This window comes from Rutidosis leptorrhynchoides, chromosome 4 (genome assembly GCF_046630445.1).
Source record: "Rutidosis leptorrhynchoides isolate AG116_Rl617_1_P2 chromosome 4, CSIRO_AGI_Rlap_v1, whole genome shotgun sequence".
NCBI classification, from domain to species: Eukaryota; Viridiplantae; Streptophyta; class Magnoliopsida; order Asterales; family Asteraceae; genus Rutidosis; species Rutidosis leptorrhynchoides.
In genome coordinates, this window is record NC_092336.1 from 311962804 (window position 1) to 313116236 (window position 1153433).

Genomic DNA, 1153433 nt, shown 5'->3' on the forward strand with positions numbered 1-1153433 from the left:
TATCCATCACTTGCATTAATTTCTTATGTTTCTCGTGCAAGTGGGAGATTGAAGGTTTTTCGTATGCCCGAGAGACATATTAAATTAATGTGGCGAATATGTTGTGATCCAAGTCGGGTCATACCCAATAACAAGCTTACCGACACCTTATTAGTATTTGATTGTAACGATTGGTTCATTGATCAAATACGCGACACTTGAACTTTAAAGAAAATTGGTTTTCTTAAATTTTACTTGATGTGTACATATATATATATATAAATTATGGAATAATTTATATAATATGGATTTAATTATTTATTGGTTAAATGATTAATTAATTTATGTTGCATTTTTATATAAATTGGTTTTATATAAAATGGAATGTGCATAAAATTTAAATTGCAAGTTTATAAAATGAGCAAGTTTTATAAAATTGTCATGTTTTATAAAACCATTTTATAAAAAATACTAGTGGCATTGGAGTCCATCCAAGCATGCATTTGACTAGCCACATGAGTGGTTACTTCATATATTCATGTGGCATAAGTACCAAGGCTTTTAGGGAATCACTAGTACATGCAAACACACCAAGTAAACTTGTAAAAAAACTGCACAAAGACCTCTTGGACTGCTGTCCAGGCCGTGAGCATTAGGGAGCTCAAAAGGATTCTTAATCATTTTTTTTTTTGCAAGCTTAATCAAGTCTCTAACAAATCCTAACCAAAGGCAAGAATGTTGGGGTTAAAAGCTTGGGGTATCACACACTTGAGGCTTCAAGTTAGAAGCTATAAACTCTTCAATATCATCAAACATTCTGCATATATTTGGGAGCTGCTATCCGAAATTTTCCAAGGTAGAAAAGTGGTTTTCAAGCTAGATTAACAAGGGTGTTAAGGTGATAAAGTCTAGCTAACTTAAGGGTGGTGTTGGAGGATCAAAGGCTTGAAGTTCAACACTCTTGTTCATCATCCTACTACCATTTTGGACAGCCCTTAAACTTAGTTTAAGGAGGTATAAACTCTATCCTTTCTTGTTAATTAGTAAGCATAATATTCACAACTTGATCCAAGAAGGGATTTAACTTTAATTGGTTTAAAGATAACAAGTTTAATTAGTTATTACACGCTTCCGTTTACCATGTTTCTTAAAAGGTTTTAAGACTTATGAACTTGTTAAATCCCAACAGTTTATAGTCATAAAAATAAGTTACAAGTCGTTTTTGTAAAGGTAGTCATTTCAGTCGAAAGAACGACTTCTAGATGACCAATTTAGAAAACATACTTCCACTTTGAGTTTAATCATAATTATTGGATATAGTTTCATGTTCAGAATAAAAATCATTTTCTCAGAATAACAACCTTAAAATCAAAGTTTATCATAGTTTTTAATTAACTAACCCAAAACAGCCCGCGGTGTTACTACGACGGCGTAAATCCGGTTTTACGGTGTTTTTCGTGTTTCCAGGTTTTAAATCATTAAGTTAGCATATCATATATATATAGAACATGTGTGTAGTTAATTTTAAAAGTCAAGTTAGAAGGATTAACTTTTGTTTGCGAACAAGTTTAGAATTAACTAAACTATGTTCTAGTGATTACGAGTTTAAACCTTCGAATAAGATAGCTTTATATGTATGAATCGAATGATGTTATGAACATCATTACTACCTTAAGTTCCTTGGATAAACCTACTGGAAAAGAGAAAAATGGATCTAGCTTCAACGGATCCTTGGATGGCTCGAAGTTCTTGAAGCAGAATCATGACACGAAAACAAGTTCAAGTAAGATCATCACTTGAAATAAGATTGTTATAGTTATAGAAATTGAACCAAAGTTTGAATATGATTATTACCTTGTATTAGAATGATAACCTACTGTAAGAAACAAAGATTTCTTGAGGTTGGATGATCACCTTACAAGATTGGAAGTGAGCTAGCAAACTTGAAAGTATTCTTGATTTTATTTAACTAGAACTTGTAAAATATATGAAGAACACTTAGAACTTGAAGATAGAACTTGAGAGAGATCAATTAGATGAAGAAAATTGAAGAATGAAAGTGTTTGTAGGTGTTTTTGGTCGTTGGTGTATGGATTAGATATAAAGGATATGTAATTTTGTTTTCATGTAAATAAGTCATGAATGATTACTCATATTTTTGTAATTTTATGAGATATTTCATGCTAGTTGCCAAATGATGGTTCCCACATGTGTTAGGTGACTCACATGGGCTGCTAAGAGCTGATCATTGGAGTGTATATACCAATACCAATAGTACATACATCTAAAAGCTGTGTATTGTACGAGTACGAATACGGGTGCATACGAGTAGAATTGTTGATGAAACTGAACGAGGATGTAATTGTAAGTATTTTTGTTAAGTAGAAGTATTTTGATAAGTGTCTTGAAGTCTTTCAAAAGTGTATGAATACATATTAAAAAACTACATGTATATACATTTTAACTGAGTCGTTAAGTCATCGTTAGTCGTTACATGTAAATGTTGTTTTGAAACCTTTAGGTTAATGATCTTGTTGAATGTTGTTAACCCATTATTTATTATAACAAATGAGATGTTAAATTGTTATATTATCATGATATTATGATATATAATATATCTCAGTATGATGTATATACAGTTAAATGTTGTTACAACGATAATCGTTACATATATGTCTCGTTTCGAAATCATTAAGTTAGTAGTCTTATTTTTACATATGTATTTCATTGTTAATACACTTAATAATATATTTACTTATAATTTAACATAATTAACCAAGTGTATCAATATCTTAATATGATTCATATGTACCTAGTAAGACGTTGTTATAACGATAATCGTTATATATATCGTTTTCGAGTTTCTTAAATTAATAGTCTCATTTTTATGTATATAACTCATTGTTAAAATACCTAATGAGATACATACTTATAATAAAAACATGTTAACTATATATATAACCATATATATGTCATCGTATAGTTTTTACAAGTTTTAACGTTCGTGAATCACCGGTCAACTTGGGTGGTCAATTGTCTATATGAAACACATTTCAATTAATCAAGTCTTAACAAGTTTGATTGATTAACATGTTGGAAACATTTAATCATGTAAATATCAATCTCAATTAATATATATAAACATGGAAAAGTTCGGGTCACTACAGTACCTACTCGTTAAATAAATTTCGTCCCGAAATTTTAAGCTGTTGAAGGTGTTGACGAATCTTCTGGAAATAGATGCGGGTATTTCTTCTTCATCTGATCTTCACGCTCCCAGGTGAACTCGGGTCCTCTACGAGCATTCCATCGAACCTTAACAATTGGTATCTTGTTTTGCTTAAGTCTTTTAACCTCACGATCCATTATTTCGACGGGTTCTTCGATGAATTGAAGTTTTTCGTTGATTTGGATTTCATCTAACGGAATAGTGAGATCTTCTTTAGCAAAACATTTCTTCAAATTCGAGACGTGGAAAGTGTTATGTACAGCCGCGAGTTGTTGAGGTAACTCATGTCGGTAAGCTACTAGTCCGACACGATCAATAATCTTGAATGGTCTAATATACCTTGGATTTAATTTCCCTCGTTTACCAAATAGAACAACGCCTTTCCAAGGTGCAACTTTAAGCATGACCATCTCTCCAATTTCAAATTCTATATCTTTTCTTTTAATGTCAGCGTAGCTCTTTTGTCGACTTTGGGCGGTTTTCAACCGTTGTTGAATTTGGATGATCTTCTCGGTAGTTTCTTGTATAATCTCCGGACCCGTAATCTGTCTATCCCCCACTTCACTCCAACAAATCGGAGACCTGCACTTTCTAGCATAAAGTGCTTCAAACGGTGCCATCTCAATGCTTGAATGGTAGCTGTTGTTGTAGGAAAATTCTGCTAACGGTAGATGTCGATCCCAACTGTTTCCGAAATCAATAACACATGCTCGTAGCATGTCTTCAAGCGTTTGTATCATACTTTCGCTCTGCCCATCAGTTTGTGGATGATAGGCAGTACTCATGTCTAGACGAGTTCCTAATGCTTGCTGTAATGTCTGCCAGAATCTTGAAATAAATCTGCCATCCCTATCAGAGATAATAGAGATTGGTATTCCATGTCTGGATACGACTTCCTTCAAATACAGTCGTGCTAACTTCTCCATCTTGTCATCTTCTCTTATTGGCAGGAAGTGTGCTGATTTGGTGAGACGATCAACTATTACCCAAATAGTATCAAAACCACTTGCAGTCCTTGGCAATTTAGTGATGAAATCCATGGTAATGTTTTCCCATTTCCATTTTGGGATTTCGGGTTGTTGAAGTAGACCTGATGGTTTCTGATGCTCAGCTTTGACCTTAGAACACGTCAAACATTCTCCTACGTATTTAGCAACATCGGCTTTCATACCCGGCCACCAAAAATATTTCCTGAGATCCTTGTACATCTTCCCCGTTCCAGGATGTATTGAGTATCTAGTTTTATGAGCTTCTCTAAGTACCATTTCTCTCATATCTCCAAATTTTGGTACCCAAATCCTTTCAGCCCTATACCGGGTTCCGTCTTCCCGAATATTAAGATGCTTCTCCGATCCTTTGGGTATTTCATCCTTTAAATTTCCCTCTTTTAAAACTCCTTGTTGCGCCTCCTTTATTTGAGTAGTAAGGTTATTATGAATCATTATATTCATAGATTTTACTCGAATGGGTTCTCTGTCCTTCCTGCTCAAGGCATCGGCTACCACATTTGCCTTCCCCGGGTGGTAACGAATCTCAAAGTCGTAATCATTCAACAATTCAATCCACCTACGCTGCCTCATATTCAGTTGTTTCTGATTAAATATGTGTTGAAGACTTTTGTGGTCGGTATATATAATAATTTTGACCCCATATAAGTAGTGCCTCCAAGACTTTAATGCAAAAACAACCGCGCCTAATTCCAAATCATGCGTCGTATAATTTTGTTCGTGAATCTTCAATTGTCTAGACGCATAAGCAATCACCTTCGTTCGTTGCATTAATACACAACTGAGACCTTGCTTTGATGCGTCACAATAAATCACAAAATCATCATTCCCTTTAGGAAATGACAATATAGGTGCCGTAGTTAGCTTTTTCTTCAATAACTGAAACGCTTTCTCTTGTTCATCATTCCATTCAAATTTCTTCCCTTTATGCGTTAATGCAGTCAAGGGTTTTGCTATTCTGGAAAAGTCTTGGATGAACCTTCTGTAGTAACCAGCTAGTCCTAAAAACCGGCGTATGTGTTTCGGAGTTTTCGGGGTTTCCCACTTTTCAACAGTTTCTATCTTTGCTGGATCCACCTTAATACCTTCTTTGTTCACTATGTGACCGAGGAATTGAACTTCTTCCAACCAAAATGCACACTTTGAAAACTTAGCGTACAATTCTTCCTTCCTCAATACTTCTAACACCTTTCTCAAATGTTCATCGTGTTCTTGGTCATTCTTTGAGTAAATAAGTATGTCATCAATGAAAACAATGACAAACTTGTCAAGGTATGGTCTACACACTCGGTTCATAAGGTCCATGAACACAGCTGGTGCATTAGTTAAACCAAACGGCATGACCATAAACTCGTAATGACCGTAACGTGTTCTGAAAGCAGTCTTTGGAATATCATCTTCTTTCACCCGCATTTGATGATACCCGGAACGTAAGTCAATCTTTGAATAAACAGACGAGCCTTGTAGTTGATCAAATAAGTCGTCGATTCTCGGTAGTGGGTAGCGGTTCTTGATGGTAAGTTTGTTCAACTCTCGGTAGTCGATACACAACCTGAATGTACCATCTTTCTTCTTGACAAACAAAACAGGAGCTCCCCACAGTGATGTGCTTGGTCGAATGAAACCACGCTCTAAAAGTTCTTGTAATTGGCTTTGCAGTTCTTTCATCTTGCTGGGTGCGAGTCTGTAAGGAGCACGAGCTATTGGTGCAGCTCCTGGTACAAGATCTATTTGAAATTCAACGGATCGATGTGGGGGTAATCCCGGTAATTCTTTCGGAAATACATCGGGAAATTCTTTTGCAATGGGAACATCATTGATGCTCTTTTCTTCAGTTTGTACTTTCTCGACGTGTGCTAGAACAGCATAGCAACCTTTTCTTATTAGTTTTTGTGCCTTCAAATTACTAATAAGATGTAGCTTCGTGTTGCCCTTTTCTCCGTACACCATTAAGGGTTTTCCTTTTTCTCGTATAATGCGAATTGCATTTTTGTAACAGACGATCTCTGCTTTCACTTCTTTCAACCAGTCCATACCGATTATCACATCAAAACTCCCTAACTCTACTGGTATCAAATCAATCTTAAATGTTTCGCTAACCAGTTTAATTTCTCGATTCCGACATATATTATCTGCTGAAATTAATTTACCATTTGCTAATTCGAGTAAAAATTTACTATCCAAAGGCGTCAATGGACAACTTAATCTAGCACAAAAATCTCTACTCATATAGCTTCTATCCGCACCCGAATCAAATAAAACGTAAGCAGATTTATTGTCAATAAGAAACGTACCCGTAACAAGCTCCGGGTCTTCCTGTGCCTCTGCCGCATTAATATTGAAAACTCTTCCGCGGCCTTATCCATTCGTGTTCTCCTGGTTCGGGCAATTTCTAATAATGTGGCCCGGTTTTCCACATTTATAACAAACTACATTGGCATAACTTGCTCCGACACTACTTGCTCCGCCATTACTCGTTCCGACACCATTTGTTCCTTTCGTTCTATTAACCCCTGGTCCGTAGACCTCACACTTCACCGCGCTATGACCATTTCTTTTACACTTGTTGCAAAATTTGGTGCAGAACCCCGAGTGATACTTTTCACACCTTTGGCATAGCTGCTTTTGATTGTTGTTGTTGTTGCGGTTATTATTGTTGTTGGGATGATTGTTGTAGTTGCTGTTGCTGTTGTTGTTGTTGTTGTTGTTGTTGTTGTTGTTGGGCCGTTTGTTGTAGTTGCGATTGATGTTGCGATTGTTGGGATAATTGTTGCGATTATTGTTGTAATTGCTGTTGTTGTTGTATTGGTGATTCTTATCACCGTTTTCCTCCCACTTTCTTTTGACTTGCTTCACATTGGCCTCTTCAGCAGTCTGTTCTTTAATTCTTTCTTCAATCTGGTTCACTAGTTTGTGAGCCATTCTACATGCCTGTTGTATAGAGGCGGGCTCGTGTGAACTTATATCTTCTTGGATTCTTTCCGGTAATCCTTTCACAAATGCGTCGATCTTCTCTTCCTCATCTTCGAATGCTCCCGGACACAATAGGCACAATTCTGTGAATCGTCTTTCGTACGTGGTAATATCAAATCCTTGGGTTCATAACCCTCTAACTTCTGTCTTGAGCTTATTGACCTCGGTTCTGGGACGGTACTTCTCGTTCATCAAGTGCTTGAATGCTGACCACGGTAGTGCGTACGCATCGTCTTGTCCCACTTGCTCTAGATAGGCATTCCACCATGTTAACGCAGAACCTGTGAAGGTATGCGTAGCGTACTTCACTTTGTCCTCTTCAGTACACTTACTTATGGCAAACACCGATTCGACCTTCTCGGTCCACCGTTTCAATCCGATCGGTCCTTCGGTTCCATCAAATTCCAAAGGTTTGCAGGCAGTGAATTCTTTGTAGGTGCATCCTACACGATTTCCTGTACTGCTAGATCCAAGGTTATTGTTGGTATGTAGCGCAGCCTGTACTGCGGCTATGTTTGAAGCTAGAAAAGTACGGAATTCCTCTTCATTCATATTCACGGTGTGTCGAGTAGTCGGTGCCATTTCCTTCAAAATAGTCAAATGGAACAAGTTAATCATACAGAATATTAAGAGTAGTTAATAGTATTTCGTAGCATAATATGAACTCATTTATAAAAGCTTTTTCTTCATATTAGCGTTTTATAAGTTTAAATTCGGGTAGTACCTACCCGTTAAGTTCATACTTAGTAGCTAATATATAATTCAACTACTACAATTCTATATGAAAAACTGATTATAATAATATTTCGCGTTCAAACTTTTATACAATATTTTACAAACTTACAATACCGCTTATTTTACATAAAACATGAAATATAGCACACAATAACTTTGATACAAGATAGTTGTGAAGATAATTCTAGCTAGTACACAAGTCGTTCAGCAAAGGCAATAAAGACACGTAATTCATACGTCCAGAAACAAGTCATGCATTCTGGTTTTACTAGGACTACTTCCCATCCTTGGTCTTGTGGAACATAACCGTTATGGCCGTTGATAAGACAGCGTGTTGTAACGTCGTCAAAGGGACGAGGGTTACGTAATGTCCAACAGTCCCGTAATAATCTAAAAACCTCATTTCTTACCCCAATTACCGACTCCGTCACTTGTGGAAACGTTTTGTTTAATAGTTGTAGCCCGATGTTCTTGTTCTCACTTTGGTGAGAAGCGAACATTACTAATCCGTAAGCATAACATGCTTCTTTATGTTGCATGTTAGCCGCTTTTTCTAAATCACGAAGTCCAATATTCGGATATATTGAGTCAAAATAATTTCTTAACCCGTTGCGTAAAATAGCATTTGGGTTCCCCGCAATATATGCGTCAAAGTAAACACATCGTAACTTATGGGTTTCCCAATGTGATATCCCCCATCTTTCAAACGAAAGTCTCTTATAAACCAAGACATTTTTGGAACGTTCTTCGAATGTCTTACAAACTGATCTCGCCTTAAATAGTTGTGCCGAGGAATTCTGGCCGACTCTAGACAAGATTTCATCAATCATGTCTCCGGGTAGGTCTCTTAAAATATTGGGTTGTCTATCCATTTTGTGTTTTTAAACTGTAAAATAGACAAGAGTTAGATTCATAAAAAAAAATACTTATTAATACAAGCAATTTTTACATATATCATAAAGCATAAGAACACTATATTACATATATTACACCACACGAATACAACTATCTTATTCCGACTCGCTCGTTTCTTCTTCTTCGGTTTTGGTTCGTTTTGCCAAGTTTCTAGGGATATATGATGTTCCCCTAATACGAGCCGTCGTTGTCCACATTGGTTTAGAAAAACCTGGTGGTTTAGAGGTTCCCGGGTCATTGTTACAACTTAAGGACTTCGGGGGTTGACGATACATATAAAGTTCATCGGGGTTAGAATTAGATTTCTCTATTTTTATGCCCTTTCCCTTAAATTCGGAATTCTCGTCGGAATCCGATTCATCGGAGAATTGGTAATCCTCCCAATATTTTGCTTCCTTGGCGGAAACACCATTGACCATAATTAACCTTGGTCGGTTGGTTGAGGATTCTCTTTTACTTAACCGTTTTATTATTTCCCCCACCGTTTCCGATTCTTCTTCCGGTTCCGATTCTTCTTCCGGTTCCGACTCTTCTTCCGGTTCCTCTTCGGGAACTTGTGAATCAGTCCACGAATCATTCCAATTTACATTTGACTCTTCATTATTATTAGGTAAGTCAATGGGACTTGTTCTAGAGGTAGACATCTATCACATAATATCAAACACATTAAGAGATTAATATATCACATAATATTCATATGTTAAAAATATATAGTTTCCAACAAAAATGTTAAGCAATCATTTTTAAAGAAAACACGGTCGAAGTCCAGCATCACTAATGCATCCTAACAAACTCGATAAGACACACTAATGCAAATTTTCTGGTTCTCTAAGACCAACGCTCTGATACCAACTGAAATGTCCCGTTCTTATTGATTAAAAACGTTCCATATTAATTGATTTCGTTGCGAGGTTTTGACCTCTATATGAGACGTTTTTCAAAGACTGCATTCATTTTTAAAACAAACCATAACCTTTATTTCATAGATAAAGGTTTTAAAAAGCTTTACGTAGATTATCAAATAATGATAATCTAAAATATCCTGTTTACACACGACCATTACATAATGGTTTACAATACAAATATGTTACAACAAAATAAGTTTCTTGAATGCAGTTTTTACACAATATCATACAAGCATGGACTCCAAATCTCGTCCTTATTTAAGTATGCGACAGTGGAAGCTCTTAATAATCACCTGAGAATAAACATGCTTAAAACGTCAACAAAAATGTTGGTGAGTTATAGGTTTAACCTATATATATCAAATCATAATAATAGACCACAAGATTTCATATTTCAATACACATCCCATACATAGAGATAAAAATCATTCATATGGTGAACACCTGGTAACCGACATTATCAAGATGCATATATAAGAATATCCCCATCATTCCGGGACACCCTTCGGATATGATATAAATTTCGAAGTACTAAAGCATCCGGTTCTTTGGATGGGGTTTGTTAGGCCCAATAGATCTATCTTTAGGATTCGCGTCAATTAGGGTGTCTGTTCCCTAATTCTTAGATTACCAGACTTAATAAAAAGGGGCATATTCGATTTCGATAATTCAACCATAGAATGTAGTTTCACATACTTGTGTCTATTTTGTAAATCATTTATAAAACCTGCATGTATTCTCATCCCAAAAATATTAGATTTTAAAAGTGGGACTATAACTCACTTTCACAGATTTTTACTTCGTCGGGAAGTAAGACTTGGCCACTGGTTGATTCACGAACCTATAACAATATATACATATATATCAAAGTATGTTCAAAATATATTTACAACACTTTTAATATATTTTGATGTTTTAAGTTTATTAAGTCACCTGTCCTCGTTAGTAACCTACAACTAGTTGTCCACAGTTAGATGTACAGAAATAAATCGATAAATATTATCTTGAATCAATCCACGACCCAGTGTATACGTATCTCAGTATTGATCACAACTCAAACTATATATATTTTGGAATCAACCTCAACCCTGTATAGCTAACTCCAACATTCACATATAGAGTGTCTATGGTTGTTCCGAAATATATATAGATGTGTCGACATGATAGGTCGAAACATTGTATACGTGTCTATGGTATCTCAAGATTACATAATATACAATACAAGTTGATTAAGTTATGGTTGGAATAGATTTGTTACCAATTTTCACGTAGCTAAAATGAGAAAAATTATCCAATCTTGTTTTACCCATAACTTCTTCATTTTAAATCCGTTTTGAGTGAATCAAATTGCTATGGTTTCATATTGAACTATATTTTATGAATCTAAACAGAAAAGTATAGGTTTATAGTCAGAAAAATAAGTTACAAGTCGTTTTTGTAAAGGTAGTCATTTCAGTCGAAAGAACGACGTCTAGATGACCATTTTAGAAATATACTTCCACTTTGAGTTTAATCATAATTTTTGGATATAGTTTCATGTTCATAATAAAAATCATTTTCTCAGAATAACAACTTTAAAATCAAAGTTTATCATAGTTTTTAATTAACTAACCCAAAACAGCCCGCGGTGTTACTACGACGGCGTAAATCCGGTTTTACGGTGTTTTTCGTGTTTCCAGGTTTTAAATCATTAAGTTAGCATATCATATAGATATAGAACATGTGTGTAGTTAATTTTAAAAGTCAAGTTAAAAGGATTAACTTTTGTTTGCGAACAAGTTTAGAATTAACTAAACTATGTTCTAGTGATTACGAGTTTAAACCTTCGAATAAGATAGCTTTATATGTATGAATCGAATGATGTTATGAACATCATTACTACCTTAAGTTCCTTGGATAAACCTACTGGAAAATAGAAAAATGGATCTAGTTTCAACGGAGCCTTGGATGTCTCGAAGTTCTTGAAGCAGAATCATGACACGAAAACAAGTTCAAGTAAGATCATCACTTGAAATAAGATTGTTATAGTTATAGAAATTGAACCAAAGTTTGAATATGATTATTACCTTATATTAGAATGATAACCTACTGTAAGAAACAAAGATTTCTTGAGGTTGGATGATCACCTTACAAGATTGGAAGTGAGCTAGCAAACTTGAAAGTATTCTTGATTTTATGTAACTAGAACTTGTAAAATATATGAAGAACACTTAGAACTTGAAGATAGAACTTGAGAGAGATCAATTAGATGAAGAAAATTGAAGAATGAAAGTGTTTGTAGGTGTTTTTGGTCGTTGGTGTATGGATTAGATATAAAGGATATGTAATTTTGTTTTCATGTAAATAAGTCATGAATGATTACTCATATTTTTGTAATTTTATGAGATATTTCATGCTAGTTGCCAAATGATGGTTCCCACATGTGTTAGGTGACTCACATGGGCTGCTAAGAGCTGATAATTGGAGTGTATATACCAATAGTACATACATCTAAAAGCTGTGTATTGTACGAGTACGAATACGAGTGCATACGAGTAGAATTGTTGATGAAACTGAACGAGGATGTAATTGTAAGCATTTTTGTTAAGTAGAAGTATTTTGATAAGTGTCTTGAAGTCTTTCAAAAGTGTATGAATACATATTAAAAAACTACATGTATATACATTTTAACTGAGTCGTTAAGTCATCGTTAGTCGTTACATGTAAATGTTGTTTTGAAACCTTTAGGTTAATGATCTTGTTGAATGTTGTTAACCCATTGTTTATTATAACAAATGAGATGTTAAATTGTTATACTATCATGATATTATGATATATAATATATCTCAGTATGATGTATATACAGTTAAATGTCGTTACAACGATAATCGTTACATATATGTCTCGTTTCGAAATCATTAAGTTAGTAGTCTTATTTTTACATATGTATTTCATTGTTAATACACTTAATAATATATTTACTTATCATTTAACATAATTAACCAAGTGTATCAATATCTTAATATGATTCATATGTACCTAGTAAGACGTTGTTATAACGATAATCGTTATATATATCGTTTTCGAGTTTCTTAAATTAATAGTCTCATTTTTATGTATATAACTCATTGTTAAAATACCTAATAAGATACATACTTATAATAAAAACATGTTAACTATATATATAACCATATATATGTCATCGTATAGTTTTTACAAGTTTTAACGTTCGTGAATCACCGGTCAACTTGGGTGGTCAATTGTCTATATGAAACACATTTCAATTAATCAAGTCTTAACAAGTTTGATTGCTTAACATGTTGGAAACATTTAATCATGTAAATATCAATCTCAATTAATATATATAAACATGGAAAAGTTCGGGTCACTACAGAATATGCCCCTTTTTATTAAGTCTGGTAATCTAAGAATTAGGGAACAGACACCCTAATTGATGCGAATCCTAAAGATAGATCTATTGGGCCTAACAAACCCCATCCAAAGTACCGGATGCTTTAGTACTTCGAAATTTATATCATATCCGAAGGGTGTCCCGGAATGATGGGGATATTCTTATATATGCATCTTGTTAATGTCGGTTACCAGGTGTTCACCATATGAATGATTTTTATCTCTATGTATGGGATGTATATTGAAATATGAAATCTTGTGGTCTATTGTTATGATTTGATATATATAGGTTAAACCTATAACTCACCAACATTTTTGTTGACATTTAAAGCATGTTTATTCTCAGGTGAATATTAAGAGCTTCCGCTGTTGCATACTAAAATAAGGACAAGATTTGGAGTCCATGTTTGTATGATATTATGTAAAAACTGCATTCAAGAAACATATGTCGATGTAATATATTTCTATTGTAAACCATTATGTAATGGTCTTGTGTAAACAGTATATTTTAGATTATCATTATTTGATAATCTACGTAATGCTTTTGAAACCTTTATTGATAAAATAAAGGTTATGGTTGTTTTAAAAATGAATGCAGTCTTTGAAAAACGTCTCATATAGAGGTCAAAACCTCGCAACGAAATCAATTAATATGGAACGTTTATAATCAATATGAACGGGACATTTCACCTAAGTCCAGAAGTGTCATTAGATCGTCGAGCAGTGGTGAAGGATGAAAGAGATAAGTGACGGTCATGAAAGCGTACAGGATACGGGTTAACTTTGCGAAAACTGAACAACCTTCTAACGTTCATACGTTGTGCGAGGCTAATTAGGGTGAGCTCGGGGGGTGGGGGTGGGGCGAGGTGTGGTTACTCCGACAAGTCCTTACATATCTCCTCCTCCGATGATCAACTTTAGTGGGCGTGCAATCCGAGGGGTACTCTTCCTAGATTGCGTGAAGTAATGTTTCAATCTCTGGGACGGTGGAACGGTAGTAACAGGTGGATTACATTACTAGTTCCTAGGGTTAGACGAGTGGGGAGAGGGTTCAGAAAAACATCTGAACTAGGAAAGATAAATTTTCCAAGTCGGTACAGCGGATAGCGGACATGTAGTATAACTACCCTCATTTTTCCATTCTATATTTTCTTCCTTATTAAATACCCAAACAATATAATTAAAACTTAATGATTAAATTTTAATCAACAATTTTTAGGCATTAAGAGTTATAAAACATATTAATTAACTTTGTGTAATAATTGACAAGTTAATAAAAGATGGAAATAATAATCTAATTAACTTTCGTGAACAAAATGTAATAAGCTAAAACTTAATGTATGTAACTAATTAATCTTAAACAAGTTTGGAATCATTTAAACTAATCTAAAGTACAAGGTTTAAAACAAAAAAGTTCCAATCTTTCCCTTTGATGCCCTAGCCGAATTTTACAAAAAAAGAAGAAGGGGAAATGACCTTTTTACCCCTCTCAAAATCGGCCACCATCACCCCTCCTTAAGCCCTAACTTGTTCCCTAAGTATTCCTAACTAAACCCTAATTCTAGATTTTTCTAATCTCACCTATAAATAGGGACCTAGGCTAATGCATTTTTTGTACCAAAACATTCTTACAATCCTCTCTCAAAAATCACAATCCCTCTCTCTCCCTCTCTTGGAATTCGGCCAAGAAACACACCACCACTACCATCTTCAAGTAATCTTCAAGTGATCTTCAAGCGTGATCATCGTGTTCTTCGTGATCTTCAAGGTGTTCTTGAGTTTTCAAGTGCTTTTGATCTTCATCTTCAAGTCATCTTCATATTTTTCGTGTTAATCTTCATCAAACATCATCAAGGTATAACCCTAGATCCAAAACTTTTAGATTCTATCTTTTTGATTCATGTTTATGTTCATAATCATATTCATGTTCTTGATCTTATTCATAATCATATTCATATTGTTCATGTAAAAAAAAATATAACATATATATACATATACATACATGATTAAAAAAAAAAAAGAAATTTTTGTTTAATCTTTAAACCCTAATTAATTGGATCATTAATATGTAAGTAATCTTGATAAAAATGTAGTTATTCATAAGATTACCAAATATCCATATCCATATATGTATGTGTCAAAAGTCGACTTTATTAATAAGTAAGCGGAAGCATTTTAAATCTAATCTTTTAACAAGTTTAACCATTTAAACATGAATCCCTTTGATAGATCTAGTCTTGTAATATATGCTAAAATGTAAATAGAGCTAGTTATGGAGTTTTTACCTCCTCTAATCAAAGAGGGTGAAGAAACTAGATGTAGAGAAGAAGATGATGAAAAAGGGCTTGTTTCTCACTTGAAACCTCAAGTTTTGTATACCCACAAGTATGCAACCAACACCACCTTTGGTTAGGATTTACAAGACACCAAATTACAAGCAAAATCAAACCAAAACCACCTTTTGGAACCCCTTCAAAATCGGCCAAAATATGGAGGAGGAAGAAGAAGATTTTTGCTAGTTTGAAACTTGAGAGAAGTGTGTGTAAAGTTGTGCAAGAGTCATATGCATGTATGGGAGACTACAACTAGTTAAAGCAAGCATGGGAGGTGTCTTGGGACTCCCCAAAACCGTCCCCCTTTGTTTTTTTTTTTTTTTTTTTTTTTTATTATTTAATTAATGATTAAAGCATGCTTGAAACTAGTTACATACACTTTATTATGCATGTACATTTATATATGTTATAAACCTTTTATAAACATATAAATATACATATGTTACATGTACATGTATATTATTTATAAGCCACTTATAAATATATACATATAAGTTACTTGCACATCTATTCTATTTCATAACCATTTTATAAAATTATAACACACAAATAAGTTTAATCAACCAATTAAACTTATACTTAAAATTATCCAAATAATTTAATCTCAAGTATTTTACTTTAGAGAACCAATTTTCTAAAGTTTAAGTGTCAAGTATTAGTTTTAATAATCCAATCATTAAACAAATACATAAAGGTGTTGATAAACTTGTTATTGGGTATGACCCGACTTGGATCATAACATATTAGCCACATTAATTTATTATGTCTCTCGGGCATATAAAATACTATCAATCTCCCACTTGCACGAGAAACATAAGGAATTAATGCAAGTGACGGATACCACCTAACGACCGTCCATCACCCCCAATATGTTATGACTTAGTGCCATTCAATAACATCATCCCTTTCGAGTTCCCATCTCGAATATGATTAGGTGAATCTTTCACTATATCCTTTTGTCCTAGATGTCATGCTAAATCCAAGAGACATAGAGTGATCACTCTCTTATAGATTTAGCTTTATCAGGCCTTAGACATCTGACTCTCAACGAATAAGAGGGACAAATTCCATCTTGACTACATACGTCCTAGACACTACACCTTGCATCATACCTGAAGCCTCCCTTATGAGCTACCATGTTTCAGAATAGCGAAGGAAGGAATCAAAGCACAATACTCGGTGAATATCTGAACCCAATATGTATCTCAGGTCAGAGGATACAATGATATTCTCCTTTACTCAAGATTACATGTGATCAACCACAAAGGCTCCATACAGTAAACCTTGAGAGCGGGTCTTCCAATATTTGTGTCCCACAAATATCTATGAACCTTGGTTGCAACCTTGCCCCACATTCAGTCCTTGAATGTTAACCAATCCAAGTTCATAATAGTCTAAACCTCACACTTGTTCCCACAATTGTGATCAACTACGGAATTTAGAATAATAATTTATTCATGGATAAATATGCAAAATTGGAACATAACTCAAAATAAAATTAATACCATAATTATATTAATGAGTTTGAACTAATTCGTTCCGTTACAATACATAAAATAGATCATTTCCAATCACTAGAATATCGAAGCCCTAATGCACAAACATGTCCCTCATGTTTTGGCCCATGTAAAAGCTTCGTGAGTGGATCTGCAACATTATGATCTGTGTGAACTTTGTGAATACATATCTTTCCCTTTTCAATCTCATCCCTGATGTAGTTGAATCTCCGCTCAATGTGACGAGTCTTTTGATGAGCACGAGGTTCCTTGATTTGAGCAATCGCACCCTCGTTGTCACAAAAGATCTCAAGAGGGTCCTGAATGGAAGGGACCACTCCTAAGTCGTCGATAAATTTCTTCATCCATGCAGCTTCCTGAGCTGCCATTGAGGCGGCAATGTACTCCGACTCTGTAGTGGACAATGCAACAACATCTTGCTTTGAACTCTTCCAAGAGACCGCACCTCCATTTAACATGAAGACATAACCGGATTGTGATCGAGAATCATCTCGATCAGTTTGGAAGCTCGCGTCCACGTAACCTTTTACAGCGAGTTCCTCCTCACCAGACCCATATATTAGAAACATATCCTTAGTCCTCCTAAGGTATTTCAATATACTTTTAACAGCAATCCAATGACTGTTTCCTGGGTTATTCTGGTATCTACTTGTCAAGCTTAGAGCGCATGACACATCCGGTCTAGTACATATCATTGCATACATAATTGACCCAATAGCAGACGCGTATGGGACATTCTTCATCTTCTCTTGTTCATCTTTTGTGGTAGGACATTGAGATGAACTGAGAATGGTTCCTCTTTGAATAGGTACCAAACCTTTCTTAGAGTTTTCCATCTTGAACCTTTTCAAGACTTTATCAATGTATGTACTTTGACTTAAACCTATCAATTTCTTGGATCTATCCCTATAGATCCCAATCCCCAATATGTATTGCGCTTCTCCTAGATCCTTAATGGAGAAGCAACTCTTTAGCCAAGTTTTGACTCCTTGCATTGTGGCAATATCATTCCCAAATAATAATATATCATCCACATATAATACAAGGAACAGGACAGAGCTCCCACTAGCCTTCTTGTATACACAAGCTTCATCACCATTTTTAATGAAGCCAAATTTCTTTGCCTCCTCATTAAAACGATGATTCCACATTCTAGATGCTTGTTTCAATCCGTAGATTGATTTCTTTAACTTGCATACCTTTTCAGGATATTTCGGATCAACAAAACCTTCGGGCTGTACCATATAGACATCTTCCTCAAGATATCCATTTAGGAAAGCGGTTTTGACATCCATTTGCCATATTTCATAGTCATAATGAGCAGCAATGGCAAATAATATCCTAATAGACTTTAGCATTGCCACAGGCGAGAAAGTTTCATCATAGTCAACCCCTTGAGTTTGAGTGAAACCTTTTGCTACAAGTCTAGCTTTGTATGTATCCAAGTTTCCATGTATATCGGTTTTCTTCTTGAAAAGCCATTTGCAATCAACTAGCCTAGAGCTAGGAGGTTGAACAACAAGTTCCCAAACTTGGTTGTCATACATGGATTGCATCTCGGCGTTCATGGCTTCTTGCCATTTGTCTTTATCAATCCTTGACAAAGCATCTTTGTAGTTCGTGGGTTCATCCAAATCAACCACATAGCAACCATCCATGAGAAAACCATATCTCTCGGGAGGATTGCTAATCCTACTAGATCTTCGAACGCCTTGTATACCTTGATCATCCACTTGATCATTTTCAACATCCTCATGTTGAGTACTAGTGCCAACCATTTGTGCATCATCGGCTTGATCTTGAACCTCTTCAAAATCTATCTTCCTTTCACTATTTCTTTCCATTAGGAACTTAGTTTCAAGGAATTCCGCCTTTCGAGCAACAAATACATTTTGCTCGATCGGATCATAGAAATAATATCCCATGTCATCCTTGGGATATCCTATGAAGATACACTTCGTGGATCGAGCATTTAGCTTATTAGCGACGAAGCGCTTAGGATAAGCTTCACATCCCCATACTTTCAAGTATGATAGAGAAGGAGGTTTTCCAAACCACATCTCGTAAGGAGTTCGTTCCACTTTCTTGGTTGGGGCCATATTTAAAATACGAGCCGCGGAGCTTAGACAATAACCCCAAAATGATAGAGGTAACGTGCTTCTAGCCATCATAGATCGAACCATATCCATTAGGGTTCGGTTCCTCCTTTCGGACACTCCATTAAGTTGAGGTGTCCCGGGTGGAGTAAGTTGTGAGATAATCCCACAACTCCTAAGATGATCTTGGAAAGCATCGCTTAGGTATTCACCTCCTCTATCGGTACGAAGTACCTTGATTGTCTTGTTGAGTTGATTTTGTACTTCGTTTTGATATTCTTTGAATGCTTCAAAAGTTTCATCCTTATGTCTTAACAAGTAGACATATCCGAAACGACTGAAGTCATCAATGAATGTAACAAAGTATCTTTCACCATTCCTAGTTATGGGCTTAAAGGGTCCACATACATCCGAATGTATTAATCCCAACAAGTCCTTAGCCCTTTCAAATGTCCCTTTGAAAGGTGTTTTAGTCATCTTGCCTTGTAAACAAGATTCGCATACATCAAATGAATCCATCTCATTTGATTTCAAAAGTCCATTCTTTTGAAGTGTATGCATTCGATTCTTGTTTATGTGACCAAGGCGACAATGCCATAAATAGGAATCACTCAAATCCCTTTTGAGTTTCTTGGTGCTAGTATGGTACATTGAGCTACTAGATGATGTATCATCATGAACCAATTCATAAATTCCATTTGAAGGCGAAGCCTTGAAATAGAACACATTATCTAAACAAACATGGATATCATCATTAATGAAATTAACATTAAAACCACATTGTTTCAAGCGAGAAATAGAAATAATGTTTCTACACAAATCCGGGGCATACAAAACATTTTCTAAAATAAGCTCCAATCCGCTTGGTAGCTTCAAAACAAAATCTCCTTGAGCTTTAACATGCACCTTTGCACCATTGCCCATATAGAGACTTGATGTTCCCGCCATATGATCACTTCTTTTGAACCCCTGCAAAGAATTGCAAATATGAGTTCCACATCCCGTGTCTAATACCCATGTATTAGAAGAAGTAATATTTAGCTCTATATATACCATATATATATTACCTGAGGTTTGCTCCGCAACCCTCTTGTCTTTCAACTCCTTAAGGTAGACCGGGCAGTTTCGTTTCCAATGACCCATTTCACCGCAACCGAAACACGGGTCTTCCTTGGGGTTTGCTTGTCCCGCAACCTTTTGCTTCTTGTTTGGGGTGACCCCTTTCCCTTTTCCCTTGCCTTGATTGGCGGGTCCTTTCCTTTTAGCCACCTTAGGCTTAAAGGTGTTTTTACCCTTGGACCCACCTTGATCGATTGCTAACACGGGTAAAGCCCTTTTACCCATGCTAGTTTCCGCCGTCTTAAGCATCCCGTGGAGCTCACCAATGCTCTTATCCATCCCATTCATATTGTAATTAATTACAAATTGATCAAACCTTTTTGATAGGGAGTTTAGGATAAGATCGGTGGCAAGCTCTTTTGATATGTTTAGATTGAGACGGTTGGCGCGATCGATAAGGCTTTTCATTTTGAGGACATATGTTGAAACGGATTGGGAGTCGTCCATACGACATGCATGAAGCGCTCGAACGGTCTCGAAGCGCTCAACTCGTGCTTGTTGAAGGAACATCTCCTTCAATTGAGTGATCATGTCGTATGCGGTATGAAACTCGAAATCCTTTTGGAGTTCGGGTATCATAGTCCCAAGCATTAGACATGATACTTGCACGGAATCGTTGACATACTTATCCCAAGCAGCCATGCCCACTACATCCGCCTCGTCTGGTTGGTCGGGAATAGGGTCCTCCAACACATACGCCTTGTCCTCATGCCTAAGGACAATTCTTAAATTACGGAACCAATCCATAAAGTTCGTATGGTTGAGTTTGTCTTTCTCTAAGAGAGACCGTAACGATAGGTTGTTCATGTTAATTGGTACGTTTTGCAAGTTGTTGTTGTTGTTGGCGGCCATCTACAAAATTTAACAAAGTTCTTTTAAGTATCGATTTTAGATTTAATAAACAATACCCTTTTATGATTTTTAATTGTTTTATTAAATCTTAGAATCCAACGGTAAATCAAATTTCGGTTAGGTGACCTTTATCCCGTCATTTGATTTAGCTAGGTAGTCATTTACATGACAATTGCAATCCTTTTGCAACTTCTAAGTTATGGGATCATGCAATCCTTTTGCATGGCATATTAATCCCATCAACGCCTAATTGTTCCTCATGCTTCGGTGACCCTAAGTTCATGATTCCCAATTCAAGTCGTCCTACTTGTGTAAACATGTAAATTTAACAAACAAGTGGTTAGGTGACCTTTATCCCACTAGTGTGCGGAATTTACCTTATTCACATTAATCCGCTCATGACGGTTAGGTGACCTTTATCCCGTCAAGAGTTTCTTAATATGTCTAAGTGTTTTCACAAAAGGATGGCGTTCAACTTGTTTTCTTTGTTTTAGTTAAAGGGATTTTAAGTCTTCCTAAATTCTAGTTTAAGAAAACCCTTTCCATACACCAACATGCATTTGATGTATGGTACATTATGAAAACCCCATTTCATGTCATTAGTAAAAAAAACAAATTTTTACTTGATATAAACCATTTTATATGCACTTTTCATCTAGTTCCTAATAACCATTTATTAGTGTCTTATGTTGTTTTTAATTATAACCAATTATAATGTCATTTTGCAAGTTTGTTTCATGAGATATTGTATCATCCAAACACATACACAAAATCATACAAGCATGCAAAATAGAAGTCCACAATCATGCCAAAGTGGTGAACACTTGTTTAGCCAAAACAAGTGTTACCTAAAGGGTTAAAACCACAAAGTAGGAGATTAACAAATCTCCCACTAACTCTTGCATCCTAATGCTCCATCTTGTAATCTTCATACATCTTCTTGAGTCTTCATTTCTTTTTACAAAATTATGTAACCTACTACATTTTTCTAGTAAAAGGAAATTACAACCTACTCTATTTTTACAAACCAAAATAGAATAAATTACAACATGAAATTACAAAATAATTATTACAAGCTTTACAACCAAATGAATGAATAATTATTACATGCCATAAGAATGAATAATCAACCATGAATATAATCAAATCACACACAAATCCAACCACAAGGTCAAGGCATGATTGTGAACCAAAACAACAACAAATCTTGGCCAAACTTGAAGTCCCAAAACCCACTTTTGGGGTCCAAAATTTCGGCCAAGAACCAAACCCCACCAAAACTCAAGATTTTTACATTCTACTTTCATGCATGTTAGTAGATTGTAAAATAAATGAGTTTTCTAGCCAAAAACAAGAAGCATATTAACAAGACTTTGGCTCTAGATACCATTGTAGTGATTCATAAGATTACCAAATATCCATATCCATATATGTATGTGTCAAAAGTCGACTTTATTAATAAGTAAGCGGAAGCATTTTAAATCTAATCTTTTAACAAGTTTAACCATTTAAACATGAATCCCTTTGATAGATCTAGTCTTGTAATATATGCTAAAATGTAAATAGAGCTAGTTATGGAGTTTTTACCTCCTCTAATCAAAGAGGGTGAAGAAACTAGATGTAGAGAAGAAGATGATGAAAAAGGGCTTGTTTCTCACTTGAAACCTCAAGTTTTGTATACCCACAAGTATGCAACCAACACCACCTTTGGTTAGGATTTACAAGACACCAAATTACAAGCAAAATCAAACCAAAACCACCTTTTGGAACCCCTTCAAAATCGGCCAAAATATGGAGGAGGAAGAAGAAGATTTTTGCTAGTTTGAAACTTGAGAGAAGTGTGTGTAAAGTTGTGCAAGAGTCATATGCATGTATGGGAGACTACAACTAGTTAAAGCAAGCATGGGAGGTGTCTTGGGACTCCCCAAAACCGTCCCCCTTTGTTTTTTTTTTTTTTTTTTTTTTTTTTTTTTTATTATTTAATTAATGATTAAAGCATGCTTGAAACTAGTTACATACACTTTATTATGCATGTACATTTATATATGTTATAAACCTTTTATAAACATATAAATATACATATGTTACATGTACATGTATATTATTTATAAGCCACTTATAAATATATACATATAAGTTACTTGCACATCTATTCTATTTCATAACCATTTTATAAAATTATAACACACAAATAAGTTTAATCAACCAATTAAACTTATACTTAAAATTATCCAAATAATTTAATCTCAAGTATTTTACTTTAGAGAACCAATTTTCTAAAGTTTAAGTGTCAAGTATTAGTTTTAATAATCCAATCATTAAACAAATACATAAAGGTGTTGATAAACTTGTTATTGGGTATGACCCGACTTGGATCATAACATATTAGCCACATTAATTTATTATGTCTCTCGGGCATATAAAATACTATCAAAAAATATACACAATATATATACATATACCACATATACATATACATATATATAAAAAAATTATGATTATATACACACATACACATACGGTTTTAAAAAGAAAAAAGAAAAAAAATAATAGTTTAGATCTTAAAAACCCTAATAGATTATCAAGGATTTGTTAGTGTTTAAAAATGGAAACAAATATATACATAATATATATATACATATACGATCCATATATATATACAAAAAAAATATATAAATATATATACATACGGATACAATAAACATACGATCCATATAATATATAAACATATATATATATATATATATATATATATATATATATATATATATATATATATATATATATATATATATATATATATATATATACGGATTACATATATATATATATATATATATATATATATATATATATATATATATATATATATATATATATATATATATATATATATATATATATATATAAAATCCCTAATTAACCTAACCCTAATTTATTAAACCCTAATTTACTTTACTAAACCCTAATCATTTATACTACTTTTATTAATTAAACCTAATTAATTAATACTACTACTTACTCCTTAAACCCTAATCACTTATTTATTATTAAACCCTAATATCTAATACTACTCTAATTAATTTAAAACCCTACTACTACTACTTATACTACATACTACTTAACACTTACACACTTATACTACTAATAACACTTATAATATACTACTTATATTATAATACTTATATTATAAAATTTTGACCTACGATTACAATAGTCATTCACGATAGCGTGAAATTACTCGAACGTCGACGCTGCTTAAGGCCTAGGGTGATCCTTGGTACCACTATGGGATGCTTGTGGATCTCGAATGCCAAATTTAGATTTTGGTCAAGAAATCCTGGGCCAACTGGTAACAACCGATCATTCTAGTGACTCGACGGTGGCATAGATGTTTGGGTATGGTGCACAATATCAACCCGACTATAGTAGTCATACACTCACTAAGTGAACAACACTTAGTTACTTTCACACTTAATAAGTGGTAGACTTATTAAGGACAACTCACTAGTGTTCAACACTAACTTACTAAAAATGAAAACTTACTAAAAGTGGAAACATACTAAGAATGGAAACTTAGTAAAACGAACTACACTTATACACTTGCATACTGAAACTTAAACTTGGGCAAACATTTAACTACTCTTAAATGTCATTAGGTTGACTTTCTGCTCACATTTATCCAACTCTTCTATTACGAGGAATAACAACCCCTACTTACTAAGGTGAACTTCATAGCCCCACTTTATATTGTGCATAACTTATTTAACTTATTGGGGTGAGACACATGCTACTTTTACTATTTATAATTTCGACACAAGTACCAGCTTTAAACTATGCTATACCTGGCTATGTCCTGCTAAGTCCCTACAGTGATATTTTTAATTGCTTGTTAAATGCATTCTTCATTATTGGGGGTAGGCCTATCGGGAGTAACGTCCCCGATACATTTGACTAAGTCTTTGTATTACTTAATAATGAAATTAAACCGACAAGGACAGAACAACTTGTCATTGGGGCAACTTTAAACGTTTAGTCTAAATATCATGAACTGGCATAACTTTATGATCTGCGAGATCAACTTTATAAACAAAAATCTTGTGGTCTAAAACAACGGTCAAACATATTTGTTAAACCTATGATTTCACTCAACCATTTTTAGTTGACACTTTAGCATGTTTTATCTCAGGTGCTGATTGATCAAGTTTACTAATCTACTGCTTAGGGAACCAGGATTGTATATTTATGTGTGCCTTACTTGCTAGCTAGGGTGCCTTAGCAATCTAGGAAACTATAACCTTTCCTACCTTAGACTTATAGCACTTAGGATTGCCTTATAATCTTAACAACTTTGCCTTAATAATTTTGGCTTAAGATTCTAATCAAAGTCTCTTTCCTAATGTTAGGATGTCAAGCTCAAGCGTTAATTAACCAAACAAAGCAACTCTCTTCAAACCATCTGAAGTAGTGGCTCACTTCGAACCTACCACCGAAGTAGGTACTGGATACACTTCAACTGCAAGACCAGTCCGAAGCCCTCTTTATGGTCCTGACTCACCACCATTGAATTATAACCCAAATACTATTCTAAATTCACATGGGTCTCCTGAATACTACCCTACCCCGAGAACTGAAGACAAGGGGAAACGTCCTGAAGAAATTGGTCCATCCAGGAAAAGAGCCCGATCTCCTTTTTGTGATAATGATGCTAAGTATGAGATAATGAACTTGTGAAAGACTACCGAAAAGAACTTGGAAGGTTTACTTCGCCACGTGGCGAGAGTTGAGGTTCGAATGGACGAGAAAGATCGAGAAGTTAAGAAACTGGTGGAATAGAATGCTAAGCTGAGAAAAGAGTTAATGATGCTGAGATATGAGGAAGAACGTAACACCCGCTGGGGAAAACAGTCACTTGCTTATTTAAAGGAGGATGTTGATTTCCAGATGAAGATGGAAAGAAATCGAGTTGATAAGCAGCTTACTTTAAAGGAGTACGACAACAACGCAGTCAACAATCGTGTTACTAACCTCTATGATAACCTCGAGTATCTCTATGAGAAACAAAAAGAGAAGAATGAGAAAATAGAGAAGTTTATGAAGGAAGCTGAGAAGAAGAAGTGAACCTGACTTTGTTTTGTTTTATTTTGTTTTTCATTCTTTTATTCCCTAATTATGTAAAGGCTTTACCTAAGACTATTTCTATACTTAACTCGTGTAGTAAAAAGGCTTATTTAATGCCTCGTTCTAATAATATAAAGTGTTTCCTTTATATCATGTTAATATCAATACTTTATCTTTATCATACTTGTAATTGCTCAAACTTATAACTTGTCAAACTTATCAAACTTATGTTCACTTCTATGTAGTGACATCATGGTTTGTCCAGCTGCACCTACCGTTAACAACAATGTGTTGACCAATGAGCAATTTCAACAGTTACTTGATGCCGCCCAAGGCAACGTCCAAGCTAATCATGTTAAATCTCAACCAAAACCTTGTTCTTACAAGGACTTTATGAACTGCAATCCTCCCGCTTTCAAGGGAAGTGAAGAGGCCATTGAACTAGTTCGATGGTTCGAAAAACTAGAGTCCATCTTTCGTGTCTGTAATTGCGGGGACAATGACCGAGTTAAATATGCCACTAGCTCATTACCTGGCAATGCTATGACTTGGTGGACCGCTCATGCTAAGTTTGTGGGAATCGATAATGCTAATAAGTTAAAGGCATGATGGTTAATAAGTTTTGTCCTAGAAGTCAAGTCCAAAAGCTTGAAGTCGAGTTCTGGGAACTCAAAGTTAAAGGTACCGACATTGAAAGCTACACTAATCGTTTTCTTGAGATTTCTACTTTATGTCCCAAAATGTTTCCCACTGAGCCGAGAAGGATTGAAAGGTACATTGAAGGTCTCCCTGAGGATGTTCAGGGAAATGTTATCGCTGCTGAGAAAGTTACCCTTGATGTCGTGATTCTCATGGCTCAAAATCTAATGATGGCCAAAAGAAGAAGATCTTTGGCTAGTAAGCAAGTTGATATTATGAGTGGTGATGGTAAAAGGAAATTTAAACCATCTCAAGGTTCGACTCAAAATGTTAGTAAGAAGCCTGCGGTTAGTACAAGGACGAATTATAAAGGTACCTATCCTTTTTGTGCTCGTTGTGAAAGGCACCACCCAGGGCGGTGCACTGCTACTTGTTCTTTATGTAAGAAGGTAGGACATGTAGCTAAGCCTTGTAAGACTCCTCCAAAAGATAAAGCTGTTATTCCTGCTAAAGCTCCTCCTACTTGTTACACCTGCGGAGAGAAGGGGCATATTAGTCCTCACTGCCCAAAGAAGAAAGATACCCCTGCTACTGGAGCCAATACCACCAATGCGAAGAGCCGTGCATTTGTCATAACAGCTGAGGAAGCCCGTGAGGAAGATGAAGTCATTACGGGTACATTTCTCATCAATAATTGCTACGCAAACATTTTATTCGATACGGGTGCCTATAAGAGTTATGTGTCTAGTGAATTTTGTACCTTATTTACCGAGAGACCACAACCCCTAGAAACTAAACGACTAGTAGAGGTAGCAAACGGAAAGGTTATGAAAGTTGATCACATCTATAAAAACTGTAATCTAAAACTAGCCAACCAAGAATTTAAGATTGACCTTTTACCGGTCGAGTTAGCAAGTTTCGATGTCGTAATCGGAATGGACTGGTTACATCCATTACATGCTGCAATCTTGTGTTTCAATAAGACCGTTAGCATTCCATTGGGAAATGGAGAGACTCTCGTCATTCAAGGCGACAAGAGTGGTTCCAAGCTCAACATCATTTCTTGCATCAAAACCCGTAAATACCTTATGAAAGGTTATCTCGCGATATTAGCCCATGTTAAGATAGTTGAACCGAAGGAAAAGCTTAATGATGACGTGCCGGTGGTTAGAGATTATCTCGAGGTATTTCCTGAAGATCTTCCTGGTCTTTCACCTCCTCGACAAGTCGAATTTCAGTTGCTAAAGCACCATACTGTTTAGCACATTCCGAAATGAAGGAACTTTCCAACCAACTCCAAGAACTATTGGATAAAGGTTTCATTCGTCCAAGCTCGTCCCCATGGGGAGCTCCTATTCTATTTGTTAAAAAGAAAGATGGTATGTTGAGGATGTGTATTGATTACTGCAAACTCAACAAGCTTACTATCAAGAACCGCTATCCATTACCGCGTATTGACGATCTATTTGACTAACTTCAAGGGTCGAGTGTTTATTCAAAAATTGATCTGAGGTCCGGTTATCACCAACTTAGGGTCAAGGAATCCGATATTTCTAAGACTGCTTTTCGTACTCGTTATGGGCACTATGAATTTTGTGTCATGCCTTTTGGCTTAACTAATGCTCCTACCATGTTCATGGATCTTATGAATCGTGTCTGCAAACCATATCTCGAAAAATTTGTCATTGTTTTCATTGACGACATCTTAATCTACTCAAAAAGTGAGAAAGAACATGAGCAGCATTTGCGCATGATTCTTAAACTCTTACGAAAGGAACAACTCTACGCTAAGTTTTCAAAGTGCGAGTTTTGGATCAAGGCCGTACAATTCCTCGGACATGTTTTTGATAGTAACGGAATACATGTCTATCCAGCTAAGATTACCGCTATTCAAAACTGGGAGATACCAAGGACTGCGAAACATATTCGTCAATTTTTGGGACTTGCCGGTTATTATCGGAGATTCATAAAAGAATTTTCCCTCCTTTATAAACCCCTTACAAAGTTAACTCACAAAGGGAAGAATTTTGAGTGGTCTGAAGAACAGGAATCTGCTTTCAAGATTCTGAAGGATAAATTGACCACTGCCCTGATTCTATCTTTACCTGAAGGTAGTGACGATTTTGTTGTTTACTGCGATGCCTCAAAGCAAGGCTTTGGTTGTATTTTAATGCAACGTGAAAAGGTTATTGCCTATGCATCTAGATAGTTGAAGAAACATGAAAAGAACTATACCACACATGACCTTGAGTTAGGAGCCGTGGTATTTGCATTAAAGATATGGAGAGATTATCTATATGGTACCCAGTTTACGGTGTACACTGACCATAAAAGTCTTCGACACATCTTTGATCAGAAACAGCTGAATATGAGGCAAAGCCGATGGCTCGAGTTATTGAACGATTATCACAGTGAGCTAAAATATCATCCTGGGAAGGCAAATGTGGTTTCCGATGCCCTTAGTTGAAAGGACGATGTTAAACGTGTTCGTGCTTTAAACCTGAAAATCAAATCGAATCTTATATCACGAATCTGTGAAGCTCAACTGGAAGCTATTAAACCAACACTTATCGAAGGTGAAGGACCTATCGGTTTCGAGAACCAACTCCAAGTGAAAGCTAATGGTACACGGTACTTTGGTAATAGAATTTAGGTTCCTCGCTTCGGTAATCTCCGTGGACTAGTCTTGGATGAAGCACATAAGACTAGATATTCTATTCACCCGGGTTCCAGTAAGATGTATCAAGATGTGATGGAATTCTACTGGTGGCCTAACATGAAAGCTGACATTGCTACTTATGTTAGTAAGTGTCTCACTTGTTTGAAAGTCAAGGCTGAACATTAAAATCCTTCTGGCCCGATATTTCGCAGTGGAAGTGGGAATGTATCACTATGGATTTCGTTACTAAGTTGCCTAAGATTTCAAACGGTAATGATACTATTTGGGTCATAGTTAATCGTCTTACTAAATCTGCACTTTTCTTACCAATCAAGGAAACCTACAAGATGGAGAAATTATCACAACTCTATATTAAAGAAATTGTCTCACATCATGGAGTTCCTATCTCAATTATTTCTGATCACGACAGTCGATTTGTTTCTAGATTCTGGATAACTTTGCAATCTGCTCTCAGAACTCAACTCGACATGAGTACAGCCTATCATCTGTAAACTAATGGTCAAAGTGAACGAACTATTCAAACCATGGAAGATATGCTACGTGCTTGTGCAATCGATTTCGGCAAAGGTTGGGATAGACATCTACCTTTAGCTGAATTTTCCTACAACAACAGTTATCACTCTAGCATTGCTGCACCTTTTGAAGCTTTATACGGTCAAAAATGTAGATCCCCTTTGTGTTGGGATGAACTCGAGGACAGACATTTAACTGGTCCTGAAATTATTTAGGAAACTACCGAAAAGATCGTTCAAATTAAGAAAAGATTAGAAACTGCCCGTAGCCGACAAAAGAGCTATGCCGATAAGCATCGGAAGGATATAGAATTCTAAGTTGGAGATAAAGTCATGTTGAAAGTATCCCCTTAGAAAGGTGTCATCTGCTTCGGTAAATGAAGTAACCTCAGTCCACGATATGTTGGACCTTTCACAATCACTCAAAGAGTCGGTCCCGTGGCATATCGATTAGAACTACCAACTGAACTTAGCCAAGTACATGATGTGTTTCATGTCTCGAATCTTAAAAGGTGTCTTGCTGATGACACACTTGTTATTCTTTTGGATGATATCTGTATTGATGACCAAATGCACTTTGTTGAAGAACCTGAGAGGACCCGTTCATACTGATTATAAACAATTCACAATAGTTGATTTCATTGAGAGGTACTTGACCTCTATATGATACATTTTACAAACACTGTATTCGTTTTTAAAAGACAAACTTTCATTACATCGAAATTTGACGGCATGCATACCATTTCATAATATATCCAACTATAATTGACTTAATAATAATCTTGATTAACTCAACAACTCGAATGCAACGTCTTTTGAAATATGCCATGAATGACTTCAAGTAATATCTCTAAAATGAGCAAATGCACAGCGGAAGATTTCTTTCATACCTGAGAATAAACATGCTTTAAAGTGTCAACCAAAAGGTTGGTGAGTTCATTAGTTTATCATAATCAATCATTTCCATAATTTTAATAGACCACAAGATTTCAATTATACCCGCACACGTAACCCGTGTACAAAATAATACGCGTAACCCGCGAATTAAAAATCATTCATATGGTGAACACCTGGTTATCGACATTAACAAAACGCGTCTAGAATATTCCCATCATTCCGGGACTCTCATCGGACATGATAAAATCGAAGTACTAAAGCATCCGTAACCCGGATGGGGTTTGTTAAGCCCAATATATCTATCTTTAGGATTCGCGTCAATTAGGGTTTCTGTTCCCTAATTCTTAGATTACCATACTAAAAAGGGTGATATTCGATTCGACAATCCCACCATAGAATGTAGTTTCAATTAATATTATTATTTTCATTATATAAGTATTAAAGATAATTTTACTCATTTCAGTAAAAAAAGATACTTTTAATAATAATGAAAATAATAATATTAATAATAAGGATAATATTAATAATAATAACTATAATAATAATGATAATACTTATAATACTTATATAAATGATAATAATGTAAACTATATTAATGATAATAATAAAAATCATGATATCAATAATAATAATCCACATAACAATAATAACAATAAATTATAATAATAATAATAATAATAATAATAATAATAATAATAATAATAATAATAATAATAATAATAATAATAATAATAATAATAATAATAATAATAATTATATCAAGTGTTAATAATAATACCTAATAAGATTTGGGTTTCGGCCCAATTACGACCCAATCACAGTAGTCCAATTAGAACCCGAATCATATCAATCTGATAGCAGTCCAATAGCAACAATCGGCCCAACCAATCAAACAAACAAGAGTCCAGTACAAGAAAATCTGGTTACAAGTTAAATTGTACTCCGTATGTGTTTCTGTTGTCGTTTCCAAAAGTGGATCGAGGATAGCAGGGTTAAGATCGCAGGAACATCACGGTTCATGGGATCTTTGGTTCTTCAATCAAACGATCGATCAAGCAAAAATCATAGATCTTTCGTACATCATTGATTCATCCTCATCATCGTTCAAAGTCATCATCCGTTTTCAATCATCGTTAATCGATACCCCTCATCAATCGATCAGGTAACCAATCAATCAATTGATTTAATGATATTCTCCTTATAATTAATTATTCGAATAGAGCAATAAACATGGATTCCAGGTTTGAATGATTTATTGATCAGAATAAAAATATAGCAATTTCTAATAGTGTTTTCTTGGTATTTTGGGTTATGGTGAGGATGGTTTTTACAGGTGGTGATTCTAATGGTTGTGATGGGTTTTATAATCTAATATGGGTGCCGATCTCCTAATAACTTCTTGAGGAACATCTGAAAGATAATATGATAATGAAGGACTTGGAATTTGAATATCATTTGAGGTTTTGTTGATTTTTACCTAAATAGAACTAATTACATCAATGTTTTCACTATTGTCGTCGGGTCTTAGTATGCTCAGCATGCTGTATAAAACTTTATCTAACTAATATTAGTCAATGAATATAGCTAGCAATTTATTCCGACTGTAGACATAGAATAGGAATAGCAGCAACATTTAATGTATTAATGGGTTATAGTGGTGTTCTCACCCTGGACAGAAACAGGTATCATGATGGATTCTTGGTGATTGTGTGCAACACAGGAAACGTATGTAGCAGTAGAATAGCTTGATCAAAATAGGGCCTGCAGCATAGCAACTTGTGTTGGTGTCGATCAAACAGAACGTAAACTGCAGTTTTAGTAGTGGATAATGGTAGTGGTGTGGGTTTGTTGTGGGTCGAAACAGAAATTGAAATGAACTTCGAACAGTACAACAATAACAAAAAAATGTGTTCTTGTGATGGTTTTGAATTATTAAGATATTCACCTTTTTATCTGTTTATGTTCTTTCTTTGACAGGTTACAAGTCTTGTTAAAGTAGACACAAGTTGATTAAGAAGGAAGTTGTTCTTCAATGGTGATGATTGTGGTTTTTAAGTAAGTGGTGATGATAAGTTGAACAAGAAAAGGTGATGGTTATGTTTGTACATGACTGAAAAAGAAAGAAGCAGTTGAAATGATGGTTTTCCTGGTGACCTTCGATTGGAACAAAAAGAAAATAGAATGGTATAAGCAGTGTAGCAGAAACAGTTAGAGATGATGGTGACTGTGGTTGGGCGTGGTGTGGCAGACGACGGTGATAGGGATTAGAAACAACTTGTAGTAGCAGTTTAACTAAAGTGGTTGATGACGTTTAATGGCTACAGTAGTAACAAATTGTGCAGCAGCAGACCTTCGAGTGTTTGTAGTTATAGAACAATTTTCGTTTGATTTATGAAGCAAGAAACACACATACTGCAACAGAGACCTTTAGGGATATATTAATAGCACTAATAGGTGGTTGATGTTGGTGCTATGGTGGTACAACAGAAAGTAGTAGCAGCTTGTGGTGGTGATATTGATGATTAGAAGTCGAGCAGTAGCAACGATAAATTATAGTGGTGGTGTTAGAGATATGGCCTAGTAACAGCAACCTAGAAGGGAAACATTAATTCCACTGGCGATGGCAGTTTGGGGCTGGAAATCGAGTAGGAACAGAATCGATTCAAGAGGTGCCAGTTTGGTTTTATACCGAAGTGAAAGATAGAAAAAGTTTGGTTGTGGTGGTCTTCGTTGGTGGTTGTAATTGAGGGTTATGATCAATGGTGGTGATATAAATATAACGTGTACATGTATGTGTATATATATATGTTTTTAAATAGTTAGGAAACAAAATAGTTTTTATTAACTGGTGATATGATTATTGATAAAAGTAGTAGTAGTACGTAAGGTTGTATGCATTTTTGTCTAGTTTAACAAGTGGTGATGGTAAAGTATTAGATGAATCATAAGGTGATGGATGTGTGGTTTTGTTTGGTAACCAAAGTCAAAAGTTGTTTTGGTGATAATGCAATGTATCTATCTAAATATTAATATGTTGAAAGATGTAACGACCCAACCCGTATTAAAACCGGCCCATAAAAAATTTTCCTTTTAATACGCGTTAAATAATACTTTAGGTCCCATTACACTAATTCCAAAACATATTTGTTACCAAAGTAAGTTCAACGAACTTAAAACATACATCAATAATTTAAACTCCCTAATACAATGGTTCATTAATTAAATCGTAATCCGGTTGTAATCATTATGACCCGACTAGTTACGTTTACACAAAACCGAGCATGGTGATTTGGGACTACGCTACTCAAACCCTAATCGAGTCCAAAAGCAAGATCTTCTAAAGCAACCTAGCCAAGATCTCTAATCCCCAAGCTTACCCGAGCCGCCAAGCATGCGAACCTATAAAAATATCAACAACCAGAGGGTAAGCTAACACTTAGTGAGTGAAAATATACTACATACATATATATGCATAAAATGGACACGCCACAATAATAATCAAATAGCGCATACCGAAGCATCAAAGTATAAGGCAAGCTAAACCTAGCATACCGTACGTTCACTAAGCACAAGCTAACAACACCAACAATATAGTAAGTTCACAAATAACGTTGTGAACAATGCCAATAAGCTACAACCAGAAGGTTAGCTACATCACGTCAATATAATATTATACGTATACAATATATATATATATATATATATATATATATATATATATATATATATATATATATATATATATATATATATATATATATATATATATATATATATATATATAAATAACAACGCGTAAAACACCCAAGGTTAACCATAACGCTATGGTGCTACCGGCCCGTGGTTCACACCATACACATTTGAGTCATACTCTTTTATAGTGCTACCGGCTCGTGGTTCACACTCAATGCTACCGGCACATGGTTCACATCAATTATTTTATAGTGCTACCGGCACGTGGTTCACACTCGATGCTACCGGCACATGGTTCACATCAATTATTTTATAGTGCTACCGGCTCGTGGTTCACACTCGATGCTACCGGCACGTGGTTCACATCAATTATTTTATAGTGCTACCGGCTCGTGGTTCACACTGGATGCTACCGGCTCGTGGTCCACATCAATTATTTTATAGTGCTACCGGCTCGTGGTTCACACTTGATGCTACCGGCTCGTGGTTCACATCCTGTCACACACACACATTATGGCACTACCGGCTCGATGGTCATACCATAACATTCACAAATAAATACGCCATATACACATACGTATAATTATTCAACTCACAATATTAACCCTTCGCCATTGGGGTTATATAATCCACATCACAAGCCCATGTGATAATGTACACACAAGGTGTACACCTCGTCAAAGGTGGTTAACCAAACGCACAACCGTGCCAATTGGACCTATACACAAGTCCATCAATCCACCTATATTTTAAGTGAGCTCTATAACCGAGAACCACTTCACCCGACCCGCACCCATCCTACACATACATATGCATATAGGATATTAACACTCACCTTGTCGCCTTGAAGAAATGCTTCCAAGTAATCCGCAACTCGTCAATGGAAAGTACCTAATCCATTATCACAAATTCAACAACACACTTAGATTGGATTTACAAACCAACCCAATTTGACACTTAGTGCAAATTCGACCCAAATGCACTTCCAAGGACAAACCGCGCCCAAACTAACCAATAATCACTAACACAAGTGATAATGGTCCTAATATGCCAATTAAACCTGAACACAAGTGTTAAACACTTATCGTTCTCAAAATCGCCCATAAACCCTAATTTTGACTCTAGTCAAAATTAGTCAACCACAAGAACCCTAAAAGTCTCCAAAACATTAATAATCACTAACACTAGTGATTATACCCCATTCTCAAGTCTTAAATGTGGTTAAATCATTAACCAACCCAAAACCCGCCTTTAACACTTATAAACCCGAATCTTGGTGTTAATCTCCAATTAACAACTAAATGGGTTCCATCTATGAATCATACAATCAAAAGTCCCAAAATTGAATGATGAACACGAAAATGAAATTTGGAGTTAGAGATTACCACTAGTATCACCGTGTAGCTAAGAACGAGGAGAACACACTTGTCAACTACACCAAAGATCAAATCCAGCTTCTTCATTTCCAAAAATCCTTTTGAAATCAAATGGGTGTTTGAGTTTGAGAGGAAAAATGAAAAGAAAAGGGAAATTAAAATGAGAAATGAAATGAATGGATGAGGTTAAATCCTCAAATCTGGCTCAAATGCAAAAAGACCAAAATGCCCTTGCTCCTCATTTAAAATTACGCAAAACCGGCACCAGTTTACCCGTATTGCTGCGCCGCGGCCTAATTCGTCGCGCCGCGACGATTGCCTCGAACTGGTGGCTTTGTTTACAAGCTTTCTGATCCTGATTCTAGTGTAATGCCGCGCTGCGGCCTTCTGTGTCGCGCCGCGACCCAAGGCTCGACTTGAGCCCTTCTCCCGCGTACAAGACTTTAACACCCAAACACGTCTCAAATCCTTCAAACTCTAGTCGTACCTACACCATACACCTATATATCAATGTATGGAGAAAAATGGGGTGTTACAACTCTCCCCCACTTAGACGCGATCACGTCCTCGTGATCCTCGTCACTTAACCAAACGGACCACACTTCACGATCCTCAAACATAAGTCCCGACCGACTTTCCTAAGCAATTATTCCCAATTAATTGCCTTTAACAACTAAATCGTCACACGCGATTTATCAAATTCCATAATTCCGAGCACTAGCACTAACTCAATCTCTCACATCAGGAAAACTCAACCAATCTCGTACCGAGATATCAACACCTTAGCGTACCCTTACCGAGTACAACGCTAAAAGCAACCAAGTCTCAACCTAAGGGCGACAATCTGAAACGATGATGATCGAACCAAACGACTCCTTACAGATAACACCAAATCACTAACCATCCATTATAGTGCGTAACACAACCAATACGCAACTACCGTAACATCATAATAAGCAACGGATAAAACCGTTAGCGCCCAAAACGACCATGGAAACGCTAACCCAAGGTGTACAAAATCGACTATTGTCACACCCGTAACAACACGTGAGCGAAGCGCGGCTATAGCATCACTAATCATACAACATGGACCTCATAACCCCACCATCGGCGTATAAAACAACCGATAGATCACACCACATGGTCCTTACGACCCCACCATTGGTGTAATAAACAACCAATAGATCACAACACAACATGGCCGAAACAACCCGAAATATTGTGAATATGAACAACCCGATATTCACGTCCCACAACACAACTCATGAATGGTACTCTCATTTCCCACCGGTACTCGCATTTCCAGATAATGTTATGCCATGACGACGTAACACTACTCCCTTGATGAAGTCAGCGGACCCCGAAGGTCATGCTCCACCAATCTCAACACCGGATGAAGTCAGCGGACCCCGAAAGTCATGCTTCACCGATATAACACCACGCTCATAATGAAGTCAGCGGACCCCGAAAGTCATGCTTCACCAATCGATAACCATGATGAAGTCAGCGGACCCCTAAGGTCATGCTTCACCAATCAACACCCTTTTTGCCTCGAACAACGAGTAGCGTAACATCGCGCTCTGCTACGCTATAGTGAATCCTAACGGATACCACTAACCATTCACACAATTGAGCAAGAACTACCTATATCGAACATAGGCACAAAACAATAATTCTCTATAAGAGAATCCACCACACACATCCCTTAACCGAGGGATTCCACCTTCCTTGCCATACCCGACCATTATCTCTCAACGAGATTTACCACATTACCACCTTGGTGATAAATCAAATCCAAAATCATAGGTACAATTTTACCGAAATTGTACTCCACCATAAATCGACCAAATCTAGGTCCCGACACAAATTTCGGATCTACCATAAGCGTTGTCCGAAATCTCACACTAAAGCCTCCTCGTGTGGGAGTGTAACTCCCCCACTTGGAACTACATTCTATAACCGCATCTCGTACACCCGTACAATGCTACCAAAGGTAGACTTTACCAACAATTGGGTTCACACGACCCATCACTACATCTCGCTCCAATCTTCGGCACACGAAGGATTTCAACCAATCCTTAACACTTTGAACGAAAAGTGTACCGCAAATTACACAGCTCTACTCTCGCAATCATCCAATTGCTATACCTTGTCCAACTTCACCCAGTCACTCATGTAACTAAGGGTTTCACTTCGGTACCCTAAGTACAATGCAACCGCAACATAATCGGAGTCGAACACCACGCTAGTAGGTATAAAAGAGGCACCTAATGTCGCGTCACATAGACTCCTTTACCAACGTACATCGAGATCCAAAATACTCAATTTCAAGGGTTTCATCCCACCCGTCGAACCTCATGGTTCATCAACTCCAACATACAAGCGAACACGCGCTTAACAATCAAATACCAAAACCCATTTCCATGGCTTGGTAGAAACATTTCCCAAATACTAAGGAATGCTTGGTTGCACCAAGCCTTACGCCCTTCGCCCGACAATCAAACGTCACCATAGGGTACTTCCATTAGGAACGTCACCCATAACAACAATATCATGCACAACACAATGCAGTTAACCAACTCAAACTCAATGGCACATAATAAATAATCAAAGGACATATTTATTAAAATGAAACGTACCTTAACGTCTCCTTGCTGCACCCGTCCCCGCTAACTTGGGACATTCCGACTTACGATGTCCTTCCTCTTGATAATTGAAACACACCATGCCATCACCCTTTGGTAGCGAACATTCCCAAGACTTGTGACCCCTCATGCCACAATTGTAACATCTAGATGCACTAGAATCTGGTATACCCGTCCGCGTACCACCCGTGCTCACACTCGAACCCTTAGTCCTCTTACTCGGAGCACCATACGAAACAACCCTTCTCTCACTTGAAGGTTCACCAATCTTTGATCGAGTATACGACTCAAAACCTCTAGCCACGGCGAAAAATTCCGCAAAAGATATCGCGTGACCCCGGCTAATCTTATTCTTCAAGTCATCATTCAAGGTTCGATAGAAATCTTGCATCAACAAATTATCATTCCCCAAATACTCCGGGCAAAAATGAATCTTCGCCATAAAGGTCGTCTTGAGAGTATTCAAATCCATAGAACCCTGTTGCAAATTTCGCAACTCATTATGCATTTCCGACAAATCGGCTGAAGTCCGGAACTCCTCGAAGAATTCCTTCTTAAACCCATCCCACGATAAGGCCATAAACGTTTCGCCACCGACAAGATCGATCTTACCATCCAACCAATCCCTTGCCCTGCCCCGCAACAGACTAGTAGCGAGTCTCATCTTTTTCTCGGGAGGGCAATCAATAGTACGAAAACACCCTTCGACATCCGAGATCCAAGTTGTGCTTATCAAAGGATCCGGTTTCCCGTCATACATCGGGGGGCTTAGTCCTCATGAAGCTCTTAAGACAACGCTCCATTTCACTACTACCCCGAAATTCGGAATACTTCCTATCTATTTCTTCTCGAAACGCACTCATTTGCTCCGCAACGGCGGCCGCAACTCTAGAGTTAAACTCCAAATCGTTCGTCTCGATCCCGTTTCCCGTCGCCATTCTAAGGAATGCAAAGCGATTAGATCACGAACGTATAAAGCACACACACAATACCGACCCCATCTTGTTAAACACTCGTCGTACATCACTTGTTAGACACGATTTGCACCCGTAATAAGGTTTGCAAGTCCTTATTACGCACACACGCCGTATCGACTTGTTAGTACAACGACCGTCTCGCTTGATGATATATGTAAACACAAACAAAATTCTACGCGATATAAACACACGCGAGAATTATTATCACAACACAATTAATATATTAATAATATCCGCATTACTAATATAAACGTTAGTCCACCTACAAACAAGGCACTAACTAAACCCATTTCGACCCGTAATCCTACAAGTCCCGCAGCAAACAAGCACACACAAAAGTCTAAGTCTAGGCACCTATCTCAAGTCGCCTAAATCTCTTAGACCATGCTCTGATACCACTTGTAACGACCCAACCCGTATTAAAACCGGCCCATAAAAATTTTTCCTTTTAATACGCGTTAAATAATACTTTAGGTCCCAATACACTAATTCCAAAACATATTTGTTACCAAAGTAAATTCAACGAACTTAAAACATACATCAATAATTTAAACTCCCTAATACAATGGTTCATTAATTAAATCGTAATCCGGTTGTAATCATTATGACCCGACTAGTTACGTTTACACAAAACAGAGCATGGTGATTTGGGACTACGCTACTCAAATCCTAATCGAGTCCAAAAGCAAGATCTTCTAAAGCAACCTAGCCAAGATCTCTAATCCCCAAGCTTACCCGAGCCGCCAAGCATGCGAACCTATAAAAATATCAACAACGAGAGGGTAAGCTAACGCTTAGTGAGTGAAAATATACTACATACATATATATGCATAAAATGGACACGCCACAATAATAATCAAATAGCGCATACCGAAGCATCAAAGTATAAGGCAAGCTAAACCTAGCATACCGTACGTTCACTAAGCACAAGCTAACAACACCAACAATATAGTAAGTTCGCAAACAACGTTGTGAACAATGTCAATAAGCTACAACCAGAAGGTTAGCTACATCACGTCAATACAACATTATACGTATACAATATATATATATATATATATATATATATATATATATATATATATATATATATATATATATATATATATATATATATATATATATATATATATATATATAAATAACAACGCGTAAAACACCCAAGGTTAACCATAACTCTATGGTGCTACCGGCCCGTGGTTCACACCATACACATTTGAGTCATACTCTTTTATAGTGCTACCGGCTCGTGGTTCACACTCGATGCTACCGGCACGTGGTTCACATCAATTATTTTATAGTGCTACCGGCACGTGGTTCACACTCGATGCTACCGGCACGTGGTTCACATCAATTATTTTATAGTGCTACCGGCTCGTGGTTCACACTCGATGCTACCGGCACGTGGTTTACATCAATTATTTTATAGTGCTACCGGCTCGTGGTTCACACTTGATGCTACCGGCTCGTGGTTCACATCAATTATTTTATAGTGCTACCGGCTCGTGGTTCACACTTGATGCTACCGGCTCGTGGTTCACATCCTATCACACACACACACATTATGGCACTACCGGCTCGATGGTTCATACCATAACATTCACAAATAAATACGCCATATACACATACGTATAATTATTCCACTCACAATATTAACCCTTCGCCATTGAGGTTATATAATCCACATCACACGCCCATGTGATAATGTACACACAAGGTGTACACCTCGTCAAAAGTGGTTAACCAAACACACAACCCGTGCTAATTGGACCTATACACAAGTCCATCAATCCACCTATATGTGAAGTGAGCTCTATAACCGAGAACCACTTCACCCGACCCGCACCCATCCTACATATACATATGCATATAGGATATTAACACTCACCTTGTCGCCTTGAAGAAATGCTTCCAAGTAATCCGCAACTCATCAATGGAAAGTACCTAATCCATTATCACAAATTCAACAACACACTTAGATTGGATTCACAAACCAACCCAATTTGACACTTAGTGCAAATTCGACCCAAATGCACTTCCAAGGACAAACCGCGCCCAAACTAACCAATAATCACTAACACAAGTGATAATGGTCCTAATATGCCAATTAAACCCGAACACAAGTGTTAAACACTTATCGTTCTCAAAATCGCCCATAAACCCTAATTTTAACTCTAGTCAAAATTAGTCAACCACAAGAACCCTAAAAGTCTCCAAAACATTAATAATCACTAACACTAGTGATTATACGCCATTCTCAAGTCTTAAACGTGGTTAAATCATTAACCAACCCAAAACCCGCCTTTAACACTTATAAACCCGAATCTTGGTGTTAATCTCCAATTAACAACTAAATGGGTTCCATCTATGAATCATACAATCAAAAGTCCCAAAATTGAATGATGAACACGAAAATGAAATTCGGAGTTAGAGCTTACCACTAGTATCACCGTGTAGCTAAGAACGAGGAGAACACACTTGTCAACTACACCAAAGATCAAATCCCGCTTCTTCCTTTCCAAAAATCCTTTTGAAATCAAATGGGTGTTTGAGTTTGAGAGGAAAAATGAAAAGAAAAGGGAAATTAAAATGAGAAATGAAATGAATGGATGAGGTTAAATCCTCAAATCTGGCTCAAACGTGAAAAGTCTAAAATGCCCTTGCTCCTCATTTAAAATTACACAAAACCGGCACCAGTTTACCCGTATTGCCGCGCCGCGGCCTAATTTGTCGCGCCGCGATGATTGCCTCGAACTGGTGGCTTTGTTTACAAGCTTTCTGATCCTGATTCTAGTGTAATGCCGTGCCGTGGCCATCTGTGTTGCGCCGCGACCCAAGGCTCGACTTGAGCCCTTCTCCCGCGTACAAGACTTTAACACCCAAACACGTCTCAAATCCTTCAAACTCTAGTCGTACATACACCATACACCTATATATCAATGTACGAAGAAAAATGGGGTGTTACAAAAGAAACAAGTATAGTAATGTTTATGATTAATCATGAGTGATAATTGTCGAGTATAAAGGCTGTTTAGAAATTGATGGTTTAATAGCTAGAAAAACAATAATATATACATATAGATATGTTACCCCAATCATGCATATATATATATATATATATATATATATATATATATATATATATATATATATATATATATATATATATATATATATATATATATATATATATATATATATATATATATATATATATATATATATGTATGTATGTATATATTATATGTTATCAAATTTGTAAATCACAGTACATGAATTGATTATGAATTGATTGGGATCGAAGGATAACTGGATGTGGGGACTGGTTAAAGAATTTGATGGTGATATCTATATGCATACATGTAATGTGTGTATATATACATATATAATTAATAATAATAATAATTAAATCGTGTGAATAAAGGGTATCCTTAGTCGTCATCAACTATCTTTTATTAATTAAATTTAAAACCGTCTTATCTATATATAAACACGTTTTATTATATCGTAATTTATTTACATATTTAATTCTAACAAATAAATCATATATTATTTCAAATTATTATATACATATTTAAATATATATGTATCTATTTATAAATAGTTGTTCGTGAATAGTCGGGAATAGTAGAAGTTGATTGTATGAAAACAGTTCCAAAAATTTTGACACTCAACATTTCGGACTTTGCTTATCGTGTCGAAATCATATAAAATTAAGTTTAAATTTGGTTGAAAATTTCTGGGTCGTCACAGTACCTACCCGTTAAAGAAATTTCGTCCCGAAATTTGAGTTGGGTGGTCATGGATGACAATAAGTATGTTTTCATGACACATATGAGTTGATAAATAGAGTTTTATCATCAGTGGGTAATATGGATAAAATAATTTGATTTTCTATGAAGAGTACGAGTGAAGCTATCGCAAAAGAGTAAAATGAGAAAAGTACAGGTTCGTTTTAACCGATGACGTAGTCACGGTTGATTTCCGGAATTTAAGGGATTTAGAGGAAATATTTGTAATAAGATTGGTTCTTCGATAATTAAGTAAATTAGGATCTTCTTTGGCTAAATGCGATAATCTATTTTGATTGCTCTGTCAGATATTTCATTATAAATCCACCCTCTTCATTTCCTTATTTTCATAGCTCACACCTTCTATTCTTTCTCCCTCAATTCAAACTTTTGTTTTCTCTTCTCTACTTTAAGTCAAGCGAATAATGGTCCAGAATTCGTAGATATGAATTTCGGAATGAATATAGTTAATGTTCTAAGAGAGAAATTGTAATAGCACGATCTTGATTGGTTAAATTACCAGAATTCAAGAGAAAAGATAGAGCTATCAAGAAGATACGTTCTCGATATGTTTGAAGATTAGATAGAATGTAAGAGTCTTGTAACATGGCACATGATGACGTTATAGTCTGTGAATCATCACATTTCATTAGAAACTCAGCATGACTTACTGTAATATATTCACGTTGAACAAGTGTCATTATGTTATACTAACTCATGCATCAGTTCCCAACACTACTTCAAAAACATTCATATTTTAAATTCGAAGGTTCACAGAATATAGAAACTAAAACAGTTTCCTTTTATGATATAATACAGATAGCGCAGAGAGATAATTAATATCGGACGAGACTATTTATGAAGATATCTTCAGAAATATTGAGGATATTAATAATGAAAGATACAATAATATTTTAGAATTTTAGAATCAAATTGTGATGAATAAATTCATTCACGATGATTTAGAGCGATTAAGAAGCAAGGTATTCGCTAAAGATTTCAACAGATGCTGAATCATTTGGATTCTTTGAAGGCAGGTTTAGTCTTTGTGATTTGTCCATAGCCTCCTTCTTAATTTGCTCAATTCATTTTCCAGTATAAATTTTCCATTGAGTGTTTCCAACACTCCATTCTTTATCATTAAACTTTTGACTGTTAAGGTAGTCTTCAGTTTTCACTGCTTCATCAGCTTTTTCAAAATTTGGAGTATTGATTTGTAATTTGGGTGCTTTTCAGAATATCAGAATGGAAGATCAAAATTCTAGGAGATAAATATTATATGTATACATATAACTGTTGATGTAGAAACGCAGCGAGATTCAAAATACTGATTGTTGGTAATATGTGTAACGACCCGACCAAAACCGTTATTGACGGCGTCGTTAACTTAGGTCCCGTTGCGTGGTCGTAGTCCCTATATGAGACTCGTTTGACCAAAATTATGTCGCGTTCATTTGAAAGGTATAAAGTTTAGTTTAACAAACGGATCGACAATAAGTTTAAGTTTACAAAGTTATAAGTATGAATGAAATAACTTGCGACATAATTAGTTTGAAACCACAGTTGCTATAAATAGCGTAAGTAGACAAAAGTTTGAATCCAAAAATGCTATCCCTAGCGTATGCATGCATGGTAGACTCCAATCAAATAACCAAAGAGTGCGGAAGCATGTATCAAGTAGCCATGTATAAACCTGAGAAAACATAGAAGAATCTGTCAACGCAAAAACGTTGGTGAAATCATAGGTTTGAGTAAGTGAGTAACAGTAAAGTAAGTCGAACCACAAGATTTGCAAAGTTGAAATAATAGTAGTACATTCTAAAAGTTAATATTCACGAGCACCCAATTATCAAAGCTTAACGTTCCGTCCGTTGAATACCCCATCAATTAGTGCTAGAACAACACTGTTCCCGAAAATATATTTCATTCGTAAACGGTAGCGAACCGTTTGAATGAGGGTTTGTCAAACCCATATGGCCATATAACATAAGTTCTCGCTTACACCATCTGATGTAACTAATGATAATCGGATTGAGGATTTTCGTTCTAAACTCGTATGTAGAATGTTTGTTTTCCCGTTCTTATGTTCACTTAGTTCAAAAGAATCGTTTATGTTTTCTCATCCCAAAAGTAAGTTCAAAAGAGTAAAAAGTGGGACTATGATCTCACCTCGAGTGCACGAGTATAAAGGTACTTCAACAAGTAAACGTGTGCATGAAAGTTGCTTAGCCTTGACCTAAACAAATAAGTTGTATCAATTAACCGGTTACGACACAAGGTCGGGTGAAATGTGTTCAATTAGTCCTATGGCTCGTTACGACTCGAATAGTATAGCATGTGAATCACGTTGTCAAGTTTCATGCAAGAATCAAGTATAAAAGCATGTTAGAACGATTGTAATAAAGTTTGAGTTGACATTTCAAAACCTTACCATTAGAAAGGAAATCTTATTACGTTTCCAACGATATTTGATTCATCGAAAACGGAGTTACGGTCAAAAAGTTATGGCCAAAACAAGTTTGCTGAAGTTCGGATGAAACAGGCAATTGTCACGGCGCGACAAATTGCTCCGCGGCGCGACAAATGCCTATGTTGAAGGTCAGAAAGCTTGAAAAACATGTTCTAAAATCACCCTTTGGGCCACGGCGTGACAAATTGCTCCGCGGCGCGACAATGGCCGTGGCCTGGTCCCTGGCCTGTTTCACTTGTTCAAGGCTTGGTAAAATTTCAAACAAACGCAAAACTCAAACCGTAAACAATTAGAAAGCGTATCTTATACCGTTGGAAAGCTCTTTTGACAAGGAACACAACTAAACATGTTTCATCAAACAAAAACAACATTTTCCATAACCGATTTCTCGTCAAGTGATCATTTAAAAGTCCATTTTCAAAGTTTCAAGTTCATCAATTGCATTTTAAGTTTCGGGAATCCAATTCACACATATGATATGCCGTTTTGAAGGTAATGAAGCATACATTACTACTAAACACTAACAATTAACATTCCATGGCATTTAAACATCCAAATGTTCATGTCAAGAACTATCAAACCCTAGTCAAACATCACAAAATCATTAATCGGGTTTTTGAAGTTTTCTTAATCAACCTACACATCCAAACGAAGCTAGTGATACTAGTAACACAATTAAAACATGCACTTTAACAATCTAACAACATTAACTCATCCAAAATCAAGGATTAAGCAAACCCATTTCAAATGTTCAAACTAGTTACTCAAAACAACGAATCGAGCAAACAAAACATATATTCATGTTATACACGAGCCATAGACACTAACTAACACCATTTCAAGTCAAAAACACGAATTTATAGAAATCTAGAGTTTTTAGAAAGTTACCCAAACGAGATGAAGTTGGTATCAAATTGTAGAGGATGAAGAGAGGATTCCAAATATGTAATTTGTTTTGAAGTTTGCTTCCCGATCCGGATTTAGATGATGATTTATGTTTGTGTTCTTGAGAGAAAAAAAGAAAGAAAGAAGGAAAAAGAAATGGATGAATGAGGGGTGGAGGTGGTGAGTGGTTGACTAGTCAACTACTAGCCACCTCTTTGGTCAAGTGGCGGAACTAGTCCCTCAAGTTTCAGAGCGGGTGCGGGAATTAACCAAACGAATATTTTTAAAACGCAAGTTAACGAGAGATGTTATAATTAAATGACGGAATTATTGTGAACGTTAGTCAACGGAAACTACGAATTTAAATAACGAAAGGTATTATTTAAAAGAAAAAGACGGTGTTAAAAATAAATTTAACGGAAAAAGGCGGGATGTTACATTATCCACACCTCAAAAGAAATTTCGTCCCGAAATTTAGTTGGAAGTAGTAGTCGTTGAATCTTCCTCGAGATCTTGTGTTGTCAATTCTACGAATGAGGGAGAAGTACGTTCTAAGGTATTTCAACGAATTTTGACGGTCGGGATCATGTGTTGTTTTAAGGTTTGGCTTCACGATTTATGGTTTCAACCGGTCCTCCTAGGAAGTGAGGGTTATCGTCGATAGTGAGTTCATCAAAGGAGATAACAAGTTCTCGTTTCGCAAAACACGTCTTTGAGTTGATACATCGAATGTAGGATAAACGGAGACCCAAAATGAGTCGGAAAAATCTAAACGGCTAGCGACGGGTCCAAAACACCCCAAGAATTTAAAGGATCAAAATATCGCGGATTTAGCTTCCTACGTTTCCCGAAACGGATTGCACCTTTCCAAGGTGCGACTCTTAACGTGACGCGGTTTCTCACGTGGAATTTGAAATGTTTACGTCTAAATCGGCGTAGCTCATTTGGCGACAACGAGTCGTGTTGGGTCTTTCTTGGATATGGATAAGTTTTCTCGGTCGCTCATGCATAATCCCGGTCCCGGTGAATTGGTCATCGTTTACTTGGTTCGACAAAAGGAGAATGACGTTTCCGGTCATATAAGGTTTCGAAGGCGTGGCGTCAATACTCGAATGAAAATTTTGTAGTAAGAGAGTTTGATTAAAGGCAAAGACGTTTCTCAAGAAAATTTGAAGTTGGTAATACAAATTCGTATTATGGTTTTCAAGACTTAAATCGTATGTTTGTTCGGTCCGTCGGGTTGTGGATGGTACGCGGTACTCATGTCTAAACGCGGTCCCGAGGCTTTTTGTAAGGCACTCCAAAATCTAGAAGTGAAACGAGGATCTCGATCCGAAACGGGGTACATTTCCCTAAGGCATATTGAACACGTTTGCTAGGAATTGAAAACGTTAGTTAGGACAAGTTTCTCAAGAAAATTCGCGTCGCGGAAGATTTATCGGTTTTCAAATACGTTCGTCGAGACTATTCACCCTCGAGGCGAATACTAGTATAACGTGGAGAGTCCCTCCCTCCATTGGGAGTTTAGAATAAAGATTTCCTGAACCGGAAGTACGAGTGTGGTGAGAGGGAAGTTCCGCCCCGATGTGAGCATAACGAGTAAATTGCAGTTAGTCAACAAGACTGCGCGAGGACGAGCTAGTATACCCATGTGACATACGGTTGAAGTCGAATGGAATCGGTAATTCATTCGGAAGCATAAATATAATTCAACAATAGTCGAAGGTGCGTCCCCGGTATGGTTGTTGTCAGTACTTTCGGAGTTTTCAGATGTCCAAACTTGAAAAGATGAAGTCATGTACATGGCACATGGTGGTGTTTAGGTTGATCGAGTCTAACCACCATCACGCGTCACTAGAACTTTGGTATGTCTTACCGTAATATAACCACGTTGATCGAGTGTCGTTATATTACACTAACTCATACCTCCATTCCCACATCACTCTATGGATTCAAGTTCGTGTAATCGCGAAAATCTAAAATAAACAAATTGTAACGACGTCTCAAACGTGACTCGTATTAAATCGAAAGAATTGGTGCAACTCTGAAGATGCGTTCCCCGAGGGAAGTGTATAGTTGATTGTTCACGTCAATGCGGTTCAAGTCAAGCGATAATGCCCTTAGGTACGAAAAGAGTAACGAATCATGATAACAAAAAGTACGCAACCGTAGTGATATTTAGCGATGACGATACTCACCTAGAGTAGTGATGGTAGTAACACCAAAAAGTAGATAGTAAGAAACACCAGTGGAAAACCGATAGTAAGTTGAAACGGTGGCAAATAACAATCCGGGAGACAGAGTTCCCGAACAAGTGTGACTAATGAAGTCGTCGTCATCCATACGTATATGAATCATGAATTTACGTGTGTTACCAAAAAGTGGCGGAATACAAGTTCGTATGATGAAGGTTGGGTACCATTAAAAAGTTTGCCTAAGAATGATTCAAGTATAATGCACAAGTAGTCAAGTAAGTGCTATCTATAGCAAATGTATGTCAGAATGCAATTGCTAACTATCCGGTTGTAGTCTAGACTCACTAATGCGTCCTAACGACTCTGTTAGACACACTAATACACGTCCTAGTTCCCTACAACCAACGCTCTGATACCATCTGTAACGACCCGACCAAAACCGTTATTGACGGCGTCGTTAACTTAGGTCCCGTTGCGTGGTCGTAGTCCCTATATGAGACTCGTTTGACCAAAATTATGTCGCGTTCATTTGAAAGGTATAAAGTTTAGTTTAACAAACGGATCGACAATAAGTTTAAGTTTACAAAGTTATAAGTATGAATGAAATAACTTGCGACATAATTAGTTTGAAACCACAGTTGCTATAAATAGCGTAAGTAGACAAAAGTTTGAATCCAAAAATGCTATCCCTAGCGTATGCATGCATGGTAGACTCCAATCAAATAACCAAAGAGTGCGGAAGCATGTATCAAGTAGCCATGTATAAACCTGAGAAAACATAGAAGAATCTGTCAACGCAAAAACGTTGGTGAAATCATAGGTTTGAGTAAGTGAGTAACAGTAAAGTAAGTCGAACCACAAGATTTGCAAAGTTGAAATAATAGTAGTACATTCTAAAAGTTAATATTCACGAGCACCCAATTATCAAAGCTTAACGTTCCGTCCGTTGAATACCCCATCAATTAGTGCTAGAACAACACTGTTCCCGAAAATATATTTCATTCGTAAACGGTAGCGAACCGTTTGAATGAGGGTTTGTCAAACCCATATGGCCATATAACATAAGTTCTCGCTTACACCATCTGATGTAACTAATGATAATCGGATTGAGGATTTTCGTTCTAAACTCGTATGTAGAATGTTTGTTTTCCCGTTCTTGTGTTCACTTAGTTCAAAAGAATCGTTTATGTTTTCTCATCCCAAAAGTAAGTTCAAAAGAGTAAAAAGTGGGACTATGATCTCACCTCGAGTGCACGAGTATAAAGGTACTTCAACAAGTAAACGTGTGCATGAAAGTTGGTTAGCCTTGACCTAAACAAATAAGTTGTATCAATTAACCGGTTACGACACAAGGTCGGGTGAAATGTGTTCAATTAGTCCTATGGCTCGTTACGACTCGAATAGTATAGCATGTGAATCACGTTGTCAAGTTTCATGCAAGAATCAAGTATAAAAGCATGTTAGAACGATTGTAATAAAGTTTGAGTTGACATTTCAAAACCTTACCATTAGAAAGGAAATCTTATTACGTTTCCAACGATATTTGATTCATCGAAAACGGAGTTACGGTCAAAAAGTTATGGCCAAAACAAGTTTGCTGAAGTTCGGATGAAACAGGCAATTGTCACGGCGCGACAAATTGCTCCGCGGCGCGACAAATGCCTATGTTGAAGGTCAGAAAGCTTGAAAAACATGTTCTAAAATCACCCTTTGGGCCACGGCGCGACAAATTGCTCCGCGGCGCGACAATGGCCGTGGCCTGGTCCCTGGCCTGTTTCACTTGTTCAAGGCTTGGTAAAATTTCAAACAAACGCAAAACTCAAACCGTAAACAATTAGAAAGCGTATCTTATACCGTTGGAAAGCTCTTTTGACAAGGAACACAACTAAACATGTTTCATCAAACAAAAACAACATTTTCCATAACCGATTTCTCGTCAAGTGATCATTTAAAAGTCCATTTTCAAAGTTTCAAGTTCATCAATTGCATTTTAAGTTTCGGGAATCCAATTCACACATATGATATGCCGTTTTGAAGGTAATGAAGCATACATTACTACTAAACACTAACAATTAACATTCCATGGCATTTAAACATCCAAATGTTCATGTCAAGAACTATCAAACCCTAGTCAAACATCACAAAATCATTAATCGGGTTTTTGAAGTTTTCTTAATCAACCTACACATCCAAACGAAGCTAGTGATACTAGTAACACAATTAAAACATGCACTTTAACAATCTAACAACATTAACTCATCCAAAATCAAGGATTAAGCAAACCCATTTCAAATGTTCAAACTAGTTACTCAAAACAACGAATCGAGCAAACAAAACATATATTCATGTTATACACGAGCCATAGACACTAAGTAACACCATTTCAAGTCAAAAACACGAATTTATAGAAATCTAGAGTTTTTAGAAAGTTACCCAAACGAGATGAAGTTGGTATCAAATTGTAGAGGATGAAGAGAGGATTCCAAATATGTAATTTGTTTTGAAGTTTGCTTCCCGATCCGGATTTAGATGATGATTTATGTTTGTGTTCTTGAGAGAAAAAAAGAAAGAAAGAAGGAAAAAGAAATGGATGAATGAGGGGTGGAGGTGGTGAGTGGTTGACTAGTCAACTACTAGCCACCTCTTTGGTCAAGTGGCGGAACTAGTCCCTCAAGTTTCAGAGCGGGTGCGGGAATTAACCAAACGAATATTTTTAAAACGCAAGTTAACGAGAGATGTTATAATTAAATGACGGAATTATTGTGAACGTTAGTCAACGGAAACTACGAATTTAAATAACGAAAGGTATTATTTAAAAGAAAAAGACGGTGTTAAAAATAAATTTAACGGAAAAAGGCGGGATGTTACAATATGGTGGAATATAAAAGGTTTCCTGTAACAATAAAAGAGCACGCATATATATCAAGGTTATAAAAAGGTTGTTTCGTACGAAAAGTTGAAGTTGACTTGCTGGAGTTGTGACAAAACTGGCTATCTCGAACAGGAGTTGCAAAGTTATTTTCGGTAATAATATCGCTAAAAGAATTAGCACAGCTATGTGTTAAACGTTTACTCAGTTTCCTAGAGTTTTTTCAGGTGCATAACTATATGCATAAATCTTTTCTTCCGTAGATGAAGTGTGATTGATTTATCCTCTCGATTGAGGTGTTTTCAAGAATCATGAAATGTTTGAACGCAGGTTGTAATCGTCAAGATACAAATGAGGTTTAAGATGAAATGAAGTGGCAACTTGAAGAAATGTTTAGTTTCATATGTTATAATCAATATTTTAATTCATTTTTAATTGTCCAAAGTTGGTTGTCCACAGTTAGTAGTCCACAGTTAGTAATAATTCATATACAGTTTAATATGTTATATTCAAATTAATTAATATGTGTCGTGACCCATTGTATACAAGTCTCAGACTCGATCACAACTCAAAGGATATATATTATTTGAGAATCAACCTCAACCCTGTATAGATAACTCGAGCATTACCGCATATAGAGTGTCTATGATTATTCCAAATAATATATATAGATGACGTCGATATGATATGTCAAAACATTGTATACGTGTCCCGATTTATCCGACGGTATTTAAAGTGCGTAAAATAAATAACAGAAATTAAATGACGATAAATAAAATTGCGAGAATTAAAATTGCGATAAATAAATTGCGATAAATAAATTACGATAAATAAATTACGATAAATAAATATAATTAGGAATTAACAGTTAGCTAGGAACAGTTAGCTAGAATTTTGTTAGCGTGGATTCTTAACAGAATTTCTCATAGTTAATTTGTTTGTTTCTAACAAATTTTATTTTGTCCAATGTTTTCTTCATTATGCCACTTGTTGGATTCGGATAGATCAAAATCCAAATATGAAATTGAATGAAAATGGTTATTCGACGGTGAACGGATTCGTATATTTGTGGATGTAAATAGGATAGTAAATGACAGTTGAATCGGATTCGAAGAATGTACAATGTAACTTATTAATGTGAAATCTAAATATTCCTTGAGTATTACCTACCCGTTAAAATATTTTCACCATTAATAGTTTGTATGAAAATTTTTAATTACAATCTTTGTGAAAATATATATACATATATATTTTCTTCAGATGTAATCATGCATTTAATGAGTTAATATGGTATTAATCTCATTTGCTTTTCGGTTTGAGCTAGAATAAATAATCTCTAAGACTTTAGAGATTACATAATCGCCATGATCAGTGAAGATAAATGATATAGAATGATTATGTAGAACGATGATTATGCTTGAGGTACAGATTGTGAGTTTGAGGTGTGGGATGTTGCTGAAGCTGGTAAGTTTTGCACCATATTTACCAAAGCTACAACTCGGGCGCGAAGTTCGTTAATTTATTACTCCCCGATGATTGGCGGTTGGAATAAGCGGATGAATAAGGTTCAGAATTTTAGATAGGATATAATCGTGGCGAGATAGTCTGGAAATGAGTGTGAAAATGGTGTTTCGAATGGGTTCGCCGGTAAGTGCTTCAGGTTCATCGCCAAGAGTGGAATGTGGTGGATGGAAGGAATCACCTTCTTCTTGCCTCCAATGGTTAAGTAGGCTACGAACCCATCCCCAATTCATTTTAGAATTGATGATGGCTGATTGGTTGATTTATTCTGGTGACGCTGCTTTCGGAGCTTAGGTAAACATCCATGTCGGAATAGTTGTTGGAAAAATTATCAGAATAGCTATCGGAATCTGAGGGACTCGAACTGGTTGAGGGATTCATCCCGTATAATCAGATGAAGGATTTTAGATAAGAAATAGATTATAGAATGTAGATTAGTACTCTGCAATACATAATTTACATATGCATATATAATACTAAAATCCCATAAGTTACGGAGGAATCTACGGAAGCTGTCAGGCAAAGGTAACAATAACAGATACGCTAAGATATGAATTTATCTATACACTGTCTATGCAATAGAGGTAGTAAGACGTGTTTAGACTTTAAGGATGATACGAAAATAATTTTCGACACTAAATGATAAGCAAAACTTTTGACATGCAGACACGGTCAAAGTCCAGACCCACTAATGCATCTAAACAACTATCAGTTAGACACACTAATGTAAGACCTGGTTCGCTAAGACCACCGCTCTGATACCAACTGAAAGGACCCGTTCATACCGATTATAAATGATTCACAATAGTTGATTTCATTGCGAGGTACTTGACCTCTGAAAGGACCTGTTCATATACATTATAAACGATTCACAATAGTTGATTACATCACGAGGTATTTGACCTCTATATGATACGTTTTACAAACATTGCATTCATTTTTAAAAGACAAACTTTCTTTACATTAAAAATTGACGGCATGCATACCATTTCATATTACATCCAACTATAATTGACTTAATATTAATCTTGATGAACTCAACGACTCGAATGTAATGTCTTTCAAAGTATGTCATGAATGACTCCAAGAAATATCCTTAAAATGAGCTAATGCACAGCGAAAAATTTCTTTAATACCTGAGAATAAACATGCTTTAAAGTGTCAACCAAAAGGTTGGTGAGTTCATTAGTTTATCATAATCAATCATTTCCATAATAGTAATAGACCACAAGATTTCAGTTTCTATAAATATTCGCACACTCGCAAGTGTATAAAAGTATTCTATAAGTTGTAGGCACCCGGTAACAAGCCTTAACGTTCATGTTTTACCCTCTGAAGTGTAGTGACCCGAACTTTTCCATGTTTATATATATATTAAATGAAATTGTTATTTACATGATTAAGTGTTTCCAACATGATAAGCAATCAAACTTGTTAAGACTTGATTAATTGAAATAGGTTTCATATAGACAATTGACCACCCAAGTTGACCGGTGATTCACGAACGTTAAAACTTGTAAAAACTATACGATGACATATATATGGTTATATATAGTTAACATGATTTTATTATAAGTATGTATCTCATTAGGTATTTTAACAATGAGTTATATACATAAAAAATGAGACTATTAATTTAGGAAACTCGAAAACGATATATATAACGATTATCGTTATAACAACGTCTTACTAGGTACATATGAATCATATTAAGATATTGATACACTTGGTTAATTATGTTAAATGATAAGTAAATATATTATTAAGTGTATTAACAATGAAATACATATGTAAAAATAAGACTACTAACTTAATGATTTCGAAACGAGACATATATGTAACGATTATCGTTGCAACGACATTTAACTGTATATATATCATACTAAGATATATTATATATCATAATATCATGATAATATAACAATTTAACATCTCATTTGTTATAATAAACAATGGGTTAACAACATTCAACAAGATCGTTAACCTAAAGGTTTCAAAACAACATTTACATGTAACGACTAACGATGACTTAACGACTCAGTTAAAATGTATATACATGTAGTGTTTTAATATGTATTCATACACTTTGAAAGACTTCAAGACACTTATCAAAATACTTCTACTTAACAAAAATGCTTACAATTACATCCTCGTTCAGTTTCATCAACAATTCTACTCGTATGCTCCCGTATTCGTACTCGTACAATACACAGCTTTTAGATGTATGTACTATTGGTATATATACTCTAATGATCAGCTCTTAGCAGCCCATGTGAGTCACCTAATACATGTGGGAACCATCATTTGGCAACTAGCATGAAATATCTCATAAAATTACAAAAATATGAGTAATCATTCATGACTTATTTACATGAAAACAAAATTACATATCATTTATATCTAATCCATACACCAACGACCAAAAACACCTACAAACACTTTCATTCTTCAATTTTCTTCATCTAATTGATCTCTCTCAAGTTCTATCTTCAAGTTCTAAGTGTTCTTCATAAATTCCAAAAGTTCTAGTTTCATAAAAAATCAAGAATACTTCCAAGATTGCAAGTTTACTTCCAAGTTTTCTAAATCCATTCCAAGTAATCATCCAAGATCAAGAAACCTTTGTTACTTACAGTAGGTTATCTTTCTAATACAAGGTAATAATCATATTCAAACTTTAATTCAATTTATATAACTATAACAATCTTATTTCGAGTGGAAATCTTACTTGAAATTGTTTTCGTGTCATGATTCTGCTTCAAGAACTTTCAAGCCATCCAAGGATCCTTTGAAGCTAGATCTATTTTTTTCATTTCCAGTAGGTTTATCCAAGGAACTTAAGGAAGTAATGATGTTCATAATATCATTCTATTCATACATATAAAGCTATCTTATTCGAAGGTTTAAATTTGTAATCACTAGAACATAGTTTAGTTAATTCTAAACTTGTTCGCAAATAAAAGTTAATCCTTCTAACTTTACTTTTAAAATCAACTAAACACATGTTCTATATCTATATTATATGCTAACTTAATGATTTAAAACCTGGAAACACTAAAAACACCGTAAAACCGGATTTACGCCGTCGTAGTAACACCGCGGGCTGTTTTGGGTTAGTTAATTAAAAACTATGATAAAATTTGATTTAAAAGTGGAAGTATGTTTTCTAAAATGGTCATCTAGACGTCGTTCTTTCGACTGAAATGACTACCTTTACAAAAATAACTTGTAACTTATTTTTCTGACTATAAACCTATATGTTTTCTGCTTAGATTCATAAAATAGAGTTCAATATGAAACCATAGCAATTTGATTCACTCAAAACGGATTTAAAATGAAGAAGTTATGGGTAAAACAAGATTGGATAATTTTTTCTCGTTTTAGCTACGTGAAAATTGGTAACAAATCTATTCCAACCATAACTTAATCAACTTGTATTGTATATTATGTAATCTTGAGATACCATAGACACGTATACAATATTTTGACCTATCATGTCGACACATCTATATATATTTCGGAACAACCATAGACACTCTATATGTGAATGTTGGAGTTAGCTATACAGGGTTGAGGTTGATTCTAAAATATATATAGTTTGAGTTGTGATCAATACTGAGATACGTATACACTGGGTCGTGGATTGATTCAAGATAATATTTATCGATTTATTTCTGTACATCTAACTGTGGACAACTAGTTGTAGGTTACTAACGAGGACAGCTGACTTAATAAACTTAAAACTTCAAAATATATTAAAAGTGTTGTAAATATATTTTGAACATACTTTGATATATATGTATATATTGTTATAGGTTCGTGAATCAACCAGTGGCCAAGTCTTACTTCCCGACGAAGTAAAAATCTGTGAAAGTGAGTTATAGTCCCACTTTTAAAATCTAATATTTTTGGGATGAGAATACATGCAGGTTTTATAAATGATTTACAAAATAGACACAAGTACGTGAAACTACATTCTATGGTTGAATTATCAAAATCGAATATGCCCCTTTTTGTTAAGTCTGGTAATCTAAGAATTAGGGAACAGACACCCTAATTGACGCGAATCCTAAAGATAGATCTATTGGGCCTAACAAACCCCATCCAAAGTACCGGATGCTTTAGTACTTCGAAATTTATATCATATCCGAAGGGTGTCCTGGAATGATGGGGATATTTTTATATATGCATCTTGTTAATGTCGGTTACCAGGTGTTCACCATATGAATGATTATTATCTCTATGTATGGGATGTGTATTGAAATATGAAATCTTGTGGTCTATTGTTACGATTTGATATATATATAGGTTAAACCTATAACTCACCAACATTTTTGTTGATGTTTAAAGTATGTTTATTCTCAGGTGATTACTAAGAGCTTCCGCTGTTGCATACTAAAATAAGGACAAGATTTGGAGTCCATGTTTGTATGATATTGTGTAAAAACTGCATTCAAGAAACTGATTTCGATGTAACATATTTGTATTGTAAACCATTATGTAATGGTCGTGTGTAAACAGGATATTTTAGATTATCATTATTTGATAATCTACGTAAAGATTTTTAAACCTTTATTTATGAAATAAAGGTTATGGTTTGTTTTAAAAATGAATGCAGTCTTTGAAAAACGTCTCATATAGAGGTCAAAACCTCGCAACGAAATCAATTAATATGGAACGTTTTTAATCAATAAGAACGGGACATTTCAGTTGGTATCCGAGCGTTGGTCTTAGAGAACCAGAAAATTTGCATTAGTGTGTCTTATCGAGTTTGTTAGGATGCATTAGTGAGTCTGGACTTCGACCGTGTTTTCTTTAAAAATGATTGCTTAACATTTTTGTTGGAAACTATATATTATTAACATGTATATATTATGTGATATATTAATCTCTTAACATATTTGATATTGTGTGATAGATGTCTACCTCTAGCACAAATCCCATTGACTCACCTAATAATAACGAAGAGTCGAATATATATTGGACTGATTCACAAGTTCCTGAAGAAGAACCGGAAGAAGAATCAGAACCGGAAGAAGAATCAGAACCGGAAGAGGAGGAACCGGAGGAGAAAATAGAACCGGTGGGGGAAATAATAAAAATAGTTAAGTAAAAGAAAATCCTCAACCAACCGACCAAGATTAATTATGGTGAATGGTGTTTCCGCCAAGGAAGCAAAATATTGGGAGGATTACCAATTCTCCGATGAATCGGATTCCGATGAGAATTCCGATGATGTTATAGAAATTACCCCAACTGAATTAAAAAAGGCAAAAGAAAATAATAAGGGAAAGGGCATAAAAATAGAGAAATCTAATTCCAACCCCGATGAACTTTATATGTATCATCAACCCCCGAAGCCCTTAAGTTGTAACAATGACCCAGGAACCTCTAAACCACCAGGTTTTTCTAAACTGTTGTGGAAAATGACAGCTCGTATTAGGGGAACATCATATATCCCTAGAAACTTGACAAAACGAACCAAAACCGAAGAAGAAGAAACGAGCGAGTCGAAATAAGATAGTTGTATTTGTGTGGTGTAATATATGTAATATAGTGTGCTTATGCTTTATGATATATGTAAAAATTGCTTGTATTAATAAGTATTTTTTTATGAATCTAACTCTTGTCTATTTTACAGTATAAAAACACAAAATGGATAGACACCCCAATATTTTAAGAGACCTACCCGGAGACATGATTGATGAAATCTTGTCTAGAGTCGGTCAGAATTCTTCGGCACAACTATTTACGGCGAAATCAGTTTGTAAGACATTCGAAGAATGTTCCAAGAATGTCTTGGTTTATAAGAGACTTTCGTTTGAAAGATGGGGGATATCACATTGGGAAACCCATAAGTTACGATGTGTTTACTTTAACGCATATATTGCGGGGAACCCAAATGCTATTTTACGCAACGGGTTAAGAAATTATTTTGACTCAATGTATCCGAATATAGGACTTTGTGATTTAGAAAAAGCGGCTAACATGCAACATAAAGAAGCATGCTATGCTTACGGGTTAGTAATGTTCGCTTCTCACCAAAGTGAGAAAAAGAACATCGGTCTACAACTATTAAACAAAATGTTCCCACAAGTGACGGAGTCGGTAATTGGGGTAAGAAATGAGGTTTTTAGGTTATTACGAGACTATTGGTCATTACGTAACCCTCGTCCCTTTGATGATGTTACAACACGCTGTCTTATCAACGGCCATAACGGTTATGTTCCACAAGACCAAGGATAGGAAGTAGTCCTAATAAAACCAGAATGCATGACTTGTTTCTGGACGTATGAATTACGTGTCTTTATTGCCTTTGCTGAACGACTTGTGTACTAGCTAGAATTATCTTCACAACTATCTTGTATCAAAGTTATTGTGTGCTATATTTCATGCTTTATGTAAAATAAGCGGTATTGTAAGTTTGTAAAATATTGTATAAAAGTTTGAACGCGAAATATTATTATAATCAGTTTTTCATATAGAATTGTAGTAGTTGAATTGTATATTAGCTACTAAGTATGAACTTAATGGGTAGGTACTACCCGAATTTAAACTTATAAAATGCTAATATGAAGAAAAAGCTTTTATAAATGAGTTCATATTATGCTACGAAATACTATTAACTACTCTTAATATTCTGTATGATTAACTTGTTCCATTTGACTATTTTGAAGGAAATGGCACCGACTACTCGACACACCGTGAATATGAATGAAGAGGAATTCCGTACTTTTCTAGCTTCAAACATAGCCGCAGTACAGGCTGCGCTACATACCAACAATAACCTTGGATCTAGCAGTATAGGAAATCGTGTAGGATGCACCTACAAAGAATTCACTGCCTGCAAACCTTTGGAATTTGATGGAACCGAATGACCGATCGGATTAAAATGGTGGACCGAGAAGGTCGAATCGGTGTTTGCCATAAGTAAGTGTACTGAAGAGGATAAAGTGAAGTACGCTACGCATACCTTCACAGGTTATGCGTTAACATGGTGGAATACCTATCTAGAGCAAGTGGGACAAGATGATGCTTACGCACTGCCGTGGTCAGCATTCAAGCACTTAATGAACGAGAAGTACCGTCCCAGAACCGAGGTCAATAAGCTCAAGATAGAACTTAGAGGGTTACGAACCCAAGGATTTGATATTACCACGTACAAAAGACGATTCACAGAATTGTGCCTATTGTGTCTGGGAGCGTTCGAAGATGAGGAAGAGAAGATCGACGCGTTTGTGAAAGGATTACCAGAAAGAATCCAAGAAGATATAAGTTCACACGAGCCCGCCTCCATACAACAGGCATGTAGAATGGCTCACAAACTAGTGAACCAGATTGAGGAAAGAATTAAAGAACAGACGGCTGAAGAGGCCACTGTGAAGCAAGTCAAAAGAAAGTGGGAGGAAAACGATGATAACAATCACCAATACAACAACAACAGCAATTGCAATAATAATCGCAACAATTATCCCAACAATCACAACATCAATCGCAACTACAACAAACGGCCCAACAACAACAACAACAACAACAACAACAACAATAACAACAACAATAGCAACTACAACAATCATCCCAACAACAATAACAACCGCAACAACAACAACAATCAGAAGCAGCTATGCCAAAGGTGTGAAAAGTATCACTCGGGGTTCTGCACCAAATTTTGCAACAAGTGTAAAAGAAATGGTCATAGCGCGGTGAAGTGTGAGGTCTACGGATCAGGGGTTAACAGAACGGAAGGAACAAATGGTGTCGGAACGAGTAATGGCGGAGCAAGTAGTGTCGGAGCAATTTATGCCAATGTAGTTTGTTATAAATGTGGAAAACCGGGCCACATTATTAGAAATTGCCCGAACCAGGAGAACACGAATGGACAAGGCCGTGGAAGAGTTTTCAATATTAATGCGGCAGAGGCACAGGAAGACCCGGAGCTTGTTACGGGTACGTTTCTTATTGACAATATATCTGCTTACGTTTTATTTGATTCGGGTGCGGATAGAAGCTATATGAGTAGAGATTTTTGTGCTAAATTAAGTTGTCCATTGACACCATTGGATAGTAAATTTTTACTCGAATTAGCAAACGGTAAATTAATTTCAGCAGATAATATATGCTGGAATTGAGAAATTAAACTGGGTAGCGAAATATTTAAGATTGATTTGATACCAGTAGAGTTAGGGAGTTTTGATGTAATAGTTGGCATGGACTGGCTGAAGAAGGTAAAAGCAGAGATCGTATGTTATAAAAATGCAATTCGCATTGTACTTGAAGAAGGAGAACTCTTAATAGTGTACGGAGAAAAGGGCAACATGAAGCTACATCTTATTAGTAATTTGAAGGCACAAAAACTAATAAGAAAAGGTTGCTATGCTGTTCTAGCACACGTCGAGAAAGTACAAACTGAAGAAAAGAGCATCAATGATGTTCCCGTCGCAAAAGAATTTCCCGATGTATTTCCGAAAGAATTACCGGGACTACCTCCACATCGATCTGTTGAATTTCAAATAGATCTTGTACCAGGAGCTAAACCAATAGCTCGTGCTCCTTATAGACTCGCACCCAGCGAGATGAAAGAACTACAAAGCCAACTGCAAGAACTATTAGAATGTGGTTTCATTCGACCAAGCACATCACCATGGGGAGCTCCTGTTTTGTTTGTCAAGAAGAAGGATGGTACATTTAGGTTGTGTATTGACTATAGAGAGTTGAACAAACTTACCATCAAAAACCGTTATCCAATGCCGAGAATTGACGACTTATTTGATCAACTACAAGGCTCGTCGGTTTATTCGAAGATCGATTTACGTTCTGGATATCATCAAATGCGAGTAAAGGAGGATGATATTCCAAAAACTGCTTTTAGGACGCGTTATGGTCATTACGAGTTTATGGTTATGCCGTTTGGATTGACTAACGCACCAGCTGTGTTCATGGACCTTATGAACCGAGTGTGTGGGCCATATCTTGACAATTTTGTCATTGTTTTCATCGATGACATACTTATTTACTCAAAGAATGATCAAGAGCACGAAGAACATTTGAGAAAAGTGCTAGAAGTATTGAGGAAAGAAAAACTGTACGCTAAGTTTTCAAAGTGTGCATTTTGGTTGGAAGAAGTTCAATTCCTCGGTCACATAGTGAACAAAGAAGGTATCCAGGTGGACCCGGCAAAGATCGAAACCGTTGAAAAGTGGGAAACCCCAAATACTCCGAAGCATATACGTCAATTTTTAGGATTGGCTGGTTACTACAGAAGATTCATCCAAGATTTCTCCAAAATAGCAAAACCCTTGACTGCATTAACGCATAAAGGGAAGAAATTTGAATGAAAGGATGAACAAGAGAAGGTGTTTCAATTATTGAAGAAAAAGCTAACTACGGCACCTATATTGTCATTGCCTGAAGGGAATGATGATTTTAAGATTTATTGTGACGCATCAAAGCAAGGTCTCGGTTGTGTATTAATGCAACGGACGAAGGTGATTGCTTATGTTTCTAGACAATTGAAGATTCACGAGAAAAATTATACGACGCATGATTTGGAATTAGGCGCGGTTGTTTTTGCATTAAAGACTTGGAGGCACTACTTATATGGGGTCAAAAGTATTATATATACCGACCACAAAAGTCTTCAACACATATTTAATCTGAAACAACTGAATATGAGGCAGCGTAGGTGGATTGAATTGTTGAATGATTACAACTTTGAGATTCGTTACCACCCGGGGAATGCAAATGTGGTAGCTGACGCCTTGAGCAAAAAGGACAGAGAACCCATTCGAGTAAAATCTATGAATATAATGATTCACACTAACCTTACTACTCAAATAAAGGAGGCGCAACAAGGAGTTTTAAAAGAGGGAAATTTAAAGGATGAAATACCCAAAGGATCGGAGAAGCATCTTAATATTCGGGAAGATGGAACCCGGTATAGGGCTGAAAGAATTTGGGTACCAAAATTTTGAGATATGAGAGAAATGGTACTTAGAGAAGCTCATAAAACGAGATACTCAATACATCCTAGAACGGGGAAGATGTACAAGGATCTTAAGAAACATTTTTGGTGGCCAGGTATGAAAGCCGATATTGCTAAATATGTAGGAGAATGTTTGATGTGTTCTAAGGTCAAAGCTGAACATCAGAAACCATCAGGTCTACTACAACAACCTGAAATCCCGGAATGGAAATGGGAAAACATTACCATGGATTTCATTACTAAATTGCCAAGGACTGCAAGTGGTTATGATACTATTTGGGTAATAGTTGATCGTCTCACCAAGTCAGCACACTTCCTGCCAATAAGAGAAGATGACAAGATGTAGAAGTTAGCACGACTGCATTTGAAGGAAGTCATCTCCAGACATGGAATACCAATCTCTATTATCTCTGATAGGGATGGCAGATTTATTTCAAGATTCTGGCAGACATTACAGCAAGCATTGGGAACTCGTCTAGATATGAGTAATGCCTATCATCCACAAACTTATGGGCAGAGCGAAAGGACGATACAAACGCTTGAAGACATGCTACGAGCTTGTGTTATTGATTTCGGAAACAGTTAGGATCGACATCTACCGTTAGCAGAATTTTCCTACAACAACAGCTACCATTCAAGCATTGAGATGGTGCCGTTTGAAGCACTTTATGGTAGAAAGTGCAGGTCTCCGATTTATTGAAGTGAAGTGGGGGATAGACAGATTACGGGTCCGGAGATAATACAAGAAACTACCGAGAAAATCATCCAAATTCAACAAAGATTGAAAACCGCCCAGAGTCGACAAAAGAGCTACGCGGACAGTAAAAGAAAAGATATAGAGTTTGAAATTGGAGAAATGGTCATGCTTAAGGTTTCACCTTGGAAAGGCATTGTTCGATTTGGTAAACGGGGGAAACTAAATCCAAGGTACATTGGACCATTCAAGATTATAGATCGTGTCGGACCAGTAGCTTACCAACTGGAGCTACCTCAACAACTCGCGGCTGTACATAACACTTTCCACGTCTCAAATTTGAAGAAATGTTTTGCTAAAGAAGATCTCACTATTCCGTTGGACGAAATCCAAATCAATGAAAAACTTCAATTCATTGAAGAACCCGTCGAAATAATGGATCGTGAGGTTAAGAGACTTAAACAAAATAAGATACCGATTGTTAAGGTTCGATGGAATGCTCGTAGAGGACCCGAGTTCACCTGGGAGCGTGAAGAATAGATGAAGAAGAAATACCCGCATTTATTTCCAGAAGATACGTCAACACCTCCAACTGCTTAAAATTTCGTGACGAAATTTATTTAACGGGTAGGTACTGTAGTGACCCGAACTTTTCCATGTTTATATATATATATTAAATGAAATTGTTATTTACATGATTAAGTGTTTCCAACATTTTAAGAAATCAAACTTGTTAAGACTTGATTAATTGAAATAGGTTTCATATAGACAATTGACCACCCAAGTTGACCGGTGATTCACGAACGTTAAAACTTGTAAAAACTATACGATGACATATATATGGTTATATATATAGTTAACAAGATTTTATTATAAGTATGTATCTCATTAGGTATTTTAACAATGAGTTATATACATAAAAAATGAGACTATTAATTTAGGAAACTCGAAAACGATATATATAACGATTATCGTTATAACAACGTCTTACTAGGTACATATGAATCATATTAAGATATTGATACACTTGGTTAATTATGTTAAATGATAAGTAAATATATTATTAAGTGTATTAACAATGAAATACATATGTAAAAATAAGACTACTAACTTAATGATTTCGAAACGAGACATATATGTAACGATTATCGTTGTAACGACATTTAACTGTATATATATCATACTCAGATATATTATATATCATAATATCATGATAATATAACAATTTAACATCTCATTTGTTATAATAAACAATGAGTTAACAACATTCAACAAGATCGTTAACCTAAAGGTTTCAAAACAACATTTACATGTAACGACTAACGATGACTTAACGACTCAGTTAAAATGTATATACATGTAGTGTTTTAATATGTACTCATACACTTTTTAAAGACTTCAAGACACTTATCAAAATACTTCTACTTAACAAAAATTCTTACAATTACATCCTCGTTCAGTTTCATCAACAATTCTACTCGTATGCACCCGTATTCGTACTCGTACAATACACAGCTTTTAGATGTATGTACTATTGGTATATACACTCCAATGATCAGCTCTTAGCAGCCCATGTGAGTCACCTAACATATGTGAGAACCATCATTTGGCAACTAGCATGAAATATCTCATAAAATTACAAAAATATGAGTAATCATTCATGACTTATTTACATGAAAACAAAATTACATATCCTTTATATCTAATCCATACACCAACGACCAAAAACACCTACAAACACTTTCATTCTTCAATTTTCTTCATCTAATTGATCTCTCTCAAGTTCTATCTTCAAGTTCTAAGTGTTCTTCATAAATTCCAAAAGTTCTAGTTTCATAAAATCAAGAATACTTCCAAGATTGCAAGTTTACTTCCAAGTTTTCTAAATTCATTCCAAGTAATCATCCAAGATCAAGAAACCTTTGTTACTTACAGTAGGTTATCTTTCTAATACAAGGTAATAATCATATTCAAACTTTAATTCAATTTCTATAACTATAACAATCTTATTTCGAGTGGAAATCTTACTTGAAATTGTTTTCGTGTCATGATTCTGCTTCAAGAACTTTCAAGCCATCCAAGGATCCTTTGAAGCTAGATCTATTTTTCTCATTTCCAGTAGGTTTATCCAAGGAAATTGAGGTAGTAATGATGTTCATAACATCTTTCTATTCATACATATAAAGCTATCTTATTCGAAGGTTTAAACTTGTAATCACTAGAACATAGTTTAGTTAATTCTAAACTTGTTCGCAAATAAAAGTTAATCCTTCTAACTTGACTTTTAAAATCAACTAAACACATGTTCTATATCTATATTATATGCTAACTTAATGATTTAAAACCTGGAAACACGAAAAACACCGTAAAACCGGATTTACGCCGTCGTAGTAACACCGCGGGCTATTTTGGGTTAGTTAATTAAAAACTATGATAAACTTTGATTTAAAAGTTTTTATTCTGGGAAAATGATTTTTATTATGAACATGAAACTATATCCAAAAATTATGGTTAAACTCAAAGTGGAAGTATGTTTTCTAAAATGGTCATCTAGACGTCGTTCTTTCGACTGAAATGACTACCTTTACAAAAATGACTTGTAACTTATTTTTCCGACTATAAACCTATACTTTTTCTGTCTAGATTCATAAAATAGAGTTCAATATGAAACCATAGCAATTTAATTCACTCAAAACGGATTTAAAATGAAAAAGTTATGGGTAAAACAAGATTGGATAATTTTTTCTCATTTTAGCTACGTGAAAATTGGTAACAAATCTATTCCAACCATAACTTAATCAACTTGTATTGTATATTATGTAATCTTGAGATACCATAGACACGTATACAATATTTCAACCTATCATGTCGACACATCTATATATATTTCGGAACAACCATAGACACTCTATATGTGAATGTTGGAGTTAGCTATACAGGGTTGAGGTTGATTCCAAAATATATATAGTTTGAGTTGTGATCAATACTGAGATACGTATACACTGGGTCATGGATTGATTCAAGATAATATTTATCGATTTATTTTTGTACATCTAACTGTGGACAACTAGTTGTAGGTTACTAACGAGGACAGCTGACTTAATAAACTTAAAACATCAAAATATATTAAAAGTGTTGTAAATATATTTTGAGCATACTTTGATATATATGTATATATTGTTATAGGTTCTTGAATCAACCAGTGGCCAAGTCTTACTTCCCGACGAAGTAAAAATTTGTGAAAGTGAGTTATAGTCCCACTTTTAAAATCTATTATTTTTGGGATGAGAATACATGCAGGTTTTATAAATGATTTACAAAATAGACACAAGTACGTGAAACTACATTCTATGGTTGAATTATCGAAATCGAATATGCCCCTTTTTATTAAGTCTGGTAATCTAAGAATTAGGGAACAGACATCCTAATTGACGCGAATCGTAAAGATAGATCTATTGGGCCTAACAAACCCCATCCAAAGTACCTGATGCTTTAGTACTTCGAAATTTATATCATATCCGAAGGGTGTCCCGGAATGATGGGGATATTCTATTATATGCATCTTGTTAATGTCGGTTACCAGGTGTTCACCATATGAATGATTTTTATCTCTATGTATGGGATGTGTATTGAAATATGAAATCTTGTGATCTATTGTTACGATTTGATATATATAGGTTAAACCTATAACTCACCAACATTTTTGTTGACGTTTAAAGCATGTTTATTCTCAGGTGAATACTAAGAGCTTCCGCTGTTGCATACTAAAATAAGGACAAGATTTGAAGTCCATGTTTGTATGATATTGTGTAAAAACTGCATTCATGAAACTTATTTCGATGTAACATATTTGTATTGTAAACCATTATGTAATGGTCGTGTGTAAACAGGATATTTTAGATTATCATTATTTGATAATCTACGTAAAACTTTTTAAACCTTTATTTATGAAATAAAGGTTATGGTTTGTTTTAAAAATGAATGCAGTCTTTGAAAAACGTCTCATATAGAGGTCAAAACCTCGCAACGAAATCAATTAATATGGAACGTTTTTAATCAATAAGAACGGGACATTTCATGAAGTACACCAGATCAGGTGTGTTTAATATAACTTCGAAGTACTAAAGCATCCCATAGTCAGGATGGGGTTTGTCAGGCCCAATAGATCTATCTTTATGATTCGCGCCTACCGTACATTGACAAGTAGTTTAATGTTACCAAGCTAAGGGTATATTTCTGGTTTAAACCCACGTAGAATTTGTTTTAGTACTTGTGCCTATTTCGTAAAATATTTATAAAACATCGCATGTATTCTCAGCCCAAAAATATATATTGCAAAAGCAATTAAAAAGTGAGCAAATGAAACTCACAATACTGTATTTCGTAGCAATTATGTATATGACGGCACTTAACAAGTGCAGGGTTTGTCTCGGATTCACGAACGTATCAATATTGTGATTCAATATTGCAGGAAAGTACGTAGACGCAACGAAAATGATAAACGTTAGGTTGACCCCACGAGCAATACCCTCGATCAATACCCATAACCTCCATAGCTATAACCCATAATTTCCTTAGCTCTATCCCGTTTGAAAACTTATTTTGAAATCGTCTGAATATAACTCCGTCGTAGTATTTTATGTATACTAATAATATCTTGAAATAATACTAAGTAAATATATATATGTAATTCGATTGAGAGAGTTTAGAGAAATATATTTTCAAGTTTCTATGAAATAATGAAACCTATTGAATTCTATTTATAATAAATTTTTGAATTATTAAAGTGAATTATTAAAATATGAATTATAAAAGTGAATTATTAAAGTATGAATTATTAAAGTAAATTATTAAAGTATGAATTATTAAAGTAAATTATTAAAGTATGAATTATTAAAGTGAATTATTAAAGTGAATTATTAAAGTATGAATTATTAAAGTTAAAGTAAAGTAAAAGTAAAGTAAAGGTAAAGTTAAAGTATAGTAATAGTATAAAACTATGTACGTATAATACGAGTATAAATATATATAATATTAATTTAAATCGTTATATATATTTAATAAAATAAAATATAAATATCGTTATCTTTATCATACTAGTTAAGTAATGAGTTGTCAAAAGTGGTTCTAGATATTTATAAAAGATATATACGTTTTAATAATAAAGTTCTTTTTAAATTGAAAACGTTTTTTTTTTTTTGTACTTTTGAAACTAAATCAAATAAATATGATAATTTTGTTTTCCAAAACTAAATATATTTAAGAATCATTTTGTTAAAAGGTTAAAATAATGGAAATCGTTATATCATAAAACATTTTAGAAAAGTAGGATTATATATATTCATAATAGGTTTCAAGTTTTTAGATTATAGTCTGTTGGTGAAGAATGGGATAAAGTCCAAAGGTTAAATAAACGTATGAAATTATCTTAATGAAAAATGTCGAGTTACTTAACTTGTTGATACCCAACATCTAAGTTATTTACACTCCACGTTCTTATTTTCATATTAAATAAAATGAAAGTTAACATAGTTATCTTATCAAGGTCACGAGGAAAATATTATAAAACATGCCTTGGAAATTAAACAGGAATTTTCACTAACCCTTGTCTAGTTCCCGTTAATTGACACATTTGTTCTTACTTATAAATCACTTTACCATTTTCCGAATGTTGTCAAAAAGAATAGATTTCTTAAATCACAGTGGACCTCATAACATAGGCCCGTAATCATATCATAATATATTTGATAATTCAATCTTTTGATATTATCTCTTAATTCTGTCGATAAATATATCAAAACAAATACGTTCATGTAAAGTATCATATATCTAATACTTTGTTAATGTTTTCAGTTAATATTATATATTATATATACATATCTATATACACATAATTGTTCGTGAATCGTTAAACACGGTCAAAGGGTAATTGATTACATGAATGTAGTTCCAAAATTTTTGAGATTCAACATTACAAATTCTGCTTATCGTGTCGGAAACATATAAAGGTTAAGTTTAAATTTGGTCGGAAATTTCCGGGTGGTCACAGTACCTACCCGTTAAAGAAATTTTGTCCCGAAATTTGATCGAGGTCATCATGGCTAACTATAAAAATGTTTTCATGACGAATATGAGTTGATAAATAGAGTTTTATCATCATTGAGTAATATAGATAAAATTATTTGATTACGCGAAGAGTATAAGTGAAGCTATCGCAAGAGAGTGAAATGAGTAAACGTATATTCGTTTTAACAGATGACGTAGTTATGATTGATTTCCGCAATTCATGGGATTTAAAGAAAATATTTGCAATAAGATTTGATTCTTCGGCGATTAAGGAAATCAGGATCTTCTTTGATTAAATGCGATAATCTGTCTCGATTTCTCTGTCTGATATTTTACTATAAATACACCCCCTTCGTTTCTTTATTTCCACAGCTCACACCTTCTAGTCTTTCTCCCCAATTCATACTTTAAAGCATTCATTAATATGCTTCATCCAGTATTGATTCTTGATATACTCTTAACTTTCATATCTATCATTCTTCTTTTTCATCTACCACCGGAGGAAGTTATTTTCTTCTACCATTTCCTTGGGGTTATTGTGTTTTTCATTCTCCCGTGTCTTTATATTGCTATACGCATTGATATACACGGTTTGTAATTTCAGGGTTGTTATCGGGCTTTATATTCTCCATTATATTTCGGAGCTTCATGCTTTCGTCGACCTTAATTCAAGCGGATAATGGTCCAGAATTCGTAGATATAAATTTTTGGATGAACATAGTTAATGTTCCAAGAAGAAAATCGTAATGGCACGATCTTGATTTGGCAAATTACCAGAATATCCGAAAATATAGAGCTATCAAGATGATATGTTGGGAAATTGGGTAGAATGTAAGAGTCGTGTAAATAGTACATGATGACGGTATGTTCTGTGAATCATCACGTTCCATTAAAAACTCAGCATGACTTACTGTAATATAATCACGTTGATCAAGTGTCATTATATTATGCTAACTCATGCTTCAGTTCCTAATGGTGTATCCTAGGAGATACACGCATAAAAACATCATTTGTTATAGAAAAATTGATCAAAGAGCACAAAATATAGCGACAATCAGTAATTGCCGCCCAGCGTCCATCAGGCCGCCCAGCGTCAAGCGTAAGCCCTACAGGTAGCTTCAATGCATAAGCCCTTTAATTCAGCGCATGGATGGCACGCAGCCACGTCAGCACACGCCACCGACATTCCAGATGCTTCACGTAACAGAGCCATTCAGTGATTGACACGTGTATCCCGAGAATTTCGGACGTTCCACGCCTATAAATAGACCCCCTAGGTCACCACCTATCACATCATAATTCTGAATTTCAGTCAGAGATTAGTACACTTTCTCTCTCACACAGTTCTTTCTCACTCTAAACATATACTAGCCGCTTAGCAGTAATGCGCTACACGGACCAATTTCAGATTAATCCACAGATTGATTGATGCCACCCCATGGATTAGTAATCCGTGTTCCGGGTCCGCAGAGATAATTTTTCGAGAGCAAACAACAATCAACATTACACGCCATACGCTAGGTAGCTTTTCTCTGTACTAGTACCTTACAGCCGCTATACGGAAAATCGTACTAACAGATGGCGCCACCCGTCTCAAAGACCACCAAAACCACCAAGACCACGAAGGCAACCGAAACAACTTCATCAAAAGCAACACTCGAACCAATCGATGAAAACCTCATTGCAAACATACCAGTTGATCAGCTAACTCTTGAAGAAACTTCAGTTGAGGAAGAAGATCCTTTGCATACCAACGCAGCAGATGATCAAGTTCATGAAACCATACCACGATTAAGAAAACCATTGATGGGAGGTTCCAGTACAGGAATGTGGAAAGCCAGGCGAGGAACACATAATGTTTCTTTCAAGAAGACTGCTGATGTGAATGCTAGGCATAACAGTAAAGGAAAGACAATTTCCAAATCACAATTGTCCAAGTTATTTACTCAGTTGAATGCCTTAGTTGATGATGCAGAAAATCAGCATGATGATGAAGGTTTTGTGGATGATGATTGGAATTTTGGAGAAGAAGATGAACAGTTCTTCATGACTGAAGAAATGGCAGGTAAGTTGCTAGACGGTATTCTGACTAAAATAGTGCCATCACGATTTAGGCAGAAATTAGCACAACCGACCATTCGGGCAACAGCTGTGGATAACTTGTTTGCTTTGATTACTGGTGATGAAGCTATTAAACCACCAGTGATGGCAGAATCAACACAGTGTTTTATTCCTCGAATTGCAGATTACCCATTACCAAGAAATTTGGGAATCCCATCAATTGGTGTCTATGATGGTACAACAGATCCAGAGGATTTTCTGACTATGTTTGAAGGTGTTATGCGGTTCCAGCATTGGGAAGATGAAACTGCGTGTCAAATGTTTCCCATGGTACTGCAGAAGGTAGCACGTGAGTGGTTTGCTAGTTTGCCACCAAGGAGTATCACCAGTTTTCTTGATTTGAGAGCAAAGTTTGTGATGCAGTATCAGAGTCTGCGAAGTCGCACATTGTCACATCTCGATGCACATGAGATAACAATGCGTTCGAATGAATCATTGAGTGATTTCATGAAGCGTTATACCATTGAATGTCAGAAGATACCATACATACAGAGTCCCAGCTAGTTTCAGGATTTATATTTTATCTTGATCAGCGACGTTTTGGACGATTAATTCATGCTTTGCGTTATGATATTCCAAAGACATTGCATCAAGCGTTGGGGATTGCTCAGAAACATTTACGAGCAGGTGAAATGGGATATCCAAGAGTCGATGATTATCAGAGAAACTTCAGGCAGCAAGGCGGAGAGCGGAACAGAAATGACAATTATCAAAGGCAACGGGGTTATGATAACAATTACCAACAGCAGCAGAGTGGTAGGAGAGGAAATAATCATCCAAATGACAATTATCACCATCGAAAGCCATTAGACAGACATCCGCTCATCATGGCATTAACCAAAACACCAAAACAAATCATGTTCATAGAACCAATTAAGGAATCATTTCATCCGCCACCACCAATGGAAGAACGTCATGGGCTACAAAGTGACAAGTGGTGCGACTTCCATGAGGCATATGGGCATGAAACAGATAATTGCAAATCATTAATGAGAGAAATCATTGCAAAGATCAAAGATGGCGAACTAAACCATCTTCTGCCAGGAAAAAAGTATCGATGAAATGATCCAAACAAACACTTCGCTTGGCAGGGAAAAGTGCGTCACGGTGGACAACGTGACTGGAACAGAAGGGAAGAGCGGAATGACGAAAGGGATCCAACTCCAGAAATGCATATTAAGGTCATATGGAATGATGAACAGGAAAATGATTCAGATGGAGAACGCAGAGCGGAGAGCTGGATGTATGCTCCAATCATCTTTCATACAATTCCAAATTGGCATTTGTCAAAGGAAACCGTCGTTATTTCCGCTGTAATTGCAAACAGAAACATCACCCGAATTTATACTGATACGGGAAGTGAGGCAGACCTTTTGTATCTACATTGTTTTAAGGAATATCCATTCAGCATGAGGGATAGGCTATGCTATACGAACGTGAAGATAGCTGGTATTACGGGTGAGTCAATAAGAGCAGTTGGTAGAGTAAAGCTGGATGTAACACTGGGAACACACCCTTTGGTCTGCACAGAAATTGTGGACTTTACAGTTATAGATGGCAGATCGCGGTTTAATGCCTTGTTCGGTAGGCGGACCCTTCGCAAATTTGGGGCAATTACTTCTACACCGCATGCAGAATTGCGATTCCCAACGCCAAATGGTGTAGCAGTAATACATTCTGAACATGTTGGGCAGGCAAGAGAAAGATCAGTTGTTCGAGAAGCACCAGGGAATTTTGTCAGGGGGGAATCATCAGGACAGTTGTTCAGTAAAAACGATATAAACGGGCACTTCAAACTAACCAAAATGTGGCAACGTTGAAAGCAGGACGCGACACGATACACGGAAGGCGGTATAACAGCATGACTCTTGCAGAACAGTTTTTATCACACTTTTAATTCTCAGCAGTTCAAACAATAACACAGTACACTTTTTGTAGTTTTCTAATTGGGACTTGATCACCCCATGTGAAGATATTACACAAGAATGATGTATTTGTGACAGTTTTTATCAATAAATTTTCTAATTTTTCATACGCACAGCACTACGCGTTACGAATGTAAAGCATGACATTCATTCCTACCCACATAAGGTAAGGCATTTTTATGCCCCCGATGGTAGAGGCTCTAGTGTCAACATTATAGACACAAGGGATCGGCTAGCGTAAAGTGGTTACTTCGCTAGAGGGCACTGAGGAAAAACTAAAGATCTCATAATGTCATGACATACAGAATGGTTTATCACAACGGCATAAATCCATTTATAACTTGAAACTTGTAAATAGGAATATTAAATACAAGTGTATTTTATAAAGCCGCACAAAACCTAAGTGCAACACGGAACATCACTAGTTCCAAAAACAGAATCCTCTTTAACACATTAATCAAATTTTTATAAACAACATACTAACATTATGATTTATTCAGATCATATCTCAGACGTTATTAAAAGACTTCTAATTTATCTTCATAAAATGACTCAGCTAAGTGCAGAACGGAGAATGAATAAATTGTTTAAGTATCAGTAGATTTCATAAGAAGAGAATACTGTGATGACGCATCACGGAGAACGGATAACAAATAACAGTAGACCATATAATCATAAATCAGTTTACAGCAACAACTCATTTCGTTTGATGTAATATAAGCTTCTAGAAGGCTGACAATCATCAAGCACATGTAACAATAGTACGATCAAAATAACAAAATATGATAATATTAAGCATAATCGCAGTACATGCAAGCAAATTATCAACATAAAATTGTTAAGGGTTATCATTACAGACAAATGTGTTCTCAAATAGGCACAACTAAAATGTCCTTAACTATCACATCTTCCCTAGCACACACCTCCTCCACAGAGTTAATCTTCAACGAAGTTACTTCTTCCATGGCTGCTTTCAGTCGAGCATCAGCACCTGGTTTGATAAATTTTGCAATAGCAGCTGGTAGGGGGTCAAGTTTCATGGGAAGAGCATCTAAAATTTTCAATGTGGCATCTGAAAGGTCACTCTCTGTGGATGCCTCGAGATATCTATGAAACGTTTGTCCAACAAGGGGAGAACTTAACACCCTTTGCACCAATACAGGAATCCCATTCTTTAGATTCACAAATTTTTTCTCCGCAGCAGCAGCTGTAATGGTTTTTTCTTTCGCATGACCTTTTTCTTGTTCAACTATTCTTTTCAATTCTTCTACTTCTTTCAAAAGCTTAATTCTTTCCTCTATAACCTTCTCTTTCTCAGTTCTCTCTGCAACACATTTTTTCTCGATAAGCTGCAGGGCCTCCTCCTTCTTTTTTGTCATATCAACTACCGTTTTCCACTTCAAATTGGCATCTTTTAAGTCAATCTCCATCCTTTTCAGTCTTCTGGCAGTATGGATAGCATTATCTACAAGGGTTGCTTGGGCTTCTTGCGTCTTCAGGCCATGAAGAACATGGTGATTTAGAAGCAATAGTGATGCAGCCGTTGATTGGCAACTTTGTTTAAGCGTCATCGCAGATAGAGAAGAAGAAAGATCAGCAATCGTATTTTCCTGTAACATAAACATGTGATCAAAGGATTATAATCAATAGGAATAATACAGATAGATTCCCATGAATTAGCTAGTGGTATGCACCTTAAGAAAGTTGGAAAAACCGTCAGATTTGTTGACGGGATTTTCTAAAAACCCTCTTAAACCAGCCAAGGGGACAACGGAAGGCGGCTGTGATGCGGAAAAAGATTGTGTTGTATCAACCTTTGATGAAGCTAATGGATTAGTATAAGGAGGAATTTTAACAGTATTATCTTCATCTTCATCTGCTTCTTCATCATTATCTTTCTCGGCATCAACAACTTTTTCATTCTTATCCTCACTAGCAGTGGCTTGGTCATCATTTATTGAAGAATTCGGTTCTGCATCGTAGATAATCAATTTTACAGATAAACATTAACCAACATTATATAGTACAGAGGAAATTGATGAAGACATACTTCTTTTCTTCGATTGTTGAGTAGCTTTTCCAGATGTGCGATTCCATACACGCTTTGTGCATTTTCCAGTCTTCTTTGTGATAGGTGGTTTTGGATCAGACTCAATAATTTCCACATCCGAGGAGGAAGGTGCACAGTATCATCATCCTCGCCTTCCGTAGGCCGTTCAGGGCTTTTCAGTTGTTCTTCAAACGCAGTATCTCTGGCCTTGTCAGCCTCAAGTTCAACAGCAATTTTTGGCCGTTCAGTAACAGTAAGAGCATCCAGATTGGCCTTCTTGAAAATTTTAAAAACCTGCATTTCATTTTCTGCAAAGAATAATAAACACATTAAATGCAAGATACATATACATACATTTTACATAATGTAAGTAATACACGTATAAGTTGCCTACCACACCCTTTCCAATGCAACACTGGCACAAATCCATCACGCCAGTTATCACTCAACCGACATCGTGCTAAGATGGCTTCATTATCAACATATGAACGTTGTGGTAATTCTAGTGATTTCCATTCTTCAACAGTAATTCTTTCATCATCAGATAAAACAATTGATTTACTTATTCCGATTTTAGTTTTCCTCCATTTACGAACGTTTGCCATCCTGAATAACCCTTTCATTAACAAAAAAGAAAGGTTCTTTCCACCCTTTCAGTGAGGTTTCTTTTGTTCCAGTAAAAGCTTTATTCGCCTTACAATCAAAAGTGTACCAGCATTTACCAAACAGTCGCGTCCTGAACAACTCATGAAAAATATTTACGCTTGGAGTTTTATTAACAGCATTACAGTACAGTTCAAAAAGTACAATTTTTTGTAAACCTAGCGGGTGGATTTGACTAAGACCAATACCATAGTGAGATAACAGTTTTTGTAAGAAAACGGTGGGAGGAATACGAAGGTTTCCAATTGTAAGTTGCAGTTTGTACAGTGTAATCATTTTCTTCGGAGGATTATTTGCCCTAGCATCAGGAGAAGGAACCATCGGGTTCAGTAATCTAAGATTCCTATGATTTATGCATAGTTTATCTATTTCAGCTTCAGTAATATTTTACGGAATAGTGCTCGCATCTCGATTATCTCTTTGAGATGAAGTGCTGCTGGATTTGGCCATGGTAGTATGGAAAATAAAAAATGGAACAGAGGAAGACAAGTAGTAAATAATTATACTAACCTTGCACTTAACAGCTTCGCTAAAATAGTTAGTTGTAGTTATCTTCAGCACTGACGATCGGTTTTCGAAAAAGGAAGAACAAAAGGAGAACGATTTATTTATAGCTAAATCAACGAATAAAAAGAGAGATGAGATCATGACGCGTGTATGGATCAGATTAATTGAACAGATAAATTTGAATTTTTAAAATAAATCAAAAAGATTTTGGAGGCAAATTCATAATTAGATGTGTGACGTCGGAGCAGAAAGTCAGGCGGCTACAGCAGTTTTGTGTTTTCCAGGAAAAGGACATTTTTTATTTTAGTCTAATGACATTATTTTTTACAAAAATAAATACATTAAACTGGGGGGACTTAATGGTGTATCCTAGGAGATACACGCATAAAAACATCGTTTGTTACAGAAAAATTGATCAAAGAGCACAAAATATAGCGACAATCAGTAATTGCCGCCCAGCGTCCATCAGGCCGCCCAGCGTCAAGCGTAAGCCCTGCAGGTAGCTTCAATGCATAAGCCCTTTAATTCAGCGCGTGGATGGCACGCAGCCACGTCAGCACACGCCACCGACATTCCAGATGCTTCATGTAACAGAGCCATTCAGTGATTGACACATGTATCCCGAGAATTTCGGACGTTCCACGCCTATAAATAGACCCCCTGGGTCACCACCTATCACATCATAATTCTGAACTTCAGTCAGAGAGAAGTACACTTTCTCTCTCACACAGTTCTTTCTCACTCTAAACATATTTCAGATTGATCCACAGATTGATTGATGCCACACCATGGATTAGTAATCCGTGTTCCGGGTCCGCATAGATAATTTCTCGAGAGCAAACAACAATCAACATTACACGCCATACACTAGGCAGCTTTTCTCTGTACTAGTACCTTACAGCCGCTATACGGAAAATCGTACTAACAGTTCCCAACACTACTTCAAAAATATTCCTATTTTAAATTCGATTTTTTTTTTCTTCAGAATTTAGAAACTAACACAGTTTCTTTTTATGTTGTAACGCAGATATTGCGAAGAGATAAAAGATTTCGGATAAGAATAGTTGTGAAAATATCTTCAGGAATATCGAAGATATTTATAAGAAAAGATACGATAATATCTTAGAATTCTTAACATAGATGGATGATGAAGAACATTTATCTGTGAAGGTTTAGAATAAGAAGTAAGGTGTTTGCTAACGATTGTCTGTGAAGGTTTAGAATAAGAAGTAAGGTGTTTGCTACCGATTTCAGTAGACACTGAATCATTTGGATCCTTTGAAGGCAGGTTTAGTCTTTGTGATTTGTCCATAGCCTCCTTCATGGTCTGCTCAATCCGTTTTCCAGTTTCAAACCTTCTCTTTTTCTCAGCTTTACCACCATACTATTCTTTATCATCAAACTTTTGACTGTTAAAGTCGTTTATAGTTTTTGCTGCTTCATCAGCATTTTTCCAATTTTGGAGAACTATTTCATAGTTTGGGATGTTTTTCAGATAATTCACATTCGAAGTATGTAAGTTTAGGAGATAGACGTTATATGTATACATATAACTTTTCACGTAAAATTGTCGCGAAATTCAAAATACTGATTGCTAATTCCCAATAGTTAGTGTGACAATTATTGTTACAGGATGTAGGTGAGTACATGATGGGGTTTTAATGAATAAGTATAGTGGCTTTTCGAAGAGGCTTAAGTCGTAGGTTAATGAAGTTGTTGATAAGTTTACTGCTAATGTGGCGAGATATGAAAGGTTCTCCGGTAACAATGATGAAGGGGTAATTGTTATAATAAGGTTTATTCGTATAAACAAATGAAGGCGATTTGCTGGAGCTGTGACAAAACTGTCTATTTTGGAAAGAGATTGAAAAATTATATTTGGTAATAAATATCAAAGGATTTGACACGGATATGTGTTAAACTATAACTTTGGTTTCGAGAGCTTTTCAGGTGCATGGCAGTGGGTAATATGTGGTTGGATCATCATCTCGCATGTCTTTAGTAATTTCGAAGTGTTTGAACACATATTGTAATTGTTAATATACATATGATGTTCTAAGATTTTGACTGATACACATATTTTTGTGAGTTCCATGAATAGAAATGAGGTTCTAGGACAGTTTTGAAGTCAAAATATAGTTTTGAAAGATGTAGGAATCTAAGAGTGATGATTTCGGTTATATCTTGAATCGAATTCTGAGATTTCAAAATCAGAATATGTAATTAGATTTTGAATGAGTATTGTTGTTTTGATTTCTATAAAAGAATGTATATTGTTGTGAAAGTAGGGAGTATAATGGATGATTTGCTGAATCAGATTCGAAGAATGTAACATATTAATTGTGAATTTATATATCTCTCGGGTATTACCTACCCGTTAAAAAAAATTTCACAATTAATATTTTGTACAAAATAATTTTATGACAGTCTTTATGGAAATATATATGTGTATATTTCTTCAGATGTAATATAGATTTAATGAGTTAATATTAAATTAAACTCATTTGATTTATGGTTAAGGCTAGGATAGATAATTTCTAAACTTTAGAAATTACATAATCGCCGTAGAATGTTTCTCCAATGAAGTTATGAATCAATACTTCATCGTTGTGGTATTCCTTGGTATCTACATGGCGTATGATGTCGATGATCGTGAGACAGATTGTGAAGTTGAGGTTTGCGATGCGGTTGTTATTGGTGGTGGTAATGGTACTGTTGATGTTGTTGATAGTGGTACTGGTTATGCTGCTGGTGTTGCTGCTGGTGTTTGTAACCTTTGCACCATATTCTCCAAACCCACTACCCGAGCGCGAAGCTCGTTGACTTCTTCTATTACACCGGGGTGATTGTCGGTTCGGACGAGTGGATAAATAAGATCTAGAATTTGGTGTAGTATATAATCATGACGAGATACTCTGGAAATGAGAGAGAAAATGGTGTTTCGGACAGGTTCGCCGGTAAGTGCTTCAGGTTCATTGCCAAGAGGGCAATGTGGTGGATGAAAGGGATCACCTTCTTCTTGTCTCCAATGGTTAAGTAGATTACGAACCCATCCCCAATTCTTCCAGAATAGATGATGGCTAATTGGTTGATCCATTCCGGTCACGCTGCTTTCGGAGCTCATGTGGAAATCCATATTGGCATAGCTGTCGGAATCCGAGGAACTCGAACTGGTTGAGGGATCCATCTTGTATGATCAGGAAAAGAATTTTTGGTATGAAATAGATTGTAGAATTTAGATTTGGTATTCTTCAATACATAATTTACATATGTATATATAATACCAAAATCCCATAAATTACGGAGGAATCTTTGAAAGATGTCAGTCAAAGTTCACAGTAACAGATATGCTAAGATAAGAATTTATCTATACAACTATTATGCAATAATTGTAGGAAAACGCGTCTAGACTTAAGAATGATAAACAGGTAATTTCCTAAGGATGGTAAGTAGATGATTTCAAACTAAAAATGATAAGCAAAACTTTTGACATGCAGACACGGTCGATGTCCAGACTCACTAATGCATCTTAAAAACTATCAGTTAAACACACTAATGCAAGACCTGGTTCGCTAAGACAACCGCTCTGATACCAACTGAAAGGACCCGTTCATATACATTATAAACGATTCACAATAGTTGATTACATCGCGAGGTATTTGACCTCTATATGATACGTTTACAAACATTGCATTCGTTTTTAAAAGACGAACTTTCTTTACATCAAAAATTGACGGCATGCATACCATTTCATATTACATCCAACTATAATTGACTTAATATTAATCTTGATGAACTCAACGACTCGAATGCAACGTCTTTCAAAGTATGTCGTGAATGACTCCAAGTAATATCCATAAAATGAGCTAAGGCACAGCGAAAAATTTCTTTAATACCTGAGAATAAACATGCTTTAAAGTGTCAACCAAAAGGTTGGTGAGTTCATTAGTTTATCATAATCAATCATTTCCATAATAGTAATAGACCACAAGATTTCAGTTTCTATAAATATCCGCACACTCGCAAGTGTATAAAAGTATTCTATAAGTTGTAGGCACCCGGTAACAAGCCTTAACGTTCATGTTTTACCCTCTGAAGTACACCAGATCAGGTATGTTTAATATAACTTCGAAGTACTAAAGCATCCCATAGTCAGGATGGGGTTTGTCAGGCCCAATAGATCTATCTTTAGGATTCGCGCCTACCGTACATAGACAAGTAGTTTAATGTTACCAAGCTAAGGGTATATTTTTGGTTTAAACCCACGTAGAATTTGTTTTAGTACTTGTGCATATTTCGTAAAACATTTATAAAACAGCGCATGTATTCTCAGCCCAAAAATATATATTGTAAAAGCAATTAAAAAGGTAGCAAATGAAACTCACAATACTGTATTTCGTAGCAATTATGTATATGACGGCACTGAACAAGTGCAGGGTTTGTCTCGGATTCACGAACGTATCAATATTGTGATTCAATATTGCAGGAAAGTACGTAGACGCAACAAAAATGATAAATGTTAGGTTGACCCCACGAGCAATACCCTCGATCAATACCCATAACCTCCATAGCTATAACCCATAATTTCCTTAGCTCCATCCCGTTTGAAAACTTATTTTGAAATCGTCAGAATATAACTCCGTCGTAGTATTTTATGTATACTAATAATATCTTGAAATAATAGTAAGTAAATATATATATGTAATTCGATTGAGAGAGTTTAGAGAAATATATTTTCAAGTTTCTATGAAATAATGAAACCTATTGAATTCTATTTATAATAGATTTTTGAATTATTAAAGTGAATTATTAAAGTATGAATTATTAAAGTGAATTATTAAAGTATGAATTATTAAAGTGAATTATTAAAGTATGAATTATTAAAGTGAATTATTAAAGTATGAATTATTAAAGTGAATTATTAAAGTGAATTATTAAAGTATGAATTATTAAAGTTAAAGTAAAGTTAAAGTAAAGTAAAGATAAAGTTAAAGTATAGTAATAGTATAAAACTATGTACGTATAATACGCGTATAAATATATATAATATTAATTTAAATAATTATATATATTTAATAAAATAAAATATAAATATCGTTATCTTTATCATACTGGTTAAGTAATGAGTTGTCAAAAGTGGTTCTAGATATTTATAAAAGATATATACGTTTTAATAATAAAGTTCTTTTTAAACTGAAAACATTTTTTTTTTGTACTTTTGAAACTAAATCAAATAAATATGATAATTTTGTTTTCCAAAACTAAATATATTTAAGAATCATTTTGTTAAAAGGTTATAATAATGGAAATCGTTATATCATAAAACATTTTAGAAAAGTCGGATTATATATATTCATAATAGGTTTCAAGTTTTTAGATTATAGTCTATTGGTGAAGCATGGGATAAAGTCCAAAGGTTAAATAAACATATGAAATTATCTTAATGAAAAATGTCGAGTTACTTAAATTGTTGATATCCAACATCTAAGTTATTTACACTCCACATTCTTATTTTCATATTAAATAAAATGAAAGTTAACATAGTTATCTTATCAAGGTCACGAGGAAAATATTATAAAACATGCCTTGGAAATTAAACAGGAATTTTCACTAACCCTTATCTAGTTCCTGTTAATTAACACATTTGTTCTTACTTATAAATCACTTTACCATTTTCCGAATGTTGTCAAAAAGAATAGATTTCTTAAATCACAGTGGACCTCATAACATAGGCCCGTAATCATATCATAATATATCTGATAATTCAATCATTTGATATTATCTCTTAATTCTGTCGATAAATATATCAAAACAAATACGTTCATGTAAAGTATCATATATCTAATACTTTGTTAATGTTTTCAGTTAATATTATATATTATATATACATATCTATATACACATAATTGTTCGTGAATCGTTGAACACGGTCAAAGGGTAATTGATTACATGAATGTAGTTCCAAAATTTTTGAGATTCAACATTACAAATTCTGCTTATCATGTTGGAAACATATAAAGGTTAAGTTTAAATTTGGTCGGAAATTTTCGGGTCGTCACAACCTCTATATGATACATTTTACAAACATTGCATTCATTTTTAAAAGACAAACTTTCATTACATCGAAAGTTGACGGCATGCATACCATTTCATAATATATCCAAATATAATTGACTTAATAATAATCTTGATGAACTCAACGACTCGAATGCAACGTCTTTTCAAATATGCCATGAATGACTTCAAGTAATATCTCTAAAATGAGCAAATGCACAGCGGAAGATTTCTTTCATACCTGAGAATAAACATGCTTTAAAGTGTTAACCTAAAGGTTGGTGAGTTCATTAGTTTATTGTAATCAATCATTTCCATAATTTTAATAGACCACAAGATTTCCATTATACCCGCACATGTAACCCTTGTACAAAATAATACGCATAACCCATGAATTAAAAATCATTCATATGGTGAACACATGGTAATCGACATTAACAAAACACATCTAGAATATCCCCATCATTCCGGGAATCTCATCGGACATGATAAAATCGAAGTATTAAAGCATCCGTAACCCGGATGGGGTTTGTTAGGCCCAATAGATCTATTTTTAGGATTCGCGTCAATTAGGGTTTCTGTTCCCTAATTCTTAGATTACCAGGCTAAAAAGGGTGATATTCGATTCGATAATCCAACCATAGAATGTAGTTTCGATTACTTGTGTCTATTTCGTAAAACATTTATAAAAGCAGCGCATGTATTCTCAGTCCCAGAAATATATATTGCAAAAGCATTTAAAAAAGGGAGCAAATGAAACTTACGATACGATATTTTGTAGTAAAAATATGCATACGACGGAACTGAACAATGCAAGGTTGGCCTCGGATTCACGAACCTATATCAATTATATATATTAAAACATATAATCGTAGTTGAACAAGTTTATATATTGTTATTAGTGAAATAAATAATATTATATTAGTTAATATATTAAAAACCTAATATTAGTGTACTTATGATATACGTAATTAATATATATCTTCATATAAATATCTTTTGTTTGTAAAATTAAAAATTATAATAATAATAAAATAATGATAATAATAATAATAATAATAATAATAATAATAATAATAATAATAATAATAATAATGATAGTAATATTAATAATGATAAAATTAATAATAATAATAATAATAATGATAATGTTAAAAATAATACTTTTAATGATAATTCTACTAATAATGAATATTTTAATAAAAATGATTCTTTTAATATTAACGATAATTTTAATAAAGATGATAATTTTAAAGATAATTTTACTCATTTCAATAAAAAAATTCTTTTAATAATAATGAAAATAATAATATTAATAATAAGGATAATACTAATAATAATAACTATAATAATAATGATAATACTTATAATACTTATATAAATGATAATAATGTAGTCTATATTAATGATAATAATAAAAATCATGATATCAATAATAATAATCCATATAACAATAATAACAATAAATAATAATAATAATAATAATAATAATAATAATAATAATAATAATAATAATAATAATAATAATAATAATAATAATTAATTATATCAAGTGTTAATAATAATACCTAATAAGATTTAGGTTTCGGCAAAATTACGACCCAATCACAGTTGTCCAATTAGAACCAGAATCATATCAATCCGATAGCAGCCCAATAGCAACAATCGGCCCAACCAATCAAACAAACAAGAGTCCAGTACAAAAAAATCTGGTTACAGGTTAAATTGTACTCCGTATGTGTTTCTGTTGTCATTTCCAAAAGTGGATAGAGGATAGCAAGGTTAAGATTGCAGGAACATCACGGTTCATGGGACCTTCGGTTCTTCAATCAAACGATCGATCAAGCAAAAATCATAGATGTTTCGTAGATCATCGATTCATCCACATCATCGTTCAAAGTCATCATCCATTTTCAATCATCGTTAATCGATACCCCTCATCAATCAATCAGGTAACCAATCAATCAATTGATTTAATGATATTCTCCGTATAATTAATTATTTGAATAGAGCAATAAACATGGATTCCAGGTTTGAATGATTTATTGATCAGAATAAAAATATAGCAATTTCTAATAGTGTTTTCTTGGTATTTTGGGTTATGGTGAGGATGGTTTTTGCAGGTGGTGATTCTAATGGTTGTGATGGGTTTTATAATCTAATATGGGTGCCGATCTCCTAATAACTTCTTGAGGAACATCTGAAAGATAATATGATAATGAAGGACTTGGAATTTGAATATCATTTGAGGTTTTATTGATTTTTACCTAAATAGAACTACAATTACATCAATGTTTTCACTATTGTCGTCGGGTCTTAGTATGCTCATCATGCTGTATAAAACTTTATCTGACTGATATTAATCAATGAATATAGCTAGCAATTTATTCCGGCTGTAGACAGAGAATAGGAATAGCAGCAACATTTAATTTATTGATGGGTTGTAGTGGTGTTCTCACCCTAGACAGAAACATGTATCATGATGGATTCTTGGTGATTGTGTGTAACACAGGAAACGTATGTTGCTAGAATAGGTTGATCAAAACTGTAGTGACCCGAACTTTTCCATGTTTATTTATATTAATTAAATTTGATAATTACATGATTAAGTGTTTCCAACATGTTAAGCAATCAAACTTTTTAAGACGTGATTAATTGAAATAGGTTTCATATAGACAATTGACCACCCAAGTTGACCGGTGATTCACGAACGTTAAAACTTGTAAAAACTATATGATGACATATATATGGTTACATATATAGTTAACATGATATTATGATAAGTAAGTATCTCATTAGGTATTTTAACAATGAGTATATACATAAAAATGAGACTATTGAATTAAGAAACTCGAAAATGATATATATAACGATTATCGTTATAACAATGTCTTACTAAATACATATGAATCATAATAAGATATTGATACACTATGTTTAATCATGAAATGATAATTAAACATGTAATTAAGTGTATTAACAATGAACTACATATGTAAAAACAAGACTACTAACTTAATGATTTCTAAACGAGACATATATGTAACGATTATCGTTGTAACAATATTTAATTATATATATATATATATATATATATATATATATATATATATATATATATATATATCATATTAAGATATATTAATACATCATGTTATCATGATAATATAATAACTTAACATCTCATTTGATATAATAAACAATGGGTTAACAACATTTAACAAGATCGTTAACCTAAATGTTTCAAAACAACACTTACATGTAACGACTAACGATGACTTAACGACTCTGTTAAAATGTATATACATGTAGTGTTTTAATATGTATTCATACACTTTTGAAAGACTTTAAGACACTTATCAAAGTACTTCTACATAATAAAATGCTTACAATTACATCCTCATTCATTTTCATCAACAATTCTACTCATATGCACTCGTATTTGTACTCGTACAATACACAGCTTCTAAATGTATTTACTATTGGTATATACACTCCTATGATCAGATCTTAGCAGCCCATGTGAGTCACCTAACCATGTGGGAACCATCATTTAACATCTAGTATGAAATATCTCACAAAATTACAAACTAATGGAGCCTATATGGAGAGTGTAAGTTCACATGAATGGGAGTACTCACAAAAACATTTCCATTTCAATTTTCTTGAATCAAATTACTCTCTCTCAAGTTTTCTTCCTTTGTTCTAAGTGTTCTTCATCATCTTCATCAAAATCTAGCTTAATCTAGTTCATAATTCCATACATAAACCAAGTTATAAAACACTACTCATGAACACACCAACAACACTTCCAAGTTTGTTAGCTTACTTCCAATCTTGCAAATTCACTTTGAGTGATCATCCAATCTCAAGAAATCTTTCTTATTTACAGTAAGATATCTTTCTAATACAAGGTAATACTTATATTCAAACTTTGATTCAATTTCTATAACTTTAACAATCTTATTTCAAGTGGAAATCTTACTTGAACTTGTTTTCGTGTCATGATTTTGCTTCAAGAACTTTCAAGCCATCCAAGGATCCTTTAAAGCTAGATCTATTTTTATCATTTCTAGTAGGTTTATCAACAAAACCATGTTCATAACATCATTCGATTCGTATATATAAAACAACCTTATTCGAAGGTTTAAACTTGTAATCACTAGAACATAGTTTAGTTAATTCTAAAATTGTTCTCAAAAAAAAGTTAATCCTACTAACTTGACTTTTAAAATCAACTAGACACATGTTCCATATCTATATGATATGCTAACTTAATGATTTAAAACCTGAAAACACGAAAAACACCGTAAAACCGGATATACGCCGTCGTAGTAACACTGCGGGCTGTTTTGGGTTAGTTGTTCTTCTGGGAAAATGATTTTCTTATGAACATGAAATTATATCCAAAAATCATGGTTAAACTCAAAGTGGAAGTATGTTTTCCAAAATGGTCCTCTAGACGTCGTTCTTTCGACTGAAATGACTACCTTTACAAAAATGACTTGTAACCTGTATTTCTGACTATAAACTTATACTTTTTATGTTTAGATTCATAAACTTAAGTTCAATATGAAGCCATAGCAACTAGAATCACTCAAAACGGATTTAAAACGAAGAAGTTATGGGTAAAACAAGATTGTATATTTTTACTTATTGTTGCTACATGAAAATTGGTAACAAGTCTATATTAATCATATCCTAGCTAACTTATATTGTATAATACATATATTCTAATATATTATGTAATCTTGGGATACCATAGACACGTATGCAAATGTTTTGACATATCATATCGATCCATATATATATATATATTATTTGGAACAACCATAGACACTCTATATGCAGTAATGTTGGAGTTAGCTATACAAGGTTGAGGTTGATTCCAAAAATATATATACTTTGAGTTGTGATCTAGCCTGAGACGTATATACACTGGGTCGTGGATTGGGTCAAGATAATATAAATCAATTTATTTTCTGTTCATCTAACTATGGACAACTAGTTGTAGGTTACTAACGAGGATAGCTGACTTAATAAACTTAAAACATTAAAACGAATTAAAAATGTTGGAAATATATTTTGAACATACTTTGATATATATGTATATATTTGTTATAGGTTCATAAATCGACCAGTGGCCACGTCTTACTTCCAGACGAAGTAAAAATCTGTGAAAGTGAGTTATAGTCCCACTTTTAAAATCTAATATTTTTGGGATGAGAATACATGCAGCTTTATAAATGTTTTACAAAATAGACACAAGTACATAAAACTACTTTCTATGGTTGAATGATCGAAGCCGAATATGCCCCTTTTTGCTTGGTAGCCTAAGAATTAGGGAACATCACTAATTTTGAGAATTAGTGCACGCCTAATTGACGCGAATCCTAAAGATAGATCTATTGGGCCTAACGAACCCCATCCAAAGTACCAGATTCTTTAGGACTTCGAGTTTTATATCATGTCTGATGGATGTCCTTTAATGATGGGGATATTCTTATATGCATCTTCTTAATGTTGGTTACCAGGTGTTCACCATATGAATGATTTTTATCTCTATGTATGGGATGTATATTGAAATATGAAATCTTGTGGTCTATTATTACGATTTGATAAATATATCGGTTAAACCTATAACTCACCAACATTTTTGTTGACGTTTAAAGCATGTTTATTCTCAGGTGATTATTAAGAGCTTCCGCTATTGTATGCTATTATATGGACAAGATTTGGTGTCAGCATGCTTGTATAATATTGTTTAAAACTGTATTCGAGATTTATTTTGTTGTAACATATTAATATTTGTAAACCAATATGTATTGGTAGTGTGTAAGTGTGATATTTGTTATATTATCATTTCTGGATAGTCTAAGTGGTGTCTTTTTAACCTTGTCGATAAAATAAAGGTTATGGTTTGTTTTAAAAACGAATGCAGTCTTTGAGAAACGTCTCATATAGAGGTCAAAACCTCGCAACGAAATCAATTAATATGGAACGTTTATAATCAATATGAACGGGAAATTTCAGTTGGTATCCGAGCGTTGGTCTTAGAGAACCAGAAATTTGCATTAGTGTGTCCTATCGAGTTTGTTAGGATACATTAATGAGTCTGGACTTCGACCGTGTTTTCTTTAAAAACGATTGCTTAACACTTTTGTTGGAAACTATATATTATTAACATGTAATTATGTGATATATTAACCTCTTAATATGTTTGATATTGTGTGATAGATGCCTACCACTAGTACAAATCCCATCGACTCACCTAATAATAATGAAGAGTCGAATATACTTTCGGAAGATTCACAAATTCCCGAAGAGGAACCGAAAGAGGAGGAACCGGAAGAGGAGGAACTGGAAGAGGAAGAATCGGAAGAAGAAGAGGTTCTGGAGGAAGAAATATTGATAACTACAGTGAATCAATTAAATAAAAGAAAATCCTCAACCAACGGACCAACGTTAAAAATGGTCAATGGTGTTTCCGAGGAAGCAAATTATTGGGAAGATTACTAATTTTCCGATGAATCGGATCCCGACGAGGATTTCGATGATGTTATAGAAATTACCTCGACCCAATTTAATAAAGCAAAAGAAAATAATAAGGGAAACGGTATAAAAATAGAGAAACCTGATTCCAACCCTGATGAACTTTATATGTATCGACAACGTCTGTATTTCCTAAAGTGTAACAATAACCCGAGAACCTCTAAACCACCAGGTTTTTCTAAACCATTGTGGAAAATGACAGCTCGTATTAGAGGAACACCATATATCCCTAGAAAATTAGGAAAATGAACCAAGTCCGAAGAAGAAGAAGAAACCAGTGATTCAGATTAGAGGGTTGTAATCATGTTGTGTATTATATGTATTGTAGTGTGCTTGTACTTTTATGTTCTATGTAAAAATTGATTGTATTATTTGTTAATTATCTTTTACGAATCTAATCATTGTCTATTTTACAGTATAAAAACAAAATGGACGTTAAGGGTAGACAACCGAATATTTTAGAAGACCTACCAGAGGATATGATTGAGGAAATCTTGTCTAGAGTCGGTCAGAATTCATCAGCACATTTAGTTATGGCGAAATTAACTTGTCAAACATTTGAAAGACTTTCCAGAAATGCCTTAGTTTATAAAAGGCTTTCCTTTGATAGGTGGGGTATATCACATTGGGGAGACCGTAAGTTACGCCGTGTTTTCTTTAAAGCGTTAAATGCGGGGAACCCAAATGCAATTTTACGCTACGGGTTAAGAACCTATTTTGACTCAACATATCCCAACATAGGATTTCGTGAGTTAGAAAGAGCTTCTAACATGCAACATAAAGAAGCATGTTATACTTACGGGTTAGTGATGTTCGCTTCTTACCAAAGTGAGAAAAAGAACATCGGATTACAACTTTTAAATAAAACCTTCCCACAAGTGACGGATTCAGTAGTTGGGGTGAGAAACAAGATTTTTAGATTATTACGGGGCTGTTGGACATTACGAAATCCTCGTTCTTTTGACGACATTACAACATGCTGCCTAGCCAATGGACATAATGGTCACTTTCCACAAGACCAAGGATGGGAAGTCATCTTAGTAAAACCAGAATGCATGCCTTGTTTCTGGACTTATGAATTACGTGTCTTTATTTCTTTTGCTGAACAACTTGCCTATTAACTAGAAATGCATTTATAGCTGCCGAGTAGCAATGTTATTATGTGCTATATTCTATCCTATATGTATAATAGCGGTATTGTAAGTTTGTAATATTTTGTATAAAGTTTGAACGCGAAATATTATTGTAATAAGTTTTTCATATAGAAGCGTAGTAGTTGAGTTGTATAGTAGCTAGTAAGTATGAACTTAATGGGTAGGTACTACCCGAATTAAAACTATAAAATGCTAATATGAAGAAAAAGCTTTTATAAATAAGTTCATATAATGCTACGAAATACTATTGACTACTCTTAAATTCTATATGATTAACTCAATTCTTTTGGCTATTTTTGAAGGAAATGGCACCGGCGACTCGTCAGAACTTGAACATGAGTGAGGAAGACTTCCATGTTTTCCTTGCTGCGAACATAGCCACAGTGCAGACTGCGATGCAAAATAAAAATAACTGTAGATCTAGCAGTGGAACTAATTCCACAAGAAATTGTGTAGGATGCTCCTACAAAGAATTCACTGCCTGCAAACCTTTGGAATTTGATGGAACCGAAGGACCAATTGGATTGAAACGGTGGACCGAGAAGGTCGAATCGGTGTTTGCCATAAGTAAGTGTACTGATGAGGACAAAGTTAAGTATGCTACGCATACCTTCACATGTACGGCGTTAAGATGGTGGAATACCTATCTTGAGCAGGTAGGACAAAATGCTGCTTACGCACTACCATGGTCAGCATTCAAGCAATTGATGAACGAGCAGTATCGTCCCAGAAACAAGGTCAATAAGCTCAAGGTAGAGCTTAGAGGATTACGAATGCAAGGTTTTAATATCACCACGTACGAACGACGATTCACCGAATTGTGCTTATTCTGTCCCAGAACGTTCGAAGATGAAGAAGAGAAGATCGACGCATTTGTAAAAGGGTTACCGGAAAGAATTCAAGAAGATGTGAGTTCACACGAGCCCGCCTCCATACAAAAGGCAAGTCGAATGGCTCACAAATTAGTGAACCAGATCGAAGGAAGGATTAAAGAGCAGGCGACTGAAGAAGCCAACACGAAACAACTCAAGAGGAAGTGGGAGGAAAACAGTGACAAGAGTCACTAGTACAACAACAACAACAATTACAACCACAATCGCAACAACAATCCCAACAACAGTAACATAAATGGCAACAACAACAATCGCAATCCCAACAACAACAACTACAACAAACGCCCAACAACAACAATTACAATAATCGTCCCAACAACAATAACAACCTCAACAACAACAATAATCAGAAACAGCAATGCCAAAGGTGTGAAGAGAATCACCCGGGGTTCTGCACAACATTTTGCAATAGGTGTAAAAGAAATGGTCATAGCGTGACAAAGTGAGGTCTACGAAACAATGTATAACAGAACTAAAGGAACAAATAATGTCGGAACGAGTAATGTCGGAACAAGTAGTGTTGGAGCAAGTACTGCCAACGTAGTCTGTTATAAATGTGGAAAACCGGGCCACATTATTAAAAATTGCCCGAATCAGGGGAATACTAATGGGCAGGGCCGCGGAAGAATTTTCAATATTAATACAGCAGAAGCACAGGAAGACCAGGAGCTTGTTACGGGTACGTTTCTTATTGACAATAAATCCACTTATGTTTTATTTGATTCGGGTGTGGATAGAAGTTATATGAGTAGAGATTTTTGTGCTAAATTAAGTTGTCCATTGACGCCTTTGGATAATAAATTTTTACTCGAATTAGCAAACGGCAAATTAATTTCGGCAGATAATATATGTATGAATCGAGAAATTAAACTGGTTGATGAAACATTTAAAATTGATTTAATACCAGTCGATTTAGGGAGTTTTGATGTAATAATTGGCATGGACTGGTTGAAAAAGGTGAGAGCAAAAGTCGTTTGTTACAAAAATGCGATTCGTATTGTGCGTGAAAAAGGAAAACCTTTAATGGTGTACGGAGAAAAGAATAACGCGAAATTAAATCTTATTAGTAGTATGAAGGCACAAAAACTAATAAGAAAAGGTTGTTACGTCATTCAAGCACACATCGAGGGAGTTAAACCTGAAGAAAAGAACGTCAGTGATGTTCCCGTCGCAAAAGAATTTCCCGATGTATTTCCTAAAGAATTACCGGGATTACCCCCACATCGATCTGTTGAATTTCAAATAGACCTTGTACCAGGAGCTGCACCAATAGCTTGTGCTCCATACAGACTCGCACCCAGCGAAATGAAAGAATTACAAAGTCAGATACAGGAACTTTTAGAGCGTGGTTTCATTCGACCAAGTACATTACCGTGGGGAGCTCCTGTTTTGTTTGTCAAGAAGAAGGATGATACATTTAGGTTGTGTATCAACTATTGAGAGTCGAACAAACTTACCAACAAGAACCGCTACCCACTACCAAGAATCAACGATTTATTTGATCAACTACAAGGCTCGTCGGTTTATTCGAAGATTGATTTACGTTCTGGGTATCATCAAATGCGGGTGAAGGAGTGATAATACTAAAAACGAACATATATTTCATAGCATTATCCCTCAAGAAAGACAAGCTTTTAGTTGCAATTGTTCTATTTACAAGTGATATTCGTTTAAATAATAAAAGGTGAAGACAAAAGACAGATTCGACTAATTGAAGACGCAAACGACCAAAACGCTAAAAAGTACAAAGTACAATCCAAGTGGGTCAATTTATTGATAAGAAATGTCTCAAAATTACAAGAGTATGAGCCGCAAAATGCAAAATACAAGATATTAAATTGTACGCAAGGACGTTCAAAAATCCGAAACCGGGACATGAACCAACTATCAACGTACGACGCAACAGAGCTATAATTACAAGTCAACTATGCACATAAATATAATATAATATATAAATAATTCTTAAAATTATATATATATATATATATATATATATATATATATATATATATATATATATATATATATATATATATATATATATATATATATATATATATATATATATATATATATATATATATATTATATATTAAAAATCGTCGACAAACTAGAAAACAAAAGAATGTGAGCTGGATCAGAGGGCCATGCGATCGCATGGCCAGAAGGCACAAAATCCATGCGATCGCATGGGCATCATAATCTGGCCAAGTGCTATAAAAGGCGACGAATTCTGCACGAAATATACACACCTTTTTCAATCTCTCTTTCTCTCTATGTAACATATATTTATAATTATAATTTTTATTATAATTAAGATTAATAATAAATTATGGTTTAGTTGGGTTAATGTAAGAAATGTTTTACGGGTTTTAAAGTTGGAACTCTATCCGTGTAACGCTACGCGATTAAATACCACTATAAGCTATGTTCTTCCTTTTTAAATTAATGTCTCGTAACTAAGTTATTATTATGCTTATTTGAGCCAAAGTAATCGTGATGTTGGACTAAAATTTTAAGACGGGGTTATTGAATTTTGTACCATAATTAAGGTTTGGACAAAAGACCGACACTTATGAACATTGGACTATTGACTATTAATAGGTAGGGGGTATTGTCTAATCAAATGACAACTGTGATGCCCCGTACAAAACCATCGTGTACGAATCATCAACAACAGGATCATTACAAGGTTAAGTACTATATGCGTTTTCAAAAAGAGTTTGCATTCATTAATAAAGTGATTTCTAAACCAACATCGAATGTTTTACAATCCAAAAGCATGCTTCACTAAGTAGAAGCAAATAATAAGTGTACGTGACCACAACGGTCGTTACAAGTCATAGTTCAAAAGTACTAATGTTTGAATACAAAATAAAGTAGTTCATGTGATAACAACTCTAAGCAGCGGGTGTCTACAGCACGACTAGTACACATCGGAAGCTAACCTCAAGCACCTGAGAAAAACATGCTTAAAAACGTCAACACAAAGGTTGGTGAGCTATAGTTTAAGTATAACAGTAAGTAAGGTAGGCCACGAGATTTCTGTGCTACAAAGAGCATTTCAAAACAGTATGATAAAGTATATGTTAACCGTGGGCACTTGGTAACTAACTTAACGTTTATACCCCCTGAAAGTACACTTGGCAAGTGCGTATATCTACGATGTATGAAACACTCGTTAAATGTTAGCGCGACTAGCCCGAGTGGGGATGTCAAACCCTATGGATCCATATCTAAGATTCGCGTTCACCGGTTCAAAAACCAATGACTAAACGTTACCGAGCTAAAGGGAATGTTTCTGCCGTTATGTAACCCACACATATATAAGTTTAAGTACTCGTGCCTAGTATGTAAAACATAAAATCTGCATGTATTCTCAGTTCCCAAAATAAGTTAAAGTAAAAAGGGAATGCTATAACTCACAATGATAATGTAGTCGTAAAGTCGGTTCGAAAAAGGTGTGCAAGTAATCTGTCCGAAGGTCCTCAACCTAAGGAAAATAGTACTAAGTTAGTAAATCGTCTTAATAGGTTTAAAAGTATATAAATAAGGTCTTAAGGGTCATCATCATTCATCATCAAACATAAGGCGTAAAGTAAGTTTCGTTTGTGAAAGTAGTTTAAAACAAATTCTGACTTCGATCAGTCACCACGGTCTCTACCCTTACTGAATTAATGTGAGACCAGTGGCCATGGCTCTGTATATGATTCCCTTAAGTGTGGTAAAATTTACAGAATCAAACTCGTCTTCGTTTGACCGTGGCGACAGTCTAAGTGCGAGTAGGTCAGAAATTTCTGCACAACGTTAAAGGACATAGTGACGATCGGAGGGCCATAAATCCTAAACCGTAACTCGTATTAAGACGAGTCCTATATGAAAAGTTATCTACTCGAAAATATATATTTTAAAATCAAGGTCTCAGTAGCCCAGGTCTAGTGGTCTGTTACAGAAACATTAGGACAGAGGGCTGTAAACAGAAAACAGGAAGTTAAAAGTGAGTTCCGGTGGTCTTGGTTCTTGATGCTTATCACGGTTCTCATCCTTGATGCGTATAGCTTCAAGTGTACAACTCGTTGATGTGTTTGCATCATCTTGACCAAGATTTGACCATCATAACCCAAGTGAAAGTCTAAGACATGAAGCACAACTCACTTAAGAGTTGTATGAAGTTTGATGAACCAAAGTTACATCAAAGTCTTAGATCTAACACATACATGAACTTTAAAGCTAATATCAAGTTACAAACTTGAAAGTAAACTAACTAATCAAGATCTTAAGATGTAGAACATAGTCCTTAGTTAGATCTTGAAGATCCAAGACCCAAAAGTCTAGATCAAGCATAAGTATACAAAGTTATATTCAAAGAAAACTTATTTATGTGTTCTTGAACTTTCAAGTTAACTTTTAGTTCAAGATTAATGAGATCAAGTCTAACTTGTAGTACTTGACCATTTAACTAACAAACATGAAATTAAAGTGCATGATATGAATAGATAAACTAAGTAAATAAGTTAAAAGGTTCATGGTTGTTCATACTTTTAAAGATTCAACCAAAGTTTGATCTTTAAGTAAAGTAAACTTTAAGTTTACTTCAAGAACTACAAGTATGAGTTACAACACAAGAACTTTCCTTCTTTAAACAAGTATTGGAGATCATAAACTAGGAAGTTTATGTCTTGTATGTTCTTGTTATGAACAAGATAATATGAAGAATCGAACTAAAGAAGTTTGATTCTTGTAACTAGTATGTAACAATTAATAAAGACAAGTAACTAAACAATAATCAAGAACAAGTAACAAACAACAAATGATGATGATGATTAAGGTTTTTTGGTTCGGTTTTGGGATAAAGAAAGAAGAGAGAAAAGCTTCAAGTTACTTACAACTTGAGAGAGAAATGAGAGAAGAAGTTTGTGAGAGAAAAAAATGCAAGTAAAGTGTGTGTTAAGAATGAGGTTTACAAGTGAACAAATGATGTAAAAAAAGATTTTGAACCCTCTTGTGCACCCCCATGGTCATGGCTGCAGGAAAAAAAAAGAGAAGGAGGGAGAAGTTTGGTGGTCACTAGCATGTAAAGTTCCTTAAAGTTGGTTATAAGGTGGTATGTGCATGGGGATGATGTGCAACTAGATTCCAAGTGCATGAAACTAACTAGTTACATCTAAAATGATACTTACACATGGTAGGTTGGGCTTAAAGGTCCATTAAGGAGTAGGTTGGGCTTATAAGTCTTCATTTAAGAGTTCATTAACATTAACAAGACCCAAGTTTAATTAATTAACAAATTAATCCATTTAAAGCCCATGTAACTAACTAACAACCTTAGTTAATTAAAATGATTAATAAAATTAATCATGAATGTAAATAATACTTGAAAATATTATTCGTGTAAGTTTCGGGTGTCACAAAGATATTTCGGGCAATTAAAGTCAAGTACGTTAAGTCATGGCAACATGTAAATGTAATAACATACATTTGTTTCATCACACGTATTAATAATAACAATTATTAATAAATAAACGTTGGAAAATCCAGGGTCATTACATTACCCACCTGTTAAAGAAAATTTCGTCCCGAAATTTAAGCTGAGGTAGATGTAGGAGTTGGGAAAAGGTGAGGATACTTCCGCATCATTTGATCCTCTCGCTCCCAAATAAACTCAGGTCCTCGTTTGGCATTCCATCGTACTCGGACGATCGGAATCTTGTTGCATTTTAAAGTTTTGATCTCACGATCCATAATTTCAATAGGTTCCTCCACAAAGTGGAGTTTGTCATCAATCGTGAGTTCTTCAAGTGGTATGATAAGTTCAGGTGCAGCAAGACACCTCTTCAAGTTTGACACATGGAAGGTAGGATGAACTGAGCTCAATTGTCATCAAAGTCCTTACGTTTAAGATCAGCATAACTCTTTTGACGGTCACGAGCAGTCTTTAGTCTAGCTTGAATCTGAGCAATCTTCTCCGTTGTTTCGTGGACTACCTCGGGTCTGGTGATTTTCTTTTCGCCTACTTCGGCCCAACAAATAGGAGATCGGCACTTGCGGCCATATAACGCTTCAAAAGGTGCAGCATTGATGCTAGAGTGATAACTGTTGTTGTACGAGAATTCGGCTAGTGGCAAATGCCTTTCCCAGGCCTTTCCAAAATCAATGACACATACATGCAGCATGTCTTCCAACGTCTGAATCGTTCGTTCACTTTGCCCGTCAGTCTGAGGATGATAAGCAGTACTCATGCCAAGACGAGTTCCCATGGCTTCTTGCAAAGAACGCCAAAATCTAGAGCTAAAACGGGAATCGCGATCGGAGATGATCGATAAAGGTACACCGTGTCGTGATACAACCTCCTTAATGTATAATTGAGCAAGTTTTTCCATCGTATCAGTTTCCTTCATCGCTGGGAAGTGTGCAGATTTGGTAAAGCGGTCGACAATAACCCAAATGGTATCGTATCCGCCCACCGTCTTTGGCAGCTTGGTGATAAAATCCATTGTGATCCTTTCCCACTTCCATTGTGGGATCTCCGGCTGTTGAAGTAACCCAGAAGGTCTCTGATGCTCGGCTTTAACCTTCGAGCAAGTCAAACATGTAGCGACCCCGACAAATCGTCAAGTGACGGCGTCGACTACGTAGGTCCCATTACATGGTCAAAAGTCTTTAAGACAACGTTTGACCAAAATATGTCGCATTCATTTCAATGTAAAAAGGTGTTTCAAGTTTACAAAAAGAAGTTCGACGGCTAGTTACATTACAATGTTAAACGTACAATTGAAACCTATGCGACACAATTTAAAAGTAGCCAAAAAGATGCTCCAAATATGCATGTATACTCGACATCCAAGCAAGTATCAAAAGAGTGCGGAAGCATGTATCACTTAAGCATTCAAAACCTGAGAAAAACATAGAAGAATCTGTCAACGAAAACGTTGGTGAAATCATAGGTTTAGTAAATGAGCATGTAAGTAAAATAAGTTGAACCACAAGTTATAGTATAAGTCGATTTTCCGAATCGTTTGAATTCCATAAGTATTGTTGTTTACCGAGCACCCAATTATCAAAGCTTAACTGTATCATTTACCTCAGCATAAAAGTGTTAGAACATACACCGTACCAGAATATATTTCATTCGCTTAACGGTAGCGAGCCGTCCGAATGAGGGTTAGTCAAACCCGTATGGATCCACACAACATAGTCTCGCTTACACCATCTGATGTAATTAATGATAATTGAATTGAGTATTTTCGTTCAAACTCGTCCGTATCTTTGTATTCGTATTCGTGTTCGATGTATAAAAGTATGAAAGGTATATATACATATGAAATGTATATAAGTATGTAACGTATAAGTTTCTCAGCCCACGATTTAAAAATATAAAAGTTGTTGAAAAAGTGGGACTATGATCTCACCTCGAGTGCACGAGTATAAAAGTACTTCACAAGGTAAACGTGTGCATGAAAGTTGCTTAGCCTTGACCTAAACAAGTAAGTTGTATCAATTTACCGGTTACGACACAAGGTCGGGTGAAATGTGCTCAATTAGTCATATGGCTCGTTACGACTCGATTATGTAGCATGTGAATCAAATTGTCAAGTTTCATGCAAGATACAAGTACAGAAAAAAGTTAGGAAGGTTGCATAATCATTTGGTTAAGTTTGACAAAAAGTCAAACTTTGGTCGGTCAAAGTCAACGAAAGTCAACACGTTCGGGTCGGGTCCCGAACTATTTTTCTGAGGTTTTTATTCATATATAAGCATGTTAGAACAAATCTCATGTGAATCGGAGGTCTAGAACGGGCCAAACATTTTTCACATTTGGGACAAGGAGGTCAGAACCTGGCCCCCTTATATGTCGCGCCGCGACAGGAAAGGGCCGCGCCGCGGCAAAGGCCGGGTGCTGGTGCCTGGCCAGTCCCAAATGTTCAAGTCTCAATCCAAAACCTTTTTGTGCATAAAACACAAACCGCTAACACTTAGGACCCGCACCTTATATCGTTGGAAAGCTCTTTTGACGTAGAATGCAACTAAACACAATTCATCAATCAAAAACCTCATTTGTAACAACCGAGTTTTCAAACCAAGTGATCATTCAAGGTCCATTTTCAAAGTTTCAAGTTCTTGAAATGCATTTCATGATTCGGGAATCCAATCCACACATATGATATGCCGTTTCGAAGGTAATTACTCATGCAATACAACTAAACACTTACTAACAACATTTCATGGCATCCAAAGTATCAAAAGTTCATTTCAAGTTCATCAAACCCTAATCAAAATTCACAAAAATCACAAATCATGTATTTGAAGTTTTCTTAATCAACCTACGCATCAAAACGAAGCTAGTGATACTAGTAACACAATTAAAACATGAACTTTAACAATTTAACAACATTTAATCTTCCAAAATCAAAGATTAAGCAAACCCATTTTCAAGTGTTCAAACTAGTTACTCAAATCAACAAATCGAACAAACAAAACATATATTCATGTTATACACGAGCCATAGACACTAATTAACACTTTTATAATTCAAAAACATCAAGAACACAAAATCTAGTGATTTTAGAAAGTTACCCAAATGAGATGAAATTGGTATCAAGTCGAAGAGGATGAAGAGAGGATTCCAAATATGTAATTTGTTTTGATGTTAGCCTCCAAATCCGAAATTAGATGATGAATCTTGTTTGAGTTCTTGAGAGGAAAAATGGAAGTATGAAAAGAGAGAAAGGGAGAAAATGAGAGGAGGAGGTTGAAGGTTTGACTAGTTGACCTAGTCAAATCTTTGGCCTCTTTGCAAGTTTAGTCCCTCTAGTTCGGGTGCGGGTGCGTGAATTAACCAAACGAATTATTTTGAATTACACAAGAGTACGAGAGATGTTATAATCCAATAACGAAAATATTTTAAGAATGTTAGCTAATGGAGGATACGAATCGAGATACTGAGGATATTATTAAAATAAAAAGACGGGCGTTAAAATAATTTAATGGAAAAATGCGGTATGTTACATTACCCACACCTTAAAAGAAATTTCGTCCTGAAATTTAGTTGGAAGCAATAGTCGTGGTTTCTTACTCGAGACCTAGTGTTGTCAATGCTGTGAATAAGTGAAGATATGTAGTGACCCGAACTTTTCCATGTTTATATATATTAATTGAGATTGATATTTACATGATTAAATGTTTCCAACATGTTAAGCAATCAAACTTGTTAAGACTTGATTAATTGAAATATGTTTCATATAGACAATTGACCACCCAAGTTGACCGGTGATTCACGAACGTTAAAACTTGTAAAAACTATATGATGACATATATATGGATATATATATATAGTTAACATGATACTATGATAAGTAAACATATCATTAAGTATATTAACAATGAACTACATATGTAAAAACAAGACTACTAACTTAATGATTTTTAAACGAGACATATATGTAACGATTATCGTTGTAAAGACATTTAATGTATATATATCATATTAAGAGATATTCATACATGATAATATCATGATAATATAATAATTTAAAATCTCATTTGATATTATAAACATTGGGTTAACAACATTTAACAAGATCGTTAACCTAAAGGTTTCAAAACAACACTTACATGTAACGACTAACGATGACTTAACGACTCAGTTAAAATGTATATACATGTAGTGTTTTAATATGTATTTATACACTTTTGAAAGACTTCAATACACTTATCAAAATACTTCTACTTAACAAAAATGCTTACAATTACATCCTCGTTCAGTTTCATCAACAATTCTACTCGTATGCACCCGTATTCGTACTCGTACAATACACAGCTTTTAGATGTATGTACTATTGGTATATACACTCCAATGATCAGCTTTTAGCAGCCCATGTGAGTCACCTAACACATGTGGGAACCATCATTTGGCAACTAGCATGAAATATCTCATAAAATTACAAAAATATGAGTAATCATTCATGACTTATTTACATGAAAACAAAATTACATATCCTTTATATCTAATCCATACACCAACGACCAAAAACACCTACAAACACTTTCATTCTTCAATTTTCTTCATCTAATTGATCTCTCTCAAGTTCTATCTTCAAGTTCTAAGTGTTCTTCATAAATTCCAAAAGTTCTAGTTTCATAAAATCAAGAATACTTTCAAGTTTGCTAGCTCACTTCCAATATTGTAAGGTGATCATCCAACCTCAAGAAATCTTTGTTTCTTACAGTAGGTTATCATTCTAATACAAGGTAATAATCATATTCAAACTTTGGTTCTATTTCTATAACTATAACAATCTTATTTCAAGTGATGATCTTACTTGAACTTGTTTTCGTGTCATGATTCTGCTTCAAGAACTTCGAGCCATCCAAGGATCCATTGAAGCTAGATCCATTTTTCTCTTTTCCAGTAGGTTTATCCAAGGAACTTAAGGTAGTAATGATGTTCATAACATCATTCGATTCATACATATAAAGCTATCTTATTCGAAGGTTTAAACTTGTAATCACTAGAACATAGTTTAGTTAATTCTAAACTTGTTCGCAAACAAAAGTTAATCCTTCTAACTTGACTTTTAAAATCAACTAAACACATGTTCTATATCTATATGATATGCTAACTTAATGATTTAAAACCTGGAAACACGAAAAACACCGTAAAACCGGATTTACGCCGTCGTAGTAACACCGCGGGCTGTTTTGGGTTAGTTAATTAAAAACTATGATAAACTTTGATTTAAAAGTTGTTATTCAGAGAAAATGATTTTTATTATGAACATGAAACTATATCCAAAAATTATGGTTAAACTCAAAGTGGAAGTATGTTTTCTAAAATGGTCATCTAGACGTCGTTCTTTCGACTAAAATGACTACCTTTACAAAAACGACTTGTAACTTATTTTTCCGACTATAAACCTATACTTTTCTGTTTAGATTCATAAAATATAGTTCAATATGAAACCATAGCAATTTGATTCACTCAAAACGGATTTAAAATGAAGAAGTTATGGGTAAAACAAGATTGGATAATTTTTCTCATTTTAGCTACGTGAAAATTGGTAACAAATCTATTCCAACCATAACTTAATCAACTTGTATTGTATATTATGTAATCTTGAGATACCATAGACACGTATACAATGTTTCGACCTATCATGTCGACACATCTATATATATTTCGGAACAACCATATACACTCTATATGTGAATGTTGGAGTTAGCTATACAGGGTTGAGGTTGATTCCAAAATATATATAGTTTGAGTTGTGATCAATACTGAGATACGTATACACTGGGTCGTGGATTGATTCAAGATAATATTTATCGATTTATTTCTGTACATCTAACTGTGGACAACTAGTTGTAGGTTACTAACGAGGACAACTGACTTAATAAACTTAAAACATCAAAATATATTAAAAGTTTTGTAAATATATTTTGAACATACTTTGATATATATGTATATATTGTTATAGGTTCGTGAATCAACCAGTGGCCAAGTCTTACTTCCCGACGAAGTAAAAATCTGTGAAAGTGAGTTATAGTCCCACTTTTAAAATCTAATATTTTTGGGATGAGAATACATGCAGGTTTTATAAATGATTTACAAAATAGACACAAGTACGTGAAACTACATTCTATGGTTGAATTATTGAAATCGAATATGCCCCTTTTTATTAAGTCTGGTAATCTAAGAATTAGGGAACAGACACCCTAATTGACGCGAATCCTAAAGATAGATCTATCGGGCCCAACAAGCCCCATCCAAAGTACCGGATGCTTTAGTACTTCGAAATTTATATCATATCCGAAGGGTGTCCCGGAATGATGGGGATATTCTTATATATGCATCTTGTTAATGTCGGTTACCAGGTGTTCACCATATGAATGATTTTTATCTCTATGTATGGGATGTGTATTGAAATATGAAATCTTGTGGTCTATTATTATGATTTGATATATATAGGTTAAACCTATAACTCACCAACATTTTTGTTGACGTTTTAAGCATGTTTATTCTCAGGTGATTATTAAGAGCTTCCGCTGTCGCATAGTTAAATAAGGACGAGATTTGGAGTCCATGCTTGTATGATATTGTGTAAAAACTGCATTCAAGAAACTTATTTTGTTGTAACATATTTGTATTGTAAACCATTATGTAATGGTCGTGTGTAAACAGGATATTTTAGATTATCATTATTTGATAATCTACGTAAAGCTTTTTAAAACCTTTATCTATGAAATAAAGGTTATGGTTTGTTTTAAAAATGAATGCAGTCTTTGAAAAACGTCTCATATAGAGGTCAAAACATCGCAACGAAATCAATTAATATGGAACGTTTTTAATCAATAAGAACGGGACATTTCAGTTGGTATCCGAGCGTTGGTCTTAGAGAACTAGAAAATTTGCATTAGTGTATCTTATCGAGTTTGTTAGGATGCATTAGTGATTCTGGACTTCGACCGTGTTTTCTTTAAAAATGATTGCTTAACATTTTTGTTGGAAACTATATATTTTTAACATATGAATATTATGTGATATATTAATCTCTTAACGTGTTTGATATTATGTGATAGATGTCTACCTCTAGAACAAGTCCAATTGACTCACCTAATAATAATGAAGAGTCAAATGTAAATTGGAATGATTCATGGACTGATTCACAAGTTCCCGAAGAGGAACCGGAAGAAGAGTCGGAACCGGAAGAAGAATCGGAACCGGATGAAGAATCGGAACCGGAAGAAGAATCGGAACCGGTGGGGGAAATAATAAAACGGTTAAGTAAAAGAGAATCCTCAACCAACCGACCAAGGTTAATTATGGTCAATGGTGTTTCCGCCAAGGAAGCAAAATATTGGGAGGATTACCAATTCTCCGATGAATCGGATTCCGACGAGAATTCCAATGATGTTATAGAAATTACTCCAACTGAATTTAAAAAGGCAAAAGAAAATAATAAGGGAAAGGGCATAAAAATAGAGAAATCTAATTCCAACCCCGATGAACTTTATATGTATCGTCAACCCCCGAAGTTCTTAAGTTGTAACAATGACCCGGGAACCTCTAAACCACCAGGTTTTTCTAAACCAATGTGGACAACGACAGCTCGTATTAGGGGAACATCATATATCCCTAGAAACTTGGCAAAACGAACCAAAACCGAAGAAGAAGAAACGAGCGAGTCGGAATAAGATAGTTGTATTCGTGTGGTGTAATATATGTAATATAGTGTTCTTATGCTTTATGATATATGTAAAAATTGCTTGTATTAATAAGTATTTTTTTATGAATCTAACTCTTGTCTATTTTACAGTTTAAAAACACAAAATGGATAGACAACCCAACATAAAGAAGCATGTTATGCTTATGGATTAGTAATGTTCGCTTCTCACCAAAGTGAGAACAAGAACATCGGGCTACAACTATTAAACAAAACGTTTCCACAAGTGACGGAGTCGGTAATTGGGGTAAGAAATGAGGTTTTTAGATTATTACGGGACTGTTGGACATTACGTAACCCTCGTCCCTTTGACGACGTTACAACACGCTGTCTTATCAACGGCCATAACGGTTATGTTGCACAAGACCAAGGATGGGAAGTAGTCCTAGTAAAACCAGAATGCATGACTTGTTTCTGGACGTATGAATTACGTGTCTTTATTGCCTTTGCTGAACGACTTGTGTACTAGCTAGAATTATCTTCACAACTATCTTGTATCAAAGTTATTATGTGCTATATTTCATGCTTTATGTAAAATAAGCAGTATTGTAAGTTTGTAAAATATTGTATAAAAGTTTGAACGCGAAATATTATTATAATCAGTTTTTCATATAGAATTGTAGTAGTTGAATTGTATATTAGCTACTAAGTATGAACTTAACGGGTAGGTACTACCCGAATTTAAACTTATAAAACGCTAATATGAAGAAAAAGCTTTTATAAATGAGTTCATATTATGCTACGAAATACTATTAACTACTCTTAATATTCTGTATGATTAACTTGTTCCATTTGACTATTTTGAAGGAAATGGCACCGACTACTCGACACACCGTGAATATGAATGAAGAGAAATTCCGTACTTTTCTAGCTTCAAACATAGCCGCAGTACAGGCTGCGCTACATACCAACAATAACCTTGGATCTAGCAGTACAGAAAATCGTGTAGGATGCACCTACAAAGAATTCACTGCATGCAAACCTTTGGAATTTGATGGAACCGAAGGACCGATCGGATTGAAACGGTGGACCGAGAAGGTCGAATCGGTGTTTGCCATAAGTAAGTGTACTGAAGAGGACAAAGTGAAGTACGCTACGCATACCTTCACAGGTTCTGCGTTAACATGGTGGAATACCTATCTAGAGCAAGTGGGACAAGACAATGCGTACGCACTACCGTGGTCAGCATTCAAGCACTTGATGAACGAGAAGTACCGTCCCAAAACCGAGGTCAATAAGCTAAAGACAGAACTTAGAGGGTTACGAACCCAAGGATTTGATATTACCACGTACGAAAGACGATTCACAGAATTGTGCCTATTGTGTCCGGGAGCATTCGAATATGAGGAAGAGAAGATCGACGCATTTGTGAAAGGATTACCGGAAAGAATCCAAGAAGATATAAGTTCACACGAGCCCGCCTCTATACAACAGGCATGTAGAATGGCTCACAAACTAGTGAACCAGATTGAAGAAAGAATTAAAGAACAGACTGCTGAAGAGGCCAATGTGAAGCAAGTCAAAAGAAAGTGGGAGGAAAACGGTGATAAGAATCACCAATACAACAACAACAGCAATTACAACAATAATCGCAACAATTATCCCAACAATCGCAACATCAATCGCAACTACAACAAACGGCCCAACAATAACAACAAAAACAACAACAACAGCAACAGCAACTACAACAATCATCCCAACAACAATAATAACCGCAACAACAACAACAATCAGAAGCAGCTATGCCAAAGATGTGAAAAGTATCACTCGGGGTTCTGCACCAAATTTTGCAACAAGTGTAAAAGAAATGGTCATAGCGCGGCGAAGTGTGAGGTCTACGGACCAGGGGTTAATAGAACGAAAGGAACAAATGGTGTCGGAACGAGTAATGGCGGAGCAAGTAGTGTCGGAGCAAGTTATGCCAATGTAGTTTGTTATAAATGTGGAAAACCGGGCCACATTATTAGAAATTGCCCGAACCAGGAGAACACGAATGGACAAGGCCGTGGAAGAGTTTTCAATATTAATGCGGCAGAGGCACAGGAAGACCCGGAGCTTGTTACGGGTACGTTTCTTATTGACAATAAATCTGCTTACGTTTTATTTGATTCGGGTGCGGATAGAAGCTATATGAGTAGAGATTTTTGTGCTAAATTAAGTTGTCCATTGACGCCTTTGGATAGTAAATTTTTACTCGAATTAGCAAATGGTAAATTAATTTCAGCAGATAATATATGTCGGAATCGAGAAATTAAACTGGTTAGCGAAACATTTAAGATTGATTTGATACCAGTAGAGTTAGGGAGTTTTGATGTGATAATCGGTATGGACTGGTTGAAAGAAGTGAAAGCGGAGATCGTTTGTTACAAAAATGCAATTCGCATTATACGAGAAAAAGGAAAACCCTTAATGGTGTACGGAGAAAAGGGAAACACGAAGCTACATCTTATTAGTAATTTGAAGGCATAAAAACTAATAAGAAAAGGTTGCTATGCTGTTCTAGCACACGTCGAGAAAGTACAAACTGAAGAAAAGAGCATCAATGATGTTCCCATTGCAAAAGAATTTCCCGATGTATTTCTGAAAGAATTACCGGGATTACCCCCACATCGATCCGTTGAATTTCAAATAGATCTTGTACCAGGAGCTGCACCAATAGCTCGTGCTCCTTACAGACTCGCACCCAGCGAGATGAAAGAACTGCAAAGCCAATTACAAGAACTTTTAGAGTGTGGTTTCATTCGACCAAGCACATCACCATGGGGAGCTCCTGTTTTGTTTTTCAAGAAGAAAGATGGTACATTCAGGTTGTGTATCGACTACCGAGAGTTGAACAAACTTACCATCAAGAACCGCTACCCACTACCGAGAATCGATGACTTATTTGATCAACTACAAGGCTCGTCTGTTTATTCAAAGATTGACTTACGTTCCGGGTATCATCAAAGGCGGGTGAAAGAAGATGATATTCCAAAGACTGCTTTCAGAACACGTTACGGTCATTACGAGTTTATGGTCATGCCGTTTGGTTTAACTAATGCACCAGCTGTGTTCATGGACCTTATGAACCGAGTGTGTGGACCATACCTTGACAAGTTTGTCATTGTTTTCATTGATGACATACTTATTTACTCAAAGAATGACCAAGAACACGGTGAACATTTGAGAAAGGTGTTAGAAGTATTGAGGAAGGATGAATTGTACGCTAAGTTTTCAAAGTGTGCATTTTGGTTGGAAGAAGTTCAATTCCTCGGTCACATAGTGAACAAAGAAGGTATTAAGGTGGATCCGGCAAAGATAGAAACTGTTGAAAAGTGGGAAATCCCGAAAACTCCGAAACACATACGCCAGTTTTTAGGACTAGCTGGTTACTACAGAAGGTTCATCCAAGACTTTTCCAGAATAGCAAAACCCTTGACTGCATTAACGCATAAAGGGAAGAAATTTGAATGGAATGATGAACAAGAGAAAGCGTTTCAGTTATTGAAGAAAAAGCTAACTACGGCACCTATATTGTCATTGCCTGAAGGGAATGATGATTTTGTGATTTATTGTGATGCATCAAAGCAAGGTCTCGGTTGTGTATTAATGCAACGAACGAAGGTGATTGCTTATGCCTCTAGACAATTGAAGATTCACGAACAAAATTATACGACGCATGATTTGGAATTAGGCGCGGTTGTTTTTACATTAAAGACTTGGAGGCACTACTTATATGGGGTCAAAAGTATTATATATACCGACCACAAAAGTCTTCAACACATATTTAACCAGAAACAACTTAATATGAGGCAGCGTAGGTGGATTGAATTATTGAATGATTACGACTTTGAGATTCGTTACCACCCGGGGAAGGCAAATGTGGTAGCCGATGCCTTGAGCAGGAAGGACAGAGAACCCATTCGAGTAAAATCTATGAATATAATGATTCATAATAACCTTACTACTCAAATAAAGGAGGCGCAACAAGGAGTTTTAAAAGAGGGAAATTTAAAGGATGAAATACCCAAAGGATCGGAGAAGCATCTTAATATTCGGGAAGACGGAACCCGGTATAGGGCTGAAAGGATTTGGGTACCAAAATTTGGAGATATGAGAGAAATGGTACTTAGAGAAGCTCATAAAACCAGATACTCAATACATCCTGGAACGGGGAAGATGTACAAGGATCTCAGGAAATATTTTTGGTGGCCGGGTATGAAAGCCGATGTTGCTAAATACGTAGGAGAATGTTTGACGTGTTCTAAGGTCAAAGCTGAGCATCAGAAACCATCAGGTCTACTTCAACAACCCGAAATCCCAGAATGGAAATGGGAAAACATTACCATGGATTTCATCACTAAATTGCCAAGGACTGCAAGTGGTTTTGATACTATTTGGGTAATAGTTGATCGTCTCACCAAATCAGCACACTTCCTGCCAATAAAAGAAGATGACAAGATGGAGAAGTTAGCACGACTGTATTTGAAGGAAGTCATATCCAGACATGGAATACCAATCTCTATTATCTCTGATAGGGATGGCAGATTTATTTCAAGATTCTGGCAGACATTACAGCAAGCATTAGGAACTCGTCTAGACATGAGTACTGCCTATCATCCACAAACTGATGGGCAGAGCGAAAGGACGATACAAATGCTTGAAGACATGCTACGAGCATGTGTTATTGATTTCGGAAACAGTTGGGATCGACATCTACCGTTAGCAGAATTTTCCTACAACAACAGCTACCATTCAAGCATTGAGATGGCGCCGTTTGAAGCACTTTATAGTAGAAAGTGCAGGTCTCCGATTTGTTGGAGTGAAGTGGGGGATAGACAGATTACGGGTCCGGAGATTATACAAGAAACTACCGAGAAGATCATCCAAATTCAACAACGGTTGAAAACCGCCCAAAGTCGACAAAAGAGCTACGCTGACATTAAAAGAAAAGATATAGAATTTGAAATTGGAGAGATGGTCATGCTTAAAGTTGCACCTTGGAAAGGCGTTGTTCGATTTGGTAAACGAGGGAAATTAAATCCAAGGTATATTGGACCATTCAAGATTATTGATCGTGTCGGACCAGTAGCTTACCGACTTGAGTTACCTCAACAACTCGCGGCTGTACATAACACTTTCCACGTCTCAAATTTGAAGAAATGTTTTGCTAAAGAAGATCTCACTATTCCGTTAGATGAAATCCAAATCAACGAAAAACTTCAATTCATCGAAGAACCCGTCGAAATAATGGATCGTGAGGTTAAAATACTTAAGCAAAACAAGATACCAATTGTTAAGGTTCGATGGAATGCTCGTAGAGGACCCGAGTTCACCTGGGAGCATGAAGATCAGATGAAGAAGAAATACCCGCATCTATTTCCAGAACATTCGTCAACACCTTCAACAGCTTAAAATTTCGGGACGAAATTTATTTAACGGGTAGGTACTGTAGTGACCCGAACTTTTCCATGTTTATATATATTAATTGAGATTGATATTTACATGATTAAATGTTTCCAACATGTTAAGCAATCAAACTTGTTAAGACTTGATTAATTGAAATATGTTTCATATAGACAATTGACCACCCAAGTTGACCGGTGATTCACGAACGTTAAAACTTGTAAAAACTATATGATGACATATATATGGATATATATATAGTTAACATGATACTATGATAAGTAAACATATCATTAAGTATATTAACAATGAACTACATATGTAAAAACAAGACTACTAACTTAATGATTTTTAAACGAGACATATATGTAACGATTATCGTTGTAAAGACATTTAATGTATATATATCATATTAAGAGATATTCATACATGATAATATCATGATAATATAATAATTTAAAATCTCATTTGATATTATAAACATTGGGTTAACAACATTTAACAAGATCGTTAACCTAAAGGTTTCAAAACAACACTTACATGTAACGACTAACGATGACTTAACGACTCAGTTAAAATGTATATACATGTAGTGTTTTAATATGTATTTATACACTTTTGAAAGACTTCAATACACTTATCAAAATACTTCTACATAACAAAAATGCTTACAATTACATCCTCGTTCAGTTTCATCAACAATTCTACTCGTATGCACCCGTATTCATACTCGTACAATACACAGCTTTTAGATGTATGTACTATTGGTATATACACTCCAATGATCAGCTCTTAGCAGCCCATGTGAGTCACCTAACACATGTGGGAACCATCATTTGGCAACTAGCATGAAATATCTCATAAAATTACAAAAATATGAGTAATCATTCATGACTTATTTACATGAAAACAAAATTACATATCCTTTATATCTAATCCATACACCAACGACCAAAAACACCTACAAACACTTTAATTCTTCAATTTTCTTCATCTAATTGATCTCTCTCAAGTTCTATCTTCAAGTTCTAAGTGTTCTTCATAAATTCGAAAAGTTCTAGTTTCATAAAATCAAGAATACTTTCAAGTTTGCTAGCTCACTTCCAATCTTGTAAGGTGATCATCCAACCTCAAGAAATCTTTGTTTCTTACAGTAGGTTATCATTCTAATACAAGGTAATAATCATATTCAAACTTTGGTTCTATTTCTATAACTATAACAATCTTATTTCAAGTGATGATCTTACTTGAACTTGTTTTCGTGTCATGATTCTGCTTCAAGAACTTCGAGCCATCCAAGGATCCATTGAAGCTAGATCCATTTTTCTCTTTTCCAGTAGGTTTATCCAAGGAACTTAAGGTAGTAATGATGTTCATAACATCATTCGATTCATACATATAAAGCTATCTTATTCGAAGGTTTAAACTTGTAATCACTAGAACATAGTTTAGTTAATTCTAAACTTGTTCGCAAACAAAAGTTAATCCTTCTAACTTGACTTTTAAAATCAACTAAACACATGTTCTATATCTATATGATATGCTAACTTAATGATTTAAAACCTGGAAACACGAAAAACACCGTAAAACCGGATTTACGCTGTCGTAGTAACACCGCGGACTGTTTTGGGTTAGTTAATTAAAAACTATGATAAACTTTGATTTAAAAGTTGTTATTCATAGAAAATGATTTTTATTATGAACATGAAACTATATCCAAAAATTATGGTTAAACTCAAAGTGGAAGTATGTTTTCTAAAATGGTCATCTAGACGTCGTTCTTTCGACTGAAATGACTACCTTTACAAAAACGACTTGTAACTTATTTTTCCGACTATAAACCTATACTTTTCTGTTTAGATTCATAAAATAGAGTTCAATATGAAACCATAGCAATTTGATTCACTCAAAACGGATTTAAAATGAAGAAGTTATGGGTAAAACAAGATTGGATAATTTTTCTCATTTTAGCTACGTGAAAATTGGTAACAAATCTATTCCAACCATAACTTAATCAACTTGTATTGTATATTATGTAATCTTGAGATACCATAGACACGTATACAATGTTTCGACCTATCATGTCGACACATCTATATATATTTCGGATGTGAATGTTGGAGTTAGCTATACAGGGTTGAGGTTGATTCCAAAATATATATAGTTTGAGTTGTGATCAATACTGAGATACGTATACACTGGGTCGTGGATTGATTCAAGATAATATTTATCGATTTATTTCTGTACATCTAACTGTGGACAACTAGTTGTAGGTTACTAACGAGGACAGCTGACTTAATAAACTTAAAACATCAAAATATATTAAAAGTGTTGTAAATATATTTTGAACATACTTTGATATATATGTATATATTGTTATAGGTTCGTGAATCAACCAGTGGCCAAGTCTTACTTCTCGACGAAGTAAAAATCTGTGAAAGTGAGTTATAGTCCCACTTTTAAAATCTAATATTTTTGGGATGAGAATACATGCAGGTTTTATAAATGATTTACAAAATAGACACAAGTACGTGAAACTACATTCTATGGTTGAATTATCGAAATCGAATATGCCCCTTTTTATTAAGTCTGGTAATCTAAGAATTAGGGAACAGACACCCTAATTGACGCGAATCCTAAAGATAGATCTATCGGGCCCAACAAGCCCCATCCAAAGTACCGGATGCTTTAGTACTTCGAAATTTATATCATATCCGAAGGGTGTCCCGGAATGATGGGGATATTCTTATATATGCATCTTGTTAATGTCGGTTACCAGGTGTTCACCATATGAATGATTTTTATCTCTATGTATGGGATGTGTATTGAAATATGAAATCTTGTGGTCTATTATTATGATTTGATATATATAGGTTAAACCTATAACTCACCAACATTTTTGTTGACGTTTTAAGCATGTTTATTCTCAGGTGATTATTAAGAGCTTCCGCTATCGCATAGTTAAATAAGGACGAGATTTGGAGTTCATGCTTGTATGATATTGTGTAAAAACTGCATTCAAGAAACTTATTTTGTTGTAACATATTTGTATTGTAAACCATTATGTAATGGTCGTGTGTAAACAGGATATTTTAGATTATCATTATTTGATAATCTACGTAAAGCTTTTTAAAACCTTTATCTATGAAATAAAGGTTATGGTTTGTTTTAAAAATGAATGCAGTCTTTGAAAAACGTCTCATATAGAGGTCAAAACCTCGCAACGAAATCAATTAATATGGAACGTTTTTAATCAATAAGAACGGGACATTTCAAGATACGTCCTCGGACATTCCCACAAATTTTGACAGTCAAGATCTCAGTTTGTATTAAGACTTGGTTTTACGATCCACAATTTCAACCAGTTTCCCATGAAGGGGAGTTTGCCATCAATAGTAAGTTTATCTAGGAGAGTAGCACGTTCCTGTTCCGTAGGACACGTCTCTAAGTTTTTTGCATGGAACGTAGGGTAAAGGGAAACTTAATTGAGTCAAAAGTTCTAAACGGTAGGAAGCGGTTCCAATACGCCCCAAGGGTTCAATAGGATCTATATTGCGGATATAACATTCCTCAATTTCCCGAAATGGATTACACCTTTCCAAGGTGCGGTTTCTCAATATTATGCGGTTACACACTGGTATTTTGTGAGGTTTTCATCTAAGTTTGGTATAACTCTTTTGGCGACTACGGGTCATCTCGAGCCCTGCTCGGACTTGAATGATCTCAGTTGTTGTTTCTTGAATGGGTTAGGATTCGGTGTTTGTTTGCCACATGTGTTGGTCCAACGAATAGGGGTATGACATTTGCGGTCATATAAGATTTCGAAAGTGCGTCGTTAGTATACGAATGGTATTACCGTGGTGAGAGGAATCAACTAAAAGCGACCATACAAGTTTGAAACATGTCTTTCCAAGATGTAAATCGTTCGTTTGCTCGGTTCATCGGTTTGTGGAAGATACGCGGTACACATGTCTAAGCGGGTTCCCAAGGTTTCTTGCAAAACCAGAAACGATATGAGTATTTTGATCCGAGGTAATTGGCAATGGTACACCGTGTTAGAATAGGATTCCTTAAGATGTGTTTGAACAAGTTAGTTAGGGTTCGAAAATTTTCGTTAGGACTATTCACCCTCGTGGCGAATACTAATGTAATATGAAGGGTTTTCTCTATCCACTGAGAAATGTTACAAGAAGTTTCCTTATACGGAAGCGCGAGCGATAAAGATAGGAGTGAAATGAGAACTTAGAGTAGAGTGAGTTTACACCTCGAGGTTGCCATATCGAGCATCTAGTTGTCAAAGGGCGAGGTTTGAATAAGAAATGAGATAGTATACGTAGTTGTATAGTTCGGGGTTGAATAGCAGTCGGCCGATTATCCGAAACGCAAGGACGTTAAGTCAAAGAAGAGTGAAGTATCCTTGGATTGTGTGTTATCTTAAGTTCCAGTAATATCAGATGGTAACGGTGAAATAACAGAGGTATGTGATGGGGTATGTGATGACAAGAAAACTGATCGGGTCCACAATTTAAGTATTCGAATTCGTCGTGCAAAATAACGAATTTCAGTTACGTCGATTTTGAGTCGAGAGAGTATGCCTTTCGGCGTTCAAGTAGAAATATTTCCATATTTAAGTTCCATCTGGCGCTATACGAATTTAGCTAGTAATGTTGGTGTGAAAAATCACGCTTAAGGTCCGGGCACGGAGAGGTTTAAATTTCCAACTTAATGAGTTATCGAGGGTAAAGGACGAGCATCACGAGAAAAAGTCGGAAATTAACTTTCGGTAAGGATCTAAGATTTTACGAACACAAGTCGGAGTTGTGAGGGTTTCCCGATTACGTGTGGCTTGATTTCGAGATTGATTGTAATGCCTTGACCATTAACATCATGGTCTAGAAAATTGGACTTCATTTAACTAAAATTCTCACTTGGGGACTTTCGCATAGTGTTGCTCTTTTTCTCAACATTTCGAGCGTAAGACGGTGATGTTGTTCGTTTTCCTTCTTTACCGGAATAGGCTAAGATATCATCTATAAATACGATAACGGATTCGTCTATATAAATTTGCATACGCGGTTCAGGAGGTTTATGAATACGGACGGAGCCTTAGATTAACTGGACGGTACTAAGAGAGATTCACAACTATTGTAGCGAGTTCGGAAAATGGTTTAGGAGACATCGTCTCCCTCAATCCGCAAGTGATGATAACAAGGATGGAGATCGATTTGGTATACACACGAGATACTCGTACTTGATCAAGAGGTCGTTGGTAAGGGGAAAAAGAATATCGGTCCTTAACCGGAAGTTATTTAGTTCACAATAATCAATACATATGTGGGGAAAACATTTCCTTCCTAACGATTAGGTTTTGGGCTCTCTATTATCCACCCAATAAGTTTAACGTATATCCTCGTGGAGTGCATAGAGTACGAGTCAAAGTCTCGGTTATAAAGCGTCTAACGGTACCCGCATCGAATAAACATGAAATATAAGGTTGTTGAGAAGAAACGTACTCGTGACTAGTTGTCATCTCGGGCTCCCTCGGTGTTACTGTTGAAATTTCGGCCGCGTGCATTGGGGTTGGTCTTCTTCTCTGGGCACGCATTCTTAAAATGACCCGGTTGGCCACATTCAAAACAAACGCCCGTCCGGTGTGCATTGGGCGCCTTTTGGGCGACGGGGGCGGCACTCCTACAATCGTTGGCCGTATGACCACTTCCTTGGCAACGGTGGCAAATTAACTTACCACATTCACCATAATGACGGTTGCGGCACTTGTTGCAAAATGGTTTGCTACATTCGCCATAATGATGTTTGTGGCACTTGTTGCAAGATGGTAGACTACCGGCATAGCCTTTCTTGTTGTTGGAGGTGAAAGGTTTCTTGGCGGGATTGTTGTTGTAGTTGCTCGATTGGGGGACCTCCCATTTTCTTTTGTTGTCACCCGACTCATCCTCGATTTTAGATGCCGACACTTCAATTTCGTCTACCGTTTCAATCAATTGACGGGCCATATTCAAGGCCGCTTGGTGAGTAGTGGGTTTGGATGACATTACTCCTTGTTTGATGCTCTTGGGGAGACCATCCATGTAAAGTTCAACTCTTAATGATTCGGTACTCACGAGGTTTGGGCACATCAAGGCTAGCTCATAAAATCGTTGATTATAGGCCTTTAGGTCATTCCCGACCGCTTTTAAAGTTCTTAGTTCGTGTTCAAGCTTACGGGTCTCTTCGCGCGGGAAGTATTCGGTGATCATCTTTTTCTTTAAGTCGGCCCATGAGAGAGTGTGGGCTTCATCGATACCCACCGATAGCACATACGTATTCCACCATGTGAGGGCGATACCAGAGAAAGTGTGGGTGGAGTATTTGACCTTGTCTTGGTCCCGACAACCGCTTATGCTAAAAACGGCTTCTGTTTGCTCAAACCATCGGGTGAGCACAACCGGTCCTCCGGTCCCATCAAAAGTGTGAGGTTTGCACCCCATGAAGTTCTTATAGGAGCACCCTTCGTTTGAATTAACGGCTTCATTGTTGTTGTTGTTGTTGTTGTTGCTGTTGTTGTTGTGATTGTTGTTATTGTTGTTGTTGTTGGATAAGTGACCGGCCATGGCCGCATCCACGGTTGTGGCTATCATATGTTGGAGGGCTTGTTCAGGAGTTTCGATAGGAGCGCGTCGACGAGCCATTGTTCCTTCCAAAACACAAGAATATCGTTGGTTAGTATTCTCAATAATACTAACCGTGATATGGAATAAGGATAGAGAGACAATTTTTGCTTGACTCGCCTTAAATTCTTTATGTCATAACGTCAGAACGTCCATGTGAATCACCGTAATATAATCCCGGAAATTATATTACCCTGATTTACATGTGCATTTAACATTACATCATAAAGTCAAGGTGACGCGTCAACAAAATTTATCAATGTAAGATCAAGATCGAATACGAGTTAGATATGATGGAAGAGTTCGAGTATAATGCACAAATAGTCAAGTAATTCCTACTCCAGTCTATATGCCGGTTGTAGTCTAGATTCACCTATGTACCCTATGACTCGGGGTGGACACAAATGAACTCTAAATCCCTACAACCAATGCTCTGATACCACTTGTAGCGACCCCGACAAATCGTCAAGTGACGGCGTCGACTACGTAGGTCCCATTACATGGTCATAAGTCTTTAAGACAACGTTTGACCAAAATATGTCGCATTCATTTCAATGTAAAAAGGTGTTTCAAGTTTACAAAAAGAAGTTCGACGGCTAGTTACATTACAATGTTAAACGTACAAATGAAACCTATGCGACACAATTTAAAAGTAGCCAAAAAGATGCTCCAAATATGCATGTATACTCGACATCCAAGCAAGTATCAAAAGAGTGCGGAAGCATGTATCACTTAAGCATTCAAAACCTGAGAAAAACATAGAAGAATCTGTCAACGAAAACGTTGGTGAAATCATAGGTTTAGTAAATGAGTATGTAAGTAAAATAAGTTGAACCACAAGTTATAGTATAAGTCGATTTTCCGAATCGTTTGAATTCCATAAGTATTGTTGTTTACCGAGCACCCAATTATCAAAGCTTAACTGTATCATTTACCTCAGCATAAAAGTGTTAGAACATACACCGTACCAGAATATATTTCATTCGCTTAACGGTAGTGAGCCGTCCGAATGAGGGTTAGTCAAACCCGTATGGATCCACACAACATAGTCTCGCTTACACCATCTGATGTAATTAATGATAATTGAATTGAGGATTTCCGTTCAAACTCGTCCGTATCTTTGTATTCATATTCGTGTTCGATGTATAAAAGTATGAAAGGTATATATACATATGAAATGTATATAAGTATGTAACGTATAAGTTTCTCAGCCCACGATTTAAAAATATAAAAGTTGTTGAAAAAGTGGGACTATGATCTCACCTCGAGTGCACGAGTATAAAAGTACTTCACAAGGTAAACGTGTGCATGAAAGTTGCTTAGCCTTGACCTAAACAAGTAAGTTGTATCAATTTACCGGTTACGACACAAGGTCGGGTGAAATGTGCTCAATTAGTCCTATGGCTCGTTACGACTCGATTATGTAGCATGTGAATCAAATTGTCAAGTTTCATGCAAGATACAAGTACAGAAACAAGTTAGGAAGGTTGCATAATCATTTGGTTAAGTTTGACAAAAAGTCAAACTTTGGTCGGTCAAATTCAACGAAAGTCAACACGTTCGGGTCGGGTCCCGAACTATTTTTCTGAGGTTTTTATTCATATATAAGCATGTTAGAACAAATCACATGTGAATCGGAGGTCTAGAACGGGCCAAACATTTTTCACATTTGGGACAAGGAGGTCAGAACCTGGCCCCCTTATATGTCGCGCCGCGACAGGAAAGGGCCGCGCCGCGGCAAAGGCCGGGTGCTGGTGCCTGGCCAGTCCCAAATGTTTAAGTCTCAATCCAAAACCTTTTTGTGCATAAAACACAAACCGCTAACACTTAGGACCCGCACCTTATATCGTTGGAAAGCTCTTTTGACGTAGAATGCAACTAAACACAATTCATCAATCAAAAACCTCATTTGTAACAACCGAGTTTTCAAACCAAGTGATCATTCAAGGTCCATTTTCAAAGTTTCAAGTTCTTGAAATGCATTTCATGATTCGGGAATCCAATCCACACATATGATATGCCGTTTCGAAGGTAATTACTCATGCAATACAACTAAACACTTACTAACAACATTTCATGGCATCCAAAGTATTAAAAGTTCATTTCAAGTTCATTAAACCCTAATCAAAATTCACAAAAATCACAAATCATGTATTTGAAGTTTTCTTAATCAACCTACGCATCAAAACGAAGCTAGTGATACTAGTAACACAATTAAAACACGAACTTTAACAATTTAACAACATTTAATCTTCCAAAATCAAAGATTAAGCAAACCCATTTTCAAGTGTTCAAACTAGTTACTCAAATCAACAAATCGAACAAACAAAACATATATTCATGTTATACACGAGCCATAGACACTAATTAACACTTTTATAATTCAAAAACATCAAGAACACAAAATCTAGTGATTTTAGAAAGTTACCCAAATGAGATGAAATTGGTATCAAGTCGAAGAGGATGAAGAGAGGATTCCAAATATGTAATTTGTTTTGATGTTAGCCTCCAAATCCGAAATTAGATGATGAATCTTGTTTGAGTTCTTGAGAGGAAAAATGGAAGTATGAAAAGAGAGAAAGGGAGAAAATGAGAGGAGGAGGTTGAAGGTTTGACTAGTTGACCTAGTCAAATCTTTGGCCTCTTTGCAAGTTTAGTCCCTCTAGTTCGAGTGCGGGTGCGTGAATTAACCAAACGAATTATTTTGAATTACACGAGAGTACGAGAGATGTTATAATCCAATAAGGAAAATATTTTAAGAATGTTAGCTAATGGAGGATACGAATCGAGATACTGAGGATATTATTAAAATAAAAAGACGGGCGTTAAAATAATTTAATGGAAAAATGCGGGATGTTACAAAACACTTACCAACATAAGTCGCAACGTTCTTCTTAAGATTCGGCCACCAATACTGTTCTTTAAGGTCGTGGTACATTTTGCCCGCTCCATGGTGAATCGAATATCTCGATTTGTGTGCTTCATCGAGTATCAGGTTTCGTAGATCTCCATAAAGAGGTACCCAAATTCTTTCGGCATAACATCGGAGTCCAGGCTCCCTAACCTCGAATCGAGAGACAAGTATGTTCAAATGTTCATGAGATATATTCTCCTCCTTGTGAGCCTCATCTTGGGCTACTCTGATCTGGTTGTTGAGTTTAGAATGGATGGTGATGTTCACAGCCCTAACACGAAGAGGTGCCGTCCTCTCCTTTCGGCTTAAAGCGTCGGCTACAACATTGGCCTTGCCAGGGTGATAACGGAGTTCACAATCGTAGTCGTTCAGCGTCTCAATCCATCGACTCTGTCTCATATGTAACATCCCTCCTTTTTCCATTTACTTTTCCGTTATACTAATATAAAGTCCGTTATATGTTTATAACATCTCCCGTTGATACGCGTTTTAAATTATCTCGTTTAGGTAATTCACGCAACCGAACGAAAGTTGAGGGACTAAACTTGACAAGGGATCAAACCCTTGACTAGGTAAAAGGGTCAAACCCCTTTCACCCATTCATTATCATCTCCATCTCTCTCTCTTTCTCTCTAGCAAGAACACACACACCATTACCAAATTTATTCAATCATCATCTAAATCCGATCTAGGAGGCTTACAACAAAATAAATTACATATTCGTGATCCTCTCTTCATCCTCTTCATTTTGGTACCAACTTCATCTCGTTTGGGTAACATTTCTAAAACTCTAGATTTCTCTAAATTCGTGTTTTTGACTTGAAATGGTGTTAGTTAGTGTCTATGGCTCATTGTGATGTCGTGTATGTAATTTGTATGCTCGATCTCGTTGTTTTAGTATAACTAGCATGAACTTGAATTTTGGTGTGTTGTTCTTGAATTTTGGATGATCATATGTTGTTAGATGTTAAAAGTTCATGTTCTAATTGTGTTCCTAGTATCACTAGCTTCAATTTGATGTGTAGGTTGCTTTAGAAAAGTTCATGAACTTGATTTATGATTTTGGTGAATTTGGGTTAGGGTTTGATGAACTTGAAATAGACTTTTGATGCATTGAATGCCATGGATTATGGTTGGTAAGTGTTTAGTTGGATTGTATGCTTGATTACCTTCGAAACGGCATATCATTCATGTAAATTGGTTACCCGAATCATTGAATTGCATTTATGAACTTGTATGCGGTTAATGTTAAGCATTAGATGCGGTTTTGGTTGTTGTAATAGGTAGATTGATTGATGAAATGTGTTTCGTTGTTTTCCTCGTCAAATTACCTTCCCAACGGTATAAGATACTTGTCTTGATTGTTTGCGGATCATAAATGGTGATTGTTTGAAGTTAGGTTCGTGCATAAAACTTAAAAACTGCCAGAATTCTCTGCACAGTTAATGGCGCGGCGCGCCATATACCCGCGCGGCGCGCCAAAGTGGTCTGTCCAACTTTGTCAATTTTTGAATAATGTTTGCTATGCTACGCACCTCCGATTCACATGTAACTTGTTCTAACATGCTCATACATGATTAAAAACCTCAGAAAAATAGTTCGGGACCCGACCCGAACGTGTTGACTTTTTCGTTGACTTTGACCGACCAAAGTTTGACTTTTTGTCAAACTTAACCAAATGATTATGCAACCTTCCTAACTTGTTTATATACTTGTATCTTGCATGGAACTTGACAATTTGATTTCACATGCTACATAATCGAGTCGTAACGAGCCATAGGACTAATTGAACATCTTTGACCTATCGTGTTTACCGTTATTGATACGACCTATTTGTTTAGGTCAAGACTAGCACTATCCTTCGAACACGTTATTTTGTGAAGTACTTTTCGTACGTGCACTCAAGGTGATATCATAGTCCCACTTTTACTCTTTTGCACTTACATTTGGGATGAGAAAAACATAAACGTTTCTTTTTACTAAGTGAACACAAGTACAGGAAAACAAACATTCTACATACGAGTTTGAACAAAAATCCTCAATTCGATTATCATTAGTTACACTTTCCGGGTGTAAGCGAGAACTTATGTTATATGGCCATATGGGTTTGACAAACCCTCATTCAAACGGTTCGCTACCGTTTACGAATGAAATGTATTTTCGAGGAACAGTGTATGTTCTAACACTATTGTGATGGGGTTCTATGGAAGGAATGTTAAGCATTGATAATTGGGTGCTCGTGAAACAAACTTTTGGAATGTATTACTATTATCTCATGGTTGCAAATCTTGTGGTTCACTTGTACTTACTTACTTAAACCTATGATTTCACCAACGTTTTCGTTGACATATTTCTATGTTTTTCTTAGGTCCTTGAACGATACATGATACATGCTTCCGCTCATTATTTTGATACTTGCATTGGATGTCGAGTATATATGCATACATGGAGCGTCTTTTGGCTACTTTTAAATTGTGTCGCATAAGTTTCATTTGTACTTAAAACTTTGTATCGTAACTTGTGGTGGAACTATTCTTGTAAACTTTGAACAATCTTTACATTTGAAATGAATGCGACATATCTTTTGGTCAAACATTGTTTTAAAGACTTATGACCACGTAACGGGACCTAAGTAGATGGCGCCGTCAATGAAGATTTTGTCGGGTCGCTACAGATTGTATCAGAGCGTTGGTTGTAGGGATTTAGAGTTCATTGGTGTCAACCTCGAGTCATAGGGTACATTGGTAAGTCTAGACTACAACCGGCATATAGACTTGAAGTAGGAATTACTTGACTACTTGTGCATTTATACTCGAACGCTTCTACTCATATCTACTCTTAGTTCATCTTAATCTCACGTTGTTTAATTTGATTGACACGCCACCTTGACTTTATAGAATAATGTCGAATGCACATATGAGTCAGGGTAATATAATTGCCGGGATTATATTACGGTGACTCATATGAACGTTCCGACATTATGACATAAAGAATTTAAGGCGAGTCGAGGAAAAATTTCTCTTTATCTTTATTCTATATCACGGTTAGTATTATTGAGAATACTAATCAATGATATTCTTGTGTCTTGAAGGAACAATGGCTCCTCGTCGTGTGCGCCGCAATGAAACTCCCGAACAAGCTCTTGAACGGATGATAGCTACCGCCGTAGATGCAGCCATGGCCGGTCACTCATCCAACAACAATAATAATAACAACAACAACAACAACAACAATGGAGCCGGAAACTCAAACGAGGGATGCTCCTATAAAGCTTTCATGGGGTGCAAACCTCACACTTTTGATGGAACCGGGGGACCGGTCGTGCTCACCCGATGGTTTGAGCAAACGGAAGCCGTCTTTAGCATAAGCGGTTGTCAGGACCAAGACAAGGTCAAATACTCCACTCACACCTTCGCCGGTGTCGCTCTTACATGGTGGAATACTTATGTACAATCGGTGGGTACCGATGAAGCTCACGCCCTCTCTTGGGCCGACTTGAGGGAAAAGATGATTGTCGAATATTTCCCTCGTGAAGAAACCCGAAGGCTCGAACAAGAGCTAAGGACTTTAAAGGCGATCGGAAATGATCTCAAGGCTTACAATCAACGATTTTCCGAACTAGCCTTGATGTGCCCAAATCTTGTGAACCCCGAAGCTTTAAGGGTTGAACTTTACATGGATGGTCTTCCAAAGAGTATCAAACACAGAGTAATGTCATCCAAACCCACTAATCATCAAGAAGCTTTGAACATGGCCCGCAAATTGATAGAAACGGTTGACGAAATCGTAGTTCCGGCACCTAAGGCCGAGGATAAATCGGGCGGCAACAAAAGAAAGTGGGAACCCTCCCAATCAAACAACAACAACTTTGCTAAGAAGCCTTACACCTCCGACAGCAAGAAGGGTTATGCCGGGAACCTACCTATTTGCAACAAATGCAACAAACATCACTTTGGTGAATGTGGCAAGTTAATTTGCCACCGGTGCCAAGGAGTTGGTCATAAGGCCAACGATTGTAAAAGTGCCACTCCCGTCGCTAGAAAGTGGCCCAATGCACCAAAGATGGGCACTTGTTACGAATGTGGTCAAACGGGTCATTATAGAAATGCATGCCCAAAGAAGAAAGATAACCTCAACACGCGCGGCCGAGCTTTCAACATCAACACCGAGGAAGCCCGGGATGACACTGAACTAGTCACGGGTACGTTTCTTCTCAACAATTCTTATGTCTCTTGCTTATTCGATTCGGGTGCCGATAAATGCTTTGTATCCAAGACTTTGACTCATTCTTTTAGCACTCCACCTCTTCCATTAGATACCACTTATACCATTGAAGTGGCTAACGGGAAACTATTAAGTGCCGACACATATTACCGGGGGTGTACGTTAAACATTTTGGGTAAGGAATTTGAAATTGACTTGATACCCATGGAACTAGGAAGCTTTGATGTAATAATCGGTATGAATTGGTTAGTCAAAATGAAATCTCACATCCTCTATGATCTTAACGCAATCCGAATTCCTACCGAGAATGGTGAACCTTTGATTGTTTATGGCGATAAGAGTTGCATCAGACTCAACCTCGTTTCGTGCCTTAAAGTTAGAAAACTACTCCGTAAGGGTTGTTTTGCGATCCTTGCCCACGTTAAGAAAGTCGAGTCCGATGATAAGCATATCGATGATGTGCCAATTGTTAGTGACTATTCCGATGTATTTCCCGACGAATTGCCGGGTCTTCCGCCTCATCGACCGGTAGAATTCCAAATCGATCTTATTCCGGGAGCCGCACCCGTTGTGTAGTGACCCGAACTTTTCCATGTTTATATATATTAATTGAGATTGATATTTACATGATTAAATGTTTCCAACATATTAAGCAATCAAACTTGTTAAGACTTGATTAATTGAAATATGTTTCATATAGACAATTGACCACCCAAGTTGACCGGTGATTCACGAACGTTAAAACTTGTAAAAACTATATGATGACATATATATGGATATATATATAGTTAACATGATACTATGATAAGTAAACATATCATTAAGTATATTAACAATGAACTACATATGTAAAAACAAGACTACTAACTTAATGATTTTTAAACGAGACATATATGTAACGATTATCGTTGTAAAGACATTTAATGTATATATATCATATTAAGAGATATTCATACATGATAATATCATGATAATATAATAATTTAAAATCTCATTTGATATTATAAACATTGGGTTAACAACATTTAACAAGACCGTTAACCTAAAGGTTTAAAAACAACACTTACATGTAACGACTAACGATGACTTAACGACTCAGTTAAAATGTATATACATGTAGTGTTTTAATATGTATTTATACACTTTTGAAAGACTTCAATACACTTATCAAAATACTTCTACTTAACAAAAATGCTTACAATTACATCCTCGTTCAGTTTCATCAACAATTCTACTCGTATGAACCCGTATTCGTACTCGTACAATACACAGCTTTTAGATGTATGTACTATTGGTATATACACTCCAATGATCAGCTCTTAGCAGCCCATGTGAGTCACCTAACACATGTGGGAACCATCATTTGGCAACTAGCATGAAATATCTCATAAAATTACAAAAATATGAGTAATCATTCATGACTTATTTACATGAAAACAAAATTACATATCCTTTATATCTAATCCATACACCAACGACCAAAAACACCTACAAACACTTTCATTCTTCAATTTTCTTCATCTAATTGATCTCTCTCAAGTTCTATCTTCAAGTTCTAAGTGTTCTTCATAAATTCCAAAAGTTCTAGTTTCATAAAATCAAGAATACTTTCAAGTTTTCTAGCTCACTTTCAATCTTGTAAGGTGATCATCCAACCTCAAGAAATCTTTGTTTCTTACAGTAGGTTATCATTTTAATACAAGGTAATAATCATATTCAAACTTTGGTTCAATTTCTATAACTATAACAATCTTATTTCAAGTGATGATCTTACTTGAACTTGTTTTCGTGTCATGATTCTGCTTCAAGAACTTCGAGCCATCCAAGGATCCATTGAAGCTAGATCCATTTTTCTCTTTTCCAGTAGGTTTATCCAAGGAACTTAAGGTAGTAATGATGTTCATAACATCATTCGATTCATACATATAAAGCTATCTTATTCGAAGGTTTAAACTTGTAATCACTAGAACATAGTTTAGTTAATTCTAAACTTGTTCGCAAACAAAAGTTAATCCTTCTAACTTGACTTTTAAAATCAACTAAACACATGTTCTATATCTATATGATATGCTAAATTAATGATTTAAAACCTGGAAACACGAAAAACACCGTAAAACCGGATTTACGCCGTCGTAGTAACACCGCGGGCTGTTTTGGGTTAGTTAATTAAAAACTATGATAAACTTTGATTTAAAAGTTGTTATTCTGAGAAAATGATTTTTATTATGAACATGAAACTATATCCAAAAATTATGGTTAAACTCAAAGTGGAAGTATGTTTTCTAAAATGGTCATCTAGACGTCGTTCTTTCGACTGAAATGAATACCTTTACAAAAACGACTTGTAACTTATTTTTCCGACTATAAACCTATACTTTTTCTGTTTAGATTCATAAAATAGAGTTCAATATGAAACCATAGCAATTTGATTCACTCAAAACGGATTTAAAATGAAGAAGTTATGGGTAAAACAAGATTGGATAATTTTTCTCATTTTAGCTACGTGAAAATTGGTAACAAATCTATTTCAACCATAACTTAATCAACTTGTATTGTATATTATGTAATCTTGAGATACCATAGACACGTATACAATGTTTCGACCTATCATGTCGACACATCTATATATATTTCGGAACAACCATAGACACTCTATATGTGAATGTTGGAGTTAGCTATACAGGGTTGAGGTTGATTCCAAAATATATATAGTTTGAGTTGTGATCAATACTGAGATATGTATACATTGGGTCGTGGATTGATTCAAGATAATATTTATCGATTTATTTCTGTACATCTAACTGTGGACAACTAGTTGTAGGTTACTAACGAGGACAGCTGACTTAATAAACTTAAAACATCAAAATATATTAAAAGTGTTGTAAATATATTTTGAACATACTTTGATATATATGTATATATTGTTATAGGTTCGTGAATCAACCAGTGGCCAAGTCTTACTTCCCGACGAAGTAAAAATCTGTGAAAGTGAGTTATAGTCCCACTTTTAAAATCTAATATTTTTGGGATGAGAATACATGCAGGTTTTATAAATGATTTACAAAATAGACACAAGTACGTGAAACTACATTCTATGGTTGAATTATCGAAATCGAATATGCCCCTTTTTATTAAGTCTGGTAATCTAAGAATTAGGGAACAGACACCCTAATTGACGCGAATCCTAAAGATAGATCTATTGGGCCTAACAAACCTCATCCAAAGTACCGGATGCTTTAGTACTTCGAAATTTATATCATATCCGAAGGGTGTCCCGGAATGATGGGGATATTCTTATATATGCATCTTGTTAATGTCGGTTACCAGGTGTTCACCATATGAATGATTTTTATCTCTAAGTATGGGATGTGTATTGAAATATGAAATCTTGTGGTCTATTGTTACGATTTGATATATATAGGTTAAACCTATAACTCACCAACATTTTTGTTGACGTTTAAAGCATGTTTATTCTCAGGTGAATATTAAGAGCTTCCGCTGTTGCATACTAAAATAAGGACAAGATTTGGAGTCCATGTTTGTATGATATTGTGTAAAAACTGCATTCAAGAAACTGATTTCGATGTAACATATTTGTATTGTAAACCATTATGTAATGGTCGTGTGTAAACAGGATATTTTAGATTATCATTATTTGATAATCTACGTAAAGCTTTTTAAACCTTTATTTATGAAATAAAGGTTATGGTTTGTTTTAAAAATGAATGCAGTCTTTGAAAAACGTCTCATATAGAGGTCAAAACCTCGCAACGAAATCAATTAATATGGAACGTTTTTAATCAATAAGAACGGGACATTTCAGTTGGTATCAGAGCGTTGGTCTTAGAGAACCAGAAAATTTGCATTAGTGTGTCTTATCGAGTTTGTTAGGATGCATTAGTGAGTCAGGACTTCGACCGTGTTTTCTTTAAAAATGATTGCTTAACATTTTTGTTGGAAACTATATATTTTTAACATATGAATATTATGTGATATATTAATCTCTTAACGTGTTTGATATTATGTGATAGATGTCTACCTCTAGAACAAGTCCCATTGACTCACCTAATAATAATGAAGAGTTAAATGTAAATTGGAATGATTCGTGGACTGATTCACAAGTTCCCGAAGAGGAACCGGAAGAGGAGTCGGAACCGGAAGAAGAATCGGAACCGGAAGAAGAATCGGAACCGGAAGAAGAAATAGAACCGGTGGGGGAAATAATAAAACGGTTAAGTAAAAGAGAATCCTCAACCAACCGACCAAGGTTAATTATGGTCAATGGTGTTTCCGCCAAGGAAGCAAAATATTGGGAGGATTACCAATTCTCCGATGAATCGGATTCCGACGAGAATTCCGATGATGTTATAGAAATTACCCCAACTGAATTTAAAAAGGCAAAAGAAAATAATAAGGGAAAGGGCATAAAAATAGAGAAATCTAATTCCAACCCCGATGAACTTTATATGTATCGTCAACCCCCGAAGTCCTTAAGTTGTAACAATGACCCGGGAACCTCTAAACCACCAGGTTTTTCTAAACCAATGTGGAAAACGACGGCTCGTATTAGGGGAACATCATATATCCCTAGAAACTTGGCAAAACGAACCAAAACCGAAGAAGAAGAAACAAGCGAGTCGGAATAAGATAGTTGTATTCGTGTGGTGTAATATATGTAATATAGTATGCTTATGCTTTATGATATATGTAAAAATTGCTTGTATTAATAAGTATTTTTTTTATGAATCTAACTCTTGTCTATTTTACAGTATAAAAACACAAAATGGATAGACAACCCAATATTTTAAGAGACCTACCCGGAGACATGATTGATGAAATCTTGTCTAGAGTCGGCCAGAATTCTTCGGCACAACTATTTAAGGCGAGATCAGTTTGTAAGACATTCGAAGAACGTTCCAAGAATGTCTTGGTTTATAAGAGACTTTCGTTTGAAAGATGGGGGATATCACATTGGGAAACCCATAAGTTACGATGTGTTTACTTTGACGCATATATTGCGGGGAACCCAAATGCGATTTTACGCAACGGGTTAAGAAATTATTTTGACTCAATATATCCGAATATTGGACTTCGTGATTTAGAAAAAGCGGCTAACATGCAACATAAAGAAGCATGTTATGCTTACGGATTATTAATGTTTGCTTCTCACCAAAGTGAGAACAAGAACATCGGGCTACAACTATTAAACAAAACGTTCCCACAAGTGACGGAGTCGGTAATTGGAGTAAGAAATGAGGTTTTTAGATTGTTACGGGACTGTTGGACATTACGTAACCCTCGTCCCTTTGACGACGTTTCAACACGCTGTCTTATCAACGGCCATAACGGTTATGTTGCACAAGACCAAGGATGGGAAGTAGTCCTAGTAAAACCAGAATGCATGACTTGTTTCTGGACGTATGAATTACGTGTCTTTATTGCCTTTGCTGAACGACTTGTGTACTAGCTAGAATTATCTTCACAACTATCTTGTATCAAAGTTATTGTGTGCTATATTTCATGCTTTATGTAAAATAAGCGGTATTGTAAGTTTGTAAAATATTGTATAAAAGTTTGAACGCGAAATATTATTATAATCAGTTTTTCATATAGAATTGTAGTAGTTGAATTGTATATTAGCTACTAAGTATGAACTTAACGGGTAGGTACTACCCGAATTTAAACTTATAAAACGCTAATATGAAGAAAAAGCTTTTATAAATGAGTTCATATTATGCTACGAAATACTATTAACTACTCTTAATATTCTGTATGATTAACTTGTTCCATTTAACTATTTTGAAGGAAATGGCACCGACTACTCGACACACCGTGAATATGAATGAAGAGGAATTCCGTACTTTTCTAGCTTCAAACATAGCCGCAGTACAGGCTGCGCTACATACCAACAATAACCTTGGATCTAGCAGTACAGGAAATCGTGTAGGATGCACCTACAAAGAATTCACTGCCTGCAAACCATTGGAATTTGATGGAACCGAAGGACCGATCGGATTGAAACGGTGGACCGAGAAGGTCGAATCGGTGTTTGCCATAAGTAAGTGTACTGAAGAGGACAAAGTAAAGTACGCTACGCATACCTTCACAGGTTCTGCGTTAACATGGTGGAATACCTATCTAGAGCAAGTGGGACAAGACGATGCGTACGCACTACCGTGGTCAACATTCAAGCACTTGATGAACGAGAAGTACCGTCCCAGAACCGAGGTCAATAAGCTCAAGACAGAACTTAGAGGGTTACGAACCCAAGGATTTGATATTACCACGTACGAAAGACGATTCACAGAATTGTGCCTATTGTGTCCGGGAGCGTTCGAAGATGAGGAAGAGAAGATCGACGCGTTTGTGAAAGGATTACCGGAAAGAATCCAAGAAGATATAAGTTCACACGAGCCCGCCTCCATACAACAGGCATGTAGAATGGCTCACAAACTAGTGAACCAGATTGAAGAAAGAATTAAAGAACAGACTGCTGAAGAGGCCAATGTGAAGCAAGTCAAAAGAAAGTGGGAGGAAAACGGTGATAAGAATCGCCAATACAGCAACAACAGCAATTACAACAATAATCGCAACAATTATCCCAACAATCGCAACTACAACAAACGGCCCAACAACAACAACAACAACAACAACAACAACAACAACAGCAACTACAACAATCATCCCAACAACAATAATAACCGCAACAGCAACAACAATCAGAAGCAGCTATGCCAAAGGTGTGAAAAGTATCACTCGGGGTTCTGCACCAAATTTTGCAACAAGTGTAAAAGAAATGGTCATAGTGCGGCGAAGTGTGAGGTCTACGGACCAGGGGTTAATAGAACGAAAGGAACAAATGGTGTCGGAACGAGTAATGGCGGAGCAAGTAGTGTCGGAGCAAGTTATGCCAATGTAGTTTGTTATAAATGTGGAAAACCGGGCCACATTATTAGAAATTGCCCGAACCAGGAGAACACGAATGGACAAGGCCGCGGAAGAGTTTTCAATATTAATGCGGCAGAGGCACAGGAAGACCCGGAGCTTGTTACGGGTACGTTTCTTATTGACAATAAATCTGCTTATGTTTTATTTGATTCGGGTGCGGATAGAAGCTATATGAGTAGAGATTTTTGTGCTAAATTAAGTTGTCCATTGACGCCTTTGGATAGTAAATTTTTACTCGAATTAGCAAATGGTAAATTAATTTCAGTAGATAATATATGTCGGAATCGAGAAATTAAACTGGTTAGCGAAACATTTAAGATTGATTTGATACCAGTAGAGTTAGGGAGTTTTGATGTGATAATCGGTATGGACTGGTTGAAAGAAGTGAAAGCGGAGATCGTTTGTTACAAAAATGCAATTCGCATTATACGAGAAAAAGGAAAACCCTTAATGGTGTACGGAGAAAAGGGCAACACGAAGCTACATCTTATTAGTAATTTGAAGGCACAAAAACTAATAAGAAAAGGTTGCTATGCTGTTCTAGCACACGTCGAGAAAGTACAAACTGAAGAAAAGAGCATCAATGATGTTCCCATTGCAAAAGAATTTCTCGATGTATTTCCGAAAGAATTACCGGAATTACCCCCACATCGATCCGTTGAATTTCAAATAGATCTTGTACCAGGAGCTGCACCAATAGCTCGTGCTCCTTACAGACTCGCACCCAGCGAGATGAAAGAACTGCAAATCCAATTACAAGAACTTTTAGAGCGTGGTTTCATTCGACCAAGCACATCACCGTGGGGAGCTCCTGTTTTGTTTGTCAAGAAGAAAGATGGTACATTCAGGTTGTGTATCGACTACCGAGAGTTGAACAAACTTACCATCAAGAACCGCTACCCACTACCGAGAATCGATGACTTATTTGATCAACTACAAGGCTCGTCTGCTTATTCAAAGATTGACTTACGTTCCGGGTATCATCAAATGCGGGTGAAAGAAGATGATATTCCAAAGACTGCTTTCAGAACATGTTACGGTCATTATGAGTTTATGGTCATGCCATTTGGTTTAACTAATGCACCAGCTGTGTTCATGGACCTTATGAACCGAGTGTGTGGACCATACCTTGACAAGTTTGTCATTGTTTTCATTGATGACATACTTATTTACTCAAAGAATGACCAAGAACACGGTGAACATTTGAGAAAGGTGTTAGAAGTATTGAGGAAGGAAGAATTGTACGCTAAGTTTTCAAAGTGTGCATTTTGGTTGGAAGAAGTTCAATTCCTCGGTCACATAGTGAACAAAGAAGGTATTAAGGTGGATCCGGCAAAGATAGAAACTGTTGAAAAGTGGGAAACCCCGAAAACTCCGAAACACATACGCCAGTTTTTAGGACTAGCTGGTTACTACAGAAGGTTCATCCAAGACTTTTCCAGAATAGCAAAACCCTTGACTGCATTAACGCATAAAGGGAAGAAATTTGAATGGAATGATGAACAAGAGAAAGCGTTTCAGTTATTGAAGAAAAAGCTAACTACGGCACCTATATTGTCATTGCGTGAAGGGAATGATGATTTTGTGATTTATTGTGATGCATCAAAGCAAGGTCTCGGTTGTGTATTAATGCAACGAACGAAGGTGATTTCTTATGCGTCTAGACAATTGAAGATTCACGAACAAAATTATACGACGCATGATTTGGAATTAGGCGCGGTTGTTTTTGCATTAAAGACTTGGAGGCACTACTTATATGGGGTCAAAAGTATTATATATACCGACCACAAAAGTCTTCAACACATATTTAATCAGAAACAACTGAATATGAGGCAGCGTAGGTGGATTGAATTATTGAATGATTACGACTTTGAGATTCGTTACCACCCGGGGAAGGAAAATGTGGTAGCCGATGCCTTGAGCAGGAAGGACAGAGAACCCATTCGAGTAAAATCTATGAATATAATGATTCATAATAACCTTACTACTCAAATAAAGGAGGCGCAACAAGGAGTTTTAAAAGAGGGAAATTTAAAGGATGAAATACCCAAAGGATCAGAGAAGCATCTTAATATTCGGGAAGACGGAACCCGGTATAGGGCTGAAAGGATTTGGGTACCAAAATTTGGAGATATGAGAGAAATGGTACTTAGAGAAGCTCATAAAACCAGATACTCAATACATCCTGGAACGGGGAAGATGTACAAGGATCTCAAGAAACATTTTTGGTGGCCGGGTATGAAAGCCGATGTTGCTAAATACGTAGGAGAATGTTTGACGTGTTCTAAGGTCAAAGCTGAGCATCAAAAACCATCAGGTCTACTTCAACAACCCGAAATCCCGGAATGGAAATGGGAAAACATTACCATGGATTTCATCACTAAATTGCCAAGGACTGCAAGTGGTTTTGATACTATTTGGGTAATAGTTGATCGTCTCACCAAATCGGCACACTTCCTACCAATAAGAGAAGATGACAAGATGGAGAAGTTAGCACGACTGTATTTGAAGGAAGTCATCTCCAGACATGGAATACCAATCTCTATTATCTCTGATAGGGATGGCAGATTTATTTCAAGATTCTGGCAGACATTACAGCAAGCATTAGGAACTCGTCTAGACATGAGTACTGCCTATCATCCACAAACTGATGGGCAGAGTGAAAGGACGATACAAACTCTTGAAGACATGCTATGAGCATGTGTTATTGATTTCGGAAACAGTTGGGATCGACATCTACCATTAGCAGAATTTTCCTACAACAACAGCCACCATTCAAGCATTGAGATGGCGCCGTTTGAAGCACTTTATGGTAGAAAGTGCAGGTCTCCGATTTGTTGGAGTGAAGTGGGGGATAGACAGATTACGGGTCCGGAGATTATACAAGAAACTACCGAGAAGATCATCCAAATTCAACAACGGTTGAAAACCGCCCAAAGTCGACAAAAGAGCTACGCTGACATTAAAAGAAAAGATATAGAATTTGAAATTGGAGAGATGGTCATGCTTAAAGTTGCACCTTGGAAAGGCGTTGTTCGATTTGGTAAACGAGGGAAATTAAATCCAAGGTATATTGGACCATTCAAGATTATTGATCGTGTCGGACCAGTAGCTTACCGACTAGAGTTACCTCAACAACTCGCGGCTGTACATAACACTTTCCACGTCTCGAATTTGAAGAAATGTTTTGCTAAAGAAGATCTCACTATTCCGTTAGATGAAATCCAAATCAACGAAAAACTTCAATTCATCGAAGAACCCGTCGAAATAATGGATCGTGAGGTTAAAAGACTTAAGCAAAACAAGATACCAATTGTTAAGGTTCGATGGAATGCTCGTAGAGGACCCGAGTTCACCTGGGAGCGTGAAGATCAGATGAAGAAGAAATACCCGCATCTCTTTCCAGAAGACTCGTCAACACCTTCAACAGCTTAAAATTTCGGGACGAAATTTATTTAACGGGTAGGTACTGTAGTGACCCGAACTTTTCCATGTTTATATATATTAATTGAGATTGATATTTACATGATTAAATGTTTCCAACATATTAAGCAATCAAACTTGTTAAGACTTGATTAATTGAAATATGTTTCATATAGACAATTGACCACCCAAGTTGACCGGTGATTCACGAACGTTAAAACTTGTAAAAACTATATGATGACATATATATGGATATATATATATAGTTAACATGATACTATGATAAGTAAACATATCATTAAGTATATTAACAATGAACTACATATGTAAAAACAAGACTACTAACTTAATGATTTTTAAACGAGACATATATGTAACGATTATCGTTGTAAAGACATTTAATGTATATATATCATATTAAGAGATATTCATACATGATAATATCATGATAATATAATAATTTAAAATCTCATTTGATATTATAAACATTGGGTTAACAACATTTAACAAGACCGTTAACCTAAAGGTTTAAAAACAACACTTACATGTAATGACTAACGATGACTTAACGACTCAGTTAAAATGTATATACATGTAGTGTTTTAATATGTATTTATACACTTTTGAAAGACTTCAATACACTTATCAAAATACTTCTACTTAACAAAAATGCTTACAATTACATCCTCGTTCAGTTTCATCAACAATTCTACTCGTATGAACCCGTATTCGTACTCGTACAATACACAGCTTTTAGATGTATGTACTATTGGTATATACACTCCAATGATCAGCTCTTAGCAGCCCATGTGAGTCACCTAACACATGTGGGAACCATCATTTGGCAACTAGCATGAAATATCTCATAAAATTACAAAAATATGAGTAATCATTCATGACTTATTTACATGAAAACAAAATTACATATCCTTTATATCTAATCCATACACCAACGACCAAAAACACCTACAAACACTTTCATTCTTCAATTTTCTTCATCTAATTGATCTCTCTCAAGTTCTATCTTCAAGTTCTAAGTGTTCTTCATAAATTCCAAAAGTTCTAGTTTCATAAAATCAAGAATACTTTCAAGTTTGCTAGCTCACTTTCAATCTTGTAAGGTGATCATCCAACCTCAAGAAATCTTTGCTTCTTATAGTAGGTTATCATTTTAATACAAGGTAATAATCATATTCAAACTTTGGTTCAATTTCTATAACTATAACAATCTTATTTCAAGTGATGATCTTACTTGAACTTGTTTTCGTGTCATGATTCTGCTTCAAGAACTTCGAGCCATCCAAGGATCCATTGAAGCTAGATCCATTTTTCTCTTTTCCAGTAGGTTTATCCAAGGAACTTAAGGTAGTAATGATGTTCATAACATCATTCGATTCATACATATAAAGCTATCTTATTCGAAGGTTTAAACTTGTAATCACTAGAACATAGTTTAGTTAATTCTAAACTTGTTCGCAAACAAAAGTTAATCCTTCTAACTTGACTTTTAAAATCAACTAAACACATGTTCTATATCTATATGATATGCTAAATTAATGATTTAAAACCTGGAAACACGAAAAACACCGTAAAACCGGATTTACGCCGTCGTAGTAACACCGCGGGCTGTTTTGGGTTAGTTAATTAAAAACTATGATAAACTTTGATTTAAAAGTTGTTATTCTGAGAAAATGATTTTTATTATGAACATGAAACTATATCCAAAAATTATGGTTAAACTCAAAGTGGAAGTATGTTTTCTAAAATGGTCATCTAGACGTCGTTCTTTCGACTGAAATGACTACCTTTACAAAAACAACTTGTAACTTATTTTTCCGACTATAAACCTATACTTTTTCTGTTTAGATTCATAAAATAGAGTTCAATATGAAACCATAGCAATTTGATTCACTCAAAACGGATTTAAAATGAAGAAGTTATGGGTAAAACAAGATTGGATAATTTTTCTCATTTTAGCTACGTGAAAATTGGTAACAAATCTATTTCAACCATAACTTAATCAACTTGTATTGTATATTATGTAATCTTGAGATACCATAGACACGTATACAATGTTTCGACCTATCATGTCGACACATCTATATATATTTCGGAACAACCATAGACACTCTATATGTGAATGTTGGAGTTAGCTATACAGGGTTGAGGTTGATTCCAAAATATATATAGTTTGAGTTGTGATCAATACTGAGATATGTATACACTGGGTCGTGGATTGATTCAAGATAATATTTATCAATTTATTTCTGTACATCTAACTGTGGACAACTAGTTGTAGGTTACTAACGAGGACAGCTGACATAATAAACTTAAAACATCAAAATATATTAAAAGTGTTGTAAATATATTTTGAACATACTTTGATATATATGTATATATTGTTATAGGTTCGTGAATCAACCAGTGGCCAAGTCTTACTTCCCGACGAAGTAAAAATCTGTGAAAGTGAGTTATAGTCCCACTTTTAAAATCTAATATTTTTGGAATGAGAATACATGCAGGTTTTATAAATGATTTACAAAATAGACACAAGTACGTGAAACTACATTCTATGGTTGAATTATCGAAATCGAATATGCCCCTTTTTATTAAGTCTGGTAATCTAAGAATTAGGGAACAGACACCCTAATTGACGCGAATCCTAAAGATAGATCTATTGGGCCTAACAAACCCCATCCAAAGTACCGGATGCTTTAGTACTTCGAAATTTATATCATATCCGAAGGGTGTCCCGGAATGATGGGGATATTCTTATATATGCATCTTGTTAATGTCGGTTACCAGGTGTTTGTAACGACCCGACCAAAACCGTTATTGACGGCGTCGTTAACTTAGGTCCCGTTGCATGGTCGTAGTCCCTATATGAGACTCGTTTGACCAAAATTATGTCGCGTTCATTTGAAAGGTACAAAGTTTAGTTTAACAAACGGATCGACAATAAGTTTAAGTTTACAAAGTTATAAAGTATGAATGAAATAACTTGCGACATAATTAGTTTGAATCCACAGTTGCTATAAATAGCGTAAATATGTAGACCAAGGTTTAAATCCAAAAGTGCTATCCCTAGCGTATGCATGCATGGTTGACTCCAATCAAGAAATCAAAGAGTGCGGAAGCATGTATCAAGTAGCCAAGTATGAACCTGAGAAAACATGTAGAAAACTGTCAACGAAAAAACGTTGGTGAGATCATAAATGTATTTGTGAAAGTATGTTTTTGAATCACAAGGTTTAGTATCAAGGCGTATACATCTCTAAAGATGTGTTTGTAAACCATAAGATTTAGTATAAAGTGAATATCAAGCGTATACATCCCAAAAGATGTTGTCTGTATCACGAGCACCCAATTACCAAAACTTAACTGAATCTTCCCTCTGAATTTTGAATATAGTGTTAGAACATACACTATGCACGTTGAAATTATATTTCATCCACTAACGGTAGCGAACCGTCTGAATGAGGGTTCGTTAAACCCGTATGGCCACACAACATAATCACTCGCTTACACTTACACCCTGCAAGTGGAACTAATGATAATTGGATTGAGGACTTTTGTCCTAACTCGTCTGTATCTTTGCTCTTGTATTCGCATTTGTATCCAAAGTATGAAAGTATAAACCGTATAAATGTATATAAAGTATATGTTTCGCAGCCCACGATTTAAAAGTATAAAAGTATTTGCAAAGGTGGGACTATGATCTCACCTCGAGTGCACGAGTATAAAAGTACTTCACAAAGTAACGTATGCATGAAAGTTGCTTAGCCTTGACCTAAACAAGTAAGTTGTATCAATTAACCGGTTACGATACAAGGTCGGGTGAAATGTGTTCAATTAGTCCTATGGCTCGTTACGACTCGAAAAGTATAGCATGTGAATCACGTTGTCAAGTTTCATGCAAGAATCAAGTATAAAAGAAAGACTAGAACGATTGCATAAAAGTTTGGTTAAGTTTGACTAAAAGTCAAACTTGGTCAAAGTCAACGAAAAAGTCAATGGGGTCGGGTCGGGTCCCGAACTATTTTCATGAGCTTAGAAATCATATATGAGCATGTTGTCCAAGTTTCATGTTGATCGGGGGTGTGTAGCATAGCAAACATTATTCAAAAATCGACAAAGTTGGACAGACCACTTTGGCGCGCCGCGCGGGTATATGGCGCGCCGCGCCATTACCTGTGCAGAGAATTCTGGCAGTTTTCACACTTAAGCACGAATCCAACTTCAAATACCCATAAATCCTAAACCGTAAACATCCAAAACAAGTATCTTATATCATCGGAAAGGTATTTTTACAAGGAATACAACTAAACACAATTCATCAATCACAAACATCATTTACAATAGCCGAAATCTCATTAAGTGATCAATAAAAGTCCATTTTCAAAGTTTCAAGTTCATCAATCGCATTTTAAGTTTCGGGAATCCAATTCACACATATGATATGCCGTTTTGAAGGTAATGAAGCATACATTACTACTAAACACTAACAATTAACATTTCATGGCATTCAAGCATCAAAAGTTCATGTCAAGAACTATCAAACCCTAGTCAAACATCACAAAATCCTTAATCGGGTTTTTGAAGTTTTCTTAATCAACCTACGCATCAAAACGAAGCTAGTGATACTAGTAACACAATTAAAACATGAACTTTAACAATTTAACAACATTAACTCATCCAAAATCAAAGATTTAGCACACCCATTTCAAATGTTCAAACTAGTTACTCAAATCAACAAATCGAGCAAACAAAACATATATTCATGCTAGACACGAGCCATAGACACTAACTAACACAATTTCAAGTCAAAAACACGAATTTAAAGAAATCTAGAGTTTTAGAAATGTTACCCAAAATCGGTGTAGTTAGTATCAAATCGTAGAGAATGATGAGAGGATCAAGAATATGTAGTCGGATTTGTTGTGAGCTTTCTAGTTCCAAATTAGATGATGAATTTGTGTTTGAGGTTTTGAGAGAATAAAAATGGAAGTAATGAAATGGGGAGGTTGAAATGAATGGAGGAGGGTGAAGGTTGACTAGTTGACCTAGTCATCTCTTTGCCCTCTTGGCAAGTTTAGTCCCTCAAGTTTCAAAGCGGGTGCGAGAATTAACCAAACGAATATTTTAAAAACGCTCGTGTAAACGAGTGATGTTATAATTAAATAACGAGAATATTATGAACGTTTGTTAACGGAATCTACGAATATAAATAACGAAAGATATTATTTAAAAAAAAAGACAGTGTTAAAATAATTTTAACGGAAAAACGCGGGATGTTACATTACCTACACCTTAAAAGAAATTTCGTCCCGAAATTTAGTTGAAAGTAGTAGTCGTTGTCCCTTCATCGAGATCGTGCGTTGCCCATTCTACGGATAAGTGAAAGTACTTCATCGGGCATTTCAACGAACTTTGACAGCCTGGGTTTTACGTTGTTTCAGAGTTTGGTTTCATGATTCAAAATTTCAACCGGTCCTCCTAGGAAGCGGAGTTTGTCATCGATAGTAAGCTCATCGAAAAGGATAACAAGTTCTTGTTTCGCAAGACACGCCTTTAAGTTTGATACGTAGAATTTAGGATGAACGGAGACTCGAATGAGTTGAAAAAATCTAAACGGCTAGTAACGGGTCCAAAACGCCCCAGGATTTTAAAAGGACTAAAAATATCGCGGATTTAGCTATCTATGTTTCCCGAAACGGATTACACGTTTTCAAGGTGCGACTTTAACGTTACGCGGTTACCCACTTGGAATTCGAGTTCTTGGAATTGAAAAATTTTCCGGTTGTTTCATGAATGATTTCAGGTCCGGTGGTTCGCTTGTCAACTACTTCGGTTCAACAATTTAAGAAAACGACAATTACGGCTATACGGGTCCTCGAAAGTGTGACGTTAAGACTTGAATGATAACCACCGTTGTAAGAGAATTTGGTTAAAGGCAAAAACTTTTCTCAAGTAAATTTGAAGTTGGTAATACAAACTTGTATTATGGTTTCCAAGGTTTAAATCGCATGTTTGTTCGGTCCGTCGGGTTGTGGATGGTACGCGGTACTCATGTCTAAATGCGGTCCCGAGGCTTTTTGTAAGGTACTCCAAAATCTAGAAATGAAACGAGGATCTCGATCCGAAACGGGGTATATTTCCCTAAGGCATATTGAACAAGTTTGCTAGGAATTGAAAACGTTAGCTAGGACAAGTTTCTCAAGAAAATTCGCGTCGCGGAAGATTTATCGATTTCCAAAAACATTCGTCGGGGCAAGTTCTTATCGGGTTTTGAAAACGATTGTTGGGACTATCCACCCTCGCGGCGAATACTTGTATGACGTGAAGAGTCGCTCTCCATTGAGAATTTAGAATAAGGACCTCCTGAACCGGAAGTACGAGGGTGATGCAAGAGAAGTTTCCGCCCCGATGTGAGCATAACGAGTAAATTGTAGTTAGTCAATAAGGCTGCGCGAGGACGAGCTAGTATACCCGTGTGACATACGGTTGAAGTCGAATGGAATCGGTAATTCATTCGGAAGCATAAATATAATTTGACAATAATTGAAGGTGTGTCCCCGGTATGGTTGTTATAAATATTCTCGGAGTTTTCGGATGTCCAAACCTGAAAAGATGAAGTCATGTACATGGCACATGGTGGTGTTTAGGTTGATCGAGTCTAACCACCATCACGCGTCACTAGAACTTTGGTATGTCTTACCGTAATATAACCACGTTGATCGAGTGTCGTTATATTACGCTAACTCATACCTCCATTCCCACATCACTCTATAGATTCAAGTTCGTGTAATCGTGAAGTTTAAAATAAACAAAGTGTAACAACGTCTCTAACGTGACTCGTATTGAATCGAAAGAATTAGTGCAACTATAAAGAAGCGTTCCCCGAGGGAAGTGTATAAATGATTGTTCACGTCAATGCGGTTCGAGTCAGACAAAAACGTATTCAGGTATGAAAAGAGTAACGAGTCATGATAACAAGTAATACGCAACCGTAGCGATAAATGTTGATGACGATACTCACCTAGAGTAGTGATGGTAGTAACACCAAAAAGTAGATAGTAAGAAACACCAGTGGGAGACCGATAGTAAGTTGAAACGGTGGCAAATAACAATCCGGGAGACAGAGTTCCCGAACAAGTGTGACTAATGAAGTCGTCGTCATCCATACGTGTATGAATCATGAATTTACGTGTGTTACCAAAAAGTGGCGGAATACGAGTTCGTATGATGAAGGTTGGGTACCATTAAAAAGTTTGCCTAAGAATGATTCAAGTATAATGCACAAGTAGTCAAGTAAGTGCTATCTATAGCAAATGTATGTCAGAATGCAAATGCTAACTATCCGGTTGTAGTCTAGACTCACTAATGCGTCCTAACGACTCTGTTAGACACACTAATGCACGTCCTAGTTCCCTACAACCAACGCTTTGATACCACTTGTAACGACCCGACCAAAACCGTTATTGACGGCGTCGTTAACTTAGGTCCCGTTGCATGGTCGTAGTCCCTATATGAGACTCGTTTGACCAAAATTATGTCGCGTTCATTTGAAAGGTACAAAGTTTAGTTTAACAAACGGATCGACAATAAGTTTAAGTTTACAAAGTTATAAAGTATGAATGAAATAACTTGCGACATAATTAGTTTGAATCCACAGTTGCTATAAATAGCGTAAATATGTAGACCAAGGTTTAAATCCAAAAGTGCTATCCCTAGCGTATGCATGCATGGTTGACTCCAATCAAGAAATCAAAGAGTGCGGAAGCATGTATCAAGTAGCCAAGTATGAACCTGAGAAAACATGTAGAAAACTGTCAACGAAAAAACGTTGGTGAGATCATAAATGTATTTGTGAAAGTATGTTTTTGAATCACAAGGTTTAGTATCAAGGCGTATACATCTCTAAAGATGTGTTTGTAAACCATAAGATTTAGTATAAAGTGAATATCAAGCGTATACATCCCAAAAGATGTTGTCTGTATCACGAGCACCCAATTACCAAAACTTAACTGAATCTTCCCTCTGAATTTTGAATATAGTGTTAGAACATACACTATGCACGTTGAAATTATATTTCATCCACTAACGGTAGCGAACCGTCTGAATGAGGGTTCGTTAAACCCGTATGGCCACACAACATAATCACTCGCTTACACTTACACCCTGCAAGTGGAACTAATGATAATTGGATTGAGGACTTTTGTCCTAACTCGTCTGTATCTTTGCTCTTGTATTCGCATTTGTATCCAAAGTATGAAAGTATAAACCGTATAAATGTATATAAAGTATATGTTTCGCAGCCCACGATTTAAAAGTATAAAAGTATTTGCAAAGGTGGGACTATGATCTCACCTCGAGTGCACGAGTATAAAAGTACTTCACAAAGTAACGTATGCATGAAAGTTGCTTAGCCTTGACCTAAACAAGTAAGTTGTATCAATTAACCGGTTACGATACAAGGTCGGGTGAAATGTGTTCAATTAGTCCTATGGCTCGTTACGACTCGAAAAGTATAGCATGTGAATCACGTTGTCAAGTTTCATGCAAGAATCAAGTATAAAAGAAAGACTAGAACGATTGCATAAAAGTTTGGTTAAGTTTGACTAAAAGTCAAACTTGGTCAAAGTCAACGAAAAAGTCAATGGGGTCGGGTCGGGTCCCGAACTATTTTCATGAGCTTAGAAATCATATATGAGCATGTTGTCCAAGTTTCATGTTGATCGGGGGTATGTAGCATAGCAAACATTATTCAAAAATCGACAAAGTTGGACAGACCACTTTGGCGCGCCGCGCGGGTATATGGCGCGCCGCGCCATTACCTGTGCAGAGAATTCTGGCAGTTTTCACACTCAAGCACGAATCCAACTTCAAATACCCATAAATCCTAAACCGTAAACATCCAAAACAAGTACCTTATATCATCGGAAAGGTATTTTTACAAGGAATACAACTAAACACAATTCATCAATCACAAACATCATTTACAATAGCCGAAATCTCATTAAGTGATCAATAAAAGTCCATTTTCAAAGTTTCAAGTTCATCAATCGTATTTTAAGTTTCGGGAATCCAATTCACACATATGATATGCCGTTTTGAAGGTAATGAAGCATACATTACTACTAAACACTAACAATTAACATTTCATGGCATTCAAGCATCAAAAGTTCATGTCAAGAACTATCAAACCCTAGTCAAACATCACAAAATCCTTAATCGGGTTTTTGAAGTTTTCTTAATCAACCTACGCATCAAAACGAAGCTAGTGATACTAGTAACACAATTAAAACATGAACTTTAACAATTTAACATCATTAACTCATCCAAAATCAAAGATTTAGCACACCCATTTCAAATGTTCAAACTAGTTACTCAAATCAACAAATCGAGCAAACAAAACATATATTCATGCTAGACACGAGCCATAGACACTAACTAACACAATTTCAAGTCAAAAACACGAATTTAAAGAAATCTAGAGTTTTAGAAATGTTACCCAAAATCGGTGTAGTTAGTATCAAATCGTAGAGAATGATGAGAGGATCAAGAATATGTAGTCGGATTTGTTGTGAGCTTTCTAGTTCCAAATTAGATGATGAATTTGTGTTTGAGGTTTTGAGAGAATAAAAATGGAAGTAATGAAATGGGGAGGTTGAAATGAATGGAGGAGGGTGAAGGTTGACTAGTTGACCTAGTCATCTCTTTGCCCTCTTGGCAAGTTTAGTCCCTCAAGTTTCAAAGCGGGTGCGGGAATTAACCAAACGAATATTTTAAAAACGCTCGTGTAAACGAGTGATGTTATAATTAAATAACGAGAATATTATGAACGTTTGTTAACGGAATCTACGAATATAAATAACGAAAGATATTATTTAAAAAAAAAGACAGTGTTAAAATAATTTTAACGGAAAAACGCGGGATGTTACAGTGTTCACCATATGAATGATTTTTATCTCTAAGTATGGGATGTGTATTGAAATATGAAATCTTGTGGTCTATTGTTACGATTTGATATATATAGGTTAAACCTATAACTCACCAACATTTTTGTTGACGTTTAAAGCATGTTTATTCTCAGGTGAATATTAAGAGCTTCCGCTGTTGCATACTAAAATAAGGACAAGATTTGGAGTCCATGTTTGTATGATATTGTGTAAAAACTGCATTCAAGAAACTGATTTCGATGTAACATATTTGTATTGTAAACCATTATGTAATGGTCGTGTGTAAACAGGATATTTTAGATTATCATTATTTGATAATCTACGTAAAGCTTTTTAAACCTTTATTTATGAAATAAAGGTTATGGTTTGTTTTAAAAATGAATGCAGTCTTTGAAAAACGTCTCATATAGAGGTCAAAACCTCGCAACGAAATCAATTAATATGGAACGTTTTTAATCAATAAGAACGGGACATTTCACGTTGCACGTGCACCATATATACTCGCTCCATCCGAAATGCAAGATTTGCAAAGTCAAATCCAAGAACTACTTGATTGTGGTTTTATCCAACCTAGCCATTCACCTTGGGGCGCTCCGATTTTGTTTGTTAAAAAGAAAGACGGATCCCTACGAATGTGCATTGATTATCGTGAACTAAATAAATTGACGGTTAAGAACCGATATCCTCTTCCTCGCATCGATGACCTCTTTGATCAACTACAAGGGTCTTGTGTATATTCGAAAATCGATCTCCGCTCGGGTTATCATCAATTAAGGGTTAAGGGGGAAGATGTCTCCAAAACCGCTTTCCGGACTTGTTATGGTAGTTATGAATTCCTTGTCATGCCATTTGGTCTCACTAACGCACCGGCGGTGTTCATGGATCTTATGAACCGCGTGTGCAAACCGTATCTCGATAAATTCGTTATTGTGTTCATCGATGACATATTGATCTATTCTAAAAATGAAGAAGAGCATGAACAACATCTCCGACTTGTGCTTGAACTCTTGAGACAAGAACTACTTTATGCCAAATTCTCCAAGTGTGAATTTTGGTTGAAGGAAGTTCAATTTCTTGGTCATGTTGTAAGTGATCAAGGTATTAAAGTCGATCCCACGAAGATCGAAGCCATTAGTAAATGGGAGACTCCTACTACTCCTACTCACATTCGTCAATTCTTGGGTCTCGCCGGATACTACCGTAGATTCATCAAGGATTTTTCTTTGGTTGCTCGTCCTCTAACCGCTTTAACTCACAAGGGAAAGAAATTCGTTTGGGCAACCGAACATGAATCCGCGTCCCAAATCTTGAAAACGAAGCTAACCACCGCTCCTATCTTGTCACTTCCCGAAGGCAATGATGACTTTGTTGTATATTGCGATGCCTCGAAACATGGTTTTGGGTGTGTATTGATGCAACGAACGAAAGCCATTGCTTATGCTTCTCGACAACTTAAAATTCATGAACGAAACTACACGACCCATGATCTCGAACTCGGAGCCGTTGTCTTTGCACTTAAAATGTGGAGACACTATCTTTATGGAACCAAGAGTACTATCTTTACCGACCACAAAAGTCTCCAACACATTTTCGATCAAAAGCAACTAAACATGAGACAACGAAGGTGGATTGAAACCTTAAACGATTACGATTGCGAGCTTCGTTACCATCCCGGGAAGGCAAATGTAGTAGCCGATGCCTTAAGTCGAAAAGAAAGAGCGGTGCCTCTTCGTGTCCGAGCCTTAAACATCACCATCCACACAAACCTTAATAGCCAAATTCGGGTAGCCCAAGATGAGGCTCTCAAGGATGAAAACCTTTCACACGAGCTCTTGAACATTCTCGTCTCTCGATTCGAAATTAGGGAGACCGGACTCCGATATTACGCCGGAAGGATTTGGGTGCCTAGTTATGGGGACCTACGAAGTCTTATTTTAGATGAAGCCCATAAGTCACATTACTCGATTCACCCCGGTGCCAATAAGATGTACCACGACCTTAAACAACTATATTGGTGGCCGAACATCAAAAGGGACGTAGCTACTTATGTTTCCAAGTGTTTGACATGTTCCAAAGTCAAAGCCGAACACCAAAGACCGTCCGGACTACTTCAACAACCCGAGATCCCGCAATGGAAGTGGGAAAGGATAATGATGGATTTTATCACCAAGCTACCAAAAACGACGGGCGGTTATGATACCATTTGGGTTATTGTTGACCGTCTCACCAAATCCGCACACTTCCTTGCCATGAAAGAAACGGAAAAAATGGAGAAACTTGCACAACTTTACATTAAGGAGATCGTAGCCCGACACGGTGTACCTTTATTGATTATCTCCGACCGAGATGGCCGTTTCGTTTCTAGATTTTGGCGTACTTTACAAGAAGCGTTGGGAACGCGTTTAGACATGAGCACCGCATATCATCCTCAAACCGATGGACAAAGCGAACGTACAATTCAAACCTTAGAGGACATGTTACGAGCTTGCGTGGTTGATTTCGGAAAAGCTTGGGACAAGCACTTACCTCTCGCCGAGTTCTCTTACAACAATAGTTATCACGCGAGTATAGAGGCCGCACCTTTTGAAGCGCTATATGGCCGAAAATGTCGTTCACCTCTTTGTTGGGCCGAGGTAGGCGACGTGCAAATCACCGGACCCGAACTCATTCACAAAACCACCGAGAAAATCGTTCAAATCCGAGATAGGCTTAGGACGGCCCGAAGTCGTCAAAAGAGTTATACCGACAAACGACGCAACGACCTTGAATTTCAAGTCGGTGACCGAGTAATGTTAAAAGTCGCACCTTGGAAAGGTGTAATCCGTTTTGGGAAACGCGGGAAGCTAAATCCGCGTTATATCGGTCCTTTCGAAATCTTGGAGCTTGTTGGAACCGTTGCTTATCGTTTAGATCTTCCGCCTCAACTGAGTTCCGTTCATCCTACCTTCCATGTATCTAACTTGAAAAAGTGTCTTGCCGAACCCGATATCGTCATCCCTCTTGAGGAACTTACTATTGCTGACAAACTTCATTTTGTGGAGGAACCGGTTGAAATTGTGGACACCTCCGTCAAGACATTGAAACAAAGCCGAATCCCGATTGTTAAAGTCCGTTGGAATGCCAAAAGGGGACCCGAGTTTACTTGGGAAAGACAAGATCAAATGCAAAGGAAGTATCCTCATCTATTCGTGAATTCAGAAACGCAAGATCTCGAGGAAGAAACAACGACTACTACGCCTACTTAAATTTCGAGACGAAATTTCTTTTAAGGAGTAGGTAATGTAACATCCCGCCTTTTTCCATTTACTTTTCCGTTATACTAATATAAAGTCCGTTATATGTTTATAACATCTCCCATTGATACGCGTTTTAAATTATCTCGTTTAGGTAATTCACGCAACCGAACGAAAGTTGAGGGACTAAACTTGACAAGGGATCAAACCCTTGACTAGGTCAAAGGGTCAAACCCCTTTCACCCATTCATTATCATCTCCATCTCTCTCTCTTTCTCTCTAGCAAGAACACACACACCATTACCAAATTCATTCAATCATCATCTAAATCCGATCTAGGAGGCTTACAACAAAATAAATTACATATTCGTGATCCTCTCTTCATCCTCTTCATTTTGGTACCAATTTCATCTCGTTTGGGTAACATTTCTAAAACTCTAGATTTCTCTGAATTCGTGTTTTTGACTTGAAATGGTGTTAGTTAGTGTCTATGGCTCATTGTGATGTCGTGTATGTAATTTGTATGCTCGATCTCGTTGTTTTAGTATAACTAGCATGAACTTGAATTTTGGTGTGTTGTTCTTGAATTTTGGATGATCGTATGTTGTTAGATGTTAAAAGTTCATGTTCTAATTGTGTTCCTAGTATCACTAGCTTCAATTTGATGTGTAGGTTGCTTTAGAAAAGTTCGTGAACTTGATTTATGATTTTGGTGAATTTGGGTTAGGGTTTGATGAACTTGAAATGGACTTTTGATGCATTGAATGCCATGGATTATGGTTGGTAAGTATTTAGTTGGATTGTATGCTTGATTACCTTCGAAACGGCATATCATTCATGTAAATTGGTTACCCGAATCATTGAATTGCATTTATGAACTTGTATGCGGTTAATGTTAAGCATTAGATGCGGTTTTGGTTGTTGTAATAGGTAGATTAATTGATGAAATGTGTTTAGTTGTTTTCCTCGTCAAATTACCTTCCCAACGGTATAAGATACTTGTCTTGATTGTTTGCGGATCATAAATGGTGATTGTTTGAAGTTAGGTTCGTGCATAAAACTTAAAAACTGCCAGAATTCTCTGCACAGGTAATGGCGCGGCGCGCCATATACCCGCGCGGCGCGCCTAAGTGGTCTGTCCAACTTTGTCAATTTTCGAATAATGTTTGCTATGCTACGCACCTCCGATTCACATGTAACTTGTTCTAACATGCTCATACATGATTAAAAACCTCAGAAAAATAGTTCGGGACCCGACCCGAACGTGTTAACTTTTTCGTTGACTTTGACCGACCAAAGTTTGACTTTTTGTCAAACTTAACCAAATGATTATGCAACCTTCCTAACTTGTTTATATACTTGTATCTTGCATGGAACTTGACAATTTGATTTCACATGCTACATAATCGAGTCGTAACGAGCCATAGGACTAATTGAACATCTTTGACCTATCGTGTTTACCGTTATTGATACGACCTATTTGTTTAGGTCAAGACTAGCACTATCCTTCGCACACGTTATTTTGTGAAGTACTTTTCGTACGTGCACTCAAGGTGAGATCATAGTCCCACTTTTACTCTTTTGCACTTACATTTGGGATGAGAAAAACATAAACGTTTCTTTTTACTAAGTGAACACAAGTACAGGAAAACAAACATTCTACATACGAGTTTGAACAAAAATCCTCAATTCGATTATCATTAGTTACACTTGCCGAGTGTAAGCGAGAACTTATGTTATATGGCCATATGGGTTTGACAAACCCTCATTCAAACGGTTCGCTACCGTTTACGAATGAAATGTATTTTCGAGAAACAGTGTATGTTCTAACACTATTGTGATGGGGTTCTATGGAAGGAATGTTAAGCATTGATAATTAGGTGCTCGTGAAACAAACTTTTGGAATGTATTACCATTATCTCATGGTTGCAAATCTTGTGGTTCACTTGTACTTACTTACTTAAACCTATGATTTCACCAACGTTTTCGTTGACAGATTTCTATGTTTTTCTCAGGTCCTTGAACGATACATGATACATGCTTCCGCTCATTATTTTGATACTTGCATTGGATGTCGAGTATATATGCATACATGGAGCGTCTTTTGGCTACTTTTAAATTGTGTCGCATAAGTTTCATTTGTACTTAAAACTTTGTATCGTAACTTGTGGTGGAACTATTATTGTAAACTTTGAACAATCTTTACATTTGAAATGAATGCGACATATCTTTTGGTCAAACGTTGTTTTAAAGACTTATGACCACGTAACGGGACCTAAGTAGACGGCGCCGTCAATGACGATTTTGTCGGGTCGCTACATCATATTCAGTTGCTTCTGATCAAAGATGTGCTGGAGACTCTTGTGATCGGTGAAGATAATACTCTTAGTTCCATACAAATAGTGTCTCCACAATTTGAGTGCAAAGACAACAGCTCCAAGTTCAAGATCATGAGTAGTGTAGTTCCGCTCGTGAATCTTCAATTAGCGGGAGGCATAGGCGATAACCTTTGATCGTTACATCAGTACACAACCAAAACCACTCTTCGATGCATCACAATAAACAACAAAGTCGTCACTGCCCTCAGGAAGTGATAGAATAGGTGCGGTGGTTAACTTCTTCTTCAAAGTTTGGAATGCTGATTCGTGTGCGGGTTCCCAAATGAACTTCTTGCCCTTGTGAGTCAGTGCGGTTAAAGGACGCGCAATCAGAGAGAAACCTTCGATAAACCTTTGGTAATAACCGGCGAGACCTAGGAATTGGCGAATGTAAGTTGGAGTAGTGGGGGTCTCCCACTTGCTGATGGCTTCAATCTTGGTGGGGTCTACTTTGATACCCTGGTCGCTCACAACATGACCCAGAAACTGAACTTCCTTCAACCAAAATTCACACTTGGAGAATTTGGCGTAAAGTTGCTCTTGTCTCAAGAGTTCAAGTACTAGTCGGAGGTGTTGCTCATGTTCTTCTTCGCTCTTAGAGTAGATGAGGATATCATCTATGAAGACGATAATAAACTTGTCCAAGTAAGGCTTGCAGACACGATTCATGAGGTCCATGAACACGGCAGGTGCATTTTTCAAACCGAATGGCATCACGAGAAACTCATAATGACCATAACGGGTCCTGAATGCAGTCTTCATCACGTAACTTTCCTTCACCCTCAATTGGTGATAACCGGATCGCAAATTGATCTTTGAGTAAACGCTCGATCCTTGTAGTTGGTCAAAAAGATCATCAATTCGTGGAAGAGGATACCGATTCTTGATTGTCAATTTGTTGAGTTCACGGTAGTCGATACACATACGGAAGGATCCATCCTTCTTCTTCACAAATAACACAGGTGCGCCCCAAGGCGAGAAACTTGGTTGAATAAATCCTCGATCAAGTAGTTCTTGTAGTTGGCTTTGTAATTCTTGCATCTCGGAAGGTGCGAGTCTATAAGGTGCGCGAGCTACAGGTGCAGCTCCGGGCACTAAGTCAATTTGAAACTCTACTGCTCTCTGCGGCGGCAATCCAGGTAATTCCTCTGGGAAGACATCGGAAAATTCGTTCATAATTCGAACGTCGTTCACGCTCTTCACCTCAGTTTCTACCGCTTTCACATGTGCTAAGACAGCAAAACGTCCCTTCTTCATAATCTTTTGCGCTTTCACGCAACTTGAAAGGACCCGTCCTAATCCACATAGACGAAGTCATCAACATTTGGTCCCATTGCGACGATCGGCTCTAAGTAATGTCCTTATATTGAGCAAATGCACAGCGGAAGACTTAATTCGTACCTGATAATAAACATGCTTTAAAGTGTCAACCAAAAGGTTGGTGAGTTCATAGGTTTATCATAACAATCATTTCAATATGTTAATAGACCACAAGATTTCATAATCTTAAACATAATACACTCGCAAGTGTATGTAAAGCATTCTAATTAGTTGAGCACTTGGTAACCATACTTAACATTTAATCAACGTCGCATATTCCCTTTATTATGAAATCTCACTACACCGTACCAAGTGTAGTCACCAAAACGAAGTACTGTGCAACCGTTGAATACTGGTCGTCCAGTCTGGTTGGGGTTGTCAGGCCCGATAGATCTATCAACAGGATTCGCGTTTACAATACCCATGTAAATGGTAGTTACCAAGCTACAGGGAAATATGCCAGTGGTACAACTCAATGTAGAATATATTTTTAAGTACTTGTGTCTATTTTGTAAACATTTATAAAAGCAGCGCATGTATTCTCAGCCCAAAAATATATATTGCAAAAGCAATTAAAAAGGGAGCAAATGAAACTCACTTTTGCCTTGAAGGTATTTAATTCGACTTGGTCTCCGATAGATATCACGAATGTAACATCCCGCGTTTTTCCGTTAAATTTATTTTTAACACCGTCTTTTTTTTTAAATAATACCTTTCGTTATTTAAATTCGTAGTTTCCGTTGACTAACGTTCATAATAATTCCGTCATTCAATTATAACATCTCTCGTTAACTTGCGTTTTAAAAATATTCGATCGGTTAAATCCCGCACCCGCTTTGAAACTCGAGGGACCGGAGTTGCCAAATGGGCAAACTAGTTGACTAGGTCAACTAGTCAACCCATTTTTCCACCATTCAATCCCTCCATCTATCTCTCTTTCTTTTTTTTTTCTCTCAAGAACACAAACATAATTCATCATCTAAATTCGGATCCGGAAGCAAACTTCAAAACAAATTACATATTCGTGATCCTCTCATCATCCTCTTCGATTTGGTACCAATTTCATCCATTTTGGGTAACATTTCTAAAACACTAAATTTCTCTAAATTCGTTTTATATACTTGAAATTGTGTTAGTTAGTGTCTATGGCTCGTGTGTAACATGAATATATGTTTTGTTTGCTCGATTTGTGGTTTGGAGTAACTAGTTTGAGTTTTTGAAATGGGTTTGCTTAATCCTTGATTTTGGATGAGTTAATGTTGTTAGATTGTTTAAGTGCATGTTTTAATTGTGTTACTAGTATCATTAGCCACATTTGGATGTGTAGGTTGATTAAGAAAACTTCAAAAACCCGATTAATGATTTTGTGATGTTTGACTAGGGTTTGATAGTTCTTGACATGAACTTTTGGATGCTTAAATGCCATGGAGTGTTAATTGTTAGTGTTTAGTAGTAATGTATGCTTCATTACCTTCAAAACGGCATATCGTATGTGTAAATTGGATTCCCGAATCATAAAATACGTTTTACGAACTTGAAACTTTGAAAATAAACCTTTCTTGATCAATTGACGAGTTTTCGGTTATTGTAAATGATGTTTTTGATTGATGATATATGGTTAGTTGTATTCCTCGTCAAAATACCTTTTCGACGATATATGATAGGCATTATAAGTGTTTGCGGGTCAAGAATTGGGTTGGAAAAGGTTTTGGTTCGTGCACACTTGGAAAAACTGACCAGAATTCTCTGGCCAGGTAGTGGCGCGGCGCGCCACATACCCGCGCGGCGCGCAGAATCGCCTGGCCAGATTCTGCTCACTTTGTCACATTTCACGCGAAATGTTTGACTAGCTACCGACCTCCGATTCACATGAAACTTGTTTTAATATACTTGTATATGAATATTTAGCATAGAAAAATAGTTCGGGACCCGACCCGAACGCGTTGACTTTTTCGTTGACTTTGACCAAGTTTGACTTTTAGTCAAACTTAACCAAACTTTTATACAATCATTCTAACATGCTTTTATACTTGTTTCTTGTATGAAACTTGACAACGTGATTCGCATGCTATACTTAATCGAGTCGTAACGAGCCATAGGACTAATTGAACACATTTCACCCGACCTTGTGTCGTAACCGGTTAATTGATATAACTTACTTGTTTAGGTCAAGGCTAAGCAACTTTCATGCATACGTTACCTTGTGAAGTACTTTTATACTCGTGCACTCGAGGTGAGATCATAGTCCCACCTTTTCAACAACTTTTTATACTTTTAAATTGTGGGCTGAGAAACATATACTTTGTTACATTTTGTACTACTTACTTTTATACTTTGAACACAAGTACAAGGAAACAAACATTCCACAGCGAGTTAGAACAAAAATCCTCAATTCGATTATCATTAGTTACACTTGCAGGGTGTAAGCGAGAACTTATATTGTGTGGCCATACGGGTTTGACAAACCCTCATTACGGACGGTTCGCTACCGTCTACGGATGAAATATATTTTCGAGAATCAGTGTTTGTTCTAGCACTAAGTGATGGGGTATACAATGGAAGGAAACGTTAAGTCTTGATAATTGGGTGCTCGCGAACAATACTTTTGGAATGCAAACGATTTTGATAATCAACTATGGGAATACTAAATCTTGTGGTTCAAAAACAACGTTTACAAATACACCTATGATTTCACCAACGTTTTTCGTTGACAGTTTTCTATATGTTTCTCAGGTTCATACTTGGCTATTTGATACATGCTTCCGCGTACACTCATACTTGCTTGGGGTCAAGCATACATGCATACACTCTGATTATTTGCTTGGAGTCAAGATACATACATACATACGCTAGTGATAGCACCTTTGGATTCAAACTTTTGTTTACATACTTACGCTATTTATAGCAACTGTGTTTTTCAACTTATATTATGTCGCAAGTTATTTCATTTATACTTTATGACTTTTGTAAACTTAGACTTGTTGTCGAACGGTTTTGTAAACTAAACTTGCAAGTCTTGTACCTTTCAAATGAACGCGACATAATTTTGGTCAAACGAGTCTCATATAGGGACTACGACCACGCAACGGGACCTAAGTTAACGGCGCCGTCAATAACGGTTTTGGTCGGGTCGTTACAGATGGTATCAGAGCCAGGTTGTAGGGAACTAGGACGTGCATTAGTGTGTCTAACAGAGTCGTTAGGACGCATTAGTGAGTCTAGACTACAACCGGATAGTTAGCCATTGCATTCTGACATACATTTGCTATAGATAGCACTTACTTGACTACTTGTGCATTATACTTGAATCATTCTTAGGAAAACTTTTTAATGGTACTCAACCTTCGTCATACGAACTCGTATTCCGCCACTTTTTGGTGACACACGTAAATTCATGATTCATACACGTATGGATGACGACGACTTCATTAGTCACACTTGTTCGGGAACTCTGTCTCCCGGATTGTTATTTGCCACCGTTTCAACTTACTATCGGTTTCCCACTGGTGCTTCTTACTATCTACTTTTTGGTGTTACTACCATTACTACTCTAGGTGAGTATCATCATCAACATTTATCACTACGGTTGCGTGCTACTCGTTATCATGACTCGTTACTCTTTTCATACCTAAATACATTATTGTTTGAATCGAACCGATTTGACGTTAACAATCATTTATACACTTCCCGCGGGGAAACGCTTCTTTAGAGTTGTAGAAACTATTTCGATTTAATACGAGTCACGTTTGAGACGTCGTTACATTTTGTTCATTTCAGATTTTCGCGATGACACGAACTTGAATCTATAGAGTGATGTGGGAATGGAGGTATGAGTTAGCGTAATATAACGACACTCGATCAACGTGGTTATATTACGGTAAGACATACCAAAGTTCTAGTGACGCGTGATGGTGGTTAGACTCGATCAACCTAAACACCACCATGTGCCATGTACATGACTTCATCTTTTCAGGTTTGGACATCCGAAACCTCCGAGAATATTTATAACAACCATATCGGGGACACACCTTCAATTATTGTCAAATTATATTTATGCTTCCGAATGAATTACCGATTCCATTCGACTTCAACCGTATGTCACACGAGTATACTAGCTCGTCCTCGCACAGTCTTATTGACTAACTACAACCTACTCGTTATGCTCGCATCGAGGCGGAAACTTCTCTCGCCTTACACTCGTACTTCCGGTTCAGGAAATCTTTATTCTAAACTCCCAATGGAGGGAGGGACTCTCCACGTTATACTAGTATTCGCCTCGAGGGTGAATAGTCTCGACGAACGTATTTGAAAACCGATAAATCTTCCGCGACGCGAAATTTTTTTGAGACACTTGTCCTAGCTAACGTTTTCAATTCCTAGCAAACTTGTTCAATATGCCTTAGGGAAATGTACCCCGTTTCGGATCGAGATCCTCGTTTCACTTCTAGATTTTGGAGTACCTTACAAAAAGCCTCGGGACCGCATTTAGACATGAGTACCGCGTACCATCCACAACCCGACGGACCGAACAAACATGCGATTTAAACCTTGGAAACCATAATACAAGTTTGTATTACCAACTTCAAATTTACTTGAGAAAAGTATTTTCCTTAAACCGAATCCTCGTACTACAATGATTTTCATTCGAGTTTTAACGTCACTCCTTTTGAAACCACATGTGACCGGAAACGTCATTCTCCTTTGTCGAACCAAGTAAACGATGATCAATTCACCGGGGCCGAGGTTATTCATGAGCAACCGAGAAAATTTATTCATATTCAGGTAAAACCCTACGCGACTCGTAATCACCAAGAACTACGCCAATGTTAGACGTAAACATTTCAAATTCCACGTGGGAAACCACGTCACGTTAAGAGTCGCACCTTGGAAAGGTGCAATCCGTTTCGGGAAAACGTAGGAAGCTAAATCCGCGATATTTTGATCCTTTAAATTCTTGGGGTGTTTTGGACCCGTCGCTAGCCGTTTAGACTTTTCCGACTCATTTTGGGTCTCCGTTTATCCTACATTCGATGTATCAACTTAAAGACGTGTTTTGCGAAACGAGAACTTGTTATCTCCTTTGATGAACTCACTATCGACGATAACCCTCACTTCCTAGGAGGACCGGTTGAAACCATAAATCGTGAAGCCAAACCTTAAAACAACATATGATCCCGACCGTCAAAAATTCGTTGAAATACCCTAGAACGTACTTCTCCCTCATTCGTAGAATTGGCAACACAAAATCTCGAGTAAGATTCAACAACTACTACTTCCAACTAAATTTCGGGACGAAATTTCTTTTGAGGTGTGGATAATGTAACATCCCGCGTTTTTCCGTTAAATTTATTTTTAACACCGTCTTTTTTTTTAAATAATACCTTTCGTTATTTAAATTCGTAGTTTCCGTTGACTAACGTTCATAATAATTCCGTCATTCAATTATAACATCTCTCGTTAACTTGCGTTTTAAAAATATTCGATCGGTTAAATCCCGCACCCGCTTTGAAACTCGAGGGACCGGAGTTGCCAAATGGGCAAACTAGTTGACTAGGTCAACTAGTCAACCCATTTTTCCACCATTCAATCCCTCCATCTATCTCTCTTTCTTTTTTTTTTCTCTCAAGAACACAAACATAATTCATCATCTAAATTCGGATCGGGAAGCAAACTTCAAAACAAATTACATATTCGTGATCCTCTCATCATCCTCTTCGATTTGGTACCAATTTCATCCATTTTGGGTAACATTTCTAAAACACTAAATTTCTCTAAATTCGTTTTATATACTTGAAATTGTGTTAGTTAGTGTCTATGGCTCGTGTGTAACATGAATATATGTTTTGTTTGCTCGATTTGTGGTTTGGAGTAACTAGTTTGAGTTTTTGAAATGGGTTTGCTTAATCCTTGATTTTGGATGAGTTAATGTTGTTAGATTGTTTAAGTGCATGTTTTAATTGTGTTACTAGTATCATTAGCCACATTTGGATGTGTAGGTTGATTAAGAAAACTTCAAAAACCCGATTAATGATTTTGTGATGTTTGACTAGGGTTTGATAGTTCTTGACATGAACTTTTGGATGCTTAAATGCCATGGAGTGTTAATTGTTAGTGTTTAGTAGTAATGTATGCTTCATTACCTTCAAAACGGCATATCGTATGTGTAAATTGGATTCCCGAATCATAAAATACGTTTTACGAACTTGAAACTTTGAAAATAAACCTTTCTTGATCAATTGACGAGTTTTCGGTTATTGTAAATGATGTTTTTGATTGATGATATATGGTTAGTTGTATTCCTCGTCAAAATACCTTTTCGACGATATATGATAGGCATTATAAGTGTTTGCGGGTCAAGAATTGGGTTGGAAAAGGTTTTGGTTCGTGCACACTTGGAAAAACTGACCAGAATTCTCTGGCCAGGTAGTGGCGCGGCGCGCCACATACCCGCGCGGCGCGCAGAATCGCCTGGCCAGATTCTGCTCACTTTGTCACATTTCACGCGAAATGTTTGACTAGCTACCGACCTCCGATTCACATGAAACTTGTTTTAATATACTTGTATATGAATATTTAGCATAGAAAAATAGTTCGGGACCCGACCCGAACGCGTTGACTTTTTCGTTGACTTTGACCAAGTTTGACTTTTAGTCAAACTTAACCAAACTTTTATACAATCATTCTAACATGCTTTTATACTTGTTTCTTGTATGAAACTTGACAACGTGATTCGCATGCTATACTTAATCGAGTCGTAACGAGCCATAGGACTAATTGAACACATTTCACCCGACCTTGTGTCGTAACCGGTTAATTGATATAACTTACTTGTTTAGGTCAAGGCTAAGCAACTTTCATGCATACGTTACCTTGTGAAGTACTTTTATACTCGTGCACTCGAGGTGAGATCATAGTCCCACCTTTTCAACAACTTTTTATACTTTTAAATTGTGGGCTGAGAAACATATACTTTGTTACATTTTGTACTACTTACTTTTATACTTTGAACACAAGTACAAGGAAACAAACATTCCACAGCGAGTTAGAACAAAAATCCTCAATTCGATTATCATTAGTTACACTTGCAGGGTGTAAGCGAGAACTTATATTGTGTGGCCATACGGGTTTGACAAACCCTCATTACGGACGGTTCGCTACCGTCTACGGATGAAATATATTTTCGAGAATCAGTGTTTGTTCTAGCACTAAGTGATGGGGTATACAATGGAAGGAAACGTTAAGTCTTGATAATTGGGTGCTCGCGAACAATACTTTTGGAATGCAAACGATTTTGATAATCAACTATGGGAATACTAAATCTTGTGGTTCAAAAACAACGTTTACAAATACACCTATGATTTCACCAACGTTTTTCGTTGACAGTTTTCTATATGTTTCTCAGGTTCATACTTGGCTATTTGATACATGCTTCCGCGTACACTCATACTTGCTTGGGGTCAAGCATACATGCATACACTCTGATTATTTGCTTGGAGTCAAGATACATACATACATACGCTAGTGATAGCACCTTTGGATTCAAACTTTTGTTTACATACTTACGCTATTTATAGCAACTGTGTTTTTCAACTTATATTATGTCGCAAGTTATTTCATTTATACTTTATGACTTTTGTAAACTTAGACTTGTTGTCGAACGGTTTTGTAAACTAAACTTGCAAGTCTTGTACCTTTCAAATGAACGCGACATAATTTTGGTCAAACGAGTCTCATATAGGGACTACGACCACGCAACGGGACCTAAGTTAACGGCGCCGTCAATAACGGTTTTGGTCGGGTCGTTACAACGAACCTAACCATATATATAATATATCAACATATTTTCTTTTTAAGTAATCGTTTCATATATAAATATATACTTTTAATATTTTCTTAGTCCGTAGTTAGCAGTCCGATGTTGGTGATCCACAATTAGTTGCTTAAATAAAATAAATAAAGACCCCATCGTATTCGTATTGATCAGAATTAATCTCGACCCATGGTACCATGTTGTCAAATGACGTGTTGCGTACATAAAGTACCGTGTTGTCAAATGACGTGTTGCGTACAATCATGAGGTCTTATGATTAATCTTCTCGTGTTGTTTACGGGTGGTCCTGAAATATATAAAATCAAATCATAAGTAATTATATATAAAATATCATATTAATTAGAAAAGATATGATTAGTTTACTTTTTCTCCAAATATTTTCGTAGCTAAACTAGGTTCGGATACCCAATCTTGTTTTAGTCGTAGTTTCTTCATTACAACTCCGTTTTTGTTAGTTCAACTTGCCACTTCCTTGGATCGAGTCAAATTTTAAGAATATGAACTGAAAATACCTTAGTTTTTATTCAAAATCATAGGTTATAGGTCAAATTTTGGTAAAACTTATGAAAGTGATCATTTTCCATCATAAAAACAACATTTAATGATCATTTTTCTAAAAATACTTACACTTTGAGTTAAACCATAAAAATTTTATGTGTTAACATATTCATAATAAATATCATTTTTTCAGAACATGAACTTCCAATTCAAAGTTCAAGATGGTTTTTAATTATCCAATCCAAAACAGCCCCCGGTTGCACTCCGACGACGTAGATTCAGTTTTTAAGATGTTCTTTGTAAAACCAAGTTATATCTTGTTAGGTTAGCATATCGTTATGATATATTACAGGTCTTGAGGTATTTTAAAAGTCAAGTTAGAAGGATCTATTTAGTTTGCGAACAAGTTTGAAATCATTCAAACTATGTTCTTGTTGTTAAAATTTTATACCTCAAAATAAGATAGCTATATGAATATGAATTGAATAAGATTATGAACAAGGTTACTACCTCAAGTTACTTGGATAAAGTTACTGCAAAAGATAAGAAATAATCTTGGAATCAAAGAGTGGTGGAGTTAGATCAAAAGGTTGGAAGTAAACTTCTTCAAATGGGTGGTTATTTTGATATGTTCTTGAAAGAGTTTTCTTATGGTGTTTAAGGCTTGTAATTGAAGCTAAATGATGGGGAAAATGCTTGGAGATGATCAAGTATGAAGTTAGGAGTATTTTGAGAGAGAAATGAGGGTGTAGGTATGAGAAAATGGAGTGAAGAAATGGTGTTCATTATAAAAACGTTTTTAGTTTATAAAGAAAGAAAAGGATTCCTAATTTTATTTTCTTACTAATAATTCATACTACTTGACAAATCCTAGTTACCTCATATCTAGGGCAGTAATAATATTGATTAGGATGTTGATTTTATGTGTATATACCAATAGTAAATACGTATATAAGCTGGGTATGATACGGGTACATATACCCTAGATATACGTATAGAAATCTTGAGGAAACAGAACGAGAATTCAAATATAGCTATCTTTTGTGAATATACTTATATTGTTTTATGTATTTAAGTCCTTAATGAAATGTCCCGTTCTTATTGATTAAAAACGTTCCATATTAATTGATTTCGTTGCGAGGTTTTGACCTCTATATGAGACGTTTTTCAAAGACTGCATTCATTTTTTAAAACAAACCATAACCTTTATTTCATAAATAAAGGTTTAAAAAGCTTTACGTAGATTATCAAATAATGATAATCTAAAATATCCTGTTTACACACGACCATTACATAATGGTTTACAATACAAATATGTTACATCGAAATCAGTTTCTTGAATGCAGTTTTTACACAATATCATACAAACATGGACTCCAAATCTTGTCCTTATTTTAGTATGCAATAGCGGAAGCTCTTAGTATTCACCTGAGAATAAACATGCTTTAAAGGTCAACAAAAATGTTGGTGAGTTATAGGTTTAACCTATATATATCAAATCGTAACAATAGACCACAAGATTTCATATTTCAATACACATCCCATACATAGAGATAAAAATCATTCATATGGTGAACACCTGGTAACCGACATTAACAAGATGCATATATATAAGAATATCCCCATCATTCCGGGACACCCTTCGGATATGATATAAATTTCGAAGTACTAAAGCATCCGGTACTTTGGATGGGGTTTGTTAGGCCCAATAGATCTATCTTTAGGATTCGCATCAATTAGGGTGTCTGTTCCCTAATTCTTAGATTACCAGACTTAATAAAAAGGGGCATATTCGATTTTGATAATTCAACCATAGAATGTAGTTTCACGTACTTGTGTCTATTTTGTAAATCATTTATAAAACCTGCATGTATTCTCATCCCAAAAATATTAGATTTTAAAAGTGGGACTATAACTCACTTTTACAGATTTTTACTTTGTCGGGAAGTAAGACTTGGCCACTGGTTGATTCACGAACCTATAACAATATATACATATATATCAAAGTATGTTCAAAATATATTTACAACACTTTTAATATATTCTGATGTTTTAAGTTTATTAAGTCAGCTGTCGTCGTTAGTAACCTACAACTAGTTGTCCACAGTTAGATGTACAGAAATAAATCGATAAATATTATCTTGAATCAATCCACGACCCAGTGTATACGTATCTCAGTATTGATCACAACTCAAACTATATATATTTTGGAATCAACCTCAACCCTGTATAGCTAACTCCAACATTCACATATAGAGTGTCTATGGTTGTTTCGAAATATATATAGATGTGTCGACATGATAGGTCGAAACATTGTATACGTGTCTATGGTATCTCAAGATTACATAATATACAATACAAGTTGATTAAGTTATGGTTGGAATAGATTTGTTACCAATTTTCACGTAGCTAAAATGAGAAAAATTATCCAATCTTGTTTTACCCATAACTTCTTCATTTTAAATCCGTTTTGAGTGAATCAAATTGCTATGGTTTCATATTGAACTCTATTTTATGAATCTAAACATAAAAAGTATAGGTTTATAGTCGGAAAAATAAGTTACAATTCGTTTTTGTAAAGGTAGTCATTTCAGTAGAAAGAACGACGTCTAGATGATCATTTTAGAAAACATACTTCCACTTTGAGTTTAACCATAATTTTTGGATATAGTTTCATGTTCATAATAAAAATCATTTTCCCAGAATAACAACTTTTAAATCAAAGTTTATCATAGTTTTTAATTAACTAACCCAAAACAGCCTGCGGTGTTACTACGACGGCGTAAATCCGATTTTACGTTGTTTTTCGTGTTTCCAGGTTTTAAATCATTAAGTTAGCATATCATATAGATATAGAACATGTGTTTAGTTGATTTTAAAAGTCAAGTTAGAAGGATTAACTTTTATTTGTGAACAAGTTTAGAATTAACTAAACTATGTTCTAGTGATTACAAGTTTAAACCTTCGAATAAGATAGCTTTATATGTATGAATCGAATGATGTTATGAACATCATTACTACCTCAAGTTCCTTGGATAAACCTACTGGAAATGAGAAAAATAGATCTAGCTTCAAAGGATCCTTGGATGGCTTGAAAGTTCTTGAAGCAGAATCATGACACGAAAACAATTTCAAGTAAGATTTTCACTCGAAATAAGATTGTTATAGTTATAGAAATTGAATTAAAATTTAAATATGATTATTACCTTGTATTAGAAAGATAACCTACTGTAAGTAACAAAGGTTTCTTGATCTTGGATGATTACTTGGAATGGATTTAGAAAACTTGGAAGTAAACTTGCAATCTTGGAAGTATTCTTGATTTTATGAAACTAGAACTTTTGGAATTTATGAAGAACACTTAGAACTTGAAGATAGAACTTGGGAGAGATCAATTAGATGAATAAAATTGAAGAATGAAAGTGTTTGTAGGTGTTTTTGGTTGTTGGTGTATGGATTAGATATAAAGGATATGTAATTTTGTTTTCATGTAAATAAGTCATGAATGATTACTCATATTTTTGTAATTTTATGAGATATTTCATGCTAGTTGCCAAATGATGGTTCCCACATGTGTTAGGTGACTCACATGGGCTGCTAAGAGCTGATCATTGGAGTGTATATACCAATAGTACATACATCAAAAAGCTGTGTATTGTACGAGTACGAATACGGGTGCATACGAGTAGAATTGTTGATGAAACTGAACGAGGATGTAATTGTAAGCATTTTTGTTAAGTAGAAGTATTTTGATAAGTGTATTTAAGTCTTTCAAAAGTGTATAAATACATATTAAAACACAACATGTATGTACATTTTAACTGAGTCGTTAAGTCATCGTTAGTCGTTACATGTAAACGTTGTTTTGAAACGTTTAGGTTAACGATCTTGTTGAATGTTGTTAACCTATTGTTTATTATAACAAATGAGATGTTAAATTGTTATATTATCATGATATTATTATATATAATATATCTTAGTATGATATATATACAGTTAAATGTCGGTACAACGATAATCGTTACATATATGTCTCGTTTCGAAATCATTAAGTTAGTAGTCTTATTTTTACATATGTATTTCATTGTTAATACACTTAATAATATATTTAATTATCATTTAACATAATTAACCAAGTGTATCAATATCTTAATATGATTCATATGTACCTAGTAAGACGTTGTTATAACGATAATCGTTATATATATCGTTTTCGAGTTTCTTAAATTAATAGTCTCATTTTTATGTATATAACTCATTGTTAAAATACCTAATGAGATACATACTTATAATAAAATCATTTTAACTATATATATAACCATATATATGTCATCGGAATGTTTTTACAAGTTTTAACGTTCGTGAATCACCGGTCAACTTGGGTGGTCAATTGTCTATATGAAACCTATTTCAATTAATCAAGTCTTAAAAAGTTTGATTGCTTAACATGTTGGAAACACTTAATCATGTAAATAACAATTTCATTTAATATATATATAAACATGGAAAAGTTCGGGTCACTACAGTACCTACCCGTTAAATAAATTTCGTCCCGAAATTTTAAGCAGTTGGAGGTGTTGACGTATCTTCTGGAAATAAATGCGGGTATTTCTTCTTCATCTGATCTTCACGCTCCCAGGTGAACTCGGGTCCTCTACGAGCATTCCATCGAACCTTAACAATCGGTATCTTATTTTGTTTAAGTCTCTTAACCTCACGATCCATTATTTCGACGGGTTCTTCAATGAATTGAAGTTTTTCATTGATTTGGATTTCGTCCAACGGAATAGTGAGATCTTCTTTAGCAAAACATTTCTTCAAATTTGAGACGTGGAAAGTGTTATGTACAGCCGCGAGTTGTTGAGGTAGCTCCAGTTGGTAAGCTACTTGTAGTGACCCGAAATTTTCCATGTTTATATATATTAATTGAGATTGATATTTACATGATTAAATGTTTCCAACATGTTAAGCAATCAAACTTGTTAAGACTTGATTAATTGAAATATGTTTCATATAGACAATTGACCACCCAAGTTGACCGGTGATTCACGAACGTTAAAACTTGTAAAAACTATATGATGACATATATATGGATATATATATAGTTAAAATGATACTATGATAAGTAAACATATCCTTAAGTATATTAACAATGAACTACATATGTAAAAACAAGACTACTAACTTAATGATTTTTAAACGAGACATATATGTAACGATTATCGTTGTAAAGACATTTAATGTATATATATCATATTAAGAGATATTCATACATGATAATATCATGATAATATAATAATTTAAAATCTCATTTGATATTATAAACATTGGGTTAACAACATTTAACAAGATCGTTAACCTAAAGGTTTCAAAACAACACTTACATGTAACGACTAACGATGACTTAACGACTCAGTTAAAATGTATATACATGTAGTGTTTTAATATGTATTTATACACTTTTGAAAGACTTCAATACACTTATCAAAATACTTCTACTTAACAAAAATGCTTACAATTACATCCTCGTTCAGTTTCATCAACAATTCTACTCGTATGCACCCGTATTCGTACTCGTACAATACACAGCTTTTAGATGTATGTACTATTGGTATATACACTCCAATGATCAGCTCTTAGCAGCCCATGTGAGTCACCTAACACATGTGGGAACCATCATTTGGCAACTAGCATGAAATATCTCATAAAATTACAAAAATATGAGTAATCATTCATGACTTATTTACATGAAAACAAAATTACATATCCTTTATATCTAATCCATACACCAACGACCAAAAACACCTACAAACACTTTCATTCTTCAATTTTATTCATCTAATTGATCTCTCTCAAGTTCTATCTTCAAGTTCTAAGTGTTCTTCATATATACTACAAATTCTAGTTACATAAAATCAAGAATACTTTCAAGTTTGCTAGCTCACTTCCAATCTTGTAAGGTGATCATCCAACCTCAAAAAATCTTTGTTTCTTACAGTAGGTTATCATTCTAATACAAGGTAATAATCATATTCAAACTTTGGTTCAATTTCTATAACTATAACAATCTTATTTCAAGTGATGATCTTACTTGAACTTGTTTTCGTGTCATGATTCTGCTTCAAGAACTTCGAGCCATCCAAGGATCCGTTGAAGCTAGATCCATTTTTCTATTTTCCAGTAGGTTTATCCAAGGAACTTAAGGTAGTAATGATGTTCATAACATCATTCGATTCATACATATAAAGCTATCTTATTCGAAGGTTTAAAATTGTAATCACTAGAACATAGTTTAGTTAATTCTAAACTTGTTCGCAAACAAAAGTTAATCCTTCTAACTTGACTTTTAAAATCAACTAAACACATGTTCTATATCTATATGATATGCTAACTTAATGATTTAAAACCTGGAAACACGAAAAACACCGTAAAACCGGATTTACGCCGTCGTAGTAACACCGCGGGCTGTTTTGGGTTAGTTAATTAAAAACTATGATAAACTTTGATTTAAAAGTTGTTATTCTGACAAAATGATTTTTATTATGAACATGAAACTATATCCAAAAATTATGGTTAAACTCAAAGTGGAAGTATGTTTTCTAAAATGGTCATCTAGACGTCGTTCTTTCGACTGAAATGATTACCTTTATAAAAATGACCTGCAACTTATTTTTCCGACTATAAACCTATACTTTTTCTGTTTAGATTCATAAAATAGAGTTCAATATGAAACCATAGCAATTTGATTCACTCAAAACGGATTTAAAATGAAGAAGTTATGGGTAAAACAAGATTGGATAATTTTTCTCATTTTAGCTACGTGAAAATTGGTAACAAATCTATTCCAACCATAACTTAATCAACTTATATTGTATATTATGTAATCTTGAGATACCATAGACTCGTATACAATGTTTCGACCTATCATGTCGACACATCTATATATATTTCGGAACAACCATAGACACTCTATATGTGAATGTTGGAGTTAGCTATACAGGGTTGAGGTTGATTCCAAAATATATATAGTTTGAGTTGTGATCAATACTGAGATACGTATACACTGGGTCGTGGATTGATTCAAGATAATATTTATCGATTTATTTCTGTACATCTAACTGTGGACAACTAGTTGTATGTTACTAACGAGGACAGCTGACTTAATAAACTTAAAACATCAAAATATATTAAAAGTGTTGTAAATATATTTTGAACATACTTTAATATATATGTATATATTGTTATAGGTTCGTGAATCAACAGTGGCCAAGTCTTACTTCCCGACGAAGTAAAAATCTGTGAAAGTGAGTTATAGTCCCACTTTTAAAATCTAATATTTTTGGGATGAGAATACATGCAGGTTTTATAAATGATTTACAAAATAGACACAAGTACGTGAAACTACATTCTATGGTTGAATTATCGAAATCGAATATGCCCCTTTTTATTAAGTCTGGTAATCTAAGAATTAGGGAACAGACACCCTAATTGACGCGAATCCTAAAGATAGATCTATCGGGCCCAACAAGCCCCATCCAAAGTACCGGATGCTTTAGTACTTCGAAATTTATATCATATCCGAAGGGTGTCCCGGAATGATGGGGATATTCTTATATATGCATCTTGTTAATGTCGGTTACCAGGTGTTCACCGTATGAATGATTTTTATCTCTATGTATGGGATGTGTATTGAAATATGAAATCTTGTGGTCTATTATTATGATTTGATATATATAGGTTAAACCTATAACTCACCAACATTTTTGTTGACGTTTTAAGCATGTTTATTCTCAGGTGATTATTAAGAGCTTCTGCTGTCGCATACTTAAATAAGGACGAGATTTGGAGTCCATGCTTGTATGATATTGTGTAAAAACTGCATTCAAGAAACTTATTTTGTTGTAACATATTTGTATTGTAAACCATTATGTAATGGTCGTGTGTAAACAGGATATTTTAGATTATCATTATTTGATAATCTACGTAAAGCTTTTTTAAACCTTTATTGATGAAATAAAGGTTATGGTTTGTTTTAAAATGAATGCAGTCTTTGAAAAACGTCTCATATAGAGGTCAAAACCTCACAACGAAATCAATTAATATGGAACGTTTTTAATCAATAAGAACGGGACATTTCAGTTGGTATCCGAGCGTTGGTCTTAGAGAACCAAAATTTTGCATTAGTGTGTCTTATCGAGTTTGTTAGGATGCATTAGTGAGTCTGGACTTCGACCGTGTTTACTTGAAAAATGATTGCTTAACAAATTTTGTTGGAAACTATATATTTTTAACATGTGAATATTATGTGATATATTAATCTCTTAACGCGTTTGATATTATGTGATAGATGTCTACCTCTAGAACAAGTCCCATTGACTCACCTGATAATAATGAAGAGTCAAATGTAAATTGGAATGATTCGTGGACCGATTCACAAGTTCCCGAAGAGGAACCGGAAGAAGAGTCGGAACCGGAAGAAGAATCGGAACCGGAAGAAGAATCGGAACCAGATGAAGAAATAGAACCGGTGGGGGAAATAATAAAACGGTTAAGTAAAAGAAAATCCTCAACCAACCGACCAAGGTTAATTATGGTCAATGGTGTTTCCGCCAAGGAAGCAAAATATTGGGAGGATTACCAATTCTCCGATGAATCGGATTCCGACGAGAATTCCGATGATGTTATAGAAATTACCCCAACTGAATTTAAAAAGGCAAAAGAAAATAATAAGGGAAAGGGCATAAAAATAGAGAAATCTAATTCCAACCCCGATGAACTTTATATGTATCGTCAACCCCCGAAGTCCTTAAGTTGTAACAATGACCCGGGAACCTCTAAACCACCAGGTTTTTCTAAACCAATGTGGAAAATTACGGCTCGTATTAGGGGAACATCATATATCCCTAGAAACTTGGCAAAACGAACCAAAACCGAAGAAGAAGAAACAAGCGAGTCGGAATAAGATAGTTGTATTCGTGTGGTGTAATATATGTAATATAGTGTGCTTATGCTTTATGATATATGTAAAAATTGCTTGTATTAATAAGTATTTTTTTTATGAATCTAACTCTTGTCTATTTTACAGTATAAAAACACAAAATGGATAGACAACCCAATATTTTAAGAGACCTACCCGGAGACATGATTGATGAAATCTTGTCTAGAGTCGGTCAGAATTCTTCGGCACAACTATTTAAAGCGAGATCAGTTTGTAAGACATTCGAAGAACGTTCCAAGAATGCCTTGGTTTATAAAAGGCTTTCGTTCGAAAGATGGGGGATATCACATTGGGAAATCCATAAGTTACGATGTGTTTACTTTGACGCATATATTGCGGGGAACCCAAATGCTATTTTACGCAATGGGTTAAGAAATTATTTTGACTCAATATATCCGAATACTGGACTTCGTGATTTAGAAAAAGCGGCTAACATGCAACATAAAGAAGCATGTTATGCTTACGGATTAGTAATGTTCGCTTCTCACCAAAGTGAGAACAAGAACATCGGGCTACAACTATTAAACAAAACGTTCCCACAAGTGACGGAGTCGGTAATTGGGGTAAGAAATGAGGTTTTTAGATTGTTACGGGACTGTTGGACATTACGTAACCCTCGTCCCTTTGACGACGTTACAACACGCTGTCTTATCAACGGCCATAACGGTTATGTTCCACAAGACCAAGGATGGGAAGTAATCCTAGTAAAACCAGAATGCATGACTTGTTTCTGGACGTATGAATTACGTGTCTTTATTGCCTTTGCTGAACGACTTGTGTACTAGCTAGAATTATCTTCACAGCCATCTTGTATCAAATTTATTGTGAGCTATATTTCATGCTATAAGTAAAATAAGCGGTATTGTAAGTTTGTAAAATATTGTGTAAAAGTTTGAACGTGAAATATTATTATAATCAGTTTTTCATATAGAATTGTAGTAGTTGAATTGTATATTAGCTACTAAGTATGAACTTAACGGGTAGGTACTACCCGAATTTAAACTTATAAAACGCTAATATGAAGAAAAAGCTTTTATAAATGAGTTCATATTATGCTACGAAATACTATTAACTACTCTTAATATTCTGTATGATTAACTTGTTCCATTTGACTATTTTGAAGGAAATGGCACCGACTACTCGACACACCGTGAATATGAATGAAGAGGAATTCCGTACTTTTCTAGCTTCAAACATAGCCGCAGTACAGGCTGCGCTACATACCAACAATAACCTTGGATCTAGCAGTACAGGAAATCGTGTAGGATGCACCTACAAAGAATTCACTGCCTGCAAACCTTTAGAATTTGATGGAACCGAAGGACCGATCGGATTGAAACGGTGGACCGAGAAGGTTGAATCGGTGTTTGCCATAAGTAAGTGTACTGAAGAGGACAAAGTGAAGTACGCTACACATACCTTCACAGGTTCTGCGTTAACATGGTGGAATACCTATCTAGAGCAAGTGGGACAAGATGATACGTACGCACTACCGTGGTCAGCATTCAAGCACTTGATGAACGAGAAGTACCGTCCCAGAACCGAGGTCAATAAGCTCAAGACAGAACTTAGAGGGTTACGAACTCAAGGATTTGATATTACCACGTACGAAAGACGATTCACAGAATTGTGCCTATTGTGTCCGGGAGCTTTCGAAGATGAGGAAGAGAAGATCGACGCGTTTGTGAAAGGATTACCGAAAAGAATCCAAGAAGATATAAGTTCACACGAGCCCGCCTCCATACAACAGGCATGTAGAATGGCTCACAAACTAGTGAACCAGATTGAAGAAAGAATTAAAGAACAGACTGCTGAAGAGGCCAATGTGAAGCAAGTCAAAAGAAAGTGGGAGGAAAACGGTGATAAGAATCACCAATATAACAACAACAGCAATTACAACAATAATCGCAACAATTATCCCAACAATCGCAACATCAATCGTAACTACAACAAACGGCCCAACAACAACAACAACAACAACAACAACTACAACAATCATCCCAACAACAATAATAACCGTAACAACAACAACAATCAGAAGCAGCTATGCCAAAGGTGTGAAAAGTATCACTCGGGGTTCTGCACCAAATTTTGCAACAAGTGTAAAAGAAATGGTCATAGCGCGGCGAAGTGTGATGTCTACGGACCAGGGGTTAACAGAACGAAAGGAACAAATGGTGTCGGAACGAGTAATGGCGGAGCAAGTAGTGTCGGAGCAAGTTATGCCAATGTAGTTTGTTATAAATGTGGAAAACCGGGCCACATTATTAGAAATTGCCTGAACCAGGAGAACACGAATGGACAAGGCCGCGGAAGAGTTTTCAATATTAATGCGGCAGAGGCACAGGAAGACCCGGAGCTTGTTACGGGTACGTTTCTTATTGACAATAAATCTGCTTACGTTTTATTTGATTCGGGTGCGGATAGAAGCTATATGAGTAGAGATTTTTGTGCTAAATTAAGTTGTCCATTGACGCCTTTGGATAGTAAATTTTTACTCGAATTAGCAAATGGTAAATTAATTTCAGCAGATAATATATGTCGGAATCGAGAAATTAAACTGGTTAGCGAAACATTTAAGATTGATTTGATACCAGTAGAGTTAGGGAGTTTTGATGTGATAATCGGTATGGACTGGTTGAAAGAAGTGAAAGCAGAGATCGTTTGTTACAAAAATGCAATTCGCATTATACGAGAAAAAGGAAAACCCTTAATGGTGTACGGAGAAAAGGGCAACACGAAGCTACATCTTATTAGTAATTTGAAGGCACAAAAACTAATAAGAAAAGGTTGCTATGTTGTTCTAGCACACGTCGAGAAAGTACAAACTGAAGAAAAGAGCATCAATGATGTTCCCATTGCAAAAGAATTTCCTGATGTATTTCCGAAAGAATTACCAGGATTACCCCCACATCGATCCGTTGAATTTCAAAAAGATCTTGTACCAGGAGCTGCACCAATAGCTCGTGCTCCTTACAGACTCGCACCCAGCGAGATGAAAGAACTGCAAAGCCAATTACGAGAACTTTTAGAGCGTGGTTTCATTCGACCAAGCACATCACCGTGGGGAGCTCCTGTTTTGTTTGTCAAGAAGAAAGATGGTACATTCAGGTTGTGTATCGACTACCGAGAGATGAACAAACTTACCATCAAGAACCGCTACCCACTACCGAGAATCGATGACTTATTTGATCAACTACAAGGCTCGTCTGTTTATTCAAAGATTGACTTACGTTCCGGGTATCATCAAATGCGGGTGAAAGAAGATGATATTCCAAAGACTGCTTTCAGAACACGTTACGGTCATTACGAGTTTATGGTCATGCCGTTTGGTTTAACTAATGCACCAGCTGTGTTCATGGACCTTATGAACCGAGTGTGTGGACCATACCTTGACAAGTTTGTCATTGTTTTCATTGATGACATACTTATTTACTCAAAGAATGACCAAGAACACGGTGAACATTTGAGAAAGGTGTTAGAAGTATTGAGGAAGGAAGAATTGTACGCTAAGTTTTCAAAGTGTGCATTTTGGTTGGAAGAAGTTCAATTCCTCGGTCACATAGTGAACAAAGAAGGTATTAAGGTGGATCCGGCAAAGATAGAAACTGTTGAAAAGTGGGAAACCCTGAAAACTCCGAAACACATACGCCAGTTTTTAGGACTAGCTGGTTACTACCGAAGGTTCATCCAAGACTTTTCCAGAATAGCAAAACCCTTGACTGCATTAACGCATAAAGGGAAGAAATTTGAATGGAATGATGAACAAGAGAAAGCGTTTCAGTTATTGAAGAAAAAGCTAACTACGGCACCTATATTGTCATTGCCTGAAGGGAATGATGATTTTGTGATTTATTGTGACGCATCAAAGCAAGGTCTCGGTTGTGTATTAATGCAACGAACGAAGGTGATTGCTTATGCGTCTAGACAATTGAAGATTCACGAACAAAATTATACGACGCATGATTTGGAATTAGGCCCGGTTGTTTTTGCATTAAAGACTTGGAGGCACTACTTATATGGGGTCAAAAGTATTATATATACCGACCACAAAAGTCTTCAACACATATTTAATCAGAAACAACTGAATATGAGGCAGCGTAGGTGGATTGAATTATTGAATGATTACGACTTTGAGATTCGTTACCACCCAGGGAAGGCAAATGTGGTAGCCGATGCCTTGAGCAGGAAGGACAGAGAACCCATTCGAGTAAAATCTATGAATATAATGATTCATAATAACCTTACTACTCAAATAAAGGAGGCGCAACAAGGAGTTTTAAAAGAGGGAAATTTAAAGGATGAAATACCCAAAGGATCGGAGAAGCATCTTAATATTCGGGAAGACGGAACCCGGTATAGGGCTGAAAGGATTTGGGTACCAAAATTTGGAGATATGAGAGAAATGGTACTTAGAGAAGCTCATAAAACTAGATACTCAATACATCCTGGAACGGGGAAGATGTACAAGGATCTCAAGAAACATTTTTGGTGGCCGGGTATGAAAGCCGATGTTGCTAAATACGTAGGAGAATGTTTGACGTGTTCTAAGGTCAAAGCTGAGCATCAGAAACCATCAGGTCTACTTCAACAACCCGAAATCCCGGAATGGAAATGGGAAAACATTACCATGGATTTCATCACTAAATTGCCAAGGACTGCAAGTGGTTTTGATACTATTTGGGTAATAGTTGATCGTCTCACCAAATCAGCACACTTCCTGCCAATAAGAGAAGATGACAAGATGGAGAAGTTAGCACGACTGTATTTGAAGGAAGTCGTCTCCAGACATGGAATACCAATCTCTATTATCTCTGATAGGGATGGCAGATTTATTTCAAGATTCTGGCAGACATTACAGCAAGCATTAGGAACTCGTCTAGACATGAGTACTGCCTATCATCCACAAACTGATGGGCAGAGCGAAAGGACGATACAAATGCTTGAAGACATGCTACGAGCATGTGTTATTGATTTCGGAAACCGTTGGGATCGACATCTACCATTAGCAGAATTTTCCTACAACAACAGCTACCATTCAAGCATTGAGATGGCGCCGTTTGAAGCACTTTATGGTAGAAAGTGCAGGTCTCCGATTTGTTGGAGTGAAGTGGGGGATAGACAGATTACGGGTCCGGAGATTATACAAGAAACTACCGAGAAGATCATCCAAATTCAACAACGGTTGAAAACCGCCCAAAGTCGACAAAAGAGCTACGCTGACATTAAAAGAAAAGATATAGAATTTGAAATTGGAGAGATGGTCATGCTTAAAGTAGCACCTTGGAAAGGCGTTGTTCGATTTGGTAAACGAGGGAAATTAAATCCAAGGTATATTGGACCATTCAAGATTATTGATCGTGTCGGACCAGTAGCTTACCGACTTGAGTTACCTCAACAACTCGCGGCTGTACATAACACTTTCCACGTCTCGAATTTGAAGAAATATTTTGCTAAAGAAGATCTCACTATTCCGTTAGATGAAATCCAAATCAACGAAAAACTTCAATTCATCGAAGAACCCGTCGAAATAATGGATCGTGAGGTTAAAAGACTTAAGCAAAACAAGATACCAATTGTTAAGGTTCGATGGAATGCTCGTAGAGGACCCGAGTTCACCTGGGAGCGTGAAGATCAGATGAAGAAGAAATACCCGCATCTATTTCCAGAATATTCGTCAACACCTTCAACAGCTTAAAATTTCGGGACGAAATTTATTTAACGGGTAGGTACTGTAGTGACCCGAAATTTTCCATGTTTATATATATTAATTGAGATTGATATTTACATGATTAAATGTTTCCAACATGTTAAGCAATCAAACTTGTTAAGACTTGATTAATTGAAATATGTTTCATATAGACAATTGACCACCCAAGTTGACCGGTGATTCACGAACGTTAAAACTTGTAAAAACTATATGATGACATATATATGGATATATATATAGTTAAAATGATACTATTATAAGTAAACATATCATTAAGTATATTAACAATGAACTACATATGTAAAAACAAGACTACTAACTTAATAATTTTTAAACGAGACATATATGTAACGATTATCGTTGTAAAGACATTTAATGTATATATATCATATTAAGAGATATTCATACATGATAATATCATGATAATATAATAATTTAAAATCTCATTTGATATTATAAACATTGGATTAACAACATTTAACAAGATCGTTAACCTAAAGGTTTCAAAACAACACTTACATGTAACGACTAACGATGACTTAACGACTCAGTTAAAATGTATATACATGTAGTGTTTTAATATGTATTTATACACTTTTGAAAGACTTCAATACACTTATCAAAATACTTCTACTTAACAAAAATGCTTACAATTACATCCTCGTTCAGTTTCATCAACAATTCTACTCGTATGCACCCGTATTCGTACTCGTACAATACACAACTTTTAGATGTATGTACTATTGGTATATACACTCCAATGATCAGCTCTTAGCAGCCCATGTGAGTCACCTAACACATGTGGGAACCATCATTTGGCAACTAGCATGAAATATCTCATAAAATTACAAAAATATGAGTAATCATTCATGACTTATTTACATGAAAATAAAATTACATATCCTTTATATCTAATCCATACACCAACGACCAAAAACACCTACAAACACTTTCATTCTTCAATTTTATTCATCTAATTGATCTCTCTCAAGTTCTATCTTCAAGTTCTAAGTGTTCTTCATATATTCTACAAGTTCTAGTTACATAAAATCAAGAATACTTTCAAGTTTGCTAGCTCACTTCCAATCTTGTAAGGTGATCATCCAACCTCAAGAAATCTTTGTTTCTTACAGTAGGTTATCATTCTAATACAAGGTAATAATCATATTCAAACTTTGGTTCAATTTCTATAACTATAACAATCTTATTTCAAGTGATGATCTTACTTGAACTTGTTTTCGTGTCATGATTCTGCTTCAAGAACTTCGAGCCATCCAAGGATCCGTTGAAGCTAGATCCATTTTTCTCTTTTCCAGTAGGTTTATCCAAGGAACTTAAGGTAGTAATGATGTTCATAACATCATTCGATTCATACATATAAAGCTATCTTATTCGAAGGTTTAAAATTGTAATCACTAGAACATAGTTTAGTTAATTCTAAACTTGTTCGCAAACAAAAGTTAATCCTTCTAACTTGACTTTTAAAATCAACTAAACACATGTTCTATATCTATATGATATGCTAACTTAATGATTTAAAACCTGGAAACACGAAAAACACCGTAAAACCGGATTTACGCCGTCGTAGTAACACCGCGGGCTGTTTTGGGTTAGTTAATTAAAAACTATGATAAACTTTGATTTAAAAGTTGTTATTCTGACAAAATGATTTTTATTATGAACATGAAACTATATCCAAAAATTATGGTTAAACTCAAAGTGGAAGTATGTTTTCTATAATGGTCATCTAGACGTCGTTCTTTCGACTGAAATGACTACCTTTAAAAAAACGACCTGTAACTTATTTTTCCGACTATAAACCTATACTTTTTCTATTTACATTCATAAAATAGAGTTCAATATGAAACCATAGCAATTTGATTCACTCAAAACGGATTTAAAATGAAGAAGTTATGGGTAAAACAAGATTGGATAATTTTTCTCATTTTAGCTACGTGAAAATTGGTAACAAATCTATTCCAACCATAACTTAATCAACTTGTATTGTATATTATGTAATCTTGAGATACCATAGACACGTATACAATGTTTCGACCTATCATGTCGACACATCTATATATATTTCGGAACAACCATAGACACTCTATATGTGAATGTTGGAGTTAGCTATACAGGGTTGAGGTTGATTCCAAAATATATATAGTTTGAGTTGTGATCAATACTGAGATACGTATACACTGGGTCGTGGATTGATTCAAGATAATATTTATCGATTTATTTCTGTACATCTAAATGTGGACAACTAGTTGTAGGTTACTAACGAGGACAGCTGACTTAATAAACTTAAAACATCAAAATATATTAAAAGTGTTGTAAATATATTTTGAACATACTTTAATATATATGTATATATTGTTATAGGTTCATTAATCAACAGTGGCCAAGTCTTACTTCCCGACGAAGTAAAAATCTGTGAAAGTGAGTTATAGTCCCACTTTTAAAATCTAATATTTTTGGGATGAGAATACATGCAGGTTTTATAAATGATTTACAAAATAGACACAAGTACGTGAAACTACATTCTATGGTTGAATTATCGAAATCGAATATGCCCCTTTTTATTAAGTCTGGTAATCTAAGAATTAGGGAACAGACACCCTAATTGACGCGAATCCTAAAGATAGATCTATCGGGCCCAACAAGCCCCATCCAAAGTACCGGATGCTTTAGTACTTCGAAATTTATATCATATCCGAAGGGTGTCCCGGAATGATGGGGATATTCTTATATATGCATCTTGTTAATGTCGGTTACCAGGTGTTCACCATATGAATGATTTTTATCTCTATGTATGGGATGTGTATTGAAATATGAAATCTTGTGGTCTATTATTATGATTTGATATATATAGGTTAAACCTATAACTCACCAACATTTTTGTTGACGTTTTAAGCATGTTTATTCTCAGGTGATTATTAAGAGCTTCCGCTGTCGCATACTTAAATAAGGACGAGATTTGGAGTCCATGCTTGTATGATATTGTGTAAAAACTGCATTCAAGAAACTTATTTTGTTGTAACATATTTGTATTGTAAACCATTATGTAATGGTCGTGTGTAAACAGGATATTTTAGATTATCATTATTTGATAATCTACGTAAAGCTTTTTTAAACCTTTATTGATGAAATAAAGGTTATGGTTTGTTTTAAAATGAATGCAGTCTTTGAAAAACGTCTCATATAGAGGTCAAAACCTCGCAACGAAATCAATTAATATGGAACGTTTTTAATCAATAAGAACGGGACATTTCACTACTGGTCCGACACGATCTATAATCTTGAATGGTCCAATGTACCTTGGATTTAGTTTCCCCCGTTTACCAAATCGAACAACGCCTTTCCAAGGTGAAACCTTAAGCATGACCATTTCTCCAATTTCAAACTCTATATCTTTTCTTTTATTGTCCGCGTAGCTCTTTTGTCGACTCTGGGCGGTTTTCAATCTTTGTTGAATTTGGATGATTTTCTCGGTAGTTTCTTGTATTATCTCCGGACCCGTAATCTGTCTATCCCCCACTTCACTCCAACAAATCAGAGACCTGCACTTTCTACCATAAAGTGCTTCAAACGGCGCCATCTCAATGCTTGAATGGTAGCTGTTGTTGTAGGAAAATTCTGCTAACGGTAGATGTCGATCCCAACTGTTTCCGAAATCAATAACACATGCTCGTAGCATGTCTTCAAGCGTTTGTATTGTCCTTTCGCTCTGCCCATCAGTTTGTGGATGATAGGCAGTACTCATGTCTAGATAAGTTCCCAATGCTTGCTGTAATGTCTGCCAAAATCTTGAAATAAATCTGCCATCCCTATCAGAGATAATAGAGATTGGTATTCCATGTCTGGAGACGACTTCCTTCAAATACAGTCGTGCTAACTTCTCCATCTTGTCATCTTCTCTTATTGGCAGGAAGTGTGCTGACTTGGTGAGATGATCAACTATTACCCAAATAGTATCATAACCACTTGCAGTCCTTGGCAATTTAGTAATGAAATCCATGGTAATGTTTTCCCATTTCCATTCCGGGATTTCAGGTTGTTGTAGTAGACCTGATGGTTTCTGATGTTCAGCTTTGACCTTAGAACACGTCAAACATTCTCCTACATATTTAGCAATATCGGCTTTCATACCTGGCCATCAAAAATGTTTCTTAAGATCCTTGTACATCTTCCCCATTCCAGGATGTATTGAGTATCTGGTTTTATGAGCTTCTCTAAGTACAATTTCTCTCATATCTCCAAATTTTGGTACCCAAATTCTTTCAGCCCTATACCGGGTTCCGTCTTCCCGAATATTAAGATTCTTCTCCGATCCTTTGGGTATTTCATCCTTTAAATTTCCCTCTTTTAAAACTCCTTGTTGCGCCTCCTTTATTTGAGTAGTAAGGTTAGTGTGAATCATTATATTCATAGATTTTACTCGAATGGGTTCTCTGTCTGTAAGACCCGAATATTCGTAGTGTACATATGTGTATATGAGTTACTCAAGTTTGGGGTTTTTGTTGCACATAATTAAAAAGAAAAAAGATGCTGAACTGGGAGGGTCGCGCGCCGGGCGGCTAGGTGGCGCGCCGCGCCATCTGTCTGTGACAGATTCTCTCTTTCTTTTAAATTAGATATTTTGAGGGTATTTTGGTAAAATCACTTGGAGGCCGAATTTATTACCCTAGATCAGTTTTGGGGAGCTCATTTACTACTCCCACAACAACCCCATCTTCTCCAATTAAACTCTAGAGAGAGAGTGCAATCCTTGAGAGAGAAAGCTCCATCAAAGGGTGAAAGAGGTTGAATCGGGTCTTAGTGCGAGTTCTAAAGTCGTTCATCTAGTCGCTAGCTACGTAGTGATTGTGTTGGTAAGTCCTAAAACCTAGATTCTTACTTTAATTGCATTAAGGGTTAGGGTTTGGGTTAGTGATGCACACAAAACCCACTTGCTAGTAATTTGGGGGTTTTGGGTGAATTTGGGTCATGTAGACTCAAAGGTAACTAATTAGGGTTTTCAAAGTGTTAATTTATGTTTATGAACCTAATTAGTTAGTTTAAGTACTAGAACACTTCAATGATATGTAAATGGGTGTTAATTGGGCATGGATGACCCAAATGGGTGTGTTGACCTTGAAATGGGTCAAATGGGTCTTTAATGACCTAAGTGGCCTAGTAATTATGAAAACGATTTAGCCTTGTGACCTAAATGTGTTTTAAACCCATCTTGACGAATGATTAGGGTTTTGGTGTGTGTTGACCCAATGTAGGGTTAAGGGTGCAAATGGGTTGAAATTGCACTTTGGGTCAAAATGACTTAGGAAGGGTGAAAGAATTGGTTGACCGACTTGAGTTGCATTTGATAATATGTATAATGTGATAGGTACGTTACTTTGAGGTTTCACAAGCTCGGGTATCTTTTCACAAGACTTTGAGGTGAGTGGAATGATTATATGCGTATGTATATAATGTATCTATTTGTTGTAGCGTGAAGGGTGTAGTGTCGAGGTGTTAAGACACCACGTTTCACGTGAAGAGTGTAGCATCGAGGTGTTAAGATGCCACTCGGGTGTAGCATCGAGGTGTTAAGATGCCACCTAGGAGTGTAGTGTCGAGGTGTTAAGACACCACTCCGTAAAATAATGAGTGAAGCATCGAGGTGTTAAGATGCCACTCGGGGTGAAGTGCCGAGGTGTTAAGGTGCCACCCTAGGGGTTAGTGGTGCGAGGTGTTAAGTGCCCTAACGGATGTTATGAACACCGATGGCGTTTTCGCGAGCACCGTTCCCTTGTACTATTGGTTAACCATGGTTATTTGTGTTGTAAGCATATTATATTATTCGAGTTATATTTATATGCGGTTGTTATGCTAGCTTGTGGTATGGGAGAATTATAGCTTGATATTGCGACGATAAGCTAATGTTGTTTGCTAGCATGTTTGCGGTTGTGTAAGTGTATGCAAGTAGGTATAATTATATATGTATTCGTATAATTATTGCATTCACTAAGCTTTGCTTACCCTCTCATTGTTTACCATTTTATAGGTTCGGTTTTGGACAAGGGTAAGGGCCTCGTTTTGGACTAAAGATCCCGCTTGATGCTAGGGGACGCTTTTGGGCTTTAGTAGCTCTTGGAGTTTGACCGATAGTTGGGTAGTTTAATCCCAAACGCCATGCTCATTGTGTAGTTTGGAACTTAAACTTTTTGGTGGTCGAAACTCGTAAATTGTATTAAACTCGTAAAACGGCCGATGTGGGCCCCGCTTGTAAAACTTTAATTTTATGTTTGAAACATGTTAGTTTTACATATTTGGTTGTATGGTAAAAAGCGTTTTGTCTAAAAGTGCCGGGAACTAGTCAATCTTTTCGCGGTTAAAAGTCCCGGGGACAGCCAGATATGGCGCGGCGCGCGGGCCATATGGCGCGGCGCGCCGATGGTCTGCAACAGAAAATTTTTTTTATTTCGTATTTTCACAAGGTTTTGTCGGGTGTTGGTTTGGGTTGTTACAAGTGGTATCAGAGCATGGTCTAAGGGATTTAGGTGACTTGAGATAGGCGCCTAGACTTAGACTTTTTGTGTGCGCGTTTATGCGGGACTTGTAGGACTTTGGGTCGGATCGGGATTGGTTTGTGCATAGGTTTATGTAGACTAATCATGTGCTATTTGTTATGTATGTTTAGCGAGCATCGAGCGAGATGGACGTTGTACTAGCAAGTTAATGCAACGTGCTCGCGTAACAATGATTAGCTACCATTGTTACGGGCGCAAATCGTGTCGAACGAGCAATGTACGACGATTGTTGAGCAAGATGGGGTAGTGTGGTGTATATGTATATACATACGTGTTATGTCCTTTTGTTTCGCCGCTTAACCTACTTCGTTTTATAGAATGAAGACGAGAAACGAACCCGATCATGATAACGGAAGTACAAGTGAGGACGCCGAGTTTTCGGCCAAGGTTGAGGCCGTCTTTAAAAAGTTAAAAGCGGATTTTCTTACGGACGTCCGAAAGGTCTTCCAAGATTCGGTCGATGGGCAAGTGACCGATTTGATAAATGAACGAATGAAGGCCACTATCGAAGAGGCCCTTGATGCTAGAAACATTTATCCTCGTGGTGAAGGAGGTGAAGGAAGGCGGGACTTCCACTACAAGAATTTTAAGGACGCTCAACCCCCGATGTTTAATGGGGTACGAGATCCTTTAAAAAGTACATGTTGGATCTCCGACATCGAGGGAGCTTTCCGTACCTCGGAATGTCCTCCCGAGAAGAAGGCGAGGTATGGCTCTAGCATGCTACGAGAAGAGGCTAAGTTATGGTGGGATGATAAAATCAACTTGTATGGTGAGGAACAATGTATGGGCTTGACGTGGGAAGAGTTTAAGAATGAGTTTTTCAAGGAATACCGAACTTCTTCCGATCTCGATAGAATCCGGGACGAGTTGCACCATTTGCATCAAGGCTCAATGGACTTAGTTACTCTTAAGTCTACATTCTTGGCAAAGACTCATTTTTGCCCGGAATATGTTGGTGATGATCATAAGCTCATGAAGGATTTCTACCGTACTTTGAATGATGAGTACAAGGGGAAGATTAGTCGGGGTATGGCTAAGTCTTTTGAGGAATTGTTCGAGTTGGCTCGGGGTTTTGAGCCGGAGGTTCCAAGAAAGAGTGATTTCATGTTTTCCAAAAGAAAATTTGAGGGTTTTAGTTACTCTAACGCCTCAAGCAAGAAGAGCAAGAGCAAGAGGGGGGCCGAAAGTGTCAATAGTGCAAAGAAGGGCACTATCGGCGAGTTTTCTTATACGTGCTACAATTGTGGGCAATCGGGTCATATGGCTCGTGAGTGTCCAAAACCACGTTCCGGAAACAAAGTCACTTGTTTTAATTGCGGCAAAGAGGGGCATAAGACGCCGGAGTGTCCCGATTTGCGAATTGATAATGTGAAGCGGTTAGAGAAGGCGGCGGGTACGGCTAGGGGTCGCAACTATTTGATGACTAATGATGAAGCCAAACAATCGAACGAAGTTGTCTGAGGTACTTTTTAATGGTTAATTCTAATCCGGCAAAAATTCTTTTTGATAGTGGTGAAAATTTGTCGTTTGTTTCTCCTAAATTTGTGCCTAAACTTGATAGACCGTTAGCTAAGTTAAGTCGTCCGGTAGAAGTCGAAATAGCGGACGGCAAGACGGTGCTAGTGGTTGATGTGTGTGAAAATTGTGATGTTGTTTTTGGTTCCGAAACCTTTAAAATTAATCTCATTCCAATGACCTTGGGCGATTTTGATATTGTCGTTGGTATGGATTGGCTCGATCATTACAGAGCCGATATTGCATGCCATGACAAGTTTATTCGTGTTAAGGCCCCAAGTGGGGGAGAAATGATTATTCATGGTGATAAGAGAAGAAGAACGGTGCCGATATGCACTTTTTCACGGGCGCGTCGTTCCGTTGTTACCGGTGGCATGGCTTTCCTTGCTCATGATGTTGATACTCGTAATGAGTCACCACCTATTCGTGAAATTTCGGTAGTTAATGAGTTTGAAGACGTTTTTCCGGATGAGTTACCGGGTGTTCCGGCGGAAAGACAAGTCGAGTTTCGCATTGAGTTGGTTCCGGGGGCTACTCCCATTGCTAAAACTCCTTATCGTTTAGCACCAACAGAAATGCAAGAGTTGTTAAATCAAACCCAAGTGTTGCTCGAGAAGGGTTTTATTCGACCGAGTGCTTCGCCATGGGGCGCTCCGGTATTATTTGTGAAGAAGAAAGATGGTAGTATGCGTATGTGCATTGATTACCGTGAGTTGAATAAAATGACGATCAAGAATCGTTATCCATTACCTAGGATTGATGATTTATTTGATCAACTTCAAGGTGCAACGTATTTCTCTAAGATCGACCTACGGTCCGGCTATCACCAAATGCTGGTCCGTGAGGAAGACATAGAGAAGACGGCTTTTCGAACGCGTTACGGGCATTATGAGTTTGTAGTTATGCCCTTTGGTCTTACGAATGCACCGGCGGCATTCATGGATCTTATGAACCGAGTGTGCCAACCTATGTTGGACAAGTCGGTAATAGTGTTCATTGACGACATACTAGTCTACTCGAAAAGTATGAACGAGCATGAACGTCATTTGCGTGAAGTATTGAAGACGCTACGAAAGGAGAAGTTGTATGCAAAGTTCTCCAAATGTGAATTTTGGCTAAGGGAAGTTCAATTCCTTGGTCATATCGTGAACGAAAACGGTATTCAAGTAGATCCGGAGAAGATCGAGACGGTGAAGAGTTGGGGACGACCGACTACGCCTACGGAAATCCGAAGTTTTCTCGGATTGGCCGGTTATTATCGTCGGTTTATCCAAGACTTTTCTAAGATTGCTTCTCCATTGACGAAGTTGACAAGAAAGAATGCTAGGTTCAATTGGGAGAACGAGCAAGAAATTGCTTTTCAATTGTTAAAAGAGAAGTTGTGTCAAGCTCCGGTGTTAGTGTTGCCGGAAGGTGTTGAATACATGGTGGTTTATTGTGATGCTTCCTTAAATGGTCTCGGGTGTGTTCTAATGCAAAGAGGTAAGGTTATCGCTTATGCCTCTCGACAATTAAAGGAACATGAAATGAGGTATCCGACTCATGATCTTGAGTTGGCGGCGGTAGTGCATGCGTTGAAAATTTGGCGCCATTACTTGTATGGTGTCAAGTGTACAATTTATTCGGATCATAAGAGTTTGAAACATCTCTTTAATCAACGAGATTTGAATTATCGCCAACGTAGGTGGATGGATGTGGTGAAAGACTACGATTGTGAAATACTTTATCATCCGGGTAAGGCGAATGTGGTCGCGGATGCGTTGAGTCGAAAGAGTCAACATCCGGCGATAAAAGTGGGGTCGTTACGTTTGATTATTACCAACGATTTTCTTGAAAAGCTTGGTGAGATTCAAATAGAGGCTTATGTTCACAACAAGCATACGGAGCGAATCGTGGGCCAATCGGAGTTTATTACTATGGGTCCGCGTGGGTTGTTGTCCTTTCAAGGAAGGGTGTGGGTGCCTAAGATGGGTGATTACCGACGAGTGCTACTTGATGAAGCACATAAGTCAAAATACTCCATTCATCCGGGCGCGACGAAAATGTACCTTGACTTGAAGAATGATTATTGGTGGCCGGGCATGAAACGTGATGTTGTGAAGTATGTTGAGCAATGTGTCACGTGTTTACAAGTAAAACCCGAACACCAAAAGCCGTATGGTAAGTTGCAACCATTAGAAATCCCGAAATGGAAATGGGAGCACATTACCATGGATTTCATTACAAAGTTACCTAAAATGGCGAGAACCCAATTCGATTCGATTTGGGTTATAGTTGACCGATTGACAAAAAGCGCTTTGTTTCTTCCCATTAAAGAAGCGATATCATCGGAGACCTTGGCTAAGTTGTTTATCAAGGAAGTGGTCTCGCGACATGGGGTTCCTATATCTATTATTTCGGATCGAGATACCCGTTTTACATCTCGGTTTTGGGAAAAGTTTCATAAAGATATGGGTACGCAATTGAAGTTGAGAACGGCATATCATCCTCAAACGGACGGTCAAACCGAACGTACGAATCAAACTTTGGAAGATATGCTACGAGCGTGCATCATTGACTTCGGTGGTAGTTAGGATGAGCATTTGCCTTTGGTGGAATTCTCGTACAATAATAGTTATCATACTAGTATCGGGATGCCACCTTACGAAATGCTTTATGGGCGTAGGTGTCGAACTCCCGTTTGTTGGGGAGAAGTGGGTCAAAGAGAGATCGGGAGTACCGATTTGGTTTTAGAGACCAATAGCAAGATCGATTTGATTCGGGAACATTTGAAGAAGGCTCGTGATAGGCAAAAGTCGTATGCCGATAGACGTAGGCGATTGATTGAGTTCCAAGAAGGCGATATGGTGATGCTTAAGGTTTCGCCATGGAAGGGTATTATTCGATTTCGAAAACGGGGAAAGTTAGCTCCTCGGTTTATTGGGCCATTCAAGGTTTTAGCTCGTGTTGGTGAAGTTGCATATCGATTGGAATTACCCGAAGAGCTTGCGGGGATCCATAATACATTTCATGTTTCCCACCTCCGTAAGTGTCTTGCGGATGATTCCTCATGGATGCCCTTAGACGAGATCGAGCTAAACAACAAGTTAGAATATGTCGAGGAACCGATTGCTATCCTTGACAAGAAGGTGAAAAAGTTGAGAAATAAAGAGGTGAGAACTTTCAAGGTTCAATGGCGGCGAGGTAAAGGTTCCGAGTTCACTTGGGAACCCGAAGAGTTCTTGTTGGTTTATCTTCCCTCGTGTCATGCGGCTTGGATTGCGAGGACGCAATCCGAATAAGTGGGGGAGAGTTGTAAGACCCGAATATTCGTAGTGTACATATGTGTATATGAGTTACTCAAGTTTGGGGTTTTTGTTGCACATAATTAAAAAGACAAAAGATGCTGAACTGGGAGGGTCGCACGCCGCGCGGCTAGGTGGCGCGCCACGCCATCTGTCTGTGACAGATTCTCTCTTTCTTTTAAATTAGATATTTTGAGGGTATTTTGGTAAAATCACTTGGAGGCCGAATTTATTACCCTAGATCAGTTTTGGGGAGCTCATTTACTACTCCCACAACAACCCCATCTTCTCCAATTAAACTCTAGAGAGAGAGTGCAATCCTTGAGAGAGAAAGCTCCATCAAAGGGTGAAAGAGGTTGAATCGGGTCTTAGTGCGAGTTCTAAAGTCGTTCATCTAGTCGCTAGCTACGTAGTGATTGTGTTAGTAAGTCCTAAAACCAAGATTCTTACTTTAATTGCATTAAGGGTTAGGGTTTGGGTTAGTGATGCACACAAAACCCACTTGCTAGTAATTTGGGGGTTTTGGGTGAATTTGGGTCATGTAGACTCAAAGGTAACTAATTAGGGTTTTCAAAGTGTTAATTTATGTTTATGAACCTAATTAGTTAGTTAAAGTACTAGAACACTTCAATGATATGTAAATGGGTGTTAATTGGGCATGGATGACCCAAATGGGTGTGTTGACCTTGAAATGGGTCAAATGGGTCTTTAATGACCTAAGTGGCCTAGTAATTATGAAAACGAGTTAGCCTTGTGACCTAAATGTGTTTTAAACCCATCTTGACGAATGATTAGGGTTTTGGTGTGTGTTGACCCAATGTAGGGTTAAGGGTGCAAATGGGTTGAAATTGCACTTTGGGTCAAAATGACTTAGGAAGGGTGAAAGAATTGGTTGACCGACTTGAGTTGCGTTTGATAATATGTATAATGTGATAGGTACGTTACTTTGAGGCTTCGCAAGCTCGGGTATCTTTTCACAAGACTTTGAGGTGAGTGGAATGATTATATGCGTATGTATATAATGTATCTATTTGTTGTAGCGTGAAGGGTGTAGTGTCGAGGTGTTAAGACACCACGTTTCACGTGAAGAGTGTAGCATCGAGGTGTTAAGATGCCACTCGGGTGTAGCATCGAGGTGTTAAGATGCCACCTAGGAGTGTAGTGTCGAGGTGTTAAGACACCACTCCGTAAAATAATGAGTGAAGCATCGAGGTGTTAAGATGCCACTCGGGGTGAAGTGCCGAGGTGTTAAGGTGCCATCCTAGGGGTTAGTGGTGTGAGGTGTTAAGTGCCCTAACGGATGTTATGAACACCGATGGCGTTTTCGCGAGCGCCGTTCCCTTGTACTATTGGTTAACCATGGTTATTTGTGTTGTAAGCATATTATATTATTCGAGTTATATTTATATGCGGTTGTTATGCTAGCTTGTGGTATGGGAGAATTATAGCTTGATATTACGACGATAAGCTAATGTTGTTTGCTAGCATGTTTGCGGTTGTGTAAGTGTATGCAAGTAGGTATAATTATATATGTATTCGTATAATTATTGCATTCACTAAGCTTTGCTTACCCTCTCGTTGTTTACCATTTTATAGGTTCGGTTTTGGACAAGGGTAAGGGCATCGTTTTGGACTAAAGATCCCGCTTGATGCTAGGGGACGCTTTTGGGCTTTAGTAGCTCTTGGAGTTTGATCGATAGTTGGGTAGTTTAATCCCAAATGCCATGCTCATTGTGTAGTTTGGAACTTAAACTTTTTGGTGGTCGAAACTCGTAAATTGTATTAAACTCGTAAAATGGCCGATGTGGGCCCCGCTTGTAAAACTTTAATTTTATGTTTGAAACATGTTAGTTTTACATATTTGGTTGTATGGTAAAAAAGCGTTTTGTCTAAAAGTGCCGGGAACTAGTCAATCTTTTCGCGGTTAAAAGTCCCGGGGATAGCCAGATATGGCGCGGCGCGCGGGCCATATGGCGCGGCGCGCCGATGGTCTGCAACAGAATTTTTTTTTTATTTCGTATTTTCACAAGGTTTTGTCGGGTGTTGGTTTGGGTTGTTACACTGTCCTTTCTGCTCAAGGGGTCGGCTACCACATTTGCCTTCCCTGGGTGGTAACGAATCTCAAAGTCGTAATCATTCAACAATTCAATCCACCTACGCTGCCTCATATTCAGTTGTTTCTGATTAAATATGTGTTGAAGACTTTTGTGGTCGGTATATATAATACTTTTGACCCCATATAAGTAGTGCCTCCAAGTCTTTAATGCAAAAACAACTGCGCCTAATTCCAAATCATGCGTCGTATAATTTTGCTCGTGAATCTTCAATTGTCTAGACGCATAAGCAATCACCTTCGTCCGTTGCATTAATACACAACCGAGACCTTGCTTTGATGCATCACAATAAATCATAAAATCATCATTCCCTTCAGGCAATGACAATATAGGTGCCGTAGTTAGCTTTTTCTTCAATAATTGAAACGCTGATGTCGAACGAGGTGTATATAAAATAGCTTATATTTTACGCAGAAAATACTATTAAATACGATACAATTTTACACAAGATATTTATTTATTTATAGAATGGATATACTTAAACCTTGCTACAACACTTATAGGCAGTGTACCTAATCGTACAGTAGTGTAGTTTTTAGTAAGTCCGGTTCGTTCCACAGGGAGATCTTTAAGCAAAGCTCAACGCTATATTAGTTTACTTTTATAAAAATACAAATATATATATAAGTAATATTATTATTATAAAGGGGGGGTTTTTACCGTTTAATGACCGGTTTGTCGATTTTAAAACTTTAGTCGCAGTTAAAACCTAATGTAAAATATAAATACAAGACTTTAAATTAAAGCGTAAAGTAAATAACGATAATGAAATTGCGAATAATAAAAATGCGATAAAATTAAATTGCGATAATTAAAAAGTACGATAATTAAAAGTGCGATAAAATAAATAAAAGTGCGATAATTAGAAGTGCAATTAAATATAAAATAAAGGAAATTAAATATGAAATAAAAGAATTATGCTTATTTAAACTTCCGTAATCATGATGTTTGACGTGTTGGTTTTAGTTTTATGCCCATGGGTTAATTGTCCTTTGTCCTGGATTATTCAATATGTCCGTCTGGTTTTTGTCCATAACAGTCCATCAGTCATAAATATAAATTGCAAGTGTCCTTGTCAAATTATTATTATACCCGAAGATAAATATTCCAACTAATTGGGGATTCGAATTGTAACAAGGTTTTAATACTTTGTTTAATGAATACACCAGGTTATCGACTGCGTGTAAACCAAGGTTTTACTACTTTGTTAACAATTACACCAATTACCCTTGAATGTAATTTCACCCCTGTTTTAATTATTCTAGTGGCTATTAATCCATTCCCGTGTCCGGTTAAATGAACGATTATTCGTACATATAAATACCCCGCCCATCGTGTCCGATCGAGTGTATATGGTAATTTATAGGGACGCCCAATTGTAAATCTTTATATTAACATTAACAAACTTTCATTTAGTTAAACAAATATAAAGCCCATTAATAGCCCATAGCCTAGTTTCCACAAGTGTCGTTCTTTTGTCCAAACCCCAATTATGGTACAAAGCCCAATTACCCAATTTTAGTAATTAGCCCAACATCATGATTACTTCGTTTTAAATAAGCATAATAATAACTTAGCTACGAGACATTAATGTAAAAAGGTTGAACATAACTTACAATGATTAAAAATAGCGTAGCGTTACACGGACAGAATTTCGACTTACACCCTTACAACATTCGCTAACATACCCTTATTATTAGAATTATAATTAAAATTAAAATATAAATTATAAATATAAATATATATTACTCGTATATATTGAGAGAGAGATAAAAATTGGATATTTTTGATCAGAATTCGGGTTGATTTTATAGCCAGATTTGATTTTTGGGGCTCCGCGACTCGCGGCAAAAAGCCCTTCAAACTCCGCGAGTCGCGGAGAGGTATTTTCATTTCTGGCCCTTGGAGTTTCTGGCTGCCGACGGTTTTAATAATATATATATAATATATATATAATTAATATAATTAATTATATATTATATTATATTTATATATATAGTTAACTTGTAATTTTTAGTCCGTTGCGTCGGGCGTTAAGAGTTGACTCTGGTCCCGGTTCCGGAGTTTCGAACGTCCTCGCGTACAATTTAATATCTTGTACTTTGCGTTTTGAATCTTGTACTCTTGTGTTTTCGAGACGTTTCTTATCAATAATTGGAACCTTTTTGATTGTCTTTTGTTCTTTTGAGCTTTTTGGTCGTTTGCGTCTTCAATTCGTCGAATCTGTCTTTTGTCTTCACCTTTTATTATTTAAACGAATATTTTTTGTAAATAGAACAATTGCAACTAAAAGCTTGTCTTTCTTGAGGAATAATGCTATGAAATATATGTTCGTTTTTAGCATTATCAAATATTCCCACACTTGAGCGTTGCTTGTCCTCAAGCAATATCGTCTTGAAATACTAGAATCACTTCTTTATTCTTCACACTTTGTACATCAGTGATTTCTATACGGCGGTATAAACAATGGTAGTAACGATATGGTTTACAGTCCCACATGACTATAAAAATTTAGATCCATTAAGGAAATTGGATCTTTATGAAAACATTTGATCTTTTGAAAATTAAATCTAGTTTTTACCCTAGATAAGTTTTCCGGAATAACCCTTTACCGGTGTTTGCAAAATATTTTTGTGGGTTTGGTGGGTTTCAGATTTGAAAATTTTAGCTCAAAACTTGCGGTTTTGTGTCACCCACTTGCTAACCTTGTATTTGGAAAGCAACACGTCCAGTTTACTTGTTCCGTATATTACCTTTCGGCAAACTACCGTCCGGTTGTAAAGGAAAGCGTTGAACAAGCAACTGTTTAAGGCAATGTCCCGTGACATGCTTTTGATTATGGTCTATAACGTGTCGGACGCAATTACTATCCTTGGTAGGAGCAATAGTAAAGCTCATCCTATGATTTTTCGGTCTGGCACAAGGTTCTGTCTTTGACCATGTTATGCAACCACCGTTCTTACGGTTGACACCCGATTTAGTTCAGGTGACCTAATGAATTCCAGGTGAATTCCTAGGATTTTACGTTCAATGGTAATGAACGCATTGAAAATAGGGTTTTCAGAAAACAAATCGGTTTGTAATTTTGATCAAAATATTTTCTCGTTTAAGCTCGAGTTTAGATATCATTGAATTCCATGAGTTTGTAATTCTCAATCTTTAAGGTCAATCTCAAGGATTGAGTAATATCAGGCTTAAAAGCTGATTTTTGATCTTTAAGGAGATTATCCTTTCTGGGGATCTGATTCATTAGTCTTATCCAGCTAATTTGCACGGTGCCTCCCCATTGTACGAGATAAATCCTTCTCATGGTTAGGATAAATCTGACCACTTGGCGACCCTGTTTAATGCTGAGGTCCGTGGATTTCCTGCTGATTTTAGTGATGACTTTTCTAGATTTTTCGTCAACCTACAGCTGGTCTGAACGACAACTTCATGACCTAAATCAAGAAGCGCGTGTCTTTTTCGGAAGACTTTACTTCCTTTTAATGATGGAATTGATTCATCGTGTAGATCCATCTCTTCTTTTCTTTCATTGGGTAAAACAGTTTAGTTTAGTTCAAAGCAAAAGTATTTTCAGTTATTTGTTACAAATATATGTGGCATATGTTTAAAATAACTTGGTAAATTTTCCCACACTTGGCTTTTTATTTTTCTTTTTATCGTCCTCTATTCCATTTTAAATGAATTTTGACGTTTTAGTTTGTTTCTCAATTTATGTCCTTTTTGAGGTAACAATAATTTCGGTGTTAAAACCTAGTTTTATCGTTCATAAATATGTATAAACATGTTTTTGAATTCATTTAATTGAAAATTTTGAAAAATTTTACTAGAATTGGGTAGTCAGTATATAAGACCAGGGCTGTTCTTTTTTATCAGAGAGCACTAGATTCTAATACAACTACTGCTTTACTAGTATTCTTAATGGTAACCAAGTGTTTAATATAAAAAATTTTAAAATCCGAAAGAATTTAACCCCTTCCCACACTTAAGATCTTGCAATGCCCTCATTTGCAAGAAATCAGTAACAATTTAAATTATTGAGGGTGATTTGTGTGAAAATGATTAAATTTTTACCAAAGTTTCCGAATATATTGGCGTTTGTTTGCTGAATGATAAATGGTGCACGTCATTTGTTCATTCCGTCTTGTTGTTATTTCACATATATTTTGCATCATTGTCGTCAAAATTACTTGCTTTTGCTGAACTTAATGCCAGTCTTTGAAAATGCGTTGTTTTACCCTGTTGTGTACATAAGATAAACATATATACATATTTTTGAAGTTTGGTTTATTACCCCACATTCAAAAATTATTAAAATCTAAGAATAAAAGTTAGAAATTATAAAAATGATTACAATATTAACAAAAATATTAAATATATCAATAATTACAAATTACAAAATAATAAAAAAAAAAATAATAATAAACTAAGGATGATATTGGTACCAATAGGGGTTCCACGCATAACCATAAGTGCTATAGAATGCCTCGGCAGGGTCATACGTAGGATAAGGTGGCTGCATCTCTATCGACCAAGGAGGGAAGACGGGTTTCGGTGTAGGAATATAGTTTCTACCTATGTGTTGGCAATGCGCTATGATCTGGTTCTGATGAACTTGCCAATCTTCAAATGCTCTCTGTCTAGCATTTTCGTATTCCTGAGAAGCTATAAACCTATGTATTTCTTGCCCCCCTCCTACATTACCTTGTTCCTGGTTTCTCTCTACCTGTGGATGTCTACCATTGTATCGTACTGCGGCGTTGTTTCGCCGCTTCAAAACTTTCGCACCATGGTACACATTTAAACCTATAGTGTCGCGGGGTTCCGGCTCTTCTACTAATAATCCCCCCCGACTTATATCCACACCGAGATATTCACCAATCAAAGTAATAAAAATACCACCTCCTATTATGCTATGTGGACGCATCCCTCGAACCATAGCTGATAAATAATAACCCACACAATATGGTATACTTACAGCGCTGTGTGGGTCTCGAATACACATATGGTAAAATAAATCTTGTTCATTTACCTTTTCTTTGTTTTTACCCCTTTGTGTAATCGAGTTAGCTAAAAACCTATGTATTACTCTTAATTCGGCTCTATCTATATCCAAATAAGAGTAGTTTCCCCCTTTGAAACGGTGATGGCTTGTCATTTGACTCCACACACCGTGTGTATCAAAATTTTCATCTATTTTCCTACCGTTTAGTATCAATCCTCTACAATCGGCAGACGCTAATTCCTCAGGCGTGTATATACGTAAAGCCTGAGCCATGTCCAGTAATGACATGTGGCGCATCGAACCGCCTAACAAAAATCTAATAAAAGAACGATCGGTTAAACTAGCTACCCGATCATTCAACTCTATACTACATAACAACTCTTCACACCATACTTTATATACAGGTCTGCGTATGGTGAATAAACATATCCAGTCATTAAAAGAAGAATTACCATACCTCTGTACCAGTAATTCCCTAATTGGCCCGGCCAATTCTACAGCTTCCAAGGGTCCCCATTCTATGACCCTCGGTACCTCAACAACCTTTGAGTGAAGAGTATGCAAACCCCGTTGATATTTTGGATAATCTATCCAAAGTCTGTCAAATCGCAGGTTCGGGTGCAACTGTTCCAAGTGCATATCTGAAAAGGTCATGACTGGATGAGGTACATCCTGCTTGTAGTAGTTATCTACCTCCTGTTGTTCCAAGTTCTCAGCAGGAGCATGGCGGGCTTGGGATGAAGATTCACCCCTTTCAGTCTGCAAAACACATCAAACACAAATTTTGTGCATCCAAATATGCATTAGTGTCAGCAAAATCATCAATCAAAATAATTACAATGACATTATCAATTTATATCAAACTTAAGCTTATTTTCACATTTTTATCAATTCTACACTTTTTCAAATAAGTATATACGAAAATTTTCGCCAAGTTCATAAGCATTCAACTCAAATAACATGTCAAAATAATCATTACTAGCAAATAAACAAGTCTCAAATGGCATTATCTTTCAAAAATCAAGTTCATGAATTTTGGACTTGAAAAAGTCCACTTTAATTCTCAAAATCATGTTTAGGCTCAAAGTTTGGATCTTTTAACTACCTAGACATGTTACACTACTCAATTTAGCAACAATTCATGACAAAAATCGGCCATAACCTGTTTATATCAAAAAGCCCCAAATTTTCTCAAGAACACAAACCCTAGATTCTAAAGATTTTGAAGTTTTTGGCTTCAAATCATGTTAACAAGCATCAATCTAGGTTATACATGCATAATATACTAACAATTTAACACTAATTACACTAAAAATTAACAAAATTCAAATTATGAAAATATGCTCAAGAACACACTAAAATTCGGATTTAAAGGTGATTTGGGGTGTAATTGTACCTGTTTTCTTGAGTAGTTCCTAGATATCATCCTTCTCAACATGATTGTAGTGAAAAATTTGAAGATTAACGGTGAAAAATTGAGTTTTTGGGATGATTTTTGTGGGTTTTTTCGGGTTTTTTCGCAGCTATTTCGGGTGTTTATGTGTGTGTGTGAGTGATCAGTTCGAGCAGCTAGTTTTATTTTTTTTTCTGTAATTTGGTCCCTCCGCGAGTCGCGGAGGTTTTTACTGAAAACTCCGCGAGTCGCGGAGTTATTTTTTTTTTTTTTTTTTTTTTTTTTTTTTTTTTTTTTTTTTTTTTTATAATCTTTAACTTATAAAACAATTAAGAAATTAATTTTAAAATTTTGTTTCCCTTGTTATTTAGGACGAGGTCGTTTCGGATCGATGTCCTAGTCCGTCCCTCGACAAAATTTTAAAATTTGTCTTTTTGTAGCGATTGTTTTAAAAGCTAAGATTTTTGGGTTTTTTCAATGTTTTTGGCATACTTTAAATCAATAAGATTAAAAATAATGATAATAAAAGTTCTCGTCCCTCCCTCGGGTAAAGCAATTTCGGTTCAAAGACCTAGTCTTCAACTTACGACGAATTTTAAAAATCATATTCTTAACTTAATGAGATAAAGTAAATTTTTGTTTTTAAATTCACACAACTTAAATAATAAATTCAAAATTAATATTAACAATTCAAAATTCACACCAAACTTAAAATTTGAAATGCATAAAATTAAAATTTCATATTTTAAAAATTAAAAATTCACACCAAACTTAATTTAAAAATTCATATTATAAATTCACACCAAACTCATATTAATTTTTCAAATATTTACAATTTTAAAAATATTGTTTTTACAAAGTTTACAATATTAATTTAAGATTTAAATATTAATTTTAAAAACATGGTAAATAAAATTAAAAATCTTTTTGTCTTTTTATCCCACTTTAATCAGTCAAATATTATCAAAAATATGCGCCCCTCTTTTCGGTAAAGTAATTTCGGTTCCAAGACCTAATTTAACTCATGACGAATTTTTGAAATATTTTGGGTTGATTGATTAAAGATATTTATACCTTAAGAATAAACGTTAAATTTCGCAGTGATGTAATAAACTTTTGAAGGATATCAATAATTTCGGTCGCCAAACCTAATTTCATTTAATACCAATTTAATACTTTTTAGCGAACAAATTAGCGTTTATTATCAAAAGGTTAAAAATAAAATAAAAAATAAAAACTGTACAGACATACCTGTGAAATAGATTTCTTAGTTATATGATCTATTATATTCATAAGATAGTCGGTTTAATTGGTCTTCCATGGCTGCATAGGCGTAACCTCGAGCATTCATTGTCTTTTCTTCTAAACATATGAACGGTCCGTCTCTGCATAAAGTAACAAATTCGGTATTTGAATAGGTTTGATTATTTGAACATTTACCTCCATGTGACCATTTTCCGCATTTGTGACATTTTTCTAGGTGTCGTGCTCTTCTTTTCGCTGCGGATTTTGATTTTCCTTTACCAAATTGTAACTTATTATCTTCGCATCTGGATCCTTTTCTAACTTCGTCCATTCTTTCTCTGATTACTGATACTAATTCACTCGGTAGTATGTCATTATTTCTTTTAGTGATCAAAGCGTGTAGCATTAGACCATGGTTTAGTTCACAGGCAGTCTTCATTACGTAAAAACCTAAAAAAATAAAAATTCAGAATGGGGGGAGAAGACTAGTTCTTTAGGGTCTGCTAGGGAAAGACCATACGTGTTCCATTTTCGAGAACTACACGAAAACAGACAATCTAACTCTAACAGAAATACATATTATCCCTTAAAGACTTGATTCTCCCCACACTTAGTTAGCTGTTGTGTCGAAATTGTGATTAACTTCGTTGTCGACTTCCATCGGACCATGTATGTAATGTTTAACTCTGTGACCATTAACTTTAAATTCAATCCCATTTGAATTTATTAATTCTATCGTTCCGTATGGGAAAACTCTTTTGACTATGAATGGTCCAGACCATCTTGATTTCAATTTTCCAGGAAATAGCTTGAATCGTGAATTGAAAAGAAGAACTTTGTCTCCTTCTTTAAATTCTTTTGAACTTCTGATTCTTTTATCATGCCATTTCTTCGTTCTTTCTTTATAGATTAACGAATTTTCGTATGCTTCATGTCTTAATTCTTCTAATTCGTTTAGTTGACTTAATCGTAGACGTCCGGCTTCATGTAAATCAAGATTACATGTCTTCAAAGCCCAAAATGCTTTGTGTTCAATTTCTACTGGAAGATGACATGCTTTTCCATAAACAAGTCTAAAAGGTGTGGTTCCAATTGGAGTTTTGTAGGCTGTTCTAAAAGCCCAGAGTGCATCCTCCAATTTAATGGACCATTCCTTCGGATTTGATCCTACGGTTTTCTCTAGAATACGTTTTAAAGCTCGGTTTGTATTTTCAACTTGTCCACTTGTTTGTGGATGATATGCGGTGGAGATTTTATGAGTTACTCCATATCTTTTAAGAACTTTCTCAAGTTGATTATTACAGAAATGAGTACCCCGATCACTTATTAAAGCTTTCGGTGTTCCAAACCTTGCAAAAAGACGTTTTAAAAAGTTGACTACAACTCGTGCATCGTTAGTTGGGAGAGCTTGTGCTTCCGCCCATTTAGATACATAATCAATGGCTACGAGTATATATAGATTATTATGAGATTTTGGAAATGGACCCATAAAGTCAATACCCCAAATGTCGAATACTTCACATACTTGGATGACATTTTGTGGCATTTCATCACGTTGACTTATTTTTCCGGCCCTTTGACATGCATCACAGGATTTGCAAAGAAGGTGTGAGTCTTTGTAAATTGTAGGCCAATAGAATCCAGCTTCATAAACTTTTCTTGCTGTTAGTTGAGGCCCATAATGCCCTCCTGTTGGTCCTGTGTGACAATGGTTTAAAATTTTACTAGCTTCATCTCCAAATACACATCGGCGTATTATTCCATCGGGACAACTTTTAAACAGATGTGGATCTTCCCAGAAATAGTGTTTTATATCACTGAAGAATTTCTTTCGTCTTTGGTACGATAATCCTTTTTCAAGGAATCCACAAACTAAGTAGTTTGCATAGTCTGCAAACCATGGGATTTCTTTATAATCTATCTTCAATAAATATTCATCAGGAAAGTTGTCTTGTATGGCCGATTCATTCAGAACTTCTAATTCGGGATTTTCAAGACGAGAAAGATGATCAGCGGCGAGATTTTCTGCTCCTCTTTTATCTCGGATTTCAATATCAAACTCTTGTAAGAGTAAGATCCAACGGATTAATCTTGGTTTAGCATCTTGTTTTGAAAATAGGTATCTAAGAGCAGAATGGTCGGTATAGACCACCGTTTTTGCTAGAACGAGATATGATCGAAATTTGTCAAAAGCAAAGACAATAGCAAGGAGTTCTTTTTCAGTAGTTGTATAGTTCGTTTGTGCTCCTTGTAATGTCTTACTAGCATAATATATAGGTTGAAATCTTTTTTCAATCCTTTGTCCTAAAACGGCTCCCATTGCAAAATCACTTGCATCGCACATTAGTTCAAATGGTAGATTCCAATTTGGTGTTATCATGATCGGTGCATTAGTGAGTTTTTCTTTAAGAATATTAAAAGATTTGATACATTCATCTGAAAAGATGAATGGCGCATCCTTTTCTAGGAGTTTATTCATAGGAGTGGCAATTTTTGAAAAATCTTTTATGAAACGTCGGTAAAAACCGGCATGCCCTAGAAAACTCCTAACTCCTCTAACATTGGTGGGATGTGGAAGTTTAGCAATTACATCTACTTTAGCTCTATCCACTTCAATTCCTTCTTTTGAAATTTTATGTCCAAGAACGATGCCTTCTTTAACCATAAAATGGCATTTCTCCCAATTAAGTACTAGATTTGATTTTTCGCATCTAATTAGCATTCGTTCCAGATTTACTAGACATGATTTAAATGTATCACCGAAGACTGAAAAGTCATCCATGAATACTTCCATGCATTCTTCTATCATGTCATGAAAAATCGCCATCATACACCTTTGAAAGGTTGCAGGGGCGTTACAAAGTCCAAATGGCATGCGTTTGTAAGCAAAAGTACCATAAGGGCACGTGAATGTGGTTTTCTCTTGATCTTCGGGTGCTATTGGAATTTGAAAATATCCGGAAAATCCATCTAGAAAACAATAGTAACTATTTCCGGCTAATCTTTCCAACATTTGATCTATGAAAGGTAAGGGAAAGTGATCTTTTCTGGTGGCGTCATTTAATTTTCTATAATCAATACATACACGCCATCCTGTTACAGTCCTAGTAGGAATAAGCTCATTTTTCTCATTTGTGATGACAGTCATGCCACCCTTCTTAGGCACGCATTGAACTGGGCTTACCCATGGACTATCAGAAATTGGATATATCAAACCTGCATCTAGCAGTTTAATAATCTCTTTCTTAACTACATCTTGCATATTAGGATTTAGTCTTCGTTGGCGTTGCACATACGTTTTATGACCTTCTTCCATAAGGATTTTATGTGTGCAATACGAAGGACTTATTCCTTTAATATCATGAATCTTCCATGCAATGGCTGGTTTATGAGCTTTCAACACAGAAATGAGTTGTGATTTCTCATTTTCAGTAAGAGAAGACGATATTATTACAGGTAATTCAGATTCACCATGTAAATAAGCGTATTCCAAATGGTTTGGAAGTGGCTTTAACTCTAATTTCGGAGGTTCTTCTATCGATGATTTATATCGATATCTGTCTTCTTCTTTTAGCATTTGAATTTCTTCTGTTGTTGGTTCATATCCATTAGCTATAAGTGTAGCTAACATTTCAGCTTCATCAATTGGTTCATTACCTTCTCCTAAAGAACATTCTCCTGTTCCTTGTAATTCTGGAAATTCTTCTAATAATTCTGCATGTGCATCTATAGTTTGAATATAATAACATGTATCATCTGCAGATTGTGGTTGTTGCATTGCTCTATCAACTGAAAAGGTAACACTCTCATCCTCTATACTTAGGGTCAGTTTCTTACCGAACACGTCTATCATTGCTTTAGCCGTGTTTAAGAATGGTCTTCCTAATATGAGAGGAACTTGAGAATCTTCTTCCATATCTAAAACAACAAAATCTACTGGAAATACTAAAGTACCAACTTTAACTAGCATGTTCTCCATTATCCCTCTAGGATATTTTATTGATCGGTCGGCTAGTTGTATGCTTATTCTGGTTGGTTTCAATTCTCCAAGGTCTAGTTTAGCGTATAGTGAATACGGCATTAGATTTATACTAGCACCTAAGTCTGCTAATGCTTCTATTGAACTAAGACTACCCAGAAAACATGGAATTGTGAAACTTCCTGGATCAGATAGTTTTTCTGGTATCTTATTCAACAGCACTGCTGAACAATTAGCATTCATAGTAACAGCCGAGAGTTCTTCCATTTTCTTTCTATTCGTGATTAGATCTTTCAAGAATTTAGCATATCTTGGCATTCCTGAAATCACATCAATGAAAGGAAGATTTACATTTATTTGTTTAAACATATCCAAGAATTTGGATTGCTCGGCTTCAAGTTTTTCTTTCTTCATTTTACTCGGATAAGGAAGTGGTGGTTGATATGGTTTAACATAAGGTTTAGCCTTAACTGTGTTATCTTCATTAACCTTTTCAACTACCGGTTCTTTTTCCTTATCTTGATCAGGTTGTGGTTCTTGTGGAGTAGGAATAGTTTCATCAGAAGTTACAGGTATTTCAGGTGGTTTAAGTGTTGTACCACTTCTTGTGGTAATAGCTTTAGCTGTTTCATTCCGGGGGTTAGCATTTGTATCACTAGGTAAACTTCCCGGTTTTCTTTCACCTATTAACCTTGCTAGGTTACTTACTTCTTGTTCCAGATTTTGAATAGAAGCTTGTTGATTTCTAAATGCTTGAGCATTTTGTTCATTGGTTTGTTTTTGAGATGTGAAAAACTGCGTTTGAGTTTCAACTAGCTTCGTCATCATATCTTCTAAATTCGGCTTTTTATCATCGGTTTGTTGTGGTGGTTTGTTTTGAAAATTAGGTCTTTGTTGATTGTAAGTATTGTTGGATATTTGTTGATTGCTAGGACCTTGTTGGTTGTTGTATGGAATATTTCGGTTATAATTCTGGTTTTGATTGTAAATCGGTCTTGGCGGTTGATAATTATTCTGATAATTATTTCCAGGCCTTTGGTTGATGTATGAAATATTCTCTCTTTGTTCCATTGTTAATTCAATATTGAGACAATCTTTTGTCAAATGTGGTCCTCCACACTGCTCACAACTAATTCGTATAGCATGAATATCTTTAGTCATCTTTTCCATTCGTCTCTCCACAGCATCTATCTTTGCGGAAATGGAATCTAAGTCATGGCTAGAATCGGCTCTAGCTGCTTTAGATGATCTAATGATATCTTTTTCTTGGTGCCACTCATGTGAGTGGGAAGCAGTATTATCAATAATTTTGTAAGCATCAGTTTCGGTTTTCTTCATAATCGAACCACCAGCTGCTATATCTATGTCTTTTCTTGTAGTGATGTCGCATCCTTGGTAGAATATTTGTACTATTTGACAGGTGTCTAAACCATGTTGCGGACATCCTCTTAACAACTTTCCATATCTTGTCCACGCCTCATATAGAGTTTCATTTGGTTTCTGTGTGAACGTAACAATTTCTGCTTGAAGTCTTACGGCTTTAGATGCAGGAAAGAATTGTTTAAGAAATTTATCAATTAAAACGTCCCATGTATCGATCGCCCCTTCAGGTAACGATTCCAACCAATCTTTGGCTTCTCCCTTTAAAGTCCAGGGAAATAACATGAGATATATCTGTTCATCCTCCACTTCTCGTATTTTAAATAGTGTGCAGATCCTATTAAAGGTACGTAGATGTTCATTTGGATCTTCCTTCGGCGCACCACTAAATTGGCATTGATTAGTCACCATGTGTAGAATTTGTCCTTTGATTTCATAATCTGGCGCATTAATGTCTGGATGAGTAATTGCGTGACCTTGGCCAGTGCGTTTAGCTCTCATTCGGTCTTCCATACTTAAAGGTTCCAGATTCTCCATAATTGAATTTGTTGAATCGGTATCACTAGATGATTCTGATTTAATAGTTCGTTCCTCAACAATCTCTGTTTGAATGATTGGTGGTTCCGGAGGAAAGTTTAATGGTTCAGGATCTATGAACCGTTCCTGAATATTTTCTGGATTCTCAATTGTGAGGTTGGGTTCAAAAAATGGATTATCGGAAATTTGAACTGTAGTACTTGGTCGACTGGATGACGAGTCTAAAGAAAAATCAACGGCGGTTATATTTGTTAAACGATGTCTTGATCGAGTTACAGGTGGTGAACGTACAAAAGGTGGTGAACGTCTTGCTCGGTGCATTCACAGAATATCCTATTAGTTTTTAAAAGGAAAGAAAAATTATAATAAGTTATCCAATCAATAGACTTTTCTGATTTTGCCCACGTTTCGAATAGCCAAAAGATGCAGCAGAGGGGCAGGATTCGTTTGGTCTCAATATAATTGAGGACTGTTTGGCTCCAATAACCCGGTCCACGTACAAATCCAACTATTACTACGAACCAGAAAATTTTGATGTCTATTAATTTAACTACTTAAAATAAATTTTCGTAATTTTAAGAAATTTAGATAAGAAGTAGAATAAAATTCTAAGTCCTAAAACTAGAATGGCGAGAAATAAGAGAGAAAAAGATTGCGCGTCGAAAAATGTCGAAAAAGAAAAATGGTTGAAAAATAAAAGGTGACGGAAATAAAAGAAACTTATCAAAACTTAAAAATACTTAACTAATTTAACCTTATTACTACAACTAACTTAAAATTATAATCGCAAATTGAAATTACTAATTGGAATGATAATTGGTACATAGTAAAAGGTCTAAAAATATTAAAGCTTACAGGAAAAACTAAATCCCAAATGGAAATAACTTAAAAAGAAACTAAAACTTAAAAAGGCGTCGCAAAATTCTAAAGCACCTAAATCTTAGTCTAAAGAAAAAGCACTTAAGGAATTCTACGGCAAAGCCTAAAAATCTAAAGTTAAAATAACTATAGCAAAAACTAAGTTTAAAATTAATTATGAGCTAAAAAATACAAATATTATGCTACAACGATCAAAAAGGTACAAAATATAAAAATATACAAAAAGTTGTAAAAGGTACAATTTTTATAAAAATATTATTTTTATATTATTTATTTAATAAAACTACTAATTTTATAATTTAATAAAAACTTATTAAAACTAAATACATATATAAAGTAAAAAGTAAAAATAAAACTAAAATTAATAATAATAATAATAATAAAGTAATTAATAATAATAATAATAAATTAAAACCCGTGATTAGGGTTTTTGTCCGAGTGTCAGAATACCTCCGCGAGTTGCGGTGAATGAAGAGGAAAATCCCGCGAGTCGCGGGGATTCAGAATTCAGTTGACAGATTGTACTTTTACGCGTTTTTCTTTATTTTTTTTTTTTTTTTTTATTTTGTTTTCTGTTTTTAATTTAAATAAACGATTTTTAATAAAATTTATATTTTTATAAATTAAAATAAAGATAAAGAAACTTATAAAACTTAAATATTTAACAAAATCCTAAAAATACTTATATTTTTGTTTTTCTTTTTATATTTTTGAATGATTAAAACGTAATTTTTACAAAAACGACTTTTAATAAATGTAAATAAAAATCTTTTTTTTTTTTTTTTTTTTATTAGCGTTGCGCTTCCGGCTTTTAAGATGTTTCCCCGGCAGCGGCGCCAAAAATACTTGATGTCGAACGAGGTGTATATAAAATAGCTTATATTTTACGCAGAAAATACTATTAAATACGATACAATTTTACACAAGATATTTATTTATTTATAGAATGGATATACTTAAACCTTGCTACAACACTTATAGGCAGTGTACCTAATCGTACAGTAGTGTAGTTTTTAGTAAGTCCGGTTCGTTCCACAGGGAGATCTTTAAGCAAAGCTCAACGCTATATTAGTTTACTTTTATAAAAATACAAATATATATATAAGTAATATTATTATTATAAAGGGGGGGTTTTTACCGTTTAATGACCGGTTTGTCGATTTTAAAACTTTAGTCGCAGTTAAAACCTAATGTAAAATATAAATACAAGACTTTAAATTAAAGCGTAAAGTAAATAACGATAATGAAATTGCGAATAATAAAAATGCGATAAAATTAAATTGCGATAATTAAAAAGTACGATAATTAAAAGTGCGATAAAATAAATAAAAGTGCGATAATTAGAAGTGCAATTAAATATAAAATAAAGGAAATTAAATATGAAATAAAAGAATTATGCTTATTTAAACTTCCGTAATCATGATGTTTGACGTGTTGGTTTTAGTTTTATGCCCATGGGTTAATTGTCCTTTGTCCTGGATTATTCAATATGTCCGTCTGGTTTTTGTCCATAACAGTCCATCAGTCATAAATATAAATTGCAAGTGTCCTTGTCAAATTATTATTATACCCGAAGATAAATATTCCAACTAATTGGGGATTCGAATTGTAACAAGGTTTTAATACTTTGTTTAATGAATACACCAGGTTATCGACTGCGTGTAAACCAAGGTTTTACTACTTTGTTAACAATTACACCAATTACCCTTGAATGTAATTTCACCCCTGTTTTAATTATTCTAGTGGCTATTAATCCATTCCCGTGTCCGGTTAAATGAACGATTATTCGTACATATAAATACCCCGCCCATCGTGTCCGATCGAGTGTATATGGTAATTTATAGGGACGCCCAATTGTAAATCTTTATATTAACATTAACAAACTTTCATTTAGTTAAACAAATATAAAGCCCATTAATAGCCCATAGCCTAGTTTCCACAAGTGTCGTTCTTTTGTCCAAACCCCAATTATGGTACAAAGCCCAATTACCCAATTTTAGTAATTAGCCCAACATCATGATTACTTCGTTTTAAATAAGCATAATAATAACTTAGCTACGAGACATTAATGTAAAAAGGTTGAACATAACTTACAATGATTAAAAATAGCGTAGCGTTACACGGACAGAATTTCGACTTACACCCTTACAACATTCGCTAACATACCCTTATTATTAGAATTATAATTAAAATTAAAATATAAATTATAAATATAAATATATATTACTCGTATATATTGAGAGAGAGATAAAAATTGGATATTTTTGATCAGAATTCGGGTTGATTTTATAGCCAGATTTGATTTTTGGGGCTCCGCGACTCGCGGCAAAAAGCCCTTCAAACTCCGCGAGTCGCGGAGAGGTATTTTCATTTCTGGCCCTTGGAGTTTCTGGCTGCCGACGGTTTTAATAATATATATATAATATATATATAATTAATATAATTAATTATATATTATATTATATTTATATATATAGTTAACTTGTAATTTTTAGTCCGTTGCGTCGGGCGTTAAGAGTTGACTCTGGTCCCGGTTCCGGATTTTCGAACGTCCTCGCGTACAATTTAATATCTTGTACTTTGCGTTTTGAATCTTGTACTCTTGTGTTTTCGAGACGTTTCTTATCAATAATTGGAACCTTTTTGATTGTCTTTTGTTCTTTTGAGCTTTTTGGTCGTTTGCGTCTTCAATTCGTCGAATCTGTCTTTTGTCTTCACCTTTTATTATTTAAACGAATATTTTTTGTAAATAGAACAATTGCAACTAAAAGCTTGTCTTTCTTGAGGAATAATGCTATGAAATATATGTTCGTTTTTAGCATTATCAAACGCCTTCTCTTGTTCATCCTTCCATTCAAATTTCTTCCCTTTATACGTTAATGCAGTCAAGGGTTTTTCTATTTTGGAGAAATCTTGGATGAATCTTCTGTAGTAACCAGCCAATCCTAAAAATTGACGTATATGCTTCGGAGTTTTTGGGGTTTACCACTTTTCAACGGTTTTGATCTTTTCCGGGTCTACCTGGATACCTTCTTTGTTCACTATGTGACCGAGGAATTGAACTTCTTCCAACCAAAATGCACACTTTGAAAACTTAGCGTACAGTTTTTCTTTCCTCAATACTTCTAGCACTTTTCTCAAATGTTCTTCGTGCTCTTGATCATTCTTTGAGTAAATAAGTATGTCATCGATGAAAAAAATGACAAACTTGTCAAGATATGGCCCACACACTCGGTTCATAAGGTCCATGAACACAGCTGGTGCGTTAGTCAATCCAAACAGCATAACCATAAACTCGTAATGACCATAACGCGTCCTAAAAGCAGTTTCTGGAATATCATCCTCCTTTACTCGCATTTGATGATATCCAGAACGTAAATCGATCTTCGAATAAACCGACGAGCCTTGTAGTTGATCAAATAAGTCGTCAATTCTCGGCAGTGGATAACGGTTTTTGATGGTAAGTTTGTTCAACTCTCTGTAGTCAATACACAACCTAAATTTACCATCCTTCTTCTTGACAAACAAAACAGGAGCTCCCCATGGTGATGTGCTTGGTCGAATGAAACCACGTTCTAATAGTTCTTGCATTTGGATTTGCAGTTCTTTCATCTCGCTGGGTGCGAGTCTATAAGGAGCACGAGCTATTGGTGCAGCTCCTGGTACAAGATCTATTTGAAATTCAACAGATCGATGTGGAGGTAGTCCCGGTAATTCTTTCGGAAATACATCGGGAAATTCTTTTGCGACGGGAACATCATTGATGCTCTTTTCTTCAGTTTGTACTTTCTCGACGTGTGCTAGAACAGCATAGCAACCTTTTCTTATTAGTTTTTGTGCCTTCAAATTACTAATAAGATGTAGCTTCATGTTGCCCTTTTCTCCGTACACCATTAAGGGTTTTCCTTTTTCTCGTATAATGAGAATTGCATTTTTGTAACAAACGATCTATGCTTTCACTTCTTTCAACCAGTCCATACCGATTATCACATCAAAACTCCCTAACTCTACTGGTATCAAATCAATCTTAAATGTTTCGCTAACCAGTTTAATTTCTCGATTCCGACATATATTATCTGCTGAAATTAATTTACCATTTGCTAATTCGAGTAAAAATTACTATCCAAAGGCGTCAATGGACAACTTAATTTAGCACAAAAATCTCTACTCATATAGCTTCTATCTGCACCCGAATCAAATAAAATGTAAGCAGATTTATGGTCAATAAGAAACGTACCCGTAACAAGCTCCGAGTGTTCCTGTGCCTCTACCGCATTAATATTGAAAACTCTTCCGCGGCCTTGTCCATTCGTGTTCTCCTGGTTCGGGCAATTTCTAATAATGTGGCCCGGTCTTCCACATTTATAACAAACTACATTGGCATAACTTGCTCCGACACTACTTGCTCCGCCATTACTCATTCCGACACCATTTGTTCCTTTCGTTCTATTAACCCCTGGTTCGTAGACCTCACACTTCGCCACGCTATGACCATTTCTTTTACACTTGTTGCAAAATTTGGTGCAGAACCCCGAGTGATACTTTTCACACCTTTGGCATAGCTGCTTCTGATTGTTGTTGTTGTTGCGGTTATTATTGTTGTTGGGATGATTGTTGCTGTTGTTGTTGTTGTTGTTGTTGTTGTTGTTGTTGTTGTTGTTGTTGTTGTTGTTGTTGTTGTTGTTGTTGTTGGGCCGTTTGTTGTAGTTGCGATTGATGTTGCGATTGTTGAGATAATTGTTGTAATTGCTGTTGTTGTTGTATTGGTGATTCTTATCACCGTTTTCCTCCCACTTTCTTTTGACTTGCTTCACATTGGCCTCTTCAGCAGTCAGTTCTTTAATTCTTTCTTCAATCTAGTTCACTAGTTTGTGAGCCATTCTACATGCCTGTTGTATGGAGGTGGGCTCGTGTGAACTTATATCTTCTTGGATTCTTTCCGGTAATCCTTTCACAAACGCGTCGATCTTCTCTTCCTTATCTTCGAACGCTCCCGGACACAATAGGCACAATTCTGTGAATCGTCTTTCGTACGTGGTAATATCAAATCCTTGGGTTCGTAACCCTCTAAGTTCTGTCTTGAGCTTATTGACCTCGGTTCTGGGACGGTACTTCTCGTTCATCAAGTGCTTGAATGCTGACCACGGTAGTGCGTACGCATCATCTTGTCCCACTTGCTCTAGACAGGTATTCCACCATGTTAACGCAGAACCTGTGAAGGTATGCGTAGCGTACTTTACTTTGTCCTCTTCAGTACACTTACTTATGGCAAACACCGATTCAACCTTCTCGGTCCACCGTTTCAATCCGATCGGTCCTTCGGTTCCATCAAATTCCAAAGGTTTGCAGGCAGTGAATTCTTTGTAGGTGCATCCTACACGATTTCCTGTACTGCTAGATCCAAGGTTATTGTTGGTATGTAGCGCAGCCTGTACTGCGGCTATGTTTGAAGCTAGAAAAGTACGGAATTCCTCTTCATTCATATTCACGGTGTGTCGAGTAGTCGGTGCCATTTCCTTCAAAATAGTCAAATGGAACAAGTTAATCATACAGAATATTAAGAGTAGTTAATAGTATTTCGTAGCATAATATGAACTCATTTATAAAAGTTTTTTCTTCATATTAGCGTTTTATATGTTTAAATTTGGGTAGTACCTACCCATTAAGTTCATACTTAGTAGCTAATATACAATTCAACTACTACAATTCTATATGAAAAAGTGATTATAATAATATTTCGCGTTCAAACTTTTATACAATATTTTACAAACTTACAATACCGCTTATTTTACATAAAGCATGAAATATAGCACACAATAACTTTGATACAAGATAGTTGTGAAGATAATTCTAGCTAGTACACAAGTCGTTCAGCAAAGGCAATAAAGACACGTAATTTATACGTCCAGAAACAAGTCATGCATTCTGGTTTTACTAGGACTACTTCCCATCCTTGGTCTTGTGGAACATAACCGTTATGGCCGTTGATAAGACAGCGTGTTGTAACGTCATCAAAGGGACGAGGGTTACGTAATGACCAACAGTCTCGTAATAACCTAAAAACCTCATTTCTTACCCCAATTACCGACTCCGTCACTTGGGGGAACGTTTTGTTTAATAGTTGTAGCCCGATGTTCTTTTTCTCACTTTGTTGAGAAGCGAACATTACTAACCCATAAGTATAGCATGTTTCTTTATGTTGCATGTTAGCCGCTTTTTCTAAATCATGAAGTCCTATATTCGGATACATTGAGTCAAAATAATTTCTTAACCCGTTGCGTAAAATAGCATTTGGATTCCCCACAATATATGCGTCAAAGTAAACACATCATAACTTATGGGTTTCCCAATGTGATATCCCCCATCTTTCAAACGAAAGTCTCTTATAAACCAAGACATTCTTGGAACGTTCTTCGAATGTCTTACAAACTGATTTCGCCGTAAATAGTTGTGGCGAAGAATTCTGACCGACTCTAGACAAGATTTCATCAATCATGTCTCCGGGTAGGTCTCTTAAAATATTTGGTTGTCTATCCATTTTGTGTTTTTATACTGTAAAATAGACAAGAGTCAGATTCATAAAAAAAAATACTTATTAATACAAGCAATTTTTACATATATCATAAAGCATAAGCACACTATATTACATATATTACACCACACGAATACAACTATCTTATTCCGACTCGCTCGTTTCTTCTTCTTCGGTTTTGGTTCGTTTTGCCAAGTTTCTAGGGATATATGATGTTCCCCTAATACGAGCTATCGTTTTCCACAACGGTTTAGAAAAACCTGGTGGTTTAGAGGTTCCCGGGTCATTGTTACAACTTAAGGGCTTCGGGGGTTGACGATACATATAAAGTTCATCGGGGTTGGAATTAGATTTCTCTATTTTTATGCCCTTTCCCTTATTATTTTCTTTTGCCTTTTTAAATTCAGTTGGGGTAATTTCTATAACATCATCGGAATTCTCGTCGGAATCCGATTCATCGGAGAATTGGTAATCCTCCCAATATTTTGCTTCCTTGGCGGAAACACCATTGACCATAATTAACCTTGGTCGGTTGGTTGAGGATTTTCTTTTACTTAACCGTTTTAGTATTTCCCCCACCGGTTCTATTTCCTCCTCCGGTTCCTCCTCTTCCGGTTCTGATTCTTCTTCCGGTTCTTCTTCGGGAACTTGTGAATTAGTCCAATATATATTCGACTCTTCGTTATTATTAGGTGAGTCAATGGGATTTGTGCTAGAGATAGACATCTATCACACAATATCAAACATGTTAAGAGATTAATATATCACATAATATATACATGTTAATAATATATAGTTTCCAACAAAAATGTTAAGCAATCATTTTTAAAGAAAACACGGTCGAAGTCCAGACTCACTAATGCATCCTAACAAACTCGATAAGACACACTAATACAAATTTTCTGGTTCTCTAAGACCAATGCTCGGATACCAACTAAAATGTCCCGTTCTTATTGATTAAAAACGTTCCATATTAATTGAATTCGTTGCGAGGTTTTGACCTCTATATGAGACGTTTTTCAAAGACTGCATTCATTTTTTTAAAACAAAACATAACCTTTATTTCATAAATAAAGGTTTAAAAAGCTTTACGTAGATTATCAAATAATGATAATCTAAAATATCCTGTTTACACACGACCATTACATAATGGTTTACAATACAAATATGTTACATCGAAATCAGTTTCTTGAATGCAGTTTTTACACAATATCATACAAACATTGACTCCAAATCTTATCCTTATTTTAGAATGCAACAGCGGAAGCTCTTAGTATTCGCCTGAGAATAAACATGCTTTAAACGTCAACAAAAATGTTGGTGAGTTATAGGTTTAACCTATATATATCAAATCGTAACAATAGACCACAAGATTTCATATTTCAATACACATCCCATACATAGAGATAAAAATCATTCATATGGTGAACACCTGGTAACCGACATTAACAAGATGCATATATAAGAATATCCCCATCATTCCGGGACACCCTTCGGATATGATATAAATTTCGAAGTACTAAAGCATCCGGTACTTTGGATGGGGTTTGTTAGGCCCAATAGATCTATCTTTAGGATTCGCGTCAATTATGGTGTCTGTTCCCTAATTCTTAGATTACCAGACTTAATAAAAAGGGGCATATTCGATTTCAATAATTCAACCATAGAATGTAGTTTCACGTACTTGTGTCTATTTTGTAAATCATTTATAAAACCTGCATGTATTCTCATCCCAAAAATATTAGATTTTAAACCTACTGGAAAATAGAAAAATGGATCTAGCTTCAACGGATCCTTGGATGGCTCGAAGTTCTTGAAGCAGAATCATGACACGAAAACAAGTTCAAGTAAGATCATCACTTGAAATAAGATTGTTATAGTTATAGAAATTGAACCAAAGTTTGAATATGATTATTACCTTGTATTAGAATGATAACCTACTGTAAGAAACAAAGATTTCTTGAGGTTGGATGATCACCTTACAAGATTGGAAGTGAGCTAGCAAACTTGAAAGTATTCTTGATTTTATGTAACTAGAACTTGTAGAATATATGAAGAACACTTAGAACTTGAAGATAGAACTTGAGAGAGATCAATTAGATGAAGAAAATTGAAGAATGAAAGTGTTTGTAGGTGTTTTTGGTCGTTGGTGTATGGATTAGATATAAAGGATATGTAATTTTGTTTTCATGTAAATAAGTCATGAATGATTACTCATATTTTTGTAATTTTATGAGATATTTCATGCTAGTTGCCAAATGATGGTTCCCACATGTGTTAGGTGACTCACATGGGATGCTAAGAGCTAATCATTGGAGTGTATATACCAATAGTACATACATCTAAAAGCTGTGTATTGTACGAGTACGAATACGGGTGCATACGAGTAGAATTGTTGATGAAACTGAACGAGGATGTAATTGTAAGCATTTTTGTTAAGTAGAAGTATTTTGATAAGTTTCTTGAAGTCTTTCAAAAGTGTATGAATACATATTAAAACACTACATGTATATACATTTTAACTGAGTCGTTAAGTCATCGTTAGTCGTTACATGTAAATGTTGTTTTGAAACCTTTAGGTTAACGATCTTGTTGAATGGTGTTAACCCATTGTTTATTATAACAAATGAGATGTTAAATTATTATATTATCATGATACTATGATATATAATATATCTTAGTATGATGTATATACAGTTAAATGTCGTTACAACGATAATCGTTACATATATGTCTCGTTTCGAAATCATGAAGTTAGTAGTCTTATTTTTACATATGTATTTCATTGTTAATACACTTAATAATATATTTACTTATCATTTAACATAATTAACCAAGTGTATTAATATCTTAATATGATTCATATGTACCTAGTAAGACGTTGTTATAACGATAATCGTTATATATACCGTTTTCGAGTTTCTTAAATTAATAGTCTCATTTTTATGTATATAACTCATTGTTAAAATACCTAATGAGATACATACTTATAATAAAAACATGTTAACTATATATATAACCATATATATGTCATTGTATAGTTTTTACAAGTTTTAACGTTCGTGAATCACCGGTCAACTTGGGTGGTCAATTGTCTATATGAAACATATTTCAATTAATCAAGTCTTAACAAGTTTGATTGCTTAACATGTTGGAAACATTTAATCATGTAAATACCAATCTAAATTAATATATATAAACATGGAAAAGTTCGGGTCACTACAATTAAGATCATCTACAACATGCTGCTCCGTCAGCATTTTCAAAGTTAACTGATCTGGGTCATCGGTTATCAAACCGAGGTAGTTTCAGGAAAATTGTTTTTTTAGAATGATTAATCGCTGATGGTAATTTTGTGGAATATAAAAGGTTCCCCAGTAACAATAAAGAGTACGCATATATATCGCGGTTATAATAAAGTTGTTTCGGATGAAAAGTCAGAGTTGACTTGCTGGAGCTTTGACAAAATTAGATACTTTGGAAAGGGATTGCAAAACGATCTTCGGTAACAACAATGTCAAAGGAACTAGAACAGATACGTGGCAAACGTTTACTCAGTTTCTGAGGGTTTTTCAGGTGCATAACTATATGCATCAATCTTTTCTTCCGTAGATGAAGTGCGGTTGGTTTATCCTCTCGATTGAGGTGTTTTTAAGAATCATGATAGATTTGAACGCTGATTGTAATCGTCGAGATACAATGAGGTTTAAGATGAAATCAAGTGGCAATCTTGAAGAAATGTTTAGTTTCATATGTTATAATCAATATTTTAATTCATTTTAATTGTCCAATGTCATTAGTCCACAGTCGATAGTCCACAGTAACAGTCCAATAATTCATATATAGTTTAAAATATAATATACGAATTAATTAATACGTGTCGTGACCCATATACGTCTCAGACTCGATCACAACTCAAACTATATATATTATTGTAAAATCAACCTCAACCCTGTATAGAGAACTCGATCATTACTGCATATAGAGTGTCTATGGTGATTCCAAATAATATATATAGATGCGTCGATATGATAAGTCAAAACATTGTATACGTGTCCCGATATTTAAAGTGCGTAAAATAATTACAGAAATTAAATGACGATAAATAAAAGTACGATAATTAAATTACGATAAATAAACTGCAATAAATAAAATGTAATCAGTTAGCTAGGAACAGTTAGCTGGAATAGTTAGCGTGGATTCTTAACAAAAAATTTCATAGTTAATTTGTTTGTTTCTAACAGATTTTATTTTGTCATATGTTTTCTTCATATGCCACTTGTTGGATTCTGGGAAGTCAAAATCCAAATATGAAATTGAATGAAAATGGTTATTCTGCGGTGAACGGATACGTATATCGGTGGTTGTAAGTAGGATAGTAAATGACTGTTGAATCAGCTTCGACGAATGTACAATGTAACTTATTAAGATGAAATCTAATTATTCCTCGGGTATTACCTACCCGTTAAAAAAAAAATTTCACCATTAATATTTTGCACAAAAGAACTTTTAATTACAATCTTTATGAAAACATATATACATATATATTTTCTTCAGATGAAATCATGAATTTAATGAGTTAATATGATATTAATCTCATTTGCTTTTCGGTTTGAGCTAGAATAAGAAATCTCTAAAACTTTTTGAAACCACATATTCTTCGTAGAATATCAATGAAGTTATGGATCAATACTTCATCGTTCATTATTGTTGGTACTCCTTGGTATCTATGGTGCGTATGATGTTGATGTTTGTGGGACAGATTATGATGTCGAGACGTGTGATGCGGATGTTGTTTGTTAGTGGTGATGATGGTATTGTTGATGTTATTGATGGTGGTGCTGATTATGCTGCTGGCGCTGCTGCTGGTGTTTGCAACCTTCGCACCATGTTCTCCAAAGCCGTCACGCGAGCGCGAAGTTCGTTAACTTCTGCTAGTACACCGGGATGATTGGTGGTTGGAGCGAGCGAATGAACAAGATTTGTAATATGGGATAGTATATAATCGTGACGAGATACTCTAGAAATGAGAGAGAAAATGATGTTTCGAATAGGTTCGCCGGTAAGTGCTTCAGGTTCATCGCCAAGAGGGCAATTTGGTGGATGGAATGGATCACCTTCTTCTTGTCTCCAGTGATTTAGTATATTACGAACCCATCCCCAATTCATCCAGAATAGAGGATGGGAAATTGGTTGATCCATTCTGGTGATGCTGCTTTCGGAGCCCGAATGGAAATCCATATCGGCATAACTGTCGGAATCTGAAGAATTCGAACTAGATGCGGAATCCATCTTGTATAATGAGGAAAATGAAATTTAGGGATGGAATAGATTATAGAAGTTAGATTTGGTACTCTTCAATACCAAAATCCCGTAAATTACGGAGAATCTTTGAAAAGATATCAGTCAAAGTTCGCAATAACAGATATGCTAAGATAAGAATTCGTCTATACACTATCAATGCAGTAAATGCAGTAAAACGTGTCTAGACTTATGAATGATAAGCAGGTAATTTCCTATGGATGATAAGCAGATGATTTTCGACTAGAAATGATAAGCAAAACTTTTGACATGTAGACACGGTAGAAGTCCAGACTCATTAATGCATCCTAACAACTACTAGTTAGACACACTAATGCAAGACCTGGTTCGCTACGACCACCGCTCTGATACCAACTGAAAGGACCCGTCCTAATCCACCTGGACGAAGTCATCAACATTTGGTCCTATTGCGATGTTCGGCTCCAAGTAATGTCCTTATATTGAGCAAATTCACAGCGGAAGACTTAATTCGTACCTGAGAATAAACATGCTTTAAAGTGTCAACCAAAAGGTTGGTGAGTTCATAGGTTTATCATAACAATCATTTCAATATGTTAATAGACCACAAGATTTCATAATCATAAACATAATACACTCGCAAGTGTATGTAAAGCATTCTAAGTGGTTGAGCACTTGGTAACCATACTTAACATTTAATCAACGTCGCATATTCCCTTTATTATGAAATCTCACTACACCGTACCAAGTGTAGTCACCAAAATGAAGTACTGTGCAACCGTTGAATACTGGTCGTCCAGTCCGGTTGGGGTTGTCAGGCCCGATAGATCTATCAACAGGATTCGCATTTACAATACCCATGTAAATAGTAGTTACCAAGCTACAGGGAAATATGCCAGTGGTACAACTCAACGTAGAATATATTTTTAAGTACTTGTGTCTATTTTGTAAACATTTATAAAAGCAGCGCATGTATTCTCAGCCCAAAAATATATATTGCAAAAGCAATTAAAAAGGGAGCAAATGAAACTCACTTTTGCCTTGAAGGTATTTAATTCGACTTGGTCTCCGATAGATATCACGAACCTAACCATATATATATAATATATCAACATATTTTCTTTTTAAGTAACCGTTACATATATATATATATACTTTTAATACTTTTAATATTTTCTTAGTCCGTAGTTAGCAGTCCGATGTTAGTGGTCCACAATTAGTTGCTTAAATAAAATAAATAAAGACCCCATCGTATTCGTATTGATCAGAATTAATCTCGACCCATGGTACCATATTGTCAAATGACGTGTTGCGTACATAAAGTACCGTGTTGTCAAATGACATGTTGCGTACAATCATGAGGTCTTATGATTAATCTTCTCGTGTTGTTTACGGGTGGTCCTGAAATATATAAAATCAAATCATAACTAATTATATATAAAATATCATATTAATTAGAAAAGATATGATTAATTTACTTTTTCTCCAAATATTTTCGTAGCTAAACTAGGTTCGGATACCCAATCTTGTTTTAGTCGTAGTTTCTTCATTACAACTCCGTTTTTGTTGGTTCATCTTGCCACTTCCTTGGATCGAGTCAAATTTTAAGAATATGAACTGAAAATACCTTAGTTTGTATTCAAAATCATAGGTTATAGGTCAAACTTTGGTGAAACTTATGAAAGTGATCATTTTCCATCATAAAAACAACATTTAATGATCATTTTTCTAAAAATACTTACACTTTGAGTTAAACCATAAAAATTTTATGTGTTAACATATTCATAATAAATATCATTTTTCCAGAACATGAACTTCCAATTCAAAGTTCAAGATGGTTTTTAATTATCCAACCCAAAACAGCCCCCGGTTGCACTCCGACGACGTAGATTCAGTTTTTAAGATGTTCTTTGTAAAACCAAGTTATATCTTGTTAGGTTAGCATATCATTATGATATATTACAGGTCTTAAGGTATTATAAAAGTCAAGTTAGAAGGATCTATTTAGTTTGCAAACAAGTTTGAAATCATTCAAACTATGTTCTTGTTAAAATTTTATACCACAAAATAAGATATCTATATGAATATGAATTGAATAAGATTATGAACAAGGTTACTACCTCAAGTTACTTGGACAAAGTTACTGCAAAAGATAAGAAATAATCTTGGAATCAAAGAGTGGTGGAGTTTGATCAAAAGGTTGGAAGTAAACTTCTTCAAATGGGTAGTTATTTTGATATGTTCTTGAAAGAGTTTTCTTATGGTGTTTAAGGCTTGTAATTGAAGCTAAATGATGTGGAAAATGCTTGGAGATGATAAAGTATGAAGTTATGAGTATTTTGAGAGAGAAATGAGGGTGTAGGTATGAGAAAATGGAGTGAAGAAATGGTGTTCATTTATAAAAACGTTTTTAGTTTATAAAGAAAGAAAAGGATTCCTAATTTTGTTTTCTTACTAATAATTCATACTACTTGACAAATACTAGTTACCTCATATCTAGGGAAGTAATAATGTTGATTAGGATGTTGATTTGATGTGTATATACCAATAGTAAATACGTATAGAAGCTGGGTATGATACGGGTACATATACCCTAGATATACGTATAGAAATCTTGAGGAAACGGAACGAGAATTCAAATATCGCTATCTTTTGTGAATATACTTATATTGTTTTATGTATTTAAGTCCTTAAAAAGTGATTAAATACATTATATATACGATACATGTATAAGCATTATAGATTATAAGTATATATATCAAAGAATGTTACGTATAGTTATCGTTTTGAAAACTTAAGTTAGTAGTTTCAAAATATACTTATAACTCATTGTCATTAGTACACAATGAGATGTTAAACCATCCTTAGATCATGTTAAATATATATAAATACATATATATACACAAACGTATAATTATCGTATGTTATATAGTTCGTGATATCATCGGTCATATTGGACGGTCAAACGTTGTGTAAAACTCTTTTCAAAAACACAAGTCTCAATAATTTGGATTGCTTATCATGTTGGTATGGTTTAATTTATGTAAATATTAATCTCATAAGTATAATTTGGTCGGAAAATTCCGGGTCATTACACAACTAATGAGATTCAACTTCGAGGTACATCTCTCTCCGTAGATAACCAGTGGTTCGCCATCTCCTTGTGGTATGCGAAGTGCTTTATCTCCACAAATAATATCGGCCCTTATCTTGCTCAACCAATTATAGTGACCCGAACTTTTCCATGTTTTTATATATATTAAATGAAATTGTTATTTACATGATTAAGTTTTTCCAACATGTTAAGCAATCAAACTTGTTAAGACTTGATTAATTGAAATAGGTTTCATATAGACAATTGACCACCCAAGTTGACCGGTGATTCACGAACGTTAAAACTTGTAAAAACTATACGATGACATATATATGGTTATATATATAGTTAACATGATTTTAATATAAGTATGTATCTCATTAGGTATTTTAACAATGAGTTATATACATAAAAATGAGACTATTAATTTAAGAAACTCGAAAACGATATATATAACGATTATCGTTATAACAACGTCTTACTAGGTACATATGAATCATATTAAGATATTGATACACTTGGTTAATTATGTTAAATTATAAGTAAATATATTATTAAGTGTATTAACAATGAAATACATATGTAAAAATAAGACTACTAACTTAATGATTTCGAAACGAGACATATATGTAATGATTATCGTTGTAATGACATTTAACTGTATATATATCAAACTAAGATATATTATATATCATAATATCATGATAATATAACAATTTAACATCTCATTTGTTATAATAAACAATGGGTTAACAACATTCAACAAGATCGTTAACCAAAAGGTTTCAAAACAACATTTACATGTAACGACTAACGATGACTTAACGACTCAGTTAAAATGTATATACATGTAGTGTTTTAATATGTATTCATACACTTTTGAAAGACTTCAAGACACTTATCAAAATACTTCTACTTAACAAAAATGCTTACAATTACAACCTCGTTCAGTTTCATCAACAATTCTACTCGTATGCACCCGTATTTCGTACTCGTACAATACACATCTTTTAGATGTATGTACTATTGGTATATACACTCCAATAATCAGTACTTAGCAGCCCATGTGAGTCACCTAACACATGTGGGAACCATCATTTGGAACTAGCATGAAATATCTCATAAAATTACAAAAATATGAGTAATCATTCATGACTTATTTACATGAAAACAAAATTACATATCCTTTATATCTAATCCATACACCAATGACCAAAAACACCTATAAACACTTTCATTCTTCAATTTTCTTCATATAATTGATCTCTCTCAAGTTCTATCTTCAAGTTCTAAGTTTTCTTCATAAATTCCAAAAGTTCTAGTTTCATAAAATCAAGAATACTTCCAAGATTGCAAGTTTACTTCCAAGTTTTCTAAATCCATTCCAAGTAATCATCCAAGATCAAGAAACCTTTGTTACTTACAGTAGGTTATCTTTCTAATACAAGGTAATAATCATATTCAAACTTTAATTCAATTTCCATAACTATAACATTCTTATTTCGAGTGGAAATCTTACTTGAAATTGTTTTCGTGTCATGATTCTGCTTCAAGAACTTTCAAGCCATCCAAGGATCCTTTGAAGCTAGATCTATTTTTTTCATTTCCAGTAGGTTTATCCAAGGAACTTGAGGTAGTAATGATGTTCATAACATCATTCAATTCATACATATAAAGCTATCTTATTTGAAGGTTTAAACTTGTAATCACTAGAACATAGTTTAGTTAATTCTAAACTTGTTCGCAAATAAAAGTTAATTATTCTAACTTGACTTTTAAAATCAACTAAACACATGTTATATATCTATATGATATGCTAACTTAATGATTTAAAACCTGGAAACACGAAAAACACCGTAAAACCGGATTTACGCCGTCGTAGTAACACCGCGGGCTGTTTTGGGTTAGTTAATTAAAAACTATGATAAACTTTGATTTAAAAGTTGTTATTCTGAGAAAATGATTTTTATTATGAACATGAAACTATATCCAAAAATTATGGTTAAACTCAAAGTAGAAGTATGTTTTCTAAAATGGTCATCTAGACGTCGTTCTTTCGACTGAAATGACTACCTTTACAAAAATGACTTGTAACTTATTTTTCCGACTATAAACCTATACTTTTTCTGTTTAGATTCATAAAATAGAGTTCAATATGAAACCATAGCAATTTGATTCACTCAAAACGGATTTAAAATGAAGAAGTTATGGGTAAAACAAGATTGGATAATTTTTCTCATTTTAACTACGTGAAAATTGGTAACAAATCTATTCCAACCATAACTTAATCAACTTGTATTGTATATTATGTAATCTTGAGATACCATAGACACGTATACAATGTTTCGACCTATCATGTCGACACATCTATATATATTTCGGAACAACCATAGACACTCTATATGTGAATGTTGGAGTTAGCTATACAGGGTTGAGGTTGATTCCAAAATATATATAGTTTGAGTTGTGATCAATACTGAGATACGTATACACTGGGTCGTGGATTGATTCAAGATAATATTTATCGATTTATTTCTGTACATCTAACTGTGGACAACTAGTTGTAGATTACTAACGAGGACAGCTGACTTAATAAACTTAAAACATCAAAATATATTAAAAGTGTTATAAATATATTTTGAACATACTTTGATATATATGTATATATTGTTATAGGTTCGTGAATCAACCAGTGGCCAAGTCTTACTTTCCGACGAAGTAAAAATCTGTGAAAGTGAGTTATAGTCCCACTTTTAAATTCTAATATTTTTGGGATGAGAATACATGCAGGTTTTATAAATGATTTACGAAATAGACACAAGTACGTGAAACTACATTCTATGGTTGAATTATCGAAATCGAATATGCCCCTTTTTATTAAGTCTGGTAATCTAAGAATTAGGGAACAGACACCCTAATTGACGCGAATCCAAAAGATAGATCTATTGGGCCTAACAAACCCCATCCAAAGTACCGGATGCTTTAGTACTTCGAAATTTATATCATATCCGAAGGGTGTCCCGGAATGATAGGGATATTCTTATATATGCATCTTGTTAATGTCGGTTACCAGGTGTTCACCATATGAATGATTTTTATCTCTATGTATGGGATGTGTATTGAAATATGAAATCTTGTGGTCTATTGTTACGATTTGATATATATATGTTAAACCTATAACTCATCAACATTTTTATTGACGTTTAAAGCATGTTTATTCTTAGGTGAATACTAAGAGCTTCCGCTGTTGCATACTAAAATAAGGACAAGATTTGGAGTCCATGTTTGTATGATATTGTGTAAAAACTGCATTCAAGAAACTGATTTCGATGTAACATATTTGTATTGTAAACCATTATGTAATGGTCGTGTGTAAACAGGATATTTTAGATTATCATTATTTGATAATCTACGTAAAGCTTTTTAAACCTTTATTTATGAAATAAAGGTTATGGTTTGTTTTAAAAATGAATGCAGTCTTTGAAAAACGTCTCATATAGAGGTCAAAACCTCGCAACGAAATCAATTAATATGGAACGTTTTTAATCAATAAGAACGGGACATTTCAGTTGGTATCAGAGCGTTAGTCTTAGAGAACCAGAAAATTTGCATTAGTGTGTCTTATCGAGTTTGTTAGGATGCATTAGTGAGTCTAGACTTCGATCGTGTTTTCTTTAAAAATGATTGCTTAACATTTTTGTTGGAAACTATATATTATTAACATGTATATATTATGTGATATATTAATCTCTTAACATGTTTGATATTGTGTGATAGATGTCTACCTCTAGCACAAATCCCATTGACTCACCTAATAATAACGAAGAGTCGAATATATATTGGACTGATTCACAAGTTCCCGAAGAAGAACCGGAAGAAGAATCAGAACCGGAAGAAGAATCAGAACCGGAAGAGGAGGAACCGGAGGAGGAAATAGAACCGGTGGGGGAAATAATAAAACGGTTAAGTAAAAGAAAATCCTCAACCAACCGACCAAGGTTAATTATGGTCAATGGTGTTTCCGCCATGGAAGCAAAATATTGGGAGGATTACCAATTCTCCGATGAATCGGATTCCAACGAGAATTCCGATGATGTTATAGAAATTACCCCAACTGAATTTAAAAAGGCAAAAGAAAATAATAAGGGAAAGGGCATAAAAATAGAGAAATCTAATTCCAACCCCGATGAACTTTATATGTATCGTTGTAAGACCCGTGTATTTATTGTAAATAGTGTATATATGTTAACAAAGTGACGGGGTACGTTTTATATTTAAAAAGGAGCAAGGAATCAGAATTTGCCCAGGTGCGCGCCGCGCGGCCTGGGGGCGCGCCGTGCAAGTACGTGCAGACAGCTCCTTTTGTTTTATTTAATTATAAATGAGGGCATTTTGGTAAAAAAAAACATTAAGGCCGGATTTAATGCTTGGGATCTGATATTGGAGTGTCATTTACTCCAAAATCCACCAACCTTATACCTCCAATTCAATTTTAGAGAGAGAGTGATTGTAGAGTGAGAATGCTCACTTTGAAGGAGAAGAAGTTACTCTCGGGTTTTATCGCAAGCTTTAAAGTTGTTCATCTCGTCATTTGCTACGTTTTGATAGTTGTGGTATGTCCTAACTTTAATTTCTTACTTTGATTTTGTGTATGGGTTAGGGTTTGTGTTGAAGATGAACACTAAGACCCATTTGTAGGTAAATTGGGTGTTCTTGAGTAAATTGGGTCATGTAGACTCAATAATGGGTTAGCTAGGGTTTTAAAAGTGATAATTGTTGTTAATCAACCCTAATTGGCTAATAAATTGTTAGAACACTTTAATGATGTGTAAATGGGTGTTATTTGGGTGTAGATGACCCAAATGGGTGTATTGGCTTTTAATTGGGTCAAATGGGTCAAAATAGACCAAGGTTGGTTAAGGTTAGTGATTAGTGTTAAAACCTAGTGATTTAATGTGTATGAAGGCCTTGAGTGCCAAGGGTTAGGGTTTTTGGTGAAGATGACCCAATTTAAGGTTAAGTGTCCAAATGGGTCGAGATGACCTAGGAATGGTGTGTAATGTAGGTTTGGATCAAGTTGATTGATTTATTATATGCTTGTGAAATAGGTACGTTACCTTGGAGTTCAAGCTTGGTCTAATAATCACCAAAGGCGTAAGGTGAGTGGAATAATTATGCGTTCATGTATATGGCGTATTTATTTGTAAATGTTATGGTATGAACCACGTGCCGGTAGTACCATAACATGTGTGTGATGTGGATTGTGAGTGTGAACCACGTTCCAGTAGCACTATGATGATAATGATGTGAACCAAGTGTCGGTAGCATCGAGTGTGAACCACGTGCCGGTAGCACTATAAAATGAGGCTTGAACCACGTGCCGGTAGCGTCGAAGTGTGAACCATGTGCCGGTAGCACTATAAAAGAGTGAGACTCAAATGCGTATGGTGTGAACCACTTGCCGGTAGCACCATAGCGTTATGGTTAACCATATTGTGTTGTGATTGTATAGCATGTTATATATATATTGTGATGAGTACATGCTAATGTGGTTTTGGGATGGTGTACGACTTGTTAGTATTTACGGGTATGTTGATATACTAATTGTGTTACAAGTTCGTATAAGGTATTTGGTATTGTGAATGCGGATAGATAGGTTATATATATGTATGTATAATTATTGCATTCACTAAGCTTTGCTTACCCTCTCGTTGTTTACCATTTTATAGGTTCCGGTGTGGATAAAGGTAAGGGCATTGCTTTGGTTTAGAGATCCCGTCGTTGACTAGGGATGCTTTTGGGACGCGTTGAGTTTTGGAGTTTGACCGATAGATGGGTAGTTTAATCCCAAACGCCATGCTCGTAGTGTAGTTTGGAACTTAAACTTTTGTGGTCGAAACTCTTGTAATTTGTATTAACTTGGTATTTTGGGTCGTGTGGGCCCCACTTGTGAAACTTCATTTTTATGTTTGAAACGTACTAGTTTTACTTATATGAACGCGTGACTAAAAGCGTTTTGGCTAAAAATTCCGGGAACCACACGATCTTTTTTGCATTTAAAGTAACCGGGGACAGCCGGCTTTTGCGCGCCGCGCAGTCCCCAGCGCGCGCCGCGCGGGTATGGCAAACAGCAAAAAAAAAATTTTGTTGCAAATTAACGGGGTTTTGTCGGGTGTGGTTTGGGTTGTTACAAGTGGTATAGAGCATGGTCTAAGGGATTTAGGTGACTTGAGATAGGCGCCTAGACTTAGACTTTTTGTGTGCGCATTTTGTGCGGGACTTGTACGACTTTGGGTCGGACCGGGACTTGGTTAGTGCATAGGTTTATGTGAACTAATCATGCGTTATTTAATTGTGTTGTGTAGCAATCATCAAGCGAGATGGACGTTGTACTAGCGAGTTAACGCGACGTGCTCGCGTAGTAATGACTAGCTACCATTACTACGGGTGCAAATCGTGTTAAACAAGCAATGTACGACGATTGTTGAGCGAAATGGGGTAGTGTGGGGCGTGTGTATATTTATGTGTTGTGTGTTTTTGTTTCGACGTTTAATCTCTTCCGTTTTATATAATGAAGATGCGAAACGGACATGACAGCGAACATGATAATGGGGGTACAAGTGAGGACCCCGAGTTCACGGCCAAGGTTGAGGCCATCTTTAAACGCCAAAAGGCGGAGTTTCTCGTAGATGTTAAGAAGATGTTTCTAGACACGATTGACGAACAAGTCGTCGATATGGTTAAGGAACAAATTAAGATTGTTCTTCAAGAAGAAAATGTGGGGAGGCGAGACTTTTTCTTTAAGAACTTCAAGGATGCTCAACCTCCTACCTTTGAGGGAGAACGAGACCCACTCAAGAGTGCCCGATTCATCTCCGATATGGAGGGGGCTTTTCGTACTTGTGAGTGCCCTCCCGATAAAAAGACTAGGTATGGTCGTAGCATGTTAAGGGGTGATGCGAAATTGTGGTGGGATGCAAAGATCCAACTTTATGGTGAAGAACAATGTATGGACTTCACTTGGGATGAATTTAAAGTGGAGTTCTTCGATGAGTACCGAACTTCGGCCGATCTTACAAGGCTTAAGGACGAGCTACGTACCTTGAGACAAGGGTCGATGGACTTGAACACTCTCAAATCCGTGTTTTTGTCCAAGACTCAATTTTGCCCGGAGTATGTCGGGAATTACAAGATGTTGAAGGAAGATTTCTATCGAACTTTGAATGATAGTTATCAAGAAAAGATTAGTGTGAATGTGGTGAAGAGCTTCGATGAATTGTTTAATATGGCGAAGGGTTTTGAAGCACTTGTGTTGAGAAAGAGAAAGTTTGAAGGTTCAAGTCATTCGAATTTTTCAAACAAGAAGTCAAAGAAAGGCACCGAAAGCGTGAATAGTGTAAAGAAGAGTACTTCCGGGAATTTCGGGCCCACGTGTTTTAATTGTAAACAAAGGGGACACATGGCCCGCGATTGTACCAATGGCCCGAACAAATTTACTTGCTATAATTGTGGTAAGGAAGGACACAAGAAGACGGAGTGTCCCGACTTGAATAATGATAATGTTAAGCGGATCGAGAAGGCGGTGGGTACGGCTAGGGGTCGTAATTATTTGATGACCAATGAAGAGGCTAAACAATCCAATGAAGTCGTTTCAGGTACTTTCATGGTTAATTTTAATCCGGCTCGGATACTTTTTGATAGTGGTGCTAATTTATCTTTTGTATCTCCAAGATTTGTGCCTAAGTTGAATAAACCGCTAGTAAAGTTGAGTCGTCCGGTAGAAGTTGAAATAGCGGATGGCAAGACGGCGCTAGTGGTTGATGTGTGTAAAAGTTGTAATGTTGTGTTTGGTGCCGAAAGTTTTGAAATTGATCTTATCCCGATGACCTTGGGTGATTTTGATGTTGTCGTTGGTATGGATTGGCTCGATCGTTATAGAGCCGATATCGCATGCCACGATAAGTTTATTTGTGTGAAGACCCCAAGTGGGGGAGAGATGATTATTCATAGTGATAAGCGAAGGAGACCGGTGCCGATATGCACTTTTGCACGGGCATGTCGTCACGTTGTTACCGGTGGTGTGGCTTTCCTTGCTCATGTTGTCGATACTCGTAATGAGCCACCACCTATTCGTGAAATTCCGGTGGTTAATGAGTTTGAAGATGTTTTTCCGGATGAGTTACCGGGTGTTCCGGCGGAAAGACAAGTTGAGTTTCGCATTGAGTTGGTTCCGGGGGCTACCCCCATTGCTAAAACTCCTTATCGTTTAGCACCAACGGAAATGCAAGAGTTGTTGAATCAAATTCAAGAGTTGCTTGAGAAAGGTTTTATTCGACTGAGTGCTTCGCCATGGGGCGCTCCGGTTTTATTTGTGAAGAAGAAAGATGGTAGTATGCGTATGTGCATCGATTACCGTGAGTTGAATAAAGTGACGATCAAGAATTGTTATCCGTTACCTAGGATTGACGATTTGTTTGATCAACTTCAAGGTGCAACATATTTCTCTAAGATTGACCTACGGTCCGACTATCATCAAATGCGGGTCCGTGAGGAAGACATTGAGAAAACGGCTTTCCGAACGCGTTATGGGCATTTTGAGTTTGTGGTGATGCCTTTTAGTCTTACGAATGCACCGGCGGCATTCATGGATCTTATGAACCGAGTGTGCCAACCTATGTTGGACAAGTCGGTTATTGTGTTCATTGACGACATACTAGTCTACTCAAAAAGTATGCACGAACATGAACGTCACTTGCGTGAAGTTTTGAAGACGCTAAGAAAAGAGAAGTTGTATGCAAAGTTCTCTAAATGTGAATTTTGGCTAAGGGAGGTTCAATTCCTTGGTCATATTGTGAACGAAAGCGGTATCCAAGTAGATCCGGGGAAGATCGAGACGGTGAAAAGTTGGGGACGACCGACTACGCCTACGGAAATCTGAAGTTTTCTCAGATTGGCCGGTTATTATCGTCGGTTTATCCAAGACTTTTCTAAGATTGCTTCTCCGTTAACGAAATTGACAAGAAAGAGTGCTAAGTTTAATTGGGAGAACGAGCAAGAAATTGCTTTTCAATTGTTGAAAGAGAAGTTGTGTCAAGCTCCGGTGTTAGTGTTGCCGGAAGGTGTTGAAGATATGGTGGTTTATTGTGATGCTTCCTTAAATGGGCTCGGGTGTGTTCTTATGCAAAGGGGTAAAGTCATCGCTTATGCCTCTCGTCAATTAAAGGAACACGAAACGAGATACCCGACTCATGATCTCGAGATGGCGGCGGTCGTGCATGCGTTGAAAATTTGGCGCCATTACTTGTATGGTGTCAAGTGTACGATATATTCAGATCATAAGAATTTGAAACATCTTTTCACTCAAAGAGATTTGAATTATCGTCAACGTAGATGGATGGATGTGGTAAAAGACTATGATTGTGAGATACTTTATATTCCTGGTAAGGCTAATGTGGTTGCGGACGCGTTAAGTCGAAAGACTCAACATCCGGCGATACGTGTAGCATCGTTACGTTTGATTATTACAAATGATTTTCTTGAGAAGCTTGGTGAGATTCAAATCGAGGCTTATGTTCACAATAAACATGCGGAACGAATTGTGGGCCAATCGGAGTTCATTACCATGGGCCCGCGGGGTTTATTGTCTTTCCAAGGAAGGGTGTGGGTGCCTAAGATGGGTGATTATCGACGGGTGCTACTTGATGAAGCACATAAGTCAAGATATTCCATTCATCCGGGCGCGACGAAAATGTATCATGACTTGAAGAAAGATTATTGGTGGCCGGGCATGAAGCGCGATGTTGTAAAATATGTTGAACAATGTGTTACTTGTTTGCAAGTAAAGGCCGAGTACCAAAAGCCGTATGGTAAGTTGCAACCGTTAGAAATCCCGAAATGGAAATGGGAGCACATTACCATGGATTTCATAACAAAATTACCTAAGACGGCGAGAACTCAATATGATACGATTTGGGTGATTGTGGACCGGTTGACGAAAAGTGCTTTGTTTCTTCCCATTAAAGAAGCAATATCGTCGGAGGCCTTGGCTAAGTTGTTTATCAATGAAGTGGTCTCGCGACATGGTATTCCTATATCTATTATTTCGGATCGAGATACCCGTTTTACATCTCGGTTTTGGGAGAAGTTTCATGAAGATATGGGTACACAATTAAAGTTGAGCACGGCGTACCATCCTCAAATGGACGGTCAAACCGAACGTACGAACCAAACTTTGGAAGATATGCTACGGGCGTGCATTACTGACTTCGGTGGTAGTTGGGATGAGCACTTGCCTTTGTTGGAATTCTCGTACAATAATAGTTATCATACTAGTATTGGGATGCCACCATATGAGATGCTTTATGGGCGTAGGTGTCGAACTCCCGTTTGTTGGGGAGAAGTGGGTCAAAGGGAAATCGGGAGTACCGATTTGGTTTTGGAGACGAATAACAAGATTGATATTATTCGGGAACATTTGAAAAAGGCTCAAGATAGATAAAAGTCGTATGCCGACAAACGTAGACGAACGATCGAATTTCAAGAAGGCGACATGGTAATGCTTAAGGTTTCACCATGGAAGGGTATTATTCGATTTCAAAAACGAGGAAAGTTGGCTCCTCGGTTTATTGGGCCGTTCAAGGTTTTAGCTCATGTTGGTGAAGTTGCATATCGATTGGAATTACCCGAAGAGCTTGCAGGGATCCATAACACGTTTCATGTTTCCCATCTTCGTAAGTGTCTTGCGGATGATTCTTCATGGATGCCATTAGACGAAATTAAGCTAAGCAATAAGTTGGAGTATGTGGAAGAGCCAATTTCTATACTCGATGAGAAGGTCAAAAGGTTGAGGCATAAAGAGGTTAGGACCTATAAGGTTCAATGGCGACGGAATAAGGGTTCCGAGTTTACATGGGAAACCGAAGAGTTTTTGTTGGTTTATCTTCCCGCTTGTCATGCGGCTTGGATTGCGAGGACGCAATCCGAATAAGTGGGGGAGAGTTGTAAGACCCGTGTATTTATTGTAAATAGTGTATATATGTTAACAAAGTGACGGGGTAGGTTTTATATTTAAAAAGGAGCAAGGAATCAGAATTTACCCAGGTGCGCGCCGCGCGGCCTGGGGGCGCGCCGCGCAAGTACGCGCAGACAGCTCCTTTTGTTTTATTTAATTATAAATGAGGGCATTTTGGTAAAAACACATTAAGGCCGGATTTAATGCTTGGGATCTGATATTGGAGTGTCATTTACTCCAAAATCCACCAACCTTATACCTCCAATTCAATTTTAGAGAGAGAGTGATTGTAGAGTGAGAAAGCTCACTTTGAAGGAGAAGAAGTTGCTCTCGGGTTTTATCGCAAGCTTTAAAGTTGTTCATCTCGTCATTTGCTACGTTTTGATAGTTGTGGTATGTCCTAACTTTAATTTCTCACTTTGATTTTGTGTATGGGTTAGGGTTTGTGTTGAAGATGAACACTAAGACCCATTTGTAGGTAAATTGGGTGTTCTTGAGTAAACTGGGTCATGTAGACTCAATAATGGGTTAGCTAGGGTTTAAAAGTGATAATTGTTATTAATGAACCCTAATTGGCTAATAAATTGTTAGAACACTTTAATGATGTGTAAATGGGTGTTATTTGGGTGTAGATGACCCAAATGGGTGTATTGACTTTTAATTGGGTCAAATGGGTCAAAATAGACCAAGGTTGGTTAAGGTTAGTGATTAGTGTTAAAACCTAGTGATTTAATGTGTATGAAGGCCTAGAGTTCCAAGGGTTCGGGTTTTTGGTGAAGATGACCCAATTTAGGGTTAAGTGTCCAAATGGGTCGAGATGACCTAGGAATGGTGTGTAATGTGGGTTTGGATCAAGTTGATTGATTTAGTATATGCTTGTGAAATAGGTACGTTACCTTGGAGTTCAAGCTTGGTCTAATAATCACCAAAGGCGTAAGGTGAGTGGAATAATTATGCGTTCATGTATATGGCATATTTATTTGTAAATGTTATGGTATGAACCACGTGCCGGTAGTACCATAACATGTGTGTGATGTGGATTGTGAGTGTGAACCACGTGCCGGTAGCACTATGATGATAATGATGTGAACCACGTGCCGGTAGCATCAAGTGTGAACCACGTGCCGGTAGCACTATAAAATGAGGCGTGAACCATGTGCCGGTAGCGTCGAAGTGTGAACCATGTGCTGGTAGCACTATAAACGAGTGAGACTCAAATGCGTATGGTGTGAACCACGTGCCGGTAGCACCATAGCGTTATGGTTAACCATATTGTGTTGTGATTGTATAGCATGTTATATATATATATATATATATATATATATATATATATATATATATATATATATATATATATATATATATATATATATATATATATATATATATTGTGATGAGTACATGCTAATGTGGTTTTGGGATGGTGTACGACTTGTTAGTATTTACGAGTATGTTGATATACTAATTGTGTTACAAGTTCGTATAAGGTATTTGGTATTGTGAATGCGGATAGATAGGTTATATATATGTATGTATAATTATTGCATTCACTAAGCTTTGCTTACCCTCTCGTTGTTTACCATTTTATAGGTTCCAGTGTGGATAAAGGTAAGGGCATTGCTTTGGTTTAGAGATCCCGTCGTTGACTAGGGATGCTTTTGGGACGCGTTGAGTTTTGGAGTTTGACCGATAGATGGGTAGTTTAATCCCAAACGCCATGCTCGTAGTGTAGTTTGGAACTTAAACTTTTGTGGTCGAAACTCTTGTAATTTGTATTAACTTGAATTTTGGGTCGTGTGGTGAAATGTCCCGTTCTTATTGATTAAAAACGTTCCATATTAATTGATTTCGTTGCGAGGTTTTGACCTCTATATGAGACGTTTTTCAAAGACTGCATTCATTTTAAAAACAAACCATAACCTTTATTTCATAAATAAAGGTTTAAAAAGCTTTACGTAGATTATCAAATAATGATAATCTAAAATATCCTGTTTACACACGACCATTACATAATGGTTTACAATACAAATATGTTACATCGAAATCAGTTTCTTGAATGCAGTTTTTACACAATATCATACAAACATGGACTCCAAATCTTGTCCTTATTTTAGTATGCAACAGCGGAAGCTCTTAATATTCACCTGAGAATAAACATGCTTTAAACGTCAACAAAAATGTTGGTGAGTTATAGGTTTAACCTATATATATCAAATCGTAACAATAGACCACAAGATTTCATATTTCAATACATATCCCATACATAGAGATAAAAATCATTCATATGGTGAACACCTGGTAACCGACAATAACAAGATGCATATATAAGAATATCCCCATCATTCCGGGACACCCTTCGGATATGATATAAATTTCGAAGTACTAAAGCATCCGGTACTTTGGATGGGGTTTGTTAGGCCCAATAGATCTATCTTTAGGATTCGCGTCAATTAGGGTGTCTGTTCCCTAATTCTTAGATTACCAGACTTAATAAAAAGGGGCATATTCGATTTCGATAATTCAACCATAGAATGTAGTTTCACGTACTTGTGTCTATTTTGTAAATCATTTATAAAACCTGCATGTATTCTCATCCCAAAAATATTAGATTTTAAAAGTGGGACTATAACTCACTTTCACAGATTTTTACTTCGTCGGGAAGTAAGACTTGGCCACTGTTGATTCACGAACCTATAACAATATATACATATATATTAAAGTATGTTCAAAATATATTTACAACACTTTTAATATATTTTGATGTTTTAAGTTTATTAAGTCACCTGTCCTCGTTAGTAACCTACAACTAGTTGTCCACAGTTAGATGTACAGAAATAAATCGATAAATATTATCTTGAATCAATCCACGACCCAGTGTATACGTATCTCAGTATTGATCACAACTCAAACTATATATATTTTGGAATCAACCTCAACCCTGTATAGCTAACTCCAACATTCACATATAGAGTGTCTATGGTTGTTCCGAAATATATATAGATGTGTCGACATGATAGGTCGAAACATTGTATATGTGTCTATGGTATCTCAAGATTACATAATATACAATACAAGTTGATTAAGTTATGGTTGGAATAGATTTGTTACCAATTTTCACGTAGCTAAAATGAAAAAAATTATCCAATCTTGTTTTACCCATAACTTCTTCATTTTAAATCCGTTTTGAGTGAATCAAATTGCTATGGTTTCATATTGAACTCTATTTTATTAATCTAAACAGAAAAAGTATAGGTTTATAGTCAGAAAAATAAGTTACAAGTCGTTTTTGTAAAGGTAGTCATTTCAGTCGAAAGAACGACGTCTAGATGACCATTTTAGAAAACATACTTCCACTTTGAGTTTAACCATAATTTTTGGATATAGTTTCATGTTCATAATAAAAATCATTTTCTCAGAATAACAACTTTTAAATCAAAGTTTATCATAGTTTTTAATTAACTAACCCAAAACAGCCCGCGGTGTTACTACGACGGCGTAAATCCGGTTTTACGGTGTTTTTCGTGTTTCCAGGTTTTAAATCATTAAGTTAGCATATCATATAGATATAGAACATGTGTTTAGTTGATTTTAAAAGTCAAGTTAGAAGGATTAACTTTTGTTTGCGAACAAGTTTAGAATTAACTAAACTATGTTCTAGTGATTACAAGTTTAAACCTTCGAATAAGATAGCTTTATATGTATGAATCGAATGATGTTATGAACATCATTACTACCTTAATTTCCTTGGATAAACCTACTGGAAAAGAGAAAAATGGATCTAGCTTCAATGGATCCTTGGATGGCTCGAAGTTCTTGAAGCAGAATCATGACACGAAAACAAGTTCAAGTAAGATCATCACTTGAAATAAGATTGTTATAGTTATAGAAATTGAACCAAAGTTTGAATATGATTATTACCTTGTATTAGAATGATAACCTACTGTAAGAAACAAAGATTTCTTGAGGTTGGATGATCACCTTACAAGATTGGAAGTGAGCTAGCAAACTTGAAAGTATTCTTGATTTTATGAAACTAGAACTTTTGGAATTTATGAAGAACACTTAGAACTTGAAGATAGAACTTGAGAGAGATCAATTAGATGAAGAAAATTGAAGAATGAAAGTGTTTGTAGGTGTTTTTGGTCGTTGGTGTATGGATTAGATACAAAGGATATGTAATTTTGTTTTCATGTAAATAAGTCATGAATGATTACTCATATTTTTGTAATTTTATGAGATATTTCATGCTAGTTGCTAAATGATGGTTCCCACATGTCTTAGGTGACTCACATGGGCTGTTAAGAGCTGATCATTGGAGTGTATATACCAATAGTACATACATCTAAAAGCTGTGTATTGTACGAGTACGAATACGGGTGCATACGAGTAGAATTGTTGATGAAACTGAACGAGGATGTAATTGTAAGCATTTTTGTTAAGTAGAAGTATTTTGATAAGTGTATTGAAGTCTTTCAAAAGTGTATAAATACATATTAAAACACTACATGTATATACATTTTAACTGAGTCGTTAAGTCATCGTTAGTCGTTACATGTAAGTGTTGTTTTGAAACCTTTAGGTTAACGATCTTGTTAAATGTTGTTAACCCAATGTTTATAATATCAAATGAGATTTTAAATTATTATATTATCATGATATTATCATGTATGAATATCTCTTAATATGATATATATACATTAAATGTCTTTACAACGATAATCGTTACATATATGTCTCGTTTAAAAATCATTAAGTTAGTAGTCTTGTTTTTACATATGTAGTTCATTGTTAATATACTTTATGATATGTTTTCTTATCATAGTATCATGTTAACTATATATATATTTCCATATATATGTCATCATATAGTTTTTACAAGTTTTAACGTTCGTGAATCACCGATCAACTTGGGTGGTCAATTGTCTATATGAAACATATTTCAATTAATCAAGTCTTAACAAGTTTGATTGCTTAACATGTTGGAAACATTTAATCATGTAAATATCAATCTCAATTAATATATATAAACATGGAAAAGTTCGGGTCACTACAGTACCTACCCGTTAAATAAATTTTGTCCCGAAATTTTAAGCTGTTGAAGGTGTTGACGAATCTTCTGGAAATAGATGCGGGTATTTCTTCTTCATCTGATCTTTACGCTCCCAGGTGAACTCGGGTCCTCTACGAGCATTCCATCGAACCTGAACAATTGGTATCTTGTTTTGCTTAAGTCTTTTAACCTCACGATCCATTATTTCGACGGGTTCTTCGATGAATTGAAGTTTTTCGTTGATTTGGATTTCATCTAACGGAATAGTGAGATCTTCTTTAGCAAAACATTTCTTTAAATTCGAGACGTGGAAAGTGTTATGTACAGCCGCGAGTTGTTGAGGTAACTCTAGTCGGTAAGCTACTGGTCCGACACGATCAATAATCTTGAATGGTCCAATATACCTTGGATTTAATTTCCCTCGTTTACCAAATCGAACAACGCCTTTCCAAGGTGCAACTTTAAGCATGACCATCTCTCCAATTTCAAATTCTATATCTTTTCTTTTAATGTCAGCGTAGCTCTTTTGTCGACTTTGGGCGGTTTTCAACCGTTGTTGAATTTGGATGATCTTCTCGGTAGTTTCTTGTATAATCTCCGGACCCGTAATATGTCTATCCCCCACTTCACTCCAACAAATCGGAGACCTGCACTTTCTACCATAAAGTGCTTCAAACGGCGCCATCTCAATGCTTGAATGGTAGCTGTTGTTGTAGGAAAATTCTGCTAATGGTAGATGTCGATCCCAACTGTTTCCGAAATCAATAACACATGCTCGTAGCATGTCTTCAAGCGTTTGTATCGTCCTTTCGCTCTGCCCATCAGTTTGTGGATGATAGGCAGTACTCATGTCTAGACGAGTTCCTAATGCTTGCTGTAATGTCTGCCAGAATCTTGAAATAAATCTGCCATCCCTATCAGAGATAATAGAGATTGGTATTCCATGTCTGGAGATGACTTCCTTCAAATACAGTCGTGCTAACTTCTCCATCTTGTCATCTTCTCTTATTGGTAGGAAGTGTGCTGATTTGGTGAGACGATCAACTATTACCCAAATAGTATCAAAACCACTTGCAGTCCTTGGCAATTTAGTGATGAAATCCATGGTAATGTTTTCCCATTTCCATTCCGGGATTTCGGGTTGTTGAAGTAGACCTGATGGTTTCTGATGCTCAGCTTTGACCTTAGAACACGTCAAACATTCTCCTACGTATTTAGCAACATCGGCTTTCATACCCGGCCACCAAAAATGTTTCTTGAGATCCTTGTACATCTTCCCCGTTCTAGGATGTATTGAGTATCTGGTTTTATGAGCTTCTCTAAGTACCATTTCTCTCATATCTCCAAATTTTGGTACCCAAATCCTTTCAGCCCTATACCGGGTTCCGTCTTCCCGAATATTAAGATGCTTCTCCGATCCTTTGGGTATTTCATCCTTTAAATTTCCCTCTTTTAAAACTCCTTGTTGCGCCTCCTTTATTTGAGTAGTAATGTTATTATGAATCATTATATTCATAGATTTTACTCGAATGGGTTCTCTGTCCTTCCTGCTCAAGGCATCGGCTACCACATTTGCCTTCCCCGGGTGGTAACGAATCTCAAAGTCGTAATCATTCAATAATTCAATCCACCTACGCTGCCTCATATTCAGTTGTTTCTGATTAAATATGTGTTGAAGACTTTTGTGGTCGGTGTATATAATACTTTTGACCCCATATAAGTAGTGCCTCCAAGTCTTTAATGCAAAAACAACCGCGCCTAATTCCAAATCATGCGTCGTATAATTTTGTTCGTGAATCTTCAATTGTCTAGACGCATAAGCAATCACCTTCGTTCGTTGCATTAATACACAACCGAGACCTTGCTTTGATGCATCACAATAAATCACAAAATCATCATTCCCTTCAGGCAATGACAATATAGGTGCCGTAGTTAGCTTTTTCTTCAATAACTGAAACGCTTTCTCTTGTTCATCATTCCATTCAAATTTCTTCCCTTTATGCGTTAATGCAGTCAAGGGTTTTGCTATTCTGGAAAAGTCTTGGATGAACCTTCTGTAGTAACCAGCTAGTCCTAAAAACTGGCGTATGTGTTTCGGAGTTTTCGGGGTTTTCCACTTTTCAACAGTTTCTATCTTTGCCGGATCCACCTTAATACCTTCTTTGTTCACTATGTGACCGAGGAATTGAACTTCTTCCAACCAAAATGCACACTTTGAAAACTTAGCGTACAATTCTTCCTTCCTCAATACTTCTAACACCTTTCTCAAATGTTCACCGTGTTCTTGGTCATTCTTTGAGTAAATAAGTATGTCATCAATGAAAACAATGACAAACTTGTCAAGGTATGGTCCACACACTCGGTTCATAAGGTCCATGAACACAGCTGGTGCATTAGTTAAACCAAACGGCATGACCATAAACTCGTAATGACCGTAACGTGTTCTGAAAGCAGTCTTTGGAATATCATCTTCTTTCACCCGCATTTGATGATACCCGGAACGTAAGTCAATCTTTGAATAAACAGACGAGCCTTGTAGTTGATCAAATAAGTCGTCGATTCTCGGTAGTGGGTTCTTGATGGTAAGTTTGTTCAACTCTCGGTAGTCGATACACAACCTGAATGTACCATCTTTCTTCTTGACAAACAAAACAGGAGCTCCCCACGGTGATGTGCTTGGTCGAATGAAACCACGCTCTAAAAGTTCTTGTAATTGGCTTTGCAGTTCTTTCATCTCGCTGGGTGCGAGTCTGTAAGGAGCACGAGCTATTGGTGCAGCTCCTGGTACAAGATCTATTTGAAATTCAACGGATCGATGTGGGGGTAATCCCGGTAATTCTTTCGGAAATACATCGGGAAATTCTTTTGCAATGGGAACAACATTGATGCTCTTTTCTTCAGTTTGTACTTTCTCGACGTGTGCTAGAACAGCATAGCAACCTTTTCTTATTAGTTTTTGTGCCTTCAAATTACTAATAAGATGTAGCTTCGTGTTGTCCTTTTCTCCGTACACCATTAAGGGTTTTCCTTTTTCTCGTATAATGCGAATTGCATTTTTGTAACAAACGATCTCCGCTTTCACTTCTTTCAACCAGTCCATACCGATTATCACATCAAAACTCCCTAACTCTACTGTTATCAAATCAATCTTAAATGTTTCGCTAACCAGTTTAATTTCTCGATTCCGACATATATTATCTGCTGAAATTAATTTACCATTTGCTAATTCGAGTAAAAATTTACTATCCAAAGGCGTCAATGGACAACTTAATTTAGCACAAAAATCTCTACTCATATAGCTTCTATCCGCACCCGAATCAAATAAAACGTAAGCAGATTTATTGTCAATAAGAAACGTACTCGTAACAAGCTCCGGGTCTTCCTGTGCCTCTACCGCATTAATATTGAAAACTCTTCCACGGCCTTGTCCATTCGTGTTCTCCTGGTTCGGGCAATTTCTAATAATGTGGCCTGGTTTTCCACATTTATAACAAACTACATTGGCATAACTTGCTCCGACACTACTTGCTCCGCCATTACTCGTTCCGACACCATTTGTTCCTTTCGTTCTATTAACCCCTGGTCCGTAGACCTCACACTTCGCCGCGCTATGACCATTTCTTTTACACTTGTTGCAAAATTTGGTGCAGAACCCCGAGTGATTCTTTTCACACCTTTGGCATAGCTGCTTCTGATTGTTGTTGTTGTTGTTGTTGTTGTTGTTGGGCCGTTTGTTGTAGTTGCGATTGACGTTGCGATTGTTGGGATAATTGTTGCGATTATTGTTGTAATTGCTGTTGTTGTTGTATTGGTGATTCTTATCACCGTTTTCCTCCCACTTTCTTTTGACTTGCTTCACATTGGCCTCTTCAGCAGTCTGTTCTTTAATTCTTTCTTCAATCTGGTTCTCTAGTTTGTGAGCCATTCTACATGCCTGTTGTATGGAGGCGGGCTCGTGTGAACTTATATCTTCTTGGATTCTTTCTGGTAATCCTTTCACAAACGCGTCGATCTTCTCTTCCTCATCTTCGAATGCTCCCGGACACAATAGGCACAATTCTGTGAATCGTCTTTCGTACGTGGTAATATCAAATCCTTGGGTTCGTAACCCTCTAAGTTCTGTCTTGAGCTTATTGACCTCGGTTCTGGGACGGTACTTCTCGTTCATCAAGTGCTTGAATGCTGACCACGGTAGTGCGTACGCATCATCTTGTCCCACTTTCTCTAGATAGGTATTCCACCATGTTAACGCAGAACATGTGAAGGTATGCGTAGCGTACTTCACTTTGTCCTCTTCAGTACACTTACTTATGGCAAACACCGATTCAACCTTCTCGGTCCACCGTTTCAATCCGATCGGTCCTTCGGTTCCATCAAATTCCAAAGGTTTGCAGGCAGTGAATTCTTTGTAGGTGCATCCTACACGATTTCCTGTACTGCTAGATCCAAGGTTATTGTTGGTATGTAGCGCAGCCTGTACTGCGGCTATGTTTGAAGCTAGAAAAGTACGGAATTCCTCTTCATTCATATTCACGGTGTGTCGAGTAGTCGGTGCCATTTCCTTCAAAATAGTTAAATGGAACAAGTTAATCATACAGAATATTAAGAGTAGTTAATAGTATTTCGTAGCATAATATGAACTCATTTATAAAAGCTTTTTCTTCATATTAGCGTTTTATAAGTTTAAATTCGGGTAGTACCTACCCGTTAAGTTCATACTTAGCAGCTAATATACAATTCAACTACTACAATTCTATATGAAAAACTGATTATAATAATATTTCGCGTTCAACTTTTATACAATATTTTACAAACTTACAATACCGCTTATTTTACATAAAGCATGAAATATAGCACACAATAACTTTGATACAAGATAGTTGTGAAGACAATTCTAGCTAGTACACAAGTCGTTCAGCAAAGGCAATAAAGACACGTAATTCATACGTCCAGAAACAAGTCATGCATTCTGGTTTTACTAGGACTATTTCCCATCCTTGGTCTTGTGCAACATAACCGTTATGGCCGTTGATAAGACAGCGTGTTGTAACGTCATCAAAGGGACGAGGGTTACGTAATCTCTAACAGTCCCGTAATAATCTAAAAACCTCATTTCTTACCCCAATTACCGACTCCGTCACTTGTGGAAACGTTTTGTTTAATAGTTGTAGCCCGATGTTCTTGTTCTCACTTTGGTGAGAAGCGAACATTACTAATCCGTAAGCATAACATGCTTCTTTATGTTTCATGTTAGCCGCTTTTTCTAAATCACGAAGTCCAATATTCGGATATATTGAGTCAAAATAATTTCTTAACCCGTTGCGTAAAATAGCATTTGGGTTCCCCGCAATATATGCGTCAAAGTAAACACATCGTAACTTATGGGTTTCCCAATGTGATATCCCCCATCTTTCAAACGAAAGTCTCTTATAAACCAAGAAATTCTTGGAACGTTCTTCGAATGTCTTACAAACTGATCTCGCCTTAAATAGTTGTGCCGAAGAATTCTGGCCGACTCTAGACAAGATTTCATCAATCATGTCTCCGGGTAGGTCTCTTAAAATATTGGGTTGTCTATCCATTTTGTGTTTTTAAACTGTAAAATAGACAAGAGTTAGATTCATAAAAAAAAATACTTATTAATACAAGCAATTTTTACATATATCATAAAGCATAAGAACACTATATTACATATATTACACCACACGAATACAACTATCTTATTCCGACTCGCTCGTTTCTTCTTCTTCGGTTTTGGTTCGTTTTGCCAAGTTTCTAGGGATATATGATGTTCCCCTAATACGATCCGTCGTTGTCCACATTGGTTTAGAAAAACCTGGTGGTTTAGAGGTTCCCGGGTCATTGTTACAACTTAAGGACTTCGGGGGTTGACGATACATATAAAGTTCATCGGGGTTGGAATTAGATTTCTCTATTTTTATGCCCTTTCCCTTATTATTTTCTTTTGCCTTTTTAAATTCAGTTGGGGTAATTTCTATAACATCATCGGAATTCTCGTCGGAATCCGATTCATCGGAGAATTGGTAATCCTCCCAATATTTTGCTTCCTTGGCGGAAACACCATTGACCATAATTAACTTTGGTCGGTTGGTTGAGGATTTTCTTTTACTTAACCGTTTTATTATTTCCCCCACCGGTTCTATTTCTTCATCCGGTTCCGATTCTTCTTCCGGTTCCGATTCTTCTTCCGGTTCCGACTCTTCTTCCGGTTCCTCTTCGGGAACTTGTGAATCAGTCCACAAATCATTCCAATTTACATTTGACTCTTCATTATTATTAGGTGAGTCAATGGGACTTGTTCTAGAGGTAGACATCTATCACATATTATCAAACACGTTAAGAGATTAATATATCACATAATATTCATATGTTAAAAATATATAGTTTCCAACAAAAATGTTAAGCAATCATTTTTAAAGAAAACACGATCGAAGTCCAGACTCACTAATGCATCCTAACAACTCGATAAGACACACTAATGCAAATTTTCTGGTTCTCTAAGACCAACGCTCGGATACCAACTGAAATGTCCCGTTCTTATTGATTAAAAACGTTCCATATTAATTGATTCGTTGCGAGGTTTTGACCTCTATATGAGACGTTTTTCAAAGACTGCATTCATTTTTAAAACAAACCATAACCTTTATTTCATAAATAAAGGTTTAAAAAGCTTTACGTAGATTATCAAATAATGATAATCTAAAATATCCTGTTTACACACGACCATTACATAATGGTTTACAATACAAATATGTTACATCGAAATCAGTTTATTGAATGCAGTTTTTACACAATATCATACAAACATGGACTCCAAATCTTGTCCTTATTTTAGTATGCAACAGCGGAAGCTCTTAATATTCACCTGAGAATAAACATGCTTTAAACGTCAACAAAAATGTTGGTGATTTATAGGTTTAACCTATATATATCAAATCGTAACAATAGACCACAAGATTTCATATTTCAATACATATCCCATACATAGAGATAAAAATCATTCATATGGTGAACACCTGGTAACCGACAATAACAAGATGCATATATAAGAATATCCCCATCATTCCGGGACACCCTTCGGATATGATATAAATTTCGAAGTACTAAAGCATCCGGTACTTTGGATGGGGTTTGTTAGGCCCAATAGATCTATCTTTAGGATTCGCGTCAATTAGGGTGTCTGTTCCCTAATTCTTAGATTACCAGACTTAATAAAAAGGGGCATATTCGATTTCGATAATTCAACCATAGAATGTAGTTTCACGTACTTGTGTCTATTTTGTAAATCATTTATAAAACCTGCATGTATTCTCATCCCAAAAATATTAGATTTTAAAAGTGGGACTATAACTCACTTTCACAGATTTTTACTTCGTCGGGAAGTAAGACTTGGCCACTGTTGATTCACGAACCTATAACAATATATACATATATATTAAAGTATGTTCAAAATATATTTACAACACTTTTAATATATTTTGATGTTTTAAGTTTATTAAGTCAGCTGTCCTCGTTAGTAACCTATAACTAGTTGTCCACAGTTAGATGTACAGAAATAAATCGATAAATATTATCTTGAATCAATCCACGACCCAGTGTATACGTATCTCAGTATTGATCACAACTCAAACTATATATATTTTGGAATCAACCTCAACCCTGTATAGCTAACTCCAACATTCACATATAGAGTGTCTATGGTTGTTCCGAAATATATATAGATGTGTCGACATGATAGGTCGAAACATTGTATACGTGTCTACGGTATCTCAAGATTACATAATATACAATACAAGTTGATTAAGTTATGGTTGGAATAGATTTGTTACCAATTTTCACGTAGCTAAAATGAAAAAAATTATCCAATCTTGTTTTACCCATAACTTCTTCATTTTAAATCCGTTTTGAGTGAATCAAATTGCTATGGTTTCATATTGAACTCTATTTTATGAATATAAACAGAAAAAGTATAGGTTTATAGTCGGAAAAATAAGTTACAAGTCGTTTTTGTAAAGGTAGTCATTTCAGTCGAAAGAACGACGTCTAGATGACTATTTTAGAAAACATACTTCCACTTTGAGTTTAACCATAATTTTTGGATATAGTTTCATGTTCATAATAAAAATCATTTTCTCAGAATAACAACTTTTAAATCAAAGTTTATCATAGTTTTTAATTAACTAACCCAAAACAGCCCGCGGTGTTACTACGACGGCGTAAATCCGGTTTTACGGTGTTTTTCGTGTTTTCAGGTTTTAAATCATTAAGTTAGCATATCATATAGATATAGAACATGTGTTTAGTTGATTTTAAAAGTCAAGTTAGAAGGATTAACTTTTGTTTGCGAACAAGTTTAGAATTAACTAAACTATGTTCTAGTGATTACAAGTTTAAACCTTCGAATAAGATAGCTTTATATGTATGAATCGAATGATGTTATGAACATCATTACTACCTTAATTTCCTTGGATAAACCTACTGGAAAAGAGAAAAATGGATCTAGCTTCAATGGATCCTTGGATGGCTCGAAGTTCTTGAAGCAGAATCATGACACGAAAACAAGTTCAAGTAAGATCATCACTTGAAATAAGATTGTTATAGTTATAGAAATTGAACCAAAGTTTGAATATGATTATTACCTTGTATTAGAATGATAACCTACTGTAATAAACAAAGTTTTCTTGAGGTTGGATGATCAACTTACAAGATTGGAAGTGAGCTAGCAAACTTGAAAGTATTCTTGATTTTATGAAACTAGAACTTTTGGAATTTATGAAGAACACTTAGAACTTGAAGATAGAACTTGAGAGAGATCAATTAGATGAAGAAAATTGAAGAATGAAAGTGTTTGTAGGTGTTTTTGGTCGTTGGTGTATGGATTAGATATAAAGGATATGTAATTTTGTTTTCATGTAAATAAGTCATGAATGATTACTCATATTTTTGTAATTTTATGAGATATTTCATGCTAGTTGCCAAATGATGGTTCCCACATGTGTTAGGTGACTCACATGGGCTGCTAAGAGCTGATCATTGGAGTGTATATACCAATAGTACATACATCTAAAAGCTGTGTATTGTACGAGTACGAATACGGGTGCATACGAGTAGAATTGTTGATGAAACTGAACGAGGATGTAATTGTAAGCATTTTTGTTAAGTAGAAGTATTTTTATAAGTGTATTGAAGTCTTTCAAAAGTGTATAAATACATATTAAAACACTACATGTATATACATTTTAACTGAGTCGTTAAGTCATCGTTAGTCGTTACATGTAAGTGTTGTTTTGAAACCTTTAGGTTAACGATCTTGTTAAATGTTGTTAACCCAATGTTTATAATATCAAATGAGATTTTAAATTATTATATTATCATGATATTATCATGTATGAATATCTCTTAATATGATATATATACATTAAATGTCTTTACAACGATAATCGTTACATATATGTCTCGTTTAAAAATCATTAAGTTAGTAGTCTTGTTTTTACATATGTAGTTCATTGTTAATATACTTTATGATATGTTTTCTTATCATAGTATCATGTTAACTATATATATATATATCCATATATATGTCATCATATAGTTTTTACAAGTTTTAACGTTCGTGAATCACCGATCAACTTGGGTGGTCAATTGTCTATATGAAACATATTTCAATTAATCAAGTCTTAACAAGTTTGATTGCTTAACATGTTGGAAACATTTAATCATGTAAATATCAATCTCAATTAATATATATAAACATGGAAAAGTTCGGGTCACTACATGTGGGCCCCACTTGTGAAACTTCATTTTTATGTTTGAAATGTACTAGTTTTACTTATATGAACGCGTGACTAAAAGCGTTTTGGTTAAAAATGCCGGGAACCACCCGATCTTTTTCGCATTTAAAGTAACCGGGGACAGCCGGCTTTTGCGCGCCGCGCAGTCCCCAGCGCGCGCCGCGCGGGTATGGCAAACAGCAAAAAAAAAAAAATTTGTTGCAAATTAACGGGGTTTTGTCGGGTGTGGTTTGGGTTGTTACAATCGTCAACCCCCGAAGCCCTTAAGTTGTAACAATGACCCGGGAACCTCTAAACCACCAGGTTTTTCTAAACCGTTGTGGAAAACGACAGCTCGTATTAGGGGAACATCATATATCCCTAGAAACTTGGAAAAATGAACCAAAACCGAAGAAGAAGAAACGAGCGAGTCGGAATAAGATAGTTGTATTCGTGTGGTGTAATATATGTAATATAGTGTGCTTATGCTTTATGATATATGTAAAAATTGTTTGTATTAATAAGTATTTTTTTTTATGAATCTAACTCTTGTCTATTTTACAGTATAAAAACACAAAATGGATAGACAACCCAATATTTTAAGAGACCTACCCGGAGACATGATTGATAAAATCTTGTCTAGAGTCGGTCAGAATTCTTCGGCACAACTATTTACGGCGAAATCAGTTTGTAAGACATTCGAAGAACGTTCCAAGAATGTCTTGGTTTATAAGAGACTTTCGTTTGAAAGATGGGGGATATCACATTGGGAAACCCATAAGTTACGATGTGTTTACTTTGACACATATATTGCGGGGAACCCAAATGCTATTTTACGCAATGGGTTAAGAAATTATTTTGACTCAATGTATCCGAATATAGGACTTCATGATTTAGAAAAAGCGGCTAACATGCAACATAAAGAAGCATGCTATGCTTACGGGTTAGTAATGTTCGCTTCTCACCAAAGTGATAAAAAGAACATCGGGCTACAACTATTAAACAAAACGTTCCCACAAGTGACGGAGTCGGTAATTGGGGTAAGAAATGAGGTTTTTAGGTTATTACGAGACTGTTGGTCATTACGTAACCCGCGTCCCTTTGACGACGTTACAACACGCTGTCTTATCAACGGCCATAACGGTTATGTTCCACAAGACCAAGGATGGGAAGTAGTCCTAGTAAAACCAGAATGCATGACTTGTTTCTGGACGTATGAATTACGTGTCTTTATTGCCTTTGCTGAACGACTTGTGTACTAGCTAGAATTATCTTCACAATTATCTTGTATCAAAGTTATTGTGTGATATATTTCATGCTTTATGTAAAATAAGCGGTATTGTAAGTTTGTAAAATATTGTATAAAAGTTTGAACGCGAAATATTATTATAATCAGTTTTTCATATAGAATTGTAGTAGTTGAATTGTATATTAGCTACTAAGTATGAACTTAACGGGTAGGTACTACCCGAATTTAAACTTATAAAACGCTAATATGAAGAAAAAGCTTTTATAAATGAGTTCATATTATGCTATGAAATACTATTAACTACTCTTAATATTCTGTATGATTAACTTGTTCCATTTGACTATTTTGAAGGAAATGGCACCGACTACTCGACACACCGTGAATATGAATGAAGAGGAATTCCGTACTTTTCTAGCTTCAAACATAACCGCAGTACAGGCTGCGCGACATACCAACAATAACCTTGGATCTAACAGTACAGGAAATCGTGTAGGATGCACCTACAAAGAATTCACTGCCTGCAAACCTTTGGAATTTGATGGAACCGAAGGACCGATCGGATTGAAATGGTGGACCGAGAAGGTCGAATCGGTGTTTGCCATAAGTAAGTGTACTGAAGAGGACAAAGTGAAGTACGCTACGCATACCTTCACAGGTTCTGCGTTAACATGGTGGAATACCTATCTAGAGCAAGTGGGACAAGATGATGCGTACGCACTACCGTGGTCAGCATTCAAGCACTTGATGAACGAGAAGTACCGTCCCAGAACCGAGGTCAATAAGCTCAAGATAGAACTTAGAGGGTTACGAACCCAAGGATTTGATATTACCACGTACGAAAGATGATTCACAGAATTGTGCCTATTGTGTCCGGGAGCGTTCGAAGATGAGGAAGAGAAGATCGACGCGTTTGTGAAAGGATTACCGGAAAGAATCCAAGAAGATATAAGTTCACACGAGCCCGCCTCCATACAACAGGCATGTAGAATGGCTCACAAACTAGTGAACCAGATTGAAGAAAGAATTAAAGAACAGACGGCTGAAGAGGCCAATGTGAAGCAAGTCAAAAGAAAGTGGGAGGAAAATGGTGATAAAAATCACCAATACAACAACAACAGCAATTACAATAATAATCGCAACAATTATCCCAACAAACGCAACATCAATCGCAACTACAACAAACGGCCCAACAACAACAACAACAACAACAACAACAACAACAACAACAACAACAACAACAACAACAGCAACTACAACAATCATCCCAACAACAATAACAACCGCAACAACAACAACAATCAGAAGCAGCTATGCCAAAGGTGTGAAAAGTATCACTCGGGGTTCTGCACCAAATTTTGCAACAAGTGTAAAAGAAATGGTCATAGCGCGGCGAAGTGTGAGGTCTACGGACCAGGGGTTAACAGAACGAAAGGAACAAATGGTGTCAGAACGAGTAATGGCGGAGCAAGTAGTGTCGGAGCAAGTTATGCCAATGTAGTTTGTTATAAATGTGGAAAACCGGGCCACATTATTAGAAATTGCCCGAACCAGGAGAACACGAATGGACAAGGCCGCGGAAGAGTTTTCAATATTAATGCGGCAGAGGCACAGGAAGACCCGAAGCTTGTTACGGGTACGTTTCTTATTGACAATAAATCTGCTTACGTTTTATTTGATTCGGGTGCGGATAGAAGCTATATGAGTAGAGATTTTTGTGCTAAATTAAGTTGTCCATTAACGCCGTTGGATAGTAAATTTTTACTCGAATTAGCAAACGGTAAATTATTTTCAGCAGATAATATATGCCGGAATCGAGAAATTAAACTGGGTAGCGAAATATTTAAGATTGATTTGATACCAGTAGAGTTAGGGAGTTTTGATGTAATAGTTGGCATGGACTGGCTGAAGAAGGTGAAAGCAGAGATCGTATGTTATAAAAATGCAATTCGCATTGTACGAGAAGAAGGAGAACCCTTAATGGTGTACGGAGAAAAGGGCAACATGAAGCTACATCTTATTAGTAATTTGAAGGCACAAAAACTAATAAGAAAAGGTTGCTATGCTGTTCTAGCACACGTCGAGAAAGTACAAACCGAAGAAAAGAGCATCAATGATGTTCCCGTCGCAAAAGAATTTCCCGATGTATTTCCGAAAGAATTACCGGGACTACCTCCACATCGATCTGTTGAATTTCAAATAGATCTTGTACCAGGAGCTGCACCAATAGCTCGTGCTCCTTATAGACTCGCACCCAGCGAGATGAAAGAACTGCAAAGCCAACTGCAAGAACTATTAGAACGTGGTTTCATTCGACCAAGCACATCACCATGGGGAGCTCCTGTTTTGTTTGTCCAGAAGAAGGATGGTACATTTAGGTTGTGTATTGACTACAGAGAGTTGAACAAACTTACCATCAAAAACCGTTATCCACTGCCGAGAATTGACGACTTATTTGATCAACTACAAGGCTCGTCAGTTTATTCGAAGATTGATTTACGTTCTGGATATCATCAAATGCGAGTAAAGGAGGATGATATTCCAAAAACTGCTTTTAGGACGCGTTATGGTCATTACGAGTTTATGGTTATGCCGTTTGGATTGACTAACGCACCAGCTGTGTTCATGGACCTTATGAACCGAGTGTGTGGGCCATATCTTGACAAGTTTGTCATTGTTTTCATCGATGACATACTTATTTACTCAAAGAATGATCAAGAGCACGAAGAACATTTGAGAAAAGTGCTAGAAGTATTAAGGAAAGAAAAACTGTATGCTAAGTTTTCAAAGTGTACATTTTGGTTGGAAGAAGTTCAATTCCTCGGTCACATAGTGAACAAAGAAGGTATCCAGGTGGACCCGGCAAAGATCGAAACCGTTGAAAAGTGGGAAACCCCAAAAACTCCGAAGCATATACGTCAATTTTTAGGATTGGCTGGTTACTACAGAAGATTCATCCAAGATTTCTCCAAAATAGCAAAACCCTTGATTGCATTAATGCATAAAGGGAAGAAATTTGAATGGAAGGATGAACAAGAGAAGGCGTTTCAATTATTGAAGAAAAAGCTAACTACGGCACCTATATTGTCATTGCCTGAAGGGAATGATGATTTTGTGATTTATTGTGACGCATCAAAGCAAGGTCTCGGTTGTGTATTAATGCAACGGACGAAGGTGATTGCTTATGCGTCTAGACAATTGAAGATTCACGAGCAAAATTATACGACGCATGATTTGGAATTAGGCGCGGTTGTTTTTGCATTAAAGACTTGGAGGCACTACTTATATGGGGTCAAAAGTATTATATATACCGACCACAAAAGTCTTCAACACATATTTAATCAGAAACAACTGAATATGAGGCAGCGTAGGTGGATTGAATTGTTGAATGATTACGACTTTGAGATTCGTTATCACCCGGGGAAGGCAAATGTGGTAGCCGACGCCTTGAGCAGAAAGGACAGAGAACCCATTCGAGTAAATCTATGAATATAATGATTCACACTAACCTTACTACTCAAATAAAGGAGGCGCAACAAGGAGTTTTAAAAGAGAGAAATTTAAAGGATGAAATACCCAAAGGATTGGAGAAGCATCTTAATATTCGGGAAGACGGAACCCGGTATAGGGCTGAAAGAATTTGGGTACTAAAATTTGGAGATATGAGAGAAATGGTACTTAGAGAAGCTCATAAAACCAGATACTCAATACATCCTGGAACGGGGAAGATGTACAAGGATCTTAAGAAACATTTTTGGTGGCCAGGTATGAAAGCCGATATTGCTAAATATGTAGGAGAATGTTTGACGTGTTCTAAGGTCAAAGCTGAACATCAGAAACCATCAGGTCTACTACAACAACCTGAATTCCCAGAATGGAAATAGAAAAACATTACCATGGATTTCATTACTAAATTGCCAAGGACTGCAAGTGGTTATGATACTATTTGGGTAATAGTTGATCGTCTCACCAAGTCAACATACTTCCTGCCAATAAGAGAAGATGACAAGATGGAGAAGTTAGCACGACTATATTTGAAGGAAGTCGTCTCCAGACATGGAATACCAATCTCTATTATCTCTGATAGGGATGGCAGATTTATTTCAAGATTCTGGCAGGCATTACAGCAAGCATTGGGAACTCGTCTAGACATGAGTACTGCCTATCATCCATAAACTGACGGGCAGAGCGAAAGGACGATACAAACGCTTGAAGACATGCTACGAGCTTGTGTTATTGATTTCGAAAACAGTTGGGATCGACATCTACCGTTAGCAGAATTTTCCTACAACAACAGCTACCATTCAAGCATTGAGATGGCGTCGTTTGAAGCACTTTATGGTAGAAAGTGCAGGTCTCCGATTTGTTGGAGTGAAGTGGGGGATAGACAGATTACGGGTCCGGAGATAATACAAGAAACTACCGAGAAAATCATCCAAATTCAACAAAGATTGAAAACCGCCCAGAGTCGACAAAAGAGCTACGCGGATAGTAAAAGAAAAGATATAGAGTTTGAAATTGGAGAAATGGTCATGCTTAAGGTTTCACTTTGGAAAGGCGTTGTTCGATTTGGTAAACGGGGGAAACTAAATCCAAGGTACATTGGACCATTCAAGATTATAGATCGTGTCGGACCAGTAGTTTACCAACTGGAGGTACCTCAACAACTCGCGGCTGTACATAACACTTTCCACGTCTCAAATTTGAAGAAATGTTTTGCTAAAGAAGATCTCACTATTCCGTTGGACGAAATCCAAATCAATGAAAAACATCAATTCATTGAAGAACCCGTCGAAATAATGGATCGTGAGGTTAAGAGACTTAAACAAAACAAGATACCGATTGTTAAGGTTCGATGGAATGCTCGTAGAGGACCTGAGTTTACCTGGGAGCGTGAAGATCAGATGAAGAAGAAATACCCGCATTTATTTCCAGAAGATACGTCAACACCTCCAATTGCTTAAAATTTCGGGACGAAATTTATTTAACGGGTAGGTACTGTAGTGACTCGAACTTTTCCATGTTTATATATATATTAAATGAAATTTTTATTTACATGATTAAGTGTTTCCAACATGTTAAGCAATCAAACTTGTTAAGACTTGATTAATTGAAATAGGTTTCATAAAGACAATTGACCACCCAAGTTGACCGGTGATTCACGAACGTTAAAACTTGTAAAAACTATACGATGACATATATATGGTTATATATATATATAGTTAACATGATTTTATTATAAGTATGTATCTCATTAGGTATTTTAACAATGAGTTATATACATAAAAATGAGACTATTAATTTAAGAAACTCTAAAACGATATATATAACGATTATCGTTATAACAACGTCTTACTAGGTACATATGAATCATATTAAGATATTGATACACTTGGTTAATTATGTTAAATTATAAGTAAATATATTATTAAGTGTATTAACAATGAAATACATATGTAAAAATAAGACTACTAACTTAATGATTTCGAAACGAGACATATATGTAATGATTATCGTTGTAACGACATTTAACTGTATATATATCATACTAAGATATATTATATATCATAATATCATGATAATATAACAATTTAACATCTCATTTGTTATAATAAACAATGGGTTAACAACATTCAACAAGATCGTTAACCTAAAGGTTTCAAAACAATATTTACATGTAACGACTAACGATGACTTAACGACTCAGTTAAAATGTATATACATGTAGTGTTTTAATATGTATTCATACACTTTTGAAAGACTTCAAGACACTTATCAAAATACTTCTACTTAACAAAAATGCTTACAATTACATCCTCGTTCAGTTTCATCAACAATTCTACTCGTATGCACCCGTATTTCGTACTCGTACAATACACAGCTTTTAGATGTATGTAATATTGGTATATACACTCCAATGATCAGCTCTTAGCAGCCCATGTAATTCACCTAACATATGTGGGAACCATCATTTAGCAACTAGCATGAAATATCTCATAAAATTACAAAAATATGAGTAATCATTCATGACTTATTTACATGAAAACAAAATTACATATCCTTTATATCTAATCCATACACCAACGACCAAAAACACCTACAAACACTTTCATTCTTCAATTTTCTTTATCTAATTGATCTCTCTCAAGTTTTATCTTCAAGTTCTAAGTGTTCTTCATAAATTCCAAAAGTTCTAGTTTCATAAAATCAAGAATACTTCCAAGATTGCAAGTTTACTTCCAAGTTTTCTAAATCCATTCCAAGTAATCATCCAAGATCAAGAAACCTTTGTTACTTACAGTAGGTTATCTTTCTAATACAAGGTAATAATCATATTCAAACTTTAATTCAATTTCCATAACTATAACAATCTTATTTCGAGTGGAAATCTTACTTGAAATTGTTTTCGTGTCATGATTCTGCTTCAAGAACTTTCAAGCCATCCAAGGATCCTTTGAAGCTAGATCTATTTTTCTAATTTCCAGTAGGTTTATCCAAGGAACTTGAGGTAATAATGATGTTCATAACATCATTCGATTCATACATATAAAGCTATCTTATTCGAAGGTTTAAACTTGTAATCACTAGAACATAGTTTAGTTAATTCTAAACTTGTTCGCAAATAAAAGTTAATCCTTCTAACTTGACTTTTAAAATCAACTAAACACATGTTCTATATCTATATGATATGCTAACTTAATGATTTAAAACCTGGAAACACGAAAAACACCGTAAAACCGGATTTACGCCGTCGTAGTAACACCGCGGGCTGTTTTGGGTTAGTTAATTAAAAACTATGATAAACTTTGATTTAAAAGTTGTTATTCTGAGAAAATGATTTTTATTATGAACATGAAACTATATCCAAAAATTATGGTTAAACTCAAAGTGGAAGTATGTTTTCTAAAATGGTCATCTAGACGTCGTTCTTTCGACTGAAATGACTACCTTTACAAAAATGACTTGTAACTTATTTTTCCGACTATAAACCTATACTTTTTCTATTTAGATTCATAAATAGAGTTCAATATGAAACCATAGCAATTTTATTCACTCAAAACGGATTAAAATGAAGAAGTTATGGGTAAAACAAGATTGGATAATTTTTCTCATTTTAACTACGTGAAAATTGGTAACAAATCTATTCCAACCATAACTTAATCAACTTGTATTGTATATTATGTAATCTTGAGATACCATAGACACGTATACAATGTTTCGACCTATCATGTCGACACATCTATATATATTTCGGAACAACCATAGACACTCTATATGTGAATGTTGGAGTTAGCTATACAGGGTTGAGGTTGATTCCAAAATATATATAGTTTGAGTTGTGATCAATACTGAGATACGTATACACTGGGTCGTGGATTGATTCAAGATAATATTTATCGATTTATTTCTGTACATCTAACTGTGGACAACTAGTTGTAGGTTACTAACGAGGACAGCTGACTTAATAAACTTAAAACATCAAAATATATTAAAAGTGTTGTAAATATATTTTGAACATACTTTGATATATATGTATATATTGTTATAGGTTCGTGAATCAACCAGTGGCCAAGTCTTACTTTCCGACGAAGTAAAAATCTGTGAAAGTGAGTTATAGTCCCACTTTTAAAATCTAATATTTTTGGGATGAGAATACATGCAGGTTTTATAAATGATTTACAAAATATACACAAGTACATGAAACTACATTCTGTGGTTGAATTATCGAAATCGAATATGCCCCTTTTTATTAAGTCTGGTAATCTAAGAATTAGGGAACAGACACCCTAATTGACACGAATCCTAAAGATAGATCTATTGGGCCTAACAAACCCCATCCAAAGTACCGGATGCTTTAGTACTTCGAAATTTATATCATATCCGAAGGGTGTCCCGGAATGATGGGGATATTCTTATATATGCATCTTGTTAATGTCGGTTACCAGGTGTTCACCATATGAATGATTTTTATCTCTATATATGGGATGTGTATTGAAATATGAAATCTTGTGGTCTATTGTTACGATTTGATATATATAGGTTAAACCTATAACTCCACAACATTTTTGTTGACGTTTAAAGCATGTTTATTCTCAGGTGAATACTAAGAGCTTCCGCTGTTGCATACTAAAATAAGGACAAGATTTGGAGTCCATGTTTGTATGATATTGTGTAAAAACTGCATTCAAGAAACTGATTTCGATGTAACATATTTGTATTGTAAACCATTATGTAATGGTCGTGTGTAAACAGGATATTTTAGATTATCATTTAATCTACCTAAAGCTTTTTAAACCTTTATTTATGAAATAAAGGTTATGGTTTGTTTTAAAAATGAATGCAGTCTTTGAAAAACGTCTCATATAGAGGTCAAAACCTCGCAACGAAATCAATTAATATGGAACGTTTTTAATCAATAAGAACGACATTTCGCCAATCCATACCGACGATCACGTCAAAACTTCCCAGTTTGATAGGTATCAAGTCAATTTCGAAATCTACACCAGCTATGTTGATAATAGCTCCTCGACTAATATGGTCAACTTTCTCAAGTTTACCGTTGGAGACCTCGACAAGCATACTTTCTTTTAACGGGACTAATGACCAATTAATCTTATCGCAAAAATGTCTACATACATAACTTCTATCCGCACCAGTATCAAACAAGACAGAAGTTAAAAGATTGTTGATTTTGAATATACCTGTCACCAAGTCGGGGTTATCGCGTGCATCCCTTGCATTAACATTGAAAGATCTAGCGCGGGGTGGTCCGCCATCTTTTTGCTTGTTTGGGCACGTATTTCTGAAATGGCCCATCTGCCCGCATTCGTAGCACTTTTTAGGTCCATTGGTATTCGGCTTCCCATTCAAAGTGGTGACCTTGCAGTCTTTTCCGATATGCCCAGCCCGTTGACACTTCTCGCAGACAACATTGCAATACCCAGTGTGGTGTTTGTAACACCTCTTGCATTGTGGTAAGGTTCCCTTGTAGTTCGGGTTAGAGTTGGTGTTGTTGTTGGGGTTGGGGTTTCCACCGTTGTTGTGCCTCTTGGCGGGGGTCTGGTCATAGGTTCTCCCCCTATTGTTGTGGTGGTTGTTGTTGTTGTTGTTATTATCCCACTTTCGCTTTTCGCTACTACCAGCTTCAAACTTAGCCTTCTCCGGCTCATCAATAAGAATCTGATTCATGAGGGTGTGCGCCATGCGCATTGCTTCAGGAACATTTGGTAGTTTGGACGATGTGACGTTTCCTTTGATGGTCTTAGGGAGTCCCCAGAAGTATCTCTTCATACGCTTGAATTCCGGGGTGACCATTGTCGGTTACATAAGAGCTAACTCAAGAAACCTCCTGTTGTAACCATCAAGGTCATTCCCAACAGCCTTTAACTGCATAAATTCGATTTCCATCTTCTGGATTTCGGTTCTTGGATAATACTCATCAATCATATCAGCTTTGAATTCCTCCCATGGCGTAGCATACGCCTCATCGATGCCTTTCGCTTGAGCTAACATGTTCCACCACGTTAGTGCGCCGTCAGATAGTGTGCACAAAGCAAACTTGGTCTTATTGTCCTCCGAACAGTTGCTAACTCGGAATACTGATTCAAGTTTCTCGAACCATCTGGTGAGACCAACCGGTCCCTTGGTTCCACTGAAGTTATGTGGTTTGCAGCTCTGGAATTCCTTTTAAGTACACCCATTTCGAACGGGTGGGATAACCGGTGGTGGTGGTGGTGGAGCTTGGAGGTTTCTTTCTGCTAGGGCTGCGGCTACACGTTCTTGGATCATCTCTTCAATTTGAGCAGCAGTATGTGTGGATCGAGCGTTAGCCATGGTGTTCTATACAAACATTTTGACTCAAGTCAAAATCCAACATTTAATATATAATAATATAGTGTATAACAAACAACATGTAAACAGCACAACACATGTTAATTAAGTAACGCAAGTTGATACAAGTACTGCAAAACACCATACAGTAACGTAAATAGAACACTTGTGCAAAAAGTAACATCACAAAGTTTCCATTCCTTAATAATAATAAGTTTCATACATCTGAATAAGTTCGTACAATACATAAGTGAAATATGAAACTACAACTAGATTACATCATGAAATCTAATACAAAAGGTCCTACGATGAAGGTGGGTGTAGGATGTCTAAAACCTGAGCCAACTGCTCCTCGAGCTCAGTAACCCGAGCTCGGAGGGTTCCCACCTCCTTTGTTAATTCCTCGACAGTGGGAGATGGTGGGGCAGGTGGTGCTGGTGGTGCAGGTGGGGCCGGTGGAGCGGATGGTGCAGGTGGAGCGGGTGATGCTGGTGGAGTGGGTGGTGCAGACCGCACGAAGCGAGGTTCAGATGTCCCGGCTCCAGAAATAGTCAGCACGTAACGAGGTGCCTTACGTATGAGTGGGTCGGCAGGGTACGGCACAAGCGGCTTACGGGCGGTAACCCTCCGACGCCGACCAAAAGCGTCAGTGAAAGCACGACCTCCATTCACCCCTGGAATGACGGTGCCATCAGGACGGTACCGCTTCTTCGGCGGGGTGGAGGGTGCCTGAATAGGTATATCAGCAGGGTCCCCGTCATCACTAGAGTCTGATGAAGAATCATCTGATGAAGAATCGGCGGATGATGAGTCATCCGAATCATGTGGTGGTGACACGGGTGGCTGAACTGGCAGTCTGAAGGCGGTCAACATCTCTCTGTGTCTGAATGGCAGAATCGGCACTAAATGTCCATCTGGAGTGCGTCGGCACGGCATGCGCATATGGTTACGGAATGGCCCTTCCCCGAACTCCGCGGGGATCACAACACCACCGATGCGGGGCTGTGACTCCGAGGGTCCGGGAGCAGACGGAGCTGGAATCTCTGTAGGGCCCACGTGTCCATTAGAAGTAGCCACTGGTGCAGGCGGCTGGCTGCTAGTCCCGGAAGATGAAGCGTCGGGGTCACTCGTGCGTATCGGGATTGGTGGATCGGCAACGGTGGTAGGTGGGGTAGCTGAAGAGTCTAAACTGCCCAAAACGCTAGCAGGTGGTACATCTGACATCTGAACAAGGAAAAATAAATTTTTCATGTCAGTAAGTCATAAAGCAAGCATGTATTAGGCTAACAGTTTAAATCATGTATATCAATAAGTAGCATGGCAATAATAACGAGTCGTACAGAAGTAGCATGCAATCGAAAGCAAGTGATATCATACAGTAGTGAAATCATGTAGTAACATACGGCATATAGCAGTAAAAGCAAGCAGCAGCATGCAGTAAGTTTAGCAGAAACAAGTAAACTAGCAAGTTGTAGATTAGTCCTATTAGTGAATCCTACTCGGGTCGGTCTTAGACTCACTAATGCAACCTAATTCCCTACAACCAATGCTCTGATACCAAATGTGATGCCCCGTACAAAACCATCGTGTACGAATCATCAACAACATGATCATTACAAGGTTAAGTACTATATGCGTTTTCAAAAAGAGTTTGCATTCATTAATAAAGTGATTTCTAAACCAACATCGAGCTAAGTAGAAGCAAATAATAAGTGTACGTGACCACAACGGTGATGTTTCTGTCGTTATATAACCCACACATATATAAGTTTAAGTACTCGTGAAGCATGCTTTTGAATTGTACCAGTGGCTACTCATGCTTTAGCTCGGTAACGTGTCCATTAGAAGTAGCCATTAGAAGCAGACGGAGCTGGAATCTCTGTAGGGAATGTTTCTGTCGTTATATAACCCACACATATATAAGTTTAAGTACTCGTGCCTAGTATGTAAAACATAAAATCCGCATGTATTCTCAGTTCCCAAAATAAGTTAAAGTAAAAAGGGAATGCTATAACTCACAATGATAATGTAGTCGTAAAGTCGGTTCGGAAAAGGTGTGCAAGTAATCGGTCCGAAGGTCCTCAACCTAAGGCAAATAGTACTAAGTTAGTAAATCGTCTTAATAGGTTTAAAAGTATGTAAATAAGGTCTTAAGGGTCATCATCATTCATCATCAAACATAAGGCGTAAAGTAAGTTTCGTTTGTGAAAGTAGTTTAAAACAAAGGCTGATTTCGATCAGTCACCACGGCCTCTACCCTTACTGAATTAAGGTGAGACTAGTGGACATGGCTCAGTATATGAGTCCCTTAATTGTGGTAAAATTAGTAGAAGCAAACTCATCTTCGTTTGACCCTGGCGACAGTCTAAGTGCGAGTAGGTCAGAAATTTCTGCACAACGTTAAAGGACATAGTGACGATCAGAGGGACATAAATCCTAAACCGTAACTCGGATTAAGATGAGTCCTATATGAAAAGTTATCTACTCGAAAAGATCTATTTGAAAATAAAGGTCTCAGTAGCCCAGGTCTACTGGTCTGTTACAGAAACAGTAGGACAGAGGGCTGTAAACAGAAAACAGGAAGTTAAAAGTGAGTTCCGGTGGTCTTGGTGCTTGATGCTTATCACGGTTCTCATCCTTGATGCGTATAGCTTCAAGTGTACAACTCGTTGATGTGTTTGCATCATCTTGACCAAGATTTGACCATCATAACCCAAGTGCAAGTCTAAGACATGAAGCACAACTCACTTAAGAGTTGTATGAAGTTTGATGAACCAAAGTTACATCAAAGTCTTAGATCTAACACATACATGAACTTTAAAGCTAATAACAAGTTACAAACTTGAAAGTAAACTAAATAATCAAGATCTTAAGATGTAGAACATAGTCCTTAGTTAGATCTTGAAGATCCAAGACCCAAAAGTCTAGATCAAGCATAAGTATACAAAGTTATATTCAAAGAAAACTTATTTATGTGTTCTTGAACTTTCAAGTTAACTTTTAGTTCAAGATTAATGAGATCAAGTCTAACTTGTAGTACTTGACCATTTAACTAACAAACATGAAATTAAAATGCATGATATGAATAGATAAACTAAGTAAATAAGTTAAAAGGTTCATGGTTGTTCATACTTTTAAAGATTCAACCAAAGTTTGATCTTTAAGTAAAGTAAACTTTAAGTTTACTTCAAGAACTACAAGTATGAGTTACAACACAAGAACTTTCCTTCTTTAAACAAGTATTGGAGATCATAAACTAGGAAGTTTATGTTCTTGTTATTGTCACGACCCGGAAAATTTCGACTAATTTTAAACCAAGCTCTCGATACTATTTAATATTCTTGACACGATAAGAGAAGTCTGTTAGGTTGAGTCTCAAAAAAATTGTGAACTATTTCATATATTCAATTGACCATCGACTGTTCTCGACAATTCACGAACAACTATTTGTAAATAAATGCATTTATAGATATAAAAGAATTTGAAACATTTAATTTGTTATATTATTATTAATATCTCTAATAATATTGCTATCATTATTAATATCACCATTATTATAGTTAGTAGAAAATTTTAATTTTAGTTATTATGATTATTATCCTTATTGTTATTAAAAAAAAATTATCAATTTTTATTTAAAAATATTATTATCATTGTTTTTAATTAATTTTATCATTATTCTTATTATTATTAATATTTTGATATTATTATTATTATTATTAATTCTATTATTATTAGTATTTGATTATTATATTTATGATTAATAGTATATATAAAATATGAACTTAATTATCAAACTGTATTCATTCTTATTCTCCTCTCAGGAATCAAACTTTTAATTACTTTAAGACAAACATGAATTCACAAATTCTGGTAAACATCCACTTCAACTTTATATTTTTTTTCACTGATTTTCTGTTTGACTTGTGACACTCTTGCCGACACACACATATGGGTAAATCAATAAAACCCATCATCCATTCTTTTTATAAATATATATATATATATATATATACACACACATATCAATGAATTTATCAACCCAAATATCCATCACCTTTTCTTAAAACCAAAAACCTTCCTATCCTAACTAGCCTAAATCGACGAAGAACCAAAACCAATCTTCCATGGTCTTCTTGATGCTACCATCGAGTAGAACCCACAAACACACAAACATCGCATGCTATTTTTCTGCTACTATTCCGGTTACATTTGTTCGACACCACCCTTTCTAAACCATAAAACCGTCCATCGTGACCATCTCATACAATCACCTTGAGTGACCGCCACGTTCATCTCACAATCAAACTCAAACAACATCGAGATTAATTGTTGTTGTTTTCATACATACACACGTACACCTACATGAACACATATACCACTGTCAATTTTCCTTGTCCACTTTTAAGGTTGCCATTCTTCACCACCCTACACAACCCATTTCAATAACAAAATTACCTTGTGTTACTTTGCCATCGTATTCACGAAAACCACCCCCAATCAGCGAACACCACCACTATCGATCACCTTTAATCCAGGCTGCTGTATTGTACTCTCTACTCTGAAAACCCTTCGAAAACCTGCTGCAAAGTCTCTGCTAATCGTTGCTGCTCCTGCTGCTGTACCTGCAATAACCAAATCTGCAAACAAGGCATGTTACAATCTAAGACTACTATTCTTTTCTCCTCTCAACCCAATCCCACTACCATGAACAAACTGAAAATGCCCACTTCACTTTCTTCATTTAGGATCACCATTTAAACTATTCTGGTTCTGCTACTGCTGTTATCACAAACAAACACCATTATCATCTTCCAAAAACTATCAAAATCCATTACCTTTGAACTATTAATGTTAGATGACTGCTGCTATATTGGTATTTCTATTTCCTGCTTAAACCACCATCAAAACCACTACGAAACAAGGCTGCTACAGCTACAATTACAGCTGCAACAATGGACTGTCATTTCTGTTTATATTCAACAAACAACAACACAATTAGACTGCTACTGCTGCTATTTCCTGTTCTGTACAAGCAGCCACAAACCCTTAACTGTTGTTCGAATAAATTACTTTCGGTTACTACAATTATTGATCAAAATCACAAGCAATCCACCAACTATAAACAACCATCACTAAACCCTTCAAGGAAACCCTTATTTACAGCTCGATTTCAATTTAGTTAAAAATACAGATTATATATAAATGGATGACTAATCTAAGAAAATATCAATGAATCATTTACCTATTCGAATAATTGATGAATCAATTACCTGATCAAATGGTGAAGGAGGATAAGACGATAATCCTGATACAATGAAGATTGTTGTTGATAAATTGCTATTCGTATGGAATAATACTCGAACGATAATGATAATGAACCAATAACCTACTGTACATCGGAGAATTTCTTGATTAATCGGTCTGATTGATGAATCGAAGAACCCTAAACCGTATCCTCCTTCTGCAATTATATTCGGTTATCTCGATCTGTTTTTGGGAACCCTAAATAAAACGCGAACTCTTTATATTAGGTATTATTATTATTATTATTATTATTATTATTATTATTATTATTATTATTATTATTATTATTATTATTATTATTATTATTATTATTATTATTATAATTATTATTATTATTATTATTATTATTATTATTATTACTATTATTATTATTATTATTATTATTATTATTACTCTTATTATTATTAAGATTATTGATAGTATTATTATTATAAATATTATTAACATCATTATTAATATTATTATTACTAACATTATGATTATTATCATTAAAAGTATTACTATTATTATTATTATTGAAATTATTATTAGTATTAAAAGAATTATTATTATTTAAACTATCATATTTATTAAAAATTATTATTTTTACTGAAATTATTTTTAAATTATCATTTTAACATTATTATTACTATTATCATTATTATTATTAGTATTATTATTATTATTATTATTATTAAGTATTATTATTAATATTATTCTTCATTATCATTACTATTATTAATATTACTACTAATATTAATATTATTATTACAATAAATATTTTTTTTAAAATATAATTTTCTTACATATAACATAAGTACACTAATATTACAAATATTATATTTTAATATATTAAGTATTATATTATTAATATAACATTAATTAACTTATATATATCATAAATATATATATGTATATATATATTAAAAGTATTAATAGAATTATAGATAAAGATATTAATCATAATATATTATAAACCAGCTGATTAACAAATGTACTAAAATACATACTTGATATAGGTTCGTGAATCCAAGGCCAACCCTGCATTGTTCAATATCGTCATATGTATTTTTACTACAAAATACATTAAGTGAGTTTCATTTGCTCCCTTTTTAATTGCTTTAGCAATATATATTTTTGGGCTGAGAATACATGCGCTGTTTTATACATGTTTTACGAAATAGGCACAAGTACTAAAACAAATTCTACGTGGGTTTAAACCAGAAATATACCCTTAGCTTGGTAACATTAAACTACTTGTCTATGTACGGTAGGCGCGAATCCTAAAGATAGATCTATTGGGCCTGACAAACCCCATCCTGACTATGGGATGCTTTAGTACTTCGAAGTTATATTAAACACACCTGGTCTGGTGTACTTCAGAGGGTAAAACATGAACGTTAAGGCTTGTTACCGGGTGCCTACAATTTATAGAATACTTTTATACACTTGCGAGTGCACATATATTTATAAACGGAAATCTTGTGGTCTATTAATATATTAAAATGATTGTTATGATAAACCTATGAACTCACCAACCTTTTGGTTGACACTTAAAAGCATGTTTATTCTCAGGTACGAGTTAAGTCTTCCGCTGTGCATTTGCTCAATTTAAGGACATTACTTGGAGTCGATCATCGCAATGGGACCAAATGTTGATGACTTCGTCCAGGTGGATTTGGTCGGGGTCGTTACAGGTGGTATCAGAGCGTTGGTCCTAGCGAATCAGGTCTTGCATTAGTGTGTCTAACTGATAGTTGTTAGGATACATTAGCGAGTCTGGACTTCGACCTTAGCTGCATATTATAAGTATTGTATATTATTCCTAGTGGAAAATTACCTGCTAATTATTCCTAAGTCTAGACACGGCTTATTGCCTTTATTGCATAGATAGTGTATAGACAAATTCATATCTTAGCGTATCTGTTACTGTAGACTTTGCCTGACAGCTTCCATAGATTCCTCCGTAACTTATGGAATTTTAGTATTATATATGCATATGTAAATTATGTATTGCAGGGTACTAATCTACATCTTATAATCTATTTCTTATCGAAAATTCTTCATCTGATCGTACGAGATGAGTCCCTCAACCAGTTCGAGTCTCTTAGATTTCGATAACTATTCCGATAGTTATTCCGACAGCTATTCCGATATGGATGTTCACCTAAGCTCCGAAAGCAGCGTCACCAGAATGAATCAATCAATCAGCCATCCCCAATTCATCTGATGGTTTCGTAGTTGACTTAATCAATGGAAACGAGAAGAAGGCGATCCTTTCCATCCACCACATTCCCCTATTGGCGAAGAATCTGAAGCACTTACCGGCGAACCTGTTCGTAATACTATTTTCTCTCTCATTTTCCGAATATCTCGCCAAGATTATATTCTATCTAAAATTTTGAATCTCATTCATCTTCTCGTTTCGACCGACAATCATCCCGGAGTAATGGAAGAAGTTAACAAACTTCGCGCTCGAGAAATCAATTTGGAGAATATGGTGCAAAATTTACCAGCTTCAGCAACATCACCGGCACCAACAGTACCATCAATATCGACACCAGTACCACCAACAACCCAAGTTTCAACATCACATGCCTCAACATCTCATTCTGTACCTCGAGCCTAATCATCGTTCTACGTATCGTTCTATATACTTTATCTTCGTACTACATATCGTTCTACATCGATTATCTTCGCTCGACATGGCGATTATGTAATTTCTAAAGTTTTAGAGATTATGTAATCTAGTTCTAACGATAAATCAAATGAGTTTAATATCTTATTAACTCATAAAATCCATGATTACATCTGAAGAAAATATGTATATGTATGTATATTTTCATAAAGATTGTAATTAAAAATTCTTTTGTACAAACTGTTAATGGTGAAAATATTTTAACGGGTAGGTAATACCCGAGGAATATTTAGATTTCACATTAATAAGTTACAGTGTACATTCTTTCAATCTGATTCAGCAGTCATTTACTATCCTACTTACATCCACCGATATACGTATCCGTTCACTACATAATAATCATTTTCATTCAATTTCATATTTGAATTTTGACCTATCAGAATCCAACAAGTGGCATAATGAAGAAAACATTGGACAAAATAAAATTTGTTAGAAACAAACGAATTAACTAATTGAAATTTTGTTAAGAATCCACGCTAACTGTTCCAGCTAACTGTTCCTAGCTAACTGATTACATTTTATTTATCGCAATTTAATTATCGCAATTTTATTTATCGTCATTTAATTTCTGTTATTTACTTTACGCATTTAATTTATCGTCATTTAATTTCTGTTATTTATTTTACGCACTTTAAATATCGGGATACGTATACAAGGTTTTGACATATCATATCGACGCATCTATATATATTATTTGGAATAACCATAGACACTCTATATGCAGTAATGCGGGAGTTAGCTATACAGGGTTGAGGTTGATTCTCATATAATATATATACTTTGAGTTGTGATCGAGTCTGAGACATGTACACGGGTCACAATACGTATTAATTAATTCGAATATTATAAATTAAATTATATATGAATTATTGTACTGTTAACTGTGGACTATCGATTGGGACTATCAACATTGGACAATTAAAAAAAAATGAATTAAAATATTAATTATAACATATGAAACTAAACAATTCTTCAAGTTTGCCACTTGATTTCATCTTAAACCTCATTTGTATCTTGACGATTCCAATATGCGTTCAAACATTTCATTATTTTTGAAAACACCTCGATCGAGAGGATGAACCAGCCGCACTTCATCTACGGAAGAAAAGATTGATGCATATAGTTATACACCTGAAAAACCCTCGGAAACTGAGTAAACGTTTAACACGTAGCTGTACTAATTCCTTTAGTGTTATTATTACCCAAAATGATTTGGTAATCCCTTTCAAAGTAGTAAATTTTATCACAGCTCCAGCAAGTCAACTCCGACTTTTCATTTGAAATAACCTTAATATAACCTTGATATATATGCGTACTCTTTAATGTTACTGGAGAATCTTTTATATTCCACCATATTATCATCAGCGTTTAATCATCTAAAAACACAATTATCTTGAAACCTCTCAAATTGATAACCGATGATTCAGATATCGTAGCATTAAATGCAGAGGAAACAGTAAAATTGTAGATGGTCTAAACGGCCAAAAGTTTGATGATAAAGAATGGAGTATTAGGAACGCTCGATAGAAAATATGGTACTGAAAAACGGATTGAGCAAACCATGAAGGAGACCAAGGACAAACACAAGGACCATACCCTATATTCAAAGAATCCAGGTTATTCTGGATCCGATGAAACCTTCAACGAATACCTTGCTCCTTACTCATGTTAAAATCTTGCGGAAAATCTTTTCCATCAATCTTCGAACTTAGAAATTCCAAAAATATCGTCAAAAATATCTTCGATATTTCTGAAGATATTTTCATAAATATTCTTGTCCGAAATTATATACCTCTTCGTGCTTTCTGTATTTCATTATGTTGGAAACTTCTGTAAAATCTAAGTATAAATTATGAATGAATTCTGGAGAAGTGTTAAGAATTTGAGCGTGAGTTAGTATAATATAATGACATTTGGCCAACGTGATTATATTACAGTAAGTCATGCTGAAGTTCTAATGGAAAGTGATGATGATTCACAGATCATAACGTTATCATGTGCCATGTTACACGACTCGTTCAATCTGTTCAACCTCCAAACATATCAAGAAAATATATTCTTGATAGTTCCATCCTCAGTGATTCTGGTAATTTAACCAATCAAATCGTGAGGATACGCTCTTTCGTGCTTAGAACGTTATAATCATTCGAAACTCAATATCTATGAATTCTGAACCATTATTCGCTTGACTTGAAGTCGGGAAGAAAGAAAAAAAAAAGAGAGCATGGAGCTCCGAAATATAAGGGAAAATATAAAGCCCAACAACAACACAGAAATTACAAACCGTGTATATCAATGCGTATAGCAATATAAAGACACGGGAGAATGAGAAATACAACAATCTCTAGAGCATAGTAGAAGTAAACAGATTCCTCTGGTGGTAATTGAAAAAGAAGAGTGATTAATACAATAGTTAAGAAATTATCAAGGATTAGAACTGGATTAAGCATTTTCACAATCTTTTGGGTGTAAGAACTGAGAAAGAAAGTATAGGAATGGTGAGAATAATGGAACGAAAGAGTTTAATTTATAATGGAAATATCAGCTGTAGCAATCGAGACAGATGACCGCATTTAATTATAGAGATCCTAAATTCCATAAATTCCGAAGAATCAGATCTTATAGATTTCCAAGATTTTCTTTAAATCCCTTGATTTTCGGAATTCAATCGTATTTATGTCAAAAGTTATGACGAAACTTACCTTTCTTATTTTACTATTTAGTGATAGTTTCACTCGTACTCTTCGAGTAATCGAATTGTCTTATCCATAATACTCAACAGTAATAAAACTCTATTTATCAGCTCATATTCGTCAGGAAAATATTCTTATTGGTAGCCATGACGACCTCGATCAAATTTCGGGACGAAATTTCTTTAACGGGTAGGTACTGTCACGACCCGGAAAATTTCGACTAATTTTAAACCAAGCTCTCGATACGATTTAATATTCTTGACACGATAAGAGAAGTCTGTTAGGTTGAGTCTCAAAAAAATTGTGAACTATTTCATATATTCAATTGACCATCGACTGTTCTCGACAATTCACGAACAACTATTTGTAAATAAATGCATTTATAGATATAAAAGAATTTGAAACATTTAATTTGTTATATTATTATTAATATCTCTAATAATATTGCTATCATTATTAATATCACCATTATTATAGTTAGTAGAAAATTTTAATTTTAGTTATTATGATTATTATCCTTATTATTATTAAAAAAAAATTATCAATTTTTATTTAAAAATATTATTATCATTGTTTTTAATTAATTTTATCATTATTCTTATTATTATTAATATTTTGATATTATTATTATTATTATTAATTCTATTATTATTAGTATTTGATTATTATATTTATGATTAATAGTATATATAAAATATGAACTTAATTATCAAACTGTATTCATTCTTATTCTCCTCTCAGGAATCAAACTTTTAATTACTTTAAGACAAACATGAATTCACAAATTCTGGTAAACATCCACTTCAACTTTATATTTTTTTTCACTGATTTTCTGTTTGACTTGTGACACTCTTGCCGACACACACATATGGGTAAATCAATAAAACCCATCATCCATTCTTTTTATAAATATATATATATATACACACACACATATCAATGAATTTATCAACCCAAATATCCATCACCTTTTCTTAAAACCAAAAACCTTCCTATCCTAACTAGCCTAAATCGACGAAGAACCAAAACCAATCTTCCATGGTCTTCTTGATGCTACCATCGAGTAGAACCCACAAACACACAAACATCGCATGCTATTTTTCTGCTACTATTCCGGTTACATTTGTTCGACACCACCCTTTCTAAACCATAAAACCGTCCATCGTGACCATCTCATACAATCACCTTGAGTGACCGCCACGTTCATCTCACAATCAAACTCAAACAACATCGAGATTAATTGTTGTTGTTTTCATACATACACACGTACACCTACATGAACACATATACCACTGTCATTTTTCCTTGTCCACTTTTAAGGTTGCCATTCTTCACCACCCTACACAACCCATTTCAATAACAAAATTACCTTGTGTTACTTTGCCATCGTATTCACGAAAACCACCCCCAATCAGCGAACACCACCACTATCGATCACCTTTAATCCAGGCTGCTGTATTGTACTCTCTACTCTGAAAACCCTTCGAAAACCTGCTGCAAAGTCTCTGCTAATCGTTGCTGCTCCTGCTGCTGTACCTGCAATAACCAAATCTGTAAACAAGGCATGTTACAATCTAAGACTACTATTCTTTTCTCCTCTCAACCCAATCCCACTACCATGAACAAACTGAAAACGCCCACTTCACTTTCTTCATTTAGGATCACCATTTAAACTATTCTGGTTCTGCTACTGCTGTTATCACAAACAAACACCATTATCATCTTCCAAAAACTATCAAAATCCATTACCTTTAAACTATTAATGTTAGATGACTGATGCTATATTGGTATTTCTATTTCCTGCTTAAACCACCATCAAAACCACTACGAAACAAGGCTGCTACAGCTACAATTACAGCTGCAACAATGGACTGTCATTTCTGTTTATATTCAACAAACAACAACACAATTAGACTGCTACTGCTGCTATTTCCTGTTCTGTACAAGCAGCCACAAACCCTTAACTGTTGTTCGAATAAATTACTTTCGGTTACTACAATTATTGATCAAAATCACAAGCAATCCACCAACTATAAACAACCATCACTAAACCCTTCAAGGAAACCCTTATTTACAGCTCGATTTCAATTTAGTTAAAAATACAGATTATATATAAATGGATGACTAATCTAAGAAAATATCAATGAATCATTTACCTATTCGAATAATTGATGAATCAATTACCTGATCAAATGGTGAAGGAGGATAAGACGATAATCCTGATACAATGAAGATTGTTGTTGATAAATTGCTATTCGTATGGAATAATACTCGAACGATAATGATAATGAACCAATAACCTACTGTACATCGGAGAATTTCTTGATTAATCGGTCAGATTGATGAATCGAAGAACCCTAAACCGTATCCTCCTTCTGCAATTATATTCGGTTATCTCGATCTGTTTTTGGGAACCCTAAATAAAACGCGAACTCTTTATATTAGGTATTATCATTATTATTATTATTATTATTATTATTATTATAATTATTATTATTATTATTATTATTATTATTATTATTATTATTATTATTATTATTATTATTATTATTACTCTTATTATTATTAAGATTATTGATAGTATTATTATTATAAATATTATTAACATCATTATTAATATTATTATTACTAACATTATGATTATTATCATTAAAAGTATTACTATTATTATTATTATTGAAATTATTATTAGTATTAAAAGAATTATTATTATTTAAACTATCATATTTATTAAAAATTATTATTTTTACTGAAATTATTTTTAAATTATCATTTTAACATTATTATTACTATTATCATTATTATTATTAGTATTATTATTATTATTATTAAGTATTATTATTAATATTATTCTTCATTATCATTACTATTATTAATATTACTACTAATATTAATATTATTATTACAATAAATATTTTTTTTAAAATATAATTTTCTTACATATAACATAAGTACACTAATATTACAAATATTATATTTTAATATATTAAGTATTATGTTATTAATATAACATTAATTAACTTATATATATCATAAATATATATATGTATATATATATTAAAAGTATTAATAGAATTATAGATAAAGATATTAATCATAATATATTATAAACCAGCTGATTAACAAATGTACTAAAATACATACTTGATATAGGTTCGTGAATCCAAGGCCAACCCTGCATTGTTCAATATCGTCATATGTATTTTTACTACAAAATACATTAAGTGAGTTTCATTTGCTCCCTTTTTAATTGCTTTAGCAATATATATTTTTGGGCTGAGAATACATGCGCTGTTTTATAAATGTTTTACGAAATAGGCACAAGTACTAAAACAAATTCTACGTGGGTTTAATCCAGAAATATACCCTTAGCTTGGTAACATTAAACTACTTGTCTATGTACGGTAGGCGCGAATCCTAAAGATAGATCTATTGGGCCTGACAAACCCCATCCTGACTATGGGATGCTTTAGTACTTCGAAGTTATATTAAACACACCTGGTCTGGTGTACTTCAGAGGGTAAAACATGAACGTTAAGGCTTGTTACCGGGTGCCTACAATTTATAGAATACTTTTATACACTTGCGAGTGTACATATATTTATAAACGGAAATCTTGTGGTCTATTAATATATTAAAATGATTGTTATGATAAACCTATGAACTCACCAACCTTTTGGTTGACACTTAAAAGCATGTTTATTCTCAGGTACGAGTTAAGTCTTCCGCTGTGCATTTGCTCAATTTAAGGACATTACTTGGAGTCGATCATCGCAATGGGACCAAATGTTGATGACTTCGTCCAGGTGGATTTGGTCGGGGTCGTTACAGTTATGAACAAGATAATATAAAGAATCAAACTAAAGAAGTTTGATTCTTGTAACTAGTATGTAACAATTAATAAAGACAAGTAACTAAACAATAATCAAGAACAAGTAACAAACAACAAATGATGATGATGATTAAGGTGTTTTGGTTCGGTTTTGGGACAAAGAAAGAAGAGAGAAAAGCTTCAAGTTACTTACAACTTGAGAGAGAAATGAAAGAAGAATTTTGTGAGAAAAAAAAATGCAAGTAAAGTGTGTGTTAAGAATGAGGTTTACAAGTGAACAAATGATGTAAAAAAAAGATTTTGAACCCTCTTGTGCACCCCCATGGTCACGGCTGCAGCAAAAAAAGAGAGGGAGGGAGAAGTTTGGTGGTCACTAGCATGTAAAGTTCCTTAAAGTTGGTTATAAGGTGGTATGTGCATGGGGATGATGTGCAACTAGATTCCAAGTGCATGAAACTAACTAGTTACATCTAAAATGATACTTACACATGGTAGGTTGGGCTTAAAGGTCCATTAAGGAGTAGGTTGGGCTTATAAGTCTTCATTTAAGAGTCCATTAACATTAACAAGGCCCAAGTTTAATTAATTAACAAATTAATCCATTTAAAGCCCATGTAACTAACTAACAACCTTAGTTAATTAAAATGATTAATAAAATTAATCATGAATGTAAATAATACTTGAAAATATTATTCGTGTAAGTTCCGGGTGTCACAAAGACATTTCGGGCAATTAAAGTCAAGTACGTTAAGTCATGGCAACATGTAAATGTAATAACATACATTTGTTTCATCACACGTATTAATAATAACAATTATTAATAAATAAACGTTGGAAAATCCAGGGTCGTTACAACAACTCATTGGAACCTGTCGAACCTATCTTCAAATTAGTTAATCTAATAATTATTAAAATGATTATGTATGTCCTATTTAGTGACGTTTATACGACATCCTTTACGATCGTTTAATTAATTATTCGGGTTGGATAATTGATTATTCATTCTGATCAAGTGGGTAAATTAATATTCATATCTCATTAAAACAGGGGTGGATTACATACAAGGATAATTGGTGTAATTGTTAACAAAGTAATACAACCTTGGATTATACGCAGTCGATAACCTGGTGTAATCATTAAACAAAGTATTAAAACCTTGTTACAGTTCGAATTCCTAATTAGTTGGAATATTTGACTTTGGGAATAAGGTTAATTCGACGAGCATTTTATAATTATGACCGATGGACTATTATGGACAAAAACCAGATAGGTATCAAATAAACCAGGACAAAGGACAATTAACCCGGGCAACAATTAATTAAAATCAAAACGTCAAACATCATGATTACGGAAGTTTAAATAAGCATAATACTTTTATTTCATATTTCATCGTACCTTTATTTACTGTCATTTTAATTACTGCAACTTATTTTATCGCAATTTAAATTCTATCATTTATATTATCGTCATTTATCTTTACGCTTTATTTAAAATCGACAAACCGGTCACTAAACGGTAAAACCCCCTTTTATAATAATAATATTACTTATATATATATTTATACAAATATTATTTAAAAATATAGCGTTAAACTCAGCTAGCTCCCTGTGGAACGAACTGGACTTACTAAAAACTACACTACTTTATGATTAGGTACACTGCCTATAGTGTTGTAGCAAGGTTTAGGTATACCCACTTTATAAATAAATAAATAACTTGTGTAAAATTGTATCGTATTTAATAGTATTTCGCAATAAAAATATAACTATTTCGTATACACCGCTGCATACATCAAGTTTTTGGCGCCACTACCGGGGAACGCCGAAGCGAAACGCTATTAAAAAAAGATTTTTATTAAGCTTTAATTCATTTTTATAAAAATACGTTTTATATAATATAATCAAAAATATAAAAGAAAAATAAAAATATATATCTATATTTTTAAGTTTAGTTAAATTTAAAAAGTTTTTATTTCTTTTTATTGTGAAAAGTTATAAAAACTAATAAGTAAATTTTTCTTATTTATAAGTTTTATATAAATATTTTACAAAAATTATAAACAGAAAAAAAAAGTAAAACATAAAAAATTTAAAACTGAAACGGGCCGATCACTGTTGCAGCCCAAAACCTTCGGCCTGGTATTCGAGTCCATGCGGTCGCATGGTCAGACCAAAGAAACCTCATGCGGTCGCATGAGGTGAAAAGACAGCTCTGAATACCTTAGCCGTACGGATTAGGGTTAGGTTTTATTAATTATTATTATTAATTAATTATTAATTAGGGTTTTACTTATTTAATTAATTTTTAATTCTAGTTTTAATATTTAATTTGTAATATTTAGTTTAAATTAGTGTTATTAATTATAAATTGATACTTTTATAAAATAAATAATATAAAAATAATATTTTTATAAAATTGTATTTTTATAACTTTAAACTTATTTTATATTTTGTATTTTTTTATTAGTTAAAGCGTAATTGTATATTTTTCGTTCGTAATTTAGTTTTTGCCGTAGTATTTTATATTTCTAGATTTTTAGGCTTTGCCGTAAAATCCCTTAAGTGCTTTTTCTTTAGATTAAGACTTAGGCGCTTTAGAATTTTACGACGTCACTTATCGCTCTAGTTTTAAATAGATTTTAGTACCTTTTAAGTTATTGCCATTTTGGATATAGAATTACTTTTAAGCTTTAATACCTTTAGGTGCAACTTTTTAATTTTTAGTTTTTAGACTTTTAGTTTCGACGTTTTTCTTTCTTATTTTTATTTTTCGACCTTTTATTTTTCGACGTTTTACGACGCACTATTTTTCTTTCTTATTTCTCGACGCTCTAGTTTTTAGGACATAGATTTTATCATCAACATTTTGGCGAAAAATTATTTTAAGCGGTTAAATTGATAGACATCCAAAATTTTCTGGTTCGTAGTAATAGTTGGATTTGTTAGTGGCGAGTTGTGGGCTTCCGATTTAAAGGGTCCTGGCTACCTGCTGCATCTATTGGCTATTCGAAACGTGGGCAAAATCAGAAAAGTCTATTAATTTGATAACTTATATAATTTTTATCTTTTATAACTAATAGGATATTCAGTGAATGCACCGAGCAAAACGTTTACCACCTTTCATACGTTCACCACCTGTAACTCGATCAAGACATCTAGCCAATATTATCGCCGTTGATTTTTCTTTAGAATCATCATCTAGTCGACCAAGTACTCCAATTCAAATTTGCGATAATCCATTTTTTGAACACGACCTCACAATTGAGAACCCGGAGGATATTCAAGGACAATTCAGAGATCCTGAACCACTAATATTTCCTCCGGAACCACAAATCATTTAACCAGAGATTGTTGAGGAAGAAACCATTAAATCAGAATCCCCTAGTGATTCGTATTCAACAAATTCAATTATGGAAGTAACGAAACCTCTAAGTATGGAAGATCGAATGAGAGCCACACGCACTGGCCAAGGTCACGCCATTATTAAGCCAGACATTAATGTGCCAGATTATGAAATCAAAGGACAAATTCTACACATGGTAACTAATCAATGCCAATATAGTGGTAAGCCAAAAGAAGATCCAAACGAACATCTTCGAACTTTTAATAGGATTTGTACTCTATTTAAGATCAGAGAAGTTGAGGATAAGCAGATCTATCTTATGTTATTTCCCTGGACTTTAAAGGGAGAAGCCAAAGATTGGTTAGAATCGTTACCTGAAGGGGCGATTGATACATGGGATGTTTTAGTTGAAAAATTTCTTAAACAATTCTTTTCGGCATCCAAAGCCGTGAGACTTCAAGGAGAAATTGTTACATTCACGCAAAAGCCAAATGAAACTCTATATGAAGCGTGGACAAGATTCAGAAAGTTGTTGAGAGGATGTCCTCAGCACGGTTTATGATAGTGTATATATTGCTATATTCCCTATGATTGCATACTTACAAGTTCGTCATTATATATCTTCAACATATAATACCGAACTTAGGGGACTTGATAGTGCATGTAGCACTACCTTTCGCAATGCACAAGCGTGCTGAAATCCGCAATCCGCACAAGCATGCTGAAATCTGCAATCTGCACAAGCGTGCTGAAATCCGCGATCCACGGTCCGTGGTCCGTGGTCCGCGGTCCGCGATGCGCGATCCGCGATCCGCGATCCGCAATCCGTGATCCGCGATCCGCGATCCGCAATCCGCGATCCGTGATAATCCGCGATCTGCAATCCGCGATCCGCATACCGCGAATATTTCAGAAACTATAAATAGGGAGCTTGGCCTCTCATTTATGCATTATTGATTCTCTGCTATTTGCTCTGGCCTTTGTAATTTTCACTTGTGACTTTGCCCAAGGAACTTTTACATTGTGTTAAGGTGAATCATGCTAATCAATGATCAAGACCGGGTCGGGGTGGTTGATCACTTGATTGCTAAAGTGAAAGACGATCATCAGGGCCCAAAACAGACAACAACACCCCAATCCTCCTCATTGCACTCGATCCTAGATTCAATGGAAAAGAACTTTCTCGATCAATTAGCGCCATCCGTGGGACACGAAACAATAAGGTTGTTTTCTCCTTCCACAAAATTTTCTCGGTTCTACATAAATATGCTCTGTGCAGCAGCCCCAACAGCTCTACGCCACTACTGGATCTGGATCTGTAAGTTTACGATTCATAATTTGTTCAAGTTATTTGCTATATGATATGCTAGCATCTACAGCTTGTACATTATCGTTGGTATATTTGCAAGTTAAATTGACTTAACATCGCTAGTAGCTTTTGATTTAATTTAAACATATGGCATGATTATTTAATCAAAATTGACTTACTGTTACTGAATTGAATATTTACTCACGAGAAAGTTCTTTTCCATTGAATATTTAATGAAGTAAATCCATGGCAAAATTGGAAATATTACTTTCGTATCTAAACAAAATTTATTGAAACAAAAGAGATCTGGTTCGTTTCAATTGCATAAGCAATAATAATCATATCATGTATCTTGGGCGCATAACAGCCCGCGCACAAATGGTCCGCGCACAAATTCACTTGTATGTGCGTCAAATTAATTCTTCGAAGCTAATGAAGAAAAAAGGCATTATATATATGCACACCATGCGATATTATTTAAATTGTTCAAGCGCTACGTTTGCTACACAACCGGGCGCATTGCACAATATTGCTAAACACATGCACTATTTTTTGACTATTCCATGCATGAATATATGTGTGTTGTGTACTGAAACAACATATGCTCGAGATCAACAAAACATACGCGCCAATAAGTTTAAGACAACAGCAGGATCTTCTGCACGTTTAATAGGGGCGCGCGATGGTGGTTAGTGCACGACGTCAGTCACTAGCGCACATTGTCGGTTCGCGCAATACTTCGCACCACGATAGTTCGCGCCATGATGGTTCGCGCTACGAGGGGTCGCAGTTTTGTTAGCCTCTATTGCGTTTAAACAACTATGCGTGTTCCACGCTTAATCGAATCCACGTTCGTCACACTTGGTTGTCTTCAAGCGTTCTATGTAACCGAACTACCTGCGTTCACTGCATATTGCGCATCTAGGCGCGCTCCAAATCGAATGCTCGTACGGAAATGTTAGAGGGTAGTGATGGATAACAGTCGCATCACCTACTCTGTGCGCACAATTTGAAACTGAGCTGCGCATTGCTTCTAGGCAAAGAGCATCTCCTTTTTGAGAAAACATGAAACGTTACACCATGTGCAGTCTGCGCTACATAATCTTCTCTTGGTGTTCCCCACTCGATGAATCGCGCATCGTCATTCACGCATAAAGATAGCACGTATGACTCACACATGAAGTCAACGCATGAACATATATATGATCATGTATACGGTTCCGCACACATGGTTAGAGCGCGTTGGTTCGCATATGATGGCTTGGCCACGTTGGTTCGCGCACGTCGATTCAGCTCGCAAAGTCACATGGATACCTAGATATAGAGCATGCGTGGAGTTGGTGCATGCATGCATGATGTTGGCATCATTAAGTAAATGGTGCATACAAGTTGGCGCATGATGTGGTTAGACTTAACTCTTAAAGTGATAATGTATTATTTATATACATGTATCATAAAAGCATATATGATCTCAGCCGGGGTGGCATACTTGCAAGTGTTGGTATAATAAGGCTTTGGGGTGCCCGATTATGGCCCGACCATGGTCCCGAAAACATCCCAAGAATGGCTTTAGAAATATTGCACATTCAAAATTGACTCTTCAAATGGGAATTCGAAATCAACCTTTGTTTGGCTTGAAAATAGCTTGGTTATAAGTGGCTGAATTGCAGCTTGCCTTTACTAAACATGCAACGTAATCATACTTGCTTTGCTGAACGCGATGATTAAATTGCGAGCCTACTATTGAGTTAAATGAAGCTCTTTGCGATGACTGATTGCAACTCGCATATGCAATATGAAGAAGTTAAAATGCAATAATATTGCACATAATTTGTTGACACTTTGTGACTTCTGGTCTGGCGTAGAGAATTTATAATAATCTGCAAGTTGCCAAGCTTATGCTCCATATTCAAGGAGTATTATATTAATTATTTTAGAAAGGCCAAGTGTATTGATCTTTGCGAAAAGGCAGCAATATGTGGTCTTAAAGGTGATCATGCGCATCTTCAAAAGCAAACATATCAAAGGTATCAAAATACCTTTTCACTATAATCATGACACGTATCCTAAATGCTAATAAAGGCATGGTCATGTGGCTACTTTTGGAAAAAGGATTATTAAGTGGTATCCACTTCACTCAATTTTGCATGAGAAAGTAACACGTACATCATTTGCGATTAATAAAAACCTCGCAGAATTTCTAATTTGCGCGTGGCTAAATACCGCTTTACTAAAAACATGAATGCGGATATATGTTAAAATTCGCGGTGTTCGAAACCGCTAAAGTTAGCAAAAATTCGCGGTGTTCGCAACCGCTAAAGTTAACAAAAATGCGCGGTGTTCATTTGAGCTATAAGCACAATGCAACATTATCTAAGTCCATGAGCATATGGCCATGGCAATATCATCATTTGTGCGATGCGAAAATTGTTTAAGTCCGCGAGTATTTGGCCGTGGCAATACTATTGTTTGTGCTAAAAGCACGAGGTTGCATTGTTTAAAAAGCATGGCCGCAATTATTGATTGATTTTGCACACAATGCATGTGGTCATGAGGGCTAAAACCATATGTTCTTATAATACAAATGCACGTTGGCGAGATAGGCTTAAAATACGTCACGTGTTCTTTGTTATATTAACATAAGCTTTAATTGACTTGCTTCATATATGCTTCGGGCAAATTTCTCAAGAATATTATACTATGCAAAAAAGTGTCAAATCGTGGTCAAATTTTATCAAGTGCGGACGCGTACTTTGATTTTTCAAATTGAAAACCACTTGGCGTGTGAAAATACAATGAATGCCTAAGCGTTGAAGAAAGCCCGCTTGGATGAATCACATGAAATTGCATGTGTTTGCGAAATATTGCGAAAGGAACTTAAAATCCCAAGTATTTGATTTTGCCAATACTTAGATGCTTCGCAATGCTAATTGATTGCCTAAGGATCGTTTCGGCGGACTTAGAAGATTCATAATGTGCAGAAAAGCACACGCATACAGGTTGTTTCGCATAAAGTAATTCTTTGTTATGTGCACAATAATAAACAATGAAATTGCAAAGGACAATGCTAGTAATTATGAATATTGATAAAGTAATTAAAGCGCTATATAAATAAACATTGCAACATTGATTTTCTCTTTGATAAAAAAGTGCCATGAGTTGCGCACTTAGAGTTCGACATCATATACTTTCAGTTTATAATATCGAACTGGGGGGACTTGATAGTGTATATATTGCTATATTCCCTATGATTGCATACTTACAAGTTCGTCATTATATATCTTCAACATATAATACCGAACTTGGGGGACTTGATAGTGCATGTAGCACTACCTTTCGCAATGCACAAGCGTGCTGAAATCCGCAATCCGCACAAGCGTGCTGAAATCCGCAATCTGCACAAGCGTGCTGAAATCCGCGATCCGTGGTTCGTGGTCCGTGGTCCGCGATGCGCGATGCGCGATCCGCGATCCCCGATCCGCGATCCGCAATCCGTGATCCGCGATCCGCAATCCGCGATCCGCGATAATCCGCGATCTGCAATCCGCGATCCGCATACCGCGAATATTTCAGAAACTATAAATAGGGAGCTTGGCCTCTCATTTATGCATTATTGATTCTCTGCTATTTGCTCTGGCCTTTGTAATTTTCACTTGTGACTTTGCCCAAGGAACTTTTACATTGTGTTAAGGTGAATCATGCTAATCAATGATCAAGACCGGGTCGGAGTGGTTGATCACTTGATTGCTAAAGTGAAAGACGATCACCGGGGCCCAAAACAAACAACAACACCCCAATCCTCCTCATTGCACTCGATCCTAGATCCAATTCCGTGAGGAAGACGGATCTAGGCTCGATCAGTTTAGACACTTATCAAATAGTACAAATATTCTACCAAGGATGCGACGTTGCTACACGAAAAGACATCGACATAACAGCTGGTGGTTCCATTATGAAGAAAACCGCAACTGAGGCTTACAAAATCATTGATAACACAGCCTCCCACTCGCATGAGTGGCACCAGGAAAAAGATATCTTTCGTTCATCTAAAGCGGCTAGAGCCGATTCTAGCCATGACTTTGATTCCGTTTCCGCAAAAATAGATGCTTTCGAGAGACGAATGAAAAAGATGACTAAAGATATTCACGCAATACGAATCAGTTATGAGCAATGCGGTGGACCACACTTAACGAAAGATTGTCACATTGAGCAAACGATGGAACAATGTGAGAATGTTTCCTACATGAACCAAAGGCCGGGAAATAATTATCAAAATAATTATCAACCGCCAAGGCCAAACTTCAATCGAAATCAAAACATTCCTTACAATCCAAATGGACCCAACAATAACTCATACAACCAACAAGGTCTGAATAACCAACCAACTCAAAACAACACTTTCAATCAACAAAAACCTAGCTTATATAAACCACCACAACAAACCGAAGAGAAAAAGTCAAATCTGGAAGAAATGATGGCAAAGCTAATGGAATCTCAAACACAATTTATAACATCTCAAACCCAAACAAATGAGAGGTTTGATCAGTCATTAAGAACTCAACAAGCTTCCATTTTGAATCTAGAAAAACACGTAGGTACTCTTGCTAGCATGATGAGTGAGAGGGAACAAGGAAAGCTACCAAGTAATACTGAAGTAAATCCTCGGAATGAAAATGTTAATATGGTGTCAACAAATTCTGAAAAACCGGCACCAGAAGATGGGAAAATTATAGATGTGAGTAACAATGAATAAGTTACAACACCACCACCACCCGAGTATGTAAAGCCAGTGGTGGCACCATACAGGCCACCCATCCCGTTTCCAAGAAAAGGAGTTGAGTATGAGCAAGTAATAGGTAATAAAGTTTGTGATACCTCTGGAAAGAAGAAGAAGAAGAATAAGAAAGTGCAAGAAACAAAAACCGTAAAAATAAACCCGAAGAAGACAGTTCCACCGAAACCTCCACCCAGGTTGGGTGATCCGGGTGAATATATTGTTCCTTGACTACTTAGTGATTGGGTCATGTATGATGCACTAGCAGATTTACGTGCAAGTATGAGTGTTATGCCTCTTTCATTATATAAGAGATTAGGAGTAGGTGAGTTAAGTCCAACGGAAATGAGTGTTCGACTCTTTGATCAAACCATTAAGCACCCAGTTGGAATTGCTGACAACCTACCCGTTCAAGTGGGTAATTTAACCTTTTTAGTCGAATTATTGTCATTGACATAGAAGAGGACTCAAACATTCCTCTAATTTTAGGTCGACCATTCTTAGCATCCACCTGGGCGTTATTTGATGTAAGAGAAGGTAGAATGACACTTAGTAATGATGAAAAATCGATCACCTTTATAAGTCGAAAGTCTAAATCTCCACCAACCAAAACCGTTGAACCAACAAAAATGATGGGTAAGAAGCATATTGTTTTACCAACTCCAACGGTAGTGCTTAACAGTAATAAAATGCCTAAGTGTGCGGAAAATGAAGTAACACCTAATGATGACCTGATAACAAAGAACCCCATTGGTGATACGAAATTAAATGATCCCGTTATTAATAGTTCAATGAAGAAACTTATTAAACGGATTCGCGATGCTAGAACCAATGGGAACTTTAAGTTATGTAACAGATTAGTATCCAATCTATCGCCTAAAGAAAAGGCGAAACTAGTTGAATTTGTGGATATTACACAAGAATCCGACCAATGGCTTAAAGCAAAAGTCACAGATATGCAAGTTGATTATGGTCCAAAAGAAATTGACAATGAAGTTAATCACAATTTAGACACCACAGCTACCTAAGTGTGGGGAGATTCAAATGTTCTAAAAAGAAAATGTTGTCTAGAGTTAGTTGTTCTGTTCTCGTGTAGTTTCGAGAATGGAATCCGATTGGTCTTTTCCACTAGCAGACACTAAAGAACTAGTTTTCTCCCCCCCATTCTGAATTTTTGTTTTGTAGGTTTTGTATGAAATTTATATGCATTTTTAAATTTAATTTTTGTGTGATTTTAAAAAACAAAAATTACTTTATTTCATTAAGTTTAAAAAATGATTTCTAAAATTCATCGTAAGTTGAAGACTAGGTCATGGAACAGAAATTGCTTTACCCGAGGGCGAGGCGAAAAATTTTGTTATCATTATTTTTAATTTTATTAATCTAAAGTATACCAAAAAAATTAAAAAACTCAAAAATCTTTGCTTATAAAACAATAGCTTTAAAAACGACAAATTTTAAATTTTGTCGAGGGACGGACTAGGTAAACATACCGAAACTACCTAAAGTAAAAGGAAATAAAATTTAAAAAAAATATTTAAATTTTTTTAATAAATAAAGGCTTTTATATAATATATATATATATATATATATATATATATATATATATATATATATATATATATATATGTTTGTAGTTTATCTTATGTACAAAACAGGGTAAAACAGCGCATTTTCAAAGACTGACATTAAAGTTCAGCAAAAGCTACTAATTTTGACGACAAGACGCAAAATATCAAATGTGATATAAAATAATATGTTGCAAACTCGGTATTTTTAATCACTTTTCTACACTAATCACCCTCATGAATTTATAATTATAGTCTGATTTCATGCAAATGAGGGCATTCCATGATCTCAAGTGTGGGGAAGGGTTATAAATTCTCTCAGGTTTATACTTAGTTTAATTCCCAAATTTTGTGAAAATTTGAAAAAAATTTCAACTAAATGAATTCAAAATCATGTTTATACATATTTATGAACGATAAAACTAGGTGTTAATACCGAAATTATTGTTACCTCGGAGAGAACATAAATAGAGAAACAACCCAAAATGTTAGAATTCATTTAAAATGGAATAGAGGAGTATAAAAAGTCAAAGAAAAAAAATAAATAAAAGCTAAGTGTAGGAAGAATTTACCAATTTCTTTAAAACACATATCATATATTTGGTATAGATTATTGCAGGTACTTTTTCTTTGGACTAAACTAATCAGTTTTACCCAATTTACTGTAATATATTTGAAAGAAAGATGGATCTACATGATGAATCAATTCCATCATTAAAAGGAAGTAAAGTCTTCCGAAAAAGACATGCACTTCTTGATTTAGGTCAGGAAGTTATCGTCCAGACCAGCTGTAGTATAACGACCCGTCCTAATCCATCTGGACGAAGTCCATATCGATTACAAATGATTCATAATAGTTGATTACATCGCAAGGTACGTGACCTCTAAATAATACATTTTACAAACATTGCATTCGTTTTTAAAAGACAAACTTTCATCACCTCGAAAGTTGACGGCATGCATACCATTTCATAATATATCCAACTATAATTGACTTAATAATAATCTTGGTGAACTCAATGACTCGAATGCAACGTCTTTTGAAATATGTCATGAATGACTCCAAGTAATGTCTCTAAAATGAGCAAATACACAGCGGAAGATTTCTTTCATACCTGAGAATAAACATGCTTTAAAGTATCAACCAAAAGGTTGGTGAGTTCATTAGTTTATCATAATCATTCATTTTCATCATTTTAATAGACCACAAGAATTTCATAATATACGTCCCATGCATAGAGACAAAAATCATTCATATGGATTGAACACCTGGTAACCGACATTAACAAGATGCATATAAGAATATCCCCTATCATTCTGGGAAATCCTTCGGACATGATATAAAACAACATCGAAGTACTAAAGCATCTGGTACTTTGGATGGGGTTCGTCGGGCCCATAGATCTATTTTTAGGATTCGTGTCAATTAGTATATCGGTTTACTAATTCTTAGGTTACCAAGCAAAAAGGGCATATTCGGCTTCGATCATTCAACCATATAATGTAGTTTTAATTACTTGTGTCTATTTCGTAAAAAATTTATAAAAATTGCTCATGTATTCTCAGCCCAAAAATATAAAGGGTAAAAAGGCAAATGAAACTCACTATACTGTATTTTGTAGTAAAAATACATATGACGGAACTGAACAATGTAAGGTTGGGCTTGGATTCACGAACCTATATCATGTGTATATATATTAAAACGTATAATCGAAATCGGACAAATTTAAATATTATTATTAGTGATATCGTTTTTATATCAATAAGTTATATTCGTTTTATAATGTAAAAATATTAATTTTTGTTATGTTATATAAAATATATATATATATATATATATATATATATATATATATATATATATATATATATATATATATATATATATATATATATCATTTGTTTGTTAAATCAGTATTTTAATAATACAATATGATATTTGAATTGATAGCATTAATGATAATACTAATATTAATAATAATGATAATTGTATAAATAATTCTATTAATGATAATACAAACGATAGTTTTTATAATAAATCTCATAATAAAAATAATAACAGTAATTTTTAATAAAATGGACAAATTAATAGTAATGATAATGAAAATAAAAATTTTGATAATAATACTTAATACTTACTAACAATAATAATTATAACAGTCTTATTTCTAGTGATAGTCTTAAAAATAATACTTTGTTTAATAATAGTAATTATAAAATTTCTAAAATAATACTAATACTCATTTTAATGATAATTATAATATTTTGTATTATTTTCATACTAACAATAATAAAAATAATCTTATTCGTAATAATACTTATAGTAATAATAGCGATGGTAAACAGTAATAATCATGTAATAATAATAATTTTGATAATGATCCTAATACTAATCCTAAATGATAATAATAATACTTATAATGATTTTTGTAGTAAAAATAATAATAATCTTAATGTTAACACTAATGACTTTAATAATAATTATAGTTATGATAAAAATAATATCAACAATTATGATACTTATAACAATAATTAAAATACTAATAAGAACAATAACAATAATAATAATAATAATGATCAAAATAATAATAATGATAATAATGATAATAATAATAATAATAATAATAATAATAATAATAATAATAATAATAATAATAATAATAATAATAATAATAATAATAATAATAATAATAATAATAAAGGAAATAATGAAGATTAAATAACTACCTCAAGTAAAATTGGTTCCAAAAAAAATATGTGACAGCCCCTGGACTCGAACCCGTGACCACTAGCTAACCCAACACTCCTCTTAACCATCGATCTAGTATTGTCTTTCTGATTTAAATCTAATCCCATTTAATTATAACCCGTAAATATAGACTGTTCTTCTTCTTCTTCGTAAACTGAATCGACCAGCATCACAGACCCATTCTCACACGAGTTAAACATTTTGTTTAGATCTTATAATAAATACAGAAATGATTTGCTGAGATAAATTGAATTAACAGATAGGGAAATGAATTTGAACACAGAAACATTTGTTGCGAAAAATAAAAAAAAAAACTCAATATTTGATTTTGATATTAAGATCGTTTTAGCTAGAAATTACTTCATGTATTACATTTTAAAACCCTCCTAGAATCTTTCTAAATCCTTAATTGAACTTGAATCGTATTATATAACACAAATTTTATTGATGAACAAAGTTTGACTTTTTGTTTTTAAAAACTTTGACTCCAGAATTATTAATCAATACAATAAATTGAGAGTTGAAATTTTATACAGAGTTTTGTTATAAGAATCATAACCATTCTGCATTTTTAGTTTTTGAAAAAACATCTCGAATTCAAGGTTTTGTGAAATGGGTTCGTGAAGAGTAGAAACAGAGAAATAAAGAAAGAAAAAATTTGGGCTGTGATCTTCAATTATGTTTGGGTCTTCTCCCATTCAACTTACAGTGATAATTAACACTTGATAAAGGATCTTAATAATTGAAATCGACTGATTTAAATTACATGGGTGTCGACAGTTTTTGCTAATCAAACAAGGAAGAAAGAATAAAAATATATCACCGAGTCAAAGGTGATTTGTACTGCTAACAGAATTTGTCATTGTGCTGTGATGGGATTCAATTTAATAAAAAAATTAAGGACAGAATTACAAATCCTCTACAGATCGATTAGAATATAAAGTTGAATAAGAGTTATCTTTATTTATTTAGATATAATCATATTTATTTATATATTTACTGTTTTTATATATAATCTATAAATATAATTGAATATATACGTTCTGTATATGTATGTATCTGATTCTGAATAGAGCTTGTATTAATAAATAATATTAATACTAATAATAAGTTTATAATAATAAAATTAATAATAATGATAATAATATCATTACTTCTAATAACTAATAATTAATAATTTAATAATTTAATAATAATACTAATAATAATAATAGTATTAATGAAAATGATAATAATGATTAATAATAATCTCTACAATAATAATAATAGTAATGTAACAAATTACATGTATCATATAATACTACTATTAATATTTATATTTTTAATGAAAGTAAATGTAGCAACTACATTTTATTTTGCAATTACATGTATTTATATTATATGTTATGAATTATCTAATGTCATAATATATATACATTGAGTATTAAATTTTTATATGTATAATAGTATTCATATAATCAATAATTTTGTATCTCAATCATATATATATATATATATATATATATATATATATATATATATATATATATATTTATATATATATATATATATATATATATATATATATATATATATACTACTTACTTATTTAATTATATTTTAAATATCAGGTAAATAATATACTAACAACAATAATAATAATGAAAGTGATGAAACTAATATTAATATATAAATTATATTCAAACTGTAATTTAATGTAATACCATTTATTATTTATGTAATATTATATTATGTGATGCCATTTACTGAATAGTTAATATTTATATATTTTATATATTTAATTAATAGAAATCTTATATAGATTCATAATAACATATATATATATATATATATATATATATATATATATATATATATATATATATATATATATATATATTAATAGTAGCTTAATTATCCTAATCATTACATTCCAATTAATTAAAGTATTCTTTATTAAATCATAATATTATATATTCTTTTATTTATATTTATATAATATATATATATATATATATATACATATTTATTTACAAATAGTTGTTCGTGAATCGTCGGGAATAGTCAAAGGTTCACTGACTCTATTTAAATAGTTCAAAGGTCAAATGTATGCTTGAACACAGTTCAAAGTTTACGAGACTTCATCATTACAAACTTTGCTTATCATGTCGAATTCATATAAAGATTAAGTTTAAATTTGGTCAGAAATTTCCGGGTCGTCACAGTACCTACCCGTTAAAGAAATTTCATCCCCGAAATTTGATAGAGGTCATCATGGCTAACAATAAAAATGTTTTCATGACGAATATGAGTTGATAAAATAGAGTTTTATCATCATTGAGTAATATAGATAAAATAATTTGAGTACTCGAAGCGTACAAATGAAGCTATCACACAAGAGTGAAATGAGTAAAGGTAGATTCGTTTTAACTTTTGACGTAGTCAGGATTGAATTCCGGAATTCAAGGGATTTAAAGAAAATCTTCGAAATCTAAAAGATTTGATTCTTCGGCGAGTAAGAAAATTATGATCTCTGTAATTAAATATGGTGATCTTCTCTGATTGCTCTTTCTGATATTTCCATTATAAATTTACCTTTTCCGTTCCATTAGTTTTCACTACTTCTATACTCAATTTCCAAATTCAAAAAATTGTAGAAATGCTTAATCCAGTTCTGATCCTTGTCCTTATCCTAACTATCGCAACAATCATTCTCCTTTTCCAACTTCCACCAGAAGAATCTGCTTACTTTTTCTATTTCCTTGGGGTGATACTATTCTTAATTATACCGTGTCTTTATATTGCTATTCGTATTAACATCCACGGTTTGTAACCTCCGTGTTGTTATCGGGCTTTATATTTTCTCTTATATTTTGGGGCTCTTTGCCTTTTTATTATCTTCTCGACCTCTAGTAAAGCGAGTAACGGTCCAGAATTCGTAAGTAGGGAGTTTCGAATAAACTTAATGTTCTAAACAAGAAAGAACGAAATTGCACGATTTGATTTGTCAAATTACCTGAACCACTAAGAATAGAACTATCAAGAATATACTTTCCTGATATGTTCAGAAGTTAAGCAGAATGAAAGAGTTATGTAACATGGCACATGATGATGTTATGGTCTGTGAATCATCACATTTCATTAGAAACTCAGCATGACTTACGGTAATATAATCACGTTGATCAAGTGTTATTATATTATACTAACTCATGCATCAGTCTCCAACACTACTTCAAAATCATTCATAGTTTAAGTTCAAAATTTTACAGAATATAGAAACTAATAGTTTCTTATATGATGTAACACTGATAGCACGGAGAGATAATTAATATTGGACGAGAATATTTTTGAATATAACTTCAGAAATATTGAGGATATTAATAAAGAAAGGTATGATGATATCTTAGGATTTCAGAATCAAATTGTGATGAAGAAATTCATTCACGATGATTTAGAGTGGTTAAGGAGTAAGGTATTCGCTAAAAATTTTATCAGAAACAGAATCATCTGGATTCTTTATGTACAAGTTTAATCCTTGTACTTTGTTCAGAGTCTCCTTCATGGTTTGCTCAATCCGGTTTCCAGTTCTAACTTTTATGAGCTTTGCCAACATACTATTCTTTATCTTTATACCTTCGACGGTTAAGGTTGTGTACAGTTTTTGCTGCTGTATTCAGCTTGTACAGTTTTTGCTGCTGTATTCAGCTTTTTTAGAATTTAGAGTATTGATTTGTAGACTGGGTGCTTTTCAAAATTTCAAAATGAAAGATCATAATTCTAAGAGATATTTGTTATATGTATACATATAACTGTTGATGTAGACATGCTGCGAGATTTCAAAATACTGATTGCTAATTCCCGGCAGTTGGTATGACAGTTATCGTTGCAAGATGCGGATGAGTATATGATAGGTTTTAATGAACATATATAATGGTTCTTCAGAGAGACTTAAGCCAATGAGTAATGAAGTTATTGGTAAGTTTACTGCTAATGTGGTGGAATATAAATGGTTCTCCGGTAACGATGCTGAAAGGCAACCTTATATATCAAGGTTATAATAAGGCTAATCCGAATGAAAGTCGAAGTTGACTTGTTGGAGCTGTGACAAAATTTGCTAATTTGGAAAGGAATTTGCAAAGTTATTTTCGGTAATAACAACGCCAAAAGAACTAGCACAGATACGTGTTAAACATTTACTCAGGTTCTGAGTGTTTCCAGGTGCATAACTATATGCATCAATCTTTTCTTTTGTAGATGAAGTGCGGTTGGTTCATCCTCTCGATTGAGGTGTTTTCAAGAATCATAAAAGGTTTAAACGTAGATTGTATTCGTCAAGATACAAATGAGGTTTAAGATGAAGTCAAGTGGCAAACTTGAAAAAATGTTTAGTTTCATATGTTATAATCAATATTTTAATTCATTTTAATTGTCCAATGTTATTAGTCCATAGTCGATAGTCCACAGTTAACAGTCCAATAATTCATATATAGTTTAATATATAATATTCAAATTAATTAATACGTATCGTGACCCGTGTACATGTCTCAGACTCGATCACAACTCAAACTATATATATTATTGTAGAATCAACCTCAACCCTGTATAGCTAACTCTCGCATTACTGCATATAGAGTGTCTATGGTTATTCAAAATAATATATATAGATGCGTCGATATGATATGTCAAAACCTTGTATACATGTCCCGATATTTAAAGTGCATAAAATAAATACAGAAATTAAATGTCTATAAATAAAATGCATAAAGTAAATAACAGAAATTAAATGACGATAAATAAGATTGCGATAATTAAATTGCGATAAATAAACTGTAATCAGTTAGCTAGGAACAGTTAGCTAGGATTTTGTAAACGTGGATTCTTAACAGAATTTCTCATAGTTAATTTGTTTGTTTCTAAAATTTTTTATTTTGTCCAATGTTTTCTTCATTATGCCACTTGTCGGATTCTGATAGATCAAAATCCAAATATGAAATTGAATGAAAATGGTTATTCTGCGGTGAACAGATACGTATATCTGTGGATGTAAGTAGGATAGTAAATGACTGTTGAATCAGATTCGAAGAATGTACAGTGTAACTTATTAATGAGAAATCTAAATATTCCTCGGGTATTATCTACCCGTTAAAATATTTTCATCATTAACAGTTTGTACGAAAGAAATTTTTTTTTCAATTACAATCATTATGAAAATATATATACATATATTTTCTTCAGATGTAATTATGAATTTAATGAGTCAATATGATATTAAACTCATTTGATTTTTAGTTAGAACTATAGTACATAATCTCTAAAACATTAGAGATTACATAATCGCCATGAAGGACGAAGATATTTTATGTAGAATGATTCGTAGAACGATGATTATAATTGAGGTACAGATTGCGAGATTGAGACATGTGATGATGTTGTTGTTGGTACTAGTTATGCTGCTGGTGCTGCTGATGGTGGTACTGTTGCTGTCGGTGCTACAAGTGTTGTTGGTGCTGAGGTTGGTGATGATGTTGGTGTAGTAAGTATATCTTGTAGATCATGCACCATTCTTGTCAGGGTTTCTATCCTACCCTCTATCATTTCTATCCATCCACTCATCTGATTCGATAGATCTTGATTATCAATTCGAAGTTCCCTAACTTCTTCTAATATTTCCCTTTGATTGGTATTCGGAAGTAGAGATTGAATATTTTTTGAGATTGCAGTAACACGACCTTCGAGGTAGAAAACTTTAGCAAGAAGGGTGAATACAGTGTTGCGCATAGGTTCAACGGTGAGTACATCATTTTCTCTGATGTTAGGTGTGACGACCCGGGAATTTCCGACTAAATTTAAACTTAATCTTGATATGATTTCGATACGATAAGCAAAGTATGTAATGTTGAGTCTAGAAAATTTTGAAACAATGTTCATATATTCAATTGACTTTCGACTGTTTCCGATGATTCACGAACCATTGCTTGTAAATATGTGGATATATATAAATATGTGTATATATATAAATATATGTATAATATATATATATAATAACATGAACATTAATAAACTATTATATACATTTATTGTTATAAATAAATATGTACAATAAAATAAATTGTAATAAAAACTATTATTTTATATGTATATATATATTTAAATCATTTAATATATATTTATGTGAATAGTAAATTTTGTTATTTAAAACTGTTTATATATATACATAGTGTATATTAAATATATTTAATTTTGAGCTTAAATGGTAAATGTCTATAACTTTCGGTTGACGTTTAATTATTTTAAAATAGGTCTAATATATATATATAAGAAGTTCTAAAATAAATGTTGTTTCAAAATTTGATTAAAAAGACAATAGTTTTGATAAATATTTTTTTACCATTTCAATCTAAGTTTTTGTACTCCGTACATATAAATTGGAACAGAAAATAAATATTTTTCGAACCTTTTTGATCAGGTTTCAAACAGGTAATGAGTGAAATAATAAAATATGTTTAATCAAAAAAATTGGGATTTTTAGGAACACTTTTATATGTAAACTGTTTAGCAATGGACACAATATAATACTCCGTGAATTAGATATTATTATTAAAGAAACCATTATTTTTTATCATTGATAATATTATTATCATTTTTTATGATTTTTGTATCATTATTACTTATTATTATTATGGATATAATGATGATGATTATTATTATTATTATTATTATTATTATTATTATTATTATTATTATTATTATTATTATTATTATTATTATTATTATATTTATTAATTATTAATATTAATCTAAAAAAAAAAGTCAAGAACTAGTACCATTCCGTTACCCATTTCAATCCAACTTTTTCAAATTTTGTTTTCTGTCTGTAATCTGTTAGATGTCCATTTCACAACTCAATTAGGATCAATACAATCACTCTATAAAAGAATTATTCTGCAATTCATTAAGTAAAACATAAAAATCACAAAATAAGCTCGACACTCTGTACATTCATCTTTTTCACCATATTTTGATTTCGAATGAATTTCCAAAATGTAATAATGCAGTCTTGTTAGGAATCGTCTATCTAAACTATCTGTAAGTTTTCAATCTTCAATTCTTTCTATCAATTTCTAATTTGAGAGTCAAAGTTTTAGTTTTCAAAGTCAACTAAGTGTTCTTGAATCAAATTCAAGTTTGTTTTGATATCTCCAATTAATTTGATGATCCATAAAGATTATAGGAATGATTTGCAACACAATTCATGTTGTAATCATAACCTATAACACTCTTAATCTAAAAATCAATTTTTGAGTTCTTGAGTTCTTCACAGTAATATACACTAACGTAAATTCGAAACAAATTTCAAAAACTAAAAATGCAGAGTTGTTAGGAATCATTTACTTAAACTTCCTGCAAAATCTCAAGTTCCAATTCTTAATAACGAATTTGAATTTGCGAGTCAAAGTTAAATTGTCAAAAGTCAACTGTTTTGTTCTTGGAGAAATTAGAGCTTGTTTTGATGTTTTAAGTTCAATTGATGATTTAGATAGATTTTAAGAATGATTTGAAACATGTTTCATGTTGTAAAGATTGTCCAAAACGAACTCAAAATTGAAAATAAAATTTTTTTTTTCTTGGCTACTAGCAAGCAGTAGGATTTTTTTTTGTTTTTTTTTCTCATTTTTTTTTAATATCATGAACACATTTTTTTTTTGTTTCATGTTGTTTACAAGTCATAAATGAAAACCCGTTCGATTGTTGTTGAGTTTTTACCCCCGTTTGATTTTAAACTTGGTGAAGAAGATGATGAACATGGCTAAATGAAATACTAGATATATAGTTTGGGTTGCCTTATAAAACAGATAAACAAGACAGGGGGAATGGTTAAGTGTGTTTGCGGGTGAGCAGGAGGTCTCTAGTTCAAACCCGGTTCAGGGCATATTTTTTTAGAAAGGCTTTGGAAGGTAGATTTTATTACCAAAATTATTATTATTATTATTAGTATTGTGATTATTATTATTATGGTTATTTTTAGAATACTTATTATTACTAATACAAGTATTATTATAAAGACTATAATTTATTATTATAATTATGATTATGATTATGATTATTATTATTATTATTATGAGAATGATACAAATTATTATTATTTTCATTAATATTAGTACTTGTAACATTTTATAATTGTTAGTGTTATTATTATCATCCACATAGGTATTATTATTAGTATTATCATCATTATTATTAATATTACAAAGTATCATTAATAGACTTATCATTTAAACATTAATATTAGTGATATTGTATAATTACTGAAAATTTCTATTAAAACTATTAAAAATTACCATTATTATTATTAGTATTATTTTTTTTTACTAAAACTATCATTATTATTGATATCAGTATTATCTATGTCATTATTATTAAAATAATTACGATTATGAAAAATAAAAGTTTTAAAGACGTTATTAAAATTATAAACATAAAAATAAAGATTTTATATATAAATATATATTTAATACACATAACTTAACTATACTAATATATCTATATATATAATGAAAATATATATAATGAACCTATTAGTCTACAATATATATAAATTAAATCACTAATAATAATATAAATAAATATTTTTGTTCGATTACAAGTATGTGTCTTAATAGATATATGAATGATATAGGTTCGTGAATCCGAGGCCAACTCTACATTGTTCAATGTCATCATATGTATTTTTACTACAAAATACATTATTGTGAGTTTCATTAATCCCCTTTTAAATGCTTTTGCAATATATATTTTTGGGGACTGAGAATACATGTGATGTTTTTATAACTGTTTTATGAAATAGACACAAGTAATCGAAACTACACTCTATGGCTGAATTATCGAAATCGAATATGCCCCTTTTTATTAAGTCTGGTAATCTAAGAATTAGGGAACAGACACCCTAATTGACGCGAACTCTAAAGATATATCTATCGGGCCCAACAAGCCCCATCCAAAGTACCGGATGCTTTAGTACTTCGAAATTTATATCATGTCCGAAGGAGAATCCTGGAATGATGGGGATATTCTAATATGTATATTGTGAATGTCGGTTACCAGGTGTTCAATCCATATGAATGATATTTTTGTCTCTATGCATGGGACGTATGTTTATGAGAAATGGAAATATGAAATCTTGTGGTCTATTAAAATTATGGAATGATTATTTATGTTAAACTAATGAACTCACCAACCTTTTGGTTGACACTTTAAAGCATGTTTATTCTCAGGTACGAAAGAAATCTTCCGCTGTGTATTTGCTCATTTTATAGATATTACTTGGAGTCATTCATGGCATATTTCAAAAGATGTTGCATTCGAGTCGTCGAGTTCATCAAGATTATTATCAATTCAATTATAGTTGGATATATTATGAAATGGTATGCAAGCCTGTCAACTTTCGATGAAATGAAAGTTTGTCTTTTCAAAAACGAATGCAATGTTTGTAAAATGTATCATATAGAGGTCAAGTACCTCGCGATGTAATCAACTGTTGTGAATCGTGTATAATCGATATGGACTTCGTCCGGATGGATTAGGATGGGGCGTTAAAGTTGGTATCAGAGCGGTGGTCTTAGCGAACCAGGTCTGCATTAGTGTGTCTAACTAATAAGTCGTTAGGATGCATTAGTGAGTCTGGACTTCGACCGTGTCTGCATGTCAAAAGTTTTGCTTATCATTTAGTGTCAAAAATTATTTGCTTATCATCCTTAAAGTCTAGACACGTCTTACTGCCTCTATTGTATAGACAGTGTATAGATAAGTTCATATCTTAGCGTATATGTTATTGTTACCTTTGCCTGACAGCTTCCGTAGATTCCTCCATAATTTATGGGATTTTAGTATTATATATGCATATGTAAATTATGTATTGCAGGGTACTAATCTACATCCTATAATCTATTTCTTATCGAAAATCCTTCATCTGATCGTACGAGATGAATTCCTCAAGCAGTTCGAATTCCTCAGATTCCGATGGCTATTCCGATATGGAGTTTCACCTATCAGCGTCACCGGAATGAATCAATCAATCAGTCATCCCCAATTCATTTGATGGGTTCGTAGTCGACTTAATCAATGGAGACGCGAAGAAGGCAATCCCTTCCATTAAACGAATTCACCTATTGACAATGAACCTGAAGCGTTTACCGGCGAACCTGTTCGAGACACCATTTTCTCTCTCACTTCCAGAGTGTCTTGTCACGATCATATACTATCTCAGATTCTAAACCTCATTCATCCACTCGTTCGAACCGACAATCATCTTAGTATAATAGAAGAAGTCAACGAGCTTCACGCCCGAGTTGTAGCCTTGGAAAAGATAGTGCAAAATTTACCAGCTTCAGCAACATCACCGGCATCAACAGTACCATCAATAACAGTACCAGTACCATCAACAATCCATGCCTCAACATCTCACTCTGTACCTCAAGTATAATCATCGTTCTACGTATCGTCCTACATCATTTATCTTCGTTCGACATGGCGATTATGTAATCTCTAATGTTTTAGAGATTATATATTCTTGTTCCAACGGTAAATCAAATGAGTTTAATATCATATTGAATCATTAAATCCATGATTACATTTGAAGAAAATATATATGTATATATATTTTCATAAAGATTGTAATTAAAAATTCTTGTGTACAAACTGTTAATGGTGAAAATATTTTAACGGGTAGGTAATACTCGAGGAGTATTTAGATTTCACATTAATAAGTTACACTGTACATTCTTCGAATATAATTCAACAGTCGTTTACTATCCTACTTACATCCACAGTTATACGTATCCGTTCACCACAGAATAACCATATTCATCCAATTTCATATTTGTATTTTAATTTATCAGAATCCAACAAGTGGCATAATGAAGAAAACATTTGACAAAATAAAATTTGTTAGAAACAAACAAATTAACTATGATAAATTTTGTTAAGAATCCACACTAAATGTTCTTAGCTAATTGTTCCTAGCTAACTGATTACATTTTATTTATCGCAATTTACATTCTCGCAATTTTATTTATCGTCATTTAATTTCTCTTATTTACTTTACGCACTTTATTTATCGTTATTTAATTTCTGTTATTTATTTTACACACTTTAAATGTCGGGACACGTATACAAGGTTTTGACATATCATATCGACCTATCTATATATATTATTTGGAATAACCATAGACACTCTATATGCAGTAATGCGGGAGTTAGCTATACAGGGTTGAGGTTGATTCTACAATAATATATATAGTTTGTGTTGTGATCGAGTCTGAGACATGTACACGGGTCACGATACGTATTAATTAATTCGAATATTATATAGTAAACTATATATGAATTATTATTTGTACACTGCTAACTGTAGACTATCAACATTGGACAATTAAAATGAATTAAAATATTGATTATAACATATGAAACTAAACATTTCTTCAAGTTTGCCACTTGGTCTCATCTTAAACCTCATTTGTATCTTGAAGATTACAGTCTGCGTTCAAACCTTTCATGATTCTTGAAAATACCTCAATCGATAGGATAAATCAACCGCACTTCATCTACGGAAGAAAAGATTTATGCATATAGTTATGCACCTAAGAAACTCTCGGCAATTGAGTAAAAGTTTAACACGTAGCCGCGTCAGATCCTTTGGCATTTATTAGCAAAAATAACTTTGCGATCCCTTTTCAAAGTAGCCAATTTTGTCACAGCTCCAGCAGGTCAACTTTGACTTTTCATTCGAAGTAACCTTACTATAAATCCTGATATATACGATTACCCTTTTGATACCGGAGAATTCTTTTATATTCCACCATATTACCAGCAGACGTACCAGCAACCTTGTTTCTTCTTGGCTTAAATCTCTCTGACAAATCATTATATTTATTCATTGAAACCATATCATATACTCATCCGCATCTTGTAACGAGAACTGCCATACCAATTACCGGGAATCAGCAATCAGTACTTTGAAAACTCACAGCATATCTACATCAACAGTTATATGTATGACATTTATCTCTTAGAATTATGATCTCTCATTCTGAAATTCTAAAAAGCACTCAGTCACAAATCAATACTCTGAATGTTGAAAAAAGCTGAATGAAGCAGTAGAAACCATAGAAAACCATAAACGCCCTTAATCATCGGAAGTTTGATGATAAAGAATAGTATGTTGGAAAAGCTCAGAAAAGTTAGAACTGGAAAACTGATTGAGGAAACTACGAAGGAGTCTTTGAACAAATCACAAGAACTAAGCTTGTACATTAAGAATCCTGATGATTCTGTTTCGAATGAAATCTTTAGCGAATACCTTGCTTCTGACTCCAAACTCTTGCGGATAAATTTTCTTCACCACCCTTCGATATTAGAAATTTCAAGATATCATCGTATCTTTCATTATAAATATCCTCTATATTTCTGAAGATATTTTCATAACTATTCTAATCTGAAATCATTAATCTCTTCGTGCTATCAGTGTTACATCATATAGAAACTGTTATTTTCTATATTCTGTAAACTTTTGAGCTTAAAATATGAATGTTATTGAAGTAATGTTCGGAACCGAAGCATGAGTTAGTATAATATAATGACACTTGATCAACGTGATTATATTACAATAAGTCATGCTGAGTTTCTAAATGGAACATGATGATTCACAGATCATAACGTCATCATGTGCCATGTTACACGACTCTTACGTTCTGTCTAATCTATAAACATATTAAGAACATATTTTTCTTGATAGTCCTATCTTTCCTTGAATTCTGGTAATTTAACAAATCAAATTGTGCTATTACCATTTCTTTCTTAGGACACTAACAATGTTCATTCTGAAACTTATATCTGCGAACTCTGGACCATTACCAGAGATGCACAATCGCAAGAAGAAGAAGAAACGAAGGGACAAAGCTCCGAAATATAAATTGGAGTATAAATTGTAGCAAATAAGGGGGGAAGTATTAACTGTGGATGACAGTGATTATAGGAGACAGGAATAGGGACATTGAAATATAAGGAAGAATATAAAGCCCAACAACAACACTGAAATTACAAACTGTGGATATCAGTGCGTATAGCAATATAAAGACACGGGAGGATTATAAATACAATAATCCCTAGAGCATAGTAGAAATAAACAGATTCATTCTGTGGAAGTTGGAAAAGGAGAATGATTGTTACGACAGTCAGGATAAGGACAAGGATTAGAATTGGATTAAGCATTTTCACAATCTTCTGGATTTGGAAATTGAGTATAGAAGTGGTGAAAACTAATGGAACGGAAAAGGTAAATTTATAATGGAAATATCAGATGTAGTAATCGGAACAAATCGTCGCATTTAATTATAGAGATCTTAATTTCCTTATTCGCCAAATAATCAAATCTTTTAGATTTCGAAGATTTTCTTTATATCCCTTGAATTTCGGAATTTAATCAAGACGACGTCAAAAGTTAAGACAAACTTTATTTTCTAAATTCAACCCTGACTCTGTCAAAAGTTAAGATGAATCTTTACTTTCCTATTTCATTCTTTGGTGATAGCTTCATTCGTGCTCTTCGAATAATCGAATTATTTTATCTGTATTATGTAATAATGATAAAACTCTATTTATCAACTCATATTCGTCAGGAAAACAAATTTATCATTAGCCATGACGACCTCACTCAAATTTCGGGATGAAATTTCTTTAACGGGTAGGTACTGTAACGACCCGAGAATTTCCGACTAAATTTATACTTAATCTTGATATGATTTCGATACGATAAGCAAAGTATGTAATGTTGAGTCTAGAAAATTTTGAAACAATGTTCATATATTCAATTGACTTTCGGCTGTTTCCGATGATTCACGAACCATTGCTTGTAAATATGTGGATATATATAAATATGTGTATATATAAATATATGTATAATATATATAATAACATGAACATTAATAAACTATTATATACATTTATTGTTATAAATAAATATGTACGATAAAATACATTGTAATAAAAACTATTATTTTATATGTATATATATATTTTAATCATTTAATATATATTTATGTGAATAGTAAATTTTGTTATTTAAAACTGTTTATATATATACATAGTGTATATTAAATATATATAATTTTGAGCTTAAATGGTAAATGTCTATAACTTTCGGTTGACATTTAATTATTTTAAAATAGGTCTAATATATATATAAGAAGTTCTAAAATAAATGTTGTTTCAAAATTTGATTAAAAAGACAATAGTTTTGATAAATATTTTTTTACCATTTCAATCTAAGTTTTTGTACTCCGTACATATAAATTTGAACAGAAAATAAATATTTTTCGAACCTTTTTGATCAGGTTTCAAACAGGTAATGAGTGAAATAATTAAATATGTTTAATCAAAAAAATTGGGATTTTTAGGAACACTTTTATATGTTAACTGTTTAGCAATGGACACAATATAATACTCCGTGAATTAGATATTATTATTAAAGAAACCATTATTTTTTATCATTAATAATATTATTATCATTTTTTATGATTTTTGTATCATTATTACTTATTATTATTATAGATATAATGATTATTATTATTATTATTATTATTATGGATATAATGATGATGATGATTATTATTATTATTATTATTATTATTATTATTATTATTAATATATTTATTAATTATTAATATTAATCTAAAAAAAAGTCAAGAACTAGTACCATTCCGTTACCCATTTCAATCCAACTTTTTCAAATTTTGTTTTCTGTCTGTAATCTGTTAGATGTCCATTTCACAACTCAATTAGGATCAATACAATCACTCTATAAAAGAATTATTTTGCAATTCATTAAGTAAGACATAAAAATCACAAAATAAGCTCGACACTCTGTACATTCATCTTTTTCACCATATTTTGATTTCGAATGAATTTTCAAAATGTAATAATGCAGTCTTGTTAGGAATCGTCTATCTAAACTATCTGTAAGTTTTCAATCTTCAATTCTTTCTATCAATTTCTAATTTGAGAGTCAAAGTTTTGGTTTTCAAAGTCAACTAAGTGTTCTTGAATCAAATTCGAGTTTGTTTTGATATCTCCAATTAATTTGATGATCCATAAAGATTATAGGAATGATTTGCAACACAATTCATGTTGTAATCATAACCTATAACACTCTTAATCTAAAAATCAATTTTTGAGTTCTTGAGTTCTTCACAGTAATATACACTAACGTAAATTCGAAACAAATTTCAAAAACTAAAAATGCAGAGTTGTTAGGAATCATTTACTTAAACTTCCTGCAAAATCTCAAGTTCCAATTCTTAATAACGAATTCAAATTTGCGAGTCAAAGTTAAATTGTCAAAAGTCAACTGTTTTGTTCTTGGAGAAATTAGAGCTTGTTTTGATGTTTTAAGTTCAATTAATGATTTAGATAGATTTTAGGAATGATTTGAAACATGTTTCATGTTGTAAAGATTGTCCAAAACGAACTCAAAATTGAAAACAAAAATTTTTTTTCTTGGCTACTAGCAAGCAGTAGGAGTTTTTTTTGTTTTTTTCCTCATTTTTTTTTATATCATGAACACATTTTTTTTTTGTTTCATGTTGTTTACAAGTCATAAATGAAAACCCGTTCGATTGTTATTGAGTTTTTGCCCCCGTTTGATTTTAAACTTGGTGAAGAGGATGATGAACATGGCTAAATGAAATACTAGATATATAGTTTGGGTTGCCTTATAAAACAGATAAACAAGACAGAGAGAATGGTTAAGTGTGTTTGCGGGTGAGCAGGAGGTCTCTAGTTCAAACCCGGTTCAGGGCATATTTTTTTAGAAAGGCTTTGGAAGGTAGATTTCATTACTAAAATTATTATTATTATTAGTATTGTGATTATTATTATTATGGTTATTTTTAGAATACTTATTATTACTAATACAAGTATTATTATAAAGACTATAATTTATTATTATAATTATGATTATGATTATTATTATTATTAAGAGAATGATACAAATTATTATTATTTTCATTAATATTAGTACTTGTAACATTTTATAATTGTTAGTGTTATTATTATCATCCACATAGGTATTATTATTAGTATTATCATCATTATTATTAATATTACAAAGTATCATTAATAGACTTATCATTTAAACATTAATATTAGTGATATTGTATAATTACTGAAAATTTCTATTAAAACTATTAAAAATTACCATTATTATTATTAGTATTATTTTTTTTACTAAAACTATCATTATTATTGATATCAGTATTATCTATGTCATTATTATTAAAATAATTACGATTATGAAAAATAAAAGTTTTAAAGACGTTATTAAAATTATAAACATAAAAATAAAGATTTTATATATAAATATATATTTAATACACATAAATTAACTATACTAATATATCTATATATATAATGAAAATATATATAATGAACCTATTAGTCTACTATATATATAAATTAAATCACTAATAATAATATAAATAAATATATTTGTTCGATTACAAGTATGGGTCTTAATAGATATATGAATGATATAGGTTCGTGAATCCGAGGCCAACTCTACATTGTTCAATGTCGTCATATGTATTTTTACTATAAAATACATTATTGTGAGTTTCATTAATCCCTTTTTAAATGCTTTTGCAATATATATTTTTGGGGACTGAGAATACATGCGATGTTTTTATAACTGTTTTATGAAATAGACATAAGTAATCGAAACTACACTCTATGGTTGAATTATCGAAATCGAATATGCCCCTTTTTATTAAGTCTGGTAATCTAAGAATTAGGGAACAGACACCCTAATTGACGCGAACTCTAAAGATACATCTATCGGGCCCAACAAGCCCCATCCAAAGTACCGGATGCTTTAGTACTTCGAAATTTATATCATGTCTGAAGGAGGATCCCGGAATGATGGGGATATTCTAATATGTATATTTTGAATGTCGGTTACCAGGTGTTCAATCCATATGAATGATATTTTTGTCTCTATGCATGGGACGTATGTTTATGAGAAATGGAAATATGAAATCTTGTGGTCTATTAAAATTATGGAATGATTATTTATGTTAAACTAATTAACTCACCAACCTTTTGGTTGACACTTTAAAGCATGTTTATTCTCAGGTACGAAAGAAATCTTCCGCTGTGTATTTGCTCATTTTATAGATATTACTTGGAGTCATTCATGGCATATTTCAAAAGATGTTGCATTCGAGTCGTCGAGTTCATCAAGATTATTATCAAGTCAATTATAGTTGGATATATTATGAAATGGTATGAAAGCCTGTCAACTTTTGATGAAATGAAAGTTTGTCTTTTCAAAAACGAATGCAATGTTTGTAAAATGTATCATATAGAGGTCAAGTACCTCGCTATGTAATCAACTGTTGTGAATCGTTTATAATCGATATGGACTTCGTCCGGATGGATTAGGACGGGGCGTTAAATTAGGAGGTAAGTTTGGTTCGCGGTAGGGCTCGCCTTCTTCATTTCTCCATCGAGTGAGTAAGTCTCGGACCCACCCCCATCTCCTCCAGAAAGAAAAATAACTAAATGGTTGAGGCACTTCTGGTTCATTGACTTCGGAGTCTGCTTCAATATACATCTCGAAATCGCTTCCAGAACTAATGGAATCCAAGATAGGTGTAGGATCCATCTCTCACGATCAGTTAAAGGGTTTTGATATGAAATGATTTTCGAATATCGAATGATATTCTAATTATATATAGAATATCTATACATACTTCCAAAGATCCCGTGAATTACGGAGAAAATTAAGGAAACGTGTCAGATAAAGTCTATAGTGACAGATACACTAAGATATGGATTAGTAGATATACTAAGATATGAATTTTGTCTATACACTATTCATACAATCAATGCAGTAAGATGTGTCTAGACTAAGAATGATAAGCAGATGATTTCCGACTAGAACTGATAAGTAAAACTTTTGACATGCAGACACGGTCGAAGTCCAGACTCACTAATGCATCTAAACAACTATCAGTTAGACACACTAATACAAGACCTGATTCGCTAAGACCACCGCTCTGATACCAACTATAACGACCCGTCCTAATCCATCTGGACGAAGTCCGTATCGATTACAAACGATTCACAATAGTTGATTACATCGCGAGGTACTTGACCTCTAAATAATACATTTTACAAACATTGCATTCGTTTTTAAAAGATAAACTTTCATCACCTTGAAAGTTGACGGCATGCATACCATTTCATAATATATCCAACTATAATTGACTTAATAATAATCTTGGTGAACTCAATGACTAGAATGCAACGTCTTTTGAAATATGTCATGAATGACTCCAAGTAATGTCTCTAAAATGAGCAAATGCACAGCGGAAGATTTCTTTCATACCTGAGAATAAACATGCTTTAAAGTGTCAACCAAAAGGTTGGTAAGTTCATTAGTTTATCATAATCATTCATTTTCATCATTTTAATAGACCATAAGAATTTCATAATATACGTCCCATGAATAGAGACAAAAATCATTCATATGGATTGAACAGCTGGTAACCGACATTAACAAGATGCATATAAGAATATCCCCTATCATTCCGGGAAATCCTTCGGACATGATATAAAACAACATCGAAGTACTAAAGCATCCGGTACTTTGGATGGGGTTCGTCGGGCCCATAGATCTATCTTTAGGATTCGCATCAATTAGTAGATCGGTTTACTAATTCTTAGGTTACCAAGCAAAAAGGGGCATATTCGGATTCGATCATTCAACCATATAATGTAGTTTCAATTACTTGTGTCTATTTCGTAAAACATTTATAAAAATTGCGCATGTATTCTCAGCCCAAAAAGATAAAGGGTAAAAAGGTAAATGAAACTCACTATACTGTATTTTGTAGTAAAAATACGTATGACGGAACTGAACAATGCAAGGTTGGCCTTGGATTCACGAACCTATATCATGTGTACATATATTAAAACATATAATCGAAATCGGACAAATTTAAATATTATTATTAGTGATATCGTTTTTATATCAATAAGTTATATTCGTTTTATAATGTAAAAATATTAATTTTTGTTATGTTATATAAAATAAATAAATAAATATATATATATATATATATATATATATATATATATATATATATATATATATATATATATATATATATATATATATATATATATATATATATATATATATATATATATATATATATATATATATATATATATATATATATCATTTGTTTGTTAAATCAGTATTTTAATAATACAATATGATATTTGAATTGATAGCATTAATGATAATACTAATATTAATAATAATGATAATAGTATAAATAATTCTATTAATGATAATACAAACGATAGTTTTTATAATAAATCTCATAATAAAGATAATAACAGTAATTTTTAATAAAATGGACAAATTAATAGTAATGATAATGAAAATAAAAATTTTGATAATAATACTTAATACTTACTAACAATAATAATTATAACAGTCTTATTTCTAGTGATAGTCTTAAAAATAATACTTTTGTTAATAATAGTAATAATAAAATTTCTAAAATAATACTAATACTCATGCTAATGATAATTATAATAGTTTGTATTATTTTCATACCAACAATAATAAAAATAATCCTATTCGTAATAATACTTATAGTAATAATAGAGATGGTAAACAGTAATAATCTTGTAATAATAATAATTTTGATAATGATCCTAATACTAATCCTAAATGATAATAATAATACTTATAATGATTTTTGTAGTAAAAATAATAATAATCTTAATGTTAATACTAATGACTTTAATAATAATTATAGTTATGATAAAAATAATATCTACAATTATGATACTTATAACAATAATTAAAATACTAATATGAACAATAACAATAATAATAATAATGATCAAAATAATAATAATGATAATAATAATAAGAATAATAATAATAATAATAATAATAATAATAATAATAATAATAATAATAATAATAATAATAATAATAATAATAATAATAATAATAATAATAATAATAAAGGAAATAATGAAGATTAAATAACTACCTCAAGTAAAATTGGTTCAAAAAAAAAAATGTGACAGCCCCTGGACTCGAACCCGTGACCACTAGCTAACCCGACACTCCTCTTAACCATCGATCCAGTATTGAATTTCTGATTTAAATCTAATCCCATTTAATTATAACCCGTAAATATAGACTGTTCTTCTTCTTCTTCTTCTTCTTCTTCTTCTTCGTAAACTGAATCGACCAGCATCACAGACCCATTCTCACACGAGTTAAACATTTTGTTTACATCTTATAATAAATACAGAAATGATTTGCTGAGATAAATTGAATTAACAGATAGGGAAACGAATTTGAACACAGAAACATTTGTTGCGAAAAATAAAAAAAACTCAATATTTGATTTTGATATTAAGATCGTTTTAGCCAGAAATTACTTCATGAATTACGTTTTAAAACCCTCCTAGAATCTTTCTAAATCCTTAATTGAACTTGAATCGTATTATATAACACGAATTTTATTAATGAACAAAGTTTGACTTTATGTTTTTAAAAACTTTGACTCCAGAATTATTAATCAATACAATAAATTGAGAGTGGAAATTTTATACAGAGTTTTGTTATAAGAATCATAACCATTCTGCATTTTTAGTTTTTGAAAAAACATCTCGAATTCAAGGTTTTGTGAAATGGGTTCGTGAAGAGTAGAAACAGAGAAATAAAGAAAAAAAAATTTGGGCTGTGATCTTCAATTCTGTTTAGGTCTTCTCCCATTCAACTTACAGTGATAATTAACACTTGATAAAGGATCTTAATAATTGAAATCGACTGATTTAAATTACATGGGTGTCGACAGTTTTTGCTAATCAAACAAGGAAGAAAGAACAAAAATATATCACAGAGTCAAAGGTGATTTGTACTGTTAACAGAATTTGTCATTGTGCTGTGATGGGATTCAATTTAATAAACAAATTAAGAGTTATCTTTATTTATTTAGATATAATCGTATTTATATATATTTTTACTGTTTTTATATATAATCTATAAATATAATTGAATATATACGTTATGTATATGTATGTATCTGATTCTGAATAGAGCTTGTATTAATAAATAATATTAATACTAATAATAAGTTTATAATAATAAAATTAATAATAATGATAATAATATCATTACTTCTAACAACTAATAATTAATAATTTAATAATTTAATAATAATACTAATAATAATAATAATAATAGTATTAATGATAATGATAATAATGATTAATAATAATCTCTACAATAATAATAATAGTAATGTAACAAATTACATGTATCATATAATACTACTATTAATATTTATATTTTTAATGAAAGTAAATGTAGCAACTACGTTTTATTTTGCAATTACATGTATTAATATTATATGTTATGAATTATCTAATGTCATAATATATATACATTGAGTATTAAATTTTTATATGTATAATAGTATTCATATAATCAATAATTTTGTATCTCAATCATATATATATATATATATATATATATATATATATATATATATATATATATATATACTACCTACTTATTTAATTATATTTTAAATATCAGGTAAATAATATACTAACAGCAATAATAATAATGAAAGTGATGAAACTAATATTAATATATAAATTATATTCAAACTTGTAATTTAATTTAATACCATTTATTATTTATGTAATATTATATTATGTGATTCCATTTACTGAATAGTTAATATTTATATATTTTATATATTTAATTAATAGAAATCTTATATAGATTCATAATAACATATATATATATATATATATATATATATATATATATATATATATATATATATATATATATATATATATATATATATATATATATATATATATATATACATATATATATATATATATATATATATTAGCAGTAGCTTAATTATCCTAATCATTACATTTCAATTAATTAAAGTATTCTTTATTAAATCATAATATTATATATTCTTTTATTTATATTTATATAATATATATATATATATACATATTTATTTACAAATAGTTGTTCGTGAATCGTCGGGAATAGTCAAAGGTTCACTGACTCCATTTAAATAGTTCAAAGGTCAAATGTATGCTTGAACACAGTTCAAAGTTTACGAGACTTCATCATTACAAACTTTGCTTATCATGTCAAATTCATATAAAGATTAAGTTTAAATTTAGTCAGAAATTTTCGGGTCGTCACATGTAGGTTGACGAAAAATCTAGAAAAGTCATCTCTAAAATCAGCAGGAAATCCACGGATCTCAGCATAAAACAAGGTCACCAAGTGGTCAGACTTATTCTAACCATGAGAGGATCTGTCTCGTAAAATGGAGAGGACACCGTGCAAATTAGCTTGATTAGACTAATGAATCAGACTCCCAGAAAGGATAATCTCCTTAAAGATTAAAAATCAACTTTTAAGACTGATATTACTCAATCCTTGAGATTGACCTTAAAGATTGAGAATTACAAACTCATGGAATTCGATGATATCTAAACTCGAGCTTGAACGAGAAAATATTTTGATCAAATTACAAACCGATTTGTTTTCTAAAAACCCATTTTCAATGCGTTTATTACCATTGAACGTAAAATCCTAGGAATTTACCTGGAATTCATTAGGTCACCTGAACCAAATCGGGTGTCAACCGTAAGAACGATGGTTGCATAGCATGGTCGAAGACAGGACCTTGTGCCAGACCGAAAAACTATTGGGTGATCTTTACTATTGCTCCTACAAAGGATAGTAATTGCATCCAACACGTTATAGACCATAATCAAAAGCATGTCACGGGACATTGCCTTAACAGTTGCTTGTTCAACGCTTTCCTTTACAACCAGACGGTAGTTTATCGAAAGGTAATATACGGAACAAGTATATTGGATGTGTTGCTTTCCTAATACAAGGTTAGAAAGTGGGTGACACAAAACCGCAAGTTTTGAACTAAAATTTTAAATTCTGAAACCCACAAAACCCACAAAACCTACAAAAACATTTTGCAAACACCGGTGAAGGGTTATTCCAGAAAACTTATCTAGGGTAAAAGCTAGATTGAATTTTCAAAAAGATCAAATGTTTTCATAAAGATCCAATTTCCTAAGGGATCTAAATTTTCATAGTCATGTGGGACTGTAAACCACAACGTTACTACCATTGTTCATACCGCCGTATTAAAATCACTGATGTACAAAGTGTGAAGAATAAAGAAGTGATTCTAGTAAAGTTATATTCAAATTCTATATTGCTTAAGGACAAGCAACGCTCAAGTGTGGGAATATTTGATAATACTAAAAACGAACATATATTTCATAGCATTATCCCTCAAGAAAGACAAGCTTTTAGTTGCAATTGTTCTATTTACAAGTGATATTCATTTAAATAATAAAAGGTGAAGACAAAAGATAGATTCGATGAATTGAAGATGCAAACGACCAAAAAGCTAAAAAGTACAAAGTACAATCCAAGTGGGTCAATTTATTGATAAGAAACGTCTCAAAATTACAAGAGTACGAGCCGCAAAATGCAAAATACAAGATATTAAATTGTACGCAAGGACGTTCGAAAATCCGGAACTGGGACATGAACCAACTATCAACGCGCGAAACAGAGCTAAAATTACAAGTCAACTATGCACATAAATATAATATAATATATAAATAATTCTTAAAATTATATATATATATATTATATTATATATTGAAAACCGTCGGCAAACTAGAAAAAAAAAGCATGTGAGCTAGATCAGAGGGCCATGCGATCGCATGGCCCGAAGGCACAAAATCCATGCGATCGTATGGGCATCAGAATCTGGCCAAGTGCTATAAAAGGCGATGAATTCTGCACGAAATATACACACCTTTTTCAATCTCTCTTTCTCTCTATGTAACATATATTTATAATTATAATTTTAATTATAATTAAGATTAATAATAAATTATGGTTTAGTTGGGTTAATGTAAGAAATGTTTTACGGGTTTTAAAGTTGGAACTCTATCCGTGTAATGCTACGCGATTAAATACCACTGTAAGCTATGTTCTTCCTTTTTAAATTAATGTCTCGTAACTAAGTATTATTATGCTTATTTGATCCGAAGTAATCGTGATGTTGGACTAAAATATTAAGACTGGGTTATTGGATTTTGTACTATAATTAAGGTTTGGACAAAAGACCGACACTTGTGAACATTGGACTATTGACTATTAATAGGTAGGGGTATTGTCTAATCGAATGACAACTCATTGGAACCTGTCGAACCTATCTTCAAATTAGTTAATCTAATAATTATTAAAATGATTATGTATGTCCTATTTAATGACATTTATACGACGTCCTTTACGATCATTTAATTAATTATTCTGGTTGGGTAATTGATTATTCATTCTGATCAAGTGGATAAATTAATATTCATATCTCATTAAAACAGGGGTGGATTACATACAAGGATAATTGGTGTAATTGTTAACAAAGTAATAAAACCTTGGATTATACGCAGTCAATAACCTGGTGTAATCATTAAACAAAGTATTAAAACCTTGTTACAGTTCGAATCCCTAATTAGTTGGAATATTTGACTTCGGGAATAAGGTTAATTTGACGAGCATTTTATAATTATGACCGATGGACTATTATGGACAAAAACCAGATAGGTATCAAATAAACCAGGACAAAGGACAATTAACCCGAGCAACAATTAATTAAAATCAAAACGTCAAACATCATGATTACCGAAGTTTAAAAAAGCATAATACTTTTATTTCATATTTCATCGTACCTTTATTTACTGTCATTTTAATTACTGCAATTTATTTTATCGCAATTTAAATTCTGTCATTTATATTATCGTCATTTATCTTTACGCTTTATTTAAAATCGACAAACCGGTCACTAAACGGTAAAACCTGTAAAGACCCGTCCTAATCCATCTGGACGAATACATTATATTTGGTTACATCGCGAGGTACTTGACCTCTATATGATACATTTTACAAACATTGCATTCATTTTTAAAAGTCAAACTTCCTTTACATCGAAAGTTGACGACATGCATACCATTTCATAATATATCCAACTATAATTGACTTAATAATAATCTTGATGAACTCAACGACTCGAATGCAACGTCTTTTGAAATATGTCATGGATGAATATCTCTAATATGAGCAAACGCACAGCGGAAGATTTCTTTCGTACCTGAGAATAAACATGCTTTAAAGTGTCAACCAAAAGGTTGGTGATTTCATTAGTTTGTCATAATCATTCATTTTCATAATTTAATTGACCACAAGATTTTCATTTCCATTTCTCATAAACATAATCTCATATCAGGCATTTCGCACGACATAGAGATAAAAATCATTCATATGGTGAACGCTTGATAACTGAACTAACAGGATGCATATAGAATATCCCCATCATTCCGGGACTCTCATCGGACATGATAATCGAAGTACTAAAGCATTCGTAACCCGAATGGGACGTGTCAAGGTCCATAGATCTATCTTTAGGATTCAAATAGGATATATCTTTAGGATTCGCGTCAATTATGGGCCATATCCCTAATTCTTAGGCAACCAAGCTAAAAAGGGGCATATTCGATTCGATAATCCAACCAAAGAATGTAGTTTCGATTACTTGTGTCTATTTCGTAAAACATTTATAAAAGCAGCGCATGTATTCTCAGTCTCAAAAATATATATTGCAAAAGCATTTAAAAAGGGAGCAAATGAAACTCACAATACTGTATTTTGTAGTAAAAATACATATGACGATATTGAACAATGCAGGTTTGGCCTCAGATTCACGAACCTATATCATTTGTATATATATTAATACACGTAATCGTAATCGAATAAGTTTATATTTATAATTTATTAATTATATTATTATTATATTAATAATATATATATATATGTCTCATATATCCTTTTTGAATAAAAATATTAAATTTGGTTAGGTTATATGTATTACATATAGTTTTATATATCTAATATTTATTTTAATAATAATAATAATGATTCAGATAATAATAAAAATGATAAATATAATGATAATACTAATTATTATTAATGATAGTGTTAGTAATAATATTGATGATAATGATATTACTAATTAGTAATTCGCTTAAATCATAATTTTATCTATAGTTTTTAAATCCATAAAGTTATATATATACTTATAATCTTAATAATAATATCTTTAAAAAAATTTTTATTTCCATAATCATAATACTTTTAATAATAACGATATTGATATTACTAATAGTAATAATACTGATAATTTTAATTATAACAATAATAAAATTGATGGTTATGATAATAAGTCCTAAAATAATTATAATACTAATAATAACAATAGCAATATTGATAGTAATAATAATAAATGATATTCATAATACATAATAATAGTAATACAAATAATAATAATACTATTACTTAATAATAATACTAATAATATTTAGAGATATTACTTATTAATAACTAATATGATAATAATAATAATAATCATATCATAAATTGTAACATAATAATAACAATTTATAATGGCAATAACAATAATAATAATAATAATAATAATAATAATAATAATAATAATAATAATAATAATAATAATAATAATAATAATAATAATAATAATAATAATAATAATAATAATAATAATGAAAATGATAATATTAATAATAACAATAATAATAATAATTAATAATAAAAAGGGACTACCTCCTTTTGAGTTCCAAAAAAAAATTAGTTGTCCTTGCTGGGATTTGAAACCACAACCACTCGAAACCCAACAACATCTTAAACCATTCCACCATTCTCATTTTTCTGTTATACTTTATAACCCGTATTTATTTATCTATTATCTGTCTCGTCCCAATTTAATTATGGCCCAACAAACAACTAAAGGCTCTCGGCCCAAATGCAAATACAGCTACGGCCTGGTAACAGAATGGAACATGGCCCAATTCGGTTTTTTATTGTGATAAAAATATTTGCAGTCGCCTAGATTCGAACCCATGACCTCTCGTTCAACCTTTTCCCTCCAAACCATTGCGCTGTTTATTAATTCTTTTTTAATTTCCTGTTTAATTCCTTTTAACCATTTTGTATCTGTTTTTTTCTTCGTAGTATCTTCTTTTTTAGCCGCAATATTCTTTTATCCTTTATGATTCAAGAATCTCAAACTTGCCACCTAGCTTTTCTATTTGATAAATTGTTTTTTTATTTGCTATGATACACAAAAAAAAATCAAAATCAAAAGTGTGTGATTTTTATTGTTTTGTTGATTTCTGAAAATAAAAAATAAAAACCAATCCACCGATTCCCTTTCTATGTTTTAGTTTTTTTTATTTATTATAATATTCTTTCAATATTTTCAGTGTTATAGAGGAACTAGGAATAGCTGTTTGTAATACCTCTAACAGGAACTAGGAGTAGCAGTTTGTAACCGTTACATGGTGATTTGATTATGATTACAACCGAAAAATAAGTAATTACGCATGTTGTATAGGGATGGTGATGGGTTTCGTGGTGTTGTGATGGAGGTTCATGGTGATGGTTTGTTGGTGTTGTTAACAGACGGCGGAGGTCGTTCGATGGTGGGGGTGTGTGGGTGGTGATCGTTGGTTCTCGGTTAAGAATAGAAGAGAGAGAGAGAGGTGATTAGTGGTGATGACTATGAAGGTGGTGATTGTCGAAGATGGTGGAACTGGTGGTTATTCTCGGTTGTGGTGATGGAGAAAGAAGAAGAGGATTGCATTCTATAAAATATGTATGATATGTGTATGTCTATATGTATAGTTAAAGATGTTAGGTATATAATAGATTTTATAAACACTGGCAAAACCCACATGTACTTTTCTTAAGTTCAAAAGTGAATCACATGGTAACAGTAACATAATAATCAATTTAATTAACAACTGAGGAGTCTACCGACAGTTTTTCCCAAATAGTGTATCGGGTTCCGTTGATAATTAGTAGCGGATAAAAGTCTTCGGAAAAATCCCAAATTTTTAGATTAAATATATTTATTTATTTTGGTCATTATGGTATAAAATTCAATCATTAAATTAATAAATAAAAATTACATCAACTATCCCTCTCATTTATCGGTGAAATATAAAAAGTGTTGAAATTTATTAACTAGGTTCTAAATATAATTTTAGTAAGCCTAAAATTTATAGAACTCATTTTCGTATTACCGTTTATTTTAAAATTACTATAGTTTGAATTTAACTTGCTTAATATCAATCGAAACATCAAATGAGTATTACAATTATTTAATATTTATTTTTAATATACTTTATTTATATTTATATATAGAGATATATTTTAAATAACAATTATTATAATATCCTATTTTTATTTTATTAATTTTTAATAACAACAACATATAATACTTCAAATTATATTTCAAATTATTATTTATATATACATACACACATGTCTATTTAAAATTAATTATTCGTGAATCGTCGAGAACAGTCGAAGGTCAAATGAATATATGAACATTGTTTTCAAAATTTTCTAGACTCAACATTACATACTTTGCTTATCGTATCGAAATCATATAAAGATTAAGTTTAAATTTAGTCGGAAATTCCTGGGTCGTCACAAAACCCCCCTTTTATAATAATAATAATATTACTTATATATATATTTATACAAATATTGTTTAAAAATATACTGTTAAACTCAGCTAGCTCCCTGTGGAACTAACCGGACTTACTAAAAACTACAATACTTTACGATTAGGTACACTGCCTATAGTGTTGTAGCAAGGTTTAGGTATATCCACTTTATAAATAAATAAATAACTTGTGTAAAATTTTATCGTATTTAATAGTATTTCGCAATAAAAATATAACTATTTCGTATACACCGCTGCACACATCAAGGAGGATGATATTCCAAAGACTGCTTTTAGGACGCGTTACGGTCATTACGAGTTTATGGTTATGCCGTTTGGATTGACTAACGCACCAGCTGTGTTCATGGACCTCATGAACCGAGTGTGTGGGTCATATCTTGACAAGTTTGTCATTGTTTTCATCGATGACATACTTATTTACTCGAAGAATGATCAAGAGCACGAAGAACATTTGAGAAAAGTGCTAGAGTTGTTAAGGAAAGAAAAACTGTACGCTAAGTTTTCAAAGTGTGGATCCAGCAAAGATTGAAACCGTTGAAAAGTGGGAAACCCCGAAAACTCTGAAGCACATACACCAATTTTTAGGACTAACTGGTTACTAAAGAAGATTCATCCAAGATTTTTCCAAAATAGCAAAACCTTTGACTGCATTAACACATAAAGGGAGGAAATTTGAATGGAATGATGAACAAGAGAAAGCGTTTCAATTGTTGAAGAAAAAGTTAACTACGGCACCTATATTGTCATTACCTGAAGGGAATGATGATTTTGTAATATATTGTGATGCCTCAAAGCAAGGTCTCGGTTGTGTATTAATGCAACGAACGAAAGTAATTGCTTATGCGTCTAGACAATTGAAGATTCACGAGCAGAATTATACGACGCATGATTTGGAATTAGGCGCGGTTGTTTTTGCATTAAACACATGGAGGCACTACTTATATGGGGTCAAAAGTATTATATATACCGACCACAAAAGTCTTCAACACATATTTAATCAGAAACAACTGAACATGAGGCAGCGCAGATGGATTGAATTGTTGAATGATTACAACTTTGAGATTCTTTACCACCCGAGGAAGGCAAATGTGGTAGCCGACGCCTTGAGCAGAAAGGACAGAGAACCCATTAGAGTAAAAGCTATGAATATAATGATTGACACTAACCTTACTACTCAAATAAAGGAAGCGCAACAAGGAGTTTTAAAAGAGGTAAACTTAAAGGATGAAATACCCAAAGGATCGGAGAAGCATCTTAATATTTGGGAAGACGGAACTCGGTATAGGGCTGAAAGGATTTGGGTACCAAAATTTGGAGATATGAGAGAAATGGAACTTAGAGAAGCTCATAAAACCAGATACTCAATACACCCTGGCACGGGGAAGATGTACAAGGATCTCAAGAAACATTTTTGGTGGCCGGGTATGAAAGCCGACGTTGCTAAATACGTAGAAGAATTTTGACGTGTTCTAAGGTCAAAGCGGAGCATCAGAAACCATCAGGTCTACTTCAACAACCCGAAATACCGGAATGGAAATGGGAAAACATTACCATGGATTTCATCACTAAATTGCCAAGGACTGCAAGTGGTTTTGATACTATTTGGGTAATATTTCATCGTCTCACCAAATCAGCACACTTCTTGCCAATAATGTGATGACCCGGAAATTTCCGATCAAATTTAAACCTTAATCTTTATATGTTTCCGATACGATAAGCAAAAATCTGTAATGTTGAGTCACGAAAAGTTTGGAATTATATTCATGTAATCAATTACCCTTCTACTATTCCCGGCGATTCACGAACAATTGTTTGTAAATAAATATATTTATATATATAAATATAAATGTACTTGTTTCAATATATATAATTAATATACTTAACTATGTAATAAAATTTGATAACACATAATTATAGATAATGTAATTTAAGAATATATGTATATGATAATATAAATAAAATTGATAAGTAATAAATATTTAACAAAATATAATATATAATATAAGTAATGATACATATATATAATACAAGTATGAATATAGTCGTTATATAAATATTGTTATTTCAATAATGATATCAATATTAGTGTTATTAATATTATTTAAATACAATCTAATGATATAAATTTGATATATACAGATTGATGTAGTATTACTAATATCAACATTATTATTAATAATATTAAGTATTATTTGCATTATTGTTATTAACAATATTATTGTTATCCATGTTATAATAATTGTTATCAAAATCATTATTAATAATATTATTTATTTGTTATTAATAAAATCATTATTAATATTATTGGTATTATTATTTAATTATTAATTATTAATTATTATTATTATTGATATTAATATCCTTATTATTATTTTTATTATTATTATTAGTATCTCAAAATTTTTATTATAGTATTAGTATTTTATATTATTAATAACATTATAGTTTATGAATTATATATAATCAAACATATAAACAGATTTATATAAATACTAATAAATATATATATAATGCAGATTTATATACATAAATTTTATATACAGATATAGATATATATAGGTATTTACAAATAAACACTTAAATAAATATAAGGACATATTTATCTCTGTTTCCAATCGTTGTCCATATGTAGATGATGGACTCACTGAATCAAATTAGTACAAATCAGAAACTATTCACAAGAGCCAGTCCAATTTCTGTTAGCAATTGCTTTCACCTTTTGTTTATTTTATATTTTTTTTCTTTCTTCTGACTTCGTTGTCTGATTGAAAGTTTAATATCACAATCACCAAATAAATCGATCAATTCATAAGTAATATGTTCATTTGAATTCCTTTTCACTACCAATGTCAATTACAACAATCCAATATCAATGAACCAGTCAAATTCATTTTTTTTTAAAGAAAACCGCTAGGTACCCTGTTCTTGACTCCAATAATTAAAAACCCGATTTTTATATTTAATTTCAAAATGTGTAAATGTAGAGTTGCTAGGATTATTTTACTCAAACTTCCTGCAAAGTTTCATGATCCAATTTTTGTTATTCACTTTGAATTCCTGAGTCAAAGTTTCAAAAATTAAAAGTCAACAAGTGTTCTTCGAACGAATTCAAGTTATCGGTTATGATTTAAATCCAATTAATGATTTTATAAGTTTCCTTAAATGATTTAGAAACTATTTTGTGTAGAAGTCTTTAGTTAAAATAGCCTAAAAATTCGAAATAAATTTTTAGGGTTCATCGTCATGTTTCAGAGCCGCTGCTGCTATTTTTTTTTTTCTCTTTTTCTGTTATGACAATCCAAGCATTCTACATCCAAATCATTTATGTTTCAAATCCATGCCCTAATTCAAACCTTAACTCGCCTTTTTGTTTAGGGATTCCTGGGTCGATTACAGTTAAGAAGGAGAGGAAATTAGAAAGAAAATAAAACAGGTTATATATTTATGGGGGTGTATTAAATCAAAGAATCAACAAATGGGTCAGTGGTCATGGGTGTTTCGATTGAGCGGGAGGTCGTGGGTTCGAGTCCCGTCGACAACACTTCTTTCTTTATCAAAGATTAAAAGGGTATACTTTGTTATTTAATTTCTATTATTATTATTATTGTTATTATTATTAATTATTATTATTAATACTTGTATCAAAATTATAATTATTATTATTAAGTAGTGGTATTGTTATTATTAGTTATTACTATTATGACTACAATTCCAATTATAAATAATATTAATATTATTACCATTTTGTTACCAAGTAACCTCACTAAATATAATTAGGTTTATTATTATTAGTGTTAGTAATATTGATATAGGTATTATTATGATTAGGATATCACTATTATTATTATCATTATGTATAAGAATTATTATTATTATTAAGTATTACGAATATTAGTTATCACTATTATTACTACTAATATAAGTATTAGTTACCAAATATTATTATCGTTATCATAACTCTAATTGCAATTAAAATTATTATTATTATTATTATTGTTATTACTAATATTATTATCACTATAAGTATTATTGTTAAGTAATATGATTATTAATATTATCATTATTAATAACAAGAACTACCTTTTAAAAAGATAAATATTTTATACCTAAAATATACTTGTTATATATATACTATAATTATATTAAAATTTTACATAATTATATATATCAAACCTATTAACATTATTTATACAAATACATACAAATAACCAACTATCGATTTTTAAATATAACATTAAACAATTATGTACATACATATGGATATTATTAATATAACTATATAAATATTAACCATTATGAATATATACACAAATTAACCATACATAATATATAATTAAAATTATAATAAATAAATTTGTTCAGTTACGATTATATGTTTTAATATATATATACAACTGATATAGGTTCGTGAATCCGAGGTCAACCCTGCATTGTTCAGTTGTTTAATGTCGTTATATGTATTTTTACTACAAAATACAGTATGGTGAGTTCATTTGCTCCCTTTTTACTCATTACATTTTTGGGACTGAGAATACATGCGCTGTTTTACAACTGCTTTATTAAATGCTTTTGAAATATATTTTAAACTACGAATACATGAAATGCATTTCATAAATGTTTGACGAGATAGACACAAGCAAAACCTTCCTCGAATGAATTATTATGCAGACAGAAGTTCTGCAGATTATTATTGAATTATGTGGACATGATAATTGCCACAATTGAATTATGTGGACATGATAATTGCAACCATTGAATTATGTGGACATGATAATTACCACCATTGAATTATGTGGACAAGATAATTGCCACCAATTGATCTGAATGTTATGTATCGAGAGAATGATTTTTATACACAGGTTATGTGTATTAGTTTTTGTGCACGAAATATGTGCACGATTATTTAAAAATTGCGAGGCAACCTACGGGGGAGAAAAGGATATGAACCTACTCTGCTAAGCTTTATAAAATATAGTTTTGTACACGTGAAAGGTATACTGTATTTGAAAGATATCGCATGTACATTACAGGTGGGTATTAGATTCGGGCCCATTTGTACCATGCAGATTTTAAATCGTGTGGTCTATCAAAATGATGAATTATTATTGTTTATGATAAACTTATGAACTCACCAACCTTTTGGTTGACACTTTAAAGCATGTTTATTCTCAGGTATGAAAGAAATCTTCCGCTGTGCATTTGCTCATTTTAAAAACATTACTTGGAGTCGATCATCACAATGGGACCAAATGTTGATGACTTCGTCCAGATGGATTAGGACGGGGTATGACATGTGGTATCAGAGCGGTGGTCTTAGCGAACCAGGTCTGCATTAGTGTGTCTAACTGATAGTTATTTAGTTGCGTTAGTGAGTCTGGACTTCGATCGTGTCTGCATGTCAAAAGTTTTGCTTATCATTTCGTGTCGAAAATTACCTGCTTATCAATCTTAGGGAATCACTTGCTTACCATTATTAGTCTAGACACATCATACTGCAATGATTGCATGAATAGTGTATAGACAAAATTCATATCTTAGTGTATCTGCTAATTCATATCTTAGCGTATCTGTTATTGTTACCTTTGCCTGACAGCTTCCGTAGATTTCTCCGTAACCTATGGGATTTTAGTATTATATATGCATATGTAAATTATGTATTACAGGGTACTAATCTACATCCTATAATCTATTTCTTATCGAAAATATTTCATCTAATCGTACGAGATGAATCCCTCAACCAGTTCGATTTCCTCAGATTTCGATAACTATTCCGATAGTTATCCTGACAGCTTTTCCGACATGGATATTCACCTAAGCTCCGAAAGCAGTGTCACCAGAATGAATCAATCAATCAGCCATCCTCAATTCATCTGATGGGTTCATAGTCGACTTAATCAATGGAGACAAGAAGAAGGTGAACCTTTCCATCAACCGAATTCATCTCTCAGCAATGAAACTGAAGCGCTTACCAGCGAACCTGTCCAAAATACCAATTTCTCTCATTTCTAGGATAACTCGTCACGATTATATTCTATCCACAATTCTAAACCTTATTCATCCGCTTGTTCTGACCGACAATCATCCTGGAGTAATGAAAGAAGTCAACGAACTTCGCACTCTAGTAATCAAATTGGAAAACATGGTGCAAAATTTACCAGCTTCAGCAACATCACCGACACCAACAGTACCATCAATAAACAGTACCAGTACCATCAACAATTTATGCCTCAACATCTCATCCTGTACCTTAAGTATAATCATCATTCTACATATCGTTCTACATCAATTATCTTCGTTCTTCATGGCGATTATGTAATCTCTAATGTTTTAGAGATTATGTATTCTAGTTCTAATGGTAAATCGAATGAGATTAATATTATATTAACTCATTAAATCCATGATTACATCTGAAGAAAATATATATGTATATATATTTTCATAAAGATTGTAATTAAAATTCTTTCGTACAAACTGTTAATGGTGAAAATATTTTAACGGGTAGGTAATACCTGAGGAATATTTAGATTTCACATTAATAAGTTACATTGTACATTCTTAGAATCTGATTCAATGATCATTTACTATCCTACTTACATCCACAGATATACGAATCCGTTCACCACAGAATAACCATTTTCATTCAATTTTATATTTAGATTTTGACCTATCAGAATCCAACAAGTGGCATAATGAAGAAAACATTTGATAAAATAAAATTTGTTAGAAACAAACAAATTAACTATGAGAAATTTTGTTAAGAATACACGCTAACTGTTCCTAGCTAACTGATTACATTTTATTTATCGCAATTTAATTATCGCAATTTATTTTATCGCAATTTAATTCTTTCAATTTTATTTATTGTCATTTAATTTCTGTTATTTACTTTACGCACTTTATTTATCGTCATTTATTTCCTGCTATTTATTTTACGTATTAAATATCGGGACACGTATACAAGGTTTTGACATATCATATCGACGCATATATATATATATATATATATATATATATATATATATATATATATATATATATATATATATATATATATATATTATTTGGAATCACCATAGACACTCTATATGCTATAATGTTAGAGTTCGCTATACAGGGTTGAGGTTGATTCAATAATTATATATATACTTTGAGTTGTGATTGAGTCTGAGACGTATACGGGTCACGACACGTATTAATTAATTCGAATATTATATATTAAACTATATATGAATTATTGGACTGTTAACTGTGGACTATCAACTTTGGACTAATAATATTGGACAAATTAAAATGAATTAAAATATTAATTATAACATATGAAACTAAACATTTCTTCAAGTTTGCCACTTGATTTCATCTTAAACCTCATTTGTATATTGACGATTACAATCTGCGTTCAAACCTTTCACGATTCTTGAAAATACCTCAACCGAGAGGATGAACCAACCGCACTTCATCTACGGAAGAAGAGATTGATGCATTTAGTTATGCATCTAAAAAACTCTCGAAAACTGAGTAAACGTTTAACACATAGTTGTGCTAATTCCATTAGTGTTATATTTACCCAAAATAACTTGGTAATTCCTTTCAAATTAGCCAATGTTGTCGCAGCTCCAGCAAGTCAACTTTGACTTTTCATTCGAAACAACCTTACTATAACCTTGATTTATATGCGTGCTCTTTTATTGTTACCGGGGAACCTTTCATATTCCACCATGTTACCATCAGCATTTAATCATCTAAAAACATAATTCTCTTGAAACCACTTCGGAATGATAACCGATGACTCAGATATCGTAGCATTAAATGCGGAGGAAACAGAAAAATTATAGATGGTCTATACGGTCAAAAGTTTGATGATAAAGAAGAGAGTGTTGGGAACGCTCGATAGAAAATTTGGTACTGAAAAACAGAGTGCACAAACCTTGAAGGAGACCAAGGCCAAATACCAGAACCATACCATATATTCAAAGAATCTAGGTAATTCTGGATCCGATGAAATCTTCAACGAATATCTTGCTCCGTACTTATGTTAAAATCTTGCGGAAAATCTTTCTTCATCGACCATCGAACTTAGAAATTCCAAAATATCATCATAAATATCTTCGATATTTCTGAGGATATTTTCATAAATATTCTTGTCCAAAATTATTTATCTCTTCCTGCTATCTATGTTACATCATAAAGGAAACTACTTTAGTTTCTAAATTTCTTTAAAATTTGAGTTTGAATTATGAATGAATTTCTTCATCACAACTTGATTCAAAAATTCTAAGATATCATCGTACCTTTATACCATCGATATATCTAAAGATATTCTTATCTAAAATCATTTATCTCTTCGCGCTATCAGAGTTACATCATATAAGAAACTGTTAGTTTCTATATTCTGTAAACCTTCGAGTTTAAACTATGAATGACTTTGAAGTAGTGTTCGGAACTGATGCATGAGTTAGTATAATATAATGATACTTGATCAACGTGATTATATTACAGTAAGTCATGCTGAGTTTCTAGTGGAACGTGATGATTCACAGATCTTAACCTTATCATGTGCCATGTTACATAACTTTTTCATTCTACTTAACTCCCGAACATATCAAGAAAATGTATTCTTGATGGTTCTATCTTCCGTGATGTTGATAAATTTGAAAATCAAATCGTGCTATCACATTTCTTCCTGCCTAGAACATTATAATTATTCGAAACTCTATATCTACAAATTCTGGACTATTATTCGCTTGATGTAGAATCGGGACGAGAAAACAAGAGCATGGAACTCCGAAAAATAAAGGAAAATATAAAGCCCAATAACAACACGGAGGTTACAAACCATGGATATCAGTGCGTATAGCAATATAAAGACACGGGAGGATTATAAATACAATAATCACTAGAGCATAGTAGAAATAAACAGATTCTTCTGGTGGTAAATGAAAAAGAAGAATGACAGAAGTGATAGTCAAAAAAATAACAAGGATCAGAACTGGATGAAGCATATTGACTGATGATTTGGAAGTATGAATTAAAGTATAGAAAATGGGAGTGATGGAAAATAATGGAACGGAAGAAATTCATTTATAATGGAAATGCCAGACAGAGCAATCGAGATATATGATCGCATTTAATTAAAGAGATTTTAATTTCCATAAATTTTGAAGAATCAGATCTTATGGATTTCAAAGATTTTTTTTTATCCCTTGAATTCCGGAATTCAAACATGACTCCATCAAAAGTTAAATCTCTATCTCCATCTTTTGTGACAGCTTCACTCGTACGTATCACATAATCGAATTGTTTTATCTAATGATGATAAAACTATATTATCAACTCATATGTGTCATGAAAACATACTTATTGTCATCCATGACCATTCCACTCAAATTTCGGGACGAAATTTCTTTAACGGGTAGGTACTGTGATGACCCGGAAATTTCTGATCAAATTTAAACCTTAATCCTTATATGTTTCCGATACGATAAGCAAAAATCTGTAATGTTGAGTCTCGAAAAGTTTGGAATTATATTCATGTAATCAATTACCCTTCTACTATTCCCGACGATTCACGAACAATTGTTTGTAAATAAATATATTTATATATATATAAATATAAATGTACTTGTTTCAATATATATAATTAATATACTTAACTATGTAATAAAATTTGATAAAACATAATTATAGATAATGTAATTTAAGAATATATGTATATGGTAATATAAATAAAATTGATAAGTAATAAATATTTAACAAAATATAATATATAATATAAGTAATGATACATATATATAATACAAGTATGAATATAGTCGTTATATAAATATTGTTATTTCAATAATGATATCAATATTAGTGTTATTAATATTATTTAAATACAATCTAATGATATGAATTTGATATATACAGATTGATGTAGTATTACTAATATCAACATTATTATTAATAATATTAAGTATTATTTGCATGATTGTTATTAACAATATTATTGTTATCCATGTTATAATAATTGTTATCAAAATCATTATTAATAATATTATTTATTTGTTATTAATAAAATCATTATTAATATTATTAGTATTAATATTTAATTATTAATTATTAATTATTAATATTATTGATATTAATATCCTTATTATTATTTTTATTATTATTATTAGTATCTCAAAATTTTTATTATAGTATTAGTATTTTATATTATTAATAACATTATAGTTTATGAATTATATATAATCAAACATATAAATAGATTTATATAAATACTAATAAATAAATATATAATGCAGATTTATATACATAAATTTTATATACAAATATAGATATATATAGGTATTTACCGATAAACGCTTAAATAAATATAAGGACATATTTATCTCTGTTTTCAATCATTGTCCATATGTAGATGATGGACTCACTGAATCAAATTAGTACAAATCAGAAACTAATCACAAGAGCCAGTCCAATTTCTGTTAGCAATTGCTTTCACCTTTTGTTTATTTTATATTTTTTTTCTTTCTTCTGACTTCGTTGTCTGATTGAAAGTTTAATGTCACAATCACCAAATAAATCGATCAATTCATAAGTAATATGTTCATTTGAATTCCTTTTCACTACCAATGTCAATTACAACAATCCAATATCAATGAACCAGTCAAATTCATTTTTTTTAAAGAAAACCACTAGGTACCCTGTTCTTGACTCCAATAATCAAAAACCCGATTTTTATATTTAATTTCAAAATGTGTAAATGTAGAGTTGCTAGGATTATTTTACTCAAACTTCCTGCAAAGTTTCATGATCCAATTTTTGTTATTCACTTTGAATTCCTGAGTCAAAGTTTCAAAAATTAAAAGTCAACAAGTGTTCTTCGAACGAATTCACGTTATCGGTTATGATTTAAATCCAATTAATGATTTTATAAGTTTCCTTACACGATTTAGAAACTATTTTGTGTAGAAGTCTTTAGTTAAAATAGCCTAAAAATTCGAAATAAATTTTTGGGGTTCATCGTCATGTTTCAGAGCCGCTGCTGCTATTTTTATTTATTTATATTTTTCTCTTTTTCTGTTATGACAATCCAAGCATTCTACATCCAAATCATTTCTGTTTCAAATCCATGTCCTAATTCAAACCTTAACTCGCCTTTTTGTTTGGGGATTCTTGGGTCGATTACAGTTAAGAAGGAGAGGAAATTAGAAAGAAAATAAAACGGGTTATATATTTATGGGGGGTGTATTAAATCAGAGAATCCGCAAATGGGTCAGTGGTCATGGGTGTTTCGATTGAGCGGAAGGTCATGGGTTCGAGTCCCGTCTGCAACACTTCTTTTTTTTATCAAAGATTAAAAGGGTATACTTTGTTATTTAATTTCTATTATTATTATTATTGTTGTTATTATTAATTATTATTATTAATATTGTATCAAAATTATAATTATTATTATTAAGTAGTGGTATTATTATTAGTTATTACTATTATGACTACAATTCCAATTATAAATAATATTAATATTATTACCATTTTGTTACCAAGTAACCTCACTAAATATTATTAGGGTTATGATTATTAGTATTAGTAATTAGTAATTAGTAATATTGATATAGGTATTATTATGATTAGGATATCACTATTATTATTATCATTATGTATAAGAATTATTATTATTATTAAGTATTACGAATATTAGTTATCACTATTATTACTACTAATATAAGTATTAGTTACCAAATATTATTATCGTTATCATAACTCTAATTACAATTAAAATTATTATTATTATTGTTATTACTAATATTATTATCACTATAAGTATTATTGTTAAGTAATATGATTATTAATATTATCATTATTAATAACAAGAACTACCTTTTAAACAGATAAATATTTTATACCTAAAATATACTTGTTATATATATACTATAATTATATTAAAATTTCACATAATTATATATATCAAACCTATTAACATTATTTATACAAATACATACAAATAACCAACTATTGATTTTTAAATATAACATTAAACAATTATGTACATAAATATGGATATTATTAATATAACTATATAAATATTAACAATTATGAATATATACACAAATTAACCGTACATAATATATAATTAAAATTATAATAAATAAATTTGTTCAGTTACGATTATATGTTTTAATATATACATACAACTGATATAGGTTCGTGAATCCGAGGTCAACCCTGCATTGTTCAGTTGTTTAATGTCGTTATATGTATTTTTACTACAAAATACAGTATGGTGAGTTCATTTGCTCCCTTTTTACTCATTACATTTTTGGGACTGAGAATACATGCGCTGTTTTACAACTGCTTTATTAAATGCTTTTGAAATATATTTTGAACTGCGAATACATGAAATGCATTTCATAAATGTTTGACGAGATAGACACAAGCAAAACCTTCCTCGAATGAATTATTATGCAGACAGAAGTTCTGCGGATTATTATTGAATTATGTGGACATGATAATTGCCACAATTGAATTATGTGGACATGATAATTGCCACCATTGAATTATGTGGACATGATAATTGCCACCATTGAATTATGTGGACATGATAATTGCCACCAATTGATGTGAATGTTATGTATCGAGAGAATGATTTTTATACACAGGTTATGTGTATTAGTTTTTGTGCACAAGATATGTGCACGATTATTTAAAAATTGCGAGGAAACCTACGGGGGAGAAAAGGATACGAACCTACTCTGCTAAGCTTTATAAAATATAGTTTTGTACACGTGAAAGGTATACTGTATTTGAAAGACATCGCATGTACATTACAGGTGGGTATAGGATTCGGGCCCATTTGTACCATGCAGGATTTAAATCTTGTGGTCTATCAAAATGATGAATTATTATTGTTTATGATAAACTTATGAACTCACCAACCTTTTAGTTGACACTTTAAAGCATGTTTATTCTCAGGTATGAAAGAAATCTTCCGCTGTGCATTTTCTCATTTTAAAAACATTACTTGGAGTCGATCATCGCAATGGGACCAAATGTTGATGACTTCGTCCAGATGGATTAGGACGGGGTATGACAAATAAGAGAAGATGACAAGATGGAGAAGTTAACACGATTGTATTTAAAGGAAGTCGTCTCCAGAAATGGAATACCAATCTCTATTATCTCTGATAGGGATGGCAGATTTATTTCAAGATTCTGGCAGACATTACAGCAAGCATTAGGAACTCGTCTAGACATGAGTACTGCTTATCATCCACAAACTGATGGGTAGAGCGAAAGGACGATACAAACACTTGAACACATGCTACGAGCATGTGTTATTAATTTCGAAAACAGGTGGGATCGACACCTTCCGTTAGCAGAATTTTCCTACAACAATAGCTACCATTCAAGCATTGAGATGGCGCTGTTTGAAGCACTCTATGGTAGAAAGTGCAGGTCTCCGATTTGTTGGAGTGAAGTGGGGGATAGACAGATTATGGGTCCGGAAATAATACAAGAAACTACCGAGAAGATCATCCAAATTCAACAACGGTTGAAAACCGCCCAAACGAGACAAAAGAGATACGCTAACATTAAAAGAAAAGATAAAGAATTTGAAATTGGAGAGATGGTCATACTTAAAGTTGCACCTTGGAAAGGCATTGTTCGATTTGGTAAACGAGAGAAATTAAACCCAAGGTATATTGGACCATTCAAGGTTATTGATCGCGTCAGACTAGTAGCTTACCGACTTGAGTTACCTCAACAACTCTTGGCTGTACATAACACTTTCCACGTCTCGAATTTGAAGAAATGTTTTGCTAAAGAAGATCTCACTATTCCGTTAGACGAAATCCAAATTAACGAAAACTTCAATTTATCGAAGAACCCGTTGAAATAATGGATCGTGAGGTTAAAAGACTTAAGCAAAAAAGATACCAATTGTTAAGGTTCGATGGAATGCTCGTAGAGGACCTGAGTTCACCTAGGAACGAGAAGATCATATGAAGAAGAAATACCCGCACTTATTTCCAGAAGATACGTCAACACCTCCAACTGCTTAAAATTTCGGGACGAAATTTATTTAACGGGTGGGTACTGTAGTGACCCGAACTTTTCCATGTTTATTTATATTAATTGAATTTGATTATTACATGATTAAGTGTTTCCAACATGTTAATCAATCAAACTTGTTAAGACGTGATTAATTGAAATAGGTTTGATATGGACAATTGACCACCCAAGTTGACCGGTGATTCACGAACGTTAAAACTTGTAAAAACTATATGATGACATATATATAATTACATATATAGTTAACATGATATTATGATAAGTAAGTATCTCATTAGGTATTTTAACAATGAGTATATACATAAAAATGAGACTATTGAATTAAGAAACTCGAAAACGATATATATAACGATTATCATTATAACAACGTCTCACTAAATACATATGAATCATAATAAGATATTGATACACTATGTTTAATCATGAAATGATAATTAAACATGTCATTAAGTGTATTAACAATGAACTACATATGTAAAAACAAGACTACTAACTTAATGATTTCGAAACGAGACATATATGTAACGATTATCGTTGTAACAATATTTAATTGTATATATATCATATTAAGATATATTAATACATCATGTTATCATGATAATATAATAACTTAACATCTCATTTTATATAATAAACAATGGGTTAACAACATTTAACAAGATCGTTAACCTAAAGGTTTCAAAACAACACTTACATGTAACGACTAACGATGACTTAACGAATCTGTTAAAATGTATATACATGTAGTGTTTTAATATGTATTCATACACTTTTAAAAGACTTCAAGACACTTATCAAATTACTTCTACTTAACAAAAATTCTTACAATTACATGCTCATTCATTTTCATCAACAATTCTACTCATATGCACTCGTATTTGTACTCGTACAGTACACAACTTCTAAATATATTTACTATTGGTATATACACTCCAATGATCAGCTCTTAGCAGCCCATGTGAGTCACCTAACCATGTGGGAACCATCATTTAACATCTAGTATGAAATATCTCACAAAATTACAAACTAATGGAGCCTATATGGAGAGTGTAAGTTCACGTGAATGGGAGTACTCACAAACACATTTCTATTTCAATTTTCTTGAATCAAATTACTCTCTCTCAAGTGTTCTTCGTTTGTTCTAAGTGTTCTTCAACATCTTCATCAAAATCTAGCTTAATCTAGTTCATAAATCCATACATAAACCAAGTTATAAAACTACTACTCAAGAACACACCAACAACACTTCCAAGTTTGTTAGCTTACTTCCAATCTTGAAAATCCACTTTGAGTGATCATCTAATCTCAAGAAATCTTTCTTATTTACAGTAAGATATCTTTCTAATACAAGGTAATACTCATATTCAAACTTTGATTCAATTTCTATATCTTTAACAATCTTATTTCGAGTGGAAATCTTACTTGAACTTGTTTTCGTGTCATGATTTTGCTTCAAGAACTTTCAAGCCATCCAAGGATCCTTTGAAGCTAGATCTATTTTTTTCATTTCCAGTAGGTTTATCCACAAAACCTGAGGTAGTAATGATGTTCATACCATCATTCGATTCGTATATATAAAACTACCTTATTCGAAGGTTTAAACTTGTAATCACTAGAACATAGTTTAGTTAATTCTAAACTTGTTCGCAAACAAAAGTTAATATTTCTAACTTTACTTTTAAAATCAACTAGACACATGTTCTATATCTATATGATATGCTAACTTAATGATTTAAAAACCTGAAAACACGAAAAACACCGTAAAACCGGATATACGCCGTCGTAGTAACACCGCGGGTTATTTTGGGTTAGTTAATTAAAAACTATGATAAATTTTGATTTAAAAGTTGTTCTTCTGGGAAAATGATTTTTCTTATGAACATGAAATTATATCCAAAAATCATGTTTAAACTCAAAGTGGAAGTATGTTTTCTAAAATGGTCATCTAGACGTCGTTCTTTCGACTGAAATGACTACCTTTACAAAAATGACTTGTAACCTGTATTTCCGGTTATAAACTTATACTTTTTCTGTTTATATTCATAAACTTAAGTTCAATATGAAACCATAGCAACTTAAATCACTCAAAACGGATTTAAAACGAAGAAGTTATGGGTAAAACAAGATTGGATATTTTTACTTATTGTAGCTACGTGAAAATTGGTAACAAATCTATATTAATCATATCCAAGCTAACTTATATTGTATAATACATATATTCTAATATATTATGTAATCTTGGGATACCATAGACAAGTATGGAAATGTTTTGACATATCATATCGACCCATCTATATATATTATTTGGAACAACCATAGACACTCTATATGCAGTAATGTTGGAGTTAGCTATATAGGGTTGAGGTTGATTCCAAAAATATATATACTTTGAGTTGTGATCTAGCCTGAGACGTGTATACACTGGGTCATGGATTGGGTCAAGATAATATATATCAATTTATTTTCTATACATCTAACTATGGACAACTAGTTGTAGGTTACTAACGAGGACAGATGACTTAATAAACTTAAAACATTAAAACGTATTAAAAATGTTGTAAATATATTTTGAACATACATTGATATATATGTACATATTTGTTATAGGTTCGTGAATCGACCAATGGCCAAGTCTTACTTCCCGGCGAAGTAAAAATCTGTGAAAGTGAGTTATAGTCCCACTTTTAAAATCTAATATTTTTGGGATGAGAATACATGCAGCTTTATAAATGTTTTACAAAATAGACACAAGTACATGAAACTACTTTCTATGGTTGAATGATCGAAGCCGAATATGCCCCTTTTTGCTTGGTAGCCTAAGAATTAGGGAACATCACTAATTTTGAGAATTAGTGCACGCCTAATTGACGCGAATCCTAAAGATAGATCTATTGGGCCTAACGAACCCCATCCAAAGTATCGGATGCTTTAGTTCTTCGAGTTTTATCATGTCCGATGGATATCCCAAAATGATGGGGATATTCTTATATGCATCTTGTTAATGTCGGTTACCAGGTGTTCACCATATGAATGATTTTTATCTCTATGTATGGGATGTATATTGAAATATGAAATCTTGTGGTCTATTATTACGATTTGATAAATATATCGGTTAAACCTATAACTCACCAACATTTTTGTTGACGTTTAAAGCATGTTTATTCTCAGGTGATTATTAAGAGCTTCCGCTGTTGCATGCTATTATATGGACAAGATTTGGTGTCAGCATGCTTGTATAATATTGTTTAAAACTGCATTCGAGATTTATTTTGTTGTAACATATTAATATTTGTAAACCAATATATATTGGTAGTGTGTAAGTGTGATATTTGTTAGATTATCATTTCTGGATAATCTAAGTGGTGTCTTTTTAACCTTGTCAATAAAATAATGGTTATGGTTTGTTTTAAAAATGAATGCAGTCTTTGAAAAATGTCTCATATAGAGGTCAAAACCTCACAACGAAATCAATTAATATGGAACGTTTATAATCAATATGAATGGGACATTTCAAAAACAGGGCCTGCAGCGTAGCAACTTGTGTTGGTGTCGATCAAACAGAACGTAAACTGCAGTTTTAGTAGTAAATAATGGTAGTGGTGTGGGTTTGTTGTGGGTCGAAACAGAAACTGAAATGAACTTCGAACAGCTGCAACAATAACAAAAAAAAAAGTGTTCTTGTGATGGTTTTGAATTATTAAGATAATTACCTTTTGATCTGTTTATGTTCTTTCTTTGATAGGTTACAAGTCTTGTTAAAGTAGACACAAGTTGATTAAGAAGGAAGTTGTTCTTCAATGGTGATGATTGTGGTTTTAAAGTAAGTGGTGATGATAAGTTGAACAAGAAAAGGTGATGGTTATGTTTGTACATGACTGAAAAAGAAAGAAGCAGTTGAAATGATGGTTTTCCTGGTGACCTTCGATTGGAACAAAAAGAAAACAGAATGGTATAAGCAGTGTAGCAGAAACAGTTAGAGATGATGGTGACTGTGGTTGGGCGTGGTGTGGCAGACGACGGCGATAGGGATTAGAAATAACTTGTAGTAGCAGTTTAACTAAAGTGGTTGATGACGTTTAATGGCTGCAGCAGTAACGAATTGTGCAGCAGCAGACCTTCGAGTCTTTGTAGTTGTAGAACAATTTTCGTTTGATTTATGGAGCAAGAAACACACATACTGCAGTAGAGACCTATAGGGATATATTAATAGCACTAATAGGTGGTTGATGTTGGTGCTATGGTGGTACAACAGAAATTAGTAGCAGCTTGTGGTGGTGATATTGATGATTAGAAGTCGAGCAGTAGCAACGGTAAATTATAGTGGTGGTGTTAGAGATATGGCCTGGTAACAGCAACCCAGAAGGGAAACATTAATTCCACTGGCGATGGCGGTTTGGGGCTGGAAATCTAGCAGGAACAGAATCGATTCAAGAGGTGGCAGTTTGGTTTTATACCGAAGTGAAAGATAGAAAAAGTTTGGTTGTGGTGGTATTCGTTGGAGGTTGTAATTGAGGGTTATGATCAATGGTGGTGATATAAATATAACGTGTACATGTATGTGTATATATATATATGTTTTTAAATAGTTAGGAAACAAAATAGTTTTGATTAACAGGTAAAATGATTATTGATAAAAGTAGCAGTAGTACGTAAGGTTGTATGCATTTTTGTCTAGTTTAACAAGTGGTGATGGTAAAGTATTAGATGAATCATAAGGTGGTGGATGTGTAGTTTTGTTTGGTAACCAAAGTCAAAAGTCGTTTTAGTGATAATGCAATGTATCTATCTAAATATTAATATGTTGAAAGAAACAAGTATAGTAATGTTTATGATTAATCCCGGGTGATAATTGTCGAGTATAAAGGCTGTTTAGAAATTGATGGTTTAATAGCTGGAAAAATAATAATATATACATATAGATATGTTACCCCAATCATGCATATATCATTCATATATATATGTATATATTATATGTTATCAAATTTGTAAATCACAGTACATGAATTGATTAGGATCGAATGATAACTGGATGTGGGGACTGGTCAAAGAATTTGATGGTGATATCTATATGCATACATGTAATGTGTGTATATATACATATATAATTAATAATAATAATTAAAGCATGTGAATAAAGGGTATCCTTAGCCGTCATCAACTATCTTTTACTAATTAAATTTAAAACCATCTTATCTATATATAAACACGTTTTATTATATCGTAATTTATTTACATATTTAATTCTAACAAATAAATCATATATTATTTCATATTATTATATACATATTTAAATATATATGTATCTATTTACAAATAGTTGTTTGTGAATCGTCGGAAATAGTCGAAGTTGATTGATTGTATGAAAACAGTTCCAAAAATTTTGACACTCAACATTTCGAACTTTGCTTATCGTGTTGAAATCATATAAAATTAAGTTTAAATTTGGTTGGAAATTTTTGGGTCGTCACAGAACCTATAGAAATCATGGAAGGAGAGGCCCCGAATATACATGGGAACGCAAAGACAAAAAAAAAGTTTAAACGCTTAAAAGCAACGTACCTATCGTTAAAGTCCGTTGGAATTCGCGTAGAGGCCCCGAATATACATGGGAACGCAAAGATAAAATGAAACGGAAATATCCCCATCTCTTCTCAAACGTTGATGCATCCGAGAAGTCTACCTAAAACTTCGGGACGAAGTTTCTAATAACGGGGAGGTACTATAACGACCCTCATTTTTCCATTCTATATTTTCTTTCTTATTAAATGCCCAAACAATATAATTAAAACTTAATGATTAAATTTTAATCAACAATATATTAATTAACTTTGTGTAGCAATTGACAAGTTAATAAAAGATGGAAATAATAATCTAATTAACTTTTGGGAACAAAATGTAATAAGCTAAAACTTAATGTATGTAACTAATTAATCTTAAACAAGTTTGGAATCATTTAAACTAATCTAAAGTACAAGGTTTAAAATGAAAAAGTTCCCATCCATCCCTTTAATGCCCTAGCCGAATTTTACAAAAAATGGAAATGACCTTTTTACCCTCTCAAAATCGGCCACCATCACCCCTCCTTAAGCCCTAACTTGTTCCCTAAGTATTCCTAACTAAACCCTAATTCTAGATTTTTCTAATCTCACCTATAAATAGGGACCTAGGCTAATGCATTTTTTGTACCAAAACATTCTTACAATCCTCTCTCAAAAATCACAATCCCTCTCTCTCTCTCTCTCCCTCTCTTGGAATTCGGCCAAGAAACACACCACCACCACCATCTTCAAGTGATCTTCAAGTAATCTTTAAGTGATCTTCAAGCGTGCTCATCGTGTTCTTCGTGATCTTCAAGGTGTTCTTGAGTTTTCAAGTACTTTTAATCTTCATCTTCAAGTCATCTTCATCTTTTTCTTGTTAATCTTCATCAAACATCATCAAGGTATAACCCTAGATCCAAAACTTTTAAATTCTATCATTTTGATTCATGTTTATGTTCATAATCATATTCATGTTCTTGATCTTATTCATAATCATATTCATATTGTTCATGTAAAAAAAATATAACATATATATACATATACATACATGATTAAAAAAAAGAAATTTTTGTTGAATCTTTAAACCCTAATTAATTGGATCATTAATATGTAAGTAATCTTGATAAAAATATACATAATATATATACATATACCACATATACATATACATATACATATACATATATATAAAAAAATTATGATTATATACACACATACACATACGGTTTAAAAAATAATAATAATAGTTTAGATCTTAAAAACCCTAATAGATTATCAAGGATTTGTTAGTGTTTAGAAATGGAAACAAATATATACATAATATATATATATATATATATATATATATATATATATATATATACATACATACATACATACATATACGATCCATATATATACAAAAAAATATTTTTTTATATAAATATATATACATACGGATACAATAAAAAATAATATATAAACATATATATATATACATATACGGATTATATATATATATATATATATATATATATATATATATATATATATATATATATATATATATATATATATATATATATATATATATATATATATATATATATTAAAACCCTAATTAACCTAACCCTAATTTATTAAACCCTAATTTACTTTACTAAACCGTAATCATTAATACTACTTTAATTAATTAAACCTAATTAATTAATAATACTACTTACTCCTTAAACCCTAATCACTTATTTATTATTAAACCCTAATATCTAATACTACTCTAATTAATTTAAAACCCTACTACAACTACTACTACTACTACTACTACTACTACTACTACTACTACTACTACTACTACTACTACTACATACTACTTATACACTTTTACTACTACTAACACTTATAATATACTACTTATATTATAATACTTATATTATAAAACTTTGATCTATGATTACAATAGTCATTCACGATAGCGTGAAATTACTCGAACGTCGACGCTGCTTAAGACCTAGGGTGATCCTTGGTACCACTATGGGACGCTTGTGGATCTTGAATGCCAAACTTAGATTTTGGTCAAGAAATCCTGGGCCAACCGGTAACAATTGATCATTCTAGTGACTCGGCGGTGGCATAGATGTTTGGGTATGGTGCACAATATCAACCCAACTATAGTAATCATACACTCACTAAGTGAACAACACTTAGTTACTTTCACACTTAATAAGTGGTAGACTTATTAAGGGCAACTCACTTGTGTTCAACACTAACTTACTAAAAATGGAAACTTACTAAAAGTGGAAACATACTAAGAATGGAAACTTAGTAAAACGAACTACACTTATACACTTGCATACTTAAACTTAAACTTGGGCAAACATTTAACTACTCTTAAATGTCATTAGGTTGACTTTCTGCTCACATTCATCCAAATCTTCTATTCCGAGGAATAACAACCCCTACTTACTAAGGTGAACTTCATAGCACCACTTTATATTGTGCACAACTTATTTAACTTATTGGGGTGAGACACATGCTACTTTTACTATTTACAATTTAGACACAAGTACCAACTTTAAACTATGCTATACCTGGCTATGTCCTGCTAAGTTCCTACAGTGATATTTTTAATTGCTCGTTAAATGCATTCTTAATTATTGGGTGTAAGCCTATCGGGAGTAACGTCCCATATACATTTGACAAAGTCTTTGTATTACTTAATAATAAAATTAAACCAACAAGGACAGAACAACTTATCATTGGGGCAACTTTAAACGTTTAGTCTAAATATCACGAACTGGCATAACTTTATGATCTGCGAGATCAACTTTATAAATAAAAATCTTGTGGTCTAAAACAACGGTCTAACATATTTGTTAAACCTATGATTTCACTCAACCATTTTTAGTTGATACTTTAGCATGTTTTGTCTCAGGTGCTGATTGATCAAGTTTACTTATCTACTGCTTATGTGATGCTACTTAGACTTAGGATCAAGAACTATCGCAATTATTATTCTTGCATTTGAAACATTTACTTTATTGTAATTTCCATTCTTGTAACGACATTTCATTTTCCGCTGCGTACTCAATAAAGTTGTTTTTATCATATAGTATTGTTCTCATATTATAATATGTTGGTTTATTTGATATTAAGTCACATTTCACCCAGCCCTAACTGGGGGTGTGATATGTAGCAAGCACGTAATCGGGCATAATAACTACATCAGCCTAGATCATCTACAGCAGTACATAGCATGGCAATAATAACAGTATCAAGCAGAAGTATCAGGCAAAAAGCAGATAGTAGCATGCAGTAGCGAGAATAAGCAGTAGTATACAGCAAGATCATATAGCAGTGAAAGTAAGCAGTAGCATGCAGCAGTTCTGCAGAAACAAGTAAACGAGCAAGTTATAGATTAGTCCTATTAGTGAATCCTACTCGACTCGGTCAAGATGCACTAATGCAACCTAATTCCCTACAACCAATGCTCTGATACCAAATGTGATGCCCCGTACAAAATCAACGTGTACGGATCATCAACAACAGGTCCATTACAAGGTACAATACTAAATGCTGTTTTAAAACAAGTTTTGCATTCATGAAAAGGTGACGTCTTTGCCAACGTCAAATGTTTTAAAAAGATAACATGCTTCTACGAATAGAAAGCATTAACATAAGTACGTGACAAAAAGGTCATTACAAAGCCATTGTTCAAATGTAACATAAGTCGTGAATGCAAAGTAAAAGTTCCATCATTGAGACATCTCTAAGTAATGCAGCGGAAGTCTAACACATCGAGTCTGTAACAGAAAGTCTATAACACCAAGACTATCACAGCAAGTCTAACAGCGGAAGCAACAACGTCTAAGCACCTGAGAAATACATGCTTAAAAAGTCAACACAAATGTTGGTGAGCTATAGTTTGTTTGTAATCAGTAATGTAATGTAGATCACAAGATTTCAGTGCTTCAACCAGCATTTCAAATCAGTATTTCAAATCAGTATGATAAAGTATATGCTTATCCGTGGGCACCCGGTAACTAACTTAATGTAAAGTAAATATCACCCCCTATTAGTAAACTTGGCGAGTGCGTATGTTCTCGAAGTATTAAACACCCGTTAAATGCTAGCGGGACTAGCCCGAGTGGGGATGTCAAACCCTATGGATCCATATCTAAGATTCGCGTCTACTGGTTCATAAACCAATAGTTAAACGTTACCGTGCTAAGGGGAATGTTTATGCCGTTATATAATCCACACATATATAAAGTTTAAGTACTAGTGTCAAGTAAGTAAAACATAAAAAGCGCATGTATTCTCAGTCCCAAAAATAGTAAAGTAAAAAGGAAGCTATAACTCACAGTGATAAATGCGGTAAAAGTCGGTACGGAAAGTATGCAAGTAGTAAGTCGGTCCCGAAAGGTCCTCAACCTAAGTCAAAGGTCAGTAGGTCAGTATATTGTCCCCAAAAGTATAAAAGTGAATAAATTAAGTCTTAAGTATCATCATCATCATCATCATCATTCGTAAAAGATAAAGTAATTTTTCAATAAGAATAGAGATAGAAACAATGGCTGAGTTCGGACAGCTGCTATGATCTCTATACAAAATGAAAAGACGCGTGGTCAGTGGCCAAGGCTCCGTATGTGAGTCCTCTACCCGCTTTCAAATTTTCAGATCCTAACTCGATGTCTTTTGACCGTGGCGACGGTTTAAGCTCGAGTAGATCAGAATTTTTCAGCCTGTCGTTACAAAGGCGTAGTGACTTTCAGAAGGCTATAAATCCTAAACCGTATATCAGATTTAGGCGAGTCTTGAACGAAAAGTCATCTACTCGAACCGAACTATGAGAATTTCAGTTTTTCAAAGTCCTAGGAGTCTAATCAGACCCCGAAAAACAGCAAACAAGTGTTCTAGTGGGTTTCTTGGTGCTTGATGCTCATCACGGTTCTCATCCTTGATGCGTGTTAGCTTTAAGTGTATAACTCTTTGATGTTTTAGCATCACTTTGACCAAGTTTCAACCATCAATGCACAACTAAGAGTAAAATCTAACATTCTACAAGTTTGGAACATCAAGGTTGTCTCTTTATTGCATAAACACAATAAAGCTTCAACCTTTGTCCTTTTGACACAAATTTATACATCTTCATCATATGAGATGATGAAGACTTGATTTTTATCACAATAAAAATCATAAAAAGGTTCTAAGTAAGTAAGATCTACAATAATAACTTAGATCTCAAGTATTAAGAAACCCTAAGTTAGAAAGCTTGGATCTTTACAACATTAATTTGACCATAAGCTAGAAAGCTAAGATCTAGTGAAAGTAATGAGACCATAAGCTAAAAAGCTAAGATCTAAACAAAATAATGAAACCCTAAGCTAGAAAGCTTGGATCTTTAATTTTCATGAATATCCTTAAAGTAAAAGGCTAGATCTACAAGTTACATGAAGATCATAAACACAAGTTTTGATCTTTTAACAAAAATAAAGTGATCTTAAGCTATAAAGCTTAGATCCATCAAAATAATAAAGATTCAAAGCTAGAAAGCTTGAATCTTTCATGTTCTTGAAGGCTTCAAATCAAAGTTTGAATCTTCAAGATATAACAAGATTAAGAAGTTAAAAAGCTTGATCTTATGAAGATGATGATGATGTCGTGTGAAAGAAGAAGAGAAGAAAAAGAAGAAAATTTAAAACTTACAATTTTTAGAGTGAGAAAGACTAGAGGGAGAATTAGAGAGCAAGTGTGTGTAAAATGTGAATGAGATCAAGTGTGAAATAGAAGGAAATAGCTTGGTATTTATAGTGGTGGTGAGGGGTGGTAGCCGTGGGTTTTGGGGGAGACAAGGTTAGGATCCCATGCAACATTTGTGATATGGTGAACAAAAATGCTAGTATGTTGGCTTAACTTAGTGGGTTTTTGTCTTACAATTTAATGGGTCATAAACTTATTAAAGTTGGGCTAATTTAAGAGTCCACTAGCTAGAGTAGGGTAGGCTTAAGTCCAATAAGGTAGAAAGTCCATTAAGACTAACTAGTGTGCATTAGTAAATTACTAAGCGTAATTAAGCAACCAATAAGCCAAGTAATTGTCATTAGAAAATAACAATTATTATTACGTAGTCATAATATTCCAATTACGACAAAAGTTAAACGTGTACCAAGTACGTAGCTCACTTTAAACGTCAAGTGACACTAACGGTCGTAAAAGCATTCGAGGACCAAGTTAAGTGATTAAACACTTAATAGCACATTGTAAGGTATTAACGGAAGTAATTAATCATGAAATAAGATCCCAGAGCATAAACTAGCTCAGTTTGCACAAATACGCAGTTTCTTGAAAGTATAGAGCACACAAAATATAAGTCAAAAAAGTCAGGTCGTTACAAGGTGTTAATCTAATCACACATCCATTGTTTTGGTTTGACTTAATCAATCCCAAAAAGCATTTCTCATTAACTAGAGGGTTTGATTCACTAATTCCGCCATTGTGTGAGTTAAATCTGTAGATTTTGAAGTTCCTAGTCATGTTATCAGAGCGTTGGTTGTGATTTCAACATCATCCTAGTGATTTTTGGTGATTAAAGAGATTATTATTTGGGTTTTTGAGTTTAGAGTGATTTTGATCAAAAAGGAATCATTTTTACGTGTGTAATTGTGACTAGAGAGTATGTTTATGTTAGTTTAGTGCTAATCCAGCTTGTGGACGAAGAAATTGAGGTTTAACATCATTTTCTAGGATATAGAGTGATTTAGGTTAAACAGCAACTGACACGAATGGGTCAGTGAAAAGTTCCTCACTCGCGCGGTTGACCTCACTCGTAAACTCATCCGCACGGTTTAGCATAACCTTAGTTTGGTAAAGTGACTACAGTCTGATCACATGAGTGATCATACAGTTAACTGTGACACGTACGAGTGATCACACGGTTGATCCTTACTCGAACGTCTGAGGGTTAGTGATTGATTCTTTTGGTTGGTTAGGTCATACGTACGATTAAGTTATGACACGTACGTTTGAGATTATGACTCGTACACTTGAGATCCTGAACCGCACGGTTTACCAGTTTTGGTAAGATTGTCAAGATGTTTAATTTGAACGATTATGCATTAGCAGCACCGTTAGTTTAGAGTATCACAAATATGACTCAACGATTACTCCTTGCTGAGAGTGAATCCGAAAGTGGTACGAAATGTCCAAGGTTAATGAATATAGATAACTATGGAAGTCAAGATTTAAGATCTGGTCTGATGGCCAGGACACGAAGCTTTGGAAGTACACTGAAACCGAATTTCAGTGGCCACGTTCACCAGTTACAAATGAACTGTATACGTTGCATAATATGCCTTCGGAAGAATGTGAAGAGTATAACTTGGAGAAGAAGATGTACTGTAATTTGACAAGTGCTCTTGATGGTCCGATTTTCCATCAATTTCTGTGTCATGATAATTCATTCAAGATATGGGAAGCACTTCATACTTTCAATGAAGGAAATACATCTTACAGAACTAGAAAAGGTTTAGAGTTGAAAGCTGAGTTTGATCATTTTCACTGGCAAGTTGGAGAGTCGATTACAGAATTGGTTGAAAGATATCGTCATTTGCTAGTTGAAATACACAAGCATGACGTAACCATTGACGAGAAAGATAAAGTAACATGTCTAGCTGGAGCATTACCGTTAGAATGGAACGGTTTCGTATTAACTATGAAAACCAGTGGAGAACTTGCTACTGCTACAGTGAACTCGTTTATCGTAAGACTTCAGGAAGAAGAATTAGAACTGTTAAACAAAGTCAAGAGGTCAAAACAAGTTCAAGACACCAAAATGTATTGTCCAAATGGTTATACACCTCCGAAATCAGCTCATGCACCATTTCAAACTGCTTATGCTACAAGCAATCAGATTATGTATGGTTTGAATGTTAGCAGTGCACCTATTCAACAACCTTCGTATCCACCACAAGTTTCACCATGTTCACTCAAAACTCAATCACAACCTACTCCCAATACTACAGAGTCATCTACACCGACTGCATCAGATGTTCTTTCTGCACTTAAGATTGAAAATATGAGGAAAGCTGGGAAAGAAAAGATTAGTGAAGATATAGCTTTACTATCAAGCCTTGTTAATTCTTATGATAGTTATCTTGATGGTCGTGTGGGTAACATTCATCTAATAACTGAAGATTATCATCAACTTGATAAGAACGAAGCCTAGAAGATGGATATTATGTGGGGTATGGCAAATCTTGTGAGAAGAGCTAGAGATTACGAAGAGCGAATTGGAAAACCGATCAGTCTGACCAAAGATACAAAACTGGGATTTGATATGAATACTGTTACTTGTTACAACAGTGGAGAATTAGGTCATTTTTCAAGATAGTGTACAAAACAAAAAAAGCAGGGTATTCGTAATCCTTTCAAGAATCAGAACTACAGTTCTCATAGTCATACAACAAAGCGTGAGATTTATATTACTGATAAAGTAAATGAAGCGAAAACAACTGAGAGTCCTAATAAAGCTTTGGTTGTCATTCATGGAGACAATGTTGATTGGTCTATCAAGTTAATTGTAGATGATCAACAACCTAAAGCTAACATGGCTAAGATCACTGAAGTAGAAGAAGACTGTGTCACTGATCAAAGCATAATTGAGAAGCTGACTGATCGTGCTGAAAGAGGTGAAGAATTGTCACGAACTGTTCGAAAAGAGAAAGTTCAGAAAGAAGTTAAAGATAAATTCAAGAAGGCACGTGATTCAGTTCCTCGTATGTAATGACCCGACTTTTTCGACTTACTTTTATGCTTGTTACTTTCTCCGAAACTGCGTATTTGTGCGTACTGTGTTGGTTTATATTCTGGGATCTTATTTCATGATTAATTACTTTCGTTATTACCATACAACGTACCATTAAGTACTTAGTTACTTAACTTGATCCCCGAATGCTATTATGACCGTTAGTGTCACTTGACGTTGAGAACGAGCTATATGTTTTGGTACACGTTTAACTTTTGTCGTAATTGGAATATTACGACTACGTAATACTAATTGTTATTTCCTAATAACAATTACTTGGGCTTTTGGTTGCTTAATTACGCTTAGTAATTTACTTATGCTCACTAGTTAGTCTTGTTGGACTTTCTACCTTGTTGGACTTTAGCCCACCCTACTCCAGTTAATGGACTATTTAATTAGCCCAATTTTAATAAGTGTATGACCCATATAAATGTAAGACAAATACCCATTTATTAGAGGGAACATACTAGCATTTTTGTTAACAATAATCACGATTGTTGCATAGGATCCCAACATAAGCACCAACTTTAGACCACCATTAACCAAAAAGCAAAAGTTGTCCCCCACTTGTCCCCCCAAAACCTACGGCCTAAGGGCCTCCCCACCACCTCACCACCCTATAAATACCAAGAAAATTTCACCCATTTCACACTTAATCTCATTCACATTTTACACACACTTAGTCTCTAATTCTCTCTAGTCTTTCTCATTCTAAAAAGTGTAAGTTTTAAATTTTCTTCTTCTTCTTCTGTTCTCATTTTCGACATCATCATCATCATGCAAGGATCAAGCTTTTTAGCTTCTTGATCTTGTTATATCTTGTAGATTCAAACTTTGGTTTGAATCCTTCAAGAACATGAAAGATTCAAGCTTTCTAGCTTTGAATCTTCATTACTTTTGTTGGATCTAAGTTTTCTAGCTTATGATTCCTTTATTTTGTTAAAAAGATCAAAATTTGTGTTTATGATCTTCATGTAGCTTGAAGATCTAGCCTTTTGCTTTAAGGATCTTCAAGAACATTAAAGATCCAAGATTTTTAGCTTAGGGTTCAATTATTTTGTTAAAGATCTTAGCTTTTTAGCTTATGGTTTCATTACTTTTACTAGATCTTAGCTTTCTAGCTTATGGTCTCATTAATCTTGTAAAGATCCAAGCTTTCTAGCTTAGGGTTTTCTTAATACTTGAGATCTAAGTTATCATTGTAGATCTCACTTACTTGGAACTTTTTTGTGATTGTTGTGATGATAAAGATCAAGTCTCCATCATCTCATATGATGAAGATGCATAAACTTGTGTAAAAAGGACAATGGTTGAAGCTTTATTGGGTTTATGCAATAAAGAGGCAACCTTGATGTTCAAAACTTGTAGAATGTTAGCTTTTACTCTTAGTTGTGTGTTGATGGTTGAAACTTGGTCAAAGTGATGCTAAAACATCAAACAGTTGTACACTTGAAGCTTACACACATCAAGGATGAGAACCGTGATGAGCATCAAGCACCAAGAAACCCACCGGAGCACTTGTTTGCTGTTTTTCTAGGTCTGATCAAACTCCTAGGACTTCTGGAAAATTTATTTTCAGATAGTTCGTTTCGAGTGATCATATACATAGAATTGTATATGTATATTTTATTTGCTAAAAGTCAAAAGCAAAATTGCGTGAGCTATAATGCAAAGCTATGAGATATTCGCGGAAAATAAGTACATCAGTTATATTTTCGCGCTAATAAAGGACTGCGGTTTAATCCGCTGAGTTTCCGCGGACACTTAAGCAATTTGTAGACCGCGGATATTTTGAATACTATAAATAGAGAGCTTGGCCTCTCATTTATGGGTTGTTGAGTTTCTGCCATTTTGCCCGAGCCTTTGTGATTTCCACTTGTGATCTTGCCCAAGGGATTTTACATCGCGCTAAGGTAAATTATGCTAATTGACAATCAAGACCGGGTCGGGGTGGTTGATCACTTGATTGCTAAAGTGAAAGACGATCATCGGGGTCCAAAATAATCATCAAACATCTCATCCTCCATCTTATTATTGCACTCGATCCTTAATTAAGTAAAAACTGGATTTAGGATCGATCAATTGGCGCCATCCGTGGGACACGCTTTACAAATTGAACTCGAAAGTTTTTGTTTTGTGCTATCAAACAATTAATTTTACGGTTTAATTTCAATCATGTTTTTGTTGTGATGATTTGAAGGTGCTCTTTGAAGGCTTAATCAGTTGATCTGCTTGATTACCGTGATGACAAACGCAAAGCAAACAGGTGTGTCCGCGAATGCTGATGCACTGATTAGCGATTCGCAGAATGTCATATCATTTCCAATGCAAGCAAATGCTAATGTAAATGCGGGTAAATCGGTTCAAGAACCGACAGCTAAAACATCTGCGGTAAACAATACTAGTGAATTGCAGCCAGAGGTTGCTGCTGAAAAAATGGTTGCACGCAGGAATTTGCAGCAACATCGCGAAGAAACCATCGATGATGGTAAGCGATTAAAGATTTTGGCTGGAAAAGCAGACAAAGTACTTGGTACTGCTATTGAGCAAGCTGGAAAAGATTTTCGCAAAACTCGTATACCGCGAACTTATTTACGGCCGTTGAATGATTCTGGATCACAAGCTTATCGCTTGGTCATTGATCATTGCGATAGTGATAGTGATGGTGCGGATGAATGTGTTATCTTAAATTCTGTTTATAATTTGAAGACTGCGAAAGTGCCAAGAGAAGAGGATGAATTTTCTGATGATTCGGACAATGCGGAAGAATTTGTAAAAATTCCACATGTTAAGCGAAGGCAACCACCAACACCTTTCCCTCGTCATGGGAATGAAGGTGAAGCATCTGATGATATTCGCATAGTAGATGCTCAAAATTTTTTGGCGGATGCTTTCAAAAGCATTGCGCCGAAGTCAATGCAACATAAGTTTGAACAGCCAAATTTCTTGCAAGATATGATAGCCAAGTTTTGTGCGGAGAATGTAGATACTCGCACAAAAAGGCAACCGAAATCACTACTGCTGCGGACAAGTTTGTCCAGCATATTTCTGATTATCCAATCGTTTCTCCGCCAGTTGTGCCGGCAACATTGGGGGTTTACTCAGGTTTAACCAATCCTTTAGATTTTCTGCAACGCTTTGAAGGGGTGGTGAGCACCTATAACTGGGATGAGCCAGTTGCTTGTAGAGTTTTCCCTATGGCTTTGCAAGGGTCAGCAAGGGAGTGGTTCCATATCCTACAAGCTCACAGTATTATTGGCTTTGTTGATCTTCGCGAAAAATTCTTGTTGCAGTTCCAGAATCTATTGCCGCAGAAAAAGACGCATATAGAATGTCATGATATTAAACAAGGCAATAGGGAAACTTTAAGCGCATTACTCACGCGGTACATTTATGAGTGCCAAAAGATTCCAAGCTTGAATGAAGACCAAAAAATCTCTGGTTTTTTGCACGCTATTAATCCGCAGCAACATCCAACGCTTGTGCGAAGATTGCGAAGAGATGTACCGCAGACTTTTGCTAAGGTTCAGCAAGAAACATATGATTATCTCTGGGGTGGAGAGGATAGCACAATAACCCCTGCATGTGGCTGGGGTAGAGACAAAAGTTTGCGGGATGACAATGATTCTATTCGCGATGGTAACATGGATAGTTATCACGGATCTGGATTTCCGCAGAGAAATAACAGCGGTGGTTACCCGCGAAATGAAAGGTTTTAGGGTCAGCATGATAACCATGGTTATGGCCGTCGTGATCGCTATTCTACGCGAAAGTGGAACTACGAATCCTTCAATAACATTCAGATGCTAACAAAAACCCCTAAAGAACTTTTGTTGCAAGAAAGGGTCGCTAAGTCTTTTCCTGATCCACAACCTTTGGGAGAGAATAGTAGGCGTGATCTGTCAAAGTTTTGTGTTTTCCATGATGATTATGGACATGACACCAACAGCTGTAGAGATTTGGCGGAATTAATCGCGGAAGCATATGAACAAGGTAAGCTGGACCATTTAGTCGCGCAGAACGCTGCAAGTACTGCGAATGTGATTATAATACCTACAGAAGCCAATACCTCAAATGCGCTAAATGTGGTTGAGCGAAAGGCTCCTGCAGTGAAAAATCTGGGTGTAAAGATAGTAAGTAAGAAAGAAAACCAGCGTGGAATCTAGGTCATTAATGTGGTAGAAGTGCAAGGCGAAATGTCAGTACTTCAAATATCTGAGCAGATTGTCAGTTGGAAATGTCCCTCTATTACTTTTCCTATTACTTTTCCTCCTGAAAGTCTGACCGCGGATGTTGACAAACCAGTGGTGGTTTTATGCCGCATTGCAAATACTGGTATTATGATAATGAAGGTACATGTGGACACTGGCAGTAGTGTAGATATCATGTACGAACAATGTTTTAGTAAACTGCCCGCAAACATTCAGGTTTTGATGAAACCTACTGCGGTTTCACTTGCTGGATTCTCAGGAGAGTCAACTTGGCCAGTTGGAATTGCAAATGAAGCTAGTTGAAGACCGCGATGAGTCGCTGAGGCGCCGAGCTTTACTAAATTTGTACATAATGCGCAATCAGTCGCGATTCAATATGATACTTGGGCGCACCGCTTTGTGCATGTTTGGCGCAATCCCTTTTACTATACATGGCATGGTCAAATTTTCTGCTAATAAGGGAATTGGAACGCTAACTTTTGCGGAAGTAGAGCCGTTTTGCGCTGTGATTATGGCAAGTGAAAACATGGGTATTGAAGGGCATTTAATCCACTCTGAATAATGCGAGCAATTGAAGTAGAAAAAAGTTGTGATAGACTGCTTAGTCAAATTTGATCAATGTTTGATATGATGCGTTTATTTTCTAAACTATGTATCGCGAAAGAGTAATGAATAAAGCAAAGTTAATTTCAGTGTTAGTAATTGTCTCTTTACAAAGCGAAAACGCTGCGTGTGGCCACGCGTAGTGATTATTTTGCAGAATGCAATTACTCATTATATCATAACACTAAGTTAATATTTGTGAGCATATAATTACGAATCCGCAGATACTTTAAGTAAAATGGCATGATTTTCGCTAAACATGGCCTTCTTAAATATTGTAATCATGCAAGTATGCATTGTGAAATAATGTGTTAAAAGCCAAGTGATGAAATTGCCCACTTGTGTTAAATTGTAAATATTGCGAAAGGATAAAATTTCCTAAGTATTTGATCTTTCCAATACTTAGATGCTTCGCAATGCTAAATATTGCCTAAGGATCGATTTGTCGTACTTAGAAGATTCATAATGATAAAAAGATTGTTTCGCATAAAGTACGCGTTTGTTATGTACACAATAGCGAATGAGGAAATTGTAAAGGGGAAGTCTGACTTATGAATATGTGATAAGGTAAAGCGCTATATAAATAAAAGAAGTTGCAACTGCGGAATGAAAATATGTCACTATTATTAAGCGCGAAACAGCGCGAATTATTACAAAAAAACGCAATTAAAGATTGCAAAATAAGCGTTTGAAATCTAACTAAGACAATTTAAAGCTCTAGCGCTTTAATGTCTGCAAAAGTAATGCCCTCTTGTTGAACCAGCTCCTCTAAGGCTGGTATTCTGACTTTCTCAACCTCCTTCTTTGCCCTTGCGAGTGTGATATGCCACTAACAAACGGTTTTTATTTTGTGCGGTGTCGTTAGGTCGCACGGTGTCCGATTCGGTAGCACATAGCGTCTTCGTTTATTTATATTTTGCGGGGCCTAAATTTACTTTACTTTCTAAGGTGTAGAAGGTGTAAGTTAACCTAGTGTCGAATTTTATGCTGATTAACGAATTGAAGATCAAGTGGATAATTGTCTTTTAGTTAAATTACCTGGATAAAAGATAGTAGTTGATTTTAGCTAAAGGTCCTAAATGCAGAAAAAGTAAATAAAGTGGGAGGATATCCGGAGTATGCAGATCAAGGAAATGTTGACCAAGATATCAATATTGGGTTAGGGAAAGGTAATTATGCTTATGTTAAGACTATGCTTAGATTGATGTTGATCTGGTTGGATGAGCCAATTACACATTCCTACTTATCTCTGAACTCTCGGAGTTCTCTTTGAGCAGTGAGAAGTATGTCACTTGGTCATATAACTGAAGTGTAACAATACCTCGGAGGTTATCCTCAGTAGAGTACTAGGTTTATTAGTGAGTTAAGCTCTAATCCTAACCCTCGTTATCAGTTCAGATAACTGAATAACAACGTGCCGTGTTGATTGAACACTGATCACAAACGGAAGGAGTCCGTCGATTTAAGTTGGCAAAAACTTAAATGAAAACTAACAACCATTTCATCATACTAGTGAGATCACAGTAAATCAAATATTATACAGCATTACAGTTAATATACTGATAGTAAAGCAGATAGAAACCTAATAAGTACCTAAACAGTTGATATGACTAAGACCTAAGGCAACAATCAGACAAGAACATGCAATAGGCTTGGGTCATACAGTAGAGGCACTAACTAGATCTTAACAGCTCCTAAGAGGTCTCTTCTGAACAGTCAACAGGCATACTAGGTCATTCATGTCTCAATTCCTAGGTTCCGTGTCCTAAAAGTGCATTAGATGCCTCTCGGGAACTCCGGCCATACCGAGTTCATAGAATCTTCAGATACAGTATAACCAGGGGTCTTAATCCTATGAAGTAGCTAATTTCATATAGGTGGACAAGTCCTGATTACAACCTAAGTTGGTCAATCCTTAAGATGCTAGCATACAAATCTATCAGACTTCCTAACTCAGTATTATATCAGTAATCGTACTATATTAACATAATTACGCTAACCCAAACTTCTATCATGGCAACATACAGATAAATTAAGCTATCATGGCAATATCGGAACGCATTATTAAACATAAAAGATAAGAATACATGTTTAATACAAAAGACAAGCGTTTCGAATAAAACCTGAAAAAGCCGAACTAATCTGCCCGGGATCGCAGGGACTCGCCGGGATATCCTCCGAAAAATAAAAGCTAAGCTAACTAGTACTAAAAACTACCTAAAAATATTGAAAATATAAATTGTATTTCAAGTTGAGTGTGTGTTGGAATGGATGGAGAAAGCCCCCTTTAAATAGACTTGGAATTCTGCCAAATACGCCTGGCAGGTCATTTGGCAGGCCGTATTTGGCAAGCCGTATGCTTGGCAAGCCGTTTGGTGGCTCGTGTGGTGGCACGTATCTGGCAGGCCGTTTCCATAGTGGCAGGCCCTATGGCAGGCCCTATGGCTTGCTGATCAGGGCCTGATTCACTGGATCGTAACTTGATTTCTTGTCTTTCACCGTTTTCGCTCTAGAATCTTCGTTTTAGCTCCGTTTTACTTGATTCTTTTTGCATCGCCTTTGTAATCACTTAATCTACAAAATCAACTGAAAAAAAATGATAATTTTGCTGACAAAGTTTTAATCTTTATTGTTTTAGGGCCTGATTTAGGGGGTAAAAACGTGACTTTTTGCCCGATATCAAATACCCCACACTTAGCTTTGCTTGTCCTCAAGCAAGAAAGTGTGAATATCGGGATCTTTCTAATAAATTCTTACTTGCCCCACCCGTAGATCTTTTTATTATGCCTTCATCAGAAGTCGGTTCATCTTTCGAAAGTATTAGAAAAAGTTTCGAACTTCGATGATTTGGTCGCTAGATTTCAATTGCGTCCATAGTGGAAAAAGGCGTACTTTCCAACTCTCAGATGTAGAGTATACATGATCAGGCTCCTCACTGACGGATCACTCATACCACTCAAGTGTTTAGGGTGTCTATTCTAATTGTATTGTCGCTTAACAGCCAGTCGTGTAACAGTTCTCATCATAGGCTTGGTAAAGCATCGATATCTCCACCGGTTAAGTAAGGACGGCACTGATCTTCTTCCTGAGCATTCTTTCAAGAGGAAGACGGGTTATAGGGTTTGGTTAGAAATTTATGAGTTTCGGTGAAAGGTATCCAGATCTTTTGATTTTGAGAGAATTGATAGACTTTAATTCTTCAGAGTATCCATTTTGGATAGATAATGGCTGATAATTCCGTAAAGGTTTTCTTCGGAAGAGCGGGTTTTGCTAAGACTTTGTCTAGAATTTTCTTTTTCTCTTCCAGCATTCTTCTTCAGGGCATCTCCTTAGGTTTCTTTTTGCCTTATTAGAGACTTTGCTCTTAGAGACTTTGCTCTTTCATCATTCATTTTTTTTTTGGCATACCCTTTCTTTATAACTTTTTTCTTTCGTTCCTGGTGCCCAGAGAGGAAGTGATAATCTACTGAAAATAGGTCTTTGACCTATCAAAAACAATCAGGGGTTCGAAATCTTTCGACTAGTGCTTTTGAAGCGAATTTGATCGATCTATCTCTTCATTGATCTCTGGATCTTTGGTGAATGGAAAGGGGAATGAAATGTGAATGGTGTATTTTGGGAGTGAATTTGGGGTGAATATTTCTGATACATCAACTCTTTATGTGAGTTGGTCGGGTTGAAATACGTGGAGTGGAAATGAAAACGGATGGCTTTTTGTCTTCTCTATTCAGAATGATTTCAGAAGGAGTATCGCACCTGCACCACGTATGGTGCTCACTAACCATTGGCCTTGAAACGTATGACTGAACCAAGTTCTAACTTGAACCGTACACCGGCACGCTCATCAATTGAAATAACAAAGTACTATAGATTTGATGGGTCATACATATACTTTGGGTCCAATATTCCTCACTTTTTAGAGTAGGGGTCGTGCTTGATCATGCGTAGCCTTTAACATATTTTCTTAAAAGAAATCTTTTGACACAAAACATTAGTTTCAGCTTAATCGTTTCGTTCTAATAAATGTTCCAAAAACCGATTTCTAGCAATTTTATTAGATCTTTTGGGCAAAAACAAAGTAAGAATTTTTCAAAATTACCCAATATCCAATGCTTAATTACTTTTGGACAAAAGAATTTTTCAAAACCTGGCGTTTTATGGTTACTTGACTTAAAACGTTCGACCTTAAAAACCTTACCCATTACCCCACACTTAGAAGAACATTGTCCCTAATGTTCTCTCGAAAGAATATTTTGATACTATATGAATTAAGGACATGACTTCTAAAATTCTAAGTTCGTTGCGGGGGTTACCCCACACTTAGAGATTTTAGTGCGTTATAATTGAAATAGGTTTGAGGAAGGATTACTTCCCTATGGTCGTGTTACTTTCCTAGTGTTGGGCCTTCATATGGTCCATCTCCTACATTCCAGTCTCTTTTAATGATATTTCTGCATGAAGAACACAAAGAGAAAGGCAGCATTTCCACTATATATAACTTTTTATACAATGCTTCAAAAAGATAAAAAACTAAAACATAAAATAAAGATAAAGTAGTCTATGGGATACTATCCTGGTAAATGTGTGTCGGCTCTGCAAAGTATCTGAAAACGTCATCCTCCAGGTTCGGCATGTGCTCGAAAGGCTGCCCTATATCCATCTCAGGGCCTAGTAAAGACTCTAGACATAAGTCTGTCGGTATCTCCAGGTGGGATAAGTCTGGGAAAAGTTCCTCGTCAGGCATGCTCCTAGTGATCTCAAATGCCTGGGACGTTGGCGACTGCATTAAAATAGGAATAGTAACTAAATGACAACCCTCTGGCGACTCAGCAACTAGAACTGGATTTGTAACTGGGGCAGGTGGCACGATGGGAGTAGGAGTAGCGTGTGCAGGCATGGCAATAGAGTGAACTGAAGCTGGTGTGGAATGCCCGGGTGTAGACTGTCGTGTAGGCTGAACACGACGTGCTAGCCTAAATGAAGATGGGCCCAGAGTGCGTGGCATCCCCTCACGCCGGAGGTATGCTCTCAGAGCATTGTAAAGGCTCTGCTGATCTCTGAGTAGTGCCCATGCAACATCAGGGTCACTCAAAGTATCTCTGTAATGAATCACCATCTGAGGCTCATGCGCATCTGGCAACTGTGTATGCTCGACCGGTTTCCTGGATAGACGTCTAGATCGTCGGACTGGGGGAGATGGCGGTGATGTGCCGATGTCTTCCTCAATGCTCTCTAATACTAATCTCCTTGGGCCTAATTGCCCTGTTGATGGCCTGTTCTGATCAGCACTGCTTCCGGATGAGTAAACTACAGGAGTCCTCCTCTTGCGAATGGGAATGTAAACTGATGCTCCTGAACTTGGCATTGCGCCTAAACACATTCAACAAACTTGTAAGCACTAAGCGCAAGTATGGTGCTTAGTTTGTTAGTACAGAAATAATATCTTAAGACTGAAAATAATTAAAAAGAAAATAATAAGAAATAATAAAAAGGATAATAAAAAGGATAAGCAAGGGGTGCCTCCCAAGAGCGCTTTGTTTATCAAGTCGTTACAGCTCGACTTTTCCTTGTCAGATCTTCAGAATGGATCAAAGGAGAAGAGTTGACCTCCTTATCGTGGTCTTCTAAATAGGCTTTCAACCGGTGGCCATTGACTTTGAAATTACCAGTAGGTCCTTCCAATTCCATGGCTCCTTGTGGAAAAGCGTGTACAACTTTGTATGGGCCACTCCATCTTGATCTAAATTTTCCCGTGAACTTCTTGAACTGAGAATTGAAGAGAAGAAATTTATCTCCAGGGGCGAACTTTGTAGGGATTAATTTTGCGTCATGCGTAACTTTCATTCGTTCCTTGTAGATGTATGATGTTTCATATGCTTGGTCTCTCAATTCGGCGAGTTCGTTCAATTGCATTTTTCTATGTCTTCCGGTAACTGAGGGATCGAGGTTGCAGGTCTTCAGCGCCCAGAGAGCTTTGTATTCGAGTTCTAACGGAAGGTGACAAGCTTTTCCATAGATCATTCGGTAGGGTGTAGTTCCTAGAGGATTCTTGTAAGCAGTCCGGAATGCCCACAGAGCATCAACTAGCTTCTCGGCCCATTTATTTCCATGATGGCCGACAGTGCATTCTAAGATTCTTTTGAGTGCTCTGTTCGTGACCTCTGCTTGTCCGTTGGTCTGCGGATGATAGGCAGTGGACATCTTGTGGGTAACTCCGTATTGTTGCATCACCTTCATAAACTGAGTGTTACAGAAGTGTGTGCCTCTATCACTTATTATCGCACGGGGAGCTCCAAATCTGCAGAATAGTCTCTTCAGGAAATTTGTGACGAATTTGGCATCATTAGTTGGAAATGCTTGAGCTTCGACCCATCTGGAGACGTAATCTACTGCTACGAGGACATATTCTTTCCCGTTAGACTTTGGGAATGGTCCCATGAAGTCTAATCTCCATATATCGAAGATCTTGCAAACTTGGATATTAGTCCTAGGCATCTCGTTCTTCATAGAGATATTGCCTTGTCTTTGGCATGCGTCGCAACGCTTTACAAGCTCTTGCGCATCTCGAAATATAGATGGCCAGTAGAATCCTGATTCGTAGACTTTCCTTGCGGTTAAATTTGCTCCATGATGACCTCCAGTTGGTCCATGGTGACATTGGCAAAGAATCCCTGCTGCTTGCTTCTCATCTACGCACCTCCTAATTATCTGATCAGGACAAATTCTAAACAGGTAAGGATCTTCCCAGTAGTAGTACTTGGCATCCTTGAAGAACTTCCTTCTCCGGGAGGTACTCATACCCTTTTGTACTACTCCGGCAACTAGGTAGTTGGCCATGTCGGCATACCAATGAGTGTCATTAAACTGTGATCCTATGTGAGTCTGTCCTAAACTCATAAGCTGTTCTTCCGGGAATTTATCTCTGATATCTTTTTCTGCAAGTTTTTCCATCTTTGGGTTTTCCAAATGACTAAGATGATCTGCTGCGACGTTCTCTGCTCCTTTGTTGTATTTAATCTCGATGTTGAATTCCTGAAGGAGTAAGATCCATTGTAGGAGTCTTGGTTTCGCATCTTGCTTAGTGAATAGATATTTGAGGGCTGAATGATCTGTATAGACTGTAGTTTTGGACAAGATAAGATAGGAACAAAATTTGTCGAAGGCGAATACTACGGCTAGCAGCTCCGTCTCCGTGGTAGTGTAATTCTCTTGAGCTCCGGTTAAGGTTTTGCTAGCGTAATAGATTGGATGAAAGTGTTTATCTACCCGTTGTCCAAGCACTGATCCAACTGCGAAACCGCTCGCATTACACATGATCTCAAATGGTAGACTCCAATCAGGAGCTATCATGATCGGTGCATGTGTTAGCTGCTCTTTCAGATAGTGGAATGCTTTTCGACATTCTTCATCGAAGACAAACGGGACTTCCTTTCCTAAGAGATGAGTGAGAGGTCGTGTGACCTTTGAAAAATCCTTAATGAAACGTCGGTAGAAACCGGCGTGTCCTAGGAAACTCCTTATTGCTCTTACCATGGTAGGTTCTGGAAGTTTAGTGATGTTCTCAATCTTAGCCTTATCAACTTCTATTCCTGCTTTAGAGATCTTATGTCCTAAAACTATCCCTTCTTTTACCATGAAGTGACATTTTTCCCAATTAAGAACTAAATTTGACTCTTCATACCAAGTGAGCATCTTGTCAAGGTTTAATAGGCACGAATCAAAGGTACTTCCAAAGACTGAGAAGTCGTCCATTAAGACTTCCATACAACGTTCAATCATGTCGTGAAATATTGCTACCATGCATCGCTGAAATATAGCTGGTGCATTGCATAACCCAAAAGGCATACGTCGATAGGCAAATGTTCCATAAGGACAGGTGAAGGTTGTTTTCTCTTGGTCCTTTGGATCGAGGGGAATTTGAAAGTAGCCGGAAAACCCGTCTAGGAAACAGTAGTACTCATTTCCTGATAGACGTTCCAACATTTGATCAATGAAAGGTAATGGAAAATGATCCTTCCGGGTTGCATCGTTTAATTTATGATAATCTATGCAAACCCTCTAACTGGTAACTTCCCGAGTTGGAATAAGTTCATTATTCTCATTTTGAATTACGGTCGTCCCTCCCTTTTTGGGTACCACTTGAACAGGACTGACCCATGGTGAATTAGAGATGGGATAGATCAGACCGGCGTCCAGAAGTTTGATTACTTCTTTCTTGACGACTTCTTGAATCATAGGGTTGACCCTTCTTTGCCTCTGAACTGATGGCTTGAAATCGTCTTCCATGAAGATCTTATGGGTACAATATTTGGGGTTGATCCCTTTGATGTCGGAGATCTTCCAAGCAATTGCCTTCTTATGTGATTTCAGCACTTGAATCAATTTTGCCTTCTCTTGTGGTATGAGGTCTTTTGATATAATCACAGGGAGTTGCAATTCTCCTTCTAAGAATGCATACTCCAGATTGTCGGGTAACTTCTTCAATTCTAATTCCGGAGGCTCCTTGATAGATGGCTTCATTCTAGCTATCTCCTTACGGTCTAACGAGTCGTACCTCTCCTGGAATTCTGATTCTTCAGTAGCAGTTACTGATGCTATCTGTTCTTCATTTCTGGAAATTGTCCTCCTTAATGCTTCCTCTTCAGAAATGTCTTCTTTAGTTTCGAAGGTAGGTACGGGAAACTCCTCACAGTCTTCCCTTGACTGGGGTTCCTGATATACCTGAATGAAATCTGTTTCTTCATTCGGTCTTCTCCTTAGTAGAGGTAAAGGAATGCCTTGTCCTAGCGGTGCTATTTGAATAGTATGGCCAAGAAGGTTACTTTCAGAGAGGGGAGATATGGGATGACTAAGGTCTATGGCTGAATGGTTGTCGAGATTTCCTTCAGGAGGTGTAAAGAACAGATCCTTAGAAATTTGAACTTGACTGTAAATAGCCATAGTCTCTTCCAGGTATTCGTTGACGAGTTCTTGAAAAGAATCAGAAAGATTCACATCCTCTTCCGCATGATGGTTCATGAGGCGATCAACATTGAATGTGATTTCTTCTCCTCCAACCCTTAACTTTAGTGATTTCTCGTGAATGTCAATTACGGCCTTGGCAGTATTTAGGAATGGTCTGCCAAGAATGAGTGGGACCTTCGTGTAGTAACCTGAACTTTTCCATGTTTATATATATTAATTGAGATTGATATTTACATGATTAAATGTTTCCAACATGTTAAGCAATCAAACTTGTTAAGACTTGATTAATTGAAATATGTTTCATATAGACAATTGACCACCCAAGTTGATCGGTGATTCACGAACGTTAAAACTTGTAAAAACTATATGATGACATATATATGGATATATATATATAGTTAACATGATACTATGATAAGAAAACATATCATAAAGTATATTAACAATGAACTACATATGTAAAAACAAGACTACTAACTTAATGATTTTTAAACGAGACATATATGTAACGATTATCGTTGTAAAGACATTTAATGTATATATATTATATTAAGAGATATTCATACATGATAATATCATGATAATATAATAATTTAAAATCTCATTTGATATTATAAACATTGGGTTAACAACATTTAACAAGATCGTTAACCTAAAGGTTTCAAAACAACACTTACATGTAACGACTAACGATGACTTAACGACTCAGTTAAAATGTATATACATGTAGTGTTTTAATATGTATTTATACACTTTTGAAAGACTTCAATACACTTATCAAAATACTTCTACTTAACAAAAATGCTTACAATTACATCCTCGTTCAGTTTCATCAACAATTCTACTCGTATGCACCCGTATTCGTACTCGTACAATACACAGCTTTTAGATGTATGTACTATTGGTATATACACTCCAATGATCAGCTCTTAGCAGCCCATGTGAGTCACCTAACACATGTGGGAACCATCATTTGGAAACTAGCATGAAATATCTCATAAAATTACAAAAATATGAGTAATCATTCATGACTTATTTACATGAAAACAAAATTACATATCCTTTATATCTAATCCATACACCAACGACCAAAAACACCTACAAACACTTTCATTCTTCAATTTTCTTCATCTAATTGATCTCTCTCAAGTTCTATCTTCAAGTTCTAAGTGTTCTTCATAAATTCCAAAAGTTCTAGTTTCATAAAATCAAGAATACTTTCAAGTTTGCTAGCTCACTTCCAATCTTGTAAGGTGATCATCCAACCTCAAGAAATCTTTGTTTCTTACAGTAGGTTATCATTCTAATACAAGGTAATAATAATATTCAAACTTTGGTTCAATTTCTATAACTATAACAATCTTATTTCAAGTGATGATCTTACTTGAACTTGTTTTCGTGTCATGATTCTGCTTCAAGAACTTCGAGCCATCCAAGGATCCATTGAAGCTAGATCCATTTTTCTCTTTTCCAGTAGGTTTATCCAAGGAAATTAAGGTAGTAATGATGTTCATAACATCATTCGATTCATACATATAAAGCTATCTTATTCGAAGGTTTAAACTTGTAATCACTAGAACATAGTTTAGTTAATTCTAAACTTGTTCGCAAACAAAAGTTAATCCTTCTAACTTGACTTTTAAAATCAACTAAACACATGTTCTATATCTATATGATATGCTAACTTAATGATTTAAAACCTGGAAACACGAAAAACACCGTAAAACCGGATTTACGCCGTCGTAGTAACACCGCGGGCTGTTTTGGGTTAGTTAATTAAAAACTATGATAAACTTTGATTTAAAAGTTGTTATTCTGAGAAAATGATTTTTATTATGAACATGAAACTATATCCAAAAATTATGGTTAAACTCAAAGTGGAAGTATGTTTTCTAAAATGGTCATCTAGACGTCGTTCTTTCGACTGAAATGACTACCTTTACAAAAACGACTTGTAACTTATTTTTCCGACTATAAACCTATACTTTTCTGTTTAGATTCATAAAATAGAGTTCAATATGAAACCATAGCAATTTGATTCACTCAAAACGGATTTAAAATGAAGAAGTTATGGGTAAAACAAAATTGGATAATTTTTTCTCATTTTAGCTACGTGAAAATTGGTAACAAATCTATTCCAACTATAACTTAATCAACTTGTATTGTATATTATGTAATCTTGAGATACCATAGACACATATACAATGTTTCGACCTATCATGTCGACACATCTATATATATTTCGGAACAACCATAGACACTCTATATGTGAATGTTGGAGTTATCTATACAGGGTTGAGGTTGATTCCAAAATATATATAGTTTGAGTTGTGATCAATACTGAGATACGTATACACTGGGTCGTGGATTGATTCAAGATAATATTTATCAATTTATTTCTGTACATCTAACTGTGGACAACTAGTTGTAGGTTACTAACGAGGACAGCTGACTTAATAAACTTAAAACATCAAAATATATTAAAAGTGTTGTAAATATATTTTGAACATACTTTGATATATATGTATATATTGTTATAGGTTCGTGAATCAACCAGTGGCCAAGTCTTACTTCCCGACGAAGTAAAAATCTGTGAAAGTGAGTTATAGTCCCACTTTTAAAATCTAATATTTTTGGGATGAGAATACATGCAGGTTTTATAAATGATTTACAAAATAGACACAAGTACGTGAAACTACATTCTATGGTTGAATTATCGAAATCAAATATGCCCCTTTTTATTAAGTCTGGTAATCTAAGAATTAGGGAACAGACACCCTAATTGACGCGAATCCTAAAGATAGATCTATCGGGCCCAACAAGCCTCATCCAAAGTACCGGATGCTTTAGTACTTCGAAATTTATATCATATCTGAAGGGTGTCCCGGAATGATGGGGATATTCTTATATATGCATCTTGTTAATGTCGGTTACCAGGTGTTCACCATATGAATGATTTTTATCTCTACGTATGGGATGTGTATTGAAATATGAAATCTTGTGGTCTATTATTATGATTTGATATATATAGGTTAAACCTATAACTCACCAACATTTTTGTTGACGTTTTAAGCATGTTTATTCTCAGGTGATTATTAAGAGCTTCCGCTGTAGCATACTTAAATAAGGACGAGATTTGGAGTCCATGCTTGTATGATATTATGTAAAAACTGCATTCAAGAAACTTATTTTGTTGTAACATATTTGTATTGTAAACCATTATGTAATGGTCGTGTGTAAACAGGATATTTTAGATTATCATTATTTGATAATCTACGTAAAGCTTTTTAAACCTTTATTGATGAAATAAAGGTTATGGTTTGTTTTAAAATGAATGCAGTCTTTGAAAAACGTCACATATAGAGGTCAAAACCTCGCAACGAAATCAATTAATATGGAACGTTTTTAATCATTAAGAACGGGACATTTCAGTTGGTATCCGAGCATTGGTCTTAGAGAACCAGAAAATTTGCATTAGTGTGTCTTATCGAGTTTGTTAGGATGCATTAGTGAGTCTGGACTTCGACCGTGTTTTCTTTAAAAATGATTGCTTAACATTTTTGTTGGAAACTATATATTTTTAACATATGAATATTATGTGATATATTAATCTCTTAACGTGTTTGATATTATGTGATAGATGTCTACCTCTAGAACAAGTCCCATTGACTCACCTAATAATAATGAAGAGTCAAATGTAAATTGGAATGATTTGTGGACTGATTCACAAGTTCCCGAAGAGGAACCGGAAGAAGAGTCGGAACCGGAAGAAGAATCGGAACCGGATGAAGAAATAGAACCGGTGGGGGAAATAATAAAACGGTTAAGTAAAAGAAAATCCTCAACCAACCGACCAAAGTTAATTATGGTCAATGGTGTTTCCGCCAAGGAAGCAAAATATTGGGAGGATTACCAATTCTCCGATGAATCGGATTCTGACGAGAATTCCGATGATGTTATAGAAATTACCCCAACTGAATTTAAAAAGGCAAAAGAAAATAATAAGGGAAAGGGCATAAAAATAGAGAAATCTAATTCCAACCCAGATGAACTTTATATGTATCGTCAATCCCCGAAGTCCTTAAGTTGTAACAATGACCCGGGAACCTCTAAACCACCAGGTTTTTCTAAACCAATGTGGACAACGACGGCTCGTATTAGGGGAACATCATATATCCCTAGAAACTTGGCAAAACGAACCAAAACCGAAGAAGAAGAAACGAGCGAGTCGGAATAAGATAGTTGTATTCGTGTGGTGTAATATATGTAATATAGTGTTCTTATGCTTTATGATATATGTAAAAATTGCTTGTATTAATAAGTATTTTTTTTATGAATCTAACTCTTGTCTATTTTACAGTTTAAAAACACAAAATGGATAGACAACCCAATATTTTAAGAGACCTACCCGGAGACATGATTGATGAAATCTTGTCTAGAGTCGGCCAGAATTCATCGGCACAACTATTTAAGGCGAGATCAGTTTGTAAGACATTCGAAGAACGTTCCAAGAATGTCTTGGTTTATAAGAGACTTTCGTTTGAAAGATGGGGGATATCACATTGGGAAACCCATAAGTTACGATGTGTTTACTTTGACGCATATATTGCGGGGAACCCAAATGCTATTTTACGCAACGGGTTAAGAAATTATTTTGACTCAATATATCCGAATATTGGACTTCGTGATTTAGAAAAAGCGGCTAACATGCAACATAAAGAAGCATGTTATGCTTACGGATTAGTAATGTTCGCTTCTCACCAAAGTGAGAACAAGAACATCGGGCTACAACTATTAAACAAAACGTTTCCACAAGTGACGGAGTCGGTAATTGGGGTAAGAAATGAGGTTTTTAGATTGTTACGGGACTGTTGGACATTACGTAACCCTCGTCCTTTTGACGACGTTACAACACGCTGTCTTATCAATGGCCATAATGGTTATGTTCCACAAGACCAAGGATGGGAAGTAATCCTAGTAAAACCAGAATGCATGACTTGTTTCTGGACGTATGAATTACGTGTCTTTATTGCCTTTGCTGAACGACTTGTGTACTAGCTAGAATTATCTTCACAACTATCTTGTATCAAAGTTATTGCGTGCTATATTTCATGCTTTATGTAAAATAAGCGGTATTGTAAGTTTGTAAAATATTGTATAAAAGTTTGAACGCGAAATATTATTATAATCAGTTTTTCATATAGAATTGTAGTAGTTGAATTGTATATTAGCTACTAAGTATGAACTTAACGGGTAGGTACTACCCGAATTTAAACTTATAAAACGCTAATATGAAGAAAAAGCTTTTATAAATGAGTTCATATTATGCTACGAAATACTATTAACTACACTTAATATTCTGTATGATTAACTTGTTCCATTTGAATATTTTGAAGGAAATGGCACCGACTACTCGACACACCGTGAATATGAATGAAGAGGAATTCCGTACTTTTCTAGCTTCAAACATAGCCGCAGTACAGGCTGCGCTACATACCAACAATAACCTTGGATCTAGCAGTACAGGAAATCGTGTAGGATGCACCTACAAAGAATTCACTACCTGCAAACCTTTGGAATTTGATGGAACCGAAGGACCGATCGGATTGAAACGGTGGACCGAGAAGGTCGAATCGGTGTTTGCCATAAGTAAGTGTACTAAAGAGGACAAAGTGAAGTACGCTACGCATACCTTCACAGGTTCTGCGTTAACATGGTGGAATACCTATCTAGAGCAAGTGGGACAAGACGATGCGTACGCACTACCGTGGTCAGCATTCAAGCACTTGATGAACGAGAAGTACCGTCCCAGAACCGAGGTCAATAAGCTCAAGACAGAACTTAGAGGGTTACGAACCCAAGGATTTGATATTACCACGTACGAAACACGATTCACAGAATTGTGCCTATTGTGTCCGGGAGCATTCGAAGATGAGGAAGAGAAGATCGACGCGTTTGTGAAAGGATTACCGGAAAGAATCCAAGAAGATATAAGTTCACATGAGCCCGCCTCTATACAACAGGCATGTAGAATGGCTTACAAACTAGTGAACCAGATTGAAGAAAGAATTAAAGAACAGACTGCTGAAGAGGCCAATGTGAAGCAAGTCAAAAGAAAGTGGGAGGAAAACGGTGATAAGAATCACCAATACAACAACAACAGCAATTACAACAATAATCGCAACAATTATCCCAACAATCGCAACATCAATCGCAACTACAACAAACGGCCCAACAACAACAACAACAACAACAGCAACTACAACAATCATCCCAACAACAATAATAACCGCAACAACAACAACAATCAGAAGCAGCTATGCCAAAGGTGTGAAAAGAATCACTCGGGGTTCTGCACCAAATTTTGCAACAAGTGTAAAAGAAATGGTCATAGCGCGGTGAAGTGTGAGGTCTACGGACCAGGGGTTAATAGAACGAAAGGAACAAATGGTGTCGGAACGAGTAATGGCGGAGCAAGTAGTGTCGGAGCAAGTTATGCCAATGTAGTTTGTTATAAATGTGGAAAACCAGGCCACATTATTAGAAATTGCCCGAACCAGGAGAACACGAATGGACAAGGCCGTGGAAGAGTTTTCAATATTAATGCGGTAGAGGCACAGGAAGACCCGGAGCTTGTTACGGGTACGTTTCTTATTGACAATAAATCTGCTTACGTTTTATTTGATTCGGGTGCGGATAGAAGCTATATGAGTAGAGATTTTTGTACTAAATTAAGTTGTCCATTGACGCCTTTGGATAGTAAATTTTTACTCGAATTAGCAAATGGTAAATTAATTTCAGCAGATAATATATGTCGGAATCGAGAAATTAAACTGGTTAGCGAAACATTTAAGATTGATTTGATACCAGTAGAGTTAGGGAGTTTTGATGTGATAATCGGTATGGACTGGTTGAAAGAAGTGAAAGCGGAGATCGTTTGTTACAAAAATGCAATTCGCATTATACGAGAAAAAGGAAAACCCTTAATGGTGTACGGAGAAAAGGGCAACACGAAGCTACATCTTATTAGTAATTTGAAGGCACAAAAACTAATAAGAAAAGGTTGCTATGCTGTTCTAGCACCCGTCGAGAAAGTACAAACTGAAGAAAAGAGCATCAATGATGTTCCCATTGCAAAAGAATTTCCCGATGTATTTCCGAAAGAATTACCGGGATTACCCCCACATCGATCCGTTGAATTTCAAATAGATCTTGTACCAGGAGCTGCACCAATAGCTCGTGCTCCTTACAGACTCGCACCCAGCGAGATGAAAGAACTGCAAAGCCAATTACAAGAACTTTTAGAGCGTGGTTTCATTCGACCAAGCACATCACCGTGGGGAGCTCCTGTTTTGTTTGTCAAGAAGAAAGATGGTACATTCAGGTTGTGTATCGACTACCGAGAGTTGAACAAACTTACCATCAAGAACCGCTACCCACTACCGAGAATCGACGACTTATTTGATCAACTACAAGGCTCGTCTGTTTATTCAAAGATTGACTTACGTTCCGGGTATCATCAAATGCGGGTGAAAGAAGATGATATTCCAAAGACTGCTTTCAGAACACGTTACGGTCATTACGAGTTTATGGTCATGCCGTTTGGTTTAACTAATGCACCAGCTGTGTTCAAGGACCTTATGAACCGAGTGTGTGGACCATACCTTGACAAGTTTGTCATTGTTTTCATTGATGACATACTTATTTACTCAAAGAATGACCAAGAACACGGTGAACATTTGAGAAAGGTGTTAGAAGTATTGAGGAAGGAAGAATTGTACGCTAAGTTTTCAAAGTGTGCATTTTGGTTGGAAGAAGTTCAATTCCTCGGTCACATAGTGAACAAAGAAGGTATTAAGGTGGATCCGGCAAAGATAGAAACTGTTGAAAAGTGGGAAACCCCGAAAACTCCGAAACACATACGCCAGTTTTTAGGACTCGCTGGTTACTACAGAAGGTTCATCCAAGATTTTTCCAGAATAGCAAAACCCTTGACTGCATTAACGCATAAAGGGAAGAAATTTGAATGGAATGATGAACAAGAGAAAGCGTTTCAGTTATTGAAGAAAAAGCTAACTACGGCACATATATTGTCATTGCCTGAAGGGAATGATGATTTTGTGATTTATTGTGACGCATCAAAGCAAGGTCTCGGTTGTGTATTAATGCAATGAACGAAGGTGATTGCTTATGCGTCTAGACAATTGAAGATTCACGAATAAAATTATACGACGCATGATTTGGAATTAGGAGCGGTTGTTTTTGCATTAAAGACTTGGAGGCACTACTTATATGGGGTCAAAAGTATTATATATACCGACCACAAAAGTCTTCAACACATATTTAATCGGAAACAACTGAATATGAGGCAGCGTAGGTGGATTGAATTGTTGAATGATTATGACTTTGAGATTCGTTACCACCCGGGGAAGGCAAATGTGGTAGCCGATGCCTTGAGCAGGAAGGACAGAGAACCCATTCGAGTAAAATCTATGAATATAATGATTCATAATAACCTTACTACTCAAATAAAGGAGGCGCAACAAGGAGTTTTAAAAGAGGGAAATTAAAGGATGAAATACCCAAAGGATCGGAGAAGCATCTTAATATTCAGGAAGATGGAACCCGGTATAGGGCTGAAAGGATTTGGGTACCAAAATTTGGAGATATGAGAGAAATGGTACTTAGAGAAGCTCATAAAACCAGATACTCAATACATCCTGGAATGGGGAAGATGTACAAGGATCTCAAGAAACATTTTTGGTGGCCGGGTATGAAAGCCGATGTTGCTAAATACGTAGGAGAATGTTTGACGTGTTCTAAGGTCAAAGCTGAGCATCAGAAACCATCAGGTCTACTTCAACAACCCGAAATCCCGGAATGGAAATGGGAAAACATTACCATGGATTTCATCACTAAATTGCCAAGGACTGCAAGTGGTTTTGATACTATTTGGGTAATAGTTGATCGTCTCACCAAATCAGCACACTTCCTACCAATAAGAGAAGATGACAAGATGGAGAAGTTAGCACGACTGTATTTGAAGGAAGTCGTCTCCAGACATGGAATACCAATCTCTATTATCTCTGATAGGGATGGCAGATTTATTTCAAGATTCTGGCAGACATTACAGCAAGCATTAGGAACTCGTCTAGACATGAGTACTGCCTATCATCCACAAACTGATGGGCAGAGCGAAAGGACGATATAAACGCTTGAAGACATGCTACGAGCATGTGTTATTGATTTCGGAAACAGTTGGGATCGACATCTACCGTTAGCAGAATTTTCCTACAACAACAGCTACCATTCAAGCATTGAGATGGCGCCGTTTGAAGCACTTTATGGTAGAAAGTGCAGGTCTCCGATTTGTTGGAGTGAAGTGGGGGATAGACAGATTACGGGTCCGGAGATTATACAAGAAACTACCGAGAAGATCATCCAAATTCAACAACGGTTGAAAACCGCCCAAAGTCGACAAAAGAGCTACGCTGACATTAAAAGAAAAGATATAGAATTTGAAATTGGAGAGATGGTCATGCTTAAAGTTGCACCTTGGAAAGGCGTTGTTCGATTTGGTAAACGAGGGAAATTAAATCCAAGGTATATTGGACCATTCAAGATTATTGATCGTGTCGGACCAGTAGCTTACCGACTAGAGTTACCTCAACAACTCGCGGCTGTACATAACACTTTCCACGTCTCGAATTTAAAGAAATGTTTTGCTAAAGAAGATCTCACTATTCCGTTAGATGAAATCCAAATCAACGAAAAACTTCAATTCATCGAAGAACCCGTCGAAATAATGGATCGTGAGGTTAAAAGACTTAAGCAAAACAAGATACCAATTGTTAAGGTTCGATGGAATGCTCGTAGAGGACCCGAGTTCACCTGGGAGCGTGAAGATCAGATGAAGAAGAAATACCCGCATCTATTTCCAGAAGATTCGTCAACACCTTCAACAGCTTAAAATTTCGGGACGAAATTTATTTAACGGGTAGGTACTGTAGTGACCCGAACTTTTCCATGTTTATATATATTAATTGAGATTGATATTTACATGATTAAATGTTTCCAACATGTTAAGCAATCAAACTTGTTAAGACTTGATTAATTGAAATATGTTTCATATAGACAATTGACCACCCAAGTTGATCGGTGATTCACGAACGTTAAAACTTGTAAAAACTATATGATGACATATATATGGATATATATATATAGTTAACATGATACTATGATAAGAAAACATATCATAAAGTATATTAACAATGAACTACATATGTAAAAACAAGACTACTAACTTAATGATTTTTAAACGAGACATATATGTAACGATTATCGTTGTAAAGACATTTAATGTATATATATCATATTAAGAGATATTCATACATGATAATATCATGATAATATAATAATTTAAAATCTCATTTGATATTATAAACATTGGGTTAACAACATTTAACAAGATCGTTAACCTAAAGGTTTCAAAACAACACTTACATGTAACGACTAACGATGACTTAATGACTCAGTTAAAATGTATATACATGTAGTGTTTTAATATGTATTTATACACTTTTGAAAGACTTCAATACACTTATCAAAATACTTCTACTTAACAAAAATGCTTACAATTACATCCTCGTTCAGTTTCATCAACAATTCTACTCGTATGCACCCGTATTCGTACTCGTACAATACACAGCTTTTAGATGTATGTACTATTGGTATATACACTCCAATGATCAGCTTTTAGCAGCCCATGTGAGTCACCTAACACATGTGGGAACCATCATTTGGAAACTAGCATGAAATATCTCATAAAATTACAAAAATATGAGTAATCATTCATGACTTATTTACATGAAAACAAAATTACATATCCTTTATATCTAATCCATACACCAACGACCAAAAACACCTACAAACACTTTAATTCTTCAATTTTCTTCATCTAATTGATCTCTCTCAAGTTCTATCTTCAAGTTCTAAGTGTTCTTCATAAATTCCAAAAGTTCTAGTTTCATAAAATCAAGAATACTTTCAAGTTTGCTAGCTCACTTCCAATCTTGTAAGGTGATCATCCTGAAATGTCCCGTTCTTATTGATTAAAAACGTTCCATATTAATTGATTTCGTTGCGAGGTTTTGACCTCTATATGAGACGTTTTTCAAAGACTGCATTCATTTTTAAACAAACCATAACCTTTATTTCATCAATAAAGGTTTAAAAAGCTTTACGTAGATTATCAAATAATGATAATCTAAAATATCCTGTTTACACACGACCATTACATAATGGTTTACAATACAAATATGTTACAACAAAATAAGTTTCTTGAATGCAGTTTTTACACAATATCATACAAGCATGGACTCCAAATCTTGTCCTTATTTAAGTATGCGACAGCGGAAGCTCTTAATAATCACCTGAGAATAAACATGCTTAAAACGTCAACAAAAATGTTGGTGAGTTATAGGTTTAACCTATATATATCAAATCGTAACAATAGACCACAAGATTTCATATTTCAATACACATCCCATACATAGAGATAAAAATCATTCATATGGTGAACACCTGGTAACCGACAATAACAAGATGCATATATAAGAATATCCCCATCATTCCGGGACACCCTTCGGATATGATATAAATTTCGAAGTACTAAAGCATCCGGTACTTTGGATGGGGTTTGTTAGGCCCAATAGATCTATCTTTAGGATTCGCGTCAATTAGGGTGTCTGTTCCCTAATTCTTAGATTACCAGACTTAATAAAAAGGGGCATATTCGATTTCGATAATTCAACCATAGAATGTACTTTCACGTACTTGTGTCTATTTTGTAAATCATTTATAAAACCTGCATGTATTCTCATCCCAAAAATATTAGATTTTAAAAGTGGGACTATAACTCACTTTCACAGATTTTTACTTCGTCGGGAAGTAAGACTTGGCCACTGGTTGATTCACGAACCTATAACAATATATACATATATATCAAAGTATGTTCAAAATATATTTACAACACTTTTAATATATTTTGATGTTTTAAGTTTATTAATTCAGCTGTCCTCGTTAGTAACCTACAACTAGTTGTCCACAGTTAGATGTACAGAAATAAATCGATAAATATTATCTTGAATCAATCCACGACCCAGTGTATACGTATCTCAGTATTGATCACAACTCAAACTATATATATTTTGGAATCAACCTCAACCCTGTATAGCTAACTCCAACATTCACATATAGAGTGTCTATGGTTGTTCCGAAATATATATAGATGTGTCGACATGATAGGTCGAAACATTGTAAACGTGTCTATGGTATCTCAAGATTACATAATATACAATACAAGTTGATTAAGTTATGGTTGGAATAGATTTGTTACCAATTTTCACGTAGCTAAAACGAGAAAAATTATCCAATCTTGTTTTACCCATAACTTCTTCATTTTAAATCCGTTTTGAGTGAATCAAATTGCTATGATTTCATATTGAACTCTATTTTATGAATCTAAACAGAAAATGTATAGGTTTATAGTGGGAAAAATAAGTTACAAGTCGTTTTTGTAAAGGTAGTCATTTCAGTCGAAAGAACGACGTCTAGATGACCATTTTAGAAAACATACTTCCACTTTGAGTTTAACCATAATTTTTGGATATAGTTTCATGTTCATAATAAAAATCATTTTCTCAGAATAACAACTTTTAAATCAAAGTTTATCATAGTTTTTAATTAACTAACCCAAAACAGCCCGCGGTGTTACTACGACGGCGTAAATCCGGTTTTACGGTGTTTTTCGTGTTTCCAGGTTTTAAATCATTAAGTTAGCATATCATATAGATATAGAACATGTGTTTAGTTGATTTTAAAAGTCAAGTTAGAAGGATTAACTTTTGTTTGCGAACAAGTTTAGAATTAACTAAACTATGTTCTAGTGATTACAAGTTTAAACCTTCGAATAAGATAGCTTTATATGTATGAATCGAATGATGTTATGAACATCATTACTACCTTAAGTTCCTTGGATGAACCTACTGGAAAAGAGAAAAATGGATCTAGCTTCAATGGATCCTTGGATGGCTCAAAGTTCTTGAAGCAAAATCATGACACGAAAACAAGTTCAAGTAAGATCATCACTTGAAATAAGATTGTTATAGTTATAGAAATTGAACCAAAGTTTGAATATGATTATTACCTTGTATTAGAATGATAACCTACTGTAAGAAACAAAGATTTCTTGAGGTTGGATGATCACCTTACAAGATTGGAAGTGAGCTAGCAAACTTGAAAGTATTCTTGATTTTATGAAACTAGAACTTTTGGAATTTATGAAGAACACTTAGAACTTGAAGATAGAACTTGAGAGAGTTCAATTAGATGAAGAAAATTGAAGAATGAAAGTGTTTGTAGGTGTTTTTGGTCGTTGGTGTATGGATTAGATATAAAGGATATGTAATTTTGTTTTCATGTAAATAAGTCATGAATGATTACTCATATTTTTGTAATCTTATGAGATATTTCATGCTAGTTGCCAAATGATGGTTCCCACATGTGTTAGGTGACTCACATGGGCTGCTAAGAGCTGATCATTGGAGTGTATATACCAATAGTACATACATCTAAAAGCTGTGTATTGTACGAGTACGAATACGGGTGCATACGAGTAGAATTGTTGATGAAACTGAACGAGAATGTAATTGTAAGCATTTTTGTTAAGTAGAAGTATTTTGATAAGTGTATTGAAGTCTTTCAAAAGTGTATAAATACATATTAAAACACTACATGTATATACATTTTAACTGAGTCGTTAAGTCATCGTTAGTCGTTACATGTAAGTGTTGTTTTGAAACCTTTAGGTTAACGATCTTGTTAAATGTTGTTAACCCAATGTTTATAATAACAAAAGAGATTTTAAATTATTATATTATCATGATATTATGATGTACGAATATCTCTTAATATGATATATATACATTAAATGTCGTTACAACGATAAACGTTACATATATGTCTCGTTTCAAAATCATTAAGTTAGTAGTCTTGTTTTTACATATGTAGTTCATTGTTAATATAATTAATGATATGTTTACTTATCATAATATCATGTTAACTATATATATAACCATATATATGTCATCATATAGTTTTTTTACAAGTTTTAACGTTCGTGAATCACCGGTCAACTTGGGTGGTCAATTGTCTATATGAAACCTATTTCAATTAATCAAGTCTTAACAAGTTTGATTGCTTAACATGTTGGAAACATTTAATCATGTAAACATCAATCTCAATTAATATATATAAACATGGAAAATTTCGGGTCACTACAGTACCTACCCGTTAAATAAATTTCGTCCCGAAATTTTAAGCTGTTGAAGGTGTTGACGAATCTTCTGGAAATAGATGCGGGTATTTCTTCTTCATCTGATCTTCACGCTCCCAGGTGAACTCGGGTCCTCTACGAGCATTCCATCGAACCTTAACAATTGGTATCTTGTTTTGCTTAAGTCTTTTAACCTCACGATCCATTATTTCGACGGGTTCTTCGATGAATTGGAGTTTTTCGTTGATTTAGATTTCATCTAACGGAATAGTGAGATCTTCTTTAGCAAAACATTTCTTCAAATTCGAGACGTGGAAAGTGTTATGTACAGCCGCGAGTTGTTGAGGTAACTCAAGTCGGTAAGCTACTGGTCCGACACGATCAATAATCTTGAATGGTCCAATATACCTTGGATTTAATTTCCCTCGTTTACCAAATCGAACAACGCCTTTCCAAGGTGAAACTTTAAGCATGACCATCTCTCCAATTTCAAATTCTATATCTTTTCTTTTAATGTCAGCGTAGCTCTTTTGTCGACTTTGGGCGGTTTTCAACCGTTGTTGAATTTGGATGATCTTCTCGGTAGTTTCTTGTATAATCTCCGGACCCGTAATCTGTCTATCCCCCACCTCACTCCAACAAATCGGAGACCTGCACTTTCTACCATAAAGTGCTTCAAACGGCGCCATCTCAATGCTTGAATGGTAGCTGTTGTTGTAGGAAAATTCTGCTAACGGTAGATGTCGATCCCAACTGTTTCCGAAATCAATAACACATGCTCGTAGCATGTCTTCAAGCGTTTGTATCGTCCTTTCGCTCTGCCCATCAGTTTGTGGATGATAGGCAGTACTCATGTCTAGACGAGTTCCTAATGCTTGCTGTAATGTCTGCCAGAATCTTGAAATTAATCTGCCATCCCTATCAGAGATAATAGAGATTGGTATTCCATGTCTGGAGACGACTTCCTTCAAATACAGTCGTGCTAACTTCTCCATCTTGTCATCTTCTCTTATTGGTAGGAAGTGTGCTGATTTGGTGAGACGATCAACTATTACCCAAATAGTATCAAAACCACTTGCAGTCCTTGGCAATTTACTGATGAAATCCATGGTAATGTTTTCCCATTTCCATTCCGGGATTTCGGGTTGTTGAAGTAGACCTGATGGTTTCTGATGCTCAGCTTTGACCTTAGAACACGTCAAACATTCTCCTACGTATTTAGCAACATCGGCTTTCATACCCGGCCACCAAAAATGTTTCTTGAGATCCTTGTACATCTTCCCCGTTCCAGGATGTATTGAGTATCTGGTTTTATGAGCTTCTCTAAGTACCATTTCTCTCATATCTCCAAATTTTGGTACCCAAATCCTTTCAGCCCTATACCGGGTTCCGTCTTCCCGAATATTAAGATGCTTCTCCGATCCTTTGGGTATTTCATCCTTTAAATTTCCCTCTTTTAAAACTCCTTGTTGCGCCTCCTTTATTTGAGTAGTAATGTTATTATGAATCATTATATTCATAGATTTTACTCGAATGGGTTCTCTATCCTTCCTGCTCAAGGCATCGGCTACCACATTTGCCTTCCCCGGGTGGTAACGAATCTCAAAATCGTAATCATTCAATAATTCAATCCACCTACGCTGCCTCATATTCAGTTGTTTCTGATTAAATATGTGTTGAAGACTTTTGTGGTCGGTATATATAATACTTTTGACCCCATATAAGTAGTGCCTCCAAGTCTTTAATGCAAAAACAACCGCGCCTAATTCCAAATCATGCGTCGTATAATTTTGTTCGTGAATCTTCAATTGTCTAGACGCATAAGCAATCACCTTCGTTCGTTGCATTAATACACAACCGAGACCTTGCTTTGATGCGTCACAATAAATCACAAAATCATCATTCCCTTCAGGCAATGACAATATAGGTGCCGTAGTTAGCTTTTTCTTCAATAACTGAAACGCTTTCTCTTGTTCATCATTCCATTCAAATTTCTTCCCTTTATGCGTTAATGCAGTCAAGGGTTTTGCTATTCTGGAAAAGTCTTGGATGAACCTTCTGTAGTAACCAGCTAGTCCTAAAAACTGGCGTATGTGTTTCGGAGTTTTCGGGGTTTCCCACTTTTCAACAGTTTCTATCTTTGCCGGATCCACCTTAATACCTTCTTTGTTCACTATGTGACCGAGGAATTGAACTTCTTCCAACCAAAATGCACACTTTGAAAACTTAGCGTACAATTCTTCCTTCCTCAATACTTCTAACACCTTTCTCAAATGTTCACCGTGTTCTTGGTCATTCTTTGAGTAAATAAGTATGTCATCAATGAAAACAATGACAAACTTGTCAAGGTATGGTCCACACACTCGGTTCATAAGGTCCATGAACACAGCTGGTGCATTAGTTAAACCAAACGGCATGACCATAAACTCGTAATGACCGTAACGTGTTCTGAAAGCAGTCTTTGGAATATCATCTTCTTTCACCCGCATTTGATGATACCCGGAACGTAAGTCAATCTTTGAATAAACAGACGAGCCTTGTAGTTGATCAAATAAGTCGTCGATTCTCGGTAGTGGGTAGCGGTTCTTGATGGTAAGTTTGTTCAACTCTCGGTAGTCGATACACAACCTGAATGTACCATCTTTCTTCTTGACAAACAAAACAGGAGCTCCCCACGGTGATGTGCTTGGTCGAATGAAACCACGCTCTAAAAGTTCTTGTAATTGGCTTTGTAGTTCTTTCATCTCGCTGGGTGCGAGTCTGTAAGGAGCACGAGCTATTGGTGCAGCTCCTGGTACAAGATCTATTTGAAATTCAACGGATCGATGTGGGGGTAATCCCGGTAATTCTTTCGGAAATACATCGGGAAATTCTTTTGCAATGGGAACATCATTGATGCTCTTTTCTTCAGTTTGTACTTTCTCGACGTGTGCTAGAACAGCATAGCAACCTTTTCTTATTAGTTTTTGTGCCTTCAAATTACTAATAAGATGTAGCTTCGTGTTGCCCTTTTCTCCGTACACCATTAAGGGTTTTCCTTTTTCTCGTATAATGCGAATTGCATTTTTGTAACAAACGATCTCCGCTTTCACTTCATTCAACCAGTCCATACCGATTATCACATCAAAACTCCCTAACTCTACTGGTATCAAATCAATCTTAAATGTTTCGCTAACCAGTTTAATTTCTCGATTCCGACATATATTATCTGCTGAAATTAATTTACCATTTGCTAATTCGAGTAAAAATTTACTATCCAAAGGCGTCAATGGACAACTTAATTTAGCACAAAAATCTCTACTCATATAGCTTCTATCCGCACCCGAATCAAATAAAACGTAAGCAGATTTATTGTCAATAAGAAACGTACCCGTAACAAGCTCCGGGTCTTCCTGTGCCTCTACCGCATTAATATTGAAAACTGTTCCACGGCCTTGTCCATTCGTGTTCTCCTGGTTCGGGAAATTTCTAATAATGTGGCCTGGTTTTCCACATTTATAACAAACTACATTGGCATAACTTGCTCCGACACTACTTGCTCCGCCATTACTCGTTCCGACACCATTTGTTCCTTTCGTTCTATTAACCCCTGGTCCGTAGACCTCACACTTCGCCGCGCTATGACCATTTCTTTTACACTTGTTGCAAAATTTGGTGCAGAACCCCGAGTGATTCTTTTCACACCTTTGGCATAGTTGCTTCTGATTGTTGTTGTTGTTGTTGCGGTTATTATTGTTGTTGGGATGATTGTTGTAGTTGCTGTTGTTGTTGTTGTTGTTGTTGTTGTTGTTGTTGGGCCGTTTGTTGTAGTTGTGATTGATGTTGCGATTGTTGGGATAATTGTTGCGATTATTGTTGTAATTGCTGTTGTTGTTGTATTGGTGATTCTTATCACCGTTTTCCTCCCACTTTCTTTTGACTTGCTTCACATTGGCCTCTTCAGCAGTCTGTTCTTTAATTCTTTCTTCAATCTGGTTCACTAGTTTGTGAGCCATTCTACATGCCTGTTGTATGGAGGCGGGCTCGTGTGAACTTATATCTTCTTGGATTCTTTCCCGTAATCCTTTCACAAACGCGTCGATCTTCTCTTCCTCATCTTCGAATGCTCCCGGACACAATAGGCACAATTCTGTGAATCGTCTTTCGTACGTGGTAATATCAAATCCTTGGGTTCGTAACCCTCTAAGTTCTGTCTTGAGTTTATTGACCTCGGTTCTGGGACGGTACTTCTCGTTCATCAAGTGCTTGAATGCTGACCACGGTAGTGCGTACGCATCATCTTGTCCCACTTGCTCTAGATAGGTATTCCACCATGTTAACGCAGAACCTGTGAAGGTATGCGTAGCGTACTTCACTTTGTCCTCTTCAGTACACTTACTTATGGCAAACACCGATTCAACCTTCTCGGTCCACCGTTTCAATCCGATCGGTCCTTCGGTTCCATCAAATTCCAAAGGTTTGCAGGCAGTGAATTCTTTGTAGGTGCATCCTACACGATTTCCTGTACTGCTAGATCCAAGGTTATTGTTGGTATGTAGCGCAGCCTGTACTGCGGCTATGTTTGAAGCTAGAAAAGTACGGAATTCCTCTTCATTCATATTCACGGTGTGTCGAGTAGTCGGTGCCATTTCCTTCAAAATAGTTAAATGGAACAAGTTAATCATACAGAATATTAAGAGTAGTTAATAGTATTTCGTAGCATAATATGAACTCATTTATAAAAGCTTTTTCTTCATATTAGCGTTTTATAAGTTTAAATTCGGGTAGTACCTACCCGTTAAGTTCATACTTAATAGCTAATATACAATTCAACTACTACAATTCTATATGAAAAACTGATTATAATAATATTTCGCGTTCAAACTTTTATACAATATTTTACAAACTTACAATACCGCTTATTTTACATAAAGCATGAAATATAGCACACAATAACTTTGATACAAGATAGTTGTGAAGACAATTCTAGCTAGTACACAAGTCGTTCAGCAAAGGCAATAAAGACACGTAATTCATACGTCCAGAAACAAGTCATGCATTCTGGTTTTACTAGGACTACTTCCCATCCTTGGTCTTGTGCAACATAACCGTTATGGCCGTTGATAAGACAGCGTGTTGTAACGTCATCAAAGGGACGAGGGTTACGTAATGTCCAACAGTCCCGTAATAATCTAAAAACCTCATTTCTTACCCCAATTACCGACTCCGTCACTTGTGGAAACGTTTTGTTTAATAGTTGTAGCCCGATGTTCTTGTTCTCACTTTGGTGAGAAGCGAACATTACTAATCCGTAAGCATAACATGCTTCTTTATGTTGCATGTTAGCCGCTTTTTCTAAATCACGAAGTCCAATATTCGGATATATTGAGTCAAAATAATTTCTTAACCCGTTGCGTAAAATAGCATTTGGGTTCCCCGCAATATATGCGTCAAAGTAAACACATCGTAACTTATGGGTTTCCCAATGTGATATCCCCCATCTTTCAAACGAAAGTCTCTTATAAACCAAGACATTCTTGGAACGTTCTTCGAATGTCTTACAAACTGATCTCGCCTTAAATAGTTGTGCCGAAGAATTCTGGCCGACTCTAGACAAGATTTCATCAATCATGTCTCCGGGTAGGTCTCTTAAAATATTGGGTTGTCTATCCATTTTGTGTTTTTAAACTGTAAAATAGACAAGAGTTAGATTCATAAAAAAAATACTTATTAATACAAGCAATTTTTTTACATATATCATAAAGCATAAGAACACTATATTCCATATATTACACCACACGAATACAACTATCTTATTCCGACTCGCTCGTTTCTTCTTCTTCGGTTTTGGTTCGTTTTGCCAAGTTTCTAGGGATATATGATGTTCCCCTAATACGAGCCGTCGTTGTCCACATTGGTTTAGAAAAACCTGGTGGTTTAGAGGTTCCCGGGTCATTGTTACAACTTAAGGACTTCGGGGGTTGACGATACATATAAAGTTCATCGGGGTTGGAATTAGATTTCTCTATTTTTATGCCCTTTCCCTTATTATTTTCTTTTGCCTTTTTAAATTCAGTTGGGGTAATTTCTATAACATCATCGGAATTCTCGTCGGAATCCGATTCATCGGAGAATTGGTAATCCTCCCAATATTTTGCTTCCTTGGCGGAAACACCATTGACCATAATTAACTTTGGTCGGTTGGTTGAGGATTTTCTTTTACTTAACCGTTTTATTATTTCCCCCACCGGTTCTATTTCTTCATCCGGTTCCGATTCTTCTTCCGGTTCCGATTCTTCTTCCGGTTCCGACTCTTCTTCCGGTTCCTCTTCGGGAACTTGTGAATCAGTCCACAAATCATTCCAATTTACATTTGACTCTTCATTATTATTAGGTGAGTCAATGGGACTTGTTCTAGAGGTAGACATCTATCACATAATATCAAACACGTTAAGAGATTAATATATCACATAATATTCATATGTTAAAAATATATAGTTTCCAACAAAAATGTTAAGCAATCATTTTTAAAGAAAACACGGTCGAAGTCCAGACTCACTAATGCATCCTAACAAACTCGATAAGACACACTAATGCAAATTTTCTGGTTCTCTAAGAACAACGCTCTGATACCAACTGAAATGACCCGTTCTTATTGATTAAAAACGTTCCATATTAATTGATTTCGTTGCGAGGTTTTGACCTCTATATGAGACGTTTTTCAAAGACTGCATTCATTTTTAAACAAACCATAACCTTTATTTCATCAATAAAGGTTTAAAAAGCTTTACGTAGATTATCAAATAATGATAATCTAAAATATCCTGTTTACACACGACCATTACATAATGGTTTACAATACAAATATGTTACAACAAAATAAGTTTCTTGAATGCAGTTTTTACACAATATCATACAAGCATGGACTCCAAATCTTGTCCTTATTTAAGTATGCGACAGCGGAAGCTCTTAATAATCACCTGAGAATAAACATGCTTAAAACGTCAACAAAAATGTTGGTGAGTTATAGGTTTAACCTATATATATCAAATCGTAACAATAGACCACAAGATTTCATATTTCAATACACATCCCATACATAGAGATAAAAATCATTCATATGGTGAACACCTGGTAACCGACAATAACAAGATGCATATATACGAATATCCCCATCATTCCGGGACACCCTTCGGATATGATATAAATTTCGAAGTACTAAAGCATCCGGTACTTTGGATGGGGTTTGTTAGGCCCAATAGATCTATCTTTAGGATTCACGTCAATTAGGGTGTCTGTTCCCTAATTCTTAGATTACCAGACTTAATAAAAAGGGGCATATTCGATTTCGATAATTCAACCATAGAATGTAGTTTCACGTACTTGTGTCTATTTTGTAAATCATTTATAAAACCTGCATGTATTCTCATCCCAAAAATATTAGATTTTAAAAGTGGGACTATAACTCACTTTCACAGATTTTTACTTCGTCGGGAAGTAAGACTTGGCCACTGGTTGATTCACGAACCTATAACAATATATACATATATATCAAAGTATGTTCAAAATATATTTACAACACTTTTAATATATTTTGATGTTTTAAGTTTATTAAGTCAGCTGTCCTCGTTAGTAACCTACAACTAGTTGTCCACAGTTAGATGTACAGAAATAAATAGATAAATATTATCTTGAATCAATCCACGACCCAGTGTATACGTATCTCAGTATTGATCACAACTCAAACTATATATATTTTGGAATCAACCTCAACCCTGTATAGCTAACTCCAACATTCACATATAGAGTGTCTATGGTTGTTCCGAAATATATATAGATGTGTCGACATGATAGGTCGAAACATTGTATACGTGTCTATGGTATCTCAAGATTACATAATATATAATACAAGTTGATTAAGTTATGGTTGGAATAGATTTGTTACCAATTTTCACGTAGCTAAAATGAGAAAAAATTATCCAATCTTGTTTTACCCATAACTTCTTCATTTTAAATCCGTTTTGAGTGAATCAAATTGCTATGGTTTCATATTGAACTCTATTTTATGAATCTAAACAAAAAAAGTATAGGTTTCTAGTCGGAAAAATAAGTTACAAGTCGTTTTTGTAAAGGTAGTCATTTCAGTCGAAAGAACGACGTCTAGATGACCATTTTAGAAAACATACTTCCACTTTGAGTTTAACCATAATTTTTGGATATAGTTTCATGTTCATAATAAAAATCATTTTCTCAGAATAACAACTTTTAAATCAAAGTTTATCATAGTTTTTAATTAACTAACCCAAAACAGCCCGCGGTGTTACTACGACGGCGTAAATCCGGTTTTACGGTGTTTTTCGTGTTTCCAGGTTTTAAATCATTAAGTTAGCATATCATATAGATATAGAACATGTGTTTAGTTGATTTTAAAAGTCAAGTTAGAAGGATTAACTTTTGTTTGCGAACAAGTTTAGAATTAACTAAACTATGTTCTAGTGATTACAAGTTTAAACCTTCGAATAAGATAGCTTTATATGTATGAATCGAATGATGTTATGAACATCATTACTACCTTAAGTTCCTTGGATGAACCTACTGGAAAAGAGAAAAATGGATCTAGCTTCAATGGATCCTTGGATGGCTCAAAGTTCTTGAAGCAAAATCATGACACGAAAACAAGTTCAAGTAAGATCATCACTTGAAATAAGATTGTTATAGTTATAGAAATTGAACCAAAGTTTGAATATGATTATTACCTTGTATTAGAATGATAACCTACTGTAAGAAACAAAGATTTCTTGAGGTTGGATGATCACCTTACAAGATTGGAAGTGAGCTAGCAAACTTGAAAGTATTCTTGATTTTATGAAACTAGAACTTTTGGAATTTATGAAGAACACTTAGAACTTGAAGATAGAACTTGAGAGAGTTCAATTAGATGAAGAAAATTGAAGAATGAAAGTGTTTGTAGGTGTTTTTGGTCGTTGGTGTATGGATTAGATATAAAGGATATGTAATTTTGTTTTCATGTAAATAAGACATGAATGATTACTCATATTTTTGTAATCTTATGAGATATTTCATGCTAGTTGCCAAATGATGGTTCCCACATGTGTTAGGTGACTCACATGGGCTGCTAAGAGCTGATCATTGGAGTGTATATACCAATAGTACATACATCTAAAAGTTGTGTATTGTACGAGTACGAATACGGGTGCATACGAGTAGAATTGTTGATGAAACTGAACGAGAATGTAATTGTAAGCATTTTTGTTAAGTAGAAGTATTTTGATAAGTGTATTGAAGTCTTTCAAAAGTGTATAAATACATATTAAAACACTACATGTATATACATTTTAACTGAGTCGTTAAGTCATCGTTAGTCGTTACATGTAAGTGTTGTTTTGAAACCTTTAGGTTAACGATCTTGTTAAATGTTGTTAACCCAATGTTTATAATAACAAAAGAGATTTTAAATTATTATATTATCATGATATTATGATGTACGAATATCTCTTAATATGATATATATACATTAAATGTCGTTACAACGATAAACGTTACATATATGTCTCGTTTCAAAATCATTAAGTTAGTAGTCTTGTTTTTACATATGTAGTTCATTGTTAATATAATTAATGATATGTTTACTTATCATAATATCATGTTAACTATATATATAACCATATATATGTCATCATATAGTTTTTTTACAAGTTTTAACGTTCGTGAATCACCGGTCAACTTGGGTGGTCAATTGTCTATATGAAACCTATTTCAATTAATCAAGTCTTAACAAGTTTGATTGCTTAACATGTTGGAAACATTTAATCATGTAAACATCAATCTCAATTAATATATATAAACATGGAAAAGTTCGGGTCACTACACATCCAACCTCAAGAAATCTTTGTTTCTTACAGTAGGTTATCATTCTAATACAAGGTAATAATCATATTCAAACTTTGGTTCAATTTCTATAACTATAACAATCTTATTTCAAGTGATGATCTTACTTGAACTTGTTTTCGTGTCATGATTCTGCTTCAAGAACTTCGAGCCATCCAAGGATCCATTGAAGCTAGATCCATTTTTCTCTTTTCCAGTAGGTTTATCCAAGGAAATTAAGGTAGTAATGATGTTCATAACATCATTCGATTCATACATATAAAGCTATCTTATTCGAAGGTTTAAACTTGTAATCACTAGAACATAGTTTAGTTAATTCTAAACTTGTTCGCAAACAAAAGTTAATCCTTCTAACTTGACTTTTAAAATCAACTAAACACATGTTCTATATCTATATGATATGCTAACTTAATGATTTAAAACCTGAAAACACGAAAAACACCGTAAAACCGGATTTACGCCGTCGTAGTAACACCGCGGGCTGTTTTGGGTTAGTTAATTAAAAACTATGATAAACTTTGATTTAAAAGTTGTTATTCTGAGAAAATGATTTTTATTATGAACATGAAACTATATCCAAAAATTATGGTTAAACTCAAAGTGGAAGTATGTTTTCTAAAATGGTCATCTAGACGTCGTTCTTTCGACTGAAATGACTACCTTTACAAAAACGACTTGTAACTTATTTTTCCAACTATAAACCTATAATTTTCTGTTTATATTCATAAAATAGAGTTCAATATGAAACCATAGCAACTTGATTCACTCAAAACGGATTTAAAATGAAGAAGTTATGGGTAAAACAAAATTGGATAATTTTTCTCATTTTAGCTACGTGAAAATTGGTAACAAATCTATTCCAACTATAACTTAATCAACTTCTATTGTATATTATGTAATCTTGAGATACCATAGACACGTATACAATGTTTCGACCTATCATGTCGACACATCTATATATATTTCGGAACAACCATAGACACTCTATATGTGAATGTTGGAGTTAGCTATACAGGGTTGAGGTTGATTCCAAAATATATATAGTTTGAGTTGTGATCAATACTGAGATACGTATACACTGGGTCGTGGATTGATTCAAGATAATATTTATCAATTTATTTCTGTACATCTAACTGTGGACAACTAGTTGTAGGTTACTAACGAGGACAGCTGACTTAATAAACTTAAAACATCAAAATATATTAAAAGTGTTGTAAATATATTTTGAACATACTTTGATATATATGTATATATTGTTATAGGTTCGTGAATCAACCAGTGGCCAAGTCTTACTTCCCGACGAAGTAAAAATCTGTGAAAGTGAGTTATAGTCCCACTTTTAAAATTTAATATTTTTAGGATGAGAATACATGCAGGTTTTATAAATGATTTACAAAATAGACACAAGTACGTGAAACTACATTCTATGGTTGAATTATCGAAATCGAATATGCCCCTTTTTATTAAGTCTGGTAATCTAAGAATTAGGGAACAGACACCCTAATTGACGCGAATCCTAAAGATAGATCTATCGGGCCCAACAAGCCCCATCCAAAGTACCGGATGCTTTAGTACTTCGAAATTTATATCATATCCGAAGGGTGTCCCGGAATGATGGGGATATTCTTATATATGCATCTTGTTAATGTCGGTTACCAGGTGTTCACCATATGAATGATTTTTATCTCTATGTATGGGATGTGTATTGAAATATGAAATCTTGTGGTCTATTATTATGATTTGATATATATAGGTTAAACCTATAACTCACCAACATTTTTGTTGACGTTTTAAGCATGTTTATTCTCAGGTGATTATTAAGAGCTTCCGCTGTCGCATACTTAAATAAGGACGAGATTTGGAGTCCATGCTTGTATGATATTATGTAAAAACTGCATTCAAGAAACTTATTTTGTTGTAACATATTTGTATTGTAAACCATTATGTAATGGTCGTGTGTAAACAGGATATTTTAGATTATCATTATTTGATAATCTACGTAAAGCTTTTTAAACCTTTATTGATGAAATAAAGGTTATGGTTTGTTTTAAAATGAATGCAGTCTTTGAAAAACGTCACATATAGAGGTCAAAACCTCGCAACGAAATCAATTAATATGGAACGTTTTTAATCATTAAGAACGGGACATTTCACTTCGTGTCTTCTTCAATATCCATAATGACAAAATCAACGGGAAATGCGAACTTATCCACCCTGACTAGGACATCTTCAGCTATTCCCCGAGGAATCTTAACTGATCTGTCTGCGAGTTAGATAGTCATTCTGGTTAGCCTTAAGTCATTTAATCCAAGCTTCTTGAATAATGAATAGGGCATTAGGTTTGCACTGGCTCCTAAGTCTGCTAACGCATTGCTAATCTGGACATCTTGAAGGTAGCAAGGTACCGTAAATCTTCCTGTATCTCCTAACTTAGGGGGAATTCCATACTGTAACACTAATGAGCATTCTTCACTTAAGGGCAATCTAACTATCTCTCTTAATCTCTCTTTGTTTGAAAGCAGTTCTTTGAAAAATTTAGCGCAGTTTGGCATTTCTACTAAAGCATCTACTAGACGTACATTCAAATGCAAATTCTTAATAATATCCCAATACATAGCAAATTGTGCTTCTTGTTTTTCCTTCCTAAGCTTACCTGGGAAAGGTATGCGGGCGCGTGGAATAATTTTCGGGGCCTTAGGAGAGATAGGTTCCGGTGGATTGACGGCTGGGTCAATTGGCACAGGTTCCTTATCGGAAAAATTTTGTATGGGTATATTGACAGTTGTTTCTTTTCCTCCTCTAGTAATTACTAGGGCATTAAACTCACTACACTCTATGTCAATTTTAGTGGTTAAACGTTTAAGCTTAAGCTGAAAATTAGTGATTAATTCTTCAAAAGTCTTTATCAATGTGTCAAACTTATTCTGGCATTCTATGACTTGAAGGTTTATCATGTATTGCTTTTTCATAAATTCAGCTAAAATTTCCTTAGAGTGGAGAGTAGGTTTGTGCAATGGAAAAATTATATTATGATCCAAGCTATTTTGCTGTTTGTGTACCCATCTAGGGTAAGGATACCTTAGATTGGTTCTAGTAGCATCGGAATTCTTAGGAATTTGTAAACTTTGAAGAGTGAGGGTGAGTTCTTGTAACCTGGTTTCCAGCATTTTTACCGTATGAGCGAAGACATCATCCTTCTAAGTAGCTTCATTGTTCCAGTCTTCCTGTTGTGCAGCTATTGTGTCCAAGAGATCACATGCTTCATCTGCTGTTCGAGACATGAAATTGCCTTGCGAGGCCATGTCTAGGAGAGACTTATCATCCTTGGTCAAACCATTGTAAAGCGTACAGACTATGTATGCCCGACTTAACGAATGATTCGGACATCTTTTAAGCATCATCTTTACTCTATTCCATGCTAGACACAATGACTCATTTTCTTTTTGGGAAAAGTTAGTGATGTCATTTCTTAAACAGGTTTGCAGAGAGGGTGGATAAAATTTGTTTAGAAATTTAGTGGCCAAATCCTCCCACGTATGAATTGAATTCGGGTTAAGTGCGTCAAACCATGTTGAAGCGTGTTTAGAGAGTGAATATTGAAAAAGATGAAGTTTTAAAATGTTTTTCTCGTTTGATTCCTTCTTAAAAGAGTCAACCATACTGATAAATTTGTTTATATGAAAATTAGGGTCGTCAGTCGGTAATCCTTCAAATTTACAGATCATACTGACTAGTTTAATCATGTGTGAAATGATTTCAGGAATTCCTTCAGTTCCTAAGGTGATTGGTCCTCCTCTTTCCTCTAAGTATGACTTATGCATAGAAGCAAGGGTGTCTTGTTGTTCCATTTTTTATTTTTTCTAATTTTCTATTAATAAAAAGACTTAAAAGTAACTTTTAGAAAATATTAATTTACTAAAAGGATCGATAATTTAATAAAAACAATTATTCTTGAAATTCGGTCGCTAATCAGATCGGATATCTTAACTGATAGGACTTCTCACAGATTACTTGTATCGAGGTGGCCAGGCCGACTACGGAGAGGCAGGATCCTTTTGGTTCCAATATAATTGGAGACTGTTCGAAAAATCCAATAACCAAGTCCGTGTATAATTGTCTTTCTTAGACACCACCAAACAACACTTTGTCTGCTTAAAATCTTTCTCGATCAAAATATTCGATCCCCGACAGCGGCGCCAAAGAAGAAGGTTACCTACTGATATGCCACTAACGGACGGTTTTTATTTTGTGCGATGTCGTTAGGTCGCACGGTGTCTGACTCGGTAGCACACAGCGTCTTCATTTATTTATATTTTGCGGGCCTTAATTTACTTTACTTTCTAAGGTGTAGAAGGTGTAAGTTAACCTAGTGTCGAATTTTATGCTGATTAACGAATTGAAGATCAAGTGGATAATTGTCTTTTAGTTAAATTACCTGGATAAAAGATAGTAGTTGATTTTAGCTAAAGGTCCTAAATGCAGAAAAAGTAAATAAAGTGAGAGGATATCCGGAGTATGCAGATCAAAGAAAATGTTGACCAAGATATTAGTATTGGGTTAGGGAAAGGTAATTATGCTTATGTTAAGACTATGCTTGGATTGATGTTGATCTGGTTGGATGAGCCAATTACACAGACCTACTTATCTCTGAACTCTCAGAGTTCTCTTTGAGCAGTGAGAAGTATGTCATTTGGTCGTATAACTGAAGTGTAACAATACCTCGGAGGTTATCCTCAGTAGAGTACTAGGTTTATTAGTGAGTTAAGCTCTAATCCTAACCCTCGTTATCAGTTCAGATAACTGAATAACAACGTACTGTGTTGATTGAACACTGATCACAAACGGAAGGAGTCTGTTGGTTTAAGTTGGCAAAACCTTAAATGAAAACTAACAACCATTTCATCATACTAGTGAGATCACAGTAAATCAAACATTATACAGCATTACAGTTAATATACTGATAGTAAAGCAGATAGAAACCTAATAAGTACCTAAACAGTTGATATGACTAAGACCTAAGGCAACAATCAGACAAGAACATGCAATATGCTTGGGTCATACAGTAGAGGCACTAACTAGATCTTAACAGCTCCTAAGAGGTCTCTTCGGAATAGTCAACAGGCATACTAAGTCATTCATGTCTCAATTCCTAGGTTCCGTGTCCTAAAAGTGCATTAGATGACTCTCGGGAACTCCGGCCATACCGAGTTCATAGAATCTTCAGATACAGTATAACCAGGGGTCTTAATCCTATGAAGTAGCTAATTTCATATAGGTGGACAAGTCCTGATCACAACCTAAGTTGGTCAATCCTTAAGATGCTAGCATACAAATCTATCAGACTTCCTAATTCAGTATTATATCAGTAATCGTACTATATTAACATAATTACGCTAACCCAAACTTCTATCATGGAAACATACAGATAAATTAAGCTATCATGGCAATATCGGAACGCATTATTAAACATAAAAGATAAGAATACATGTTTAATACAAAATACAAGCGTTTCAAATAAAACCTGAAAAAGCCGAACTAATCTGCCCGGGATCGCAGGGACTCGCCAGGATATCCTCCGGAAAATAAAAGCTAAGCTAACTACTACTAAAAACTACCTAAAAATATTGAAAATATAAATTGTATTTCAAGTTGAGTGTGTGTTGGAATGGATGGAGAAAGCCCCTTTAATAGACTTGGAATTCTGCCAAATACGCCTGGCAGGCCGTATGGCAGGCCGTATTTGGCAATCCGTATGCTTGGCAAGCCATTTGGTGGCTCGTGTGGTGGCACGTATCTGGCAGGCCGTTTCTATAGTGGCAGGCCGTATGGCAGGCCATATGGCAGGCCGTATAGCTTGTTGATCAGGGCCTAATTCACTGGATCGTAACTTGATTTCTTGTCTTTCACCGTTTTCGCTCTAGAATCTTCGTTTTAGCTCCGTTTTACTTGATTCTTTTCACATCGCCTTTGTAATCACTTGATCTACAAAATCAACCAAAAAACGATAATTTTGCCAACAAAGTTTTAATCTTTATTGTTTTAGGGCCTGGTTTTGGGGGTAAAAACGGGACTTTTTGCCCGATATCAGAGTGCTTCCCGGGCATCATCTGTGGCACATATTTCACTTGCCATATCTGAGGGGAGAGGTTGAGAGAGATTACCATGTTTGCAAAATAAGTCATGCCACTCGCAGCGTGTGGTGAGTTTGGATGCTTGTGCGTATGCTCGGAATTTTTCAATGACTGGTTGCGAATCCATCACTTTATATGCGAATTTCGGCAGATATTTGACAAGCTGAGCGAATTCTTTTTCTGCATTCTGCGCCCTCTTTTTGAGCTGGATGTTTTCTTCTGCAGCCTTCTTAATCTGTGCCTCAACCTTTCGCGCTTTTCTTTCATGTGCAGTAGCAATTTTGACTTGCTTTTCATATTCATCTGAAATTTTATTAAAGCGCGCAATGTTGTCAACAGCTAGGCAAATTGCATTATAGCAATTGTGCAGTCGTTGTCTTTCTGCTTGCAGATATGTCAGCTTGCGGTATTGATCTTTTGTTTCTTTGGGAATGAATTTATAGAACCTGCGATACAATCGATTGGCTTTCTCTGCCTCTGCGGCTTCTTCTTCTTCTTCTTCTCCTTCTTCCTGATTAGATGCATCTGCGTCAGAAGGAATTGTTAAGTCTTCATGCCCAGGCTCTTCAAGAATATCCATGGGGATACTCCCAGTAATATTGTAGAGCGGTGTAGCTTCACCAGTTGAATCTGAAAGGACAACTACAAACAGATAAGCAAATATAGCAAGACTGTGCAAAAATAATAAGAGTGTAATGCACAAACATTGCAAAATTAACAATTGCTTACTTGCTTCTTGTTCAGATATAGTGCGCACACGTTTTTTGCGCGGGGTAGTTGCACTTTCCGTGGCTTTTCGCTTACCGCGGTCTTCACCGCCAGAAATAAAAAGTGTGTTGATGATTGGTTCATCAATTGGGATAATCTCGCCGTTGCCGTTTTTAAAGTGGCGAGCAGGTCTGACCCTGCTAATATCTGCTGACCTCATGATTAGGTCAAGCTCAATCACTGCAAAAATCAAAACGCATTAGGATATGCGAAGACAACAAAATAATAAAATAAAAATTATATAATCCAAAAAGTTTAGGCGAAATACCATTATTAATTTGGTCGATTAAAAGTGCATCGCAGTCGCTCCATAGCCACTGGATCGAAACCCTACCAATGTATAGCGGTATGTTTGAGTATGTTTGCAGGATTACGCCTGCACCCTTGATTGTTTTAAGAATATCAGATTCAAGATCGTTAAGTGCGACCCTGTCATTAAGCGTGCCATCAAGTTCAGTGCATCACTTTTTTGGTATACTACTATCCACATGCGCGGTGTTGTTGATAAAGAAGAAAGAACTGCGCCAGTTGCCAATCGAGTCTTTTGGCGAAGTCATTATGCCAAGCTTACTGCGTAAAGAGAACCATCCCGCATCATATAGCACAAGACTATTGCATGAGCGAAAAACATTAAGCAGCGGTTGTTTGTTGATAGCGTTACAAATACATCTCAAACAACACGATTTTGTTAATCGCGTTTGGATGAAGTTGGGCAATAGCGATCTTATAATATTCGCATACACTGCGAAAAAATTGGGTAAGTGTAAAGTGAAGGTTGCCTTGAGAGATGGCGGACTCATACACAGTAATCATCCCCTTAGGGGGAGCGTTTGCTCGATCATCCACTGACGGTGCAGTGGGAACAAATTGAGCGAGTGGAGGATACCACTGCTGTAGAGTTCGGAGTTTTGCTTATATGAAACGAAACCTCCATGAGTATGGGCAGACGAAGAAGATGCCATTTATAGTAAGATAAGTAGAACGGATGATGAATTGAAGGTATTAAGGGTTGATTTGATCAATTGCAAAGAACGAGTGTGATCAGATTAATATGATTGAACACGTAGTTGAGAGAGAAAGCGTAAAGTTTTTATGCGGGTTATTCAGCTATTTATAATTGGAATTAGGGCGAGTAAGTTGAAAGAGTAATGATTACATTTAAACGGCTAAAATTACCGCAACGTGTAAAAGGTAATTTTCTAGCCGTTACAGCGTTTTGATTTGACAGAATTGCGAAAGTTACCGTTGTACTTATGCGTTGAGTTTAATAACATCGACAGTAATAAATAGCTGGTGAAAATTATAAAATATCACTCGCCAAAAATTTTAAGTGATTATTTCTTTATTTTTTAGAGTTTATCATGGTACATCTACTTCGCGAAATGTATCATAATAAACTGGGGGACTTGATCATATACATAGCATTGTATATGTATATTTTATTTGCTAAAAGTCAAAAACAGAATTGCGTAAGCTATAATGCAAAGCTATGAGATATTCGCTGAAAATAAGTACAGCAGTTATATTTTCGCGCTAATAAAGGATTGCTGTTTAATCCGCTGAGTTTCCGAGGACATTTAAGCAATTTGCAGACCGCGGATATTTCGAATACTATAAATAGAGAGCTTGTCCTCTCATTTATGGGTTGTTGATTCTCTGCCATTTTGCCCGAGCCTTTGTGATTTCCACTTGTGATCTTGCCCAAGGGATTTTACATCTCGCTAAGGTAAATTATGCTAATTGACAATCAAGACCGGGTCGGGGTGGTTGATCACTTGATTGCTAAAGTCAAAGACGATCATTGGGGCCCAAAATAATCATCAAACATCCCATCCTCCATCTTATTATTGCAGTCGATCCTTAATTAAGTAATAACTGGAAAATATAACTGCTGATTAAACCGCAGCGGATTATACCGCAGTCCTTTATTAGCGTGAAAATATAACTGCTGTACTTATTTTCAGCGAATATCTCATAGCTTTGCATTATAGCTTACACAATTCTGCTTTTGACTTTTAGCAAATAAAATATACATATACAATGCTATGTATATGATCATCGTGGTCTACATTACATTATTGAATACAAACTATAGCTAACCAACATTCGTGTTGAATTTTAAGCGTGTCTTTCTCAGGTGCTTAGACGTTGTTGTTTCCACTATTAGACTTGCTGTCTTGGTGTTTTAGACTTGCTGTTACAGACTCGCTGTGTTAGACTTCCGCTACATTACGTAGAGATGTCTCAATCATGGAACTCTTATTTTGCATTCACAACTTATGTTATTTTGAATAATGGCTTTGTAACGACCTTTGTAAAACATTTGAAGTTGGCAAAGACGTCACCTTTTCATGAATGCAAAACTTATTTTAAAACAACATGTAGTATTATACCGTGTAATGGACCTGTCGTTGACGATTCGTACATGATGGTTTTGTACGGGGCGTTACATTTGGTATCAGAGCATCGGTTGTAGGGAATTAGGTTGCATTAGTGAGTCTTGACTGAGCCGAGTAGGATTCGCTAATAGGACTAATCTACAACTTGCTCATTTATTTGTTACTGCTTACTACTACTGCATGCTACTGCTTATCTTTACTGCTATGTGAACTTGCTGTATGCTATTACTATCTCGCTACTGCATGCTACTATCCGTCCTTGATTGCATGTTACTTTTGTTTAATACTGTTACACTTGCCATGCTATGTACTGCTAGGATGCTGTAGTGCCTGATTACGTGCTTGCTATATGTATTACTGACATAGAAAAAGTTATTTTTCCTTGTTCAGATGTCAGACATGCCGCCCATGACCTTTGACTTCGAGAGCGACTCGGATACGTCTGCTACCTCGCCTACTATTGTTGCTGACTCACCGCTACCCTCTGGCGACTCTGGCGATTCGCCTTTCAGAGATAGTAGACATGCGCTTGACCTCATGGACGACTCATACAGAGACGAGGATCCCGAGGAGATTCTAGCACCACCCAGCCCTAGACTTTCGGGGCCACAGCACCATTCCGGTGGTACTGTGATCCCTGTGGGAGACGGAGACGGTCCCTTCCTTACCGAGCATGGACATTGGGCTAGACGCATCGCTGACGGATGAGTCGTACCGATTACATCTGGCAGATATCGACTTATGACCACCGGCCAGACGCTTTCTCCCGCTCGTGAAGTACCTGCACTACCTTCAGACGATTTAGACGGATCATCATTCGATGACACCAGCGAGGAGGATCCCGAGGAGGATCCCGAGGAGGATTCTGAGGAGGACCCCGAGGAGGAGCCCGTGCAGCTACCCTCTTCCCCGTCGAAGAAGCGGTACCGCTTCGATGGTACTGTTATTCCAGGGGTTAATTGAGGTAAGCCATTCGTGAATGCACATGGACAGTTGGTTAGGGTCACCACCCGTAAGAGGGTTGTACCGTATTCTGCCGATCCAATTTTACGTAAGGGCGCCTGCACTATGCCGTCTACTTCTAGTACTACATCTGCATCATCTGGACCATCTGTGCCATCTGCACCATCTGCACCACCTGCCCCACCAGCATCTCCTACTGTCGAGGAACTGACGAGAGAAGTGCATGCCCTCCGTGCTCAGGTAACTGAGCTCGAGGATCAGATGACCCACTTGATGGACATCATTTACCCACCCCCGCCCTAGGACTGTTGTATTAGATCTCTTTATGTATTCTGTTCGTAGTTTCCTATTTTTCATTTATGTATTGTACGAACCTTATGCTGGTGTATGCAATTTTCTTATTATAAATGGAAGTACTGTTGTTAATCTATTGTACGGCGCTTTATTACATGTTGGCTTTTGTGCTATATGTTGCTTGTTTGCCATGATTAGTTATCGTGTACTGTGTTGCTTCCATGTTGTTTACCGTATGCCGTGACGTTGTTGGTTAATGGATTTTGACTTAAGTCAAAAATTTTGTTTGGAAGATTGATGGCTAACGGAAGAGGTCCAAGGGAAATGCCCACAGCAGCACAGATCGAGGAGATGATAGCCGCTCGAGTAGCCGCAGCTATGGAGAATGCCAACCCCCAAGCTCTACCGGCTAACTCGAACTTCCAAAATGGGTGCACTTTCAAGGAATTTTAGAGTTGTAAGCCCCACAATTTTAGTGGAACAGAAGGGCCAGTTGGGCTGACGAGATGGTTTGAGGAGTTGGAATCTGTGTTCCGTGTGAGTAACTGCTCCGAAGGGAATAAGACTAAGTTCGCATCCTGCACTTTGTCGGATGGCGCTTTGACTTGGTGGAATACGCTTACCCAGGCTCGGGGAATTGACGAAGCTTATGCTACACCATGGGAGGAGTTTAAGAGGGCTACGATCGAGGAGTACTGTCCCAGAACCGAAATTCAAAAAATGGAAGAAGAATTTTAGGAACTGAAAGTTGTAGGAACTGACCTTGATGGCTATAATCGAAGGTACTTGGAGTTAGCTTTGATGTTCCCCACAATAATTACTCCAGAGTAAAAACGGATGGAGAGGTATCTGTGGGGACTCCCCAAGGACATTCAAGGAAATGTACTTCTTCGAAACCAGCAATGTACCGGAAGCTATGCGTATGGCGAACACCCTGATGAATCAAATTACCCTCAAGAGCCAGAGAAGGCGAAATCAGAATCGGGAGCTAGTAATGGGAAACGTAAGTGGGACAGAAGTAAGGGAAAAGGTTTTGACCAAAACTCAGCTAAGAAGTATGAAAATTTTAAGGGAAACAACGACTGGAGGAACCTTAACCCGAACCCTAACTCTAACCCTAATTACAAAGGTACCCTTCCTCATCGTAAGAGATGCTACAAGCATCACACTGGATACTACAATGTTGTGTGTGAGAGGTGTAAAAGGACTGGACACATCGGCAGAGATTGTAAGATCAACGCTCCAGCAGTGAGGACAAACCCAAGTGGACCAAGGAAGAGTTTTGAGTGTGGTCAGAAGGGCCACTTCAAGAATGAATGTGCAAACAAGAAGAAGGATGTAACGACCCGAAAATTTCCGACCAAATTTAAACTCTAATCTCTATATGTTTCCGACACGATAAGCAAAAACCCTAATGTTGAGTCTAGAAAGTTTGAAATCTATATTCGGATAATCAGTTACATTTTTACCAAGCCTGACGATTCACGAACAAATATTAGTATATGTATATATATACAAGTGAACATTAATTAAATATATAAGATTAAATATTAATTTTATTTAGTTGAAAATATAGTTGTTATAATAATTATTAATTTCATTATTACCATTAATATTAATATTAGTATTATTAAATTTTATTATTATTAATTCTATTATTATTGTTATTAGTATTTTGATTATTATTATAATTATATTCATTAACATTTAGTGATATGAATAAGTAAATAGAATTAATTGGGGATTTTTCGGGGAACTTTTATCCGTAACTGTTTAGCAATGGACACAATTTACTATCCGGGCAAAACTGTCGGTAAGATATTAATTGAGGATGCACGTTTCTTTCTGTTTACAATTATTATTATTATTATATTATTATTTCATTCTATTACTTTATCATATATATGTAAAGGAAGAGTTCATGCATTTTCATTCTTCAAACCATTCAACATCACTAACACTCCCTCTTCTCTTGATCGGGCGACTGCAACAGTGAGCCATAGCTCAACCACCAGAGAAGCACCAATAATCATCATCACCTTTACTACTTTAATCCATCATCTCCTACAACCGTGAACCAAAGCCAGCACACTAAATCGATTAGCCACCTATTTCTCTTATTTTGTTCGATAACCTTCATCAAAACATCACCGTGAACTACCCTAAGACCACAATAACCGTCACCCATAAACCCGCCACCACAACCACATTGATCACAACCTTCATCCTCTAACCATCACCTTCCTAGATGAAACTCATTAACACCTCACTATTTCTGTTTTGAACTTCAAACCGAATCAAACCAACACCAGCACCATCGAATTAACCACTGCAATTATTTTTCTGTTTTGATTCTTAAGCCACAAACAAACACCACTTCACCTTCAATGTTACTGTTATCTGTTTCAGCTGTGAACCTAGACTCAAAAACACCACAACCCCACGACTGTTCTGCTGAGTATCCTTGTTGCTTTTGCTTGCTGCTACAGCGAATTTTTTTTATGTAAACCCACCACCATTGAACACCCTTCAACCACCTTCTTCACTCGCCACCATTCTCAAACCCACGACCACCTTCTCCATGAAACACCCGCTATCACCACCCTATAACCATCGTCGGTCACCACCTCCCACCACCACCTTCACGACACTTACATACGAGAACCACACCAAACCATCTATCTTTTTTTTGTTTCTTCTCTTTATCTTGGTGAATATCACCAATCCACCGTAAAACAACAACTCTAATTAGTTAAATGGCTGCTAATTACTGTTGTGTTTCCATCAATACCGTCACTCTTACTCTACTCTCTCTCATCTAATATTGTTCGAAATCTCCCAAGGTTCCACCACGACCTTAGCTCACTACCACTAACACCACTCCTTCTCTCTCTATATATATGCATACGTACGTGTGATATAATCTATCCATCACCATCGAAACTTACAAACCCATATCCACCGTCATTGTTTTACTTATGTTCTTGTTATTGTTCGAAGACCCAAATGATTATCAAGTCACTGTTATTGTTTTGATTTCGTTCGAATGATGATTAGTATTGTGATGCTACAGCGAATACGATAATGATAAAATCAAGAATAAGGTTACAGTTTAAGTGGACAACTTGCATATGAAAATTAATATATTGTGTTGTATCAATAATTCAAAGTGAAACTAGATGGGTATTGGCCGACAACCTAACATGTGGGTAATATGGTGTGTTAGAAAGGGGTTTTAAAAAAAAAAAGAAACGTATCCTATGTTGTAGCATGGATTTTGCTTTTGTGCTGTTTTTAGATCGTAAAACTGTTGGGTCATTTAAATTAACGAACAATTCATTACAAGAAGTAATCGAGTGGTTCATTGGTTGGGAGTATGTCTGGGAAACAGAAGGTCCTGGGTTCAAACCCAGGCAACCACACTATTTTTTTTAAAAAGAAGAGGGACTGTGGGTTGGTTGATTAAACTAGTGAAGTAGGCTGGAATGGGCCGAATTAGCCGCAGCCCAAAAGCAACAGATAGATATACAGGGTATAATATTTTCGGACGGTTTACAAAACAGAAAATGAGCGATAGCTCAATGGTTAAGGTGGTTAGTGTGTGGGCTAGTGGTCACGGGTTCGAGTCCTGGCATGAACAGTTTCATTCTTTTCTTTGAACTTATTCTATTTACGGTAGCCCTTTTTTTTAATTATAGTTCATTATTATTATTATTATTATTATTATTATTATTATTATTATTAAAATAAGTATTAACATATAACATTTTATTATGAGTAATAACATTAAAATTATCATTTTTATTAACAACTATTATTTTTATTAAAGTTATCATTATTAGTAAAATTATCATTTTATATAAAATTATCATTTTTATTTAAACTTATTATGATTATTATTACTATTATTATATAACAAAAAAATACAACCTTTTATTATTTGTAATAATTTTACCAAATAAGTATTAGTTACATAAAAATATATTTGATATATATAACATAAATAAATTAATATGTTTATAATAAATACTAATTATTTATTTAAAGTATATATAAAATAAATGTACTTAATTAATTACTAAAACCTATAATATAACAATTATATAACTAATAATAATAGGTTTATTCAATTACAAGAGTAGGTTTTAATACATATATAAATGATATAGGTTCGTGAATCGAAGGCCAATCCTATAAGTTACCAATGGTGTTATATGTATTTTTACTACAAAATACATTAGGTGAGTATATAGATCCCTTTTAATCTCTAAATATTTTGGGCTGAGAATACATGCGATGTTTTTATAAATGATTTACGTTATGGACACAAGTGATCAAACTAAATTCTACGTTGAGTTGTACCATGGCATATCTCTTTATACTTGGTAACTGCTAATTACGTGAGGAGCGTAAACGCGAATCCTGTTGATAGATCTATCGGGCTGACATCCCCAACCGGGCTGGACGACCAGCATTTAACGGTTGCACAGTACTTCGTTATCGTTACTACACTTGGTACGGTGTAGGGTTTATTTAAGAGTATGCTGCTGTGACTTTTAGTTAAGTATGGTTACCAAGTGCTCAACGTCTTTTCATACACGAGGAGTGTATTATGTATAAACTTTAAATCTTGTGGTCCATGGATTGTTATAACGCTGCTAGCATCAAACCTATATATCTCACCAACTTTATGTTGACGTTTTAAAGCATGTTATTCTCAGGTACGAATTAAGTCTTCCGCTGTGCATTAGCTCATATTAAGGATACTATTTGGGACCATTTAAGCCATGATACAAGGACGTTGCATTCGAGTCATTGAAGTTCAATAGAGACTATTATTAAGTAAATTACAGATTAGGTCATTTGGTTATTATGAAATGTTAGCCGAACATGTCAACTCTTGATGTAATAATAGATTGCCTTTTAAGAATAAATGCAACGTTTGTAAAATGTATCATATAGAGGTCAAGTACCTCGCGATGTTATCAACTATTGTAATTCGTTTGTAATCAATATGGACTTCGTCCGGATGGATTAGGGACGGGTTGTTATAGGTGGTATCAGAGCGTTGGTCTTAGCGAACCAGGTCTTGCATTAGTGTGTCTAACTGGTAGTTGTTAGGATGCATTAGTGAGTCTGGACTTTGACCGTGTCTACATGTCAAAAGTTTTGCTTATCATTTCTATTCGAAAACTATCTGCTCATCATCCTTAGGGAATTGTCTGCTTATCATTCTTTAGTCTAGACAAGTCTTACTGCATTTAGTGCATCGATAGTGTATAGACAAAATTCATATCTTAGCGTATCTTTTATCGTAGAATTGCCTAATACATGCCGTAAATTCCTCTGTAGTTACGAAATCTTTGGTATTATACATAGATATTCTATATAGCTAGAATATCATCCGACATCCGAAAAATCATTTCACCTCGAAGATCTCTTCCATCCACCAAATTACCCTTTTCAATCTGAAGCGATTACCGGCGAACCTGTTCGAGAAACCATTTTCTCTCCTCTTTTTCCAACTATCTTGTCACGATTACATACTATCCCATATCTCGAATCTTATTCATTCGCTCGCTTCAACCGTCAATCATCCTGTAGTACTAGAAGAAGTTAACAAACTACGCGCTCGTGTGGCGACTTTGGAGAAACTGGTGCGAAGATTACGAACACCAGCAGCAGCACCAGCAGCATAATCAGTACCAACATCATCGACGTCGATAGTACCCTTATCATCCCTAAACCATAACCGCGCCGTAACTCTCAACATCACAATCTGTACTTCGAATATCAACATTACACGCCTCAATAACATCATCTATGAACTTCGTTCTACACATCGATCTACATCGATTATCTTCGCTTTACGTATCATTCTACCTCATTTTTTTCTCGTTCTACATGGCGATTATATAATTTCTAAAGTTTTAGAGATTATGTAATCTAGCGTTAACAATAAATCAAAAGAGTTTAATATTCTATTGACTCATTAAATTCATAATTACATCCGAAGAAAATATATATGCAAGTATATTTTCATAAAGATTGTAATTAAAAATTCTTTCGTACAAACTGTTAATGATGAAAATATTTTAACGAGTGGGTAGTACCCGAGGAATATTTAGATTTCACATTAATAAGTTACACTGTACATTCTTCAAATCTGATTCAACGATTATCTATTATCCTACTTACAACCACCGATATTCGTATCCGCTCACCCCAGAATAACCATTTTCATTTTCAGATTTTGATCTATCAGAATTCAACAAGTGGCATAAAGAAGAAAACATTGGACAAAATAAAATTTGTTAGAAACACACGAATTAACTAATTGAAATTCTGTTAAGGATTCCACGCTAACTGTTCCGGCTAACTGTTCCCAGCTAACTGATTAACATTTAATTTATCGCAATTTACATTCTCGCAATTTTAATTTCTGCACTGTACATACTGTCGGGACACATGTACAACAATACGTCGGATTAATTCTGAGACAACACGTTGTATAATGGGTCATGATATATATTTATTTATTTTATGCATTTTAATTAACGGGACACGTATACAAGGTTTCGACTTATCATATTGACCCATCTATATATATATTTCGAAACAACCGTAGACACTCTATATGTGAAGGTGGGAGTTGGCTATACAGGGTCGGAGTTGATTCTAAAATATATATATACTTTGAGTTGTGATCGACACTGAGACCGGTACACGGGTCACGATATGTATTAATTATGTATATTAGATTATATATGAATATATTGACCCGTTGAACTATTGGACCATTGGACAATCGGACTATTAGACTGCTAACTTTGGACAAGTAAATGAATTAAAATATTGATTATAACATATGAAACTAAACAATTCTTCAAGTTTGCCACTTGATTTCATCTTAAACCTCATTTGTATCTCGACAGTTATCATCCCGCGTTCAAATCTTTTTATGATCCTTGAAAACACCTCGATCGGAAAGATGAACCAACCGCACTTCATCTACGGAAGAAAAGATTTATGCACCTGAAAAACTTTTGAATCTAAATTTATAGCTTAACACATATCGTGTTGAACCCTTTGCCATTTATTAGCAAAAACAACCCTACAATTTCTTTTCAAGAAGCTAATTTTGACACAGCTCCACTTCGACTTCTCAGTGAGACTACTCCTATTATAATCTCGATATTTATACCTTGTCCTTTCGCCGTCGTTATCGGAGAATTTTTTTTATTTCACAACATCATCAGCAGATGTACCAGCAACTCGTTATCTCTTTGGCAAAATCCGCAATCAGCATTTTGAAAATCTCGTAGAAATTCTTCCAGTATTACCGAAAATGTCTATCCCTAAGAATTTCCTACTCCGAATGTGAAGTTTTTGAAAAACACCCTGAACTGCGAAGTAGTTCTTGGAATGCTGATGAAGCAGCAAAAACCATAAACGACTTTAACAGTCAAAAGTTTGATGATAAATTATAGTGTGTTAGTAAAGCTCAGAAAAATAGAAGGGGTTGGAATTGGAAAATGGATTGAGCAAAGTGTGAAAGAGGATGTGGATAAATCACAAGAACTGAATCTGTCTTCAAAGAATCCAAACGATTCAGTACCTGCTGAAACCATTAGTAATAACCCTACTCTTTATTCTAAACCCTTCCAGATGATATTCTTCATCATCATCTTATCTTAAATATTATAAAATATCTTCATATCTTCCGTTATACATATTCTCCATATTTCTGGAGATATTTTCACAACTATTCTTATCCGAGATCATTTATCCCTCTGTAACATCTACGTTACAACATAAAAGAAACCGTGTTAGTTTCTAAATTCTGAAACCTTCAAGTTTAAAATAGAAATGTTCTGAAGCAGTGTTGGGAACTGATGCATGAATTAGTATAATATAATGAAACTTGATCAACTTCATTATATTACAGTAACTCATGTTAAGTTTCTAATGGAATGTGATGATTCACAGTACCGTCATTATGTGCCATGTTACACGGCTCTTACATTCTATCCAATTCCGAAACGTATTAAGAACAAATCATCTTGATAGTTCTATTTTCCTGGATATTCTGGTAATTTAACAAATCAAAATCGTGCCAATACCTTTTCTTTCTTAGAGCATTAGCTATGTTCATTCCCAATCTCATACCCATGAAATTCCGGACCATTGCTCGCTTGACTCAAGGACGGGAAATAAGAAAACGAAGGGAGTAGTTTTATAGTGAAATATCCGATAAAGAAATCAAAACAGATTACCGCATTAAATCAAAAGAGATCCTGTTTTCTAAATTGCTGAAGAACCAAATCTTATTACGTAAGATTTTCTTTAATTCCATAAATTTCGAAAATCAATTCTAAACACGTCATTGGTAAAAACAAGTATATTTTTACTCATCTCACTCTTTTGTGATAGCTTCACTCGTGCGCCTTACATAATCGAATCGTTTTATTTAAATCTCTCAATAATGATAAAACTTCATTATCACCTCATAATCGTCATAAAAACATTCCTATTGTTATTTATGACAACCTCTACCAAATTTCGGGGACGAAATTTCTTTAACGGGTAGGTACTGTAACGACCCGAAAATTTCCGACCAAATTTAAACTCTAATCTCTATATGTTTCCGACACGATAAGCAAAAACCCTAATGTTGAGTCTAGAAAGTTTGAAATCTATATTCGGATAATCAGTTATATTTTTACCAAGCCTGACGATTCACGAACAAATATTAGTATATGTATATATATACAAGTGAACATTAATTAAATATATAAGATTAAATATTAATTTTATTTAGTTGAAAATATAGTTGTTATAATAATTATTAATTTCATTATTACCATTAATATTAATATTAGTATTATTAAATTTTATTATTATTAATTCTATTATTATTGTTATTAGTATTTTGATTATTATTATAATTATATTCATTAACATTTAGTGATATGAATAAGTAAATAGAATTAATTGGGGATTTTTCGGGGAACTTTTATCCGTAACTGTTTAGCAATGGACACAATTTACTATCCGGGCAAAACTGTCGGTAAGATATTAATTGAGGATGCACGTTTCTTTCTGTTTACAATTATTATTATTATTATTATATTATTATTTCATTCTATTACTTTATCATATATATGTAAAGGAAGAGTTCATGCATTTTCATTCTTCAAATCATTCAACATCACTAACACTCCCTCTTCTCTTGATCGGGCGACTGCAACAGTGAGCCATAGCTCAACCACCAGAGAAGCACCAATAATCATCATCACCTTTACTACTTTAATCCATCATCTCCTACAACCGTGAACCAAAGCCAGCACACTAAATCGATTAGCCACCTATTTCTCTTATTTTGTTCGATAACCTTCATCAAAACATCACCGTGAACTACCCTAAGACCACAATAACCGTCACCCATAAACCCGCCACCACAACCATATTGATCACAACCTTCATCCTCTAACCATCACCTTCCTAGATGAAACTCATTAACACCTCACTATTTCTGTTTTGAACTTCAAACCGAATCAAACCAACACCAGCACCATCGAATTAACCACTGCAATTATTTTTCTTTTTTGATTCTTAAGCCACAAACAAACACCACTTCACCTTCAATGTTACTGTTATCTGTTTCAGCTGTGAACCTAGACTCAAAAACACCACAACCCCACGACTGTTCTGCTGAGTATCCTTGTTGCTTTTGCTTGCTGCTACAGCGAATTTTTTTTATGTAAACCCACCACCATTGAACACCCTTCAACCACCTTCTTCACTCGCCACCATTCTCAAACCCACGACCACCTTCTCCATGAAACACCCGCTATCACCACCCTATAACCATCGTCGGTCACCACCTCCCACCACCACCTTCACGACACTTACATACGAGAACCACACCAAACCATCTATCTTTTTTTTGTTTCTTCTCTTTATCTTGGTGAATATCACCAATCCACCGTAAAACAACAACTCTAATTAGTTAAATGGCTGCTAATTACTGTTGTGTTTCCATCAATACCGTCACTCTTACTCTACTCTCTCTCATCTAATATTGTTCGAAATCTCCCAAGGTTCCACCACGACCTTAGCTCACTACCACTAACACCACTCCTTCTCTCTCTATATATATGCATACGTACGTGTGATATAATCTATCCATCACCATCGAAACTTACAAACCCATATCCACCGTCATTGTTTTACTTATGTTCTTGTTATTGTTCGAAGACCCAAATGATTATCAAGTCACTGTTATTGTTTTGATTTCGTTCGAATGATGATTAGTATTGTGGTGCTACAGCGAATACGATAATGATAAAATCAAGAATAAGGTTACAGTTTAAGTGGACAACTTGCATATGAAAATTAATATATTGTGTTGTATCAATAATTCAAAGTGAAACAAGATGGGTATTGGCCGACAACCTAACATGTGGGTAATATGGTGTGTTAGAAAGGGGTTTTAAAAAAAAAAAAGAAACGTATCCTATGTTGTAGCATGGATTTTGCTTTTGTGCTGTTTTTAGATCGTAAAACTGTTGGGTCATTTAAATTAACGAACAATTCATTACAAGAAGTAATCAAGTGGTTCATTGGTTGGGAGTATGTCTGGGAAACAGAAGGTCCTGGGTTCAAACCCAGGCAACCACACTATTTTTTTTAAAAAGAAGAGGGACTGTGGGCTGGTTGATTAAACTAGTGAAGTAGGCTGGAATGGGCCGAATTAGCCGCAGCCCAAAAGCAACAGATAGATATACGGGGTATAATATTTTCGGACGGTTTACAAAACAGAAAATGAGCGATAGCTCAATGGTTAAGGTGGTTAGTGTGTGGGCTAGTGGTCACGGGTTCGAGTCCTGGCATGAACAGTTTCATTCTTTTCTTTGAACTTATTCTATTTAAGGTAGCCCTTTTTTTTAATTATAGTTCATTATTATTATTATTATTATTATTAATATTATTATTATTATTATTATTATTATTATTATTATTATTATTATTATTATTATTATTAAAATAAGTATTAACATATAACATTTTATTATGAGTAATAACATTAAAATTATCATTTTTATTAACAACTATTATTTTTATTAAAGTTATCATTATTAGTAAAATTATCATTTTATATAAAATTATCATTTTTATTTAAACTTATTATGATTATTATTACTATTATTATATAACAAAAAAATACAACCTTTTATTATTTGTAATAATTTTACCAAATAAGTATTAGTTACATAAAAATATATTTGATATATATAACATAAATAAATTAATATGTTTATAATAAATACTAATTATTTATTTAAAGTATATATAAAATAAATGTACTTAATTAATTACTAAAACCTATAATATAACAATTATATAACTAATAATAATAGGTTTATTCGATTACAAGAGTAGGTTTTAATACATATATAAATGATATAGGTTCGTGAATCGAAGGCCAATCCTATAAGTTACCAATGGTGTTATATGTATTTTTACTACAAAATACATTAGGTGAGTATATAGATCCCTTTTAATCTCTAAATATTTTGGGCTGAGAATACATGCGATGTTTTTATAAATGATTTATGTTATGGACACAAGTGATCAAACTAAATTCTACGTTGAGTTGTACCATGGCATATCTCTTTATACTTGGTAACTGCTAATTACGTGAGGAGCGTAAACGCGAATCCTGTTGATAGATCTATCGGGCTGACATCCCCAACCGGGCTGGACGACCAGCATTTAACGGTTGCACAGTACTTCGTTATCGTTACTACACTTGGTACGGTGTAGGGTTTATTTAAGAGTATGCTGCTGTGACTTTTAGTTAAGTATGGTTACCAAGTGCTCAACGTCTTTTCATACACGAGGAGTGTATTATGTATAAACTTTAAATCTTGTGGTCCATGGATTGTTATAACGCTGCTAGCATCAAACCTATATATCTCACCAACTTTATGTTGACGTTTTAAAGCATGTTATTCTCAGGTACGAATTAAGTCTTCCGCTGTGCATTAGCTCATATTAAGGATACTATTTGGGACCATTTAAGCCATGATACAAGGACGTTGCATTCGAGTCATTGAAGTTCAATAGAGACTATTATTAAGTAAATTACAGATTAGGTCATTTGGTTATTATGAAATGTTAGCCGAACATGTCAACTCTTGATGTAATAATAGATTGCCTTTTAAGAATAAATGCAACGTTTGTAAAATGTATCATACAGAGGTCAAGTACCTCACGATGTTATCAACTATTGTAATTCGTTTGTAATCAATATGGACTTCGTCCGGATGGATTAGGGACGGGTTGTTATAAAGGATGGCGGGCCAGCATGTGGAAGAGTCTTCAACATGAATGCCAGAGATTCCCGTGAAGATCCTGACTTGGTTACAGGTACATTCACTATCAATAAACTATTAGCTTCTGTCCTATTTGATACCGGTACCGATAGGAGTTATGTATGTAGACACTTTTGCTCTAAGATAGATTGGTCGTTAGTGCCTTTGGATGAGAGTATATTCGTTGAGGCAGCCAATGGAAAGCTTGAGAGAGTTGACCAAATTGGCCTAGGAGGTATCATAAACTTAGCTGGTGTGGATTTTGAGATTGATTTGATACCCATTAAGTTAGGGAGTTTTGATGTGATACTCGGTATGGACTTGTTGTCCAAAGTGAGAACATAAGTTATTTGTTGTGAGAAGATTCTTCGTATACCTCGCGAAGATAGTGAGCCACTAATTGTTTACGGGGATAGATGTAGCCCGAAGCTGAACCTTATTAGTTGCTTGAAGGCACAAAAGGTTATGAAAAAGGGGCGTTTTGCTGTTTTAGCACATGTGAAGAAACTTGAAACGGAGGAGAAAAGCGTGGATGAAGTGCGAATTGTGAACGAATTTCCTGACGTCTTTCCAGAAGAATTTCCAGGATTACTGCAGCCGAGATCAGTGGAGTTTTAGATTGATCTAGTGTCAGGAGCTGCACCTGTAGCTCGCGAACCTTATCGGCTTACACCTTCTGAACTGCAAGAGTTGCAGAGTCAACTGCATGAATTGCTAGACCGTGGATTTATCTGATCGAGTTCATCGCCTTGGGGCGCACCTGTTTTGTTCGTGAAGATGAAGGATGGATCTTTCTGCAGGTGTATCGATTATCGTGAACTGAATAAGTTGACTATCAAGAATCGGTATCCCCTCCCCAGAATTGACGATCTTTTCGATCAGCTGCAAGGATCCAGCGTCTACTCCAAGATTGATTTACGATCAGGTTATCACCAGTTGAGGGTGAAGGAGAGCGATGTGCTGAAGACTGCGTTCCGAACTCGTTATGGTCATTATGAGTTTCTAGTGATGCCATTCGGTTTAACTAACGCACCTGCCGTGTTTATGGATCTAATGAATAACGTATGCAATGTGACAACCCGAAAATTTCCGATCAAATTTAAACTTTATCTTTATATTATTCCGACACGATAAGCAAAGTTTGTTAAGTTAAATCTCAAGAAATTTAAACTGTGTTCATACATTCATTTAACCTCGACCAAATTCTGACGATTCACGAACCATTATATAAATGGATGTGATTATATATATATATATATATATATATATATATATATATATATATATATATATATATATATATATATATATATGTATGTATGTATGTATGTATGTATGTATGTATGTATGTATGTATGTATGTATATATTATAACTTGAGAATGTTAACAAAGTATTAAACGTATAATACTTTACATGAACATATTTGTTCAATATATTTATCGATGGAATTAAATGATAATATCAAATGATTGAGTTATCAGATACATTGTGATATGATTATGGGTCTCTGTTAAGAGGTCCACTTTGATTTAGGAAACCTTTCCTTTTTAACGGTATTCGGAATAATTGGTAAAGAGATTTACAAGTAAGAACAAAGTGTCAACTAACGGGAACTAGACAAGAGTTAGTGGAGTTTCCTGTTCGATTTCCTATATATGCGTTTACTAGTTAACTTTCATATTATTTATGGTGAAAGTGAAAATTTTGGAATATAGATAACTTAGAAAATGGATATCGACAAGTTAAGAAAAATGACGTTTTTCATTAAAATGATTTCATACGATCATTTAACCTTTGGACTTTATCTCAAGCTTCATTAACATATGGTAATTTAAAAACTTGAAACCTATTATGAAAATACATAATTTTACTTTGCTAATACGTTTTATGATATAACGATTTCCATTATTTTAACCTTTTAACAAAATGATTCTTAAATATATTTAGTTTTGGAAAACCAAATTATCATATTTAATTGATATAGTACAAACGTACTAAAACGTTTTCAGTATAAAAAGAACTTTATTATTAAAATGTTTTATGAAACAAATTGTTTATGAATATAAAATTTGAAGAACATAATTAAAGCTTTATATTATAAGTTGCAAATATATTTATATCATTTCAAAAAGGTAAATGTGATACGAAATAATAATTTTAAAACGATTTTTATAATGAACTTTGAAATATAATTAGTTTTGAAAAAAAAAAACCTATATATTATAATGTTAAATAAATATTTCAAATTTATATTTTGAAATGAAAATATTTATATATATATTTTTTACAATGTAATAAAATTTAATATTAATTTAGTTATAAAACATTTTGAGTTAAAAATAAAACTATTATATATGCATATGTATATATAACGAGACGTCGATTTAAAGAAGCAAATGACCATAACGCTCAAATGTATAAGTTACATTTCAAGTAATATAAATTATTAGCGAATAAGCCTAATTATTGATAAAGGTACACATCGTAAAACATAAAGTACAAGTTTTCTAAGCGTACGAAAGAACGTTCAAAAAACCGAAACTGGTACGTAAGTCGAGCGTCAACGTACAATTCATCGGTGCTAAAATTACAAAACAACTATGCATGAGAATATAATATAATATTTAATTAATTCTAAAGATTAAATATATTATATATTAAATAATATATATCAAAGTGGAGTCAGCAGCATTTGTGATCAAATTGAGCTGGAAGAGAGGCTCATGCGATCGCATGAGTCCTCCCTCACTTTCTCATGCGATCGCATGAGGGGGTAGGTGGGCTGAAATGCTTATAAATTGAATTCGAGCTGTTTTCTAATTCATTCAATCAACACACTCCGTAATATATTATTATTATTATTATTATTATTATTATTATTATTATTATTATTATTATTATTATTATTATTATTATTATTATTATTATTATTATTATTAGGATAAATATTTGTATTAGGATTACTATTATTATTAGTATTATACATAAAATACTACGACGAAGTTATGTTCGAGTTATTTCAAACGATTTTTTCAAGCGAGATAGAGCTAAGGAAATTATGGGTTATAGCTAAGGAGGTGATGGGTATTGTTCGGGGGTATTGCTCGTGAGGTCAAACTAGTGTTTATCATCTCCGTTGCGTCTACGTGCTTTCCTGCAATATTGAATCACAATATTGATACGTGAGCATTCATATCTTATCTTTTATATATTAATAGTGTATCCCTGACTAGTGCTCGAGTATATATGATTATGCATGCATGTATGTTTAGTTTCGTTGTTAGATAGTTTTTGATAAATCATGAATTTAATACATATGTTACTGAGATAAGGTATATGATATGCATGTCGTTGGAAAACTGGCGAAAAATTAATTACTTTTCATTTAGAAAGCGTATGGTTTCGACGAACGGATTAAAAGATATAGTCAATTGAATTATCTATAATTTTAAGTATTATTGTTAAAATGATTATTATTATTATTACTATCGTCATTATTATTATTATCTAATTATTATTATTATTATTATTATTATTATTATTATTATTATTATTATTATTATTATTATTATTATTATTACTATCTTAAGACCCGTGGATTCGCGGGTTTCGTCAATAAAAATTAGAAATGTAATATATTATGCATGAGCACATCAATGTAATTTACAAAAATTATGTCAAATCAAAGAAAAACATGAAGTTGAACAAAATTGTAGATATAAATTACGTATAATAAATATACTTAATGTAATTAAAGTTTAAACGATTAAGAAAAAAAGATAATAAGTTACCTCATGTCGGATACTTATTTGTAGTATAAGTTTTTAATAAATAGACCACTATCCAGCCCACCTAATTGGCACATCTAAATTTAATATCTTTAGCTCTTATCGGCAATTTCTTTGTCTAGTCGTTCATATTCCTTAAGACTCACCCTAACCAAGTGTCATTATAAATTACAAAAGCAATAAGAAATTTGTGCATCAAACCAATTATCAATTCAACCCACTAACTCTTCAAATCTGTGTTAAATTATTTGTGACTATGTACTCAGTACCACATGTCACCAGTGCATCAAAGTGGAGTTTATATTTTAGAGTTGTCTAATCAACATACTTGGTGATTTCAACACTTGTCAAAATAAGATATGGCCATCAACTGAATTAAAGTAACACAATGTTGACATTAGGTACCAAAATCAACTAAAAATTAAAAAACCAGCTTTTTAAGTGATGAACTTCTGAATATTCACTGTATTATTCATATATTAGTTAGTGCCTAAACAGTTAAAGATATGCTATTTCTAAAAGAAGATAGTTAAAAAGAATGAAGCAACATAAGGAAAACTACATCTGGTCTTGTACTTATCTGCTTTAGTTCAGCAATGTTCATCCGGCGTTGAAGATGCAAATTGAAAATAAATACATAAAATGAAATTAGCACCAAAAATGGAAAAAGGAATTATATTCGTCAGAGGAATAAAAAAGGTCAGTTTATATACCCTTTTTCTTATTGTTAAAGAAGGCTCCATTAACCTTTTGTTGGTCATTTTGTTCATTCTTATTGCTTTCCTGTAAAAGTTGCATCATGAAACATAAACATTTATATTATGATTAAAAATATTAATAATGATAACTGAGACCACTTACACCTCAGAGGTGGCCGCTTCCTTGAAGATGAACTTCTCAAAGACCATTATGAACTAAACAATAAAATAAAAAAAGAAGTAAATAAAGAGTAAGACATTTCTTCGCATCACAAACTCATTGTAAAACTGTAATAAGGATTATGAATTGTATAACTGATTGCAAATACCTCTACCTATATAAACCTAATTTTTGGTAGTTGTTTCCAATTTGATTTTCGATTCACAATTCTTAAACAATTAAAATACATACATTGATTATCGTAATAAACACATAGCACGGAAGTAAAGTATTGGAGTAATAACCTGAAATGACACCAAAAATGATTAATGATGCAACTTAGAGTAGTGGGAGTGGACCTCCGTCCCCCCTCCGTTCCACACCAAGTCAGTTAGTTTGTCACTACCCAAGTCCGTCGCACACTCTCGTCCCCCATGTCAGTCGTGTAGGCGACGGAGGTTACCCATTTTTTTTTTTTGCTTTTTTTTTTCAAAGGGATAATTTATTAAATATAATAAAATATTTTTTAACACACTAACTAACACACTAACTGACATAGGTCACCACTCCCCACTTTTTATGACTCATCAAGTCACGCCTGACATGTCAAGTGACCTCAGTCACCACTCCCAGTGCTCTTACAGTCAAAGCAACTAATCTTAGACAACACCCACTCCTCATATTATAGTAGTGAAAAAATTTACTTACACAAAAATCAGTCACATTTGGTGGTACACGTTAATAATCTGCCACCATTATACCAAACAGAAGCCCAATAACATTCGATACCCTGCAGGTTCACAACAACATTTTAGTCTTTTTCTTGAGCTTCATTAATAAGTGAAGTTTCAAAAGTGATCACGTAAATTAATTAAAGAAAGCCTAAAACTTTTTTGTATTAAAACTATTTAATCAGTTTATAAGCATCTATAACCCCTTTTAGGTTACTTTCAAGTTCAACCCATTCGCCCATTTCCAATGAGATTTTACCCATTTGCAACCCGTAAATATAACAGAATTAACTAATTGCATAAAGGGTTAAAATAACCAATCTGTCGAATTCCTTTGTTATAAGATTTTGGGTTTATAACATATCTTTTATTATCCAAATAGGTAAAATGGGCTAAAAGTCGCCTAAAGTATTATCGTGCTAGAATTTTACTACATTTTATATCGTTTTAGTTGAAGATTTACATTGTTATGCAATAGTTGGGTTCTAGTAAACATAACCAACTCATTATTTATTTAGAAAATCCTAGGAAAACATGTAGATCAACTCTTGACCCATTTGACTGAACTAAAAACGTTTTTTTCAACCCAAACTCATATCATTTTTTGTTCCATATTTTGTTATGAGATAGTTAGCATCATGAATTACCTTATAACAAATCAAAGCACTTTGCACAAGCTGTGAGACCTCCAGAAACACCTTTTGTTGTGATGATTCATGCAAGAACACCTTATCAAACACGAAAGAATGCTTTTGCCCTTTTAAAGAGCAAAACAAATGTTACATATAAGAGTACTAAAATGGTCAAGAAAGTCAATTCTGCCCAAAATGATAAATTTTTATAGTACCTTGTTGCATTAGTTCAACGCCTCGACCAAGATTTTCTATTGACGTAGGAAAAGTAACAACCTTTGTTTCAGCGTCAGCAGCATCATCAACCAATAAAGGTCGAACCCTGCAAGAAAATCTTGTATTCCCTTTCAATACCTGTACCAAAACAGAAGCTCGTTATAGTGACAATACATTGAACCATGAATTATGTCGAAATTGCAACGTAACATGCCATATATTAATATTAAAAAAACACCAAATGAGTAAACTAATTAAATAACATGTCAATCACCAGCTTGTATATTAAAAAGACACCAAATTAATACAAGTAATTAAACTACAAAGATTATACAAAAGGGTTCGCATATCCACTTAATCTGAGTGCCAGTTTGTCATTGAACTAATAGCTGTCATCATGGAACTTGTATGTAAAACAAACAACATATACCTGAATGGTGTTTCTCTACTTCGATAGCAACACATTAAACCATAGTTAATATCAACACCTACCAATATCGTGAAAAGCCTTGAACTATATGCATTCAGGACATCATTAAATGTCAACTATATATCAAATGCGACATGTAAGTGATTTTTGGATATCTACCTTGAAAGTGGATATGGCTACTTAATATATACATCAATTTTGGTGTTTTAGGCTAGTGATTTTTATGATACAAACTAAAAGACTCTACCAACAAACTCTTACTTAAAAAAAAAAATATTATTAAATCACTTAAAAACTGATAGTAAAGCAAATCATGATTAATTATAAAATCATATCAAAACTAACTCTAAATCATATTACAACAAATAATAAGTAAATCACATCAAAATTATAACTTTAAAGAAAATTAAGAGATTTAAAGGCTTACAATTTAATTTCAACGAACGCTCAAATACTGTAAATAGAGAGCTGCTTTTAGTTCATGATAGATACCTTCTTCATCTTCAAGGTTTATGGGTGACTATATCTGGTGAATATGTTAATCGCAATATTCCGAACATACTATCATTAGTTCCCTCTGATGCAAGAATCATACCCACTGAAATGTAAAAGGATCACAATTACAATTGCCATTAGAACAACATATAGAAATGATATCAAAAAGATGAAAAACCATTATTTTAATGACCACAATGAATCAAACCCATAAACAACAGACCTGAATCTAATTCAAATCAAGTACTGTAATCCAAACCGTTATATTGAAATCTCTATAACATATCTGTTGAATTGATTCAAGTACTGTAATCCAAACCGTCACTCTATTTAGACTCTGTTACATATCTGTTGAATTGATTCAAGTTATGTTTTATCTACAAGTCGAAATCTGGGTCAAATGTTATCACCAAGTGTTTGTACACAAATGCATATACTTGTAAATACAGTATTCAGTATACATTTGTAAATACAGTAGTTGAATCAAGTCAGTATCGGATAACATTTGTAAAAACATAATCCAGTGATATGATATGTAAAAATTATTCATATTCATACCTCAATTGAGGTTAAATTGAGTAGCAAAAAATAGTAGTTCAAAAACTCTCAATTTAATAGCCAAAAACAGAGCGTAAAAAAATTATCAGATTTCGATTCAGATTTGGATTCAATTGAATATATTACGATTAAAATTAATCGGCATAAATAGCAGAACAAAAAATGTCAGATTACGATTCAATGGAATATATTACGATTCAATTCATTATGTGTAGACCATCGTAAAATCCCAAATGACTATACTGAGTTATTAATCGATCAATAAAGAATACCGTGTTCATATCGTTCAACCCGCAAATTTGAATCAGACTTAGCATCGGCGAAATAGATGAAGTGACATATGCGATCAATTTATTGATGAATTAACCTTGCCGAATCGTCGATTAGGCGAAAAAGAAAGCGCATAACCCAAATGTTGAGTTTGTGTGTGTAATAAATAATGAACGGGTGTTTGTGATGCAGAACTCTTGCCCGTGTTGTTTATTGAAGGGTATTTAAGAAAAAGTGGGTATTGAAAATAGTTATAAGCTTATAATTAGATCCAATGGTGATGAAGTAAGGGTAATGGTTGTCTTTTTTAGGATTCAATGGTGTAGATTAGAAGTTAATGTTTTAATATAACTCAATAAGTCTTTTCTTTTAATGTATAGTATAGATTATTATTATTATTATTATTATTATTATTATTATTATTATTATTATTATTATTATTATTATTATTATTATTATTATTATTATTATTATTATTATTATTATCATTATCGTTATTAATATAAGTATTATCATTAAAAATTGTCATTGTTATTATTATTACTATCGTTATTATTATTAGTATCATTATCATTAAAACTAATATTAGTATCATCTAACTATTATGATTACTATTATTAACATTATTATGAATGCGATATAAAAGAGGACTAAAAGCTATTAAACAAATCGATTAAGAAATAATGAGTATACGTATCATGATGAAATTAAAATATTGTAACATATTGATTTAAGAGAAAAATATCGTTTTTATTATTTTTTATCATTATTAGTACTATTAAAAGTATCATTAATATTAAAACTACCATTTTTATTAAAATTATCATTTTTAATAGAAATACCATTGTTATTATAAAATATCATTATTATCATTTTAGTAGTATTATTATTAAAAATTATCATTTTGAATAGAATTATTATTTTTATATAAAATATTATTATTATTACAGTTATTATTAAAAAGTATCATTCTTATTAAAATTATCATAATTAGAATTATTATCTTATTATAATTAATATCATCATTAATAAATATAAATATAAATATGGTTATTATTATTATCAGTAGAATAATTATTATTATTATTACAAAATAATACAACTTTTACTATTATTATTATTATCATTATTATTTTATCAAATAAATATGTGACACAAAGATATTTTTACCACACGTAATATAAATACATTAATAATACATACCACTATATTTTTATGATATTAAGTGAACTTTATAAATTTCATTACTTAAGATATATAAAAGTATATTTTTATCATATATAAATTTTAATATAAATTTTTTTATTAATAAAATGACTTGTATTATTTACTCTAATAAAATCTGATTAATATATTTAAATATATAAAACGACTATATTTAAATTATATAATAAACATGTACAGATTTTGGAAGTCATTTTGAGTCAAGTTGACTTTTGTTGACTTTTGCATATGGGTCTCGAGCAATAGGATTGTGATACACTACGACTTGACCTAAATTGTTAGACATTTATTGACCGACATATGTCTCTAGGTTGACATCTACGGTTACTTGCATTTCGAGTTTCGGTCAGCTCCCTGTAAAACGCCGTATCTGCTGCTAAAGTGAGTTTCATTATTCCCTTTTTATATATATTTTTGGGCTGAGAATACATGCGCTGCTTTTATAAATGTTTTACAAAATAGACACGAGTACTTGAAACTACATTCTATAGTTGGATTATTATACCAGATATCAACCCTAGTAGTTTGGTAACATAAGAATTAGGTAAATTCATTACTTAAGATAGATAAATTCTCTAACAGACGAGTGGTTCTGTTCTCTACAGACGAGTGGTTCTGTCGATCTATTCTCTTCAGACGAGTGGTTCTATCGATCTATACTCTACAGACGAGTGGTTCTGTTTATCCTTGGGGATATTTTTGATGCATTTTGTTAATATGGGTTATCAGGTGTTCACTATATGAATGATTTTTGTACACAGGTTATGTGTACGATTAAATATTTAGAAATCTTTTGGTCTATTAAAATTATGGAAATGATTGTTAAACTAATAAACTCACCAACCATTGGTTGACACTTTTAAGCATGTTTATTCTCAGGTATTAAAGAAATCTTCCGCTGTGCATTTGCTCATTTTAAAGATATTTCTTGGTGTCATTCATGGCATATTTCAAAAGACGTTGCATTCGAGTCGATCGAGTTCAAAAAGATTATTATTAAGTAAATGACAGATTAAGTCATTTATAGTTTGAATATATTATGAATTGGTATGCATATTTGTCAACTATCATTGTAATGAAAGTTGTCTTTTAAAAACGAATGCAATGTTTGTAAAACTTATCATATATAGGTCAAATTCCTCGCAATGGAATCATATGTTATTGTATTCGTCCTTATGGATTAGGACGGGTCGCCACAAGTGGTATCAGAGTGGTGGTCTTAGTGAACCAGGTCTTGCGTTTGTGACGACCCGGAAATTTTCGACCAAATTTAAACTTGAAATGTCCCGTTCTTATTGATTAAAAACGTTCCATATTAATTGATTTCGTTGCGAGGTTTTGACCTCTATATGAGACATTTTTCAAAGACTGCATTAATTTTTAAAACAAACCATAACCTTTATTTCATAAATAAAGGTTCAAAAAGCTTTATGTAGATTATCAAATAATGATAATCTAAAATATCCTGTTTACACACGACCATTACATAATGGTTTACAATACAAATATGTTACATCGAAATCAGTTTCTTGAATGCAATTTTTACACAATATCATACAAACATGGACTCCAAATCTTGTCCTTATTTTAGTATGCAACAGCGGAAGCTCTTAGTATTCACCTGAGAATAAACATGCTTTAAACGTCAACAAAAATGTTGGCGAGTTATAGGTTTAACCTATATATATCAAATCGTAACAATAGACCACAAGATTTCATATTTCAATACACATCCCATACATAGAGATAAAAATCATTCATATGGTGAACACCTGGTAACCGACATTAACAAGATGCATATATAAGAATATTCCCATCTGTAATGACCCGAAAATTTCCAACCAAATTTAAACCTTAATCTTTATATGTATCCGACACGATAAGCAAAATCTGTAATATTGAGTCTCGAAAACCTTGAAATCTATATTCATGAAATTCGTTACCCTTTGACCATGTCTGACGATTCACGAACAATCATGTGTATTATATATAATACTGTACATAAACGTATTTTATTTCACTATAAGTTTATTATAGTTATCAATGTGATTAAAAGATAATATTATTCGATTGAATTATCAGATACATTGAGTTAGGATTATGCGTCTTTGTCATAAGGTCCACTTTGAATTAGGAAACCCTTACTTTTAACGGTATTCGGAATATTTGGTAAAGTGATTCCGTGTAAGAACAAAAGTGTTATTATTGAGGATTAGACAGAGGTTAGCGGAGAGTCTTGTTTAATTATCAAAAGCGTACCTTGCAATGATTGACTTGTGTCACTTGATAGGTTAATTATTTAGTTTTCTTAATATTGAAAACGTTTTATGATATAGATGAAACCTTTAAAAGAATGATTTTGAATATAACTAATCCTGGAAAAACTAAATTATATTCAATTTAGTACGAACAAATTTTTTTTGATATAATAGAATTTGATTATAAAATACTTTTATGGATTTTCAATGATATAAAAAAAATAAAGATAAAATAAAGATTTCTAATGAGCACCAAAAGACTACAACATTTCATCACAGATTGTAAGTTAAAATGTTGGGAATCACTAAACCTGCGCACTTGCACGAGAAAAATCATAACTAATTCATACTGACTCGAAAAAGGGTGATCCTGGTGTCCAGACGACCGTAACTCAAAAATCTACAACTTTCGTGAATATACCTTACGCTAATCGCGTACCCATCTACGCGAAACGCGTAATGTTTGCCGACCTAAAAAGTGGACAACATAAATTCGCTGGATCTGGCCTCTTACTTTCACACTTTTTTTTTCCTACTTCTTCTTTCTTATATTACTCCGTATACTTACATAAATAAATAAATTAAAAATATTTTTTTTATTATTATTATTAATTAAGATTATCAAGATTATTAATATTAATCCTAATATTACTAGTATTAGTATTATTTTGAGAAAAATTATTAGTATTATACATAAAATACTACGACGGGGTTCTGCCCAAATGTTTTCAAAAATGGTTTCATGAGTGGGAGTGATTGAGCTAGATTATGGGTTATAGCTATGGAGGTTATGGGTAATGTTCGGGGGTTTTGCTCATGAGTCAAACTAGTGTTTATCATCTCCGTTGCATCTATATACTTTTCTGCAATATTGAATCTCAATATTGATACGTGAGCACTCAAAACTTAACTTTTATATATTATTAGTGTATCCCTGACTAGTGCTCGAGAATTTAGGATCATGCATGCTGGTATGTTTAAATTTTGTCAAAATATGTTTTAGGGTAGAATCTGAATTATTTACTCCTGTGGTTGAGATAAGGTATATGATATGCATGTTCTTGGAAAGGTGGCGAAAAACTATAAACTTTTCATTTAGATATCGAATGGATTCGACGGACGGATTAGAAGTTATAGTCAATTGAATTTTTGTATTAATTATTAAAATGATTATTTTTATTATTACGACGTCGTTAAAATCATCGTTATTATTATTTGATTATTATCATTATTGTTATTATGATTATTATTATTAATAATTAAAAATAATTAATATTTTTATCAAAAACTATCAAATTATTATTTTGATCGTTATTATTATTATTAAAATTATCAAATTATTATCATTAACATTAAAATTATCATTTTTATTAAAAGTATTATTTTTTATGGAAATATTATTATTATTATAAAATATTAACTTATCATTTTAATATATTTTTATATAAAGTTTTATTTATTAATAAATGAATTATATTATTATTTACGCTAATAAATTTTGTAAAAATATTTAAAAATATAAAATGACGATATTTAATCATGTGTAAATTTTGGAAATCATTTTGAGTCAAATTCATTTTTGTTAACTGTTGCATATTAGTCTCGAGCATTAGGATTGTGGTACACTAAGATTTGACCTTAATTGTTAAATAGATATTAACCAATATATAAAAATATATAATTAATTTAGGTTCGTGAATCGAAGGCCAACCTTGCACATGTTAAATGATGTTATATGTATTTTTACTACAAAATACAGTATGGTGAGTATATAGTCCCACTTTTAAACTCTAAATATTTCGGGATGAGAATACATGCATTTTATGATTTACGTTATGGACACAAGTGATTAAAAATATATATTCTACGTTGAGTTGTACCACTGGCATACTTCCCTGTAACTTGGTAACTAATATTTACATGAGGCATTGTAAACGCGAATCCTGTTGATAGATCTATCGGGCCTGACAACCCCAGCCGGACTGGACGACCAGTATTCAACGGTTGCACAGTACTTCGTTTCGGTGACTACACTTGGTACGGTGTAGTAAGATTTCATAATAAAGGGAATATGCGACGTTGATTAAATGTTAAGTATGGTTATCAAGTGCTCAACAATTTAGAATATTTTTTTTTTTAATTATCTTTATCTATATGAAATCTTGTGGTCCATAGTTATAATGCTGCTAGCATCAAACCTATATCTCACCAACTTTATGTTGACGTTTTAAAGCATGTTATTCTCAGGTACGAATTAAGTCTTCCGCTGTGCATTAGCTCATGTAAAGGACATTACTTGGACTCGATCATCGCAATGGGACCAAATGTTGATGACTTCGTCCAGGAGGATTAGGACGGGTTGTTAAAGTTGGTATCAGAGCGGTGGTCTTAGCGAACCAGGTCTTGCATTAGTGTGTCTAACTAATAGTCTTTAGGATGCATTAGTGAGTCTGGACTTCGACCGTGTCTGCATGTCAAAAGTTTTGCTTATCATTTTTGTCAAAAATCATCTGCTTATCATCCTTAGGAAATTACCTGCTCATTATTCTTAGTCTAGACACGTGATAATGCTAAAAACGAACATATATTTCATAGCATTATTCCTCAAGAAAGACAAGCTTTTAGTTGCAATTGTTCTATTTACAAGTGATATTCGTTTAAATAATAAAAGGTGAAGACAAAAGACAGATTCGACGAATTGAAGACGCAAACGACCAAAAAGCTCAAAAGTACAAAAGACAATAAAAAAGGTTCCAATTATTGACAAGAAACGTCTCGAAATTACAAGAGTACAAGATTCAAAACGCAAAGTACAAGATATTAAATTGTACGCAAGGACGTTCGAAAATCCGGAACCGGGACATGAGTCAACTCTCAACGCTCGACGCAACGGACTAAAAATTACAAGTCAACTATGCACATAAATATAATATAATATTTAAATAATTCTTATAATTATTTAATATATTATATTTATTTATAAAACCGTCGGTAAACAAAGAGCCAAACTTGTGTGAGCTGTGAAAGTAAACTCCGCGACTCGCGGAGTTTGAAGGCAAAATAGGCCGTGAGTCGCGGAGCCCCAAACTCTGAAAATCCCTATAAAAGCAAACGAATTCTGATCGCAAAAAATCATCTTTTTTTCCTTCTTCTCTCAATATATACGTAATATATATTTATAATTTATATTTTAATTTTAATTTTAATTTTAATCCTAATAATAAGGGTATGTTAGCGAATGTTGTAAGGGTGTAAGTCGAAATTCTCTCCGTGTAACGCTACGCTATTTTTAATCATTGTAAGTTATGTTCAACCTTTTTACATTAATGTCTCGTAGTTAAGTTATTATTATGCTTATTTAAACGAAGTAATCATGATGTTGGGCTAATTACTAAAATTGGGTAATTGGGCTTTGTACCATAATTGGGGTTTGGATAAAAGAACGACACTTGTGGAAATTAGACTATGGGTTATTAATGGGTTTTATATTAATTAAACAATACCTTGTTAATTTAATATACAAACTTATAATTCGACGTATTTATATATAACCACATACGCTGGACTGGGTACGGTGGGCGGGATATCTATAAATACTAATAATTATTCATTTTACCGGATACGGAACTGGATTAATAGTTAATAGACTTGTTGAAACAGGAGTGAATTACATTCAAGGGTAATTGGTGTAATTGTTAACAAAGTAGTAAAACCTTGGTTTACACGCAGTCGATAACCTGGTGTATTCATTAAACAAAGTATTAAAACCTTGTTACAATTCGAATCCCCAATTAGTTGGAATATTTGACTTCGGGAATAAGAATAATTTGACGAAGGCTTTCGCTCTTTATATTTATGACTGATGGACTATTATGGACAAATCCGTATGGACATATTAAATAATCCAGGACAAAGGACAATTAACCCATGGGCATAAAACTAAAATCAACACGTCAAACATCATGATTACGGAAGTTTAAATAAGCATAATTCTTTTATTTCATATTTAATTTCCTTTATTTTGTATTTAATTGCACTTTTAATTATCGTACTTTTTAATTATCGCAAGTTTATTTTATCGCACTTTTATTATTCACAATTTCATTATTGTTATTTACGTTACGCTTTAATTTAAGTCTTGTATTTATTTTTAATATTTTACATTTTGGTTTTAACTGCGACTAAAATTTTAAAATCGACAACCCGGTCATTAAACGGTAAAAACCCCCCTTTATAATAATAATATTACTTATATATATATTTGTATTTTTATAAAAGTAAACTAATATAGCGTTAAGCTTTGTTTAAAGATTTTCCTGTGGAACGAACCGGACTTACTAAAAACTACACTACTGTACGATTAGGTACACTGCCTATAAGTGTTGTAGCAAGGTTTAAGTATATCCATTTTATAAATAAATAAATATCTTGTGTAAAATTGTATCGTATTTAATAGTATTTCCTGTAAAAATATAAGCTATTTTATATACTACTCTGCTAAAACATCAAGTATTTTTTGGCGCCGCTGCCGGGGAATCTCTTAAAAGCCGAAAGCGCAACGCTAATATAAAAAAAAAAAGATTTTTAGTTTACTTTTATTAAAATTCGTTTTTATAAAAATACGTTTTAAATATTCGAAAATATAAAAAGAAAAACAAAAATATAAGTATTTTTAAGATTTTGTTAAATATTTAAGTTTTATAAAGTTTCTTTATTTTTATATAAGTTTTATTTAAGTATTTTGTTTTTATTTAAAACATAAAAAAACCGAAAAAATAAAAAAATTTAATATATATAAATCTATTTTTAAGATATTTTTAAATTTATAAAGAAGTTCTATTTTTATTTAAGTTTTTAAATATAAGTTTTTTTTATTATACAAATATTTTGATATAAACATAAAATATAAAACAGAAAATATAAAATAAAAAAAAACGCGTCAGTTTTAAACTGTTCCAGGGTTGAATTTTGAAACCCCGCGACTCGCGGGGTTTACTGCTTGAAATACCGCAAGTCGCGGAGATACTCTGACACGCGACAGAACCCTAATTCTGCATTTATTACGGGTAATTATTAATTATTATAATTATTAACCCTAATTATTATTATTATTATAATTAGTTTTATTTTAAAGCTTTACTTTTTATTTAATTTATATTTTAGTTAAATTAGTTTAATTAAATTGTAAAATTAATAGTTTTATAAAATAAATAATATAAAAATAATATTTTTATAAAAAATTATACTTTTTACAACTTTTTGTATATTTTTATATTTTATCCATTTTTAATTGTTTTAGCGTAATATTTGTATTTTTCGCTCATATTTAGTTTTAAACTTTGTTTTTGCCAAAGTTATTTTTACTTCTAGATTTTTAGGCTTTGCCGTAGAATTCCTTAAGTGCTTTTTCTTTAGACTAAGATTTAGGTACTTTAGAATTTTGCGACGCCTTTTTAAGTTTTAGTTTCTTTTTAAGTTATTTCCATTTGGGATTTAGTTTTTCCTGTAAGCTTTAATATTTTTAGACGACTTTTACCTATGTATCAATTATCATTCCAATTAGTAATCTCAATTTGCGATTATAATTTTAAGTTAGTTGTAGTAATAAGGTTAGGTTAGTCAAGTATTTTTAAGTTTTATAAGTTTCTTTTATTTTTCCGTCACCTTTTATTTTTCAACCATTTTTCTTTTTCGACCTTTTTCGACGAACTCTTTTTCTTTCTTATTTCTCGCTATTCTAGTTTTAGGACATAGATTTTTATTCTACTTCTTATCTAAATTTCTTAAAATTACGAAAATTTATTTTAAGTGGTTAAATTGATAGACATTAAAATTTTCTGGTTCGTAGTAATAGTTGGATTTGTACGTGGACCGGGTTATTGGAGCCAAACAGTCCTTAATTATATTGAGACCAAACGAATCCTGCCCCTCTGCTGCATCTTTTGGCTATTCGAAACGTGGGCAAAATCAGAAAAGTCTATTGATTGGATAACTTATTATAATTTTTCTTACCTTTTAAAAAACTAATAGGATATTCAGTGAATGCACCGAGCAAGACGTTCACCACCTTTTGTACGTTCACCACCTGTAACTAGATCAAGACATTTAGCAAATATTACCGCCGTTGATTTTTCTTTAGAATCGTCATCCAGTCGACCAAATACTCCAGTTCAAATTTCCGATAATCCATTTTTTGAACCCGACCTCACAATTGAGAATCCGGAGAATATTCAGGAACGATTCGTAGATCCTGAACCACTAAACTTTCCTCCGGAACCACCAATCATTCAAACAGAGATTGTTGAGGAACGAACCATTAAATCAGAATCCTCTAGTGATTCCGATTCAACAAGTTCAATTATGGAGAATCTGGAACCTTTAAGTATGGAAGACCGAATGAGAGCTAAACGCACTGGCCAAGGTCACGCAATTACTCATCCAGACATTAATGCGCCAGATTATGAAATCAAAGGACAAATTCTACACATGGTGACTAATCAATGCCAATTTAGTGGTGCGCTGAAGGAAGATCCAAATGAACATTTACTTACCTTTAATAGGACCTGCACACTATTTAAAATCCGAGAAGTGGAGGATGAACAGATATATCTCATGTTATTTCCCTGGACTTTAAAGGGAGAAGCCAAAGATTGGTTGGAATCGTTACCTGAAGGGGCGATCGATACATGGGATGTTTTAGTTGAAAAATTTCTTAAACAATTCTTTCCGGCATCTAAAGCCGTAAGACTTCAAGCAGAAATTGTTACGTTCACATAGAAACCAAATGAAACTCTATATGAGGCATGGACTAGATATGGAAAGTTATTAAGAGGATGTCCGCAACATGGTTTAGACACCTGTCAAATAGTACAAATATTTTACCAAGGATGCGACATCACTACAAGGAAAGACATAGATATAGCAGCTGGTGGTTCTATTATGAAGAAAACCGAAACTGATGCTTACAAAATTATTGATAACACTGCTTCCCACTCACATGAGTGGCACCAAGAAAAAGATATCGTTAGATCATCTAAAGCAGCTAGAGCTGATTCTAGCCATGACTTAGATTCCATTTCCGCAAAGATAGATGCTGTCGAGAGACGAATGGAAAAGATGACTAAAGATATTCACTCAATACGAATTAGTTATGAGCAGTGTGGAGGACCACATTTGACAAAAGATTGTCTCAGTATTGAATTAACAATGGAACAAAGAGAGAATATTTCATACATAAACCAAAGGCCTGGAAATAATTATCAGAATAATTATCAACCGCCAAGACCGATTTACAATCAAAACCAGAATTATAACCGAAATATTCCATACAACAACCAACAAGGTCCTAGCAATCAACAAGTATCCAATAATAATTACAATCAGCAAAGATCTAATTTTCAAAACAAACCACCACAACAAACCGATGATAAAAAGCCAAATTTAGAAGATATGATGACGAAGCTAGTTGAAACTCAAACGCAATTTTTCACATCTCAGAAACAAACTAATGAACAAAATGCTCAAGCATTCAGAAATCAACAAGCTTCTATTCAAAATCTGGAACAAGAAGTAAGTAACCTAGCAAGGTTAATAGGTGAAAGAAAACCGGGAAGTCTACCTAGTGATACAAATGCTAACCCCCGGAATGAAACAGCTAAAGCCATTACCACAAGAAGTGGTACAACACTTAAACCACCTGAAATACCTGTAACTTCTGATGAAGCTATTCCTACTCTACAAGAACCACAACCTAATCAAGATAAGGAAAAAGAACCGGTAGTTGAAAAGGTTAATGAAGATAACACAGTTAAGGTTAAATCTTATGTTAAACCATACCAACCACCACTTCCTTACCCGAGTAAAATGAAGAAAGAGAAACTTGAAGCCGAGCAATCCAAATTCTTGGATATGTTTAAATAGATAAATGTAAATCTTCCTTTCATTGATGTGATTTCAGAAATGCCTAGATATGCTAAATTCTTGAAAGATCTAATCTCAAATAGAAAGAAAATGGAAGAACTCTCGGCTGTTACTATGAATGCTAATTGTTCAGCAGTGCTGTTGAATAAGATACCAGAAAAACTATCTGATCCAGGAAGTTTCACAATTCCATGTTTTCTGGGTAGTCTTAGTTCAATAGAAGCATTGGCAGACTTAGGTGCTAGTATAAATCTAATGCCGTATTCACTATACGCTAAACTAGACCTTGGAGAATTGAAACCAACCAGAATAAGCATACAACTAGCCGATAGATCAATAAAATATCCTAAAGGGATAATGGAGAACATGCTAGTTAAAGTTGGTACTTTAGTATTTCCAGTAGATTTTGTTGTTCTGGACATGGAAGAAGATTCTCAAGTTCCTCTCATATTAGGAAGACCATTCTTAAACACGGCTAAAGCAATGATAGACGTGTTCGGTAAGAAATTGACCCTAAGTATAGAGGATGAGAGTGTTACCTTTTCAGTTGATAGAGCAATGCAACAACCACAATCTGCAGATGATACATGTTATTATATTCAAACCATAGATGCACATGCAGAATTATTAGAAGAATTTCCAGAATTACAAGGAACAGGAGAATGTTCTTTAGGAGAAGGTAATGAACCAATTGATGAAGCTGAAATGTTAGCTACACTTATATCTAATGGATATGAACCAACAACAGAAGAAATTCAAATGCTAAAAGAAGTAGACAGATATCGATATAAATCATCGATAGAAGAACCTCCAAAATTAGAGTTAAAGTCACTTCCAAACCATTTGGAATACGCTTATTTACATGGTGAATCTGAATTACCTGTAATAATATCGTCTTCTCTTACTGAAAATGAGAAATCACAACTCATTTCTGTGTTGAAAGCTCATAAACCAGCCATTGCATGGAAGATTCATGATATTAAAGGAATAAGTCCTTCGTATTGCACACATAAAATCCTTATGGAAGAAGGTCATAAAACGTATCTGCAACGCCAACGAAGACTAAATCCTAATATGCAAGATGTAGTTAAAAAAGAGATTATTAAACTGCTAGATGCAGGTTTGATATATCCAATTTCTGATAGTCCATGGGTAAGTCCAGTTCAATGCGTGCCTAAGAAGGGTGGCATGACTGTCATTACAAATGAGAAAAATGAGCTTATTCCTACTAGGACTGTAACAGGATGGCGTGTGTGTATTGATTATAGAAAATTAAATGACGCCACCAGAAAAGATCACTTTCCCTTACCTTTCATAGATCAAATGTTGGAAAGATTAGCCGGAAATAGTTACTATTGTTTTCTAGATGGATTTTCCGGATATTTTCAAATTCCAATAGCACCCGAGGACCAAGAGAAAACCACATTCACATGCCCTTATGGTACTTTTGCTTACAAACGCATGCCATTTGGACTTTGCAACGCCCCTGCAACCTTTCAAAGGTGTATGATGGCGATTTTTCACGACATGATAGAAGAATGCATGGAAGGTTTCATGGATGTCTTTTCAGTCTTCGGTGATACATTTGAATCATGTCTAGTTAATCTTGAACGAATGCTTATTAGATGCGAACAATCAAATCTAGTTCTTAATTGGGAGAAATGCCATTTTATGGTTAAAGAAGGCATCGTTCTTGGACATAAAATTTCAAAAGAAGGAATTGAAGTGGATAGAGCTAAAGTAGATGTAATTGCTAAACTTCCACATCCCACCAATGTTAGAGGAGTTAGGAGTTTTCTAGGGCATGCCGGTTTTTACCGACGTTTCATAAAAGATTTTTCTAAAATTGCCACTCCTATGAATAAACTCCTAGAAAAGGATGCTCCATTCATCTTTTCAGATGAGTGTATCAAATCTTTTAATATTCTTAAAGAGAAACTCACTAATGCGCCGATCATGATAACACCAAATTGAAATCTACCATTTGAACTAATGTGCGATGCAAGTGATTTTTGCAATGGGAGCCGTTTTAGGACAAAGGATTGAAAAACGATTTCAACCTATATATTATGCTAGTAAGACGTTACAAGGAGCACAAACGAACTATACAACTACTGAAAAAGAACTCCTTGCTATTGTCTTTGCATTTGACAAATTTCGATCATATCTCGTTCTAGCAAAAACGGTGGTCTATACCGACCATTCTGCTCTTAGATACCTATTTTCGAAACAAGATGCTAAACCACGATTAATCCGTTGGATCTTACTCTTACAAGAGTTCGATATTGAAATCCGAGATAAAAAAGGAGCAGAAAATCTCGCCGCTGATCATCTTTCTCGTCTTGAAAATCCCGAGTTAGAAGTTCTAAATGAATCGGCCATACAAGACAACTTTCCTGTTGAATATCTATTGAAGATAGATTATAATGAAATACCATGGTTTGCAGACTATGCAAACTACTTAGTATGTGGATTCCTTGAAAAAGGATTATCATACCAAAGACGAAAGAAATTCTTCAGTGATATAAAACACTATTTTTGGGAAGATCCACATCTGTTTAAAAGTTATCCCGATGGAATAATACGCCGATGTGTATTTGGAGATGAAGCTAGTAAAATTTTAAACCATTGTCACACAGGACCAACAGGAGGGCATTATGGGCCTCAACTAACAGCAAGAAAAGTTTATGATGCTGGATTCTATTGGCCTACAATTTACAAAGACGCACACTTTCTTTGCAAATCCTGTGATGCTTGTCAAAGGGCCGGAAAAATAAGTCAACGTGATGAAATGCCACAAAATGTCATTCAAGTATGTGAAGTATTTGACATTTGGGGTATTGACTTTATGGGTCCATTTCCAAAATCTCATAATAATCTATATATACTCGTAGCCATTGATTATGTATCTAAATGGGCGGAAGCACAAGCTCTCCCAACTAACGATGCACGAGTTGTAGTCAACTTTTTAAAACGTCTTTTTGCAAGGTTTGGAACACCGAAAGCTTTAATAAGTGATCGGGGTACTCATTTCTGTAATAATCAACTTGAGAAAGTTCTTAAAAGATATGGAGTAACTCATAAAATCTCCACCGCATATCATCCACAAACAAGTGGACAAGTTGAAAATACCAACCGAGCTTTAAAACGTATTCTAGAGAAAACCGTAGGATCAAATCCGAAGGAATGGTCCATTAAATTGGAGGATGCACTCTGGGCTTTTAGAACAGCCTACAAAACTCCAATTGGAACCACACCTTTTAGACTTGTTTATGGAAAAGCATGTCATCTTCCAGTAGAAATTGAACACAAAGCATTTTGGGCTTTGAAGACATGTAATCTTGATTTACATGAAGCTGGACGTCTACGATTAAGTCAACTAAACGAATTAGAAGAATTAAGAAATGAAGCATACGAAAATTCGTTAATCTATAAAGAAAGAACGAAGAAATGGCATGATAAAAGAATCAGAAGTTCAAAAGAATTTAAAGAAGGAGACAGAGTTCTTCTTTTCAATTCACGATTCAAGCTATTTCCTGGAAAATTGAAATCAAGATGGTCTGGACCATTCATAGTCAAAAGAGTTTTCCCATACGGAACGATAGAATTAATAAATTCAAATGGGATTGAATTTAAAGTTAATGGTCACATAGTTAAACATTACATACATGGTCCGATGGAAGTTGACAATGAAGTTAATCATAATTTCACCACCCAAGAAAACCTTCAAAATGAAAACATAAATATGTTATCAACAACATATGAAAAATCAAAACTGGAATATAGGGAGGATTCAAATTTGAGTGATGAAGAAGAATTCCTATACAAACCTCCCATTCCAAGAAATGAAGAAAAATGTGAACAAGAAATTCAAATAGAAATGAAAGAATCAAGGAAAGAACACCCGAAAAAAGTTTACAAACCAACTCGACTTACTAAAGCAGGAGACCCGGGAGAATTTATCATTTCTTGCTTACTTAATGATGGTGCTGTATATAATGGACTCGCAGATTTAGGAGCAAGTGCAAATATTATGCCTCTTTCCTTATACAAAAGATTAGGCATGGGTAAATTAAAACCAACCAAAATAGGTGTTCAATCATTTGACCAAACCATTAAACACCCGGTTGGAATAGCAAATAATTTACTTGTTAACGTGGGAAGTTTGACCTTTGTTGCAAACTTCATAGTGATTAATATGGAAGAAAACCTTGATATTCCTCTAATTCTAGGTCGCCCATTTTTAGCAACCACCGAGGCATTCATTGATGTAAGAGAAGGTAGAATGACACTTAGGAATGGTGATACATCGATCACCTTTGTGAACCGAAAGTTTAGATCTCCACAAACCAAAACTGTTAGACCAATAAAAACGCATAAGTGTGGGGAAGATGAAGAAACACTTAATGATGATCCAATCACAAAGAATACCGTTGATGATACGAAATTAGATGAACCCATTTTTAATAGTTCAACGAAGAAACTTTATAAACGGATTCACGATGCTAAGATTAAAGGAAACTTTAAGTTATATAACCGATTAATATCCAATTTATCGTCAAAAGAAAAGGCAATGTTAGTTGAATTTGTGAAAGTTACGGATGAAATCAACAAATGGATTGAAGTAAAAGTCAAAGATATACAAGTTGTTGATGATTCAATTGAAAATAATGTTAATTACAATTTCGATACCACAGCTGACTAAGTGTGAGGAGAATAAAGGGGTTTATGTATTTCTGTTAGAGTTAGATTGTCTGTTTTCGTGTAGTTCTCGAAAATGGAACCCGAATGGTCTTTCCCTAGCAGACCCTAAAGAACTAGTCTTCTCCCCCCATTCTGAATTTTTATTTTTTTAGGTTTTTAGGAAATGAAGACTGCCTGTGAACTAAACCATGGTCTAATGCTACACGCTTTGATCACTAAACGTAATAATGACACACTACCGAGTGAAATAGTATCAGTAATCAGAGAAAGAATGGACGGAGTTAGAAAAGAATCCAGATGCGAAGATAATAAGTTACAATTTGGTAAAGGAAAATCAAAATCCGCAGCAAAAAGAAGAGCACGACACCTAGAAAGATGTCACAAATGCGGAAAATGGTCACATGGAGGTAAATGTTCAAATAATCAAACCTATTCAAATACCGAATTTGTTACTTTATGCAGAGACGGACCGTTCGTATGTTTAGAAAAAAAAACACTGAATGCTCGAGGTTACGCCTATGTAGCCATGGAAAACCAATTAAACCGACTATCTTATGAATGGGATAGATCATATAACTAAGAAATCTATTTCACAGGTATGTCTGTACAGTCTCAATTTTTTTTTTATTTTTTTATTTTTAACCTTTTGATAATAAACGCTAATTTGTTCGCTATAAAGTATTAAATTGGTATTGAATAAAATTAGGTTTGGCGACCGAAATTATTGATATCATATAAAAATTTATTACATCACTGCGAAATTTAACGTTTATTCTTAAGGTATAAATATCTTTAATCAATCAACCCAAAATATTTCAAAAATTCGTCACGAGTTAAATTAGGTATTGGAACCGAAATTACTTTACCGAAAAGAGGGGCGCATATTTTTGATAATATTTGAGTGATTAAAGTGGGATAAAAAGCCAAAAAGATTTTTAATTTTATTTTTACCATGTTTTTAAAATTAATATTTAAATCTTAAATTAATATTGTAAACTTTGTAAAAACAATATTTTTAAAATTGTATATATTTGAAAAAATTAATATAAGTTTGGTGTGAATTTTTAATGTTATGCATTTTAAATTGTAAGTTTGGTGTGAATTTATAATATGAATTTTTAAATTAAGTTTGGTGAGAATTTTTTTATTTTTAAAATATGAATTTTTAATTTTATGCATTTTAAATTGTAAGTTTGGTTTGAATTTTTAATATTAATTTTGAATTTTATATTTAAATTGTGTGAATTTAAAAACAAAAATTTACTTTATCTCATTAAGTTAAAAATATGATTTTTAAAATTCGTCGTAAGTTGAAGACTAGGTCTTTAAACCGAAATTGCTTTACCCGAGGGAGGGACGAGAACTTTTATTATCATTATTTTTAATCTTATTGAATTAAAGTATGCCAAAAAACATTAAAAAACCCAAAAATCTTAGCTTTTAAAACAATCGCTACAAAAAGACAAATTTTAAAATTTTGTCGAAGGACGGACTAGGACATCGATCCGAAACGACCTCGTCCTAAATAACAAGGGAAACAAAATTTTAAAAATTAATTACTTAATTGTTTTATAAGTTAAAGATTATATAAATAAAAAAAATAAAAAAAACTCCGCGACTCGCGGAGTTTGAAGGGTCCAAACACCGCGACTCGCGGAGGGACCAAAACCCAGAAAAAAAATAAAACGTAAAAAACAGATCAGTTCACTCCCCACACCAAATACTGCGAAGAACACGGCGAAAAAACCCGAAAATACACGCAAAAACACCCCCAAAATCACAATTTTTAACCGTTAATCATCAAATCTTTTACTAAAATCATGTTGAGAAGGATGCTATCAAGGAATTACTCAAGAAAAACGGTAAATTTCTACACCTAAACACCATTTAATCCGAAAATTAGTGTTCTTGAGCAATTTTTTCCCCAATTTGATTTTGATGCTTTTTAGTGTAATTATGCTTAAATTGTTTATGTATTATGCTTGTATAACCTAGATTGATGCTATTTAACATGATTAGAAGCCTTAAACTTTGAATTTTGAGTAATCTAGGGTTTGTGTTCTTGAGCAATTTGGGGCTTTTTGATAAAAACAGGTTATGGCCGATTTTTGTCATGAATTGTTGCTAAATTAAGTAGTGTAACATGTTTAGGTAGTTAAATGATCCAAACTTTGAGCCTAAACATGATTTTGAGAATTAAAGTGGACTTTTTCAAGTCTAAAAATTCATGAACTTGATTTTTGAAAGATAATGCCATTTGAAACTTGTTTAATTGCTAGTAATGATTATTTTGACATGTTATTTGAGTTGAATGCTTATGAACTTGGCGAACATTTTCGTATATGCTTATTTGAAAAAGTGTAGATTTGATAAAAATGTGAAAATGAGCTTAAGTTTGATATAAATTGATCATGTCATTGTAATTATTTTGATTGATGATTTTGCTGACACTAATGCATATTTGGATGCACAAAAATTGTGTTTGATGTGTTTTGCAGACTGAAAGGGGTGAATCTTCATCTCAAGCTAGCAATGCTCCTGCTGAGAATGCGGAACAACAGGAGGTGGATAACTACTACAAGCAAGATATACATCATCCAGTCATGACATTTTCTGATATGCACTTGGAAGATTTGCATCCGAACCTGAGATTTGACAGACTTTGGATAGATTATCCAAAATATCAAAGGGGTTTGCATACTCTTCATTCTAAAGTTGTTGAGGTACCGAGGGTCATAGAATGGGGACCCTTAGAAGCTGTAGAATTGGCCGGGCCAATTAGGGAATTACTTGTACAGAGGTATGGTAATTCTACTTTTAATGACTGGGTACGTTTATTCACCATGCGTAGACCTGTATATAAAGTATGGTGTGAAGAATTGTTGTGTAGTATAGAATTAAATGATCGGGTAGCTAGTTTAACCAATCGATCTTTTATTAGATTTTTGCTAGGAGGTTCGATGCGCCACATGTCTTTACTAGACATGGCTCAGGCTTTACGTATATATACGCCTGAGGAGTTAGCATCTGCCGATTGTAGAGGGTTGATACTAAATGGTAGAAAGATAGATGAAAATTTTGATACACACGGTGTATGGAGTCAAATGACAAGCCATCACCGATTCAAAGGGGGAAATTACTCTTATTTGGATATAGATAGAGCTGAATTAAGAGTAATTCATAGGTTTTTAGCTAATTCGATTACACAAAGAGGTAAGAACAAGGAAAAGGTAAATGAACAGGATTTGTTTTACCATATGTGTATTCGAGACCCACAAAGCACTGTAAGTATACCTTATTGTGTGGGTTATTATTTATCAGCTATGGTTAGGGGGATGAGACCGCATAGCATAATAGGAGGTGGTATTTTTATTACTTTGATTGCTGAATATCTCGGTGTGGATATAAGTCGGGGGGGATTATTAGTCGAAGAACCAGAACCCCGCGATACTATAGGTTTAAATGTATACCATGGTGCGAAAGTTTTGAAGAGGCGAAATAACGCCGCAGTACAATACCATGGTAGACATCCACAGGTTGAGAGAAACCAACAGCAAGGTAATGTAGGAGGGGGAAATGAAATGCAAGAAATGCAAAGGTTTATAGCTTCACAGGAGTACGAAAATGCTAGACAGAGAGCATTTGAAGATTGGCAAGTTCATCAAAACCAAATCATAGCTCATTGCCAACATATAGGTAGAAACTATATTCCTACTCCGAAACCCATATTCCCTCCCTGGTCTATAGAGATGCAACCACCGTATCCTACGTATAACCCTGCCGAAGCATTCTATAGCACCTATGGTTATGCTTGGAACCCCTATTGGTACCAGTATCATCCCTAGTCTACTTAGTTTTATTTATTTTGTAATTTGTAATGTTGATATGTTTAATACTTATGTTAATATTGTAATAGTTTTTATAATTTTCTAACTTTTATTCTTAGATTTTAATAATTTTTGAATGTGGGGTAATATACCAAACTTCAAAAATATGTATATATGTTTGCAGTTTATCTTATGTACACAACAGGGTAAAACAACGCATTTTCAAAGACTGGCATTAAGTTCAGCAAAAGCAACTAATTTTGACGACAAGATGCAAAATATATGTGAAATAACAAAAAGACGGAATGAACAAATGATGTGCACCATTTATCATTCAGCAAACAAACGCCAATATATTTGGAAACTTTGGTAAAAATTTAATCATTTTCACACAAATCACCCTCAATAATTTAAATTGTTACTGATTTCTTGCAAATGAGGGCATTGCAAGATCTTAAGTGTGGGAAGGGGTTAAATTCTTTCGGATTTTAAAATTTTTACTTTATACACTTGGTTACCATTAAAAATACTAGTAAAGCAGTAGTTGTATTAGAATCTAGTGATCTCTGATAATAAAGAACAACCCTAGTCTTATATACTGACTACCCAATTCTAGTAAAATTTTACAAAATTTTCAATTAAATGAACTCAAAATCATGTTTATACATATTTATGAACGATAAAACTAGGTTTTAACACCGAAATTATTGTTACCTCAAAAAGGACATAAATTGAGAAACAAACCAAAATGTTAAAATTCATTTAAAATGGAATAGAAGACGATAAAAATGAAAATAAAAGCCAAGTGTGGGAAAATTTACCTAGTTATCTTAAACATATGTCACATATATCTGTTACAAATAACTGAAAATACTTTTGCTTTGGACTAAACTAAACTGTTTTACCCGATAAAAGAAAAGAAGAGATGGATCCACACGATGAATCAATTCCATCATTAAAAGGAAGTAAACTCTTCCGAAAAAGAAACGCGCTTCTTGATTTAGGTCACGAAGTTGTCGTCCAGACCAGCTGTAGGTTGACGAAAAATCTAGAAAAGTCATCACTAAAATCAGCAGGAAATCCACGGACCTCAGCATTAAACAGGGTCGCCAAGTGGTCAGATTTATCCTAACCATGAGAAGGATTTATCTCGTAAAATGGGGGGCACCATGCAAATTAGCCTGATAAGACTAATGAATCAGATCCCCAGAAAGGATAATCTCCTTAAAAGATCAAAAATCAGCTTTTAAGCCTGATATAACTCAATCCTTGAGATTGACCTTAAAGATTGAGAATTACAAACTCATGAAATTCAATGATATCTAAACTCGAGCTTGAACGAGAAAATATTTTGATCAAAATTATAAACCGATTTGTTTTCTGAAAACCCTATTTTCAATGCGTTCATTACCTTTGAACGTAAAATCCTAGGAATTCACCTGGAATTCATTAGGTCACCTGAACTAAATCGGGTGTCAACCGTAAGAACAGTGGTTGCATAGCATGGTCAAAGACAGGACCTTGTGCCAGACCAAAAAATTATAAGGGTGAGCTTTACTATTGCTCCTACCAATTATAGTAATTGCGTCTGACACGTTATAGACCATAATCAAATGCATGTCATTAGACATTGCCTTAACAGTTGCTTGTTCAACGCTTTCCTTTACAACCAGACGGTAGTTTACCGAAAGGTAATATACGGGACAAGTAAACTGGACGTGTTGCTTTCTAAATACAAGGTTAGCAAGTGGGTGACACAAAACCATAAGTTTTGAGCTAAAATTTTCAAATCTGAAACCCACCAAAATCACAAAAATATTTTGCAAACACCGGTGAAGGGTTATTCCGGAAAACTTATCTAGGGTAAAAACTAGATTTAATTTTCAAAAGATCAAATGTTTTCATAAAGATTCAATTTCCTTAATGGATCTAAATTTTTATAGTCATGTGGGACTGTAAACCATATCGTTACTACCATTGTTTATACCGCCGTATAGAAATCACTGATGTACAAAGTGTGAAGAATAAAGAAGTGATTCTAGTATTTCAAGACGATATTGCTTGAGGACAAGCAACGATTAAGTGTGGGAATATTTGATAATGCTAAAAACGAACATATATTTCATAGCATTATTCCTCAAGAAAGACAAGCTTTTAGTTGCAATTGTTCTATTTACAAGTGATATTCGTTTAAATAATAAAAGGTGAAGACAAAAGACAGATTCGACGAATTGAAGACACAAACGACCAAAAAGCTCAAAAGTACAAAAGACAATAAAAAAGGTTCCAATTATTGACAAGAAACGTTTCGAAATTACAAGAGTACAAGATTCAAAACGCAAAGTACAAGATATTAAATTGTACGCAAGGACGTTCGAAAATCCGGAACCGGGACATGAGTCAACTCTCAATGCTCGACGCAACGGACTAAAAATTACAAGTCAACTATGCACATAAATATAATATAATATTTAAATAATTCTTATAATTATTTAATATATTATATTTATTTATAAAACCGTCGGTAAACAAAGAGCCAAACTTGTGTGAGCTGTGAAAGTAAACTCCGCGACTCGCGGAGTTTGAAGGCAAAATAGGCCGCGAGTCACGGAGACCCAAACTCTGAAAATCCCTATAAAAGCAAACGAATTCTGATCGCAAAAAATCATCTTTTTTTCCTTCTTCTCTCAATATATACGTAATATATATTTATAATTTATATTTTAATTTTAATTTTAATTTTAATCCTAATAATAAGGGTATGTTAGCGAATGTTGTAAGGGTGTAAGTCGAAATTCTGTCCGTGTAACGCTACGCTATTTTTAATCATTGTAAGTTATGTTCAACCTTTTTACATTAATGTCTCGTAGTTAAGTTATTATTATGCTTATTTAAACGACGTAATCATGATGTTGGGCTAATTACTAAAATTGGGTAATTGGGCTTTGTACCATAATTGGGGTTTGGATAAAAGAACGACACTTGTGGAAATTAGACTATGGGTTATTAATGGGTTTTATATTAATTAAACAATACCTTGTTAATTTAATATACAAACTTATAATTCGACGTATTTATATATAACCACATACGCTTGACTGGGTACGGTGGGCGGGATATCTATAAATACCAATAATTATTCATTGTACCGGATACGGAACTGGATTAATAGTTAATAGACTTGTTGAAACATGGGTGAATTACATTCAAGGGTAATTGGTGTAATTGTTAACAAAGTAGTAAAACCTTGGTTTACACGCAGTCGATAACCTGGTGTATTCATTAAACAAAGTATTAAAACCTTGTTACAATTCGAATCCCCAATTAGTTGGAATATTTGACTTCGGGAATAAGAATAATTTGACGAAGGCTTTCGCTCTTTATATTTATGACTGATGGACTATTATGGACAAATCCGTATGGACATATTAAATAATCCAGGACAAAGGACAATTAACCCATGGGCATAAAACTAAAATCAACATATCAAACATCATGATTACGGAAGTTTAAATAAGCATAATTCTTTTATTTCATATTTAATTTCCTTTATTTTGTATTTAATTGCACTTTTAATTATCGTACTTTTTAATTATCGCAAGTTTATTTTATCGCACTTTTATTATTCACAATTTCATTATTGTTATTTACGTTACGCTTTAATTTAAGTCTTGTATTTATTTTTAATATTTTACATTTTGGTTTTAACTGCAACTATAATTTTAAAATCGACAACCCGGTCATTAAACGGTAAAAACCCCCCTTTATAATAATAATATTACTTATATATATATTTGTATTTTTATAAAAGTAAACTAATATAGCGTTAAGCTTTGTTTAAAGATTTTCCTGTGAAACGAACCGGACTTACTAAAAACAACACTACTGTACGATTAGGTACACTGCCTATAAGTGTTGTAGCAAGGTTTAAGTATATCCATTCTATAAATAAATAAATATCTTGTGTAAAATTGTATCGTATTTAATAGTATTTCCTGTAAAAATATAAGCTATTTTATATACTACTCTGCTAAAACATCAACACGTTTTACTGCATTGACTGCATAAATAGTGTATAGACAAAATTTATATCTTAACATATCTGACAATTCATATCTTAACGTATCTGTTACTGTAGACCTTGCCTGATATCTCATGTAATTTTCTCCGTAATTTAAGGGATCCTGGTACTATATATATCTATGCATATTATGTGTTGAGAATACATCCAACTATCAATTGCTATCACTAACTCTTCATATCAAAAATCTTTTCTGTGATCGCGTGAGATGGCCTCTACAAATCGACCACGTTCCTCCGACTCCGAAGACAGAGTGACAGGAGCACACCAACCAATCAACTACCGTGATTACTGGATAAAATGGGGGTGGGTTCGTGACATACTCACCCCATGTAGAAGGGAAGAAGGTACTCCATATCATGAACCGAATCTACCACCTAACCTTGGAGTACTTGACCCGCTAACCGGCGAACCCGTTCGTAACACCGTTTATACCCTTTTTGCAAGAATTTTTCGTCTTGAGACTACCATTAACGGAACTAGAGAAGATATCCGACCTTTACCTCACACTGATAATCAACTAGGGTTAGTAGAAGAAGTTAGAGAACTTCGAGCTCGAGTATTAACTTTAGAGAGCATGGTACACAATTTGCAAGCACCAGCAGTATCACCAGCACCAGTAACATCACCAGCTTCAGCACCAACGATACCAGTACCACCAATAACCCAAGTTTCAACAATCCATGCCTCACCATCTCATTCTGTACCTCGAGTATAATCATCGTTCTACGAATCGTTCTACATCAATTACCTTCGTTCAACATGAAGATTATGTAATCTTTAATGTTTTAGAGATTATATATTCTCGTTCTAACGGTAAATTAAATGAGATTAATATCATATCAACTCATTAAATCTATATTACATCAGAAGAAAATATATATGTAAGTATATTTTCATAAAGATTGTAATTAAAAATTCGATCGTACAAACTGTTAATGATGAAAATATTTTAACGGGTAGGTAGTACCCGAGGAATATTTAGATTTCACATTAATAAGTTACACTGTACATTCTTCGAATCTGATTCAACGGTCATTCACTATCCTACTTACAACTATCAATATACGTATCCGTTCACCACAGAATAACCATTTCCAGACAAATTTCATATTTGGATTTTGATCTATCAAAATTCAACAAGTGGCATAATGAAGAAAACATTGGACATAATAAAATTTGTTAGAAACAAAAAAATTAATTATAAAGAATTTTGTTAAGGATCCACGCTAACTGTTCCCAGCTAACTGTTAATTCCGTATTACATTTTATTTATCGCAATTTAATTTATTGTCATTTAATTTCTGTTATTTACTTTTACGCACTTTAAATCGGGACACATGTACACAATACGTCGGATTAATTCTGAGACAATACGTTGTACACGGGTCATGATATATATTTATTTATTTTACGCACTATAAATAACGGGACACGTATACAAGGTTTCGATCTATCATATCGACCCATCTATATATATATTTCGGAACAACCGTAGACACTCTATATGTGAATGTTGGAGTTGGCTATACAGGGTTGGAGTTGATTCTAAAATATATATATGGTTTGAGTTGTGATCAATACTGAGACCGGTACACGGGTCACGATACGTATTAATTAATTCGAATATTATATATTAAATTTATATATGAATTTATTGGACCATTGGACAATCGAACTATTGGACTGCTAACTTTGGACAATTAAAATGAATTAAAATATTGATTATAACATATGAAACTAAATAATTCTTCAAGTTTTCCACTTGATTTCATCTTAAACCTCATTTGTACCTCGACAGTTACAATTCGCGTTCAAATCTTTCATGATTTTTGAAAAACACCTTGATCGGGAGGATGAACCAGCCGCACTTCACCTACGGAAGAAAAGATTTATGCATATAGTTATGCACCTGAAAAACTCTTGAACTCAAAGTCATAGTTTAACACGTACCGCGTCGAATTCTTTATCAATCACTAGCAAAAACCACCTTACGATTCCTTTTCAAATTAGCCAATTTTGTCACAGCTCCAGCAGAGCAACTTCGACCTTCCACTCGAATAAGTCTTATCATAACTTTGATATATACGATTGGCTTTCCTCATTGTTACCGGAGAACCATTTATATTCCACCATATTACCATCAGCGTTTAATCATCTAAAAACACAATTCTCTTGAAACCACCTTGGTTTGATAACCGATGACCCAGATCCGTTAACTTTGAAAATGCTGATGAAGCAGCATGTTGTAGATGGTCTTAATGGCCAAAAGTTGATGATAAAGAATGGAGTATTGGAAACACTAAATAGAAAAATTTAGTACTGAAAAGCGGATTATGCGAAACTATGAAGGCAGCAGTGGACAAATCATAAAGAATAAGTTTGACTTCAAAGAATTCAAATAATTCGAGGCCTGTTGAAGTCTTTAGCGAAGATCTAGTTCCTTACTCTAAACCCTTGCGGACAATAGTCTCTATCATCCTTTGATCTTAGATATTCAAAGATATTATCGTATCTTACATTATAAATATCCTTGATATTTCTGAAGATATTTTCATAAACGTTCTTACCTGAAATCAATTCTCTCTCCGTAATATCTGTGTTACAACATAAAAGAAACTATGTCAGTTTCTAAAATCTGAAACCTTCGAAATTGAAGTATGAATGTTTTGAAGTAGTGTTGGGAACTGATGCATGAATTAGTATAATATAATGACACTTGATCAACGTCATTATATTACAGTAAGTCATGTTGAGTTTATAATGGAATGTGATGATTCACAGTACCATCATCATGTGCCATTTACACGACTCTTACATTCTATCTAATCTCTAAACATATCAAGAAAATATTTTTCTTGATGACCCGGTCTTTTCCAGGATATTCTGGTAATTTGACAAATCAAAATCGTTCCATTACCATTTCTTTCTTAGAGTATTAGCTATGTTCATTCCAAATTTCATACCTACGAATTCTGGACCATTACTCGCTTGACTCGAAGTAGGAAAGAGGAGACAAAAGTATATAACCCTTGAATAGAAAAGAAAATAAGAAGCCCGATGATAACCCTAAAATTTCAAACCGTGTATATCGATACAGATAGCAATATAGAGACACGGGAGAACTAGAAACACTATAAATACAAGAGTATAGTAAGTAAATAGATTCTTCTGGTGGTAGATGAAAAAGAAGAATGACAGATATAAAAGTTAAGAGTATATCAAGAATCAGTACTGGATGGAGCATATTAATGAATGCTTTAAAGTATGAACTAAGGGGGAAGAATAGGATGTGAGATATGGAATAAGGAAACAAATGGGGTAGATTTATAGTAAAATATCCGACAGAGCAATCGAAACAGATTATTTTATTTAATCAAAGAAGATCCCGATTACCTAAATCGCCGAAGAACCAAATCTTATTACGTAAGATTTTCTTTAAATCCCATGAATTCCGGAAATCAATGGTAACTACGTCATCGGTTGAAACGAATATATATTTACTCATTTCATTCTTTTGTGATAGCTTCACTCGTAAGCTTCACATGATCGAATCGTTTTATCAATATCTCTCAATAATGATAAAACTCCATTATCACCTCATAATCGTCATGAAAAAATTCTTATTGTTATCTATGACGACCTCTATCAAATTTCGGGGACGAAATTTCTTTAACGGGTAGGTACTGTAATGACCCGGAAATTTTCAACCAAATTTAAACCTTAATCTTTATATGTATCCGACACGATAAGCAAAATCTGTAATATTGAGTCTCGAAAACCTTGAAATCTATATTCATGAAATTCGTTACCCTTTGACCATGTCTGACGATTCACGAACAATCATGTGTATTATATATAATACTGTACATAAACGTATTTTATTTCACTATAAGTTTATTATAGTTATCAATGTGATTAAAAGATAATATTATTCGATTGAATTATCAGATACATTGAGTTAGGATTATGAGTCTTTGTCATAAGGTCCACTTTGAATTAGGAAACCCTTACTTTTAACGGTATTCGGAATATTTGGTAAAGTGATTTCGTGTAAGAACAAAAGTGTTATTATTGAGGATTAGACAGAGGTTAGCGGAGAGTCTTGTTTAATTATCAAAAGCGTACCTTGCAATGATTGACTTGTGTCACTTGATAGGTTAATTATTTAGTTTTCTTAATATTGAAAACGTTTTACGATATAGATGAAACCTTTAAAAGAATGATTTTTAATATAACTAATCCTGGAAAAACTAAATTATATTCAATTTAGTACGAACACATTTTTTTTGATATAATAGAATTTGATTATAAAATATTTTTATGGATTTTCAATGATATAAAAAAAATAAAGATAAAATAAAGATTTCTAATGAGCACCAAAAGACTACAACATTTCATCACAGATTGTAAGTTAAAATGTTGGGAATCACTAAACCTGCGCACTTGCACGAGAAAATCATAACTAATTCATACTGACTCGAAAAAGGGTGATCCTGGTGTCCAGACGACCGTAACTCAAAAATCTACAACTTTCGTGAATATACCTTACGTGGATCGCGTACCCATCTACGCGAAACGCGTAATGTTTGCCGACCTAAAAAGTGGACAGCATAAATTCGCTGGATCTGGCCTCTTACTTTCACACTTTTTTTTTCCGACTTCTTCTTTCTTATATTACTCCGTATACTTACATAAATAAATAAATTAAAAATATTATTATTATTATTATTAATTAAGATTATCAAGATTATTAATAGTAATCCTAATATTACTAGTATTAGTATTATTTTGAGAAAAATTATTAGTATTATACATAAAATACTACGATGGGTTTCTGCCCAAATATTTTCAAAAATGGTTTCATGAGTGGGAGTGATTGAGCTAGATTATGGGTTATAGCTATGGAGGTTATGGGTAATGTTCGGGAGTTTTGCTCATGAGTCAAACTAGTGTTTATCATCTCCGTTGCATCTATATACTTTTCTGCAATATTGAATCTCAATATTGATACGTGAGCACTCAAAACTTAACTTTTATATATTATTAGTGTATCCCTGACTAGTGCTCGAGAATTTAGGATCATGCATGCTGGTATGTTTAAATTTTGTCAAAATATGTTTTAGGGTAGAATCTGAATTAGTTACTCCTGTGGTTGAGATAAGGTATATGATATGCATGTTCTTGGAAAGGTGGCGAAAAACTATAAACTTTTCATTTAGATATCGAATTGATTCGACGGACGGATTAGAAGTTATAGTCAATTGAATTTTTGTATTAATTATTAAAATGATTATTTTTATTATTACGACGTCGTTAAAATCATCGTTATTATTATTTGATTATTATCATTATTGTTATTATGATTATTATTATTAATAATTAAAAATAATTAATATTTTTATCAAAAACTATCAAATTATTATTTCGATGGTTATTATTATTAAAATTATCAAATTATTATCATTAACATTAAAATTATCATTTTTATTAAAAATATTATTTTTTATGGAAATATTATTATTATTATAAAATATTAACTTATCATTTTAATATATTTTTATATAAAGTTTTATTTATTAATAAATGAATTATATTATTATTTACTCTAACAAATTTTGTAAAAATATTTAAAAATATAAAATGACGATATTTAATCATGTGTAAATTTTGGAAATCATTTTGAGTCAAATTCATTTTTGTTAACTGTTGCATATTAGTCTCGAGCATTAGGATTGTGGTACACTAAGATTTGACCTTAATTGTTAAATAGATATTAACCAATATATAAAAATATATAATTAATTTAGGTTCGTGAATCGAAGGCCAACCTTGCACATGTTAAATGATGTTATATGTATTTTTACTACAAAATACAGTATGGTGAGTATATAGTCCTGTAACGACCCTACTTTTTTCGTTATCTTTTACCGTTAAGTATTTAACGACCGTTAACTGTTATTCGTGCCACGTCATTTCTATGACCTATATTATTAATCTTGTAATAATATATTAATTATTATGTGTTATATGAATATTTGTATTCATATTTCAAGTTGTACGTTTCTACGTGTCGCGGGTTTCTATCCGGCGAATCTTTTCAGTTTTCCAACCAACGGTCGAGCTTTTGGGATATTTAAGTCCTAAATATTTTAAATATGATATTTTAATGTCATATGACCATATATAGTGTTTATATATTTTATCCGTCGCGTAGTTGTTATCTCTCCGAAAAATCAATCGCGTAGTAGCGTTTTCGCGTTTTGGGCTTCGATCGTGCGTTCGGGCCACAAGCAATTAGTCATTTTATCAAAGTTGGGCCACAAAGGGGCCCACCCCCTCAAAATTTCGGCCAAATGGGACCCCCCTCCCCATTTTTCATTTTTCCAATTTTCCATTTCAATTTCATATTTCACTTATTATTTTTTTTCCCTAAACCTAAATTCTCTCTAATACTCTCTTTCTTTTTTTTTTCTTTCTTGGCCGCCATTTTTATCACCATCATCACCATCAATTAATCATCAATTATAGCTTGGATCAAAGGGCTTTTCACATATTCGGATTCTACACAACGATCTCTACGCGTTCTTATTACTTGATTCTTGATTAGGGTATAAACCCTAACCCTAGCTTTTTAATTTCTCATATATTTTACTGTATTTTGATGTTATTATGATAGCATAGCACTTGTGTATTGTTGTATTGATGATTGTATGCGTAGAATTGCTCGAATATACATGTTTTCGGTTTGATTAATTTGGAACAGCAGCTTATTCGTTCATTTATGGTTGTGTAACTGATATAAAAGTGAAATTAAAGTATCTAGATGAGTTCCTCTCATCAAGACATTAATTTTAGACTCCGGATTCATGTCGTTTCAATTCCCGGAGCTCTAGATATGATTAAAATGGTGTTTTGTTAAGATTAAATTGTAAAAACGAATTGGTTCAGTTATGGTCCGATTTTGTGACCATTTCTGGAGTCTTTAGGGTGTACTAGTGTGTTAGGATTGATGATGGAATGAACTTTCATGTTCGGGTCATCGAAATCCGAGCCACGGATCACCCGTTATGACTAAAATACGTTTTTGAGCGGATTAAAGGTACAAACTGATTAAGAGCTGTAAGTCACGACTTGGTGACTGTTCTTGGGATGTTCTTGAGCACACTAACGTGTCGGGTGGGTTGGTTAGGCGAAGATATATATAAGGCTCGCCGAAAACTGATTCCCGGGGCTCAAGTTATGACCCGATGAACTTTTGAATTAAAACTTATGGTTAAATATTAAAACTTATGATAAAAATAATGATTTTCATTATTGATTAATTACTTATGATATAAGAAGTAATTATTATCATTTAAGACTTATGATATATATTTATTATATCATTTAATTATTACTTATGATTTAATTAACATTTTAATTAAACTTATGATTAATAATACTTTTATTATTAATGAAAAATACTTATGATAAGTATTAAATTTATTTTATGAGAATATTATTTTAAGACTTATAATAAAGATTAAATAATTATGTAATTATTATAAGACTTAATTATTATTTAATTATGATCTAATTATTAAATACTTATGATTTAATAATTTTAATTAGAAACTTATGAAATGATTAATAATTCATTATTAATTAATAATACTTATGATATGATTTAAAATTTATTTTTAATTAATAATACTTATATTATGACTAATATTTAATTAATTAATTAAATACTTATGTTATATTAATTATATCATTTAAACTTATCTTAACTTTAATAATTCATTTTTATTTAATTAAACTTATGTTATGACATAATTATACATATTTAACTTTAACTAACATTATAACTTATGTTATTATTATACTTTACACTTTTAAAATTAATGTTGACTATGTTTGACCAAGGTTGACTTTTGAGTTGACTTTCGGTTGACTTTGACTTTCAGTTGACTTCTGTTGACTTTCTAAATAAGGAAACTTTCCTAACTTCAAAACTTTCTAAAAATAGAACTTTCTAAATTTGAAAACTTTCCAAAAATAGAAACTTTCCAAAAATAGAAACTTTCCAAAAATAGAAACTTTTCAAAAATAGAAAACTTTCCAAAAATGGAAACCTGCTAAAAATAGAAACTTTCTAAAAATAGAAAGTGTGTGTCCGTACGCTGTTCCGATCAAACCGATGCATGTTGAGTGTTGTTCTATGTCTACTTGCAACATGTACAATAGCTATCATACTAAGACTTGACCTAAGTTAGTTATTTATATCGACCTGCTTTATTTATAGGTCGGCGTTGTGATCATTCATGATCACTTTACTTCATTTGCTGTTCGCATAATTGTGTGGTTACTTCGGTTGCTATTAAGGTGAGTTATAGTCCCATTTTTCTATTTTAAATCTTTTGGAATGAGAATACATGCAATTTATTTTATATTTTGGACACAATGTGGAAGTTGGTTTAAATTATTCATTGTGAGTTGAACAAAAATATTCCCTAGTCTGGTAACTGTAGTCACTGGTTTCTACTGGTGAACGCGAATCCTATGGATAGATCTATCGGGTTTGACAACCCCATTTCGAGCTAGTCGCGCTAGCAATTTATAATCGGAATGTTTAGTACTTCGTATTTTGTTGTAGATACACTTGTTCGGTGTATATTATTTATTGTGTTTGGCAAGGGTAAATAAAGGGTTAAGTGGTTACCAGGTGGCTCACGGAAAATGGAATAATGTTTTATTATATGTTTTCTAGCATATAATTTGGTGGTTTAAAAAGGTGTTTTATGTTTTCAAACATAAATTTTTATTGTTTAAATTTAATAATGTTTGCAATATTAAACCTATAATTCACTCAACATTTTTGTTGACAGTTACTCGCATGTTTTATTCTCAGGTTCATGATTGATTGCTTCCGCTGTGCTTAGAGAGTCTGCATATTTATGATGGCAGCTTTTGATAAACATTAACTTGCATTCTATTTTGTTACATTAAATAGTGGGTGTTTGTTGACACTGTTTTGGTCAACCTTTGGTTAAAGTATTTATGTATAGTTTTTCTAAACTTATACATTTTAGTAGATTTCATTTATAGGAAATCATTTTTAAATAAAGAATGCAAGGTTGTTTTATTAAATTCATATAGAGTTTCGATCAAGCTGTGGGACCAAGTGACGGAGCCGTTAAGTGTTTTGACGGAGTCGTCACAGTTGGTATCAGAGCTCTGGTTGTAGGGAATTAGGCTGCATTGATGTCGTTACCCGGGTCAATAGGGTGCATTAGTGAGTCTAGTCTACAGCCCGGCCTATTATATATTATTATATGTGATTATTTGTGTCGTGTTGGTATGTATATTGTTATCATACATACATTTCTATTATGTTCTGAATCCGGGAGGAACTCCCATTCCGATTTAAACGTATTCTCCGACTCATGCGAGTTCATCTTTTAAAGGAACACCTCGGTTAGTGAAACCGAGGGGGTGTCATTCTTGACTTCTGAAATTTTCGACATTTCTATGTCATAATTTGTCTTTATTGATATAACGTTTGAGTTACATTACGTGTTCTAGGATTCTAGGCATTTCTATGTCATCTATTATGGTTATGTATATAACGTTTGAGTTATATTACGCGAGATGTCATTCTTGATTCCTAAGGGCTCGGCATTTCAATGTCAGCTATTATGTTTAGGTATATAACATTCTTGTTATATTACGTGCCTTTGTGCCGTTGTGCCTATGTGCTTTGGTTTTTGAATCGGGAAACGTCATTCTTGACTTTTAGAGATTCTTGGTACTTCAAAGACATTTTTATGTCGTCGTTACTCATATTCATTACTTTCGATGTCTTTGTCTCTTGTGCTATCCTTAGCACATTGTTAAGAAATTGTTTTAGGGGAAATTGTTTTAGGGGAAATTGTGTTGAAATTCGAGGTTGACCACGTGTCCTGACCTTATGTAGTGATATTGGAATGGAACTATGAGTTAGTGAAATATAATGGCGTCAGGCCAACGTGATTATATTACGTTAATTCATAAAAAGTCCCAATATTGTGACATGAGGAATAGAAAGCGAGTCAAAGAAAATTTGTACACCACTCATTCGGAAATTCTAACGTTGTTACATGAGTAAGGAAGATACTCATTATCCTATTTGTTGATATATGAGAGACTCGTCTTAACCGAACTACTTACCCCATGTTTTATCATTCATAACTCGCTTGTTAGTGACAGCTTCGCACGTGAAGAGTTTTGGCCCAAGGACTTATGTCCTGATAATAGTCAAAACAATATTTAACTCATTGGTTTTCATGACCTCGTAGCATTTATTGAAGAGATGTCGCAAGACGATTCAAGTCCATCACGCGAGCTTTAACGATCTTACTTCAACTCGTAACCTCTGTGATGCGGATACCCTGCTTTTCATTAAAAATTTTACACATTTGTGTAATTGGGCGGTTCTCACGAGATTTATGGGCAAATAGAAGTAATGAAATACTTTGTCATGTATACTATTTATAAAATCATATATGTACGTATGAATTCAAATGGACAAATTTACCCTTACCTATTTTGGCTAGTATACACTAATTTATACCTTCAAAATTATTTTAAAACCACTCTTATTGAGTTGTCTAGTTAACTCAAATTGATTTACGTAAAATGGTACACGTTGTACATACTTCTAAATTTACTAAGAGCTTCGTTCCATTTATGGGGTTACATTAGACGTTTAAAGCTTTTTCAAAACTTCTTTGATTGATTACATTAGAATTTTCGCATTACTCTACAGAGTGTTTGGATCACATTTCTTCTCATCCTCCGTTTAAGGATGAAAATTTACCATTAAGTCCATTGATAGAAATTCTTACACCAGTTTGGATGCCGGTTTTATAAAATTTGTTGGAAAGTCTTTGCGCTCATAGAATTTTCCCTCTTATGGTTGGACATGGCCGAAACGCAGACCGATAAATCAAGTTTCTGGGGTACACTCGATGGTCACCTTATTGTAGAAAAGGCGCTAGGTGGGTTTCTACCCCAACTGTTGTTATAATGGGTATCATGGATATATATTACTCTAGACCGTTTGAGGAGTTTCTACTCTCAATTTTCGCTGTCAACCGCAACACCCTCGTAAACATCAATCCTAGGATTCGATACTTTAGGGTGCACGAAATTATTTTTGGAGATTCATCTCACCTGGAGTCGGCCATTCTTTATAACCCATGATTCGCGTTCTTTTCATCCGCACATAAATTTAAGAATATAGATGAATCCTAGACTTCCTCGCTCATTGTACAAGGAAGTTCACTCTTGTTGAATTATCACACCTTTCATATGTCTTCCTTTCGGAAATATAATGAAAATTTACTTTGGAGTCCATGATCCTCGTTAACTCCTTTGAGAGAATTGCCTTAAATATCTATGCCACCGATGTGACTACTCCATATTTATTTCTTCCTTCATTATTGCAACTTTATTTCATCCGTCCCAGTTCGTCCCCTTGGGGAGCTCCCGTTTTGTTCGTTGAGAAGAAAGATGGTTCATTTCGTTTGTGTATTGATTATCGTGAATTGAACGAGCTTACTGTTAAAAACCGTTACCCTCTTCCGAGAATTGATGATCTGTTCGATCAACTTCAAGGTTCGTCCGTTTATTATAAGATTGATCTTCGTTCCGGTTATCACCAATTACGCGCTAAAGAAACTGATATTCTGAAAACCGCTTTCTGTACCCGTTATAGTCACTTTGAATTTCTTGTTATGCCGTTCAGATTGACAAATGCACCTGTTGTGTTCATGGACCTCATGAACCGTGTGTGTAGACCCTATCTGGACAAATTCGTTACTGTTTTCATCGACCACATCCTTATTTATTCTAAGAGTGATGAAGGGCGAAGAACATTTGAAGTTAGTGCTTGATCTGTTGAGGAAAGAAGAGTTGTACGCTAAGTTCTCTAAGTGTGCTTTCTGGTTAAGAGAAGTTCAATTTCCTCGGACATATTGTTAGTAAATAGGGAATACAAGTTGATTCTGCTAAGATTGAGGCGATTGAAAAGTGGGAAGTTCCGAAAACTCCTACTCAGATTCGCCAGTTTCTAGGATTAGCAGGCTATTATAGAAGGTTCATTCAAGATTTTTCACGAGTAGCGAAACCTCTGACTGCTTTAACGCATAAGGGGAAGAAGTGCGAGTGGAAGAGTGAACAAGAGTCTGCTTTCCAAACTCTGAAGAAGAAGTTAACTTCTGCACCGATATTATCACTACCTGACGGTAATGATGATTTTGTTATCTATTGTGATGCTTCGTGTCAAGACTTTGGTTGTGTTTTGATGCAACGAAAGAAAGTTATTGCGTACGCGTCACGTCAGTTGAAGATTCACGAGCAGAATTACGTAACCCATGATTTAGAGTTGAGAGCTGTTGTGTTTGCGCTTAAGATTTGCAGACATTATCTATATGGGGTCAAAGATACATTGTACATGTAGTGACCCGAACTTTTCCATGTTTATATATATTAATTGAGATTGATATTTACATGATTAAATGTTTCCAACATGTTAAGCAATCAAACTTGTTAAGACTTGATTAATTGAAATAGGTTTCATATAGACAATTGACCACCCAAGTTGACCGGTGATTCACGAACGTTAAAACTTGTAAAAACTATATGATGACATATATATGGTTATATATATAGTTAACATGATATTATGATAAGTAAACATATCATTAATTATATTAACAATGAACTACATATGTAAAAACAAGACTACTAACTTAATGATTTTGAAACGAGACATATATGTAACGATTATCGTTGTAACGACATTTAATGTATATATATCATATTAAGAGATATTCATACATCATAATATCATGATAATATAATAATTTAAAATCTCTTTTGATATTATAAACATTGGGTTAACAACATTTAACAAGATCGTTAACCTAAAAGTTTCAAAACAACATTTACATGTAACGACTAACGATGACTTAACGACTCAGTTAAAATGTATATACATGTAGTGTTTTAATATGTATTCATACACTTTTGAAAGACTTCAAGACACTTATCAAAATACTTCTACTTAACAAAAATGCTTACAATTACATCCTCGTTCAGTTTCATCAACAATTCTACTCGTATGCACCCGTATTCGTACTCGTACAATACACAGCTTTTAGATGTATGTACTATTGGTATATACACTCCAATGATCAGTTCTTAGCAGCCCATGTGAGTCACCTAACACATGTGGGAACCATCATTTGGCAACTAGCAAGAAATATCTCATAAAATTACAAAAATATGAGTAATCATTCATGACTTATTTACATGAAAACAAAATAACATATCCTTTATATCTAATCCATACACCAACGACCAAAAACACCTACAAACACTTTCATTCTTCAATTTTCTTCATCTAATTGATCTCTCTCAAGTTCTATCTTCAAGTTCTAAGTGTTCTTCATAAATTCCAAAAGTTCTAGTTTCATAAAATCAAGAATACTTTCAAGTTTGCTAGTTCACTTCCAATCTTGTAAGGTGATCATCCAACCTCAAGAAATCTTTGTTTCTTACAGTAGGTTATCATTCTAATACAAGGTAATAATCATATTCAAACTTTGGTTCAATTTCTATAACTATAACAATCTTATTTCAAGTGATGATCTTACTTGAACTTGTTTTCGTGTCATGATTCTGCTTCAAGAACTTCGAGCCATCCAAGGATCCATTGAAGCTAGATCCATTTTTCTCTTTTCCAGTAGGTTTATCCAAGGAACTTAAGGTAGTAATAATGTTCATAACATCATTCGATTCATACATATAAAGCTATCTTATTCGAAGGTTTAAACTTGTAATCACTAGAACATAGTTTAGTTAATTCTAAACTTGTTCGCAAACAAAAGTTAATCCTTCTAACTTGACTTTTAAAATAAACTAAACACATGTTCTATATCTATATGATATGCTAACTTAATGATTTAAAACCTGGAAACACGAAAAATACCGTAAAACCGGATTTACGCCGTCGTAGTAACACCGCGGGCTGTTTTGGGTTAGTTGATTAAAAACTATGATAAACTTTAATTTAAAAGTTGTTATTCTGAGAAAATGATTTTTATTATGAACATGAAACTATATCCAAAAATTATGGTTAAACTCAAAGTGGAAGTATGTTTTCTAAAATGGTCATCTAGACGTCGTTCTTTCGACTGAAATGACTACCTTTACAAAAACGACTTGTAACTTATTTTTCCGTCTATAAACCTATACTTTTTCTGTTTAGATTCATAAAATAGGGTTCAATATGAAACCATAGCAATTTGATTCACTCAAAACAGATTTAAAATGAAGAAGTTATGGGTAAAACAAGATTGGATAATTTTTCTCATTTTAGCTACGTGAAAATTGGTAACAAATCTATTCCAACCATAACTTAATCAACTTGTATTGTATATTATGTAATCTTGAGATACCATAGACACGTATACAATGTTTCGACCTATCATGTCGACACATCTATATATATTTCGGAACAACCATAGACACTCTATATGTGAATGTTGGAGTTAGCTATACAGGGTTGAGGTTGATTCCAAAATATATATAGTTTGAGTTGTGATCAATACTGAGATACGTATACACTGGGTCGTGGATTGATTCAAGATAATATTTATCGATTTATTTCTGTACATCTAACTGTGGACAACTAGTTGTAGGTTACTAACGAGGACAGCTGACTTAATAAACTTAAAACATCAAAATATATTAAAAGTGTTGTAAATATATTTTAAACATACTTTGATATATATATGTATATATTGTTATAGGTTCGTGAATCAACCAGTGGCCAAGTCTTACTTCCCGACGAAGTAAAAATCTGTGAAAGTGAGTTATAGTCCCACTTTTAAAATCTAATATTTTTGGGATGAGAATACATGCAGGTTTTATAAATGATTTACAAAATAGACACAAGTACGTGAAACTACATTCTATGGTTGAATTATCGAAATCGAATATGCCCCTTTTTATTAAGTCTGGTAATCTAAGAATTAGGGAACAGACACCCTAATTGACGCGAATCCTAAAGATAGATCTATTGGGCCTAACAAACCCCATCCAAAGTACCGGATGCTTTAGTACTTCGAAATTTATATCATATCCGAAGGGTGTCCCGGAATGATGGGGATATTCTTATATATATGCATCTTGTTAATGTCGGTTACCAGGTGTTCACCATATGAATGATTTTTATCTCTATGTATGGGATGTGTATTGAAATATGAAATTTTGTGGTCTATTATTATGATTTGATATATATAGGTTAAACCTATAACTCACCAACATTTTTGTTGACGTTTTAAGCATGTTTATTCTCAGGTGATTATTAAGAGCTTCCGCTGTTGCATACTAAAATAAGGACGAGATTTGGAGTCCATGCTTGTATGATATTGTGTAAAAACTGCATTCAAGAAACTTATTTTGTTGTAACATATTTGTATTGTAAACCATTATGTAATGGTCGTGTGTAAACAGGATATTTTAGATTATCATTATTTGATAATCTACGTAAAGCTTTTTAAAACCTTTATCTATGAAATAAAGGTTATGGTTTGTTTTAAAAATGAATGCAGTCTTTGAAAAACGTCTCATATAGAGGTCAAAACCTCGCAACGAAATCAATTAATATGGAACGTTTTTAATCAATAAGAACGGGACATTTCAGTTGGTATCCGAGCGTTGGTCTTAGAGAACCAGAATTTTGCATTAGTGTGTCTTATCGAGTTTGTTAGGATGCATTAGTGAGTCTGGACTTCGACCGTGTTTACTTGAAAAATGATTGCTTAACAAATTTTGTTGGAAACTATATATTTTTAACATGTGAATATTATGTGATATATTAATCTCTTAACGCGTTTGATATTATGTGATAGATGTCTACCTCTAGAACAAGTCCCATTGACTCATCTAATAATAATGAAGAGTCAAATGTAAATTGGAATGATTCGTGGACTGATTCACAAGTTCCCGAAGAGGAACCGGAAGAAGAGTCGGAACCGAAAGAAGAATCGGAACCGGAAGAAGAATCGGAACCGGATGAAGAAATAGAACCGGTGGGGGAAATAATAAAAAGGTTAAGTAAAAGAAAATCCTCAACCAACCGACCAAGGTTAATTATGGTCAATGGTGTTTCCGCCAAGGAAGCAAAATATTGGGAGGATTACCAATTCTCCGATGAATCGGATTCCGACGAGAATTCCGATGATGTTATAGAAATTACCCCAACTGAATTTAAAAAGGCAAAAGAAAATAATAAGGGAAAGGGCATAAAAATAGAGAAATCTAATTCCAACCCCGATGAACTTTATATGTATCGTCAACCCCCGAAGTCCTTAAGTGGTAACAATGACCCAGGAACCTCTAAACCACCAGGTTTTTCTAAACCAATGTGGATTACGACGGCTCGTATTAGGGGAACATCATATATCCCTAGAAACTTGGCAAAACGAACCAAAACCGAAGAAGAAGAAACAAGCGAGTCGGAATAAGATAGTTGTATTCGTGTGGTGTAATATATGTAATATAGTGTGCTTATGCTTTATGATATATGTAAAAATTGCTTGTATTAATAAGTATTTTTTTTATGAATCTAACTCTTGTCTATTTTACAGTATAAAAACACAAAATGGATAGACAACCCAATATTTTAAGAGACCTACCCGGAGACATGATTGATGAAATCTTGTCTAGAGTCGGTCAGAATTCTTCGGCACAACTATTTAAGGCGAGATCAGTTTGTAAGACATTCGAAGAACGTTCCAAGAATGCCTTGGTTTATAAAAGGCTTTCGTTCGAAAGATGGGGGATATCACATTGGGAAATCCATAAGTTACGATGTGTTTACTTTGACGCATATATTGCGGGGAACCCAAATGCTATTTTACGCAATGGGTTAAGAAATTATTTTGACTCAATATATCCGAATATTGGACTTCGTGATTTAGAAAAAGCGGCTAACATGCAACATAAAGAAGCATGTTATGCTTACGGATTAGTAATGTTTGCTTCTCACCAAAGTGAGAACAAGAACATCGGGCTACAACTATTAAACAAAACGTTCCCACAAGTGACGGAGTCGGTAATTGGGGTAAGAAATGAGGTTTTTAGATTGTTACGGGACTGTTGGACATTACGTAACCCTCGCTCCTTTGACGACGTTACAACACGCTGTCTTATCAACGGCCATAACGGTTATGTTCCACAAGACCAAGGATGGGAAGTAATCCTAGTAAAACCAGAATGCATGACTTGTTTCTGGACGTATGAATTACGTGTCTTTATTGCCTTTGCTGAACGACTTGTGTACTAGCTAGAATTATCTTCACAACCATCTTGTATCAAATTTATTGTGTGCTATATTTCATGCTATATGTAAAATAAGCGGTATTGTAAGTTTGTAAAATATTGTGTAAAAGTTTGAACGCGAAATATTATTATAATCAGTTTTTCATATAGAATTGTAGTAGTTGAATTGTATATTAGCTACTAAGTATGAACTTAACGGGTAGGTACTACCCGAATTTAAACTTATAAAACGCTAATATGAAGAAAAAGCTTTTATAAATGAGTTCATATTATGCTACGAAATACTATTAACTACTCTTAATATTCTGTATGATTAACTTGTTCCATTTGACTATTTTGAAGGAAATGGCACCGACTACTCGACACACCGTGAATATGAATGAAGAGGAATTCCGTACTTTTCTAGCTTCAAACATAGCTGCAGTACAGGCTGCGCTACATACCAATAATAACCTTGGATCTAGCAGTACAGGAAATCGTGTAGGATGCACCTACAAAGAATTTACTGCCTGCAAACCTTTGGAATTTGATGGAACCAAAGGACCGATCGGATTGAAACGGTGGACCGAGAAGGTCGAATCGGTGTTTGCCATAAGTAAGTGTACTGAAGAGGACAAAGTGAAGTACGCTACGCATACCTTCACAGGTTCTGCGTTAACATGGTGGAATACCTATCTAGAGCAAGTGGGACAAGACGATGCGTACGCACTACCGTGGTCAGCATTCAAGCACTTGATGAACGAGAAGTACCGTCCCAGAACCGAGGTCAATAAGCTCAAGACAGAACTTAGAGGGTTACGAACCCAAGGATTTGATATTACCACGTACGAAAGACGATTCACAGAATTGTGCCTATTGTGTCCGGGAGCATTCGAAGATGAGGAAGAGAAGATCGACGCGTTTGTGAAAGGATTACCGGAAAGAATCCAAGAAGATATAAGTTCACACGAGCCCGCCTCCATACAACAGGCATGTAGAATGGCTCACAAACTAGTGAACCAGATTGAAGAAAGAATTAAAGAACAGACTGCTGAAGAGGCCAATGTGAAGCAAGTCAAAAGAAAGTGGGAGGAAAACGGTGATAAGAATCACCAATACAACAACAACAGCAATTACAACAATAATCGCAACAATTATCCCAACAATCGCAACATCAATCGCAACTACAACAAATGGCCCAACAACAGCAACAACAACAACAACAGCAACTACAACAATCATCCCAACAACAATAATAACCGCAATAACAACAACAATCAGAAGCAGCTATGCCAAAGGTGTGAAAAGTATCACTCGGGGTTCTGCACCAAATTTTGCAACAAGTGTAAAAGAAATGGTCATAGCGCGGCGAAGTGTGAGGTCTACGGACCAGGGGTTAATAGAACGAAAGGAACAAATGGTGTCGGAACGAGTAATGGCGTAGCAAGTAGTGTCGGAGCAAGTTATGCCAATGTAGTTTGTTATAAATGTGGAAAACCGGGCCACATTATTAGAAATTGCCCGAACCAGGAGAACAAGAATGGACAAGGCCGCGGAAGAGTTTTCAATATTAATGCGGCAGAGGCACAGGAAGACCCGGAGCTTGTTACGGGTACGTTTCTTATTGACAATAAATCTGCTTACATTTTATTTGATTCGGGTGCGGATAGAAGCTATATGAGTAGAGATTTTTGTGCTAAATTAAGTTGTCCATTGACGCCTTTGGATAGTAAATTTTTACTCGAATTAGCAAATGGTAAATTAATTTCAGCAGATAATATATGTCAGAATCGAGAAATTAAACTGGTTAGCGAAACATTTAAGATTGATTTGATACCAGTAGAGTTAGGGAGTTTTGATGTGATAATCGGTATGGACTGGTTGAAAGAAGTGAAAGCAGAGATCGTTTGTTACAAAAATGCAATTCGCATTATACGAGAAAAAGGAAAACCCTTAATGGTGTACGGAGAAAAGGGCAACACGAAGCTACATCTTATTAGTAATTTGAAGGCACAAAAACTAATAAGAAAAGGTTGCTATGCTGTTCTAGCACACGTCGAGAAAGTACAAACTGAAGAAAAGAGCATCAATGATATTCCCATTGCAAAAGAATTTCCAGATGTATTTCCGAAAGAATTACCGGGATTACCCCCACATCGATCCGTTGAATTTCAAATAGATCTTGTACCAGGAGCTGCACCAATAGCTCGTGCTCCTTACAGACTCGCACCCAGCGAGATGAAAGAACTGCAAAGCCAATTACAAGAACTTTTAGAGCGTGGTTTCATTCGACCAAGCACATCACCGTGGGGAGCTCCTGTTTTGTTTGTCAAGAAGAAAGATGGTACATTCAGGTTGTGTATCGACTACCGAGAGTTGAACAAACTTACCATCAAGAACCGCTACCCACTACCGAGAATCGACGACTTATTTGATCAACTACAAGGCTCGTCTGTTTATTCAAAGATTGATTTACGTTCCGGGTATCATCAAATGCGGGTGAAAGAAGATGATATTCCAAAGACTGCTTTCAGAACACGTTACGGTCATTACGAGTTTATGGTCATGCCATTTGGTTTAACTAATGCACCAGCTGTGTTCATGGACCTTATGAACCGAGTGTGTGGACCATACCTTGACAAGTTTGTCATTGTTTTCATTGATGACATACTTATTTACTCAAAGAATGACCAAGAACACGGTGAACATTTGAGAAAGGTGTTAGAAGTATTAAGGAAGGAAGAATTGTACGCTAAGTTTTCAAAGTGTGCATTTTGGTTGGAAGAAGTTCAATTCCTCGGTCACATAGTGAACAAAGAAGGTATTAAGGTGGATCCGGCAAAGATAGAAACTGTTGAAAAGTGGGAAACTCCGAAAACTCCGAAACACATACGCCAGTTTTTAGGACTAGCTGGTTACTACAGAAGGTTCATCCAAGACTTTTCCAGAATAGCAAAACCCTTGACTGCATTAACGCATAAAGGGAAGAAATTTGAATGGAATGATGAACAAGAGAAAGCGTTTCAGTTATTGAAGAAAAAGCTAACTACGGCACCTATATTGTCATTGCCTGAAGGGAATGATGATTTTGTGATTTATTGTGACGCATCAAAGCAAGGTCTCGGTTGTGTATTAATGCAACGAACGAAGGTGATTGCTTATGCGTCTAGACAATTGAAGATTCACGAACAAAATTATACGACGCATGATTTGGAATTAGGCGCAGTTGTTTTTGCATTAAAGACTTGGAGGCACTACTTATATGGGGTTAAAAGTATTATATATACCGACCACAAAAGTCTTCAACACATATTTAATCAGAAACAATTGAATATGAGGCAGCGTAGGTGGATTGAATTATTGAATGATTACGACTTTGAGATTCGTTACCACCCGGGGAAGGCAAATGTGGTAGCCGATGCCTTGAGCAGGAAGGACAGAGAACCCATTCGAGTAAAATCTATGAATATAATGATTCATAATAACATTACTACTCAAATAAAGGAGGCGCAACAAGAAGTTTTAAAAGAGGGAAATTTAAAGGATGAAATACCCAAAGGATCGGAGAAGCATCTTAATATTCGGGAAGACGGAACCCGGTATAGGGCTGAAAGGATTTGGGTACCAAAATTTGGAGATATGAGAGAAATGGTACTTAGAGAAGCTCATAAAACCAGATACTCAATACATCCTGGAACGGGGAAGATGTACAAGGATCTCAAGAAACATTTTTGGTGGCCGGGTATGAAAGCCGATGTTGCTAAATACGTAGGAGAATGTTTGACGTGTTCTAAGGTCAAAGCTGAGCATCAGAAACCATCAGGTCTACTTCAACAACCCGAAATCCCGAAATGGAAATGGGAAAACATTACCATGGATTTCATCACTAAATTGCCAAGGACTGCAAGTGGTTTTGATACTATTTGGGTAATAGTTGATCGTCTCACCAAATCAGCACACTTCCTGCCAATAAGAGAAGATGACAAGATGGAGAAGTTAGCACGACTGTATTTGAAGGAAGTCGTCTCCAGACATGGAATACCAATCTCTATTATCTCTGATAGGGATGGCAGATTTATTTCAAGATTCTGGCAGACATTACAGCAAGCATTAGGAACTCGTCTAGACATGAGTACTGCCTATCATCCACAAACTGATGGGCAGAGCGAAAGGACGATACAAATGCTTGAAGACATGCTACGAGCATGTGTTATTGATTTCGGAAACAGTTGGGATCGACATCTACCGTTAGTAGAATTTTCCTACAACAACAGCTACCATTCAAGCATTGAGATGGCACCGTTTGAAGCACTTTATGGTAGAAAGTGCAGGTCTCCGATTTGTTGGAGTGAAGTGGGGGATAGACAGATTACGGGTCCGGAGATTATACAAGAAACTACCGAGAAGATCATCCAAATTCAACAACGGTTGAAAACCGCCCAAAGTCGACAAAAGAGCTACGCTGACATTAAAAGAAAAGATATAGAATTTGAAATTGGAGAGATGGTCATGCTTAAAGTTGCACCTTGGAAAGGCGTTGTTCGATTTGGAGAGATGGTCTAGTTAACTCAAATTGATTTACGTAAAATGGTACACGTTGTACATACTTCTAAATTTACTAAGAGCTTCGTTCCATTTATGGGGTTACATTAGACGTTTAAAGCTTTTTCAAAACTTCTTTGATTGATTACATTAGAATTTTCGCATTACTCTACAGAGTGTTTGGATCACATTTCTTCTCATCCTCCGTTTAAGGATGAAAATTTACCATTAAGTCCATTGATAGAAATTCTTACACCAGTTTGGATGCCGGTTTTATAAAATTTGTTGGAAAGTCTTTGCGCTCATAGAATTTTCCCTCTTATGGTTGGACATGGCCGAAACGCAGACCGATAAATCAAGTTTCTGGGGTACACTCGATGGTCACCTTATTGTAGAAAAGGCGCTAGGTGGGTTTCTACCCCAACTGTTGTTATAATGGGTATCATGGATATATATTACTCTAGACCGTTTGAGGAGTTTCTACTCTCAATTTTCGCTGTCAACCGCAACACCCTCGTAAACATCAATCCTAGGATTCGATACTTTAGGGTGCACGAAATTATTTTTAGAGATTCATCTCACCTGGAGTCGGCCATTCTTTATAACCCATGATTCGCGTTCTTTTCATCCGCACATAAATTTAAGAATATAGATGAATCCTAGACTTCCTCGCTCATTGTACAAGGAAGTTCACTCTTGTTGAATTATCACACCTTTCATACGTCTTCCTTTCGGAAATATAATGAAAATTTACTTTGGAGTCCATGATCCTCGTTAACTCCTTTGAGAGAATTGCCTTAAATATCTATGCCACCGATGTGACTACTCCATATTTATTTCTTCCTTCATTATTGCAACTTTATTTCATCCGTCCCAGTTCGTCCCCTTGGGGAGCTCCCGTTTTGTTCGTTGAGAAGAAAGATGGTTCATTTCGTTTGTGTATTGATTATCGTGAATTGAACGAGCTTACTGTTAAAAACCGTTACCCTCTTCCGAGAATTGATGATCTGTTCGATCAACTTCAAGGTTCGTCCGTTTATTATAAGATTGATCTTCGTTCCGGTTATCACCAATTACGCGCTAAAGAAACTGATATTCTGAAAACCGCTTTCTGTACCCGTTATAGTCACTTTGAATTTCTTGTTATGCCGTTCAGATTGACAAATGCACCTGTTGTGTTCATGGACCTCATGAACCGTGTGTGTAGACCCTATCTGGACAAATTCGTTACTGTTTTCATCGACCACATCCTTATTTATTCTAAGAGTGATGAAGGGCGAAGAACATTTGAAGTTAGTGCTTGATCTGTTGAGGAAAGAAGAGTTGTACGCTAAGTTCTCTAAGTGTGCTTTCTGGTTAAGAGAAGTTCAATTTCCTCGGACATATTGTTAGTAAATAGGGAATACAAGTTGATTCTGCTAAGATTGAGGCGATTGAAAAGTGGGAAGTTCCGAAAACTCCTACTCAGATTCGCCAGTTTCTAGGATTAGCAGGCTATTATAGAAGGTTCATTCAAGATTTTTCACGAGTAGCGAAACCTCTGACTGCTTTAACGCATAAGGGGAAGAAGTACGAGTGGAAGAGTGAACAAGAGTCTGCTTTCCAAACTCTGAAGAAGAAGTTAACTTCTGCACCGATATTATCACTACCTGAGGGTAATGATGATTTTGTTATCTATTGTGATGCTTCGTGTCAAGACTTTGGTTGTGTTTTGATGCAACGAAAGAAAGTTATTGCGTACGCGTCACGTCAGTTGAAGATTCACGAGCAGAATTACGTAACCCATGATTTAGAGTTGAGAGCTGTTGTGTTTGCGCTTAAGATTTGCAGACATTATCTATATGGGGTCAAAGATACATTGTACATGTAGTGACCCGAACTTTTCCATGTTTATATATATTAATTGAGATTGATATTTACATGATTAAATGTTTCCAACATGTTAAGCAATCAAACTTGTTAAGACTTGATTAATTGAAATAGGTTTCATATAGACAATTGACCACCCAAGTTGACCGGTGATTCACGAACGTTAAAACTTGTAAAAACTATATGATGACATATATATGGTTATATATATAGTTAACATGATATTATGATAAGTAAACATATCATTAATTATATTAACAATGAACTACATATGTAAAAACAAGACTACTAACTTAATGATTTTGAAACGAGACATATATGTAACGATTATCGTTGTAACGACATTTAATGTATATATATCATATTAAGAGATATTCGTACATCATAATATCATGATAATATAATAATTTAAAATCTCTTTTGATATTATAAACATTGGGTTAACAACATTTAACAAGATCGTTAACCTAAAGGTTTCAAAACAACATTTACATGTAACGACTAACGATGACTTAACGACTCAGTTAAAATGTATATACATGTAGTGTTTTAATATGTATTCATACACTTTTGAAAGACTTCAAGACACTTATCAAAATACTTCTACTTAACAAAAATGCTTACAATTACATCCTCGTTCAGTTTCATCAACAATTCTACTCGTATGCACCCGTATTCGTACTCGTACAATACACAGCTTTTAGATGTATGTACTATTGGTATATACACTCCAATGATCAGTTCTTAGCAGCCCATGTGAGTCACCTAACACATGTGGGAACCATCATTTGGAAACTAGCAAGAAATATCTCATAAAATTACAAAAATATGAGTAATCATTCATGACTTATTTACATGAAAACAAAATAACATATCCTTTATATCTAATCCATACACCAACGACCAAAAACACCTACAAACACTTTCATTCTTCAATTTTCTTCATCTAATTGATCTCTCTCAAGTTCTATCTTCAAGTTCTAAGTGTTCTTTATAAATTCCAAAAGTTCTAGTTTCATAAAATCAAGAATACTTTCAAGTTTGCTAGCTCACTTCCAATCTTGTAAGGTGATCATCCAACCTCAAGAAATCTTTGTTTCTTACAGTAGGTTATCATTCTAATACAAGGTAATAATCATATTCAAACTTTGGTTCAATTTCTATAACTATAACAATCTTATTTCAAGTGATGATCTTACTTGAACTTGTTTTCGTGTCATGATTCTGCTTCAAGAACTTCGAGCCATCCAAGGATCCATTGAAGCTAGATCCATTTTTCTCTTTTCCAGTAGGTTTATCCAAGGAACTTAAGGTAGTAATGATGTTCATAACATCATTCGATTCATACATATAAAGCTATCTTATTCGAAGGTTTAAACTTGTAATCACTAGAACATAGTTTAGTTAATTCTAAACTTGTTCGCAAACAAAAGTTAATCCTTCTAACTTGACTTTTAAAATAAACTAAACACATGTTCTATATCTATATGATATGCTAACTTAATGATTTAAAACCTGGAAACACGAAAAACACCGTAAAACCGGATTTACGCCGTCGTAGTAACACCGCGGGCTGTTTTGGGTTAGTTAATTAAAAACTATGATAAACTTTGATTTAAAAGTTGTTATTCTGAGAAAATGATTTTTATTATGAACATGAAACTATATCCAAAAATTATGGTTAAACTCAAAGTGGAAGTATGTTTTCTAAAATGGTCATCTAGACGTCGTTCTTTCGACTGAAATGACTACCTTTACAAAAACGACTTGTAACTTATTTTTCCGTCTATAAACCTATACTTTTTCTGTTTAGATTCATAAAATAGGGTTCAATATGAAACCATAGCAATTTGATTCACTCAAAACAGATTTAAAATGAAGAAGTTATGGGTAAAACAAGATTGGATAATTTTTCTCATTTTAGCTACGTGAAAATTGGTAACAAATCTATTCCAACCATAACTTAATCAACTTGTATTGTATATTATGTAATCTTGAGATACCATAGACACGTATACAATGTTTCGACCTATCATGTCGACACATCTATATATATTTCGGAACAACCATAGACACTCTATATGTGAATGTTGGAGTTAGCTATACAGGGTTGAGGTTGATTCCAAAATATATATAGTTTGAGTTGTGATCAATACTGAGATACGTATACACTGGGTCGTGGATTGATTCAAGATAATATTTATCGATTTATTTCTGTACATCTAACTGTGGACAACTAGTTGTAGGTTACTAACGAGGACAGCTGACTTAATAAACTTAAAACATCAAAATATATTAAAAGTGTTGTAAATATATTTTAAACATACTTTGATATATATATGTATATATTGTTATAGGTTCGTGAATCAACCAGTGGCCAAGTCTTACTTCCCGACGAAGTAAAAATCTGTGAAAGTGAGTTATAGTCCCACTTTTAAAATCTAATATTTTTGGGATGAGAATACATGCAGGTTTTATAAATGATTTACAAAATAGACACAAGTACGTGAAACTACATTCTATGGTTGAATTATCGAAATCGAATATGCCCCTTTTTATTAAGTCTGGTAATCTAAGAATTAGGGAACAGACACCCTAATTGACGCGAATCCTAAAGATAGATCTATTGGGCCTAACAAACCCCATCCAAAGTACCGGATGCTTTAGTACTTCGAAATTTATATCATATCCGAAGGGTGTCCCGGAATGATGGGGATATTCTTATATATATGCATCTTGTTAATGTCGGTTACCAGGTGTTCACCATATGAATGATTTTTATCTCTATGTATGGGATGTGTATTGAAATATGAAATCTTGTGGTCTATTATTATGATTTGATATATATAGGTTAAACCTATAACTCACCAAAATTTTTGTTGACGTTTTAAGCATGTTTATTCTCAGGTGATTATTAAGAGCTTCCGCTGTCGCATACTTAAATAAGGACGAGATTTGGAGTCCATGCTTGTATGATATTGTGTAAAAACTGCATTCAAGAAACTTATTTTGTTGTAACATATTTGTATTGTAAACCATTATGTAATGGTCGTGTGTAAACAGGATATTTTAGATTATCATTATTTGATAATCTACGTAAAGCTTTTTAAAACCTTTATCTATGAAATAAAGGTTATGGTTTGTTTTAAAAATGAATGCAGTCTTTGAAAAACGTCTCATATAGAGGTCAAAACCTCGCAACGAAATCAATTAATATGGAACGTTTTTAATCAATAAGAACGGGACATTTCAGTACACTGATCACAAAAGTCTTCAACATATTCTTGATCAGAAACAGTTAAATATGAGGCAACGAAGATGGGTTGAGGCATTAAATGATTATGATTGCGAACTTTTATATCATCCGGGAAAGGCCAATGATGTGGCTGATGCATTAAGTCGTAAAGAAAGGGCTGAACCTCGCAGGTTTAGGGCCTTGAATATGACAATTCAAACAAACCTCGCTAGGCAGATCCTTGAGGCACAATAAGAAGCCTTGAAGGAGGAAAATTTTGTAACGGGAAGGTCCGAGGCTTGAGTAAACAGTTAGAGGTACAAACCGATGGTACTCGATATTTTGCGGGATGCCTTTGGGTTCCGAAGTTTGGTGATCTACGAAAACTTGTTTTAGATGAGGCTCATAAGTCTAGGTACTCTATTCATCCTGGTTCAGGAAAGATGTATCATGATCTTAAGGAGCTGTATTGGTGGCCTAATTTGAAAGCTGATGTGGCTACGTATGTGGCTAAGTGCTTGACCTGCGCTAAGGTTAAAGCTGAACATCAGAAACCGTCTGGACTTTTGGTGCAACCTGAAATTCCCGAGTGGAAGTGGGAAGGTATTAAGATGGACTTTATTACGAAGTTACCGGGAGTTGTGGGTGGTTATGATACCATTTGGGTGATTGTTACTGACTCGCTAAGTCAACTCTTTTCTTGCCAATTAAGGAAACAGATTCAATGAAGAAGTTTACTCGTTTGTATTTGAAGGAGATTATTTCGAGACATGGTGTTCCCGTATCGATTATGTTGGACTGAGGCAGTCCTAACAAGGTGCTCTAGGAACTAAATTGGATATGAGCACCGCTTATCATCCACAGACGGATGGTCAGAGTGAAAGGACCATTCAAACGTAGAAAACATGTTAAGAGCGTGTGTTATTGATTTTGGAAATGGGTGGGATAAATATTTGCCGCTGGATGAGTTTTCTTATAACAGCAGTTATCATGCAAGTATTAAAGCCGCACCATTTGAAGCTCTGTATGGTAGAAAGTGTAGGTCTCCTGTCTGTTGGAATGAGGTTGGGGATGCTCAACTCACATGACCAGAGATCATTCACGAGACTACCGAGAAGATTGCACAGATTAAGGAAAGATTGAGAACTGCCAGGAGTAGGCAAAAGATTTATGCTGATAAGAGAAGGAACGATATCGACTTTCAGGTTGGTGATCGTGTTATGTTGAAAGTTTCACCTTGGAAGGGTGTGGTACGTTTTGGTAAAAGGGGAAAGTTGAATCCTCGATTTGTTGGACCTTTTGGGATTATTGAGAGAGTTGGACCAGTGGCTTATCGTTTGAAATTGCCACAAGAACTCAGTGCTATTCGTGACGTTTTTCATGTATCGAATTTAAAGAAGTGTTTGGCCGAGGCCAATGAAACTATTCTTTTTGATGAACTTCATGTTGATAAGCAACTTTATTTTATTGAAGAACCTGTTGAAATTATGGACCGAGAGGTAAAGACTCTTAAGCAGAGTAAAATTCCTATTGTTCGAGTTAGATGGAACACCGGACGCGGTCCCGAGTTCACTTGGGAGCGTGAAGGTCAGATGAAGCAGAATTAACCGCATTTGTTCCCAGATGCCGAGGAAACCCCTGCACCTGCTTAAATTTCGGGACGAAATTTCCGTAACGGGAAGGTACTGTAACGACCCTACTTTTTCAGTTATCTTTTACCATTAAGTATTTAACGACCGTTAACTGTTATTCGTGCCACGTCATTTCTATGACCTATATTATTAATCTTGTAATAATATATTAATTATTATGTGTTATATGAATATTTGTATTCATATTTCAAGTTGTACGTTTCTACGTGTCGCGGGTTTCTATCCGGCGAATCTTTTCAGTTTTCCAACCAACGGTCGAGCTTTTGGGATTTTTAAGTCCTAAATATTTTAAATATGATATTTTAATGTCATATGACCATATATAGTGTTTATATATTTTATCCGTCGCGTAGTTGTTATCTCTCCGAAAAATCAATCGCGTAGTAGCGTTTTCGCGTTTCGGGCTTCGATCGTGCGTTCGGGCCACAAGCAATTAGTCATTTTATCAAAGTTGGGCCACAAAGGGGCCCACCCCCTCAAAATTTCGGCCAAATGGGACCCCCTCCCCATTTTTCATTTTTCCAATTTTCCATTTCAATTTCATATTTCACTTATTATTTTTTTTCCCTAAACCTAAATTTTCTCTAATACTCTCTTTCTTTTTTTTTCTTTCTTGGCCGCCATTTTTATCACCATCATCACCATCAATTAATCATCAATTATAGCTTGGATCAAAGGGCTTTTCACATATTCGGATTCTACACAACGATCTCTACGCGTTCTTATTACTTGATTCTTGATTAGGGTATAAACCCTAACCCTAGCTTTTTAATTTCTCATATATTTTACTGTATTTTGATGTTATTATGATAGCATAGCACTTGTGTATTGTTGTATTGATGATTGTATGCGTAGAATTGCTCGAATATACATGTTTTCGGTTTGATTAATTTGGAACAGCAGCTTATTCGTTCATTTCTGGTTGTGTAACTGATATAAAAGTGAAATTAAAGTATCTAGATGAGTTCCTCTCATCAAGACATTAATTTTAGACTCCGAATTCATGTCGTTTCGATTCCCGGAGCTCTAGATATGATTAAAATGGTGTTTTGTTAAGATTAAATTGTAAAAACGAATTGGTTCAGTTATGGTCCGATTTTGTGACCATTTCTGGAGTCTTTAGGGTGTACTAGTGTGTTAGGATTGATGATGGAATGAACTTTCATGTTCGGGTCATCGAAATCCGAGCCACGGATCACCCGTTATGACTAAAATACGTTTTTGAGCGGATTAAAGGTACAAACTGATTAAGAGCTGTAAGTCACGACTTGGTGACTGTTCTTGGGATGTTCTTAAGCACACTAACGTGTCAGGTGGGTTGGTTAGGCGAAGATATATATAAGGCTCGCCGAAAACTGATTCCCGGGGCTCAAGTTATGACCCGATGAACTTTTGAATTAAAACTTATGGTTAAATATTAAAACTTATGATAAAAATAATGATTTTCATTATTGATTAATTACTTATGATATAAGAAGTAATTATTATCATTTAAGACTTATGATATATATTTATTATATCATTTAATTATTACTTATGATTTAATTAACATTTTAATTAAACTTATGATTAATAATACTTTTATTATTAATGAAAAATACTTATGATAAGTATTAAATTTATTTTATGAGAATATTATTTTAAGACTTATAATAAAGATTAAATAATTATGTAATTATTATAAGACTTAATTATTATTTAATTATGATCTAATTATTAAATACTTATGATTTAATAATTTTAATTAGAAACTTATGAAATGATTAATAATTCATTATTAATTAATAATACTTATGATATGATTTAAAATTTATTTTTAATTAATAATACTTATATTATGACTAATATTTAATTAATTAATTAAATACTTATGTTATATTAATTATATCATTTAAACTTATCTTAACTTTAATAATTCATTTTTATTTAATTAAACTTATGTTATGACATAATTATACATATTTAACTTTAACTAACATTATAACTTATGTTATTATTATACTTTACACTTTTAAAATTAATGTTGACTATGTTTGACCAAGGTTGACTTTTGAGTTGACTTTCGGTTGACTTTGACTTTCAGTTGACTTCTGTTGACTTTCTAAATAAGGAAACTTTCCTAACTTCAAAACTTTCTAAAAATAGAACTTTCTAAATTTGAAAACTTTCCAAAAATAGAAACTTTCCAAAAATAGAAACTTTCCAAAAATAGAAACTTTCCAAAAATAGAAAACTTTCCAAAAATGGAAACCTGCTAAAAATAGAAACTTTCTAAAAATAGAAAGTGTGTGTCCGTACGCTGTTCCGATCAAACCGATGCATGTTGAGTGTTGTTCTATGTCTACTTGCAACATGTACAATAGCTATCATACTAAGACTTGACCTAAGTTAGTTATTTATATCGACCTGCTTTATTTATAGGTAGGCGTTGTGATCATTCATGATCACTTTACTTCATTTGCTGTTCGCATAATTGTGTGGTTACTTCGGTTGCTATTAAGGTGAGTTATAGTCCCATTTTTCTATTTTAAATCTTTTGGAATGAGAATACATGCAATTTATTTTATATTTTGGACACAATGTGGAAGTTGGTTTAAATTATTCATTGTGAGTTGAACAAAAATATTCCCTAGTCTGGTAACTGTAGTCACTGGTTTCTACTGGTGAACGCGAATCCTATGGATAGATCTATCGGGTTTGACAACCCCATTTCGAGCTAGTCGCGCTAGCAATTTATAATCGGAATGTTTAGTACTTCGTATTTTGTTGTAGATACACTTGTTCGGTGTATATTATTTATTGTGTTTGGCAAGGGTAAATAAAGGGTTAAGTGGTTACCAGGTGGCTCACGGAAAATGGAATAATGTTTTATTATATGTTTTCTAGCATATAATTTGGTGGTTTAAAAAGGTGTTTTATGTTTTCAAACATAAATTTTTATTGTTTAAATTAAATAATGTTTGCTATATTAAACCTATAATTCACTCAACATTTTTGTTGACAGTTACTCGCATGTTTTATTCTCAGGTTCATGATTGATTGCTTCCGCTGTGCTTAGAGAGTCTGCATATTTATGATGGCAGCTTTTGATAAACATTAACTTGCATTCTATTTTGTTACATTAAATAGTGGGTGTTTGTTGACACTGTTTTGGTCAACCTTTGGTTAAAGTATTTATGTATAGTTTTTTTAAACTTATACATTTTAGTAGATTTCCTTTATAGGAAATCATTTTTAAATAAAGAATGCAAGGTTATTTTATTAAATTCATATAGAGTTTCGATCAAGCTGTGGGACCAAGTGACGGAGCCGTTAAGTGTTTTAACGGAGTCGTCACAAGTCCCACTTTTAAACTCTAAATATTTCGGGATGAGAATACATGCATTTTATGATTTACGTTATGGACACAAGTGATTAAAAATATATATTCTACGTTGAGTTGTACCACTGGCATACTTCCCTGTAACTTGGTAACTAATATTTACATGAGGTATTGTAAGCGCGAATCCTGTAGATAGATCTATCGGGCCTGACAACCCCAACCGGACTAGATGACCAGTATTCAAGGGTTGCACAGTACTTCGTTTTGGTGACTACACTTGGTACGGTGTAGTAAGATTTTTTAATAAAGAAAATATGCGACGTTGATTAAATGTTAAATATGGTTATCAAGTGCTCAACAACTTAGAATATTTTTTTTTATAATTATCTTTATCTATATGAAATCTTGTGGTCCATAGTTATAACGCTGCTAGCATCAAACCTATATCTCACCAACTTTATGTTGACGTTTTAAAGCATGTTATTCTCAGGTACGAATTAAGTCTTCCGCTGTGCATTAGCTCATGTAAAGGACATTACTTGGAGTCGATCATCGCAATGGGACCAAATGTTGATGACTTCGTCCAGGAGGATTAGGACGGGTTGTTAAACCATCATTCCGGGACACCCTTCGGATATGATATAAATTTCGAAGTACTAAAGCATCCGGTACTTTAGATGGGGTTTGTTAGGCCCAATAGATCTATCTTTAGGATTCGCGTCAATTAGGGTGTTTGTTCCCTAATTCTTAGATTACCAGACTTAATAAAAAGGGGCATATTCGATTTCGATAATTCAACCATAGAATGTAGTTTCACGTACTTGTGTCTATTTTGTAAATCATTTATAAAACCTGCATGTATTCTCATCCCAAAAATATTAGATTTTAAAAGTGGGACTATAACTCACTTTCACAGATTTTTACTTCGTCGGGAAGGAAGACTTGGCCACTGGTCGATTCACGAACCTATAACAAATATGTACATATATATCAAAGTATGTTCAAAATATATTTACAACACTTTTAATACATTTTGATGTTTTAAGTTTATTAAGTCAGCTGTCCTCGTTAGTAACCTACAACTAGTTATCCACAGTTAGATGTACAGAAAATAAATCGATATATATTATCTTGAATCAATCCACAATCCAGTGTATACATATCTCAGTATTGATCACAACTCAAACTATATATATTTTGGAATCAACCTCAACCCTGTATAGCTAACTCCAACATTCACATATAGAGTGTCTATGGTTGTTCCGAAATATATATAGATGTGTCGACATGATAGGTCGAAACATTGTATACGTGTCTATGGTATCTCAAGATTACATAATATACAATACAAGTTGATTAAGTTATGGTTGGAATAGATTTGTCACCAATTTTCACGTAGCTAAAATGAGAAAAATTATCCAATCTTGTTTTACCCATAACTTCTTCATTTTAAATCCGTTTTGAGTGAATCAAATTGCTATGGTTTCATATTGAACTCTATTTTATGAATATAAACATAAAAAGTATAGGTTTATAGTCAGAAAAATAAGTTACAAGTCATTTTTGTAAAGGTAGTCATTTCAGTCGAAAGAACGACGTCTAGATGACCATTTTAGAAAACATACTTCCACTTTGAGTTTAACCATAATTTTTGGATATAGTTTCATGTTCATAATAAAAATCATTTTCCCAGAATAACAACTTTTAAATCAAAGTTTATCATAGTTTTTAATTAACTAACCCAAAACAGCCCGCGGTGTTACTACGACGGCTTAAATCCGGTTTTACGGTGTTTTTCGTGTTTCTAGGTTTTAAATCATTAAGTTAGCATATCATATAGATATAGAACATGTGTTTAGTTTTTTTTAAAAGTCAAGTTAGAAGGATTAACTTTTATTTGCGAACAAGTTTAGAATTAACTAAACTATATTCTAGTGATTACAAGTTTAAACCTTCGAATAAGATAGCTTTATATGTATGAATCGAATGATGTTATGAACATCATTACTACCTCAAGTTCCTTGGATAAAACTACTTGAAATGAGAAAAATAGATCTAGCTTCAAAGGATCCTTGGATGGCTTGAAAGTTCTTGAAGCAGAATCATGACACGAAAACAATTTCAAGTAAGATTTCCACTCGAAATAAGATTGTTATAGTTATAGAAATTGAATTAAAGTTTGAATATGATTATTACCTTGTATTAGAAAGATAACCTACTGTAAGTAACAAAGGTTTCTTGATCTTGGATGATTACTTGGAATGGATTTAGAAAACTTGGAAGTAAACTTGCAATCTTGGAAGTATTCTTTATTTTATGAAACTAGAACTTTTGGAATTTATGAAGAACACTTGGAACTTGAAGATAGAACTTGAGAGAGATCAATTATATGAAGAAAATTGAAGAATGAAAGTGTTTGTAGGTGTTTTTGGTCGTTGGTGTATGGATTAGATATAAAGGATATGTAATTTTGTTTTCATGTAAATAAGTCATGAATGATTACTCATATTTTTGTAATTTTATGAGATATTTCATGCTAGTTGCCAAATGATGGCTCCCACATGTGTTAGGTGACTCACATGGGCTGCTAAGAGCTGATCATTGGAGTGTATATACCAATAGTACATACATCTAAAAGCTGTGTATTGTACGAGTACGAATACGGGTGCATACGAGTAGAATTGTTGAAGAAACTGAATGAGGATGTAATTGTAAGAATTTTTGTTAAGTAGAAGTATTTTGATAAGTGTCTTGAAGTCTTTAAAAAGTGTATGAGTACATATTAAAACACTACATGTATATACATTTTAACTGAGTCGTTAAGTCATCGTTAGTCGTTACATGTAAATGTTGTTTTGAAACCTTTAGGTTAACGATCTTGTTGAATGTTGTTAACCCATTGTTTATTATAACAAATGAGATGTAAAATTGTTATATTATCATGATATTATGATATATAATATATCTTAGTATGATATATTCACAGTTAAATGTCGTTACAACGATAATCGTTACATATATGTCTCGTTTCGAAATCATTAAGTTAGTAGTCTTATTTTTACATATGTATTTCATTGTTAATACACTTAATAATATATTTACTTATCATTTAACATAATTAACCAAGTGTATCAATATCTTAATATGATTCATATGTACCTAGTAAGACGTTGTTATAACGATAATCGTTATATATATCGTTTTCGAGTTTCTTAAATTAATAGTCTCATTTTTATGTATATAACTCATTTTTAAAATACCTAATGAGATACATACTTATAATAAAATCATGTTAACTATATATATAACCATATATATGTCATCGTATAGTTTTTACAAGTTTTAACGTTCGTGAATCACCGGTCAACTTGGGTGGTCAATTGTCTTTATGAAACCTATTTCAATTAATCAAGTCTTAACAACTTTGATTGCTTAACATGTTGGAAACACTTAATCATGTAAATAACAATTTCATTTAATATATATATAAACATGGAAAAGTTCAGGTCACTACAGTACCTACCCGTTAAATAAATTTCGTCCCGAAATTTTAAGCAGTTGGAGGTGTTGACGTATCTTCTGGAAATAAATGCGGGTATTTCTTCTTCATCTGATCTTCACGCTCCCAGGTGAACTCGGGTCCTCTACGAGCATTCCATCAAACCTTAACAATCGGTATCTTGTTTTGTTTAAGTCTCTTAACCTCACGATCCATTATTTCGACGGGTTCTTCAATGAATTGAAGTTTTTCATTGATTTGGATTTCGTCCAACGGAATAGTGAGGTCTTCTTTAGCAAAACATTTCTTCAAATTTGAGACGTGGAAAGTATTATGTACAGCCGCGAGTTGTTGAGGTAGCTCTAGTTGGTAAGCTACTGGTCCGACACGATCTATAATCTTGAATGGTCCAATGTACCTTGGATTTAGTTTCCCCCGTTTACTAAATCGAACAACGCCTTTCCAAGGTGAAACCCTAAGCATGACCATTTCTCCAATTTTAAACTCTATATCTTTTCTTTTACTGTCCGCGTAGCTCTTTTGTCGACTCTGGGCGGTTTTCAATCTTTGTTGAATTTGGATGATTTTCTCGGTAGTTTCTTGTATTATCTCCCGACCCGTAATCTATCTATCCCCCACTTCACTCCAACAAATCAGAGACCTGCACTTTCTACCATAAAGTGCTTCAAATGGCGCCATCTCAATGCTTGAATGGTAGCTGTTGTTGTAGGAAAATTCTGCTAACGGTAGATGTCGTTCCCAAATGTTTCCGAAATCAATAACACATGCTCGTAGCATGTCTTCAAGCGTTTGTATCATCCTTTCGCTCTGCCCATCAGTTTGTGGATGATAGGCAGTACTCATGTCTAGACGAGTTCCCAATGCTTGCTGTAATGTCTGCCAGAATCTTAAAATAAATATGCCATCCCTATCAGAGATAATAGAGATTGGTATTCCATGTCTGGAGACGACTTCCTTCAAATACAGTCGTGCTAACTTCTCCATCTTGTCATTTTCTCTTATTGACAGGAAGTGTGCTGACTTGGTGAGACGATCAACTATTACCCAAATAGTATCATAACCACTTGCAGTCCTTGGCAATTTAGTAATGAAATCCATGGTAATGTTTTCCCATTTCCATTCCGGGATTTCAGGTTGTTGTAGTAGACCTGATGGTTTCTGATGTTCAGCTTTGACCTTAGAACACGTCAAATATTCTCCTACATATTTAGCAATATCGGCTTTCATACCTGGCCACCAAAAATGTTTCTTAAGATCCTTGTACATCTTCCCCGTTTCTGGATGTATTGAGTATCTGGTTTTATGAGCTTCTCTAAGTACCATTTCTCTCATATCTCCAAATTTTGGTACCCAAATCCTTTCAGCCCTATACCGGGTTCTGTCTTCCCGAATATTAAGATGCTTCTCTGATCCTTTGGGTATTTCATCCTTTAAATTTCCCTCTTTTAAAACTCCTTGTTGCGCCTCCTTTATTTGAGTAGTAAGGTTATTGTGAATCATTATATTCATAGATTTTACTCGAATGGTTCCTCTGTCCTTCCTGCTCAAGGTGACGGCTACCACATTTGCCTTCCCGGGTGGTAACGAATCTCAAAGTCGTAATCATTCAACAATTCAATCCACCTACGCTGCCTCATATTCAGTTGTTTCTGATTAAATATGTGTTGAAGACTTTTGTGGTCGGTATATATAATACTTTTAACCCCATATAAGTAATGCCTCCAAGTCTTTAATGCAAAAACAACCGCGCCTAATTCCAAATCATGCGTCGTATAATTTTGTTCGTGAATCTTCAATTGTCTAGACGCATAATCAATCACCTTCGTTCATTGCATTAATACACAACTGAGACCTTGCTTTGATGCGTCACAATAAATCACAAAATCATCATTCCCTTCAGGCAATGACAATATAGGTGCCGTATTTAGCTTTTTCTTCAATAACTGAAACGCTTTCTCTTGTTCATCCTTCCATTCAAATTTCTTCCCTTTATGCGTTAATGCAGTTAATGGTTTTGATACTCTGGAAAAGTCTTGGATGAACCTTCTGTAGTAACCAGCTAGTCCTAAAAACTGGCATATGTATTTTGGAGTTTTCGGGGTTTCCCACTTTTCAACAGTTTCTATCTTTGCCGGATCCACCTTAATACCTTCTTTGTTCACTATGTGACCGAGGAATTGAACTTCTTCCAACCAAAATGCACACTTTGAAAACTTAGCGTACAATTCTTCCTTCCTCAATACTTCTAACACCTTTCTCAAATGTTCACCGTGTTCTTGGTCATTCTTTGAGTAAATAAGTATGTCATCAATGAAAACAATGACAAACTTGTCAAGGTATGGTCCACACACTCGGTTCATAAGGTCCATGAACACAGCTGGTGCATTAGTTAAACCAAACGGCATGACCATAAACTCGTAATGACCGTAACGTGTTCTGAAAGAAGTCTTTGGAATATCATCTTCTTTCACCCGCATTTGATGATACCCGGAACGTAAGTCAATATTTGAATAAACAGATGAGCCTTGTAGTTGATCAAATAAGTCGTCGATTCTAGGTAGTGGGTAGCGGTTCATGATGGTAAGTTTGTTCAACTCTCGGTAGTCGATACACAACCTGAATGTACCATCTTTCTTCTTGACAAACAAAACAGGAGCTCCCCACGGTGATGTGCTTGGTCGAATGAAACCACGCTCTAAAAGTTCTTGTAATTGGCTTTGCAGTTCTTTCATCTCGCTGGGTGCGAGTCTGTAAGGAGCACGAGCTATTGGTGCAGCTCCTGGTACAAGATCTATTTGAAATTCAACGGATCGATGTGGGGGTAATCCCGGTAATTCTTTCGGAAATACATCGGGAAATTCTTTTGCGACGGGAACATCATTGATGCTCTTTTCTTCAGTTTGTACTTTCTCGACATGTGCTAGAACAGCATAGCAACCTTTTCTTATTAGTTTTTGTGCCTTCAAATTATTAATAAGATGTAGCTTCGTGTTGCCCTTTTCTCCGTACACCATTAAAGGTTTTCCTTTTTCTCGTATAATGCGAATTGTATTTTTGTAACAAACGATCTCTGCTTTCACTTCTTTCAACCAGTCCATACCGATTATCACATCAAAACTCCCTAACTCTACTGGTATCAAGTCAATCTTAAATGTTTCGCTAACCAGTTTAATTTCTCGATTCCGACATATATTATCCGCTGAAATTAATTTACCATTTGCTAATTCGAGTAAAACTTTATTATCCAATGGTGTCAATGGACAACTTAATTTAGCACAAAAATCTCTACTCATATAGCTTCTATCCGCACCCGAATCAAATAAAACGTAAGCAGATTTATTGTCAATAAGAAACGTACCCGTAACAAGCTCCGGTTCTTCCTGTGCCTCTGCCGCATTAATATTGAAAACTCTTCCGCGGCCTTGTCCATTCGTGTTCTCCTGGTTCGGGCAATTTCTAATAATGTGGCCTGGTTTTCCACATTTATAACAAACTACATTGTCATAACTTGCTCCGACACTACTTGCTCCGCCATTACTCGTTCCGACACCATTTGTTCCTTTTGTTCTGTTAACCCCTGGTCCGTAGACCTCACACTTCGCCGCTCTATGACCATTTCTTTTACACTTGTTGCAAAATTTGGTGCAGAACCCCGAGTGATACTTTTCACACCTTTGGCATAGCTGTTTCTGATTGTTGTTGTTGTTGCGGTTATTATTGTTGTTGGGATTATTGTTGTAGTTGTTGTTGTTGTTGTTGTTGTTGTTGTTGTTGTTGTTGTTGTTGTTGTTGTTGTTGTTTTTGTTGTTGTTGGGCCGTTTGTTGTAGTTGCGATTGATGTTGCGATTGTTGGGATAGTTGTTGCGATTATTGTTGTAATTGCTGTTGTTGTTGTATTGGTGATTCTTATCACCATTTTCTTCCCACTTTCTTTTAACTTGCTTCACATTGGCCTCTTCAGCAGTCTGTTCTTTAATTCTTTCTTCAATCTGGTTCACTAGTTTGTGAGCCATTCTACATGCCTGTTGTATGGAGGCGGGCTCGTGTGAACTTATATCTTCTTGGATTCTTTCCGGTAATCCTTTCACAAACGCGTCGATCTTCTCTTCCTCATCTTCGAACGATCCCGGACACAATAGGCATAATTCTGTGAATCGTCTTTCGTACGTGGTAATATCAAATCCTTGGGTTCGTAACCCTCTAAGTTCTGTCTTGAGCTTATTGACCTCGGTTCTGGGACAGTACTTCTCGTTCATCAAGTGCTTGAATGCTGACCACGGTAGTGCGTAAGCATCATCTTGTCCCACTTGCTCTAGATAGGTATTCCACCATGTTAACGCAGAACCTGTGAAGGTATGCGTAGCGTATTTCACTTTGTCCTCTTCAGTACATTTACTTATGGCAAACACCGATTCGACCTTCTCGGTCCACCGTTTCAATCCGATCGGTCCTTCGGTTCCATCAAATTCCAAAGGTTTGCAGGCAGTGAATTCTTTGTAGGTGCATCCTACACGATTTCCTGTACTGCTGGATCCAAGGTTATTGTTGGTATGTAGCGCAGCCTGTACTGCGGCTATGTTTGAAGCAAGAAAGGCACGAAATTTCTCTTTGCTCATATTCAAGGTGTGTCGAGTAGTTGGTGCCATTTCCTTCAAAATAGTCAAATGAAACAAGTTAATCATACAGAATATTAAGAGTAGTCAATAGTATCTCGTAGCATAATATGAACTCATTTATAAAAGCTTTTTCTTCATATTAGCATTTTATAAGTTTAAAGTCGGGTAGTACCTACCCGTTAAGTTCATACTTAATAGCTAATATACAATTCAACTACTACAATTCTATATGAAAAACTGATTATAATAATATTTCGCGTTCAAACTTTTACACAATATTTTTCAAACTTACAATACCGCTTATTTTACATATAGCATGAAATATATCACACAATAAATTTGATATAAGATGGTTGTGAAGATAATTCTAGCTAGTACACAAGTCGTTCAACAAAGGCAATAAAGACACGTAATTCATACGTCCAGAAACAAGTCATGCATTCTGGTTTTACTAGGACTACTTTCCATCCTTGGTCTTGTGGAACATAACCGTTATGGCCGTTGATAAGACAGCGTGTTGTAACGTCGTCAAAGGGACGAGGGTTACGTAATGTCCAACAGTCCCGTAACAATCTAAAAACCTCATTTCTTACCCCAATTACCGACTCCGTCACTTGTGGGAACGTTTTGTTTAATAGTTGTAGCCCGATGTTCTTGTTCTCACTTTGGTGAGAAGCGAACATTACTAACCCATAAGCATAACATGCTTCTTTATGTTGCATGTTATCCGCTTTTTCTAAATCACGAAGTCCTATATTCGGATATATTGAGTCAAAATAATTTCTTAACCCGTTGCGTAAAATAGCATCTGGGTTCCCCGCAATATATTCGTCAAAGTAAACACATCGTAACTTATGGATTTCCTAATGTGATATCCCCCATCTTTCGAACGAAAGCCTTTTATAAACCAAGGCATTCTTGGAACGTTCTTCGAATGTCTTACAAACTGATCTCGCCTTAAATAGTTGTGCCGAGGAATTCTGACCGACTCTAGACAAGATTTCATCAATCATGTCTCCGGGTAGGTCTCTTAAAATATTGGGTTCTCTATCCATTTTGTGTTTTTAAACTGTAAAATAGACAAGAGTTAGATTCATAAAAAAATATTTATTAATACAAGCAATTTTTACATATATCATAAAGCATATTAGCACACTATATTACATATATTACACCACACGAATACAACTATCTTATTCCGACTCGCTCGTTTCTTCTTCTTCGGTTTTGGTTCGTTTTGCTAAGTTTGTAGGGATATATGATGTTCCCCTAATACGAGCCGTCGTTTTCCACATTGGTTTAGAAAAACCTGGTGGTTTAGAGGTTCCCGGGTTACTGTCACAACTTAAGAAATACGGGTGTTGACGATACATATAAAGTTCATCGGGTTTGGAATCAAATTTCTCTATTTTTATGCCCTTTCCCTTATTGTTCTCTTTTGCCTTATTAAATTGTGTTGGGGTAATTTCTATAACATCATCGGAATCCTTGTCGGGATCCGATTCATCGGAGAATTGGTAATCCTCCCAATACTTTGCTTCCTTGGCGGAAACACCATTGACCATAATTAACTTTGGTCGGTTGGTTGAGGATTTTCTTCTACTTAACCGTTTTATTATTTCCCCCACTGGGTCTATTTCTTCTCCCGGTTCCGATTCTTCTTCCGGTTCCGATTCTTCTTCCGGTTCCGACTCTTCTTCCGGTTCCTCTTCGGGAACTTGTGAATCAGTCCACAAATTATTCCAATTTACATTTGACTCTTCATTATTATTAGGTGAGTCAATGGGACTTTTTCTAGAGGTAGACATCTATCACATAATATCAAACACGTTAAGAGATTAATATATCACATAATATTCACATGTTAAAAATATATAGTTTCCAACAAAATTTGTTAAGCAATTATTTTTCAAGTAAACACGATCGAAGTCCAGACTTACTAATGCATCCTAACAAACTCGATAAGACACACTAATGCAAAATTCTGGTTCTCTAAGACCAACGCTCGGATACCAACTGAAATGTCCCGTTCTTATTGATTAAAAACGTTCCATATTAATTGATTTCGTTGCGAGGTTTTGACCTCTATATGAGACGTTTTTCAAAGACTGCATTCATTTTTAAAACAAACCATAACCTTTATTTCATAAATAAAGGTTCAAAAAGCTTTACGTAGATTATCAAATAATGATAATCTAAAATATCCTGTTTACACACGACCATTACATAATGGTTTACAATACAAATATGTTACATCGAAATCAGTTTCTTGAATGCAGTTTTTACACAATATCATACAAACATGGACTCCAAATCTTGTCCTTATTTTAGTATGCAACAGCGGAAGCTCTTAGTATTCACCTGAGAATAAACATGCTTTAAACGTCAACAAAAATGTTGGTGAGTTATAAGTTTAACCTATATATATCAAATCGTAACAATAGACCACAAGATTTCATATTTCAATACACATCCCATACATAGAGATAAAAATCATTCATATGGTGAACACCTGGTAACTGACATTAACAAGATGCATATATAAGAATATCCCCATCATTCCGGGACACCCTTCGGATATGATATAAATTTCGAAGTACTAAAGCATCCGGTACTTTGGATGGGGTTTGTTAGGCCCAATAGATCTATCTTTAGGATTCGTGTCAATTAGGGTGTCTGTTCCCTAATTCTTAGATTACCAGACTTAATAAAAAGGGGCATATTCGATTTCGATAATTCAACCATAGAATGTAGTTTCACGTACTTGTGTCTATTTTGTAAAAATCATTTATAAAACCTGCATGTATTCTCATCCCAAAAATATTAGATTTTAAAAGTGGGACTATAACCCACTTTCACAGATTTTTACTTCGTCGGGAAGTAAGACTTGGCCACTGGTCGATTCACGAACCTATAACAAATATGTACATATATATCAAAGTATGTTCAAAATATATTTACAACACTTTTAATACATTTTGATGTTTTAAGTTTATTAAGTCAGTTGTCCTCGTTAGTAACCTACAACTAGTTATCTACAGTTAGATGTACAGAAAAGAAATCGATATATATTATCTTGAATCAATCCATGACCCAGTGTATACATATCTCAGTATTGATCACAACTCAAACTATATATATTTTGGAATCAACCTCAACCCTGTATAGCTAACTCCAACATTCACATATAGAGTGTCTATGGTTGTTCCGAAATATATATAGATGTGTCGACATGATAGGTCGAAACATTGTATACGTGCCTACGGTATCTCAAGATTACATAATATACAATACAAGTTGATTAAGTTATGGTTGGAATAGATTTGTGACCAATTTTCACGTAGCTAAAATGAGAAAAATTATCCAATCTTGTTTTACCCATAACTTCTTCATTTTAAATCCGTTTTGAGTGAATCAAATTGCTATGGTTTCATATTGAACTCTATTTTATGAATCTAAACAGAAAAAGTATAGGTTTATAGTCGGAAAAATAAGTTACAAGTCGTTTTTGTAAAGGTAGTCATTTCAGTCGAAAGAACGACGTCTAGATGACCATTTTAGAAAACATACTTCCACTTTGAGTTTAACCATAATTTTTGGATATAGTTTCATGTTCATAATAAAAATCATTTTCCCAGAATAACAACTTTTAAATCAAAGTTTATCATAGTTTTTAATTAACTAACCCAAAACAGCCCGCGGTGTTACTACGACTGCGTAAATCCGGTTTTACAGCGTTTTTCGTGTTTCTAGGTTTTAAATCATTAAGTTAGCATATCATATAGATATAGAACATGTGTTTAGTTAATTTTAAAAGTCAAGTTAGAAGGATTAACTTTTATTTGCGAACAAGTTTAGAATTAACTAAACTATATTCTAGTGATTACAAGTTTAAACCTTCGAATAAGATAGCTTTATATGTATGAATCGAATGATGTTATGAACATCATTACTACCTCAAGTTCCTTGGATAAACCTACTTGAAATGTGAAAAATAGATCTAGCTTCAAAGGATCCTTGGATGGCTTGAAAGTTCTTGAAGCAGAATCATGACACGAAAACAATTTCAAGTAAGATTTCCACTCGAAATAAGATTGTTATAGTTATAGAAATTGAATTAAAGTTTGAATATGATTATTACCTTGTATTAGAAAGATAACCTACTGTAAGTAACAAAGGTTTCTTGATCTTGGATGATTATTTGGAATGGATTTAGAAAACTTGAAAGTAAACTTGCAATCTTGGAAGTATTCTTGATTTTATGAAACTAGAACTTTTGGAATTTATGAAGAACACTTGGAACTTGAAGATAGAACTTGAGAGAGATCAATTAGATGAAGAAAATTGAAGAATGAAAGTTTTTGTAGGTGTTTTTGGTCATTGGTGTATGGATTAGATATAAAGGATATGTAATTTTGTTTTCATGTAAATAAGTCATGAATGATTACTCATATTTTTGTAATTTTATGAGATATTTCATGCTAGTTGCCAAATGATGGCTCCCACATGTGTTAGGTGACTCATATGGGCTGCTAAAAGCTGATCATTGGAGTGTATATACTAATAGTACATACATCTAAAAGTTGTGTATTGTACGAGTACGAATACGGGTGGATACGAGTAGAATTGTTGATGAAACTGAACGAGGATGTAATTGTAAGCATTTTTGTTAAGTAGAAGTATTTTGATAAGTGTCTTGAAGTCTTTAAAAAGTGTATGAATACATATTAAAACACTACATGTATATACATTTTAACTGAGTCGTTAAGTCATCGTTAGTCGTTACATGTAAATGTTGTTTTGAAACCTTTAGGTTAACGATCTTGTTGAATGTTGTTAAACCATTGTTTATTATAAAAAATGAGATGTTAAATTGTTATATTATCATGATATTATGATATATAATATATCTTAGTATGATATATATACAGTTAAATGTCGTTACAACGATAATCGTTACATATATGTCTCGTTTCGAAATCATTAAGTTAGTAGTCTTATTTTTACATATGTATTTCATTGTTAATACACTTAATAATATATTTACTTATCATTTAACATAATTAACCAAGTGTATCAATATCTTAATATGATTCATATGTACCTAGTAAGACGTTGTTATAACGATAATCGTTATATATATCGTTTTCGAGTTTCTTAAATTAATAGTCTCATTTTTATGTATATAACTCATTGTTAAAATACCTAATGAGATACATACTTATAATAAAATCATGTTAACTATATATATAACAATATATATGTTATCGTATAGTTTTTACAAGTTTTAACGTTCGTGAATCACCGATCAACTTGGGTGGTCAATTGTCTATATGAAACCTATTTCAATTAATCAAATCTTAACAACTTTGATTGCTTAACATGTTAGAAACACTTAATCATGTAAATAACAATTTCATTTAATATATATATAAACATGGAAAAGTTCGGGTCACTACAAAACTTATTCTTTATATGGTTTCGACATGATAAGCAAAGTCTATTAAATTGAATTTCAAAATTCTTGAACTATTTTATGAAATCATTTGACCTTCGACCAGTTCCGACGATTCACGAACATTTAATTGTAACTTGATAGGTATATATATATATATATATATATATATATATATATATATATATATATATATATATATATATATATAATAATTGGAAACATAATTTTAAATATTGTATGTTGTTGTTACTAAAAAATTTTTATGTAAAGTAAAATAAAAATAGGATATTATAATTAATATTTAAAAAGTATCGTATATATATATAGATATATATGTATATATATAAAGTGTATTAAATATATATATAGTTTCGATTTATTTGAAAAATGATAGTAACACTCAATTATCATTCGAGTAATAATAAACAAGTTATAAACGAACTTATGTGATTTTAAATTAAACGGTGATCCGAAAATGAGCTATATAAATTTTAGGCTTATTAAAAATATATTTAAAAGCTAATTAATAAATTTCAACATTTTTCATATTTTACCCAGAATCGAGAGGGACAGTTGATGTAATTTTTATTTATTAAATTAATGATTGAATTTTATACAATAATGACCAAAATAAATAAATATAGTTAATTTAAAAATATGGGATTTTTCTGAACACTTTTATTCGCCACTGATTAACAACGGAGTACGAATTAATGGTCTGTGAAAACTGTCGCCAGATATTAATTCTTGTGACAACTAATTAACACGTTTTAAATTTCTTATGTTTTTATTATTACAATAATATGTATTGATTGAAGAATTGATTAGATTGAAGAAATTATTGTGCTAAAATGGAAATATCTGTAATACTGTTTTCCTTTTTGATTGATCCCAACATCTTGACTTATATTAAACATATACGTGCATGCATCTCTATAAGAAATCATTTTACATCATAATCATCCATAATATATTGTCTCCCATTTCTTCTCTTTCTGTTTTAAGTCGCCATCTATCTATATCATTCTATCGATATATAAGCATATACATAACCAAAGTTACAGACATCCATCTATCTATATTTATCTTTTACATCTTCTTCTTCTCTTTCTCTTCTTGATCGACTAAACCATCACTTCACCCCTTTTCGTTGAAACCATCACCCATATAACCACCATTAAAATTACATGCATACTGCTCATACATTGCTTTGAAATCCCATCACCTTTGATACGGCCAACGAAACTCATATCAAAAACCTCCTGCTGATGCTACCAGCCTGTTTCTATGTCTGTTTTCGAACCACACACCACCATGATTAACTTCCTGTCATCTATTACTACTACGTGTGCTTGTTATTGTTTTTACATTTTAATGACCCATACAATCATTAAAGATCAACCCTAAAACTGCTGCTTCGCTTCTTTTTCTGTTCTTCTAATTTCATCACAAAAACAGCAGCATACACTACAGTTCTTTTCTGTTTCTTCCTCTAAATTATCGGTTGAAATCAGATGAAAACTATCACCACTGTGTACCTGCTGCCTCCTTCTATCTGTATGCCTATACACCTGTTAAAATCATCATCTCTTAAACAAATCGACAACCACCATCATCTTTTATTTACTGCCTTCTGTTTAATCGAACACATCACAAAACACCACTGTATTGGCTACTATTAAGTAAAACATGACGATTACTTTTTGTCTATTGATTACTTTATTTTAGTGGTAACCATGGCGGGCCGAAAGAATCCTCAACCATACAATTTGGTTCTTTTATTTAAATGATATAAGTAAAGTGTAATACTTAATTTAGTTTTACCATTAAAGGACCGGTGTATTATGATTGTGATAATGGAATTAAGAAAGTGATAGATGATGATTAAAATGATAAAGCTTTGATGGGGTCGATACATGAAATTTTTTTTTTGTGACTAGTCTAACGAGTTCGAGTTTGAATCCTATATTGGGCCGTATGAATCTAGTGGTTTTTGTTTAGGCTGCCATGATCTGATTACTAATTGGGCTATTTACATCCTAGGGATGTTGGGCCGAGATCCAAAATATAATTTAAGTTGGGTCGATTAGTCATAATTCTGTGAATAATCAATGATGTTAAGGGCGAGATAATAAGATATTGATGATGATCATGAAGATGATGTTAGATGATGTTATGATCATGATAGTTATGATGATGATGATGGTTATGTGATGAAAGTCATGATGATACTCGAATGATGTTGATCATTATGATATTGATAAAAGATGAAAATGATGATGGTATTTATGATGAGGATTATGATGTAATAAAATTGATGATGATGAATAAAATGATGATTAGAAAAAGAAGATGAAAAACAGAAGATGTGTTAAAAGAAAATAGAATCATAACTAAATCAGATATGAAGGTGCAGAGGAACGGTTAGAGGTGTTTGGTTAGGTGAGTGGTCTCGGGTTCGAGTCCGGGCAGTGGCGTTTTATTTTTAGAAGCTTGTTTTCTTCAAAGGTTGTATTCTAAAATTTTTGTTATTATTATTATTATTATTATTATTATTATTATTATTATTATTATTATTATTATTATTATTATTATTACTTTTAATATTATTATTATTATTATTATTATTATTATTATTATTATAAAAATAATACATTTTATTATTATTATCAATAATATTATTATTACTATCATTTTTATAATTATTATTATCATTATTATTAGTACTATTATTAACATTAATATATTTATTAACAAGTAATATTATTAAGTATTATTAGTATTAAGAATTTTTATCAAAATTAGTATTTTTATTGTAAAAATAATACAACCTTTTTATCTTATTATTATTATTACTATCATTATTAAAAATTTTATATATTTTAGTATTATTATCATTTTTATTATCAATAATAACATTATTATTAATATTATCATTATTATTATTATAAGCATCATTATTATTAATATTATTCCTATTATTAATATTATAACAAACAAATATTAATTATATAAAAATATATTTAATACATGTAACATAACTATATTAATATTTTTAAAAGTATATATAAAATAAATATACTTAATTAATTAATAAAACTTATAAATTATTAAATATAACAATTATATCACTAATAATAATGTATAAATTTGTTCGAATACAATTATATATGTTAATATATATATAAATGATATAGGTTCGTGAATCCGAGGCCAACCCTACATTTGTTCAATGCCGTTATATGTATTTTTACTACAAAATACAGTATTGTGAGTTTCATTTGCTCCCTTTTTTAAATTCTTTTGCAATATATATTTTTGGGACTGAGAATACATGCGCTGCTTTTTTAAATGTTTTACGAAATAGACACAAGTAATTGAAACTACATTCTATGGTTGGATTATCGAAATTGAATATCACCCTTTTAGCTTGGTAGCCTAAGAATTAGGGAACATACACCCTAATTGACGCGAATCCTAAAGGTAGATTTACGGGCACTAACACCCCCTATACTGGAAAATGGTATGCTTTAGTACTTCGAGTTTATATTATACAAATGGATTTCTATTTTGGGGATATTCTATATGCATGATGTTAATGTCGGTTACCAGGTGTTCAATCCAACTACGAAGCAGGCACATTGGCCCCAACGCAGCGGGTAAACCCCCGGGTAAACCGCAAGCCAACCCTCACGGTTACCAGGTAAAGCATCCTCAGGTGAGCTCCCTTTTTGAATGAGATGGCAGTCCTAATCCATCTGGACGAAGTCCATATCGATTACAAACGATTCACAATAGTTGATTACATCGCGAGGTACTTGACCTCTATATGATACATTTTACAAACATTGCATTCGTTTTTGAAAATACAATCTTTCATTACATCGAAAGTTGACGGCATGCATACCATTTTATAATATATCTAACTATAATTGACTTAATAATAATCTTGATGAACTCAACGACTCGAATGCAACGTCTTTTGAAATATGTCATGAATGACTCCAAGTAATATCTTTAAAATGAGCAATTGTGCAGCGGAAGACTTCTTTCATACCTGAGAATAAACATGCTTTAAAGTGTCAACTAAAAGGTTGGTGAGTTCAATAGTTTAACATAAATAATCATTTCCATCATTTTAATAGACCACAAGATTTCATATTTCAATATACATCCCATACATAGAGATAAAATTCATTCATATGGTGAACACCTGGTAACCGACATTAACAAGATGCATATATAAGAATATCCCCATCATTCCGGGACACCCTTCGGATATGATATAAATTTCGAAGTACTAAAGCATCTGGTACTTTGGATGGGGTTTGTTAGGCCCAATCGATCTATCTTTAGAATTCGCGTCAATTAGGGTGTCTGTTCCCTAATTCTTAGATTACCAGACTTAATAAAAAGGGGCATATTCGATTTCGATAATTCAACCATAGAATGTAGTTTCACGTACTTGTGTCTATTTCATAAAACAGTTATAAAAAATAGCGCATGTATTCTTAGTTCCAAAAATATATATTGCAAAAACATTTAAAAGGGAGCAAATGAAACTCACTTAATGTATTTTGTAGTAAAAATACATATGATTATATTTGAACAATGCAGGGTTGGCTTCGGATTCACGAACCTATATCATTTATATATCTATTAAAACACATAATCATAATCGAGCAAATTCACATTTTATATCTTTAAGTTATAAATTATATTTATGTTAATCTGATTAGTATTATATTAAGAATACTTAATTTGTTATATATGAATATTTATGTAAAATTTGTTAGTATGATTAATACATACTTATATGTAATATAAATATATTCTTACACGTATAATATTTATTTTTCATAAAAATACTGTAGAGACCCCTCCTAATCTATTCGGACAAAGTCCACATCGATTATAAATGATTCACAACAGTTGATTACATCGCGAGGTAATTGACCTCTATATGATACATTTTACAAACATTACATTCGTTTTTAAAAGACAAACTTTCTTTACATCGAAAGTTGACGGCAAGCATACTATTTCATAATACCTTCAACTATAATTGACTTAATAATAATCTTGATGAACTCGACGACTCGAATGCAATGTCTTTTGAAATATGTTATGAACGACTCCAAGTAATATCTCTAATATGAGCAAATGCACAGCGGAAGATTTCTTTCATACCTGAGAATAAACATGCTTTCAAGTGTCAACCAAAAGGTTGGTGAGTTCATTAATTTATCATAAATAATCATTTCAGATAGTATAATAGACCACAAGATTTCATTTTCATAAACTTCATTCTCGTATCAGGCTTTTCGCAAACTGCATAGAGATAAAAATCATTCATATGGATTGAACACCTGGTAACCGACGTTAACTTAATGCATAGAATATCCCCAAACAGAACCTCTCGTCAGTATAATAATCTCGAAGTACTAAAGCATTCGTACCCCGAATGGGACTTGTCAAGGTCCATAGATCTATCTTTAGGATTCGCGTCAATCAGGGGCCATTTCCCTAAATTCTTAGGTTACCAGACTTGAAGGGCGATATTCGGTTAATAATCCAACCATAGAATGTAATTTTAAGTACTTGTGTCTATTTCGTAAAACATTTATAAAAGCAGCGCATGTATTCTCAGTCCCAAAAATATATATTGCAAAAGCATTTAAAAGGGAGCAAATGAAACTCACGCATATAAATATTGTAAAACAGTTAATAAAGCATTTGCATATATTTTCAGCCCAAAAATGTAATGAGCAAAAAGTGAGCAAATGAAACTCACCATACTGTATTTTGTAGTAAAAATACATATGACTATATTGAACAACTGAACAATGTAGGGTTGGCCTTGGATTCACGAACTTATTTCATTTGTATATTCATTAATACATATAACCATACTCGGACAATTTTATGTACTATATCCTTATATATTATTTATTTAATTTGTATATATATATATTAGAAAATGATTATTGCTTATATAGTTATATATATTTATGTTGTATATATATTTAAAATGGTTAGTATTTATACGTTTAATTTTATTAATATATATATATATATATATATATATATATATATATATATATATATATATATATATATATATATATATATATATATATATATATATATATATATAGTTATTATTATATTTAAAATTCGGTGGTTTGTTATAATTAAGTATTTATGTAAATAATGTTAATATTCTTAGTGATAAATATAATGGTATAATAATAACTATAAAAATATTAATCTTTACTGTTAATGATAATTTTTAATAATAATCTCATAATAATGATAATATTAGTAGTTTTTGATAAAAAATAATAATTTTGATATTAATACCAATATTAATGATAATTGTAATGGTTTGTATTATTTTCTTAATAACAAATATAATAATTCTAATCAAAATAATACTTACATTAATATTAATAATACTCATAATATCGCTAATAGTACTAATTGACGTTATTTAGTCAAAGTGATAACAATATTAGTCATAGTAGTTATGTTAATATAATAATCATAATAATAATACATCTATTAGTAGTTAATAAATATAATAATAACATTAGTAATAACAATATTTTTAGTTATAACTATAATTGTAATAATAATAATGATAAATGATAACTAATACATAATGATAATAATAATAATAGCAATTATAATATTTAGTACTAATAATAGTAATTAATAATAACAATAAAAATTATAATGATAATAAAAATGAGAATAATAATAATAATAATAATAATAATAATAAAAAATTTAAAATAAGAACTACCTCATATAAGCCCTTCTCAAAAAAATTGACCCAAGCTAGTCTCGAACCCGTGACCACCCGCTCATACAAAACATCCTTAACCATCCCTCTACACTTGCATTTCTGAAATACTCCCATACCCATTTTAATTTAGCCCGTATTTATTTCTATTTTTCCCTATGCTTCTTCTTCCCCATCATAATCGAATCACTAGAGTAAAAACATTATTAACTACTAATTATTTTATTCATTCTAATACTTTCAATATGAAGTCAAAACAACTAGAATGAATGAAATGAATATACAGAAAAAAAAAAATAAAAAAAGTAACAGCAGCAGAGGCTGCATCCTCGTGAAGAAAAAAAATATATAACTCCAACAATGAATTTGATTTTTAAACGGTTTTTAGACAACAATTTATACACAACGAATTTTGATACTTCAACATAATACTTATTTTATAAAATCAAATATTTATACCAATTGCAAAAAAAAAATATATATATATATATAAAAAACATCGCTGCTGTGCAGCTCACGGTTAAAATAAAAAAAAATATGATTTAGAGTTTGAAAATGTTTTAGCTAAAAATCACAACATGAAATAAGTTGTAAAACTTTTCTAAAATCCTTCTAAATCCTCAATTTCCCTTAAATCGTAACAGGTATCACGAATTTAGTTGAAGAACAATATTTGACTTTTGAAAATTATATCTTTGACTTCAAAATTCGAACTTGATAAAAAGAATTGAACTTTGGAATTTTGCAGGTAGTTTAACTATCTGATTCCTAACGTTATGGCATTTTCAGATTTTTAAATCTTATTCGAATATGATCATTTGCCTTTTCATATTTTAAGAACATGAACTCAAACATTGAATTCGAATTTAAGACTGTTATAGCTCATGATTACAACATAAAAGAAGTTATAAATGATTACTAGAAACTATCTAAATCATTAATTTAACTTAAAACATAACATGAAGTTCGAATTTTACCTTGAACATATAGTTTGACTTTTTACATAATAACTTTGACTTCAAAATTCTAGCTCGATATTGAAAATTGGAGTTTCAAGCTTTGCAGATAGATTAGATACAAGATTCCTAATAGAATAGCATTTTTACATTTTGAAGTTTAATTTGATTTCGAGGTTTTGATTTGGAGAAGACAATACAGAGGTATTCGATGTAAAAAAAATATAATCAATAAATAGATGATTTGAGTATCTGATAAGGATATTGGATGCCGACACTAGTTCATAGGCAGAACAGAAATAAATAAAGTAAATAGAACTGACATCGATCATTAACTGGTTTTTGGCTACATCTGAATAATTATATTAAGTATTTGATAATTAATAACATATAAATAAATACTGTTAATAAAAATATTTATAATAGTAATAATAGAAAAAAATATTATTTATAATAATAATATCAAAATAATACTAATACTAATAATGATAAAGATAATAATAATAATAATCATATTAGCACTAATAATAATTATAATAATGACTAAAATCATAATTTTTATTACTAAGTATAATAAAATGATATTAATGATGATAACAATGGTTTTAGTAAAAATAATATTATAACAATTTAAATGTATAAACTTTCATATTTATATATCATGTATAGTAATACCAGAAATTCTGATATTAATAATCATAGAGTAATAATGATAATACTAGTATAACAACTATATTTATTATTAAATTTAATTCGAATATATCAATATTACATATTATTAATTATGTAATACAGCATATATTATATAATAGCAAAAATTGAATATTAATTATTTTTACATTTTATATATATTATACTAGACATAAAATCAATAATTATGTATATTAATAATAGATATGTATGTGTATATATATATATATTTTAAAAACTACATATTTAATCAAGTTGTTAAATTTTAAGTTTTCTTTCTATATCACCTAGTAATTTATTAGTATATTTAATTCATAGTATATAATTATTTACAAACAATTGTTCGTGAATCGTCAGGAATAATCAAAGGTCAAATGATTTCATGAAACGGTTCAAAATTTTGAGACTCAACTTTACAAACTTTGCTTATCGTGTCGAATTCGTATGAAGATTAAGTTTAAATTTGGTCGGAAATTCCCGGGTCATCACAGTACCTACCCGTTAAAGAAATTTCGTCCCGAAATTTGAGTGAGGTCGTTATGGCTAACAATAAATATGTTTTCCTGACGAATATGAGCTGATAAATAGAGTTTTATCATTATTGAATAACACAGATAAAATAATTCGATTATTCGAAGAGCACGAATGAAGCTATCACAAAAAATTGAAATGAGGAAAATAAGATTCGCCTTAGCTTTTGACGTAGTCAGGGTTGAATTTAGAAAATAAGGTGCGTCTTAGCTTTTGACGTTGACTTGGTTGAATTCCGGAATTCAAGGGATTTAAAGAAAATCTTCGAAATCTAAAAGATTTGATTCTTCGGCGAGTAAGGAAATTAAGATCTCTATAATTAAATACGATGATCTGCCTCGATTACTCTGTCTGATATTTCCACTATAAATTAAACTCTTCCGTTCCATTATCCTCACCATTCCTATACTTTCTTTCTTAGTTCATACATCCAAGAGATCGTGAAAATGCTTAATTCCCGTTCTAATCCTTGTCCTTATCCTGGCTATCGCAACACTCATTCTCCTTTTCCAATTTCCACAGGAGGATTCTATTTTCTTCCACTTCACCCTTGGTGTTATATTGTTTTTAATTCTCCCGTGTCTTTATGTTGTGATAAACATTGACATACATGGTTTGTAATTTATGTGTTGTTATCGGGCTTTATATTCTCCCTTATATTTCGAAGTCCCTTCTTCTATTTTCCACAATCATTGTCATCCCCAGTTAATGCTCTCTTTTATTTACTGCGATTTATACTCCAATTTCTATTTCGGAGCTTTGTCCCTTCGTTTCTTCTTCTTGCTATTAAACACCGCTTGTAATGGTTCAGAATTCACAGATATAAACTTCGGAATGAACATTGTTAATGTTCTAAGAAGGAAATCGTAATGGCACGATTTGATTTGTCAAATTACCAGAATCACTGAGAATAGAACTATCAAGAATATATTTTCTTGATATGTTCGGAGGTGAAGTAGAATGAATGAGTCGTGTAACATGGCATATGATGACGTTATGATCTGTGAATCATCACGTTCCATTAGAAACTCAGCATAACTTACTGTAATATAATCACGTTGATCAAGTGTCGTTATATTATACTAATTCATGCTTCAGTTCCCAACACTACTTAAAAATCATTCATAATTTAAACTCGAATTTCAAAGAACTTTAGAAACTAAAATAGTATCCTTTATGATATAACACGGATAGGACGAAGAAATAAATAATTTCGGACAAGAATATTTATGAAAATATCCTTAGAAATATCGAAGATATTTATGATGATATTTTCAGAATTTCTAATATCGAAGGTTGACGAAGAAAGATTTTCCACAAGATTTAACATGAGTACGGAGTAAGATATTCTCTAAAGATTTCATCGGATACAGAATTATCTGGATTCTTTGAGTATAGGGTTTGGTCCCTGTATTTGTCCTCGGCCTCCTTCATGGTTTGTTCAATCCGTTTTTCAGTTTCGAACTTTTTCTGAGCTTTACCAACACACTATTCTTTATCATCAACTTTTGACTGTTTGGGTTGTCTACAGTTTCTGCTGCTTCATTCAGATTTTTCAAAGTTCAGTGTATTGATTCGTAGGCTGGGTGCTTTTCAGAATTTCAAAATTGAAGATCATAATTCTAGGAGATAGATGTTATATGGATACATATAACTGTTGATGTAGATATGCTGTGAGTTTTCAAAGTACTGATTGTTGATTCCCGGTAATTGGTATGGCAGTTCTCGTTACAAGATGCGGATGAGTATATGATAGGGTTTCAATGAATAAATATAATGATTTATCAGAGAGATTTAAGCCAAGAAGCAACGAGGTTGATGGTACATCTGCTAGTAATATGGTGGAATATAAAAGGTTCCCCAATAACAATAAAAGAGCACGCATATAAATCAAGGTTATAATAAGGTTGTTTCGAACGAAAAGTCAAAGTTGAATTGCTGGAGCTGTGACAAAATTGACTAATTTGGAAAGAGATTGCAAAGTTATTTTCGGTAATAACAATGCTAAAGGAATTAGCACAGCTACACGTTAAACGTTTACTCTGATGGAATTCAACATAACAACATGTTTATAATGTCAACATAATCACAAATCCATTTTATGATAGTAAAGCAAGCGGAAGCATAATGATTAATAAAACAAGTTTATATGTTTAACCATTTAAATTGAATTCCATGTAAATATCAAGTCATGAACATATGCTTACATATAACAACAAAGAAGTAAGAGTTATACCTCCTTAAACTTGTTTGAGGGCTGTTTTGGATGAGCAAGTAGATGGTGATGAAGATGATGAAGAATGGAGCTCCAAAAGTATGAAACCTCAAGGAGAAATACCCCAAGCTTTTGCACCAACACCTAGCCTTTGGTTAGGATTTAATTACACTTGAATAGAGCTTATAAAAACCAAGTTATGAACTCCTTAGAGCTGCAAAAAACCCACGGCCTGGACAGCTGAATAGGAGAGGTTTTTGTGTAGTTTTTTGATATGTTAATTGCATGTGTTTGTCTCAAAGTGAGTCAAGATGCTTGTATATGGAATTGGGAAAGTATGACCAAGTTTTGAAGTCTTTAGCATGCCTACTTCTAACTCCAAGGCCACTCCCCATTTAGTTTATAAAATAATACTTGACACATTTTATGTACATGCATATTTTATAAACTTGTTTTATAAAATTAGATATTATAAAACAAATTTCATAAACTTGCATATTATAAATTATGTATGTATTATTTATAAAACCAAATATATAAAATTCCATATTATTTGTCATGTATACTTTATTTTATAAAACCAATTTTATAAAATAAAGCATGACTTAATTAATTATTTAACCTATAAATAATTAAATCCTCATTATATAAATCATTCCATGATTTATATATATATATATATACATATCAAGTGCAATTGTTTTTAGAAACCATTTTCTTAAAATTCAAGTGTTGCGTAATTTAATCAATGATCCAATCGTTAAGATCAAATACGAATAAAGTATCGGTAAGCTTGTTATTGGGTATGACCCGACTTGGATCAAAACATATTAGCCACGTTAATTTAATATGTCTCTCGGGCATACGAAATACCATCAATCTCCCACTTACACGAGAAACATTAGAAATTAATGCAAGTGATGGATACCACCTAACGACCATCCATCACTCCCAATATGTTATGACTTTGTGCCATTCAATAACATCATTCCTTTCGAGTTCCCATCTTGAATATGAATGGAGAATCTTTTCATTATATCCTTTCATCCTAGATGTCATGTTAAATCCAAGAGATATAGAGTGATCACTCTTTTCTAGATTTAACTTTTCAGGCCTTAAACATCTAACTCTCAATGAATAAGAGGGACAAATTCCATCTTGACTACATACGTCCTAAATATATACCTTGCATTATACCTGAGCTCTTCCTTATGAACTACCATATTTCAGAATAGCGAAGGAAAGAATCAAGACACAATACTCGATAAATATTCGAACCCAATATGTATCTCAGGTCAGAGGATACAATGATATTCGCCTTTACTCAAGATTACATGTGATCAACCACAAAGGCTCCATTTAGTAAATCTTGAGGGCGGGTCTTCCAATATTTGTATCCCACAAATATCTATAAACCTTGATTGCAACCTTGCCCCACATTCATCCCGTGAATGTATACCAGTCCAAGTTCATAATAGTCTAAACCTCACACTTGTTCCCACAATTGTGATCGACTACGGAATTTAGAATAATTACTTATTCATGGATAAAATATGCAAAATAGGAACATAACTCAAAATAAATTGATACCATAATTATATTAATGAGTTTAAACAATTTCGTTCCGTTACAATACTTAAAATAGATCATGACCAATCACTATAATATCGAAGCCCTAATGCACTAACATGCCCTTAATGTTTTGCACCTTGTAAGAGCTTTTTGAGTGGATCAACTATGTTAAGATCTGTGTGAACTTTGCGATACATATCTTTCCCTTTTCAACTTCATCCCTTATGTAGCGAATCTCCACTCAATGTGACGGGACTTTTGGTGAGCACGAGGTTCCTTGATTTGAGCAATCGCACCCTCGTTGTCACAAAAGATCTCAAGAGGGTCCTGAATGGAAGGGACTACTCCTAAGTCGTCGATGAATTTCTTCATCCATGCAGCTTCCTGAGCTGCCAATGAGGCGGCAATGTACTCCGACTCTGTAGTGGATAATGCAACAACATCCTGTTTTAAACTCTTCCAAGAGACCGCACCTCCATTTAACGTGAAGACATAACCGGATTGTGATCGAGAATCATCTCGATCAGTTTGGAAACTCGCGTCTACGTAACCTTTTACAGCGAGTTCCTCCTCACCAGACCCGTATATAAGAAACATATCCTTAGTCCTCCTAAGGTATTTTAATATACTTTTAACCGCAATCCAATGAGTGTTTCCTGGGTTATTCTGGTATCTACTTGTCAAGCTAAGAGTGCATGACACATCCGGTCTCGTGCATATCATTGCATACATGATTGATCCAATGGCAGACGCATATGGGACTTTCTTCATTCTCTCCTGTTCATCTTTCATGGTGGGGCACTGAGATGAACTGAGAAGAGTTCCCTTTTGAATAGGTACCAAACCTTTCTTAGAGTTCTCTATCTTGAACCTTTTCAAGATCTTTTCAATGTATGCACTTTGATTCAAACCTATCAGTTTCTTGGATCTATCCCTGTAGATCCCAATCCCCAAAATGTATTGTGCTTCTCCAAGATCTTTAATGGAGAAGCATTTACTTAACCAAGTTTTAACTCCTTGCATTGCCGGAATATCGTTCCCAAATAATAATATATCATCCACATATAATACAAGGAACATGATAGTGCTCCCACTAGCTTTCTTGTATACACAAGCTTCATCACCATTTTTAATGAAGCCAAATTTCTTGGCCTCCTCATTAAAATGATGATTCCACATTCTAGATGCTTGTTTCAATCCGTAGATTGACTTTTTTAACTTGCATACCTTTTTAGGATATTTAGGATCAACAAAACCATCAGGGTGAACCATATAGACATCTTCCTCAAGATGTCCATTTAGGAAAGCAGTCTTGACATCCATTTGCCATATTTCATAATCATAATGAGCAGCAATGGCAAGTAATATCCTAATAGACTTTAGCATTGCCACATACGAAAAAGTTTCATCATAGTCAACCCCTTGAGTTTGAGTGAAACCTTTTGCTACAAGTCTAGCTTTATATGTATCCAAGTTTCCATGTATGTCGATTTTTATTTTGAAAAGCCATTTACAATCAACTAGACTTGAGCCAGTAGGTTGTTCAACAAGTTCCCAAACTTGGTTGTCATACATGGATTGCATCTCAGCGTTCATGGCTTCCTGCCATTTATCCTTATCAATCCTTGATAAAGCATCTTGGTAGTTTGTTGGTTCATCCAAATCAACCACATAGAAACCATCCATGAGAAACCCATATCTCTCAGGAGGATTACTAATCCTACCAGATCTGCGCACGTCTTGTGTATTTTGATCATCTATTTGATCACTCTCAACATTTTCATGTTGAGTTCTAGTGTCAACCAATTGTGTATCATCTACTTGATCTTGAACCTCGTCAAGATCTATCTTCCTTTCACTGTTTCCTTCCATTAGGAACTTAGTTTCAAGGAATTCAGCCTTTTGAGCAACAAATACATTTTGCTCGGTTGGATCATAGAAATAGTATCCCATATCATCCTTGGGATATCCTATGAAGATACACTTCGTGGATCGAGCATTCAACTTATTAGGGATGTAACGCTTAGGATAAGCTTCACATCCCCATACCTTTAAGTATGATAGAGATGGAGGTTTTCCAAACCACATCTCATGAGAAGTTCGTTCCACTTTCTTGGTTGGGGCCATATTTAGAATACGAGCTGCGGAGCATAGATAATAACCCCAAAATAAAAGAGGTAACGAGCTTCTAGCCATCATAGATCGAACCATATCCATTAGGGTTCGGTTTCTCCTTTCGGAAACTCCATTAAGTTGGGGTGTTCCAGGAGGAGTAAGTTGCGAGATAATCCCACAACTTCTAAGATGATCTTGGAAAGCATCGCTTAGGTATTCACCTCCTCTATCGGTACGAAGTACCTTGATTATCTTGTTGAGTTGATTTTGTACTTCGTTTTGATATTCCTTGAATGCTTCAAAAGTTTCGTCCTTGTGCCTTAATAAATAGACATATCTGAAACGACTGAAGTCATCAATGAAAGTGATGAAGTATCTTTCACCTTTCCTAGTCATGGGCTTAAAAGGTCCACATACACCCAAATGTATTAATCCTAATAAGTCTTTAGCCCTTTCATAGGTCCCTTTGAAAGGTGCTTTAGTCATTTTGCCTTGTAAACAAGATTCACATACATCAAACGAGTCTAGTTCATTTGATTTCAAAAGTCCATTCTTTTGAAGTGTATGCATTCGATTCTTGTTTATGTGACCAAGGCGACAATGCCATAAGTAAGAATCACTCAAATCCCTTTTGAGTTTCTTGGTGTTTGCATGGTATATTGAGCTATTGTATGATGTGTCATCATGAACTAATTCATAAATACCATTCAAAGACGAAGCCTTAAAATAGAACACATTATCAAAAGAAACATAGATATCATCATTAATGAAATTAAGATTAAAACCACATTGTTTCAAACGGGATACAGAAATAATGTTTCGAGATAAATCAGGTGCATACAAAACATTTTTCAAAATAAGCTCCAACCCAGTTTGTAGCTTTAAAACAAAGTCTCCTTGAGCTTCTACGTGCACCTTTGCACCATTTCCCATGAAGAGACTTGTTGTTCCCGCTGGTTGTTTACTTCTTTTGAACCCCTGTAAAGAATTGCAAATATGAGTTTCACATCCTGTGTCTAATACCCATGTATTAGAAAAAGTAATACTAAGCTCAATGTATACCATATATACATTACTTAAGGTTTGCCTTGCATCCCTCTTTTCCTTCAACTCCTTCAGGTAGACCGGACAGTTGCGTTTCCAGTGACCCATTTCACCGCAACCGAAGCACGGATCTTCCTTGGGGTTAGCTTTACCGGCAACCTTTTGCTTCTTATTATTGTTGGTTGGGGTAACTATCTTCCCCTTTCCCTTGCCCTTGCCTTGGTAGGCGGGTCCTTTCCTCTTAGCCGCCTTCGGCTTAGAAGTGTTATGGTTTTTGGACCCGCCTTCATTGATCATAAACATGGGTGAAGCCCTTTTACCCATGCTCGCTTCGGCCGTCTTTAGCATGGCATGTAATTCGCCAATGCTCTTATCCCATCCATTCATGTTGTAATTCATTACAAATGTGTCAAACCTCTTTAACAAGGAATTAAGGATAACATCCGTGGCTAATTCATTAGACACGTTGCAGTTTAGACGGTTCGTTCGGTCAATTAGGCTTTTCATCTTAAGGACATAAGATGAAACGGATTGGGAGTCGTCCATCCGACATGCATGAAGCGGTCAAACCATTTCGAAGTGCTCGACACGAGCTTGTTGAAGGAACATCTCCTTCAATTGTGTGATCATGTCATATGCACTATGATGCTCGAAATCCTTTTGGAGTTCTGGTATCATAGTCCCAAGCATGAGGCAAGAAACTTGCACCGAATCGATGCAATATTTCTCCCAATAAGCCATGCCTTCCGTATCATCCTCGTCCGGTTGATCGGGAATGGGGTCTTCCAACACATACGCCCTATCCTATAGTTTGAGGACAATTCTTAGATTGCGAAACCAATCCATGAAGTTCGTATGGTTGAGTTTTTCCTTTTCGATGATTGACCTCAACGATAGGTTGTTAAAGTTGATTGGTGCGTTAGGAATGTTGTTGTTATTGGCGGCCATCTACAAAATTTAACAAAGTTGTTTAAGTATTAATATTAATTTAACAATCAATACCCTTTAAATCCAATTGATATTTATTAAATTTTAGAATCCAACAGTAAACCAAATTTCGGTTAGGTGACCTTTATCCCGTCATTTGATTTAGCTAGGTAGTCATTATATGACAATTGCAATCCTTTTGCAACTTCTAAGTTATGGGATCATGCAATCCTTTTGCATGGCATATTTAACCCATCAACGCCTATTTTTTCCTCATGCTTCGGTGACCCTAAGTTCATGATTCCCAAATCAAGTCGTCCTACTTGTGTAAACGTGTAAATTCAACATACAAGTGGTTAGGTGACCTTTATCCCACAAGTGTGCGAAATTCACCTTAATCGTATTAGTTTGCTCATATTGGTTAGGTGACCTTTATCCCATTATGAGTTCCCTAATATTTTCAAGTGTCACACAAAAGGATGGTGTTTAACTTGTTTGCCTTGTTAATAAGGGATTTTAAGTTTTCATTAATTCTAGTTTAAGAAAACAATTATACCATACACCAACATGCATTTAGTGTATGGTTTATTTGAAAATCCATTTTCATGTCTTGTAATTTAGCCAATTACTTGATATAAACCATTTTATATATGTGATTCAATAACCATTTATTATAATCCTTTTGCCATTTCAATTTAACCATTTAAATTGTCGTTTTGCATGTTGTTAATAACGTCTAATTTAACCAATTAAATTGTCATTTAGTTTGTTGTTAACATGTGTGATAAACTTGTAGCATACAAACATACAATCCACAATCATATAAAACAACCATGCATGCAAAACAAATATGTTCACAATCAAGCCATTTTGATAGATATTTGTTTAGCCGAAAACAAACGCCACCGGTTAAAGGGTTATTACACAAAGTAGGAGATTTCAAAATCTCCCACTTAATCTTGCATCCAAGTACAATCTTCTTGTGTTCTTCCTTTTCTTCTTGTATCTTCATCTTGTTACAAAATATATCCTAATACATTTTGTCTAGAAAATGAAATACAACCTAATCTATTTTACATACCAAATATAAAATAAATTACATAACCAAAATAATATCATTACAAACCAATTGAATAAATATTTTTACAAACCAAATGAATGAATAAATCAACCGTGCATGCAACCATTCAAACACAAGGTCTTGGCTATGATTGTGAACATTAACATACAATTAATATGAACCAAATGGCAACCCAAAACCATTTTTGGAACCCCCATAATTCGGCCTAAATGGTGTACCCATCTCAAACCCATCAATTTTGCATTCTACTTTCATGCATGTTAATAAAATGCAAAGTTGGTGGGTTTTAAAGACCATATATAAGAAGCATATTTCATAGACTTCGGCTCTAGATACCATTGATGGAATTCAACATAACAACATGTTTATAATGTCAACATAATCACAAATCCATTTTATGATAGTAAAGCAAGCGGAAGTATAATGATTAATAAAACAAGTTTATATGTTTAACCATTTAAATTGAATTCCATGTAAATATCAAGTCATGAACATATGCTTACATATAACAACAAGGAAGTAAGAGTTATACCTCCTCAAACTTGTTTGAGGGCTGTTTTGGATGAGCAAGTAGATGGTGATGAAGAATGGAGCTCCAAAAGTATGAAACCTCAAGGAGAAATACCCCAAGCTTTTGCACCAACACCTAGCCTTTGGTTAGGATTTAATTACACTTGAATAGAGCTTATAAAAACCAAGTTATGAACTCCTTAGAGCTGCAAAAAACCCACGGCCTGGACAGCTGAATAGGAGAGGTTTTTGTGCAGTTTTTGATATGTTAATTGCATGTGTTTGTTTCAAAGTGAGTCAAGATGCTTGTATATGGAATTGGGAAAGTATGACCAAGTTTTGAAGTCTTTAGCATGCCTACTTCTAACTCCAAGGCCACTCCCCACTTAGTTTATAAAATAAAACTTGACACATTTTATGTACATGCATATTTTATAAACTTGTTTTATAAAATTAGATTTTATGAAACAAATTTCATAAACTTACATTTTATAAATTATGTATGTATTATTTATAAAACCAAATATATAAAATTCCATATTATTTGTCATGTATACTTTATTTTATAAAACCAATTTTATAAAATGAAACATGTCTTAATTAATTATTTAACCTATAAATAATTAAATCCTCATTATATAAATCATTCCATGATTTATATATATATACATATCAAGTGCAATTGTTTTCAGAAACCATTTTCTTAAAATTCAAGTGTTGCGTAATTTAATCAATGATCCAATCGTTAAGATTAAATACGAATAAAGTGTCGGTAAGCTTGTTATTAGGTATGACCCGACTTGGATCAAAACATATTAGACACGTTAATTTAATATGTCTCTCGGGCATACGAAATACCATCATACTCAGTTTCCGAGAGTTTTCAGGTGCATAACTATACGCATCAATCTTTCTTTCTGTAGATGAAGTGTGGTTGGTTCATCCTCTAGATTGAGGTGTTTTTAAAATCATGAAATGTTTGAACGCAATTTGTAATCGTCAAGATACAAATGAGGTTTAAAATGAAATCAAGTGACAAACTTGAAGAAATGTTTAGTTTCATATGTTATAATCAATATTTTAATTCATTTTAATTGTCCAATGTTTTTAGTCCTTAGTCGATAGTCCACAGTTATCAGTCCAGTAATTCATATATAGTTTAATATATAATATTCGAATTAATTAATACGTATCGTGACCCGTGTACATGTCTCAGACTCGATCACAACTCAAAGTATATATATTATTATAGAATCAACCTCAACCCTGTATAGAGAACTCGATCATTACTGCATATAGAGTGTCTATGGTTATTTCGAAAAATATATATATATATATGTATATATATGCATTGATATGATATGTCAAAACCTTGTATAGGTGTCCCGATATTTAAAGTGCGTAAAAATAAATAACAGAAATTAAATGACGATAAATAAAATTGCGAGAATGTAAATTGCGATAATTAAATTGCGATAAATAAAATGTAATCAGTTAGCTAGGAACAATTAGCTAGGAACAGTTAGCGTGGATTCTTAAAAAAAATTTCTCATGGTTAATTTGTTTGTTTCTAACAAATTTTTATTTTGTCCAATGTTTTCTTCATTATGCCACTTGTTGGATTCTGATAAATCAAAATCCAAATATGAAATTGGATGAAAATGGTTATTCTATGGTGAACGGATTTGTATATCGGTGGATGTAAGTAGGATAGTAAATAATCGTTGAATCAGATTTGAAAGAATGTACAGTGTACTTATTAATGTGAAATCTAATTATTCCCCGGGTATTACCTACCCGTTAAAATATTTTCACCATTAACAGTTTGTACGAAAGAATTTTTAATTACAATCTTTATGAAAATATATTTGCATATATATTTTCTTCAGATGTAATCATGGATTTAATGAGTTAATATGATATTAAACTCATTTGCTTTTCGGTTTGAGCTAGAATAGCTAATCTCTAAGACTTTAGAGATTACATAATCGCCATGTTTCATGAAGATAATGATATAGAATGATTCGTAGAACGAAAATTAATCGATGTAGAACAAGGTGTAAAACGAAGATTATGTTCGAGGTACAGAATGAGATGTTGAGGCATGGATTGTTGATGGTACTGGTGCTGTTACTGATGGTACTGTTGGTGCCGGTGATGTTGCTGAAGTTGGTACGTTTTGCACCATATTCTCCAAATTGATTACTCGAGCGCGAAGCTCGTTGACTTCTTCTATTATTTCGGGATGATTGTCAGTTGAAATGAGTGAATGAATAAGGTTTAGAATTTTAGATAGAATATAATCGCGGCGAGGTATTCGGGAAATGAGGGTGAAAATGGTATTTCGAATTGGTTCGCCGGTAAGTGCTTCGGGTTCTCCGTCAAGAGGTGGATTCGGTTGGTGGAAAGGATCGCCTTCTTCACGTCTCCATCGATTAAGTCATCTACGAACCCATCAGATGAATTGGGGATGGATGATTGGTTGATACATTCTGGTGACACTGCTTTCGGAGCTTAGGTGAATACCCATGTCGGAATAGCTATCAGAATAACTATCGGAATATCTATCGAAATCTGAGGGACTCGAACTGGTCGATGGATTCATCTCGTACAATCAGATGAAGGATTTTCGATAAGAAATAGATTATAGGATGTATATTAGTACCCTGCAATACATAGTTTACATATGCATATATAACACTAAAATCCCATAAGTTACAGAGGAATCTACGGAAGTTGTCAGCAAAGTCTACAGTAACAGATATGCTAAGATATGAATTAGCAGATACGCTAAGATATGAATTTTGTCTATACACTATTCATGCAATCATTGCAGTAAGATGTGTCTAGACTAAGAATGATAAGTAGGTGATTTCCTAAGGATGATAAGCAGATGATTTCTGACAAAAATGATAAGCAAAACTTTTGACATGCATACACGGTCGAAGTCCAGACTCACTAATGCATCCTAACGACTTATTGGTTAGACACACTAATGCAGACTTGGTTCGCCAAGACCACCGATCTTAATTTCCTTATTCACCGAAGAATCAAATCTTATAGATTTCGAAGATTTTCTTTTAAATCCCTTGAATTCCGAAATTCAACCAAGACATCGTCAAAAGTTAAAATGAAAATTCATTTATTCATTTCACTCTTTTGTGATGGCTTCATTCGTGCTCTTCGAATAATCGAATTATTTTATTTGTATTATTCAATAATGATAAAACTCTATTTATCAGCTCATATTCGTCAGGAAAACATATTTATTATTAGCCATGACTACCTCACTTAAATTTCGGAACGAAATTTCTTTAACAGGTAGGTACTGTGATGACCCGGGAATTTTTGACCAAATTTAAACTTGAATCTTACTTGATTTCGATACGATAAGCAAAGTCTGTAATGTTGAGTCTCCAAAACTTTGAACCGTGTTCATGTAATCAAATACCCTTTGACTATTCCCGACGATACACGAATCAATTGTTGTTAATAAATATGTATATATAATATAAATATAAATATATATGTTAAATCGAATTAATAAGATACAATTTAATAATTTGAATTGGAAATGTAAAGTAAAATACGAAGTAATTACGTCGTTAATAAAATGAGTTTATAAATAAATATATACAATTTCTATATATAATTATTATTATTTTATATATATATATATATATATATATATATATATATATATATAAGAGATATAAATATTATGTGTTGAAACTTTTAATAATATATTTCTATTATGAAATAATATAATATAGTAAATAGATATATAATGGTTATATATATAACAGTATTAATGTATTTCTATTTACATGATGTAACTAATATGCAAACACAACTACATACTATTAGATATAGAATTATGTAAATATTAAATATTCAGTATATGTTATTATGAAACTATATATGATTTCTATTAGACATTTAGATTTTAACTGTTCAGTAATGTCATCATATAACATAATCTTACATAAATAATAAATGGTATTATATTAGATTTCATTTGAATGCAATTAATGTATTAAAATTATTAATACTTTCATTATTATTATTAATAACTGATTTGATATATGTAATATGCTATATCATTATTATTAGAATTATCATGTTTATCATTATTATTATTGATAAAATTATCATATTATCAAATTATCATTTTTATTATTATCAATATTATTATTATTACTTTATTAAGTACTTTTATAATTAATAACATGTTACATCTATTATTAATAATTAAATCATATTTATATATCAGCATCAGATAAATTAGTTTTATTAATTATTATTATTATTAATTGTATTATTGTTATTAATTAATATATTAATTATTAATATATAATAAATATAAAATATATTATACAGCTATATATATATCTCCGTGATTTCTGCCAACAGAATTATTTATTTATTTAATTTTTTTTCCTCCTTCTGTCTTTTTGTTCTTGTCCATGTATCTGGTGTCAACCACCATCGAAACACAACAAGTGAATCACTGCTCCCATGTGTTGATTAAGATCTTTATATTCATTAGATACTGAGGGGTTAGCTAGAATCGACAAATCAAACCGAAAATAATAAGAACACATATTTGTTTTTTTTATTTCTGCTCACTACAACTTTCCAACCAAAATTCAAATTCGAACTACTTTTCAAAATCTAACAATGCAGATATGTTAGGATTCAATTACTCAAACTATCTGCAAATTCTAAGCCTCCAATTCCTCATATTGAATTCGAATTTGGCAGTCAAAGGTTTGAATTCAAAAAGTCAACTGATTCTTTGAAGATTAAATTCGCGAAAGTTATGTTATTTCTGATGAAATTGATGATTGGAATAGTTTCTAGGATTGAATTGAAATATATTTCATGTTGTAACCTGAGTCTAATACGTTTACGAAACCGAGTTTAATTTTTTTTTTTGTTCTTTACACCGACAGCAGCAACGCTGTTTTTTTTTTTTTTTTTTTTTTTTGTGTGTGTTTTATTTAACTAAACTAATCAACTCAGACTATTTATAAATTAATTACATGTCTTAAATCAATTAAATAATTCGTAGTCATGAATTGCTTATGGGTCGATGGAGTTTGTAAAGAAGAAAGGAGATGGAACAGAAATAAAGATATATGGTTATTGAATGGGTTTAAGTTCAGAAAAACATATATGGTCGATTGGTTTAGTATGTTTGTGAGTGAGCTAGAGGTCGCGGGTTCGAGCCCGGTTCGCTGCATTTTTTTTTAAAAGCTTTTTTGGAAGGTATATTTCATTACCATTATTATTATTATGTTTATTATTATTATTATTATTATTATTATTAATTATTGTTATTTTAAATTATTATTGTTATTGTTATTAGTGTTATTAGTATTATTATCACTATTAGTAGTATTATAATTATTATTATAAGTATCAAAATTATTATCATTATTATTATTATTATAGTTATTATTATTATCACTAGCAAATAATACTATAATGAAAGAAGTAATTAATGTTAGGAAATAAAAAGATGAATATGATTATGTGTAAAGCCATGAATTTAGTTAAGGTAAATACACCCGTGAAATATAATTATAAGTACGTGTACGATTAAGATAATATAAATATATAGGTGAAGATGATTAAAATTAAGTCATGATATTAAAATTATTATTATTATTATTATTATTATTGTTATTATTATTATTATTATGAATATGAATATAATAAAAATTCATTATTACTTTCATAAACATTAGCATTAGTATCACTTTATAATTATAGTATATTGCTATTATAATTAGTATTATCACCAATATAAGTAAAATTATTAATATTATCATTATTATTATTAATGTGATAATTAGTATTGTACTTATTAAACTTATTATCATTATTATCATTATTATCATTAGTGATAAAATTGTTATATTCATAGTTATTATTATTATTATTATTACAAATAGATATGGTTATATAAAAGTACATTACAAAAATAATAATATTACATGTCACTATAATTTCATTATTAAAAAGAGAGTAACTAAGATATATATAAAATGTATCAATTAGTATATACATATATATTTATCATATATAAACCCTAAAATAAATATATAATGATAGATAAACACCAGTTAAATAAAATATATAAGATATATAATTTAAGACAAAATATATAAATTTGTTTGATTACGATTATATGTGTTAATATATATATATAACTGATGTAGATTCGTGAATCCGAGGCCAACCTTGTATTGTTCAGTATCGTCATATGTATTTTTACTACAAAATACAGTAGGTGAGTTTCATTTGCCTTTTTACCCTTTATATTTTTGGGCTGAGAATACATGCGCAATATTTATAAATGTTTTACAAAATAGACACAAGTACGTGAAACTACATTCTATGGTTGAATTATCGAAATCGAATATGCCCCTTTTTATTAAGTCTGGTAATCTAAGAATTAGGGAACAGACACCCTAATTGACGTGAATTCTAAAGATAGATCTATTGGGCCTAACAAACACCATCCAAAGTACCGGATGCTTTAGTACTTCGAAATTTATATCATATCCGAAGGGTTTCCCGGAATGATAGGGGATATTCTTATATGCATCTAGTTAATGTCGGTTATCAGGTGTTCAATCCATATGAATGATTTTTGTCTCTATGCATGGGACGTATGTTTATGAAATGAAAATCTTGTGGTCTATTAAATTGATAGAAATGATTATTTATGTTAAACTAATGAACTCACTAACCTTTTGGTTGACACTTGAAAGCATGTTTATTCTCAGGTACGAAAGAAATCTTCCGCTGTGCATTTGCTCATCTTAGAGATATTACTTGGAGTCATTCATGACATATTTCAAAAGACGTTGCATTCGAGTCATTGAGTTCATCAAGATTATTATTAAGTCAATTATAGTAAGATATATTACGAAATGGTATGCATGTTGTCAACTTTCGATGTAATGAAAGATTATCTTTTCAAAAACGAATGCAATGTTTGTAAAATGTATCATATAGAGGTCAAGTACCTCGCGATGTAATCAACTGTTGTGAATCGTTTATAATCGATATGGACTTCGTCCGGATGGATTAGGACGGGTCGTAACAATAGACCACAAGATTTCATATTTCAATACACATCCCATACATAGAGATAAAAATCATTCATATGGTGAACACCTGGTAACCGACATTAACAAGATGCATATATAAGAATATCCCCATCATTCCGGGACACCCTTCGGATATGATATAAATTTTGAAGTACTAAAGCATCCGGTACTTTGGATGGGGTTTGTTAGGCCCAATAGATCTATCTTTAGGATTCACGTCAATTAGGGTGTCTGTTCCCTAATTCTTAGATTACCAGACTTAATAAAAAGGGGCATATTCGATTTCGATAATTCAACCATAGAATGTAGTTTTACGTACTTGTGTCTATTTTGTAAATCATTTATAAAACCTGCATGTATTCTCATCCCAAAAATATTAGATTTTAAAAGTGGGACTATAACTCACCAACATTTTTGTTGACGTTTAAAGCATGTTTATTCTCAGGTGAATACTAAGAGCTTCCGCTATTGCATACTAAAATAAGGACAAGATTTGGAGTCCATGTTTTTATGATATTGTGTAAAAACAGCATTCAAGAAACATATGTCGATGTAATATATTTCTATTGTAAACCATTATGTAATGATCGAGTGTAAACAGTATATTTTAGATTATCATTATTTGATAATCTACGTAATGCTTTTGAAACCTTTATTGATAAAATAAAGGTTATGGCTGTTTTAAAAATGAATGCAGTCTTTGAAAAACGTCTCATATAGAGGTCAAAACCTCGCAATGAAATCAATTAATATGGAACGTTTATAATCAATATGAACGAGACATTTCAGTTGGTATCAGGAAATCTTGTGGTCTATTAAAATTATGAAAATGATTGATTATGATAAACTAATGAACTCACCAACCTTTTGGTTGACACTTGAAAGCATGTTTTTTCTCAGGTATTAAAGAAATCTTCCGCTGTGCATTTGCTCATTATAAAGATATTACTTGGAGTCATTCATGGCATATTTCAAAAGACGTTGCATTCAAGTCGTTGAGTTCAATAAAGATTATTATTAAGTAAATGAAAAATTAGGTTATTTATAGTTTGGATATTATGAAATGGTATGCATGCCGTCAACTTTCATTGTAATGAAAGTTTATCTTTTAAAAACAAATGCAATATTTGTAAAATGTATCATATAGAGGTCAAGTACCTCGCAATGTATCCATATGTTATTGTATTCGTCCTTATGGATTAGGACGGGTCGCTTCATATGGTATCTGAGCGGTGGTCTTAGCGAACCAGGTCTAGCATTAGTATATCTAACTGGTAGTTGTTTATATGCATTAGTGGGTCTGGACTTCGACCGTGTTTGCATGTCAAAAGTTTTGCTTATCATTTCGTGTTGAAAATTACCTGCTTATCATTCCTAGGGAATCATTTGCTTATCATTCTTAGTCTAGACACATCTTACTGCATTGAATGCATGAATAGTGTATAGACAAAATTCATATCTTAGTGTATCTGTTACTGTTACCTTTGTCTGACATCTTCCGTAGATTCCTCCGTAACTTATGGGATTTTAGTATTATATATGTATATGTAAATTATGTATTGCAGGGTACTAATCTACATCCTATAATCTATTTCTTATCGAAAATCCTTCATCTGATCGTACAAGATGAATCCCTCAACCAGTTCGAGTCCCTCATATTCCGATAGCTATTCCGATAGTTATTCCGACAGCTATTTCGTCATGAATATTCACCTAAGCTCCAAAAGAAGTGTAAATGAAATGGATCAACCAACTAGTCATCTTCAATTCTGGATGAATTGGGGATGGGTTCGTAGTCGACTTAATTAATGGAGACGTGAAGAAGGCGATCCCTTCCACCAACCGAATTTACCTCTTGGCGATGAACCTGAAGCACTTACCGGCGAACCTGTCCGAAACACCATATTCACCCTCATTGCCAGGATATCTCATAATGATTATATGATATCCCAAAATCTGAACCTTATTCATCCACTTGTTCCGACCGACAATCATCTTAGAGTAATGGAAGAAGTCAACGAGCTTCGCGCTCGAGTAATCAATTTGGAAAACATGGTGCAAAACCTACCAGCTTCAACAACAGCACCGGCAACACTAGTACCACCAACAACAACATCCGCAGCACAAGCCTCAACACTACACGCCTCAAACTCACAGTCTGCACCTCCAGCATAATCATCATACTACATGATGTCCTACATCGATTATCTTCGTTCTACATAACTTTCTTCATCAGTTATCTTTGTTCGACATGGCGATTATGTAATCTCTAGTGTTTTAGAGATTATGTATTCTAGTTCTAACGGTAAATCAAATGAGATTAATATTATATTAACTCATTAAATCTATGATTACATCTGAAGAAAATATATATGTAAGTATATTTTCATAAAGATTGTAATGAAAAATTCTTTCGTACAAACTGTTAATGGTGAAAATATTTTAACGGGTAGGTAATACCCGAGGAATATTTAGATTTCACATTAATAAATTACATTGTACATTCTTCGAATCTGATTCAACAGTCATTTACTATCCTACTTACATCCACATATATATGTATCCGTTCACCGCAGAATAACCATTTTCATTTAATTTCATATTTGAATTTTGACCTATCAGAATCCAACAAGTGGCATAATGAAGAAAACATTTGACAAAATAAAATTTGTTAGAAACAAATAAATTAACTATGAGAAATTTTGTTAAGAATCCTAATGATACGCATAGCGCATCGGGCAAATAATTGGTCTTTAGGCCTGGTCCATTAGAGGCTCGCTAGCCTTTGCCCCTCAAAACCCTAATAGGCCTCTATAAATAGAGGGTAAGACTTCTACCCTAAGGACACACATCCTAGAAGCTCAAACGCTTCTCTCCCTCTAGGGTTTTACCTACACCGTCGTGTAGGGTTTTTCCCTAAGCCGCCAGTCGACACGTCTCGATGGCGGCCAAACAGCCATAACCACCCTCCCGAAATCATCATCTCGGTTAGGGTTATCACGGTAATCGGACCGGAGGTTAAAGTCGCTGTACATAATAAACCCTCTTCTATTGCACTCAAGCGTATCTCTAGCATTCGGTGGAATACTGATCATTTGGCGCCATCCGTGGGACTCGACGGAATGAACAATAGCAATCCATTGTCACGCAAATTTGTAAGTGCCCTTTACTTTAATATATGATAAAAATCTCATGTTTACGTATAATCTGAGATGTGATTAGTTCACTATGATAAATCTGGATCTTTCATACGTATGCATATCTTATGTAAATTAAAGAGTAAACCATATTTACGATCAGTTTTCGATTCATACAATATTTAAAATATAGAAAAGGGCATGAATAACTCAGAAGGTTTAACATGAATGTTTTGAAACAAATAATAAACCGATATATGAGGAAGCATGAACCACTATAATATCGCTGATTAATAATGGTCGTTTCCTTATATGCCAATGAGAATGGTCGTCGATGAGTATTAAATTGCTAGTACTCAACTTTATCCGACAACTTGTCGATCGCCAATTTGTTGCAATCATGCAATTTTCCATCTGTAAATTTTCTTCCATGATATTACAAAAATAAATATTTAAGTAACCACATGATTGCATGCTGTAAACTAACAAAAGCTAATAGTAAATTGTGATATGTATCACATGATGAATTATTTGTTCTGTTGTAAATCGAGAAAGATTATTTACTGTGAGTGGAGTTGCTTAATATTTATGGTTGTGTCACAATTCTACATGGAATACTATAAGTTTTACGATCCGCCATTCATGATCATCGTTTTGTGATGATGATGGCTTTGGAATGTGCGGTTGAAATTTCTTGATTTCAATCTTTGTGGATATGCTTTTGGTAATATCATATCGCCTTTGGGAAGATCGTATGGCCTTCGGGTAGATTACAACGATATAGGCATGTCCTATCGCCTTCGAGCAGATCGTGTTGCGTTCGGGTAGGCTGTATCGACTCGGGGTATGAAGTTTAACTCCTAAACGTATGGGGAAGATCTATTAATACACCAGGATCTGGTTTGCTGTTATTTCTTTAATAATTTACGGAATCAAATTAGGTCGATATTCCCGGTTATTTAATATGGTAACAATATGTGAATGAATGGGAAAGAAGATTACTTTTCTTGTTTCCTTTAATGCATTGTCGGCTGAAAAAATTAGGAAACAAAATCTTGTTTATGAAAAGTAATTATATGGATTAATTACTCTTGGAATATTACTTAACTTGGGCTGGTTAATTTTACAACGGAAATTCTGTAACAATTATGTTTTATGCATGTCAACCAATGTTTCCTATCTATCCTTTGGAACGCCTAACGAGACGATTGAAACCGGTGTATAACTTACCATGCGCAAGCATTAAATTTATACATAATAGCATGCTTTGATGTGGTCACAATTATTTAGTTAAATTTTCAGCACATCACGTTTGAAAAATAAAAAATTTGTGTCCCGTATGCATGATATGCTCGCCTGATAAATGTATAAACAAATAGCATATGGTAAGACATTACTGGATAAGAGGAGCTTCAATTCAAATCCCATTGAACACTAAATGCAGAATAATGACGCGCGCATAAAAATACTATAAGAAATAAAGGCATTAGTTTGCCTGAGTAAATATACGCAAATTGCAGCATTGAATTGCCCGCACAATTAAATACCCCTCACCTTTTGGTTAGGATGCCTCAAAATGACTGAGTACGGAGCTTGCAAGTCAGAGATGCCTTGAATGCAACAACGATCTCCGAATTATCTTGTTGCATCAAGAAGGCTCCTATGCGAATAGCTGGAGAAGCCTCGAAGTGGCCTTGAGATTCGGAACTCAAAGTCACTAGCGGGATGTCTTGAACGCAAACGGAAATTCCGAACAATGTTTGCTTCAGGAAAGCCTTACTTTACGATAAAACGTTTCATGAGTAGACCATGACTTTGTGCTATGGACTACTCTTTACTAAGTCCATGGTCGTGTAAGCGCGCATATGGCATATCTTTTTTTCTAAGTCCATGGTCGCATAAGCGCGCCCATGGCATATCTTTACTAAGTCCATGGTCGCGTAAGCGCGCCCATGGCATATCTTCACTAAGACCATGGCTGCGCATGTAGAGACCCGTCCTAATCCATCCGGACGAAGTCCATATCGATTACAAACGATTCACAACAGTTGATTACATCGCGAGGTAATTGACCTCTATATGATAAATTTTACAAACATTGCATTCGTTTTTAAAAGACAAACTTTCGTTACATCGACAGTTGACAGGCATGTAAAGCATTTCATAATATATCCAAATATAATTGACTTAATAATAATCTTGATGAACTCAACGACTCGAATGCAACATCTTTTGAAATATGTCATGAATGACTCCAAGTAATATCTCTAATATGAGCAAATGCACAGCGGAAGATTTCTTTCGTACCTGAGAATAAACATGCTTTAAAGTGTCAACCAAAAGGTTGGTGAGTTCATTAGTTTATCATAAAGAATCATTTCATAATTTTAATAGACCACAAGATTTCATACTTCCATTTCTCATAATCATACGTCCCATGCATAGAGACAAAAATATCATTCATATGGATTGAACACCTGGTAACCGACATTCACAATATGCATATAGAATATCCCCATCATTCCGGGATCCTCCTTCGGACATGATATAAATTTCGAAGTACTAAAACATCCGGTACTTTGGATGGGACTTGTTGGGCCCGATAGATCTATCTTTAGGTTTCGCGTCAATTAGGGTGTCTGTTCCCTAATTCTTAGATAACCAGACTTAATAAAAAGGGGCATATTCGATTTCGATCATTCAACCATATAATGTAGTTTCGATTACTTGTGTCTATTTCGTAAAACATTTATAAAAATTGCGCATGTATTCTCAGCCCAAAAATATAAAAGGGTAAAAAGGCAAATGAAACTCACGCATATAAATATTGTAAAAACAGTTAATAAAGCATTTGCATGTATTCTCAGCCCAAAAATGTAATGAGTAAAAAGGGAGCAAATGAAACTCACCATACTGTATTTTGTAGTAAAAATACATATGACTATATTGAACAATGCAGGGTTGGCCTCGGATTCACGAACCTATATTATTCATATATATATTAAAACACATACTCGAAATCGGAAAATTTCGTATATTATAACTTTATATAATATATACTTAATTTATATATATATATATATATATATATATATATATATATATATATATATATATATATATATATATATATATATATATATATATATATATATATATATATATATATATTTAAAAATAATTATTATTTGTATAGTTTTATATCTATATATTCTAAAAAAAACTATTTGGTTATATGTATATGTGAATATTTGTATAAAGGTTGTTAATGTAATTAATTCATATGTAATGTTATTTATAAGTACCTTTTTTATATTAATAATAATAATGAAATTTGTATTTGATTATAATGATAATATAAATAGTAGTAATACTGGTAATAGTAATAATTATAGTTATAATAATAATAATAATAATAATAATAATAATAATAATAATAATAATAATAATAATAATAATAATAATAATAATAATAATAGCGATAAATATAATAATAATGTTCCTAAATTGATACTAATAATGTTCCTAAATTGATACTAGTAATAGTAATGATAATATTAATTTTAAAAAAAAATAACACCTTTATTACTAATGTTACTAACGATAATAAATTTAATATTAACAATACTAATAATTATAAAATGCTACTAATTCTTAGTATTAATAATAATAAATTTTATTATTTTCAAATTTATAATAAAAATAATCATAATCGTAATAATGATAATAATACTAAAAATGATAAAATTAATAATAATGATATTAGTGATGCTTATTAATACTAGTGATAATAATAATTATAATACTTACAAGTACAAATATGATAGCAATTATAATTCTAATCTAATAAAGATAATAATAACAATAATCATAATAATAACAATAATAATAATAATAATAATAATAATAATAATAATAATAATAATAATAATAATAATAATAATAATAATAATAATAATAATAATAATAATAATAATAATAATAATAATAATAATAATAATAATAATAATAATAATAATAATGATGATGATGATAGAATAACTACCTCCAAGGCGAAAAAGAAAATATTTTCTCCAGCCCGGGCTCGAACCCACGACCTCCCGCTTAAATCCAACACCCTCCGCCACCTGAACTATCTCATTTTTCTGTTTTTAATCTCACTATAATACCATTTAACCCCATCTCTCGGCCCAAGAGTCATTTACGGCCCAATTAAATAATCTCAGCCCAAAATAAAATACTAATAGTCCGATGATAAGGCCCAAAGAGTAAATGGCAGCTCAAATAACACAAACGAGTCGTGTTTTTCTTGCGCCAGAAAGGAAGAAATACAAAATGGACAGCTGCACCTCTTGTGGGGATCCCATCTCACTTTAACACTTTCATCATCATTCATACATTCATGCTATATATATAAATAACATTTTCCTGTATCCTATCATCATAATAATAGAAATAGAAAACGAACAGCATGGGCAGTTAGGAGTTCACGAGAAAAAAAAATGGTGAGCAGGTACAGTAGCAAATAGCAGCGATTTACTGCCATTTATCGAGCAAAACCAGGTGAACGGAAGGAGAAATTAATAATCACAATAAATGGGTGTTCGTTAAAAGTAGAAAACGTAAAACCTAAGATCACAGATGGTGTTGGGTGGCGTTTTTCTTTTTCTTTTTATGATTCAAAAGAAATAGGAAACATGGTAACGAGGTTGTGGTGATGGGTTTTAGGTTGTGATAACAATGGATGATGAGCCAGGGTGTCGGTTCATCAAAGTGGTGGAAGATTGGGATGATGATGGCGATTAGACTGGGATGGTGTTAAAGGCCATAGGTGGCTCTCGATGGTGGTGGTTTCCTGGGTGATGGTTTATAAAAAAAAATATGTAATATTCATATCACAGGATTAGTAGCATCGATGGGTGGTGCTGAGCAGCTGGGTTCTCGGTTTATCAATAGCAAATAACATCAATAAAGAGTGGTCGAAGAAGGTGATGATTTGGGGGACATTTGAGGTGATGGGTCTCATGATCATATGAATGTATATGGGTATATACAAAGGGGCTAGGTGTTCAAATGGTTGTTTGATGAAAATCGGTTAGCAAGGCTACAAACTTGCTGCTGCAAGTCTAATGAAAACATTTTGTGTTTAGTTCGAACAAGATCGTAGCAGTAAACAAAAACGAAGCAGTGAACCATTCGATGATGTTTGGGGTCTTTTTGGGTATCAAGCATGAAGGTAGTAGCCAATATGGTTTGAGTTATGGGATCCTCAAAGTGGGACTTGAAGTTGCATTTGTGCAGAAAAGAAAAAAAACACAAGTAGTAAAGAAATTAAAATATCAAGTGGTGTACAACTGTGTTTGTTTAGGAAGTACATGTATATGCATATATAATGTAATGAAGACAACAAGGACAATTTTACATAGTAATCCCATTTCAACTTTTAATTATCATGGGCGCTTAATATTGGTGTCTTATTTGTGATTTAAATCACATAATATAATATAATACTATTACTATATTAATATTAATAATAATAATAAGAATATAATAATATTATTAATATATTCAATCAGTTAATAAACGTTCACAACCAATAATTTCTACCGACAGTTTCCACGGACTGTGTATCGTGTGAAATCAGTGACGGATAAAAGTGTTCAGAAAAAAAATCTCATATTTTTAAATTAACTATATTTATTTATTTTGGTCATTATGGTATAAAATTCGGCCATTAACTATTAAATAAAAATTACATTAATTATCCACTCCCAACCCCAAGTAAAATATAAAAAGTTTTAAAATTCAACAAATAGTTCTTAAACATATTTTTTTTAAATAAGCTTATAATTTATAAAACTTATTTTCATATCACCGTTTATTTTAAATTCACATACGTTTGAATTTAACTTACTTAATATCCATCGAACATCAAACGAGTATTAATATCATTTAATATTTATTTATTTTTTTAATATACTTTATTTATATATAGAGATATATTTTAAGTAATAATTATTATAATATCCTATTTTTATTTTATTAATTTTTAATAACAACAACATATAATTCTTCAAATTATATTTCGAATTTTTATTTATATATACATACACACATATCTATTTACAATTAATTGTTCGTGAATCGTCGAGAGCAGTCGAAGGTCAATTGAATATATGAACATCGTTTCAAACTTTTCTAGACTCAACATTACATACTTTGCTTATCGTGTCGGAAACATATAAAGATTAAGTTTAAATTTGGTCAAAAATTCCCGGGTTGTCACAGTACCTACCCGTTAAAGAAATTTCGTCCCGAAATTTGAGTGAGGTGGTCATGGTTGACAATAGAAATGTTTTCATGACAAATATGAGTTGATAAATAGAGTTTTATCATCATTGAGTAATATGGATAAAACAATTCGATTATTCGAAGAGTACGAATGAAGCTATCACAGAAGAGTGAAATGAATAAATGCAGATTCGTCTTGCCTAGTGATGTAGTCATGGTTGATTTTCGGAATCCAAGGGATTTAGAGAAAATTTTCTTAATAAGATTTGGTTCTTCAATGATTAAGGAAATTTGGATCATCTTTGGTTAAATGCGATAATCTGTCTTGATTTTTCTATCAGATATTTAACTATAATTTAACTTCTTCCATTCCGTTACTTTTACCATTCCGATATCTAATTCCCAAATTCAAAAGTTTATGAAGATGCTAAATCCAGTTCTGATCCTTGTCCTTATCCTTACTATCACAATAATCATTCTCCTTTTCCAACTTCTTCCGGAGGAATCTGCTTTCTTCTACTTCGCACTTGGGGTTATAGTGTTTTTAATTCTCCCGTGTCTTTATGTTGCGATAAACATTGATATACACTGTTTGTAATTTCTACGTTGTTGTTGGGTTTTATATCTTCCCTTATATTTCGATGTCCCTGCTTCTATCTCCTATAATCATTGTCATCCATAGTTAATGCTATCTCCTATTTGTTACGATTTATACCCCTTTCTCTTTTGAAACTTCATGCTTTTGTTTTCTTTTCGCAAATAATGGTCCAGACTTCATAGGTATGGAGTTTCGAATTATCATAATATACAAGGTAGAAAGGAAAGGTAGTAGCACGATTTGATTTGTCAAATTACCAGAATTACTGAGGATAGAACTATCTAGAATATATTTTCTTGATATGTTCAGAAGTTAAGTAGAATGAAAGAGTTATGTAACATGGCACATGATGACGTTATGATTCTGTGAATCATCACGTCCCATTAGAAACTCAGCATGACCTACTGTAATATAATCACGTTGATCAAGTGTCATTATATTATACTAACTCATGCATCAGTTCCCAACATTACTTCAATAACATTCGTATTTTAAGCTCGAAGGTTTACAGAATATAGAAACTAACAGTTTCTATATGATGTAACACTGATATCACTAAGAGATAAATAATTTCGGACGAGAATATTTATAAAAATATCTTCAGAAATATCAAAGATATTTATGATGATATTTTGGAATTTCTAAGTTCGATGGTTGATGAAGAAAGATTTTCCGCAAGATTTTAACATGAGTAGGAGCAAGATATTCATTGAAGGTTTCATCGGATTCAGAATTACCCGGATTCTTTGAATATAGGGTATGGTCCTTGTATTTGTCATTGATCTCTTTCATGGTTAGCTCAATCCGTTTTTCAGTTCCAACTTTTCTGAGCTTTTCCAACATACTATTCTTTATCATCAAACTTCCGATGATTAAGGTCGTTTATGTTTGTCTACAGTTTCTGTTGCTTCATTCAACTTTTTCAACATTCAGAGTATTGATTTGCAGACTGGGTGCACTTCAGACTTCCAGAATGAAAGATTATAATTTTAAGAGATAAATGTTATACATTTAACTGTTGATGTGGAAACGTTGTGAGACTCACAATACAGATTTTCTGATTCTCAGTAATTGGTATGACAATTCTTGTTACAAGATGCGGATGAGTACATGATGAGACTTCAATAGATAAATTTAGTGATTTGTCGGAGAGATTTAAACCAAGGAGCGACGAGGTTGCCGGTACATCTGCTAGTAATATGGTGGAATATAATAAAAGGTTCTCCGGTAACAATAAAAGAGCACGCATATAAATCAAGGTTATAATAAGGTTGTTTCTAACGAAAGGTCGAAGTTGACTTACTGGAGCTGTGACAAAGTTGTCTAATTTGAAAAGAGATTTTGAAAAGTTATTTTCGGTAATAATAACGTTAAAGGAATAGCACAGTTGCGCGTTAAACGTTTACTCAGTTTCCGAGAGTTTTCAGGTGCATAACTATATGCATAAATCTTTCCTTCCCGTAGATGAAGTGCGGTTGGTTTATCCTCTCTATTGAGGTGTTTTCGAGAATCATGAAAGATTTGAACGCAGATTATAATTGTCAAGATACAAACGAAGTTTAAGATGAAATCAAGTGGCAAACTTGAAGAATTGTTTAGTTTCATATATTATAATCAATATTTTAATTCATTTTAATTGTCCACAGTCGATAGTCCACAGTTGACAGTTCAATAATTCATATGAAGTTTAATATATAATATTCGAATTAATTAATACGTATCGTGACCCGTGTACATGTCTCAGACTCGATCACAACTCAAAGTATATATATTATTATAGAATCAACCTCAACCCTGTATAGAGAACTCGATCATTACTGCATATAGAGTGTCTATGGTGATTCCAAATAATATATATAGATGCGTCAATATGATATGTCAAAACCTTGTATACGTGTCCCGATATTTAAAGTGCGTAAAATAAATAACAGAATTTAAATAACGATAAATAAAGTGCGTAAAGTAAATAACAGAAATTAAATGATGATAAATAAAATTGCGAGAATGTAAATTGCGATAATTAAATTACGATAAATAAAATGTAATCAGTTAGCTAGGAACAATTAGTTAGGAACAGTTAGCGTGGATTCTTAAGAAAATTTCTCATAGTTAATTTGTTTGTTTCTAACAAATTTTATTTTGTCAAATGTTTTCTTCATTATGCCACTTGTTGGATTCGGATAAATCAAAATCCCAATATGAAATTGGATGAATATGGCTATTTTGTGGTGAACGGATTTGTATATCGGTGGATGTAAGTAGGATAGTAAATGACTGTTGAATCAGCTTCGAAGAATATACAGTGTAACTTATTAATGTGAAATCTGAATATGTCTCGGGTATTACCTACCAGTTAAAATATTTTCACCATTATCAGTTTGTACGAAAGAATTTTTAATTACAATCTTTATGAAAACATATATACATATATATTTTCTTCAGATGTAACCATGGATTTAATGAGTCAATATGATATTAAACTCATTTGATTTACCGTTGGAACAAGAATATATAATCTCTAAAATATTAGAGATTACATAATCGCCATGTCGAACGAAGATAAATGATGTAGAACGATACGTAGAACGATAATTGTACTCAAGGTATAGAATGAGACATCGAGGCATGGATTGTTGATGGTACTGGTGTTGTTATTGATGGTACTGTTGGTGCCGGTGATGTTGCTGAAGCTGGTAATTTTTTCACCTTATTCTCCAGATTGATTACTCGAGCGCGAAGTTCGATGACTTCTTCTATTATTCCGGGATGATTGTCGGTCGAAACGAGCTGATGAATAAGGTTTAGAATCTGAGTTCTAATTTAGTCGTGGTGAGATACTCTGAAAGAGAAATTGGTGTTTCAAACAGGTTAGCCGGTAAGTGTTTCTGGTTCTTCACCGAGAGGTGAATTCGGTTGGTGGGTGGAAAGGATCGCCTTCCTCTCATCTCCATCGGTTAAGTCGACTACGAACCCATCAAATGAATTGAGGATGATTGATTGGTTGATTCATTCTAGTGACGTTGCCTCCGGAGCTTAGGTGAACATCCATGTCGGAATAGCTGTCGGAATAACTATCGAATTAGCTATCGAAATCTGAGGGACTCGAACTGGTTGAGGGATTCATCTCGTACGATCAGATGAAGGATTTTCGATAAGAAATAGATTATAGGATGTAGATTAGTACCCTGCAATTCATAATTTACATATGCATATATAATACTAAAATCCCATAAGTTACGGAGGGATCTACGGAAACTGTCAGGCAAAGGTAACAGTAACAGATACGCTAAGATATGAATTAGCAGATATGCTAAGATATGAGTTTTGTCTATACACTATCTAGGAAATTGAGGCAGTAAGATGTGTCTAGACTTTAAGGATGATAAGCAAATACTTTCGACACTAATGATAAGCAAAACTTTTGACATGCAGGCACGGCCGAAGTCCAGACTAACTAATGCATCCTAACGACTTATCAGTTAGACATACTAATGCAGACCTGGTTCGCTAAGACCACCGCTCTGATACCAACTGTAGAGACCCGTCCTAATCCATCCGGACGAAGTCCATATCGATTACAAACGATTCACAACAGTTGATTATATCGCGAGGTAATTGACCTCTATATGATAAATTTTACAAACATTGCATTCGTTTTTAAAAGACAAACTTTCGTTACATCGACAGTTGACAGGCATGTAAAGCATTTCATAATATATCCAAATATAATTGACTTAATAATAATCTTGATGAACTCAACGACTCGAATGCAACATCTTTTGAAATATGTCATGAATGACTCCAAGTAATATCTCTAATATGAGCAAATGCACAGCGGAAGATTTCTTTCGTACCTGAGAATAAACATGCTTTAAAGTGTCAACCAAAAGGTTGGTGAGTTCATTAGTTTATCATAAAGAATCATTTCATAATTTTAATAGACCACAAGATTTCATACTTCCATTTCTCATAATCATACGTCCCATGCATAGAGACAAAAATATCATTCATATAGATTGAACACCTGGTAACCGACATTCACAATATGCATATAGAATATCCCCATCATTCCGGGATCCTCCTTCGGACATGATATAAATTTCGAAGTACTAAAACATCCGGTACTTTGGATGGGGCTTGTTGGGCCCGATAGATCTATCTTTAGGTTTCGCGTCAATTAGGGTGTCTGTTCCCTAATTCTTAGATTACCAGACTTAATAAAAAGGGGCATATTCGATTTCAATCATTCAACCATATAATGTAGTTTCGATTACTTGTGTCTCTTTCGTAAAACATTTATAAAAATTGCGCATGTATTCTCAGCCCAAAAATATAAAAGGGTAAAAAGGTAAATGAAACTCACGCATATAAAAATTGTAAAAATAGTTAATAAAGCATTTGCATGTATTCTCAGCCCAAAAATGTAATGAGTAAAAAGGGAGCAAATGAAACTCACCATACTGTATTTTGTAGTAAAAATACATATGACTATATTGAACAATGCAGGGTTGGCCTCGGATTCACGAACCTATATTATTCATATATATATTAAAACACATACTCGAAATCGGAAAATTTCGTATATTATAACTTTATATAATATATACTTAATTTGTATATATATATATATATATATATATATATATATATATATATATATATTTAAAAATAATTATTATTTGTATAGTTTTATATCTATATATTCTAAAAAAAACTATTTGGTTATATGTATATGTGAATATTTGTATAAAGGTTGTTAATGTAATTAGTTCATATGTAATGTTATTTATAAGTACCTTTTTTATATTAATAATAATAATGAAAGTTGTATTTGATTATAATGATAATATAAATAGTAGTAATACTGGTAATAGTAATAATTATAGTGATAATAATAATAATAATAATAATAATAATAATAATAATAATAATAATAATAATAATAATAATAATAGCGGTAAATATAATAATAATGTTCCTAAATTGATACTAATAATGTTCCAAAATTGATACTAGTAATAGTAATGATAATATTAATTAAAAAAAAAATAACACCTTTATTACTAATGTTACTAACGATAATAAATTTAATATTAACAATACTAATAATTATAAAATGCTACTAATTCTTAGTATTAATAATAATAAATTTTATTATTTTCATATTTATAATAAAAATAATCATAATCGTAATAATGATAATAATACTAAAAATGATAAAATTAATAATAATGATATAAGTGATGCTTATTAATACTAGTGATAATAATAATTATAATACTTACAAGTACAAATATGATAGCAATTATAATTCTAATCTAATAAAGATAATAATAACAATAATCATAATAATAACAATAACAATAATAATAATAATAATAATAATAATAATAATAATAATAATAATAATAATAATAATAATAATAATAATAATAATAATAATAATAATAATAATAATAATAATAATAATGATGATAGAATAACTACCTCCAAGGCGAAAAAGAAAATATTTTCTCCAGCCCGGGCTCGAACCCACGACCTCCCGCTTAAATCCAACACCCTCCGCCACCTGAACTATCTCGTTTTTCTGTTTTTAATCTCACTATAATACCATTTAACCCCACCTCTCGGCCCAAGAGTCATTTACAGCCCAATTAAATAATCTCAGCCCAAAATAAAATACTAATAGTCCGATGATAAGGCCCAAAGAGTAAATGGCAGCTCAAATAACACAAACGAGTCGTGTTTTTCTTGCGCCAGAAAGGAAGAAATACAAAATGGACAGCTGCACCTCTTGTGGGGATCCCATCTCACTTTAACACTTTCATCATCATTCATACATTCATGCTATATATATAAATAACATTTTCCTGTATCCTATCATCATAATAATAGAAATAGAAAACGAACAGCATGGGCAGTTAGGAGTTCACGAGAAAAAAAAATGGTGAGCAGGTACAGTAGCAAATAGCAGCGATTTACTGCCATTTATCGAGCAAAACCAGGTGAACGGAAGGAGAAATTAATAATCACAATAAATGGGTGTTCGTTAAAAGTAGAAAACGCAAAACCTAAGATCACAGATGGTGTTGGGTGGCATTTTTCTTTTTCTTTTTATGATTCAAAAGAAACAGGAAACATGGTAACGAGGTTGTGGTGATGGGTTTTAGGTTGTGATAACAATGGATGATGAGCCAGGGTGTCGGTTCATCAAAGTGGTGGAAGATTGGGATGATGATGGCGATTAGACTGGGATGGTGTTAAAGGCCATAGGTGGCTCTCGATGGTGGTGGTTTCCTGGGTGACGGTTTATAAAAAAAAAATATATAATATTCATATCACAGGTTTAGTAGCATCGATGGGTGGTGCTGAGCAGCTGGGTTCTCGGTTTATCAATAGCAAATAACATCAATAAAGAGTGGTCGAAGAAGGTGATGATTTAGGGGACATTTGAGGTGATGGGTCTCATGATCATATGAATGTATATGGGTATATACAAAGGGGCTAGGTGTTCAAATGGTTGTTTGATGAAAATCGGTTAGCAAGGCTACAAACTTGCTGCTGCAAGTCTAATGAAAACATTTTGTGTTTAGTTCGAACAAGATCGTAGCAGTAAACAAAAACGAAGCAGTGAACCATTCGATGATGTTTGGGGTCTTTTTGGGTATCAAGCATGAAGGTAGTAGCCAATATGGTTTGAGTTATGGGATCCTCAAAGTGGGACTTGAAGTTGCATTTGTGCAGAAAAGAAAAAAAACACAAGTAGTAAAGAAATTAAAATATCAAGTGGTGTACAACTGTGTTTGTTTAGGAAGTACATGTATATGCATATATAATGTAATGAAGACAACAAGGACAATTTTACATAGTAATCCCATTTCAACTTTTAATTATCATGGGCGCTTAATATTGGTGTCTTATTTGTGATTTAAATCACATAATATAATATAATACTATTACTATATTAATATTAATAATAATAATAAGAATATAATAATATTATTAATATATTCAATCAGTTAATAAACGTTCACAACCAATAATTTCTACCGACAGTTTCCACGGACTGTGTATCGTGTGAAATCAGTGACGGATAAAAGTGTTCAGAAAAAAAATCTCATATTTTTAAATTAACTATATTTATTTATTTTGGTCATTATGGTATAAAATTCGGCCATTAACTATTAAATAAAAATTACATTAATTATCCACTCCCAACCCCAAGTAAAATATAAAAAGTTTTAAAATTCAACAAATAGTTCTTAAACATATTTTTTTTTAAATAAGCTTATAATTTATAAAACTTATTTTCATATCACCGTTTATTTTAAATTCACATACGTTTGAATTTAACTTACTTAATATCCATCGAACATCAAACGAGTATTAATATCATTTAATATTTATTTATTTTTTTAATATACTTTATTTATATATAGAGATATATTTTAAATAATAATTATTATAATATCCTATTTTTATTTTATTAATTTTTAATAACAACAACATATAATTCTTCAAATTATATTTCGAATTTTTATTTATATATACATACACACATATCTATTTACAATTAATTGTTCGTGAATCGTCGAGAGCAGTCGAAGGTCAATTGAATATACGAACATCGTTTCAAACTTTTCTAGACTCAACATTACATACTTTGCTTATCGTGTCGGAAACATATAAAGATTAAGTTTAAATTTGATCAAAAATTCCTGGGTTGTCACAGCGCAGGCGCTCATGGCATACTTTCATAAGTCCTTGGGCGCGAAATGCCCTTGGCCGCTATACTTAAGACCATGGACGCATGGCAGTACTTTGTAAATCCATGATTGTGAAATGCTCATGGCCATTATTATAGTTCAACTCAACTAAAGAACTTTAGTTATCTTGAACTGGGGGAGTAACGATATACTAATATACTATTAGTATACTTTATCGACATTAAAATATTGGGTTTATGTTTCGTAATTGTCCCGCATAGACATAATTGTCTAAATCACACCTAAAGTATATCGTTCATAAGTATAGGTGTTCGACATTGGAGCTGTCATGATCACGGCGTCACTTGGCACAATAGATGCTCATTACGCATCATTACTTGGCGCACAAGATGCGAATCAAATGCTTATTGAAACTTTATTAAACGTGACAGTTCTTTCAAGTTAGATGCGGTGGCATATATAATAACTTCGATATGATACATTTGCTATATATCATACCGAACTTGGGGGACTTAATGATACGCAGAGCGCATCGGGCTAATAATTGGTCTTTAGGCCTGGTCCATTAGAGGCCCGCTAGCCTTTTCCCCTCAAAACCCTAATAGGCCTCTATAAATAGAGGGTAAGACTTCTACCCTAAGGACACACATCCTAGAAGCTCAAACGCTTCTCTCCCTCTAGGGTTTTACCTACACCGTCGTGTAGGGTTTTTCCCTAAGCCGCCATTCGACACGTCTCGATGGCGGCCAAACTGCCATAACCACCCTCCCGAAATCATTATCTCGGTTAGGGTTATCATGATAACCGGACCGGAGCTTAAAGCCACTGTACATAATAAACCCTCTTCTATTGCACTCAAGCGTATCTCTAGCATTCGGTGGAAATATGCTTGATTAAATCCACGCTAACAAAATCCTAGCTAACTGTTCCTAGCTAACTGCTAATTCCTTATTACATTTTAATTATCACAATTTATTTTATCGCAATTTAATTCTCGCAATTTTATTTATTGTCATTTAATTTCTGTTATTTATTTTACGTACTTTAAATATCGTCTGATAATTCGGGACACGTATACAATGTTTTGACATATCATATCGACGTATCTATATATATTATTTGGAATAACCATAGACACTGTATATGCAGTAATACTCGAGTTAGCTATACAGGGTTGAGGTTGATTCTAAAATAATATATATACTTTGAGTTGTGATCGAGTCTGAGACATGTATACAATGGGTCACGATACGTATTAATTAATTAGAATATTATATATTAAACTATATATGAATTAATTGAATTACTAACTGTGGACTTTTAACTGTGGACTACCAACATTGGATAATTAAAATGAATTAAAATATTGATTATAATATATAAAACTAAACATTTTTTTTCAAGTTTGCCACTTGATTTCGTCTTAAACCTTATTTGTATCTTGACGATTACAATCTGCGTTCAAACCTTTCATGATTCTTGAAAACACCTCAATCAAGAGGATGAACCAACCACACTTCATCTACGGAAGAAAAGATTGATGCATATAGTTATGCACCTGAAAACACTCGGAACCTAAGTAAACATTTAACACGTATCTGTGCTAGCTCCTTTTGCGTTGTTATTGTCGAAAATAACTTTGCAATTCCTTTTCAAATTAGCCAATTTTGTCACAGCTCCAGCAAATCAACATCGACCTTTCATTCGAATAAGTCTTATTATAACTTTGATATATATGTTTGCCCCTTCATCATCGTTACCGGAGAACAGTTTATATCCCACCACATTAGCAGAAAACTTACCAGAAACTTCATCACTCATTGGCTTAAGTATCTTCGAAAACCCATTGTATTTGTTCATTAAAACCTTATCATATACTCATCCACATTTTATAACAAGAATTACCATACCAATTATCGAGAATTAGCAATCAGTATTTTGAATCTCGCAACATTACTACATCAACAGTTATATGTATACATATAACATTTATCTCTTAGAATTATGATCTTCCATTCTGAAATTCTGAAATTCTGAAAAGCACCCAGTCGGTGAATCAATATTCTGAATTTTGAAAAGTTGAATGAAGCAACAAAAACTGTAAACGACGTTAATAGCCAAAAGTTTGATAATAAAGAATGGAATGTTGGGAACGCTCGATAGAAAATTTGGTACTGAAAAACGGATTGAGCTAACCATGAAGGAGACCAAGGACAAATACAAGGACCAAACCCTATATTCAAAAAATTCAGGTAATTCTGGATCCGATGAAATCTTTAGAGAATATCTTGCTCCGAAGTCATGTTAAAATCTTGCGAAAAATTCTTCTTCATCAACTTTTGAACTTAGGAATTCCAAAATATCATCATAAATATCTTCGATATTTCTGAAGATACCTTCATAAATATCTTCGTCAGAAATTATCTATCCCCTCATGTTATCTATGTTACATCATAAAAGAAACTGTTTTAGTTTCTAAATTCTGGAAAATACGAATTCAAAATATCAATGTTATTGAAGTAGTGTTGGGAACTGAAGCATGAGTTAGTATAATATAATGACACTTGATCAACGTGAGTATATTACAGTAAGTCATGCTGAGTTTCTAATGGAACGTGAGGATTCACAGATTATAACGTCATCATGTGCCATGTTACACGACTCTTACATTCAATCTAATCTCTAAACATATCAATAACATATTCCCTTAATAGTTCTGTCTTTTCTCTTGAATTCTGGTAATTTAACCAATCAAGATTGTGCTATTACGTTCCTTTCTACTTAGAACATTAGGATTATTCGGAACTTCATACTTACGAATTCTGGACCGTTATTCGTTTGACTTAAAGTCGGGAAGAGAAAACAAAAGTATGGAACTCCAAAATATAAAGGAAACGAAAGGAGTGGATTATAGTGAAATATCAGACAGAGCAACCAAGACAGATCATTGCATTTAACCAAAGAGGATTCTAATTTCCTTAATTATCGAAGAACCAAATCTTATTACGAAGATTTTCTCTAAATCCCTTGAATTCTGGATATCAACTGTATCTACGCCAAGAGATATGACGAAACGTTATTTTCTCATTTCACTCTTTTGTGATAACTTCACTTGTACGCTTCGCATAAACAAATTGTTCGCTGATGATAAAACTCTAATTTTCAGCTCGTATGTGTCAGGAAAACATACTTATTGTCAGCCATGACCATCTCAATCAAATTTCTGGACGAAATTACTTTAACGGGTAGGTACTGTGACGACCTGAAAATTTTCGACCAAATTTAAACTTAATCTTTATATGGTTTCGACATGAAAAGCAAAGTCTATTAAATTGAATTTCAAAATTCTTGAACTATTTTATGAAATCATTTGACCTTCGACTAGTTTCGACGATTCACGAACATTTAATTATAACTTGATAGGTGTATATATATATATATATATATATATATATATATATATATATATATATATATATATATATATATATATATATATATATATATATAATAATTGGAAACATAATTTTAAATATTGTATGTTGTTATTACTAAAATTTATTTATGTAAAGTAAAATAAAAATAGGATATTATAATTAATATTTAAAAAGTATATATATATATATATATATATATATATATATATATATATATATATATATATATATATAAAGTGTATTGAATATATATATATAGTTTCGAATTTATTTGAAAAATGATAGTAACACTCAATTATCATTCGAGTGATAATAAACAAGTTATAAACTAACTTACGTGATTTAAAAAAAAACGGTGATCCGAAAATGAGCTATATAAATTTTAAGCTTATTAAAAATATATTTAAAAGCTAATTAATAAATTTCAACATTTTTCATATTTTACCCATAATCGAGAGGGACAGTTGATGTAATTTTTTTTATTAAATTAATGATTGAATTTTATACCATAATGATCAAAATAAATAAATATAGTTAATTTAAAAATATGGGATTTTTCTGAACACTTTTATTCGCCACTGATTAACAACGGAGTACGAATTAATGGTCTGTGAAAACTGTCGGCAGATATTAATTCTTGTGACAACTAATTAACACGTTTTAAATTTCTTATGTTTTTATTATTACAATAATATGTATTGATTGAAGAATTGATTAGATTGAAGAAATTACTGTGCTAAAATGGAAATATCTGTAATACTGTTTTCCTTTTTGATCGATCCCTACATCTTGACTTATATTAAACATATACGTGCATGCATCTCTATAAGAAACCATTTTACATCATAATCATCCATAATATATTGTCTCCCATTTCTTCTCTTTCTGTTTTAAGTCGCCATCTATCTATATCATTCTATCGATATATAAACATATACATAACCCAAGTTATAGACATTCATCTATCTATATTTATCTTTCACATCTTCTTCTTCTTCTCTGTCTCTTCTTGAACGACTAAACCAACACTTCACCCCTTTTCGTTGAAACCATCACCCATATAACCACCATCAAAATTACATGCATACTGCTCATACGTTGCTTTGAAATCCCATCACCTTTGATACGACCCAACGAAACTCACATCAAAAACCTCCTGCTGATGCTACCAGCCTGTTTCTATGTCTGTTTTCGAACCACACACCACCATGATTAACTTCCTGTCATCTATTACTACTACGTGTGCTTGTTATTGTTTTTCCATTTTAATGACCCAAACAATTATTAAAGATCAACCCTAAAACTGCTGCTTCGCTTCTTTTTCTGTTCTTCTAATTTCATCACAAAAACAGCAGCATACTCTACAGTTCTTTTCTGTTTCTTCCTCTAAATTATCGGTTGCAATCAGATGAAAACTATCACCACTGTGTACCTGCTGCCTCCTTCTATCTGTACGCCTATACACCTGTTAAAATCATCATCTCTTAAACAAATCGACAACCACCATCATCTTTTATTTACTGCCTTCTGTTTAATCGAAATCATCACAAAACACCACTGTATTGGCTACTATTAAGTAAAACATGATGATTACTTTTTGGCTATTAATTACTTTATTTTAGTGGTAACCATGGTGGGCTGAAAGAATCCTCAACCATATAATTTTGTTCTTTTATTTAAATGATATAAGTAAAGTGTAATACTTAATTTAGTATTATTATTAAAGGACTGGTGTATTATGATTGTGATAATGGAATTAAGAAAGTGATAGATGATGATTAAAATGATAAAGCTTTGATGGGGTCGATACATGAAAACGATTTTTTTTACTAGTCTAACGAGCTGGAGTTTGAATCTTATATTGGGCCGTATGAATCTAGTGGTTTTTGTTTAGGCTGCCATGATCTGATTACTAATTGGGCCGTTTACATCCTAGGGATGTTGGGCCGAGTTCCAAAATATAATTTAAGTTGGGTCGATTAGTGATAATTCCGTGAATAATCAATGTTGTTAAGGGCGAGATAATAAGATATTGATGATGATCATGAAGATGATGTTAGATGATGTTATGATCATGATAGTTATGATGATGATGATGATGGTTATGTGATGAAAGACATGATGATACTCGAATGATGATGATCATTATGATATTGATAAAAGATGAAAACGATGATGGTATTTTATGATGAGGATTATGATGTAATAAAATTGATGATGATGAATAAGATGATGATTAGAAAAAGAAGATGAAAACAGAAGATGTGTTAAAAGAAAATAGAATCATAACTAAATCAGATATAAAGGTGCAGAGGAACGGTTAGAGGTGTTTGGTTAGGCGAGAGGTCTCGGGTTCGAGTCCGGGCAGTGGCGTTTTATTTTTAGAAGCTTGTTTCTTCAAAGGTTGTATTCGAAATTTTTTATTATTATTATTATTATTATTATTTTTAATATTATTATCATTATTATTATTATTATTATTATTATTATTATTATTATTATTATTATTATTATTATTATTATTATTATTATTATTATTATTATTATTATTATTATTATTATTATTATTATTATTATTATAAAAATAATACATTTTATTATTATTATCATTAATATTATTATTACTATCATTTTTATAATAATAATAATAATAATAATAATTATTTTTATTATTACTATTATTAACATTAATATATTTATTAACAAGTAATATTATTAAGTATTATTAGTATTAAGAATTTTTATCAAAATTAGTATTTTTATTGTAAAAATAATACAACCTTTTTATCTTATTATTATTACTATCATTATTAAATTTTTATATATTTTAGTATTATTATCATTTTTATTATCAATATTAACATTATTATTAATATTATCATTATTATTATAAGCATCATTATTATTAATATTATTCCTATTATTAATATTATAATAAATAAATATTAATTATATAAAAATATATTTAATACATGTAACATAACTATATTAATATTTTTAAAAGTATATATAAAATAAATATACTTAATTAATTAATTAATAAAACTTATAAATTATTAAATATAACAATTATATCACTAATAATAATGTATAAATTTGTTCGATACAATTATATATGTTAATATATATATATATATATATATATATATATATATATATATATATATATATATATATATATATATATATATATATGATATAGGTTCGCGAATCCGAGGCCAACCCTACATTTGTTCAATGCTGTTATATGTATTTTTACTACAAAATACAGTATTGTGAGTTTCATTTGCTCCCTTTTTAAATGCTTTTGCAATATATATTTTTGGGACTGAGAATACATGCGCTACTTTTTTAAATGTTTTACGAAATAGACACAAGTAATCGAAATTACATTCTATGGTTGGATTATCGAAATTGAATATCACCCTTTTAGCTTGGTAGCCTAAGAATTAGGGAACAGATGAAATGTCTCGTTCATATTGATTATAAATGTTCCATATTAATTGATTTCGTTGCAAGGTTTTGACCTCTATATGAGACGTTTTTCAAAGACTGCATTCGTTTTTAAAATAAACCATAACCTTTATTTTATCGACAAGGTCATAAAGAACCACCTAGATTATCCAGAAATGATAATCTAAAAATATCACACTTACACACTACCAATACATATTGGTTTATAATATTAATATGTTACAACAAAGTAAATCTCGAATGCAGTTTTAAACAATATTATACAATCATGCTGACACCGAATCTTGTCTATATTTTAGCATGCAACAGCGGAAGCTCTTAATAATCACCTGGGAATAAACATGCTTTAAACGTCAACAAAAAATGTTGGTGAATTATAGGTTTAACCTATATATTTATCAAATCGTAATAATAGACCACAAGATTTCATATTTTAATCTACATCCCATACATAGAGATAAAAATCATTCATATGGTGAACACCTGGTAACCGACATTAACAAGATGCATATAAGAATATCCCCTATCATTCCGGGTGTAACGACCCGTATTTTTCCGATCATTTTATACCTATGAGATTAATATTTACATAAATTAAACCTTACCAACATGATAAGCAATCCAAATTGTTGAGACTTGTGTTTTTGAAAAGAGTTTTACACAACGTTTGACCGTCCAATTTGACCGATGATATCACGAACTATATAACATACGATAATTATATATTTGTGTATATATATGTATTTATATATATTTAACATGATTTAAGGATGGTTTAACATCTCATTGTGTACTAATGACAATGAGTTATAAGTATATTTTGAAACTACTAACTTAAGTTTTCAAAACGATAACTATACGTAACGTTCTTTGACTTAAAACTTATAATGTTTATACATGTATCGTATAGATATGTATTTAATCACTTTTAAAGGGCTTTTATACATAAAATAATATAAGTATATTTACAAAAGATAGCTATATTTGAATCCCCGTTCCATTTCCTCAAGATTTCTATACGTATATCTAGGGTATATGTACCCGTATCATACCCAGCTTCTATACGTATTTACTATTGGTATATACACATCAAATCAACATCCTAATCAACATTATTACTGCCCTAGATATGAGGTAACTAGGATTTGTCAAGTAGCATGAATTATTAGTAAGAAAACAAAATTAGTTTTTATAAACTAAAAACGTTTTTATGAATGAACACCATTTCTTCACTCTATTTTCTCATACCTACACCCTAATCTCTCTCAAAATACTCCTAAATTCATACTTGATCATCTCCAAGAATTTTCCCCATCATTTAGCTTCAATTACAAGCCTTAAACACCATAAGAAAACTCTTTCAAGAACATATCAAAATAACCACCATTTGAAGAAGTATACTTCCAACCTTTTGATCTAACTCCACCACTCTTTGATTCCAAGATTTTTTTCTTAACTCTTATAGTAACTTTTTCCAAGTAACTTGAGGTAGTAACCTTGTTCATAATTTTATTCGATTCATATTTATATAGCTATCTTATTTTATGTTGTAAAATTTTAACAACAAGAACATAGTTTGAATGATTTCAAACTTGTTTGCAAACTAAATAGATCCTTCTAACTTAACTTTTAAAACACTTAAAGACCTATAATATATCATAATGATATGCTAACTTAACAAGATATAACTTGGTTTTACAAAGAACATCTTAAAAACTGAATCTACATCGTCGGAGTGCAACCGGGGGCTGTTTTGGGTTGGATAATTAAAAACTATCTTGAACTTTGAATTGGAAGTTCATGTTCTGGAAAAATGATATTTCTTATGAATATGTTAACACATAAAAATTTCATGGTTTAACTCAAAGAGTAAGTATTTTTAGAAAAATGATCATTAAATGTTGTTTTTATGATGGAAAATGATCACTTTCATAAGTTTCATCAAAGTTTGACCTATAACCTGTGATTTTGAATACAAACTAAGGTATTTTCAGTTCATATTCTTAAAATTTTACTCGATCCAAGGAAGTGGCAAGTTGAACCAACAAAAACGGAATTGTAATGAAGAAACTACGACTAAAACAAGATTGGGTATCCGAAGCTAGTTTAGCTACGAAAATATTTGGAGAAAAAGTAAATTAATCATATCTTTTCTAATTAATATAATATTTTATATATATAATTACTTATGATTTGATTTTATATATTTCAGGACCACCCGTAAACAACACGAGAAGATTAATCATAAGACCTCATGATTGTACGCAACACGTCATTTGACAACACGGTACTTTATGTACGCAACATGTCATTTGACAACATGGTACCATGGGTCGAGATTAATTCTGATCAATACGAATACGATGGGGTCTTTATTTATTTTATTGAGCAACTAATTGTGGACCACTAACATCGGACTGCTAAATACGGACTAAGAAAATATATATATATATATATATATATATATATATATATATATATATATATATATATATATATATATATATATATATATATATATATATATATAACGATTAATTGAAAAGAAAATATGTTGATATATATTATATATATGGTTAGGTTCGTGATATCTATCGAAGACCAAGTCGTGTTAAATACCTTCAAGGCAAAAGTGAGTTTCATTACTCCCTTTTTATATATATTTTTGGGCTGAGAATACATTCATTGTTTTATAACTGTTTTACGAAATGGACACAAGTACTAAAAACATATTCTACGTTGAGTTGTACCACTTTGCATATTTTTCCCTAATAGCTTGGTAACTACCATTTACATGCGGTATTGTAAACGCGAATCATGTTGATAGATCTATCGGGCCTGACAACCCTAACTGGACTGGACGACCATTATTCAATGGTTGCACAGTACTTCATTTTCAGTGACTACACTTGGTACAGTGTAGTGAGATTTCATAATAAAGGGAATATGCGACGTTGATTAAATGTTAAGTATGGTTACCAAGTGCTCAACCACTTAGAATATTTTTATTAAAACGTTTATGTATATGAAATCTTGTGGTCTATTACTATTACGGAAATGATTGATTATGATAAACTAATGAACTCACCAACCTTTTGGTTGACACTTTAAAGCATGTTTTTTCTCAGGTATTAAAGAAATCTTCCGCTGTGCATTAGCTCATTTTAAGGATATTACTTGGAGTCATTCATGACCTACTTTGAAAGACATTGCATTCGAGTCGTTGAGTTCATCAAGATTAATATTAAGTCAATTATAGTTGGATGTAATATGAAATGGTATGCATGCCATCAATTTTTGATGTAAAGAAAGTTTGTCTTTTAAAAACGAATGCAATGTTTGTAAAACATATAATATAGAGGTCAAATACCTCGCGATGTAATCAACTATTGTGAATCGTTTATAATGTATATGAACGGGTCCTTTCAGTTAGTATCAGAGCTGGTTTAATGCCGTTTATTAGCGGGTTTGTGACGACCCCGTCAAAACACTTAACGGATCCGTCAGTTGGTCCCACAGCTTGATCGGACTTAAATGAATTAAATAAACAAAGTTGCATTCTTTTATTTCAAAAGTTTCCCAAAAAGGAAACAAACCCAAATATGTAGTTTTAAACAACCAACCATAGTAACAAACCAAAAGTTGACACAAAACCTTGCCAACAAACCCACAATTTAAATTATCCAAAAATAGAATGCAAGCTTAAGTTTCATAAAATGTTTCATAAAATCTGCCCAAATGCATGCAGACTCTTCTAAACACAGCGGAAGCATCACAAAACTCAAGTAGCTGTGAAAACATGCAAGTAAACTGTCAACACAAAGGTTGAGTGAATTATAGGTTTAAATAAATAAGTAAACTTTAGACCACAAGATTTAAAAATGTTAGAATACATTAAACATTATTCCATTATCAAAGAGCCACCTGGTAACCACTTAACCCTTTATTTACCCTTGCCAAACACAATAAAAATATACACTTGGACAGTGTATCTACAACAAATTACGAAGTACTAAACATTCCGATTATAAATTGCTAGCGCGACTAGCTCGAAATGGGGTTGTCAAACCCAATAGATCTATCCGTAGGATTCGCGTTCACCGGTAGAAACCAATGATTACAGCTACCAGACTAGGGAATATTTTTGTTCAACTCACAATGAATAATTAAATTTAACTGTTACTTGTGTCTAAACGTAAATAAAAATGCATGTAATCACATCCCAAAAAGTATACTTTGAAAAGTATGTAAAAACGGGACTATAACTCACCTTAAAAGCAACTGAAGAAATCTCACAAACAAGCGAACAGCAAGTAAAGTAAAGTGATCAAGAAAGATCACAACGCCGACCTATAAATAAAGCAGGTCGATATAAATAACTAACTTAGGTCAAGTCTTAGTATGATAGCTATTGTACATGTTGCAAGTAGACATAGAACAATACTCGGCAAGCATCGGTTTGACTGGAACAGCGTACGGACACATACTTTCTATTTATAGAAAGTTTCTATTTTAGGAAATTTTCTATTTTTGGAAAGTTTCTATTTTTTGGAAAGTTTCTAAATTTAGAAAGTTCTATTTTTAGAAAGTTTTTAAGTTAGGAAAGTTTCCTTATTTAGAAAGTCAACAAAAGTCAACTGAAAGTCAAAGTCAACCGAATGTCAACTCAAAAGTCAAACTTGGTCAAACATAGTCAATGTTAATTTGAAAAGTGTAAGTTATAATAATAACATAAGTTATAATGTTTATTAAAGTTAAAAGTGTATAATTATGTCATAACATAAGTTTAATTAAATAAAATGAATTATTAAAGTTAATATAAGTTGAAATGATATAATTAATATAACATAAGTATTTAATTAATTAATTAAATATTAGTCATAATATAAATATTATTAATTAATAATAAATTTTAAATCATATCATAAGTATTATTAATTAATAATGAATTATTAATCATATCATAAGTTTCTAAATATAATTATTAAATCATAAGTATTTAATAATTAAATCATAATTAAATAATAATTAAGTTTTATAATAATTAAATAATTATTTAATCTTCATTATAAGTCTTATAATAATATTCTTATAAAATAAATTTAATACTTATCATAAGTATTTTCCATTAATAATAAAAGTGTTATAAATCATAAGTTAAATTAAAATGTTAATTAAATCATAAATAATAATTAAATGATATAATAAATATTTATATCATAAGTCTTAAATAATAATAATTACCTCTTTTATTATAAGTAATTAATTAATAATGAAAGCCATAAATTTTATCATAAGTTTAATCATTAACCATAAGTTTTTAATTCAAAAGTTCATAGGGTCGTATTTTGAGCCCCGGGTGTCGATTTCTGGCGAGCCTTATATGCATCTCCGCCTATCCAAACAACCCGATACAATGGTGTACTCAAGAACACTCCAAGAACAGTCCCTAGGTCGTCGTAATCAGCAATGTCACCACTTGTGACTTCAATTTACTCAAAACAGTGATTTAGGCACAACGGGTGAACCGTGGCTCGGATTTAGCTGACCCGAACATGAAAATTCGTCCCACCATCAGTCCTAACCAAATACACACCCCAAAGACACCAAGGATGGTCACAAAGTCAGACCCAACCTGGTTCTTGTCCATAACACAATTCAATTTTAACAAAAAGTAATTTGATCATAACTAGGGCTCCGGGAATCGAAACGACATGAATCCGGAGTCTAAAATTAATGTCTTGATGAGAGGAACTCATCTAGATAGTTTATTTTAACTTTTATATTGGTCAAAAACCCAGAAATCACGAAATAGCTGCTGTCCAGAAATTTACAAACCGAAAACATGCAATTTTGAGTACATCTATGCATACAAACACCATTACAATAATCCACAAACATCATACTATCAATTAAACATCAAAATACAGTAAATAAATGAAAAGAAGAAAATTCTAGGGTTAGGGTTTATACCCTGATCGAGAAACAAACAACGTAGTCGCGTAGAGAAAGACGAGAGGAATCCGATTATACTAGTTATCTCTTGATCCAAGCTTGAAAAATTGATGAAGATGGTGGTTTATGGTGGTGATGGCGACGGCACAAGGGGAAGAGGAGAAGGAGGAGAGCAAAATTAATAAGTTTAGGTTTAGATTAATTGTGGAATAATTAAAATGGAATGTCAAAAAAAGAAAACAAGGGATATACTCCCCCCTCCCATGAGGCTTCGGCCGAAAAAAATTAGTGGGGTGGGCCCTACTTGGTACATCTCACTTAAATGTATATTCCTTGTGGCCCGAAAGCCCAAACGAGTTCCGAAACGCGAAAACGCACTTACGCGATTTAAAATCCGGAAAGATAACAAACGCGCGACGAAAAATAAATATAAATACACTATATAATAATATGATCTTAAAATATTATATTTAAAATATTTAGGATTTAAATATCCCAAAAACGCGTTCGTTGGTTTGAAACCAAAAAGATTCGCCGGATGGAAATCCGCGAGACGTAGAAACGTATAAATTAAAATATGAATACAAATATTCACATAACACATAATAATTAATATATATATATATATATATATATATATATATATATATATATATATATATATATATATATATATTATTACAAATAATAATATAGGTCATAGAAATGACGTGGCACACTAACAGTTAACGGTCGTTAAATAATTAACTGAAAAGATAACGGAAAAAGTAGGGTCGTGACAGTACCTTCCCGTTACGGAAATTTCGTCCCGAAATTTAAGCAGGCGCAGGGGTTGACTCGGCATCTGAGAACAAATGCGGGTATTTCTGCTTCATCTGGTCTTCACGCTCCCAAGTGAACTCGGGACCGCGTCTAGCGTTCCATCTGACCCGAACAATAGGAATTCTGCTCTGTTTAAGAGTCTTAACCTCTCGGTCCATGATTTCAACATGCTCCTCAATAAAATGCAATTGCTTATCAACTTGAAGTTCCTCCAAAGGAATAGTCTGATCAAATTCAGCCAAGCACTTCTTTAAGTTCGAAATATGGAAAACATCGTGAACAGCACTGAGTTCTTGTGGCAATTTCAAACGATAAGCCACCGGTCCAACTCTTTCAATAATCTCAAAAGGTCCCACGAAACGAGGACTTAACTTCCCTCTTTTACCAAAACGGATTACGCCCTTCCAAGGTGAAACCTTTAACATAACACGATCACCAACTTGAAATTCAACATCTTTCCTTCCCTTATCAGCATAACTCTTTTGCCGACTTCTAGCAGTTCTCAACCTTTCTTTAATTTGTACAATCTTCTCAGTAGTCTTGTGAATAATCTCTGGACCTGTAAGTTGAGCATCCCCAACCTCATTCCAACAAATAGGAGACCTACATTTCCTACTGTACAAAGCTTCAAACGGTGCGGCTTTAATACTTGCGTGGTAACTGTTGTTATAAGAAAACTCAGCTAGCGGCAAATATTTATCCCACCCATTTCCAAAATCAATGACGCACGCTCGCAACATGTCTTCTAATGTCTGAATGGTCCTTTCACTTTGACCATCCATTTGAGGATGATAAGCGGTGCTCATATCCAACCTAGTACCCAAGGCTTCCTGTAAAGATCGTCAAAACCTCGACACAAATCGACTGTCTAGGTCGGAAATAATGGAAACAGGAACACCATGCCTAGAAACAATCTCTTTCAAATACAAACGGGTGAGTTTCTCCATCGAATCCGTTTTCCTAATCGGCAAAAAGTGAGCCGACTTAGTGAGTCGATCTACAATCACCCAAATCGCATCATAGCCACCCGAAACTCTTGGTAACTTAGTAATAAAATCCATAGTGATACCTTCCCACTTCCACTCGGGAATTTCTGGTTGCACCAAAAGTCCAGACGGTTTTTGATGTTCAGCTTTGACCTTAGCACAGGTCAAACACTTAGTCACATACTTAGCCACATCACCTTTCAAATTATGCCACCAATACAGCTCCTTAAGATCCCGATACATCTTTCCTGAACCAGTATGAATAGAGTATCTAGACTTATGAGCCTCATCCAAAACGAGTTGTCGAAGACCTCTAAATTTCGGAACCCAAAGACGTCCCGCAAAATACCTAGTACCATCAGCTCGTACTTCAAACTTCTTAGCTACCTTTTCTACATTCTCCTTCATGAAATTCTCCTCCTTTAAGGCTTCTTGTTGTGCCTCAAGAATCTGCCATGTGAGGTTTGATCTAACTGTCATATTCAAGGCCCTAACCCTGCGAGGTTCAGTCCTTTCTTTACGACTCAATGCATCAGCCACAACATTGGCCTTACCCGGGTGATACAAAAGGTCACAATTATAATCATTCAACGTCTCAATCCATCTTCGTTGTCTCATGTTCAACTGTTTCTGATCGAGGATATGTTGAAGACTCTTGTGATCGGTGTACACAGTACTCTTGACACCATAAAGATAGTGTCTCCAAATTTTAAGCGCAAAAGCAACAACCCCCAACTCTAAATCATGAGTTGTATAGTTCTGTTCGTGAATCTTCAACTGTCGTGACGCATACGCAATAACCTTCTTTCGTTGCATCAAAACGCAACCATAGCCTTGTCGCGATGCATCACAATAAACAACAAAATCATCATTACCCTCTGGTAGTGACAAAATCGGAGCGGTAGTCAACTTCTTCTTCAAAATCTGAAAAGCATTCTCTTGTTCATCCTTCCACTCATACTTCTTCCCCTTATGCGTTAAAGCAGTCAGAGGTTTCGCAATACGAGAGAAATCCTGAATGAACCTTCGATAGTAACCTGCCATCCCTAAGAACTGACGAATCTGAGTAGGAGTTTTCGGGGTTTCCCACTTTTCAATCGCCTCAAGTTGTATTCCTTGTTTGTTAACAATATGACCAAGGAACTGAACTTCTCTTAACCAAAAAGCACACTTAGAGAACTTAGCATACAACTCTTCTTTCTTTAACAAATCAAGCACTAACCTCAAGTGTTCTTCGTGCTCTTCATCACTCTTAGAATAGATAAGGATGTCGTCGATGAAAACAATAACGGACTTGTCCAGATAGGGTCTACACACACGGTTCATGAGGTCCATGAACACAGCAGGTGCATTTGTCAATCCGAACGGCATAACAAGAAATTCAAAGTGACCGTAACGGGTGCGAAAAGCAGTTTTTGAAACATCAGATTCTTTAACACGTAACTGATGATAGCCAGAACGAAGATCAATCTTTGAATAAACAGACGAACCCTGAAGTTGATCGAACAGATCATCAATTCTCGGAAGAGGATAACGATTTTTAACAGTGAGCTTATTCAGTTCACGGTAATCAATGCATAAATGAAAGGAACCATCTTTCTTCTTAACAAACAGAACGGGAGCTCCCCAAGGGGACGGACTAGGACGAATAAAACCCTTGTCTAACAACTCGCGGAGTTGACTTGACAATTCTTGAAGTTCGGAAGGCGCAAGACGATAAGGAGCACGTGCTACAGGAGCAGCGCCGGGAACAAGATCAATCTGAAATTCTACCGCGCGTTGCGGTGGAAGGCCAGGTAAGTCATCGGGAAACACCTCGGGAAAATCCCTAACAATGTGAACGTCATCAACGTTCTTTACTTCCTTACTAGGATCAACAACATGAGCAAGAATAGCATGACAGCCTTTGCGGAGATGTTTATGAACTTTCATACAGCTAATAAGATTTAACTGTGTGCATTTCTTATCTCCAAAGACCATCAGCGGCTCTCCAATCACATCAGTAATATGAATAGCCTTATCATAACACACGATCTCAGCACGGTTCGCAGACAACCAATCCATACCAATAACAATATCAAAACTACCAAGTTTAATCGGTATCAAATCTATCTCAAAATCCCTACCACCCAGATTAATGTTACATTTACGATGTACAGTCTTAGCAGTAAGTTCTTTACCATTAGCTACTTCAACAACATAAGTATTGTCTAAGAGAGTTAACGGCGTTTTGATTCTCGGACTTAATTTACTCGACAAGAAACTTAAATCAGCCCCTGAATCAAATAACACATAAACTGATAAATCGTTGACTGTGAACGTACCAGTAACAAGCTTAGGATCTTCCTCTGCATCCTTAGCATTAATGTTGAACGCTCGGCCGCGTGCAGTCTCTGCAGTCTTCTTGTTGGGACAAGCATCTCGAAAATGCCCCGGCTTCCCACACTCATAACAAACCCTTGGATTACCTCCATTATTCGATTTCCCATTACCGTTACCGTTACCACCTCTATTACCAATATTATTATTATTACCACCAGTCGCGGGAGTAGCAGAACCCGGCAAAAGTACCATACAATCTTTAGCAATGTGCCCTTGCTTAGAGCACCTCTTACAAGTAACTGTGCAGTAACCATCGTGAGCTTTATAACAACGAGGACACACATGCTGATTTCTGTTATTAGCACCTGAGGTATCCTGTTTCTTCTGCTGATTTTGGTTTTGATTGCGGTTGTTATCCCACTTTCGTTTCCCATTATCAGCCTTCTTGACAACCTCCTCACTACTTTCAACAACTGTAGTCTTGCTTCTTCTCAACAACTTGTCATTAAGTTTGTGGGCCATAGACATAGCCGCCTTAATAGTCTGGGGTTCACTAGACTCAACCCCGTGTTTAATCTTCTCGGACAAACCATCAATGTAAGCCACAATTTTGCGGTCCTCATCCGCATAAACCCTAGGACACAGCAAAGTTAACTCGAAAAACCTTCGTTCATAGGCATCTAACTCGGTGCCATGCATTTTCAAATTCTTGAGCTCAACCTCTAGCTTCTTAAGCTCACCCCGAGGTCTATAGCGGGTGATCAATCTTTCTTTAAAATCATTCCAGGCCAAACCATAAGCTACATCGCTTCCCAAACTACTAACCAGATTGTTCCACCATGTCAAGGCACTATCCTTGAGAGTGCAACTAGCAAAACTAACTTGGTCCACTTCACGGACCCGACTGACCCTGAAAATAGATTCGATTTTCTCGAACCAACGAGTAAGCCCTATTGGTCCTTCCGTACCACTGAATTCTTGGGGTCGACCAGCCATAAAAGTTTTGTGGGAGCATCCCACGTTGTTGTTCACATTGGCGTTAACATTAGCATTTGCTGCCATAGCAGCAGCAATTCCTTCATTGATCAGGCATTGCATACGCGCTTCAGTGGACTCTCTTGGAGGCATGATCTTCAAAATAGAATAATACATCAGTTAGTACCAAGAATAATACTAGTGTCATAAAGGAATAGATCAAAATACGAGAAGACTAACCATTAAGATATTAGTCAACTAACACTATGAGTAATAACATGACAGTTATGATTGTTATAGAAATAACCATCACATGCATACATATTTTATGATAACATCATACAACATACATAGCACCTAACATACATGAACATATATTACGCATAATATAACATGCCAAGAGCCACAACATCAGAAATAAAACATGATAATGATAATAGACGTCATAAAAATAACCATCCATACATAATGAAAAAATATCCATTAACAAAATCTTAATAAAATCCTCGGCAAAACGCCGTACATAACCCAAAATGTATGTATAAAAAGGACATTAAGTCTGATGAAATAGATAATCAATATGAATAATCACATCACATTCGCTTAGAGTGTGACAACCCGGAAATTTCCAACCAAATTTAAACTTTAATCTTTATTTGTTTCCGACACGATAAGCAATATCTGTTAAGTTAAATTTCAAGAATTTTAAACTATGTTCATACATTCATTCAACCTCGACCAAGTTCCAATGATTCACGAACCATTAAACGAATATGATTATATATGTATATGTGTATATATATTATAACTTGAAACGTAAACAAAATATTAGATTAAATACTTTATATGATTGTATCTGTTTCAAAATGTTTATCAATGGAATTAGAAGATAAGATCAAATGATTGAATTATCAGATATATTGAATTATGATTACAAGTCTCTGTTGAAAGTCCCACGTTGATTTGAGAAATCTTTCCATTTTAACAATATTCGGAAAATGGTAAAGTGATTTATAAATAAGAACAAATTGTCAATCATTGAGAACTAGACAAAGGATAGTGGAAGATTGAATCTCATAAAGACTCGATTGATCTATTTAGTTTCAAACGTACAAAAACGTTTTCAGTTTAAAAAGAACTTTATTATTAAAACGTATATAACTTTTATAAATATCTAGAACCACTTTTGACAACTCATTACTTAACTAGTATGATAAAGATAACGATATTTATATTTTATTTTATTAAATATATATAACAATTTAAATTAATATTATATATATTTATACGCGTATTATACGTACATAGTTTTATACTTTTACTATACTTAAACTTTACCTTTACTTTATTTTTACTTTACTTTAACTTTAATAATTCACTTTAATAATTCATACTTTAATAATTCACTTTAATAATTCATACTTTAATAATTCACTTTAATAATTCATACTTTAATAATTCACTTTAATAATTCAAAAATCTATTATAAATAGAATTCAATAGGTTTCATTATTTTATAGAAACTTGAAAATATTTTTCTCTAAACTCTCTCAATAGATTTACATATATATATTTACTCCGTATTATTTCAAGATATTATTAGTATACATAAAATATTACGACGGAGTGCTGTCCGAGTGGTTTCGAAATTGTTTTTCGAGTAGGATAGAATTTAAGGAAATTATGGGTTATAGCTATGGAGGTGATTGAGTATGGTTCATGGGTATGCTCGTGAGGTCAATATAGTGTTTATCATTTCCGTTGCGTCTACGTACCTTTCCTGCAATATTGAATCTCAATATTGATACGTGAGTACTCATAATTTAACTTTTACATACTAATAGTGTATCCCTGACTAGTGCTCGAGTATTTAGGATTATGCATGCTTGTACTTTTGATATTGCCCTTAGACAGGTTAGGTTGAATCTTGAATTAGTTACACTTGCGGTTGAGATAAGGTATAAGATATGCATGTCCTTGGAAAGCTAGCGAAAAATTAAGAGCTTTTCCTTTAGATATCGAATGGTTTCGATGAACGGATTAGAAGTTATAATCAATTGAATTTTTGATATTTTTATTAAAAATGATTATTATTATCGTCGTTTTTATCGTCGTTCTAGTTTTATCTTATTATTATGATTATTATTATCTTTATCAATAAAAGGGATTTATCATTAAAAATTGTTATTTTTTTTTATTATTACTATCGTTATTATCGTAAAAGTTATAATTAGTATTATTATTATTATCCAATTATTATTATTATTATTATTATTATTATTATTATTATTATTATTATTATTATTATTATTATTATTATTATTATTATTATTATTATTATTATCATTATTAATATATATATCATTATTTAAAAATGGTTATTGTTATTGTTATTATTATTATTACTATATTATCATTAAGATAATTATTAGTATTATCGTTAATAATGTTATAGTAACTATCATTATTAATATTAGTGTAATTAAAACAAAATATTTGTAACACCTAATTATTTTGATTACTATTATTATCATTATTATGAACACGATATAAAAGACGATTAAAAGCTATTAAACGAAACGATTAGGAAATAATGAGTAAGAGTATCATGATGAAATTAAAATATTATAAGATATTGATTTAGATAAAATTATCGTTCTTATTATTTTTATCATTACTATTATTATTAAAAGTATCGTTAGTATTAAAACTATCATTTTAACAAAAATTATCATTTTAATAGAAATGTCATTGTTACTATAAAATATCATTATTATTATTATTATTATTTTAAATAGAATTATTATTTTAAAGATAATATTAAAAATTATCGTAAATATTAAAGTTATCATAATTAGAATTATCGTTTTATCATAATGTCATCTTAGTGATTATAAATATTGATATTTTTATAATAATTATTATTATTACAAAATAATACAACTTTTACTTACTATCATTATAGATATTATTTTATCAAATAAATATGTGATACAAACATATTTTACTACGTGTAATAACTTACTTTAATAATACCTATCATATTATCTATATGATATTAAATGAACCCTATAAATTTTATTACTTAATATATATAAAAGTATATTTTATTATATAAATTTAATATAAAATTTTATTTATTAATAAATAAATTATATTATTTACTCTAATAAATATTTTAAAAAATATTTAAAAATATAAAACTTCGATATTTAAACTATATATTAATCATGTATAGATTTTTGGAAATTATTTTGAGTCAAATTTACTTTTGTTGACTTTTGCATATTAGTCTCGAGCATTAGGATTGTGGTACACTATGACTTGACCTAATTTGTTAGACAAATATTGTCCAACACATAAATATATATAATTAATTTAGGTTCGTGAATTCGAGGCCAACCTTGCACTTGTTCAATGACGTTATATGTATTTTTACTACGAAATACAGTATGGTGAGTTTTATTTTCCTTTTTACCCTTTATATATTTGAGACTGAGAATACATGCGCTTTTATAAATGTTTGACGAAATAGACACAAGTAATTGAAACTACATTCTATGGTTGAATTATCGAAATCGAATATGCCCCTTTTTATTAAAGTCTGGTAATCTAAGAATTAGGGAATAGACACCCTAATTGACGCGAATCCTAAAGATAGATCTATTGGGCCTAACAAACCCCATCCAAAGTACCAGATGCTTTAGTACTTCGAAATTTATATCATGTCCAAAGGAGGATCCTGGAATGATAGGGGATATTCTTATATGTATCTAGTTAATGTCGGTTACCAGGTGTTCAATCCATATGAATGATTATTTTTGTCTCTATGCATGGGACGTATATTTATGAGAACTGGAAATGAAATTCTTGTGGTCTATTAAAATGATGGAAATAAATGATTATGATAAACTAATGAACTCACCAACCTTTTGGTTGACACTTTAAAGCATGTTTATTCTCAGGTGTTAAAGAAATCTTTCGCTGTGCATTTGCTCATTTTAAAGATATTACTTGGAGTCTTTCATAGCATATTTCGAAGAACGTTGCATTCGAGTCATTGAGTTCATCAAAGATTATTATTAAATTAATTTATAGTTGGATAGTGGATATTATGAAATGGTATGCATGCCTGTCAATTATCGATGTAAAGAAAGTTTGTCTTTTAAAAACGAATGCAATGTTTGTAAAATGTATCATATAGAGGTCAAATACCTCGCAATGTAATCAACTATTGTGAATTGTTTATAATGTATATGAACGGGTCCTTTCAGTTGGTATCAGAGCGGTGGTCTTAGCGAACCAGGTCTGCATTAATGGGTCTAACTTATAAGTCGTTAGGATGCATTACTGAGTCTGGACTTCGACCGTGTCTGCATGTCAAAAGTTTTGCTTATCATTCTAGTCGGAAATCATCTGCTTATCATCCTTATGAAATTACCTACTTATCATTATTAGTCTAGACACGTCTTGCTACATTAATTGCATGAGTAGTGTATAGACAAAATTCATATCTTAGCGTATCTGCTAAATCATATCTTATCGTATCTATTACTTTAAACTTTGCCTGACATATCCCGCAAATTCCTCCGTAATCTACGAAATCTTTTGATCTATATATATAGATATCCTATGTAAATAGAATATCACCCGATAGCCGAAAAAATCATTTTATATCAAAAAATCCTTTATCAAATCGTACGAAATGGAATTCGTCGTTAGTTCAAGTCACTCGGATTCCGAAATGGAATATCACTAAAGCTCCGAAAGCAGTGTGACTGGAATGGATCAACCAATCAGTCATCACCTATTCTGGATGAATTGGGGATGGGTTCGTAGCCTCCTCAATCATTGGAGACAAGAAGAAGGTGATCCCTTCCATCCACCATATTGCCCTCTTGACGAAGAACCTGAAGCACTTACCGGCGAACCTGTCCGAAACACCATTTTCTCGCTCATTTCCAGAGTATCTCGTCACGATTATATATTACATCAAATTTTAGATTTTATTTATCCGCTCGTCCGAACCGACAATCACCCCGGTGTAATAGAAGAAGTCAATGATCTTCGCGCTCGGGTAGTGGCTTTAGAGAATATGGTGCAGAGATTACAAACACCAGCAGCAGCATCAGCAGCATAACCAGTACCACCATCATCAACGCCAATAGTACCATTACCACCACCAACCACAACCGCGTCGTAAACCTCAACTTCACAATCTGTCCCACGAGCATCAACGTCATACGCACCATAGATACCAAGGAGTACCAACAACAATAACTGACGAAGTATTAATTCATAACTTCATTGGAGAAACATTCCGCGGTGATTATGTAATCTCTAAAGTCTTAGAGATTATCTAATCTAGCCCTAACCATAAATCAGTTAAGCGAACCAAAATGATAGAAGGAAGAGTAGAAACCCTGACAAAAATGGTGTGTGATTAACAAGCTAAACTTGCTTTACCAACAGCATCAACAGTACCGTCAGCGTTACCAGCATCGTCAGTACAGTCAACATCCGAATCAACAACACAGATAACATCACAAACTCCGTCAGTTCAAGAATCACTGTGGACATCATTACGAATCAATAACGTGTATATTGTATCAACGAGTTATGAAGAATTAACTCATTCCCTCTGAAGAAATTATATGTATATTATATATATATATATATATATATATATATATATATTGAAATAAATCTTTCCGTGCTAAGCTATTGTGTGTGAATCTTAACTACTCGGTTAATTCATATTACAAATATGCAATAATGTACGTCCTTCGGCCGCAACTTAACCAGCGTTAACTACAATCTCTGTCGCAATTCAACAAATTCCAATTCATAATAAATCAAGTATATATTTGATTTTACACTTTCATCATCGATGTACCCGAAACTTTTCAGATAACATCATTCGTACTTTGCGAAATTCACAAGAATTCCACGAACCGAACATCATACATCAACAAATAACGAAGTATTGATTCATAATTTCAATGTCATTAAAGAAATACTGCGTAAAAGTTATGTACTTTTTAAAGCCTTTAGGGATTATTCAATTCTAGTTTCAACCGTAAATCAAATGAGTTTAATTTAACATTAACTCATTAAATCTATGTTACATCTGAAGAAAATATACATATATATATTTTCATAAAGACTGTAATAAAATTCTTTTGTACAAAATATTAATTGTGAAATTTTTTTTAATGGGTAGGTAATACCCGAGAGATATATAAATTCACAATTAATATGTTACATTCTTCAAATCTGATTCAGCAAATCATCCATTATACTCTCTACTTTCACAACAATATACATTCTTTTATAGAAATCAAAACAACCATACTCATTCAAAATTAATTACATATTCTGATTTTGAAATCTCAAAATTCAACTTGAGATATGACCAAAATCATCACTCTTAGATCCTTACATCTTTCACAAGCTATATTTTGACTTCAAAACTGTGTTAGAACATCAAATGTATGTTAACGATTACAATCTGTGTTCAAACCCTTCGAAAATTTCTGAAGACACTTCGAATGATGAGCAATCGAGATGATGATCCAACCACATGTTACCCACAGTTATGTACCCGAAAAACTCTTGAAACCAAAGTAAAAGTTTAAACAACGTATCCACGTCAGATTCTTTGGCATTTATTAGCAAAAACAACTTTGCGACTCCTATTCAAAGTAGCCAGTTTTGTCACAGCTCCAGCAAGTCAACTTCAACTTTTCAGTCAGATTAACCTTATTATAACCTTGAGATATACACCATCGTTACCAGGGAACCTTTTACATTCCACCACATTATTAGCAGATGTACCAACAACTTCATTACCCTTTGACTTTAGCCTCTCCAAAAAAAAGTCATTATAATTATTCATTGAAACTCCATCATTTACTCATTCGCATCTTGTAATGAGAATTGCCATACGAATCATTGAGAATTAGCAAGCATTATTTTGAAATCTCGCAGCATCTCTACGCCAACAGTTATATGTGTATATATAACGTCTATCTTCTAGACTTAATTTGAATGTGAAGTTTCTGAAAAACACTCCGAACTACGAATTGGTTCTCCGAAAAAAAAAATGCTGATGAAGCAGCAAAAACTATAAACGACTTTAAACGGTAAAAGCTGGATGATAATGATGAAGTGTGCTGGCAAAGCGCAGAAAAAGAGAAGTTTTGGAACTGGAAAACGGATTGAGCAAAGTAGGAAGGAGGCTGTGGACAAATTACAAAGACTGAACCTGACTTCAAAGGATCCAAATGATTTAGTACCTGCTGAAGTCATTAACGAATACCTTGCTCCTGACTCTAAACCCCTGCGGACAATATTCTTCATCATCCTCTGATATTAGAAATTCTAAAATATCATCATATCTTTCATTATAAATATCTTCCATATTTCTGAAGATATTTTCTTAATTTTTCTTATTTGAAATCATTTACCTCTTCGCGCTATCTGTATTACATCATAAAAGAAACTATTTTAGTTTCTAAATTCTGAAACATTCAAGTTTAAAATAGGAATATTTTAAAGTAGTGTTGGAAACTGAAGCATGAATTAGTATAATATAATGACACTTGATCAATGTGATTATATTACAGTAAGTCATGCTGAGTTTCTAAATGGAACGTGATGATTCACAGATCATAACATCATCATGTGCCATGTTATACGACTCTTGTATTCTATTTAACCTCTAAAATATCAAGAAAATATTTCTTGATGATTCGGCCTTTTCCAAGGTATTCTAGTAATTTGACAAGTCAAGATCGTACCATCACAATTTCCTTCCTAGAACATTAACAATGTTCATTCCGAAATTCATATCTGTGAATTCTGGACCATTACAAGCGGTGCTTAATCGCAAGAAGAAGAAACAAAAGGACAAAACTTCGAAATAGAAATTGGGGTATAAATTGCAGCAAATAAAAGAGAGCATTAACTGTGAATGATAATGATTATAGAAGACAGAAGCAGAGACTTTGAAATATAAGGGAACATATAAAGCCCAACGACAAACCAGAAATTATAAACCATATATATCGATGCATATAGCAATATAAAGACACGAGAGAACTAGAAACACTATAAACCCAAGAGTATAGTAGAAGTAAATAGATTCTTCCGGCGGTAGATGAAAAAGAAGAATGACCGATATGAAAGTTAGAAGTATATCGAGAATCAGAACTGGATGGAGCATATTGATGAATACTTTAAAATATGAGTTGAGGGGGAAAGAATAGAAGGTGATGAAACATGACTAGGAACTTAGAAATCAACAGATTTAACTCACACAATGGCAGAATAAGTGAATCAAACCCTCTAGTGAATAGGTTAAGTTTTTTTTTTTGATTAATTTAGTCAAACCACAACTTAATCAAGTGTGATTTAATCAACACTAGAGCTATTATTCACCACCTGGGTGATTTGGACTGAGAGAGAATCGAAGGAGCTCACCAGATCTGAGTGTGTGTAACAAATGAGAGGCTTAACCTAAAAATGAAGAATATAAGACTTTATATACCCCTGCTTTTGACTCACCCGTACGATTCATCCATCACACATACGAGTTGGCTTCATCAGCCGTACGGGTGATCACTCACTCGTGTCTTCTCATTTAGGTTGTAATTGTGACTTAGCTCAGCATCAACCGTGCGTATGAGCCTGTCAGCCGTACTAGTGAGGCTTCACTCGTACGTCTGACTAAGTCTAACATAGTCAAACATCCAAATCTCATTCCTGCAGCTCCTGTAACCACATACAAACACGGATAGGATAATAACGAGCAAACATGGTGGCCTGTAAACTGTTGTACTTGTAATGGACGTGGGTAGATGTCTAGGGACTTGCATAAAATGCATCAATAGAAGGTGTGAGTTGTAAGGAAACGAAGGAGGTAAATTTATAAGAAAATCTCCGACAGAACAATTAAAATGGACGATCACATTTAAAGCGGATCCTAATTCCCTTTATTACCGGAGAGTCAAATTTTATTAAGAAGATTTTCTTTAAATCCCTTGAAATCTGGGAATCAATCATATCTACGTCAAATGATAAGATGAATCTACACTTACTCATTTCACTCTTCTATGTTAGCTTCATTCGTACTCTTCATATAAATGGATTGTTTATCCAAATTATTTGCTGAAGATAAAACTCTAATTTTCAGCCCGTATGCATCATGAAAACATACTTATTATCATTCACGACCTTTCCACTCAAATTTCGGGACGAAATCTCTTTAACGGGTAGGTACTGTGACAACCTGGAAATTTCCAACCAAATTTAAACTTTAATCTTTATATGTTTCCGAAACGATAAGCAATATTTGTTAAGTTAAATTTCAAGAATTTTAAACTATGTTCATACATTCATTCAACCTCGACCAAGTTCCAATGATTCACGAACCATTAAACGAATATGATTATATATGTATATGTGTATATATATTATAACTTGAAACGTAAACAAAATATTAGATTAAATACTTTATATGATTGTATCTGTTTCAAAATGTTTATCAATGGAATTAGAAGATAAGATCAAATGATTGAATTATCAGATATATTGAATTATGATTACAAGTCTCTGTTGAAAGGCCCACGTTGATTTGAGAAATCTTTCCATTTTAACAATATTCGGAAAATGGTAAAGTGATTTATAAATAAGAACAAATTATCAATCATTGAGAACTAGACAAAGGATAGTGAAAGATTGAATCTCATAAAGACTCGATTGATCTATTTAGTTTCAAACGTACAAAAACGTTTTCAGTTTAAAAAGAACTTTATTATTAAAACGTATATAACTTTTATAAATATCTAGAACCACTTTTGACAACTCATTACTTAACTAGTATGATAAAGATAACGATATTTATATTTTATTTTATTAAATATATATAACGATTTAAATTAATATTATATATATTTATACGCATATTATACGTACATAGTTTTATACTTTTACTATACTTAAACTTTACCTTTACTTTATTTTTACTTTATTTTAACTTTAATAATTCATTTTAACAATTCATACTTTAATAATTCACTTTAATAATTCATACTTTAATAATTCACTTTAATAATTCATACTTTAATAATTCACTTTAATAATTCAAAAATCTATTATAAATAGAATTCAATAGGTTTCATTATTTCATAGAAACTTGAAAATATTTTTCTCTAAACTCTCTCAATAGATTTACATATATATATTTACTCCGTATTATTTCAAGATATTATTAGTATACCTAAAATATTACGACGGAGTGCTGTCCGAGTGGTTTCGAAATTGTTTTTCGAGTAGGATAGAATTTAAGGAAATTATGGGTTATAGCTATGGAGGTGATTGAGTATGGTTCATGGGTATGCTCGTGAGGTCAATATAGTGTTTATCATTTCCGTTGCGTCTACGTACCTTTCCTGCAATATTGAATCTCAATATTGATACGTGAGTACTCATAATTTAACTTTTACATACTAATAGTGTATCCCTGACTAGTGCTCGAGTATTTAGGATTATACATGCTTGTACTTTTGATATTTCCCTTAGACAGGTTAGGTTGAATCTTGTATTAGTTACACTCGCGGTTGAGATAAGGTATAAGATATGCATGTCCTTGGAAAGCTAGCGAAAAATTAAGAGCTTTTCCTTTAGATACCGAATGGTTTCGATGAACGGATTAGAAGTTATAATAAATTGAATTTTTGATATTTTTATTAAAAATGATTATTAATATCATCGTTTTTATCGTCGTTCTAGTTTTATCTTATTATTATGATTATTATTATCTTTATCAATAAAAGGGATTTATCATTAAAAATTGTTATTTTTTTTTATTATTACTATCGTTATTATCGTTAAAGTTATAATTAGTATTATTATTATTATCCAATTATTATTATTATTATTATTATTATTATTATTATTATTATTATTATTATTATTATTATTATTATTATTATTATTATTATTATTATTATTATTATTATTATTATTATTATTATTATTATTATTATTATTATTATTATCGTTATTAATATATATATCATTATTTAAAAATGGTTATTGTTATTGTTATTATTATTATTACTATATTATCATTAAGATAATTATTAGTATTATCGTTAATAATGTTATAGTAACTATCATTATTAATATTAGTGTAATTAAAACAAATATTTGTAACACCTAATTATTTTGATTACTATTATTATCATTATTATGAACACGATATAAAAGACGATTAAAAGCTATTAAACGAAATGATTAGAAAATAATGAGTAAGAGTATCATGATGAAATTAAAATATTATAAGATATTGATTTAGATAAAATTATCGTTCTTATTATTTTTATCATTACTATTATTATTAAAAGTATCGTTAGTATTAAAACTATCATTTTAACAAAAATTATCATTTTAATATAAATGTCATTGTTACTATAAAATATTATTATTATTATTATTATTATTATTTTAAATAGAATTATTATTTTAAAAATAATATTAAAAATTATCGTAAATATTAAAGTTATCATAATTAGAATTATCGTTTTATCATAATGTCATCTTAGTGATTATAAATATTGATATTTTTATAATAATAATTATTATTACAAAATAATACAACTTTTACTTACTATCATTATAGATATTATTTTATCAAATAAATATGTGATACAAACATATTTTACTACGTGTAATAACTTACTTTAATAATACCTATCATATTATCTATATGATATTAAATGAACCCTATAAATTTTATTACTTAATATATATAAAAAGTATATTTTATTATATAAATTTAATATAAAATTTTATTTATTAATAAATAAATTATATTATTTACTCTAATAAATATTTTAAAAAATATTTAAAAATATAAAACTTCGATATTTAAACTATATATTAATCATGTATAGATTTTTGGAAATTATTTTGAGTCAAATTTACTTTTGTTGACTTTTGCATATTAGTCTCGAGCATTAGGATTGTGGTACACTATGACTTGACCTAATTTGTTAGACAAATATTGACCAACACATAAATATATATAATTAATTTAGGTTCGTGAATCCGAGGCCAACCTTGCACTTGTTCAATGACGTTATATGTATTTTTACTACGAAATACAGTATGGTGAGTTTTATTTGCCTTTTTTCCCTTTATATATTTGGGACTGAGAATACATGCGCTTTTATAAATGTTTGACGAAATAGACACAAGTAATTGAAACTACATTCTATGGTTGAATTATCGAAATCGAATATGCCTCTTTTTATTAAAGTCTGGTAATCTAAGAATTAGGGAACAAACACCCTAATTGACGCGAATCCTAAAGATAGATCTATTGGGCCTAACAAACCCCATCCAAAGTACAGGATGCTTTAGTACTTCGAAATTTATATCATGTCCGAAGGAGGATCCCGGAATGATAGGGACGTATATTTATGAGAACTGGAAATGAAATTCTTGTGGTCTATTAAAATGATGGAAATAAATGATTATGATAAACTAATGAACTCACCAACGTTTTGGTTGACACTTTAAAGCATGTTTATTCTCAGGTGTTAAAGAAATCTTTCGCTGTGCATTTGCTCATTTTAAAGATATTACTTGGAGTCTTTCATAGCATATTTCGAAGAACGTTGCATTCGAGTCATTGAGTTCATCAAAGATTATTATTAAATCAATTTATAGTTGGATAGTGGATATTATGAAATGGTATGCATGCCTGTCAATTATCGATGTAAAGAAAGTTTGTCTTTTAAAAACGAATGCAATGTTTGTAAAATGTATCATATAGAGGTCAAATACCTCGCAATGTAATCAACTATTGTGAATCGTTTATAATGTATATGAACGGGTCCTTTCATAGAGCGGGTGTGATAAGCTGGTCCAGCATGAGTCTTAGCAGGATCCTCATACTTACGCAACTTCCCTTTCACAACATCCAACTCTTCCTTCAACACACGAACAGTGCTCTCGAGAGCCTCGAACTTAGCATTAACTTCTCGATCACGCTTACGGTTCGCATCCTCAACCCTACGCTTGAAAGTGATAAAGTTACCCATGTCGGCATGGATCTCGTCCATAACTTCATTATGTGGCAAAGTGCGCAAACAATCACTAAGGGCGTTAATACGTGTCACCTCATTATAAGCCCGGTTCATATGAGTAATGGTAGAAAAATAGTAATGAATAGGATCATCGATCTCCGGTTGATTAGCACGACGTCTAGCAGGAGACGGTGGAGCAGGAGCAGCAACAGAGTTATCGCTCGAAGTCGACATCTGCAAACAGCAAAACCGCAAACCACATACCAAAAAGATATGAAAGCTAATAATATAACTTATACGAAATGAAATGCATAATAATGCTATAGCAAAAAGGTCGGGCTATAGACTAGACTCTAATGCACCCTAATAATCACGGGTTGACCACATTAAGACCGCCTAGTTCCCTACAACCAACGCTCTGATACCACATGTGACGACCCCGTCAAAAACTTAACGGATCTGTCAGTTGGTCCCACAGCTTGATCGGACTTAAATGAATTAAATAAACAAAGTTGCATTCTTTTATTTCAAAAGTTTCCCAAAAAGGAAACAAACCCAAATATGTAGTTTTAAACAACCAACCATAGTAATAAACCAAAAGTTGACACAAAACCTTGCCAACAAACCCACAATTTAAATTATGCAAAAATAGAATGCAAGCTTAAGTTTCATAAAATGTTTCATAAAATCTGCCCAAATGCATGCAGACTCTTCTAAACAGAGCGGAAGCATCACCAAACTCAAGTACCTGTGAAAACATGCAAGTAAACTGTCAACACAAAGGTTGAGTGAATTATAGGTTTAAATAAATAAGTAAACTTTAGACCACAAGATTTAAAAATGTTAGAATACATTAAACATTATTCCATTATCAATGAGCCACCTGGTAACCACTTAACCCTTTATTTACCCTTGCCAAACACAATAAAAATATACACTTGGACAGTGTATCTACAACAAATTACGAAGTACTAAACATTCCGATTATAAATTGCTTGGGTGACTAGCTCGAAATGGGGTTGTCAAACCCGATAGATCTATCTGTAGGATTCGCGTTCACCGGTAGAAACCAATGATTACAGTTACCAGACTAGGGAATATTTTTGTCCAACTCACAATGAATAATTAAATTTAACTGTTACTTGTGTCTAAACGTAAATAAAAATGCATGTAATCACATCCCAAAAAGTATACTTTGAAAAGTATGTAAAAACGGGACTATAACTCACCTTAAAAGCAACTGAAGAAATCTCACAAATAAGCGAACAACAAGTAAAGTAAAGTGATCAAGAAAGATCACAACGCCGACCAATAAATAAAGCAGGTCGATATAAATAACTAACTTAGGTCAAGTCTTAGTATGATAGCTATTGTACATGTTGCAAGTAGACATAGAACAATACTCGGCAAGCATCGGTTTGACTGGAATAGCGTACGGACACATACTTTCTATTTATAGAAAGTTTCTATTTTAGGAAAGTTTCTATTTTTGGAAAGTTTCTATTTTTGGAAAGTTTCCAAATTTAGAAAGTTCTATTTTTAGAAAGTTTTTAAGTTAGGAAAGTTTCCTTATTTAGAAAGTCAACAAAAGTCAACTGAAAGTCAAAGTCAACCGAAAGTCAACTCAAAAGTCAAACTTGGTCAAACATAGTCAACGTTAATTTGAAAAGTGTAAGTTATAATAATAACATAAGTTATAATGTTTATTAAAGTTAAAAGTGTATAATTATGTCATAACATAAGTTTAATTAAATAAAATGAATTATTAAAGTTAATATAAGTTGAAATGATATAATTAATATAACATAAGTATTTAATTAATTAATTAAATATTAGTCATAATATAAATATTATTAATTAATAATAAATTTTAAATCATATCATAAGTATTATTAATTAATAATGAATTATTAATCATATCATAAGTTTCTAAATATAATTATTAAATCATAAGTATTTAATAATTAAATCATAATTAAATAATAATTAAGTCTTATAATAATTAAATAATTATTTAATCTTCATTATAAGTCTTATAATAATATTCTTATAAAATAAATTTAATACTTATCATAAGTATTTTCCATTAATAATAAAAGTGTTATAAATCATAAGTTAAATTAAAATGTTAATTAAATCATAAATAATAATTAAATGATATAATAAATATTTATATCATAGGTCTTAAATAATAATAATTACCTCTTTTATCATAAGTAATTAATTAATAATGAAAGCCATAAATTTTATCATAAGTTTAATCATTAACCATAAGTTTTTAATTCAAAAATTCATCGGGTCGTATTTTGAGCCCCGGGTGTCGATTTCTGGCGAGCCTTATATGCATCTCCGCCTATCCAAACCACCCGACACAATGGTGTATCCAAGAACACTCCAGGAACAGTCCCTAGGTCGTGGTAATCAGCAATGACACCACTTGGGACTTCAATTTACTCAAAACAGTGATTTAGGCACAACGGGTGAACCGTGGCTCGGATTTAGGTGACCCGAACATGAAAATTCGTCCCACCATCAGTCCTAACCAAATGACACACCGCAAAGACACCAAGGATGGTCACAAAGTCGGACCCAACCTGATTCATGTCCATAACACAATTCAATTTTAACAAAAAGTAATTTGATCATAACTAGGGCTCCGGGAATCGAAACGACATGAATCCGGAGTCTAAAATTAATGTCTTGATGAGAGGAACTCATCTAGATAGTTTATTTTAACTTTTATATCAGTCACAAACCCAGAAATCACGAAATAGCTGCTGTCCAGAAATTTACAAACCGAAAACATGCAATTTTGAGTACATCTATGCATACAAACACCATTACAATAATCCACAAACATCATACTATCAATTAAACATCAAAATACAGTAAATAAATGAAAAGCAAAAAATTCTAGGGTTAGGGTTTATACCCTGATCGAGAAACAAACAACGTAGTCGCGTAGAGAAAGACGAGAGGAATCCGATTATACTAGTTGTCTCTTGATCCAAGCTTGAAAAATTGATGAAGATGGTGGTTTATGGTGGTGATGGCGATGGCACAAGGGAAAGAGGAGAAGGAGGAGAGCAAAATTAATAAGTTTAGGTTTAGATTAATTGTGGAATAATTAAAATGGAATGTCAAAAAAAGAAAACAAGGGATATACTCCCCCCTCCCATGAGGCTTTGGCCGAAAAAAATTAGTGGGGTGGGTCCCACTTGGTCCATCTCACTTAAATGTATATTCCTTGTGGCCCGAAAGCCCGAACGAGTCCCGAAACGCGAAAACGCACTTACGCGATTTAAAATCCGGAAAGATAACAAACGCGCGACGAAAAATAAATATAAATACACTATATAATAATATGATCTTAAAATATCATATTTAAAATATTTAGGATTTAAATATCCCAAAAACGCGTCCGTTGGTTTGAAAACTAAAAAGATTCGCCGGATGGAAATCCGCGAGACGTAGAAACGTATAAATTAAAATATGAATACAAATATTCACATAACACATAATAATTAATATATATATATATTATTACAAATAATAATATAGGTCATAGAAATGACGTGGCACACTAACAGTTAACGGTCGTTAAATAATTAATTGAAAAGATAACGGAAAAAGTAGGGTCGTGACAGGGTTAATCGTAGAGGGGGTTCTTACAGTGTTACCTGTGATGAAGCATTGGCTCTTACTCCTCGCAGTCCCTATTAGGGTTGGCTGTACTGCCGAGAGGCGGGCCGTAAAATCAGTGTCTGAGGTACGCTCAGTGGTCACAGGCGGTTAGCTGAGAAGGACTGAGTGGGATGCGTCCCCAACTTTCAGTTGGTATCAGAGCGGTGGTCTTAGCGAACCAGGTCTGCATTAGTGTGTCTAACTGATAGTCATTAGGATGCATTAGTGAGTCTGGACTTCGACCGTGTCTGCATGTCAAAAGTTTTGCTTATCATTTTGTGTCGAAAATTACCTGCTTATCATTCTTAGGGAATCATTTGCTTATCATTCTTAGTCTAGATACATCTTACTGCATTGATTGCATGAATAGTGTTTAGACAAAATTCATATCTTAGCGTATCTGCTAATTCATATCTTAGCGTATCTGTTACAGTAAACTTTGCCTGGCATATTCCGTAAATTCCTCCGTAATCTACGAAATATTTTGTTCTATATATATAGATATTCTATGTAATTAGAATACTACCCGATAGCCAGAAAAATCATTTCATATGGAAAAATCTTTTATTAAATCGTACGAAATGGAATTCGTCATTAGTTCAAGTCCCTCGGATTCCGAAATGGAATCCCACTAAAGCTCCGAAAGCAGTGTGACTGGAATGGATCAACCAATCAGCCATTATCTATTCTGGATGAATTGGGGATGGGTTCGTAGCCTCCTTAATCATTGGAGATAAGAAGAAGGCGATCCTTTCCATCCACCACATTACCCTCTTGGCGAAGAACCTGAAGCACTTACCGGCGAACCTGTCCGAAACACCATTTTCTCTCTCATTTCCAGAGTATCTCATCACGATTATATACTACACCAAATTCTAGATCTTATTTATCCGCTCGTCCGAACCGACAATCACCCCGGTGTAATAGAAGAAGTCAACGAGCTTCGCGTTCGGGTAGTGGCTTTGGAGAATATGTTACAGAGGTTACAAACACCAGCACAGCACCCGCAGCATAACCAGTACCACCATCATTAACGCCAATAGTACCATTACCACCCCCAACCACAACTGTGTCATAAACCTCAACTTTACAATCTGTTCCACGAGCACCAATGTCATACGCTCTGTAGATACCAAAGAATTCCAACAACAACAAACGATGAAGTATTGATTCATAATTTCATTGAAGAAACATTATGCGACGATTATGTAGTCTCTAAAGTCTTAGAAATTATCTACTCTAGCCCTAACCATAAATCAGATGAGTGAACCAAAATGATAGGAGGAAGAGTAGAAACCCTGACAAGAATGGTGCATGATTTACTTGTTTTACCAACAGCATCAGCAGTACCATTAGCATCACCAGCATAGTCACTGCTGTCAGCATTGTCAGAATTAGCAGCTCCTATAACATCACAAGCTCCGTCAGTTCAAGAATCACCGTGGACATCATTACTAATCAACAACGCGTATAATGAAGTATTGATCATAGTAGTGAAATACTCTGTGAAGATTATGTAATCTCTAATGTTAGAGATTATTCATTTCTAACTCCAGCCTAAGATCAAATGAACTTAATTTAGTATTAATTCATTAAATCTGTATTACATCTGAAGAAAATATACACATGTATATTTTCATAAAGACTGTAATAAATTTCTTTTGTACAAAATATTAATTGTGAAATTTTTTTAACGGGTAGGTAATACTCAAGAGATATATAAAATTCACAATTAATATGTTACATTCTTCGAATCTGATTCAGCAATCATCAACTATACTCACTATTGTCATAACAATATACATTCTTTTATAGAAAACAAAATAACCATACTCATTCAAATTCAATTACATATTCTGATTTTGAAATCGCAAAATTTAATTCGAGATATAGCCAAAAATCATCACTCTTAAATCCTTACATCTTTCAAAGCTATACTTTGACTTCAAAACTGTGTTAGAACATCATAGGTATATTAACGATTACAATCTGTGTCCAAACCCTTCAAAATTCCTGAAGACGCTTCAAATAATGAACAATCGAGATGATGATCCAACCACATGTTACCCACAGTATACACCTGAAAAACTCTCGAAACTAAAGTCATAGTTTAACACGTATCCGTGTCAGAATCTTTGGCATTTATTAGCAAAAATGACCTTTCAATTCCATACCAAAGTAGACAGTTGTGTCACAGCTCCACAAGTCAACTTCGACTTTTCAATTAAAACGGTCTTATTATAATCTTGATATATACGATGCCCTTTCGCCATCGTTACCGGAGAACCGTTTATGTCCCACCACATTAGCAATAAACTTACCAACAATTTCACTGATCTTTGATTTTCAGAAAAATTGATATATTCATTAGAACCCTATCATATACTCATCCGTACTTTGTAACAAGAATTGCCATACCAATTTTTGAGAATCAGTAATCAGTATTTTGAAATCTTGCAGCATGTCTACATCAATAGTTATATATACATATAACGTCTACATCCAAGACTTACATACTTCGAATGTGAAGTTTCTGAAAAACGCCTAAACTGCGAACTAGTTCTCGAAATTTTAAAAAATGCTGATGAAGCAGCAGATACTATCAACGATCTTAACAGTAAAAAGTTTGATGATAAAAAATAGTGTGTTGGCAAAACTCAGAAAAAGAGAAGGTTTGGAACTGGAAAACGGATTGAGCAAAGTATGAAGGAGGCTTTGGACAAATCACAAAGACTAAACCTGTCTTCAAAGAATCCAAATGATTCAGTATCGTCATTATCAAATACCTTGCTCCTGACTCTAAACCCTTGTGGATAATATTCTTCATCATCCTATTATCTTAAATATTCTAAGATATCATCATATCTTTCATTATAAATATCCTCCATATTTTTGAAGATATTTTCATAACTATTCTTAACTGAAATCTTTTATCTCTTCACGATATCAGTGATACATTATAAAGGAAACTGTATTAGTTTCTAAATTCTGAAAAATTCGAATTTAAATTATGAATGTTTTTGAAGTAGTGTTGGGAACTGAAGCATGAGTTAGTATAATATAATGACACTTGATCAACGTGATTATATTACAGTAAGTCATGTTGTGTTTCTAATGGAACGTGATGATTCACAGATTATAACGTCATCATGTGCCATGTTACACGACTCTTACATTCTACCTAATCTCAAAACATATCGAGAACATATTCTTTCTGATAATTCTATCTTTTCTTTTGAATTTTGGTAATTTGACAAATCAAGATCGTGCCATTTCAATTTTACTCTTAGAACATTAACTATGTTCATTCTGAAATTCATATCTACGAAATCTGGACCATTATATACGGTGCTTAATCTCAAGAAGAGGAAATGAAAGAATGAAGCTCTGAAATAGAAATGGGAATATAAATCGCAGCAAATAGAATGGATCATTAACTGTAGATGACAATGATTATAGAAGACAGAAGCAGGGACTTGGAAATATAAGGGAAGATATAAAGCCCAATGACAACCCAAAAATTATAAACCATATATATCGATGCATATAGCAATATAAAGACACGGGAGAACTAAAAACACTATAAAACCAAGAGTATAGTAGAAGTAAATAGATTCTTCCGGCGGCAGATGAAAAAGAAGAACGACGGATATGAAAGTGAGGAGTATATCAAGAATCAGCACTGGATGGAGCATATTGACAAATACTTTAAAATATGAGTTGAGGGAGAAAGAATAGAAGGTGTGAGTTGTAAGGAAACGAAGATGGTGGATTTATAGTGAAGTACCAGACAGAACAATCAGGACAGATCATCGCATTTAACCAAAGAGGATTCTAATTTCCTTAATTATCGAAGAACCCAAATCTTATGACGATGATTTTCTCTAAATCTGAAAATCAACCGTGACTACGTCACTGGTTAAAACGAATCTGCATTTATTCATTTCACTCTTTTGTGATAGCTTCACTTATACTCTTCGCGTAATCAAATTGTTTTATCTATATTACTCAATGATTATAAAACTCTATTTATCAACTCATATTCGTCATGAAAACATTTTTATGGTTAGCCATGACGATCTCGATCAAATTTCGGGACGAAATTTATTTAACGGGTAGGTACTGTAACGACCCGGATTTTTCCGATCATTTTATACCTATGAGATTAATATTTACATAAATTAAACCTTACCAACATGATAAGCAATCCAAATTGTTGAGACTTGTGTTTTTGAAAAGAGTTTTACACAACGTTTGACCGTCCAATTTGACCGATGATATCACGAACTATATAACATACGATAATTATACGTTTGTGTATATATATGTATTTATATATATTTAACATGATTTAAGGATGGTTTAACATCTCATTGTGTACTAATGACAATGAGTTATAAGTATATTTTGAAACTACTAACTTAAGTTTTCAAAACGATAACTATACGTAACGTTCTTTGACTTAAAACTTATAATGTTTATACATGTATCGTATAGATATGTATTTAATCACTTTTAAAGGGCTTTTATACATAAAATAATATAAGTATATTTACAAAAGATAGCTATATTTGAATCCTCGTTCCGTTTCCTCAAGATTTCTATACGTATATCTAGGGTATATGTACCCGTATCATACCCAGCTTCTATACGTATTTACTATTGGTATATACACATCAAATCAACATCCTAATCAACATTATTACTGCCCTAGATATGAGGTAACTAGGATTTGTCAAGTAGCATGAATTATTAGTAAGAAAACAAAATTAGAAATCCTTTTCTTTCTTTATAAACTAAAAACGTTTTATGAATGAACACCATTTCTTCACTCCATTTTCTCATACCTACACCCTCATTTCTCTCTCAAAATACTCCTAACTTCATACTTGATCATCTTCAAGCATTTTCCCCATCATTTAGCTTCAATTACAAGCCTTAAACACCATAAGAAAACTCTTTCAAGAACATATCAAAATAACCACCCATTTGAAGAAGTATACTTCCAACCTTTTGATCTAACTCCACCACTCTTTGATTCCAAGATTTTTTCTTATCTCTTACAGTAACTTTGTCCAAGTAACTTGAGGTAGTAACCTTGTTCATAATTTTATTCGATTCATATTTATATAGCTATCTTATTTTATGTTGTAAAATTTTAACAACAAGAACATAGTTTGAATGATTTCAAACTTATTTGCAAACTAAATAGATCCTTCTAACTTAACTTTTAAAACACTTCAAGACCTATAATATATCATAATGATATGCTAACTTAACAAGATATAACTTGGTTTTACAAAGAACATCTTAAAAACTGAATCTACATCGTCGGAGTGCAACCGGGGGCTGTTTTGGGTTGGATAATTAAAAACCATCTTGAACTTTGAATTAGAAGTTCATGTTCTGGAAAAATGATATTTCTTATGAATATGTTAACACATAAAAACTTCATGGTTTAACTCAAAGAGTAAGTATTTTTAGAAAAATGATCATTAAATGTTGTTTTTATGATGGAAAATGATCACTTTCTTAAGTTTCATAAAAGTTTGACCTATAACCTGTGATTTCGAATACAAACTAAGGTATTTTCAGTTCATATTCTTAAAATTTTACTCGATCCAAGGAAGTGGCAAGTTGAACCAACAAAAATGGAGTTGTAATGAAGAAACTACGACTAAAACAAGATTAGGTATCCGAAGCTAGTTTAGCTACGAAAATATTTGGAGAAAAAGTAAATTAATCAAATCTTTTCTAATTAATATAATATTTTATATATATAATTACTTATGATTTGATTTTATATATTTTAGGACCACCCGTAAACAACACGAGAAGATTAATCATAAGACCTCATGATTGTACGCAACACGTCATTTGACAACACGATACTTTATGTACGCAACACGTCATTTGACAACATGGTACCATGGGTCGAGATTAATTCTGATCAATACGAATACGATGGGGTCTTTATTTATTTTATTGAGCAACTAATTGTGGACCACTAACATCGAACTGCTAACTACGGACTAAGAAAACATTAAAAGTATTATAAGTACATATATATATATATATATATATATATATATATATATATATATATATATATATATATATATATATATATATATATATATATATATATATAACGATTACTTGAAAAGAAAATATGTTGATATATATTATATATATGGTTAGGTTCGTGATATCTATCGAAGACCAAGTCGTGTTAAATACCTTCAAGGCAAAAGTGAGTTTCATTACTTCCTTTTTATATATATTTTTGGGCTGAGAATACATGCACTGTTTTATAACTGTTTTACGAAATGGACACAAGTACTAAAAACATATTCTACGTTGAGTTGTACCACTTTGCGTATTTTTCCCTAATAGCTTGGTAACTACCATTTACATGCGGTATTGTAAACGCGAATCCTGTTGATAGATCTATCGGGCCTGACAACCCCAACCGGACTGGACGACCAGTATTCAACGGTTGCACAGTACTTCGTTTTTAGTGACTACACTTGGTACAGTGTAGTGAGATTTCATAATAAAGGGAATATGCGACGTTGATTAAATGTTAAGTATGGTTACCAAGTGCTCAACCACTTAGAATATTTTTATTAAAACGTTTATGTATATGAAATCTTGTGGTCTATTACTATTACGAAAATGATTGATTATGATAAACTAATGAACTCACCAACCTTTTAGTTGACACTTTAAAGCATGTTTATTCTCAGGTATTAAAGAAATCTTCCGCTGTGCATTAGCTCATTTTAAGGATATTACTTGGAGTCATTCATGACCTACTTTGAAAGACGTTGCATTCGAGTCATTGAGTTCAACAAGATTAATATTAAGTCAATTATAGTTGGATGTAATATGAAATGGTATGCATGCCGTCAATTTTTGATGTAAAGAAAGTTTGTCTTTTAAAAATGAATGCAATGTTTGTAAAACATATCATATAGAGGTCAAATACCTCGCGATGTAATCAACTATTGTGAATCGTTTATAATGTATATGAACGGGTCCTTTCACCGGGAAATCCTTCGGACATGATAAAAATGAATTCGAAGTACTAAAGCATCCCGTACTTTGGATGGGGTTCGCTAGGCCCAATAGATCTATCTTTAGGATTCGCATCAATTAGTAGATCGGTTTACTAATTCTTAGGCTACCAAGCAAATTGTGGCATATTTGGCTTCGATCATTCACCCATATAATGTAGTTTCATTTACTTGTGTCTATTTCGTAAAACATTTATAAAACTGCATGTATTCTCATCTCAAAATATTAGATTTTAAAAGTGGGACTATAACTCACTTTCACAGATTTTTACTTCGTCGGGAAGTAAGACTTGGCCACTGGTCGATTCACGAACCTATAACAAATATGTACATATATATATAAGTATGTTCAAAATATATTAACAACATTTTTTTACTACGTTTTAATGATTTGAGTTCAAAATATATATAAAAGTATGTTCAAAATATATTAAGACTTGGCCACAGTTAGATGTACAGAAATAAATCGATATATATTATCTTGAATCAATCCACGACCCAGTGTATACACGTCTCAGGCTAGATCACAACTCAAAGTATATATATTTTTGGAATCAACCTCAACCCTGTATAGCTAACTCAAACATTACTGCATATAGAGTGTCTATGGTTGTTCCAAATAATATATATACATGAGTCGATATGATATGTCAAAACATTTGTATACGTGTCTATGGTATCCCAAGATTACATAATATATTAAAATATATGTATTATACAATATAAGTTAGCTAGGATATGATTAATATAGATTTGTTACCAATTTTCACGTAGCTACAACAAGCAAAATTATCCAATCTTGTTTTACCCATAACTTCTTCGTTTTAAATCCGTTTTGAGTGATTCAAGTTGCTATGATTTCATATTGAACTTAAGTTTATGAATCTAAATAGAAAAAGTATAAGTTTATAGTCAGAAATACAGATTACAAGTCGTTTTTGTAAAGGTAGTCATTTAAGTCGTAAGAACGACATCTAGATGATCATTTTGGAAAACATACTTTCACTTTGATTTTAACCATGATTTTTGGATATAGTTTCATATTCATAATAAAAATCATTTTCCCAGAAGAAAAACTTTTAAATCAATGTTTATCATAGTTTTTAATTAACTAACCCAAAACAGCCCACGATGTTACTACAACGGCGTATATCCGGTTTTACGGTGTTTTTCGTGTTTTCAGGTTTTAAATCATTAAGTTAGCATATCATATAGATATAGAACATGTGTTTAGTTTATTTTAAAAGTCAAGTTAGAAGGATTAACTTTTTTTTGCGAACAAGTTTAGAATTAACTAAACTATGTTCCAGTGATTACAAGTTTAAACCTTCGAATAAGGTAATTTTATATATATGATGAAACATGACTAGGAACTTCGAGATCAACAGGTTTAATTCACACAATGGCAGAATTAGTGAATCAAACCAATCAAAGTGAATATGGGAAGCTTTTTGGGATTAAATTAGTCAAACCACAACAAGGATTGTGATTAGATTAATGCCTAGAGCTATTATTCACTACCTGGAGTGATTTGGGTTGAGAGAGAATCAGATCAGGTGAACCAGATCTGAGTGATTGTGTGTGAGAGAGGCTTAACCTAAAATGAAGAACATAAACCTTTATATACCTCAGCTGTTGACTCAACTGTACGTGTCATCCATCACTCGTACGAGTTGGCCTCATCAGCCGTACGGTTGATCACTCACTCGTGTCTTCTCATTTAGGTTATAATTGTGACTTAGCTCAGCATCAACCGTGCGTATGAGCCTGTCAACCGTACGAGTGATGCTTCACTCGTACGTCTGACTAAGTCTAACATAGTCAAACATCCTTATCGCGTTCCTGTAGTACCTGAAACCACATATAAACATAGATAGGATAATAACGAGCGATCATGGTATCTTGTAAACTGTTGCACCTGCAATGGACATGGGTAGATGTCTAGGGACTTGCATAAAATGCATCAACAACTCCCCCTAGGACCTAGAACATCTATTACAATTAAGTAGACGTCCATAAACCATTCAAGTTCATAAACACAAACAGTTTAGTAAAGTTATTACAGATCCAAATTCTCTCTCTCTCCAACATACATCATCATCAAAAACCAAAACAAAAATTACCAACTAGCATCACAGTATTCAACACACATCAGCTGGCATGAACTTGATTTGAGCTCTGAGCATCACTTTCTCTGTTGAGGTACGCATAGAGGACATCGATCACACGTTGATATCTCATAGCTTCCTCCTTTCGATCATCTCTGAACATAATGTGATTGCGGTGAAGAGTCTCCACATCAAATCTCGACAAGTTCCTCAGCCACATAGGATCTAGAATCCTCACATTGTCGAACTGTATGCTTCCATCATCCTTCTCAATTGCAGTCAAGATCACTGCTTCCTCTGAAAATTCATCATAGAACCACCATCTGAAGTTTTTACAAATATCCTTGGGTAAGGGCATCAAGGGAGATTGCTTCATGTACTTAGCCGAACGGAACTTTACGACACGAACAGGTCCTCCCTTAGAATTCTTCTTTGTTGGATGAATGGAGAATCTGGCGGCTGTTGACCTAAAGATATCCCATTTCCCTATCTTGTATTCATATCTTAGTTTTCTCTGAAACCATCGAGAAATGTCACTATCTTCAGCGTTCAACATCTTCAGCTTCGCAAGTTGCATAATCTCGAAGTAAGGTAGAGTTTTGAAGTGACTAGGACGTGCCATATAATCTAACCCTCCTTCCCTCTTGATAGCAAAGCAATTAATCTCCTTGAAGTAACCCCGCTCAGTATTTTACCCTTGGAATACTTCTTGGTTCTCTTTCCTTTCTCATAAAAACTAACAAACTTTGGCTCGAGTTCTGGCTTGTCTATTTGATCAGGGTTAACGACGTTCTTTTTCCACCAACTCTGACGGACTTCGTCTTCTACAACATTTCTGTTAACTTTAACCCTATCTCGTTTGAACCATTCATTTATTTCATTCCATCCCTCGGCCTTGGCTTGTTTGGCTTGGAGTCTCTTATTCTTCAGCTCAGTTTCTTTTCTCCTTTTCTCAGCAAGCAGTTTCTCATGATGGAACTTTTTGTTTCTTTCAATTACACATCAACATCTTTCACTTGTTCTTTGTATACCTTCCTCGCCTGTTCTAAATCTATTAAGTTCTTTCTTTTCACCTCACTACTCAAATCGAAAACGTCTTTCAAAGTATTGAGTGATGGGTGAGAGTATTGTGCAAGCGAAGGGATAACAATCTCAACTTCTTCTTCTTGTTTTTCTTCTTCTTCAGATTCTGTTACAAATTCATCCTCGGATTCAATAATCATATCCTCTTTAACACTTTCCTTACCAACAGAATCTTCACTCTTCTCATCAGCAAACAAATTATCGAAATCACTTAAGTTGATATTTTGGATTGATTCGGGAGGGATACTAGACAATGACTCTTCTTGTGGAGCCTTGTTTTCAGCTTCAGCTGTCTCTGCATCCTCTGTATCATTTTCGCTATCGTATGCCAGAGCAGCAAGCTGTTCCATCGAAAACTCACTTGGTGGAACGTCTCCCTTTTCTGCATCATTAAAAACATTTGAATAATTCATATAATATTCAGCAGTAAAGACCTCACCATATTCATTAAAACTTCGAATAGGTATCACTAACGGTATATCAAAAGAGGGTTCTCCAGTTCCAGCATCGTCTTCATCTTCTTTCTCATCGTCATTTCCCAAATCAGAAGAAAATTCTTCTCCTTTCTCCTTAATCAACTTTGTTTTACCAGAGGTAAGCTGTTCGATTCTTTCATTCAACTTCTTCAATTTCTCCTTGTTCTCAATCTTAATTTCCAAAAACTTCTTCTTCAACTTATCTGTCCTACCCTTCTGACGATCCAACCTGTCAGATAATTTTTTGTTTTCATCAGCTAAAGATTCAATCCTAGCATTACTGAGCTTCTTATCTTCAATGGCTTGATTCTCAATATTGGTTATTTTCGTGATCGAAGACATCAACAGATTTTGCTGAGTCTTGTATTCATCCGAAGTGACCTGAGGGGATGTTGTAATAGGTTTAGGTGAGGTAACAGCGGCTCTTGCATCCTTTCATAAACCCGGATGGCTTTCTCGGAACCTGTTGTTTAGAACCTCCCTGTGATGATCTCTGAGGTGTATCATAAGAATACTTCGTTCTTCTTTCCTTCATATTTGGTTGCTCGGGCATAGGATCCTTTCCTTCCCTCTTCCTTTGAATCAAACTGGCATCTTCCTTAGTTGCTTCATCGTCACCCTCGATAACCTCGTCATCAACCTTATCTCCTCCTTGAACATTACCAGCAGCTCTCTGATTATCACCTTCACCTTCCTCATCAGTAACTTCATAGTTAGAGTCTGAATCCTCATTCCTCCAAGCATTACCTGCTGGGCATCGATAGTTCTCCTTGGAAAGGTGACAAATGAGCTTTCGACTAAAGTCAGGCTTCAATTCTTTGATTCTCGTTTCTTCCATTCTTCGGAAAGTAATCGGAGCCATCGGTAAAAGGTGAATAATATCTTCTTCAAGCTTAGGTAGGTCAGGTGCAGCATCATTAATGATCAATTGTAGAAAATGTGCATATATCAGATATTTCTGGGAAGAACTGAAATGGTTCGCTTTGAAGTAGTGTAGAACAAACTCTGAGAAATCGTATGGTGCCTTCAAGACTAGTGCCACAAATGTACTCTGTACTTTTTCATTCAACTTATCAAAGCCTGATTTGCGTCCACTCAAGCAGTGCATGATCACATGAGCAAGATATCTAAACTGTGGTGGTAGACATGTCTTCACCAATTTAGATTTGCCAATTAGTTGACCAGAGTAAGCACATCTCTTAAAACAACCATGGATTCGTTCTCTATTGATAGTCATATGTGAGTAGTTTGCATCATTAAAACCCAAAATCCTTCTGATCACATCTTTAGAAACAGTAATGTCATGACCTTGAATCTTACTCACAAGCTTATCTTCATCAACATCTAGCACAACATATCTCTAGAATTCTCTCTGATGACTATAGTATGCAGTGCATTCAGTGGAAATAGCAGTGTGAATCCTTGATCTCTTAAGGAATTCAACAATCTCCTTAAAGTGAGAGCCTCTTTCCAGTGTAGTGTCATAAAGAGCATCTTGATTGTTGTGTTTTCCCATCTTTAACGGAATCTCTTGTTGAGCAGGTGAGTTGAGGGGATTAGCTTGAGGATTAGATTGTTGCTCCCCCTGTCCTTCAACATTAGCCATCGGAACATTTACTCGTTGTTCTGCCATTTTTTGATAACTTAACAAGAACTGAAACGTAAACAGAGATGTTAGATATATGAAACAATCAACATAAAGCATCAAAGCACTTGCATCAAGGTGTCATAATCATGTTATACAGAATGAAACATGCGGGTGATAGTGTCACACGTGCGGCTGAGGGATCAACCGTGCGAGTGATACAGTCACTCGTGTCACTGTTGACACTTTTGAGCAGTAATATGGTTTCAGACAGGGTACACGGCTGATGCAGAAATTCTAAGCCAGTGAATCAACCGTGTGGTGACTCGTGCGTGTAATCACACGTGTCAGCTTTTGCAAACGAGTGATCAACAAAAACAGGACAAATGAATGACTTTAGGGTCCACACGGTTGATCATCAACTGTGTACTGACTCGTGCGAGTCATGTCTCACGCGTGCGAGTGATATCACTCGTGCATGTCTGATGAAACCCGATATTAAATGCCTTTTTAAATCATCAAAATCACATAATCGAACATTTTATGGACCGATTTACATCACAATAGCATAATAAGGTTCCGATTAACACAAAATAATAGCAAACTCAGTTCAAAACAAGCTCAAATTACACAAAATTCGATTTATAACCCTAAGGGTTTCGATGCATTCAAACAGCAAATTAAGAATCTTAAAGATGATGAAATTGTACCTAATAGGTGGCGCTGGATTCGTCTAATGATGCTTAACGTTTGTTGCAAAGGAAAACTTGATCGGTGATGATCGAATTTAGAGAGAGAAAAAGTGTTGGGTGCACAAGTGTGACAGATCTGTGCTCATCACCCCTATTTATACTCTCGTGATCAACCGTGCGGTTGATCACACGATCCACCATCAAACACGCGTCTCACCTACATCACACGTGCGTGTGACCTAATTGCCTTAGGACAATTTTGATTAGGGTCATCCGTACGGTTAATTATCAAACGTGTGGTTACACGTACGGTTCACACATCAAGCATGCGTGTGAGGACTTAGGCAATTTCTAATTTTTTAGATTTTCACAAACTTAGGATTCCGACTCGTTTGGCAATCTTAAATCTAACGAACACTTTAATTCGAGTCATAAGTCTTAACACTTAGGCAGATCAAAAATCCTAACCTGACCAAGGTTATTACCCTAAACATTCTGTGTTCCAAAGGTAAGTCCTACAGTGTAATGTCAACTTATCTTCCTTAATACTTAAAATATAAAGTCCTTCAAACAATCACAATCTCTACAAACTTCTTTCTCATGGATTAGGTGTCCAACAATATCTTGATCTCGACAAGGTTCTGTCAGATGTTAATGCACATTCAGAGGATTAATCAGAAAATAAAGATAAACAAAATCTTTAAAGCTTTTCTGAAATATAATGTCATGCAACTTAAAACATGCAAATAAAAGACATTCTATCATGAAATGCAACAACATGCAAAACCAAAATCTTTTTGTTGTTTTGAGTTTACAATGCAAACTAATTAACAGAACAGATATACAAGACATACAAATCCACATTCTTTTTGTGAGCAAGATGATTAATCAATTTTAAAAATGGATCAGAACTGACATATTGAATCAATTTCTGTTGTTCATTTCCAATTATCCAGTCTATGTCTATTACCATGCAATTACTGATATCAATCCTCATTAAACATGAACATATTCATTCCGGACACTTCGACAATCATGTTGGTATTAATTACTTGAACATTATAGAGCAGTGATTTTTGAGATCACGCTAAGTTCATTAATCCTTGAATCTTTCATCACTTATGATTGTGCGTTTTTATTAGGTTGTCAATTCATTACACGTAACTTTCCGTTATCTCTTTCCATGTACTTCATTCAAATTGAACAGGATGGTTCTCATGGCATTTTGAATAACCTTGTCAGCCTTTGGCTTCTACCAATGTATTGACAATCTTCAATCTAGTTGGCTCGGCTGATCTCAGAGTATATTGGATTATCCGAATAGGCGCACAATTTACCGCGGGGATTGGTCTACAGTTAGAGCAGACTTGCCTGATGACCAGTTGTCACACGAAGTAAATCTCAAGGCCCTTAACTTCTTTATGTTCAAGTTGTCATGGAAAATGGAATCGGAAGTTAAACTTTCATAACTAAGTATTAGAGTATATCTAGGTAAGTATCTTTCCAACTTACAGTCTTAATGGATATAACTCTAGATTGCAGATGGCAAGAATCTTGATGAAGGTATTTCGTATGCCCGAGAGACATATTAAATTAACGTGGCTAATATGTTTTGATCCAAGTCGGGTCATACCCAATAACAAGCTTACCAACACTCATATGTATTTATTTTAACGGTTTGATTGTTAAATAAATACGCGACACTTGAACTTTAGAAAATCGGTTTTCTAAAGTATCATCACTTGGAATAAATTATTTGGATAATTTATATGTAATTATATATATAGGTTCAAACAATTATGTTGTGTTATATTTTATAAAATGGTTTATAAAATTATTGCAAGTAACAAATACATGTTTATTTTTTACATGTTTTATAAAATTGTAACAAGTTTTTAAATGAAAATTTTGTTATAAAATATAAACATAATGGGCAGATTTTGGGTCTCCATGACACCCCATGCTTCGTCTCATTTTGTTACTTTTAAGACTACAAAGTCCAAAGATGCATGCACAACTCATATACCAAAGTTTGAATCATTTCTTTCAAGTGAGACTACACTTCTAAGCTTGTAAAAAAACTGCATTTTCCAGCCATTTCTGCTGTCCAAAAACCGTGGGTCTAAGAGACCCTAAAGGAGGTTCCAAGTTTTTTTTCAAGCTTAATTCAAGTGTCATTCAATTCCTAACCAAAGTCAAGGGTGTTGGTATTATTGCTTGGGGTATTACTTGCTTGAGGCTTCAAGTTAGAAGCTCCATTTTCTATCATCTTGCATCCTCCAAAACAGCCCTCAATCTATATTGAGGAGGTATTATCTCTTATTCCTTCTCTTTAGTTTGTAAGCATAACTTCAAGACTTGATGTCTTCATGGAATTCAATCTAAAATGGTTTAACATATACACTTGTTTATAATTGAAATAATGCTTCCGCTTACCTTAATACTCATAAATTGGTTTTGTGATTATATAAACATTATGAACTTGTTGTTATGTTGAATTCCATCAATAGTATCTAGAGCCGAAGTCTTGAAATATGCTTCGAGATGGTTTTTGAACTCACCATAACATTGCATTTTATGTACATGCATGAAAATAGAATGAAAATATTCTTGGTTTTGGGTGGGTTTGATTTTTGGCCGAATTTGGAAGTTAAAAAAAAATGGGTTTGGTTCTTCCATTTTGGTCATTTTGTTGTATGTTGAAGTTCACAATCAAGCCTTGACCTTTTGTTTGAATGGTTGCATGTTTGGATGATTATTAATAATTCATTTGGTATGTAATATTAATTCATTCATGTGGTTGTATTATTCATTCAATTTGGTTTGTAATATTATTATTTTGGTTATGTAATTTATTTTATATAAGGTATGTAAAATAGATTAGGTTGTATTTCATTTTTTAGAAAAGTGTATTAGGATATAATTTTGTAAAAATGAAGATGCAAAAGATGGAGTCAAAGGAAGAATACAAGAAGAATCTACTTGTATGCAAGATTAAGTGGGAGTGGTAAAATCTCCTACTTTGTGTTATGACCCATTACCCGGTGGCATTTTGTTTTCGGCTAAACAAAACGCTTACCAAAAGGCTTGATTGTGAACAAAATTATTTTGCATGCATGGTTGTGTTGTTTGATTATGGTTTGTATGGTTGGTTACTACAAGTTATCACACAAGTTAACAACAAGCAAAACTACATTTAATTGGTTAAATTAAAAATAGTTAACACATGCAAAACGTCAATTTAAATGGTTAAATTAAAAAACAGCTAAAAGGACATTAATAAACGGTTATTAAGAACATGATAAGGATCATATATATAAAATGGTTTATATCAAGTAATTGGCTAAAATTACAAGACTTGAAAATGAATTTCAAATGAACCATACACTAAATGCATGTTGGTGTATGGCATAAATGTTTTCTCAAACTAGAATTAAAGGAAACTTAAAATCCCTTAATCGACAAGGTAAACAAGTTTAACACCATCCTTTTGTGGGACACTTAAACATAGTAGGGAACTCATAATGGGATAAAGGTCACCTAACCGTTATGAGCTAACTAATATGGTTAAGGTAAAATTCGCATGCTTGTGGGATAAAGGTCACCTAACCACTTGTATGTTAATTTTACATGTTTACACAAGCAGGACGACTTGATTTGGGAATCATGAACTTAGGGTCACCGAAGCATGAGGAACAAATAGGCGTTGATGGGATAAATATGCCATGCAAAAGGATTGCATGATCCCATAATTTAGAAGTTGCAAAAGGATTGCAATTGTCATATAAATGACTACCTAGCTAAATCAAATAACGGGATAAAGGTCACCTAATCGAAATTTGATTTACCGTTGGATTCTAATATTTAATAAGTCAATTAAAATTTAAAAGGGTATTGTTTATTAAATTTAAAATCGATACTTAAATGAACTTTGTTAAATTTTGTAGATGGCCGCCAATAACAACAACATGCAAAACGTACCTATTAACTTGAACTACCTATCGTTAAGGTCTCTAATCGAGAAAGACAAACTCAACCATACAAACTTTATGGATTGGTTCCGCAATCTTAGGATTGTCCTCAAACTTGAGGATAAGGCGTATGTGTTGGAAGACCCCATTCCCGATCAAGCCGACGAGGATGATACGGAAGGCATGGCTTATTGGGATAAGTATTGCGCCGATTCGGTGCAAGTCACTTGCCTAATGCTTGGGACTATGATACCCGAACTCCAAAAGGATTTCGAGCATCATACTGCATACGACATGATCACGCAATTGAAGGAGATGTTCCTTCAACAAGCACGTGTCGAGCGCTTCGAGACCGTTTGAGCACTTCATGCATGTCGTATGGATGACTCCCAATCCGTTTCATCTTATGTCCTTAAGATGAAAAGCCTCATTGATCCCGCAAACCGTCTTAATCTCAACATATCTAATGAGCTAGCCACGGATCTTATCCTAAACTCCTTGTCAAAGAGGTTTGACCAATTTGTAATTAATTACAATATGAATGGGATGGATAAGACCATTACCGAACTTCATGGCATGCTTAGGACGGTGGAAACTAGCATGGGTAAGAGGGCTTCACCCGTGCTAATGATCAATGATGGTGGGTCCAAAGGTAATAACACCTCTAAGCCAAAGGTGGCTAAGAGGAAAGGACCCGCCCATCAAGGCAAGGGAAAGGGAAGGATGGTTAGCCCAACCTAAAACAAGAACAAGAAGCAAAAGGTTGCCGGACAAGCAAACCCCAAGGAAGACCCGTGCTTCGGTTGCGGTGAAATGGGTCACTGGAAACGAAACTGCCCGGTTTACCTTAAGGAGTTGAAGGAAAAGAGGGATGCAGGGCAAACCTCAGGTAATGTATATATGGTATACATTGAGCTTAGTATTACTTCTTCTAATACATGGGTATTAGACACATGATGTGGACCTCATATTTGCAATTCTTTGCAGGGGTTCAAAAGAAGTGATCAGGATACGGGAACAACAAGTCTCTTCATGGGAAATGGAGCAAGGGTGCAAGTGAAAGCTCAAGGAGACTTTGTTTTGAAGCTTCCAAGTGGTTTGGAGCTTATTTTGAAAAATGTTTTGTATGCACCCGATTTATCACGAAACATTATTTCTGTATTCCGTTTGAAAGAATGTGGTTTTAATCTTAATTTCATTAATGATGATATCCATGTTTCTTTAAATAATGTGTTCTATTTTAAGGCTTCGCCTTCGAATGGTATTTATGAATTGGTTCATGATGACACATCATACAATAGCTCAATATACCATGCAAACACCAAGAAACTCAAAAGGGATTTGAGTGATTCCTACTTATGGCATTGTCGCCTTGGTCACATAAACAAGAACCGAATGCATACACTTCAAAAGAATGGACTTTTGAAATCAAATGTACTAGACTCGTTTGATGTATGTGAATCTTGTTTACAAGGCAAAATTGTAGTGACCCGAACTTTTCCATGTTTATATATATTAATTGAGATTGATGTTTACATGATTAAATGTTTCCAACATGTTAAGCAATCAAACTTGTTAAGACTTGATTAATTGAAATAGGTTTCATATAGACAATTGACCACCCAAGTTGACCGGTGATTCACGAACGTTAAAACTTGTAAAAAAAACTATATGATGACATATATATGGTTATATATATAGTTAACATGATATTATGATAAGTAAACATATCATTAATTATATTAACAATGAACTACATATGTAAAAACAAGACTACTAACTTAATGATTTTGAAACGAGACATATATGTAACGTTTATCGTTGTAACGACATTTAATGTATATATATCATATTAAGAGATATTCGTACATCATAATATCATGATAATATAATAATTTAAAATCTCTTTTGATATTATAAACATTGGGTTAACAACATTTAACAAGATCGTTAACCTAAAGGTTTCAAAACAACACTTACATGTAACGACTAACGATGACTTAACGACTCAGTTAAAATGTATATACATGTAGTGTTTTAATATGTATTTATACACTTTTGAAAGACTTCAATACACTTATCAAAATACTTCTACTTAACAAAAATGCTTACAATTACATTCTCGTTCAGTTTCATCAACAATTCTACTCGTATGCACCCGTATTCGTACTCGTACAATACACAGCTTTTAGATGTATGTACTATTGGTATATACACTCCAATGATCAGCTCTTAGCAGCCCATGTGAGTCACCTAACACATGTGGGAACCATCATTTGGCAACTAGCATGAAATATCTCATAAGATTACAAAAATATGAGTAATCATTCATGACTTATTTACATGAAAACAAAATAACATATCCTTTATATCTAATCCATACACCAACGACCAAAAACACCTACAAACACTTTCATTCTTCAATTTTCTTCATCTAATTGATCTCTCTCAAGTTCTATCTTCAAGTTCTAAGTGTTCTTCATAAATTCTAAAAGTTCTAGTTTCATAAAATCAAGAATACTTTCAAGTTTGCTAGCTCACTTCCAATCTTGTAAGGTGATCATCCAACCTCAAGAAATCTTTGTTTCTTACAGTAGGTTATCATTCTAATACAAGGTAATAATCATATTCAAACTTTGGTTCAATTTCTATAACTATAACAATCTTATTTCAAGTGATGATCTTACTTGAACTTGTTTTCGTGTCATGATTCTGCTTCAAGAACTTCGAGCCATCCAAGGATCCATTGAAGCTAGATCCATTTTTCTCTTTTCCAGTAGGTTCATCCAAGGAACTTAAGGTAGTAATGATGTTCATAACATCATTCGATTCATACATATAAAGCTATCTTATTCGAAGGTTTAAACTTGTAATCACTAGAACATAGTTTAGTTAATTCTAAACTTGTTCACAAACAAAAGTTAATCCTTCTAACTTGACTTTTAAAATCAACTAAACACATGTTCTATATCTATATGATATGCTAACTTAATGATTTAAAACCTGGAAACACGAAAAACACCGTAAAACCGGATTTACGCCGTCGTAGTAACACCGCGGGCTGTTTTGGGTTAGTTAATTAAAAACTATGATAAACTTTGATTTAAAAGTTGTTATTCTGAGAAAATGATTTTTATTATGAACATGAAACTATATCCAAAAATTATGGTTAAACTCAAAGTGGAAGTATGTTTTCTAAAATGGTCATCTAGACGTCGTTCTTTCGACTGAAATGACTACCTTTACAAAAACGACTTGTAACTTATTTTTCCGACTAGAAACCTATACTTTTTTTGTTTAGATTCATAAAATAGAGTTCAATATGAAACCATAGCAATTTGATTCACTCAAAACGGATTTAAAATGAAGAAGTTATGGGTAAAACAAGATTGGATAATTTTTCTCATTTTAGCTACGTGAAAATTGGTAACAAATTTATTCCAACCATAACTTAATCAACTTGTATTATATATTATGTAATCTTGAGATACCATAGACACGTATACAATGTTTCGACCTATCATGTCGACACATCTATATATATTTCGGAACAACCATAGACACTCTATATGTGAATATTGGAGTTAGCTATACAGGGTTGAGGTTGATTCCAAAATATATATAGTTTGAGTTGTGATCAATACTGAGATACGTATACACTGGGTCGTGGATTGATTCAAGATAATATTTATCGATTTATTTCTGTACATCTAACTGTGGACAACTAGTTGTAGGTTACTAACGAGGACAGCTGACTTAATAAACTTAAAACATCAAAATATATTAAAAGTGTTGTAAATATATTTTGAACATACTTTGATATATATGTATATATTGTTATAGGTTCGTGAATCAACCAGTGGCCAAGTCTTACTTCCCGACGAAGTAAAAATCTGTGAAAGTGAGTTATAGTCCCACTTTTAAAATCTAATATTTTTGGGATGAGAATACATGCAGGTTTTATAAATGATTTACAAAATAGACACAAGTACGTGAAACTACATTCTATGGTTGAATTATCGAAATCGAATATGCCCCTTTTTATTAAGTCTGGTAATCTATGAATTAGGGAACAGACACCCTAATTGACGCGAATCCTAAAGATAGATCTATTGGGCCTAACAAACCCCATCCAAAGTACTGGATGCTTTAGTACTTCGAAATTTATATCATATCCGAAGGGTGTCCCGGAATGATGGGGATATTCTTATATATGCATCTTGTTAATGTCGGTTACCAGGTGTTCACCATATGAATGATTTTTATCTCTATGTATGGGATGTGTATTGAAATATGAAATCTTGTGGTCTATTATTATGATTTGATATATATAGGTTAAACCTATAACTCACCAACATTTTGTTGACGTTTTAAGCATGTTTATTCTCAGGTGATTATTAAGAGCTTCCGCTGTCGCATACTTAAATAAGGACGAGATTTGGAGTCCATGCTTGTATGATATTGTGTAAAAACTGCATTCAAGAAACTTATTTTGTTGTAACATATTTGTATTGTAAACCATTATGTAATGGTCGTGTGTAAACAGGATATTTTAGATTATCATTATTTGATAATCTACTTAAAGCTTTTTAAACCTTTATTGATGAAATAAAGGTTATGGTTTGTTTTAAAATGAATGCAGTCTTTGAAAAACGTCTCATATAGAGGTCAAAACCTCGCAACGAAATCAATTAATATGGAACGTTTTTAATCAATAAGAACGGGACATTTCAGTTGGTATCCGAGCGTTGGTCTTAGAGAACCAGAAAATTGCATTAGTGTGTCTTATCGAGTTTGTTAGGATGCATTAGTGAGTCTGGACTTCGACCGTGTTTTCTTTAAAAATGATTGCTTAACATTTTTGTTGGAAACTATATATTTTTAACATATGAATATTATGTGATATATTAATCTCTTAACGTGTTTGATATTATGTGATAGATGTCTACCTCTAGAACAAGTCCCATTGACTCACCTAATAATAATGAAGAGTCAAATGTAAATTGGAATGATTCGTGGACTGATTCACAAGTTCCCGAAGAGGAACCGGAAGAAGAGTCGGAACCGGAAGAAGAATCGGAACCGGAAGAAGAATCGGAACCGGATGAAGAAATAGAACCGGTGGGGGAAATAATAAAACGGTTAAGTAAAAGAAAATCCTCAACCAACCGACCAAAGTTAATTATGGTCAATGGTGTTACCGCCAAGGAAGCAAAATATTGGGAGGATTACCAATTCTCCGATGAATCGGATTCCGACGAGAATTCCGATGATGTTATAGAAATTACCCCAACTGAATTTAAAAAGGCAAAAGAAAATAATAAGGGAAAGGGCATAAAAATAGAGAAATCTAATTCCAACCCCGATGAACTTTATATGTATCGTCAACCCCCGAAGTCCTTAAGTTGTAACAATGACCCGGGAACCTCTAAACCACCAGGTTTTTCTAAACCAATGTGGACAACGACGGCTCGTATTAGGGGAACATCATATATCCCTAGAAACTTGGCAAAACGAACCAAAACCGAAGAAGAAGAAACGAGCGAGTCGGAATAAGATAGTTGTATTCGTGTGGTGTAATATATGTAATATAGTGTTCTTATGCTTTATGATATATGTAAAAATTGCTTGTATTAATAAGTATTTTTTTATGAATCTAACTCTTGTCTATTTTACAGTTTAAAAACACAAAATGGATAGACAACCCAATATTTTAAGAGACCTACCCGGAGACATGATTGATGAAATCTTGTCTAGAGTCGGCCAGAATTCTTCGGCACAACTATTTAAGGCGAGATCAGTTTGTAAGACATTCGAAGAACGTTCCAAGAATGTCTTGGTTTATAAGAGACTTTCGTTTGAAAGATGGGGGATATCACATTGGGAAACCCATAAGTTACGATGTGTTTACTTTGACGCATATATTGCGGGGAACCCAAATGCTATTTTACGCAACGGGTTAAGAAATTATTTTGACTCAATATATCCGAATATTGGACTTCGTGATTTAGAAAAAGCGGCTAACATGCAACATAAAGAAGCATGTTATGCTTACGGATTAGTAATGTTCGCTTCTCACCAAAGTGAGAACAAGAACATCGGGCTACAACTATTAAACAAAACGTTTCCACAAGTGACGGAGTCGGTAATTGGGGTAAGAAATGAGGTTTTTAGATTATTACGGGACTGTTGGACATTACGTAACCCTCGTCCCTTTGATGACGTTACAACACGCTGTCTTATCAACGGCCATAACGGTTATGTTGCACAAGACCAAGGATGGGAAGTAGTCCTAGTAAAACCAGAATGCATGACTTGTTTCTGGACGTATGAATTACGTGTCTTTATTGCCTTTGCTGAACGACTTGTGTACTAGCTAGAATTGTCTTCACAACTATCTTGTATCAAAGTTATTGTGTGCTATATTTCATGCTTTATGTAAAATAAGCGGTATTGTAAGTTTGTAAAATATTGTATAAAAGTTTGAACGCGAAATATTATTATAATCAGTTTTTCATATAGAATTGTAGTAGTTGAATTGTATATTAGCTACTAAGTATGAACTTAACGGGTAGGTACTACCCGAATTTAAACTTATAAAACGCTAATATGAAGAAAAAGCTTTTATAAATGAGTTCATATTATGCTACGAAATACTATTAATTACTCTTAATATTCTGTATGATTAACTTGTTCCATTTAACTATTTTGAAGGAAATGGCACCGACTACTCGACACACCGTGAATATGAATGAAGAGGAATTCCGTACTTTTCTAGCTTCAAACATAGCCGCAGTACAGGCTGCGCTACATACCAACAATAACCTTGGATCTAGCAGTACAGGAAATCGTGTAGGATGCACCTACAAAGAATTCACTGCCTGCAAACCTTTGGAATTTGATGGAACCGAAGGACCGATCGGATTGAAACGGTGGACCGAGAAGGTTGAATAGGTGTTTGCCATAAGTAAGTGTACTGAAGAGGACAAAGTGAAGTACGCTACGCATACCTTCACAGGTTCTGCGTTAACATGGTGGAATACCTATCTAGAGCAAGTGGGACAAGATGATGCTTACGCACTACCGTGGTCAGCATTCAAGCACTTGATGAACGAGAAGTACCGTCCCAGAACCGAGGTCAATAAGCTCAAGACAGAACTTAGAGGGTTACGAACCCAAGGATTTGATATTACCACGTACGAAAGACGATTCACAGAATTGTGCCTATTGTGTCCGGGAGCATTCGAAGATGAGGAAGAGAAGATCGACGCGTTTGTGAAAGGATTACCGGAAAGAATCCAAGAAGATATAAGTTCACACGAGCCCGCCTCCATACAACAGGCATGTAGAATGGCTCACAAACTAGTGAACCAGATTGAAGAAAGAATTAAAGAACAGACTGCTGAAGAGGCCAATGTGAAGCAAGTCAAAAGAAAGTGGGAGGAAAACGGTGATAAGAATCACCAATACAACAACAACAGCAATTACAACAATAATCGCAACAATTATCCCAACAATCGCAACATCAATCGCAACTACAACAAACGGCCCAACAACAACAACAACAACAGCAACTACAACAATCATCCCAACAACAATAATAACCGCAACAACAACAACAATCAGAAGCAGCTATGCCAAAGGTGTGAAAAGAATCACTCGGGGTTCTGCACCAAATTTTGCAACAAGTGTAAAAGAAATGGTCATAGCGCGGCGAAGTGTGAGGTCTACGGACCAGGGGTTAATAGAACGAAAGGAACAAATGGTGTCGGAACGAGTAATGGCGGAGCAAGTAGTGTCGGAGCAAGTTATGCCAATGTAGTTTGTTATAAATGTGGAAAACCAGGCCACATTATTAGAAATTGCCCGAACCAGGAGAACACGAATGGACAAGGCCGTGGAAGAGTTTTCAATATTAATGCGGTAGAGGCACAGGAAGACCCGGAGCTTGTTACGGGTACGTTTCTTATTGACAATAAATCTGCTTACGTTTTATTTGATTCGGGTGCGGATAGAAGCTATATGAGTAGAGATTTTTGTGCTAAATTAAGTTGTCCATTGACGCCTTAGGATAGTAAATTTTTACTCGAATTAGCAAATGGTAAATTAATTTCAGCAGATAATATATGTCGGAATCGAGAAATTAAACTGGTTAGCGAAACATTTAAGATTGATTTGATACCAGTAGAGTTAGGGAGTTTTGATGTGATAATCGGTATGGACTGGTTGAAAGAAGTGAAAGCGGAGATCGTTTGTTACAAAAATGCAATTCGCATTATACGAGAAAAAGGAAAACCCTTAATGGTGTACGGAGAAAAGGGCAACACGAAGCTACATCTTATTAGTAATTTGAAGGCACAAAAACTAATAAGAAAAGGTTGCTATGCTGTTCTAGCACACGTCGAGAAAGTACAAACTGAAGAAAAGAGCATCAATGATGTTCCCATTGCAAAAGAATTTCCCGATGTATTTCCGAAAGAATTACCGGGATTACCCCCACATCGATCTGTTGAATTTCAAATAGATCTTGTACCAGGAGCTGCACCAATAGCTCGTGCTCCTTACAGACTCGCACCCAGCGAGATGAAAGAACTGCAAAGCCAATTACAAGAACTTTTAGAGCGTGGTTTCATTCGACCAAGCACATCACCGTGGGGAGCTCCTGTTTTGTTTGTCAAGAAGAAAGATGGTACATTCAGGTTGTGTATCGACTACCGAGAGTTGAACAAACTTACCATCAAGAACCGCTACCCACTACCGAGAATCGACGACTTATTTGATCAACTACAAGGCTCGTCTGTTTATTCAAAGATTGACTTACGTTCCGGGTATCATCAAATGCGGGTGAAAGAAGATGATATTCCAAAGACTGCTTTCAGAACACGTTACGGTCATTACGAGTTTATGGTCATGCCGTTTGGTTTAACTAATGCACCAGCTGTGTTCATGGACCTTATGAACCGAGTGTGTGGACCATACCTTGACAAGTTTGTCATTGTTTTCATTGATGACATACTTATTTACTCAAAGAATGACCAAGAACACGGTGAACATTTGAGAAAGGTGTTAGAAGTATTGAGGAAGGAAGAATTGTACGCTAAGTTTTCAAAGTGTGCATTTTGGTTGGAAGAAGTTCAATTCCTCGGTCACATAGTGAACAAAGAAGGTATTAAGGTGGATCCGGCAAAGATAGAAACTGTTGAAAAGTGGGAAACCCCGAAAACTCCGAAACACATACGCCAGTTTTTAGGACTAGCTGGTTACTACAGAAGGTTCATCCAAGACTTTTCCAGAATAGCAAAACCCTTGACTGCATTAACGCATAAAGGGAAGAAATTTGAATGGAATGATGAACAAGAGAAAGCGTTTCAGTTATTGAAGAAAAAGCTAACTACGGCACCTATATTGTCATTGCCTGAAGGGAATGATGATTTTGTGATTTATTGTGATGCATCAAAGCAAGGTCTCGGTTGTGTATTAATGCAACGAACGAAGGTGATTGCTTATGCGTCTAGACAATTGAAGATTCACGAACAAAATTATACGACGCATGATTTGGAATTAGGCGCGGTTGTTTTTGCATTAAAGACTTGGAGGCACTACTTATATGGGGTCAAAAGTATTATATATACCGACCACAAAAGTCTTCAACACATATTTAATCAGAAACAACTGAATATGAGGCAGCGTAGGTGGATTGAATTATTGAATGATTACGATTTTGAGATTCGTTACCACCCGGGGAAGGCAAATGTGGTAGCCGATGCCTTGAGCAGGAAGGACAGAGAACCCATTCGAGTAAAATCTATGAATATAATGATTCATAATAACATTACTACTCAAATAAAGGAGGCGCAACAAGGAGTTTTAAAAGAGGGAAATTTAAAGGATGAAATACCCAAAGGATCGGAGAAGCATCTTAATATTCGGGAAGACGGAACCCGGTATAGGGCTGAAAGGATTTGGGTACCAAAATTTGGAGATATGAGAGAAATGGTACTTAGAGAAGCTCATAAAACCAGATACTCAATACATCCTGGAACGGGGAAGATGTACAAGGATCTCAAGAAACATTTTTGGTGGCCGGGTATGAAAGCCGATGTTGCTAAATACGTAGGAGAATGTTTGACGTGTTCTAAAGTCAAAGCTGAGCATCAGAAACCATCAGGTCTACTTCAACAACCCGAAATCCCAGAATGGAAATGGGAAAACATTACCATGGATTTCATCACTAAATTGCCAAGGACTGCAAGTGGTTTTGATACTATTTGGGTAATAGTTGATCGTCTCACCAAATCAGCACACTTCCTACCAATAAGAGAAGATGACAAGATGGAGAAGTTAGCACGACTGTATTTGAAGGAAGTCGTCTCCAGACATGGAATACCAATCTCTATTATCTCTGATAGGGATGGCAGATTTATTTCAAGATTCTGGCAGACATTACAGCAAGCATTAGGAACTCGTCTAGACATGAGTACTGCCTATCATCCACAAACTGATGGGCAGAGCGAAAGGACGATACAAACGCTTGAAGACATGCTACGAGCATGTGTTATTGATTTCGGAAACAGTTGGGATCGACATCTACCGTTAGCAGAATTTTCCTACAACAACAGCTACCATTCAAGCATTGAGATGGCGCCGTTTGAAGCACTTTATGGTAGAAAGTGCAGGTCTCCGATTTGTTGGAGTGAAGTGGGGGATAGACAGATTACGGGTCCGGAGATTATAAAAGAAACTACCGAGAAGATCATCCAAATTCAACAACGGTTGAAAACCGCCCAAAGTCGACAAAAGAGCTACGCTGACATTAAAAGAAAAGATATAGAATTTGAAATTGGAGAGATGGTCATGCTTAAAGTTGCACCTTGGAAAGGCGTTGTTCGATTTGGTAAACGAGGGAAATTAAATCCAAGGTATATTGGACCATTCAAGATTATTGATCGTGTCGGACCAGTAGCTTACCGACTTGAGTTACCTCAACAACTCGCGGCTGTACATAACACTTTCCACGTCTCGAATTTGAAGAAATGTTTTGCTAAAGAAGATCTCACTATTCCGTTAGATGAAATCCAAATCAACGAAAAACTTCAATTCATCGAAGAACCCGTCGAAATAATGGATCGTGAGGTTAAAAGACTTAAGCAAAACAAGATACCAATTGTTAAGGTTCGATGGAATGCTCGTAGAGGACCCGAGTTCACCTGGGAGCGTGAAGATCAGATGAAGAAGAAATACCCGCATCTATTTCCAGAAGATTCGTCAACACCTTCAACAGCTTAAAATTTCGGGACGAAATTTATTTAACGGGTAGGTACTGTAGTGACCCGAACTTTTCCATGTTTATATATATTAATTGAGATTGATGTTTACATGATTAAATGTTTCCAACATGTTAAGCAATCAAACTTGTTAAGACTTGATTAATTGAAATAGGTTTCATATAGACAATTGACCACCCAAGTTGACCGGTGATTCACGAACGTTAAAACTTGTAAAAAAAAACTATATGATGACATATATATGGTTATATATATAGTTAACATGATATTATGATAAGTAAACATATCATTAATTATATTAACAATGAACTACATATGTAAAAACAAGACTACTAACTTAATGATTTTGAAACGAGACATATATGTAACGTTTATCGTTGTAACGACATTTAATGTATATATATCATATTAAGAGATATTCGTACATCATAATATCATGATAATATAATAATTTAAAATCTCTTTTGATATTATAAACATTGGGTTAACAACATTTAACAAGATCGTTAACCTAAAGGTTTCAAAACAACACTTACATGTAACGACTAACGATGACTTAACGACTCAGTTAAAATGTATATACATGTAGTGTTTTAATATGTATTTATACACTTTTGAAAGACTTCAATACACTTATCAAAATACTTCTACTTAACAAAAATGCTTACAATTACATTCTCGTTCAGTTTCATCAACAATTCTACTCGTATGCACCCGTATTCGTACTCGTACAATACACAGCTTTTAGATGTATGTACTATTGGTATATACACTCCAATGATCAGCTCTTAGCAGCCCATGTGAGTCACCTAACACATGTGGGAACCATCATTTGGCAACTAGCATGAAATATCTCATAAGATTACAAAAATATGAGTAATCATTCATGACTTATTTACATGAAAACAAAATAACATATCCTTTATATCTAATCCATACACCAACGACCAAAAACACCTACAAACACTTTCATTCTTCAATTTTCTTCATCTAATTGATCTCTCTCAAGTTCTATCTTCAAGTTCTAAGTGTTCTTCATAAATTCTAAAAGTTCTAGTTTCATAAAATCAAGAATACTTTCAAGTTTGCTAGCTCACTTCCAATCTTGTAAGGTGATCATCCAACCTCAAGAAATCTTTGTTTCTTACAGTAGGTTATCATTCTAATACAAGGTAATAATCATATTCAAACTTTGGTTCAATTTCTATAACTATAACAATCTTATTTCAAGTGATGATCTTACTTGAACTTGTTTTCGTGTCATGATTCTGCTTCAAGAACTTCGAGCCATCCAAGGATCCATTGAAGCTAGATCCATTTTTCTCTTTTCCAGTAGGTTCATCCAAGGAACTTAAGGTAGTAATGATGTTCATAACATCATTCGATTCATACATATAAAGCTATCTTATTCGAAGGTTTAAACTTGTAATCACTAGAACATAGTTTAGTTAATTCTAAACTTGTTCACAAACAAAAGTTAATCCTTCTAACTTGACTTTTAAAATCAACTAAACACATGTTCTATATCTATATGATATGCTAACTTAATGATTTAAAACCTGGAAACACGAAAAACACCGTAAAACCGGATTTACGCCGTCGTAGTAACACCGCGGGCTGTTTTGGGTTAGTTAATTAAAAACTATGATAAACTTTGATTTAAAAGTTGTTATTCTGAGAAAATGATTTTTATTATGAACATGAAACTATATCCAAAAATTATGGTTAAACTCAAAGTGGAAGTATGTTTTCTAAAATGGTCATCTAGACGTCGTTCTTTCGACTGAAATGACTACCTTTACAAAAACGACTTGTAACTTATTTTTCCGACTAGAAACCTATACTTTTTTTGTTTAGATTCATAAAATAGAGTTCAATATGAAACCATACCAATTTGATTCACTCAAAACGGATTTAAAATGAAGAAGTTATGGGTAAAACAAGATTGGATAATTTTTCTCATTTTAGCTACGTGAAAATTGGTAACAAATTTATTCCAACCATAACTTAATCAACTTGTATTATATATTATGTAATCTTGAGATACCATAGACACGTATACAATGTTTCGACCTATCATGTCGACACATCTATATATATTTCGGAACAACCATAGACACTCTATATGTGAATGTTGGAGTTAGCTATACAGGGTTGAGGTTGATTCCAAAATATATATAGTTTGAGTTGTGATCAATACTGAGATACGTATACACTGGGTCGTGGATTGATTCAAGATAATATTTATCGATTTATTTCTGTACATCTAACTGTGGACAACTAGTTGTAGGTTACTAACGAGGACAGCTGACTTAATAAACTTAAAACATCAAAATATATTAAAAGTGTTGTAAATATATTTTGAACATACTTTGATATATATGTATATATTGTTATAGGTTCGTGAATCAACCAGTGGCCAAGTCTTACTTCCCGACGAAGTAAAAATCTGTGAAAGTGAGTTATAGTCCCACTTTTAAAATCTAATATTTTTGGGATGAGAATACATGCAGGTTTTATAAATGATTTACAAAATAGACACAAGTACGTGAAACTACATTCTATGGTTGAATTATCGAAATCGAATATGCCCCTTTTTATTAAGTCTGGTAATCTATGAATTAGGGAACAGACACCCTAATTGACGCGAATCCTAAAGATAGATCTATTGGGCCTAACAAACCCCATCCAAAGTACTGGATGCTTTAGTACTTCGAAATTTATATCATATCCGAAGGGTGTCCCGGAATGATGGGGATATTCTTATATATGCATCTTGTTAATGTCGGTTACCAGGTGTTCACCATATGAATGATTTTTATCTCTATGTATGGGATGTGTATTGAAATATGAAATCTTGTGGTCTATTATTATGATTTGATATATATAGGTTAAACCTATAACTCACCAACATTTTGTTGACGTTTTAAGCATGTTTATTCTCAGGTGATTATTAAGAGCTTCCGCTGTCGCATACTTAAATAAGGACGAGATTTGGAGTCCATGCTTGTATGATATTGTGTAAAAACTGCATTCAAGAAACTTATTTTGTTGTAACATATTTGTATTGTAAACCATTATGTAATGGTCGTGTGTAAACAGGATATTTTAGATTATCATTATTTGATAATCTACTTAAAGCTTTTTAAACCTTTATTGATGAAATAAAGGTTATGGTTTGTTTTAAAATGAATGCAGTCTTTGAAAAACGTCTCATATAGAGGTCAAAACCTCGCAACGAAATCAATTAATATGGAACGTTTTTAATCAATAAGAACGGGACATTTCAAAAATGACTAAAGCACCTTTCAAAGGGACCTACGAAAGGGCTAAGGACTTATTGGGATTAATACATTCGGATGTATGTGGACCCTTTAAGCCCATAACTAGGAATGGTGAAAGATAATTCGTTACTTTCATTGATGACTTCAGTCATTTCGGATATGTCTACTTGTTAAGACATAAGGACGAAACTTTTGAAGCATTCAAAGAGTATCAAAACGAAGTACAAAATCAACTCAATAAGACAATCAAGGTACTTCGTACCGATAGAGGAGGTGAATACCTAAGCGATGCTTTCCAAGATCATCTTAAAAGTTGTGGGATTATCTCGCAGCTCACTCCTCCTGGAACACCCCAACTAAATGGAGTTTCCGAAAGGAGGAATCGAACCCTAATAGATATGGTTCGATCTATGATGGCTAGAAGCTTGTTACCTCTATCATTTTGGGGTTATTGTCTATGCTCCGCGGCTCGTATTTTAAATATGGCCCCAACCAAGAAAGTGGAACGAACACCTCATGAGATGTGGTTTGGAAAACCTCCATCTCTATCATACTTGAAGGTATGGGGATGTGAAGCTTACCCTAAGCGTTACGTCCCTAATAAGTTAAATGCTCGATCCACGAAGTGTATCTTCATAGGATATCCCAAGGATGATATGGGATATTATTTCTATGATCCTTCCGAGCAGAATGTATTTTTGCTCGAAAGGCAGAATTCCTTGAGACTAAGTTCCTAATGGAAGGTGATAGTGAAAGGAAGGTAGATCTTGAGGAGGTTCGAGATCAAGTAGATGATACACAATTGGTTGATACTAGCATTCAACATGAAAATGTTAAAAGTGATCAAATGAATGATCAAAATACACAAGACGTTCGCAGATCTGGTAGAATTAGTAATCCTCCTGAGAGATATGGGTTTCTCATGGATGGTTGCTATGTGGTTAATTTGGATGAACCAGCAAACTACCAAGATGCTTTATCAAGGATTGATAAGGATAAATGGCAGGAAGCCATGATTGCTGAGATGCAATCCATGTATGACAACCAAGTTTGGGAACTTGTTGCACAACCTGCTAGCTCTAGGCTAGTTGATTATAAATGGCTTTTCAAAATGAAAACCGACATACATGGAAACTTGGATACATATAAAGCTAGACTTGTAGCAAAAGGTTTCACTCAAACTCAAGGGGTTGACTATGATGAAACTTTTTCGCCTGTGGCAATGCTAAAGTCTATTAGGATATTATTTGCCATTGCTGCTCATTATGATTATGAAATATGGAAAATGGATGTTAAGACCGCTTTCCTAAATGGATATCTTGTGGAAGATGTCTATATGGTTCAGCCTGAAGGTTTTGTTGATCCAAAATATCCTAAAAAGGTATGCAAGTTAAAGAAGTCAATCTACGGATTGAAACAAGCATCTAGAATGTGGAATCATCGTTTTAATGAGGAGGCCGAGAAATTTGGCTTCATCAAAAATGGCGATGAAGCTTGTGTATACAAGAAAGCTAGTGGGAGCACTATCATGTTCCTTGTACTGTATGTGGATGATATATTGTTATTTGGAAATGATATTCCGGCAATGCAAGTAGTTAAAATTTGGCTATGTAAATGCTTCTCCATTAAGGATCTTGGAGAAGCACAATACGTTTTGGGGATTGGGATCTACAGGAATAGATCCAAGAAACTGATAGGTTTGAATCAAAGTGCATACATTGAAAAGGTCTTGAAAAGGTTCAAGATGGAGAACTCTAAGAGTGGTTTGGTACCTATTCAAAGAGGAACGCCTCTCAGTTCATCTCAGTGCCCTACCACGAAGGATGAACAAGAGAGAATGAAGAGAGTCCCTTATGCATCTGCTATTGGGTCAATCATGTATGCAATGATATGCACTAGACTGGATGTGTCATGCGCCCTAAGCTTGACAAGTAGATACCAGAATAACCCAGGAAACAGTCATTGGATTGTGGTTAAAAGTATATTGAAATACCTTAGGAGGACTAAGGATATGTTTCTAATATATGGATCTGGTGAGGAGGAACTTGCTGTAAAGGGTTACGTGGACGCGAGTTTCCAAACTGATCGAGATGATTCTCGATCACAGTCCGGTTATGTCTTCACGTTAAATGGAGGTGCGGTCTCTTGGAAGAGTTCAAAACAGGATGTTGTTGCATTATCCACTACAGAGTCGGAGTACATTGCCACCTCATTGGTAGCTCAGGAAGCTGCATGGATGAAGAAATTCATCGACGACTTAGGAGTAGTCCCTTCCATTCAGGACCCTCTTGAGATCTTTTGTGACAACGAGGGTGCGATTGCTCAAATCAAAGAACCTCGTGCTCACCAAAAGACCCGTCACATTGAGCGGAGATTCAACTACATAAGGGATGAAGTTGAAAAGGGAAAGATATGTATTCGCAAAGTTCACACAGATCTTAATATAGCGGATCCTCTCACGAAACTCTTACATGGATCAAAACATACAGGACATGTTTGTGCATTAGGGCTTCGATATTCTAGTGATTGGTCATGATCTGTTTTAAGTATTGTAACGGAACGAAAATGTTCAAACTCATTAATATAATTATGGTATTAATTTATGTTGAGTCATGTTCCTATTTTGCATATTTTATCCATGAATAAGCAATTATTCTAAATTCCGTAGTCGATCACATTTGTGGGAACAGGTGTGAGGTTTAGACTATTATGAACTTGGATTGGTATACATTCACGGGATGAATGTGGTGCAAGGTTGCAACCAAGGTTCATAAATATTTGTGGGATACAAATATTGGAAGATCCGCCCTCAAGATTTACTAAATGGAGCCTTTGTGGTTGATCACATGTAGTCTTGAGTAAAGGCGAATATCATTGTATCCTCTGACCTGAGATACATATTGGGTTCGGATATTTACCAAGTATTGTGCCTTGATTCTTTCCTTCGCTATTCTGAAATATGGTAGTTCACAAGGAAGAGCTCAGGCATAATGCAAGGTGTATATTTAGGACGTATGTAGTCAAGATGGAATTTGTCCCTCTTATTCGTTGAGAGTCAGATGTCCAAGGCCTGATAAAGTTAAATCTAAAAGGGAGTGATCACTCTGTATCCCTTGGATTTAACATGACATCTAGGATGAAAGGATAAATGAAAGATTCACCTATTCATATTCGAGATGGGAACTCGAAAAGGATGATGTTAATGAATGGCACATAGTCATAACATATTGGGGGTGATGGACGGTCGTTAGGTGGTATCCATCACTTGCATTAATTTCTTATGTTTCTCGTGCAAGTGGGAGATTGAAGGTATTTCGTATGCCCGAGAGACATATTAAATTAACGTGGCTAATATGTTTTGATACAAGTCGGGTCATACCCAATAACAAGCTTACCAACACTCATATGTATTTATTTTAACGGTTTGATTGTTAAATAAATAAGCGACACTTGAACTTTAGAAAATCGGTTTTCTAAAGTATCATCACTTGGAATAAATTATTTGGATAATTTATATGTAATTATATATATATATAGGTTCAAACAATTATGTTGTGTTATATTTTATAAAATGGTTTATAAAATTATTGCAAGTAACAAATACATGTTTATTTTTTACAAGTTTTATAAAATTGTAACAAGTTTTATAAATGAAAATCTTGTTATAAAATATAAACATAATGGGCAGATTTTGGGTCTCCAAGACAACCCATGCTTGGTCTCATTTTGTTACTTTTAAGACTACAAAGTCCAAAGATGCATGCACAACTCATATACCAAAGTTTGAATCATTTCTTTCAAGTGAGACTACACTTCTAAGCTTGTAAAAAAATTGCATTTTATAGCCATTTCTGCTGTCCAAAAACTGTGGGTCTAAGAGACCCTAAAGGAGGTTCCAAGTTTTTTTTCAAGCTTAATTAAAGTGTCATTCAATTCCTAACCAAAGTCAAGGGTGTTGGGATTATTGCTTGGGGTATTACTTGCTTGAGGCTTCAAGTTAGAAGCTCCATTTTCTATCATCTTCATCATCATCTTGCATCCTCCAAAACAGCCCTCAATCTATATTGAGGAGGTATTATCTCTTATTCCTTCTCTTTAGTTTGTAAGCATAACTTCAAGACTTGATGTCTTCATGGAATTCAATCTAAAATGGTTTAACATATACACTTGTTTATAAATGAAATAATGCTTCCGCTTACCTTAATACTCATAAATTGGTTTTGTGATTATATAAACATTATGAACTTGTTGTTATGTTGAATTCCATCACTTGATAGTTCAGAGTGAACGTCCTGATTAAACAATTCAAGCTGCGCGGGGGCGTCACACTAAGAATGATTTGAGTTCTTTATGAGCACATCATGAATCAGCATTCAAACTTTCAGGACTTTGCCATCTTGATACGCCAATTACTTTTGACTTTGATTTTCTTTTGATAATTTTTTTTTAGCATATCATTGTCTTTTGATATATTGATTTTGAACGCCATCATGAATGGATTTTCCATTTTTATGCATGAACTCATGTTTCTTTGTTGTGTGCTCAGATCACTCAAAGGTGTTCTCCCTTATGCTTGAACGGTCCGCAATAAGGAGTTATACTTTTCGACCTTAAGTGAGAAGGGACACTTACTTTCGACATAAACTAATTTTCTCTGAAATTATCAGGGTTTAGTTTCGATTATAAAGTCTTAGGCCCGTGACAACGTGGTATGCACCAGCTAAACAGATAATCCTCAACCCCTTAAATGATCTATTGAATGTCCCAATCATAGCTGTGAAGCTGAATTGGTAGAGCAACGTTTGAATATTGCTTGGGGACATCCAACACCAACTTTCTCTAACGATTATCAATTATGATAGGGGATACCCTCAACCGACTATTGAGATCCTCAACAATTTTCATTAGATATAGTTTTGGAGATAATTAGGTGACTACTTTCAAACACTACAGATCGTCCATGACTTCTGATTCATAGATGATTATGGTTCTTATTATGATTGTCTAATATCAAGAATTCATAAGTCACATCTATCAGTACATCACACAACAGATAAACACAAACATTCAAATCTGTCCTTACTAATCAAATATATCAATTCTCAGTACAGTAATTTCTTCATCTCCCACATATTAATCAAAACAAGCTCATTTTTGAATTTTTCAACTTTTTAAGATTTTCTGGTGAGGCATTTTTCACTTTTTAGGTATTTTCTGCTGATAACATATACTCCCCCTAAAATACTAAAACATAAAATCTTTTTGTCTTTTAGGATTTTAACCAAACAGAAAATAACTACAGACTAGCATGCAAACATGACAGAAATCATGCAAGGAAATGCAGACAGCAAGCAAAAATAAATATGCAATACAGAATAAAAACTAAAAACTATATGTCATGCATCCTATATGCAAAGTCTAAAAGTTTGATTAACCCTCACAATCAACATCCGAAATTACTTTGTCTCGATCAACAATGCCATTCATCTCTAGTAGTAGCAAGAACCTAGGTTTATCAAATGCCTTAGTAAAAAGGTCAGCCCTCTGGTCCTTAGTACCTATTCTCTTAACCTCAATAATCTTTTTCTCATAGCAATCCCTAAGAAAGTGATATTTAACACCTATGTGTTTAGTCTTAGAATGTTGCACATGATTCTTAGTAATTGCTATGGCAGCAGTATTATCAATATAAAAAGGAGATAAAGAGATTTTTAGCCCGTAATCGCGAAGTTGTTGTTGAATCCAAACAACTTGTGAACAGCAACTTGCAGCAGCAATGTATTCAGCTTCACACGTGGAAAGTGCGACTGCAGTTTGTTTCTTGCACTGCCAGGTCACCAACCTTTCACCTAGAAATTGACATCCTCCTGATGTAGACTTGTTGTTGATTTTGCATCCTGCATAATCTGAATCGCTGTAAGCTACAAGATCAAACTTCTCATCATTCGAATACCAGATACCGAGATTTGGTGAATGCAACAAATAACGTAGAATTCTTTTGGCAGCTGTAAGATGAACTGTATTCGGATTAACTTGATAACGAGCACACAGACATGTTGCGAACATAATATCCGGCCTAGATGCAGTGAGATACATGAGCGATCCGATGATTGCTCGATAATAAGTAGGATCACCAGGTTCTCCTTCGCACTCTAGCGAAATACCATGATTCACAGCTAACGGAGTTGACACATGACGTTCTTGAGTCATACCGAATCGTTCGAGTATATCATTTACATACTTTGCTTGATGAAGAAAAATACCATTACTAGTCTGTTCGACTTGTAAACCAAGAAAGTAGTGTAAGAGACCCAATTTACTCATTTCGAACTCGTCCTTCATCACCTGTTCGAACTCATCAACGAGTTCCTGCTTAGTATCACCGAAAATAATGTCGTCCACATAAATCTGGACCAAAATGATATCATTATCCTTAACCTTTGTGAACAGAGTACAATCTACCGTGCCCATTTGATATCCTTTTTCAATTAGATAACTTGATAACCGTCCGTACCAAGCTTTAGGAGCTTGATGTAAACCATAAAGGGCTCGACGTAAGCGGTAAACTTTGTCAGGATGAAGATGATCTTCAAAACCCAGAGGTTGACTGACATATACTCTTTCATTTAGCTTGCCATAAAAAAATGCACTCTTAACATCCATTTGATAAACTTTAAACTTCATAAATGAAGCAAAAGTCAAGAAAATATGAATAGCTTCCAATCTGGCAACAGGAGCAAAAACTTCATCGTAATCAAATTCAGGATCTTGCTGATAACCTTTAGCAACCAATCTTGCTTTGTTACGGATAACATTGCCATCTTCGTCGAATTTGCACTTTCAAACCCATTTGAGATCAATTACTTTAGCACCATGCAGCTTAGTAACTAGCTTCCAAATATCTATACGATGGAATTGCTGAATCTCTTCTTGCATTGCCATAACCCAATCAACATGTTTTAAGGCTTCCTTTGTTGTCTTTGGCTCTATTCTAGAAATATGACACGAGAACTCGAAATATGCAGCAGCGGCTGTCATATGAGTATCAACTTGACCATCAAACTGAACTTGTCTTCTTGTTCTAACATATGCATTTGGATCTCTAATGATATTCTCCCTAGGATGAGCAGCTGTAGTTCTGGGAACTGGTTGTGCGGGAACAAGTATCTCAGGTTGTAGATTCATAGTATCACCAATATCTTCAGGATTATCAGAATTTTCACTTAAGATATCAGATCCGCAGGTATTGTACACTGGATCAACATCTTGATCTGAATCTTGAACTGGCTCATTGACTGTGGGTAATGGAGTTGGAGTAGGTGCAGACACTTCTGGCTTGTTCTGTAAATCAAACAGCATTTGTAACTCTACTTCATTCTCTGTCTGATCTAGAGAAAGATTAAATGAATCAATCAGCTCATCATAGTTGTAGATCCAAGGATGACTTTTATGAGCATTCTTCGTATGATTCCTTTGGACGTCAACTTCAGACCATTCTTCAACACATCTTGTCTCATTGTTGAAAACTCGCTTGTTAGGAGAACTATATCCTAGAAATACTCCAGTAACCGCTTTTGAATCAAACTTACTTCCTGGTTTTCTTTTCAAAATGGTACATGGTGCACCAAATGGTTCTAGATGCTTCAGAGATGGTTTTCTCCCATACAGTAGCTCATAGCAGGTCTTACCCAGTCGTTTAACAGTCAGAACTCAATTCATAGTGTAATACACATTAGCAACAACTTCACTCCAAAAATGAACAGGCAATGATGAATCTGCCAGCATTGTTCTAGCTGTCTCTATCAAAACTCTATTCTTTCTTTCAGCAACACCATTCATCTGAGGAGTGTATGCAGAACTGAACTGCATATTAATGCCTTTTTCAATACAGAAACCTGCAAGATACTGATTCTTGAATTCTGTACCATTGTCGCAAAGAATCTTTCTTACCTTAAGATTAAAACCCATTTCTAATGGATTGATTAGCACTTTCAAGTTTTCAAAGGTATCAGACTTTTCTTTCAAAAACATTACCCAAGAGAATCTTGAATAATCATCAGTCACCACCAGACAATACTTACTACCATCAATGCTTACAAAACGAATTGGACCAAAAAGATCCATATGTAGCAATTCAAGCGGAGCAGAAATTGGATTATACTTCACTAGCTTATGAGCTTTCTTGCTCTGCTTACCCTTATTACACGGAACACATGTTCCTGGAATATGAAAAGATCGAAGATCAACACCCTCTACAAGATTGTTGTGGACAAGGTGATTCATTTTCCGAAAACTTAGATGACCCATGGGTTTGTGCCAAGTGATAGAATCTTGTTCAGTTGCTTTAGAAACAAAAGCTTGATGATGTTCAGTAGTTGAAATAGCAACATTCATATCTAGCATGTATAAATCAGCTTGTCTAGGAGCCTTCATCAATATCATTTCAGGAGGAATCACAAACTCTGTTTCAGAATGTAGCTGAATTCGTTATCAAATGCTACTTTGAAAGTTTTATCACAGATTTCTGAAAGCGACAACAAATTGTTTGCAAGCTCTTGACAGTAATTCACTTTGTCGAAACTAACTTTCTAATTTTTCAGTAAACCCTGAGCTGAAATGTGACCTCCTTTATCTCCGGCAAATGCAACATAACCTCCCTTAATTGGGTGTATATCCGAAAGAAGGGATAGTTGTCTAGTCATATGTCTTGAAGCGCTGCTATCCACTATCCAGGTGTTGTTTGCAGGTACCCTGGTTCCCTGCATATCACATTAAGAAAATTAATTGATAATGGGAACCCACGCCCTAACGGCAGTAGGTTGTCCATTAACACCCATAGCTTGAAACTCCATCCATTTCCCATTTGAGTCAGGTGGAATCTCATCGTTGGAAACCATAAACTTAGACAGTTTAGAAAAGCAACATTGCTCTTCTGGTTTTTCACATTCTGCTCATTTTCAGAGCGATTCACTCGTGGTTTGTTGCGGGAAAAGTATTTCCGACGACTAACTTTTTGCGAAGGTGATCGTGCCTTAGGTTCAAAAGACTTACCACGATCACTTGATTCATCAACGCTTGCCTCGGTATCCTTCTTAGGAAATTCCATCTTCACAGGGGAAATTGACCTATTGAAGCTCTTTCTCTTATAGTCTCCATAGACAATATTTGTCGTATGTCTTCTAGAACGAACTTCATCACGAGCAAGTGAACATGTTCTGTGAGTATGAGGTGATTGGTGATCATTATATGTGAGGTCAATCTTACGTCTTTGTGTTCTATACCTTGTAGGACAGTTAGCAGCAATGTGTCCAAACACACCACAACTAAAACATTGTCGAAATTCTCTATATCCTCTAGATTGATATTGGTCATTAGAGTTAGAGGAAGGGGGATCTTGTGTTTTTGCAGACACAGGAGAAACGTTTGATCTCTTTCTAGGAACAGATTTAGATACAGGTTTAGGTGTAACCGGTGGAACCACTCTATTAGCAAACTTTGGATTTTTCATAATCTGAATTGGCTCATCAGGTGTTATCACCTTCCTTTTCTCAGACTTATCTCCTAGACCAGTTTTCTTATCTTCCTCATGATCTAAAGATCCTTCAGTGGTATCATCAGAAGGTGCATTCTCAGTTGAGCTACACTTTTTGTTTTTCTCAACATAGTCCTCATAACTAGGTGGAATACAGTTTTCTGGTCGTCCATCAACAACATTTGCATTAACAAATTTGTTCTGAAACAGTGGAGCTGCGCTCTTTAATCCAATACCCTTTCCCTTGGTGCCATTTAATTCAACCATTAATGCATTCCATTGTGACGCACTTGCCCAACATTTCATCTTAATTGACATAGCTTCTAAATCAGCTTTAACGCATTCATTTTCTTTCTTCAATTCGTTTATTGTGTCAACACGTTTAACTAAAGCTTGATTTATATCAAAGTTATAACATTTCAGATCGTGAAGTTGTTTTTTATAAACTTTGATTTGCTCTTTCAACTCATTTTCAACCTTAGTGGTCACATTGTGATGACCCGGGAATTTCTGACCAAATTTAAACTTGATCTTCATTTGATTTCGACACGATAAGCAAAGTCTGTAATGTTAAGTCACAAAATTTTTGAACTGTTTACATAGATTCAATTAACCCTGTGACTATCTCCAATGATTCACGAACTGTTGTAAATAAATGTGTATATACATATACATATTAATATTATTTATTAATATGTTTACTTGATATTACCCCATAAAAGACCAAAATAAATAAATATAAGTACTGTAAAAATTTGGGATTTTTCCGAAGACTTTTATCCGCCATTGATTAACAACGGAGTACGATATATTATGCGTATTAAAAGCTATCGGTAAAAAATAAAAAAAAATAAATAAATAAAAATAAAAATTTCAATGAGACACCTAATAAATTTGTTTAACACGTTTCATCTAATTTTTATATTATTATTACTATTAAAATTAAATATATCTCACATGATCACAAAAATTAACTTGTTTCTTTTCCTATTCTATTACCCATACTATTTTTGTTTTAACATATCTTCACATACATGCATATTACCATGTCATCTCTTTATTAATTTAGTAATCATTTGTGGTAGTTTGTATGCATTTTGATTCCCTGCATATTTGATTAGTATTACTTTATCAATATTATTATTATTTATATCACTTTACATAGATGAATCAAAAATTCAGAATCCAAAGCAAATCTCTTTTTCTTCTTGTTTGCTACTACGTTGAAAACACACATACATTCACCTCACTTTTCCTTTTCCTTTCTTTTCTATTATTATTTGTTATTATATTATAGATACATGCATATTCATATAGATATATGATCAACCAGTGTTCTTTTCTCTACTACAACTATTTACCCTCATAAAATGCAAACCTATTCTCTCTTGTCTTTCCAACAATACAAACATGAGCTTTTCTCCTTCCAACTTCTACCACTCGACAACTCACTCAAAAACACATATTTATTTTACTACTATTGTTAATATATTGCTAGGAAACCAAGAACCCAACACCATCATCATTAACGGAGTACTTGTAATCCGATAAACACTAACCCACCACTTAACCAACCCGAACACCATTGTTTCTTGCTTCCGTCGTAAGAACCCAAAACCCATCACAAAACTTACATTTTTTATTTTGTTTTCGATTCGATCACAAGACACCACAACCCTTCCTTCTATCCCTCCCTCTCTTCTTCAAACCATAAGACACCATCACCAACTTGAACTCCCCTCCTAATTACTGTCAATTGAAATCAATCCAACACCCACGATTATTCACAATCCACAATCCTTTTACCAATCTCACAACCATCGACAACCATCAACAAATGCTACCTTCGATCACCATTCTTTAAATCTCTCTCTCTCTCTCTCTCTCTCTCGTTTGTCTTTTCTCTCTCTTCGATCGTTAACCGGGAACCAACGATCACCATCTCCACCACTTGCCATCAACTATCCGTTTCTTTTAAGGTAACTATAAATCACTTCTTCACCATAAACAAACTTTTATATCTCTATCATAATCAAACGTTACTATTATTATTTATTTCTATTTGAATCTTACAACCCAAACCAAAACCGCTACCATGACATCACTCCATCGGCGCCACCCCTTCACCATTTCACCACCTCTAACCCATTAATTACCTGCACACCGAAGTTTTTCTGTTTTGTTGCACCCACTTGATAACCATCTATGAACTAACATACTACTCCTTGTTATGACCCAAGAAAAACACCCACATACAATCACCAAAACCACTTCAATGTTAATGCTATAGCATCTGTTTGTATTCAACCATGAACCACTGGACGGTCTGTTGCTATAATTCGAGCTAGAGCTGCAATCTCTATATTATTTTAATTAACGTGTGAAGAACAAAGTGATACAAGAAAGATGTAGATTTATGTCGGAAGCTTTTAGAATTTTATAACTAAAGTAGACCCATGATGTAATTGATTTAAAAGTGAGTGGGGAAGTAGGCTTCATGTTGGAAACGTATATTTGGATTCCAATCCAACAAACCATAAAAAAAAAAAAAATCAAATCCCTTTTAAAACAAATCGAGAAAAGTAAAGGGTGTTGGTTATGCAGGCTATAGATAATTTTTTTTTTAAACTTTCCAATTGGGCTGCCATGTATCGGAAGTTACTTGGGCCATGATATTTAACGGGGCTTGCAAACTCCGTATCAGGCTGCCATGTTCTAAGTGGGCTGTGAATGTACACTGCTACTTCTTTTCTTTTCTTGTACACGAATAGTATTGATGAAGATGATTGACGGTAATTTGATGATGATAATGATCATGTTATGATGATTCGATTTTGATCATAGTAGATGATTAAAGTGATGATGGTGTTAAACGTGTATGATGATGACAATTACGTGATGATGTTGTGGTATGGATGCTCGTTAAAATGATGACGATGTAATAAGGTTGATGATGATGGTAATAATACTTGATTAAGATGATGATGATGATGAAGATGCTATTACAATAATGGTGATGATGGTTTTAAACGAAAATAATAAACCGGGTCTTACATGTTTTACATGTTAAATAAAAAAAATAAGTACGAGTTATAACAAAAATATCGAATGGTTCAATGGTTAGTTGCGTGTTCGTTATGTAAGAGGTCGTGGGTTCGAGTCTAGGCGGTGGCGTTTGTTTTTAAATCTGATTCTTTCAAAGGTAGCATTATATTTTATTATTATTTAAATTATAATTATAATTATTATTATTATTATTATTATTATTATTATTATTATAATAATAATAATAATAATTATTACTATTATTAGTATTATCATTAAGAATTAATATAAGAATTATCATTATTATTATTAATTTATAACATTTTTACTTATGGTGGCTATTAGTATATATGAAATATCATAAGTATTTACATTTTTATTAACATTATTATTATTTTTAACATGATCATTATTATTAAAATTTCATTATTATTATTAAAATTATTATTATTAAAATTATTATTTTATATATAGTTAATAATATTTAATATTATAAGAATAATACAACTTAACATTTTTAGCATTATTATTATCATGGTTATTATTACTATAATATTATTATTATTAAAATTATCTACTATTATTATTATCAAAATGATATTACAACTTTTTATTAATATTATTAATTTATCAAATAACTATTAAAACTATACTCAATACATATAACTTAACAATATTAATATTTTTATATATAAACTGAATATATTTAATTTATTAAGAAAACCTATAATTTTTTATATAAAATTCATATCACTAACTATATATAAACTTGTCCGATTACAATTATACGTGTTAATGCATATACTTGATATAGGTTCGTGAATCCGAGGCCAACCCTATACTTGTTCAATGTCATCCTATGTATTTTTACTACAAAATACAGTATGGTGAGTTTTATTTGCTCCCTTTTTAAATGATTTTGCAATATATATTTTCGGGACTGAGAATACATGCGCTGCTTTTATAAATGCTTTACGAAATAGACACAAGTGATCGGAACTACATTCTATGGTTGGATTATTAAACCGAATATGCCCCTTTTTAGTCTGGTAATCTAAGAATTTGGGAACAGACACCCTAATTGACGCGAACTCTAAAGATAGATCTATCGAGCCCAACAAGCCCCATCCAAATTACCGGATGCTTTAGTACTTCGAAATTTATATCATGTCCGAAGGAGGATCCTGGAATGATGGGAATATTCTTATATACATATTGTGATTGTCGGTTACCAGGTGTTCAATCCATATGAATGATATTTTTGTCTCTATGCATGGGACGTATGTTTATGAGAAATGGAAATATGAAATCTTGTGGTCTATTAAAATTATGAAATGATTATTTATGTTAAACTAATGAACTCACCAACCTATTGGTTGACACTTTAAAGCATGTTTATTCTCAGGTGTTAAAGAAATCTTCCGCTGTGCATTTGCTCATTTTAAAGACATTATTTGGAGTCGATCATCGCGATGGAACCAAATGTTGGTGACTTCGTTCAGATGGATTAGGACGGGTCCTTTCACACATGGTCAGCATGCCATTTTTCTTTCATTTCCGCATATGCCTTAGTTAAATTATCTATTGTTACCTTAGATTCAGCACATTTAACACATTCAACAACAGTAGATGGATCAGAAGATACCTGTTGAGCATTATTTGATGAGGAAGTCTCAGCCATAAATGCAAAGAAATCTGTCTTCTTCCTATCATCGAGCTCATCTTCTGATTCTGACGAGTCTGTAAGAAACTCTGAAGTATCAGCATCTTTTCCCAAATGAATCTGCTCAAGTTTATTGAAATGTCCCGTTCATATTGATTAAAAACGTTCCATATTAATTGATTTCGTTGCGAGGTTTTGACCTCTATATGAGACGTTTTTCAAAGACTGCATTCATTTTAAAACAAACCATAACCTTTATTTCATCAATAAAGGTTTAAAAAGCTTTACGTAGATTATCAAATAATGATAATCTAAAATATCCTGTTTACACACGACCATTACATAATGGTTTACAATACAAATATGTTACAACAAAATAAGTTTCTTGAATGCAGTTTTTACACAATATCATACAAGCATGGACTCCAAATCTCGTCCTTATTTAAGTATGCGACAGCGGAAGCTCTTAATAATTACCTGAGAATAAACATGCTTAAAACGTCAACAAAAATGTTGGTGAGTTATAGGTTTAACCTATATATATCAAATCATAATAATAGACCACAAGATTTCATATTTCAATACACATTCCATACATAGAGATAAAAATCATTCATATGGTGAACACCTGGTAACCGACATTAACAAGATGTATATATAAGAATATCCCCATCATTCCGGGACACCCTTCGGATATGATATAAATTTCGAAGTACTAAAGCATCCGGTACTTTGGATGGGGTTTGTTAGGCCCAATAGATCTATCTTTAGGATTCGCGTCAATTAGGGTGTCTGTTCCCTAATTCTTAGATTACCAGACTTAATAAAAAGGGGCATATTCGATTTCGATAATTCAACCATAGAATGTAGTTTCACGTACTTGTGTCTATTTTGTAAATCATTTATAAAACATGCATGTATTCTCATCCCAAAAATATTAGATTTTAAAAGTGGGACTATAACTCACTTTCACATATTTTTACTTCGTCGGGAAGTAAGACTTGGCCACTGGTTGATTCACGAACCTATAACAATATATACATATATATCAAAGTATGTTCAAAATATATTTACAATGCTTTTAATATATTTTGATGTTTTAAGTTTATTAAGTCAGCTGTCCTCGTTAGTAACCTACAACTAGTTGTCCACAGTTAGATGTACATAAATAAATCGATAAATATTATCTTGAATCAATCCACGACCCAGTGTATACGTATCTCAGTATTGATCACAACTCAAACTATATATATTTTGGAATCAACCTCAACCCTGTATAGCTAACTCCAACATTCACATATAGAGTGTCTATGGTTGTTTCGAAATATATATAGATGTGTCGACATGATAGGTCGAAACATTGTATACGTGTCTATGGTATCTCAAGATTATATAATATACAATACAAGTTGATTAAGTTATGGTTGGAATAGATTTGTTACCAATTTTCACGTAGCTAAAATGAGAAAATTATCCAATCTTGTTTTACCCATAACTTCTTCATTTTAAATCCGTTTTGAGTGAATAAAATTGCTATGGTTTCATATTGAACTCTATTTTATGAATATAAAAATAAAAATTATAGGTTTATAGTCGGAAAAATAAGTTACAAGTCGTTTTTGTAAAGGTAGTCATTTCAGTCGAAAGAACGACGTCTAGATGACCATTTTAGAAAACATACTTCCACTTTGAGTTTAACCATAATTTTTGGATATAGTTTCATGTTCATAATAAAAATCATTTTCTCAGAATAACAACTTTTAAATCAAAGTTTATCATAGTTTTTAATTAACTAACCCAAAACAGCCCGCGGTGTTACTACGACGGTGTAAATCCGGTTTTACTGTGTTTTTCGTGTTTCCAGGTTTTAAATCATTAAGTTAGCATATCATATAGATATAGAACATGTGTTTAGTTGATTTTAAAAGTCAAGTTAGAAGGATTAACTTTTGTTTGCGAATAAGTTTAGAATTAACTAAACTATGTTCTAGTGATTACAAGTTTAAACCTTCGAATAAGATAGCTTTATATATATAAATCGAATGATGTTATGAACATCATTACTACCTTAAGTTCCTTGGATAAACCTACTGGAAAAGATAAAAATGGATCTAGCTTCAACGGATCCTTGGATGGCTCGAAGTTCTTGAAGCAGAATCATGACATGAAAACAAGTTCAAGTAAGATCACTTGAAATAAGATTGTTATAGTTATAGAAATTGAACCAAAGTTTGAATATGATTATTACCTTGTATTAGAATGATAACCTACTGTAAGAAACAAAGATTTATTGAGGTTGGATGATCACCTTACAAGATTGGAAGTGAGCTAGCAAACTTGAAAGTATTCTTGATTTTATGTAACTAGAACTTGTAGAATATATGAAGAACACTTAGAACTTGAAGATAGAACTTGAGAGAGATTAATTAGATGAAGAAAATTGAAGAATGAAAGTGTTTGTAGGTGTTTTTGGTTGTTGGTGTATGGATTAGATATAAAGGATATGTAATTTTGTTTTCATGTAAATAAGTCATGAATGATTACTCATATTTTTGTAATTTTATGAGATATTTCATGCTAGTTGCCAAATGATGGTTTCCACATGTGTTAGGTGACTCACATGGGCTACTAAGAGCTGATCATTGGAGTGTATATACCAATAGTACATACATCTAAAAGCTGTGTATTGTACGAGTACGAATACGGGTGCATACGAGTAGAATTGTTGATGAAACTGAACGAGGATGTAATTGTAAGCATTTTTGTTAAGTAGAAGTATTTTGATAAGTGTATTGAAGTCTTTCAAAAGTGTATAAATACATATTAAAACACTACATGTATATACATTTTAACTGAGTCGTTAAGTCATCGTTAGTCGTTACATGTAAGTGTTGTTTTAAAACCTTTAGGTTAACGATCTTGTTAAATGTTGTTAACCCAATGTTTATAATATCAAATGAGATTTTAAATTATTATATTATCATGATATTATCATGTATGAATATATCTTAATATGATATATATACATTAAATGTCTTTACAACGATAATCGTTACATATATGTCTCGTTTAAAAATCATTAAGTTAGTAGTCTTGTTTTTACATATGTAGTTCATTGTTAATATACTTAATGATATGTTTACTTATCATAGTATCATATTAACTATATATATATATCCATATATATTTCATCATATAGTTTTTACAAGTTTTAACGTTCGTGAATCACCGGTCAACTTGGGTGGTCAATTGTCTATATGAAACATATTACAATTAATCAAGTCTTAAAAAGTTTGATTGCTTAACATGTTGGAAACATTTAATCATGTAAATATCAATCTCAATTAATATATATAAACATGGAAAAGTTCGAGTCACTACAGTACCTACCCGTTAAATAAATTTCGTCCCGAAATTTTAAGCTGTTGAAGGTGTTGACGAATCTTCTGGAAATAGATGCGGGTATTTCTTCTTCATCTGATCTTCACGCTCCCAGGTGAACTCGGGTCCTCTACGAGCATTCCATCGAACCTTAATAATTGGTATCTTGTTTTGCTTAAGTCTTTTAACCTCACGATCCATTATTTCGGCGGGTTCTTCGATGAATTGAAGTTTTTCGTTGATTTGAATTTCATCTAATGGAATAGTGAGATCTTCTTTAGCAAAACATTTCTTCAAATTCGAGACGTGGAAAGTGTTATGTACAGTCGCGAGTTGTTGAGGTAACTCAAGTCGGTAAGCTACTGGTCCGACACGATCAATAATCTTGAATGGTCCAATATACCTTGGACTTAATTTCCCTCGTTTACCAAATCGAACAACGCCTTTCCAAGGTGCAACTTTAAGCATGACCATCTCTCCAATTTCAAATTCTATATCTTTTCTTTTAATGTCAGCGTAGCTCTTTTGTCGACTTTGGGCAGTTTTCAACCGTTGTTGAATTTGGATGATCTTCTCGGTAGTTTCTTGTATAATCTCCGGACCCGTAATCTGTCTATCCCCCACTTCACTCCAAAAAATCAAAGACCTGCACTTTCTACCATAAAGTGCTTCAAACAGCGCCATCTCAATGCTTGAATGGTAGCTGTTGTTGTAGGAAAATTCTGCTAAAGGTAGATGTCGATCCCAACTGTTTCCGAAATCAATAACACATGCTCGTAGCATGTCTTCAAGCGTTTGTACGCTCTGCCCATCAGTTTGTGGATGATAGGCAGTACTCATGTCTAGACGAGTTCCTAATGCTTGCTGTAATGTCTGCCAGAATCTTGAAATAATTCTGCCATCCCTATCAGAGATAATAGAGATTGGTATTCCATGTCTGGAGACGACTTCCTTCAAATACAGTCGTGCTAACTTCTCCATCTTGTCATCTTCTCTTATTGGCAGGAAGTGTGCTGATTTGGTGAGACGATCAACTATTACCCAAATAGTATCAAAACCACTTGCATCCTTGGCAATTTAGTGATGAAATCCATGGTAATGTTTTCCCATTTCCATTCCGGAATTTTGGGTTGTTGAAGTAGACCTGATGGTTTCTGATGCTCAGCTTTGACCTTAGAACACGTCAAACATTCTCCTACGTATTTAGCAACATCGGCTTTCATACCCGGCCACCAAAAATGTTTCTTAATATCCTTGTACATCTTCCCCGCTCCAGGATGTATTGATTATCTGGTTTTATGAGCTTCTCTAAGTACCATTTCTCTCATATCTCCAAATTTTGGTACCAAAATCCTTTCAGCCCTATACCGGGTTCTGTCTTCCCGAATATTAAGATGCTTCTCCGATCCTTTGGGTATTTCATCCTTTAAATTTCCCTCTTTTAAAACTCCTTGTTGCGCCTCCTTTATTTGTGTAGTAAGGTTATTATGAATCATTTTATTCATAGATTTTACTCGAATGGGTTCTCTGTCCTTCCTGCTCAAGGCATCGGCTACCACATTTGCCTTCCCCGGGTGGTAATGAATCTCAAAGTCGTAATCATTCAATAATTCAATCCACCTACGCTGCCTCATATTCAGTTGTTTCTGATTAAATATGTGTTGAAGAATTTTGTGGTCGGTATATATAATACTTTTGACCCCATATAAGTAGTGCCTCCAAGTCTTTAATGCAAAAACAACCGCGCCTAATTCCAAATCATGCGTCGTATAATTTTGTTCGTGAATCTTCAATTGTCTAGACGCATAAGCAATCACCTTCGTTCGTTGCATTAATACACAATCGAGACCTTGCTTTGGTGCGTCACAATAAATCACAAAATCATCATTCCCTTCAGGCAATGACAATATAGGTGCCGTAGTTAGCTTTTTCTTCAATAACTGAAACGCTTTCTCTTGTTCATCATTCCATTCAAATTTCTTCCCTTTATGCGTTAATGCAGTCAAGGGTTTTGCTATTCTGGAAAAGTCTTGGATGAACCTTCTGTAGTAACCAGCTAGTCCTAAAAACTGGCGTATGTGTTTCGGAGTTTTCGGGGTTTCCCACTTTTCAACAGTTTCTATCTTTGCCGGATCCACCTTAATACCTTCTTTGTTCACTATGTGACCGAGGAATTGAACTTCTTCCAACCAAAATGCACACTTTGAAAACTTAGCGTACAATTCTTCCTTCCTCAATACTTCTAACACCTTTCTCAAATGTTCACCGTGTTCTTGGTCATTCTTTGAGTAAATAAGTATGTCATCAATGAAAACAATGACAAACTTGTTAAGGTATGGTCCACACACTCGGTTCATAAAGTCCATGAACACAGCTGGTGCATTAGTTAAACCAAACGGCATGACCATAAACTCGTAATGACCGTAACGTGTTCTGAAAGCAGTCTTTGGAATATCATCTTCTTTCACCCGCATTTGATGATACCCGGAACGTAAGTCAATCTTTGAATAAACAGACGAGCCTTGTAGTTGATCAAATAAGTCGTTGATTCTCGGTAGTGGGTAGCGGTTCTTGATGGTAAGTTTGTTCAACTCTCGGTAGTCGATACACAACCTGAATGTACCATCTTTCTTCTTGACAAACAAAACAGGAGCTCACCACGGTGATGTGCTTGGTCGAATGAAACCATGCTCTAAAAGTTCTTGTAATTGGCTTTGCAGTTCTTTCATCTCGCTGGGTGCGAGTCTGTAAGGAGCACGAGCTATTGGTGCAGCTCCTGGTACAAGATCTATTTGAAATTCAACGGATGGATGTGGGGGTAATCCCGGTAATTCTTTTGGAAATACATCGGGAAATTCTTTTGCAATGGGAACATCATTGATGCTCTTTTCTTAAGTTTGTACTTTCTCGACGTGTGCTAGAACAGCATAGCAACCTTTTCTTATTAGTTTTTGTACCTTCAAATTACTAATAAGATGTAGCTTCGTGTTGCCTTTTTCTCCGTACACCATTAAGGGTTTTCCTTTTTCTCGTATAATGCGAATTGCATTTTTGTAACAAACGATCTCTGCTTTCACTTCTTTCAACCAGTCCATACCGATTATCACATCAAAACTCCCTAACTCTACTGGTATCAAATCAATCTTAAATGTTTCGCTAACCAGTTTAATTTCTCGATTCCGACATATATTATCTGCTGAAATTAATTTACCATTTGCTAATTCGAGTAAAAATTTACTATCCAAAGGCGTCAATGGATAACTTAATTTAGCACAAAAATCTCTACTCATATAGCTTCTATCCGCACCCGAATCAAATAAAACGTAAGCAGATTTATTGTCAATAAGAAACGTACCCGTAACAAGCTCCGGGTCTTCCTGTGCCTCTACCGCATTAATATTGAAAACTCTTCCGCGGCCTTGTCCATTCGTGTTCTCCTGGTTTGGGCAATTTCTAATAATGTGGCCCGGTTTTCCACATTTATAACAAACTACATTGGCATAACTTGCTCCGACACTACTTGCTCCGCCATTACTCGTTCCGACACCATTTGTTCCTTTCGTTCTATTAACCCCTAGTCCGTAGACCTCACACTTCGCCGCGCTATGACCATTTCTTTTACACTTGTTGCAAAATTTGGTGCAGAACCCCGAGTGATACTTTTCACACCTTTGGCATAGCTGCTTTTGATTGTTGTTGTTGTTGTTGCGGTTATTATTGTTGTTAGGATGATTGTTGTAGTTGCTGTTCTTGTTGTTGTTGTTGTTGTTGTTGGGCCGTTTGTTGTAGTTGCGATTGATGTTGCGATTGTTGGGATAATTGTTGCGATTATTGTTGTAATTGCTGTTGTTGTTGTATTGGTGATTCTTATCACCGTTTTCCTCCCACTTTCTTTTGACTTACTTCACATTGGCCTCTTCAGCAGTCTGTTCTTTAATTCTTTCTTCAATCTGGTTCACTAGTTTGTGAGCCATTCTACATGCCTGTTGTATGGAGGCAGGCTCGTGTGAACTTATATCTTCTTGGATTCTTTCCGGTAATCCTTTCACAAACGCGTCGATCTTCTCTTCCTCATCTTCGAATGCTCCCGGACACAATAGGCACAATTCTGTGAATCGTCTTTCGTACGTGGTAATATCAAATCCTTGGGTTCGTAACCCTCTAAGTGTTGTCTTGAGCTTATTGACCTCGGTTCTGGGAAGGTACTTCTCGTTCATCAAGTGCTTGAATGCTGACCACGGTAGTGCGTACGCATCATCTTGTCCCACTTGCTCTAGATAGGTATTCCACCATGTTAACGCAGAACCTGTGAAGGTATGCGTAGCGTACTTCACTTTGTCCTCTTCAGTACACTTACTTATGGCAAACACTGATTCAACCTTCTCGGTCCACCGTTTCAATCCGATCGGTCCTTCGGTTCCATCAAATTCCAAAGGTTTGCAGGCAGTGAATTCTTTGTAGGTGCATCCTACACGATTTCCTGTACTGCTAGATCCAAGGTTATTGTTGGTATGTAGCGCAGCCTGTACTGCGGCTATGTTTGAAGCTAGAAAAGTACGGAATTCATCTTCATTCATATTCACGGTGTGTCGAGTAGTCGGTGCCATTTCCTTCAAAATAGTCAAATGGAACAAGTTAATCATACAGAATATTAAGAGTAATTAATAGTATTTCGTAGCATAATATGAACTCATTTATAAAAGCTTTTTCTTCATATTAGCGTTTTATAAGTTTAAATTCGGGTAGTACCTACCCGTTAAGTTCATACTTAGTAACTAATATACAATTCAACTACTACAATTCTATATGAAAAACTGATTATAATAATATTTCGCGTTCAAACTTTTACACAATATTTTACAAACTTACAATACCGTTTATTTTACATATAGCATGAAATATAGCACACAATAAATTTGATACAAGATGGTTGTGAAGATAATTCTAGCTAGTACACAAGTCGTTCAGCAAATGCAATAAAGACACGTAATTCATACGTCCAGAAACAAGTCATGCATTCTGGTTTTACTAGGATTACTTCCCATCCTTGGTCTTGTGGAACATAACCGTTATGGCCGTTGATAAGACAGCGTGTTGTAAAGTCGTCAAAGGGACGAGGGTTACGTAATGTCCAACAGTCCCGTAACAATCTAAAAACCTCATTTCTTACCCCAATTACCGACTCTGTCACTTGTGGGAACGTTTTGTTTAATAGTTGTAGCCCGATGTTCTTTTTCTCACTTTGGTGAGAAGTGAACATTACTAACCCGTAAGCATAGCATGCTTCTTTATGTTGCATGTTAGCCGCTTTTTCTAAATCATGAAGTCCTATATTCGGATACATTAAGTCAAAATAATTTCTTAACCCGTTGCGTAAAATAGCATTTGGGTTCCCCGCAATATATGCGTTAAAGTAAACACATCATAACTTATGGGTTTCCCAATGTGATACCCCCCATCTTTCAAACGAAAGTCTCTTATAAACCAATACATTCTTGGAACGTTCTTCGAATGTCTTACAAACTGATTTCGCCGTAAATAGTTGTGCCGAAGAATTCTGACCGACTCTAGACAAGATTTCATCAATCATGTCTCCGGGTAGGTCTCTTAAAATATTAGGTTGTCTATCCATTTTGTGTTTTTATACTGTAAAATAGATAAGAGTTAGATTCATAAAAAAATACTTATTAATACAAGCAATTTTTACATATATCATAAAGCATAAGCACACTATATTACATATATTACACCACACGAATACAACTATCTTATTCCTTCTTCTTCTTCGGTTTTGGTTCGTTTTGCCAAGTTTCTAGGGATATATGATGTTCCCCTAATACGAGCTGTCGTTTTCCACAACGGTTTAGAAAAACCTGGTGGTTTAGAGGTTCCCGGGTCATTGTTACAACTTAAGGGCTTCGGGGGTTGACGATACATATAAAGTTCATCTGGGTTGGAATTAGATTTCTCTATTTTTATGCCCTTTCCCTTATTATTTTCTTTTGCCTTTTTAAATTCAGTTGGGGTAATTTCTATAACATCATCGGAATTCTCGTCGGAATCCGATTCATCGGAGAATTGGTAATCCTCCCAATATTTTGCTTCCTTGGCGGAAACACCATTGACCATAATTAACCTTGGTCAGTTGGTTGATGATTTTCTTTTACTTAACCGTTTTATTATTTCCCCCACCGGTTCTATTTCCTCCTCCGGTTCCTCCTCTTCCGGTTCTGATTCTTCTTCCGGTTCTGATTCTTCTTCCGGTTCTTCTTCGGGAACTTGTGAATCAGTCCAATATATATTCGACTCTTCGTTATTATTAGGTGAGTCAATGGGATTTGTGCTAGAGGTAGATATCTATCACACAATATCAAACATGTTAAGAGATTAATATATCACATAATATATACATGTTATTAATATATAGTTTCCAACAAAAATGTTAAGCAATCATTTTTAAAGAAAACACGGTCGAAGTCCAGACTCACTAATGCATCCTAACAAACTCGATAAGACACACTAATGCAAATTTTCTGGTTCTCTAAGACCAACGCTCAGATACCAACTGAAATGTCCCGTTCTTATTGATTAAAAACGTTCCATATTAATTGATTTCGTTGCGAGGTTTTGACCTCTATATGAGATGTTTTTCAAAGACTGCATTCATTTTAAAACAAACCATAACCTTTATTTCATCAATAAAGGTTTAAAAAGCTTTACGTAGATTATCAAATAATGATAATCTAAAATATCCTGTTTACACACGACCATTACATAATGGTTTACAACACAAATATGTTACAACAAAATAAGTTTCTTGAATGCAGTTTTTACACAATATCATACAAGCATGGACTCCAAATCTCGACCTTATTTAAGTATGCGACAGCGAAAGCTCTTAATAATCACCTGAGAATAAACATGCTTAAAACGTCAACAAAAATGTTGGTGAGTTATAGGTTTAACCTATATATATCAAATCATAATAATAGACCACAAGATTTCATATTTCAATACACATCCCATACATAGAGATAAAAATCATTCATATGGTGAACACCTGGTAACCGACATTAACAAGATGCATATATAAGAATATCCCCATCATTCCGGGACACCCTTCGGATATGATATAAATTTCGAAGTACTAAAGCATCCAGTACTTTGGATGGGGTTTGTTAGGCCCAATAGATCTATCTTTAGGATTCGCGTCAATTAGGGTGTCTGTTCCCTAATGAAAGGATCCGAAACTAATCATTCGGACGATGTCCATATTGATTACAAACGAATTACAACAGTTGATAACATCGCGAGGTACTTGACCTCTATATGATACATTTTACAAAACGTTGCATTTACTCTTAAAAGGCAATCTATCATTACATCAGAAATTGATATATTCGTCTAGCATTTCACAATATCCAAAAGACCTATGTTGTCATTTACTTAATAATAGTCTTTAATGATCTTCAATGACTCATATGCAACGTTCTTGTATCATGGCTTAAAAGGTTCCAACTAGCATCCTTAATATGAGCTAATGCACAGCGGAAGACTTAATTCGTACCTGAGAATAACATGCTTTAAAACGTCAACATAAAGTTGGTGAGATATATAGGTTTGATGCTAGCAGCGTTATAACAATGGACCACAAGATTTCATATGTAAACATTTTAATAAAAATATTCTAAGTGGTTGAGCACTTGGTAACCATACTTAACATTTAATCGCGTCGCATATTCCCTTTATTATGAAATCTTACTACACCGTACCAAGTGTTGTCACAAAACGAAGTACTGTGCAACCGTTGAATACTGGTCGTCCAGTCCGGTTGGGGTTGTCAGGCCCGATAGATCTATCAACAGGATTCGCGTTTACAATACCGCTGTAAATATTAGTTACCAAGCTACAGGGAAGTATGCTAGTGGTACAACTCAACGTAGAATATATTTTTCAGTTACTTGTGTCCATAGCGTAAAACATAAAATACATGTATTCTCATCCCGAAATATTTAGAGTTTAAAAGTGGGACTATATACTCACCTAATGTATTTTGTAGTAAAAATACATATAACATCATTGATCAAGTATAAGATTTGCCCTCGGATTCACGAACCTATATCATTTATTATATATCAAATAATGTTAACACATATAATAACTATCAAATAAGTTTAAATATTATTATTAGTGATATACTTGTTATATGATATATATAAGTTATATGTATTAAATATATTTATTAATTTTAATAGAAATCTCTTGTTAAACTATTTTAAATAATTAGTTTATTTATAATCAATATATATCTAGTAAATATATATCTCGTATCAGTTAAAATATAATAATAATAATAATAATAACAATAATACTAATACTAATAATATTGATAATAATAATAAGAATAATAATATAAATAAAGCTACCTTCAATTAAATTTGATCCAAAAAGAAACTGTCACTCCAGGGACTCGAACCCATGACCCTTTGCTTAACAAGACACACTCTTAACCACTCATCCACTCTCGTATTTCTTATATAATACGCACCCCGTTTTTATTTACCTATTCTGTTCGGCCCAACATGTTGCTCACGGCCCACCAGGATCATAAGGGAAACTCGGCCCATATAACAATATTTAGTTTGATCACATTCGAAGCCCAACAACAATCATAGGATTCGGTTTATAAGAATAATAAACAAATGGGAATGGTGCCACTTGCAGAATCATACGATCACTCTCATCAATAAAAAAAATAATTATATGTCACCTTGGCCATAATTCTCTCTTGCTCCATCTGCTTTTTAAACTTCTATTAATGATTTCCTATATAATCTAATTGATAAAATCCAAGTAAGTGATATTGATTGTTTTCGATGAAGTATTTGAACGGGTTTGAGGTTGTTCAAGATTGGAAAGAATTAGATGGTTTGTGGCAACTTTAAAGTTGTTATAAATCGACGAGTAGAGATAAAAAAAAAATATAAGTTAACTGGTTGATAGCGTTTTGAAGATGGTAGCTCGGTGAAGGTTTAATGAAGAAGAAGGGGTGGTTATCGAATGGTGGTGAAAATTTTCAATGAAGGTTAGGGTGGTTCTATGTGGTGGTTGTAACTCGATGGTAGGGTGGAGACTTGTGGTGATAGTCTGGTGGTTTGTGAGGGTGATCGACTTTAAGCCGATGGGGTGGTGTGAGATGGAGCTTCGGTCACCAACAATAACCAAAAGGTGATGGTTGTTTGATCCGGAAAATAGAAACAGGAACCAACAAATATAGCGAGTAGTTGTTGCAGGTTATCATGATGTTCGATGAAGGGATTCAATGGTTTTGAGGTCCTTGGTTAACATAATAACCACAACTAGCAGTACCAGAATCGAGTTGCAGAAGAGAAATATGTTTGTTTGGGAGTTTAATGGTCATGATAGTTTATGGTGATCGGTGGTTGTATGATGACTCGACAGAGAAAGATAGAAAGATGGTTGCATTCGTGGTGAGGTGGTGACGGTTTGTTTTGGTGTGGGTTTTCGAACAAAAATAAACACAACGGTTCAAGTGGTGGTGACTCTAGTGATGGTTGCAAGAAATGTGCAACTCATTTTGAATTTATGGTTATGGTGGTTGTCGAGGATTAGAAAGAAAGAAGAAAGATGTTCATGTTATAGAAACAGAAGAGGAGAGAAAGAAAGATTAAGAAGCAAAGAGATGTTTGAATGTATGATTGATATTGATACATCCAAAATAAAAGATCGTAAGCTTGTTTTATAGTGGGTAATTGGTTCAACAAAACTTCACAAGTGAACAGAGAAGCAGAGAAAAAAAATATAAGCTGATTGTGACTTTTTTTTTTTTTACATATATGCGTATTTATCTATCTTCATATATATATATATATATATATATATATATATATATATATATATATATATATATATATATATATATATATATATATATATATATATATATATTAATATAAACAGTTATTAAATATTAGGTGTCTTGATAATAATAATACTTGTTAATATTACTAGTAATTATTATCATAATAATGCTAATAATAATAATCATATTAATAACAAAAATAATGGTTTTACTATTAATTGTTCGTGAATCGTCGGGCTTGGTCAAAGGGTAGTTAATCACATAAATATAGATTTCAAACTTTCTAAACTCAACATTACAGATTTTGCTTATCGTGTCGGAAATATATAGAGTTTAAGGTTTAAATTTGGTCGGAAATTTCCGGGTCGTTACAGTACCCACCCGTTAAAGAAATTTCGTCCCCGAAATTTGATCGAGATCGTCATGACTAACAATAAAATGTTTTTATGACGGATATGAATTGATAACTAGAGTTTTATCACTATTTAGTAATAGTGGTAAAACAATTCGATTATGTGAAGCGTATAAGTGAAGTTGTCACAAGAGATTGAGATAGATAGATTTAACTTTTTGACGTAGTCACATTGAATTTCCGGAATTTAAGGGATTAAAAGAAAATCTTGGAAATCTAAAAGATTTGATTCTTCGGCGAATAAGGAAATTATGATCTTCTTTGATCTAATGCGCCAATCTGTTTCGATTTCTCTGTCGGATTTTTTTTTTTTCCACTATAAATCCATTCCCTTTGTTTCTTTATTTCCACAGCTCACATCTTCTATTCTTTCCCCCTCACTCCATATTCTAAAACATCCGTCAGTATGCTCCATCCCGTTGTGATTCTTGTTATACTTCTAACTTTCATATCTTTTATTCTTCTCTTTCATTTACCACCGAAAGAATCTATTTACTTCTACTATACTCTTGGGTTTATAGTGTTTCTAGTTCTCCCGTGTCTTTATATTGCTATATGCATTGATGTACACGGTTTGTAATTTCTGGGTGGTTGTTGGGTTTTATACCCTTCATTATTTTTCAAAGCCTCATACTTTCGTTTTCTCTTCCCGACTTCAAGTCAAGCGAATAATGGTCCGGAGTTCGTAGGTATGAAATGTGGAGTGAACATAACTAATGCTTTTAGAAAGAAATGGTAATGGAACGATTTTGATTTGTCAAATTACCAGAATATCCTAGAAAAGACCAGATCATCAAGAAATGTTTTCTTGATACTTTTAGAATTTGAATAGAATGTAAGAGTCGTGTAACATGGCTCATGGTGATGGTACTGTGAATCATCACATTCCATTAGAAACTTAACATGACTTACTGTAATATAATGAAGTTGATCAAGTTTCATTATATTATACTAATTCATGCATCAGTTCCCAACACTACTTCAAAACATTCCTATTTTAAACTTGAAGGTTTTAGAACTTAGAAACTAACACAGTTTCTTTTATATTGTAACGCAGATATTACAGAGAGATCATTGATCGTATATAGGAATAGTTGTGAAAATATCTTCAGAGATATGGAGAATATGTATAACAGAAAATATGAAGATATCTTATAATATCTAAGATAAGATGATGATGAAGAATATCATCTGGAAAGGTTTAGAATAAGGAGTAGGGTTCTTAACAACGGTTTCAGCAGGCACTGACTCATTTGGATTCTTTAAAGTCAAACTTATTCTTTTTGATTTGTCCACAACCTCTTTCATACTTTGCTCAAATCGTTTTCCAATTCTCAACCTTCTCTTTTTCTGGGTTTTACCAATATACTGTACTTTATCGTCAAACTTTTGACTGTTAATGTCGTTTACAGTTTTTGCTGCTTCATCAGCATCTCAAGAACTACTTCATAGTTCAGGGTGTTTTTCAGAAACTTCACATCCGAATTATGTAATTCTTAGGGGTAGGCGTTATAGGTATGACTAGAGAAGTTTTACGAGATTTTTCAAAATACTGATTGTTGATTCTGCCAAAGAGATGACGAGCTGCTGGTACATGATGTCGTGGATTATAAAAGGTTCTTCGGTAACGACGATGAAAAGACAATATATATATCGAGATTATAATAAGAATAATCTTACTGAGAGGTCGAAGTGGAGCTGTGATAAAATTAGCTTCTTGAAAAGGAATTCTAAGGTTGTTTTTGCTAATAAATGGCAAAGGATTCAACACGGTATGTGTTAAACTATGAATTTGGATTCGAGAGTTTTTCAGGTGCGTAAATCTTTCTTCCGTAGATGGAGTGCGGTAGGTTCAACTTCTCAATCGAGGTGTTTTCAAGAATCATGAAAAGTTGTGAATGCGAATTGTAATTGTCAAGATTCGAATGAGGTTTAGGATGAAATCAAGTGGCAAACTTGAAGAATTGTTTAGTTTCATATATGATAATCGATATTTTAATTCATTTTAATTGTCCAAAGTTAGCAGTTCAATAGTCCAAATGTCCAATGGTTCAATAGATTCATATATAAGTTAGATATATATAATATTCGAATTAAATAATACGTATCGCGACCCGTGTACCGGTCTCGGTGTCGATCACAACTCAAAGTATATATATATTTTGGAATCAACTCCGACCCTGTATAGCCAACTCCCTCCTTCACATATAGAGTGTCTATGGTTGTTCCGAAATATATATATAGATGGGTCAATATGATAAGTCGAAACCTTGTATACGTGTCCCGTTATTTAAATGCGTAAATTAAATAAATAAATATCATGACCCATGCACCGTGTTGTCTCAGAATTAATCCGACGTATTGCGTACATGTGTCCTGACTTAAAAATGCATAAAAGTAAATAACAGAAATTAAATGGCGATAAATAAAAGTGCGAGAATGTAAATTGCGATAAATTAAATGTTAATTAGTTAGCTGGGAACAGTTAGCTGGAACAGTTAGCGTGAAATCCTATCACAATTTCAATTAATTAAATCGTTTGTTTCTAACACTTTTTATTTTTGTCCAATGTTTTCTTCGTTTTGCCTCTTGTTGGATTCTGATGGTTCAAAATCCAAATGTGAAATTTGAATAGAAATGGTTATTCTGTGGTGAACGAATACGTATATCGGTAGTTGTAAGTAGGATAGTAAATGATCGTTGAATCAGATTCGAAGAATATACAGTGTAACTTATTAATGTGAATTCTAAATATTCCTCGGGTACTACCCACCCGTTAAAATATTTTCATCATTAACAGTTTGTACGAGAGAATTTTTAATTACATTCTTTATGAAAATATACTTGCATATATATTTCCATCGGATGTAATCATGGATTTAATGAGTCAATAAGATATTAAACTCATTTGATTTATCGTGAGTACCGGATTACATGATCTCTAAAACATTAGAGATTACGAGATTGCCATGTCGAACGAAGATATATGAGGTAAAACGTAAAGCGAAGGTAATTGATACAGAACGGTATGTCGAACGAAAATTTAGTAGATAGAACGATACGTAGAACGGTGACTATACTCAAGGTATAGTTTATGACGTTGAGGTTTACGACGCGGTTGTGGCTGCTGCTGGTGTTTGCAGCCGTCGCACCATATTTTCCATAGCCGTCACACGAACGCGAAGTTTGTTAACTTATGCTTGTACACCGGAATGATTGGCGATTGAAGCGAGCGGATGTATAAAATTCAGAATATGAAATGGTATGTAATTATGATGAGATATCCGTAAAAAGGGGAAAAGAAATGATTTCTCGAACATGTTCGTCGGTAAGTGTTTCAGGTTTATCGCCAAAAGGATAATCTAGTGGATGGAAAGGTTCCTCGATGTGAAATGATTTTTGGATGTCGTATGATATTCTAACTATATAGAATATCTATATATATTACCAAAGATTTCATAGACTTTAAAGGAATTTATGGCATATGTCAGGAAAATCTAGGATACGCTAAGATATGAATTTTTGTCTATACACTATCGATGCACTAAATGCAGTAAGACGTGTCTAGACTAAAGAATGATAGGCAGGCAATTTCCTAAGGATGATAAGCAGATGATTTCCGACTATAAATGATAAGCAAAAGTTTTGACATGTAAACACGGTCAAAGTCCAGACTCATTAATGTATTCTAACAACTACTAGTCAGACACACTAATGCAAGACCTGGTTCACTAAGACCAACGCTCTGATACCAACTGAAAGGATCCGAAACTAATCATCCGGACGATGTCCATATTGATTACAAACGAATTACAACAGTTGATAACATCGCGAGGTACTTGACCTCTATATGATACATTTTACAAAACGTTGCATTTACTCTTAAAAGGCAATCTATCATTACATCAGAAATTGATATATTCGTCTAGCATTTCACAATATCCAAAAGACCTATGTTGTCATTTACTTAATAATAGTCTTTAATGATCTTCAATGACTCATATGCAACGTTCTTGTATCATGGCTTAAAAGGTTCCAACTAGCATCCTTAATATGAGCTAATGCACAGCGGAAGACTTAATTCGTACCTGAGAATAACATGCTTTAAAACGTCAACATAAAGTTGGTGAGATATATAGGTTTGATGCTAGCAGCGTTATAACAATGGACCACAAGATTTCATATGTAAACATTTTAATAAAAATATTCTAAGTGGTTGAGCACTTGGTAACCATACTTAACATTTAATCGCGTCGCATGTTCCCTTTATTATGAAATCTTACTACACCGTACCAAGTGTTGTCACAAAACGAAGTACTGTGCAACCGTTGAATACTGGTCGTCCAGTCCGGTTGGGGTTGTCAGGCCCGATAGATCTATCAACAGGATTCACGTTTACAATACCGCTGTAAATATTAGTTACCAAGCTACAGGGAAGTATGCTAGTGGTACAACTCAACGTAGAATATATTTTTCAGTTACTTGTGTCCATAGCGTAAAACATAAAATACATGTATTCTCATCCCGAAATATTTAGAGTTTAAAAGTGGGACTATATACTCACCTAATGTATTTTGTAGTAAAAATACATATAACATCATTGATCAAGTATAAGATTTGCCCTCGGATTCACGAACCTATATCATTTATTATATATCAAATAATGTTAACACATATAATAACTATCAAATAAGTTTAAATATTATTATTAGTGATATACTTGTTATATGATATATATAAGTTATATGTATTAAATATATTTATTAATTTTAATAGAAATCTCTTGTTAAACTATTTTAAATAATTAGTTTATTTATAATCAATATATATCTAGTAAATATATATCTCGTATCAGTTAAAATATAATAATAATAATAATAATAACAATAATACTAATACTAATAATATTGATAATAATAATAAGAATAATAATATAAATAAAGCTACCTTCAATTAAATTTGATCCAAAAAGAAACTGTCACTCCAGGGACTCGAACCCATGACCCTTTGCTTAACAAGACACACTCTTAACCACTCATCCACTCTCGTATTTCTTATATAATACGCACCCCGTTTTTATTTACCTATTCTGTTCGGCCCAACATGTTGCTCACGGCCCACCAGGATCATAAGGGAAACTCGGCCCATATAACAATATTTAGTTTGATCACATTCGAAGCCCAACAACAATCATAGGATTCGGTTTATAAGAATAATAAACAAATGGGAATGGTGCCACTTGCAGAATCATACGATCACTCTCATCAATAAAAAAAATAATTATATGTCACCTTGGCCGTAATTCTCTCTTGCTCCATCTGCTTTTTAAACTTCTATTAATGATTTCCTATATAATCTAATTGATAAAATCCAAGTAAGTGATATTGATTGTTTTCGATGAAGTATTTGAACGGGTTTGAGGTTGTTCAAGATTGGAAAGAATTAGATGGTTTGTGGCAACTTTAAAGTTGTTATAAATCGACGAGTAGAGATAAAAAAAAAATATAAGTTAACGGGTTGATAGCGTTTTGAAGATGGTAGCTCGGTGAAGGTTTAATGAAGAAGAAGGGGTGGTTATCGAATGGTGGTGAAAATTTTCAATGAAGGTTAGGGTGGTTCTATGTGGTGGTTGTAACTCGATGGTAGGGTGGAGACTTGTGGTGATAGTCTGGTGGTTTGTGAGGGTGATCGACTTTAAGCCGATGGGGTGGTGTGAGATGGAGCTTCGGTCACCAACAATAACCAAAAGGTGATGGTTGTTTGATCCGGAAAATAGAAACAGGAACCAACAAATATAGCGAGTAGTTGTTGCAGGTTATCATGATGTTCGATGAAGGGATTCAATGGTTTTGAGGTCCTTGGTTAACATAATAACCACAACTAGCAGTACCAGAATCGAGTTGCAGAAGAGAAATATGTTTGTTTGGGAGTTTAATGGTCATGATAGTTTATGGTGATCGGTGGTTGTATGATGACTCGACAGAGAAAGATAGAAAGATGGTTGCATTCGTGGTGAGGTGGTGACGGTTTGTTTTGGTGTGGGTTTTCGAACAAAAATAAACACAACGGTTCAAGTGGTGGTGACTCTAGTGATGGTTGCAAGAAATGTGCAACTCATTTTGAATTTATGGTTATGGTGGTTGTCGAGGATTAGAAAGAAAGAAGAAAGATGTTCATGTTATAGAAACAGAAGAGGAGAGAAAGAAAGATTAAGAAGCAAAGAGATGTTTGAATGTATGATTGATATTGATACATCCAAAATAAAAGATCGTAAGCTTGTTTTATAGTGGGTAATTGGTTCAACAAAACTTCACAAGTGAACAGAGAAGCAGAGAAAAAAAATATAAGCTGATTGTGACTTTTTTTTTTTTTTACATATATGCGAATTTATCTATCTTCATATATATATATATATATATATATATATATATATATATATATATATATATATATATATATATATATATATATATATATATATATATATATATATATATATATATTTAATATAAACAGTTATTAAATATTAGGTGTCTTGATAATAATAATACTTGTTAATATTACTAGTAATTATTATCATAATAATGCTAATAATAATAATCATATTAATAACAAAAATAATGGTTTTACTATTAATTGTTCGTGAATCGTCGGGCTTGGTCAAAGGGTAGTTAATCACATAAATATAGATTTCAAACTTTCTAAACTCAACATTACAGATTTTGCTTATCGTGTCGGAAATATATAGAGTTTAAGGTTTAAATTTGGTCGGAAATTTCCGGGTCGTTACACCTAATTCTTAGATTACCAGACTTAATAAAAAGGGACATATTCGATTTCGATAATTCAACCATAGAATGTAGTTTCACGTACTTGTGTCTATTTTGTAAATCATTTATAAAACCTGCATGTATTCTCATCCCAAAAATATTAGATTTTAAAAGTGGGACTATAACTCACTTTCACAGATTTTTACTTTGTCGGGAAGTAAGACTTGGCCACTGGTTGATTCACGAACCTATAACAATATATACATATATATCAAAGTATGTTCAAAATATATTTACAATGCTTTTAATATATTTTGATGTTTTAAGTTTATTAAGTCAGCTGTCCTTGTTAGTAACCTACAACTAGTTGTCCACAGTTAGATGTACAGAAATAAATCGATAAATATTATCTTTAATCAATCCACGACCCAGTGTATACGTATCTCAGTATTGATCACAACTCAAACTATATATATTTTGGAATCAACCTCAACCCTGTATAGCTAACTCCAACATTCACATATAGAGTGTCTATGGTTGTTTCGAAATATATATAGATGTGTCGACATGATAGGTCGAAACATTGTATACGTGTCTATGGTATCTCAAGATTACATAATATACAATACAAGTTGATTAAGTTATATTTGAAATAGATTTGTTACCAATTTTCACGTAGCTAAAATGAGAAAAATTATCCAATCTTGTTTTACCCATAACTTCTTCAATTTAAATCCGTTTTGAGTGAATCAAATTGCTATGGTTTCATATTGAACTCTATTTTATGAATCTAAACAGAAAAATTATAGGTTTATAGTCAGAAAAATAAGTTACAAGTCATTTTTGTAAAGGTAGTCATTTCAGTCGAAAGAACGACGTCTAGATGACCATTTTAGAAAACATACTTCCACTTTGAGTTTAACCATAATCTTTGGATATAGTTTCATGTTCATAATAAAAATCATTTTCTCAAAATAAAAACTTTTAAATCAAATTTTATCATAGTTTTTAATTAACTAACCCAAAACAGCCCGCGGTGTTACTACGACGGCGTAAATCCGGTTTTACGGTGTTTTTCGTGTTTCCAGGTTTTAAATCATTAAGTTAGCATATCATATAGATATAGAACATGTGTTTAGTTGATTTTAAAAGTCAAGTTAGAAGGATTAACTTTTGTTTGCGAACAAGTTTAGAATTAACTAAACTATGTTCTAGTGATTACAAGTTTAAACCTTCGAATAAGATAGCTTTATATATATGAATCGAATGATGTTATGAACATCATTACTACCTTAAGTTCCTTAGATAAACCTACTGGAAAAGAGAAAAATGGATCTAGCTTCAACGGATCCTTGGATGGCTCGAAGTTCTTGAAGCAGAATCATGACACGAAAACAAGTTCAAGTAAGATCATCACTTGAAATAAGATTGTTATAGTTATAGAAATTGAACCAAAGTTTGAATATGATTATTACCTTGTATTAGAATGATAACCTACTGTAAGAAACAAAGATTTCTTGAGGTTGGATGATCACCTTACAAGATTGGAAGTGAGCTAGCAAACTTGAAAGTATTCTTGATTTTATGTAACTAGAACTTGTAGAATATATGAAGAACACTTAGAACTTGAAGATAGAACTTGAGAGAGATTAATTAGATGAAGAAAATTGATGAATGAAAGTGTTTGTAGGTGTTTTTGGTCGTTGGTGTATGGATTAGATATAAAGGATATGTAATTTTGTTTTCATGTAAATAAGTCATGAATGATTACTCATATTTTTGTAATTTTATGAGATATTTCATGCTAGTTGGCAAATGATGGTTCCCACATGTGTTAGGTGACTCACATGGGCTGCTACGAGCTGATCATTGGAGTGTATATACCAATAGTACATACATCTAAAAGCTGTGTATTGTACGAGTACGAATACGGGTGCATACGAGTAGAATTGTTGATGAAACTGAACGAGGATGTAATTGTAAGCATTTTTGTTAAGTAGAAGTATTTTGATAAGTGTATTGAAGTCTTTCAAAAGTGTATAAATACATATTAAAACACTACATGTATATACATTTTAACTGAGTCGTTAAGTCATCGTTAGTCGTTACATGTAAGTGTTGTTTTGAAACCTTTAGGTTAACGATCTTGTTAAATGTTGTTAACCCAATGTTTATAATATAAAATGAGATTTTAAATTATTATATTATCATGATATTATCATGTATGAATATCTCTTAATATGATATATATACATTAAATGTCTTTACAACGATAATTGTTACATATATGTCTCGTTTAAAAATCATTAAGTTAGTAGTCTTGTTTTTACATATGTAGTTCATTGTTAATATACTTAATGATATGTTTACTTATCATAGTATCATGTTAACTATATATATATCCATATATATGTCATCATATAGTTTTTACAAGTTTTAACGTTCGTGAATCACTGGTCAACTTGGGTGGTCAATTGTCTATATGAAACATATTTCAATTAATCAAGTCTTAACAAGTTTGATTACTTAACATGTTGGAAACATTTAATCATGTAAATATCAATCTCAATTAATATATATAAACATGGAAAAGTTCGGGTCACTACATTTATCCCATATGTCCTTAGCTCTTTTCAAACCGGAAACTTTTTCAAGATCACTAGCTGATAAGCACATCTTCAATAAGTCAACTGCTTGATTGTTCAATGCTTCAAAATCAGTTTGATCTATCCCAGTATGATCAGCTTTATCTGCAACCTCTGATTCTGACATCTTGTCTGCATCATCAATTTCTGAATTTACACTCTCGAGATCTCAACCTTCACCCAAAAGAACTAACATCTCCAATTCAATAGCAATCATTCTACCCCATTCGTCTAATTCCTTATCAGCATCAACCAATGTTTCTTCACTATGATCTGCTTCTAGACTATCTTCAAACACTGAGGTATCACCATACTTATCCTTCCAACTGTTGAAGTAGTAGTCCTCTGATGATGTTGGTGAGACTCTTCCAGATTCAGGTGTACGAGGAACTGAATCACGTGCCCTTTTGAATTTGCTCACAACTTGTTTCTGAACCTTCTCTTTTCGAATGGTTCGTGACAATTCGTCAGCTCTTTCAGCATGAGCCGTCAGCTTCTCAATTAAACTCTTACTGGTGACACAATCTTCTTCTACTTCAGAAATCTTAGCCATGTTAGCCTTAGGTTGTTTATCAGCTATATTTAACTTCATAGACCAATCATCATCGTCTCCATGAATGACAACCAAAGCTTTGTTTGGACTTTCAGTTGTTTCTGCCTCATTTACTTTATCAGCAATGTAGATCTCGCGTTTAGTTGAATGACTCTGAGAACTGTAGTTCTGATTCTTAAATGGATTACGATTACCCTGCTTCTTTTGTTTCGTACACTGTCTTGAAAAGTGACCTAATTCTCCACAGTTGTAACAAGTAACAGAATTCATATCAAAACCCAGTTTTGTATCCTTGGTTAGACAGATCGGTTTTCCAGTTCGCTCTTCGTAATCTTTTGCTTGTCTCACAAGATTTGCCATACCCCACATAATATCCATTTTTTCGGCTTCATCTTTATCAAGTTGATGATAATCTTCAGTTGTTAGATGAATGTTGCCCACACGACCATCAAGATAACTATCATAAGAGTTGACCAGGCTTGATAGCAAAGCTATATCTTCACTTATCTTTTCTTTCCCAGCTTTCCTCATGTTTTCAATCTTAAGTGCAGAAAGAACATCTGATGCAGTCGGTGTAGACGTCTCTGTAGTATTGGTAGTAGCCTGTAATTGAGAATTGAGAGAACATGGTGAAACTTGTGGTGGATACGAAGTTTGTTAAATAGGTGCACTACTTACATTCAAACCATACATATTCTGATTGTTCATAGTGAAAGCTGTTTGAAATGGTGCATGAGCCGACTTAGGCAGTGTATAACCATTTGGACAATACATTTTCGTATCTTGAACTTGTTTAGACCTCTTGACTTTGTTTAACAACTCTAGTTCCTCTTCTTGAAGTCTTGCAATAAACGAGTTCACTGTAGCAGTAGCTAATTCTCCACTGGTTTTCATAGTCAATACGAAACCATTCCATTCTAACGGTAATGCTCCAGCTAGACATGTTACTTTGTATTTATCTTCAATGGTTACATCATGCTTATGTATTTCAGCTAGCAAATGACGATATCTTTCAACCAATTCTGTAATGGACTCTCCAATTTGCCAGTGAAAACGATCAAACTCAGCTTTCAATTCTAAACCTTTTCTGGTTCTGTAAGACGAATTCCCTTCATTGAAAGTATGAAGTGCTTCTCATATCTTGAACGAATTGTCATGACACAGAAATTGATGGAATATCGGACCATCAAGAGCACTTGTCAAGTTACAGTACATCTTCTTCTCCAAAAATATATTCTTCACGCTCTTCTGAAGGCATATTGTGTAACGTATACAATTCATTTGTAACAGGTGAACGTGGCCATTGAAATTCAGTTTCAATATACTTCCAAAGCTTCGTGTCCTGACCATCAGACCAAATCTTAGATCTTGACTTCCAAGTGGAATAGTTATCCATATTCAATAACCTTGGACATTTCGTACCACTTCCTGATTCACTCTCAGCGAGGAGTAATCGTTGAGTCATACTCGTAATGCTCTGGACTAACGGTGCAGCCAACGCGTAGTAATTTGAATTAAACATCTTAAAAAAAAACTTTTAACAAAGATCAGATGTGCAATATTGGATATCACTCGTACGTATGATAGTATCAACCGTACGTATGAAAGTATCAAGACGTACGTGTCACTACTTATCCAATAAAATCAAACACTAATTCTTAGACGTGCGAGTGATAATCAACCGTGTGATTACTCGTATGTGTCACCATCAAATGCGTGATCACTCGTGTGATCAGACTTGTCACTTAACCTTAAAAGGTTATGCTAATCCATGCGTGTGAGTTCACGAGTGACGATCAACTGTGTGGTCAACCGTGCGTGTGATCAAGAAATTTTGACCCACTCGTGTGAACTGCTGTTCAGCTCAAATCACCCAAAAACCCTAAAAATTAATGCTAAACCTCAATTTCTTCGTCCAATAGCTAGATTAGCACTAAACAAACATAAACACACTCTCTAATTACAATTACACACGTAAAAATGATTCCTTTTTGATTAAAATCACTTTTATCTCAAAAACCCAAAAATAAACCCTATTAATCACCAAAAATCACTTGATGATGTTGAAATCACAACCAACGCTCTGATACCAATGATGAAACATGACTAGGAACTTCGAGATCAACAGGTTTAATTCACACAATGGCGGAATTAGTGAATCAAACCAATCAAAGTGAATATGGGAAGCTTTTTGGGATTAAATTAGTCAAACTACAACAAGGATTGTGATTAGATTAATGCCTAGAGCTATTATTCACTACCTGGAGTGATTTGGGTTGAGAGATGTGACGACCCGGCAATTTTTGACCAAAATTAAACTTAATCTTTATATGATTTCGATACGATAAGCAATGGATGTAATGTTGAGTTTAGAAAATTTTGGAAACGTTATATATTCAATTGACCTTCGACTGCTCTCGACGTTTCACGAACAATTAATCTCAAATATATATGTATATATTATAACTTGAGTACATTATTTAGGAATACTCATTTAATTAACAAAGATAATAATGAAACATTATATATTAACAATGGAAGTTAATATATGTAATATATATAATTTTGTTACATAAGTAGTTAAATGAATATTGAATATAAATAATTTATAAATATTATATGTAAGAATTTATAATATTTCATTTTTATGAAAATGATTATGTATTAATATTAATTTATTATATTAATATTATTATTATTATTATTAATGTTAAAGGTAATATTATTAATAATATGTTTATAGTTATTAATTATTAATGATAATTGAATATAAATTATAAAGATAGTTAATTAGGCAAAATATGTTTCATGTCAAACTGTTGTTTTTTTTTTGTATTTAACCGTGATATTATGTCAACAATGAATCCCTTAATTGATCCGTAAAGGTTGTGGATTGAATAAGACTAATGTGATTACTGTGCTTGATTGTTAATACTATGCTTGATTGATCCTTTTCATTTGCACACATAGATATAGATAGATATAAAGTATCCTTATTCGATTTGGACAATTGCAAGGTGATTTCTTTTCTTTGTTGTTTAATACCCCACATTCCATGTGATGTTAACCAACTCCATATTTACTACTTTTCAAAGTAAATAGATATATCATATATGTATCACATGTATGATAAAATCACAACTCATTATCACCCAAACAAACTCCATCAATATATCTCTACTATTATTCTTGGTTACGTATAATCCATCACAAAACCGAACCATCTATCTACCTTGTTTTCTGTTTCTAATTCCATCAAGCACTCAAGAACATCATCTTCATCATCTTCAATAGCCATCACCTAAATCCTGTTTCTGTTTCGGCTTACAACAAACCCCAAGACCCAAAACACCCATTTAACAATCAACCTGCAAATTGTTTCCGTTTCTATTGAAACCACTATAAACACTCGACACCCAAGAGCTACAGCTGCTACACTTGATATCCTGTTGCTACACCATCAAACACCAAATTTCGATTTCTTGTTGATCACTAGTCTGTCCTAAACCAAAATTGCTGATGCAAGTGAAAACCACGAGACCTTAGACTGCTGCTAGGCTCACAATTCTATTTTAGTTCAACCCACACCAAACCACTTGCTCGTTGGTTTCTTTTCTGCTTAAACCACCATTTAACCGTCACCATTAGAACCTGCAACAAGCTTCGAACCTGCAACCTGCTTGCTTCTTTTGTTTTTTCGATCAAACCCATAACCAAAACCATCAAGTATTGAAGGTTTGATGTGACTCTAACTTCTATGTTTTCAATTACTCACGTAAACTAAAACTGCCATATGTTTCTCCTGTTATATTACTTCTTCTCGTTAATCCTGTTCGACAATACTGCAGCCAACGAAGTTCCTACTACTCGATTACCAAAATACATAACCTGCAATTACTACTATTATGTAAGCCGTATTTAACTTCTGTCCAAAAACCACAAACAGGTCATTAACTATAATCGATTATCACTTAACCCTTCATGAACACAATTTATTGTTGCTCGTGTTCTATTCAACTAAAAGTACAGAATCTATATAAAGGGAATGAAGAAATTAAGAAAATATCATAGAATCAATTACCTATTCGATCAATTAATGAACCGATTACATAATCGATTGATGAAGGATGAACGAGGACGATTCTGATACAATGAAGATTAATATGGATGATCTGCTATTCGTGATTGATTGATGCTCGATTGACCGGTTAAAGATGATGATGATTGTTGATAGATTGTGCGAAAGTGATACCATCTTCCTGTGTTCTTTTTTGCTACTGCTATACTCGATTTTTTTTTCTTCTTCTTGGAGGAACCCTAATAAAATGCTACTAGGTTAAGGGTCGACTGCTTCCCCTTTTATTTGTTAAGGCTTACGATACCCACTATTGTTTTTAACTGGGCTGTAATCAAAAGGTCTGATGGACTTAGGAATGGTTGTTGGGATCCTCAAATCGGATCAAGTATATGGGGTTACGAATTAATTCAAGAAAGCAAGTGTGGTTTGATGATTGATGTGTTTGTGTGTAAGCAAGAGGTCGCGGGTTCGAGCCTCGTCGTGGGCAATTCTTTTTAGGAAAGCTTTAAAAAGGGTATACACATTTATATTTATATTTCTTCAATATTATTATTATTATTATTATTAATATAACTATTATTACTATTATTATTATTATTGATGTAATTATTATTATTATTGATGTAATTATTATTATTTAGTGTTACTGCAAGTATTATAATTATCGTTGTTATTATTAGTATTATTATAATTGTTATTAATATTAGTTATAGAACACTAATTAGTACTATAATTATGTGTATTAGTTAGCATTTATACTTATAAATTCCATTATGGTGATTATTGTTATTGTTACAAGTATTATTATTATTATTATTATTACTAGTAGTATAATTGGTAATGTAATTATTATTATTATCATAACTATCAGTATCATGTCTATCACTATTATTATCATCATAAGTATTATAATTAGTATCATTATTATTATTAGTATTAATAATATATGTATTATTATTATTAATAAAAGTAATGGAATTATTATTATTATTATTATTATTATGATTATTATTATTATTATTATTATTATTATTAGTATTATTATTATTATTATTATTATTATTATTATTATTATTATTATTACAATAAAAACTTGTTATTAAAATACTTATATAAAACATATATATAAAAATATATAGATATAAAATTATAATCAATTGAAATAATATATATAAATATATATATATATATATATATATATATATATATATATATATATATATATATATATATATATATATATATATATATATATATTAATATATAACTTATTCGATTACGATTATATATATTAATATATCTACAAATGATATAGGTTCGTGAATCCGAGGCCAACCCTGCATTGTTCAATGTCGTCATATGTATTTTTACTACAAAATACAGTATTGTGAGTTTCATTATTCCCTTTTTAAATGCTTTTGCAATATATATTTTGGGACTGAGAATACATGCGCTATGTTTATAACTGTTTTACGAAATAGACACAAGTACTTGAAACTACATTATATGGTTGAATGATCAAAATCGAATATGCCCCTTTTTATTAAGTCTGGTAATCTAAGAATTAGGGAACAGACACCCTAATTGATGCGAACTCTAAAGATAGATCTATCGGTCCCAACAAGCCCCATCCAAAGTATCGGATGCTTTAGTACTTCGAAATTTATATCATGCCCGAAGGAGGATCCCGGAATGATGGGGATATTCTAATATGCATATTGTTAATGTCGATTACCGGGTGTTCAATCCATATGAATGATATTTTATCTCTATGCATGGGACGTATGTTTATGAGAAATGGAAATATGAAATCTTGTGGTCTATTATATTATTGAAAATGATTATTTATGTTAAACTAATGAACTCACCAACCTTTTGGTTGACACTTGAAAGAATTAGTTTAGCATAAATAATCATTTTCAATAATATAATAGACCACAAGATTTCATATTTCCATTTCTCATAAACATACGTCCCATGCATAGAGACAAAATATCATTCATATGGATTAAACACCTGGTAATCGACATTAACAATATGCATATTAGAATATCCCCATCATTCCGGGATCCTCCTTCGGACATGATATAAATTTCGAAGTACTAAAGCATCCGGTACTTTGGATGGGGCTTGTTGGGCCCGATAGATCTATCTTTAGAGTTCGTGTCAATTAGGGTGTCTGTTCCCTAATTCTTAGATTACCAGACTTAATAAAAATGGGCATATTCGATTTTAGTAAACTTATATTGAGAAATGGAAATATGAAATCTTGTGGTCTATTATATTATTGAAAATGATTATTTATGTTAAACTAATGAACTCACCAACCTTTTGGTTGACAATTGAAAGCATGTTTATTCTCAGGTATAAAAGAAACATTCCGCTGTGCATTTGCTCATTTTAAAGACAGTACTTGGAGTCGATCATCACAATGGAACCAATTGTTGGTGACTTCGTCCAGATGGATTAGGACGGGTCCTTTCAGTTGGTATCAGAGCGATGGTCTTAGCGAACCAGGTCTGCGTTAGTGTGTCTAACTGATAAGTCGTTAGAATGCATTAGTGAGTCTGGACTTCGACCGTGTCTGCATGTCAAAAGTTTTGCTTATCATTTCTAGTCAGGAAATCATCTACTTATCATTCTTAGTCTAGACACGTTTTACTGCATTGACTGCATGAATAGTGTATAGACAAAATTCATATCTTAGCGTATCTGCTACTTCATATCTTAGTGTATCTGTTACTGTAATTTTGCCTGACAACTTCCGTAGATTCCTCCGAAACTTATGGGATTTTAGTATTATATATGCATATGTAAATTATGTATTGCAGGGTACTAATCTACATCCTATAATCTATTTCTTATCGAAAATCCTTCATCTGATCGTACGAGATGAATCCTGCAACCAGTTCAAGTCCCTCAGATTCCGATAGCTATTCCGACAGCTATTCCGACAGCTATTCCGACATAGATGTTCACCTAAGCTCTGAAAACAGCGTCATTGGCATGAATCAACCAATCAGCCATTATCAATTCATCTGATGGGTTCGTAGTTGACTTAATTAATGGAAACGCACAGAAGGCAATCCCTTCCACCAACTGAATTCACCTCTTGACAATGAACCTGAAGCGTTTACCGGCGAACTTGTTCGAGACATCATTTTCAGTCCCATTTCCAGGGTAACTCGACAAGATCATATTCTATCCACAATTCTAAACCTTATTCATCCGCTAGTTCTGACCGACAATCATCCTGGAGTAATAAGTCAACGAACTTCGCGCTCGAATAATCAATTCGGAGAATATGGTGCAAAATGTACCAGTTTCAGCAACATCACCGGCACCAACAGTACAATCAATAACAGCACCAGTACCATCAACAATCCATGCTTCAATATCATCATATGTACTTTGAGTATGATCTTCGTTCTACGTATCGTTCTACCTCATTTATCTTCGTTCGACATGGCGAATATGTAATCTCTAAAGTTTTAGAGATTATTTATTCTAGTTCCAACCGAAGAGCAAATGAGTTTAATATCATTTTAACTCATTAAATCCATGAATACATCTGAAGAAAATATATATGTATATATGTTTCCATAAAGATTGTAATTAAAAATTCTCTTGTACAAACTGTTAATGGTGAAAACATTTTAACGGGTAGGTAATACCCGAGGACTATTTAAATTTCACATTAATAAGTTACATTGTACGTTCTTCGAATCTGTTTCAACAAGTCATATACTATCCTACTTACATCCACCGATATACAAATCCGTTCACCACAAACTAACCATATTGGAATCCATATTACATATTTGGATTTTGATCTATCAGAATCCATAAAGTGGCATAACGAAGAAATAATGGACACAATAAAAATTGATTAGAAACAGATTAATTAACAATATGAAATTCTATTAAGAATCCACGCTAACAAAATCCTAGCTAACTGTTCCTAGCTGACTGTTAATTCCGTATTACCATTTAATTATCGCAATTTATTTATCGCAGTTTATTTATCGCAATTTATATTCTCGCAATTTTATTTATCGTCATTTAAATTTCTGTTATTTATTTTACGCATTTTATTTATCGTTATTTAATTTTCTGTTATTTATTTTACGCATTTTAAATATCGGGACACGTATACAAGGTTTTGACATATCATATCGATGCATCTATATATATTATTTGGAATCACCATAGACACTCTATATGCAGTAATGATCGAGTTCTCTATACAGGATTGAGGTTGATTCTACAATAATATATATAGTTTGAGTTGTGATCGAGTCTGGGACGTATACGGGTCACGACACGTATTAATTAATTCGAATATTATATATTAAACTATATATGAATTATTGGACTGTCAACTGTGGACTATCGACTGTGGACTAATAACATTGGAAAATTAAAATGAATTAAAATATTGATTATAACATATGAAACTAAACAATTCTTCAAGTTTGCCACTTGATTTCATCTCAAACCTCATTTGTATCTTGACGATTACAATCCACGTTCAAACCTTTCATGATTCTTGAAAACATCTCAAACAAAAGGATGAACCAATCACACTTCATCTACGGGAGAAAAGATTGATGCATTTAGTTATGCATCTGAAAAACCCTCGGAAACTGAGTAAATGTTTAACACGTAGTTGTGCTAATTCCTTTAGTGTTATTATTACCCAGAATAACTTGGTAATCCCTTTTTAAAGTAGCCAATTTTGTCACAGCTCCAACAAGTCAACTTTGACTTTTTATTCGAAGTAGCCTTACTATAATCCTGATATATACAATTACCCTTTTGATACCGGAGAATTCTTTTATATTCCACCATATTATCAGCAGATGTACCAGTAACCTCGTTGCTTTTTGGCTTAAATCTCTCTGATAAATCATTATATTTATTCATTGAAACCCTATCATATACTCATCCGCATCTTATAACGAGAACTGCCATAACAATTAACGGGAATCAGCAATCAGTACTTTGAAAACTCACACCATATCTACATCAACAGTTATATATATGACATTTATCTCTTAGAATTATGATCTCTCATTCTGAAATTCTGAAAAGCACTCAGTCACAAATCAATACTCTGAATGTTGATAAAGCTGAATGAAGCAGCGGAAACTGTAGATAACCGTAAATGACCATAATCATCGAAAGTTTGATGATAAAGATTAGTATGTTGGAAAAGCTCAGAAAATTTGGAACTGGAAAGCGGATTGAGCTAACCATAAAGGAAACCAATGAGAAATACAAGTAACATACCCTAAATTCATAGAACCCAGATAAATCTAGATCCGTTGAAATCTTTAGAGAATATCTTGCTCCGAAGTCATGTTAAAATCTTGCGGAAAATCTTTCTCCATCAACCATCAAACTTAGAAATTCCAAAATATCATCATCAATATCTTCGATATTTCTGAGGATATTTTCATAAATATTCTCGTCCGAAATTATATACCTCTTCGTGCTTCCTGTGTATCATTATATTGGAAACATTCAATAGAAAATTTATTACCGAAAAGCAGATTATGCGAAACTATGAAGAACGTCGTGGACAAATCGCAAAGAATAAGTTTGACTTCAAAGAATCCAAATGATTCTGTTTCTGATGAAATCTTTAGCGAATACCTTGCTTCCGAATCTAAACCTTTACGGATAAATCTTCTTCATCATCCTTCGATATTAGAAATTCCAAGATATCATCGTATCTTTCATTATAAATATCCTTCATATTTCTGAAGATATTTTCATAACTATTCTTATCTGAAATCATTAATCTCTTCGTGCTATCAGTATTACATCATATAGAAACTGTTAGTTTCTATATTCTATAAACTTTCGAGTTTAAAATATGAGTATTATTGAAGTAATGTTGGGAACTGATGCATGAGTTAGTATAATATAATGGCACTTAATCAACGTGATTATATTACAGTAAGTCATGCTGAGTTTCTAATGGGACGTGATGATTCACAGATCCTAACGTCATCACGTGCCATGTTACATATGAAAGGACCCGTTCATATACATTATAAACGATTCACAATAGTTGATTACATTGCGAGGTATTTGACCTCTATATGATACATTTTACAAACATTGCATTCGTTTTGAAAAGACAATCTTTCTTTACCTCGAAAATTGACAGGCATGCATACCATTTCATAATATATACTATCCAACTATAAATTGATTTAATAATAATCTTTGATGAACTCAATGACTCGAATGCAACGTTCTTCGAAATATGCTATGAAAGACTCCAAGTAATATCTTTAAAATGAGCAAATGCACAGCGGAAGATTTCTTTAACACCTGAGAATAAACATGCTTTAAAGTGTCAACCAAAAGGTTGGTGAGTTCATTAGTTTATCATAATCATTTATTTCCATCATTTTAATAGACCACAAGAATTTCATTTCCAGTTCTCATAAATATACGTCCCATGCATAGAGACAAAAATAATCATTCATATGGTGAACGCCTGGTAACCGACATTAACTAGATACATATAAGAATATCCCCTATCATTCCGGGATCCTCCTTTGGACATGATATAAATTTCGAAGTACTAAAGCATCCGGTACTTTGGATGGGGTTTGTTAGGCCCAATAGACCTATCTTTAGGATTCGCGTCAATTAGGGTGTCTGTTCCCTAATTCTTAGATTACCAGACTTTAATAAAAAGGGGCATATTCGATTTCGATAATTCAACCATAGAATGTAGTTTCAATTACTTGTGTCTATTTCGTCAAACATTTATAAAAGCGCATGTATTCTCAGTCCCAAAAATATAAAGGGTAAAAAGGCAAATGAAACTCACCATACTGTATTTCGTAGTAAAAATACATATAACGTCATTGAACAAGTGCAAGGTTGGCCTCGGATTCACGAACCTAAATTAATTATATATATTTATGTGTTGGTCAATATTTGTCTAACAAATTAGGTCAAGTCATAGTGTACCACAATCCTAATGCTCGAGACTAATATGCAAAAGTCAACAAAAGTAAATTTGATTCAAAATAATTTCCAAAAATCTATACATGATTAATATATAGTTTAAATATCGTTGTTTTATATTTTTAAATATTTTTAAAAGATTTATTAGAGTAAATAATATAATTTATTTATTAATAAATAAAATTTTATATTAAATTTATATAATAAAATATACTTTTATATATATTAAGTAATAAAATTTGTAGGGTTCATTTAATATCATAAAGATAATATGATAGGTATTATTAAAGTAAGTTATTACACGTAGTAAAATATGTTTGTATCACATATTTATTTGATAAAATAATATCTATAATGATAGTAAGTAAAAGTTGTATTATTTTGTAATAATAATTATTATTATAAAAATATCAATATTTATAATTACTAAGATGACATTAGATAAAATGATAATTCTAATTATGATAACTTTAATATTTACGATAATTTTTAATATTATCTTTAAAATAATAATTCTAATTAAAATAATAATAATAATGATATTTTTATAGTAACAATGACATTTCTATTAAAATGATAATTTTTGTTAAAATGATAGTTTTAATACTAACGATACTTTTAATAATAATAGTAATGATAAAAATAATAAGAACGATAATTTTATCTAAATCAATATCTTATAATATTTTAATTTCATCATGATACTCTTACCCATTATTTCTTAATCGTTTCGTTTAATAGCTTTTAATCGTCTTTTATATCGTGTTCATAATAATGATAATAATAGTAATCAAAATAATTAGGTGTTACAAATATTTGTTTTAATTACACTAATATTAATAATGATAGTTACTATAACATTATTAACGATAATACTAATAATTATCTTAATGATAATATAGTAATAATAATAATAACAATAACAATAACCATTTTTAAATAATGATATATATATTAATAATGATAATAATAATAATAATAATAATAATACCAATAATAATAATAATAATAATAATAATAATAATAATTAGATAATAATAATAATACTAATTATAACTTTAACGATAATAACGATAGTAATAATAAAAAAAATAACAATTTTTAATGATAAATCCCTTTTATTGATAAAGATAATAATAATGATAATAATAAGATAAAACTAGAACGACGATAAAAACGACGATAATAATAATCATTTTTAATAAAAATATCGAAAATTCAATTGATTATAACTTCTAATCCGTTCATCGAAACCATTCGATATCTAAAGGAAAAGTTCTTAATTTTTTGCTAGCTTTCCAAGGACATGCATATCTTATACCTTATATCAACCGCAAGTGTAACTAATTCAACATTCAACCTAACCTGTCTAAGGGCAATATCAAAAATACAAGCATGCATAATCCTAAATACTCGAGCACTAGTCAGGGATACACTATTAGTATGTAAAAGTTAAATTATGAGTACTCACGTATCAATATTGAGATTCAATATTGCAGGAAAGGTACGTAGACGCAACGGAAATGATAAACACTATATTGACCTCACGAGCATACCCATGAACCATACTCAATCACCTCCATAGCTATAACTCATAATTTCCTTAATCCTATCCCACTCGAAAAACAATTTCGAAATCACTCGGACAACACTCCGTCGTAATATTTTATGTATACTAATAATATCTTGAAATAATACGGAGTAAATATATATATATGTAAATCTATTGAGAGAGTTTAGAGAAAAATATTTTCAAATTTCTATGAAATAATGAAACCTATTGAATTCTATTTATAATAGATTTTTGAATTATTAATGTATGAATTATTAAAGTGAATTATTAAAGTATGAATTATTAAAGTGAATTATTAAAGTATAAATTATTAAAGTGAATTATTAAAGTATGAATTATTAAAGTGAATTATTAAAGTTAAAGTAAAGTAAAAATAAAGTAAAGGTAAAGTTTAAGTATAGTAAAAGTATAAAACTATGTACGTATAATACGCGTATAAATATATATAATATTAATTTAAATCGTTATATATATAAAATAAAATATAAATATCGTTATCTTTATCATACTAGTTAAGTAATGAGTTGTCAAAAGTGGTTCTAGATATTTATAAAAGTTATATACGTTTTAATAATAAAGTTCTTTTTAAACTGAAAACGTTTTTGTACGTTTGAAACTAAATAGATCAATCGAGTCTTTATGAGATTCAATCTTCCACTATCCTTTGTCTAGTTCTCAATGATTGACAATTTGTTCTTATTTATAAATCACTTTACCATTTTCCGAATATTGTTAAAATGGAAAAATTTCTCAAATCAACGTGGGCCTTTCAACAGAGACTTGTAATCATAATTCATTATATCTGATAATTCAATCATTTGATCTTATCTTCTAATTCCATTGATAAACATTTTGAAACAGATACAATCATATAAAGTATTTAATCTAATATTTTATTTACGTTTCAAGTTATAATATATATACACATATACATATATAATCATATTCGTTTAATGGTTCGTGAATCGTTGGAACTTGGTCGAGGTTGAATGAATGTATGAACATAGTTTAAAATTCTTGAAATTTAACTTAACAAATATTGCTTATCGTGTCGGAATCATATAAAGATTAAAGTTTAAATTTGGTTGGAAATTTCCGGGTTGTCACAGTACCTACCCGTTAAAGAAATTTCGTCCCGAAATTTGAGTGGAAAGGTCGTGAATGATAATAAGTATGTTTTCATGATGCATACGGGCTAAAAATTAGAGTTTTATCATCAGCGAATAATTTGGATAAACAATCCATTTATATGAAGAGTACGAATGAAGCTAACATAGAAGAGTGAAATGAGTAAGTGTAGATTCATCTTATCATTTGACGTAGATATGATTGATTCTCAGATTTCAAGGGATTTGAAGAAAATCTTCTTAATAAGATTTGACTCTCCGGTAATCAAGGGAATTAGGATCCGCTTTAAATGCGATCGTCCATTTTAATTATTCTGTCGGAGATTTTCTTATAAATTCACCTCCTTCGTTTCCTTACAACTCACACCTTCTGCTGATGCATTTTATGCAAGTCCCTAGACATCTACCCACGTCCATTGCAGGTACAACAGTTTACAGGCCACCATGATTACTCGTTATTATCCTGTCCGTGTTTGTATGTGGTTACAGGAACTGCAGGAATGAGATTTAGATGTTTGACTACGTTAGACTTAGTTAGACGTACGAGTGAAGCCTCACTAGTACGGCTGACAGGCTCATACGTACGGTTGATGCTGAGCTAAGTCACAATTACAACCTAAATGAGAAGACACGAGTGAGTGATCACCCGTACGGCTGATGAAGCCAACTCGTACGTGTGATGAATGAATCGTATGAGTGAGTCAACATCGGGGGTATATAAAGTCTTATGTTCTTCATTTTAGGTTAAGCCTCTCATTTGTTACACACACTCAGATCTAGTGAGCTCCTCCAATTTTCTCTCCGTCCAAATCACCCAGGTGGTGAATAATAGCTCTAGGTGTTGATCTAATCACACTTGATTTAGTTGTGGTTTGACTAAATTAATCAAAAAAAATTAACCTATTCACTAGAGGGTTTGATTCACTTATTCCGCCATTGTGTGAGTTAAATCTGTTGATTTCTAAGTTCCTAGTCATGTTTCATCACCGTCTATTCTTTCCCCCTCAACTCATATTTTAAAGTATTCATCAATATGCTCCATCCAGTTCTGATTCTCGATATACTTCTAACTTTCATATTGGTCATTCTTCTTTTTCATCTACCGCCGAAAGAATCTATTTACTTCTACTATACTCTTGGGTTTATAGTGTTTCTAGTTCTCCTGTGTCTTTATATTGCTATATGCATCGATATATATGGTTTATAATTTCTGGTTTATCGTTGGGCTTTATATGTTCCCTTATATTTCAAAGTCTCTGCTTCTGTCTTCTATAATCATTATCATTCACAGTTAATGCTCTCTTTTATTTGCTGCAATTTATACCCCAATTTTTATTTCAGAGTTTTGTCCTTTTATTTCTTCTTCTTGCGATTAAGCACCGCTTGTAATGGTCCAGAATTCACATATATGAATTTCAGAATGAACATTGTTAATGTTCTAGGAAGGAAATTGTGATGGCACTATCTTGACTTGTCAAATTACTAGAATACCTTGGAAAAGGACGAATCATCAAGAAATATTTTCTTGATATTTTAGAGGTTAAATAGAATACAAGAGTCGTATAACATGGCACATGATGATGTTATGATCTGTGAATCATCACGTTCCATTTAGAAACTCAACATGACTTACTGTAATATAATCACATTGATCAAGTGTCATTATATTATACTAATTCATGCTTCAGTTCCCAACACTACTTCAAAATATTCCTATTTTAAACTTGAATGTTTCAGAATTTAGAAACTAAAATAGTTTCTTTTATGATGTAATACAGATAGCGCGAAGAGGTAAATGATTTCAAATAAGAAAAATTAAGAAAATATCTTCAGAAATATGGAGGATTTATAATGAAAGATATGATGATATTTTAGAATTTCTAATATCAGAGGATGATGAAGAATATTTTCCGCAGGGGTTTAGAGTCAGGAGCAAGGTATTCGTTAATGACTTCAGCAGGTACTGAATCATTTGGATCCTTTAAAGTCAGGTTCAGTCTTTGTAATTTGTCCAAAGCCTCCTTCCTACTTTGCTCAATCCGTTTTCCAGTTCCAAAACTTCTCTTTTTCTGCGCTTTGCCAGCACACTTCATCATTATCATTCAGCTTTTACCGTTTAAAGTCGTTTTTAGTTTTTGCTGCTTCATCAGCATTTTTCCCATTTTCGGAGAACCAATTCTTAGTTCTGAGTGTTTTTCAGAAACTTCACATTCAAATTAAGTCCAGAAGATAGACGTTATATATACACATATAACTGTTGGCGTAGACATGCTGCGAGATTTCAAAATACTGATTGCTAATTTCCAATGATTCGTATGGCAATTCTCATTACAAGATGCGAATGAGTAAATGATGGGGTTTCAATAAATAATTATAATGACTTTTTGGAGAGGCTAAAGTTAAAGGGTAATGAAGTTGTTGGTACATCTGCTAATAATGTGGTGGAATGTAAAAGCTTCCCTGCTAACGATGGTGTATATCTCAAGGTTATAATAAGGTTAGTCTGACTGAAAAGTCGAAGTTGACTTGCTGGAGCTGTGACAAAATTGGCTACTTTGATTAGGAGTCGCAAAGTTATTTTTGCTAATAAATGTCAAAGAATCTGACGCGGATACGTTGTTTAAACTTTTACTTTGGTTTCAAGAGTTTTTCGGGTACATAACTGTGGGTAACATGTGGTTGGATCATCATCTCGATTGCTCATCATTCGAAGTGTCTTCAGAAATTTTCGAAGGGTTTGAACATAGATTGTAATCGTTAACATACATTTGATGTTCTAACACAGTTTTGAAGTCAAAATATAGCTTGTGAAAGATGTAAGGATCTAAGAGTGATGATTTTGGTCATATCTCGAGTTGAATTTTGAGATTTCAAAATCAGAATATGTAATTAAATTTTGAATGAGTATGGTTGTTTTGATTTCTATAAAAGAATGTATATTGTTGTGAAAGTAGGGAGTATAATGGATAATTTGCTGAATCAGATTCGAAGAATGTAATATATTATTTGTGAATTTATATATCTCTCGGGTATTACCTACCCGTTAAAAAAAAAATTTCACAATTAATATTTTATACAAAAGAATTTTATTACAGTCTTTATGAAAATATATATATGTATATTTTCTTCAGATGTAACATAGATTTAATGAGTTAATATTAAATTAAACTCATTTGATTTACGGTTGAAACTAGAATTTAATAATCCCTAAAGGCTTTAAAAAGTACATAACTTTTACGCAGTATTTCTTTAATGACATTGAAATTATGAATCAATACTTCGTTATTTGTTGATGTATGATGTTCGGTTCGTGGAATTCTTGTGAATTTCGCAAAGTACGAATGATGTTATCTGAAAAGTTTCGGGTACATCGATGATGAAAGTGTAAAATCAAATATATACTTGATTTATTATGAATTGGAATTTTTTGAATTGCGACAGAGATTGTAGTTAACGCTGGTTAAGTTGCGGCCGAAGGACGTACATTATTGCATATTTGTAATATGAATTAACCGAGTAGTTAAGATTCACACACAATAGTTTAGCACGGAAAGATTTATTTCAAAATATATATATATATATATATATATATATATATATATATATATATATATATATATATATATATATATATATAATATACATATAATTTCTTGAGAGGGAATGAGTTAATTCTTCATAACTCGTTGATACAATATACACGTTATTGATTCGTAATGATGTCCACAGTGATTCTTGAACTGGCGGAGTTTGTGATGTTATCGGTGTTGTTGATTCGGATGTTGACTGTACTGACGATGCTGGTAACTTTGACGGTACTGCTGATGCTGTTGGTAAAGCAAGTTTAGCTTGTTAATCACACACCATTTTTGTCAGGGTTTCTACTCTTCCTTCTATCATTTTTGGTTCGCTTAACTGATTTATGTATAGGGCTAGATTAGATAATCTCTAAGACTTTAGAGATTACATAATCGCCGCAGAATGTTTCTCCAGTGAAGTTATGAATTAATACTTCGTCAGTTATTGTTGTTGGTACTCCTTGGTATCTATGGTGCGTATGACGTTGATGCTCGTGGGACAGATTGTGAAGTTGAGGTTTACGACGCGGTTGTGGTTGGAGGTGGTAATGGTACTGTTGGCGTTGATGATGGTGGTACTGGTTATGCTGCTGATGCTGCTGCTGGTGTTTGTAATCTCTGCACCATATTCTCCAAAGCCACTACCCGAGCGCGAAGCTCGTTGACTTCTTCTATTACACCGGGGTGATTGTCGGTTCGGACGAGCGGATAAATAAAATCTAAAATTTGATGTAATATATAATCGTGACGAGATACTCGGGAAATGAGCGAGAACATGGTGTTTCGGACAGGTTCGCCGGTAAGTGCTTCAGGTTCTTCGTCAAGAGGGCAATGTGGTTGATGGAAGGGATCACCTTCTTCTTGTCTCCAATGATTGAGGAGGCTACGAACCCATCCCTAATTCATCCAGAATAGGTGATGACTGATTGGTTGATCTATTCCGGTCACACTGATTTCGGAGCTTGAATGGGATTCCATTTCGGAATCTGAGTGACTTGAACTGATGACGAATTCCATTTCGTACGATTGGATAAAGGATTTTTTTTTTATATGAAATGATTTTGGCTAACGGATGGTATTCTAATTACATAGAATATATATATATATATATATATATATATATATATATATATATATATATATATATATATATATATATATATATATATATATATATATATATATATATGTAGATCAAAAGATTTCGTAGATTACGGAGGACTTTGCGGGATATGTCAAGCAAAGTTTAAAGTAACAGATACGATAAGATATGATATAGCAGATATGCTAAGATATGAATTTTTGTCTATACACTATTCATGCAATCAATGTAGCAAGACGTGTCTTAGACTAAAAATGATAAGCAGGTAATTTCCTGAGGATGATAAGTAGTTAATTTTCAACACAAAATGATAAGCAAAACTTTTGACATGCAGACACGGTCGAAGTCCAGACTCACTAATGCATCCTATCGACTTATCAGTTAGACACACTAATGCAGACCTGGTTCGCTAAGACCACCGCTCTGATACCAACTGAAAGGACCCGTTCATATACATTATAAACGATTCACAATAGTTGATTACATTGCGAGGTATTTGACCTCTATATGATACATTTTACAAACATTGCATTCGTTTTGAAAAGACAATCTTTCTTTACCTCGAAAATTGACAGGCATGCATACCATTTCATAATATATACTATCCAACTATAAATTGATTTAATAATAATCTTTGATGAACTCAATGACTCGAATGCAACGTTCTTCGAAATATGCTATGAAAGACTCCAAGTAATATCTTTAAAATGAGCAAATGCACAGCGGAAGATTTCTTTAACACCTGAGAATAAACATGCTTTAAAGTGTCAACCAAAAGGTTGGTGAGTTCATTAGTTTATCATAATCATTTATTTCCATCATTTTAATAGACCACAAGAATTTCATTTCCAGTTCTCATAAATATACGTCCCATGCATAGAGACAAAAATAATCATTCATATGGTGAACGCCTGGTAACCGACATTAACTAGATACATATAAGAATATCCCCTATCATTCCGGGATCCTCCTTCGGACATGATATAAATTTCGAAGTACTAAAGCATCCGGTACTTTGGATGGGGTTTGTTAGGCCCAATAGATCTATCTTTAGGATTCGCGTCAATTAGGGTGTCTGTTCCCTAATTCTTAGATTACCAGACTTTAATAAAAAGGGGCATATTCGATTTCGATAATTCAACCATAGAATGTAGTTTCAATTACTTGTGTCTATTTCGTCAAACATTTATAAAAGCGCATGTATTCTCAGTCCCAAAAATATAAAGGGTAAAAAGGCAAATGAAACTCACCATACCGTATTTCGTAGTAAAAATACATATAACGTCATTGAACAAGTGCAAGGTTGGCCTCGGATTCACGAACCTAAATTAATTATATATATTTATGTGTTGGTCAATATTTGTCTAACAAATTAGGTCAAGTCATAGTGTACCACAATCCTAATGCTCGAGACTAATATGCAAAAGTCAACAAAAGTAAATTTGACTCAAAATAATTTCCAAAAATCTATACATGATTAATATATAGTTTAAATATCGTTGTTTTATATTTTTAAATATTTTTAAAAGATTTATTAGAGTAAATAATATAATTTATTTATTAATAAATAAAATTTTATATTAAATTTATATAATAAAATATACTTTTATATATATTAAGTAATAAAATTTGTAGGGTTCATTTAATATCATAAAGATAATATGATAGGTATTATTAAAGTAAGTTATTACACGTAGTAAAATATGTTTGTATCACATATTTATTTGATAAAATAATATCTATAATGATAGTAAGTAAAAGTTGTATTATTTTGTAATAATAATTATTATTATAAAAATATCAATATTTATAATTACGAAGATGACATTAGATAAAATGATAATTCTAATTATGATAACTTTAATATTTACGATAATTTTTAATATTATCTTTAAAATAATAATTCTAATTAAAATAAAAATAATAATGATATTTTATAGTAACAATGACATTTCTATTAAAATGATAATTTTTGTTAAAATGATAGTTTTAATACTAACGATACTTTTAATAATAATAGTAATGATAAAAATAATAAGAACGATAATTTTATCTAAATCAATATCTTATAATATTTTAATTTCATCATGATACTCTTACCCATTATTTCCTAATCGTTTCGTTTAATAGCTTTTAATCGTCTTTTATATCGTGTTCATAATAATGATAATAATAGTAATCAAAATAATTAGGTGTTACAAATATTTGTTTTAATTACACTAATATTAATAATGATAGTTACTATAACATTATTAACGATAATACTAATAATTATCTTAATGATAATATAGTAATAATAATAATAACAATAACAATAACCATTTTTAAATAATGATATATATATTAATAATGATAATAATAATAATAATAATAATAATACCAATAATAATAATAATAATAATAATAATAATTAGATAATAATAATAATACTAATTATAACTTTAACGATAATAACGATAGTAATAATAAAAAAAATAACAATTTTTAATGATAAATCCCTTTTATTGATAAAGATAATAATAATGATAATAATAAGATAAAACTAGAACGACGATAAAAACGACGATAATAATAATCATTTTTAATAAAAATATCGAAAATTCAATTGATTATAACTTCTAATCCGTTCATCGAAACCATTCGATATCTAAAGGAAAAGTTCTTAATTTTTTTGCTAGCTTTCCAAGGACATGCATATCTTATACCTTATATCAACCGCAAGTGTAACTAATTCAACATTCAACCTAACCTGTCTAAGGGCAATATCAAAAATACAAGCATGCATAATCCTAAATACTCGAGCACTAGTCAGGGATACACTATTAGTATGTAAAAGTTAAATTATGAGTACTCACGTATCAATATTGAGATTCAATATTGCAGGAAAGGTACGTAGACGCAACGGAAATGATAAACACTATATTGACCTCACGAGCATACCCATGAACCATACTCAATCACCTCCATAGCTATAACTCATAATTTCCTTAATCTTATCCCACTCGAAAAACAATTTCGAAATCACTCGGACAACACTCCGTCGTAATATTTTATGTATACTAATAATATCTTGAAATAATACGAAGTAAATATATATATGTAAATCGATTGAGAGAGTTTAGAGAAAAATATTTTCAAATTTCTATGAAATAATGAAACCTATTGAATTCTATTTATAATAGATTTTTGAATTATTAAAGTGAATTATTAATGTATGAATTATTAAAGTGAATTATTAAAGTATGAATTATTAAAGTGAATTATTAAAGTATAAATTATTAAAGTGAATTATTAAAGTATGAATTATTAAAGTGAATTTTTAAAGTTAAAGTAAAGTAAAAATAAAGTAAAGGTAAAGTTTAAGTATAGTAAAAGTATAAAACTATGTACGTATAATACGCGTATAAATATATATAATATTAATTTAAATCGTTATATATATAAAATAAAATATAAATATCGTTATCTTTATCATACTAGTTAAGTAATGAGTTGTCAAAAGTGGTTCTAGATATTTATAAAAGTTATATACGTTTTAATAATAAAGTTCTTTTTAAACTGAAAACGTTTTTGTACGTTTGAAACTAAATAGATCAATCGAGTCTTTATGAGATTCAATCTTCCACTATCCTTTGTCTAGTTCTCAATGATTGACAATTTGTTCTTATTTATAAATCACTTTACCATTTTCCGAATATTGTTAAAATGGAAAGATTTCTCAAATCAACGTGGGCCTTTCAACAGAGACTTGTAATCATAATTCAATATATCTGATAATTCAATCATTTGATCTTATCTTCTAATTCCATTGATAAATATTTTGAAACAGATACAATCATATAAAGTATTTAATCTAATATTTTGTTTACGTTTCAAGTTATAATATATATACACATATACATATATAATCATATTCGTTTAATGGTTCGTGAATCGTTGGAACTTGGTCGAGGTTGAATGAATGTATGAACATTGTTTAAAATTCTTGAAATTTAACTTAACAAATATTGCTTATCGTGTCGAAAACATATAAAGATTAAAGTTTAAATTTGGTTGGAAATTTCCGGGTTGTCACAACATAACTCTTTCATTCTGCTTAACTTCTGAACATATCAAGAAAGTATGTTCTTGATAGTTCTATTCTTAGTGATTCAGGTAATTTGACAAATCAAATTGTGCTACTACCTTTCCTTTCTATCTTGTATATTTTGCTAATTCGAAACTCCATACCTACAAATTCTGGACCATTACTTGCGATAAGAAAACAAAAGCATGAAGTTCCGCAAGGAAAAGGGGGTATAAATCGCAGAAAATAGGAGAGAGCATTAACTATGAATGACAATGATTATAGGAGGCAGGAATAGGGACATTGAAATATAAGGGGAGATATAAAGCCCAATAACAACACGGAAATTACAGACCGTGTATATCAATGTTTATCGCAACATAAAGACATGGGAGAATTAAAAACACTATAACCCCAAGGGCGAAGTAAAAGAAAACAGATTCCTCCGGTGGAAGTTTGAAAAGAAGAATGATTGTGGCGATAGTCAGGATAAGGACAAGGATCAGAACTGGGTTAAGCATTTTCACAATTTTCTGGATGTAAGAATTAAGAAAGAAAGAATAGGAATGGTGAAACTAATGGAACGAAAGAAGTTCATTTATAGTAAAAATACCAGACAAAGAAATCAAGGCAGATTTCCGCATTAATTATAGAGATCTTAATTTCCTTACTCGCTGAAGAATAAAATCTTTTAAATTTCGAAGATTTTCTTCAAATTCCTTGAATTCCGGAATTCAACCAAGATGCATCTTATTTTTCTAATTTCAAACGTGACTACATCAAAAGTAAGACGAATCTTAAATTCCTCATTTTCAATCTTTTGTGATAGCTTCATTCGTACTCTTCGAATAATCGAATTGTTTTATCCATATTACTCAATGATGATAAAACTCTAATTATCAACTCATTTTCGTCATGAAAACATTTTTATTGTTAGCCATGATGACCTCACTCAAATTTCGGGACGAAATTTCTTTAACGGGTAGGTACTGTAACGACCCGGCAATTTTCGACCAAAATTAAACTTAATCTTTATATGATTTCGATACGATAAGCAATGGATGTAATGTTGAGTTTATAAAATTTTGGAAACGTCATATATTCAATTGACCTTCGACTGCTCTCGACGATTCACGAACAATTAATCTCAAATATATATGTATATATTATAACTTGAGTACATTATTTAGGAATACTCATTTAATTAACAAAGATAATAATGAAACATTATATATTAACAATGGAAGTTAATATATGTAATATATATAATTTTGTTACATAAGTAGTTAAATGAATATTGAATATAAATAATTTATAAATATTATATGTAAGAATTTATAATATTTCATTTTTATGAAAATGATTATGTATTAATATTAATTTATTATATTAATATTATTATTATTATTATTAATGTTAAAGGTAATATTATTAATAATATGTTTATAGTTATTAATTATTAATGATAATTGAATATAAATTATAAAGATAGTTAATTAGGCAAAATATGTTTCATGTCAAACTGTTGTTTTTTTTTTTGTATTTAACCGTGATATTATGTCAACAATGAATCCCTTAATTGATCCGTAAAGGTTGTGGATTGAATAAGACTGATGTGATTACTGTGCTTGATTGTTAATACTATGCTTGATTGATCCTTTTCATTTGCACACATAGATATAGATAGATATAAAGTATCCTTATTCGATTTGGACAATTGCAAGGTGATTTCTTTTCTTTGTTGTTTAATACCCCACATTCCATGTGATGTTAACCAACTCCATATTTACTACTTTTCAAAGTAAATAGATATATCATATATGTATCACATGTATGATAAAATCACAACTCATTATCACCTAAACAAACTCCATCAATATATCTCTACTATTATTCTTGGTTACGTATAATCCATCACAAAACCGAACCATCTATCTACCTTGTTTTCTGTTTCTAATTCCATCAAGCACTCAAGAACATCATCTTCATCATCTTCAATAGCCATCACCTAAATCCTGTTTCTGTTTCGGCTTACAACAAACCCCAAGACCCAAAACACCCATTTAACAATCAACCTGCAAATTGTTTCCATTTCTGTTGAAACCACTATAAACACTCGACACCCAAGAGCTACAGCTGCTACGCTTGATATCCTGTTGCTACACCATCAAACACCAAATTTCGATTTCTTGTTGATCACTAGTCTGTCCTAAACCAAAATAGCTGATGTAAGTGAAAACCACGAGACCTTAGACTGCTGCTAGGCTCACGATTCTATTTTAGTTCAACCCACACCAAACCACTTGCTCGTTGGTTTCTTTTCTGCTTAAACCACCATTTAACCGTCACCATTAGAACCTGCAACAAGCTTCGAACCTGCAACCTGCTTGCTTCTTTTGTTTTTTCGATCAAACCCATAACCAAAACCATCAAGTATTGAAGGTTTGATGTGACTCTAACTTCTATGTTTTCAATTACTCACGCAAACTAAAACTGCCATATGTTTCTCCTGTTATATTACTTCTTCTCGTTAATCCTGTTTGACAATACTGCAGCCAACGAAGTTCCTACTACTCGATTACCAAAATACATAACCTGCAATTACTACTATTATGTAAGCCGTATTTAACTTCTGTCCAAAAACCACAAACAGGTCATTAACTATAATCGATTATCACTTAACCCTTCATGAACACAATTTATTGTTGCTCATGTTCTATTCAACTAAAAGTATAGAATCTATATAAAAGGAATGAAGAAATTAAGAAAATATCATAGAATCAATTACCTATTCGATCAATTAATGAACCGATTACATAATCGATTGATGAAGGATGAACGAGGACGATTCTGATACAATGAAGATTAATATGGATGATCTGATATTCGTGATTGATTGATGCTCGATTGACCGGTTAAAGATGATGATGATTATTAATAGATTGTGCGAAGGTGATACCATCTTCCTGCGTTCTTTTTTGCTACTGCTATACTCGATTTTTTTTTCTTCTTCTTGGAGGAACCCTAATAAAACGCTACTAGGTTAAGGGTCGATTGCTTCCCCTTTTATTTGTTAAGGCTTACGATACCCACTATTGTTTTTAACTGGGCTGTAATTAAAAGGTCTGATGGACTTAGGAATGGTTGTTGGGATCCTCAAATCGAATCAAGTATATGGGGTTACGAATTAATTCAAGAAAGCAAGTGTGGTTTGATGGTTGATGTGTTTGTGTGTAAGCAAGAGGTCGCGGGTTCGAGCCTCGTCGTGGGCAATTCTTTTTAGGAAAGCTTTAAAAAGGGTATACACATTTATATTTATATTTCTTCAATATTATTATTATTATTATTATTATTATTATTATTATTATAACTATTATTACTATTATTATTATTATTGATGTAATTATTATTATTATTGATGTAATTATTATTATTTAGTGTTACTGCAAGTATTATAATTATCGTTGTTATTATTAGTATTATTATAATTGTTATTAATATTAGTTATAGAACACTAATTAGTACTATAATTATGTGTATTAGTTAGCATTTATACTTATAAATTCCATTATGGTGATTATTGTTATTGTTACAAGTATTATTATTATTATTATTACTAGTAGTATAATTAGTAATGTAATTATTATTATTATCATAACTATTAGTATCATGTCTATCACTATTATTATCATCATAAGTATTATAATTAGTATCATTATTATTATTAGTATTAATAATATATGTATTATTATTATTAATAAAAGTAATGGAATTATTATTATTATTATTATTATTATTATTATTATTATTATTATTATTATTATTATTATTATTATTATTATTAGTATTATTATTATTATTATTATTATTATTATTACAATAAAAACTTGTTATTAAAATACTTATATAAAACATATATATAAAAATATATAGATATAAAATTATAATCAATTGAAATAATATATATATATATATATATATATATATATATATATATATATATATATATATATATATATATTAATATATAACTTATTCGATTACAATTATATATATTAATATATCTACAAATGATATAGGTTCGTGAATCCGAGGCCAACCCTGCATTGTTCAATGTCGTCATATGTATTTTTACTACAAAATACAGTATTGTGAGTTTCATTATTCCCTTTTTAAATGCTTTTGCAATATATATTTTGGGACTGAGAATACATGCGCTATGTTTATAACTGTTTTACGAAATAGACACAAGTACTTGAAACTACATTATATGGTTGAATGATCAAAATCGAATATGCCCCTTTTTATTAAGTCTGGTAATCTAAGAATTAGGGAACAGACACCCTAATTGATGCGAACTCTAAAGATAGATCTATCGGGCCCAACAAGCCCCATCCAAAGTACCGGATGCTTTAGTACTTCGAAATTTATATCATGTCCGAAGGAGGATCCCGGAATGATGGGGATATTCTAATATGCATATTGTTAATGTCGATTACTGGGTGTTCAATCCATATGAATGATATTTTGTCTCTATGCATGGGACGTATGTTTATGAGAAATGGAAATATGAAATCTTGTGGTCTATTATATTATTGAAAATGATTATTTATGTTAAACTAATGAACTCACCAACCTTTTGGTTGACACTTGAAAGCATGTTTATTCTCAGGTATAAAAGAAACATTCTGCTGTGCATTTGCTCATTTTAAAGACAGTACTTGGAGTCGATCATCGCAATGGAACCAGTTGTTGGTGACTTCGTCCAGATGGATTAGGACGGGTCCTTTCAAGAGAGAATCGGATCAGGTGAACCAGATCTGAGTGATTGTGTGTGAGAGAGGCTTAACCTAAAATGAAGAACATAAACCTTTATATACCTCAGCTGTTGACTCAACCATACATGTCATCCATCACTCGTACGAGTTGGCCTCATCGGCCGTACGGTTGATCACTCACTCGTGTCTTCTCATTTAGGTTATAATTGTGACTTAGCTCAGCATCAACCGTGCGTATGAGCCTGTCAGCCGAAAGAGTGATGCTTCACTCGTACGTCTGACTAAGTCTAACATAGTCAAACATCCTTATCGCGTTCCTGTAGTACCTGAAACCACATATAAACATAGATAGGATAATAACGAGCGATCATGGTATCTTGTAAACTGTTGCACCTGCAATGGACGTGGGTAGATGTCTAGGGACTTGCATAAAATGCATCAACAATATATGAATCGAATGATGTTATGAACATCATTACTACCTCAGTTTTTATGGATAAACCTACTGGAAATGAGAAAAATAGATCTAGCTTCAAAGGATCCTTGGATGGCTTGAAAGTTCTTGAAGTAGAATCACGACACGAAAACAAGTTCAAGTAAGAAAGATTTCTTGAGGTTGGATGATCACTCAAAGTAGATTTGCAAGATTGGAAGTAAGCTAGCAAACTTGGAAGTGTTGTTAGTGTGTTCTTGAGTAGTTGTTTTATAACTTGGTTTATGTATGGATTTATGAACTAGATTGAGCTAGATTTTGATGAAGATGATGAAGAACACTTAGAACAATAGAAGAAAACTTGAGAGAGAGTATTTTGATGCATGTAAGTTGCAAAATGAAAGTGTGTATGTATGTGTTCATTCACGTGAATATGGTGTCACCATATAGGCTGCATTAGTTTGTTATTTTGTGAGATATTTCATGCTATATGTTAAATGATGGTTCCCACATGGTTACGTGACTCACATGGGCTGCTAAGAGCTGATCATTAGAGTGTATATACCAATAGTAAATACATTTAGAATTTGTGTATTGTACGAGTACAAATACGAGTGCATATGAGTAGAATTGTTGATGAAAATGAATGAGGATGTAATTTTAAGAATTTTTGTTAAGTAGAATTACTTTGATAAGTGTCTTGAAGTCTTTCAAAAGTGTATGAATACATATTAAAACACTACATGTATATACATTTTAACTGAGTCGTTAAGTCATCGTTAGTCGTTACATGTAAGTGTTGTTTTGAAACCTTTAGGTTAACGATCGTGTTAAATGTTGTTAACCCATTGTTTATTATATCTAAAGAGATGTTAAATTATTACATTATCATGGTATTATGATATATTAATGTATCATAGTATGATATATATATATATATATATATATATATATATATATATATATATATATATATATATATATATATATATATATATATATATATATATATATATATATATATATATATATATATATATATATATATATATATATATAGTTAAATGTTGTTACAACGATAATCGTTACATATATGTCTCGTTTCAAAATCATTAATTTAGTAGTCTTGTTTTTACATATGTAGTTCATTGTTAATACACTTAATGACATGTTTACTTATCATTTATCATGATTAAACATAGTGATTCAATATCTTAATATGATTCATATGTATTTAGTAAAACGTTGTTATAACGATAAACGTTTTATATATCGTTTTCGAGTTTCTTAATTCAATAGTCTCATTTTTATGTATATAACTCATGGTTAAAATACCTAATGAGATACTTACTTATCATAATATCATGTTAACTATATATATATCCATATATATGTCATCATATAGTTTTTTACAAATTTTAACGTTCGTGAATCACCGGTCAACTTGGGTGGTCAATTGTCTATATGCAACCTATTTCATTTAAACAAGTCTTAACAAGTTTGATTGCTTAACATGTTGGAAACACTTAATCATGTAAATAACAATTTCATTTAATATATATAAACATGGAAAAGTTAGGGTCACTAGAGTACCTACCCGTTAAATAAATTTCGTCCCAAAATTTTAAGCAGTTCGAGGTGTTGACGTATCTTCTGGAAATAAGTGCGGGTATTTCTTCTTCATCTGATCTTCTCATTCCCAGGTGAACTCGGTTCCTATACGAGCATTCCATCGAACCTTAACAATTGGTATCTTGTTTTGCTTAAGTCTTTTAACCTCACGATCCATTATTTCGACGGGTTCTTCGATGAATTGAAGTTTTTCGTTAATTTAGATTTCGTCTAACGGAATAGTGAGATCTTCTTTAGCAAAACATTTCTTCAAATTCGAGACGTGGAAAGTGTTATGTACAGCCGCGAGTTGTTGAGGTAACTCAAGTCGGTAAGCTACTGGTCCGACACGATCAATAATCTTGAATGGTCCAATATACCTTGGATTTAATTTCCCTCATTTACCAAATCGAACAACGCCTTTCCAAGGTGCAACTTTAAGCATGACCATCTCTCCCATTTCAATTTCTATATCTTTTCTTTTAATGTCAGTGTAGCTCTTTTGTCCACTTTGGGCGATTTTCAACCGTTGCTGAATTTGGATGATCTTCTCGGTAGTTTCTTGTATTATTTCCGGACCCGTAATCTGTCTATCCCCCATTTCACTCCAACAAATCGGAGACCTGCACTTTCTACCATAAAGTGCTTCAAACGACACCATCTCAATGCTTGAATGGTAGCTGTTATTGTAGGAAAATTCTACTAACGGTAGGTGTCGATCCCAACTGTTTTCGAAATCAATAACACATGCTCGTAGCATGTCTTCAAGCATTTGTATTGTTCTTTCGCTGTGCCCATCAGTTTGTGGATGATAGGAAGTACTCATGTCTAGACGAGTTCCTAATGCTTGCTGTAATGTCTACCAGAATCTTGAAATAAATCTGCCATCCCTATCAGAGATAATAGAGATTGGTATTCCATGTCTGGAGACGACTTCCTTCAAATACAGTCGTGCTAACTTTTCCATCTTATCATCTTCTCTTATTGGCAGGAAGTGTGCTGATTTGGTGAGACGATCAACTATTACCCAAATAGTATCAAAACCACTTGCAGTCCTTGGCAATTTAGTGATGAAATCCATGGTAATGTTTTCCCATTTCCATTCTGGGATTTCGAGTTATTGAAGTAGACCTGATGGTTTCTGATGCTCAGCTTTGACCTTAGAACACGTCAAACATTCTCCTACGTATTTAGCAACATCGACTTTCATACCCGGCCACCAAAAATGTCTCTTGAGATCCTTGTACATCTTCCCCGTTCCAGGATGTATTGAGTACATGATTTTATGAGCTTCTCTAAGTACCATTTCTCACATATCTCCAAATTTTGGTACCCAAATTCTTTCAGCCCTATACCGGGTTTCGTCTTCCCGAATATTAAGATGCTTCTCTGATCCTTTGGGTATTTCATCCTTTAAGTTTCTCTCTTTTAAAACTCCTTGTTGCGCCTCCTTTATTTGGGTAGTAAGGTTAGTGTGAATCATTATATTCATAGCTTTTACTAGAATGGGTTCTCTGTCCTTTCTGCTCAGGGCGTCGGCTACAACATTTGCCTTCCCCGGGTGGTAACGAATCTCAAAGTCGTAATCATTCAACAATTCAATCCACCTGCGCTGCCTCATGTTCAGTTGTTTCTGATTAAATATATGTTGAAGACTTTTGTGGTCGGTATATATAATACTTTTGACCCCATAAAAGTAGTGCCTCTAAGTTTTTAATGCAAAAACAACCACACCTAATTCCAAATCATGCGTCGTGTAATTCTGCTCGTGAATCTTCAATTGTCTAGACGCATAAGCAATTACTTTCGTTCGTTGCATTAATACACAACCGAGACCTTACTTTGAGGCGTCAAAATATATCACAAAATCATCATTCCCTTCAGGTAATGACAATATAGGTGCCGTAGTTAACTTTTTCTTCAACAATTGAAATGCTTTCTCTTGTTCATCTTTCCATTCAAATTTCTTCCCTTTATGCGTTAATGTAGTCAAGGGTTTTGCTATTTTGGAAAAATCTTGGATGAATCTTCGGTAGTAACCAGCTAGTCCTAAAAATTGGCGTATATGTTTCGGAGTTTTCGGAGTTTTTGGGGTTTCCCACTTTTCAACGGTTTCTATCTTTGCTGGATCCACCTGAATACCTTCTTTGTTCACTATATGACCGAGGAATTGAACTTCTTCCAACCAAAAAGCACACTTTGAAAACTTAGCGTACAGTTTTTCTTTCCTTAACAACTCTAGCACTTTTCTCAAATGTTCTTCGTTCTCTTGGTCATTCTTTGAGTAAATAAGTATGTCATCGATGAAAACAATGACAAACTTGTCAAGGTATGGTCCACACACTTGGTTCATGAGGTCCATGAACACAGCTGGTGCATTAGTCAACCCAAATGGCATAACCATAAACTCATAATGACCGTAACTTGTCCTAAAAACAGTCTTTGGAATATCATCATCCTTCACCCGCATTTGATGATACCCAGAACGTAAATCAATCTTCGAATAAACCGACGAGCCTTATAGTTGATCAAATAAATTGTCAATTCTTGGTAGTGGGTAGCGGTTCTTGATGGTAAGTTTGTTTAACTCTCGGTAGTCGATACACAACCTAAATGTACCATCCTTCTTCTTGACAAACAAAACAGGAGCTCCCCATGGTGATGTACTTGGTCGAATGAAACCACGCTCTAAAAGTTCATGTAACTGACTTTGTAATTCTTTCATTTCGCTGGGTACGAGTCTGTATGGAGCACGAGCTATTGGTGCAGCTCCTGGCACAAGGTCTATTTGAAATTTAACGGATCGATGTGGGGGTAATCCCGGTAATTCTTTCGGAAACACATCGAGAAATTCTTTTGCGACGGGAACATCACTGATGTTCTTTTCTTCAGGTTTAACTTCCTCGATGTGTGCTAGAATGACGTAACAACCTTTTCTTATTAGTTTTTGCGCCTTCAAACTACTAATAAGATTTAATTTCGCGTTGTTCTTTTCTCCGTTCACCATTAAAGGTTTTCCTTTTTCACGCATAATGCGAATCGTATTTTTGTAACAAACGACCTCTTCTCTCACCTTTTTCAACCAGTCCATGCCAATTATTACATCAAAACTCCCTAACTAGACTGGTATTAAATCAATCTTAAACGTTTCATCACCCAGTTTAATTTCTCTATCCCGACTATATTTTCTGCTGAAATTAATTTACCATTTGCTAATTCGAGTAAAAATTTACTATCCAAAGGCGTCAATGGGAAACTTAATTTAGCACAAAAATCTCTACTCATATAGCTTCTATTCGCACCCGAATCAAATAAAACATAAGCAGATTTATCGTCAATAAGAAACGTACCCGTAACAAGCTCCGGGTCTTCCTGTGCTTCTGCCGCATTAATATTGAAAACTCTTTCGTGGCCCTGCTAATTAGTATTCCCTTGTTTTGGGCAATTTCTAATAATGTGGCATGGTTTTCCACATTTATAACAAACAGCGTTGGCATTACTTGCTCCGACACTATTCGTTCCGGCATTACTTGTTCCGACACTATTTGTTCCTTTAGTTCCGTAAAACCTTGGTTTGTAAAAGTCACACTTTGTCACACTATGACCATTTCTTTTACACCTATTGTAAAATGTCGTGCAAAACCCCAGGTGATTTTCTTCACACCTATGACATGGCTGATTTTGGTTTTTGTTGCCGTTGTTGTTATTGAGGTTGTTGTTGGGATTGTTATTGTTATTGAAACGGTTGTTGTAGTTGTTGTTGTTGTTGTTGTTGGGATGTTTGTTGTAGTTATTGTTAGGATTGCGGTTATTGTTGCGATTGTTGTTGCGGTTGTTGGGATAGTTGTTGAGATTGTGGTTGTAATTGGTATTGTTGTTGTACTGGTGATTCTTGTCACTGTTTTCCTCCCACTTCCTCTTGAGTTGTTTCGTGTTGGCTTCTTCAGTTGCCTGCTCTTTAATTCTTCCATCAATCTGATTTATGAGTTTATGAGCCATTCGACTTGCCTTTTGTATGGAAGCACGCGTCGATCTTCTCTTCTTCATCTTCGAACGTTCCCGGACACAATAGGCACAACTCTGTGAATCGCCGTTCATATGTGGTAATGTCAAACCCTTGTGTTCGTAACTCTCTAAGCTCTACCTTGAGCTTATTGACTTCGTTTCTAGGACGGTACTGCTCGTTCATCAATTGCTTGAATGCCGACCACGGTAGTGCATAAGCAGCATTTTGTCCTACCTGTTCAAGATATGTGTTCCACCACGTTAACGCAGTACCTGTGAAGGTATGCGTAGCGTACTTAACTTTGTCCTCTTCAGTACACTTACTTATGGCAAACACCGATTCGACCTTGTCGATCTACCGTTTCAATCCAATTGGTCCTTTGGTTCCATCAAATTCCAAAGGTTTGCAGGCAGTGAATTCTTTGTAGGAGCATCCTACATGATTTCTTGTGAAATTAGTTCCACTGCTAGATCCAGAGTTATTGTTATTTTGCATCGCAGCCTGTATTACGGCTATGTTTGCTGCAAGTAAAACACGGAAGTCTTCCTCGCTCATGTTCAAATTCTGACGAGTCGTCGGTGCTATTTCCTTCAAAAATAGCCCAAAAGAATTAAGTTAATCATATAGAATTTTAAGAGTAGTCAATAGTATTTCGTAGCATAGTATGAACTCATTTATAAAAGCTTTTTCTTCATATTAGCGTTTTATAGTTTTAATTCGGGTAGTACCTACCCGTTAAGTTCATACTTAGTAGCTAATATACAATTCAACTACTACAATTCTATATGAAAAACTGATTACAATAATATTTCATGTTCAAATTTTATACAATATTTTACAAACTTACAATACCGCTATTATACATATAGGATGAAATATAGCACATAATAACTTTGCTACTTGGTAGCTATAAAGGCAATTCTAGTTAATACATAAGTCGTTCAGCAAAAGAAATAAAGACACATAATTCATAAGTCTGTAAACAAGTCATGCATTCTGATTTTACTAAGACGACTTCCCATCCTTGGTCTTGTGGAAAGTAACCGTTATGACCATTGGCTAGGCAGCATGTTGTAATGTCGTCAAAAGGACGAGGGTTTCGTAATGTCCAACAGCCCCGTAATAATCTAAAAACCTTGTTTCTCACCCCAACTACTGAATCCGTCACTTGTGGGAAGGTTTTATTTAAAAGTTGTAAGCCGATGTTCTTTTTCTCACTTTGGTAAGAAGCGAACATCACTAACCCGTAAGCATAACATGCTTCTTTATGTTGCATGTTAGAAGCTCTTTCTAACTCACGAAATCCTATAGTGGGATATGTTGAGTCAAAATAGGTTCTTAACCCGTAGCGTAAAATTACATTTGGGTTCCCCGCATTTAACACTTTAAAGAAAACACGGTGCAACTTACGATCTCCCCAATGTGATATACCCCACCTATCAAAGGAAAGCCTTTTATAAACTAAGGCATTTCTGGAAAGTCTTTCAAATGTTTGACAAGTTAATTTCGCCATAACTAATTGTGCTGATGAATTCTGACCGACTCTAGACAAGATTTCATCAATCATATCCTCTGGTAGGTCTTCTAAAATATTCGGTTGTCTACCCTTAACGTCCATTTTGTGTTTTTATACTGTAGAATAGATAAGGATTTAATTAGTAAAAGATAATTAACAAACAATACAAGCAATTTTTATATAGAACATAAAAGTACAAGCACACTACAATACATATAATACACCACATGATTACAACCCTCTAATATGAATCACTGGTTTCTTCTTCTTCGGACTTGGTTCGTTTTCCTAATTTTCTAGGGATATATGGTGTTTCTCTAATACGAGCCATCGTTTTCCACAATGGTTTAGAAAAATCTGGTGGTTTAGAGGTTCCCGGGTTATTGTTACATTTTAGGAAATACGGATGTTGCCGATACATATAAAGTTCATCGGGGTTGGAATCAGGTTTCTCTATTTTTAAACCTTTTCCCTTATTATTTTCTTTTGCTATATTAAATTGGGTCGAGGTAATTTCTATAAGATCATCAGAATCCTCATCGGGATCCGATTCATAGGAAAATTGGTAATCTTCCCAATATTTTGCTTCCTCGGCGAAAACACCATTGACCATTATTGACTTTGGTCCGTTGGTTGAGGATTTTCTTTTATTTAATCGATTTACTGTAGGTATCAATATTTCTTCCTCCGGAAACTCTTCTTCTTCTTCTGGTTCTTCCTCTTCCGGTTCCTCTTCTTCCGGTTCCTCCTCTTTCGATTCTTCTTCAGGAATTTGTGAATCTTCCTAAAATATATTCGACTCTTCATTATTATTAGGTGAGTCGATGGGATTTGTACTAGTGGCAGATATCTATCACACAATATCAAACACATTAAGAGGTTAATATATCACATAATATTTACATGTTAATAATATATAGTTTCCAACAAAAGTGTTAAGCAATCGTTTTTAAAGAAAACACAGTTGAAGTCCAGACTCACTAATGTATCCTAACAACTGAAATGTCCCGTTCATATTGATTATAAACGTTCCATATTAATTGATTTCGTTGCGAGGTTTTGACCTCTATATGAGACGTTTTTCAAAGACTGCATTCGTTTTTAAAACAAACCATAACCTGTATTTTATCGACAAGGTTAAAAAGACACCACCTAGATTATCCAGAAATGATAATCTAAAAATATCACACTTACACACTGCCAATACTTATTGGTTTACAATATTAATATGTTACAACAAAGTAAATCTCGAATGCATTTTTAAACATTATTATACAATCATGCTGACACCGAATCTTGTCCATATTTTAGCATGCAACAGCGGAAGCTCTTAATAATCACCTGAGAATAAACATTCTTTAAACGTTAACAAAAAATGTTGGTGAGTTATAGGTTAAACATATATATTTATCAAATCGTAATAATAGACCACAAGATTTCATATTTCAATCTACATCCCATACATAGAAATAAAAATCATTCATATGGTGAACACCTGATAACCAACATTAACAAGATGCATATAAGAATATCCCCTATCATTCCGGGAAATCCTTCGGACATGATAAAAATGAATTCGAAGTACTAAAGCATCTGGTACTTTGGATGGGGTTCGTTATGAAAGGACCCGTTCATATACATTATAAACGATTCACAATAGTTGATTACATTGCGAGGTATTTGACCTCTATATGATACATTTTACAAACATTGCATTCGTTTTTAAAAGACAAACTTTCTTTACATCGAAAATTGACAGGCATGCATACCATTTCATAATATCCACTATCCAACTATAAATTGATTTAATAATAATCTTTGATGAACTCAATGACTCGAATGCAACGTTCTTCGAAATATGCTATGAAAGACTCCAAGTAATATCTTTAAAATGAGCAAATGCACAGCGGAAGATTTCTTTAACACCTGAGAATAAACATGCTTTAAAGTGTCAACCAAAAGGTTGGTGAGTTCATTAGTTTATCATAATCATTTATTTCCATCATTTTAATAGACCACAAGAATTTCATTTTCAGTTCTCATAAATATACGTCCCATGCATAGAGACAAAAATAATCATTCATATGGTGAACACCTGGTAACCGACATTAACTAGATACATATAAGAATATCCCCTATCATTCCGGGATCCTCCTTCGGACATGATATAAATTTCGAAGTACTAAAGCATCCGGTACTTTGGATGGGGTTTGTTAGGCCCAATAGATCTATCTTTAGGATTCGCGTCAATTAGGGTGTCTGTTCCCTAATTCTTAGATTACCAGACTTAATAAAAAGGGGCATATTCATTTCGATAATTCAACCATAGAATGTAGTTTCACGTACTTGTGTCTATTTTGTAAATCATTTATAAAACCTGCATGTATTCTCATCCCAAAAATATTAGATTTTAAAAGTGGGACTATAACTCACCATACTGTATTTCGTAGTAAAAATACATATAACGTCATTGAACAAGTGCAAGGTTGGCCTCGGATTCACGAACCTAAATTAATTATATATATTTATATGTTGGTCAATATTTGTGTAACAAATTAGGTCAAGTCATAGTGTACCACAATCCTAATGCTCGAGACTAATATGCAAAAGTCAACAAAAGTAAATTTGACTCAAAATAATTTCCAAAAATCCATACATGATTAATATATAGTTTAAATATCGTCGTTTTATATTTTTAAAAGATTTATTAGAGTAAATAATATAATTTATTTATTAATAAATAAAATTTTATATTAAATTTATATAATAAAATATACTTTTATATATATTAAGTAATAAAATTTATAGGGTTCATTTAATATCATAGAGATAATATGATAGGTATTATTAAAGTAAGTTATTACACGTAGTAAAATATGTTTGTATCACATATTTATTTGATAAAATAATATCTATAATGATAGTAAGTAAAAGTTGTATTATTTTGTAATAATAATTATTATTATAAAAATATCAATATTTATAATTACTAAGATGACATTATGATAAAACGATAATTCTAATTATGATAACTTTAATATTTACGATAATTTTTAATATTATCTTTAAAATAATAATTCTATTTAAAATAATAATAATAATAATGATATTTTATAGTAACCATGAAATTTCTATTAAAATGATAATTTTTGTTAAAATGATAGTTTTAATACTAACGATACTTTTAATAATAATAGTAATGATAAAAAATAATAAGAAAGATAATTTTATCTAAATTAATATCTTATAATATTTTAATTTCATCATGATACTCTTACTCATTATTTCCTAATCGTTTCGTTTAATAGCTTTTAATCGTCTTTTATATCGTGTTCATAATAATGATAATAATAGTAATCAAAATATCTAGGTGTTACAATTATTTGTTTTAATTACACTAATATTAATAATGATAGTTGCTATAATATTATTAACGATAATACTAATAATTATCTTAATGATAATATAGTAATAATAATAATAACAATAACAATAACCATTTTTAAATAATGATATATATATATATATATATATATATTAATAATGATAATAATAATAATAATACTAATAATAATAATAATAATAATAATAATAATAATAATAATAATAATAATAATAATAATAATAATAATGATAATTGGATAATAATAATAATAATACTAATTATAACTTTAACGATAATAACGATAGTAATAAAAAAAAACAATTTTTAATGATAAATCCCTTTTATTGATAAAGATAATAATAATGATAATAATAAGATAAAACTAGAACGACGATAAAAACAACGATAATAATAATCATTTTTAATAAAAATATCGAAAATTCAATTGATTATAACTTCTAATCCGTTCATCGAAACCATTCGATATCTAAAGGAAAAGTTCTTAATTTTTCGGTAGCTTTCCAAGGACATGCATATCTTATACCTTATCTCAACCGCAAGTGTAACTAATTCAAGATTCAACCTAACCTGTCTAAGGGCAATATCAAAAGTACGAGCATGCATAATCCTAAATACTCGAGCACTAGTCAGGGATACACTATTAGTATGTAAAAGTTAAATTATGAGTACTCACGTATCAATATTGAGATTCAATATTGCAGGAAAGGTACGTAGATGCAACGGAAATGATAAACACTATATTGACCTCACGAGCATACCCATGAACCATACTCAATCACCTCCATAGCTATAACCCATAATTTCCTTAATCCTATCCTACTCGAAAAACAATTTCGAAATCACTCGGACAACACTCCGTCGTAATATTTTATGTATACTAATAATATCTTGAAATAATACGGAGTAAATATATATATGTAAATCGATTGAGAGAGTTTAGAGAAAAATATTTTCAAGTTTCTATGAAATAATGAAACCTATTGAATTCTATTTATAATAAATTTTTGAATTATTAAAGTGAATTATTAAAGTGAATTATTAAAGTATGAATTATTAAAGTGAATTATTAAAGTATGAATTATTAAAGTGAATTATTAAAGTATAAATTATTAAAGTATGAATTATTAAAGTGAATTATTAAAGTTAAAGTAAAGTAAAATAAAGTAAAAGTAAAGTTTAAGTATAGTAAAAGTATAAAACTATGTACGTATTATACGCGTATAAATATATATAATATTAATTTAAATTGTTATATATATTTAATAAAATAAAATATAAATATCGTTATCTTTATCATACTAGTTAAGTAATGAGTTGTCAAAAGTGGTTCTAGATATTTATAAAAGTTATATACGTTTTAATAATAAAGTTCTTTTTTAAACTGAAAACGTTTTTGTACGTTTGAAACTAAATAGATCAATCGAGTCTTTATGAGATTCAATCTTCCACTATCCTTTGTCTAGTTCTCAATGATTGACAATTTGTTCTTATTTATAAATTACTTTACCATTTTCCGAATATTGTTAAATTGGAAAGATTTCTCAAATCAACGTGGGCCTTTCAACAGAGAATTGTAATCATAATTTAATATATCTGATAATTCAATCATTTGATCTTATCTTCTAATTCCATTGATAAACATTTTGAAATAGATACAATCATATAAAGTATTTAATCTAATATTTTGTTTACGTTTCAAGTTATAATATATATACACATATACATATATAATCATATTCGTTTAATGGTTCGTGAATCGTTGGAACTTGGTCGAGGTTGAATGAATGTATGAACATAGTTTAAAATTCTTGAAATTTAACTTAACAAATATTGCTTATTGTGTCGGAAACATATAAAGATTAAAGTTTAAATTTGGTTGGAAATTTCCGGGTTGTCACAGTACCTACCCGTTAAAGAAATTTCGTCCCGAAATTTAAGTGGAAAGGTCATGAATGATAATAAGTATGTTTTCATGATACATACGGGCTGAAAATTAGAGTTTTATCATCAGCGAATAATTTGGATAAACAATCCATTTATATGAAGAGTACGAATGAAGCTAACATAGAAGAGTGAAATGAGTAAGTGTAGATTCATCTTATCATTTTACGTAGATATGATTGATTCCCAGATTTCAAGGGATTTGAAGAAAATCTTCTTAATAAGATTTGACTCTCCGGTAATCAAGGAAATTAGGATCCGCTTTAAATGCGATCGTCCATTTTAATTATTCTGTCGGAGATTTTCTTATAAATTCACCTCCTTCGTTTCCTTACAACTCACATCTTCTGTTGACGCATTTTATGCAAGTCCCTAGACATCTACCCACGTCCATTGCAGGTACAACAGTTTACAGGCCACCATGATTGCTCATTATTATCCTGTGTTTGTATGTGGTTATAGGAACTGCAGGAACGAGATTTAGATGTTTGACTATGTTAAGACTTAGTCAGACGTACGAGTGAAGCCTCACTAGTACGGCAGACAGGCTCATACGCACGGTTGATGCTGAGCTAAGTCACAATTACAACCTAAATGAGAAGACACGAGTGAGTGATCACCCGTACGGCTGATGAAGCCAACTCGTACGTGTGATGAATGAATCGTATGGGTGAGTCAACAGCAGGGGTATATAAAGTCTTATGTTCTTCATTTGAGGTTAAGCCTCTTATTTCTTACACACACTCAGATCTAGTGAGCTCCTCCGATTCTCTCTCAGTCCAAATCACCCATGTGGTGAATAATAGCTCTAGGTGTTGATCTAATCACACTTGATTTAGTTTTGGTTTGACTAAATTAATCAAAAAAAAAACTTAACCTATTCACTAGAGGGTTTGATTCACTTATTCTGCCATTGTGTGAGTTAAATCTGTTGATTTCTAAGTTCCTAGTCATGTTTCATCACCTTCTATTCTTTCCCCCTCAACTCATATTTTAAAGTATTCATCAATATGCTCCATCCAGCTCTGATTCTCAATATACTTCTAACTTTCATATCGGTCATTCTTCTTTTTCATCTACCGCCGGAAGAATCTATTTACTTCTACTATACTCTTGGGTTTATAGTGTTTCTAGTTCTCCCGTGTCTTTATATTGCTATATGCATCGATATATGGTTTATAATTTCTGGTTTGTCGTTGGGCTTTATATGTTCCCTTATATTTCAAAGTCTCTGCTTCTGTCTTCTATAATCATTATCATTCACATTTAATGCTCTCTTTTATTTGCTGCAATTTATACCCCAATTTCTATTTCGGAGTTTTGTCCTTTCGTTTCTTCTTCTTGCGATTAAGCACCGCTTGTAATGGTCCAGAATTCACAGATATGAATTTCGGAATGAACATTGTTAATGTTCTAGGAAGGAAATTGTGATGGCACGATCTCGACTTGTCAAATTACTAGAATACCTTGGAAAAGGCCGAATCATCAAAAATATTTTCTTGATATTTTTTAGGTTAAATAGAATACAAGAGTCGTATAACATGGCACATGATGATGTTATGATCTGTGAATCATCACGTTCCATTTAGAAACTCAGCATGACTTACTGTAATATAATCACATTGATCAAGTGTCATTATATTATACTAATTCATGCTTCAGTTCTCAACACTACTTCAAAATATTCCTATTTTAAACTTGAATTTTTCAGAATTTAGAAACTAAAATAGTTTCTTTTATGATGTAATACAGATAGCGCGAAGAGGTAAATGATTTCAAATAAGAAAAATTAAGAAAATATCTTCAGAAATATGGAGGATATTTATAATGAAAGATATGATGATATTTTAGAATTTCTAATATCAGAGGATGATGAAGAATATTGTCCGCAGGGGTTTAGAGTCAGGAGCAAGGTATTCGTTAATGACTTCAGCAGGTACTGAATCATTTGGATCCTTTAAAGTCAGGTTCAGTCTTTGTAATTTGTCCACAGCCTCCTTCCTACTTTGCTCAATCCGTTTTCCAGTTCCAAAACTTCTCTTTTTCTGCGCTTTGCCAGCACACTTCATCATTATCATCCAGCTTTTACCATTTAAAGTCGTTTATAGTTTTTGCTGCTTCATCAGCATTTTTTCCATTTTCGGAGAACCAATTCGTAGTTCGGAGTGTTTTTCAGAAACTTCACATTCAAATTAAGTCCAGAAGATAGACGTTATATATACACATATAACTGTTGGCGCAGACATGCTGCAAGATTTCAAAATACTGATTGCTAATTCCTAATGATTCGTATGGTAATTCTCATTACAAGATGCGAATGAGTAAATGATGGGTTTTCAATGAATAATTATGATGACTTTTTGGAGAGGCTAAAGTCAAAGGGTAATGAAGTTGTTGGTACATCTGCTAATAATATGGTGGAATGTAAAAGGTTCTCTGGTAACGATGGTGTATATCTCAAGGTTATAATAAGTTTAGTCTGACTGAAAAGTCAAAGTTGACTTGCTGGAGCTGTGACAAAACTGGCTACTTTGAATAGGAGTCACAAAGTTATTTTTGCTAATAAATGCCAAAGAATCTGACGCGGATACGTTGTTTAAACTTTTACTTTGGTTTCAAGAGTTTTTCGGGTACATAACTGTGGGTAACATGTGGTTGGATCATCATCTCGATTGCTCATCATTCGAAGTGTCTTCAGAAATTTTCGAAGGATTTGAACACAGATTGTAATCGTTAACATACATTTGATGTTCTAACACAGTTTTGAAGTCAAAATATAGCTTGTGAAAGATGTAAGGATCTAAGAGTGATGATTTTGGTCATATCTCAAGTTAAATTTTTGAGATTTCAAAATCAGAATATGTAATTAAATTTTGAATGAGTATGGTTGTTTTGATTTCTATAAAAGAATGTATATTGTTGTGAAAGTAGGGAGTATAATGGATGATTTGCTGAATCAGATTTGAAGAACGAACATATTAATTGTGAATTTATATATCTCTCGGGTATTACCTACCCGTTAAAAAAAATTTCACAATTAATATTTTGTATAAAAGAATTTTATTACAGTCTTTATGAAAATATATATATGTATATTTTCTTCAGATGTAACATAGATTTAATGAGTTAATGTTAAATTAAACTCATTTGATTTACAGTTGAAACTAGAATTGAATAATCCCTAAAGGCTTTAAAAAGTACATAACTTTTACGCAGTATTTCTTTAATGACATTGAAATTATGAATCAATACTTCGTTATTTGTTGATGTATGGTGTTCGGTTCGTGGAATTCTTGTGAATTTTGCAAAGTACGAATGATGTTATCTGAAAAGTTTCGGGTACATTGATGATGAAAGTGTAAAATCAAATATATACTTGATTTATTATGAATTGGAATTTGTTGAATTGCGACAGAGATTGTAGTTAACGCTGGTTAAGTTGCGGCCGAAGGACGTACATTATTGCATATTTGTAATATGAATTAACCGAGTAGTTAAGATTCACACACAATAGCTTAGCACTGAAAGATATATTGAATATATATATATATATATATATATATATATATATATATATATATATATATACATATAATTTCTTCAGAGGAAATGAGTTAATTCTTCATAACTCGTTGATACAATATAAACGTTATTGATTCGTAATGATGTCCACAGTGATTCTTGAACTGACGGAGTTTGTGATGTTATCGGTGTTGTTGATTCGGATGTTGACTGTACTGACGATGCTGGTAAGGCTGATGGTACTATTGATGTTGTTGGTAAAGCAAGTTTAGCTTGTTAATCACACACCAATTTTGTCAGGGTTTCTACTCTTCCTTCCATCATTTTGGTTCGCTTAACTGATTTATGGTTAGGGCTAGATTAGATAATCTCTAGGACTTTAGAGATTACATAATCGCCGCGGAATGTTTCTCCAATGAAGTTATGAATTAATACTTCGTCAGTTATTGTTGTTGGTACTCCTTGGTGTCTATGGTGCGTATGACGTTGATGCTCGTGGGACAGATTGTGAAGTTGAGGTTTACGACGCGGTTATGGTTGGAGGTGGTAATGGTACTGTTGGCGTTGATGATGGTGGTACTGGTTATGCTGCTGATGCTGCTGCTGGTGTTTGTAATCTCTGCACCATATTCTCCAAAGCCACTACCCGAGCACGAAGCTCGTTGACTTCTTCTATTACACCGGAGTGATTGTCGGTTCGAACGAGCGGATAAATAAAATCTAAAATTTGATGTAATATATAATCGTGACGAGATACTATGGAAATGAGCGAGAAAATGGTGTTTCGGACAGGTTCGCCGGTAAGTGCTTCAGGTTCTTCATCAAGAGGGCAATGTGGTGGATGGAAGGGATCACCTTCTTCTTGTCTCCAATGATTGAGGAGGCTACGAACCCATCCCCAATTCATCCAGAATAGGTGATGACTGATTGATTGATCTATTCCGGTCACACTGCTTTCGGAGCTTGAATGGGATTCCATTTCGGAATCTGAGTGACTTGAACTGATGACGAATTCCATTTCGTACGATTGGATAAAGGATTTTTTTTTCGATATGAAATGATTTTGGCTAACGGATGGTATTCTAATTACATAGAATATATATATATATATATATATAGATCAAAAGATTTCGTAGATTACGGAGGACTTTGCGGGATATGGCAGGCAAAGTTTAAAGTAACAGATACAATAAGATATGATTTAGCAGATATGCTAAGATATGAATTTTTGTCTATACATTATTCATGCAATCAATACAGCAAGACGTGTCTTAGACTAAAAATGATAAGCAGGTAATTTCCTGAGAATGATAAGTAGTTAATTTTCGACACAAAATGATAAGCAAAACTTTTGACATGCAGATACGGTCGAAGTCCAGACTCACTAATGCATCTTATCGACTTATCAGTTAGACACACTAATGCAGACCTGGTTCGCTAAGACCACCACTCTGATACCAACTGAAAGGAACCGTTCATATACATTATAAACGATTCACAATAGTTGATTACATTGCGAGGTATTTGACCTCTATATGATACATTTTACAAACATTGCATTCGTTTTTAAAAGACAAACTTTCTTTACATTGAAAATTGACAGGCATGCATACCATTTCATAATATCCACTATCCAACTATAAAATGATTTAATAATAATCTTTGATGAACTCAATGACTCGAATGCAACGTTCTTCGAAATATGCTATGAAAGACTCCAAGTAATATCTTTAAAATGAGCAAATGCACAGCGGAAGATTTCTTTAACACCTGAAAATAAACATGCTTTAAAGTGTCAACCAAAAGGTTGGTGAGTTCATTAGTTTATCATAATCATTTATTTCCATCATTTTAATAGACCACAAGAATTTCATTTTCAGTTCTCATAAATATACGTCTCATGCATAGAGACAAAAATAATCATTCATATGGTGAACACCTGGTAACCGATATTAACTAGATACATATAAGAATATCCCCTATCATTTCGGGATCCTCCTTCGGACATGATATAAATTTCGAAGTACTAAAGCATCCGGTACTTTGGATGGGGTTTGTTAGGCCCAATAGATCTATCTTTAGGATTCTCGTCAATTAGGGTGTCTGTTCCCTAATTCTTAGATTACCAGACTTAATAAAAAGGGGCATATTCGATTTCGATAATTCAACCATAGAATGTAGTTTCACGTACTTGTGTCTATTTTGTAAATCATTTATAAAACATGCATGTATTCTCATCCCAAAAATATTAGATTTTAAAAGTGGGACTATAACTCACCATACTGTATTTCGTAGTAAAAATACATATAACGTCATTGAACAAGTGCAAGGTTGGCCTCGGATTCACGAACCTAAATTAATTATATATATTTATATGTTGGTCAATATTTGTCTAACAAATTAGGTCAAGTCATAGTGTACCACAATCCTAATGCTCGAGACTAATATGCAAAAGTCAACAAAAGTAAATTTGACTCAAAATAATTTCCAAAAATCTATACATGATTAATATATAGTTTAAATATCGTCTTTTTATATTTTTAAATATTTTTAAAAGATTTATTAGAGTAAATAATATAATGTATTTATTAATAAATAAAATTTTATATTAAATTTATATAATAAAATATACTTTTATATATATTAAGTAATAAAATTTATAGGGTTCATTTAATATCATAAAGATAATATGCTAGGTATTATTAAAGTAAGTTATTACACGTAGTAAAATATGTTTGTATCACATATTTATTTGATAAAATAATATCTATAATGATAGTAAGTAAAAGTTGTATTATTTTGTAATAATAATTATTATTATAAAAATATCAATATTTATAATTACTAAGATGACATTATGATAAAACGATAATTCTAATTATGATAACTTTAATATTTACGATAATTTTTAATATTATCTTTAAAATAATAATTCTATTTAAAATAATAATAATAATAATGATATTTTATAGTAACAATGACATTTCTATTAAAATGATAATTTTTGTTAAAATGATAGTTTTAATACTAACGATACTTTTAATAATAATAGTAACGATAAAAATAATAAGAACGATAATTTTATCTAAATTAATATCTTATAATATTTTAATTTCATCATGATACTCTTACTCATTATTTCCTAATCGTTTCGTTTAATAGCTTTTAATCGTCTATTATATCGTGTTCATAATAATGATAATAATAGTAATCAAAATATTTAGGTGTTACAATTATTTGTTTTAATTACACTAATATTAATAATGATAGTTACAATAATATTATTAACGATAATACTAATAATTATCTTAATGATAATATAGTAATAATAATAATAACAATAACAATAACCATTTTTAAATAATGATATATATATATATATATATATATATATATATATATATATATATATATATATATATATATATATATATATATATATATATATATATATATTAATAATGATAATAATAATAATAATACTAATAATAATAATAATAATTGGATAATAATAATAATAATAATACTAATTATAACTTTAACGATAATAACGATAGTAATAAAAAAAACAATTTTTAATGATAAATCCCTTTTATTGATAAAGGTAATAATAATGATAATAATAAGATAAAACTAGAACGACGATAAAAACGACGATAATAATAATCATTTTTAATAAAAATATCGAAAATTCAATTGATTATAACTTCTAATCCCTTCATCGAAACCATTCGATATCTAAAGGAAAAGTTCTTAATTTTTCGCTAGCTTTCCAAGGACATGCATATCTTATACCTTATCTCAACCGCAAGTGTAACTAATTCAAGAATCAACCTAACCGGTCTAAGGGCAATATCAAAAGTACAAGCATGCATAATCCTAAATACTCGAGCACTAGTCAGGGATACACTATTAGTATGTAAAAGTTAAATTATGAGTACTCACGTATCAATATTGAGATTCAATATTGCAGGAAAGGTACGTAGACGCAACGAAAATGATAAACACTATATTGACCTCACGAGCATACCCATGAACCATACTCAATCACCTCCATAGCTATAACCCATAATTTCCTTAATCCTATCCTACTCGAAAAACAATTTCGAAATCACTCGGATAACACTCCGTCGTAATATTTTATGTATACTAATAATATCTTGAAATAATATGGAGTAAATATATATATGTAAATCGATTGAGAGAGTTTAGAGAAAAATATTTTTAAGTTTCTATGAAATAATGAAACCTATTGAATTTTATTTATAATAGATTTTTGAATTATTAAAGTATGAATTTTTAAAGTATGAATTATTAAAGTGAATTATTAAAGTATGAATTATTAAAGTGAATTATTAAAGTATAAATTATTAAAGTATGAATTATTAAATTGAATTATTAAAGTTAAAGTAAAGTAAAAATAAAGTAAATGTAAAGTTTAAGTATAGTAAAAGTATAAAACTATGTACGTATTATACGCGTATAAATATATATAATATTAATTTAAATCGTTATATATATTTAATAAAATAAAATATAAATATCGTTATCTTTATCATACTAGTTAAGTAATGAGTTGTCAAAAGTGGTTCTAGATATTTATAAAAGTTATATACGTTTTAATAATAAAGTTCTTTTTAAACTGAAAACGTTTTTGTACGTTTGAAACTAAATGGATCAATCGAGTCTTTATGAGATTCAATCTTCCACTATCCTTTGTCTAGTTCTCAATGATTGACAATTTGTTCTTATTTATAAATTACTTTACCATTTTTCGAATATTGTTAAATTGGAAAGATTTCTCAAATCAACGTGGGCCTTTCAACAGAGACTTGTAATCATAATTTAATATATCTGATAATTCAATCATTTGATCTTATCTTCTAATTCGATTGATAAACATTTTGAAACAGATACAATCATATAAAGTATTTAATCTAATATTTTGTTTACGTTTCAAGTTATAATATATATACACATATACATATATAATCATATTCGTTTAATGGTTCGTGAATCGTTGGAACTTGGTCGAGGTTGAATGAATGTATGAACATAGTTTAAAATTCTTGAAATTTAACTTAACAAATATTGCTTATTGTGTCGGAAACATATAAAGATTAAAGTTTAAATTTGGTTGGAAATTTCCGGGTTGTCACACGTTAGGCCCAATAGATCTATCTTTAGGATTCGCGTCAATTAGTAGATTGGTTTACTAATTTTTAGGCTACCAAGCAAAAAGGGGCATATTCGGCTTCGATCATTCACCCATATAATGTAGTTTCATTTACTTGTGTCTATTTCATAAAACATTTATAAAGCAGCATGTATTCTCATCCCGAAATATTAGATTTTAAAAGTGGGACTATAACTCACTTTCACATATTTTTACTTCGTCAGGAAGTAAGACTTGGCTACTGGTCGATTCACGAACCTATAACAAATATGTACATATATATCAAAGTATGTTCAAAATATATTAACAACATTTTTTACTACGTTTTAATGATTTGAGTTTATTAAGTCAGCTGTCCTCGCTAGTAACCTACAACTAGTTGTCCACAGTTAAATGTACAGAAATAAATCGATATATATTATCTTGAATCAATCCACGACCCTGTGTATACACGTCTCATGCTAGATCACAACTCAAAGTATATATATTTTTGGAATCAACTTCAACCCTGTATAGCTAACTCAAACATTACTGCATATAGAGTGTCTATGGTTGTTCCAAATAATATATATACATAGTTCGATATGATATGTCAAAACATTTGTATACGTGTCTATGGTATCCCAAGATTACATAATATATTAGAATATATGTATTATACAATATAAGTTAGCTAGGATATGATTAATATAGATTTGTTACCAATTTTCACGTAGCTACAACAAGCAAAATTATCCAATCTTGTTTTACCCATAACTTCTTCGTTTTAAATCCGTTTTGAGTGATTCAAGTTGCTATGGTTTCATATTGAACTTAAGTTTATGAATCTAAACAGAAAAAGTATAAGTTTATAGACGGAAATACATATTACAAGTCATTTTGTAAAGGTAGTCATTTCATTCGAAAGAACGACGTCTAGATGACCATTTTGGAAAACATACTTCCACTTTGAGTTTAACCATGATTTTTGGATATAGTTTCATGTTCATAATAAAAATCATTTTCCCATGAGAACAACTTTTAAATCAAATTTTATCATAGTTTTTAATTAACTAACACAAAACAGCCCGCGGTGTTACTACGACGGCGTATATCCGGTTTACGGTGTTTTTCGTGTTTTCAGGTTTTAAATCATTAAGTTAGCATATCATATAGATATAAAACATGTGTTTAGTTGATTTTAAAAGTCAAGTTAGAAGGATTAACTTTTGTTTGCGAACAAGTTTAGAATTAACTAAACTATGTTCTAGTGATTACAAGTTTAAAACTTCGAATAAGGTAGTTTTATATATATGAATCGAATGATGTTATGAACATCATTACTACCTCAGGTTTTGTGGATAAACCTACTGGAAATGAGAAAAATAGATCCAGCTTTAAAGGATCCTTGGATGGCTTGAAAGTTCTTGAAGTAGAATCATGACATGAAAACAAGTTCAAGTAAGATTTCTCCTCGAAATAAGATTGTTAAAGTTATAGAAATTGAATCAAATTTGAATATGAGTATTACCTTGTATTAGAAAGATATCTTACTGTAAATAAGAAAGATTTCTTAAGGTTGGATGATCACTCAAAGTGGATTTGCAAGATTGGAAGTAAGCTAGCAAACTTGGAAGTGTTGTTGGTGTGTTCTTAAGTAGTTGTTTTATAACTTGGTTTATGTATGGATTTATGAACTAGATTGAGCTAGATTTTGATGAAGATGATGAAGAACACTTAGAAAAATGGAAGAACACCTGAGAGAGAGTAGTTTGATGCATGTAATTTGTAAAATGAAAGTGTGTATGTGTGTGTTCATTCACGTGAATATGGTGTCACCATATAGGCTCCATTAGTTTGTTATTTTGTGAGATATTTCATGCTAGATGTTAAATGATAGTTCCCACATGGTTAGGTGACTCACATGGGCTGCTAAGAGCTGATCATTGGAGTATATATACCAATAGTAAATACATTTAGAAGCTGTGTATTGTACGAGTACAAATACGAGTGCATACGAGTAGAATTATTGACGAAAATGAATGAGGATGTAATTGTAAGCATTTTTTTAAGTAGAAGTACTTTGATAAGTGTCTTGAAGTCTTTCAAAAGTGTATTAATACATATTAAAACACTACATGTATATACATTTTAACTGAGTCATTAAGTCATCGTTAGTCGTTACTTGTAATTGTTGTTTTGAAACCTTTAGGTTAACGATCTTGTTAAATGTTGTTAACCCATTGTTTATTATATCTAAAGAGATGTTAAATTATTACATTATCATGATATTATGATATATTAATATATCATAGTATTATATATATATATATATATATATATATATATATATATATATATATATATATATATATATATATATTTTTATATATAGTTAAATGTTATTACAACGATAATCATTACATATATGTCTTGTTTCGAAATCATTAAGTTAGTAGTCTTGTTTTTACATATGTAGTTCATTGTTAATACACTTAATGACATGTTTACTTATCATTTATCATTATTAAACATAGTGTATCAATATCTTAATATGATTCATATGTATTTAGTAAAACGTTGTTATAACGATAATCGTTATATATATCGTTTTCGAGTTTCTTAATTCAATAGTCTCATTTTTATGTATATAACTCATGGTTAAAATACCTAATGAGATACTTACTTATCATAATATCATGTTAACTATATATATATCCATATATATGTCATCATATAGTTTTTTACAAATTTTAATGTTCGTGAATCACCGGTCAACTTGGGTGGTCAATTGTCTATATGCAACCTATTTCATTTAAACAAGTCTTAACAAGTTTGATTGCTTAACATGTTGGAAACACTTAATCATGTAAATAACAATTTCATTTAATATATATAAACATGGAAAAGTTAGGGTTACTACAACAGACACCCTAATTGACGCGAATCCTAATGGTAGATCTACGGGCACTAACACCCCCCATACTGGAAAATGGTATGCTTTAGTACTTCGAGTTTATATTATACAGATGGATTTCTGTTTTGGGGATATTCTATATGCATAATGTTAATGTCGGTTACCAGGTGTTCAATCCATATGAATGATTTTTAAACACTTGCGAGTATATGATTATTGAATAAAAGAAATCTTGTGTTCTATTAAAATTATGAAAATGATTGATTACGATAAACTAATGAACTCACCAACCTTTTGGTTGACACTTGAAAGCATGTTTATTCTCAGGTATTAAAGAAATCTTCCGCTGTGCATTTGCTCATTATAAATATATTACTTGGAGTCATTCATGGCATATTTCAAAAGACGTTGCATTCAAGTCGTTGAGTTCAATAAAGATTATTATTAAGTAAATGACAAATTAGGTTATTTATAGTTTGGATATTATGAAATGGTATGCATGCCGTCAACTTTCATTGTAATGAAAGTTTGTCTTTTAAAAACGAATGCAATGTTTGTAAAATGTATCATATAGAGGTCAAGTACCTCGCAATGTATCCATATATTATTGTATTCGTCCTTATGGATTAGGATGGGTCACTTCATGTGGTATCAGAGCGGTGGTCTTAGCGTATCAGGTCTTGCATTAGTGTATCTAACTGGTAGTTGTTTAGATGCATTAGTGGGTCTGGACTTCGACTGTGTTTGCATGTCAAAAGTTTTGCTTATCTTTTCGTGTCAAAAATTACCTACTTATCATTCCTAGGGAATCATTTGCTTATCATTCTTAGTCTAGACACGTCTTACTGTATTGACTGCATGAATAGTGTATAGATAAAATTCATATCTTAGTGTATCTGTTACTGTTACCTTTGTCTGACAGCTTCCGTAGATTCCTCCGTAACTTATGGGATTTTAGTATTATATATGCATATGTAAATTACGTATTGCAGGGTACTAATCTACATCCTATAATATATTTCTTATCTAAAATACTTCATCTGATCGTACGAGATGAATCCCTCAACCGTACGAGATGAATCCCTCAACCAGTTCATGTCCCTAAGATTCTAATTGCTATTCCGATAGTTATTCCGACAGCTATTCCGACATGGATATTCACCTAAGCTCTGAAAGCAGTGTAAATGAAATGGATCAACCAACTAGTCCTCTTCAATTCTGGATGAATTGGGTATGGGTTCGTAGTCGACTTAATCAATTGAGATGCGAAGAAGGCGATCCCTTCTACCAACCGAATTTACCTCTTGGTGATGAACCTGAAGCACTTACCGGTGAACCTGTCTGAAACACCATATTCACCCTCATTGCCAGGATATCTCACAACGATTATATGATATCCCAAAATCTGAACCTTATTCATCCACTTATTCCGACCGACAATCATCCTGGAGTAATGGAAGAAGTCAACAAGCTTCGCACTCGAGTAATCAATTTGGAAAACATGGTGCAAAACCTACCAGCTTCAACAACAACACCAGCAACACCAGTACCACCAACAACAACATCCGCAGTGCAAGCCTCAACACTACATACCTTAAACTCACAGTCTGCACCTCCAGCATAATCATCATACTACATGATGTCCTACATCGATTATCTTCATTCTACATGACTTTCTACATCAGTTATCTTCGTTCGACATGGCGATTATGTAATCTCCAGTGTTTTAGAGATTATGTATTCTAGTTCTAACGGTAAATCAAATGAGATTAATATTATATTAACTCATTAAATCTATGATTACATCTGAAGAAAATATATATGTAAGTATATTTTCATAAAGATTGTAATAAAAAATTCTTTAGTACAAACTGTTAATGGTGAAAATATTTTAACGGGTAGGTAATACCCGAGGAATATTTAGATTTCACATTAATAAATTACATTGTACATTCTTCGAATCTAATTCAACAGTCATTTACTATCCTACTTACATCCACAGATATATGTATCTGTTCACCGCAGAATAACCATTTTCATTCAATTTCATATTTGGATTTTAACCTATCAGAATCCAACAAGTGGCATAATGAAGAAAACATTTGACAAAATAAAATTTGTTAGAAACAAACAAATTAACTATGAGAAATTTTGTTAAGAATCCACGCCAACAAAATCCTAGCTAACTGTTCCTAGCTAACTGCTAATTCCTTATTACATTTTAATTATCTCAATTTCTTTTATCGTAATTTAATTCTCACAATTTTATTTATTGTCATTTAATTTCTGTTATTTATTTTACGTACTTTAAATATCGTCTGATAATTCGGGACACGTATACAATGTTTTGACATATCATATCGATGCATCTATATATATTATTTGGAGTAACCATAGACACTCTATATGCAGTAATGCTTGATTTAGCTATACAAGGTTGAGGTTGATTCTAAAATAATATATATACTTTGAGTTGTGATCGAGTCTGAGACATGTATACAATGGGTCACGATACGTATTAATTAATTCGAATATATATGAATTAATTGAATTACTAACATTGGACTATTAACTGTGGACTACCAACATTGGACAATTAAAATGAATTAAAATATTGATTATAATATATGAAACTAAACATTTTTTTCACGTTTGCCACTTGATTTCGTCTTAAACCTCATTTGTATCTTGACGATTACAATCTGCGTTCAAACCTTTCATGATTCTTTAAAACACCTCAATCAAGAAGATGAACCAACCACACTTCATCTACGGAAGAAAACATTGATGCATATAGTTATGCACCTGAAAACACTCGGAACCTGAGTAAACGTTTAACACATATCTGTGCTAGCTCCTTTGGCGTTGATATTACCAAAAATAACTTTGCAATTCCTTTTCAAATTAGCCAATTTTGTCACAGCTCCAGCAAATCAACATCGACCTTTCATTCAAATAAGTCTTATTATAACTTTGATATATACGTTTGCCCCTTCATCATTGTTACCGGAGAACAGTTTATATCCCACCACATTAGCAGAAAACTTACCAGAAACTTCATCACTCATTGGCTTAAGTGTCTTCGAAAACCTATTATATTTGTTCATGAAAACCTTATCATATACTCATCCACATTTTATAACAAGAATTACCATACCAATTATCGAGAATTAGCAATTAGTATTTTGAATCTCGCAACGTTACTACATCAACAGTTATATGTATACATATAACATTTATCTCTTAGAATTATGATCTTCCATTCAGAAATTCTGAAAAGCACCCAGTCTGTGAATCAATACTCTGAATTTTGAAAAGTTGAATGAAGAAACAAAAACTGTAAACGATGTTAATAGCCAAAGAATTCAGGTAATACAAGGACCAAACCCTATATTCAAAGAATTCAGGTAATTCTGGATCCGATGAAATCTTTAAAGAATATCTTGCTCCGAAGTCATGTTAAATGTAGTGACCCGAACTTTTCCATGTTTATATATATTAAATGAGTTTGATATTTACATGATTAAATGTTTCCAACATGATAAGAAATCAAACTTGTTAAGACTTGATTATTTAAAATGAGTTTCATATAGACAATTGACCACCCAAGTTGACCGGTGATTCACGAACGTTAAAAACTTGTAAAAACTACATGATGTTATATAAATGGATATATATATATATATATATATATATATATATATATATATATATATATATATATATATATATATATATATATATATATATATATATATATATATATGGTTAACATGAGATTATGATAAGTAAGTATCTCCATAAATATGTTAACAATGAGTTATATACAAATAAATGACATTATTGATTTAAGAAACTCAAAAATGATATATATAACGATTATCGTTATAACAAAGTCTTACTAAATACATATGTATCATATTAAGATATTGTTACACTATATTTAACATGATAAAATGATAATTAAGTAAATCATTAAGTGTGTTAACAATGAACTACATATGTAAAAACAAGACTACTAACTTAATAATTTCGAAACGAGACATATATGTAACGATTATCATTTTAATAGTATTTTAACACACACACACACACACACACATACACACACACACACACAAATATATATATATATATATATATATATATATATATATATATATATATATATATATATATATATATATATATATATATATATATATATATATATATATATATATATATATATATATATATATATATATATATATATGATATTAAGATATATTTATACACCATGTTATTTTGATAACATAACAATTTAACACCTTATTTAAGTATTATAACAATGGATTAATTACATTTAACAAGATTGTTAACTTAAAGGTTACAAAACAACACTTACATGTAACAACTAACGGTGACTTAACGACTCAGTTAGAATGTATATACATGTAGTGTATTAATATGTATTACTACACTTTTGGAAGACTTCATGACATATATCAAGTACTTCTACTTAACAAAAATGCTTACAATTACATCCTCATTCATTTTCATCAACAATTGTACTCGTATGCACCCGTATTCGTACTCGTACAATACACAGCTTCTAAGATGTATATACTATTGGTATATACACTCAATCATCAGCTCCTTAGCAGCCCATGTGAGTCACTAAATGTGACGACCCGGAAATTTCAGACCAAATTTAAACTTAAACTTTATATGTTTCCGACACGATAAGCAAAGTATGTAATGTTGAGTCTAGAAAATTTTGAAACGATGTTCATATATTCAATTGACCTTCGACCAGTCCCGACGATTCACGAACAATTTTGTGTAAATAAATATGTGTAAATATATATATATATATATATATATATATATATATATATATATATATATATATATATATATATATATATATATAATAAATTGAAATTATGAAATATAATCTAAACATTAAAAATTAAATATGTAAAATAAGACATAAAATCATTAAGCTGTACCTAAAAAAAGAATTTACATTAAATATCTGATTTCTATAGATAATTAATACTATATGTATATTATAATATAAATAAATTTATAAAAGAGAAATATTCAATAAAAGTTAATATGTAATATAATTAATGATACATATAATACAAGTATAAATATAATTGTTAAAGTAATATTGTTATTACTTTCAATATTAATATGAATATTAGTGTTAATAATACTATTTATAATCTAAAGATATGAATTTGATATATATATATATATATATATATATATATATATATATATATATATATAGTATCATTAATATTATAATTATTAAAAATATTAGTATTATTAGTTTTATTGTTATTAACAATATTATTGTTATACATTTTATAGTAATTGTTATCATTATCAGTAGTAATATTATTATTACTGTTATATTATTATAGATCTGTATTATTATGGTAATATTAAGAGTATTATTATTATTATAGTTATAATTATTAATAAGATAAATTATAATCTATATAAAAATATATATATATATATATAAATATAAGAGTTATATAAACACGGGAATAAATACAAATATATTAGGAAAAACAGTATTAGTATTTTTATTTAGTGATATTACAGCTCACAGACAGAATCCAAAAAGTTGTACAAATCGATCCCAAGCTTTTTAACCTTATCTGATTCAGTTAGGAGTTACTTTCAATTTATTTGTTTATTTTATTTATTTATTTATTTTCCTGCTTAATAATCAATGTCGACTGCCATTACTATAAAGTAAACAATTTATTATATGATTGCTAAATTATTCAATACATCATTTTCATTATCAATTACCATTTATATCTGTTTGTTATCTGAAAAATTAAACAAAGAAATTGAAGAAGAGCTGCTGTTTCCTCTGTTCGTGTAATATTCCCTCAAGGTTGGATTTTTGAATGAATTCACGAAATCTAAAAATGCAATTACATTAAGAGTCATCTAGTGAAACTTTCTGTAAAAATTCAGTTTCAAATTCCTTAAATTGAGTGTTAATTCTGAAGTCAAAGTTTTGTTTTCAAAAAGTCAAACAATTGTTCATTAATCGAATTCGAGCTATAAGTTGTGTTTTAAGTTAAATTGAGAATACCAAAGGTTTCTATGAAAGATTTAACACCTATTTCATGTTATATGTATAATCAATGCTTGGAACAAATTTTTTTTTTTACGACAAGCAGCAGCAGCTCAGCTGTTTTGGAATTTTTTTTTTATTTTTCTCGTATTATAAATTTTAAATTACAAGTGATTATTAATTGTTATTATATCCTAAAACCAATTAGATAGTATAGTCGAATTTATCCCGGATCGTTTTGAGTTCTTGGGAAGAAGAAGAGATATAGCAGAATACATACGGGTTATAAGAATTTATGAGGGATATAAAACAGAAAAATGGGTAGCAGCCCAATGGTTAAGGAGAGATTCAGGTATGCGAGAGGTCGGGGGTTCGAGTTCGGGCGTTGACAGCAATTTCTTTTTAAAGCTTGTGAGGTAGCTTATTATCTCTAGTATTATTATTAATATTCTTATTACGATTATTATTATTATTATTGTTATTTTTATGGTTGTTATTATTAGTAATATAGTAGAAGTATTATCATATCTCTAAGTATTATTACTATTATTATTATTATTATTATTATTGTTAATTAGAAGTGTTATTAATGTTACTATTATTATTTTCATAAATATTAACATTAACATCAATCTATAAGTATGACTATTATTATTATTATGTATTATTAATATTATCATTATTATTAGTGTTATCAGATTATTATAAGTATTATTATCAATATTATGAGTATCGTTATTATTACTATTAAAACTATTATCCTAACTGCTATTAACAGTAAAATTACCATAATTAGTATTATTATCAGTATTGTTATTTTTAATATTATTATTATTATTATCAAATACAACTTTTACTTACCATTATTAATATGATTTTATTAAATAAATGTTATGTATATAAAAATATATTTATAGGCAATATTACATAAAAGTATGTATTAATCTTATTAACGAATTTTATACGAATATTTATATATAACAAATCAGGTATTTTTAATATAAAACTAACTGAATATATATTAATATAACTATCTAAACACTAATCATTTTTTTATACACAAATTAAAAATACATAATATATAACATAAGTTATAATATATGAATTTGTTCAATTTTGATTATATATATTAATAAATATACAAATGATATAGGTTCATGAATCCGAGGGCCAACCCTGCATTGTTCAATATAGTCATATATATTTTTACTACAAAATACATTAGGTGAGTTTCATTTGCCTTTTTACCCTTTATATTTTTGTGCAGAGAATACATGCGCAATTTTTTATAAATGTTTTACGAAATAGACACAAGTAATTGAAACTACATTATATGGGTGAATGATCGAAGCCGAATATGCCCCTTTTGCTTGGTAACCTAAGAATTAGTAAACCGATCTACTAATTGACGCGAATCCTAAAGATAGATCTATTGGGCCTAACGAACCCCATCCAAAGTACCAGATGCTTTAGTACTTCGATGTTCTTTTTATCATGTCCGAAGGATTTCCCGGAATGATAGGGGATATTCTTATATGCATCTTGTTAATGTCGGTTACCAGGTGTTCACCATATGAATCATTTTTGTCTCTATGCATGGGACGTATATTTATGAGAACTGGATATGAAATTCTTGTGGTCTATTAAAATAATGGAAATGATTGATTTCAATAAACTAATGAACTCACCAACCTTTTAGTTGACACTTTAAAGCATGTTTATTCTCAGGTACGAAAGAAATCTTCCTCTGTGCATTTGCTTATTTTAAAGATATTACTTGGAGTCATTCATGGCATATTTCAAAAGACGTTGCATTCGAGTCGTTGAGTTCATCAAGATAATTATTAAGTTAATTATAGTTGGATATATTATGAAATGTTATGCATGCTATCAACTTTCGTTGTAAAGAAAGATTGTCTTTTAAAAATGAATGCAATGTTTATAAAATTGTATTATATAGAGGTCAAGTACCTCGCGATGTAACCAAATGTAATGTATTCGTCCTGACGGGTCGTCTCATGTGGTATCAGAGCGGTGGTCTTAGCGAACTAGGTCTTGCATTAGTGTATCTAACTGATAGTTGTTTAGATGTATTAGTGGGTCTGGACTTCGACCGTGTCTGCATGTCAAAAGTTTTGCTTATCATTTAGTGTCAAAAATTATTTGCTTATCATCCTTAAAGTCTAAACATGTCTTACTGCCTCTATTGCATAGACAGTGTATAGATAAATTTATATCTTAGCGTATATGTTATTGTTACCTTTGCCTGACAGCTACCGTAGATTCCTCCGTAACTTATGGGATTTTAGTATTATATATGCATATGTAAATTATGTATTGCTGGGTACTAATCTATGTGATGACCCGAGAATTTCCGACCAAATTTAAACTTTATCTTTATATATTTCCGACATGATGAGCAAAGTTTGTAATGTTGAGTCTTAAAATTTTTGAAATGTTTAGATGGATTCATTTGACCTTTGACCATTCTCGACGATTTACGAACAATTGTTTGTAAATGAATATGTATATATATAAATACAAGAACATATAATAAGGTATACTTTAAATAATTGGAATATAAAATGTAAAATAACAATTTAGATTAATTAAGTACTGTTAATATATAAATAAGTTTAAGTTATTATAAATTTATGATTTCTGTTAAATATATATAAGATAAGTTGTCTTATGGTATAGGTATTACATAATTAATAATAGCTAATAATATTATACTAAATTTAAAAATAAATTAAAATATAATTATTATATTACTTTTATTTATTAATAACGTTAATTTCAGAATTTTTTATTATATATACAAGAGATTTGATAAGCATATTTAGTTATATCAATCTCATTATCACTAATAGTAATATTAATAAAGATACAAGAATTTAAAACATGTAAATTGATATCACCAGTATTATTAGTAAGTTTTATGTTTGAGTATCAATATTATTATTATACATTATAGTTATTAAAAAAAAAGATAATACATTTTATTAATAATGATGTCATTATAAATATTACTATAATTATTAGTATTCTAAATACTATTATTATTATTATGATAATTATTATCAATAGAATTATTATGATTAATAAATATTATCAGTATTATTATTTATTATTATTATTAATATTATATTTATTATATATAAAAATCAATAAAAACCGAATAAAATCGTTGCCTATATCATCATCACAGTAATTAGATTCGGTTTTTATCTCCTAATTGATACAAAGTCGATCTCTTTTGCACATCCACAGTGAGTTTCTTCACATTTGTTTTTATATGCTTAACTTAATCGAATTTATTCCAAATCTGATATCCACCGACATCTACCTTTTCTATTTTAAATATTTCATTGTACTTCTTGTCTGTAATAATTCAGTAATATCGATCTCTTTGGCAATACAAAACAAATTGATCGTACCCTTGATACTAGTCTCAATTAATCGAATAACACCTTGATATAATTGAGGTAAATCGCTGTTAATGGGGAAAACATACCAAAAATTTAATTAAAACTTCCAAAGAACATCACCACCACCTTGATCACAATTGGCACCTTTATCAAACCATCCATCGTTGATCATCACAAAAACCCAAAACCGTTTGTTATTGTTTCATTCGACGTTCTGCTGCCACGTTAGGTATGTTTCCTGCTCCAACCATTTTACGAAACCAAACACCACTATCATCAAATCAAAACCACCCTTCTTGTTCCTGAATCGAACCTAGACAGTTTCCGTTCCAGTTTACGATTATTTCCTTGTGAACATAACTGCTATTCCTATTTTCTACTCGTTCGAAAACTCTCAACCCACCACCTTACTTTGCATCTACTACAACTGCAACTCATATTCGGTTTTACAAAAGCATTTCTAATTTATATTGCATGAGTGCCCTTTTTCTTTTCCATGATCGACACCCCACATGATTCCATTATCTCCTTAAAAAAAAATGAATTTGATGCAAGTGGGACTAGTGGAATACATGATGGCCAACCAAGGGAGCTAGTAAATGGATCCAATGTTTAATTTATTACAATTCTATTGACTTTTCGCTGTGTTCTAAAAAGTGAAAAAAACAAATTTGGAATCTTGCATTTGATCTTGTCGATTGAGAAAAGAAACAGAGAAGTAACCACTAGATTCTCCTAAAACTACTAGTTTGCAATTGGGTTCCAATTTGATTAACATATTGGGCCGAACGGGTTCTTTTTTCTTGGCTATGACCCAATGGTGTTGGTGACTAAATGATGATCATAGTAATTATGATAATGATGATGATGATGGTGGCTTGATGAATAGAGATGATACATGATATTATAAGATGATGATGTTATGAATAATAATAGTGATGATGAATAATCCTGAGTTTTGAATTTAAGAAGAAGAAGAAGTAGTCTGAGATAGGAGTTAAAAAAATTTAAGTTACACATAATTACAGAAAGAAAACTGATAGCTCGATGGTTAAAGGTGTCCGTGTTGAAGCGAGAGGTCCCATGTTCAATTCTGGTCTGGGGCATAATTTTTTTAAGATGAAGGAGAAATAGAAACAGAAATATAGAGTTAAATAAAATTTAGCCATGGGTTTAATCAGAAAAAGGAGCAACATCAGAATGGTTAGGAGAGGTTTTGAGTATTCAAGAGGTCACAGGTTCGAGTCCCATCCCGATCAGTTTGTTTCTTTTAATGATTCTAAGGTATTATTTGTTATTATTATTGTTATAATAATTTTTATTATTACTAATATTATTATTAATTCCATTGTTGTTATGGTTAAGATTAATTATGTAAGATGACTAATTCTTAAAATATAAATATGATTATTATTATTAAAGTAGTAGTAATTATTATTATTATTATTTTTATCATTTTTTATTACTTTTATCATTAACTTTATTATTATTAAGATTATTATAAATATTATGATTTTGTAAATATCATCATTAACATTAATATTATTATCATTATTTTCCAATAACATTATTATTATTATTATTATCATTTTTATCAATAATATTATAAAATATCACTATTTTTATTAACTTTAGTATTATCAGAATTAATAATAATTTCATAAACAAATTATCTGCTTATAAAAGATATATATTTAAAATACATAACTTAACTATATTGATATAACTATATATAAAATGGAAAAAAACATAATGAAACTTATTAATCTACTATATATATATATATATATATATATATATATATATATATATATATATATATATATATATATATATATATATATATATATATATATATATATATATATATATATAACTATATATATATATATATAAAAATATATATATATATATATATATATATATATATATATATATATAAATAACTCACATCACTAAGAATAATATATAAGTTCGATTACGATTATGTGTATTAATAAATATACAAATGTTATAGGTTCGAGAATCCGAGGCCAACCCTACACTTGTTAAATGTCGTAATATGTATTTTTACTACAAAATACAATATGGTGAGTTTCATATGATCCCTTTTACTCTTTACATTTTTGGGACTGAGAATACATGCGCTGTTTTTATAACTGCTTTATTAAATGCTTTTGAAATATATTTTGAACTGCGAATACATGAAATGCTTTTATAAATGTTTGACGAGATAGACACAAGCAAAACATTCCTCGAATGAATTATTATGCAGACAAAAGTTCTGCGGATTATTATTGAATTATGTGGACATGATAATTGCCACCATTGAATTATGTGGACATGATAATTGCCACCATTGAATTATGTGGACATGATAATTGCCACCAATTGATGTGAATGTTATATATCGAGAGAATGATTTTTATACACAGGTTATGTGTATGTTATTTTTGTGCACGAGATATGTGTACGGTTACTAAGATTTATGAAAAATGGTTTCGTACACAAGAAAGGTGTACTGTATTTAAAAGATATCGCATGTACATTACAGGTGGGTATAGGATTCGGGCCCATTTGTACCATGCAGCATTTAAATCTTGTGGTCTATCAAAATAATGAATTTTATTGTTTTATGATAAACTTAGAAACAATGGACAAAATCGTCATTTATTAAAAATTTATCGCAGTTTATTTATCGCAATTTTATTTATCGTCATTTAATTTCTGCTATTTACTTTACTAACTTTATTTATCGTCATTTAATTTCTGTTATTTATTTTACGCACTTTAAATATCGGGACACATATACAAGGTTTTGACATATCATATCGACGCATCTATATATATTATTTGGAATCACCATAGACACTCTATATACTGTAATGCTAGAGTTTGCTATACAGGGTTGAGGTTGATTCTATAATAATATATATACTTTGAGTTGTGATCGAGTCTGAGATATGTACACGGGTCACGATACGTATTAATTAATTCAAATATTATAAACTATATATGAATTATTGAATTAGTAATTGTGGACTGCTAACTGTGGACTACCAACATTGGACAATTAAAATGAATTAAAATATTGATTATAACATATGAAACTAAACAATTCTTCAAGTTTGCTACTTGATTTTATCTTAAACCTCATTTGTATCTTGATGATTATAATCTGCGTTCAAACCCTTCATGATTCTTGAAAACACCTCAATCGAGAGGATGAACCAACCGCACTTCATCTACGGAAGGAAAGATTTATGCATATAGTTATGCTCCGAAAAACACTTTGAACCTGAGTAAACGCTTAAAACGTATCTGTACTAGCTCCTTTGGCGTTATTATTACCGAAAATAACTTTGCAATCGCTTTCCAAAATAGTCAATTTTGTCACAGCTCCAGCAAGACAACTTTGACTTTTCGTTCGAATCAACCTTATTATAACCTTGATATATATGCGTACTCTTTATTTGTTACCGGAGAACCATTTATAATCCACCATATTACCAGCAGACGTACCAGCAACCTCGTTGCTCCTTAGTTTAAATCTCTCTGACAAATCACTATATCTATCTATTGAAGTCTTATCATGATCTCATCCGCATCTTGTAACAAGAATTGCCCTACCAATTACTGAGAATTAGCAATCAGTATCTTGAATCTCGCAATATTACTACATCAACAGTTATATGCATACATATAACATCTTTCTCCTAGAATTATGATCTTCCATTCTGAATTTCTAAAAAGCAACCAGTCTACGAATCAATACTCGAAATGTTGAAAAAGCTCAAAGAATTTGGTACTGAAAAATGGATTGTGCAAACCATGAAGGAGGCTATATATTCAAAGAATCCAAATGATTAAGTATCTGCTGAAGTCATTAACGAAAACCTTGCTCCTAACTCTAAACCTTTACGGACAAATCTTCTTCATCATCCCTCAATATTTGAAATTCTAAGATATCCTCGTATCTTTCATTATAAATATCCTTGATATTTCTAAAGATATTTTCATAACTAATCTTATCTGAAATTATTTATCTCTTTGCGCTATCAGTGTTACATCATATAATAAACTATTAGTTTCTATATTCTGTAAACATTCGAATTTAAAGTATGAATGTTTTTTGAAGTAGTGTTGGGAACTGAAGCATAAGTTAGTATAATATAATGACACTTGATCAACATGATTATATTATAGTAAGTCATGCTGAGTTTCTAATTGAACGTGATGATTCACAGACCATAACATCATCACGTGCCATGTTACATAACTCTTTCATTCTGCTTAACTTTTGAACATATCAAGAAAATATATTCTTGATAGTTCTATTCTCAGTGATTCTGGTAATTTGACAAATCAAATCGTGCTATTACGTTCCTTCTTGTTTAGAACATTAAGTTCATTCGAAGTTCCATACTTACGAATTCTGGACCATTACTGGATGTGCTTACTGGATAGAAGAGAAAATAGAGCATAAAGCTTTGAAGTGTAAATGGAGGTATAAATCGCAGCAAATAGGAGAGAGCATTAACTGTAGATGACAATGATTATAGGAGACAGAAGCAGGGACATCAAAATATACGAGAAAATATAAAACCCAATAACAACACGGAGGTTACAAACCGTGGATATTAATACGAATAGCAATATAAAAACACGGTATAATTAAGAATAGTATCACCCCAAAGTAATAGTAGAAGTGAACAGATTCTTCTGGTGGAAGATTGAAAAGAAGGATGACCGAAACGATAATTAGGAAAATATCAAGGATTAGAATTGGATTAAGCATTTTCACAATCTTTTTGGATGTATGAACTAAGAAAGAAAGTATAGGAATGGTGAGAATAATGGAACGGAAGAGTTTAATTTATAATGGAAATATCAGACAGAGTAATCGAGGCAGATCACCGTATTTAATTATAGAGATCTTAATGTCCTTATTCGCCGAAGAATCAAATCTTTTAGATTCGAATATTTTTCTCTAAATCCCTTGAACTCCGAAAATCAATCCTATATACGTCAAAAGATATGACGAATCTACATTTATTCATTTCATTATTTTGTAATAGCTTCATGCGTACTCTTCGAATAATCGAATTGTTTTATCGGTATTACTCAATGATGATAAATTCAATTTTATCAACTCATATTCGTCATAAAAACATTTTTATTTTTAGCCATGACAACCTCACTCAAATTTCGGGATGAAATATCTTTAACGGGTACGTACTGTGATGACCCAGAAATTTTCGATCAAATTTAAACTTAATCTTTATATGTTTCCGACACGATAAGCGAAGTATGTAATGTTGAGTCTAGAAAATTTTGAAACGATGTTCATATATTCAATTGACCTTCGACCAGTCCCGACGATTCACGAACAATTTTGTGTAAATAAATATGTAAATATATATATATATATATATATATATATATATATATATATATATATATATATATAGGTATATGTAAATATATATAATAAATTGAAATTATGAAATATAATCTAAACGTTAAAAATTAAATATGTAAAATAAGACATAAAATCATTAAGCTGTACCTAAAAAAAAAAGAATTTACATTAAATATCTGATTTCTATAGATAATTACTACTATATATGTATTATAATATAAATAAATTTATAAAAGAGAAATATTCAATAAAAGTTAATATATAATATAATTAATGATACATATAATACAAGTATAAATATAATTGTTAAAGTAATATAGTTATTACTTTTAATATTAATATCAATATTAGTGTTAATAATACTATTTATAATCTAAAGATATGAATTTGATATATATAGATTTATATAGTATCATTAATATTATAATTATTAATAATATTAGTATTATTAGTATTATTGTTATTAACAATATTATTGTTATACATTTTATAGTAATTGTTATCATTATTAGTAGTAATATTATTATTACTGTTATATTATTATAGATCTGTATTATTATGGTAATATTAAGAGTATTATTATTATTATAGTTATAATTATTAATAAGATAAATTATAATCTATATAAAAAATATATATATAAATATAAGAGTTATATAAACACGGGAATAAATACAAATATATTAGGAAAAACAGTATTAGTATTTTTATTTAGTGATATTACAGCCTATTATTCTTAGTGTATTATTATTTATAAATTACTAATATTACATATAAATTAACTAATAATATAAATTGTTAAAAATCATTATCAAACTTCAGATGAATTTGTTCCCATCTGAAATCTTGTTATAAGTCAATATCAGCTCACAGACAGAATCCAAAAAGTTGTACAAATCGATCCTAAGCTTTTTAACCTTATCTGATTCAGTTAGGAGTTACTTTCAATTTATTTGTTTATTTTTTTTATTTATTTATTTTCCTGCTTAATAATCAATGTCGACTACCATTACTATAAAGCAAACAATTTATTATATGATTGCTAAATTATTCAATACATCATTTTCATTATCAATTACCATTTATATCTGTTTGTTATCTGAAAAATTAAACAAAGAAATTGAAGAAGAGCTGCTGTTTCCTCTGTTCGTGTAATATTCCCTCAAGGTTGGATTTTTGAATGAATTCACGAAATCTAAAAATCCAATTACATTAAGAGTCATCTAGTGAAACTTTCTGTAAAAATTCAGTTTCAAATTCCTTAAATTGAGTGTTAATTCTGAAGTCAAAGTTTTGTTTTCAAAAAGTCAAACAATTGTTCATTAATCGAATTCGAGCTATAAGTTATGTTTTAAGTTAAATTGAGAATACTGAAGGTTTCTATGAAAGATTTAACACCTATTTCATGTTATATGTATAATCTAAAAGTGTCTCAATTTTATAATCAATGCTTGGAACAAATTTTTTATTTTTTTTACGACAAGCAGCAGCAGCTCAGCTGTTTTGGAATTTTTTTTTTATTTTTCGCGTATTATAAATTTTAAATTACAAGTGATTATTAATTGTTATTATATCCTAAATCCAATTAGATAGTATAGTCGAATTTATCCCTGATCGTTTTGAGTTCTTGGGAAGAAGAAGAAATATAGCAGAATACATACGGGTTATAAGAATTTATGAGGGATATAAAACAGAAAAATGGGCAGCAGCCCAATGGTTAAGGAGAGATTCGGGTATGCGAGAGGTCGGGGGTTCGAGTCCGGGCGTTGACAGCAATTTCTTTTTAAAGCTTGTGAGGTAGCTTATTATCTCTAGTATTATTATTATTATTCTTATTATGATTATTATTATTATTATTGTTATGTTATTTTTATGGTTGTTATTATTAGTAATATAGTAGAAGTATTATCATATCTCTAAGTATTATTACCAATATTATTATTATTATTATTATTATTATTATTATTATTATTATTATTATTATTATTATTATTATTATTATTATTATTATTATTATTATTGTTGTTGTTAATTAGAAGTGTTATTAATGTTACTATTATTATTTTCATAAATATTAACATTAACATCAATCTATAAGTATGACTATTATTATTATGTATTATTAATATTATCATTATTATTAGTGTTATCAGATTATTATAAGTATTATTATCAATATTATGAGTATCGTTATTATTACTATTAAAACTATTATCCTAACTGCTATTAACAGTAAAATTTCCATAATTAGTATTGTTATCAGTATTGTTATTTTTAATATTATTATTATTATTATCAAATACAACTTTTACTTACCATTATTAATATGATTTTACTAAATAAATGTTATGTATATAAAAATATATTTATAGGCAATATTACATAAAAGTATGTATTAATCATATTAACGAATTTTATACGAATATTTATATATAACAAATCAGGTATTTTTAATATAAAACTAACTGAATATATATTAATATAACTATCTAAACACTAATCATTTTTGTATACACAAATTAAAAATACATAATATATAACATAAGTTATAATATATGAATTTGTTCAATTTTGATTATATATATATTAATAAATATACAAATGATATTGGTTCGTGAATCCGATGGCCAACCCTGCATTGTTCAATATAGTCATATGTATTTTTACTACAAAATACATTAGGTGAGTTTCAATTGCCTTTTTACCCTTTATATTTTTGGGCTGAGAATACATGCTCAATTTTTTATAAATGTTTTACGAAATAGACACAAGTAATTGAAACTACATTATATGGGTGAATGATCGAAGCCGAATATGCCCCTTTTAATCGATTAAAAATGTTCCATATTAATTGATTTCGTTGCGAGGTTTTGACCTCTATATGAGACGTTTTTCAAAGACTGCATTCATTTTAAAACAAACCATAACCTTTATTTCATCAATAAAGGTTTAAAAAGCTTTACGTAGATTATCAAATAATGATAATCTAAAATATCCTGTTTACACACGACCATTACATAATGGTTTACAATACAAATATGTTACAACAAAATAAGTTCCTTGAATGCAGTTTTTACACAATATCATACAAGCATGGACTCCAAATCTCGTCCTTATTTAAGTATGCGACAGCGGAATCTTTTAATAATCACCTGAGAATAAAAATGCTTAAAACATCAACAAAAATGTTGGTGAGTTATAGGTTTAACCTATATATATCAAATCATAATAATAGACCACAAGATTTCATATTTCAATACACATCCCATACATAGAGATAAAAATCATTCATATGGTGAACACCTAGTAACCGACATTAACAAGATGCATATATAAGAATATCCCCATCATTCCGGGACACCCTTCGGATATGATATAAATTTCGAAGTACTAAAGCATCTGGTACTTTGGATGGGGTTTGTTAGGCCCAATAGATCTATCTTTAGGATTCGCGTCAATTAGGGTGTCTGTTCTCTAATTCTTAGATTACCAGACTTAATAAAAAGGGGCATATTCTATTTCGATAATTCAACCATAGAATGTAGTTTCACGTACTTGTGTCTATTTTGTAAATCATTTATAAAACTGCATATATTCTCATCCCAAAAATATTAGATTTTAAAAGTGGAACTATAACTCACTTTCACAGATTTTTACTTCGTCGGGAAGTAAGACTTGGCCACTGGTTGATTCACGAACCTATAACAATATATACATATATATCAAAGTATGTTCAAAATATATTTACAACACTTTTAATATATTTTGATGTTTTAAGTTTATTAAGTCAGCTGTCCTCGTTATTAACCTACAACTAGTTGTCCACAGTTAGATGTACAGAAATAAATCGATAAATATTATCTTGAATCAATCCACGACCCAGTGTATACGTATCTCAGTATTGATCACAACTCAAACTATATATATTTTGGAATCAACCTCAACCCTGTATAGATAACTCCAACATTCACATATAGAGTGTCTATGGTTGTTCCGAAATATATATAGATGTGTCGACATGATAGGTCAAAACATTGTATACGTGTCTATGGTATCTCAAGATTACATAATATACAATACAAGTTGATTAAGTTATGGTTGGAATAGATTTGTTACCAATTTTCACGTAGCTAAAATGAGAAAAATTACCCAATATTGTTTTACCCATAACTTCTTCATTTTAAATCCGTTTTGAGTGAATCAAATTGCTATGGTTTCATATTGAACTCTATTTTATGAATCTAAACAGAAAAAGTATAGGTTTATAGTTGTAAAAATAAGTTACAAGTCATTTTTGTAAAGGTAGTCATTTCAGTCGAAAGAACTACGTCTAGATGACCATTTTAGAAAACATACTTCCACTTTGAGTTTAACCATAATTTTTGGATATAGTTTCATGTTCATAATAAAAATCATTTTCTCAGAATAACAGCTTTTAAATCAAAGTTTATCATAGTTTTTAATTAACTAACCCAAAACAGCCCGCGATGTTACTACGACGGCGTAAATCCGGTTTTACGGTGTTTTTCGTGTTTCCAGGTTTTAAATCATTAAGTTAGCATATCATATAGATATAGAACATGTGTTTAGTTGATTTTAAAAGTCAAGTTAGAAGGATTAACTTTTGTTTGCCAACAAGTTTAGAATTAACTAAACTATGTTCTAGTGATTACAAGTTTAAACCTTCGAATAAGATAGCTTTATATGTATGAATCGAATGATGTTATGAACATCATTACTACCTTAAGTTCCTTGGATAAACCTACTGGAAAAGAGAAAAATGGATCTAGCTTCAACGGATCCTTGGATGGCTCGAAGTTCTTGAAGCAGAATCATGACACGAAAACAAGTTCAAGTAAGATCATCACTTGAAATAAGATTGTTATCGTTATAGAAGTTGAACCAAAGTTTGAATATGATTATTTCCTTTTATTAGAATGATAACCTACTGTAAGAAACAAAGATTTCTTGAGGTTGGATGATCAACTTACAAGATTGGAAGTGAGCTAGCAAACTTGAAAGTATTCTTGATTTTATGTAACTAGAACTTGTAGAATATATGAAGAACACTTAGAACCTGAAGATAGAACTTGAGAGAGATCAATTAGATGAAGAAAATTGAAAAATGAAAGTGTTTGTAGGTGTTTTTGGTAGTTGGTGTATGGATTAGATATAAAGGATATGTAATTTTGTTTTCATGTAAATAAGTCATGAATGATTACTCATATTTTTGTAATTTTATGAGATATTTCATGCTAGTTGCCAAATGATGGTTCCCACATGTGTTAGGTGACTCAAATGGGCTGCTAAGAGCTGATCATTGGAGTGTATATATCAATAGTACATACATCTAAAAGCTGTGTATTGTACGAGTACGAATACGGGTGCATACGAGTAGAATTGTTGATGAAACTGAACGAGGATGTAATTGTAAGCATTTTTGTTAAGTAGAAGTATTTTGATAAGTGTATTGAAGTCTTTCAAAAGTGTATAAATACATATTAAAACGCTACATGTATATACATTTTAACTGAGTCGTTAAGTCATCGTTAGTCGTTACATGTAAGTGTTGTTTTGAAACCTTTAGGTTAACGATCTTGTTAAATGTTGTTAACCCAATGTTTATAATATCACATGAGATTTTAAATTATTATATTATCATGATATTATCATGTATGAATATCTCTTAATATGATATATATACATTAAATGTCTTTACAACGATAATCGTTACATATATGTCTCGTTTAAAAATCATTAAGTTAGTAGTCTTGTTTTTACATATGTAGTTCATTGTTAATATACTTAATGATATGTTTACTTATCATAGTATCATGTTAACTATATATATATCCATATATATGTCATCATATAGTTTTTACAAGTTTTAACGTTCGTGAATCACCGGTCAACTTGGGTGGTCAATTGTCTATATGAAACATATTTCAATTAATCAAGTCTTAACAAGTTTGATTGTTTAACATGTTAGAAACATTTAATCATGTAAATATCAATCTCAATTAATATATATAAACATGGAAATGTTCGGGTCACTACAGTACCTACCCGTTAAATAAATTTCGTCCCGAAATTTTAAGCTGTTGAAGGTGTTGACGAATCTTCTGGAAATAGATGCGGGTATTTCTTCTTCATCTGATCTTCACGCTCCCAGGTGAACTCGGGTCATCTACGAGCATTCCATCGAACCTTAACAATTGGTATCTTGTTTTGCTTAAGTCTTTTAACCTCACGATCCATTATTTCGATGGGTTCTTCGATGAATTGAAGTTTTTCGTTGATTTGGATTTCATCTGACGGAATAGTGAGATCTTCTTTAGCAAAACATTTCTTCAAATTCGAGACATGGAAAGTGTTATGTACAGCCGCGAGTTGTTGAGGTAACTCAAGTCGGTAAGCTACTGGTCCGACACGATCAATAATCTTGAATGGTCCAATATACCTTGGATTTAATTTCCCTCGTTTACCAAACCGAACAACGCCTTTCCAAGGTGAAACTTTAAGCATGACCATCTCTCCAATTTCAAATTCTATATCTTTTCTTTTAATGTCAGCGTAGCTCTTTTGTCGACTTTGGGCGGTTTTCAACCGTTGTTGAATTTGGATGATCTTCTCGGTAGTTTCTTGTATAATCTCCGAACCCGTAATCTGTCTATCCCCCACTTCACTCCAACAAATCGAATACCTGCACTTTCTACCATAAAGTGCTTCAAACGGCGCCATCTCAATGCTTGAATGGTAGCTGTTGTTGTAGGAAAATTCTGCTAACGGTAGATGTCGATCCCAACTATTTCCGAAATCAATAACACATGCTCGTAGCATGTCTTCAAGCATTTGTATTGTCCTTTCGCTCTGCCCATCAGTTTGTGGATGATAGGCAGTACTCATGTCTAGAGAAGTTCCTAATGCTTGCTGTAATGTCTGCCAGAATCTTGAAATAAATCTGCCTTCCCTATTAGAGATAATAGAGATTGGTATTCCATGTCCGGAGACGACTTCCTTCAAATACAGTCGTGCTAACTTCTCCATCTTGTCATCTTCTATTATTGGCAGGAAGTGTGCTGATTTGGTAAGACGATCAACTATTACCCAAATAGTATCAAAACCACTTGCAGTCCTTGGCAATTTAGTGATGAAATCCATGGTAATGTTTTCCCATTTCCATTCCGGGATTTCGGGTTGTTGAAGTAGACCTGATGGTTTCTGATGCTCAGCTTTGACCTTAGAACACGTCAAACATTCTCCTACGTATTTAGCAACATCGGCTTTCATACCCGGCCACCAAAAATGTTTCTTGAGATCCTTGTACATCTTCCCCGTTCCAGGATGTATTGAGTATCTGGTTTTATGAGCTTCTCTAAGTACCATTTCTCTCATATCTCCAAATTTTGATACCCAAATCCTTTCAGCCCTATACCGGGTTCCGTCTTACCGAATATTAAGATGCTTCTCCGATCCTTTGGGTATTTTATTCTTTAAATTTCCCTCTTTTAAAACTCTTTGTTGCACCTCCTTTATTTGAGTAGTAAGGTTATTATGAATCATTATATTCATAGATTTTACTCGAATGGGTTCTCTGTCCTTCCTACTCAAGGCATCGGCTACCACATTTGCCTTCCCCGGGTGGTAACGAATCTCAAAGTCGTAATCATTCAATAATTCAATCCACCTACGCTGCCTCATATTCAGTTGTTTCTGATTAAATATGTGTTGAAGACTTTTGTGGTCGGTATATATAATACTTTTGACCCCATATAAGTAGTGCCTCCAAGTCTTTAATGCAAAAACAACCGTGCCTAATTCCAAATCATGCGTCGTATAATTTTGTTCGTGAATCTTCAATTGTCTAGACGCATAAGCAATCACCTTCGTTCGTTGCATTAATACACAACCGAGACCTTGCTTTGATGCGTGAAAGGACCCGTTCATATACATTATAAACGATTCACAATAGTTGATTACATCGCGAGGTATTTGACCTCTATATGATACGTTTTACAAACATTGCATTCGTTTTTAAAAGACAAACTTTCTTTACATCTAAAATTGACGGCATGCATACCATTTCATATTACATCCAACTATAATTGACTTAATATTAATCTTGATGAACTCAACGACTCGAATGCAACGTCTTTCAAAGTATGTCATGAATGACTCCAAATAATATCCTTAAAATGAGCTAATGCACAGCGGAAGATTTTTTTAATACCTGAGAATAAACATGCTTTAAAGTGTCAACCAAAAGGTTGGTGAGTTCATTAGTTTATCATAATCAATCATTTCCGTAATAGTAATAGATCACAAGATTTCTGTTTATAAATATATGTACACTCGCAAGTGTATAAAAGTATTCTATAAGTTGTAGGCACCCGGTAACAAGCCTTAACGCTCATGTTTTACCATCTGAAGTACACCAGATCAGGTGTGTTTAATATAACCTCGAAGTACTAAAGCATCCCATAGTCAGGATGGGGTTTGTCAGACCCAATAGATCTATCTTTAGGATTCGCGCCTACCGTACATAGACAAGTAGCTTAATGTTACCAAGCTAAGGGTATATTTCTGGTTTAAACCCACGTAGAATTAGTTTTAGTACTTGTGTTTATTTCGTAAAACATTTATAAAACAGCGCATGTATTCTCAGCCCAAAAATATATATTGCAAAAGCAATTAAAAAGGGAGCAAATGAAACTCACAATACTGTATTTCGTAGCAATTATGTATATGATGGCACTGAACAAGTGCAGGGTTTGTCTCTGATTCAAGAACCTATATTAAGTATATATATTTATATGTTAGTTAATATCTGTCTAACAATTTAGGTCAAGTCGTAGTGTATCACAATTCTAATGCTCGAGACCGACATGCAAAAGTCAACAAAAGTCAACTTGACCCAAAATGACTTCCAAAATCTATACATGTTTATTATATAACTTATATATAGTTATTTTATATATTTAAATATATTTATCAGATCTTATTATACTAAATAATACAAGTCATTTATTAATAAATAAAAATTTATATTTAAATTCATATATGATAAAAATATACTTTTATATATCCTAAGTAATAAAATTTATAAAATTCACTTAATATCATAAAAATATAGTGGTATGTATTATTAATGTAATTATATTACGTGAGGTAAAAATATCTTTATACGCATATTTATTTGATTAAATAATATTGATAATAATAATAATAATGATAAAAATAATAAAATGATAGTTTCAATAAAAATATTAATTTTTAGTAATAAATATTAAAATTAATAATAATTCATTTGATCATATCTTTTAATCCGTTCATTGAACCCACACGATTTCTAAATGAAAAGTTATTAATTTTTCTTTAGCTTTTCAACGACATGCATATCATATACCTTATCTCAGTAGCATATGTATCAAATTTGTGATTTATCATAAACTATTTAACGACGAAACTAAGCATACAAACATGCATAATCATATATACTCGAGCACTAGTCAGGGATACACTATTAATATATAAAAGATAAGATATGAATGCTCACGTATCAATATTTTGATTCAATATTGCAGGAAAGTACGTAGACGCAACGAAAATGATAAACATTAGGTTGACCTCACGAGCAATACCCTCGAACAATGCTTTTCAAAAAAAAAATACCCTCGAACAATACCCATAACCTCCATAGCTATAACCCATAATTTCCTTAGCTCTATCCCGTTTGAAAACTTATTTTGAAATCATCTGAATATAACTCTGTCGTAGTATTTTATGTATACTAATAATATCTTGAAATAATACTAAGTAAATATATATATGTAATTCGATTGAGAGAGTTTAGAGAAATATATTTTCAAGTTTCTATGAAATAATGAAACCTATTGAATTCTATTTATAATAGATTTTTGAATTATTAAAGTGAATTATTAAAGTATGAATTATTAAAGTGAATTATTAAAGTATGAATTATTAAAGTGAATTATTAAAGTATGAATTATTAAAGTGAATTATTAAAGTATGAATTATTAAAGTGAATTATTAAAGTATGAATTATTAAAGTGAATTATTAAAGTTAAAGTAAAGTAAAAGTAAAGTAAAGGTAAAGTTAAAGTATAGTAAAAGTATAAAAACTATGTATATATAATACGCGTATATATATAATATTAATTTAAATCGTTATATATATTTAATGAAATAAAATATAAATATCGTTATATTTATTATACTGGTTAAGTAATGAGTTGTCAAAAGTGATTCTAGATATTTATAAAAGTTATATACGTTTTAATAATAAAGTTCTTTTTAAACTGAAAACGTTTTTGTACGTTTGAAAATAGATTAATAGAATATTATGAAAACCAATTCTCCACTAGCTTTTGTCTAACTTTCGTAAATGACACTTTTTATTTTTATTTATAAATAGCTTTACAAATTATTCCGAATATCGTTAAGAGGAATATATTTTCTCAAATTATAGTGGACCTCTCAACAGAGACTTGTAATCATAATTCAAAGTTTCTGATAATTCAATCATTTAATATATTTTTTTTAATTTCGCCGAAAATCATATTGAAACAAATACGTTCGTATAAAGTATTATACGTTTAATACTTTATTAATATTCTCAAGTTATAATATATATATACATATACCTATCTATTTATATATAACGGTTCGTGAATCGTCGGAATTTGGTCGAGGTTATAATGAATGTATGAACACAGTTTAAAATTCTTGAGATTTAACTTAACAAACTTTGCTTATCGTGTCGGAATAATATAAAGATTAAAGTTTAAATTTGGTCGGAAATTTTCGGGTCGTCACAGTACCTACCCGTTAAAGAAATTTCGTCCCCGAAATTTGATAGAGGTCGTCATGACTAACAATGAGAATGTTATTATAACAATTATAGAGTTTTATCATGTTCAAGAAGAATGGATAAAATAATTCGATTACTCGAAGCGTGTGAGTGAAGTTATCGTAAATGAATGAAATAAGATCATAGTGATTCGTCGTATCTTTTGACGTCATCACGATTGATCTCCGAAAAGAAAATCTTTGTAATCTATATTGGATTTGATTATTCGGCGATTAAGGAAATTATGATCCTCTTCGAATTAATGCGATAATCCATTTTGATTTCTCTGTCGGATATTTCACTATAAATCCACCTCATTTGTTTTCTTACAACTCACACCTTCTCAACTCATATTTTAAAGTATTTGACAATATGCTTCATCCAGTGCTGATTCTTGATATACTCCTCACTTTCATATATGTCGCTCTTCTTTTTAATCTGCCTCCAGAAGAATCTATTTACTTCTACTATACTCTTGGTTTTATAGTATTTTTAGTTCTCCCGTGTATTTATATTGCTATATTCATTGATATATACGGTTTGTGATTTCTGGGTTGTTGTTGGGTTTTATATCTTCCCTTATATTTCAAAGTCCTTGCTTCTTCTATAATCATTGTCATCCACAGTTAATGCTCTCTTCTATTTGCTATGATTTATACTCCCATTTCTAGTTCGGAGCTTTGTCCTTTCGTTTCTTCTTCTTGCGATTAAGCACCGCTTGTAATGGTCCAGAATTCGCAGATATAAATTTCGGAATGAACATTGTTAATGTTCTAGGAAGGAAATTGTAATGACACGATCTTGACTTGTCAAATTACCAGAATACCTCGGAAAAGGCCGAATCATCAAGAAATATTTTCTTGATATTTAGAGATCAAAGAGAATACAAGAGTCGTGTAACATAGCACATGATGACGTTATGATCTGTGAATCATCATGTTCCATTTAGAAACTCAGCATGAATTACTGTAATATAATCACGTTGATCAAGTGTCATTATATTATACTAACTCATGCTTCAGCTCCCAACACTTCTTCAAGAATATTCTTATTTTAAACTCGAATGTTTCAGAATTTAGAAACTAAAATAGTTTCTTTTATGATATAATACAGATAGCGCGAAGAGGTAAATGATTTCAGATAAGAATAATTATAAAAATATCTTCAGAAGTATGGATGATATTTATAATGAAAGATACGATGATATCTTAGAATGTCTAATATCAGAGGATGATGAAGGATATTGTCCGCAGGGGTTTAGAGTCAGGAGCAAGGTATTCGTTAATGACTTCAGCAAGTACTAAATCATTTGGATTCTTTGAAGGCAGGTTTAGTCTTTATGATTTGTCCACAGCCTCCTTCATGGTCTGCTCAATCCGTTTTCCAGTTTCAAACCTTCTCTTTTTCTCAGCTTTACCACCATACTATTCTTTATCATCAAACTTTTGACTGTTAAAGTCGTTTACAGTTTTTGCTGCTTCATCAGCATTTTTCCAATTTCGGAAAACTAGTTCATAGTTTGGGATGTTTTTCAGAAAATTCACATTCGAAGTATGTAAGTCCAGGAGATAGACGTTATATGTATACATATAACTTTTGACGTAAAATTGTTGCAAAATTCAAAATACTGATTACTAATTCCCAGTAGTTGGTGTGACAATTATTGTTGCAGGATGTAGGTGAGTACATGATGGGGTTTTAATAAACAAGTATAGTGGCTTTTTGGAGAGGCTTAAGTCGAAGGTTAATGAAGTTGTTGATAAGTTTACTGCTAATGTGGCAAGATATGAAAGGTTCCCGGTAACAATGATGAAGGGGTAATTGTTATAATAAGGTTTATTCGTATAAACAAATGAAGGTGATTTGTTAAAGCTATGACAAAACTGTCTATTTTGGAAAGAGATTAAAACATTATATTTGGTAATAAATATCAAAGGATCTGACATGGATACGTGTTAAACTATAACTTTTGTTTCGAGAGCTTTTCAGGTGCATGACAGTGGGTAATGTGTGGTTGGATCATCATCTCCATGTCTTTAAGAATTTCGAAGTGTTTGAACATATATTGTAATTGTTAATATACATATGATGTTCTAAGATTTTGAATGATACAAATATTTTTGTGAGTTCCATGAATAGAAATGAGGTTCTAGGACAGTTTTGAAGTCAAAGTATAGTTTTGAAAGATGTAGAAATCTAAGAGTGATGATTTCAGTTATATCTTGAATCGAATTCTGAGATTTCAAAATCAGAATATGTAATTAGATTTTGAATGAGTATGGTTGTTTTGATTTCTATAAAAGAATGTATATTGTTGTGAAAGTAGGGAGTATAATGGATGATTTACTGAATCAGATTCGAAGAATGTAATATATTAATTGTGAATTTATATATCTCTCGGGTATTACCTACCCGTTAAAAAAAATTCACAATTAATATTTTGTACAACAGAATTTTATTACAGTCTTTATGAAAATATATATGTGCATATTTTCTTCAGATGTAACATAGATTTAATGAGTTAATATTAAATTAAACTCATTTGATTTACGGTTGAAACTAGAACTGAATAATCCCTAAAGACTTTAGAAATTACATAACTTTTACGGAGTATTTATTCAATAAAATTGAAATTATGAATTAATACTTCGTTATTTGTTGGTGTTTGTAACCCTTGCACCATATTCTCTAAAGCCACTACTCGAGCGCGAAGCGCGTTGACTTCTTCTATTACACCGGGGTGATTGTCGATTCGGACGAGCGGATAAATAAAATCTAGAATTTGGTGTAGTATATAATCATGACGAGAAACTCTGGAAATGAGAGAGAAAATGGTGTTTCGGACCGGTTCGCCGGTAAGTGCTTCAGGTTCATCGCCAAGAGGGCAATGTGGTAGATGGAAGGAATCACCTTCTTCTTGTCTCCAATTATTGAGGAGGCTACGAACCTATCCCCAATTCATCCAGAATAGATGATGGCTAATTGGTTGATCCATTCCGGTCACACTGCTTTCGGAGCTTGAGTGGGATTCCATATCGGAATTCGAGGGACTTGAACTAATGACAAATTCTATTTCGTTCGATTGAATAAAGGATTTTTCGATATGAAATGATTTTTCAGCTATCGGGTGGTATTCTAATTACATAGAATATCTATATATATAGCGCAAAAGATTTCGTAGATTACGGAGGAATTTACGGGATATGTCAGGCAAAGTTTACAGTAACAGATACGCTAAGATATGGATTAGCAGATACGCTAAGATATGAATTTTGTCTATACACTATTCATGCAATCAATGCAGTAAGACGTGTCTAGACTAAGAATGATAAGCAGGCAATTTTCGACAAAAATGATTAGCAAAACTTTTGACATGCAGACACGGTCGAAGTCCAGGCTCACTAATGCATCCTAACAACTATCAGTTAGACACACTAATGCAAACCTGGTTCACTAAGACCACCGCTCTGATACCAACTGAAAGTTGGGGACGCATCCCACTCAGTACCTTCCTAGCTAACCGCCTGGTGACCACTGAGCGTACCTCAGACACTAATTTTATGGCCCGCCTCTCGGCAACGTACAGCCAACCCTAATAGGGACCGTGAGGAGTAAGAGCCAATGCTTCGTCACAGGTAACACTGTGAGAACCCCCTCTACGATTAACCCGCTAATAAACGGTATTAAACCAGCTCTGATACCAACTGAAAGGACCCGTTTATATACATTATAAATGATTCACAATAGTTGATTACATCGCGAGGTATTTGACCTCTATATGATACGTTTTACAAACATTGCATTCGTTTTTAAAAGACAAACTTTTTTTACATCTAAAATTGACGGCATGCATACCATTTCATATTACATCCAACTATAATTGACTTAATATTAATCTTGATGAACTCAACGAATCGAATGCAATGTCTTTCAAAGTATGTCATGAATGACTCCAAATAATATCCTTAAAATGAGCTAATGCACAGCGGAAGATTTTTTTAATACCTGAGAATAAACATGCTTTAAAGTGTTAACCAAAAGGTTGGTGAGTTCATTAGTTTATCATAATCAATCATTTCCGTAATAGTAATAGATCACAAGATTTCTGTTTATAAATATATGTACACTCGCAAGTGTATAAAAGTATTCTATAAGTTGTAGGCACCCGGTAACAAGCCTTAACGCTCATGTTTTACCCTCTGAAGTACACCAGATCAGGTGTGTTTAATATAACCTCGAAGTACTAAAGCATCCCATAGTCAGGATGGGGTTTGTCAGGCCCAATAGATCTATCTTTAGGATTCGCGCCTACCGTACATAGACAAGTAGCTTAATGTTACCAAGCTAAGGGTATATTTCTGGTTTAAACCCACGTAGAATTAGTTTTAGTACTTGTGTCTATTTCGTAAAACATTTATAAAATAGCGCATGTATTCTCAGCCCAAAAATATATATTGCAAAAGTAATTAAAAAGGGAGCAAATGAAACTCACAATACTGTATTTCGTAGCAATTATGTATATGACGGCACTGAACAAGTGCAGGGTTTGTCTCTAATTCACGAACCTATATTAAGTATATATATTTATATGTTGGTCAATATCTGTCTAACAATTTAGGTCAAGTCGTAGTGTATCACAATTCTAATGCTCGAGACCGACATGCAAAAGTCAACAAAAGTCAACTTGACCCAAAATGACTTCTAAAATCTATTGTTTATTATATAACTTATATATAGTCATTTTATATATTTAAATATATTTATCAGATCTTATTATACTAAATAATACAAGTCATTTATTAATAAATAAAAATTTATATTTAAATTCATATATGATAAAAATATACTTTTATATATCCCAAGTAATAAAATTTATAAAATTCACTTAATATCATAAAAATATAGTGGTATGTATTATTAATGTAATTATATTACGTGTGGTAAAAATATCTTTATACGCATATTTATTTGATTAGAAATATTGATAATAATAATAATAATGATAAAAATAATAAAATGATAGTTTTAATAAAAATATTAATTTTTAGTAATAAATATTAAAATTAATAATAATTCATTTGACCATATCTTTTAATCCATTCATTGAACCCACACGATTTCTAAATGAAAACTTATTAATTTTTCTTTAGCTTTTCAACGACATGCATATCATATACCTTATCTCAGTAGCATATGTATCAAATTTGTGATTTATCATAAACTATTTAACGATGAAACTAAGCATACAAACATGCATAATCATATATACTCGAGCACTAGTCAGGGATACACTATTAATATATAAAAGATAAGATATGAATGCTCACGTATCAATATTGTGATTCAATATTGCAGGAAAGTACGTAGACGCAACGAAAATGATAAACGTTAGGTTGACCTCACGAGCAATACCCTCGAACAATACCCATAACCTCCATAGCTATAACCCATAATTTCCTTAGCTCTATCCCGTTTGAAAACTTATTTTGAAATCGTCTGAATATAACTCTGTCGTAGTATTTTATGTATACTAATAATATCTTGAAATAATACTAAGTAAATATATATATGTAATTCGATTGAGAGAGTTTAGAGAAATATATTTTCAAGTTTCTATGAAATAATGAAACCTATTGAATTCTATTTATAATAGATTTTTGAATTATTAAAGTAAATTATTAAAGTATGAATTATTAAAGTGAATTATTAAAGTATGAATTATTAAAGTGAATTATTAAAGTATGAATTATTAAAGTGAATTATTAAAGTAAAAGTAAAGTAAAAGTAAAGTAAAGGTAAAGTTAAAGTATAGTAAAAGTATAAAAACTATGTATGTATAATACGCGTATATATATAATATTAATTTAAATTGTTATATATATTTAATGAAATAAAATATAAATATCGTTATATTTATTATACTGGTTAAGTAATGAGTTGTCAAAAGTGATTCTAGATATTTATAAAAGTTATATACGTTTTAATAATAAAGTTCTTTTTAAACTGAAAACGTTTTTGTACGTTTGAAAATAGATTAATAGAATATTATGAAAACCAATTCTCCACTAGCTTTTGTCTAACTTTCGTAAATGACACTTTTTATTTTTATTTATAAATAGCTTTACAAATTATTCCGAATATTGTTAAGAGGAATATATTTTCTCAAATTATAGTGGACCTCTCAACAGAGACTTGTAATCATAATTCAAAGTTTCTGATAATTCAATCATTTAGTATATTTTTTTAATTTCGCCGAAAATCATATTGAAACAAATACGTTCGTATAAAGTATTATATGTTTAATACTTTATTAATATTCTCAAGTTATAATATATATATACATATACATATCTATTTATATATAACGGTTCGTGAATCGTCGGAAATTGGTCGAGGTTATAATGAATGTATGAACACAGTTTAAAATTCTTGAGATTTAACTTAACAAACTTTGCTTATCGTGTCAGAATAATATAAAGATTAAAGTTTAAATTTGGTCGGAAATTTCCGGGTCGTCACAATGCGTCACAATAAATCACAAAATCATCATTCCCTTCAGGCAATGACAATATAGGTGCCGTAGTTAGCTTTTTCTTCAATAACTGAAACGCTTTCTCTTGTTCATCATTCCATTCAAATTTATTCCCTTTATGCGTTAATGCAGTCAAGGGTTTTGCTATTCTGGAAAAGTCTTGGATGAACCTTCTGTAGTAACCAGCTAGTTCTAAAAACTGGCGTATGTGTTTCGGAGTTTTCAGGGTTTCCCACTTTTCAACAGTTTCTATCTTTGCCGGATCCACCTTAATACCTTCTTTGTTCACTATGTGACCGAGGAATTGAACTTCTTCCAACCAAAATGCACACTTTGAAAACTTAGCGTACAATTCTTCCTTCCTCAATACTTCTAACACCTTTCTCAAATGTTCACCGTGTTCTTGGTCATTCTTTGAGTAAATAAGTATGTCATCAATGAAAACAATGATAAACTTGTCAAGGTATGGTCCACACACTCGGTTCATAAGGTCCATGAACACAGCTGGTGCATTAGTTAAACCAAACGGCATGACCATAAACTCGTAATGACCATAACGTGTTCTGAAAGCAGTCTTTGGAATATCATCTTCTTTCACCCGCATTTGATGATACCCGGAACGTAAGTCAATCTTTGAATAAACAGACGAGCCTTGTAGTTGATCAAATAAGTCGTCGATTCTCGGTAGTGGGTAGCGGTTCTTGATGGTAAGTTTGTTCAACTCTCGGTAGTCGATACACAACCTGAATGTACCATCTTTCTTCTTAACAAACAAAACAGGAGCTCCCCACGGTGATGTGCTTAATCGAATGAAACCACGCTCTAAAAGTTCTTGTAATTAGATTTGCAGTTCTTTCATCTCGCTGGGTGCGAGTCTGTAAGGAGCACGAGCTATTGGTGCAGCTCCTGGTACAAGATCTATTTGAAATTCAATGGATCGATGCGGGGGTAATCCCGGTAATTCTTTCGGAAATACATCGGGAAATTCTTTTGCAATTGGAACATCATTGATGCTCTTTTCTTCAGTTTGTACTTTCTCAACGTGTGCTAGAACAGCATAGCAACCTTTTCTTATTAGTTTTTGTGCCTTCAAATTACTAATAAGATGTAGCTTCGTGTTGCCCTTTTCTCCGTACACCATTAAGGGTTTTCCTTTTTCTCGTATAATGCGAATTGCATTTTTGTAACAAACGATCTCTGCTTTCACTTCTTTCAACCAATCCATACCGATTATCACATCAAAACTCCCTAACTCTACTAGTATAATATCAATCGTAAATGTTTCGCTAACTAGTTTAATTTCTCGATTCCGATATATATTATCTGCTGAAATTAATTTACCATTTGCTAATTCGAGTAAAAATTTACTATCCAAAGGCGTCAATGGACAACTTAATTTAGCACAAAAATCTCTACTCATATAGCTTCTATCCGCACCCGAATCAAATAAAACGTAAGCAGATTTATTGTCAATAAGAAACGTACCCGTAACAAGCTCCGGGTCTTCCTGTGCCTCTGCCGCATTAATATTGAAAACTCTTCCGCGGCCTTGTCCATTTGTGTTCTCCTGGTTCGGGCAATTTCTAATAATGTGGCCCGGTTTTCCACATTTATAACAAACTACATTGGCATAACTTGCTCCGACACTACTTGCTCCGCCATTACTCGTTCCGACACCATTTGTTCCTTTCGTTCTATTAACCCCTGGTCCGTAGACCTCACACTTCGCCGCGCTATGACCATTTCTTTTACACTTGTTGCAAAATTTGGTGCAGAACCCCGAGTGATACTTTTCACACCTTTGGCATAGCTGCTTCTGATTTTTGTTGTTGTTGCGGTTATTATTGTTGTTGGGATGATTGTTGTAGTTGTTGTTGTTATTGTTGTTGTTGGGCCGTTTGTTGTAGTTGCGATTGATGTTGCGATTGTTGGGATAATTGTTGCGATTATTGTTGTAATTGCTGTTGTTGTTGTTGTATTGGTGATTCTTATCACCGTTTTCCTCCCACTTTCTTTTGACTTGCTTCAGATTGGCCTCTTCAGCAGTCTGTTCTTTAATTCTTTCTTCAATCTGGTTCACTAGTTTGTGAGCCATTCTACATGCCTGTTGTATGGAGGTGGGCTCGTGTGAACTTATATCTTCTTGGATTCTTTCCGGTAATCCTTTCACACACGCGTCGATCTTCTCTTCCTCATCTTCGAATGCTCCCGGACACAATAGGCACAATTCTGTGAATCGTCTTTCGTACGTGGTAATATCAAATCCTTCGGTTCGTAACCCTCTAAGTTCTTTCTTGAGCTTATTGACCTCAGTTCTGGGACGGTACTTCTCGTTCATCAAGTGCTTGAATGCTGACCACGGTTGTGCGTACGCATCGTCTTGTCCCACTTGCTCTAGATAGGTATTCCACCATGTTAACGCAGAACCTGTGAAGGTATGCGTAGCGTACTTCACTTTGTCCTCTTCAGTACACTTACTTATGGCAAACACCGATTCGACCTTCTCGGTCCACCGTTTCAATCCGATCGGTCCTTCGGTTCCATCAAATTCCAAAGGTTTGCAGGCAGTGAATTCTTTGTAGGTGCATCCTACACGATTTCCTGTACTGCTAGATCCAAGGTTATTGTTGGTATGTAGCGCAGCCTGTACTGCGGCTATGTTTGAAGATAGAAAAGTACGGAATTCCTCTTCATTCATATTCACGGTGTGTCGAGTAGTCGGTGCCATTTCCTTCAAAATAGTCAAATGGAACAAGTTAATCATACAGAATATTAAGAGTAGTTAATAGTATTTCGTAGCATAATATGAACTCATTTATAAAAGCTTTTTCTTCATATTAGCATTTTATAAGTTTAAATTCGGGTAGTACCTACCCGTTAAGTTCATACTTAGTAGCTAATATACAATTCAACTACTACAATTCTATATGAAAAACTGATTATAATAATATTTCGTGTTCAAACTTTTACACAATATTTTACAAACTTACAATACCACTTATTTTACATATAGCATGAAATATAGCACACAATAAATTTGATACAAGATGGTTGTGAAGGTAATTCTAGCTAGTACACAAGTCGTTCAGCAAAGGCAATAAAGACACGTAATTCATACGTCCAGAAACAAGTCATGCATTCTGGTTTTACTAGGATTACTTCCCATCCTTGGTCTTGTGGAACATAACCGTTATGGCCGTTGATAAGACAGCGTGTTGTAACGTCGTCAAAGGGACGAGGGTTACGTAATGTCCAACAGTCCCGTAACAATCTAAAAACCTCATTTCTTACCCCAATTACCGACTCCGTCACTTGTGGGAATGTTTTGTTTAATAGTTGTAGCCCGATGTTCTTGTTCTCACTTTGGTGAGAAGCGAACATTACTAATCCGTAAGCATAACATGCTTCTTTATGTTGCATGTTAGCCACTTTTCTAAATCACGAAGTCCAATATTCGGATATATTGAGTCAAAATAATTTCTTAACCCATTGCGTAAAATAGCATTTGGGTTCCCCGCAATATATGCGTCAAAGTAAACACATCGTAACTTATGGATTTCCCAATGTGATATCCCCCATCTTTTGAAAGAAAGCCTTTTATAAACCAAGGCATTCTTGGAACGTTCTTCGAATGTCTTACAAACTGATCTCGCCTTAAATAGTTGTGCCGAAGAATTCTGACCGACTCTAGACAAGATTTCATTAATCATGTCTCCGGGTAGGTCTCTTAAAATATTGGGTTGTCTATCCATTTTGTGTTTTTATACTGTAAAATAGACAAGAGTTAGATTAATAAAAAAAATACTTATTAATACAAGCAATTTTTACATATATCATAAAGCATAAGCACACTATATTACATATATTACACCACACGAATACAACTATCTTATTCCGACTCACTTGTTTCTTCTTCTTGGTTCGTTTTGCCAAGTTTCTAGGGATATATGATGTTCTCCCAATACGAGACGTCGTTTTCCACATTGGTTTAGAAAAACCTGGTGGTTTAGAGGTTCCCGGGTCATTGTTACAACTTAAGGACTTCGGGGGTTGACAATACATATAAAGTTCATCGGGGTTGGAATTAGATTTCTCTATTTTTATGTCATTTCCCTTATTATTTTCTTTTGCCTTTTTAAATTCAGTTGGGGTAATTTCTATAACATCATCAGAATTCTCGTCGGAATCCGATTCATCGGAGAATTGGTAATCCTCCTAATATTTTGCTTCCTTGGCGGAAACACCATTGACCATAATTAACCTTGGTCGGTTGGTTGAGGATTTTCTTTTACTTAACCGTTTTATTATTTCCCCCACCGGTTCTATTTCTTCATCCGGTTCCGATTCTTCTTCCGGTTCCGATTCTTCTTTCGGTTCTGACTCTTCTTTCGGTTCCTCTTCGGGAACTTGTGAATCAGTCCACGAATCATTTCAATTTACATTTGACTCTTCATTATTATTAGGTGAGTCAATGGGACTTGTTCTAGAGGTAGACATCTATCACATAATATCAAACGCGTTAAGAGATTAATATATCACATAATATTCACATGTTAAAAATATATAGTTTCCAACAAAATTTGTTAAGCAATCATTTTTCAAGTAATCACGGTCGAAGTCCAGACTCACTAATGCATCCTAACAAACTCGATAAGACACACTAATGCAAAATTCTGGTTCTCTAAGACCAACGCTCTGATACCAACTGAAATGTCCCGTTCTTATTGATTAAAAACGTTCCATATTAATTGATTTCGTTGCGAGGTTTTGACCTCTATATGAGACGTTTTTCAAAGACTGCATTCATTTTAAAACAAACCATAACCTTTATTTCATCAATAAAGGTTTAAAAAGCTTTACGTAGATTATTAAATAATGATAATCTAAAATATCCTGTTTACACACGACCATTACATAATGGTTTACAATACAAATATGTTACAACAAAATAAGTTTCTTGAATGCAGTTTTTACACAATATCATACAAGCATGGACTCCAAATCTCGTCCTTATTTAAGTATGCGACAGCGGAAGCACTTAATAATCACCTGAGAATAAACATGCTTAAAACGTCAACAAAAATGTTGGTGAGTTATAGGTTTAACCTATATATATCAAATCATAATAATAGACCACAAGATTTCATATTTCAATACACATCCCATACATAGAGATAAAAATCATTCATATGGTGAACACCTGGTAACCGACATTAACAAGATTCATATATAAGAATATCCCCATCATTCCGGGACACCCTTCGGATATGATATAAATTTCGAAGTACTAAAGCATCCAGTACTTTGGATGGGGTTTGTTAGGCCCAATAGATCTATCTTTAGGATTCACGTCAATTAGGGTGTCTGTTCCCTAATTCTTAGATTACCAGACTTAATAAAAAGGGGCATATTCGATTTCGATAATTCAACCATAGAATGTAGTTTCACGTACTTGTGTCTATTTTGTAAATCATTTATAAAACCTGCATATATTCTCATCCCAAAAATATTAGATTTTAAAAGTGGGACTATAACTCACTTTCACAGATTTTTACTTCGTCGGGAAGTAAGACTTGGCCACTGGTTGATTCACGAACCTATAACAATATATACATATATATCAAAGTATGTTCGAAATATATTTACAACACTTTTAATATATTTTGATATTTTAAGCTTATTAAGTCAGCTGTCCTCGTTATTAACCTACAACTAGTTGTCCACAGTTAGATGTACAGAAATAAATCGATAAATATTATATTGAATCAATCCACGACCCAGTGTATACGTATCTCAGTATTGATCACAACTCAAACTATATATATTTTGGAATCAACCTCAACCCTGTATAGCTAACTCCAACATTCACATATAGAGTGTCTATGGTTGTTCCGAAATATATATAGATGTGTCGACATGATAGGTCAAAACATTGTATACGTGTCTATGGTATCTCAAGATTACATAATATACAATACAAGTTGATTAAGTTATGGTTGGAATAGATTTGTTACCGATTTTCACGTAGCTAAAATGAGAAAAATTATCCAATCTTGTTTTACCCATAACTTCTTCATTTTAAATCCGTTTTGAGTGAATCAAATTGCTATGGTTTCATATTGAACTCTATTTTATGAATCTAAACAGAAAAAGTATAGGTTTATAGTTGGGAAAATAAGTTACAAGTCGTTTTTGTAAAGGTAGTCATTTCAGTCGAAAGAACGACGTCTAGATGACCATTTTAGAAAACATACTTCCACTTTGAGTTTAACTATAATTTTTGGATATAGTTTCATGTTCATAATAAAAATCATTTTCTCAGAATAACAACTTTTAAATCAAAGTTTATCATAGTTTTTAATTAACTAACCCAAAACAACCCGCGGTGTTACTACGACGGCGTAAATCCGGTTTTACGGTGTTTTTCGTGTTTCCAGGTTTTAAATCATTAAGTTAGCATATCATATAGATATAGAACATGTGTTTAGTTGATTTTAAAAGTCAAGTTAGAAGGATTAACTTTTGTTTGCGGACAAGTTTAGAATTAACTAAACTATGTTCTAGTGATTACAAGTTTAAACCTTCGAATAAGATAGCTTTATATGTATGAATCGAATGATATTATGAATATAATTACTACCTTAAGTTCCTTGGATAAACCTACTGGAAAAGAGAAAAATGGATCTAGCTTCAACGGATCCTTGGATGGCTCGAAGTTCTTGAAGCAGAATCATGACACGAAAACAAGTTCAAGTAAGATCATCACTTGAAATAAGATTGTTATAGTTATAGAAGTTGAACCAAAGTTTGAATATGATTATTACCTTGTATTAGAATGATAACCTACTATAAGAAACAAAGATTTATTGAGGTTGGATGATCACCTTACAAGATTGGAAGTGAGCTAGCAAACTTGAAAGTATTCTTGATTTTATGTAACTAGAACTTGTAGAATATATGAAGAACACTTAGAACTTGAAGATAGAACTTGAGAGAGATCAATTAGATGAAGAAAATTGAAGAATGAAATTATTTGTAGGTGTTTTTGGTCGTTGGTGTATGGATTAGATATAAAGGATATGTAATTTTGTTTTCATGTAAATAAGTCATGAATGATTACTCATATTTTTGTAATTTTATGAGATATTTCATGCTAGTTGCCAAATGATGGTTCTCACATGTGTTAGGTGACTCAAATGTGCTGCTAAGAGCTGATAATTGGAGTGTATATACCAATAGTACATACATCTAAAAGCTGTGTATTGTACGAGTACGAATACGGGTGCATACGAGTAGAATTGTTGATGAAACTGAACGAGGATGTAATTGTAAGCATTTTTGTTAAGTAGAAGTTTTTTGATAAGTGTATTGAAGTCTTTCAAAAGTGTATAAATACATATTAAAACACTACATGTATATACATTTTAACTGAGTCGTTAAGTCATCGTTAGTCGTTACATGTAAGTGTTGTTTTGAAACCTTTAGGTTAACGATCTTGTTAAATGTTGTTAACCCAATGTTTATAATATCAAATGAGATTTTAAATTATTATATTATCATGATATTATCATGTATGAATATCTCTTAATATGATATATATACATTAAATGTCTTTACAACGATAATCGTTACATATATGTCTCGTTTAAAAATCATTAAGTTAGTAGTCTTGTTTTTACATATGTAGTTCATTGTTAATATACTTAATGATATGTTTACTTATCATAGTATCATGTTAACTATATATATATATATATATATATATATATATATATATATATATATATATATATATATATATATATATATATATATATATATATATATATATATATATATATATATATATATATATATATATATATATCCATATATATGTCATCATATAGTTTTTACAAGTTTTAACGTTCGTGAATCACCGGTCAACTTGGGTGGTCAATTGTCTATATGAAACATATTTCAATTAATCAAGTCTTAACAAGTTTGATTACTTAACATGTTGGAAACATTTAATCATGTAAATATCAATCTCAATTAATATATATAAACATGGAAAAGTTCGGGTCACTACAGTACCTAACCCCATCCAAAGTATCAGATGCTTTATTACTTCGATGTTGTTTTTATCATGTCCGAAGGATTTCCCGGAATGATAGGGGATATTCTTATATGTATCTTGTTAATATCGGTTACCAGGTGTTCACCATATGAATGATTTTTGTCTCTATGCATGGGACGTATATTTATGAGAACTGGAAATGAAATTCTTGTGGTCTATTAAAATGATGGAAATGATTGATTTCAATAAACTAATGAACACACCAACCTTTTGGTTGACACTTTAAAGCATATTTATTCTCAGGTATGAAAGAAATCTTCCGCTGTGCATTTGCTCATTTTAAAGATATTACTTGGAGTCATTCATGGCATATTTCAAAAGACGTTGCATTCGAGTCGTTGAGTTCATCAAGAATATTATTAAGTTAATTATAGTTACATATATTATGAAATGTTATGCATGCTGTCAACTTTCATTGTAAAGAAAGATTGTCTTTTAAAAACGAATGCAACGTTTGTAAAATTGTATTATATAGAGGTCAAGTACCTCGTGATGTAACCAAATGTAATGTATTCATCTTGATGGATTAGGACGGGTCGTCTCACTAAACATGTGGGAACCATCATTTGGAAACTAGTATGAAATATCTCAAACTAGCATGAAATATCTCACAAAATTTCAAAAAATATTATAAATCATGCATGAATTATTTACATGAAAACAAACTTACACATCCTTTATATCTAATCCATATACCAACGACCAAAAACACCTACAAACACTTTCATTCTTCAATTTTCTTCATCTAATTGATCTCTCTCAAGTTCTATCTTCAAGTTCTAAGTGTTCTTCATAAATTCTATAAGTTCTAGTTTCATAAAATCAAGAATACTATCAAGTTTGCAAGATTACTTCCAAGCTTTCTAATCCAATCTAAGTAATCATCTAAGCTCAAGAAATCTTTCTTATTTACAGTAAGATATCTTTCTAATACAAGGTAATACTCATATTCAAACTTTAATTCAATTTCTATAATTATAACTATCTTATTTCGAGTGGAAATCTTACTTGAACTTGTTTTCGTGTCATGATTCTACTTCAAGAACTTTCAAGCCATCCAAGAATCCTTTGAAGCTAGATCAATTTTTGTCAGTTCTAGTAGGTTTACTTACTAAACTTGAGGTAGTAATGATGTTCATAACATCATTCGATTCATATATATAAAACTATCTTATTCGAAGATTTGAACATGTAATCACTAGAACATAGTTTAGTTAATTCTAAACTTGTTGGCAAACAAAGTTAATCCTTCTAACTTGACTTTTAAAATCAACTAAACACATGTTCTATATCTATATGATATGCTAACTTAATGATTTAAAACCTGGAAACACGAAGAACACCGTAAAACCGGACATACGCCGTCGTAGTAACACCACGGGCTGTTTTGCGTTAGTTAATTAAAAACTATGATAAACCTTGATTTAAAAGTTGTTCTTCTGGAAAAATGATTTTTCTTATGAACATGAAACTATATCCAAAAATCATTGTTAAACTCAAAGTGGAAGTATGTTTTTCAAAATGGTCATCAAGATGTCGTTTTTTCGACGGAAATGACTACCTCTTTAAAAAATGACTTGTAACCTGTATTTTCGACTATAAACTTATACTTTTTCTGTTTAGTTTCATAAATTTCAGTTCATTATAAAACCATAGCAACTTGAATCACTCAAAATGGATTTGACACGAAGAAATGACGGGTAAAACAAAATTGGATAAACTTGCTAGTTTTAGCTACGAAAATTTTGTAACAAATCTAGACTAAACATATCCTAACTAATTTATATTGTATTATGCATATTATGTAATCTTGGGATACCATAGACACGTATACAATGTTTTAACATATCATATCGACCCATCTATATATATTATTTGAAACAACCATAGACACTCTATATGCAGTAATGTTTGAGTTAGCTATACAGGGTTGAGGTTGATTCCAAAAATATATTTACTTTGAGTTGTGATCTAGCCTGAGACGTGTATACACTGGGTCGTGGATTGATTCCAGATATATATATTGATTTAATTCTGTACATCTAACTGTGGACAACTAGTTGTAGGTTACTAACGAGGACTGCTAACTTAACAAACTTGAATCATAAAAACGTAATAAAAAATGTTGTGAATATATTCCGATCATAAATTGATATATATGTACATATTTGTTATAGGTTCATGAATCGACCAGTAGCCAAGTCTTACTTCCCGACGAAGCAAAAATTTGTGAAAGTGAGTTATAGTCCCACTTTTAAAATCTATTATTTTGGGATGAGAATACATGCAGTTTATAAATGTTTTACAAAATAGACACAAGTAATTAAAACTACTTTCTATGTTGGATTATCGAACCGAATATGCCCCTTTTTAGCTTGGTAGCCTAAGAATTAGGGAAATGGCCCCTAATTGAAGCGAATCCTACAGATAGATCTATTTGGCCCAACAAGCCTCATCCAAGTATGGATGCTTTAGTACTTCAAATTATCATATCCGATGAGAGTCCCGGAATGATGGGGATATTCTATATGTATCATGTTAAGGTCGGTTACCAGGTGTTCAACATATGAATGAATTTTTATCTCTATGCAGTTTGCGAAATGCCTGATATGAGATGTATGTTTATGGAAAAAATGAAATCTTGTGGTCTTTTATTATGATTTGATAATATATAGGTTAAACCTATAACTCACCAATATTTTTGTTGACGTTTTAAGCATGTTTATTCTCAGGTGATTATTAAGAGCTTCTGCTGTTGCATATTAAATTAAGGACAAGATTTGGAGTCCATGATTGTATGATATTGTGTAAAAACTGCATTCAAGATCTTAGTTCGATGTAACATATTTTATTGTAAACCATTATGTAATGGTCGTGTGTAAACGGTATATTTTAGATTATCATTTCTTGATAATCTACGTAATGTTTTTTAAACCTTTATCGATAAAAATAAAGGTATGGTTATTTTAAAAATGAATGCAGTCTTTGAAAAACGTCTCATATAGAGGTCAAAACCTTGCGACAAAATCAATTAATATGGAACGTTTATAGTCAATATGAACGGGACATTTCAGTTGGTATCCGAGCGTTGGTCTTAGAGAACTAGAAATTTGCATTAGTGTGTCTAACCGAATTTGTTAGGATGCATTAGTGAGTCTGGACTTCGACCGTGTTTTCTTTAAAAACGATTGCTTAACATTTTTTTTTTGGAAACTATATATTATTAACATGTAAATATTATGTGATATATTAATCTCTTAACGTATTTGATATTGTGTGATATATGTCTACCTCTAATATAAATTCCATTGACTCACCTAATAATAATGAAGAGTCAAATATATATTGGGCAGATTCACAAATTCCCGAAGAGGAACCGGAAGAAGAGGAACTGGAAGAAGAGGAACCGGAAGAAGAGGAACCCGAAGAAGAAGAGGTTCCGGGGGAGAAAATATTAGAAACCACTGAAAAACAGATAAATAAAAGAAAATCCTCAACCAATGGACCAAAATTAATAATGGTCAATTGTGTTTCCGCCGAGGAAGCAAAATATTGGGAAGATTACTAATTTTTCGATGAATCGGATCCCGATGAGGATTCCGATGATGTTATAGAAATTACCTCGACCCAATTTGAAAAAGCAAAAGAAAATAATAAGGGAAAGGGCATTAAAATAGAGAAACTTGATTCCAACCCCGATGAACTATATATGTATCGTCAACACCCATATTTCTTAAGTTGTAACAATAACCCGGGAACCTCTAAGCCACCAGGTTTTTCTAGACCATTTGTGAAAAGAACGGCTCGTATTAGGGGAGCACCATATATCCCTAGAAAGTTAGCAAAACGAAACAAGTCCGAAGAGGAAGAAACAAGTGAGTCGGAATAAAGAGTTGTAATCATGAGGTGTAAAATATGTAATATAAGTGTGCTTGTACTATTATGTTGTATGTGAAAATTGCTTGTATTATTTGATAATTATCTTTTACAAATCTAACCCTTGTCTATTTTTACAATATAAAAACAAAATGGATGTTAAGGATAGACAACCAAAAATTTTAGAAGACCTACCCGATGTGACGACCCAGAAATTTTCGACCAAATTTAAACTTAATCTTTATATGTTCCGACACGATAAGCAGAGTCTATAAGGTTGAGTCTCAAAAACTTTGAACTGTGTTCATATATACTTTTGATCTTTGACTAATCCCGACGATTCACGAACAAATTGTTGTTAATAAATATGTGTATATATATATATACATATATATAAATATATAAATAATAAATATAGGAGTATATATAATAACTGGAAGTAATAAAATATAACAGAAATATTAGAATCTAGTATGTAAAATAATAGGCAAAATAATAATGTTGTTATTAAGTAAATCTATATATAATTATATATGATTTCTATACAAGATTAATATTATATGTATATTGTAATATATATAAAATATATATAAAAATTTAATAATCAATATGTGTTATTATATTAGATAGTTAATAAATATTATATAGTTATTATTATTATTATTATTAAAATTAATATTGAATATTAATGTTTGTATAATTAATATTATTAGTTTATATATATATATATATATATATATATATATATATATATATATATATATATATATATATATATATATATATATATATATATATATATATATATATATATATATATATAGTCGATGTATAGTTATATACAAATACAGGTATATTTAAAATACGTATATGTATACAAATTCCAGTATAGATATAAAAATAAATACATATATACGGTACAAATACATAAATACTGTATACGCATATTTAAATATAAAAAGAATACATAATCTGTTTTCAATCGTTATCCAACTATTCTTGATTTGTTTTCCTGTCTAACAATTAGTACGAAATCAGTAATTGATCAACATAACGATCCAAAATCTGTTAGCAATCGTATTCAACTTTTATTTTTTTCCTTGTTCGATTCTATCTGTCAACTCCTTCAGAAATTTGACAAACGATAAATTCCAGTTGTGAGATATGCTTTTCGAATACCATTACCAACTATCAAATTAAAAGATTGATATATGAAGAACCAAAAACACCATCACACATCTTCTTCAACAATCACCTTTACCACAACCCGATCAAGCTCATTCACCGGAGAACCATTATCATCTTTTACAATGCCCACCACCATCGAACCTAACAACTGAAACCTTCATGAACTACCATCATCGTCCCTCTATCTCTCTCCTCTCTCTATTATTCTGATTTGTTTATTTTGAGAACCGATTACACAACCATCTTCTTTCACTTTCTAATCATACGACATGTACAACCATCATCAAAATCATGGTCACTAACTAATGATACTGCTACAGCTGCTATTACGCCTTCTTCTTTCTGTTTAAATCGAACAAAGTACTCTTATCATCCGTTAACCCTGGTTCTTGTGTCTGCTATGAAATAGCGAAAACATATATTATAATGAAATAAAGAATCATGATGAAAGCATAATAGATTGATTGATTAGTAGTGGGCATATTCGAATTTATAGAGGGTGGAGGGACCGGCTGGGAAAGCAACGGTCTTGGATTCCATATACAGCGTACAATAGGTTTTTTAATTGAAGCTCATGGCCTACCATCTTATGTACATAGCCCCACTTCAATCAACTTAATTTGCACAATTTGTGCTCTCATTTGTAACTAACGGCTGTAAGCATATCCACCTACTCCACTTCATTTTTTTTTTTTGTTATGTTGGTCGACAACTACAAGTCAATTACCCCACTTGAATAAATAGAAGAATTAGTACTCGTATGATTACAAGGGCCGAAGTAACGAGCTGTTGATGTGGGCCTGAGTATATCTTGGACTCGTGATTTTGTTCTTGGATCAAAGAGTATGAGTTGGACCAAAACAGAAAATCTTACGGATTATTATTAATGAGTGACACGTTTAAATGGTAGTGTTGATAGGATTTTTGTGTGTATAAGTGTGTGATTATTGCGATTAATGATAAATCGAGATAGTAATGGTATTGATGATGTATAATGATATCTATAGCGGTATTTATTATGATGATGACGAATGAAGTATGATGATGATCATGGAAGGTAATGTGCAGGATAAGAACATTACATGATAATGATGTTTTCGGTTATGATAATGATGAGAGATGATGTCACAATGATGAAAATATGGGGAAGACGATGAACACTGATGAGTCTATTTTGAGAATGATTTTGTGATGTTAGGATGAGGATAAGATGATGATTATACGTAGATGATTAGATGATGATGATGATGTTACTTGTTAATTTGATTTCCTGTTATGAAGAAGGAGAATTAGAAATAGAACAACGGGTTAAATAAAATAGGTATGGAGTTATTATCAGAAAAACGAGCTGGATGGAATGGTTTGGTGTGACGTCGTGCTTGCGGAGGGTCGCAGGATCGAATATGGGCTCGTGCTATATTTTTTTAAAGCCTTTTAAGGTAGTAACATCTTAGAATTTCTATTACTATTATTATTATGATTATTATTATTATTATTATTATTATTATAAATATTATTATGTATTACTAATATTGTTAAGTAATAATATTATTATTAGGTATTTTTATCATTAGTATTATTATTATTATTATCATTATTATTATTATTATTATTATTATAATTAATACTATTATTATTATCATTATATAATTAATATAGATATTTGTAACGACCCTACTTTTTCCGTTATCTTTTACCGTTAATTATTTAACGTCCGTTAATTGTTATTCGTGCCACGTCATTTCTATGATCTATGTTATTATTTTAGTAATAATATATTAATTATTATGTGTTAAATGAATATTTGTATTCATATTTTAAATTGTACGTTTCTACGTGTCGCGAATTTCTGTCCGGCGAATCTTTTCGGTTATCAAACCAACGGTCGCGTTTTTGGGATATTTAAATCCTAATTATTTTAAATATGATATTTTAAGATCATATAATTATATAGGGTATTTATATTTATTTTTCGTCGCGCGTTTGTTATCTCTCCGGATTTTTAATCGCGTAAGTGCGTTTTCACGTTTCGGTAATCGTTCGGGCTTTCGGGCCATCAGGAAATAATCACTTAGCAACTTGGGCTAGTGGGGCTCACTCCACACACCCCCTTTTGGCCGAAATTCCAAGGGGGAGGGAGTAATACTCCCCATTTTATTTTTTTGGCATTTTAATTTTATCACTTCCACTTTTAATTAAAAACCTAAATTTAATTTGCTCTCCTCCCTCTTCCTTCTCCCTTTGGCGATGGCACCAACACCACCACAACATCATCTTCATCAACCAAGTTTATTACTTGGATCATCAATCAATTAACACCAACGCATTCCTCGTTCCGTTCTCTACGCGATCATACCAATTGTTTCTTGATTAGGGTATAAACCCTAACCCTAGAACTTTTAAATTTTATTTATTTTTCTGTATTTTATGTTTATATTATTAGTATGATGATTATTAGTTGTTGAAATGTTGATTGTATGCGTAGAATTGCTCGATTGCATATTTTTTCGGTTTGATAAAATTGGGACAGCAGATTTTTTGTGTGTTTCTGATATTGTAACTGATGTTGATCATAAAATAAAGTATATAAATGAGTTCCTCTCATCAATACAATAATTTTAGACTCCGGATTCATGTCGTTTCGATTCCCGGAGCCCTAGATACGAGCAAAGTGGTATTTTGTTACGATTGAAATGTGATTTTGGTATGAACCAGGTTTGGTCCGAATTTGTGACCATATTTGGTGACTTTAGGGTGTGTTAGTGTGTTAGGACTGATGGTGGGGCAAACTTTCATGTTCGGGTCATCTCAATCCGAGCCACGAATCACCCGTTACGTCTAAAACACGTTTTCGATTGAATTGAAGTTCCAAGTAGTGTATTTGCTGCATATCATGACTTGTGGGCTGTTCATGGTGTGTTCTTGAGTGTACAAAAGTGTTGGGTGGTTTGATTAGGCGGAGATATATGTAAGGCTCGCCGAAAACCGACACCCAGGGCTCAGGATACGACCCGATGAACTTTTGATTTAAAACTTGGGATTAATTATTAAACTTATGATATAAATAATGGATTTCATTATCATTTAATTACTTATGATATAAAAAGTAATTATTATTATTATTTAAGACTTATGATATATATTTATTATATCATTTAATTAATACTTATGATTTAATTAACATTTTAATTAAACTTGTGATTAATAATACTTTAATTATTAATGGAAAATACTTATGATAAGTATTAAACTTATATTATGAGATTATTATAATAAGACTTATAATAAGGATTAATTAATTATTTAATTATTATAAGGCTTAGTTATTATTTAATTATAATTTAATTATTAAATACTTATGATTTAATGATTATAATTAGAAACTTATGATATGATTAATAATTCATTATTAATTAATAATACTTATGATATAATTTAAAATTTATTATTAATGAATAATACTTATATTATGACTAATATTTAATTAATTAATTAAATACTTATGTTATATTAATTATATCATTTAAACTTATATTAACTTTAATAATTCATTTTAATTTAATTAAACTTATGTTATGACATAATTGGACATATTTAACTTTAATAAACGTTATAACTTACATTATTATTATAACTTACACTTTTAAAATTAACGTTGACTATGTTTGACCAAGGTTGACTTTTGAGTTGACTTTTGCTTGACTTTGACTTTCAGTTGACTTTTGTTGACTTTCTAATTAAGGAAACTTTCCTAACTTATAAACTTTCCTAAAATAGCAACTTTCTAAATTTGAAAACTTTCCAAAAATAGAAACTTTCCAAAAATAGAAACCTTCCAAAAATAGAAACCTTCTAAAAATATAAACTTTTCAAAAATAGAAACTTTCCAAAAATAGAAACTTTCCAAAAATGGAAACCTGCCAAGAATAGAAACTTTCTAAAAATAGAAAGTGTGTGTCCGTTGAAAGGACCCGTTCATATACATTATAAACGATTCACAATAGTTGATTACATTGCGAGGTATTTGACCTCTATATGATACATTTTACAAACATTGCATTCGTCTTTAAAAGACAAACTTTCTTTACATCGAAAATTGACAGGCATGCATACCATTTCATAATATCCACTATCCAACTATAAATTGATTTAATAATAATCTTTGATGAACTCAATGACTCGAATGCAACGTTCTTCGAAATATGCTATGAAAGACTCCAAGTAATATCTTTAAAATGAGCAAATGCACAGCGGAAGATTTCTTTAACACCTGAGAATAAACATGCTTTAAAGTGTCAACCAAAAGGTTGGTGAGTTCATTAGTTTATCATAATCATTTATTTCCATCATTTTAATAGACCACAAGAATTTCATTTCCAGTTCTCATAAATATACGTCCCATGCATAGAGACAAAAATAATCATTCATATGGTAAACACCTGGTAACCGACATTAACTAGATACATATAAGAATATCCCCTATCATTCCGGGATCCTCCTTCGGACATGATATAAATTTCGAAGTACTAAAGCATCCGGTACTTTGGATGGGGTTTGTTAGGCCCAATAGATCTATCTTTAGGATTCACGTCAATTAGGGTGTCTGTTCCCTAATTCTTAGATTACCAGACTTTAATAAAAAGGGGCATATTTGATTTCGATAATTCAACCATAGAATGTAGTTTCAATTACTTGTGTCTATTTCGTCAAACATTTATAAAAGCGCATGTATTCTCAGTCCCAAAAATATAAAGGGTAAAAAGGCAAATGAAACTCACCATACTGTATTTCGTAGTAAAAATACATATAACGTCATTGAACAAGTGCAAGGTTGTCCTCGGATTCACGAACCTAAATTAATTATATATATATTTATGTGTTGGTCAATATTTGTCTAACAAATTAGGTCAAGTCATAGTGTACCACAATCCTAATGCTCGAGACTAATATGCAAAAGTCAACAAAAGTAAATTTGTCTCAAAATAATTTCCAAAAATCTATACATGATTAATATATAGTTTAAATATCGTCATTTTATATTTTTAAATATTTATAAAAGATTTATTAGAGTAAATAATATAATTTATTTATTAATAAATAAAATTTTATATTAAATTTATATAATAAAATATACTTTTATATATATTAAGTAATAAAATTTATAGGGTTCATTTAATATCATAAAGATAATATGATAGATATTATTAAAGTAAGTTATTACACGTAGTAAAATATGTTTGTATCACATATTTATTTGATAAAATAATATCTATAATGATAGTAAGTAAAAGTTGTATTATTTTGTAATAATAATTATTATTATAAAAATATTAATATTTATAATTACTAAGATGACATTATGATAAAACGATAATTCTAATTATGATAACTTTAATATTTACGATAATTTTTAATATTATCTTTAAAAATAATAATTCTATTTAAAATAATAACAATAATGATATTTTATAGTAACAATGATATTTCTATTAAAATGATAATTTTTGTTAAAATGATAGTTTTAATACTAACGATACTTTTAATAGTAATAGTAATGATAAAAAATAATAAGAACGATAATTTTATCTAAATCAATATCTTATAATATTTTAATTTCATCATGATAATCTTACTCATTTATTCCTAATCATTTCGTTTAATAGCTTTTAATTGTCTTTTATATCGTGTTCATAATAATGATAATAATAGTAATCAAAATAATTAGGTGTTACAAATATTTGTTTTAATTACACTAATATTAATAATGATAGTTACTATAACATTACTAACGATAATACTAATAATTATCCTAATGATAATATAGTAATAATAATAATAACAATAACAATAACCATTTTTAAATAATGATATATATATATATATATATTAATAATGATAATAATAATAATAATACTAATAATAATAATAATAATAATAATAATAATAATAATAATAATAATAATAATAATAATAATAATAATAATAATAATAATAATAATAATAATAATAATAATAATAATAATAATAATAATAATAATTGGATAATAATAATAATAATACTAATTATAACTTTAACAATAATAATGATAGTAATAAATAAAAAAAATAACAATTTTTAATGATAAATCCTTTTTATTGATAAAGATAATAATAATGATAATAATAAGATAAAACTAGAACGACGATAAAAACGACGATAATAATAATCATTTTTAATAAAAATATCGAAAATTCAATTGATTATAACTTCTAATCCGTTCATCGAAACCATTCGATATCTAAAGGAAAAGTTCTTAATTTTTCGCTAGCTTTCCAAGGACATGCATATCTTATACCTTATCTCAACCGCAAGTGTAACTAATTCAAGATTCAACCTAACCTGTCTAAGGGCAATATCAAAAGTACAAGCATGCATAATCCTAAATACTTGAGCACTAGTCAGGGATACACTATTAGTATGTAAAAGTTAAATTATGAGTACTCACGTATCAATATTGAGATTCAATATTGCAGGAAAGGTACGTAGAGGCAACGGAAATGATAAACACTATATTGACCTCACGAGCATACCCATGAACCATACTCAATCACCTCCATAGCTATAACCCATAATTTCCTTAATCCTATCCTACTCAAAAAACAATTTCGAAATCACTCGGACAGCACTCCGTCGTAATATTTTATGTATACTAATAATATCTTGAAATAATACGGAGTAAATATATATATGTAAATCGATTGAGAGAGTTTAGAGAAAAATATTTTCAAGTTTCTATGAAATAATGAAACCTATTGAATTCTATTTATAATAGATTTTTGAATTATTAAAGTAAATTATTAAAGTATGAATTATTAAAGTGAATTATTAAAGTATGAATTATTAAAGTGAATTATTAAAGTATGAATTATTAAAGTGAATTATTAAAGTATGAATTATTAAAGTGAATTATTAAAGTTAAAGTAAAGTAAAAAAAAAAGTAAATGTAAAGTTTAAATATAGTAAAAGTATAAAACTATGTACGTATAATACGGGTATAAATATATATAATATTAATTTAAATCGTTATATATATTTAATAAAATAAAATATAAATATCATTATCTTTATCATTCTAGTTAAGTAATGAGTTGTCAAAAGTGGTTCTAGATATTTATAAAAGTTATATACGTTTTAATAATAAAGTTCTTTTTAAACTGAAAACGTTTTTTGTACGTTTGAAACTAAATAGATCAATCGAGTCTTTATGAGATTCAATCTTCCACTATCCTTTGTCTAGTTCTCAATGATTGACAATTTGTTCTTATTTATAAGTCACTTTACCATTTCCCGAATATTGTTAAAATGGAAAGATTTCTCAAATCAACGTGGGCCTTTCAACAGAGACTTGTAATCATAATTCAATATATCTGATAATTCAATCATTTGATCTTATCTTCTAATTCCATTGATAAACATTTTGAAACAGATACAATCATGTAAAGTATTTAATCTAATATTTTGTTTACGTTTCAAGTTATAATATATATATACACATATACATATATAATCATATTCGTTTAATGGTTCATGAATCGTTGGAACTTGGTCGAGTTTGAATGAATGTATGAAGATAGTTTAAAATTCTTGAAATTTAACTTAACAAATATTGCTTATCGTGTCAGAAACATATAAAGATTAAAGTTTAAATTTGGTTGGAAATTTCCGGGTTGTCACAGTACCTACCCGTTAAAGAAATTTCATCCCGAAATTTGAGTGGAAAGGTCGTGAATGATAATAAGTATGTTTTCATGATGCATACGGGCTGAAAATTAGAGTTTTATCATCAGCGAATAATTTGGATAAATAATCCATTTATATGAAGAGTACGAATGATGCTAAAATAGAAGAGTGAAATGAGTAAGTGTAGATTCATCTTATCATATGACGTAGATATGATTGATTCCCAGATTTCAAGGGATTTGAGGAAAATCTTCTTAATAAGATTTGACTCTCCGGTAATCAAGGGAATTAGGATCCGCTTTAAATGCGATCGTCCATTTTAATTGTTCTGTCGGAGATTTTCTTATAAATTCACCTCCTTCGTTTCCTTACAACTCACAACTTCTGTTGATGCATTTTATGCAAGTCCCTAGACATCTACCCACGTTCATTGCAGGTACAATAGTTTACAGGCCACCATGATTGCTCGTTATTATCCTATCCATGTTTGTATGTGGTTACAGGAACTGCAGGAACGAGATTTAGATGTTTGACTATGTTAGACTTAGTCAGACGTACGAGTGAAGCCTCACTAGTACGGCTGACAGGCTCATACGCACGGTTGATACTGAGCTAAGTCACAATTACAACCTAAATGAGAAGACACGAGTGAGTGATCACCCGTACGGCTAATGAAGCCAACTCATACGTGTGATGAATGAATCATATGGGTGAGTCAACAGCAGGTGTATATAAAGTCTTATGTTCTTCATTTTAGGTTAAGCCTCTCATTTGTTACACACACTCAGATCTAGTGAGCTCATCCGATTCTCTCTCAGTCCAAATCACCCAGGTGGTGAATAATAGCTCTAGGTGTTGATCTAATCACACTTGATTTAGTTGTGGTTTGACTAAATTAATCAAAAAAAAAACTTAACCTATTCACTAGAGGGTTTGATTCACTTATTCTGCCATTGTGTGAGTTAAATCTGTTGATTTCTAAGTTCCTAGTCATGTTTCATCACCTTCTATTCTTTCCCCCTCAACTCGTATTTTAAAGTATTCATCAATATGCTCCATCCAGTTCTGGTTCTCGATATACTTCTAACTTTCATATCGGTCATTCTTCTTTTTCATCTACCACCTGAAGAATCTATTTACTTCTACTATACTCTTGGGTTTATAGTGTTTCTAGTTCTTCCGTGTCTTTATATTGCTATATGCATCGATATATATGGTTTATAATTTCTGGTTTGTCGTTGAGCTTTATATGTTCCCTTATATTTCAAAGTCTCTACTTCTGTCTTCTATAATCATTATCATTCACAGTTAATGCTCTCTTTTATTTGCTGCAATTTATACCCCAATTTCTATTTCAGAGTTTTGTCCTTTCGTTTCTTCTTCTTGGGATTAAGCACCGCTTGTAATGGTCCAGAATTCACATATATGAATTTCAGAATGAACATTGTTAATGTTCTAGGAAGGAAATTGTGATGGCACTATCTTGACTTGTCAAATTACTAGAATACCTTGGAAAAGGACGAATCATCAAGAAATATTTTCTTGATATTTTAGAGGTTAAATAGAATACAAGAGTCGTATAACATGGCACATGATGATGTTATGATCTGTGAATCATCACGTTCCATTTAGAAACTCAACATGACTTACTGTAATATAATCACATTGATCAAGTGTCATTATATTATACTAATTCATGCTTCAGTTCCCAACACTACTTCAAAATATTCCTATTTTAAACTTGAATGTTTCAGAATTTAGAAACTAAAATAGTTTCTTTTATGATGTAATACAGATAGCGCGAAGAGGTAAATGATTTCAAATAAGAAAAATTAAGAAAATATCTTCAGAAATATGGAGGATTTATAATGAAAGATATGATGATATTTTAGAATTTCTAATATCAGAGGAAGATGAAGAATATTGTCCGCAGGGGTTTAGAGTCAGGAGCAAGGTATTCGTTAATGACTTCAGTAGCTACTGAATCATTTGGATCCTTTGAAGTCAGGTTCAGTCTTTGTAATTTGTCCACAGCCTTCTTCCTACTTTGCTCAATCCGTTTTCCAGTTCCAAAACTTCTATTTTTCTGTGCTTTGCCAGCACACTTCATCATTATCATCCAGCTTTTACCGTTTAAAGTCGTTTATAGTTTTTGCTACTTTATCAGCATTTTTTCCATTTTCGGAGAACCAATTCGTAGTTCGGAGTGTTTTTCAGAAACTTCACATTCAAATTAAGTCCAGAAGATAGACGTTATATATACACATATAACTGTTGGCGTAGACATGCTGCGAGATTTCAAAATACTGATTGCTAATTCCCAATGATTCGTATGGCAATTCTCATTACAAGATGCGAATGAGTAAATGATGGGGTTTCAATGAATAATTATAATGACTTTTTGGAGAGGCTAAAGTCAAAGGGTAATGAAGTTGTTGGTACATCTGCTAATAATGGGGTGGAATGTAAAAGGTTCCCTGGTAAAGATGGTGTATATCTCAAGGTTATAATAAGGTTAGTCTAACTAAAAAGTTGAAGTTGACTTGCTAGAGCTGTGACAAAACTGGCTACTTTGAATAGGAGTCACAAAGTTATTTTTGCTAATAAATGCCAAAGAATCTGACGCAGATACGTTGTTTAAACTTTTACTTTAGTTTCAAGAGTTTTTCGGGTACATAACTTTGGGTAGCATGTGGTTGGATCATCATCTCGATTGCTCATCATTCGAAGTGTCTTCAGAAATTTTCGAAGGGTTTGAACACAGCTTGTAATCGTTAACATACATTTGATGTTCTAACACAGTTTTGAAGTCAAAATATAGCTTGTGAAAGATGTAAGGATCTAAGAGTGATGATTTTGGTCATATCTCAAGTTGAATTTTGAGATTTCAAAATCAGAATATGTAATTAAATTTTGAATGAGTATGGTTGTTTTGATTTTTATAAAAGAATGTATATTGTTGTGAAAGTAGGGAGTATAATGGATGATTTGCTGAATCAGATTCGAAGAATGTAACATATTAATTGTGAATTTATATATCTCTCGGGTATTACCTACCCGTTAAAAAAAATTTCACAATTAATATTTTGTACAAAAGAATTTTATTACAGTCTTTATGAAAATATATATATGTATATTTTCTTCAGATGTAACATAGATTTAATGAGTTAATGTTAAATTAAACTCATTTGATTTACGGTTGAAACTAGAATTGAATAATCCCTAAAGGCTTTAAAAAGTACATAACTTTTACGCAGTATTTCTTTAATGACATTGAAATTATGAATCAATACTTCGTTATTTGTTGATGTATGATGTTCGGTTCGTGGAATTCTTGTGAATTTCGCAAAGTACGAATGATGTTATCTGAAAAGTTTCGGGTACATCGATGATGAAAGTGTAAAATCAAATATATACTTGATTTATTATGAATTGGAATTTGTTGAATTGCGACAGAGATTGTAGTTAACTCTGGTTAAGTTGCGGCCGAAGGATGTACATTATTGCATATTTGTAATATGAATTAACCGAGTAGTTAAGATTCACACACAATAGCTTAGCACGGAAAGATTTATTTCAAAATATATATATATATATATATATATATATATAATATACATATAATTTCTTCAGAGAGAATGAGTTAATTCTTCATAACTCGTTGACACAATATACACGTTATTGATTCGTAATGATGTCCACAGTGATTCTTGAACTGACGGAGTTTGTGATGTTATCGGTGTTGTTGATTCGAATGTTGACTGTACTGACGATGCTGGTAACGCTGACGGTACTGTTGATGCTGTTGGTAAAGCAAGTTTAGCTTGTTAATCACACACCATTTTTGTCAGGGTTTCTACTCTTCCTTCTATCATTTTAGTTCGCTTAACTGATTTATGGTTAGGGCTAGATTAGATAATCTCTAAGACTTTAGAGATTACATAATCGCCGCGGAAATGTTTCTCCAATGAAATTATGAATTAATACTTCGTCAGTTATTGTTGTTGGTACTCCTTGGTATCTATGGTGCGTATGACGTTGATGCTCGTTGGACAGATTGTGAAGTTGAGGTTTACGACGCAGTTGTGGTTGAAGGTGATAATAGTACTGTTGGCGTTGATGATGGTGGTACTGGTTATGCTGCTGGTGTTTGTAATCTCTGCACCATATTCTCCAAAGCCACTACCCGAGCGCGAATCTCTTTGACTTCTTCTATTACACCGGGGTGATTGTCGGTTCGGACGAGCTGATAAATAAAATCTAAAATTTGATGTAATATATAATCGTGATGAGATACTCTGGAAATGAGCGAGAAAATGGTGTTTCGGACAGGTTCGCCGGTAAGTGCTTCAGGATCTTCGTCAAGAGGGCAATGTGGTGGATGGAAGGGATCACCTTCTTCTTGTCTCCAATGATTGAGGAGGCTACGAACCCATCCCCAATTCATCCAGAATAGTTGATGACTGATTGGTTGATCTATTCCGATCACACTGCTTTCGGAGCTTGAATGGGATTCCATTTCGGAATCTGAGTGACTTGAACTGATGACGAATTCCATTTCATACGATTGGATAAAGGATTTTTTTTTTCCGATATGGAATGATTTTGGCTAACGGATGGTATTCTAATTACATAGAATATATATATATATATATATATATATATATATATATATATATATATATATATATATATCAAAAGATTTCGTAGATTACGGAGGACTTTGCAGGATATCTCAGGCAAAGTTTAAAGTAACAGATACGATAAGATATGATTTAGCAGATATGCTAAGATATAAATTTCTATCTATACACTATTCATGCAATCAATGCAGTAAGACGTGTCTTAGACTAAAAATGATAAGTAGGTAATTTCCTGAGGATGATAAGTAGTTAATTTTCGACACAAAATGATTAGCAAAACTTTTGACATGCAGACACGGTCGAAGTCCAGACTCACTAATGCATCCTATCGACTTATCAGTTAGACACACTAATGCAGACCTGATTCACTAAGACCACCGCTCTGATACCAACTGAATGGACCCGTTCATGTACATTATAAACGATTTACAATAGTTGATTACATTGCGAGATATTTGACCTCTATATGATACATTTTACAAACATTGCATTCGTTTTTAAAAGACAAACTTTCTTTACATCGAAAATTGACAGACATGCATACCATTTTATAATATCCACTATCCAACTATAAATTGATTTAATAATAATCTTTGATGAACTCAATGACTCGAATGCAACGTTCTTCGAAATATGCTATGAAAGACTCCAAGTAATATCTTTAAAATGAGCAAATACACAGCAGAAGATTTCTTTAACACCTGAGAATAAACATGCTTTAAAGTGTCAACCAAAAGGTTGGTGAGTTCATTAGTTTATCATAATCATTTATTTCCATCATTTTAATAGACCACAAGAATTTCATTTCCAGTTCTCATAAATATACGTCCCATGCATAGAGACAAAAATAATCATTCATATGGTGAACACCTGTTAACCGACATTAACTAGATACATATAAGAATATCCCCTATCATTCCGGGATCCTCCTTCGGACATGTATAAATTTCGAAGTACTAAAGCATCCGGTATTTTGGATGGGGTTTGTTAGGCCCAATAGATCTATCTTTAGGATTCGCGTCAATTAGGGTGTCTGTTCCCTAATTCTTAGATTACCAGACTTTAATAAAAAGGGACATATTCGATTTCGATAATTCAACCATAGAATGTAGTTTCAATTACTTGTGTCTATTTCGTCAAACATTTATAAAAGCGCATGTATTCTCAGTCCCAAAAATATAAAGGGTAAAAAGGCAAATGAAACTCACCATACTGTATTTCGTAGTAAAAATACATATAACGTCAATGAACAAGTGCAAGGTTGGCCTCAGATTCACGAACCTAAATTAATTATATATATTTATGTGTTGGTCAATATTTGTCTAACAAATTAGGTCAAGTCATAGTGTACCACAATCCTAATGCTCGAGACTAATATGCAAAAGTCAACAAAAGTAAATTTGTCTCAAAATAATTTCCAAAAATCTATACATGATTAATATTTAGTTTAAATATCGTCGTTTTATATTTTTAAATATTTTTAAAAGATTTATTAGAGTAAATAATATAATTTATTTATTAATAAATAAAATTTTATATTAAATTTATATAATAAAATATACTTTTATATATATTAAGTAATAAAATTTATAGGGTTCATTTAATATCATAAAGATAATATGATAGATATTATTAAAGTAAGTTATTAAACGTAGTAAAATATGTTTGTATCACATATTTATTTGATAAAATAATATCTATAATGATAGTAAGTAAAAGTTGTATTATTTTGTAATAATAATAATTATTATAAAAATATCAATATTTATAATTACTAAGATGACATTATGATAAAACGATAATTCTAATTATGATAACTTTAATATTTACGATAATTTTTAATATTATCTTTAAAAATAATAATTCTATTTAAAATAATAACAATAATGATATTTTATAGTAACAATGATATTTCTATTAAAATGATAATTTTTGTTAAAATGATAGTTTTAATACTAACGATACTTTTAATAATAATAGTAATGATAAAAAATAATAAGAACGATAATTTTATCTAAATCAATATCTTATAATATTTTAATTTCATCATGATACTCTTACTCATTTATTCCTAATCGTTTCATTTAATAGCTTTTAATCGTCTTTTATATCGTGTTCATAATAATGATAATAATAGTAATCAAAATAATTAGGTGTTACAAATATTTGTTTTAATTACACCAATATTAATAATGACAGTTACTATAACATTACTAATGATAATACTAATAATTATCCTAATGATAATATAGTAATAATAATAATAACAATAACAATAATCATTTTTAAATAATGATATATATTAATAATGATAATAATAATAATAATACTAATAATAATAATAATAATAATAATAATAATAATAATAATAATAATAATAATAATAATAATAATAATAATAATAATAATAATAATAATAATAATAATAATAATAATAATAATAATAATAATTGGATAATAATAATAATACTAATTATAACTTTAACGATAATAACGATAGTAATAAATAAAAAAAATAACAATTTTTAATGATAAATCCCTTTTATTGATAAAGATAATAATAATGATAATAATAAGATAAAACTTGAACGACGATAAAAACGACGATAATAATAATCATTTTTAATAAAAATATCAAAAATTCAATTGATTATAACTTCTAATCCGTTCATCGAAACCATTCGATATCTAAAGGAAAAGTTCTTAATTTTTCGCTAGCTTTCCAAGGACATGCATATCTTATACCTTATCTCAACCGCAAGTGTAACTAATTCAAGATTCAACCTAACCTGTCTAAGGGCAATATCAAAAGTACAAGCATGCATAATCCTAAATACTCGAGCACTAGTCAGGGATACACTATTAGTATGTAAAAGTTAAATTATGAGTACTCACGTATCAATATTGAGATTCAATATTGCAGGAAAGGTACGTAGACGCAACGGAAATGATAAACACTATATTGACCTCACGAGCATACCCATGAACCACACTCAATCACCTCCATAGCTATAACCCATAATTTCCTTAATCCTATCCTACTCAAAAAACAATTTCGAAATCACTCGGACAGCACTCCGTCGTAATATTTTATGTATACTAATAATATCTTGAAATAATACGGAGTAAATATATATATGTAAATCGATTGAGAGAGTTTAGAGAAAAATATTTTCAAGTTTCTATGAAATAATGAAACCTATTGAATTCTATTTATAATAGATTTTTGAATTATTAAAGTAAATTATTAAAGTATGAATTATTAAAGTGAATTATTAAAGTATGAATTATTAAAGTGAATTATTAAAGTATGAATTATTAAAGTGAATTATTAAAGTATGAATTATTAAAGTGAATTATTAAAGTTAAAGTAAAGTAAAAATAAAGTAAATGTAAAGTTTAAGTATAGTAAAAGTATAAAACTATGTACATATAATACGCGTATAAATATATATAATATTAATTTAAATCGTTATATATATTTAATAAAATAAAATATAAATATCGTTATCTTTATCATTCTAGTTAAGTAATGAGTTGTCAAAAGTGGTTCTAGATATTTATAAAAGTTATATACATTTTAATAATAAAGTTCTTTTTAAACTGAAAACGTTTTTTGTACGTTTGAAACTAAATAGATCAATCGAGTCTTTATGAGATTCAATCTTCCACTATCCTTTGTCTAGTTCTCAATGATTGACAATTTGTTCTTATTTATAAATCACTTTACCATTTCCCGAATATTGTTAAAATGGAAAGATTTCTCAAATCAACGTGGGCCTTTCAACAGAGACTTGTAATCATAATTCAATATATCTGATAATTCAATCATTTGATCTTATCTTCTAATTCCATTGATAAACATTTTGAAAAAGATACAATCATGTAAAGTATTTAATCTAATATTTTGTTTACGTTTCAAGTTATAATATATATACACATATACATATATAATCATATTCGTTTAATGGTTCGTTAATTGTTGGAACTTGGTCGAGTTTGAATGAATGTATGAACATAGTTTAAAATTCTTGAAATTTAACTTAACAAATATTGCTTATCGTGTCGGAAACATATAAAGATTAAAGTTTAAATTTGGTTGGAAATTTCCGGGTTGTCACATCTGTAAGCTGTTCCAATCAAACCATTGCATATTGAGTATTGTTCTATGTCTACTTGCAACATGTACAATAGCTATCATACTAAGACTTGACCTAAGTTAGTTATTTATATCGACCTGCTTTGTTTATAGGTCGGCGTTGTGATCATTTCTGATCACTGTACTACTTTTGATGTTCGCTTAATTGTGTTGATTACTTCATTACTATTAAGGTGAGTTATAGTCCCATTTTTCTATTTAAATATTTTAGGATGAGAATACATGCAATTTATTTTATATTTTAGACACAAGTGGAGGTTGGTTTAAATTATTCATTGTGAGTTGAACAAAAATATTCCCTAGTCTGGTAACTGTAATCACTGGTTTCTACTGGTGAACGCGAATCCTACGGATAGATCTATCGGGTTTGACAACCCCATTTCGAGCTAGTCGCACTAGCAATTTATAATCGAAATGTTTAGTACTTCGTAATTTGTTGTAGATACACTTGTTCGGTGTATATTATTTATTGTGTTTGGCAAGGGTAAATAAATGGTTAAGTGGTTACCAGGTGGCTCACGGTAAATGGAATAATGTTTTTATATGTTTTCTAGCATATAATTTTGTGGTCCAAAAAGGAGTTTTTATGTTTTCAAACATAAATTTTTACGGTTTAAATTAAATATTGATTGCAATATTAAACCTATATTCACTCTACATTTTTGTTGACAGTTACTCGCATGTTTTATTCTCAGGTTCATGATTGATTGCTTTCGCTGTGCTTAGAGAGTCTGCATATTTATGATGACAGCTTTTGTTAAACAATAACTTGCATTCTCTTTTGATACATTTAATAGTGGATGCTGTTGACTTTGTTTTGGTCAACTTTTGGTTAAGTAATAATGTATGGTTTTTCTAAACTTACATATTTTGATAGGTTTCCTTTATAGGAAATCATTTTTAAATAAAGAATGCAAGGTTATTTATTAAATTAATATAGAGTTATGATCAAGCTGTGGGACCAAGATAACGATGGTCGTCAAGTGTACTTTGACGAGTCATTTCAGTTGGTATCAGAGCTCTGGTTGTAGAGAATTAGATTGCATTGATGTCGTTACCCGAGTCAATAGGGTGCATTAGTGAGTCTAGTCTACAGCCCGGCCTATATAAATATTATTATGTGTGATTATTTGCATCGTATTGGTATGTATATTGTTATCATTCATACATCTCTATTATGTTCTGAATCTGGTAGGAACTCCCATTCCAATTTAAACGTATTCTTCGACTCATGCGAACTTATCCTTATAAGAACACCTCGGGTAGTGAAACCGAGGGATGTCATTCTTGACTTCTGAAATTCTCGACATTTCTATGTCATCTATTATGATTATGTATATAATGTTTGAATTATATTACACGAGATGTCATTCTTGACTTCTAAATGCTCGACATTTCAATGTCAGCTATTATGTTTAGGTATATAACATTCTTGTTATATTACGTGCCTATGTGCTTTGGTTTTTGAACCGGAAAACGTCATTCTTGACTTTTAGAGATTCTTGGTACTTCGAAGACATTTTTATGTCATCGTTACTCCTATTCATTACTTTCGATGTTTTTGTCTCTTGTGCTATCCTTAGCACATTGTTTAAGAAATCGTTTTAGAGAAATTGCGTGAAAATCCGAGGTTGATCGCGTGTCCTGACCTCATGTAATGCTATTGGAATGGAACTATGAATTAGTGAAATATAATGGCATCAGGCCAACGTGATTATATTACGTTAATTCATAAAGAAGTCCCAATATTGTGACATGAGGAATAGAAAGCGAGTCAAAGAAAATTTTTACACTACTCATTTAGAAATTCCGATGTATTACATGGGTAGGGAAAATATTTATTATCTCATTTGTTGATATACGAGAAGCTCTTTTTAACCAGATTATCTATCTCATGCTCTATCCTTCATAACTCGCTTGTTAGCATCAGCTTCGCTCGGGAACAGTTTTGGCCCAAGGACACCTGTCCTGATAATAGTCAAAATAACATTTAACTCATTGGTTTTCATGACCTCGTAATATTAGTTGGTTAAATTTCGCACGACAATTCAAGTCATTTACTCGATCTTTCACGATCTTACTTCAACTTGTAACCTCTGAAATACAGATACTCTGTTTATCATCGGGAGTTTTACACATTTGTTTAATTGGGTGGTTCTTACGGATTTATGGGTGAATAGAAGTAATGAAATATTTTATCATGTATACAATTTATAAAATCATATATGTACGTATGGATTCAAATAAATAAATTTACCCTTACCTATTTTGGCTAAGTATACACTAAATCATACCTTCAAAATCATTTTAAAACCACTCATTTATTGAGCTGTTTGACTAAGTCAATTTGTTTTATATAAAATGATACACGATGTACATACTTCTAAATTTACTAAGAACTTCGTTCCTTTTATGTTGTCACATCAAACGTTTAAAGCTTTTTCTAAACTCCTTTGATTGATTTTATCAAATTTTTGCATTACTTTACAGAGTGTTTGGATCACAGTTCTTCTCATCCTCCGTTTAAGGATGAAACTTACCATCAAGTTCATTGATAGAAACTCTTACACCAATTGGGATGCCGGTTTTATAAAATTTGTTGGAAAGTCTTTGCGCTCATAAAAATTTCCCTCTTATGGTTGGACATGGTTCTGGGGTACACTCGGTGTTCACCCTATTGTAGAAAAGGCGTTAGGTGGGTTTCTACCCCAACTGTTGTTATAATGGGTATCATGGATATATATTACACTAGACCGTTTGAGGAGTTCCTACTCTCAATATTCACTGCCAACCGCAACACCCACGTAAACATCAATCCTAGGATTTAATACTTTGAGGTACACAAAATTATTTTTGGAGATTCATCTCACCTGGAGTCGACCATTTTTTTTATAACCCATGATTCGCGTTCTTTTCATCCGCACATAAATTTAAGAATATGGATGAATCCTAGATTTCCTCGCTCATTGTACCAGGAAATTCACTCTCGTTGAAATATCACACCTTTCGTATGTCTCCTTTCGGAAACGTAATGAAAATTTACTTTGAAGTCTATGATCCTCGTTATCTCCTTTGAGGGAATTGCCTTAAATATCTATGCCACCGATGTGGCTACTCCATATATTTCTTCCTTCATTGTTGCAACTATATTTCATTCGTCCCAGTTCGTCCCCTTGAGGAGCTCCTGTTTTGTTTGTTAAGAAGAAAGGTGGTTCGTTTCGATGGTTTATTGATTATCGCGAGTTGAACAAGCTTATAGATAAGAACCGTTACCCTCTTCTGAGAATTGATGATCTGTTCGATCAACTCCAAGGTTTGTCTGTTTATTCTAAGATCGATCTTCGTTCTGGTTATCACCAATTGCGCGTTAAAGAAACTGATGTTCCGAAAACCGCATTCAGCACCCGTCATGGTCACTACGAATTTCTTGTTATGCCGTCTGGATCGACTAATGCACATGCTGTGTTCATGGACCTCATGAACCGTGTGTGTATACCTTATTTGGACAAATTCGTTATTGTTTTCATCGACGACATCCTTATTTATTCCAAGAGTGATGAAGAGCACGAGGAAAATTTGAAGTTAGTGCTTGACTTATTGAGAAAAGAAGAGTTGTACGCTAAGTTCTCTAAGTATGCTTTCTGGTTAAGAGAAGTTCAATTCCTTGGACATATTATTAGTGAACAGGGAATACAAGTTGATCCTGCTAAAATTAAGGCGATTGAAAGGTGGGAAATTCCAAAAACTCCTACTCAGATTCGTCAGTTTCTAGGGTTGGCAGGTTACTATAGAAGGTTCATTCAAGATTTCTCTCGTATAGCGAAACCTCTGACTGCTTTAACGCACAAGGGGAAGAAGCATGAGTGGAAGGATGAACAAGAGAATGCTTTTCAGATTCTGAGGAAGAAGTTGACTACCGCTCCGATATTGTCACTACCTGAGGGTAATGATGATTTTGTTGTTTATTGTGATGCATCGCGTCAGGGCTTTGGCTGTGTTTTGATGCAGTGAAATAAAGTTATTGCGTACGCGTCGCGTCAGTTAAAGATCCATGAACAGAATTATACAACCCATGATTTAGAATTGGGAGCTGTTGTGTTTGCGCCTAAGATTTGGAGACAGTATCTTTATGGGGTCAAAAGTATGGTGTACACCGATCACAAAAGTCTTCAACATATCCTTGATCAGAAACAGTTGAATATGAGGCAATGAAGATGGATTGAGACGTTGAATGATTATGATTGTGAGCTTTTATATCATCCGGGAAAGGCCAATGTTGTGGCTGATGCGTTAAGTCGTAAAGAAAGGGGCTGAACCTCGCAGGTTTAGGGCCTTGAATATGACAATTCAAACAAACCTCGCAAGGCAGATTCTTGAGGCACAACAAGAAGCCTTGAAGGAGGAGAATTTTGTAACGGGAAGGTCTGAGGCTTGAGTAAACAGTTAGAGGTACGAACCGATGGTACTCGGTATTTTACGGGACGCCTTTGGGTTCTGAAGTTTGGTGATCTGCGACAACTTGTTTTAGATGAGGCTCATAAGTCTAGGTACTCTATTCATTCTGGTTCAGGAGGGATGTATCATGCTCTTAAGGAGCTGTATTGGTGACCTAATTTGAAAGCGGATGTGGCTACGTATATGGCTAAGTGTTTGACCTGTACTAAGGTTAAAGCCGAACATCAAAAACCATCTGGACTTTTGGTGCAACTCAAAATTCCCGAGTGGAAGTGGGAAGGTATTACAATGGATTTTATTACGAAGTTACCGAGAGTTGTGGGTGGTTATGATACCATTTGGGTGATTATTGACCGACTCACAAAGTCAGCTCATTTCTTACCGATTAAGGAAACGGATTCGATGGAGAAGCTTACTCGTTTGTATTTGAAGGAGATTGTTTCAAGACATGGTGTTCATGTATCTATTATTTCAGACCGAGACAGTCTATTTATATCGAGGTTTTGGCAATCCTTACAGGAAGCCTTGGGAACTAAGTTAGATATGAGCACCGCTTACCATCCCCAGGCGGATGGTCGGAGTGAAAGGACCATTCAAACGTTAGAAGACATGTTACGAGCATGTGTTATTGATTTTGGTAATGGGTGGGATAGGTATTTGCCACTAGCTGAATTTTCTTATAATAACAGCTATCATGCAAGTATTAAAGCCGCACCATTTGAAGCTCTGTATGGTAGAAAGTGTAGGTCTCCTGTCTGCTGGAATGAGGTTGGGAATGCTCAACTCACATGTCCAAAAATTATTCATGAGACTACCGAGAAGATCGTACAGATTAAGGAAAGATTGAGAACCACCAGAAGTCGGCAGAAGAACTATCACCTTGGAAAGGTGTGGTACATTTTGGTAAAAGGGGAAAGTTGAATCCTCGTTTTGTTGGACCTTTTGAAATTATTGAGAGAGTTGGACCCGTAGCTTATCGTTTGAAGTTGCCACAAGAACTCAGTGAAGTTCATGACGTTTTTCATGTATCGAATGTAAAGAAGTGTTTGGCCGAGGCTGATAAGAGTATTCCTCTGGAGGAACTTCATGTTGATAAGCAATTACATTTTATTGAGAAACCTGTCGAAATTATAGATCGAGAGGTTAAGACTCTCAAGCAGAGTAGAATTCCTATTGTTCGAGTTAGATGGAACGCCAGACGCGGTCCCGAGTTCACTTGGGAGCGTGAAGATTAGATGAAGCAGAAGTACCCGCATTTGTTCCCAGATGCTGAGTCAACCCCTGCACCTGCTTAAATTTCGGGACGAAATTTCCGTAACGGGAAGGTACTGTAACGACCCTACTTTTTCCATTATCTTTTACCGTTAATTATTTAACATCCGTTAATTGTTATTCATGCCACGTCATTTATATGATCTATATTTTTATTTTAGTAATAATATATTAATTATTATGTGTTAAATGAATATTTGTATTCATATTTTAAATTGTACGTTTCTACGTGTCGCGGATTTCTGTCCGGCGAATCTTTTCAGTTTTCAAACCAACGGTCGTGTTTTTGGGATATTTAAATCCTAGTTATTTTAAATATGATATTTTAAGATCATATAATTATATAGGGTATTTATATTTATTTTTCGTCGCGCGTTTGTTATCTCTCCGGATTTTTAATCGCGTAAGTGCGTTTTCGCGTTTCGGGAATCGTTCGGGCTTTCGGGCCATCAGGAAATAATCACTTAGCAACTTGGGCTAGTGGGTCCCACTTCACACACCCCCTTTTGGCCGAAATTCCAAGGGGGAGGGAGTAATACTCCCCATTTTCTTTTTTTGGCATTTTAATTTTATCACTTCCACTTTTAATTAAAAACCTAAATTTAATTTACTCTCCTCCCTCTTCCTTCTCCCTTTGGTGATGGCACCAACACCACCACAACATCATCTTCATCAACCAATTTTATTACTTGGATCATCAATCAATTAACACCAACGCATTCCTCGTTCCGTTCTCTACGCGATCATACCAATTGTTTCTTGATTAGGATATAAACCCTAACCCTAGAACTTTTAATTTTTATTTATTTTTCTCTATTTTATGTTTATATTATTAGTATGATGATTATTAGTTGTTGAAATGTTGATTGTATGCGTAGAATTGCTCGATTGCATATTTTTTTCGGTTGGATAAAATTGGGACAGCAGCTTTTTCGTGTGTTTCTGATATTGTAACTGATTTTGATCATAAAATAAAGTATATAAATGAGTTCCTCTCATCAAGACATTAATTTTAGACTACGGATTCATGTCGTTTCGATTCCCGGAGCCCTAGATACGAGCAAAGTGGTATTTTGTTAACATTGAAATGTGATTTTGGTATGAACCAGGTTTGGTCCGACTTTGTGACCATATTTGGTGACTTTAGGGTGTGTTAGTGTGTTAGGACTGATGGTGGGGCGAACTTTCATGTTCGGGTCATCTCAATCCGAGCCACGAATCACCCGTTACGTCTAAAACACGTTTTCGATTGAATTGAAGTTCCAAGTAGTGTATTGGCTGCATATCATGACTTGTGGGCTGTTCATGGTGTGTTCTTGAGTGTACCAAAGTGTCGGGTGGTTTGATTAGGCGGAGATATATGTAAGGCTCGCCGAAAACCGACACCCGGGGCTCAGGATACGACCCGATGAACTTTTCACTTAAAACTTGGGATTAATTATTAAACTTATGATATAAATAATGGATTTCATTATCATTTAATTACTTATGATATAAAAAGTAATTTTTATTATTATTTAAGACTTATGATATATATTTATTATATCATTTAATTAATACTTATGATTTAATTAACATTTTAATTAAACTTGTGATTAATAATACTTTCATTATTAATGGAAAATACTTATGATAAGTATTAAACTTATATTATGAGATTATTATAATAAGACTTATAATAAGGATTAATTAATTATTTAATTATTATAAGGCTTAGTTATTATTTAATTATAATTTAATTATTAAATACTTATGATTTAATGATTATAATTAGAAACTTATGATATGATTAATAATTTATTATTAATTAATAATACTTATGATATAATTTAAAATTTATTATTAATGAATAATACTTATATTATGACTAATATTTAATTAATTAATTAAATACTTATGTTATATTAATTATATCATTTAAACTTATATTAACTTTAATAATTCATTTTAATTTAATTAAACTTATGTTATGACATAATTAGACATATTTAACTTTAATAAACATTATAACTTACATTATTATTATAACTTACAGTTTTAAAATTAATGTTGACTATGTTTGACCAAGGTTGACTTTTGAGTTGATTTTCGGTTGACTTTGACTTTCAGTTGAATTTTGTTGACTTTCTAATTAAGGAAACTTTCCTAACTTATAAACTTTCCTAAAATAGCAACTTTCTAAATTTGGAAACTTTCCAAAAATAGAAACTTTTCAAAAATAGAAACCTTCTAAAAATAGAAACTTTCCAAAAATGGAAACCTGCCAAGAATAGAAACTTTCTAAAAATAGAAAGTGTGTGTCCGTAAGCTATTCCAATCAAACTATTGCATATTGAGTATTGTTCAATGTCTACTTGCAACATGTACAATAGCTATCATACTAAGACTTGACCTAAGTTAGTTATTTATATCGACCTGCTTTGTTTATAGGTCCGCGTTGTGATCATTTTTTATCACTGTACTACTTTTGCTGTTCGCTTAATTGTGTTGGTTACTTTATTACTATTAAGGTGAGTTATAGTCCCATTTTTCTATTTAAATCTTTTGGGATGAGAATACATGCAATTTATTTTAAATTTTGGACACAAGTGGAGGTTGGTTTAAATTATTCATTGTGAGTTGAACAAAAATATTCCCTAGTCTGGTTACTGTAATCACTGGTTTCTACTGGTGAACGCGAATCCTACGGATAGATCCATCGGGTTTGACAACCCTATTTCGAGCTAGTCGCGCTAGCAATTTATAATCAGAATGTTTAGTACTTCGTAATTTGTAGTAGATACACTTGTTCGGTGTATATTATTTATTGTGTTTGGCAAGGGTAAATAAATGGTTAAGTGGTTACCAGGTGGCTCACGGTAAATGGAATAATGTTTTTATATTTTTTCTAACATATAATTTTGTGGTTCAAAAAGGAGTTTTTATGTTTTCAAACATAAATTTTTACGGTTTAAATTAAATATTGTTTGCAATATTAAACCTATAATTCACTCAACATTTTTGTTGACAGTTACTCGCATGTTTTATTCTCAGGTTCATGATTGATTGCTTTCGCTGTGCTTAGAGAGTCGGCATATTTATGATGGCAGCTTTTGTTAAATAATAACTTGCATTCTCTTTTGATACATTTAATAGTGGATGCTGTTGACTTTATTTTGGTCAACTTTTGGTTAAGTAATAATGTATGGTTTTTATAAACTTACATATTTTGATAGGTTTCCTTTATAGGAAATCATTTTTAAATAAAGAATGCAAGGTTATTTATTAAATTCATATAGAGTTATGATCAAGCCGTGGGACCAAGATAACGATGGTCGTCAAGTGTACTTTGACGGGTCGTTTCAATATTAGCGTTGTTATTACTAAACTTATTATCACTAGTAATAAAAGTATTGTTGTAGTAAATATTAGTATCAGTATTATTACTATTATAATTATTATTACCAAAAGTATCATTTTTATGAAGACTATCAAAGTTATCATTATTAAGAATTATGATTATCTTTATTGTTACTATTATTACTATCATTATCATAAATATCATTAACTATAAAATTAATATTTTACGGCTACTATTATAAATATCATTATTATTATCACTAATATAAAGTATTACCTTTATTAGTAAAATCAAGTATTATAACTATTATCATTTCTAACAAAATTAATATTTGTATAAAATGAAAATATGAAATATATATATTATTAATATAAAAAGGATATAACTAATAAATGTGTATATATATATATATATATATATATATATATATATATATATATATATATATATATATATATATATATATATATATATATATATATATATATATATGTTCGATTACAACTATGTATATTAATAAATATACAAATGATATAGGTTCGTGAATCCGAGGCCAACCCTGCATTGTTCAATTTAGTCATATGTATTTTTACTACAAAATACAGTATGGTGAGTTTCATTTGCCTTTTTACCCTTTATATTTTTGGGCTGAGAATACATGCGCAATTTTTATAAATGTTTTACGAAATAGACACAAGTAATTGAAACTACATTATATGGGTGAATGATCGAAGCCGAATATGCCCTTTTGCTTGGTAACCTAGGAATTAGTAAACTGATCTACTAATTGACGCGAATCCTAAAGATAGATCTATTGGGCCTAACGAACCCCATCCAAAGTACCGGATGCTTTAGTACTTCGATTTTATTTTTATCATGTCCGAAGGATTTCCCGAAATGATAGGGGATATTCTTATATGCATCTTGTTAATGTCGGTTACCAGGTGTTCAATCCATATAAATGATTTTTTGTCTCTATGCATGGGACGTATATTTATGAGAACTGGAAATGAAATTCTTGTGGTCTATTAAAATAATGAAAATGATCGTTTATGATAAACTAATGAACTCACCAACCCTTTTGGTTGACACTTGAAACCATGTTTATTCTCAGGTATGAAAGAAATCTTCCTCTATGCATTTGCTCATTTTAAGGATATTACTTGGAGTCATTCATGACATATTTCAAAAGACGTTGCATTTGAGTCGTCGAGTTCATCAAGATTATTATTAAGTCAATTATAGTTGAATATGTTATGAAATGGTACGCATGCCGTCAACTTTTGATGTAAAGAAAGTTTTTCTTTTAAAAACGAATGCAATGTTTGTAAAATGTATCATATAGAGGTCAAGTACCTCGCGATGTAACCAACTATTGTGAATCATTTGTAATCGATATGGACTTCGTCCGGATGGATTAGGACACGTCGCTTCAGTTGGTATTAGAGCGGTGGTCTTAGCGAACCAGGTCTTGCATTAGTGTGTCTAACTGATAGTTGTTTAGATGCATTAGTGTGTCTGGACTTCGACCGTGTCTGCATGTCAAAAGTTTTGCTTATCATTTCTAGTCGAAAATCATCTGCTTATCATCCTTAGGAAATTATTTGCTTATCATCCATAAAGTCTAGACACGTCTTACTGCCTCTATTGCATAGACAGTGTATAGATAAATTCATATCTTAGCGTATCTGTTATTGTTAACTTTGCTTGACAGCTTTCGTAAATTCCTCTGTAACTTATGGGATTTTAGTATTATACATGCATATGTAAATTATGTATTGCAGGGTACTAATCTACATCCTATAATCTATTTCTTATCGAAAATCCTTCATCTGATCGTACGAGATGAATCCCTCAACCAGTTTGAATTCCTCAGATTCCGACAACTATTCCGACATGGATATCCACCTGAGCTCCGAAAGCATGCGTCACTAGAATGAATCAACCAATCATTCATCCCCAATTTATCTGATGAGTTCGTAGTCGACTTAATCAATAAAGACGAGAAGAGGGCGATACTTTCCATCAACCAAATTTCCCTCTTGGCGATGAACCTGAAGCACTTATCGGCGAACCTGTCCATAATACCATTTTCTCTCTCATCTCCAGGGTATCTCGTCACGACTACGTACTATCACAAATTTTAGATCTTATTCATCCACTCGTTCCAACCGACAATCATCCCGGAATAATATCGGGACACGTATACAAGGTTTTGACATATCATATCGACGCATCTATATATATTATTTGGAATAACCATAGACACTCTATATGCAGTAATGCTGAAGTTAGCTATACAGGGTTGAGGTTAATTCTACAATAATATATATACTTTAAGTTGTGATCGAGTCTGAGACATGTACACGGGTCACGACACGTATTAATTAATTCGAATATTATATATTGCTAACTGTGGACTATCAACTGAGGACTACCAACATTGGATAATTAAAATGAATTAAAATATTGATTATAACATATGAAACTAAACAATTCTTCAAGTTTGCCACTTGATTTCATCATAAACTTCATTTGTATTTTGACAATTACAATCTGCGTTCAAACCTTTCATGATTTTTGAAAACCCCTCAATCGAAAGGATGAACCAACTGCATTTCATTACAGAAGAAAAGATTAATGTATATAGTTATGCACCTGAAAACACTCGGAACCTGAGTAAACGTTTAACACGTATCTGTGCTAATTCCTTTAGTGTTGTTATTACCGAAAATAACTTTGCAATTCCTTTTCAAATTAGCCAATTTTGTCACAGCTCCAGCAAGTCAACTTCGACTTTTCGTTCGAAACAACCTTATTATAACTTTGATATATGTGCGTGCTCTTTTATTGTTACCAGGGAACCTTTTATATTCCACCATATTACCAGCAAACGTACCAGCAACCTCGTTGCTTCTTGGCTTAAATCTCTCTGATAAATCATTATATTTATTCATTGAAACCTTATCATATACTCATCCGCATCTTGTAATGAGAACTGCCATACCAATTACAGGGAATCAGCAATCAGTACTTTGAAAACTCACAGCATATCTACATCAACAGTTATATGTATAACATTTATCTCTTAGAATTACGATCTTTCATTATGAAATTCTAAAAAGCACCCAGTCTACAAATCAATACTTCAAATTCTGAAAAAGCTGAATGAAGCAGCGAAAAATGTAGACAACCGTAAATGACATTAATCGTCGAAAGTTTGATGATAAAGAATAGTATGTTGGAAAAGCTCAGAAATGTTGGAACTGGAAAACGGATTGAGCTAACCACGAAGGAGACCAAGGACAAATACAAGGACCATACCCTATATTCAAAGAATCCAGGTAATTCTGGATCTGTTGAAATCTTTAGAGAATATCTTGCTCCAAAGTCATGTTAAAATCTTGCTGAAAATTTTTCTTCATCGACCTTCGAACTTGGAAATTCCAAATTATATTTATCTTCGATATTTCTGAGGATATTTTCATAAATATTCTCGTCCAAAATTATATACCTCATCGTGCTTCCTGTGTTTCATTATATTGGAAACTTCTGTGAAATCTAAGTTTAATTTATGAATGAATTCAGGAGAAATGTAAAGAAATTGATGCATGAATTAGTATAATATAATGACACTTGATCAACGTGATTATATTACAGTAAGTCATGCTGAGTTTCTAAATAGAACATGATGATTCACAGATCATAACGTCATCATGTGCTATGTTACACGACTCTTGTATTCTATTTAACCTCTAAAATATCAAGAAAATATTTCTTGATGATTCATCCTTTTCCGAGGTATTCTGGTAATTTGACGAATCAAGATCGTGCCATTACAATTTTCGTCTTAGAAAATTAACTATGTTCATTCCGAAATTCATATCTACGATTTATGGACCACTACATACGGTACTAAATCGCAAGAAGAGGAAACAGAAGAAGAAAACTCCGAAATAGAAATGGGAGTATAAATCGCAACAAACAGGAGAGATCATTAACTGAGGATGACAATGATTATAGGAGACAGAAGCAGGGACATCTAAATATAAGGGAAGATATAAAACCCAAAAACAACGCAGAAATTACAAACCGTAGATATTAATACGAATAACAATATAGAGACACGGTAGAATTAAGAATAATATCACCCCAAGGTAATAGTTGAAGTAAACAGATTTTTCTGGTGGAAGATTGAAAGGAAGGATGACAGAAATGATAATTAGGAAAATATCAAGGATTAGATTTGGATTAAGCATTTTCACAATCTTTTAGATGTATGAACTAAGAAAGAAAGTATAGGAATGGTGAGAATAATGGAACGGAAGAGTTTAATTTATAATGGAAATGTCAGACAGAGTAATCGAGGCAGATCATCGTATTTAATTATAGAGATCTTAATTTCCTTACTCGTCGAAGAATCAAATCTTTTAGATTTCGAATATTTTCTTTAAATCCCTTGAATTCCAGAATTCAACCCTAACTCTGCCAAAAGTTAAAACGAATCTTTACTTTTCCTATTCCAATCTTTTGTGATAGCTTCATTCGTACTCTTCGAATAATCGAATTTTTTTTATCCACATTACTCAATGATGATAAAAATCTATTTATCAACTCATATTCGTCATGAAAACATTTTTATTGTTAGCCATGACGACCTCAATCAAATTTCGGGACGAAATTTCTTTAACGGGTAGGTACTGTGACGACCCAGAAATTTTTGACCAAATTTAAACTTAATCTTTATATGTTTTGACACGATAAGCAGAGTCTGTAAGGTTGAGTCTCAAAAACTTTGAACTGTGTTCATATATACTTTTGACCTTTGACTAATCCCGACGATTCACGAACAAATTGTTGTTAATAAATATGTGTATATATATATATATACACATATATATAAATATATAAATAATAAATATAGGAGTATATATAATAACTGGAAGTAATAAAATATAACAGAAATATTAGAATCAAGTATGTAAAATAATAGGCAAAATAATAATGTTGTTATTAAGTAAATCTATATATAATTATATATGATTTCTATACAAGATTAATATTATATGTATATTGTAATATATATAAAATATATATATAAATTTAATCAATATGTGTTATTATATTAGATAGTTAATAAATATTATATAGTTATTTTTATTATTATTATTAAAATTAATATTGAATATTAATGTTTGTATAATTAATATTATTAGTTTTCTTTATATATATATATATATATATATATATATATATATATATATATATATAGTCGATGTATAGTTATATACAAATACAGGTATATTTAAATTACGTATATGTATACAAATTCGAGTATAGATATAAAAATAAATACATATATACGGTACAAATACATAAATACTGTATACGCATATTTAAATATAAAAAGAATACATAATATGTTTTCAATCGTTATCCAACTATTCTTGATTTGTTTTCCTGTCTAACAATTAGTACGAAATTAGTAATTGATCACCATAACGATCCAAAATCTGTTAGCAATCGTATTCAACTTTATTTTTTTTCTTTGTTCGATTCTATCTGTCAACTCCTTCAGATATTTGACAAACGATAAATTCCAGTTGTGAGATATGCTTTTCGAATACCATTACCAACTATCAAATTAAAAGATTGATATATGAAGAACCAAAAACACCATCACACATCTTCTTCAACAATCACCTTTACCACAACCATATCAAGCTCATTCATCGGAGAACCATTATCATCTTTTACAATGCCCACCACCATCGAACCTAACAACTGAAACCTTCATGAACTACCATCATCGTCCCTCTATATCTCTCCTCTCTCTATTATTCTGATTTGTTTATTTTGAGAACCGATTACACAACCATCTTCTTCTACTTTCTAATCATACGACATGTACAACCATCATCAAAATCATTGTCCCTAACTAATGATACTGCTACAGCTGCTATTACGCCTTCTTCTTTCTGTTTAAATCGAACAAAGTACTCTCATCATCCGTTAACCCAGGTTCCTGTATCTGCTATGAAATAGTGAAAACATATATTATAATGAAATAAAGAATCATGATGAAAGCATAATAGATTGATTGATTAGTAGTGGGCATATTCGAATTAATAGAGGGTGGAGGGACCGGCTGTGACAACCCGAAAATTTCCAACCAAATTTAAACTTTAATCTTTATATGTTTCCGACACGATAAGCAATATTTGTTAAGTTAAATTTCAAGAATTTTAAACTATGTTCATACATTCATTCAACCTCGACCAAGTTCCAACGATTCACGAACCATTAAACGAATATGATTATATATATGTGTATATATATTATAACTTGAAACGTAAACAAAATATTAGATTAAATACTTTATATGATTGTATCTGTTTCAAAATGTTTATCAATGGAATTAGAAGATAAGATCAAATGATTGAATTATCAGATATATTGAATTATGATTACAAGTCTCTGTTGAAAGGCCCACGTTGATTTGAGAAATCTTTCCATTTTAACAATATTCGGAAAATGGTAAAGTAATTTATAAATAAGAACAAATTGTCAATCATTGAGAACTAGACAAAGGATAGTGGAAGATTGAATCTCATAAAGACTCGATTGATCTATTTAGTTTCAAACATACAAAAACGTTTTCAGTTTAAAAAGAACTTTATTATTAAAACGTATATAACTTTCATAAATATCTAGAACCATTTTTGACAACTCATTACTTAACTAGTATGATAAAGATAACGATATTTATATTTTATTTTATTAAATATATATAACGATTTAAATTAATATTATATATATTTATACGCGTATTATACGTACATAGTTTTATACTTTTACTATACTTAAACTTTACCTTTACTTTATTTTTACTTTACTTTAACTTTAATAATTAACTTTAATAATTCATACTTTAATAATTCACTTTAATAATTCATACTTTAATAATTCACTTTAATAATTCATACTTTAATAATTCACTTTAATAATTCATACTTTAATAATTCACTTTAATAATTCACTTTAATAATTCAAAATTCTATTATAAATAGAATTCAATAGGTTTCATTATTTCATAGAAACTTGAAAATATTTTTCTCTAAACTCTCTCAATCGATTTACATATATATATATATATATATTTACTCCGTATTATTTCAAGATATTATTAGTATACATAAAATATTACGACGGAGTGCTGTCCGAGTGATTTTGAAATTGTTTTTCGAGTGGGATAGGATTAAGGAAATTATGGGTTATAGCTATGGAGGTGATTGAGTATGGTTCATGGGTATGCTCGTGAGGTCAATATAGTGTTTATCATTTCCATTGCGTCTACGTACCTTTCCTGCAATATTGAATCTCAATATTGATACGTGAGTACTCATAATTTAACTTTTACATACTAATAGTGTATCCCTGACTAGTGCTCGAGTATTTAGGATTATGCATGCTTGTACTTTTGATATTGCCCTTAGACAGGTTAGGTTGAATCTTGAATTAGTTACACTTGCGGTTGAGATAAGGTATAAGATATGCATGTCCTTGGAAAGCTAGCGAAAAATTAAGAACTTTTTCTTTAGATATCGAATGGTTTCGATGAACGGATTAGAAGTTATAATCAATTAAATTTTTGATATTTTTATTAAAAATGATTATTATTATCGCCGTTTTTATCGTAGTTCTAGTTTTATCTTATTATTATCATTATTATTATCTTTATCAATAAAAGGGATTTATCATTAAAAAATGTTATTTTTTTTATTTATTACTATCGTTATTATCGTTAAAGTTATAATTAGTATTATTATTATTATCCAATTATTATTATTATTATTATTATTATTATCATTATTAATATATATATCATTATTTAAAAATGGTTATTGTTATTGTTATTATTATTATTACTATATTATCATTAAGATAATTATTAGTATTATCGTTAATAATGTTATAGTAACTATCATTATTAATATTAGTGTAATTAAAAAAAATATTTGTAACACCTAATTATTTTGATTACTATTATTATCACTATTATGAACACGATATAAAAGATGATTAAAAGCTATTAAACGAAATGATTAGGAAATAACGGATAAGAGTATCATGATGAAATTAAAATATTATAAGATATTGATTTAGATAAAATTATTGTTCTTATTATTTTTATCATTACTATTATTATTAAAAGTATCGTTAGTATTAAAACTATCATTTTAACAAAAATTATCATTTTAATAGAAATATCATTGTTACTATAAAATATCATTATTATTATTATTTTAAATAGAATTATTATTTTAAAGATAATATTAAAAATTATTGTAAATATTAAAGTTATCATAATTAGAATTATCGTTTTATCATAATGTCATCTTAGTAATTATAAATATTGATATTTTTATAATAATTATTATTATTACAAAATAATACAACTTTTACTTACTAACATTATAGATATTATTTTATTAAATAAATATGTGATACAAACATATTTTACTACGTGTAATAACTTACTTTAATAATACCTATCATATTATCTTTATGATATTAAATGAACCCTATAAATTTTATTACTTAATATATATAAAAGTATATTTTATTATATAAATTTAATATAAAATTTTGTTTATTAATAAATAAATTATATTATTTACTCTAATAAATCTTTTAAAAATATTTAAAAATATAAAACGATGATATTTAAACTATATATTAATCATGTATTGATTTTTGAAAATTATTTTGAGTCAAATTTACTTTTGTTGACTTTTGCATATTAGTCTCGAGCATTAGGATTGTGGTACACTATGACTTGACCTAATTTGTTAGACAAATATTGACCAACACATAAATATATATAATTAATTTAGGTTCGTGAATCCGAGGCCAACCTTGCACTTGTTCAATGACGTTATATGTATTTTTACTACGAAATACAGTATGGTGAGTTTCATTTACCTTTTTACCCTTTATATTTTTGGGCTGAGAATACATGCGCAATTTTTATAAATGTTTTTACGAAATAGACACAAGTAATCAAAACTACATTATATGGTTGAATGATCGAAATCGAATATGCCCCTTTTTATTAAGTCTGGTAATCTAAAAATTAGGGAACAGACACCCTAATTGACGCGAACTCTAAAGATAGATCTATTGGGCCTAACAAACCCCATCCAAAGTACCGGATGCTTTAGTACTTCGAAATTTATATCATGTCCGAAGGAGGATCCTGGAATGATAGGGGATATTCTTATATATATCTAGTTAATGTCGGTTACCAGGTGTTCACCATATGAATGATTATTTTTGTCTCTATGCATGAGACGTATATTTATGAGAACTGGAAATGAAATTCTTGTGGTCTATTAAAATGATGGAAATAAATGATTATGATAAACTAATGAACTCACCAACCTTTTGGTTGACACTTTAAAGCATGTTTATTCTCAGGTGTTAAAGAAATCTTCCGCTGTGCATTTGCTCATTTTAAAGATATTACTTGGAGTCTTTCATAGCATATTTCGAAGAACGTTGCATTCGAGTCATTGAGTTCATCAAAGATTATTATTAAATCAATTTATAGTTAGATAGTGGATATTATGAAATGGTATGCATGCCTGTCAATTTTCGATGTAAAGAAAGATTGTCTTTTAAAAATGAATGCAATATTTGTAAAATGTATTATATAGAGGTCAAATACCTCGCAATATAATCAACTATTGTGAATCGTTTATAATGTATATGAACGGGTCCTTTCACCAGCTGGGAAAGCAACGGTCTTGGATTCTATATACAGCGTACAATAGGTTTTTCAATTGAAGCTCATGGCCTACCATCTTATTTACATAGCCCCACTTCAATCAACTTAATTTGCACAACTTGTACTCTCATTTGTAACTAACGGCTGTAAGCATATCCACCTACTCCACTTCATTTTTTTTTGTTATGTTGGTCGACAACTACAAGTCGATTACCCCACTTGAATAAACAGAAGAATTAGTACTCGTATGATTACAAGGGCCGAAGTAACGAGCTGTTGATGTGGGCCTGAGTATATCTTGGACTCGTGATTTTGTTCTTGGATCAAAGAGTATGAGTTGGACCAAAACAGAAAATCTTACGGGATATTATTAATGAGTGACACATTTAAATAGTAGTGTTGATAGGATTTTTGTGTGTATAAGTGTGTGATTATTGCGATTAATGATAAATAGAGATAGTAATGGTATTGATGATGTATAATGATATCGATAGCGGTATTTATTATGATGATGACGAATGAAGTATGATGATGATCATGGAAGGTGATGTGAAGGATAAGAACATTACATGATAATGATGTTTTCGGTTATGATAATGATGAGAGATGAAGTCACGATGATGAAAATATGGGGAAGATGATGAACACTGATGAGTCTATTTTGAGAATGATTCTGTGATGTTAGGATGAGGATAAGATGATGATTATACGTAGATGATTAGATGATGATGATGATGTTACTTGTTAATTTGATTTCCTGTTATGAAGAAGGAGAATTAGAAACAGAACAACGGGTTAAATAAAATGGGTATGGAGTTATTATCAGAAAAACGAGCTGGATGGAATGGTTTGGTGTGATGTCGTGCTAGCGGAGGGTCGCAGGATCGAATATGGGCTCGTGCCATATTTTTTTTAAAGCCTTTTAAGGTAGTAACATCTTAGAATTTCTATTACTATTATTATTATGATTATGATTATTATTATTATAAATATTATTATGTATTATTAATATTGTAAAGTAATAATATTATTATTAGGTATTTTTATCATTAGTTTTATTATTATTATTATCATTATTATTATTATTATTATTATTATTATTATTATTATTATTATTATTATTATTATTATTATTATTAGTATAATTAATACTATTATTATTATCATTATATAATTAATATAGATATTAGCGTTGTTATTACTAAACTTATTATCACTAGTAATAAAAGTATTATTGTAGTTAATATTAGTATCAGTATTATTACTATTATAATTATTATTACCAAAAGTATCATTTTTATGAAGACTATCAAAGTTATCATTATTAAGAATTTTGATTATCTTTATTATTACTATTATTACTATCATTATCATAAATATCATTAACTATAAAATTAATATTTTACGGCTACTATTATAAATATCATTATTATTATCACTAATATAAAGTATTACCTTTATTAGTAAAATAAAGTATTATAACTATTATCATTTCTAACAAAATTAATATTTGTATAAAATGAAAATATGAAATATATATATTATTAATATAAAAAGGATATAACTAATAAATGTATATATATATATATATTTGTTCGATTACAACTATGTATATTAATATGTATACAAATGATATAGGTTCGTGAATCCGAGGCCAACCTTGCATTGTTCAATTTAATCATATGTATTTTTACTACAAAATACAGTATGGTGAGTTTCATTTGTCTTTTTACCCTTTATATTTTTGGGCTGAGAATACATGCGCAATTTTTATAAATGTTTTACGAAATAGACATAAGTAATTGAAACTACATTATAGGGGTAAATGATCGAAGCCGAATATGCCCCTTTTGCTTGGTAATCTAAGAATTAGTAAACCGATCTACTAATTGACGCGAATCCTAAAGATAGATCTATTGGGCCTAACGAACCTCATCCAAAGTACCGGATGCTTTAGTACTTCGATTTCGTTTTTATCATGTCCGAAGGATTTTCCTGAATGATAGGGGATATTCTTATATGCATCTTGTTAATGTCGGTTACCAGGTGCTCAATCCATATAAATGATTTTTTGTCTCTATGTATGGGACGTATATTTATGAGAACTGGAAATGAAATTCTTGTGGTCTATTAAAATAATGAAAATGATCGTTTATGATAAACTAATAAACTCACCAACCTTTTTGGTTGACACTTGAAAGCTTGTTTATTCTCAGGTATGAAAGAAATCTTTCGCTATACATTTGCTCATTTTAAGAATATTACTTGGAGTCATTCATGACATATTTCAAAAGACGTTGCATTCGAGTCGTCGAGTTCATCAAGATTATTATTAAGTCAATTATAGTTGAATATGTTATGAAATGGTACGCATGCAGTCAACTTTCGATGTAAAGAAAGTTTGTCTTTTAAAAACGAATGCAATGTTTGTAAAATGTATCATATAGAGGTCAAGTACCTCGCGATGTAACCAACTATTGTGAATCGTTTGTAATCGATATGGACTTCGTCCGGATGGATTAGGACGGGTCGCTTCACCCGGGGACATGATTGATGAAATCTTGTCTAAAGTCGGTCAGAATTCGTCGGCATAGTTATTTACGGAAAAATTAGTTTGTAGAATATTTGATGAACGTTCCAGGCATGCCTTAGTTTATAAAAGGCTTTCATTTGAAAGATGGGGTATATCACATTGGGGAGACCGTAAGTTACACCGTGTTTTCTTTAAAGCATTAAATGCGGGGAACTCAAATGCAATTTTACGCTACGGGTTAAAAACCTATTTTGACTCAACATATCCCAACATAGGACTTCGAGCTTTAGAAAGTGCTGCTAACATGCAACATAAAGAAGCATGTTATGCTTACGGGTTAGTGATGTTCGCTTCTCACCAAAGTGAGAAAAAGAACATCGGTTTTCAACTTTTAAATAAAACCTTCCCACAAGTGACGGATTCAGTAGTTGGGTGAGAAACAAGGTTTTTAGATTATTACGGGGCTGTTGGGCATTACGAAACCCTCGTCCCTTTGACTACGTTACAACATGCTATCTTGTCAACGGCCACAACGGTTATTTTCCACAAGACCAAGGATGGGAAGTAGTCTTAGTAAAACCAGAATGCATGACTTGTTTCTGGACTTATGAATTATGTGTCTTTATTGCCTTTGTTGAACGACTTGCGTATTAAATAGAATTGTCTTCGTAACTGCTTTGTATCAAAGTTTTTATGTGCTATATTTCATGATATATGTAAAATAGCGGTATTGTAAGTTTGCAAAATATTGTATATATGTTTGAATGTGAAATATTATTGTAATCAGTTTTTCATATAGAATTGTAGTAGTTGAATTGTATATTAGCTACTAAGTATGAACTTAACGGGTAGGTACTACCCGAATTAAAACTATAAAACGCTAATATGAAGAAAAAGCTTTTATAAATAAGTTCATATTATGCTACGAAATACTATTGACTACTCTTAATATTCTATATGATTAACTTAATTCTTTTGGCTATTTTTGAAGGAAATGGCACCGACTACTTGTAGTGACCCGAAATTTTCCATGTTTATATATATTAATTGAGATTGATATTTACATGATTAAATGTTTCCAACATGTTAAGCAATCAAACTTGTTAAGACTTGATTAATTGAAATATGTTTCATATAGACAATTGACCACCCAAGTTGACCGGTGATTCACGAACGTTAAAACTTGTAAAAACTATATGATGACATATATATGGATATATATATAGTTAACATGATACTATGATAAGTAAACATATCATTAAGTATATTAACAATGAACTACATATGTAAAAACAAGACTACTAACTTAATGATTTTTAAACGAGACATATATGTAACGATTATCGTTGTAAAGACATTTAATGTATATATATCATATTAAGAGATATTCATACATGATAATATCATGATAATATAATAATTTAAAATCTCATTTGATATTATAAACATTGGGTTAACAATATTTAACAAGATCGTTAACCTAAAGGTTTCAAAACAACACTTACATGTAACGACTAACGATGACTTAACGACTCAGTTAAAATCTATATACATGTAGTGTTTTAATATGTATTTATACACTTTTGAAAGACTTCAATACACTTATCAAAATACTTCTACTTAATAAAAATGCTTACAATTACATCCTCGTTCAGTTTCATCAACAATTCTACTCGTATGCACCCGTATTCGTACTCGTACAATACACAGCTTTTAGATGTATGTACTATTGGTATATACACTCCAATGATCAGCTCTTAGCAGCCCATGTGAGTCACCTAACACATGTGGGAACCATCATTTGGCAACTAGCATGAAATATCTCATAAAATTACAAAAATATGAGTAATCATTCATGACTTATTTACATGAAAACAAAATTACATATCCTTTATATCTAATCCATACACCAACGACCAAAAACACCTACAAACACTTTCATTCTTCAATTTTCTTCATCTAATTGATCTCTCTCAAGTTCTATCTTCAAGTTCTAAGTGTTCTTCATATATTCTACAAGTTCTAGTTACATAAAATCAAGAATACTTTCAAGTTTGCTAGCTCACTTCCAATCTTGTAAGGTGATCATCCAACCTCAAGAAATCTTTGTTTCTTACAGTAGGTTATCATTCTAATACAAGGTAATAATCATATTCAAACTTTGGTTAAATTTCTATAACTATAACAATCTTATTTCAAGTGATGATCTTACTTGAACTTGTTTTCGTGTCATGATTCTGCTTCAAGAACTTTGAGCCATCCAAAGATCCGTTGAAGCTAGATCCATTTTTCTCTTTTCCAGTAGGTTTATCCAAGGAACTTAAGGTATTAATGATGTTCATAACATCATTCAATTCATACATATAAAGCTATCTTATTCGAAGGTTTAAACTTGTAATCACTAGAACATAGTTTAGTTAATTCTAAACTTGTTCGCAAACAAAAGTTAATCCTTCTAACTTGACTTTTAAAATCAACTAAACACATGTTCTATATCTATATGATATGCTAACTTAATGATTTAAAACCTGGAAACACGAAAAACACCGTAAAACCGGATTTACGCCGTCGTAGTAACACCGCGGGCTGTTTTGGGTTAGTTAATTAAAAACTATGATAAAATTTGATTTAAAAGTTGTTATTCGGAGAAAATGATTTTTATTATGAACATGAAACTATATCCAAAAATTATGGTTAAACTCAAAGTGGAAGTATGTTTTCTAAAATGGTCATCTAGACGTCGTTCTTTCGACTGAAATGACTACCTTTACAAAAACGACTTGTAACTTATTTTTCCGACTATAAACCTATACTTTTTCTGTTTAGATTCATAAAATAGAGTTCAATATGAAACCATAGCAATTTGATTCACTCAAAACGGATTTAAAATGAAGAAGTTATGGGTAAAACAAGATTGGATAATTTTTCTCATTTTAGCTACGTGAAAATTGGTAACAAATCTATTCCAACCATAACTTAATCAACTTGTATTGTATATTATGTAATCTTGAGATACCATAAACACGTATACAATGTTTCGACCTATCATGTCGACACATCTATATATATTTCGGAACAACCATAGACACTCTATATGTGAATGTTGGAGTTAGCTATACAGGGTTGAGGTTGATTCCAAAATATATATAGTTTGAGTTGTGATCAATACTGAGATACGTATACACTGGGTCGTGGATTGATTCAAGATAATATTTATCGATTTATTTCTGTACATCTAACTGTGGACAACTAGTTGTAGGTTACTAACGAGGACAGCTGACTTAATAAACTTAAAATATCAAAATATATTAAAAGTGTTGTAAATATATTTTGAACATACTTTGATATATATGTATATATTGGTATAGGTTCATGAATCAACCAGTGGCCAAGTCTTACTTCCCGACGAAGTAAAAATCTGTGAAAGTGAGTTATAGTCCCACTTTTAAAATCTAATATTTTTGGGATTAGAATACATGCAGGTTTTATAAATGATTTACAAAATAGACACAAGTACGTGAAACTACATTCTATGATTGAATTATCGAAATCGAATATGCCCCTTTTTATTAAGTCTGGTAATCTAAGAATTAGGGAACAGACACCCTAATTGACGCGAATCCTAAAGATAGATCTATTGGGCCTAACAAACCCCATCCAAAGTACCGGATGCTTTAGTACTTCGAAATTTATATCATATCCGAAGGGTGTCCCGGAATGATGGGGATATTCTTATATATGCATCTTGTTAATGTCGGTTACCAGGTGTTCACCATATGAATGATTTTTATCTCTATGTATGGGATGTGTATTGAAATATGAAATCTTGTAGTCTATTATTATGATTTGATATATATAGGTTAAACCTATAACTCACCAACATTTTTGTTGACGTTTTAAGCATGTTTATTCTCAGGTGATTATTAAGAGCTTCCGCTGTCGCATGCTTAAATAAGGACGAGATTTGGAGTCCATGCTTGTATGATATTGTGTAAAAACTGCATTCAAGAAACTTATTTTGTTGTAACATATTTTTATTGTAAACCATTATGTAATGGTCGTGTGTAAACAGGATATTTTAGATTATCATTATTTGATAATCTACGTAAAGCTTTTTAAACCTTTATTGATGAAATAAAGGTTATGGTTTGTTTTAAAAAGAATGCAGTCTTTGAAAAACGTCTCATATAGAGGTCAAAACCTCGCAACGAAATCAATTAATATGGAATGTTTTTAATCAATAAGAACGGGACATTTCAGTTGGTATCCGAGCGTTGGTCTTAGAGAACCAGAATTTTGCATTAGTGTGTCTTATCGAGTTTTTTAGGATGCATTAGTGAGTCTGGACTTCGACCGTGTTTACTTGAAAAATGATTGCTTAACAAATTTTGTTGGAAACTATATATTTTTAACATGTGAATATTATGTGATATATTAATCTCTTAACGCGTTTGATATTATGTGATAGATGTCTACCTCTAGAACAAGTCCCATTGACTCACCTAATAATAATGAAGAGTCAAATGTAAATTGGAATGATTCGTGGACTGATTCACAAGTTCCCGAAGAGGAACCGGAAGAAGAGTCGGAACCGGAAGAAGAATCGGAACCGGAAGAAGAATCGGAACCGGATGAAGAAATAGAACCGGTGGGGGAAATAATAAAATGGTTAAGTAAAAGAAAATCCTCAACCAACCGACCAAGGTTAATTATGGTCAATGGTGTTTCCGCCAAGGAAGCAAAATATTGGGAGGATTACCAATTCTCCGATGAATCGGATTCCGACGAGAATTCCGATGATGTTATAGAAATTACCCCAACTGAATTTAAAAAGGCAAAAGAAAATAATAAGGTAAAGGGCATAAAAATAGATAAATCTAATTCCAACCCCGATGAACTTTATATGTATCGTCAACCCCCGAAGTCCTTAAGTTGTAACAATGACCCGGGAACCTCTAAACCACCAGGTTTTTCTAAACCAATGTGGAAAACGACGGCTCGTATTAGGGGAACATCATATATCCCTAGAAACTTGGCAAAACGAACCAAAACCGAAGAAGAAGAAACAAGCGAGTCGGAATAAGATAGTTGTATTCGTGTGGTGTAATATGAAATGTCCCGTTCTTATTGATTAAAAACGTTCCATATTAATTGATTTCGTTGCGAGGTTTTGACCTCTATATGAGACGTTTTTCAAAGACTGCATTCATTTTTAAAACAAACCATAACCTTTATTTCATCAATAAAGGTTTAAAAAGCTTTACGTAGATTATCAAATAATGATAATCTAAAATATCCTGTTTACACACGACCATTACATAATGGTTTACAATACAAATATGTTACAACAAAATAAGTTTCTTGAATGCAGTTTTTACACAATATCATACAAGCATGGACTCCAAATCTCGTCCTTATTTAAGTATGCGACAGCGGAAGCTCTTAATAATCACCTGAGAATAAACATGCTTAAAACGTCAACAAAAATGTTGGTGAGTTATAGGTTTAACCTATATATATCAAATCATAATAATAGACCACAAGATTTCATATTTCAATACACATCCCATACATAGAGATAAAAATCATTCATATGGTGAACACCTGGTAACCGACATTAACAAGATGCATATATATAAGAATATCCCCATCATTCCGGGACACCCTTCGGATATGATATAAATTTCGAAGTACTAAAGCATCCGGTACTTTGGATGGGGTTTGTTAGGCCCAATAGATCTATCTTTAGGATTCGCGTCAATTAGGGTGTCTGTTCCCTAATTCTTAGATTACCAGACTTAATAAAAAGGGGCATATTCGATTTCGATAATTCAACCATAGAATGTAGTTTCACGTACTTGTGTCTATTTTGTAAATCATTTATAAAACCTGCATGTATTCTCATCCCAAAAATATTAGATTTTAAAAGTGGGACTATAACTCACTTTCACAGATTTTTACTTCGTCGGGAAGTAAGACTTGGCCACTGGTTGATTCACGAACCTATAACAATATATACATATATATCAAAGTATGTTTAAAATATATTTACAACACTTTTAATATATTTTGATGTTTTAAGTTTATTAAATCAGCTGTCCTCGTTAGTAACCTACAACTAGTTGTCCACAGTTAGATGTACAGAAATAAATCGATAAATATTATCTTGAATCAATCCACGACCCAGTGTATACGTATCTCAGTATTGATCACAACTCAAACTATATATATTTTGGAATCAACCTCAACCCTGTATAGCTAACTCCAACATTCACATATAGAGTGTCTATGGTTGTTCCGAAATATATATAGATGTGTCGACATGATAGGTTGAAACATTGTATACGTGTCTATGGTATCTCAAGATTACATAATATACAATACAAGTTGATTAAGTTATGGTTGGAATAGATTTGTTACCAATTTTCACGTAGCTAAAATGAGAAAAATTATCCAATCTTGTTTTACCCATAACTTCTTCATTTTAAATCCGTTTTGAGTGAATCAACTGGCTATTGTTTCATATTGAACTCTATTTTATGAATCTAAACAGAAAAAGTATAGCTTTATAGTCAGAAAAATAAGTTACAAGTCGTTTTTGTAAAGGTAGTTATTTCAGTCGAAAGAACGACGTCTAGATGACCATTTTAGAAAACATACTTCCACTTTGAGTTTAACCATAATTTTTGGATATAGTTTCATATTCATAATAAAAATCATTTTCTCAGAATAACAACTTTTAAATCAAATTTTATCATAGTTTTTAATTAACTAACCCAAAACAGCCCGCGGTGTTACTATGACGGCGTAAATCCGGTTTTACGGTGTTTTTCGTGTTTCCAGGTTTTAAATCATTAAGTTAGCATATCATATAGATATAGAACATGTGTGTAGTTAATTTTAAAAGTCAAGTTAGAAGGATTAACTTTTGTTTGCGAACAAGTTTAGAATTAACTAAACTATGTTCTAGTGATTACGAGTTTAAACCTTCGAATAAGATAGTTTTATATATATGAATCGAATGATGTTATGAACATCATTACTACCTCAAGTTTAGTAGGTAAACCTACTGGAAGTAACAAGAAATGATCTAGCTTCAAAGGATCTTGGATGGCTTGAAAGTTCTTGAAGTAGGATCATGACACAAAAACAAGTTCAAGTAAGATTTTTACTCGAATTAAGATAGTTTATAGTTATAGAAATTTAATCAAAGTTTGAATATGAATATTACCTTGAATAAGAAAGATAACCTACTGTATATAACAAAGGTTTCTTGATCTTAGATGATTACTTGGAATGGATTAGAAAGCTTGGAAGTAAATTAGTAAACTTGAAGGGATTTTTGAAGTGTTCTTCCTATGATGATTATAGCTTGATTCTTGAAGTGATTTTTGATGAAGATGATGATTAACTACTGGAAAAATACGTTCATAATAGTGTGTGTGTGTGTGTGTTGAGAGAGAATTAGAAAGAGAATTGGAAGTGAAATGGAGTGAATGATGAGTGATAATTGGTGAGGGGTGAATGGGGTTAAAAGGAGTTCTAGTTAGTTGACTAGCTCATGGTAGAAGTTAAAATTGATTAGTCATACATGACATAATCAAGAGTGGAATCCCATGCTAGTTCCTATTGGTATATACCTATAGTAAGTACGTTTTGAAGCTGTGTATAATACGGGTAAGAATACGACTAGAATTCTTGATGAAAGAAAAGAATGGGAAAGTAACTGTAACCATTTTCGTTAAGTATGAGTGTTTTGATATATGTCTTGAAGTCTTCCAAAAGTATTTTAATACATCTAAATACACTACATGTATGTACATTTTAACTGAGTCGTTAAGTCATCGTTAGTCGTTACATGTAAGTGTTGTTTTGAAACCTTTAAGTTAACGATCTCAATTAATGTTGTTAACCCATTGTTTATTATATCTAATGAGATGTTAAATTATTATATTATCATGATATTATGATATATTAATATATCTTAATATGATATATATACATTTAAATGTCGTTACAACGATAATCGTTACATATATGTCTCGTTTCGAAATCCTTAAGTTAGTAGTCTTGTTTATATGTATATAACTCATTGTTAATATACTTATGGAGATACTTACTTATCATAATCTCATGTTAACCATATGTATATCCAAATATATATCGTCATGTCATTTTTACAAGTTTTAACGTTCGTGAATCGCCGGTCAACTTGGGTGGTCAATTGTCTATATGAAACATATTTCAATTAATCAAGTCTTAACAAGTTTGATTGCTTAACATGTTGGAAATATTTAATCATGTAAATATCAATCTCAATTAATATATATAAACATGGAAAAGTTCGGGTCACTACAGTACCTACCCGTTAAATAAATTTCGTCCCGAAATTTTAAGCTGTTGAAGGTGTTGACGAATCTTCTGGAAATAGATGCGGGTATTTCTTATTCATCTGATCTTCACGCTCCCAGGTGAACTCGGGTCCTCTATGAGCATTCCATCGAACCTTAACAATTGGTATCTTATTTTGCTTAAGTCTTTTAACCTCACGATCCATTATTTCGACGGGTTCTTCGATGAATTGGAGTTTTTCGTTGATTTGGATTTCATCTAATGGAATAGTGAGATCTTCTTTAGCAAAACATTTCTTCAAATTCGAGACGTGGAAAGTGTTATGTACAGCCACGAGTTGTTGAGGTAACTCAAGTCGGTAAGCTACTGGTCCGACACGATCAATAATCTTGAATGGTCCAATATACCTTGGATTTAATTTCCCTCGTTTACCAAATCGAACAACGCCTTTCCAAGGTGCAACTTTAAGCATGACCATCTCTTCAATTTCAAATTCTATATCTTTTCTTTTAATGTCAGCGTAGCTCTTTTGTCAACTTTGGGCGGTTTTCAACCGTTGTTGAATTTGGATGATCTTCTCGGTAGTTTCTTGTATAATCTCTGGACCCGTAATCTGTCTATCCCCCACTTCACTCCAACAAATCGGAGACCTGCACTTTCTACCATAAAGTGCTTCAAACGGCGCCATCTCAATGCTTGAATGGTAGCTGTTGTTGTAGGAAAATTCTGCTAACGGTAGATGTCGATCCCAACTGTTTCCGAAATCAATAACACACGCTCGTAGCATGTCTTCAAGCGTTTGTATCGTCCTTTCGCTCTGCCCATCAGTTTGTGGATGATAGGCAGTACTCATGTCTAGACGAGTTCCTAATGCTTGCTGTAAAGTCTGCCAGAATCTTGAAATAAATCTGCCATCCCTATCAGAGATAATAGAGATTGGTATTCCATGTCTGGAGACGACTTCCTTCAAATACAGTCGTGCTAACTTCTCCATCTTGTCATCTTCTCTTATTGGCAGGAAGTGTGCTGATTTGGTAAGACGATCAACTATTACCCAAATAGTATCAAAACCACTTGCAGTCCTTGGTAATTTAGTGATGAAATCCATGGTAATGTTTTCCCATTTCCATTCTGGGATTTCGGGTTGTTGAAGTAGACCTGATGGTTTCTGATGCTCAGCTTTGACCTTAGTACACGTCAAACATTCTCCTACGTATTTAGCAACATCGGCTTTCATACCCGACCACCAAAAATGTTTCTTGAGATCCCTGTACATCTTCCCCGTTCCAGGATGTATTGAGTATCTAGTTTTATGAGCTTCTCTAAGTACAATTTCTCTCATATCTCCAAATTTTGGTACCCAAATCCTTTCAGCCCTATATCTCCAAATTTTACTCGAATGGGTTCTCTGTCCTTCCTGCTCAAGGCATCGGCTACCACATTTACCTTTCCTGGGTGGTAACGAATCTCAAAGTCGTAATCATTCAATAATTCAATCCACCTACGCTGCCTCATATTCAGTTGTTTCTGATTAAATATGTGTTGAAGACTTTTGTGGTCGGTATATATAATACTTTTGACCCCATATAAGTAGTGCCTCCAAGTCTTTAATGCAAAAACAACCGCGCCTAATTCCAAATCATGCGTCATATAATTTTGTTCGTGAATCTTCAATTGTCTAGACGCATAAGCAATCACCTTCGTTCGTTGCATTAATACACAACCGAGACCTTGCTTTGATGCGTCACAATAAATCACAAAATCATCATTCCCTTCAGGCAATGACAATATCGGTGACGTAGTTAGCTTTTTCTTCAATAACTGAAACGCTTTCTCTTGTTCATCATTCCATTCAAATTTCTTCCCTTTATGCGTTAATGCAGTCAAGGGTTTTGCTATTCTAGAAAAGTCATGGATGAACCTTCTGTAGTAACCAGCTAGTCCTAAAAACTGGCGTATGTGTTTCGGAGTTTTCGGGGTTTCCCATTTTTCAACAGTTTCTATCTTTGTCGGATCCACCTTAATACCTTCTTTGTTCACTATGTGATCGAGGAATTGAACTTCTTCCAACCAAAATGCACACTTTGAAAACTTAGCATACAATTCTTCCTTCCTCAATACTTCTAACACCTTTCTCAAATGTTCACCGTGTTCTTGGTCATTCTTTGAGTAAATAAGTATGTCATCAATGAAAACAATGACAAACTTGTCAAGGTATGGTCCACACACTCGGTTCATAAGGTCCATGAACACAGCTGGTGCATTAGTTAAACCAAATGGCATGACCATAAATGACCGTAACGTGTTCTGAAAGCAGTCTTTGGAATATCATCTTCTTTCACCCGCATTTGATGATACCCGGAACGTAAGTCAATCTTTAAATAAACAGACGAGCCTTGTAGTTGATCAAATAAGTCGTCGATTCTCGGTAGTGGGTAGCGGTTCTTGATGGTAAGTTTGTTCAACTCTCGGTAGTCGATACACAACCTGAATGTACCATCTTTCTTCTTGACAAACAAAACAGGAGCTCCCCACGGTGATGTGCTTGGTCGAATGAAACCGCATTCTAAAAGTTCTTGTAATTGGCTTTGCAGTTCTTTCATCTCGCTGGGTGCGAGTCTGTAAGGAGTACGAGCTATTGGTGCAGCTCCTGGTACAAGATCTATTTGAAATTCAACGGATCGATGTGGGGGTAATCCCGGTAATTCTTTCGGAAATACATCGGGAAATTCTTTTGCAACGGGAACATCATTGATGCTCTTTTCTTCAGTTTGTACTTTCTCGACGTGTGCTAGAACAGCATAGCAACCTTTTCTTATTAGTTTTTGTGCCTTCAAATTACTAATAAGATGTAGCTTCGTGTTGCCCTTTTCTCCGTACACCATTAAGGGTTTTCCTTTTTCTCGTATAATGCGAATTGCATTTTTGTAACAAACGATCTCTGCTTTCACTTTTTTCAACGAGTCCATACCGATTATCACATCAAAACTCCCTAACTCTACTGGTATCAAGTCAATCTTAAATGTTTCGCTAACTAGTTTAATTTCTCGATTCCGACATATATTATCTGCTGAAATTAATTTACCATTTGCTAATTCGAGTAAAAATTTACTATCCAAAGGCGTCAATGGACAACTTAATTTAGCACAAAAATCTCTACTCATATAGCTTCTATCCGCACCAGAATCAAATAAAACGTAAGCAGATTTATTGTCAATAAGAAACGTACCCGTAACAAGCTCCGGGTCTTCCTGTGCCTCTGCCGCATTAATATTGAAAACTCTTCCGCGGCCTTGTCCATTCGTGTTCTCCTGGTTCGGGCAATTTCTAATAATGTGGCCCGGTTTTCCACATTTATAACAAACTACATTGGCATAACTTGCTCCGACACTACTTGCTCCGCCATTACTCGTTCCGACACCATTTGTTCCTTTCGTTCTATTAACCCCTGGTCCGTAGACCTCACACTTCGCCGCGCTATGACCATTTCTTTTACACTTGTTGCAAAATTTGGTGCAGAACCCCGAGTGATACTTTTCACACCTTTGGCATAGCTGCTTCTGATTGTTGTTGTTGTTGCGGTTATTATTGTTGTTGGGATGATTGTTGTAGTTGCTGTTGTTGTTGTTGTTGTTGTTGTTGTTGTTGTTGTTGTTGTTGTTGTTGTTGTTGGGCCGTTTGTTGTAGTTGCGATTGATGTTGCGATTGTTGGGATAATTGTTGCGATTATTGTTGTAATTGTTGTTGTTGTTGTTGTATTGGTGATTCTTATCACCGTTTTCCTCCCACTTTCTTTTGACTTGCTTCACTTTGGCCTCTTCAGCAGTCTGTTCTTTAATTCTTTCTTCAATCTGGTTCACTAGTTTGTGAGCCATTCTACATGCCTGTTGTATGGAGGCGGGCTCGTGTGAACTTATATCTTCTTGGATTCTTTCCGGTAATCCTTTTACAAACGCGTCGATCTTCTCTTCCTCATCTTCGAATGCTCCCGGGCACAATAGGCACAATTCTGTGAATCGTCTTTCATACGTGGTAATATCAAATCCTTGGGTTCGTAACCCTCTAAGTTCTGTCTTGAGCTTATTGACCTCGGTTCTGGGACGGTACTTCTCGTTCATCAAGTGTTTGAATGCTGACCACGGTAGTGCGTACGCATCGTCTTGTCCCACTTGCTCTAGATAGGTATTCCACCATGTTAACGCAGAACCTGTGAAGGTATGCATAGCGTACTTTACCTTGTCCTCTTCAGTACACTTACTTATGGCAAACACGGATTTGACCTTCTCGGTCCACCGTTTCAATCCGATCGGTCCTTCGGTTCCATCAAATTCCAAAGGTTTGCAGGCAGTGAATTCTTTGTAGGTGCATCCTACACGATTTCCTGTACTGCTAGATCCAAGGTTATTGTTGGTATGTAGCGCAGCCTGTACTGCGGCTATGTTTGAAGCTAGAAAAGTACGGAATTCCTCTTCATTCATATTCACGGTGTGTCGAGTAGTCGGTGCCATTTCCTTCAAAATAGTCAAATGGAACAAGTTAATCATACAGAATATTAAGAGTAGTTGATAGTATTTAGTAGCATAATATGAACTCATTTATAAAAGCTTTTTCTTCATATTAGCGTTTTATAAGTTTAAATTCGAGTAGTACCTACCCGTTAAGTTCATACTTAGTAGCTAATATACAATTCAACTACTACAATTCTATATGAAAAACTGATTATAATAATATTTCGCGTTCAAACTTTTACACAATATTTTACAAACTTACAATACCGCTTATTTTACATATAGCATGAAATATAGCACACAATAAATTTGATACAAGATGGTTGTGAAGATAATTCTAGCTAGTACACAAGTCGTTCAGCAAGGGCAATAAAGACACGTAATTCATACGTCCAGAAACAAGTCATGCATTCTGGTTTTACTAGGACTACTTCCCATCCTTGGTCTTGTGGAACATAACCGTTATGGTCGTTGATAAGACAGCGTGTTGTAACGTCGTCAAAGGGACGAGGGTTACGTAATGTCCAACAGTCCCGTAACAATCTAAAAACCTCATTTCTTACCCCAATTACCGACTCCGTCACTTGTGGAAACGTTTTGTATAATAGTTGTAGCCCGATGTTCTTGTTCTCACTTTGGTGAGAAGCGAACATTACTAATCCGTAAGCATAACATGCTTCTTTATGTTGCATTTTAGCCGCTTTTTCTAAATCACGAAGTCCAATATTCGGATATATTGAGTCAAAATAATTTCTTAACCCATTGCGTAAAATAGCATTTGGGTTCCCCGCAATATATGCGTCAAAGTAAACACATCGTAACTTATGGATTTCCCAATGTGATATCCCCCATCTTTCAAACGAAAGCCTTTTATAAACCAAGGCATTCTTGGAACGTTCTTCGAATGTCTTACAAACTGATCTCGCCTTAAATAGTTGTGCCGAAGAATTCTGACCGACTCTAGACAAGATTTCATCAATCATGTCTCCGGGTAGATCTCTTAAAATATTGGGTTGTCTATCCATTTTGTGTTTTTATACTGTAAAATAGACAAGAGTTAGATTCATAAAAAAAATATACTTATTAATACAAGCAATTTTTACATATATCATAAAGCATAAGCACACTATATTACATATATTACACCACACGAATACAACTATCTTAATCCGACTCGCTTCTTTCTTCTTCTTCGGTTTTGGTTCGTTTTGCCAAGTTTCTAGGGATATATGATGTTCCCCTAATACGAGCCGTTATTTTCCACATTGGTTTAGAAAAACCTGGTGGTTTAGAGGTTCCCGGGTCATTGTTACAACTTAAGGACTTCGGGGGTTGACGATACATATAAAGTTCATCGGGGTTGGAATTAGATTTCTCTATTTTTATGCCCTTTCTCTTATTATTTTCTTTTGCCTTTTTAAATTCAGTTGGGGTAATTTCTATAACATCATTGGAATTCTCGTCGGAATCCGATTCATCGGAGAATTGGTAATCCTCCCAATATTTTGCTTCCTTGGCGGAAACACCATTGACCATAATTAACCTTGGTCGGTTGGTTGAGGATTTTCTTTTACTTAACCGTTTTATTATTTCCCCCACCGGTTCTATTTCTTCATCCGGTTCCGATTCTTCTTCCGGTTCCGATTCTTCTTCCGGTTCCGACTCTTCTTCCGGTTCCTCTTCGGGAACTTGTGAATCAGTCCACGAATCATTCCAATTTACATTTGACTCTTTATTATTATTAGGTGAGTCAATGGGACTTGTTCTAGAGGTAGATATCTATCACATAATATCAAACGCGTTAAGATATTAATATATCACATAATATTCACATGTTAAAAATATATAGTTTCCAACAAAATTTGTTAAGCATTCATTTTTCAAGTAAACACGGTCGAAGTCCAGACTCACTAATGCATCCTAACAAACTCGATAAGACACACTAATGCAAAATTCTGGTTCTCTAAGACCAACGCTCAGATACCAACTGAAATGTCCCGTTCTTATTGATTAAAAACGTTCCATATTAATTGATTTCGTTGCGAGGTTTTGACCTCTATATGAGACGTTTTTCAAAGACTGCATTCATTTTTAAAACAAACCATAACCTTTATTTCATCAATAAAGGTTTAAAAAGCTTTACGTAGATTATCAAATAATGATAATCTAAAATATCCTGTTTACACACGATCATTACATAATGGTTTACAATACAAATATGTTACAACAAAATAAGTTTCTTGAATGCAGTTTTTACACAATATCATACAAGCATGGACTCCAAATCTCGTCCTTATTTAAGTATGCGACAGCGGAAGCTCTTAATAATCACCTGAGAATAAACATGCTTAAAACGTCAACAAAAATGTTGGTGAGTTATAGGTTTAACCTATATATATCAAATCATAATAATAGACCATAAGATTTCATATTTCAATACACATCCCATACATAGAGATAAAAATCATTCATATGGTAAACACCTGGTAACCGACATTAACAAGATGCATATATATAAGAATATCCCCATCATTCCGGGACACCCTTCGGATATGATATAAATTTCGAAGTACTAAAGCATCCGGTACTTTGGATGGGGTTTGTTAGGCCCAATAGATCTATCTTTAGGATTCCCGTCAATTAGGGTGTCTGTTCCCTAATTCTTAGATTACCAGACTTAATAAAAACGGGCATATTCGATTTCGATAATTCAACCATAGAATGTAGTTTCACGTACTTGTGTCTATTTTGTAAATCATTTATAAAACCTGCATGTATTCTCATCCCAAAAATATTAGATTTTAAAAGTGGGACTATAACTCACTTTCACAGATTTTTACTTCGTCGGGAAGTAAGACTTGGCCACCGGTTGATTCACGAACCTATAACAATATATACATATATATCAAAGTATGTTTAAAATATATTTACAACACTTTTAATATATTTTGATGTTTTAAGTTTATTAAGTCAGCTGTCCTCGTTAGTAACCTACAACTAGTTGTCCACAGTTAGATGTACAGAAATAAATCGATAAATATTATCTTGAATCAATCCACGACCCAGTGTATACGTGTCTCAATATTGATCACAACTCAAACTATATATATTTTGGAATCAACCTCAACCCTGTATAGCTAACTCCAACATTCACATATAGAGTGTCTATGGTTGTTCCGAAATATATATAGATGTGTCGACATGATAGGTCGAAACATTGTATACGTGTCTATGGTATCTCAAGATTACATAATATACAATAAAAGTTGATTAAGTTATGGTTGGAATAGATTTGTTACCAATTTTCACGTAGCTAAAATGAGAAAAATTATCCAATCTTGTTTTACCCATAACTTCTTCATTTTAAATCCGTTTTGAGTGAATCAAATTGCTATGGTTTCATATTGAACTCTATTTTATGAATCTAAACAGAAAAATATAGGTTTATAGTCAGAAAAATAAGTTACAAGTCGTTTTTGTAAAGGTAGTCATTTCAGTCGAAAGAACGACGTCTAGATGACCATTTTAGAAAACATACTTCCACTTTGAGTTTAACCATAATTTTTGGATATAGTTTCATGTTCATAATAAAAATCATTTTCTCAGAATAACAACTTTTAAATCAAATTTTATCATAGTTTTTAATTAACTAACCCAAAACAGCCCGCGGTGTTACTACGACGGCGTAAATCCGGTTTTACTGTGTTTTTCGTGTTTCCAGGTTTTAAATCATTAAGTTAGCATATCATATAGATATAGAACATGTGTGTAGTTAATTTTAAAAGTCAAGTTAGAAGGATTAACTTTTGTTTGCGAACAAGTTTAGAATTAACTAAACTATGTTCTAGTGATTACGAGTTTAAACCTTCGAATAAGATAGTTTTATATATATGAATCGAATGATGTTATGAACATCATTACTACCTCAAGTTTAGTAAGTAAACCTACTCGAAGTAACAAGAAATGATCTAGCTTCAAAGGATCTTGGATGGCTTGAAAGTTCTTGAAGTAGGATCATGACACAAAAACAAGTTCAAGTAAGATTTTTACTCGAATTAAGATAGTTTATAGTTATAGAAATTGAATCAAAGTTTGAATATGAATATTACCTTGAATAAGAAATATAACCTACTGTATATAACAAAGGTTTCTTGATCTTAGATGATTACTTGGAATGGATTAGAAAGCTTGGAAGTAAATTAGTAAACTTGAAGGGATTTTTGAAGTGTTCTTGAAGTGTTCTTCCTATGATGATTATAGCTTGATTCTTGAAGTGATTTTTGATGAAGATGATGATTAACTACTGGAAAAATACGTTCATCAAAAATCACTTCAAGAATCAAGCTATAATCATCATAGGAAGAACACTTCAAGAACACTTCAAAAATCCCTTCAAGTTTACTAATTTACTTCCAAGCTTTCTAATCCATTCCAAGTAATCATCTAAGATCAAGAAACCTTTGTTATATACAGTAGGTTATATTTCTTATTCAAGGTAATATTCATATTCAAACTTTGATTCAATTTCTATAACTATAAACTGTCTTAATTCGAGTAAAAATCTTACTTGAACTTGTTTTTGTGTCATGATCCTACTTCAAGAACTTTCAAGCCATCCAAGATCCTTTGAAGCTAGATCATTTCTTGTTACTTCGAGTAGGTTTACTTACTAAACTTGAGGTAGTAATGATGTTCATAACATCATTCGATTCATACATATAAAGCTATCTTATTCGAAGGTTTAAACTTGTAATCACTAGAACATAGTTTAGTTAATTCTAAACTTGTTCGCAAACAAAAGTTAATCCTTCTAACTTGACTTTTAAAATCAACTAAACACATGTTCTATATCTATATGATATGCTAACTTAATGATTTAAAACCTGGAAACACGAAAAACACCGTAAAACCGGATTTACGCCGTCGTAGTAACACCGCGGGCTGTTTTGGGTTAGTTAATTAAAAACTATGATAAACTTTGATTTAAAAGTTGTTATTCTGAGAAAATGATTTTTATTATGAACATGAAACTATATCCAAAAATTATGGTTAAACTCAAAGTGGAAGTATGTTTTCTAAAATGGTCATCTAGACGTCGTTCTTTCGACTGAAATGACTACCTTTACAAAAACGACTTGTAACTTATTTTTCCGACAATAAACCTATACTTTTTCTGTTTATATTCATAAAATAGAGTTCAATATGAAACCATAGCAATTTGATTCACTCAAAACGGATTTAAAATGAAGAAGTTATGGGTAAAACAAGATTGGATAATTTTTCTCATTTTAGCTACGTGAAAATTGGTAACAAATCTATTCCAACCATAACTTAATCAACTTGTATTGTATAATATGTAATCTTGAGATATCATAGACACGTATACAATGTTTCGACCTATCATGTCGACACATCTATATATATTTCGGAACAACCATAGACACTCTATATGTGAATGTTGGAGTTAGCTATACAGGGTTGAGGTTGATTCCAAAATATATATAGTTTGAGTTGTGATCAATACTGAGATACGTATACACTGGGTCGTGGATTGATTCAAGATAATATTTATCGATTTATTTCTGTACATCTAACTGTGGACAACTAGTTGTAGGTTACTAACAAGGACAGCTGACTTAATAAACTTAAAATATCAAAATATATTAAAAGTGTTGTAAATATATTTTGAACATACTTTGATATATATGTATATATTGTTATAGGTTCGTGAATCAACCAGTGGCCAAGTCTTACTTCCCGACGAAGTAAAAATCTGTGAAAGTGAGTTATAGTCCCACTTTTAAAATCTAATATTTTTGGGATGAGAATACATGCAGGTTTTATAAATGATTTACAAAATAGACACAAGTACGTGAAACTACATTCTATGGTTGAATTATCGAAATCGAATATGCCCCTTTTCATTAAGTCTGGTAATCTAAGAATTAGGGAACAGACACCCTAATTGACGCGAATCCTAAAGATAGATCTATTGGGCCTAACAAACCCCATCCAAAGTACCGGATGCTTTAGTACTTCGAAATTTATATCATATCCGAAGGGTGTCCCGGAATGATGGGGATATTCTTATATATGCATCTTGTTAATGTCGGTTACCAGGTGTTCACCATATGAATGATTTTTATCTCTATGTATGGGATGTGTATTGAAATATGAAATCTTGTGGTCTATTATTATGATTTGATATATGTAATGACCCGGAAATTTTCGACCAAATTTAAACCTTAACCTTTATAGGTTTCCGACACGATAAGCAAAATCTGTAATATTGACTCTAGAAAGTTTGAAATCTATATTTAGTTAATCAGTTACCCTTTGACCATGCCTGGCAATTTACGAATAGACATGTATGTATGTGTGTATATATAATATAAATAAGATATAATTAATAAATTGTTATGTTAAAATACCAAATTTAAATTGTAAGTTAGAATATAATTAATAACATTATTATTTAATATTACTAAGATTATTCCTATTAAAAAATTTATTACTATCAAATTCATTAAAATTTTTATGACTTATTATTATTATTATGGATATTTATTATTACTATTGTTATTATTAATATATTTATTACATATTTAGATTAATTTAAATAAAACATATATATATAATTCTATTATAAAAAGGGCAGATGCATACGTGTTTTTTTTAAAAATGAAATCAAAACTTGGTCTATCTTTTCATTACGTTTTCTGTTTACTTGTGAACCTTTGTCGGATTAAATTTCCATATAAACCAAATATCAGATAAGTTCTATTATAAATATATACGATTGACACCCACAATCTCTATTATTATTTTTCTGTCTGTTTTTCTTCAACCTGTGATAACCTCTCGATCTCTATCCATCATTCAACAATCATGAAAAATCATCTACGGTCTATTGTTCTTGGTTGCTTGACGACCTCACCACCACTTCTAATCGATCACCGCCATTCTTGTCATCTCTTATGCCATGACACCATGATCATACAACAATCCACCACTTATTCATAATCGACACTCATCAAAACGCCACCATTTTGAATCCACCATGAATGAACCGTTGAACCAACGGTTACAACCGAAACAAACCCACTTGTGTACTATTTCTTCTTCGTTTCTGTTTACTGTACGATCACAAAAACACCACCAAAATCGATCTCCACCATCGGGCTTCACACACCGATAAACACCTCCATATCACCTCCCTCACCATCTTCCAAGTCAAACCCTCACCATCACCATAGAGTTGCTACTGCATCTGCATGTTTTCCTGTGCTTACTCGATCAACTACAACAACCATTGGAACCCACCTCTAATTCCATTATCTCTTGACAAACAACCATCATGATCACCCTACAAACACCTTCGAAAATCACTATCAATCCATCATCAACAACTTGTCATCGACCTATAGACTACCATCGATTAATGTTTCTATTTTCGACTCACAACAACCACAATACCAAAATCAATAACCGTACGCCACCACCCATCTTTTTCTTGTCACCTTATTATTTGGTTAAATATCAATTAAAAATTATAATGCAAACTATAATAAAGGTGTGACATAAATGAAGTATCATCATTAATGATTATTAATAAAATTATTATTATTATTATTTTTATAAGTGTTAGCATTATTATTATTAGTAAAAATCATTATTTTTATAATTATAAATATTATTAGTATTTAACACTTTTATAAAATTATCATTTTACAACTATTATTATTATTATTATTATTAATATAATTATTAAAGGATGAAACAAATTTTTATTTATTATCAATTTTATTTTATCAAATAAACAATTAGTTAAGTAAAACTATATGAACTACATATAACATAACTGTATTTTTATAATAAATATTAATATATATAATTAATTAGATTACTAATGAAAAACATAATTAAAATAGCGATTAACTTACTAATGATATATGAACTTGTTCGATTACCATTATATGTGTATTAATAAATATACAAATGATATAGGTTCGTGAATCCGAGGCCAACCTTATACTTGTTAAATGGTGTTATATGTATTTTTACTACAAAATACAGTATGGTGAGTATATAGTCCCCTTTTAAACTTTAAATGTTTTTGGGCTGAGAATAAATGCGCTATTTTTATAAATGATTTACGTTATGGACACAAGTGACTAAAATTACGTTCTACATGGGTTCGAATAAAAAATCCCCTAGCTTGGTAACTTTAACTATTGGTTTATGAACTGGTAGGCGCGAATCCTAAAGATAGATCTATCGGGTTTTACACCCCCACCCAGATGTTGTTCTAGTCACTACTAAACTAGAAGAACGGGTGTTTAGTACTTCGAGGTTAACGGAACGCACTTGATTCGGTGCACATATTATTATAACTCAGGGGTACACACTCTTGTTAAGGCTAGTTACCAGGTGCCCACTGCTTGGAATGCTTTTCATACACTTGCGAGTGTATTATGTTTATGAATATGAAATCTTGTGGTCCATAGTTATAACGCTGCTAGCATCAAACCTATATATCTCACCAACTTTATGTTGATATTTTAAAGCATGTTATTCTCAGGTACGAAATAAGTCTTCCGCTGTGCATTTGCTCATTTTAAGGACATTACTTGAAGTTGATCAACGCAATGGAACCAGATGTTGATGATTACGTCCAGGGGGATAAGGACGGGTCCTCACAATATATATATATAGGTTAAACCTATAACTCACCAACATTTTTGTTGACGTTTTAAGCATGTTTATTCTCAGGTGATTATTAAGAGCTTCCGCTGTCGCATACTTAAATAAGGACGAGATTTGGAGTCCATGCTTGTATGATATTGTGTAAAAACTGCATTCAAGAAACTTATTTTGTTGTAACATATTTGTATTGTAAACCATTATCTAATGATCGTGTGTAAACAGGATATTTTAGATTATCATTATTTGATAATCTACGTAAAGCTTTTTAAACCTTTATTGATGAAATAAAGGTTATGGTTTGTTTTAAAAAGAATGCAGTCTTTGAAAAACGTCTCATATAGAGGTCAAAACCTCGCAACGAAATCAATTAATATGGAACATTTTTAATCAATAAGAACGGGACATTTCACTACTCGTCAGAACTTGAACATGATTAGCTACTAAGTATGAACTTAACGGGTAAGTACTACCCGAATTTAAACTATAAAATGCTAATATGAAGAAAAAGCTTTTATAAATAAGTTCATATTATGCTACGAAATACTATTGACTACTCTTAATATTCTATATGATTAACTTAATTCTTTTGGCTATTTTTGAAGGAAATGGCACCGACTACTCGTCAGAACTTGAACATGAGCGAGGAAGACTTCCGTGTTTTCTTGCTGCGAACATAGCTGCGGTGCAAGCCGCAATGCAAAATAACAATAATAACTCTGGTTCTAGTAGTGGAACAAATTCCACAAGAACTCGTGTAGGATGCTCCTACAAAGAATTCACTGCCTGCAAACCTTTGAAATTCGATGGAACCGAGGGACCAATCGGATTGAAACGGTGGACCTAAAAGGTTGAATCGGTGTTTGCCATAAGTAAATGTACTGAAGAAGACAAAGTAAAGTACGCTACGCATACCTTCACAGGTACTGCGTTAACATGTTGGATACATAGGTCGAGCAAGTGGGACAAGATGCTGCTTACGCATTACCATGGTCAGCATTGAAACACCTGATGACTGAGCAGGATCATCCCAGAAACGAGGTCAATAAGCTCAAGGTAGAGCTTAGAGGATAACGAACGCAAGGTTTCGATATCACCACGAACGAATGACGATTCATAGAGTTGTGCCTATTGTGTCCAAGAGCGTTCGAAGATGAAGAGGAGAAGATCGATGCATTTGTAAAAGGGTTACTGGAGAGGATTCAAGAAGATGTGAGTTCACACGAGCCCGCCTCTATACAAAAGGCAATTCGAATGGCTCACAAACGCATAAATCAGATTGAGGAAAGAATTAAGGAGCAGGAGGCCGAAGAGGCCAAAACGAAGCAAGTCAAGAGAAAGTGGGAAGAACCCAGTGACAAGAGTCACAATTTCAACAATCAACACAACAACAGTAACTATCGCTTCAACAATCAACACCACAACCACAACCAAAATCGCACCATTTTTCGCAACAACAAACGCAACAAAAACCATTCCAACAACAACAACTACAACAATCATCCCAACAACAATACCAACCGCAACAATTACAATCCCAACGACAAGCTCAATATCAACACTGGCATTCAAAATCAGAAAATTCTGTGTCTAAGGTGTGAAGGGTACCATCCAACTACTTTTTTTCTGGCAACATGTACCAAATGTAATAGAAAGGGTCATGATGCAACGAAGTGTGAAGTTTATGGACCATCAGGTAAATGAACAAGTAATGCCCACATTATTTGTTATGGATGCGGGAAGAAGGGCCACTACAAAACTGCGTGCCCAAACTAGGGAAATAATAATGGGCAAAGCCGTGAGAGAGTTTTTAACATTAATGCGGAAGAACTGTAGGAAGACCTGGAGCTTGTTACGGGTACGTTTCTTATCAATGAAAAACCTGCTTATGTTTTATTTGATTCGGGTGCAGATATAAGCTATATGAGTAGAGATTTTTGTGCTAAATTAAGTGGTCCATTGACGCCTATGAATAATAAATTTTTACTCGAATTAGCAAACGGTAAATTAATTTCAGCAGATAAAATATGTCGGAATCGAGAAATTAAACTGGTTAGTGAAACGTTTAAGATTGATTTGATACCAGTAGAGTTAGGGAGTTTTGATGTAATAATTGGCATGGACTGGTTGAAAAAGGAGAAAGCAGAGATCGTATGTTACAAAAATGCAATTCGCATTGTACGAGAAGAAGGAAAACCCTTAATGGTATACGGAGAAAAGAGCAACGTGAAGCTAAATCTTATTAATAATTTGAAGGCACAAAAGCTAATAAGAAAAGGTTGCTATGTTGTGCTAGCACATGTTGAGAAAGTACAAACCGAAGAAAAGAACATCAATGATGTTCCCGTCACAAAAGAATTTCTCGATGTATTTCCGAAAGAATTACCGGGACTACCTCCACACCGATCTGTTAAATTTCAAACAGATCTTGTACCAGGAGCTGCACCAATAGCTCGCGCTCCATACAGACTCGCACCCAGCGAAATGAAAGAACTTCAAAGTCAATTACAAGAACTTTTAGAGCGTGGTTTCATTCGACCAAGCACATCACCGTGGGGAGCTCCTATTTTGTTTGTCAAGAAGAAAGATGGTACATTCAGGCTGTGTATCGACTACCGAGAGTTGAACAAGCTTACCATCAAGAACCGTTACCCACTACCGAGAATCGATGACTTATTTGATCAACTATAAGGCTCGTCGATTTATTCGAAGATCGATTTACGTTTTAGGTATCATCAAATGTGGGTGAAGGAGTATGATATTCCAAAGACTGCTTTCAGGATGCGTTACGGTCATTACAAGTTTATGGTTATGCCGTTTGGATTGACTAACGCACCAGCTGTGTTCATGGACCTCATGAACCGTGTGTGTGGGCCATATATCGATAAGTTTGCCATTGTTTTTATCGATGACATACTTATTTACTCAAAGAATGAGCAAGAGCATGGAGAACATTTGAGAAAAGTGCTAGAGTTGTTGAGGAAAGAAAAACTGTACGCTAAGTTTTCAAAGTGTGCATTTTGGTTAGAAGAAGTTCAATTCCTCGGTCACATAGTGAACAAAGAAGGTATTCAGGTGGATCCAGCAAAGATTGAAACTGTTGAAAAATGGGAAACCCCGAAAACTCCGAAACATATACGTCAATTTTTAGGACTAGCTGGTTACTACAGAAGATTCATCCAAGATTTTTCCAAAATAGCAAAACCCTTGACTGCATTAACGCATAAAGGGAAGAAATTCGAATGGAAGGATGAGCAGGAGAAAGCGTTTCAATTGTTGAAGAAAAAGTTAACTACGGCACCTATATTGTCATTGCCTGAAGGGAATGATGATTTTGTGATATATTGTGACGCCTCAAAGCAAGGTCTCGGTTGTGTATTAATGCAACGAACAAAGGTAATTTTTTATGCGTATAGACAATTGAAGATTCACGAGCATAATTATACGACGCATGATTTGGAATTAGGCGCGGTTGTTTTTGCATTAAAGACTTGGAGGCACTATTTATATGGGGTCAAAAGTATTATATATACCGACCACAAAAGTCTTCAACATATATTTAATCAGAAACAATTGAACATGAGGCAGCGTAGATGGATTGAGTTATTGAATGATTACGATTTCGAGATTCGTTCCCACCCGGAGAAGGCGAATGTGGTAGCCGACGCTTTGAGTAGAAAGGACAGAGAACCTATACGGGTAAAAGCTATGAATATAATTATTTGTACTAACCTTACTACTCAAATAAAGAAGGCGCAACAGGGAGTTGTAAAAGAAGGGAATTTGAAAAATGAAATACCCAAATGGTCAGAGAAACACCTTAATATTTGGGAAGACGGAAATCGATATAGAGCGGAAAGAATTTAGGTACCAAGGTTTGGAGATGTGAGAGAAAATGTACTTAAGGAAGCACATAAAACCATATATTCAATACATCCCGGAGCGGGGAAGATGTACAAAGATCTCAAGAAACACTTTTGGTGGCCGGGTATGAAAGCCGATATTGCTAGATACGTAGGAGAATGTTTGACATGTTCTAAGGTTAAAGCTGAACATTAGAAACCATCAGGTCTACTTCAACAACCCAAAATCTCGAAATGGAAATGGGAAAACATTACCATGGATTTCATTACTAAATTACCAAGGACTGCAAGTGGTTATGATACTATTTGGGTAATAGTCGATTGTCTCACTAAGTCAGCACACTTTCTGCCAATGAGAGAAGATGATAAAATGGAGAAGTTAGCACGACTATACTTGAAGGAAGTTGTCTCCAGACATGGAATACCAGTCTCTATTATCTCTGATAGGGATGGTAGATTTGTTTCAAGATTCTGGCAGACATTACAACAAGCATTAGGGACTCGTCTAGACATGAGTACTGTCTATCATCCACAGACTGATGGGCAGAGTGAAAGGATGACACAAACACTTGAATACATGCTACGAGCATGTGTTATTGATTTTGGAAACAGTTGGGATCGACATCTACCATTAGCAGAGTTTTCCTACAACAACAGTTACCATTCGAGTATTGAGATGGCACTGTTTGAAGCACTCTATGGTAGAAAGTGCAGGTCTCTGATTTGTTGGAGTGAAGTGGGGGATAGACAGATTACGGGTCCGGAGATAATTCAAGAAACTACCGAGAAGATCATTCAAATTCAACAAAGGTTGAAAACCGCCCAAAGTCGACAAAAGAGTTACGCGGACATTAAAAGAAAAGACATAGAATTTGAAGTTGGAGAGATGGTCATGCTTAAGGTTTCACCTTAGAAAGGCGTTGTTCGATTTGGTAAACGGGGGAAACTAAATCCAAGGTACATTGGACCATTCAAGATTATTGATCGTGTCGGATTGGTAGCTTACCGACTTGAGTTACCACAACCACTCGCGGCTGTACATAACACTTTCCACGTATCGAATTTTAAGAAATGTTTTGGTAAAGAAGTTCTCACTATTCCGTTAGACGAAATTCAAATCAATGAAAAACTTCAATTCATCGAAGAACTAGTCGAAATAATGGATCGTGAGGTTAAAAGACTTAAGCAAAATAAAATACCAATCGTTAAGGTGCGATGGAACGCTCGTAGAGGACCTGAGTTCACCTGGGAATGTGAAAATCAGATGAAGAAGAAATACCCGCATCTATTTCCAGAAGATTCGTCAACACCTTCAACAGCTTAAAATTTTGGGACGAAATTTATTTAACGGGTAGGTACTGTAGTCACCCGAACTTTTCCATATTTATATATATTAAATGAGATTGATATTTACATGATTAAATGTTTCCAACATGATAAGCAATCAAACTTGTTAAGACTTGATTATTTAAAATGAGTTTCATATAGACAATTGACCACCCAAGTTAACCGGCGATTCACGAACGTTAAAAACTTGTAAAAACTACATGATGTTATATAAATGGATATATATATATATATATGGTTAACATGAGATTATGATAAGTATCTCCATAAATATGCTAACAATGAGTTATATACAAACAAATGAGATTATTGATTTAAGAAACTCGAAAATGATATATATATATATATATATATATATATATATATATAATGATTATCGTTATTACAACGTCTTACTAAATACATATGTATCATATTAAGATATTGTTACACTATATTTAACATGATAAAATGATAATTAAGTAAATCATTAAGTGTGTTAACAATGAACTACATATGTAAAAACAAGACTACTAACTTAAGGATTTCGAAACGAGACATATATGTAACGATTATCGTTTTAATAGTATTTTAATATAGATATATATATATATATATATATATATATATATATATATATATATATATATATATATATATATATATATATATATATATATATATATATATATATGATATTAAGATATATTTATACACCATGTTATTATGATAACATATCAATTTAACATCTTATTTAAGTATTATAACAATGGATTAATTACATTTAACAAGATCGTTAACTTAAAGGTTTCAAAACAACACTTACATGTAACGACTAACGGTGACTTAACGACTCAGTTAAAATGTATATACATGTAGTGTATTAATATATATTAGTACACTTTTGGAAGACTTCATGACATATATCAAAGTACTTCTACTTAACAAAAATGCTTACAATTATATCTTCATTCATTTTCATCAACAATTCTACTCGTATGCACCTGTATTCGTACTCGTACAATACACAACTTCTAAGATGTATATACTATTGGTATATACACTCAATAATCAGCTCCTTAGTAGTCCATGTGAGTCATTAAACATGTGGGAACCATCATTTGGCAACTAGCATGAAATAACTCACAAAATTACAAAAAATATTATAAATCATTCATGTATTATTTACATGCAAACAAACTTACACATCCTTTATATCTAATCCATATACCAACTACCTAAAACACCTACAAACACTTCCATTCTTAAATTTTCTTCATCTAATTGATCTCTCTCAATTTCTATCTTCAAGTTCTAAGTGTTCTTCATAAATTCTATAAGTTTTAGTTTCATAAAATCAAGAATACTATCAAGTTTGCAAGATTACTTCCAAGCTTTCTAATCCAATCCAAGTAATCATCTAAGCTTAAGAAATCTTTCTTATTTACAGTAAGATATCTTTCTAATACAAGGTAATACTCATATTCAAACTTTGATTAAATTTCTATAACTATAACTATCTTATTTCGAGTGGAAATCTTACTTGAACTTGTTTTCGTGTCATGATTCTACTTCAAGAACTTTCAAGCCATCCAAGAATCCTTTGAAGCTAGATCAATTTTTGTCACTTCCAGTAGGTTTACCTACTAAACTTGAGGTAGTAATGATGTTCATAACATCATTCGATTCATATATATAAAACTATCTTATTCGAAGATTTGAACATGTAATCACTAGAACATAGTTTAGTTAATTCTAAACTTGTTCGCAAACAAAGTTAATCCTTCTAACTTGACTTTTAAAATCAGCTAAACACATGTTCTATATCTATATGATATGCTAACTTAATGATTTAAAACCTGGAAACACGAAGAACACCGTAAAATCGGACATACGCCGTCGTAGTAACACCACGGGCTGTTTTGGGTTAGTTAATTAAAAACTATGATAAACTTTGATTTAAAAGTTGTTATTCTGGGAAAGTGATTTTTCTTATGAACATGAAACTATATCCAAAAATCATGGTTAAACTCAAAGTGGAAGTATGTTTTTCAAAATGGTCATCAAGATGTCGTTTTTCGACGGAAATGACTACCTCTTTAAAAAATGACTTGTAACCTGTATTTCTGACTATAAACTTATAATTTTTCTGTTTAGTTTCATAAATTTTAGTTCATTATGAAACGATAGCAACTTGAATCACTTAAAACGGATTTGAAACGAAGAAATGACGGGTAAAACAAAATTGGATAAACTTGCTAGTTTTAGCTACGAAAATTTTGTAACAAATCTAGACTAATCATATCCTAACTAATTTATATTGTATTATACATATTATGTAATCTTAGAATACCACAGACACGTATACAATATTTTGACATATCATATCGACCCATCTATATATATTATTTGGAACAACCATAGACACTCTATATGCAGTAATATTTGACTTAGCTATACAAGATTGAGGTTGATTCCAAAAATATATATACTTTGAGTTGTGATCTAGCCTGAGACGTGTATACCCTGGGTCATGGATTGATTCAAGATATATATATATTGATTTATTTCTGTACATCTAACTGTGGACAACTAGTTGTAGGTTACTAACGAGGACTGCTAACTTAACAAACTTAAATCATAAAAATGTAATAAAAAATGTTGTAAATATATTTTGATCATAAATTGATATATATGTACATATTTGTTATAGGTTCGTGAATCGACAAGTGGCCAAGTCTTACTTCCCGACGAAGTAAAAATTTGTGAAAGTGAGTTATAGTCCCACTTTTAAAATCTATTATTTTGGGATGAGAATACATGCAGTTTATAAATGTTTTACAAAATAGACACAAGTAATCAAAACTCCTTTCTAGGTTGGATTATCGAACCGAATATGCCCCTTTTTAGCATGGTAGCCTAAGAATTAGGGAAATGGCCCCTAATTGACGCGAATTCTAAAGATAGATCTATTTGGCCCAACAAGCCTCATCCGAGTACGGATGATTTAGTACTTCGAATTATCATATTCGATGAGAGTCCCGGAATGATGGGGATATTCTATATGCATCCTGTTAAGGTCGGTTACCAGGTGTTCAACATATGAATGAATTTTTATCTCTATGCAGTTTGCGAAATGCCTGATATGAGATGTATATTTATGGAAAAAATGAAATCTTGTGGTGTATTATTATGATTTGATAATATATAGGTTAAACCTATAACTCACCAACATTTTTGTTGACGTTTTAAGCATGTTTATTCTCAGGTGATTATTAAGAGCTTCCGCTGTTGCATATTAAATTAAGGACAAGATTTGGAGTCCATGATTGTATGATATTGTGTAAAAACTGCATTCAAGATCTAAGTTCGATGTAACATATTTTTAATGTAAACCATTATGTAATGGTCGTGTGTAAACGGTATATTTTAGATTATCATTTCTTGATAATCTACGTAATGTTTTTAAACCTTTATCGATAAAAATAAAGGTTATGGTTATTTTAAAAATGAATGCAGTCTTTGAAAAACATCTCATATAGAGGTCAAAACCTCACGACGAAATCAATTAATATGGAACGTTTATAGTCAATATGAACGGGACATTTCATTAAAATCTTACGAAAAATTCTTCTTCATCAACTTTCGAACTTAGGAATTCCAAAATATCATCATAAATATCTTCGATATTTCTAAAGATACCTTCATAAATATCTTCGTCTGAAATTTTCTATCTCCTCGTGTTATCTATGTTACATCATAAAAGAAACTGTTTTAGTTTCTAAATTCTGGAAAATACGAATTCAAAATATGAATGTTATTGAAGTAGTGTTGGGAACTGAAGCATGAGTTAGTATAATATAATGACACTTGATCAACGTGAGTATATTACAGTAAGTCATGCTGAGTTTCTAATGGAACATGAGGATTCACAGATTATAACATCATCATGTGCCATGTTACACGACTCTTACATTCAATCTAATCTCTAAACATATCAATAACATATTCCCTTGATAGTTCTGTCTTTTCTCTTGAATTCTGGTAATTTAACCAATCAAGATCGTGCTATTACGTTCCTTTCTACTTAGAACATTAGGATTATTCGGAACTTCATACTTACGAATTCTGGACCGTTATTCATTTGACTTAAAGTCCGGAAGAGAAAACAAAAGTATGGAACTCCAAAATATAAAGGAAACGAAAGGAGTGGATTATAGTGAAATATCAGACAGAGCAACCAAGACAGATCATCGCATTTAACCAAAGAGGATTCTAATTTCCTTAATTATCGAAGAACCAAATCTTATTACGAAGATTTTCTCTAAATCCCTTGAATTCCGGAAATCAACTGTATCTACGCCAAGAGATATGACGAAACGTTATTTTCTCATTTCACTCTTTTGTGATAACTTCACTTGTACGCTTCGCATAAACAAATTGTTCGCTGATGATAAAACTCTAATTTTCAGCTCGTATGCGTCATGAAAACATACTTATTGTCAGCCATAACCATCTCAATCAAATTTCGGGACGAAATTTCTTTAACGGGTAGGTACTGTGACGACCTGAAAATTTTCGACCAAATTTAAACTTAATCTTTATATGGTTTCGACATGATAAGCAAAGTCTATTAAATTGAATTTCAAAATTCTTGAACTATTTTATGAAATCATTTGAACTTCGACCAGTTCCGACGATTCACGAACATTTAATTGTAACTTGATAGGTGTATATATATATATATAAATAATAATTGGAAACATAAATTTAAATATTGTATGTTGTTGTTACTAAAATTTATTTATATAAAGTAAAATAAAAATAGGATATTATAATTAATATTTAAAAAGTATATATATATATATATATATATATATATATATATATATATATATATATATATATATATATATATATATATATATATATATATGTGTGTGTGTGTGTGTGTGTGTGTGTATATATATATATATATTCAATACACTTTATTTATATATATATATATATATATATATGTATATATATATATATTCAATACACTTTATTTATATATATGTATATATATATGTATATATATATGTATATATATATGTATATATATATATATATTCAATACACTTTATATATATATATATATATATATATATAGTTTCAAATTTATTTAAAAAATGATAGTAACACTCAATTATCATTCGAGTGATAATAAACAAGTTATAAACGAACTTATGTGATTTTAAAATAAACGGTAATCCAAAAATGAGCTATATAAATTTTAGGCTTATTAAAAATATATTTAAAAGCTAATTAATATATTTCAACATTTTTCATATTTTACCCAGAATCGAGAGGGACAGTTGATGTAATTTTTATTTATTAAATTAATGATTGAATTTTATACCATAATGACCAAAATAAATAAATATAGTTAATTTAAAAATATGGGATTTTTCTGAATACTTTTATTCGCCACTGATTAACAATAAAGTACGAATTAATGGTCTATGAAAACTGTCGGCAGATATTAATTCTTGCGACAACTAATTAACACGTTTTAAATTTCTTATGTTTTTATTATTACAATAATATGTATTGATTGAAGAATTGATTAGATTGAAGAAATTACTGTGCTAAAATGGAAATATCTGTAATACTGTTTTCCTTTTTGATTGATCCCTACATCTTGACTTATATTAAACATATACGTGCATGCATCTCTATAAGAAACCATTTTACATCATAATCATCCATAATATATTGTCTCCCATTTCTTCTATTTCTGTTTTAAGTCGCCATCTATCTATATCATTCTATCAATGTATAAACATATACATAACCCAAGTTACAGACATCCATCTATCTATATTTATCTTTCACATCTTCTTCTTCTCTTTCTCTTCTTGATCGACTAAACCATCACTTCACCCCTTTTCGTTGAAACCATCACCCATATAACCACCATCAAAATTACATGCATACTGCTCATACGTTGCTTTGAAATCCCATCACCTTTGATACGGCCCAACGAAACTCACATCAAAAACCTCCTCCTGATGCTACTAGCCTGTTTCTATGTCTGTTTTCGAACCACACACCACCATGATTAACTTCCTGTCATCTATTACTACTACGTGTACTTGTTATTGTTTTTCCATTTTAATGACCCAAACAATCATTAAAGATCAACCCTAAAACTGCTGGTTCGGTTCTTTTTCTGTTCTTCTAATTTCATCACAAAAACAGCAGCATACTCTACAATTCTTTTCTGTTTCTTCCTCTAAATTATCGGTTGCAATCAGACGAAAACTATCACTACTGTGTACCTGCTGCCTCCTTCTATCTGTATGCCTATACACCTGTTAAAATCATCATCTCTTAAACAAATCGACAACCACCATCATCTTTTATTTACTGCCTTCTGTTTAATCGAACTCATCACAAAACACCATTGTATTGGCTACTGTTAAGTAAAACATGACGATTACATTTTGGCTATTGATTACTTTATTTTAGTGGTAACCATGGTGGGCCGAAAGAATCCTCAACCATACAATTTGGTTCTTTTATTTAAATGATATAAGTAAAGTGTAATACTTAATTTAGTATTATCATTAAAGGAACGGTCTATTATGATTGTGATAATGGAATTAAGAAAGTGATAGATGATGATTAAAATGATAAAGCTTTGATGGGGTCGATACATGAAAATGATTTTTTTTGTGACTAGTCTAACGAGCTGGAGTTTGAATCCTATATTGGGCCGTATGAATCTAGTGGTTTTTGTTTAGGCTGCCCTGATCTGATTACTAATTGGGCCATTTACATCCTAGGGATGTTGGGCCGAGATCCAAAATATAATTTAAGTTGGGTCGATTAGTGATAATTTCGTAAATAATCAATGATGTTAAGGGCGAGATAATAAGATATTGATGATGATCATGAAGTTGATGTTAGATGATGTTATGATCATGATAGTTAGGATGATGATGATGGTTATGTGATGAAAGTCATGATGATACTCGAATGATGATGATCATTATGATATTGATAAAAGATGAAAACGATGATGGTATTTTATGATGAGGATTATGATGTAATAAAATTGATGATGATGAATAAGATGATGATTAGAAAAAGAAGATGAAAACAGAAGATGTGTTGAAAGAAAATAGAATCATAACTAAATCAGATATGAAGGTGCAGAGGAACGGTTAGAGGTGTTTGGTTAGGCGAGAGGTCTCGGGTTCGAGTCCGGGCAGTGACGTTTTATTTTTAGAAGCTTGTTTCTTCAAAGGTTGTATTCTAAAATTTTTGTTATTATTATTATTATTATTATTATTATTATTATTATTATTTTTAATTTTAATATTATTATTATTATTATTATAAAAATAATACATTTTATTATTATTATCATTAATATTATTATTACAATCATTTTTATAATTATTATTATCATTATTATTATTACTATTATTAACATTAATATATTTATTAACAAGTAATATTATTAAATATTATTAGTATTAAGAATTTTTATCAAAATTAGCATTTTTATTGTAAAAATAATACAACCTTTTTATCTTATTATTATTACTATCATTATTAAAATTTTTATATATTTTAGTATTATTATCATTTTTATTATCAATATTAACATTATTATTAATATTATCATTATTATTATAAGCATCATTATTATTAATATTATCCCTATTATTAATATTATAACAAACAAATATTAATTATATAAAAATATATTTAATACATGTAACATAACTATATTAATATTTTTAAAAGTATATATAAAATAAATATACTTAATTAATTAATAAAACTTATAAATTATTAAATATAACAATTATATCACTAATAATAATGTATAAATTTGTTCGAATACAATTATATATGTTAATATATATAAATGATATAGGTTCGTGAATCCGAGGCCAACCTTACATTTGTTCAATGTCGTTATATGTATTTTTACTACAAAATACAATATTGTGAGTTTCATTTGTTCTCTTTTTAAATGCTTTTTCAATATATATTTTTGGGATAGAGAATACATGCGCTGCATTTATAAATGTTTTACGAAATAGACACAAGTAATCGAAACTACATTCTATGGTTGGATTATCTAAATTGAATATCACCCTTTTAGCTTGGTAGCCTAAGAATTAGGGAATAGACACCCTAATTGACGCGAAGCCTAAAGGTAGATATACGGGCACTAACACCCCCTATACTGGAAAATGGTATGCTTTAGTACTTCGAATTTATATTTTACATATGGATTTCTGTTTTGGGGATATTCTATATGCATGATGTTAATGTTGGTTACCAGGTGTTCAATCCATATGAATGATTTTTAAACACTTGCGAGTGTATGATTAGTGAATAAAGGAAATCTTGTGGTCTATTAAAATTATGAAAATGATTGATTACGATAAACCAATGAACTCACCAATCTTTTGGTTGACACTTGAAAGCATGTTTATTCTTAGGTATTAAAGAAATCTTCCGCTGTGCATTTGCTCATTATAAAGATATTACTTGGAGTCATTCATGGCATATTTCAAAAGACGTTGCATTCAAGTCATTGAGTTCAATAAAGATTATTTATAAGTAAATGACAAATTAGGTCATTTATAGTTTGGATATTATGAAATGGTATGCATGCTGTCAACTTTCATTGTAATGAAAGTTTGTCTTTTAAAAACGAATGCAATGTTTGTAAAATGTATCATATAGAGGTCAAGTACCTCGCAATGTATCCATATGTTATTGTATTTGTCCTTATGGATTAGGATGGGTCGCTTTAGCAGTAGTGTGTCTAACTGATAGATATTAAGAAGCATTAATGAGTCTGGACTTCGACCGTGTCTGCATATCAAAAGTTTTGCTTATCATTTTTGTCGAAAATTACCTGTTTATCATCTTAAGTCTAGACGCGTCTTATTGCATTCATTGCATAAATAGTGTACAGACAAATTCATATCTTAACATATCTGTTACTGTAACCTTTACCGGATATCTTCCAAAGATTCCTCCGTGATTTATGGAATTTTTGGTATTATATATACATATGTAAATTATGTATTGAAAAATACCAATCTAAATTCTATAACCTATTTCATATCAAAAATCATTTCCCTGACGATACAAGATGGATGCCACAACCCGTTCAAGTTCCTCGAATTCCGATATGGAGTTTCACTCGAGCTCTAAAAGCAGTGTAACCGGAATGGATCAACCAATTAGCCATCATCTATTCTGGATGAACTGGGGATGGGTTCGTAGCCTACTCAATCATTGGAGACAAGAAGAAGGTGATCCCTTCCATCCACCACATTGCCCTCTTGGAGATGAGCCTGAAGCACTTACCGGTGAACCTGTTCGAGACACCATTTTCTCTCTCATTTTCAGGGTATCTCGTCATGATTATATACTATCTCAAATTCTAGATCTTATTCATCCACTCATTCGAACCGACAATCACCCCGGTGTAATAGAAGAAGTCAACGAGCTTCGCGCTCGGGTAGTGGCTTTAGAGAATATAATGCAAAGGTTACAAGCACCGGCATCAACAGCACTACCATCATCAACACCAACGGTACAATTACCACCACCAACAACAACATTTGTATCCCACACCTCAACATCACAATCTGTACCTCGAACATCAACATCATACACACCGTAGATACCAAGGAGTACCAGCAACATTAACCATGAAGTATTGATTCATAACTTCATTGGAGAAGCATTCTGCGGCGATTACGTAATCTCTAAAGTCTTAGAGATTATTTATTCCTGCCTTAACCATAAATCAGACGAGTAGATCGAAATGATAGAGGGGAGAATAGGAACCCTAACAGAAATGGTGCGTGCGTTACAAAATAGATTTGTTATAAAAGTAGCATCAGCAGTACCGGCAGCATCACCAGCACTAGCAGTATTGACAACATCACCAGCACCATTAGTACCGACAACATCACCAGCACCGGCAGCATCTACAACATCACAAGCATTGCCAGTTTCATAATCACTGCGAACATCATAACTAATCAACAACGAGTATATTGTATCAACGAGTTATGAAGTATTAACTCATTCCCTCTGAAGAATTTATATGTATATCTTATATATAAATTTTGAAACCATAATATATCTTTTCGTACTAAGCTATTATGTATGAATTGAAAAAGAGTAGATACTACTCGGTTAAATTCATATTACTAATATGCTATGATCCTTCAATTAATGACTTAACCATCGTTAATCACAATCTCTATTTCAACTCAATGAATTTCATTTCATAATAAACTAAGTGTATTACTCAATTACATGTTTGATTTTACAATTTTGATATACTCGAGACTTTCTAGAAAACATCATTCGAAGATAGCAAGAGTTCTATGAGCATCAACATGATTCACGGAGGAAATATCAATAAGAATAAATAGTAAAGTATTGATCACAGTAGTGAAATACTCTTTGAAGATTATGTAATCTCTAATGTTAGAGATTATTCATCTCTAGTTCCAGCCAAAAATAAAATGCGTTTAATTTAATATTAAATCATTAAATATGTATTACATCTGAAGAAAATATACATATATATATTTTTTCATAAAGACTGTAATAAAATCCTCTTGTACAAAATATTACTTGTGAAACTTTTAACGGGTAGGTAATACCCGATAGATATAAATTCACAATTAATATGTTACATCCTACGATTCTGATTCAACAAATCATCAACTATACTCACTACTTCCATAACAATATACATTCTTTCATAGAAATCAGAACAACCATTCTCATACAGATTCAGTTACATATTCTGACTTTAACAGATCAGAATCCAAATCGAGATATAACTGATATCATCACTTTTAGATTCCTACATCTTTTGAATCTATACTTTGACTTCAAAACTGTACTAGAACATTACTTCTATTCATTAAAACCAGAAAACAATTTTCGTATCATTCAAAATTCTAGAACATCCTATGTATATTGACAACTACAATCTGCATTCAAACCCTTCATGTTTTTTGAAAACACCTCAATTAAGAAACAATCAAGATGATGATCCAACCACATGTTATCCACAGTCATGTACATGGAAAACTCCCAGAATGTAAGTAGAAGTTTAACACAACTCCATGAGCCATTAGCGTTGTTATTACCGAAAATAACTTTGCAATCCCTTTTTAAAGTAGTCAGTTTTGTCACAGCTCCAGCAAGTCAACTTTGATTTTTCAGTCGAAACAGTCTTATTATAACTTCAATATATACGTTACCCTTCGCCATCGTTATCGGGGAACCTTTTACATTTCACCATATTAACAGTAAATGTATCAACAACTTCATTACCCTTTGACTTAAGCCTCTCCGAAAAATCACTATACTTATTCATTAAAACTCTATCATGTACTCATCTGCATCTTGTAACGGTAGTTGCTATACCAAAAAGCTTGAATCATTATTCTCGAATTTCGCAACAATTCTACGCCAAAAGTTATATATATACATATAACGTCCATCTCCTAGACTTACATACTTCGAATGTGAAGTTTCTGAAAAACACCCTAAACTGCGAACTAGTTCTCCGAATTTTGGAAAAATGTTGATGAAGCAGCAAAAACTGTAAAAGACCTTAACAGTCGAGAGTTTGTTGATAAAGAGTAGTGTGTTGAAAAAGTTCAGAAAATGAGAAAAATTTGGTGTTGAAAAACGGTTGAGCAAACCATGAAGGAGGCTGTGGACAAATCACAAAGACAAAATCTACCTTCAAAGAATCTAAATGATTCAGTGTCTGCTAAAATCGTTTGCAAACACCTTACTCCTTATTCTAAACCTTCGCAGATAAATTTCCCGCATCATCCTTTGATTCCAGATATTTTAAAATCCTAAAACATCATCGAATCTTTCATTATAAATATCTTCGATAATTCTGAAGATATTTTCATAACTATTCTTATCTAAAATCATTTATCCCTTTGCACTATCTGTGTTACATCATAAAGGAAACTGTTTAGTTTCTATATTCTGTAAACCTTCGAGTTTAAATTATGAATGTTTTTGAAGTAATGTTGGGAACTGAAGCATGAGTTAGTATAATATAATGACTCTTGATCAACGTGATTATATTATAGTAAGTCATGATGAGTTTCTAATGGAACGTGATAAAGGTTTACAGATCATACCCTCATCATGAACTATGTTACATAACTCTTTCATTCCATTTAGCCTCTAAACTATCAAGAAAATATTTTTTCCTGATGATTCAGTCTTTTCCGGATATTCTGGTAATTTGACAAATCAAATCGTGCTACTACCTTTCCTTTCTACTTTGTATATTATGATAATTCGAAACTCCATACCTACGAATTCTGGACCATTAATTGCGAAAAGAAAACAAAAGCATGAAGCTCTGAAATAGAAAGGGGGAATAAATCACAGCAAACGGAAAAGATCATTGACCGTAGATGTCCATAATTATGGAAAGACAAATACAAGGAAGGACTATTAAAATCACCACCCCAAGAGCAAAATAGAAGTAAACAGATTCCTACGGAGGGAGTTGAAAAAGAAGGATAATTGTTGCGACTGTTAAGAACACATCAAGGATCAGAACTGGATCAAGCATATTGATGAATGTTTTAGAAGTATGAATTGGGGAAGAAAGTATAGAAGATGGGAGATGCGGAAGTAAGGAAATAAAGGGGGTTGATTTATAGCGAAACATCCGATAGAGCAATCGAAATAGATCATTGCATTTAACCAAAGAAGATCCTAATTTTCTTAATTACCGAAGAATCAAATCTTATTACAAATATTTTCTTTAATCCGAAGATCAATCATGATGACGTCAAAAGATAAGACGAATCACTATTTTCTCATTTCACTCATTTACGATAGCTTCACTCATACGCTTCGAGCAATCGAATTATTTTATCCATATTTCTCAATCATGATAAAACCCTATGTATCAACTCATATTCGTCATAATAACATTCTTATTGTTAGCCATGACGACCTCGATAAAATTTCAGGACGAAATTTCTTTAACAGGTAGGTACTGTGACAATCCAGAAATTTCCGACCAAATTTAAACTTTATCTTTGCATTATTCCGACACAATAAGCAAAGTTTGTTAAGTTGAATCTCAAGAAATTTAAACTATGTTCATACATTCATTTAACCTCGACCAAATTCTGACGATTTATGAACCATTATATAAATGGATATGATTATATATATATATATATATATATATATATATATATATATATATATATATATATATATATATATATATATATATATATATATATATATATATAACTTGAGAATGTTAAAAAAGTATTAATCATATAATACTTTACATAAACATATTTGTTCAATATATTTATCGAAGGAATTAAATGATAATATCAAATGATTGAGTTATCAGATACATTGTGATATGATTACGGGTCTCTGTTAAGAGGTCCACTTTGATTTAAGAAACCTTTCCTTTTTAACGGTATTCAAAATAATTGGTAAAGATATTTACAAGTAAGAACAAAGTGTCAACTAACGGAAACTAGACAAGAGTTAGTGGAGTTTCCTGTTCAATTTCCTATATATGCGTTAACTAGTTAACTTTCATATTATTTAGGGTGAAAGTGAAATTTTTGGAATATAGATAACTTAGAAAATGGATATCGACAAGTTAAGAAAAATGACGTTTTTCATTAAAATGATTTCATACGATCATTTAACCTTTGGACTTTATCTCACGCTTCATTAACATATGGTAATTTAAAAACTTGAAACCTATTATGAAAATACATAATTTTACTTTTGTAATATGTTTTATGATATAACGATTTCTATTATTTTAACCTTTTAACAAAATGATTCTTAAATATATTTAGTTTTAGAAAACCAAATTATCATATTTAATTGATATAGTACAAACGTACTAAAACGTTTTCAGTATAAAAAAAACTTTATTATTAAAACGTTTTATGAAACAAATTGTATATGAATATAAAATTTGAAGAACATAATTAAAGCTTTGTATTATAAATTGCAAATATATTTATATCATTTCAAAAAGGTAAATGTGATACGAAATAATAATTTTAAAACGATTTTTATAATGAACTTTGAAATATAATTAGTTTTGAAAAAAAACTATATATTATAATGTTAAATAAATATTTCAAATTTATATTTTGAAATGAAAATATTTATATATATTTTTTTTTACAATGTAATAAAATTTAATATTAATTTAGTTATAAAACGGTTTGAATTAAAAATAAAACTATTATATATATATGCATATGTATATATTATGAGACGTCGAATTAAAGAAGCAAATGACCATAACGCTCAAATGTATAAGTTACATTTCAAGTAATATAAATTATTAGCGAATAAGCCTAATTATTGATAAAGGTACACGTCGCGAAACGTAAAGTACAGGTTTTCTAAGCATACAAAAGGACGTTCGAAAAACCGAAATCGGTACGTAAGTCGAGCGTCAACGTACAATTCATCGGTGCTAAAATTACAAATCAACTATGCACGAGAATATAATATAATATTTAATTAATTCTAAAGATTAAATATATTATATATTAAATAATATATATCAAAGTGGAGTCAGCAGCATTTATGATCAAATTGAGCTAGAAGAGAGGCTCATGCGATCGCATGAGTCCTCCCTCACTTTCTCATGCGATCGCATGAGGGGGTAGGTGGGCTGAAATGCTTATAAATTGAATTTGAGCTGTTTTCTGATTCATTCAATCAACACACTCCGTAATATATTATTCTTATTATTATTATTATTATTATTATTATTATTATTATTATTATTATTATTATTATTATTATTATTATTATTATTATTATTATTATTATTAGGATAAAATTAGCATTAGGAGTACTATTATTATTAGTATTATACATAAAATACTACGACGAGGTTATGTTCGAGTTATTTCAAACGAGTTTTTTCGAGCGGGATAGAGCTAAGGAAATTATGGGTTATAGCTAAGGAGGTGATGGGTATTGTTCGGGGTATTGCTCATGAGGTCAAACTAGTGTTTATCATCTTCGTTGTGTCTATGTACTTTCCTGCAATATTGAATCACAATATTGATACGTGAGCATTCATATCTTATCTTTTATATATTAATAGTGTATCCCTAACTAGTGATCGAGCATATATGATTATGCATGCATGTATGTTTAGTTTCGTCGTTAGATAGTTTATGATAAATCATGAATTTAATACATATGCTACTGAGATAAGGTATATGATATCCATGTCGTTAGAAAGCTGGCGAAAAATTAATAACTTTTCATTTAGAAAGCGTATGGTTTTGATGAACGGATTAAAAGATATAGTCAATTGAATTATCTATAATTTTAAGTATTATTGTTAAAATGATTATTATTATTACTATCGTCGTTATTATTATTATCTAATTATTATTATTATTATTATTATTTTTATTATTATTATTATTATTATTATTATTATTATTATTATTATTATTATTATTATTATTATTATTATTATTATTATTATTATTATTATTATCATTATCGTTATTAATATAAGTATTATCATTAAAAATTGTCGTTGTTATTATTATTACTATCGTTATTATTATTAGTATCATTATCATTAAAACTAATATTAGTATCATCTAACTATTATGATTACTATTATTATCATTATTATGAATGCAATATAAAAGAGGACTAAAAGCTATTAAATAAATCGATTAAGAAATAATGAGTATAACTATCATGATGAAATTAAAATATTTTAAGATATTGATTTAAGAGAAAATATCGTTTTTATTATTTATTATCATTATAAGTACTATTAAAAGTATCGTTAATATTAAACCTATCATTTTTATTAAAATTGCCAATGAGGCCTTGCTTCATTGGTATCCATGTTTCATGGATTCGAGAATGACCCAGGTTCGAGTCTAACAACTAACAACTAACCTTGCCTTTCAAAAAAAAAAAAAAAAAAAAAAAAAAAAAAAAAAAAAAAAAAAAGTTTTATTAAAATTATCATTTTTAATAGAAATACCATTGTTATTATAAAATATCATTATTATCATTTTAGTATTATTATTAGAAATTATCATTTTGAATAGAATTATTATTTTTATATAAAATATTATTATTATTACAGTTAATATTAAAAAGTATCGTTATTATTAAAATTATCATGATTAGAATTATTATCTTATTATAATTAATATCATCATTAATAAATATAAATATAAATATGGTTATTATTATTATTAGTATAATAATAATAATTATTATTATTATTATTATTAATACAAAATAATACAACTTTTACTATTATTATTATTATCAATATTATTTTATCAAATAAATATGTGACACAAACATATTTTTACCACACGTAATATAATCATATTAATAATACATACCACTATATTTTTATGATATTAAGTGAACTTTATAAATTTCATTACTTAAGATATATAAAAGTATATTTTTATCATATATAAATTTTAATATAAATTTTTTTATTAATAAAATGACTTGTATTATTTACTCTAATAAAATCTGATTAATATATTTAAATACATAAAACGACTATATTTAAATTATATAATAAATATGTATAGATTTTGGAAGTCATTTTGAGTCAAGTTGACTTTTATTGACTTTTGCATATGGGTCTCGAGCATTAGGATTGTGATACACTACGACTTGACCTAAATTTTTAGACATTTATTGACTGACATATGTCTCTAGGTTGAGATCTACGGTTACTTGTATTCCGAGTATCGGTCACTATGACGACCCGGAAATTTTCGACCAAATTTAAACTTAATCTGTAAATGAATTTGATACGATAAGAAAAGTCTATAATGTTGAGTCTCAAACTCTTGAACTGTTTATATGGAATCATTTAACCTGAGTCTATTCCCGACTATTCACGAACCATTGCGTTGTAACGATTACTTAAAAAGAAAATATGTTGATATATTATATATATGTTTAGGTTCGTGATATCTATCGGAGACCAAGTCGTGATAAATACCTTCAAGGCAAAAGTGAGTATATAGTCCCACTTTTAAACTCTAAATATTTTGGGATGAGAATACATGCATTTTGTGATTTATGTTATGGACACAAGTGATTAAAAATATATATTCTACGTTGAGTTGTACCACTGGCATACTTCCCTGTAACTTGGTAACTATTATTTACATGAGGTATTGTAAACGCGAATCCTGTTGATAGATCTATCGGGCCTGACAACCCCAACCGGACTGGACGACCAGTATTCAACGGTTGCACAGTACTTCGTTTCGGTAACTACACTTGGTACGGTGTAGTAAGATTTCATAATAAAGGGAATATGCGACGTTGATTAAATGTTAAGTATGATTATCAAGTGCTCAACAACTTAGAATATTTTTATTAAAACGTTTATATATGAAATCTTGTGGTCTATATTTATAACGCTGCCAGCATTAAACCTATATCTCACCAACTTTATGTTGACGTTTTAAGCATGTTTATTCTCAGGTGATAACTAAAAGCTTCCGCTGCAACATGTTGAATTTAAGCAAGATCTTGAGTATGCATATTTGTGTCAAAAATAAAACTGCATATCGGAGGATTTGTAATGTAAAATATGTTGGAAGTCGTATTGTTATTATCACATGTAAAGTTTGTAAGTCTAAGATTATCGCTAAACGATAATCATTATTAAGTTGTTTAAACCTTGTATTTGTAATAAAAGCTATGGTTTGTATTGTAAAAACGAATGCAATTTTTGAAAAATGTCGCATATTGAGGTCAATACCTCGCGATGAAATCATATGTTATTGTAATCGTCCTTATGGTTAAGGTCGGGTTATGACATGCGTGTAAGTAAGTATGTAAATAAATATATATTAAAGATTTAATAAATTATATAATTGTTGGATAGGATATAATAAATGGTAATATAGTATATCTGTGACAACCCAGAAATTTCTGACCAAATTTAAACTTTAATCTTTATATATTCCTGACACGATAAGCAAAGTTTGTAAGTTGAACCTCAAAAATTTTAAACTGTATTCATACACTCATTTAACCTCGACCAAATTCCAATGATTCACGAACTATTATATGAACGAACATGATTATATATGTATATGTGTATATATTATAACTTAAAAACATTAACAAAGTATTAGACGTATAATACTTTATATAAACGTATTTGTTTCAAAATATATTCTAATAGTTATCAATGGAATTAAAAGATGATATCAAATGATTGAATTATTAGATATATCGAAATATAATTATGAGTCTCTGTTAAGAGTCCACTATGATTTGAGAAACCTTTCCTTTATAACGGTATCCGGAATTGTTGGTACAAGTGATTTACAAAAGTGTCATTAACGAGAGTTAGTCAAAAGTTAGTAATCATTTCCATTTAAATTTCAAAAGTGTACTTTACTTTGATTAACTCGTGTCCCTTGACAAATCAACTATTTAATTTTCATATGAAAAACATTATTTAGTAAAATAACTACTATTATTTAAAACGAGTTAAATTATATAAAAAGAACTTTGAAATGTAATTGGTTTTGAAAGATTAAATATTATATCATTAGATAAATATTTCAAACATATATATTATGTACAAATTTACAATTCTAAATAAAAATATATTTTAACTTAGTCATAAAACGTTCTGATTTAAAATAATATATTTTGATAAACAACGAGTCACTGATTTATAGAAGTAAATGACTACAACGCTCAATTTTATAAGTTACATTTTTTATAAGGTAATTTATTGATGAGTAAGTCAAATTATTAATAAGGGTACACGTCACGTAACATAAAAGGCTAGTTTTCTAAGCGTATGAAAATGCGTTCGAAAAATCGGAACCGGAACATAAGTCGAGCGACAACGTACGAGTCATTGGAACTAAATTTACAAATTAACTATGCACGTAAATATAATATAATATATAATTAATTATATAAATTAAATATATTATATATATAATATTATAAAACCAATAGCCTCCCATGTTTCAAACGAATTAGAATGTTAAGAGTAAATGGGGGTTAGGTGAGAGTATGTCTATAAATGTGTCCGATTTTGTTTTAATTCTTCACTTCCTCTTCTATCTATCTTTGATCTCTCTATATATATAAATAATTTATATTATTATTATTATTATTATTATTATTATTATTATTATTATTATTATTATTATTAAAATTATTATTATTAATCTTAATATTATTATTAGTATTATTATTATTATTAGTATATACATAAAATACTACGACGAGGTCATGAGTGCATTATTTTCAAAACGGATTTTATGAGCGGGATAGGGCTAAGGAAATTATGGGTTATAGCTATGGAGGTGATGGGTATGGTTCATGGGTATGCTTGTGAGGTCAATCTAGTGTTTATCATCTCTGTTGCGTCTAAGTACCTTTCCTGCAATATTGAATCTCAATATTGATACGTGAGCACTCATAACTTAACTTTTATTTATTAATAGTGTATCCCTGACTAGTGTGCTCGAGTATATAGGATTATGCATGCTTGTACTTTTGATATTGCCATTAGAAAGGTTATGTTGAATCATGAATTAGTTACATATGCGGTTGAGATAAGGTATAAGATATGCATGTCGTTAGAAAGCTAGTGAAAAATTAAGAACTTTTCATTTAGATATCGAATAGTTTTGATGAACGGATTAGAAGTTATAGTCAATTGAATCTTTGTATTATTATTAAAAATGATTATTATTATCGTCGTTACTATTGTCGTTATAACTTTTATCTAATTCTTATTATTATTATTATTATTATTATTATTATTATTATTATTATTATTATTATTATTATTATTATTACCTTTATCAATAAAAAGTGTTAACATTCAAAATTGTTATTTTTATTATTATTACTATCATATTTATTGTCAAAATTATAATTAGTATTATTATTATTATTATCATTAAAATAGTTATTAAGTATTATCATTAAGATTATCATAATATTTATTATCATTAATATTATTAAAACTAATATTAGTAACACTTAATTTTTACGATTACTATTATTATCATTAAAATGAACGTGTTATAAAAGACAATTAAAAGTTATTAAACGAATTGATTAGGAAATAATAAGTATGAGTATCATGATGAAATTAAAATATTATAAGATATGGATTTAGATAAAATTATTGTTATTATTATTTTTATCATTACTATTATTATTAAAAGTATCGTTAGTACTAAAACTATCATTTTAACAAAAATTATCATTTTAATAGAAATGTCATTGTTATTATAAAATATTATTATTATTATCATTTTAAATAGAATTATTATTTTAAAGATAATATTAAAAAGTATCGTAAATATTAAAGTTAGCATTATCATTTTATTATAATATCATTTTTAGTAATTATAAATATTGATATTTTTATTAATAGAATAATATTAATTATTATTACAAAATAATACAACTTTTACTTACTATTATTATCAATGATAAATTATCAAATAAATAAGTAATACAAATAATAAAATTACCTTAATAAAACTTATCATAATATTTTATGAACTTTATAAATTTTATTACTTAATATATATAAAAGTATATTTTTATAAAATTATAATTATTAATAAAAGAATTATATTATTTACTCTAGTAAAAATCTTTTAAAAATATTTAAAAATACAAAACGACGATATTTAAACTATATAATAATCATGTATAATTTTTTGAAATCATTTTTAGTCAAATTGACTTTTGTTGACTTTTTGCATATTAGACTCGAGCATTAGGATTATGATACACTATAACTTAACCTAATTCGTTAGACAAATATTGACCAACATAGAAATATATATATTTAATTTAGGTTCGTGAATCCGAGGCCAACCTTGCATTTGTTCAATGACGATATATGAATTTTCCTACGAAATACAGTATGGTGAGTTTCATTTGCCTTTTTACCCTTTATATTTTTGGGCTGAGAATACATGCGCACTTTTTATAAATGTTTTACGAAATAGACACAAGTAATCGAAACTACATTATATGGTTGAATGATCGAAGCCGAATATGCCGCTTTTAGTTGGTAACCTAAGAATTAGTAAACCAGTCTACTAATTGACGCGAATCCTAAAGATAGATCTATTGGGCCCAACAAACCCCATCCATTGTAGCGGATGCTTTAGTACTTCGATGTTGTTTTATCATGTCCGATGGATGTCCTGGAATGATAGGGGATATTCTTATATGCATCTTGTTAATGTCAGTTACTAGGTGTTCAATCTATATGAATGATTTTTGTCTCTATGCATGAGACGTATATTTATGAGAACTGGAAATGAAATTATTGTGGTCTATTAAAATGATGAAAATGATTATTTATGTTAAACTAATGAACTTACCAACCTTTTAGTTGACACTTTAAAGCATGTTTATTCTCAAGTGTTAAAAGAAATCTTCCGCTGTGCATTTGCTCATTTTAAAGATATTACTTGGATTCATTCATGGCATATTTCAAAAGACGTTGCATTCGAGTCGATGAGTTCATCAAGTTCATTATTAAGTCAAATATAGTTGAATGTATTATGAAATGGTATGCATGCCATCAACTTTCGTTGAAAAGAAAGTTTGTCTTTTAGAAACGAATGCAATGTTTGTAAAATGTATCATATAGAGGTCAAATACCTCGCAATGTAATCAATTATTGAGAATCGTTTATAATGTATATGAACGGGTCCTTTCAATATCTAATTACAAGTTAAAAATTAAAATTTGCTATATTAATATTATTATCATTTTATAATTACTCTTAGTCTTATTAATATTAATAGTATAATTTTAATAAAATTATTATTTATATTATTATTATTATTATTATTATTATTATATTTCTATTATTATTAATATTAGTAGTAGTACTCTTATTACAATTAATAATATTTTCAGATCTGTTAACAGATTCATATTATTTAGTAATAATACAAAATTTAATACAGAACTTAATAGGATATATACATACGAGTATTTATACAGATATACAACAAGTATATATAAATAAATTAAATAAATAAATACGGATACATATAAATGAATTCAGCAAATTACAATTACAGTTTAATATCATTATCAAATCTGTGCAATCTGTCCACTTGATTGAAGATTTTGTCAATATCACAAATCGCATAGTACGAATCTAATTCATCACCATTTTTGTTTCTTTTTATTTATTTTCTTCTTCAACTTTAGTTTATGTCGACTGAGTGGCTAAATTTGTTAATCATCAATATCTTAAATCAATACACAACAAATTAGGATTTATTTATAAGAATTATTATCCAAACAATCACCTATCTGCCTAACTCTTTTCTTCTTCTCCTATTTGTTTCCTATCAACCGAGAACATCACCAAATCCATCTCAATATTTTCATTCAAACCACACCAAACGCCATGAACATCGTTGTTGCACCTGCTTGTTTTGATCATCTTCACTAAACAACTATCACAGCCCAACGACCGTCACCTCCGTTTCTAGTACCACATAACACCTACGATCATCCTCACCATCTTCAACCATGTACAATCACCACATAAGCCACCCTTTTTCTCCCACAAACACCACCACTCTTCTTCGTGGTCACCACTATCGACATCCTTATCCCTTTTCTTCTCTTCTCACATGGCCATCACCTAAAATCAATAAGAACTGTCACTATTTATGCTACTTGTACAACTCGTTTTCTGCTACTACACGATCCTTTTTTTTTTGTTTAACGATCCAAACACCATTCAAACGTCTATGAGATCATACTGTTGCTACGTCTTTTTCCTTCTGTTTAAAACCTTCTCACACTTACCACCATAAACTATTGCTATCGAGTAATACTTTTGTTCGTAGCTTGCTACAGGTATTCGATGAAACCATCACCTCCATCTTTGAGTTGTTAGCTTGCTTTTCAAAAAGGTGTAACATATTATAATACTAAATGAGTATCCAAAGAACTAGTGGGTTTCAATTTTCCATTTTTTTGGCCATCCAAATAATAGGGTATACAAAAGGAATCGGATTCTTAGATTATTTAACAACTTGAGCCGACTGTTATGATTTTTATTTTTTTAGTTGGGCCGTGTACCAATTCCTCTTGTGTTTGGGACGTAATTCTTGGCCAAGGAACCAGTTTATGTTAAATAACGAGAATGATGGTGTTAACAGCGAAAATGATGATACAATATGATGTTGATGATGAATAGAAATATTTGATGTTGATGCTAAGATAATTAGGATCAAAGATAAGGATGATGTTTATGATACTTGAAAGTGATAAAGATGATGGAAATTATGATTTTATGCTGAATATAGTTATGATTAAATGAGAAAGCGTATGTGATATATGATATAGATGATATTGATAATTATGATGATGATAATTACATTAAATGATGCTATGAAGATAATGGTAAAGGTTTATGGTAGTGATGATGTTTGTAGAAGAGGAAAAAGTAGAAAAACAGAAAGTAACGGGTTATATTGATTAAGTTTAGGTTATAACTCAGAAAAACAGAAACAAATCAATGGTTAAGGGGTGTTGGTTGTTAAACGAGAGGTCTCGTGTTCGATTCCTGCGGGTGCCAATTTTCTTTTTAAAGCTTTTTTAAGGTAGTTTTCAAAACCAAAAATCTTTATTATTATTATTATTATTATTATTGTTGTTATTTTACTTGAAAATAAATTTTATACAATTATATATTCATGTTATTAATATTATTATTAGTATTAGTATTATTATTATTATTACTATTATATTTTTTAAAAATGATTATTAGTTATTGTTATTATTATCATTATAAAGACATTACAACTTTTTACTTAGTAGTATAACATTATTAATATCATTATTAGTATTATTATAAAAATTATTATCATTAACAAAAGTATTTTTATTAAAATTACCATTTTCATTATTATTATAAGTATTATCAATCTTATTATCATTATTAACCTTATTTTAGTATTATTATAAATACTGTTTTATCAAACAGATGCTATTTATATAAAAATATATTTAATACATATAATTAAACTATTAATATCTTATTTATTAAAGTATATAAAATAATCAAATAATGAAATAAACAAGTTATTGATATAAAAATTATATCACTAATAATATATATATATATATATATATATATATATATATATATATATATATATATATATATATATATATATATATATATATATATATATATATATATATATATATATTTGATCGATTTCAAGTATATGTTTTAATATATGTATGTACGATATAGGTTCGTGAATCCGAGGTCAACCCTACACTTGTTCCATGTCGTCATATGTATTTTTACTACAAAATACAGTAATGTGAGTTTCATTTACTATAGTGACCCGAACTTTTCCATGTTTATATATATTAAATGAAATTGATATTACATGATTAAGTGTTTCCAACATGTTAAGCGATCAAACTTGTTAAGACTTGATTAATTGAAATAGGTTTTATATAGACAATTGACCACCCAAGTTGACCGGCGATTCACGAACGTTAAAACTTGTAAAAACTATATGATGACATACATATGGATATATATATAGTTATCATGATATTATGATAAGTATGTACCTCATTAAGTATTTTGACAATGAGTTATATACATAAAAATGAGACTATTGAATTAAGAAACTTGAAAACGGTATATATAATGATTATCGTTATAACAACGTCTTACTAATTACATATGAATCATTTTAAGATATTGATACACTATATATAAACATGTTAAATGATAAGTAAACATATCATTAATTATAATAACAATGAACTACATATGTAAAAACAAGACTACTAACTTAAGGATTTCGAAACGAGACATATATGTAACGATTATCGTTGTAACGACATTTAACTGTATATATATCATATTAAGATATATTAATACGTCATTATATCATGATAATGTAATAATTTAACATCTCATTAGATATAATAAACAATGTGTTAAAAACATTTAACAAGATCTTAAACTTAAAGGTTTCAAAACAACATTTACATGTAACGACTAACGATGACTTAACGACTCAGTTAAAATTTATATACATGTAGTGTTTTAATATGTATTCATACACTTTTGAAAGACTTCAAGACACTTATCCAAGTACTTCTACTTAACAAAAATGCTTACGATTACAACCTCATTCATTTTCATCAACAATTCTACTCGTATGCACTCGTATTTGTACTTGTACAATATACAGCTTCTAAATGTATTTACTATTGGTATATACACTCCAATGATCAGATCTTAGCAGCCCATGTGCGTCACCTAACCATGTGGGAACCATTATTTAACATCTAGCATGACTTATTAGCAAGGAAACAAAAACAAGAACTCCTTTTAACTCCACTCACCTTCACCACTCACCACCTACTCCATTTCACTTCCAATTTTCTTTCCAATTCTCTCTAAAAACACACACACTCTTCCATGAACGTCTAAGTTACTATTTTTCCAGCAAAAATCATCAAATATAAGCATTGGTTATTACCTATAATCATCATAAAAACAATTACTCAAGAACACTTCCAAATTTACAAGTTTACTTCCAAGTTTCCTAATCCATTCCAAGCAATGATCTAAGATCAAGAAACCTTTGTTATTTATAGTAGGTTATCTTTATAAATCAAGATAATATTCATATTCAAGCTTTGATTCAATTTCTATAACTATAACTATCTTAATTCGAGTAATAATCTTACTTGAACTTGTTTTTGTGTCATGATTCTATTTCAAGAACTTTCAAGCCATCAACGATCCTTTGAAGCTCAAGTTATTTTTTCTCATTTCCAGTAGGTTTATCCACAAAACCTGAGGTAGTAATGATATTCATAACATTATTCAATTCATATATATAAAACTACCTTATTCGAATGTTTAAACTTGTAATCACTAGAACATAGTTTAGTTAATTCTAAACTTGTTCGCAAACAAAAGTTAATCCTTCTAACTTGACTTTTAAAACCAACTAAACACATGTTATATATCTATATGATATTCTAACTTAATGATTTAAAACCTGAAAACACGAAAAACACCGTAAAACTGGATATACGCCGTCGTAGTAACGCCGCGGGCTGTTTTGGGTTAGTTAATTAAAAACTATGATAAACTTTAATTTAAAAGTTGTTCTTATAGGAAAATGATTTTTCTTATGAACATGAAACTATATCTAAAAATCATGGTTAAACTCAAAGTGGAAGTATGTTTTCCAAAATGGTCATCTAGACGTCGTTCTTTCGACTGAAATGACTACCTTTACAAAAACGACTTGTAACCTATATTTCCGAATATAAACTTATACTTTTTCTGTTTAGATTCATAAACTTAAGTTCAATATAAAATCATAGCAACTTTAATCACTCAAAACGGATTTAAAACGAAGAAGTTATGGGTAAAACAAGATTGGATATTTTTACTTGTTGTAACTACGTGAAAATTGGTAACAAATCTATATTAATCATATCCTAGTTAAATCATATTGTATTATACATGTATTCTAATATATTATGTAATCTTGGGATACCATAGACACGTATGCAAATGTTTTGACATATCATATTGACCCATGTATATATATTATTTGGAACAATCATAGACACTCTATATGCAGTAATGTTGGAGTTAGCTATACAGGGTTGAGGTTGATTCCAAAAATATATATACTTTGAGTTGTGATCTAGCCTAAGACGTGTATACACTGGGTCATGGATTGATTCAAGATAATATATATTGATTTATTTATGTACATCTAACTGTGGACAACTAGTTGTAGGTTACTAACGAGGATAGCTGACTTAATAAACTTAAAACAGTAAAACGTATTAAAAATGTTGTAAATATATTTTGAACATACTTTGATATATATGTACATATTTGTTATAGGTTCGTAAATCGACCAGTGGCCAAGTCTTACTTCCCGACGAAGTAAAAATATGTGAAAGTGAGTTATAGTCCCACTTTTAAAATCTAATATTTTTGGGATGAGAATACATGCAGCTTTCTAAATGTTTTACAAAATAGACACAAGTACGCGAAACTACATTCTATGGTTGGATTATTAAACTGAATATTGCCCCTTCAAGTCTGGTAGCCTAAGAATTAGGGAAATGACCCTTAATTGACGTGAATCCTAAAGATAGATCTATGGCCCTAACAAACCCCATTCTGGAATTTGGAATGCTTTAATACTTCGATTTATATGGTGATTGCTGTGACAACCCGAAAATTTCCGACCAAATTTAAACTTTAATCTTTATATATTCCCGACACGATAAGCAAAGTTTGTAAGTTGAATCTTAAGAATTTTAAACTGTGTTCATACATTCATTTAACCTCGACCAAATTCCAAAGATTCACGAACCATTTAGGAACGGACATGATTATATATGTATATATGTATATATTATAACTTGAAAACGTTAGCAAGTATTAAACATATAATAATTTACATGAGCGTATTATTTTGATATAAGTTTAATATAGGTATCGACGAGATATTAAGATAACAACAAATGGATGGATTATCAAGATTCATTGTGATAGGATTTGCGCGTCTCTATTGAGAGGTCCACTTTGATTTAGAAAACCTTTCCTTTTTAATGGTATCTGGAATATTGGTAAAAGTGATTTACAAAAGTGTCATTAACGAGAGTTAGTCAAAAGTTAGTAATCATTTTCGTTTAAATTTCAAAAGTGTACTTACTTTGATTAACTCATATCCCTCGATAAACCGACTATTTAGTTTTCATATTAAAAACCTTATTTGGTAAAATAACTATTATTATTTAAGACGAGTTAAAATATATAAAACGAACTTTGAAATGTAACTGGTTTTGAAAAACTAAATATTATATCATTAGAAAAATATTTCAAATATATTTATTATGTACAAATTTACAATTTAAATATATATATATATATATATATATATATATATATATATATATATATATATATATATATATATATATATATATATATATATATATATATATATATATATATATATATATATATATATATATATATATTAACTTAGTCATAAAACGTCCTGATTTAAAATAATATATTTCGATAAACAACGAGTCACTGATTTATAGAAGCAAATGACCACAACGCTCAATTTTATAAATTACATTTTTTATAAGGTAATTTATTGACGAGTAAGTCAAATTATTAATAAGGGTACATGTCGCGTAACGTAAAAGGCTAGTTTTCTAAACATACGAAAGTGCGTTCGAAAAACCGAAACCGACAGGTAAGTCGAGCGTCAACGAACAATTCATCAGTGCTAAAATTACAAATCAACTATGCACGAGAATATAATATAATATTTAATTAATTCTATAGATTAAATAATATTTATATTATGTTAACTAATAAAATACGTTGCTATTATGAAACAAAACGGTGTGCCAATATTTGGTAAGTCATGCGCTAGCATGAGGTAGTTGGTGAGGCTAATCCCTTTAAATATCGAACGTATCCAGTTTCTGATTTATATTCATTCATTCATCTATCTCGTCTCTTAATCTCTCTATATATCTACAAATTATAATTATTATTATTAATAATAATATTATTATTAAGATTAATATTAACCTTATGGTTAGGAGTATTATTATTATTATTAATATTATACATAAAATACTACGACGGAGTGCTGCTCGAGTGATCTGAAACGAGTTTTAAAAACTGTTTTGTGAGTGGGATAGGGCTAAGGAAATTATGGGTTATAGCTATGGAGGTGATGGGTATGGTTTATGCTCATGAGGTCAATCTAGTGTTTATCGTCTCCGTTGCGTCGACGTACCTTTCCTGTAATATTAAATCTCAATATTGATACGTGAGTATTCGTAAATAAATTTTTACATACTAATAGTGTATCCTTGACTAGTGCTCGAGAATATAGGATTATGCATGCTTGTATTTTTGATATTGCCCTTAGATAGGTTATGTTGAATCTTGAATTAGGTACACCTGCGGTTGAGATAAGGTATAAGATATGCATGTCCTTGGAAAGCTAGCAAAAAATTAAGAACTTTTCCTTTAGATATCGAATGGTTTCGATTAACGGATTAGAAGTTATAGTCAATTGAATTTTTATATTATTATTAAAATGATTATTATTATCGTCGTTATTATCGTCGTTCTAGTTTTTATCAAATTATTATTATTATTATTATTATTATTATTATTATTTTTATTATTATTATTATTATTATTATTATTATTATTATTATTATTATTATTATCAATAAAAAGTATTATCATTAAAAATTGTTATTTTTATTATTATTACTATCGTTAAAGTTATAATTAGTATTATTATTATTATTATCACTAAAATAGTTATTAGTAATATCATTATCATAATATTTATTATTATTAGTATTATTATAATTAAACTAATATTAGTAACACTTAATTATTATAATTACTATTACTATTATTATCATTAAAATGAACGCAACATAAAAGACGATTTAAAAGCTACTAACAAATCAATTAGGAAATAATGAGTATGGGTATCATGATGAAATTTAAAATATTGTAAGAAATTGATTTAGATAAAATTAACGTTTTTCATTATTTTTATCACTATTATTATTAAAAATATTATTTTTACAAAAGTTATTATTTTTAATAGGAATATCATTGTTAATATAAATTTCACTAATATCATGAATTAGAATTATCATTTTTCATAATATCATTTTGGTAAATATAAAAATTAATATTTTTATTAATAAGATAATAATTATTATTATTATAAAATAATACAACTTTTATTTACTATTATTATCAATGTTAAAATTATCAATTAAATAAATAATACAAATAATATAATTAACTTAATAAAACCTATCATAATATCTTTATGATATTAAATGAACTTTATAAATTTTATTACATAAGATATATAAGAGTATATTTTTATATAAAGTTTTATTTATTAATAAATGAATTATATTATTTACTCTAATAAATCTTTTAAAAATATTTAAAAATATAAAACGACAATATTTAAACTATATAATAATCATGTATAAATTTTGAAAATCATTTTGAGTCAAATTGACTTTTGTTGACTTTTGCATATTAGTCTCGAGCATTAGGATTGTGGTACACTATGACCTGACTTAATTTGTTAGACAAATATTGATCAACATATAAATATATATAATTAATTTAGGTTCGTGAATCCGAGGCCAACCTTGCACTTGTCCAATGACGTCATATGTATTTTTACTACGAAATACAGTATGGTGAGTTTCATTTGCCTTTTTACCCTTTATATTTTTGGGCTGAGAATACATGCGCAATTTTTTATAAATGTTTTATGAAATAGATACAAGTAATCGAAACTACATTATATGGTTGAATGATCGAAGCCGAATATGTCCCTTTTTGCTTGGTAGCCTAAGAATTAGGGAACATCACTAATTTTGACTATTAGTGCATGCCTAATTGACGCGAATCCTAAAGATAGATCTATTGGGCCTAACGAACCCCATCCAAAGTACCGGATGCTTTAGTACTTCGATTTCGTTTTTATCATGTTCGAAGGATTTCCCGGAATGATAGGGGATATTCTTATATGCATCTTGTTAATGTCGGTTACCAGGTGTTCAATCCATATGAATGATTTTTGTCTCTATTCATGGGATTTATGTTTATGAGAACTGGAAATGAAATTCTTGTGGTCTATTAAAATGATGAAAATGAATGATTATGATAAACTAATGAACTCACCAACCTTTTGGTTGACACTTTATAGCATGTTTATTCTCAGGTGTTAAAGAAATCTTCTGCTGTGTATTTGCTCATTTTAAAGATATTACTTGGAGTCATTCATGGCATATTTCAAAAGACATTGCATTCAAGTAGTTGAGTTCAATAGAGATTATTATTAAGTAAATGACAGATTAGGTCATTTATAGTTGGATATTATGAAATGGTATGCATGCCTGTCAATTTTTGATGTAAAGAAAGTTTACCTTTTAAAAATGAATGCAATGTCTGAAAAATGTATCATATAGAGGTCAAATACCTCGCGATGTAATCAACTATTGAGAATCGTTTATAATGTATATGAACGGGTCGTTTCAATTGCGATTGCCAATTTATGACATACTTGCGAGTATGCGGGGAATATTCAATATGCATTATGTTAATGTCGGTTACCAGGTGTTCATCATAGAATGATTTTTATACACTTGCGAGTGTAGGATTATTGAATAAATGAAATTTTGTGGTCTATTATATTAATTTGATAATATATAGGTTAAACCTATGACTCACCAACATTTTTGTTGACGTTTAAAGCATGTTTATTCTCAGGTGATTATTAAGAGCTTCCGCTGTTGCATGCTAATATATGGACAAGACTTGGTGTCTGCATACTTGTATAATATTGTTTAAAACTGCATTCGAGATTTACTTTGTTGTACCATATTAATATTGTAAACCAATATGTATTGGTAGTGTGTAAGTGTGATATTTTTAGATTATCATTTCTGATAATCTAGGTGGTGTCCTTTTAACCTTTTCGATAAAATAAAGGTTATGGTTTGTTTTAAAAATGAATGCAGTCTTTTAAAAACGTCTCATATAGAGGTCAAAACCTCGCAACGAAATCAATTAATATGAAACGTTAATAATCAATATGAACGGGACATTTCATTTGCTCCCTTTTTAAATGCTTTTGCAGTATATATTTTTGGGACTGAGAATACATGTACTACTTTTATAAATGTTTGATGAAATAGACACAAGTAATCGAAACTACATTCTATGGTTGGATTATCGAAACCGAATATGCCCCTTTTTAGCTTGGTAGCCTAAGAATTAGGGAAATGGTGTGACAACCCAGAAATTTCCAACCAAATGTAAACTTTAATCTTTATATGTTTCCGACACGATAAGCAATATTTGTTAAGTTAAATTTCAAGAATTTTAAACTATGTTCATACATTCATTCAACCTCGACCACACGAACTATTAAACGAATATGATTATATATGTATATGTGTATATATATTATATCTTGAAACGTAAACAAAATATTAGATTAAATACTTTATATGATTGTATCTGTTTCAAAATGTTTATCAATGGAATTAGAAGATAAGATCAAATGATTGAATTATCAGATATATTGAATTATGATTACAAGTCTCTGTTGAAAGGCCCACGTTGATTTGAGAAATCTTTTCATTTTAACAATATTTGAAAAATGGTAAAGTGATTTATAAATAAGAACAAATTATCAATCATTGAGAACTAGACAAAGGATAGTGGAAGATTGAATCTCATAAAGACTCGATTGATCTATTTAGTTTCAAACGTACAAAAACGTTTTCAGTTTAAAAAGAACTTTATTATTAAAACGTATATAACTTTTATAAATATCTAGAACCACTTTTGACAACTCATTACTTAACTAGTATGATAAAGATAACAATATTTAAATTTTATTTTATTAAATATATATAATGATTTAAATTAATATTATATATATTTATACGCGTATTATACGTACATAGTTTTATACTTTTACTATACTTAAACTTTACCTTTACTTTATTTTTACTTTACTTTAACTTTAATAATTCACTTTAATAATTCATACTTTAATAATTTACTTTAATAATTCATACTTTAATAATTCACTTTAATAATTCATACTTTAATAATTCATTTTAATAATTCATACTTTAATAATTCACTTTAATAATTCAAAAATCTATTATAAATAGAATTCAATACGTTTCATTATTTCATAGAAACTTGAAAATATTTTTCTCTAAACTCTCTCAATCGATTTACATATATATATTTACTCCGTATTATTTCAAGATATTATTAGTATACATAAAATATTACGACGGAGTGCTGTCCAAGTGATTTCGAAATTGTTTTTCGAGTAGGATAGGATTAAGGAAATTATGGGTTATAGCTATGGAGGTGATTGAGTATGGTTCATGGGTATGCTCGTGAGGTCAATATAGTGTTTATCATTTCCGTTGCGTCTACGTACCTTTCCTACAATATTGAATCTCAATATTGATACGTGAGTACTCATAATTTAACTTTTACATACTAATAGTGTATCCCTGACTAGTGCTCGAGTATTTAGGATTATGCATGCTTGTACTTTTGATATTGCCCTTACACAGGTTAGGTTGAATCTTGAATTAGTTACACTTGCGGTTGAGATAAGGTATAAGATATGCATGTCCTTGGAAAGCTAGCGAAAAATTAAGAACTTTTCCTTTAGATATCGAATGGTTTCGATGAACGGATTAGAAGTTATAATCAATTAAATTTTCGATATTTTTATTAAAAATGATTATTATTATTATTGTCGTTTTTATCGTCGTTCTAGTTTTATCTTATTATTATCATTATTATTATCTTTATCAATAAAAGGGATTTATCATTAAAAATTGTTATTTTTTTATTATTACTATCGTTATTATCGTTAAAGTTATAATTAGTATTATTATTATTATTATTATTATTATCCAATTATTATTATTATTATTATTATTATTATTATTATTAGTATTATTATTATTATTATTATTATTATTATTATCATTATTAATATATATATCATTATTTAAAAATAGTTATTGTTATTGTTATTATTATTATTACTATATTATTATTAAGATGATTATTAGTATAATCATTAATAATGTTATAGTAACTATCATTATTAATATTAGTGTAATTAAAACAAATATTTGTAACACCTAATTATTTTGATTACTATTATTATCATTATTATGAACACGATATAAAAGATAATTAAAAGCTATTAAACGAAACGATTAGGAAATAATGAGTAAGAGTATCATGATAAAATTTAAATATTATAAGATATTGATTTAGATAAAATTATCGTTCTTATTATTTTTATCATTACTATTATTATTAACAGTATCGTTAGTATTAAAACTATCATTTTAACAAAAATTATCATTTTAATAGAAATGTCATTGTTACTATAAAATATCATTATTATTATTATTTTAAATAGAATTATTATTTTAAAGATAATATTAAAAATTATCGTAAATATTAAAGTTATCATAATTAGAATTATCGTTTTATCATAATGTCATCCTTGTAATTATAAATATTGATATTTTTATAATAATTATTATTATTACAAACTAATACAACTTTTACTTACTATCATTATAGATATTATTTTATCAAATAAATATGTGATACAAACATATTTTACTACGTCTAATAACTTACTTTAATAATACATATCATATTATCTTTATGATATTAAATGAACCCTATAAATTTTATTACTTAATATATATAAAAGTATATTTTATTATATAAATTTAATATAAAATTTTATTTATTAATAAATAAATTATATTATTTACTCTAATAAATCTTTTAAAATATTTAAAAATATAAAACAACGATATTTAAACTATATATTAATCATGTATAGATTTTTGGAAATTATTTTGAGTCAAATTTACTTTTGTTGACTTTTGCATATTAGTCTCGAGCATTAGGATTGTGGTACACTATGACTTGACCTAATTTGTTAGACAAATATTGACCAACACATAAATATATATAATTAATTTAGGTTCGTGAATCCGAGGCCAACCTTGCACTTGTTCAATGACGTTATATGTATTTTTACTACGAAATACAGTATGGTGAGTTTTATTTGCCTTTTTACCCTTTATATTTTTGGGACTGAGAATACATGCGCTTTTATAAATGTTTGACGAAATAGACACAAGTAATTGAAACTACATTCTATGGTTGAATTATCGAAATCGAATATGCCCCTTTTTATTAAAGTCTGGTAATCTAAGAATTAGGGAACAGACACCCTAATTGACGCGAATCCTAAAGATAGATCTATTGGGCCTAACAAACCCCATCTAAAGTACCGGATGCTTTAGTACTTCGAAATTTATATCATGTCCGAAGGAGGATCCCGGAATGATAGGGGATTATGTATCTAGTTAATGTCGGTTAACAGATGTTCACCATATGAATGATTATTTTTGTCTCTATGCATGGGACGTATATTTATGAGAACTGGAAATGAAATTCTTGTGGTCTATTAAAATGATGGAAATAAATGATTGTGATAAACTAATGAACTCACCAACCTTTTGGTTGACACTTTAAAGCATGTTTATTCTCAGGTGTTAAAGAAATCTTCCGCTGTGCATTTGCTCATTTTAAAGATATTACTTGGAGTCTTTCATAGCATATTTCGAAGAACGTTGCATTCAAGTCATTGAGTTCATCAAAGATTATTATTAAATCAATTTATAGTTGGATAGTGGATATTATGAAATGGTATGCATGCCTGTCAATTTTCGATGTAAAGAAAGTTTGTCTTTTAAAAACGAATGCAATGTTTGTAAAATGTATCATATAGAGGTCAAATACCTCGCAATGTAATCAACTATTGTGAATCGTTTATAATGTATATGAACGGGTCCTTTCAGTTGGTATCAGAGCGGTGGTCTTAGCGAACCAGGTCTGCATTAGTGTGTCGAACTGATAAGTCGATAGGATGCATTAGTGAGTCTGGACTTCGACCGTGTCTGCATGTCAAAAGTTTTGCTTATCATTTTGTGTCGAAAATTAACTACTTATCATCCTCAGGAAATTACTTGCTTATCATTTTTAGTCTAAGACACGTCTTGCTGCATTGATTGCATGAATAGTGTATAGACAAAAATTCATATCTTTGCATATCTGCTAAATCATATCTTATCGTATCTGTTACTTTAAACTTTTCCTGACATATCCCGCAAAGTCCTCCGTAATCTACGAAATCTTTTGATCTATATATATATATATATATATATATATATATATATATATATATATATATATATATATATATATATATATTCTATGTAATTAGAATACCATCTGTTAGCCAAAATCATTTCATATCGGAAAAAAAATCCTTTATCCAATCGTACGAAATGGAATTCGTCATCAGTTCAAGTCACTCAGATTCCGAAATGGAATCCCATTCAAGCTCTAAAAGCAGTGTGACCGGAATAGATCAACCAATCAGTCATCACCTATTCTGGATGAATTGGGGATGGGTTCGTAGTCTCCTCAATCATTGGGGACAAGAAGAAGGTGATCCCTTCCATCCACCACATTGCCCTCTTGACGAAGAACCTGAAGCACTTACTGGCGAACCTGTCCAAAACACCATTTTCTCGCTCATTTCCAGAGTATCTCGTCACGATTATATATTACATCAAATTTTAGATTTTATTTATCCGCTCGTCCGAACCGACAATCACCCCGATGTAATAGAAGAAGTCAACGAGCTTCGCGCTCGGGTAGTGGCTTTGGAGAATATGGTGCAGAGATTACAAACGCCAGTAGCAGCATCAGCAGCATAACCAGTACCACCATCATCAACGCCAACAGTACCATTACCACCTCCAACCACAACCGCGTCGTAAACCTCAACTTCACAATCTGTCCCACGAGCATCAACGTCATACGCACCATAGATACCAAGGAGTACCAACAATAATAACTGACGAAGTATTAATTCATAACTTCATTGGAGAAAAATTTCGCGGCGATTATGTAATCTCTAAAGTCTTAGAGATTATCTAATCTAGCCCTAACCATAAATCAGTTAAGCGAACCAAAATGATAGAAGGAATAGTAGAAACCCTGAAAAAAATGGTGTGTGATTAACAAGCTAAACTTGCTTTACCAACAGCATCAACAGTACCGTCAGCGTTACCAGCATCGTCAGTACAGTCAACATCCAAATCAACAACGCCGATAATATCACAAACTCTGTCAGTTCAAGAATCACTGTGGATATCATTACGAATCAATAACGTGTATATTGTATCAACGAGTTATGAAGAATTAACTCATTCCCTCTGAAGAAATTATATGTATATTATATATATATATATATATATATATATATATATATATATATATATATATATATATATATATATATATATATATATATATATATATATATATATATATATATATTTTGAAATAAATCTTTCCGTGCTAAGCTATTGTGTGTGAATCTTAACTACTCGGTTAATTCATATTACAAATATGCAATAATGTACGTCCTTCAGCCGCAACTTAACCAGCGTTAACTACAATCTCTGTCGCAATTCAACAAATTCCAATTCATAATAAATCAAGTATATATTTGATTTTACACTTTCATCATCGATGTACCCGGAACTTTTCAGATAACATCATTCGAACTTTGCGAAATTCACAAGAATTCCACGAACCGAACATCATACATCAAAAAATAACGAAGTATTGATTCATAATTTCAATGTCATTAAAGAAATACTGCGTAAAAGTTATGTACTTTTTAAAGCCTTTAGGGATTATTCAATTCTAGTTTCAACCGTAAATCAAATGAGTTTAATTTAACATTAACTCTTTAAATCTATGTTACATCTGAGGAAAAAAATATACATATATATATTTTCATAAAGACTGTAATAAAATTCTTTTGTACAAAATATTAATTGTGAATTTTTTTTAACGGGTAGGTAATACCCGAGAGATATATAAATTCATAATTAATATGTTACATTCTTCGAATCTGATTCAGCAAATCATCCATTATACTCCCTACTTTCACAACAATATACATTCTTTTATAGAAATCAAAACAACCATACTCATTCAAAATTTAATTACATATTCTGATTTTGAAATCTCAAAATTCAACTTGAGATATGACCAAAATCATCACTCTTAGATCCTTACATCTTTCACAAGCTATATTTTGACTTCAAAACTATGTTAGAACATCAAATGTATGTTAACAATTACAATCTGTGTTGAAACCCTTCGAAAATTTCTGAAGACACTTCGAATGATGAGCAATCGAGATGATGATCCAACCACATGTTACCCACAGTTATATACTCGAAAAACTCTTGAAACCAAAGTAAAAGTTTAAACAACGTATCCGCGTCAGATTCTTTGGCATTTATTAGCAAAAATAACTTTGCGACTCCTATTCAAAGTAGCCAGTTTTGTCACAACTCCAGCAAGTCAACTTCGACTTTTCAGTCAGACTAACTTTATTATAACCTTGAGATATACACCATCGTTACCAGGGAACATTTTACATTCCACCACATTATTAGCAGATGTACCAACAATTTCATTACCCTTTGACTTTAGCCTCTCCAAAAAGTCATTATAATTATTCATTGAAACCCCATCATTTACTCATTCGCATCTTGTAATGAGAATTGCCATACGAATCATTGGGAATTAGTAATCAGTATTTTGAAATCTCGCAGCATGTCTACGCCAACAGTTATATGTGTATATATAACGTCTATCTTCTGGACTTAATTTGAATGTGAAGTTTCTGAAAAACACTCTGAACTACGAATTGGTTCTCTGAAAATGGAAAAATTGCTGATGAAGCAGCAAAAACTATAAACGACTTTAAACGATAAAAGCTGGATGATAATGATGAAGTGTGCTGGCAAAGCGCAGAAAAAGAGAAGTTTTGGAACTGGAAAACGGATTGAGCAAAGTAGGAAGGAGGCTGTGGACAAATTACAAAGACTGAACCTGACTTCAAAGGATCCAAATGATTCAGTACCTGCTGAAGTCATTAACGAATACCTTGCTCCTGACCTAAACCCCTGCGGACAATATTCTTCATCATCCTCTGATATTAGAAATTCTAAAATATCATCATATCTTTCATTATAAATATCCTCCATATTTCTGAAGTTATTTTCTTAATTTTTCTTATTTGAAATCATTTACCTCTTCCCGCTATCTGTATTACATCATAAAAGAAACTATTTTAGTTTCTAAATTCTGAAACATTCAAGTTTAAAATAGAAATATTTTGAAGTAGTGTTGGGAACTGAAGCATGAATTAGTATAATATAATGACACTTGATCAATGTGATTATATTACAGTAAGTCATGATGAGTTTCTAAATGGAACGTGATGATTCACAGATCATAACATCATCATGTGCCATGTTATACGACTCTTGTATTCTATTTAACCTCTAAAATATCAAAAAAATATTTCTTGATGATTCGGCCTTTTCCAAGGTATTCTAGTAATTTGACAAGTCAAGATCGTGCCATCACAATTTCCTTCCTAGAACATTAACAATGTTCATTCCGAAATTCATATATGTGAATTCTGGACCATTACAAGCGGTGCTTAATCGCAAGAAGAAGAAACGAAAGGACAAAACTTCGAAATATAAATTGGGGTATAAATTGCAGCAAATAAAAGAGAGCATTAACTGTGAATGATAATGATTATAGAAGACAGAAGCAGAGACTTTGAAATATAAGGGAACATATAAAGCCCAACGACAAACCAGAAATTATAAACCATATATATCGATGCATATAGCAATATAAAGACACGGTAGAACTAGAAACACTATAAACCCAAGAGTATAGTAGAAGTAAATAGATTTTTTCCGGCGGTAGATGAAAAAGAAGAATGACCGATATGAAAGTTAGAAGTATATCGAGAATCAGAACTGGATGGAGCATATTGATGAATACTTTAAAATATGAGTTGAAGGGGAAAGAATAGAAGGTGATGAAACATGACTAGGAACTTAGAAATCAACAGATTTAACTCACACAATGGCGGAATAAGTGAATCAAACCCTCTAGTGAATAGGTTAAGTTTTTTTTGATTAATTTAGTTAAACCACAACTAAATCAAGTGTGATTAGATCAACACCTAGAGCTATTATTCACCACCTGGGTGATTTGGACTAACAGAGAATCGGAGGAGCTCACTAGATCTGAGTGTGTGTAACAAATGAGAGGCTTAACCTAAAATGAAGAACATAAGACTTTATATACCCCTGCTATTGACTCACCCATACAATTCATTCATCACACGTACGAGTTGGCTTCATCAGCCGTACGGGTGATCACTCACTCGTGTCTTCTCATTTAGGTTGTAATTGTGACTTAGCTCAGCATTAACCGTGCGTATGAGCCTGTCAGCCGTACTAGTGAGGCTTCACTCGTACGTCTGACTAAGTCTAACATAGTCAAACATCTAAATCTCGTTCCTGTAGTTCATGTAACCACATACAAACACGGATAGGATAATAACGAGCAATCATGGTGGCCTGTAAACTGTTGTACCTGCAATGGACGTGGGTAGATGTCTAGGGACTTTCATAAAATGCATCAACAGAAGGTGTGAGTTGTAAGGAAACGAAGGAGGTGAATTTATAAGAAAATCTCTGACAGAATAATTAAAATGGACGATCGCATTTAAAGCGGATCCTAATTCCCTTGATTACTGGAGAGTCAAATCTTATTAAGAAGATTTTCGTTAAATCCCTTGAAATCTGGGAATCAATCATATCTACATCAAATGATAAGATGAATCTACACTTACTCATTTCACTCTTCTATGTTAGCTTCATTCGTACTCTTCATATAAAAATGGATTGTTTATCCAAATTATTCGCTAATGATAAAACTCTAATTTTCAGCCCGTATGCATCATGAAAACATACTTATTATCATTCACGACCATTCCACTCAAATTTCGGGACGAAATTTCTTTAACGGGTAGGTACTGTGACAACCCGGAAATTTCCAACCAAATTTAAACTTTAATCTTTATATGTTTCCGACACGATAAGCAATATTTGTTAAGTTAAATTTCAAGAATTTTAAACTATGTTCATACATTCATTCAACCTCGACCACACGAACTATTAAATGAATATGATTATATATGTATATGTGTATATATATTATATCTTGAAACGTAAACAAAATATTAGATTAAATACTTTATATGATTGTATCTGTTTCAAAATGTTTATCAATGGAATTAGAAGATAAGATCAAATGATTGAATTATCAGATATATTGAATTATGATTACAAGTCTCTGTTGAAAGGCCCACGTTGATTTGAGAAATCTTTCCATTTTAACAATATTCGAAAAATGGTAAAGTGATTTATAAATAAGAACAAATTATCAATCATTGAGAATTAGACAAAGGATAGTGGAAGATTGAATCTCATAAAGACTCGATTGATCTATTTAGTTTCAAACGTACAAAAACGTTTTCAGTTTAAAAAACTTTATTATTAAAATGTATATAACTTTTATAAATATATAGAACCACTTTTGACAACTCATTACTTAACTAGTATGATAAAGATAACAATTTTTAAATTTTATTTTATTAAATATATATAATGATTTAAATTAATATTATATATATTTATACGCGTATTATACGTACATAGTTTTATACTTTTACTATACTTAAACTTTACCTTTACTTTATTTTTACTTTACTTTAACTTTAATAATTCACTTTAGTAATTCATACTTTAATAATTTACTTTAATAATTAATACTTTAATAATTCACTTTAATAATTCATACTTTAATAATTCACTTTAATAATTCATACTTTAATAATTCACTTTAATAATTCATACTTTAATAATTCACTTTAATAATTCAAAAATCTATTATAAATAGAATTCAATATGTTTCATTATTTCATAGAAACTTGAAAATATTTTTCTCTAAACTCTCTCAATCGATTTACATATATATATTTGCTCCGTATTATTTCAAGATATTATTAGTATACATAAAATATTACGACGGAGTGCTGTCCAAGTGATTTCGAAATTGTTTTTCAAGTAGGATAGGATTAAGGAAATTATGGGTTATAGCTATGGAGGTGAGTGAGTATGGTTCATGGGTATGCTCGTGAGGTCAATATAGTGTTTATCATTTCCGTTGTGTCTACGTACCTTTCCTACAATATTGAATCTCAATATTGATACGTGAGTACTCATAATTTAACTTTTACATACTAATAGTGTATCCCTAACTAGTGCTCGAGTATTTAGGATTATGCATGCTTGTACTTTTGATATTGCCCTTAGATAGGTTAGGTTGAATTTTGAATTAGTTACACTTGCGGTTGAGATAAGGTATAAGATATGCATGTCCTTGGAAAGCTAGCGAAAAATTAAGAACTTTTCCTTTAGATATCGAATGGTTTCGATGAACGGATTAGAAGTTATAATCAATTGAATTTTCAATATTTTTATTAAAAATGATTATTATTATTATTGTCGTTTTTATCGTCGTTCTAGTTTTATCTTATTATTATCATTATTATTATCTTTATCAATAAAAGGGATTTATCATTAAAAATTGTTATTTTTTTTATTATTACTATCGTTATTATCGTTAAAGTTATAATTAGTATTATTATTATTATTATTATTATTATTATTATTATTATTATTATCCAATTATTATTATTATTATTATTATTATTATTATTATTATTATTATTATTATTAGTATTATTATTATTATTATTATTATTATTATCATTATTAATATATATATATCATTATTTAAAAATGGTTATTGTTATTGTTATTATTATTATTACTATATTATCATTAAGATGATTATTAGTATTATCGTTAATAATGTTATAGTAACTATCATTATTAATATTAGTGTAATTAAAACAAATATTTGTAACACCTAATTATTTTGATTACTATTATTATCATTATTATGAACACGATATAAAAGAAAATTAAAAGCTATTAAACGAAACGATTAGGAAATAATGAGTAAGAGTATCATGATGAAATTTAAATATTATAAGATATTGATTTAGATAAAATTATCGTTCTTATTATTTTTATCATTACTATTATTATTAACAGTATCGTTAGTATTAAAACTATCATTTTAACAAAAATTATCATTTTAATAGAAATGTCATTGTTACTATAAAATATCATTATTATTATTATTATTTTAAATAGAATTATTATTTTAAAGATAATATTAAAAATTATCGTAAATATTAAAGTTATCATAATTATAATTATCGTTTTATCATAATGTCATCCTTGTAATTATAAATATTGATATTTTTATAATAATTATTATTATTAAAAAATAATACAACTTTTACTTACTATCATTATAGATATTATTTTATCAAATAAATATGTGATATAAACATATTTTACTACGTCTAATAACTTACTTTAATAATACATATCATATTATCTTTATGATATTAAATGAACCCTATAAATTTTATTACTTAATATATATAAAAGTATATTTTATTATATAAATTTAATATAAAATTTTATTTATTAATAAATAAATTATATTATTTACTCTAATCAATCTTTTAAAAATATTTAAAAATATAAAACAACGATATTTAAACTATATATTAATCATGTATAGATTTTTGGAAATTATTTTGAGTCAAATTTACTTTTGTTGACTTTTGCATATTAGTCTCGAGCATTAGGATTGTGGTACACTATGACTTGACCTAATTTGTTAGACAAATATTGACCAACACATAAATATATATAATTAATTTAGGTTCGTGAATCCGAGGCCAACCTTGCACTTGTTCAATGACGTTATATGTATTTTTACTACGAAATACAGTATGGTGAGTTTCATTTGCCTTTTTACCCTTTATATTTTTGGGACTGAGAATACATGCGCTTTTATAAATGTTTGATGAAATAGACACAAGTAATTGAAACTACATTCTATGGTTGAATTATCGAAATCGAATATGCCCCTTTTTATTAAAGTCTGGTAATCTAAGAATTAGGGAACAGACACCCTAATTGACGCGAATCCTAAAGATAGATCTATTGGGCCTAACAAACCCCATCCAAAGTACCGGATGCTTTAGTACTTCGAAATTTATATCATGTCCAAAGGATGATCCCGGAATGATAGGGGATATTCTTATATGTATCTAGTTAATGTCGGTTACCAGGTGTTCACCATATGAATGATTATTTTTGTCTCTATGCATGGGACGTATATTTATGAGAACTGGAAATGAAATTCTTGGGGTCTATTAAAATGATGGAAATAAATGATTGTGATAAACTAATGAACTCACCAACCTTTTGGTTGACACTTTAAAGCATGTTTATTCTCAGGTGTTAAAGAAATCTTCCGCTGTGCATTTGCTCATTTTAAAGATATTACTTGGAGTCTTTCATAGCATATTTCGAAGAACGTTGCATTCGAGTCATTGAGTTCATCAAAGATTATTATTAAATCAATTTATAGTTGGATAGTGGATATTATGAAATGGTATGCATGCCTGTCAATTTTCGATGTAAAGAAAGTTTGTCTTTTAAAAACGAATGCAATGTTTGTAAAATGTATCATATAGAGGTCAAATACCTCATAATGTAATCAACTATTGTGAATCGTTTATAATGTATATGAACGGGTCCTTTCAAATGGCCCCTAATTGACACGAATCCTAAAGTGTGATGACCCGGGAATTCCGACCAAATTTAAACTTAATCTTTATATGATTTCGATACGATAAGTAAAATCTGTAATGTTGAGTCTCGAAAACTGTGAAACTATATTCATGTAATCAATTACCCTTTGACCATGCCTGACGATTCACGGACAGTTGTGTAAATAAAAATGTAATTATATATAAATATAAATATAAAAGTAACTGTAAATATATATTATAATGTGAAATAATAAATACAATTGAAACATTAGAATTAAAAATATTAGATAATTATGAATAAATATTATTATATGTATAATATATATATATAATTTTATAAATAAAAAGGTATTCAATAAAAGTTATTATGTTATATGTAATTGCAAGATAAAGTAAAAATGTTATATTAATAATATGAGCATTACTTTCTGTATTATTAATAGTAACATTAATATTTGTATTATTAATAATATGGTATCTAATATAAACTATATATATATATATATATATATATATATATATATATATATATATATATATATATATATATATATATATATATAAAAATTTGATATATAGAAGTGACGATATTATTAATACTATTATTATCATTAACAATATTAATATTATTGTAACTAATAAGAATATTATTATCATTATCATTATTAGTAATAAAAGTTATTAAAATTAACATTATTGTAGTATTGATATTATTATGTTATTAATTATCATTTATCAATAATAATATTATTAATAATATAATTTTTAGTATTATTAATAGTATTAATATAATTATATTAGTTAAACATCAAATATAAGAAATTAGATATATACTTATACATATGTATACAACCAAAAATGAGTAAATACAGATATACATAAATACATATATATATACAAAAATTACAGTTATATATTTATATACAAATACTTATACAGTTATATATATATATATATATATATATATATATATATATATATATATATATATACGCTAATACAGTTAATTATATATTTATTATATATTTATATAAATACAGGAAATTATTATTCAGTTGTAAATCGTTTTCAGTAAATATATTAGCTGATTTTTCTGTCTTTAGTTCATACCACTCGAGAATCAATCACAGTTATAATCCAAAAATTTGTTAGCGGTCTTTTTCAACATTTATATTTTTTTTATATTTTTTCTGTCCTTGCGAATGAACCTGTCGACAACAATTTAGCTACAAAACAAACTATAATTGATTCGATTTATCTGTAATGATATCATATAACTATTAGCTTGCAATGTGATTTAACACAGAAAAAGAAAAAAAACCAAAAAATACACGTTAGTCTCTGTTATTGTTCTATTTTTCAAAAACCTCAAAAACAAATGAATTTACAAATTGTGTAAATGCAAATATATTAGAAATCCTACGTTTAAACTATCTGCAAAGTTTAAAGGTCCAATTTTACCTATCAACTTCGAATTGTCGAGTCAAAGTTTGTTTATCAAAAAGTCAACTAATGTGTTCATCATAAAATTCGAAATTTATACAATGTTTCAGATTAAATTGAGGGTTGGGAAAGTTTCTAATATCGATTTAGAACTTATCTTATTTAGGAATCGTTGGCTAAAACGTTCAAGATTTTGAGTTCTAGTTTGGAATTTAATTTTTTTTTACGAAACATAATGAAGCAGGAGCTTTTATTTTTTTTTCTTTTTCTTCTTCTGTTAATTTAATGTTACACATACAGGTCATTTTTAATTCATTAGCAAGTTTTGAAACAAGATTTAATTTTTGGTTTGGTTTAGTTCCTGGGTCGATTGATTTGGGAGAGTGAAGAAGAAGAGATTAAAAGAAAACAGGTTAAATGAATTTGGTTAGAGAGTTATTCAGAAAAATGATACTGGATGATTGGTTAAGGGATGTGTCTGGTGATCGGGAGGTCGTGGGTTCGAGTCCCGCTTGGTGCATTTCTTTTTAGGGTATACCTCTTCTCCTTATTATTATTATTATTATTATTATTATTATTATTATTATTATTATTATTATTATTATTATTATTATTATTATTATTATTATTATTATTATTATTATTATTATTATTAGTATTAATGATAGTATTACTTGTATTATAATTATCATTGTTATTATAATTACTAACATAAGTTTTAGTTATCAATTATTATTATTATCTTTACAAGTATGATGATTATTATTATTATTGTTATTACAGATATTGTATCATTAATAGTATTATTATTAATTAGTATTATTATTAATATCATCATTAGTAATAAGATTTTTATTATTATTATTGTTATTAAATATTAAGTAGTATTATTAAAATTATTATTTTCATTATCATCATTATTACTAGTATTATTGTTATTAAACTTATTATCATTAGTAGTAAAATGAATATTTTTATGATTTTTATTAATATAAGTATTACTATTATTATTATGACTAGGATTACACATTGATGTTATAAAAGCTTTAGTTATTAGTTTAGAAATTTAACATGGAGATTCTGATTATGATTAACATAAATATTCAAAACTAACCTTAATATTATTATTAACAGAATTGTTAATATTATTATCACTATTAGTGTTTTATTCACTACTAATATTATTTTGGTATTATTATAATTACTAAATTGACAAACAGATGAAATATATATATATATATATATATATATATATATATATATATATATATATATATATATATATATATATATATATATATATGCATATTATATCTAATACATATAACATAACAAAACTAATGTTTTCATATACAAAATGAAAATATAAAACGTATATATATATATATATACATTCAATAAATATAAAAATGATATAACTAATAAAGTTATATATATATATATATATATATATATATATATATATATATATATATATATATATATATATATATATATATATATATATATATATATATATGTATATATAAATTGATCGATTACGATTATGTATATTAATAAGTATACAAATATTATAAGTCCGTGAATCCGAGGCCAACCCTGCATTGTTCAATATAGTCATATGTATTTTTACTACAAAATACATTAGGTGAGTTTCATTTGCCTTTTTACCCTTCATATTTTTGGGCTGAGAATACATGCGCTGCTTTTATAAATGTTTTACGAAATAGACACAAGTAATCGAAACTACATTCTATGGCTAGATTATTAAACGAATATGCCCCTTTTTAGTCTGGTAATCTAAGAATTAGGGAACAGACACCCTAATTGACGCGAATCCTAAAGATAGATCTATCAGGCCCAACAAGCCCCATCCAAAGTACCGGATGCTTTAGTACTTCGAAATTTATATCATGTCCGTAGGAGGATCCCGGAATGATGGGGATATTCTTATATGCATATTGTGAATGCCGGTTACCAGGTGTTCAATCCATATGAATGATATTTTTGTCTCTATGCATGGGACGTATGTTTATGAGAAATGGAAATATGAAATCTTGTGGTCTATTAAAATTATGAAATGATTATTTATGTTAAACTAATGAACTCACCAACCTTTTGGTTGACACTTTAAAGCATGTTCATTCTCAGGTACGAAAGAAATCTTCCGCTGTGCATTTTCTCATCTTTGAGATATTATTTGGAGTCATTCATGACATATTTCAAAAGACGTTGCATTCGAGTCATTGAGTTCATCAAGATTATTATTAAGTCAATTATAGTAAGATATATTACGAAATGGTATGTATGTTGTCAAATTTCGATGTAATGAAAGATTGCCTTTTCAAAAATGAATGCAATGTTTGTAAAATGTATTATATAGAGGTCAAGTACCTCGCGATGTAATCAACTGTTGTGAATCATCTATAATCGATATGGACTTTGTCCAGATGGATTAGGACGGGTTTCTACAGTTGGTATCAGAGCGGTGGTCTTAGTGAACCAGGTCTTGCATTAGTGTGTCTAACAGATACTCGTTAGGATGCATTAGTAAGTCTGGACTTCGACCGTGTCTGCATGTCAAAAGTTTTGCTTATCATTTTTATCGGAAATCATCTGTTTATCATCCTTAGGAAATTACCTGCTTATCATTCTTAGTCTAGACACATCTTACTGCAATGATTGCATGAATAGTGTATAAACAAAATTCGTATCTTAGCGTATCTGCTAATTTATATCTTAGCATATCTGTTACTGTAGACTTTGCCTGACAACTTCCGTAGATTCCTCCGTAACTTATGGGATTTTAGTATTATATATGCATATATAAATTATGTATAGAAGAGTACTAATCTACATCCTATAATCTATTTCTTATCGAAAATCTTTCATCTGATCGTACAAAATGGAACTCGTCACTAGTTCAAGTTCCTTGGAACCCGACAGCTATTCCGACATGGATGTTCACCTAAGCTCCGGAAGCAGCGTCATCAGAATGAATCAACCAATCAGCCATCCCCAATTCATCTGATAGGTTCGTAGTCTACTTAATCATTGGAGACAAGTAGAAGCGATCCCTTTCATCCACCATATTGTCCTCTTGACGAAGAACCTGAAACACTTATCGACGAATCTGTTCGAAACACCAATCTCTCTCTCAGAGTATCTCACCACGAGTATATCATAACTCAGATTCTAAACCTTATTCATCCGCTCGTTCTGATCGACAATCATCCCGGAATAATAGAAAAAGTCAACGAACTTCACGCTCGTGTAATCAATTTGGAGAATATGGTGCAAAATTTACCAACTTCAACAACATCATCGGCACCAACAGTACCATCAGAAACAGCACCAGTACCACCAAAAACATAAGTTTCAACACCACATGCCCCAACATCTCATTCTGTACCTCGAGTATAATTATCGTTCTACGAATCATTCTACATCAATTATCTTCATTCTACGTGACGATTATATAATTTCTAATATTTTAGAGATTATGTGTTCTAGTTCTAACGATAAATCAAATGAGATTAATATCATATTAACTCATTAAATCTACGATTATATCTGAAGAAAATATATATGTACATATATTTTCATAAAGATTGTAATCAAAAATTCTTTTGTACAAACTGTTAATGGTAAGAATATTTTAACGGGTAGGTAATACCCTAGAAATATTTAGATTTCACATTAATAAGTTACATTGTACATTCTTCCAATCTGATTCAACAGTCGTTTACTATCCTACTTACATCCACAGATATATGAATCCGTTCACCACAGAATAACCATTTTCATTCAATTTCATATTTGGATTTTGACCTATCAGAATCCAACAAGTGGCATAACGAAGAAATAATGGACACAATAAAAATTGATTAGAAACAGACTAATTAACAATATAAAATATTGTTAAGAATCCACGCTAACTGTTCCTAGCAAACTGATTACATTTTATTTATCGCAATTTAATTATCGCAATTTACATTCTCGCAATTTTAATTTATCGTCATTTAATTTTTGTTATTTACTTTACGCATATAATTTATCGTCATTTAATTTCTGTTATTTATTTTACGCACTTTAAATATCGGGACACGTATACAAGGTTTTGACATATCATATCGACGCATCTATATATATTATTTGGAATCACCATAGACACTCTATGTGCAGTAATGATCGAGTTCTCTATACAGGGTTGAGGTTGATTCTCAAATAATATATATACTTTGAGTTGTGATCGAGTCTGAGACATGTACACGAGTCACGATACGTATTAATTAATTCGAATATTATATATTAAACTATATATGAATTATTGGACTGTCAACTGTGGACTATCAACTGTGGACTAATAACATTGGACAATTAAAATGAATTAAAATATTGATTATAACATATGAAACTAAACAATTCTTCAAGTTGCCACTTGATTTCGTTTTAAACATCATTTGTATCTTCACGATTACATTCTGCGTTCAAATATTTCATGATTCTTGAAAACACCTCAATCGAGAGGATGAACCAACGACACCTCATCTACAGAAGGAAAGATTTATGCATATAGTTATACACCTGAAAAACTCTCGAAAACTGAGTAAACGTTTAACATGTAGTTGTGCCAATTCCTTTAGTTTTATTATTACTCAAAATAACTCTGCAGTTCTTTTTCAAAATAGCCAATTTTATCATAGCTCCAACAAGACAACTTCGAATTTTCATTCGAAATAACTTTATTATAACCTTGATATATATGCATGCTCTTTTATTGTTACTGGAGAACCTTTCATATTCTACCATATTACCAGCAGACGTACCAGCAACCTCGTTGCTTCTTGGTTTAAATCTCTCCGATATATCATTATATTTATTCATCGAAACCTTATCATATACTCATCTGCATCTTGTAACGAGAACTGCCATACCAATTATCGGGAGTCAGCAATCAGTACTTTGAAAATGCACAGCATATCTACATCAACAGTTATATGTATAACATTTATCTTTTAGAATTATGGTCTTTTATTCTGAAATTCTGAACAGCACTCAGTCTACAAATCAATACTCTGAATGTTGAAAAAGCTGAATGAAGCAACAAAAACTGTAAACGACCTCAACAGCCAAAAGTTGATGACAAAGAATTGTATGTTGGCAAAGCTCAGAAAAAGTTTGAAACTGAAAAAAACTGATTGAGCAAACTACGAAGGAGTCTCTGAACAAATCACAAGGACTAAACTTGTGCATTAAGAATCCTGATGATTCTGTTTCTGATGAAATCTTTAGCGAATACCTTGCTTCTGACTCCAAACTTTTGCGGACAAATTTTCTTCACCATCCTTCGATATCAGAAATCCCAAGATATCATCATATCTTTCATTATAAATATCCTCCATATTTCTGAAGATATTTTTACTCTTATCTGAAATCATTAATCTCTTCGTGCTATCAGTGTTACATCATATAGAAACTGTTAGTTTCTATATTTTGTAAACTTTCGAGATTAAAATATGAATGTTATTGAAGTAATGTTGGGAACTGATGCATGAGTTAGTATAATATAATGACACTTGATCAACGTGATTATATTACAGTAAGTCATGCTGAGTTCCTAAATGGAACATGATGATTCACAGATTATAACATCAACATGTGTCATGTTACATAACTCTTTCATTCTGATTAATTTCCGAACATATCAAGAAAATATATTCTTGATAGTCCCATCTTTTTTCCTTGAATTCTGGTAATTTGACAAGTCGTATTGTGCTATTACCGTTTCTTTCTTAGAACATTAACAATGTTCATTCTGAAACTTATATCTGCGAATTCTGGACCATTACAAGAGATGCCAAATTGCAAGAATAAGAAACGAAGAGACAAAGCTTCGAAATAGAAATTGGAGTATAAATCGCAGCAAATAGGAGGGAGTATTAACTATGGATGACAATGATTATAGGAAACAGAAATAGGGACATTGAAATATAAGGATAGATATAAAGCCCGATAACAACGCATAAATTACAAACCGTGTATATCAATGTTTATCGAAACATAAAGACACAGGAGAATTAAAACACTATAACCCCAAGGGCGAAATAGAAGAAGACATATTCCTCCGGTGGAAGTTGGAAAAGGAGAATGATTGTTACGATAGTCAGGATAAGGATAAGGATCAGAACTGGATTAAGCATTTTCACAATCTTTTGAATTTGGGAATTGAGTATGGGAATGGTAAAAGTAATGGAACGGGAGAAGTTAATTTGTAGTTAAATGTCTGATAAAGGAAGCAAGAAAGATCTCCGCATTTAATTAGAGAGATCCTAATTTCCTTATTCGCCGAAGAATCAAATCTTATAGATGTAGTGACCCGAACTTTTCCATGTTTATATATATTAATTGAGATTGATATTTACATGATTAAATGTTTCCAACATGTTAAGCAATCAAACTTGTTAAGACTTGATTAATTGAAATATGTTTCATATAGACAATTGACCACCCAAGTTGACCGGTGATTCACGAACGTTAAAACTTGTAAAAAAACTATATGATGACATATATATGGATATATATATATATATAGTTAACATGATACTATGATAAGTAAACATATCATTAAGTATATTAACAATGAACTACATATGTAAAAACAAGACTACTAACTTAATGATTTTTAAACGAGACATATATGTAACGATTATCGTTGTAAAGACATTTAATGTATATATATCATATTAAGAGATATTCATACATGATAATATCATGAAAATATAATAATTTAAAATCTCATTTGATATTATAAACATTGGGTAACAACATTTAACAAGATCGTTAACCTAAAGGTTTCAAAACAACACTTACATGTAACGACTAACGATGACTTAACGACTCAGTTAAAATGTATATACATGTAGTGTTTTAATATGTATTTATACACTTTTGAAAGACTTCAATACACTTATCAAAATACTTCTACTTAACAAAAATGCTTACAATTACATCCTCGTTCAGTTTCATCAACAATTCTACTCGTATGCACCCGTATTCGTACTCGTACAATACACAGCTTTTAGATGTATGTACTATTGGTATATACACTCCAATGATCAGCTCTTAGCAGCCCATGTGAGTCACCTAACACATGTGGGAACCATCATTTGGCAACTAGCATGAAATATCTCATAAAATTACAAAAATATGAGTAATCATTCATGACTTATTTACATGAAAACAAAATTACATATCCTTTATATCTAATCCATACACCAACGACTAAAAACACCTACAAACACTTTCATTCTTCAATTTTCTTCATCTAATTGATCTCTCTCAAGTTCTATCTTCAAGTTCTAAGTGTTTTTCATAAATTCTACAAGTTCTAGTTACATAAAATCAAGAATACTTTCAAGTTTGCTAGCTCACTTCCAATCTTGTAAGGTGATCATCCAACCTCAAGAAATCTTTGTTTCTTACAGTAGGTTATCATTCTAATACAAGGTAATAATCATATTCAAACTTTGGTTCAATTTCTATAACTATAACAATCTTATTTCAAGTGATGATCTTACTTGAACTTGTTTTCGTGTCATGATTCTGCTTCAAGAACTTCGAGCCATCCAAGGATCTGTTGAAGCTAGATCCATTTTTCTCTTTTCCAGTAGGTTTATCCAAGGAACTTAAGGTAGTAATGATGTTCATAACATCATTCGATTCATACATATAAAGCTATCTTATTCAAAGGTTTAAACTTGTAATCACTAGAACATAGTTTAGTTAATTCTAAACTTGTTCGCAAACAAAAGTTAATCCTTCTAACTTGACTTTTAAAATCAACTAAACACATATTCTATATCTATATGATATGCTAACTTAATGATTTAAAACCTGAAAACACGAAAAACACCGTAAAATCGGATTTACGCCGTCGTAGTAACACCGCGGGCTGTTTTGGGTTAGTTAATTAAAAACTATGATAAACTTTGATTTAAAAGTTGTTATTCTGATAAAATGATTTTTATTATGAACATGAAACTATATCCAAAAATTATGGTTAAACTCAAAGTAGAAGTATGTTTTCTAAAATGGTCATCTAGACGTCGTTCTTTCGACTGAAATGACTACCTTTACAAAAACGACTTGTAACTTATTTTTCCGACTATAAACCTATACTTTTTCTGTTTAGATTAATAAAATAGAGTTCAATATGAAACCATAGCAATTTGATTCACTCAAAACGGATTTAAAATGAAGAAGTTATGGGTAAAACAAGATTGGATAATTTTTCTCATTTTAGCTACGTGAAAATTGGTAACAAATCTATTCCAACCATAACTTAATCAACTTGTATTGTATATTATGTAATCTTGAGATACCATAGACACATATACAATGTTTCGACCTATCATGTCGACACATCTATATATATTTCGGAACAACCATAGACACTTTATATGTGAATGTTGGAGTTAGCTATACAGGGTTGAGGTTGATTCCAAAATATATATAGTTTGAGTTGTGATCAATACTGAGATATGTATACACTGGATCGTGGATTGATTCAAGATAATATTTATCGATTTATTTCTGTACATCTAACTGTGGACAACTAGTTGTAGGTTACTAACGAGGACAGCTGACTTAATAAACTTAAAACATCGAAATATATTAAAAGTGTTGTAAATATATTTTGAACATACTTTGATATATATGTATATATTATTATAGGTTCGTGAATCAACAGTAGCCAAGTCTTACTTCCCGACGAAGTAAAAATCTGTGAAAGTGAGTTATAGTCCCACTTTTAAAATCTAATATTTTTGGGATGAGAATACATGCAGGTTTTATAAATGATTTACAAAATAGACACAAGTACGTGAAACTACATTCTATGGTTGAATTATCAAAATCGAATATGCCCCTTTTTATTAAGTCTGGTAATCTAAGAATTAGGGAACAGACACCCTAATTGACGCGAATCCTAAAGATAGATCTATTGGGCCTAACAAACCCCATCCAAAGTACCGGATGCTTTAGTACTTCGAAATTTATATCATATCCGAAGGGTGTCCCGGAATGATGGGGATATTCTTATATATGCATCTTGTTAATGTCGGTTACCAGGTGTTCACCATATGAATGACTTTTATCTCTGTGTATGGGATGTGTATTGAAATATGAAATCTTGTGGTCTATTATTATGATTTGATATATATAGGTTAAACCTATAACTCACCAACATTTTTGTTGACGTGTTAAGCATGTTTATTCTCAGGTGATTATTAAGAGCTTCCGCTGTTGCATACTTAAATAAGGACGAGATTTGGAGTCCATGCTTGTATGATATTGTGTAAAAACTGCATTCAAGAAACTTATTTTATTGTAACATATTTGTATTGTAAACCATTATGTAATGGTCGTGTGTAAACAGGATATTTTAGATTATCATTATTTGATAATCTACGTAAAGCTTTTTAAACCTTTATTGATGAAATAAAGGTTATGGTTTGTTTTAAAAATGAATGCAGTCTTTGAAAAACGTCTCATATAGAGGTCAAAACCTCGCAACGAAATCAATTAATATGGAACGTTTTTAATCAATAAGAACGGGACATTTCAGTTGGTATCCGAGCGTTGGTCTTAGAGAACCAGAATTTTGCATTAGTGTGTCTTATCTAGTTTGTTAGGATGCATTAGTGAGTCTGGACTTCGACCGTGTTTACTTGAAAAATGATTGCTTAACAAATTTTGTTGGAAACTATATATTTTTAACATGTGAATATTATGTGATATATTAATCTCTTAACGCGTTTGATATTATGTGATAGATGTCTACCTCTAGAACAAGTCTCATTAACTCACCTAATAATAATGAAGAGTCAAATGTAAATTGGAATGATTCGTGGATTGATTCACAAGTTCCCGAAGAGGAACCGGAAGAACAGTCGGAACCGGAAGAAGAATCGGAACCGGAAGAAGAATCGGAACTGGATGAAGAAATACAACCGGTGGGGGAAATAATAAAACGGTTAAGTAAAAGAAAATCCTCAACCAACCGACCAAGGTTAATTATGGTCAATGGTGTTTCCGCCAAGGAAGAAAAATATTGGGAGGATTACCAATTCTCCGATGAATCGGATTCCGACGAGAATTCTGATGATGTTATAGAAATTACCCCAACTGAATTTAAAAAGGCAAAAGAAAATAATAAGGGAAAGGACATAAAAATAGAGAAATCTAATTCCAACCCCGATGAACTTTATATGTATCGTCAACCCCCGAAGTCCTTAAGTTGTAACAATGACCCGGGAACCTCTAAACCACCAGGTTTTTCTAAACCAATGTGGAAAACGACGGCTCGTATTAGGGGAACATCATATATCCCTAGAAACTTGGCAAAACGAACCAAAACCGAAGAAGAAGAAACAAGCGAGTCGGAATAAGATAGTTGTATTCGTGTGGTATAATATATGTAATATAGTGTGCTTATGCTTTATGATATATGTAAAAATTGCTTGTATTAATAAGTATTTTTTTATGAATCTAACTCTTGTCTATTTTACAGTATAAAAACACAAAATGGATAGACAACCCAATATTTTAAGAGACCTACCCGGAGACATGATTGATGAAATCTTGTCTAGAGTCGGTCAGAATTCTTCGGCACAACTATTTAAGGCGAGATCAGTTTGTAAGACATTCGAAGAACGTTCCAAGAATGCCTTGGTTTATAAAAGGCTTTCGTTCGAAAGATGGGGAATATCACATTGGGAAATCCATAAGTTACGATGTGTTTACTTTGACGCATATATTGCGGGGAACCCAAATGCTATTTTACACAATGGGTTAAGAAATTATTTTGACTCAATATATCCGAATATTGGACTTCGTGATTTAGAAAAAGCGGCTAACATGCAACATAAAGAAGTATGTTATGCTTACGGATTAGTAATGTTCGCTTCTCACCAAAGTGAGAACAAGAACATCGGGCTACAACTATTAAACAAAACGTTCCCACAAGTGACGGAGTCGGTAATTGGGGTAAGAAATGAGGTTTTTAGATTGTTACGGGACTGTTGGACATTACGTAACCCTCGTCCCTTTGACGACGTTACAACACGCTGTCTTATCAACGGCCATAACGGTTATGTTCCACAAGACCAAGGATGGGAAGTAGTCCTAGTAAAACCAGAATGCATGACTTGTTTCTGGACGTATGAATTACGTGTCTTTATTGCCTTTGCTGAACAACTTGTGTACTTGCTAGAATTATCTTCATAACTATCTTGTATCAAAGTTATTGTTTGCTATATTTCATGCTTTATGTAAAATAAGCGGTATTGTAAGTTTGTAAAATATTGTATAAAAGTTTGAACGCGAAATATTATTATAATCAGTTTTTCATATAGAATTGTAGTAGTTGAATTGTATATTAGCTACTAAGTATGAACTTAACGGGTAGGTACTACCCGAATTTAAACTTATAAAACGCTAATATGAAGAAAAGGCTTTTATAAATGAGTTCATATTATGCTACGAAATACTATTAACTACTCTTAATATTCTGTATGATTAACTTGTTCCATTTGACTATTTTGAAGGAAATGGCACCGACTACTCGACACACCGTGAATATGAATGAAGAGGAATTCCGTACTTTTCTAGCTTCAAACATAGCCGCAGTACAGGCTGCGCTACATACCAACAATAACCTTGGATCTAGCAGTACAGGAAATCGTGTAGGATGCACCTACAAAGAATTCACTGCCTGCAAACCTTTGGAATTTGATGGAACCGATGGACCGATCGGATTGAAACGGTGGACCGAGAAGGTCGAATCGGTGTTTGCCATAAGTAAGTGTACTGAAGAGGACAAAGTGAAGTACGCTACGCATACGTTCACAGGTTCTGCGTTAACATGGTGGAATACCTATCTAGAGCAAGTGGGACAAGACGATGCGTACGCACTACCGTGGTCAGCATTCAAGCACTTGATGAACGAGAAGTACTGTCCCAGAACCGAGGTCAATAAGCTCAAGACAGAACTTAGAGGGTTACGAACCCAAGGATTTGATATTACCACGTACGAAAGACGATTCACAGAATTGTGCCTATTGTGTCCGGGAGCATTCGAAGATGAGGAAGAGAAGATCGACGCGTTTGTGAAAGGATTACCGGAAAGAATCCAAGAAGATATAAGTTCACATGATCCCGCCTCCATACAACAGGCATGTAGAATGGCTCACAAACTAGTGAACCAGATTGAAGAAAGAATTAAAGAACAGATTACTGAAGAGGCCAATGTGAAGCAAGTCAAAAGAAAGTGGGAGGAAAACGGTGATAAGAATCACCAATACAACAACAACAGCAATTACAACAATAATCGCAACAATTATCCCAACAATCGCAACGTCAATCGCAACTACAACAAACGGCCCAACAACAACAACAACAACAACAACAACAGCAACTACAACAATCATCCCAACAACAATAATAACCACAACAACAACAACAATCAGAAGCAGCTATGCCAAAGGTGTGAAAAGTATCACTCGGGGTTCTGCACCAAATTTTGCAACAAGTGTAAAAGAAATGGTCATAGCGCGGCGAAGTGTGAGGTCTACGGACCAGGGGTTAATAGAACGAAAGGAACAAATGGTGTCGGAACGAGTAATGGAGGAGCAAGTAGTGTCGGAGCAAGTTATGCCAATGTAGTTTGTTATAAATGTGGAAAACCGGGCCACATTATTAGAAATTGCCCGAACCAGGAGAACACGAATGGACAAGGCCGCGGAAGAGTTTTCAATATTAATGCGGCAGAGGCACAGGAAGACCCGGAGCTTGTTACGGGTACGTTTCTTATTGACAATAAATCTGCTTACGTTTTATTTGATTCGGGTGCGGATAGAAGCTATATGAGTAGAGATTTTTGTGCTAAATTAAGTTGTCCATTGACGTCTTTGGATAGTAAATTTTTACTCGAATTAGCAAATGGTAAATTAATTTCAGCAGATAATATATGTCAGAATCGAGAAATTAAACTGGTTAGCGAAACATTTAAGATTGACTTGATACCAGTAGAGTTAGGGAGTTTTGATGTGATAATTGGTATGGACTGGTTGAAAGAAGTGAAAGCAGAGATCGTTTGTTACAAAAATGCAATTCGCATTATACGAGAAAAAGGAAAACCCTTAATGGTGTACGGAGAAAAGGGCAACACGAAGCTACATCTTATTAGTAATTTGAAGGCACAAAAACTAATAAGAAAAGGTTGCTATGCTGTTCTAGCACACGTCGAGAAAGTACAAACTGAAGAAAAGAGCATCAATGATGTTCCCGTCGCAAAAGAATTTCCCGATGTATTTCCGAAAGAATTACCGGGATTACCCCCACATCGATCCGTTGAATTTCAAATAGATCTTGTACCAGGAGCTGCACCAATAGCTCATGCTCCTTACAGACTCGCACCAACCGAGATGAAAGAACTGCAAAGCCAATTACAAGAACTTTTAGAGCGTGGTTTCATTCGACCAAGCACATCACCGTGGGGAGCTCCTGTTTTGTTTGTCAAGAAGAAAGATGGTACATTCAGGTTGTGTATCGACTACCGAGAGTTGAACAAACTTACCATCAAGAACCGCTACCCACTACCGAGAATCAACGACTTATTTGATCAACTACAAGGCTCGTCTGTTTATTCAAAGATTGACTTACGTTCCGGGTATCATCAAATGCGGGTGAAAGAAGATGATATTCCAAAGACTGCTTTCAGAACACGTTACGGTCATTACGAGTTTATGGTCATGCCGTTTGGTTTAACTAATGCACCAGCTGTGTTCATGGACCTTATGAACCGAGTGTGTGGACCATACCTTGATAAGTTTGTCATTGTTTTCATTGATGACATACTTATTTACTCAAAGAATGACCAAGAACACGGTGAACATTTGAGAAAGGTGTTAGAAGTATTGAGGAAGGAAGAATTGTACGCTAAGTTTTCAAAGTGTGCATTTTGGTTGGAAGAAGTTCAATTCCTCGGTCACATAGTGAACAAAGAAGGTATTAAGGTGGATCCGGCAAAGATAGAAACTGTTGAAAAGTGGGAAACCCCGAAAACTCCGAAACACATACGCCAGTTTTTAGGACTAGCTGGTTACTACAGAAGGTTCATCCAAGACTTTTCCAGAATAGCAAAACCCTTGACTGCATTAACGCATAAAGGGAAGAAATTTGAATGGAATGATGAACAAGAGAAAGCATTTCAGTTATTGAAGAAAAAGCTAACTACGGCACCTATATTGTCATTTTCTGAAGGGAATGATGATTTTGTGATTTATTGTGATGCATCAAAGCAAGGTCTCGGTTGTGTATTAATGCAACGAACGAAGGTAATTGCTTATGCGTCTAGACAATTGAAGATTCACGAACAAAATTATACGACGCATGATTTGGAATTAGGAGCGGTTGTTTTTGCATTAAAGACTTGGAGGCACTACTTATATGGGGTCAAAAGTATTATATATACCGACCACAAAAGTCTTCAACACATATTTAATCAGAAACAACTGAATATGAGGTAGCGTAGGTGGATTGAATTATTGAATGATTACGACTTTGAGATTCGTTACCACCCGGGGAAGGCAAATGTTGTAGCCGATGCCTTGAGCAGGAAGGACAGAGAACCCATTCGAGTAAAATCTATGAATATAATGATTCATAATAACCTTACTACTCAAATAAAGGAGGCGCAACAAGGAGTTTTAAAAGAGGGAAATTTAAAGGATGAAATACCCAAAGGATCAGAGAAGCATCTTAATATTCGGAAAGACGGAACCCGGTATAGGGCTGAAAGGATTTGGGTACCAAAATTTGGAGATATGAGAGAAATAGTACTTAGAGAAGCTCATAAAACCAGATACTCAATACATCCTGGAACGGGGAAGATGTACAAGGATCTCAAGAAACATTTTTGGTGGCCGGGTATGAAAGTCGATGTTGCTAAATACGTAGGAGAATGTTTGACGTGTTCTAAGGTCAAAGCTGAGCATCAGAAACCATCAGGTCTACTTCAACAACCCGAAATCCCGGAATGGAAATGGGAAAACATTACCATGGATTTCATCACTAAATTACCAAGGACTGCAAGTGGTTTTGATACTATTTGGGTAATAGTTGATCGTCTCACCAAATCAACACACTTCCTACCAATAAGAGAAGATGACAAGATGGAGAAGTTAGCACGACTGTATTTGAAGGAAGTCGTCTCCAGACATGGAATACCAATCTCTATTATCTCTGATAGGGATGGCAGATTTATTTCAAGATTCTGGCAGACATTACAGCAAGCATTAGGAACTTGTCTAGACATGAGTACTGCCTATCATCCACAAACTGATGGGCAGAGCGAAAGGACGATACAAACGCTTGAAGACATGCTACGAGCATGTGTTATTGATTTCGGAAACAGTTGGGATCGATATCTACCGTTAGCAGAATTTTCCTACAACAACAGCTACCATTCAAGCATTGAGATGGCGCCGTTTGAAGCACTTTATGGTAGAAAGTGCAGGTCTCCAATTTGTTGGAGTGAAGTGGGGGATAGACAGATTACGGGTCCGGAGATTATACAAGAAACTACCGAGAAGATCATCCAAATTCAACAACGGTTGAAAACCGCCCAAAGTCGACAAAAGAGCTACGCTGACATTAAAAGAAAAGATATAGAATTTGAAATTGGAGAGATGGTCATGCTTAAAGTTGCACCTTGGAAAGGCGTTGTTCGATTTGGTAAATGAGAGAAATTAAATCCAAGGTATATTGGACCATTCAAGATTATTGATCGTGTCGGACCAGTAGCTTACCGACTTGAGTTACCTCAACAACTCGCGGCTGTACATAACACTTTCCACGTCTCGAATTTGAAGAAATGTTTTGCTAAAGAAGATCTCACTATTCCGTTAGATGAAATCCAAATCAACGAAAAACTTCAATTCATCGAAGAACCCGTCGAAATAATGGATCGTGAGGTTAAAAGACTTAAGCAAAACAAGATACCAATTGTTAAGGTTTGATTGAATGCTCGTAGAGGACCCGAGTTCACCTGGGAGCGTGAAGATCAGATGAAGAAGAAATACCCGCATCTATTTCCAGAAGATTCGTCAACATCTTCAACAGCTTAAAATTTCGGGACGAAATTTATTTAACGGGTAGGTACTGTAGTGACCCGAACTTTTCCATGTTTATATATATTAATTGAGATTGATATTTACATGATTAAATGTTTCCAACATGTTAAGCAATCAAACTTGTTAAGACTTGATTAATTGAAATATGTTTCATATAGACAATTGACCACCCAAGTTGACCGGTGATTCACGAACGTTAAAACTTGTAAAAAACCTATATGATGACATATATATGGATATATATATATAGTTAACACGATACTATGATAAGTAAACATATCATTAAGTATATTAACAATGAACTACATATGTAAAAACAAGACTACTAACTTAATGATTTTTAAACGAGACATATATGTAACGATTATCGTTGTAAAGACATTTAATGTACATATATCATATTAAGAGATATTCATACATGATAATATCATGATAATATAATAATTTAAAATCTCATTTGATATTATAAACATTGGGTTAACAACATTTAACAAGATCGTTAACCTAAAGGTTTCAAAACAACACTTACATGTAACGACTAACGATGACTTAACGACTCAGTTAAAATGTATATACATGTAGTGTTTTAATATGTATTTATACACTTTTGAAAGACTTCAATACACTTATCAAAATACTTCTACTTAACAAAAACGCTTACAATTACATCCTCGTTCAGTTTCATCAACAATTCTACTCGTATGCACCCGTATTCGTACTCGTACAATACACAGCTTTTAGATGTATGTACAATTGGTATATACACTCCAATGATCAGCTCTTAGCAGCCCATGTGAGTCACCTAACACATGTGGGAACCATCATTTGGCAACTAGCATGAAATATCTCATAAAATTACAAAAATATGAGTAATCATTCATGACTTATTTACATGAAAACAAAATTACATATCCTTTATATCTAATCCATACACCAACGACCAAAAACACCTACAAACACTTTCATTCTTCAATTTTCTTCATCTAATTGATCTCTCTCAAGTTCTATCTTCAAGTTCTAAGTGTTCTTCATAAATTCTACAAGTTCTAGTTACATAAAATCAAGAATACTTTCAAGTTTGCTAGCTCACTTCCAATCTTGTAAGGTGATCATCCAACCTCAATAAATCTTTGTTTCTTACAGTAGGTTATCATTCTAATACAAGGTAATAATCATATTCAAACTTTGGTTCAATTTCTATAACTATAACAATCATATTTCAAGTGATGATCTTACTTGAACTTGTTTTCGTGTCATGATTCTGCTTCAAGAACTTCGAGCCATCCAAGGATCTGTTGAAGCTAGATCCATTTTTCTCTTTTCCAGTAGGTTTATCCAAGGAACTTAAGGTAGTAATGATGTTCATAACATCATTCGATTCATACATATAAAGTTATCTTATTCGAAGGTTTAAACTTGTAATCACTAGAACATAGTTTAGTTAATTCTAAACTTGTTCGCAAATAAAAGTTAATCCTTCTAAATTGACTTTTAAAATCAACTAAACACATGTTCTATATCTATATGATATGCTAACTTAATGATTTAAAACCTGGAAACACGAAAAACACCGTAAAATCGGATTTACGCCGTCGTAGTAACACCGCGGGCTGTTTTGGGTTAGTTAATTAAAAACTATGATAAACTTTGATTTAAAAGTTGTTATTCTGATAAAATGATTTTTATTATGAACATGAAACTATATCCAAAAATTATGGTTAAACTCAAAGTAGAAGTATGTTTTCTAAAATGGTCATCTAGACGTCGTTCTTTCGACTGAAATGACTACCTTTACAAAAATGACTTGTAACTTATTTTTCCGACTATAAACCTATACTTTTTCTGTTTAGATTAATAAAATAGAGTTCAATATGAAACCATAGCAATTTGATTCACTCAAAACGGATTTAAAATGAAGAAGTTATGGGTAAAACAAGATTGGATAATTTTTCTCATTTTAGCTACGTGAAAATTGGTAACAAATCTATTCCAACCATAACTTAATCAACTTGTATTGTATATTATGTAATCTTGAGATACCATAGACACATATACAATGTTTCGACCTATCATGTCGACACATCTATATATATTTCGGAACAACCATAAACACTCTATATGTGAATGTTGGAGTTAGCTATACAGGGTTGAGGTTGATTCCAAAATATATATAGTTTGAGTTGTGATCAATACTGAGATATGTATACACTGGGTCGTGGATTGATTCAAGATAATATTTATCGATTTATTTCTGTACATCTAACTGTGGACAACTAGTTGTAGGTTACTAACGAGGACAGCTGACTTAATAAACTTAAAACATCGAAATATATTAAAAGTGTTGTAAATATATTTTGAACATACTTTGATATATATGTATATATTATTATAGGTTCGTGAATCAACAGTAGCCAAGTCTTACTTCCCGACGAAGTAAAAATCTGTGAAAGTGAGTTATAGTCCCACTTTTAAAATCTAATATTTTTGGGATGAGAATACATGTAGGTTTTATAAATGATTTACAAAATAGACACAAGTACGTGAAACTACATTCTATGGTTGAATTATCAAAATCGAATATGCCCCTTTTTATTACGTCTGGTAATCTAAGAATTAGGGAACAGACACCCTAATTGACGCGAATCCTAAAGATAGATCTATTGGGCCTAACAAACCCCATCCAAAGTACCGGATGCTTTAGTACTTCGAAATTTATATCATATCCGAAGGGTGTCCCGGAATGATGGGGATATTCTTATATATGCATCTTGTTAATGTCGGTTACCAGGTGTTCACCATATGAATGACTTTTATCTGTATGTATGGGATTTGTATTGAAATATGAAATCTTGTGGTCTATTATTATGATTTGATATATATAGGTTAAACCTATAAGTCACCAACATTTTTGTTGACGTTTTAATCATGTTTATTCTCAGGTGATTATTAAGAGCTTCCGCTGTTGCATACTTAAATAAGGACGAGATTTGGAGTCCATGCTTGTATGATATTGTGTAAAAACTGCATTCAAGAAACTTATTTTGTTGTAACATATTTGTATTGTAAACCATTATGTAATGGTCGTGTGTAAACAGGATATTTTAGATTATCATTATTTGATAATCTACGTAAAGCTTTTTAAACCTTTATTGATGAAATAAAGGTTATGGTTTGTTTTAAAAATGAATGCAGTCTTTGAAAAACGTCTCATATAGAGGTCAAAACCTCGCAACGAAATCAATTAATATGGAACGTTTTTAATCAATAAGAACGGGACATTTCAATAGATTTGGAAGATTTTCTTTTAAATCCCTGGAATTCCAGAATTCCACCAAGACAATGTCAAAAGTAAAGAAACACCTTATTTTCTAAATTCAAGCATGACTACGTCAAAAATTAAATCTCTATCTCAATCTTTTGTGATAGCTTCATTCGTACTCTTCGAATAATCAAATTGTTTTATCCATATTACTCAATGATGATAAAACTCTTTTGGTCAGCTCATATTTGTCAGGAAAACATATTTATTGTTAGCCATGACGACCTCACTCAAATTTTGGGACAAAATTTCTTTAACGGGTAGGTATTGTGATGACCCGGGAATTTCCGACCAAATTTAAACTTAATCTTTATATGATTTCGATACGATAACAAAAATATGTAATGTTGAGTCTCGAAAAGTGTGAAACTATATTCATGTAATCAATTACCCTTTGACCATGTCTGACGATTCACAGACAGTTGTGTAAATAAAAATGTAATTATATATAAATATAAATATAAAAGTAACTGTAAATATATATTATAATGTGAAATAATAAATACAATTGAAACATTAGAATTAAAAATATTAGATAATTATGAATAAATATTATTATATGTATAATATATATAATTTTATAAATAAAAAGGTATTCAATAAAAGTTTTTATGTTATATGTAATTGCAAGATAAAGTAAAAATGTTATACTAATAATATGAGCATTACTTTCTGTATTATTAATAGTAAAATTAATATTTGTATTATTAATAATATGGTATCTAATATAAACTACATATATATATATATATATATATATATATATATATATATATATATATATATATATATATATATATATATATATATATATATATATATATATATATATATATATATATATATATATATATATATATATATATATATATAAGTGACGATATTATTAATACTATTATTATCATTAACAATATTAATATTATTGTAACTAATAAGAATATTATTATCATTATCATTATTAGTAATTAAAGTTATTAAAATTAACATTATTGTAGTATTGATATTATTATGTTATTAATTATCATTTATCAATAATAATATTATTAATAATATAATTTTTAGTATTATTAATAGTATTAATATAATTATATTAGTTAAACATCAAATATAAGATATATACTTATACATATGTATACAACCAAAAATGTGTAAATACAGATATACATAAATACATATATATATATATATATATATATATATATATATATATATATATATATATATAATTACAGTTATATATTTATATACAAATACTTATACAGTTATATATATATATACACTAATACAATTAATTATATATTTATTATATATTTATATAAATACAGGAAATTAGTATTCAGTTGTAAATCATTTTCAGTAAATATATTAGCTGATTTTTCTGTCTTCAGTTCGTACCACTCGAGAATCAATCACAGTTATAATCCAAAAATTTGTTAGCGGTCTTATTCAACATTTATATTTTTTTATATTTTTTCTGTCCTTGCGAATGAACCTGTCGACAACCATTTAGCTACAAAACAAACTATAATCGATTCGATTTATCTGTAATGATATCATATAACTATTAGCTTGCAATGTGATTGAATACAGAAAAAGAAAAAAAACCAGAAAATACACGTTAGTCTCTGTTATTGTTCTATTTTTCAAAAACCTCAAAAACAAATGAATTTATAAATTGTGTAAATGCAGATATATTAGAAATCCTACGTTTAAACTATCTGCAAAGTTTAAAGGTCCAATTTTACCTATCAACTTTGAATTGTCGAGTGAAAGTTTGTTTATCAAAAAGTCAACTAATGTGTTCATCATAAAATTCGAAATTTATACAATGTTTCAGATTAAATTGAGGGTTGGGAAAGTTTCTAATATCGATTTAGAACTTATCTTATTTAGGAATCGTTGGCTAAAATGTTCAAGATTTTGAGTTCAAGTTTGGAATTTAATTTTTTTTACGAAACAGAATGAAGCAGGAGCTTTTAATTTTTTTTTCTTTTTCTTCTTCTGTTAATTTGATGTTGCAAATACAGGTCATTTTTAATTCATTAGCAAGTTTTGAAACAAGATTTAATATCTTGTTTGGTTTAGTTCCTGGGTCGATTGATTTGGGAGAGTGAAGAAGAAGAGATTAAAAGAAAACAGGTTAAATGAATTTGGTTAGAGAGTTATTCAGAAAAACGATACTGGACGATTGGTTAAGGGATGTGTCGGGTGATCGGGAGGTCGTGGGTTCGAGTCCCGCTTGGTGCATTTCTTTTTAGGGTATACCTTTTCTCCTTATTATTATTATTATTATTATTATTATTATTATTATTATTATTATTATTATTATTATTATTATTATTATTATTATTATTATTATTATTATTATTATTATTATTATTATTATTATTATTATTATTATTATTATTATTATTATTATTATTATTATTATTAATGATAGTATTACTTGTATTATAATTATCATTGTTATTATAATTACTAACATAAGTTTTAGTTATCAATTATTATTATTATCTTTACAAGTATGATGATTATTATTATTATTGTTATTACAGATATTGTATCATTAATAGTATTATTATTAATTAGTATTATTATTAATATCATCATTAGTAATAAGAATTTTATTATTATTATTATTATTATTATTATTATTATTAAATATTAAGTAGTATTATTAAAATTATTATTTTCATTATCATCATTATTACTAGTATTATTGTTATTAAACTTATTATCATTAGTAGTAAAATGAATATTTTTATGATTTTTATTAATATAAATATTACTATTATTATTATGACTAGGATTACACATTGATGTTATAAAAGCTTTTGTTATTAGTTTAGAAATTTAACATGGAGATTCTGATTATGATTAACATAAATATTCAAAACTAACCTTAATATTATTATTAACAGAATTGTTAATATTATTATCACTATTAGTGTTTTATTCACTACTAATATTATTTTGGTATTATTATAATTACTAAATTGACAAACAGATGAAATATATATATATATATATATATATATATATATATATATATATATATATATATATATATATATATATATATATATATATATATATATATATATATATATATATATATATATATATATATATGCATATAATATCTAATACATATAACATAACAAAACTAATGTTTTCATATACAAATTGAAAATATATATATATATATATATATATATATATATATATATATATATATATATACATATATATATATATATATATATACATTCAATAAATATAAAAATGATATAACTAATAAAGTTATATATATATATGTATATATATATATATATATATATAATTGATCGATTACGATTATATATATTAATAAGTATACAAATATTATAGGTCCGTGAATCCGAGGCCAACCCTGCATTGTTCAATATAGTCATATGTATTTTTACTACAAAATACATTAGGTGAGTTTCATTTGCCTTTTTACCCTTTATATTTTTGGGCTGAGAATACATGCGCTGCTTTTATAAATGTTTTACGAAATAGACCCAAGTAATCGAAACTACATTCTATGGCTGGATTATTAAACCGAATATGCTCCTTTTTAGTTTGGTAATCTAAGAATTAGGGAACAGACACCCTAATTGACGCGAATCCTAAAGATAGATCTATCGGGCCCAACAAGCCCCATCCAAAGTACCGGATGCTTTAGTACTTCGAAATTTATATCATGTCCGAAGGAGGATCCCGAAATGATGGGGATATTCTTATATGCATATTGTGAATGTCGGTTACCAGGTGTTCAATCCGTATGAATGATATTTTTATCTCTATGCATGGGACGCATTATTATGAGAAATGGAAATATGAAATCTTATGGTCTATTAAAATTATGAAATGATTATTTATGTTAAACTAATGAATTCACCAACCTTTTGGTTGACACTTTAAAGCATGTTCATTCTTAGGTACGAAAGAAATCTTCCGCTGTGCATTTGGAGTCATTCATGACATATTTCAAAAGACGTTGCATTCGAGTCATTGAGTTCATCAAGATTATTATTAAGTCAATTATAGTAAGATATATTACGAAATGGTATGCATGTTGTCAACTTTCGATGTAATGAAAGATTGTCTTTTCTAAAATGAATGCAATGTTTGTAAAATGTATTATATAGAGGTCAAGTACCTCGCGATGTAATCTACTGTTGTGAATTGTTTATAATAGATATGGACTTCGTCCGGATGGATTAGGATGGGTCTCTACATAAAGATAGATCTATGGACCTTGACAAGTCCCATTTGGGTTACGAATGCTTTAGTACTTCGATTATCATATCCGATGAGAGTCCCGGAATGATGGGGATATTCTATATGAATCCTGTTAGTTCGGTTATCAAGCGTTCACCATATGAATGATTTTTATCTCTATGCAGTTTTCGAAATGCCTGATATGAGATGTATATTTATGGAAAAATGAAATCTTGTGGTCTATTAAAATGATAAAAATGAATGTTTATGATAAACTAATGAACTCACCAACCTTTTGGTTGACACTTTAAAGCATGTTTATTCTCAGGTATGAAAGAAATCTTCCGCTGTGCATTTGCTCATTTTAGAGATATTACATGGAGTCATTCATAACATATTTCAAAAGACGTTGCATTCCAGTCGTTGAGTTCATCAAGATTATTATTATTAAGTCAATTATAGTTGGATATATTATGAAATGGTATGCATGCCGTCAACTTTCGATGAAATGAAAGTTTATCTTTTAAAAATGAATTCAATGTTTGTAAAATGTATCATATAGAGGTCAAGTACGTCGCGATGTAACCAAATGTAATATATTCGTCCAGAGGGATTAGGACAGGTCGTTATAGGTGGTATCAGAGCTGGTATAACTGCATCCATGTGTGGCGGGTTAGTCGTAAAGGAGGTTCTCACAGTGTGACATGTGGCGAAGTATTGGCTCTTACTCCTTACGATCCTTTACGAGGGTTGGCAGTAGCCGAGAGGCAGGCCCTAAAATCAGTATCTGAGGTACACTCAGTGGTCACCATGCGGTTAGCTGGGAAGGCACTGGGTGGGACGGTGGTTGTCCCCACTGTACTACAGGTGAGCTGTGACAAAATTGGCTAATTTGAAAAAGAATTGCAATGTTATTTTCGGTAATAGCAATGCTAAAGGATATAGCACAGATACGTGTTAAACATTTACTCAGGTTCCGAGTGTTTTCAGGTGCAAGACTATATGCATAAATCTTTCCTTCCGTAGATGAAGTGTGTGTCACGACCCTACTTTTTCCGTTATCTTTTACCGTTAATTATTTAACGACCGTTAACTGTTATTTGTGCTACGTCATTTCTATGACCTATAATATTATATTAATAATAATATATTAATTATTAAATGTTATGTGAATAATTGTATTCATATTTTAATTTATACGTTTCTACGTGTCGCGGATTTCTATCTGGCGAATCTTTTCGGTTTTTAAACCAACGGTCGCGTTTTTAGGATATTTAAATTCTAATTATTTTAAATATGATATTTTAAGATCATATAATTATATAGGGTATTTATATTTATTTTTCGTCGCGCGTTTGTTATCTCTCCGGATTTTTAATCGCGTAAGCGTGTTTTCGCGTTTCGGGATTCGTTCGGGCTTTCGGGCCATAAGTAACTTAAAAATTAAGTGAGATGGGTCAAGTGGGACCCACCCCACCCCTAGGATTGTCCGAATGGGAGGAGAGGGAGTATACTCCCCATCTTTTTTATTTTTCAATTCATTTACACATTTTACAATTTTAATCAAACCCTTATTTTCTCTCTAACTTTTTCCTTCTCCCTTTTGTTTCTTTAGCCGTCACCATCCATCTCCCCAACACCACCATTCTTCATCAAAAATCAAGCTTGGATCAAGGATTAATCAACACCAACGCATTCCTCGTTCCGTTCTCTACGCGATTATACTTCTCGTTTCTTGATTAGGGTATAAACCCTAACCCTAGAACTTTTGATTTTTCATTATATTTCTGTATTTTGATTATATATTAATTGTATGATGATTACTTGTTGTTGTAATGGTGTTTGTATGCATAGAATTACTCGTAAACATATGTTTTCGGTTTGATATAATTGGGACAGCAGCTTTTTCGTGTGTTTCTGCTATTGTGACTGATATAAAAGTTAAAATAAAGTGTCTAGATGAGTTCCTCTCATCAAGACATTAATTTTAGACTCCGGATTCATGTCGCTTCGATTCCCGGAGCCCTAGATATGATCAAAGTGGTATTTTGTTAAGATTGAAATGTGATTTTGGTATGAACCTGGTTTGGTCCGAATTTGTGACCATATTTGGTGACTTTAGGGTGTGTTAGTGTGTTAGGACTAATAGTGGGGCGAACTTTCATGTTCGGGTCATCTCAATCCGAGCCACGAATCACCCGTTACGTCTAAAACACGTTTTTGATTGAATCGAAGTTCCAAGTAGTGTATTGGCTGTATATCACGACTTGTGGGCTGTTCATGGTGTGTTCTTGAGTGTACCAAAGTGTCGGGTGGTTTGATTAGGCGGTGATATATGTAAGGCTCGCCGAAAACCGACACCCGGGGCTCAGGGTACGACCCGATGAACTTTTGATTTAAAACTTTTGACTAATTATTAAACTTATGATATAAATAATGGATTTAATTATCATATAATTACTTATGATAAAAAAAAGTAATTATTATTATTTAAGACTTATGATATATATTTATTATATCATTTAATTAATACTAATGATTTAATTAACATTTTAATTAAACTTATGATTAATGATACTTTTATTATTAATGGAAATTACTTATGATAAGTATTAAACTTACATTATGAGATTACTATAATAAGACTTATAATAAGGATTAATTAATTATTTAATTATTATAAGGCTTAGTTATTATTTAATTATAATTTAATTATTAAATATTTATGATTTAATAATTATAATTAGAAACTTATGATATGATTAATAATTCATTATTAATTAATAATACTTATGATATGATTTAAAATTTATTATTAATTAATAATACTTATATTATGACTAATATTTAATTAATTAATTAGATACTTATGTTATATTAAATATATCATTTAAACTTATATTAACTTTAATAATTCATTTTAATTTAATTAAACTTATGTTATGACATAATTAGACATATTTAACTTTAATAAACGTTATAACTCACATTATTATTACAACTTACACTTTTAAAATTAACGTTGACTATTTTGACCAAGGTTGACTTTTGAGTTGACTTTCGGTTGACTTTGGCTTTCAGTTGACTTTTGTTGACTTTCTAATTAAGGAAACTTTCCTAACTTATAAACTTTCCTAAAATAGCAACTTTCTAAATTTGGAAACTTTCCAAAAATAGAAACTTTCCAAAAATAGAAACTTTCCAAAAATAGAAACTTTCCAAAAATGGAAACTTGCTAAAAATAGAAACTTTCTAAAAATAGAAAGTGTGTGTTCGTAAGCTGTTCTGATCAAACCGATGCATATTGAGTATTGTTCTATGTCTACTTGCAATACGTACAATAGCTATCATACTAAGACTTGACCTAAGTTAGTTATTTATACCGACCTGCTTTATTTATTGGTCGGCGTTGTGATCATTCCTGATCACTGTACAACATTTGCTGTTCGCTTAATTGTGTTGGTTACTTGGTTACTATTAAGGTGAGTTATAGTCCCATTTTCTATTTTAAATCTTTTGGGATGAGAATACATGCAATTTATTTTATATTTTAGACACAAGTGGAAGTTAGTTTAAATTATTCATTGTGAGTTGAACAAAAATATTCCCTAGTCTGGTAACTGTAATCACTGGTTTCTACTAGTGAACGCGAATCCTACGGATAGATCTATCGGGTTTGACAACCCCATTTCGATCTAGTCGCGCTAGAAATTTATAATCGGAATGTTTAGTACTTCGTATTTTGTTGTAGATACACTGTCCAATGTATATTTTTATTGTATTTGGCAAGGGTAAATAAAGAGTTAAGTGGTTACCTGATGCGGGTGAGCTGGGCAATGTAACCAGCAACACAGCCAGCTCGAGCTCAAAAGATGTTACACCCGAATCAGGCCAAGCAATGGTCGTGTTGCCATCTATTTCGTATCATCTAAGTGTTTTTGGAGCTGGTTCAAGAAGCTCAGGGGTGACCCTACTTCAGTCCTTAAACTGAAGTAGTTATGTTTTCGTGAATAAAGTTTTTGATAGTTGAAGGCAAGCCAGCAACGAAGAAGAACCAGCTAGCCGGACCAGCAAATGAGCTTAGTTCAGCCAGTAAAGCTTTAATTCACTCAGCCGGGTAACCAGCAAATCGAACCAGCAAAGTTATACTCAGACGAGCCAGCTAGTTCAACCAGCTGACGAATTTTAAGTTCAACCAGCACACGAAACTTAGTTCAACCAGCAGGCGACGCTATTTTATTTCTAAAGGGCCAACTTGCTGATACAATTCAAAGTTTACTTATGCTTTTCAATAAACCGGTCAGGTCATGTGCTTAACACGTGTGTGGCTGTTCTAGAAGAATGTTAGCTGTCCAAGGAAGATTCCCATTTATCATTGGATGCTTTTATCATGGGAAGGAGCACTAACAAATGGCAGGCTTTTTGTAGATTGTGTCCTTTATTCTTATTGGCTAATTTATAATTGTTTGTCCTTTTTTGTCTCCATTTCCTTTTTATGTTTTTGTCTTATTTAGAAAATAGCTGTTAAGCTTCTACTATAAATAGAGAGTTCTTGTAATTGTAAAACTTGGTTGATGATTGAATGAAAAGTTTGATAGAGCTTATCTATTTACAAAATCTCTGTGTCTTTACGAATCTTTGATTTCGGTGGCTAAGAGTGGTTTCTTTATCAGTGTTTGTGGTGTTACTTTATCAAACATTGTGGTGAAATCCAAATCTTCATATCTGATATTATAGTTGTGGTGGAATCTTTATCAGCTGTAGTTGAAGATTTGGAGTGTTTCTAGATCTCTAATTGTGGTGGTATCTTTATCAATTTGGGGTTTAGATTCTTCTATCCTTGTGTTCTTATTTCAGAGTTTTATACTCTGTTTTTGGGGCTGTTACTGTTACAAATTTGGGGGTTCGTGTTCAGATCTGTTTAAGTGAAGAAAGCTTGTTCTAAATTGCGTTTTTAAAGTCATAATCACGCATCAAAGTGGTATCAGAGCTTAGGTTGTTCAATTCGAAGCTTTCTTATCATTTTATTGTTGTTTCAGTTCATACTCTGTTTTAGAGCTGTTAAGCTTTATTTCAGATCTGGGTTTCTATTTGTTGCTAAAGGTCTATTTCAGATCTGATATTTGAAATGGCTGATATTCCAAGGAATATGACTCTTGAAGAAGCTCATAATCTTAGAAGAGATAGAGCTATTGAAGCTCTACAACATCAGATGGAAAGAATGGTTAACTTGTTGGAAGATGATGTTCCAAGAAGAAATAGAATTAGATCTGAAAATGGAGATACAACTATTGTGTCTTCTAGTACTGAATCTGAGGATGGTAGCCAATCTACTGATGGATCTCATGCTTCTTCACAAAGAAGAAGAAGGCATAGGAAAAAAGCTGATGATTTGAAAGATATCAAGATAGATCCACCTGATTTTAAAGGGTCCTCTAATCCTGAAGATTACTTTGAATGGGTTCAGGCCATGGATAGAATTATGGAGGTTAAAGGCTATGATGATAAAAAGGCCTTTAAAGTTGCTGTAATCAGATTAAAGAAGTATGCTTCAATGTGGTATGATAATCTAAAAAAAGAAAGGCAATATGAAGGGAAGAAAACAATCAAAACCTGGTCCAAGTTAAAAGAGTGTATGCAAAAGAGATTTGTTCCTCAAGCTTACAAACAAGATCTGTATATACAGATGAATATACTCAAGCAAGGCACCATGAATGTTGTTGATTACATCAGAGATTTTGAGCAGCTCAAGATTCGTACAAATGTTAAAGAAGCTGAAGAACACACTATAGCAAGATTCGTTGGGGGCTTAAATTCTTCTATTGCTGATCAAGTTGAAATGCAGCCTCTATGGACTTATGAGAGTGCTTGCAAGCTGGCTATTCAAGTAGAGAAACAAGCAAAGAAGAAAATTAATTTTAAGTCTTATTCCAAGCCAGCTGTGCTGCCTATGAAGGGTCAATCATCTATGCTGCCTAGGCATAATGAGGCAGCATCCAAAGTATCTAAAGGCAAAGAGCAGGTTGTAGCTGGTCCTAAAGATGATAGGAGAAAATGCTTCAAGTGCCATGGATTTGGGCATTTTCAAGCTCAATGTCCTAACCAGCGTGCTCTTACACTAAGGGAGATTGAAGATTTGGAAGGGGGTTTTGAAACTGAACCAGCATATGATGAGTCTGATAGTGAAGAGTTTGTTGCTGCTGATGTTGGAGAGTTTTTAGTGGTTCGAAGAGTAATGCACTCAGCTGAGACTATTGAAGATAAGAGCCAGCGAGAAAACATCTTTCATTCAAGATGCACAGTCAAGGGTAAAGTGTGCAGCCTGATTGTTGATGGAGGTAGCTGTGCAAATGCAGCATCTGCTCACATGGTGGAAAAGCTTGAGCTGGTTACAAAGAAGCATCCTCATCCATACAAACTTCAATGGCTTAACCAAGGCAGTGAGGTAAAGGTTACTCGCCAAGTTACTGTTCCATTTTCAATTGGTACTGTTTATCAAGATGAGATCACTTGTGATATTATTCCTATGGATGCTTGTCATTTGCTGCTTGGTAGACCTTGGTTGTTTGATAAGTATGTCTATCATAATGGACATCAAAATACTTACTCGCTGTATGTGAATGGAAAGAAGATCACCCTCACTTCTTTAAAGCCTAGTGAAATACCTAGAGCTGACCCTACTGTTAAGAATGATAAAGCTTTATTTATGACTCAAGCTGAAGTTGATACTGAGTTAAAGGGTGGTACTGGTGCTTATTTATTGCTGATGGTTGAAAGTGATGAGTTGAACCAGCATGATGAAATACCAGCTAGGGTAAAGCCATTGTTATCCGAATTTACTGATGTGTTTCCTACTGAGTTACCTACTGGTTTACCACCAATCAGGGGTATTGAACATCAAATTGATCTTGTACCTGGATATGTTCTTCCTAATAAAGCAGCTTATCGATGTTCCCCTCATGAAGCAAAATAATTAGAAAAGCAAGTTAATGAGTTGGTTGCCAAGGGATATGTTAGAACCAGCATGAGTCCTTGTTCAGTACCAGCTTTACTGGTTCCAAAGAAAGATGGTTCTATGAGAATGTGTTTAGACAGCCGAGCTATTAACAACATCACCATCAAGTATAGGTATCCCATACCTAGATTAGATGATATGCTAGATGAGCTGCATGGTTCTTGTGTGTTTTCCAAAGTTGATCTTAGAAGTGGGTATCATCAGATTCGAATGAAAGAAGGAGATGAATGGAAGACAGCTTTCAAGATCAAAGGTGGATTATTCGAGTGGTTGGTTATGCCTTTTGGGTTGTCTAATGCACCCAGCACATTCATGAGGCTTATGAATGAAGTGCTCAGGCCACTTATTGGTCAGTTTGTGGTTGTTTACTTTGATGACATCCTAGTGTACTCAAAAACTAAAGAAGAACACTTGGATCATCTGAGGAAAGTATTTGAGCTATTAAGGCAGAATCAGTTATATGCAAAGCTGGAGAAGTTTGATTTCTTTGTCAGCAAAGTAGTGTTTCTTGGATATGTGGTTTCTGAAGAAGGCATTTCAATGGATCCATCTAAGGTGGAAGCAATCAGATCATGGCCTAGTCCTTCTACCATCACTGAAGTCAGAAGTTTTCATGGTTTAGCTTCATTTTATAGAAGATTTATCAAAGACTTCTCCACAATTGTTGCTCCAATTACTGATTGTATGAAGAAAGGGGTATTTGAATGGTCTAGTTCTGCCCAATCAGCATTTGAATCATTGAAAGAGAAGCTATGTTCAGCACCTATACTTGCTTTGCCTAATTTTGATATGTTGTTTGAACTTGAATGTGATGCAAGTGGTGTTGGCATTGGAGCTGTGCTAGTGCAAGGGAAAAGACCAGTAGCTTATTTCAGTGAAAAGCTAAATGGGTCAAAGCTGAATTATAGCACTTATGATAAAGAGTTTTATGCCATCATTCGAGCTGTTGATCATAGATCACATTATTTGAAGCCAAGGCAGTTTGTTCTCTTTTCTGATCATGAGGCATTAAAATACATTAATTGGCAGCACAAATTAAATCCAAGGCATGCAAAATGGGTTGAATTCTTGCAGATGTACTCCTTTGTGTCTAAACACAAGGCTGGTACTTCTAATGTTGTTGCTGATGCTCTTTCAAGAAGATATTCTTTGTTGTCAATTCTAGAAGCTAGAGTTCTTGGATTTTCATTTGTTAAGGAGTTATATGAAGCTGATCCAGACTTTGCTCCTATTTTGAACTGTTCTCCTGCTGAGTCCAAAAGAGATTATATTGAGCAAGATGGTTTTCTATTCAAGGGCAGCAGATTGTGCATCCCAAAAGATTCAATCAGGGAGTTGCTGATTAGAGAAGCACATGGAGGTGGTTTAGCTGGTCATTTTGGGATTAACAAGACATTGGATATCCTAAGTGAACACTTCTACTGGCCATGTATGGATAAAGATGTCAAAGCTGTGATTAATCATTGTGCTACCTGCTGTCAAGCTAAGTCAACTTTTCACCAGGGTTTATATACTCCTCTTCCTATTCCCAACCAGCCATGGGAAGATTTGAGCATGGATTTCATTGTTGCTTTACCAAGGACTCAGCGAGGCAAAGATTCTATTATGGTTGTTGTTGACAGGTTTTCAAAGATGGCTCATTTCATAGCCTGCAACAAAACCAATGATGCTACTGTTGTTGCTACTTTATTTTTCAAAGAAATTGTTCGTCTTCATGGAGTTCCCAAAACCATTGTGTCTGATCGAGATACAAAGTTCTTAAGCTATTTTTGGAAGACATTATGGAAGCTGCTTGGAACAAAGCTTTTATTCAGCACTTCTCACCATCCCCAAACTGATGGTCAAACTGAAGTTACCAATAGAACTGTGGGAATGTTGCTAAGGGCACTTGTGAAGAAAAGTTTGAAGGAGTGGGATTTGAAGCTTGCTCAAGCTGAATTTGCTTTTAACAGAGCACCTAATTACTCCACAGGAAAATCACCATTTGAAATCTGCTATGGTGCAAATCCACTCACACCCATTGATCTGATTCCTTTTGCAATTGAGCCTAAGGTAAGTGTTGATGCAGTAGCAAAGGCCAAAGAAATGAAGAAGTTGTATGAGCAAGTGAGGGCCAAAATTGAGAAGACCAACCAGCAATACAAGGCTAAAGCTAACCAGCACAGAAAGCAGCCTACTTTTGTTCCTGGTGATCTTGTTTGGATTCATCTAAGGAAGGAAAGGTTCCCAGCAAAAAGGAAGAACAAGCTGATGCCAAGAGCTGAGGGTCCATTTAAAGTGTTGGAAAAAGTTGGTAATAATGCTTACAAGGTCGAGCTGCCTGGTGATACTGCTGTGTATAGCACTTTTAATGTTGGTGATTTGATGCCCTACTTGGAAGATGACAACCTCGAGAACTTGAGGTCAAGTTCCTTTTTAGAGGGATAGGATGATGCGGGTGAGCTGGGCAATGTAACCAGCAACACAGCCAGCTCGAGCTCAAAAGATGTTACACCCGAATCAGGCCAAGCAATGGTCGTGTTGCCATCTATTTCGTATCATCTAAGTGTTTTTGGAGCTGGTTCAAGAAGCTCAGGGGTGACCCTACTTCAGTCCTTAAACTGAAGTAGTTATGTTTTCGTGAATAAAGTTTTTGATAGTTGAAGGCAAGCCAGCAACGAAGAAGAACCAGCTAGCTGGACCAGCAAATGAGCTTAGTTCAGCCAGTAAAGCTTTAATTCACTCAGCCGGGTAACCAGCAAATCGAACCAGCAAAGTTATACTCAGACGAGCCAGCTAGTTCAACCAGCTGACGAATTTTAAGTTCAACCAGCACACGAAACTTAGTTCAACCAGCAGGCGACGCTATTTTATTTCTAAAGGGCTAACTTGCTGATACAATTCAAAGTTTACTTATGCTTTTCAATAAACCGGTCAGGTCATGTGCTTAACACGTGTGTGGCTGTTCTAGAAGAATGTTAGCTGTCCAAGGAAGATTCCCATTTATCATTGGATGCTTTTATCATGGGAAGGAGCACTAACAAATGGCAGGCTTTTTGTAGATTGTGTCCTTTATTCTTATTGGCTAATTTATAATTGTTTGTCCTTTTTTGTCTCCATTTCCTTTTTATGTTTTTGTCTTATTTAGAAAATAGCTGTTAAGCTTCTACTATAAATAGAGAGTTCTTGTAATTGTAAAACTTGGTTGATGATTGAATGAAAAGTTTGATAGAGCTTATCTATTTACAAAATCTCTGTGTCTTTACGAATCTTTGATTCCGGTGGCTAAGAGTGGTTTCTTTATCAGTGTTTGTGGTGTTACTTTATCAAACATTGTGGTGAAATCCAAATCTTCATATCTGATATTATAGTTGTGGTGGAATCTTTATCAGCTGTAGTTGAAGATTTGGAGTGTTTCTAGATCTCTAATTGTGGTGGTATCTTTATCAATTTGGGGTTTAGATTCTTCTATCCTTGTGTTCTTATTTCAGAGTTTTATACTCTGTTTTTGGGGCTGTTACTGTTACAAATTTGGGGGTTCGTGTTCAGATCTGTTTAAGTGAAGAAAGCTTGTTCTAAATTGCGTTTTTAAAGTCATAATCACGCATCATTACCAGGTGGCTCATTGATAATGGAATAATTTTTAATGTTTTCTAACATTTTTAAATCTTGTGGTCTAAAGTTTATTTAATTATTTAAACCTATAATTCACTCAACCTTTGTGTTGACAGTTTACTCGCATGTTTTTACAGGTACTTGAGTTTATGTGATACTTCCGCTGTGTTTAGAAGAGTCTGCATGCATTTGGACAGATTTTAATGAAACAATTTATGAAACTTTGGCTTGCATTCGATTTTTGAATAATTATTACTTGTGGGTTGTTGACAATGTTTTGTGTCAACTTTGGATTATTAATATGTTGGGTTACTTTTAAACTACATATTTTGGTATGCTTTCCTTTTTGGGAAACTTTTGAAATAAAAGAATGCAATGTCGTTTGTTAAATTCATTTAAGTTCGATCAAGCAGTGGGACCAAGTGACGGAGCCGTTAAGTGTTTTGACGGGGCCATCACAGTTGGTATCAGAGCTCTGGTTGTAGGGAACTAGGCGGTCTTAATGTGGTCAACCCGTGGTTCTTAGGGTGCATTAGAGTCTAGTCTACAGCCCGACCCTTTTGCTATAGCATTATTATGCATTTCATTTCGTATGTGTTATATCATTAGCATTTATTCCTATTTGGTATATGGTTTGCGGTTTTACTGTTTGTAGATGTCGACTTCGAGCGATAACTCAGTTGCTGCTCCTGCTCCTCCGGCTGCTACCAGACGCCGTGCTGGTCAACCCCAGATCGATGATCCTGTTCACTACTATGAAAGGACCCATCCTAATCCACCCGGACGAAGTCCATATCGATTATAAACGATTCCCAACAGTTGATTACATCGCGAGGTACTTGACCTCTATATGATACATTTTACAAACATTGCATTCGTTTTGAAAAGACAATCTTTCATTACATCTGAAATTGACAGACATGCATACCATTTCATAATATATCCAACTATAATTGACTTAATAATGATCTTGATAAACTCAATGACTCGAATGCAACGTCTTTTGAAATATGTCATGAATGACTCCAAGTAATATCTTTAAAATGATCAAATGCACAGCGGAAGATTTCTTTTGTACCTGAGAATAAACATGCTTTCAAGTGTCAACCAAAAGGTTGGTGAGTTCATTAGTTTAACATAAAAAAATCATTTCATAATTTTAATAGACCACAAGATTATATATTTCCATTTCTCATAAACATACGTCCCATGCATAGAGACAAAAATATCATTCATATGGATTGAACACCTGGTAACCGACATTAACAATATGCATATAAGAATATCCCCTATCATTCCGGGATCCTCCTTCGGACATGATATAAATTTCGAAGTACTAAAGCATCCGTTACTTTGGATGGGGCTTGTTGGGCCCGATAGATCTATCTTTAGGATTCGCGTCAATTAGGGTGTCTGTTCCCTAATTCTTAGATTACCAGACTTAATAAAAAGGGGCATATTCGATTTCGATCATTCAACCATATAATGTAGTTTTGATTACTTGTGTCTATTTCGTAAAAACATTTATAAAAATTGCGCATGTATTCTCAGCCCAAAAATATAAAGGGTAAAAAGGTAAATGAAACTCACGCATATAAATATTGTAAAACAGTTATTAAAACAGTGCATGTATTCTCAGCCCAAAAATGTAATGAGTAAAAGGGAGTAAATGAAACTCACCTAATGTATTTTTTAGTAAAAATACATATGATTAAACTGAACAATGCAGGGTTGACCTCGAATTCACGAACCTATATCATTTATATGTATATTAATACATATAATCGTAATCGGACAATTTATTATATCTTAAATTATATATTATATATTTAATTTGTGTTTATATTCAAAATGATTATTATTATATGGTTGTATTAATATATCTATACTTGTTAAATGTTATATTAAAAAAAATCGATAGTTTGCTATTTGTAAGTATTTATATAAATAATATTAGTAAATTTGATATATATAGTTATGTGAAATTTTAATATAATTATAGTATACGTAATAAGTATATTTTATGTACACAATATTTATCTACTTAAAAAGGTAGTTTTTGAGATTAATAAAGATAGTATTAATAATCATTATATTTAATAATAATACCTATTTTGATAATAATGTTAATAATAACAATGATAATAATAATAATTATAATTGTAACTAGGGTTATGATAAGGATAATAATAGTAATCCTAATCATAATAATTTTAGTAATAATACAACTACTAGTAATAATATTTATAATAAAAATAAAAATATTCATACTTGTACCTGTAATCATAATAATACTTAAAATTATAATTTTACTAATAATCATAGTAATACTAGTAATGACGCTAATAATATTAATAATAATGTTAATGATATTAATAATATTAATAATAATATAATTCATATGTTTATAATTATTCATAAATTCTATTAATGATAGTAATAATAATGAATTTATCTCTAATAATAATAATAATTATTAATAATAATTATTAACAATAACAATAATAATAATCATCATAGTAATAATAATAATAATGATAATAATAATTATTATTAGAAAATGGAAACTACCTCAAAAGCTTTTCTCAAAAATAAAATGTCCTAGACAAGGCTCGACCCTGCGACCTCTCGTTAACAGACACAACACTCTAACCATCTGAGCTGAACTGCTTATCTTCTTAATTACTCTAACAGACACAATTAACCATCATCATTTCTTACATCATCTATCATGATTATCTAATATAATTCATTAACGTATCATCTATAATGATTCATTATCACCATGCGACAATTATCATCATCATTACCAATTTATTAATCGTCATCTATATCTTAGCTCCCCTCGGCCCAATTGCTGATATCCGAAGCCCAATCAGAAAAGAAAGGAATTCGGCCCAGTAACCTAGATCTCGGCCCAAGCTTTCAACACAATCTTTTATTGAAAAAAAAAAATGCAGTCGCCGAGATTCGAACTCAGGACCTATTGTTCCCTGCCCAGATCACCAAACCATTCCTCTGTAACCTGCTTTCTGTTTTAATTCCTAACTAAATATTTATGTATCCAGTTTTTATTTGCTTCCTCTTCTAAAACATCACTATCAAGCATATCATCATTTCACTTAATCATGATCCAAGTGGGGTTCAATCAATAAACAGACCACAGAATTATCATATCACCATTCATTACGGCATCAATTTATCAACATAAAATCATCACAATTCGTTTTACTGTAACGGGAACAAAAGAGAAAAAAAATAAAAAATAAAAAAAAATAGCAGCGAACCGTATAAACACAAGCTGTAGTTGCTGTAGTTGGTGGTTGTTGATATGGTGATGATGGTAGTTATCATAAACATATAGTAAAAGAGAGGATGAGAGAGATAAAGAGAGAGGAGAGTAGTGTGAGAGTGGCGGTTTGCTATGGTGGTGACTAAGGTGATTGGTGGTTGTAGATGAAATACTAGTAACACGAGGGTGATCATGGGTGGGTTCGAATGGTTTTGTTTGGAGATGGTGATGAGTCACGATGGTGTGGGGTTGGCGATGGATGTGAAGGTTTAAAACCGAAAGAAAAATGTAAAACAGAAATCATTGTTTGTTTCAGTTAAATAGGGTGATGATCAAATGGGTGACGGTTTATCAAGGTGGTGGTTCAAGCGATGGAGTTCTTGGTGTCGTGTAGGTGGTTTCTTAGTCATGAATAGAAAATAGAGAAGGAGAATGGTGGTCGATTTTAACAAGAGAGAGAGAGAGAGAAATGGAGGATGGTGATGGCGGTTGTATGATATAATGAAGATGGTGAATAGTGGCAGTTTATGGTGATTCGAAGGGTGGCCGTAGGTGGCTCATGATGGTGGGTTGTTCTTGATAAAGTGGGTCATCTTGGAGGGGAGGTTAGAGGAGTCCGAAAGATGATGGCTTGGCTCGACTGAAAGCAGAAACATGAAGTTTAGTAGCATCAAGAGTGGTATGGTTTGTTTGGTTACTCATACAATGTATGTGATGTAAGTATGCATATATCTATATGTAAATTCGTTTATGTAAAAAGAAAAGCAGAGAAAATATCAAGTGGTGAGTTTTGTCAAATTATAAATGGATGAAGTGGATGGATTTTTGTTTGATTTAGTACGGAAGGAAGAAAGGAATTATACATGTGGTTCAAGTTGGTCTTCATGATATTAATATTAATAAATAAAATAAACGTGTAATCATATAATGATAAAAAATATTAGCAGCCTCAGTTTTGGATTTTAATCTACCGACGCTTTAAATGGATATTATTTTGCTCTCCGTTGGTAATCAGTGGCGGAAAAAGGTCTTCCGAAAAATTCTAAATTTCTACAATAACTATATTTATTTATCTTAATCATTATTTTATAATTGTTTAAAAATTATTAAATAACAATTAAATCCACTGTCCGCGCTCAATCTCATGTAAATATAAAAAGTGTTAAAATTTAATAACTAGATCCTAAATACATTGTTAGTAAGCCTAATATTTATAGAACTCATTTTTGGGTTACCGTTTATTTTAAAAATCATATAAGTTCAAATTAAACTTCTCTAAATAATAAGTGAAACGTCCAACGAGTTTTACAATCATTTAATATTTATTTTAATATACTTTGTTTATATATAGGTATATTTTAAATAATAATTATTATAATATCCTATTTTTATTTTATTAATTTTAATAACAATAACCTATAATACTTCAAATTATATTTCGAATTATCATTTATATATACATACACACCTCTCTATTTACAATTAATTGTTCATGAATCGTTAAGCATAGTCAAAGGGTAATTGATTACATGAATATAGATTTCCAAACTTTTGAGACTCAACATTACAGATTTTGCTTATCGTGTCGGAAACATATAAAGATTAAAGTTTAAATTCGATCGGAAATTTCTGGGTCATCACATACTACTTTTCCACCCTTACTCATATGAACAGGGCTTACAATGAAGTGACGCGTATTAATGCTCTTAGTGATTGTATGCGTACTTTGCCACATAATGTGATGATGGACCAGATACGAGCTAGTATGGATTCGTTTGTTAGCTTCAAGAACAATGTTGGGTTCGAGAATCGTAAGCGTAACCGTGAAGTTGACGCTAAGTTCGAGGCTCTCGAGAGCACAGTTTGTGGTTTGAAGGCAGAGTTGTAAGAAGTGAAAGGAAAGTTGCGGAAGTATGAGCCTTCTGCTGAGACTCATGCTGGCCCAGCTTATCACACCCGCTCTAAGCAGATGTGATATGATGATTCATGATTGATTATTTATTTCATAAGACTTAATGTCCTTTCATACATACATTTTTGGGTTATGTACGGCGTTTTATCGAGGATTTTATTAAGGTTTTGTTATGGGATGTTTTTCATTATGTATGGATGGTTATTTTTATGACATCTATTATCATTATCACATTTTATTTCTGATGTTGTGACTCTTGGCATGTTATATTATGCGTAATGTAGATCATGTATGTTAGGTGCTATGTATGTTGTATGATGTTATCATAAAATATGTATGCATGTGGTGGTTATTTCTATAACAATCATAACTGTCATGTTATTACTCATAATGGTTACTGACTATTATTTTAATGGTTAATCTTTTCGTGTTCGATCTATTCCTTTATAACACTGGTATTATTCTTAGTACTAACGGTTGTGTTATTCTGTTTTGAAGATCATGCCTCCTAGAGAGTCCAACAAAGCCCGTATCCAACGTCTGGTTACCGAAGGGATAACTGCTGATATGGCAGGGAATGCTAATGCAAATGCTAATGCGAACAACAATCAGGTGGGATGCTCCCACAAAATGTTTATGGCAAGTCGTCCACAGGAATTCAGTGGTACAGAAGGACCCATAGGACTTACCCGCTGGTTTGAGAAAATCGAGTCTATTTTCAGGGTTGAGTCCGAGAGGAGGACAAGGTTAGTTTTGCTAGCTGTACTTTGAAGGATAGTGCATTGACCTGGTGGAACAACTTGGTTAACAGTTTGGAAAATGATGTGGCTTATGATTTAACTTGGAATAATTTCAAGCAAAGAATGATCACCCGCTACCGTCCTAGGGGTGAGCTTAAGTAGTTAGAGGTTGAACTTAAAAACTTGAAAATGAAGGGCACCGAATTAGATGCCTACGAGCAGAGGTTCTTTGAGTTGACTTTGTTGTGCCCTAATGTTTATGTCGAAGAGAATCTTAAGATTGAAGCTTACATTGATGGGCTATCTGAGAAAATTGAACATGGAGTTGAATCTAGTGAGCCCCAGACTATTGAGGCCGCGATGCCTATGGCTCATAAGTTGAATGATAAGATTTTGAGAAGAAGCAAGGCTGCTGTAACCGAACCCAGTGAAGAGACTGTTAAGAAAGCTGATAATGGGAAGAGAAAGTGGGATAATAACCGCAATCAAAACCAGAGTTAGCAGAAAAAGCAGGATACTTCTGGTTCAAATAACCGCAGTCAGCGTGTATGTCCACGTTGTTACAAGGCTCATGATGGTTTCTGTACCGTGACTTGCAAGAGGTGTTCCCAACAGGGACACATTACTAAGGATTGTACGGTGCTTCTGCCGGGTTGTGCTACTCCTGCTGCAGGTGGTAATAATGGTAATAATGCTGGTAATAGAGGTGGTAATGGTAATGGTAATGGAAAGTCGAATAATGGTGGTAATCCGAGAGTTTGTTACGAGTGTGGGAAGCCGGGGCATTTCCGTGATGCCTGTCCCAACAATAAAACTGCAGAGACTGCACAAGGTAGAGCGTTCAACATTAAGGCTAGGGATGCTGAGGAAGATCCTAAACTTTTTACTGGTACGTTCTCGGTCAACGATTTATCAGTTTATGTACTATTTGATTCAGGGGCTGATTTGAGTTTTGTGTCGAGTAGATTAAGTCCAAAAATCAAAACACCGTTAACTCCTTTAGACAATACGTATGTTGTTGAAATAGCTAATGGTAAGGTACTCACTGCTAAGACTGTGCATCATAAGTGTAACATTAGTTTGGCTGGTAGAGATTTTGAGATAGATTTGGTACCGATTGAACTTGGTAGTTTTGACATTATTATTCGGATGGATTGGTTATCTGCGAATCGTGCTGAGATTGTGTGTTATGATAAAGCTATTTGTATTACTAATGTGGTTGGAGAGCCACTGATGGTTCTTGGAGATAAGAAATGTCGACAGTTAAATCTTATTAGCTGTTTGAAAGTTCTTAAACATCTTCGCAAGGGCTGTCATGCTATTCTAGCCCATGTTGTTGATTCCGATAAAGAAACGAAGAGTGTGGGAGATGTTCATATTGTGAGAGATTTTCCTGAGGTATTTCTCGAAGATTTACCTGGCCTTCCGCGGCAACGCGAGGTAGAATTTCAAATTGATCTTGTTCCGGTGCTGCTCCTGTAGCACGTGCTCCTTATCGTCTTGCGCCTTCTGAACTTCAAGAGTTGTCAAGTCAACTTCGTGAGTTGTTAGACAAAGGTTTTATTCGTCCTAGTTCGTCTCCTTGGGGAGCTCCTGTTTTGTTTGTTAAGAAGAAGGATGGTTCTTTTCATTTGTGCATTGATTATCGTGAGTTGAATAAGCTTACTATTACAAACTGTTATCCCCTTCCGAGAATTGATGATCTGTTCGATCAGCTTCAGGGTTCATCTGTTTATTCAAAAATCGATCTTCGTTCCGGCTATCATCAGTTAGTGTTAAAGAATCTGATGTTTCGAAAACTGCTTTTCGCACCCGTTACGGTCACTTTGAGTTTCTTGTTATGCCGTTCGGATTGACGAATGCACCTGCTGTGTTCATGGACCTCATGAACTGTGTGTGTAGACCCTATCTGGACAAGTTCGTTATTGTGTTCATCGACGACATCCTTATTTATTCAAAGAGTGATGAAGAGCACGAGGAACATTTGAGGTTAGTGCTCGACCTGTTAAGAAAAGAAGAGTTGTACGCTAAGTTCTCTAAGTGTGCATTCTGGTTACGAGAATTTCAATTCCTTGGACATATTGTTAGTAAACAAGGGATACAAGTTGATCCTGCTAAGATTGAGGCGATTGAAAGGTGGGAAACTCCGAAAACTCCTACCCAGATTCGTCAGTTCCTAGGATTGGCAGGTTACTATAGAAGGTTCATTCAAGATTTCTCTCGTATTGCAAAACCTTTGACTATTTTAACGCATAAGGGGAAGAAATATGAGTGGAAGGATGAACAAGAGACTGCTTTTTAGGTTTTAAAGAAGAAGTTGACTACCGCTCCGATATTGTCACTACCTGAGGGTAATGATGATTTTGTTGTTTATTGTGATGCTTCGCGTCAAGGCGTTGGTTGTGTTTTGATGCAATGAAAGAAAGTTATCGCGTATGCGTCACGTCAATTTAAAATTCACGAGCAGAACTATACAACTCATGATTTAGAGTTGGGGGCCGTTGTTTTTGCGCTTAAGATTTGGAGACATTATTTGTATAGGGTCAAGAGTACTGTGTACACAGATCACAAAAGTCTTCAACATATCCTCGATCAGAAACAGTTGAACATGAGACAACGAATATGGATTGAGACGTTGAATTATTACGATTGTGAACTTTTGTATCATCCGGTTAAGGCCAATGTGGTGGCGGATGCGTTGAGTCGTAAAGAAAGGGCCGAACCTTGCAGGTTTAGAGCCTTGAATATGACAATTAGAACAAACCTCGCAAGGCAGATTCTTGAGGCACAACAAGAAGCCTTAAAGGAAGAGAATTTTGTAAAAGAGAATGTAAGAGGTATGGCTAAGAAATTTGAGATTTAAGCAGATGGTACTAGGTACTTTGCAGGACGTCTTTGGGTTCCGAAGTTTGGTGAACTGCGATAACTTGTTTTGGATGAGGCTCATAAGTCTAGGTACTCTATTCATCCTAGTTCAGGAAAGATGTATCATGATCTTAAGGAGCTGTATTGGTGGCCAAATTTGAAAGGTGATGTGGCTACGTATGTGGCTAAGTGTTTGACCTGTGCTAAGGTTAAATCTGAACATCAAAAACCGTCTGGACTGTTGGTACAACCTGAGATTCCCGAGTGGAAGTGGGAAGGAATTACGATGGATTTTATTACTAAGTTATCGAGAGTTGCGGGTGGCTATGACACTATTTGGGTGATTGTAGATTGACTCACTAAGTCGGCTCACTTTTTGCAGATTAGGGAAACAGGTTCAATGGAGAAGCTTACACGTTTGTAGTTGAAGGAGATTGTTTCTAGGCATGGTGTTCCTGTATCCATTATTTCGGACCGAGACAGTCAATTTGTATCGAGGTTTTGGCGATCTTTACAGGAAGCCTTGGGAACTAGGTTAGACATGAGCACCGCTTATCATCCTCAGACGGATGGTCAGAGTGAAAGGACCATTCAGACGTTGGAAGATATGTTACGAGCGTGTGTTATTGATTTTGGTAATGGATGGGATAAATATTTGCCGCTAGCTGAGTTTTCTTATAACAACAGTTATCACGCAAGTATTCAAGCCGCACCGTTTGAAGCTCTATACGGTAGGAAGTGTAGGTCTCCTGTCTGTTGGAATGAGGTTGGGGATGCTCAACTCACAGGTCCAGAAATTATTCACGAGACTACCGAGAAGATTGTATAGATTAAGGAAAGGTTGAAAACCGCTAGAAGTCGGCAAAAGAGTTATGCCGATAGGGGAAGGAAAGATGTAGAATTTCAAGTTGGTGATCGTGTTATGTTAAAGGTTTCACCTTGGAAGGGTGTGATCCGTTTTGGTAAAAGGGGAAAGCTAAGTCCTCATTTTGTTGGACCGTTTGAGATTATTGAGAGAGTTGGACCGGCAGCTTATCGTTTGAAGTTGCCAGAAGAACTCAGTGCTGTTCACGATGTTTTTCATGTATCGAACTTAAAGAAGTGTTTGGCCGAGGCAGATAAGACTATTCCTCTGGAAGAACTTCATGTTGATAAGCAACTACACTTTATTGAGGAACCTATTGAAATTATGGATCGAGAAATTAAGACTCTTAAGCAGAGCCGAATTCCTATTGTCCGGGTTAGATGGAACACCAGACACGGTCCCGAGTTTACTTGGGAGCGTGAAGATCAGATGAAGCAGAAGTACCCGTGTAACGACCCTGGATTTTCCAAAGTTATTTTATTAATAATTATTATTATTAATACTTGTGATTAAACGAATGTATGTTATTACATTTACATGTTGCCATAATTGCCCGTACTTGACTTTAATTGCCCGAAACGTCTTTGTGACACACGAAACTTTCACGAATAATATTTTTAGAATATTATTTACATTCATGATTGATTTTATTAATCATTTTAATTAACTAAGGTTACTAGTTAATTACTTGGGCTTTTATTAGATTTACTTGTTTGTTACTTGAACTTGGGCCTTCATTAGTATTAATGGACTTTAGAAGCCCACCCTACTTCTTTAATGGACTTACTAGCCCATTCTTACATGTAAGTATCACATTTAGTTACAACTAGCTAGTTTTATACATGAGGAATCTAGTTACAACACAATCCCCATGCATGCACCTCTTGTAACCACCTTTTAAGCTTTAACACATGAAGAACTAGTGGACTAATCCTCTCCCCCCTTTTTCCCTCCTAACCGTCGGCCTCCAAGGTGTTAAGGGGGTTTTATTTCATTTTTTTTACTACTTCACTCACTAATATCCTCACATTTCTCTCATTTCAAAACACACACAAAACACTTTCAACTTTCTCTCTTTTCTCTCTAAGTTGTAAGTAACTTGAACTTCTTTTCTCTTCTTCTTTTCTTGTTAAAACCGAAACCAAGAACACATGAATCCTCATCATCTTTTGTTACTTGTTGTTGTTTACTTGATTATTGTTTAATTACTTACTAGTTGTTAATGTTGTATTTATTCTTTACTAGTTACAATAATCAGACTCTTTAGTTTCATTCTTCATTTTATCTTGTAATTACAAGAACACACAAGAACTAAACTTACTAGTTTATGTTCTACATATGTTGTTTCAAAAATTGTAAGTTCATGGTTGTAAATCATACTTGAAGTTCATGAAGTAAACTTTAAAGTTTACTTTCTAAAGATCAAGACTTAGGCTTGAATCTTTAAAGTATGCAACCCATGAACTTATTAACTTGTTTACTTAGCTTATTTACTTCATTTACTTGCACTTTAATTTCATGATTTATGTTCTTGTTGGTCAAGTGTTACTAGTTAACATTGATCTCATTAATCTTGAACTAAAAGTTAACTTTAAAAGTTCAAGAAATGTAAGTAAGCTTTCTTTAATTATAACTTTGTACACTTATGTTAGATCTAGACTTTTGAGTCTTGGATCTTCAAGATCTACCTAAGAACTATGTTCTACAACTTATTATTAGTTTTAAAGTTCATGTATGTGTTAGATCTAAGACCTTGATGTAACTTTGGTTCATCAAAACACTTGCAACACTTAAGTGAGTTGTGCTTCATGTCTTAGACTTACACTTGGGTTATGATGGTCAAACCTTGGTGAAAATGATGCAAACACATCAACAAGTTGTACACTTGAAGCTATATACATCAAGGATGAGAACCATGAAAAGCATCGAGCACCAAGAACCACCGGAACCTACTGACCCTACTGTTCTACTGTTTCCGTGTCTGACCCGTACGACCTGTGTGATGACCCGGAAATTTCCGACCAAATTTAAACTTTAATCTTTATATGTCCCGACACGATAAGCAAAATATGTAATGTTAAGTCTCAAAAACTTTGAAAACTATATTCATGTAATCATTTGACATTTGACTATTCCCGACGATTCACGAACAATTGCTGTAAATAATTATGAATATATAAATTTTCCTAAACATAATTGATAGGTACATTGTAACATATATTAAATATATAAATATTAAAATATGTTATATAGTATAATTATTAAATATTACAAAATTAATAATATGTAATATTAATAGATTAAATGTAATTACAAGTTAAGAATATAGTTGTTATAGTAATATTATTATTACTTTCATTAAAATAAATAATAATATCAGTATTATTAATACTATTAAGATTATAATATATAAATATAAAGTTTGATAAATGTAAATTGTTACATTGTTATTATTATTACCTTTATAATTATTATAACTATTATCATTAAAAATCATCTTTATTATCATAGTTATCATTATTATTAAATGTTATTGAACTTAATATTATTTTTAGTATCTTTATCAATAATATTATTATTATCAGTAATATTATTACTAAGTTGTATTATTGATATTATTAATATATTTATAGTTAGTAATTATGAATATTACGAATTATAGATACCAGATACAAAATTGAAATTTTCTTTGCTACGCTTCACTTTCAACCTTTATTCTTTTTCAATTAAAGGAGAAGATTACACAGACATATGACAAAATGCGTTACCCATATCTATCTATTTTTTTTTCTTTTTCTCCCTGATAGCAACTCTGTCGATCAATTCACAATGAAAACAAAATTCGTTAGCAATCAATATCAACTTTATTTTTTTTTCCTTCTTGTGATTTGAGGTCGATGGATGAGAGTTTAAGCAAATTGTTTTAGATACTTGACCTTCAACTCTTTTCACTCTTCATGGTCACTAGCCAACGTGAACTCTCTTCCTCATCATGCTTTTCAATTTCCTTCATCTTCTCTTTTGTCCATTCTTTGAAAACCAATCCAATTCATCATCGCTAAAATGACAATAACAATGACAAACCAAATACAAACTCATAAATTCAATTCCCACTTACAACATAAAACCCATCCAATGTCTCTGAACGTTTACTGTCTTCGGTCACGAACACCATAAACACCTACACCCATTGAAACAAACACAAGAACACCACTTTCATTTTCAAACACCATAATGAACCACCACATTGAAGCCTTGTTGTGCTTCTGTTCCTATCTCCTACCGAGCAAAGACCAAACCAAACATCACTTTGAGACTACTATCATCTCAAACCTCCACTTGCTTCTACTACTATTCTGGCTGCAAGAATGAAAATAAACCAAACACCAAAACTTGCTATTGTTACCTTTAGTATTCGAAAATCAACAATCTAAAACCATCCTTTAAAACGGCTCGATCCCTACTGATGTTATACCTTTGTTCTCGCCGTAATCACACCATCAAAAATCATCATTTGAAGCTTTAATATATGCTTCTGTTTCTGGGTCTGTCTTTGTTGAACACCAAACAAGACGTCCATCAAACCACCCACATATATATCTCTCTCTCCTAACTCTTTTATTTTTGTTTTTCTGGTTGGATCACCGCATACTCACCACCACCGTAGACTTCTTTCAACTACAATTATTAATCAATGGTTTTGTTAGGGTTTGAATGAAGAATATGATTTTATGTTGACGAAGAATAGTACCTATTATACTTTTCAGCTTCTTCTTCTTCTTCCAATCTTCAAAACCTGCTACTGCAGTATCTTTTCATTATTTTTTTTTATGAAGATGGGAATGATGATGAGAATGAGGGAGACGATAGATGATAATAGTGATATATGGTTAAATGATAAAGATAATGGATAAGTGACGATTAAAGTAACAAACGCGTTTTCTTTTTTGATCTTTTCTTGCGTATTGTCTTTCCCAATCGACAGGAAACCCTACGTGGGTTCTATTTAGATATGTTGGGCTTCGGTTTCAAGATTGGACCGTAATATATATATTCTTTTCTAGTTGGGCTTATAAAGCTACTGTTGGCTGAAGTAAATTTGGGCCAGTTAATAGAGTGGGTGAAGGGTTAAATAAAATGGGTATGGCCTTATAATCAGAAAAACGAGCTGGATAGAATGGTTTGGTGTGATGTCGTGCTAGCGAAGGGTCGCAAGATCGAATCTGCGCTGGGGCATTTGTTTTTTTTAAACACTTGCTACTTTAAGGTAGTATTTATTTTTTTTATTATTATTATTAGTTATTGTTATTAATATAATTATTAATATCATGGTTATGATTAAATGATAAAAGATGATTAATTAAGTTGACATAATTTAAATGCTAATGGTAAAAAATGATGAAAATGGAAATAAGTATAAGATAACATATAATCATGATAAATACTATAATTATGATTATTTTGGTATCATTATTAATATTATTATTTTATTATTATTAATATTACTATCATTATTATTATTATTATTAAAATTATTATTATTATTATTATTATTATTATTATTATTATTATTATTATTACAAATATAAATATTATAGCTACAAATATTATTATGAAATTGATTAAGATTACAATTAAGTTACAATTTAATGAATTACTAATATTATTATTATCATTACTATAATACAACTTTTTATTATTTATATTTTATCAAATAAACAATAGTTATCTAAAAATATAATTAATACATATAACATAACTATATTAATATTTTTATGATAAATATTAAGTATTTATTTAAGTACATAAACTAAATATAGTCAATTAAGTAATGAAACATAAAATTTATTAATATAAAAAGTATATCACTAATAATATACGAATTTGTTCGATTACCATTATATGTGTTAATATAAATATGAATAATATAGGTTCGTAAATATAAGGCCAACCCTGCATTGTTCAGTTGTTCAATATAGTCATATGTATTTTTACTACAAAATACATTAGGTGAGTTTCATTTGATTCCCTTTTACTCTTTACTTTTTGGGACTGAGAATACATGCAAATGTTTTATTAACTGTTTTACAATAATTATATGCGTGAGTTTCATTTGCCTTTTTACCCTTTATATTTTTGGGCTGAGAATACATGCAGATTTTATAAATGATTTACAAAATAGACACAAGTACGTGAAACTACATTCTATGGTTGAATTATCGAAATCGAATATGCCCCTTTTTATTAAGTCTGGTAATCTAAGAATTAGGGAACAGACACCTTAATTGACGCGAATCCTAAAGATAGATCTATCGGGCCCAACAAACCCCATCCAAAGTACCGGATGCTTTAGTACTTCGAAATTTATATCATGTCCGAAGGAGGATCCCGGAATGATGGGGATATTCTTATATGCATATTGTTAATCTCGGTTACCAGGTGTTAAATCCATATGAATGATATTTTTGTCTCTATGCATGGGACGTATGTTTATGAGAAATGGAAATATGAAATCTTGTGGTCTATTAAAAATTATGAAATGATTATTTATGTTAAACTAATGAACTCACCAACCTTTTGGTAGACACTTTAAAGCATGTTTATTCCCAGGTACGAAAGAAATCTTCCGCTGTGCATTAACTCATATTAGAGACATTACTTGGAATCATTCATGGCATATTTCAAAAGACGTTGCATTCGAGTCTTTGAGTTCATCAATATTATTATTAAGTCAATTATAGTTGGATATATTATGAAATGGTATGCCTGCTGTCAACTTTCGATGAAATGAAAGTTTGTCTTTTCAAAAACGAATGCAATGTTTGTAAAATGTATCATATAGGGGTCAAGTACCTCGCGATGTAATCAACTGTTGTGAATCGTTTATAATCGATATGGACTTCGTCCGGATGGATTAGGATGGGTCTTCAGAACCTAGCCTACTGTAATTATGATTTTCAGATAGCTCTGTTCGAGTAGATAACATTTCATATAGGACTCGTCTTAATCCGAGTTACGGTTTAGGATTTATGGCCCTCCGAAGGTCAATATATCCATTTAACGTTGTGCTGAAAATTCTGACCTACTCGCACTTAGACCGTCGCCACGGTCAAACGAAGACGTGTTTGCTTCTATAATTTTTACCACAACTAAAGGACTCATATACGGAGCCATGGCCACTGGTCTCACCTTATTTCAGTAGGTATAGAGACCGTGGTGACTGACCGAACTCAGCCTTCGTTTTAAACTCTTTTCATGAACGAAACTTACTTTACACCTTTTGTTTGATGATGAATGATGATGACCTTTAAGACCTTATTTACATACTTTTAAACCTATTTGGACGATTTACTAACTCAGTACTATTTGACTTAGGTTGAGGACCCGTTTGGACAACCTTCATTACTTGCTTACTTTCCGAGTCATACTTTACCGCTACTTTATCATTGTGAGTTATAGCATTCCCTTTTTACTTTAACTTATTTTGGGAACTGAGAATACATGCGGATTTTATGTTTTACATACTAGGCATGAGTACTTAAACTTTATATATGTGTGGGTTATACAACGGCATAAACATTCCCTTTAGCTTGGTAACGTTTAATCATTAGTTTTTGAACCGTGAACGCGAATCTTAGATATGGATCCATAGGGTTTGACATCCCCACTCGGGCTAGTAGTGCTAGCATTTAATGAGTGTTTAATACTTCGTTAACATACGCACTTGCCAAGTGTACTTTCAGGGGGTATAAACGTTAAGTTAGTTACCAAGTGCCCACGGTTAAGCATATACTTTATCATACTGTTTTGAAACGCTCTTTGTAGCACTGAAATCTCGTGTCCTACCTTACATACTGTTATACTTAAACTATAGCTCACCAACCTTTGTGTTGACATTTTTAAGCATGTTTTTCTCAGGTGCTTAAGGTTATTTGCTTCCGCTGTCGTGCTAGTCTTGCTGTAGACACCCGCTGCTCTAGAGTCATCACCGCATGAACTGTTTATCTTGCATTCAAACTTTAATACATTTGAAACTATGTTTTGTAACGACCTAAGGGTCACATACATTTATTCATGCTTGCTATTCGTAGAAGCATACTGTTGGTGTAAAACACTTGACGTTCGTTATGACGTCACCTTTTATCGTGAATGCAAACGTATTTTGAAATAGCATATAGTGTTTGACCTTGTAATGATCCTGTTGTTGATGATTCGTACACGATGGTTTTGTACGGGGCATCATAACCCGCATTTGTTCCTAGATGCTGAGTCAACCCCTGCACCTGATTAAATTTCGGGACGAAATTTCCGTAACGGGAAGGTACTGTCACGACCCTACTTTTTCCATTATCTTTTACCGTTAATTATTTAACGACCGTTAACTGTTATTTGTGCTACGTCATTTCTATGACCTATAATATTATATTAATAATAATATATTAATTATTAAATGTTATGTGAATAATTGTATTCATATTTTAATTTATACATTTCTACGTGTCGCGGATTTCTATCCGGCGAATCTTTTCGGTTTTTAAACCAACGGTCGCATTTTTGGGATATTTAAATCCTAATTATTTTAAATATGATATTTTTAGATCATATAATTATATAGGGTATTTATATTTATTTTTCGTCGCGCGTTTTTTATCTCTCCGGATTTTTAATCGCGTAAGCGTGTTTTCGCGTTTCGGGATTCGTTCGGGCTTTCGGGCCATAAGTAACTTAAAAATTAAGTGAGATGGGCCAAGTGGGACCCACCCCACCCCTAGGATTGGCCGAATGGGAGGGGAGGGAGTATACTCCCCATCTTTTTTATTTTTCAATTCATTTACACATTTTACAATTTTAATCAAACCCTTATTTTCTCTCTAACTTTTTCCTTCTCCCTTTTGTTTCTTTAGCCGTCACCATCCATCTCCCCAACACCACCATTCTTCATCAAAAATCAAGCTTGGATCAAGGATTAATCAACACCAACGCGTTCCTCGTTCCGTTCTCTACGAGATTATACTTCTCGTTTCTTGATTAGGGTATAAACCCTAACCCTAGAACTTTTGATTTTTCATTATATTTCTGTATTTTGATTATATATTAATTGTATGATGATTACTTGTTGTTGTAATGGTGTTTGTATGCATAGAATTACTCGTAAACATATGTTTTCGGTTTGATATAATTGGGACAGCAGCTTTTTCGTGTGTTTCTGCTATTGTGACTAATATAAAATTTAAAATAAAGTATCTAGATGAGTTCCTCTCATCAAGACATTAATTTTAGACTCTGAATTCATGTCGTTTCGATTCCTGGAGCCCTAGATATGATCAAAGTGGTATTTTGTTAAGATTGAAATGTGATTTTGGTATGAACCAGGTTTGGTCCGACTTTGTGACCATATTTGGTGACTTTAGGGTGTGTTAGTGTGTGGGGACTGATGGTGGGGCGAACTTTCATGTTCGGGTCATCTCAATCCGAGCCACGAATCACCAGTTACGTCTAAAACACGTTTTTGATTGAATCGAAGTTCCAAGTAGTGTATTGGATGTATATCACAACTTGTGGGCTGTTCATGGTGTGTTATTGAGTGTACCAAAGTGTCGGGTGGTTTGATTAGGCGGTGATATATGTAAGGCTCGCCGAAAACCGACACCCGGGGCTCAGGGTACGACCCGATGAACTTTTGATTTAAAACTTTTGACTAATTATTAAACTTATGATATAAATAATGGATTTCATTATCATATAATAATTACTTATGATAAAAAAAAAGTGATTATTATTATTTAAGACTTATGATATATATTTATTATATCATTTAATTAATACTTATGATTTAATTAACATTTTAATTAAACTTATGATTAATGATACTTTTATTATTAATGGAAATTACTTATGATAAGTATTAAACTTACATTATGAGATTATTATAATAAGACTTATAATAAGGATTAATTAGTTATTTAATTATTATAAGGCTTAGTTATTATTTAATTATAATTTAATTATTAAATTATTAAATATTTATGATTTAATAATTATAATTAGAAACTTATGATATGATTAATAATTCATTATTAATTAATAATACTTATGATATGATTTAAAATTTATTATTAATTAATAATACTTATATTATGACTAATATTTAATTAATTAATTAATTAGATACTTATGTTATATTAAATATATCATTTAAACTTATAATAACTTTAATAATTCATTTTAATTTAATTAAACTTATGTTATGACATAATTAGACATATTTAACTTTAATAAACGTTATAACTCACATTATTATTACAACTTACATTTTTAAAATTAACGTTGACTATTTTGACCAAGGTTGACTTTTAAGTTGCCTTTCGGTTGACTTTGACTTTCAGTTGACTTTTGTTGACTTTCTAATTAAGGACTTTCCTAACTTATAAACTTTCTTAAAATAGCAACTTTCTAAATTTGGAAACTTTCCAAAAATAGAAACTTTCCAAAAATAGAAACTTTCCAAAAAAATAGAAACTTTCCAAAAATAGAAACTTTCCAAAAATGGAAACTTGCTAAAAATAGAAACTTTCTAAAAATAGAAAGTGTGTGTCCGTAAGCTGTTCCGATCAAACCGATGCATATTGAGTATTGTTCTATGTCTACTTGCAACATGTACAATAGCTATCATACTAAGACTTGACCTAAGTTAGTTATTTATATCGACCTACTTTATTTATAGGTCGGCGTTTTGATCATTCCTGATCACCGTACTACATTTGTTGTTCGCTTAATTGTGTTGGTTACTTTGTTACTATTAAGGTGAGTTATAGTCCCATTTTCTATTTTAAATCTTTTGGGATGAGAATACATGCAATTTATTTTATATTTTGGATACAAGTGGAAGTTGGTTTAAATTATTCATTGTGAGTTGAAAAAAAATATTTCCTAGTCTGGTAACTGTAATCACTGGTTTCTACTAGTGAACGCGAATCCTACGGATAGATCTATCGGGTTTGACAACCCCATTTCGAGCTAGTCGCGCTCGCAATTTATAATTGAAATGTTTAGTACTTCGTATTTTATTATAGATACACTGTCCAGTGTATATTTTTATTGTGTTTGGCAAGGGTAAATAAAGGGTTAAGTGGTTATCAGGTGGCTCATTGATAATGGAATAATGTTTAATGTTTTCTAACATTTTTAAATCTTGTGGTCTAAAGTTTATTTAATTATTTAAACCTATAATTCACTCAACCTTTGTGTTGACAGTTTACTCGCATGTTTTCACAGGTACTTGAGTTTATGTGATGCTTCCGCTGTGTTTAGAAGAGTCTGCATGCATTTGGGCAGATTTTAATGAAACAATTTATGAAACTTTGGCTTGCATTCGATTTTTGAATAATTATTACTTGTGGGTTGTTGACAATGTTTTGTGTCAACTTTGGATTATTAATATGTTGGGTTACTTTTAAACTACATATTTTGGTATGCTTTCCTTTTTGGGAAACTTTTGAAATAAAAGAATGCAATGTCGTTTGTTAAATTCATTTAAGTTCGATCAAGCTGTGGGACCAAGTGACGGATCCGTTAAGTGTTTTGACGGGGCCATCACAGTGTGGTTGGTTTATCCTCTCGATTGAGGTGTTTCCAAGAATCATGAAAGGAGACCAAGGCCAAATACAAGGACCATACCATATATTCAAAGAATCCGGGTAATTCTGGATCCGATGAAATCCTTAGAAAATATCTTGCTCCGAAGTCATGTTAAAATCTTGCGAAAAATCTTTCTTCATCAACCTTCGAACTTTGAAATTCCAAAATATCATCATAAATATCTTCGATATTTCTGAGGATATTTTCATAAATATTCTCGTCCGAAATTATATACTTCTTCGTGCTTTCTGTATTCCATTATATTGGAAATTCTGTAAAATCTAAATATAAATTACGAATGAATTCTGGAGAAGTGTTAAGAATTTGAGCATGAGTTAGTATAATATAATGACATTTGGCCAACGTGATTATATTACAGTAAGTCATGCTGGAAGTTCTAATGAAACATGATGATTCACAGATCATAACGTCATCATGTGCCATTTTACACGACTCGTTCAATCTGTTCAATCTCCGAACATATCAAAACAAATATTCTTGATAGTTCTATCCTCAGTGAATCTGGTATTTTGACAAATCAAATCGTGGGAATACGTTCCTTCGTGCTTAGAACGTTATAATCATTCAAAACTCTATATCTACGAATTCTGGACCATTATTCGCTTGATTTGAAGTCGGGAAAAGAAAACAAGAGCATGGAACTTCTAAATATAAGGGAAAATACCAAGCCCAACAACACCGAAATTACAAACCATGGATATCAGTGCGTATAACAATATAAAGACACGGGAGGATTATAAATACAATAATCCCTAGAGCATAGTAGAAATAAACAGATTCTTCCGGTGGGAGTTGGAAAAGAAGAACGATCATTGTGAAAGTCAGAATATGAACAAGGATTAGAACTGGATTGAGCATTATTATAATCTTTTAGATATATGAACTGAGAAAGAAGGTATGGAAGTGGTGAAAACTAATGGAATGGAAAAGGTAAATTTATAATGAAAATATCAGACATAGAAATCGAAGAAGATTACCGCATTTAATCAAAGAAGATCGTAATTTCCTTGAATTCCGAAGAATCAAATCTTATATAGATTAGGTAGATTTTCTCTAAATCCCTTGAATTCCAGAAAACAATCATGTCTACGTCAAAAGATAAATCTCTATCTCAATCTTTTGTGATAGCTTCACTCGTACGCTTCGAGAAATCAAATTATCTTATCTATATTACTTCAAAATAATAAAACTCTATTTATCAGCTCAGATTCGTCAGGAAAACATTCTTATTGTTAACTATGACGACCCCACTCAAATTTCGGGACGAAATTTCTTTAACGGGTAGGTACTGTGACGACCCGGAAATTTTCGACCAAATTTAAACTTAATCTGTAAATGAATTTGATACGATAAGCAAAGTCTATAATGTTGACTCTCAAACTCTTGAACTGTTTATATGGAATCATTTAACCTGAGTCTATTCCCGACGATTCACGAACCATTGCGTGTAAGTAAGTATAAGTAAGTATGTAAATAAATATATATTAAAGATTTAATAAATTATACAATTGATGGATAGGATATAATAAATGGTAATATAGTATATCTAATTACAAGTTAAAAATTAAAATTTGCTATATTAATATTATTATCATTTTATAATTACTCTTAGTCTTATTAATATTAATAGTATAATTTTGATAAAATTATTATTTATATTATTATTATCATATTTCTATTATTATTAATATTAGTAGTAGTACTCTTATTATAATTAATAATATTTTCAGATCTGTTAACAGATTCATATTATTTAGTAATAATACAAAATTTAATACAGAACTTAATAGGATATATACATACGAGTATTTATACAGATATACAACAAGTATATATAAATAAATTAAATAAATAAATACGGATACATATAAATGAATTCAGCAAATTATAATTACAATTTAATATCATTATCAAATCTGTGCAATCTGTCCACTTGATTGAAGATTATGTCAATATCGCAAATCGCATAGTACGAATCTAATTCATCACTGTTTTTGTTTCTTTTTATTTTTTTTCTTCTTCAACTTTTGTTTATGTCGACTGAGTGGCTAAATTTGTTAAGCATCAACATCTTAAATCAATACACAACAAATTACGATTTATTTATAAGAATTATTATCCAAACAATCACCTATCTCCCTAACTCTTTTCTTCTTCTCCTATTTGTTTCCTGTCAACCGAGAACATCACCAAATCAATCTCAATATTTTCATTCAAACCACACCAAACGCCATGAACATCGTTGTTGCACCTGCTTGTTTTGATCATCTTCACTAAACAACTATCACAGCCCAACGATCGTCACCTCCGTTTCTAGTACCACATAACACCTACGATCATCCTCACCAACTTCATCCATGTACAATCACCACATAAGCCACCCTTTTTCTCCCACAAACACCACCACTCTTCTTCGTGGTCACCACCATCGACATCCTTATCCCTTTTCTTCTCTTCTCACATGGCCATCACCTAAACCCAACAAGAACTGTCACTATTTATGCTACTTGTACAACTCGTTTTCTGCTACTACACGATCCTTTATTTTTTTTGTTTAATGATCCAAACACCATTCAATCGTCTATGAGATCATACTGTTGCTACGTCTTTTTCCTTCGGTTTAAAACCTTTTCACACTCACCACCACAAACTATTGCTATCGAGTAATACTTTTGTTCGTAGCTTGCTACAGGTATTCGATGAAACCATCACCTCCATCTTTGAGTTGTTAGCCGATCATTTCCTTTTACTTGTCTTCTGTTTTATTGCTGTCTGAGAAAAACATCACAAAAATCGCCACCCATGGTTGTTACTTAATTCAACGAAAACATATATAAGTGATTATATATATGTACACAATTTCAAAGGTAACAACTTGCATGTGTTAAAGTTCTTTAATAGGTATTTAAATCGAGACTTTCAGCCAAAAGAAAGAGGAGTACAGCTCAAAAGTTGACAAGCACTTGCTCCACATTTCTTAATCATTTATACATGTGGCTGTTGTGTTTTACCCTTTTTGCTTTTCAAAAAGGTGTAACATATTATAATACTAAATGAGTATCCAAGGAACTAGTGGGTTTCAATTTTCCATTTTTTTTTTGCCGTCCAAATAATAGGGTATACAAAAGGAATCGAATTCTAAGATTATTTAACAACTTGAGCCGACTGTTATGATTTGTATTTTTTTTTTAGTTGGGCCGTGTACCAATTCCTCTTGTGTTTGGGCCGTAATTCTTGGCCAAGGAACCAGTTTATGTTAATTAACGAGAATGATGGTGTTAACAGCGAAAATGATGATACAATATGATGTTGATGATGATGATGATGATGAATAGAAATATTTGATGTTGATGCTAAGATAATTAGGATCAAAGATAAGGATGATGTTTATGATACTTGAAAGTGATAAAGATGATGGAAATTATGATTTTATGCTGAATATAGTTATGATTAAATAAGGAAGCGTATGTGATATATGATATAGATGATATTGATAATTATGATGATGATAATTACAGTAAATGATGCTATGAAGATAATGGTAAAGGTTTATGGTAGTGATGATGTTTGAGAGGAGGAAGAAGTAGAAAAACAGAAAGTAACGGGTTATATTTATTAAGTTTAGGTTATAAATCAGAAAAACAGAAACAGATCAATGGTTAAGGGGTGTTGGTTGTTAAACGAGAGGTCTCGTATTCGATTCCTGCGGGTGCCAATTTTCTTTTTAAAGCTTTTTGAAGGTAGTTTTCAAAACCAAAAATCTTTATTATTATTAATGTTGTTATTTTACTTGAAAATAAATTTTATACAATTATATATTCATGTTATTAATATTATTATTAGTATTAGTATTATTATTATTAATAGTATTATATTTTTAAAAAATGATTATTAGTTATTGTTATTATTATCATTATAAAGACATTACAACTTTTTACTTAGTAGTATTAACATTATTAATATCATTATTAGTATTATTATAAAAATTATTATCATTATCAAAAGTATTTTTATTAAAATTACCATTTTCATTATTATTATAAGTATTATCATTCTTATTATCATTATTAGCCTTATTTTAGTATTATTATAAATACTGTTTTAACAAACAGATGCTATTTATATAAAAATATATTTAATACATATAATTAAACTATATTAACATCTTATTTATTAAAGTATATAAAATAATCAAATAATGAAATAAACAAGTTATTGATATAAAAATTATATCACTAATAATATATATATATATATATATATATATATATATATATATATATATATATATATATATATATATATATATATATATATATATATATATATATATATATATATATATATATATTTGATCGATTTCAAGTATATGTTTTAATATATGTATGAATGATATAGGTTCGTGAATCTGAGGTCAACCCTACACTTGTTCCATGTCGTCATATGTATTTTTACTACAAAATACAGTAATGTGAGTTTCATTTGCTCCCTTTTTAAATGTTTTTGCAATATATATTTTTGAGACTGAGAATATATGCACTACTTTTATAAATGTTTGACGAAATAGACACAAGTAATCGAAACTACATTCTATGGTTGGATTATCGAAATCGAATATGCCCCTTTTTAGCTTGGTAGCTTAAGAATTAGGAAAATGGCCCCTAATTGACGCGAATCCTAAAATAGATCTATGGACCTTGACAAGTCCCATTCGGGTCACGAATGCTTTAGTACTTCGATTATCATATACGATGAGAGTCCCGGAATGATGGGGATATTCTATATGCATCCTGTTAGTTCGGTTATCAAGCGTTCACCATATGAATGATTTTTATCTCTACGCAGTTTGCGAAATGCCTGATATGAGATGTATATTTATGGAAAAATGAAATCTCATGGTCTATTAAAATGATGAAAATGAATGTTTATGATAAACTAATGAACTCACCAACCTTTTGGTTGACACTTTAAAGCATGTTTATTCTCAGGTATGAAAGAAATCTTCCGCTGTGCATTTGCTCATTTTAGAGATATTACATGGAGTCATTCATGACATATTTCAAAAGACATTGCATTCGAGTCGTTGAGTTCATCAAGATTATTATTAAGTCAATTATAGTTGGATATATTATGAAATGGTATGCATGCCGTCAACTTTCGATGAAATGAAAGTTTGTCTTTTAAAAACGAATGCAATGTTTGTAAAATGTATCATATAGAGGTCAAGTACCTCGCGATGTAACCAAATGTAATGTATTCATCCAGATGGATTAGGATGGGTCGTTATAGTCACCTCCCTATAAATTGCCTTATGTGCTGCTAAAGTGAGTTTCATTATTCCATTTTTATATATATTTTTGGGCTGAGAATACATGCGCTGCTTTTATAAATGTTCTACAAAATAGACACAAGTACTTGAAACTACATTCTATAGTTGGATTATTATACCGGATATCAACCCTAGTAGTTTGGTAACATAAGAATTAGTGTTTATTATAATTGCCACTAATTTACACGGATCCTAAAGATAGATAAATTCTCTAACAGACGAGTGGTTCTGTTCTCTACAGACGAGTGGTTCTGTCGATCTATACTCTACAGACGAGTGGTTCTGTCGATCTATACTCTACAGACGAGTGATTTTGTTTAACCTTGGGGATATTTTTGATGCATTTTGTTAATATGGGTTATCAGGTGTTCACTATATGAATGATTTTTGTACACAGGTTATGTGTACAATTAAATATTTGGAAATCTTGTGGTCTATTAAAATTATGGAAATGATTGTTAAACTAATGAACTTACCAACCTTTGGTTGACACTTTTAAGCATGTTTATTCTCAGGTATTAAAGAAATCTTCTGCTGTGCATTTGCTCATTTTAAAGATATTTCTTGGAGTCATTCATGGCATATTTCAAAAGACGTTGCATTCGAGTCGATCGAGTTCAAAAAGATTATTACTAAGTAAATGACAGATTAAGTCATTTATAGTTTGAATATATTATGAATTGGTATGCATATTTGTCAACTATCATTGTAATGAAAGTTGTCATTTAAAAATGAATGCAATGTTAGTAAAACTTATCATATAGAGGTCAAATACCTCGTAATGGAATCATATGTTATTGTATTCATCCTTATGGATTAAGATGGGTCATCACATGCAAGCCGTACCTAGACAAATTCGTTATCATCTTCATAGATGATATCCTCATCTATTCCAAAAATGAAGAAGAACATGAGCAACATCTTCGACTCATGCTTGAAATCTTGAGACAAGAGCAACTCTATCCCAAATTATCCAAGTGTGAATTTTGGTTGAAGGAAGTCCAATTTCTTGGTCATATTGTGAGCGATCAGGGTATCAAAGTCGATCATGCAAAGATCGAAGCCATCAGTGAGTGGGAAACCCCCACTACTCGTACTCATATCCGTCAATTTTTAGGCCTCGCCGATTATTATCGTAGATTCATCGAAGGTTTCTATTTGATTGCGCGTCCTTTGACCGTATTAACTCACAAAGGGAAGAAGTTCATTTGGGAAATCGAGCAAGAGTCGGCATTCCAAACCCTGAAGCAGGAGTTGACCACCGCTCCTATTCTGTCCCTTCCCGAAGGCAGTGATGACTTCGTTGTGTATTGCGATGCCTCCCGACAAGGTTTTGGGTGCGTATTGATGCAACAGAAGAAGGTTATTGCTTACGCCTCCTGACAACTGAAGATTCACGAGCGAAACTACACGACTTACGATCTCGAGCTTGGAGACGTTGTCTTTGCACTCAAACTTTGGAGACACTATCTGTATGGAACCAAGAGCACTATCTTCACCGATCACAAAATCCTCCAACACATATTCGATCAGAAGCAACTGAATATGAGACAGCGTCGATGGATCGAGACGTTGAACGACTATGATTGTGAACTTCGTTACCACCCTGGCAAGGCAAATGTTGTAGCTAATGCCTTGAGCCGAAAGGAAAGAATGGTACCTCTTCGTGTTTGAGCCTTGAACGTCACCATTCACACAAATCTCAATAGCCAAATCCGTGTAGCTCAAGAGGAAGCTCTCAAGGAGGAGAATATTGCTCAAGATCACTTGAACATTCTCGTTTCTCGATTCGAGGTCAAAGAGACTGGACTCCGATACTTTGTCGTAAGAATCTGGGTGCCTAGTTGAAAGGACCTATTCATATACATTATAAACGATTCACAATAGTTGATTACATCGTGAGGTATTTGACCTCTATATGATACATTTTACAAACATTGCATTCGTTTTTAAAAGACAAACTTTCTTTATAACGAAAGTTGACGGCGTGCACACCATTTCATAATACATCCAACTATAATTGACTTAATAATAATCTTGATGAACTCAATGACTCGAATGCAACGTCTTTCAAAATATACCATGAATGACTCCAAGTAATATCCTTAAAATGAGCTAATGCACATCGGAAGATTTCTTTAATATCTGAGAATAAATATGCTTTAAAGTGTCAACCAAAAGGTTGGTGAGTTCATAGGTTTATCATAACAATCATTTCAATATATTAATAGACCACAAGATTTCTGTTTATAAATATATGTACACTCACAAGTGTATAAAAGTATTCTATAAGTTGTAGGCACCCGGTAACAAGCCTTAACGTTCATGTTTTACCCTCTGAAAGACACCAGATCAGGTGTGTTTAAAATAACCTCGAAGTACTAAAGCATCCCATAATCAGGATGGGGTTTGTCAGGCCCAATAGATCTATCTTTAGGATTCGCGCCTACCGTACATAGACAAGTAGTTTAATGTTACCAAGCTAAGGGTATATTTCTGGTTTAAACCCACGTAGAATTAGTTTTAGTAGTTGTGCCTATTTCGTAAAACATTTATAAAAACAGCGCATGTATTCTCAGTCCCAAAAATATATATAAAAGGGAGCAAATGAAACTCACCATACTGTATTTCGTAGTAAAAGTACATATAACGTCATTTAACAAGTGCAAGGTTGGCCTCGGATTCACGAACGTATCAATATTGAGATTCAATATTGCAGGAAAGTACGTAGACCCAACGGAGATGATAAACACTAGATTGACCTCACGAGCATACCCATGAACCATACCCATCACCTCCATAGCTATAACCCATAATTTCCTTAGCTTCGACTCATTCAAAAAACTATTTTGAAATCACTCGGACAGCACTCCGTCGTAATATTTTATGTATACTATTAATATCTTGAAATAATACAGAGCAAATATATATATATATATATATATATATATATATATATATATATATATATATATATATATATATATATATATAAATCGATTGTGAGAGTTTAGAGAAATATATTTTCAAGTTTCTATGAAATAATGAATTCTATTGAATTCTATTTATAATAGATTTTTGAATTATTAAAGTGAATTATTAAAGTATGAATTATTAAAATGAATTATTAAAGTATAAATTATTAAAGTGAATTATTAAAGTGAATTATTAAAGTATGAATTATTAAAGTGAATTTTTAAAGTATGAATTATTAAAGTGAATTATTAAAGTATGAATTATTAAAGTGAATTATTAAAGTATGAATTATTAAAGTATGAATTATTAAAGTGAATTATTAATATTAAATTAAAGTAAAAGTAAAGTAAAGGTAAAGTTAAAGTATAGAAAAAATATAAAAACTATGTATGTATAATACGCTTATAAATATATATAATATTAATTTAAATTGTTATATATATTTAATGAAATAAAATATAAATATCGTTATATTTATTATACTGGTTAAGTAATGAGTTGTCAAAAGTGATTCTAGATATTTATAAAAGTTATATACGTTTTAATAATAAAGTTCTTTTTAAACTGAAAACGTTTTTGTACATTTGAAAATAGATTAATAGAATATTATGGAAACTAATTCTCCACTAACTTTTGTCTAACTTTTGTAAATGACACTTTTTGTTTTTATTTATAAATAGCTTTACAAATTATTCCGAATATCGTTAAGAGGAATAGATTTTCTCAAATCATAGTGTCATTAAAAAGTGTTTCTGATAATTTGTTTTACAAACACTATAATAGATTAAGAGGAATAGCTTTACAAAAGTGTTTCTGAATTATGACACTATGAATTATATATTTTTTTAATCATAATTCAATGTTTCTGATAATTCAATCATTTAATATATATTTTTTTAATTTCGTCGATAATCATATTGAAACAAATACGTTCATATAAAGCATTAAACATTTAATTACTTTGTTGACATTTTCAATTTATAATATATACACATATACATACATATTAATATATATTCATTTAATGGTTCGTGAATCATTGAAATTTGGTCGAGGTTTAAATGAATGTATAAACATAGTTTAAAATCCTAGAGATTTAACTTAACAAACATTGCTTATCGTGTCAGAATAATATAAAGATAAAGTTTAAATTTAGTCGGAAATTTCTGGGTCGTCATAGTACCTACCCGTTAAAGAAATTTCATCCCCGAAATTTGATAGAGGTTGTCATGGCTAACAATGAGAATGTTATTATGACGATTATAAAGTTTTATCATGTCTAAGAAGTATGGATAAAATAATTCGATTACTCGAAGCGTATGAGGGAAGTTATCGTAAATGAAGGAAATAAGATTATAGTGATTTGTCATATCTTTTGACGTCATCACAATTGATCTCCGAATTTAAAGAAAATCTTTGTAATCTATATTGGATTTGATGCTTCGGTGATTAAGTAGATTATGATTCTCTTCGAATTAATACGATAATCCATCTTGATTTCTCTGTCGGGTATTTCACTATAAATCCACCTCCTTCGTTTCCTTGCAACTCACACCTTCTATTCTTTCTCCCTCAACTCATATTTTAAAGTATTTGTCAATATGCTTCATCCAGTATTGATTCTCGATATACTCCTCACTTTCATATCTGTCATTCTTCTTTTTCATCTGCCTCCGGAAGAATCTATTTACTTCTACTATACTCTCGATTTTATAGTGTTTTTAGTTCTTCCGTGTCTTTATATTGCTATATGCATCGATATATACGGTTTATAATTTTTGGGTGGTTGTTGGGTTTTATATCTTCCCTTATATTTCAAAGCCCCTGCTTCTGTCTTCTATAATCATTGACATCCACAGTTAATGCTCCCTTCTATTTGCTGCGATTTATACTCCAATTTCTATTTTGGAGTTTTGTCCTTTCGTTTCTTCTTCTTGCTATTAAGCAACGTTTGTAATGGTCCAGTATTCGCAGATATGAATTTCAGAATGAACAATGTTAATGTTCTAAGAAGGAAATGGTAATGGCACGATCTTGATTTGTTAATTTACCAGAATACCCTAAAAAAAGACCGAATCATCAAGAAAATATTTTCTTGATATTTTTAGAGATTAAATAGAATACAAGAGTCGTGTAACATGGAACATGATGACGGTATGGCCTGTGAATCGTCATGTCCCATTAGAAACTCAGCATGACTTACTGTAATATAATCACGTTGATCAAGTGTTATTATATTATACTAACTCATGCTTCAGTTCCCAACACTACTTCAAAACATTCATAATTTAAACTCGAAAGTTTATAGAATATAGAAACTAATAGTTTCTTATATGATGTAACACTGATAGCGCAAAGAGATAAATGACTTCAGATAAGATTAGTTGTGAAAATATCTTCAGAAATATCGCGGATATTTATAATGAAAGATATGATAATATCTTAGAATTTCTAATATTGATGGATGATGATGAAGATTTGTCTGTAAAGGTTTAGAATAAAGAGTAAGGTATTCGTTAATGACTTTAGCAGGCACTGAATCATTTGGATTCTTTGAAGGCAGATTTAGTCTTTGTGATTTTTTCACAGCCTCCTTCATAGTCTGTTCAATCCGTTTTCCAGTTCCAAACCTTCTCTTTTTCTCAGCTTTACCACCTTACTATTCTTTGTCATCAAACTTTTTACTGTTAAGATCGTTTACAGTTTTTGATGCTTCGTCAGCATTTCAAGAACTAGTTTGCAGTTCAAAATATTTTTCAGAACTTCACATTCAAAGTATGTAAGTCCAGAAGATAGACGTTTTACGTACATATATAACTGTTGGCGTAGACATGCTGCGAGATTTCAAAATACTGGTTACTGATTTCCGATGATTCGTATGACAATTCTCGTTGCAAGATGCGAATGAGTAAATGATGTGATTTCAATAAATATAATGATTTTTCGAAAAGTCAAAGATAATTGAAGTTGTTGGTAAGTTTATTGCTAAGGTGGCGAGATATGAAAGGTTCCCCAGTAACGATGACGAAAGGGCAACGTATCTATTGAGGTTATAATAAGACTAGTCCGACTGAAAAGTCGAAGTTGACTTGCTGGAGCTGTGACAAAACTGACTACTTTGAAAATGAATTGAAAAGTCATTTTAGCTAATAAATGCCAAAGGGTCTGACACGGATACGTGTCGAACTATGACTTTGGCTTCGAGAGCTTTTTAGGTACATAACTGTGGGTAATATGTGGTTGGATCATCATCTTGATTGTTCATTGTTTGAAATGTCTTTGAAAACTTCGGAGAGTTTGAACACAGTTTGTAATCGTTAATATACATATGATGTTCTAACACAGTTTTGAAGTCAAAGTATAGCTTTAAAAGATGTAGGAATCTAAGAGTGATGTCTTCTGTTAAATCATGACTTGGATTTTGATTTGTCAAAATCAGAATGCGTAATCAAATTTGGATGAGAATGGCTGTTTTGATTTCTATACAAGAATGTATATTGTTGTGAGATTAGGGAGTATAGTTGATGATTTGCTTAATCAGATTCAAAAAATGTAACATATTAATTGTGAATTTATATATCTCTCGGGTATTACCTACCCGTTAAAAAAATTTTCACAATTAATATTTTGTACAACAGAATTTTATTATAGTCTTTATGAAAATATATATGTGCATATTTTCTTCAGATGTAACATAGATTTAATGAGTTAATATTAAATTAAACTCATTTGATTTACGGTTGAAACTAGAACTGAATAATCCCTAAAGACTTTAGAAATTACATAACTTTTACGGAGTGTTTATTCAATAAAATTGAAATTATGAATTAAAACTTCGTTATTTGTTGGTGTTGCTGATGGTGGTACTGGTTATGCTGCTGGTACTGCTGTTGGTGTTTGTAACCCTTGCACCATATTCTCTAAAGCCACTACTCGAGCGCGAAGCTCGTTGACTTCTTCTATTACACCAGGGTGATTGTCAGTTCGGAAGAGCGGATAAATAAAATCTAGAATTTGATGTAGTATATAATTGTGACGAGATACTCTGGAAATGAGAGAGAAAATGGTGTTTCGGACCGGTTCGCCGGTAAGTGCTTCAGGTTCATCGCCAAGAGGGCAATGTGGTGGATGGAAGGGATCACCTTCTTCTTGTCTCCAATTATTGAGGAGGCTACGAACCCATCCCCAATTCATCCAGAATAGATGATGGCTAATTGGTTGATCCATTCCAGTCACACTGCTTTCGGAGCTTGAGTGGGATTCCATATCGGAATTCGAGGGACTTGAACTAATGACGAATTCCATTTCGTTCGATTGAATAAAGTATTTTTTGATATGAAATGATTTTTCAGCTATCGGGTGGTATTCTAATTACATAGAATATCTATATATATATATATATATATATATATAGCGCAAAAGATTTCATAGATTACGGAGGAATTTACGGGATATGTCAGGCAAAGTTTACAGTAACAGATACGCTAAGATATGGATTAGCAGATACGCTAAGATATGAATTTTGTCTATACACTATTCATGCAATCAATGCAGTAAGACGTATCTAGACTAAGAATGATAAGCAGGCAATTTCCGACAAAAATGATAAGCAAAACTTTTGACATGCAGACACGGTCGAAGTCCAGGCTCACTAATGCATCCTAACGACTATCAGTTAGACACACTAATGCAGACCTGGTTCGCTAAGACCACCGCTCTGATACCAACTGAAAGGACCCGTTCATATACATTATAAGTGATTCACAATAGTTGATTACATCGTGAGGTATTTGACCTCTATATGATACATTTTACAAACATTGTATTCGTTTTTAAAAGACAAACTTTCTTTACAACGAAAGTTGATGGCGTGCACACCATTTCATAATATATCCAACTATAATTGACTTAATAATAATCTTGATGAACTCAATGACTCGAATGCAACATCTTTCAAAATATGCCATGAATGACTCCAAGTAATATCCTTAAAATGAGCTAATGCACAGAGGAAGATTTCTTTAATACCTGAGAATAAACATGCTTTAAAGTGTCAACCAAAAGATTGGTGAGTTCATAGGTTTATCATAACAATCATTTCAATATATTAATAGACCACAAGATTTCCGTTTATAAATATATGTACACTCGCAAGTGTATAAAAGTATTATATAAGTTGTAGGCACCCGGTAACAAGCGTTAACGTTCATGTTTTACCCTCTGAAGTACACTAGATCAGGTGTGTTTAAAATAACCTCGAAGTACTAAAGCATCCCATAGTCACGATGGTGTTTGTCAGGCCCAATAGATCTATCTTTAGGATTCGCGCCTACCGTACATAGACAAGTAGTTTAATGTTACCAAGCTAAGGGTATATTTCTGGTTTAAACCCACGTAGAATTAGTTTTAGTACTTGTGCCTATTTCGTAAAACATTTATAAAAACAGCGCATGTATTCTCAGTCCCAAAAATGTATATAAAAGGGAGCAAATGAAACTCACCATACTGTATTTCGTAGTAAAAGTACATATAACGTCATTTAACAAGTGCAAGGTTGGCCTCGGATTCACGAACGTATCAATATTGAGATTCAATATTGCAGGAAAGTACGTAGACGCAACGGAGATGATAAACACTAGATTGACCTCACGAGCATACCCATGAACCATACCCATCACCTCCATAGCTATAACCCATAATTTCTTTAGCTTCGACTCATTCAAAAAACTATTTTGAAATCACTCGGACAGCACTCCGTCGTAATATTTTATGTATACTATTAATATCTTGAAATAATATAGAGCAAATATATATATATATATATATATATATATATATATATATATATATATATATATATATATATATATATATATATATTGATTGAGAGAGTTTAGAGAAATATATTTTCAAGTTTCTATGAAATAATGAATTCTATTGAATTCTATTTATAATAGATTTTTGAATTATTAAAGTGAATTATTAAAGTGAATTATTAAAGTATAAATTATTAAAGTAAATTATTAAAGTGAATTATTAAAGTATGAATTATTAAAGTGAATTATTAAAGTATGAATTATTAAAGTGAATTATTAAAGTATGAATTATTTAAGTGAATTATTAAATTATGAATTATTAAAGTGAATTATTAAAGTATGAATTATTAAAGTGAATTATTAAAGTTAAAGTAAAGTAAAAGTAAAGTAAAGGTAAAGTTAAAGTATAGTAAAAGTATAAAAACTATGTATGTATAATACGCGTATAAATATATATAATATTAATTTAAATTATTATATATATTTAATGAAATAAAATATAAATATCGTTATATTTATTATACTAGTTAAGTAATGAGTTGTCAAAAGTGATTCTAGATATTTATAAAAGTTATATACGTTTTAATAATAAAGTTCTTTTTAAACTGAAAACGTTTTTGTACATTTGAAAATAGATTAATAGAATATTATGAAAACCAATTCTCCACTAACTTTTGTCTAACTTTCATAAATGACACTTTTTGTTTTTATTTATAAATAGCTTTACAAATTATTCCAAATATCGTTAAGAGGAATAGATTTTCTCAAATCATAGTGGACCTCTCAACAGAGACTTGTAATCATAATTCAATGTTTCTGATAATTCAATCATTTAATATATATATTTTTTTAATTTCTTCGATAATCATATTGAAACAAATACGTTCATATAAAGCATTATACGTTTAAATACTTTGTTGACATTTTCAATTTATAATATATACACATATACATACATATTCATATATGTTCATTTAATGGTTCGTAAATCATTGGAATTTGTTCGAGGTTTAAATGAATGTATAAACATAGTTTAAAATCTTTGAGATTTAACTTAACAAACATTGCTTATCATGTCAGAATAATATAAAGATAAAGTTTAAATTTAGTCGGAAATTTCCTGGTCGTCACACTAGTTATGGGGATTTACGAAGCCTTATTCTAGATGAAGCTCATAAGTCAAGGTATTCGATTCATCCAGGAGCTGGTAAGATGTACCACGACCTCAAGGTTCAATATTGGTGGCCAAACCTCAAGAATGGACTTACGTCGGAAAGTGTTTAACTTGTTCTAAGATCAAAGCCGAACATCAGAGGCCATCTGGGTTACTTCAGCAACCCGAAATCCCGCAATGGAAGTGGGAAGGAATAACAATGGACTTCATCACGAAGCTACCGAAGACGGTATGATGTTATGATACCATCTGGGTTATCGTTGACGGTCTTACCAAATCTGCACACTTCCTAGCCATGAAGGAAACTGATACGATGGAGACACTCGTGCAACTATACATGAAGGAAGTTGTATCTCGACACAGTGTACCCTTATCAATTATTTCAGACCGAGACACCCCTTTCGCTTCTAGATTTTGGCGTTCTTTGTAAGAAGCTTTGGGAACACGTTTAGATATGAGTACTCGTATCACCCGCAAACTGATGGACAGAGTGAACGCATGATTCAAACCCTGGAGGACATGTTGTGTGCTTGTGTAATTGATTTCGGAAAGGCTTGGGAGAAGCATTAGCCGCTAGCTGAATTCTCTTACAACAATAGCTATCACGCGAGTATTAAGGCCGCACTTTTCGAAGCTTTATATGGCCGCAGATGTCGTTCTCCTATCTGTTGGACCGAAGTAGGTGAAAAGAAAATCACCAGACCCGAACTCGTCCACAAAACAACTGAGAAGATTGTCTAAATTCAAGCGAGGCTCAAGATGGCCCGTGATCGTCAAAAGAGCTATGCCGATCTTAAGCGTAAAGATCGTGAATTCCAAGTAGGTAACCGAGTGATGTTGAAAGTCGCACCTTGGAAAGGTGTAATCCGTTTCAGAAAGCGTGGGAAGCTAAATCCGTGATATATTGGTCCTTTCGAAGTCTTGGAGTGTGTTGGACCCGTTGCTTACCGTTTGGACCTTCTGACTCAGTTGAGTGCAGTTCATCCCACTTTCCACGTGTCGAATCTGAAGAAATGTCTTGCTAAGCCAGAACTTTTCATACCACTTGAGGAGCTTACGATTGATGACAAACTTCACTTCGTGGAAGAACCTGTTGAAATTATGGACCGTGAGGTCAAAACCTTGAAACGCAACAAGATTCCAATCGTCCGAGTTCGTTGGAATGCTAAACGAGGGCCCGAGTTTACTTGGGAATGAGAGGATCAGATGATGCAGAAGTATCGTCACCTCTTCACAACTCTACCGTCTACCTCAGCTTAAAATTTCGGGACGAAATTTTCATTAACAGGTGGGTAATGTAACAACCCGACTTTTTCGACTTACTTATATGCTTGTTACTTTCTGGAAACTGTGTATTTGTGCATACTGTGTTGGTTTATATTCTGGGATCTTATTTCATGATTTATTACCATACAACGTGCCATTAAGTACTTAGTTACTTAACTTGATTCCCGAATGCTATTATGACCGTTAGTGTCACTTGACGTTGAGAACGAGCTATATATTTTGGTACACGTTTAACTTTTGTCGTAATTGGAATATTACGACTACGTAATACTAATTGTTATTTCCTAATAACAATTACTTGGGCTTTTGGTTGCTTAATTACGCGTAGTAATTTACTTATGCTCACTAGTTAGTCTTGTTGGACTTTCTACCTTGTTGGACTTTAGCCTACCCTACTCTAGTTAATGGACTATTTAATTAGCCCAATTTTAATAAGTTTATGACCCATATAAATGTAAGACAAATACCCATTTATTAGAGGGAACATACTAGCATTTTTGTTAACCATAATCACCATTAACCAAAAAGCAAAAGTTGTCCCCCACTTGTCCCCCCAAAACCGACGGCCTAAGGGCCTCCCCACCACCTCACCACCCTATAAATACCAAGCAAATCTCACCCATTTCACACTTAATCTCATTCACATTGTACACACACTTACTCTCTAATTCCATCTAGTCTTTCTCACTCTAAAAAGTGTAAGTTTTAAATTTTCTTCTTCTTCTTCTGTTCTCATTTTTGACATCATCGTCATCATCATCATGCAAGGATCAAGCTTTTTAGCTTCTTGATCTTGTTATATCTTGTAGATTCAAACTTTGGTTTGAATCCTTCAAGAACATGAAAGATTCAAGCTTTCTAGCTTTGAATCTTCATTACTTTTGTTGGATCTAAGTTTTCTAGCTTATGATTCCTTTATTTTGTTAAAAAGATCAAAACTTGTGTTTATGATCTTAATGTAGCTTGAAGATCTAGCCTTTTGCTTTAAGGATCTTCAAGAACATTAAAGATCCAAGATTTTTAGCTTAGGGTTTCATTATTTAGTTAAAGATCTTAGCTTTTTAGCTTATGGTCTCATTACTTTTACTAGATCTTAGCTTTCTAGCTTATGGTCTCATTAATCTTGTAAAGATCCAAGCTTTCTATCTTAGGGTTTTCTTAATACTTGAGATCTAAGTTATCATTATAGATCTCTCTTACTTGGAACCTTTTTGTGATTGTTGTGATGATAAAGATCAAGTCTCCATCATCTCATATGATGAAGATGCATAAACTTGTGTAAAAGGGACAAAGGTTGAAGCTTTATTGGGTTTATGCAATAAAGAGGCAACCTTGATGTTTAAAACTTGTAGAATGTTAGATTTTACTCTTAGTTATGTGTTGGTGGTTGAAACTTGGTTAAAGTGATGCTAAAACATCAAAGATTTGTACACTTGAAGCTTACACGTGTAGTGACCCGAACTTTTCCATGTTTATATATACTAATTGAGATTGATATTTACATGATTAAATGTTTCCAACATGTTAAGCAATCAAACTTGTTAACACTTGATTAATTGAAATATGTTTCATATAGACAATTGACCACCCAAGTTGATCGGTGATTCACGAACGTTAAAACTTGTAAAAACTATATGATGACATATATATGGATATATATATATATTTAACATGATACTATGATAAGAAAACATATCATAAAGTATATTAACAATGAACTACATATGTAAAAACAAGACTACTAACTTAATGATTTTTAAACGAGACATATATGTAACGATTATCGTTGTAAAGACATTTAATGTATATATATCATATTAAGAGATATTCATACATGATAATATCATGATAATATAATAATTTAAAATCTCATTTGATATTATAAACATTGGGTTAACAACATTTAACAAGATCGTTAACCTAAAGGTTTCAAAACAACACTTACATGTAACGACTAACGATGACTTAACGACTCAGTTAAAATGTATATACATGTAGTGTTTTAATATGTATTTATACACTTTTGAAAGACTTCAATACACTTATCAAAATACTTCTACTTAACAAAAATGCTTACAATTACATCCTCGTTCAGTTTCATCAACAATTCTACTCGTATGCACCCGTATTCGTACTCGTACAATACACAGCTTTTAGATGTATGTACTATTGGTATATACACTCCAATGATCAGCTCTTAGCAGCCCATGTGAGTCACCTAACACATGTGGGAACCATCATATGGCAACTAGCATGAAATATCTCATAAAATTACAAAAATATGAGTAATCATTCATGACTTATTTACATGAAAACAAAATTACATATCCTTTATATCTAATCCATACACCAACGACCAAAAACACCTACAAACACTTTCATTCTTCAATTTTCTTCATCTAATTGATCTCTCTCAAGTTCTATCTTCAAGTTCTAAGTGTTCTTCATAAATTCCAAAAGTTCTAGTTTCATAAAATCAAGAATACTTTCAAGTTTGCTAGCTCACTTCCAATCTTGTAAGGTGATCATCCAACCTCAAGAAATCTTTGTTTCTTACAGTAGGTTATCATTCTAATACAAGGTAATAATCATATTCAAACTTTGGTTCAATTTCTATAACTATAACAATCTTATTTCAAGTGATGATCTTACTTGAACTTGTTTTCGTGTCATGATTCTGCTTCAAGAACTTCGAGCCATCCAAGGATCCATTGAAGCTAGATCCATTTTTCTCTTTTCCAGTAGGTTTATCCAAGGAAATTAAGGTAGTAATGATGTTCATAACATCATTCTATTCATACATATAAAGCTATCTTATTCGAAGGTTTAAACTTGTAATCACTAGAACATAGTTTAGTTAATTCTAAACTTGTTCGCAAACAAAAGTTAATCCTTCTAACTTGACTTTTAAAATAAACTAAACACATGTTCTATATCTATATGATATGCTAACTTAATGATTTAAAACCTGGAAACACGAAAAACACCGTAAAACCGGATTTACGCCGTCGTAGTAACACCGCGGGCTGTTTTGGGTTAGTTAATTAAAAACTATGATAAACTTTGATTTAAAAGTTGTTATTCTGAGAAAATGATTTTTATTATGAACATGAAACTATATCCAAAAATTATGGTTAAACTCAAAGTGGAAGTATGTTTTCTAAAATGGTCATCTAGACGTCGTTCTTTCGACTGAAATGACTACCTTTACAAAAACGACTTGTAACTTATTTTTCCGACTATAAACCTATACTTTTTCTGTTTAGATTCATAAAATAGAGTTCAATATGAAATCATAGCAATTTGATTCACTCAAAACGGATTTAAAATGAAGAAGTTATGGGTAAAACAAGATTGGATAATTTTTCTCATTTTAGCTACGTGAAAATTGGTAACAAATCTATTCCAACCATAACTTAATCAACTTGTATTGTATATTATGTAATCTTGAGATACCATAGACACGTATACAATGTTTCGACCTATCATGTCGACACATCTATATATATTTCGGAACAACCATAGACACTCTATATGTGAATGTTGGAGTTAGCTATACAGGGTTGAGGTTGATTCCAAAATATATATAGTTTGAGTTGTGATCAATACTGAGATACGTATACACTGGGTCGTGGATTGATTCAAGATAATATTTATCGATTTATTTCTGTACATCTAACTGTGGACAACTAGTTATAGGTTACTAACGAGGACAGCTGACTTAATAAACTTAAAACATCAAAATATATTAAAAGTGTTGTAAATATATTTTGAACATACTTTAATATATATGTATATATTGTTATAGGTTCGTGAATCAACAGTGGCCAAGTCTTACTTCCCGACGAAGTAAAAATCTGTGAAAGTGAGTTATAGTCCCACTTTTAAAATATAATATTTTTGGGATGAGAATACATGCAGGTTTTATAAATGATTTACAAAATAGACACAAGTACGTGAAACTACATTCTATGGTTGAATTATCGAAATCGAATATGCCCCTTTTTATTAAGTCTGGTAATCTAAGAATTAGGGAACAGACACCCTAATTGACGCGAATCCTAAAGATAGATCTATTGGGCCTAACAAACCCCATCCAAAGTACCGGATGCTTTAGTACTTCGAAATTTATATCATATCCGAAGGGTGTCCCGAAATGATGGGGATATTCTTATATATGCATCTTGTTATTGTTGGTTACCAGGTGTTCACCATATGAATGATTTTTATCTCTATGTATGGGATGTGTATTGAAATATGAAATCTTGTGGTCTATTGTTACGATTTGATATATATAGGTTAAACCTATAACTCACCAACATTTTTGTTGACGTTTAAAGCATGTTTATTCTCAGGTGAATATTAAGAGCTTCCGCTGTTGCATACTAAAATAAGGACAAGATTTGGAGTCCATGTTTGTATGATATTGTGTAAAAACTGCATTCAAGAAACTGATTTCGATGTAACATATTTGTATTGTAAACCATTATGTAATGGTCGTGTGTAAACAGGATATTTTAGATTATCATTATTTGATAATCTATGTAAAGCTTTTTAAACCTTTATTTATGAAATAAAGGTTATGGTTTGTTTTAAAAATGAATGCAGTCTTTGAAAAACGTCTCATATAGAGGTCAAAACCTCGCAACGAAATCAATTAATATGGAACGTTTTTAATCAATAAGAACGGGACATTTCAGTTGGTATCCGAGCGTTGGTCTTAGAGAACCAGAAAATTTGCATTAGTGTGTCTTATCGAGTTTGTTAGGATGCATTAGTGAGTCTGGACTTCGACCGTGTTTTCTTTAAAAATGATTGCTTAACATTTTTGTTGGAAACTATATATTTTTAACATATGAATATTATGTGATATATTAATCTCTTAACGTGTTTGATATTATGTGATAGATGTCTACCTCTAGAACAAGTCCCATTGACTCACCTAATAATAATGAAGAGTCAAATGTAAATTGGAATGATTTGTGGACTGATTCACAAGTTCCCGAAGAGGAACCGGAAGAAGAGTCGGAACCGGAAGAAGAATCGGAACCGGAAGAAGAATCGGAACCGGATGAAGTAAAAGAAAATCCTCAACCAACCGACCAAAGTTAATTATGGTCAATGGTGTTTCCGCCAAGGAAGCAAAATATTGGGAGGATTACCAATTCTCCGATGAATCGGATTCCGACGAGAATTCCGATGATGTTATAGAAATTACCCCAACTGAATTTAAAAAGGCAAAAGAAAATAATAAGGGAAAGGGCATAAAAATAGAGAAATCTAATTCCAACCCCGATGAACTTTATATGTATCGTCAACCCCCGAAGTCCTTAAGTTGTAACAATGACCCGGGAACCTCTAAACCACCAGGTTTTTCTAAACCAATGTGGACAACGACGGCTCGTATTAGGGGAACATCATATATCCCTAGAAACTTGGCAAAACGAACCAAAACCGAAGAAGAAGAAACGAGCGAGTCGGAATAAGATAGTTGTATTCGTGTGGTGTAATATATGTAATATAGTGTTCTTATGCTTTATGATATATGTAAAAATTGCTTGTATTAATAAGTATTTTTTTTATGAAACTAACTCTTGTCTATTTTACAGTTTAAAAACACAAAATGGATAGACAACCCAATATTTTAAGAGACCTACCCGGAGACATGATTGATGAAATCTTGTCTAGAGTCGGCCAGAATTCTTTGGCACAACTATTTAAGGCGAGATCAGTTTGTAAGACATTCGAAGAACGTTCCAAGAATGTCTTGGTTTATAAGAGACTTTCGTTTGAAAGATGGGGGATATCACATTGGGAAACCCATAAGTTACGATGTGTTTACTTTGACGCATATATTGCGGGGAACCCAAATGCTATTTTACGCAACGGGTTAAGAAATTATTTTGACTCAATATATCCGAATATTGGACTTCGTGATTTAGAAAAAGCGGCTAACATGCAACATAAAGAAGCATGTTATGCTTACGGATTAGTAATGTTCGCTTCTCACCAAAGTGAGAACAAGAACATCGGGCTACAACTATTAAACAAAACGTTTCCACAAGTGACGGAGTCGGTAATTGGGGTAAGAAATGAGGTTTTTAGATTATTACGGGACTGTTGGACATTACGTAACCCTCGTCCCTTTGATGACGTTACAACACGCTGTCTTATCAACGGCCATAACGGTTATGTTGCACAAGACCAAGGATGGGAAGTAGTCCTAGTAAAACCAGAATGCATGACTTGTTTCTGGACGTATGAATTACGTGTCTTTATTGCCTTTGCCGAACGACTTGTGTACTAGCTAGAATTGTCTTCACAACTATCTTGTATCAAAGTTATTGTGTGCTATATTTCATGCTTTATGTAAAATAAGCGGTATTGTAAGTTTGTAAAATATTGTATAAAAGTTTGAACGCGAAATATTATTATAATCAGTTTTTCATATAGAATTGTAGTAGTTGAATTGTATATTAGCTACTAAGTATGAACTTAACGGGTAGGTACTACCCGAATTTAAACTTATAAAACGCTAATATGAAGAAAAAGCTTTTATAAATGAGTTCATATTATGCTACGAAATACTATTAACTACTCTTTATATTCTGTATGATTAACTTGTTCCATTTAACTATTTTGAAGGAAATGGCACCGACTACTCGACACACCGTGAATATGAATGAAGTGGAATTTCGTACTTTTCTAGCTTCAAACATAGCCGCAGTACAGGCTGAGCTACATACCAACAATAACCTTGGATCTAGCAGTACAGGAAATCGTGTAGGATGCACCTACAAAGAATTCACTGCCTGCAAACCTTTGGAATTTGATGGAACCGAAGGACCGATCGGATTGAAACGGTGGACCGAGAAGGTTGAATCGGTGTTTGCCATAAGTAAGTGTACTGAAGAGGACAAAGTGAAGTACGCTACGCATACCTTCACAGGTTCTGCGTTAACATGGTGGAATACCTATCTAGAGCAAGTGGGACAAGATGATGCGTACGCACTACCGTGGTCAGCATTCAAGCACTTGATGAACGAGAAGTACCGTCCCAGAACCGAGGTCAATAAGCTCAAGACAGAACTTAGAGGGTTACGAACCCAAGGATTTGATATTACCACGTACGAAAGACGATTCACAGAATTGTGCCTATTGTGTCCGGGAGCATTCGAAGATGAGGAAGAGAAGATCGACGCGTTTGTGAAAGGATTACCGGAAAGAATCCAAGAAGATATAAGTTCACACGAGCCCACCTCCATACAACAGGCATGTAGAATGGCTCACAAACTAGTGAACCAGATTGAAGAAAGAATTAAAGAACAGACTGCTGAAGAGGCCAATGTGAAGCAAGTCAAAAGAAAGTGGGAGGAAAACGGTGATAAGAATCACCAATACAACAACAACAGCAATTACAACAATAATCGCAACAATTATCCCAACAATCGCAACATCAATCGCAACTACAACAAACGGCCCAACAACAACAACAACAACAACAACAACAGCAACTACAACAATCATCCCAACAACAATAATAACCGCAACAACAACAACAATCAGAAGCAGCTATGACAAAGGTGTGAAAAGAATCACTCGGGGTTCTGCACCAAATTTTGCAACAAGTGTAAAAGAAATGGTCATAGCACAGCGAAGTGTGAGGTCTACGGACCAGGGGTTAATAGAACAAAAGGAACAAATAGTGTCGGAACGAGTAATGGCGGAGCAAGTAGTGTCGGAGTAAGTTATGCCAATGTAGTTTGTTATAAATGTGGAAAACCAGGCCACATTATTAGAAATTTCCCGAACCAGGAGAACACGAATGGACAAGGCCGTGGAAGAGTTTTCAATATTAATGCGGTAGAGGCACAGGAAGACCCGGAGCTTGTTACGGGTACGTTTCTTATTGACAATAAATCTGCTTACGTTTTATTTGATTCGGGTGTGGATAGAAGCTATATGAGTAGAGATTTTTGTGCTAAATTAAGTTGTCCATTGACGCCTTTGGATAGTAAATTTTTACTCGAATTAGCAAATGGTAAATTAATTTCAGCAGATAATATATGTCGGAATCGAGAAATTAAACTGGTTAGCGAAACATTTAAGATTGATTTGATACCAGTAGAGTTAGGGAGTTTTGATGTGATAATCGGTATGGACTGGTTGAAAGAAGTGAAAGCGGAGATCGTTTGTTACAAAAATGCAATTCGCATTATACGAGAAAAAGGAAAACCCTTAATGGTGTACGGAGAAAAGGGCAACACGAAGCTACATCTTATTAGTAATTTGAAGGCACAAAAACTAATAAGAAAAGGTTGCTATGCTGTTCTAGCACACGTCGAGAAAGTACAAACTGAAGAAAAGAGCATCAATGATGTTCCCATTGCAAAAGAATTTCCCGATGTATTTCCGAAAGAATTACCGGGATTACCCCCACATCGATCCGTTGAATTTCAAATAGATCTTGTACCAGGAGCAGCACCAATAGCTCGTGCTCCTTACAGACTCGCACCCAGCGAGATGAAAGAACTGCAAAGCCAATTACAAGAACTTTTAGAGCGTGGTTTCATTCGACCAAGCACATCACCGTGGGGAGCTCCTGCTTTGTTTGTCAAGAAGAAAGATGGTACATTCAGGTTGTGTATCGACTACCGAGAGTTGAACAAACTTACCATCAAGAACCGCTACCCACTACCGAGAATCGACGACTTATTTGATCAACTACAAGGCTCGTCTGTTTATTCAAAGATTGACTTACGTTCCGGGTATCATCAAATGCGGGTGAAAGAAGATGATATTCCAAAGACTGCTTTCAGAACACGTTACGGTCATTTCGAGTTTATGGTCATGCCGTTTGGTTTAACTAATGCACCAGCTGTGTTCATGGACCTTATGAACCGAGTGTGTGGACCATACCTTGACAAGTTTGTCATTGTTTTCATTGATGACATACTTATTTACTCAAAGAATGACCAAGAACACGGTGAACATTTGAGAAAGGTGTTAGAAGTATTGAGGAAGGAAGAATTGTACGCTAAGTTTTCAAAGTGTGCATTTTGGTTGGAAGAAGTTCAATTCCTCGGTCACATAGTGAACAAAGAAGGTATTAAGGTGGATCCGGCAAAGATAGAAACTGTTGAAAAGTGGGAAACCCCGAAAACTCCGAAACACATACGCCAGTTTTTAGGACTAGCTGGTTACTACAGAAGGTTCATCCAAGACTTTTCCAGAATAGCAAAACCCTTGACTGCATTAACGCATAAAGGGAAGAAATTTGAATGGAATGATGAACAAGAGAAAGCGTTTCAGTTATTGAAGAAAAAGCTAACTACGGCACCTATATTGTCATTGCCTGAAGGGAATGATGATTTTGTGATTTATTGTGATGCATCAAAGCAAGGTCTCGGTTGTGTATTAATGCAACGAACGAAGGTGATTGCTTATGCGTCTAGACAATTGAAGATTCACGAACAAAATTATACGACGCATGATTTGGAATTAGGCGCGGTTGTTTTTGCATTAAAGACTTGGAGGCACTACTTATATGGGGTCAAAAGTATTATATATACCGACCACAAAAGTCTTCAACACATATTTAATCAGAAACAACTGAATATGAGGCAGCGTAGGTGGATTGAATTATTGAATGATTACGACTTTGAGATTCGTTACCACCCGGGGAAGGCAAATGTGGTAGCCGATGCCTTGAGCAGGAAGGACAGAGAACCCATTCGAGTAAAATCTATGAATATAATGATTCATAATAACATTACTACTCAAATAAAGGAGGCGCAACAAGGAGTTTTAAAAGAGGGAAATTTAAAGGATGAAATACCCAAAGGATCGGAGAAGCATCTTAATATTCGGGAAGACGGAACCCGGTATAGGGCTGAAAGGATTTGGGTACCAAAATTTGGAGATATGAGAGAAATGGTACTTAGAGAAGCTCATAAAACCAGATACTCAATACATCCTGGAACGGGGAAGATGTACAAGGATCTCAAGAAACATTTTTGGTGGCCGGGTATGAAAGCCGATGTTGCTAAATACGTAGGAGAATGTTTGACGTGTTCTAAGGTCAAAGCTGAGCATCAGAAACCATCAGGTCTACTTCAACAACCCGAAATCCCGGAATGGAAATGGGAAAACATTACCATGGATTTCATCACTAAATTGCCAAGGACTGCAAGTGGTTTTGATACTATTTGGGTAATAGTTGATCGTCTCACCAAATCAGCACACTTCCTACCAATAAGAGAAGATGACAAGATGGAGAAGTTAGCACGACTGTATTTGAAGGAAGTCGTCTCCAGACATGGAATACCAATCTCTATTATCTCTGATAGGGATGGCAGATTTATTTCAAGATTCTGGCAGACATTACAGCAAGCATTAGGAACTCGTCTAGACATGAGTACTGCCTATCATCCACAAACTGATGGGCAGAGCGAAAGGACGATACAAACGCTTGAAGACATGCTACGAGCATGTGTTATTGATTTCAGAAACAGTTGGGATCGACATCTACCGTTAGCAGAATTTTCCTACAACAGCAGCTACCATTCAAGCATTGAGATGGCGCCGTTTGAAGCACTTTATGGTAGAAAGTGCAGGTCTCCGATTTGTTGGAGTGAAGTGGGGGATAGACAGATTACGGGTCCAGAGATTATACAAGAAACTACTGAGAAGATCATCCAAATTCAACAACGGTTGAAAACCGCCCAAAGTCGACAAAAGAGCTACGCTGACATTAAAAGAAAAGATATAGAATTTGAAATTGGAGAGATGGTCATGCTTAAAGTTGCACCTTGGAAAGGCGTTGTTCGATTTGGTAAACGAGGGAAATTAAATCCAAGGTATATTGGACCATTCAAGATTATTGATCGTGTCGGACCAGTAGCTTACCGACTAGAGTTACCTCAACAACTCGCGGCTGTACATAACACTTTCCACGTCTCGAATTTAAAGAAATGTTTTGCTAAAGAAGATCTCACTATTCCGTTAGATGAAATCCAAATCAACGAAAAACTTCAATTCATCGAAGAACCCGTCGAAATAATGGATCGTGAGGTTAAAAGACTTAAGCAAAACAAGATACCAATTGTTAAGGTTCGATGGAATGCTCGTAGAGGACCCGAGTTCACCTGGGAGCGTGAAGATCAGATGAAGAAGAAATACCCGCATCTATTTCCAGAAGATTCGTCAACACCTTCAACAGCTTAAAATTTCGGGACGAAATTTATTTAACGGGTAGGTACTGTAGTGACCCGAACTTTTCCATGTTTATATATATTAATTGAGATTGATATTTACATGATTAAATGTTTCCAACATGTTAAGCAATCAAACTTGTTAAGACTTGATTAATTGAAATATGTTTCATATAGACAATTGACCACCCAAGTTGATCGGTGATTCACGAACGTTAAAACTTGTAAAAACTATATGATGACATATATATGGATATATATATATAGTTAACATGATACTATGATAAGAAAACATATCATAAAGTATATTAACAATGAACTACATATGTAAAAACAAGACTACTAACTTAATGATTTTTAAACGAGACATATATGTAACGATTATCGTTGTAAAGACATTTAATGTATATATATCATATTAAGAGATATTCATACATGATAATATCATGATAATATAATAATTTAAAATCTCATTTGATATTATAAACATTGGGTTAACAACATTTAACAAGATCGTTAACCTAAAGGTTTCAAAACAACACTTACATGTAACGACTAACGATGACTTAACGACTCAGTTAAAATGTATATACATGTAGTGTTTTAATATGTATTTATACACTTTTGAAAGACTTCAATACACTTATCAAAATACTTCTACTTAACAAAAATGCTTACAATTACATCCTCGTTCAGTTTCATCAACAATTCTACTCGTATGCACCCGTATGCGTACTCGTACAATACACAGCTTTTAGATGTATGTACTATTGGTATATACACTCCAATGATCAGCTCTTAGCAGCCCATGTGAGTCACCTAACACATGTGGGAACAATCATTTGGCAACTAGCATGAAATATCTCATAAAATTACAAAAATATGAGTAATCATTCATGACTTATTTACATGAAAACAAAATTACATATCCTTTATATCTAATCCATACACCAACGACCAAAAACACCTACAAACACTTTCATTCTTCAATTTTCTTCATCTAATTGATCTCTCTCAAGTTCTATCTTCAAGTTCTAAGTGTTCTTCATAAATTCCAAAAGTTCTAGTTTCATAAAATCAAGAATACTTTCAAGTTTGCTAGCTCACTTCCAATCTTGTAAGGTGATCATCCAACCTCAAGAAATCTTTGTTTCTTATAGTAGGTTATCATTCTAATACAAGGTAATAATCATATTCAAACTTTGGTTCAATTTCTATAACTATAACAATCTTATTTCAAGTGATGATCTTACTTGAACTTGTTTTCGTGTCATGATTCTGCTTCAAGAACTTCGAGCCATCCAAGGATCCATTGAAGCTAGATCCATTTTTCTCTTTTCCAGTAGGTTTATCCAAGGAAATTAAGGTAGTAATGATGTTCATAACATCATTCTATTCATACATATAAAGCTATCTTATTCGAAGGTTTAAACTTGTAATCACTAGAACATAGTTTAGTTAATTCTAAACTTGTTCGCAAACAAAAGTTAATCCTTCTAACTTGACTTTTAAAATCAACTAAACACATGTTCTATATCTATATGATATGCTAACTTAATGATTTAAAACCTGGAAACACGAAAAACACCGTAAAACCGGATTTACGCTGTCGTAGTAACACCGCGGGCTGTTTTGGGTTAGTTAATTAAAAACTATGATAAACTTTGATTTAAAAGTTGTTATTCTGAGAAAATGATTTTTATTATGAACATGAAACTATATCCAAAAATTATGGTTAAACTCAAAGTGGAAGTATGTTTTCTAAAATGGTCATCTAGACGTCGTTCTTTCGACTGAAATGACTACCTTTACAAAAATGACTTGTAACTTATTTTTTCGACTATAAACCTATACTTTTTCTGTTTATATTCATAAAATAGAGTTCAATATGAAATCATAGCAATTTGATTCACTCAAAACGGATTTAAAATGAAGAAGTTATGGGTAAAACAAGATTAGATAATTTTTCTCATTTTAGCTACGTGAAAATTGGTAACAAATCTATTCCAACCATAACTTAATCAACTTGTATTGTATATTATGTAATCTTGAGATACCATAGACACGTATACAATGTTTCGACCTATCATGTCGACACATCTATATATATTTCGGAACAACCATAGACACTCTATATGTGAATGTTGGAGTTAGCTATACAGGGTTGAGGTTGATTCCAAAATATATATAGTTTGAGTTGTGATCAATACTGAGATACGTATACACTGGGTCGTGGATTGATTCAAGATAATATTTATCGATTTATTTCTGTACATCTAACTGTGGACAACTAGTTATAGGTTACTAACGAGGACAGCTGACTTAATAAACTTAAAACATCAAAATATATTAAAAGTGTTGTAAATATATTTTGAACATACTTTAATATATATGTATATATTGTTATAGGTTCGTGAATCAACAGTGGCCAAGTCTTACTTCCCGACGAAGTAAAAATCTGTGAAAGTGAGTTATAGTCCCACTTTTAAAATCTAATATTTTTGGGATGAGAATACATGCAGGTTTTATAAATGATTTACAAAATAGACACAAGTACGTGAAACTACATTCTATGGTTGAATTATCGAAATCGAATATGCCCCTTTTTATTAAGTCTGGTAATCTAAGAATTAGGGAACAGACACCCTAATTGACGCGAATCCTAAAGATAGATCTATTGGGCCTAACAAACCCCATTCAAAGTACTGGATGCTTTAGTACTTTGAAATTTATATCATATCCGAAGGGTGTCCCGGAATGATGGGGATATTCTTATATATGCATCTTGTTATTGTCGGTTACCAGGTGTTCACCATATGAATGATTTTTATCTCTATGTATGGGATGTGTATTGAAATATGAAATTTTGTGGTCTATTGTTACGATTTGATATATATAGGTTAAACCTATAACTCACCAACATTTTTGTTGACGTTTAAAGCATGTTTATTCTCAGGTGAATATTAAGAGCTTCCGCTGTTGCATACTAAAATAAGGACAAGATTTGGAGTCCATGTTTGTATGATATTGTGTAAAAACTGCATTCAAGAAACTGATTTCGATGTAACATATTTGTATTGTAAACCATTATGTAATGGTCGTGTGTAAACAGGATATTTTAGATTATCATTATTTGATAATCTACGTAAAGCTTTTTAAACCTTTATTTATGAAATAAAGGTTATGGTTTGTTTTAAAAATGAATGCAGTCTTTGAAAAACGTCTCATATAGAGGTCAAAACCTCGCAACGAAATCAATTAATATGGAACGTTTTTAATCAATAAGAACGGGACATTTCAACACGCATCAAGGATGAGAACCGTGATGAGCATCAAGCACCAAGAAACCCACCGAAGCACTTGTTTTCTGTTTTTCGGGGTTTGATCAGACTCCTAGGACTTCTGGAAAATTAATTTTCAGATAGTTTGTTTCAAGTAGATGACTTTTTGTTTAGGCCTCGCCTAAATCCGATATACGTTTTAGGATCTATAGCCTTCCGAAAGTCACTACGCCGTTATAATGACGTGCTGAAAATTCTGACCTACTCGCGCTTGAACTGTCGCCACGGTCAAACGACATCGCGTTAGGATCTGAAAATTGGAAAGCGGTTAGAGAACTCACATACGGAGCCTTGGCCACTTACCACGCGTCTTTTCATTTTGTATAGAGGTCGTAGCATCTGTCCGAAGTCAGCCTTTTGTTTCGATCTCTATTCTTGTTGAAAACTTACTTTATCTTTTACGTATGATGATAATGATGATGATGATGATGATGAGATACTTAAGAATTAATTTATTCACTCTTTAACTTTTGGGGACAATATACTGAATTAGTAACCTTTGACTTAGGTTGACGACCTTTCGGACCGACTTACTACTTGCATACTTTTCATATCGACTTTACCGCACATTCACTGTGAGTTATAGCTTCCCATTTTACTTTACTATTTTTGGGACTGAGAATACATGCGCTTTTTATGTTTTATATACTAGACACGAGTACTTAAACTTTACATATGTGCGGGTAATATAACGACACAAAGATTCCCCTTAGCACGGTAGCGTTTAATCATTGGTTTTTGAACCGGTGAACGCGAATATTAGATATGGATCCATAGGGTTTGACATTCCCACTCGGGCTAGTCGCCCTAGCATTTAATGGGTGTTTGATACTTCGAGAACATACGCACTCGCCAAGTGTACTTTTAGGGGGTGATATTATTATTATGTTAAGTTAGTTACCGGGTGCACACGGATAAGCATATACTTTTCATACTGTTTTGAATACGAAATCTCATGGTCTACATTACATTACTGAATACAAACTATAGCTCAACAACATTCGTGTTGACTCTTAAGCGTGTATTTCTCAGGTGCTTAGACGTTGTTACTTCCGCTGTTAGACTTGCTGTCTTGGTGTTTTAGACTTGCTGTTACAGACTCGCTGTGTTAGACTTTCGCTGCATTACTTAGAGATGTCTCAATCATGGAACTCTTATTTTGCATTCGCAACTTATGTTATTTTGAATAATGGCTTTGTAATGACCTTTGTGTCACGTTATCTTTTGTAAAACGTTACCTTTTCATGAATCCAAAACTTGTTTTAAAACAGCATGTAGTATTATACCGTGTAATGGACCTGTTGTTAACGATTCGTACATCATGGTTTTGTACGGGACGTCACATCGTACACCTGAATCTGGAAGTTTTTCACCAACATCGTTAGAGGACTACTACTTCAATAGTTGGAAGAATAGTTGTGATGATACCTCAGTGTTTGAAGACAGTCTAGAAGCTGATCAAAGTGAAGAAACATTGGTTGATGCTGATACGGAAATAGACGAATGGGGTAGAATGATTGCCGTTGAGTTGGAGATATTAGTGCTATTTACTTGAACCAAAGCTTGACCACTTCACTCAAGAGTTTTTCTCCACATTTTGAACTTGAAAAATTCTGCACAAAAACCACTTCTGCAGTAGCTGCTGCCGTGGCCTTTTTTGCACCAAAAGGGAGTTCAAAAATCATATTTCAAGCTCATTTCAAGTGTCTAATAAAACCCTAACTAAAGGCAAGGGTGTTGGTGATAAGTTTGGGGTATAATCTCTTGAGGTTTCATGCTTTTGGAACTCCATTCATCATCATCTTTTATGGTTGCTGCTGTCCAAAATCAGTGAGCATATTAAAAAGGTTTTCAAGCTTGGTTAACAAGGTTGTTTAGGTTCTAAAGTCTAACTAACTCAAAGGTTGGTGTTGGTGCACTAAAGGGTTGAAGTTCTACACATTTGGTCATCACCTTCTTCATCATACAAAACAGCCCTCAATACACTTGAGGAGGTATATTTCTTACTTCCTAGTTGTTATTTTGTAAGCATGTTTCATAACTTGATCCTAATTGGGATTTAACTTTAAAAGGTTAAAGTATAACAAGTTTAAATGGCTATATATTACATGCTTCCGCTTATAATGATTCTTAAATGATTTAAGTGTTTTGAAACTTGTTAAATCCCAACAATGGTATCTAGAGCCGAAGTTGTTGAAATATGCTTCAATATGTTGTTTTAAAACCACCATATTTGCAATCTATGAACATGCATGAAAGTAGATTGCAAAAATCAAATGGTTTGGGTGGGATAATGTTGATGGCCGAATTGTTTGGCACCCAAAAGTGGGTTTGGGTTGTTCCAATTTGGTCATTATTGGTTGTATGATGAAGTTCACAATCTATGCCTTGACCTTGTGTTTTGTTGCATGCATGAATGATTTGTATTTATTCATTTGGTATGTAATATTAATTCATTCATTTGGTTTGTAATTATATTCATTTAGCTATGTAATTTATTTTATATTTGGTATGTAAAATAGATTAGGTTGTGTTTCATTTTCTAGACAAAATGTATTAGGATATATTTTGTAATAAAATGAAGATACAAGATGAAGACTTGGAAGAACACAAGAAGGAGCATTTGGATGCAAGATTTAGTGGGAGATTTGAAATCTCCTACTTTGTATTTTAACCCCTTAACCGGTGACATTTGTTTTCGGCTAAACAAATGTCTACCAAAATGGCTAGATTGTGAACATACTTGTTTTGCTTGCATGGTTGTTTATTGTGTTTGTATGTTGGTTGCTACAAGTTAATCACATGTAAACAACAAGCTAAATAACAATTTAATTGGTTAAATTAGACATTATTAATAACATGCAAAACGACAATTTAAATGGTTAAATTGAAATGGTAAAAGGACATTAATAAACGGTTATTAAGAATATGATAAGGATCATACATATAAAATGGTTTATATCAAGTAATTGGCTTAATTACAAAACATGAAAAATGGATTTTCAAATAAACCATACACTAAATGCATGTTGGTGTATGGTGCAAAAGTTTTCTCAAACTAGAATTAATGAAAACTTAAAATCCCTTATTAACAAGGCAAACAAGTTAAACGCCATCCTATTGTGTGACACTTAAAAGTACTAGGGAACTCATAATGGGATAAAGGTCACCTAACCATTATGAGCAAACTAATATGGTTAAGGTAAAATTCACATGCTTGTGGGATAAAGGTCACCTAACCACTTGCATGTTAATTTTACATGTTTACACAAGTAGGACGACTTGATTTGGGAATCATGAACTTAGGGTCACCGAAGCATGAGGAACAAATAGGCGTTAATGGGATAAATATGCCATGCAAAAGGATTGCATGATCCCATAATTTAGAAGTTGCAAAAGGATTGCAATTGTCATATAAATGACTACCTAGCTAAATCAAATAACGGGATAAAGGTCACCTAACCGAAATTTGATTTACCGTTGGATTCTAATATTTAATAAAACAATTATAATATAAAAGGGTATTGTTTATTAAATTTGAAATCAATACTTAAATGAACTTTGTTAATTTTGTAGATGGCCGCTAATAACAACAACAACATGCAAAACGCACCACTTAACCTAAACAACCTATCGTTAAGGTCTCTCCTCGAGAAAGACAAACTCAACCATACGAACTTTATGGATTGGTTCCGTAATCTTAGCATTGTCCTCAAACTCGAGGATAAAGCGTATGTGTTGGAGGACCCCATTCCCGATCAACCCGATATGGATGATACGGAGGGCATGGCTTACTATGACAAATATTGTGCCGATTCGGTGCAAGTTGGTTGCCTAATGCTTGGGACTATGATACCCGAACTCCAAAAGGATTTCGAACATCATAGTGCATATGACATGATAACGCAATTGAAGGAGATGTTCCTTCAACAAGCACGTGTCGAGCGCTTCGAAACGGTTCGAGCGCTACATGCATGTCGTATGGATGACACCCAATCCGTCTCCTCCTATGTCCTCAAAATGAAAAGCGTCATTGATCGCGCAAACCGTCTTAACCTCAACATTTCCAATGAGCTAGCCACCGATCTTATCCTAAACTCCTTGTCAAAGAGGTTTGACCAATTTGTAATTAATTACAATATGAATGGGATGGATAAGACCATCGGTGAACTTCATGGCATGTTAAGGACGGCCGAAACTAGCATGGGTAAGAGGGCTTCAACCGTGCTAATGATCAATGATGGTGGGTCCAAAGGCAACAACACCTCTAAGCCAAAGGCAGCTAAGAGGAAAGGACCCGCCTATCAAGGCAAGGGAAAGGTGAAGATGGTTACCCCAACCAAGAACAAGAACAAAAAGCAAAAGGTTGCGGAAAAGGCAAACCCCAAGGAAGACCCATGTTTCGGTTGCGGTGAGATGGGTCATTGGAAACGAAACTGTCCGGTCTACCTTAAGGAGTTGAAGGAAAAGAGGGATGCGGGGCAATCCTCAGGTAATATATATATGGTATATATAGAGCTTAGTATTACTTCTTCTAATACATGGGTATTAGACACTGGATGTGGAACTCACATTTGCAATTCATTGCAGGGGTTCAAAAGAAGTAACAAGCAAATGGGAATATCAAGTCTCTTCATGGGGAATGGAGCTAAAGTACAAGTGAAAGCTCAAGGAGACTTTCTGTTAAAACTTCCAAGTGGCATGGAACTTATTTTGAATGATGTTTTGTATGCACCCGACTTGTGTCGAAACATTATTTCTGTTTCCCGTTTGAAACAATATGGTTTTAATGTTAATTTTATTAATGATGATATCCATGTTTGTTTAGATAATGTATTCTATTTCAAGGCTTCGCCTTCAAATGGAATTTATGAATTGGTTCATGATGACACTTCATCTAGTAGCTCAATGTACCATACAAGCACCAAGAAACTCAAAAGGGATTTGAGTGATTCCTACTTATGGCATTGTCGCCTTGGTCACATAAACAAGAACCGAATGCATACACTTCAAAAGAATGGACTTTTAAAATCAAATGAGATGGACTCGTTTGATGTATGTGAATCTTGTTTACAAGGCAAAATGACTAAAGCACCTTTCAAAGGGACCTATGAAAGGGCTAAAGACTTATTGGGATTAATACATTCGGATGTGTGTGGACCCTTTAAGCCCATGACTAGGAATGGTGAAAGATACTTTGTTACATTCATTGATGACTTCAGTCGTTTCGGATATGTCTACTTGTTAAGGCATAAGGATGAAACTTTTGAAGCATTCAAAGAATATCAAAACGAAGTACAAAATCAACTCAACAAGACAATCAAGGTATTGCGTACCGATAGAGGAGGTGAATACCTAAGCGATGCCTTCCAAGATCATCTTAGAAGTTGTGGGATTATCTCACAACTCACTCCTCCTGGAACACCCCAACTGAATGGAGTTTCCGAAAGGAGGAACCGAACCCTAATGGATATGGTTCGATCTATGATGGCTAGAAGCTCGTTACCTCTATCATTTTGGGGTTATTGTCTATGCTCCGCGGCTCGTATTTTAAATATGGCCCCAACCAAGAAAGTGGAACGAACACCTCATGAGATGTGGTTTGGAAAACCTCCATCTCTATCATACTTAAAGGTATGGGGATGTGAAGCTTACCCTAAGCGTTACGTCCCTAATAAGTTGAATGCTCGATCCACGAAGTGTATCTTCATAGGATATCCCAAGAATGATATGGGATATTATTTCTATGATCCATCCGAGCAGAATGTATTTGTTGCTCGAAAGGCGGAATTCCTTGAAACTAAGTTCCTAATGGAAGGAAATAGTGAAAGGAAGATAGATCTTGAGGAGGTTCAAGATCAAGTAGATGATACACAATTGGTTGACACTAGCACTCAACATGAAAATGTTGAGAATGATCAAATGGATGATCAAAATACACAAGACGTTCGCAGATCTGGTAGGATTAGTAATCCTCCTGAGAGATATGGGTTTCTCATGGATGGTTGCTATGTGGTTGATTTGGATGAACCAATAAACTACCAAGATGCTTTATCAAGGATTGATAAAGATAAATGGCAGGAAGCCATGAACGCTGAGATGCAATCCATGTATGACAACCAAGTTTGGGAACTTGTTACACAACCTGCTGGCTCAAGGCTAATTGATTGTAAATGGCTTTTCAAAATGAAAACCGACATACATGGAAACTTGGATACATATAAAGCTAGACTTGTAGCAAAAGGTTTCACTCAAACTCAAGGGGTTGACTATGATGAAACTTTTTCGCCTGTGGCAATGCTAAAGTCTATTAGGATATTACTTGCCATTGCTGCTCATTATGATTATGAAATATGGCAAATGGATGTCAAGACCGCTTTCCTAAATGGACATCTTGAGGAAGATGTCTATATGGTTCAGCCTGAGGGTTTTGTTGATCCGAAATATCCTAAAAAGGTATGCAAGTTAAAGAAGTCAATCTACGGATTGAAACAAGCATCTAGAATGTGGAATCATCGTTTTAATGAGGAGGCCAAGAAATTTGGCTTCATTAAAAATGGTGATGAAGCTTGTGTATACAAGAAAGCTAGTGGGAGCACTATCATGTTCCTTGTACTATATGTGGATGATATATTGTTATTTGGAAATGATATTCCGGCAATGCAAGGTGTTAAAACTTGGTTAAGCAAATGCTTCTCCATTAAGGATCTTGGAGAAGCACAATACATTTTGGGGATTGGGATCTATAGGGATAGATCCAAGAAACTGATAGGTTTAAATCAAAGTGCATACATTGAAAAGATCTTGAAAAGGTTCAAGATGGAGAACTCTAAGAAAGGTTTGGTACCTATTCAAAAGGGAACACTTCTCAGTTCATCTCAGTGCCCCACCACGAAAGATGAACATGAGAGAATGAAGAAAGTCCCATATGCTTCTGCCATTGGGTCAATCATGTATGCAATGATATGCACTAGACCGGATGTGTCATGCGCTCTTAGCCTGACAAGTAGATACCAGAATAACCCAGGAAACGGTCATTGGATTGCTGTTAAAAGTATATTGAAATACCTTAGGAGGACTAAGGATATGTTTCTGATATATGGGTCTGGTGAGGAGGAACTCGCTGTAAAAGGTTACGTGGATGCGAGTTTCCAAACTGATCGTGATGATTCTCGGTCACAATCCGGTTATGTCTTCACATTAAATGGAGGTGCGGTCTCTTGGAAGAGTTCAAAACAGGATGTTGTTGCTCTATCCACTACAGAGTCGGAGTACATCGCCACATCATTAGCAGCTCAGGAGGCTGCATGGATGAAGAAATTCATCGACGACTTAGGAGTAGTCCCTTCCATTCAGGACCCTCTTGAGATCTTTTGTGACAACGAGGGTGCGATTGCTCAAATCAAGGAACCTCGTGCTCATCAAAAGACCCGTCACATTGAGCGGAGATTCAACTACATAAGGGATGAAGTTGAAAAGGGAAAGATATGTATTCGCAAAGTTCACACAGATCTTAATATAGCGGATCCTCTCACGAAGCTCTTACATGGATCAAAACATGCAGGACATGTTTGTGCATTAGGGCTTCGATATTCTAGTGATTGGTCATGATCTGTTTTAAGTATTGTAACGGAACGAAATTGTTCAAACTCATTAATATAATTATGGTTTAATTTGTTTTGAGTTATGTTCCTATTTTGCATATTTTATCCATGAATAAGTAATTATTCTAAATTCCGTAGTCGATCACGTTTGTGGGAGCAAATGTGAGGTTTAGACTATTATGAACTCGGATTGGTATACATTTACAGGATGAATGTGGTGCAAGGTTGCAACCAAGGTTCATAGATATTTGTGGGATACAAATATTGGAAGACCCGCCCTCAAGACTTACTAAATGGAGCCTTTGTGGTTGATCACATGTAATCTTGAGTAAAGGCGAATATCATTGTATCCTCTGACCTGAGATACATATTGGGTTCAGACATTCACTAAGTATTGTGCCTTGATTCTTTCCTTCACTATTCTGAAATATGGTAGTTCATAAGGAAGAGCTCAGGTATAATGCATAGTGTATGTCTAGGACATATGCAGTCAAGATGGAATTTGTCCCTCTTATTCGTTGAGAGTCAGATGTCTAAGGCCTGATAAAGTTAAATCTTGAAGAGAGTGATCACTCTATGTCTCTTGGATTTAACATGACATCTAGGACGAAAGGATATAATGAATAGATTCACCTATTCATATTCGAGATGGGACTCGAAAGGGATGATGTTATTGAATGGCACAAAGTCATAACATATTGGGGGTGATGGACGGTCGTTAGGTGGTATCCATCACTTGCATTAATTTCTTATGTTTCTCGTGCAAGTGGGAGATTGAAGGTATTTCGTATGCCCGAGAGACATATTAAATTAATGTGGCTGGTATGTTATGATCCAAGTCGGGTCATACCCAATAACAAACTTACCGACACCTTAAAACGTATTTAGTCTTGACGTTTGGGTCATTAAATAAATACGCGACACTTGGACTTTAGAAAATCGGTTTTCTAAAATATGATCACTTGAGATAAATTATTTGGATAATTTATATATAATTGTTTATAGGTTTAAATGATTATGTTGTGTTATATTTTATAAACACTTGTTTATAAAATGTGAAAGTAACAAAATAAATACATGTTTATATATATGTATCAAGTTTATATATATATATATAACATTATTATTTTATAAAATGAGTGTGCAGAATTTTTGGTCTTCAAGACAATATCCCATGCTCATTTGTTACTTCCAACACACACACAACTTTAGTGGTGCATGCTATTTACTTGAACCAAAGCTTGACCACTTCACTCAAGAGTTTTTCTCCACATTTTGAACTTGAAAAATTCTGCACAAAAACCACTTCTGCAGTAGCTGCTGCCGTGGCCTTTTTTGCACCAAAAGGGAGTTCAAAAATCATATTTCAAGCTCATTTCAAGTGTCTAATAAAACCCTAACTAAAGGCAAGGGTGTTGGTGATAAGTTTGGGGTATAATCTCTTGAGGTTTCATGCTTTTGGAACTCCATTCATCATCGTCTTTTATGGTTGCTGCTGTCCAAAATCAGTGAGCATATTAAAAAGGTTTTCAAGCTTGGTTAACAAGGTTGTTTAGGTTCTAAAGTCTAACTAACTCAAAGGTTGGTGTTGGTGCACTAAAGGGTTGAAGTTCTACACATTTGGTCATCACCTTCTTCATCATACAAAACAGCCCTCAATACACTTGAGGAGGTATATTTCTTACTTCCTAGTTGTTATTTTGTAAGCATGTTTCATAACTTGATTCTAATTGGGATTTAACTTTAAAAGGTTAAAGTATAACAAGTTTAAATGGCTATATATTACATGCTTCCGCTTATAATGATTCTTAAATGATTTAAGTGTTTTGAAACTTGTTAAATCCCAACAATTAGTTCTTATGGGTGAAGGTTCAGATCTTAAGAGTGTAAGTTCAGAAGTTGATGATTCAGGCAAGAAGTCAGACTCAGAGGTTGAAGATAAAACTGATCATACTGGAGTAGATCAAACTGATTTTGAAGCATTGAACAAGCAAGCAGTAGACTTACTAAAGATGTGCTTATCAGGAAGTGATCTTGAAAAGGTTTCTGGTTTGAGAAGAGCTAAGGATATCTGGGATAGACTTGAACAGATTCATCTGGGTAAAGATGCTGATACATTAGAGTTTCTTACAGACTCGTCAGAATCAAAAGATGAGTACGATGATGGGAAGAAGACAAATTACTTTGCATTTATGGCTGAGACTTCTTCATCAAACAGTGCTTAACATGTATATTATGATCCATCTTTTTATACACCCATTGAATGTGTTAAATGTGCTGAATTTAAAACAACAATAGATAATTTAACCAAGTCCTATGAGGAGATGTGGGATAAATATCAAGCAAACCTTGTGACCACTAAAGTTGAAAACGAGTTGAGAGAACAGATCAAAGTTTACAGAAAACAAATTTACGATCTTAAATGTTATAACTTTGACATAAATCAAGCTTTAATTAAACGTGTTGACACGATAAAGGAATTGAAGAAAGAAAATGAATGTGTTAAAGCTGATTTTAGAGGCAATTTCAATTAAAATGAAATGTTGGGCAAGTGCATCACAATGGAATGCATTGATGGTGGGATTAAATGACACCATGGGAAAGGGTATTGGATATAAGACCATAGCTCCACCATTTCAGAACAAATTTGTTAACACAAATGTAGTTGATGGACGACCAGAAGACTGTATTCCACCTAGTTATGAGGACTACGTTGAAAAGAACAAGAAATGTAGCTCAACTGAGAATGCAACTTCTGATAACTCCACTGAAGGTTCTTTAGATCATGAAGAAGATAAGAAAACTGGTCTAGGAGATAATTCTGAGAAAAGAAGGGTGATAACACCTGATGAACCAATTCGAATTCTGAAAAATCCAAAGTTCATTAACAGAGTGGTTCCACCTGTTACACCTAAACATGTTCCTAGAGAGAGAACAAATGATCCTCCTGTGTTTGTAAGAGCACAAGACCCCTCTTCTTCTAACTCTAATAATCAATTTCAATCTAGAGGATATAGAGAATTTCGTCAATGTTTTAGTTGTGGTGTGTTTGGACACATTGCTGCTAATTGTCCTAGAAGGTATAGGTCACCCAGACAAAAGATTGACCTCACATTAGATTGATCAAAGATTGACCTCATAGAACAGGTTCACCTGTTCATGATGAAGGTCGTGCTAGAAGACATACGACAAATGTTGTCTATGGAGACTACAAGAGAAAGAACTTTAATAGGTCAATTTCTCCTGTGAAGATTAAAGTTCCTAAAAAGGATACTGAGGCAAGAGTTGCCGAATCAAGTGATCAGGGTAGAGCCTTTGAACCTAAGGCACGATCACCTTTGCCAAAAGCTAGTCATCGAAAATACTTTTCCCGTAACAGACCACGGGTGAATCGCTCCGAAGATGAGCCAGAATGTGAAAAACCAGAAGAGTAATATTGCTACTTCTAAACTGTCTAAGTTTATGGTTTCTAATGATGAGATTCCACCTGCCTCAAACGGGAAATGGATGGAATTTCAAGCTATGAGTGTTAATGGACAACCTACTACCGTTCGGGCGTAGGTTCCCATTATCAATTAATATTCTTAATGTGATATGCAGGGAACCAGGGTACCTGCAAATAACACCTGGATAGTGGATAGCGGCGCTTCGAGACATATAACTGGACATCTATCTCTTCTTTCGGATGTACACCAAATTAAGGGAGGCTATGTTGCATTTGCTGGAGAAAAAGGAGGTCACATTTCAGCTCAAGGTTTATTGAAGAATGAGAAAGTTAGTTTTGACAAAGTAAACTATTGTCAAGAGCTTGCAAACAATTTGTTGTCGGTTTCACAAATCTGTGAAAAATCTTTCAAGGTGAAATGTCTCGTTCATATTGATTATAAACGTTCCATATTAATTGATTTCGTTGCGAGGTTTTGACCTCTATATGAGACGTTTTCAAAGACTGCATTCGTTTTTAAAACAAACCATAACCTTTATTTTATCAACAAGGTTAAAAGGACACCACCTAGATTATCCAGAAATGATAATCTAAAAATATCACACTTACACACTACCAATACATATTGGTTTACAATATTAATATGTTACAACAAAGTAAATCTCGAATGTAGTTTTAAACAATATTATACAAACATGCTGACACCAAATCTTATCCATATTTTAGCATGCAACAGCGAAAGCTCTTAATAATCACCTGAGAATAAACATGCTTTAAACGTCAACAAAAATGTTGGTGAGTTATAGGTTTAACCTATATATTTATCAAATCGTAATAATAGACCACTAGATTTTATATTTCAATATACATCCCATACATAGAGATAAAAATTATTCATATGGTGAACACCTGGTAACCGCCCTTAACAAGATGCATATAGAATATCCCCTATCATTCCGGAACTCCCTCCGGACATGATTAATTCGAAGTACTAAAGCATCCGGTACTTTGGATGGGGCTCGTTGGGCCCAATAGATCTATCTTTAGGATTCGCGTCAATTAGGGTGTCTATTCCCTAATTCTTAGATTACCAGACTAAAAAGGGGCATATTCGGTTTAATAATCCAGCCATAGAATGTAGTTTCATTTACTTGTGTCTATTTTGTAAAAAATATATAAAACTGCATGTATTCTCATCCTAAAATATTAGATTTTAAAAGTGGGACTATAACTCACTTTCACATATTTTTACTTCGTCGGGAAGTAAGACTTGGCCACTGGTCGATTCACGAACCTATAACAAATATGTACATATATATCAAAGTATGTTCAAAATATAATTAAAACATTTTTAATACGTTTTAATGTTTTAAGTTTATTAAGTCAGCTGTCCTCGTTAGTAACCTACAACTAGTTGTCCACAGTTAGATGTACAGAAATAAATTGATATATATATCTTGAATCAATCCACGACCCAGGGTATACACGTCTCAGGCTAGATCACAACTCAAAGTATATATATTTTTGGAATCAACCTCAACCCTGTATAGCTAACTCAAACATTACTGCATATAGAGTGTCTATGGTTGTTCCAAATAATATATATACATGGGTCGATATGATATGTCAAAACATTTGCATACGTGTCTATGGTATCCCAAGATTACATAATATATTAGAATACATGTATAATACAATATGATTTAGCTAGGATATGATTAATATAGATTTGTTACCAATTTTCACGTAGCTACAACAAGCAAAAATATCCAATCTTGTTATACCCATAATTTCTTCGTTTTAATTCCGTTTTGAGTGATTCCAGTTGCTATAGTTTCATATTGAACTTAAGTTTATGAATCTATACACAAAATGTATAAGTTTATAGTCGAAAATACAGATTACAAGTCATTTTTGTAAAGGTAGTCATTTTAGTCGAAAGAACGACGTCTAGATGACCATTTTGGAAAACATACTTCCACTTTGAGTTTATCCATGATTTTTATATATAGTTTCATGTTTATAAGAAAAATCATTTTCCCAGAAGAACAACTTTTAAATCAAAGTTTATCATAGTTTTTAATTAACTAACCCAAAACAGCCCGCGGTGTTACTACGACGGCGTATATCCGATTTTACGGTGTTTTCGTGTTTTCAGGTTTTAAATCATTAAGTTGGCATATCATATAGATATAGAACATGTGTCTAGTTGATTTTAAAAGTCAAGTTAGAAAGATTAACTTTTGTTTGCGAACAAGTTTAGAATTAACTAAACTATGTTCTAGTGATTACAAGTTTAAACCTTCGAATAAGATAGTTTCATATATATGAATCGAATGATGTTATGAACATCATTAATACCTCAGGTTTTGTGGATAAACCTACTGGAAATGAGAAAAAATAGATCTAGCTTCAAAGGATCCTTGGATGGCTTGAAAGTTCTTGAAGTAGAATCATGACACGAAAATAAGTTCAAGTAAGATTTTCCACTCGAAATAAGATTGTTAAAGTTATAGAAATTGAATCAAAGTTTGAATATGAGTATTACCTTGTATTAGAAAGATATCTTACTGTAAATAAGAAAGATTTCTTAAGGTTGGATGATCACTCAAAGTGGATTTGCAAGATTGAAAGTAAGCTAGCAACCTTGGAAGTGTTGTTGGTGTGTTCTTGAGTAGTTGTTTTGTATCTTGGTTTATGTATGGATTTATGAACTAGATTGAGCTAGATTTTTTTGAAGATGATGAAGAACACTTAGAACAAAGGAAGAACACTTGAGAGAGAGTAGTTTGATGCATGTTAGTTGCAAAATGAAAGTGTTTGTGTACACTAAAATTCACGTGAATATGGATCTATCATATAGGCAACATTAGTTTGTTATTTTGTGAGATATTTCATGCTAGATGTTAAATGATGGTTCCCACATGGTTAGGTTACTCACATGGGCTGCTAAGAGCTGATCATTAGAGTATATATACCAATAGTAAATACATTTAGAAGTTGTGTATTGTATGAGTACAAATACGAGTGCATACGAGTAGAATTATTGATGAAAATGAATGAGGATGTAATTGTAAGCATTTTTGTTAAGTAGAAGTACTTTGATAAGTGTCTTTGGAGTCTTTCAAAAGTGTATGAATACATATTAAAACACTATATGTATATACATTTTAACTGAGTCGTTAAGTCATCATTAGTCGTTACATGTAAGTGTTGTTTTGAAACCTTTAAGTTAACGATCTTGTTAAATGTTGTTAATCCATTGTTTATTATATCTAAAGAGATGTTATATTATTATATTATCATGATATTATGATGTATTAATATATCTTAATATGATATATATACATTTAAATGTCGTTACAACGATAATCGTTACATATATGTCTCGTTTCGAAACCCTTAAGTTAGTAGTCTTGTTTTTACATATGTAGTTCATTGTTAATATACTTAATGATATGTTTACTTATCATAATATCATGTTAACTATATATATATATCCATATATATGTTATCATATAGTTTTTACAAGTTTTAACGTTCGTGAATCACCGGTCAACTTGGGTGGTCAATTGTCTATATGAAACCTAATGGTGTATCCTATCGTATTCACACATAAAAGGCATAATAGTTGCATAAAAATAGCATCAGGAAGGCTGGAAACAACAGTTTTGGCGAGATTGTCCGTCCAGCATTCTCCGCTGTACAGGCTGCTCCGTCATGCGTAAGCCCTGAAGGCCGCCTAGCGCATAAGCCCTGGCCAGAGAGCGCCGCATTTAGCATAAATTTTGGAGCACATGTAACAGAATGTATCATCATTTGACACGTGTCCCTAAACAAATCTGGTAGATCTGACACTATAAATAGACCCCTTGGGTCGTCATTTTACACAAGTTGAGATATTCTGACAACTTTGAGAGCTGAGACTTCACTTCTCTTTCTCTCTCTACTTTCTCTCACTAGAAGTCATCCGGCTAGCACTCTTACGCTCTACGGACGACAGATTGATTAAGCCACCCCACAAGTTTCTACACCTGTGTACCGGGTCTGCAGGGATTATTTCCCGAGGGTAAAAAATCAATCGGCAACGCTCCGCCCTCCTAAAAGCTAGATCACTTCTAGTCTTTTGTTGACATACTAAGACTTACCTCATAAGGAAATAGGTGTTAACAATGGCGCCATCTACTAATGCAAAGAACACACGAAACGGAAAAGGAATGAAAGCAGCTGAAGCTCCATTTGTACTTGAAGCAGTCAATCATCCATCAACTGACGACATGGTCACTGTTGAAGATGTACCTATTTCACCACTAGATGGTACGATTGAAGAAACAGTTGCTGAAACTACAGAGAGGCTTAAACATTTGGCAACTAATTCGGAGAAAAGGCCAGTAATCGAAGAAGCGACAGCTAAAAGTGCAGAAAGACTTCCAAATTTTGTTACTAATCCAGAGTGACGACCATTGATGCAACCACGGTGATGTCCGTCATTTACACCTTTTCGGCGGATGGTGGATGGCAAAGACAAGCAGATAATGAAAAGGCAATCTATATCAAAGTACAAGTTATCCAGGCTACTTGACAAGCTGGGCAGTCTTATTGATGACTCTGGGGATGATAACGACTTGAGCTGTGATAATAATGACTCTGATGATGAAATTGACAAAGATGAGTTCATGTCAGAGAAGTAGGCAGTGTTGCTTTTAAATGACATTCTTAAGCAGACAGCTCCGGCAAAATACAAGCAACGCTTAGCACAGCCCGCCGTCCGCGCTGTGGCTGTGGACAATTTCTTTGCCCTCATTACTGGAGAACAAGCCACCAAGCCACCAGCCATGGCAGAATCTACGCAGTGTTTCATTGATCGAATTGCAAATTATCCATTGCCCAGAAATCTTGCTATACCAACAATTGGAGTTTATGATGGCACAACGGATCCGGAGGACTTTTTGACAATGTTTGAAGGCGTTATGAGGTTGCTGCATTGGGAAGATGAAACTACGTGCCATATGTTTCCTATGGTACTGCAGAAAATGGCACGCGAATGGTTTGCTAGTTTGCCGCCAAGGAGTATTACCAGTTTTCTCGATTTCAGAGCAAAATTTGTGATGCAATACCAAAATCTTCGGAGCTGTACTCTAACTCATCTTGATGCACACGAGATCACAATGCATCATAATGAATCTTTGAGCAATTTTATGAAACGTTATACACTTGAAGCACAAAAGATCCCTGATTGTCCAGAATCACAGCTTGTATCTGGCTTCATTTTTTGTCTGGACCAGCGACGGTTTAGTACACTTGTTCATGCGTTACGGTATGACTTGCCAAAAACATTGCATCAGGCGTTGGAGGTAGCACAAAGGCATGTTCGAGCTGGTGAGCGTGGGTTAAACAAGTTTGAAACTGGCGGCAGTAGCAAGCCGCACAACGGAGGACGGTATTTTGACAGAAATCAGAGAAGGAATGATAATTCAAATGGAGGATGGAGAGGAAACAATCACCCTAATGATTTCCACCACAATAGAAGGCCAATTGAAAGGCACCCGTTGATAATGGCGCTTACCAAAATGCCGAAAGAGATCCTTTTTAGTGAACTAATTCGGACCACTTTCAATGCTCCAGCACCTATGGAAGAGAGGGAGGGTCCAAAGAGTGAGTTGTGGTGTGATTTCCATGAGGCTTGGGGCCATGATACGGAAACTTGTAAATCTTTGATGAGAGAAATTATAGCGAAAATCAAGGCAGGAGAACTGAATCATTTGTTGCCTGGCAAACAGTACAGGAGGAATGATCCTCGCAGGAAATTTGCGTGGCAAAGGGATGATGGTAGCAGAGGACGCTGTGGAGAGAACAGAAGAGAGCAACATGGCGGAAGAGATAATCGAAACCAACCGCAGTACAGAGAACGGATCACAGAGCGTGAGACAACTCCAGAAGTTGTAATCAGGATGGTTTGGATTAATGATGGTCATTATGAAGAAGGTGAATCATCAAACAGCAATTTGGACAGCTGGAGATATGCCCCAATTATCTTTCAGCCAATTCAGAATTGGGCGTTGTCCGTCCTACCAGTGATCATTTCAGCAGAGATAGCAAATAAGTTTGTCAATTGTATCTACACAGATACAGGAAGTGAAGCTGACATCATCTACTGACATTGTTTGAGAACTTTTCCAAGGCATGTGCAGAGCAGAGCTAGGTAAACGAGGTTGAAAGTTTCTGGACTAACAGGAGCACCGATAAATGCCATGGGGCAGATTCGTTTGGAAGTTGTTATGGGCACATTCCCATTGTTGAGAACGGAAACAATTGATTTCACAATCATAGATGGCAATTCTCATTTTAATGTCCTTTTTGGAAGAACAGCTTTGGCTAAGTTTAGAGCAATAACATCGACGGCCCATGCAGAGGTCATATTCCCCACTCCAAATGGAGTCGCAGCCATACATTCACAGTATGTGCAGCCAACAAAGGAAAGATCAATGTTTGTAAATGGGCCAGAAGGCAGAATGAATCAGAGAAGGCGTGATAGGTTATTCAGCGAGGAAGAAGTTCAGGAGTTTTTCATTCCGTAAGCAAGTGTGAAGGCCGGACAGCGCTGGGCGCTCGGCATATGAAGAAGCAATTTGTCAACAAGTTATCAAGAACAGTGTTTATCTTTTCAATAAAGAGCAGTTTCATTTAGCATTTCAATAAAAGCAGTCTATTACAATCGTTGTACTCATGCCTGTTTGGCATTTGAAGAATACATTTCGAATTATATGATGAAGCAGCGTTTATCAAACTTACTGTGAACCATTGTGGTTATTTTGCAGTGCATACATTAGCAATTGCGTACATTAAACATTCGACCTACTAATTAGGCTTGATCCATCTAAAAGTCGTCATCAATCATTTATGTACTGCACAGTACTGAACAATAATTTTATATTTTTCTTAAACAAAGTGCTGCCCGTGACAAATGTAAAACATTACATTTATAACCTGCCCACAGAAGGATCGTATTTTTAATACCTCCGATGGTGGAAGCTTTTGTGCCGACCAGTAAAGGCACAAGGGATCGGCTAGAAAACATTTAAGTTTTACTAGAACGCACCGAGGAATGATACAAAACTCAGATACTTGTCATCACAAACATTATAAAAAATTACTTCACAGAACGAAGTTATATATTTTATGTATGAAGGCAAAATAATTAGCAATTCTTCCTCATATACTTTATGATGGAAGGCGTAAGACGGAGAGTTTATTGATTTATAGTCATTCTTCTAAAACACTTCATAATTCTTCCTCATTAATTTTATGACGGAAGGCGTAATCAGACATCGTATTCTTGATACTGCAAGACATCTACATATAAGTTACCTTATGCACTTTTCAAAATGATTTGCTCAAATTATACACTGTACAATAGTGTATAGAAATTTTATGCTCAGGTGCATAATTGATTGGTTTTTAAGCGTTAAGCATAAAAATATTTGCACCAAGAATATAAGCACACATAGTCATCACAATAAAGTCAGTATATATATATAATGTTAAAGTCAGTAAGAAATTTATTACAAAACATTGTTTGAAATTTTTACAAAGATCAATTAAACTGCACGCCAAGCACATCTTGAGCAGAAGAGTCTTCTTTGCTGCATACTTCATCATTGTAATGACCCAGAATTTTCCGACCAAATTATACTTATGAGATTAATATTTACATAAATTAAACCATACCAACATGATAAGCAATCCAAATTGTTGAGACTTGTATTTTTGAAAAGAGTTTTACACAACGTTTGACCGTCCAATATGACCGATGATATCACGAACTATATAACATACGATAATTATACATTTGTGTATATATATGTATTTATATATATTTAACATGATCTAAGGATGGTTTAACATCTCATTGTGTACTAATGACAATGAGTTATAAGTATATTTTGAAACTACTAACTTAAGTTTTCAAAACGATAACTATACTTAACATTCTTTGATATATATACTTATAATATACAATACTTATACACGTATCGTATATATAAAGTATTTAATCACTTTTTAAGGACTTAAATACATAAAACAATATAAGTATATTCACAAAAGATAGCTATATTTGAATTCTCGTTCCGTTTCCTCAAGATTTCTATACGTATATCTAGGGTATATGTACCCGTATCATACCCAGCTTCTATACGTATTTACTATTGGTATATACACATCAAATCAACATCCTAATCAACATTATTACTGCCCTAGATATGAGGTAACTAGAATTTGTCAAGTAGTATGAATTATTAGTAAGAAAACAAAATTAGGAATCCTTTTCTTTCTTTATAAACTAAAAACGTTTTTATAAATGAACACCATTTCTTCACTCCATTTTATCATACCTACACCCTCATTTCTCTCTCAAAATACTCCTAACTTCATACTTGATCATCTCCAAGCATTTTTCCCATCATTTAGCTTCAATTACAAGCCTTAAACACCATAAGAAAACTGTTTCAAGAACATATCAAAATAACCACCCATTTGAAGAAGTTTACTTCCAACCTTTTGATCTAACTCCACCACTCTTTGATTCCAAGATTATTTCTTATCTTTTGCAGTAACTTTGTCCAAGTAACTTGAGGTAGTAACCTTGTTCATAATCTTATTCAATTCATATTTATATAGCTATCTTATTTTGTGGTATAAAATTTTAACAACCAGAACATAGTTTGAATAATTTCAAACTTGTTCGCAAACTAAATAGATCCTTATAACTTGACTTTTAAAACACTTCAAGACCTTTAATATATCATAATGATATGCTAACCTAACAAGATATAACTTAGTTTTACAAAGAACATCTTAAAACCTGAATCTACGTCGTCGGAGTGCAACCGGGGGCTGTTTTGGGTTGGATAATTAAAAACCATCTTGAACTTTGAATTGGAAGTTCATATTCTGGAAAAATGATATTTCTTATGAATATGTTAACACATAAAAATTTCATGGTTTAACTCAAAGTGTAAGTATTTTTAGAAAAATGATCATTAAATGTTGTTTTTATGATGGAAAATGATCACTTTCATAAGTTTCACCAAAGTCTGACCTATAACCTATGATTTCGAATACAAACTAAGGTATTTTCAGTTCATATTCTTAAAATTTGACTCGATCCAAGGAAGTGGCAAGTTGAACCAACAAAAACGGAGTTGTAATGAAGAAACTACGACTAAAACAAGATTGGGTATCTGAAGCTAGTTTAGCTACGAAAATATTTGGAGAAAAAGTAAATTAATCATATTTTTTCTAATTAATATGATATTTTATATATAATTACTTATGATTTAATTTTATATATTTCAGGACCACCCGTAAACAACACGAGAAGATTAATCATAAGACCTCATGATTGTACGCAACACGTCATTTGACAACACGGTACTTTATGTACGCAACACGTCATTTGACAACATGGTACCATGGGTCACGATTAATTATGATCAATACGAATACGTTGGGGTCTTTATTTATTTTATTTAAGCAACTAATTGTGGACCACTAACATCGGACTGCTAACTACGGACTAAAAAAATATTAAAAGTATTAAAAGTATATAGATATGTAACGATTACTTAAAAAGAAAATATGTTGATATATTATATATATGGTTAGGTTCATGATATCTATCGGAGACCAAGTCGAATTAAATACCTTCAAGGCAAAAGTGAGTTTCATTACTCCCTTTTTATATATATTTTTGGGCTGAGAATACATGCGCTGTTTTATAAATGTTTTACGAAATAGGCACAAGTACTAAAACTAATTCTATGTGGGTTTAAACCAGAAATATACCCTTAGCTTGGTAACATTAAACTACTTGTCTATGTACGGTAGGCGCGAATCCTAAAGATAGATCTATTGGGCCTGACAAACCCCATCCTGACTATGGGATGCTTTAGTACTTCGAAATTATATTAAACACACCTGGTCTGGTGTACTTCAGAGGGTAAAACATGAACGTTAAGGCTTGTTACCGGGTACCTACAACTTATAGAATACTTTTATACACTTGCGAGTGTACATATATTTATAAACGGAAATCTTGTGGTCTATTAATATATTGAAATGATTGTTATGATAAACCTATGAACTCACCAACCTTTTGGTTGACACTTTAGAGCATGTTTATTCTCAGGTATTAAAGAAATCTTCCGCTGTGCATTAGCTCATTTTAAGGATATTACTTGGAGTCATTCATGGCATATTTTGAAAGACGTTGCATTCGAGTCATTGAGTTCATCAAGATTATTATTAAGTCAATTATAGTTGGATATATTATGAAATGGTGTGCATACCGTCAATTTTCGTTGTAAAGAAAGTTTGTCTTTTAAAAACGAATGCAATGTTTGTAAAATGTATCATATAGAGGTCAAATACCTAGCGATGTAATCAACTATTGTGAATCGTTTATAATGTATACGAACGGGTCCTTTCAGTTGGTATCAGAGCGGTGGTCGTAGCGAACCAGGTCTTGCATTAGTGTGTCTAACTAGTAGTTGTTAGGATGCATTAATGAGTCTGGACTTCGACCGTGTCTACATGTCAAAAGTTTTGCTTATCATTTCTAGTCGGAAATCATCTGCTTATCATCCTTAGGAAATTACCTGCTTATCATTCATAAGTCTAGACACGTTTTACTGCATTTACTGCATTGATAGTGTATAGATGAATTCTTATCATAGCATATCTGTTATTGCGAACTTTGACTGATATCTTTTCAAAGATTCTCCGTAATTTACGGGATTTTGGTATTATATATACATATGTAAATTATGTATTGAAGAGTACCAAATCTAACTCCTATAATCTATTCCATACAAAAAATTCATTTTCCCCATTATACAAGATGGATTCCGCATCTAGTTCGAATTCTTCAGATTCCGACAGTTATGCCGATATGGATTTCCATTCGGGCTCCGAAAGCAGCGTCACCGGAATGGATCAACCAATTTCCCATCATCTATTCTGGATGAATTGGGGATGGGTTCGTAATATACTAAATCACTGGAGACAAGAAGAGGGTGATCCATTCCATCCACCAAATTGCCCTCTTGGCGATGAACCTGAGGCACTTACCGACGAACCTATTCGAAACACCATTTTCTCTCTCATTTCTAGAGTATCTCGTCACGATTATATACTATCCCATATTACAAATCTTGTCCATTCACTCGCTCCAACCGCCAATCATCCCGGTGTACTAGCAGAAGTTAACGAACTTCGCGCTCGCGTGACGGCTTTGGAGAACATGGTGCGAAGGTTGCAAACACCACCAGCAGCACCAGCAGCATAATCAGCACCACCATCAATAACATCAACAATACCATCATCATCACTAACAAATAACATCCGCATCACACGTATCGACATCATAATCTGTCCCATAAACATCAACATCAACATCAACATCATACGCACCATAGATACCAAGGAGTACCAACAATAATGAACGATGAAGTATTGATCCATAACTTCATTGATATTCTGCGAAGAATATGTGGTTTCAAAAAGTTTTAGAGATTTCTTATTCTAGCTCAAACCAAAAAGCAAATGAGATTAATATCATATTAACTCATTAAATTCATGATTTCATCTGAAGAAAATATATATGTATATATGTTTTCATAAAGATTGTAATTAAAAGTTCTTTTGTACAAAATATTAATGGTGAAATTTTTTTTTAACGGGTAGGTAATACCCGAGGAATAATTAGATTTCATCTTAATAAGTTACATTGTACATTCGTCGAAGCTGATTCAACAGTCATTTACTATCCTACTTACAACCACCGATATACGTATCCGTTCACCGCAGAATAACCATTTTCATTCAATTTCATATTTGGATTTTGACTTCCCAGAATCCAACAAGTGGCATATGAAGAAAACATATGACAAAATAAAATCTGTTAGAAACAAACAAATTAACTATGAAAAATTTTGTTAAGAATCCACGCTAACTGTTCCAGCTAACTGTTCCTAGCTAACTGATTACATTTTATTTATCGCAGTTTATTTATCTCAATTTAATTATCGCACTTTTATTTATCGTCATTTAATTTCTGTAATTATTTTACGCACTTTAAATATCGGGACACGTATACAATGTTTTGACATATCATATCGACGCATCTATATATATTATTTGGAATCACCATAGACACTCTATATACAGTAATGATCGAGTTCTCTATACAGGGTTGAGGTTGATTCTACAATAATATATATAGTTTGAGTTGTGATCGAGTCTGAGAGGTATACGGGTCACGACACGTATTAATTAATTCGTATATTATATATTAAACTATATATGAATTATTGGACTGTTACTGTAGACTATCGACTGTGGACTAATGACATTGGACAATTAAAATGAATTAAAATATTGATTATAACATATGAAACTAAACATTTCTTCAAGATTGCCACTTGATTTCATCTTAAACCTCATTGTATCTCGACGATTACAATCAGCGTTCAAATCTATCATGATTCTTAAAAACACCTCAATCGAGAGGATAAACCAACCGCACTTCATCTACGGAAGAAAAGATTGATGCATATAGTTATGCACCTGAAAAATCCTCGGAAACTAAGTAAACGTTTGACACGTATCTGTTCTAGTTCCTTTGACATTGTTATTACCGAAGATCGTTTTGCAATCCCTTTCCAAAGTAGCTAATTTTGTCACAGCTTCAGCAAGTCAACTCCGACTTTTCATCCGAAACAACTTTATTATAACCGCGATATATATGCGTACTCTTTATTGATACTGGGGAACCTTTTATATTCCACAATATTACCATCAGCGATTAATCATTCTAAAAACACAATTCTCCTGAAACTACCTCGGTTTGATAACCGATGACCCAGATCAGTTAACTTTGAAAATGCTGACGAAGCAGCATGTTGTAGATGATCTTAATGGCCAAAAGTTTGATGATAAAGAAAGGAGTGTTAGGAACGCTCGATAGAAAATTTAGTACCGAAAAGCGGATTATGCGAAACTATGAAGAAAGCCGTGGACAAATCACAAAGAATAAGTTTTCCTTCAAAGAATCCAAATGATTATGTGCCTGCTGAAATCGTTAGCAAACATCTTATTTCTCATTCTAAACCTTCACAGACAAATCTTCTTCATCATCCATTGATATTAGAAATTCTAAGATATTCTCGTATGTTCTATTATAAATATCCTCCATATTTCTGGCGATATTTTCACAACTATTCTTATATGAGATCATTTATCTCTCCGTAATATCTGCAACATAAAAGAAACTGTGTTAGTTTCTAAATTCTGAAACCTTCGAGTTTAAAATATGAATGTTTTGAAGTAGTGTTGGGAACTGAAGCATGAATTAGTATAATATAATGACACTTGATCAACGTCATTATATTACAGTAAGTTATGCTGAGTTTCTAATGAAGCATGATGATTCATAGTACCGTCATCATGTGCCATTTACACGACTCTTACATTCTATCTAATCTCTAAACATATCAAGAGAATATTTTTCTGGATGACTCGGTCTTCTCCAGGGTATTCTGGTAATTTAACAAATCAAAATCGTTCTATTACCATTTTCTTCTTAGAGCATTAGCTATGTTCATTCTGAATTTCATATCTACGAATTCCGAACCATTACTCGCTTGACTCGAAGTCGGGAAGAGAAAACGAAAGCATGAAGCTCCGAAAAATAATGAAGAATATAAACTCTGATAATAACCCCGAAATTACAAATCGTGTATATCGATGCAGATAGCAATATAGAGACACGGGAGAATTAGAAACACTATAAACACAAGAGTATAGCAGAAGTAAATAGATTCTTCTGGTGGTAGATGAAAAAGAAGAATGACAGATATAAAAGTTAGGAGTATATCAAGAATCAGGACTGGATGGAGCATATTGATGAATGCTTTAAAGTAAGAATCAAGGGAGAAAGAATAGAAGGTGTGAGTCGTGGAAAATAAGGAAACGAAGGGATGAATTTATAGTGAAATATCCGACAGAGCAATCGAAACAGATTATTGCATATAATCAAAGAAGATCCTGATTTCCTTAATCACCAAAGAACCAAATCTTATTACGTAAGATTCTCTTTAAATCCCTTAAATCCCGGAAATCAATTATAACTACGTCATCAGTTAAGACGAATATATTTTACTCATCTCACTCTTTTACGATAGTCTCATTTATATTCTTCGCATAATTGAATCGTTTTATCTACATTACTCAATGATGATAAAACTCCATTATCACCTTATATTTGTCATGAAAACCTTCTTATTGTTATCCATAACAACCTTTATCAAATTTCGGGGACGAAATTTCTTTAACGGGTAGGTACTGTAATGACCCAGAATTTTCCGACCAAATTATACTTATGAGATTAATATTTACATAAATTAAACCATACCAACATGATAAGCAATCCAAATTGTTGAGACTTGTATTTTTGAAAAGAGTTTTACACAACGTTTGACCGTCCAATATGACCGATGATATCACGAACTATATAACATACGATAATTATACGTTTGTGTATATATATGTATTTATATATATTTAACATGATCTAAGGATGGTTTAACATCTCATTGTGTACTAATGACAATGAGTTATAAGTATATTTTGAAACTACTAACTTAAGTTTTCAAAACGATAACTATACTTAACATTCTTTGATATATATACTTATAATATACAATGCTTATACACGTATCGTATATATAAAGTATTTAATCACTTTTTAAGGACTTAAATACATAAAACAATATAAGTATATTCACAAAAGATAGCTATATTTGAATTCTCGTTCCGTTTCCTCAAGATTTCTATACGTATATCTAGGGTATATGTACCCGTATCATACCCAGCTTCTATACGTATTTACTATTGGTATATACACATCAAATCAACATCCTAATCAACATTATTACTGCCCTAGATATGAGGTAACTATAATTTGTCAAGTAGTATGAATTATTAGTAAGAAAACAAAATTAGGAATCCTTTTCTTTCTTTATAAACTAAAAACGTTTTTATAAATGAACACCATTTCTTCACTCCATTTTCTCATACCTACACCCTCATTTCTCTCTCAAAATACTCCTAACTTCATACTTGATCATCTCCAAGCATTTTTTCCATCATTTAGCTTCAATTACAAGCCTTAAACACCATAAGAAAACTCTTTCAAGAACATATCAAAATAACTACCCATTTGAAGAAGTTTACTTTCAACCTTTTAATATAACTCCACCACTCTTTGATTCCAAGATTATTTCTTATCTTTTGCAATAACTTTGTCCAAGTAACTTGAGGTAGTAACCTTGTTCATAATCTTATTCAATTCATATTTATATAGCTATCTTATTTTGTGGTATAAAATTTTAACAACAAGAACATAGTTTGAATAATTTCAAACTTGTTCGCAAACTAAATAGATCCTTATAACTTGACTTTTAAAACACTTCAAGACCTGTAATATATCATAATGATATGCTAACCTAACAAGATATAACTTGGTTTTACAAAGAACATCTTAAAAACCGAATCTACGTCGTCGGAGTGCAACCGGGGGCTGTTTTGGGTTGGATAATTAAAAACCATCTTGAACTTTGAATTGGAAGTTCATGTTCTAGAAAAATGATATTTCTTATGAATATGTTAACACATAAAAATTTCATGGTTTAACTCAAAGTGTAAGTATTTTTAGAAAAATGATCATTAAATGTTGTTTTTATGATGGAAAATGATCACTTTCATAAGTTTCACCAAAGTCTGACCTATAACCTATGATTTCGAATATAAACTAAGGTATTTTCAGTTCATATTCTTAAAATTTGACTCGATCCAAGGAAGTGGCAAGTTGAACCAACAAAAACGGAGTTGTAATAAAGAAACTACGACTAAAACAAGATTGGGTATCCGAAGCTAGTTTAGCTATGAAAATATTTAGAGAAAAAGTAAATTAATCATATTTTTTCTAGTTAATATGATAGTTTATATATAATTACTTATGATTTGATTTTATATATTTCAGGACCACCCGTAAACAACACGAGAAGATTAATCATAAGACCTCATGATTGTACGCAACACGTCATTTGACAACACGGTACTTTATGTACGCAACACGTCATTTGACAACATGGTACCATGGGTCGAGATTAATTATGATCAATACGAATACGATGGGGTCTTTATTTATTTTATTTAAGCAACTAATTGTGGACCACTAACATCGGACTGCTAACTACGGACTAAAAAAATATTAAAAGTATTAAAAGTATATAGATATGTAACGATTACTTAAAAAGAAAATATGTTGATATATTATATATATGGTTAGGTTCGTGATATCTATCGAAGACCAAGTCGAATTAAATACCTTCAAGGCAAAAGTGAGTTTCATTACTCCCTTTTTATATATATTTTTGGGCTGAGAATACATGCGCTGTTTTATAAATGTTTTACGAAATAGGCACAAGTACTAAAACTAATTCTATTTGGGTTTAAACCAGGAATATACCCTTAGCTTGGTAACATTAAACTACTTGTCTATGTACGGTAGGCGCGAATCCTAAAGATAGATCTATTGGGCCTGACAAACCCCATCCTGACTATGGGATGCTTTAGTACTTCGAAATTATATTAAACACACCTGGTCTGGTGTACTTCAGAGGGTAACACATGAACGTTAAGGCTTGTTACCGGGTACCTACAACTTATAGAATACTTTTATACACATGCGAGTGTACATATATTTATAAACAGAAATCTTGTGGTCTATTAATATATTGAAATGATTGTTATGATAAACCTATGAACTCACCAACCTTTTGGTTGACACTTTAGAGCATGTTTATTCTCAGGTATTAAAGAAATCTTCCGCTGTGCATTAGCTCATTTTAAGGATATTACTTGGAGTCATTCATGGCATATTTTGAAAGACGTTGCATTCGAGTCATTGAGTTCATCAAGATTATTATTAAGTCAATTATAGTTGGATATATTATGAAATGGTGTGCATACCGTCAATTTTCGTTGTAAAGAAAGTTTGTCTTTTAAAAACGAATGCAATGTTTGTAAAATGTATCATATAGAGGTCAAATACCTCGCGATGTAATCAACTATTGTGAATCGTTTATAATGTATACGAACGGGTCCTTTCAATCATAAACATTTATCTTCAGATTTATCAATTTGTTCTTGGCCTCATCAACTTTTTCTTGAGTACCAGGAGGCATAAGTTTGGCAATGGCAGCAGAAGGAGTTTGGTTGGGAGCAAGGCGTTTGAACAGCTTGCCGGTCACATCAGCAATAGCATGGGTGCAGGCAACATCAACATAATCATTGTAGGGATTCCCTACAAGACTGGATCCAAGCACCTTAGCTATCAGACCTGGCACACCTTTCTTAAGCTCAACAAAATTGCCCTTGCCTTTCTCCACCCTCCGGAGTAGCTCAGCAGACTTCTCTCTCTGCACTCAGCTGTTTCTCCAGCTCACCCACTTTTACCTGCTCAGCATTCTTTTCCCCTTGCAGAACAGCAGCAACATCTTGAGCACTTTTTAACTCAACTTCTTTAGCCATTATTATTTTCTGCGCATCATTTAAGGCACGCTCAGCATCAACAGCTCTTTTACGAGCATTTGCACTTTCAGCTATGTCTTTACGAGCAAAAGCAAGAATAGACTCTTGATGTTCCTGCAGTTGTAGCACAGAATCCAGGTGGTTGGTTAGCAGTACATGAGCTGCCATAGTTGATTCCCTGAGTTGATGAGAACGGAGAGCAGAGAATTGGGGTTTCAGCTCAGGGATAACACAACCCTGTACATCAATAAAATTTTATGAGTTATTTCAAACAGCTCACATCAATAAAATACAAGCATATATATGCAGATGGTCTTATCGTTCATACCTGAATAAGAGTTGCAAATTCTTTATCTTTAGTGGCGGGGTTTGCAATGATGGCTTGCAAAGCCCTCACATGAGCAGGAAGAGTTGGCTCTTGAACATTGGAGGAGGTGACAGCAGGATTAGTGATATTAGGAAGAGGAGAATCAAAAGCAGAGTTACCTTCAGGCCTATTTTCATGAAATTCAGATTCATCGAAGGGAGCAAAGTTTGAATCAGGCATTTTCAGGCCCTTCTCTCCTTCACTTTCAAGATTCCTCTCCAGCCTCCGGTCACCGCCCTCCGTAGCCTTCCCTTGGCTATCATCCGACTCTGCTAAAATTACTAACAAAAACAAATTAGTATTATGAACAAACATAACAGTTATAAGCAAAAACATGTGCATTTACAAAAGAGAGCAGAATGGACATACTTCTCCTACGTTTTTGCTTTTTTCCCTCCTCAGTACTCTTCACCCTTTTAGAGCCTATGCTCTTCTTTCTTGTCTTTTGGGTTGGAGGAGGAGTAGGGTTGGTTTCACCCGTGATGTCAATTGATGCCGATGTTTGCTGATCGGCGGTGGTGGTGTCATCCGTTGTCCGCTCAGTGTCTGTATGATCAGACCCGGATTCGCTGTCTGAGCTGCTCACAGCAATTTCTTTCCCCTTTTCAGCATTAGCAGCAGCTTTAGCTTCAGCTGCAACTCTCTCCGCCTCAAGCTCTTCAACAGTTTTGTCACGAGCAGTGACCTCCACATCATCATCAAGATCAGGGGATAAAAGAGCAGAGCGGACCTGCATCACGGAGTTGTCTGCAAAGATTATACATTAATAGCAATATAAGTACACATGACAAACAGTGGACAAAAATCTCTATATATAATAGGATGATCATATCACATCGTACCCTGTTTTTTCTCACGAAGTACTGGCACAGAATTGCTTGGCCATTCTTGGCTCACTTTGCACAGCACAAGGATTCCCTCATACCTTTCGTATGATCTGGGTGGAATACGGAGTCCTTTCAAACTATTTACTATCCGCTGTTCTGCGGGAGAAATTTTAACACCCTTTCCTATGCCAGCATCAATAGCACCCCACTTCCGGACAACGGAGTATTCCTCCGGAATAACAGTTTCATCAACAAAGAAAAATGGACTTTTCCAGTCCTTCAAGTTTGAAACTCTATTTAGACCAACAAAATGATTATTTTTCTTACTATCAATAGTAAGCCAGCAATCGCTAATTGTGCGAATTCTAAACAAAGAGATAAAAACTTTAATGCGAGGCTTTATATTAATAGCATTGCAGTACATTTCAAAAAGTATGATTTTTTGAAGGCCATGGGGATGCATTTGACTAAGACAGGCCTTATAATATCTAAGAAGGCGAAGAAGAAAGTTAGTAAGGGGAACACGGAGGTTGCCGTGGGTAATTTGTAAAGCGTATAAAGTAATTTTTCCCTCAGGAGGATTGTCAGCAGTTTGTCCGATAGTGGGAAGAACAGGGTTGTATTGATTGAGATGGCGAAAGGCAATCTTTAATCCATCTAAATATTCACTAGTCAATGATGAAGCCATCGTGCTAACTTCTGGAATGTCAGCAGTATTTGATGAAGAAGGCTTGGCGTGTTCTTGGCCAGTACTCCGTGAAGAAGCCATGATAATACAGTAACAGATATCAATAAGAAGAAAATAGTAGTAAGATGAAGTGTACTGACCTTGGAAGACGGTAAACCTTAAAAAGTTGAAGATTGAAGAAGGCGATGAAGATTTGGGAGAAATATGCTTTTTGGATCTTGGCAAAGGTAAAAAAGTGATGGTAACAGGGTTATGACGGTTTTTATAAGGGTTCAACGGTGCAATTTTTATGGTCATGATTGAGACACGTGTATGGGTGAGTTTAAACGAAGGGTGCAAGATAACACTTTTTACAGCTGGAGGCGCGTGGATGATCTTAGCCGTAAAAAATTAATCATAACAGTGTCAGTAAAATTTGTCTGCATTTAATGCCTAAAATGTTTTCTTCGATGCAAGTGGGCAATGATGTAACGACCCGCACTTTTTCGATCATTCTATACTTATAAGATTAATATTTACATAAATTAAACCTTGCCAACATGATAAGCAATCCAAATTGTCGAGACTGATATTTCCGAAAAGAGTTTTACACAACGTTTGACCGTCTAGTTTGACCGATGATATCACGAACTATACAATATATGATAATTATACGTTTGTGTATATATATGTATATATACATATTTAACATGATTAATAAATGTTTTAATATCTCATTTTGTATTAATAACAACAAGTTATAAGTATATTTTGAAACTACTAACTTAAGTTTTCAAAATGATAACAATACGTAACATTAATTGACATAAATACTTAAGACTTATAATGTTTATACATATATTGTATAAGTAATGTATTTAATCACTTTTAAAGACTTAAATACATAAAACCATATAAGTGTATTCACAAAAGATAGCTATATTTGAATCCTCATTCCATTTTTCACAAAATTTCTATACGTATACCTAGAGTATTTGTACTCGTATCATACCAAGCTCCTATACGTATTTACTAATAGTAAATACACATCAAAATCACCACCTAACCAGCCATTATTCATGCCATGAGGGCTAGGTAATTGAACTTGGAAGCAATTAGGACTAGATACATAAAATTATCACTTGAAATTTTGTCTTGATACTCCTTGGCCACGTTTTTAAAGGATCATCATGTATCCTCACTTTGATTCATTTTCACTTCAATTCTCTAGCTAAAAACACACACTCTTTCTTCATCTTTGAACTCCATAACAATTCAGTAACTTACCAAGAAGATCTAGCTTCAAAAACCATACTAAAACACCATAAGAAAACCATACAAAAACACTTCAAGAAAACCCTCCAAGAACACCAACTTACTTCCAATCTTTCATCCACCTCTAGTACCCTTTTGATTCTAGCTTCTTACTTCTCTTTTACAGCAACTTCATCCAAGGAACTTGAGGTAGAATCTATGTTCATAACCTTATTCGATTCATATATATATAGCTATCATATTTTGTGGTATACAAGTTTAACAACAAGAACATAGTTTGAATGTTTTCAAACTTGTTTGCAAACTAAATAGATCCTTCTAACTTAACTTTTAAAATACTTCAAGACCTGTAATATAACTTATGTATATGCTAATTTAACAAGGTAAAACTTGGTTTTTCAAAGTATAAGTATTTTTGGAAAAATGGTCATTAAATGATTTTGTTGTAACAAAAATGTTTAACTTCATATGTTTCACTAAACTTTCACCTATGCCGTATGATTTTGAATACAAACCAAGGTATTTACAGTTTATAGTCTTAAAGAAGAACTCGATCCAAGAAGATGGCAATTTGAATCAACGAAAACGGACTTGTAACGAAGAAACTATGACCGAAACAAAATTGGTTATTCAAGACTTAATTGACTTCGGGATTCATTGGAAAAATTTACATAAAATCACATCTTTATAAGATAACATGATATTTTATATATATGTACTCATAATTCAATTTCATATGGTTCAGGATCACCCGTAAGCAACACGAGAAGATTAATCATAAGATCCCATGATTGTACGCAACACGTCATTTGACAACACCGGTACTTTATGTACGCAACACGTCATTTGACAACACCGGTACCATGGGTCAAGATTAATCTCGACCAATACATATACGATGGGGTTTTATTTATTTCGTTGGGGGTTTTGTTTATTGCGGGTATATTTAAACATCTAAAAATGAACCATTAAAATTGAATTACTAACATCGAAATGCTAACTACGGACTAAGGAAATATTCAAAATATTAAAAGTATAACAAGTATATATATATATAACGTTTGTTTTAAAATGAAAACATATTGATATATTATATATGGATAGGTTCGTGATATCAACCGGAAGACCGAGTCAAAATATATATATCATCAAGACAAGGGTGAGTATATAGTCCCACTTTTAAACTCTAAATATTTCGGGATGAGAATACATGTATTTTATGTTTTACATTATGGACACAAGTAACTGAAAAATATATTCTACGTTGAGTTGTACCACTGGCATACTTCCCTGTAGCTTGGTAACTGTTATTTACAGCGGTATTGTAAAAGCGAATCCTGTTGATAGATATATCGGGCCTGACAACCCCAACCGGACTGGACGACCAGTATTCAACGGTTGCACAGTACTTCGTTTTGTGACTACACTTGGTACGGTGTAGTAAGATTTCATATTAAAGGGAATATGCGACGTGAAAATGTTAAGTATGGTTACCGAGTGCTCAACCACTTAGAATACTTTTATTAAACTGTTTATATACGAAATCTTGTGGTCTATATATATATTGCTGCCGGCATTAAACCTATATCTCACCAACTTTATGTTGACCTTTTTAAAACATGTCTATTCTCAGGTGATTTCTAAAGCTTCCGCTGCATCATGTTGGATCTAACCAGGATCTTGCGTACGCATGTTTGTGTCAAAAATAAAACTGCATATCCGAGATGTTGTATTGTAAAATATGCTAGAAACCGTGTTGTTGTCATCATTTGTAAAGTTTGTAAGTCGAAGATTATCGCTAAATGTTAATCTTCTTTTTATTGTCTTAAGCTTGTAACAAAAATAATGGTTATGGTTTGTAATGTATAATATATGCAGTTTTCTTTCAAAAATGTCTCATATAGAGGTCAATACCTCGCAATGAAATCATACGTTATCTAACGCGTTCTTATGGTTAAGGACGGGTTATGACATGTGGTATCAGAGCGTTGGTCTTAGCGAACCAGGTTTGCATTAGTGTGTCTAACCAAGAAGTCGTTAGGATACATTAGTAAAGTCTGGACTTTGACCGGGTCTGATTTTAAAAACCATTGCTTATCACTGTTGGTTAAAATTTATGTGTAAATATTATGTAAGTACTAATGGGTTAGTTGTTGTGTGATAGATGTCGGGCTCGAAACTTATTATCACATTCAGCGACTCCGAATCAGAACCTTCAGATTGTGTTTCAGTCATTAACATATCCGATGACGAAAGTGGTATTTTTGGGGAAGACTCACAATTTCCGGATGAACCAACTATAGAAATATCGGAAAGTGAACCCGAGGAGGAAAGTGAACCCGAGGAGGAAAGTGAACCCGAGGAGGAAAGTGAACCCGAGGAAGAAATACAGGAAATTACAAAAGACGAGTTCGAACTAGGAAAGAAACGAAAGGCTAATGAATTAGAAAATCCAAATCCCGAGTTTAATGAGAATGATGTGGCACCAATTCCACTCAACACTACCACCCCTATCCCCGCTATTCCTATTAGTGCTATCCCCGCATCTAGTTCTTCGGCTTCTCAGCCAAAACGTAGGCAGACAGCTAGGATAAGCGTTAGGCCATTCATTGGAACTAAACGCCCTAGAAAATAGACCGAACGATGCACTGCCGTATTAAGCCATGGAATCATATAATGTTTTGTATAATATTATTAGTGTGGTTTGCTTAAAGTTTGATGTAAGATAAGCATATGTAAAATAGCGAAGTATGAAATGCAATAATTTTCCATGGTTAAGTATTATTTAGATTGTAGTAATTGATTCTGTACTAAGCTATTAAGTATGAACATTAACGGGTAGGTACTACCCAAGATATAATTATAAAACGCTAATAAGAAGAAAAGGCTTTTATAATAATACCTGGTTCATATTATTAACAAGCTATAAATGTACTATAAATACACACTACATCTATAATATTCCATGTGAATAATTATTTTCTTTCATTAGGAAATGGCGCGATTGAATCGAATGACGGAACAAGAACTCGAGGAACTCATCAACCAGCGAGTGAACGATAGAATGCTATGGGTCGAAGCTGCAAGAGCTGCTGCAGTTAACCCAAATCCTCGTGTAGGATGCTCCTACAAGACGTTTCAAGCTTGCAAGCCATCATCATTCAGTGGAACGGAAGGACCGATCGGTTTAACCCGATGGATAGAAAAGATGGAGACGGTGTTCAAAATCAGTGGTTGTGATGAAAAAGACATGACCAAGTTTGCATCGTGCACTTTACAAGATAGTGCACTCACATGGTGGAAGAATTATGTGAAGGCGGTAGGAGGAGATGTAGCTTATGATACTCCATGGGAAGAATTCAAAGCAATGATAATCACCGAGTATTGTCCAAGGAATGAGGTTATTAAGTTAGAAGATGAGTTACGAAGTTTGAAGGTGGTTGGTACTGAAATCACCAACTACAATCAGCGATTCATGGAATTGGTTTTACTATGTCCTGAATTGGTTCCAACCGAAGCACGGAAGATTGAAATGTACAAAGGTGGTTTGCCCAAAAAGGTCAAGGCAAACGTTACGGCATCGAAACCTAAAACAATTCATGAAGCTATAACCATGGCGAACGAGCTAATGGATCAGGTCATTTTGGACAAGAAAGCATTCAATACTGAGGTGAAGGTATTGGGGAACAAGAAAAAGTGGAATGGAGGTTATGATCGAGGTAACCAACAACAACCTTATAAGAAACAAGAAACCACGAAAGGTGCGGGTAGTGGTTCAGGCTTTGGTTACAAAGGACAAAGTCCTTTATGCAACCGTTGTCACAAACATCATTTTGGTTACTGTAGTGTGTTGTGCACTAAATGCAATAGACAGGGACATCTTGCTGAAGATTGTAAGGCTCTCGTTACAAATGGTAACAAGACTCCTGCCACCAACGCAAATAGAACTGCTTTGGCTAACATTACTTGTTTTGGGTGTGGAAAACAAGGTCACTATAAGAGTCAGTGCCCGAATCCAGAAAAGAATGGCGGACCTGCACGTGGAAGAGCGTTTGTTATTAATGCTAGAGAGGCACGAGAAGACCCGGAGCTTGTTACGGGTACGTTTACCATTAATAACTTATCAGCATCTATTTTATTTGATACTGGCGCCGATAGAAGTTACGTGTGTATAAATTTTTACACTAAATTGAATTGTTCATCATTACCTCTAGATGCTAAGTACTTGATTGAGTTAGCTAATGGTAAACTAATTAAAGCCGATAAAATTTGTCGTGATTGTGAAATAAATCTAGCCGGAGAAACGTTTAAAATCGACTTAATACCCGTGGAATTAGGAGGTTTTGATGTAATAGTCGGCATGGACTGGATGTCTAAAATAGGAGCGGAAGTTGTTTGTGCTAAGAAGGCAATTCGTATTCCTGGTAAGGATAAAATACCGGTGATGATTTATGGAGAGAAGGGTAATTCAAAGCTAAAACTCATTAACTGTTTGAAAGCCAAGAAGTGTTTAGAAAAGGGATGTTACGCTATTTTAGCACATGTTAATAAAGTCGAAAAGAAAGAAAAGTGCATCAACGACGTGCCTGTGGCAAGAGATTTTCCTGAAGTTTTTCCGGAAGAATTGCCGGGATTACCTCCATTTAGATCGGTAGAATTTCAAATAGATTTAGTACCAGGAGCTGCACCAGTGGCTCGTGCTCCATATAGACTTGCACCGTCCGAGTTAAAAGAACTTCAAAGTCAGTTAAAAGAATTACTGGACCGTGGATTCATACGACCAAGTACTTCACCGTGGGGAGCTCCGATTCTATTTGTTAAAAAGAAAGATGGATCTTTTAGGATGTGCATAGATTATCGTGAATTAAATAAGTTAACTATCAAAAATCGGTATCCACTACCGAGAATTGACGACTTATTTGATCAACTCCAGGGATCATGTGTTTATTCGAAAATCGACCTAAGATCGGGCTATCATCAACTACGTGTCAAAGAAGAGGACATTCCGAAAACTGCTTTTCGAACACGTTATGGTCATTACGAATTTTTGGTCATGCCGTTTGGGTTGACAAATGCGCCAGCTGTATTCATGGACCTCATGAATCGAGTTTGTAGTCCGTATTTGGATAAGTTTGTTATCGTTTTCATTGATGATATTCTTATCTATTCCAAAAGTGAGCAAGAGCATGAAGAGCATTTAAGGTTGATACTGGAGTTGTTGAGAAAAGAACAACTTTATGCTAAATTTTCTAAGTGTGCTTTCTGGTTGAAAGAAGTGCAATTTCTTGGTCACGTTGTTAATAGCAAAGGAATTCAGGTTGATCCAGCAAAAACTGAAGCTATTGAAAAATGGGAGACTCCTAAGACACCAACACAGATACGCCAATTTTTGGGTTTAGCCGGTTATTATAGAAGGTTTATTCAAGATTTTTCCCGAATAGCTAAGCCGTTGACAGCGTTAACGCAAAAAGGGAAGAAATATGAATGGACCTCGGAGCAGGAGAACGCATTTCAAATACTGAAGAAGAAGTTAACTACGGCGCCTATATTATCGTTACCAGAAGGGAACGATGATTTTGAAATATATTGTGACGCTTCGCGACAAGGTTTTGGTTGTGTTCTTATGCAACGGAAGAAAGTTATTGCATTCGCATCCCGACAATTGAAGATTCACGAGCGAAATTATACGACGCATGATCTAGAATTGGGAGCAGTCGTGTTTGCATTGAAGATGTGGAGACACTACTTGTATGGGGTTAAATTCACTGTGTTTACTGATCATAAAAGCCTTCAACAAATTTTTGATCAGAAACAATTGAACATGAGGCAACGTAGGTGGGTCGAGTTAATAAACGACTATGATTGTGAAATTCGTTATCATCCCGGAAAGGCGAACGTGGTGGCCGATGCTTTAAGCAGAAAGGAACGAGAACCAATTCGAGTTCGAGCAATGAATATAAAAATTCGCATGAATCTCAACTCACAAATCAAAGAAGTTCAACGAGAAGCACTCAATGAAGAAAACATAAAGAATGAAATAATGAAAAAGTACGAGAAATAACTTGTTGTACGGGAAGATGGAATTCGGTATTTTGCAAATCGTATTTGGGTACCGAAGTTGGGTGGATTAAGGAAGTTGATATTGAACGAGGCACATAAGACAAGATACTCGATACATCCTGGAGTTGGAAAGATGTATCAAGATCTTAAGACGCATTATTGGTGGCCTAATTTGAAGACAGACGTTGCAACATATGTTGGGGAATGTTTAACTTGTTCCAAAGTCAAAGCAGAACACCAGAAGCCGTCAGGGTTACTTCAACAACCAGAAATCCCAGAATGGAAATGGGATGGTATTACCATGGATTTCATCACGAAGTTACCAAAGACTGCCTGGGGATATGACACCATTTGGGTGATTGTTGATCGTCTCACCAAGTCTGCACATTTCTTGCCTATAAAGGAAACGGATAGAATGGAGAAACTATTACGATTGTATATAAAGGAAGTTGTTTCAAGGCATGGGATACCTATTTCCATTATATCCGATCGTGATAGTAGATTTACCTCAAAGTTTTGGCAATCACTACAGGAGGCACTAGGAACTCGTTTGGATATGAGTACCGCATATCATCCGCAGACCGACGGGCAGAGTGAAAGAACAATTCAGACTCTTGAAGACATGCTCAGGGCATGTGTGATCGATTTTGGAAACGGATGGGATAAATATCTACCGTTAGCAGAATTCTCGTATAATAATAGTTATCATGCGAGCATTGGAGCTGCGCCATTCGAAGCATTGTATGGAAGGAAGTGTAGATCTCCTATCTGTTGGAATGAAGTAGGAGATCGACAATTAACTGGTCCCGAGATCATACATGAAACGACTGAGAAGATAGTGCAAATCAAGGAGAGATTAAAAACAGCCCGCAGTCGCCAAAAGAGCTACGCCGATGTCCGAAGGAAACCATTAGAGTTTCAGGTCGGGGACATGGTTATGCTAAAGGTGTCACCTTGGAAAGGTGTAATACGTTTCGGCAAAAGGGGTAAACTAAACCCAAGGTACGTAGGCCCGTTCAAGATCATCGAACGCATTGGACCGGTAGCTTATCGACTCGAGTTACCGCAACAACTTGCCGGAGTACATAATACCTTTCACGTCTCAAACCTTAAGAAGTGTCTTGCAAAGGAAGACCTCACCATTCCTCTTGAAGAAATCCATGTCGACGAGAAACTACAATTCGTCGAAGAACCAATTGAAATCATGGACCGTGAAGTTAAACAGCTCAAACAGAGCAATATACCGATTGTTAAGGTTCGTTGGAATGCTAGAAGAGGTCCCGAGTTTACTTGGGAACGAGAGGATCAGATGAAACGAAAGTATCCGCATTTGTTTCTCGATGACGCAAAATAGGTACAATTTTAAAATTTCGGGACGAAATTTATTTAACGGGGAGGTAATGTAACGACCCGCACTTTTTCGATCATTCTATACTTATAAGATTAATATTTACATAAATTAAACCTTGCCAACATGATAAGCAATCCAAATTGTCGAGACTGATATTTCCGAAAAGAGTTTTACACAACGTTTGACCGTCTAGTTTGACCGATGATATCACGAACTATACAATATATGATAATTATACGTTTGTGTATATATATGTATATATACATATTTAACATGATTAATAAATGTTTTAATATCTCATTTTGTATTAATAACAACAAGTTATAAGTATATTTTGAAACTACTAACTTAAGTTTTCAAAATGATAACAATACGTAACATTAATTGACATAAATACTTAAGACTTATAATGTTTATACATATATTGTATAAGTAATGTATTTAATCACTTTTAAAGACTTAAATACATAAAACCATATAAGTGTATTCACAAAAGATAGCTATATTTGAATCCTCATTCCATTTTTCACAAAATTTCTATACGTATACCTAGAGTATTTGTACTCGTATCATACCAAGCTCCTATACGTATTTACTAATAGTAAATACACATCAAAATCACCACCTAACCAGCCATTATTCATGCCATGAGGGCTAGGTAATTGAACTTGGAAGCAATTAGGACTAGATACATAAAATTATCACTTGAAATTTTGTCTTGATACTCCTTGGCCACGTTTTTAAAGGATCATCATGTATCCTCACTTTGATTCATTTTCACTTCAATTCTCTAGCTAAAAACACACACTCTTTCTTCATCTTTGAACTCCATAACAATTCAGTAACTTACCAAGAAGATCTAGCTTCAAAAACCATACTAAAACACCATAAGAAAACCATACAAAAACACTTCAAGAAAACCCTCCAAGAACACCAACTTACTTCCAATCTTTCATCCACCTCTAGTACCCTTTTGATTCTAGCTTCTTACTTCTCTTTTACAGCAACTTCATCCAAGGAACTTGAGGTAGAATCTATGTTCATAACCTTATTCGATTCATATATATATAGCTATCATATTTTGTGGTATACAAGTTTAACAACAAGAACATAGTTTGAATGTTTTCAAACTTGTTTGCAAACTAAATAGATCCTTCTAACTTAACTTTTAAAATACTTCAAGACCTGTAATATAACTTATGTATATGCTAATTTAACAAGGTAAAACTTGGTTTTTCAAAGTATAAGTATTTTTGGAAAAATGGTCATTAAATGATTTTGTTGTAACAAAAATGTTTAACTTCATATGTTTCACTAAACTTTCACCTATGCCGTATGATTTTGAATACAAACCAAGGTATTTACAGTTCATAGTCTTAAAGAAGAACTCGATCCAAGAAGATGGCAATTTGAATCAACGAAAACGGACTTGTAACGAAGAAACTATGACCGAAACAAAATTGGTTATTCAAGACTTAATTGACTTCGGGATTCATTGGAAAAATTTACATAAAATCACATCTTTATAAGATAACATGATATTTTATATATATGTACTCATAATTCAATTTCATATGGTTCAGGATCACCCGTAAGCAACACGAGAAGATTAATCATAAGATCCCATGATTGTACGCAACACGTCATTTGACAACACCGGTACTTTATGTACGCAACACGTCATTTGACAACACCGGTACCATGGGTCAAGATTAATCTCGACCAATACATATACGATGGGGTTTTATTTATTTCGTTGGGGGTTTTGTTTATTGCGGGTATATTTAAACATCTAAAAATGAACCATTAAAATTGAATTACTAACATCGAAATGCTAACTACGGACTAAGGAAATATTCAAAATATTAAAAGTATAACAAGTATATATATATATAACGTTTGTTTTAAAATGAAAACATATTGATATATTATATATGGATAGGTTCGTGATATCAACCGGAAGACCGAGTCAAAATATATATATCATCAAGACAAGGGTGAGTATATAGTCCCACTTTTAAACTCTAAATATTTCGGGATGAGAATACATGTATTTTATGTTTTACATTTTGGACACAAGTAACTGAAAAATATATTCTACGTTGAGTTGTACCACTGGCATACTTCCCTGTAGCTTGGTAACTGTTATTTACAGCGGTATTGTAAACGCGAATCCTGTTGATAGATCTATCGGGCCTGACAACCCCAACCGGACTGGACGACCAGTATTCAACGGTTGCACAGTACTTCGTTTTGTGACTACACTTGGTACGGTGTAGTAAGATTTCATATTAAAGGGAATATGCGACGTGAAAATGTTAAGTATGGTTACCGAGTGCTCAACCACTTAGAATACTTTTATTAAACTGTTTATATACGAAATCTTGTGGTCTATATATATATTGCTGCCGGCATTAAACCTATATCTCACCAACTTTATGTTGACCTTTTTAAAACATGTCTATTCTCAGGTGATTTCTAAAGCTTCCGCTGCATCATGTTGGATCTAACCAGGATCTTGCGTACGCATGTTTGTGTCAAAAATAAAACTGCATATCCGAGATGTTGTATTGTAAAATATGCTAGAAACCGTGTTGTTGTCATCATTTGTAAAGTTTGTAAGTCGAAGATTATCGCTAAACGTTAATCTTCTTTTTATTGTCTTAAGCTTGTAACAAAAATAATGGTTATGGTTTGTAATGTATAATATATGCAGTTTTCTTTCAAAAATGTCTCATATAGAGGTCAATACCTCGCAATGAAATCATACGTTATCTAACGCGTTCTTATGGTTAAGGACGGGTTATGACAAATGAACAGGCTGGTTTGGCATGCGTTATTAAAAGTTTAACAACTTAATCATTTTTCAAATGCTTAAGTCCTTAAACTGGGGGGACTTAATGGTGTATCCTATCGTATACACACATAAAAGGCATAATATTTGCATAAAAATAGCATCAGGAAGGCTGGAAACAACAGTTTTGTGGAGATTATCCGTCCAGCATTCTCCGCTGTACAGGCTGCTCCGTCATGCGTAAGCCCTGAAGGCCGCCTAGCACATAAGCCCTGGCTGGAGAGCGCCGCATTTAGCATAAATTTCAGAGCACATGTAACAAAACGTATCATCATTTGACACGTGTCCCCAAACAAATCTGGTAGATCTGACACTATAAATAGACCCCTTGGGTCGTCATTTTACACAAGTTCAGATATTCTGACAACTTTGAGAGCTGAGACTTCACTTCTCTTTCTCTCTCTACTTTCTCTTACTAGAAGTCATCCGACTAGCACTCTTACGCTCTACGGATGACAGGTTGATTAAGCCACCCCACAAGTTTCTACTCTTGTGTACCGGGTCTGCAGGGATTATTTCCCGACGGTAAAAAATCAATCGGCAACACTCCGCCCTCCTAAAAGCTAGATCACTTCTAGTCTTTTGTTGACATACTAAGCCTTACCTCATAAGGAAATAGGTGTTAACAAAACCTATTTCAATTAATCAAGTCTTAACAAGTTTGATTGCTTAACATGTTGGAAACACTTAATCATGTAAATATCAATTTCATTTAATATATATGAACATGGAAAGGTTCAGGTCACTACACAAGGTAGCCTTTGATGATGAATTTAGCTACATTTCGAATCCAGAGTTTGTGATTCCTCCAGAAATGATCTTGATGAAGGCTCCTAGACAAGCTGATATTTTTTTTTTTTTTTTTTGAAAGGCAGATAAGCTGATATTTACATGCTAAATATGAATGTTGCTACTTCAACTACTGAACATTATCACGCTTTTTTTTCTAAAGCGAATGAACAAGATTCTATTACATGGCACAAACGCATGGGTCATTTAAGTTTTCGGAAAATGAATCACCTTGTTCACAACAATCTTGTCGAAGGTGTAGATCTTCGATCTTTTCAGATTCCAGGAACATATGTTTCGTGTAAGAAGGGTAAGCAGAGCAAGAAATCTCATAAGTTGGTGAAGTATAATCCAATCTTTGCTCCACTTGAATTGTTACACATGGATCTTTTCGATCCAATTCGTTTTGAAAGCATCGATGGAAGTAAGTATTGTCCGGTGGTAACTGATGATTATTCAAGATTTTCTTGGGTAATGTTTTTGAAAGAGAAGTCTGATACTTTTGAGAACTTGAAAGTGCTAATCAATCGATTAGAGACAGGTTTTAATCTAAAGGTAAGAAAGATTTGTTGCGATAATGCTACAGAATTCAAGAATCAGTATCATGCAGGTTTTTCTATTGAAAAAGGTATCAATATGCAATTCAGTTCTGCATACGCTCTTCAGATGAATGGTGTTACTGAAAAAGAAAGAATAGGGTATTAATCGAGACAGCTAGAACAATGCTGGCAGATTCATCATTACCTGTTCATTTTTGGAGTGAAGCTGTTGCAAATACGTGTTACACTATGAATCGAGTTCTAACTGTTAAGCGACTGGGTAAAACTTGCTATGAGTTATTGCATGGTAGAAAACCATCTTTGAAGCATCTCGAACCATTTGGTGCACCGTGTACCATCTTGAAAAGAAAACCAGGAAGTAAGTGTGATGCTAAAGTGGTTACTGGAATATTTCTTGGGTATAGTTCTCCTAACAAACGAGTTTTCAATAATGAAACAAGATGTGTTGAAGAATGGTCTGAAGTTGATGTCCAAAGGAATCAAACGAAGAGTGCTCCTAAGAGTCATCCTTGGATTTATAACTATGATGAGCTGATTGACTCATTCAATCTTGCTCCAAATCAGACGGAGAATGAAGTAGAGTTACAAATGCTATTTGATTTACAGAATGAACCAGAAGTTTCTGCACCTACTCAAATTCCAACTCCATTACCCACTGTCGCTGAGCCATTACAAGATTCAGATCAAGATGTTGATCCAGTGTATGATACCTGCGGATCTGATATCTCAAGTGAAAGTTCTGACAATCCTGAAGATATTGGAGATACCACGAATCTACATCATGAGATACCTGTTCCCGCACAACCAGTTCCCAGAACTACAGCTGCTCATCTTAGAGAGAATATTATTGGAGATCCAAATGCATGTGTTAGAACAAGAAGGCAAGTTCAGTTTGATGGTCAAGTTGATAATCATATGACAGCTGCTGCTTCATACTACGAGTACTCATGTCATATTTCTAGTATAGAGCCAAAGACAACAAAAGAAGCCTTGAAGCATGTTGATTGGGTCATGGAAATGCAAGAAGAGATTCAGTAATTTAATCATTTGGATATTTGGAAGCTAGTTACCAAACCGCATGGAGCTAAAGTTATTGATCTCAAATGGGTTTGGAAGTGCAAGTTTGATGAAGATGGCAATGTTATCCGTAATACAGCAAGATTAGTTGCTAAAGGTTATCAGCAAGATCCTGAATTCGATTATGATGAAGTTTTTGTTCCTGTTGCCAGATTGGAAGCTATTCGCATTTTCTTGACTTTTGCTTCATTTATGAAGTTCAAGGTGTTTCAAATGGATGTCAAGAGTGCATTTCTTTATGGCAAGCTAAATGAAAGAGTATATGTCAGTTAACCAATGGGTTTTCATCAAGCCTCACGTGCTTGGTATGGACGTTTGTCAAGTTATCTGATCGAAAAAGGTTATCAAATGGGAACGGTAGATTGTACTCTCTTTACAAAAGTTAAAGATGATGATATTATTTTAGTCTAGATTTATGTAGATGACATTATTTTTGGTTCTACTAAGCAGGAACTCGTTGATGAGTTTGAGCAGGTGATGAAGGACGAATTTGAAATGTGCAAATTGGGTCTCTTACACTATTTTCTTGGTTTGCAAGTTGAACAGACTGATAATGGCATTTTTCTTCACTAAGCAAAGTATGTGAATGACATACTCGAACGTTTCGGTATGACTCAAGAACGTCCTGTGTCAACCCTACTAGCTGTGAATCATGGTATTTCGTTAGACTGTAAGGGGGAGCCTATTGATCCTACATACTATCGAGCAATCATCGGATCGCTCATGTATCTCACTGCATCTAGGCCGGATATTATGTTCGCAACATGTCTGTGTGCACGTTATCAAGTTAATCCGAATACCTTTCATCTTATAGCTGCCAAAAGAATTCTACGTTATCTGTTACATTCTTCAAATCTCAGCATCTGGTATTCGAACGAAGACAAGTTTGATCTTGTAGCATACAGTGATTCAGAATATGCAGGATGCAAAATCAACAACAAATCTACATCAGGAGGATGTCAATTTCTAGGTGAAAGGTTGGTGACCTGGCAATGTAAGAAACAAACTACAGTTGCTCTTTCCAAATGTGAAGTTGAGTATATTGCTGCTGCTAGTTGCTGTTCGCTAGTTGTTTGGATTCAACAATAACTTCGTGATTACGGACTAAGAATCTCTTTCTCTCCTCTTTATATTGATAATACTGTTGCTATAACAATTACTAAGAATCCTGTACAACATTCTAAGACTAAACACATAGGTGTTAAGTATCATTTTCTTAGAGATTGCCATGAGAGAAAGATAATTGAGGTTAAGAGAATAGGTACTAAGGACCAGAGGGCTGACCTTTTCAATAAGGATTTTGATAAACCTAGGTTCTTACTACTCTTAGAGATGAATGGCATTGTTGATCAAGACAAAGTAATTCCGGATGTTGATTGTGAGGTGTAATCAAACTTTTAGACTTTGCATGTAGGATGCATGACATATAGATTCTAGTTTCTAATCTATACTGCCTATTTTTACTTTCTGTCTGTATTTCCTTGCATGATTTCTTTCATAGTTGCATGCTTGTCTGTAGCTATTTTCTGTTTCTTTTGATAAAATGCTAAAAGATAAAAAGATTTTATGTTTTAGTATTTTAGGGGGAGTATATGTTTCAATGGAAAATACCTAAAAAGTGTAAAATGCCTCATCAGAAAACCCTAAAAAGTTGAAAATTCAGAAAATGAGCTTGTTTTTTATTAATATGCTGGAGATGAAGAATTTACTGTACTGAGAATTGATATATTTATTTAGTAAGGACTGATTTAAATGTTTATGTTTATCTATTGTGTGATGTACTGATGGATGTGACTTATGAATTCTTAGCATTAGACAATCATAATAAGAATAACGATCATCTAAGATTCGAAAGTCATGGACGATCTGTAGCGTTTGAAGGTAATCACCTAATTATCTCTGAAACTGTATGAAATGATAGTTGGTGAGGAACTCAACAGTCGGTTGAGGGTATCCCTTATCATAATTGATAATCATTAGAGAAAGTTGGTGTCGGATGTCCCCAAGCAATATTCAACGTTGCTCTACCAATTCAGCTTCGCAGCTATGACTAAGACATTCAATAGATCATTTAAGGGGTTGAGGATTATCTGTTTGGCTAGTGCATACCACGTTGTCACGGGCGTAAGACTTAATAATCGAAACTAAACCCTGAAAATACAAAGATAACTTAGTGTATGTTGAAGTAGGTATTCCTTCTCGCTTAAAGTTGAAAAGTATGATTCTTTATTGCGGACCGTTCAAGCATTTAAGGGAGAACACCTTCGAGTGATCTGAGCACACAACAAAGAAACATGAGTTCATGAATAAAATGGAAAATCCATTCATGATGGCGTTGAAAATCAATATATCAAAAGACAGTGATATGCTGAAAAAGTTACATATTAAAAGAAAATCAATGTCAATAATAATTGGCGTATCAAGATGGCAAAGTCCTGAAAGTATGAAGAATACTGATTCATGATGTGCTCATAAAGAACTCAGATCATTCTTAGTGTGACGCCCCCGCGCAGCTTAAATTGTTTAATCACGATGTTCACACTGAACTATCAAGATTCTTGTCGTATACGATTTAGAGTTATACCTATTAAGACTGTAAGTTGGAAAGTTACTTACCTAGATATACTCTAAATAACATATAAGTGAAAGTTTATCTTTCGATTCCGTTTTCCATGATAACTTGAACATAAAGAAGTTAAAGGCCTTGAGATTTATTTCGTGTGACGACTGGTCATCTGGCAAGTCTGATTTAACTGTAGACCAATCCCTGCGGTAAATAATGCGCCTATTCGGATAATCCAATATATTCTGAGATCAGCCGAGCCAATTAGATTAAAGATTGTCAAAACATTGGTAGAAGCCAAAGGCTGACATGGTTATTCAAAATGCTATGAGAACCATTTGGTTCAATTTGATTGAAGTACATGGAAAGAGATAACGAAAAGTTACGCGTAATGAATTGACAACCTAGTAAAAACGCATAATCATAAGTGATGAAAGAATCAAGGATTAATGAACTTAGCGTGATCTCAAAAATCACTGCTTTATAGTTTTCAAGTAATTAATGTCAACATGATTGTCGAAGTGTCCGGAATGAATCTGTTCATGTTTAATGAGGATTGATATCAGTAATTGCATGATAATAGACATAGAGTGGATAATTAGGATTGAACAACAGAAGTTGATTCAATATGTCAGTTATGATCCATTTTTTTAAATTGTTAATCATCTTGCTCACAAAAAGAATGTGGATTTGTATGTTTTTGCCTATCTGTTTATTAAATAGTTTTCATTGAAAACTGTAAAACAACAAAAAGATTTTGTTTTGCATGTTATTGCATTTCATGATAGAATGTCTTTCATTTGCATACTTTTAGTTGCATGACATTATATTTCAGAAAATTTATAAAGATTTTAATTTTTCCTTTGTTTTTCGATTATCCTCTGAATGTACAATGGCATCTGAAAGAACCTTGTCAAGATCAAGATATTTTTGGCCACCAAATCCATAAGATAGAAGTTTGAAGAGCTTGTGATTGATTGAAGAACTTTTATAATTTAAGATGTTAGTGAACTTAAGATGACATTGCACTGTAGGACTTACTCATGTGAAACAAAATGTTTAGAGTAATAACCTCATTTTGGTTAAGAAGTTATGGACTGCCTAAGTGTGAATGATCATTTCTTGATGGATTAGTGTTTTATGACTCAAATTGAAGGTGCTAGTTAGCTCTAAGATTGTCAAATGAGTCGAAATCCTAAGTTTGTGAAAATTTGAAATTGTATATGTGGCTCACTCGCACGTTTGAAGTGTGAACCGTACGAGTAACCACACAATTGAGGTTAATCGTATGGATGACCCTATTCTAGACTATTCCAAAGACTTCTGGGTCATACGCACGAGTGACTGTGAGGCACGCAGTTGGAAGGTGAACCGTGTGCTCAACTGTACGGTTGAGCACGAGGGTATAAATATGGGTTGCTGAGCACAGTTGCTTACACTTGCACACCCACATCATTTTTACTCTCAAAATTCGATCTTCACCAATCACGTTTTCCAGCGTAGGTTTTGTTAAGCATCTTAATCCTATCTTAGCGCCACTAACTAGGTACAATTTCATTGTTGTTTCATTGGTTAATTCGTTGTTTGAATGTGTCGAAACCCTAGTGTTTTATAAGTCAAATTTTGTGCAATTACATTGTGTTTTGATGCTTGTTTGTTGTTGTTTTGTGTTAAACGATACCTAAGCTTACTATCGTGATGTAAATCGACCTCTAAAACACTCAAACATGTAATCCCGTTGATTTAAAAATGGCATTTAATATTGGTTTCATCAGACATGCACGAGTGACCTCACTCGCACGCGTAGGACATGACTCGCACGAGTCAGTACGCGGTTAAGGCTTAACCGTGTGAACCATTGAGCCCACTTGTTTGATTTCACTTGATGTTTATTTGGCTGCTCACTCGTTTAACTGAGCTGACACGTGTGCTTAACCACACGAGTCACCACACGGTTGACTCTCTCGTGTATACATATAGCCTCAACCGTGTACTCTGTCTGAAACCATGTTATTGCTCAAACGTGTCAACAGTGACACGAGTGACCATGTTAATCGCACGACTGAGCTCTCAGCTGCACGTGTGACAGTACCACTCGCACGGTTTGTCCTGTTTAATGAGTTTATGACACTTTGTTGCAAATGCTTTGATGATTTATGATATATGATTACTGTTTCTAACTTTTCTATTGATGTTTTAGTTTGTTAAGATATCTCCAATGGTTGAACAACAAGGTAATGTTCCGATTATTAACCAAGAAGTTCAGGGGGAGCAAGCACAGAATCCTCAGGTCAATCCTGTTAACCCACCTTCTCAACAAGAGATTATTCTGGAAATGGGTGAGCTCAACAATCAAGTAGCTCTATATGACACTACTCTTGAGAAAGGTGACCATTTTGAATAAATTATTGATTTTCCAAAGTGATCAAGGATCCATACTGCTATCTCAACTCCATGCACAGCATACTACAGCCACCAAAGGGAATTTTGGAGAAATGCAGTGCTTGATGTGTCAGAGGATGAAACTAAGCTGGTTAGTAATGTTCAAGGGCACAAGATTATCGTTTCTAAGACAGTGATTAGAAATATCCTAGGTTTTAATGATGAGAACTGCTCCCACATGACAATTAATCGAGAAAGAATCCACGGATGCTTCAAGAGATGTGGATACTCTGGTTAGCGTGTTGGTAATTCAAAACTGATGAAGACACTTCTGCCTCCACAGTATCGATATCTTGCTCACGTGTTGATGCGCTCTCTGAGTGAACGAAAAGTAGGTTTTGATAAGCTGAATGAGAAAGTGCAAGTATGTTTGTTGCACTCGTCCTAAAGGCTCCGTATGATTTCTCCGAATTTGTCTTCTATTACTTCAAAGCAAATCATTTCAGTTCCACACAAAAGTATCTTATCTACGCCCATTTTATTCAATTGATTATCAACGACGCTGCACCAGACATACCAAAGCTTGAACATGATATTATTCATCTATAACCAATGAATCCTATAACTTTTCAGAGAATGGAGCAAACACAAAACGAGGATTTGAATCCTGATTTTAAGAGAAAGCTTGTTTGCCATCTTATCAAGGAGGATTATAGATGTCCAGCTGGTAATGCTTGGGGAAATGATGATTTCGACTCTAACTATGAAGTTACTGATGAGGAGGAAGGAGAAGGTGGTAATCAAAGAGCAACTGGTGAAGGTCAAGGAGGAAACAATGATAATGATGATGTTAATGATGGTGATGATGATGAAGCGACTGAAGAGGATGTTAGTTTGATCCAAAGAAAGAGGAAAGGGAAAGAAGCAATGACTTCTGAGCAACCTAAGAAGAAGGAAAGGAGAACCAAACACCATTATGACTCACCACAGAGATCATCACATGGAGGTTCAAGGCAACAAGCTCAACGCCAACCTTCCGGATTTATGAAGGTTGCTAGAGCCGCTGTTACCTCACCAAAGGCTGCTGTTACAACACATAGGGTTACTCTATCAGAATTCAAGACACAGCAAAATCTTCTGTTGTCGTTGATCAAAAAAATAACGAATCTCAAAAATCAAGCCGTCGAAGAGAAGAATGCTAGTGAAGCTAAGATTGAGTTGTTGGTTGAAGATAACAAAAATTTGTGGAGACGTGTGAACCGTGAGAAGGAGAGGTCTGCAAAGATGAGGAAGGATATTGTGGAAATTAAGAGTGAGAATGAAGTTAAGTTGAAGGAGTTGAATGATAAGATCAAACAGCTCACATCTGGTAAGACCAAGTTGATAACGGATGGAGGAGAATATTCCTCTGATTTGGGTGGTGACGAAAAAGACGATGAAGAAGACGCTGGCACTGGAGGACCCTCTTTTAGATACCCGTTAGTGATACATATTCAAAGTTTTAATGAATATGGTGAGGTCTTTACTGATGACTATTATATAAATTATTCAAATATTTTTAATGATGCAGAAAAGGGGGACGTTCCACCAAGTGATTTTCCAGTGGCACAGCGTACTGCTCTAGCATACGACAGTGATAATGATACAGAGGATGCAGAGACAGTTGAAGATGAAAATAAGGCTCCACATGAAAATAAGGCTCCACCAAAATATCGACTTAAGTGATTTTGATAATTTGTTTGAAGATGAGAAGAGTGAAGATTCTGTCGGTAAAGGTAATTTGAAAGAGGATATGATTGTCGAGTCCGCGGACGAATTGGTGATAGAATCTGAGAATGATGAAGAAAAAGAAGAAGAAGAAGAAGAAGAAGAAGAAGAAGAAGAAGAAGAAGAAGAAGAAGAAGAAGAAGAAGAAGAAGAAGAAGAAGAAGAAGAAGAAGAAGAAGAAGAAGAAGAAGAAGTTGAGATTGGTATGCCTTCGCTTGAGCCATACTCGAATCCTTCACTCAACCTTTTAAGTGACTTTTTCAATTTGAGTAGTGATGTGAAGAAGAAGAATTTAATTGATAAAGAAAAGGCGAGGAAGGTATACAAGAAGTAAGTGAAGGAAGTTGATGTGTTAATATAAAGGAATAAAAGAATCCGACATGAGAAACTGCTCGTTAAAAAAGAAAGAAATGAAACTGACCTGAAGAAGAAGAAGCTCCGAGCCGAACAAGCCAAGGCCGAGGGATGGGAAGAAATTAAAAAGTGGTTTGAATGTGATAGGGTTAAGGTGAATAGAAACATTGAAGAAGACGAGAGTCGTCAAAGTTGGTGGAAACAGAACGTTGTTAACCCTGATCAGATGAATAAGTCAGGGCTCGAGCCAAAGTTTGTCAGTTTCTATGAAAAAAGGAAAAAGAACCAAGAAGTATGCCAAGGATAAAATCTTAAGCTGGGGTTACTTCAAGGAGATCAATTGTTTTACGATCAAGAGGGAAGGAGGAGTTTATTCTATGGCAAGACCGAGTCACTTCAAAACTCTACCTTACTTTGAGATCATGCAACTTGCAAAGATGAAGATGTTGAACACTGAGGATAGTGATCTTTCCAAGTGGTTTCAGAGAAAACTCAGATGTTAGTACAAAACAGGAAAGTGGGATATCTTCAAGTCAACAGTCGCCAGGTTTTCCATGCACCCAACAAAGCTGAATTCGAAAGGTGGACCTGTTCGTGTTGTTAAGTTCCGTCCAGCTAAGTACATGAAACAATCTCCCTTGATGCCCTTACCCAAGGATATATGCAAAAACTTCAGATGGTGGTTTTATGATGAGTTGTCGGAGGAAGCAGTGATCCTGACTGTAATTGAGAAAGATGATGGAAGCATACAGTTCGACAATGTGAGGATTTTAGATCCTATGTGGCTGAGAAACTTGTCGAGATTTGATGTGGAGACACTTCACCGCCATCACATTACGTTCAGAGATGATAGAAAAGAGGAAGCTATGAGATATCAACGTTTGATCGATGTCTACCATGCCTACCTCAACCGAGAAAGTGATGCTCAAAGCTCGAATCAAGCTCAATCCAACTAAATGCTGTCGGATACTGTGTTGCTAGTTTGTATTTTGTTTTTGATGATGTATTTATGCGAGAGAGAGAGAATCTGGATATGTATTAATGTTAAACTGATGTTACTTTTGGACTTTTATGTATTTCATGAATGTTTACTTTATTGTAATCGATGTTCTAGTACCTAGGGGGAGTTGTTGATGCATTTTCTGTAAGTCCCTAGACATCTATCTTACGTTTGTGATTAGTACGTCAGTTTATGGGTTGCCATGATCGCTCGTTATTATCCTATATGTGTTTATATGTGGTTACAGGTACTGCAGGAACGCGATAAGGAAGTTTGACTATATTAGACTCAGTCAGACATATGAGTGAAGCCTCACTCGTACGGCTGACAAGCTCATACGCAAGAGTGTGCTGAGCTGAGTCACAAACCTAATATGTGAACACATACACGAGTGAGTGATCAACCGTATGGCTGAGATAGCACACTCGTACGAGTGAGGCGTGACTCGCGCGTTTGACTCAACAGCAGGGGTATATAAGTGTTTATGTTCTTCATTTTAGGTTAAGCCTCTCATTACACACACATCACTCAGATCTGGTAGCCTGTCCGATTCTCTCTCAACCCAAATCACTCAAGAGGTGAATAATAGCTCTAGGTGTTAATCTAATCACACATCCATTGTTGTGGTTTGACTTAATTAATCCCAAAAAGCATTTCTCAATCATTAGAGGGTTTGATTCACTAATTCTGCCATTGTGTGAGTTAAATCTATTGATTTCGAAGTTCCTAGTCATGATTCATTAGTATCTATAAACTATTCTAAATCAGGGGAGTGTTGCTTGAAATGCCTCGTTCATATCGATTATAAACGTTACATAATAATTGGTTTCATTGCGAGGTATTTAACCTCTATATGATATATTTTACAAACATTGCATTCGTTTTAATAAGACAAACTTTGATTACATCGAAAGTTGATAGACATGCATACCATTTCATAATATATCCAAACTATAAATGACTTAATAATAATCTTGTTGAACTCAATGACTTGAATGCAGCGTCTTTTGAAATATGCCATGAATGAATCTTAGTAATATCTCTAAAATGAGCAAATGCACAGCGCAAGATTTCTTTCATACCTGAGAATAAACATGCTTAAAAAGTGTCAATCAAAAGGTTGTTGAGTTCATTAGTTTTTCATAAACAATTATTTCCATAATTTTTATAGACCACAAGATTTTCATTTCCATTTTTCATAAATATCATACACCCGCAAGTGTATAAAAATCATTCATATGAATTGAACACCTGGTAACTGACATTAACTTTAATACATAGAATATCGCCAAACAAAATCTCTCGTCTGTATAATATAAACCTCGAAGTACTAAAGCCATCCATAACCTGAATGGGGGTTGTTAGGCCCAATAGATCTATCTTTAGGATTCGCGTCAATTAGTGGCAATTATAACGTCCAACTAATTCTTAGGCTTACAAGCTAAAATGGGCGATATTCGATTTAATAATCCAACCATAGAATGTAGTTTTGAGTACTTGTGTCTATTTCTTCAAATATTTATAAAAGCAGCGCATGTATTCTCAGTCCCAAAAATATATATTGCAAAAGCATTTAAAAAGGGAGCAAATGAAACTCACAATACTGTTTTTTGTAGTAATTATGTATATGACGGCACTGAACAAGTGCAGGGTTGGCCTCAGATTCATGAACCTATATTAAGTATATATATTTATATGTTGGTTAATATCTGTCTAACAATTTAGCTCAAGTCATAGTGTATCACAATCCTAATGCTCGAGATTATCATGCAAAAGTCAACAAAAGTCAACTTGACCCAAAATGACTTCCAAAATCTATACATGTTTATTATATAACTTAAATAAAGTCATTTTATATATTTAAATATATTTATAAGATTTTATTAGAGTAGATAATACAAGTCATTTATTAATAAATAAAAATTTATATTAAAATTTATATATGATAAAAATATATACTTTTATATATCTCAAGTAATAAAATTTATACAGTTCACTCAATATCATAAAAATATAGTGATATGTATTATTAATTTAATTATATTACATGTGGTAAAAAAATATCTTTGTATCACACATTTATTTGATAAAATAATAATGATAATAATAATAATAATAATGATAAAAGTTGTATTATTTTGTAATAATAATAATAATTATTATTATTCTACTAATAATAATAATAACAATATTTATATTTACTAATGATGATATTAATTATAATAAATTATCAATTCTAATCATGATAATCATAATAATAATATTTTATAAAAAAATAATAATTCTATTCAAAATGATACTTTTTAATAATAATAATACTAAAATGATAATGATATTTTATAATAACAATGATATTTCTATTAAAAATGATAATTTTAATAAAAATGATAATTTTAATATTAATGATACTTTTAATAATAATAAAAATGATAAAAATAATGAAAACGATATTTTTATCTAATTCAATATCTTACAATATTTTAATTTCGTCGTGATACTTTTACTCAATATTTCCTAATCGATTTGTTTAATAGCCTTTAGTCCTCTTTTATATCGTACTCATAATAATGATAATAATAGTAATCATAATAATTAGATGATACTAATAATAATAATTATTATAATAATACTAATAATTATTATAATGATAATAATAATAATAATAATCATAATAATAATATTAATAATAATAATAATCATAATCATAATAATAATCATAATAATAATATTAATAATAACCTTAGTGATAATAACGATAGTATTAATAATAACAATAACAATTTTAATGATAATACTTATATTGATAACGATAATGATAATAATAATAATAATAATTATTATTATTAGATAATAATAATAATGACGATAACCATAACGATGATAGTAATAATGATAATAATAATATTAGAATTAATGATAATTCAGTTGACCATATCTTTTAATCCATTCATCGAAACCATACGATATCTAAATGAAAAGTTATTAATTTTTTGCCAGCTTTCCAACGACATACATATCATATACCTTATCTCAGTAGCATATGTATCAAATTTTTTATTTATCATAAACTATTTAACAACAAAATTAAGCATACAAGCATGCATAATCATATATACTCGAGCACTAGTCAGGGATACACTATTAATATATAAAAGATAAGATATGAATGCTCACTTATCAATATTATGATTCAATATTGTAGAAAAGTACGTAGACGCAACGGAGATGATAAACACTAGGTTGACCTCACGAGCTATATCCCCAAACAATACCCATAACCTCCATAGCTATAACCCATAATTTCCTTAGCTCTATCCCGCTCGTAAAACCCGTTTGAAAATACTCGCTCATGACCTCGTCGTAATATTTTATGTATAATACTTAATAATAATACTAATACTCCTAATAATAATAATAATATAATTAATAATATATATATATATATATATATATATATATATATATATATATATATATACGAGATATTGAGAGATATGAATTATGAAATGAATCAAACGCGTTCGAGGCTTTATAGCCAGATTGTGGGTCCCATCCACTCTGCGATCGCGGAGATTATAGAGGAGAAAGGCCTGCGATCGCGGCACCCCTGATTCCAGCTCACTCTCATATATATATATATATATATATATATATATATATATATATATATATATATATATAATTTATATAATTATAAAAATATTATATTAAATTCTCGTGCCTAGTTAATATGTAATTTTTGTTCCAATGACTTGTACGTTGTCACTTGTTTAATGTACCGGTTCTGGTTTTTCGCACGTCCCTTCGTACGCTTAGAAAACTAGCACTTTACATTTCGCGACATATATCTTTGTCGATAATTAGACTTAGTTCGCCAATAACTTATATCTCTCAAATGCAACCTGAACGTTCGAGTGTTTTTGGTCATTTGCTTCTTTAAACCAACTTCTCATTGTTTGTTAAAATATATATATTAATATCGAAACGTTTTATATCTAAATTAATATTATATTTTATCATATTGTAAAATATATATTTTTTCATTTTGAAATATAAATTTGAAATATTTATTTAATAATATAATATTTAATTTTTCAAAACTAATTATATTTCAAAGTTCAATATATATAATTTAAAATTGTTTAAATAATAGAAATTATTATATCACTTAACGTTTACGCTCTAAAGCTTAATTTGATATAATTCATTTATGCGCCAACATTTATTTTAATTTCTCAAACGTTCTAATTAATATATCTAAATATCAATTGAATCAAATAAACAAGGGTTACTATCATTTTGAAATCATATATATTCCATATTCATAAACACGTATTAAATACTCGTCGCGAGTTATTTATATATTTAATTCTAATAATTAATATTCCAACATATTATATATATATATTCAATTTATGTTATTTAAATAAAACATTTTAAAATTTTAATTCTATTGTATCGAAAATGTTTTCACACGTTTGAAAATAGATCAATCGATTATTATGAAATTCAATTCTCCACTAACTTTTGTCTAACTTTCGTTATTTGACACTTTGTTCCTACTTGCAGATAACTTTACCAATTATTCGAAATACCGTTAAAAATGAAATGTTCTCTTAAACCAAAGTGGACCTCACAATAGAGACTCATAACCATCTCATAGTGTTTATGGAATTGATCAGATATAAAATATCTTCTAATTCAATCTTTTAATTCCACAATATATCAAATAGATATTTAAACCCATAAGTTTAATGTACGGTATCAAACATTCAATACTTTGTTAACGTTTTCAATTATATATATATATATATATATATATACATATATGCACATCTAGTTAAATATAATTGGTCGTGAATCGTTGGGAATAGTCGATGGGTAATTGAATATATGAACATAGTTCCACGATTTTTGAGACTCAACATTACAGACTTTGCTTATCGTGTTAAGATCATATAAAGATTAAGTTTAAATTTGGTCAGAAATTTCCGAGTCGTCACAGTACCTACCCGTAAAAGAAATTTCATCCCAAAAATTTGATCGGGATCATCATGGCTAACAATAAGTATGTTTCATACTCATATGAGTTGGAAATTAGAGTTTTATCATCAGTGAGTAATATGAATAAAACAATTTGTTTATGTAAAGAGTACGAGTGAAGTTATCACAAAAGAGTGAAATGAGTAAATGCAGGTTTGTCTTAACCGGTGACGTAGTCACGGTTGATTTTCGGTATTCAATGATTTCAGAGGAAATCTTTGTAATAAGATTTGGTTCTTCGGTAATTAAGGAAATAAGGATTTTCTTTGGTTAAATGCAAAAATCTGTTTCGATTGCTCTGTCGGATATTTCACTATAAATCCACTCCCTTCGTTTCCTTATTTCCATAGCTCACACCTTCTATTCTTTCTCCCTCAATTCATACTTTAAAGCATTCGTGAATATGCTCCATCCAGTTCTGATTCTTGATATACTCCTAACTTTCATATCTGTCATTCTTCTTTTTCATCTACCACCGGAGGAATCTATTTACTTCTACTATGCTCTTAGTTTTATAGTGTTTTTAGTTCTTTCGTGTCTTTATATTGCTATACGCATCGATATGCACAGTTTGTAATTTCTAGGTCGTTGTTGGGCTTTATATTTTCCCTTATATTTTGGAGTTTCTGCTTGTCTTTCCATAATCATTGACATATATGGTTAATGATCTCTTCTATTTGCTGCGATTTATACTCCTCTTTATATTTCGAAGCTTTGTGCTTGTTTTCTCTTCTCGCCTTTGTGTGAAGCAAGTAATGGTCCAGAATTCGTAAGTATGAAATTTCAAATGAACATGACTAATGTTCTATGAAAGAAATTGTAATAGCACGATCTTGATTGGTTAAATTATCAGAATTCAAAAGAAAAGATAGAACTATAAAAAAAATATGTTCTTGATATGTTTAGAGATTAGATAGAATGTAAGAGTCGTGTAACATGGCACATGATGACGTTATGATATGTGAATCATCGCGTTCTATTAGAAACTCAGCATGACTTACTGTAACATAATCACATTGATCAAGTGTTATTATATTATACTAACTCATGCTTCAGTTTCCAACACTACTTCAAAAACATTCATATTTTAAATTCAAATTTTTCAGATTTTAGAAACTAAAACAGTTTCCTTTATAATGTAACACTGACAGCGCGAAGAGATAAGTGATTTCGGATAAGAATAGTTATGAAAATATCATCAGAAATATCGAGGATATTTATAATGAAAGATACGATGATATCTTAGAATTTCTAATATCAAAGGATGATGAAGAAGATTTGTCCACAAAGGTTTAGAATAGATAAGGAGCAAGGTATTTTCAAAAGACTTCAGTAGACACTGAATCATTTGGATTCTTTGAAGGCATGTTTAGTCTTTGTGATTTATCTACAGGCTCCTTCATGGTTTGCTCTAACCGTTTTTCAGTACCAAATTTTCTCATTTTCTGAGCTTATTCAGTCACAATTCTTTATCATCAAACTTTCGACTGTTAAGGTCGTTTACAGTTTTTGTTGCTTCATCAGCATTTTTCAAAATTTCGAAAACTGATTCGTAAATTGGGGTGCTTATTTAGAATTGAAGTACGTAAGCCCAGGAGATAGACGTTATATGTATATATATTACTGTTGATGTAGAAATGCTGTGAATTTCGAGATTAATGATTGAAGCTTCTCGATAGTTGGTATGACAATTATTGTTACAAGATGTAGATGGATACATGATAGGGTTTCAATGAATCAATATAGTGGTTTTTCAGAGAGATTTACGTCAAAGAGCAATGAAGTTGCTGGTAAGTTTACTGTTAATGTGGTGGGATATAAAAGGTTCCCCGGTAACGATGACGAAAAGGGCAAACGTATATAATAAGGTTAATTCGAATAAAAATTTAAAGTTGATTTGTTGGAAGTGTGACAAAATTGGATATTTTGGAAAGGGATTGCAAAGTTATTTTCAGTAATAATAATGCCAAAGGATTTGACACATGTACGTGTTAAACTTCTACTTAGGTTCTGGGAGTTTTTTCCAGGTGTATGACTATATGCATAAGTCTTTTTTTTCATAGGTAACGTGTGGTTGGATTATCCTCTCGGTTGTTTCTTAATTGAGGTGTTTTCAAGAATCATGAAGAGTTTGAATGCAAATTGTAATCGTCAATATACATATGATGTTCTGGAATTTTGAATGATACGAATATTTTTCTGAGTTTTATGAATAGAGGTGATGTTCTACCACTGTTTTAAAGTCAAAGTATAGCTTTGAAAGATGTAGGGATTTAAGAGTGATATCACCGGTTAAAGTTTTGACTTGGATTTTGTTCTGTCAAAATCAGAATATGTAATCAAATTTGGGTGCGAATGGTTGTTTTGATTTCTATGAAAGAATGTATATCGTTGTGAAGGTAGTGAGTATAGTTGATGATTGCTGAATCAAAATCGAAGAATGTAACATATTAATTGTGAATTTATATATCTCTCGGGTATTACCTACCCGTTAAAAGTTTCACAAGTAGTATTTTATACAAAAGAATTTTTATCACAGTCTTTAAGAAAATATATGTATATTTTCTTCGGATGTAATACATAGTTAATGAGTTATATTAAATTAAACTCATTTGATTTTCAGATGGAAATAGAAATGAATCATCTTTAAAACTTTAGAACTCCCATAATCTTCGAGGATTATCTCTTCAACGTAAATGAAATAATGAATTAATACTTAATTATTCATTTTTATCGATAATTCCTTGGTAAATGATGTGGGTGCTCATGAAATTCTTATGAACTTCGCAAGATATAATGATGTTTTCTAGAAAGTTTCGAGTATATCGAAAGTATAAAATCAAACATGTAATTGAATAATACACTTAGTTTATTATGAAACGGAATTCGTTGAATTTGAAACAGAGATTGTAGTTAATGATGGTAAAGTAGTTAATGAAGGATGTACATCATTGCATATTAGTAATATGAACTAGCCGAGTAGTATCTACCCTTATTTAATTCATACCCTTATTTATGGTTTCCAAAATTCTTTGGACATAATGAGTTAATATTTCCATAACTCGTTATTTCAACATACCCATTGATGATTGTGGTGTCGATATCGTTGATGGTTATGGAGTTGGTGTAACTTGTGGTGCTACATGTAGTGACCCGAACTTTTCCATGTTTATATATATTAATTGAGATTGATATTTACATGATTAAATGTTTCCAACATGTTAAGCAATCAAACTTGTTAAGACTTGATTAATTGAAATAGGTTTCATATAGACAATTGACCACCCAAGTTGACCGGTGATTCACGAACGTTAAAACTTGTAAAAACTATATGATGACATATATATGGTTATATATATAGTTAACATTATATTATGATAATTAAACATATCATTAAGCATATTAACAATGAACTACATATGTAAAAACAAGACTACTAACTTAATGATTTTGAAACGAGACATATGTGTAACGATTATCGTTGTAACGACATTTAATGTATATATATCATATTAAGAGATATTCGTACATCATAATATCATGATAATATAATAATTTAAAATCTCTTTTGATATTATAAACATTGGGTTAACAACATTTAACAAGATCGTTAACCTAAAGGTTTCAAAACAACATTTACATGTAACGACTAACGATGACTTAATGACTCAGTTAAAATGTATATACATGTAGTGTTTTAATATGTATTTATACACTTTTGAAAGACTTCAATACACTTATAAAAATACTTCTACTTAACAAAAATGCTTACAATTACATCCTCGTTCAGTTTCATCAACAATTCTACTCGTATGCACCCGTATTCGTACTCGTACAATACACAGCTTTTAGATGTATTTACTATTGGTATATACACTCCAATGATCAGCTCTTAGCAGCCCATGTGAGTCACCTAACACATGTGGGAACCATCATTTGGCAACTAGCATGAAATATCTCATAAAATTACAAAAATATGAGTAATCATTCATGACTTATTTACATGAAAACAAAATTACATATCCTTTATATCTAATCCATACACCAACGACCAAAAACACCTACAAACACTTTCATTCTTCAATTTTCTTCATCTAATTGATCTCTCTCAAGTTCTATCTTCAAGTTCTAAGTGTTCTTCATAAATTCCAAAAGTTCTAGTTTCATAAAATCAAGAATACTTTCAAGTTTGCTAGCTCACTTCCAATCTTGTAAGGTGATCATCCAACCTCAAGAAATCTTTGTTTCTTACAGTAGGTTATCATTCTAATACAAGTTAATAATCATATTCAAACTTTGGTTCAATTTCTATAACTATAACAATCTTATTTCAAGTGATGATCTTACTTGAACTTGTTTTCGTGTCATGATTCTGCTTCAAGAACTTCGAGCCATCCAAGGATCCATTGAAGCTAGATCCATTTTTCTCTTTTCCAGTAGGTTTATCCAAGGAAATTAAGGTAGTAATGATGTTCATAACATCATTCGATTCATACATATAAAGCTATCTTATTCGAAGGTTTAAACTTGTAATCACTAGAACATAGTTTAGTTAATTCTAAACTTGTTCGCAAACAAAAGTTAATCCTTCTAACTTGACTTTTAAAATCAACTAAACACATGTTCTATATCTATATGATATGCTAACTTAATGATTTAAAACCTGGAAACACGAAAAACACCGTAAAACCGGATTTACACCGTCGTAGTAACACCGCGGGCTGTTTTGGGTTAGTTAATTAAAAACTATGATAAACTTTGATTTAAAAGTTGTTATTCTGAGAAAATGATTTTTATTATGAACATGAAACTATATCCAAAAATTATGGTTAAACTCAAAGTGGAAGTATGTTTTCTAAAATGGTCATCTAGACGTCGTTCTTTCGACTGAAATGACTACCTTTACAAAAACGACTTGTAACTTATTTTTTCGACTATAAACCTATACTTTTTCTGTTTAGATTCATAAAATAGAGTTCAATATGAAACCATAGCAATTTGATTCACTCCAAACGGATTTAAAATGAAGAAGTTATGGGTAAAACAAGATTGGATAATTTTTCTCATTTTAGCTACGTGAAAATTGGTAACAAATCTATTCCAACCATAACTTAATCAACTTGTATTGTATATTATGTAATCTTGAGATACCATAGACACGTATACAATGTTTCGACCTATCATGTCGACACATCTATATATATTTCGGAACAACCATAGACACTCTATATGTGAATGTTGGAGTTAGCTATACAGGGTTGAGGTTGATTCCAAAATATATATAGTTTGAGTTGTGATCAATACTGAGATACGTATACACTGGGTCGTGGATTGATTCAAGATAATATTTATCGATTTATTTTTCTGTACATCTAACTGTGGACAACTAGTTGTAGGTTACTAACGAGGACAGCTGACTTAATAAACTTAAAACATCAAAATATATTAAAAGTGTTGTAAATATATTTTGAACATACTTTGATATATATGTATATATTGTTATAGGTTCGTGAATCAACCAGTGGCCAAGTCTTACTTCCCGGCGAAGTAAAAATCTGTGAAAGTGAGTTATAGTCCCACTTTTAAAATCTAATATTTTTGGGATGAGAATACATGCAGGTTTTATAAATGATTTACAAAATAGACACAAGTACGTGAAACTACATTCTATGGTTGAATTATCGAAATCGAATATGCCCCTTTTTAATTAAGTCTGGTAATCTAAGAATTAGGGAACAGACACCCTAATTGACGCGAATCCTAAAGATAGATCTATTGGGCCTAACAAACCCCATCCAAAGTACCGGATGCTTTAGTACTTCGAAATTTATATCATATCCGAAGGGTGTCCCGGAATGATGGGGATATTCTTATATATGCATCTTGTTATTGTCGGTTACCAGGTGTTCACCATATGAATGATTTTTATCTCTATGTATGGGATGTGTATTGAAATATGAAATCTTGTGGTCTATTGTTACGATTTGATATATATAGGTTAAACCTATAACTCACCAACATTTTTGTTGACGTTTAAAGCATGTTTATTCTAAGGTGAATACTAAGAGCTTCCGCTGTCGCATACTTAAATAAGGACGAGATTTGGAGTCCATACTTGTATGATATTGTGTAAAAATTGCATTCAAGAAACTTATTTTGTTGTAACATATTTGTATTGTAAACCATTATGTAATGGTCGTGTGTAAACATGATATTTTAGATTATCATTATTTGATAATCTACGTAAAGCTTTTTAAAACCTTTATCTATGAAATAAAGGTTATGGTTTGTTTTAAAAATGAATGCAGTCTTTGAAAAACGTCTCATATAGAGGTCAAAACCTCGCAACGAAATCAATTAATATGGAACGTTTTTAATCAATAAGAACGGGACATTTCACTACAGGTGTTGCTGGTGTTGGTGATACTGGCGGTGATGCTGGTGGTACTACTGGTGGAGCTTGTATAACAAATCTAGCTTGTAAATCATGCACCATTCTTGTCAGGGTTTCTATTCTTCCCTCTATCATCTCTATTCATTCAATCATCTGGTTTACGGTTAGAACTAGAATAAGTAATCTCTAAAACATTTAGAAACTACATATTCTCTGCAGAATATTTCTTCAAGGAAGTGATGAGTCAATACTTCATCGTTTGTTGTTGTTGTTGTTGGTATTCCTTGGTATCTACGGTGCGTATGACGTTGATGCTTGAGGTACAGATTGTGATGTTGAGGGATGAGATGCGGATGTTGTTGTTGTTGTTGGTGGTGGTAATGGTACTGTTGGTGTTGATGATGGTGGTACTGTTGATATTGGTGATGCTGCTGGTGCTTGTAATCTTTGCACCATATTCTCCAAAGCCACTACCCGAGCGCGAAGCTCGTTGACTTCTTCTATTACACCAGGATAATTGGCGGTTCGGACGAGCGGATAAATAAGATCTAGAATTTAAGATAGTATATAATCGTGACGAGATACTCTGGAAATGAAAGAGAAAATGGTGTCTCGAACAGGTTCTCCGGTAAGTGCTTCAAGTTCTTCGCCAAGAGGGAAATGTGGTAGATGGAAGGGATCACCTTCTTCTTATCTCCAATCATTAAGTAGGCTACGAACCCACCCCCAATTCATCCAGAATAGATGATGGCTAATTGGTTGATTCATTCCGGTCACACTGCTTTCGGAGCTCGAGTGGAACTCTATATCGGAATCCGAGGAACTTGAATGGGTTGCGGCATCCATCTTGTATCGTTAGGAAAATGATTTTTGATATGAAATAGATTATAGGATTTAGTTTAGTATTCTTCAATACATAATTTCATATGAATATATAATACCAAAATTCCATAAATTACGGAGGAATCTTTGAAAGATGTCAGGTAAAGTTTACAGTAACATATATGCTAAGATATGAATTCGTCTGTACACTATCTATGCAATAAATGCAGGAAAATGTGCTTTAGACTTAAGAATGATAAGCAGGTAATTTTCTGACAAGAAATGATAAGCAAAAGTTTTTGACATGCAGCTAAGGTTGAAGTCCAGACACACTAATGCATCTTAATAACTATCAGTTAGACATACTAATGCAAGACCTGGTTCGCTAAGACCACTGCTCTGATACCAACTGAAATGCCCCGTTGGTTTCATTGCGAGGTATTTGAACTCTATATGATACATTTTGCAAACATTGCATTTGTTTTTATAAGACAAACTTTCATTACATCGAAAGATGATAGACATGCATACCATTTCATAATATATCCAAACTGTAAATGACTTAATAATAATCTTGTTGAACTCAACGACTCGAATGCAGCGTCTTTTGAAATATGTCATGAATGACTCTAAATAATATCTCTAAAATGAGCAAATGCACAGCGCAAGATTTCTTTCATACCTGAGAATAAACATGCTTAAAAGTGTCAACCAAAAGGTTGGTGAGTTTATTAGTTTTTCATAAACAATTATTTCCATAATTTTTATAGACCACAAGATTTTCATTTCCATTTTTCATAAACATCATACACCCGCAAGTGTATAAAAATCATTCATATGAATTGAACACCTGGTAACCGACATTAACTTTAATGCATAGAATATCCCCAAACATAACCTCTCGTCTGTATAATATAAACCTCGAAGTACTAAAGCCATCCATAACCTGAATGGGGGTTGTTAGGCCCAATAGATCTATCTTTAGGATTCCCGTCAATTAGTGGCAATTATAACGTCAAACTAATTCTTAGGCTACCAAGTTAAAAGGGGGCGATATTCGATTTAATAATCTAACCATAGAATGTAGTTTTGAGTACTTATGTCTATTTCGTCAAACATTTATAAAAGCAGCGCATGTATTCTCAGTCCCAAAAATATATATTGCAAAAGCATTTAAAAATGGAGCAAATGAAACTCACAATACTGTTTTTCGTAGTAATTATGTATATGACGGCACTGAACAAGTGCAGGATTGGCCTCGGATTCATGAACCTATATTAAGTATATATATTTATATGTTGGTTAATGTCTGTCTAACAATTTAGGTCAAGTCGTAGTGTATCACAATCCTAATGCTCGAGATTATCATGCAAAAGCCAACACAAGTCAACTTGACCCAAAATGACTTCCAAAATCTAAACAGGTTTATTATATAACTTAAATATAGTCATTTATTAATAAATAAAAATTTATATTAAAATTTATATATGATAAAAATATACTTTATATATCTCAAGTAATAAAATTTATACCGTTCATTCAATATCATAAAAATATAGTGATATGTATTATTAATGTAATTATATTACGTGTGGTAAAAAAATATCTTTGTATCACATATTTATTTGATAAAATAATATTGATAATAATAATAATTAGTAAAAGTTGTATTATCTTGTAATAATTATAATAATTATTATTATTCTACTAATAATAATAATAACAATATTAATATTTACTAATGATGATAGTAATTATAATAAAATGATAATTCTAATCATGATAATCTTAATAAAAATGATACTTAATAATATTAACTATAATAATAATAATATTTTATATAAAAATAATAATTCTATTCAAAATGATACTTTTTAATAATAATAATACTAAAATGATACTGATATTCTATAATAACAATGATATTTCTATTAAAAATGACAATTCTAATAAAAATGATAGTTTTAATATTAATGATACTTTTAATAATAATAAAAATGATAAAAATAATGAAAAATATATTTTTATCTAATTCAATATCTTACAATATTTTAATTTCTTCATGATACTTATAATCATTATTTCCTAATTGACTTGTTTAATTGCTTTTAGTCCTCTTTTATATCGTATTCATAATAATGATAATAATAGTAATCATAATAATTAGATGATACTACTAATATTAATTATAATAATTCTAATGATAATACTAATAATTATTATAATGATAATAATAATAATAATAATAATAATAATAATAATAATAATAATAATAATATTAATATTAATAATAACCTTAGTGATAATAACGATAATATTAATAATAACAATAAGAATTTTAATGATAATACTTATATTGATAACGATAATGATGATAATAATAATAATAATAATAATAATTAGATAATAATAATAATGACGATAACCATAACGACGATAGTAATAATGATAATAATAATATTAGAATTAATGATAATTAAGTTGACCATATATTTTAATTCGTTAATCGAAACCATACGATATCTAAATGAAAAGTTATTAATTTTTCACCAGCTTTCCAACGACATGCATATCATATACCTTATCTCAGTAGCATATGTATCAAATTTGTGATTTATCATAAACTATTTAACGACGAAATTAAGCATACAAGCATGCATAATCATATATACTCGAGCACTAGTCAGGGATACACTATTAATATATAAAAGATAAGATATGAATGCTCACGTATCAATATCGTGATTCAATATTGTAGGAAAGTAGGTCGACACAACAGAGATGATAAACACTAGGTTGACCTCACGAGCTATAACCCATAATTTCCTTAGCTCTATACCGCTCGTAAAGCCCGTTTGAAAATACTCGCTCATGACCTCGTCGTAATATTTTATGTATAATACTTAATAATAATACTAATACTCCTAATAATAATAAATTAATTAATAATAATAACAATAATAATACTAATACTAATAATAATAATAATAATATTAGTATATATATATATAGATACGAGAGATTGAGAGATATGAATTATGAAATGAATCAAACGCATTCGAGGCTTTATAGCCAGATTGTGGGTCCCATCCACTCCGCGATCGCGGAGGTTATAGAAGAGAAAGGCTCGTGATCGCGGCACCCCTGATTCCAGCTCACTCTCATTTATCACATGGGCTGCCGACGGTTTTTAATATATAATATATATATATATATATATATATATATATATATATATATATATATATATATATATATATATATAATTATATATATATATATATATATATATATATATATATATATATATATTTATATAATTATAAAAATATTATATTAAATTCTCGTGCCTAGTTAATATGTAATTTTTGTTCCGATGACTTGTACGTTGTAACTCGACTAATGTACCGGTTCCGATTTTTCATACGTCCCTTCGTACGCTTTGCAAACTAGCACTTTACATTTCTCGACATGTATCTTTGTCGATAATTTGACTTAGTTCGCCATTTACTTATATCTCTCAAGTGTAACCTGAACGTTCGAGTGTTTTGGTCATTTGCTTCTTTAAGCCAACTTTTCATTGTTTATTAAAATATATATATTAATATCGAAACGTTTTATATCTAAATTAATATTATATTTTATCATATTGTAAAATATATATATTTTCATTTCGAAATATAAATTTGAAATATTTATTTAATAATATAATATTTAATTTTTCAAAACAAATTATATTTCAAAGTTCAATCTATATAATTTAAAATTGTTTAAATAATAAAAATTATTATATCACTTAACGTTTACGCTCTAACGCTTAATTTGATATAATTCATTTATGCGCCAACATTTATTTTAATTTCTCAAATGTTCTAATTAATATATCTAAATATCAATTGAATCAAATAAACAAGGGTTACTATCATTTTGAAATCATATATATTCCATATTCGTAAACACGTATTAAATACTCGTCGCGAGTTATTTATATATTTAATTCTAATAATTAATATTCCAACATATTGTATATATTCAATTTATGTTATTTAAACAAAACATTTTAAAAATTTAATTCTATTGTAGCAATAATGTTTTCGCACGTTTGAAAATCGATCAATCGATTATTATTAAATTCAATTCTCCACTAACTTCTGTCTAACTTTCGTTATTTGACACTTTGTTCCTACTTGCAGATCATTTTACCAATTATTCCGAATACCGTTAAAAATGAAATGATCTCTTAAACCAAAGTGGACCTCACAATAGAGACTCATAACCATCTCATAGTGTTTATGGAATTGATCAGAGATAAAATATCTTCTAATTCAATCTTTTAATTCCGCAATATATCAAATAGATATTTAAACCCATAAGTTTAATGTACGGTATCAAACATTCAATACTTTGTTAACGTTTTGAATTAATATATATATATATATATATATATATATATATATATATATATATATATATATATATATATATATATATATATATATATATATATATATATATATATATATATGCTGTAACAACCCAACCCGTTATCCAAAATGTTCAATTTTCGTTTAAAGATCTCCCACTTCCCGACACTTTTAGACGAAACGCTTTTCACAACACATTATAATTGTTAAAACTAACACATTTCAATAATAAAACAAGTTTTACGAAATTGGGCCCACATATGCCGAAATACGAGTTTCGTACAAAATATACGTTTCGACCACAAAAGTTTAATTTCCAAACGACACTTCGAGCATGGTGTTTGGGGTTAAACTACCCATAACTTGGTCGAACTTCTAAAAGCTAAACATCCCAAAAGCTTCTCCTAACACAATGAACATGATCACTAGTCCAAACGTATACCCTTCCCCTTGTCCACGCCGGAGCCTATAAAAAGGTAAACAACGAGAGGGTAAGCAAAGCTTAGTGAATGCAATAATTATACACATACATATATAACCTACTTACTTGCAATCACTTACACAATTACCTCATACACGCTAGCATTTAAATTAGCTTACCATCGCAAAGTATAACGCTAAACCTCCGATAACACAAGCTAGCACAACAATAGCATATAACGCGAACAATATAATATGCTACTCTAAATCACATAACCATGGTTAACCAATCATAAAAGGGAACGATTCTCGCGAATGAACCGTTAGACATGCAGACGCCACTAGTATGCATCACTAGTCCCTTGGGCGGTATCGCATACCCGAACTTAAAGCCCACCCGTCACGTGAAATGTATTATCGCATACTCGAACTTTAAAACCTACACCTCACGCCTGCACACACACACGATGATGATGAGGTATCGCATACCTGAACTTTAAACCCTCATCCCATGCCAACATGATGTGGTATCGCATACCCGAACTTAAAACTCACATCGCATTTCACACAAGTAAATACATTACATACACACATGTATAATTATTCCACTCACCTTAACGCCTTTTTGGTGAATGGTAACTCGAGCTCGCCAACTTCAATATAACGTACCTATTATATTTGCACAATATCAATCACACATTCAAGTTGGTGAACCAACTCACTCACTATACAAGTGTCATTTTGACCCATAGTGCAAACGTGACCCATTTGCACCATTAACTCGAACACTTGGTTGGGTTTACGCCAAAACCACTAACATTAATTCGATTATGGTCTTAATACAGTTTTTCACACAAGTTTAATGCTTTTTCATACTCACTAGACAAATTAGGTCACCCCCTTTGACTCATTTCAAGGTTAACACACCCATTTTAGGTTATCCACTAGCCCACTTAACACCCGTTCACTTAACCCCAAAGTATGCTAGTGATCAACTAACCAATTAAGACTCATAGACACCAATTAACACTTTGAAACCCTAGGTTAGTTAGTATTAAGTCCACATGACTCAATCTTACCCAAGAACACCCAAAATCACCAAATATGGGTTTTATGTTCATCACTAATACAAACCCTAACCCTTAAACAAATTAAAATAAGGAAAATCAAAGTTAGGACATACCACCATAATCAAAATGTCGTGACCCATCCAAATCCACCTGGACGAATACATTACATTTGGTTACATCGCGAGGTTCTGACCTCTATATGATACATTTTACAAACATTGCATTCGTTTTTAAAAGACAAACTTTCATCACATCGAAAGTTGACAGGCATGCATACCATTTTAGAATATATCCAATCTATAATTGACTTAATAATAATCTTGTTGATCTCAATGACTCGAATGCAACGTCTTTTGAAATATGCCATGAATGACTCCAAGTAATATCTCTAAAATGAGCAAATGTACAGTGGAAGATTTCTTTCATACCTGAGAATAAACATGCTTTAAAGTGTCAACCAAAAGGTTGGTGAGTTCATTAGTTTATCATAAACGATCATTTTCATCATTTTAATAGACCACAAGATTTTCATTTCCATTTCTCATAAATATACGTCCCATGCATAGAGACAAAAATAATCATTCATATGGATTGAACACCAGGTAACCGACATTAACAAGATGCATATAAGAATATCCCCTATCATTCCGGGACATCCATCAGACATGATAAAAACGAATTCGAAGTACTAAAGCATCCGGTACTTTGGATGGGGTTTGTTAGGCCCAATAGATCTATCTTTAGGATTCGCGTCAATTAATAGATCGGTTTACTAATTCTTAGGTTACCAAGCAAAAGGCACATATTCGGCTTCGATCATTCAACCATATAATGTAGTTTCGATTACTTGTGTCTATTTCGTAAAACATTTAAAAAGCGCATGTATTCTCAGTCCCAAAAATATATATATTGCAAAAGCATTTAAAAAGGGAGCAAATGAAACTCACTCTACAATATTTTGTAGTAAAAATATTCATACAATGATACTGAACAATGCAGGGTTGGCCTCGGATTCACGAACCTATATCAAGTATATATATTAACACGTATAATTAACATGTAATAATAATCAAACTAGTTTATGTATATTACTTATTTAATTTAGTATTATATTTGTTATTTCAAAGGTTATATATATTTACTTTGTATTTTAATATTTATATATAGTTATACATATATATCTATATAATTAGTATTATATTGTTAAATCAAAAATTTGTTATATGTAAATATTTATGTAGACAATGTCATTAGGTTTAATATATAATATATATGTAATATTAATATAGTTATAGTATATGTAATAAGTATATTTTTATATATAAAATATTTATTTGTTAAAATGATAGTTTTGAAAATAATGATTTACTAATAATAATAATAATAATAATAACTTTATTAATAATGATAATACTAATAAAAAAATGAAAATGATAATTTTTAATAATAATGATACTAATACTAACATTAATGATAATAATATTAATTGTATGAATGATACTAATAATTATATTTTTAATATTTGTAATAACCTGATAATAATAATAATAATAATAATAATAATAACAATAACAATAATAATAATAATAATAATAATAATAATAATAATAATAATATTAATAATAATAATAATAATAGTAATATTAATAATAATAATAATAATAATAATAATAATAATAATAATAATAATAATAATAATAATAATAATAATAATAATAATAATAATAATAATAATAATAATAATAATAATAATAATATGATAATATTAATAAATGAATAGATAAGTAACTACCTCAAAGGAGTAGTCCAAAAAAAATATGCCCAAGTCCGAGTTTGAACCCGCGACGTCCCGATAACATCCTTAAACATTACGCTATGTGTTTCAATTCTGAAATAACACCAACTTAAATTGTTTTTTTTTTACTTTTACTTCTGCATCCTTCTTCTTCTTTTCTAAAAAAATAATGCCCGATCCCGAGCTCAAACCCAAGACCTCTCGCTGACCCGACACCCCTGTTAACCATTACTCTATTATTGAAATGTCCCGTTCTTATTGATTAAAAACGTTCCATATTAATTGATTTCGTTGCGAGGTTTTGACCTCTATATGAGACGTTTTTCAAAGACTGCATTCATTTTTAAAACAAACCATAACCTTTATTTCATAAATAAAGGTTTAAAAAGCCTTACGTAGATTATCAAATAATGATAATCTAAAATATCGTGTTTACACACGACCATTACATAATGGTTTACAATACAAATATGTTACATCGAAATCATTTTCTTAAATGCAGTTTTTACACAATATCATACAAACATGGACTCCAAATCTTGTCCTTATTTTAGTATGCAACAACGGAAGCTCTTAGTATTCACCTGAGAATAAACATGCTTTAAACGTCAACAAAAATGTTTTTGAGTTATAGGTTTAACCTATATATATCAAATCGTAACAATAGACCACAAGATTTCATATTTCAATACACATCCCATACATAGAGATAAAAATCATTCATATGGTGAACACCTGGTAACCGACATTAACAAGATGCATATATATAAGAATATCCCCATCATTCCGGGACACCTTTCGGATATGATATAAATTTCAAAGTACTAAAGCATCCGGTACTTTGGATGGGGTTTGTTAGGCCCAATAGATCTATCTTTAAGATTCGCGTCAATTAGGGTGTCTGTTCCCTAATTCTTAGATTACCAGACTTAATAAAAATGGGCATATTCGATTTCGATAATTCAACCATAGAATGTAGTTTCACGTACTTGTGTCTATTTTGTAAATCATTTATAAAACCTGCATGTATTCTCATCCCAAAAATATTAGATTTTAAAAGTGGGACTATAACTCACTTTCACAGATTTTTACTTCGTCGGGAAGTAAGACTTGGCCACTGGTTGATTCACGAACCTATAACAATATATACATATATATCAAAGTATGTTCAAAATATATTTACAACACTTTTAATATATTTTGATGTTTTAAGTTTATTAAGTCAGCAGTCCTCGTTAGTAACCTACAACTAGTTGTCCACAGTTAGATGTACATAAATAAATCGATAAATATTATCTTGAATCAATCCACGACCCAGTGTATACGTATCTCAGTATTGATCACAACTCAAACTATATATATTTTGGAATCAACCTCAACCCTGTATAGCTAACTCCAACATTCACATATAGAGTGTCTATGGTTGTTCCAAAATATATATAGATGTGTCGACATGATAGGTCGAAACATTGTATACGTGTCTATGGTATCTCAAGATTACATAATATACAATACAAGTTGATTAAGTTATGGTTGGAATAGATTTGTTACCAATTTTCACGTAGCTAAAATGAGAAAAATTATCCAATCTTGTTTTACCCATAACTTCTTCATTTTAAATCCGTTTTGAGTGAATCAAATTGCTATGATTTCATATTGAACTATATTTTATGAATATAAACAGAAAAAGTATAGGTTTATAGTCAGAAAAGTAAGTTACAAGTCGTTTTTGTAAAGGTAGTCATTTCAGTCGAAAGAACGACGTCTAGATGACCATTTTAGAAAACATACTTCCACTTTGAGTTTAACCATAATTTTTGGATATAGTTTCATGTTCATTAGAAAAATCATTTTCCCAGAATAACAACTTTTAAATCAAAGTTTATCATAGTTTTTAATTAACTAACCCAAAACAGCCCGCGGTGTTACTATGACGGCGTAAATCCGGTTTTACGGTGTTTTTCGTGTCTCCAGGTTTTAAATCATTAAGTTAGCATATCATATAGATATAGAACATGTGTTTAGTTGATTTTAAAATTCAAGTTAGAAGGATTAACTTTTGTTTGCGAACAAGTTTAGAATTAACTAAACTATGTTCTAGTGATTACAAGTTTAAACCTTCGAATAAGATAGCTTTATATGTATGAATCGAATGATGTTATGAACATCATTACTACCTTAAGTTCCTTGGATAAACCTACTGGAAAAGTGAAAAATGGATCTAGCTTCAACGGATCCTTGGATGGCTCGAAGTTCTTGAAGCAGAATCATGACACGAAAACAAGTTCAAGTAAGATCATCACTTGAAATAAGATTGTTATAGTTATAGAAATTGAACCAAAGTTTGAATATGATTATTACCTTGTATTAGAATGATAACATACTGTAAGAAACAAAGATTTCTTGAGGTTGGATGATCACCTTACAAGATTGGAAGTGAGCTAGCAAACTTGAAAGTATTCTTGATTTTATGTAACTAGAACTTGTAGAATATATGAAGAACACTTAGAACTTGAAGATAGAACTTGAGAGAGATCAATTAGATGAAGAAAATTGAAGAATGAAAGTGTTTGTAGGTATTTTTGGTCGTTGGTGTATGGATTAGATATAAAGGATATGTAATTTTGTTTTCATGTAAATAAGGCATGAATGATTACTCATATTTTTGTAATTTTATGAGATATTTCATGCTAGTTGCCAAATGATGGTTCCCACATGTGTTAGGTGACTCATATGGGCTGCTAAGAGCTGATCATTGGAGTGTATATACTAATAGTACATACATCTAAAAGCTGTGTATTGTACAAGTACGAATACGGGTGCATACGAGTAGATTTGTTGATGAAACTGAACGAGGATGTAATTGTAAATATTTTTGTTAAGTTGAAGTATTTTGATAAGTGTATTGAATTCTTTCAAAAGTGTATAAATACATATTAAAACACTACATGTATATACATTTTAACTGAGTCGTTAAGTCATCGTTAGTCGTTACATGTAAGTGTTGTTTTGAAACCTTTAGGTTAACGATCTTGTTAAATGTTGTTAACCCAATGTTTATAATGTCAAATGAGATTTTAAATTATTATATTATCATGATATTATCATGTATGAATATCTCTTAATATGATATATATACATTAAATGTCTTTACAACGATAATCGTTACATATATGTCTCGTTTAAAAATCATTAAGTTAGTAGTCTTGTTTTTACATATGTAGTTCATTGTTAATATACTTAATGATATGTTTACTTATCATAATATCATGTTAACTATATATATATATCCATATATATGTCATCATATAGTTTTTTTACAAGTTTTAACGTTCGTGAATCACCGGTCAACTTGGGTGGTCAATTGTCTATATGAAACATATTTCAATTAATCAAGTCTTAACAAGTTTGATTGCTTAACATGTTGGAAACATTTAATCATGTAAATATCAATCTCAATTAATATATATATAAACATGGAAAAGTTCGGGTCACTACAATTATAATCATCATGATCATAACTAAACCATAATCATCACGATGAACATCATCTAATACACCATGATTCATCATCATTATCGTTATTCTTATTGTTCATTAACAGTTTCCTAAATGAATGTAACAGAAATATGAGCTAATGGTATTAGTGGATCCATTTATAAGTGGGTCTTTTTTAGAGACTTAATAGAAGTCCAATAGAATAACACGGCCCAAAATCAAATCAAGATTATGACAGCCCAGCTAGTAAACGTGTTCTTCAACTTGGATTACCTCGACCCAACTATTCTTCAATCCCATCTTTAATTAACTCTTGCAGCGCACTGTATTTGTTAAAAAATAAATACGTGCATCGGATCCATTTAAGTAGTGGTTGGTAGGTTCGGTTTTTAACCAGGAACATAAGTAAATAACCACCTCACTCATTATTCCTCCCTCATCATAACATCATGGATTACTCATCATCATTCTTATGTAACCTCACCATCATAATTATTCCATAAAAAAATAGCCATCGACAATTTGGGTGACCTATGTGGTCGGCCAAAATTTCCATTTTGTCCCACATGTTATGTGTAATTGAAAAAAACGCTGTATTAATATATTCCATATGTCAAAGTTGAGAAACTTTATATTGTGACCATAAACTCCTCAGTTTTGTTTCGTTTAATTGCTTGACAGGAGTAAGAAAAAATATAGTTAACAGCAGCAGGAACAATAGTTTTGAAGGATAAAACATCAACAAAGTGGTGTTACATGGTGATGGTTGTTTCTAATGATGGTGTTGGACAGAAAAAAATGGCGGTTCCATGATGGAGCAAGGATAGTAAGGTGTTCGGTGTTAGTGGAAGGTGGTTGACGCTGGAGTGGGTGTATTCGGATATAAACAGAAATTATTAATAGTAAAGACGTTGGGTTTGATTTCGATAACAAGGAAAACATGGCAGGTTTGTGGTTCGAACGAAAACAAAAATATACATCGTGGCTGTTATAAAAAGGTGTTGGACTTTTTTGTTTGTTCGAATAGTAGATTCAACGAGTAATAAAATCAATCGATGGTTGTAGGCTCTTGTTTAGGTGGGTTTACGAAGAGAAAGGAAGATAAAGTTTTTAAATGGGTTTTGGAGAAGTTGTAAATGTCACCACACGTAATTTGTTACTTGAGGTTCGGTTTATAAGCTTTGACATGGAAGAAGCCGTGTAAAGTCGGGTTGTTGTAGTGCTCGATGGTTAACATAGGAAAAAACAAAGATGGTTGTTTCAATGGTGTGGTTGTTAAGGTGGTGATCGTGGATTCGTATACGGGTGTTGGGATGATGAGGGTGGCGGTTGAAAGAGGGTGAGGTGAAGTGGTGTTCATCAAGGTGATAGTGATGAAGTGATCCTTGTGGATGGTTGTTAGTGATGGGGGTGGTTAATAAGAGGAGACGGGTTTGGCCGATGTTCTTCAAAGAAGAAGAAAGAAAAAGAACACAAGTTGGTATGCCTATGATTTATTTGATTAGGAACAGAAAATATGGTAATTTGAGTGGTGAGTGTGATCATAGTGGTGGACTAAGGTTGTTCTTTTCAAACTGAAACAAATGACCAAAACTGTACCATGGTGGTTTCGTTTTACAGGAAAAAAGATGGGTGTTACCATGTATCACATTTATATAGAGAAGGTGATGAAAGAGATGTGGTTGGGATGTAATCAGAAAAATAGAAGAGGCTATAGTAGTGGTGATAGTCTTGAATGCATGTCATATGCATGTATATAAGATATACTCCGTAAACACTTATTAGTGGGGAGAAAAAGAAAGGGACAGAATCCAAACACAGTAAACAAATAAATATAAAATAATAATCATAATTAATATGAAATCAAACGTGTATGAACACAGTTCAGCGCCCGTGATATTCTACCGACAGTTTTAACGAACTATTATATCGTGCCCCGTTGTTCACTTAGTGGCGAATAAAAAGTCTTCAGAAAAATTCCATATTTTTAAATTAACTATATTTATTTATTTTGGTCATTATGGTATAAAATTCAGTCATTAATTTAATAAATAAAAATTACATCAACTGTCCCTCTCATTTATGGGTAAAATATAAAAAATGTTAAAATTAAATAATTAGATCATAAATATACTTTTAATAAGCCTATAACTTATATAACTTAATTCCATATTTTTAAATTAACTATATTTATTTATTTTGGTCATTATGGTATAAAATTCAGTCATTAATTTAATAAATAAAAATTACATCAACTGTCCCTCTCATTTATGGGTAAAATATAAAAAATGTTAAAATTAAATAATTAGATCCTAAATATATTTTTAATAAGCCTATAACTTATATAACTTATTTTCGTATCACCGTTTATTTTAAAATTACATAAATTTAAATTTAACTTGCTTAATATTAATCGAAACATCAAACGAGTATTCCAATCATTTAATATTTATTTTTAATATAATTTATTTATACATAGAGATATATTTTAAATAATAATTATTATAATATCCTATTTTTATTTTATTAATTTTTAATAACAACAACATATAATACTTCAAATTATATTTCGAATTATTATTTATATATACATACACACATATCTATTTATACTTAATTGTTCGTGAATCGCCGAGAACATTCGAATGTCAATTGAATATATGAACATCGTTTCAAAATTTTCTAGACTCAACATTACATACTTTGCTTATCGTATCGAAATCATATAAAGATTAAGTTTAAATTTAGTCGGAAATTCCCGGGTCGTCACACAAAACGTAGCTAAAGGCTAGATGAACAACTTTAATACTCGAGCTTTAACCCGAATCAAACTTCTTCCTCCTTGATTTGAGCTTTCTCTCTCTCAAAGGGTTTCTCTCTCTCAAATTGAATGGAATTGAAGATGGTGTTGGTGGTTGTGTTGAATGTGTTTCAACCATCACAAAACTGGCCATAAGTGACCTAAACTCGGCCTCATGTAAAAGGACAATAATGCCCCTCATTAAACTTTAATTTAAAAAGCTGGAATCTGTGCACAGGGCTAGTGAGTGGTGCGCACACTTAACCCTGCGCAGGGCGCACAAGGTTCTGGGCAGGTTCTGTCTTCTGTTTAAATACACACTGCAGCCCACACTTTATGTACTCTATTTACAATCTGTACAACAATTATTTGGGTCTTACAACTCTCCCCCACTTGAATCGGAGCGCGTCCTAGCGATCAAAGCCGCATGACAAGAGGGAAGATAAATTAACACAAATTCTTCGGGCTCCCAAGTAAACTCGGAACCTTTACTCCGACGCCATTGAACTTTAAAAGTTGTCGCCTCTTTATTTCTCAACGTTTTCACCTTCCCATTGAGTATAGCAATCGGATCCTCAATATACTCTAACTTATTGTTTAACTCAATCTCGTCTAATGGCATCCATGAAGAATCATCCGCAAGACACTTACGCAGATGGGAAACATGAAATGTATTATGGATCCCCGCAAGCTCTTCGGGTAATTTCAAACGATACGCAACTTCACCAACACGAGCTAGAATTTTAAATGGCCCAATAAATCGAGGAGCTAAGTTTCCTCGTTTTCGAAAACGAATAATACCCTTCCATGGAGAAACTTTAAGCATCACCATGTCACCTTCTTGGAACTCAATCGGTCGTCTACGCTTATCGGCATACGACTTTTGCCTATCTTGAGCCGCTTTCAAATGCGTTCGAATCATCTCAATCTTGTTATTCGTCTGTAAAACCAGATCGGTACTCCCGATTTCCCTTTGTCCCACTTCACCCCAACAAATAAGAGTTCGACACCTTCGCCCATAAAGCATCTCATACGGTGGCATTCTAATACTAGCATGGTAACTATTATTATACGAGAATTCCACCAAAGGTAAATGCTCATCCCAACTACCACCAAAATCAATAATTGAAACGTCCCATTCATATCGAATATAAACATCACGTACTCATTGGTGTCATTGCGAGGTATTGACCTCTATATGTGACATTTTTCAAAATCTGCATACGTTTTTATAATATAAACTATAACCTTTATTATAATCAAATGTTCAAACAGCATAACAATGATTACAGTTTAGCGATAATCTTAGTTTTACAAACTTTACATTTGATAATAACAACACGATTTCCAACATATTTCACATTACAAATCTTCCGATATGCAGTTTTATTTTTAACACAAATATGCATACTCCAAATCCTGCTTAAATTCGGCATAATGCAGCGGAAGCTTTTAATTATCACCTAAGAATAAACATGCTTAAAACGTCAACATAAAGTTGGTGAGATATAGGTTTAATGCTAGCAGCGTTATACATATAGACCACAAGATTTAATATACATAAACGTTTTAATAAAAATATTCGAAGTGGTTGATGTGACGACCCGGAAATTTTCGATCAAATTTAAACTTTAATCTTAATATTATTCCGACACGATAAGCAAGTCTGTAATGTGGAATCTTGAAAACTTTATTCAATCGACCTTCGACCATTCCCGACGATTCACGAACAACTAGTTGTAAATTGATACATATATATTTAAAAATATAAATATATATATTAATTCGAAATATAATTTGAAATATTACATTATATAGTTATTAGAATTAATTTTGTAAAATAAAATAATATAAGATATAATAAAAATTATTATTAAATGAATCTATATATATAGATATAAAAGTTTATTGAATATATTTATTTATTAGTTGTAATACTCGGTTGACATCTTTTTGGTGTTCATATAGATCTAATATATATTTATGAAGATTTAAAATAAAGGTTGAACTGCAAATTGATTATGAAGATTATGGGTTTGATAAAAATATTTTTATCTTTTTAGTTTAACTTATAATACTCCGTACATATAAATTGGAACGGAGAATAAATAATTAACTAACCTTTTTGATCAAATTTCAAACAGTTAATAATGGAAATAATCAAATATATTTAAGCTAAAAAAATTAGGACTTTTAGGAACACTTTTATATGTTAACTGTTTAGCAATGGACACGAGTTAATATCCGTATTAAATGAATGTCGACGATTAGAACCCAAATGTCTACCTGCTAAACTGTTAATCACATATTGATCTTCATTCTTCTATTTATTAATTTATTTTATCATATTATAAGAATATACATGTTTGATTATCCCACTTGTTATTTCATCCGTGATTAAGATCACTTTTTAATTTCAATCAACCGATTAACACTGTGCTAGATTGAGATAATTGATTTCACTGTTTTTGGATTCTATGTATACAATCATATACACTAGTACAAAATATAGATATAGATATGAACCACCTGCACATCTATATTTATGTGATTATTATTATATTATTAATCTTATTATATTATATTATATTATATATATCTTGTTCTCATTGGGAAAATATATCCATGATTGGAATCAAGATATAAGATTATTGAGTGTAGTACTGTGTTTGATTGATTCACAACTTGGTATATGATATACTTATATATTTATGGATATAGTTACATAAGCAACACAATGCTCGATCTATTGGTAAATCACCCAATCACCTACACAACAATCACTCACCATCCTTCATCTTCTTCAACAACTGACACCATGATCAACAACTGGCCACCAGAGCACCACCACAATCGACAACCACCATTAACATCGTTATAATATTTATTCTTTTCTTTTTCCAAATCCATGTAAACTCGACTATTGTTGCCATGGTTACAAACCAAAGCTTAGACCATCACCATCTCCAACACCCCGAACAACCACCATCATAATCGTTATCATTTGTTGCATTTTCTATTCCTTCGTGAAGTTTAAACCGCCACCACTTCGAATTAACCCTCACCACCATAAGGTATATAACTATCAATTTTATCTTGTTTTGGTTGCTATGAATCACCAAACTAAAACACACTTTTCTTATTCAAACTATAATCACCACCCTTGTAATCAGTGGACTCCTTCAAATCGTCACCAATCACCAAGTTAATTCTGCTGCAGCCTGCATGCAACTTTCATTACTATTACAACCACCAATAGCCGCCACTCTTCCTCACTCTTTCTTCTTCATTGAATCAACATCAACTAAAATTTTGTTATTGTTTACGATTAGGCTGAGAAAAACCCAACTTGCAGCCGTAAACCACCCCAACGAAACACCACAACCACCTTTCACAATTGCAAACCGCTGCTATATTTTTCTGTTTCATAATTTGAACCCAACCATCACCACCATCGTAATACTCGAAAATTTTACTGCTTTATGAACCTCTAAACCGAAAACTCATGAAGAAATACTTGTGCAATTCAATTTATTTTCTTTTGTCTGGCATTGTAACAAATTGAGGTAAGTGGAGTATATTAACTTCATTAAAATATGTCAACTTGGATAAAGTGTTTATCACATTATATTATGGTTTATGCAAGTGGAACCAACCACTACTCCTAGTCGACATTTTTGGAAGCATACATATATGGTGTTTTAAAAATTAGACAAGTGGGATAAAGCTTACACAATCATGGCAGACAAAACCAAGTTTGGGTACCAAATTAAACTCAATCAGTGAATTAATATGTATAGTGTAGTCGATATAAAGAAAATGAATCCTAAGTGATTTACTTGGAGCATAACCGAACCCCACTAGATTTTTATTAAAGGTATTAATATTATTTGGGCTCGCCGTTTCCGTTTCTAAATCGGCCGTGACATATGGTGATAGAATTAATAATTAAGGAAATGATTAAATGTTAATGGATGTTGATGTCACTAGTGAAAACCGAACCCATGTCTCACCACTTGATAATTTGTAGTTTCATATTGATCATAGGTGGTCTGGACAGAAATATAAAAAGAAAAAGGAATGAGACATTTTTTTGTTTATCTAATGCAAGTGGTCAATTATTTGGTAATGAGGCATAGGCTCCTGTTATTAGCCATTCCTTGAAGGATTGTCCAGTTGGGCTCTTAAATTGCAGTTGGGCCTTATGTTCCTGTTTGGGGCGAATCCTATCTTGAATTAATGGTAGTCGATGAGAAGATGATGATACATGATTTATTGATTAGATGATGTTAAGAATTATGATATTGGTGTTTAGAAAATGATAATGATAATCAATGGTCTTGATGATGATTAAGTGGTGAAAGAAGATAAACGGTCCAAAATATGTTAAATAAATAAGCACACGGGTTAATAACAAAACAAACTGATGGTTCATTGGTTTAGTGTGTGGTAGCGAGTAGTGAGAGGTCTCAGGTTCGAGCCCTGTCTGAGGCATTGTTTTGGGTTAGCGGGATGTCGCGGGTTCAAACCCGGACTTGGGCATTTTTTGGGTTCTAACCCGGACTTGGGCATTTTTTTAAGAGCTACTTCTATTGAGGTATTATTTTCATTAATATTAATATTATTTATATTTATATTTATATTTATATTTATATTTATATTTATATTTATATTTATATTTATTATTATTATTATTATTATTATTATTATTATTATTATTATTATTATTATTATTATTATTATTATTATTATTATTATTGTTATTATGAACATAAGTATTATTGTTATCACAAATTATTATCAATATTATTATTATCATTATTCTTATTACTAGTATTATCATTATTATTATTTTTACAACAAATAAATATTATGTATATGAAATTATACTTATAATACTATTACATATTATAAACATATTTTTTATATAAATATTCATATATAACAAATGATGTATTCTTAATATAATATTAATCATATATAAATATTAATATAACTATATAAATATTAGTCATTTTTAAGAATATATACAAATTAAATATATATAATATATAATTTAAGATATAATAAATTTGTTCGATTACAAATATATGTGTTAATTTATATAAATTATATAGGTTCGTGAATCTGAGGCCAACCCTACACTTATTCAATGTCGTCATATGTATTTTTACTACAAAATACATTAGGTGAGTTTCATTTGCTCCCTTTTTAAATGCTTTTGCAATATATATTTTTGGGACTGAGAATACATGCGCAGCTTTTATAACTGTTTTACGAAATAGACACAAGTAATCGAAACTACATTCTATGGTTGAATTATCAAAATCGAATATGCCCTTTTTTATTAAGTCTGGTAATCTAAGAATTAGGGAATAGACACCCTAATTGACGCGAACTCTAAAGATAGATCTATCGGGCCCAACAAGCCCCATCCAAAGTACCGGATGCTTTAGTACTTCAAAATTTATATCATGTCCGAAGGAGGATCCCGGAATGATGGGGATATTCTTATATGCATATTGTGAATGTCGGTTACCAGGTGTTCAATCCATATGAATGATATTTTTGTCTCTATGCATGGGACGTATGTTTATGAGAAATGGAAATATGAAAACTTGTGGTCTATTAAAATTATGGAATAATTATTTATGTTAAACTAATGAACTCACCAACCTTTTGGTTGACACTTGAAAGCATGTTTATTCTCAGGTATGAAAGAAACCTTTCGCTGTGCATTTGCTCATTTTAAAGATATTTCTTGGAGTCGTTCAAGGGCATATAGACGTCAGTTCATCGCGATGGTACCATATGTTAGTGTGTTCGTTCAGGAATATTTTGGACGGGGTATGACATGTGGTATCAGAGCGGTGGTCTTAGCGAACCAGGTCTTGCATTAGTGTGTCTAATTGATAGTTGTTTAGATGCATTAGTGAGTCTGGACTTCGACCGTGTTTGCATGTCAAAAGTTTTGCTTATCATTTAGTGTCGAAATTTATTTGTTTATCATCCTTAAAGTCTAGACACCTCTTACTTCCTCTATTGCATAGAATGTGTATAGATAAATTCATATCTTAGCGTATCTGCTAATCCATATCTTAGCGTATCTATTACTGTAGACTATATCTGACACGTTTCCTTAATTTCCTCCGTACTCTACGGGATCTTCTGTACTATATACAGGTATTCTATGTAGATAGAATATCATCCGATATCCGAAAATCATTTCGTATCGAAAACCCTTTATCTAACCGTACAAGATGGAACTCGCCACTAGTTCAAGTCCCTCGGATTCCGATATGGAGTCCCACTAAAGCTCCGAAAGCAGTGTGACCAGAATGGACCAACCAATCAGCCATCATCTATTCTGGATGAATTTGAGATGGGTTCGTAACCTACTTCATTATTGGAGACAAGAAGAAGGCGATCTATTTCATCCATCACATTGCCCTCTTGGTGAAGAACCTGAAGCACTTACCGATGAACTAATCCGAAACACCATTTTCTCTCTCATTTTCAGAGTATCTCGTCATGATTATATATTATCTCAAATTCTAGATCTTATTCATCCGCTCATTTTGACCGGCAATCATCCCGAAATAATAAAAGAAGTAAACGAACTTTGCGCTCGGGTAATCAATGTGGAGAATATGGTGCAAAACTTACCAGCTTCAGCAACATCAACAGTACCATCACCACCACCAATAGCAACATCTGTATCACACACTGCAACATCACAATCCGTATCTCAAATATCAACATCATACGCACCATAGATACCAAGGAAGTACCAACAACAATTAACGATGAAGTATTGATCCATAACTTCACTAATATTCTGCGAAGAATATGTGGTTCCTAATAGTTTTAGAGATTACTTATTCTAGCTCAAACCGAAAAGCAAATGAGATTAATATCATATTAACTCATTAAATCCATGATTACATCTAAAGAAAATATATATGCTGTGACAACCCGGAAATTTCCAACCAATTTTGAACTTTAATCTTTATATGTTTCCGACACGAAAAGCAATATTTGTTAAGTTAAATTTCAAGAATTTTAAACTATGTTCTTACATTCATTCAACCTCGACCAAGTTCCAACGATTCACGAACCATTAAACGAATATGATTATATATGTATATGTGTATATATATTATAACTTGAAACGTAAACAAAATATTAGATTAAATACTTTATATGATTGTATCTGTTTCAAAATATTTATTAATGGAATTAGAAGATAAGATCAAATGATTGAATTATCAGATATATTGAATTATGATTACAAGTCTTTGTTGAAAGGCCCACGTTGATTTGAGAAATCTTTTCATTTTAACAATATTCGGAAAATGGTAAAGTGATTTATAAATATGAACAAATTGTCAATCATTGAGAACTAGACAAAGGATAGTGGAAGATTGAATCTCATAAAGACTCGATTGACCTATTTAGTTTCAAACGTACAAAAACGTTTTTAGTTTAAAAAGAACTTTATTATTAAAACGTAAATAACTTTTATAAATATCTAGAACCACTTTTGACAACTCATTACTTAATTAGTATGATAAAGATAACGATATTTATATTTTATTTTATTAAATATATATAACGATTTAAATTAATATTATATATATTTATACGCGTATTATACGTACATAGTTTTATACTTTTACTATACTTAAACTATACCTTTACTTTATTTTTACTTTACTTTAACTTTAATAATTTACTTTAATAATTCATACTTTAATAATTCACTTTAATAATTCATACTTTAATAATTCACTTTAATAATTCATACTTTAATAATTCACTTTAATAAATCATACTTTAATAATTCATTTTAATAATTCATACTTTAATAATTTACTTTAATAATTCAAAAATCTATTATAAATAGAATTCAATAGGTTTCATTATTTCATAGAAACTTGAAAATATTTTTCTCTAAACTCTCTCAATAGATTTACATATATATATATTTACTCCGTATTATTTCAAGATATTATTAGTATACATAAAATATTACGACGGAGTGCTGTCCGAGTGATTTCGAAATTATTTTTCGAGTGGGATAGGATTAAGAAAATTATGGGTTATAGCTATGGAGGTGATTGAGTATGGTTCATGGGTATGCTCGTGAGGTCAATATAGTGTTTATCATTTTCGTTACGTCTACGTACCTTTCCTGCAATATTGAATCTCAATATTGATACGTGAGTACTCATAATTTAACTTTTACATACTAATAGTGTATCCCTGACTAGTGCTCGAGTATTTAGGATTATGAATGCTTGTACTTTTGATATTGCCCTTAGACAGGTTAGGTTGAATCTTGAATTAGTTACACTTGCGGTTGAGATAAGGTATAAGATATGCATGTCCTTGGAAAGCTAGCAAAAAAATTAAGAACTTTTCCTTTAGATATCGAATGGTTTCGATGAATGGATTAGAAGTTATAATCAATTGAATTTTCGATATTTTTATTAAAAATGATTATTATTATCGTCGTTTTTATCGTCGTTCTAGTTTTATCTTATTATTATCATTATTATTATCTTTATCAATAAAAGGGATTTATCATTAAAAATTGTTATTTTTTTTTATTATTACTATCGTTATTATCGTTAAAGTTATAATTAGTATTATTAGTATTATCCAATTATTATTATTATTATTATTATTATTATTATTATTATTATTATTATTATTATTATTATTATTATTATTATTGGTATTATTATTATTATTATCATTATTAATATATATATCATTATTTAAAAATGGTTATTATTATTGTTATTATTATTATTACTATATTATCATTAAGATAATTATTAGTATTATCGTTAATCATGTTATAATAACTATCATTATTAATATTAGTGTAATTAAAACAAATATTTGTAACACCTAATTATTTTGATTACTATTATTATCATTATTATGAACACGATATAAAAGACGATTAAAAGCTATTAAACGAAACGATTATGAAATAATGGGTAAGAGTATCATGAAGAAATTAAAATATTATAAGATATTGATTTAGATAAAATTACCGTTCTTATTATTTTTATCATTACTATTATTATTAAAAGTATCGTTAGTATTAAAACTATCATTTTAACAAAAATTATCATTTTAATAGAAATGTCATTGTTACTATAAAATATCATTATTATTATTATTTTAAATAAAATTATTATTTTAAAGATAATATTAAAAATTATCGTAAATATTAAAGTTATCATAATTAGAATTATCGTTTTATCATAATGTCATCTTAGTAATTATAAATATTGATATTTTTATAATAATAATTATTATTACAAAATAATACAACTTTTGCTTACTATCATTATAGATATTATTTTATCAAATAAATATGTGATACAAACATATTTTACTACGTGTAATAACTTACTTTAATAATACCTATCATATTATCTTTATGATATTAAATGAACCCTATAAATTTTATTACTTAATATATATAAAAGTATATTTTATTATATAAATTTAATATAAAATTTTATTTATTAATAAATAAATTATATTATTTACTCTAATAAATCTTTTAAAAATATTTAAAAATATAAAACGACGATATTTAAACTATATATTAATCATGTATAGATTTTTGGAAATTATTTTGAGTCAAATTTACTTTTGTTGACTTTTGCATATTAGTCTCGAGCATTAGGATTGTGGTACACTATGACGACCTAATTTGTTAGATAAATATTGACCAACACATAAATATATATAATTAATTTAGGTTCGTGAATCCGAGGCCAACCTTGCACTTGTTCAATGACGTTATATGTATTTTTACAACGAAATACAGTATGGTTAGTTTCATTTGCCTTTTTATCCTTTATATTTTGGGACTGAGAATACATGCGCTTTTATAAATGTTTGACGAAATAGACACAAGTAATTGAAACTACATTCTATGGTTGAATTATCGAAATCGAATATGCCCCTTTTTATTAAAGTCTGGTAATCTAAGAATTAGGGAACAGACACCCTAATTGACGCGAATCCTAAAGATAGATCTATCGGGCCCAACAAGCCCCATCCAAAGTACCGGATGCTTTAGTACTTCAAAATTTATATCATGTCGGAAGGAGGATCCCGGAATGATAGGGGATATTCTTATATGTATCTAGTTAATGTCGGTTACCAGGTGTTCACCATATGAATGATTATTTTTGTCTCTATGCATGGGACGTATATTTATGAGAACTGGAAATGAAATTCTTGTGGTCTATTAAAATGATGGAAATAAATGATTATGATAAACTAATGAACTCACCAACCTTTTGGTTGACACTTTAAAGCATGTTTATTCTCAGGTGTTAAAGAAATCTTCCGCTGTGTATTTGCTCATTTTAAAGATATTACTTGGAGTCTTTCATAGCATATTTTGAAGAACGTTGCATTCGAGTCATTGAGTTCATCAAAGATTATTATTAAATCAATTTATAATTGGATAGTGGATATTATGAAATGGTGTGCATGCCTGTCAATTTTCGATGTAAATAAAGATTGTCTTTTAAAAACGAATGCAATGTTTGTAAAATGTATAATATAGAGGTCAAATACCTCGCAATGTAATCAACTATTGTGAATCGTTTATAATGTATATGAACGTGTCCTTTCATATGCAAGTATACTCTCATAAAGATTGTAATTAAAAATTCCCTTGTACAAACTGTTAATGGTGAAAATATTTTAATGGGTAGGTAATACCCGATGAATATTTAGATTTCACATTAATGTGTCACACTGTACATTCTTCAAATCCGATTCAACAATCATCTATTATCTTACATACAACCACAGATACACGTATTCGTTCACCAAAGAATGACCATTTTCATTCCAAATCAATTTCATATACGAGTTTCTGCCAATCAAAAATTCAAGTCAAGATTTTACAAGTGGCATAATGAAGAAAATAATGAATAAAATAAAATTGATTAGTAACCAATTAATTAACTACATAAAATTTTAAACCTATACTAACCAAATCCTAACTGACTGTTCCTAGCTAACTGTTCCTATATGACTATATCCTTATAATACACTAGTTTTGGTTGAACTATTGGACTATTGGATTACTATCATGTATAATTAAAAAGTATTAAATGAGTAGGAGATATTAATTACAACACATTTTGACTTAAAAGATCTTAAATAAATTATATCTACTACAGTTAAATATTTCCTCAAGTTGCCACTTGATTTCATCTTAAATCTCATTTGTATCTTGATTCCAATTTGCGTTCAAATCTTTCATAATTCTTAAAAACACTTCAATCGAGAGGATGAACCAACCGCACTTCATCTACGGAAGAAAAGAATGATGCATATAGATATGCACCTGAAAACACTAGGAACCGGAGTAAATATTTAAAATGTATCTGTACTAACTCTTTGGGAGTTACTAATACCAAAAATAACTTAGCAATCCCTTTTCAAATTAGCCAATTTTGTCACAGCTCTAGCAAGTCAACTTCGACTTTTCATTCGAAACAACCTTATTATAACCTTGATTTATATGTGTGCTCTTTTATTGTTACCTGGGAACCTTTTATATTCCACCATACTACCATCAGCGTTTAATCATCTAAAAACATAATTCTCTTGAAATCACCTCGGTTTGATAACTGATGAATCAGATATGGTAGCATTAAATGCAGAGGAAACAGCAAAATCGTAGATGGTCAAAACGGCCAAAAGTTTGATAATAAAGAATGAAATGTTGGGAACGCTCAATAGAAAATTTGGTACTGAAAAATGGATTGAGCTAACACTGAAGGAGACCAAGGACAAATACAAGGACCAAACCCTATATTCAAAGAATCCAGGAAATTCTGGATCCGATGAAATCTTTAGCGAATATCTTGCTCCGGAGTCATGTTAAAATCTTGCGAAAAATTTTTCTTCATCAACCATCGAAATTATAAATTCCAAAATATCATCATAAATATCTTCGATATTTCTGAGGATATTTTCATAAATATTCTTGTCCGAAATTATCTACCTCTTCGTGTTTTCTGTATTCCATTATATTGGAAACTCCTGTAAAATTCGAGTTTAAATTATGAACGATTTCTGGAGAAGTGTTGGGAATTGAAGCATGAGTTAGTATAATATAATGACACCTGGCCAACGTGATTATATTACAGTAAGTCATGTTGAGTTTCTAATGGAACATGATGATTCACAGATTATAACGTCATCATGTGCCATGTTACATAACTTTTTCATTCTACTTAACCTCTGAACATAGCAAGAAAATATATTCTTGATAATTCTATCATCTGTGATTCTGATAATTTACCAAATAAAATCGTGCTATTACGTTCCTTCCTACTTAGAACATTATAATCATTCGAAACTCTATATCTACGAATTCTGGACCAGTATTCGCTTGACTTAAAGTCGGGAAAAGAAGACAAGAGCATGAAACTCAGATATATAAGCGAAAATACAAAGCCCAACAACAACACCGAAATTATAAACCGTGGATATCAGTGCGTATAGCAATATAAAGACACGGGAGGATTATAAATACAATAATCACTAGAGCATAGTAGAAATAAATAGATTCTTCTAGTGGGAGTTGGAAAAGAAGGACGATCATTGCGATAGTCAGAATGAGAATAAGGATTAGAATCGGATTGAGCATTATTATAATCTTTTGATATAGGAACTGAAAAAGAAGGTATAGAAGTGGTGAGAATAATAAAACGGATGAAGTTATTTTATAATGGAAACATACGACATAGCAATCGAGACACATGATCGCATTTAATTATAGAGATCTTAATTTCCTTACTCATCGAAGAATCAATTTTTTTTTAGATTTCAAAGATTTTCTTCAAATCCCTGGAATTCCGGAATTCAAACGGAACTACGTCAAAAATTAAGATAAACTTAACTTTCCTCATTTCACTATTTTGAGATGACTTCACTCGTACTCTTCACATAGACAAATCATTTTATTCATATTGCTCATTGATGATAAAACTCTAATTTTTAGCTCATATGCATCATGAAAACATATTTAATATCAACCATGACAACCACACTCAAATTTCGGGACGAAATTTCTTTAACATGTAGGTACTGTGACGACCCGGAAATTTTCGATCATATTTAAACTTTAATCTTAATATTATTCCGACACGATAAGCAAGTCTGTAATGTTGAATCTTGAAAACTTTATTCAATCGACCTTCGACCATTCCCGACGATTCACGAACAACTAGTTGTAAATTGATACATATATATTTAAAAATATAAATATATATATTAATTCGAAATATAATTTGAAATATTACATTATATATTTATTAGAATTAATTTTGTAAAATAAAATAATATAAGATATAATAAAAATTATTATTAAATGAATCTATATATATAGATATAAAAGTTTATTGAATATATTTATTTATTAGTTGTAATATTCGGTTGACGTCTTATTGGTGTTCATATAGATCTAATATACATTTATGAAGATTTAAAATAAAGGTTGAACTGCAAATTGATTATGAAGATTATGGGTTTGATAAAAATATTTTTATCTTTTTAGTTTAAATTATAATACTCCGTACATATAAATTGGAAGGGAGAATAAATAATTAACTAACCTTTTTGATCAAATTTCAAACAGTTAATAATGGAAATAATCAAATATATTTAAGCTAAAAAATTAGGACTTTTAGGAACACTTTTATATGTTAACTGTTTAGCAATGGACACGAGTTAATATCCGTATTAAATGAATGTCGACGATTAGAACCCAAATGTCTACCTGCTAAACTGTTAATCACATATTGATCTTCATTCTTCTATTTATTAATTTATTTTATCATATTATAAGAATATACATGTTTGATTATCCCACTTGTTATTTCATCCGTGATTAAGATCACTTTTTAATTTCAATCAACCGATTAACACTGTGCTAGATTGAGATAACTGATTTCACTGTTTTTGGATTCTATGTATACAATCATATACACTAGTACAAAATATAGATATAGATATGAACCACCTACACATCTATATTTAAGTGATTATTATTATATTATTAATCTTATTATATTATATTATATATATCTTGTTCTCATTGGGAAAATATATCCATGATTGGAATCAAGATATAAGATTATTGAGTGTAGTACTGTGTTTGATTGATTCACAACTTGGTATATGATATACTTATATATTTATGGATATAGTTACATAAGCAACACAATGCTCGATCTATTGGTAAATCACCCAATCACCTACACAACAATCACTCACCATCCTTCATCTTCTTCAACACCTGACACCATGATCAACAACTAGCCACCAGAGCACCACCACAACCGACAACCACCATTAACATCGTTATAATATTTATTCTTTTCTTTTTCCAAATCCATGTAAACTCGACTATTGTTGCCATGGTTACAAACCGAAGCTTAGACCATCACCATCTCCAACACCCCGAACAACCACCATCATAATCGTTATCATTTGTTGCATTTTCTATTCCTTCGTGAAGTTTAAACCGCCACCACTTCGAATTAACCCTCACCACCATAAGGTATATAACTATCAATTTTATCTTGTTTTGGTTGCTATGAATCACCAAACTAAAACACACTTTTCTTATTCAAACTATAATCACCACCCTTGTAATCAGTGGACTCCTTCAAATCGTCACCAATCACCAAGTTAATTCTGCTGCAGCCTGCATGCAACTTTCATTACTATTACAACCACCAATAGCCGCCACTCTTCCTCACTCTTTCTTCTTCATTGAATCAACATCAACTAAAATTTTGTTATTGTTTACGATTAGGCTGAGAAAAACCCAACTTGCAGCCGTAAACCACCCCAACGAAACACCACAGCCACCTTTCACAATTGCAAACCGCTGCTATATTTTTCTGTTTCATAATTTGAACCCAACCATCACCACCATCGTAATACTCGAAAATTTTGCTGCTTTATGAACCTCTAAACAGAAAACTCATGAAGAAATACTTGTGCAATTCAATTTATTTTCTTTTGTCTGGCATTGTAACAAATTGAGGTAAGTGGAGTATATTAACTTCATTAAAATATATCAACTTGGATAAAGTGTTTATCACATTATATTATGGTTTATGCAAGTGGAACCAACCACTACTCCTAGTCGACATTTTTAGAAGCATACATATATGGTGTTTTAAAAATTAGACAAGTGGGATAAAGCTTACACAATCATGGCAGACAAAACCAAGTTTGGGTACCAAATTAAACTCAATCAGTGAATTGATATGTATAGTGTAGTCGATATAAAGAAAACGTATCCTAAGTGATTTACTTGGAGCATAACCGAACCCCACTAGATTTTTATTAAAGGTATTAATATTATTTGGGCTCGCCGCTTCCGTTTCTAAATCGGCCGTGACATATGGTGATAGAATTAATAATTAAGGAAATGATTAAATGTTAATGGATGTTGATGTCACTAGTGAAAACCGAACCCATCTCTCACCACTTGATAATTTGTAGTTTCATATTGATCATAGGTGGTCTGGACAGAAATATAAAAAGAAAAAGGAATGAGACATTTTTTTGTTTATCTAATGCAAGTGGTCAATTATTTGGTAATGAGGCATAGGCTCCTGTTATTAGCCGTTCCTTGAAGGATTGTCCAGTTGGGCTCTTAAATTGCAGTTGGGCCTTATGTTCCTGTTTGGGGCGAATCCTATCTTGAATAAATGGTAGTCGATGAGAAGATGATGATATATGATTTATTGATTAGATGATGTTAAGAATTATGATATTGGTGTTTAGAAAATGATAATGATAACCAATGGTCTTGATGATGATTAAGTGGTGAAAGAAGATAAACGGTCCAAAATATGTTAAATAAATAAGCACACGGGTTAATAACAAAACAAACTGATGGTTCATTGGTTTAGTGTGTGGTAGCGAGTAGCGAGAGGTCTCAGGTTCGAGCCCTGTCTGAGGCATTGTTTTGGGTTAGCGGGATGTCGCGGGTTCAAACCCGGACTTGGGCAATTTTTGGGTTCAAACCCGGACTTGGGCATTTTTTTTAAGAGCTACTTCTATTGAGGAATTATTTTCATTAATATTATTATTATTATTTATATTTATATTTATATTTATATTTATATTTATATTTATATTTATACTTATATTTATTATTATTATTATTATTATTATTATTATTATTATTATTATTATTATTATTATTATTATTATTATTATTATTATTATTATTATTATTATTATTATGAACATAAGTATTATTGTTATCACAAATTATTATCAATATTATTATTATCATTATTCTTATTACTAGTATTATCATTATTATTATTTTTACAACAAATAAATATTATGTATATGAAATTATACTTATAATACTATTACATATTATAAACATATTTTTTTATATAAATATTCATATATAACAAATGATGTATTCTTAATATAATATTAATCATATATAAATATTAATATAACTATATAAATATTTGTCATTTTTAAGAATATATACAAATTAAATATATATAATATATAATTTAAGATATAATAAATTTGTTCGATTACAAATATATGTGTTAATTTATATAAATGATATAGGTTCGTGAATCCGAGACCAACCCTACACTTATTCAATGTCGTCATATGTATTTTTACTACAAAATACATTAGGTGAGTTTCATTTGCTCCCTTTTTAAATGCTTTTGCAATATATATTTTTGGGACTTAGAATACATGCACAGCTTTTATAACTGTTTTACGAAATAGACACAAGTAATCGAAACTACATTCTATGGTTGAATTATCGAAATCGAATATGCCCTTTTTTATTAAGTCTGGTAATCTAAGAATTAGGGAACAGACACCCTAATTGACGCGAACTCTAAAGATAGATCTATCGGGCCCAACAAGCCCCATCCAAAGTACCGGATGCTTTAGTACTTCGAAATTTATATCATGTCCGAAGGAGGATCCCGGAATGATGGGGATATTCTTATATGCATATTGTGAATGTCGGTTACCAGGTGTTCAATCCATATGAATGATATTTTTGTCTCTATGCATGGGACGTATGTTTATGAGAAATGGAAATATGAAATCTTGTGGTCTATTAAAATTATGGAATAATTATTTATGTTAAACTAATGAACTCACCAACCTTTTGGTTGACACTTGAAAGCATGTTTATTCTCAGGTATGAAAGAAACCTTTCGCTGTGCATTTGCTCATTTTAAAGATATTACTTGGAGTCCTTCAAGGGCATATAGACGTCAGTTCATCACGATGGTACCATATGTTAGTGTGTTCGTTCAGGAAGATTTTGGACGGGGTATGACAGTTGAGCACTTGATAACCATACTTAACATTTAATCAACGTCGCATATTCCCTTTATTATGAAATCTCACTACACCGTACCAAGTGTAGTCACTGAAACGAAGTAATGTGCAACCGTTGAATACTGGTCGTCCAGTCCGGTTGGGGTTGTCAGGCCCGATAGATCTATCAACAGGATTCGCGTTTACAATACCGCATGTAAATAATAGTTACCAAGTTACAGGGAAGTATGCCAGTGGTACAACTCAACGTAGAATATATATTTTTAATCACTTGTGTCCATAACGTAAATCATAAAATGCATGTATTCTCATCCCGAAATATTTAGAGTTTAAAAGTGGGACTATATACTCACTTTTTTCTTGAAGATATATAACACGACCTGGTCTCCGATAGATATCACGAACCTAACCATATATAATATATCAACATATTTTCTTTTCAAATAATCGTTACATGTATACTTATAATACTTTTAATATCTAATAGTCCGTAGTTGGCAGTCCGATGTTAGTAGTCCACAATTAGTTGTTCAATAAAATAAATAAAGACCCCATCGTATTCGTATTGATCGGAATTAATCTCGACCCATGGTACCGTGTGGTCAAATGACGTGTTGCGTACATAAAGTACCGTGTTTTCAAATGACGTGTTGCGTACAATCATGAGGTCTTATAATTAATCCTCTCGTGTTGTTTACGGGTGGTCCTGAATTATATAAAATCAAATCATAAGTAAATATATATAAAATATCATATTAATTAGCAAAGATATGATTAGTTTAGTTTTACTCCAATTAATTTCGTAGCTAAACTAGCTTCGGATACCCAATTTTGTTTTAGCCGTAGTTTCTTCAATACAACTCCGTTTTTGTTGGTTCAGCTTGCCACTTCCTTGGATCGAGCCATTATTTATGAATATGAATAGTAAATACCTTAGTTTGTATTCGAAATCACAGGTTATAGGTCAAACTTTGGTGAATCTTATGAAAGTGATCATTTCCGTCGTAAAAACAACATCTAGATGATCATTTTTACAAAAATACTTACACTTTGAGTTACACCATGAGATTTTTATATATTAAAATATTCATAAGAAATATCATTTTTCCAGAATATAAACTTTCAATTCAAAGTTTAAGATGGTTTTTAATTATCCAACCCAAAACAGCCCCCGGTTGCACTCCGACGACGTAAATTCAGTTTTAAGGTGTTCTTTGTAAAATCAAGTTGTATCTTGTTAAGTTAGCATATCATTATGATATATTACAGGTCTTGAAGTGTTTTAAAAGTCAAGTTAGAAGGATCTATTTAGTTTGCGAACAAGTTTGAAATCATTCAAACTATGTTCTTATTGTTATAATTTGTAACTCAAAATAAGATAGCTATATGAATATGAATCGAATAAGATTATGAATAAGGTTACTACCTCAAGTTACTTGGATAAAGCTACTGGAAAGGAAGTATAACTCTTGATCCTAAAGAGTGGTGAAGTTGGATTGAAAGATTGGAAGTAAACTTGTACACTTGAAAGGTTATCTTGATATGTTCTTGATCAAACTTTCTTATGATGATTAAAGCTTGTTATTGAGGCTAGATGATGGGGAAAATACTTGGAGATGATCAAGTATGAAGTTAGGAGTCTTTTAAGAGAGAAATGGGAGTGTAAGTATGAGAAAATGGAATGAAGAAATGGTGTGCATTCATAAAAATGAATTTAGTTTATAAAGAAAGAAAAGATTCCTAATTTTGTTTTCTTGCTAAATAATTCATGCTACTTGACAAATGGTTGGTTCCACATGTTCCTTAATCATTTAAGGCTGTTAAGGAGCAGATTTTTATTGGTATATACCTATAGTAAATACATCTAGAAGCTGGGTATAATACGGGTACATATACCCTAGATATACTTGTAGAAATCTTGAGGAAACGGAACGAGGATTCAAATATAGCTATCTTTTGTAAATATACTTATATTGTTTTATGTATATAAGCCCTTTGAAAGTGATTAAATATGAAATTTCGATTTCATATTGATTATAAACGTTCCATATTAATTGATTTCATTACGAGGTTTTGACCTCTATATGAGACGTTTTTCAAAGACTGCATTCATTTTTAAAATAACCATAACCTTTATTTTATCAATAAAGGTTTTAAAAACATTACGTAGATTATCAAATAATGATAATCTAAAATATACTATTTACACACGACCATTACATAATGGTTTACAATAGAAATATATTGTAGTGACCCGAACTTTTCCATGTTTATATATATATTAAATGAAATTGTTATTTACATGATTAAGTGTTTCCAACATGTTAAGCAATCAAACTTGTTAAAACTTGATTAATTGAAATAGGTTTCATATAGACAATTGACCACCCAAGTTGACCGGTGATTCACGAACGTTAAAACTTGTAAAAACTATATGATGACATATATATGGATATATATATATAGTTAACATGATATTATGATAAGTAAACATATCATTAAGTATATTAACAATGAACTACATATGTAAAAGCAAGACTACTAACTTAATGATTTTGAAACGAGACATATATGTAACGATTATCGTTGTAACCAAGGTTGCAAAAGACGCGAGACGGGGTCGAGACGGTCGGGTCCTAAAAGGGTCGAGACGGTCGAGACGGGGTCGAGACGGAGGTCTAGACGGATGTTGACTAACGTTGACTTTTAAATAAAAATGTTATATATTATATATATATTGTACATTACATTATTCCAAACATAAGCATTTCACACATGTTTAAATACTTCAACATTTCAAACATAAAAAAAGAAACCCTAAGTAATAGCACAACGTTTAATATTAAAAAAAAAAAAAACTTGAAAAAAATCAGAAAAACCCGTTTTTTCCCGTCTCGGACCGTGTTTGACCGTCTTTTGACCATTTTTTGGCCGATTTCCGTTTTTCAAACGTTTTATGTATAAACGGGACGGGGCACTCCAAAATCCGTCTACACCCCCGTTTTTTCCCTTTTTTACAACACTGGTTGTAACGACATTTAATGTATATATATCATATTAAGAGATATTCATACATCATAATATCATGATAATTTAATAATTTAAAATCTCATTTGATATTATAAACATTGGGTTAACAAAATTTAACAAGATCATTAACCTAAAGGTTTCAAAACAACACTTACATGTAACGACTAACGATGACTTAACGACTCAGTTAAAATGTATATACATGTAGTGTTTTAATATGTATTCATACACTTTTGAAAGACTTCAAGACACTTATCAAAATACTTCTACTTAACAAAAATGCTTACAATTATATCCTCGTTTAGTTTCATCAACAATGCTACTCGTATGCACCCGTATTCGTACTCGTACAATACACAGCTTTTAGATGTATGTACTATTAGTATATACACTCCAATGATTAGCTCTTAGCAGCCCATGTGAGTCGCACCTAACACATATGGGAACCATCATTTGGCAACTAGCATGAAATATCTCATAAAATTACAAAAATATGAGTAATCATTCATGACTTATTTACATGAAAACAAAATTACATATCCTTTATATCTAATCCATACACCAACGACCAAAAACACCTACAAACACTTTCATTCTTCAATTTTCTTCATCTAATTGATCTCTCTCAAGTTCTATATTCAAGGTCTAAGTGTTCTTCATAAATTCTACAAGTTCTAGGTTCATAAAATCAAGAATACTACCAAGTTTGCTAGCTCACTTCCAATCTTGTAAGGTGATCATCCAACCTCAAGAAATCTTTGTTTCTTACAGTAGGTTATCATTCTAATACAAGATAATAATCATATTCAAACTTTGGTTCAATTTCTATAACTATAACAATCTTATTTCAAGTGATGATCTTACTTGAACTTGTTTTCGTGTCATGATTCTGCTTCAAGAACTTCGAGCCATCCAAGGATCCATTGAAGCTAGATCCATTTTTCTATTTTCCAGTAGGTTTATCCAAGGAACTTAAGGTAGTAATGATGTTCATAACATCATTCGATTCATACATAAAAAGCCATCATATTCGAAGTGGTAAACTAGTAATCACTAGAACATAGTTTAGTTAATTCTAAACTTGTTAGCAAATAAAGTTAATCCTTCTAACTACACTTTTGAAATCAACTATACACATGATCTATATCTATATGATATGCTAACTTAATGATTTAAAACCCGGAAACACGATAAACACCATAAAACCGGATTTACGCCTTCGTAGTTACAACCGGGGGCTGTTTTGGTTTGGATAATTAAAAACTATGAAAATATTTGATTTAAAAGCTATACTTCTGGGAAAATGATTTTTATTATGAACATGAAACCATATCCAAAAATCATGGTTAAACTCAAAGTGAAAGTATGTTTTTCAAAACAGTCATCAAGATGTCGTTCTTTCGACGGAAATGACTACCTCTTTCAAAAACGACTTGTAATTTGTATTTCCGAATATAAACCTATACCTTTTCTGTTTAGTTTCATAAAGTCAAGTTCAATACAAAACCGTGGCCACTTAAATCACTCAAAACGGATTAGAAACGAAGAAATGGCGAGCAAAACAAAATTGGTAAAAACTACTCATTTTAGCTACGTGAAAATTGGTAACAAATCTATTCCAACCATAACTTAATCAACTTGTATTGTATATTATGTAATCTTGAGATACCATAGACACGTATACAATGTTTCAACCTATCATGTCGACACATCTATATATATTTCGGAACAACCATAGACACTCTATATGTGAATGTTGGAGTTAGCTATACAGGGTTGAGGTTGATTCCAAAATATATATAGTTTGAGTTGTGATCAATACTGAGATATGTATACACTGGGTCGTGGATTGATTCAAGATAATATATATCGATTTATTTCTGTACATCTAACTGTGGACAACTAGTTGTAGGTTACTAACGAGGACAGCTGACTTAATAAACTTAAAACATCAAAATGTATTAAAAGTGTTGTAAATATATTTTGAACATACTTTGATATATATGTACATATTTGTTATAGGTTCGTGAATCGACCAGTGGCCAAGTCTTACTTCCCGACGAAGTAAAAAATATGTGAAAGTGAGTTATAGTCCCACTTTTAAAATCTAAAATTTTTGGGATGAGAATACATGCAGGTTTTATAAATGATTTACAAAATAGACACAAGTACGTGAAACTACATTCTATGGTTGAATTATCGAAATCGAATATGCCCCTTTTTATTAAGTCTGGTAATCTAAGAATTAGGGAACAGACACCCTAATTGACGCGAATCCTAAAGATAGATCTATTGGGCCTAACAAACCCCATCCAAAGTACCGGATGCTTTAGTACTTCAAAATTTATATCATATCCGAAGGGTGTCCCGGAATGATGGGGATATTCTTATATATGCATCTTGTTAATGTCGGTTACCAGGTGTTCACCATATGAATGAATTTTATCTCTATGTATGGGATGTATATTGAAATATGAAATCTTGTGGTCTATTATTATGATTTGATAATATATAGGTTAAACCTATAACTCACCAACATTTTTGTTGACGTTTTAAGCATGTTTATTCTCAGGTGATTATTAAGAGTTTCCACTGTTGCATACTAAAATAAGGACAAGATTTGGAGTCCATGCTTGTATGATATTATGTAAAAACTGCATTCAAGAAACTTATTTTTGATGTAATATATTTTTATTGTAAACCATTATGTAATGGTCGTGTGTAAACGGTATATTTTAGATTATCATTATTTGATAATCTACGTAATGCTTTTTAAACCTTTATAGATAAAATAAAGGTTATGGTTGTTTTAAAAATGAATGCAATCTTTGAAAAAAATCTCATATAGAGGTCAAAACCTCGCGACGAAATCAATTAATATGGAACGTTTATAATCAATATGAACGGGACATTTCAGTTGGTATCCGAGCGTTGGTCTTAGAGAACCAGAATTTTGTATTAGTGTGTCTTATCGAGTTTGTTAGGATGCATTAGTGAGTCTGGACTTCGACCGTGTTTACTTGAAAAATGATTGCTTAACAAATTTTGTTGGAAACTATATATTTTTAACATGTGAATATTATGTGATATATTAATCTCTTAACGCGTTTGATATTATGTGATAGATGTCTACCTCTAGAACAAGTTCCATTGTCTCACCTAATAATAATGAAGAGTCAAATATAAATTGGAATGATTCGTGGACTGATTCACAAGTTCCCGAAGAGGAACCGGAAGAAGAGTCGGAACCGGAAGAAGAATCGGAACCGGAAGAAGAATCGGAACCGGAAGAAGAAATAGAACCAGTGGGGGAAATAATAAAACGGTTAAGTAGAAGAAAATCCTCAACCAACCGACCAAAGTTAATTATGGTCAATGGTGTTTCCGCCAAGGAAGCAAAGTATTGGGAGGATTACCAATTCTCCGATGAATCGGATCCCGACAAGGATTCCGATGATGTTATAGAAATTACCCCAACACAATTTAATAAGGCAAAAGAGAACAATAAGGGAAAGGGCATAAAAATAGAGAAATTTGATTCCAAACCCGATGAACTTTATATGTATCGTCAACACCCGTATTTCTTAAGTTGTGACAATAACCCGGGAACCTCTAAACCACCAGGTTTTTCTAAACCAATGTGGAAAATGACGGCTCGTATTAGGGGAACATCATATATCCCTAGAAACTTGGCTAAACGAGCCAAAATCGAAGAAGAAGAAACGAGCGAGTCGGAATAAGATAGTTGTATTCGTGTGATGTAATATATGTAATATAGTGTGCTTATGCTTTATGATATATGTAAAAATTACTTGTATTAATAAGTATTTTTTTTATGAATCTAACTCTTGTCTATTTTACAGTATAAAAACACAAAATGGATAGACAACCAAATATTTTAAGAGACCTACCCGGAGACATGATTGATGAAATCTTGTCTAGAGTCGGTCAGAATTCCTCGGCACAACTATTTAAGGCGAGATCAGTTTGTAAGATATTCGAAAAACGTTCCAAGAATGCCTTGGTTTATAAAAGGCTTTCGTTCGAAAGATGGGGGATATCACATTGGAAAATCCATAAGTTACGATGTGTTTACTTTGACGCATATATTGCGGGGAACCCAAATGCTATTTTACGCAACGGGTTAAGAAATTATTTTGACTCAATATATCCGAATATAGGACTTCGTGATTTAGAAAAAGCGGCTAACATGCAACATAAAGAAGCATGTTATGCTTACGGGTTAGTAATGTTCGCTTCTCACCAAAGTGAGAACAAGAACATCGGGCTACAACTATTAAACAAAACATTCCCACAAGTGACGTACTCAGTAGTTGGGGTGAGAAACAAGGTTTTTAGATTGTTACAGGACTGTTGGACATTACGTAACCCTCGTCCCTTTGACGACGTTACAACACGCTGTCTTATCAACGGCCATAACGGTTATGTTCCACAAGACCAAGGATGGTAAGTAGTCCTAGTAAAACCGGAATGCATGACTTGTTTCTGGACGTATGAATTACGTGTCTTTATTGCCTTTGCTGAACGCCTTATTTATTAACTAGAATTATCTTCGCAACTACTTTGTATCAAAGTTTTATGTGCTATATTTCATGCTATATGTAAAATAGCGGTATTGTAAGTTTTCAAGTTATTGTATAAAGGCTTGAATATGATATATATATATATATATATATTTTTGTTTTTGTGATTAGTTTTTCATATAGAATTGTAGTAGTTGAAATGGTATGTTAGCTACTAAGTATGAACTTAACGGGTAGGTACTACCCGAATTAAAGAGTATAAAACGCTAATATGAAGAAAGAGCTTTTATAAATAAGTTCATATTACGCTACGAAATACTATTGACTACTCTTGATATTCTATATGATTAACTCGTTTCATTTGACTATTTTGAAGGAAATGGCACCGACTACTCGACACACCTTAAATATGAGCGAAGAGGAATTTCGTGCATTTCTTGCTTCAAACATAGCCGCAGTACAGGCTGCGCTACATACCAACAATAACCTTGGATCTAGCAGTACAGGAAATCGTGTAGGATGCACCTACAAAGAATTCACTGCCTACAAACCTTTGGAATTTGATGGAACCGAAGGACCGATCGGATTGAAACGGTGGACCGAGAAGGTCGAATCGGTGTTTGCCATAAGTAAGTGTACTGAAGAGGACAAAGTGAAGTACGCTACGCATACCTTCACAGGTTCTGCGTTAACATGGTGGAATACCTATCTAGAGCAAGTGGGACAAGATGATGCTTACGCACTACCGTGGTCAGCATTCAAGCACTTGATGAACGATAAGTACCGTCCCAGAACCGAGGTCAATAAGCTCAAGACAGAACTTAGAGGGTTACGAACCCAAGGATTTGATATTACCACGTATGAAAGACGATTCACAGAATTGTGCCTATTGTGTCCGGGAGCGTTCGAAGATGAGGAAGAGAAGATCGACGCGTTTGTGAAAGGATTACCGGAAAGAATCCAAGAAGATATAAGTTCACACGAGCCCGCCTCCATACAACAGGCATGTAGAATGGCTCATAAACTAGTGAACCAGATTGAAGAAAGAATTAAAGAACAGACTGCTGAAGAGGCCAATGTGAAGCAAGTCAAAAGGAAGTGGGAGGAAAACGGTGATAAGAATCACCAATACAACAACAACAGCAATTACAACAATAATCGCAACAACTATCCCAACAATCGCAACATCAATCGCAACTACAACAAATGGCCCAACAACAACAACAACAACAACAACTACAACAATCATCCCAACAACAATAACAACCGCAACAGCAACAACAACAACAATCAGAAGCAGCTATGCCAAAGGTGTGAAAAGTATCACTCTGGGTTCTGCACCAAATTTTGCAACAAGTGTAAAAGAAATGGTCATAGCACGGTGAAGTGTGAGGTCTACGGACCAGGGGTTAACAGAACGAAAGGAACAAATGGTGTCGGAACGAGTAATGGCGGAGCAAGTAGTGTCGGAGCAAGTTATGCCAATGTAGTTTGTTATAAATGTGGAAAACCGGGCCACATTATTAGAAATTACCCGAACCAGGAGAACACGAATGGACAAGGCCGCGGAAGAGTTTTCAATATTAATGCGGCAGAGGCATAGGAAGACCCGGAGCTTGTTACGGGTACGTTTCTTATTGACGATAAATCTGCTTATGTTTTATTTGATTCGGGTGCGGATAGAAGCTATATGAGTAGAGAATTTTGTGCTAAATTAAGTTGCCTATTGGCGCCTTTGGATAGTAAATTTTTACTCGAGTTAGCAAATGGTAAATTAATTTTAGCGAAACATTTAAGATTGACTTGATACCAGTAGAGTTAGGGAGTTTTGATGTGATAATCGGTATGGACTGGTTGAGAGAAGTGAAAGCAGAGATCGTATGTTACAAAAATGCAATTCGCATTATACGAGAAAAAGGAAAACCCTTAATGGTGTACGGAGAAAAGTGCAACGCGAAGTTAAATCTTATTAGTAACCTGAAGGCACAAAAACTAATAAGAAAAGGTTGTTATGCTGTACTAACACGCGTCGAGAAAGTCAATTCTGAAGAAAAGAACATCAATGATATTCCCGTCGCAAAAGAATTTCCCGATGTATTTCCGAAAGAATTACCGGGACTACCTCCACACTGATCCGTTGAATTTCAAATAGATCTTGTACCGGGAGCTGCACCAATAGCTCGTGTTCCATACAGACTCGCACCTAGCGAAATGAAGGAACTTCAGAGCCAATTACAAGAACTTTTAGAGCGTAGTTTCATTCGACCAAGCACATCACCGTTGGGAGCTCCTATTTTGTTTGTCAAGAAGAAAGATGGTACATTCAGGTTGTGTATCCACTACCGAGAGTTGAACAAACTTACCATCAAGAACCGCTACCCACTACTGAGAATCGACGACTTATTTGATCAACTACAAGGCTCGTATGTTTATTCGAAGATCGATTTACGTTCTGGATATCATCAAATGCGGGTGAAGGAGGATGATATTCCAAAGACTGCTTTTAGGACGCGTTACGGTCATTACGAGTTTATGGTTATGCCGTTTGGATTGACTAACGCACCACCTGTGTTCATGGACCTCATGAACCGAGTGTGTGGGCTATATCTTGACAAGTTTGTCATTGTTTTCATCGATGACATACTTATTTACTCGAAGAATGATCAAGAGCACGAAGAACATGTGAGAAAAGTGCTAGAAGTTTTGAGGAAAGAAAAACTGTACGCTAAATTTTTAAAGTTTGCATTTTAGTTGGAAGAAGTTCAATTCCTCGGTCACATAGTGAACAAAGAAGGTATCCAGGTGGACCCGCCAAAGATCGAAACCGTTGAAAAGTGGGAAACCCCGAAAACTCCGAAACACATACGCCAGTTTTTAGGACTAGCGGTTTACTACAGAAGGTTCATCCAAGACTTTTCCAGAATAGCAAAACCCTTGACTGCATTAGCGCATAAAGGGAAGAAATTTGAATGGAAAGATGAACAAGAGAAAGCGTTTCAATTGTTAAAGAAAAAGTTAACTACGGCACCTATATTGTCATTACCTGAAGGGAATGATGATTTTGTGATATATTGTGATGCCGCAAAGCAAGGTCTCGGTTGTGTATTAATGCAACGAACGAAAGTAATTGCTTATGCGTCTAGACAATTGAAGATTCACGAACAGAATTATACGATGCATGATTTGGAATTAGGCGCGGTTGTTTTTGCATTAAAGACTTGGAGGCACTACTTATATGTGGTCAAAAGTATTATATATACCGACTACAAAAGTCTTCAACACATATTTAATCAGAAACAACTGAATATGAGGCAGCATAGGTGGATTGAATTGTTGAATGATTACGACTTTAAGATTCGTTACCACCCGGGGAAGGCAAATGTGGTAGCCGACGCCTTGAGCAGGAAGGACAGAGAACCCATTCAAGTAAAATCTATGAATATAATGATTCACAATAACCTTACTACTCAAATAAAGGAGGCACAACAAGGAGTTTTAAAAGAGGGAAATTTAAAGGATGAAATACCCAAAGGATCGGAGAAGCATCTTAATATTCGAGAAGACGGAACCCGGTATAGGGCTGAAAGGATTTGGGTACCAAAATTTGGAAATATGAGAGAAATGGTACTTAGAGAAGCTCATAAAACCAGATACTCAATACATCCTGGAATGGGGAAGATGTACAAGGATCTCAAGAAACATTTTTGGTGGCCGGGTATGAAAGCCGATGTTGCTAAATACGTAGGAGAATGTTTAACGTGTTCTAAGGTCAAAGCTGAGCATCAGAAACCATCAGGTCTACTTCAACAGCCTGAAATCCCGGAATGGAAATGGGAAAACAATACCATGGATTTCATCACTAAATTGCCAAGGACTGCAAGTGGTTTTGATACTATTTGGGTAATAGTTGATCGTCTCACCAAATCAGCACACTTCCTGCCAATAAGAGAAGATGACAAGATGGAGAAGTTAGCACGACTGTATTTTAAGGAAGTCGTCTCCAGACATGGAATACCAATCTCTATTATCTCTGATAGGGATGGCAAATTTATTTCAAGATTCTGGCAGACATTACAGCAAGCATTAGGAACTCGTCTAGACATGAGTACTACCTATTATCCACAAACTGATGGTCAGAGTGAAAGGATGATACAAACGCTTGAAGACATGCTACGAGCATGTATTATTGATTTCGGAAATAGTTGGGATCGACATATACCGTTAGCAGAATTTTCCTACAACAACAGCTACCATTCAAGCATTGAGATGGCGCCGTTTGAAGCACTTTATGGTAGAAAGTGCAGGTCTCCGATTTGTTGGAGTGAAGTGGGGGATAGTGAAAGGACCCGTTCATATACATTATAAATGATTCACAATAGTTGATTACATTGCGAGGTATTTGACCTCTATATGATACATTTTACAAACATTGCATTCGTTTTTAAAAGACAATCTTTCTTTACATCGAAAATTGACAAGCATGCATACCATTTCATAATATCCACTATCCAACTATAAATTGATTTAATAATAATCTTTGATGAACTCAATGACTCGAATGCAACGTTCTTCGAAATATGCTATGAAAGACTCCAAGTAATATCTTTAAAATGAGCAAATGCACAGCGGAAGATTTCTTTAACACCTGAGAATAAACATGCTTTAAAGTGTCAACCAAAAGGTTGGTGAGTTCATTAGTTTATCATAATCATTTATTTCCATCATTTTAATAGACCACAAGAATTTCATTTCCAGTTCTCATAAATATACGTCCCATGCATAGAGACAAAAATAATCATTCATATGGTGAACACCTGGTAACCGACATTAACAATATGCATATAAGAATATCCCCTATCATTCCGGGATCCTCCTTCGGACATGATATAAATTTCGAAGTACTAAAGCATCCGGTACTTTGGATGGGGTTTGTTAGGCCCAATAGATCTATCTTTAGGATTCACGTCAATTAGGGTGTCTGTTCCCTAATTCTTAGATTACCAGACTTTAATAAAAAGGGGCATATTCGATTTCGATAATTCAACCATAAAATGTAGTTTCAATTACTTGTGTCTATTTCGTCAAACATTTATAAAAGCGCATGTATTCTCAGTCCCAAAAATATAAAGGGTAAAAAGGCAAATGAAACTCACCATACTGTATTTCGTAGTAAAAATACATATAACGTCATTGAACAAGTGCAAGGTTGGCCTTGGATTCACGAACCTATATTAATTATATATATTTATATGTTGGTCAATATTTGTATAGCAATTTAGGTCAGGTCATAGTGTAATCCTATCCTATAGCTCGAGTCTGACTCTACAGTACAGTAACATGTTATATTACTCATGCTCAATTAAGATTCTAGTAAAAGGTGACGTGTGAAACAACGTAACACAAATGGTGTCATAATCATAAAATAGTATTTTAGGTTTTTTTTTTTTTTTTTTTAGAGAAAATCAACACAAAAAGTTAACTGAAAAGTTAACAGGAAAAGTCAAAGTTCAAAGTCAAAGGTTAAAGTCAAAAGTCAAAGGTCAAAGTAAAAATGAGGTCGCATGCAAATATATAATAACTTATACAAAAATGATTTTCGGTCAAACATGACTAAACGGCCACTTCAGCTATTTTTAGAAAAATTATCGGAACTCCGATTGATAAACGGCCAAAGATAAAAGTTACACATTACCAAAAAATTAAGCATAAATATTACAGAAGTAAACTAAACCTAGACAACTCGTAGTTGCCAACACGTTTTCGGCGTTTCAAAGTTAATTTTTTAGCTTTAATAAATTTACAAAAGTGACCGAGTAGCCTACATTGGAGATTTTTAGAAAATTCCTCAAAACTCGTATTGACAAACGGTCAAAGCCTGCAAATTCTCGTTACCACAAAGATATAACATGATTTTTGACAAGAGTAAACACATATCAGGCCGACCATGACAACTGATACAAAACTGACATTTTTAAATAAAAAAGTTTCAGCTCTTTTTAGAATTTTAAAATGTGACCAAACCGTCAACTTTGATGATTTTTAGAAAAATCATCGAGAATCGAATTGACAAACGGCCAGAGTCGTTTGTTAGATCTTACAGCAAAGAATTCAGTGGTATTTTTTTTTATATATGAAACAACGCAGATCAGCGAGAATTTCAGTTCCCGTTTCGACATTTCATCAAAATTTTCAAAACTTCTTGTGTCCATTACTTGACAACCGTTCAACGAAACGAGACGTGCTTTATATGAAAATTCATCTACTCGACGAGTAGAATCCAAATAACCACTTTTTATAACCCATAAAATTAGTTCACTAATTATCATCAGCAATTTTAATTACGAAATTAATTATGCAATTTGTTTATTTCATAACTTTCTAACCGTTACTTGGATTCAATGATTCTTAAACCAAAATTCAACTATTTTTCGCTAGCTTTCTAACGACATGCATATCTTATACCTTATCTCAATCGTATATGTAACTAATTCAGGAATCAACATAACCTATCTAACGGCAATATCAAAAGTACAAGCATGCATAATCTTATATACTCGAGCACTAGTCAGGGATACACTATTAGTATGTAAAAATTAAATTATGAGTACTCACATATCAATATTGAGATTCAATATTGCAGAAAAGGTACGTAAACGCAACGGAGATGATAAACACTATATTGACCTCACGAGCATACCCCTGAACCATACTCAATCACCTCCATAGCTATAACCCATAATTTCCTTAATCCTATCCCACTCGAAAAAAACAACTTCGAAATCACTTGGACAGCATTCCGTCGTAATATTTTATGTATACTAATAATATCTTGAGATAATACGGAGTAAATATATATATGTAAATCGATTGAGAGAGTTTAGAGAAAACTATTTTCAAGTTTCTATGAAATAATGAAACCTATTGAATTCTATTTATAATAGATTTTTGAATTATTAAAGTGAATTATTAAAGTATGAATTATTAAAGTGAATTATTAAAGTATGAATTATTAAAGTGAATTATTAAAGTATGAATTATTAAAGTGAATTATTAAAGTATGAATTATTAAAGTTAAAGTAAAGTAAAAATAAAGTAAAGGTAAAGTTTAAGTATAGTAAAACTATAAAACTATGTACGTATAATACGCGTATAAATATATATAATATTAATTTAAATCGTTATATATATTTAATAAAATAAAATATAAATATCGTTATCTTTATCATACTAGTTAAGTAATGAGTTGTTAAAAGTGGTTCTAGATATTTATAAAAGTTATATACGTTTTAATAATAAAGTTCTTTTTTAAACTGAAAACGTTTTTGTACGTTTGAAACTAAATAGATCAATCGAGTCTTTATGAGATTCAATCTTCCACTATCCTTTGTCTAGTTCTCAATGATTAACAATTTGTTCATATTTATAAATCACTTTACCATTTTCCGAATATTGTTAAAATGAAAAGATTTCTCAAATCAACGTGGGCCTTTCAACAGAGACTTGTAATCATAATTTAATATATCTGATAATTCAATCATTTGATCTTATCTTCTAATTCCATTGATAAACATTTTGAAACAAATACAATCATATAAAGTATTTAATCTAATATTTTGTTTACGTTTCAAGTTATAATATATATACACATATACATATATAATCATATTCGTTTAATGGTTCGTGAATCGTTGGAACTTGGTCAAGGTTGAATGAATGTATGAACATAGTTTAAAATTCTTGAAATTTAACTTAACAAATATTGCTTATCGTGTCGGAATCATATAAAGATTAAAGTTTAAATTTGGTTGGAAATTTCCGGGTTATCACAGTACCTACCCGTTAAAGAAATTTCGTCCCGAAATTTGAGTGAAAAGGTCGTTAATGATAATAAGTATGTTTTCATGATGCATACGGGCTGAAAATTAGAGTTTTATCATCAGCGAATAATTTGGATAAACAATCCATTTATATGAAGAGTACGAATGAAGCTAACATAGAAGAGTGAAATGAGTAAGTGTAGATTCATCTTATCATTTGACGTAGATATGATTGATTCCCATATTTTAAGGGATTTGAAGAAAATCTTCTTAATAAGATTTGACTCTCCAGTAATCAAGGAAATTAGGATCCGCTTTAAATGCGATCATCCATTTTAATTGTTTTGTCGAAGATTTTCTTATAAATTCACCTCCTTCGTTTCCTTACAACTCACACCATCTGTTGATGCATTTTATGCAAGTCCCTAGACATCTACCCACGTCCATTGCAGGTACAACAGTTTACAGGCCACCATGATTGCTCGTTATTATTCTATCCGTGTTTGTATGTGGTTACAGGAACTGCAGGAACGAGATTTAGATGTTTGACTATGTTAGACTTAGTCAGATGTACGAGTGAAGCCTCACTAGTACGGCTGACAGGCTCATACGCATGGTTGATGCTGAGCTAAGTCATAATTACAACCTAAATGATAAGACACGAGTGAGTGATCACCCGTACGGTTGATGAAGCCAACTCGTACGTGTGATGAATGAATCGTATGGGTGTGTCAACAGCAGGGGTATATAAAGTCTTATGTTCTTCATTTTAGGTTAAGCCTCTCATTTGTTACACACACTTAGATCTAGTGAGCTCCTTCGATTCTCTCTCAGTCCAAATCACCCAGGTGGTGAATAATAGCTCTAGGTGTTGATCTAATCACACTTGATTTAGTTGTGGTTTGACTAAATTAATCAAAAAAAAAACTTAACCTATTCACTAGAGGGTTTGATTCACTTATTCTGCCATTGTGTGAGTTAAATCTGTTGATTTCTAAGTTTCTAGTCATGTTTCATCACCTTCTATTCTTTCCCCCTCAACTCATATTTTAAAGTATTCATCAATATGCTCCATCCAGTTCTGATTCTCGATATACTTCTAACTTTCATATCGGTCATTCTTCTTTTTTTTATCTACCGCCGGAAGAATCTATTTACTTCTACTATACTCTTGGATTTATAGTGTTCCTAGTTCTTCTGTGTCTTTATATTGCTATATGCATCGATATATATGGTTTATAATTTCTGGTTTGTCGTTGGGCTTTATATGTTCCCTTATATTTCAAAGTCTCTGCTTCTGTCTTCTATAATCATTATCATTCACAGTTAATGCTCTCTTTTATTTGCTGCAATTTATACCCCAATTTCTATTTCGGAGTTTTGTCCTTTCGTTTCTTCTTCTTGCGATTAAGCACCGCTTGTAATTGTAGTGACCCGAACTTTTCCATGTTTATATAAATTAATTAAGATTGATATTTACATGATTAAATGTTTCCAACATGTTAAGCAATCAAACTTGTTAAGACTTGATTAATTGAAATATGTTTCATATAGACAATTGACCACCCAAGTTGACCGGTGATTCACGAACGTTAAAACTTATAAAAACTATACGATGACATATATATGGTTATATATATAGTTAACATGTTTTTATTATAAGTATGTATCTCATTAGGTATTTTAACAATGAGTTATATACATAAAAATGAGACTATTAATTTAAGAAACTCGAAAACGATATATATAACGATTATCGTTATAACAACGTCTTACTAGGTACATATGAATCATATTAAGATATTGATACACTTGGTTAATTATGTTAAATGATAAGTAAATATATTATTAAGTGTATTAACAATGAAATACATATGTAAAAATAAGGCTACTAACTTAATGATTTCGAAACGAGACATATATGTAACGATTATCGTTGTAACGACATTTAACTGTATATACATCATACTAAGATATATTATATATCATAATATCATGATAATATAATAATTTAACATCTCATTTGTTATAATAAACAATGGGTTAACAACATTCAACAAGATCGTTAACCTAAAGGTTTCAAAACAACATTTACATGTAACGACTAACGATGACTTAACGACTCAGTTAAAATGTATATACATGTAGTGTTTTAATATGTATTCATACACTTTTGAAAGACCTCAAGACACTTATCAAAATACTTCTACTTAACAAAAATGCTTACAATTACATCCTCGTTCAGTTTCATCAACAATTCTACTCGTATGCACCCGTATTCGTACTCGTACAATACACAGCTTTTAGATGTATGTACTATTGGTATATACACTCCAATGATCAGCTCTTAGCAGCCCATGTGAGTCACCTAACACATGTGGGAACCATCATTTGGCAACTAGCATGAAATATCTCATAAAATTACAAAAATATGAGTAATCATTCATGACTTATTTACATGAAAACAAAATTACATATCCTTTATATCTAATCCATACACCAACGACCAAAAACACCTACAAACACTTTCATTCTTCAATTTTATTCATCTAATTGATCTCTCTCAAGTTCTATCTTCAAGTTCTAAGTGTTCTTCATAAATTTCAAAAGTTCTAGTTTCATAAAATCAAGAATACTTTCAAGTTTGCTAGCTCACTTCCAATCTTGTAAGGTGATCATCCAACCTCAAGAAATCTTTGTTTCTTACAGTAGGTTATCATTCTAATACAAGGTAATAATCATATTCAAACTTTGGTTCAATTTCTATAACTATAACAATCTTATTTCAAGTGATGATCTTACTTGAACTTGTTTTCGTGTCATGATTCTGCTTCAAGAACTTCGAGCCATCCAAGGATCCGTTGAAGCTAGATCCATTTTTCTCTTTTTCATTAGGTTTATCCAAGGAACTTAAGGTAGTAATGATGTTCATAACATCATTCGATTCATACATATAAAGCTATCTTATTCGAAGGTTTAAAATTGTAATCACTAGAACATAGTTTAGTTAATTTTAAACTTGTTCGCAAACAAAAGTTAATCCTTCTAACTTGACTTTTAAAATCAACTAAACACATGTTCTATATCTATATGATATGCTAACTTAATGATTTAAAACCTGGAAACACGAAAAACACCGTAAAACCGGATTTACGCCGTCGTAGTAACACCGCGGGCTGTTTTGGGTTAGTTAATTAAAAACTATGATAAACTTTGATTTAAAAGTTGTTATTCTGAGAAAATGAGTTTTATTATGAACATGAAACTATATCAAAAAATTATGGTTAAACTCAAAGTGGAAGTATGTTTTCTAAAATGGTCATCTAGATGTCGTTCTTTCGACTGAAATGACTACCTTTACAAAAATGACTTGTAACTTATTTTTCCGACTATAAACCTATACTTTTCTGTTTATATTCATAAAATAGAGTTCAATATGAAACCATAGCAATTTGATTCACTCAAAACGGATTTAAAATGAAGAAGTTATGGGTAAAACAAGATTGGATAATTTTTCTCATTTTAGCTACGTGAAAATTGGTAACAAATCTATTCCAACCATAAATTAATCAACTTGTATTGTATATTATGTAATCTTGAGATACCATAGACACGTATACAATGTTTCGACCTATCATGTCGATACATCTATATATATTTCGGAACAACCATAGACACTCTATATGTGAATGTTGGAGTTAGCTATACAGGGTTGAGGTTGATTCCAAAATATATATAGTTTGAGTTGTGATCAATACTGAGATACGTATACACTGGGTCGTGGATTGATTCAAGATAATATTTATCGATTTATTTCTGTACATCTAACTGTGGACAACTAGTTGTAGGTTACTAACGAGGACAGCTGACTTAATAAACTTAAAACATCAAAATATATTAAAAGTGTTGTAAATATATTTTGAACATACTTTGATATATATGTATATATTGTTATAGGTTCGTGAATCAACCAGTGGCCAAGTCTTACTTCCCGACGAAGTAAAAATCTGTGAAAGTGAGTTATAGTCCCACTTTTAAAATCTAATATTTTTGAGATGAGAATACATGAAGGTTTTATAAATGATTTACAAAATAGACACAAGTACGTGAAACTTCATTCTATGGTTGAATTATCAAAATTGAATATGCCCCTTTTTATTAAGTCTGGTAATCTAAGAATTAGGGAACAGACACCCTAATTGACGCGAATCCTAAAGATAGATCTATTGGGCCCAACAAGCCCCATCCAAAGTACCGAATGCTTTAGTACTTCGAAATTTATATCATATCCGAAGGGTGTCCCGGAATGATGGGGATATTCTTATATATGCATCTTGTTAATGTCGGTTACCAGGTGTTCACCATATGAATAATTTTTATCTCTATGTATGGGATGTGTATTGAAATATGAAATCTTGTGGTCTATTATTATGATTTGATTATATAGGTTAAACCGATAACTCACCAACATTTTTGTTGATGTTTTAAGCATGTTTATTCTCAGGTGATTATTAAGAGCTTCCGCTGTCGCATACTTAAATAAGGACGAGATTTGGAGTCCATGTTTGTATGATATTGTGTAAAAACTGCATTCAAGAAACTTATTTTGTTGTAACATATTTGTATTGTAAACCATTATGTAATGGTCGTGTGTAAACAGGATATTTTAGATTATCATTATTTGATAATCTACGTAAAGCTTTTTAAACCTTTATTGATGAAATAAAGGTTATGGTTTGTTTTAAAATGAATGCAGTCTTTGAAAAACGTCTCATATAGAGGTCAAAACCTCGCAACGAAATCAATTAATATGGAACGTTTTTAATCAATAAGAACGGGACATTTTTGTTGGTATCCGAGCGTTGGTCTTAGAGAACCAGAAAATTTGCATTAGTGTGTCTTATCGAGTTTGTTAGGATGCATTAGTGAGTCTGGACTTCGATCGTGTTTTCTTTAAAAATGATTGCTTAACATTTTTGTTGGAAACTATATATTTTTAACATATGAATATTATGTGATATATTAATCTCTTAACGTGTTTGATATTATGTGATAGATGTCTACCTCTAGAAAAAGTCCCATTGACTCACCTAATAATAATGAAGAGTCAAATGTAAATTGGAATGATTCGTGGACTGATTCACAAGTTCTCGAAGAGGAACCGGAAGAAGAGTCGGAACCGGAAGAAGAATCGGAACCGGAAGAAGAATCGGAACCGGATGAAGAAGTAGAACCGGTGGGGGAAATAATAAAACGGTTAAGTAAAAGAAAATCCTCAACCAACCGACCAAGGTTAATTATGGTCAATGGTGTTTCCGCCAAGGAAGCAAAATATTGGGAGGATTACAAATTCTCCGATGAATCGGATTCCGACGAGAATTCCGATGATGTTATAGAAATTACCCCAACTGAATTTAAAAAGGCAAAAGAAAATAATAAGGGAAAGGGCATAAAAATAGAGAAATCTAGTTCCAACCCCGATGAACTTTATATGTATCGTCAACCCCCGAAGTCCTTAAGTTGTAACAATGACCCGGGAACCTCTAAACCAACAGGTTTTTCTAAACCATTGTGGAAAACGACAGTTAGTATTAGGGGAACATCATATATCCCTAGAAACTTGGCAAAACGAACCAAAACCGAAAAAGAAGAAACGAGCGAGTCGGAATAAGATAGTTGTATTCGTGTGGTGTAATATATGTAATATAGTGTGCTTATGCTTTATGATATATGTAAAAATTGCTTGTAATAATAAGTATTATTTTTTTTTTAATCTAACTCTTGTCTATTTTACAGTTTAAAAACACAAAATGGATAGACAACCCAATATTTTAAGAGACCTACCCGGAGACATGATTGATGAAATCTTGTCTAGAGTCGGCCAGAATTCCTCGACACAACTATTTAAGGCGAGATCAGTTTGTAAGACATTCGAAGAACGTTCCAAGAATGTCTTGGTTTATAAGAGACTTTCGTTTGAAAGATGGGGGATATCACATTGGGAAACCCATAAGTTACGATGTGTTTACTTTGACGCATATATTGCGGGGAACCCAAATGCTATTTTACGCAACGGGTTAAGAAATTATTTTGACTCAATATATCCGAATATTGGACTTCGTGATTTAGAAAAAGCGGCTAACATGCAACATAAAGAAGCATGTTATGCTTACGGATTAGTAATATTCGCTTCTCACCAAAGTGAGAACAAGAACATCGGGCTACAACTATTAAACAAAACGTTCCCACAAGTGACGGAGTCGGTAATTGGGGTAAGAAATGAGGTTTTTAGATTGTTACGGGACTGTTGGACATTACGTAACCCTCATCCCTTTGACGACGTTACAACACGCTGTCTTATCAACGGCCATAACGGTTATGTTCCACAAGACCAAGGATGGGAAGTAGTACTAGTAAAACCAGAATGCATGACTTGTTTCTGGACGTATGAATTACGTGTCTTTATTGCCTTTGCTGAACGACTTGTGTACTAGCTAGAATTATCTTCACAACCATTTTGTATCAAATTTATAGTGTGCTATATTTCATGCTATATGTAAAATAAGCGGTATTGTAAGTTTGTAAAATATTGTGTAAAAGTTTGAACGCAAAATATTATTATAATCAGTTTTTCATATAGAATTGTAGTAGTTGAATTGTATATTAGCTACTAAGTATGAACTTAACGGGTAGGTACTACCCGAATTTAAACTTATAAAACGCTAATATGAAGAAAAAGCTTTTATAAATGAGTTCATATTATGCTACGAAATACTATTAACTACTCTTAATATTCTGTATGATTAACTTGTTCCATTTAACTATTTTGAAGGAAATGGCACCGACTACTCGACACACCGTGAATATGAATGAAGAGGAATTCCGTACTTTTCTAGCTTCAAACATAGCCGCAGTATAGGCTGCGCTACATACCAACAATAACCTTGGATCTAGCAGTACAGGAAATCGTGTAGGATGCACCTACAAAGAATTCACTGCCTGCAAACCTTTGGAATTTGATGGAACCGAAGGACCGATCGGATTGAAACGGTGGACCGAGAAGGTCAAATCGGTGTTTGCCATAAGTAAGTGTATTGAAGAGGACAAAGTGAAGTACGCTACGCATTCCTTCACAGGTTCTGCGTTAACATGGTGGAATACCTATCTAGAGCAAGTGGGACAAGACGATGCGTACGCACTACCGTGGTCAGCATTCAAGCACTTGATGAACGAGAAGTACCGTCCCAGAACCGAGGTCAATAAGCTCAAGACAGAACTTAGAGGGTTACGAACCCAAGGATTTGATATTACCACGTACGAAAGACGATTCACAGAATTGTGCCTATTGTGTCCGGGAGCATTCGAAGATGAGGAAGAGAAGATCGACGCATTTGTGAAAGGATTACCGGAAAGAATCCAAGAAGATATAAGTTCACACGAGCCCGCCTCCATACAACAGGCATGTAGAATGGCTCACAAACTCGTGAACCAGATTGAAGAAAGAATTAAAGAACAGACTGCTGAAGAGGCCAATGTGAAGCAAGTCAAAAGAAAGTGGGAGGAAAACGGTGATAAGAATCACCAATACAACAACAACAGTAATTACAACAATAATCGCAACAATTATCCCAACAATCGCAACATCAATCGCAACTACAACAAACGGCCCAACAACAACAACAACAACAACAACAGTAGCTACAACAATCATCCCAAAAACAATAATAACCGCAACAACAACAACAATCAGAAGCAGCTATGCCAAAGGTGTGAAAAGTATCACTCGGGGTTCTGCACCAAATTTTGGAACAAGTGTAAAAGAAATGGTCATAGCGCGGCGAAGTGTGATGTCTACGGACCAGGGGTTAACAGAACGAAAGGAACAAATGGTGTCGGAACGAGTAATGGCGGAGCAAGTAGTGTCGGAGCAAGTTATGCCAATGTAGTTTGTTATAAATGTGGAAAACCGGGCCACATTATTAGAAATTGCCCGAACCAGGAGAACACGAATGGACAAGGCCGCGAAAGAGTTTTCAATATTAATGCAGCAGAGGCACAGGAAGACCCGGAGCTTGTTACGGGTACGTTTCTTATTGACAATCAATCTGCTTACGTTTTATTTGATTCGGGTGCGGATAGAAGCTATATGAGTAGAGATTTTTGTGCTAAATTAAGTTGTCCATTGACGCCTTTGGATAGTAAATTTTTACTCGAATTAGCAAATGGTAAATTAATTTCATTTGATAATATATGTCGGAATCGAGAAATTAAACTGGTTAGCGAAACATTTAAGATTGATTTGATACCAGTAGAGTTAGGGAGTTTTGATGTGATAATCGGTATGGACTGGTTGAAAGAAGTGAAAGCAGAGATCGTTTGTTACAAAAATGCAATTCGCATTATACGAGAAAAAGGAAAACCCTTAATGGTGTACGGAGAAAAGGGCAACACAAAGCTACATCTTATTAGTAATTTGAAGGCACAAAAACTAATAAGAAAAGGTTGCTATGCTGTTCTAGCACACGTCGAGAAAGTACAAACTGAAGAAAAGAGCATCAATGATGTTCCCATTGCAAAAGAATTTCCCGATGTATTTCCGAAAGAATTACCGGGATTACCCCCACATCGATCCGTTGAATTTCAAATAGATCTTGTACCAGGAGCTGCACCAATAGCTCGTGCTCCTTACAGACTCGCACCCAGCGAGATGAAAGAACTACAAAGCCAATTACAAGAACTTTTAGAGCGTGGTTTCATTCGACCAAGCACATCACCGTGGGGAGCTCCTGTTTTGTTTGTCAAGAAGAAAGATGGTACATTCAGGTTGTGTATCAACTACCGAGAGTTGAACAAACTTACCATCAAGAACCGCTACCCACTACCGAGAATCGACGACTTATTTGATCAACTACAAGGCTCGTCTGTTTATTCAAAGATTGACTTACGTTCCGGGTATCATCAAATGCGGGTGAAAGAAGATGATATTCCAAAGACTGCTTTCAGAACACGTTACGGTCATTACGAGTTTATGGTCATGCCGTTTGGTTTAACTAATGCACCAGCTGTGTTCATGGACCTTATGAACCGAGTGTGTGGACCATACGTTGACAAGTTTGTCATTGTTTTCATTGATGACATACTTATTTACTCAAAGAATGACCAAGAACACGGTGAACATTTGAGAAAGGTGTTAGAAGTATTGAGGAAGGAAGAATTGTACGCTAAGTTTTCAACTTGTGCATTTTGGTTGGAAGAAGTTCAATTCCTCGGTCACATAGTGAACAAAGAAGGTATTAAGGTGGATCCGGCAAAGATAGAAACTGTTGAAAAGTGGGAAACCCCGAAAACTCCGAAACACATACGCCAGTTTTTAGGACTAGCTGGTTACTACAGAAGGTTCATCCAAGATTTTTCCAGAATAGCAAAACCCTTGACTGCATTAACGCATAAAGGGAAGAAATTTGAATGGAATGATGAACAAGAGAAAGCGTTTCAGTTATTGAAGAAAAATCTAACTACGGCACCTATATTGTCATTGCCTGAAGGGAATGATGATTTTGTGATTTATTGTGACGCATCAAAGTAAGGTCTCGGTTGTGTATTAATGCAACGAACGAAGGTGATTGCTTATGCGTCTAGACAATTGAAGATTCACGAACAAAATTATACGACGCATGATTTGGAATTAGGAGCGGTTGTTTTTGCATTAAAGACTTGGAGGCACTACTTATATGGGGTCAAAAGTATTATATATACTGACCACAAAAGTCTTCAACACATATTTAATCAGAAACAACTGAATATGAGGCAGCGTAGGTGGATTGAATTGTTGAATGATTACGACTTTGAGATTCGTTACCACCCGGGGAAGGCAAATGTGGTAGCCGATGCCTTGAGCAGGAAGGACAGAGAACCCATTCGAGTAAAATCTATGAATATAATGATTCATAATAACCTTACTACTCAAATAAAGGAGGCGCAACAAGGAGTTTTAAAAGAGGGAAATTTAAAGGATGAAATACCCAAAGGATCGGAGAAGCATCTTAATATTCTGGAAGACGGAACCCGGTATAGGGCTGAAAGGATTTGGGTACCAAAATTTGGAGATATGAGAGAAATGGTACTTAGAGAAGCTCATAAAACCAGATACTCAATACATCCTGGAACGGGGAAGATGTACAAGGATCTCAAGAAACATTTTTGGTGGCTGGGTATGAAAGCCGATGTTGCAAAATACGTAGGAGAATGTTTGACGTGTTCTAAGGTCAAAGCTGAGCATCAGAAACCATCAGGTCTACTTCAACAACCCGAAATCCCGGAATGGAAATGGGAAAACATTACAATGGATTTCATCACTAAATTGCCAAGGACTGCAAGTGGTTTTGATACTATTTGGGTAATAGTTGATCGTCTCACCAAATCAGCACACTTCTACCAATAAGAGAAGATGACAAGATGGAGAAGTTAGCACGACTGTATTTGAAGGAAGTCGTCTCCAGACATGGAATACCAATCTCTATTATCTCTGATAGGGATGGCAGATTTATTTCAAGATTCTGGCAGACATTACAGCAAGCATTAGGAACTCGTCTAGACATGAGTACTGCCTATCATCCACAAACTGATGGGCAGAGCGAAAGGACGATACAAACGCTTGAAGACATGCTACGAGCATGTGTTATTGATTTCGGAAACAGTTGGGATCGACATCTACCGTTAGCAGAATTTTCCTACAACAACAGCTACCATTCAAGCATTGAGATGGCGCCGTTTGAAGCACTTTATGGTAGAAAGTGCAGGTCTCCGATTTGTTGGAGTGAAGTGGGGGATAGACAGATTACGGGTCCGGAGATTATACAAGAAACTACCGAGAAGATCATCCAAATTCAACAACGGTTGAAAACCGCCCAAAGTCGACAAAAGAGCTACACTGACATTAAAAGAAAAGATATAGAATTTGAAATTGGAGAGATGGTCATGCTTAAAGTTGCACCTTGGAAAGGCGTTGTTCGATTTGGTAAACGAGGGAAATTAAATCCAAGGTATATTGGACCATTCAAGATTATTGATCGTGTCGGACCAGTAGCTTACCGACTTGAGTTACCTCAACAACTCGCGGCTGTACATAACACTTTCCACGTCTCGAATTTGAAGAAATGTTTTGCTAAAGAAGATCTCACTATTCCGTTAGATGAAATCCAAATCAACGAAAAACTTCAATTCATCGAAGAACCCGTCGAAATAATGGATCGTGAGGTTAAAAGACTTAAGCAAAACAAGATACCAATTGTTAAGGTTCGATGGAATGCTCGTAGAGGACCCGAGTTCACCTGGGAGCGTGAAGATCAGATGAAGAAGAAATACCCGCATCTATTTCCAGAAGATTCGTCAACACCTTCAACAGCTTAAAATTTCGGGACGAAATTTATTTAACGGGTAGGTACTGTAGTGACCCGAACTTTTCCATGTTTATATAAATTAATTAAGATTGATATTTACATGATTAAATGTTTCCAACATGTTAAGCAATCAAACTTGTTAAGACTTGATTAATTGAAATATGTTTCATATAGACAATTGACCACCCAAGTTGACCGGTGATTCACGAACGTTAAAACTTATAAAAACTATACGATGACATATATATGGTTATATATATAGTTAACATGTTTTTATTATAAGTATGTATCTCATTAGGTATTTTAACAATGAGTTATATACATAAAAATGAGACTATTAATTTAAGAAACTCGAAAACGATATATATAACGATTATCGTTATAACAACGTCTTACTAGGTACATATGAATCATATTAAGATATTGATACACTTGGTTAATTATGTTAAATGATAATTAAATATATTATTAAGTGTATTAACAATGAAATACATATGTAAAAATAAGGCTACTAACTTAATGATTTCGAAACGAGACATATATGTAACGATTATCGTTGTAACGACATTTAACTGTATATACATCATACTAAGATATATTATATATCATAATATCATCATAATATAATAATTTAACATCTCATTTGTTATAATAAACAATGGGTTAACAACATTCAACAAGATCGTTAACCTAAAGGTTTCAAAACAACATTTACATGTAACGACTAACGATGACTTAACGACTCAGTTAAAATGTATATACATGTAGTGTTTTAATATGTATTCATACACTTTTGAAAGACTTCCAGACACTTATCAAAATACTTCTACTTAACAAAAATGCTTACAATTACATCCTCGTTCAGTTTCATCAAAAATTCTACTCGTATGCACCCGTATTCGTACTCGTACAATACACAGCTTTTAGATGTATGTACTATTGGTATATACACTCCAATGATCAGCTCTTAGCAGCCCATGTGAGTCACCTAACACATGTGGGAACCATCATTTGGCAACTAGCATGAAATATCTCATAAAATTACAAAAATATGAGTAATCATTCATGACTTATTTACATGAAAACAAAATTACATATCCTTTATATCTAATCCATACACCAACGACCAAAAACACCTACAAACACTTTCATTCTTCAATTTTCTTCATCTAATTGATCTCTCTCAAGTTCTATCTTCAAGTTCTAAGTGTTCTTCATAAATTTCAAAAGTTCTAGTTTCATAAAATCAAGAATACTTTCAAGTTTGCTAGCTCACTTCCAATCTTGTAAGGTGATCATCCAACCTCAAGAAATCTTTGTTTCTTACAGTAGGTTATCATTCTAATACAAGGTAATAATCATATTCAAACTTTGGTTCAATTTCTATAACTATAACAATCTTATTTCAAGTGATGATCTTACTTGAACTTGTTTTCGTGTCATGATTCTGCTTCAAGAACTTCGAGCCATCCAAGGATCCGTTGAAGCTAGATCCATTTTTCTCTTTTCCAGTAGGTTTATCCAAGGAACTTAAGGTAGTAATGATGTTCATAACATCATTCGATTCATACATATAAAGCTATCTTATTCGAAGGTTTAAACTTGTAATCACTAGAACATAGTTTAGTTAATTCTAAACTTGTTCGCAAACAAAAGTTAATCCTTCTAACTTGACTTTTAAAATCAACTAAACACATGTTCTATATCTATATGATATGCTAACTTAATGATTTAAAACCTGGAAACACGAAAAACACCGTAAAACCGGATTTACGCCGTCGTAGTAACACCGCGGGCTGTTTTGGGTTAGTTAATTAAAAACTATGATAAACTTTGATTTAAAAGTTGTTATTCTTAGAAAATGAGTTTTATTATGAACATGAAACTATATCCAAAAATTATGGTTAAACTCAAAGTGGAAGTATGTTTTCTAAAATGGTCATCTAGACGTCGTTCTTTCGACTGAAATGACTACCTTTACAAAAACGACTTGTAACTTATTTTTCCGACTATAAACTGTAGTGACCCGAACTTTTCCATGTTTATATATATTAATTGAGATTGATGTTTACATGATTAAATGTTTCCAACATGTTAAGCAATCAAACTTGTTAAGACTTGATTAATTGAAATAGGTTTCATATAGACAATTGACCACTCAAGTTGACCGGTGATTCACGAACGTTAAAACTTGTAAAAAAACTATATGATGACATATATATGGTTATATATATAGTTAACATGATATTATGATAAGTAAACATATCATTAATTATATTAACAATGAACTACATATGTAAAAACAAGACTACTAACTTAATGATTTTGAAACGAGACATATATGTAACGTTTATCGTTGTAACGACATTTAATGTATATATATCATATTAAGAGATATTCGTACATCATAATATCATGATAATATAATAATTTAAAATCTCTTTTGATATTATAAACATTGGGTTAACAACATTTAACAAGATAGTTAACCTAAAGGTTTCAAAACAACACTTACATGTAACGACTAACGATGACTTAACGACTCAGTTAAAATGTATATACATGTAGTGTTTTAATATGTATTTATACACTTTTGAAAGACTTCAATACACTTATCAAAATACTTCTACTTGACAAAAATGCTTACAATTACATTCTCGTTCAGTTTCATCAACAATTCTACTCGTATGCACCCGTATTCGTACTCGTACAATACACAGCTTTTAGATGTATGTACTATTGGTATATACACTCCAATGATCAGCTCTTAGCAGCCCATGTGAGTCACCTAACACATGTGGGAACCATCATTTGGCAACTAGCATGAAATATCTCATAAGATTACAAAAATATGAGTAATCATTCATGACTTATTTACATGAAAACAAAATTACATATCCTTTATATCTAATCCATACACCAACGACCAAAAACACCTACAAACACTTTTATTCTTCAATTTTCTTCATCTAATTGAACTCTCTCAAGTTCTATCTTCAAGTTCTAAGTGTTCTTCATAAATTCCAAAAGTTCTAGTTTCATAAAATCAAGAATACTTTCAAGTTTGCTAGCTCACTTCCAATCTCGTAAGGTGATCATCCAACCTCAAGAAATCTTTGTTTCTTACAATAGGTTATCATTCTAATACAAGGTAATAATCATATTCAAACTTTGGTTCAATTTCTATAACTATAACAATCTTATTTCAAGTGATGATCTTACTTGAACTTGTTTTCGTGTCATGATTTTGCTTCAAGAACTTTGAGCCATCCAAGGATCCATTGAAGCTAGATCCATTTTTTTCTTTTCCAGTAGGTTCATCCAAGGAACTTAAGGTAGTAATGATGTTCATAACATCATTCGATTCATACATATAAAGCTATCTTATTCGAAGGTTTAAACTTGTAATCACTAGAACATAGTTTAGTTAATTCTAAACTTGTTCGCAAACAAAAGTTAATCCTTCTAACTTGACTTTTAAAATCAACTAAACACATGTTCTATATCTATATGATATGCTAACTTAATGATTTAAAACCTGGAAACACGAAAAACACCGTAAAACCGGATTTACGCCGTCGTAGTAACACCGCGGGCTGTTTTGGGTTAGTTAATTAAAAACTATGATAAACTTTGATTTAAAAGTTGTTATTCTGAGAAAATGATTTTTATTATGAACATGAAACTATATCCAAAAATTATGGTTAAACTCAAAGTGGAAGTATGTTTTCTAAAATGGTCATCTAGACGTCGTTCTTTCGACTGAAATGACTACCTTTACAAAAACGACTTGTAACTTATTTTTCCGACTAGAAACCTATACTTTTTTTGTTTAGATTCATAAAATAGAGTTCAATATGAAACCATAGCAATTTGATTCACTCAAAACGGATTTAAAATGAAGAAATTATGGGTAAAACAAGATTGGATAATTTTTCTCATTTTAGCTACGTGAAAATTGATAACAAATCTATTCCAACCATAACTTAATCAACTTGTATTATATATTATGTAATCTTGAGATACCATAGACACGTATACAATGTTTCGACCTATCATGTCGACACATCTATATATATTTCGGAACAACCATAGACACTCTATATGTGAATGTTGGAGTTAGCTATACAGGGTTGAGGTTGATTCCAAAATATATATAGTTTGAGTTGTGATCAATACTGAGATACGTATACACTGGGTCGTGGATTGATTCAAGATAATATTTATCGATTTATTTCTGTACATCTAACTGTGGACAACTAGTTGTAGGTTACTAACGAGGACAGCTGACTTAATAAACTTAAAACATCAAAATATATTAAAAGTGTTGTAAATATATTTTGAACATACTTTGATATATATGTATATATTGTTATAGGTTCGTGAATCAACCAGTGGCCAAGTCTTACTTCCCGACGAAGTAAAAATCTGTGAAAGTGAGTTATAGTCCCACTTTTAAAATCTAATATTTTTGGGATGAGAATACATGCAGGTTTTATAAATGATTTACAAAATAGACACAAGTACGTGAAACTACATTCTATGGTTGAATTATCGAAATCGAATATGCCCCTTTTTATTAAGTCTGGTAATCTAAGAATTAGGGAACAGACACCCTAATTGACGCGAATCCTAAAGATAGATCTATTGGGCCTAACAAACCCCATCCAAAGTACCGGATGCTTTAGTACTTCGAAATTTATATCATATCCGAAGGGTGTCCCGGAATGATGGGGATATTCTTATATATGCATCTTGTTATTGTCGGTTACCAGGTGTTCACCATATGAATGATTTTTATCTCTATGTATGGGATGTGTATTGAAATATGAAATCTTGTGGTCTATTGTTACGATTTGATATATATAGGTTAAACCTATAACTCACCAACATTTTTGTTGACGTTTAAAGCATGTTTATTCTCAGGTGAATATTAAGAGCTTCCGCTGTTGCATACTAAAATAAGGACAAGATTTGGAGTCCATGTTTGTATGAGATTGTGTAAAAACTGCATTCAAGAAATTGATTTCGATGTAACATATTTGTATTGTAAACCATTATGTAATGGTCGTGTGTAAACAGGATATTTTAGATTATCATTATTTGATAATCTACGTAAAGCTTTTTAAACCTTTATTTATGAAATAAAGGTTATGGTTTGTTTTAAAAATGAATGCAGTCTTTGAAAAACGTCTCATATAGAGGTCAAAACCTCGCAACGAAATCAATTAATATGAAACGTTTTTAATCAATAAGAACGGGACATTTCAGTTGGTATCCGAGCGTTGGTCTTAGAGAACCAGAAAATTTGCATTAGTGTGTCTTATCGAGTTTGTTAGGATGCATTAGTGAGTCTGGACTTCGACCGTGTTTTCTTTAAAAATGATTGCTTAACATTTTTGTTGGAAACTATATATTTTTAACATATGAATATTATGTGATATATTAATCTCTTAACGTGTTTGATATTATGTGATAGATGTCTACCTCTAGAACAAGTCCCATTGACTCACCTAATAATAATGAAGAGTCAAATGTAAATTGGAATGATTTGTGGACTGATTCACAAGTTCCCGAAGAGGAACCGGAAGAAGAGTCGGAACCGGAAGAAGAATCGGAACCGGAAGAAGAATCGGAACCGGATGAAGAAATAGAACCGGTGGGGGAAATAATAAAACGGTTAAGTAAAAGAAAATCCTCAACCAACCGACCAAAGTTAATTATGGTCAATGGTGTTTCCGCCAAGGAAGCAAAATATTGGGAGGATTACCAATTCTCCGATGAATCGGATTCCGACGAGAATTCCGATGATGTTATAGAAATTACCCCAACTGAATTTAAAAAGGCAAAAGAAAATAATAAGGGAAAGGGCATAAAAATAGAGAAATCTAATTCCAACCCCGGTGAACTTTATATGTATCGTCAACCCCCGAAGTCCTTAAGTTGTAACAATGACCCGGGAACCTCTAAACCACCAGGTTTTTCTAAACCAATGTGGACAACGACGGCTCGTATTAGGGGAACATCATATATCTCTAGAAACTTGGCAAAACGAACCAAAACCGAAGAAGAAGAAACGAGCGAGTCGGAATAAGATAGTTGTATTCGTGTGGTGTAATATATGTAATATAGTGTTCTTATGCTTTATGATATATGTAAAAATTGCTTGTATTAATAAGTATTTTTTTTATGAAACTAACTCTTGTCTATTTTACAGTTTAAAAACACAAAATGGATAGACAACCCAATATTTTAAGAGACCTACCCGGAGACATGATTGATGAAATCTTGTCTAGAGTCGGCCAGAATTCCTCGGCACAACTATTTAAGGCGAGATCAGTTTGTAAGACATTCGAAGAACGTTCCAAGAATGTCTTGGTTTATAAGAGACTTTCGTTTGAAAGATGGGGGATATCACATTGGGAAACCCATAAGTTACGATGTGTTTACTTTGACGCATATATTGCGGGGAACCCAAATGCTATTTTACGCAACGGGTTAAGAAATTATTTTGACTCAATATATCCGAATATTGGACTTCGTGATTTAGAAAAAGCGGCTAACATGCAACATAAAGAAGCATGTTATGCTTACGGATTAGTAATGTTCGCTTGTCACCAAAGTGAGAACAAGAACATCGGGCTACAACTATTAAACAAAACGTTTCCACAAGTGACGGAGTCGGTAATTGGGGTAAGAAATGAGGTTTTTAGATTATTACGGGACTGTTGGACATTACGTAACCCTCGTCCCTTTGATGACGTTACAACACGCTGTCTTATCAACGGCCATAACGGTTATGTTGCACAAGACCAAGGATGGGAAGTAGTCCTAGTAAAACCAGAATGCATGACTTGTTTCTGGACGTATGAATTACGTGTCTTTATTGCCTTTGCTGAACGACTTGTGTACTAGCTAGAATTATCTTCACAACTATCTTGTATCAAAGTTATTGTGTGCTATATTTCATGCTTTATGTAAAATAAGCGGTATTGTAAGTTTGTAAAATATTGTATAAAAGTTTGAACGCGAAATATTATTATAATCAGTTTTTCATATAGAATTGTAGTAGTTGAATTGTATATTAGCTACTAAGTATGAACTTAACGGGTAGGTACTACCCGAATTTAAACTTATAAAACGCTAATATGAAGAAAAAGCTTTTATAAATGAGTTCATATTATGCTACGAAATACTATTAACTACTCTTAATATTCTGTATGATTAACTTGTTCCATTTAACTATTTTGAAGGAAATGGCACCGACTACTCGACACACCGTGAATATGAATGAAGAGGAATTCCGTACTTTTCTAGCTTCAAACATAGCCGCAGTACAGGCTGCGCTACATACCAACAATAACCTTGGATCTAGCAGTACAGGAAATCGTGTAGGATGCACCTACAAAGAATTCACTGCCTGCAAACCTTTGGAATTTGATGGAACCGAAGGACCGATCGGATTGAAACGGTGGACCGAGAAGGTCGAATCGGTGTTTGCCATAAGTAAGTGTACTGAAGAGGACAAAGTAAAGTACGCTACGCATACCTTCACAGGTTCTGCGTTAACATGGTGGAATACCTATCTAGAGCAAGTGGGACAAGACGATGCGTACGCACTACCGTGGTCAGCATTCAAGCACTTGATGAACGAGAAGTACCGTCCCAGAACCGAGGTCAATAAGCTCAAGACAGAACTTAGAGGGTTACGAACCCAAGGATTTGATATTACCACATACGAAAGACGATTCACAGAATTGTGCCTATTGTGTCCGGGAGCATTCGAAGATGAGGAAGAGAAGATCGACGCGTTTGTGAAAGGATTACCGGAAAGAATCCAAGAAGATATAAGTTCACACGAGCCCGCCTCCATACAACAGGCATGTAGAATGGCTCACAAACTAGTGAACCAGATTGAAGAAAGAATTAAAGAACAGACTGCTGAAGAGGCCAATGTGAAGCAAGTCAAAAGAAAGTGGGAGGAAAACGGTGATAAGAATCACCAATACAACAACAACAGCAATTACAACAATAATCGCAACAATTATCCCAACAATCGCAACATCAATCGCAACTACAACAAACGGCCCAACAACAACAACAACAACAACAACAACAGCAACTACAACAATCATCCCAACAACAATAATAACCGCAACAACAACAACAATCAGAAGCAACTATGCCAAAGGTGTGAAAAGAATCACTCGGGGTTCTGCACCAAATTTTGCAACAAGTGTAAAAGAAATGGTCATAGCGCGGCGAAGTGTGAGGTCTACGGACCAGGGGTTAATAGAATGAAAGGAACAAATGGTGTCGGAACAAGTAATGGCGGAGCAAGTAGTGTCGGAGCAAGTTATGCCAATGTAGTTTGTTATAAATGTGGAAAACCGGGCCACATTATTAGAAATTGCCCGAACCAGGAGAACACGAATGGACAAGGCCGTGGAAGAGTTTTCAATATTAATGCGGTAGAGGCACAGGAAGACCCGGAGCTTGTTACGGGTACGTTTCTTATTGACAATAAATCTGCTTACGTTTTATTTGATTCGGGTGCGGATAGAAGCTATATGAGTAGAGATTTTTGTGCTAAATTAAGTTGTCCATTGACGCCTTTGGATAGTAAATTTTTACTCGAATTAGCAAATGGTAAATTAATTTCAGCAGATAATATATGTCGGAATCGAGAAATTAAACTGGTTAGCGAAACATTTAAGATTGATTTGATACCAGTAGAGTTAGGGAGTTTTGATGTGATAATCGGTATGGACTGGTTGAAAGAAGTGAAAGCGGAGATCGTTTGTTACAAAAATGCAATTCGCATTATACGAGAAAAAGGAAAACCCTTAATGGTGTACGGAGAAAAGGGCAACACGAAGCTACATCTTATTAGTAATTTGAAGGCACAAAAACTAATAAGAAAAGGTTGCTATGCTGTTCTAGCACACGTCGAGAAAGTACAAACTGAAGAAAAGAACATCAATGATGTTCCCGTCGCAAAAGAATTTCCTGATGTATTTCCGAAAGAATTACCGGGATTACCCCCACATCGATCCGTTGAATTTCAAATAGATCTTGTACCAGGAGCTGCACCAATAGCTCGTGCTCCTTACAGACTCGCACCCAGCGAGATGAAAGAACTACAAAGCCAATTACAAGAACTTTTAGAGCGTGGTTTTATTCGACCAAGCACATCACCGTGGGGAGCTCCTGTTTTGTTTGTCAAGAAGAAAGATGGTACATTCAGGTTGTGTATCGACTACCGAGAGTTGAACAAACTTACCATCAAGAACCGCTACCCACTACCGAGAATCGATGACTTATTTGATCAACTACAAGGCTCGTCTGTTTATTCAAAGATTGACTTACGTTCCGGGTATCATCAAATGCGGGTGAAAGAAGATGATATTCCAAAGACTGCTTTCAGAACACGTTACGGTCATTACGAGTTTATGGTCATGCCGTTTGGTTTAACTAATGCACCAGCTGTGTTCATGGACCTTATGAACCGAGTGTGTGGACCATACCTTGACAAGTTTGTCATTGTTTTCATTGATGACATACTTATTTACTCAAAGAATGACCAAGAACACGGTGAACATTTGAGAAAGGTGTTAGAAGTATTGAGGAAGGAAGAATTGTACGCTAAGTTTTCAAAGTGTGCATTTTGGTTGGAAGAAGTTCAATTCCTCGGTCACATAGTGAACAAAGAAGGTATTAAGGTGGATCCGGCAAAGATAGAAACTGTTGAAAAGTGGGAAACCCCGAAAACTCCGAAACACATACGCCAGTTTTTAGGACTAGCTGGTTACTACAGAAGGTTCATCCAAGACTTTTCCAGAATAGCAAAACCCTTGACTGCATTAACGCATAAAGGGAAGAAATTTGAATGGAATGATGAACAAGAGAAAGCGTTTCAGTTATTGAAGAAAAAGCTAACTACGGCACCTATATTGTCATTGCCTGAAGGGAATGATGATTTTGTGATTTATTGTGATGCATCAAAGCAAGGTCTCGGTTGTGTATTAATGCAACGAACGAAGGTGATTGCTTATGCGTCTAGACAATTGAAGATTCACGAACAAAATTATACGACGCATGATTTGGAATTAGGCGCGGTTGTTTTTGCATTAAAGACTTGGAGGCACTATTTATATGGGGTCAAAAGTATTATATATACCGACCACAAAAGTCTTCAACACATATTTAATCAGAAACAACTGAATATGAGGCAGCGTAGGTGGATTGAATTATTGAATGATTACGACTTTGAGATTCGTTACCACCCGGGGAAGGCAAATGTGGTAGCCGATGCCTTGAGCAGGAAGGACAGAGAACCCATTCGAGTAAAATCTATGAATATAATGATTCATAATAACATTACTACTCAAATAAAGGAGGCGCAACAAGGAGTTTTAAAAGAGGGAAATTTAAAGGATGAAATACCCAAAGGATCGGAGAAGCATCTTAATATTCGGGAAGACGGAACCCGGTATAGGGCTGAAAGGATTTGGGTACCAAAATTTGGAGATATGAGAGAAATGGTACTTAGAGAAGCTCATAAAACCAGATACTCAATACATCCTGGAACGGGGAAGATGTACAAGGATCTCAAGAAACATTTTTGGTGGCCGGGTATGAAAGCCGATGTTGCTAAATACGTAGGAGAATGTTTGACGTGTTCTAAGGTCAAAGCTGAGCATCAGAAACCATCAGGTCTACTTCAACAACCCGAAATCCCGGAATGGAAATGGGAAAACATTACCATGGATTTCATCACTAAATTGCCAAGGACTGCAAGTGGTTTTGATACTATTTGGGTAATAGTTGATCGTCTCACCAAATCAGTACACTTCCTGCCAATAAGAGAAGATGACAAGATGGAGAAGTTAGCACGACTGTATTTGAAGGAAGTCGTCTCCAGACATGGAATACCAATCTCTATTATCTCTGATAGGGATGGCAGATTTATTTCAAGATTCTGGCAGACATTACAGCAAGCATTAGGAACTCGTCTAGACATGAGTACTGCCTATCATCCACAAACTGATGGGCAGAGCGAAAGGACGATACAAACGCTTGAAGACATGCTACGAGCATGTGTTATTGATTTCGGAAACAGTTGGGATCGACATCTACCATTAGCAGAATTTTCCTACAACAACAGCTACCATTCAAGCATTGAGATGGCGCCGTTTGAAGCACTTTATGGTAGAAAGTGCAGGTCTCCGATTTGTTGGAGTGAAGTGGGGGATAGACAGATTACGGGTCCGGAGATTATACAAGAAACTACCGAGAAGATCATCCAAATTCAACAACGGTTGAAAACCGCCCAAAGTCGACAAAAGAGCTACGCTGACATTAAAAGAAAAGATATAGAATTTGAAATTGGAGAGATGGTCATGCTTAAAGTTGCACCTTGGAAAGGCGTTGTTCGATTTGGTAAACGAGGGAAATTAAATCCAAGGTATATTGGACCATTCAAGATTATTGATCGTGTCGGACCAGTAGCTTACCGACTTGAGTTACCTCAACAACTCGCGGCTGTACATAACACTTTCCACGTCTCGAATTTGAAGAAATGTTTTGCTAAAGAAGATCTCACTATTCCGTTAGATGAAATCCAAATCAACGAAAAACTCCAATTCATCGAAGAACCCGTTGAAATAATGGATCGTGAGGTTAAAAGACTTAAGCAAAACAAGATACCAATTGTTAAGGTTCGATGGAATGCTCGTAGAGGACCCGAGTTCACCTGGGAGCGTGAAGATCAGATGAAGAAGAAATACCCGCATCTATTTCCAGAAGATTCGTCAACACCTTCAACAGCTTAAAATTTCGGGACGAAATTTATTTAACGGGTAGGTACTGTAGTGACCCGAACTTTTCCATGTTTATATATATTAATTGAGATTGATGTTTACATGATTAAATGTTTCCAACATGTTAAGCAATCAAACTTGTTAAGACTTGATTAATTGAAATAGGTTTCATATAGACAATTGACCACTCAAGTTGACCGGTGATTCACGAACGTTAAAACTTGTAAAAAAACTATATGATGACATATATATGGTTATATATATAGTTAACATGATATTATGATAAGTAAACATATCATTAATTATATTAACAATGAACTACATATGTAAAAACAAGACTACTAACTTAATGATTTTGAAACGAGACATATATGTAACGTTTATCGTTGTAACGACATTTAATGTATATATATCATATTAAGAGATATTCGTACATCATAATATCATGATAATATAATAATTTAAAATCTCTTTTGATATTATAAACATTGGGTTAACAACATTTAACAAGATAGTTAACCTAAAGGTTTCAAAACAACACTTACATGTAACGACTAACGATGACTTAACGACTCAGTTAAAATGTATATACATGTAGTGTTTTAATATGTATTTATACACTTTTGAAAGACTTCAATACACTTATCAAAATACTTCTACTTGACAAAAATTCTTACAATTACATTCTCGTTCAGTTTCATCAACAATTCTACTCGTATGCACCCGTATTCGTACTCGTACAATACACAGCTTTTAGATGTATGTACTATTGGTATATACACTCCAATGATCAGCTCTTAGCAGCCCATGTGAGTCACCTAACACATGTGGGAACCATCATTTGGCAACTAGCATGAAATATCTCATAAGATTACAAAAATATGAGTAATCATTCATGACTTATTTACATGAAAACAAAATTACATATCCTTTATATCTAATCCATACACCAACGACCAAAAACACCTACAAACACTTTCATTCTTCAATTTTCTTCATCTAATTGAACTCTCTCAAGTTCTATCTTCAAGTTCTAAGTGTTCTTCATAAATTCCAAAAGTTCTAGTTTCATAAAATCAAGAATACTTTCAAGTTTGCTAGCTCACTTCCAATCTTGTAAGGTGATCATCCAACCTCAAGAAATCTTTGTTTCTTACAATAGGTTATCATTCTAATACAAGGTAATAATCATATTCAAACTTTGGTTCAATTTCTATAACTATAACAATCTTATTTCAAGTGATGATCTTACTTGAACTTGTTTTCGTGTCATGATTTTGCTTCAAGAACTTTGAGCCATCCAAGGATCCATTGAAGCTAGATCCATTTTTTTCTTTTCCAGTAGGTTCATCCAAGGAACTTAAGGTAGTAATGATGTTCATAACATCATTCGATTCATACATATAAAGCTATCTTATTCGAAGGTTTAAACTTGTAATCACTAGAACATAGTTTAGTTAATTCTAAACTTGTTCGCAAACAAAAGTTAATCCTTCTAACTTGACTTTTAAAATCAACTAAACACATGTTCTATATCTATATGATATGCTAACTTAATGATTTAAAACCTGGAAACACGAAAAACACCGTAAAACCGGATTTACGCCGTCGTAGTAACACCGCGGGCTGTTTTGGGTTAGTTAATTAAAAACTATGATAAACTTTGATTTAAAAGTTGTTATTCTGAGAAAATGATTTTTATTATGAACATGAAACTATATCCAAAAATTATGGTTAAACTCAAAGTGGAAGTATGTTTTCTAAAATGGTCATCTAGACGTCGTTCTTTCGACTGAAATGACTACCTTTACAAAAACGACTTGTAACTTATTTTTACGACTAGAAACCTATACTTTTTTTGTTTAGATTCATAAAATAGAGTTCAATATGAAACCATAGCAATTTGATTCACTCAAAACGGATTTAAAATGAAGAAATTATGGGTAAAACAAGATTGGATAATTTTTCTCATTTTAGCTACGTGAAAATTGATAACAAATCTATTCCAACCATAACTTAATCAACTTGTATTATATATTATGTAATCTTGAGATACCATAGACACGTATACAATGTTTCGACCTATCATGTCGACACATCTATATATATTTCGGAACAACCATAGACACTCTATATGTGAATGTTGGAGTTAGCTATACAGGGTTGAGGTTGATTCCAAAATATATATAGTTTGAGTTGTGATCAATACTGAGATACGTATACACTGGGTCGTGGATTGATTCAAGATAATATTTATCGATTTATTTCTGTACATCTAACTGTGGACAACTAGTTGTAGGTTACTAACGAGGACAGCTGACTTAATAAACTTAAAACATCAAAATATATTAAAAGTGTTGTAAATATATTTTGAACATACTTTGATATATATGTATATATTGTTATAGGTTCGTGAATCAACCAGTGGCCAAGTCTTACTTCCCGACGAAGTAAAAATCTGTGAAAGTGAGTTATAGTCCCACTTTTAAAATCTAATATTTTTGGGATGAGAATACATGCAGGTTTAATAAATGATTTACAAAATAGACACAAGTACGTGAAACTACATTCTATGGTTGAATTATCGAAATCGAATATGCCCCTTTTTATTAAGTCTGGTAATCTAAGAATTAGGGAACAGACACCCTAATTGACGCGAATCCTAAAGATAGATCTATTGGGCCTAACAAACCCCATCCAAAGTACCGGATGCTTTAGTACTTCGAAATTTATATCATATCCGAAGGGTGTCCCGGAATGATGGGGATATTCTTATATATGCATCTTGTTATTGTCGGTTACCAGGTGTTCACCATATGAATGATTTTTATCTCTATGTATGGGATGTGTATTGAAATATGAAATCTTGTGGTCTATTGTTACGATTTGATATATATAGGTTAAACCTATAACTCACCAACATTTTTGTTGACGTTTAAAGCATGTTTATTCTCAGGTGAATATTAAGAGCTTCCGCTGTTGCATACTAAAATAAGGACAAGATTTGGAGTCCATGTTTGTATGAGATTGTGTAAAAACTGCATTCAAGAAATTGATTTCGATGTAACATATTTGTATTGTAAACCATTATGTAATGGTCGTGTGTAAACAGGATATTTTAGATTATCATTATTTGATAATCTACGTAAAGCTTTTTAAACCTTTATTTATGAAATAAAGGTTATGGTTTGTTTTAAAAATGAATGCAGTCTTTGAAAAACGTCTCATATAGAGGTCAAAACCTCGCAACGAAATCAATTAATATGAAACGTTTTTAATCAATAAGAACGGGACATTTCATAAACCTATACTTTTCTGTTTAGATTCATAAAATAGAGTTCAATATGAAACCATAGCAATTTGATTCACTCAAAACGGATTTAAAATGAAGAAGTTATGGGTAAAACAAGATTGGATAATTTTTCTCATTTTAGCTACGTGAAAATTGGTAACAAATCTATTCTAACCATAACTTAATCAACTTGTATTGTATATTATGTAATCTTGAGATACCATAGACACATATACAATGTTTCGACCTATCATGTCGACACATCTATGTATATTTCGGAACAACCATAGACACTCTATATGTGAATGTTGGAGTTAGCTATACAGGGTTGAGGTTGATTCCAAAATATATATAGTTTGAGTTGTGATCAATACTGAGATACGTATACACTGGGTCGTGGATTGATTCAAGATAATATTTATCGATTTATTTCTGTACATCTAACTGTGGACAACTAGTTGTAGGTTACTAACGAGGACAGCTGACTTAATAAACTTAAAACATCAAAATATATTAAAAGTGTTGTAAATATATTTTGAACATACTTTGATATATATGTATATATTGTTATAGGTTCGTGAATCAACCAGTGGCCAAGTCTTACTTCCCGACGAAGTAAAAATCTGTGAAAGTGAGTTATAGTCCCACTTTTAAAATCTAATATTTTTGGGATGAGAATACATGCAGGTTTTATAAATGATTTACAAAATAGACACAAGTACGTGAAACTACATTCTATGGTTGAATTATCAAAATTGAATATGCCCCTTTTTATTAAGTCTGGTAATCTAAGAATTAGGGAACAGACACCCTAATTGACGCGAATCCTAAAGATAGATCTATTGGGCCCAACAAGCCCCATCTAAAGTACCGGATGCTTTAGTACTTCGAAATTTATATCATATCCGAAGGGTGTCCCGGAATGATGGGGATATTCTTATATATGCATCATGTTAATGTCGGTTACCAGGTGTTCACCATATGAATGATTTTTATCTCTATGTATGGGATGTGTATTGAAATATGAAATCTTGTGGTCTATTATTATGATTTGATATATATAGGTTAAACCTATAACTCACCAACATTTTTGTTGACGTTTTAAGCATGTTTATTCTCAGGTGATTATTAAGAGCTTCCGCTGTCGCATACTTAAATAAGGACGAGATTTGGAGTCCATGTTTGTATGATATTGTGTAAAAACTGCATTCAAGAAACTTATTTTGTTGTAACATATTTGTATTGTAAACCATTATGTAATGGTCGTGTGTAAACAGGATATTTTAGATTATCATTATTTGATAATCTACGTAAAGCTTTTTAAACCTTTATTGATGAAATAAAGGTTATGGTTTGTTTTAAAATGAATGCAGTCTTTGAAAAACGTCTCATATAGAGGTCAAAACCTCGCAACGAAATCAATTAATATGGAACGTTTTTAATCAATAAGAACGGGACATTTCAGTAATGGTCCAGAATTCACAGATATGAATTTCGAAATGAACATTGTTAATGTTCTAGGAAGGAAATTGTGATGGCACGATCTTGACTTGTCAAATTACTAAAATTCCTTGGAAAAGGCCGAATCATCAAGAAATATTTTCTTGATATTTTAGAGGTTAAATAGAATACAAGAGTCGTATAACATGGCACATGATGATGTTATGATCTGTGAATCATCACGTTCCATTTAGAAACTCAGCATGACTTACTGTAATATAATCACATTGATCAAGTGTCATTATATTATACTAATTCATGATTCAGTTCCCAACACTACTTCAAAATATTCCTATTTTAAACTTGAATGTTTCAGAATTTAAAAACTAAAATAGTTTCTTTTATGATGTAATACAGATAGCGCGAAGAGGTAAATGATTTCAAATAAGAAAAATTAAGAAAATATCTTCAGAAATATGGAGGATATTTATAATTAAAGATATGATGATATTTTAGAATTTCTAATATCAGAGGATGATGAAGAATATTGTCCGCGGGGGTTTAGAGTCAGGAGCAAGGTATTCGTTAATGACTTCAGCAGATATTGAATTATTTGGATCCTTTGAAGTCAGGTTCAGTCTTTGTAATTTGTTCACAGCCTCCTTCCTACTTTGCTCAATCCGTTTTTCAGTTCCAAGACTTCTCTTTTTCTGCACTTTGCCAGCACACCTATTCATTATCATCAAACTTTTACTGTTAAGGTCGTTTATAGTTTTTTTTTTTTTGCTGCTTCATCAGTATTTTTCCATTTTCGGAGAACCAATTCGTAGTTCGAAGTGTTTTTCAGAATCTTCACATTCAAATTAAGTCCAGAAGATATACGTTATATATACACATATAATTGTTGGCGTAGACATGCTGCGAGATTTCAAAATACTGATTGCTAATTCCCAATGATTCGTATGGAAATTCTCATTACAAGATGCGAATGAGTAAATGATGGGGTTTCAATGAATAATTATAATGACTTTTTGGAGAGGCTAAAGTCAAAGGGTAATGAAGTTGTTGATACATCTATTAATAACGTGGTGGAATGTAAAAGGTTCCCTGATAACAATGGTGTATATCTCAAGGTTATAATAAGGTTAGTCTGACTGAAAAGTCGAAGTTGACTTGCTGGAGCTGTGATAAAACTGGCTACTTTGAATAGGAGTCGTAAAGTTATTTTTGCTAATAAATGCTAAAAAATCTGACGCGGATACGTTGTTTAAACTTTTACTTTGGTTTCAAGAGTTTTTCGGGTACATAACTGTGGGTAACATGTGGTTGGATTATCATCTCGATTGCTCATCATTCGAAGTGTCTTCAGAAATTTTCGAAGGGTTTGAACACAGATTGTAATCGTTAACATACAATGTCCTAACACAGTTTTGAAGTCAAAATATAGCTTGTGAAAGATGTAAGGATCTAAGAGTGATGATTTTGGTCATATCTCAAGTTGAATTTTGAGATTTCAAAATCAGAATATGTAATTAAATTTTGAATGAGTATGGTTGTTTTGATTTCTATAAAAGAATGTATATTGTTGTGAAAGTAGGGAGTATAATGGATGATTTGCTGAATCAGATTCGAAGAATGTAATATATTAATTGTGAATTTATATATCTCTCGGGTATTACCTACCCGTTAAAAAAAAATTCACAATTAATATTTTGTACAAAAGAATTTTATTAAAGTCTTTATGAAAATATATATATGTATATTTTCTTCAGATGTAACATAGATTTATTGAGTTAATGTTAAATTAAACTCATTTGATTTACGGTTGAAACTAGAATTGAATAATCCCTAAAGGCTTTAAAAAGTACAAAACTTTTACGCGGTATTTCTTTAATGACATTGAAATTATGAATCAATACTTCGTTATTTGTTAATGTATGATGTTCGGTTAGTGGAATTCTTGTGAATTTCGCAAAGTACGAATGATGTTATCTGAAAAGTTTCGGGTACATCGATGATGAAAGTGTAAAATCAAATATATACTTGATTTATTATCAATTGGAATTTGTTGAATTGCGACAGAGATTGTAGTTAACGCTGGTTAAGTTGCAGCCGAAGGACGTACATTATTGCATATTTGTAATATGAATTAACCGAGTAGTTAAGATTCACACACAATAGCTTAGCACGGAAAGATTTATTTTTATTTCAAAATATATAAAATATACATATAATTTCTTCAAAGGGAATGAGTTAATTCTTCATAACTCGTTGATACAATATACGGGTTATTGATTCGTAATGATGTCCATAGTGATTCATGAGCTGACGGAGTTTGTGATGTTATAGGTGTTGTTGATTCTGATGTTGACTGTACTGATGATGCTGGTGACGCTGACGGTACTGTTGATGATGTTGGTAAAACAAGTTTAGCTTGTTAATCACACACCATTTTTGTCAGGGTTTCTACTCTTCCTTCTATCATTTTGGTTTGCTTAACTGATTTATGGTTAGGGCTAGATTAGATAATCTCTAAGACTTTAGAGATTACATAATCTGCGCGGAATGTTTCTCCAATGAAGTTATGAATTAATACTTCGTCGGTTATTGTTGTTGGTATTCCTTGGTATCTACAGGGCGTATGACATTGGTGCTCGTGGGACAGAGTGTAAAGTTGAGGTTTACGACGTGGTTGTGGTTAGGGTGGTAATGGTACTATTGGCATTGATGATGGTGTTACTGGTTATGCTGCTGATGCTGCTGATGCTGCTGCTGGTGTTTGTAATCTCTGCACCATATTCTCCAAAGCCACTACCCGAGCGCGAAGCTCGTTGACTTCTTCTATTACACCGGGGTGATTGTCGGTTCGGACGAGCGGATAAATAAAATCTAAAATTTGATGTAATATATAATCGTGACGAGATACTCTGGAAATGAGCGAGAAAATGGTGTTTCAAACAGGTTCGCCGGTAAGTGCTTCAGGTTCTTCATCAAGAGGGCAATGTGGTGGATGGAAGGGATCACCTTCTTCTTGTCTCCAATGATTGAGGAGGCTACGAACCCAACCCCAATTCATCCAGAATAGGTGATGACTGATTGGTTGATCTATTCCGGTCACACTGCTTTCGGAGCTGGAGTGGGATTCCATTTCGAAATCTGAGGAACTTGAATTAATGATGAATTCCATTTCGTACGATTGAATAAGAATTTTTTTTTTCGATATGAAATGATTTTTGGTTATCGGATGGTATTCTAATTACATAGAATATCCATATATATAGAACAAAAGATTTCGTAAATTACGGAGGAATTTACGGGATATATCAGGCAACGTTTACAGTAATAGATACGATAAGATATGATTTAGCAGATACGCTAAGATATGAATTTTTGTCCATACACTATTCATGCAATCAATGCAGCAAGACGTGTCTTAGACTGAAAATGATAAGCAGGTAATTTCTTGAGGATGATAAGTAGTTAATTTTTGACACAAAATGATAAGCAAAACTATTGACGTGCAGACACGGTCGAAGTCCAGACTCACTAATGCATCCTATCGACTTATCTGTTAGACACACTAATGCAGACCTGGTTCGCTAAGACCACCGCTCTGATACCAACTGAAAGGACCCGTTCATATACATTATAAACGATTCACAATAGTTGATTACATTGCGAGGTATTTGACCTCTATATGATACATTTTACAAACATTGCATTCGTTTTTAAAAGACAATCTTTCTTTACATCGAAAATTTACAGGCATGCATACCATTTCATAATATCCACTATCCAACTATAAATTAATTTAATAATAATCTTTGATGAACTCAATGACTCGAATGCAACGTTCTTCGAAATATGCTATGAAAGACTCCAAGTAATATCTTTAAAATGAGCAAATGCACAGCGGAAGATTTCTTTAACACCTGAGAATAAACATGCTTTAAAGTGTCAACCAAAAGGTTGGTGAGTTCATTAGTTTATCATAATCATTTATTTCCATCATTTTAATAGACCACAAGAATTTCATTTCCAGTTCTCATAAATATACGTCCCATACATAGAGACAAAAATAATCATTCATATGGTGAACACCTGGTAACCGACATTAACAATATGCATATAAGAATATCCCCTATCATTCCGGGATCCTCCTTCGGACATGATATAAATTTCTAAGTACTAAAGCATCCGGTACTTTGGATGGGGTTTGTTAGGCCCAATAGATCTATCTTTAGGATTCGCGTCAATTAGGGTGTCTGTTCCCTAATTCTTAGATTACCAGACTTTAATAAAAAGGGGCATATTCGATTTTGATAATTCAACCATAGAATGTAGTTTCAATTACTTGTGTCTATTTCGTCAAACATTTATAAAAGCGCATGTATTCTCAGTCCCAAAAATATAAAGGGTAAAAAGGCAAATGAAACTCACCATACTGTATTTCGTAGTAAAAATACATATAACGTCATTGAACAAGTGCAAGGTTGGCCTCGGATTCACGAACCTATATTAATTATATATATTTATATGTTGGTCAATATTTGTATAGCAATTTAGGTCAGGTCATAGTGTAATCCTATCCTATAGCTCGAGTCTGACTCTACAGTACAGTAACATGTTATATTACTCATGCTCAATTAAGATTCTAGTAAAAGGTGACGTGTGAAACAACGTAACACAAATGGTTTCATAATCATAAAATAGTATTTTAGGTTTTTTTTTTTTTTTTAGAGAAAATCAACACAAAAGGTTAACTGAAAAGTTAACAGGAAAAGTCAAAGTTCAAAGTCAAAGGTTAAAGTCAAAAGTCAAAGGTCAAAGTAAAAATGAGGTCGCATGCAAATATATAATAACTTATACAAAAATGATTTTCGGTCAAACATGACTAAACGGCCACTTCAGCTATTTTTAGAAAAATTATCGGAACTCCGATTGATAAACGGCCAAAGATAAAAGTTACACATTACCAAAAAATTAAGCATAAATATTACAGAAGTAAACTAAACCTAGACAACTCGTAGTTGCCAACGCGTTTTCGGCGTTTCAAAGTTAATTTTTCAGCTTTAATAAATTTACAAAAGTGACCGAGTAGCCTACTTTGGAGATTTTTAGAAAATTCCTCAAAACTCGTATTGACAAACGGTCAAAGCCTGCAAATTCTCGTTACCACAAAGATATAACATGATTTTTGGCAAGAGTAAACACATATCAGGCCGACCATGACAACTGATACAAAACTAACATTTTTAAATAAAAAAGTTTCAGCTCTACCGAGAAGATCATCCACATTCAACAACGGTTGAAAACCGCCCAAAGTCGACAAAAGAGCTACGCTGACATTAAAAGAAAAGATATAGAATTTGAAATTGGAGAGATGGTCATGCTTAAAGTTGCACCTTGGAAAGGCGTTGTTCGATTTGGTAAACGAGGGAAATTAAATCCAAGGTATATTGGACCATTCAAGATTATTGATCGTGTCGGACCAGTAGCTTACCGACTTGAGTTACCTCAATAACTCGCGGCTGTACATAACACTTTCCACGTCTCGAATTTGAAGAAATGTTTTGCTAAAGAAGATCTCACTATTCTGTTAGATGAAATCCAAATCAACGAAAAACTTCAATTCATCGAAGGACCCGTCGAAATAATGGATCGTGAGGTTAAAAGACTTAAGCAAAACAAGATACCAATTGTTAAGGTTCGATGGAATGCTCGTAGAGGACCCGATTTCACCTGGGAACGAGAAGATCAGATGAAGAAGAAATACCCGCATTTATTTCCAGAAGATACGTCAACACCACCAACTGCTTAAAATTTCTGGACGAAATTTATTTAACGGGTAGGTACTGTAGTGACCCGAACTTTTCCATGTTTATATATATATTAAATGAAATTGTTATTTACATGATTAAGTGTTTCCAACATGTTAAGCAATCAAACTTGTTAATACTTGATTAATTGAAATAGGTTTCATATAGACAATTGACCACCCAAGTTGACCGGTGATTCACGAACGTTAAAACTTGTAAAAATTATATGATGACATATATATGGATATATATATAGTTAACATGATATTATGATAAGTAAACATATCATTAAGTATATTAACAATGAACTACATATGTAAAAGCAAGACTACTAACTTAATGATTTTGAAACGAGACATATATGTAACGATTATCGTTGTAACGACATTTAATGTATATATATTATATTAAGAGATATTCATACATCATAATATCATGATAATATAATAATTTAAAATCTCATTTGATATTATAAACATTGGGTTAACAACATTTAACAAGATCGTTAACCTAAAGGTTTCAAAACAACACTTACATGTAACGACTAACGATGACTTAACGACTCAGTTAAAATGTATATACATGTAGTGTTTTAATATGTATTTATACACTTTTGAAAGACTTCAATACACTTATCAAAATACTTCTACTTAACAAAAATGCTTACAATTACATCCTCGTTCAGTTTCATCAACAATTCTACTCGTATGCACCCGTATTCGTACTCGTACAATACACAGCTTTTAGATGTATGTACTATTGGTATATACACTCCAATGATCAGCTCTTAGCAGCCCATGTGAGTCACCTAACACATGTGGGAACCATCATTTGGCAACTAGCATGAAATATCTCATAAAATTACAAAAATATGAGTAATCATTCATGACTTATTTACATGAAAACAAAATTACATATCCTTTATATCTAATCCATACACCAATGACCAAAAACACCTACAAACACTTTCATTCTTCAATTTTCTTCATCTAATTGATCTCTCTCAAGTTCTATCTTCAAGTTCTAAGTGTTCTTCATAAATTCTACAAGTTCTAGTTTCATAAAATCAAGAATACTTTCAAGTTTGCTAGCTCACTTCCAATCTTGTAAGGTGATCATTAAACCTCAAGAAATCTTTGTTTCTTATAGTAGGTTATCATTCTAATACAAGGTAATAATCATATTCAAACTTTGGTTCAATTTCTATAACTATAACAATCTTATTTCAAGTGATGATCTTACTTGAACTTGTTTTCGTGTCATGATTCTGCTTCATGAACTTCGAGCCATCCAAGGATCCGTTGAAGCTAGATCCATTTTTCTCTTTTCCAGTAGGTTTATCCAAGGAAATTAAGGTAGTAATGATGTTCATAACATCATTCAATTCATACATAAAAAGCTATCATATTCGAAGTGGTAAACTAGTAATCACTAGAACATAGTTTATTTAATTCTAAACTTGTTCGCAAATAAAGTTAATCCTTCTAACTACACTTTTGAAATCAACTATACACATGATCTATATCTATATGATATGCTAACTTAATGATTTAAAACCCGGAAACACGATAAACACCATAAAACCGGATTTACGCCGTCGTAGTTACAACCGGGGGCTGTTTTGGTTTGGATAATTAAAAACTATGAAAAACTTTGATTTAAATGCTATACTTCTGGGAAAATGATTTTTCTTATGAACATGAAACCATATCCAAAAATCATGGTTAAACTCAAAGTGAAAGTATGTTTTTCAAAACAGTCATCAAGATGTCGTTCTTTCGACGGAAATGACTACCTATTTCAAAAATGACTTGTAATTTGTATATTTCCTACTATAAACCTATACCTATTCTGTTTAGTTTCATAAAGTCAAGTTCAATACGAAACCGTGGCCGCTTAAATCACTCAAAATGGATTAGAAACGAAGAAATGGCGAGCAAAACAAAATTGGTAAAAACTACTCATTTTAGCTACGTGAAAATTGGTAACAAATCTATTCCAACCATAACTTAATCAACTTGTATTGTATATTATGTAATCTTGAGTTACCATAGACACGTATACAATGTTTCAACCTATCATGTCGACACATCTATATATATTTCGGAACAATCATAGACACTCTATATGTGAATGTTGGAGTTAGCTATACAGGGTTGAGGTTGATTCCAAAATATATATAGTTTGAGTTGTGATCAATACTAAGATATGTATACACTGGGTCGTGGATTGATTCTAGATAATATATATCGATTTATTTCTGTACATCTAACTGTGGACAACTAGTTGTAGGTTACTAACGAGGACAGCTGACTTAATAAACTTAAAACATCAAAATGTATTAAAAGTGTTGTAAATATATTTTGAACATACTTTGATATATATGTACATATTTGTTATAGGTTCGTGAATCGACCAGTGGCCAAGTCTTACTTCCCGACGAAGTAAAAAATCTGTGAAAGTGAGTTATAGTCCCACTTTTAAAATCTAATATTTTTGGGATGAGAATACATGCAGGTTTTATAAATGATTTACAAAATAGACACAAGTACGTGAAACTACATTCTATGGTTGAATTATCAAAATCGAATATGCCCCTTTTTATTAAGTCTGGTAATCTAAGAATTAGGGAACAGACACCCTAATTGACACGAATCCTAAAGATAGATCTATTGGGCCTAACAAACCCCATCCAAAGTACCAGATGCTTTAGTACTTCGAAATTTATATCATATCCTAAGGGTGTCCCGGAATGATGGGGATATTCTTATATATGCATCTTGTTAATGTCGGTTACCAGGTGTTCACCATATGAATGAATTTTATCTCTATGTATGGGATGTATATTGAAATATGAAATCTTGTAGTCTATTATTATGATTTGATAATATATAGGTTAAACCTATAACTCACCAACATTTTTGTTGACGTTTTAAGCATGTTTATTCTCATGTAATTATTAAAAGCTTCCGCTGTTGCATACTAATATAAGGACAAGATTTGGAGTCCATGCTTATATGATATTATGTAAAAACTGCATTCAAGAAACTTATTTTTGATGTAATATATTCTTATTGTAAGCCATTATGTAATGGTCGTGTGTAAATGGTATATTTTAGATTATCATTATTTGATAATCTACGTAATGCTTTTTAAACCTTTATAGATAAAATAAAGGTTATGGTTGTTTTAAAAAAACAATGCAGTCTTTGAAAAAATGTCTCATATAGAGGTCAAAACCTCGCGACGAAATCAATTAATATGGAACGTTTATAATCAATATGAACGGGACATATAACATATTACATCGTCATATGTTTCTTGAATGCAGTTTTTACACAATATCATACAAACATGGACTCCAAATCTTGTCCTTATTTTAGTATGCAACAGCGGAAGCTCTTAGTATTCACCTGAGAATAAACATGCTTTAAACGTCAACAAAAATGTTGGTGAGTAATAGGTTTAATCAATATATATCAAATCGTAACAATAGACCACAAGATTTCATATTTCAATACACATCCCATACATAGAGATAAAAATCATTCATATGGTGAACACCTGGTAACCGACATTAACAAGATGCATATATAAGAATATCCCCATCATTCCGGGACACCCTTCGGATATGATATAAATTTCGAAGTACTAAAGCATCTGGTACTTTGGATAGGGTTTGTTAGGCCCAATAGATCTATCTTTAGGATTCGCGTCAATTAGGGTGTCTGTTCCCTAATTCTTAGATAACCAGAGTTAATAAAAAGGGGCATATTTGATTTCGATAATTCAACCATAGAATGTAGTTTCACGTACTTGTGTCTATTTTGTAAATCATTTATAAAACCTCCATGTATTCTCATCCCAAAAATATTAGATTTTAAAAGTGGGACTATAACTCACTTTCACAGATATTTCCTTCCTCGGAAATAAGACTTGGCCACGGATCGATTCACGAACCTATACAAATATGTACATATATATCAAAGTATGATCAAAATATAATTACATCCATTTTTATTATGTTTAAAATATTTGAGTGTTTTAAGTCAGCTGTCCTCGTTAGTAACCTACAACTAGTTGTCCACAGTTAGATCTACAGAAATAAATCGATATATATTATCTTGAATCAATCCATGACCCAGTGTATACACGTCTCAGGTTATATCACAACTCAAAGTATATATATTTTTGGAATCAACCTCAACCCTGTATAGCTAACTCCAACATTACTGCATATAGAGTGTCTATGGTTGTTCCAAATAATATATATACATGGGTCGATATGATATGTCAATACATTTGCAAACGTGTCTATGGTATCCCAAGATTACATAATATATTAGAATACATGTATAATACAATATAAGTTAGCTAGGATATGATTTGTAGAGATTTGTTAAACATTTCCCGTAGCTAAAAAGATCAAAAATATCCAATCTTGTTTTACCCATAACTTCTTCATTTTAAATCCGTTTTGAGTGAATCAAATTGCTATGGTTTCATATTGAACTCTAATTTAAGAATCCAAACAGATAAACTATAGGTTTATAGTCGAAAATTTAAGTTACATGTCAATTACTAAAGAGGTAGTCATTTCCGTCGAAAGAACGACATCTTGATTACCATTTTGAAAAACATACTTTCACTTTGAGTTTAACCAAGATTTTTGGATATAGTTTCATGTTCATATGAAAAATCATTTTCCCAGAAGAACAACTTTTAAATCAAAGTTTATCATAGTTTTTAATTATCCAAACCAAAACAGCCCCCGGTTTCACTACGACGGCGTATATCTGATTTTATGGTGTTCATCGTGTTTCCAGGTTTTAAATCATTAAGTTAGCATATCATAAAGATATATAACATGTGTTTAGTTGATTTTGAAAGTCAAGTTATAAGGATTAACTTTTGTTTGCGAACAAGTTTAGAATTAACTAAACTATGTTCTAGTGATTACAAGTTTAAACCTTCGAATAAGATAGCTTTATATGTATGAATCGAATGATGTTATGAACATCATTACTACCTCAAGTTTTCTGGATAAAACTACTGGAAATGAGAAAAATGGATCCAGCTTCAAAGGATCCTTGGATGGCTTGAAAGTTCTTGAAGCAGAATCATGACACGAAAACAGTTCAAGTAAGATTTTCACTCGAAATAAGATTGTTATAGTTGTAGAAATTGAATCAAAGTTTGAATATGAATATTACTTTGAATTAGAAAGATAACCTACTATAAATAACAAAGGTTCCTTGATCTTAGGTGATTACTTGGAATGGATTAGAAAGCTTGGAAGTAGACTTGCAAACTTGGAAGTATTCTTGATTTTTATGAAACTATACTTATGGAATTTATGAAGAACACTTAGAACTTGAAGATGGAACTTGAGAGAGATCAATTATATGAAGAAAATTGAAGAATGAAAGTGTTTGTAGGTGTTTTTGGTCGTTTGTATATGGATTAGATATAAAGGATATGTAATTTTGTTTTCATGTAAATAAGTCATGAATGATTACTAATATTTTTGTAATTTTATGAGATATTTCATGCTAGTTGGCAAATGATGGTTCCCACATGTGTTAGGTGACTCACATGGGCTGCTAAGAGCTGATCATTAGAGTGTTTATACCAATAGTACATACAAATAAAAGCTGTGTATTGTACGAGTACGAATACGAGTGCATACGAGTAGAATTGTTGATGAAACTGAACGAGGATGTAATTGTAAGCATTTTTGTTAAGTAGAAGTACTTTGATATGTGTCTTGAAGTCTTTCAAAAGTGTAAGAATACATATCAAAACACAACATGTATATACATTCTAATGGATTCGTTAAGTCTTCGTTAGTCGTTACATGTAAGTGTTGTTTTGAAACCTTTAAGTTAACGATCTCAATTAATGTTTTTAACCCAATGTTTATTATATCAAATGAGATGTTAAATTATTATATTATCATGATATTATGATGTATGAATATCTCTTAATATGATACATACATTAAACTATCGTTACAACGATAATCGTTACATATAAGTCTCGTTTCGTAATTCTTGAGTTAGTAGTCTTGTTTTTACATATGTAGCTCATTGTTAACACACTTAATGATATATTTAAATATCATTTTATCATGTTAAATATAGTGTATCAATATCTTAATATGATACATATGTATTTAGTAGACGTTATCATAACGATAATCGTTATATATATGATTTCAAGTTTCTTAACTTAGTAATCTCGTTTCTTATGTATATCACACATTGTTAATATACTTAGTGAGATACTTACTCACCATAATCTCATGTCAACCATATATATATATATGTCTATATATACCACAACATGTAGTTTTCACAATTTTGTAACGTTCGTGAATCGCAGGTCAACTTGGGTGATCAATTGTCTATATGAAACTTATTTCATTTAATCAAGTCTTAACAAGTTTGATTGCTTAACATGTTGGAAACATTTAGTCATGTAAATATCAATCTCAATTCCATCGAACCTTAACAATCGGTATCTTGTGTTGCTTAAGTCTCTTAACCTCACGATCCATTATTTCGAAGGGTTCTTCAATGAATTGAAGTTTTTCATTGATTTGAATTTCATCCAATGGAATAGTGAGATCTTTTTTAGCAAAACATTTCTTCAAATTTGAGACGTGGAAAGTGTTATGTACAGTCGCGAGTTGTTGAGCTAGCTCCAGTTGGTAAGCTACTGGTCCGACACGATCTATAATCTTGAATGGTCCAATGTACCTTGGATTTAGTTTCCCCCGTTTACCAAATCGAACAATGCCTTTCCAAGGTGAAACCTTAAGCATGACCATTTCTCCAATTTCAAATTCTATATCTTTTCTTTTACTGTTCGCGTAGCTCTTTTGTCGACTCTGGGCGGTTTTCAATCGTTGTTGAATTTGGATGATTTTCTCGGTAGTTTCTTGTATTATCTCCGGACCCGTAATCTGTCTATTCCCCACTTCATTTCAACAAATCGAAGACACACACTTTCTACCATAAAGTGCCTCAAACGGCACCATCTCAATACTAGAATGATAACTGTTGTTGTAGGAAAATTCTGCTAACGGTAGGTGTCGATCCCAACTGGTTTTGAAATCAATAACACATGCTCGTAGCATGTCTTCAAGCGTTTGTATCGTCCTTTCGCTCTGCCCATCAGTTTGTGGATGATAGGCTCATGTCTAGATGAGTCCCCAATGCTTGTTGCAACATTTGCCAGAACCTTGAAACAAATCTACCATCCCTATCAGAGATAATAGAGACGGGTATTCCATGTCTGGAGACAACCTCCTTCAAATACAATCGCACCAACTTCTCCATTTTATCATCTTCTCTCATTGGCAGGAAGTGTGCTGACTTGGTGAGATGATCAACTATTACCCAAATAGTATCATAACCACTTGCAGTCCTTGGCAATTTAGTAATGAAATCCATGGTAATGTTTTCCCATTTCCATTCCGGGATTTCAGGTTGTTGTAGTAGACCTGATGGATTCTGATGTTCAGCTTTGACCTTAGAACACGTCAAACATTCTCCTACATATTTAGCAATATCGACTTTCATACCCGGCCACCAAAAGTGTTTCTTGAGATCTTTATACATCTTCCCCGCTCTGGGATGTATTGAATATCTGGTTTTATGTGCTTCTTTAAGTACCATTTCTCTCACATCTCCAAACCTTGGTACCCAAATTCTATCAGCCCTATATCGGGTTCCGTCTTCCCGAATATTAAGATGTTTCTCTGATCTTTTGGGTATCTCATTCTTCAACTTTCCTTCATTTACAACCCCCTGTTGCGCCTCCTTTATTTGAGTAGTAAGGTTAGTACGAATAATTATATTCATAGCTTTTACTCGTATAAGTTCTCTGTCCTTTCTACTCAAAGCGTCGGCTACCACATTCGCCTTCCACGGGTGGTATCGAATCTCAAAATCATAATCATTCAACAGTTCAATCCACCTGCGTTGTCTCATATTCAGTTGCTTCTGATTAAATATATGTTGGAGACTTCTGTGGTCGGTATATATAATACTTTTGACTCCATATAAATAATGCCTCCAAGTCTTTAATGCAAAAACAACAGCATCCAATTCCAAATTGTGAGTTGTATAATTTTGCTCGTGAATCTTCAATTGTCTAGACGCATAAGCAATCACCTTCGTTCGTTGCATTAATACACAACCGAGACCTTGATTTGATGCGTCACAATAAATCACAAAATCATCATTCCCTTCAGGCAATGACAATATAGGTGTCGTAGTTAGCTTTTTCTTCAATAACTGAAACGCCTTCTCTTTTTCATCCTTCCATTCAAATTTCTTCCCTTTATGCGTTAATGCAGTCAAGGTTTTTGCTATTTTGGAGAAATCTTGGATGAATCTTCTGTAGTAACTAGCCAATCCTAAAAATTGACGTATATGCTTCGTAGTTTTTGGGGTTTCCCACTTTTCAACGGTTTCGATCTTTGCCGGGTCCACCTGAATACCTTCTTTGTTCAATATGTGACCGAGGAATTGAACTTCTTCCAACCAAAATGCACACTTTGAAAACTTAGCGTACAGTTTTTCTTTCCTCAATACTTCTAGCACTTTTCTCAAATGTTCTTCGTGCTCTTGATCATTCTTTGAGTAAATAAGTATGTCATCGATGAAAACAATGACAAACTTGTCAAGATATGGCCCACACACTCGGTTCATAAGGTCCATGAACACAGCTGGTGCGTTAGTCAATCCAAACGGCATAACCATAAATTCGTAATGACCATAACGCGTCCTAAAAGCAGTTTTTAGAATATAATCCTCCTTTACTCGCATTTGATGATATCCAGAACGTAAATCGATTTTCGAATAAATCGACGAGCCTTGTAGTTGATCAAATAAGTCATCAATTCTCGGCAATGGATAACGGATTTTCAGGGTAAGTTTATTCAACTCTCTGTAGTCAATACACAACCTAAATGTACCATCCTTCTTCTTGACAAACAAAACAGGAGCTCCCCATGGTGATGTGCTTGGTCGAATGAAACCACGTTCTAATAGTTCTTGCAGTTGGCTTTGCAATTCTTTCATCTCGCTGGGTGCGAGTCTGTAAGGAGCATGAGCTATTGGTCCAGCTCCTGGTACAAGATCTATTTGAAATTCAACAGATCGATGTGGAGGTAGTCCCGGTAATTCTTTCAGAAATACATCGGGAAATTCTTTTGCGACGGGAACATCATTGATGCTCTTTTCTTCAGTTTGTACTTTCTCAATGTGTGCTAGAACAACATAGAAACCTTTTCTTATTAGTTTTTGTGCCTTCAAATTACTAATAAGATGTAGCTTCATGTTGCCCTTTTCTCCGTGCACCATTAAGGGTTCTCCTTCTTCTCGTACAATGCAAATTGAATTTTTGTAACATACGATCTCTGCTTTCATCTCCTTTAGCCAGTTCATGCCAACTATTACATCAAAACTCCCTAAGTCTGCTGGTAATAAATCAATCTTAAATATTTCGCTACCCAGTTTAATTTCTCGATTCCGGCATATATAATCTGCTAAAATTAATTTACCGTTTGCTAATTCGAGTAAAAATCTACTATCCAATGGAGTCAATGGACAACTTAATTTAGCATAAAAATCTCTACTCATATAGCTTCTATCCGCACCCGAATCAAATAAAACGTAAGCAGATTTATTGTCAATAAGAAACGTACCCGTAACAAGCTCCGGGTCTTCCTGTGCCTCTGTCGCATTAATATTGTAAACTCTTCCGCGGCCTTGTCCATTCGTGTTCTCCTGGTTCGGGCAATTTCTATTAATGTGGCCCGGTTTTCCACGTCTATAACAAACTACATTGGCATAACTTGCTCCGACACTACTTGCTCCGACACTACTTGCTCCGCCATTACTCGTTCCGACACCATTTGTTCCTTTCGTTCTGTTAACCCCTAGTCCGTAGACCTCACACTTAGCCGAGCTATGACCATTTCTTTTACACTTGTTGCAAAATTTGGTGCAGAACCCCGAGTGATACTTTTCACACCTTTGGCATAGCTGCTTCTGATTGTTGTTGTTGTTGCAGTTGTTATTATTGTTGGGATGATTGTTGTAATTGTTGTTGTTGTTGTGCCGTTTGTTGTAGTTGCGATTGATGTTGCAGTTATTGGGATAGTTGTTGTTGTTTCGGTGACTCTTATCACCATTTTCCTCCCACTTTCTTTTGACTAGCTTCACGTTGGCCTCTTCGGCCGCCTGTTCTTTAATTCTTCCCTCAATCTGGTTCACTAGTTTGTGAGCCATTCTACATGCCTTTTGTATGGAGGCAGGCTCGTGTGAACTTATATCTTCTTGGATTCTCTCCGGTAACCCTTTCACAAACGCGTCGATCTTCTCTTCCTCATCTTCAAACATTCTCCGACACAATAGGCACAATTCTGTGAATCGTCTTTCGTACGAAGTAATATCGAATCCCTGTATTCATAACCCTCTAAGTTCTGACTTAAGCTTATTGACCTCGGTTCTGGGATGGTACTTCTCATTCATTAAGTGCTTGAATGCTGACCACGGTAGCACGTAAGCAGCATCTTGTCCCACTTGCTCTAGATAGGTATTCCATCATGTTAACGCAATACATGTGCAGGTATGCGTAGCATACTTCACTTTGTCTCCTTCAGCACACTTACTTATGGCAAACACCGATTCAACTTTCTCGGTCCACCATTTCAATCCGATTGGTCCTTCGATCCCATCAAATTCTGAAGGTTTGCAGGCAGTGAATTCCTTGTAGGAGCATCCTACACGATTTCTTACGCCGTTAGCTGTATTTCTAGATTCAGAGTTATTGTTGGTATGTAGCGCAGCCTGTACTGCGGCTATGTTTGAAGCAAGAAATGCACGAAATTCCTCTTCGCTCAAATTCAAGGTGTGTCGAGTAGTCGGTGCCATTTCCTTTAAAATAGTCAAATGAAACAAGTTAACAATACAGAATATTAAGAGTAGTCAATAGTATCTCGTAGCATAATATGAACTCATTTATAAAAGCTTTTTCTTAATATTAGCGTTTTATAGGTTTAAATTCGGGTACTACCTACCCGTTAAGTTCATACTTAGTAGCTAATATACAATTCAACTACTACAATTCCATATGAAAAACTGATTATAATAATATATCACATACAAATATTCTTCAAACTTACAACTTCGCTATATTACATATAATATGAAATATAGTACACTATGATACAGGACAGTTTTGAAGATAAATCTAGTTAATACGCAAGTTGTTCAGCAAAGGAAATAAAGACACGTAATTCATAAGTCCAGAAACAAGTCATGCATTCTGGTTTTACTAAGACGACTTCCCATCCTTGGTCTTGTGGAAAATAACCGTTATGTCCATTGGCTAGGCAGCATGTTGTAATGTCATCAAAAGGACGAGGGTTTCGTAATGTCCAATAGCCCCATAATAATCTAAAAACCTTGTTTCTCACCCCAACTACTGAATCCGTCACTTGTGGGAAAGTTTTATTTAAAAGCTGCAATCAGATGTTCTTTTTCTCACTTTGGTAAAAAGCGAACATCACTAACCCGTAAGCATAACATGCTTCTTTATGTTGCATGTTAGAAGCTCTTTCTAATTCACGAAATCCTATGTTGGGATATGTTGAGTAAAAATAGATTCTTAACCCATAGCGTAAAATTGCATTTGGGTTCCCCGCATTTAATGCTTTAAAGAAAACACGGCGTAACTTAAAGTATCCTCAATGTGATATACCTGACCTATCAAAGGAAAGCCTTTTATAAGCTAAGGCATTTCTGGAAAGTCTTTCAAATGTTTGACAAGTTAATTTCGCCATAACTAAATGTGCTGATGAATTCTGACCGACTCTAGACAAGATTTCCTCAATCATATCCTCTGGTAGGTCTTCTAAAATATTCGGTTGTCTACCCTTAACGTCCATTTTATTTTTATACTGTAAAATAGACAAGGATTAGATTCGTAATAACAAACAATACAAGCAATTTTTATATAGAACATAAAAGTACAAGCACACTACAATACATTTATTACACAACATGCTCACACCCCTCTAATCTGAATCACTAGTTTCTTCTTCTTCGAACTTGGTTCTTTTTCCTAATCTTCTAGGGATATATGATGTTCCTCTAATACGAGTCATCATTTTCTACATTGGTTTAGAAAAACCTGGTGGTTTAGAGGTTCCCGAGTTATTGTCACGATATTGAAAATACTGGTGTTGACGGTACATATAAAGTTCATCGGGGTCGGAATCAGACTTCTCTATTTTGATGCCTTTTCCCTTATTATTTTCTTTTGTCTCATTAAATTGGGACGGGGTAATTTCTATAACATCATCGGAATCCTCATCAGGATCCGATTCATCGGAAAATTGGTAATTTTCCCAATATTTTGCTTCCTTAGCGGAAACACCATTGACCATTATTAACTTTGGTCCATTGGTTGAGGATTTTCTTTTATTTGACCGGTTTTCTGTGGTTCCTACTATTCCCCCCTCCGGAACCTCTTCTTCTGGTTCCTCTTCTTCCGGTTCCTCTTCTTCCGGTTCCGTTTCCTCTACTTCCGGTTCTTCGGGAACTTGTGAATCTTGCCAATATATATTCGACTCTTCGTTATTATTAGGTGAGTCAATGGGATTTGTGCTAGAGGTAGACATCTATCACACAATATCAAACATGTTAAGAGATTAATATATCACATAATATTTACATGTTAATAATATATAGTTTCCAACAAAAATGTTAAGCAATCATTTTTATAGAAAACACGGTCGAAGTCCAGACTCACTAATGCATCCTAACAAACTCGATAAGACACACTAATGCAAATTTTCTGGTTCTCTAAGACCAATGCTCGGATACCAACTAAAATGTCCCGTTCATATTGATTATAAACGTTCCATATTAATTGATTTCGTTGCGAGGTTTTAACCTCTATATGAGACGTTTTTCAAAGACTGCATTCATTTTTAAAACAACCATAACCTTTATTTTATCAATAAAGGTTTTAAAAACATTACGTAGATTATCAAATAATGATAATCTAAAATATACTGTTTACACACGACCATTACATAATGGTTTACATTAGAAATATATTACATCGACATATGTTTCTTGAATGCAGTTTTTACACAATATCATACAAACATGGACTCTAAATCTTGTCCTTATTTTAGTATGCAACAGCGGAAGCTCTTAGTATTCACCTGAGAATAAACATGCTTTAAACGTCAACAAAAATGTTGGTGAGTTATAGGTTTAACCTATATATATCAAATCGTAACAATAGACCACAAGATTTCATATTTCAATACACATCCCATACATAGAGATAAAAATCATTCATATGGTGAACACCTGGTAACCGATATTAACAAGATGCATATATAAGAATATCCCCATCATTCTGGGACACCCTTCGGATATGATATAAATTTCGAAGTACTAAAGCATCCGGTACTTTGGATGGGGTTTGTTAGGCCCAATAGATCTATCTTTAGGATTCGCGTCAATTAGGGTGTCTGTTCGCTAATTCTTAGATTACCAGACTTAATAAAAAGGGGCATATTCGATTTCAATAATTCAACCATAGAATGTAGTTTCACATACTTGTGTCTATTTTGTAAATCATTTATAAAACCTGCATGTATTCTCGTCCCAAAAATATTAGATTTTAAAAGTGGGACTATAACTCACTTTCACAGATATTTGAAGGTATTTCGTATGCCCGAGCGACATATTAAATTAATGTGGCTAGTATGTTATGATCCAAGTCGGGTCATACCCAATAACAAGCTTACCGACACGTTAAACGTATTTGATCTTAACGATTGGTTCATTAAACAAATACGCGACACTTGAACTTTAGAAAATCGGTTTTTCTAAAATATTATTACTTGAGATAAATTATTTGGATAATTTATATGATAAGGAATTAATTATTTATAAGTTTTAAATAATTAAGTTGTGTTATATTTTATAAATGGGTTTATAAAAGAAAGTAACTTAACAAATATCTTGTTTTATAAACAAAAAAAAACTGCATTTGATACATCCCACAAAGAGTGGCAGTTTTGGCATGCATAAATGGGTCTCACCCATGCTTATTTGTGAAGTTCAAGATGACACAACTCCTAATGTGCATGCTCAACATGTTTACCAATGTGTTGACTCAAGTAATAAAAGACTAACATGCATTCAAACAAGGCAAGAGAAGAAAAACACTCCCAATTTATTCTGCTGAGTATTCTGGCCGAAATTTTTGAGGTAAAGAGGGAGTGCTTGAGCTTGATTGAAAGCTCATCTTCAAGTGTAAATAAATCCTAACCATAGTATTAGGTGTTGGCATCAAGTTTGGGGTATTATCTCTTGAGGTTTCATTGTTTTGAGGCTTCATTCAACATCATCTTTGAGCTTGCTGCTGTCCAGTTTTTGGGGTGTGAAAGTAGTGGGTTTCAAGCTTTGTTTGCTAGCTCATTAAGGTTCTAAAGCCTAACTACATTAAGGGTAGTGTTGGTGCATCAAAAGCTTGGGCTTTTACACATTGTTCATCACTTTGTTCTTCATACACACCCTCAATTGACTTGAGGAGGTAAAAGGGATTTATAAAATGTAAGTAACAAAAGGCATGGGATTATATGTAACTAGTTTTCTTTAGATAATTAAAAGTTACATATTTATTGATATATTCCCATGGGGGACATTTTTAGGGGACCAAGATGGCCTCCTCATGCTTGATGTTACTCCCAATATATGCCACAAATCCTTAGTTATTGATGCTTGACCAAAATACAAAGTGGGCATGCATTCAAAGTTCAAGATATACACTTAAAAACTGCAACAAAAATTCAGCTCTTGTAGACCCTTCTGGCTGAACTGTTTGGGCAGAATAGGAGAGCCTTTTGCTTGCTAAATTAAGGTATTAAGTGTCCTAAAATCCTAACTAAACAAAGGTGGGTGTTGGTGATTAATTGCTTGGGGTATCACTTGCTTGAGGCTTCAAGTTTGAAGCTCATTTTGCATCATCTTCATCACCATTTCTGCTGTCCAATTCAGCACATTTCTGCTGTCCAATTCAGCTCATTTCTCACTCATTGAGGAGGTATAAACTTCTTCCTTTCTTGTTAATTAGTAAGCATAATGTTCACAACTTGATCCATGGGATTTAGCTTTAAATTGGTTAAAGTTTAACAAGTAAAACTTGATAATTACACGCTTCCGTTTATAATGATTCTTAAAAGGTTTTAAGATATATCAAACTTGTTAAATCCCAACAATGGTATCAGAGCCGAAGTTGTTGAAATATGCTTCGAATTGTTGTTTTAAAACCCATCAACTTTGCATTCTAAGTACATGCATGAAAGAAGAATGCAAAAATCATGGGTTTTGGGAGGGTGTTTGATGAATGCCGAATTGTTAGGGCTCCAAAATTGGGTTTGGGCTCTTGCATTTTGGTCACAATTGGTTGCATGTTGATGTTCACAATCCTAGCCTTGACCGTATGTTGATTGCATGCTATATTTGGTTGATTTATGATTCATTTGGTTTGTAATTATAATTATTCAATGGCATGTAATAATTGTTCAATTGGTTTGTAATAATTCATTCATTTGGTTATGTAATTCATTTTATATTTGGTATGTAAAATAGAATAGGTTGTAATTTCATTTTCTAGATAAAATGTATTAGGATACATATTTTGTAAAAATGAAGATACAAGATGATGAATGAAGACTTGAAGAACACAAGTAGCATTTGGATGCAAGGTTAAGTGGGAGATTGGAAATCTCTTGCTTTGTGTTGAAAACCCTTACCCGGTGACATTTGTTTTCGGCTAAACAAATGTCCACCTAAATGGCTAGATTGTGAACATACTTATTTTGCATGTGTGGTTGTTTGCATGTTTATGGATTGTATGTTTGATTGTAACAAATTAATCACACAAGTTAACAACAAACATAACGACAATTTAATTGGTTAAATTAGACGTATTAAGTACATGCAAAATGGTAATTTAAATGGTTGAATTAAAATTGCAACCAAAAACCTTAATAAATGGTTATTAAGAACAAGAAAAGGATAACAAATATAAATTGGTTTATATCAAGTAATTGGCTCAATTACAAGACATGAAATTGGTTTTTCATAAGTACCATACACTAAATGCATGTTGGTGTATGGCATAAATGTTTTCTCAAACTAGAAATAACGAAAACTTAAAATCCCTTTTAAACAACAAGACAAACAAGTTAAATGCCATCCTTTTGTGCAAACACTTAAAAATATTAGGGAACTCTTAATGGGATAAAGGCCACCTAACCGTTATGAGCAAACTAATATGATTGAGGTAAATTTCGCACACTTGTGGGATAAAGGTCACCTAACCACTAGTATGTTGAATTTACACGTTAGCACAAGTAGGATGACTTGATTTGGGAATCATGAACTTAGGGTCACCGAAGCATGATGAACAAATAGGCGTTGATGGGATAATATGCTATGCAAAAGGATTGCATGATCCCATAACTTAGAAGTTGCAAAAGGATTGCAATTGTCATATAATGACTACCTAGCTAAATCAAATGACGGGATAAAGGTCACCTAACCGAAATTTGGTTTACCGTTGGATTCTAAAATTTAATAAATATTAATTGGATTTAAAGGGTATTGATTGTTAAATTAAAATTAATACTTAAACAACTTTGTTAAATTTTGTAGATGGCCGCCAATAACAACAACATGCAAAACGCACCTATTAACTTGAACAACCTATCGTTAAGGTCTCTCCTCGAGAAAGACAAACTCAACCATACGAACTTTATGGATTGGTTCCGCAATCTTAGGATTGTCCTCAAACTTGATGATAAGGCGTATGTGTTGGAAGACCCCATTCCCGATCAACCCGACGAGGATGATACGGAAGGCATGGCTTATTGGGATAAGTATTGCGCCGATTCGGTGCAAGTCGCTTGCCTAATGCTTGGGACTATGATACCCGAACTCCAAAAGGATTTCGAACATCATAGTGCATATGACATGATTACGCAATTGAAGGAGATGTTCCTTCAACAAGCACGTGTCGAGCGCTTCGAAACGGTTCGAGCGTTACATGCATGTCGTATGGATGACACCCAATCCGTATCCTCTTATGTCCTCAAAATGAAAAGCCTTATTGATCGCGCAAACCGTCTTAATCTCAACATATCTAATGAGTTAGCCACCGATCTTATCCTTAACTCCCTATCAAAAAGGTTTGATCAATTTGTAATTAATTACAATATGAATGGGATGGATAAGAGCATAGGTGAGCTTCACGGTATGCTTAGAACGGCGGAAACTAGCATGGGTAAAAGGGCTTTACCCGTGTTAGCAATCGATCAAGGTGGGTCAAAAGGTAACACCTCTAAGCCAAAGGTGGCCAAGAGAAAAGGACCCGCCCATCAAGGCAAAGGGAAAGGGAAGATGGTTACCCCAACCATCAACAAGGCTAAGAAGCAAAAGGTAGCCGAGAAGGCAAACCCCAAAGAAGACCCATGTTTCGGTTGCGGTGAGATGGGTCATTGGAAACGAAACTGTCCGATCTATCTTAAGGAGTTGAAGGACAAGAGGGATGCAGGGAAAACCTCAGGTAATATATATATATGGTATATATAGAGCTTAGTATTACTTCTTCTAATACATGGGTATTAGACACGGGATGTGGAACTCATATTTGCAATTCTTTACAGGGGTTCAAAAGAAGTGATCATAAGGCGGGAACATCAAGTCTCTATATGGGCAATGGTGCAAAGGTGCATGTTAAAGCTCAAGGAGATTTTATTTTGAAGCTTCCAAGCGGATTGGAACTTATTTTAGAAAATGTTTTGTATGCTCCGGATTTGTGTAGAAACATTATTTCTATTTCTCGCTTAAAACAATGTGGTTACGTTGTTAATTTTATTGATGATGATATTCATGTTTCTAAAGACAATGTATTCTATTTCAAGGCTTCGCCTTCAAATGGAATTTATGAATTGGTTCATGATGATGCATCATCAAGCTCTATATACCATACAAGCACCAAGAAACTCAAAAGGGATTTGAGTGATTCCTATTTATGGCATTGTCGCCTTGGCCATATAAACAAGAACCGAATGCATACACTTCAAAAGAATGGACTTTTGAAATCAAATGAACTAGACTCATTTGATGTATGTGAATCTTCTTTACATGGCAAAATGACAAAAGCACCTTTCCAAGGGACCTATGAAAGGGCTAAAGACTTATTGGGATTAATACATTTGGATGTATGTGGACTCTTTAAGCCCATAACTAGGAATGGTGAAAGATACTTCGTTACTTTCATTGATGACTTCAGTCGTTTCGGATATGTCTACTTGTTAAGACACAAGGATGAAACTTTTGAAGCATTCAAAGAATATCAAAACGAAGTACAAAATCAACTCAACAAGACAATCAAGGTACTGCGTACCGATAGAGGAGGTGAATACCTAAGCGATGCCTTCCAAGATCATCTTAGGAGTTGTGGGATTATCTCACAACTTACTCCACCCGGAACACCCCAACTTAATGGAGTTTCCGAAAGGAGGAACCGAACCCTAATGGATATGGTTCGATCTATGATGGCAAGAAGCTCGTTACCTCTATCATTTTGGGGTTATTGTCTAAGCTCCGCGGCTCGTATTTTAAATATGGCCCCAACCAAGAAAGTGGAACGAACTCCTCATGAGATGTGGTTTGGAAAACCTCCTTCTCTTTCATACTTAAAGGTATGGGGATGTGAAGCTTATCCTAAGCGTTACGTCCCTAATAAGTTGGATGCTCGATCCACGAAGTGTATCTTCATAGGATATCCCAAGGATGATATGGGATACTATTTCTATGATCCATCCGAGCAGAATGTATTTGTTGCTCGGAAGGCGGAATTCCTTGAAACTAAGTTCCTAATGGAAGGAAATAGTGAAAGGAAGATAGATCTTGAAGAGGTTCAAGATCAAGTAGATGATACACAATTGGTTGACACTAGCACTCAACATGAAAATGTTGAGAGTGATCAAATGGATGATCAAAATACACAAGACATTCGTAGATCTGGTAGGATTAGCAATCCTCCTGAGAGATATGGGTTTCTCATAGATGATTACTATAAGGTTGATTTGGATGAACCAACAAACTACCAAGATGCTTTATCAAGGATTGATAAAGATAAATGGCAGGAAGCCATGAAATCTGAGATGCAATCCATGTATGACAACCAAGTTTGGGAACTTGTTACGCAACCCCCTGGCTCTAGGCTAGTTGATTGCAAATGGCTTTTCAAAATGAAAAGCGACATACATGGAAACTTGGATACATACAAAGCTAGACTTGTAGCAAAAGGTTTCACTCAAACTCAAGGGGTTGACTATGATGAAACTTTTTCGCCTGTGGCAATGCTAAAGTCTATCAGGATATTATTTGCCATTGCTGCTCATTATGATTATGAAATATGGCAAATGGATGTCAAGACCGCTTTCCTAAATGGATATCTTATGGAAGATGTCTATATGATTCAGCCTGAAGGTTTTGTTGATCCGAAATATCCTAAAAAGGTATGCAAGTTAAAGAAGTCAATCTACGGATTGAAACAAGCATCTAGAATGTGGAATCATCGTTTTAATGAGGAAGCTGAGAAATTTGGCTTCATTAAAAATGGTGATGAAGCTTGTGTATACAAGAAAGCTAGTGGGAGCACTATCATGTTCCTTGTACTATATGTGGATGATATATTGTTATTTGGAAATGATATTCCGGCAATGCAAGGTGTTAAAACTTGGTTAAGCAAATGCTTCTCCATTAAGGATCTTGGAGAAGCACAATACGTCTTGGGGATTGGGATCTACAGGGATAGATCCAAGAAGCTGATAGGTTTGAATCAAAGTGCATACATTGAAAAGATCTTGAAAAAGGTTCAAGATGGAGAACTCTAAGAAAGGTTTGGTACCTATTCAAAAGGGAACACTTCTCAGTTCATCTCAGTGCCCCACCACGAAAGATGAACAGGAGAGAATGAAGAAAGTCCCATATGCGTCTGCCATTGGGTCTATCATGTATGCAATGATATGCACTAGACCGGATGTGTCATGCGTTCTTAGCCTGACAAGTAGATACCAGAATAACCCAGGAAACAGTCATTGGATTGCTGTTAAAAGTATATTGAAATACCTTAGGAGGACTAAGGATATGTTTCTAATATATGGGTCTGGTGAGGAGGAACTCGCTGTAAAAGGTTACGTGGATGCGAGTTTCCAAACTGATCGAGATGATTCTCGATCACAATCCGGTTATGTCTTCACATTAAATGGTGGTGCGGTCTCTTGGAAGAGTTCAAAACAGGATGTTGTTGCATTATCCACTACAGAGTCGGAGTACATTGCCGCCTCATTGGCAGCTCAGGAAGCTGCATGGATGAAGAAATTCATAGACGACTTAGGAGTGGTCCCATCCATTCAGGACCCTCTTGAGATCTTTTGTGACAACGAGGGTGCGATTGCTCAAATCAAAGAACCTCGTGCTCACCAAAAGACCCGTCACATTGAGTGGAGATTCAACTACATAAGGGATGAAGTTGAAAAGGGAAAGATATGTATTCGAAAAGTTCACACAGATCTTAACATAGCGGATCCTCTCACGAAGCTCTTACATGGATCAAAACATGCTGGACATGTTTGTGCATTAGGGCTTCGATATTCTAGTGATTGGTCATGATCTGTTTTAAGTATTGTAACGGAACGAAGTAGTTCAAACTCATTTATACAATTATGGCATTAGTTTATCTTGAGTTATGTTCCTATTTTGCATATTTTATCCATGAATAAGTAATTATTCTAAAATTCTGTAGTCGATCACATTCGTGGGAACAAGTGTGAGGTATAGACTATTATGAACTTGGATTGGTATACATTCACGGGATGAATGTGGGGCAAGGTTGCAACCAAGGTTCATAGATATTTGTGGGACACAAATATTGGAAGACCCGCTCTCAAGACTTACTAAATAGAGCCTTTGTGGTCGATCACATGTAGTCTTGATTAAAGGCGAATATCATTGTATCCTCTGACCTGAGATACATATTGGGTTCGGATATTTACCAAGTATTGTGCCTTGATTCTTTCCTTCGCTAGTCTGAAATATGGTAGTTCGTAAGGGAGAGCTCAGGTACAATGCAAGATACATATTTAGGACGTATGTAGTCAAGATGGAATTTGTCCCTCTTATTCGTTGAGAGTCAGATGTCTAAGGCCTGATAAAGTTAAATCTATAAGAGAGTGATCACTCTGTATCTCTTGGATTTAATATGACATCTAGGACGAAAGGAAATAATGATAGATTCACCTATTCATGTTCGAGACGGGAACTCGAAAAGGATGATGTTATTGAATGGCACAAAGTCATAACATATTGGGGGTGATGGACGGTCGTTAGGTGGTATCCATCACTTGCATTAATTTCTTATGTTTCTCGTGCAAGTGGGAGATTGAAGGTATTTCGTATGCCCGAGCGACATATTAAATTAATGTGGCTAGTATGTTATGATCCAAGTCGGGTCATACCCAATAACAAGCTTACCGACACGTTAAACGTATTTGATCTTAATGATTGGTTCATTAAACAAATACGCGACACTTGAACTTTAGAAAATCGGTTTTTCTAAAATATTATTACTTGAGATAAATTATTTGGATAATTTATATGATAAGGAATTAATTATTTATAAGATTAAATAGTTATGTTGTGATACATTTTGTAAAAGGGATTTATAAAATGTAAGTAACAAAAGGCATGGGATTATATGTAACTAGTTTTCTTTAGATAATTAAAAGTTACATATTTATTGATATATTCCCATGGGGGACGTTTTTAGGGGACCAAGATGGCCTCCCCATGCTTGATGTTACTCCCAATATATGCCACAAATCCTTAGTTATTGATGCTTGACCAAAATACAAAGTGGGCATGCATTCAAAGTTCAAGATATACACTTAAAAACTGCAACAAAAATTCAGCTCTTGTAGACCCTGCTGGCTGAACTGTTTGGGCAGAATAGGAGAGCCTTTTGCTTGCTAAATTAAGGTATTAAGTGTCCTAAAATCATAACTAAACAAAGGTGGGTGTTGGTGATTAATTGCTTGGGGTATCACTTGCTTGAGGCTTCAAGTTTGAAGCTCATTTTGCATCATCTTCATCACCATTTCTGCTGTCCAATTCAGCACATTTCTGCTGTCCAATTCAGCTCATTTCTCACTCATTGAGGAGGTATAAACTTCTTCCTTTCTTGTTAATTAGTAAGCATAATGTTCACAATTTGATCCATGGGATTTAGCTTTAAATTGGTTAAAGTTTAACAAGTAAAACTTGATAATTACACGCTTCCGTTTATAATGATTCTTAAAAGGTTTTAAGATATATCAAACTTGTTAAATCCCAACAATATTTCCTTCCTCGAAAATAAGACTTGGCCATGGATCGATTCACGAACCTATACAAATATGTACATATATATCAAAGTATGATCAAAATATAATTACAACCATTTTTATTATGTTTTAAAGATTTGATGTATTAAGTCAGCTTTCCTTGTTAGTAACCTACAACTTGTTGTCCACAGTTAGATCTACATAAATAAATCGATATATATTCTCTTGAATCAATCCACTGATGGAATACCACATGTAAACAAGTCACAAAACCATTTTATGTATGCATATATTTTCGAAAATATATATAGAGCAAGCGGAAGCATTTTTCAATTGTTTAATGTGTATTTTAACCTTTTAAAATGTATTCCATTTATAGATCTAGTCTCGTACAATATACTAAAATGTAAAAGAAGCTAGTTAGGGTTTTATACCTTCTCCTAAAATGGAGGTTGAAGCAAGAAGATGAAGATGATGAAGATGAGAATGAACCTTAGTCTCTAACTTGAGACCTCAAATCTTGTATACCCACAAGCTATGTAATCAACACCACCAAATGGGTTAGGATTTTGGACACCAAAGAAACTTGCAAAATCACAAGAAGAACCCTCTTCTTCCTCTCCAAATTTTTGGCCAAAAGGGTGAATGGGGAGAGAGTTTTTTGAGTTTGAAAGCAAGTATTCAAAATGTGTGTATGTAAAATTGTGCAAGCATGCTCAACCTTGAGTGTTGGAATACATTTAATCAAAAGGCATGGGTGGGGTGCCTTGGGACTCCAAAACCGCCACCACCCCCTCCTCCCCTTTTTTTTTTTTTTTTTTTAGCATTCCTTTATTTAAAATGTCTTGCAACAATTTTTGATACTTACACATTTTTATATAATTTTATAAACCTCTTTATAAAATTAAAACACACATATATATAAGTTTAATCATATAAATAATTAAACTTACTTATAATTATCCATATAATTATTTCTTGCATTTTACCTTTAGAAAACCAATTTCTAAAGTATAGGTGTCAAGTATTTATTTATTAAAGATCCATTCGATAAGATAAATACTAAAAGTGTTGATAAGCTTGTTATTGGGTATGACCCGACTTGGATCATAACATTTTAGCCACATTAGTTTAATATGTCTCTCGGGCATATGAAATACCTTCAATCTCCCACTTGCACGAGAAACATAAGAAATTAATGTAAGTGACGGATACCACCTAACGACCATCCATCACCCCTAATATGTTATGACTTAGTGCCATTCAATAACATCATCCCTTTCGAGTTCCCATCTCGAATATGATCAGGTGAATCTTTCAATATATCCTTTTGTCCTAGATGTCATGTTAAATCCAAGAGATATAGAATGATCACTCTCTTATAGATTTAACTTTATCAGGCCTTAGACATCTAACTCTCAACGAATAAGAGGGACAAATTCCATCTTGACTACATACGTTCTAGACACCACACTTAGTACCATACCTGAAGCCTCCCTTATGTACTACCATATTTCAGAATAGCGAAGGAAAGAATCAAGGCACAATATTCGGTGAATATCCGAACCCAATATGTGTCTCAGGTCAGAGGATATAATGATATTCTCCTTTACTCAAGATTACATGTGATCAACCACAAAGGCTCCATATAGTAAATCTTGAGAGCGGGTCTTCCAATATTTGTGTCCCACAAATATCTATGAACCTTGGTTGCAACCTTGCCCCACATTCACCATTGAATGTTAACCAATCCAAGTTCATAATAGTTTAGACCTCACACTTGCTCCCACAAATGTGATCAACTACGGAATTTAGAATAATAGTTTATTCATGGATAAAATATGCAAAATTGGAACATGACTCATAATTAAATTAATACCATAATTATATTGATGAGTTTGAACTAATTCGTTCCGTTACAATACTTAAAATAGATCAATTCCAATCACTATAATATCGAAGCCCTAATGCACAAACATGTCCCTCATGTTTTGGCCCATGTAAAAGCTTCGTGAGTGGATCTACAACATTTTAATCTGTGTGAACTTTGTGAATACATATCTTTCCTTTTTCAACCTCATCCCTAATGTAGTTGAATCTCCGCTCAATGTGACGAGTCTTTTGATGAGCACGAGGTTCCTTGATTTGAGCAATCGCACCCTCGTTGTCACAAAAGATCTCAAGAGGGTCCTGAATGGAAGGGACCACTCCTAAGTCGTCGATGAATTTCTTCATCCATGCAGCTTCCTGAGCTGCCAGTGAGGCGGCAATGTACTCCGACTCTGTAGTGGATAACGCAACAACTTCCTGTTTTGAGCTCTTCCAAGAGACTGCACCACCATTTAACATGAAGACATAACCAGATTGTGATCGAGAGTCATCTCGATCAGTTTGGAAATTCACTTCCACGTAACCTTTTACAGCGAGTTCTTCCTCACCAGACCCATATATTAGAAACATAACCTTAGTCCTTCTAAGGTATTTCAATATACTTTTAACAGTAATCCAATGACTGTTTCCTGGGTTGTTCTGGTATCTACTTGTCAAGCTTAGAGCGCATGACACATCCGGTCTAGTACATATCATTGCATACATGATAGACCCAATAGCGGATGCATATGGGACTTTCTTCATTCTCTCTTGATCATCTTTCGTGGTAGGACACTGAGATGAACTGAGAATGGTTCCTCTTTGAATAGGTACCAAACCTTTCTTAGAGTTTTCCATCTTGAACCTTTTCAAGATTTTATCAATGTATGTACTTTGACTTAAACCTATCAATCTCTTGGATCTATTCCTATAGATCCCTATCCCCAATATGTATTGTGCTTCTCCAAGATCCTTAATGGAGAAGTAACTCTTTAGCCAAGTTTTGACTTCTTGCATTGTGGTAATATCATTCCCAAATAATAATATATCATCCACATATAGCACAAGGAACATTATAGAGCTCCCACTAGCCTTTTTGTATACACAAGCTTCATCACCATTCTTAATGAAGCCAAATTTCTTTGCCTCTTCATTAAAATGATGATTCCACATTCTAGATGCTTGTTTCAATCCGTAGATTGATTTCTTTAACTTGCATACCTTTTTAGGATTTTTCGGATCAACAAAACCTTCGGGCTGTACCATATAGACATCTTCCTCAAGATATCCATTTAGGAAAGCGGTTTTGACATCCATTTGCCATATTTCATAGTCATAGTGAGCAGCAATGGCAAATAATATCCTAATAGACTTTAGCATCGCCACTGGCGAGAAAGTTTCATCATAATCAACCCCTTGAGTTTGAGTGAAACCTTTTGCTACAAGTCTAGCTTTGTATGTATCCAAGTTTCCATGTATGTCGGTTTTCTTCTTGAAAAGCCATTTGCAATCAACTAGCTTGGAGCTAGGAGGTTGCACAACAAGTTCCCAAACTTGATTTTCATACATGGATCGCATCTCGGCGTTCATGGCTTCCTGCCATTTATCTTTATCAATCCTTGATAAAGCATCTTCGTAGTTTGTGGGTTCATCCAAATCAACTGTATAGCAACCATCCACGAGAAAACCATATCTCTCAGGAGGATTACTAATCCTACTAGATCTTCGAACGTCTTGTGTACTTTGATCATCCACTTGATCATTTTCAACATCCTCATGTTGAGTACTAGTGCCAACCAATTGTGTATCATCGGCTTGATCTTGTACCTCTACAAGATCTATCTTCCTTTCACCATCACCTTCCATAAGGAACTTGGTTTCAAGGAATTCTGCCTTTCGAGCAAGAAATACCGTTTGTTCGGATGGATCATAGAAGTAATATCCCATGTCATCTTTGGGATATCCTATGAAGATACACTTTGTGGATCGAGCATGTAGCTTATTCGCTACATAACGCTTAGGATAAGCTTCACATCCCCATACTTTCAAGTATGAAAGAGAAGGAGGTTTTCCAAACCACATCTCATGAGGAGTTCGTTCCACTTTCTTGGTTGGGGCCATATTTAAAATACGAACCGCGGAGCTTAGACAATAACCCCAAAATGATAGAGGTAACGAGCTTCTTGCCATCATAGATCGAACCATATCCATTAGGGTTCGGTTCCTCCTTTCGGAAACTCCATTAAGTTGGGGTGTTCCGGGTGGAGTAAGTTGTGAGATAATCCCACAACTCCTAAGATGATCTTGGAAGGCATCGCTTAGGTATTCACCTCCTCTATCGGTACGAAGTACCTTAATTGTCCTATTGAGTTGATTTTGTACTTCGTTTTGATATTCTTTGAATGCTTCAAACGTTTCGTCCTTGTGTCTTAATAAGTAGACATATCCGAAACGACTAAAGTCATCAATGAAAGTAACAAAGTATCTTTCACCATTCCTAGTCATGGGTTTAAAGGGTCCACATACATCCGAATGTATTAATCCCAATAAATCCTTAGCCCTTTCATAAGTCCCTTTGAAAGGTGCTTTAGTCATCTTGCCTTGTAAACAAGATTCACATACATCAAACGAATCCATTTCATTTGATTTCAAAAGTCCATTCTTTTGAAGTGTATGCATTCGGTTCTTGTTTATATGGCGAAGGCGACAATGCCATAAATAGGAATCACTCAAATCCCTTTTGAGTTTCTTGGTGCTTGTATGGTATATAGAGCTCGATGATGCGTCATCATGAACCAATTCATAAATTCCATTTGAAGGCGAAGCCTTGAAATAGAATACATTGTCTTTAGAAACATGAATATCATCATCAATAAAATTAACAACGTAACCACATTATTTTAAGCGAGAAATAGAAATAATGTTTCTACACAAATCCGGAGCATACAAAACATTTTCTAAAATAAGTTCCAATCCGCTTGGAAACTTCAAAATAAAATCTCCTTGAGCTTTAACATGCACCTTTGCACCATTGCCCATATAGAGACTTGATGTTCCCGCCTTATGATCACTTCTTTTGAACCCCTGCAAAGAATTGCAAATATGAGTTCCACATCCCGTGTCTAATACCCATGTATTAGAAGAAGTAATACTAAGCTCTATATATACCATATATATATTACCTGAGGTTTGCCCTGCATCCCTCTTGTCCTTCAACTCCTTAAGATAGACCGGACAATTTTGTTTCCAATGACCCATCTCACCGCAACCGAAACATGGGTCTTCTTTGGGGTTTGCCTTCTCGGCTACCTTTTGCTTCTTAGCCTTGTTGATGGTTGGGGTAACCATCTTCCCTTTCCCTTTGCCTTGATGGGCGGGTCCTTTTCTCTTGGCCACCTTTGGCTTAGAGGTGTTACCTTTTGACCCACCTTGATCGATTGCTAACACGGGTAAAGCCCTTTTACCCATGCTAGTTTCCGCCGTTCTAAGCATACCGTGAAGCTCACCTATGCTCTTATCCATCTCATTCATATTGTAATTAATTACAAATTGATCAAACCTTTTTGATAGGGAGTTAATATAACGACCCTCATTTTTCCATCTATATAATGCCCGAACAAAAGATTTAAGTATAATGAATAAACTCTAAGTACTAATAAAAGGTCGTTATACACATACGAAATTAACGAATGTTAAACGAATAATAAATTTTATTCAACAACGTACGCGTAAGAATTTTTATAAAAAAAAATTTATGTCATAACATGATTACATATAAAATACTTATATTAATTTTGTATTTAGTTAATATATTATACAATTAATAAATACAAGTATATATAAATGTAGTAACATATATAAAACTAATAAAATTATAAAGTAATAATTTAATTAAATAAAAACCACATTTAGTAATTATAATTTTCTAAATACCGAATATATATTTATATTTATCAAAATTCGTATTTAATAATTAAATAAAAATAGAAATTTAGTTAGTTAACATTTTTAGAACTATGAAATATATATATATATATATATATATATATATATATATATATATATATATATATATATATATATATATATATATATATATATATATATATTTTAAAGTAGTATTTTTATATATATATAAACTAGATCTAGATCCACTTTTATTTATTTTATTCCTACTTTTGACTTTACTTTTATTTATTTATATTTTGAAATGGTGGCATGACTGGCCATAAATACTTTTAATTTTTTTACAAGACACTAGTTATTTTTTTATATAAACTTTTGTATTTTTTTATGTTCTCTTTACCAAAAATTGTAACTATAAATACCATAGCCTAGTTCACAAATTTTGTACACCAAAAACTTGAAGAATTCTCTCTCAAACCTCTGCAAAAATTATTTTTGTAAGTTCTCTATATTATTTTTATAGTTTTTATTTAGTTTTTATCATATTTTTGTGCTAGTTTTATGTTAAATACCAAATAAATACGAAATTAATTATAATAAATAATGTAAATACATGATAATTAGTATTAAGTATCCTAATGACTATAAAAATTATTTTTATGAATTATACATTCGAATTTATATTCGGTATATATAGATAATGAAGAAATAAATAGTAAACAATTTTATATTCGGTATATATAGATAATGAAGAAATAAATAGTAAACAATTTTATATATTATGTTTTATAATTTTCACTTGTTCCTTAGGTCATAAAAGTAATTATAAAAATTTATGTTTGATTTATTTGTCATTTTAAATAATTAATTTGTATTTTCTTCTACTTTTGCTACAGTACCGAAAAATCTGTTTTAAAAAGAAAAATAGAATTTATTGATATAACATGTTTATGACTACAATAATCAATGGAAATTACTTAGGAACTAATAAAAAAGTTATAAAAATTATTTTTAGAATTAATAATTATATATTTCTATTTAATTCCGAATTTAACTAAAAACAATACAAAAGTTGAATTAAATAGTTAAACTATTAATATAAATTTAAAAATAATTTTTCTAAGCTTAATACACTATATTAGGCATACGAAAATTTTATATGAATTAATTGAGTTGATATAATAATTATTTCTTTATAAACTTTGATTTATCTTGAACCGAAAAAGAAATTAGAAATAAATACTTTTACACCATAACAAAAATTTATTAATTTTTCCTAAGTTTATTTTGGTCAGTAGAACCTAAGAAAAATATAAAATGTGTTGTTAAACTTGTTTATCTATTTATTTGTATTTTAGCTATAAAAAAATTTAATATTTAATACATAAAACTTAATATTTATGTATAGAAAATTTTTATAATGTTTTATACATGTCACTTACTGTTATGAAATTAATAAAACACTTGTTAGCATTTTTAGATAATTATTGGTACTTATATTGACATAAAACTTAAAATTAAACTATACATATTTTAACATATAAGATAAATATAAATATAAATATATATATATATATATATATATATATATATATATATATATATATATATATATATATATATACATATATATATATACATACATATTAACTTGATATTAATACATACCCATTCATAAAACACAATTTCTATGTATAACACTTGTTTACCTACTTAAATATATCCTACTTATTATTAGGATTTAAAAACCAAACAATCTTAATAATGATAATACAATCGAACTTAAGTAAATACTTATTGTATAAAGTATTTAAAGTGTTGTATTCCTATACGTACTTAAAAACGTATTGGAATGGTATATTAGATGGGTATAGATCTTGATCTTTCTCGAGTGGATGGACGCTCGAAAGTCTAGGCGGAGAGTTCAGATTACCGAGTTAAAGGATCCTGTGGCTCAGAAACCTATGACCTGAAAAGGCCATTTTAAATTGAAAGTGTTAGATTGGAAGCTTGTCTAGTATGAAAAGCCTTTCCAAAACGATAAACCTTTTTTAAACTTACTATAAAAGAAAATACTTACACTTTTCATAATACGGGCAAAACATCTAAACTATTCTCAACTTATTCTTAGGTTGACTTCTCTGTGCTTCGATCATCCATACTTTCTCTTTAAGGAATACTTTCACTCACCGAATTACTAAGGTGACTTTCATAGCCCCACTCTTATTGCTATAGCACTTTTTATACTTACTGGGGTGAGACACATGCTGCTTTTATACTTTAAACAACTTAGACACAAGTACGAACCTAAACTGTACTATGACTAGCTTATGCTACTAAGACCCCACAGTGATATTTTTTAATTGCTTTCAGGATAAGGCATTCTTATTTATTGGGGGTAGGCCTATCGGGAGTAACGTCCCCGATACATTTGATCGCGATGTCTTTGTATTACTTAATAATGATTTAAACATGGTGATAAGGTACTGTCAACTTATCATCGGGGCAACAAAACAAACGGTTAGTCTAAAATATCATGAATCAGTACTACTTTTGGATCTGCGTGATCTACTTTTATAACAAATCTTGTGGTATAAGAACAAACGGTCAATCATATTTGTTAAACCTATGAATTTCACTCAACCTTTTTGGTTGACACTTTTTGCATGTTTGTCTCAGGTACTGAATGATCAGGACCTCTATATCTACTGCTTATGTGATGACTTACTTGGCTAGGATCAAGACTTATCGCATATTTACTTTTTTGCATTTGAACAATTTATAATTCTTGTAACGACATTATTAATCCTTCCGCTGCAAATTTGGTTTTATTCATATAGTATTTGTTCTCATTTTATAATATGTTGGTATGTATTATGATATTGAATCACATTTCGCCCAGGCCCTAACTGGGGGTGTGATAGATTGGTATCAGAGCATAACCAGGCTGTTATAGAGAACCAAGATTGCATTTTATGTGTGCCTTACTTGTTAGCTAGGGTACCTTAGCGATTTAGGAAACTATAACCTTTCCTGCCTTAGACTTTAAATCACTTAGGATTACCTTAGAATGTTAAAGCAAAGAGTTCAACCCTACCTCTCATTCTTTACAATTCTAGCTTAAAAATCTAATCAAAATCTCTATCTTAATGTTAGAATGTCAAGCTATCATCAAATAAACAAAATGACTCTTTTCAAACCAGCTGAGAAAGATACTGAAGGATCTTCTACCGAAAAATCAGTTCTAAGCCCACTTTATAGTCCTCCTTCACCACCAATGAACTATAGCCCGAACACTCGTTACAACTCGCGTGGGTCTCCCGAATATTATCCAACCCCGAGAAATGAAAGCAAAGGAAAACATCATGCCAATATTGCTGACTCTCATCAACCGATGAATACTCCCAAACGGAATGCTCTTCAAGACCTCCCTAACTACGATAGTGACTTCTCAGGTTATGAGCCTGAAGAAGAGCCTATTAAAGAATCATCTGAAAACTCATCTCGAAAGAGAAAACAACCCGAACCCGCCGCCACTAGAGAAGCTGATCCATTATTTTGTAATAACATGGAACACGTAAGGGTGAAGTCTGATATCCTCAACCTTCAGCGAAGTTTTGATAAGAATAAAGAGTATAGTAGGCGCCAAGTTGCTCGGATAGAAATGCGTCTAAACAACCTAGAAAAAGAAAACACAATCTTGAAAGAAATCATCAAAGAGTCCTTCGACTCTCAAACTGAAAAACTAGAAAAACTTGTGAAAAATAACATGGACAAAGTAATGGAGACAGTAATGAAAGTGAAGACTGAGGAAGAACGGAATACCCATTAGGGAAAGCAATCTCTTGCCTACCTCCAAGAACTAGTTGAGTCTAAGATGAAAATAGAGAAAAACCGAATCAATCATCAACTGGATATCAAGGATTTCAACAACAACTTTGTCAACAGCCGCATCACTAACCTCTACGATAATTTTGAATACCTCCACGAGAAACAAAAGGAGAAAAATGAAAAGATATAGAAATTTATGAAGGAAGCTGAGAACGAGAAAAAGAAGAACTAAAACCTACCTTTTGTTTTCCTATTTTCCATTTACCCATCTATGTAAAGGCTTATGCCTAAACTTTTTCCATTCCAAACTCGTGTAATAAAGGCTTATATAATGCCTCGTTTCCAATAATGTTAAGTGTTTATTTAAGCATATTGTCTTATTCACCTATGTGTGTTGTGCAAACGTTATAAATCATGATTGTAAACTTATAACATCTTGATTCTTCAACTAATAATGTATTTATGTATTGAAGATCAATGGCTCACTCAACTCGTGGTAACAACAACAACAACAACAACAATCTTATACCAAATGTCACTCTTTCTACTGAGCAATTTCAATTGCTGCTAGCGGCCACCCAAGGCAATAACAATAACAACAACAATCATAATGTTCCTTCTAAAACTTGCTCCTATAAAGATTTTAAGAACTGTAACCCACCCACTTTTAGTGGAAAAGAAGAAGCCGTAGAACTGGTCCGATGGTTTGAAAAGCTAGAATCAATCTTTCGTATCTGTAACTGCGGAGATAATGATCGAGTGAAGTTTTCCACAAGTTCACTCACTGGCAATGCTATGACATGGTGGACTGCTCATGCCAAATCTGTGGGAATAGATAATGCTAATACTACCCCATGGGATGAACTCAAAGGCATGATGATCACTAAGTTTTGCCCAAGAAGTCAAGTCCAAAAGCTCGAGGCTGAGTACTGGGAACTCAGAGTTAAAGGAACCTATATTGAAAGCTATACCAATCGTTTTTTTGAGCTTTCTACCTTATGTCCCGAAATGTTCCCAACTGAAGCCCGGAGGATAGAGCGGTATATCGAGGGTCTACCCGAGGATGTTCAAGGGAATGTGATTTCTGCCGAGAAGGTTACTGTGGATGCTGTGATCCACATGGCACAGAGTTTAATGATGGCTAAACGTAGGATAGTTTCGGTTAATAAACAAGTCGAAGTTAAAAACGGTGACAATAAGAGGAAATTTGAACCATCTCAGGGTTCAGCTCAAAATGTTAATAAGAAACTTGCGAATGGTACGAGACCCGGTTATCAGGGTACTAGTCCGTTTTGTTCTAAATGTGAAAGGCATCATCCAGGAAAGTGCACTGCTGTGTGTACAATATGTAAGAAGATAGGCCATGCTGCAAAGACTTGTAGAACCCTACCTCAGAATAGAGCCATTGTTCCGGCTAGAGCTCCTCCAACATGCTATACTTGTGGTGAAAAGGGGCATATTAGCCCGAATTGTCCAAAGAAGAAAGATACTCCAGCTACTGGAGCAAATGCTACTGCCAAAGGTCGTGCTTTTGTGATTACTGCTGCAGAAGCCAGTGATGAGGATGAGGTCATTACCGGTACGTACCTCGTCAATAATTGTTATGCCACTATTTTATTTGATACGGGAGCCAATAAGAGTTATGTGTCAAATGAGTTTTGCACCTTTTTTACTGAAAAGCCCCAAACCCTACAAACCAGACGATTAGTAGATGTGGCTAATGGGAAGTTAATGAAAGTTGATAAAATATATAAAAACTGCAACCTAATTCTAGCCGATAAGGAATTCAAGATAGACCTTTTGCCAGTCGAGCTAGGTAGTTTCGATGTAGTGGTTGGAATGGATTGGTTAGGTCCATTGAGAGCAGCCATCATGTGTTTCGATAAGACCGTTCAAATTCCGTTAGGAAGTGGAGAAACTCTTATTATCCAAGGCGAACGAAGTTGTTCCAATCTTAATATCATCTCATGTCTTAAAGCCCGTAAGTACCTTGTGAAAGGTTACTCCGCCATACTAGCTCACGTTAAAATGATCGAATCCGAAGAAACGCGTATTGAAAACGTCCCGGTTGTTAAAGATTTTCTCGATGTGTTTCCCGAAAATCTCCCTGGTCTTCCACCGCCTCGTCAAGTTTAATTTCAAATCGATTTATCTCCAGGTGCTGCACCCATTGCTAAAGCACCGTATCATTTAGCACCTTCTGAAATGAAGGAACTTTCTAACCAACTCCAAGAACTTTTGGATCTAGGTTTTATTCGTCCAAGTTCGTCCCCGTGGGGAGCTCCTATCTTATTTGTCAAAAAGAAGGATGGTACGTTGAGAATGTGTATTGATTACCGAGAACTCAACAAGCTTACCATAAAGAACCGTTACCCGTTACCTCGCATTGATGATCTATTCGATCAACTTCAAGGGTCAAGCGTTTATTCTAAGATTGATTTAAGATCCGGTTATCACCAACTCAGAGTCAAGGAGTCCGACATTCCTAAGACTGCATTCCGCACCCGATACGGACATTACGAATTTTGTGTTATGCCTTTCGGTTTAACCAATGCTCCAGTCGTATTTATGGATCTTATGAACCGTGTTTGCAAGCCTTACCTTGATAAATTCGTTATTGTTTTCATCGACGACATCTTGATCTATTCTAAAAGCGAGAAAGAACATGAGCAACATTTACGATTGATTCTTGAACTCTTAAGAAAAGAAAAACTCTACGCAAAATTTTCTAAGTGTGAGTTTTGGCTTAGAACCATACAATTCCTTGGACATGTTGTAGATAGTAATGGAATACATGTCGATCCCGCTAAAATCACCGCTGTTCAGAATTGGGAAGTGCCAAAGACTGCGAAGCATATTCGCCAATTTTTGGGACTTGCCGGTTACTACCGAAGATTTATTAAAGATTTTTCTCTTCTTGCAAAACCTCTCACCAAGTTAACTCACAAAGGGAAGAAATTCAAGTGGTCCGAAGAACAAGAGTCTGCATTTAAGATTCTGAAAGAGAAGTTGACCACTGCTCCGATCTTATCTTTACCTGAAGGTTCCGACGATTTTGTTGTCTACTGCGATGCTTCAAAACAAGGGTTCGGTTGTGTTCTAATGCAACGCAAGAAGGTTATCGCTTATGCCTCCCGACAATTAAAGAAACGTGAAGTTAATTACACCACACATGATTTGGAGTTAGGTGTTGTGGTATTCGCTCTGAAGATGTGGCGACATTATCTATACGGTACTAAGTTTACGATATTCACCGACCATAAGAGCCTTTAGCATGTCTTTAATCAGAAACAGCTAAACATGAGACAGAGACGATGGCTCAAATTGTTAAATGATTATGATTGTGAACTAAGGTATCATCCGGGAAAGGCAAATGTAGTTGCCGATGCTCTAAGTCGAAAGGACGAAGTTAGGCGTGTTCGTGCCTTGAATCTTAAGATCAAATCGAATCTCATCTCTCGAATCTGCGAAGTTCAAGTTGAAGCTATCAAACCTACACTTATCGAAGGAGAAGGACCTATAAATTTCGAAAACCAACTGCAAGTTAAGTCCAATGGTACAAGATACTTTGGTAATCGAATTTGGGTTCCTCGTTATGGTAATCTCCGTGAACTAGTCTTGGATGAAGCACATAAGACTGGGTATTCTATTCATCCCGGTTCTAGTAAAATGTATCAGGATGTGAAAGAGTTCTACTGGTGGCCCAACATGAAAGGCGACATTGCTACTTATGTGAGTAAGTGTCTTACTTGTTCGAAAGTCAAAGCCGAGCACCAAAAGCCTTCTTGTCTTCTAACTCAACCCGATATTCCACAGTGGAAGTGGGATGGTATAGCTATGGACTTTATCACAAAATTGCCTAAGACTGCAAATGGCATTGATACGATTTGGGTCATAGTTGATCGTCTCACTAAGTCTGCACATTTCATACCAATCAAAGAGACTGACAGAATGGAAAAGTTAGCTCGACTCTATGTTAAAGAGATTGTTACTCGTCATGGTGTCCCTACTTCTATTATCTCGGATCGCGATAGTCGATTTACTTCCAATTTCTGGAAATCCGTGCAAGCGTCTCTTGGAACTCGACTCGACATGAGTACAGCTTATCATCCGCAAACGGACGGTCAAAGTGAAAGAACTATCCAAACTTTGGAGGATATGCTACGAGCATGTGTTATCGATTTCGGTAAAGGGTGGGATAAACACCTACCTTTAGTCGAGTTTTCTTACAACAACAGCTATCACTCTAGTATTAAAGCTGCACCATTCGAAGCTTTATACGGTCGCAAATGTAGATCTCCGCTGTGTTGGGATGAACTCGAGGACAGACAATTAACTGGTCCTGAACTTATTCATGAAACTTCCGAAAAGATCGTGCAAATCAAGAAGCGTTTAGAAACCGCTCGTAGTCGACAAAAGAGTTATGCCGACCCTCACCGAAAACCGTTAGAATTCCAAGTTGGAGATAACATTATGTTAAAAGTATCTCCTTGGAAAGGTGTTATCCGCTTCGGTAAACGAAGTAAACTCAGTCTGCGTTATGTTGGACCTTTCAAAGTTATTCAAAGAATCGGTCCCGTTGCGTATCGATTAGAACTTCCAGCTGAACTAAGTCAAGTACATGATGTGTTTCATGTCTCAAATCTAAAAAAGTGTCTCGCCGAAGATACTCTTGTTATTCCTTTGGATGATATCCGCATTGATAAGCAAATGCACTTTGTCGAAGAACCTATAGAGATTATTAAATAAGAGGTCAAAGAGACTCGTAAGAGCAACATACCTATTGTTAAAGTCCGTTGGAATTCGCGTAGAGGCCCCGAATATACATGGGAACGCAAAGACCAAATGATACGAAAATACCCCCATCTCTTCCCAACTGTTGATGAAGCAGACGGGAACTCCACTTAAAACTTCGGGACGAAGTTTTCATTAACGGGGAGGTACTATAACGACCCTCATTTTTCCATCTATATAATGCCCGAACAAAAGATTTAAGTATAATGAATAAACTCTAAGTACTAATAAAAGGTCGTTATACACATACGAAATTAACGAACGTTAAACGAATAATAAATTTTATTCAACAACGTACGCGTAAGAATTTTTATAAAAAAAAAAATTTATGTCATAACATGATTACATATAAAATACTTATATTAATTTTGTATTTAGTTAATATATTATACAATTAATAAATACAAGTATATATAAATGTAGTAACATATATAAAACTAATAAAATTATAAAGTAATAATTTAATTAAATAAAAACCACATTTAGTAATTATAATTTTCTAAATACCGAATATATATTTATATTTATCAAAATTCGTATTTAATAATTAAATAAAAATAGAAATTTAGTTAGTTAACATTTTTAGAACTATGAAATATATATATATATATATATATATATATATATATATATATATATATATATACATTTTAAAGTAGTATTTTTTTATATATAAACTAGATCTAGATCTACTTTTATTTATTTTATTCCTACTTTTAACTTTACTTTTATTTATTTATATTTTGAAATGGTGGCATGACTGGCCATAAATACTTTTAATTTTTTTTACAAGACACTAGTTATTTTTTTATATAAACTTTTGTATTTTTTTATTTTCTCTTTACCAAAAATTGTAACTATAAATACCATAGCCTAGTTCACAAATTTTGTACACCAAAAACTTGAAGAATTCTCTCTCAAACCTCTGCAAAAATTATTTTTGTAAGTTCTCTATATTATTTTTATAGTTTTTATTTAGTTTTTATCATATTTTTGTGCTAGTTTTATGTTAAATACCAAATAAATACGAAATTAATTATAATAAATAATGTAAATACATGATAATTAGTATTAAGTATCCTAATGACTATAAAAATTATTTTTATGAATTATACATTCGAATTTATATTTATTAAAAATCAAAAACTAATTTTTTTTATATTCGATATATATAGATAATGAAGAAATAAATAGTAAACAATTTTATATATTATGTTTTATAATTTTCGCTTGTTCCATAGGTCATAAAAGTAATTATAAAAATTTATGTTTGATTTATTTGTCATTTTAAATAATTAATTTGTATTTTCTTCTACTTTTGCTACAGTACCAGAAAATCTGTTTTAAAAAGAAAAATAGAATTTAATGATATAACATGTTTATGACTACAATAATCAATGGAAATTACTTAGGAACTAATAAGAAAGTTATAAAAATTATTTTTAGAATTAATAATTATATATTTATATTTAATTCCGAATTTAAACTAAAAACAATACAAAAGTTGAATTAAATAGTTAAACTATTAATATAAATGTAAAAATAATTTTTCTAAGCTTAATACACTATATTAGGCATACGAAAATTTTAGATGAATTAATTGAGTTGATATAATAATTATTTCTTTATAAACTTTGATTTATCTTGAACCGAAAAAGAAATTAGAAATAAATACTTTTACACCATAACAAAAATTTATTAATTTTTTATAAGTTTATTTTGGTCAGTAGAACCTAAGAAAAATATAAAATGTGTTGTTAAACTTGTTTATCTATTTATTTGTATTTTAGCTATAAAAAAAATTTAATACTTAATACATAAAACTTAATATTTATGTATAGAAAATTTTTATAATGTTTTATACATGTCACTTACTGTTATGAAATTAATAAAACACTTGTTAGCATTTTTAGATAATTATTGGTACTTATATTGACATAAAACTTAAAATTAAACTATACATATTTTAACATATAAGATAAATATATATATATATATATATATATATATATATATATATATATATATATATATATATATATATATATATATATATATATATACATACATATTAACTTGATATTAATACATACCCATTCATAAAACACAATTTCTATGTATAACACTTGTTTACCTACTTAAATATATCCTACTTATTATTAGGATTTAAAAACCAAACAATCTTAATAACGATAATACAATCGAACTTAAGTAAATACTTATTGTATAAAGTATTTAAAGTGTTGTATTCCTATACGCACCTAAAAACGTATTGGAACGGTATATTAGATGGGTATAGATCTTGATCTTTCTCGAGTGGATGGACGCTCGAAAGTCTAGGCGGAGAGTTTAGATTACCGAGTTAAAGGATCCTGTGGCTCAGAAACCTATGACCTGAAAAGGCCATTTTAAATTGAAAGTGTTAGATTGGAAGCTTGTCTAGTATGAAAAGCCTTTCCAAAATGATAAACCTTCTTTAAACTTACTATAAAATAAAATACTTACACTTATCATAATACGGGCAAAACATCTAAACTATTCTCAACTTATTCTTAGGTTGACTTCTCTGTGCTTCGATCATCCATACTTTCTCTTTAAGGAATACTTTCACTCACCGAATTACTAAGGTGACTTTCATAGCCCCACTCTTATTGCTATAGCACTTTTTATACTTACTGGGGTGAGACACATGCTGCTTTTATACTTTAAACAACTTAGACACAAGTACGAACCTAAACTGTACTATGACTAGTTTATGCTACTAAGACCCCACAGTGATATTTTTTAATTGCTTTCAGGATAAGGCATTCTTAATTATTGGGGGTAGGCCTATCGGGAGTAACGTCCCCGATACATTTGACCGCGATGTCTTTGTATTACTTAATAATGATTTAAACATGGTGATAAGGTACTGTCAACTTATCATCGGGGCAACAAAACAAACGTTTAGTCTAAAATATCACGAATCAGTACTACTTTTGGATCTGCGTGATCTACTTTTATAACAAATCTTGTGGTCTAAGAACAAACGGTCAATCATATTTGTTAAACCTATGAATTTCACTCAACCTTTTTGGTTGACACTTTTAGCATGTTTGTCTCAGGTACTGAATGATCAGGACCTCTATATCTACTGCTTATGTGATGACTTACTTGGCTAGGATCAAGACTTATCGCATATTTACTTTTTTGCATTTGAACAATTTATAATTCTTGTAACGGCATTATTAATCCTTCCGTTGCAAATTTGGTTTTATTCATATAGTATTTGTTCTCATTTTATAATATGTTGGTATGTATTATGATATTGAATCACATTTCGCCCAGGCCCTAACTGGGGGTGTGATAGTTAAGGATAAGATCGGTGGCTAACTCATTAGATATGTTTAGGTTAAGGCGGTTAGCACGATCGATAAGGCTTTTCATCTTAAGTACATAAGATGAAACCGATTGGGTATCGTCCATACGACAAGCATGTAGCGCCCGAACCGTTTCGAAACGCTCGACACGCGCTTGTTGGAGGAACATCTCCTTCAATTGCGTTATCATGTCGTATGCACTATGATGCTCGAAATCCTTTTGGAGTTCGGGTATCATAGTCCCAAGCATTAAGCATGAGACTTGAAGGGAGTCGTGGCAATACTTATCGTAAGAGGCCATTGCCTCCACATCATTCTCATCCGGTTGATCGGGAATGGCGTCCTCAAGTACATACGCTTTATCCTCTTGTTTGAGGACAATCCGAAGATTGCGGAACCAATCCATAAAGTTGGTATGATTGAGTTTGTCTTTCTCGAGGAGAGACCGTAACGATAGGTTGTTCATGTTAAGCGGTGCGTTTTGCATGTTTTTGTTGTTATTAGCGGCCATCTACAAAATTCAACAAAGTCCTTTTAAGTATCGATTTTAAATTTAATAAACAATACCCTTTTAATTTATTTTATTAAATATTAGAATCCAACGGTAAATCAAATTTCGGTTAGGTGACCTTTATCCCGTCATTTGATTTAGCTAGGTAGTCATAATGACAATTTCAATCCTTTTGCAACTTCTAAGTTATGGGATCATGCAATCCTTTTGCATGGCATATTAATCCCATCAACGCCTATTTGTTCCTCATGCTTCGGTGACCCTAAGTTCATGATTCCCAAATCAAGTCTTCCTATTTGTGTAAACATGTAGACTTAATCACACAAGTGGTTAGGTGACCTTTATCCCACATGTATGTGAAGTGTACCTTATTCATATTAGTTCGCTCATGACGGTTAGGTGACCTTTATCCCATCAAGAGATTCCTAATATGTCTAAGTGTTTCCACAAAAGGATGGCGTTTAACTTGTTTACCTTGTTTTATTTAAAGGGATTTTAAGTTTTCTACATTCTAGTTTTATAAAACAATTGCTATACACCAACATGCATTTGGTGTGTAGTATATTATGAAAAACCTATTTTCATGTCCTTTTAGTAAAACCAATTACTAGTTATAAACCAATTTATTACCTTTTATAATAAACCATTTTATTTAGTTCTAATAACCAATTATAGGTGTCGTTTTGTTATGTTTTATTATAACCATTTATAATGTATTTTGCAAGATGTAAACATGTGAAATTGTTGTAGCAATCCAAACATACAAACATAATCATACAAGCATGCAAAATAAAATGTTCACAATCGGGAGCCATTTTGGTGGACATTTGTTTAGCCAAAACAAATGTCACCGGTAAGGGTTAACAAAAGTAAGAGATTTTATACAAAATCTCCCACTTAATCTTGTAACTTCATAAGCTCCATCTTGTGTTCTTCTTCTTGAATCTTCATTTTCTCTTTACAAAATTATATCCTAATACAATTTTTCTAGAAAATGAAATAACAACCTACTCTATTTTTACAAACCAAATAGAATAAATTACATCAAAATTACAAGAATAATTACAACTTATTACAAACCAAAATTACAAAATAATACAAACCATATGAATGAATGTTACAATCATGAATAACAACCAAATCATTCAAACATACAACCACATGGTCTAGGCTTGATTGTGAACAATAACATAACAACAAACTTGGCCAAACTTGAAGTCCCAAACCCACCTTTGGGACCCAAAATATTTCGGCCAAGAAACCACACCCACCAAAACTCATGATTTTTCCATTCTACTTTCATGCATGTTGGTAGATTGTAAAATAAATGAGTTTACTAGCCAAAAACAAGAAGCATATTAACAAGACTTTGGCTCTAGATACCATTGATGGAATACCACATGTAAACAAGTCACAAAACCATTTTATGTATGCATATATTTTCGAAAATATATATAGAGCAAGCGGAAGCATTTTTCAATTGTTTAATGTGTATTTTAACCTTTTAAAATGTATTCCATTTATAGATCTAGTCTTGTACAATATACTAAAATGTAAAAGAAGCTAGTTAGGGTTTTATACCTTCTCCTAAAATGGAGGTTGAAGCAAGAAGATGAAGATGATGAAGATGAGAATGAACCTTAGTCTCTAACTTGAGACCTCAAATCTTGTATACCCACAAGCTATGTAATCAACACCACCAAATGGGTTAGGATTTTGGACACCAAAGAAACTTGCAAAATCACAAGAAGAACCCTCTTCTTCCTCTCCAAATTTTCGGCCAAAAGGGTGAATGGGGAGAGAGTTTTTTGAGTTTGAAAGCAAGTATTCAAAATGTGTGTATGTAAAATTGTGCAAGCATGCTCAACCTTGAGTGTTGGAATACATTTAATCAAAAGGCATGGGTGGGGTGCCTTGGGACTACAAAACCGCCACCACCCCCTCCTCCCTTTTTTTTTTTTTTTAGCATTCCTTTATTTAAAATGTCTTGCAACAATTTTTGATACTTACACATTTTTATATAATTTTATAAACCTCTTTATAAAATTAAAACACACATATATATAAGTTTAATCATATAAATAATTAAACTTACTTATAATTATCCATATAATTATTTCTTGCATTTTACCTTTAGAAAACCAATTTCTAAAGTATAGGTGTCAAGTATTTATTTATTAAAGATCCATTCGATAAGATAAATACTAAAAGTGTTGATAAGCTTGTTATTGGGTATGACCCGACTTGGATCATAACATTTTAGCCACATTAGTTTAATATGTCTCTCGGGCATATGAAATACCTTCATCCACGACCTAGTGTATACACGTCTCAGGCTATATCACAACTTAAAGTATATATATTTTTGGAATCAACCTCAACCCTGTATAGCTAACTCCAACATTACTGCATATAGAGTGTCTATTGTTGTTCCAAATAATATATATACATGGGTCGATATGATATGTCAAAACATTTTCATACGTGTCTATGGTATCCCAAGATTACATAATATATTAGAATACATGTATAATACAATATAAGTTAGCTAGGATATGATTTGTATAGATTTGTTAAACATTTCCCGTAGCCAAAAAGATCAAAAATATCCAATCTTGTTTTACCCATAACTTCTTCATTTTAAATCCGTTTTGAGTGAATCAAATTGCTATTGTTTCATATTGAATTCTAATTTAAGAATCCAAATAGGAAAACTATAGGTTTATAGTCTAAAATTTAAGTTACATGTCAATTACTAAAGAGGTAGTCATTTTCGTCGAAAGAACGACATCTTGATGACCATTTTGAAAAACATACTTTCACTTTGAGTTTAACCAATATTTTTGGATATAGTTTCATGTTCATATGAAAAATCATTTTCCCAGAAGAACAACTTTTAAATCAAAGTTTATCATAGTTTTTAATTATCCAAACCAAAACAGCACCCGGTTTCACTACGACTGCGTATATCCGATTTTATGGTGTTCATCGTGTTTCCAGGTTTTAAATCATTAAGTTAGCATATCATAAAGATATATAACATGTGTTTAGTTGATTTTGAAAGTCAAGTTAGAAGGATTAACTTTTTTTTGCGAACAAGTTTAGAATTAACTAAACTATGTTCTAGTGATTACAAGTTTAAACCTTCGAATAAGATAGCTTTATATGTATGAATCGAATGATGTTATGAACATCATTACTACCTCAAGTTTTATGGATAAAACTACTGGAAATGAAAAAAATAGATCTAGCTTCAAAGGATCCTTGGATGGCTTGAAAATTCTTGAAGCAGAATCATGACACGAAAACAGTTCAAGTAAGATTTTCACTCGAAATAAGATTGTTATAGTTGTAGAAATTGAATCAAAGTTTGAATATGAATATTACCTTGAATTAGAAAGATAACCTACTATAAATAACAAAGGTTCCTTGATCTTAGATGATTACTTGTAATGGATTAGAAAGCTTGGAAGTAGACTTGCAAACTTGGAAGTATTCTTGATTTTTATGAAACTATACTTATTGAATTTATGAAGAACACTTAGAACTTGAAGATGGAACTTGAGAGAGATCAATTAGATGAAGAAAATTGAAGAATGAAAGTGTTTTTAGGTGTTTTTGGTCGTTGGTATATGGATTAGATATAAAGGATGTGTAAGTTTGTTTGCATGTAAATAATTCATGAAGGATTTATAATATTTTTTATAATTTTATGAGATATTTCATGCTAGTTGCCAAATGATGGTTCCCACATGTGTTAGGTGACTCACATGGGCTGCTAAGAGCTAATCATTGGAGTGTATATACCAATAGTACATACATCTAAAAGCTATGTATGGTACGAGTACGAATATGAGTGCATACGAGTAGAATTGTTGATGAAACTGAACGAGGATGTAATTGTAAGCATTTTTGTTAAGTAGAAGTACTTTGATATGTGTCTTGAAGTCTTTCAAAAGTGTAAGAATACATATCAAAACACGACATGTATATACATTCTAATGGATTCGTTAAGTCTTCGTTAGTCGTTACATGTAAGTGTTGTTTTGAAACCTTTAAGTTAACGATCTCAATTAATGTTGTTAACCCAATGTTTATTATATCAAATGAGATGTTAAATTATTATATTATCATGATATTATGATGTATAAATATCTCTTAATATGATACATACATTAAAATATCGTTACAATGATAATCGTTACATATAAGTCTCGTTTCGTAATTCTTGAGTTAGTAGTCTTGTTTTTATATATGTAGTTCATTGTTAACACACTTAATGATATATTTAAATATCATTTTATCATGTTAAATATAGTGTATCAATATCTTAATATGATACATATGTATTTAGTAGACGTTATCATAACGATAATCGTTATATATATCATTTCGAGTTTCTTAACTTAGTAATCTCATTTCTTATGTATATCACACATTGTTAATATTCTTAGTGAGATACTTACTCATCATAATCTCATGTCAACCATATATATATGTTTATATATACCATAACATGTAGTTTTCACAATTTTGTAACGTTCGTGAATCGCCGGTCAACTTGGGTGATCAATTGTCTATATGAAACTTATTTCATTTAATCAAGTCTTAACAAGTTTGATTGCTTAACACGTTGGAAACATTTAGTCATGTAAATATCAATCTCAATTAATATATATGAACATGGAAAAGTTTTGGTCACTATAAAATACATATTTATACGATACTTGTATAAGCATTATAAGTTATAGGTATATATGTCAAAGGACGTTACATATAGTTAACGTTTTGAAAACTTAAGTTAGTAGTCTCAAAGTATACTTATAACTCATTGTTATTAGTACACAATGATATGTTAAACCATCCTTAGATCATGTTAAATATGTATAAATATGTATATGTACACAATCGTATAATTATCGTATGTTATATAGTTCGTGATATCATCGGTCAAATTCGACGGTCAAACGTTGTGTAAAACTCTTTTCAAAAACACAAGACTCAACAATTTGGATTGCTTATCATGTAAGTAATGTTTAATTTATTTAAATATTAATCTCATATGTATAAAACGGTCAGAAAAATCCGGGTCGTTACAGTACCTACCCGTTAAATAAATTTCGTCTCGAAATTTTAAAGTTGTACCTATTTTGCGTTCTCGGGAAACAAATGTGGGTACTTTTGTTTCATCTGATCCTCTCGTTCCCAAGTAAACTCGGGACCCCTTCGAGCATTCCAACGAACCTTAACGATTGGTATGTTGCTCTGCTTGAGCTGTTTAACTTCACGATCCATGATTTCGACTGGTTCTTCTATGAATTGTAGTTCCTCGTCGACTTGGATTTCTTCAAGAGGAATGGTGAGGTCTTCCTTTGCAAGACACTTCTTAAGGTTTGAAACGTGAAATATTATGTACTCCGGCGAGTTGTTATGGTAACTCAAGTCGATAAGCTACCGGTCCAATGCGTTCGATGATCTTGAACGGGCCTACATACCTTGGGTTCAGTTTAACCCTTTTTCCGAAATGTATTACATCTTTCCAAGGTGACACCTTTAGCATAACCATGTCACCGATCTGAAACTCTAATGGTTTCCTTCAGACATCGGCGTAGCTATTTTGGCGACTACGGGCTGTTTTCAATCTCTCCTTGATTTGTACTATCTTCTCAGTAGTTTCGTGTATGATCTCGGGACCTGTTAATCGTCGATCTCCTACTTCATTCCAATAGATATAGGATCTACACTTCCTTCCATACAGTGCTTTGAATGGTGCAGGTTTAATGCTCGCATGATAACTATTATTATACGAGAATTCTGCTAATGGTAGATATTTATCCCATCCGTTTCCAAAATCGATCACACATGCCCTGAGCATGTCTTCAAGAGTCTGAATTGTTCTTTTGCTCTGCCCGTCAGTTTACGGATGATATGCGGTGCTCATATCCAAACGAGTTCCCAGGGCCTCCTGTAGTGATTGCCAGAACTTTAATGTAAATCTACTATCACGATCGGATATAATGGAAATAGGTATTCGATGCCTTGAAACAATTTCCTTTATGTATAATCGTAATAGTTTCGCCATTCTATCCGTTTCCTTAATAGGCAAGAAATGTGCAGATTTGGTGAGACGATCAACTATTACCCAAATGGTGTCATAACCCCATGCAGTCTTGGGTAACTTTGTGATAAAATCCATGGTAATACCGTCCCACTTCCATTCTGGGATTTCTGGTTGTTGAAGTAACCCTGACGGCTTCTGGTGTTCTTCTTTAACTTTGGAACAAGTTAAACATTCCCCGACATATGTTGCAACGTCTGTCTTTAAATTAGGCCACCAATAATGCGTCTTAAGATCTTGATACATCTTTCCAACTCCAGGATGTATCGAGTATCTTGTCTTATGTGCCTCGTTCAATATCAACTTCCTTAATCCACCCAACTTTGGTACCCATGTACGTTTTGCAAAATATCGAATTCCATCTCCCCGTATAATGAGTTACTTCTCACACTTCTTCGTTGTTTCATTTCCTATGTTTTTCTTAGTAAGAGCTTCTCGTTGAGCGTCTTTGATTTGTGAGTTGAGATTCATGCGAATTTTTATGTTCATCGCTCGTACTCGAATTGGCTCTCGTTCCTTTCTGCTTAGAGCGTCAGCCACTACATTCTCTTTCCCGAGATGATAGCGAATCTCACAATCATAGTCGTTTATCAGCTCGACCCACCTATGTTGCCTCATGTTCAGCTGTTTTTGATCGAAAATATGTTGAAGGCTTTTATGATCGGTAAACACAGTGCATTTAACCCCATATAAGTAGTGTCTCCATATCTTCAATGCAAACACTACTGCTCCCAGTTCTAGATCATGCATCAAATAATTTCGCTCGTGAATCTTCAATTATCGGGATGCGTACGCAATAACTTTCTTTCGTTGCATAAGGACGCAACCAAAACCTTGTCGCGAAGCGTCACAATATATCTCAAAATCATCGTTCCCTCCAGGTAACGATAAAATAGGTGCTGTAGTCAACTTCTTCTTCAGTAATTGAAATGCACTCTCCTGCTCAGAAGTCCATTCGTACTTCTTCCCTTTTTGTGTTAACGCTGTCAATGGTTTAGCTATTCGGGAAAAATCTTGAATAAACCTTCTATAATAACCGGCCAAACCCAAAAATTGACGTATTTGTGTTGGTGTCTTAGGAGTCTCCCATTTTTCAATGGCCTCAATTTTAGCTGGATCAACCTGGATTCCTTTGCTACTAACCACGTGGCCAAGAAATTGCACTTCTTTCAACCAAAAAGCACATTTAGAAAATTTGGCGTATAACTATTCTTTTCTTAACAATTCTAATACCAACCTTAAGTTCTGCTCATGTTCCTGCTCATTCTTGGAATAGATAAGAATATCGTCAATGAAAACGATAACAAACTTATCTAGATACGGACTACAAACTCGATTCATAAGGTCCATGAATACAGCTGGCGGATTCGTCAATCCAAACGGCATGACCAAAAATTCGTAATGACCGTAGCGTGTTCGGAAAGCAGTTTTTGGAATATCTTCTTCTTTGACGCGTAGTTGATGATAGCCCAATCTTAGGTCGATTTTCGAATAAACACATGATCCTTGCAGTTGATCAAATAAGTCGTCAATTATCGGTAGTGGATACCGATTCTTGATAGTTAACTTATTTAATTCACGGTAATCTATACACATTCGGAAGGATCCATCTTTCTTCTTGACAAATAAAATCGGAGCTCCCCACGGTGAAGTGCTCGGTCGAATGAAACCACGGTCCAGTAATTCTTGTAACTGGCTTGGTAACTCTTTCATCTCAGATGGTGCAAGTCTGTATGGAGCACAAGCCACTGGTGCAGCTCCTGGTACTAGATCTATTTGAAATTCTACAGATCTAAATGGAGGTAATCCCGGCAACTCTTCCGGAAAGACTTCAGGAAAAACTCTTGCCACAGGCACGTCGTTGATGCACTTCTCTTTTTCTTTCGTTTCGACTTTATTAACATGTGCTAGGATAGCATAGTACCCTTTCTTCAAGCACTTTTGGGCTTTCAAATAGCTAATGAGTTTTAGCTTTGAGTTACCCATCTCTCCATAAATCATTACTGGCATTTTATCCTTACGAGGAATGCGAATGGCCTTCTTGGCACACACAACTTCAGCTCCTATTTTAGACATCCAGTCCATGCCGACTATTACATCAAAACTTCCTAATTCTATGGGTATCAAATCAATTTTAAATGTTTCTCCGGCTAGATTTATTTTACAATCACGACATATTTTATCGGCTTTAATTAGTTTACCATTAGCTAACTCAATCATGTACTTAGCATCTAGAGGTAATGATGAACAATTCAATTTAGCGTAAAAGTCTCTACACATAAACTTCTATCAGCACCAGTATCAAATATAATAGATGCTGATAAGTTATTAATGGTAAACGTACCCGTAACAAGCTCCGGGTCTTCACACACCTCACTAGCATTAATAATAAATGCTCTTCCACGTGCAGATCTGTTATTCTTCTCTGGATTCGGGCACTGGCTCTTATAATGACCCTGTTTCCCACACCCATAACAAGTAACAGTGGCCAAGGCAGTTCTATTTGCATTGGTGGCAGGAGTCTTGGTGCCATTTATATTTGTAACGGGAATCTTACAATCTTCAGCAAGATGAACCCTTCGATTACAATTATCGCACACCACATTACAATAACCAGAGTGATGTTTGTGGCATCTGTTACATAAAGGATTTCGTCCTTTGTACCCTGAGCTTGAATCACTACCCGCACCTTGCGTGGTTTCTTATTTCTTGTTGGATTGTTGATGATTACCATCCCACTTTCTTTTATTTTCTGATGTCTTGAAATCGGTGTTCTTATCCAGAATAATCTGGTCTATCAACTCCTTTGCCATGGTGATGGCTTCATGAATAGTCTTGGGTTTCGATGCTGTAACATTTGCCTTGACATTTTTAGGCAAACCATCTTTGTACAGTTCTATCTTCCGTTCTTCGGTTGGTACCAATTCGGGACATAGCAAAGCTAATTCCATGAATCACTGATTGTAGTTGGTGAGTTCAGTACCAACAACTTTCAGGCTTCGTAATTATGCTTCCAACTTCCTAACCTCGTTCCTTGGACAATACTCGTTGATTAGCATTGTTTTGAATTCTTCCCATGGAGTATCATAAGCTACATCTCCTCCTACGGCCTTCACATAATTTTTCCACCATGTGAGTGCACTATCTTGTAAGGTGCACGATGCACACTTGGTCAGGTCCTTCTCAATACAAACACTAATTTTAAACACAGACTCAATCTTTTCGATCCACCGGGTTAAACCAACCAGTCCTTCTGTTCCACTGAATGATGAGGGCTTGCAACCTTGAAAAGTTTTGTAGGTGCATCCCACATGAGGATTTGGGTTAACTGCAGCACCTCTTGTAGCCTCGACCCATAACATTCTGTAGTTCACTCGCTGATTGATGAGTTCCTCGATTTCTTGTTCCGTCATTCGGTTCAATCGCGCCATATTCTTCAATAAGAATGAAAAAAAAATTATTCACATGGAATATTATAGATGTAGTGTGTATTTACAGTACATCGTAGCTTATTAATAATATGAACCAGTTATTATTATAAAAGCCTTTTCTTCTTATTAGCGTTTTATAATTATATCTAGGGTAGTACCTACCCGTTAAAGTTCATACTTAATAGCTTAGTACGGAAATCAATTACTACCACCCAAATAATACTCAACCATGGAAAATTATTGCATTTCACACTTCACTATTTTACATATGCTTATTTTACATCAAACATCAAGCAAACCACACTAGTAATATTATACAAAACGTTATATGATCCCATGGTTTAAAATAACAACGCATCATTTAACCCAAAACGTTTGTTTTCAAAAAAAACGCTTAACGCTTATCCTGGCTGTCTCCCTGCATTTTGACTGAGGGACCGAAGAACTGGATGTCGGAATAGAACTAATAGGAATAACGGGAACAGGGGTGGAAGTGTCTGGTGGAGTTGGTGCCACAACATCCTCACTAAACTCGGGATTTAGATTTTCCAATTCAGTAGCCTTTCGTTTCTTTCCTCGTTCGAACTTGTCTTTCGTAATTTCCTGTATTTCTTCCTTCTCATGATCACTTTCCGGTTCCTCTTCAATTGATTCATCCGGAAATTGCGAGTCTTCCCCAAAGGTGTCATTTTCATCATCGGATAGGTTAATGACTGGAACACTATCTGAAGATTCTGGTTCGGAGTCGCTGAATATGATAACAAGTTCTAAGCCAGACATCTATCACACAACAACTAGCACGTTAGTACCACATAATATTTACATATTAATTTTTAACCAACAAGGATAAGCAATAGTTTTCGAAATCAAACACGGTCGAAGTTCAGACTTACTAATGCATCCTAACAAACTCGATAAGACACACTAATGCAAATTTTCTGGTTCTCTAAGACCAATGCTCTGATACCACCTGAAGCGTCCCGTTCATATCGAATATAAACATCACGTACTCATTGGTGTCATTGCGAGGTATTGACCTCTATATGTGACATTTTTCAAAATCTGCATACGTTTTTATAATACAAACCATAACCTTTATTATAATCAAATGTTCAAACAGCATAATAATGATTACCGTTTAGCGATAATCTTAGTTTTACAAACTTTACATTTAATAATAACAATACGATTTCCAACATATTTCACATTACAAATCTTCCGATATGCAGTTTTATTTTTGACACAAATATGCATACTCCAAATCCTGCTTAAATTCAGCATAATGCAGCGGAAGCTTTTAATTATCACCTGAGAATAAACATGCTTAAAACATCAACAAAAAGTTGGTGAGATATAGGTTTAATGCTAGCAGCGTTATAAATATAGACCACAAGATTTAATATACATAAACGTTTTAATAAAAATATTCTAAGTGGTTAAGCACCTGATAACCATACTTAACATTTAATCAACGTCGCATATTCCCTTTATTATGAAATCTCACTACACCGTACCAAGTGTAGTCACCGAAACGAAGTACTGTGCAACCGTTGAATACTGGTCGTCCAGTCCGGTTGGGGTTGTCAGGCCCGATAGATCTATCAACAGGATTCGCGTTTACAATACCGCATGTAAATAGTAGTTACCAAGTTACAGGGAAGTATGCCAGTGGTACAACTCAACGTAGAATATATATTTTTAATCACTTGTGTCCATAACGTAAATCATAAAATGCATGTATTCTCATCCCGAAATATTTAGAGTTTAAAAGTGGGACTATATACTCACTTTTTCCTTGAAGATATATAACACGACCTGGTCTCAGATAGATATCACGAACCTAACCATATATAATATATCAACATATTTTCTTTTCAAATAATCGTTACATGTATACTTATAATACTTTTAATATCTAATAGTCCATAGTTAGCAGTCCGATGTTAGTAGTCCACAATTAGTTGTTCAATAAAATAAATAAAGACCCCATCGTATTCGTATTGAACGGAATTAATCTTGACCCATGGTACCATGTTGTCAAATGACGTGTTGCGTACATAAAGTACCGTGTTGTCAAATGACGTGTTGCGTACAATCATGAGGTCTTATAATTAATCCTCTTGTGTTGTTTACGGGTGGTCCTGAAATATATAAAATCAAATCATAAGTAAATATATATAAAATATCATATTAATTAACAAAGATATGATTAGTTTAGTTTTACTCCAATTAATTTCGTAGCTAAACTAGATTCTGATACCCAATTTTGTTTTAGCCGTAGTTTCTTCAATACAACTCCGTTTTTGTTGGTTCAGCTTGCCACTTCCTTGGATCGAGCCATTATTTATGAATATGAACAATAAATACCTTAGTTTGTATTCGAAATCATAGGTTATAGGTCAAACTTTGGTGAATCTTATGAAAGTGATCATTTCCGTCGTAAAAACAACATCTAGATGATCATTTTTACAAAAATACTTACACTTTGAGTTACACCATGAGATTTTTATATATGAACATATTCATAAGAAATATCATTTTTCCAGAATATAAACTTCCAATTCAAAGTTTAAGATGGTTTTTAATTATCCAACCCAAAACAGCCCCCGGTTGCACTCCGACGACGTAAATCCCGTTTTAAGGTGTTCTTTGTAAAATCAAGTTGTATCTTGTTAAGTTAGCATATCATTATGATATATTACAGGTCTTGAAGTATTTTAAAAGTCAAGTTAGAAGGATCTATTTAGTTTGCGAACAAGTTTGAAATCATTCAAACTATGTTCTTGTTGTTATAATTTGTAACTCAAAATAAGATAGCTATATGAATATGAATCGAATAATATTATGAATAAGGTTACTACCTCAAGTTACTTGGATAAATCTACTGGAAAGGAAGTATAACTCTTGATCCTAAAGAGTGGTGAAGTTGGATTGAAAGATTGGAAGTAAACTTGTACACTTGGAAGGTTATCTTGATATGTTCTTGATCAAACTTTCTTATGATGATTAAAGCTTGTTTTTGAGGCTAGATGATGGGGAAAATATTTGGAGATGATCAAGTATGAAGTTAGGAGTCTATTAAGAGAGAAATGGTAGTGTAAGTATGAGAAAATGGAATGAAGAAATGGTGTGCATTCATAAAAACGAATTTAGTTTATAAAGAAAGAAAAGATTCCTAATTTTATTTTCTTGCTAAATAATTCAAGCTACTTGACAAATGGTTGGTTCCAATGTTCCTTAATCATTTAAGGCTGCTAAGGAGCAGATTTTTATTGGTATATACCTATAGTAAATACATTTAGAAGCTGGGTATAATACGGGTACACATACCCTAGATATACTTGTAGAAATCTTGAGGAAACGGAACGAGGATTTAAATATAGCTATCTTTTGTAAATATACTTATATTGTTTTATTTATATAAGCCCTTTGAAAGTGATTAAATACATATTTATATGATACTTGTATAAGCATTATAAGTTATAGGTATATATGTCAAAGAACGTTACATATAGTTATCGTTTTGAAAACTTAAGTTAGTAGTCTCAAAGTATACTTATAACTCATTGTAATTAGTACACAATGATATGTTAAACCATCCTTAGATCATGTTAAATATGTATAAATACGTATATGTACACAATCGTATAATTATCGTATGTTATATAGTTCGTGATATCATCGGTCAAATTGGACGGTCAAACGTTGTGTAAAACTCTTTTCAAAAACACAAGACTCAACAATTTGGATTGCTTATCATGTTGGTAATGTTTAATTTATGTAAATATTAATCTCATATGTATAAAACGGTCGGAAAAATCCGGGTCGTTAAAATAATACACGCTCGTAACATATCCTCCAATGTTTGATTCGTACGTTCGGTTTGACCGTCCGTTTGTGAAATGTCCCGTTCTTATTGATTAAAAACGTTCCATATTAATTGATTTCGTTGCGAGGTTTTGACCTCTATATGAGACGTTTTTCAAAGACTGCATTCATTTTAAAACCATAACCTTTATTTCATCAATAAAGGTTTAAAAAGCTTTACGTAGATTATCAAATAATGATAATCTAAAATATCCTGTTTACACACGACCATTACATAATGGTTTACAATACAAATATGTTACAACAAAATAAGTTTCTTGAATGCAGTTTTTACACAATATCATACAAGCATGGACTTCAAATCTCGTCCTTATTTAAGTATGCGACAGTGGAAGCTCTTAATAATCACCTGAGAATAAACATGCTTAAAATGTCAACAAAAATGTTGGTGAGTTATAGGTTTAACCTATATATATCAAATCATAATAATAGACCACAAGATTTCATATTTCAATACACATCCCATACATAGAGATAAAAATCATTCATATGGTGAACACCTGGTAACCGACATTAACAAGATGCATATATAAGAATATCCCCATCATTCCGGGACACCCTTCGGATATGATATAAATTTCGAAGTACTAAAGCATCCGGTACTTTGGATGGGGCTTGTTGGGCCCGATAGATCTATCTTTAGGATTCGCGTCAATTAGGGTGTCTGTTCCCTAATTCTTAGATTACCAGACTTAATAAAAAGGGGCATATTCGATTTCGATAATTCAACCATAGAATGTAGTTTCACGTACTTGTGTCTATTTTGTAAATTATTTATAAAACCTGCATGTATTCTCATCCCAAAAATATTAGATTTTAAAAGTGGGACTATAACTCACTTTCACAGATTTTTACTTCGTCGGGAAGTAAGACTTGGCCACTGTTGATTCACGAACCTATAACAATATATACATATATATTAAAGTATGTTCAAAATATATTTACAACACTTTTAATATATTTTGATGTTTTATGTTTATTAAGTCAGCTGTCCTCGTTAGTAACCTATAACTAGTTGTCCACAGTTAGATGTACAGAAATAAATCGATAAATATTATCTTGAATCAATCCACGACCCAGTGTATACGTATCTCAGTATTGATCACAACTCAAACTATATATATTTTGGAATCAACCTCAACCCTGTATAGCTAACTCCAACATTCACATATAGAGTGTCTATGGTTGTTCCGAAATATATATAGATGTGTCGATATGATAGGTCGAAACATTGTATACGTGTCTATGGTATCTCAAGATTACATAATGTACAATACAAGTTGATTAAGTTATGGTTGGAATAGATTTGTTACCAATTTTCACGTAGCTAAAATGAGAAAAATTATCCAATCTTGTTTTACCCATAACTTCTTCATTTTAAATCCGTTTTGAGTGAATCAAATTGCTATGGTTTCATATTGAACTCTATTTTATGAATCTAAACAGAAAAAGTATAGGTTTATAGTCGGAAAAATAAGTTACAAGTCGTTTTTGTAAAGGTAGTCATTTCAGTCGAAAGAACGACGTCTAGATGACCATTTTAGAAAACATACTTCCACTTTGAGTTTAACCATAATTTTTGGATATAGTTTCATGTTCATAATAAAAATCATTTTCTCGGAATTACAACTTTTAAATCAAAGTTTATCATAGTTTTTAATTAACTAACCCAAAACAGCCCGCGGTGTTACTACGACGGCGTAAATCCGGTTTTACGGTGTTTTTCGTGTTTCCAGGTTTTAAATCATTAAGTTAGCATATCATATAGATATAGAACATGTGTTTAGTTAATTTTAAAAGTCAAGTTAGAAGGATTAACTTTTGTTTGCGAACAAGTTTAGAATTAACTAAACTATGTTCTAGTGATTACGAGTTTAAACCTTCGAATAAGATAGTTTTATATATATGAATCGAATGATGTTATGAACATTATTACTACCTTAAGTTCCTTGGATAAATCTACTGGAAAAGAGAAAAATGGATCTAGCTTCAACAGATCCTTGGATGGCTCGAAGTTCTTGAAGCAGAATCATGACACGAAAACAAGTTCAAGTAAGATCATCACTTGAAATAAGATTGTTATAGTTATAGAAATTGAACCAAAGTTTGAATATGATTATTACCTTGTATTAGAATGATAACCTACTGTAAGAAACAAAGATTTCTTGAGGTTGGATGATCACCTTACAAGATTGGAAGTGAGCTAGCAAACTTGAAAGTATTCTTGATTTTATGTAACTAGAACTTGTAGAATATATGAAGAACACTTAGAACGTGAAGATAGAACTTGAGATAGATCAATTAGATGAAGAAAATTGAAGAATGAAAGTGTTTGTAGGTGTTTTTGGTCGTTGGTGTATGGATTAGATATAAAGGATATGTAATTTTGTTTTCATGTAAATAAGTCATGAATGATTACTCATATTTTTGTAATTTTATGAGATATTTCATGCTAGTTGCCAAATGATGGTTCCCACATGTGTTAGGTGACTCACATGGGCTGCTAAGAGCTGATCATTGGAGTGTATATACCAATGGTACATACATCTAAAAGCTGTGTATTGTACGAGTACGAATACGGGTGCATACGAGTAGAATTGTTGATGAAACTGAACGAGGATGTAATTGTAAGCATTTTTGTTAAGTAGAAGTATTTTGATAAGTGTATTGAAGTCTTTCAAAAGTGTATAAATACATATTAAAACACTACATGTATATACATTTTAACTGAGTCGTTAAGTCATCGTTAGTCGTTACATGTAAGTGTTGTTTTGAAACCTTTAGGTTAACGATCTTGTTAAATGTTGTTAACCCAATGTTTATAATATCAAATGATATTTTAAATTATTATATTATCATGATATTACCATGTATGAATATCTCTTAATATGATATATATATACATTAAATGTCTTTACAACGATAATCGTTACATATATGTCTCGTTTAAAAATCATTAATTTAGTAGTCTTGTTTTTACATATGTAGTTCATTGTTAATATACTTAATGATATGTTTACTTATCATAGTATCATGTTAACTATATATATATATATATCCATATATATGTCATCATATAGTTTTTACAAGTTTTAACGTTCGTGAATCACCGGTCAACTTGGGTGGTCAATTGTCTATATGAAACATATTTCAATTAATCAAGTCTTAACAAGTTTGATTACTTAACATGTTGGAAACATTTAATCATGTAAATATCAATCTCAATTAATATATATAAACATGGAAAAGTTCGGGTCACTACAGTACCTACCAGTTAAATAAATTTCGTCCCGAAATTTTAAGCTGTTGAAGGTGTTGACGAATCTTCTGGAAATAGATGCGGGTATTTCTTCTTCATCTGATCTTCACGCTCCCAGGTGAACTCTGGTCCTCTACGAGCATTCCATCAAACCTTAACAATTGGTATCTTGTTTTGCTTAAGTCTTTTAACCTCACGATCCATTATTTCGACGGGTTCTTCGATGAATTGAAGTTTTTCGTTGATTTGGATTTCATCTAACGGAATAGTGAGATCTTCTTTAGCAAAACATTTCTTCAAATTCGAGACGTGGAAAGTGTTATGTACAGCCGCGAGTTGTTGAGGTAACTCAATTCGGTAAGCTACTGGTCCGACACGATCAATAATCTTGAATGGTCCAATATACCTTGGATTTAATTTCCCTCGTTTACCAAATCGAACAACTCCTTTTCAAGGTGCTACTTTAAGCATGACTATCTCTCCAATTTCAAATTCTATATCTTTTCTTTTAATGTCAGCGTAGCTCTTTTGTCGACTTTGGGCGGTTTTCAACCGTTGTTGAATTTGAATGATCTTCTCGGTAGTTTCTTGTATAATCTCCGGACCCGTAATTTGTCTATCCCCCACTTCACTCCAACAAATCGGAGACCTGCACTTTCTACCATAAAGTGCTTCAAACGGCGCCATCTCAATGCTTGAATGGTAGCTGTTGTTGTAGGAAAATTCTGCTAACGGTAGATGTCGATCCCAATTGTTTCCGAAATCAATAACACATGCTCGTAGCATGTCTTCAAGCGTTTGTATCGTCCTTTCGCTCTGCCCATCAGTTTGTGGATGATAGGCAGTACTCATGTCTAGACGAGTTCCTAATGCTTGCTGTAATATCTGCCAGAATCTTGAAATAAATCTGCCATCCCTATCAGAGATAATAGAGATTGGTATTCCATGTCTGGAGATGACTTCCTTCAAATACAGTCATGCTAACTTCTCCATCTTGTCATCTTCTCTTATTGGCAGGAAATGTGCTGATTTGGTGAGACGATCAACTATTACCCAAATAGTATCAAATCCACTTGCAGTCCTTGGCAATTTAGTGATGAAATCCATGGTAATGTTTTCCCATTTCCATTCCGGGATTTCGGGTTGTTGAAGTAGACCTGATGGTTTCTGATGCTCAGCTTTGACCTTAGAACACGTCAAACATTCTCCTACGTATTTAGCAACATCGGCTTTCATACCCGGCCACCAAAAATGTTTCTTGAGATCCTTGTACATCTTCCCCGTTCCAGGATGTATTGAGTATCTGGTTTTATGAGCTTCTCTAAGTACCATTTCTCTCATATCTCCAAATTTTGGTACCCAAATCCTTTCAGCCCTATACCGGGTTCCGTCTTCCCGAGTATGAAGATGCTTCTCCGATCCTTTGGGTATTTCATCCTTTAAATTTCCCTCTTTTAAAACTCCTTGTTGCGCCTCCTTTATTTGAGTAGTAAGGTTATTATGAATCATTATATTCATAGATTTTACTCGAATGGGTTCTCTGTCCTTTCTGCTTAAAGCATCGGCTACCACATTTGCCTTCCCCGGGTGGTAACGAATCTCAAAGTCGTAATCATTCAATAATTCAATCCACCTACGCTGCCTTATATTCAGTTGTTTCTGATTAAATATGTGTTGAAGACTTTTGTGGTCGGTATATATAATACTTTTGACCCCATATAAGTAGTGCCTCCAAGTCTTTAATGCAAAAACAACCGCGCCTAATTCCAAATCATGCGTCGTATAATTTTGTTCGTGAATCTTCAATTGTCTAGACGCATAAGCAATCACCTTCGTTCGTTGCATTAATACACAACCGAGACCTTGCTTTGATGCGTCACAATAAATCACAAAATCATCATTCCCTTCAGGCAATGACAATATAGGTGCCGTAGTTAGCTTTTTCTTCAATAACTGAAACGCTTTCTCTTGTTCATCATTCCATTCAAATTTCTTCCCTTTATGCGTTAATGCAGTCAAGGGTTTTGCTATTCTGGAAAAGTCTTGGATGAACCTTCTGTAGTAACCAGCTAGTCCTAAAAACTGGCGTATGTGTTTCGGAGTTTTCGGGGTTTCCCACTTTTCAACAGTTTCTATCTTTGCCGGATCCACCTTAATACCTTCTTTGTTCACTATGTGACCGAGGAATTGAACTTCTTCCAACCAAAATGCACACTTTGAAAACTTAGCTTACAATTCTTCCTTCCTCAATACTTCTAACACCTTTCTCAAATGTTCACCGTGTTCTTGGTCATTCTTTGAGTAAATAAGTATGTCATCAATGAAAACAATGACAAACTTGTCAAGGTATGGTCCACACACTCGGTTCATAAGGTCCATGAACACAGCTGGTGCATTAGTTAAACCAAACGGCATGACCATAAACTCTTAATGACCGTAACGTGTTCTGAAAGCAGTCTTTGGAATATCATCTTCTTTCACCCGCATTTGATGATACCCGGAACGTAAGTCAATCTTTGAATAAACAGACGAGCCTTGTAGTTGATCAAATAAGTCGTCAATTCTCGGTAGTGGGTAGCGGTTCTTGATGGTAAGTTTGTTCAACTCTCGGTAGTCGATGCACAACCTGAATGTACCATCTTTCTTCTTGACAAACAAAACAGGAGCTCCCCACGGTGATGTGCTTGGTCGAATGAAACCACGCTCTAAAAGTTCTTGTAATTGGCTTTGCAGTTCTTTCATCTCGCTGGGTGCGAGTCTGTAAGGAGCACGAGCTATTGGTGCAGCTCCTGGTACAAGATCTATTTGAAATTCAACGGATCGATGTGGGGGTAATCCTGGTAATTCTTTCGGAAATACATCAGGAAATTCTTTTGCAATGGGAACATCATTGATGCTCTTTTCTTCAGTTTGTACTTTATCGACGTGTGCTAGAACATCATAGCAACCTTTTCTTATTAGTTTTTGTGCCTTCAAATTACTAATAAGATGTAGCTTCGTGTTGCCCTTTTCTCCGTACACCATTAAGGGTTTTCCTTTTTCTCGTATAATGCGAATTGCATTTTTGTAACAAACGATCTCTGCTTTCACTTCTTTCAACCAGTCCATACCAATTATCACATCAAAACTCCCTAACTCTACTGGTATCAAATCAATCTTAAATGTTTCGCTAACCAGTTTAATTTCTCGATTCCGACATATATTATCTGCTGAAATTAATTTACCATTTGCTAATTCGAGTAAAAATGTACTATCCAAAGGCGTCAATGGACAACTTAATTTAGCACAAAAATCTCCACTCATATAGCTTCTATCCGCACCCGAATCAAATAAGACGTAAGCAGATTTATTGTCAATAAGAAACGTACCCGTAACAAGCTCCGGGTCTTCCTGTGCCTCTGCCGCATTAATATTGAAAACTCTTCCGCGGCCTTGTCCATTCGTGTTCTCCTGGTTCGGGCAATTTCTAATAATGTGGCCCGGTTTTTCACATTTATAACAAACTACATTGGCATAACTTGCTCCGACACTACTTGCTCCGCCATTACTCGTTTCGACACCATTTGTTCCTTTTGTTCTATTAACCCCTGGTCCGTAGACCTCACACTTCGCCGCGCTATGACCATTTCTTTTACACTTGTTGCAAAATTTGGTGCAGAAACCCGAGTGATACTTTTCACACCTTTGGCATAGCTGCTTCTGATTGTTGTTGTTGTTGCGGTTATTATTGTTGTTGGGATGATTGTTGTAGTTGATGTTGTTGTTGTTGTTGTTTGGCCATTTGTTGTAGTTACGATTGATGTTGCGATTGTTGGGATAATTGTTGCGATTATTGTTGTAATTGATGTTGTTATTGTATTGGTGATTCTTATCACCGTTTTCCTCCTACTTTCTTTTGACTTGCTTCACATTGGCCTCTTCAGCAGTCTGTTCTTTAATTCTTTCTTCAATCTGGTTCACTAGTTTGTGAGCCATTCTACATGCCTGTTGTATGGAGGCGGGCTCGTGTGAACTTATATCTTCTTGGATCCTTTCCGGTAATCCTTTTACAAATGCGTCGATCTTCTCTTCCTCATCTTCGAATGCTCCCGGACACAATAGGCACAATTCTGTGAATCATCTTTCGTACGTGGTAATATCAAATCCTTCGGTTCGTAACCCTCTAAGTTCTGTCTTGAGCTTATTGACCTCGGTTCTGGGACGGTACTTCTTGTTCATCAAGTGCTTGAATGCTGACCACGGTAGTGCGTACGCATCGTCTTGTCCCACTTGCTCTAGATAGGTATTCCACCATGTTAACGCAGAACCTGTGAAGGTATGCGTAGCGTACTTCACTTTGTCCTCTTCAGTACACTTACTTATGGCAAACACCGATTCGACCTTCTCGGTTCACCGTTTCAATCCGATCGGTCCTTCGGTTCCATCAAATTCCAAAGGTTTACAGGCAGTGAATTCTTTGTAGGTGCATCCTACACGATTTCCTGTACTGCTAGATCCAATGTTATTGTTGGTATGTAGCGCAGCCTGTACTGCGGCTATGTTTGAAGCTAGAAAAATACGGAATTCCTCTTCATTCATATTCACGGTGTGTCGAGTAGTCGGTGCCATTTCCTTCAAAATAGTCAAATGGAACAAGTTAATCATACAGAATATTAAGAGTAGTTAATAGTATTTCGTAGCATAATATGAACTCATTTATAAAACCTTTTTCTTCATATTAGCGTTTTATAAGTTTAAATTCGGGTAGTACCTACCCGTTAAGTTCATACTTAGTAGCTAATATACAATTCAACTACTACAATTCTATATGAAAAACTGATTATAATAATATTTCGCGTTCAAACTTTTACACAATATTTTACAAACTTACAATACCGCTTATTTTACATATAGCATGAAATATAGCACACAATAAATTTGATACAAGATGGTTGTGAAGATAATTCTAGCTAGTACACAAGTCGTTCAGCAAAGGCAATAAAGACACGTAATTCATACGTCCAGAAACAAGTCATGCATTCTGGTTTTACTAGGATTACTTCCCATCCTTGGTCTTGTGGAACATAACCGTTATGGCCGTTGATAAGACAGCGTGTTGTAACGTCGTCAAAGGGACGAGGGTTACGTAATGTCCAACAGTCCCGTAACAATCTAAAAACCTCATTTCTTACCCCAATTACCGACTCCGTCACTTGTGGGAACGTTTTGTTTAATAGTTGTAGCCCGATGTTCTTGTTCTCACCTTGGTGAAAAGCGAACATTACTAATCCGTAAGCATAACATGCTTCTTTATGTTGCATGTTAGCCGCTTTTTCTAAATCACGAAGTCCAATATTCGGATATATTGAGTCAAAATAATTTCTTAACCCATTGCGTAAAATAGAATTTGGGTTCCCCGTAATATATGCGTCAAAGTAAACACATCGTAACTTATGGATTTCCCAATGTTATATCCCCCATCTTTCGAACGAAAGCCTTTTATAAACCAAGGCATTCTTGGAACGTTCTTCGAATGTCTTACAAACTGATCTCTCCTTAAAATATTGGGTTGTCTATCCATTTTGTGTTTTTATACTGTAAAATAGACAAGAGTTAGATTCATAAAAAAAATACTTATTAATACAAGCAATTTTTACATATATCATAAAGCATAAGCACACTATATTACATATATTACATCACACGAATACAACTATCTTATTCCGACTCGCTTGTTTCTTCTTTTTCGGTTTTGGTTCGTTTTGCCAAGTTTCTAGGGATATATGATGTTCCCCTAATACGAGCCGTAATTTTCCACATTGGTTTAGAAAAACCTGGTGGTTTAGAGGTTCCCGGGTCATTGTTACAACTTAAGGACTTCGGGGGTTGACGATACATATAAAGTTCATCGGGGTTGGAATTAGATTTCTCTATTTTTATGCCCTTTCCCTTATTATTTTCTTTTGCCTTTTTAAATTCAGTTGGGGTAATTTCTATAACATCATCGGAATTCTCGTCGGAATCCGATTCATCGGAGAATTGGTAATCCTCCCAATATTTTGCTTCCTTGGCGGAAACACCATTGACCATAATTAACCTTGGTCGGTTGGTTGAGGATTTTCTTTTACTTAACCGTTTTATTATTTCCCCCACCGGTTCTATTTCTTCATCTGGTTCCGATTCTTCTTCCGGTTCCGATTCTTCTTCCGGTTCCGACTCTTCTTCCGGTTCCTCTTCGGGAACTTGTGAATCAGTCCACGAATCATTCCAATTTACATTTGACTCTTCATTATTATTAGGTGAGTCAATGGGACTTGTTCTAGAGGTAGACATCTATCACATAATATTAAACGCGTTAAGAGATTAATATATCACATAATATTCACATGTTAAAAATATATAGTTTCCAACAAAATTTGTTAAGCAATCATTTTTCAAGTAAACACGGTCGAAGTCCAGACTCACTAATGCATCGTAATAAACTCGATAAGACACACTAATGCAAAATTCTGGTTCTCTAAGACCAACGCTCGGATACCAACTGAAATGTCCCGTTCTTATTGATTAAAAACGTTCCATATTAATTGATTTCGTTGCGAGGTTTTGACCTCTATATGAGACGTTTTTCAAAGACTGCATTCATTTTAAAACCATAACCTTTATTTTATCAATAAAGGTTTAAAAAGCTTTACGTAGATTATCAAATAATGATAATCTAAAATATCCTGTTTATACACGACCATTACATAATGGTTTACAATACAAATATGTTACAACAAAATAAGTTTCTTGAATGCAGTTTTTACACAATATCATACAAGCATGGACTCCAAATCTCGTCCTTATTTAAGTATGCGACAGCGGAAGCTCTTAATAATCACCTGAGAATAAACATGCTTAAAACGTCAACAAAAATGTTGGTGAGTTATAGGTTTAACCTATATATATCAAATCATAATAATAGACCACAAGATTTCATATTTCAATACACATCCCATACATAGAGATAAAAATCATTCATATGGTGAACACCTGGTAACCGACATTAACAAGATGCATATATAAGAATATCCCCATCATTCCGGGACACCCTTCAGATATGATATAAATTTCGAAGTACTAAAGCATCCGGTACTTTGGATGGGGCTTGTTGGGCCCGATAGATCTATCTTTAGGATTCGCGTCAATTAGGGTGTCTGTTCCCTAATTCTTAGATTACCAGACTTAATAAAAAGGGGCATATTCGATTTTGATAATTCAACCATAGAATGTAGTTTCACGTACTAGTGTCTATTTTGTAAATCATTTATAAAACCTGCATGTATTCTCATCCCAAAAATATTAGATTTTAAAAGTGGGACTATAACTCACTTTCACAGATTTTTACTTCGTCGGGAAGTAAGACTTGGCCACTGTTGATTCACGAACCTATAACAATATATACATATATATTAAAGTATGTTCAAAATATATTTACAACACTTTTAATATATTTTGATGTTTTAAGTTTATTAAGTCAGCTGTCCTCGTTAGTAACCTATAACTAGTTGTCCACAGTTAGATGTACAGAAATAAATCGATAAATATTATCTTGAATCAATCCACGACCCAGTGTATACGTATCTCAGTATTAATCACAACTCAAACTATATATATTTTGGAATCAACCTCAACCCTGTATAGCTAACTCCAACATTCACATATAGAGTGTCTATGGTTGTTCCGAAATATATATAGATGTGTCGATATGATAGGTCGAAACATTGTATACATGTCTATGGTATCTCAAGATTACATAATGTACAATACAAGTTGATTAAGTTATGGTTGGAATAGATTTGTTACCAATTTTCACGTAGCTAAAATGAGAAAAATTATCCAATCTTGTTTTACCCATAACTTCTTCATTTTAAATCCATTTTGAGTGAATCAAATTGCTATGGTTTCATATTGAACTGTATTTTATGAATCTAAATAGAAAAAGTATAGGTTTATAGTCAGAAAAATAAGTTACAAGTCGTTTTTGTAAAGGTAGTCATTTCAGTCGAAAGAACGACGTATAGATGACCATTTTAGAAAACATACTTCCACTTTGAGTTTAACCATAATTTTTGGATATAGTTTCATGTTCATAATAAAAATCATTTTCTCATAATTACAACTTTTAAATCAAAGTTTATCATAGTTTTTAATTAACTAACCCAAAACAGCCCGCGGTGTTACTACGACGGCGTAAATCCGGTTTTACGGTGTTTTTCGTGTTTCCAGGTTTTAAATCATTAAGTTAGCATATCATATAGATATAGAACATGTGTTTAGTTATTTTTAAAAGTCAAGTTAGAAGGATTAACTTTTGTTTGCGAACAATTTTAGAATTAACTAAACTATGTTCTAGTGATTACGAGTTTAAACCTTCGAATAAGATAGTTTTATATATATGAATCGAATGATGTTATGAACATCATTACTACCTTAAGTTCCTTGGATAAACGTACTGGAAAAGAGAAAAATGGATCTAGCTTCAACGGATCCTTGGATGGCTCGAAGTTCTTGAAGCAGAATCATGACACGAAAACAAGTTCAAGTAAGATCATCACTTGAAATAAGATTGTTATAGTTATAGAAATTGAACCAAAGTTTGAATATGATTATTACCTTGTATTAGAATGATAACCTACTGTAAGAAACAAAGATTTCTTGAGGTTGGATGATCACCTTACAAGATTGGAAGTGAGCTAGCAAACTTGAAAGTATTCTTGATTTTATGTAACTAGAACTTGTAGAATATATGAAGAACACTTAGAACTTGAAGATAGAACTTGAGAGAGATCAATTAGATGAAGAAAATTGAAGAATGAAAGTGTTTGTAGGTGTTTTTGGTCGTTGGTGTATGGATTAGATATAAAGGATATGTAATTTTGTTTTCATGTAAATAAGTCATGAATGATTACTCATATTTTTGTAATTTTATGAGATATTTCATGCTAGTTGCCAAATGATGGTTCCCACATGTGTTAGGTGACTCACATGGGCTGCTAAGAGCTGATCATTGGAGTGTATATACCAATAGTACATACATCTAAAAGCTGTGTATTGTACGAGTACGAATACGGGTGCATACGAGTAGAATTGTTGATGAAACTGAACGAGGATGTAATTGTAAGCATTTTTGTTAAGTAGAAGTATTTTGATAAGTGTATTGAAGTCTTTCAAAAGTGTATAAATACATATTAAAACACTACATGTATATACATTTTAACTGAGTCGTTAAGTCATCGTTAGTCGTTACATGTAAGTGTTGTTTTGAAACCTTTAGGTTAACGATCTTGTTAAATGTTGTTAACCCAATGTTTATAATATCAAATGAGATTTTAAATTATTATATTATCATGATATTACCATGTATGAATATCTCTTAATATGATATATATATATATACATTAAATGTCTTTACAACGATAATCGTTACATATATGTCTCGTTTAAAAATCATTAATTTAGTAGTCTTGTTTTTACATATGTAGTTCATTGTTAATATACTTAATGATATGTTTACTTATCATAGTATCATGTTAACTATATATATATCCATATATATGTCATCATATAGTTTTTACAAGTTTTAACGTTCGTGAATCACCGGTCAACTTGGGTGGTCAATTGTCTATATGAAACATATTTCAATTAATCAAGTCTTAACAAGTTTGATTACTTAACATGTTGGAAACATTTAATCATGTAAATATCAATCTCAATTAATATATATAAACATGGAAAAGTTCGGGTCACTACAGTTTGAGGATGGTACGCCGTGCTCATTCTCAATTGTGTACCCATATCCTCATGAAATTTATTCCAAAACCGAGATGTGGAACGAGTGTCTCGATATGAAATAATAGATATAGAAACCCCATGTCTCGATATCACCTCCTTGATAAACAACTTTGATAAAGCCTCCGATGATATAGTTTCCCGAATGGGAAGAAACAACGCACTCTACGTCAATCGATCAACTATTACCCAAATCGTATCAAATTGGGTTCTCGTCGTCTTTGGTAACTTTGTAATGAAATCCATGGTAATGTGCTCCCATTTCCATTTCGAAATTTCTAACGGTTGTAACATACCATACGGCTTGTGGTGCTCGGCCTTAACTTGCAAACACATGACGCATTGTTTAACATACTTTACAACATCACGTTTCATGCCCAGCCACCAATACTCTTTCTTTAAATCAAGATACATATTTGTCGCGCCCGGATGAATCGAATACTTTGACTTATGCACTTCATCAAGTAGCACTTGTCAGAAATATCCCATTCTAGGCGCCCAAACTCATCCTTGAAAGGACAACAAACCATGCGGGCTTAAAGTAATAAACTCCGTTTGGCCCACGATTCGTTCCTCAAACTTATTGTTAACAAAAGCTTCAATTTGAATCTCACCAAGCTTTACAAGAAAATTGTTAGTAATATTCCCGCGTAACAATCCTACTCGTATTGCCGGATGTTGACTCTTTCGACTTAACGCATCCGTAACAACATTCGCCTTACCCGGATGGTAAAGTATCTCACAATCATAATACTTTACCACGTCCATCCACCTTCGTTGATGATAATTCAAATCCCTTTGGTTAAAGATATGTTTCAAATTCTTATGATCCGAATAAATCGTACACTTGACACCATACAAGTAGTGGCGCCAAATTTTCAACGCATGAACTACCGCCGCCAATTTAAGATCATGAGTCGGGTATCTCTTTTCGTGCTCCTTTAAATTGTCGAGAGGCATAATAATGAAAAGAAACTGTGGCCAAACAGAAACTAACAATTTATGAATGCGAAAAGATAAGCCAAAAGCTTCACGCCTTTGCTTTGCGCATGAATCAAAGAAGACTTCACGTCTATTCTTTTAATTTAACTAAATATCAATAAACAAAAACTAATTTTTCCAATACAAATAAACTCTTTAAATACTAGTAGCTAACTAATAAGATATGTGGATACGGATAACATTAAGATAAACATAAAATATTTAAATTGAATGCACATGCACATCTAGTCTTCATCCAATTCACGTGACTATCGCCTTTGTATTTTCCCATTCGTTTGACTCTTTCTTTTTCTTGTTTAAAAGAAAACATGAAATTAAAATAACTCAACAAATTATATCCACTTGCGTGGAACCAAAGACTTCCAAATGCACATATTGTTACTTCAAGAATACGGTAACATGCTAGCCCGTATCAAAAATCATGTGTTTCCCTCGACCCAACAACATAGTCCATTTCTTTGATCCAAAGCCCACATCATCCAAACAAGTTGCAATAGTTATTGGGTTAGGCCCATCATCCGTACATACATCATCCTCCCTTTCTTCGAAAAGACTCGTTATTGGATCGGGCCACCTGGATCATAAGGATATGCATCATCCTCTCCTTCTTCGAAAAGACTCGTCCTCGAGTCTAAGAAAACAATACACGCATCGGTTGAGAAAATACCCTCCATCTCCTTGATCTTGTCTTCAAATTCCTCAAGAACTACACAAATAATGTTTTCTTCATTGGAAGTGCCAAATATTGCAATAGGAAAACGGTCTTCAACACCAATATTTTTCAAGCCCACATCAATGTTTTTGAAATTGTCTTTCAAATCATCATCTTCACAATAAAAAAATTTAACATCGTCACCGAAGAAAATTTTACCCTCTTCATTTGACATATTGGTGTCTTTGATAGTAACTACCTCCAAATCACTTTCATAATCAGTTTCAAAAAAAGAAAAAGATATCTCACCATCAGTATCATAGATGGGTTCGGTATCATAGATGGATTCTCCATCTTCACCATCTGTATCATAGATAGGTTCAGTATCATAAATGGATTCTGAATCGATTCTTTCAGAATCGTAGCGCGCAGGGAATCGTTGTTGGTTCAGTTCCAACTCGGCAATTCGCTTATATAATCGTTCAATTTCTGTGTCTCGAGGGTCTTCGTTGCCTCTTTCGGCGTGTCTACGATTATCTCTATCGCTGCCTCGGTCGGCGGCTCTGCAATAGCCTCCTCGATAACCTCCACGAAACATTGTTTGGCCAAAACCTGAGCTCTGGATACCAAATAATGAAAAGAAACCGTGGCTAAACAGAAACTAACAATTTATGTTTGCGAAAAGATAAGCCAAAAGCTTCACGCCTTTGCTTTGCGCATGAATCAAAGAAGACTTCACGTCTATTCTTTTAATTTCACTAAATATCAATAAACCAAAACTAACTTTTCCAATACAAATAAACTCTTTAAATACTAGTAGCTAACTAATAAGATATGTGGATACGGATAACATTAAGATAAACATAAAATATTTAAATTGAATGCACATGCACATCTAGTCTTCATCCAATTCACGTGACTATCGCCTTTGTATTTTCCCATTCGTTTGACTCTTTCTTTTTCTTGTTTAAAAGAAAACATGAAATTAAAATAACTCAACAAATTATATCCACTTGCGTGGAACCAAAGACTTCCAAATGCACATGTTGTTACTTCATGAATATGGTAACATGCTAGCCCGTATCAAAAATCATGTGTTTCCCTCGACCCAACAACATGGTCCGTTTCTTTGATCCAAAGCCCACATCATCCAAACAAGTTGCAATAGTTATTGGGTTAGCCCATCATCCGTACATACATCATCCTCCCTTTCTTCGAAAAGACTTGTTATTGGATCGGGCCACCTGAATCATACGGATATGCATCACATAAGCGATGACTTTACCTCGTTGCATTAGAACACACCCGAGCCCATTTAAAGAAGCATCACAATAAACCGTCATATCTTCTACACCTTCCGGTAACACCAAGACCGGAGCTTGACACAATTTCTCTTTTAACAATTGAAAAGAAATTTCTTGCTCGTTCTCCCAATTGAATCTCACGTTCTTCCTCATCAACTTCGTCAATGGAGAAGCGATTTTAGAAAAGTCTTGGATAAATCGACGATAATAACCGACCAATCCGAGAAAATTTCGGATTTCTGTAGGCGTAGTCGATCGTTCCCAACTCTTCACCGTCTCTATCTTCCCCGGATCCACTTGAACACCATCTTTGTTCAATATGACCAAGGAATTGAACTTCCCTTAGCCAAAATTCACACTTGGAGAGTTTAGCATACAACTTCTCCTTCTGCAACGTCTTCAACACTTCACGCAAATGGAGTTCATGTTCCTTCATACTCTTAGAATAAACAAGTATGTCGTCAATGAACACAATTACCGACTTGTCCAACATAGGTTGGCACACTCGGTTCATAAGATCCATGAATGCCGCCGGTGAATTCGTAAGACCAAAAGGCATAACTACAAACTCAAAATGCCTGTAACGCGTTCGAAAAGCCGTTTTCTCAATATCTTCCTCACAGACCCGGATTTGATGATAGCCGGACCGTAAGTCAATTTTAGAAAAATACGTCGCACCTTGGAGTTGGTCAAACAAATCGTCAATCCGAGGCAACGGATAACGATTCTTGATTGTCACTTTGTTCAACTCCCGATAATCGATGCACATCCGCATACTACCATCCTTCTTCTTCACGAATAAAACCGGAGCGCCCCATGGCGAAGCACTTGGTCGAATAAAACCCATTTCAAGCAACTTTTGGGTTTGATTTAACATCTCTTGAATTTTCGTTGGTACTAAACGATAAGGAGTTTTAGCAATGGGGGTAGCCCCCGGAACCAACTCGATGCGAAATTCAACTTGTCTTTCTGCCGGAGCACCCGGTAATTCATCCGGAAAAACGTCTTCAAATTCATTAACCACCGAAATTTCACGAATGGATGGTGGCTCTTCACGAGTATCAACCACATGGGCAAGAAAAGCCCTGCCACCACTAGTAAGAAAACAATGTGCCCGTGTATAAGTGCATAATGGCACAAGTCTTCTTCGTTTCTCGCCATGAATAATTAACTCTCCCCCACTTGGGGTCTTTACACGAATAGACTTTTCATGGCATGCAATATCGACTCTATAACGATCGAGCTAATCCATACCCACAACAATATCAAATTCACCCAAAGTCATCAGGATAAGATCGATTTTAAACGCTTCTGTACCAAATACAACATTACAATCTTCACAAACATCAACCCCTAGCACCGTCTTGCAATCCGCTATTTTGACTTCTACCGGATGACTTAACTTAGCTAGCGGTTTATCAAGTTTAGGCACAAATCCTGGAGACACAAACGACAAATTAGCACCACTATCAAAAACTATCCTTGCCGGATTAGAGTTAACCATGAAAGTACTTGAGACAACTTCATTGGATTGTTTAGCTTCATCATTGGTCATCAAGTAGTTGTGACCCCAAGCCATACCTGCCGCTTTCTCTAACTTTTTCACTTGATCACCATACAAATCAGGACACTCCGACTTTCGGTGTACTTGCTTTTGGCAATTAAAACATGTGAGCGTGTTCGTAACCGACTTTGGGTATTCACGCGAGATGTGAATCTTTTGCCCACAATTATAGCACTTAAGTAGAAAACTTCCGAAACCACTCCTCTTAACGCTATTAACACTTTCGGAGCCCTTCTTGCTCTTCTTGCTTGAAAAGTTCGATTGACTCGAACCTTCGAATTTTCTCTTAGAAAAAGAGAAATCACTTCTTTTTGGAACCTCCGGCTCGAAACCCCGGGCTAACTCAAACAATTCATCAAAAGACTTAGCCATTCCCCGACTAATCTTACGCTTCAACTCATCGCTTAGTGTATGATAAAAATCTAGCATCAACATTCGGTCATCACCTACATACTCCGGACAAAAATGAGTCTTTGAAAAGAAGGTAGACTTGAGAGTAACCAAGTCCATCGAACCTTGTCGCAAATCGCGCAACTCGTCCCGAATTTTGTTAAGGTCGGATGGAGTCCAATATTCATCAAAGAACTTCTTTTTAAACTCATCCCACGTCAAGCTCATACATTTCTCTTTACCATACAACTTAATCTTATCGTCCCACCACAACTTAGCCTCTTCACGCAACATACTAGAACCGTATCTCGTTTTCTTCTCGGGAGGACATTCGGCGGTACGAAAAGCCCCCTTGAAGTCGAAGATCCAAGATGTGCTTTTCAACGGATCTCTAACCCCATTGAACATAGGAGGTTGAGCATCCTTGAAATTTTTGTAATGGAAGTCCCGCCTTCCATGCCCACCATTACCATCTCCTTCGCCCCAAGGATAAATTTTTCTAGCTTCTAATGCCTCTTCGATCGCGGCATTCATTCGCTCATTGATTAACTCAGTTACTTGACCATCAACCGATTCTTGGAAAACCTTTCGGACATCCTCAAGAAATTCTGCTCTTGGTTTTTTAATGATGGCCTCAAACTTGGCCGTGAATTCGGAGTCCTCGCTCGGACCTCCGTCATTGGTGTCGTGTCCGTTTCTCATCTTCATTCTATAAAACAAAATAGGTTAAACAACGAAACGATAACACAAGACACATACATACCACACTGTCCCATCTTGCTCAACAATCGTCGTACATCGCTTGCTTGATATGACTTGGACCCGTAACAATGGCAGCTAATCATTGTTACGCGAGCACGTTGCATTAATCTTGCTAGTACAACATCTATCTCGCTTGATGATTGTAAACACAACACAAAACAATTAGTGCAAGGTTAGCTCACATAAACTTAAGCACTAACCAATTCCCGGTCTGACCCGTCTCCTACAAGTCCTTCATAATACGCATACACAATAAAGTCTAAGTCTAGAAACCTATCTCAAGTCGCCTAAATCCATTCGACCATGCTCTGATACCACTTGAAACAACCCAACCCGTTATCCAACTGTATACGCGAAAATTTTATTTTTTTATACACTGTGTAGTGCGCGGCGCGCAGCCCAACTGTGTGTGCCGCGCGCACAAGGCCTGGCAGCCAGCTGTCCAAAATGTTCAATTTTTGTTTAAAGATCTCCCACTTCCCGACAATTTTAGATGAAACGCTTTTCACAATAATTTATAATAGTTAAAACTAACACGTTTCAATAATAAAACAAGTTTTACGAAACCGGGCACACATATGCCGACATACGAGTTTCGTACAAAATATAAGTTTACCACAAAAGTATAATTTCCAAACGACACTTCGAGCATGGTGTTTGGGGTTAAACTACCCATAACTTGGTCGAACTTCCAAAAGATAAATGTCCCAAAAGCTTCTCCTAACACAATGAAGCGGGATCACTAGTCCAAACGTATACCCTTCCCCTTGTCCACGCCGGAGCCTATAAAGAGGTAAACAACGAGAGGGTAAGCAAAGCTTAGTGAATGAAATAATTATACACATACATATATAACCTAATTACTTGCAATCACTTACTCAATTACCTCATACACGCTAGCATTTAAATTAGCATACCATCGCAAAGTATAATGCTAAACCTCCGATAACACAAGCTAGCACAAAAATAGCATATAACGCGAACAATATAATATGCTACACTACATCACATAACCATGGTTAGCCAATCATACAAAGGGAATGATTCTCACAAATGAACCGTTAGCCACGCAGACGCCACTAGTATGCATCACTAGTCTCTTGGGTGGTATCGTATACCCAAACTTAAAACCCACCCGTCACGTGAAATGTGGTATCGCATACCCGAACATTAAAACCCACACCTCACGCCCGCACACACACACACACACGATGATGATAAGGTATCGCATACCCGAACTTTAAACCCTCATCCCATGCCAACACGATGTGGTATCGCATACCCGAAGTTAAAACCCACATCGCATTTCACACAAGTAAATACATTACATACACACATTTATAATTATTCCACTCACCTCAACGCCTTTTTGGTGAATGATAACTCGAGCTCGCCAACTTCAATATAACGTACCTATTATATTTGCACAATATCAATCACACATTCAAGTTGGTGAACCAACTCACTCACCACACAAGTGTCATTTTGATCCATAGTGCAAACGTGACCGATTTGTAAAGACCCGTCCTAATCCATAAGAACGAATACAATAACATATGATTACATCGCGAGGTATTTGACCTCTATATGATACATATTATAAACATTGCATTCGTTTTTAAAAGAAAAACTTTCTTCACATCGAATGTTGACGGCATGCATACCATTTCACAATATATCCAACTATAATTAACTTAATAATAATCTTGATGAACTCATGCAATGTTTTTGAAATATGTCATGAATGACTCCAAGTAATATCTCTAATATGAGCAAATGCATAGCGAATGATTTCTTTAATACCTGAGAATAAACATGCTTTAAAGTGTCAACCAAAAGGTTGGTGAGTTCATTAGTTTATCATAATCAATCATTTTCATCATTTTAATAGACCAGAAGATTTTCATTTCCATTTCTCATAAATATACGTCCCATGCATAGAGACAAAAATCATTCATATGGATTGAACACCTGGTAATCGACATTAACAAGATGCATATAAGAATATCCCCTATCATTCCGGGACATCCATCGGACATGATAAAACAACATCGAAGTACTAAAGCATCCGCTACAACGGATGGGGTTTGTTAGGCCCAATAGATCTATCTTTAGGATTCGTGTCAATTAGTAGACTAGTTTACTAATTCCTAGGCTACCAAACAAAAGGTGCATATTCAGCTTCGATCATTCAACCATATAATGTAGTTTCGATTACTTGTGTCTATTTCGTTAAACATTTATAAAAGCAGCGCATGTATTCTCAGTCCCAAAAATATATATTGCAAAAGCATTTAAAAGGGAGCAAATGAAACTCACCATACTGTATTTTGTAGTGAAAATACACATGACGACATTGAACAAGTGTAGGGTTGGCCTCGGATTCACGAACCTATATCAGTTATATATATTAAAACATGTAATAATATTTATACAATTAATTTATATGTTATATTAATAAATAATTTAATTATACTTATTTTATATATTTTAAATAAATACTTAATATTTATATATTATATTTATATTAAAGTGTTTAATATAATGTATGTCATTTATGATATTTATTATATATTAATGTTCAAAAATATCATATAACGTGTTAAAATTAATACTATGATTATATTAAAATATATATTATATATAACTTAATCAGTATTATATAATAATAATCTTTTATTTAAAAATAGTTTTAAATATTATAGATATGATATATGTAATAAATATAGTTATTTATATAAAATATTTATTTGTTATTATAATAATAATATAGTAATGATAATAATAATATTAGTAATTCATTAAATTGTAACTTAGTTGTAATTTTAATCTTTTTCATAATAATATTTGTATCAAAATCTATATATTTTTATATTCATAAAAAAATTAATAATAATAGTTCTAAAAATATAAATTTTAATAATGATCATAACAATAATAATAATACTTATTTTAATAATTATATTAATAGTAATACTAATAATAATAATAATAATAATAATAATAATATGATAATTTTATTAAAAATAATAATTTTACTAATCATGATAGTTTAATAAAAATGATAATTTTAATAACAATGGTAATACCAATAATAATAATAGTAATAAAAATCTTAAAACTCATATTAATGATAATAATAATAGGTATAACATTAATATTAGTATAATCAAAATAATAATAATAATAATCATATTAATAATAATAATAAGTAAATATAAAAATAATAATAATAACTACCTTTAAAGGCTTTTCCAAAAAAAAGTGTCCGAGACCGGGCTCAAACCCTCGACCTCTTATTAACATAACACCTCCCTTAACCATTCCACTATTTCTACTTTCTTGTTATAAATCGTATCCCATATTTATCTAACTATTTTCTGCTCGTCCCAATATAATCATGGCCCAACAACAACAATAAAATCACAGCCCAATAACCAATTAGAGAGCCCAACTTATATTAATTGATTTAAATCCGATGGGTGTGTGTCTCATGGTGTCGTCAAGTCCCAAAAAAAAATAAAGCAGCGACAATCAATCGATCTAGGGCTTTGTTCATTAATCGATCAATCAGAAAGGGAAAGAGAGAAAAAAAATAACTGTAACGACTAGCGGATCAGAGGAGCAAGGTGAATTTCAATTGGTGTCTCTTTCAAATCAGGTAGAAATCAATAAACACAAGGTAAGTAATTACAGGGATTCATCGATTATCATCATCATCGATTATTTTCATCATCGAGTAATCAACAGAAAATAGAAACAGTAATTGGTGTTCTTTGTGATCTTTGAATAAAACAAGGAGTAGTTACAGTAGATTCACAAGTGGTGGAGATGGTAATTGATTGAGAGGCTTGATTGATCCGTAAACAGAACACAACAACAGCAACAATTTAGCGAAAAAGGAGTGTTTAACAGCCTGGTTCGATCTCTTTCCTTTTTATTTATATATTTAATTATTTATTTTTATAAAAGAAAATTGATTAGCAACAGCAATACAAATGGGTTGTTTGGATTTCGATTAAGGCTTGAGAGAAAGTAAAAAAAATATTAACAGCAGTAGTAGCGAAAGGAATGGGCTGCAGGTTGGTCATGGTTCGAACAATAAACAGAAACTGGGGGGATTCGTTGATGGTTGTGTTTTTTTTTTTTTTTTTTGACAACAAAAACAGAAGATGCAGTAGCTCAATTTGCAGCAGGAAAATGGTGTTGTAGTGGTGTTGGTATCATCTTGAACTGAAATAGAAACTTGATCAGAATGTATACAGTCATAGGTGATGGTCTAGTGGTGATGTTTGAGTTGAACCAAAACGAATATGAAAGATGGTGATTGAATTACTTGAATTTCCGTTTTGGGATGGTTTCATGACTGCAAGAAAATAGAAAGATTGTAGCAGCGGCAATTTCAGTGATGGTGGTGTTGCTGTGATGTTTAAACCGAACAACAACATACAATTGGTTAGTGATGATCAAGAAGAGATAGTAACTGGGTTTTGATGATGGTTTACATGATTATCATGGTAGTGGTTGTTTGCTATGGTTTGAAGTGGTGATCGAAATTATTATGAAGAAGAAGATGTGGTCTTTTGTTGTGTCGGTGAATTAAGGAGTGAAATGAAGCAGAGAAGGCAAGTAGAGGAATGAGGAAAAGGAGAAGAGTGATGATTGATATTCATTCTCCTCTTAGTATATGTATTTTATGTATATAATTAGATAGAGGGTAGGTTGATTAAATGAATCACTAGGGAATCAATAATTCCAATTTATCAATCATGCACAGTTATAATCTACTTTTCAAATTGAATTAGAACCGTGTAATATGTGTTGTTATTTATTAATAGTTATTAGTGACTAGTTATAATCCTTGGAAAAAAGTCATAATGGTTGATGTCCTATATATACATGTATGTACGGTTATGTATGTGGTGTGGTGGAATTGAATCAATAGTAATCAAAATATTTCCCACTCAATTTGGTTCTTCACATGATCAGTATCTTACTAAGTTTAAATCATAACATAATCAAAGTGGCATCAAGTTTAAACGGTATTTTGCATACGATGATTATTTGTTCAAGTGGTCAAAGTTCAAGGCAATTTCTTGAACATGCATACTGTGTGGTTACAAATAACAAACATATTTTTAATTACATAATTTACTTTCTACAATGTTTACCAACGAATTAATGAAAGGAGAAGGGAGGTGGGTGTTCTCTATCTAAACCCATCGATATATATACATATATAATATATAATAATTATAATATTAATGATAGTAATAATAATATTTTGATTAATCATATTATTGATGTAAAGACCCGTCCTAATCCATAAGAACGAATGCAATAACATTTGGTTACATCGCGAGGTACTTGACCTCTATATGATACATTTTACAAATATTTCATTCGTTTTTAAAAGATAAACTTTCTTTACATCAAAAATAGACAGTCATGCATACCCTTTCATAATATCCACTATCCAAACTATAATTGACTTAATAATAATCTTGATGAACTCAATGACTCGAATGCAACGTCTTTCGAAATGTATGCCATGAAAGACTCCAAGTAATGTCTTTAAAATGAGCTAATGCACAGCAGAAGATTTCTGTAAATACCTGAGAATAAACATGCTTTAAAGTGTCAAACAAAAGGTTGATGACTGCCTGAAAAGTGAGAAATTCTGACACCCATCATTTTCGAGTGAGTATTAGTTTATCATAATCATTCATTTCCATCATTTTAATAGACCACAAGAATTTCATTTCCAGTTCTCATAAATATACGTCCCATGCATAGAGACAAAAAATCATTCATATGGTGAACATTTGGTAACCGACATTAACAAGATGCATATAAGAATATCCCCTATCATTCAGGGAAATCCTTCGGACATGATAAAAATGAATTCGAAGTACTAAAGCATCCGGTACTTTGGATGGGGTTCGTTAGGCCCAATAGATCCATCTTTAGGATTCGCGTCAATTAGTAGATCGGTTTACTAATTCTTAGGTTACCAAGCAAAAAGGGGCATATTCGGCTTCGAACATTCAACCATATAATGTAGTTTCGATTACTTGTGTCTATTTCGTAAAACATTTATAAAAGCAGCGCATGTATTCTCAGTCTCAAAAATATATATTGCAAAAGCATTTAAAAAGGGAGCAAATGAAACTCACCATACTGTATTTTGTAGTAAAAATACATATGACGTCATTGAACAAGTGTAGGGTTGGCCTAGGATTCACGAACTTATATCATGTATATATATTAACACATATCTCAATTAATCAACTAAGTTTACTTATATTTTATAATTTATTAAAATTTAGTATTTTTAAATACAATTATACTTATAATAAATATATGATATATAATTTAATTAGAGTTTTATTAACATAAATGGTAATATATTAGTTAAAAAATATATTAATATGTAATATTAGTTGACTTGTAATATAATTTTATATAGATAACATTTGTTCGTTAAAAATAATAATAGTAATGATAATAATAAAAAAGATAATACTTTTAATAATAAAGATAATACTAATAATAAAAAGATAAAAATGTTATATGTTAATAATGATAATTATAATAATAAAAGTGATAAAAATAATAGTAATAATAATAATAATATCAATAATAATAATAATAATAATAATAATAATAATAATAATAATAATAATAATAATAATAATAATAATAATAATAATAATAATAATAATAATAATAATAATAATAATAATATCAATAATAATAATAGTAATAAAAATGATAAAAAGACTACCTTCATGTATCAAGTCTTAGAAAAGAATAAACACCTCTGCCCAGGCTCTAACTCGTGACCTCTTGATCTCCTAACACACCTCTAACCCAACCAATGAACCAATAGTGTCTTTCTTTTAATAATTCGTTTGAGTAAATATTTATTATTAACGATCCAATTTTATTTTCATCAAACTTCTATCATCATCATCAATATTTACGTACGTTCTTCATCCTCTTTTGATATTATCATATACTTATATCATTAATAACCTCTATACAGCCCAACAAGAACATAAGCTAGTTTTCGGCCCAATTAGAAACCGGGCGGCCCAAGTAGAAACCAAATCATGGTAGTCCATTAAAATGATCCAGTGGGCCGATCCATTCACTAATTGGATTATTTTTTACGTACACGTTTGATCAAGATAACATCAACAACCAAAAGGGTTTAGGTTCATCAATCATGTCTTCATCGTATCATCTCTATTATTATATCACTACATCATCCTCATTATATTACTCGAATCATGATTATAATCATCATTATCATCCTTTTCTATTAAAATCGACACCATCATAAAAAAAAACTTTATTCTCGCAGCTATAGTTCGACAGGAAGTATCACGCAACTGTAGGAGAGTTTGCAGGCCTGATTGTTCGTGGCCTTTCGTTACAGGCCCAATAGGATTCGGAGTCCAGATAGAAAGGTTTAAAAGGCCCAACATTTGTATAAATAAAATCACAAAATTAATCGGGTCAAAGGCTTAGGGGACCAACTTCACTCCTCTCTTTTTCCTTGGATTCCTTTACCGATTTAGAGGACAGAAACATGTTCATAAAGTAACAACTGGAAAATCTTTTCCTTCTTCATCATTACGTTACTGTACATCATGTGGGTTTCGAATGATTTGAGATGGGACTCGATTTAAAACAAGAAAGAAGATAGGTGCAGTTCGTGGGTGTGATTCAAGGTGAATAATGGTTTGTTTGCTGTTGTCGAAGAAACGGAAAGAAAAACAGGAAACAGACATGATAGCAATTTCACATAAACAGGAGTAGATAGTAGCACTAGTAGTGAAGTTTGCAGGTGACGGTTCTTGATGAGTTATATTTTAAATAGAACAAAAAAATGAAGGAAGCTATAGTCGGTGATTAATGATGGTATTGTGGTTATCCATGGTGGTTGTGGTTTACGTAGAAGAGAGGGAGAGAGAGAAAAATATATATATAGAGAGAGAGAGAGTAAAAGAGGTGGTGGTGTTAAATGGTGATAATTAGAGATGGTGAATTAGTAGTTTAAGGTGGTTAATCATGGTGGCTTTGGGTTAAAGATAGGTGGTGGATTGGTGGTTCATAATAGAGATGGTGGGTTTAAAGGCTGTAGATCAACAAAAGTAGGAACAAGATAAATTTAGTGGCAAGATCAATATCGTAGCGAGATGATGGTTAAATAATGTTTTGTAGTGTGTTAAGTTTTAAGATTGAGAATATTTAGAGACTATGAAGAAGATGAATGATGAAGTTCGGGTATGGGATAAAGTGTTTTTGAATGCAATGTTAGTGGGTTTGTTCTAGTAAATCACAAAGTTGTAAATGCATACTTGTATATATTTAAACATATATATATATTATCATAAAGTTAATCTAATAACTAATAATAATATACTAATAATAATTATTAGTTAAAAGTGAATGGAGGTTGTTTGAAGGTGTCGATAGTAGGCTCATGAGGAACAAGAGATAGTTGGAGTTGTTAATGGCTGGTGTATGTAACTATCTATCTATATTTAATATATCATGGATATATGAAAAGTCTACAGTAATATATATGTGGTTATGTATCTTCAACGTGCTAATATCATAAATAATAAAATATAACAGCAGCCTCTTAAATTTGAAATTTTATGCCGACAGTTCTTACGGACTGTGTATCGTACGAAATCAGTGGCGGATAAAAGTGTTCAGAAAAATTCCATATTTTTAAATTAACTATATTTATTTATTTTGGTCATTATGGTATAAGATTCGATCATTAACTATTAAATAAAATTTACATTAATTATTCACTCCCAACCCTAAGTAAAATATAAAAACTTTTAAATTTCAACAAATAGTTCCTAAATATATTTTTAATGAGTCTAAAATTTATATTACTTATTTTCGGATCACCGTTTATTTTAAAATCACCTAAGTTTGAACTTAACCTTTTGAATGATAACAAGTATTTTTATTATTTCTTAAATGAATTCAAAACCATTTATTTTGGAATTACATAAATATATATATTAATTAACAAATTAGTTATTAATTCAAATCATCAAAACATATAACAATTTATTCCATATCTCTAGTTAATATTATCTATACTTGTATATATATATATATATATATATATATATATATATACATATTTATTTACAAATAATTGTTCGTGAATCGTCGAGAGCAGTCGAAAGTCAATTAAATATATGAAACAGTTCAAACTTTTTGAGACTCAACCTTACAGACTTTGCTTATTATGTCGAAACCATATAAAGATTAAGTTTAAATTTGGTCAAAAATTGTCGGTTCGTCACAATTGAGGATTGAAAAGAAATAGTAACAAACACACTAGCACACACGGTGAAATTCTTGAATAGTAAAGCCACCAGTTAATATCTATCGACTTCTATTTAAAATCAGGGGTATTATATGGTTTATTGTTTTACAATTTAGTTCTTATAATTAATTCATATATTATTTCAAATTATATTTCAAATTATATTAATACATATATATTTAAATGTATATGTATCTATTTATAAGTAGTTGTTCGTGAATCGTCGAGAACAGTTGAAGGTCAATTGAATATATGAAACAGTTAAAAAAATTTGAAACTCGACACTACAGACTTTGCTTATCGTGTAGGAAACATATAAAGATTAAGTTTAAATTTGGTCAAAAATTTCCGGGTCGTCACAGTACCTACCCGTTAAAGAAATTTCGTCCCGAAATTTGATTGAGGTGGTCATGGCTAACAACAAAAATATTTTCATGACGAATATGAGTTGATAAATAGAGTTTTATCATCATTGAGTAATATGGATAAAATAATTCGATTATTCGAAGAGTACGAATGAAGCTATCACAAAAGAATGAAATGAGAGAAGTAAAGTTTCGTCATATCTTTTGACGTAAATAGGGTTGATTTCTGAAGTTTAAGGGATTCTTAGAGGAAATCTTTGAAATCTAAATAAGATCGGATTCTTTGGAATTTAAGAAATTAGGATCTTCTTCGGTTAAATGCAATAATCTGTTTCGATTGCTTTGTCGGATATTTTACTATAAATCCACCCTCTTCATTTCCTTTATATTTTGGAGTTCCATACTTTTGTTTTCTCTTCCCGACTTCTAGTCAAGCGAATAATGGTCCAGAATTCGTAGGTATGAAGTTTCGAATTATCATAATATACAAGGTAGAAAGGAAAGGTAGTAGCACGATTTGATTTGTCAAATTACCAGAATATTCGGAAAGGACCGAATCATTAAGAAAATATTTTCTAGATATTTTTGAGGTTAAATAGAATACAAGATTCGTGCAACATGGCACATGATGACATTATGATATGTGAATCATCACTTTGCATTAGAAACTCAGCATGACTTACTGTAATATAATCACGTTGATCAAGTGTCATTATATTATACTAACTCATGCATCAATTTCCAACACTACTTCAGAATTCATTCATAGTTTAAACTTGAAGGTTTACAAAATACAGAAACTAAACAGTTTCCTTTATGATGTAATACAGATAACGTGAAAAGATAACTGATTTCAGATAAGGAGAGTTATGAAAATATCTTCAGAAATAACGAAGATATTTTTGACGATATTTTTGAATTTCTAAGATCGAAGGTTGATGAAGAAAATCCTTTCGCAAGGATTTGGAATAAATAAGGAGCAAGATATTCGCTAAAGAGTTCATTAGATACAGAATCATCAGGATTCTTTAAATACAGGGTTTAGTCCTTGTATTTGTCATTGGTCTCCTTCATGGTTTGCTCGATTCATTTTTTCAGAACTCGGAGATCTGATTCGTAAGCTAGAGTGCTTTTCAGAATTTCAGAATGAAAGTTCATAATTCTAAGAGATAAATGTTATATGTATACATATAACTGTTGATGTAGAAACGCTGCGAGATTTGATATACTGATTGCTGATTCTTGGTAATTGGTATGGCAATTATCGTTACAAGATGCGGATAGGGTTTCGATAAAGATAATGATTTTTCAGAAAGTCAAATATAAACAAAGTTGTTGGTAAGTTTACTGCTAATGTGGTGAGATATAAACGGTTCCCCGGTAATGATGACGAAAGGGCAATCGTATACATCAACGTTATAAAAAGGCAAATCCGAATGAAAAATCAAAATTGATTTGCTGGAGCTGTGACAAAATTGGCTATTTTGAAAAGGGATTGAAAAGTTATTTTCGGTAATAACAACGCCAAAGGAGTTAGCACAGATACGTGTCAAATGTTTATTCAGGTTCCGAGAGTTTTTCAGGTGCATAACTATATGCATAAATTTCTTCCGTAGATGAAGTGCGGTTGGTTCATCCTCTTGATTGAGGTGTTTTCCAGAATCATGAAAGGTTTAAACGCAGATTGTAATCGTCAAGATACAAATGGGGTTTAAGATGAAATCAAGTGGCAACTTGAAGAAATGTTTAGTTTCATATGTTATAATCAATATTTTAATTCATTTTAATTGTCCAATGTTATTAGTCCATAGTCGATAGTCCACAATTAACAGTCCAATAATTTATATATAGTTTAATATATAATATTTGAATTAATTAATACGTATCGTGACCCGTGTACATGTCTCAGACTCGATTACAACTCAAAGTATATATATTATTGTAGAATCAACCTCAACCCTGTATAGCTAACTCAAGCATTACTGCATATAGAGTGTCTATGGTTATTCCAAATAATATATATAGATGCGTCGATATGATATGTCAAAACCTTGTATACGTGTCCCGATATTTAAAGTGCGTAAAATAAATAACAGAAATTAAATGACGATAAATAAAATTGCGAGAATTAAAATTGCGATAAATAAAATGCGATAAATAAATTGCGATAAATAAAAGGTGTTAACACCTATTTCCTTATGGCGTAAGGCTTAGTTTGTTAGCATAATACTAGAAGTGATCTAGCTAAAGGTGGGGGAGTGTTGCCGATTGATTTTTACCCTTGGGAAATAATCCCTGCAGACCCGGTACACAGATCTGGAAATCTATGGGGTGGCTTAATCAATCTGTTGTCCGTTTAGCGTTTAGCTATTAGCCGGATGACTTCTAGTGAGAGAAAGTGATATGTGAGAGAAAAAGGTGAAGTCTCTGCTCACAAGTTGTCAGAATGTCTGAATGAATAAAATGATGACCCAAGGGGTCTATTTATAGTGTCAGATCCACCGGATTGTTCGGGGACACGTGTCAGCTGATGATACGTTCTGTTATTCGTGATCCGAAATATGCGCTGGATGTGACGTTCTCCGGTCAGGGCTTAAGCGCTAAGTGGCCTTCAGGGGTTATGCATGACGGAAGCAGCCTGTACAGCGGAGAACGCTGGACGAACAGTTTCACAAAACCATTGTTCTCAGTGCTCCTGATGCTATTTTCATGTGACTATTGTGCCTTTATGCGTGTATACAATAGGATACACCATTAAGTCCCCCCAGTTTAATGACTTAAGCATTTGAAAAATGATTAAGTTGTTAAACTCTTGATAACGTATCCCAAACAAATCTTCACACTTCCCATTTACATCGGGAAAACGTTTCAAGCATTTGAAAGGACCCGTTCATATACATTATAAACGATTCACAATAGTTGATTACATTGCGAGGTATTTGACCTCTATATGATACATTTTACAAACATTGCATTCGTTTTTAAAAGACAATCTTTCTTTACATCGAAAATTGACAGGCATGCATACCATTTCATAATATCCACTATCCAACTATAAATTGATTTAATAATAATCTTTGATGAACTCAATGACTCGAATGCAATGTTCTTCGAAATATGCTATGAAAGACTCCAAGTAATATCTTTAAAATGAGCAAATGCACAGCGGAAGATTTCTTTAACTCCTGAGAATAAACATGCTTTAAAGTGTCAACCAAAAGGTTGGTGAGTTCATTAGTTTATCATAATCATTTATTTTCATCATTTTAATAGACCACAAGAATTTCATTTCCAGTTCTCATAAATATACGTCCCATGCATAGAGACAAAAATAATCATTCATATGGTGAACACCTGGTAACCGACATTAACTAGATACATATAAGAATATCCCCTATCATTCCGGGATCCTCCTTCGGACATGATATAAATTTCGAAGTACTAAAGCATCCGGTACTTTGGATGGGGTTTGTTAGGCCCAATAGATCTATCTTTAGAATTCGCGTCATTTAAGGTGTCTGTTCCCTAATTCTTAGATTACCAGACTTAATAAAAAGGGGCATATTCGATTTCGATAATTCAACCATATAATGTAGTTTCGATTACTTGTGTCTCTTTCGTAAAACATTTATAAAAATTGCGCATGTATTCTCAGCCCAAAAATATAAAGGGTAAAAAGGTAAATGAAACTCACCATACTGTATTTCGTAGTAAAAATACATATAACGTCATTGAACAAGTGCAAGGTTGGCCTCGGATTCACGAACCTAAATTAATTATATATATTTATGTGTTGGTCAATATTTGTCTAACAAATTAGGTCAAGTCATAGTGTACCACAATCCTAATGCTCGAGACTAATATGCAAAAGTCAACAAAAGTAAATTTGACTCAAAATAATTTCCAAAAATCTATACATGATTAATATATAGTTTAAATATCATTTTTTTATATTTTTAAATATTTTTAAAAGATTTATTAGAGTAAATAATATATTTTATTTATTAATAAATAAAATTTTATATTAAATTTATATAATAAAATATACTTTTATATATATTAAGTAATAAAATTTATAGGGTTCATTTAATATCATAAAGATAATATGATAGGTATTATTAAAGTAAGTTATTACACGTAGTAAAATATGTTTGTATCACATATTTATTTGATAAAATAATATCTATAATGATAGTAAGTAAAAGTTGTATTATTTTGTAATAATAATTATTATTATAAAAATATCAATATTTATAATTACTAATATGACATTATGATAAAATGATAATTCTAATTATGATAACTTTAATATTTACGATAATTTTTAATATTATCTTTAAAATAATAATTCTATTTAAAATAATAATAATAATGATATTTTATAGTAACAATGACATTTCTATTAAAATGATAATTTTTGTTAAAATGATAGTTTTAATACTAACGATACTTTTAATAATAATAGTAATGATAAAAATAATAAGAACGATAATTTTATCTAAATCAATATCTTATAATATTTTAATTTCATCATGATACTCTTGCCCATTATTTCCTAATCGTTTCGTTTAATAGCTTTTAATCGTCTTTTATATCGTGTTCATAATAATGATAATAATAGTAATCAAAATAATTAGGTGTTACAAATATTTGTTTTAATTACACTAATATTAATAATGATAGTTACTATAACATTATCAACGATAATACTAATAATTATCTTAATGATAATATAGTAATAATAATAATAACAATAACAATAACCATTTTTAAATAATGATATATATATTAATAATGATAATAATAATAATAATACCAATAATAATAATAATAATAATAATAATAATAATAATAATAATAATAATAATAATAATAATAATAATAAAATTGGATAATAATAATAATACTAATTATAACTTTAACGATAATAACGATAGTAATAATAAAAAAATAACAATTTTTAATGATAAATCCCTTTTATTGATAAAGATAATAATAATGATAATAATAAGATAAAACTAGAACGACGATAAAAACGAAGATAATAATGATCATTTTTAATAAAAATATCGAAAATTCAATTGATTATAACTTCTAATCCGTTCATCGAAACCATTCGATATCTAAAGGAAAAGTTCTTAATTTTTCGCTAGCTTTCCAAGGACATGCATATCTTATACCTTATCTCAACCGCAAGTGTAACTAATTCAACATTCAACCTAACCTGTCTAAGGGCAATATCAAAAGTACAAGCATGCATAATTCTAAATACTCGAGCACTAGTCAGGGATACACTATTAGTATGTAAAAGTTAAATTATGAGTACTCACGTATCAATATTGAGATTCAATATTGCAGGAAAGGTACGTAGATGCAACGGAAATGATAAACACTATATTGACCTCACGAGCATACCCATGAACCATACTCAATCACCTCCATAGCTATAACCCATAATTTCCTTAATCCTATCCCACTCGAAAAACAATTTCGAAATCACTCAGACAGCACTCTGTCGTAATATTTTATGTATACTAATAATATCTTGAAATAATACGAAGTAAATATATATATGTAAATCGATTGAGAGAGTTTAGA

The 1153433-nt window shown here is 33.1% G+C and overlaps 2 long non-coding RNA genes across 2 annotated transcripts; both read right to left on the minus strand.

Annotated features, from left to right (window-relative positions):
- Nucleotides 1-405113: 405113 nt before the first annotated feature.
- On the minus strand, nt 405114-406191 carry LOC139845555 (uncharacterized). Its single transcript, XR_011758387.1, has 3 exons — nt 406116-406191; nt 405411-405463; nt 405114-405332 (listed from the first exon to the last, which is right to left on the minus strand). It is a non-coding gene; the product is annotated as an uncharacterized lncRNA (long non-coding RNA).
- Nucleotides 406192-406990: 799 nt separating this feature from the next.
- Nucleotides 406991-408324, minus strand: LOC139904520 (uncharacterized). The gene is made up of 3 exons (XR_011778848.1): nt 408135-408324; nt 407844-408014; nt 406991-407124 (listed from the first exon to the last, which is right to left on the minus strand). It is a non-coding gene; the product is annotated as an uncharacterized lncRNA (long non-coding RNA).
- Nucleotides 408325-1153433: the final 745109 nt, after the last annotated feature.